Source organism: Manis pentadactyla, chromosome 15 (assembly GCF_030020395.1).
Source record: "Manis pentadactyla isolate mManPen7 chromosome 15, mManPen7.hap1, whole genome shotgun sequence".
Lineage (NCBI taxonomy): Eukaryota > Metazoa > Chordata > Mammalia > Pholidota > Manidae > Manis > Manis pentadactyla.
Window position 1 is genome coordinate 42,459,989 of NC_080033.1, and position 1,153,433 is coordinate 43,613,421.

Below are 1,153,433 nucleotides of genomic sequence, written 5' to 3' on the forward strand. Positions count from 1 at the left end.
TAGTAAAAAGTGATGTGTGTTTTTTTATATTCGAATCACTTCTTTACCAGCACCAACAATGTGTGTTTTTAAAAAATGCACCTGGTTATTTCTGCAGATACACATTATTTTTACATATTTATACAATTGACCCTTAAATAATGTGAGGGTTAAGGGCACCAACACCTGGGCAGTCGAAAACCTCCACATAACTTATGACGCTCCTAAACTTAACTACTACTTACTTATTGCCAACTGTTAACCAGAAACCTTACCAATCACATAAAGTCAATTAACACATATTTTGTATGTCCTATGTATAATACACTGAATTCTTACAATAAAGGCAATTAGAGAAAAGAAAATGTTTTTTCGAATTGTTGCAAATCTCCAAAAAGTTTTCCAATATATTTACTGAAAAAGACATATAAGTGGACCCATGCAGTTCGAACCCATGTTTTTCAAGGGTCAACTACATATGTAGCTGTACGTGTATTTTTTTTCCTTATTTCCACATTTTCCAAAATGAGAATCAGAAAACATTCTCTGAAAACAAAAATGCTTTTATATAAGAAATCATCATATCGACAACTCTAAAAGACATTCGTAGAATTATAGATTTATATAATCATATAAATTTAGCCTCATCTGCTGGTTTAAATGGAGTAAAGGATAAAACAATCTTTGAAAGGTTTTTAACAAAGTTTATTAATGAAAAGGATTACCGATTCAAACTCAGAAGACCTAGATTCTGCCATTGAATGTGAGCTTTTAGTCACATTTAACTTCTCCAAGTCTTCAGTTTCTTTGCAGGAAAATTCATAACTTTTTGTTAAGGATATTTTTATGATTATCAATAACAGCTTTTTCCTCCATAGCCACACCATCAAGAATTCATATCTTGGGTCTTAGCATCCCCAGTTACAAAGGTCACATAATTCCATTTGGATCCTTTACTTCAACTAGAAAATAACTAATCAAGGCTCTTAACATATGATTATCCTGCCAAACTACCTATTCAGAGTGTTGGCAGCATTTTGGGTATTTTGCAGCTTCACTTTTAGAAAAGAGTAATTATTATTCATTTTCAGTAGCAGAAGTAGTAAGTCCTACTACAAGATGAAAGTTGAACACATTCACTTTTTCCAAAGAGATTATCATTGGGAAACCAAAGACAAAAATGTTCAGAGATACAACAGAGAGAAGCACAAATCTCCAGTCTCTTCTCAAAAGTACTCAAGGAGATCACATTATTCTATGACATTAGTACCACTGGAACATAACACACATCTTCAGATTCCTGGTGTTGCTGTCATTAGCCAGAATCCTGCAATTTCACTATCTCCACAAGTCCTACATTTGGAACATTTAAGATGTTCTGTGATTAGTGAACATGTTTAGTAAAGAGCTTCTACATGTATTAAAACAATAAAACAAAACCCCCTAGGCTTTAAACCCTGGTTCTGCCATCCCATAGCTGTGCAAACTTGGACAAGCTGTTTAACCTGCTTGAACTTCAGTTGTCTGAGGCAGGTTTTTTTTCTATAAAATTGGTAGGAGGTGAGTAGAATATCACCAGAAACACACAGGACCATTTTAAGACAAACAACCCAACAGAACTGTCATTTGTAAGAATTCAGAACATATCAGTTAACTAATCTTTGCTTTTTAAAAATTTAAGATGGGTATGTTGTATTATACTTTATTTTTTAAACCCTGAAATACTTTCTAATAAACTGAAACACCTTTTTAAATACACTACTCACTCCACTCTCTCATTTCAGTTACTGAATCAAGAGAAGTAAGACACCAGAGCTTCAAAGAAGGAAACCCATACCTGACTGCAAGAAAATGCAGGAGGAAAGGCTATTAAAAATAAGCCACAAAAAGAAGAGGTTTAGGCAGTGTAGCACAGAGAAGGCACATAGTGAATCTGTGGCATCTTACTACACTGACGGACATTGCTTGCACTGGAGTATGGGTGGGGGCTTGATAACATGGGTAAATGTAGTAACCATTGTTTTTTTCATGTGAATCCTTCACAAGAGTTTATATCAATAATACCTTAATACAAAATTTAAAAAAAAAGAGGTTCAGGAGAAAACAGGGAGTGACCGCTAATGGGTAATGGGTTTCTTTCTGGGGTGATGAAAATGTTCTAAAATGTGGTAATCATTGCACTATTTTGTGAACATGCTAAAAATCAAAAACAGTGAATTGTACTCTTTAAATGGGTGAACTGTATGGTATGTGAATTATATTTCAACAAAGCTATTACAAAGTATATAGAGAGAACATAATGTTATGTAATTTATCACAATTAAACATGTTTTTTCAAAGTTAAGACAGTTTTTCTGATTAAGAAAATCATTAAAGAAAATTATAAACAAATGCTATCAATTAACACTTAATGTTTTCATATGTCTTATTCTACATGAGTATATATTATATAATTGTGACAATTTTATGGTTTCTTCTAATCATTTATTGAAGTACAAGATACACACAGAAAAGTACATGTATCAGAACTACAGCCTGATAAATCTTCGCACACTCTACAATAATACACTAAAAAAAAAAAGATGACGATGACCATAAACATACCAGAAACCCCACTTTGGCTCCCTTCCACATCTTTACCTCTCTACCAAGAAGAACCACTGCACTGACTTTTAAGAGCCTAGATTTGCTTTGCCCATATAACATAAAACTGAGTTGCTCAGTATTTTTTATATTTTTTTGAGCTTTACAAAAGTTTCTAAATAATTTTCAAGGCATCTAAAAATCAAGTCAACAATCATAGTCATTTTCTACTTTTCACTTTTATAAATAATGTAGCATTGAACATCTCTATGCATATAGCTTTTTGTCTTCTTTTGAATTAGTCTCCAAGGATAAATTCCTAAAGGTGGGGTTACTAGATCACACAGCACACACATTTTTAGCACTCCTACTACGTAGAAACATTCATTTCAAAAGACCTAATTTAATCTGCAACACTGGAGAGACATGAGTATCAATTTTACTTCAGTTTCTCCAACCAGGATATTTTTTAATTAGTGTACTTTAGGAGTAAAATGGTTATGTATGAAATACTGTGTTTCTAGACTGAAAAAAACAGAAAACCCAACTCAAGGTGGCTGAAAAGGGGTTGGGTATATTACCCAACACAAGAGGTCCAAAGGTAAGACAGTTCCAGAACTGTTTATTTCATCAGTTCAGCAAGGTCACCAAGAAATCAGATTCTTTCCACATTCCCATTTGCCATTTTTGGGGTGCCAACTTTGTGCCTTTCATTTTTCAAACATGTATGTGTATTTTCTCCTAAATCAGAAGCAAGGTGATCATTTGTTTAACAAATTTTGAGAAGCTGCTATGGAGCTATCTAACAGTCTAGACAACTGAAAACACCAGAGCAAACAAAACAAAGTCCCACCATCATAGAGCTTCTATTCTAGTAAAATATGTCAGGTGACAATATCTGCTATAAGGAAAAATAAAATAGGGTAAGAATAGAGTAAGAAGAGGAGAGAAACTTAACTTGGGGAAGTTAGGAAAGGGGACTTTTTCTAGTATTTGAGGAGATATCAAAAGGATATGAGGAACTGAGCTATTCAGAAATCTCAGAGGGAGAATACTACAAAGAGAGGAAATAGTGAGTGCAAGTCCGAGAATTTCTGGAGTACACAAGAAAAAGCAAGCCCAGTGGGAATAGAACTGGGTAAGAGATTAGAATAATAAAGGTTGGAGGGCGCTGGCTAGCCAAGTAAGTCCTCAAAGGCCAGTAGAATTGGTTTTTATTAGGAGATGATAAACCACTGGTGTATTCTAAGCCACACACTATGATCTCATACACACACACACACACACACACATACATACATATAAAATCTAATACACAGTTTCGAGACTATTGTAATAATCCAAGTGCAAAATAATGGAACCTATAGAGGGCCTGGGTGGTAATGGGTCGTAAAAGTAGAAGCAGCAGTGAGTGAGATGTTTTTGTTAACGTGGAACTCACAGACCTTGTGATGGACTAAATGTGAGAAAGTAGAGTCAAGGATGACAGCAAGGTTTGGTCCCAAACGATTATAAAAACAGTTATTGAAATGAAGCAGAAAGTGAGAGATTTGGGAGATATGAAATAAAAAATTTCTACTTTAGACATATTAAATGTGAGATGCCAACAAGTTTTCCAAGCAGAGTTGTCAAGTAAATAGTTGTATGCAAAGTCTCAGGCTGGCCATGGAGATAGGAGTCATTACTATATCAATAATTAAATCCACAAGACCAAAGGAGATGACTAGGAAAGTGACTATAGAGAAGAAAGCAGGCAACTGAGGCAAAGGGATTTCTAAGTTGAGGGAGATAAGGGAGAATGAATAAAAGGGATAGTCAATGAAATGGAAGAAGAACAAAAAAGAACGCAGTATCCCAGAAGCCAAGTGAAGAAAGTGCTCATTCGATTCAACTATTTATGATGTGACTGTTATTTCCTGGGAACTGTTTTAGATGCATGTATATCAACAGTAAATAAGACAGGCATAGTCCCTGCCCTCACGAAGTGTACAATCTCAGGGAATACTGTCAAAAACAAAAATTGAGCCAGCAAGCAAAGAAAAGGAGAGGGTGTAGTAAGAAGGTGACAGCTCCAACACAGGGATGAGCAAACACTGATCAGGGAAGACCTTGGCTTCTTTGAGGAAGTGAAAGGCCCAATATGTGGCTAGAGCTAACAGCCGAAGGGGGGGAAGTGAAAGAAGTAAAATCTACAAGAATCATGGTACGGAGTTTGAAAATGGAAACCATCAAAGAGTTTTAAAAACGAAATGGTCTACTCTCTAATATTTGAGAATAACTTCAACTGCTATATATCCAGTACCTACCAAGTTCCTGATGTTTATTTAGGTCTATAAGAAAGTATTTGTTAAAGTTGTTGGAATTACTTTCCCTTTTAGAATTCATATTTATCCCTAAGTTATATCAGCAAAATTGTCTATTAGAAATTTTTTAAAACATGAATTTCCTTGCTAATGCTCTCAGCCTGGCTGAATCTGGATGACAGCTAAGACCTTTCTTCAACTTAGCTGACAATGTCACCTACTCAAAAGTACCTGAGCAGATACAAGTAAAACAACTCTCTCACCAATCCAACACACAGCATAAGAGCATATGTTTAATTCACAGGAATTTTCATTGAATCCTCACTTGACCCTCTACACAATTTTAGATCCCCAAATAGTATATGCTCATCTAGTTTCTAGATTAGAAACAGGAAATCAGAATGGAGAGAAGCTGGTTACAAAGAATGGGAGAGAGAGGAAAAAACAGACAAATACCCCAAAAGGTATAGTACCTAGAATCATCCAGAACAACTTGTTCTTTAAGAATTTCATCTCATTGTATTATTTCTTCACAAATTCATTCTCTTTAAAATATATATATATATATATATATATATATATATATATATATATATATATATATATAAAAATGTAGTCCATGTTCATTATTTCATAAATATTATAGTACACCTTAGGTGTGACCAGAGTTGGATTCATTTTTTGGATCCCAGTCACAAAATAAGAGTTTAAAATGACAGATTAAAAAAATTCAACCCTATAGTTATACAACAATGTAACTGTAATTCATCCCACTAACCTGTACAGATAAATGGTTAAAGATGGTAAATTTTACTTAACACGTATTTTATTTGCTATGTTCCTTTCGCCACCAGGGGGCTCCAGACAAACATGCAGTTATCTCAGCTACAGAGGTTGCCTACAAATGTCTTTACTTAAACTGTACAGTGGGGATTGGCAAAATACAGTCCACTGGTCAAACCTGGCCCACCACCTGTTTTTACCCCGCCTACATACAAGCTAAAGCTTGAAATGATTGAAAAAAATCAAATAATGTTGTTTCATGGCACAAAATGATGTGAAATTCACATTTTGGTGTCCACGAATAAGGTTTTATTGAACATAGCCTTGCTCATTAATTTATTATTCAAACAAGAAGGATGCAACTGAGTGGCTGTGAGAAATACTGCTTCCTATTGCTACTTGGTGCACTAACAAACTACAGCAACACAGGTCTAACTCCACAGCATTCTGACTGCAATGCACATTGATGTAGTGCAACAATTTTAACTTACCAGTGCATACTTAGCACATCAAAACAGGAAAGAGGAAAGTGGACTCTGAATTGAATGTCATCTTTCAAGACACATAAGAGTGTGGGTTATTTTGTTATCAAATTCTGGCAAAGCATTCTGTTTATGGTGCAATGACATTATGGCTATGCTACAAGAATAGCTTATACATCAACATTACCACAATAAACATTCATCACCATAGACCCAAATACTGGGAAAGTGGAAGAAAAATAAAAACAGAATACCTTATTATAGTAGGATTTCTTCACTTAAAAAAACAAAAAACAAAAACGAGGCTGCAAAGAAAGTTTCTGAATGGCTCATTTGTTAGCCAAACACATAAAGCCATTTACTAATGGTGTTTCTTTTTCTTTTTGTACCATTAATCTACAATTACATGAAGGACATTATGTTTACTAGGCTCCCCCCTTCACTAAGTCCCCCCCACATCCCCGTTCACAGTCACTGTCCATCAACGTAGTAAGATGCTGTAAAATCACTACTTGTCACAGAGTTCACAGTCACTACATATATAAAGAGCTCACACCCCTCAACAAACAAAAAGCAAATAATCCAATTGAAAAATGGGCAGAAGAGCTGAATAGACAGTTCTCTAAAGAAGAAATTCAGATGGCCAACAGACACATGAAAAGATGCTCCACATTGCTTGTCATCAGAGAAATGCAAATTAAAACCACAATGAGATATCATCTAATGGTGTTTCTTTACAGTATGTCTGATTAAAGAAACTGAAGTTCTTCAGAGAAAATAAATTTGTATGAGACCATTAGCCTTTTAGCAAGATTGGCTAGTTAAAAATGAAGGACAGTGGTAACATCAATAGGCAATTACAAAACAAATCAAATGGTTTCAAGTGGATTTACTTGGCTCCTGATGTATAACCAAATGTTACTGATTCTGCTATTATTTGTTCAAAGAGTTATGAAAACATTAAAGTAACTGAAGAGTTAGCCTCTATGAATAAGTAATATACATGGAATAACTTTAGGCAAGAATTATTTTCAAAGACATTGAAAAAACAATAGTACAACCTAAGTGGGCTCTGTTAGAATGGATTATAACTGGTATTGGTAAAGATATATGTAAGAAAACTATGATAAGAGTACTATGAACAGCTGTATATGCCACTCAATTAGACAATCTACAAGAAGTCAGAAAATTCTTATGAACACTCAAATCACCAACACTGACTTATAAGAAATAGAATATCTCCACAGATCTATACCAAATAAGGAGATTGAATCAACAGGCAGATAAATCACCCAACAAAAAAGTCCAGGGCAAGATGGCTACACTGGTTAATTTTACCAAACGTTCACTAGAAGAATTAATAGCAACCCTTCTAAAACTCATCCAAAATATACAGCAGTATGGAACACTTCCTAAACACATTCTATGAGGCCAGTATTACCCTGATACTAAAGCAAGACAAAGATACCACACAAGACAAAGAAAACTACAGGCCAGTCAATATCCCTTATAAATACGGATACCCCAAATCCTCAAAAAAATACTACCAAACCAAATCAACCAGCACCTTCAAAAGACCAGGTGGAATTTATCCCAGGAATGCAAGGGTGGTTCAACATATGAAAATCAATTATGTTACAAGATGAAGAAAAAAACCTATTTACATGATCATTTAACACTTTTTCATAATAAAACAAAACCAATGTAAACACCTCAGCAAACTAAGAATAGAATGGAACTTCCTTAATGATCAAAGGCATTTATGAGAAACCCATGGCTAACATTATAATTAATGGTGAAAAACTAAAAGTTTTCTCCCTAAGATCAGGAACAAGACAAAGATGTCTGCTTTCACAACTGCTACTCAACACTGTACTGGGAGTCCTAGCCAGAGCAGTTAGGAATAAAAAGAAATAAAAGGTATACAAATTGGAAAGGAAGAGGCAAAATTCTATTTACAGATGACATGATTCTATATATAGAAAATCACATAGAACTCACAAAACACAACTAGAGCTAGTAAGTGAATTCAGGAAAATTGCGGGGTAGAAAAATCAACATATAAAATTCAGTTGTGCTTTGGGGGGCCATGGGGAAGGCAGGATAGCACAGAGAAGACAAGTAGTGACTCTATAGCATCTTACTATGCTGATGGACAGTGACTGTAATGGGGTATGTGCTGGAGATTTGATAAGGGGGGGGACTCAAGTAACCACAATGTTGCCCATGTGATTTTATATTAATGATACCAAAAAAAAAAAATTCAGTTGTGCTTCTATATACCAACACTGAACAATCCAATTAGGAAAATAAGAAAATAACTCTAACTACAATAACCTCCAAAACAATGTAATATTTGGAATAAATTTAACCAAGGAGGTAAAAGACTTGTACACTAAAAAATATAAGATGTTGCTTAGATGATAAAAATCTAAATAAATGGGAAGACTTCCCTTGTTCATGGATGGGAAGACTTGATTTTGTTAACATTTCAATACTCACACTGCAATCTACAGAGTCAATGCAATCTTCTACCAAAATTTCAGTGGCTTTTTTGCAATAACAGAAAGACCAATCCTCAAATTTATATGGAACTGAAAGTGGCCTGGACCAGCCAAAATGACAATGAAAAAGAAACAATTCACACTTCACAATTCAAAACTTACCACAAAGCAACAGTAATCAGAACCATGTGGTATTGGTGTAAGGATAGAAATGCAGACTAATGAATAATGAGTCCAGAAATAAACCCAAAACATCTACGGCCAATTGACTTTTGACAAGGTGCTAAGATGATTCAATGGTGAAAGAACAGTCCAGTCCCTTCAACAAATCATGCTAGAACAACTGCATAATCACATATAAAAGAATGAAGTTGAACCCCCACCTCACATCATATACAAAAATTAACTTAAAATGGATCAATGACCTAAATATAAGAACTAAAACCACAAAACTCTTAGAAGAAAACATAGGTGTATATCTTCATAATCTCAGATTTGGCAATGGATTCTTAGATTTGACATTAAAAGCACAAGTAACAAAAGAAAAAAACTGATGAAATGGACTTCATAAAAATCACAAACTTCTCTGAAGGAACAAAATAGCAGCAGACTCACAGATTCCAAGAAGAGACTAGTGGTTACCAAAGGGGAGGAGTTGGGGAGGGTGGGTGGGGAGGGAGGGAGAAGGGGGCTGTGGGATATCATGACTGGTGCACAAGGTGTGTGTGGGGTCACAGGGAAGACAGTGTAGGTCTGAGAAGACAAATACGGACTTTGTGGCATCTTACTACACTGATAGACAGTGACTGCAATGGGGTATGGGGGGGACTCGATAATAAGGGTAAATGTAAAAACCACATTGTTTTTCTTGTGAAACCTTCATCAGAGTGTATATTAATGATACCTTAATGAAAATAATTACAAACTTCTTTGTATGAGAAGATTCTATAAAGTGAAGACAAACCAGAGAATGGCAGAAAATATTTGCAAATCATATATCTGATAAGGGTTTAGTACCCAAAATATATAAAGATCTGACAGCTCAACAACAAAAAGACCAAAAATATAGACAAAGGACTCAAGTAGACATTTCTCAAAAAAAAACATAAATTGCCAACAAGCATATGAAAAGACACTCAACATCATTAATCATTAGGGAAATGCAAATCAAAACACAATGCGATACTACTTCACTCACACCAGGATGGTTTTAACTAAACCAAGCAATCAGACCAAACAACAACAAAAAATACCCAAAGAAAATAACAAGAAACAGAAATCCTCACACATTAATAATGACAAAGTAAATGGTGCAGAGCCATTGTGGAAAACAGTTTGTGCCTCAAAAAGTTGAAACAGAATTACCACAGGGCCCAGCCATTCTACATCTAGGTCTATAACCAAGAGAGTACAAAATACATCTTCACAGAAGCATGTACACAACTGTTACAGCAACGTCATTCATAATAGCTACAAGGTAGAAACAATCCAAATGCCCATCAAGGGAAGAATGGGGAAGCAAAGTTATGATTCATATCTATAATGGAATATTATTCAGCCAAAAAAGGAGCAAAGTATTGACAGATGATGCAACCGGCATCAACCTGGAAAACATAATGCTAAGGGAAAGAAGCCAGACCAAAAAAAAATTTTTTTAAATCACATAATATATGATGCCTTTCATATGACATTTCTAGAATAGGCAAAATTATAGACATAAAGCAGATCAGAGGTTAACAGAGGACAGGAGAAGGAGGAAATGGGGAGTGATTACTTAATGGGTATGGAGTGTTTTTAAGGGTTGATGAAAAACTTTTGAAATAGAGAGAGATGGTAGGTACACAAAACTGTAAATACAATAAATACCACTTAATCATACACTTTAAAATGTTGAATTGTATTATATAAACTTCACCTCAACAAGAAACAAAAACAAATTGAAACAACTTCCAAACAGGATTGAAGACACATTTGCCCATTCTCTCTGAAACCCCACTACATGATAGCAAAAGGAATTTTTTTAAGGGTGCAAACTCACAAGAACAAAAAGAACAGGAGACGAAACTAAAAGCTAAAGTTTTAGAAGCTGGAATGCAAGACACATGGTTACTGATTTCACAACTGAAAAAGCTAAAACTTAAGCCAGCAGTGTAAAGAAAATTCTTTTTCAACAAAGAAGTACAAACACTCAGGGACTGCACTACCAGGTACTTTTGGAAGTGGAGGTAAAGGCAAACTGCAAACAAGACTGGCACAAAGTTTGTTTAAAGAGTCAATAACCTTCCCAATTTCCCACACCTCCTTACTTTGCTCTACTATATGATGGATGGTCACCGTAGGCAGAAGACTGGAGATTTTCTGAAGAGGTAAAACAGGACAACTGAAAGTCAGGATAACCATACTGAAAACAGAACGATGCAATAAAAGTCTACAATTGCAAACTGAAACCCCCAGCACCTTTCCCTCTCTTGGCTGACAGTATAATGGGACTTATATTGTGCAGGCAAGAGACTAGAAGTCTTCTCTTGGGAATCTAATTAGCCTAAGAAAAGATCTTCGGATAATGATACCATAGGTAACCTAGTAAAACTCCTACAATGAAGCCTGCAGTTAGCAAGTGCTTCTTGTGGTCAAAGAACTGCCATTACGGTTTTGGTACCCCGTTTTAAAAAATAAGCAGAGAGACAAAGATCATCAAACCTCTGAGGAAAGCTTCAAAATTAAAGACAGAGGTGAAAAGAGAAGTGGAGGAAAAAGATTATGAACAAAATAAAAACAAAACTATCCTCACTGTCAGAGAAAATATTATAAGCTTTAAAAAAGAACATGTGCCTAGAGTGACTCTATAGCATCTACCACACTGATGCACACTGACTGCAATGGGATGTTGGGGGGACTTGATAATAGGGGTGAATGTAGTAACAACAATGTTGCTCATGTGAAACCTTCATAAAATTGTGTATCAATGATACCTTAATTTAAAAAAAGAACATGTGTCTATTAAAAAAAGATAATATAAGAGCCTCTAGAAATTAAAGATAATAAACAGAAGGGTCAGAGACTAGTTTAAAGATCAAGAAATTTTCCAAAGAGTTAAGCAAAGAGACAAATAGGAAATGGGAGAGAACATTGAGTCCCACAGTTGAAACTTTGAGTTCTAGAAAAAGAGAAGAAAAAATGAAGAGGAAGATATAAAGGATCACTGAGGGTCCAGCACAACTGATGAAAAAAGATCCACACCAGCACACATCATCATGACATGTCAGAACACAAAGGACAAAGAGAATAATCCAAAAGATTGGAAGGAGAGGACAGATCACATATGAAGACTAGGGAATTAGAGTGTCTGCAGACTTTTCAAGAGCAACACTGGAAGCTACAAGAAAATGGAAAGCAGTAACTTCAAAAATTTGAGAAAAATTTTATCTAATCTAGACTTCTACAACCAGCCATAATTAAGTGTGAGGGGAGAATAAAGACATTTTTAAATATGTAAGGTCTCTCTATAGCATCTTACTATGCTGATGGATAGTGACTGCAGTGGGGTGGGGGGGACTTGATAATATGGGTGAATGCTGAAACCACAATGTTGCTCATGTGAAAGCTTCATAAGATTGTATATCAATGATACCTTAATACAAAAAAACAAGAAACCCAGTTTCTAAGAAAAAATATATGTGAGGTTTCAATAATTTATCTTCAGTAAGCTACTGGAGGAAATACTCCATCAAAATGAGTGTAAAGCAAAAGTTTCTCCGACACACTTCCAAGAAACAGGTGATCCAACATGATAGGAAGGCAAAGGACTCTTCAAGGTAAAGAAGGGAGATCTCAGAATCACAGATGGACAGTCAGTCCAGATTACAGAAGTATCCAAGGCTCTAAGAAAGAAGTCTCCAAGAAAATAAAACTGACAGACTAACTGATGTGTTTGAAAGTGTCCAGATGAGATTCAGGCTCCCAGAGACTTTAGGAATGAATTAACATAAGTACATAGAACAAGAACAACAACAGTCATTAACACTACAAACAATAACAAATTATACAAGGAAGGAAAAATAATACTAGTATACACCATATGACTTAGCCATGAATAGCACATTATCTAGATCTAACAATATAAACAATACTAATCTAACCACAATTATGATATAACCATAATGGGTTATGAGAAATGTGCCCATGTGTAACTGAGAATAACAATGTGCTCAAACCTCATTTTCCATAATGGGGAGTTAATAGATAATGGCTGAAACTGAAAAAATCAAGAAACAGCAGTATGAGCATATTATCTAGAGATCTGAAGGTAAACATCAAAAGAACTGCTGAAAGAATTTAAAGCAGGTAGGCAGGGCAAAAAAATGAAGGTGAGGTAGAAACAGAGTCAAGGAACTACTACTTCCAGAATAAGCTCTACTGAACAGTACGATTCTTTAAACAAATTCCATGTATAACTTTGAGAATACTCATAATAACTAAAGAAAAGAAAGAGTACTTTTTTTAAAATGAGAGTTAACAAGCTATCAGTTGGCTATATTCAAAACAATTCAGAAATTTGGAAAAGAAAATCACAGTACAAAAAGTCATAAAAAAGGAAAATTATGCTGAAAATGAGATACTATCATAGCTGGAATCTGAAAAAGTAATGCATCAAAGAAACAAGATAAAATGAACTAGTTTATACCTCAAATTCATAAGCAAAGGAAATCTACTTTATTCAAGAATGTATTAAGCTACAGTGAATGTGGAATTTCTCACAGCTACTCAATTCTATTAAATCCCACCAAAGCAGAAAGAAAATACTTCTGCAGAAGTTTTAAAAAGCAAAGGATTCCACCATCTTTAGGTTCCTAGAAACCTAAAAATAGTAATAATGAACTGCTGAAAAATAATAATAATGAACAGTTAATAAAAGGAATTCTCACAAAAAAATTTTTTTTAAATCAGAAATCATTTGGTAATCATTTACTTATTGTTAGCACTACTATTGTTGATTATAGGCACAAAGGCAATAGAATAGAAATGGTGCTGCAATCACAGCTTAACATCTATATGTAGGAAAAAATAAGTAAGATGTAGGAAGTAATAAATAAGATGATTTATAGTCATCTAAGAGAGCACAGAATATGTACTCGTATGATTTTGTAAAAAAAAAAAAATAGCCAGCACAATTTCTAAGACAGCCGTCATAGTGGCCTTCAAGGACTAAACAAGTAGGAGTAAATCAACTCTACCTACTTTAAATTAATAAGCCTTTGAGTCCATCCATATGACATTCTCACCAATAGGGCAAGAAATAATGGTAGCAATTAAGTAGGTAAACTGTTGTTTTGAGAACAGTGGCCATAGATATCAGCATTTAGAACTTGTCCTTTTCAAGTTATGGATAAACATATAAAGATATCAAATATATATGCTCATGTTTCTGAATGTTATACTATTTGTATTAATTATACATAATGGCAGCTAACTGTGGAACACAAAATTCAAGTGATGATATAAGAAACTGGGAAAATAATCCCTTAAAATAGCAGACAGAAAACAACAGAGTGGTCTAATTATGATTCCAACACAAATTCAGAATACAGTAAGACTACCCTAGACAAAAACTGGATTGGGTATCATATTCAATAGGTAGTGTGGAATAAAACAACAAGCCCAAGGGGAGGGTCAAAGAAGAAAACACAGTGAAACACACTGACTTTGGAAACAAACACCACTCAAGTAGCTACCTTACCTTCATCAAGTTAACTCATCTGTATGAGCTTCAATCACTTTATCGGTAAATTGAAGATAATATCTACACTGAAAGGTTGTTGTGAAGATTCTAGATAATCTATGTCAACACCTAGCATAGTATCCAGAACAGCATCAAATAAATGTTAGACTTACTATATGTAACATCTAATGGAACAGAAATAAATCTGGGTCTCAACAGTCTGCCTATTACCATTGACTATAATTTTTAAGTCAACGATAAAGTTCCATTACTTAAAAAACAGCATATTATAAAAGCCTAATATAAGAATTTTAAAAATGGTCTTCTAATAAACCACATCAGTAAGTCCTTTACCATAGTGATATAAACATTAATAATACTTCCAATGAATGTTTAAGAACCATTAGAAAGAAATGTCATGTAATATTAACCCTCCATTTCTATCAACCCAGATTTCTCTTCTAGATACAGTTTCTTCTCTGAATTCCATACTAGTTTGCACTTTTCAAACCCTGAGCTTCAGGTTACTAACAACGATGACATCTCCTATCCAACTCCTCTCTGCTCTCAGTATCTTAACAGATTTCTTCCACCCCCATCTCTCAACCAAAGGCTGGTTCCCTTGAGGACACCACTTGTCTATAAGTCATTGCAGCGTGCAGATGCTCATTCACCGATTCTCAAATGCGCACTCTGAGGCCAAAAAGCAGACAGCGCCCTCAACTACTCTTACACATCTCTCCCACTTTGGGAACATTTCTTACCAGTCTTTGGAAAGCTCACACAATCCAGCTAAGTAAATAACCTTCCAACTGTTACTACCATTATTATCTAATGTTCACTAGGTCACTGGCATCTGGCACGGGCTTCCTCTATACTCCAAGTCTACCTGATCCCAGGTATTGTCAACAGTAATGTCCTTCACCCTCACCTCACCTGAACATCCATTACCCAGGAAGGTAACTTGGACCTTGACACTCTCAGGGCCCATTTGACTCCTGTAATCTTAAAACTCTAAAACTCCTATCCCTAACCATTCATCACTCAGTTTTCTTTTACTCCATTATACCAAGTGTGTAACCTCATCTGGATGCATGGTCTCTTAAACCCTCCCTTTTCTCTCAGTCTCTTTCAACTCCTGGCTTTACTTCCTTCCATATCTAGTCTATCTCTTAAATTCCACCACTTCAACTGCCTTCTTCCTGGCAGCTCATTTCTATCCACTCTTAAACTTTCCACACAGCAAATTTCAGCCTAGAATCAACCCAATCATCTATCTTCTCTGTTATTACACAAAAGTAGTCAAATATTGCTGTACAACAACAATCCAGACTAGCAGAAACACAAGTCTTCAAATTGCAAACTGAGCTGAGCCCCAAATGTCACTGTTTAGGAGGAAATTTTGCCACCCAAAGATACGTATCTTTGGCATACTGATTCATTTAAGAGGGTTATTCTTGAGAAACTGCAGACAGAAGAGAAGTTACCCTTTTGTAAGAAACCAAGTAGAAGTAGAGAACTAAGTAGAAGCTACCCTTTGGAAGAAACATTGACATGTATAAGGGTAATCTTTTGTAAAGGTGTCTCTCCTTTGAACCTGGAAGAGGAAGATTAATCTCTAGAGACTCTTACCAGTGGAGAAGGCAAGGACTTAAATATGCAAAACAACCTTACTCTTCCATACGGTGTTTACCTGGTAACATCCCCTGAGTGACTCCCGACCCACAACATCTTTTGTCACTGGCTGAAGATGGTATTTAAGGTGATGGCATTGGCCATTTGGACGGGTTACTCAATATTCCCAGGGCTGGGTCTCTCCCAGGTATAAGAAAGGTATAACTGTCATTAAACCTTTGTTAGATTTTCTCCTGTTAATCTGTCTCATGTCAATCTGATTCTTAGACCAGCTAGAAGAACCCTGATGGGTAGAGGAAAACTTTTCTTCCCCAACACCACTCAGCAATAATTCTGCTTTTTCCTGCCAGCTGGCTCCCTCTCCCATTTATATTCTAAACCTTCTCTAACTTCTCAATCATTCTGTCTACTGTGACAGCCCATTTACCAAGGGCTCTTGATCCTAACTTGACAAAGACAGCAGAGATCTACTATTTCTAACACCATCTTCAAAAATATATGTATCTCCGCAAGTATCTACATTTATTCACTTATCCTTTGATTTCTTTCCCAACGACAAAAAAAGACCCCTCTCCAATATACAGTGAATCCCTCCATCTATGCTGTAAATTCCACTTCCTAGTTCCATCAGGTATCTTCTTTTACAGAACTTCAAACTTCCACTTCTTCCCACTGACTACTTAGTTCAATCTGTCATTTCCTTTACAAAGCTTCCCTGAGAAACGAGTTCTTTTCTAGGATCTTCTCTCTCCTCCTTAGTCTAATATGTTAGTTTTCTACAGGGGGCAATTTTGCTCCCCATTGCTTTGACAATGTGTGAAAGCATTTTTGATTGACACAGCTTGGGAGGTACTACTGGCATACAGCAACTAGGGGCCAGGGATGCTGCTAATGCACAAGTCAGCAGCCCCCAAACAAACAAGTATCCAGTCCGAGATCAATAATGCCAGAGTCGAGACACCTTGTTAATAAACAAATAAATAAATAAAATTTAGAAATAGTTGTACTGTTGCTGTCTCTACTTCCTCAATTTTCAATGTTACCTGGCTTCAGGTCTTATCTATCCACTAAAACAGCTCTTAACACAGTCCACACCTGTGCCAATCTCCCTGAGAGAAGTGGATATTAACCACTCCTTCTTAAAATCCTCTACTTGAATGGCAATAATGAAGATGAAAGCAGAAAATAAAACAGAAAACAGAGAAAAACCAATGAAACTCAAACATGATTCTCTGAGATCAAACGAACTGAAAACTTATGTTCACCAATAACCTGTATGCAACTCTTTACATGTAGCACATTTATTCATAACTCCCAAATATCAGGAGGAATCAAGATATCTTTCAAGTAAATGGATAAACTATCTGTGGTACACCCATACGATGAGATGCTTTATAGTGATAAAAAGGAACTAGCTATTAATTCATAAAATGACATGAATGAATCTTAAATGCATTTTGCAAAGGGAAAGAAACCAGACACAAAGAGAAGTGGGAGTGTATGGCTACAAAGGGCACCCGAGGGAGAATTTTTAAGATGATGGAACTATTCAGTATGGTAATGTAAAATGGTGCAGCGAGTGAGGAAAAGCCTGGCGGTTCCTCAGAAATTTACGACATAGAATTAACACTGGACCCAGCAATTCCACTCAGGTATATATATACCCAAGAGAAATAAAAACATATGCCCATATACAAAATTTGTATGTGAATATTTATAGCAACACTTACAAAAGTAAGACCTGAACACTGAAAACTACAAAAATTGCTGAGACAAATTAAATAATAGTGATGTACAATAAAATAATCACAACGACGTATAATGAAATCACAAAATAAATAGAGACATTTTATTCATGTATTAGAAGACTCAATACCGGTATCAGTTCTCCCAAAACTGGTCTACAAATTCAACACAATCCTACTCAAATTCCAATCGACTTTTTTTACAGAAATTGGCAAGCTGATTTTAAAATGTATATGTAAAGGCCAAAGATTTAGAAGCGCCAACACAACTTGAAAAACAACAAATTTGGGGAAGTGACTATCTGACTTCAGATTACTACAAAGGTACAGTAATCATGATAGTGTAGTATCAGTAAAGCACAGACACATATCTCACTCATCATAGAACCGAGTCCAAAAATAAACTCACACATATATGGTCAACTGATTTTTTTTAAAAAGGCACAAAGGCAATGTAGTGAAGAAAAGATGGCCCTTCTAACAAATGGGGCTGGAAAAATTGGATATACATATGTAAAAACAGTAAACTTGGATCCTCACACTTTACACACAAAAAGAATTAACTAAAAAAATAGTACAGATTTAATGTAAAACCAAAAACTATAAAACCTCCAAAAGAAAACCTAGGAGTAAATCTTTGTGAATGTTAAGTTAGGCAGATTTCTCAGATATGACATCAAAAGCACAGTCCATCCATGAAAGAACAAACTGCTAAATTAAACTTTATAAAACTAAAAACTTCTGCAAAACAGTTAATGAAATGACAAGTCATAGATTGGGAGAAACTCTTTGCAAAGCCTGTATCTGATAAAGGATTTGTGTCTAAAAAAAGAATTCTCAAAACTCAACAATAAAAAACCAGTTCAATTTTAAAGCAGGCAAAGTCTTGAATGGACATTTGATCAGAAATGATACACAGATGATAAAAAAGATGCTTAATAGTACTTAGCCATTAGGAAATTAAAAATCAAAACCACAATACCTCTGCACACCCATCAGAATGGCTAACATAAGAGAGTGATGATACTCAATGCTGCCTGAGTGCGGAAAAACTGGCTAACCTATGCACAGCTGATGGAAATGAAAAACCTTGGCAGTTTCTTATAAAACTAAACTCACATACTAAAGGTTGGGGGGACAACTGCGCTTTTAGGCATTTATACCAGAGAAATGAAAACTCACACAAAATCCTGCACACAAATGTTTATAGCAATTTTATTCATAATAGACAGTAACTGGAAATCACCAGATATCCTTCAGTGGATAAAAGGTAAACAAATTGTAATATATCCATATCATTAAATACTTCTCAGTAATTAAAAGGAACAAACTTAATATACGCAACAACTTGGGAGGATAGCCAGGTAATAATACTGAGTGATCAAAGCCAACCTCAAGAAGTTAAATAAATACTATATCACTCAATTTATATAAATTTTGTTGAATTAAAATTATAGAGATGGAGAATAGACTAGTGGTTGCCAGGAATTAGAGATTGGGGCAGGGAGGAAGGAGGGAAGTGGGTATGGCCATAAAAGGGTTAGTGCGATGGAACTTTGTGGTAATGGAACAGTTCTACATCTTGATTATAGTGGTGGTTACATAAATCTACGTATGTGGCAGTGGCTACACAAAATTGCACAGAAAAACACACATATACACACACACAAGTGAGTGCATGTAAAATCAGTGACACCTGAATAAATTTGGTAGATTGTACCAATGTTATTTTCCTAGTCTTGATATTATACTACAGTTATGCAACATGTTATCACTAGGGGAAACTGAGTGAAGGATACCCAGAACCTCCTCCCTCTCTGTATTTTTTTGCAACTCTCCATGAATCCATAATCATATCAAAATAAAAAGCTCTTTTAAATAGGCAGAACATTTAACAGTCACTTCACCAAAAAAGCTCTGGACGGTAAAGAAGCATCTAAAGATATTCAGTGGCATTGGCCATTAGGGAAATAAAACCACAAGGGGATACTACCACACAGCTCTCGGAATGGCTAAAATTTAAAAGATTGACTACACCAAATGTCGGTGAGGATGCAGAAATGTACATTTCCACTGCTAATAGGAATGTACAATGATATATGCACTTTGGAAAACAGTTTAACAGTTTCTCAAAAAGTTAAACTTACACCACCTACCACATGATCCAACCACTCCATTCCTAGGTATTTATCCAAGGGTAGAGGAAATACGTGTCCACACAGAGACTTACATATGAATGTTCACAGCAGCTTTGTTTATAATAGCAAAACCTGGAAACAATCCAAAAGTCCATCAAGAGGTGAATGGATAAACAAAACATGGTGTCTGCAGACAACAGAAACTACTCTCCAATAAGAAAAGAACAACCTACTGATATGCTCATTAACATGAAGGGATCAAAATAACAATGACAAAAGAGAGAAGCCAGTCAAAAAAGAGCACAAACGTAATCACTCCACTGATGTCTTCTATAATGACTTCAGTGGTTGTCTGGGAAAAGGGGAAAGTGAGTGGGAAGGAATCATTACACAGAGTCAGAAGGAAACTTTGGGGAGTGAGAGATATGGTACGTTAACTATCTTGAATGTGGTTAAGTCTCATAGATAACACACGTATCAAAACTTACCAAATTGAAAAAAAAAACTTTTCAAAACTTTATACTTCAAATAAGCACAGTTTCTTAATGAAGGAGACCAGAATATGCCATACCAAAATATGCCATTTTGGCATAAGGATTATTTGAGCTGAAGGCAACTGAAAAATAGCAGACACAGGAAGAACTGCCTCTGCTTAAAAGCAGGGCATAAATTTCCCTTTGTAAAGTGACAAAATTTCCATTTGTAAAGAATACTCTTATATCTGCCTAACAAATCTTACTAAACAGCTCTTCTTTATCAAAGGTTTCCTAGTCACCTTCCCACAGTTTAATCCCCCAGAGCCCCCGGTTAAACCCCCTTTTACTTTGTCTAGGCTCTTCACACTTCATCACTCTGATAAAATAGTATGTAAGCTTCCTAGATTTTTCATAGTGTCTGGCACATATTAAACTGATTTTATTTACTGAACCATCTTTCCCACTCCCCACCTCCAAATATGCTTCCCCTCCCCTACCACAACTGACCCAAACTAGAAAAATGGAAATAATCCTAGCCTCCTTCCTCTCTTTACTCAACTGATAGCAAGTCCTATTGATTTCTTTCTCCTAAATCTATCTCAGTTTTATTCCCACCTTGCCATCTCTACTCCTCTGCACTTATCATTTCTCAGGCAGAACTTTTGCTGCACCTGTACACCCACCCCTGGCAACCCACCTCCATTCTTGTGTTACTCAATCCATTTTCCACAGCGTAGCTAGGTGATCTAAGGCATAAATTTGACATTCCTGCCCATCTTAGAATCCTTCAATGGCTCCCTGCTATTTACAATCAATACTCTTCAATACAACATAAGAGGCTCTCCTCTGGCCGCCTGTGGAAACGCTAGCCTGATCTTCAGCCATCCCAAATTAAAGTGACCACACTCTCTCACCTGTGTCCTTAGGTGTGGTTATCAATGGGCCAGAAATATACTTTGTATTTCATCTACCTAGAGAACTCATCCTACAGGATTCAGCTTATTTGTAGCTCTTCTCTGACCTCTTAGGTCAAAGTTAAGCTTTTTGTCATCTCTGCTCTCAGAGAGCCCTCTCTGTACTTGTATTATTAAAGTATTGCTGAATTTATTTACATACCCATGCCAATAAACAAAAAGTCATATTCACACATAATAGTAATAATGACAAAATAAATGTTATTAAGAGACTGAATGATTTAGTATATTCACTCAGCTAATGGTCCTGAAGTTCCTTCCTACTCATTTACTCTAAGATTGCATACAATGTTCTGGTCTGGTTTCTACTTTCTCTTCCCAGTGCATAACCTTCTATTTTATACTTTTAACAAATGCTAGTTCCTTTCAGACTAGGCTTAAAGACAAAGAGTGAAATAAAACACTTTAAAAAATATTTTTAAAACATTTTATTATCTCTCATTTTGAAAAATCAGGACTACTTTAATTAAGTGACTCTGTCTTTACACTTTTCTATGTCTGCACAACTATCTGACTACCTGAACCACACAAGGATCATGAGTTTGGTGCTCCACATATCCCACCTACCAGACACCAGACCCACACTATTCACAGAAATCTGCCAGACAAACTTCATTCTCAAGTTTTTCTCTTCACTTATATAGATCCCATGTCTACCCCAAGAACTTTGACAAAGCAAGGGAAAAAGCAAGGGCCAGAAGAACTAACTACATAGAAAAGTAGCATTTACACTTTAAAATGTCCTCAGTAGCTAACAAAGCTGTGGAGAGAAAGTTCGTGCAATTCTTTTGATCTCCCCCACCTCCCCATTCCCAGCATCCATTTTTTTCCTTGCTCCCTAACAGATTTTCTTCCATGTATCCACCCCCTCCCATGCAGCCATGTGCCTCAGGGGAAGCCAACCACATCCTCAGGACAAGGGATGGGCCCGGTTGGCTAAGAATAATTCCATCCGTCTTTACCAGTGACTAATTTAGGAAAGAGAATGTAACCCAATTTTGGTCAATGAAATAAAAGCTTAAATTTGCGGTAGGCAAAAATCCTGGAAAATCCTTCCTCACTCTTAAAAAGAAAAGAATCACTTTTGTGATGCCAGTGTTTGCATCTTTTCTTTCCCCACACCAAATATCAAACACAAATATAATTGTTTTGTATATGTTTAACAAGAAAATTGAAAGTATTTCTATTTCTTTCAAACAGCGATCATATGATAAAAAGCCTGAAGTTTCAAAACAGTGATCAGTCAACATATACTATGAAGAGCTTTCTTGACTTCTGAAAAGGAGAGTTCTGGCAAAGCTCAGAGACAACTGAGTGTGTGTAAAAAGAAATAGACGGCAGAAGCCTAAAAGGCGGTACTGATCCTGGGAGATATGTGACAGAGAGCAAACAGATCAAAACATAAGGAAAAAAATGGGTGTCAATGTTAGTGGTTACAGAAGATAAAAGCAACTTTACCTGGGTTCTAAATTCAAGTGAAGAAATAAATACACATCTTTTGGAACATGTGAAAACAAAATGTTAAGTTGAAAAAAAGAAGAGGAAAAAAAGACAAACCTGCCCTAACTAGTAATTTAGCATTTTTAAAATACTGAACTTTTCCCTCATTTAGGTTTAGGGTAATTCTGATGACAAATCTAAAAATGTTAAATCGGAAGTGCAAAATAGCCTGTAAAGGTCACAAATTGGACGCTAATCAGAACAACATGGAAAGGAGTTGCCAAAGAAAAAGGCCAAATCCTCATTACTTCAAACCTAGAACAACATGACCTCTTGACCTCCAAATCCACAAGGAAGCTAAGAGCGGCCCCAAAGAGCCACATCCGGGCCTAGCAGTTAGCTGTGGGATATCCTCTACTGCTCTGGCTGTATCACTGCCACCATTTAAAAATTTCTAGAGCTTGCTTGTAAGAAAGTAAGAAGTACTTTCTCTCAAGCAGCCATTTTGAGCCAAAAGCAGAAAATCTAGTCACCGAAATATGTGGAACTTGTAAACCGTGCCTCAGATACATTTGAATCCATGTGCTCACCATCAGTCTTGGTTTCATCAAAGGAAAAACTGAGTATTTCTGTACTTAAATTTTTCTGAGAGTAGAGGGGCAAGAGGCATGGTGGAAAGAGCCCACCTCAGAAAACCAAGGTTCAAATCCCAACTCTTCTACTTTCTAGAAGGTCAAATCTCTTTGCATTTCTGTATCCTCAGGTATAAAACAGAAACAATGCCTAACTCTTCCGGTTATCATGAGACTTCAGACAACATATTTTAAAATGCCGTGCCCATAGTAGGTACTCAGTAACACTGGATTATGTACCTAGCAGAAGACAAAAAAGGAACAGTTACAAAAATGATCAAAATTATACGTTATGCAAAAATAACTCTAGGATTTTCAAGCAGAAATTAGGCAAATGATGGAAAAGAACAGAAGAGTAGGAGTCCAAGCTCAAGATCTCTGTTTTGCAATGAACTATCATTTAATTTCAATAATTTCTGAATGTCATGTTTTTTCCAAAATGTTATTTTTATTGAACAATCTTTACTGGAAAGAAGTGAGTGTTGATAGCAGATGAAATATCAACTTTCCTTAAAACTCTTATTTTGCAATAAAAAAGTAAAAAGTAACATTTAGATAAAACTTTCTATATCTACCCCCCTGCAAAGACTTTCCTCAGATAATGGACAAGGCTAAAACTTGTATTGCTTTAGTACTCAATATGACCTCACAAATGGCAAGACATAAAATACAAATTTCAGAACACGTTTGCTTGGAAATGTTCACAAATAAAAAGAATTTATACATTGATTATTTTTGTGAGGTGAAGTCTACCAATTACATAGCAAGATTAAAAATCTAATCTTAAATGTAAAACCAAGTTCTCTAGTTCATCATCTATTTAAGAGTTCCAATGAATTGACAACACGTAATAAATATTAGACTGATGAATACAAGCAACATGATCAAATATTTAAAATTTCTCCGTTTCAAGCCGTTAAATTACTAAACAAGTGAATTTTTCTGACCCCCCACCCATATACTTAGAAAATATTTAAAAATTTTTTAAATACCTACTTAAAAGCATATCATTAAGATCAGTTTACTTCCTGTTTATGTATACCACTAACTCACCTCATCATCCCACTGCTAATATTACCCAATCAAAGGGAGAAATGGGCTTGTAAATCACGTACCACACTTTTATCTGTTGAACCAGTTTTTTTAATTACATGCAACAGTAAATCCTATTAATTTCACAATGCTACTTTTAAAAAATGAACATTTTACTTATCCCAATCTAGCACCTTAAAGAGCTTTAAGACTTTTGGAATGTCAATTTTTTAAACTTCCTATTTAAAAACATACACAAAAGTACAGACCACTATAACAAACTGCGTACACCTATCATCTAGCTTCAACAACTTTTGAATGTCATTTTTTCCTGAATGCCACAACCTTTTTTATTTTAAAGCAGTACTGAAAAATATTTACAGTTAAAGATAATTCACAAACTGTTCATGAATGTGTTCTTGCCAATAACTACCTTGATGGAAAAAACTGCTTTTAGAAATACTCTTACATATGATACAAATCAACATTACTGAAAAAAAGTTAGTTTTAAAATTCACATAATCCTATTTTCTCATTAAAATAATCAGCAAAGCTGATGAAAATTTAACAGAAAATTAAGAAATATAAAAATTAATTTTAATATGGAAAAGATTTGGAAATAATAAAACTCTCACTTGCTTCTGTAACATAAGACATACTGAAACTGTCCATTTTATAGGAAAATGAAGCCTTCAAAAGTTAGTTCTCCAGTGTACCCAGGACTTTCAAACTTTATAGTCCCCTTAATACAGGAATATCAGTATGTTAACCAGAACTGTCCTAACGACTAAATTTCATCTATCCACTGAAAGGTAAGTCACAGACCATACTACTTAAAATTACTACATAAGAAAGAGTGGTCCAATTGTTCCCTCTCTTCTAAAGTTTACCAAACTTAGGCAAACAGGTGAAAGTCATGCAACAGAATTATATCAACATTACTAGAAACGCTGAACTATATGCAGACCCATACTATGTTTCAGTTAAAATCATGGCTGTTAAAAAAGTTCACTCCTGCTTGTGACTCTTTTAAGCCTCCCTGAACAAACTCACTCCTCTTAAATTCCACTGTTATTTGAACCTCATATGGAATGTCTGGGCAAATTTGGTGACTTGGATTTTGTTTTAGAAGTCAGGCTTACTGCCAAGCCGTCTGTGTCTACTCCCCTGACCCACCAGGACAGCTTTAGACAACACCTCCCTATTTATGTTACTGCTGTGAGCAAACTACCGCTTACTATCAAGTGAGGCTCAACCTACTCATGTTTCCTATCTCTTAAGAGTAATGCGACGGACTTCACTGTATTATGGTTCCCTCAACCCCACGTCTTATTTAAAGTCAAACACCACCTTACTGAATCATCAACTACTCCATATTAAAAAGGAAAGTAAAGGGCGCAAAAAACTTGACAATCAATAACACAATTTATCTTCTCTTCACAGGTTTCCATTTTATGTATCAGTATTTTATTTATTACTTTCTATGAAGAAGAGTGAATGCCACATTTTCTTACCAAAAATATCTTTATAATCACACTTCATTGAAAAAATACTGAGCAACTCAAAAGCAAAGCTTGGGATATGCCTTCAATACATACAATTTTAGGCAAAGTTTACCAGGTGGCACAGAAAGGCAAGTCATAAGTTGATTCGACAACTTACCTGAAATTAGTATCTTAAATGCCCTTCAAATGCTTACAATACAGACCTTACAAGACACCCACAATTTCTTGGCTATGTACATAATACCCAAGTTTTTAAATTTTTATATCATCTAATAAAACTACTATAGCATTACCTGCTGATAGTTCAGAATATTTTCCAAAATATCCCTTCTGTTTTGGCAAATGGGAAAACTTAAGAAAGCCTAGGCATAACAATGTTCTTACAGTGATGAAGTTTTAACAAAACTATGACACTGAAATTTTTTTCCTGTTTATCCCTATATGTACTAATTTAGTCACTAATCTCCATCACAAAATCCTGCTAATACCTCCCAGAAGCATCCTCTACTCTTATCAAGAAAAGTGTCAAAGAAATAAAATAGTGAATTATCCTTCCAAGTGAAATGTGAAACATTTATCACTGACTCAATCACCTAACACATATTCTCACTATATTCAAGTCTAAAGAAAAAAAAAAGCTGACCTAGGGTATGAAAGCAAAGTTCATCAGTATCAAATCCTCCTTTACAGTACCTAATGTGCTATATAAGCACACCATTAAATATCTACAGGAAACCATACAAGCAACTTTCCGTGTTTCAGATTGACTTAAATACCCAATTATACTTAGTATGCTTAGCAAATCAACCATCTTTCTCACCATACTGAGTCAGTAAAAATTCAAGAAAGGAGAAAAACGTAACAGCGAATGAATTACTTTCAGTACTTTTATTTAGTAAGATATGAAAAAGGAGGTAACATTGAAAATAATAGAATAGGAAGGGTAAAAAATGTTTAAGACAAATATTCCAACTCATCTAAGTAAGGTGTAAATAACTGAGTCTCCCATCTGTCCCTACTCTCTCAATGTTTTAGTTTAGTATAGGAAAGGGTCTAGGGAAGAGAAGAAAGTGAAAAATGACCTATCATCTGTTTTGTATATGTGCATTTTTTAAAATAAATGTTAACTAACACCACTTAAGGAGCACCACTGGACCAAAGACCATGCTAAGAACTCTAAATACATTTTCTCATTTATCATGAGATAAAACAAAAACACTGAGTAAAAATTATCAATAAAATATGAAAAGTGAGAAAATGAAATTATCTAGGAGACTGCAAATTATAAAGAACACATGAATCAGATCTTCAAGCACTAACAAAGTAAAAAATACTACAGGGTAAAGACTAAGATGATAATCTAGGAAAAGTTCCTTAACTTTATATAAAGTTGTGTATTAAAAGTGATATCCAACAAAGTTACACATGTCTTATCATAAAGTAAATTTCTTACAAAAATACATACTGCATCTAAGATGTTTCTCTCCTTTTAAAAAGGGGTAGATAAGATACTACACACAATGTAGCACTCACTCCTCCAAGTAACTCTCATTTGAAAATCAATATTTAGTAATGAACAAACCCTGAGTATCAAACTTTGAATATGAAAAGATGATTATAACATCAAACCAAATTAGAAATACATGATCAATACACTAAAATAAAACACTAAAAGCACCAGAAGCTGCCCTTTATAACAGCAAATAATGTTAATGAAATACATTAAACACCAACTTAAATACTTACTTACTATTGAGCTATTCCTTCATTTTGAAGCTAGGTATTCAATAAAATAAGTTTAAACAAAGCAAGTTTGATTAATTTTTAAGTGGGAAAAAAAATTAAAGCTAGCACTGCCCTCATAGAAAAAAAAAAGCTTAAGACTCTAGGGTCTGACATTTTAATGGAAAAATCCCAAAACACCTCAGTAAGCAATAATCTTGAAAAGTCAGTCACAAGTGTACCTGATGTTATCAAGTGTCAAATCATCTAACTTGTACTTTTAACCAGCTTTCCTAGGATACTCACTAAATTCAGCCCCTCAGCTTATCCTAAGTCTCCATCCACTCTCTCCCCCTCTACCAAATATTTCTCAAACATTTTCTGTATGGAAATTTAGATGTGATACTCTCAAAACCTCAGAGAGACGGAAAATATGCAGCCCAAAGTTACCAAGATCTGTGGTTTTATGAACTGACCAATAAAAGCCAAAGAACTAAAACAAGTCTCACCGACTTCCTCAATCACACACACACACACAAAACATTGAGCAATGACTCAATACTTAATCAGATTTATTAATTAATTCAACAAATATTGGGTGCCTACTAAGTTAAAGTCACTGTGCTAGGCACTGATAAAAAATTACGAACAAAATAAAGACTATCCCAGCCCTCCTGTAACTTCCACTCCAGAGAGGAGGAGAATACAAAAACAAGTAACACACTGATATAACCCAATACTGATTGCATTCCAAATTCTGAATTTAGTCTCATGGCCCACTTTACTGCCTATTATCATCCTAAAAGCATTTATGTTAATCCACTTAATTCCTTCAAACTATACTCAAAATTATGCTAATTAAAATGAAAACTGATTTTGTGAACAAATAATTGAAACCCTCTACAACATGGGATGAACCACGAAAACACTCTGCTAAGTGAAATAAGCCAGACACAAAAGGTCATATATTTGGGTTCCATTCATATGAAGTATCCAGAATAGGTAAATCCAGAGACAGATCCCAGGATAGGGATGGGCTGCCAAGAATTGGGAGGGATCAAGGGAAAATGAGGAGCAACTGCTTGATGGGTTCAGGGTTTCCTTTAGGGGTGATGAAAATGTTTTGGAGCTAGACAGAAGTGGCAGTTGCACAATGTGTGAATGCACTAAATGCAACTGACTCATGCATTTTAAAATGGTTTATACGTCCTGTGTATCTCATCTTAATTTAAGAACAAAATAAAAAACAAACAGCTACTAGAGTATTTTAAAGTGGACTTTTTGTCACAAATAAAACTGCTCAAGTTTAACTTTGGGAATTTCAGTTACATATGTTTCAAACCTTAATTCCCTTTAGCCCCATTTTAGTATCAAAATGGCTTTTGGGTTTTTATGGCAAACATCATTTCTTAAAAACCTGTTTTCATTGCATGCAGATGTCATTTAATATTTTGGAAATACATATAATTCCTATTTACATGATGATACTCCTTTATTATGCATGTTTATTAACATCTTTATTGATCATATATTTGGTATATAATATACTCTCATCAAGCATGTGCCCAATAAAAGTTTGCTGACATCAACTATCTTCTTTATAATGAAAATACTCATTCAAATGAGTTTTTATTTTGTTCAATCTCAATAATCTAAGTGCAATTCAATGCCACCCTCTGCACCAATGCCACTTTTCCCACCTCTGTTATAAGATGCAGCACCATTCTGTCAGCCTAGCACCTGGGTTATTCACTCAGCCTAGTTTCTTGAGCCCAGAGAAGCTTCTTAATCCCTGGTTTCAAAGCCTCCACAGGGCCAAGTAGGAATTGGAGAGACAGGCAAGAGGTAAAGAAGATGGTTCCAGGCAGAGAACAGATTTCCAAAGACCTAGACACCAGAAAGTACCCGCAGTGAGCAGAAGCCAAAGGTAAGGCCAGAGGCATGGGCAGAGTGCCGCAGGCCACTGACGGCTATCTGGACTCTACCCGAGGACAACGGGGAGCTGCCATTCCAGAATTCTGGATGAATCACTGGATTGGACTAGGGAAAGGTGAGGTTAGAGGCAGGAGAAGAAAACATCAGTCAAAGAGAGAGAGCAAATGGTATTAAGTGGGTGAAACATCCTCCCTACAAACTGTCCTGCCTTCAAAGATCTTCAACCTTGAGGACCTGAGCATGGAACTTAGAGCCCAAACACCACAGGCAGATGGCCGGCCAGCCAGTTACTGCCATGTGCAACATGAGCCTGGTATAGCAAAAACCCCAGGAGCTTGGCCAGCCCACCTCCTCTCCCCATAAAACTTAATCCAATTTCAGCTGTGCCTCCTATCCCCACACATATATCCTTCCCAGGTTATTATCTGGATAAAGAAAATGGACCTTTATCTAGTACCTCTGCCCTCCAAATATGACTTTACCTGAACCAGAGCTCAGCCAGCAGGCCAAGGGGAAAGCAAGAGGAAGAGCCTGGGCCTATCAGTCTCACTGCTAGGAAAGGACCATAGAAGCTGCAGATGGCTTGAAAAATTCACTCATTACTCAGATGCTCAGCACTGCGCCTGTTCCCAGGCACTCTGCACCTGGAGAACACTTAGAAAGGGGTCGTGTTTGGGGAAAGATTTCTGTTCTGGAAGAAACTGAAAACCCTAACCTGAAGTGATAAAGGCTAGAGCAGGGGCGAGCACCAACAGCAGGAAGGTTGTAAGAAAGGCAGCAATGGCTAGGAACTCTGCAGGCTGTGACGGGACCTGCCCTCACCGAACAACACACAAACTCTCTCTACCCCTTTTCCTCAGCCAGGGCAGGACCACCCCACTGAGCTCTCCTCAGGCCACCTCCAATGCTTTCTTAGATGGCACGAGGCCATCTGACCTGTCTCCAGAGCTCTGAGAGCCCTGTGCAACCAGGAAGCCCAGGAGACCAGTGCAGTAGATAGAACCCCACGCCGGGCCAGGCTGGTAGACAAGGACTGTGTGGGTCCCTGTACATCCTCTCTCCCTCCTGTGTGAACAGCAACCAGGCCTGAGATTTAGGAAAAGCAATCTCTTTCATCAGCTACCACAGACCTGCCCCTGAGCCCCCATTATTGAAGGCTCTCCTGTGTCCTGTGGCCTCAGAGCCATAGGATGATACAGTCCCCCATGTTCCATGTTAGGAACTAGACCGGTCCCCTCTGTTCCACATTAGGGAAAACAGGAGACTTGGAGGAAAGTCAGAGTTTAGAAAAGTTCTTCCCCTCCATGCCACACATCCCCTCCCCAACAAGCTCCTGCTTGACTCTTCTATGCCTGCTCCCACTCCCACACCAAGCCTGGCTATAGGGGACATAAGGACTGCCCTTGAGCCGCTCCCAATCGGCAGAGACAATAAGGCCAGCCAACTACAACCAAAGAAGCTTAATTGCTGAAGTCAGCACAGGGCACTGAGAAGACAGGGTCAGCACTTTGCCAGTCCTCAAATGCCAGGCTGAAGAGTTTGGACTTGATCCAGAGGGCAGTGGAAAGCCATGGAAGAGTTCTGAGCAGGAGTGATAGGATCTAAGGAACTAAGTGCAGGACTGCAGGGGTGAGATTCCCCACTCATCTTTGCACAAAGTTTAGTCTTGCTGTGGCCCTCAGAAGACCTACCACCCTCTTCAGCCTTACTCATCCCTCCTTATCATGGTCATAACAAAACCATTTCTCCCAAAAATGTAATGAGTTAAGAGGAAGTCCTCAATCAAGGTGGCTGGAAGAGATGAATAGGTGTTGTGGCCAGTAGCCCAGAGCTGGGTTTAGAAGTCTAAGTAGACTTAATTTAAGGTTGGCACCATGGTGAGAACAGTGGGACCTTCCCACCTGGTCCTAGGTCTTAAGCAGGTCACTCTGAGACAAGGGCAGGTGTCATTGAGGTGTGCAGAGTGAGGCCATTTGAAAGGACAGCACATTCAACCAGGATCTTTGCAAGACATCCTCAGCAATAGAATACACACTAGCCCCTCCCCTCCTGCTCCCCTGTGAAGGACCCTCTCCCTAGTGTGTCTCCTGGGCTCTCAAAGTCCTCATACCTCCACCTCTATCTTAGCAGCTGACCTCTACCCCTGCCTCTCCCTCCCCATAGCCCAGAAATGAACCTCACCCCCCCAGAGAAGGGGCTCCCCAGGGAAACCACGCTGGTGGGAGCAGAGGCCTGAGGACGGAGCCCAAGCCCACCAGGGAAGTGGACCTTCAGACTCAGTACCTGCCCCTGCTGGGTCTTACACTATACTCTTGGGTGGCTCAGGATGCCTGAGGGTCCACTGGAGCCTCTCCACCCTGTTCCAGTCGGGAGAATGAAGACAAAGGGAGCATTTTGACCGGGATGGGTTTTTGCAAGAAAAATCAGAAATAAACTGTTTTGTCTAAAAGCTTGATGTGTGAAACTGGACCAAGCCTCAGTCTCTCTCCTGGGTGGGACCCCTTCTCTGGGAGTACTGATCTGGAAAGTTAGAGCAGCTACAGCATTGAGGGACCCCACTGAGGTGCCCTATCACAGGGCCACCTGTTTACCCTCCAGCAGGCCTCATGCAGGCAAAAAAACAGTTGATCCCCCTCTCAGAGGGCCCTTAGGCCCAGGGAGGACCAGAAGTGACTTGCTCAAGATCACAGCGATGGGCTCTGGGAAGCCACCGGTAGTGCAGCAGTAGTCTTATCCACATACGCAAGAGCAAATGTGGGTGCAGGGAGGGGCTGCTCCAGAACGGAGACAGACGCGTCTCCTGTCCAATCCCTGGCTCGGGCCACCAGGGCCAGGGGCTGCTGGCTGGCATAGGGGCCTGACCCTGGGAAGATGGGAGCCACACGGCTTTGACCTGGAGGGGAATCCCCGTTCTGGTAGAGCTTGGAACAGGGGAGGAGAGGCAGTGTGCTTACAGCGGAGGAAGCGGAGGCGGTGCAGGGCAAGGACCTTTGGTCAGAATGCCCCTCCCAGTAAGAGGGGGGGGCCCCGGGAGGTGTAGCCGTTGGTGTGCTTCTCACTACCAGGAGGAAATCAGAATCTGCCACTTCTGGCCCAAGCGGAATGGTGGGGGTGGACGGGGGATGTGGGCAGTGGCGTGGGCAGGCAACTGCAAGGGCCCCAAATTGCTGTCATCAGCAGCCTGTCGCCAGTGACCCCTGCCCGGAGCAGTTTAACCCATCAGGTCTGACCTTTCGCTACCCAGGAATCAGGGCCAGGACCCTCCAACTCACTAGGGCTATCCCTTACTGGGACACCAGATTTGCTAATTATTCTCCCAGATTCCATGTCACCTCTCATCAGGAAAGTCAACCGATGGCCAGTGCCTCAGGATTACCATCAATAGAATGGGCTTTTTGGGCCTTCCTGGTTCAGCCAAAGTCCAGCAAGCATTAAAGGTGACACTTTGTCCCCCATCTCCACCCAGATGCATAAGGATGGGTAGCGGATATACTTTAAGAAGCTCCAGCTCTGCACAGAGGGTGGGAAGAGAATTATTATGCCAGGACATGAGTCTGTGTGTGAAGGTGCCAAGGCTGCAGCAGCCAGCCGTGGGTAACAATGAGGGGTGTCTTTACTGCACTGTACCAATGTCAGATTGGGAGGTGCCACCTGAAAAGCTCCTGCTTCCAAAGAAAATACTAAGGTCACTGGGAACTTGGCCCTGCTACTCAGACCCACCATTGGAGATGGATGTCCTAAACACCCTTTGACCCATGCTCCAGGCCATGACCTCTTAACTCCTGCCAGGAGGCATCAAACTGCCTGATGGCATCTGGTCCATGCTCTGTACCCACAGCCATCCTAGGGCCAGGCCCCTGAAGGAGGTGAGCAGGGTAGGCACGAGAGTCACTAGCCTTCCAGAGGGCTCTCTTCACCACTTCCCAAGGCCACAAAGGGCTTCTTGCACAGCTCCCCAGGCACTGCTGCCTCCTGAGTTCTGGATTCCCCAGGGTCTTGGCCAGGGGCCTCCCGCTTGCGCTTGTGCAAGGAGGGGCTCTCCTCACCCAGCCGACCCTCAGGGAGGCCCTGGCTCTGCAGACAGACGATGGCCGCAGCCTGCTCCGCCAGTTTCTTCGACTTGGCCCTGGGCAGACGAGGCATAGGGTAATAAGGCAGGTAGGCAGGCAGGCTGGTTGCAAGACTAGAGTCTTGGAGGCCTGATGCTACATACCCCAGGCAGAGAATCTGACAGAACTGAGGAAGAGGTCATCCCCCTGGGCTGCCACCGCCCACATACACCATCTCGCTAGCCCTCCGAGGCCAACAATGGCTTCAGGTCTCTCATCCCAAGCCTCATGCCACTGACGAGGAAACTCACCACAAGGTGGACTGGTACTTTTGGTCAGCAACAGTGACAACAGAACAGAAGAGACGATCCAGGGGGCGCTGAACCTGGTGCAGAGAACAGGAAATAAGGATGGCTGCATTAGGGCAAGAGGACCAAGCCCTGGAGGATCCTCTGCCAGTGTCATGTGCAAGGCAGATAAAGGGAAGTACTTCCCACCTAAGTCAAATGAAGACTACCTATATTACATGCTCCTCCCCAGTGGCAGTACCTGGTGTATCTTCCAGAGAAGAAAGGTAGATTTACAAACAGACAGTGACATTCCAGCATGGCAGGAGTTCTGTCGTGGACCTAAGCAAAGGGCCATCAGAACCCTCAGCTGCATGTGACTGTGGACCTTCCTCTGAGTGACATCTGGATGGGCCAGGTTTCCCAAAATGAGGAGTTCATCAGATGGAAAGGAGTAAGAGGGGTTAAGGAGGGGGCAAAGAAGGTACATGTGGCAGAGGTACCAGGGGATGTGCCTGGGTGGAGAGCTGAGTGGATGAGACCTGAGGAAGAAAGGCATATGTTAGGATCCTGTGCTCTGTGCTGATGCACTAGGGCTTGATCCCAAAGGCACTCCGGAGCTGATGAGGGAGTAGAGGTCAGATTCATTTTGGAAAAATCACTCTGGCAGAAAGTGACACAAGGCCCAGAAGGTACAAGTTTGGAAGTGAGAAGGCCAATCCAGAAGAGAGCAGTCTAAACAATACCCAGCTGTGGAGGCCCAGAAAGGCGAAGCAAGACTGTCTCAAACTTTCCACCAAAGGGTCCCAGGTCTGGGGTCCAATTCAATGGCCCTTTGGCTGAGGCCTGGTCCTAAAACCTGTCTAACTTTGAGGTGTAAGCATCCTTCCTAAGCCAGTTTGCCCTTCCCAGAGAACTCTCTCCTGCCTAATAAACACCACTGAATGGCTGGCACAAGCAGGCCCTCACTTAAGTCTCAAGTTCACTTTTATAAAGCGGCCAGAATTAGACAACAGTACCACTGTCAAAGGGAAGAGGCAACTGGCCTGGCCACCAGCAACAACTGCAAGCCCACAGAAGCAAAGCCGGGCTCCAAGCCAAGCATCCTGGAGTTCAGGGTATGAGCTCGGGGTGTGCTGGGGTGACGGCACCAGCGTGGGAACACTGTAGGGCTGGATGCAGGGCAGGCCACAGCCAGGAACCCACTGTTTCATACACAGGCTGTGCCAACTTCTCCCTCCGGCACCACTCCAGCAGGCACATCTTGGGGGTGATCTGGGGGTGAATATGCTCTCCTGGGGAAAGGAGGGGAAGGTGTCAGGGCTCCCCCACCCCCAGCATCATCACTTCAACCCTCCTGATAGGGACTGCAGAAACTGAGCCATCAGGCTACTTGCCTCAAGACTCCTGTACCTATTCCTCTGAGCTCCCATTTCTGTGCCACCAGGGGCTTGGGGCTTGGGTTCTACGCAAAGTGAAGATAGGCTTCAGCATACTTGGGGAATTAGGCTGGGAAATGAACTCCCAGCACTCTGAGCGCCAGCCTGTAAAACAACTTCAAGAACTAAGAAGAAAGGTCCAGTTTTCCTCTCAAGACAATATTAGGGGGAGTGGAGAGGGTGCGGAATATAGGCAACCATATAAGGTCTCAGTGCCCACCCTGATTATGTCTATTATTAAGTGTCAGGATGATCTGCTGCTGCCCTGGACACAGTGGACTCTGGTTTCTGAGTTAATCTGTGACAGGGTGACAGGGTGGGAGGTGCTGTGTCCCAACTTCCCACCAGAAGCTCTCATGAGATATGACTGCCCAACAGCTGTGCCCATAACCCTCTTTCCAAGCGCTTGCCAGAGAAGACTGACTCCTGGTCTGGGCCTGGGGACCTAAGAAAGGCTCAGATCCCAGACAGCAGAGCACAGTCATGAGGGCCCCGTTTAAAGCTGAGTCACAGTCTGAGGCAATAATCAGCCAGAGGTTGCTTCTGCCTAGAGGGGGCACCACAGGGCTGGAGAGAGGTAGTGGGTGTGGGCGAGGGTTGCACAGACAGATGAGGGCTAGGGTCCCACTGCTACTGGGGAGCTCCTGGTAGGCAGCTAATTCCTCAGGGCCAGGGTAAAAACACAGACTCACAGGAACAGAGGGAGACAAACACCCCCATCCTGAGTTGTGGGAGGTATGGGTCAGGGAAACATGGGGTTTAATCACCTTGGGACAACAGTAACACCCTGACAGTGCTACTGGGCTTTTAGGGACTGTCTTCCCCAAAGTGACTTCTCTGAGATGCTGACAATTCAGAACAAGTGTCCAAACCAAGGAAATTTGTGGTCTCTAACCTTGGCATTAACCATGTACAGAAAAGCCAGCTTACTGGCCTAGTCAGACCCAAAAGGAACTGGCCCTTCTCCAAGCTGAGGCCAAGCTGGAGACCGAACGGTCAAACTTGACAGCCATCTGAATGACACCAGAGGTGTCTTCAGCTGGTTCCCCTGGCTCCTCCGGGGTCCTGGCCAAGAGCTCAGCCTGCCGGGCATCCAGCTCTCGGGTGGTGTCCTCATAGAAGGTACCAAGGCCAAAAGCAGAGCAGGACAGGCCCCTTAGTGGAGCCAGCATGCAGGGAACTGCTGCAAGAACCCAGAGCCCCACCACTGAAAAATGCTTCCCACCAACATACACCAAAACACCGTTGGGACCTGGCCATCAGAAGTTCCTTCCCACCCACCCCTGCTATCCGCCTGGACTGGCAGATGGAGAATGAACGTGAGCCTCTGAGGTTGGACACTGCAGGGCAGGACTGGGCTGGGTGGAAAAGGTTCTAACGGTTCCTCCCACCTGAGCCTACAGGCAGGTGTCCCCAGCTAGCAGTCAGTAAGTTGACCTACATTAATTTAGCGCCTGGGGTACGCATAGCTTCTAACTCATGTGGGGCCATGCAAGGAAGAGACAAGGCCTGACCACGGAATGGTTCGCCACTTCCTGTCCCAGCCACAAGCAGTCAGGCCTCGCCGTAACTGAGGTATCACCCAGGGCTACGGAGTTATACTCTTCCTCTTCAGCTTACAAGACACCTGCGTCAACCTGGTTAGGCTCTGTACGACAGGGACAGAACTGACACCACAAGCCCAGGGTGGGGAGAAGCGTTCTGACAAGGCTTTTCCCTTCTAGGGAGCATCTTGTCGGCTAAAGGGCATTCACAAAAATGGACACCTGGGGCGGTCAGTGGTTCAGAAAGGCTGAGGAGGGAAGACCTAGACAGGCAACATGAGGGGTCAGGAGCATTCAGGCAGAAGACCCAGTACAAGCACAGGTAGGTGGTGAGCTATAGGCGCAGGCACTGGGCCGAAGATCAATGCCAGAGTTGGAGCTATACCAGATCTGGAGGACCAAAGGGTGGCCTCCCAGACTGTAGAGTGATGGGGTCTGGGCGCAGGCTCAGGCCAGGAGCTCCATTCTACAACTCCAACTCTCCTGACCATTGGGTCTTAGCGTCCAACATGTGACACATCTGTCACCAGGAAGGCCCCTTCCTCCCCAAGAATTCCCAAGCCCAGCCCTCACATTCCTCTGTCCTACTAGTGCCCTGTTCCCAAAACTCTGCTGCTTAAGAAATCAGTCCAGGGATGGGAAGTCCCAAAGCTTTGTAAGTATCCCCTTCTGAGAGTGAAGCGGTACCACCATCCCACTCCTGCACACCCGCCTCCAGAAGCTGTGTCCCTGGTCCCCTGGTAGATTCAGCTTAGGGCTCAGGGTCAGCCCTGGCCAGTGTCCACAAGGACAGATGGACAGCTATTGCTGCTCTCACCAAATTTCCCGGGAAGACTGGGCAGCATGGAGCAACCTTCCCTGGGACAAGCAGTACTTGGTGTTGGTGTAGTGGTCGTCGTACTTCACAGCCTGAGGAAGAACCCGCATGAGCCCACCTGCTGCCTGAGCTGTGCTCTGACGGCAGAGAAAGGGGCTCCAAGGGGGCAGCAGAGGTGTGCTTGCAGGTGAGGCACCGTGACCCCGTAAGAAGACCCCCTCCATCCTGGCCACTGGCTTCCCCGGTTAGTGGTACAAAGCTTGAGGGTCATGGCCAAGGCTGCCAGTCAGGAGCGTACTCTACTGGCCAGCCTGACTGAGGTCCAGAGGTGCAGGCAGCTCCTCCTGCTTCAGCCACCGCAGGCTGCCAGCACAGAGGACCGGCCACCAAGCATCTTCCAGGGCGGGTAGGGGGGACAAGCCACAATTCCCGTACGGCAGGACTAGCGCCAGCACAGGTGTGAGACTTTTCTACTCCAATAACAACAGTGGGTACCTTCTCTTCCCGCATCTTAAATGGCCTGCCTCCGATTTCCCCCAACGTGGATAAAGCACAGCTCCATCTACCAAGCTTGTTCACACGTTACCTGTCACTACACTCAGCTTTATAAGCGTGAGATGCAGCTGTTACCACCACTCCACAGGCTGAAATACAGGCTCAGGGAGGCAGGCCACTGCCCAGGGTGGTGTCCAGTAGAAGCCTGCCTGGCAGGGGCAAGCAGGAGAGCAGTGGGTAAAGGGTGGCCCAGCCCTCCAGAAACCCCTCCCACCACTTGCCCCCTACACTCTGCTAATATCTCCACTTAGGCCTCGTCTTCAGTGCTTGGAAAGGTGCCAGGGCACACTCAGGACCAAGCAGGGATACGTGGGCAAGCCCCAGCCAGCGGCAAGGCCCTGATTCAGCTTGTTTGGGACAGAAGGCACCTGGCTGGACCAGAAGCAGCCCTGCCTAAGCTTGAAAGCCGCTCCCTTTCTCTGGGACAACACACCCTCTTGAGGAGCTGCCAAGGGACAGGCTGAGCAGGAATGATAACAGCACCTTTCACCCAGTGAGCAAGCTCAGCACTACTGAACGTGTCTTCTCTGCCACAGACTTGCCAGCCGGCCAGAAGAGCAGACATGACCTGGGCTGAGGCATGCCCCCCTTGCCTCTGGCTGACCCAGGACCCTGGACAACCTGATTGTCACCAACCTGCCGGACAGGATCCCCAGAACCAAGAGGATGAGTGCTGCAGCCCTGAGCAGGGAAGGCTGTAGGACAGAGGCCTCCGGGCCTCCTATCACCCCCAGCTCGCACAGCCCTGGGGACACCCACACGCCATGGCAGCCGCAACCGCCCAGGCTGTGGTTTCATAGTTTCAGGCTATGGCCATGGTTTCAAGAGGGCACAGGCAGCCTGAGGATCTGAGAAGCTCCTGATCTTCCCAGAGGGTGTGAGCCCCAGAACGGAAGAAGAGGACGGAGCCTGCTCTGGTGAGGGCTGTACTCTGTGCTTAGGCCCAACTCACTGACAATTTGAGGACCACTCATCATTTCTGCCTATTGATACGCATGGCTTATCATAAGAGTCCCACAGAGTTGCAGGCTTGTGCCAGAGGGACAGGGCAGGTGAACTTGTCAAATAATTCCTTTATGGGGAAAAGCCCCGCACTACCTACCATCAAGCTCCCACTGAGAAGAAAAAACTACTCCCTAAGGAGAGGGTTAAAGTTAGGCTATTCTCTAAGTCAAAGGTTTAAAGCATTCTGAGAACTGCAAGAGTAGATTTTAGAAATGATTTTGACTGATGCCTAGGTGAGATGTCTCTGTCCTCAACAACAGCTACTCCTGGCTGTGGCTGCTCTGGCACCAACCCACTGGCATGGGGGTCTTCAGTGACAGGCCCCATTGTCCTGGTGCATGAGTAGGGGGGAATGAGATGGGGGAAGGGAGTGTCGGTAAGAGAGAAAGAGAAAGAAACATACCATGTGTTTGGGGCCACAACTTCATCCTGAATCGAGAGGTCCTTGCTATGACCCCCACACTTTGGAAGCTTTAGAAGGAGGTGATGTTAAAGGCGTGGCTCCCCAGCACCCCTCTCTTCACACGGCAGTCAGGAGACCTGATACTACATTATAAGAATGAAAAAGAAAACGAGAGGAACAATAGGACTGCTGGGGGCTGGGGCTTACCCAAAGTGCCTTCTGTAGGAATGTAGCAGAAAGTGAGAAAGGTTTGTTTTGAAAAAGCGCACAGACGTACGTACTGGATGTACTTCTGCATGACCTCCTCCAGGAGCCGTAGACCCTCCTTGAGGAAGATGGACGGGTTCCACATGGCCCCTCGGGCCACCATCACTGAAGAGGCTGCTGTGGCTTGTCGAAAATCCTCTATGTCCACATACTCGTGGATGTGGTCGTGAGATCCTCCACTGAAAGGCAACAGGGCAGTAAGGGTGCCCTCATTCTCATACCACCACTTCCAAAAAAGACAACTTCCAGGTCTGCCGCTCATTAAATGTATGGCTTTGACCAAGTCTTGCAGCTACGAGCACTTCAGGAGGTTGGAGATTGTAATACACAGCCCACTATGGGGTCAGGAACACCAAGGGAGGGTATACAATAAAGCAGCCTGAACCTAGCCTGGCACTTAATAGGTGTCCCAGAGGTTTTACCTTCCTTTCCCTCATCCTAAACAGTGGCTAAAGCCAGTCCCCATCTGAAGACATGGGTCTGGAGGTGGATACTGGGATCACAGGAAAGCCTGCATACAGGCCAGGGCACCCATATGCCCCACTGTGGGCTGGGTCAGAAACCACAGACAGAGGCGATAGTGAGGGGAAGGAAGGAGGCCCAGCTTGGTTGCGATTTCCCTTCCTGCCACCCTGCAGCCACAGGAGCCCCTTGGAAGCTGCTGTTTCTTCAGCTGTTCCATTAGGAACCAGGCGGAGCCTCAGTCCAGTGGGTCGGGGGTCATGCGGCAATGATGACACCCTCGGGTGGCAGCAACAGCAATAGGATCCAGGATCCGAGCAGCCCTAACCTCTCCAAGCCACACCAACACTCCTTGGCCTAGGGACGCCAGGCCAGCTGCCACTCCCACCCTGAGCTCCCTCCCTCCCACTGTCAGGCATGCCTTTTGTCAGGACTTCAGAGCTTTGGAACTTCCCTGTTCCACCCTGCCTTCAGGCTCTGCCATCTTAAGGTGCAAGGCTGAGATGCACTCCCAGCTGGCCCACAGCAGCCAGCACTCCAGCGGCAGCTGGATGCTGGCTTACTTACTACTAAGCCTTTGGGCCGTCATCAGTACCTCACACCTGCCCGCCTAGGTTCCTGGTCCTGTAGCGGCCAGAATGTTTGCCTCGTCTTTGGACTGTAACCTGCCTTATGCCCCCTGAGTCATAGCTCTATGTGCCCTGGCTTGGACTCCTCCCCTTATACCCTGCACGCCAACCCTGGGTGTGACACCACATTCTCCTGGGCCTACTTCAACAGCCACCTTCTTGCTCTCCCTATCCCCTGCACATTCCTACCCCCAACCTGTCCACCGAACGCCCTGAGCCCCTGCCTGGTACACACATACATCAGCTACTCACCAGAGGCCGAGGGACATTTTCAGCCTTATTCCCAACCTCATGTTTTGTCCCAGCCTTTTTCTCTTTCCCTTAGAGTTATTTTTTTAATGCTATCTCATTTCATTTTTGTATGCCAGCCCAATTCCATTCTGAGTAAGGTGAGGCATAAAAAAATAAATGAGGAGGAAGGGAGGCTTACTTGGTTATGACAGGAATGGACAGGATTTCAGCAATGGCTTTGATGGCTTCAGAGCTGACAGGATGCTGGGGTCGCTCCTCCCGCTTCCTTGGAGATAAAGAAAAAAACGATGGGCCTGAAGGCTGAGTGCCAAGGGCCATGTCATAGTTTGCACAGGCCAACCCTACTGCCCTCTCTACTGAACCTCATGCAGGTCATGTAGCCAGCAAGGACAGGGTCTCAGTTACAGGGGATGGCTCTGCATTACCTGTGCTGTGAGAAGGCAAGTCCAGCTTTTAGAAGCTGGCAAGGGAGGCATGGCTGCACAGTGCTGTTGTGGGCGGCCTAGCCCCAAGGTCATACCACCTTTCCTTGGCTTCCCTTCACCTCTGCTAGAGATGAGGGACAGTGCTATAGGAATGCTACCCCTACTGTTCCAGTCTCACCCTCCTGGCCCAAGGGGCTGGGAACAGCTGCCGCTGCTAAGGCTAACCACTCCCACACAGCTGCCTGTGCTGAACCCCAGTTGGGCAGCTGATCCTGGGGAGAGGCACCTGGCGCAGGATATACCCAGCGGTCAGGGCAGGCCACAGACCATGGCTCTGTCACAGTGAGCCACAGGGGAGGCAGGACCACAACTTTGGGCCCCTCCTTCCAAGGTCAACGGCAAGAAATTCTTGTGTATGAGTCAGTCAGTCTTAGAGATGTTGAGGTGAGCCCTGACATGCACTGTGCTCGGGAACAAGCAAGAATGGTGGTCGGTTAGATAGCCCTTGCCCAGGTCTTGCCTAGGTATGTCCCCTCTGTTACACTCCTCAACAAAAAGCTCAGAGGCAACAGGGCTTCAGAAGACCCTGTCAACCAAGCCTCCACCTCCACCTTCCTATACCCACAGCAGCCAGTTCGAGCCCACCCTCAACAGCTTTGATGGCCAGAAAGTCCCTTCTTAAACTCACCCAATTCTATCTTCCTAGTGCTTCCAACTACCGGGTAAAAAGCATAAAGCTGTATTATTCAGAGAATACTCTATGCCAGGCACTGTGCCAAGGCTGTGTATTCACATCTCAGAAAAGCCTCATAACAACCTTGTAAAACAGAAATTATCTTAATTTCTAAATGAGGAATGTGGTACTCAAAGAGGTTAAGTGATTTGTCCAAGGATACAGAGCCAAAAACCAGCAGAGCTGGGATTTGAAACCAGGCAGTCTGAGCCCAGACCCTGCAGCCATGGGAAGGAGCACATGTGAATGTGTGTGTGGCCTTTCACCTCCCCCTACTGGTTTCTGCCTGCACAGCTCTACTTTTCTCTTTTTTACGTGCTGCAACTATGGGCCCCCTTCTTGGAAAATACTGAAATATACACAACCAGAAAAAAAATAGACTGTTGCTACAAGACTCTTGAACCCAAAAGGAAGATCAATAAGAGAAGAGACGTCAGTCTGGCCAAAGTCCACTGATCTGGGATTCTGTACAAAAGTGTATCTTGTACAGGGAGCAGGTCTGACTGGGAAACCAAAGGCAGTCGTCAACAGTACTTCAGCTCTCAGCAGACAGCACATTAGCTACAGATACAAGCACTGTTTAAAGCAGTCATTGTGACACCTGGCAGTCCACCAAAGGCTGACAAAAAAGGCAGTGGCTTTAAAAGAGCAGCAACTGCTTGTGGTCATTCAAGGGAGAAACTACTGTTCAATGCAGTACAAAGAAAATGAGATTCAGAGTTAAGAGTTCTAATTCCACCACTTCCTGGCTGCACGATACAATTTTAAGCAAATCACTCAACCTCTACCATTTATATATTCTGAAGGTAGGGGCATTTCTCCTTCCTCTTGGTCTTTCTGTGTCTCTAAAGCTCAGTGCAGTATCTACCACCGGTAGGTGCTCAATGAATGAAACAAAGAAAAATACAAGCCCATAAAGGGTTTGACTGCCTTCAGGACTTAGAGGACGTCAAAGAGAGCTAGGCAACTAGGCTGCAAATGTAGAAGAGAAGTTGGTTGTGACCGTGGGTCTGGTGAAGGATCATTAAGATGGCTGAGGACGTCCTTACAAGTCAGTCACTAGAACAGCGACCACTGACCTCCCATGAACTGAGATGGCGGCAATGCCAGTCCTCTCTATCCGCTTCACAAGGCTCAGGGTATCTTCCATCTGACAAAGAGGACCACAAAGAGTAGTTACTGAAGTCACCAAGCGAGCAGCTGCCAGCTCCTAAAGAGGACTTAGCTCCAACCCCTCCTCCAAACCTAATTCAGCTCCTCAAGGATCATTCACACCCCCAAATCAACATCCCCAGAGAAAATGGACCTTCAAATGGAACACATCAGCCTTACCGATGGCAGGATGCAAATCTTACAGGTCACAGGTCTGCGTGTCCCTTTAACAAGAGTGTGAGGATCTGCAGAGAGAACACAAGAGCACCTGCTCCTTTTGGAACAACTGCAACTGCCCATACTTACTAACTCTGCTGCAGACCTGCCCATCACAGTGGCATGGACATGTCTATGTCCGTGTATGTGTCCATGAGGCCAAGAAATCCACGTTTTTTTCTACACTAGAGCCCTAGCACCAGTAGTCCCTAGTTTGGCACACAGTGGTGTACCTATATTTGGTAAGAGAATGAGAATGGATCTGCATGCATGCCTATGCAGAACACAGTGCTCTTTGGCCAGGGCAAACATCTGAATCTCCTAGCAAGCTTAAGAAATACAAAATCTTAGATTCCCCCCCATATTTCCTGTAAAGGTCTCTAGGGGCAGGGCTTAGAGATATGTGTTTTCAAAAGGCTCTGTAATTACTTGAATTTAAAAAAATAGCTCTGTATTACTTAGCCATACAAAAAAAAAGAGGAAATCCTACCATTTGTGAGAACATAGATGGGCCTTGAAGGCATTATGCTAAATGAAATAAGTCAGAAAGAGAAAGACAAATACTGTTATGATCTCACTTACATATGGAATCTAGCAAAATACACAAAGAAATAAAACCCCACCATAAACTCACAATTAATTAAACTAGAAAAAGAAGAACAAATGAGGCCCCAAGTCAGTGGAAGGAGGGACATAATAAAGATTGAGCAGAAATAAATAAAATCGAGAAGAATAAAACAATAGAAAGAATCAATGAAAGCAGGAGCTGGTTCTTCGAGGAAATAAACAAAGTAGATAAACCCCTAGCCAGACTAAACAAAAAAAAAGAGAGTCTACACACATAAACAGAATCAGAACTGAGAAAGGAAAAATCACTACCAACACCACAGAAATACAAAGAATTGTGACAGAATACTATGAAAAATTATATGCTAACAAACTGGATAACCTAGAAAAAATGAACAACTTTCTAGAAAAATACAACCTTCCCAGGCTGACCCAAGGAAAAATAGAAAATCTGAACAGACCAATTACCAGCAAGGAAATTGAACTGGTAATCAAAAAACTACCTAAGAACAAAACCCTTGGACCAATGGTTTCACTGCTGAATTTTATCAAACATTTAGTGAAGACCTAATACCCATCCTCCTTAAAGTTTTCCAAAAACTAGAAGAGGAGGGAATACTACCAAACTCATTCTATGAGGCCAGCATTGCTCTAATACCAAAAGCAGGCAAAGACACTACAAAAAAAGAAATTACAGACCAATATCCCTGATGAACAAAGATGCAAAAATACTCAACAAAATATTAACAAACCAAATTCAGAAATACTTCAAAAAGATCAAACACCATGATCAAGTAGGATCTATTCCAGGGATGCAAGGATGGTACAATATTAGAAAATCCATCAACATCGTCCACCACATCAACAAAAAGAAGGACAAAAACCACATGATCATCTCCATAGATGCCGAAAAAGCATTTGACAAAATTCCACATCCATTCATGATAAAAACTCTCAACAAAATGGGTATAGAAGGCAAGTACCTCAACATAATAAAGGCCATATATGACAAACCCACAGCCAACATCATACTTAACAGCGAGAAGCTGAAAGCCTTTCTTTAGGATTGGGAACAAGACCAGGATGCCCACTCTCTCCACTTTTATTCAACATAGTTCTGGAGGTCCTTGCCATGGCAATTAGACAACACAAAAATATAAAGGACATCCAGATTTGTAAGGAAGAAGTTAAACTGTAACTGTTTGCAGATGACATGATATTGTACATAAAAAACCCTAAGAATCCACTCCAAAACTACTTGATCTAATATCTGAATTCAGCAAAGTTGCAGGATACAAAATTAACACACAGAAATCTGTTGCATTCCTATACACTAATGATGAACTAGCAGAGAGAGAAATCAGGAAAACAATTCTATTCACAATTGCATCAAAAAGAATAAAATACCTAGGAATAAACAACCAAGGAAGTGAAGACCTATACTCTGAAAACTACAAGACTCATGAGAGAAATTAAAGAAGATACCAATAAATGGGAACACATCCTGTGCTCATGGATAGAAAGAATTGATATTGTTAAAATGGCCATCCTGCCTAAAGCAATCTACAGATTCAATGCAATTCCTATCAAAATACCAACAGCATTCTTCAACAAACTAGAGAAAATCATTCTAAAATTCATATGGAACCACAAAAGACCCCAAATAGCCAAAGCAATCCTGAGAAGGAAGAATAAAGCTGGGGGGATTACACTTCCCAACTTCAAGCTCTACTACAAAGCCACAGTAATCAAGACAATTTGGTACTGGTGCAAGAACAGAACAATAGACCGATGGAACAGACTAGAGAGCCCTGATATAAACCCAACCATATATGGTCAATAAATATATGATAAAGGAGCAAGGGACATACAACAGGGAAATGAGAGCCTCTTCAACAACTGGTGTTGGCAAAACTGGACAGCTACATGCAAGAGAATCAAACTAGATTATTGTTTAACCCCATACACAAAAGTAAACTCGAAAAAGATCAAAGAACTGAATATAAGTCATGAAACCATAAAACTCTTAGAAGACAACAGGAAAAATCTCCTGAATATAAACATGAGCAACTTCTTCCTGAATGCATCTCCTCAAGCAAGGAAAACAAAAGCAAAAATGAACACATGGGACTATATCAAACTAAAAAGCTTCTGTACGGCAAAGGACACCATCAACAGAACAAAAAGGCATCCTACAATATGGGAGAATATATTTGTAAACAACATATCCGACAAGGGGTTAACATCCAAAATATATAAAGAACTCACAAGCCTCAACACTCAAAACGCAAATAACCCAATTAAAAAATGGGCAGAGGATATGAGAGACAATTCTCCAAAGAAGACATTCAGATGGCCAACAGACACATGAAAAGATGCTCCACATCACTAATCATCAGGGAAATACAAATTAAAACCACAATGAGATTTCACCTCACACCAGTTAGAATGGCCTGAGTCATTCTAGACTCAGCCTAGAACAGTCTGAGAAGACTAAGAACAACAAATGCTGGTGAGGATGCGGAGAAAGAGGAACCCTCCTACACTGTGGGTGGGAATGTAAACTAGTTCAACCATTTTTGAGAGCAATATGGAGGTTCCTCAAAAAACTAAAAATAGAAATACCATTTGACCCGGAAATTCCATTCCTAGGAATTTACCCAAAGAATACAAGCTCTCAGATTCAAAAAGACATATGCACCCCTATGTTTATCACAGCACTATTTACAATAGCCAAGATATGGAAGCAACCTAAGTCTCCATCAATAGATGAATGGATAAAGAAGATGTGATACATATACACAATGGAATACTATTCAGCCATGAAAAAGAAACAAATCTTACCATTTGCAACAACATGGATGGAGCTGGAGGATATCACGCCCAGTGAAATAAGCCAGGCAGAGAAAGACAAGTGCCAATGATTTCCCTCATTCGTGGAGTATAACAACGAAGCAAAACTGAAGGAACAAAACAGCAGCAGACTTATAGACTCCAAGAAGGGACTAGCAGTTACCAAAGGAGAAGGGTGGGGGAGGGTGGGTGGGAAGAATGGAGAAGGAGATTGAGGGGTATTATGTTTAGTACACATGGTGTGGGGGGGTCATGGAGAAGACAGTGTAGCACAGAGAAGACAAGTAGTGACTCTGTGGCATCTTACTACACTGTGGACAGTGACTTCTATGGGGCATGGGGGGACTTGATAACATGGGTGAAAGTAGTAACCACACTGTGTTTCATGTGAAACATTCATAAGAGTATATATCAATAATACCTTAATAAAAGAAAAAAGAACACTTAACAGTTCAAAAAAAACCAAACAGATTTGTGGCTATCAGGGGTGGGGCAGGTGGGTGATGGAGGGGTGGAGTGGAGGGAATTGGAGGAATATAGTCAAAAGAGTCAACCTTCCAGTTATAAGATACAGAAGTATCAGGGATGCGGGACACACCATGACTATAGCTCACACTGCTGTATGGTATATAGGATAGTTGTTAAGTAGAATTTAAGAGTTCTCATCACAAACATAAATCTTTCTCTTTTTCTTTTATCTGTATGAGATGATGGATACTAGCTAAACCTCTTGTGGTAATCTTTTCACATTATTTGTAAGCCAAACCATCATGCTGTGAACCTTAAACTTACACAGGGGTATTTGTCAATTATTTCTCAATAAAACTGGAAACAATTTTTTTTAATATTTGAAAAAGAGTCTGCCCAACACATTCCCTCCTCACTATGATTCTGAGGCCTAGTGCTGACTGAGACCACAGGCTGACAGCTTCTTTCCCATTGGAAGGCAATGTTCCCCGAGTGCTGTTCCAGGATCTGCTGAGTGAGAGCAGGAAGGCTTTACAGACCCCAGGCCCCATCCTCATGCACTACTCTCTTCAGAGGGATCAGCTGTACAGAAGGGAAGCTGGCAAAGGATATTTCAACATGTTAAACATTTTAAAAAGTGTTCAGTTGCATAGTAATTGCAAAGGACTTCAAAGAAAGATAAAGAAATCAAACAGGAAAATGCCAGGGAGGTGGCAAGACCAGACTACACAGGAATCAAATCAAGAGAGGTGCAGATAACACTGAATGTCCATGATATTGCTTTTTTCTTCCCTCCTCAAAAATTTCATGCCAGGCAAGCTGGACGAAAGGTGATCCCAAGAGCCTTCATCCAAGAACTGGATCACCAGCAGCTCTGAGAGGACACGCAGGCAACTGCTGCCAGTCTTGATTCTACACAGGTGGGGGGCAGCAGACAGCCAAGTTCATGAACCAATGGAAGGGCCCTTCTCTCAGGGACAGGTTGAGGCAGGCTCCTCCAGAAGACATCAGACCAAGAGGCAGGGCCGACAGGCAGGAGGACAGATCATGGGCAAGACAGGGCCTGCTGGCCCAGGCACAGCTGCCAGGGACTGGCAGAAAGGAACAGTCCCCACGTGCTACCCCAGGAGGTAGACTGGACTGAGGTCCTAGGGTCACTCTGGCAGGCTTTAAAGGGGCATCTACCCTTTAAGGGGGTGGGAGGGGCTGCCAGATCCACTGCGATACACAGTGAAAATTCACACTCTACTCCTATCCCTCAGGATGGCAGTACCATCTCTGGAAGGTTCCCTTGGCAAATGCTGACTTACAATCCTCTGGTGTTTGGTGATTATAGCAACATCAGCTGGTTTGATCCAGTTCTCTGTTTTGCACAACTTCCTTTTGGTGTATTTCATCCAAGTACATCTAGGCACTTTCTTCAGGATTTCTGTTCATCTCGTGTGTGTTCAAAACGAGGAAGGAAATAAGTAACGAAAAGTCCTAGCACTTGCAAGAGTCCCAATGAGGGGAAAGAACAAGTAGCGTCTCCCATCTGGCAAGGCTCTAGCAAGAAACTCTCTGGAACCAACTCTCCCAAGCTCCAAGCCACACCACATATCTCTGTGGTGTGAAAGTCTGTAGGGGAAAGGACCTAAAGACAGGCCCGTATCTGAGCAGGTCACAGCACATCTGCCCACAGGTAGGCTCATCACCCCAGACCCACTGGCTGACTCTGGAAAAGCAGACCCTTAGCTCCCCTGGTTGCTGGGGAGGGGTTGGGAAGGCAGATGAGAGAGAGCACAGGCTTAGGAATCGCTGAGTTCATGCAGGCCTGGCCCCACCAACCGTTAGCCAAGGCACAAGTACAGTGAGTGCAAGGGATGCCCTGGCTGCCAGTGGTGGGGGCAAGAAATCCTGGGCAGGGATGAGAGAGAGGATATTACTGAATTCGAGTCTTAACCCAGACAGGGTACACCAAAGTTAACCAGGAAGCTTTTTCAAAGGATTGATACCGCTCCCTGACCCTACTCACTTCAAGAGTATACAGAATTCTCAATGGATAGCATCTTTTGTTTATATTTGTGGTAAAATATAAACATAAAATTTTCCATTTTAACCATTTTTAAGTGTATAATTCAGTGGCATTAATTACATTCACAGTGTTGTGCAATCATTACTGCTTTCTATTTCCGAAATTCTACATCACCTCAAACAAGCATACTTATTTCAAAAAAATCCTGTAGATGGTCCTAAGATGTTCCCACAGATAAAACCATGGTCCTAAAACACCCAACCTGGAAGAACCCATAAAACTCTCTCCCAGGTCACCTAGTTGGCCAGCAAAGTTTGATCCTGAATCTAATCCAGCCCACTACTCCTGGATTCTACCTGCTTTGTTGTGAAGCCTGCAACCTCCCCCACATGAGGCAAACCCCACCCACTAGCCCAAGCTGGCCCTCCCACAGCCCCACCAAACAGGAGCGCCGTGAACTGAGCTTCTGAGCAGCAGTATAACCTGCTACCTCACATACAAACTGTGCCTCACCCAAACAGGCGCCGTGGAGGAGGACAGAGCCAACAGCATGCGTGGGAGAAGCCAGGAGACCCGAGGCTAACAGTGCCTGTGTGTGCAGTGCTCTGAAGCAAACCATCCCTAGATGGCCCCTTTCCCTAAGTGTGGTGATGAGTTTGACATCCAGAGTTGTCCACATCCACTCCATGCTGCACAGAGATGTCTGAGTCTGACTGGAGGTCCCCAGGCCCAGATGTCTGCTGACCTGTGGCTAGACACTTATAAATGACACCCAGGTACCTTCCACCTGAGATGCCATCAAGAGGGACACTGAGTGGAGTAGGGGCCACAAGACTATGACTGTGGATTTAGCACTACTGGCTACTTATATCTGCTATATGATCTTGAGCAAATTATTTTTATCTCTCTGTGCTTTCATCTTATTAGTCTTGATCAAATAGAGATAACAAATACCTGCCCTGTCTACATCTATTTGGGAACAAATGGAATAAATGCTAGAATAAACTTTGAAAAAGAATTACCCTACAAACGGTAAGAACACTTTACAGGCACATTGTAAATATAATCTTTGTATGTATCTGCACATGGGAAAAATGAGAAGGCACCTAGCCAATAGACACACTCTAATATCCCAGAGATGGGGGCTAGAGGAATACCATGGTCGAGGGGCTGACCCAGCAGCCAGGACAAACCTTGGCAGCTCTTACTGGTGGTGCCTTATCCCAGGCAGCTCTAGCCCACGGGAGGCACTGGGAGGCTTAAAGCCAGGCGGGGAAGCGGCGAAGGAGAATGAAAAGGAAAACAAAGGAACTAGAGGAGAACCAAGGAGAAAGCTGGCAGACTGAGAAAGAAAGTAAAAGGTGTATTATAAGGTGGCAGAAATTGTCATCCCCACATGCCCTGGCAGCTCACAATACTGGGTGGCAAACGCCAACGTGGGACCTCATAAACCTGGTCTGCACAGTCACCACTGGAAGAGGACCAGAGGAGACTAATTTCAACTTGCTTCTTATGGTGCTGGCCTGGACTGCTCTCAAAGGCTGGTGGTGGACCCTCTTCAGTGTGCAGTGGACTCACTGCTGCCCCCTGGGAGGGGCCGATCCCCACCCCCATAGCCACTGAGCCCCTACGCTATCCACAGGAGGCCTGGCCAATGTCTCATAATCGTCTCAGAAGAGACAGAGGAGCCTCTAAATGAGTCCCCAGAACCCCCAGCTCTAGCTGACATGTCCCTAGCCCTGGGATTTTGAGGAACCCCAAGGCTATTGTACACTGGCTCGGGGTTCCCAAACCTGGTTGTATGTCAAAATCACTGGAAAGCCTTTAAAAATTTTCCGAGACCCCAGGAGGAATGATCGACTCATTCTGGTTGATTCTAAATCTGGAGGACAGGAGGGGAGGGAGAGGCATTCTAGGCCACTCTAGCCCATAGGCATGTTTAAGAACCTCTGCTTTCACTCATGCAGGACTTACCTTCTCAACCTTGTCAGGGTCTGACAGCAAAGCAGCTCCCATTCCTCCCTAAGGAAAAGCACACAGAGGGTCTCCTTGCAGATGGAGGAGGGTGGTCCCTCCCTGTGGTATGGCAACATGATGTGGCCACCTGGCACCACCCCAGCACTTATCACCAAAGGACCAAAATCCACTGGCAATCGGCACTTCTTAGCAAGCAAGAAAGCAGCAGCATGCATGTCCGCAGTATCAGGATCGGACTTCGATGAATTCTAAAGTCATCACTCTGATTCTATTAGCAAAACCCATGGATCTATCTAGAAGTGGGTTCTACAAAAATTGTTGTTCAGGATTGCCCACTGCCTGCCCAGTCTCAGTGTCTTCATGAACTAAACCCCACAATCTGCCACTCTCCCTTTGAAATGGGATCCAGTACATCTTATTCCTACTCTTCCAACACTTGTTTTGCTACCACCACCGCCAGCCGAGCCACTCAGAGGCACACAACCTACAAATCTTGTCCAAGCCCCTCTCTCCTGCCAGCAACAACACCCCAGTCCCAAGCACCCAGGCCAATGTGAAACTCCAACAAAAGCCCCAGCTAATAAAAACCAACAACCTGTGGAGCCACTTATATTCTTGACATGAACAATGGTTGTCTCTTGCGATTATTGGTGATTGCAATTTTCGTATACTTTTCTATATCATCCAAGTTCTGGACAATGGTATGAATTACTTTAGTAACCAGGAGGGGGAGGATCTTTACAAATATGAACCCATTAAGAGTGAGATAAAGGGGAAAAAACAAATCCATTAAATATACACTGCCAGTGTAAAGACTGCATACCAATGAGTGCTCACATACTTGGCTCAGGTTTAAGTTCAGTTATTCTAGTTGAATTGTTTGCTGAAGGTTGACAGATTCTAATCAGAGAGAACATTGAACCACCACAGACTTGGCCAGCCTGAGCCTGCATTTCAGAGAAGAATGGGAAGGCCAGAGGAGCCACTAGCCCTGGCCTACTTGGCCACAGCTACAAACCTCAGCGGCCTTAAGGAAACCCTGGCCACTCACCCTGGCTCTGTCCATCTGTCCTTCACCTCACACACAACCCAGCCCTTCCTTGTGGCATCACAGGACCAAACATCCAGCCTCACTGCCCCGTCCACAACAATGGCTTTCTCAATTGGTATTTCCTTCCTTCCTTCCTTTCTATTTAATGTATTTGTTTTGAATAGGTAACATTAAAAGTTGTAAAGGTTCAAAAAGGTAAAAGTAAGAACTCTCTCTCCATGTGAAATGGAAAACTTTTCAATTTATACTTTTTATACAGCTTCAATTTTTGAACCATGAGGAGAGAGAGGATATTCAGGTGGTACATACTGGTAGAGATCTGCTGATTGGCCAGTGCCCAGTGCTGTGCCAGTTATTGTGAGTAGTGCCCCTGCAATGAGAATTTATCCCCACACAAAACCAAATAAAAACTTAATTTCCTTCCCCAGAAGAAACCAGTGTTACTAGTTTCTTGTGGGTCTTTCCAAGTATATTCTAAGAAAAGTAAATATACATGTAAATTAATTCCCCACCCCTCATATATAAATGGTGATACACCACATACAATTCTGCTCCTTGCTTTCTTCACTCACATGCATCCGGGAGATTATTCCAGTAATTTCAACTCTGCTCCTTATATTACTCAAGAGCACAGAGGACTAATTAGAAGACAGCAAGACAGAGTCCAAAGTTTTGAACTCCTCACAGATAATTAATTTCAAACCTCCCTGATTCTTTGAAGCAGCTCTCTAAGGCCCTCTGGTTTGCAAGCATCCAGAGGGCCTTTCCCTTGGGGAGTTGTCAGCCTCCTGGCCTAAAGCAAAAGTCTCCAGGCTGTGTAACTCCTGGGAGCAGAGTGGCTGACTCTGCGCAGTGGGCCAGGGGGACATGTGCAATGTCTATACTGCAGGCCCGGACCTCACACCCTGTGATACGGTTCCCAGGCGCAGCCCTGGAGGAGTCCCTCTGGTGCCCCACATGCAGCCAACCCCAAGCTGTCCTTGTTAACGGCTCCAAACACGCTTTTCCTCTAGCAGTCCTCATCCTGCTGAAGACAAACAGCCCCCTTGTCTGCCAATTGTTCCTCCCTCTATCCCCACACTCACTCCCCCTCCACACACACACACACCTAGTCCAACCATTTGCCAGCCAAGTCCTGTCAAATTCAGCTCCAGTTTGGCTTTTCCTCTCTCCACCCCTGGTCTCCTGTAGACCCAAGACACTTATCTCCTATTTCTGCACCCCCACCACCAGCCTATTGCCATTCAAATCCACCTAACGCATGGCTTCCAGATTAGGATTTCTAAGTATTTGTATTCGTAGAATATATTTGGAAAGACATGCAAGAAACTAGAAACACTGATTTCCCCTGAGGAAATTTCTGATCACATGCCTTCTCTGTTCAAAAGAGACCACTTATCAAAAGTCCAAGTTTAGCTAATCAGGTTCCAACCAAAATTTTGGTTGTTCCTGTGCTTCCTCTTCATCCCTCTCTCCACCCCTACAGTCAAATCAAGGATCTCTGCCTCTACCTCACATTGGGCTCCAGACCCTGCCTGTGTCAGTCCCTGGGCCTGCAGGGTCTTTGGTGAGGAGGCTGGAACTTATTCAGGGAGTGAGTCCATTTCCCTCCAAGAATCTGAGTTTAAGTGCTGCTTTTCTGCTCCATTCTCTGAGCTACCCTAGCACTGGGGTCTGATCTGATCTTCTGATATGACAATAGGGACATATGTATTGCATCTTTTTTTTTTTTTTACTGTATATCTCAGGCTGCATCAAAAAGACAAAGTGCTGTCCACATTATGTTCTCTTTGAACATTTACATCACTTGTTTTATTACTTGGGCACGAGTGCTCTGTGTTTATGTGTGTATATATATGTATATACGTATGTGTATGTGTGTAAAATTTTTCCTGAACCATTTGAGGATAAGCCACATGTATCACAGCCCTTTTCCCCTAAATATATCAGTGTGCATTGTCTAAGAATGGGGATATTCTTACAAAACAACTGAAGAGTTATAAACTTCACAAACTTACACTGATAGAGTGTTTTTAGCTAATCTACCATGGTCCATATTCCATTTTGCCAACTGATCTAATGATATCCTTTTAAGCAGTTTCTTCATCTAGTACAGGATCTAGTCCAGACTCAGGTATATACTTGTGTTGTTATATCTTGTTAGTCTCCTTTAACTTACACCCTACATTTGTAAAGAGTATGAAGAAATCAGTTTACCTTGGTGGAATACTCTTTTGGACAGCCCATGTTGACATCAATACCAGCCACATCATTTTCTCTGGAAAAACATGAAGTAGAAATGGTACTAAATATTCAGCTTGAGGAAAGAAAATAGTCAAAGGCATGGGTCTGTGCTCACGAACCTCTTACCATGTCCCTGGCCTTATGAAACACACCAAGTCTCAGTGACAGAAGTTGAAAAAACCTGTCTGTAAATGTGCAACTGCCTCCCCTGAACAGCGCTCAAGAGGAAGGGCACAGTGTGCTCATATACCTACAAAGGGCTAGTTGTAGAGGACTTTGCTACTTCGCAATTCTACCAGATAACCCAAACTACTGAGTAACAACCACACTGAACTTGATCCCAGAGTGCCAGTTCTGAGTGGGTTAGTGAAAGCTATTTGTCAATGCACAAAAGCGACATGAGTACAAGAGCCCCTTCCCAGAGCAGTGGTTCTAGTGAAAGTTACAGGACTGCCTTTGTTTGTGGGGCTGCACAATTGACTTACTTCAAACATACCTCATCTTCTGGTATATACACAGTTAACGGTCTATGATTAGCAGCAACAACTGCCTGAGTTCCTTCTCACCCTTACTGTAATCAATGACAATAGCTAACACTTACTGAGCATCCACTACATGCCACATATCGCAAAGAAATTTACATGCATTCTTTCATTTACCCTTTCCTATACTGCCAGAGGTAAGTAGTATGTTGGTCTCATTTTGTATATGAGGGAGGCAAAGTTCTCAGCAAGGCTAAGTAACTTACCTAAGGTCACATAATTAGCAAGTGGCAAAGCCAGAATTCCAACCCAGATCTGTCTAGCTCCATAACTCCAAAGCCCATCTCCTTAGCCACAGTACTCTCCTGCCTTCAGTAATTTAGGAAGCAGTAAGTCTAACCTACACTTCATGAGATTTAAAACGTCAGGGCTCATAGTCACAAAAGTCCCTGGAAAGGGAGCCTCACTGAAAAACAGGTGTCCACATAGGTTATCTGGAATCTAGGCACACTTGGGACACAAGTCCCAGGCCAGGCCTCGGACGCCACAAACAGAGAAGGAAATCATACACTCTTAAACTAGAAAGAGAAAGTAGTGAACCAGGAGGCAGAAGGGTGGTCACCTCCAAGGCCATCAGGAACAGAAAGGCCTCAGAGCACACAGGAGAAGCAAAGACAGTTGAAAAGAGGGAAGAACTTACACACGTTTGGCCACAGCAAGGGCTCGCGCTTCATCTGAAGTCCCCTGGGAACACAAGAGGCTGCATCAACCACCGCCCTGACACAGGTACACGTGCACAAACACATCCATGCATGCCATGCACATGCACACCTGTCAGCAAATAGAGTCTGGCTGGCATTATCTTAAAACAGCCACCCCATGGGATGAGCTCACTCTTGGAGGCAAAAAGTGGACCTGGAAGGCCTAGAAATGTCATCAATTGCTTTCAAACATACAAAAAAGCTGAAAAAAATGTATAGTGAACATTCATATACCCACCACTTAGATTCTACAACTAATACTGTGCTATAATTGCTTTACCATGTATCTACTCTGTCATCAACTTTTTAAAAACCTAAACATTATTCAGAAGCTACTTCTGAAAAAGCGCCAAGAAATGCCGAAAGGGAGAAGAGAGAGCCACAGAGTCATTACAACCCTAACATAATCTCAACTAGTCTTGAGGAAACCTAATTTTTTTCCATTGGTAATATATACAAACTACAGAAAAAACAAAGACCATGATCTGAGTAACCAGTCCTAGGGAAAAAAACATGTAAGCCATGCCAAACAGACAAAAAGAAATTAAATTTGAGACTGGAGGCATTTAACAGACTACTAGAGCTTGATTTCTACAGACTGCCTCCAACTGTGCAATCGCTAACGAGCAGGTCTTCATAAAACATTTAGGTCTTCAGGAAGCCACAGACGGGAAATGGAGCCCAGGCATTTAACACTGACCCAACACAGGCCCTGAGATGGGAGGGCGCTCAGCCCTGGGATCTCGTACCATCTGGAAGACAACCCTGCGCTGTTCTCTTTCACAGGTGCGGAAGACAACTCGGTCATCAGGGGCAACAAAGTCCACTGTGTTGAGCACCTCTGCAGGAAAACACAAACACGTGGGGCCACCCAATGAAGAAGCAAGATCAACCCAGCCTAATCCCTGGGAGAAAGCAAAGTATCACTTTGAAGGGAAGAAAGGGATGCTAGGAGTACACCAGTCTTAAAAGAAATCAATGTGCTCATGTTGGCTTCTGAGGAGCTGATGATGGTCTATTCCCTGACCTATGTGATGGTCGTTTGATTTAGAGTTATTTGTTAAACTGAATGCTTGTGTTTTATGCACTTTCTCTGTATGGTGTTTACATTTCATAATTCTGGAAATACTGAAAAAAATGTATATATGAGGAACCTTGTCTGTTTCAGATTTTGTTAAAATTTTCCTAGACAATGTCACTCTGAAGTTGCTGCTTCTTAATTACTTCATGCATTAGGTGCCAGGAGCAGGCATTTACTATGTTATAGTCAAACCTTATTATTTGCAGTTGTGTATTTGCAAATTTGCCTGCTCGCTAAAGTTTATTTGTAACCCACAAATCAACACTCAGGTCATTTCCATGGTCATTCATGGACACGCAGAGAACTGCAAAATATTTCAGTCACCTGATGCACATTTCCCAGCTGAGGTCAAACAAGGCAGCGCTCTGCCTTCCTGTTTCAGTTCTCATACTGTAAAGAAGTGTCCTTATGGTGGTATATTTAATGCCACGACTTTTGCATTTTTGTGTTTTTGGTCGGTGATCTCACTGTTTGAAATGGCCCCAAGCATAGTGCTCAAGTGCTGTCTAGTGTTCCTCTGTACGGAAGGCTGTAATGTGCCTTATGGAGAAAATACATGTTACACAAGCTTTGTTCAGACATGAAATTAAAATTGCTGTTGGCTGTAAGTTCAATATTAATGTATCAACAGAATAATTAGATTATGTGTCCTTAAACAGAAACACACATAAAACAGTTATACATTGATCTGTTAATGAAAATGTGATCAGAGGCTTATGGGAAGCTAATCCTCTTTTTCCCCTAAGAGCAATCGTTCAGTATTTGCTAATGTGGTGTTTACAGCAACTTTACAGAACATAATTATTGCAAATAAGACTCTCATGTGTTCTCATAGTGAAGCTCTACGATAAAACTACTGTTACTAGCTTTCAAAGATGACTACCACATGGAAGAAATTCAACATGATGGATTTTGCATTTATTTATTCATGTATTTATTTTGAAAAATCACTGAGATCTCTAATACATATAAAGCACTTTCCATAAACAGAAGCAGTTATTATCATTCTGGCACGTAACAGATGAAAAGGTGAAAAAGGTGAGGTGAAGGCAGTGACATGTTGGGAGAGAATCAAAGTGATCAACAGCACAGACTGTTCATGACTGACAGTAACAAGTCTGAGAGAAGAACCACAAAAACTTAGTAGGCTTATACTACAGCTTTATTTATAATAGCAAAATACTAGAAACTCCCAATAAAGCACTGGTGAAATCAATTCTGACATGGGAAAATGTCTTAGTGCACAAGTGGCAAAACAACATGCATGGCATGTTCCCAAGGGAGAGGGGCATACAACGTGTCATGTTTTTATACACACTTTACTAAATGTGTAAAAGAATACACCTTATTCCTCTTTGTGATTACCTCTTTAGGTATGGGATGACGAGAGATGCCCATTTTCTAGGTTATATAGGTCTGTGATAATTGAATTTTCAATAACAAAAGAAAATATAAATCTAAAACAAAGACAACATTGAGTCATAACTTCTAGTGAATCTATGTTAACATTTCACAGATGTGTATACATTTCAAAAACCTCAAACAACACCACAACTCTAAGCAAAGCAGAATCAGCCTCATCAATAAAGAATGAGCAAAAGCACAATTCAGCACAACCACTTCTGTTTGCAAAGTATTTACATGTACCTTATCTTATTTGATCCTCACTCCAACCTTATGAATTAAGTAAAGCAGAGATTTTGATTTTCATTTTATAGCTAAACGGAGGCACAGAGGTCATGTAGCTCACCCAAGGGAGTGGGAGGGCCAGGACTAGTGCTGAAGTCATCCTGACCCCAGGGCATGTAGGGTCCCTCCTGTACTATGAAACCTGGCAATTTCTATGCCAACAAGCCTGTGGGTAGAAGGTGTTCTTAACCTGGCTCTCTGGAGAGCAGTGATTGTTCTCAAGGGAGCACGTGATCCATAAAATTACTCAGCCAGGCAAGGAGCACCCTGAAAGGACACTGTCACCCCAGGCAAGGGCAACGAGGGCCCAACAAGGCACATGCACAATTCTGGTACCATCCAGCCACACTCACCGTTGACGACTCTCTTGCACTGAAGCATCTTGAGGTCAATCAGCTCCTGCAGAGAAATCAGAGGGCACTTGTCAGTCCTGACATGTAGGCCCTGGGCACAGGGGAAGGACCTTCATCACACACCTGATGGGGGCCATTAGGCTGTCATCCTACTACCAACAACAAATCATGGCTTTTGGTAGATGAATGGATAAAGAAGATGTAGTACACACATACAGTGCAATATTATTCAGCCATAAAAAAAGAATGAAATCTTGCCTTTCATGACAACATGGATGAACCTAGAGGGTATTAAGCTAAGTGAAATAAGTCAGACAAAGACAAATACCATATGATTTCACTATATGTGAATCTAAAACACAAAACAAATGAATAAGCAAACAAAAAGACAGAACAGACTCATAAATACAGAGAATAAACTGGTGGCTACCATAGAGGATGGGAGTGGAGGGATGGGCAGAATAGGTGAAGGGGATAAACAGGTACAAACTTCCAATATCAAATAAGAAAGTCATGAGGATGAAAAGTACAGCCTAGGGAATATAGTAAATAATATTGTAATAACTTTGTGTGGTGACAGATGGTAACTACACTTACCATGTTGTTAAAACACTGTGCTATACAACTGAAACTAATGTAATGTTGTATGTCAGCTATACTTAATAAAAAATTAAGAAACAAAAACCAAATACGCTACTGGGACATGTAGTGCTGTCCTCCCCACTTAAACATGGCAGGCAGGAGCCTGAGTGAGCCACCCTTGGGACCCTGGGGAAGGATGAATCAATCAAGGAGCCAAAGAGAAGACAACAGCCCAGGATGTGGACGCCTGGGCACCTTCCTCACCTACTGGTCTCAGCCCAGTCCCTCTCCTCAAAGGACCTGCCACCTCATCCCTATGCGAATGGCAGACTAAGAGCTCCCATGAAATATCCAAGGACAAAAGTGGGACTAGTAAATAGAAGCACAGGGAGGATGATGTGAGATCAACACAAGAAAGAAAAGTCTGAAACCCCTATACACATGGGAACCACTGTATGGAAACAAATGCGGGGAGGGCCTCCTCGGCTCCTGAAGGACTGGGAGCCTCCATCTCTTCATGGGAGACAAGGCTGTTCTGCTTTGTTCAGGGGTCATTTCCACAGATGTAGAAGACAAATGAGAAGATCCAGGCACCTGTCACACTGCCCAGAAGCTCATGTCCAGGGGTTCTGGGGGTCCGGAAGAAGACAGAAACTCCTACTCCTGTACTCATCTCCATACTAACTCCCTATGCACCTCAACCAGTCATACCCCCAACCAGGCGGAGATGACGGCCTTTGCTCCCTTCATGGGAGCATGTAGGGCTAAAGTGGCCAGCGGGCCCCTATAGCATCCATCCCCCCCAACCCCACCCACACATACCCTTATCGAGAGTAATACACCACCTAGGTGTTCCTGTGGCTATCCTCTCCATATTGCATTCAGGTCATCAATTGTCTGATGCCCACCAGGCCTGACCAAACAAATCACCACAACCAAGCATGGATACATGGCTGGCATCCAAGCCCCAAGAATGAAAGTATGGACAGAGCCCAAACAGAGTCCCTGTAGCCAGTGGTCCAAGCTGCAGGAACAAGACAGAAGGGAGCAGAAGAGGCCTGTACACGTAAACAGAAGCTCTATAGCCAGGCTAAGCTTCAGCCGGGAATGAGCAGGGAAAGGCGAGACGAGCCATCACTGGGGCCACAGCCCTGCCAGAAGTAACCTGTCCTCAGGACTCCCAAAACCATCTGCCAAGTCCACCTGTACGGCCCTTACCACATCTCTGAATGCCAGTCACACATCTGCCATTAGATGTGAGCCCACCCTGGGAAGGGTCTTGTATCCTTGGCCAGGTAGCCGGAGCCCAAGAAGAGGAGCTGAGGCAAAACAGCCCTTGAAATGTCTTATTTTCTTCTCTGTCTCCCCACTACACCAAAGAGCCTTTGGGACCTCGACACTATCTCATTCATCTTTGAATCACTAGCATCTAGCATGTTGCAGGTGCTCACTAACCATCTGCCGATGCCTGCTTCAACACCTTATGTGCAGCAGGTGGCCAACTCCTTGTTCAGTGTAGAATTAAATTGTCACCAACAAAACCAGAAGTGTTCCTGCACACCCACACACCTTCACACTATGGTTTATCAATTTTATTCATTTTAATTAGTTCTATGGGTACAGAATGGAACCTGATAGGTTTTTTTTCACTGTATTTCCTTAATTAGTGAAAAAGTTGTTTTTCCATGTGGGAGAGTTTATCAACCATGCATCTTCACAGCAAACTGCCTTTTACATCTATGCAAGTTGTGCAGAAAAAAAAAAATCTATTCCTTGTCAAGGCAGATGTTGAATTTTTCTCAGTTATCACAAATACTTTTCCTATATCAACGTCACATCTTCAACTTCTGTCATACAAATACATTACTTTTGTAGAAGAGAGCCCCCCAACTTCACGATGAATGATGCCTTCTAGTTCTAAATATATCTATATTAAAGACTTAAGAAAGTAATTTGTTTTCTTTGCTTCTTTTTAAAATTAATTTAGTTTTTTAACTCACCTGAAAATTAAGGCCATCTATAAGTCACTTTTTCTTCATTTCTACCCAAAGTTCTGAACAACATTTAGTTTTAAAATGCCGTATCATGTATGCACTTATTCTTTCTTACCTGTCACATGTTATGTTCCTATATCTGAAATATGTCCTGCTCCCTTCACCTCCTCCAATCCACGTGGCTTGCTTCCTCTAAGATGATCATAACAGTTTATCACCAGTATTTTTCCATGCCACCTTTCCACCCTGACCTCTAGAATATCCAGGTACTCTTTTTTAGTCTTTAGTTTGTTTATAAACAATCTTCAGTCTACGGCCATACCACCCTGAACGCGCCCGATCTCGTCTGATCTCGGAAGCTAAGCAGGGTCGGGCCTGGTTAGTACTTGGATGGGAGAACAATCTTCAGTATATCCCTCGTTTTCAGAAACACAAATATACTCAGATGAGAAGCTATATAATTATACTATCAAAAAAAAAGTCACTGCCAAAATGAATAATGAGAGTCCCAGAAGGAGAAGGAGGAGAGAAGGAACAGAAAGCATATTTGAAGAAATAACAGCATAAAATTTCCCAAATTTGATGAAAAACATTAATCTACACATCCAAGAAACTCAACAAATCCAAGTATAATTAACTCAAAGAGCTCCACACCTAGACACATCATAACCAAACTGCTAAAAACCAAAGACAGAGAGAACCTCGAAAGCAGCAAGAAAGAAGTGACATCATGGGCAAGAGATCCTCAGGAAGATTCACAGCTGATTTCTCTTGAGAAACAATGGAGGGTGGAAAACAAGAGAGCAAAAGTCTTATGAACTGAAAATTACAAAATATGTTGAAAAATTAAAAGACACCTATATGAGATGGAAAGACATTCGTGTTCATGAATCCAAAGACTTAATATTATTAAGATGGCAGTATTCCCTCAAGTGACCTACAGATTCAACACAAACCCCATCAAAATCCTAGCTGTCATTTAGCAACAATTGACAAGCTTATCCTAAAATTCATAATGGAAATGCAAGGAACCTAGATTAGACAAAACAATCTTGAGAGAGAAGAACAAAATTGGAGGATTCACACTTTCTAATCTAAAAACCTATTAAACAAGCTACAATAATCAAGACTCTGTGATACTGGCTTAACTATAGACATATAAACACAACGAAATAGCACTGAGAGTCCAGAAACAAACCCCAACATCAATGATCAGCCAATTTTTGACAAGGGTGTCGAGATGATTCATTGGGGAAAGTCCTGTGTTTCAACAACTACTGCTTGGACAACTGGATACTCACATGCAAGAAAATGAGTTTTGACCCCTACTTCATATCATACACAAAAATCAATTCAAAATCCATCAAAGATGGACAGTGACTGTAATGGGGTATGTTGGGGGGACTTGGTGAAGGGGGAAGCCTAGTAAACATAATGTTCTTCATGTAACTGTAGATTAATGATAACAACATAATAAATAAATAAATAAAACTTAAAAAAAAAATCCATCAAAGACTGAAATGTAAGAGCCAAAAATATAAAATTCATAGAAGAAAGCACAGTTATACATCTTTGTGACCTTAGATTAGGCAATAATTTCTTACAGATGATAGCTAAAGCACTAAAAAATAAAATAAAATAAATTAATTGGACACCATCAAAATTAAAAACTTCTGTACATCAAAAAATACTATCAATACATGGTACAGATGTACAATGGAATATTATTCAGCCATAAAAAGAAAAGAAATATTGCCATTTGCAACAACATAGATGGATCTAGAGTATATTATGCTCAGTGAAATAAGCCAGGCAGAGGAAGACAAATACCATATGATTTCATTTATTTATGGAATAGACAAACAAAGCAAAACAGAAGGAACAAAACTGCAGTAGACTCATAGACACAGAGAAGTGACTAGTGGTTACCAAGCAGGAGGGGTTGGGAATAGTGCAGGACTACAGGAGGGGGATAAAAGGGCATAATAATTCACAATCACAATACAAGTAGACCATGGGGACTGCTGAACCACTGTGATGTACATGTGAAACCAACACAAGATTGTATATTAATGACACTTTAATTTTAAAAAGACACTATCAATAAAGTGAAGAGATAGCCCACAGAACGGGAGACAATATTTGAAAATCATTTGTCTGATAAAGGTCTAGAATCCAGAATATATAAAGAACTCCTACACTCTTAAAACTCTAAGAATAGAAAGGCAAATAACCCAATTTAAAATGTCCTATAAAATTTGAATAGACATTTCTCCAGAGATACTCAAATGGCAAATAAACACAGAAAGAGATGCTCAAGATTATTAATTACTAGGGGTAAAAAAATCAAAACAACGAGATATACTTCACAGCCATTAAGAATAGCTATCATCAAAAAGACAAATAATATGTGTTGACAAAGATGTAGAGAAACTGTTAACTTCATACACCGCTGGTGAGAACGTAAAATGGTACATTTGCAATTTACATTTGGAAAACAGTCTGCTAGTTCCTCAAACAGTTAAACACATGCTCCAGCAATTCCATTCCCACATATATACCCAAGAGAAATGAAAACATGTCCACACAAAAACTTGTACATGAATGTTCACAGCAACATAGTTCATAATAACCAAAAGGTAGAAATTTGTCCATTAACTGATAAACAGATAAATGTACCATTAACTGATGAACAGATAAACAAAATGGTGGTACGTCTATACACAATTGACTACTATTCAGTCACTAAAAGGACTGAAGTACTGATAAAGCCAATGACATGGATAAGCCTTGAAAACCTTGTGCTAAAAGGAAGAAGCCAGGCACAAAAGGCCACATGGCTCATGATTCCATTTATATGGAACGTCCAAAACAGGCAAATTTATGGAGACAGAATATAGATTAGTAGTTGCCAGGGACTAGGGGAAGGGGAAATTGCGGAGTGTTGCTAATGAATATAAGGTTTCTTTTTAGTGTGATGAAAATGTTCAAAAGTTGTTAGATGTAAAACTCTGTAAACATATTAAAAGCCATAAAACTGTACACTTTAAATTTGTGCATTATAGAGTATGAGAACCGTATCTCAAGATGTTAAAAAATGATTAGAGGCACAATTTTGGGTCAACTGAAAAAAAAGAATATGGAAGATAGACTAGAAAAAAGTACTGTATCAATGTTAATTTACTGAAGATGAAGGCTGAATGATAGTCATACAGAAGAATGACTTTATTCCTAGAAAATATCAATGAAATATTTGAGAAGAAATCATAGTGTATGAAGTAGTTAAGACAAAATATATTTATTAGAGAGAGAGCACAAATTACAAAACAAAGCAAACAAAAGGTTAACAGCAGGTCAGTCTCGGTAAAGGGCACATGAATGTTCTTTGTCTAATTCTGCAACTTTTCTATAAAGTTTACATTTTTTTAAGTTTGTAAACATTACCCATTCTGGGACTAACAGTTACCAGAGGGAAAGGGACCAGGGAAGATGAGTGAGAAGGGAGGGACAAGGGGGTAAAAGGGGCATTATGATTAGCAGACATAATTTGGGGATGGGCATGGGGAGGCCTGTACAACACAGAGAAGACAAGTAGTGATTCTATAGCACCTTACTACACTGATGGACAGTGACTGTAATGGGGTCTGTGGTGGGGACTTGATGATGGGGGGAGTCTAGTAAACATAATGTTGCTCATCTAATTGTAGATTAATGATACCAAAATTAAAAAAAAATTTTTAATAAAAATAAATAAAAAATAAAAAAATTACCCATTCTGAGCAAAGGACTTGAATAGAAATTTCTCCAAAGATGATGTACCAATGGCCAAGAAGCATACAAACATATATTCAAAATGACTAGTCATCAGAGAAATGCAAACCAAAACCACAATGAGCTATCACTTCAATGGCTACTAAAAAAAAAACCCACAAAAACAAAATAGCAGGTGTTAGCAACGATGCAGAGAAATTGTGAACTATTGGTGGGATTGTAAAATGGTGCAACTGCTAGGAAAAATATACAATGAAAAACAGAACTACCGCATGATCCAGCAATCCCACATTCTGGGTATATATATATATATATCTGAAAGAACTGAAAGTGGGATCTCAAAGAGATATTTTATATGTTCATAGCAGCACTATTCAAAATTGCCAAAACATGGAAGCAACCCAAATGTCCACCAACAGATGAATGGGCAGACAAAATGCAGCATGTACAATGGAATATTATTCCACCTAAAAAATGGAAGGAAATCCTGCTAAATACCTCAACGTGTATGAACCTTGAAGACATTAAGCTAAGTGAAATAAACCACTCACAAAAAGACAAATATTGCATGTTTCCATTTACGTGAGGTATCTAAAGTAGTCAAATTCATAGCAACAGAAAGAATGGTGGTTACCTAGGGGTGGTGGTGGGGGGGTAGTTGTTTAATGGGTATAAAGTTTCAGTTTTGCCAGATGAAAATGGACTGAATATCTATTTCACAACAATACGAAGGTATCTAGCACTAGTGAACTGCACACTTACAAACGGTTAAGAAGGTAAATTTTATGTTGTGTTTTTTACCACAATAAAAAAAATTTTTTTTAAATACCCATTCTGGTATTCAGGGCCTCTTAAGAACATTGCTCTCTCCCTCAATTCTGCTTATTAAAAGGTTTAAGTTCAACAGGTGGATTTCCTCTCACAGTCGAGGCTACTGGAGTTCCACTGTTCTTATAAAAGGGAGTAGATATACAACATCTGAACAACTCACACAAAACTCCTGTCAATAAGGCAGAACTCGGCAGGGAATCAGACTACTGCTCCCTTGACTTTTGCCCAGCTGATTCACCCTTTCCTCAGCTCCAGCTGCCTAGGGCTTTGCAGAGGTCCTAAGGAGGTGCCTGCATGCCCGGTATGCCCTAGGTCCTATAATCAGTCCCGTGAGATGGGCGTCGTGGTTTAACTAGTCCCACAGATGGGCCACCTCATGTGAACCCAGTAAGATCATCCAGACAGCAGGCCTGCAGAGCAACTCTGGATCCAGCAGGGGGCACCAGGCACCACACTGTACATGCCCTGTACTCAGGGCCCAGTTCCCAGCCACCTCCCCACACCAAGCAGGGGCCCGCTAGCCAGCCTGCCTCTGCTCTCCACAGCCGCTCGGTCTGGGTGGAGGGCCTAGGTCTCTTCCAGCAGGGACCCCTCTGTTTGTTCATAAGCCATACTCACTCTCCCAGAGTCCATCAAACATGCTAAAGGGTTTTTAATCGCTGTTTTCTCTACTCCAAACTCAAGCAGAGCTGTGGAGGAAAGGAATGGTCACACTCATTAGGAAAAGTTTTGACCAATTAGGAGGGCCACACACTGAAGTCAGCACATAAATCCTTGCTCTATGACTTCCCGAGCGCTTGAAATGACCCTAGGAATTCCCAAAGAGGTCGCTGCTGTAGCATCTGGAACCTGGAAGGTCAGCTCTGCTTCCTGAGACAGCACTGCTCGCCCAGCCCAGCTCTGTGACCCCCGCCACACGTAGTGGCTAGCTAGAACAGGCACTGCTGCCATGCAGTCACTCACTCCAATCCTGGTGTTTCACTCCACCTAGCTCCAAGTGAGTACCACTTCCTGGAGTCCCAGAAAAATGCTCCCTGCACAGGAAAACTGAAGGCCGAGGGGCTGAATACATTCATGTAGGCACTATGGCCTTCTTCTCAATTTTCACAACCCCCAGAATGTGGCCCCAGCATAAATTTGAGCCCAGCAGAGCCAGTGCCTCTAAAGGCCTGAGGCCCTTACCACCACTTGGTCCAACAGAAGAAACCAGCAGGACAGCCAGAGTAGAGACATAAGTGAATCTAAACATAAAGGGCTAGCACTCAATTAAAAGTAAAGACCAACTCTTACTTTCAATGAACACAACATTAGGGAGAGAAGGGCCATGGAGGGCCATCAGAGTAAGCAAATAACGGACGGAGACAAGGTGCGATGCCTAGGGAGAGAGGAGAGAGACACCACAGACCCAGGGCCCTGCAGCACTCGCGGGGAGGGTGCAGCTGCACAGAGGGAGTTGGGCAGCAGGGAAGAAGCAGGGGGCTTCACCCTTGAGTCTGAGTCATCCCGAAGGACCCTGTTGGTAAACGTGGACTAAGTGGAATGAAGAGCTCGCATGTCCCTCTCTGTCATCATCCTGGGAGCAGGACGGGGGGCATCACAAGCAATGACAGGTTCACAGCTGTCTAAGTTCTCTGGAACTGGGGCTTTTTGGCCCCAGGCCTCAGGCTCTGAGTCCTTGATTCTTCACAGTCCCTCCTCCCAACTCCCTTCCAAATCCAGGAGGCCTGTCTGGAGGGCAAGGAGGGTGCTGAAAAGGAAACGCTACACCTGACCCATGGTTGGCCACCCGGGGGCCTGAGCGTGGGCTCAGGGATGAGTGACTGGCAGTAATGCTCAGCACACTACCGCATTCCCCGGGAACTGGCCCAGGGAACAGGTTTCTCCCTGCCCTGGGCTTGTCTGGCAGCCTGAAAGGCTTGTGGATGTGCGCTAACAGCCCAGTGCATGTTTCTTGCACATCGTCAGCTTCACTCTGACAAATCACTAAGGACTCAGGTCTCAGGCCTCTGTAATCCTGAACTCTAGAACCTCCTTTTCTGACTCTCACCTCTAGACAACACGTATTCCCTCCCTCCCATTTCACCTTCCCAGCCCTACCGTATAGATTCCCTGGGCCGTGCCCTACCATATATACCGTCATGGCAATCCCAGCCGCAGACATCTCCCTGCCAGGCTTCTCGGTTCTCCCTCCCATAAAGCTGCAAACCGGCAACCCTGCACACCTGGCTGCCAGGCAAACCTCCCAGTGCTCACTTCCCACAGGAACAGGACCAAAACGTCTTGACTTTCTTTCCTCAGGTCCCTGTCCAACACCTGCCACCTTCATTTCCAGAAGAAGACTGGATTCCTACACCTTGTCAACCAAGTCTCTCAGGCAAAACCCCTCAGCTTCCCCTGCTCCCATCACCCTCCCCCTCTCCTCCTCACCCTACGTTAGAGGACAGCAGGTCCCACCACCTCATCCTGTCCCCTCCAAGACCTGGCCCTACCCATCTCCACTAATCCCCCAAATCTTCAGGCCTCCCCTCAATGCTGGGGCCTTCCTCATGCTACAAATAGGCAAGTTGCCTAAAAAAACTCGTTTCACCCAGCGTCCTTCACCTCCACTACCTGCCTGCCCTCTCTCTCTCCTTTCACCTCTTGAATTCTTGCAGGGTAGTCAGCAGCCCTATTTTCACCTCCTCATTTGCTGTTCCCTCCTCAATCTGTTGACTACAGAAAGTGTTCCCATCTGTTGTACAATGCTGTCCTCCAATCAACTAATTTTCAAATCAAATACCTTCTTTATCTTTTACAAGTGGATTCTCTGCATCATCAGACATAGCTAACAGACCTGGGACTTCTGCCTGACATGCCACTTTTCTTAAGTAGCCTATTTCTCTCACTCTTTCACTTCTCTATCATGAATTGCTGTCCACGGCCCCCTTGTGCCACACACACACACCCAGTACAGAAGGTTATATTCTTTCCAAATCCCCTGTTAAGCCCTCCCTTTTCTCTTCACTGGTAGCTTTCTTTTTCATTAAACTTTTTGTTTGAGATAATTGGAGATTCACACGCAGTTGTAAGAATGTGAGATACTATGTACCCTTCACCCAGTTTCCCCTAGTGGTAACATCTTACAAAACTGTAGTATAATATCACAGCCATGATATTGACATTAATTCAGTAAGACACAGAATAATTCCATTACCACAGGGATTCTTCGTGTGGACCTTCTGTAGCCACAGCCCTCATCCCACCACCAGTGCCTTTTAAAGATGGAAATATAAGACACACTTAGGTAGCTTCTTCATAAAACTTCTCACACCCACTAAGGGGACATATCGGGATTGAGGATTGTGGGGAAGCTCTCCAGAAAATTCTAAAATGGGCCCAACTGAGAACCACTGCTCACACTCTCCCACTATCCAGTATCAGTTACTCCCGTAATTTTATTTTTCCTAGAAGATGCTCTCTAAACCTGGGTCTGAAGTCCTAATATTCTCCAGAGACACTGGCAAGTAACTGACCCGCTAGCTACTACCACCAGAAAATCCGGTGACTCCCAAAACCAAGCCCATCCAGTTTCCCTCACCTGGATCTGGTCCTTGACCTCCTCTTCCTAACCTTGAGTTCATTCATTCACGTATTCAATGTGTATTAACTGCTATAGGTTCCAGGGCAGCAACCTAACACAATGCTCATCGACTCACCTGGCCCATAATCCACAGAGCCTCTATGCTGCCCCGGCTTCCAGGCCTCAGCTGGGCTCACAGAACTCATGAGTGTCATGTGCTTGCCCGCTGCGACCTTCCGTGAGCATCTGTGAAGTGAGTGCCCATTCTGCCCCCACTCCCTACTCCTGACCACTCCCTCCCACACATGGAGAACCTGCACTCGAAGAAGCTTCTCTGGGGAAACTGGGGGCCCCTTACCTCATAGTACACAATGTCCGCTCCATAATCCAGGGCCAGCAGCCGCATTGGGAGAGTCCCTACCCGAACCATAGGGGCTAAGATGAGTTTGTTGCGGTAGCACAGTGAGAGGCTGTCCACAATCATTCCTCCTCTGCGACAGCCTGAAGAGAGGGAAAGCAAGAGAAATTCAAACGAAGGAAACCTCTTCTGTTATCCAGGGCAGGCTTTCCTTCTTCCTTTCAACACATACTACTTTGTTTTCCTTTTCACTGAACATAAAAATAATGCTCAGTCATTCATCCAGTAAATACTTCTTAAGTACCTAGTCTGGGCCAGTCACTCTCCTGGTCTTTTGGGATACCTTAGAGAAAAAAACAGAGAAAAATGTCTGCTCTGGGAGAGCTTTCCTTTTGGTGAGGGGGAAAAAAAACATTAAGTACAACAAATAAGTAATGGATATAGTATGTTGGAAAACTGGTAGTGCTGTAGACAAGAAAAGAGCAGGGAAAAAGGAGATTGAAAATGCAGGGGATGGGTTAAAACTTTCTGTCAATTTATTGAGATATAATTGACATACAACATTATATTAGCTTATGGTATACAACATAATGATTTGATATATGTATACTGGAAAATGATAATCACAATAAATTTCGTTAACATTTATCACCTCACATATTATAAGTTTTCTTTTCTTGTCATGACAATTTTTAAGATCTACTCTCTTAGCAACTTTCAAACATACAATATAGTCATGCTAACTATATTCACCATGCTGCACATGACATCCCTGCAACTTTGAACTACCTCCACAGGTTAAGATTTTAAACAAAGAATCCCAATATTGGCTTCAATGAGAAGACAAGATTTCAGTTAACCAAGTTGGTATCTAGTGGAGGAGTGCGCAGCAGAGGAAACAGCCAGTGCAAAGGCCCTCAGACAGCAGCTTGATTGGTGGGTGTGTGACAGGAACAACAAGGAGGCAAACTTGGCTGGAGCACAAAAAGGAGAAGAGAGAGTAATGGAAGTCAGATGCCTGATGTGACAGCAGTGAGCAGATGGGACACGGTCGTCAGATCCCCCCATATGGCCTTGTAGGACACTCTACAGACTTTGTTAGTTCTTTACAAAATTGGAGCCAATAAAGGGTTTTGAGTAGAGGAGTGGCGTGACTGAGCATCTTTTTTTTACCACAGTCACAGTGGCAGCTATATGAAGAGCGGACTACTGGGGGTCAGGTAGACACAGAGATCAATTAGGAGGGTCTTCGGCAGCCAACGTGAGAGATGATGGTGCTGAGGCTGGGCACCTGGTAGTCGAGGCAGTGAGAGGTGGTCACATTCTAAATATACTCTGAAGGTAGAGTTAACAGATGTAAAAGAAAATTAAAAATTCCATATCCCAGAGATAACTGTAAAGGTATTTATTCTAAGCAAATATGGTCCCCCTAAAAAGTCGTACAGCTAGCAAAGTATGCTCTGCCCAGAGTTAGTACTACAGGCCCCTCGTTTTGTTTTGTTTTGTTTTTCTATTTTGTTATCATTAATCAACAATCACATGCAGAACATTATGTTTAGTAGGCTACCCCCTTCACCAAGTCCCCCCCACAATCCCCATTGCAGTCACCGTCCATCAGGCTCCTCTTTCTTTTACTCCTTAGCCCATTCCAGTCTGGCCTCCACCTCCACTCTGCCAAAACTGCTCTGACTGAAGTAACCAAAGTTACCTCAAAGTTGCTCTATCTACTAGACACTTATCCATCCTCAACCTTGTTTCGCTAACAGTCGGTGACTTGGCTGGGCCTCCTCCTTCCTCTTTGATATTTCTCCTCCCTGGGCATCCCTGACCTTACACTCTCCTGATTTTTATCCTACCTCTCTGCCCGTGCTTTTTCGTATTCTTTGCTGGTTTTACCTCCTCTGCTCACATCTTGAGGTTCCTCCTTAGTCTTAGGCCTTCTTCCTTTCTAATTCCACACACACTTCCCTTGTGAATTTATTCACTCCCGTGGATTAAAATATTGGTGAGAAGCTGGTAATTTTCCAAGGTATCTCAACCTCACACCAAATATTCAATCACACCCCCACTCAGATGTCTTAAGGGTATGTTACACTAAATATGTGTAAAAAAAGTCAATCTTCTGCTTTGGTTATGTAACTGTATTCCTATTATGTTAATCTGTGTGCGCAATTTAATTAGTAGTTTAAAACCTATACATGCTGAAGTTACTCTACAAGAAGATATGTCAAAGAAATAATCAATCTTCCCATGTTTTCTTCCGCCTGCTACCTCTATAGCTTTTCTTCTTCCTTCCTAATTACAACCCTTAAATAGAATTCGTGCCTCATATCGAATTTACCGAGTATCATAATTCCTCCAAGTGCTAAAGATACCTCAAGACAAATTCTGGGCATAGAAGCCACAGGGCATAAATATGCAAAGAAGTAAAAAGCTAACCTTTTCAAACAATATTGCTTCTCTTCCACTTGCCAACTTTACATTTCCCTGTATGGCCCCGGAAGATGACTGGTTAGCCAGAGACAGGTAAGATTCCTCTAGGGAGGAACAACCTAAGACAGGCACAGTCGCAGGGGGGCCATCAGGTGAGAAATTGGGGATCAACAGAGGTGAGGCTTAGAACCTCTCCCCCCCTGTTTTGAGAGAAATCTTCTGCATCCGTGGATGTTTTATTGCTCTTGTATAGCTTGGATTAACACATAGTCTACAGGCACACACCTGCTCATCTACATTTGCTCTCTTACAACACTAAACTAAGTTTTCTACCTTTATCTTACATCTACCTACCACTTCAGCATTTTATTAAAAATAATAATAATAATAATAATAAAGGGAGAAATGTGGGATCCACATATAAATCAAGTATAAAAATCAAACGAATATTCATATTTGAACTGTTTATAGTTCATAATGCGTGATCAAAACCGAAAGTTTCTGTGATGACTGCCCTTGCACTGTTCACCATGTAAGAACTTACTCACTATGTAAGAATTTGTTCACCATGTAAGAACTTGTTCGTTATACTTCAGAAGATTGGAGACTGTTGAGAATTAGGCTTGGGGCTGATTAATGATTGTGCATTGAGTCCCCTATACAGAATTTTATTGTTGTTAACAACCATTTGATCAATAAATATAAGATACGCCCTCTAAAAAAAAAAAAGTCAATCTTTTTTCTTGAGCTGCCTCCCATGTCTAAATTTATTCATCAACAGACACTTATGGGACCCCTATGATATGCAAAGCACTGGTTGCACTAGAGATAAAATGATGAAGTGAGGTGAGAAAAAAATGTACAGTAGAAGACAGGCTTTCATAATGGGAACTTACAAATATGTGTGAAGTCACAACTGTGTCCAGGACCATGAAGAGCAGTTGCATGAGGTTATAGGAGTCTATGTCAGCAGGGAAGGTTCTGATGCAGATTGAGGAGGAAGGACTTCCCTTATGAAATAATCTCTGACTCAAGTTCTCTCTAAAGAGAGAACTAACAAGGAGAAATTAGGGACCAAGAGCAAAGATAGGCTCAGATGGACTCCAAACACTGTGAGATTTTAAAGTATTCTAGGGGCTTAAGCATGATGAGAAAGCAGCCATATAAGAACCAGCTACCCTGCCCCAATTATGTGGGCAAAATCCAAATGCAAATACATACCTACCTATTATCCTTCCTGATGATTCTGTCAATGTATCTGTTCTGGCTTTGTACAAGGCAGTTCTTTGTTTTATATCTGAAAAATAGTACACAAGTAAATGGATGAAACCTGTTGGGTCAGGCATCCAACGAGTTTTTTAGCTGAAGAACAAGGAGCCCCAAGTTCTTGGAAAGACTCATAGAAATGGTATAGAATCACAGTACCTTGGCTTATCCTTTATATCAACTCCCCTCTATCTTCTCACCATTCAGTGCTCAGCTGGCCTATATATGAACTTTTCAATGATGGAAAGCTCAGGGCTCTAGAACAGATCTGGGCAATTCTTGTTGCTACAGCAGTTCTTTATATCAAATTCAGAATCTGCCTATCACCCATCGGTCTCATTTCTGCCTTCCAGAATGGTACACTCCACAGCACACCTCATCTCTCTTCCATCTGGCAGAGTCCCCAAATACAAGAGGACAGTTTTGTTCCCAAAAACTAATCCAGCTTCACTCTCTTAAATCACTCTTTCCTGTGTTTAAAACTTTCAGGGAACTCCAAGGTTCCTGATTCCAAGGGTGTGACAAGCAATGGCATTAGTGGGCCTCTACAGATTCTGGGGATGGGGCAGCCAGTGCAAGAGTTTGGTAAATGTGCCTACCTGAAGCGAGAGTACATGCGGTGACCTCAGCCTCTCTGCAGTCTTCATCCTCTATCCACGGTTTCTCAACTTTGCACTATTCACATTTTGGACCAAGTAATATGTTGCGGAGGGGGGGGACTTGCCCCCACACTGTATGATATTTGGCAGCATCCCTGGCCTCCACCCATTCAAAGTCAGTAGTGCCTCCCCAGATATGACACCTAAAAGTGTGTCTAGCCATTGTCAAATGTCCCAAGTGGGGAGGAAGGGGGTAAAAAGGAACCACTGCTCTAGCCAATGACTCTGTGCACCTGTCACTACTCAAAATTCTCTCCTCTGCTGGTCTAACACGTGACTCTCCAGAAAGTCTACTTGTGTATCAAAAAGGTATTCAACATTTTTAAAGTCTTCATCTTTTTAACGGTATATGATATAACTAAAACACTTTTCCCACAGATTCAGAAACTCCCAGGTGGTTAAACCACATTTATCTTACTCCCACCCCACGCACTGGGGACTACATTAAAGATCTAACACCCATTTTCTACGTCTGTTCAAGAAGTACAAATAGTGTAGGGGTTATTTTGCAACCTTAAATCTTCTGCCTGAACAGCACTATGTGAGATAAGCCACCTACCTGATCACTCGCTGGTGTAGAAGGACCCTCCTCACTGCTATTCAAGCAATTTAGGTATCTCACTGGGAAGGCAGTGGAGGTTGAGTGGAACTGCCAGTGTGGTGGGTTCTGGACGAGAAGCTGGGAACGGTCACAAGGGAATGGAGAGTGAACCTCGCCTGCAAAGGAAGGAAACAAATGTGAAGAGATGAACCTACTTGAAGTAAAGCCCGAAGATCTTACCTACTACTTCACAGAGGAAAACCCCCGAGCTTGCCCTCTGGGCTCTCAGCTCTCCAGGAGGCGTGTGTGCGTGTGTGTGGGTTTAAGCATACATCTGACATACCTGGCCCTTGTCTCGGCCCCGGGACCCGACCATTCATTCAGACTCTAAAAAGCATTACGAGACCTTGCGCGGCAAGCATATCTGGGAAGATACCACCACACCCTCGTTACTTACTGCGGAAGACCAGCACTGGACAAGCCATCACAGGGGAGGGCGTTGTGAGAATCAGAGGGATCGGACACCCAATCGCCAGAAGACTTCTGCCCTGCTGGGTCCAGAACGCCAGGTACTCATCGCCGCGTATCGCTCAACCCCGGTCCTGCCTCCGTCGCGCACCGTTCCCCAAGGTAGGCCCGAGTCTGGACGTTGCCATTCCCTGTTTAGACCTACAGACCTCGCCGCCGCGTAACTCCACAGAATGTCCCTACCTCTTCACAGTTCTCCAACTATACGAGCATTACTGAGCCGCGCCGGACACCGTCCTCAAATCCTCGGAATGCGCGAAACGTCACCGCCGTTCGTTTCCGCTTGCCCGAGAGGAAGATGGTCGTACCGCGGTCGTTGCGGCTCTTTGCGCATGTGTCTAGGTTGCCTCGGGTGCCTCCACGGGATCTGGCGGCCCGCGGAGCCGACGAACCCCTGCCCGTGGTGGGCATTCCGCGGGCTCTACAGCGGCGGCAGGAACAGCAGCAGAGCGAACGGCGGGGACCCCTGCGGGTGGCGCTGGTGCGATCTGGCCGGCTGCTGATCTCGGCTCGGCGACGGGAGTTGAACCTCGCGGCGCGCCTCACGCTGGGCATTTGGGAGACCGCGCCGCTTGCTTCGCGTGCCTGGAAGAATCAGCGCTCCCAAGACATACCTCTCTGTAGAGACATAGCCTCTCCGGGCCTGGACAGCACCTGCGTGGAACTAATTATCAATTACGATTTCCCCCTCACCCTGCAGGACTTCATCCACAGAGCAGGGAGGGTGGGCCGTGTGGGGAGCAAGCTGTCGGGCACCATAATCAGCTTTGTGACCCATCCCTGGGATGTGAATCTGTTTCAGATGATTGAGCTGGCAGCTCGCCGGAGAAGCCTTCCAGGACTAGGGTCCTCAGTGAGAGAGACTTTATCCCAGCAACCTTGATTGCAGCTAGTTTAAATGATGTGCCAGTGGTGGGTGTACACACTTGTGAGTAGGACATGCTGCGCTGCCCAGTCACCTCCCTGAAGGCTTGGTGAGCTGCTGTCTAGCTCGAAAAGGTACGCTGCTGGCCAGCACTGGAGCTACTGAGCGTGGCTCTCGTCTTTCACGTGACTCATGAAAAATAAAGTCGATTTTGGCTGTGTATTATGTCATGATTTCTAAAAATAAATGATGTTTTTATGGGTCTTCCCTAATAATAGGTACCATTGGAGCAGGTCCCTGGAATGTGAATAGATTCACACTGCGAACTATACAAACCTAGGATAAAGGCTCTTCCAATTGATGTTTTAGTTTCTAAACATTTAGATTTTATTTCCTGTCCACAAAACGCCCATTACGCTCCAAGAAAGGAAAGGGGATGTGACTAGCACTAGAGAGAAATTTTCTTCAGCAATAGTACCTATGGCAAGCTTGAGTACTCTCGATGAAATCTCTCGGGAAGTACAGGCAGAACAAAAAAAGGCAGACTGACACAGAAGTATTGCTTGGTGTGCATTTCCAGGCTCACCTTCTTTCCCATCTCTTCAGGGCAGAGGAAGAGGAGAAAGGCTTAAACTGTTTTAAAAAAGTCAAAAAAAGCATGTTGCATCCTCATTATCTCCCAGGTTGCAGTTTCTGCAGCATTATTTAAGCTTTGCTCAAAGTAATGAACAGTTGAGGCTTAAATACAATACTCTACAAAATAACCTAAAAACACTTGCACACAGAAAACGATAAGTTTGCAGAGATTAGAAAGGGACCTAGGGCAAACTTTGCCAAAAGAGAATATTGTACAAAGTGTACAGTCATAGCTTTCTCTTCCATATGAAGAAACAAGCTCAGGGGGGAAAAAACAACTTGCTCAAAACCACACAAGTAGGACAGAATCTGGTCTGTCTGCACCAAGGGTTGTGTTGTATTCTTAACCACCATTCTAGCTCTTCTCAAATGTGACTCATGCATAAAATAACTATGCGTCTCTGTTTTCCTTGAATATTACTTGTTTACATCTGTACTGATGCAGTTTCTAATACTGCCCACTTTCACTCTTGAAAAGCGACACCCACTTTAGACACTAATTTGGTCACTCTATCCATGCACCACTGGGGCCAAACTGCCTAGGAAGCCTGATTAGTGTTAAAAGATTTCTGAGCCCCACTCCAGATCTGCGTAACAGTTAACCCAAGAATCCACGTTAAAGTATCTTTAAGTTGTTTTGTGGAATCCCCAAGTGAGTCTGAAGCCCTCTTAAAGCTGCTAGAACATTCGTCTATGCTATTCGGCCTTCGCTAGAGGCCTGGCCAGATACTGCGACGGTATCATCAGACCCTCACCAGATCAGAGGGATACTCCAAACATGGAGTCTCTCTGGAGCTTTGGAAAATGTGAGTGGTCTCAGGATGGTCCACCTGCCAGGATGAACCTCCAGAGCCGTCCCCTTCACAGTTTATCACTTCCAGACGTAGACTACTCTATTTAGGGCAGACTTAAAATGTCCTCACACAGACTACACTGATTCAAGAAAATTAAGAGAGAAGGTGCTGTGGTTCCCCACCAGAGTTGCCCATCGTCTAAAATGAGAGCCCAGATAGTCTCTACCTCCTGGTACACCTCCTCTGCAACACCCCCAGTAAACAAGGTCCCATCTTTGCTTATTCAAGGTCAGTGACAGGGACCCCCCTCCTGAGGAAGGTTATCTCTCGTTGCTAGAAAGTTCCTGGACACACTGTATCAAAGGTTGCCTCCCAGACGTGGTTCCTTACTGTGGGTCTCATCAGGCTAAGGACACTTGTATATTTCCTCCCACTCTGAGTAGAACTAAATTGTCTTTTAGTAACATCTCTGTACAGTGTTGATGTTGTTTTTCACCTGGGCTGCCGCTGAGCCCACGTATCCTTTCATGGTGGTCGGATAGTCCTGATTTGCCTTTTTGAGGGAGTGGAGGGTAATGATTAGGTTATCACTCTGTGTTATGTCATTTTGTCATGTTTTTTTAATTCATATTAAAATGGGCTCTCATTCCCACTCTGTGAAGTCACTCGGGCCCCTCACTCTGCCTTAGAGCACTTGTAACATCCCTCCCAGAGTGACTTTGAAATGTGATGAGCTTCTCCTCACATTCCTACCAGCTACACATCCAGAGCCCCAAGGGGAAAGCCTACCCTTGAGCAGAACACCTTTCCACTGCTTGGGTCATCTACAGGCCCCTTAAACTCTTGGTTTTTTTTTTTTTTTTTTTTTTTTATTAATAATTATTTTTTATTGAAGGGTAGTTGACACACAGTATTACATTACATGAGTTTCAAGTGTACAACACAGTGGTAGAACATTTATATACATAATTCTAGGTTCCAGCTATCACCCTACCAGGCTGTTACAATATCTTGACTATATTCCTTATGCTATACCTTACATCCCGGTTACTAATTTATTTTACCATTGGAAGTCTGTCCTTTTTTTTTTTTTTTTTTTTTGTGAGGGCATCTCTCATATTTATTGATCAAATGGTTGTTAACGACAATAAAATTCTGTATAGGGGAGTCAATGCTCAATGCACAATCATTATTCCACCCCAAGCCTAATTTTTGTCACTCTCCAATCTTCTGAGGCATAACAAACAAGTTTTTACATGTAGAACAAATTCTTACATAATGAATAAGTTACATAGTGAACAGTACAAGGGCAGTCATCACAGAAACTTTCGGTTTTGCTCATGCATTATGAACTATAAACAGTCAGTTCAAATATGAATACTCATTTGGTTTTTATACTTGATTTATATGTGGATACCACATTTCTCTCTTTATTATTATTATTTTTAATAAAATGCTGAAGTGGTAGGTAGATACAAGATAAAGGTAGAAAACATAGTTTAGTGTTGTAAGAGAGCACATGTAGATGATCAGGTGTGTGCCTGTAGACTATGTGTTAATCCAAGCTAGACCAGGGCAATAAAACATCCACGTATGCAGAAGATTTCTCTCAGAACGGGGGGGTGAGGTTCTAAGCCTCACATCTGTTGATCCCCAATTTCTCACCTGATGGCCCCCCTGCGACTGTGCCTGTCTTAGGTTGTTCCTCCCTTGAGGAATCTTACCCGTCTCTGGCTAACCAGTCATCTTCCGGGGCCATACAGGGAAATGTAAAGTTGGTAAGTGAGAGAGAGAAGCAATATTGTTTGAAAAAGTTAGCTTTTTACTTCTTTGCATATTTATGCCCTGTGGCTTCTATGCCCAGCATTTGTCTTGAGGTATCTTTACCACTTGGAAGAATTATGATACTCGGTAAATTTGATATGAGGCACGAATTCTATTTAAGGGTTGTAATTAGGAAGGAAGAAGAAAAGCTATAGAAGTAGCAGGCGGAAGAAAACATGGGAAGATTATTTCTTTGATATATCTTCTTGTAGAGTAACTTCAGCATGTATAGGTTTTAAGCTACTACTTAAATTGCACACACACATTAACATAATAGGAGTATAGTTACATAACCAAAGCATATCTGTAATTACCAGCCATCTGCAGTGAAACCAAGAAAACCAGTTAGGCACCTTAGGCATTTGTGAAAACTTATCTATGATATGGTGGATATTGTCCAACTGAACTTGAACAGTCTGAGAGAAATCAGACAAATTAAAACAACCCATTCCTGGGGACTGTTCACATGCCATATGTTCTTTTAACAATAAATAGTTTGTAGTTGTAAGACTTTGGAGCGCTACAATTTGCACTTCTCCAAATTCTTGGTTGAGTTCCAACAGTATAGATCCAGTCCAATTTTGTTGTTTTACTGTATGCACAGGCCAGCTTAGATATCTCCTTCCTCATTCCCATGGCAAGTCCAGGAACTGGTGGGATGAGTGCATCTACAGCTGTAGCAGTGCGTGGATCTTTGTTGGGGTTTTTTGATGATCATCTTCTGGCATGATTCTTCCAGAGGGTGCAGATGTTGGAAGTTCTTTTTCATATCGTATCTTAGTTCATTTTCGGGGTAGCCCAATTAGGCTTTGATCCTCTGTATAAACACAAACAGACCCTTTGCCTACACTTTTATATGCCCTTTATACCCTTGTGTAGAACTCGTTGGAGGTTACCACACAGGAACTGCCCTTTTTTTTTTTTTTTTTTTTTTTTTTTTGCTATCACTAATCTGCACTTACATGACGAATATTATGTTTACTAGGCTCTCCCCTATAACCTCTTGGTTTTTTGAAGTCTTACTTGTAAAATCACAAAGTTTCTATGAATTACCATCTGGGGCAGGGCAAGGTTAAGAAGAACTTGTCTTTGCTTTTATTTTTCCCACCTGGAGTGCCTTCCCTCTCCTCTCCATAGGTCCCAAGTCCCCTTGCCCTTCAGGCGCACTGCCAAGGAGCCTTCCCTGATTCCCTAGTCCACACAAATCTCTGCCTTTCCAACTGTGGGATCCTTAGGCTCAGTGCCAAACACCCTGGCTGTCCCTTAGGTTAATCTTGCCCTTCAAGCCAAAGTCAGAATGTGGGTCTCTTGCCCTCCCGTGCCATCCCACAGGTACATTCCTCAGGAAATGGCAACTTGACTAAGGCATGGATACGGAGAGCTAGATGGAAGGGCCAGGTAGGGTGCCCCTCTGCCTCCACCCTGCTCTCTTCCACAAGAGAGCCTGAAGCCTGCCCCTCAAGTTGCAAGATTCCGTACGTGACCTCACTGGGTATCGATGACCTCACTGTTGTCGTGGCAGCGTGACTACGCAAACCCAGTGTTCTTGGAGAAGCACTCCTACAAGTTTGAGACCAGATAGCAGTCTGGCTGCCTGAGAATGTCTCACCAGATCTACATCCAGTGTAACTTCTTCTCTGCGCCCTGGGAGGGCAGCGCTACAGGTAGGCCGAGGTGGGACATCCGTACAAAAGTCATTGGTGGGCACACAGCCTCACCTGGCTGCCACCAGGCTTCTCCTTTCGGGCTTGCCCAGAGTACGTCAGAACTTCCCCAGTTGTTAACGAATACCAGTGTTCCTACTCACTGCTGAGGGCAAGTGAAGTGTCATCCCTGGGCAAGCGTTCAGAAAGTTCCTAATCTTTATAAATGTAGCCTTCCCTCCACCTTTGGGCTACAAGTGCTTCCTTCCAGACCCTTGGGGAAATGGCAACTGAATGATCCTGAGGTAGGAATGAGGCTGGCCTGTTCTCGGACCAGCAGAAGAGCCAGTGTGGTGATTGGCCTCTTAGCAAAAGTCAAGAGCATTTCTGTGTAAACGGAGCAGTTTGAGGAAGAGCTGTTGAGGGACACTCATAACCTCACCTTCCAACCTGGGCCCCTTCACCATGCTGTCCACATGGGTGCCCTCAGACACATCCCAGACTGAGCCTCTATGTAGCGGGCAAAAGGGTGTCATACCGATGGGAAGAGCAGAAGAGTCAACGGGAGTGATAAAGGGACACTGAGGCTGAGGAAAAGACGTCCCAGAGGTTGTGCTGATGTGAGCCTAGACTAGGTACCCACATTCTGGCCTGAGCCTCCTGGTCACTCTGCTTTGGGATTGGGCCTTTTTCAGATCTACATGAACGTATCAGAGGGCTAGAGTTCAGCGTCGTTGAAAAAGGCAATACAAATGTGGCACAAAGGGAGAGGGGTTCTTAACTGATTCGTGTAAGATTATTTTTTCCAAAACTTGAAAGATATTTCCACTAAAACAGCCTCAGAAGTGACAGGCTTTAACAAATGTTTCCTCTGTTGTGGAAGGGAGAGATGGAGGGCATCCTGATTGCAATCAATTTCAGGTTGAGTTTTTTCCTGGGAATGGGGAACAGATTTCCTGGTCTCCTGCAGCCACAGGCTCCATGGAATTGCTTTTGCAGCCAACGTCGCTTCTCTAGGGGATTCATAGAGGTGATGGGCCAAGTCTGGGTTTTAGATGCCAAGCAGATTGAATGGCTTCAGCCAGAAACTGAGAGAGACATGACAGAGGGAAGGTTCTGGCAGGACACTGTGTACAGGAAGAGTGACTGATCAGCTCTGGTTTTCTTTGCAGCAGCAGCAGCGGCTTCCCCTTCAGCTACACCCATTTACTACCAGCTAATAAATGAAGGGCATGTTAAAGCCCAGTTCCACTGGAACGGTCAGATCATCCCCGTCGTTGGTGGCTACCAAGCCTATGTGACAGCACCCACGCCCACCCCAGCCAAGGTGGAAGAGAAGCCATTCCCCAGGCGGGCTCGCAAGAGGGTTCATAGCTCAGACGACACTGATGAAGAACAGGGTTGCACCCCGCCCAAAATTAGGCGGCTGGAACCCAGTGCCAAGCCGCTGCCCACACAGAAGCCTGCTCGCACAGCCATGTCTAAGAGAAGGGCACGCCGTTAGGAGCCTTCGTGCAGTGGTCCCACTTCCCAACCCCACCACCACCTCCCACCCCATATGAACTCTGATTTTGTTAGAATAGTGACTTTGTTTAATAAATTTATCATTATTGTAATAATTTATTGGCTGCAGTAATGTATTTATTAGTCACCTACCGTTAATTAAGAGTGCCAGCTTTTCCAAGGGCCAGTGTGCTGTGTTGTCTCAGTGCCCGGGGAGCTTCTGCCAGGCGCACCCACACGATGTGTGTCCTTGTGTCTTGCCCGAGTCCAGTCCTGGGGCCACCTGGCGGAGGGGGCATGCCCTGGTCGGGGCAGAAGGATTCCGGGCGGCAGACCCCATGCCCACCTCCCGGGGTTGTCACCATCTGTCCCAGGCTGAGCCCACATTCCCATCCTCGCATGCTTTGGTGCCGGCCCGCCACTGCCCTGGTTAATGCAGCAGCCGGGAGCCAGAGCTGCCATGCGGCTCCCGGCTCCACCTGCAGCCAGGGCCCAGCGGAGGGCTGGGGGAGCCAGGGAGGTGACGGGCAGGAGCAAGCAGCTGTTGCCTGGCTGTGACGCGACTCCATTCTCTTTTCCCAAACGGTGATGTCTCCTGTTTGGAAAGCACTCAGACGTCTATTTTCTCTGGGGGAGCTTGTAAGGAAAGGCTGTGCTCTTGGCCCCTTGGTGGTGAGCTTCAGGCGGTCTGCAAAAGATGGCGGTCAGGCCTGCAGGCGTGGAGAGAATCTCAGTGCCGGCGCCTCCCCTCCCCACTGCCCTCCCTGCATCTCCAGGATCAGCCCTCTTTCAAGCTCGTTCCAAAGCCCTTCCCAGAATCCAGGTCTGTGCTGTGCACCCTCTGGGGATTGCAGACCTTTTAACATGGATACATGTCTCCCCAGCTAGACTGTGAGCTCTCAGAGAGCAAGACCTGTGCTGGTTACTCATCTGCCTAGCAAAGGGCTTTGCACACAAATGCAGCTGGCATTGGTGGGAAGGGTGTGTGTGTGCACGTGCTCTGCAAACCCAGGGCAAGCAAGGCCATGGCTGAGCCTAAGCAGAGTGGGACTGTGGAGCCCCGGCTGCTGGCCTGGATTTCTCCTCCAAACCTAAGCTTGGTGGCCTCTCGAGGAAGAGACCCTGTACCCAGCCCACAGGCCAAATGCACACAGTCCTCACTCTCAGCTCAGGTCACCCTGGTGGGGCGTCCCGGTCCTCAGAGTACCCTGGCCACGTGTCCCCCGTGCATCGCCCAGTGTGTAGACCGAAGCAGTGCTCGGGACAATCGTGTGCAGCTCTGGGCTTCCAGCTCTTGCGTGAGCAATTATGGGACGAGGTGGCTCTGTGTGGTGGGAAGCCTTTTCCTATGGAATCGTGGGGTGTCGGAGCATCTGTACTCTGCCTTCATCAGTGGCGCAGTGAGCCTGAGTGTTGGCCAGCCCGATTCATTTGGCCTTCTAGGGGACCTCCACCCGTCCTTCCTGAGCAGGCTCCACGGAGACAGCTCGGGGCTGCCTGAGCGGGACTGCACAAATGACCGACAGACTTTGGGTAAACGGAATTAAATGTATTGGGTAAGGCTGGGAGGATAAGAAGACCGGGAGCTTTCACTGAATTTGCGTAGGAGAGTAAGAGGCGCCGTGTCTGTCAACCCTGGAAGGAGTGGTAAAACCATGCCAGTTGTCAGCAGGCTCCCAAACGGCATCCGCGAACTCAGTCCCCTCCACCAACTGGCCTCAGCCGTGAGAACAAGGGTTTGGGGCTGGTGCTCATGCAGGTCACTGGTGTAGTGACACAGTCATGAAATACATGACCACAGACTCGTGGAGCCAGTCATGACCCTCTATTTACTGCCCTGAAGGTTACAGACTCCCCAACTGACCGGAGATCTCGTTACGTGGCACCAGCTCTGGGCCCGACCCGGAGCTGAGGGCAGCTCTCCACTCTTCCGGGTTCCAGGGACGTCCCGTCCCCTAAGGGTGGATGTGACCACATGACATGAGGCAGGCCAAGTGCTGGGTGTGGGGCCGGCAGAGTGGGGCTCGGATGGGTGGTCACCATGTCATCTCCCTCAGCCCCGTGTGCTCAGGTAGAGGAAGGGCCGTGGCCTGCACTGCAGGTGACTCAGCTCCTCCTGCTCCTCACCCTTTGGAATGAGCTCGCCTCCCAGTGAACAGCAAACGCCCAGTGATGCCCACATCCCCCTGCTCTTCCCTATGCTTTGTCTCAACCTTCTTACTTGTGAAGGAGGGTGTAGCCTGGAGTTACTTCTGGGCTTGAGCTGTAGCCCCATGGAGCTGTGATCGTTGTTTCTAGGGCCAGGACAGGGTTCTTGGGAGAATGAGTGGCTGTCCCTTACCCAGGGCTGTACATTCATGGAGGAGCCACCTTCCCATATAGAAGTGGGTTGGTTCACAGAGACACCTGCTGCCCTACATTGCCAAGAAACATTACCCAAGTTCATGGGCTTGACATCCCACAGTAAAGTCAGTCTTGCCCAGGGCAAAAGGCTGTCCCCCTCGGATTTTGCCTTATTAGGAGTGCCCACCACAGTCACTTAATTTGCTAAATGGACTTTGGTGTGTGAGGCAGTACTTCACATCTACGTTGCTTAAAACTCCTTGCAGGGTCAAACTTGGCTGAGTGTGAACCAGCCGGAGGCGGTGTGGCCCGGCCCCTTGGCTGCCCTGTAGGCAGCCCGGCAGAGCATCTCCCCCAAGGATGCAGGCAGGAGCTCGATGTGTCATCCCCTCCTGCCCCACGAGGGGCCTGGAGTCCCTCACTGCTAGAGGCCACGTCACACCCACAGATGGGGCCCAAGAGGAGAAGTCTGGACAGGGAGGGCCAGTGCCCAGCTCCCAGGCTTCAGCGCCCTTACACCATGCTGGGCGTGTCTCCTGTGGCTGGGGACTCTGCAGTGGGGAGGACCCAGGTCACCCTGGCCTCAGCCTCACCCAGGGAGCCGTGGTGGTTTCCCAGGCAAGTCTCTGCCGTCAGCCCTGAGACGGTGGGTCCCGACTGCCCCGGATACATGCAGTGCACTGCGTGGCAGAGGGCGGTTCTCTCTCTCAGCCTTCGGAGGAGCCCTGCAGGCACAGGAGCCTGTCCCAAAACGCTGAGTGGCCCAGCTCCTCTCTCTCAAACCTAACTCTCTTCTTCTCTTTCCCTATCTCCATGTCTCTCCCTCTCGCTGTCTGTCTTGCTTTCTTCCTCCCCGCCTGGGGCTGTAGAACCGCATGCATGAGTCTCTCATGCTCTTCGACTCCATCTGTAACAACAAGTCCTTCATCCACACCTCCATCATTCTCTTCCTCAACAAGGAAGATCTCTTTGCTGAGAAGATCAAGAAGTCACCTTTGACCATGTGCTTTCCTGAATACGCAGGTGGGTGTCACGGAGGTCCTGTGCAGGAGGAAGCCCACCCCTACCAGGGACCTGCCTCTGGCAGGAACCAGAGCCCAGTGCCGGGCAGCAACCAGCTGATGACAGATGTCACTGCAGGCATGGGGCTGGGATGTGTGGGAGGAGTGCTAGGGCGTGACCAGGTTTGGCCATTCTGCAGACACCACCCTGGGTGCAGTGGGAAATGGACTCTCCTGATCCATGTGTTGTGGACCAGGTGACTCAGGGGTGACATGGCAGGAATCAGAAGGCCTGACAGGACCGCAGGGTCCCCCTGCTCCTTTCCTCCTGGACACCTAGGAAAGCACCCCTGTCCTCCCTGCTTCTCACCAGTGGCCACCACTGATCCCTGCCCTGGAGAGCGTCTGGGCCATACAGCACCTTGACATGAATTAGAAAGGGTGGACACATGACCTGGGAGTGGGACCAGGGCCACTTTTCAGCCCCTCCCCGCTTTCTGTGCTACCTGCTCTGGGGCACTGTGTGCATCTGTTCTGCCTGTGCGCAGCCAGATCTCACCCCGTTCCCAGCTGCCGGCCTCCCCTCCCCTCCCCACTCCATCGCCCTTCCCCTCTCTCCATCCCTGGTCTTTCCCCACATCAGACCACTCCTACTCTGCAAGCGTCCTGCCTGCCTGTCTGACTTTCTTCCACCTTCTCCAGGGCTCCTTCCCACCTCTGACTCCCCGGGGGTGTGGCACAGACCCCCACCACAGAGCTCTTTCTGAATGGGCGGGTGAGATGTGGGGCTGTGTCTGGCAGCTGAGGGAGGGTGGCTGTGGCAGGGGGCTGGCTCTGAGCTGCCGCTGAAGGCTAGAGCAGTGCTGATGGGATGCCACAGCCCAGCCTTTTCCCCTCTGGGACAGGGGAGCTTCTAGAGGCCCCTGGGCTGACAGTAGAGGAGGACTTGTTACAGGTTGGATCAACCAGGATCCCACGCACTGTGACAGTCCCAGAGAGGGAAGAGCACGGGCTTGGCCCAAGGGCTACAACAGGTCCCCAAACCCAGCCAGATTTCAGGAGGATGGGTGCTGGCCCCTCCACTCTTCTCCGCTACTGTCAGCCTAGGGCCCAGGACAGGGAGGGCCTTGCGGCTTATTGTGAGAACAACCTGTCTCCTCACCGATGCTCAGGCTGCCTGTGACTCTGCAAGGCTCCTACCCAATTCCGGGGTGCACGGAGAGGACAGAGGGTGCAGGCTCTCAGGTCCAACAGACGTCAGACAGTCTCCCATGGACAGGTGGGTTGAAGCAGCCTCAGGCCGGAGCACCTGCAGCTTTGGGCAAGTGAATCCCCTGAGCCTCATTTTCCTCCGCAGAGCATGGCTGTGGGGACGAATGTGGAGAACAGAGCCTGGGGCCAGGTCCGCACACCTGTGGCTATTGTCCTCTTTAGTACCATTCAGAGAAGGGAAACCAAGGAACGGGAAATTGGCCGTGGAGGAGATGGATCCTGCAGGGTGGAATGAGGCCAGCAGGGCGCAAGGCAGGCCTGAAAGGTCCAGCCCACAGCTGCTCTGGGCAGAACTGGGATGCAGCGCCCCCTCTTGGCAGTCACTGCTGACCTCCAGATGAAGCCCCCCAGGGACCAGTTCAGGTCTTTAGTAAGTTGTGGTGACCAGGGGGACTCAGCAGCCACAAACTCCAGCAGATCCTCCCAGGGTCAGGCACAAACCCAAAGACATCTATAGAACTCTACATCCAAAGGTACTATTTACAATAGCCAAGAAATGGAAGCAACCTAAGTGTCCATCAGTAGATGAATGGATAAAGAAGACGTGGTACATATACACAATGGAATATTATTCAGCCATAAGAAGAAAACAAATCCTACCATTTGCAACAACATGGATGGAGCTAGAGGGTATAAATAAGCCAGGTGGAGAAAGACAAACACCAAATGATTTCATTCATGTGTGGAGTATAGGAACAAAGAAAGACTGATCGAACAAAACAGCAGTAGATTCACAGAACCTAAGAATGGACTAACGGTTACCAAAGGGAAAGGGACTGGGGAGAATAGGAGGGTAAGGGCGGGATAAGGGTGGGGAAAAAGAAAGGGGGTATTAAGATTAGCATGTATAGTGTGTGGGGGGTACGGGGAGGGCTGTGCAACACAGAGAAGACAAGTAATGATTCTATAGCATCTTACTAAGCTGATGGACAGAACTGTAATGGGGTCTGTAGGGGGGAATTGGTGAAGGAGGGACCCTAGTAAACATAATGTTCTTCATGTAATTGTAGATTAATGACAAAAAAGTCATAAAGTGAGAAAATAAAATTATCAGAGAATGTTAACAAATGCTAACTAATTGGTAGCAAAATAGACCAAAGTTGTAAGGAAGGCAGCTCTGAGGAAAGTCAAGGAAAAACTTTCCGTCTAGAATAAAAGATCTACATTCTGCTCCAGGGCCTTTGGCAAAGGCAGAAAAGGTCAGGAGTGCTTACCATCTTCCAAAACTTGCATTATACTACGGGAACAAGCGAAGCTCATGGAAATGTGATATATACTTGAGTACTGGGAGTGGGCCATAACACATGATACTGTCCACTCTCTTGAGCCAAACCCAACAAGGCCTGTCCTGAACTACTTCTCTACCTCTTCAGCCTTACTCCCTTAGGCCATAGACCAAAGCTCTTAAGAACAAAATGGGGGGAGGCGAGAGGCATGGCAATCAGGCAACCATAGTACGTATATTTTGGTTTTGTTTTTATTTAATGAAAAAAGGAACAAATTATGCAAAAGACATTTGAAGAACATGATAAAAATGAAAACAAAACCTCTCCCTCAATACACACACACACAATTCAGAAACTGATTGCCAGTGAATGCTCCACTCTTAACAAATTTAAGAATAGTAATTCAGTAAATCATGAGACCAAATATAATAATAAAATATCAAATGAGTGGAAAATGAAGCCAAGGAATCAAACTAAAATTTAAAACACAACTGTAGATCTAAAATCTGAATTAGAAGCAGCAAGTGACAAAGAGATCAAAAACATGGGGGGCAAAGCTTTAATAAAGACATTCAAGTATCCACAGAAGAAAATACAGGTATGGAGAATAGACAAAAACAAGTTCAATATCTGAATAGTAATTGGAGTCTCAGAAGTAGCAGGCAAAGCAAATGGAACAGGAGCTACAGATACATAATACAGAAAAATTTTCTTGCACGAAAGAAGAATGAATCTCAGATTAAAAGGGAGCATCATAGGTACCGGGAAAGACTGATAAAGAACCATCAATATCCAGACATACTCTAGAGTTAAGTCACTAATTTCAACTCTAATGATAAAATTTTTCAAACAACAAGTTAGGAAAAAAGTCACAATGGGAACATAAAACATTGATCAGAAATCAGAAGCGTTAGTCTCCCTTAACAAAGAATCAGTTTTTAATTAAAGGAATACTGTGGAAATAAATTATCTGGCCTCCCAAAAGACTTCTGTTAATTTAAGCATTTTAAAATAATTTCTTTCCAGTAAGAAAAGTCAAAGATACAGGAAACTAGGCAGTTTCTCCTTAATCAAATTTTTAAAAGGTCTCATTTAAGAGCAAAATGTGACTCTAATAACAAATGGCAAAATTCCTATGTTGATTTTTCCTCACATTTTTTCTTTCGGCTTTATTGAGGTACAACTGACATACAGCACAGTATAAATTTAAAGTATACAGCATAGTGACTTGATTTACATATATTGCTGGTTGATTACTATGATAAATTTAGTTAACATCCATCTGCTCACATAGCTATCAGAAAGAGAGAGAAAGAGAAAGGAAAAAAGTTTTTTCCTTGTTACAAGAACTTTTAGTATCTACTCTGAACAACTTTCAAATATACCATACAGCAGTATTAACTACAGTCATCATTTGTACATTACACATCCTCAGTACTTACTTATAACTGGAAGTTTGTATCTTTTGACAACCTTCATCCAGTTCCCCTACTGTATCCCCCTGCCTCCAATCTTTTTCAGTAACTGTCATTTTAAACCCACCTAAAATGTTAAGCTTTGTCAAGAACTGTGAAACATGTTTAGGTAATAATGACAAATCATAAAGCATGGCCAGCACAGGAAATTATAGTTCATAAGTTCTATTTGTTCAAATTCACTTCACTACAATACACAATGCCATAAAACAAATTCTGAGAAAATGGGTGACTCAAGATTATTATAGATAGCCATTCTGACGTTTAAATACATAGACAACAAACATGTTCTCAAACATTCATGAATCCAAGGAATACAGAATCCAAACAAAAAACAAAAACACTTCATGATATAAATAAAACAGAATTAGTAATAATCTTTGAATCCAACTAAGCTAAACTATGGGGTTGAGGGGAGATGGCTCGGATCTGAAAGGAGAAATAATACAAGCAACAAATTCAGGAGGTAGAAGGTAGAGCAGGGGGAAGAAGTTTAAGAGAGACAATTACCTCATCTTTCAGAGTAAGGAGTCAATTCATACCACCTAAATCTAAGACAACTATTCAGTCTCTCAAGAATTTATTTAATCTCTCTGACCTTAGAAAGATCTTTTAGGACCTCTTAGAGTGAAGAACAATATCTAAGGCTCAGTAGTTCTAACTTTTACTTTTACTTTCATCCTGGAGAGAAGCATTGTTTCATTCTTTAAATGTTTAACTCAAATAAAATTAAAGTTAATATCTAACTGCTATGACTCAAAACTTACATATTAAATATATTTCATATACTCAAACATGTTAGTTTTACCATTTCACTTTATTTTTTTCTAATAAATTCAAATAAATGTTTTAATTACAAAGATATTCAGTATAATCCTATCCTTAAAAAATCCACTCATTTTTCTTATCATCCATAGTCTTCCATAAATATACAAAGAATTATTTGGAATGTTAATCAAATGTTAACACCTGCTTATTTCTGAGGAGTTTAGATTTGGGGTAATATATTGCTTTATCCCTTCTACTTTTCTGCATTACTTGGATTTTAAACAAGCATATAGATGATAGATGATAGATAGCTAGATTAGACAGATAGATAGATGATAGATTGAAAGATAGATAATATATAAACATAATACAGTTTATTTTTTTAATCAGAAAAACAAATGTTTGACCATTATAATCTTCTTTCCCAGAGCTTCCCCAGCCAGAGTCAGTCCAGAACCAGAACATTTTTTAGCCTAGCAAAAAAAAACCTCAATGTGGAAGTGCTGCCATATCAACAAGGACATAAAATCTCAAAAGAGGCTTTCTAGCTTTGAATATTCTTTGGGCTCAGAAGCACTTAACTAAATAGACTTGATCATTAACAGATGTATGGGATCTGCAAAACCCGCCCTAACTCATACCTTCACAACAGGATGCCCCCCAGTAGATGCTTTTACTGCTCCTCGGCTACCTTCAGTTTCATAATGGGCTCGATGATGAGTTTTAGGTTGCACTTCTATTTTCAGTTCACATTGTCCAAAATGAGTTGGTAAAGGCCAGTCAAGTGGAGGTAATGAAGATGTGCGATAAAAAAAAACACACACATACAAAGATGCATTTCACTATGTTATTAATGCCAAGCAGTAATTAAAATCATTTCTATGCCAGCACCAACATTTCTTCCTGTGATCTCTGAAATGAAGTATTCCAAAATAAAACTTCACTTAGTAAGTTATAACACTGGATATGGTGGGTGCTTAAGAAATATAATTCTTTAACCTGAAGAATAAAAACGACTTTATCTACTTTTTTGGTTTCCTCTATTTTTTTAAAAAGGACAAATTTTAACATTTCACAAAACTGTAACTGTTTATCAACTATGTGTACATAATGACAAAAATAATCAAAATAGTGATAATTTGATTTTTTTAAAGCAAATATGCACAACTTTGTGTATGTGTATCAGTATCTCTCCAAGGATCCCTATCCCCCAGTGTATCTCCCTCCCTGGTGGGCAGCTACTGCAGTCAATCTGTTGTACATGCTGCTTCTCCAGTGTCCTTCCTATTACTCTTTCCCTATCTATCTGAAATACTGCGTATAGTCAGCAGCACATTGCAATTTGAGATAAAAATTTAATTTCAGTACATACTTGGCTGAAAAAAATCTAAGGCCTATCACTGTAGCACCTCCAAATGTCAACTTCAGAGACAAATGTCAATTGATCAATAAGATACTTTAAACAGCTTAATGGGCTACAGGATGATTTAGATACATTAACATTGAAAATACGGAATTAGAAGAGAAACAATCTATATGTCTGTAAGTCAAATATTAATGGATCCAAAGCTAGAATGATTTGTATTTTTAAAGAAATACCTTCATTAGTGATTGGTGAAATAGGACTTTTAAATAAAGTCTCTTCTAACACTGAAATGCTATCATGTCTGCCACTATGAATTTCTAAATTACTTCACTGCTTCCTTGAATGTGTTCAGTCTAGTTTTACTAGCTACTATGAAGTTTAAAGGTACTAATTCTTATCAGTATGAAACACCAACTCACTGTCAACTCTCAGCTAGTTTCTGCACTTACTCTGCAGACTTAAATAACCTCCTAAAAAGACTAAGATAATTTTCAGAAGCAGAGTGATGGGCACAAAGGTGTCTTCAAATACTGTAATTCCACACTATATTTTTCTAAAGATCTGGATCCAGAAATAAACATTCATACCAATGAAAAAGCATTAAAAATAAATAAATAAAATAAACAGATCCAATTTCATGTGGGGATTTAATACATGATAAAAGATATCTTTTCCAAACCATTATAAACTAGATTAAAGCTTTTAGAAAATAAAGTACTTACACTTTTCTTTACTTCAGTCCTTAGCTGGACCCAAGAATGTATTATATAAACTACACAGTAGTCTATAAATGTGATATAAATTTGATTGTATTATATAAATACAAATATTACATATATTTTGTTATATATATAGATATATATATAAATGCTATATAAAACACTTTATTAGAAACGTGTGAAAGCTGGATTTTTATTTTTAATTATTTTGGAGTAGGGTAAGGCTTTCAAATATGACACAAAATCCAAAAGCCATAAAGAAAAAAACAAATTTGAATATATAAAATTTAAACATTTCTCTATAACTAAAAAAATCACAAACTTATAGTCAGAAGACAAAAAAATAAATTATGAAACACTTGCCACAAATATGGAAAAGCTAATTAATTTGCATATTCAGCCCTTAAAAATATAAAAAACCTATTGCCAATTAGTTTAAAGCTTTCGTAGATAAGAAGATTCCTTCTAGAATTCTTAAATGTAACTTGTTATTATCTACAATTTGTTATTTATACACTTTTAAAATGATAACTCTAACCTATCTATGAACACTTCTAAGACTCAAAGCAAATAAATGTGGACTTTAATGCTACTGTCTGGAAGAAACAGAATGAAAAGGAGGAAGGGTAAAAATGGTAAAACCATTCCATACAGATAATGTCTGCCACCAGTAACCCACAAGCATGAAAAATGACTGGTAGCCATTCCCATCAACTCACCGAAATATAGGGGTGTGGCCAGGTTTTGGTTTGCTCCAGGTAAAAGGTGAAGGAACTGAAAGATATTGGTCACCAGACGAATCTTTCTTTAACGGATACTGAGATCCAAGGCCATCATCTATCGAAGTCTCTCGGGATGGTGATAAACTCCCTTGGTCATCTGAACAGAGTTCTAATTTTCCTGGTAGTACAGTAGCTTGACCTTCGGAAGTCTTCCTTGTTTTCAGAGGGATATCAGTCTCTACACAGTACTGAAATGGAAAAAGTGCAGGACCAAGGCCTGATCCACCCTGGAGAGAAGCATTGAGCCAGGTATCTTCTGCTACACTTCCCCTGGGGGAGTGACCGGGAGAAGGAACAGGTGAGTGATGGGGTGAAAGGGACCCAGCATAACAAACATCAGCACTAGAGTGCCGCCGTTTCCCACAGGGGGAAGTAGGCCTTGATGAGGGTCCTGAGGCTGGCCTGGAGAAGTCAGAGGGGATCCGAGAGTAAATCGGGCAGCAGCTTCATTCAACTCTGAATCCACATCATCATAAATATGTGAAAGAGATTCACAAGAAGATGCATCTGAGAACCAGCTCCTAGAAGAGACGCTGCTGGCAGGACTAGGGCTAAGGGAAGACTCCCGGTAGGATGGCTCAAGAGGAAGATAGAGATGCTCTCTAGAAGGCCTTTCCAAAAATTCCCTTTCTGGGTCATTTATGTGTACATCATCTTCATGAGCATCTATTTCTTGATGACAGTGAGGAGAGACGGATGTAATTTGAATACTTGGACACTCAAAGGGTTTGGGACCACCTAATGGGCTGTATTTAGATTCAGGAATCTCACAACTTCCTTCATAGTTTTTGTGACCTTGGAACTGAAACGATGGTGACAAAACAGAAGAGTGAGACGGTAGTCCATGATGGGGTAAGCAAAGTGGTGAATTTAAAGTAGATGGAGGTGGACCTACATTAAAGACGTAAATGGATGCACAATCATCTGGCTCAAGATCTATGGGGGAAAGAAAAAATAAATAAAAATCAACAAAAGAAAATTTAGATGTACAAATTAGATGAGGAAGTAAGTAATAATCTTGAAAGAAGAGGGACATAAAATGTATATTATTAACTCTAGTAAAAAGTGATGTGTGTTTTTTTATATTCGAATCACTTCTTTACCAGCACCAACAATGTGTGTTTTTAAAAAATGCACCTGGTTATTTCTGCAGATACACATTATTTTTACATATTTATACAATTGACCCTTAAATAATGTGAGGGTTAAGGGCACCAACACCTGGGCAGTCGAAAACCTCCACATAACTTATGACGCTCCTAAACTTAACTACTACTTACTTATTGCCTACTGTTAACCAGAAACCTTACCAATCACATAAAGTCAATTAACACATATTTTGTATGTCATATGTATAATACACTGAATTCTTACAATAAAGGCAATTAGAGAAAAGAAAATGTTTTTTCGAATTGTTGCAAATCTCCAAAAAGTTTTCCAATATATTTACTGAAAAAGACATATAAGTGGACCCATGCAGTTCGAACCCATGTTTTTCAAGGGTCAACTACATATGTAGCTGTATGTGTATTTTTTTTCCTTATTTCCACATTTTCCAAAATGAGAATCAGAAAACATTCTCTGAAAACAAAAATGCTTTTATATAAGAAATCATCATATCGACAACTCTAAAAGACATTCATAGAATTATAGATTTATATAATCATATAAATTTAGCCTCATCTGCTGGTTTAAATGGAGTAAAGGATAAAACAATCTTTGAAAGGTTTTTAACAAAGTTTATTAATGAAAAGGATTACCGATTCAAACTCAGAAGACCTAGATTCTGCCATTGAATGTGAGCTTTTAGTCACATTTAACTTCTCCAAGTCTTCAGTTTCTTTGCAGGAAAATTCATAACTTTTTGTTAAGGATATTTTTATGATTATCAATAACAGCTTTTTCCTCCATAGCCACACCATCAAGAATTCATATCTTGGGTCTTAGCATCCCCGGTTACAAAGGTCACATAATTCCATTTGGATCCTTTACTTCAACTAGAAAATAACTAATCAAGGCTCTTAACATATGATTATCCTGCCAAACTACCTATTCAGAGTGTTGGCAGCATTTTGGGTATTTTGCAGCTTCACTTTTAGAAAAGAGTAATTATTATTCATTTTCAGTAGCAGAAGTAGTAAGTCCTACTACAAGATGAAAGTTGAACACATTCACTTTTTCCAAAGAGATTATCATTGGGAAACCAAAGACAAAAATGTTCAGAGATACAACAGAGAGAAGCACAAATCTCTAGTCTCTTCTCAAAAGTACTCAAGGAGATCACATTATTCCATTACATTAGTACGACTGGAACATAACACACATCTTCAGATTCCTGGTGTTGCTGTCATTAGCCAGAATCCTGCAATTTCACTATCTCCACAAGTCCTACATTTGGAACATTTAAGATGTTCTGTGATTAGTGAACATGTTTAGTAAAGAGCTTCTACATGTATTAAAACAATAAAACAAACTCCCCTAGGCTTTAAACCCTGGTTCTGCCATCCCATAGCTGTGCAAACTTGGACAAGCTGTTTAACCTGCTTGAACTTCAGTTGTCTGAGGCAGGTTTTTTTTCTATAAAATTGGTAGGAGGTGAGTAGAATATCACCAGAAACACACAGGACCATTTTAAGACAAACAACCCAACAGAACTGTCATTTGTAAGAATTCAGAACATATCAGTTAACTAATCTTTGCTTTTTAAAAATTTAAGATGGGTATGTTGTATTATACTTTATTTTTTAAACCCTGAAATTCTTTCTAATTAACTGAAACACCTTTTTAAATACACTACTCACTCCACTCTCTCATTTCAGTTACTGAATCAAGAGAAGTAAGACACCAGAGCTTCAAAGAAGGAAACCCATACCTGACTGCAAGAAAATGCAGGAGGAAAGGCTATTAAAAATAAGCCACAAAAAGAAGAGGTTTAGGCAGTGTAGCACAGAGAAGGCACATAGTGAATCTGTGGCATCTTACTACACTGACGGACATTGCTTGCACTGGAGTATGGGTGGGGGCTTGATAACATGGGTAAATGTAGTAACCATTGTTTTTTTCATGTGAATCCTTCACAAGAGTTTATATCAATAATACCTTAATACAAAATTTAAAAAAAAAGAGGTTCAGGAGAAAACAGGGAGTGACCGCTAATGGGTAATGGGTTTCTTTCTGGGGTGATGAAAATGTTCTAAAATGTGGTAATCATTGCACTATTTTGTGAACATGCTAAAAATCAAAAACAGTGAATTGAACTCTTTAAATGGGTGAACTGTATGGTATGTGAATTATATTTCAACAAAGCTATTACAAAGTATATAGAGAGAACATAATGTTATGTAATTTATCACAATTAAACATGTTTTTTCAAAGTTAAGACAGTTTTTCTGATTAAGAAAATCATTAAAGAAAATTATAAACAAATGCTATCAATTAACACTTAATGTTTTCATATGTCTTATTCTACATGAGTATATATTATATAATTGTGACAATTTTATGGTTTCTTCTAATCATTTATTGAAGTACAAGATACACACAGAAAAGTACATGTATCAGAACTACAGCCTGATAAATCTTCGCACACTCTACAATAATACACTAAAAAAAAAAAGACGACGATGACCATAAACATACCAGAAACCCCACTTTGGCTCCCTTCCACATCTTTACCTCTCTACCAAGAAGAACCACTGCACTGACTTTTAAGAGCCTAGATTTGCTTTGCCCATATAACATAAAACTGAGTTGCTCAGTATTTTTTATATTTTATTGAGCTTTACAAAAGTTTCTAAATAATTTTCAAGGCATCTAAAAATCAAGTCAACAATCATAGTCATTTTCTACTTTTCACTTTTATAAATAATGTAGCATTGAACATCTCTATGCATATAGCTTTTTGTCTTCTTTTGAATTAGTCTCCAAGGATAAATTCCTAAAGGTGGGGTTACTAGATCACACAGCACACACATTTTTAGCACTCCTACTACGTAGAAACATTCATTTCAAAAGACCTAATTTAATCTGCAACACTGGAGAGACATGAGTATCAATTTTACTTCAGTTTCTCCAACCAGGATATTTTTTAATTAGTGTACTTTAGGAGTAAAATGGTTATGTATGAAATACTGTGTTTCTAGACTGAAAAAAACAGAAAACCCAACTCAAGGTAGCTGAAAAGGGGTTGGGTATATTACCCAACACAAGAGGTCCAAAGGTAAGACAGTTCCAGAACTGTTTATTTCATCAGTTCAGCAAGGTCACCAAGAAATCAGATTCTTTCCACTTTCCCATTTGCCATTTTTGGGGTGCCAACTTTGTGCCTTTCATTTTTCAAACATGTATGTGTGTTTTCTCCTAACTCAGAAGCAAGGTGATCATTTGTTTAACAAATTTTGAGAAGCTGCTATGGAGCTATCTAACAGTCTAGACAACTGAAAACACCAGAGCAAACAAAACAAAGTCCCACCATCATAGAGCTTCTATTCTAGTAAAATATGTCAGGTGACAATATCTGCTATAAGGAAAAATAAAATAGGGTAAGAATAGAGTAAGAAGAGGAGAGAGACTTAACTTGGGGAAGTTAGGAAAGGGGACTTTTTCTAGTATTTGAGGAGATATCAAAAGGATATGAGGAACTGAGCTATTCAGAAATCTCAGAGGGAGAATACTACAAAGAGAGGAAATAGTGAGTGCAAGTCCGAGAATTTCTGGAGTACACAAGAAAAAGCAAGCCCAGTGGGAATAGAACTGGGTAAGAGATTAGAATAATAAAGGTTGGAGGGCGCTGGCTAGCCAAGTAAGTCCTCAAAGGCCAGTAGAATTGGTTTTTATTAGGAGATGATAAACCACTGGTGTATTCTAAGCCACACACTATGATCTCATACACACACACACACACACACACATACATACATATAAAATCTAATACACAGTTTCGAGACTATTGTAATAATCCAAGTGCAAAATAATGGAACCTATAGAGGGCCTGGGTGGTAATGGGTTGTAAAAGTAGAAGCAGCAGTGAGTGAGATGTTTTTGTTAACGTGGAACTCACAGACCTTGTGATGGACTAAATGTGAGAAAGTAGAGTCAAGGATGACAGCAAGGTTTGGTCCCAAACGATTATAAAAACAGTTATTGAAATGAAGCAGAAAGTGAGAGATTTGGGAGATATGAAATAAAAAATTTCTACTTTAGACATATTAAATGTGAGATGCCAACAAGTTTTCCAAGCAGAGTTGTCAAGTAAATAGTTGTATGCAAAGTCTCAGGCTGGCCATGGAGATAGGAGTCATTACTATATCAATAATTAAATCCACAAGACCAAAGGAGATGACTAGGAAAGTGACTATAGAGAAGAAAGCAGGCAACTGAGGCAAAGGGATTTCAAAGTTGAGGGAGATAAGGGAGAATGAATAAAAGGGATAGTCAATGAAATGGAAGAAGAACAAAAAAGAACGCAGTATCCCAGAAGCCAAGTGAAGAAAGTGCTCATTCGATTCAACTATTTATGATGTGACTGTTATTTCCTGGGAACTGTTTTAGATGCATGTATATCAACAGTAAATAAGACAGGCATAGTCCCTGCCCTCACGAAGTGTACAATCTCAGGGAATACTGTCAAAAACAAAAATTGAGCCAGCAAGCAAAGAAAAGGAGAGGGTGTAGTAAGAAGGTGACAGCTCCAACACAGGGATGAGCAAACACTGATCAGGGAAGACCTTGGCTTCTTTGAGGAAGTGAAAGGCCCAATATGTGGCTAGAGCTAACAGCCGAAGGGGGGGAAGTGAAAGAAGTAAAATCTACAAGAATCATGGTACGGAGTTTGAAAATGGAAACCATCAAAGAGTTTTAAAAACGAAATGGTCTACTCTCTAATATTTGAGAATAACTTCAACTGCTATATATCCAGTACCTACCAAGTTCCTGATGTTTATTTAGGTCTATAAGAAAGTATTTGTTAAAGTTGTTGGAATTACTTTCCCTTTTAGAATTCATATTTATCCCTAAGTTATATCAGCAAAATTGTCTATTAGAAATTTTTTAAAACATGAATTTCCTTGCTAATGCTCTCAGCCTGGCTGAATCTGGATGACAGCTAAGACCTTTCTTCAACTTAGCTGACAATGTCACCTACTCAAAAGTACCTGAGCAGATACAAGTAAAACAACTCTCTCACCAATCCAACACACAGCATAAGAGCATATGTTTAATTCACAGGAATTTTCATTGAATCCTCACTTGACCCTCTACACAATTTTAGATCCCCAAATAGTATATGCTCATCTACTTTCTAGATTAGAAACAGGAAATCAGAATGGAGAGAAGCTGGTTACAAAGAATGGGAGAGAGAGGAAAAAACAGACAAATACCCCAAAAGGTATAGTACCTAGAATCATCCAGAACAACTTGTTCTTTAAGAATTTCATCTCATTGTATTATTTCTTCACAAATTCATTCTCTTTAAAATATATATATATATATATATATATATATATATATATAAATGTAGTCCATGTTCATTATTTCATAAATATTATAGTACACCTTAGGTGTGACCAGAGTTGGATTCATTTTTTGGATCCCAGTCACAAAATAAGAGTTTAAAATGACAAATTAAAAAAATTCAATCCTATAGTTATACAACAATGTAACTGTAATTCATCCCACTAACCTGTACAGATAAATGGTTAAAGATGGTAAATTTTACTTAACACGTATTTTATTTGCTATGTTCCTTTCGCCACCAGGGGGCTCCAGACAAACATGCAGTTATCTCAGCTACAGAGGTTGCCTACAAATGTCTTTACTTAAACTGTACAGTGGGGATTGGCAAAATACAGTCCACTGGTCAAACCTGGCCCACCACCTGTTTTTACCCCGCCTACATACAAGCTAAAGCTTGAAATGATTGAAAAAAATCAAATAATGTTGTTTCATGGCACAAAATGATGTGAAATTCACATTTTGGTGTCCACGAATAAGGTTTTATTGAACATAGCCTTGCTCATTAATTTATTATTCAAACAAGAAGGATGCAACTGAGTGGCTGTGAGAAATACTGCTTCCTATTGCTACTTGGTGCACTAACAAACTACAGCAACACAGGTCTAACTCCACAGCATTCTGACTGCAATGCACATTGATGTAGTGCAACAATTTTAACTTACCAGTGCATACTTAGCACATCAAAACAGGAAAGAGGAAAGTGGACTCTGAATTGAATGTCATCTTTCAAGACACATAAGAGTGTGGGTTATTTTGTTATCAAATTCTGGCAAAGCATTCTGTTTATGGTGCAATGACATTATGGCTATGCTACAAGAATAGCTTATACATCAACATTACCACAATAAACATTCATCACCATAGACCCAAATACTGGGAAAGTGGAAGAAAAATAAAAACAGAATACCTTATTATAGTAGGATTTCTTCACTTAAAAAAACAAAAAACAAAAACGAGGCTGCAAAGAAAGTTTCTGAATGGCTCATTTGTTAGCCAAACACATAAAGCCATTTACTAATGGTGTTTCTTTTTCTTTTTGTATCATTAATCTACAATTACATGAAGGACATTATGTTTACTAGGCTCCCCCCTTCACTAAGTCCCCCCCACATCCCCGTTCACAGTCACTGTCCATCAACATAGTAAGATGCTGTAAAATCACTACTTGTCACAGAGTTCACAGTCACTATATATATAAAGAGTTCACACCCCTCAACAAACAAAAAGCAAATAATCCAATTGAAAAATGGGCAGAAGAGCTGAATAGACAGTTCTCTAAAGAAGAAATTCAGATGGCCAACAGACACATGAAAAGATGCTCCACATTGCTTGTCATCAGAGAAATGCAAATTAAAACCACAATGAGATATCATCTAATGGTGTTTCTTTACAGTATGTCTGATTAAAGAAACTGAAGTTCTTCAGAGAAAATAAATTTGTATGAGACCATTAGCCTTTTAGCAAGATTGGCTAGTTAAAAATGAAGGACAGTGGTAACATCAATAGGCAATTACAAAACAAATCAAATGGTTTCAAGTGGATTTACTTGGCTCCTGATGTATAACCAAATGTTACTGATTCTGCTATTATTTGTTCAAAGAGTTATGAAAACATTAAAGTAACTGAAGAGTTAGCCTCTATGAATAAGTAATATACATGGAATAACTTTAGGCAAGAATTATTTTCAAAGACATTGAAAAAACAATAGTACAACCTAAGTGGGCTCTGTTAGAATGGATTATAACTGGTATTGGTAAAGATATATGTAATATGTAAGAAAACTATGATAAGAGTACTATGAACAGCTGTATGTGCCACTCAATTAGACAATCTACAAGAAGTCAGAAAATTCTTATGAACACTCAAATCACCAACACTGACTTATAAGAAATAGAATATCTCCACAGATCTATACCAAATAAGGAGATTGAATCAACAGGCAGATAAATCACCCAACAAAAAAGTCCAGGGCAAGATGGGTACACTGGTTAATTTTACCAAACGTTCACTAGAAGAATTAATAGCAACCCTTCTAAAACTCATCCAAAATATACAGCAGTATGGAACACTTCCTAAACACATTCTATGAGGCCAGTATTAACCCTGATACTAAAGCAAGACAAAGATACCACACAAGACAAAGAAAACTACAGGCGAGTCAATATCCCTTATAAATACGGATACCCCAAATCCTCAACAAAATACTACCAAACCAAATCAACCAGCACATTCAAAAGACCAGGTGGAATTTATCCCAGGAATGCAAGGGTGGTTCAACATATGAAAATCAATTACGTTACAAGATGAAGAAAAAAACCTATTTACATGATCATTTAACACTTTTTCATAATAAAACAAAACCAATGTAAACACCTCAGCAAACTAAGAATAGAATGGAACTTCCTTAATGATCAAAGGCATTTATGAGAAACCCATGGCTAACATTATAATTAATGGTGAAAAACTAAAAGTTTTCTCCCTAAGATCAGGAACAAGACAAAGATGTCTGCTTTCACAACTGCTACTCAACACTGTACTGGGAGTCCTAGCCAGAGCAGTTAGGAATAAAAAGAAATAAAAGGTATACAAATTGGAAAGGAAGAGGCAAAATTCTATTTACAGATGACATGATTCTATATATAGAAAATCACATAGAACTCACAAAACACAACTAGAGCTAGTAAGTGAATTCAGGAAAATTGTGGGGTAGAAAAATCAACATATAAAATTCAGTTGTGCTTTGGGGGGCCATGGGGAAGGCAGGATAGCACAGAGAAGACAAGTAGTGACTCTATAGCATCTTACTATGCTGATGGACAGTGACTGTAATGGGGTATGTGCTGGAGATTTGATAAGGGGGAGACTCAAGTAACCACAATGTTGCCCATGTGATTTTATATTAATGATACCAAAAAAAAAAAATTCAGTTGTGCTTCTATATACCAACACTGAACAATCCAATTAGGAAAATAAGAAAATAACTCTAACTACAATAACCTCCAAAACAATGTAATATTTGGAATAAATTTAACCAAGGAGGTAAAAGACTTGTACACTAAAAAATATAAGATGTTGCTTAGATGATAAAAATCTAAATAAATGGGAAGACTTCCCTTGTTCATGGATGGGAAGACTTGATTTTGTTAACATTTCAATACTCACACTGCAATCTACAGAGTCAATGCAATCTTCTACCAAAATTTCAGTGGCTTTTTTGCAATAACAGAAAGACCAATCCTCAAATTTATATGGAACTGAAAGTGGCCTGGACCAGCCAAAATAACAATGAAAAAGAAACAATTCACACTTCACAATTCAAAACTTACCACAAAGCAAAAGTAATCAGAACCATGTGGTATTGGTGTAAGGATAGAAATGCAGACTAATGAATAATGAGTCCAGAAATAAACCCAAAACATCTACGGCCAATTGACTTTTGACAAGGTGCTAAGATGATTCAATGGTGAAAGAACAGTCCAGTCCCTTCAACAAATCATGCTAGAACAACTGCATAATCACATATAAAAGAATGAAGTTGAACCCCCACCTCACATCATATACAAAAATTAACTTAAAATGGATCAATGACCTAAATATAAGAACTAAAACCACAAAACTCTTAGAAGAAAACATAGGTGTATATCTTCATAATCTCAGATTTGGCAATGGATTCTTAGATTTGACATTAAAAGCACAAGTAACAAAAGAAAAAAACTGATGAAATGGACTTCATAAAAATCACAAACTTCTCTGAAGGAACAAAATAGCAGCAGACTCACAGATTCCAAGAAGAGACTAGTGGTTACCAAAGGGGAGGAGTTGGGGAGGGTGGGTGGGGAGGGAGGGAGAAGGGGGCTGTGGGATATCATGACTGGTGCACAAGGTGTGTGTGGGGTCACAGGGAAGACAGTGTAGGTCTGAGAAGACAAATACGGACTTTGTGGCATCTTACTACACTGATAGACAGTGACTGCAATGGGGTATGGGGGGGACTCGATAATAAGGGTAAATGTAAAAACCACATTGTTTTTCTTGTGAAACCTTCATCAGAGTGTATATCAATGATACCTTAATAAAAATAATTACAAACTTCTTTGTATGAGAAGATTCTATAAAGTGAAGACAAACCAGAGAATGGCAGAAAATATTTGCAAATCATATATCTGATAAGGGTTTAGTACCCAAAATATATAAAGATCTGACAGCTCAACAACAAAAAGACCAAAAATATAGACAAAGGACTCAAGTAGACATTTCTCAAAAAAAAACATAAATTGCCAACAAGCATATGAAAAGACACTCAACATCATTAATCATTACGGAAATGCAAATCAAAACACAATGCGATACTACTTCACTCACACCAGGATGGTTTTAACTAAACCAAGCAATCAGACCAAACAACAACAAAAAATACCCAAAGAAAATAACAAGAAACAGAAATCCTCACACATTAATAATGACAAAGTAAATGGTGCAGAGCCATTGTGGAAAACAGTTTGTGCCTCAAAAAGTTAAAACAGAATTACCACAGGGCCCAGCCATTCTACATCTAGGTCTATAACCAAGAGAGTACAAAATACATCTTCACAGAAGCATGTACACAACTGTTACAGCAACGTCATTCATAATAGCTACAAGGTAGAAACAATCCAAATGCCCATCAAGGGAAGAATGGGGAAGCAAAGTTATGATTCATATCTATAATGGAATATTATTCAGCCAAAAAAGGAGCAAAGTATTGACAGATGATGCAACCGGCATCAACCTGGAAAACATAATGCTAAGGGAAAGAAGCCAGACCAAAAAAAAAATTTTTTTAATCACATAATATATGATGCCTTTCATATGACATTTCTAGAATAGGCAAAATTATAGACATAAAGCAGATCAGAGGTTAACAGAGGACAGGAGAAGGAGGAAATGGGGAGTGATTACTTAATGGGTATGGAGTGTTTTTAAGGGATGATGAAAAACTTTTGAAATAGAGAGAGATGGTAGGTACACAAAACTGTAAATACAATAAATACCACTTAATCATACACTTTAAAATGTTGAATTGTATTATATAAACTTCACCTCAACAAAAAACAAAAACAAATTGAAACAACTTCCAAACAGGATTGAAGACACATTTGCCCATTCTCTCTGAAACCCCACTACATGATAGCAAAAGGAATTTTTTTAAGGGTGCAAACTCACAAGAACAAAAAGAACAGGAGACGAAACTAAAAGCTAAAGTTTTAGAAGCTGGAATGCAAGACACATGGTTACTGATTTCACAACTGAAAAAGCTAAAACTTAAGCCAGCAGTGTAAAGAAAATTCTTTTTCAACAAAGAAGTACAAACACTCAGGGACTACACTACCAGGTACTTTTGGAAGTGGAGGTAAAGGCAAACTGCAAACAAGACTGGCACAAAGTTTGTTTAAAGAGTCAATAACCTTCCCAATTTCCCACACCTCCTTACTTTGCCCTACTATATGATGGATGGTCACCGTAGGCAGAAGACTGGAGATTTTCTGAAGAGGTAAAACAGGACAACTGAAAGTCAGGATAACCATACTGAAAACAGAACGATGCAATAAAAGTCTACAATTGCAAACTGAAACCCCCAGCACCTTTCCCTCTCTTGGCTGACAGTATAATGGGACTTATATTGTGCAGGCAAGAGACTAGAAGTCTTCTCTTGGGAATCTAATTAGCCTAAGAAAAGATCTTCGGATAATGATACCATAGGTAACCTAGTAAAACTCCTACAATGAAGCCTGCAGTTAGCAAGTGCTTCTTGTGGTCAAAGAACTGCCATTACGGTTTTGGTACCCCGTTTTAAAAAATAAGCAGAGAGACAAAGATCATCAAACCTCTGAGGAAAGCTTGAAAATTAAAGACAGAGGTGAAAAGAGAAGTGGAGGAAAAAGATTATGAACAAAATAAAAACAAAACTATCCTCACTGTCAGAGAAAATATTATAAGCTTTAAAAAAGAACATGTGCCTAGAGTGACTCTATAGCATCTACCACACTGATGCACACTGACTGCAATGGGATGTTGGGGGGACTTGATAATAGGGGTGAATGTAGTAACCACAATGTTGCTCATGTGAAACCTTCATAAAATTGTGTATCAATGATACCTTAATTTAAAAAAAGAACATGTGTCTACTAAAAAAAGATAATATAAGAGCCTCTAGAAATTAAAGATAATAAACAGAAGGGTCAGAGACTATTTTAAAGATCAAGAAATTTTCCAAAGAGTTAAGCAAAGAGACAAATAGGAAATGGGAGAGAACATTGAGTCCCACAGTTGAAACTTTGAGTTCTAGAAAAAGAGAAGAAAAAATGAAGAGGAAGATATAAAGGATCACTGAGGGTCCAGCACAACTGATGAAAAAAGATCCACACCAGCACACATCATCATGACATGTCAGAACACAAAGGACAAAGAGAATAATCCAAAAGATTGGAAGGAGAGGACAGATCACATATGAAGACTAGGGAATTAGAGTGTCTGCAGACTTTTCAAGAGCAACACTGGAAGCTACAAGAAAATGGAAAGCAGTAACTTCAAAAATTTGAGAAAAATTTTATCTAATCTAGACTTCTACAACCAGCCATAATTAAGTGTGAGGGGAGAATAAAGACATTTTTAAATATGTAAGGTCTCTCTATAGCATCTTACTATGCTGATGGATAGTGACTGCAATGGGGTGGGGGGGACTTGATAATATGGGTGAATGCTGAAACCACAATGTTGCTCATGTGAAACCTTCATAAGATTGTATATCAATGATACCTTAATACAAAAAAACTAGAAACCCAGTTTCTAAGAAAAAATATATGTGAGGTTTCAATAATTTATCTTCAGTAAGCTACTGGAGGAAATACTCCATCAAAATGAGGGTAAAGCAAAAGTTTCCCCGACACACTTCCAAGAAACAGGTGATCCAACATGATAGGAAGGCAAAGGACTCTTCAAGGTAAAGAAGGGAGATCTCAGAATCACAGATGGACAGTCAGTCCAGATTACAGAAGTATCCAAGGCTCTAAGAAAGAAGTCTCCAAGAAAATAAAACTGACAGACTAACTGATGTGTTTGAAAGTGTCCAGATGAGATTCAGGCTCCCAGAGACTTTAGGAATGAATTAACATAAGTACATAGAACAAGAACAACAACAGTCATTAACACTACAAACAATAACAAATTATACAAGGAAGGAAAAATAATACTAGTATACACCATATGACTTAGCCATGAATAGCACATTATCTAGATCTAACAATATAAACAATACTAATCTAACCACAATTATGATATAACCATAATGGGTTATGAGAAATGTGCCCATGTGTAACTGAGAATAACAATGTGCTCAAACCTCATTTTCCATAATGGGGAGTTAATAGATAATGGCTGAAACTGAAAAAATCAAGAAACAGCAGTATGAGCATATTATCTAGAGATCTGAAGGTAAACATCAAAAGAACTGCTGAAAGAATTTAAAGCAGGTAGGCAGGGCAAAAAAATGAAGGTGAGGTAGAAACAGAGTCAAGGAACTACTACTTCCAGAATAAGCTCTACTGAACAGTACGATTCTTTAAACAAATTCCATGTATAACTTTGAGAATACTCATAATAACTAAAGAAAAGAAAGAGTACTTTTTTTAAAATGAGAGTTAACAAGCTATCAGTTGGCTATATTCAAAACAATTCAGAAATTTGGAAAAGAAAATCACAGTACAAAAAGTAATAAAAAAGGAAAATTATGCTGAAAATGAGATACTATCATAGCTGGAATCTGAAAAAGTAATGCATCAAAGAAACAAGATAAAATGAACTAGTTTATACCTCAAATTCATAAGCAAAGGAAATCTACTTTATTCAAGAATGTATTAAGCTACAATGAATGTGGAATTTCTCACAGCTACTCAATTCTATTAAATCCCACCAAAGCAGAAAGAAAATACTTCTGCACAAGTTTTAAAAAGCAAAGGATTCCACCATCTTTAGGTTCCTAGAAACCTAAAAATAGTAATAATGAACTGCTGAAAAATAATAATAATGAACAGTTAATAAAAGGAATTCTCACAAAAAAAATTTTTTTAATCAGAAATCATTTGGTAATCATTTACTTATTGTTAGCACTAATATTGTTGATTATGGGCACAAAGGCAATAGAATAGAAATGGTGCTGCAATCACAGCTTAACATCTATATGTAGGAAAAAATAAGTAAGATGTAGGAAGTAATAAATAAGATGATTTATAGTCATCTAAGAGAGCACAGAATATGTACTCGTATGATTTTGTAAAAAAAAAAAAAATAGCCAGCACAATTTCTAAGACAGCCGTCATAGTGGCCTTCAAGGACTAAACAAGTAGGAGTAAATCAACTCTACCTACTTTAAATTAATAAGCCTTTGAGTCCATCCACATGACATTCTCACCAATAGGGCAAGAAATAATGGTAGCAATTAAGTAGGTAAACTGTTGTTTTGAGAACAGTGGCCATAGATATCAGCATTTAGAACTTGTCCTTTTCAAGTTATGGATAAACATATAAAGATATCAAATATATATGCTCATGTTTCTGAATGTTATACTATTTGTATTAATTATACATAATGGCAGCTAACTGTGGAACACAAAATTCACGTGATGATATAAGAAACTGGGAAAATAATCCCTTAAAATAGCAGACAGAACACAACAGAGTGGTCTAATTATGATTCCAACACAAATTCAGAATACAGTAAGACTACCCTAGACAAAAACTGGATTGGGTATCATATTCAATAGGTAGTGTGGAATAAAACAACAAGCCCAAGGGGAGGGTCAAAGAAGAAAACACAGTGAAACACACTGACTTTGGAAACAAACACCACTCAAGTAGCTACCTTACCTTCATCAAGTTAACTCATCTGTATGAGCTTCAATCACTTTATCGGTAAATTGAAGATAATATCTACACTGAAAGGTTGTTGTGAAGATTCTAGATAATCTATGTCAACACCTAGCATAGTATCCAGAACAGCATCAAATAAATGTTAGACTTACTATATGTAACATCTAATGGAACAGAAATAAATCTGGGTCTCAACAGTCTGCCTATTACCATTGACTATAATTTTTAAGTCAACGATAAAGTTCCATTACTTAAAAAACAGCATATTATAAAAGCCTAATATAAGAATTTTAAAAATGGTCTTCTAATAAACCACATCAGTAAGTCCTTTACCATAGTGATATAAACATTAATAATACTTCCAATGAATGTTTAAGAACCATTAGAAAGAAATGTCATGTAATATTAACCCTCCATTTCTATCAACCCAGATTTCTCTTCTAGATACAGTTTCTTCTCTGAATTCCACACTAGTTTGCACTTGTCAAACCCTGAGCTTCAGGTTACTAACAACAATGACATCTCCTATCCAACTCCTCTCTGCTCTCAGTATCTTAACAGATTTCTTCCACCCCTATCTCTCAACCAAAGGCTGGTTCCCTTGAGGACACCACTTGTCTATAAGTCATTGCAGCGTGCAGATGCTCATTCACCGATTCTCAAATGCGCACTCTGAGGCCAAAAAGCAGACAGCGCCCTCAACTACTCTTACACATCTCTCCCACTTTGGGAACATTTCTTACCAGTCTTTGGAAAGCTCACACAATCCAGCTAAGTAAATAACCTTCCAACTGTTACTACCATTATTATCTAATGTTCACTAGGTCACTGGCATCTGGCACGGGCTTCCTCTATACTCCAAGTCTACCTGATCCCAGGTATTGTCAACAGTAATGTCCTTCACCCTCACCTCACCTGAACATCCATTACCCAGGAAGGTAACTTGGACCTTGACACTCTCAGGGCCCATTTGACTCCTGTAATCTTAAAACTCTAAAACTCCTATCCCTAACCATTCATCACTCAGTTTTCTTTTACTCCATTATACCAAGTGTGTAACCTCATCTGGATGCATGGTCTCTTAAACCCTTCCTTTTCTCTCAGTCTCTTTCAACTCCTGGCTTTACTTCCTTCCATATCTAGTCTATCTCTTAAATTCCACCACTTCAACTGCCTTCTTCCTGGCAGCTCATTTCTATCCACTCTTAAACTTTCCACACAGCAAATTTCAGCCTAGAATCAACCCAATCATCTATCTTCTCTGTTATTACACAAAAGTAGTCAAATATTGCTGTACAACAACAATCCAGACTAGCAGAAACACAAGTCTTCAAATTGCAAACTGAGCTGAGCCCCAAATGTCACTGTTTAGGAGGAAATTTTGCCACCCAAAGATACGTATCTTTGGCATACTGATTCATTTAAGAGGGTTATTCTTGAGAAACTGCAGACAGAAGAGAAGCTACCCTTTTGTAAGAAACCAAGTAGAAGTAGAGAACTAAGTAGAAGCTACCCTTTGGAAGAAACATTGACATGTATAAGGGTAATCTTTTGTAAAGGTGTCTCTCCTTTGAACCTGGAAGAGGAAGATTAATCTCTAGAGACTCTTACCAGTGGAGAAGGCAAGGACTTAAATATGCAAAACAACCTTACTCTTCCATACAGTGTTTACCTGGTAACATCCCCTGAGTGACTCCCGACCCACAACATCTTTTGTCACTGGCTGAAGATGGTATTTAAGGTGATGGCATTGGCCATTTGGACGGGTTACTCAATATTCCCAGGGCTGGGTCTCTCCCAGGTATAAGAAAGGTATAACTGTCATTAAACCTTTGTTAGATTTTCTCCTGTTAATCTGTCTCATGTCAATCTGATTCTTAGACCAGCTAGAAGAACCCTGATGGGTAGAGGAAAACTTTTCTTCCCCAACACCACTCAGCAATAATTCTGCTTTTTCCTGCCAGCTGGCTCCCTCTCCCATTTATATTCTAAACCTTCTCTAACTTCTCAATCATTCTGTCTACTGTGACAGCCCATTTACCAAGGGCTCTTGATCCTAACTTGACAAAGACAGCAGAGATCTACTATTTCTAACACCATCTTCAAAAATATATGTATCTCCGCAAGTATCTACATTTATTCACTTATCCTTTGATTTCTTTCCCAACGACAAAAAAAGACCCCTCTCCAATATACAGTGAATCCCTCCATCTATGCTGTAAATTCCACTTCCTAGTTCCATCAGGTATCTTCTTTTACAGAACTTCAAACTTCCACTTCTTCCCACTGACTACTTAGTTCAATCTGTCATTTCCTTTACAAAGCTTCCCTGAGAAACGAGTTCTTTTCTAGGATCTTCTCTCTCCTCCTTAGTCTAATATGTTAGTTTTCTACAGGGGGCAATTTTGCTCCCCATTGCTTTGACAATGTGTGAAAGCATTTTTGATTGACACAGCTTGGGAGGTACTACTGGCATACAGCAACTAGGGGCCAGGGATGCTGCTAATGCACAAGTCAGCAGCCCCCAAACAAACAAGTATCCAGTCCGAGATCAATAATGCCAGAGTTGAGACACCTTGTTAATAAATAAATAAATAAATAAAATTTAGAAATAGTTGTACTGTTGCTGTCTCTACTTCCTCAATTTTCAATGTTACCTGGCTTCAGGTCTTATCTATCCACTAAAACAGCTCTTAACACAGTCCACACCTGTACCAATCTCCCTGAGAGAAGTGGATATTAACCACTCCTTCTTAAAATCCTCTACTTGAATGGCAATAATGAAGATGAAAGCAGAAAATAAAACAGAAAACAGAGAAAAACCAATGAAACTCAAACATGATTCTCTGAGATCAAACGAACTGAAAACTTATGTTCACCAATAACCTGTGTGCAACTCTTTACATGTAGCACATTTATTCATAACTCCCAAATATCAGGAGGAATCAAGATATCTTTCAAGTAAATGGATAAACTATCTGTGGTACACCCATATGATGAGATGCTTTATAGTGATAAAAAGGAACTAGCTATTAATTCATAAAATGACATGAATGAATCTTAAATGCATTTTGCAAAGGGAAAGAAACCAGACACAAAGAGAAGTGGGAGCGTATGGCTACAAAGGGCACCCGAGGGAGAATTTTTAAGATGATGGAACTATTCAGTATGGTAATGTAAAATGGTGCAGCGAGTGAGGAAAAGCCTGGCGGTTCCTCAGAAATTTACGACATAGAATTAACACTGGACCCAGCAATTCCACTCAGGTATATATATACCCAAGAGAAATAAAAACATATGCCCATATACAAAATTTGTATGTGAATATTTATAGCAACACTTACAAAAGTAAGACCTGAACACTGAAAACTACAAAAATTGCTGAGACAAATTAAATAATAGTGATGTACAATAAAATAATCACAACGACGTATAATGAAATCACAAAATAAATAGAGAGAGACATTTTATTCATGTATTAGAAGACTCAATACCGGTATCAGTTCTCCCAAAACTGGTCTACAAATTCAACACAATCCTACTCAAATTCCAATAGACTTTTTTACAGAAATTGGCAAGCTGATTTTAAAATGTATATGTAAAGGCCAAAGATTTAGAAGCGCCAACACAACTTGAAAAACAACAAATTTGGGGAAGTGACTATCTGACTTCAGATTACTACAAAGGTACAGTAATCATGATAGTGTAGTATCAGTAAAGCACAGACACATATCTCACTCATCATAGAACCGAGTCCAAAAATAAACTCACACATATATGGTCAACTGATTTTTTTTAAAAAGGCACAAAGGCAATGTAGTGAAGAAAAGATGGCCCTTCTAACAAATGGGGCTGGAAAAATTGGATATACATATGTAAAAACAGTGAACTTGGATCCTCACACTTTACACACAAAAAGAATTAACTAAAAAAATAGTACAGATTTAATGTAAAACCAAAAACTATAAAACCTCCAAAAGAAAACCTAGGAGTAAATCTTTGTGAATGTTAAGTTAGGCAGATTTCTCAGATATGACATCAAAAGCACAGTCCATCCATGAAAGAACAAACTGCTAAATTAAACTTTATAAAACTAAAAACTTCCGCAAAACAGTTAATGAAATGACAAGTCATAGATTGGGAGAAACTCTTTGCAAAGCCTGTATCTGATAAAGGATTTGTGTCTAAAAAAAGAATTCTCAAAACTCAACAATAAAAAACCAGTTCAATTTTAAAGGAGGCAAAGTCTTGAATGGACATTTGATCAGAAATGATACACAGATGATAAAAAAGATGCTTAATAGTACTTAGCCATTAGGAAATTAAAAATCAAAACCACAATACCTCTGCACACCCATCAGAATGGCTAACATAAGAGAGTGATGATACTCAATGCTGCCTGAGTGCGGAAAAACTGGCTAACCTATGCACAGCTGATGGAAATGAAAAACCTTGGCAGTTTCTTATAAAACTAAACTCACATACTAAAGGTTGGGGGGACAACTGCGCTTTTAGGCATTTATACCAGAGAAATGAAAACTCACACAAAATCCTGCACACAAATGTTTATAGCAATTTTATTCATAATAGACAGTAACTGGAAATCACCAGATATCCTTCAGTGGATAAAAGGTAAACAAATTGTAATATATCCATATCATTAAATACTTCTCAGTAATTAAAAGGAACAAACTTAATATACGCAACAACTTGGGAGGATAGCCAGGTAATAATACTGAGTGATCAAAGCCAACCTCAAGAAGTTAAATAAATACTATATCACTCAATTTATATAAATTTTGTTGAATTAAAATTATAGAGATGGAGAATAGACTAGTGGTTGCCAGGAATTAGAGATTGGGGCAGGGAGGAAGGAGGGAAGTGGGTATGGCCATAAAAGGGTTAGTGCGATGGAACTTTGTGGTAATGGAACAGTTCTACATCTTGATTATAGTGGTGGTTACATAAATCTACGTATGTGGCAGTGGCTACACAAAATTGCACAGAAAAACACACATATACACACACACAAGTGAGTGCATGTAAAATCAGTGACACCTGAATAAATTTGGTAGATTGTACCAATGTTATTTTCCTAGTCTTGATATTATACTACAGTTATGCAACATGTTATCACTAGGGGAAACTGAGTGAAGGATACCCAGAACCTCCTCCCTCTCTGTATTTTTTTGCAACTCTCCATGAATCCATAATCATATCAAAATAAAAAGCTCTTTTAAATAGGCAGAACATTTAACAGTCACTTCACCAAAAAAGCTCTGGACGGTAAAGAAGCATCTAAAGATATTCAGTGGCATTGGCCATTAGGGAAATAAAACCACAAGGGGATACTACCACACAGCTCTCGGAATGGCTAAAATTTAAAAGATTGACTACACCAAATGTCGGTGAGGATGCAGAAATGTACATTTCCACTGCTAATAGGAATGTACAATGATATATGCACTTTGGAAAACAGTTTAACAGTTTCTCAAAAAGTTAAACTTACACCACCTACCACATGATCCAACCACTCCATTCCTAGGTATTTATCCAAGGGTAGAGGAAATACGTGTCCACACAGAGACTTACATATGAATGTTCACAGCAGCTTTGTTTATAATAGCAAAACCTGGAAACAATCCAAAAGTCCATCAAGAGGTGAATGGATAAACAAAACATGGTGTCTGCAGACAACAGAAACTACTCTCCAATAAGAAAAGAACAACCTACTGATATGCTCATTAACATGAAGGGATCAAAATAACAATGACAAAAGAGAGAAGCCAGTCAAAAAAGAGCACAAACGTAATCACTCCACTGATGTCTTCTATAATGACTTCAGTGGTTGTCTGGGAAAAGGGGAAAGTGAGTGGGAAGGAATCATTACACAGAGTCAGAAGGAAACTTTGGGGAGTGAGAGATATGGTACGTTAACTATCTTGAGTGTGGTTAAGTCTCATAGATAACACACGTATTAAAACTTACCAAATTGAAAAAAAAAACTTTTCAAAACTTTATACTTCAAATAAGCACAGTTTCTTAATGAAGGAGATCAGAATATGCCATACCAAAATATGCCATTTTGGCATAAGGATTATTTGAGCTGAAGGCAACTGAAAAATAGCAGACACAGGAAGAACTGCCTCTGCTTAAAAGCTGGGCATAAATTTCCCTTTGTAAAGTGACAAAATTTCCATTTGTAAAGAATACTCTTATATCTGCCTAACAAATCTTACTAAACAGCTCTTCTTTATCAAAGGTTTCCTAGTCACCTTCCCACAGTTTAATCCCCCAGAGCCCCCGGTTAAACCCCCTTTTACTTTGTCTAGGCTCTTCACACTTCATCACTCTGATAAAATAGTATGTAAGCTTCCTAGATTTTTCATAGTGTCTGGCACATATTAAACTGATTTTATTTACTGAACCATCTTTCCCACTCCCCACCTCCAAATATGCTTCCCCTCCCCTACCACAACTGACCCAAACTAGAAAAATGGAAATAATCCTAGCCTCCTTCCTCTCTTTACTCAACTGATAGCAAGTCCTATTGATTTCTTTCTCCTAAATCTATCTCAGTTTTATTCCCACCTTGCCATCTCTACTCCTCTGCACTTATCATTTCTCAGGCAGAACTTTTGCTGCACCTGTACACCCACCCCTGGCAACCCACCTCCATTCTTGTGTTACTCAATCCATTTTCCACAGCGTAGCTAGGTGATCTAAGGCATAAATTTGACATTCCTGCCCATCTTAGAATCCTTCAATGGCTCCCTGCTATTTACAATCAATACTCTTCAATACAACATAAGAGGCTCTCCTCTGGCCGCCTGTGGAAACGCTAGCCTGATCTTCAGCCATCCCAAATTAAAGTGACCACACTCTCTCACCTGTGTCCTTAGGTGTGGTTATCAATGGGCCAGAAATATACTTTGTATTTCATCTACCTAGAGAACTCATCCTACAGGATTCAGCTTATTTGTAGCTCTTCTCTGACCTCTTAGGTCAAAGTTAAGCTTTTTGTCATCTCTGCTCTCAGAGAGCCCTCTCTGTACTTGTATTATTAAAGTATTGCTGAATTTATTTACATACCCATGCCAATAAACAAAAAGTCATATTCACACATAATAGTAATAATGACAAAATAAATGTTATTAAGAGACTGAATGATTTAGTATATTCACTCAGCTAATGGTCCTGAAGTTCCTTCCTACTCATTTACTCTAAGATTGCATACAATGTTCTGGTCTGGTTTCTACTTTCTCTTCCCAGTGCATAACCTTCTATTTTATACTTTTAACAAATGCTAGTTCCTTTCAGACTAGGCTTAAAGACAAAGAGTGAAATAAAACACTTTAAAAAATATTTTTAAAACATTTTATTATCTCTCATTTTGAAAAATCAGGACTACTTTAATTAAGTGACTCTGTCTTTACACTTTTCTATGTCTGCACAACTATCTGACTACCTGAACCACACAAGGATCATGAGTTTGGTGCTCCACATATCCCACCTACCAGACACCAAACCCACACTATTCACAGAAATCTGCCAGACAAACTTCATTCTCAAGTTTTTCTCTTCACTTATATAGATCCCATGTCTACCCCAAGAACTTTGACAAAGCAAGGGAAAAAGCAAGGGCCAGAAGAACTAACTACATAGAAAAGTAGCATTTACACTTTAAAATTTCCTCAGTAGCTAACAAAGCTGTGGAGAGAAAGTTCGTGCAATTCTTTTGATCTCCCCCACCTCCCCATTCCCAGCATCCATTTTTTTCCTTGCTCCCTAACAGATTATCTTCCATGTATCCACCCTCTCCCATGCAGCCATGTGCTTCAGGGGAAGCCAACCACATCCTCAGGACAAGGGATGGGCCCGGTTGGCTAAGAATAATTCCATCCGTCTTTACCAGTGACTAATTTAGGAAAGAGAATGTAACCCAATTTTGGTCAATGAAATAAAAGCTTAAATTTGCGGTAGGCAAAAATCCTGGAAAATCCTTCCTCACTCTTAAAAAGAAAAGAATCACTTTTGTGATGCCAGTGTTTGCATCTTTTCTTTCCCCACACCAAATATCAAACACAAATATAATTGTTTTGTATATGTTTAACAAGAAAATTGAAAGTATTTCTATTTCTTTCAAACAGCGATCATATGATAAAAAGCCTGAAGTTTCAAAACAGTGATCAGTCAACATATACTATGAAGAGCTTTCTTGACTTCTGAAAAGGAGAGTTCTGGCAAAGCTCAGAGACAACTGAGTGTGTGTAAAAAGAAATAGACGGCAGAAGCCTAAAAGGCGGTACTGATCCTGGGAGATATGTGACAGAGAGCAAACAGATCAAAACATAAGGAAAAAAATGGGTGTCAATGTTAGTGGTTACAGAAGATAAAAGCAACTTTACCTGGGTTCTAAATTCAAGTGAAGAAATAAATACACATCTTTTGGAACATGTGAAAACAAAATGTTAAGTTGAAAAAAAGAAGAGGAAAAAAAGACAAACCTGCCCTAACTAGTAATTTAGCATTTTTAAAATACTGAACTTTTCCCTCATTTAGGTTTAGGGTAATTCTGATGACAAATCTAAAAATGTTAAATCGGAAGTGCAAAATAGCCTGTAAAGGTCACAAATTGGACGCTAATCAGAACAACATGGAAAGGAGTTGCCAAAGAAAAAGGCCAAATCCTCATTACTTCAAACCTAGAACAACATGACCTCTTGACCTCCAAATCCACAAGGAAGCTAAGAGCGGGCCCCAAAGAGCCACATCCGGGCCTAGCAGTTAGCTGTGGGATATCCTCTACTGCTCTGGCTGTATCACTGCCACCATTTAAAAATTTCTAGAGCTTGCTTGTAAGAAAGTAAGAAGTACTTTCTCTCAAGCAGCCATTTTGAGCCAAAAGCAGAAAATCTAGTCACCGAAACATGTGGAACTTGTAAACCGTGCCTCAGATACATTTGAATCCATGTGCTCACCATCAGTCTTGGTTTCATCAAAGGAAAAACTGAGTATTTCTGTACTTAAATTTTTCTGAGAGTAGAGGGGCAAGAGGCATGGTGGAAAGAGCCCACCTCAGAAAACCAAGGTTCAAATCCCAACTCTTCTACTTTCTAGAAGGTCAAATCTCTTTGCATTTCTGTATCCTCAGGTATAAAACAGAAACAATGCCTAACTCTTCCGGTTATCATGAGACTTCAGACAACATATTTTAAAATGCCGTGCCCATAGTAGGTACTCAGTAACACTGGATTATGTACCTAGCAGAAGACAAAAAAGGAACAGTTACAAAAATGATCAAAATTATACGTTATGCAAAAATAACTCTAGGATTTTCAAGCAGAAATTAGGCAAATGATGGAAAAGAACAGAAGAGTAGGAGTCCAAGCTCAAGATCTCTGTTTTGCAATGAACTATCATTTAATTTCAATAATTTCTGAATGTCATGTTTTTTCCAAAATGTTATTTTTATTGAACAATCTTTACTGGAAAGAAGTGAGTGTTGATAGCAGATGAAATATCAACTTTCCTTAAAACTCTTATTTTGCAATAAAAAAGTAAAAAGTAACATTTAGATAAAACTTTCTATATCTACCCCCCTGCAAAGACTTTCCTCAGATAATGGACAAGGCTAAAACTTGTATTGCTTTAGTACTCAATATGACCTCACAAATGGCAAGACATAAAATACAAATTTCAGAACACGTTTGCTTGGAAATGTTCACAAATAAAAAGAATTTATACATTGATTATTTTTGTGAGGTGAAGTCTACCAATTACATAGCAAGATTAAAAATCTAATCTTAAATGTAAAACCAAGTTCTCTAGTTCATCATCTATTTAAGAGTTCCAATGAATTGACAACACGTAATAAATATTAGACTGATGAATACAAGCAACATGATCAAATATTTAAAATTTCTCCGTTTCAAGCCGTTAAATTACTAAACAAGTGAATTTTTCTGACCCCCCACCCATATACTTAGAAAATATTTAAAAAATTTTTAAATACCTACTTAAAAGCATATCATTAAGATCAGTTTACTTCCTGTTTATGTATACCACTAACTCACCTCATCATCCCACTGCTAATATTACCCAATCAAAGGGAGAAATGGGCTTGTAAATCACGTACCACACTTTTATCTGTTGAACCAGTTTTTTTAATTACATGCAACAGTAAATCCTATTAATTTCACAATGCTACTTTTAAAAAATGAACATTTTACTTATCCCAATCTAGCACCTTAAAGAGCTTTAAGACTTTTGGAATGTCAATTTTTTAAACTTCCTATTTAAAAACATACACAAAAGTACAGACCACTATAACAAACTGCGTACACCTATCATCTAGCTTCAACAACTTTTGAATGTCATTTTTTCCTGAATGCCACAACCTTTTTTATTTTAAAGCAGTACTGAAAAATATTTACAGTTAAAGATAATTCACAAACTGTTCATGAATGTGTTCTTGCCAATAACTACCTTGATGGAAAAAACTGCTTTTAGAAATACTCTTACATATGATACAAATCAACATTACTGAAAAAAAGTTAGTTTTAAAATTCACATAATCCTATTTTCTCATTAAAATAATCAGCAAAGCTGATGAAAATTTAACAGAAAATTAAGAAATATAAAAATTAATTTTAATATGGAAAAGATTTGGAAATAGTAAAACTCTCACTTGCTTCTGTAACATAAGACATACTGAAACTGTCCATTTTATAGGAAAATGAAGCCTTCAAAAGTTAGTTCTCCAGTGTACCCAGGACTTTCAAACTTTATAGTCCCCTTAATACAGGAATATCAGTATGTTAACCAGAACTGTCCTAACGACTAAATTTCATCTATCAACTGAAAGGTAAGTCACAGACCATACTACTTAAAATTACTACATAAGAAAGAGTGGTCCAATTGTTCCCTCTCTTCTAAAGTTTACCAAACTTAGGCAAACAGGTGAAAGTCATGCAACAGAATCATATCAACATTACTAGAAACGCTGAACTATATGCAGACCCATACTATGTTTCAGTTAAAATCATGGCTGTTAAAAAAGTTCACTCCTGCTTGTGACTCTTTTAAGCCTCCCTGAACAAACTCACTCCTCTTAAATTCCACTGTTATTTGAACCTCATATGGAATGTCTGGGCAAATTTGGTGACTTGGATTTTGTTTTAGAAGTCAGGCTTACTGCCAAGCCGTCTGTGTCTACTCCCCTGACCCACCAGGACAGCTTTAGACAACACCTCCCTATTTATGTTACTGCTGTGAGCAAACTACCGCTTACTATCAAGTGAGGCTCAACCTACTCATGTTTCCTATCTCTTAAGAGTAATGCGACGGACTTCACTGTATTATGGTTCCCTCAACCCCACGTCTTATTTAAAGTCAAACACCACCTTACTGAATCATCAACTACTCCATATTAAAAAGGAAAGTAAAGGGCGCAAAAAACTTGACAATCAATAACACAATTTATCTTCTCTTCACAGGTTTCCATTTTATGTATCAGTATTTTATTTATTACTTTCTATGAAGAAGAGTGAATGCCACATTTTCTTACCAAAAATATCTTTATAATCACACTTCATTGAAAAAATACTGAGCAACTCAAAAGCAAAGCTTGGGATATGCCTTCAATACATACAATTTTAGGCAAAGTTTACCAGGTGGCACAGAAAGGCAAGTCATAAGTTGATTCGACAACTTACCTGAAATTAGTATCTTAAATGCCCTTCAAATGCTTACAATACAGACCTTACAAGACACCCACAATTTCTTGGCTATGTACATAATACCCAAGTTTTTAAATTTTTATATCATCTAATAAAACTACTATAGCATTACCTGCTGATAGTTCAGAATATTTTCCAAAATATCCCTTCTGTTTTGGCAAATGGGAAAACTTAAGAAAGCCTAGGCATAACAATGTTCTTACAGTGATGAAGTTTTAACAAAACTATGACACTGAAATTTTTTTCCTGTTTATCCCTATATGTACTAATTTAGTCACTAATCTCCATCACAAAATCCTGCTAATACCTCCCAGAAGCATCCTCTACTCTTATCAAGAAAAGTGTCAAAGAAATAAAATAGTGAATTATCCTTCCAAGTGAAATGTGAAACATTTATCACTGACTCAATCACCTAACACATATTCTCACTATATTCAAGTCTAAAGAAAAAAAAAAGCTGACCTAGGGTATGAAAGCAAAGTTCATCAGTATCAAATCCTCCTTTACAGTACCTAATGTGCTATATAAGCACACCATTAAATATCTACAGGAAACCATACAAGCAACTTTTCGTGTTTCAGATTGACTTAAATACCCAATTATACTTAGTATGCTTAGCAAATCAACCATCTTTCTCACCATACTGAGTCAGTAAAAATTCAAGAAAGGAGAAAAACGTAACAGCGAATGAATTACTTTCAGTACTTTTATTTAGTAAGATATGAAAAAGGAGGTAACATTGAAAATAATAGAATAGGAAGGGTAAAAAATGTTTAAGACAAATATTCCAACTCATCTAAGTAAGGTGTAAATAACTGAGTCTCCCATCTGTCCCTACTCTCTCAATGTTTTAGTTTAGTATAGGAAAGGGTCTAGGGAAGAGAAGAAAGTGAAAAATGACCTATCATCTGTTTTGTATATGTGCATTTTTTAAAATAAATGTTAACTAACACCACTTAAGGAGCACCACTGGACCAAAGACCATGCTAAGAACTCTAAATACATTTTCTCATTTATCATGAGATAAAACAAAAACACTGAGTAAAAATTATCAATAAAATATGAAAAGTGAGAAAATGAAATTATCTAGGAGACTGCAAATTATAAAGAACACATGAATCAGATCTTCAAGCACTAACAAAGTAAAAAATACTACAGGGTAAAGACTAAGATGATAATCTAGGAAAAGTTCCTTAACTTTATATAAAGTTGTGTATTAAAAGTGATATCCAACAAAGTTACACATGTCTTATCATAAAGTAAATTTCTTACAAAAATACATACTGCATCTAAGATGTTTCTCTCCTTTTAAAAAGCGGTACATAAGATACTACACACAATGTAGCACTCACTCCTCCAAGTAACTCTCATTTGAAAATCAATATTTAGTAATGAACAAACCCTGAGTATCAAACTTTGAATATGAAAAGATGATTATAACATCAAACCAAATTAGAAATACATGATCAATACACTAAAATAAAACACTAAAAGCACCAGAAGCTGCCCTTTATAACAGCAAATAATGTTAATGAAATACATTAAACACCAACTTAAATACTTACTTACTATTGAGCTATTCCTTCATTTTGAAGCTAGGTATTCAATAAAATAAGTTTAAACAAAGCAAGTTTGATTAATTTTTAAGTGGGAAAAAAAATTAAAGCTAGCACTGCCCTCATAGAAAAAAAAAAGCTTAAGACTCTAGGGTCTGACATTTTAATGGAAAAATCCCAAAACACCTCAGTAAGCAATAATCTTGAAAAGTCAGTCACAAGTGTACCTGATGTTATCAAGTGTCAAATCATCTAACTTGTACTTTTAACCAGCTTTCCTAGGATACTCACTAAATTCAGCCCCTCAGCTTATCCTAAGTCTCCATCCACTCTCTCCCCCTCTACCAAATATTTCTCAAACATTTTCTGTATGGAAATTTAGATGTGATACTCTCAAAACCTCAGAGAGACGGAAAATATGCAGCCCAAAGTTACCAAGATCTGTGGTTTTATGAACTGACCAATAAAAGCCAAAGAACTAAAAGAAGTCTCACTAACTTCCTCAATCACACACACACACACAAAACATTGAGCAATGACTCAATACTTAATCAGATTTATTAATTAATTCAACAAATATTGGGTGCCTACTATGTTAAAGTCACTGTGCTAGGCACTGATAAAAAATTACGAACAAAATAAAGACTATCCCAGCCCTCCTGTAACTTCCACTCCAGAGAGGAGGAGAATACAAAAACAAGTAACACACTGATATAACCCAATACTGATTGCATTCCAAATTCTGAATTTAGTCTCATGGCCCACTTTACTGCCTATTATCATCCTAAAAGCATTTATGTTAATCCACTTAATTCCTTCAAACTATACTCAAAATTATGCTAATTAAAATGAAAACTGATTTTGTGAACAAATAATTGAAACCCTCTACAACATGGGATGAACCACGAAAACACTCTGCTAAGTGAAATAAGCCAGACACAAAAGGTCATATATTTGGGTTCCATTCATATGAAGTATCCAGAATAGGTAAATCCAGAGACAGATCCCAGGATAGGGATGGGCTGCCAAGAATTGGGAGGGATCAAGGGAAAATGAGGAGCAACTGCTTGATGGGTTCAGGGTTTCCTTTAGGGGTGATGAAAATGTTTTGGAGCTAGACAGAAGTGGCAGTTGCACAATGTGTGAATGCACTAAATGCAACTGACTCATGCATTTTAAAATGGTTTATACGTCCTGTGTATCTCATCTTAATTTAAGAACAAAATAAAAAACAAACAGCTACTAGAGTATTTTAAAGTGGACTTTTTGTCACAAATAAAACTGCTCAAGTTTAACTTTGGGAATTTCAGTTACATATGTTTCAAACCTTAATTCCCTTTAGCCCCATTTTAGTATCAAAATGGCTTTTGGGTTTTTATGGCAAACATCATTTCTTAAAAACCTGTTTTCATTGCATGCAGATGTCATTTAATATTTTGGAAATACATATAATTCCTATTTACATGATGATACTCCTTTATTATGCATGTTTATTAACATCTTTATTGATCATATATTTGGTATATAATATACTCTCATCAAGCATGTGCCCAATAAAAGTTTGCTGACATCAACTATCTTCTTTATAATGAAAATACTCATTCAAATGAGTTTTTATTTTGTTCAATCTCAATAATCTAAGTGCAATTCAATGCCACCCTCTGCACCAATGCCACTTTTCCCACCTCTGTTATAAGATGCAGCACCATTCTGTCAGCCTAGCACCTGGGTTATTCACTCAGCCTAGTTTCTTGAGCCCAGAGAAGCTTCTTAATCCCTGGTTTCAAAGCCTCCACAGGGCCAAGTAGGAATTGGAGAGACAGGCAAGAGGTAAAGAAGATGGTTCCAGGCAGAGAACAGATTTCCAAAGACCTAGACACCAGAAAGTACCCGCAGTGAGCAGAAGCCAAAGGTAAGGCCAGAGGCATGGGCAGAGTGCCGCAGGCCACTGACGGCTATCTGGACTCTACCCGAGGACAACGGGGAGCTGCCATTCCAGAATTCTGGATGAATCACTGGATTGGACTAGGGAAAGGTGAGGTTAGAGGCAGGAGAAGAAAACATCAGTCAAAGAGAGAGAGCAAATGGTATTAAGTGGGTGAAACATCCTCCCTACAAACTGTCCTGCCTTCAAAGATCTTCAACCTTGAGGACCTGAGCATGGAACTTAGAGCCCAAACACCACAGGCAGATGGCCGGCCAGCCAGTTACTGCCATGTGCAACATGAGCCTGGTATAGCAAAAACCCCAGGAGCTTGGCCAGCCCACCTCCTCTCCCCATAAAACTTAATCCAATTTCAGGTGTGCTTCCTATCCCCACACATATATCCTTCCCAGGTTATTATCTGGATAAAGAAAATGGACCTTTATCTAGTACCTCTGCCCTCCAAATATGACTTTACCTGAACCAGAGCTCAGCCAGCAGGCCAAGGGGAAAGCAAGAGGAAGAGCCTGGGCCTATCAGTCTCACTGCTAGGAAAGGACCATAGAAGCTGCAGATGGCTTGAAAAATTCACTCATTACTCAGATGCTCAGCAATGCGCCTGTTCCCAGGCACTCTGCACCTGGAGAACACTTAGAAAGGGGTCGTGTTTGGGGAAAGATTTCTGTTCTGGAAGAAACTGAAAACCCTAACCTGAAGTGATAAAGGCTAGAGCAGGGGCGAGCACCAACAGCAGGAAGGTTGTAAGAAAGGCAGCAATGGCTAGGAACTCTGCAGGCTGTGACGGGACCTGCCCTCACCGAACAACACACAAACTCTCTCTACCCCTTTTCCTCAGCCAGGGCAGGACCACCCCACTGAGCTCTCCTCAGGCCACCTCCAATGCTTTCTTAGATGGCACGAGGCCATCTGACCTGTCTCCAGAGCTCTGAGAGCCCTGTGCAACCAGGAAGCCCAGGAGACCAGTGCAGTAGATAGAACCCCACGCCGGGCCATGCTGGTAGACAAGGACTGTGTGGGTCCCTGTACATCCTCTCTCCCTCCTGTGTGAACAGCAACCAGGCCTGAGATTTAGGAAAAGCAATCTCTTTCATCAGCTACCACAGACCTGCCCCTGAGCCCCCATTATTGAAGGCTCTCCTGTGTCCTGTGGCCTCACAGCCATAGGATGATACAGTCCCCCATGTTCCACGTTAGGAACTAGACCGGTCCCCTCTGTTCCACATTAGGGAAAACAGGAGACTTGGAGGAAAGTCAGAGTTTAGAAAAGTTCTTCCCCTCCATGCCACACATCCCCTCCCCAACAAGCTCCTGCTTGACTCTTCTATGCCTGCTCCCACTCCCACACCAAGCCTGGCTATAGGGGACATAAGGACTGCCCTTGAGCCGCTCCCAATCGGCAGAGACAATAAGGCCAGCCAACTACAACCAAAGAAGCTTAATTGCTGAAGTCAGCACAGGGCACTGAGAAGACAGGGTCAGCACTTTGCCAGTCCTCAAATGCCAGGCTGAAGAGTTTGGACTTGATCCAGAGGGCAGTGGAAAGCCATGGAAGAGTTCTGAGCAGGAGTGATAGGATCTAAGGAACTAAGTGCAGGACTGCAGGGGTGAGATTCCCCACTCATCTTTGCACAAAGTTTAGTCTTGCTGTGGCCCTCAGAAGACCTGCCACCCTCTTCAGCCTTACTCATCCCTCCCTATCATGGTCATAACAAAACCATTTCTCCCAAAAATGTAATGAGTTAAGAGGAAGTCCTCAATCAAGGTGGCTGGAACAGATGAAGAGGTATTGTGGCCAGTAGCCCAGAGCTGGGTTTAGAAGTCTAAGTAGACTTAATTTAAGGTTGGCATCATGGTGAGAACAGTGGGACCTTCCCATCTGGTCCTAGGTCTTAAGCAGGTCACTCTGAGACAAGGGCTGGTGTCATGGAGGTGTGCAGAGTGAGGCCATTTGAAAGGACAGCATATTCAACCAGGATCTTCGCCAGACATCCTCAGCCATACAATACACACTAGCCCCTCCCCTCCTGCTCTCCTGTGAAGGACCCTCTCCCTAGTGTGTCTCCTGGGCTCTCAAAGTCCCCATATCTTCACCTCTATCTTAGCAGCTGACCTCAACCCCTGCCTCTCCCTCCCCATAGCCCAGAAATGAACCTCACCACCCCAGAGAAAGGGCTTCCCCAGGGAATCCACGCTGGTGGGAGCAGAGGCCTGAGGACGGAGCCCAAGCCCGCCAGGGAAGTGGACCTTCAGACTCAGTACCTGCCCCTGCTGGGTCTTACACTATACTCTTGGGTGGCTCAGGATGCCTGGGGGTCCACTGGAGCCTCTCTACCCTGTTCCAGTCGGGAGAATGAAGGCAAAGGGAGCATTTTGACCGGGATGGGTTTTTGCAAGAAAAATCAGAAATAAACTGTTTTGCCTAAAAGCTTGATGGCTGAAACTGGACCAAGCCTCAGTCTCTCTCCTGGGTGGGACCCCTTCTCTGGGAGTACTGATCTGGAAAGTTAGAGCAGCTTCAGCATTGAGGGACCCCACTGAGGTGCCCTATCACAGGGCCACCTGTTTACCCTCCAGCAGGCCTCATGCAGGCAAAAAAACAGTTGATCCCCCTCTCAGAGGGCCCTTAGGCCCAGGGAGGACCAGAAGTGACTTGCTCAAGATCACAGCGATGGGCTCTGGGAAGCCACCGGTAGTGCAGCAGTAGTCTTATCCGCATACGCAAGAGCAAATGTGGGTGCAGGGAGGGGCTGCTCCAGAACGGAGACAGACGCGTCTCCTGTCCAATCCCTGGCTCGGGCCACCAGGGCCAGGGGCTGCTGGCTGGCATAGGGGCCTGACCCTGGGAAGATGGGAGCCACACGGCTTTGACCTGGAGGGGAATCCCCGTTCTGGTAGAGCTTGGAACAGGGGAGGAGAGGCAGTGTGCTTACAGCGGAGGAAGCGGAGGCGGTGCAGGGCAAGGACCTTTGGTCAGAATGCCCCTCCCAGTAAGAGGGGGGGGCCCCGGGAGGTGTAGCCGTTGGTGTGCTTCTCACTACCAGGAGGAAATCAGAATCTGCCACTTCTGGCCCAAGCGGAATGGTGGGAGTGGACGGGGGATGTGGGCAGTGGCGTGGGCAGGCAACTGCAAGGGCCCCAAATTGCTGTCATCAGCAGCCTGTCGCCAGTGACCCCTGCCCGGAGCAGTTTAACCCATCAGGTCTGACCTTTCGCTACCCAGGAATCAGGGCCAGGACCCTCCAACTCACTAGGGCTATCCCTTACTGGGACACCAGATTTGCTAATTATTCTCCCAGATTCCATGTCACCTCTCATCAGGAAAGTCAACCGATGGCCAGTGCCTCAGGATTACCATCAATAGAATGGGCTTTTTGGGCCTTCCTGGTTCAGCCAAAGTCCAGCAAGCATTAAAGGTGACACTTTGTCCCCCATCTCCACCCAGATGCATAAGGATGGGTAGCGGATATACTTTAAGAAGCTCCAGCTCTGCACAGAGGGTGGGAAGAGAATTATTATGCCAGGACATGAGTCTGTGTGTGAAGGTGCCAAGGCTGCAGCAGCCAGCCGTGGGTAACAATGAGGGGTGTCTTTACTGCACTGTACCAATGTCAGATTGGGAGGTGCCACCTGAAAAGCTCCTGCTTCCAAAGAAAATACTAAGGTCACTGGGAACTTGGCCCTGCTACTCAGACCCACCATTGGAGATGGATGTCCTAAACACCCTTTGACCCATGCTCCAGGCCATGACCTCTTAACTCCTGCCAGGAGGCATCAAACTGCCTGATGGCATCTGGTCCATGCTCTGTACCCACAGCCATCCTAGGGCCAGGCCCCTGAAGGAGGTGAGCAGGGTAGGCACGAGAGTCACTAGCCTTCCAGAGGGCTCTCTTCACCACTTCCCAAGGCCACAAAGGGCTTCTTGCACAGCTCCCCAGGCACTGCTGCCTCCTGAGTTCTGGATTCCCCAGGGTCTTGGCCAGGGGCCTCCCGCTTGCGCTTGTGCAAGGAGGGGCTCTCCTCACCCAGCCGACCCTCAGGGAGGCCCTGGCTCTGCAGACAGACGATGGCCGCAGCCTGCTCCGCCAGTTTCTTCGACTTGGCCCTGGGCAGACGAGGCATAGGGTAATAAGGCAGGTAGGCAGGCAGGCTGGTTGCAAGACTAGAGTCTTGGAGGCCTGATGCTACATACCCCAGGCAGAGAATCTGACAGAACTGAGGAAGAGGTCATCCCCCTGGGCTGCCACCGCCCACATACACCATCTCGCTAGCCCTCCGAGGCCAACAATGGCTTCAGGTCTCTCATCCCAAGCCTCATGCCACTGACGAGGAAACTCACCACAAGGTGGACTGGTACTTTTGGTCAGCAACAGTGACAACAGAACAGAAGAGACGATCCAGGGGGCGCTGAACCTGGTGCAGAGAACAGGAAATAAGGATGGCTGCATTAGGGCAAGAGGACCAAGCCCTGGAGGATCCTCTGCCAGTGTCATGTGCAAGGCAGATAAAGGGAAGTACTTCCTACCTAAGTCAAATGAAGACTACCTATATTACATGCTCCTCCCCAGTGGCAGTACCTGGTGTATCTTCCAGAGAAGAAAGGTAGATTTACAAACAGACAATGACATTCCAGCATGTCAGGAGTTCTGTCGTGGACCTAAGCAAAGGGCCATCAGAACCCTCAGCTGCATGTGACTGTGGACCTTCCTCTGAGTGACATCTGGATGGGCCAGGTTTCCCAAAATGAGGAGTTCATCAGATGGCAAAGGAGTAAGAGGGGTTAAGGGGGGGGGCAAAGAAGGTACATGTGGCAGAGGTACCAGGGGATGTGCCTGGGTGGAGAGCTGAGTGGATGAGACCTGAGGAAGAAAGGCATATGTTAGGATCTTGTGCTCTGTGCTGAGGCACTAGGGCTTGATCCCAAAGGCACTCCGGAGCTGATGAGGGAGTAGAGGTCAGATTCATTTTGGAAAAATCACTCTGGCAGAAAGTGACACAAGGCCCAGAAGGTACAAGTTTGGAAGTGAGAAGGCCAATCCAGAAGAGAGCAGTCTAAACAATACCCAGCTGTGGAGGCCCAGAAAGGCGAAGCAAGACTGTCTCAAACTTTCCACCAAAGGGTCCCAGGTCTGGGGTCCAATTCAATGGCCCTTTGGCTGAGGCCTGGTCCTAAAACCTGTCTAACTTTGAGGTGTAAGCATCCTTCCTAAGCCAGTTAGCCCTTCCCAGAGAACTCTCTCCTGCCTAATAAACACCACTGAAGGGCTGGCACAAGCAGGCCCTCACTTAAGTCTCAAGTTCACTTTTATAAAGCGGCCAGAATTAGACAACAGTACCACTGTCAAAGGGAAGAGGCAACTGGCCTGGCCACCAGCAACAACTGCAAGCCCACAGAAGCAAAGCTGGGCTCCAAGCCAAGCATCCTGGAGTTCAGGGTATGAGCTCGGGGTGTGCTGGGGTGACGGCACCAGCGTGGGAACACTGTAGGGCTGGATGCAGGGCAGGCCACAGCCAGGAACTCACTGTTTCATACACAGGCTGTGCCAACTTCTCCCTCCGGCACCACTCCAGCAGGCACATCTTGGGGGTGATCTGGGGGTGAATATGCTCTCCTGGGGAAAGGAGGGGAAGGTGTCAGGGCTCCCCCACCCCCAGCATCATCACTTCAACCCTCCTGACAGGGACTGCAGAAACTGAGCCATCAGGCTACTTGCCTCAAGACTCCTGTACCTATTCCTCTGAGCTCCCATTTCTGTGCCACCAGGGGCTTGGGGCCTGGGTTCTACGCAAAGTGAAGATAGGCTTCAGCATACTTGGGGAATTAGGCTGGGAAATGAACTCCCAGCACTCTGAGCGCCAGCCTGTAAAACAACTTCAAGAACTAAGAAGAAAGGTCCAGTTTTCCTCTCAAGACAATATTAGGGGGAGTGGAGAGGGTGCGGAATATAGGCAACCATATAAGGTCTCAGTGCCCACCCTGATTATGTCTATTATTAAGTGTCAGGATGATCTGCTGCTGCCCTGGACACAGTGGACTCTGGTTTCTGAGTTAATCTGTGACAGGGTGACAGGGTGGGAGGTGCTGTGTCCCAACTTCCCACCAGAAGCTCTCATGAGATATGACTGCCCAACAGCTGTGCCCATAACCCTCTTTCCAAGCGCTTGCCAGAGAAGACTGACTCCTGGTCTGGGCCTGGGGACCTGAGAAAGGCTCAGATCCCAGACAGCAGAGCACAGTCATGAGGGCCCCGTTTAAAGCTGAGTCACAGTCTGAGGCAATAATCAGCCAGAGGTTGCTTCTGCCTAGAGGGGGCACCACAGGGCTGGAGAGAGGTAGTGGGTGTGGGCGAGGGTTGCACAGACAGATGAGGGCTAGGGTCCCACTGCTACTGGGGAGCTCCTGGTAGGCAGCTAATTCCTCAGGGCCAGGGTAAAAACACAGACTCACAGGAACAGAGGGAGACAAACACCCCCATCCTGAGTTGTGGGAGGTATGGGTCAGGGAAACATGGGGTTTAAGCACCTTGGGACAACAGTAACACCCTGACAGTGCTACTGGGCTTTTAGGGACTGTCTTCCCCAAAGTGACTTCTCTGAGATGCTGACAATTCAGAACAAGTGTCCAAACCAAGGAAATTTGTGGTCTCTAACCTTGGCATTAACCATGTACAGAAAAGCCAGCTTACTGGCCTAGTCAGACCCAAAAGGAACTGGCCCTTCTCCAAGCTGAGGCCAAGCTGGAGACCGACCGGTCAAACTTGACAGCCATCTGAATGACACCAGAGGTGTCTTCAGCTGGTTCCCCTGGCTCCTCCGGGGTCCTGGCCAAGAGCTCAGCCTGCCGGGCATCCAGCTCTCGGGTGGTGTCCTCATAGAAGGTACCAAGGCCAAAAGCCTCACTATGGAGGGACAAGCAGAGCAGGGCAGGCCCCTTAGTGGAGCCAGCATGCAGGGAACTGCTGCAAGAACCCAGAGCCCCATCACTGAAAAATGCTTCCCACCAACATACACCAAAACACCGTTGGGGCCTGGCCATCAGAAGTTCCTTCCCACCCACCCCTGCTATCCGCCTGGACTGGCAGATGGAGAATGAACGTGAGCCTCTGAGGTTGGACACTGCAGGGCAGGACTGGGCTGGGTGGAAAAGGTTCTAACGGTTCCTCCCACCTGAGCCTACAGGCAGGTGTCCCCAGCTAGCAGTCAATAAGTTGACCTACATTAATCTAGCGCCTGGGGTACGCATAGCTTCTAACTCATGTGGGGCCATGCAAGGAAGAGACAAGGCCTGACCACGGAATGGTTCGCCACTTCCTGTCCCAGCCACAAGCAGTCAGGCCTCGCCGTAACTGAGGTATCACCCAGGGCTACGGAGTTATACTCTTCCTCTTCAGCTTACAAGACACCTGCGTCAACCTGGTTAGGCTCTGTACGACAGGGACAGAACTGACACCACAAGCCCAGGGTGGGGAGAAGCGTTCTGACAAGGCTTTTCCCTTCTAGGGAGCATCTTGTCGGCTAAAGGGCATTCACAAAAATGGACGCCTGGGGCGGTCAGTGGTTCAGAAAGGCTGAGGAGGGAGGACCTAGACAGGCAACATGAGGGGTCAGGAGCATTCAGGCAGAAGACCCAGTACAAGCACAGGTAGGTGGTGAGCTATAGGCGCTGGCACTGGGCCGAAGATCAATGCCAGAGTTGGAGCTATACCAGATCTGGAGGACCAAAGGGTGGCCTCCCAGACTGTAGAGTGATGGGGTCTGGGCGCAGGCTCAGGCCAGGAGCTCCATTCTACAACTCCAACTCTCCTGACCATTGGGTCTTAGCGTCCAACATGTGACACATCTGTCACCAGGAAAGCCCCTTCCTCCCCAAGAATTCCCAAGCCCAGCCCTCACATTCCTCTGTCCTACTAGTGCCCTGTTCCCAAAACTCTGCTGCTTAAGAAATCAGTCCAGGGATGGGAAGTTCCAAAGCTTTGTAAGTATCCCCTTCTGAGAGTGAAGCGGTACCACCATCCCACTCCTGCACACCCGCCTCCAGAAGCTGTGTCCCTGGTCCCCTGGTAGATTCAGCTTAGGGCTCAGGGTCAGCCCTGGCCAGTGTCCACAAGGACAGATGGACAGCTATTGCTGCTCTCACCAAATTTCCCGGGAAGACTGGGCAGCATGGAGCAACCTTCCCTGGGACAAGCAGTACTTGGTGTTGGTGTAGTGGTCGTCGTACTTCACAGCCTGAGGAAGAACCCGCATGAGCCCACCTGCTGCCTGAGCTGTGCTCTGACGGCAGAGAAAGGGGCTCCAAGGGGGCAGCAGAGGTGTGCTTGCAGGTGAGGCACCGTGACCCCATAAGAAGACCCCCTCCATCCTGGCCACTGGCTTCCCCGGTTAGTGGTACAAAGCTTGAGGGTCATGGCCAAGGCTGCCAGTCAGGAGCGTACTCTACTGGCCAGCCTGACTGAGGTCCAGAGGTGCAGGCAGCTCCTCCTGCTTCAGCCACCGCAGGCTGCCAGCACAGAGGACCGGCGACCAAGCATCTTCCAGGGCGGGTAGGGGGGGACAAGCCACAATTCTCGTACGGCAGGACTAGCGCCAGCACAGGTGTGAGACTTTTCTACTCCAATAACAACAGTGGGTACCTTCTCTTCCCGCATCTTAAATGGCCTGCCTCCGATTTCCCCCAACGTGGATAAAGCACAGCTCCATCTACCAAGCTTGTTCACACGTTACCTGTCACTACACTCAGCTTTATAAGCGTGAGATGCAGCTGTTACCACCACTCCACAGGCTGAAATACAGGCTCAGGGAGGCAGGCCACTGCCCAGGGTGGTGTCCAGTAGAAGCCTGCCTGGCAGGGGCAAGCAGGAGAGCAGTGGGTAAAGGGTGGCCCAGCCCTCCAGAAACCCCTCCCACCACTTGCCCCCTACACTCTGCTAATATCTCCACTTAGGCCTCGTCTTCAGTGCTTGGAAAGGTGCCAGGGCACACTCAGGACCAAGCAGGGATACGTGGGCAAGCCCCAGCCAGCGGCAGGGCCCTGATTCAGCTTGTTTGGGACAGAAGGCACCTGGCTGGACCAGAAGCAGCCCTGCCTAAGCTTGAAAGCCACTCCCTTTCTCTGGGACAACACACCCTCTTGAGGAGCTGCCAAGGGACAGGCTGAGCAGGAATGATAACAGCACCTTTCACCCAGTGAGCAAGCTCAGCACTACTGAACGTGTCTTCTCTGCCACAGACTTGCCAGCCGGCCAGAAGAGCAGACATGACCTGGGCTGAGGCATGCCCCCCTTGCCTCTGGCTGACCCAGGACCCTGGACAACCTGATTATCACCAACCTGCCGGACAGGATCCCCAGAACCAAGAGGATGAGTGCTGCAGCCCTGAGCAGGGAAGGCTGTAGGACAGAGGCCTCCGGGCCTCCTATCACCCCCAGCTCGCACAGCCCTGGGGACACCCACACGCCATGGCAGCCGCAACCGCCCAGGCTGTGGTTTCATAGTTTCAGGCTATGGCCATGGTTTCAAGAGGGCACAGGCAGCCTGAGGATCTGAGAAGCTCCTGATCTTCCCAGAGGGTGTGAGCCCCAGAACGGAAGAAGAGGACGGAGCCTGCTCTGATGAGGGCTGTACTCTGTGCTTAGGCCCAACTCACTGACAATTTGAGGACCACTCATCATTTCTGCCTATTGATACGCATGGCTTATCATAAGAGTCCCACAGAGTTGCAGGCTTGTGCCAGAGGGACAGGGCAGGTGAACTTGTCAAATAATTCCTTTATGGGGAAAAGCCCCGCACTACCAACCATCAAGCTCCCACTGAGAAGAAAAAACTACTCCCTAAGGAGAGGGTTAAAGTTAGGCTATTCTCTAAGTCAAAGGTTTAAAGCATTCTGAGAACTGCAAGAGTAGATTTTAGAAATGATTTTGACTGATGCCTAGGTGAGATGTCTCTGTCCTCAACAACAGCTACTCCTGGCTGTGGCTGCTCTGGCACCAACCCACTGGCATGGGGGTCTTCAGTGACAGGCCCCATTGTCCTGGTGCATGAGTAGGGGGGAATGAGAGGGGGGAAGGGAGTGTCGGTAAGAGAGAAAGAGAAAGAAACATACCATGTGTTTGGGGCCACAACTTCATCCTGAATCGAGAGGTCCTTGCTATGACCCCCACACTTTGGAAGCTTTAGAAGGAGGTGATGTTAAAGGCGTGGCTCCCCAGCACCCCTCTCTTCACACGGCAGTCAGGAGACCTGATACTACATTATAAGAATGAAAAAGAATTAGCAAACCGAATTCAAAAATACATCAAAAGGATCATACACCATGACCAAGTGGGATTCATCCCAGGGATGCAAGGATGGTACAACATTCGAAAGTCCATCAACATCATCCACCACATCAACAAAAAGAAAGACAAAAACCACATGATCATCTCCATAGATGCTGAAAAAGCATTTGACAAAGTTCAACATCCATTCATGTTAAAAACTCTCAGCAAAATGGGAATAGAGGGCAAGTACCTCAACATAATAAAGGCCATCTATGATAAACCCACAGCCAACATTATATTGAACAGCGAGAAGCTGAAAGCATTTCCGCTGAGATCGGGAACTAGACAGGGATGCCCACTCTCTCCACTGTTATTTAACATAGTACTGGAGGTCCTAGCTACGGCAATCAGACAAAATAAAGAAATACAAGGAATCCAGATGGGTAAAGAAGAAGTTAAACTGTCACTATTTGCAGATGACATGATACTGTACATAAAAAACCCTAAAGACTCCACCCCAAAACTACTAGAACTGATATCGGAATACAGCAAAGTTGCAGGATACAAAATCAACACACAGAAATCTGTGGCTTTCCTATATACTAACAATGAACCAACAGAAAGAGAAATCAGGAAAACAACTCCATTCACAATTGCATCAAAAAAAATAAAATACCTAGGAATAAACCTAACCAAAGAAGTGAAAGACTTATACTCTGAAAACTACAAGTCACTTTTAAGAGAAATTAAAGGGGACACTAACAGATGGAAACTCATCCCATGCTCGTGGCTAGGAAGAATTAATATCGTTAAAATGGCCATTCTGCCCAAAGCAATATACAGATTTGATGCAATCCCTATGAAACTACCAGCAACATTCTTCAATGAACTGGAAAAAATAATTCAAAAATTCATATGGAAACACCAAAGACCCCGAATAGCCAAAGCAATCCTGAGAAAGAAGAATAAAGTAGGGGGGATCTCACTCCCAAACTTCAAGCTCTACTATAAAGCCATAGTAATCAAGACAATTTGGTACTGGCACAAGAGCAGAGCCACAGACCAATGGAACAGACTAGAGAATCCAGACATTAACCCAGACATATATGGTCAATTAATATTTGATAAAGGAGCCATGGACATACAATGGCGAAATGACAGTCTCTTCAACAGGTGGTGCTGGCAAAACTGGACAGCTACATGTAGGAGAATGAAACTGGACCATTGTCTAACCCCATATACAAAAGTAAACTCAAAATGGATCAAAGACCTGAATGTAAGCCATGAAACCATTAAACTCCTAGAAGAAAACATAGGCACAAACCTCTTAGACATAAACATGAGTGACCTCTTCTTGAACATATCTCCCCGGGCAAGGAAAACAACAGCAAAAATGAGTAAGTGGGACTATATTAAGCTGAAAAGCTTCTGTACAGCAAAAGACACCATCAATAGAACAAGAAGGATCCCTACAGTATGGGAGAATATATTTGAAAATGACACATCCGATAAAGGCTTGACGTCCAGAATATATAAGGAGCTCTCACACCTCAACAAACAAAAAACAAATAACCCAATTAAAAAATGGGCAGAGGAACTGAACAGACAGTTCTCCAAAAAAGAAATACAGATGGCCAACAGACACATGAAAAGATGCTCCACATCGCTAATTATCAGAGAAATGCAAATTAAAACTACAATGAGGTATCACCTCACACCAGTAAGGATGGCTGCCATCCAAAAGACAAACAACAACAAATGTTGGCGAGGCTGTGGAGAAAGGGGAACCCTCCTACACTGCTGGTGGGAATGTAAGTTAGTTCAACCATTGTGGAAAGCAGTATGGAGGTACATCAAAATGCTCAAAACAGACTTACCATTTGACCCAGGAATTCCACTCCTAGGAATTTACCCTAAGAACGCAGCAATCAAGTCTGAGAAAGACAGATGCACCCCTATGTTTATTGCAGCACTATTTACAATAGCCAAGAACTGGAAGCAACCTAAATGTCCATCAATAGATGAATGGATAAAGAAGATGTGGTACATATACACAATGGAATACTACTCAGCCATAAGAAAAGGGCAAATCCAATCATTTGCAGCAACATGGATGGAGCTGGAGGGTATTATGCTCAGTGAAACAAGCCAAGCGGAGAAAGAGAAATACCAAATGATTTCACTTATCTGTGGAATATAAGAACAAAGGAAAAACTGAAGGAACAAAACAGCAGCAGAATCACAGAACTCAAGAATGGACTAACAGGTACCAAAGGGAAAGGGAGTGGGGAGGATGGGTGGGTAGGGAGGGATAAGGGGGGGAGAAGAAGGGGGTATTAAGATTAACATGCATGGGGGGGTAGGAGAAAAGGGAGGGCTGTACAACACAGAGAAGGCAAGTAGTGATTCTACAACATTTTGCTATGCTGATGGACAGTGACTGTAAAGGGGTTTATAGGGGAGAGCCTAGTAAACATAATATTCGTCATGTAAGTGTAGATTAGTAATAGAAAAAAAAAAAAAAGGGCAGTTTCTGTGTGGTAACCTCCAACGAGTTCTACACAAGGGTATAAAGGGCATATAAAAGTGTAGGCAAAGGGTCTGTTTGTGTTTATACAGAGGATCAAAGCCTAATTGGGCTACCCCGAAAATGAATTAAGATATGATATGAAAAAGAACTTCCAACATCTGCACTCTCTGGAAGACTCATGCCAGAAGATGATCATCAAAAAACCCCAACAAAGATCCACGCACTGCTACAGCTGTAGATGCACTCATCCCACCAGTTCCTGGACTTGCCATGGGAATGAGGAAGGAGATATCTAAGCTGGCCTGTGCATACAGTAAAACAACAAAATTGGACTGGATCTATACTGTTGGAACTCAACCAAGAATTTGGAGAAGTGCAAATTGTAGCGCTCCAAAGTCTTACAACTACAAACTATTTACTGTTAAAAGAACATATGGCATGTGAACAATCCCCAGGAATGGGTTGTTTTAATTTGTCTGATTTCTCTCAGACTGTTCAAGTTCAGTTGGACAATATCCACCATATCATAGATTTCACAAATCATTCACAAATGCCTAAGGTGCCTAACTGGTTTTCTTGGTTTCACTGCAGATGGCTGGTAATTACAGATATGCTTTGGTTATGTAACTATACTCCTATTATGTTAATGTGTGTGTGCAATTTAAGTAGTAGCTTAAAACCTGTACATGCTGAAGTTACTCTACAAGAAGATATATCAAAGAAATAATCAATCTTCCCATGTTTTCTTCCGCCTGCTACTTCTATAGCTTTTCTTTTTCCTTCCTAATTACAACCCTTAAATAGAATTCGTGCCTCATATCAAATTTACCGAGTATCATAATTCTTCCAAGTGGTAAAGATACCTCAAGACAAATGCTGGGCATAGAAGCCACAGGGCATAAATATGCAAAGAAGTAAAAAGCTAACCTTTTCAAACAATAAGGCTTCTCTCTCACTTACCAACTTCACATTTCCCTGTATGGCCCCGGAAGATGACTGGTTAGCCAGAGACGGGTAAGATTCCTCAAGGGAGGAACAACCTAAGACAGGCACAGTCGCAGGGGGGCCATCAGGTGAGAAATTGGGGATCAACAGAGGTGAGGCTTAGAACCTCACCCCCCCGTTGTGAGAGAAATGTTCTGCATACGTGGATGTTTTATTGCCCTGGTCTAGCTTGGATTAACACATAGTCTACAGGCACACACCTGATCATCTACATATGCTCTCTTACAACACTAAACTATGTTTTCTACCTTTATCTTGCATCTACCTACCACTTCAGCATTTTATTAAAAATAATAATAATAAAGAGAGAAAAGTGGTATCCACATATAAATCAAGTATAAAAACCAAATGAGTATTCATATTTGAACTGACTGTTTAGAGTTCATAATGCATGAGCAAAACCGAAAGTTTCTGTGATGACTGCCCTTGTACTGTTCACTATGTAACTTATTCATTATGTAAGAATTTGTTCTACATGTAAAAACTTGTTTGTTATGCCTCAGAAGATTGGAAACTGACAAAAATTAGGCTTGGGGTGGATTAATGATTGTGCATTGAGCATTGACTCCCCTATACAGAATTTTATTGTCGTTAACAACCATTTGATCAATAAATATGAGAGATGCCCTCACAAAAAAAAAAAAAAAAAAAAAGGACAGACTTCCAATGGTAAAATAAATTAGTAACCGGGATGTAATGTATAGCATAAGGAATATAGTCAAGATATTGTAACAGCCTGGTAGGGTGATAGCTGGAACCTAGAATTATGTATATAAATGTTCTACCACTGTGTTGTACACTTGAAACTAATGTAATGTAATACTGTGCGTCAACTATCCTTCAATAAAAAATAATTATTTAAAAAAAAAAAAAAAAAGAATGAAAAAGAAAACGAGAGGAACAATAGGACTGCTGGGGGCTGGGGCTTACCCAAAGTGCCTTTTGTAGGAATGTAGCAGAAAGTGAGAAAGGTTTGTTTTGAAAAAGCGCACAGACGTACGTACTGGATGTACTTCTGCATGACCTCCTCCAGGAGCCGTAGACCCTCCTTGAGGAAGATGGACGGGTTCCACATGGCCCCTCGGGCCACCATCACTGAAGAGGCTGCTGTGGCTTGTCGAAAATCCTCTATGTCCACATACTCGTGGATGTGGTCGTGAGATCCTCCACTGAAAGGCAACAGGGCAGTAAGGGTGTCCTCATTCTCATACCACCACTTCCAAAAAAGACAACTTCCAGGTCTGCCGCTCATTAAATGTATGGCTTTGACCAAGTCTTGCAGCTACGAGCACTTCAGGAGGTTGGAGACTGTAATACACAGCCCACTATGGGGTCAGGAACACCAAGGGAGGGTATACAATAAAGCAGCCTGAACCTAGCCTGGCACTTAATAGGTGTCCCAGAGGTTTTACCTTCCTTTCCCCTCATCCTAAACAGTGGCTAAAGCCAGTCCCCATCTGAAGACATGGGTCTGGAGGTGGATACTGGGATCACAGGAAAGCCTGCATACAGGCCAGGGCACCCATATGCCCCACTGTGGGCTGGGTCAGAAACCACAGACAGAGGCGATAGTGAGGGGAAGGAAGGAGGCCCAGCTTGGTTGCGATTTCCCTTCCTGCCACCCTGCAGCCACAGGAGCCCCTTGGAAGCTGCTGTTTCTTCAGCTGTTCCATTAGGAACCAGGCGGAGCCTCAGTCCAGTGGGTCGGGGGTCATGCGGCAATGATGACACCCTCGGGTGGCAGCAACAGCAATAGGATCCAGGATCCGAGTAGCCCTAACCTCTCCAAGCCACACCAACACTCCTTGGCCTAGGGACGCCAGGCCAGCTGCCACTCCCACCCTGAGCTCCCTCCCTCCCACTGTCAGGCATGCCTTTTGTCAGGACTTCAGAGCTTTGGAACTTCCCTGTTCCACCCTGCCTTCAGGCTCTGCCATCCTAAGGTGCAAGGCTGAGATGCACTCCCAGCTGGCCCACAGCAGCCAGCACTCCGGCGGCAGCTGGATGCTGGCTTACTTACTACTAAGCCTTTGGGCCGTCATCAGTACCTCACACCTGCCCGCCTAGGTTCCTGGTCCTGTAGCGGCCAGAATGTTTGCCTCGTCTTTGGACTGTAACCTGCCTTATGCCCCCTGAGTCATAGCTCTATGTGCCCTGGCTTGGACTCCTCCCCTTATACCCTGCACGCCAACCCTGGGTGTGACACCACATTCTCCTGGGCCTACTTCAACAGCCACCTTCTTGCTCTCCCTATCCCCTGCACATTCCTACCCCCAACCTGTCCACCGAACGCCCTGAGCCCCTGCCTGGTACACACATACATCAGCTACTCACCAGAGGCCGAGGGACATTTTCAGCCTTATTCCCAACCTCATGTTTTGTCCCAGCCTTTTTCTCTTTCCTTTAGAGTTATTTTTTTAATGCTATCTCATTTCATTTTTGTATGCCAGCCCAATTCCATTCTGAGTAAGGTGAGGCATAAAAAAATAAATGAGGAGGAAGGGAGGCTTACTTGGTTATGACAGGAATGGACAGGGTTTCAGCAATGGCTTTGATGGCTTCAGAGCTGACAGGATGCTGGGGTCGCTCCTCCCGCTTCCTTGGAGATAAAGAAAAAAACGATGGGCCTGAAGGCTGAGTGCCAAGGGCCATGTCATAGTTTGCACAGGCCAAACCCTACTGCGCTCTCTACTGAACCTCATGCAGGTCATGTAGCCAACAAGGACAGGGTCTCAGTTACAGGGGATGGCTCTGCATTACCTGTGCTGTGAGAAGGCAAATCCAGCTTTTAGAAGGTGGCAAGGGAGGCATGGCTGCACAGTGCTGTTGTGGGCGGCCTAGCCCCAAGGTCATACCACCTTTCCTTGGCTTCCCTTCACCTCTGCTAGAGATGAGGGACAGTGCTATAGGAATGCTACCCCTACTGTTCCAGTCTCACCCTCCTGGCCCAAGGGGCTGGGAACAGCTGCCGCTGCTAAGGCTAACCACTCCCACACAGCTGCCTGTGCTGAACCCCAGTTGGGCAGCTGATCCTGGGGAGAGGCACCTGGCGCAGGATATACCCAGCGGTCAGGGCAGGCCACAGACCATGGCTCTGTCACAGTAAGCCACAGGGGAGGCAGGACCACAACTTTGGGCCCCTCCTTCCAAGGTCAACGGCAAGAAATTCTTGTGTATGAGTCAGTCAGTCTTAGAGATGTTGAGGTGAGCCCTGACATGCACTGTGCTCGGGAACAAGCAAGAATGGTGGTCGGTTAGATAGCCCTTGCCCAGGTCTTGCCTAGGTATGTCCCCTCTGTTACACTCCTCAACAAAAAGCTCAGAGGCAACAGGGCTTCAGAAGACCCTGTCAACCAAGCCTCCACCTCCACCTTCCTATACCCACAGCAGCCAGTTCGAGCCCACCCTCAACAGCTTTGATGGCCAGAAAGTCCCTTCTTAAACTCACCCAATTCTGTCTTCCTAGTGCTTCCAACTACCGGGTTAAAAGCATAAAGCTGTATTATTCAGAGAATACTCTATGCCAGGCACTGTGCCAAGGCTGTGTATTCACATCTCAGAAAAGCCTCATAACAACCTTGTAAAACAGAAATTATCTTAATTTCTAAATGAGGAATGTGGTACTCAAAGAGGTTAAGTGATTTGTCCAAGGATACAGAGCCAAAAACCAGCAGAGCTGGGATTTGAAACCAGGCAGTCTGAGCCCAGACCCTGCAGCCATGGGAAGGAGCACATGTGAATGTGTGTGTGGCCTTTCACCTCCCCCTACTGGTTTCTGCCTGCACAGCTCTACTTTTCTCTTTTTTACATGCTGCAACTGTGGGCCCCCTTCTTGGAAAATACTGAAATATACACAACCAGAAAAAAAATAGACTGTTGCTACAAGACTCTTGAACCCAAAAGGAAGATCAATAAGAGAAGAGACGTCAGTCTGGCCAAAGTCCACTGATCTGGGATTCTGTACAAAAGTGTATCTTGTACAGGGAGCAGGTTTGACTGGGAAACCAAAGGCAGTCGCCAGCAATACTTCAGCTCTCAGCAGACAGCACATTAGCTACAGATACAAGCACTGTTTAAAGCAGTCATTGTGACACCTGGCAGTCCACCAAAGGCTGACAAAAAAGGCAGTGGCTTTAAAAGAGCAGCAACTGCTTGTGGTCATTCAAGGGAGAAACTACTGTTCAATGCAGTACAAAGAAAATGAGATTCAGAGTTAAGAGTTCTAATTCCACCACTTCCTGGCTGCATGATACAATTTTAAGCAAATCACTCAACCTCTACCATTTATATATTCTGAAGGTAGGGGCATTTCTCCTTCCTCTTGGTCTTTCTGTGTCTCTAAAGCTCAGTGCAGTATCTACCACCGGTAGGTGCTCAATGAATGAAACAAAGAAAAATACAAGCCCATAAAGGGTTTGACTGCCTTCAGGACTTAGAGGACGTCAAAGAGAGCTAGGCAACTAGGCTGCAAATGTAGAAGAGAAGTTGGTTGTGACCGTGGGTCTGGTGAAGGATCATTAAGATGGCTGAGGACGTCCTTACAAGTCAGTCACTAGAACGGCGACCACTGACCTCCCATGAACTGTGATGGCGGCAATGCCAGTCCTCTCTATCCGCTTCACAAGGCTCAGGGTATCTTCCATCTGACAAAGAGGACCACAAAGAGTAGTTACTGAAGTCACCAAGCGAGCAGCTGCCAGCTCCTAAAGACGACTTAGCTCCAACCCCTCCTCCAAACCTAATTCAGCTCCTCAAGGATCATTCACACCCCCAAATCAACATCCCCAGAGAAAATGGACCTTCAAATGGAACACATCAGCCTTACCGATGGCAGGATGCAAATCTTACAGGTCACAGGTCTGCGTGTCCCTTTAACAAGAGTGTGAGGATCTGCAGAGAGAACACAAGAGCACCTGCTCCTTTTGGAACAACTGCAACTGCCCATACTTACGAACTCTGCTGCAGACCTGCCCATCACAGTGGCATGGACATGTCTATGTCCGTGTATGTGTCCATGAGGCCAAGAAATCCACGCTTTTTTCTACACTAGAGCCCTAGCACCAGTAGTCCCTAGTTTGGCACACAGTGGTGAACCTATATTTGGTAAGAGAATGAGAATGGATCTGCATGCATGCCTATGCAGAACACAGTGCTTTTTGGCCAGGGCAAACATCTGAATCTCCTAGCAAGCTTAAGAAATACAAAATCTTAGATTACCCCCCATATTTCCTGTAAGGGTCTCTAGGGGCGGGGCTTAGAGATATGTGTTTTCAAAAGGCTCTGTAATTACTTGAATCAAAAAAAATAGCTCTGTATTACTTAGCCATACAAAAAAAAAAGAGGAAATCCTACCATTTGTGAGAACATAGATGGGCCTTGAAGGCATTATGCTAAATGAAATAAGTCAGAAAGGGAAAGACAAATACTGTTATGATCTCACTTACATATGGAATCTAGCAAAATACACAAACAAATAAAACCCCACCATAAACTCACAATTAATTAAACTAGAAAAAGAAGAACAAATGAGGCCCCAAGTCAGTGGAAGGAGGGACATAATAAAGATTGAGCAGAAATAAATAAAATCGAGAAGAATAAAACAATAGAAAGAATCAATGAAAGCAGGAGCTGGTTCTTCGAGGAAATAAACAAAGTAGATAAACCCCTAGCCAGACTTAACAAGAAAAAAAGAGAGTCTACACACATAAACAGAATCAGAACTGAGAAAGGAAAAATCACTACCAACACCACAGAAATACAAAGAATTGTGACAGAATACTATGAAAAATTATATGCTAACAAACTGGATAACCTAGAAAAAATGAACAACTTTCTAGAAAAATACAACCTTCCCAGGCTGACCCAAGGAAAAATAGAAAATCTGAACAGACCAATTACCAGCAAGGAAATTGAACTGGTAATCAAAAAACTACCTAAGAACAAAACCCTTGGACCAATGGTTTCACTGCTGAATTTTATCAAACATTTAGTGAAGACCTAATACCCATCCTCCTTAAAGTTTTCCAAAAACTAGAAGAGGAGGGAATACTACCAAACTCATTCTATGAGGCCAGCATTGCTCTAATACCAAAAGCAGGCAAAGACACTACAAAAAAAGAAATTACAGACCAATATCCCTGATGAACAAAGATGCAAAAATACTCAACAAAATATTAACAAACCAAATTCAGAAATACTTCAAAAAGATCAAACACCATGATCAAGTAGGATCTATTCCAGGGATGCAAGGATGGTACAATATTAGAAAATCCATCAACATCGTCCACCACATCAACAAAAAGAAGGACAAAAACCACATGATCATCTCCATAGATGCCGAAAAAGCATTTGACAAAATTCCACATCCATTCATGATAAAAACTCTCAACAAAATGGGTATAGAAGGCAAGTACCTCAACATAATAAAGGCCATATATGACAAACCCACAGCCAACATCATACTTAACAGCGAGAAGCTGAAAGCCTTTCTTTAGGATTGGGAACAAGACCAGGATGCCCCCTCTCTCCACTTCTATTCAACATAGTTCTGGAGGTCCTTGCCATGGCAATTAGACAACACAAAAATATAAAGGACATCCAGATTTGTAAGGAAGAAGTTAAACTGTAACTGTTTGCAGATGACATGATATTGTACATAAAAAACCCTAAGAATCCACTCCAAAACTACTTGATCTAATATCTGAATTCAGCAAAGTTGCAGGATACAAAATTAACACACAGAAATCTGTTGCATTCCTATACACTAATGATGAACTAGCAGAGAGAGAAATCAGGAAAACAATTCTATTCACAATTGCATCAAAAAGAATAAAATACCTAGGAATAAACAACCACGGAAGTGAAGACCTATACTCTGAAAACTACAAGACTCATGAGAGAAATTAAAGAAGATACCAATAAATGGGAACACATCCTGTGCTCATGGATAGAAAGAATTGATATTGTTAAAATGGCCATCCTGCCTAAAGCAATCTACAGATTCAATGCAATTCCTATCAAAATACCAACAGCATTCTTCAACAAACTAGAGAAAATCATTCTAAAATTCATATGGAACCACAAAAGACCCCGAATAGCCAAAGCAATCCTGAGAAGGAAGAATAAAGCTGGGGGGATTACACTTCCCAACTTCAAGCTCTACTACAAAGCCACAGTAATCAAGACAATTTGGTACTGGTGCAAGAACAGAACAATAGACCAATGGAACAGACTAGAGAGCCCTGATATAAACCCAACCATATATGGTCAATAAATATATGATAAAGGAGCAAGGGACATACAACAGGGAAATGAGAGCCTCTTCAACAACTGGTGTTGGCAAAACTGGACAGCTACATGCAAGAGAATCAAACTAGATTATTGTTTAACCCCATACACAAAAGTAAACTCGAAAAAGATCAAAGAACTGAATGTAAGTCATGAAACCATAAAACTCTTAGAAGACAACAGGAAAAATCTCCTGAATATAAACATGAGCAACTTCTTCCTGAATGCATCTCCTCAAGCAAGGAAAACAAAAGCAAAAATGAACACATGGGACTATATCAAACTAAAAAGCTTCTGTACGGCAAAGGACACCATCAACAGAACAAAAAGGCATCCTACAATATGGGAGAATATATTTGTAAACAACATATCCGACAAGGGGTTAACATCCAAAATATATAAAGAACTCACAAGCCTCAACACTCAAAACGCAAATAACCCAATTAAAAAATGGGCAGAGGATATGAGAGACAATTCTCCAAAGAAGACATTCAGATGGCCAACAGACACATGAAAAGATGCTCCACATCACTAATCATCAGGGAAATACAAATTAAAACCACAATGAGATTTCACCTCACACCAGTTAGAATGGCCTGAGTCATTCTAGACTCAGCCTAGAACAGTCTGAGAAGACTAAGAACAACAAATGCTGGTGAGGATGCGGAGAAAGAGGAACCCTCCTACACTGCGGGTGGGAATGTAAACTAGTTCAACCATTTTTGAGAGCAATATGGAGGTTCCTCAAAAAACTAAAAATAGAAATACCATTTGACCCGGAAATTCCATTCCTAGGAATTTACCCAAAGAATACAAGCTCTCAGATTCAAAAAGACAAATGCACCCCTATGTTTATCACAGCACTATTTACAATAGCCAAGATATGGAAGCAACGTAAGTCTCCATCAATAGATGAATGGATAAAGAAGATGTGATACATATACACAATGGAATACTATTCAGCCATGAAAAAGAAACAAATCTTACCATTTGCAACAACATGGATGGAGCTGGAGGATATCACGCCCAGTGAAATAAGCCAGGCAGAGAAAGACAAGTGCCAATGATTTCCCTCATTCGTGGAGTATAACAACGAAGCGAAACTGAAGGAACAAAACAGCAGCAGACTTATAGACTCCAAGAAGGGACTAGCAGTTACCAAAGGAGAAGGGTGGGGGAGGGTGGGTGGGAAGAATGGAGAAGGAGATTGAGGGGTATTATGTTTAGTACACATGGTGTGGGGGGGTCATGGAGAAGACAGTGTAGCACAGAGAAGACAAGTAGTGACTCTGTGGCATCTTACTACACTGTGGACAGTGACTTCTATGGGGCATGGGGGGACTTGATAACATGGGTGAAAGTAGTAACCACACTGTGTTTCATGTGAAACATTCATAAGAGTATATATCAATAATACCTTAATAAAAGAAAAAAGAACACTTAACAGTTCAAAAAAAAACAAACAGATTTGTGGCTATCAGGGGTGGGGCAGGTGGGTGATGGAGGGGTGGAGTGGAGGGAACTGGAGGAATATAGTCAAAAGAGTCAACCTTCCAGTTATAAGATACAGAAGTATCAGGGATGCGGGACACACCATGACTATAGCTCACACTGCTGTATGGTATGTAGGATAGTTGTTAAGTAGACTTTATGAGTTCTCATCACAAACATAAATCTTTCTCTTTTTCTTTTATCTGTATGAGATGATGGATACTAGCTAAACCTCTTGTGGTAATCTTTTCACATTATTTGTAAGCCAAACCATCATGCTGTGAACCTTAAACTTACACAGGGGTATTTGTCAATTATTTCTCAATAAAACTGGAAACAATTTTTTTTAATATTTGAAAAAGGGTCTGCCCAACACATTCCCTCCTCACTATGATTCTGAGGCCTAGTGCTGACTGAGACCACAGGCTGACAGCTTCTTTCCCATTGGAAGGCAATGTTCCCCGAGTGCTGTTCCAGGATCTGCTGAGTGAGAGCAGGAAGGCTTTACAGACCCCAGGCCCCATCCTCATGCACTACTCTCTTCAGAGGGATCAGCTGTACAGAAGGGAACCTGGCAAAGGATATTTCAACATGTTAAACATTTTAAAAAGTGTTCAGTTGCATAGTAATTGCAAAGGACTTCAAAGAAAGATAAAGAAATCAAACAGGAAAATGCCAGGGAGGTGGCAAGACCAGACTACACAGGAATCAAATCAAGAGAGGTGCAGATAACACTGAATGTCCATGATATTGCTTTTTTCTTCCCTCCTCAAAAATTTCAGGCCAGGCAAGCTGGACGAAAGGTGATCCCAAGAGCCTTCATCCAAGAACTGGATCACCAGCAGCTCTGAGAGGACACGCAGGCAACTGCCGCCAGTCTTGATTCTACACAGGTGGGGGCAGTAGACAGCCAAGTTCATGAACCAATGGAAGGGCCCCTCTCTCAGGGACAGGTTGAGGCAGACTCCTCCACAAGACATCAGACCAAGAGGCAGGGCCGACAGGCAGGAGGACAGATCATGGGCAAGACAGGGCCTGCTGGCCCAGGCACAGCTGCCAGGGACTGGCAGAAAGGAACAGTCCCCACGTGCTACCCCAGGAGGTAGACTGGACTGAGGTCCTAGGGTCACTCTGGCAGGCTTTAAAGGGGCATCTACCCTTTAAGGGGGTGGGAGGGGCTGCCAGATCCACTGCGATACACAGTGAAAATTCACACTCTACTCCTATCCCTCAGGATGGCAGTACCATCTCTGGAAGGTTCCCTTGGCAAATGCTGACTTACAATCCTCTGGTGTTTGGTGATTATAGCAACATCAGCTGGTTTGATCCAGTTCTCTGTTTTGCACAACTTCCTTTTGGTGTATTTCATCCAAGTACATCTAGGCACTTTCTTCAGGATTTCTGTTCATCTCGTGTGTGTTCAAAACGAGGAAGGAAATAAGTAACGAAAAGTCCTAGCACTTGCAAGAGTCCCAATGAGGGGAAAGAACAAGTAGCGTCTCCCATCTGGCAAGGCTCTAGCAAGAAACTCTCTGGAACCAACTCTCCCAAGCTCCAAGCCACACCACATATCTCTGTGGTGTGAAAGTCTGTAGGGGAAAGGACCTAAAGACAGGCCCGTATCTGAGCAGGTCACAGCACATCTGCCCACAGGTAGGCTCATCGCCCCAGACCCACTGGCTGACTCTGGAAAAGCAGACCCTTAGCTCCCCTGGTTGCTGGGGAGGGGTTGGGAAGGCAGATGAGAGAGAGCACAGGCTTAGGAATCGCTGAGTTCATGCAGACCTGGCCCCACCAACCGTTAGCCAAGGCACAAGTACAGTGAGTGCAAGGGATGCCCTGGCTGCCAGTGGTGGGGGCAAGAAATCCTGGGCAGGGATGAGAGAGAGGATATTACTGAATTCGAGTCTTAACCCAGACAGGGTACACCAAAGTTAACCAGGAAGCTTTTTCAAAGGATTGATACCGCTCCCTGACCCTACTCACTTCAAGAGTATACAGAATTCTCAATGGATAGCATCTTTTGTTTATATTTGTGGTAAAATATAAACATAAAATTTTCCATTTTAACCATTTTTAAGTGTATAATTCAGTGGCATTAATTACATTCACAGTGTTGTGCAATCATTACTGCTTTCTATTTCCAAAATTCTACATCACCTCAAACAAGCATACTTATTTCAAAAAAATCCTGTAGATGGTCCTAAGATGTTCCCACAGATAAAACCATGGTCCTAAAACACCCAACCTGGAAGAACCCATAAAACTCTCTCCCAGATCACCTAGTTGGCCAGCAAAGTTTGATCCTGAATCTAATCCAGCCCACTACTCCTGGATTCTACCTGCTTTGTTGTGAAGCCTGCAACCTCCCCCACATGAGGCAAACCCCACCCACTAGCCCAAGCTGGCCCTCCCACAGCCCCACCAAACAGGAGCGCCGTGAACTGAGCTTCTGAGCAGCAGTATAACCTGCTACCTCACGTACAAACTGTGCCTCACCCAAACAGGCGCCGTGGAGGAGGACAGAGCCAACAGCATGCGTGGGAGAAGCCAGGAGACCCGAGGCTAACAGTGCCTGTGTGTGCAGTGCTCTGAAGCAAACCACCCCTAGATGGCCCCTTTCCCTAAGTGTGGTGATGAGTTTGACATCCAGAGTTGTCCACATCCACTCCATGCTGCACAGAGATGTCTGACTGGAGGTCCCCAGGCCCAGATGTCTGCTGACCTGTGGCTAGACACTTATAAATGACACCCAGGTACCTTCCACCTGAGATGCCATCAAGAGGGACACTGAGTGGAGTAGGGGCCACAAGACTATGACTGTGGATTTAGCACTACTGGCTACTTATATCTGCTATATGATCTTGAGCAAATTATTTTTATCTCTCTGTGCTTTCATCTTATTAGTCTTGATCAAATAGAGATAACAAATACCTGCCCTGTCTACATCTATTTGGGAACAAATGGAATAAATGCTAGAATAAACTTTGAAAAAGAATTACCCTACAAACGGTAAGAACACTTTACAGGCACATTGTAAATATAATCTTTATATGTATCTGCACATGGGAAAAATGAGAAGGCACCCAGCCAATAGACACACTCTAATATCCCAGAGATGGGGACTAGAGGAATATCCATGGTCGAGGGGCTGACCCAGCAGCCAGGACAAACCTTGGCAGCTCTTACTGGTGGTGCCTTATCCCAGGCAGCTCTAGCCCACGGGAGGCACTGGGAGGCTTAAAGCCAGGCGGGGAAGCGGCGAAGGAGAATGAAAAGGAAAACAAAGGAACTAGAGGAGAACCAAGGAGAAAGCTGGCAGACTGAAAAAGAAAGTAAAAGGTGTATTATAAGGTGGCAGAAATTGTCATCCCCACATGCCCTGGCAGCTCACAATACTGGGTGGCAAACGCCAACGTGGGACCTCATAAACCTGGTCTGCACAGTCACCACTGGAAGAGGACCAGAGGAGACTAATTTCAACTTGCTTCTTATGGTGCTGGCCTGGACTGCTCTCAAAGGCTGGTGGTGGACCCTCTTCAGTGTGCAGTGGACTCACTGCTGCCCCCTGGGAGGGGCCGATCCCCACCCCCATAGCCACTGAGCCCCTACGCTATCCACAGGAGGCCTGGCCAATGTCTCATAATCGTCTCAGAAGAGACAGAGGAGCCTCTAAATGAGTCCCCAGAACCCCCAGCTCTAGCTGACATGTCCCTAGCCCTGGGATTTTGAGGAACCCCAAGGCTATTGTACACTGGCTCGGGGTTCCCAAACCTGGTTGTATGTCAAAATCACTGGAAAGCCTTTAAAAATTTTCCCAGACCCCAGGAGGAATGATTGACTCATTCTGGTTGATTCTAAATCTGGAGGACAGGAGGGGAGGGAGAGGCATTCTAGGCCACTCTAGCCCATAGGCATGTTTAAGAACCTCTGCTTTCACTCATGCAGGACTTACCTTCTCAACCTTGTCAGGGTCTGACAGCAAAGCAGCTCCCATTCCTCCCTAAGGAAAAGCACACAGAGGGTCTCCTTGCAGATGGAGGAGGGTGGTCCCTCCCTGTGGTATGGCAACATGATGTGGCCACCTGGCACCACCCCAGCACTTGTCACCAAAGGACCAAAATCCACTGGCAATCGGCACTTCTTAGCAAGCAGGAAAGCAGCAGCATGCATGTCCGCAGTATCAGGATCGGACTTCGATGAATTCTGAAGTCATCACTCTGATTCTATTAGCAAAACCCATGGATCTATCTAGAAGTGGGTTCTACAAAAATTGTTGTTCAGGATTGCCCACTGCCTGCCCAGTCTCAGTGTCTTCATGAACTAAACCCCACAATCTGCCACTCTCCCTTTGAAATGGGATCCAGTACATCTTATTCCTACTCTTCCAACACTTGTTTTGCTACCACCACCGCCAGCCGAGCCACTCAGAGGCACACAACCTATAAATCTTGTCCAAGCCCCTCTCTCCTGCCAGCAACAACACCCCAGTCCCAAGCACCCAGGCCAATGTGAAACTCCAACAAAAGCCCCAGCTAATAAAAACCAACAACCTGTGGAGCCACTTATATTCTTGACATGAACAATGGTTGTCTCTTGCGATTATTGGTGATTGCAATTTTCGTATACTTTTCTATATCATCCAAGTTCTGGACAATGGTATGAATTACTTTAGTAACCAGGAGGGGGAGGATCTTTACAAATATGAACCCATTAAGAGTGAGATAAAGGGGAAAAAACAAATCCATTAAATATACACTGCCAGTGTAAAGACTGCATACCAATGAGTGCTCACATACTTGGCTCAGGTTTAAGTTCAGTTATTCTAGTTGAATTGTTTGCTGAAGGTTGACAGATTCTAATCAGAGAGAACATTGAACCACCACAGACTTGGCCAGCCTGAGCCTGCATTTCAGAGAAGAATGGGAAGGCCAGAGGAGCCACTAGCCCTGGCCTACTTGGCCACAGCTACAAACCTCAGCGGCCTTAAGGAAACCCTGGCCACTCACCCTGGCTCTGTCCATCTGTCCTTCACCTCACACACAACCCAGCCCTTCCTTGTGGCATCACAGGACCTAACATCCAGCCTCACTGCCCCGTCCACAACAATGGCTTTCTCAATTGGTATTTCCTTCCTTCCTTCCTTTCTATTTAATGTATTTGTTTTGAATAGGTAACATTAAAAGTTGTAAAGGTTCAAAAAGGTAAAAGTAAGAACCCTCTCTCCATGTGAAATGGAAAACTTTTCAATTTATACTTTTTATACAGCTTCAATTTTTGAACCATGAGGAGAGAGAGGATATTCAGGTGGTACATACTGGTAGAGATCTGCTGATTGGCCAGTGCCCAGTGCTGTGCCAGTTATTGTGAGTAGTGCCCCTGCAATGAGAATTTATCCCCACACAAAACCAAATAAAAAACTTAATTTCCTTCCCCAGAAGAAACCAGTGTTACTAGTTTCTTGTGGGTCTTTCCAAGTATATTCTAAGAAAAGTAAATATACATGTAAATTAATTCCCCACCCCTCATATATAAATGGTGATACACCACATACAATTCTGCTCCTTGCTTTCTTCACTCACATGCATCCGGGAGATTATTCCAGTAATTTCAACTCTGCTCCTTATATTACTCAAGAGCACAGAGGACTAATTAGAAGACAGCAAGACAGAGTCCAAAGTTTTGAACTCCTCACAGATAATTAATTTCAAACCTCCCTGATTCTTTGAAGCAGCTCTCTAAGGCCCTCTGGTTTGCAAGCATCCAGAGGGCCTTTCCCTTGGGGAGTTGTCAGCCTCCTGGCCTAAAGCAAAAGTCTCCAGGCTGTGTAACTCCTGGGAGCAGAGTGGCTGACTCTGCGCAGTGGGCCAGGGGGACATGTGCAATGTCTATACTGCAGGCCCGGACCTCACACCCTGTGATACGGTTCCCAGGCGCAGCCCTGGAGGAGTCCCTCTGGTGCCCCACATGCAGCCAACCCCAAGCTGTCCTTGTTAACGGCTCCAAACACGCTTTTCCTCTAGCAGTCCTCATCCTGCTGAAGACAAACAGCCCCCTTGTCTGCCAATTGTTCCTCCCGCTATCCCCACACTCACTCCCCCTCCACACACACACACACACCTAGTCCAACCATTTGCCAGCCAAGTCCTGTCAAATTCAGCTCCAGTTTGGCTTTTCCTCTCTCCACCCCTGGTCTCCTGTAGACCCAAGACACTTATCTCCTATTTCTGCACCCCCACCACCAGCCTATTGCCATTCAAATCCACCTAACGCATGGCTTCCAGATTAGGATTTCTAAGTATTTGTATTCGTAGAATATATTTGGAAAGACATGCAAGAAACTAGAAACACTGATTTCCCCTGAGGAAATTTCTGATCACATGCCTTCTCTGTTCAAAAGAGACCACTTATCAAAAGTCCAAGTTTAGCTAATCAGGTTCCAACCAAAATTTTGGTTGTTCCTGTGCTTCCTCTTCATCCCTCTCTCCACCCCTACAGTCAAATCAAGGATCTCTGCCTCTACCTCACATTGGGCTCCAGACCCTGCCTGGGTCAGTCCCTGGGCCTGCAGGGTCTTTGGTGAGGAGGCTGGAACTTATTCAGGGAGTGAGTCCATTTCCCTCCAAGAATCTGAGTTTAAGTGCTGCTTTTCTGCTCCATTCTCTGAGCTACCCTAGCACTGGGGTCTGATCTGATCTTCTGATATGACAATAGGGACATATGTATTGCATCTTTTTTTTTTTTTTACTGTATATCTCAGGCTGCATCAAAAAGACAAAGTGCTGTCCACATTATGTTCTCTTTGAACATTTACATCACTTGTTTTATTACTTGGGCACGAGTGCTCTGTGTTTATGTGTGTATATATATGTATATACGTATGTGTATGTGTGTAAAATTTTTCCTGAACCATTTGAGGATAAGCCACATGTATCACAGCCCTTTTCCCCTAAATATATCAGTGTGCATTGTCTAAGAATGGGGATATTCTTACAAAACAACTGAAGAGTTATAAACTTCACAAACTTACACTGATAGAGTGTTTTTAGCTAATCTACCATGGTCCATATTCCATTTTGCCAACTGATCTAATGATATCCTTTTAAGCAGTTTCTTCATCTAGTACAGGATCTAGTCCAGACTCAGGTATATACTTGTGTTGTTATATCTTGTTAGTCTCCTTTAACTTACACCCTACATTTGTAAAGAGTATGAAGAAATCAGTTTACCTTGGTGGAATACTCTTTTGGACAGCCCATGTTGACATCAATACCAGCCACATCATTTTCTCTGGAAAAACATGAAGTAGAAATGGTACTAAATATTCAGCTTGAGGAAAGAAAATAGTCAAAGGCATGGGTCTGTGCTCACGAACCTCTTACCATGTCCCTGGCCTTATGAAACACACCAAGTCTCAGTGACAGAAGTTGAAAAAACCTGTCTGTAAATGTGCAACTGCCTCCCCTGAACAGCGCTCAAGAGGAAGGGCACAGTGTGCTCATATACCTACAAAGGGCTAGTTGTAGAGGACTTTGCTACTTCGCAATTCTACCAGATAACCCAAACTACTGAGTAACAACCACACTGAACTTGATCCCAGAGTGCCAGTTCTGAGTGGGTTAGTGAAAGCTATTTGTCAATGCACAAAAGCGACATGAGTACAAGAGCCCCTTCCCAGAGCAGTGGTTCTAGTGAAAGTTACAGGACTGCCTTTGTTTGTGGGGCTGCACAATTGACTTACTTCAAACATACCTCATCTTCTGGTATATACACAGTTAACGGTCTATGATTAGCAGCAACAACTGCCTGAGTTCCTTCTCACCCTTACTGTAATCAATGACAATAGCTAACACTTACTGAGCATCCACTACATGCCACATATCGCAAAGAAATTTACATGCATTCTTTCATTTACCCTTTCCTATACTGCCAGAGGTAAGTAGTATGTTGGTCTCATTTTGTATATGAGGGAGGCAAAGTTCTCAGCAAGGCTAAGTAACTTACCTAAGGTCACATAATTAGCAAGTGGCAAAGCCAGAATTCCAACCCAGATCTGTCTAGCTCCATAACTCCAAAGCCCATCTCCTTAGCCACAGTACTCTCCTGCCTTCAGTAATTTAGGAAGCAGTAAGTCTAACCTACACTTCATGAGATTTAAAACGTCAGGGCTCATAGTCACAAAAGTCCCTGGAAAGGGAGCCTCACTGAAAAACAGGTGTCCACATAGGTTATCTGGAATCTAGGCACACTTGGGACACAAGTCCCAGGCCAGGCCTCGGACGCCACAAACAGAGAAGGAAATCATACACTCTTAAACTAGAAAGAGAAAGTAGTGAACCAGGAGGCAGAAGGGTGGTCACCTCCAAGGCCATCAGGAACAGAAAGGCCTCAGAGCACACAGGAGAAGCAAAGACAGTTGAAAAGAGGGAAGAACTTACACACGTTTGGCCACAGCAAGGGCTCGCGCTTCATCTGAAGTCCCCTGGGAACACAAGAGGCTGCATCAACCACCGCCCTGACACAGGTACACGTGTACAAACACATCCATGCATGCCATGCACATGCACACCTGTCAGCAAATAGAGTCTGGCTGGCATTATCTTAAAACAGCCACCCCATGGGATGAGCTCACTCTTGGAGGCAAAAAGTGGACGTGGAAGGCCTAGAAATGTCATCAATTGCTTTCAAACATACAAAAAAGCTGAAAAAAATGTATAGTGAACATTCATATACCCACCACTTAGATTCTACAACTAATACTGTGCTATAATTGCTTTACCATGTATCTACTCTGTCATCAACTTTTTAAAAACCTAAACATTATTCAGAAGCTACTTCTGAAAAAGCGCCAAGAAATGCCGAAAGGGAGAAGAGAGAGCTACAGAGTCATTACAACCCTAACATAATCTCAACTAGTCTTGAGGAAACCTAATTTTTTTCCATTGGTAATATATACAAACTACAGAAAAAACAAAGACCATGATCTGAGTAACCAGTCCTAGGGAAAAAAACATGTAAGCCATGCCAAACAGACAAAAAGAAATTAAATTTGAGACTGGAGGCATTTAACAGACTACTAGAGCTTGATTTCTACAGACTGCCTCCAACTGTGCAATCGCTAACGAGCAGGTCTTCATAAAACATTTAGGTCTTCAGGAAGCCACAGACGGGAAATGGAGCCCAGGCATTTAACACTGACCCAACACAGGCCCTGAGATGGGAGGGCACTCAGCCCTGGGATCTCGTACCATCTGGAAGACAACCCTGCGCTGTTCTCTTTCACAGGTGCGGAAGACAACTCGGTCATCAGGGGCAACAAAGTCCACTGTGTTGAGCACCTCTGCAGGAAAACACAAACACGTGGGGCCACCCAATGAAGAAGCAAGATCAACCCAGCCTAATCCCTGGGAGAAAGCAAAGTATCACTTTGAAGGGAAGAAAGGGATGCTAGGAGTACACCAGTCTTAAAAGAAATCAATGTGCTCATGTTGGCTTCTGAGGAGCTGATGATGGTCTATTCCCTGACCTATGTGATGGTCGTTTGATTTACAGTTATTTGTTAAACTGAATGCTTGTGTTTTATGCACTTTCTCTGTATGGTGTTTACATTTCATAATTCTGGAAATACTGAAAAAAATGTATATATGAGGAACCTTGTCTGTTTCAGATTTTGTTAAAATTTTCCTAGACAATGTCACTCTGAAGTTGCTGCTTCTTAATTACTTCATGCATTAGGTGCCAGGAGCAGGCATTTACTATGTTATAGTCAAACCTTATTATTTGCAGTTGTGTATTTGCAAATTTGCCTGCTCGCTAAAGTTTATTTGTAACCCACAAATCAACACTCAGGTCATTTCCATGGTCATTCATGGACACGCAGAGAACTGCAAAATATTTCAGTCACCTGATGCACATTTCCCAGCTGAGGTCAAACAAGGCAGCGCTCTGCCTTCCTGTTTCAGTTCTCATACTGTAAAGAAGTGTCCTTATGGTGGTATATTTAATGCCACGACTTTTGCATTTTTGTGTTTTTGGTCGGTGATCTCACTGTTTGAAATGGCCCCAAGCATAGTGCTCAAGTGCTGTCTAGTGTTCCTCTGTACGGAAGGCTGTAATGTGCCTTATGGAGAAAATACATGTTACACAAGCTTTGTTCAGACATGAAATTAAAATTGCTGTTGGCTGTAAGTTCAATATTAATGTATCAACAGAATAATTAGATTATGTGTCCTTAAACAGAAACACACATAAAACAGTTATACATTGATCTGTTAATGAAAATGTGATCAGAGGCTTATGGGAAGCTAATCCTCTTTTTCCCCTAAGAGCAATCGTTCAGTATTTGCTAATGTGGTGTTTACAGCAACTTTACAGAACATAATTATTGCAAATAAGACTCTCATGTGTTCTCATAGTGAAGCTCTACGATAAAACTACTGTTACTAGCTTTCAAAGATGACTACTACCACATGGAAGAAATTCAACATGATGGATTTTGCATTTATTTATTCATGTATTTATTTTGAAAAATCACTGAGATCTCTAATACATATAAAGCACTTTCCATAAACAGAAGCAGTTATTATCATTCTGGCACGTAACAGATGAAAAGGTGAAAAAGGTGAGGTGAAGGCAGTGACATGTTGGGAGAGAATCAAAGTGATCAACAGCACAGACTGTTCATGACTGACAGTAACAAGTCTGAGAGAAGAACCACAAAAACTTAGTAGGCTTATACTACAGCTTTATTTATAATAGCAAAATACTAGAAACTCCCAGTAAAGCACTGGTGAAATCAATTCTGACATGGGAAAATGTCTTAGTGCACAAGTGGCAAAACAACATGCATGGCATGTTCCCAAGGGAGAGGGGCATACAACGTGTCATGTTTTTATACACACTTTACTAAATGTGTAAAAGAATACACCTTATTCCTCTTTGTGATTACCTCTTTAGGTATGGGATGACGAGAGATGCCCATTTTCTAGGTTATATAGGTCTGTGATAATTGAATTTTCAATAACAAAAGAAAATATAAATCTAAAACAAAGACAACATTGAGTCATAACTTCTAGTGAATTTATGTTAACATTTCACAGATGTGTATACATTTCAAAAACCTCAAACAACACCACAACTCTAAGCAAAGCAGAATCAGCCTCATCAATAAAGAATGAGCAAAAGCACAATTCAGCACAACCACTTCTGTTTGCAAAGTATTTACATGTACCTTATCTTATTTGATCCTCACTCCAACCTTATGAATTAAGTAAAGCAGAGATTTTGATTTTCATTTTATAGCTAAACAGAGGCACAGAGGTCATGTAGCTCACCCAAGGGAGTGGGAGGGCCAGGACTAGTGCTGAAGTCATCCTGACCCCAGGGCATGTAGGGTCCCTCCTGTACTATGAAACCTGGCAATTTCTATGCCAACAAGCCTGTGGGTAGAAGGTGTTCTTAACCTGGCTCTCTGGAGAGCAGTGATTGTTCTCAAGGGAGCACGTGATCCATAAAATTACTCAGCCAGGCAAGGAGCACCCTGAAAGGACACTGTCACCCCAGGCAAGGGCAACGAGGGCCCAACAAGGCACATGCACAATTCTGGTACCATCCAGCCACACTCACCGTTGACGACTCTCTTGCACTGAAGCATCTTGAGGTCAATCAGCTCCTGCAGAGAAATCAGAGGGCACTTGTCAGTCCTGACATGTAGGCCCTGGGCACAGGGGAAGGACCTTCATCACACACCTGATGGGGGCCATTAGGCTGTCATCCTACTACCAACAACAAATCATGGCTTTTGGTAGATGAATGGATAAAGAAGATGTAGTACACACATACAGTGCAATATTATTCAGCCATAAAAAAAGAATGAAATCTTGCCTTTCATGACAACATGGATGAACCTAGAGGGTATTAAGCTAAGTGAAATAAGTCAGACAAAGACAAATACCATATGATTTCACTATATGTGAATCTAAAACACAAAACAAATGAATAAGCAAACAAAAAGACAGAACAGACTCATAAATACAGAGAATAAACTGGTGGCTACCATAGAGGATGGGAGTGGAGGGATGGGCAGAATAGGTGAAGGGGATAAACAGGTACAAACTTCCAATATTAAATAAGAAAGTCATGAGGATGAAAAGTACAGCCTAGGGAATATAGTAAATAATATTGTAATAACTTTGTGTGGTGACAGATGGTAACTACACTTACCATGTTGTTAAAACACTGTGCTATACAACTGAAACTAATGTAATGTTGTATGTCAGCTATACTTAATAAAAAATTAAGAAACAAAAACCAAATACGCTACTGGGACATGTAGTGCTGTCCTCCCCACTTAAACATGGCAGGCAGGAGCCTGAGTGAGCCACCCTTGGGACCCTGGGGAAGGATGAATCAATCAAGGAGCCAAAGAGAAGACAACAGCCCAGGATGTGGACGCCTGGGCACCTTCCTCACCTACTGGTCTCAGCCCAGTCCCTCTCCTCAAAGGACCTGCCACCTCATCCCTATGCGAACGGCAGACTAAGAGCTCCCATGAAATATCCAAGGACAAAAGTGGGACTAGTAAATAGAAGCACAGGGAGGATGATGTGAGATCAACACAAGAAAGAAAAGTCTGAAACCCCTATACACATGGGAACCACTGTATGGAAACAAATGCGGGGAGGGCCTCCTCGGCTCCTGAAGGACTGGGAGCCTCCATCTCTTCATGGGAGACAAGGCTGTTCTGCTTTGTTCAGGGGTCATTTCCACAGATGTAGAAGACAAATGAGAAGATCCAGGCACCTGTCACACTGCCCAGAAGCTCATGTCCAGGGGTTCTGGGGGTCCGGAAGAAGACAGAAACTCCTACTCCTGTACTCATCTCCATACTAACTCCCTATGCACCTCAACCAGTCATACCCCCAACCAGGCGGAGATGACGGCCTTTGCTCCCTTCATGGGAGCATGTAGGGCTAAAGTGGCCAGCGGGCCCCTATAGCATCCATCCCCCCCAACCCCACCCACACATACCCTTATCGAGAGTAATACACCACCTAGGTGTTCCTGTGGCTATCCTCTCCATATTGCATTCAGGTCATCAATTGTCTGATGCCCACCAGGCCTGACCAAACAAATCACCACAACCAAGCATGGATACATGGCTGGCATCCAAGCCCCAAGAATGAAAGTATGGACAGAGCCCAAACAGAGTCCCTGTAGCCAGTGGTCCAAGCTGCAGGAACAAGACAGAAGGGAGCAGAAGAGGCCTGTACACGTAAACAGAAGCTCTATAGCCAGGCTAAGCTTCAGCCGGGAATGAGCAGGGAAAGGCGAGACGAGCCATCACTGGGGCCACAGCCCTGCCAGAAGTAACCTGTCCTCAGGACTCCCAAAACCATCTGCCAAGTCCACCTGTACGGCCCTTACCACATCTCTGAATGCCAGTCACACATCTGCCATTAGATGTGAGCCCACCCTGGGAAGGGTCTTGTATCCTTGGCCAGGTAGCCGGAGCCCAAGAAGAGGAGCTGAGGCAAAACAGCCCTTGAAATGTCTTATTTTCTTCTCTGTCTCCCCACTACACCAAAGAGCCTTTGGGACCTCGACACTATCTCATTCATCTTTGAATCACTATCATCTAGCATGTTGCAGGTGCTCACTAACCATCTGCCGATGCCTGCTTCAACACCTTATGTGCAGCAGATGGCCAACTCCTTGTTCAGTGTAGAATTAAATTGTCACCAACAAAACCAGAAGTGTTCCTGCACACCCACACACCTTCACACTATGGTTTATCAATTTTATTCATTTTAATTAGTTCTATGGGTACAGAATGGAACCTGATAGGTTTTTTTTCACTGTATTTCCTTAATTAGTGAAAAAGTTGTTTTTCCATGTGGGAGAGTTTATCAACCATGCATCTTCACAGCAAACTGCCTTTTACATCTATGCAAGTTGTGCAGAAAAAAAAAAATCTATTCCTTGTCAAGGCAGATGTTGAATTTTTCTCAGTTATCACAAATACTTTTCCTATATCAACGTCACATCTTCAACTTCTGTCATACAAATACATTACTTTTGTAGAAGAGAGCCCCCCAACTTCACGATGAATGATGCCTTCTAGTTCTAAATATATCTATATTAAAGACTTAAGAAAGTAATTTGTTTTCTTTGCTTCTTTTTAAAATTAATTTAGTTTTTTAACTCACCTGAAAATTAAGGCCATCTATAAGTCACTTTTTCTTCATTTCTACCCAAAGTTCTGAACAACATTTAGTTTTAAAATGCCGTATCATGTATGCACTTATTCTTTCTTACCTGTCACATGTTATGTTCCTATATCTGAAATATGTCCTGCTCCCTTCACCTCCTCCAATCCACGTGGCTTGCTTCCTCTAAGATGATCATAACAGTTTATCACCAGTATTTTTCCATGCCACCTTTCCACCCTGACCTCTAGAATATCCAGGTACTCTTTTTTAGTCTTTAGTTTGTTTATAAACAATCTTCAGTCTACGGCCATACCACCCTGAACGCGCCCGATCTCGTCTGATCTCGGAAGCTAAGCAGGGTCGGGCCTGGTTAGTACTTGGATGGGAGAACAATCTTCAGTATATCCCTCGTTTTCAGAAACACAAATATACTCAGATGAGAAGCTATATAATTATACTATCAAAAAAAAAGTCACTGCCAAAATGAATAATGAGAGTCCCAGAAGGAGAAGGAGGAGAGAAGGAACAGAAAGCATATTTGAAGAAATAACAGCATAAAATTTCCCAAATTTGATGAAAAACATTAATCTACACATCCAAGAAACTCAACAAATCCAAGTATAATTAACTCAAAGAGCTCCACACCTAGACACATCATAACCAAACTGCTAAAAACCAAAGACAGAGAGAACCTCGAAAGCAGCAAGAAAGAAGTGACATCATGGGCAAGAGATCCTCAGGAAGATTCACAGCTGATTTCTCTTGAGAAACAATGGAGGGTGGAAAACAAGAGAGCAAAAGTCTTATGAACTGAAAATTACAAAATATGTTGAAAAATTAAAAGACACCTATATGAGATGGAAAGACATTCGTGTTCATGAATCCAAAGACTTAATATTATTAAGATGGCAGTATTCCCTCAAGTGACCTACAGATTCAACACAAACCCCATCAAAATCCTAGCTGTCATTTAGCAACAATTGACAAGCTTATCCTAAAATTCATAATGGAAATGCAAGGAACCTAGATTAGACAAAACAATCTTGAGAGAGAAGAACAAAATTGGAGGATTCACACTTTCTAATCTAAAAACCTATTAAACAAGCTACAATAATCAAGACTCTGTGATACTGGCTTAACTATAGACATATAAACACAACGAAATAGCACTGAGAGTCCAGAAACAAACCCCAACATCAATGATCAGCCAATTTTTGACAAGGGTGTCGAGATGATTCATTGGGGAAAGTCCTGTGTTTCAACAACTACTGCTTGGACAACTGGATACTCACATGCAAGAAAATGAGTTTTGACCCCTACTTCATATCATACACAAAAATCAATTCAAAATCCATCAAAGATGGACAGTGACTGTAATGGGGTATGTTGGGGGGACTTGGTGAAGGGGGAAGCCTAGTAAACATAATGTTCTTCATGTAACTGTAGATTAATGATAACAACATAATAAATAAATAAATAAATAAATAAAAAAAACTTAAAAAAAAAATCCATCAAAGACTGAAATGTAAGAGCCAAAAATATAAAATTCATAGAAGAAAGCACAGTTATACATCTTTGTGACCTTAGATTAGGCAATAATTTCTTACGGATGATAGCTAAAGCACTAAAAAATAAAATAAAATAAATTAATTGGACACCATCAAAATTAAAAACTTCTGTACATCAAAAAATACTATCAATACATGGTACAGATGTACAATGGAATATTATTCAGCCATAAAAAGAAAAGAAATATTGCCATTTGCAACAACATAGATGGATCTAGAGTATATTATGCTCAGTGAAATAAGCCAGGCAGAGGAAGACAAATACCATATGATTTCATTTATTTATGGAATAGACAAACAAAGCAAAACAGAAGGAACAAAACTGCAGTAGACTCATAGACACAGAGAAGTGACTAGTGGTTACCAAGCAGGAGGGGTTGGGAATAGTGCAGGACTACAGGAGGGGGATAAAAGGGCATAATAATTCACAATCACAATACAAGTAATCATGGGGACTGCTGAACCACTGTGAAGTACATGTGAAACCAACACAAGATTGTATATTAATGACACTTTAATTTTAAAAAGACACTATCAATAAAGTGAAGAGATAGCCCACAGAACGGGAGACAATATTTGAAAATCATTTGTCTGATAAAGGTCTAGAATCCAGAATATATAAAGAACTCCTACACTCTTAAAACTCTAAGAATAGAAAGGCAAATAACCCAATTTAAAATGTCCTATAAAATTTGAATAGACATTTCTCCAGAGATACTCAAATGGCAAATAAACACAGAAAGAGATGCTCAAGATTATTAATTACTAGGGGTAAAAAAATCAAAACAACGAGATATACTTCACAGCCATTAAGAATAGCTATAATCAAAAAGACAAATAATATGTGTTGACAAAGATGTAGAGAAACTGTTAACTTCATACACCGCTGGTGAGAACGTAAAATGGTACATTTGCAATTTACATTTGGAAAACAGTCTGCTAGTTCCTCAAACAGTTAAACACATGCTCCAGCAATTCCATTCCCACATATATACCCAAGAGAAATGAAAACATGTCCACACAAAAACTTGTACATGAATGTTCACAGCAACATAGTTCATAATAACCAAAAGGTAGAAATTTGTCCATTAACTGATAAACAGATAAATGTACCATTAACTGATGAACAGATAAACAAAATGGTGGTACGTCTATACACAATTGACTACTATTCAGTCACTAAAAGGACTGAAGTACTGATAAAGCCAATGACATGGATAAGCCTTGAAAACCTTGTGCTAAAAGGAAGAAGCCAGGCACAAAAGGCCACATGGCTCATGATTCCATTTATATGGAACGTCCAAAACAGGCAAATTTATGGAGACAGAATATAGATTAGTAGTTGCCAGGGACTAGGGGAAGGGGAAATTGCGGAGTGTTGCTAATGAATATAAGGTTTCTTTTTAGTGTGATGAAAATGTTCAAAAGTTGTTAGATGTACAACTCTGTAAACATATTAAAAGCCATAAAACTGTACACTTTAAATTTGTGCATTATAGAGTATGAGAACCGTATCTCAAGATGTTAAAAAATGATTAGAGGCACAATTTTGGGTCAACTGAAAAAAAAGAATATGGAAGATAGACTAGAAAAAAGTACTGTATCAATGTTAATTTACTGAAGATGAAGGCTGAATGATAGTCATACAGAAGAATGACTTTATTCCTAGAAAATATCAATGAAATATTTGAGAAGAAATCATAGTGTATGAAGTAGTTAAGACAAAATATATTTATTAGAGAGAGAGCACAAATTACAAAACAAAGCAAACAAAAGGTTAACAGCAGGTCAGTCTCGGTAAAGGGCACATGAATGTTCTTTGTCTAATTCTGCAACTTTTCTATAAAGTTTACATTTTTTTAAGTTTGTAAACATTACCCATTCTGGGACTAACAGTTACCAGAGGGAAAGGGACCAGGGAAGATGAGTGAGAAGGGAGGGACAAGGGGGTAAAAGGGGCATTATGATTAGCAGACATAATTTGGGGATGGGCATGGGGAGGCCTGTACAACACAGAGAAGACAAGTAGTGATTCTATAGCACCTTACTACACTGATGGACAGTGACTGTAATGGGGTCTGTGGTGGGGACTTGATGATGGGGGGAGTCTAGTAAACATAATGTTGCTCATCTAATTGTAGATTAATGATACCAAAATTAAAAAAAATTTTTTAATAAAAATAAATAAAAAATAAAAAAATTACCCATTCAGAGCAAAGGACTTGAATAGAAATTTCTCCAAAGATGATGTACCAATGGCCAAGAAGCATACAAACATATATTCAAAATGACTAGTCATCAGAGAAATGCAAACCAAAACCACAATGAGCTATCACTTCAATGGCTACTAAAAAAAAAACCCACAAAAACAAAATAGCAGGTGTTAGCAACGATGCAGAGAAATTGTGAACTATTGGTGGGATTGTAAAATGGTGCAACTGCTAGGAAAAATATACAATGAAAAACAGAACTACCGCATGATCCAGCAATCCCACATTCTGGGTATATATATATATATCTGAAAGAACTGAAAGTGGGATCTCAAAGAGATATTTTATATGTTCATAGCAGCACTATTCAAAATTGCCAAAACATGGAAGCAACCCAAATGTCCACCAACAGATGAATGGGCAGACAAAATGCAGCATGTACAATGGAATATTATTCCACCTAAAAAATGGAAGGAAATCCTGCTAAATACCTCAACGTGTATGAACCTTGAAGACATTAAGCTAAGTGAAATAAACCACTCACAAAAAGACAAATATTGCATGTTTCCATTTACGTGAGGTATCTAAAGTAGTCAAATTCATAGCAACAGAAAGAATGGTGGTTACCTAGGGGTGGTGGTGGGGGGGTAGTTGTTTAATGGGTATAAAGTTTCAGTTTTGCCAGATGAAAATGGACTGAATATCTATTTCACAACAATACGAAGGTATCTAGCACTAGTGAACTGCACACTTACAAACGGTTAAGATGATAAATTTTATGTTGTGTTTTTTACCACAATAAAAAAAATTTTTTTTAAATACCCATTCTGGTATTCAGGGCCTCTTAAGAACATTGCTCTCTCCCTCAATTCTGCTTATTAAAAGGTTTAAGTTCAACAGGTGGATTTCCTCTCACAGTCGAGGCTACTGGAGTTCCACTGTTCTTATAAAAGGGAGTAGATATACAACATCTGAAGAACTCACACAAAACTCCTGTCAATAAGGCAGAACTCGGCAGGGAATCAGACTACTGCTCCCTTGACTTTTGCCCAGCTGATTCACCCTTTCCTCAGCTCCAGCTGCCTAGGGCTTTGCAGAGGTCCTAAGGAGGTGCCTGCATGCCCGGTATGCCCTAGGTCCTATAATCAGTCCCGTGAGATGGGCGTCGTGGTTTAACTAGTCCCACAGATGGGCCACCTCATGTGAACCCAGTAAGATCATCCAGACAGCAGGCCTGCAGAGCAACTCTGCATCCACCAGGGGGCACCAGGCACCACACTGTACATGCCCTGTACTCAGGGCCCAGTTCCCAGCCACCCCCCCACACCAAGCAGGGGCCCGCTAGCCAGCCTGCCTCTGCTCTCCACAGCCGCTCGGTCTGGGTGGAGGGCCTAGGTCCCTTCCAGCAGGGACCCCTCTGTTTGTTCATAAGCCATACTCACTCTCCCAGAGTCCATCAAACATGCTAAAGGGTTTTTAATCGCTGTTTTCTCTACTCCAAACTCAAGCAGAGCTGTGGAGGAAAGGAATGGTCACACTCATTAGGAAAAGTTTTGACCAATTAGGAGGGCCACACACTGAAGACAGCACATAAATCCTTGCTCTATGACTTCCCGAGCGCTTGAAATGACCCTAGGAATTCCCAAAGAGGTCGCTGCTGTAGCATCTGGAACCTGGAAGGTCAGCTCTGCTTCCTGAGACAGCACTGCTCGCCCAGCCCAGCTCTGTGACCCCCGCCACACGTAGTGGCTAGCTAGAACAGGCACTGCTGCCATGCAGTCACTCACTCCAATCCTGGTGTTTCACTCCACCTAGCTCCAAGTGAGTACCACTTCCTGGAGTCCCAGAAAAATGCTCCCTGCACAGGAAAACTGAAGGCCGAGGGGCTGAATACATTCATGTAGGCACTACGGCCTTCTTCTCAATTTTCACAACCCCCAGAATGTGGCCCCAGCATAAATTTGAGCCCAGCAGAGCCAGTGCCTCTAAAGGCCTGAGGCCCTTACCACCACTTGGTCCAACTGAAGAAACCAGCAGGACAGCCAGAGTAGAGACATAAGTGAATCTAAACATAAAGGGCTAGCACTCAATTAAAAGTAAAGACCAACTCTTACTTTCAATGAACACAACATTAGGGAGAGAAGGGCCATGGAGGGCCATCAGAGTAAGCAAATAACGGACGGAGACAAGGTGCGATGCCTAGGGAGAGAGGAGAGAGACACCACAGTCCCAGGGCCCTGTAGCACTCGCGGGGAGGGTGCAGCTGCACAGAGGGAGTTGGGCAGCAGGGAAGAAGCAGGGGGCTTCACCCTTGAGTCTGAGTCATCCCGAAGGACCCTGTTGGAAAACGTGGACTAAGTGGAATGAAGAGCTAGCATGTCCCTCTCTGTCATCATCCTGGGAGCAGGACGGGGGGCATCACAAGCAATGACAGGTTCACAGCTGTCTAAGTTCTCTGGAACTGGGGCTTTTTGGCCCCAGTCCTCAGGCTCTGAGTCCTTGATTCTTCACAGTCCCTCCTCCCAACTCCCTTCCAAATCCAGGAGGCCTGTCTGGAGGGCAAGGAGGGTGCTGAAAAGGAAACGCTACACCTGACCCATGGTTGGCCACCTGGGGGCCTGAGCGTGGGCTCAGGGATGAGTGACTGGCAGTAATGCTCAGCACACTACCGCATTCCCCGGGGACTGGCCCAGGGAACAGGCTCCTCCCTGCCCTGCGCTTGTCTGGCAGCCTGAACGCTTTGTGGATGTGCGCTAACAGCCCAGTGCACGTTTCTTGCACATTGTCAGCTTCACTCTGACAAATCACTAAGGACTCAGGTCTCAGGCCTCTGTAATCCTGAACTCTAGAACCTCCTTTTCTGACTCTCACCTCTAGACAACACGTATTCCCTCCCTCCCATTTCACCTTCCCAGCCCTACCGTATAGATGCCCTGGGCCGTGCCCTACCATATATACCATCATGGCAATCCCAGCCGCAGACATCTCCCTGCCAGGCTTCTCGGTTCTCCCTCCCATAAAGCTGCAAACCGGCAACCCTGCACACCTGGCTGCCAGGCAAACCTCCCAGTGCTCACTTCCCACAGGAACAGGACCAAAACGTCTTGACTTTCTTCCCTCAGGTCCCTGTCCAACACCTGCCATCTTCATTTCCAGAAGAAGACTGGATTCCTACACCTTGTCAACCAAGTCTCTCAGGCAAAACCCCTCAGCTTCCCCTGCTCCCATCACCCTCTCCCTCTCCTCCTCACCCTATGTTAGAGGACAGCAGGTCCCACCACCTCATCCTGTCCCCTCCAAGACCTGGCCCTACCCATCTCCACTAATCCCCCAAATCTTCAGGCCTCCCCTCAATGCTGGGGCCTTCCTCATGCTACAAATAGGCAAGTAGCCTAAAAAAACTCGTTTCACCCAGCGTCCTTCACCTCCACTACCTGCCTGCCCTCTCTCTCTCCTTTCACCTCTTGAATTCTTGCAGGGTAGTCAGCAGCCCTATTTTCACCTCCTCATTTGCTGTTCCCTCCTCAATCTGTTGACTACAGAAAGTGTTCCCATCTGTTGTACAATGCTGTCCTCCAATCAACTAATTTTCAAATCAAATACCTTCTTTATCTTTTACAAGTGGATTCTCTGCATCATCAGACATAGCTAACAGACCTGGGACTTCTGCCTGACATGCCACTTTTCTTAAGTAGCCTATTTCTCTCACTCTTTCACTTCTCTATCATGAATTGCTGTCCACGGCCCCCTTGTGCCACACACACACACCCAGTACAGAAGGTTATATTCTTTCCAAATCCCCTGTTAAGCCCTCCCTTTTCTCTTCACTGGTAGCTTTCTTTTTCATTAAACTTTTTGTTTGAGATAATTGGAGATTCACACGCAGTTGTAAGAATGTGAGATACTATGTACCCTTCACCCAGTTTCCCCTAGTGGTAACATCTTACAAAACTGTAGTATAATATCACAGCCATGATATTGACATTAATTCAGTAAGACACAGAATAATTCCATTACCACAGGGATTCTTCGTGTGGACCTTCTGTAGCCACAGCCCTCATCCCACCACCAGTGCCTTTTAAAGATGGAAATATAAGACACACTTAGGTAGCTTCTTCATAAAACTTCTCACACCCACTAAGGGGACATATCGGGATTGAGGATTGTGGGGAAGCTCTCCAGAAAATTCTAAAATGGGCCCAACTGAGAACCACTGCTCACACTCTCCCACTATCCAGTATCAGTTACTCCCGTAATTTTATTTTTCCTAGAAGATGCTCTCTAAACCTGGGTCTGAAGTCCTAATATTCTCCAGAGACACTGGCAAGTAACTGACCCGCTAGCTACTACCACCAGAAAATCCTGTGACTCCCAAAACCAAGCCCATCCAGTTTCCCTCACCTGGATCTGGTCCTTGACCTCCTCTTCCTAACCTTGAGTTCATTCATTCACGTATTCAATGTGTATTAACTGCTATAGGTTCCAGGGCAGCAACCTAACACAATGCTCATCGACTCACCTGGCCCATAATCCACAGAGCCTCTATGCTGCCCCGGCTTCCAGGCCTCAGCTGGGCTCACAGAACTCATGAGTGTCATGTGCTTGCCCGCTGCGACCTTCCGTGAGCATCTGTGAAGTGAGTGCCCATTCTGCCCCCACTCCCTACTCCTGACCACTCCCTCCCACACATGGAGAACCTGCACTCGAAGAAGCTTCTCTGGGGAAACTGGGGGCCCCTTACCTCACAGGACACAATGTCCGCTCCATAATCCAGGGCCAGCAGCCGCATTGGGAGAGTCCCTACTCGAACCATAGGGGCTAAGATGAGTTCGTTGCGGTAGCACAGTGAGAGGCTGTCCACTATCATTCCTCCTCTGCAACAGCCTGAAGAGAGGGAAAGCAAGAGAAATTCAAAGGAAGGAAACCTCTTCTGTTATCCAGGGCAGGCTTTCCTTCTTCCTTTCAACACATACTACTTTGTTTTCCTTTTCACTGAACATAAAAATAATGCTCAGTCATTCATCCAGTAAATACTTCTTAAGTACCTAGTCTGGGCCAGTCACTCTCCTGGTCTTTTGGGATACCTTAGAGAAAAAAACAGAGAAAAATGTCTGCTCTGGGAGAGCTTTCCTTTTGGTGAGGGGGAAAAAAACATTAAGTACAACAAATAAGTAATGTATATAGTATGCTGGAAAACTGGTAGTGCTGTAGACAAGAAAAGAGCAGGGAGAAAGGAGATTGAAAATGCAGGGGATGGGTTAAAACTTTCTGTCAATTTATTGAGATATAATTGACATACAACATTATATTAGCTTATGGTATACAACATAATGATTTGATATATGTATACTGGAAAATGATAATCACAATAAATTTCGTTAACATTTATCACCTCACATATTATAAGTTTTCTTTTCTTGTCATGACAATTTTTAAGATCTACTCTCTTAGCAACTTTCAAACATACAATATAGTCATGCTAACTATATTCACCATGCTGCACATGACATCCCTGCAACTTTGAACTACCTCCACAGGTTCAGATTTTAAACAAAGAATCCCAATATTGGCTTCAATGAGAAGACAAGATTTCAGTTAACCAAGTTGGTATCTAGTGGAGGAGTGCGCAGCAGAGGAAACAGCCAGTGCAAAGGCCCTCAGACAGCAGCTTGATTGGTGGGTGTGTGACAGGAACAACAAGGAGGCAAACTTGGCTGGAGCACAAAAAGGAGAAGAGAGAGTAATGGAAGTCAGATGCCTGATGTGACAGCAGTGAGCAGATGGGACACGGTCGTCAGATCCCAACATATGGCCTTGTAGGACACTCTACAGACTTTGTTAGTTCTTTACAAAATTAGAGCCAATAAAGGGTTTTGAGTAGAGGAGTGGCGTGACTGAGCATCTTTTTTTTACCACAGTCACAGTGGCAGCTATATGAAGAGCGGACTACTGGGGGTCAGGTAGACACAGAGATCAATTAGGAGGGTCTTCGGCAGCCAACGTGAGAGATGATGGTGCTGAGGCTGGGCACCTGGTAGTCGAGGCAGTGAGAGGTGGTCACATTCTAAATATACTCTGAAGGTAGAGTTAACAGATGTAAAAGAAAATTAAAAATTCCATATCCCAGAGATAACTGTAAAGGTATTTATTCTAAGCAAATATGGTCCCCCTAAAAAGTCGTACAGCTAGCAAAGTATGCTCTGCCCAGAGTTAGTACTACAGGCCCCTCGTTTTGTTTTGTTTTGTTTTCTATTTTGTTATCATTAATCAACAATCACATGCAGAACATTATGTTTAGTAGGCTACCCCCTTCACCAAGTCCCCCCCACAATCCCCATTGCAGTCACCGTCCATCAGGCTCCTCTTTCTTTTACTCCTTAGCCCATTCCAGTCTGGCCTCCACCTCCACTCTGCCAAAACTGCTCTGACTGAAGTAACCAAAGTTACCTCAAAGTTGCTCTATCTACTAGACACTTATCCATCCTCAACCTTGTTTCGCTAACAGTCGGTGACTTGGCTGGGCCTCCTCCTTCCTCTTTGATGTTTCTCCTCCCTGGGCGTCCCTGACCTTACACTCTCCTGATTTTTATCCTACCTCTCTGCCCGTGCTTTTTCGTATTCTTTGCTGGTTTTACCTCCTCTGCTCACATCTTGAGGTTCCTCCTTAGTCTTAGGCCTTCTTCCTTTCTAATTCCACACACACTTCCCTTGTGAATTTATTCACTCCCGTGGATTAAAATATTGGTGAGAAGCTGGTAATTTTCCAAGGTATCTCAACCTCACACCAAATATTCAATCACACCCCCACTCAGATGTCTTAAGGGTATGTTACACTAAATATGTGTAAAAAAAGTCAATCTTCTGCTTTGGTTATGTAACTGTATTCCTATTATGTTAATCTGTGTGTGCAATTTAATTAGTAGTTTAAAACCTATACATGCTGAAGTTACTCTACAAGAAGATATGTCAAAGAAATAATCAATCTTCCCATGTTTTCTTCCGCCTGCTACCTCTATAGCTTTTCTTCTTCCTTCCTAATTACAAACCTTAAATAGAATTCGTGCCTCATATCGAATTTACCGAGTATCATAATTCCTCCAAGTGCTAAAGATACCTCAAGACAAATTCTGGGCATGGAAGCCACAGGGCATAAATATGCAAAGAAGTAAAAAGCTAACCTTTTCAAACAATATTGCTTCTCTTTCACTTGCCAACTTTACATTTCCCTGTATGGCCCCGGAAGATGACTGGTTAGCCAGAGACGGGTAAGATTCCTCAAGGGAGGAACAACCTAAGACAGGCACAGTCGCAGGGGGGCCATCAGGTGAGAAATTGGGGATCAAGAGAGGTGAGGCTTAGAACCTCTCCCCCCCTGTTTTGAGAGAAATCTTCTGCATCCGTGGATGTTTTATTGCCCTTGTATAGCTTGGATTAACACATAGTCTACAGGCACACACCTGCTCATCTACATTTGCTCTCTTACAACACTAAACTAAGTTTTCTACCTTTATCTTACATCTACCTACCACTTCAGCATTTTATTAAAAAAATAATAATAATAATAATAAAGGGAGAAATGTGGGATCCACATATAAATCAAGTATAAAAATCAAACGAATATTCATATTTGAACTGTTTATAGTTCATAATGCGTGATCAAAACCGAAAGTTTCTGTGATGACTGCCCTTGCACTGTTCACCATGTAAGAACTTACTCACTATGTAAGAATTTGTTCACCATGTAAGAACTTGTTCGTTATACTTCAGAAGATTGGAGACTGTTGAGAATTAGGCTTGGGGCTGATTAATGATTGTGCATCGAGTCCCCTATACAGAATTTTATTGTTGTTAACAACCATTTGATCAATAAATATAAGATACGCCCTCTAAAAAAAAAAAAGTCAACCTTTTTTCTTGAGCTGCCTCCCATGTCTAAATTTATTCATCAACAGACACTTATGGGACCCCTATGATATGCAAAGCACTGGTTGCACTAGAGATAAAATGATGAAGTGAGGTGAGAAAAAAATGTACAGTAGAAGACAGGCTTTCATAATGGAAACTTACAAATATATGTGAAGTTACAACTGTGTCCAGGACCATGAAGAGCAGTTGCATGAGGTTATAGGAGTCTATGTCAGCAGGGAAGGTTCTGATGCAGATTGAGGAGGAAGGACTTCCCTTATGAAATAATCTCTGACTCAAGTTCTCTCTAAAGAGAGAACTAACAAGGAGAAATTAGGGACCAAGAGCAAAGATAGGCTCAGATGGACTCCAAACACTGTGAGATTTTAAAGTATTCTAGGGGCTTAAGCATGATGAGAAAGCAGCCATATAAGAACCAGCTACCCTGCCCCAATTATGTGGGCAAAATCCAAATGCAAATACATACCTACCTATTATCCTTCCTGATGATTCTGTCAATGTATCTGTTCTGGCTTTGTACAAGGCAGTTCTTTGTTTTATATCTGAAAAATAGTACACAAGTAAATGGATGAAACCTGTTGGGTCAGGCATCCAACGAGTTTTTTAGCTGAAGAACAAGGAGCCCCAAGTTCTTGGAAAGACTCATAGAAATGGTATAGAATCACAGTACCTTGGCTTATCCTTTATATCAACTCCCCTCTATCTTCTCACCATTCAGTGCTCAGCTGGCCTATATATGAACTTTTCAATGATGGAAAGCTCAGGGCTCTAGAACAGATCTGGGCAATTCTTGTTGCTACAGCAGTTCTTTATATCAAATTCAGAATCTGCCTATCACCCATCGGTCTCATTTCTGCCTTCCAGAATGGTACACTCCACAGCACACCTCATCTCTCTTCCATCTGGCAGAGTCCCCAAATACAAGAGGACAGTTTTGTTCCCAAAAACTAATCCAGCTTCACTCTCTTAAATCACTCTTTCCTGTGTTTAAAACTTTCAGGGAACTCCAAGGTTCCTGATTCCAAGGGTGTGACAAGCAATGGCATTAGTGGGCCTCTACAGATTCTGGGGATGGGGCAGCCAGTGCAAGAGTTTGGTAAATGTGCCTACCTGAAGCGAGAGTACATGCGGTGACCTCAGCCTCTCTGCAGTCTTCATCCTCTATCCACGGTTTCTCAACTTTGCACTATTCACATTTTGGACCAAGTAATATGTTGCGGAGGGGGGGGACTTGCCCCCACACTGTATGATATTTGGCAGCATCCCTGGCCTCCACCCATTCAAAGTCAGTAGTGCCTCCCCAGATATGACACCTAAAAGTGTGTCTAGCCATTGTCAAATGTCCCAAGTGGGGAGGAAGGGGGTAAAAACACCCTCATTTGAGGAACCACTGCTCTAGCCAATGACTCTGTGCACCTGTCACTACTCAAAATTCTCTCCTCTGCTGGTCTAACACGTGACTCTCCAGAAAGTCTACTTGTGTATCAAAAAGGTATTCAACATTTTTAAAGTCTTCATCTTTTTAACGGTATATGATATAACTAAAACACTTTTCCCACAGATTCAGAAACTCCCAGGTGGTTAAACCACATTTATCTTACTCCCACCCCACGCACTGGGGACTACATTAAAGATCTAACACCCATTTTCTACGTCTGTTCAAGAAGTACAAATAGTGTAGGGGTTATTTTGCAACCTTAAATCTTCTGCCTGAACAGCACTATGTGAGATAAGCCACCTACCTGATCACTCGCTGGTGTAGAAGGACCCTCCTCACTGCTATTCAAGCAATTTAGGTATCTCACTGGGAAGGCAGTGGAGGTTGAGTGGAACTGCCAGTGTGGTGGGTTCTGGACGAGAAGCTGGGAACGGTCACAAGGGAATGGAGAGTGAACCTCGCCTGCAAAGGAAGGAAACAAATGTGAAGAGATGAACCTACTTGAAGTAAAGCCCGAAGATCTTACCTACTACTTCACAGAGGAAAACCCCCGAGCTTGCCCTCTGGGCTCTCAGCTCTCCAGGAGGCGTGTGTGCGTGTGTGTGGGTTTAAGCATACATCTGACATACCTGGCCCTTGTCTCGGCCCCGGGACCCGACCATTCATTCAGACTCTAAAAAGCATTACGAGACCTTGCGCGGCAAGCATATCTGGGAAGATACCACCACACCCTCGTTACTTACTGCGGAAGACCAGCACTGGACAAGCCATCACAGGGGAGGGCGTTGTGAGAATCAGAGGGATCGGACACCCAATCGCCAGAAGACTTCTGCCCTGCTGGGTCCAGAACGCCAGGTACTCATCGCCGCGTATCGCTCAACCCCGGTCCTGCCTCCGTCGCGCACCGTTCCCCAAGGTAGGCCCGAGTCTGGACGTTGCCATTCCCTGTTTAGACCTACAGACCTCGCCGCCGCGTAACTCCACAGAATGTCCCTACCTCTTCACAGTTCTCCAACTATACGAGCATTACTGAGCCGCGCCGGACACCGTCCTCAAATCCTCGGAATGCGCGAAACGTCACCGCCGTTCGTTTCCGCTTGCCCGAGAGGAAGATGGTCGTACCGCTGTCGTTGCGGCTCTTTGCGCATGTGTCTAGGTTGCCTCGGGTGCCTCCACGGGATCTGGCGGCCCGCGGAGCCGACGAACCCCTGCCCGTGGTGGGCATTCCGCGGGCTCTACAGCGGCGGCAGGAACAGCAGCAGAGCGAACGGCGGGGACCCCTGCGGGTGGCGCTGGTGCGATCTGGCCGGCTGCTGATTTCGGCTCGGCGACGGGAGTTGAACCACCCGGCGCGCCTCACGCTGGGCATTTGGGAGACCGCGCCGCTTGCTTCGGGTGCCTGGAAGAATCGGTGCTCCCAAGACATGACTCTCTGTAGAGACATAGCCTCTCCGGGCCTGGACAGCACCTGCTTGGAACTAATTATCAATTACGATTTCCCCCTCACCCTGCAGGACTTCATCCACAGAGCAGGGAGGGTGGGCCGTGTGGGGAGCAAGCTGTCGGGCACCATAATCAGCTTTGTGACCCATCCCTGGGATGTGAATCTGTTTCAGATGATTGAGCTGGCAGCTCGCCGGAGAAGCCTTCCAGGACTAGGGTCCTCAGTGAGAGAGACTTTATCCCAGCAACCTTGATTGCAGCTAGTTTAAATGATGTGCCAGTGGTGGGTGTACACACTTGTGAGTAGGACATGCTGCGCCTGCCCAGTCACCTCCCTGAAGGCTTGGTGAGCTGCTGTCTAGCTCGAAAAGGTACGCTGCTGGCCAGCACTGGAGCTACTGAGCGTGGCTCTCGTCTTTCACGTGACTCATGAAAAATAAAGTTGATTTTGGCTGTGTATTATGTCATGATTTCTAAAAATAAATGATGTTTTTATGGGTCTTCCCTAATAATAGGTACCATTGGAGCAGGTCCCTGGAATGTGAATAGATTCACACTGCGAACTATACAAACCTAGGATAAAGGCTCTTCGAAATTGATGTTTTAGTTTCTAAACATTTAGATTTTATTTCCTGTCCACAAAACGCCCATTACGCTCCCAGAAAGGAAAGGGGATGTGACTAGCACTAGAGAGAAATTTTCTTCAGCAATAGTACCTATGGCAAGCTTGAGTACTCTCGATGAAATCTCTCGGGAAGTACAGGCAGAACAAAAAAAGACAGACTGACACAGAAGTATTGCTTGGTGTGTATTTCCAGGCTCACCTTCTTTCCCATCTCTTCAGGGCAGAGGAAGAGGAGAAAGGCTTAAACTGTTTTAAAAAACAGTCAAAATAAGCATGTTGCATCCTCATTATCTCCCAGGTTGCAGTTTCTGCAGCATTATTTAAGCTTTGCTCAAAGTAATGAACAGTTGAGGCTTAAATACAATACTCTACAAAATAACCTAAAAACACTTGCACACAGAAAACGATGTTTGCAGAGATTAGAAAGGGACCTAGGGCAAACTTTGCCAAAAGAGAATATTGTACAAAGTGTACAGTCATAGCTTTCTCTTCCATATGAAGAAACAAGCTCAGGGGGGAAAAAACAACTTGCTCAAAACCACACAAGTAGGACAGAATCTGGTCTGTCTGCAGCAAGGGTTGTGTTGTATTCTTAACCACCATTCTAGCTCTTCTCAAATGTGACTCATGCATAAAATAACTATGCATCTCTGTTTTCCTTGAATATTACTTGTTTACATCTGTACTGATGCAGTTTCTAATACTGCCCACTTTCACTCTTGAAAAGCGACACCCACTTTAGACACTAATTTGGTCACTCTATCCATGCACCACTGGGGCCAAACTGCCTAGGAAGCCTGATTAGTGTTAAAAGCAGATTTCTGAGCCCCACTCCAGATCTGCGTAACAGTTGACCCAAGAATCCACGTTAAAGTATCTTTAAGTTGTTTTGTGGAATCCCCAAGTGAGTCTGAAGCCCTCTTAAAGCTGCTAGAACATTCGTCTATGCTATTCGGCCTTCGCTAGAGGCCTGGCCAGATACTGCGACGGTATCATCAGATCCTCACCAGATCAGAGGGATACTCCAAACATGGAGTCTCTCTGGAGCTTTGGAAAATGTGAGTGGTCTCAGGATGGTCCACCTGCCAGGATGAACCTCCAGAGCCGTCCCCTTCACAGTTTATCACTTCCAGACGTAGACTACTCTATTTAGGGCGGACTTAAAATGTCCTCACACAGACTACACTGATTCAATAAAATTAAGAGAGAAGGTGCTGTGGTTCCCCACCAGAGTTGCCCATCGTCTAAAATGAGAGCCCAGATAGTCTCTACCTCCTGGTACACCTCCTCTGCAACACCCCCAGTAAACAATGTCCCATCTTTGCTTATTCAAGGTCAGTGACAGGGAGCCCCCTCCTGAGGAAGGTTATCTCTCGTTGCTAGAAAGTTCCTGGACACACTGTATCAAAGGTTGCCTCCCAGACGTGGTTCCTTACTGTGGGTCTCATCAGGCTAAGGACACTTGTATATTTCCTCCCACTCTGAGTAGAACTAAATTGTCTTTTAGTAACATCTCTGTACAGTGTTGATGTTGTTTTTCACCTGGGCTGCCGCTGAGCCCACGTATCCTTTCATGGTGGTCGGATAGTCCTGATTTGCCTTTTTGAGGGAGTGGAGGGTAATGATTAGGTTATCACTCTGTGTTATGTCATTTTGTCATGTTTTTTTAATTCATATTAAAATGGGCTCTCATTCCTACTCTGTGAAGTCACTCGGGCCCCTCACTCTGCCTTAGAGCACTTGTAACGTCCTCCCAGAGTGACTTTGAAATGTGATGAGCTTCTCCTCACATTCCTACCAGCTACACATCCAGAGTCCCAAGGGGAAAGCCTACCCTTGAGCAGAACACCTTTCCACTGCTTGGGTCATCTACAGGCCCCTTAACCTCTTGGTTTTTTGAAGTCTTACTTGTAAAATCACAAAGTTTCTATGAATTACCATCTGGGGCAGGGCAAGGTTAAGAAGAACTTGTCTTTGCTTTTATTTTTCCCACCTGGAGTGCCTTCCCTCTCCTCTCCATAGGTCCCAAGTCCCCTTGCCCTTCAGGCGCACTGCCAAGGAGCCTTCCCTGATTCCCTAGTCCACACAAATCTCTGTCTTTCCAACTGTGGGATCCTTAGGCTCAGTGCCAAACACCCTGGCTGTCCCTTAGGTTAATCTTGCCCTTCAAGCCAAAGTCAGAATGTGGGTCTCTTGCCCTCCCGTGCCATCCCACAGGTACATTCCTCAGGAAATGGCAACTTGACTAAGGCATGGATACGGAGAGCTAGATGGAAGGGCCAGGTAGGGTGCCCCTCTGCCTCCACCCTGCTCTCTTCCACAAGAGAGCCTGAAGCCTGCCCCTCAAGTTGCAAGATTCCGTACGTGACCTCACTGGGTATCGATGACCTCACTGTTGTCGTGGCAGCATGACTACGCAAACCCAGTGTTCTTGGAGAAGCACTCCTACAAGTTTGACACCAGATAGCAGTCTGGCTGCCTGAGAATGTCTCACCAGATCTACATCCAGTGTAACTTCTTCTCTGCGCCCTGGGAGGGCAGCGCTACAGGTAGGCCGAGGCGGGACATCCGTACAAGAGTCATTGGTGGGCACACAGCCTCACCTGGCTGCCACCAGGCTTCTCCTTTCGGGCTGCCCCAGAGTACGTCAGAACTTCCATAGCTGTTAACGAATACCAGTGTTCCTGCTCACTGCTGAGGGCAAGTGAAGTGTCATCCCTGGGCAAGCGTTCAGAAAGTTCCTAATCTTTATAAATGTAGCCTTCCCTCCACCTTTGGGCTACAAGTGCTTCCTTCCAGACCCTTGGGGAAATGGCAAGTGAATGATCCTGAGGTAGGAATGAGGCTGGCCTGTTCTCGGACCAGCAGAAGAGCCAGTGTGGTGATTGGCCTCTTAGCAAAAGTCAAGAGCATTTCTGTGTAAACGGAGCAGTTTGAGGAAGAGCTGTTGAGGGACACTCATAACCTCACCTTCCAACCTGGGCCCCTTCACCATGCTGTCCACATGGGTGCCCTCAGACACATCCCAGACTGAGCCTCTATGTAGCGGGCAAAAGGGTGTCATACCGATGGGAAGAACAGAAGAGTCAACGGGAGTGATAAAGGGACACTGAGGCTGAGGAAAAGACGTCTCAGAGGTTGCGCTGATGTGGGCCTAGACTAGGTACCCATATTCTGGCCTGAGCCTCCTGGTCACTCTGCTTTGGGATTGGGCCTTTTTCGAATCTACATGAACGTATCAGAGGGCTAGAGTTCAGCGTCGTTGAAAAAGGCAATACAAATGTGGCACAAAGGGAGAGGGGTTCTTAACTGATTCGTGTAAGATTATTTTTTCCAAAACTTGAAAGATATTTCCACTAATACAGCCTCAGAAGTGACAGGCTTTAACAAATGTTTCCTCTGTTGTGGAAGGGAGAGATGGAGGGCATCCTGATTGCAATCAATTTCAGGTTGAGTTTTTTCCTGGGAATGGGGAACAGATTTCCTGGTCTCCTGCTGCCACAGGCTCCACGGAATTGCTTTTGCAGCCAACATTGCTTCTCTAGGGGATTCATAGAGGTGATAGCCCAAGTCTGGGTTTTAGATGCCAAGCAGATTGAATGGCTTCAGCCAGAAACTGAGAGAGACATGGCAGAGGGAAGGTTCTGGCAGGACACTGTGTACAGGAAGAGTGACTGATCAGCTCTGGTTTTCTTTGCAGCAGCAGCAGCGGCTTCCCCTTCAGCTACACCCATTTACTACCAGCTAATAAATGAAGGGCATGTTGAAGCCCAGTTCCACTGGAACGGTCAGATCATCCCCGTCGTTGGTGGCTACCAAGCCTATGTGACAGCACCCACGCCCACCCCAGCCAAGGTGGAAGAGAAGCCATTCCCCAGGCGGGCTCGCAAGAGGGTTCATAGCTCAGACGACACTGATGAAGAACAGGGTTGCACCCCGCCCAAAATTAGGCGGCTGGAACCCAGTGCCAAGCCGCTGCCCACACAGAAGCCTGCTCGCACAGCCATGTCTAAGAGAAGGGCACGCCGTTAGGAGCCTTCGTGCAGTGGTCCCACTTCCCAACCCCACCACCACCTCCCACCCCATATGAACTCTGATTTTGTTAGAATAGTGACTTTGTTTAATAAATTTATCATTATTGTAATAATTTATTGGCTGCAGTAATGTATTTATTAGTCACCTACCGTTAATTAAGAGTGCCAGCTTTTCCAAGGGCCAGTGTGCTGCGTTGTCTCAGTGCCCGGGGAGCTTCTGCCAGGCGCACCCACATGATGTGTGTCCTTGTGTCTTGCCCCAGTCCAGTCCTGGGGCCACCTGGCGGTGGGGACATGCCCTGGTCGGGGCAGAAGGATTCCGGGCAGCAGGCCCCGTGCCCACCTCCCGGGGTTGTCACCATCTGTCCCAGGCTGAGTCCACATTCCCATCCTCGCATGCTTTGGTGCCGGCCCGCCACTGCCCTGGTTAATGCAGCAGCCGGGAGCCAGAGCTTCCATGCAGCTCCAGGCTCCACCTGCAGCCAGGGCCCAGCGGAGGGGTGGGGGAGCCAGGGAGGTGACGGGCAGGAGCAAGCAGCTGTTGCCTGGCTGGGACGCGACTCCATTTTCTTTTCCCAAACGGTGATGTCTCCTGTTTGGAAAGCACTCAGACGTCTATTTTCTCTGGGGGAGCTTGTAAGGAAAGGCTGTGCTCTTGGCCCCTTGGTGGTGAGCTTCAGGCGGTCTGCAAAATATGGCGGTCAGGCCTGCGGGCGTGGAGAGAATCTCAGTGCCGGCGCCTCCCCTCCCCACTGCCCTCCCTGCATCTCCAGGATCAGCCCTCTTTCAAGCTCGTTCCAAAGCCCTTCCCAGAAACCAGGTCTGTGCTGTGCACCCTCTGGGGATTGCAGACCTTTTAACATGGATACATGTCTCCCCAGCTAGACTGTGAGCTCTCAGAGAGCAAGACCTGTGCTGGTTATTCATCTGCCTAGCAAAGGGCTTTGCACACAAATGCAGCTGGCATTGGTGGGAAGGGTGTGTGTGTGCACGTGCTCTGCAAACCCGGGGCAAGCAAGGCCATGGCTGAGCCTAAGCAGAGTGGGACTGTGGAGCCCCGGCTGCTGGCCTGGATTTCTCCTCCAAACCTAAGCTTGGTGGCCTCTCGAGGAAGAGACCCTGTACCCAGCCCACAGGCCAAATGCACACAGTCCTCACTCTCAGCTCAGGTCACCCTGGTGGGGCGTCCCGGTCCTCAGAGTACCCTGGCCACGTGTCCCCCGTGCATCGCCCAGTGTGTAGACCGAAGCAGTGCTCAGGACAATCGTGTGCAGCTCTGGGCTTCCAGCTCTTGCGTGAGCAATTATGGGACGAGGTGGCTCTGTGTGGTGGGAAGCCTTTTCCTATGGAATCGTGGGGTGTCGGAGCATCTGTACTCTGCCTTCATCAGTGGCGCAGTGAGCCTGAGTGTTGGCCAGCCCGAATCATTTGGCCTTCTAGGGGACCTCCACCCGTCCTTCCTGAGCAGGCTCCACGGAGACAGCTCGGGGCTGCCTGAGTGGGACTGCACAAATGACCGACAGACTTTGGGGAAACGGAATTAAATGTATTGGGTAAGGCTGGGAGGATAAGAAGACCGGGAGCTTTCACTGAATTTGCGTAGGAGAGTAAGAGGCGCCGTGTCTGTCAACCCTGGAAGGAGTGGTAAAACCATGCCAGTTGTCAGCAGGCTCCCAAACGGCATCCGCGAACTCAGTCCCCTCCACCAACTGGCCTCAGCCGTGAGAACAAGGGTTTGGGGCTGGTGCTTATGCAGGTCACTGGTGTAGTGACACAGTCATGAAAGACATGACCGCAGACTCGTGGAGCCAGTCATGACCCTCTATTTACTGCCCTGAAAGTTACAGACTCCCCAACTGACTGGAGAACCCATTACATGGCACCAGCTCTGGGCCCGACCCGGAGCTGAGGGCAGCTCTCCACTCTTCCGGGTCCCAGTGACGTCCCATCCCCTAAGGGTGGGTGTGTCCACATGACATGAGGCAGGCCAAGTGCTGGGTGTGGGGCCGGCAGAGCGGGGCTCGGATGGGTGGTCACCACGTCATCTCCCTCAGCCCCGTTTGCTCAGGTAGAGGAAGGGCCGTGGCCTGCACTGCAGGTGACTCGGCTCCTCCTGCTCCTCACCCTTGGGAATGAGCTCGCCTCCTAGTGAACAGCGAATGCCCGGTGATGCCCACACCCCCTCTGCTCTTCCCTATGCTTTGTCTCAACCTTACTTGTGAAGGAGGGTGTAGCCTGGAGTTACTTCTGGGCTTGAGCTGTAGCCCCATGGAGCTGTGATCGTTGTTCCTAGGGCCAGGACAGGGTTCTTGGGAAAATGAGTGGCTGTCCCTTCCCCAGGGCTGTACCGGTCATGGAGGAGCCACCTTCCCTTATAGAAGCGGGTTGGTTCACAGAGACACTTGCTGCCCTACATTGCCAAGAAACATTACCCAAGTTCATGGGCTTGGCATCCCACAGTAAAGTCAGTCTTGTCCAGGGCAAAAGGCTGTCCCCCTCGGATTTTGCTTTATTAGGAATGCCCACCACAGTCACTTATTTGCTAAATGGACTTTGGTGTGTGAGGCAGTACACATCTACGTTGCTTAAAACTCCTTGCAGGATCAAACTTGGCTGAGTGTGAACCAGCCGGAGGCGGTGTGGCCCGGCCCCTTGGCTGCCCTGAAGGCAGCCCGGCAGAGCATCTCCCCCAAGGATGCAGGCAGGAGTTCGATGTGTCATCCCCTCCTGCCCCACGAGGGGCCTGGACTCCCTCACTGCTAGAGGCCACGTCACACCCACAGATGGGGCCCAATAGGAGAAGTCTGGACAGGAAGGGCCAGTGCCCAGCTCCCAGGCTTCAGCGCCCTAACACCACGCTGGGCGTGTCTCCTGTGGCTGGGGACTCTGCAGTGGGGAGGACCCAGGTCACCCTGGCCTCAGCCTCACCCAGGGAGCCGTGGTGGTTTCCCAGGCCAGTCTCTGCCGTCAGCCCTGAGATGGTGCAGGCACAGGAGCCCGTTGCAAGACGCTGAGTGGCCCAGCTCCTCTCTCTCAAACCTAACTCTCTTCTTCCCTTTCCCTATCTCCATGTCTCTCCCTCTCGCTGTCTGTCTTGCTTTCTTCCTCCCCGCCTGGGGCTGTAGAACCGCATGCATGAGTCTCTCATGCTCTTCGACTCCATCTGTAACAACAAGTCCTTCATCCACACCTCCATCATTCTCTTCCTCAACAAGGAAGATCTCTTTGCTGAGAAGATCAAGAAGTCACCTTTGACCATGTGCTTTCCTGAATACGCAGGTGGGTGTCACGGTGGTCCTGTGCAGGAGGAAACCCACCCCTACCAGGGACCTGCCTCTGGCAGGAACCAGAGCCCAGTGCCGGGCAGCAACCAGCTGATGACAGACGTCACTGCAGGCATGGGGCTGGGATGTGTGGGAGGAGTGCTAGGGCGTGACCAGGTTTGGCCATTCTGCAGACACCACCCGGGGTGCAGTGGGAAATGGACTCTCCTGATCCATGTGTTGTGGACCAGGTGACTCAGGGGTGACATGGCAGGAATCAGAAGGCCTGACAGGACCGCAGGGTCCCCCTGCTCCTTTCCTCCTGGACACCTAGGAAAGCACCCCTGTCCTCCCTGCTTCTCACCAGTGGCCACCACTGATCCCTGCCCTGGAGAGCGTCTGGGCCACACAGCACCTTGACATGAATTACAAAGGGTGGACACATGACCTGGGAGTGGGGCCAGGGACACTTTTCAGCCCCTCCCCGCTTTCTGTGCTACCTGCTCTGGGGCACTGTGTGCATCTGTTCTGCCTGTGCGCAGCCAGATCTCACCCCGTTCCCAGCTGCCGGCCTCCCCTCCCCTCCCCACTCCATTGCCCTTCCCCTCTCTCCATCCCTGGTCTTTCCCCACATCAGACCACTCCTACTCTGCAAGCGTCCTGCCTGCCTGTCTGACTTTCTTCCACCTTCTCCAGGGCTCCTTCCCACCTCTGACTCCCCGGGGGTGTGGCACAGACCCCCACTACAGAGCTCTTTCTGAATGGGCGGGTGAGATGTGGGGCTGTGTCTGGCAGCTGAGGGAGGGTGGCTGTGGCAGGGGGCTGGCTCTGAGCTGCCACTGAAGGCTAGAGCAGTGCTGATTGGATGCCACAGCCCAGCCTTTGCCCTTCTGAGACAGGGGAGCTTCTAGAGGCCCCTGGGCTGACAGTACAGGAGGACTTGTCACAGGTTGGATCAACCAGGATCCCACGCACTGTGACAGTCCCAGAGAGGGAAGAGCACGGGCTTGGCCCAAGGGCTACAACAGGTCCCCAAACCCAGCCAGATTTCAGGAGGATGGGTGCTGGCCCCTCCACTCTTCTCCACTACAGTCAGCCTAGGGCCCAGGACAGGGAGGGCCTTGCGGCTTATTGTGAGAACAACCTGTCTCCTCGCCGATGCTCAGGCTGCCTGTGACTCTGCAAGGCTCCTACCCAATTCCGGGGTGCATGGTGAGGGCAGAGGGTGCAGGCTCTCAGGTCCAACAGACGTCAGACAGTCTCCAGTGGACAGGTGGGCTGAAGCAGCCTCAGGCGGAGCACCTGCAGCTTTGGGCAAGTGAATCCCCTGAGCCTCATTTTCCTCCGCAGAGCATGGCTGTGGGGACGAATGTGGAGAACAGAGCCTGGGGCCAGGTCCACACACCTGTGGCTATTGTCCTCTTTAGTACCATTCAGAGAAGGGAAACCAAGGAAGGGGAAATTGGCCGTGGAGGAGATGGATCCTGCAGGGTGGAATGAGGCCAGGAGGGCGCAAAGCAGGCCTGAAAGGTCCAGCCCACAGCTGCTCTGGGCAGAACTGGGATGCAGCGCCCCCTCTTGGCAGTCACTGCTGACCTCGAGATGAAGCCCCCCAGGGACCAGTTCAGGTCTTTAGTAAGTTGTGGTGACCAGGGGGACTCAGCAGCTACAAACTCCAGCAGATCCTCCCAGGGTCAGGCACAACCCCAAAGACCTTGTCCCCGTTTGGGACGTGACCTCCCGAGCGGCCAGTCTCACCGCTGTGTGGTGTGGAGCCCTGGATGCCCCCAGAGAAAGTCGGTCTGTGCCTGGGAAATGTGTGTTTCCCAGGGTCTCCAGAGGGATCAGGTTTGAGTTCAAACAACAACACAATGGATGACAAATGGTCGGCAGTGCAGTGTCCCCATGTGGTGCCAAGGCTTAAGGGGCACAAAACACGCTAGAGGGGTGAGGAAAGTACATGTTCCATTTGGGCTCTAAGGGAGACCAGCTCGGCAGAGAAGGCCTGAGTGAGGCATGCCCTCCCACCGGGATGGGCACCCTTGTGGGCACTCCCAGGCACATGTCCCCCTCCTTGGTGCCCTGTCTTGACCTTCTCTAGACAGGAAGCTCCTTGATGGGAGTCTATTCTGGTGCTACGTCCAGTCTGTGAGTGGCCATCAACCTGATAGGTTCACTAGAATCACCACTAGTGGCTTGGGGCCCAGGCAGAGCGGGGTTGAAGAGGAGCCTCCGCCCTGCGGACCTCAGCCCTTTCCTCCAGGGTTGTGCCCACCACCTACCCCTGGCTCCTCACATTTGTTAATCTGGCTGCAGAACCTTGCCAGTAACGAAGTCCCAGCCGGCCCCTGTGGCTCACACCTTCCACTTGGAGAAAGTGGCAGGGGCTGCTGGGAGGGGCAGACATCCCACACCCTCAAAAAAGATTACCACACTGGCCAGATCCTAGTGGCACTGGGGAAAATGGCACATCTTCTTTCGATGGGCTTTTAGACAATTCTGTGTTGGCCTATATTTCATGGTAATTGCAAGCTATCTGCCAGGCAGAGCCATGGGGTTTGGATTGCAGCTGGTTGCAAAACCCTCTCCAGCACCACAGGTATCCCCACCGGGCCCCAGTCACAATCAAGGGGACAGGCCGAGGGATGGCGGTAGCAGTGGCACCCCAGTTGGTACTGCACATGCCCCTGAAACTTCCCACCCAGGGGGCACCATTTCCCCCACATCCTGGCCACTCACCCATGAACCGGGAACAATTAGAGACACTCCCAGCCCTGCCCACCGGCTTCCTGTCCGAGGAAGCCCCCCAGAAAGGAGCGCAGGTCCAGCTGGACACCCAGTACACCCTGGGGGCACAAACAACTTCTTCGGTATTTTAAACATTAAAAACAAACAACCTTTGGCCCACTGTCATTTCTTTCCATACTATTAGGAGTACCCCCCCAAATATATGGTAATTGTTCAAATTATTTGAGCTCTATCCCATTCATCCACCTCATTCCTGTTACAAGTATTTGTTTACAGAGCATCAAGTGGTTAAAATAGAAAGGGGGACGGGGACAGCACAGCAGTTAGGTACACAAGGTAAGTAAGTATACGTGGCACTTTAAGATAACATGGAAATGAGGAGGCATCTATAAGGTGACAGGCAAATATGATTTAGTACATAAAACTAGAAAAAAAACTGGATTTCCATACTCTGGGAACATATCAAAAACAGAAAAATTTATGAATAGCTATAGTTACTCAACTCTCAACTCAAAGTATATAGGGCTTCAGGTTTCTGAACTGGAATAAATGCAGTACAATTACAGCCATTAGATGGATTAAAACAGTTCTTGGGAAAGGTAAGGGTAAAGAGTTTTAACTCAAATTGAACCCAAATAACAACACAATTAATACCTGCTTATACCAAGATTTACCTTTGCAGGACCTGTGTCCTGTATTTCAAAGAGAAATTAATCATAAAAACGGCACCCCCATTATCTGTTCCTTCTAACACAAATGCAGTGTTCTAACTACTCAAAATTAAATGCATGTTTTTTCCTTAACAATGCACACATGCCTAAGCACACACACACGCACAAACACACACACCCCACTCAGTTTCTGATTAGATTTAACTAGCAATCAATTGTGCCAGCAGCATGTTAGGTTAAATGAGAATGGAGTGCTCTATTAGACTACTTCCTGGTGCCACTAACGCAGCCAAATACTTCCTAGAAATTGATGAATAGGTTTCAGCAAATAGTACTCTAAGTTTTCCCCAGCACTTTGCCAACGAGTACAAGCAAGTTACAGAAATGTGGAAAAGAAATAGTAAAATTATTTGAGAACTAGCAAAGAAAGCAAGAGGAACTTACAACTAATGTCTCTGTTCCTTGGATTAAGCCCAAAGAAGGAAGAGAAATCTGTTCTCATAATTACAATGATCTAAAAGTGCAGGTTGGAATTGCTTTCTTAAATTCAGTCTCACACAGCACTCTGAAAATAACCCAAAATAACTATACCTCCAAAGCTGAGCCTCCCCTTCTCTTAATATCTGAGGAAGAACAGAATTAAACTAAATCTGAAATTCCTAAATCTGCTGGTCAACAAAGGGCCAGGGCCTTCAGCCTGGGTTGCACGCTCAACACACTACCAGTCCTGGAGCCTGGCAGCCCCTACCTGAATGTCTGTGTCCTCCACAGGCTCAAGAGGCTCAAAGGGAGTGGCCGCACTGAGACTCTCCAATCGCTGGGAGATGTGGGATATGTCAAGTCCCTGAGACCCAAGGAGAACTGACCTATACGAGGACACAGGGCAGAGAGAAAAAAGTAGGATTAGGACATCTAATGATTCATAAAACACTAGAGAGTACTATTCATTCAAAACTTCCTATATACTGCACCCAGATGCTTTTACATGGTTGTTTTATTATCTTTCCATACTAAAGATTTACTCCCTAGAATAACAGACACAACATTGCATTTTGTAGTAAGAGAGCTCTGATCATGTCTGAATTAGAGGAAGGGACTTGTCTAGAATAAAGTGGTAGTATGTCAATAAAATGATAGGTCAGATTCTCCAAGCATTTTACAGTAAAGAAAATAATGAGGTAGATGTTATTCTCAATCCCTAACTAGGGTGCAAAGAAGTTACCCAACTTATCCAAAGTCCAGAGCAGTAGTCATCAAGCTCCAGGACATAAACTCTTAGGAAGCATCACCCTATATTTACAGCCTCTGTAAAGACATACAGTGAACCACAAAATTTTAGGAGTTTTATGAATAAACTAGTCCAAACTTTATTCATTCGTTGAGGCAACTAAAAGGCCAGGGTAATCAGCAACCGCAAATGGAGGTCAAACCAGAATCCAAGGCAGTTCCCCGTGGTTTCTCTCCAAAAGCCAAAAAGCATTTGCAGTACATCTCAAGTCCCCCCTTAAGAGGGGGAATGCAGGAGGCTGTCACCTGACTAACAAATGCTTTTGAAGAGAGATGGGACTAGTACAGCTGGCTTTATTTCTACTTACCCGGGACAATGTAAAAATGGAAGAATTAAAAGAAAAAAATCACAGATTTTCATTTATATCTAGAATACTCTCTGGAAGAAAAAAATTTAGGGAATTAGATTAAATGTTTAGACTTTTGCTTTTGGACTAGGATTTAGTACCCTCAAATCCCACTGACAGTTTGTGTTCATTCTCAGGAACTTAGAAGCGGCTCGACCCCTTGGCAGCACAAGTAACTCTAACACCTACTGGTGGGACACCTAAGATTTCCAATCCTGAACTAACAGACTTAATGGAGAAGAGAAAGGCCTTCTCATGTTTATTTCTGTTCTACTAAATACTACTGAAGTAGATGATGTGCACCCAGAGGGCTGCCCACTGTAGGTCTGTGTGTCTTATGTGTAGACAGGTCAACTAGGATGCCATCCCTGGGGCTTCCCCGCCAGGCTACCATGTCAGATATCTTGTTTCTCTCTTTTAATAACCTTTAACAGCTAAATTTCTAACACAGTGGTTCCCAGCCCTGGTTGCACATCAGAATCACCAAGGCAACTTTATTCCCAAAGATTTTTTAAATTAAGAAAAAAAAAAAGCTTTAGTTCCACCATTGTGGAAAGCAATATGGAGGTTCCCCAAAAAACTAAAAATAGAAATACCATTTGACCCCGGAATCCCACTCCTTGGAATTTACCCAAAGGATACAACTTCTCTGTTTCAAAAAGACATAGGCACCCCTATGTTTATCGCAGCACTATTTACAATAGCCAAGATATGGAAGCAACCTAAGTGTCCATCAGGTGATGACTGGACAAAGAAAATACACAATGGAATACTCTTCAGCCATAAGAAAGAAACAAATCCTACCATTTACAACAACATAGATGGAGCTGGAGGACATTATGCTCAGTTAAACAAGCCAGGTGGAGAAAGACAAGTACCAAATGATTTCCCTCATTTGTGGAGTATAACAACGAAGCAAAACTGAAGGAACAAAATAGCAGCAGACTCACAGACTCCAAGAAGGAACTGGTGGTTATCAAAGGGGAGGGGTGTGGGAGGGTGGGTGGGGAGGGAGGGAGAAGGGGATTGAGGGGCATTATGTTTAGTACACATGGTGTGGGGGAATCATGGGGAAAACAGTATAGCACAGGGAAGGCAAATAGTGAATCTGTGGCATCTTACTACACTGATGGACAGTCATCGCATTGGAGTATGGGTGGGGGCTTGATAATATGGGTAAATGTAGTAACCACATTGTTTTTTCATGTGAAGCCTTCATAAGAGTATATATCAATAATACCTTAATAAAAATGAAAAATAAAAAATAAAAAATAAAGCTTTGCTGAGATACAACTTGCTGCCATATAATTCACCTACCGGAAGTGTTCAATAGCTTTTAGTATATTCACAGGGTTGTACAACATCACCACAATCAATTTTACAACATTTTCATCACCCTCCAAAATAAACCCACTACCATCAGCAGTCACTCCCCCTATCTTCCCAGACACAAGCAACCAGTCAGTAATCTATTTCCTCTCTCTATTGATTTGTCTATTTTAGACATTTCATATAAATGGGATCACTCAAAAGGTAGTCTTTTGTGAGTGGCTTCTTTCACTTAGCAGAATGTTTTCAAAGTTCATCATATTGTAGCAGGTATCAGGTACTTCATTTCTTTTTATTACTGAATAGTATTCCATTATATAGATATGCCTCATTTCCTATTTATGAATGTATCCATTCATCAGTGGATGGGTATTTGCATTATTTCCACTTTTTGGCTATTATGAAAAATGCTGCCATTCATGTAAAGGTTTTTGTGTGAACATGTTTTCATTTCTCTTGGGTATATACCTAGGAATAGAACTGCTAGATCATATGGGAAATCCGTTTAGCCTTTTGCAGAACTGCCAGACTGTTTTCCAAAGCAGCTATACCATTTTAAGCTCCCACAAGCCATGTCAAGCGTTCCAGATTTTTCCATAGCCTAGCCAACACCTTCATTACCTTTTTGATTACAGCCATCTTAGTGAAAACCCCTCTTGAACCATTATGGAGGGAAAAAAACCTCTTAATACAAAATTAAAACAGTAAACTTGTACCCATCAGCCAGCTTCCACAACTGTCATGTTGTAGCCAGTGCTGTTTCATTAACATCGCTACCCACTTTCCCTTCTCCAACACCCAAATTATTTCAAAGCCAATCCAAGATATTCCCCCCAATTACTTCATAATTTTAAAATCTGTGTTTGTTTGCAAGGGATACAAATAAGGGCACTACTTGTGAATGATTGACAGGCCTCCCAAATCTCTTTTAATCTACAGGTTTCCCTTTCATCACCTCATCTTTTTTTTTTTTTTTCGTCTCTCTCTCTCTCTCTCTCTCTTACAATTTCTTTGTTGGAGACTCTGGAATATGTGCCCTACAGACTAATCAAACTAGTGCTACTCAAACTTCAAATGTGCATGTGAATTACCTGGGAAGCTTGTTAAAATATAGATTCTGATTCATGTATCAGTATTTCATTTCTCTTCATTATTGAATAGCATTCCATTATATGGATGTGTCACACTTTGTATTTATGAATGTATCTGGGATGGGGCTGAAGATTCTCCATTTCTAAAAGCTCCTAAATTGATGTTTATGTTGTTGATCCATATAGACTACACTCAGAGTAGCAAAAATGGAGATTCCCACAGGTTTTACTCATTGCAACCTCATGATGTCATTTAACATATTCCTCTGGCCTCTGTATTTCCTATAAATTGAAAATGAGCTCTAAAGTTTTGATAGGATTCTTGTGGCATTATTTTTTTATTAGATCATTCCAGGCTTTCATCAAGAGCTATATGAACAACTGGTAATCTCTTTCTGGAACTTAGCAGACACTGAGGATTTGTTATTTAGATTCACTAATTCCTCAGAGGTTGGAAAATGGTGGTATATTGTATCTTTATTAACTGGAATATTTCCTGTCAGAGAAATTCTGACTGAGGAAGCTCTATGGTAGATCCCTTTGCCTCCTGACTGACTCCATTTGCTTCCGCATGGGGTCCTGCATGGCATACCCTGCCCGTTCCTAGAGAACATGACAGTCATCCCCATGTCTGTAAGTCTGACCATACCCAATTAAAGCAAATCCCAGGTACTTTTAAAACACTTTCTTCTTTTTATCAGCAGGTATGTAAACACATTTGTATCACCTGCTTTTACACAGTTTTATTGAGATATGATTCACATACTATATAATCACTCATTTGAAGTGTGTAATTCAGTGGTTTTTCAGTACAGAGTTGTGTAACCATCACTCTATAATTGACTTTAGAACATTTTCTTCACCCCAAAAAGAAACTGCTACCCACCAGCAGTCACTCCCCATGTCCCCCAATCTACCCATTCCCTAGGCAACAACTAATCTACTTTCTAACTTGTAGACTTGCCTATTCTGGACATGGCACATAGTAGAACTCTACAATGTGTAGTCTTCTGTGACTGGCTTCTTTCACTTAGCATAATGTTTTTCAAGGTTCATCCATGTTGGAGTAGGTAGTTCATTCTTTCTTGTTGCAAACAGTACTCCATTACATGGATATGCTATATTTTATTTATCAGTTCACCAGCTGATGGACACGTGGTGGTTTCCACATTTTGGCTATTATGAATAATGCTGCCATGAAGACTCATGAACTAGTTTTGGGTGTGGACAACTATTTTCCTTTCTCTTGGGTATATACTTAGGAGTGGAAGGGCTCAGTTGTATGGTAATTCGACATTTAACTTTCTAAGGAACTGCCAGACTGGTCTCCAAGGGGGCTGCACCACTTTGCATCATACCAACAGTATATGAGAATTTCAGCTTTTCCCAGATCCTTGCTAACATTTGTCACTGTCTTTTTTATTATACCTATCCTAGTGTGTATGAAGCGTGTGAAGCACATTATTGTTTTTGACTCACATTTCCCTGATAGCTAGTGATGTTGAACATCTTTTCATTTGCTTATTGGACACATACATTGTCTTTTGGAGAAATGTCTATTAGGATCTTTTGCTCATCTTTAAATTGCGTTGTCTTTTTATTATTGAGTTTTAAGAGGGTTTTTTTTGTTTGTTTTTTGTTTTACATATTCTGGATACAAATCCTTTATCAGGAACTGCACTTCACAGATACTGCCTTTTTTTACAAATTGAAGGTTTGTGGCAACTCTGCATGAAGGATGCCTATCGGCACCATTTTTCCAACAGCATTTGCTCACTTCATGCCTCTATCACAGTTTGGTAAGTTTTGCAATATTTCAAACTTTTTCATTATTATATTTGCTATAGTGATCTGTGATCAATTTGCTGAAGCTCAGATGATGGTTAATATTATTTAGTAATGAGGTTCTTTCTAATTAATGTATGCACCTTTTTTTAGACATAATGCTATTGCACACTTAACTTTATATACACTAGAAAACCAAAAAATTCATTTGCCTCACTTTACTGCGATATTTGCTTTACTGCAGTGGTCAGGAGCTGATTATCTCTGAGGTATAATGGGCAAATATTTTCTCTCATTCTATGGGCGATTTTCTCTCTTTCTGGAGAGTGTCCTTCGAAGCACAAAAGGTTTTAATTCTGATGAAGTTCAATTTATCTATTTTTATTCTGTCACTTGGGCTTTTAGTTTCATACCTGACAAGGCTTTGCCTAACCTAAGGTCAGGAAGATTTATACCTGTTTTTATTTAAGAGTTTCAAAGTTCTCGCTCTTACATTTAGGTCTGTATTCCATCTGGAGTTAAGGTGTCCAACTTCATTCTCCTGCATGTAGATACTCCAGTTGTCTCAGCATCATTTTCAGTTGATCACAGACTCATGGGTTTATTTCTGGGCTCCTAATTCTATTCAAATGATCTGTATGATTATGCTTATGCCAGTACCATATAATTTTGATTACTATAGCTCTGTATTAAGTTTGAAATCAGAAGTATGAGTCTTTCAACCTTCTACATTTTAAAGATTGGCCATTCCAGGTCCCCTGCATGTTGATATGGATTTTAGGATCAACTTGTCAACTTCTGTAAAAGGCAGCTGGGATTAATGACATTCACTCTGTAGAATCATCTGGGGAGCACTGACATCTTAATAATTTTAAGTCTTCTGATCATGAATATTAGATGTCTTCTACCTGCTTTCTTAAATAATGAGTACTATGCACTTTTCTCCACCTTGCATTTTTTATTTTACTTAATGGTATATCCTAGAGTCACTTCATGGTAGTATATATTCTCATTCCTTTGTACTACTGAAAAGTATTTCACTATGTAGAAGTACCATTATCTAGCCAACCAGTCCCCTAGTGATGACATTTGAGCTGTTTCCAATTTTTGCTTTTACAAGTAATGCTGTAATGAATATCGTTCCACATACATCTTTTTGTACTTTTGCCAATGTATATTTGGGATAGATCCCCAGAATTAGGATTGCTGGGTCCAGGGCAAATTTGATAGATATTGCCAAATTCTGTCCCACAGGCACATCTCCACCAGTGATATGGGGGAATGTACTCAGTGTCCAGGTGGTTTTAAGGTATGCCAGGCTGAGAACCTCAGAATTTAAGATTTGGGTATTAGAATTATTAGAAGAGAAAGGTCATCAAGGTGGGTACAGCCCGCAGGAACTGTGCAGTGCACATACAGAAGCCATACAGGGAGGACTGATGAAGGAGGCAGGGTATGGGTGATTGTTACCAATAAAGGCTATACCAGAAATTTGAAGCTTCTAAGGGTGGAAAAATCCAGAAGTTCCCTGCCCTCTACCTGGCAGCTTCTCTTAAGCCAAAGTCCCCAAAGGATACATGGAGTCAAACACTCCCATGAGAGTATAAGAGGAGAGTAAGAAGACAAAAGGGGTTCTCAGTACACATGGGGAGTAGCAAAAGTCAGGGAGCTTGGGTTAAAGTCCCACCTGTCACCTACTGCTGAAAATCTTAGACATACCATTTTTCCAAGCTTCATCTTCCTCCTCTATTAAAACACGGAGAAAAACCCCTGCCTCTCCGACCTCTCAGGCTCATGAAGCCCGGTCAGGAGAATGCCTGTGATAATCCTTTGGGAACTAAAAAGCACTGGGCGAACATGAGGGATTCCAGCTGACCAGGCCAGATGTGAAGTCTGGCTCGGCCACTTGCTATCTGATGTTCCTCAATTATAAAAGAGATAATAACACTTATTTTGCAAGGTTATTTTTTTTTTTGTAGATAATTATTTTTTATTGAAGGGTAGTTGACACACAGTATTACATTAGTTTCACGTGTACTACACAGTGATTCAACATTTATATACATGATAATTCTATCAGCTATTACCATACCAAGTTGTTACAATATTTTGACTATATTCTTTATGCTATACATTACATCCAGTTACTTCTTTATTTTACAATTGGAAGTGTGTACTTTTTTTTGTGTGTGTGTGTGAGGGCATCTCTCATATTTATTGATCAAATGGTTGTTAACAACAATAAAATTCTGCATAGGGGAGTCAATGCTCAATGCACAATCATTAATCCACCCCAAGCCTAATTTTCGTCAGTCTCCAATCATAACGAACAAGTTCTTACATGGAGAACAAATTCTTACATAGTGAATAAGTTACATGGTGAACAGTACAAGGGCAGTCATCACAGAAACTTTCGGTTTTGCTCATGCATTATGAACTATAAACAGTCAGTTCAAATATGAATATTCATTTGATTTTTATACTTGATTTATATGTGGATAGCACATTTCTCTCTTTGTTATTATTGTTTTTAATAAAATGCTGAAGTGGTAGGTAGATACAAGATAAAGGTAGAAAACATAGTTCAGTGTTGTAATAGAGCAAATGTAGATGATCAGGTGTGTGCCTGTAGACTATGTGTTCAGTGAGATAAGCTTGGTATGTATGATTAACTGACTGAGGTTAGCTGACTAAAGGTCACCACTGCCGGTGTCCATGATTGTTTAACTTGTTTTTCTAGGCCTTACCCAGTCCCAGTTTTTTCCCTTTTCAAAGGACGCCAGAAAATGGCTTCTAGGCCCTTAAAATGGCTACTCTTATGCCAACCTATTTCTATTCTCACCTAGTGCGTTAGGCTCTACAGTCAGAGTCACATTAATTATCTAAAGTAAAATATCAAACTAACAATATAAGCATTCTTCAACAAAGATTAGTTAAAACTAAAAAGCCAGGAATAACCTGGCCTGGAATGTTTGAACATCCCCCAGATAAGAAAACACCTCAGCATAGCCCATGTCTTGTTTGTGTCAATTAAATGAGGCTATTGTAAAATTAACTTTCCAGGTGCTGCTTTTCCTCCTACAGCCCCTAATCTAGTAATATATAACCTGGGCACTTAATGTCACAGGCAGGCCCAGCCGTAAACAACATAGTGAAGGGCAGGAAGGATTCCATCTTAAAGATAAGAAATTAAGAAATAAAGTTCTTAATTTACTATTTAACAAACAGACAATAATAACTCAGCTCACCCTGAAAGAAAAACAAGCAGCCTTGATTGACACGCTCCCAAACCAAGAAACTGCTATTCGAAGAATCAAAGCAGTACATTTCTTATGCTGACTGCAAAATAGTCCGCAAACCCGATAAGAAACTTAGTGTCTCCTTAAAAATAAACATTTAGAGACCATTTGGTGGGTCTGCATCCCTAGTTCTTTGTCTCTCAAATGCCTATAAATACCCCTAGATAGCGCATCACCCCGGCCTCTCTTGTCCCCTCCTGGCATGAGCCGGGAGCTCTGTTCTTTCACTTTATCTCTAAATCAAAGCCTGTACCTTGCTCTCCTACCTTGACTGTTTGTGAAGCTCATTCTTCGGCTTCGTGAACAAGAACCCCGGCATCATATCCACAAGGGGCGAGCGAGCTGGAGGGCTCAGTCAGAAAGGTAACAGGCCTCGGAGTGCTGCAGCGGTGAGGGGGCGCCAATCCAGCCAACGATGGGCTAGCAGGGTAGGGGCTAGGTGGCGGCGTGGCGCCCTGCGGCCTAACGCTGTAGCTGGGGAGGGGCAGAGCCCGGAGGCCAAGGCTCCGCACGCAGAACGAGAGCAGACACGGGGCACACGCAGGGTACAGCCTGACGCTCTAATGGGGGACGGTGCGTCGGGGCGCTAGGTTGCGGGCGTCAGGCGTACCTGGCTGCCACGAAGCGAACGTTAACTGCGAGCAGCATGGCTCCGGGCGTGAGGACCGGAATCCGTCCAGCCGCGGTGCCGCGGGTTCAAGGACAAGACCTGGCCATACGAACGCGGCCAGATACTCCCTTACCTGGCACTGAAGCCGTCTCTCCACCCACGTCCCTGTAGTAAAACGCGGCCTCCGCTTCTCGCGCCGCTCGCCCGCGCTTCCTGATTGGCCAAGGCCAGCCTTCCCAGAAGGCCCCGCGCGGCGCGCCGCAAAATGAACTTTATGGAGACCCGCGGAAGTGAACAACGACACGGGAGGCCCTGGGGGCGGGGCCTTGGGCTCAGCTGTCACTCTTGGCACAAGAGCAGCAACAGCCCGCACACATCCACGTGGTTGGAGTCGGCTCCGCAGGGAGAAAACGTTTGCACAGTTGTCTGAGCGGATTTCTCACCCTCGTTGAGCGCCATCCTAGCGCCAGGTACTATTCTAGGCGCCCTAGATCCCTGCCCTAATGCAGTTCTCAGGCTGATGGGGGAAACGAAATATAATAAATAACTGCCAGTTTGTAAGGATGACTGTGACGAAAAATATAGGTGATGGGAGAAAGAATGCTTGCGTGGTCGGGGAAGGCCTCTCTGAGGAGGTGCGTCTGAGCTGACATATGAACGATGAGAAAGCCTTGCAAATGCCACAGACAGGAGTTTTGTTTTACCTGATGACAAGGTTGTGTAGCAGTGTGATTTGTGGAGCTATTTCAATTGACTACACAGTTTAGAAGTTTTCACTTTTAAAGGAGCTCAGAACCTTCCAAACGCCTTTGTCCGAGAGTTGTTCTCAAATATGCTCCCAGAGACCCTGTAAGACCAGACCCCTCTCCCTAAGTTGGGGATTTGCACACTCCTTCCTACTTAAAAGGGCCCTGGGATACAACAGGGAATCCTTACCTTCCCCCATTTAGTCCTGTTGGTATCCAAACACGTTTCAACAATGCAACCGTTTTTTAGAAGGAAATCTTTGATGGAGCCTTATAGATAAAACAGATTTTGCATGTCTTTTGTACTTGCCAAATACGTAACTTTATTTTTTTTGTCTTTACCTGACTGATCATCTTAAACAAATGCAAGCCTTTGAACTCTTGTCTGGTTAAATCATAGCACTTTCAGATATTTTTCCTGTTCAGATTAATTCATTAAATACATGGAATGTGCATTCAGTACATTAGACTGTATTAGCAGACAGAAGATCTCTAGTGCACATCTGCTATTGTCCCTTTGGGGACCCATTCTGCCCCTACACTTAGTCCCAGTGTTTTGATTGGTGGCATGTGACTCACGCCTAGCCAATCAGAGTTCTGCAGTGCCCTGGCCACTGTGGCTGGTTCAGGGATGGGTCTGTGACTCAGTAGAGTTAAGATGTTTCACTCCCTAAAATTAACCTTTAAAATTTTTGTTTGTTTGCTAGTCATAGTGGAAGGACCTGCCTGGGAACAAAGGCATTACAGAAGAGCAATATAGTGACAGAGAGGCTAGAATCCAGTGACACTATGTGAGCTGGACCAAGCTAAAGGTACCCCTATCCCTGAAATGTTCCATTGCATGAAGGGAAAAAACAACAACTTTTTGCTCAATTTCAGTTGGGTTTTCTGTCACTTGCAATCAAAAAAATCCTGAGGATGAAGGTATTACTTGAATCCTTGTAGCAACTCATGCAACATACTTATTACATCAGCAGGCCAGAATTCAGGAAGCTTTTCCCAAGTGAATGTGTTTGTCTCTCACATGGAATGTAAAATGGTACTTTCAACACTGTTAAGAAGAAAGTTTTCACCATCATATTACATTTCTTTCTATAAATTAAAAAAAATAACATTAAACTGTTCCATTTACAAAGGCAGAAGCTGAGAAACTCTTATTTTTATGTTCATTACACTTTGTTTCAAAATGACATAGTACCTTGGCAGAGACTATAGGATTATATTGCAGGTTTTCTTTCTATGCTAAGTCTGATTGAGATCCTAGACAGTTTTTAACATTAACATGGTGAGGCTCAATGATGAACATTTTTCATCATTGCTCTCGTGTTCTGGGAGCTTTGTCATGTCAAAGGGCATCCATTTGGCTTCCTTTTATTCATTTAATCACTTTAAAAATATTTATTGGGTACCTGCTGTGTGCCAAGCACTGAAGAGTCAGAGGGGAATGAGATTGACAGTTCTCCTTGTGGAGCTCACATTCTAACAGGGAAGATCAACAAACGTATAAACAAATTTTGGGGAGAGTTAATTTAGGGATGATAAGTCTATGGAAAAAAAAGAAATGGTCGTTGAGAGGAGTGGGTGTACTTTAGCTGGGACAGTCATGGAGGACCTCTCTGAGGAGGTGGCATTTGAGCAGGTAACTGAATCAATGAAGGAGCAGCCATGTAAGACATGAAGGATCAACAAATGTCAAGGCCTCTGGACAGACAAGATTTCAGAGTATTCCCTTAGCTTCCACCAAAAGAAAAGTAACACGCAAAACCAAAAAACACCAAACCCAGATGGTTTCACTGGTGAATTCTTTCAAATATTTAAGGATGAAAATCCAAATAATCTACAGATAAAATATTAAAATTAATCAATGAATTTGGCAAGGTTGTAAAATGCCAGATTGATATATATAAATTCTACTCTATATATTAGCAAAAACTAATAAGAAAATGAAAATGTTTTAATGATGTAAATTACATTAACATTGTTAAAAATCAAAATTTATCCAAGTACATTTCAAGATCTAACTGGCTTTTTTAAGCAAATCATGAATCTGGTCAGCATTCCCTCTAGCAAGTAAGGAGATACTCCAAAGAATTGTACAAATCGTAAAGTTTTTATAGACAGGAATTTGGGGAAAAGCTAGTCACAGAGGAAAAGAAGGGAATGTTTCAGGCAAGGTCATGTTCTCTTAGAGGGAAGAGGAGGGGCCTTATAATGTAGATTATTCTGTCTTTTATGGAAGATGGAGAAAGCTCATGTGACAGATTATCTTATCAATGATGCTGATCAGAAAATTCCTGACTGAATGTATTTCTGGGGGAGGATGAAACTGTAATTGGTTTTAAGTATTAGGCCCTGTTTTTGTGACTTGGCCTAGCAGAAGTGACACAATGTCGGGCCTGTGTGTTTCTTTTAAGAGCATTAAAACTATATAAATAGGAACAAACTTCATGAAAAGATATGTAAGATCTTGATACTACAGAACTACTGAGGCTGACAAAAGACGTAAATAAATGTAGGGATATACCATGTTTTGAATTGAAGACACAATATTATAGCGATGTGAATTCTCCCTAAAGTGATTGTAACTCCAGGGGAAAATCCTAGGGCAAAATACCTTTGAAACCAAAATCAGTCAAAGGGAGAAATAAAGTTTATTTCTTACAAGCAGTCGTCCACTTCTGCTTCCCCTCAAGGCAACCAGGTGGCAGTCAACAAGCCCCCATCCAACCTCTCCAGTCCAGATAAGCCCTCTATTGCCCTTGTAATTACCTATTGATATGGAGATGGATTACTCCTCTCCAGCCCATTGAAACTCCCATTATATGGAGATGCACTAAAGCCAGGCGAGAGATTCTGGAAATACTGCAATTTTACGCACAGTGATCTATAGGTTCAATGCGATTGCAATCATAATCCAGCAAAAATTTTAATAGAAAATAACAAGCTGATTGTAAGCTCATCTGAAAATGCACAAGGCCAAAAATATTCCTTCTAGACATTCTTAAAGAAGATTAAGAGAGAAGGGTGACTTATACTTCCAAGTATCAAGACTTATTTAAAGCTATAGTAATCTGAAAAGAATGATACTAGCACAAGGATAATAGAAAAATTAAACAGAATAGAGAGTCTAAAAGTGAACTCACATTTATATGCTTACCTGATTTATGAAAAAAGTGACTCAATATGGGTGAGGGGCAAAGGATGATATTTTCAATAAGTGATATTGAATTTATTGTGAGGGGCTGGGGGTTACATCCATCCCTACCTCACACCACGTACAAAAAATAAATTCCACATTGATAATAGAGCTGAATGAGAAAAGAAAGCACAATAAAGCTCTAAAAGATAAGAGAGTAGAATTCATGACCTGGGGATTGATTGGCAAGTATTTCTTAAGATACAACAAAACACTAACTGTAATGAAAAGACACCATCCAGAGTGAAAAGGCAGGCATTAGAAAAAATTTGCAATCGATCTATCTCATGAAGATTTATATCCAGAATATATTTTAAAACTCTGGTAAATCAATAAGAAAGATAACCCAATTAGAAATGGATAAAAGACTTGAATAAGTATTTCACAAATCAGGATATCTGTGATGGTTAATTTTATATTTCAACCTTGACTGGCCATAGGGTGCCTAGATATCTGGCCACACATTATTCTGATGTGTGTCTGAGGGTGTTTCTGTGTAAGATTAACATTTGAATCACAAGACTGACTAAAGAACATTGCCCTTCGTAATGTGGGTGGGCCCATCTAATAAGCTGAAGGCCTAAATAGAACAGAAGCTGGGCAAGAGAGAATTCCTAACTACCTTCAAGCTTGGACATTGGTTTTCTTCCTGCCTTGAGACTAGGACTGAAACACTGGCTCATCCTGGGACTTCAGGCTGTTGGACTGGGACTGGAACTACTATAAGCTCTCCTGAGTTTCAGCTTGCCTTCTGAGAACCCTGGTACAATATCCAAATAGCAAGAAATATGTGGAAGGTGCTCAACATCATGAGTCATAGGTGTGATGAAAATGAAATCCACCTCACAGCCATCAGGCTAGAATAACTACATTTTTCATGAAGTACAATTTCCTTCCATAAATGCACCTTTTTGAAGAGTATGCTTAGATGTGTTTAATAAATGTATTGCATCCTCACCATCAAGATGTGGGGTATTCCCATCATTCTAAAAATTTCCCTCATCTTCCTCTGCAGTCAGTCTCCTCTTGGTCCTGCAGCATACACCTCAGGAAACACTGATCTGCTTTTTATCACTATAACTTAGTTTTGCCTGTACTAGAATTTTACGTAAATGGAATCATACCATATCTTTTGGGTCTGGCTTCTTTGACTCAGATTAATGTTTTTAAATATTCATCCATGTGGATGCATGTATCTGAAGTTCATTCCTTCTAATTGATAAACTACATTTTATTTATCCATTCATTTTTATGGATATTTCTGTTATCTCTAGTTTTTTATTATGATGAATAAAACTATTTATGAACATTGGTGTACAGGTTTTTGCATGAATATATATTTTCATTTCTCTTGGGAAAATATATATATAGGAATGGAATATTTATATGTCTAAAGTTAGATATATATATATGTCTAACTTTATAAAACTGCCAAATTATTTTCTAAAATGATTACACCATATTACATTCCCACCAGCGATGTCTAAGAGTTCCTCTTGCTCCAAATTTCACTAATACTTAGTATTGTCAGATTTTTTCCCTTAGTTGAGCCCCTCTAATAGATGTGTAGCATATCTCTTGTGGTTTAAATTTTCATTTCTCTGATTACTAATGAAGTTGAGAAAATGGCTATATTTAAAAATTGACAGTACCAAGTGTCCAAAAGGTTGTAGAGTGAAGATTCTGGGAGATAAATTTCAATTCTTTTCAGTATATACTCAGAAGTGGAATTGGTGGATAGGAATTCTCTCTCCCCACCTAGACAATTGCCTGGACAGTATTTGTCTGATGTAACAATTTTGAACTCTAGAGTCTTAAGGCTTGCCACTTCCAAGGAAAGGGTTGGATGGCAAATTGAAGTTAATTTTACTTGATTTCAGCACTTAGCACAGTAGTAGATGCCCACCCCCACCTTCAACCATGTGGCAGGCCGTTGTGCATTTACTCCTGGAGCAGCTTGCACAGTGGTGGGAGCCAGGGTGGGCCAAAAAGGACCATTTCTTCCAAATATCAGGGATCTGTGCTCTGATCACTGGTTGCTGTTCCTGACATCAGAGGTACAAAGAGAAGAGCAGCCATAGTTGTTGCACCATCCCCGATTCTTGCAAGCCCCTCCACCAGGGTGGAAGTGATGCCAGGGGATTTAAAGAGCCAGTGCCCTATTTCCCGCCCCCACTTCATTTTTCTTTTTCCCCCTTTGGGACCTAGACATTAAATACTAGGGCACTCAAAACAACTGCATATATGGAGCAAACTAGAAAGTGACCACATGTACCCAAGGAAAGGCAAAGACTCAGAAAAGTACTAAGAAGGTGCTAAATTTACACCTCAGGATTATCCTTGGCTCAGAGACAGCCTGAAGCAATCAAATGAACAAAAACAACCAAAACAAAAGCAAAAAACAGCAAACCCTGGGGAAGGGGGAGAATCTGATTTCCAGAGTTACTACATTACTATTTTCAAGTATCCAGTCTTCAGCAAAATACACAAAGCATACAAAGAAACAGAAAACTATGGCCCATTCAAAGGGAAAAAAAATGAACAGAAATTGTCCCCGAGAATTTCTGGGGCTTACTCTGAAACTCTGAATTCTCAAATTCTGAAAAGTACAACAATTGAAATGAAAAATTCACTACAGGGATTCAAAGGCAGATTTAAGTGGATAGAAGAAAGAATCAGTGAGTTTGAAGATAGAATGATGGAAATTATCCAGTCTGAGGAACAGAGAGAATAAATATTACAGAAAAAGGAATGGAGCCTAAAGTACCTGTGAGACTCCATCAAGAGGATCGATATATACACTGTGGGGGTCCCAGAAGGAGAAAAGAAAGAAAGGGGCAGAGAGAATATTTAAAGGAATAATGACTGAAATCCCAAATTTGATGAAAGACATGACTATAAACATCCAAGAAATTCAACAAACTCCAAGTAAGTTAGAGACCTACACCAAAACACATCATAATCAAACTTTCAAAGGACAAACAAAAAGAGGGAGGATATACAAATGGCCAGTAAGGACATGAAAAGAAGCTTAACATCTCTCATCATTAGGGAAATGCAAATCAAAACTACCTTGAGATACCACCTCACACCCATTAGGATGGCTACTATAAAAATAAATATATAAATAACAAGTGTTGATAAGGATGTAGAGAAAGTGTTGGGGAGTGCGAAAGTCTTTTTGGAAGAGAGTATAGAGGGACCTCAAAAACTAAAAATAGAATTTCCATGTGATCCACCAATTTCATTTCTGGACATATACCCAAAATAATTGAAAGCAGGTTCTCAAAGAGATATTTATACAGCATGCTCATAGCAGCATTATTCACAATAGCCAAAACATGGCAGCAACCCAAGAGTCCATTGGTGGGCGAGTGGATCAATAAATGTGGTATATCCACACAATGAAATGTTACTGAGCCTTTAAAAAAGAAGGAGATTCTAACATAAGAAGCAGCATGGATGAACTTTGAGGACATTATATTAATGAAATAAATCAGTCACAGAAGGACAGATACTGTATGATTCCATTTATACTTAAAGTAGACAAAATTACAGAGACAGAAAGTAGAGTGGTGGTTGTCAGGGCCTTGGGGGCAGGGAAGGAAACAGGGACTTACTGTTTAGTGAGTACAGGTTCAGCTTTGCAAGGTGAAGAGTTACAGAGATGAATGAGAGTGATTGGTGCATGTTAAGAAAGTACCTAACACCACTGAACTGTATACTTCAAAATGGTTAAGATGGTAAATTTTATATGTATTTTAACACAGAAATAAAAAATTGTAAAAAGTTGTGGAGCAACTGGAGCAACCATATATTGTTGAGGGGTTGTAAATAGAGACAACCACTTTGGAAAACTGGCAAAATACATTAAAGCTAAATACACACATACTCTATGACCCAGCAGTTCCACATATGTTCATATCACCTTTCTATCTATCTGTCTCTCTATCTCTTTATCTACCTATCTACCTACCTATCTTTCTATCTACAGCATAAATACATACATATTTTCACCAAAAGCCATGTACCACAATGCTCATAGCACCATAGTGCCAAAGAGGAAGCAACCCCAAAGTCCATTAGCAGAAGAATGGATAAATAAATTTAGGTGAGGTCATATGACAGAATACTTCAGTAACTAAAAGAATGAACTACATCCACAAATAACAACAGGAATGAATCTCACAAAAGAGCAAAAGAAGTTGGACCCCAGAGGATGACTCCATTTATATAAAGTTCACATCAGACAAAACTACTTTATGGTGACAGATGTCAGAAAAGTGGTTATTTTGAAGGGGAGACGGTTGTTCCCTGGGAATGGAAATGAGAGACTCTTCTGAGATCTGTTAATGTTCTGTTTTTTAATCTGGATGCTGAGTGCATGGATGCGTTCACTTTTTAAAAATTCATCGAGCTGCGCATTTAAGATTTGCGCACTTTACCACACATATTGTATGCATTATATTACAATAAAAAGGTAAAAAAACAGAGTAAAATATTTCCTATGCTGCAGAATACTGAATATGTTTGCTACCCAGAATTCATATTACTTCTCCTCTCCCATCTGTGTGCAGTCTGGAACCTTGTTTTACATCTTTGGTCTTCCTCACAATCCCCAGCATGTAGTACCTGGAAGAAGAGCAAGAAGCATTTCTTAAATGACAGACAAAATCCAGCTCCATGATTGCCCCCTATCTTGAGCAGCTGTTGCCAGAGATGGGTTCTTAGTGGGTGGCAGCAAATTACATAAAGGCTTGTGATCTGTGGCTGCATGATCAGCAATATTCAATAGTCATTAAAAGCCTAAAAGGGAAGCTTCTTACTATGCACCTGAGGGGTTTTTTAAACATTTGTGCACTTTACCAGGTGAAATTATTTCTCAATAAAAAGATTGATAAACTTCAAATTAAAGAAAAAGTGATTCACATCCAAATTTGCCCTTGAACCTTCCACTTGAACTTGAATCAGGGGTAGGCCAGGCACAGGGCTGAATAAAATTATCATGTATTCTGCCGGGAGCCTAAACTCCAGGAGGATTAAGTGACTTACCCAAGGTTACATGGGGAAGTAGTGGCAGACCCGGGCCTACACGCAAGTCTTCTGATATCAAGGCCTGTGCTTTCTAGTCCAAGAAAGCCTCAGAGGTGAACTTAGAAGCTTTATGTACGATAAGAACTATCCAGTGAAGTCACTAAATGGACTTTACTTCCAGCTTTCTGAAATGGGATTGGAACAAATCCCACATTCTCATTAATCATCAGCAGCTAACTATTAGATGACATTGTGGAGGCAGTAGGATTTTTTAAACATCTGGTTGTTTTATTTGATATTAAACATACTGACTCTTGAGTGAAAAAAAAAAAAAAGCCCATCCTACATCTCTCCGTTGCTGCTGTTTCAAAACAGCTTTGCTGACATCTATCAACTTTGTTTGTGCAATTTGTCACTAACGCTGAATTTTCCAGACGTTAAAAAAAAAAAAAACATTGAATCCACTTCCAGGAAGGCTCATCGGTGGGTGAAAACTGTACCAAAGGAACTTGGGAGATATGGTTTCAGTTTCTGTAGAAACTTTCCCTACAAGAGACCCTATCTTCTTGATTGATTTGAATTACCCTCCATTTTCAAGTGCTGCCTTTCACTGGAGCCATCTGTTTCAAGGCTCATCTGTCAGGGACTCTGTGGTGGTTGATTCTTAAATGTATTTGCAGCTGGCAGTTCAGGGGGAAAAATTAAAAAACTTAAATGACAAAAGAAAAGTGTGCCCAAGAATGAGAGTAGAAAACAGAAACAGACTTCTAGCTATTATCACTCATAGAAATGAGAAGACTTAATCCTTCCCTGCAAACCCAGAAGAAAATTAATATCATCAAACAAGTATGGTGAACAACAGTGGACATGGGTATCTTTTGGGCATTCCACCATTCTTTCTAGATCTTTTGGTTACTATACCCAAGAACACCCCAGTTTACTTTGGGGGAATCACCTTTTCACATTGTAGGTATTTTTGCAGTAATAACAATAACCTACCACGAAGAGTTGCTCTAAGGATTAAATTAGTATAGGTTAAGAGTTTTGATAGTCTTGCACATGGTATGTGCTCAGGAAGTGTTAAGTGGTTTTATTTCTGGCAAGACCTGTTTCCACAATCCTCCAGAATTCAGTAGAGGTTTCCCTGACCCACCAGGACAGAGCCACAAACTCACCCCAACCGCCCACATCACAGGACCTTGCAATTGGTAACTCTAACCAGACTGGAAGCCCTGGAGGGCAGCGGCTTGGCATATGCAGCTTTGTGTCCACCAGGGGGCGCCTACTTAATCTTAGTTGGAAAGGTTCTGCAATATCCACCCTCCAGGGAGTTCTCAGAACGGAGGCTCCAGCCCCCCAAGTTATCAACTATGCATAAAAGCAGAGCCTGAATTTCTCAGATAGAATTGGCACTCCCAGAATTTGGCCCAAACTGGGGCTAACAGTGGCCAGAGTAACATAGCAGGGCAGGGCTAGCTCCTATATATGATTTTGGTGGTCAGCCAGATCAATGGTTCTGTGACATTACTGAGCACTGGGAGCATTTCCTGTAACTGTGGTGTGACCAAATTTTATCTTACCTTCAGAGATAAGACTGCTAAATGCTGGCCACCAGGGAGAGCTCAGACTTCAAATGAGCCAACGCTGTGGTTTACTTTGTGAGAATGATTTCATACATACCCACCAGGCTGCAGCCCCATGCTGATGGCTGTTTTAGATGTCTCATTCTTTTTTAGAGTAGAAAGTAAAAAATTGTCCTTAAAAAGTCAGGAAAGAGAGCACACAAGTGAGAACAAAACTTTATCCATCTGGCTGATAATGTAATTTTTTACTGGAGAAATATGTTTTTTTTTTAATCTATATGTCTCTGCACAGAACTTGTTTTTTGTGATGCATTTGGTTTTGTATTATGAAAAGTCTGATCCTCAGTTTCACAGTTCAGTTTAAACTGTAGGGTCTGAAGGGAAAGTTTGTATCCAATATGGTCCCAATTTTTAAAAATAATCAGTGAATTTCTCTGGTGATTTTGCAGAATCTGTCGTGGCAAGAATCAAGTTTCTACTTTTTTTTCTGAAATTAATTTCCACAAATAAAATTAAAATACATTCATTTCTATGCAAGGCCTGGTATAGAATAAGTGCTTAATAAATGCATCAGAAGAATGAAAGGAATACAGTAACCTGAGAAGAATAATATCTGTGTTAGATGGACAGTGACTGTGAAGGGGTATATGGGGGGGACTTGGCGAAGGGGGAAACCTAGTAAACATAATGTTCTTTCTGTAATTGTAGATTAATGATACCAAAATAAAAATAATAAATAAATAAATAAATAAATAAAAGAATAATATCTTTGTTGTGTGCTTGACTGGGTTTGACTTAGCCTATTGGTTCTTTTCACCAGCTGGCAACATTTAGGGAGGACCAATTGCAGCCAGTTTTGGCAAAGAGATTTCTCTGCTCCCTGTTTCTGCCCAGCAAGCTGGGATCATGGTGTTTGAGCAACAAAAGCGGCTCCTTACTGGATGGCCGGTTTCGGGGTTGCTTTATCTCCAGCTAGTGAATAATCTTAGCACCAAATCTTATACTCAGAAGGTGCTAATTAGTATACATTGAATTAACAATTTCTCACTTCTCTGGGACAATAAACCCTGGAAAACACTGTTATCAACAAAGGAAAGCTGGGGAAAGGAACTCCACATGCCACACTTTATTTAGGTGGTTTAATTTAATCCCACCAACGCTTTCCAGGTAGCCTCTCATTTCAGAGGAGAAAATGAGACGGAAGAGAGGGAGTTGCCCAAGGTTATGTAATTAAGGAATCAAAAAACGCTTTGAACCCAGGCTGGTCTAATGCTGCAGCCCAGGGTCTTGCCAAGAATGCCAATCTCTTTTTGAAACTCATTTTGGGGAAATAGGGGCACATTTACAGAGATGGAGTTGCATGGCATACCCCACAACAGAGACTTGGTTGAAGCAAGAGAGGCAATGGGGTCATGCCAGTGCTTGCTACTCCTCCTTGCCCTGGCACTCACCACTGTGAGTGGGTGTCTTGCCAATGGGTTCCAGCCCCGGGCAAGTTCGCTATGGATTCAATGTGATCAAAGAAATTGACAGCAAAACGTTCTTTGGGGTGAAAGGGTTTATTACCCGGATTGTTCTCCCGGCGGTGGATCAAGCACTAGCGTCTCTGCCCGGCCCAGAGCACTGGGCCGAGCTCTCTACGTAGCCCAATAATAGCTTATTGCCTAAAGATGTGGAAGTGGTAGCCTAGCAACAGGCCAGTTACATTATCAGGTGGTTTAAGTTCAGTGAGGATCCTGGCCATAGGAACCCCAACTTCCCCACACCTAGGAATCCCCAAATAAGTCGCTGCTGTAGCATCTGGAACCTGGAAGGTCAGCTCTGCTTCCTGCGGCAGCACTGCTCGCCCAGCCCAGCTCTGTGACCCCCGCCACACGTAGTGGCTAGCTAGAACAGGCACTGCTGCCATGCAGTCACTCACTCCAATCCTGGTGTTTCACTCCACCTAGCTCCAAGTGAGTACCACTTCCTGGAGTCCCAGAAAAATGCTCCCTGCACAGGAAAACTGAAGGCCGAGGGGCTGAATACATTCATGTAGGCACTACGGCCTTCTTCTCAATTTTCACAACCCCCAGAATCTGGCCGCAGCATAAACTTGAGCCCAGTGGAGCCAGTGGCTCTAAAGGCCTGAAGCCCTTACCACCACTTGGTCCAACAGAAGAAACCAGCAGGACAGACAGAGTAGAGACATAAGTGAATCTAAAAATAAAGGGCTAGCACTCAATTAAAAGTAAAGACCAACTCTTACTTTTAACGAACACAAGATTAGGGAGAGAAGGGCCATGGAGGGCCATCAGAGTAAGCAAATAACGGACGGAGACAAGGTGCGATGCCTAGGGAGAGAGAAGAGAGACACCACAGTCCCAGGGCCCTGTAGCACTCGCGGGGAGGGTGCAGCTGCACAGAGGGAGTTGGGCAGCAGGGAAGAAGCAGGGGGCTTCACCCTTGAGTCTGAGTCATCCCGAAGGACCCTGTTGGTAAATGTGGACTAAGTGGAATGAAGAGCTAGCATGTCCCTCTCTGTCATCATCCTGGGAGCAGGACGGGGGGCATCACAAGTAATGACAGGTTCACAGCTGTCTAAGTTCTCTGGAACTGGGGCTTTTTGGCCCCCAGACCTCAGGCTCTGAGTCCTTGATTCTTCACAGTCCCTCCTCCCAACTCCCTTCCAAATCCAGGAGGCCTGTCTGGAGGGCAAGGAGGGTGCTGAAAAGGAAACGCTACACCTGACCCATGGTTGGCCACCTGGGGGCCTGAGCGTGGGCTCAGGGATGAGTGACTGGCAGTAATGCTCAGCACACTACCGCATTCCCCGGGGACTGGCCCAGGGAACAGGCTCCTCCCTGCCCTAGGCACACTCTGGCAGCCCGAACGCCTTGTGGATGTGCGCTAACAGCCCAGTGCACGTTTCTTGCATATCCTCGCCTTCACTCTGACAAACCACTAAGGACTCAGGTCTCAGGCCTCTGTAATCCTGAACTCTAGAACCTCCTTTTCTGACTCTCACCTCTAGAAAACACATATTCCCTCCCTCCCATTTCACCTTCCCAGCCCTACCATATAGATGCCTGGGCCGTGCCCTACCATATATACTGTCATGGCAATCCCAGCCGCAGACATCTCCCTGCCAGGCTTCTCGGTTCTCCCTCCCATAAAGCTGCAAACCGGCAACCCTGCACACCTGGCGGCCAGGCAAACCTCCCAGTGCTCACTCCCCACAGGAACAGGACCAAAACGTCTTGGCTTTCTTTCCTCAGGTCCCTGTCCCACACCTGCCACCCTCATTTCCAACAGAAGATGGGATTCCTACACCTTGTCAACCAAGTCTCTCCGGCAAAGCCCCTCAGCTTCCCCTGCTCCCATCACCCTCTCCCTCTCCTCCTCACCCTACGTTAGAGGACAGTAGGTCCCACCACCTCATCCTGTCCCCTCCAAGACCTGGCCCTACCCATCTCCACTAATCCCCCAAATCTTCAGGCCTCCCCTCAATGCTGGGGCCTTCCTCATGCTACAAATAGGCAAGTTGCCTAAAAAAAACTTGTTTCACCCAGCGTCCTTCACCTCTACTACCTGCCTGCCCTTCTCTCTCCTTTCACCTCTTGAATTCTTGTGGGGTAGTCAGCAGCCCTATTTTCACCTCCTCATTTGCTGTTCACTCCTCAATCTGTTGACTACAGAAAGTGCTCACATCTGTTGTACCATGCTGTCCTCCAATCAACTAATTTTCAGAACAAATTCCTTCTTTATCTTTTACAATTGGATTCTCTGCATTATCAGACATGGCTAAGAGACCTGGGACTTCTGCCTGACACGCCACTTTTCTTAATTAGCCTATTTCTCTCACTCTTTCATTTCTCTATCATTAATTGCTGTCCACGGCCCCCCTGCACGCCCCCCCACACCCACTGCATAAGGTTATATTCTTTCCAAATCCCCTCTTGAGCTCTGTCTGTCCTCTCAGTGTATCTCTCAATAAAAGTCTCCCTGGCTCTCCTACCTTGACTGTTTGCTAAGTTCATTCTTCGATTCTGCAAACGAGAACCCTGGCATCAGTGTGAGAGTTATATTTTTAATTTTTGAGGAATCTTCCTACTGCTTTCCATAGTGGCTGCCCTGGTTTACACTCCCACCAACCGTGCCCAAGAGTTCCATTTTCTCCATAGCCTCACCAGCACTGCCTGAGTAGTTGACATCCTCGAGTGGAAATTCAAAAGTTTTGCTGGCTGCAACACACTTTTTATTGATTTTTTGTGGGAGATACATATACAAACTGCAAACACAGTTGAAGCCACAATCTCAATAACAGCCATCTGATCACTCAATCTGAAAGGAATTTAATACTTAGAGCTTTATGATCAAAGGAAATAAATGTTGATTTAAATGTGGGTAGGAATGCAAAAAAATGTGGGTAGGATCCACTTTAGAAAAAAATGTGGCAGTTTCTTCAGTTTCATATTTAACCATACAACCCTGTGATACCACTCTGTCTTCATCTGCTTGGGCAGCTTCTCGGTGTGTGTTCACCTGGTCTTTCCTCAGTGCATGCATGTGCCCTTCTTAGTAGGCCACCAATCTCATTGGATTAGAGGCCTGCACTTACGACCTCATTTAACCTTACTTACCTACTCAAAGTTCCCCTGGAATATACTCACATTGGAGGTTAGGGCTTTAATATATAAATTTTGGGGGGACACAAAGCTCAGACCCAAAGCACACTCCTAGGTATTCACCCAAGAGTAATGAAAACTGTGTCGTGCAAACCCACACATAAATGTTACAGTAGCTTTTCTCATAATTGACAAAAAGTGGAAACAACCAAGATGTCTTCAACTGGTGAATGGATAGATAAATGGTGGAAGAGTCATACAACAGAAAACTAGTTTTCAATAAAAAGGAACAAACTGACACATGCAACAACTTAGATGAATGGGAAAGGCATTTTGCTAAGCGGAAAAGAGCCAGCCTCAAAGGCTACATATTGTATGATTCACTGATGTGGCATTTTTGAAAATAGGCAAAACCATGGTGACAGAAAACTGATCAGTTTCAGGGGCTGATCAGGGGCTATGAAAGGAGGGACTTACTACAAAGGGACACCTGGAAACCTTTAGGGTGATAGAAACGTTCTATGTCTTGATCATGGTGAATGTGACTATGTATTTGTCAAAATTCAAGGAACTGTAGAGTTAAAAGAGTGAATTTTACTTCATGCAAATTATACCTCAATGAATCTGACATAAAAGAATAAACACTTGAAGGGAGCCAAGATGGCGGCGTCAGTAGAGCAGCGGAAATCTCCTCCCAAAACCACATATATCTATGAAAATATAACAAAGACAACTCTTCCTAGAATAAAGACCAGAGGACACAGGAAAACATCCAGACCACATCCACACCTGTGAGAACCCAGCACCTCACGAAGGGGGTAAGATACAAGCCCCAGCCCAGCGGGATCCGAGCACCCCTCCCCCCAGCTCCCAGCGGGAGGAGAGGAGTCGGAGGTGGGAAGGAGAGGGAGCCTAGGACTGCTGAACACCCAGCCCCAGCCATCCACACCAGAGCGCAGACACAGTGCATGCGTGGGGTCATGGATACTAGCGAAACAGGGAAGCAAGACTGGTGAGCGGGTACTGGAGGCCGGCGCTGGAGGACAAAAGAAAAGCAAGCGGCCATTTTTGTTGTTGTTGTTTTTGTTGTTGTTTTGGCAAGTGCTTTTTGGAAGTCTTAAAGGGACAGGGACTGCAACACTAGGGAAACAGGGAACCAAGACAGGTGAGCGGATAAAAGATGCCGTCACCGGAGAACAAAAGAAAAGCGAGCGGCCTTTTTTTTTTTTTCTTTTTTTATTTATTTTTAATTTATATTTTTTCTGTTTTTTTGTTTTGTTTTGTTTTGGCGAGTGCTTTTTGGAAGTCTTAAAGGGGCAGGGCGGGACACTTAGTCCAGAGGCAGAAAATCTGGGGATTTCTGGGCACCGTAACCCCCTGGGCTGCAGGGAGCAGGGAGGCTCCTTACGGAGATAAACAGCCTCCCAGCCGCTCCTGCTCCAACGCGACTCCACCATTTTGGAGTAGCTGCCCGAGCCAGGCCATGCCCACAGCAACAGCAGAGATTAACTCCATAGCAGCCGGGCAGGAAGCAGAAACCCTGTCTGCGTGCAGCTGCGCAGCACAAGCCACTAGAGGCCGCTGTTCTCCCAGGAGAGGAGGGCCACAAACCAACAAGAAGGGAAGTTCTTCCAGCCATCACTCGTCCCAGCTCTGCAAACTATTCCTATCACCATGAAAAGGCAAAATTACAGGCAAACCAAGATCACAGAGGCAACACCAGAGAAGGAGACAGACCTAACCAGTCTTTCTGACAAAGAATTCAAAATAAGAATCATAAACATGCTGACAGAGATGCAGAGAAATATGCGAGAGAAATGGGATGAAGTCCGGAGGGAGATCACAGATGCCAGGAAGGAGATTACAGAAATGAAACAAACTCTGGAAGGATTTATAAGCAGAATGGATAAGATGCAAGAGGTCATTGATGGAATTGAAACCAGAGAACAGGAACGCATAGAAGCTGACAGAGAGAGAGATAAAAGAATCTCCAGGAATGATACAATATTAACAGAACTGTGTGACCAATCCAAAAGGAACAATATCCGTATTACAGGGGTACCAGAAAAAGAAGAGAGAGGAAAAGGGATGGAAAGTGTCTTGGAAGAAATAATTGCTGAAAACTTCCCCAAACTGGGGGAGGAAATAATCGAACAGACCACGGAAATACACAGAACCCCCAACAGAAAGGATCCAAGAAGGACAACACCAAGACACATAATAATTAAAATGGCAAAGATCAAGGACAAGGAAAGATTTTTAAAGGCAGCTAGAGAGAAAAAGGTCACCTATGAAGGAAAGCCCATCAGGCTAACATCAGACTTATTGACAGAAACCCTACAGGCCAGAAGAGAATGGCATGATATATTTAATGCAATGAAACAGAAGGGCCTTGAACCAAGGATACTGTATCCAGCACGACTATCATTTAAATATGATGGTGGGATTAAACAATTCCCAGACAAACAAAAGCTGAGGGAATTTGCTTTCCACAAACCACCTCTACAGGGAATCTTACAGGGGCTGCTGTAGATGGGAGCACTCCTAAAAAGAGCACAGAACAAAACACCCAACATATGAAGAATGGAGGAGGAGGAATAAGAAGGGAGAGAAGAAAAGAATCTCCAGACAGTGTATATAACAGCTCAATAAGTGAGCTAAGTTAGGCAGTAAGATACTAAAGAGGCTAACCTTGAACCTTTGGTAACCACGAATTTAAAGCCTGCAATGGCAATAAGTACATATCTTTCAATAGTCACCCTAAATGTAAATGGACTTAATGCACCAATCAAAAGACACAGAATAATAGAATGGATAAAAAAGCAAGACCCAACTATATGCTGCTTACAAGAAACTCACCTCAAACCCAAAGACATGTACAGACTAAAAGTCAAGGGATGGAAAAACATATGTCAGACAAACAACAGCGAGAAGAAAGCAGGGGTTGCAGTACTAATATCAGACAAAATAGACTTCAAAACAAAGAAAGTAACAAGAGATAAAGAAGGACACTACATAATGATAAAAGGCTCAGTCCAACAAGAGGATATAACCATTCTAAATATATATGCGCCCAACACAGGAGCACCAGCATATGTGAAACAAATACAACAGAACTAAAGGGGGATATAGACTGCAATGCATTCATTCTAGGAGAGTTCAACACACCACTCACCCCAAAGGATAGATCCACCAGGCAGAAAATAAGCAAGGACACAGAAGCACTGAACAACACAGTAGAACAGATGTACCTAATAGACATCTATAGTACTCTACATCCAAAAGCAACAGGATATAGATTCTTCTCAAGTGCACATGGAACATTCTCCAGAATAGACCACATACTAGGCCACAAAAAGAGCCTCAGCAAAATCCAAAATATTGAAATTCTACCAACCAATTTTTCAGACCACAAAGGTATAAAACTAGAAATAAATTGTACAAAGAAAGCAAAAAGGCTCACAAACACATGGAGGCTTAACAACATGCTCCTAAGTAATCAATGGATCAATGAACAAATCAAAATGGAGATCCAGCAATATATGGAAACAAATGACAACAACAACACAAAGCCCCAACTTCTGTGGGACGCAGCGAAAGCAGTCTTAAGAGGAAAGTATGTAGCGATCCAGGCACACTTGAAGAAGGAAGATCAAACCCAAATGAATAGTCTAATGTCACAATTATCAAAATTGGAAAAAGAAGAACAAATGAGGCCTAAAGTCAGCAGAAGGAGGGACATAATAATAGCAGAGAAGAAATAAACAAAACTGAGAAGAATAAAACAATAGAAAAAAATCAATGAAACCAAGAGCTGGTTCTTTGAGAAAATAAACAAAATAGATAAGCCTCTAGCCAGACTTATTAAGAGAAAAAGAGAACCAACACACATCAACAGAATCAGAAATGAGAAAGGAAATATCACGACCAACCCAAAAGAAATACAAAGAATTATTAGAAATTACTATGAAAACCTATATGCTGAGAAGCTGGGAAACCTAGAAGAAATGGACAACTTCCTAGAAAAATACAACCTTCCAAAACTGACCAAGGAAGAAACACAAAATCTAAACAAACCAATTACCAGCAAATAAATTGAAGCGGTAATAAAAAAACTACCCAAGAAAAAAAACCCCGGGCCAGATGGATTTACCTCGGAATTTTATCACACATACAGAGAAGATATAATACCCATTCTCCTTAAAGATTTCCAAAAAATAGGAGAGGAGGGAATACTCCCAAACTCATTCTATGAAGCCAACATCACCCTAATACCGAAACCAGGCAAAGACCCCACTAAAAAAGAAAATTATATACCAATATCCCTGATGAACATAGATGCAAAAATACTCAACAAAATATTAGCAAATCGAATTCAAAAATATATTAAAAGGATCATACACCACGACCAAGTGGGATTCATCCCAGGGATGCAAGGATGGTACAACATTCGAAAATCCATCAACATCATCCACCGCATCAACAAAAAGAAAGACAAAAACCACATGATCATCTCCATAGATGCTGAAAAAGCATTTGACAAAATTCAACATCCATTCATGATAAAAACTCTCAGCAAAATGGGAATAGAGGGCAAGTACCTCAACATAATAAAGGCCATATATCATAAACCCACAGCGAACATTATACTGAACAGCAAGAAGCTGAAAGCTTTTGCTCTGAGATCGGGAACTAGACAGGGATGCCCACTCTCCCCACTGCTATTTAACATAGTACTGGAGGTCCTAGCCATGGCAATCAGACAAAACAAAGAAATACAAGGAATCCAGACAGGTAAAGAAGAAGTTAAACTGTCACTATTTGCAGATGACATGATATTGTACATAAATAACCCTAAAGATTCCATCCCAAAACTAGTAGAACTGATATCGGAATTCAGCAAAGTTGCAGGATACAAAATTAACACCCAGGAATCTGTAGCTTTCCTATACACTAACAATGAACCAATAGAAAGAGAAATCAGGAAAACAATTACATTCACAATTGCATCAAAAAGAATAAAATACCTAGGAATAAATCTAACCAAAGAAGTGAAAGACCTATACTCTGAAAACTACAAGTCACTCTTAAGAGAAATTAAACAGGACACTAACAAATGGAAACTCATCCCAAGTTCGTGGCTAGGAAGAATTAATATCGTCAAAATGGCCATCCTGCCCAAAGCAATATACAGATTTGGTGCAATCCCTATCAAATTACCAGCAACGTTCTTCAATGAACTGGAACAAATAATTCAAAAATTCATATGGAAACACCAAAGACCCCGAATAGCCAAAGCAATCCTGAGAAAGAAGAATAAAGTAGGGGGGATCGCACTCCCCAACTTCAAGCTCTACTATAAAGCTATAGTAATCAAGACAATTTGGTACTGGCACAGGAACAGAGCCACAGTCTAGTGGAACAGACTAGAGACTCCAGACATTAACCCAAACATATATGGTCAATTAATATTTGATAAAGGAGCCATGGACATACAATGGTGAAATGACAATCTCTTCAACAGATGTTGCTGGCAAAACTGGACAGCTACATGTAGGAGAATGAAACTGGACCATTGTCTAACCCCATATACAAAAGTAAATTCAAAATGGATCAAAGACCTGAATGTAAGCCATGAAACCATTAAACTCTTGGAAAAATACATAGGCAAAAACCTCTTAGAAATGAACATGAGTGACCTCTTCTTGAACATATCTCCCCGGGCAAGGAAAACAACAGCAAAAATGAACAAGTGGGACTATATTAAGCTGAAAAGCTTCTGTACAGCAAAAGACACCATCAATAGAAAAAAAGGAACCCTACAGTATGGGAGAATATATTTGTAAATGACAGATCCAATAAAGGCTTGACGTCCAAAATATATAAAGACCTCACACGCCTCAACAAACAAAAATCAAATAATCCAATTAAAAAATGGGCAGAGGAACTGAACAGACAGTTCTCCAAAAAAGAAATACAGATGGCCAACAGACACATGAAAAGATGTTCCACATCGCTAATTATCATAGAAATGCAAATTAAAACTACAATGAGGTATCACCTCACACCAGTAAGGATGGTTGCCATCCAAAAGACAAACAACAATAAATGTTGGCGAGGCTGTGGAGAAAGGGGAACCCTCCTACACTGCTGGTGGGAATGTAAGTTAGTTCAACCATTGTGGAAAGCAGTATGGAGGTACATCAATGCTCAAAACAGACCTACCATTTGACCCAGGAATTGCACTCCTAGGAATTTACCCTAAGAACGCAGCAATCAAGTTTGAGAAAGACAGATGCACCCCTATATTTATCGCAGCACTATTTACAATAGCCAAGAATTGGAAACAACCTAAATGTCCATTGGTAGATGAATGGATAAGGAAGATGTGGTATATATACACAATGGAATGCTACTCAGCCATAAGAAGAGGGCAAATCCTACCATTTGCAGCAACATGGATGAAGATGGAGGGTATTATGCTCAGTGAAATAAGCCAAGCGGCGAAAGAGAAATACCAAATGATTTCACTCATCTGTGGAGTATAAGAACAACGGAAAAACTGAAGGAACAAAACAGCAGCGGAATCACAGAACCCAAGAATGGACTAACAGGTACCAAAGGGAAAGGGACTGGGGAGGATGGGTGGGTAGGGAGGATTAAGGGGGGTCAGAAGAAGGAGGGTATTAAGATTAGCATGCATAGGTGGGTGGTGGGAGAAAGGGGAGGGCTGTACAACACAGAGAAGGCAAGTAGTGATTCTACAACATTTTGCTATGCTGATGGACAGTGACTGTAAAGGGGTTTATAGGGGGGACCCAGTATAGGGGAGAGCCTAGTAAATATAGTATTCTTCATGTAAGTGTAGATTAATGATAACAAAAAAAAAAAGAAAGAAAAGGGGGATTACTCCCTGATAGGATAGAACTAACTGTAAATCAGTGATTAATGCATGCTTTAAATGTCCTTAATTTTGATCACTTAAAGGGTGTCAGATGATCGGCTATGGAGGTACATTTTTCTGTTAATATTCCTTTCTCTTAAAAAGAAAAGAAATAAAAAAAGCAGTTCCTGTGTGGTGACCTCCAATGAGTTCTACACAATGGTATAAAGGGCATATAAAAGTGTGGGCAAAGGGTCTGTTTGTGTTTATTCAGAGGATCAAAGCCTAATTGTGCTATCCCGAAAATGAACTAAGATACGATATGAAGAAAACTTCCAACATCAGCACTCTCTGGAAGAGTCATACCAGAAGATGATCATCAAAAACCTCAACAAAGATCCAGGCAATGCTGCAGTTATAGCTGCATTCATCCCACCGGTTCCTGGACTTGCCATTGGAATGAAGAAGGAGATATCTAAGCTGGTCTGTGCATACAGTAAAACAACAAATTTGACTGGATCTATACTGTTGGAACTCAACCAAGAACTAGGAGAAGTGCAAGTTGTAGTGCTCCAAAATCTTATGACTACAGACTATCTGCTGTTAAAAGAACATATGGGATGTGAACAGTCCCCAGGAATGGGTTGTTTTAATTTGTCTGATTTCTCTCAGACTGTTCAAGTTCAGTTGGACAATATCCACCATATCATAGATAAGTTTTCACAAATGCCTAGGGTGCCTAACTGGTTTTCTTGGTTTCGCTGGAGATGGCTGGTAATTATAGGTCTTCTTTGGTTATGTAACTGTATTCCTATTATGTTAATGTGTGTATGCAATTTAATTAGTAGTTTAAAACCTATACATGCTTAAGTTACTCTACAAGAAGATATGTCAAAGAAATCATCAATGTGCCCATGTTTTCTTCCATCTGCTACTCCTATAGCTTTTCTTCTTCCTTCCTAATTACAACCCTTAAATAGAATTCATGCCTCATATCGAATTTACCGAGTATCATAATTCTTCCAAGTGGTAAAGATACCTCAAGACAAATACTGGGCATAAAAGCCACAGGGCATAAATCTGCAAAGAAGTAAAAAGCTAACCTTTTCAAACAATATTGCCTCTCTCTCACTTACCAACTTCACATCTCCCTGTATGGCCCCAGAAGATGACTGGTTAGCCAGAGACGGGTAAGATTCCTCAAGGGAGGAACAACCTAAGACAGGCACAGTCGCAGGGGGGCCATCAGGTGAGAAATTCGGGATCAAGAGAGGTGAGACTTAGAACCTCACCCCCCCTGTTTTGAGAGAAATCTTCTGCATCCGTGGATGTTTTATTGCCCTTGTCTAGCTTGGATTAACATTTAGTCTACAGGCACACACCTGATCATCTACATTTGCCCTCTTACAGCACTAAACTATGTTTTCTTCCTTTATCTTGCATCTACCTACCACTTCAGCATTTTATTAAAATAATAATAATAATAATAAGGGAGAAATGTGGGATTCACATATAAATCAAGTATAAAAATCAAATGAATATTCATATTTGTCCTGATTGTTTATAGTTCATAATGAGTGATCAAAACCGAAAGTTTCTGTGATGATTGCCCTTGTACTGTTCACCATGTAAGAACTTATTCACTATGTAAGAATTTGTTCACCATGTAAGAACTTGTTTGTTGTGCTTCAGAAGATTTGAGACTGACAAGAATTAGGCTTGGGGTGGATTAATGATTGTGCATTGAGCACTGAGTCCCCTATACAGATTTTTATTGTTGTTAACAACCATTTGATCAATAAATATGAGAGATGCCCTCTCGAAAAAAAAAAAAAAGAATAAACAGAAGGATACATGCAAAATTAATTTGTATATCCTTTTTTGGCTCAAAGGAAATATGAAAGATCAATAAAGGACTTTGAAGCACAAAACATATTAGGATAACGTTTTGTTGGGATAATAGAATGGGAAAATGAGGTCAAGTAGAAAAAGGAATGTTATATTTTTAATAGCTGAAGAAAATTTTGTTCATGTATTTTTAAAGTGATGATAGTAAATATCAAAATGCTATGATATTTAGAGTCCATTGAATATATTTAAAGTTTGGCAACAGTTTTATTTTAAAAGATTTAAAGTTACATGCTGGATGGTACATCCTTTGCACCTGATCAAACTTTTAATGACAAATTTTAGATGTCAAGTTTAAAATAAGCTAGCTGGTAATTATTTTAGGGGGCCAAGACCAAAAAGTCTGAAGAACACTGTGGTTTGTCATACACAAAGTTTATGTGAAGTTTCACAGTTAAGTCATTTGGTTTAAGGCGATACATATAATGTGAAGGGAGATGGCTGCCATTTATGGTCTTTGACATTTTGTTGGGCTATCAGATCACAATATCAGTAATGATTTTACATACATAAAATATGAGGCTCCAGTAAGAACAAGACATACCTCAATTATCATCATCAGTGGTTCATTCAGTAAATATTGTGGTGAGTCAATCAGATGCCAGTATCGTATTAGGCTCTGAGGTCACAGAATATAACTAAACAGACATACTTAGTATTCTCAATAGCACTTAAAGCATAATGAGGACAAGAGATGTGAAACGTAATCAAACGTAAATAATTTATCATGATTATAATAACTGTCCCGAGAATATTCAACAGGGAGAGCTGAGAAACTGACACTTACGGTGGTACTCGACTGATGGAAAATAGTGACCGAAGAGGTAGGGGGAAGTGCGGGGAAGCAATTTTTAATGAGAATGCAGAGGCAGAAGCTGAAAGAGGCTAAGAGCAGCAGGAAGCCATTTAAGCAAAGGAAAGAGGTGATCAGATTTGTGTTTTAAGACAGCCACTCCAACCTCTCGGAAGATACGGGAAATGAATGTTAGTAAGCATAACCTAGGAATCTGATTTCAACTCTTTCCTTAACAACTTGATCATTATGGGGTAAATGGAAGTTTTCACCAGGAATTTCCGTCCTGGCCCTGGCCGATTTGCCTATCAAAGTGCCAGGGCACAGCCACAGCAGGGGCAATGGAGAGAAAACAGCCATTTTCTTTTCCCCTCTGTTCTTGGTACTTAATTGGTCTGGTGCCCGCCAGTCACCAGGGACCAGCCTAGGGAGTTCTTTCCTGGAAGGGATGGGTGGGGAAAGCGAGCACGCGCTGTGGCAGCATTCACAGAGCAGGAGGCTGGCTAGTGGAGCTGAGGGACAGATGAGTTGTGAGCAATAAAACCGTTCCTCCCGACCTGCCCTTTCCCTTGTCTTCCACCAGTTTCATCGAGTTCAGAGAACGTGCCCCAGGCGGGGAAACCCTTTACTCCCAGAGCTAAGCTCATGTGCAAGTCAATTCCCATCATCCAAAGTGGCTCTGACTTAAAACCTTTTTAATTTTTTTAAGGAATGGTGAATGTTGATTATTAAGTAATTTTAGCTTTTTAAGGTTAAAAATTTTGTATTCTATAGGTGAGGCTAGTGGAGGCATAAAATATTACCAAGAAAAAAATTCAATTATTAGGTGATTTTTTTTCTTTCATGATAATTGATATAGGTATTAACACTTCATAGGTGCTTGAATATTGTTGCATAACAAGCCATTCTAAAACTCTGTGACTTGAAACAATACTAATAATTTATTTTGCTTACAAATCTGCACTTGGGCAGAGATCAGTGGGAATGTTCACCTCTACTCTATACAGTATTAGCTGGACAGCTTGACTGAAGACTGGAAGATCTGTTTCTAAACTGGCTAATTCATCATGGCTAGGGTTGAGGGGCAGGGCCCTTAGGTCCTGTGCATATGTTGAGAACTGAAGAACTCTGGCCCAAACCTCTGCACCAAGAGATGACCAAACTCTAGCATGGTTTCTAGCAGCATAAGGCTGTGCCCTAGGGTGACTCCAGCCAACCCCCACCCCCACCACCCATTTAAAATGCCTGAGAAAGCTGAGTGCTGCCAGAATTTAGTGTTTGTTTGTTCTAGCCCATACCTGATGACAGGTTCCAGACCTCCCATACAGCATTTACTAGAAAGGGCTTACAATTGTGACTCTTTCCTTTGTACATGTATCCCCTACAAATCAGGAGTGTATTTCTCAAGCCTGAAAGCCATTCCTTTGAAATGTAATTAGCAGGAAGGATAGGGCCTCCATCTCCCAGCTTTGGTGGGAGGATAGAACACCTTTGATAAATCACCAGACATAGCTGGTCTACTCACAGTTACACTCACCATCCTTTTGTCATATTTTGCTTGAGCTCAACTCTCTCCCTATCTGTAGTCCTTTACTCTCCCTTTGGATTGCACAAATTGGAATAGAGCTCAGCTCTTTCCTTTACTGACAGTAATACGTGAATAAAATGCTTTCACCCCTTGAACTAATGTCCAACTTTATCTTTGACAATGAGCTTCTTCATGTGATCTGGGCTTCCTCACAGTATGATGGCTGGGTTCAAAGGAACAATGGAGAGAGAGGTGACCCCATAGCAAAAAAGCAATGTGTTACATCTCCGTAAACATGAAAATGTTTTATACTATACCCATTTATAAAACAAAGAGGACTGGAAATAAAATGATTCTAGTCTAGTATATACATGAAAATAGACAGCAAAATACGAGTAAAATAAAAAATGGAGCCAATTGGGGGACTGAGCATAGTACACGTCACAGTGAACGTAAATTCATCCTTTGGGGAAAAACAGAATTACTGTTTTTAAAAAAAATCTAATAATTATTTGAAAGGCTCACATGCAATTTAAAACAGGAAACAAGTAGGAATTAGGAGCGACGCCGACATTTGAACTTAGGCGGGCAGGCCTTTATTATTACCCTTAACTTTTTAGTTAAAGACACCCACGTGATGAGTACTATTTCTGGGGACAACTCGGACACTAAGCCTTCAGATGTCAATGTTTCTTCGATAGTTTCTCATCAGTAGAGCCGTGCTGTCTCTCGATGGGGAGGTACTTGAGATGTAATAAAGCCGCTTTTATTTCAGCTCAAGGGAGACTACGTGTGCCGACTTTGTGAAAGTTTTGACTCCCGTGGTCCTTCGTCTGGAACTACATTTCCCAACAGGCTGTGCCAGAAATACGGGTGCCTACGTGAGGTCTAGTTTCGTTGGCGGCGGCGCAGTCTCTGCGGGCCACCGACGGGCGGGCGCTTCGCGGTTTGAATGGCTGCGGGCCCCGACCCTCGACTCACCTGAGGACCGGCCCAGGGTTACGCTATGCGGTCGGGAGGCGACCAGTCCCCGCCTCCCCCGCCTCCCGCTCCCGCGGCGGCAGCTTCGGATGAGGAAGAGGATGACGACGGCGAGGCGGAGGACGCGGCGCAGCCGGCCCAGTCGCCGGCCCCTCAGACCCAGCAGCGGTTCGACGAGCTGTGCAGCCGCCTCAACATGGATGAGGCGGCGCGGGCCGAGGCCTGGGACAGCTACCGGAGCATGAGCGAGAGCTACACGCTGGAGGTTCGTCCGCGGGGAGTAGACGAGGGGTTTTCCGGTTCTAGTGGCGGCTACCCGCCGCGGGAATGGGGCCCCTCACCCCGGGTCGGCCTGTCCTGCAGGAGCCCTCCGGCCTCGACCTCCGGGTCCCCAGCTTTGAAAGGGTTGGGAATTATCCCTGCGCACGTTAGCCCTGGAAACCTGGCTTTTGAAAAGCTGTTAGCAGCCCTGAGGGTGAACCGCGTCTCGCCGCTCTTCCCTTTCGTGTCCCGAATGGGGGACATCTCGTGTCCCAAAAAAGCACCTAGAGGCTGAGGTGGGGTCACGGTCACAAAATACAACTACCTTGTTGGCACGGCGAACAGGTGCAGCTGTCAGGCCCGTACGGAGAAGTGAAGTGTACCTGCTTATGTCTGCACCGAGATTAATCCCAATTTAGCCTGTGGGTTTCTAGGCTGCTTTTTCAGTTCTTTTGCTACCGTCCTAAATTGCCTTTGTCCAGGCATTGCATCCGTTTGAGCAAATTCTTTTAAGTTTTCGTGCAGTGTTAGACTATTCATTTGGACTTTCTGCCTGCCTAGATATAGCACATACCCCCATTTGCCAAAGGAAGTCCATGACCTTTTGGACCTTTTGGTCTCCCCGACATTACACAGGACTCATAGTCGCTGAGATTCAAGCAGTTTGTCCCTTTCTTCGGACGGGGCTTGCAGTTGAGAAAAATGGCTATTCCAGCCAGTGAGGCTCAACTCTGTAAGCACCTCCCCTTTATGGACCAATGGGAAGTGACACGGAAGTCCGGATTGTTTATCAGCTGTTTCACTGCCTGTGTGTGGGGGTGGCATTTAAACAGGTTTATGTTTTAGAATTTGTGGAAAGAAGTGGGGGCAAAAAGGCTCAGAATGGGAATGCCTAACCAAAATATTATTGAACTATAATAGGGTGTTTTTGCCTATGCGTCCCTAAGGCTATATTTTGTTTATTCTTGCATTAATGTAATTTTCAGTGCCTTCTCCCCCATTGTTTTATCTATAGGGGAAAAAAAGCTATTAATATAGTGGCAGACTTAGGCAACTTTGGAAAGTTTGCTTAACCACTCCAAAACTCAGTTTTATGATATGTAAACTTGAGATGTTTGTGCCTACCTCACAGAGTTGTTCTGAATGTTAAAATAAGGCTATGTGTAGTTTCTGACACACAAAGACCTCATGGACACTGCTTTAGAGTTTACAAAGATCCTTTATATACTTAAGTGATCTGGCTGAATAGGCCATGTTCTTACTCATTTCTCAGTGGTTCCTGTGGTCAGGCAAAGAGATGGACTCTTCTTAGCGATAAGCATAAGGACCTCCAAATAAGCTCTTATTTTGCCCTCACGATAATCTTGTAAATTAGATAGAACAAGCATGATCACTATTCAGTTGAAGTATTTCAACTCATAGAGGTCAAGTCATATGAAGTCCTGGGTTATATAAGCAAGTGATGAATAATAGATGCTTAGTAAGTTATTTTTGAAAACATGTTTGATTACTCAGTTTTTTTAAGACTTTGATCTCAGATGCTTAGTTTACCCAATAAATGAATGGATATTTATTCACTCGTCAAAACTTTTTGATATTTTATGATCACATACTCTTTGCCAGACACTGTTGTAGGTGCTGGGGATAGAGCAGTGAACAAAACAAAAATCCCTGCCTTTGTGGAGCTTGTAGTCAGGTATGCTGTAAAATAACAGTGGGATGTCAGTCTCGTGGAAGTGTACAATGGAAAACAAAGCTATGTGATATTTAATACAGAACAATGGTTATAGCATTTTATCTTTTAATTTCTTGTATTTCTGTACTATAATTTATACTTGTAGCTCATTTAATTCTCAGTCTTCAAATAAGAAGATTGAGTCTCTGTGAATGGTAATTAATTTGCCCACGGTGTTCTACTCCCATGTTGGAACTCTCAAGGCACATGTCCTGAGAGAGAGAGAGAGAGAGAGAGAGAGAGAGAGAGAGAACCAGGTGGAGAACCAGGTGGAATTGTATTGCGTTTAATGATCTTAGAAGTTCTGTAGTGTCATTTTTACCTGTGCTATTGGTTGAGACAGTTCAAAGTGAGGAAACACTAACTCCTACCTCACAGTGCAAGAATGTTAATGTCACATTATAAGAGAGCACAAAGGAAAGGGCCATCATTGCAAATACAGTTTCCCACAGATATATAAATTACACTTTCAATTTAAACATAATAATTTTTAATATTGAAATATATATAGGTCATTCACTTAACACCACTTTTCTTTTACAGGGAAATGATCTTCATTGGTTAGCATGTGCCTTATATGTGGCTTGCAGAAAATCGGTGCCAACTGTAAGCAAAGGGACAGTTGAAGGAAACTATGTATCTTTAACTAGAATTCTGCGATGTTCAGAACAGAGGTAATTATGTTGGAGTTTGAAAAGTAGAGTATGACTAATATAAAAAAGCTCATAAATCATAGAGCCAGTAAGAATTCTCTGTTCATCATGTGCTAAGCCTTTCTACCAATGGGTTGCTGAATTAAGAAGTTAGCTCATGGTTTTCCTTTACCACATCTAAGTTAGTATCCATTGTATTTTACTTCTTTGGTGAAAAATATTGAAATTTTAATGTATTAGGCACTTGTATGAAGAGTTTACTGTTAAAGATTCTGACTCATCATTGTGTAATATTGGGAGAATTCTAAGTAAGGAACTGAGAAATTTTAGAACTACATGCACAGGACTTGTATCTTCATATATATATATATATATATATATATATATATATGGAATGTGAAAATACTTCTCAGTTTCCCATTGGGGTTAAGCAACACTATTGTAATCAATTATAGAAAGGGTCAAATAATGTTTTAGAGAAGAGGCAGAAATTGCCTTTTCTATCTGCTGTGTACTTGAATTGATTACATTTATTATTTGTGCCTTTTGGGTGAATTTTCCTATGACTTATTAAAGATTGGTGAAAAAAGGATGTTTGGTATTTCGGGGAGAAATACCATTGTCAAAATTTATGTATACCTAATGGCTTTAAAAAAATCACTTGCTATTCAAGTAACTAACAAGAAATGCATTATTTCAGCTGGAGTCTATTAACCTTGAACTCCGTCCTGAGATATATTTAGGCCTAAGAACAAAAGGCAGGACATAAAGAGGTGAATACCTGTGCTGTCAACCTGCAGAGGTGGACAAATAAGGTACTAAGTTATAATCATTATGAAGAAGACCAGTAGAGGCAGAGTAATCCAGTTACATGACAGACAAGGAACTTTAGAAGCAAGTTCCTTGTTCTCATCATTATAAACTATAGTTAACTAAACTTATCTAACATTTTAATGTGAGTAACACAATCACAGGCTTCAGTTTTGTTGCCATTTCAAAAAACTCAATCTTTACATTTTTTACCTATGGGGTTAGATTATTACTTTTCTGCCATAATGGACTAAAAGCATTTAAAACAAACAGCAGATTGGGAGAAGATATTTACAATGCATATATAGGTATACCCTGTTTCAATGCACTTTGCAGACCCTGCATTTTTTACAAATTGAAGGTTTGTAACAACCCTGTGTCAAGTTAATCTGTGGGTTCCATTTTTCCAAAGCATTTGCTCATTTCATGTCTTTCTGTCATATATTAGTAATTTTCTCAATATTTCAAACTTTTATGTTATTATTATATTTTCTGTGGTGATCTGTGACTAGTGATTATGACTTGCTGAAAGCTCAGATGATGGTTACCATTTTTAGCAATAATGTATTTTTCAAATTAAGATAAGTACTTTTTAAAGACACAATACCATTGTACACTTTGTAGACCACAGTATAGTATAAGCTTAAATTTTATATACACTGGGAAACCAAAAAATTGATATGACTCACTTTATTTTTTATTTTTTTATTTTTATTTTTATTTTTATTTTTATTTTTATTGAAGGGTAGTTGACACACAGTATTACATTAGTTTCAGGTGTACAACACAGTGATTCAACATTTATATACATGATAATTCTAGGTACCAGCTATCACCATACCAAGTTGTTACAATATTTTGACTATATTCCTTATGCTATACATTACATCCCGGTTACTTATTTATTTTACAATTGGAAGTGCATGTATATATATATATATTTTTTTTTTGTGAGGGCATCTCTCATATTTATTGATCAAATGGTTGTTGACAACAATAAAATTCTGTATAGGGGTGTCAATGCTCAATGCACAATCATTAATCCACCCCAAGCCTAATTTTCGTCAGTCTCCAATCTTTTGAAGCTTAATGAACAAGTTCTTACATGGATGACTCACTTTTTTGCGCTACACTGCAATATTCATTTGACTCACTTTATTGTGGTGGTCTGGAAACAAACCCACAATATCTCTGAGGTATGTCAGTAATTGACAGAAGCCCACTATACAGAATTATGCAAAGAACTGTTAACAAATGTTTACACAGTTGACAAATAGCTACTAAAAAAATGGGTAAAAAATATGATTCTGCAAAAGCCAAACTCACAAAGCTAAATAGATAAGATGTTCAGTCTCACTAGTGATCAAGGCAATTCAAAGTAAAAGCAAGATAATATTTTATTCTCATCAGGTTGGGGGAATTTGAAGTCTGATAATAGCAAGTGTGGTCATTCTGGAGGGAAACTCTGTAGTGCTGGTGAACATTAGTGAGATAGAGAGTACATACAACCACTTTAGTGGGAAATTTGACAATACCTAATAAAGTTGAAGATGTCCATTCTCTAATTTAGCAATTCTACCTCTTGGGGTAGTTCCGAAAGAAACTCTTATGATATGAACAAGAATGTGTTCATTACATCATTTTTTTGTTATAATGAAAAAAGAAACCTCAATTTTCATTGCTTGGGGAATGAATGCAAAAAAAGCATTGTAATTCATATGAAAGAATCTTTTTAATTAAAATGAATGAATGAGATCTGATGTATCAATATTAATCCCAGAAATAATCTAATGAAAAAGCAAGTTGCATACTGCTATCTACAGTATGATACTGTTTATATAAAAATTTAAAACCGTACATACAAAAATACTACTTATTGTTTATGTATCCATGTAGTAAGTATATAAAGGCCTTATGTATCCATGTAGTAAGCAGTAAGTATAAAGACCTGGGTGGGGAGGATTCAGACTAAAGTTAGAATGGTGATTATCTCTGGGGAAGAATGGGGAATGGTATTGGAGAGGAGTACTGATGGGAACGGGCTTTTTCTATAGAACGTGAAGCAAGCCTGGCAAAATGTATTTGATATGTTAATGCTTGTTAACTGGTAATCGGGTACATGAATGTCGGTTATATTACTCTGTTAATTATTTATTTTGTATGTTTATGTATTTCATAATTAAAATTAAAAAAAACCCTTAGGTAATCTCAGAAAAAAAGTTGATTAGGAAGATGAGAGAAATAAAACCAATCTGTAAGAGTTATAAATTGTGATTTTATATCACTATCTAAAAGTAATATAATTTAGTGAGTTAATTTTTATTTACTTTTAGTTATCTATAGTTGTGTTCTTTAACTTTGTGTTAATTTTGAAAATATTTCATTTTTTATTTTTAATATCAGCTTAATTGAATTTTTTAACAAGATGAAGAAATGGGAAGAAATGGCAAATCTACCGCCACATTTCAGAGAACGTACTGAGAGATTAGAAAGAAACTTCACTGTTTCTGCTGTAATTTTTAAAAAATATGAACCCATTTTTCAGGACATTTTTAAATATCCTCAAGAGGAGCAGCCTCGTCAACAAAGAGGAAGAAAACAGCGGTATGTTTTTATATTTGTTAACAGGAATACACAATTGTCTGTTCCACAATTTGGGTCCCTGGGTTTGTGTGTCTCAGTTTATTTTGCCAGTCTTAAAAAACAAATGGGATGTCATAAATAACCTTTTTCTCCAGGGGCTTTCTTTTAATAATTTCTTGCTTTTCATTTTATGTTAGCCATGAAGAGTTTGGTTTCTTTCATACTGTAAGGAATCTTTGTTTAGGCAAACTTTTCCTTTTCATTTAAGCAACCAAAAGTTCAAAAGTCAGACCTTAGAGATTTTCACAAGTTAGCCACCTTTAATATAGAATCTGACTGCTTAATTTTCTATTATTGACTGTATTAACTGTTTCTATTATTTCTGTATACTATGACATATATCGCCTATTTCTGTTATTTGACTTTTATGTCAAACTGAGTAACAAAAAAACTTTCTGAAATGGCTTTTCTGTGTATTTTGATTTGTACTACCAATCGAGTAGAGAAACTGGCCTGGGATGGAGAATAGGGGAACTAAAACTATAATGAATTTGTGCTTTTTGATCAGGTCTGCAAAGTCTATAAACTCCTTCTCGCTCAGTGTTTGCCATCTTTCCTGATGGATAAGGGAAATATGGGTTGGATCTTTATCATGGATATTTTTTTCATAAAGTAGAAATGGAAATTTGTTTTTAAAATAAAACTAGAAAAATGTTGACAAGAAAGTAAGGGGAAAGGAGTTATTATGATTGAATAAATAATGTTTGCTTTTTTTTCAATATAAAATTTTTCCCAAATAGTGAAGGATCGTGAGAAGCTTTTAAAAATAAGCTATGTAATTTTTATATAATTGGCCTTCCTAATATGGAAGCAGCTGGTCTCATTTGCTTGTAGTTAGGGAACTATTTACAATTAAGTATTCTAAAGTTTGGATAGAAGCTTTGCTCTGAGCCTGAGTGAGGCTCGTGTGATCATTTATAGAAAGATATAGATAACCTCTTTCTTTGCAGTGTTGTAGAAAATGATTTCAAATGTCCTTGCTTTGATATTTTTAGGGTGTACACACTGTCTAATTCTAATTAAGAAAATTGTAAGATAATTTTATTTAAAATCTTTACATTTATATCACCCTATATACTTCTTATTAGTTCTCTTGGCTGATTATAGTAATAATAATGTATGCCATTTACTGATCCTTTACTATAGTGCAGGGACTCTTCTCTTCTAAGGCTTAAAACATGTATTACTTCAATTAATCCCTCTGACAGCTATGAGGTTAATACTGTCTTTACAGTTGGGGGAAAATAAGACCTTGAGAGGTTAAGTAATTTGGCCAAGGTCACACAGTAAGTGTCAAGCTGTTATTGCAACTCAAGAAGTATCATTGCAGAGCCCAGGTGCTTCACCGTGACTCGATTCTGCATCTCACACCAATCTCTGAAAGTTTGGCACTGCATATTTGTTGAGAACTTACTGTATGATGTATCTTGTTAAGTATTATGTGTAACACAAGTATTAAAAAAAAACAGAAACTAACAGCCAGTTATACAGGATAGTTCTGTGAGCTTACAGTTTAGTTGGGGAAAAGAGGCATGTATAAATTAAAAGATAATAGAAATGTAGGAGTTATAGGCAAAAATCAACCTCTCTGTGTGAGCTGTTAAGTAAAGTTCCATGGAATAATTTATTGGTCTTGGTTCCATGGTCTTGAGCTTCTTCTGGGTAGTTCAAGATGGGATGGATTTTAATAGGTGAATTTGGAGGTAAGTTTGGAGCCTTCTATGCTAGGGATAATAAAAGAAGACACTGAAGCAGCAACATAAGAGGAAATTTGGCTGAGTAGGTTAAGTTTGTTCAAGAGTTCTCAAGTTATAGAGCCAGTTTTTAGAGTGGCTTGATGGTTAAGCTAAAAAGTTTGACTTATCTTGGTAGAAGTGCAAACTTCATAGTTTATTATGTGCCTGTGGTAGGGAGGTTGCTTTCAAATGCAGGGCACTAACATTTAACCCATGCCATGAACTGGCAAATTAAGTACAATATTATACCCAAGTAGAATAATCTTTCAGCTGATAAAGAGACTCAGGCACATGGAAAGCAAGTGTACCTAGCTAATGATGGTGTGGGAACTTAACTCCAGTCTTCCGATTCTTCTCTACGGAGCATCTTGTTAGAATAAGGCTGTTGTCAGAGAAGACAAGTCGTAATTCTACAGCATCTTACTCTGCTGATGGACAGTGACTGTAATGGGGTATGTGATGGGGACTTGATGATTGGGGGAGTCTAGTAACCATAATGTCGCTCATGTAATTGTAGATTAATGATACCAAAATAATAAAAAAAAAAAAGAATAAGGGTTTTGGGATGTGGAGATGAACAGGTGTCTGTCTAAACATTGACAGAGGTCTTGGCAGAAAAGCCAAGCTTGAAACAAGTTGAAACTCCTTTTAGCAGACAACTTTGCAAAATAACAGCATCTACTCTTAGTGATAGAAGTATAAGGAATTATAGGAAGCCCAGAATTTACAGTAAAATGTCTTTTTGTGACTTGATATTATCTGAAATGTCTTTAGGGAGTGAGGGTTTACAGTTCATCAGCTACGATAGGGAGAAAAATTGGGAAAATACCTGACGGCTTAATGGATCTCAAAGCAGCATTAGCCTTGCTGATGTCATCAAAAGAACTATTGTTTTTCATTTTATTTTCTGCCTTACCTATTATCTTGACCTTGAAAAGCTTTCATGTAGTTCTTCAGAATTTTCTTCTTACTGAGACAAACTCTTTCCCCAGTCCTAGCTATTTCCTTAGGAATGTAACATTGGAGAGGAGCTTCATGCACATTTCCAAGGTGAAGTGAATCTGTTATCACTCCCTCTAATTGTGGGTTTTGTTTCTCACCTAATATATAGTCATTTGTGATGTGTTTTTCTAATTCCTCTGTTATCTTATGACTTTTTTCTCCCCCAAAGGCGACAGCCCTGTACCGTGTCTGAAGTTTTCCATTTTTGTTGGGTGCTTTTTATATATGCAAAAGGTAAGAAAAGAGTAATATTTATTTAGGTATTAGCTCATATCAATGAGTTCAGGTTATTTTTATCAACTTGTAATGTGTATATCAGGGAAAGATTCTCACTGAAAAATTTCTTAAGGGTTTTAATTCCAGATTCTTTTTTAAGTACTGCCTTTCCAAAAGAGGCTTTTGAATTTCTTTACAGTATCCAAAACTTCTCTTATTAAATGGGAAGTCCTTTAATTTTGTCCTTACACAGCATCTTTTTCACCCAACGATGCCATTCTTCTCAATTACAGACTGCAAACACATTAGTGTGTCTGTGATTATTATCTCATGCCGTATTTTTCATGAAACATGCTTTATTTAGTTGAGTGGGAATAATCATCCTGAGTGTAGTTCAGATTGCTTTTTTGCATCTTGTTCAGATAAATATGCTTGATCAAATGCCTTTAGATACAATTTATTTTCTCTCCCTTTATTCTCATCTTACTTAACCACGGTCTGCATTCGGTGAAATATGTTTTAATTATTTTTGTCCTATCTATAATTCTATATAGAAATGATTTTTAGTAATCTATGTAGGATGCTTTTGCCATTAAGATAGCCCAGTAAAATACATAGTTAAAATCAAAGAATCATAGTGTTTGAAGGAGCTTCATAAATATAAGAGATTGTCATTGTTAGATCAACTAGCCGAACTTACTTTAAAGATTAGGGAATTGAGGCCCAGAAACTAGCTGCTAGAAAGAGCTAGAATGTGAGCCCAGATCTCCTAGCTCTTGGTTTCATGCTGGTGGTGATGAAGGCCCTCTAGCGAGGATGTGTCTGTCACTCAGTTGGTCTCAGGACTTGTCTGATTATATCTGGTCTTTTATAGCTAGTTAGGTGAGAGCTCATCCTTTCTTCCACGAGCTGCATGCTTGATGGAAAATAAAAATGTTTGGTCAAAAGTAAATGGTTATTTGCTTTCTATTACACTGGCATGTTTCTTTGGTGGTGAAAAAGGTGGCATGAAATAAAGACTTAGGAGCATATAAACTTTCCATAATGGCTGTAACACTTGTTACTACATTTAGCTTGCTGTTGCTGGTATTAATATGTTAATGGTATCATTGGATTGTGGGTAGGTTATATCTGACATACATGATTTTTATTTGTTTGTTTATGTCTTTTACAGTGTATGTATACCTAGAAGTAAATGTACTTGGTACTATATCTGCTATTAAAAAGAATTTTATTGTCCTTGTTTAGATTTAGATCTTACTTGATCATTTGGATGGCATATTTTTTGTTTTTGCAGTTAACTCAGTGTTTTGAGTTTCATTATTAATTGAGTCTATTGATCTGAAGAGCCTTTGTTCCCTCAAAATCCAATACTATGATCTCTCATGAATCACTGGTATCTTACAGTTTTCTAATAGAGTTCAACTGGTTTTATTCACTTCTTAATTGAGTTATTTGGGGGAATGTGTACTCTTATATAGCTATCTTTATCATGACTTCTCTGCATCATATGGGCATCCTGAATTATCTCATTCCTGATACATAAGTTGACTTTTTGCCTGTTATCTTTGTTGACTTCCTATGTCAAGTATACACCAGTGACAGGTTTGTGCTTGTTCCAGGGTATTGTGGCCTGAAGAGAAATGGTTGTTACTTCCTGATTTACATGAGATCCGAAATCTTCTCACTCCTGAAAAATAAGCCAACTCTAGAGGCTAAACAGGATATCTTTGTTGATTGAAAGAAAATATCTCACAAAGTGAGATTCATTTCTAAAGTCAGGATTTGAAATGTAAAGGATGTCATGCTGGGATCTTCCTGGAGTTTAAATTAGATTCTGATGGTTGAGGGCATTTAGCTTTTGTTAGAAGTTATAGCGTTTCTTGTTTTCCTCTGTGGCAAGTTTAGGCCTGTCAGTATGATAGGCTTTGTAATTTCAAAGGAGTAGGTGCCACTTCCTGTTTCACATTTGAGGAACTGAATACATTTTAATAGTAACATCCTTATAGCAGAACTAAGCAAGTTATTTGGTTAGATCAATGCTACATTTGACCTATTAATTATCATTTGCCTTTCTAGCCACAAAAAATATTTTTCTTTAATTCATTTAAATTGATTTGTTCAGTATTTCCATCTATACAAAAAGGTTACTTATCCTGATACGCTGAAGTAAGTGGTAACTTTCTTTGGAGGAGAGAAGAAAGCCTGAAATAAAACTGTGTAGGTGTGTGCGTGTGTGTGTGCGCGCGCGGGTAAGTGCGCGTACGCACCTGTATACATTTGGGTAGGCATTAGTATGAAAATGTCAAGATGTAGGAATAATGTTTCTGATGTAAGCTATTAAAATTGAATTCATCTGTTATAAGACTGTAAAATCAATATGAAGCATATATATGCAGTGTTTAATGAAAAAAAGGATATACTAAAAAGTTTTTAAAAATCTGGAAATATTTCGAAAAAATAATAGAACCATTTAACTGCTGCCTTCAGTGTTACAGACTTAACCCAGCACTGCAGAAATGACATGTTCCTATAGATTTACATTTTGGTCTCTTTTTTCTTTGATACTAAGCATCAATGTGTTTTCCTAGTTATTAGCTCTAGAACTTAAATTTCTTCAATGGTGGTCCTGTTGCATTAATTTGTATGAGCTTATATTAATATGTAGAAAAGTATTTAAAGTGTTATGTTGGGAGTCTGATTATAGATTTTGGTCTTTTAAGCATATGTACATGAAAAAAAGAATTATGTGAATGATTTACAGCTATTCCCACCTAAATATTTCTACTAACTTCTTAACAGAAAAATATTTTCGTACAAAACAGTTTCTTACAGTTTGAGATAATTTATGAGATTGTGTTCAGAATTTTCAAAGGAAAAACCAGTGATAAAATTTTGGTTCAGCTGCTAGGCATTTAATAACTGCTTATTCAATGAATATTGAGTGAATGGCATTTTTAGTACAGTTTTGGTTTTCCTTATACTCTTAGAAATTTATTAAAGTATAAAGACATTTCCAAATGTTGATGTAGCTCTTGAATCAGCTTTGTGCAGTGTTGTATAATGTCATTTTAATTAAAGAAGAAATGGTTTAAAATATTGTAAAGTTGATGCAAATTTAACTCTATAACTCTTTGTAATCCTGTAGGTAATTTCCCCATGATTAGTGATGATTTGGTCAATTCTTATCATCTTCTGCTCTGTGCTTTGGACTTAGTTTATGGAAATGCCCTTCAGTGTTCTAATCGTAAAGAACTTGTGAATCCTAATTTTAAAGGTAAGTTTGTAAATCAAGATTATTGGACAACTCACACTTATACATTATGTTTACTCTTGAGAGTTGTAGTACAGGTTTCAGAGAACATAACTGATTTGAGAAGCTCCATCATCGTTATCCAGGGTTTACTTATAAACAAGGAGTAGAGCTCTCTGTAAACATTTCTAGAAAAAAAATTGCAAATATCACAAAGGTCAAAGTTTTAGATGAAAACTTTAGAAGTTTCTGGAAAATATATTCAACAAGGATAAGGAATTTAGAAACCTGGAGTAGCAAGCTGATGGTGTTTTTCTATATTGGCAAGCCTCAGGGCTGATACACAGTAGGATGTCAAAACGGATTTTTAAAAAGAATCTTCATTTCAAATTTTTTCTACAGAAGAGGAGCAGTAATGGTTTTAAAATAAGTGAAATGAATTTTCAGCTCTTAAAACAGGATGTGGTGCATACTGGTTGTTAGGTCACAAAGCCCTTCATGATGGTAGTTTTGTGAGTGTACATTTGCCCAAAGAAAATTAAACTAATTAAACTAGAAGATATATGAAAGTGATAATTATTTTGGCAATGCATTTATTTAGCTGTAAGGTATATATTTTCTGTGATATACAGTAAGAGTGTGAATTATGATTTAAAGGCAAATCTAAGAAGTATTTATAAAGTTGGTATATTATACTGCTGCTGTTTGAGTAAATCAGAATCACGGTAGGATTCTGAGTGGTTGTCCGTTTTGGCATGGTTACAATTAGATTTTAGCTTTTCTGACTCTCAGGGTAGATGTTTAAAGTTAGTGGAGTTAGTTACTTCAGTTGCTCCTGGCTTGGTAAATTTAATGTTCTTGATTTTCTGCTCTTTCTCTCATTTCTTCCTAATTCCCTCATATATTTCCATGTGGCTGCCTCCTTTTCATTTTCCCCTTCTTTTATTTTTTTGAATTTTTTTTTCTTGCTATGAGTGTAGGGCAAGAATAAGCTGTAAATTAATGTGATAAATACTTCTACTATAATTAAGTGAAAGTATATAAACAGTATGTACTTCAAATAGTAATTTTTTTCAGAGTGGTATTTTTATTTGTATGTAAAGAATTTGCACAGTTATATTTTTGTGTTTCTTAGATCTCATAGCAATATATATATACTAAAATTTCTTTTTTTGGTTTTCCTTTTTTAACCATCTCCAGATAGATAGTTAAATAACTGAAATATTTTGAGTTGTGATAACACTTTATTTCTGTTTGCTATTTTTGAGGTATATTTAAGTAGAGTCAGTTGGGCCTTTTAGACTATTTCCTGTTCACTCACCAGTGCTGATTAGGTTCTCTGTTACTTATGTTTTAGTTTATTACAGTTTGGTTCAGTGAATGCTACCTGATACCTCTGTTCTGTGTTTCTATACATCATAGGCCTATCTGAAGATGTTCATGCTAAGGATTCTAAAACTTCCTCTGACCCACCTTGTGTCATTGAGAAACTCTGTTCCTTACATGATGGCCTAGTTTTGGAAGCAAAGGGAATAAAGGAACATTTCTGGAAACCCTATGTGAGGAAACTTTATGAGAAAAAGGTTTGTAAGTACTATAGAAGTAATGTGAAAATATTTTCTGGGATAGATCTGATATAATATGATAACTTTAAGATTTTTTTTTCATCATAGCTCCTTAAGGGAAAAGAAGAAAATCTGACTGGGTTTTTGGAACCTGGGAACTTTGGAGAAAGTTTGTGAGTACTTTTGTTACAAAACTGTTTTAATATTTGAATTGTGTACCCAGGAAACCTCAGAGTTTAGTATTTTTATTGTTTGAACCCTGGGAATTCAGAATGTGTTTTGTGGGAGGATGTAGTGAAGCAGTAAGAATTTCTGTCAACTGTTGTTCTAAGCACATGCTTTTAAATTTATTGAAAATTGTATGGCTGTTCCTTAAAGGTTTAGTAGTAAAGTTTTTGGATCACAATTTTTGAAATAAAGAAATTCTTTTGGAACTATATAGGTGAAAAACAACGTGAAAGTACTCAGGTCTTCACAGGTGCCTAGAACAGCTGGGAAAGTTAATTAAGCTTCTCACCAAAAGCTGCCCTACCAGGCAGATGGGTACAGGATACTCACTCTGAAACAGCAAAATATACTCAACTGTACAGTGGGTGAGCACAGTGTAGCAAGCTTGCATTTTATATCCCTCAGTTTGTATAATTAACACTGATCCCAATAAAATTTGGCTTTCACAAAATTATTAGTGCTTTTAGTAAATAAAATAATTAAATAATTAAATGGCCCAAACATTAACAGAAATGGCAGTTCTGTGAGTGGACATTTTGCTTTTTATTTCCCCCCCTATAGTAAAGCCATCAATAAGGCCTATGAAGAGTATGTCTTATCTGTTGGGAATTTAGATGAACGGATATTTCTTGGAGAGGATGCTGAAGAGGAAATTGGGACTCTCTCAAGGTGTCTGAATAGTGGGTCAGGAGCAGAGACTGCTGAAAGGGTGCAGATGAAAAACATCTTGCAGCAGCACTTTGACAAGGTGAGCTGAGCCCTCCAGAGGGGGAGAAATACAGGGACAGACGTGCCAGAGGTTCTGTTTTATTTTGGTGATTGTGTGTGTACTTTACTTGCTTCCAGCACCAAAAAGAAAATTCCCATTATGCTTATCTTAATTTTAAAAAATTTTCAAACTTTTTGGTTAGATGAGGAAAAGAGAATTTATAAATTTAAGTGAATGTGTCACACTGATAATTTTTGGTTTTGAAAACATAGGCAAATAATATACAGACTTTATATATTGAACATAGTAGGCATTTAGAAAATGTTGATTGACTTGAATTGCTGTCCTCATCTAGGAGAAACAGAGTCTGTGATCTTTATAAAAATTCTGTTAAACTGAGTTTCAGGATTACATGTTGTTACTTCGTGCAGACACTTAGGATGATGGAGACTAAGAGTTCCCCTTCTGTTGTATGGTGTTCACAGAAAGCATACAACTCTGACAAGTACCTGCAGAGGCAGTGTGGCTAATTCCCAGGAATAACTCACCTATAAGACTAGACTTAAGAATGGTTTGCCTATTCATTGAACAAGCATTCTAAAGTTATTCTGTATGCCAGATTGTGTCCTGGACACTGAGGATACATCAGTGAGCAAAACAGTCACAAATATCCTATTTTATATTCTAGTGTGGGAAGATGGACAGTAGATAACCAAGCAAATAAATATAGAGCACACAGATGATGACATACAAAAAAAAATAAAATGGAGTAGAGGTATAAAGTACTTGGGAGAAGGGAGACTGGGTGGGCCTTGGGCTATTGTAGATGAAGTTGTTGGGAAAGGTGACTCTGAGGAGGTAATACTAACAGACCTGAAGCAAGTCTTGTGAAAAGCTGGAAAATGTATTTGAAGCCAAGAGAACAGCGAGTGCAAAGCCATGAGATTGGAACATGAGTGGCTTTTTGGAGGAACTGTGAGCCACCAGTGTGGTAGGAATGAAGTGAGTGAGGTAAAGAGTGATTAGGAAGTAAGAGGACGGGGAACAAAAGGGACAGGCAGACTGTAAAGGGTTTTGGAAGCCATGTTAAGGATTTTTGCTTTTGCTCTGATTGATAAGAAAGAATTAGGAAGATGTTATGGATTACAGTGACTGATATAATCTGATTTACATTTTTAAAGATATTGTGGGTAGGTGGGATAGGGACAGGTGAAATTAAGAGGCTATTACAGTGATTCTAGTGATAGTTCATGGTGGCTTGGATCAGAGAAATGGTTGAATTGGGCTGTATTTTGGAGATGACACCCATCACTGATGGTTTGGATCTAGGGTATGAGACAAAGAATATAGTGATGACTTCAGCTGTGGAAATGGCATAAAAGCTAAAGTCCTTACAAATGCCTTACAGGTCTTCTGTGATCCAGCTCTGCTACTATCTGAATTCACCTCCTACCACTTTCATCCTCAGGCATTCTTCTCAGGTCGTATTAACCTCCTTTTTAATTCTTCAGGCATACCCCCAACTCAAGGCGCTTGCTGTTTCCTCTGCCTAGAGCATGTTTCTTCAAGATACTCATGTGGTTTACTTCCTCACTTCATTTATGGATAGTAAATAACCAAGCAAATACATATGTAGTATACAGATGATAGCATATGAAAAAAAAGTAAAATTGAGTAGAGGTATAAAGGACTTGGGAGAAGGGAGAATAGGTGGGCCTTGGGCTATTATAGATAAGGTGGTTGGGAAAGGCAGATTTTTCCTCTGAAAACCTGACTGTGGTATAAAATAATAACCACAAACACCCTCCCTAACTCTTAGGACTTCCTTTCCCCCTCACTCTGTGATCAGTGTTCCTTTTAGTATTTGTCTCTGACAGGTAGGTAGGTATGTGGGTAAGTATATGAGGAGGTAGGTAGAAAGAATTGTTTGTCTGACACTAAGTAGATAGGTAGGTAGGTAGGTAGAAAAAAAGAATTGTGTCTTTGTCTCTCTGCATTAAAATAAGGTTCATGAGGGCTGTGCCCAGTTCTTTATTCAGGCTTGGCACAAAGTGGATATTCCATGAATACTTAGTATTGACATTGAGAGTCAAGAGCAAGTCTGGGGGGAAAAGCAAGAGTTAAGGTTTTGAGCATGTTAAGTCTGAGAAGTCTTTTAGGCATCCTGATAGAAAAATTGAGTAGGCAATTTAGATATACAAGACTGGAGTTCACAGCAGAGGTTAGGGCTATGTCTATATTCTGGAGTCATCAGGATACAGATGGCTTTTAAAGCCATGGAATGAAGAGAGATTACCTAACAGTGTGAGTTAATTGAGAATAAAACAGGTCTAAGGACAGAGCTCTGGGCACTCCAAAATGTAGAAGCCTTTACTTGGAGAGGGGACTTCTAATATTTAGAAAATATCAGTATTTATACCCAAGTTAAGAAAAGACTGCTCTTAATCAGAATGCACAAGCTTTGAGAACCTAAGCAGTGCTGCCAAGAGGTCCCACACTGAACTTGAGGACTGTGGCCAGAAAACTGTTCATCACACCTCATTTCCTTTGTGGATGCACTGCTGCTTGGGGGTGGTGTGGTGAGGTCCTGCTGGTTGTTGTTTCTCCTGCAAATGTACAAGGTGTTTTTCCCTCCCAGCAAGGCACCAGTTCATACACAGGAAAGAAGCTGGTTGTGAGAAAAGCTGTGCAGAGCAGGGAGCAGCCTTCAGAATGTAGTTAACTTACTGACCTAAAAAAGTTATGAAATAAATTTCTGTGAGACAAAATGTCTTGGCTCTACTCCTGTTTAAGTCACAGAGAAAGCATACACATTTATTTATTTGTTTGTTTCTTTTTATTTTTTAATTTTGTATTAAGGTATGATTGATATACACTCTTATGAAGGTTTCACATGAAAAAACAATGTGGTTACTACCTTTATCCATATTATCAAGTCCCCACCCATGCCCCAGTGCAGTCACTGTCCGTCAGTGCAGCAAGATGCCAGAGATCCACTATGTCCCTTCTCTGTGATACACACACATTTATTTCTTTATGGCAAATTTCTGTGCTTTTCTGTATCTCATGAAACTTGAATAGTTCTGTTACCAGGTGAAAATTTTGCTAGGTGTTTAACAACTGCCTCTAGAAAAAGTACATTTAATACATAAGGAAATATAGTTTATCTTGAATATTAAAGAATGCTCTAAAGCTATCTTAACCTTTCAGAGTTTGTTGGAAAAATTAGAAAAGATGTTTTATATATTCATGCTTAAAGTCTTTGACATTGATTCATGTCTTTTCATATTCTTATTTAAAAATGATGTTGACTTAACCTTATTTCTCTGACGATGTGTCTACTTTGAGGGAAAACTGTGATAGATTCTAGTAATAAGGGTAAAGGAAGGACAAGAAGACTGAAGAAAACTGTTGTGCATCAAGTTGTGTTCTGCATCTAGGAATGTTTGCTTTGTCCTCTCTCTGAAACAAATTGGTGATTTAGAGGGCTTTTGTTAAATCATGGATTTCATTTGGGCAAAGTTAATTCACAGCTTTGTTTTGTCAATTTTTGAATATTCACAAAAATAGCAGTAGATGGGAATTGTGAAATTCTGTTTCTGAGGGATATTCTCATCTTAGTATTTTAATACTTATTTTTGCCTTTAAGCATAAGTTTTGAAGGAGGGGTAATAGGAAATATGCCTTATTGTAAAGGTTTAGCTTTTATGAGACAAACTTTTTAGTTGACTAAAATATAAATTCTCCTTTCACATATCTTCACATGGACAGTAGCGGCTCTTAGTGTTGTTATGTTTAAATTCCAAGAATGGTGATACTTGAATCACTGAAATGTATTGATAGGGTAAACTAGAGATAAAATCTGATTGGCTTGAATTTCCATTTGTGAAGTAATTGAAAGTCTCTCCTAAAATAACATTCTTTTTCCTCCTCTTTAGTCTAAAGCACTTAGAATCTCCACACCACTTACTGGTGTGAGGTACATTAAGGATAACAGCCCTTGTGTGACTCCAGTTTCTACAGCTACACATAGCTTGAGTCGTCTTCACACCATGCTAACAGGCCTTAGGAATGCACCAAGTGAGAAATTGGAACAGATTCTAAGGTTAGTTTGAGCCCTTCTTGCCTCATAAGTTTGGTTGTTGACCACGTTCTAGTTTTCTATTTTAATTTTTCACCTTAATTCACCCATTAATAATTTTATATCAGTTGCATGCTCAGTCCTGTTGTTAGTCTGTAGATGATATAGCAATATAAGATGTATGAATAGAAATGATCACTTTTCCTCAGTATCTTAGACTCTTTGGCTGTTATAACAGAATTCCATAGAATGAGTGGCTTATAGATGACAGAAATTAATTTCTCATAGTTCTAGAGGCTGGAAATGCCAAGATCAATATGCCAGCATATTCAGTGTCTGGTGAGGACCATTTCCTGTCTCATGATGGACAGCTGTCTTCTCATTGTGTCCTCACTTGGTAGAAGGAGGCAAAGGAGGTCTTTAAGGTCTCTGTTATAAGGGCACTAATTCCATTTGTGAGGGCTCCACCCAATGACTTAATAACTACCTCCCAGATGCCCCACCTCCAGAAACCATCACATTGGGTATCAGGTGTCAACATATGAATTGGCAGGGAAACACAAATGTTCAGTTCATAACACTGAGATTTCTTTAATGTAGTACAGGAGACAGTAACTAACAACACTGGACACTGTAAAGTACCAAACTATCAATTACCAACTGTTCTATCTTAAGAATTCAGGGAAGGTAGGGGGGATCAGTAGAGATGGGAACTGTCAAAGGACTTCATGAAGAGATTGGACCTGACCAAATTTCTGACACATGGGTCAGATTTGAAAAGATAAGGCATTTATATTCATTAGCCATGTAAGACTACTGTAACTTTTGTCATCTCTATAAAACATCCTTAGTCTGACAAGGAGTTGACTGCCTTTTGTTTCTTTGATCTGCCTGAGACTGGTAGGAATATCAATGAGCTTTAGTGAAAGGAACAAGAGACTGAATCTCATGACCTGTGCATAATTTTTGGTAATTTTATTTGAAAAAATGACCTCCAAAAACTCTGAGTCCTAAAATTCACAATTTGATGACAGAAACCCTATAGAAGCACATTTTGTTTTGGTGATACAGTATAAGAAAGCCTTTTATACATATCTTAGTAATTTCCTACTCAGTGAGACTCAGTAAATATCAAGGCTGACTAATTTTCCTTCACATTTTCACGAAGTCTGCTTTATTCATGAACTGGATTGTAATTAACACCTAGCAGTCCATTTTCTGTACAGCCTCTTTGTAAGTAATATTGCTCAGATGGACCTTGTTTACCTAGAATTCAGAAGCATTTTATAAATGTATTTTAGAAGCCTGCTTACTCTCCATCTTTTCCAGATCTCTTTACAATCTCTAACCAGGCACAGCAGCTTCTTTAATCTTAAATACCATTAGTGTGGTTAAATATTACTAGTAGATACTAGGTAAAACCAAAGGGTTCTGTTTTTTAAAAACCTACTGATGTATGTGTTCATAAATAAAATTCTGCTTGCATGTAATATTCAGTAGCTATCTCCAGCAGGATTATAAGTGGTTTTTTGTTTTCTTTATAATTTTCTAAACTTGCTACATTTTTACAGTGAATATGAAATTTTGATCAATGTATAAACATTGTTACAAAAGCTCACATGGTGATCAAGTGTACAGTGCTTCTGCATTGATCATATATTGCCTTTCTAGTAGCAAAAAAAAAAAATCAGTAGAAATAAACCTCCTTTTGGAGGAAAAAGTATTAAAATGCCAGCAATAGTTTATATAAGTCTGTAATAAAGATTATATACCCCTTCAGTCTGTTTTCTTCCAGGAGTTCTTAAGGGGAGTTGTACTGCCCTATGGGGAGATAGTTGAGGGCACTTTTGTTTTGTCAGCAGTGATTGCAGATGTGTAGGGTAGGTGGGGACCAGTCAGAGGCATCAAGTGTGTACTAGTCAGCATTGCTGAACTTATGCCAGTAAAGGTACAGCTTTATGCAAGAAATATTTTTTTGCTTAAAATGGTAATACCAATACCTTTGATAAGGAAGTATGGGCTCTCCTGGATTCATCTGGGAAGTGTACAGTTTCTGTTCAAAATTATTTTATATTTGAAGGTTAGTAAAATGAAGGAGTTGTAAACAGTATATTACTTTGTGACTTGGCAAGACGTTTGAATTAGATAATTTCTTTCTTTCTTTCTTTACTTGTTTTTTTTTTTTTAGGACATGTACCAGAGATCCAACCCAGGCTATTACCAACAGATTGAAAGAAATGTATGAAATATATTCTCAGCATTTCCAGCCTGGTGAGGATTTCAGTAATTGTGCTAAAGGTAAGGCTTACCTTTCTATAACTATATGTATATATATATCTTTCTGTATCTATGTACCTATGTATCATTCTCATCTTTAACTACATGGAGTCTGTGGTAAGTGAGTGAGGAATATGAAGAAAGGATTTATGACTAGACTAAGGGCTAGAATACAGATGTCTGATCTTTCTGTCAACCAAGTGATTTCTGGGCCCTCCTCAGTAAGAGAGAAGTTTTAGGCTGGTAACTTTATTATGTAGGACTTCTTGTACCTTTTTGTTTGAAAGATCTTTATTTTTCATTTGTACATTGGATAGTAAATATAGAGGCATAGTGATTCTTAAAAATATTAAGGATAAGAACAGAAGATACAGCTTTTCATGCTCAGACCCATCCTAGGTGTTGTTTGATTGATGAATTAGAACCAAGTGTGAGTGGAATAGTAAACTAATTATATACCTATTAGCATAGAGCTTCTATTTTCAATCATATAACACAAAAAAAGGTGTGAGTCTTAATGGAATGCTATTATAGTTTTTATAATTTAATTTCACAATTTTAGAAAAATTTGAGTGTTGCTATGATGAAAATTAAAGAATCTTAAGGATTGATTGGGACATATGTATATGTCCCAATCAATGCTTCAGATATATATATACACATATGTATATATCCAATAACCTATATATATATATATATATATATATATATATACACACACACACACACACACACACACACACAAAAGATGGGTTGGTTTTTAAATTTTATTTTGTGGGTGGGGCATGGGATGGATGGACCCTCACTTTCAACAGTAATTTATTTTCTTTCTGTGTGATTTTTTTGTGTTTTTATTGTTTATGCAGAAATTGCTGGCAAACATTTTCGTTTTGCAGAGATGCTTTACTATAAGGTATTAGAGTCTGTTATTGAACAGGAACAAAAAAGACTGGGAGACATGGATTTATCTGTGAGTAGAAAAACCAATGTATTGACCAGCACAACAAAATGTAGTTTCCTTTCAGCCTTATCTACCAAAAGAAAAACAAAAGACCTCCATTACTGAAGAAACAGTATATGCCTTTGGGGGCCTGAGATTGGCACCTAAGAAAACTTGTGTCATGGGTCCTCACCTCCAGTCCCCCACTTGGTGTTTCTCAGTGCAGCAGGCCATGCATTATAGTTTATGATTTTCGGGGGTAGTGAGATTCTGTAGTCGAGGTTTAAAAACTTTCAGACTTAGCCTTAATTGAGTTTTTAAATAACATAGTGTTTTTATTCTAGCCTTATATAGCAAGAATAAATTGAGTATTGACTAGATAGGACTTTAACATAATTATTCAACCATTCCTCTTTGGCTAAGATAATTATTGTTCCTAGATTTTTCTAGTCAGGAAATGTAAATTGATTTTTAAACAAGTGATACTTACTTTTAATGATATCAACATAAATAATTTTTTTAAAAATTGATTTTTTAGAATAGTATTTTGAGGAAAATGATAAAATTTACTAATAATTATTCCAATTCTTTGTAACTATCTACTTTTTTTATATGTATAAAAAGCTGGCTGTGGGAATTTAAAAGGCTGCTAATATTTTGTTGAGTATTTTTGCATCTATGTTAATCAGGGATATTGGTCTGTAATGTTCTTTTTTTGTGGGATCTTTGCCTGCTTTTGGTATTAGAGTGATGCTGGCCTCATAGAATGAGTTTGGAAGTATTCCCTCCTCTTCTATTTTGTGGAAAACTTTAAATAGAATGGGTGTTATGTCTTCTCTATATGTCTGATAAAATTCATCAGTGAATCCACCTGGTCCAGGGTTTTGTTCTTTGGTAGTTTTTTGATTACCGATTCTGTTTCATTGCTGGTAATTGGTCTGTTTGGATTTTCTGTTTGTTCCTTGGTCAGTCTTGTGACTTTATATTTTATACATACGTACATATCACATATATTTCTATATACTGCACTTGATCTTTTTATCTGTTGAGCTGTTTCCACCTTTTGGCTATTATGATTAATGCTCTTATGAACATTGGCGTATGAGTATCTGAGTCCCTCTTTCTATAACTTTTGGTATATCCCTAGAGAAGTGGGATTGCTGAATCATATAGTAGTTATGTTTAACTTTTTGAGGAACTGCCATATTGTTTTCCATAATGGCTGCACCATTTTACATTCCCAACCACAATGCGGAAGGGTTCCAGTTTCTCCACATCATTGTAACACTTATTATTTTTACATTAAAATATACCTTCTAATGGGTGTGAAGTGGTCTTTCTTGGTGCTTGTGATTTGCATTTCCCTAATGACTAATGCTGTTGAACATCTTTTCATGTGCTTATTGGCCCTTGATATATCTTTGGAGAAATGTCTATTCAATTCCTTTGTTCGTTTTTTAATTGGATTGCTTGCTTTTTTGTTGTTAAGTTGTAACGGTTCTCATATGTTCTGGGTATTAATCCCTTATCAAATATATGATTTGCAAGTACTTTCTGCCATTCTGTGGGTGGTTTTTTCACTTCATTGATAGTTTTGATACACAAAATTTTTAATTTTGATGAAGTCCAGTTTATCTGTTTTCTTGTTGCTTGTGCTTTTAGTATTAAGTAACTTTTAAATTGAAAAATAATGTTAATGTACAATTTTAGAAAATTAATAAGCTAAAAAAAAAAGAAAATCATCTGGTAATTATGTCACTCTGAGATAAACATGTTGACTTTCGGTCCATGCCCATCTAGCCAGTCACCTGCCTGCCTTCCAACAGTCTTTTTATGACAATGGTCTCTTACTGTAAATACTGCTGAGTAACATCTTTCCACATCACTATTCTTCTAAGCATCAATGTGCATGTGTATTTTGGTTAGGGATGTAATCTTTATTATTCTTTCACAATATGTAAAATTTTTGAAAGTTCTTATCATTTCCTTTAATATATATATGTTTTTTGCTAAAATATGGGCTTATTTATAAAGGTAAGAAAATAAGCACATACTTCTGACTCAGCAAATAATTTAACTTGACTGGGTAGGAAATGTCTTATTAGAGTAGGCTAATGTTTCTAAATGTTTATAACTGTTTTGTAGGGCATTCTGGAACAAGATGCATTCCATAGATCACTCTTAGCCTGCTGTCTTGAGGTCATCACTTTTTCTTATAAGCCTCCTGGGAATTTTCCATTTATTACTGAAATATTTGATGTGCCAGTTTATCATTTTTATAAGGTATTTAAAAAATTTTGATACTATTGTGGAAACTGTAGATGAGATTAACTTCTTGTTGTTAGCCATCTAATTCATTTTAATATCTAAGTATGTTTCTTCATTTCTAATTACACATTTAATAATTGCTACTCTATTTGTGGAGAAGAAGTAGGAGAGTCTTAAGAGCTATATAATTCTTTTAATGTATAAAGACCTACTTTGGGTAAAAAGATTTGTTTCATTCTCCCTTTTATCTGAAAAAAGGCTTTTAGAATACTTTCACTTAGGAGATAAGGCTTTCGTTTATAAAGCTAAGGCTTTAAAAAAGTAGCAAACATATCACTAGCTAATCTTGTATAGCAACCTTTTTTATTTTATGGAAATTAAATAACATTCACAGTGTTTCAAAAAAATTAAAATTCTCTTTCACATGTTATATAGAGGCACAGAGTTATGACATATGTATTTAGTAGCTATTTCTTGATAATGATTTAGTTTATTAATTTATCTTAATTCTTATACATAGTCAAACTAATTTTCATAGTGGTATAGATTGAATATTTAGTTTTTAAATACAGAATTTTAGGAGTGATGTGTTTCAACCTCAATAGACAAGGAATGTTTTTTTTGTTAGAAAATTTTGAAATATATTATTATACATGCAGTTTGAATAATATTTTAAAGAGTGTGAAAGGAAGAGTATCTGTTTAAAATAGTACTTATTCTTTAAACTTGTAATTTTAGGTAAACTTTGTATCTTCAAATATGTACAAGGATTTCAATAAATTTATCTACTTTGCTTTCACACTTTTAACAATTAAAAAATTATTGTTAAACCTGAAATTCTTTATTTCAGGTGATAGAAGTATTCATTAGAGCAGAAGATGGTCTTTGTAGAGAGGTGGTGAAACACCTTAATCAGATTGAGGAACAAATCTTAGATCATTTGGCGTGGAAACCAGAGTCCCCACTCTGGGACAGAATTAGAGACAATGAAAATAGAGTTCCTACATGTGAAGAGGTTTGTGAAAACATCTTAATATCTTTCTATAACAAAAGTGCATCAATAGTTTATTCATAATTCTCTTTCACAAAGAGCAGTTAAACTTAGTGTCTTCCATATAGGGGGTGGGAGGGTGGCAGCTGGATTTAATATGGTATAATTACCCCTATATTTAAAAGGGAACAAGAGTCAGAAATAATTTGTGATTACTCCAAGGTTTCAGTGACAGAGTAAGAATTCACTATTCTGTCTTGATTTCCTAATCAAGTTTCTACACCCTAGAATGGTTAATATGATAAGTCTCCAAGTCAGTAATGAAGGTTGATTCATATTTAGTATCTAGTTATTACGGTTTGAATTTTTTAAGCCTTCCAGTACATTTTTTAACTTTGGTATGGAGGTGGAAAAGATAGCCAATTTTATTTAGGTAGAATAACTGACGAGCCAAGATAGATATTTTTTGCCTTAGATTTTTATTGTATTTCTAATTAAAATGCTTTTTTGATTAATGTCATCTGTGTAAATAATTCTTCTTAGGTCATGCCACCTCAGAACCTAGAAAGAGCTGATGAAATTTGTATATCTGGGTCCCCCCTGACTCCCAGGAGGGTGAGTGAAGTTCGTGCTGATACTGGAGGACTTGGAAGAAGTAAGTTTAAAATACTAGGGTGATTAAAAATAGGGGTACTAAAATAAGGGGGCCTAATATCTGAGATTTAAATTCCATCTAAAGCTGCAAATAAAGTTAATAGGGTATATATAAAAGAAAATATTCTATGCATGATAGTGCCACATGAATCACAAATAATGACTGAAGAATATTGTAAGAACACAAAATGCATGGTATGACAAGTGTCTTTTAAAAAAGATAGGATACTATATATTAATGTGATTTTTGTTTTTTAAAGCATATGTTTATAAGCATACAAAAGGGCTGAAATGAAAAACACAAACTACTAAGAATGATTATTGTTGAGTGAGAGAATCTGAAGTGGTTTCTGTAAACATTTAACAATATGGATTACTTTTAAAATCAGAAGGAACAGTAAAGCTTTTTGAAAATAGAGCTCTTTGATCCAGTTAGGTACAGACAAGCCAGGGAGGTAAGAGGACTGAATGGCCTGAGCGTGTTTAACTTTGACTCTTATTAGTTGAGCTGTGCAAATGTGGTTAATGTGATAGCTTGAGCTTGGTTAGTGTTATAGCAGTGGGCCCAAGAAGTACAGAAGAGGAAACTTTGCTTATTTGTCTGATTACATTTTTGGGCAGCTCTTTATAACATTTGCCACATGCAGGGTTATAAATTCTTGGATGCCATTAGAGAGATACTCTTTGTTTTCAGATCATCTCTTTAATGTAATTGATAAGCACTGGCTGTAGGAAAAAATCAGTTTTAAAATTAGTAATCGCTGTCAGTGCATACTCAATAAATATGGATGAGCTATATGAAGACTTCCTCATTTTTGAAAAGGAGTCAATGACTTACCAGTTTTTCTGCTTATTATCCACTTAGACCCATAGCACTGACTGGAAGTCTTCTTCAGTCCTATTTCTGTAGAGTTTTTCCTTCCCTAATCTATGGATTAGGACTTAACTTTAAACTTGATTTTATTTGTACTTACCACTTCTCCATTTTCATGAGATCTCTTAATACTTTATAAGATAATGATTGTGTTGAGATCTTTCTGACACTGTGGCTTTGTTCCAAATACAAATCTAGTAAGTTTTTTGCTTTTGTTATTATCAGAAACTGGTATGTTAAGCACAGTCTGTTAGAACTACTACTGTAAATCCTCTTATGACTTTCCTACATACGTGTTTAAATTTTAAAAGAACATTGATGTGTAGATATACAGCTGCTTCTCAAAAATTCAAACATTGGTGTGAATACTTAATAATGGACTAAGCCATCATCATTAACAGAGAGTGTCTGGGATGATGAAAGTTTTAGAAATAGTGGTGATAGTTGTACAACATTTTGAATGTAATTAATGCCACTGAATTGTACACTTAAAAATAGTTCAAATGGTAAATTATATGTTATATATATCTTATCACAGTTTTTAAAAATGTGTGATGTAATATACGAAAGCCCATTGAATTGTACAATTTTAATGTGTGAAATATGAGTTTTATCTTGATAAAGTTGTTTAACAGTTGAATCCAAAATATTCTTGCTGAAGAACTTGTGTTTTATTTTTCTGTATGTGGAAAAAGGCAAAAGATGAAAATTCATAAAACTGGGGGGAAATGCTCCCAGATGATACCAGAATAAATTGAGTCCATCAAATAGTGTCTTTACCGTGACCTCACATATTACACGAATGTTGGCAGAAATTGAGTATAGCCAAAAATACAGAAAAGAAGAATAATTCTTTTAAATTGCCTGTAAATTGTCAAGGCCCATTAGTAGTGGCAAAGTTGAGTTTGATTTTTGCAGAAGGGAGGATGAGGAAGGGAATACTGCAAGACAGAGAAAAATACCTTTAAATTTTGTTCTTAATAGTGTTCAATTGAACTTTCAGTAGTTGAATGTAGCTATGGTGTGACTCCTGTAATTTCTTTTTAAATGATGAAGTATTTCAAATCCTGTGATTATTTTTGAACATAACAGCTTGGATGGAAGTCACATCACAGCCTGCTTGAGTTAAATGGTTTGATTTTTTTTTTGACCCCAGGTATAACATCTCCAACTACATTATATGATAAGTACAGCTCCCCAACAGCCAGCTCTACCAGAAGGCGGCTATTCGTTGACAATGATAGCCCCTCTGATGGAGGGACACCTGGGCGCATTCCCCCACAGCCCCTTGTCAATGCTGTCCCTGCGCAGAATGTGTCTGGGGAGGCTGTTTCTGTCACACCAGTTCCTGGACAGACTTTGGTCACCATGGCAACAGCCACCGTCACAGCCAACAATGGACAAACAGTGACCATTCCTGTACAAGGTGAGGAAGTCAGAGTTGGATACTGAGTTCTTTCTTTGTGGCACTTACTGGAAAGTTACCTGCAGTTTGGCTCGAATGATGATAGAAGTGGATGTGGGGGTGGGGGTCAGGAGGCAGGAATTAGAAATCTCTGCCTGGAGAACATGGTATAATCACCATTTTCATCATGCTTTTTTTTCTTTGAAACAAACTGCAGGTATTGCAAATGAAAATGGAGGGATAACATTCTTCCCAGTCCAAGTCAATGTTGGGGGGCAGGCACAAGCTGTGACTGGTTCCATCCAGCCTCTCAGTGCTCAGACACTAGCTGGAAGTTTGAGCTCTCAACAAGTAGCAGGAACAACCTTGCAAGTCCCTGGTCAGGTGGCTATTCAACAGATTTCTCCAGGTGGACAACAGCAGAAACAAGGCACACCATTAACCAGCAGCAATATTAGACCCAGGAAGACCAGCTCTTTATCACTTTTCTTTAGAAAGGTAATTTTTCATGTGCCCTTAGTAGGCGTGAGCTTGGGAAATATAAATGTCAGAGAAACAAAGTTTGAAATGCTTTTGTTTATCTACTAGGTTTACCATTTAGCAGGTGTCCGCCTTAGGGATCTTTGTGCTAAACTGGATATTTCAGATGAACTGAGGAAAAAAATATGGACCTGCTTTGAATTCTCCATAATTCAGTGTCCTGAACTTATGATGGACAGACATCTGGACCAGTTGTTAATGTGTGCCATTTATGTGATGGCAAAGGTAAGTGCCACTTAGAATATAAAGGAAAGAGCAAAAATGCTACTTCCTTACTCTCTAAACACTTTTAATGGCTTTACTGAGATATAATTCACCTACCATATGATTCATTTATTTAAAATTTACAACTGAATGGATTTTCACAGATAATATGCAGTTACTACCACAGTCAATTTTAGAACCTAATATTCCATTGAATGAATATGTAATATTTTGTTTATACATTCATTAGTTGATGGACAACGTGGATTATTTCTACTCTTTTGGTGACTGTGAATAATGTTGCCATGAACAATTGTGTACAAGTTTTTGCGTGGATGTGTTTTCCTTTCTCTTTGGTATATACCTGGGATTGAATTGATGGGTCATGTGGTAACTGTTAAACCATTTTACACCTCTACTAGCAGTATACAAAGGTCCTGATTTCTCCAAATTCTCATCAACACTTTTTATTATCTTTGTTTTTTTAAATAATTTATTGAGGTGATATTCACATAACATAAAATTAGCCATTTTAAAATGAACAATTCAGTGACATTTTGTACATTCACAATGTTGTACACCCACCAACTGTATCTCGTTTTAAAACATTTCCATTCCTACAAAGGAAAACTACTTACTCATTAAGTAGTTCCTCTCCATTCCTCCTTCCCCTAGCCCCTGGCAACAATCATTCTACTTTTGTCTCTATCAATTCGACTATTCTAGGTACCTCCTGTAAGTGGAATCATGCAGTATTTGTCTTGTGACTAGTTTGTCTTTTTGTGGCTAGTTAGTATAATGTCATCAAGATTCATCTGTGCTGTAACATGAATAATAATTTCCTTCCTTTTTAAGGCTGAATGATATTCCATTTTATGGCTATACCACATTTTGCTTATCCATTCATCCATTGAGGGACATGCGGGTTGCTTCTGCTTTTTTGGCTATTTTGAATAATGCTGCTGTGAACATGGGTCTACAAATATATCTCTGAGTCTGATTTCAGTTCTTTTGGGTATACACCCCAAACTGGAATTGCTGGGTCATATGGTATTCTGTGTTTAATTTTTTGAGGAATTGCCATATTATATTTTGAAGTGGCTGTACCATTTTACATTCCCATCACCAATGCATGAGAATTCAAATTTCTCTGCATCCTTGACAACTTGTTATTTTTCATTTTTTTATTATAGACATCCCAGTGGCTACTGACTGATAACTTAAGATGGTTTTGATTTCCATGATGACTGATGATGTTCAGCATCTTTTATTCTGCTTGTTGGTTTTTATCTGAATTTTTTATTCTGGCCATCCCAGTGGGTATATGAACTTTTATCTCATTTTGGTTTTGATTTACATTTCCCTAATGACTAATGGTGTTAATTACATATCTTTTCTTTTTTTAATTAAACATTTAAAATATAATAGTCAATAAGAACTGAACCATATTTGAATTGAAATAATATAGTCCTCCGTGAAGATACCAAAGCCAGATTTACCACCCCAACCTCCAACATTTCATGTAACGAAGGACCATACCACAAACATCTCTAAGCCTTTCTTCCCTCAGCTTCTACCTTATGGTTCTCTGTACAGCACCCTGTGCAGGACAACCAGTGCTTATACACAGGGGACCCTCAGAAAAATAACCATAAAATCCAAGCCCCACCGACCTCAGGAAAGACTGAGAGAAGCTGTCCTTGCATGGAACTATAAATAGGCAGGAACCAGGGCTCAAACCAAAAACTGATGCAGCAGTCTACAGCCTGCTTTTCCAAATTCCTGAAACTCCCAACATCCTAGACTCCCTAGAAGCTTGTCTGGGCCTCTGGAGGCCAGTAGCAGCCCACAGTCGGGCTTTCAGTCCCCTGCAATACCTGGTTCCTATTTCCCACTGGCCTTTTGCCTTGCTGCCCAGCTGACCACTCACGACCCTCCTGAGCATCTTTTTATTTGCTTACTTGCATTTGTGTATCTTCTCTGGAGAAATACCTGTTTATAAAGCCTTCACCCATATTTGAATTGGGTGGTTTGCTTTTTTGTTGTCCAGTTGCAGGAGTTCTTTGTATATTCTGGATGTGATTCCCTTACCAGGCATATGATTTACAAATATTTTCTCTCAGTCTCTGTTAACTTTTCATTTACTTGATAGTGTTATTTGAAGCATCAAATTTTTTATTTTGATGAAGTGAGTTTGCCTATTTTTTTCTTTTGTTCCTGTTCTTTTGGTGTCATATCTAAGAATACATTACCAAATCCAAGGTCCTGAAGATTTGTCTGTTTTCTTCTAAGAGTTTTATAGTTTTATTTTTTACATTTAGATCTTGGATCCATTTTGCGTAATTCTTGTGTACGATATGAGGTAGGAGTCCAGTTTCATTCTTTTGCATGAAGATAGACAGTTGTCTTAGCACTACTGTTGAAAAGACTATTCTTTCTCCATTGATAGTCTTGGCACTCTTGTCAAAAATCAATTTTTGGATTCTCAGTTCTATTCTATTGATCTGTATATAAGTCCTTATATAGTACCATACTCATCATTGCTGTTGCTTTGACATAAAGTTTGAAATTTGGATATGAGGATCCTCTTTTTTTCTTCTTCAGGGTTAGCTTGGCTAGTCTTAAGTCCCTTGGAATTCTTTATGAACTTTATAATCAGCTTGTCAATTCTGACTTCTTGTCCCAAAGAAGTCAGCGTTTCATTCTGATAGGATTGTGTTGAAAATCTGTAGATCAGTTTGGGGAGTAATACCGTCTCAACAATTTTTCACCTTCTGATCCATGAACAAGTTATTTTTCCATTTATTTAGACCCGTTTCTTTCAACAATGTTTTGCAGTTGTCATAGTATAACTTTTATCCCTTTTTGTTAACTTTATTCCTATGTATTCTTTTTGTTGCTGTTATAAATGCAGCTGCTTCATTTTTGATGTGTTCATTACAAATATAGAAATGCAGTTGATTTTTTTTGTTTATCTAAAATCCTACAACCTTGCTGCTAAAATTGTTAGTTTTAATTTAATAGACTACTTAGGATTTTCTACATACAAGATTGTACAGTCTGCTTATAGAAATAGTTTTACTTCTTTTCATACTGGATGTCTTTTCTTTTTCTTTCCTAATTACTTCGGCTAGCACCTCCATTATGTTGTTAAATAGAAGTGCTGAGAGAATAAATAAGTTCTTCTTTTGTATTCTTGCCATAGAAATATGACATTAGCTATGGTTTTATTCATGAATGCCTTTTTATCAGGTTGAGGAATTTCTCTTTCATTCTTATTTTAAGTGTTCTTATAATGAAAACGTGTTAGAAACTGTCATGCTTTTTCTGCTACTGAGATGGTTACATAGTTTTTCTTAATTCTGTTGATACAGTATATTACATTTGTTGATTTTCATATGTTAAGCCAACCTGTATTCTTGGTGTAGATAGTTGGTCATGGTAAAATTCCTTTTGTATGTCACTAGATTCAGTTTGCTAGTATTTTGTCCTAGCATGTGTTCCTAGTATATGAAGAATTTTGTCGTATTCATCAGAGATATTGGTCTGTAGTTTTGTTGTTATGGCTTTGTCTGGCTTTGTTTTCAAGGTAATATGGGACTCAGATAATGTATAGGGAAGTGTACCGTCCTCTTCTATTTTTTGGGAAGAGTTTGTGAAGAATTTGTATTTTTTAAGTGGTAGAATTCATCAGTGAAGACATTTGGGGTCTGCACTTTGTAGGTAATTTACTGATGAATACCTGTTTTTCTGATAGGTTGATTCAGATAAGTGCTTTCTAGAATCAGTTTTGGTAGTATGTCTCTAGGAATTGTCTATTTCTTCTGGGCTAATTTGTTCATAATATATATTTTTTTATTTTAGTATCATTAATCTACAATTACATGAAGAACATTATGTTTACTAGGCTCCCCCCTTAACCAAGTCCCCCCGACATACCCCTTCACAGTCACTGTTCATCAGCTTAGTAAGATGCTGTAAAATCACTGCTTATCTTCTCTGTGTTGTACAGCCCTCCGCGTGCCCCCCCCACACTATAAATGCTAATCATAATGTCCCCTTTCTTTTTCCCCGCCCTTCTCCCTCCCTTACCACCCATCCTCCCCAGTCCCTTTCCTTTTAGTAACTGTTAGTCCATTCTTGGGTTCTGTGATTCTGCTGTTGCTTTTTTCCTTCAGTTTTCCTTTGTTCTTATACTCCACATATGAGTGAAATCATTTGGGACTTGTCTTTCTCCACCTGGCTTATTTCACTGTGCATAATACCCTCTAGCTCCATCCATATTGTTGCAAATGGTAGGATCTGTTTTTTTCTTATGGCTGAGTAATATTCCATTGTGCATATGTACCACATCTTCTTTATCCATTCATCTACTGATGGACAGTTAGGTTGCTTCCATTTCTTGGCTATTGTAAATAGTGCAGTGATAAACATAGGGTGCATCTGTCTTTTTCAAACTGGAGTGCTGTATTCTTAGCGTGAATTCCTAGAAGTGCAATTCCTGGGTGAAATGGTATTTCCATTTTGAGCATTTTGAGGAACTTCCATACTGCTTTCCACAATGGTTGAACTAATTTACATTCCCACCAGCAGTGTAGGAGGGTTCCCCTTTCTCCACAACCTCGCCAACATTTGTTGTTGATTGTCTATTTGATGATGGCGATCCTTACTGGTGTGAGGAGGTATCTCATTGTGGTTTTAATTTGCATTTCTCTGATGACAAGCGATGTGGAGCATCTTTTCATGTGTCTGTTGGCCATCTGAATTTCTTTTTTGGAGAACTGTCTTTTCAGCTCCTCTGCCCATTTATTATTTGCTTTTTGTTTGTTGAGGTGTGTGAGCTCTTTATATATTTTGGATGTCAGCCCTTTATCAGATCTGTCATTTATGAATATATTCTCCCATACTGTAGGATACCTTTTTGTTCTATTGATGGTGTCCTTTGCTGTACAGAAGTTTTCTTAGCTGTATATAGTCTCACTTGTTCATTTTCGCTTTTGTTTCCCTTGCCCGGGGAGATATATTCATTAAAAAGTCACTCATGTTTATGTCCGTGAGATTTTTTTTTTTTTTTTGTAGATAATTATTTTTTATTGAAGGGTAGTTGACACACAGTATTACATTACATTAGTTTAAGGTGTACAACATAGTGATTCAACATTTATATACATGACAATTTTAGGTACCAGCTATCACCATACCAAGCTGTTAAAATATCTTGACTATATTCATTATATCCCGGTTACTTAATATTTTACCATTGGAAGTGTATACTTTTTTTTTTTTTTTGTGAGGGCATCTCTCATATTTATTGATCAAACGGTTGTTAACAACAATAAAATTCTGTACAGGGGAGTCAGTGCTCAATGCACAATCATTAATCTACCCCAAGCCTAATTTTCGTCAGTCTCCAATCTTCTGAGGCATAACAAACAAGTTCTTACATGGAGAACAAATTATTCCATAGTGAATAAGTTCTTACATGGTGAACAGTACAAGGGCACCCATCACAGAAACCTTCGGTTTTGCTCATGCATTATGAACTATAAACAGTCAGTTCAAATATGAATACTCATTTGATTTTTATACTTGATTTATATGTGGATACCACATTTCTCTCTTTATTATTATTATTTTTAATAAAATGCTGAAGTGGTAGGTAGATACAAGATAAAGGTAGAAAACATAGTTTAGTGTTATAAGAGAGCAAATGTAGATGATCAGGTGTGTGCCTGTAGACTATGTGTTAATCCGAGCTAGACAAGGGCAATAAAACATCCATGCAGAAGATTTCTCTCAGAATGGGGGGGTGAGGTTCTAAGCCTCACCTCTGTTGATCCCCAATTTCTCACCTGATGACACCCCTGCGACTGTGCCTGTCTTAGGTTGTTCCTCCCTTGAGGAATCTTACCCGTCTCTGGCTAACCAGTCATCTTCCGGGGCCATACAGGGAAATGTAAAGTTGGTAAGTGAGAGAGAAGCCTTGTTGTTTGAAATGGTTAGCTTTTTATTGCTTTGCATATTTATGCCCTGTAGCTTCTATGCCCAGCATTTGTCTTGAGGTATCTTTACCACTTGGAAGAATTATGATACTCGGTAAATTCGATATGAGGCACGAATTCTATTTAAGGGTTGTACTTAAGAAGGAAGAAGAAAAGCTATAGAAGTAGCAGGCGGAAGAAAACATGGGAAGATTGATTATTTCTTTGACATATCTTCTTGTAGAGTAACTTCAGCATGTATAGGTTTTAAGCTACTACTTAAATTGCGCACACACATTAATATAATAGGAGTATAGTTACATAACCAAAGCATACCTGTAAATACCAGTCATCTCCAGTGAAACCAAGAAAACCAGTTAGGCACCTTAGGCATTTGTGAAAACTCATCTATGATATGGTGGATATTGTCCAACTGAACTTGAACAGTCTGAGAGAAATCAGACAAATTAAAACAACCCATTCCTGGGGAATGTTCACATCCCTTATGTTCTTTTAACAGTAAATAGTCTGTAGTTGTAAGATTTTGGAGCGCTACAATTTGCACTTCTCCTAATTCTTGATTGAGTTCCAACAGTATAGATCCAGTCAAATTTGTTGTTTTACTGTATGCACAGGCCAGCTTAGATATCTCCTTCCTCATTCCCATGGCAAGTCCAGGAACTGGTGGGATGAGTGCATCTACAGCTGTAGCAGTGCGTGGATCTTTGTTGGGGTTTTTTGATGATCATCTTCTGGCATGAGTCTTCCAGAGAGTGCTGATGTTGGAAGTTCTTTTTCATATCGTATCTTAGTTCATTTTCGGGGTAGCCCAATTAGGCTTTGATCCTCTGTATAAACACAAACAGACCCTTTGTCTACACTTTTATATGCCCTTTATACTCTTGTGTAGAACTCATTGGAGGTTACCACACAGGAACTGACCTTTTTTTCTTTTTTTTATCACTAATCTACACTTACATGACGAATATTATGTTTACTAGGCTCTCCCCTATACCAGGTCTCCCCTATAAACCCCTTTACAGTCACTGTCCATCAGCATAGCAAAATGTTGTAGAATCACTACTTGCCTTCTCTGTGTTGTACAGCCCTCCCTTTTCTCCTACCCCCCCATGCATGTTAATCTTAATACCCCTCTACTTCTCCCCCCACCCTTATCCCTCCCTACCCACCCATCCTCCCCAGTCCCTTTCCCTTTGGTACCTGTTAGTCCATTCTTGAGTTCCGTGATTCTGGTGCTGTTTTGTTCCTTCAGTTTTTCCTTTGTTCTTATATGCCACAGATAAGTGAAATCATTTGGTATTTCTCTTTCTCCGCTTGGCTTGTTTCACTGAGCATAATACCCTCCAGCTCCATCCATGTTGCTGCAACTGATTGGATTTGCCCTTTTCTTATGGCTGAGTAGTATTCCATTGTGTATATGTACCACATCTTCTTTATCCATTCATCTATCGATGGACATTTAGGTTGCTTCCAATTCTTGGCTATTGTAAATAGTGCTGCGATAAACATAGGGGTGCACTGATCTTTCTCATACTTGATTGCTGCATTCTTAGGGTAAATTCCTAGGAGTGCAATTCCTGGGTCAAATGGTAGGTCTGTTTTGAGCATTGATGTACCTCCATACTGCTTTCCACAATGGTTGAACTAACTTACATTCCCACCAGCAGTGTAGGAGGGTTCCCCTTTCTCCACAGCCTCGCCAACATTTGTTGTTGTTTGTCTTTTGGATGGCTGCCATCCTTACTGGTGTGAGGTGATACCTCATTGTAGTTTTAATTTGCATTTCTCTGATAATTAGCGATGTGGAGCATCTTTTCATATGTCTGTTGGCCATCTGCATTTCTTTTTTGGAGAACTGTCTGTTCAGTTCCTCTGCCCATTTTTTAATTGGGTTATTTGTTTTTTGTTTGTTGAGGCGTGTGAGCTCTTTATATATTCTGGACGTCAAGCCTTTATCGGATGTGTCATTTTCAAAAATATTCTCCCATACTGTAGGGTTCCTTTTTTTCTATTGATGGTGTCTTTTGCTGTACAGAAGCTTTTCAGCTTAATATAGTCCCACTTGTTCATTTTTGCTGTTGTTTTCCTTGCCTGGGGAGATATGTTCAAGAAGAGGTCACTCATGTTTATGTCTAAGAGGTTTTTGCCTATGTTTTCTTCCAAGAGTTTAATGGTTTCATGGCTTACATTCAGGTCTTTGATCCATTTTGAGTTTACTTTGGTATATGGGGTTAGACAATGGTCCAGTTTCATTCTCCTACATGTAGCTGTTCAGTTTTGCCAGCACCATCTGTTGAAGAGACTGTCATTTTGCCATTGTATGTCCATGGCTCCTTTATCAAATATTAATTGACCATATATGTCTGGGTTAATGTCTGGATTCTCTAGTCTGTTCCATTGGTCTGTGGCTCTGCTCTTGTGCCAGTACCAAATTGTCTTGATTACTATGGCTTTATAGTAGAGCTTGAAGTTGGGGAGTGAGATCCCCCCTACTTTATTCTTCTTTCTCAGGATTGCTTTGACTATTCGGGGTTTTGGTGTTTCCATATGAATTTTTGAATTATTTGTTCCAGTTCATTGAAGAATGTTGCTGGTAGTTTCATAGGGATTGCATCAAATCTGTATATTGCTTTGGGCTGAATGGCCATTTTGACGATATTAATTCTTCCTAGCCAGGAGCTTGGGATGAGTTTCCATCTGTTAGTGTCCCCTTTAATTTCTCTTAAGAGTGACTTGTAGTTTTCAGAGTATAGGTCTTTCACTTCCTTGGTCAGGATTATTCCTAGGTATTTTATTTTTTTTGATGCAATTGTGAATGGAGTTGTTTTCCTGATTTCTCTTTCTGTTGGTTCATTGTTAGGGTATGGGAAAGCAACAGATTTCTGTGTGTTGATTTTGTATCCTGCCACTTTGCTGTATTCCGATATCAGTTCTAGTAGTTTTGGGGTGGAGTCTTTAGGGTTTTTTATGTACAGTATCATATCATCTGCAAATAGTGACAGTTTAACTTCTTCTTCACCAATCTGGATTCCTTGTATTTCTTTGTTTTGTCTGATTGCAGTGGCTAGGACCTCCAGTACTATGTTAAATAACAATGGAGAGAGTGGGCATCCCTGTCTAGTTCCCGATCTCAGAGGAAATGTTTTCAGCTTCTCGCTGTTCAATATAATGTTGGCTGTGGGTTTATCATAGATGGCCTTTATTATGTTGAGGTACTTGCCCTCTATTCCCATTTTGCTGAGAGTTTTTATCATGAATGGATGTTGAACGTTGTCAAATGCTTTTTCAGCATCTATGGAGATGATCATGTGGTTTTTGTCTTTCTTTCTGTTGATGTGGTGGATGATGTTGATGGACTTTCGAATGTTGTACCATCCTTGCATCCCTGGGATGAATCCCACTTGGTCATGGTGTATGTTCCTTCTGATGTATTTTTGAATTCGGTTTGCTAATATTTTGTTGAGTATTTTTGCATCTACGTTCATCAGGGATATTGGTCTGTAGTTTTCTTTTTTGGTGGTGTCTTTGCCGGGTTTTGGTATTAGGGTGATGTTAGCTTCATAGAATGAGTTTTGGAGTATCCCCTCCTCCTCTATTTTTTGGAAAACTCTAAGGAGAATGAGTATTATGTCTACCCTGTATGTCTGATAAAATTCCGAGGTAAATCCATCTGGCCTGGGGGTTTTGTTCTTTGGTAGTTTTTGGATTACCGCTTCAATTTCGTTGCCGGTAATTGGTCTGTTTAGATTTTCTGTTTCTTTCTGGGTCAATCTTGGAAGGTTGTATTTTTCTAGGAAGTTGTCCATTTCTCCTAGGTTTCCCAGCTTGTTAGCATATAGGTTTTCATAGTATTCTCTAATAATTCTTTGTATTTCAGTGGGGTCCGTCGTGATTTTTCCTTTCTCGTTTCTGATACTGTTGATGTGTGTTGATTCTCTTTTTCTCTTAATAAGTCTGGCTAGAGGCTTATCTATTTTGTTTATTCTCTCAAAGAACCAGCTCTTGGTTTTATTGATTTTTGGTATCGTTTTATTCTTCTCAATGTTTTTTTTTATAAATAATTATTTTTTATTGAAGGGTAGTTGACGCACAGTATTACATTACATTAGTTTCAAGTGTACAACACAGTGGTAAACATTTATATACATAATTCTAGGTTCCAGCTTTCACCCTACCAAGCTGTTACAATATCTTGACTATATTCCTTATGCTATACATTACATCTCGGTTACTTATTTGTTTTACCATTGGAAGTCTGTCCTTTTTTTTTTTTTCTTTGTGAGGGCATCTCTCATATTTATTGATCAAATGGTTGTTAACAACAATAAAATTCTGTATAGGGGAGTCAATGCTAAATGCACAATCATTAATCCACCCCAAGCCTAATTTTCGTCAGTCTCCAATCTTCTGAGGCATAACAAACAAGTTCTTACATGGAGAACAAATTCTTACATAATGAATAAGTTACATAGTGAACAGTACAAGGGCAGTTATCACAGAAACTTTCGGTTTTGCTCATGCATTATGAACTCTAAACAGTCAGTTCAAATATGAATACTCATTTGGTTTTTATACTTGATTTATATGTGGATACCACATTTCTCTCTTTATTATTATTATTTTTAATAAAATGCTGAAGTGGTAGGTAGATACAAGATAAAGGTAGAAAACATAGTTTAGTGTTGTAAGAGAGCAAATGTAGATGATCAGGTGTGTGCCTGTAGACTATGTGTTAATCCAAGCTAGACCAGGGCAATAAAACATCCACGTATGCAGAAGATTTCTCTCAGAACAGGGGGGGTGAGGTTCTAAGCCTCACCTCTGTTGATCCCCAATTTCTCACCTGATGGCCCCCCTGCGACTGTGCCTGTCTTAGGTTGTTCCTCCCTTGAGGAATCTTACCCGTCTCTGGCTAACCAGTCATCTTCCGGGGCCATACAGGGAAATGTAAAGTTGGTAAGTGAGAGGGAAGCCTTATTGTTTGAAAAGGTTAGCTTTTTACTTCTTTGCATATTTATGCCCTGTGGCTTCTATGCCCAGCATTTGTCTTGAGGTATCTTTACCACTTGGAAGAATTATGATACTCGGTAAATTTGATATGAGGCACGAATTCTATTTAAGGGTTGTAATTAGGATATTCTTCTCAATTTTATTTATTTCTTCTCTGATCTTTATTAAGTCCCTCCTCCTGCTGACCTTAGGCCTCATCTGTTCTTCTTTTTCCAATTTTGATAATTGTGACATTAGACCGTTCATTTGGGATTGCTCTTCCTTTTTTAAATATGCTTGGATTGCTATGTACTTTCCTCTTAAGACTGCTTTTGCTGCGTCCCACAGAAGTTGGGGCTTAGTGTTGTTGTTGTCATTTGTTTCCATATATTGCTGGTTCTCCATTTTGATTTGGTCATTGATCCATTGATTATTTAGGAGCGTGTTGTTAAGCCTCCATGTGTTTGTGAGCCTCTTTGCTTTCTTTGTACAGTTTATTTCTAGTTTTATGCCTTTGTGGTCTGAAAAGTTGGTTGGTAGGATTTCAATCTTTTGGAATTTTCTGAGGCTCTGTTTGTGGCCTAGTATGTGGTCTATTCTGGAGAATGTTCCATGTGCACTTGAGAAGAATGTATATCCTGTTGCTTTTGGATGTAGAGTTCTATAGATGTCTATTAGGTCCATCTGCTCTACTGTGTTGTTCAGTGCTTCCGTGTCCTTACTTATTTTCTGCCCAGTGGATCTATCCTTTGGGGTGAGTGGTGAGTTGAAGTCTCCTAGAATGAATGCATTGCGTTCTATATCCACCTTTAGTTCTGTTAGTATTTGTTTCACATATGCTGGTGCTCCTGTGTTGGATGCATATATATTTAGAATGGTTATATCCTCTTGTTGGACTGAGCCCTTTATCATTATGTAGTGTCCTTCTTTATCTCTTGTTACTTTCTTTGTTTTGAAGTCTATTTTGTCTGATATTAGTACTGCAACCCCTGCTTTCTTCTCGCTGTTGTTTGCCTGACATATGTTTTTCCATCCCTTGACATTTAGTCTGTACATGTGTTTGGGTTTGAGGTGAGTTTCTTGTAAGCAGCATATAGATGGGTCTTGCTTTTTTATCCATTCTGTTACTCTGTGTCTTTTGATTGGTGCATTCAGCCCATTAACATTTAGGGTTACTATTGAAAGATATGTACTTATTGCCATTGCAGGCTTTAAATTCGTGGTTACCAAAGGTTCAAGGTTAGCCTCTTTAGTATCTTACTGCCTAACTTAGCTCGCTTATTGAGCTGTTATATACACTGTCTGGAGATTCTTTTCTTCTCTCCCTTCTTGTTCCTCCTCCTCCATTCTTCATATGTTGGGTGTTTTGTGCTGTGCTCTTTCTAGGAGTGCTCCCATCTAGAGCAGTCCCTGTAAGATGTTCTGTAGAGGTGGTTTGTGGGAAGTAAATTCCCTCAGCTTTTGTATGTCTGGGAATTGTTTATTCCCACCGTCATATTTGAATGATAGTCATGCTGGATACAGTATCCTTGGTTCAAGGCCCTTCTGTTTCATTGTATTAAATATATCATGCCATTCTCTTCTGGCCTGTAGGGTTTCTGTTGAGTAGTCTGATGTTAGCCTGATGGGCTTTCCTTCATAGGTGACCTTTTTCTCTCTAGCTGCCTTTAAAACTCTTTCCTTGTCCTTGATCTTTGCCATTTTAATTATTATGTGTCTTGGTGTTGTCCTCCTTGGGTCCTTTCTGTTGGGGGTTCTGTGTATTTCCGTGGTCTGTTCGATTGTTTCCTCCCCCAGTTTGGGGAAGTTTTCAGCAGTTATTTCTTCCAAGATACTTTCCATCTATTTTCCTCTTTCTTCTTCTTCTGGTATCCCTGTAATACGGGTATTGTTCCTTTTGGAATAGTCACACAGTTCTCTTAATATTGTTTCATTCCTGGAGATCCTTTTATCTCTCTCTATGTCAGCTTCTATGCGTTCCTGTTCTCTGGTTTCAATTCCATCAATGGCCTCTTGCATCCTATCCATTCTGCTTATAAACCCTTCCAGAGTTTGTTTCATTTCTGTAATCTCCTTTCTGTCATCTGTGATCTCCCTCTGGACTTCATCCCATATCTCTTGCATATTTCTCTGCATCTCTGTCAGCATGTTTATGATTTTTATTTTGAATTCTTTGTCAGGAAGACTGGTTAGGTCTGTCTCCTTCTCTGGTGTTGTCTCTGTGATCTTTGCCTGTAGTTTTGCCTTTTCATGGTGATAGGAATAGTTTGCAGAGCTGGGACAAGTGACAGCTGGAAGAACCTCCCTTCTTGTTGGTTTGTGGCCCTCCTCTCCTGGGAGAACAGCGACCTCTAGTGGCTTGTGCTGGGCAGCTGCGCGCAGACAGGGCTTCTGCTTCCTGCCTGGCTGCTATGGAGTTAATCTCTGCTGTTGCTGTGGGCGTGGCCTGGTTCGGGCAGCTACTCCAAAGTGGTGGAATCTCTTTGGAGGGGGAGTGGCCTGGAGGCTATTTATCTCCGTAAGGGGCCTCCCTGCTCCCTGCAGCCCAGGGGTTAGGGTGGCCAGAGATCCCCGGATTCCCTACCTCTGGATTAAGTGTCCCGCCGTGCCACTTTAAGACTTCAAAAAAGCACCCCGACCACAAAAAAAAAAAAGGTGGCTGCTCGTTTTTCTTTAATCTCCGGCACCAGCCTCAGGCATCTGCTCACCGGTCTTGGTGCCCTGTTTCCCTAGTATTGGGGTCCCTGTCCCTTTAAGACTTCCAAAAAGCGCTCGCCAAAACAAAACAGCAAAAAAAAAAAAATGGTCGGTCGCTTTTCTGGTGTCCTCTGGCGCCAGGCCACCGGTGCCCGCTCACTGTTCTTGCTGCCCTGTTTCCCTAGTATTGGGGGCCCTATCCCTTTAAGACTTCCAAAAAGCGCTCGCCAAAACAAAACAGCAAAAAAAAAAAAAATGGTCGGTCGCTTTTCTGGTGTCCTCTGGCGCCAGGTCACCGGTGCCCGCTCACTGTTCTTGCTGCCCTGTTTCCCTAGTATTGGGGGCCCTATCCCTTTAAGACTTCCAAAAAGCGCTCGCCAAAACAAAACAGCAACAAAAAAAAAATTGCCGGTCGCTTTTCTGGTGTCCTCCGGTGCCTGGCCTCCAGTGCCCGCTCACTGTTCTTGCTGCCCTGTTTTCCTAGTATCCAGGGCCCTGCACTCTGGCCCGGATGGCTGGGGCTGGGTGTTCGGCAGCCCTGTGCTCCGTCTCCCTCCCTCTCTGCCTATTCTTCTCCCGCCGGGAGCTGGGGGGAGGGGCGCTCGTCTCCCATGGGGCCGGGGCTTGTATCTTACCCCCTTCGCGAGGCGCTGGGTTCTCTCAGGTGCGGATGTGGTCTGGATATTGTCCTGTGTCCTCTGGTCTTTATTCTAGGAAGGGTTGTCTTTGTTATATTTTCATAGATATATGTTGTTTTGGGAGGAGATTTCTGCTTCTCTACTCACGCCGTCATCTTCCGCCCCTCCTCTGTCCGTGAGATTTTTGCCTATGTTTTTTTCTAAGAGTTTTATGGTTTCATGACTTACATTCAGGTCTTTGATCCATTTTGAATTTACCTTTGTGTATGGGGTTAGACAGTGATCCAGTTTCATTCTCTTACATGTAAGTGTCCAGTTTTGCCAGCACCATTTGTTGAAGAGACTGTCATTTCCCCATTGTATGTCCATGGCTCCTTTATCGTATATTAATTGGCCATATATGTTTGGGTTAATGTTTGGAGTCTGTTCTGTTCCACTGGTCTGTGGGTCTGTTCTTGTGCCAGTACCAAATTGTCTTGATTACTGTGGCTTTGTAGTAGAGCTTCAAGTTGGGGAATGAGATCCCCCCGCACTTCATTCCTCCTTCTCCGGATTGCTTTAGCTATTCGGGGTCTTTGGTGCTTCCATATGAATTTTTGAACTATTTGTTCCAGTTCATTGAAGAATGCTGTTGGTAATTTGATAGGGATTGCATCGAATCTATGTATTGCTCTGGGCAGGATGGCTATTTTGACAATATTAATTCTTCCTAGCCAAGAGCATGGGATGTGTTTCCATTTGTTAGTGTCCTCTTTAGTTTCTCTTAAGAGTGTCTTATAGTTTTCAGGGTATAGGTCTTTCACTTCCTTCGTTAGGTTTATTCCTAGGTATTTTATTCTTTTTGATGCTATTGTGAATGGAATTGTCTTCCTGATTTCTCTTTCTATTAGTTCGTTGTTGGTGTATAGGAAAGCCACAGATGTCTGTGTGTTCATTTTGTATCCTGCAACTTTGCTGAATTCTGATATTAGTTCTAGTAGTTTTGGAGTGGAATCTTTAGGGTTTTTTATGTACAATATCATGTCATCTGCAAATAGTGACAGTTTGACTTCTTCTTTACCAGTCTGGATTCCTTGTATTTCTTTGTTTTGTCTGATTGCAGTGGCTACGACCTCCAGTACAATGTTGCATAGCAGTGGTGAGCGTGCTCCTGGGCATCCCTGTCTTGTTCCCAATCTCAGAGGAAAAGCTTTCAACCTCTCGCTGTTCAGTATGATGTTCGCTGTGGGTTTATCAAATATGGCCATTATTATGTTGATGTACTTGTCCTCTATACCCATTTGGTGGAGAGTTTTTATTGTGAATGGATGTTGAATTTTATCGAATGCTTTTTCAGCATCTGTGGAGATGATCATGTGGTTTTTGTCCTTTTTGTTGATGTGGTGGATGATGTTGATGGATTTTTGAATGTTGTACCATCCTTGCATCCCTGGGATGAATCCCACTTGTTCATGTTGTATGATCCGTTTGATGTATTTTTGAATTCGGTTTGCTAATATTTTGTCGAATATTTTTGCATCTATGTTCATCAGGGATATTGGTCTGTAGTTTTTTTTGGTGGGGTCTTTGCCTGGTTTTGGTATTAGGGTGATGTTGGCTTCATAGAATGAGTTTGGGAGTATTCCCTCCTCTTCTATTTTTAGGAAAACTTTAAGGAGAATGAGTATTATGTCTTCTCTGTGTGTCTGATAAAATTCCGAGGTAAATCCACCTGGCCTGGGGGTTTTGTTATTGGGCAGTTTTTTGATCACCGCTTCAATTTCGTTGCCGGTAATTGGTCTGTTTAGATTTTCTGTTTCTTTCTGGGTCAGTCTTGGAAGGTTGTATTTTTCTAGGAAGTTGTCCATTTCTTCTAGGTTTTCCATCTTGTTAGCATATAGATTTTCTTAGTATTCTCTAATAATTCTTTGTATTTCTGTGGGGTCAGCTGTGATTTTTCCTTTCTCGTTTTTGATTCTGTTGTGTGTTGATTCTCTTTTTCTCTTAAGAAGTCTGGCTAGAGGCTTATCTGTTTTGTTTATTCTCTCAAAGAACCAGCTCTTGGTTTCATTGATTTTTTTCTATTGTTTTATTCTTCTCAATTTTGTTTATTTCTTCTCTGATCTTTATTATGTCCCTCCTTCTGCTGACCTTAGGCCTCATTTGTTCTTCTTTTTTCCACTTTCGATAATTGAGACATTAGACTATTCATTTGGGATTGTTCTTCCTTCTTTAAATATGCCTGGATTGCTGTATACTTTCCTCTTAAGACTGCTTTTGCTGCGCCCCACGGTAGTTGGGGCTTTGTGTTGTTGTCATTTGTTTCCATATATTGCTGGATCTCCATTCTAATTTGGTCGTTGGTCCATTGATTATTTTGGAGCATATTGTTAAGCCTCCATGTGTTTGTGAGCCTGTTTGCTTTCTTTGTACAATTTATTTCTAGTTTTATACATTTGTGGTCTGAAAAGTTGGTTGGTAGGATTTCAATCTTTTGGAATTTTCTGAGGCTCTTTTTGTGGCCTAGTATGTGGTCTATTCTGGAGAATGTTCCATGTGCACTTGAGAAGAATGTGTATCCTGTTGCTTTTGTTGTAGAGTTCTGTAGATGTCTATTAGGTCCATCTGTTCTAGTGTGTTGTTCAGTGCCTCTGTGTCTGTACTTATTTTCTGTCTGGTAGATCTATCCTTTGGAGTGAGGGTGGTGTGTTGAAGTCTCCTAAAATGTATGCATTTCATTCTATTTCCTCCTTTAATTCTGTTCGTATTTGTTTCTTATATGTTGGTGCTCCTGTATTGGGTGCATATATATTTAGAATGGTTATATCCTCTTGTTGGACTGAGCCCTTTATCGTTATGTAATGTCCTTCTTTATCTCTTGTTGCTTTCTTTGTTTTGAAGTCTATTTTGTCTGATTCTAGTATTGCAACACCTGCTTTTTTCTCCCTGTTGTTTTCATGAAATATCTTTTTCCATCCCTTGACTTTTAATCTGCATGTCTTTGGGTTTGAGGTGAGTCTCTTGTAAGCAGCATATAGATGGGTCTTGCTTTTTTATCCATTCTGTTACTCTGTGTCTTTTGATTGGTGCATTCAGTCCATTTACATTTAGGGTGATTATTGAAAGATATGTACTTATTGCCATTACAGGCTTTAAGTTTGTCGTTACCAAAGGTTCAAGGTTAGCTTCTTTACTATCTGTCTAAGTTAACTCGCTTATTGAGCTGTTATAAACACTGTCTGATGATTCTTTATTTATCTCCCTTCTTATTCCTCCTCCTCCATTCTTCATATGTTGGGTGTTTTGTTCTGTGCTCTTTTTAGGAGTGCTCCCATCTAGAGTAGTCCCTGTAAGATGCCCTGTGGAGGTGGTTTGTGGGAGGCACATTCAGTCGACTTTTGCTTGTCTGGGAATTGTTTAATCCCTCCTTCATATTTAAATGATAATCGTGCTGGATACAGTATCCTTGGTTCAAGGCCCTTCTGTTTCATTGCGTTAGATATATCATGCCATTCTCTTCTGGCCTGTAAGGTTTCTGTTGAGGAGTCTGATGATAGCCTGATTGGTTTTCCTTTGTAGGTGACCTTTTTTCTCTCTCTCGCTGCCTTTAATATTCTGTCCTTGTCCTTGATCTTTGCCATTTTAATTATTATGTGTCTTGGTGTTGTCCTCTTTGGGTCCTTTCTGTTGGGAGTTCTGTGTACTTCCATAGTCCGAGCAACTATTTCCTCCCCCAATTTGGGGAAGTTCTCAGACACTTTCTATCCCTTTTTCTCTCTCTTCTTCTTCTGGTACCCCTCTGATGCGGATATTATTCCTTTTGGATTGGTCACACAGTTCTCTTAATATTGTTTCATTCCTGGAGATCCTTTTAACCCTCTCTGCTTCAGCTTCTATGCGTTCCTATTCTCTGGTTTCTATTCCATCAATGGCCTCTTGCATCTTATCCATTCTGCTTATAAATGCTTCCAGAGATTGTTTCACTTCTGTAATCTCCCTCCGGACGTCATCCCTTAGCTCTTGTATATTTCTCTGTGTCTCCGTCAGCATGTTTATGATTTTTATTTTGAATTCTTTTTCAAGAGGACTGGTTAGGTCTATCTCCTTCTCAGGTGTTGACTCTGATTTTTGTCTGTCTCAGATTCTGCCTTTTCATGGCGATAGAGATAGTTTGCGGAGCTGGGGCGAGTGATGGCTGGGAGAAGTCCCTTCTTGTTGGTTTGTGGCCTTCCTCACCCCTTCGCTAGGTGCTGGGTTGTCACAGGTGTGGATATAGTCTGGCTGTTCTCCTGTGTCTTCTGGTCTCCCTTTTAGGGAGAGTTGTATTTTCAAAAATATATGTGGTTTTGGGAGGAAATTTCTGCTGCTCTACTCATGCCACCATCTTGGCTCCACCTCTGTTCATAATATTTTCTTACAGTACTTTTTATTCTGTATCAGTAGTAATTTGAATCTTTTTGTCTTTGTCAGTTTAGCTTGTCAGTTTTGTTGATCTCGTCAAGGAATCAGCATTTGGTTTTGCTTATTAATGTAAGCTCTTATTATTTCTTTCTACTTGCTTTAGGCTTAAGTTTTTTTTTTTTTCAGTGTCTTGAATAGTTTAGGGAATTGATTTAGTTTCTTTTTCTTTTTTAATATAGACATTAATAGCTATACATTTCCCACTAAGTACTGCTTTTGGTGCATCTCGTAAGTTTTCGTATGTTGTTTTCATTTTCACTCATCTCAAACTATTCTCTAATTTTTCTTTGTCTCATTGACTGACTAGGTGTGTTAATTTCCACACATTTATTTCCAGATATTTATGAGCTTACCAAATTTCTGTTAATGATTTCTAGTTTCAGTCCATTGTGGTCAGAAAACATACTTTGTGCTACTTTAATCCTTTTAAATTTATTGAGGTTTGTTTTATACCTAACATATGGTCTATCCTGGTCTATCCTAACAATGTAGACTTGAGAAACATATTTTTTCTGTTGTTCAGTGGACTATTCTATAGATGTCTCTTAGGTCTAGTTGTTTCATATATGTTTTTCTTTTCATTTCTGTCAGGTTTTACTTCAGTATTTTGGTGCTATTAATAAGTACATGTATTGTTATAATTGTTATAGCTGCCTGATGGATTGACCGTTTTATCATTATGAAATGTCCCTCTTTACGTCTAGTAATTTATTTTTGTTGTTTTAGTCTGTTTTATAGTGTAATATTTGTATAGCCACCCAACTTTTTGAGGTTGCTCTTTGTATGATAACGTTCTTTTCATCCTTTTCTTTCAAACCTATTTCTATTTTTTCATCTAACTGTGTTAGATTTTGCAGAGTATAGTTGTATATTTTTTTTTATCCAGCCTTATTTCCAGGCACTAAAGTGTCTGCCTTTTGTTTATATTGTTTAATCCATTTATATTGATTGTTATTACTGCTATAATTGGATTTACATCTGTCATTTAATTTTTATTTTTTTATATATGTCTCACATCTTCTTGACCCTCTATTCCTCCTTTACTGCTTTCATTTTTTGAATTAGGTGAATACCTTAGAATGCAGCATTTTAATTTCAGTAATGAGGTTTTCACTTTTTTTTTAACTTATTTCCTTAGTGGTTACTTTAGGGCTTGCTGCATACATCTTTATTTATTTATTTTTTGGCCTAGTTTTATTGAGATATAAATGACATACATTATTGTGTAACTATTACAACATGGTAATTTGATACATGTATAATTGCTTATGATTACCACAATAAGACTAGTTAACATCCATACCTCACATTACTTTTTTTTGTAGTTAGAATATTTAACATAAACTCTCTTAATAACTTTCAAGTACATAATACATTATTGTTAATTATAGTCACCATGCTGTATATCAGATACCCAGAATTTCTTCCATCTTATAACTGGAAGCCTTTACCTTCTGACCAACATCCCCCTCCTCGTCCAACTCCTACAAATACATTTTACCAAAATCAATTTCAGATTTATACTAACTTTATTCCAGTGAGATATAGAAATGTTACTCCTGGATAGCCATTTTCTTTGTATCCCTTTTGTGGTAGTATTATACATATTATATCCATAAATGCTGTAAACCCAGTACACTGTTATTTCATAATTTTATGACTTTTAAGGGAGCTGTGAGAAGAAAGGAGTGCATTTATTTATAGCTTTTGTTAACTTTATCATTTCTGATCATCTTTATTGGTTCTTGTGGGTTTGAATTGTCATCTGGATATCTGTCATTTCCTTAGCCCAGTACATACATCTTTCCTCCTGTCTTCCTTTCTTCTGCTGTTTTTGGCAAATGTGTCACATTTCTAATATGTTATAGGTCTAACAATGCATTACCATATGTATTGTTTTATACAGTTGTCTTTTAAATTGGTTAAGGAAAGAGAAGAAACAGTGAATTTATACTGTCTTTACAGTTACATAATTATCTTTACCAGTGTTATTTTGTGTGTATTTGAATTATGAGTCTAGGGTCACTTTTCAATTTAAAGAACTTTTTCTCAGGTTAGATGGGTCTTCTGGCAGGAAATTGTTTGTATTTATTTAACTTTAATTTCTGAAAGATGACTGCTGGATACTGTTTTCTCAGTTTCTTACTTTGAGTATTTTGAATATATTGTTCCATTGCCTCTTGGCCTCCATAGTTTCTGATGAAAAGTCACCTGTAATTTCATTGGGGTTCCCTAGGAAGCAAAAAAATTGTCTTTATTTTGGCTCTTTCAAGATTTTTTTCCCTTCTCTGACTTTCAGCATTTTTACTATGTCTGAATATGGGTCTCTTTCTTTTTCTACTTGGAATTCTCCAAGATTCCTAGATGTAATAGGTTAATGTTATTTTTAAAAAATAATTTTGGGAGGCTTTCAGCCTTTATTTCTTTGAACATTTTTTTTACTGTTTCTTTCCTTTCTGGTACTCCCATTATGTGTATATTGCTGTGTGTAATGGTGTACCACTTATCTCTGAAGCTCTGTTAATTTTTATTCTTTTTTTTTCTGTTCTTTGGATTGTAAAAATCTGTCTTCAAGTTTGCTAATTTTTTTCTTTGTTAGTTTAGATCTACTGTTTTGTCCCTCTAGTGAATTTTTCATTTGTTACTGTACTTTTGTATTCCAAAAGTAGTATCTTGATTCAGATACTACTTACTCCCCTCTGTTGTTCTGAATTTTAGCTTTTCTTGAAAAGATGTTTCTTCATTTGTTACATGACTTTAGGACCATTTCCAGAGAGTTGAAAAAGCTGCTCATGTTGTTTTAAATATAATTTTCACCAATTTCACAGTGAGCAAGTGCGTGGAGTATTTTACTCACAGTATTTTACTGGAAGCTAATTTCTCTTTTCTAAAAGAATACTTTGTTTTTTTGCCAGGTCACAAAAGAAGACAAGTCCTTCCAGAATATTATGCGTTGTTATAGGACTCAGCCACAGGCCCGGAGCCAGGTAACTGTATTTTCTCTTAGGGCTGAAAATAAAGTTTAAAGTCTTTGATGAATACAAAAAACTAACCACAGTTAATTCTGTGGCCTTTTTTCCAGGATAAACAACTAAGACTCTAAGGGAAGTCTTTAATCTTCTTTAATCATTGGCAACTTCACATCTTGCTTAACTCTTCTCCCACCCCCCGCCAAAACAAGTAATGATGTGAAATATTTGATTCCATCTTAATTGAGATAATCAGAAGATAGATATAAATTAGGAACTTGTTTGATTTTTATGTCTGGTTTAGGAAATACTGTACTGTACATGTAACCAAGACAAAGACAACATTGAACTTTAAAACTCATTTTAAACCTTTAATACCATTCATTTGTCTCAAAGTAGTAGTTATGTAAGATCTCTGTGTTTGATTTAGACTGACTTGATTTCATGGTGGGGTACTATTAGTGCTGTGTACTGCTGTAGGCAGTTTTGGAATTTGAAGCCAGATAGGCCCTGATTTAAATTCTGAGTCTGTTACTTAATCAGTACATGACCGTGGCTGCATTTAGTAACTGCTCCTGAGATGAACAACTATTACTACCTGGGGTTGTTGTGAGAATTAAATAACATGTCAAGATCATCTAGTCTAGAATGTGCTCAATAAATATTCATTTCTGTCCCCTTCTTATGATCTCTCTAAAGGTGTATAGAAGTGTTTTGATAAAAGGGAAAAGGAAAAGAAGAAATTCTGGCAGCAGTGATAGCAGAAGCCATCAGAATTCTCCAATAGAACTAAACAAAGACAGAAGTAAGATCTTTATGAATACTTAAAAAATTAGCTTCTCTTATTTTTTAGGCCTAGAAGACTAAAGATTACTAAAGGAAATTACACTGTAGAAACTGTGGAAATATTTTATGGGCAAAGTATTTGTTGGAACAATAAACAGAATTCTGAACTTACTGGTAAAGTTGTCATTCATGCCATTGCTTTCAGGCATATTGTACATAACATTTTTCTCTGTGGGAATTAGAGACAGTTTCAGGCAGGAATTTGTTGGCCTGAGTTCCAGAAAATTCTGACATATAAATTGACACCATGCTATGGAAATAATGACCACTTGATGTCAGGCTCAGGTCCTAGAAAACTTGGTTTAACTTATTAATGAAAACTTCCAGTAAGCCCTTGCTACATTCATGACAGGGGGTAAAGTTAGTACTTAATGCCTTATTTGTGCTTTCTGTCCTGGTATGAAGAATAGAGTACCCATTTGCTGTAATTAAGTTGAGCAGGGAGCTGTTGACATTTATCCTACTGAATTTTCTTTTTAAAAACAATCTGTACTAGCAGTCCTTGTGTTTAACACCCTTTGTTCTACCGGCTGCAGCCAGTAGAGACTCCAGTCCTGTCATGAGGTCAAGCAGCACCTTACCAGTTCCACAGCCTAGCAGTGCTCCTCCTACACCTACTCATCTCACAGGTGCCAACAGTGACGTGGAAGAGGAGGAGCGGGGAGATCTCATTCAGTTCTACAACAACATCTACATAAAACAAATTAAAACATTCGCCATGAAGTATTCACAGGCAAATGGAGTAAGTTTGGTGGGGTTTATTTCATACTTTTTTCACTGGCAGTAGGAGGAATCACTTACGTTGAGTTGTTCCATATGTAAACTAGCTTTACAAATCTTTTGTTAAGTAAAACAGAGCAAGTCTCTAACAGAAGTATTTGCCTAACCAACATAATTTTTGTTGTGAAGCACTAAACAAAAGATGGTATTTGAATTTCCTTACGGAGTATGCTAATACAGGAGAGATTGCCTGGATTCAAATTGTCCAAAACTTACCAGCTCTATGTGGTGACCCTGCAAGTCATTTAACTTTCTCTGTACCTCTTATCCTTACACATAAAATGGGAATAGGAGTAGCCCCTAGCTTACTGGTTGTTGTAAGGATTCTACGGCAATGTATTAAAAATGCTTAAAACTGGGATTGTCATAAGGTAAGCACTTAAGTGTTCGTTGTGATTTTCTTTCAATTTAATTTTTATATAATTGCTAATATGTCAGTTCACCATTCACAAAGCAACTAGTATATCATACCTCTTTACTCATTCAGTAAAAATAGTTGTTTTTTTAAAAAGTTCCTGGTTAGAAATTTTACTTTAGAAATACTGATATTTTTTCTTTAACAGACGGATACTCCTCCACTCTCTCCCTATCCATTTATAAGAACAGGCTCTCCTCGCCGAATACAGTTGTCTCAAAATCATCCTGTCTACATTTCCCCACATAAAAATGAAACAGTGCTTTCTCCTCGAGACAAGATTTTTTACTACTTCAGTAATAGTCCTTCAAAGGTGAGCCTGATATAAATCTTGGCCTTTACTAACTCCGTAGTGCCTAGGATGCTAGAAACAGCTTTGATGGGAAATCCTCAGTACTTAGAAGAGATAGGAACCGTCACGAAGAATGACAAGTCTCAATGGAGCAAAACACAGGGGTTTTGGGGGGAAACTTTAGGGTTGGAAATAGGGTAAGGGACCTGGATTTATTTTTATTCCTTCCTTTTTCTGTTTGAATATCTTACTGTAAATCTAGGGTTTTTTTATTTCATTGTAAAATTTTTAATTTCTGTTAGGGAAAGAAAATGTAGATTTCTAAACTGATTACTGAGTGCCTGTTTCTGGGATAGTGTCTGTCCTCTGGATTCTTTGTCTAAGGGGAGAAATGGATAATGTAGTGTGATAGTGATATTAGCACCAATTTGTTTGGCAGCGTTTTCCTCAGTCTACCATGGGTAGAGAAGCTTGAGACTGGCCTTAATGGATGAAAAGTTAGCAAGTTACTGAGGTATGGAATGAAGGGTATCCAAAAAATAGGTAAGGGAAAGAAAACAGTGTCTTTGAGGCAGCAATACTAGATCACTGGGAATTATATGCTATGTTAAGGGTATTTGTTTTTACATGATATGTGTCGGTCTTTCCAAGCAATCTTCATAAATACAAATAACAAATGACTTGGAGCCATTAAAAAAATGTCAATATTTGGTAGATGATGGGGAGGATACTGTTTTAGAGTAAAGGAGACTAAAGAAACGTGATAACCAAATGCAAAGTGTGGACATTTTTAGGTCAAGTGGGAAAATTTATTGTGGACTTTTTCTTTAAATCTGTTAAAATTCTTTGGCATTGATGATGGTACTGGATTATGTAGGAGAATATTCAGAGTGAAATAAGTTCAGAGGTAAAGTGTCCCAATGGCAGCAGCTTACTTTCAAATGGTTCATGTAGAGAGAACAAATTTGGTAAAATGTTAATAACTGGGTGGGTGTTCAATGTACTAGACTTCCAATTTTTCTGTAGGTTCAAAATCTTTTAAAATAAAAAAGTTGGGGAAAACAAAGATAGCAAAAATCTGTTAGAAAGTGCAATGGAAAAATTTTTCCTACAATAGTAACAAACTGTCACATGTCTTGGAGTAAATTTACTGCCTCTTGTGGGAAAATTATTTAACTTGAATTAGGATTTTTAAAAAACTAGAATAAACTAAGATACACTAATGTTTCTGAATAAGACCGAACAGTAAAAAGGTATCATTTCCTCCAACCATGACATAGGTTTAATTCCAAAGATATTCACAGTGGGATTTTGGAAGCTGGAAATATACATCAGTAATACCCCCAAAAAGCAATTGAAGTTGGAGGGAAAGTCTCTGATAGTTCCTCTAATAAATACTAGATTTTCAGTGTAAACTAAAAGAATTCGAAATGGAATAAAGAGTTAAGTGGAAAGAGTAAATCAGAGTCAGAATATGCAATTCAAAAGGCAAGAAGAAGAAAAGGGAAGAACGTATGAGAAAATTGTGATTAAAAGGCAGAAATTGTAGGATTGGGCAAAAAAGCAAGGCCCAACTATTTAGTGCTTGTAAGTAATCCACTTTAAATATAAAGACACAAATAGTGTAATGTCCCATTAATTGGTGAATAGATAAAATGTATATGAAGAAGTACTGATACATGCAGCAACATGGATGGACCTTAAAAACATAATGCTCAGTGAAAAAAGCCAAAGGATAAATATTGTACGATTCCATCTATATGAAATGTCCAGAATGGGAAAATTTACAGAAGCAGAAAATAGATTAGTGATTGCCTAGGGTTACAGAGAATGGAGATTTCTGGTAATTGGTAGAGAGTTTCTTTTTGGGGTGATGAAAGAGTCCTAAAATTGAATGTGGTGATGGTTGCACAACTCTGGGAACATACTAAAAGCCATGGATTTATACACTTCAGATGATTGAATTATATGGCTTGTAAATTATACCCTAACAAAGCTTTTTTTTAAAAAAGTAAAAGGGTAGAAAAGGTAGATACTGTGCTAAAGCTTATCAAAAGAAAGCTGGAGTGGCTACATTAGTATCATTACTATTAACATCTGAAAATATATTTCAGAACAAAGAATACTACCAATGATAAAGGTAATTTCTAATGATAGGATATATAATCCTAAATAAAAACATTTATTGTGAAGGTTTCAACATAACTGATAGAACAAGTAGAGAAAATCCATAAGGATATTCAAATGTAAACATTATCAACCAAACTGACATTTACAAAACACTCCAACAGCATCAACTGCACATAAAACAAGCCTCAGTAAATTTTAAAGGATTCCAATGCTGTATTTTCTTGAGCACAACACAGTTAAATCAGAAATCAAGAGAAAGATATCTGGAAAACCTCCAAATATTTGGAAACGAAATTGCATATTTCCGAGTCAAAGAAGAAATAAATTCTAAAGTATTTTGAACTAAATGAAAACTCAACATATCAAAATTTGTGGGATGTAGTGAAAACAGTACTAGGATGGAAATTTGTAGCACTAAATATCTGTTTAGAAAAGAAGGTTTCAAATTAGTGACCTAAGATTTCACCCTAAGCAACTGGAGAAAGAGCAGGAATCAACAAAATAGACAACTAAAAATAGAGAGTATTAAGGCCATTAAAAGCTAGAGTTTTTCTGAGAAGATTTAAAAAATTGCTCCAACTCTGATGTTACCAATGTCAGAAATAAGAGAAATCAGTAGAGGTCTGACAGACATTAAAAGTATAATGGAGGATGAAAAAACTTTCTGCCAATAAATGTGATAATGCAGATAAAAACCTAGAACTCTCAAAAGTAGTCTCAATAGCCTATATCCATTAGACAAATTGAATTTATACTTTTAAAAACTTCTCTCAAAACAATAAGCCTAGATGGCTGCACTGGTAAATTCTATCAAACATTTAAGGAAGAAATAATGCCAATTCTATAGAAAACTCTTCTAAAAAGTGATGATAAATCATCATCAGTAGTTGAAGAAAAGACATGACAAAATCCAACATTTATTCATGATAAAAATCCCTCAGGGAACTTCTTCAACCTTATAAAGAACATACACACAAAAAAATCTACAGCTGATATCTTACTTAATGACGAAAGCTTGAGTGCCTTCCCTCTGCAATCAGGTATGAGGTAAGGATTTCTGCTCTCACCACTCCTATTCAAAACTTTGTAACTTTAGGTCCTCACATACACAGTAAGGCAAGATAAAGAGGGCATACAGACTGAAAGGAAAAAAAACTTATCTCCACTTATGACAAGATTTTCTACACAGAAAAATCTCAAAATCTACAGTTACTGGAATAAGATTAGCAAGGTTACATGATTAATATACAAAAATCAAATGTATTCCTATATACTAGCAATGAGTAGTCAGAAGTAAAAATAATTAAAAACCCTATTGCATTAAAAATGAAATTCTTAGGAATAAGTGTGACAAAAAATGTGCAATACTCGTATCCTAAAAATTGGAAATATATTCATAAATTGGAAAACAGTCTCTCAATGTCCATTTTACTTCCACTTGATCTGTAAATTCAACCCAATTCCTGTCAAAATCCCAGCAGAATTATTTGCATAAGCTAACTGGTTCCAAAATTTATATGAAGACCCAAATAGAATAATTAAAACCCCCAAATAGAATAATTAAAACAAATGAAAATGTAAGAGGACTCATTGATTTCAGAACAATAAAAGACAGCGTGTTATTGGGGAAGTATAGTCCTAAATATATAAATACATAAATATCAATAGAATAAAATCTAGAAATAGACCAAACCATGTGGCCAACTGATTCTCAACAAAGGTACAAAAGCAATTCAAGTGGGAAAAAGGATAATCTTTACAACAGATGCTGCTGAAACAACTTGATATCCATATGCAAAAATAAAAAGTTTGCACCCATACTCTGTCACACACAAAAGTTAGCTGATAATGAACCACAGATCTAAAATCTAACACTGAAGCTTCTAGGAGAAAATCTTGTGAACATGGATTACACAAAGATTTCTTAGATACATCAAAAGCATGAATCATAAGATTGGTAAATTGGATTTCATCAAAATTAATTTCTGCTCTTAAAAAGAGGAAAAAGCTGACTAGGAAAAATTTTTACAAATCTCTATCTGATAAAGGATTTGTATCTACAATATCTGATAAAAGATTTGTATCTACTGTATATAAAGGATTATCAAAACTCCAAAAGAAAAACAACCAAATTTAAAAGTGGGCAGATTTGAATACACTTCATCCATTACATGCATATTAGAATGGCTAAAATCTAAAAATGACAATAACAAATTCTGGAAATGATGTGGAGCAATTAGAACTTCTGTATATTCCTGGTGGGGATGCAGAATGGCTAGCATAGCCATTATACCTGGAGAACAGTTCAGTTTCTTATACAACAGTTAGACATACCCTTACCATATAACCAGTACTCTCACACATATTTACCCAAGTGGAATGAAAACTTATACAGAAACATGTACATGAATGTTTATAATGACCTTATTCCTAATTGCCCCAAATGGGAAGTAACCCAGATGTCCTTCAACTAGTTAATGGATGAATCTGTGGTACATGCACACAATGGACTACTACTTTGTCATGAAAAGGAACCAACTATTGATACACTTGAGCAACACAGATGAATCTCAATGCATTAATGCTTAAGTGAAAGACACTAGATTTAGTAGGCTACTCATATAATGATGACATTCTGGAAAAGGCAAAACTGTAGCGACAGGCAATATCATAAGTGGTTGCTTGGAGGTGGGTTAGTGAACTTATTGGAGTGAAGGAACTGTTTTATAGCTTTATTGGTGGTGGCTCCATGACTGTGTATTTGTCAAAACATGCAGAACTATATACACACTTGAAAGGGTTTTACTGTTTGTAAGCCTTAGCGAAAATGACAATTTGGGCAAAAAAAGTTAAGTATCTTCATCAGTGGCTTTCAATCCTGCCTGTACATTCATTCTTACCACCTGGGGAGGTTTCCAAATTCTAGCACAGAATTGGGAGTTTCTCTAATAAATGATAGCAGTGACTGTTGGCTGGATAAAGATTTGTCATCATGACCTAATAGGTGATAGCTAAGATCAAGGAAGAATATTACAAAGCACAAAGTATCATGGGTCTACAACCAACCTGTAATATCCTAACGTTTACACTACCATGAGAAAAGAATTACCAAATACCACACAAGATAATTCAGTTGACTGACCATTTGTGACATCTGTCAGGGCAGTTTCAGTGACCTGATAGAGCTTGTTGAACAATAAATTATTATTATTTTTTGGTATCATTAATATACAATCACATGAGCAACATTGTGGTTACTAGACTCCCCCCATTATCAAGTCCCCATCACATACCCAATTATAGTCACTGTCCATCAGTAAAGTAAGATGCTATAGAGTCACTACTTGTCTTCTCTGTGCTATACTGCCTTCCCTGTGCCCCGCCCCTCCTACATTATGTGTGCAAATCGTAATGACCCTTAATCCCCTTAACCCACCCTTCCCACCCACTCTCCCCAGTCCTTTTCCCTTTCTCTTTGGTAAATATTAGTACATTCTTGGGGTCTGTGAGTTTACTGTTTTGTTCCTTCAGTTTTTGCTTTGTTCTTATACTCCATAGATGAGTGAAATCATTTGGTACTTGTCCTTCTCCGCCTGGCTTATTTCACTGAGCATAATACACTCTAGCTCCATCCATGTTGTTGCAAGTGGTAGGATTTGTTTTCTTCTTATGGCTGAATAATATTCCATTGTGTATTTGTACCACATCTTCTTTATCCTTATCTACTGATGGACACTTAGGTTGCTTCCATTTCTTGGCTATTACAAATAGTGCTGCGATAAACATAGGGGTGCATCTGTCTTTTTCAAACTGGGCTTCTGCACTCTTAGAGTAAATTCCTAGGAGTGGAATTCCTGGGTCAAATGGTATTTCTATTTTGAGTTTTTTGAGGAACCTCCGTACTGCTTTCCACAATGGTTGAACTAGTTTATATTCCCACCAGCAGTGTAGGAGGGTTCCCCTTTCTCCACATCCTTGGCAACATTTGTTGTTGTCTGCCTTTTGGATGTTGGCCATCCTAACTGGTGTGAGGTGGTATCTCATTGCGGTTTTAATTTGCATTTCTCTGATGATTAGTGTTATGGAGTATCTTTTTTTTTTTTTTTCTTTTTAGATAATTTTTATTTATTGAAGGGTAGTTGACGCACAGTATTACATTACATTACTTTCAAGTGTACAACACAGTGATAAAACATTTATATACATAATTCTAGGTTCCAGCTATCACCCTACCAAGCTGTTACAATATCTTGACTATATTCCTTATGCTATACATTACATCCCGGTTACTTATTTATTTTACCATTGGAAGTCTGTCCTTTTTTTTTTTTTTTTTTTTTTTTTGTGAGGGCATCTCTCATATTTACTGATCAAATGGTTGTTAACGACAATAAAATTCTGTATAGGGGAGTCAATGCTCAATGCACAATCATTAATCCACCCCAAGCCTAATTTTCGTCAGTCTCCAATCTTCTGAGGCATAACAAACAAGTTCTTACATGGAGAACAAATCCTTACATAATGAATAAGTTACATAGTGAACAGTACAAGGGCAGTCATCACAGAAACTTTCGGTTTTGCTCATGCATTATGAACTCTAAACAGTCAGTTCAAATATGAATACTCATTTGGTTTTTATACTTGATTTATATGTGGATACCACATTTCTCTCTTTATTATTATTATTTTTAATAAAATGCTGAAGTGGTAGGTAGATACAAGATAAAGGTAGAAAACATAGTTTAGTGTTGTAAGAGAGCAAATGTAGATGATCAGGTGTGTGCCTGTAGACTATGTGTTAATCCGAGCTAGACAAGGGCAATAAAACATCCACGTATGCAGAAGATTTCTCTCAGAACGGGGGGGTGAGGTTCTAAGCCTCACCTCTGTTGATCCCCAATTTCTCACCTGATGACACCCCTGCGACTGTGCCTGTCTTAGGTTGTTCCTCCCTTGAGGAATCTTACCCGTCTCTGGCTAACCAGTCATCTTCCGGGGCCATACAGGGAAATGTAAAGTTGGTAAGTGAGAGAGAAGCCTTATTGTTTGAAATGGTGAGCTTTTTATTTCTTTGCATATTTATGCCCTGTGGCTTCTATGCCCAGCATTTGTCTTGAGGTATCTTTACCACTTGGAAGAATTATGATACTTGGTAAATTTGATATGAGGCACGAATTCTATTTAAGGGTTGTAATTAGGAAGGAAGAAGAAAATCTATAGAAGTAGCAGGCGGAAGAAAACATGGGAAGATTGATTATTTCTTTGACATATCTTCTTGTAGAGTAACTTCAGCACGTATAGGTTTTAAGCTACTACTTAAATTGTGCACACACATTAACATAATAGGAGTATAGTTACATAACTAAAGCATATCTGTAATTACCAGCCATCTCCAGTGAAACCAAGAAAACCAGTTAGGCACCTTAGGCATTTGTGAAAACTTATCTATGATATGGTGGATATTGTCCAACTGAAGTTGAACAGTCTGAGAGAAATCAGACAAATTAAAACAACCCATTCCTGGGGAATGTTCACATCCCTTATGTTCTTTTAACAGTAAATAGTCTGTAGTTGTAAGATTTTGGAGCGCTACAATTTGCACTTCTCCTAATTCTTGGTTGAGTTCCAACAGTATAGATCCAGTCAAATTTGTTGTTTTACTGTATGCACAGGCCAGCTTAGATATCTCCTTCATTCCCATGGCAAGTCCAGGAGCTGGTGGGATGAGTGCATCTACAGCTGTAGCAGTGCGTGGATCTTTGTTGGGGTTTTTTGATGATCATCTTCTGGCATGAGTCTTCCAGAGAGTGCTGATGTTGGAAGTTCTCTTTCATATCGTATCTTAGTTCATTTTCGGGGTAGTCCAATTAGGCTTTGATCTTCTGTATAGACGCAAACAGACCCTTTGCCTACACTTTTATATGCCATTTATACCCTTGTGTAGAACTCATTGGAGGTTACCACACAGGAATTGCCCTTTTTTTTTTGTTTTGTTTTGTTTTGTTTTGTTTTTAGTATCACTAATCTACACTTACATGACGAATATTATGTTTACTAGGCTCTCCCCTATACCAGGTCTCCCCTATAAACCCCTTTACAGTCACTGTCCATCAGCATAGCAAAATGTTGTAGAATCACTACTTGCCTTCTCTGTGTTGTACAGCCCTCCCTTTTCTCCTACCCCCCCATGCATGTTAATCTTAATACCCCTCTACTTCTCCCCCCACCCTTATCCCTCCCTACCCACCCATCCTCCCCAGTCCCTTTCCCTTTGGTACCTGTTAGTCCATTCTTGAGTTCCGTGATTCTGGTGCTGTTTTGTTCCTTCAGTTTTTCCTTTGTTCTTATATGCCACAGATAAGTGAAATCATTTGGTATTTCTCTTTCTCCGCTTGGCTTGTTTCACTGAGCATAATACCCTCCAGCTCCATCCATGTTGCTGCAACTGATTGGATTTGCCCTTTTCTTATGGCTGAGTAGTATTCCATTGTGTATATGTACCACATCTTCTTTATCCATTCATCTATCGATGGACATTTAGGTTGCTTCCAATTCTTGGCTATTGTAAATAGTGCTGCGATAAACATAGGGGTGCACTGATCTTTCTCATACTTGATTGCTGCATTCTTAGGGTAAATTCCTAGGAGTGCAATTCCTGGGTCAAATGGTAAGTCTGTTTTGAGCATTTTGATGTACCTCCATACTGCTTTCCACAATGGTTGAACTAACTTACATTCCCACCAGCAGTGTAGGAGGGTTCCCCTTTCTCCACAGCCTCGCTAACATTTGTTGTTTGTCTTTTGGATGGCCGCCATCCTTACTGGTGTGAGGTGATACCTCATTGTAGTTTTAATTTGCATTTCTCTGATAATTAGCGATGTGGAGCATCTTTTCATGTGTCTGTTGGCCATCTGTATTTCTTTTGTGGAGAACTGTCTGTTCAGTTCCTCTGCCCATTTTTTAATTGGGTTATTTGTTTTTTGTTTGTTGAGGCGTGTGAGCTCTTTATATATTCTGGACGTCAAGCCTTTATCGGATGTGTCATTTTCAAATATATTCTCCCATACTGTAGGGATCCTTTTTGTTCTATTGATGGTGTCTTTTGCTGTACAGAAGCTTTTCAGCTTAATATAGTCCCACTTATTCATTTTTGCTGTTGTTTTCCTTGCCCGGGGAGATATGTTCAAGAAGAGGTCACTCATGTTTATGTCTAAGAGGTTTGTGCCTATGTTTTCTTCTAAGAGTTTAATGGTTTCATGGCTTACATTCAGGTCTTTGATCCATTTTGAGTTTACTTTTGTATATGGGGTTAGACAATGGTCCAGTTTCATTCTCCTACATGTAGCTGTCCAGTTTTGCCAGCACCACCTGTTGAAGAGACTGTCATTTCGCCATTGTATGTCCATGGCTCCTTTATCAAATATTAATTGACTATATATGTCTGGGTTAATGTCTGGATTCTCTAGTCTGTTCCATTGGTCTGTGGCTCTGCTCTTGTGCCAGTACCAAATTGTCTTGATTACTATGGCTTTATAGTAGAGGTTGAAGTTGGGGAGTGAGATCCCCCCTACTTTATTCTTCTTAGGATTGCTTTGGCTATTCGGGGTCTTTGGTGTTTCCATATGAATTTTTGAATTATTTGTTCCAGTTCATTGAAGAATGTTCCTGGTAGTTTCATAGGGATTGCATCAAATCTGTATATTGCTTTGGGCAGGATGGCCATTTTGACGATATTAATTCTTCCTAGCCACGAGCATGGGATGAGTTTCCATCTGTTAGTGTCCCCTTTAATTTCTCTTAAGAGTGACTTATAGTTTTCAGAGTATAAGTCTTTCACTTCTTTGGTTAGGTTTATTCCTAGGTATTTTATTTTTTTTTTATGCAATTGTGGATGGAGTTGTTTTCCTGATTTCTCTTTCTGTTGGTTCATTGTTAGTATATAGGAAAGCCACAGATTTCTGTGTGTTGATTTTGTATCCTGCAACTTTGCTGTATTCCGATATCAGTTCTAGTAGTTTTGGGGTGGAGTCTTTAGGGTTTTTTATGTACAGTATCATGTCATCTGCAAATAGTGACAGTTTAACTTCTTCTTTACCAATCTGGATTCCTTGTATTTCTTTGTTTTGTCTGATTGCAGTGGCTAGGACCTCCAGTACTATGTTAAATAACAATGGAGAGAGTGGGCATCCCTGTCTAGTTCCCGATCTCAGAGGAAATGCTTTCAGCTTCTCGCTGTTCAATATAATGTTGGCTGTGGGTTTATCATAGATGGCCTTTATTATGTTGAGGTACTTGCCCTCTATTCCCATTTTGCTGAGAGTTTTTATCATGAATGGATGTTGAACTTTGTCAAATGCTTTTTCAGCATCTATGGAGATGATCATGTGGTTTTTTTTGTCTTTCTTTTTGTTGATGTGGTGGATGATGTTGATGGACTTTCGAATGTTGTACCATCCTTGCATCCCTGGGATGAATCCCACTTGGTCATGGTGTATGATCCTTCTGATGTATTTTTGAATTCGGTTTGCTAATATTTTGTTGAGTATTTTTGCATCTACGTTCATCAGGGATATTGGTCTGTAGTTTTCTTTTTTGGTGGTGTCTTTGCCTGGTTTTGGTATTAGGGTGATATTAGTTTAGCTTCATAGAATGAGTTTGGGAGTATCCCCTCCTCCTCTATTTTTTGGAAAACTTTAAGAAGAATGGGTATTATGTCTTCCCTGTATGTCTGATAAAATTCCGAGGTAAATCCATCTGGCCCCGGGGTTTTATTCTTGGTAGTTTTTTGATTACCGCTTCAATTTCGTTGCTGGTACTTGGCCTGTTTAGATTTTCTGTTTCTTTCTGGGTCAATCTTGGAAGGTTGTATTTTTCTAGGAAGTTGTCCATTTCTCCTAGGTTTCCCAGCTTGTTAGCATATAGGTTTTCATAGTATTCTCTAATAATTCTTTGTATTTCTGTGGGGTCCGTCGTGATTTTTGCTTTTTCGTTTCTTATACTATTGATTTGTGTTGATTCTCTTTTCTTCTTAATAAGTCTGGCTAGAGGCTTATCTATTTTGTTTATTTTCTCGAAGAACCAGCTCTTGGTTTCATTGATTTTTGCTATTGTTTTATTCTTCTCAATTTTATTTCTTCTCTGATCATTATTATGTCCCTCCTCCTGCTGACCTTAGGCCTCATCTGTTCTTCTTTTTCCAATTTTGATAATTGTGACATTAGACCATTCATTTGGGATTGCTCTTTCTTTTTTAAATATGCTTGGATTGGTATAACTTTCCTCTTAAGACTGCTTTTGCTGTGTCCCACAGAAGTTGGGGCTTAGTGTTGTTGTTGTCATTTGTTTCCATATATTGCTGGATCTCCATTTTGATTTGGTCATTGATCCATTGATTATTTAGGAGCATGTTGTTAAGCCTCCATGTGTTTGTGAGCCTCTTTGCTTTCTTTGTACAGTTTATTTCTAGTTTTATGCCTTTGTGGTCTGAAAAGTTGGTTGGTAGGATTTCAATCTTTTGGAATTTTCTGAGGCTCTTTTTGTGGCCTAGTATGTGGTCTATTCTGGAGAATGTTCCATGTGCACTTGAGAAGACTGTATATCCTGTTGCTTTTGGATGTGGAGTTCTATAGATGTCTATTAGGTCCATCTGCTCTATTGTGTTGTTTAGTGCTTCTGTGTCCTTACTTATTTTCTGCCCAGTGGATCTATCCTTTGGGGTGAGTGGTGTGTTGAAGTCTCCTAGAATGAATGCATTGCAGTCTATATCCACCTTTAGTTCTGTTAGTATTTGTTTCACATATGCTGGTGCTCCTGTGTTGGGCGCATATATATTTAGAATGGTTTTATCCTCTTGGTTGACTGAGCCCTTTATCATTATGTAGTGTCCTTCTTTATCTCTTGTTACTTTCTTTGTTTTGAAGTCTATTTTGTCTGATATTAGTACTGCAACCCCTGCTTTCTTCTCAGTGTTGTTTGCTTGAAATATGTTTTTCCATCCCTTGACTTTTAGTCTGTACATGTCTTTGGGTTTGAGGTGAGTTTCTTGTAAGCAGCATATAGATGGGTCTTGCTTTTTTATCCATTCTGTTACTCTGTGTCTTTTGATTGGTGCATTCAGCCCATTAACATTTAGGGTGACTATTGAAAGATATGTACTTATTGCCATTGCAGGCTTTAAATTCGTGGTTACCAAAGGTTCAAGGTTAGCCTCTTTAGTATCTTACTGCCTAACTTAGCTCGCTTATTGAGCTGTTATATACACTGTCTGGAGATTCTTTTCTTCTCTCCCTTCTTGTTCCTCCTCCTCGATTCTTCATATGTTGGGTGTTTTGTGCTGTGCTCTTTCTAGGAGTGCTCCCATCTAGAGCAGTCCCTGTAAGATGTTCTGTAGAGGTGGTTTGTGGAAAGCAAATTCCCTCAGCTTTTGTTTGTCTGGGAATTGTTTAATCCCACCATCATATTTAAATGATAGTCGTGCTGGATACAGTATCCTTGGTTCAAGGCCCTTCTGTTTCATTGCATTAAATATATCATGCCATTCTCTTCTGGCCTGTAGGGTTTCTGTCAATAAGTCTGATGTTAGCCTGATGGGCTTTCCTTCATAGGTGACCTTTTTCTCTCTAGCTGCCTTTAAAAATCTTTCCTTGTCCTTGATCTTTGCCATTTTAATTATTATGTGTCTTGGTGTTGTCCTTCTTGGATCCTTTCTGTTGGGGGTTCTGTGTATTTCCGTGGTCTGTTCGATTATTTCCTCCCCCAGTTTGGGGAAGTTTTCAGCAATTATTTCTTCCAAGATACTTTCCATCCCTTTTCCTCTCTCTTCTTTTTCTGGTACCCCTGTAATACGGATATTGTTCCTTTTGGATTGGTCACACAGTTCTGTTAATATTGTATCATTCCTGGAGATTCTTTTATCTCTCTCTCTGTCAGCTTCTATGCGTTCCTGTTCTCTGGTTTCAATTCCATCAATGACCTCTTGCATCTTATCCATTCTGCTTATAAATCCTTCCAGAGTTTGTTTCATTTCTGTAATCTCCTTCCTGGCATCTGTGATCTCCCTCCGGACTTCATCCCATTTCTCTCGCATATTTCTCTGCATCTCTGTCAGCATGTTTATGATTCTTATTTTGAATTCTTTTTCAGGAAGACTGGTTAGGTCTGTCTCCTTCTCTGGTGTTGTCTCTGTGATCTTTGTCTGCCTGTAACTTTGCCTTTTCATGGTGATAGGAATAGTTTGTAGAGCTGGGACGAGTGACGGCTGGAAGGACTTCCTTTCTTGTTGGTTTGTGGCCCTCCTCTCCTGGGAGAACAGCGACCTCTAGTGGCTTGTGCTGGGCAGCTGCGCGCAGACAGGGCTTCTGCTTCCTGCCTGGCTGCTGTGGAGTTTATCTCTGCTGTTGCTGTGGGCGTGGCCTGGCTCGGGCAGCTACTCCAAAGTGGTGGAGTCGCGTTGGAGCAGGAGCTGCTGGGGGGCTATTTATCTCCATAAGGGGCCTCCCTGCTCCCTGCAGCCCAGGGGTTAGGGTGCCCAGAGATCCCCGGATTCCCTACCTCTGGATTAAGTGTCCCGCCCTGCCCCTTTAAGACTTCCAAAAAGCACCCGCCAAAACAAAACAACGACCACCAAAAAAAAAAAAAAATTTTTTTTAATTAAAAAAAAAAAAGGGGGTCGCTCGTTTTTATTCTCCGGTGCCAGCCTCAGGCCTTTGCTCACTGGTCTTGCTGCCCTGTTTCCCTAGTATTGGGGTCCCTATCCCTTTAAGACTACCAAAAAGCGCTTGCCAAAAAAAAAAAAAAAAAAATGTGCGCTCGCTTTTCTGGTGTCCTCCTGCGCCAGGCCACCGGTGCCCGCTCACTGTTCTTGCTGCCCTGTTTCCCTAGTATTGGGGTCCCTATCCCTTTAAGGCTTCCAAAAAGTGCTCGCCAAAACAAAACAGCAAAAAAGCAAAAAAAAATGGTCCCGTGCTTTTCTTATGTCCTCTGGCACCCGGCGTCCGGTGCCCACTCACTGTTCTTGCTGCCCTGTTTTCCTAGTATCGAGGGCCCTGCACTCTGGCCCGGATGGCGGGGGCTGGGTGTTCGGCAGTCCTGTGCTCCGTCTCCCTCCCGCTCTGCCTATTCTTCTCCTGCTGGGAGCTGGGGTGAGGGGCACTCGGCTCCCGCGGGGCCGAGGCTTGTATCTTACCCCCTTCGCGAGGCGCTGGGTTCTCTCAGGTGCGGATGTGGTCTGGATATTGTCCTGTGTCCTCTGGTCTTTATTCTAGGAAGGGTTGTCTTTGTTATATTTTCATAGATATATGTTGTTTTGGGAGATTTTCGCTGCTCTACTCACGCCGCCATCTTCCGCCCCTCCTGGAGTATCTTTTAATGTGCCTGTTGGCCATCTGAATTTCTTCTTTGGAGAACTGTCTCTTCAGATCCTGTGCCCATTTTTTAACTGGATTATTTGTTTTTTGTTTATTGAGGTGCATGAGCTCTTTATATATTTTGGATGTCAACCCCTTATTGGATATGTCATTCATGAATATATTCTCCCATACTGTAGGATGGCTTTTTGTTCTACTGATGGTGTCCTTTCCTATACAGAAGCTTTATAGTTTGATATAGTCCCACTTGTTCATTTTTGCTTTTGTTTCCCTTGCCTGGGGAGATATGTTCAAGAAGAAGTTGCTCATGTTTATATTCAAGAGTTTTGCCTGTTTTCTTCTATGAGTTTTGTGGTTTCATGACTTAAATTCAGGGCTTTGATCCATTTTGAGTTTACTTTTGTGTATGGAGTTAGACAGTGATCCAGTTTCATTCTCTTACATGTATCTGTCCAGTTTTGCCAACACGAGCTGTTGAAGAGGTTGTCATTTCTCCATTGTATATCCATGGCTCCTTTATCATATATTACTTTGACCATATATGCTTGGTTTAATATCTGGGCTCTCTATTCTGTTCCACTGGTCTATGAGTCTGTTCTTGTGCCAGTACCAAATTGTCTTGATTACTGTGGCTTTGTAGTGAACAGTAAGTTATGGTAACATTGCTTATTGTATTAAACAAGTGGAAAGAAATAATACATCAACAGGGTATTAAACTATGATATAGACATACTATAAAATACTATATAGCAGTTAAGAGATGTGATCCATATATACTGATAGGGGAAAAGCTGAGACATAATGTTGACTGAATATTCTGAACAGTAGATAAAAGAGAACTTTTTTTGAAACCCCTGTGTAATATACAGTATTACATTTCTAAGAGTCCATTCTTAGAAAAAGAGCGTAAGTCTACACAGCAGCCTGATTTTTCAGTGAATGAAAGAGTAGCTGTCCTTGGGGACTGGGTGAGGACAAGAAGTCTAAGTGTAAATTCTGTATGAATTGTTTTGGGTAGTACAAATTTGTGTTTAAAATATGTACACTTAAAAAATTTTTTGTGTATAAAATACTGTGTGTTATAAATTATATATATATATGACAAATGTACAAAATTAGTGCATGCTGTATGGTAATGTATATTGTGCTATGGATAAGGTATATTACACATTGTGTAATATATACAAATTATTTATAAAATTAATGTATACAGTTAACAAGTTTAAGGAATATTCAAGTAAATGGGAGACTAGAGATAACAAATGCAGAACAAACTTTTAAAGATGCAAGAGTGTAAAAGAGAAGTCAAAAGAAAGCTTCAAGATGGTTAAGATTTGTAAAGAACATTGATTTTATTGAAAACCTCAGAAAAGTTTATTTCAAAATGAGTATTATGAGCAAATTATATCTACAAGTTGCTTTAAAACAATGTGGGGGATGGGAAATGAACAAGGGTGTAGATCAAATGAGACTGGCCATGTGTAGTGGGGTGTATGTAGTGGGGTGATGGTCATGTGAGGATTCACTATGCTCTTCTACTTTTCCTATGTTTGAAATTCTTATAAATGCATGTGAATGTGCTCAGTATGCTTTCCTTAAGTAAACATGGACATGAAGCAGTGCATGAAAATAAAATTTGTAAGCAACAAATCAACCAGCAAACTACATGGTGACTGACTTCTGGGTCTTTGGAGAAACAATGCTGAAGGCACTGTCAGAGATCCTGTCTGTCTGGCACTCTGGCAGTGTTGTTCTTAATCGGGGTTTCTTATGTGAACCACAGAATGTAGAAAATAATTTGCCTTTTTCTCAGTTTTCCCAAGGATATTGTTGAGTGGTACATTTTAGATCTGTCTACAATTGATGCCTTAGGGAACTAAGCCTTCTCTTGTGAAGTTACAGTTGAGAATGGCAGATTGAGTGACACTAGACTGGCGGAAGAGCATATGTAAAATCAGGCTACTTTTTTAAAAAGTAAAATGGAGATGTACAGCTTGATTAAATATGGCATAGCAATGTGATGCTTTATAACTATTGTAAAAAAATAATTTGTGAATTCTTTGTGGAAAAGTATCCATCAAAATCACCTCTGGAGCTTGTTCAAAAAACAGGAAATACTCTGCCTTCATGAAAGGTATTCATCACTGTCTTCCAGCTGACAGGTGAAACTGGAAGTATGTATAATTTAGTAATTTTTCTTTATAGATGTTCAAAGTCAAGGTAAACTTCTTACTTAAGGTTCTTTGACTTAACAATGAACTGTGTATATTAGCATTTTTAGGTTTTTATATTTTTCTGCACTCTAGAGGCTGAGAGAAATTAACAGTATGATACGGACAGGAGAGACTCCAACCAAAAAGAGAGGGATCCTTTTGGAAGATGGAAGTGAATCACCTGCAAAAAGAATTTGCCCAGAAAATCATTCTGCCTTGCTACGCCGTCTTCAAGATGTAGCTAATGACCGAGGTTCCCACTGAGGTTAGTCTGTTGTACTGAAAACTGTCTTTTCACAAACCGTTTAGCAGCATCTTTTAATGCATGCTAAATTATGGGGCTCTTTTCCTTAATCCTTCCAGTATCTTTAGGGTATTTTTACTCATCCCAACTGTCTTTTTTCCTACCATTCAGTGCTTGCCATCAAGGCTGCTTAGACTCCAAACTGGGATTTTTTAACTCTGGCAAAAGCTTTTATAAGTATTGCAGAGAACAAAGCATGGTCAAATATGTGTAAGAGATTGACATGCTGCAGCAGAGGAACTGTACTTCAATTCATTCCTACCCATTTATTCATCGGGTCTGGCCCTCATGAAAAGCAAAGCAAAAACTAGGTTTGTTGTCTTGAAACATTTGTTAGGAGTGTGAGATTTTTGCATTCCTAAAACATAACAAGGAAGAGAGCCCAAACACAGAGGTCCTAGGTTATCAGCTCAAGTCTTCCATTCCTTTTGTGTAATTTTTCCCTTTCTCCATTAGGTGTGGTACAGTGTGATAAATGCTTGATTATTTGGTGTGCAATGTGTGAGTGAACTTGTATAAGAAGTGGCACTTTAGGGCTGTAAAAAGCATGATTTGTAACCCAGATTTTGCTATATATTTGTGATGGCACTTTCTACAATGTGAATTTTATTAAGTACAAAATTTCTAGGCTAAACATTCAGTATCTTCTTTGAAGCTTTTGTACTTTTTTTTTAGACTGCTAAAGCCCCAGTAGCTACCTTTTGGGCATGCATTTTAAGTTCTCCGGTTTTTGTTAATAGGGATCAACTTGGCTAAGTAAAGACTTTAAATCAAGTTGAATTAAGGGGAATAATATGAAAAATAATGACCTCTTCAGGAGGTACTCAAAAGACGTGTCTATTAAGGTGATATATAAAAATATTTGGGTGTGTTGCTGACGGTTTTAAAAAATAGGTTGGAGAATTTAGGTTTTTATTAGCACATACTACCATTTATACAAATTAGAAAATGTTATTTAACAGCTACTGAATTATCCATATATACTTTTATTAATCACTATTGTTCCAGCGGTTTTAAAGTTGAATGAATAATCTTATTAGGGAGAAAATTCAATTGTAAATTGAATCAATAAAAACAAAGTTACTAGGTAACTTCATATTGCTCTGAAATATGGAACTTACACTGTTCAATTAGAATAGTGTTCTTCAAAAATATTTATAAAACCTCTCAAGATACTTAGTGCTACTGTAATTTTGTATGAAAATAAGTATTTTTCAATAAAGCATTTATAAATTAATCTTTTTGTTTAGTTATATCGAGAAAAGGGTGTGTAGTCCCCTGCATAAATGACAAAGAAGGATCATTTATCGATTTATTTTATCTCTACAAAACACATTAGTCATTCATTTAAATATCTGACTTCATTAGAAACCGTTTTCACACTTTCTTCCTCCTGCCATAAAAATACAGTAATTTGCTTAAAAAAAAAAAAAAGCTCTGAATGAGTGTTCTGGTTTCCTCTCACTCACCTAATATGTGCCTCAGCAATAGCAGTTTGTAAATCATTAAGACAGCAGGCTGAAGACTGAGGCTCAAAGGATCTTCACTTGGAAGTGCCAGTATGCTCTGGAACCTGCTTGCTCTCTCCTCTCTTCTCCATGTGCTGACATATGTACAACTGGAACCACTGACTTAAAAATCATCAGATAGTGTTGAACTCTTGTCTATTCTATTAGTTTAAGTGAATGTAACTTACCTTTAGCATTATATTCAGAAAAATACTTAAGCCTTAAGGTCCCCAAAAATTTGGAGTGCTGAACTAGACAACCACCCTAAAGACACTTCTGACAGAAGTAATGCCTTACTTAAAGAGAGGTTTCCCAAACTCGCCGTTAGGACCTAAGCATACACAGACAACACTGATGCCAGTCGCTGTGCAAACAGTTTACTCTTCAGGCAGTCCTCTGCCTTGGTCAGCTTTAATGAGGCCTGCGTCCGGCAGGAAAGTGCGTGGTGCACCAGATTCACCCACTCTTAAGTTGCTACTGTTTTCTCTTCTTTACTGAAAGGTTGTACTGAGCCAGGCTTTACCCATGACAGGCCAGCAACATGAACACTTTTATTGTGCTGTTCTTCAGGCTTCTTCTAGGCACAATCAAAAACATATTAAAAAAGTGAGTGATAGAGAATTCAGCAGTGTACAAACTCATCTCCCAATGACATTTTAGAAAGGAAACAATGAGTTAATTATTTCAAAAAATGGTTATCTACTTACTTTCTGAGTCAGCATCTTCTCTCTGGCTTCATCATGTACAGAAGGATTCCATGGAGAGAAACTTAAAAGAGAAAAATATTAAAAACTGCTTTGGCTTACTAAATTTGCATAACATCCACTTAATCCTTAAGCCAGTTCCCCTAAAAAAACAAGGAACAATACTTTTAAAGAGGAGTCTTTAATCAGTTGAAAATATGTACAATTTAGATGTTATCTAAATGATTTTCTCTTATGACAGCTATCCCTTTGAGAGCACTTTCCATGGGCTAACTCATTTCAGCCTCATGACAAACTCTGTAGTAGTATTAAAGATAAAGAGAGGCACAGTAAAATTAAGTAATTCCTCTAGTTCTCCAAAGCCAGTAAGTGCAGAAGCCAAACCAGTCTTCCTGCAAAGCCCAAGTTCTTAACTACTATGCTTCACTACCTCCCCAGCAATCCCAGTATCACCAAGACCTAAATCACCAGTTCCTTATTTCTCAGTACTCCACAAACTCTTCCCACGATCAAATATAGTCCTACAGAGACCCACTTGTCACTTTAACACTATTCCACTTTCCTCTTTTCACCAATGTCAGTAGGGGTATAGCAGTTTAAGAGGGGCTCCAATTAAAACTGCCAACTGAAAAGTCCTGACATTACAGGATCCTTAAACCAAACTCAGTAAATAGTGTGAATTTGCATAATGTGCCAGTTGATGTAAAGGTTTATTGTTGTAAAGAGCCCAAGAGTATCAAGCTGACAAGTTGAAAAGGTGTTGTAAGCTAACAGATTTTACCCTTTCCTTTGAAATCTTTATTCTAAGACCACTTGGCAAATGGCAGCATAGGACTGCAAAGTTCAGCTCATCTAGACAATGCAACACTTACCTAATTGCATAGGGGTCTTCTATTTTAGGCTGGTCAAACAAACGAGCCGTGCACACCTTAACACTGTCAACCACTTTACTTTTAAAAAGCTGAATATCTTTTTCATACCTGTGTTAAAAGTTAAAATAAAGTTACCAATACAACCTAGTCAGCTGCACTTTCAAATCTCCTAAGTAACAAAGCAAAGTAACATACAGCACAGCAGCCTCTGGGTTGAGGGGGCTTGTGGTGTCAATCTTGTAGAAAACTCTCCTGGCATACATTAATACTTGCCAAATATGATTATGGTTCCGCCTAAAGGGAAACATGGCATGATTACTGAGGTTCTTCTTGCCGACTTATGTCATCAAAGTAAACACAGTATTTACTAACCTCCATTTTGCAAATGCTCTCTTCACATCTAGTTCACCTGAGGTGGGGTCAACAAGCGGGTGAAAGACGGGAATATCAAACACCAAGCGCTGTATTTAAAGAGATACATTTCCTTTACTGGAAGCAATGGAGCTTATCAGACCTGTACACCCAATGTAAAAGGAGCTTTAGGACAAGGCAGTCATATTGTTTAAAGTCCAAAGAGCTGCCTCAAGAGGGATATTTAACTACACCATTTTCCTCTGAAACTAAAATTTGCAATGAAGAGGGTGAAAAGTCACTCTCTCTACTACACCACAGTGATCACAATGACTGCTGTTCCCCATAGTTAAGTGCTGTATAATTAAATTCCAGCCTCCCCTGCACACCTGAGCAGAGAACCAAAGCTAAAGGCAGAGGCTGGCATGGCAAAAGATACAACCCAGCACAGAAACCCCTCTGAAAGACTACTAAATAGACAAAACATTTTAGGAAACTGAAATCATAAAAGTATTAGGTCAAGAAGAGAACCAAGAAATCTTTAAAGCCCTTTAAGTCTTTCTCCTTGACCAACAAATGAAGTCAGACTCTACTTACTGGACAATCACCATCTGGGTAGTTATCAGGGATATAAACTGTAAATTTAAATACACCATCTTGATAAAGTCCATGCCGTATGAATATTACTCCAAACCACACTGCAGGAAAAAATACAGTTTAAGGCTTATGTTTGTGTCAGAGGGACCAAATATGCTATAAATTACATTATTTGCCTTACTTAATGCAGAGCGGTAAGATGGCTGCACATAGACACCTGGTAACTTCTGCTTCACAACCAAGGTACTAAAACAGAAGCGGCAGAATAATGAAATTGTATGGATGTAAGTGACACACATGGATCAAACCACTCCACATTCAGTTTTTGAGAGAAGAAATAATCCCTCAAGGGGCAGCTGACGGCCTAATCATAGCTGAGTCATCACAATCTCTCACCTGGCCCTAATCATGGCCCATCTACTGGCTTTACAACAGGAGCTCACAGAAACACAGAAGCCAAAAAGGGCCTCAGATTGAGAAATCAAAGCCAAACAGGGACACACAAAGCATCAAGTCTCCCTCCTTTATCAGCTTCCCCAAAATATCATCTTGAAAACCAACCTGTAAGTCAGTCTGAATAATGCAACCTGATTTAAGTTCTAGACATTAAATTTTGGGCAAATGGGAGTATTTGTAAAATTACTGCTTTTGTGACTATAAACAACAGATCTTACCCACACACATTCAAAATTAATTTTAAACACAATTTTTGGTAATTAAGAACAAATTACAATTCCATGTTACTGCCAACTTAGGTGACATTTTACATTTGCGCATCAGTCCATGTAGCAGAGGGCCATGTTTAGATTTGCAGTGTTCTTGGTGAAAGCAGGCATCAGCGTGAGCCCACACTGTACTGTAATTTCACCCTACAATTCAAACACTTGAACTCTGTGGGCCTTGGTTGGGAACCGGTGGGTGCTGAAACAAGGTAAGGCAAGGGCACTGACACAAAGGCTGCTCCTGCTCTTCTGGGACCCAGTCACCCACTGATGGCCATTCTGCTTGTTCTTTGCAGCTGAGCATTGAGCCTAAATAAGTAAAGCTGTGACCGAACCTGGAACAATGCTGACCTGGGGCCTTAAAACACATTAACCTGCCAATCCTGAATTTTATTAAGTAGTAGCTTTGTGGACCTTAGTTGATTGCTTTCAGTACCTACTTGGCTATCCTTATTTTTAATCATTTTAAAGTAGTTATTCCATTTTTAAGTCACTAAAATTCAGCACGTCAACAGCACCATGGTTGGTAGATGTATCTACTACAGTGAGGTTTGCCAGAAAGGCAATTTTGTGTTCTAATACAAACAGCAGATTTAAGCCTGTCGAATTCACTGCCCAGCCTCAAACACAAGGCCTCCATTACAAAGCTAAAGGGACCACTGCTACCAAAGCGCTCAGCCAGTCACTGACTATTACATTAGTACAGTGAGGGACGGCCTAAGGATGCTTTTAAAATAACTTCACATACAAAGAATTTTTAAATGATTGCAATTAAGAATTCTCCAAACTTTCTGTCTTTGTAACAAATTATCAAATAAAATGCCCAGTGTGTATTCATTCACTATCTGAGCCCCTACACTGGGCTAAGCACTGTGTTGTCACTCCTGGCACTCTGCAGAAGTGTACTCATCTCCTCACACTCTATTGATAGAAGTCCAATTATTGACTTCTGTGACCAGTCAAGTTCTTTCTTACATGGAGCACAAATTGTTACAACTTCTCTGTAATTGCCTGGTTCTGCCTTTGGGGGTCATACAGAGTAAGTCAAATTCCCTAATGACAGACCTTCAAATATATGAATACAGCTTTTATAAGTACTTCCTGAATTTTCTCCAAATTAGCTGTTCCAGTTCCTTCAACTGTTGAGTCCTAAGGTCTGGCTTCCTAGCCTCCACCTATTGGGACCATCTCAGTCTGTCAGGATGCCTCTTACAAGGTGACCACTAGAATGGAGCATAAGCCTCCAAGCTGGGTCTGACCCAAGAGAGAAAACACTGCTACCCTCCCACTGTACTGCCTTTTACAACAACCTCTTCAGGGGGTGAATTCCTCACTTCATATAATGGAATACCAAAATCAAGTTACAAGTTTCTGACCTACCAAAGGTGCTAAATAAATCGTAGTTTCTTCCTCCTCTTGTTCTCCAAAACAGGTAGGGAAATCAAAGTGCACACTTGCCTTTAAATCTCATTTACCAAGCTCTGAATAAGAGTCATTACTTTTAGGACAAGATATTTATATAATACTACACGGGCCTTGGCTAAAAATGATTATATCACCAGCAATATCCTCTATCATTCAATACACATTAAGGCTGGTATGGGCTTTAAGATTAAATGGCTGCCATTTACTGAGTCCATCAGCATTTCATTCTTTACCTTCAAGAATCATTTTAAATTTAGCCAAATAGTTTGCTAAGAACTTACAATTCTGCAAGAAGAGAGTATTCCAGGTAGAAGGGTCCATAAGAAGCATGTGTACCATTTGTTGACTGTGCTGCTGGGGCAGGAGATGTAGGCTTAGTTATGGGCAAAGCATTTTTGGGAATAGAAGGCAGCTGTTTCTTTGGAGCACATCGTGGAGGACTGGTTATCACATCCCCTGTTAATGTCTTCTCTTCACCATCAGATCGCTATTCAAGACGAAGTGGTGAGAACATTTGTTAGGGTGAATCTTAGATCAGAGAGCACATGTGATACACTTAGTCCTTGACCTAAAAGCTGTAATTGCTTTTACAAGAACATTCAAGCATCATGAACAAAATGACCTGAAAGTCCTTTGGACAGGCAGGCAGAACAAAGCTGAAGCAAGACTAAAGCATAAGAAAACTCTCACTCGCTGCATCCTATAAAGATAACAAAACCAGTATTTATAGGATTTACATGAAACAAAGAAAGAAATGGGTTTCTCCTGGAGGCCCTGAAAAGAGGGCAAGGAGTTACTAGGCAATTGGACAACTATGTAAGACTAGAAAAGTCCCCTGGCATTCAGATGCTATAGAAGGTCAAAATAAATAGTACAGATGACTGAAATCAGTTACTACCTGTTAGCAGTTCAGCTGGAAACAAAGAATAAAGCTATTCATTCTCTCTTTGCATGGGTCTGATTATGATCTTAGCTCTAATGGATATGTTTCCACATGTGGACTATCAACAGCATAAACTGTCATCCTTAGTTAATGACAAAGGTCTAAATGAGTCAGAGACTAAACTACCATCTCATAGGTACTTTGGCTCAACTACAGTCAACAGCTATTTAATTAGCTATATTAAAAATGCATATCATGTGTAGAAAAAATTATTAATAGTGTTCTCTTAGAGGTTGAATTATAGGTTATATTCATTATGTTTGTCTACATATTTTAAACTTTCCAAAAATATATTATTTTTGAAATTTAAAAAGACATTTTATTTTAAAAAACTGAGCCTGTGCCCTCAAGCATTAGGCTGGCCTTTCCCAAGGCTCCTCTAACCACAGACTCTTGTAGGTTAGTAGGAAACCTACTACAGTAATGTGTCACAAATTTCATCAGGTGTAAATATAATCTAAATCAAAATAATCTTAGAACTGTGATTACCAGAATGATTTCTATTTGAGATGCGATATTAGCCTCAGAAATAATTATTTCTCAAAAGTAAAAATCAGGTAATTCTGTTAAGATTATAGGAAACCTCAGTATGAAATATTTTGGCCTCTGACTCAAACGCATTTCCTCACTAAATTTATCAATTATACCTACTTTGCGTACAGAGCTTGTAGACATGCTCCAGAAAGGGTTCATAACGTGTACTCCAAACAAATTCAGTGGTCTGTGTCATCAAACTCGTTCTCAGAATTCACTTTACCTTAAATGAAATGGTAAAACAAACATACCAATGTCAACAGTTAAGACTTCTGAAATGGTTACAAACTAAGCCTGACACTAAATAGAACTACAACATACGTTATGTAATAGTTATAAAAATCTAGGGGAAAAAATGTCTTCAGAAAAGGTTTCATTCAATACCCCCTCCCTCTTCTGACTCCAATTTCTATCCCACCTTTAAATGCCTACAGGAATCTGTGTACCGAGTCCTTGGCCAGGATTCAGAATATTCAATGACACAGTTTAGCTTTGGTGCCAGAAATGCAGAAGATATGGATGGACTACAACAGTTGCTATTAACATAATATCTAGACATTTGACTACTGGGAAAGCCAGGTTCAGAATACACTGTACCCACATACACAAAAGTTCTATCACTGTTATCAGGGCCATGGGAATTAAAGATCCAAGGGGGCTGATTTCAGAGTGTCTTAACTGAGCTGTCCCAAGTACAAAATCATTCTCTCCAGTGAAACTAGTAGCCAAAGAAGTAACAACAACAACAACAACAACAAAACAGGTACAGCAAAGCATTTAAGACAGAAAGGGATAATTGTGTACTGTCAGAATCATCCCCAAGGAACCTTTTCAACTACTTAAAGTGTGGAAACCTCAGGATTAGGCATTTAAGGAAATGCCAAGCAATACATACAAAATGCAGTGGAGAACTGCAAAGGAGACATTTCACAAAACACAAATCTTCCACCGACGCATCACTAGTGGACAAGAAAGCATGTCGCAAAAGTGACAAGAAGTCACAAAGTCAGTAGGTCATTTACTAAAAATACAAAGAGCCAAAGGAAAAGGAGCAAGCACAGCTGTAAGAACAGCAACCTCTCTGCTTGGGACTACCCTAGGCTTGGTTGTTACAGCAGTACTCCTCTGAACTACTTACATCAATCAAAAGACTGAAGGTGAAAAGGGTCAAAACTTAGCAACATTTTACTGAATTTCTAAGAAGCAAATCATTACAGAGTAATGTACCAAATGTCCCTGATCAGCAAAAATTAATTTTCTTATGAGGCTATCCACAGGTAGTATAGGCACCAGGTTTCCCATTCCCAGCTGGTGCCAATTACTGCTGTTTTGCTTTACAAGACATAATGCCACCTAATAATTACACCACAGGAATGAGGATCCTGGTTTTTCCACTCACCTGTTGAGTACATCCAATAAACAGCAACTTACTGCTGAGAGCTCTCTGCAATCTGCCTTTAAAGATGACTATGACACAGATGAAAGTGGTTGGGACATCAAAAATGTGTGGGGGCAGGTGTCTGTTTGGCCCAAATGAAAACAAAGTTGGTTTCAGATCCAGAGTAACACGCAGCACCCCACTGTCATCTAGGACAGACCTGATCCAACAGGGAAACCCCTTCCCTTAGGGCAAGTACTCATCACCATGTAAATTTACTGGGGTGGATCTGTCACCCCTAAGATCCCTTCTCCAAGGCTAACACATAATGGTTCTGACTTTGCCTTTAAGAACAAAACTTGCTCCCAATTTCTCCTTATTTTCAAGCAGGAGTTATTGTCCCTGGCAGCCTATGTTTCCAGCAGCAACCCAGAGAATTGTAGCACATTTCTCAGGAATAACTACTCCAATTAATTAGATGTCTGGTCTACCCAGGCACAGTATAGCATTTAACAAACAGTAGTGATAAAGATACGAAAGCGACATAGGACATGTCCTAGTCACTAGGAAACAATTTCCGAATTCCTGCTGGTTTGGCCATATACACAACACGATTGCCTGCCTTTATATCACACAGCTGATAAGTCAGTATCTTGGACTACTAACGATCTGTACAGGCCTGAGCCACAACCTGGGAGTCGGGTACTGCTTTCCTCCTATGTGCCATAGTCCCTAAACAGGTACTAACTGAATACATCACGCCAACCAGCCTTAAATTCCACGTTAAGAGGCTACGAGGTAGGGCCTAAGAAAATACGAAGGCAGCCTTGGCCCTGGCCCTGGCCCCAGCTCACTGGGACAGCCAGGACCAGCACACTCGCCCAGGGCGGCAAGTCATCTCCGCGCACGTAGAGAATCTGGACAAACCTGTCTCGAGGTGATGCAAGGCAGGGGCCATGTCCCGACCTCGCAGCTAGCTGAAGGCCGGCCCCTGGCCCTCGAGCCCCTCCGGTGGGGGCTGAGAGCCTCCGCGGCTCGGGGACTCACACCCGCAGCCCCCAACCAGGGCGCGGGGACGAAGCCGGGAGGGCGGGCCCCGGCCGGACGGGCTGGTCGGGCCCGCCTCCCTCCCTCAGGCCGGCCCGGCCGGCCCACCCCGGCCCAGCTCAGAACACCAGCCAACACCTGGCCTGGAGCCCAGCAGCAGCCCGCGCAGCAGGTGCCTGCAAACGCGGACAGGTGCCCGGCCGCGCCCTCGTGTCCCAGCGCGGCCGCCGTTGCTACGGAGTCTAGGGAGCCCGGTAGGGCAAATGCCGGACCCGAGGACGCCGGCTACCTAGTTTAAGGACTCCACCGCCCTCTCGAACCTACCAGTCAGCCTATCCGTGCATCTCACCTCGATGTTTTCAACACAAGGCTCCTGGCTGCTGACGGCCAAGGCGGCCTGAGAGCATCTCCGGCCGCTGAGCCTGCCCGGCCCAAGCCTGCTCCCCTCCCCGCCCCGCCCTGCTCTCGGCGTCGGGCTCCGCCCACTGCCCCACGCCCCTGGGCTTATGCTTCCCCCAGCCTCTCAGCGCCAAGTGGTTTCCACACCTGTCCGTCAAGTACGTTCTTCCGAGAGCGTTTTGACAGCAGCTCTCCGTCCTACCAATCAAATCAGCTCCGCTCGGGGGGTGGTGGGGGTGGGGGGGTTGCAGCACTTGACCCTCCTCCTACGTAACAGCGGCCAGAGGGAACCATCAGTCACGGAAGTATTCCCCAGGGGAGGGGCAACAAACAAGCGCCTGGACGTAATTGGTCGCGGCATCCGCCTGTCACCATAAAGACCCGCCCACAGGCTTGTGCACCATTACTGGGAAGCGGTGACCGCAGGTTTTCCTAGGCTGGGCAGTGGCGGGCTGTGCTGGGGTGCCCTTGAGAGAGCAGTTGGGGTCGGTGCGGCCGACTGCGTGGCCACCCGGGCACGGTCACCGGCCCAAGCGGGGGTGAGAAGCCGAGACCATCACCTCTGTGGCCGGAATGACAGGGAGCTTGGGGGAACCTGGGAGAGCGCTTTATGTAGCATTGAGGACCGCCCGTTTTCTGTGTCAGTGAGGGAGCTAGTGGATACAGATGGTGGGAGCTAAACTCCCAAGTCATCCCTTGGCAGTAGCGCTACCAGAGGGGCCTTTAAAAGATGTGCGTGTCGCACCCAGCCTATAGAATCCGAATCCGGGGGGCGGTGAGTACCAGGAATAAACATTGTGCACAGAATCGTAAGTGCCTCTGGTGATTCTGGTGTACCCTGAAATTTGAGAACCTGTCCAATGGCAACATAGTTCCTAGCCCTCCGATTGTTTATGTTTATTCATTTTTACCTCACAAACGCTCACCTAGATCTGGAACACCTTTTTTTACCAGGCATATAACCCTTTACTCTCAAAAGCTTATATGGCGGCCACTTCATACTGAATACAATCAAAACGCAGCCTGACTTACAAGGCACGTTTTGGCCTTATTCCTATATTCCCATCTCATTTCCCTTGTCTGTCTCCACCTTAATTCTGTGACGGCTGCCCTTGGCTTTCACACTTCCAAGCCTCTTAGTACGATGATGCCTACTCTTGAGATGCCCTTCCAATCTCCACCTACCTCGGTATCCTACACTCAGAAGAGGAGAAATATTCTCTAATCAGTTCCTTCGTTCACTTTGTGGTTGCCTTTGAAATGCTGGTAAAATGACCCTCTTGTTAAATGGCAGGCAGCCAAATTCTGCTAATGTTAATCCCAAGGGTTGGTTATGAAATCCAGCTTCCTCCCCTAGCTGAAAACACCCCTCAGCCATTTCCTTTTGTCCAGTTTGAATGCACTTAGGAATGTTCTAACACCCTAAATATTAGTCTCAATCAGTAGAGAAAGGAAGGCAAGCAGGAAATCCATTCTTCTAGCCACGGGTGATCGCTCTTGGCACCTCTCTGCCTCAATCCCTACCAACCTTCTTTGCAAGCTCATTATCCTTTCCCACGGTTTTTTTCTGATCTCTCCTTCTACACTCTCCTTGGCAATCTCATTCTCCATGCTTCACCGGAGTCTCACATATGTTTCTCCAGCTCAGACTTCTCCAGCTCAGTGTTTCAGATGCGTGGATCTAACTGCCTACCTGGCACTGGGTACCTCAGGCACAGATCAGTTAAAATCCTTACCGCTGCACATGACAAAAACCCCAACTCAAACTGACTTACATAACAAGGGAATTTCTCTCACATGGTAGGGCAGGCTTGAGGGGTGGCACTCTGTCCCTGGAATTGCACTTTTCAGGCTGGTAGCAAGGCCCAGGCACACCCAGATGTGACAATGTCTAGCAAAATAAAAAAGATACTTTCCCTCTAATAGCCTCTTTTGAGGAACAAGAATACCTTTCCCAGAAGCTCCCAGAAGCAGTGACCAGAAATGAGTCACTGGGTCTCTGTCAATCAAGGGCAAGTAAAATGAGTCTGTCATACAGAGCTAGGGTCAATCTAGATTTACCCTGGGTCACTGGACTTTAGACAGAGGAATGACATGATCAGATTTGTGGTTTGAAAAGCCCGCTTTGTATGACTACAAGAGGAGAGCACTTGGGAAACCACTGCGGTAGTTCAGCAAGAGACAAGTGCATGAATTTGATGGTGGAAATGAGTTCCAGAGATATGCAGGAGATGGGATGGACAGGACTTGGTTGTGGATTAGAAATGGGGGGTAGAGGGGAAAATGATGAAGGAGGCGCGTCATAAACAATGGCTGGATTTTTGGTTTCAGCTACTGGGTGAGTGGTGAGGCCATTCACTGGGATAAGAAACCGTAACCCATACTGTTCATGGGAGGATTTGGGGTGGGTACTGTTTGGAGCGCTTCTGTAAGTACAGTTGCAGTGTACCTGAGACCCATTTCCCCCTTCATCACTGGCAGAGCTTTGATTTTTGTTGAGTCTAAGCCTTCAGTGGTTCCCCATTTCTCTTTTATCTCCCCACACACCAATCTCAGCTCAAACAACACTTCTTCAAGGAGATTTTCCATTTATTGGCCTATATGACTAGTAAGTCATCTCCCATACTATACCGTAAGCTCCAGGAGGCAGGAACCAGTTTGCTTCAGTCCTCATGGTCTCCCCACCACTAGTCCAATGCCGGAATGTAGTGGGAGACAGTAAATATTTGACAGCTGAAGGACAAAAGTAAAATATATTTAAAGCTTCTACCAACCTGCTTGCGCCCAGCACTGAGCCAAGAAAGTAGCTCACTATGAAAATGAGGATGATTTATATAAAGGGAAATGAGGCAGTTTTGACATACCATTTCTTAAAGACTAAAATATGAAGTACTGAGAAAAAACCAACAGCCTGAACCTTACTTATAAAACATTTTCAGCCACTTCATATTATATTCATTATTCTAAATTTTGGGAGCATATCTGATATTTGTGTCAAAAGATTAATTCTTCTTGCATCAGGACTTAATAGCTATGTGATTGATCTCTACAAGTATTTAGGACTCCTGCTGTCATGTTCTTATCAGCAAAATATTTACTGAATCCATTCTTCTTTTGGTCTCTAGGAAATTAATTGTACAAAGCAGTTTAGATCACTGATACACTACTAAAGGAAGGGGCAGAATGATGAAGGTTAGCTGACATGTACAGTTTGATGTGCATGCATACACTCCAGACAATATTTTTAGCTCAATCCGTTTGCCACTAGATCCTCTTCTGAAAGGTAGATTCCTGTATAGTGTCATACATGTGTCACTGATTACACATACTGTTCAAGATACATGAGATGATTTTATAGCTATGCATTTATTTTACTACATCAGAAAAAATATATAATTATCATATCAAAACTATGACTTATGGATAGTAACGTTTAGTATGAGACCTCAATAGGCGTTTCAGTTTTTTTTTTTTAAGTGAATTGATGTAAGGGAGGATATAAAGTAAGTAATCCTATAGGTAATAATGAACCTTGGGTCTGGCAGAAATCATGAGTTTTTGACAAATATCAAAATGTGTGAAAAACTGCTATAGAGGGATGATGTGGCTTTTGTCCTTTCTATGTCCTCACTGATTGTTACAATTCCAGCTTATCACAGATGTGCTTCCAGTTTGGGGCCACACCACATTTTCTTCCTGGCCCTATTCCCCGTAACTTCTTTCCCTTAAGCTAGTGAGTGGATCGAGGGTTGGGTGGGTGATTGGGTAGATAGATAAAGGGATGAATTTTAAGACTACCACATTTCAAATCTAAATCAGAGTAGCTGATGGATCACTGAATATTTGTGCCTTAAGGAAAGCCAGCCAATACACAATGTTGTAGCTCATAGAGGGCCAGAAAACATTTCCTTTTATACTTAAACAGGGTTTGAACATGGCATGACTCTACAAATAACCACCCACTCCTTTAGCACTCTGCTGACTATACCACCAACTGCAAGAGCAATCTTCTCTTTGGTGTTAACTGCAAAACCACATCACTCTGTGGTTTTAAAGTATTTGGAAAGATAAGGCTTGAGGTTAGTTTTAGCTAGAATGACAGATTCAGGAAAAAAAAATCGCCCAAATGAGAAAGAAATATTCATCCATTGGTAAAGAATTCATGTTCTGCTGTGGGCAGGGCACTTATCCATACATAAACACCTTCCTTTTTCACAAAATAGGTAAATAGTGATTTATAAAAGGAAAGTCTCAGAGATTTTGAGAGTCTGCCACTCAAAGCAAATTACATGGTCACCATCATTTCATTCCAACTTTTTATTATGAAAATTTCCAGTCATACAGAAAAGTAGAAGACAATGACCATCCTTATACTCATCACCTAGATTCAGCACTGGTTAATGGTTTAATGGTTTTGCCATATTTTCTTTTTCTCTCTAATTTTTCCTCCTGAAGCATTTAAAAATAACTGGCATCATCATGACCTTCACTCTTAAATATGTCAGCTTGCATCTCCTAAGGGCGAAGACATTCCCCTTAGAAGGAACTCTATTGCCACAATCACACCTGAGGAAATTCTCTAAATTCCCAGCCTCACTGCATATCCATACCTACTTAAATTGCCCTAATTGTCACACATCATAAAAAAGTTTTAAAGTTATTTTTCTAAGCCAGGAGCCAATCAAGATTGCTCACTGCACTTGATTGTTATGCCTCTTTAATCTCTTTATTCTAGAACAGTTCTTCCCGCCCTCTCCCCCACCCCTGTTCTGCTGCCCTACCACAGACTATTTGAAGAGAACGGGATGTTTCACATTCTGGATTTCTTGTGAGTTGTTTAAGCTTGATCCTTTACCCTATATTTCTTATAAACTGTAAGGTCTGAAGGCTTGATAAAATTTGGCATTTCTGGCAGGAATATTTCATAGGTGAGGAGCTTATTATGACTCCTTGAACTACTGATTTAGTAGAATTGCATCATAATGATTATGCATGGGCAATTAAAAATGGATATATGCGCTGTGCTAACACAAGTTACTTGACTAGCTGGGTGAATATTAGTAAATTTGGAAGTTTTCAGTTGGGCATTTTGGCCATTCCTCCTTCCCGCTTTTAAAGGCTGACTTGTGGCCAATGATTTTGTTGTTACAAATATCAGTGGGTCCATCAGTCAGACTTGCTCTCATGGTATTAATGCTAGAGAGGTCGAATCCATTTGAAAAAGAAACTGAACGTGGTTCAGAAGACACTAGGTGGCGAGCTGTCTGTGCTAGCAAATGTTAGTGAGGGGCAGCAGCAAAGCGTAAGGATGGGTGTTCATGCATTTCACACATCAGTATTTGCTACATCCTACCAGCAGCCAAGCCCAGGCCTCAGGTCCCTGCTGACTAGTATGCTTTAAACGTTAAGAACGTTCATTGTTTTCTCTCTCTGGTGTGACAAGGTACCAAACATTCCTGAAGTGTGGAGAGGAGAAAACAAAGCCTGTTTAAATATTAAAGACCGATGCAGTATTGCTTCTCCAGGAATATGAGTGTACACAAAGGGGACAGCAGGACTGGTACTCTATATCCTAATGGGTTCATATGAATGTGTTTTTATTTTCCCCAGTAACTGACAGCAGTTTCTCCTGACATCTTTCAACTGACTCTAAAAGGCAGACAGACCATCATCCCCTGCTCTACCTTGGTTCCCATCCTGGGAGGATGGCGTGAGTTAAAAAACCCAAGGGGTGTGGGCCTTGACTCCTCGTGGTGGGTGGCCGAGTGCCCTCTGGTGGGCAGTGAGATGAATGCATGCAGCCGAGGAAAATTAATTCACTCAAGTATGTTTCTCACGGAGAATATGTGCACATTTTAAACAAACTCACTTCCTAAAAAAAAAGAAAGAAAAGAATCCTGTATCTACATTTGCATTCCTGAAAAAAAAATCACACCTAAAGGAATTTTGTATTTCCCCTGTGTAAGATAAATTTTAGCCAAAATAAGCAGGCGAAGAGAGGCAACAAAGGGCCAGGTAGTTTATTTTAGTGCACTCCCGGGTGATGTTCCGTGGTCTGGGTATTACAGGCCGGGGAAGTCACACCCGGTCAGGGAGGTGGGGGCTTATAAGGAATTAGGAGGGGAGGAGTGGGCAAGCTGTCCTAGGGGGTGTGGAGAGGTATGATTGGCTAAAGGTGACATAATAGACAACTAGAAACTTTTTTTTCCTTCCAAGAGGGAGGAGGCTGACATCCGGGTCTTAGTTGGCACATCAGAAGGATGGAATTCAGGAAAAGAGCTGTCCCCTTTCCATATAAGGCATGGACCTTGGGGTCTGGTCTGTTCTCCCTTTATGGCATCTCTCTGTTCTGTTTGCATGTCCATGTTTTGCCTTCCTCCAGCCCAACACCCTGAACAAAGTGCTTAATAGTCTCCAGTAGGGTAGATCCTCATCAGGGATTCAAGCGCACAGAGACAAGGAATGGGTTCAAGAGAAACATTTTAATGAAACATTCCATCTAAGGTATCTTAAACACCAAGTCAGTTTTAAGCATTCAGAAATATTCTTCAGGGCTGTGAAATTCCTTCCACCTGAGGAAGGTCATACTTTTAAGCCCCAGAATCTCCCCAGGGGTATCCTTCTCAATCCTGACTTTATCATGCTCCACCTACATTCCTCCTACCTCCACCAAAACCAGCACTTGGAATCTTTATTTGCTGAAATACAAATGCCTGACCACAGTTTGACTCTTCCACACATGCAAGGGCTCAAAGCCTTAAACCAAAGAGACAAAGCACTAATGGTGAAGTTCCCCACGTTGGCCCAGAGCAGTAACCAATTCCGTCCTGCTCAGGTTTGGGGGCCTAAGGGGACAGGGTTGGGATTAGGAGAGGTCGAGGTGGGAAGTAGAAGGTAATTGCTGAGGGCTGCTGTGCTGCCTAGTATAAGGCCGGCCCCCAGTATGCCTGTGTGACCCAGGAGGAGGTTGATCCACTGGGGGTATGCTGTCTCTGACTAAGTTTGGGTTGAGGTACAAATGCGGGGACAGAGGTGTCACCAGGGAAGGCATCACTCCTGGTGATACAAGTTATGCAAGAGTTAGGGCAGATGCCCAAGGTTCATGTGATCCAGTTTCTCAGAACAAATATTTAATCACCGATTGAGGTGAAGCTACACTGGTTACATTGGTCTGGTGGTATCGGCAGGCTTTTCCAGAAAGCTCTTCCAGGTGATGAGCCCTTGGGTCAGTTGGGGAAATGCCATCTACCAAGAGGTTTTGGGTGAAAACCTATAGCCGCAAACCACCATCCATTCACATCTTCCCAACCAGTATCCCAGTATCCATGTTTACTGGGGGCTTTCTACCTTAAATCACACAGCATGCGGTGTGGTAGGAAGCACTGTCTCTCACCACGTGGGAGTCCGCCCTCTTCCTTTCTGGAATAGCCACACTCACTTAACGCTTAGACACTTTCAGAGCCAAATGCAGCTCTTCAGAAAATTGGCTGCTTAGCAGGTATATCACTATTGCTTCCTGACCAGAAATATTCAGCAGTAATGCAAGATCACATACACACATACACAGAGGGAGAGAGAAAGAAAAGGGAGCAAGGGATTATGCCACAAAACAGATAATCCCCAAGTCATTCATATGCCTCCACTGCTATGACCCTGGTCCAAGCCACCAAAACCTCTGACCTGCCACCTGGATGAGAGCACCAGCCTCCACACTGGGTCTGGTTTCCCCTGCCTCCTCGAAGTCTGTTCTCAGCATGGCAGGTAGAGTGAGTACATTAAGCCTCAACTCAGGCCATACTGCTCTGCTCAGATTCTCCAGTGGTTTCCCATTCACGCAGACTAAAGGCCTATGAGATCCCAGGTAATCTAGCTGCTGCCACCCACTCACTTGTGCCCAGCCCCTCTATGACTTCACCCCCAGCACATTTTCTCTTCTCACTCTATTCAACCTCAGTTGACTCTGCTGTTCCTGGAATATTCCAGGCAAGTGCCTGCCTCAGGGCCTTTGCACTTTCTGTTCCCTCTGCCTGGAATGCTCTTCCCCCAGATACCCACATAGTTCATTTTCACTCTTTTTCCCCAATCAATATATGGTATTTGTTACACTGTAGAATTTCAGGGCTGATACAGGAAACTATACATAGTGTTATATGTATATATGCTATATGTTTATGCTACTTCAGTAGATCTCTGGGGCTTATTCATCTTGCATAACTGAAAGTTTGTACCCTTTGAACAATATCTCCCTGTTTCCTCCTTCTCCAGCCCCTGGTCTCCACCGTTCTATTCTCCGCTTCTACAGGTTTGACTATTTTAGAATCCTAATATAAGTGGTATTGTATAGCATTTGCTCTTTGGTGTCTGGCTTATTTCACTTAGCATAATATCTTTGAGTTTGATTCATGTTACTGCATATAGCAGGATTTCCTTCTTTTTTATGGCCAAATAATACTTCATTGAATATAAATCTACATTTTCTTTATCCATTCACCTCTCAGTGCACATTTAGATGTCTTCCATGTCTTCGCTACTGTAAATAATGTTGCAGTGAGCCTTGGAGTGCAGATATCACTTCAAGATCCTGATTTCATTTCTTTTGGACATACACCCAGAAGTGACATTGTTGGATCATATGGTAGTTCTATTTTTAATCTTTTGCGAAACCTCCATATTGTTTTCCATAGTGGCTACCAATTTACATTCCCACCAACAGTGCACAGGGTTTACTTTTCTCCACATCCTTGCTAAGTTTTGTTTTGAGATTAGCCATCCAAACAGGTGTGAGGTGACAGCTCATTGTGGTTTTGATTTGCATTTCCTTGATAATTAGTGATGCTGAGTAGCTTTTCATATATCTGTTGGCCATTTATATGTTTTCTTTGGAGAAATGTCTATTCAGGTCATTTGCTCATTTTTATTTATTTGCTATTGAGTTGTAGGAGTTCCTTTTATCATATATATGGTTATATATAAAAGGTAGGCTAACATTTTGTCATATATATTTTCATATCACAAATATTTTCTGTAGATTGCCTTTTAATTTTGTTGGTTGTTTTCTTTTTTGTGCAGAAGCTGTTTAGTTTGACATGATCCCACTTGTTTATGTTTCTTATTGTTGCCTGTACTTCTGTTGTCATATCCAAAAAAATCATTGCCAAGACCATTGTCAAGGACTTTTTTTCCTTTTGTTTTCTTCTAGGAATTTTATGGTTTTAGGTCTTACACTTAAGTCTCTCATCTATTTTGAATTGATTTTTGTGTGTGGTATAAGATAAAGGTCAAATTTCACTATTTTGCATGTGGATATCCCCTTTTCCCAGAACCATTTTTTGAAGAAACTGTCCTTTCCCCATTGTTTCTTGGATCCCTTGCCAAAGATTAGTTGACTATATATGTGTATAAAACTTATTTCTGGGCTCTCTGTTCTGTTCTACTGGATAATGAATCTGCTTTTATGCCAGTACTGTACTTTTATGATTACTATAGCTTTGTAATATATTTTGAAATCAGGAAGTGTGATGCCTCCAGCTTTGTTCTTTCTTAGGATTGCTTTGTCTATTTGGGGTCTTTTGTGGAGCCATATGAATTTTCAGATTGTTTTTCCTATTCCTATAAAAATTGCCTTTGGACTTTTTTTCTTAATTTCTATACACACACACACACACACACACACACACACATATATATATATAATTGGTATCATTAATCTACAACTACATGAGGAACAGTATGTTTACTAGACTGCCCCCATCACCAAGTCCTCCCCACATACCCCATTACAGTCACTGTCCAACAGAATAGTAAGATGCTACAGAGTCACTACATATCTTCTCTGTGTTGTACAACCCTCCCCATGCACCCCCACCCCACATTATGTGTGCTCTCATAATGCTGCTTTCCCTCCCTTATCCCTCCCTTCCCACCCATCCTCCCCAGTCCCTTTCCCTTTGGTAACTGTTAGTCCATTCTTGGGTTCTGTGAATCTGCTGCTGTTCTGTTCCTTCAGTTTTTTCTTTGTTCTTATACTCCACATATGAGTGAAATCATTTGGTACTTGTCTTCCTCCACCTGGCTTATTTCACTGAGCATAATACACTCTAGCTCCATCCATGTTGTTGCAAATGGTAGGATTTCTTTCTGTCTTTCTTATGGCTGAATAATATTCCATTGTGTATATGTACCACAACTTCTTTATCCATTCATCTACTGATGGACACTTAGGTTGCTTCCATTTCTTGGCTATTAGGAATAGTGCTGCAATAAACATAGGGGTGCATCTGTCTTTTTCAAACTGGGCTGCTGCATTCTTAGGGTAAATTCCTAGGAGTGGAATTCCTGGGTCAAATGGTATTTCTATTTTTAGTTTTTTGAAGAACCTCCATACTGCTTTCCACAATGGTTGAACTAATTTACATTCCCACCAGCAGTGTAGGAGGGTTCCCGTTTCTCCACAACCTCGCCAACATTTGTTGTTGTTTGTCTTCTGGATGGTGGCCATCCTTACTGGTGTGAGATGAGATCTCATTGGGGTTTTAATTTGCATTTCTCTGATGACAAGCGATGTGGAGCATCTTTTCATGTGTCTGTTGGCCATCTGGATTTCATCTTTGAAGAAGTGTCTGTTCAGATCCTTTGCCCATTTTTAAATTGGATTATATGCTGTTTGCTTGTGATCTCTAGGAATAAACCTAACCAAGGTACATGAGCTCTTTATATATTTTGGATGTCAACCCTTTATTGGATCTGTCATTTATGAATATGTTCTCCCATACTGTAGGATGCTTTTCTCTTCTATTGGTGGTGTCCTTTGCTGTACAGAAGCTTTTCAACTTGACATACTCCCACTTGCTCATTTTTGCTTTTGTTTGCCTTGCCAGGGGAGATATGTTCATGAAGAAGTTGTTCATGTTTATGTCCAAGAGATTTTTACCTATGTCTTTTTCTAAGAGTTTTATGGTTTCATGACTTACACTTAGGTCTTTGATCCATTTCGAATTTACTTTTGTGTATGGGGTTAGACAGTGATCCAGTTTCATTCTCTGTATGTAGCTGTCCAGTTTTGCCAACACCAGCTGTTGAAGAGGCTGTCATTTCCCCATTGTATGTCCATGGCTCCTTTATCATATATTAATTGACCATATATGTTTGGGTTAATATCTGGATTCTCTATTCTGTTCCACTGGTCTGTGGGTCTGTTCTTGTGCCAGTACCAAATTGTCTTGATTACTGTGGCTTTGTAGTAGAGCTTGAAGTTGGGAAGCGAGATCCTCCCTGCTTTATTCTTCCTTCTAAGGATTGCTTTGCCTATTCGGGGTCTTTGGTGGTTCCATATGCATTTTAGAACTATTTGTTCCAGTTCGTTGAAGAATGCTGTTGGTATTTTGATAGGGATTGCATTGAATCTGTAGATTGCTTTAGGCAGGATGGCCATTATGACAATATTAATTCTTCCTAACCAAGAGCATGGGGTGTTTCCATTTGTTAGTGTCCTCTTTAATTTCTCTTAGGAGTGTCTTGTAGTATTCAGGGTATAGGTCTTTCATTTCCTTGGTTAGGTTTATTCCCAGTATTTTATTCTTTTTGATGCAATTGTGAATGGAATTGATTTCCTGATTTCCCTTTCTGTTAGTTCATCATTAGTATATAGGAAAGCCACAGATTTCTGTGTGTTAATTTTGTATCCTGCAACTTTGCTGAATTCCGATATTAGTTCTAGTAGTTTTGGAGTGGAGTCTTTAGGGTTTTTTATGTACAATATCATGTCATCTGCAAATAGTGACAGTTTGACTTCTTCTTTACCAATCTGGATGCCTTGTATTTCTTGTTTTGTCTGATTGCCGTGGCTAGGACCTCCAGTACTATGTTGAATAACAGTGGGGAGAGGGGGCATCCCTGTCTTGTTCCCAATCTCAGAGAAAAAGCTTTCAGCTTTTCACTGTTAACTATGATGTTGGCTGTGGGTTTGTCATATATGGCCTTTATTATGTTGAGGTACTTGCCCTCTATACCAATTTTGTTGAGAGTTTTTGTCATGAATGGATGATGAATTTTGTCGAATGCTTTTTCAGCGTCTATGGCGATGATCATATTTTTTTTGTCCTCCTTTTTGTTGATGTGGTGGGTGATGTTGATGGATTTTCGAATGTTGTACCATCCTTGCATCCCTGAGATGAATCCCACTTGATCATGGTGTATGATCCTCTTTTTTAAAAAATTCATTTTATTATCATTAATCTACAATTACATGAAGAACATTATGGTTACTAGACTCCCCCCTTCACCAAGTCCCCCCCCACAAACACCATTACAGTCACTGTCCATCTGTGTAGTAAGATGCTGTAGACTCACTACTTGTCATCTCTGTGCCGCACATCCCTCCCTATACCCCCCCAACATTACACATGCGAATCTAAGGCCCCCTTTCTTTTGCCCTGCCCTTATCCCTCCCTTCACACCCCTCCTGCCCAGTCCCTTTCCCTTTGGTAACTGTTAGTCCATTCTTGGGTTCTGTGATTCTGCTGCTGTTTTGTTCCTTCAGTTTTTCTTTGTTCTTATACTCCACATATGAGTGAAATCATTTGGTACTTGTCTTTCTCCACCTGGCTTATTTCACTGACCATAATACACTCTAGCTCCATCCATGTTGTTGCAAATGGTAGGATCTGTTTTCTTCTTATGGCTGAATAATATTCCATAGTGTATATGTACCACAACTTCTTTATCCATTCATCTACTGATGGACACTTAGGTTGCTTCCATTTCTTGGCTATTAGGAATAGTGCTGCAATAAACATAGGGGTGCATCTGTCTTTTTCAAACTGGGCTGCTGCATTCTTAGGGTAAATTCCTAGGAGTGGAATTCCTGGGTCAAATGGTATTTCTATTTTTAGTTTTTTGAAGAACCTCCATACTGCTTTCCACAATGGTTGAACTAATTTACATTCCCACCAGCAGTGTAGGAGGGTTCCCGTTTCTCCACAACCTCGCCAACATTTGTTGTTGTTTGTCTTCTGGATGGTGGCCATCCTTACTGGTGTGAGATGAGATCTCATTGGGGTTTTAATTTGCATTTCTCTGATGACAAGCGATGTGGAGCATCTTTTCATGTATCTGTTGGCCATCTGAATTTCTTCTTTGGATAACTGTCTGTTCACCTCCTCTGCCCATTTTTTAATTGGATTATTTGCTTTTTGTTTGTTGAGGTGCATGAGTTCTTTATATATTTTGGATGTCAACCCTTTATCAGATCTGTCATTTATGAATATATTGTCCCATAGTATAGGGTACCTTTTTCTTTTATTGATGGTGTCCTTTGCTGTACAGAAGCTTTTAAGCTTGATATAGTCCCACTTGTTCATTTTTGCTTTTGTTTTCCTTGCCCAGGGAGATATGTTCATGAAGAAGTTGCTCATGTTTATGTCCAAGAGATTTTTGCCTATGTTTTTTTCTAAGAGTTTTATGGTTTCATGACTTACATTCAGTTCTTTGATCCAATTGGAGTTTACTTTTGCGTATGGGGTTAGACAGTGATCCAGTTTCATTCTCTTACATGTAGCTGTCCAGTTTTGCCAGCACCATCTGTTGAAGAGACTGTCATTTCCCCACTGTATGTCCATGGCTCCTTTATCATATATTAATTGACCATATATGTTTGGGTTAATATCTGGGGTCTCTATTCTGTTCCACTGGTCTGTGGCTCTGTTCTTGTGCCAGTACCAAATTGTCTTGATTACTGTGGCTTTGTAGTAGAGCTTGAAGTTGGGGAGCGAGATCCTCCCTGCTTTATTCTTTCTTCCTTCTCAGGATTGCTTTGGCTATTCAGGGTCTTTGGTGGTTCCATATGAATTTTAGAACTATTTGTTCTAGTTCGTTGAAGAATGTTTTGGTAATTTGATAGGGATTGCATCAAATCTGTATATTTATTTGGGCAGGATGGCCATTTTGATATTAATTCTTCCTAGCCAAGAGCAAGGGATGAGTTTCCATTTGTTAGTGTCATCTTTAATTTCTCTTAAGAGTGTCTTTTAGTTTTCAGGGTATAGGTCTTTCACTTTCCTTGGTAAGTTTTATTCCCAGGTATTTTATTCTTTTTGATGCAATTGTGAGTGGAATTGTTTTCCTGATTTCTCTTTCTATTAGTTCATTGCTAGTGTATAGGAAAGCCACAGATTTCTGTGTGTTAATTTTATATCCTACAACTTTGCTGTATTCTGATATCAGTTCTAGTAGTTTTGGAGTGGAGTCTTTAGGGTTTTTTATGTACAATATCATGTCATCTAAAAATAGTGACAATTTAACTTCTTCTTTACCAATTTGGATGCCTTGTATTTCTTTGTTTTGTCTAATTGCCATGGCTAGGACCTCCAGTGCTATGTTGAATAACAGTGGGGAGAGTGGGCATCCTTGTCTTGTTCCCAATCTCAGAGGAAAAGCTTTTAGCTTTTCACTGTTCAGTATGATGTTGGCTGTGGGTTTATCATATATGGCCTTTATTATTTTGAGGTACCTGCCCTCTATACCCATTTTGTTGAGAGTTTTTATCATGAATGGATGTTGAATTTTGTCAAATGCTTTTTCAGCATCTATGGAGATGATCATGTGGTTTTTGTCCTTCTTTTTGTTGATGTTGTGGATGATGTTGATGGATTTTCAGATGTTGTACCATCCTTGCATCCCTGGGATGAATCCCACTTGGTTATGGTGTATGATCCTTTTGATGTATTTTCGAGTTCGGTTTCCTAATATTTTGTTGAGTGTTCTTGCATCTACCTTCATAAGGGATATTGTTCTGTAATTTTCTTTTTTGGTAGGGTCTTTGCCTGGTTTTGGTATTAGGATGATGTTGGCTTCATAGAATGAGTTTGGGAGTATTCCCTCCTCTTTTATTTTTTTGAAAACTTTAAGGAGAATGGGTATTATATCTTCTCTGTATGTGTGATAAAATTACGAGGTAAATCCATCTGGCCCGGGTTTTTTTTTTTCTTGGGTAGTGTTTTGATTACTGCTTCAATTTCTTTACTGATAATTGGTTTGTTTAGATTTTGTGTTTCTTCCCTGGTCAGTCTTGGAAGGTTGTATTTCTCTAGGAAGTTGTCCATTTCTTCTAGGTTTTCCAGCTTCTTAGCATATAGGTTTTCATACTGGTCTCTAATAATTCTTTGTATTTCTGTTGGGTCCATCGAGATGTTTCCTTTCTCGTTTCTGATTCTGTTGATGTGTGTTGATTCTCTTTTTCTGTTAATAAGTCTGGCTAGAGGCTTATCTATTTTGTTTATTTTCTCAAAAACAAGCTCTTGGTTTCATTGATTTTTTTTCTATTTTATTCTTCTCAATTTTGTTTATGTCTTCTCTGATCTTTATTATGTCCCTCCTTCTGCTGCTTTTAGGCCTCATTTGTTCTTCTTTTTCCAATTTTGATAATAGTAACATTAGACTATTCATTTGGGTTTGTTTTTCCTTCTTTAAGTATGCCTGGATTGCTAAATACTTTCCTCTTAAGACTGCTTTTGCTGCGTCCCACAGAAGTTGGGGCTTTGTGTTGTTGTCGTCATTTATTTCCATATATTGCTGGATCTCCATTTTAATATGGTCGTTGATCCATTGACTATTTAGGAGCGTGTTGTTAAGCCTCCATGTGTTTGGGAGCCTTTTTGCTTTCTTTATACAATTTATTTCTAGTTTTATACCCTTGTGCTCTGAAAAGTTGGTTGGTAGGATTTTAATCTTTTTGAATTTATTAAGGCTCTTTTTGTGGCTTAGTATGTGGTCTATTCTGGAGAATGTTTCATGTGCACTTGAGAAGAATGAGTATCCTGCTGCTTTTGGATGTAGAGTTCTATAGATGTCTCTTAGGTTCATCTGTTCTAGTGTGTTGTTCATTGTCTCTGTGTCCTTACTTATTTTCTGTCTGGTGGATCTGTTCTTTGGAGTGAATGGTGTGTTGAAGTCTCCTGAAATGAATGTATTGCAATCTATTTCCTCCTTTAGTTCTGTTAGTATTTGTTTCACATATGCTGGTGCTCCTGTGTTGGGTGCATATATATTTATAATGGTTATATCCTCTTGTTGGTCTGAGCCCTTTATCATTATGTAATGTCCTTCTTTATCTTTTGTTACTTTCATTGTTTTGAAGTCTATTTTGTCTGATACTAGTACTGCCACACTTGCTTTTTTCTCCCTGTTGTTTGCAGGAAATATCTTTTTCCATCCCTTGACTTTTAGTCTGTGCATGTCTTTGGGTTAGAGGTGACTCTCTTGTAAGCAGCATATAGATGGTCTTGTTTTTTTATCCATTCAGTGACTCTATGTCTTTTGATTGGTGCATTCAGTCCATTTACATTTAGGATGATTATTGATAGGTATGTACTTATTGCCATTTCAGGCTTTAGATTTGTGGTTACCAAAGGTTCCAGGTTACTTACCTTAATATCTAAAAGTCTACCTTAACTCACTTAATATGCTGTTACAAACACATTCTAAAGGTTCTTTTCTATTTCTCCTCCTTTTTCTTCCTCCTTCATTCTTTATATATTGGGTATCAAATTCTGTACTTTTTTTCTATCCCTTGATTGACTTTGGGGATAGTTAATTTAATTTTTCATTTGCTTTGTAATTAGCTGTTCTACTTTCTTTACTGTGATTTTATTACCTCTGGTGACAGCTATTCAACCTTAGGAACACTTCCATCTATAGTAGTCCCTCTGAAATAGACTGTAGAGATGGTTTGTGGGAGGTAAATTCTCTTGGCTTTTGCTTATCTGGAAATTGTTTAATCCCTCCTTCAAATTTAAATGATAATCTTGCTGGATAAAGTAATCTTGGTTCCAGGCTCTTCTGCTTCATCGCATAAGTACATCATGCCACTCCCTTCTGGCCTGTAAGGTTTCTGCTGAGAAGTCTGATGTTAGCCTGATGGGCTTTCCTTTGTATGTGATCTTATTTCTGCCTCTGTCTGCTTTTAACCGTCTGTGCTTATCCTTGATCTTTCCCATTTTAATTACTATGCATCTTGGTGTTGTTTTCCTTGTGTCCCTTGTGTTGGGAGATCTGTGGATCTCCATGGCCTGAGAGACTCTCTCCTTCCCCAGATTGGGGAAGTTTTCAGCAACTACCTCCTCAAAGACACTTTCTTTCCCTTTTTCTCTCTCTTCTTCTAGTATCCCTATAATGCGAATATTGTTCCACTTGGATTGGTCACACAGTTCTCTCAATATTCTTTCATTTTCAGAGATCCTTTTTTCTCTGTGTGCCTCAGCTTCTTTGTATTCCTCTTCTCTAGTTTCTATTTCAATTATTGTCTCCTCCACCATATCCAACCTGCTTTTAATACCCTCCATCGTGCTCTTCAATGATTGGAACTCCCACCTGAATTCATTCCTGAGTTCTTGGATGTCTTTCCATACCTCCATTAGAATGTTGATGATTTTTATTTTGAACTCCCTTTCAGGAAGAGTCACAAGGTCCATGTCATTTGAATCTTTCTCGGGAGTTGTATTAATAATTTTACTCTGGACAAGGTTCCTTTGGCGTTTCATGTTTGTATATGGCGCCCTCTAGTGTCCAGAAGCTCTATTCTGGAGCTGCTCAGCCCCCAAAGCAATGTCAGGGGTCGCAGGGGAGCAGTACTGGTGCCCGGGGGGAGGAAAGAGCTGTTCCCCGCCTCCTGGCTGCTGTGCCTGTCTCCACTGCCTGAGCCAGTGGGCCGGTCACACAGGTGTAAGTTTTTGTCCCAGAGCAGCTGGATATGGATCCCTGCTTTCCACAAGTGGCCAGAATCCCAGTCTCCCCAGGAACTCTGCCTGTATTAACTTTACAACCTGGCAGTCATGCGAGTCTCATGAAAGCACCATGAAATGCAGGTCCGTGCTCCCAGAGCAGATCTCCGGAGCTAGGTATTCAGCAGTCCCAAGCCTTCCACTCCCTCGCTGCTCCATTTCTCTTCCTCCTTCTGGTGAGCTGGGGTGGGGGAAGGGCTCGGGTCTCGTGGAGCCACAGCTCTGGTACGTTACCCCATTCGGTGAGGTCTGCTCTTTTCTCCAGGTGTGTGCAGTCTGACGCTGTCCTCTTTCCTGTTGCTCACTCAGGATTAGTTGTGCCAACTCTATTTTCTAATTGTATCCAGTTTTAGGAGGAAGCCTGTGTCTCTCCTCTTATTCTGCCATCTTTAATCCTTTTCTGTATGATCCTCTTGATGTATTTTTGAATTTGGTTTGCTAATATTTTGTTGAATATTTTGGCATCTATGTTAATCAGGTATATTTGTCTGTAATTTTCTTTTTTTTGTGGGGTCTTTCCTTGCTTTTGGTATTAGGGTGATGCTGGCTTCATAGAATGAGTTTGGAAGTATTCCTTCCTCTTCTATTTTTTTGGAAACTTTAAGGAGAATGGGTATTATGTCTTCTCCATATTTGTGATAAAATTCAGCAGTGAATGCATCTGGCCTGGGTGTTTTGTTCTTGGGTAGTTTTTTGACTACCAATTCAATTCGTTGCTGGTAATTGGTCAGTTTAGATTTTCTGTTTCTTCCTTGGTCAGTCTTGGAAGGTTGTATTTTTCTAGGAAGTTGTCCATTTCTTCTAGGTTTTCCAGCTTGTTAGCATATAGATCTTCATAGTATTCTCTAATAATTCTTTGTATTTATGTGGGGTCTGTCATGATTTTTCTTTCTCATTTCTGATTCTGTTGCTGTGTGTAGATTCTCTTTTTCTCTTAATAAGTCTGGCTAGGGGCTTATCTATTTTGTTTATTTTCTCAAAGAACCAGCTCTTGGTTTCATCGATTTTTTCTATTGTTTTATTCTTCTCAATTTTATTTATTTCTTCTCTGATCTTTATTATGTCTGTCCTTCTGCTGACCTTGGGCCTCATTTGTTCTTCTTTTTCCAGTTTCAATAATTTTGACTTTAAGACTATTCATTTGGGATTGTTTTTCCTTCTTTAAATAGGCCTGGATTGCTATGTACTTTCCTCTTAGAACTGCTTTTGCTGCATCCCACAGAATGTGGGGCTTTGTGTTGTTCTTGTCATTTGTCTCCATATATTGCTTGATCTCTATTTTAATTTGGTCATTGATCCATTGATTATTTAGGAGCATGTTGTTAAGCCTCCATATGTTTGTGAGCTTGTTTGTTTTCTTTGTACAATTTATTTCTAGTTTTATACCTTTGTGGTCTGAGAAGTTGGTTGGTAGAATTTCAATGTTTTTGAATTTACTGAGGCTCTTTTTGTGACCTAGTATGTGGTCTATTCTGGAGAATGTTTCATGTGCACTTGAGAAGAATGTGTATCCTGTTGCTTTTGGATGTAGAGTTCTGTAGATGTCTATTAGGTCCATCTGTTCTAGTGTGTTGTTCAGTGGCTCTGTGTCCTTACTTATTTTCTGTCTGGTGGATCTGTCCTTTGGAGTGAGTGGTGTGTTGAAGTCTCCTAGAATGAATGCATTTCATTCTATTTCCTCCTTTAATTCTGTTAGTATTTGTTTCACATATGTTGGTGCTCCTGTATTGGGTGCATATATATTTATATATTTATAATGGTTATATCCTCTTGTTGGTCTGAGCCCTTTATCATTATGTAATGTCCTTCTTTATATCTTGTTACTTTCTTTGTTGTGAAGTCTATTTTGTCTGATACAAGTACTGCAACATCTACTTTTTCTCCCTATTGTTTGCATGAAATATCTTTTTCCATCCCTTCACTTTTAGTCTGTGTATGTCTTTGGGTTAGAGGTGAGTCTCTTGTAAGCAGCATATAGATGGGCTTTGTTTTTTTATCCATTCAGTGACTCCATACCTTTTGATTGGTGCATTCAGTCCATTTACATTTAGGGTGATTATTGAAAGAGATATACTTATTGCCATTGGAGGCCTTAGATTCGTGGTTACCAAAGTTGAAGGTTAGCTTCTTTACTATCTAATCTAACAGTCTAACTTAACTTGCTTATTAAGCTATTATAAACACTGTCTGATGATTCTTTATTTCTCTCCCTTCTTATTCCTCCTCCTCCATTCTTTATATGTTAGGTGTTTTATTCTGTACTCTTTTGTGTTTCTTTTCACTGCTTTTGTGAATAATCGATTTTATTTTTTGCCTTTATTTAGTATTTGGTTGTCTGCTTTCTTTGCTGTGATTTTATTTTCTCTGGTGACATCTATTTAGCCTTAGGAGTGCTGCCATCTAGAACAGTGCCTCTAAAATACCCTGTAGAGGTGGTTTGTGGAGGCAAATTCCCTCAACTTTTGCTTGTCTGGAAATTGTTTAATCTCTCCATATTTAAATGATCATCGTGCTGGATACAGTATCCTTGGTTCAAGGCCCTTCTATTTCATTGCATTAGATATATCATGCCATTCTTTTCTGGCCTGTAAGGTTTCTGTTGAGAAGTCTGATGATAGCCTGATGGGTTTTCCTTTGTAGATGATCTTTTTTCTCTCTCTGGCTGCCTTTAATGCTCTGTCCTTGTCTTTGATCTTTGCCATTTTAATTATTGTTTGTCTTGGTGTTGTCCTCCTTGGGTCCCTCGTGTTGGGAGATCTGTGGGCTTCCATAGTCTGAGAGACTATTTCCTCCCCCAGTTTGGGGAAGTTTTCAGCAATTATTTCTTCAAAGACACTTTCTGTCCCTTTCTCTCTGTTCTTCTTCTTCTTTTACCCCTACATTGCAAATATTGTTCCATTTGGATTGGTCACATAGTTCTCTTAATATTGTTTCATTCCTGGAGATCCTTTTATCTCTTTCTACCTCAGCTTCTCTGTATTCCTGTTCTCTGATTTCTATTCCATTAACAGTCTCTTGCACCTCATCCAGTCTGCTCTTAAGTCCTTCCATAGATTGTTTCATTTCTGTATTCTCCCTCCCAAGTTGATCCTTTAGCTCTTGCATATTTCTCTGCAGGTCCATCAGCATGGTTATGACCTTTATTTTGAATTCTTTTTAAGGATTATTGGTTATATCTATTTCCCCAAGGCCTCTCTCAGGGGTTGTCTGGGTGATTCTTGACTGGACCAAATTCTTCTGCCTTTTCATGGTAATAGATGTAGTTGTAGGCAGGTGGCATGTGTGTCAGCTGGGAGAACAAAGTCCCTTTCTGCTTGCTAGTTACCTTGCCCTTCTCCCGTGCCTGTGTCGGTTATACCCACGCACCAGGAGCAGCCTTCGGGTTAATCCCCTGAGCGGCCATGGGTGGGGCAGCCTTGGGGTAGCCCAGAGCCCTTCGGGGAGTGGCAGGTGCACAAGGTGTGTTCTTCTGTGAGAACGGCACCCCTTCGTGCCTTGCCTCGGCTTCCTCTGTCTGTGCCTGGCAGCTGTGCGCCGGTGGTGTCCTCTGGGTCTGGCCTGGGTTGCTGCGCACTGGGAGAAGACTCCAGGCAGTTGCTGTGGCTGCGGTTGCTCTCCAGCTGCTCCGCCCCTATGGTGGGGCCGCACCAGCCAGGGTAAACGATCGGCAGGGTGCTTATTGCCATGAGGGGCTTCAGAGCCGCATTGCTGCCCAGGTTACTGGGGCGTCTGAAGTTCCTCAGGATTCCCAGCCTGCTGGGCCGAGTGTACCAGGATGAGTCCATCCAGCTGTGAAGCCTCTGTCCCTTTAAGACTTTCAAAAAAGCACTTGCTTTTCTTTTGTCCGAGAGGAGCCAGCTGTGGGGACCCATTCACATATTTTACTTTTCCGTTTCTCTAATATCCAGTACACCATGCAATGTGTGTCTGTGCTCACGGGGCAGATTACTAGGGCTGGTTATTTAGTATTCCTGTGCTCCCATGCCCTCCCCACTCTGACTCCTTTCCTCCCACTGGTGAGCTGGGCTTGGGGGAGCACTCGGGTCCCGCCAGGCTGCGGCTTTGTATCTTACCCCCTTTGTGAGATGCTGAGTTCATGCAGATGTAGATGTAGCCTGGCTGTTGTACTGTATCTTCTGGTCTCTCTGTTATGCGTAGTTGTATTTGTTGTATTTTCAAATATATATATGGTTTTGGGAGGAGGTTTCCGCTGCCCTACTCACACCACCATCTTGGCTCCTCTGTCGCCATTGGATTTTGATAGGAATTGCATTGAATCTATAGATCACTTAGGGTAGTATGGACATCTTAGCATTAATTCTTCCAGTCCATGAGTAAGGGATGTCTTTCCATTTGTTTGTCCCTTTTAAAATTTCTTTCATCAACATTTTATAGTTTTCAATCTTTCACCTCCTTGGTTAAGTTTATTGCTAAATATTTTATTCTTTTTACTGGTATTGTAATTCCCTTTTAGGACAGTTTCTTATAAAGGCATAAAGTAGTGTATAGAAATGCAACTGATTTTTGTATGTTGATTTTGTATCCTGAAACTACTGAATTCGTTTAGTATTTCTAACAGTTTTTTGTGGAGTCTTTAACATTGTGTATATATAAGATCATGTCATTTGTAAATAGAATAATTTTACTTTGTCCTTTTCAGTGGATGCCTTTTCTTCTTTTTCTTGCCAAATTGCTCTGGCTAGGGCTTCCAGTACTATGTTAAATAGAAGTGGCAAGAGTGGGCATCCTTCTTGTGTTCCAGGTCTCAGAGGAAAAACTTTGTTTTTTCCATTGAGTATGGTGTTAGCTGTGTCTTGTCATATATGGCTTATTGTGTTTAATTAAATTCCTTCTATATCAATTTGTTGAGAGTTTTTATTATGAAAGTGTATAGAATTTTGTTAAATGCTTTTCTGCATCTGTTAAGATGATCATGTGATTTTCTTTTAACCTTCATTCTGTTACTGTGATGTATCACATTGATGATTTGCTTATGTTGAACCATCCTTGCACCCCAAAGATACATCCTACTTGGGTGTGGTGTATGATCCTTTTCTTGTGCTGTTGAATTCAGTTTGCTTATATTTTGTTGAGGATTTTTGCATCTGCGTTCATCCATCAACCTTCAGTTTTCTGCTCAAATGCCCCCTTCTCAGCGAAGTCTTCCCTGACAGCTTTATTGAAAAGAGCAAACTCTTCCCACCCTCTACATCTGCTTTATTTTACTCCATAGCATCTATGACCCTCAAACATTCTAGATATATTCACATGTTTTTTTTATGGTCCATCTCCCCTGCTCTCATTTCTGACTCAGGTAAAGCCACTATAGTCAGGGATTCTTAATTTTTGTCTGTTTTGCCCACTTATATAGCCCTTTGACCTGGGAAAAAGAAGTGTGGTGTGGAGTAGGCACTTGTTGTGTGTTGAATTGTGTCCTCAAAGATTTTATGTTGAATCTCTAATCCCCAAAACCTCAAAATGTGACTATATTTAGAGATAGGGTCTTAAAAAGATAACATGAAAGTGAAGTCATATGAGTGGGCCCTAATATGACTGGCATTCAGGTAAGAAAGGGAAATCTGGACCCACAGAAAGATACCCGGTAGTCACACTCTGAGAGGGATGACCATGTGAAGGAGCAGTTAGAGGGAGGCCATCCAACAGCGAGACACCTCAGAGGAAACTGCCTCTGCCAGCATCTTGACCTTGGACCTCCAACTTCCAGAGCTGCGAGAAAATAAATGTCTGCTATTTGTGCCACTCAGTCTGTGGTATTTTGCTATGGCAGCCCAAGCAGACTAATAAGAATGTAAATATTTGTTGACTGAATGAATGCTTTTGGAAGGCCTGAAATGGTTGCTTCCCTCACCTCTGTGGTCTGGTTTCATTGTTTTTCTCCTTCCCACATTAAGATGAGTGTCCACTGTGCAGCGCTCACTCCACAAAGGGCCTGTTGGTTCCAGGGAAGGCCAAGCTGTGCTGAGTGCTTTCCCATATTCTTTATCAGCATGGGGATGGGCCACCCTGGAGGCTTCAGGAGTTGACTTTACCAAGGTGCTTCCAGTGATGTTTCACTTGGTGTCCTGCAGCACAGGTCAGTGGAGCTGACTGATTCCTGCAGTGACCTTCCGACCATGTTTAGAATCTGAAAACCCTGTACCTGGAAGGGGCCGTGAAGATCACTGTAGTGATGGTGGCAGTTGTGGTGGTAATAGTAGCTGCCATCATTGTTGCTGACACTCAGTAACCTTACGGGGGGTCAGTATGGTAAACACTGTGAGTCTTAGCTCACTTAATCCTTATGATGACCAGGGAGGTAGGAGCTCTTTCTATATCTGCCTAACAGATGAGGACGCTGAGGCTCGGAGAATGAAGCCCAGCCTACGAGAAGCAGCAGAAATGGAATCTGCTTTCACTTCCCCCTCTCACCAAGCCTTGCTCCTCCTCCTCTAGCACCCTACCCTAATTTCCCTTGAGAAATCGCCCTCCCTACCTTGCGCTTTGTCCTGGTTATTCAGATGGGACTGATGCCCACCCCAACCCGAGTTCCAAGTGAACCAGGACTGACAATCGGAATATTCCAGTCCTTCCCACTGTCCACCACCTCCACTGGGTTAAGGATTGTCATGTGATAAAATTAGTCTAAAGAGCCCCTGTCCTGGAGTTTGTGATTTCTGGCAGAAGTCATGGGAATAAGAAAGTCTTGTTACTAAGCTGAGAGGAGGTCAGGCCCGGACACTACCTTCAGCAAGACTTAGCAATTCAAGTCTTTCAGTTGAGTGGTCATAGTTCCCAGCAGGGGGAGTTGGGTGGTTCTAGTACAGGACAGGTTTCCACCCCATATCAGTCTATGGCTACAAGGGGTGGGGTAGAGTACAACCCATCACATAGCACCAGTCATGGGTAGATTGATGGAAAACAGGAAACGAGAAAGGTCAAAGCTCTTGATGGTCACAGCCTCTCCATGGGTAAAAACAGACCCCAACTTGTTGGCCCAAACACCTGTCTCAGTTGATTCTGTGACCTGTCTTTGCCAATGGCATGTGTATAGAATTCTCTACACCATTGGCACAAGGCAAATGGCCCACCAGTTAACATGAATATGTGAATCAAACCATATAGGAGTCAATAGATCTAAAACTTGCAGTGCTGTGGCCAGGCTGCATGTCTGCTTAGTTATGTTACTTCTAAAACAGCACAGGCCAGAGAATAAATGACCAAACATGGCTCCCAGGCTGCCAGTTTGCAACCCCTGCAAAGGAGCTAAATCTTGCCCATCTGGGCTAGATGCACATATTCCTATGAGGCCATTTATCAGCCATTATACTCTCTGTATTGGACAGTGGCACTAAGGAAACAAAGACCTAGGAAATATGTCTTTATCATGTGAGGGATAAATAAAGAGAAGATACAGCATTTGACTTGAAAAAGCATGCAATCTAGCTAAAGAGACTTGACAAATATAAGAGAAAGTAATTGTGCATTGATCTCTGTCTTGGGCCCAAGTTGGGCTCTGTAGGCAGATGACCACAACGGCCACCCTAATAATGACATGTGGTCATGCACTGTGAGAAACCCAGGACAGGAAAGAGAAACATCTCTTCAATTATGAAAATCCTCTTGGTCTGGCTGTGGCTCCTAAAGGCACCCATGACCTCCCTCTCATTTATTCAGGAATATTTTATTATCATTTAGCACGCTGTAAGCCTGTGGGCAGATGCTATTGTCCGTATTTACAACCCAAGGAATAAAATTGAGAGCCCACTCAAGAATCAGAGGGTCTGTCAATCAGCTGTGGCCTTCTGTGCATTTATATTAATTTTTCTGCTGTTCTTCCACCTCTGCCTGGTCTGAGGAGAATCTCAGTTAACGATTCTCTCAGAGCCAATGGTTGCAAGGAGTTAATAGCAGAACTGGTGGCAGGGCAAGAACAGCAGAGCCTAGGGGAAGCCTCTAACTGCCAGGCATTTCTCTGGCTGGGTAGGTCACTGCTCTTATCTCTGCTTGCAGGAGACATCTGACTGCATGTTGTGGAAAGGGAACTTGAAAGAGACAGATTTCAGCACCAAACAGTGGGTAACTACGAGCCCCTTTGTGATACTGTGTGTGGTCTGATAGCCAGACTCCGTGTGGTGATTCCCTGGTAGCAGCAACTACTTCTGATTGTCTCCTCCCTTTGGAAACTACGCACCCACGAAGTCCACCCCACAGTGGAGGAACAGGCAGGGACATGCACCGGAGGAGCAGCCACATCTGAGGTGTGATCATGACAGATCACACCCATCCTGGCACCAGCCAATCACAGGCAGAAGGGTCATGAACAATTTCTTTATGATTCAGGTGGATTGCTGCTTTGGCTGGGCTTGTCAACAAGTTAGTCATTCTGCAGCTTGGACCTACTGAAGGGTGGGGACTCTAGGCATAGAGGAATTTACCTCTGACATGCAGACACTCACAAACTGATAGGTTAACTTCATGCTGTGACTTCACCACATTCATTTTCATGGTGCCTAATACAGTCCCTGGCATACCTACACTTCGAGGAGCCCAGATGAGTTGGAGTTATGCTTCAGATTCTTTGATGGTAATGCGCACACAGGTACCTACAGCCTCATGTGTCGTTTGTATTATGTTTTAAGACATGCCTCTTATCCAGCCCATTGCTCCAGCAAAGCAGGAAGACACCTGCTAAACTGGGCACTTGCCCAAGTGCTCCCAGAGAAAGGTCTTTGCTTCTACAACTTAAAGTCTTTCTACTCCTGAGAAAGAGAAAAATAACCCCAGGTCGCAAGGAGAGAGAGGGGAGGATGCAGTTACAAAATCCTTCCCCAGTCACTGTCCTGCCATGATCACCTCTACCAGGTGGGACTCAGGTACCCCTGTAGGAAGGGCTCAGCATCCCAACCTGAAATGGAGAGATTACCTTCAATTCCCACGTCCCTTCCAGATCTCACTCCTGATTCTAAAGCTCTCAAGTTGGAAAGGACTTTAAAGATAAAATAGGGCAAATCTTCAATTTTGCAGAAGAAATGAAGACCTAGGAAGGTGAGGTGGGGCTTACAGTCTCACAGCTAAAGAGTTGCCCATGTGGCGGGGGGGAACTCTGCGTGGAGTCAGAGTGTGCGTGCATATGTGTGTGCATGCGTGCACCTGTGTGGGACAGGGCAGAGAGGGTGGGAAGTAGAGAGCAAGGCAAAGAGGATGTCTCTTTCCCTTCACAGGTCATCCCAGAGATTTTCTTGACTTTACAGGTGGAACTTAAGATAAATGGATTAGCCAGGTGAATAAACCTGTATTAAAAACTTTCTGAAAAATCAATTTGAGAGAGAAGAGTTGGGAAAATAAAATATGATCAACTGTGTCAGATAGCTTGAATAAATCGATGCTGGCAAGTCTGGTAAACAGTTTCTGATCTACAGCTCCCACGATATCCTCGCTGGCAATAGTTACCTCAGTAATTGGACCATGAGATGAGGCCAGGCCAGAATGAAAGGCATTAAAAATGCTGTTTCTTCAAGTGAAAATTAATTTATTTGCTGACCAACAAAGACTGAAGTAATTTCAGAGTTTTAAGGATGGCAAGACATCATAAAATTGTTTACACTTTTCACTCCGTCCTTAAATTAGACATGGAACCTGCATAAAAATGAAAAAGAAATGGGCCTCTCCATCTCCATGTGTGATATTCCAAGCCCAGAGGCAGTCGGCCAGTACTTAGAGGAGCACAGTTTCCTGAGCATCTGATGGCTGCAGGAGCAGAGGGCTAGGGAGGCAAAGGCAGGGTCCCACACTCTGCTGCAGGGAACCCACATCTATGCCTGTGGCAGGAGGGAACTCAAAGCAATGGGGAAAATCAAGAGAGGGTTTTCCTTTGCTCTGAACCGTCTCCACACAATAGCTGGAAAACTTAGCTGAGAAGTGGCTTTTGGCACTGGAGTGAATCAATCTCAAAAAAAGAAAGATTAAGTCTGTTGCTGAAAAAAAAGAAAAAAGGGCCTAGAGCTGTGGCATGCATCTTAGGAACGAGAGGTGGGATGGGGGGACGGAGATAATACAGTCGGCCCTACAGTGAAAGTGGTGTAGGTGTGTGAGATTTGAAAGCCTCAAAAAGGTCCACGCAGTAACCAGAATGGTCTTCCTAATGTGAAAGCATATCACTCTCTGCTTAAACAAGTAGTTTGCTGGAGCAGTTTGTAATGTTTTGTCTTATAAAATGCCCTTTCACATGTATAAAGCTGAATACTTTCAATTAGAACAAGTCCTGAGAATCAAGAAGCTATCATTTTCACCCAGTGGGTCATCTGTGCATATACATCTCTTTCCAACTCTGAGTTCAGGGACTTAATAGCTTGAAATTGGTCATGATAGGAGTATTTACACCAGCAAAATGGGCAAATGCCACAGAGCAGCTGCCAGCCCCCAGCTGGTCATGAAACATTCACCAGCACACCATTGCTTAAAACCTACCACGGGCTGCATGCTACAAAGCCAGCTTCACCCTTCAGCAGGGCCCAGGGCTCTCACTTCTCCACCTTTGGGGAGTATTGCTCCCTGTTGCCCACGCTGCACCAGCTCTGGAGCCTGATGTCTGCTCCTTGGGTGCTCCCTTGGAGAGCCTGTTCCCTCTGCCTGGAATGTTCCCTCCCCATGTCTTTGTGAGACTGTCTTCCCTCCTTTAAGGTCTCAGCTGAAAAGGCACCTCCCTGGAGGCCCCCTCTGACCTCATCTCCTTCACTCACTGTCACATCGTCCTATTTTATTTTCTTTGTAGGACTTACTACTCCCTGAAATCTTAAGTTGTTTGCTTGGTTATTGTCTGGCGCCTGCTGGAATGAAAGCTTCCTTAACTCTCTCATTTCCTCAGAGCCTGGTACACCCCAGGCCCTCGGTCAGTAGCTGCTGAACTGAATGAGTGAGTGAATGAATGAATGAGAGCCTCAAATGCCACCAGGGACTCATCATCCTTTTTTGGGAAGCATTGCTCCTCCATTTCTGTTCTGAAAGTAAATAATTTCAGGGACAATCCCACTTCCAGTGACAAAACCCTCAAGGGAATATGTTTCTCAATTTATTTCCTCCTGAGCAAAGGGGCCCATAATCAGCCTGGGCCCTTGGAAGGGGTATTTGCATTTGCAAATATCAACATCTTTGGCCAATTCTAGAAATAGCTCCTGTGGCAGGGTTCCAGGCCAGCAGGTAGAAGAGGACTGGAAGGCATCACTGGGTCATATATTAGGGCTGGTCCTGCTATTGGTGTTCACGGCCAGTCTCTTTTCTGTAGTGTCTCCTAACTCTTCAAAGAAACTGGAAAGAAAGGTAGCTCCTTGCACAGAAACGATACTCCTCTCTTGAATGTTTGATGTACAAGGACAGAGGTATTTGTCTGTATTCTTCATTGCCATGTACCCAGAATTTAGAACAGCACCTGACACATAATAGATGCTCTGTGAATATTTGTTGAATGAATCATCTACTTGGCCAGCTCTCTGGGCAGTGATTATCAGCATCCTTGAGTTTGTGTCATATTGTCAAAGGAGAGAATTCTCAGCAACTGTGATGGGCTTAAATGGCGCCCCTGCTCATGACGCTGTTCGCCTGATAGCCCCTTCAGCGGAATCACCACACTCAGCAGACATGTCCTGTGTATTCCTATTACCTGTTCATTCTTTGGTGCTGCACTGAAATTACCATAGAGTGCAGGCCAGAAATCCAAGTGCTCACAGAGACTAGAAAGGGACGTGGGCCAGGACTGGGATAAAGTATAGGCCCAGCCAAAGGGCACCCACTGCTTAGCTCTGGCCAACCAGTGCCAGGCAAGGACGTGGCTTACCACTGTCAGGTCTTCTGGTTTTTCAAGGGATACTGGAAATCTGGATTTTTAAAATGGGAGACTGCCTAACTTTTAAAAGCACAGAACTAAAAAATGCTCGAACTCTGAGGGTTTAAATAAACTCATCCTCAAGGTCATGAGTTTGAGACCTCTGCATGAACTTTGGACCCCGCAGAAAGCTGAAGAAGGATGTCGTGGGATAGGCCACACTGGCAGTTGTGATATGCTAGGAAAAACTACATCTCGTCTCCCATTGCTCCCTGAGGAGGGTGGAGCCCAGTAACTGAAAAATTTAGTTCACTGAGTGCAGGCTTCTCCTCCTCATTGTATGGCCTAATGGCCTTTTTTGCTGCTTAAAGAGGTGTTGACAAATTTATGTGGGCACACAAGCTTGAAGTTGCTGAGATGGCGCTAACATCCTCCTGGAAGGAGCCACAGGAGGGGAGAAGAGTGTGGTGGGTGGAGGAAAGGCTGCAGGGGTCGGGAGAGGAGAAAGACTGGGAATGAGGAGGCTAGAGATTTTTATTCCTCAAGAATGAGGGGTGTTCAGCATAGACCCCTTCTGTGATCTGTATACAAAATCTCTGGTACAGTGTACAAAGCTGACTTCATATGCCTGTGCCAATGGGATCTGGTTTGCGGCAGAGGAGTTTGGAGGAGGAGGCCATTGATGGCGTCCCCGTGGCCACCGTTAGTTCTAAATGTTGATCAAAAGTTGATGACAAATTCAGTTAGACAATATCCATCATATCATCGATAAGTTTTCACAAATGCCTAGGGTACCTAACTGGTTTTCTTGGTTTCACTGGATATGGCTGGTAATTGTAGGTCTGCTTTTATTATGTAGCTGTATTCCTATTCTGTTAATGTGTGTACACAATTTAATTAGTAGTTTGTTAAAACCTATACATGCTTATGTTACTCTACAAGAAGATATGTCAAAGAAATAATCAATCTCCCCATGTTTTCTTCCGCCTGCTACTTCTATAGCTTTTCTTCTTCCTTCCTAATTACAACCCTTTAGTAGAATTCGTGCCTCATATCGAAAATTACCGAGTATCATAATTCTTCCAAGTGGTAAAGATACCTCAAAACAAATACTGGGCATAGAAGCCACAGGGCATAAATCTGCAAAGAAGTAAAAAGCTAACCTTTTCAAAGAATATTTCTTCTCTCTCACTTACCAACTTTACATTTCCCTGTATGGCCCCGGAAGATGACTGGTTAGCCAGAGACGGGTAAGATTCCTCAAGGGAGGAACAACCTAAGACAGGCACAGTCGCAGGGGGGCCATCAGGTGAGAAATTGGGGACCAACAGAGGGGAGGCTTAGAACCTCACCCCCCTGTTTTGAGAGAAATCTTCTGCATCCGTGGATGTTTTGTTGCCCTTGTCTAGCTTGGATTAATACTTAGTCTATAGGCACAGACCTGATCATCTACATTTGCCCTCTTACAGCACTAAATTATGTTTTCTACCTTTATCTTGCATCTACCTACCACTTCAGCATTTTATTAAAAAAATATATAGTAATAATAATAAGGGAGAAATGTGGGATTCACATATAAATCAAGTATAAAAATCAAACGAATAATCATATCTGACTTGATTGTTTATAGTTCATGATGCGTGATCAAAACTGAAAGTTTCTGTGATATGACTGCCCTTGCACTGTTCACCATGTAAGAACTTATTCACTATGTAAGAACTTGTTCACCATGTAAGAACTTGTTTGTTATGCTTCAGGAGATTGGAGACTGTTGAGAATTAGGCTTGGGGTTAATTAATGATTGTGCATTGAGTCCCCTATACAGAATTTGATTGTTGTTAACAACCATTTGATCAATAAATATGAGAGATGCCCTCTCAAAAAAAAAAAAAAAAAGGTTGATGGCAATGACCTATTTCAGCTCCTAGCAATATATCTCTAGTAGAACTGGAAACAGATATTCCAGTAAAAACTTGTATACAAGCATTCACAACACTCTTCATAATAGGCAAAGGGAGAGACACCCCAAATACCCATGAGTGAGTGGATAAACAAAATGTGCAATACACCTGCAAGGAAACAGTGTTTGGCGGCAGGAAGGAAAGAAGGGCTGATCCCTCCCACAACACGGATGGAGCTGGGAGACTTTATGCTCAGTGAAAGAAGCCAGACGCAAAGACCATGTATTACATGATCCCATTTATGTAAAATACCCTAACAGGCAAATCTATAGATACAAAATAGTGGTTGCCTTTGTTGGGGCGGGGTGCATGTAAGGATGATAGCTCAAAGGCATGAGGTTTCTTTCAGAGATAATGACAGTATTCTAAAATTGACTGTAGTGATGGTTGCACAACTCTGTGAATATCCCAAATCCATTGAGCTGTACACTTTTAATGGGAAGATGGTTTGGCATGTGAATTACATCTTAAAATTATTAACAAAAAGTTGGGGGCACATCGTGGACGATTCACACTATACCAGGTGCCATGATGCACACATGGAGAACCACAGCCGAGTCAGCAGGAGGCGGGGTTGGCACTTTGCAGCCTGGCAGGGTGGGCTTGGACCAGAAGCTCCCTTAAAGTAGCCCCACTAGCTCAGGAAACCTGACCCTTGGAAAGAACACCAGCCTGTTTGCCAGACGGAGGAACAGAAGTCACCACCACTCTCTCAGCCTCTCACAGCGACCACGGCGGCTCTGCCCTCCGCAGATGTGTTATCTTATGAAACATATTTCATAAATCAAGTTGGCACCCAAAACAAAGTGTGTGCATTTAAAATTAAGGACATTTTAATACCCAATATTAGGGGGATCAACCAAGAAGGGAAGGAGGAAGGACTGGAAGGCTCTCTCTGCTCACCTGGCAGCGTGACTGGAGACCTGGGGCCACGGTCTATCTGGGATGGCCCAGCTTAGCAGGGACCAATGAGTCGGGGTCTCCTGGGCCTCTTTCCAAGCCCTAATACTTTATCATGGGCCCAGAAAGCATGCTGGAGTCCTGAGGCCTGGCTGCAAGTCTCCAGATGCTACAGACCAGGGCAGTGACATGAGCTCAGTCTATACCTGGCTTCCTTGAATACTGGATCTTCTTGGAAGACAAGTGAAGCCCAGATCCTTGGTGACAACCTGGTGACAAGATTGTGCTCCCAACGTGGATGATGGCAGCAGCCTCTTTCTCCCAGCACCAGCCTGCTGTTGGGCCCCCCCTCCCATCAAAGCCCCTTTTTTCTCCCTTTGGGCTTGACCTGGTGCTTCCATCCTCATGGCCTCCTGAATCTCAGCATTTTTACTTCCCAGCAGGACAAGCATGATACTTATCCCACATGGGTTCTTCACAGACATGTAATGGGCAGATCACAAAAAGCACCAACCATAGAGGCTTAGTAAGGGCCTGCCTTTGCAAGGCTGCTGTAGGAGGGAAGTCTGTTCCCCTTAAAATGTTACACTGGACATGAGCATGTCTAGTGGAAATGTGGTCCTGGTTCACAGCTGCCCACATGACCAGGCTCTAGCTAAGCCAGCAAGATAAAGTTCCCGAATGCTTGTTTGTGCTCTGTGAGAAATGGTACCCTTTGTGGGAATACCAGAGTACAACCATGAACAACTTTAAAATGAACTGTGGTGTCTCCCCAGCCACACCCTGGGAGATTCCTGCCTCCCGATGGGGTCACCCAACCACCACCAGGGTCAACGTCAAGCCTTTGCATGACTTTGGGAGTGGCATCTTCTCTGCAAGCCTGCCTTTGCACGAGGGTCCCCACCCATTCCTCACTGAAAGGCAGCAGGTGCTTGGGGCAGGTTGCAAGGGGCTCTGAGTGCAGCCCCAGGCTCCGCACCTGCCTGCATGCCCCTCTCCCTCTGTGGCCACCCTGGGAATCTGGCCACCATCAAGGTGATCATGAAGTACTAGGGCGGGGTGCCTCCCTTTCACCAAAATAATCACTGGGGACCCCTTTGATTTGCAGGGAAACTGGGGCTTTCGGCCGCACTTCCTGTCAGGCCGGCCCTTTGAACAAGCTCACTCCATAATTTAGAGTTTGAATCTGGTTTTAAATGGCAGTTAAAAATTGTATGTGGCAGTTCAAAATGAAATTTAGCTTGACAGCTTGGACATAAAACTAAAAATAAATGACTTCACATCCAAATAATAAGTAATAACAATGTTAGCCTGCATAAGAATAGCAGGGCCGGATTCAAATACAATATTAATTTTAGGAATATGAGTGACTGGGGAGAGACAGAGGCAAAGAAACAAATCCTTCATATAGCAATCGTCTCCTCTTATCCCCCAGGCAACTGGCTGCCTTTCACCTCCGCAGCACAGCAATTACGTGGTGTAATGGCGGCAGCGCAAATAAGCAGAAAGATTTTATTAAACCAAATGAGCAAATCATCTGCGTATTATTGCGATTTGATTGACACTGACAAGTGTCGAGCAGACGCGGATGTGAATATGATAAAGAAGCTTGCAGGAAAGCTCTTGATAATGTTACTCTTGATAAAGTTGCCCAGCCACCCTCTCTAAGTAAATAAAGGGGAGAGGAAGATGACGCATATTAATTCACCCAGTTTTCAGCCTACTGGAGGACAGGGGGGAAAAAATGTTGCAATGGGTTCAGCGTGTGGCATTTTATATGAATACCAAAATTGCATTCATGATTCACATAGACTTTACTATAATATATTAATATTAAAACTAAAGGTCATTCCACATAACAGTTAAGCTGCCTGAGCTTCAACCTTTATACCAATAACAGATTCTGGAAAGTAAGTGAGAAATATTTGAATACTCTAAAAATAATATATATATTTTTTGGTTTGGGCGGATTGCTGGCTAACGTTAGCGCAGGTGGCCCCTCACCCTCCTGCCTCCTCCAGGGACCGTTAGAGGGCTACCTCGAGGAGGGCGCGTCTGAGACGGCTGGTGCTGCCGAGCGCAGAGGTGATTAATTGCCACAGGCCTCCGGGCCGCGCACACTGCTGCGTGTCACTAATGACTCCCTTCTGAGCGGGGGCAGCACGCGGCCACCGACGCTGCTCCATGGAGTCAGCACAAAACTTTCCTGGCTGCTCGGGGCGTTGGGAGCAAAGGGCCCCGCACGAGGCAAGCTCTGTCTAGGCCGATTTACAGGGAGACCTGCCTGGAGGCTCGGGGCTGCCGCGATGACCACCGCAGCTCCCTCCAGGGTCTGGTTTGCTCTGATTCTGTCAGTCGGGCTGCCTCAAACAAAGGAGTGTCCTGGCTTCGTGGGTGGGTGCCTGGGTCGGCCTGAAATCTTCCTGGAAGAGAAGATTCAAGAAGAAAACTGGGAGATGGGCCACATGGGGGTGCTGTCCACATGGGGCCCAGTGCCGTTTCCATAGAGGAAGTTGAACCAGTGTCCAGAGGATATTTTTATTGCTGGAAAGTTTATACTGCTCTGGGTCACAGGAGCAGATTCACAAGTCTGGTCTGTTAAGACCGGTGGACAGACCGTGCGTGCTGGAGGCTGCTGCTTCAGGCAAACCTGCTCCCTCCCTCTGCAACCAGACTCCCTGCTAGGGGAAAACAGGCAGGTGGGAGGGCTTACCCCACAGGAGAGACGCTGGTGGGCACTATGAGTCGGGGCTCCCCCTCCACCAGCCAGTTTTAAACACTTAGCGGCCCTCCACTGGCTGACTCGGCAACACTTGGGGGAGATTCACCTTCGACAAGCAGCTAGGTGGTTGCTGTTTGTGGGTTCACTCAGGGACACAGAACAGAGTGCATATAGAAAACATCTAGTCTTCGTGAACCCCTATTTGGTACAAAGCAAGCGGGAAGAAAAAAAGGCTAGATTAAGTCCAACCTCATACAATCACTCCAGCCCTTCCCTAGGTGATTTTCTGCCTCTTCTGAGAAAGGCATTTGGGCTCTGATTTCTGTCTTCCACCCTGCCAGCCAGCTCAAGGCAGCCCTTCAGTGAATGGGGTCACCTGGGCACGTGTCTGGAGTGCCTGTTTCTCTCTGAAGGTGCCTACACCGCTGGCTGCTGCTCCCCTTGCTGGCATTCCGAAGCACTGACCCGTGGTCTGGTCGGCCTGGTGGGTCTCCCTGACAGCCTCACCTTCAGCAGGCAGACCCACCTCCTCACCACAGCCTTCAGCCTAGGTAAGGCTGCTCATCTTCTGCCGTGGAGCCTCCTTGCCCTCCGGGATGGGGAAGCTCCTGGTTGTGTCCACACTGTGAGGCGAGGGAATGGAAGGCGGCTCTGGAGAGCTGTGCCCCTCTGCCTGCCCCCGGGCTGCCCGCCTTTGCAGTGGCCTCATCCAGGTTGTGGCAGAGGCAGGGACTTCTTTCAAACACTGAGCATCTCTTTCTCTTGTATTCCTTCTGTCAACAGCTGTGACCTCTTCTCTCTCCCCAAGGAAGATTGGAGCCTCCAGCCAATGTGGAGGGACCACACTTTAAAAGGCCAAGGGAAAAAGGTGATTCATATTTTTAAAGATGCTTGTCCTGTGAGAGGTTGTTTTGCCTAGCCCACCTTCTACTGGCCCTTCCCTCACTCAGCCAGATGCCTGTAGGCAGCAATGGGCCCAGAGCTACACACTTTACCAAGAGCTAAACCAACCTGCTTCTAAGAAAACTCCTTTATGCTTCCTGGTGTCTGATGCCTAAGTGAGACTTCAGTGAGTAAGTCTATGTGAGATTATGAAAAAGCCAAATGACTTGATGGTCCCTCCTACCAGGACTAGGTTGGGGCTATTCTTGCAATTACTCTAGACTGTAAGCTTTAGGAGTGCAGAGAACATACCTGCTTTCCTCACGGCTCATACATGCCCATTGATGTATTTTATGCCCTCTGTCCCTAGTCCTAGCAGAGTATTCAGTACCCTTGATAAAACTTGTGGAAGAGAGCATAGATTTTTGCAGGAGATGTGCCAACCCCCTCATTTCTTTAAAGTATCTCCATAATGGGTTCCTGGGAAGATTGTTAAGTGGGGCACTAACCATGTCTCATCACTGTGTTAAGTCAGAAGCACTTTTTGTATGTTTTTATGGATTTGCCAACAGGCAGAAACCTGAGAGACAAATTAAATCATTTCTGGTTTGTCTATTAATCTTTTTAGTAGAATGTTGTTATTTTTGTTTGTTGTTACAGAAGATTCTAAGAGCCCATCATTTAAAAAATTAATAGTTCACAGTGTGATACACCAGAGCATTGCATGCTCTTTGTGTCTTTATACACCACCATTAATGCCAGTAGAAGTGAGATACACACCCATCAATATATTTTATGCCCTTCTGTTCAAGAATATACACAACAATAACATCATTCCCTGTTTAATTCTGAATACTGGTCTGAGGGAAAAATAAACAAGGCTATATATTTTTTGGAATAATAGGTCTTTAAACTCTAAGAAATTTCAAGGGATAAAAATTGGTCAGATATATCTTAAATGTTCACTGCTATTTCCCTGTGTTCTTATGGTACCAAAATTGGAAACCGCAATTGTAGGATATTCAATGTCTGTAAGATATATGTATACTAATTCTTGTTTCTTTATGGCCCATTGTAACCAAAACTTCGTTTTGAACAAGCAGAAAATTTCCCCAAGGTACCATTTTCAACACTATTTCCCATTGTCTATGCACAAACTTTGTAGCCTGGCACTCAAAACTTATATAAGCTGAACCTATGCTACCGTTTCAATCATATGTACTCATTCATCCAATCATTCCATCAGAAAATACCTACAGAGTACCAGAATATGTGCTGAGGCCTTGGCAAGACAGACAAGGCCTTTCCCCTCCTAGAATTCACATTCTAGTAGAGAAGAATGAGAAGTAAACATATTATTAGTTACAGATTGGGGAGCAATGAAGATACCTGTGGGGGAGGGTGCGTGCAGGTAGAGATGTTGGAGAAGGCCCCAGAGGAGGCAGCATTGAGAGACAGCTACAGGAAGGGCCAGGTAAAAGCAGAGAGGGCAGGCAGTGCAAAGGCCCTGAAGAGAGCAGCACCTGGCCTATTGACAGAGCAGGTGAAGGGTGGGAACGGGGGAGGGACTGAGAAGAGGTGGGGATGGCCGGCAGCAGGAGCTGACTCACACAAGGCCTTGAAGATTTTAGTGAGAAACACATTTTCTATTAGGAACAATTTGAAATCAAATATCTCCCTATGTGGTAGCGTTATTCATAACTGCCAAAAAATTAGGGAAAAACTCAAATATTCCTCAGCTACTATCCTCAAAAGATAAACTATCCCTTATCCTCAAGGGATAAACTGGCACATCCATTTAAAGCTGTACTCCTCAGCAGTACGACTGATACAATGTGGATGGAGTACAGAGGCATGATACTAAGTGGAAAGAGCCAGACCTTGTGTCAGTTATCTGCTGCTGCATAACAAATCACCCCAAGCTTAGCAGGGGCAGGGAAGTACAATCTCACTATGTTATCTAGAAGGAAAATGGGAAATATTTAATGAGCAGCACAACAGCCAGTTGTAGACATTGCACCTATGCTGTAGTCCTACTTTTAGAGAAAAAGTTCTATGATTCTTTACAAATGAGCCTCATCCATGGAGCTTTGCAGAGTGGTAGAGACAGAGCCATGTATTTCCTGTCCCCATCAGTCACATTACTGGAAGCAAAATGTACTGTTTTATTGGGGCAGCTGGGAAAAGAGCATGTCCTGTGACATGACATAGCTGTGATATTCATGGGACTGCATGGGACTGGGATGATCCATGGCAGAAATACACAGCTACGGGGCCAAGGGCTGGCTTTCCACTGGTATCTGTGTGACCCCAGAGCCACAAAGCTTCAAAGACCCATAGTCCCTCACCTACAGACATTGTGGCAGGGTCCCAATTTCTAAGGTTCCTTCCATGTATAAATTAATAGCCCTCATTCTGTGATTTAATGACATGCTAATTACCGTGCGGAGCTCTGTCCTGTGTTCTCAGGCAGGGCTGGGGGCTCCTCTGGCCCTTAGAGCACATCCATGACTATTTCCCAGGGCCATTTGGGAAACACCTGCACAGCTTCTGCCACATCTGCTGGCCACCTGCTCTACTATTTACTTCTTCTTTTCCTTCAAATGAACTCATGTTTTAAAAACTTAAATTTAAATACACTCATTTTAAAAGTAAACTTTATGTCACAATGGTGGACATAAAGGAAATGTCCAGAATTTTCCAACAAGGAAAAGAAAATCAGGGAGACTAGTCAATTAGAAGCCAACAGTAAAATAATGGAAGCAAAGCAATGCTTCTAGTTTCTGGTCAATACTGTTACAGCTGGAGACTTGAATCTATGTCTGCTATTTTTTTTCTAATAGCAGGAGGTTTGACTGAAGAGAGGTGTTAAAGAACCATTAGCATCAAACAGAAACATTCTCCTTGCTTTATCTGAAGGCTTAGAAGATCATTAAGAAGGGAATAACTTAGTCCTGTGGTGATTCAGTGCTGGTTAATCCCATATTATGTGCCACCTAATACCATCTCTCACTACACACTGACACGCCTTCCACACTTTGCGAAACACTGCATTTGACATGCATTGTATTTATTTTGGACTTGTTTCCCTTGCTTCCCTTGACTGAGCTCTTGGAGCCCAGAGGGGTTCTGGCTTATCCACCTCTGCGCCTCTACCAGATGTTCCTTGTTGCCTCCTCCAGGGGGCTGAGCGGCGCGGGCACAGGCTAAGCCCTGAGGAGCGGTGAGCACAGGAGCGAAGTGTGGCAGCAGCTACCGTCATCTGTAAGGGGAAACACTGCAGTCCTGGTTAGCATTGTCACCGCGGCCGTAAGCTTTGTCTGAAGTCCTAAAAAGCAGGAAGGGGCACCCCAAGGAAGACACCGGACTAAGTCCAAGTGTTGTTTTGAGATGATTTTCAGAGACTCTTTGAGGCTCCAAGTGGGTTTAAGGCTGCAAAACAATAGCTACACAGAACTTACACTTAAAATCAGTGAAAATTTTGTAGCGGAATATTTTCTTAAAAGACATGAGGTTTAGGATCTCCAATTAATTTTTTTCCCCATGAAACATTAGAGCTGAGCCTGCCCTGCAATGGGGCAAAACTTGAGTAAAAGGTGCCTTCAAAGGCTGGACGGTCCACCCAGGAGCTTGTAGCCCATGTCCACAGCAGCACCATTCCCCACAGGCCTCAGGTGGGGATGCCTGGGACCATCACTGATGAAGGGTGGGCAGGAGGTGGTCTAGCCATAGGCTGGAATATTATACAGCCTTAAAAAGGAAGAAAGCATTGACAACCTGCCCCAGCATGGATAAACCTTGGAAACATTATGCTGAGTGAAAGAAGCCAGATGCAAAGGCCGCATGTTACAATTCCATTAGATGAAATGTCCAGAATAGGCAAATTTATAGAGACAAATAATTAGATTAGTGGTTGCCAGAAGCTCGGAGGAGGATAGGATTTGGGGGTAATAGCTAAAGGGTATGGGGTTTTCTTTTGAGGTGATGAAAATGTTCTAGAATTGATGTGCTGAGTGAATGAATACAGCTGTTACCACCACCAACAAAATCTTGGAGGACCACAGCTTTGTAAATGAGCGGGGAGGCTCAGAGATGATGCTGGGTGCTGCCGTCTGCTTAGAGCAGAGGCCCTGTCTGCATATGAGGATCCCTGGGGAGCTTCAGAGACTACCGATGCCAGCCCCACCTGGACTGCTCAGGTCGGAAGCTCGGGTGCAACGCACCTTCATCATTTTTCGATCTCCCCAGGTGATTTCTGAGAAGCAGCCAAAGCTGAGAACAGTGGTTCAGAAAAATCACAAATAAAGTTGTAGACTCAGCGCAGACACATGCTTTGGTTAGTCAACAGATTGGCCCCCTTCGTCCTGGATACTCCTTATCCCCCAAAGAGCAATAACACCCCTCTTCTCCCTTTTGTAACCTTTAAAAATAAACCAGCTACATGAGAAGCTACATGCTCCACATCACTAGTCATTAGTGAAACAAATCAAAACCACAATGAGATGCTACTTCATTAGGATGGCTATTATCGAAAAACAAAAAATAGCAAGTGTTGGAGAGGATGTGGAGAAACTGGAACCCTTATACACACAGGGCTGGTGGGACTGCAAAATGGTGCAGGCACTGTGGAAAATGGTATGGTGGCACCTCAGAAAGTTAAACCTAGAATTACACTCTGACCCCACAATTCCACTCCTAGGTATATATCAAAAGAATTGACAATAGTCCAAAGTACGTATGTACACACATTTATAGCAGCACTATTCACAATAGCCAAGAGGTAGAAACAACCCAACTGTCCATCAATGGATGAATGGATAAACAAATTTTGGTTATCCACACAATGGATTTTTAAAATGTAGTATACGCATACAATGGAGAGCTGCTATTTTGTAACAGCCCTCACACCCAACAACCCCCTGGTCTGAGTGACAAGCTGCGACTGGGATCCCTGGAATCTCAGTCACCCCAGTTCTCTCAGGGAAATGAGAGGCTGCAGCATGGGCCCATCTTCTCAGGACATCTGTGATAACCTGCCCTGAAGTAAGGCTTGACCTGCAAGGCCAGGAGATGCCTGTGGAGCCACCTGGGAGGCCAGCACCCGCCAGTGCTGGCTGGGAGTGTGGTTGGCGTGAGTCTGAGGCCCCCTGGCACCCAAGCAGGCAGCAGCGAGGCCTGTGCCTTGGCCATCACTGAGGGGCTACGCCTGCTCACCGACAGGCATTGTGCAGGCCAGGTGATGCTTTCTAAGCACAAAGCGAGGCAAACCCCTGGGCAATGGAACTCGTGCTGAACTAGACTCAGGTTCACTGCAGCCTGGAGCCCACAGTCTCCGCACGCACTTTCCGGGTCACACCTACTGCTTGCAGCCTTCACGTTGTCTCCTTCTGGAAGCTGACCTCACCTGGGTCACCTTCTGGGGACAAACCTGCAGGGCCAGGGGATGGAGGAGACAGCTCACCACCCTCCCGGCAGCCCAGGGGCCAAGATCGCTGGCCTTGAGAGGCTGTGGGAGGAGGTGGTGGGGTAGGGCAGCCCACCAGGTGAGCGCTCAGCAGGGGCAGCGGCAGGCCACCGCCCTCCTCCTCCGCCCTCCTGCACACCCACAGCTGCTGGCCTGGCGCCAGGAAGCAGTTCCCACCCGGGACCTGTCCTGCTGGAGGTCCTGTGGTGGGAAGAGGGAGCTGGGAATAGAGGGCAGATTGCAAAGGTTTCTCGCAACCTGGAGACTCTGGAATTCTCCAATGGGCTTGAACACTTTCCTTCTGGGGCACCAGAGACCATTCCTGCCGGGGTGATCGTGTGGGAAGGTTGACACCTAGCAACACTCCCCCCCCAAGTGCGTCAAGGGCTGAGGAAAACCTGCAAATCCAAGCAGTGAAGTGAACGTGTGAGGACTCAGGAAAGAGGACGAGCAAGAACGGCCAACAGTTCAGTCTGGAGCGTGAGTTCTGAGGCCCGCATATAGGAATATGGAGGAAATTGTCCAAAAACAATGAGAAGTTCAATGTTGTTATGATTACTTAGGGAAGACACATAATTTACTTTAAATATCTCAGTAAAGTGTTTGTACCTCACAGGTGAGATATTATAAGTCACCTGATGCTTGTGGTGTTTGGTACCAGGTCTCAGTTCCTTCTTGAAACAGGGCGAAGGGGCAAGTGCAGGCTATGCCTGAGGGGCCGGGGCTCCTGGAGCTCAGGCGATTGAAGGACAGGCCGGGCCTCTGACTCCAGCCCCTGGAAAGTTCCCCCGAATATTTATGAGTCTTTTCTCTCAGCTGGATGGTGGGGAAAGTTGGGAAAAACCATGAGGAATGTTTCCACTTGGGATTCACCCCCAACTAGCTGTGTATCTCTGACGAGCAGACGTCTCTCTGGGAAACTTCTCAGTTCCCTCATCTGTAAAATGAGGCCAACAAGGGGTTCTTGAAGACCCCATTTTGTGCTGGGAACCCAACAATGATTTGTGAAGTTTTCCTTATTTCAAAAGTAAGGTAGCCTCTCCTTCCCACTTAGCATTGGAAAGAACGACCCACCCGTTTCCCGAGTGAAGAGGCCCTCTTTCCTTCCAGTGGAACTTTGATTCTGCTCTGAGGTCACCTTCCTCCTTTTCTTACTCAGAACCCCAAAGTTATGAACTTTCTAATTCCAATGCCCTTGTTCTTTAAGCGTTGGTGAATTCAACTTACATGATCCAAGAGTGCTTTTGGCTTTAAGACTCAAAGGTTTGACTACCGGGCGTGTTTTTGTGTCTTGTTTTTATAAGAAAAATGACGGATATCAGCCCTTAGAAAAATCGGCTCACTTCAAGACCTCCGTGGCATTATCGCCTCCTTTAATATTGCTGACAGTCTCTTGCAAATGTATCACAAGTTGGCATTTATTAGTGCGAGGCACAAGTAAGGGGCATGTTATTTGATTTGAATAACAGCTCCAAGCTACAGTTTGAGTCCAGAAATATATTAGTCAGAAACAATCTCATTTAATAACACAGAAACTAATAAAAGAAAAGTATTCCAACTGATTCAGAATTGAATTTATGAATATTGCTTTAGCAGGATTAATGATAAAAACCCCAACCTGTTTGTCACGTTATAACTGACTTTTCCATTTAAATGCAAAACCAGAAGTCAATGAGTCCAAGGGATTGTATATTGCTTTGAAGAAAACCAGTTCATTTTACATGTAAGCTTCCAAATTGGCAATAAACTTTAATTACAGGGTCAGATAATCAAATTATAATCAAATAGCCTCACATAAAAATCTATGTTTGAAATTAATGAGATACAAGACTGCCACTTGGTATCATTGCACCTCTGTAACTTACTAAGAGACATTTCATTTTCATTTAAAAGTCACCTTAAGGACTTTCTCCTCAATTTCCACTGTGTAGCTTGATTTGATTTAGAAAACATTCCGATTTTCATATTTGTCTCTGCACTTTCCCTCCTCCTCTCACCTCAGGGGAGGTCTGCTTTATAACCGACAATGAGATTTCCAAATTGGCAGGAGGGTAAACCTTTCCAACTGCCAATGAGTGCATATACCACCTGCGGCAGGAAGAACCTTCGGTCTGGTGTCAGGTATCATCTAACCGAAGCAGCACCCACATCATGGGGCTGAGAGGCCTGGGAAATCTTGCAAAAAGAAAAAAACGTGTATAGTTTTAGAATACTTGAATTCTTTTGAAATTAACAAATACACTGGCAAGTGAATGGCATAAACACTTAACACAGGCAGTCCCCGACTTACTATAGTTCCACTTAGGATTTTTCAACTTTACAGTGGTGTGAAAGCAAAGTGCATTCAGTGGAAACCGTACTTTGGATTTTGAATTTGGATCTTTTTCCAGGCTAATATGTGTACCATGCTCTCTTGCGGCAGTGGACAGGGCAGCGAGCCTCAGCTCCCAGCCAGCCATGCGATCACGAGAGTGCATGACCCACGTACATACAACCATCCTGTGCCCACACGATCATTCTGCTTGTCACTTTCAGTATAGGACTCAATCACATGAAGTATTCGACCCTTTGTTATTAAATAGGCCTTGTGGTAGATGTGTGTACCCAACTGTAGGTGAAGGTACGTGTTCTGGGCGTTTAAGGTGGGCTGGGCTGAGCTACGCTGTTCCATAGGTTAGGTGTATTAAATGCATTTTTGTCTTCTATTTTCAACTTATGATGGGTTTATCGGGATATGACCCCATTGTCATAAGTGGGGGAAGTTCTGTACTTGCTTCACTGTCTCATTAGATATGAACAAGCAGACGCTACATTGTGCTTTAAAACCTCCATAGTTCATCTTTAAAAGTGATTTGTCTTTTTAGTAACAGTAGTGCTTTTTGTCAAAATGCTGAAGAGCCAGATACCAGGGCTTCCTCTGCCTGGCAAGCAGGTGAGCTGGGACCAGCCAGAGACTGATGAGCCGAGAGGCTCAGGGAGAAAGTAAAGGGGACACTTTCCTATCACTGACATGCTTTCTTTCTCTAAAAATTAGACTTTTCTTGAGTGTTTCCATATTACACAATAAATGGGGTGCATAGCGTCTAATACAGTCTCCAAATGAAAATACATTTTTAATGTAAGTATATCCCAAATGGTGCCTGGGATATACTAAAAAAAATTCCCTTCTTTGTTGATCTGAAATTCAAATTTAACTGGATATCCTACCTTTTTATTTGCTAAAGCTGGCAAATTTAGTCTGCCGTAATAACAATAATGAATGCACCTGTGAGTGTTCAGAGCTTGGTGTCTTTTGAAACATTAAAGGATTTCACGGTGATGACCTTAGCATTTCCCAGATTTGCCCGACCACCCGATCTCAAGAATTGGCTGTGAACTTTTTAAAATTACAGATGCTCAAGCCTGTCCTGGGACTGCTGACGCAGGTAAGTCCAGGCTTTGGCTCCGGAGATGTTAGTTTCACAAGCTTCCCAGGTGATGCATAACATCAGACAAAGTTGGTAAACTGCAAACATCTCTTGTCATTACTTCCCCGGGAAGCAGGTGGTGGCAAAGTATGAGAGGCAAGGGATTTCCAGTTGGGGAGATCATGGCCAGAACAGCATGGGCAGTTGCTCAGCAAATGCCCACCTCAAAATATTTTATTTCATTGCCACATAAATAAAAGGTCATCTGGCTTAGAGATGGACAGGCAGAAGGTACGTGATCATGTAAGTTATTTCTGCCAGGGTAATTAGGATCTTTGTGGTTTTGTCCGGCATGCTCAAGTGTCCTACTGAGCTCCTCACATGTGGGGTATTGATCATCTCTGCTGTGGGTTTTTCTTCTGTAATAAGGAGATTCCTCTGCCTCAAGCCTTCCCCATGGTTTAACCACTGGGGTTAGAAACAGAGATGAACTGAAAACTGGAAAAAAGTACCATCTGGGGGGTGCCCCCAATGTGACAGTGGAGGGGGGGTGCCACCTGGGTGAGCAGCTCTGCCTCCCAGGCGCCATGCTCGCCCCTGCCCTGCTGCACACCCACAGCACCTGGGGACACATGGAGAGGCTGGCCCTCGGTGCAGTTCCGTGAGCCTCAGCCCCACTGTCCGCATGACACATGTGCCTTAAAGGGAAACTGTAAGGATGTCAAGGTGATGAGAACATTCAATAAAAACAGAGAAGCCCGTGGGTTACGCCCACATGCCCTGCTCTGCACAGTGAGTGCCAGGGCAGGAATTATAGGTCTGAAGTCAAACCTTCATCTACTGCTCTTGAGAGGTGTTCACCAGCAGAATGAATCAGACAAAAAAAGCAAAGTCCAGCTCAGTGAAATAAGCCAGGTGGAAAAAGACAAGTATCCAATGATTTCACTCATCTGTGGAGTATAAGAACAAAAAAAAAAAACTGAAAGAACAAATCAGCAGCAGACTCACAGAACCCAAGAATGGACTAACAGTTACCAAAGGGAAAGGGACTGGGGAGGAGGGGTGGGAAGAGAGGGAGAAGGGGTAAAAGGGGCCATTACAATTAGCATACATAATGTAGGGGGGCCACGGGGAAGGCAGTATAGCACAGAGAAGACAAGTAGTGGCTCTATAGCATCTTACTACACTGATAGAAAGTGACTGCAATGGAGTATGTGGGGGGCACTTGGTGATGGGGGGAGTCTAGTAACCATAATGTTGCTCATGTAATTGTAGATTAATGGTACCAAAAAAAAAAAAAAAAGCAAGGTCCAGTCTTGCCTGCTCCCAGCTCGCCTCCTCCACCTCCCCTTCTGGGTGTCCTCATGCCCCCCTGCAATTAAGGCAGTCACATTTTGTTCCTTAGTAAAAGCACCCTCTTTGGGTAAACATGGAATGATGACTTGGCCAGGCACCTGACCGGCAGGCGTCCACCCCACCTCCCACCGTGCCCATGACCTGGGGTCACCCTCGTCTCTTCCTTGCCTTCCACTGGGGTCATGTTTGGTTCTAAAGTTCTGGGGTTCTCTGCTACCACTTTTTCTTCTCCTTTTTGGTGGCTGATGAGAGATAGTCAATTAGGCAGCCTTGGAGATCAAAGAAGCAAAATTTAATTTCTCCTTTCACCTGAAGCTGGTTATTTCTGCCCCTTCTCTTTCCAAAATTAACCCCAAAATGACTTATACTGGGCAATCCTCATAGAAGATTGGCTTTTTGCTATCACTCAAGTTGTTTCAACCCTATATGAACCAACACATGGAGGGACAATACAGGAAATGCTTCAGTTCTAAAGAAAATGATCTGCAAGTTTTCCCTAAGCAGGTGTATTTACTCCTTAAATCACACCTCAACTTCGAGAGGTGCCAAGAGTTTTTTACAAAGACCTGATATATGTGGTTGCCTCTTACAGTGTTGTGAGGCCTCCAGAGGGACCCCGCTTAACCTTACAGGACATGCTGGACAAGGCAGACATCCATGGGGACAAGCTGAGGACAGGATGTAGGAGAAGGAAAACAAACTGGGGTGACATTCATGATGGCAAGTGGGGGAGGGGGGTTGAGTGGTGAGGATGAAGAAAATTATCCTATCTTCCTTCCTTAATCTGTCCAGCCTTTGGTAATGTGCTGTTGACTACATACTTACCAGGTCCAAAACCTGTCTTGCTGTTTTGCAGGCATCCCAGTCTACATCACCTACAAGGTAAAGAATTTATCAAAAACTGTTTCAAACTGTTCTTGCTCCCTCCAGCATTCCCTGTGATGCCTGGCAAAGCTCCCCTTAACACAGGGATGCCACTCACCATCACACCGAGCTCCCTCAGGAATGGTGAACACTTAGGGCTTCTGAAGTTAGACTTTGGTTCAGATGTAATGTGAACCTTCTAGGAGGTTGATCCAGGACAGCAACTTGATGTATTGTCTCAGAGGCCTGGAAAGTTCATGCCCTCCTGAAGTTCCATGGCTAGGGGTTCATCTTAAGGAATATCATCTGTACAAAGCTTATCATTGTAAAAAAATCAGGAATCTTGTATGGGGTAAATAAATACTATTCATTCATATGAAAGAATACTCTGGAGCCATTCAGAATCATGTAAATATGCAGTGTTGTGGGGAAATGTTCATCTCCTGTGGGTTAGTGAAAATATAGTACCATTTTTATAAGGACCAGATGAGTGCAGGGCCACGTTACACAGCTGACAGTGGCCATCTTTGGTTGATGGGATTATGACCGCCTTAGATTTTTTAATTCCTTTTTGGCTTGTTTGCCAAGTTTCCTGCCCAAAGCAAGCAGTTATTTTAGAAAAATAGTTATTTTAGCAAATAGATCATTAGAAAAAGCTAATTATACTTCTGAGGAGGGGAAAATAGAACAGGACAAAAATCTTACATTTTATGGAACTGACTACCAGCTTCCATTTTGTCATGAGTTAAACAGAGTTCACTGTGTTTCAAAGTTGTTCCAGGGTCTCTACCTACTAGTGACCTTTGTCCTTCTCCTTTTCTCTTTCTTGACCTACTGTGGAAACGTTTCAGTCAACAAGAGGAAGTAACAAGGTTCTCTCTGATGAGTCATTTATGGGATGTATTCAGACCTGACTTCTCATCATCCTTATCACAGAACCTGACTCATGTGCTAATTAGGTGCTAATCAAATGTTTATTGAATAGATGAAAGAAAATGTGATCTTGCTATTTTAAAGGCTTTCATGTGTTCTGTTGTTAAAATAGAAACAAAAATTGAAAAAAAAAACCATTTTACTCAATTCATAACAAACTGGTTTAAAATAGAAACTGCAAACCAACTTTGGCTAAAAGGATCCTAGTATATTCTGAACAGCTGCTGTTGTAGACACAGCCTGAAATAAATAACTTCCAGCATAGTCCCAAATTTGCGTTGAGTAAACGGTGCAAATAGGGAGGGAAAAGGGCTTTAGTAGCACTAATTGCAACGAGCCTGGGAAGCTCCAAGGCTCGTCGCCGTTGCTCAGAGAAATCCGGCAGCGACGGTGCTTCCTCAGACTGTAGATGGAGCCATAACATTACTAAACAGCATCCCAGCCCGAGAGGTGGGGTCTCTGCGCTGCAAAAACCGGATGTTGGGAAGTTTCTCAGCTCTAGTTTCTGAGTGTGAACAACCAGAGAACTCAGACCTTCTTATTTTCTCTGAAGCTGACTGGGTAGTGGAAGTCAAGCTGCTGGTGGGGGGCTTCAGCTTTCCTGTCCTACAATTATCACCTCCTCTTACGTCCTCTGACTTTGTCTCTGCTTGAGGGCATCCTGGACCTGTCAGCCCCACCTCCACTGGTGAATTCATTTAGAGATTCAGGCCCTGCAGGGGAGTTGGCCACCTGCCTCAGGCCCACACGTGGGGCCTCTGAGCGTGGGGCGGGCCCACCTCCCCTCCCACTGAAAGGCCTGCCCGCTGGAGGAGCCCTGCACGGCCTGGCTGCAGGCGCCTCTGGCTGTGGGCCTCTCATCCATGGTCTTTCTCTTCCAGCGCCTGTCTCCTCGCTCAGCTCTCGTCTCCCCTCTCTGCCTGCCCCTCTCTCGTCTCTCGCCCGCTCCTCTGCCTTCTTTCTCTTCCCACACACAAATCCCTGAAGCTAGAGTCTGGGCACACAGGCCGTTTCAACTGTCATCTCTCCCGCCACTCCACCGGCCTGCCACATCTTCTCTTGTCATGTCTTTCCTCCAAAATAGTCGAGGCTTCTGCCCTACTGTCCTGGGACATTCTGCCTGGGCCTGACATTCCCGGGTAAGGCGCTCCCACTCCCCACTGCCTGCGTGCCCTCAGCACAGGCCCTGGGAGGTGAGGCCCGCCTGGTCGACCCAGAGGCCCAGCCTCAATGCCCCCTCCGCCTGCACTGGCTGAGACTCCACTTACCCCTCAAGGCCCAGCTCACACACTCTTGCCTCTGGCATGCAGGCTTCTTTGCTGGCCCCCAGGGGAATCTCTCTCCTGTGGAAGGACATCACCAGTGCACATATTACAGTTCCCTTGGATTCTGGCGACTTTGGGCACGTATCTGTGTGATAGATAATCACTCAAAGGTTTTCCTGTATTTCCCATTCACTCGGTGCACTCTTCCAAGGCTCACTGTTGCAAGAGAAAGGAAAGGTATATTTCAAGGACAGTGAGCTGCAAAGTGAATTCCTCTGCCCTGTGGGATGGGAAAGTCCTTGGCAAAAACAGTAGCTTCAGGTTGCCATGTGCTCATGCAAGAGTCTGTCTTCTCATTCCAGGGGTGAGCCGGCAGGTCCTCAGGCCAGGTGGCAGGGAGTTGAAGAAGATGGGAGCATAGATGCAGGTGGGCCCTTGAGGCAGGTGGGCCCTTGAGGAGGGGCTGTGCCCCTGCCCCCATACACCTACTCCTGGAGGCGACGGGCTGGGAAACCACTGATCCCCATGCAGCTTTGTGGAGTCTGAGCCATGCGCGTATAGGGCTGAGATTGGTGAACAGTCCAGAGGCAACCCAGCTCCGGGATGTGTCCTGGCAGCAAAGGCCTCAAATAGCCTTGCAGAGTTTCCAGTCTCCAGGGCACAGGAGGAGACTCAGGGACACATAGTCGGGACTTGCAGCAGAAGCAGTCACTGTCCCCCAGCCCCTGTGGCCATGGGGCTGCACGGTCTCCTTGCCTGCCAGCCTCACCACCAGCTGCCAGCACCCGCATCTCTTTGGCAGCAGGATTTGTCCGGCTGCTCTGTCCACGCATGCAGGCCAAAGTGCTGGGAAACTGATGCAGAGCGTGGCCCTCACCTCACGTCTGCTGGAGCTGCTGGGTCGGTATCCCGGGTCCCCTTCTCCTCACTCTACACTGTTTGCTGCTGATGCTGAGCTCCAGTTGCCTCCCAGGGAATGTGCTAACCTGCTCATGTCGGCTTCCTTCCCTCCCTTTCTTACTCCCCTCCTCCCCTGCTGGTTTTGGGATCATGTCCAAGTTAAACTACCTGGTGGCCTGATTTTGGGGGAAACCCAAACTAATACAAACTCAAAAGGAGGCTCTCAGGAAAGAACAAAGAATGACGTGGCAGGACGCCTGGCACCAGCTGACTTCACGGAGGCAGGTAAGGACCAGACCAGGCCTGTGTCTCACAAGCCCTGCCCTCTCTCTCGAAAACACTTCTGAACCCCCAGGGAGAAAGGGACTGGAGCTTTGTGCCTTAAATCAAGTTGATCTGTTGAAAGAGGAAAACTGCATGATTTTTCATCTGACTTTGTGGGTCACTGTCTTGCCAATGGGTTCCAGCCCCAGGCAAGTTCGCTATGGATTCAATGTGAACAAAGAAATTGACAGCAAAACGTTCTTTGGGGTGAAAGGGTTTATTACCCGGATTGTTCTCCTGGCGGTGGGTCAAGCACTAGCGTCTCTGCCTCCGCCCAGAGCACTGGGCCGAGCTCTCTACACAGCCCAATAATAGCTTATTGCCTAAAGGTGTGGAAGCGGTAGCCTAACAACAGACCAGTGACATCATCAGGTGGTTTAAGCTCAGTGAGGATCCTGGCCATAGGAACCCCAGCTTCCCCACAGCCACCCTCTCCGTGGGCCCCCCTTCGTCTGCCTCCCTTTCCGTTTTAGCTGCTTGAGGGCAGGGCAGGGGCCTTGCCAGCCTGTAGCACCCCATCCATCACTGCCTCCTACAAGGGGGACTTGCTGAGCCAGATCCAGTCCACCTGACAGGGTGACAAGGCTGCAGATGGCCTTAAGGACCTGGGAGTGGTTCCCAGCTGCCAGGAGACAGGGTCTCCGGAACAGAATTCTGCTGACAATGGGAAGGAGCTTGGAAGCAGAGTCTTCCCACAGTCCCCAGATAAGAGCCCAGGTGACATCTTGAGTTTGCCCCTGGGAGACCCTGAGCAGAGGAGCCCGTGAAATCCACCCGGAACTGTGGCCCTGTGCAACTGTGAGACAGTGGGTTTGGGTGTTTTAAACCACTGAGTATGGGACAATTTGTGCAGTAGCAACAAGAAGCTAATAAGCAGGTTGGCACAGCCAGTGAAGGGCTACTATTTGTGGCAACTTTGAAAAGCTGAAATGCAGTCCCAATAGAAATGCCCTTTGTACTTCAGCCCATCTACAGAGCGTGTAGGACGGAAGTGGAGAACTTCCTATCAGGATGGCTTGTTAAGCATAACGAGGAAATGAAGGAAGTTGTAGGCTCCTTCAGGTCATAAGCAGGGGAGGGGGCTATATATCCAGGGTGGCTTTAGGGGGCTGGGGGATGATGTGGAGGTGAGGTGGGAATAAGGCGACCTCTGGGGTGACCTTTGCATCACAGAACTTGATGAGTCTTTCCTGGCTTTAGTGACTTTCCCATGACTTTTGGCAGATCCAGCCCTGGAATGTGGTCATGTGGGCACAGCAGTGTCCCATGAGTGTGTCTGACAGTGCCCTGTCCGGTTCTCTTCTTACACCGGTGGGTTGATGGCTCTGGGAGACTTAGCTTTGCTTTGCTTAGGCTCTTTTGTTAAGTCTCCCACCCAAGCAAAGGGTACTTGGAGCCCAGGGTTGGGATTTGCCTTTCCTTCCCAGTTAAACTTCTCTGCTTCAACAGATTTTAAGCCAATGGTAGCTACGGCTGCCAGCTGGAGCTGTTGATACATATCTGGGGTTGTGGTAGGCACAGGAGTTCTCACTTCAATCTCTGCAAAGAGGGGAATACAGCATTTTTTAGCCCCCCGAGAGGAGGAGGTGGGAGCTGGTTTCCTGCCTGAATCACAGAGCTCTGTGGAATTCAGTTCTTGAGCGGGAGCCCTTGTACTGCTGGCTTGACGTTCACGTCTCTCACTGGTCAGTATAGAAAGCCTGTGAGTCAAGGAAGTGACCAAGTGTGAGTTTGGAAAACCACCTCTCCCAGTGGTTCAGTGGCGACTGGCCACCGTGGGGAGCGGGGCTGGACTCCAGCTTGGACTCTGCCTCGCACCCATGTCCCCTCTCTTGGCCCTTGGCCACTTCACAGGGGAGGACCCTGGACCTCCAGAGGTAGCTTAAAGGTTCTTTTTGGCCTTAGAATTCTAGGATTGAAAAAAAAAATCTGGAAGAACAGACACCAGCTATTTACAGCAGTAAATCTCTGGTGGAGGGGAGGGGATTGTAGAGGGCTAATTTTCCAGGTCAAATACTTTTTTTTTTTTGTAGATAATAATTTTTTATTGAAGGGTAGTTGACACACAGTATTACATTAGTTTCAGGTGTACAACACAGTGATTCAACATTTATATACATGATAATTCTAGGTACCAGCTATCACCATACCAAGCTGTTACAATATTTTGCCAGGTCAAATACTTTTTATAGTTTTTGTATATTATGCAACAAAAATATATTAATTTTTAAATGTGATCTTCTTGTTTTCCTTTCCTAAAAAATAATTTTTTATGGAAAATTTCAAATGTATGTAAAAGTAGAGAGTATGGGATAATGGCCTCCCTATCACTCAGCTTCAACACTAATCAGCTCGTAGCCAGTCTTATTTTACCTGTATCTCTACCTACTCCCCCACCTTTTGTGTTATTTTAAAGCAAATCTAAGACATTATATCATTTCATTCAGTACGGCATTTCACTTCTGTAATTAGAAATAAAAAGAATTACCTGAGTCATTCTGAAATTACTTTGTAACCTCCTGTAGAAGCAGCAGAGTAGTCAGGAAATAAAATATACTGCTTAATCTTTGGGGGATTTGGAAGAAATGTTCTCCATCCTTGATTGCTAATAAGATTTAATCCAAAGGAAAGAATCTCTAACAGTGGGATTCCACAGATCTACGGGAGAGGCTGTATTTTGGGGTCGGGAGTAGAGGAATATTGTCAGCTATCCACTGTGTGGTGCCAGTACTGGTAGGGAAATTGCTGTCCATTATCTTCCCCAACATTTCTTGCACCTTATACATCAAATCCTTTAGTGAGTACTGAGAAAATTATTTGAAATGATCTCTTGGGAGTTACCAATTCTCTCTCCCCTTATCAAACAATAGGAAGTTTTGGAATTCATGTGGCTATAGCATGCCATCTCCTCATCAAATTGTGCTTATTAAATGTCCACTTGGACTCACAGCCCCACCTGCTGCCTGCTGGGATCTTTCTTTGACTTAATTTCAGGGGTGACTTGTTCTGCTTTGTTCATTTGGATTAGAAATGCCATGATGCTCAACCTGGCTTTCATTTTCCCTTTTCTTTCTTGAAACAATAAGAATGAATGTTTCGGAGAAGTTCTGGACTGCATTAGGTGGTCACTTTCAGTTTTCATGTGAGCATATGGAAAGACTCACCTCCACTTACAGCTTATTCCCTGAGACCGTCTGACCCATGGTCGACACTACAAATGGAAAAGACCTTCCAGGCAGTTGGCATTTAAGCACATTTCCTGCCCTTGTCCTGCACTGACCTCGAGTCAAAACTCACAGGGACGCAGGACTTTGACCTGGGATCCAGGCCATGGAAACTCTCAGACCGGGGTGTCTCCCTCCTCACTGATGCAGGGGCTCCCAAAACTCTGTAAAGTGAGATGGGGCTGAGATTGGGGTGGGGAGTGGGGTGGCACAGGTGTTTCTTTGTTTTCTTTGGTAGAGGGAAAAAGATGGGTGGGATCTGTTCTATTGGGTGGGGTGCTTTTACGTGAATAATGGAAAAAAAGCCATAAATGCTGTCCGCCGGGCTGGTTATGTTTTCTTGCAAATCAAATGCAAATTACTCTAGGCCACAGAGTTTTTTTTTTTAATTTTTTATTAAGGTATGATCGATATACACTCTTATGAAGGTTTCACATGAAAAAACAATGTCGTTACTACATTTACCCATATTACCAAGTCCCCACCCACACCCCAATGCAGTCACTGTCCATCAGTGCAGCAAGTTGCCAGAGATTCACTATGTCCCTTTTCTGTGATACACTGTTCTCCTGTGATCCCCCACACCATGTGTACTAAACATAATGCCCCTCAGTCCCCTTCTCCCTCCTTCCCCACCCGCCCTCCCATACTCCTCCCTTTTGGTAACCACCAGTTCCTTCTTGGATTCTCTGAGTCTGCTGCCATTTTTTTCCTTCAGTTTTGCCTCACTGTTATACTCCACAAAGGAGGGAAATCATTTGACACTTGTCTTTCTCCGCCTGGCTTATTTCACTGAGCATAATGTCCTCCAGCTCCATCCATGTTGTTGCAAATGGTAGGATTTGTCTTCTTCTTATGGCTGAATAGTATTCCATTGTGTGTATGTACCACATCTTCTTTATCCATTCATCTACAGATGGACACTTAGGTTGCTTCCATATCTTGGCTATTGTAAAAAAGTGCTGCGATAAACATAGGGGTGCATATGTCTTTTTCAAACTGGGGTGCTGCATTCTTAGGGTAAATTCCTAGAAGTGGAATTCCTGGGTCAAATGGTATTTCTATTTTGAGCTTTTTGAGGAACCTCCATACTGCTTTCCACAATGGTTGAACTAGCTTACATTCCCACCAGCAGTGTAGGAGGGTTCCCCTTTCTCCGCATCCTCACCAACATTTGTTGTTCTTAGTCTTTTCGATGCTGTCTAGGCCAGAGAGTTTTAATGGCTGAGTAAATGTCTGACCTTCAGTAAGTTTCCAGAATTCATGTGTTTGGGTTTTTTGCATCATCAGAAAACATATGCTTGCATATGAGTTAAGGGGTAGCAGTAGACAGACATGATCATTCACAGAAGATGGGAATCCTGGAGTGCAGAGCTAGAAAATTCAGCACCTGCCATCAAGTCTGGGGAGCTTTTGGAGATGATCAGAGTTAGCTGCCTGCAGGAGGGAGGTTTTAGAGGAAAGAGTCTTTGCATGGAAGTAGATCCTGCTCCCTGACAAAGTAGTGCAAGAGGTTTTGAGAGTGTAGAGAGGAGAAAGGAGAAACGTAGGCTGTTGTGGTGGGTGGGATGGGGAGCAGGGGAGGGGAGAGAGAGATGGCGGAATGGGCATTTGCTGGAGGTGCCAATGAAGATACGCTTTCCTCTCTATTGCCTCAGTTGTTGCATGTGATGCTGACCAGCTGTGGCTGACACTGACAGAAGCCTGAGGCCTGAGGTTGTCCAGATACTTTCGGGTTAGGGAGTTGTGGTGGCTCACCCTCCAGGGAGATGATGGGAAAAAAGCAGGTTGCATCCCTGGGAGACCATGGGGCAGTTTTCAACAAGAAATGAACTGTGGCCTTTGGTTAGAAGACTAGACCCTTCTTTCCTTCTGACAAGGAGCAAGTCATGGCTCCCTCTAGTCGACCTCCTGGCACTGGGATCCACGACCAGCCAGTGTATTCCCAGCAAGCTGCTCAGGATGGGCCCTGCGGGCACCACCTCTGCTGCTGCCGGTTTTCCCAGCCTTGTGTTGAGAGCAGCAACACTTGGCCAGCTATGCTGAGCCGTGGTGTGCGGTGCAGGAGGTTGGGGTGGGGAGTGAGGAAGGACAAAGGCACTTGTCAGCAAGTCCTCCATCCCTCAGTCCTGGGGGCTTGGCGGGCCAGCCAGAGTTTCCTGGCATTTGGTCTGTAGTAGGTGAGGCCAGCTGGCTCCGGAGAGTTTTGTAAAGCTTATGTCAGCCTGCGTTCTTGAGGTCTTGTTTGCTGCCTGGGAGGTGATGATGCTGGCTGGCTGAGGCCCAGCCGTTCCTTTGGGGGCCATGTGGAGGCTCTGGACTCTGATAGGATCTTTCAAGCCAGTAAAGAATGGGGGACAGGAAGACAGGGCCTGGGACAGAACACAGGTAGGTGGGACAGCTAGAGTTGGTCCCCTGGGGCTTAAGCAAATCATCATCCCTTGAAGGAAAGAATTCTTACTGACCTGGAGGAAGGATGGGAGCGTTCCTTCTTTCCCTCCCACTGTGAAGTATTCTGTGTGAATCTAGCCCTCCCTGGGGGCACTCTTCCATATGGGGTGTGAGGCATGTTTTGAAAAGGCATTCTTGAACCAGTACACCACAAAGTCTCCTTCTCTGGAAAGAAAAAAATGTTCCAAAGCCCAAGTTTAATGCAAACACTTAAGAAAGCAGCCTTTCTGCCTCTTTGCTTTACTATCAGTAGATGCACTCAGTTTCAGGCCCGGCCTTTGCAGGGGGTGGGGGTGGGAGTCTGGTGTTTGCCTCTGAAGCCAGGAATCTGTTTCAAGTGATGTGTGTGCACACTTGACTCCCACTGCTCAGGGCTTAAAGGTCATTTACACTTGAAAACTTCAAGTTCTCCTTTGCAGTAAAGGGACCTCTTTTCCAGGGGCCTCCAAATCCTTCTAGTCCACCTAGGAATAAAAAGACCCAGTGCAACTGATAGTGAACCTGAGAGCACCCTCAGCCCAGTGTCTGGGGCACCCTAGGATACCCAGCTGCTCTGTCTGCCTTCCTACAAAAGAAACTCCCCACAGGCCAGGAGGTAGTAAGAGTGGCTGATGGCCGTCACATGCTTACCGTGTGCCAGGCACTCTTTTAAGTGCTTAGCGTATGTGGGGAAAGTGGAACTTTCTAACCAGGATAACTGCCTGGCCTTAATAGTGTCCGTTGTGTATATAATAAGAGCATGTTTGCAGTCACAGTGTTTGCAATCCAGGTGGGGGTGGAGAGGAAGCTCTCATTGTCTTCAGCCCTCCATTCCTGGTACACAATCGGTCAGGTGCCCTCCAGTCCCCGGGACCCGCCCACAGAGGTCTGCCCAGCGTTGTAGCTTGGCGGGGCACCAGACGGGAGGGAGAGCCCAGCAGCCAGGGTTTGGAGCCAGGAGAGACTGAGCCGTGAGAATAAACCCTTTCACTCCCAGCCTCTAGCCCTTGCCTTCCTTCAGTCTCTCCGATTTCAGAGAACTTGCCCCGCCTGGGGCAGGGTGGAGCCACCTCCTCCAGGAGCTACATTTTGACTCAGTCAGCAGGATCCGGTGAAGCTGAAGGGCTGTCCTCACGGGTGCGATGCTTCAGCGGGTGCCCCTGTGGATGGTGGGGAGACACCCTGGGATGCCCCTGTGGAAACACCCAGGGATCCCCCTATGGATGGTGGGGAAATACCCGGGGGATCCCCCAGTGGAGATTTTGTTCTGGAGGATTTGCCTCCTAGAGTCTTGGGTCCCTCCCCAGAACTGGGGAGGCGTGGGGACGCTGAGGCGGTGGAATCGACGCTCCGCAGAAAGGGGACCCTTCGGGGAACTGAGTGCCCATTTAGCGGCGGGAACTGTGGGTTGGATGTTTCTCACAGCATTGGAAAGGGGTACCGAGGAGAGAGAGGTGCTTCGGCCGGAGGTGGCAGAGCGGGAACGCGAGTTGTAGGATGTTATAAGGAAGGAAAGAAAGTCATTAAAAACTGAGATTGCGCTGTTGAGAAATGTGCTAATGGCACAGGAAGGGGCAGCAGGGGCATTCAGGCTGCAAGATGCCATGGGGGAGGTTAAGGAAAGGGTGGTACCTTCAGCGCCAGAAATGGTAGAGGAGTCGGGGAAGGGCGAGGGGGTGGGGCCAACGGCTCACCCACCCAGTTGTAGTTCAGAAAATAAAGACACGGCAATGGTGGGTTTCTCCAGGAGAGGCCCAGTCGCCTCCCCAGGTAGTGGAGCACTCCATGTTCTGTCCCTATACCCAGGCTGAGCTGGTGGATTTGAGCTCCCGGTTTTGACAGAAGCCCTCAGAGCCTCTGTCCACATGGCTTTTGCATGTTTGGAATTCAGGAGTAGATGGCATTATTACGTCTGGGTCATAAACGGAGAAACTAGCTTCCCTGATGAGCCACCCCTCTCTCTGGCAGAGATACAAAATACTTACCAGACTCCAGGGAATCAGGGTCTTCTGGACTGGGTGACTGCAGCACTCCAGGCCATGTGGCCTAATGAGAGTGATTTGCCGTCTTTTCCTGCTAGATGTATGCTGAGCTCCAACAGGTGCTATGGGAATTGGCCATGAAGAGTATCATCTACAATAGGGACCATCAGGGTACAGATGAGGAGTTGTTCACCATGGGAATGAGAAATCTGGTGCTCCGTACAGCTCCCCCATCCCTCTTTGGGTCCCTAGTGACTATTGCCCCTCACTTAGGGTAACCCATAAACGAGGTTACTTGTACTATAGCAGATCTGGGAGAGGCAGAGGCAATGAAAGCATGGAAGGAAATATAGTCTGCTCCTGAAAGAAAAGGTTTCAAGGGCCCTGTGAAGGTCTCAAGGACCCAGACGTGGGTTGATTTAATAAAGGTGGGGCAGTAAAAGAAAACTAGATGGACAGTCCAATAAGATCTTGCTAGAGTTGTGGCAACAATTAAAGCGGGAGCAGCAGTCCCAGCTGCTGAGGTCCAGGACATGGAAGCAGGAGGTGAAGCCACATGTCTGGCCCACGTGTCTGCAGGATTTCCTCGGGGAGGATATGCAGACACCACCTGGACACTTGCCAGATGATGATCGGGTGTTACAGTTTGACTGAGGGAAGGGTCAGGCACCTGCTCTGGGGGACTGACTGGCCTCTTGTGCGAGAGGCCACAAATAAATTTAGTAATTTATCGGTTCCCAGTGAATGTGTAGTGTGTCCTGGCCTTGGTGGACACAGGAGCCAAATGCTCCCTGATTAATAGCAACCCTGAGTGGTCTCCTGGAACCCCCCACTGTTATAGATGGTTGCAGGGGTGGGGCTGTCAGAGTGGAACAAGCCCGAGTTCCCTTGGAAACAGGGAATCTCCTGTTGTGAATGGTGTTATGCTTACCTCTGACTGTCTTACAGATAACTATGGCATCATTGCAAGAAGTTTTGGGTCTTGTAGGGTACAAGTGTTTATCCTGGCACAGATTCTGAGGTCCTTACACCATTTGGAATGGAAAGGCATCAGGTGGGGCTGGGATGAAATGTGCATTTACCTCCACCATTGCAAAAAAAACACTCAAGAAATTGGGGATCAACAGAGGTGAGGCTTAGAACCCCACCCCCCTTGTTTTGAGAGAAATCTTCTGCATCCGTGGATGTTTTGTTGCCCTTGTCTAGCTTGGATTAATACTTAGCCTATAGGCACACACCTGATCATCTACATTTGCTTTCTTACAGCACTAAACTATGTTTTCTACCTTTATCTTACATCTACCTACCACTTCAGCATTTTATTTAAAAAAAAAAATAATAATAATAATAAGGGAGAAATGTGGGATTCACATATAAATCAAGTATAAAATCAAACGAATATTCATATTTGACCTGATTGTTTATAGTTCATAATGCGTGATCAAAACCGAAAGTTTCTGTGATGACTGCCCTTGTACTGTTCACCATGTAAGAACTTATTCACTATGTAAGAATTTGTTCACCATGTAAGAAATTGTTTGTTATGCTTCAGAAGATCGGAGACTGATGAGAATTAGGCTTGGGGTGGATTAATGATTGTGCATTGAGTCCCCTATACAGAATTTGATTGTTGTTAACAACCATTTGATCAATAAATATGAGAGATGCCCTCTCAAAAAAAAACAAAACACTCAAGGCCATGCAGGCCTTGAGTGAGACAGACCTGCCAAGGCCCTGTGAGCTGGATGTCCATGTGACTGAGGACTGCTATGCCTGGGGCCCCTGGCAGCAGCCTGAGTGGACTTGGAAGGAGCACAAGCCATTTGCCTTTGGTATTCCTGGGGAATGATGAAGCAGATAGATGACTTGGTCCAGGGCAGAAGACAATATGGGTTGTAGCCTGCCAGTGAGGCCTACCTCTGACTTTTGGAGAAGTCAGCAGAGCCCCGAAGAACTGCACTGTGTGACTGACTCCCAGAGAAACCTGGTAACTATGTGGCCTTGGACATTTTAACACATGGACCAGTGATGGCTGCCCTTCTGGCACTTTGGGGTCAAGGCCTGGAAGCTGGCTTCTTGTGTGTTCCTGGAGGAACAGAAGAGTGGCCCCCAAAGATTATGGTAGAAGAGGAAGCACCCATTCTTTCCTCCCCTCTGTACCCCAAATGGCTGGAAGGTAAGATTTTACCAGGGAGTTTTGTCTTATCATTGTGGCCAGTGCATGCACCTCCAGTAGCCTTACATATCGACCCATCAGTAACTCCCACAGGAAGAGGGGTGAAGGTCTGGTTGCTAGACCAGGACAGGACCCCATTCCTACCACAGTCCTATCACCAGACCACTGTCTTGCATGCATCCTACCTGACGGAGATTTGCCTGTGTTGATGTCATTAAAACATGTCTTATTGCCCTTAAGGTTCATCTCTTCCAGAGTCCTTGTAGTCGTGGATTGCGTCCACCCCCAGCCACAGCTGCTGCTTGCTGAATGTGCCTGCATATCCCTGCCCGTTCAGCTGCTGGCCTCCCATGGAACATGCAAGCTATGGACTCAAGCTGAATAGGGCTTTGAATGCAGCTGGAGTCTCAGCCTTGAGGATTGTCATGGTTTTATTTTTATCTGTATCATAATTTCTGTTGATATTTGTATGTTGTTAGTCTGGTTACAGTGCTCTTGCTTTCTTGCACAGGGTCAATTGCAGAAGATTGGGGGTGTGTAAATTGTGAGGCAAGAATCCTGGAGGGGTGGACTGTGGGGAACTTTCTGACCAGGATTACTGCCTGGCCTTAATAGCCCCCATTGTGTATGTAATAAGAGTATGTTTGCAGTCACAGTATTGCCAGTCCAGGGTGGGGTGGAGAGGAAGCTCTCATTTTCTCTGCCCCTCCATTCCTGGTACATAGTTGGTCAGGTGCCCTCCAGTCACCAGGGACCTGGCCGCAGAGTTCCACCTGGGGATCGTGGCCCAGCACGAGCGGGGAGGGAGAGCTGAGCAGCTGGGGTTTGGTGCGAAGAGAGATTGAGCTGTGAGAATAAACACTCTCGTTCCCAACCTCTCTCCCTTGTCTTCCTTCAGTCTCACTGAATTCATAGATAACTTGCCCTGTGGGGTGGGGGGAGGAACCTACTCCTCCCAGAGCTAAAACGTGACATAGCTCCTCTAACCCCTGTAGTAATACCTACTCAAGGTGGTGCTATCTGTGATCTTCACTCTGCACTGGGGGAAACTGAGGCCCGGAGAGACATGAAACACACACAGGGTTGTGCGGTCAGAGTGCAGTGGGTGCTGGGATTCCAGCTGAGGCTCTTCTCACCTGGGCACGCTCAGGGCCTGTGGTTTTGTGCTGTGGAACCAGGAGCTAAGCATCTTCTGGAAGGATTCTTGGTGTGGGGAAGTGATGGGGCTGGGGCCAAGAAGCACCCGGCGGGGAGGAGGGTGTGGAGCTAGACACTCCCAGAAGCCCCTTGGGACTCTGGAACCAAAGGAGCCTTGGAACAAGCAGCATGCCAGCTGCACACTTGTGCACAATTGCCCGTTCCCCCCGCCCCCCCAGCATTGATGGATGTGGCAGCTTTGAGCATCTTCATCCAGCATTTGCTCCAGCCAGGCCCAGCTCTCGGGAGCCAAGGACAGAAATGAAAGGACTTACTACAGGTGACTCTAAGATCTGTGCACAGACTATGCAATCCTATGCATGATAGGGAGGGGAAAACATACAGGTTTCAAAGTTGTTGGAGTGTAGCCAGTTGGCCTCTAGGCAGAATTCCACATGGAGGGAAAATCTTGTATTTGGAGAGGTCTCTAAGGGTCTGCTTGACTGAGAAAGGCGCATGCCCGTGGGTGTGACCTAGGTAGAAAGGTTTAGACAAGGAAGAGTTCACTTGTGCATCACAGAGAAGAGAAAGGACTTTTGAAGTTATCTTTTGGGACCTTGAGAAGGAGATCAGGGTCCTGGAAAAAGAGGTCAGCGTAAAGGGCCCCCCAGTGGTGTTGCTAGGACCTGTGGAGCATCTGAGGCAGGCAATGACTAATGTGATCTAGGCAAGGGAGTTCTAGAAACTTCTGATTTAAAGTTGTTTCCCGCCAACACAGTGATTATTGACTGGTCACCCTCTGCCTCCCTGATCCTCTCTGCCCAGGACCTGAAGTGAAAGTGGGTCACATACAATAGCATTCATGGGATATGAGGCAGTTTTAGGCAGTGACCAGTATGAGGCCCGAGGCTGGGCCTAAAAGACAGTAGGAGAGGAATACCAATACCGGGCAGCCTGCACTGCCCACTGACCAAGGAACAGACTCTTACAAGCTGTGTTTTCCTCCACCATCCTGGAAAGGTGACTCTTGAAAGTGTGGCAGGGCACACGGGAGGCTGAGTCTTGTCACTATGTGGCCTGAGGCTCAGGGTTGGGACAAGGTGAGGCAGGTGAGGTGCTTGCTGCAGGCACGTTTCAGTTTTGTTCCCCAAAACTCAGCCATCAAGATAAATTGCCTTTTAACACAACATTAAAAAATCAAAATACAAAAATCTGTGATGAAGAAAAAGATATCAAAATTTTAAATTGAGACAGGGCCAGTATATTACTGACTTTTCCTTTTGCCTTGGGCTCCAATATGGCTGAACCATGCATTGTTTTGGATCCTGTATCTATTTAAAATGTTCATTGATTCCTCGTGGAGTTTTTGCATTAATTTTTATTTTTAAAATACTGTGTTAAAATACGATTTCTCTGGATGGCTGGGGTTTTGGCCCCCCTGTGAAATGTGCCTCACCCTAGTCCTGGCCCTGATTGGGGCTCGAGACATTTTATTTGGCTTTAAAGAGAACACCCCATTCCTGTGGGTTCATGAGGAAGGACTGCTTCGTGGGTGATACTCTTGCAGAATATATTCAGAGACTCTTGAGTTACCATTAACAAATGCCTCTCCTCCAGCCCCTTCGTGCTATCAACTGGCAAAAAATAAAGCAACTTAGTAACGAGGTTGATGTCCTTAGGTAAGGGAACACAACCACTGATCAAGGGAGTGCATGGCCTCACAGGCAGGGCAGCACTCCTCCTGAGGGATTTGGGGCCCCACGGAGTTCCACAGAGCCTCGGAAGAGGCCACGCATGCAGAAACGGGCTTGGCGAGGAGGATGGAGATTTTTCCCTCCAAGGCTAGCCAGTCCTGTTTCCTAGGGTAACGTAAGCCAGCTAAAGCTGAGTTGGAGGGTGGTGACTGGTGTATGTTTAGTTTCACCTAAGTGCAGATAGACTTAGCTTTAGATCTGTGACGTGGGCCAGGCCACTGGGGCGGCCTCTGCTCTGTGGGTCCTGATGTCTGAATTACCTTTATCAGTGCCTTGAGTGGCACAAGCCCGGGTTTACACATCACTTCAGGCAGCAGTGCTGGGGACTCCCTGGGCGCAGATGGTGGGCACAGAGCCAAGAGGCCCACTGGGCCAAGAAGGAAATGTTTGGGGAGGCGGTGGGGGGTGGGGGGTTGATTTGGTCTCAATGGGAATTTTCTTTGTATCTCTTACCCTGACTTCACATTTCAAAACAACATTCTTTTATGAACAAGCACCAGGACATCAAATACTTCCAACACCCTATGCTAGAAGTGCTTCCGGCCATTCTTTTTCTTTTAAATAGTTCCCTGTAAAATGAGATGTTAACTCTCTCTGAATAAACCCTAGTGAGAAGGCTTTTTTCCCCCTTTAATAACACCAGTGACAATCAGAACAGGTGCAAAGAATATGTGCCCCTTAAAGTTCAGAGCACAGTGGTTTAGAAGGAAAACGCTAAGCTGTGACATATGTAACAAACAATTCTTATTTATTGCTGGTGAGGAAAAGAACAAGAAAGCTTGCGGCGGGGGATGGGGGGATGGGGGTGGGGGTGGAACTGCAGCAGGAAGTGCGTTAGCAGGAAGAATGATTTATGGCTTTGAATGGGGTCTGTTTCCTTTATAAATGGATTTTGTTTTGCTTCTTGGTTCAAGACCAGCTTCGCCCCACTTTTTTGTTGTTAAAGCTTGTTTGGGGTCCGCTATTTATGGCAGCTTTTTGAAAACTCTCTTCAGTCAGCAAACCACAGAACAGGATTTCCAGGATTTGGAATTCAAGTGATGTGCATATACTTATCAGAATTCTGGAATAATAGAGTCCTGGAGCCGAATGGGATCTTAAGAGGTTTACTAGTCCAACATCACAATCCCCACCTTGGCCACCCCTCACCCCCAGGCCCCAATGCCCCTCAGTTTTACTGTGGGGAAAAGGAGTCCAGGCAGGATCGTGCAGGTGGCTAGTGGAAATGGATCACTTTTTTAAGAGATGTTCTGTAAGGAGACTCAAGACAGAATTCTCCTCTTGGTTTCTTTGTATTTTTCCTGAAGTGCTGCATGAAAGAATTTAATGGACTGATGCTGAGTATATACAATAGCTGTCCTTGACAGTAACTGACGAAATGCCCAGGAGCACTCAAATGTTTGCTTCCCTTCAAAAGTTTGCCTCTCTCAGGTTAGCGTTGCTTTTATCTTCAGACACTTGAATTTCACACAAAGGGCAGGAAGAATCTTAAGAAGAACCCTAATTTTTGCTAATGGTGATCAGATTGGGTGTTAAAATGCTATGTGCTGATAAAGTGTGACTTAAACTGGGAAGATCTTTTCATGTGTAGACCTGGGCCTGAATCCAAAAGTGTTTGTCTTGAATATTGTCAGATGACAATCAAAGGAGATGGTTTTACCATGATTGGTCATTGCAAGCCTGGATCATCGACCTTCCAGGCACCAACAGGACAGTTTCTGTACTGAATGCCTGCCTCCTAAACTAATACCATTGTTTCCTTTTGTGTTGTTACCATTTTTTGGGTACTAATTTCCATACTGACCAGGATGAGTTAGGTTACCCAGGTAAAAAACAACCCCCAAATCTCACTCATACTATTTGTCCACTAAAGGTTGTCTAGGATCTATGCCATTTTTGTGTTTTTATGATTTTTAAGGCTGTGAAAAAGAAAATGAGGCAATTACACACTCTGATTAAAGTTTCTGCCACATCTCATTGACCAAAGCAAAGTCATATGGCCACACCCAACCCCAATAAAGGGAGCTGGCAACTCTATAATATGCCTAAAAGGAGGAAAACCAGAAATATTTGGTGAACAGCATGGACGATTACCTAACATTTTATTACCCCCACTGGGGGAGAAATGGAAGCATGGTAGTGCATGCGTGTAACCTTTTACATTACTAATGGCAGGTTTAATGTAGAGTTTCTATCCAGTATTGTTCCCTTCAGCCTGAAGAACTTTCTTTCAGATTCTTTGAAGTGCAGGTCTGTTGAGAACAAGTTTTCTTACCTTTTATTTATAGGAAATTTTTTCATTTGGCCTTGATCTTGAAGGATACTTTTGCTGGATGGAGAAATATGAGTTGCCGGCTTTTTTTCCTCAGCATTTTAAAGATATGTCTCCACTCTGTTCTGGCCTCCATTTTTTCTAATGGTAAGCCAGAGATATTTGTAGCATTGTTCCCCTCTATATAATATATCATTTCTCTCTGGCTGCTCAGGATTTTCTTTGTATCTTTAGTTTTCAGCAGTTTGACTATGATATGCCTAGGTGTGGTTTACTTGTACATATCCTGTCATAGTTTCTTCAAGTATCTTTTCCATTTTGTCTCTCCTCTCTTTTTAGGATTCCAATTACATGTATACTAGACTTTTTTCATATTTTCTCACAGTTCACTGAAGCTCTGTTCACTTTTGAAATCATTTTTTTCTCTGTGCTCCTTAGATAGTTCCTACTGACATGTTTTCAATCTTACTCTTTTATGACCTACAATCAGCTGTGCATTTTTATTTCAGATTTAAATTTTTGACTCCAGAGGTAGCTTTTGGTTCTTTTTATGTGTTTCAATTTCTTTGCTCAGATTTCCTGTTTGTTCATTTATTACAAGCATATTTTTATTTACATTATTGAGCATAGTAATTATAGCTGCTTTAAAGTCCTGTTTGCCAATTCCAACATCTGGGTCATTTTGGGGTTAGTGTCTCCATACCTTCTCTCTTGATTATGGATCAAGTTTTCCTGTGTGTTTGTATATCTACTAATTTTGGATAGTATTCTGGATGTTATAAATGATGTGTTGTAAAGACAGTGGATTCATTATATTCCTGTGAAGATTGATTTTTGTTTTGTTTTTCCACTTACGGTGAATTCAAACTCTGAATTCTATTTCTCTGCAGTGGACAGAAACTCAAATCTCAGTTCTGTTATCCTTACTTGGATTGCTTGAAATCTGCACCATGCATGTGTAGGTCAGAGGCAGCCAGAGATTTGAATAGTATATACACTGAATTTAGGGCTTCCCCTCTGTGGATCTCTTCTTTTTATGATGTTCCGACCCTTACCCCCCACTGTTTTTCAGCTTCCATAGTCACCCTAAACTCCTCATTATTCATGCCTCTTAGACTGAGGGTTTCTGAGTTTTAGACATCTCTTTGGGTTCATAGGCTAGCTAAGTCCTTCCCTCAGGCAAAGAGCTGTATGTGTGTGTGAGAGAGAAGGAGAGAGAGCGTGCCTTTTCCCTAGTTTATGCCTGCTTTGGGGCTTTCTTCAGTGCATTCAGATATTTCCCTTTTAAAATATTTTACCCAGAAGTTTTGGTTATTAATTCTGCCCTTACCACAGATATAATAATCTTTTCACCTTTTAACAATATAAGATCTGTTAAATGTTCACATCTCTTTCTCCTTCCATTTCATAAAGATTTCCTCCATGTGTCTTCTGTTAGAGCTGTGTTCTTTCAGAATATCCACACTGAATCATTCAGTCTTCTCATACTGGGGAGCAATCTGTCCTTGAGAACCTCTGTGTGAATCACAGTGGACCTTCCATCAGCTCTGCATCTCTCCCCTGTGAAGGACAGAGCGCTGCTGAATTTGCTGGCTAATGTCTCTTGGAAATGAAAAGATTTTTTTTTAAACCCAAGTCTCTGCAGCATCTTTCTTCTAATTTATCCAAAACCTGTAACTGCCTGACTCCCAAAGTTAAGTTCTGCCTTGAATAACTGGGTCCAGTGTGATAGTAACCCTGGCACCAATTTCTATGGAAATAAATAATGGAAAATGGAAGTAAAAGAATCACAGTTTCAAAGTGTGGGTGATTTTACAATCCTCTAATCTAATATGTTCATATTCAGGTTAAAGTAAAAGACCCAAGAAAGTCGGCTTAATTATGGACATGCAGTCAGGGGAACCAGTCAACCTCATTCAGTGGACTCAGCTGTCTAACTCTTTTCATATAGTTTAAAGATTTATTTGTCTACTGTTACCCAAGAATCTTATATGAAAAAGCTTCTTCATATCTCAGCATCTCCAGGGTTTCATAAAAGCAGGAATATCAGTAAAAATGTAAGACTCTCCTGTAGTTTTTTTTTTAATAGGCCTTATTTTTTTAGAACACTAATGAGTTTGTAGAAAAATTGAGCAGCAAGCACAGATAGTGTATGAATCTCTTGCTTTCCTGTTTACCACTCCCTGCTGACATGTACGGTCTTCTCCATTGTGAAATCCAACAACAGAGTGTACATTTGTTATGACTGGTAAAACTACACTGACAGGTCATTGTCACCCAAAGTCCACAGTTTACATGAGGGTTCACTCTTGGTGTGAATTTTATGGGTTTGGACAAATGTATAATGATATTTACCCACCATTATAGTGCCACTAAGAATAGTTTCACTGCCCCAACCGTCCTCTATGCTCTACCTGTTCTTCCCTCCCTGTCCCAACCTCTGGCAACCACTGATCTTTTTATTGTCTTCATAGTCTTCATCTTTCCAGAATGGCATACAATTGGAATCATATAGTATACAGCCTTTCCAGATTGGCTTCTTTCATTTAGTAATATGCATTTAAGCTTTTAAGTAATATGCATTAAACTCTTTTCACACCTTTCATGGCTTTTTTAGTGCTATTTAATATTCCATTGCCTGAATATACCAGAGTTTACTTATCCATTCATCTGCTGAAGGACATCTTGGTTGTTCCAAATTTTGGCATTATGAATAAAGCTGCTATAAATATTAACATGCAGGTTTCTGTGTGGACATAAATTTTGAACTTATTTGGGTTACTACAAAAGATCATGATTGCTGGTTGATAGTTAAGAATATGTTTAGCTTTGTAAGAAACTGCCAAACTGTCTTCCAAAGTGGCTGTCCCATTTTGCTTTCCCATCAGGGATGTTTGAGAGTTCCTGTTGCTCTACATTCACACCAGCATTTGGTGCTATCATCTGGAACACTGATAGCTGTGCATTCTAATAGATGTGCATCTGTTGTTTTAACTTTTATTTCACTAATAATGTATGAACTTAAGCATCTTTTCACTTGCCAGTTTACTTCTATATATTTTTGTGGGGTGTCTGCTCAGATCTTTGGCCCATTTTTCAATTGGGTTCATTTCCCTATGTTGAGTGTTAAGAGTTCTTTGCATATTATGGATAACAGTCCTTTATTAGATATCTCCTTTGCAAATATTTTCTCCAATTTGGCTTATCTTCTCATTCTCTTGACAGTGTCTTTCACAGAGTAGAAGTTTTAAATTTTAATGAAGTCCAGTTTATCAAGTCTTTCTTTTATGGATCATGCCTCTGATGCTGTGTCATTGGTTTTAATGACATTAAATTAATGTCATGAAATTAAATAAATGACATTTAGTAAAAACAAAGACAATAACAAGACAAACCCAAAGTGGATGTTGACTGCCATAAAAGCGATCATTTGGTACCAACTAGGGCTTGATGGTAATGTTTTATGTGGCATTTAAGGATTCTTCCATGCAAATCATTCCCATGGACATGTAATATGGAAACATATATACTTGCAATTACTTTATCAGTGTCACTATGTCTAGTGAAATGTCTGCAATGGAAACAGACCGGCTGCATATATCAATCCTGATTTGGGATTAGCAGGCAGTGACCCCCTCTCCAAGCTGTTGCTCCTGATACCTTGCTTGAACTTAAACTAGTATTATCAACAGAGGTATTTTTCCATTCTCTGGAAAGCTAGTATTAGTGTTCCATGGAAGAATGCCTTCCATCACCATTCTTTCCAGTAGGAGAGACCACAGCTGTTAATGGCCGTATTCTGCAGACATGTTAAACATCTAGATTTGTAAGAGTTGCTATACTATGGCAGAGATGACAATGATAGTAACAAGACAGTCGCATTACAAGGAGCTAGACTCCAGTGAAGTTATATGTCAGGGAGACCTTTGGGAAAAGCGATTGGCAGACTTGATCAAAGCAATCACAGGCACTGCCCAGATTCAAGGGGGAGGAAGAACAGATCCCACCTCTTGAGAGGGGGATTTTGTGGCCATCATTAATCCACCACTTATAGTAATTTTTTTTTCTGCCTGTTGATCCATTAGGAGCTCCAAATGATGGTGCACTAATTGTGGCTTCCATGGAGCTCTTACTGTGTTGCCTTAGGTGAAATAGTTCTCCTTAGGAACCTCACAGAACCTAAAAGTGTGGAGATGGGAAGTGAAGGGCCCCCACCCATAAGATGGTGAACCTCCTGCTTCTCTTCCGGGTCCTCGGTTCCCGCCGGCGCCACCTGAAGCCCAATCACCCCTCGCCCCCCTCCCAATCCCAGCACCTAGCCAATAGCCACCAGCCCCGTAGAAGTGACACCTCAATCAGCTCATGCCCCTTCCTATATAACCCAGCACCTTTCCCCAATAAAGCGGAATTCTCCGGTGAATTGCTGCTGTGTGTCGCTCCTTCCTTTCAGGAAGCACATATTCTGCAAATGGGTTACTGGGAGTGGTGGTGGAAGGGCACTCCTACTTCTACCTTTTAGTTTCTGGATCCACGTAGTTTATCTATTGGGCACAAAGTGCCATACCAGGCATAGAGTCAGTACATAAGTGACATCCTGGATGATAGCATCTCAACTTGTGCAGTTGTCTGAGCAGACACTTCAGCCGAGCTTATAACAGGCTGTTCCATCGTTCTATTAAGGTGGCTTCTTCTGGGCACTGCAATATTTAGTAGAAGCAGTTGTATCTCCTCTTCAATAGAAGGGGCCCTTTGATTGGAGACAGTGTTGCATGGGATCTCATTTGGTAAATCAAACATTCTGTTATCCCTCTGGTGATGGTCCTGGTAAAGGCACTGTGGACAGGGAAGGCAAACGAATATCCAGATGAGGTATCTGTTTCAGTAAGAACAAATTACTGCTTCCTTTAAAGTAGAAGGAGCCCAGTGTAATCAACTGGCTCTCAATGGCTGGCTGCTTTCCTTGAGGGCTGGTACCATTCAAGGGCTCTGTTTTAGTCTATGCTGCTGGCAGGCTGAGCATTCAGCAGTGCAGTAGCTAGGACCAGCCTTGGTGAGAGGAAGATGTCATGCTGGGCCCAGCATGGCCTCTATCTCTGTCCCTTGGTGAGACTGCAGTGTGGCAGTAGCAGTCCATTTTCAGCTCATGCCAACAAAGTTGGCCTGCTGATCCATAAGCCAAGCTGGAGAGTTTTTTTCTCCCTCTGATCTCTTCTTGAAGCAAACCTATCCCATGAGACTGCAGGTGTGAGTTCAGGAGAAGGCAGTGGTGCAATGCAGTCAGGTGGCAGGGGAGTTTGGGTTTGGGCCATCTTCTTGTGGCTCTTACCTGTGTTTTCTGGATTTCTCTCTGGAGAGGGCTCTTGGGCCTGATCATGAATGTCTATTTCTATCATGCAGTAGATTGTTGTAGCATGTGTACAGGCTAAGTAAGCCCCTCCTCCTTTTTGGAGAAGTCACAGAACAGAAAGCAAAGAATACATCATGCACCTGGGCAGGATGCTATGAGAGTGCAGTGGGTTGGAGCTGTCACAGAACTGGCCACCGAAGCCTCAGCTAGAATCTGAAACGCTGTAAAGGGTACATGAGGTGGGGTTCCAAAGGCACCCAAAACGCACCCCATCTGCTTTGGTTCTATTATCCCAAACTGATTTAGATTCTCTGGCCCTGGCTCTGCCAGGTTTTGGAGAAAACACAGTGATCAGATCGGGGAAGCAGAGCAAGAAAATCCGGAGGCTCTCCATGAAAGGAAAGGAGCGACACACAGCAGCAATTCACCGGAGAATTCCGCTTTATTAGGGAAAGGTGCTGGGTTATATAGGAAGGGGCATGGGGTGATTGAGGTGTCACTTCTACGGGGCTGGTGGCTATTGGCTGGGTGCTGGGATTGGGAGGGAGGAGAGAGGTGATTGGGCTTCAGGTGGCGCCGGCGGGAACCGAGGACCCGGAAGAGAAGCAGGAAGCTTGCCATCTTATGGGTGGGGGCCCTTCACTCCAGCCCTCGAGAAACCACATGGCGCCATCACACATGCCCTTTTCTAAAGCACTTCATCCTAAGGTTCACTTTTCTTTCTATGTATTTCTCCAATTTTATCCCCTTCTGTATTCCTGTAAGATGCTTTTTGAACTCCGAAGTATATTCTTTACAGTTCCTACTTTTAAAAATTGAGAAGTCTGTTCCATTTATCACAGATCATTTTACTAATATAAACCCAAAGACATTCAGTTGGGGGGTGGTTCCTGACATCAATCTCCATTCCTCATTCAATTTTTTGTAATCATTTTTATTTTATTTTATTATTTTATTTTGGTATCAATATATAATCACATGAGTAACATTGTGGTTACTTGATTCCCCCATCATCAAGCCCCCCCCACATACCCCATTACAGTCACTGTCCATCAGCGTAGTAAGATGCTATAGAGTCACTGCATGTCTTCTCTGTGCTATACTGCCTTCCCTTTGCCCCCCCGCATTATGTATGCTAATCGTAATGCCCCCTTTTTCCCCCTTATACCTCCCTTCCTACCCATCCTCCCCAGTCCTTTTCCCTTTGGTAACTGTTAGTCCATTCTTGAGTTCTGTGATTCTGCTGCTGTTTTGCTCCTTCAGTTTTTTCTTTGTTCTTATACTCCACAGATGAGTGAAATCATTTGATACTTATCTTTCTCCATCTGGCTTATTTCACTGAGCATAATACCCTCCAGCTCAATCCATGTTGCTGCAAATGGTAGGATTTGTTTTCTTCTTATGGGTGAATAATATTCCATTGTGTGTATGTACCACATCTTCTTTAACCATTTCCATTCCTCATTCTTAAGATGCTGTTAATAACTCCAAACCAATGTTACCAAGAGGTAAGTTATACATCTTCCTTTAGTGTTTCTCATGTTGGCCTTGTTCTACTCAGTACATGCTAGACTTTGTCCTGGTTTCTGGGCTCAGTTTCTGAGTCCTTAGTTGTTTTAATTAATGTATCACTATTTTACTTCCACCTGCCTCTTTGCCCTTGTCTTCTCCCTCCACCCTTCCAAATCACTGTTAGCACTCTAGTGTACATCCCTACATATATTTCTCCCTGCTCATGAAGTCATCTTTCATTCATATGTAAAGTCAGACAGGGTTCCCATTCTTCCTTGCTAGCCGAGTCCTGATTTTATTTGCAAAGCAATGTGCTTAGCCCTGGTAATGGGTCCTAATTGGTCCAAGCCAATAATGATAATCCTTTCCTTATATTTCCCAGCCTGCCTTACAGCTAGCATTAGCCATGTGACCAATGAGTTTTGGCCAATGAGGAAATAGCTATGGGTTGGGTTTCCAGGAAAACTTTTGATGATTCTTGCTACAGGTCTTCCACCCCTTGCCCTTCCTTCTGCCTGGAGTGCACACAGGATACCTGTGCATGCTGCTGGCATCATATGGCCTTGCTGTGATAAACCCACACATTATAGGTGGTGGGGCAGAAGTACAGTAAGGAGCTAGGTCTTTCATGGTCCCACTAAACTTAAAACAAGCTAAGAACTGGCTAAATTCAGACAACCAATTTTGGAAGATAAACAAACTTTTTTAAAACTACTGTTAATCTGGTTTATTTACCTTGCATCCAAAAGCATTTATAACTGATACAAGTTGCATACGCACATACACACACATTATTTTGGTCTTGAGTTTAGGAAGTACAATCATATATTATTTTCCCTACTTTATGGTTTCTTGCTTTAGATCCTTCATAACACACAATGGAAATCTCCCCAAGACAGTGGGTATTATTATTTTAAAAATATTTTATTGTCTATGAACACATGGGCCCAAATTCAAAATGTATTAATGGAAAATGGTGTAGCCACTTTGTAAAACTGTTTGGCAGTTCCTCAAAAAGTTAAACATAGTTACCATATAACTCAGAAATTCCACTCCCCTGTATATACTCAAGAAAACACACATCCACATAAAAACTTGTATATAATGTTCATAGTCATAAATGTTCATTATTTATTATGGTCCCAAAATGAGAAAAAAAACCTAACGGTCTGTTAACTGATGAATGTTTAAACAAAATGGGATACATTCATACAACTGGAATACTACTCAGCAATAAAAAAGAATGAAATACTGATGCATGCATGCTATAATGTGGATGAACTCTGAAAACATTATGCTAAGTAAAAAGAAGCCAGTCACAAAAAAACAAAGTATTGTATGATTACATTTGTGTGAAATGTGCAGAACAGACAAATCCATAGAGACAGAGAGATGAATGGTTACCTGGGGCTAGGGGTGAGGAAGCTGGGAAAGGAAAACGATTGTTAATGTGTGTGTGGTTTCCTTTAGGAGTGGTAACAATGTGCTAAGGTTTGATTGTGGTGATGGTTTCAGAACTCTGTGGATATATTAAATATCATTGAACTGTGTACTTTACATGGAAGAATTTTATGGATATGAAATATATCTCAATATACTACAAAAATATATAAATGGAAACAATAAAAATAAGTTTTTCTTCCACTTCTTTCCCTAGCTACCATTTACCAACTTCTTGGGTATACTTCCACAAATACTTGGATATTTATATCCAAGCACATGCACATAAGTGTTGTTATATAATTTATTGCATATATCATGCAGTATTCTTTACCTTGCTTTTTTACTTAAAAAATGTATCTTGGAGACAGGCAGAGAGAGGAGAATTCCTTGTGAAGATAGAAGCAGCTTGTAGTGATGGGTCTGTAAACCAAAGAATACCAAGGCCTTACCAGCAACCACCAGAAGCTGGGAGACAGGGATGGAAGAGATCCTTTTCTAGAGCCTTCAGAGGGACTATGCACATGCTAACACCTTGGTTCCAGGCTTTTAGTCTTTAGAACTATGAAAGAATAAATTTCTGTTATTTTAAGCCAAAAAACAGACAAAAATGTATCTTGGAGATTATTCCATATAAACACATCTAAGGTCAACTTCTTTAAAATAGTGGCATAGTATTCAATGTCATGACTATGACATAATTTATTTGATGAGTTCCCTATTTGATATTTAGGGTGTTGGCAGTTTTTGCTCTTTCAAAAAATGATGAAAGAAATAACCTTGTCCATACATAGTATCCTACATTTGTATGTACATATTTGGGATAAATTCATAGAAGTGGGGTTGTTGGGTTAAAAGGTAAGTGCTTTTTTTATTTTGATGGAATTGCTAGATTGATCTCCGGAGCATTTGCGGGAAATTACCCTCCCACAAGTGATGTGTGAGTAGGCCTGTCTCCTAGAGCCCTACTAGCACCATGTATTATACAAATTTTTTGTATTGTCAACCTGGTAGTTGAAAAATTATATCTCTTTTTGGCTTTAGTATGCATTTTTGTTATTATGAGAATGTTAGCATCTTTTCCACACTTAACATCATCATCCATATCATCACATTCAGTAAGATTGTTACATTCACTTCATTAAGTCATTTGAATTTTCTTTTCTGTAAATTGTTCATCTCTCTTACCCATTTTGCTATGGGTTTTTGTTTTTTTTAATGTTGCTTTCTTTAGGAGCTTTGTACATATTAAAGAAATGAGCTGTTTGTCCCATTTTTAGCATTTTTCCAAGTTTTTCATATCTTTTGATTTTATGATTTTATTTTGCCATGAAAAATTTGACTTTTGTGTAGTCAAATTTATTGCTATTTTTTTCATAACTTCTAGATTTTGTGTTGTACTTGTAAAGGCTATCCTCACTTGAGATTGTAAAAAAAGTCATTTACTTCTAGCACATTTATAGTATATTTTTTACAGGTATATATAGAATTTATTTTGCATTAAGGTATGAAGAAGGATCCAATTAAATTTTTCTAGTTGACTTGTTAGTGGTTCCAACATCATTATTGAGTAGTCTGCTTCTCTCCACATATTTGATATGTCATCTTTGATTTGTCAACTTCTTGTATGTGTTTGGGTCTGTTTCTAGATCTTCTGAGCTTCACAGGATTCCAGGAATAAACGACTCTGGATCCTGATGTGTTGTATTTTTAATGTTGTGTTAAAATATATTTGCTAATATTTGACCTAGCTTTCATATTATTTATTACCTCCAGTCGTAAGTGAGATGAGTCTGTCATTTTTTTGGTGTGTGTGTATGTGTATACAGTGTTACTGGGTTTATAAATCATTGATATATTCACTTCTTTAAAAGATTATGGAAGTTTTCCTTCCTTTTACATCTCTGGAACAGTTTGAATAGCATTAAAGTTATCTGGTCTTGAATGCTTTTAGAATTTCCCTGTAAAACCTTCTGGGCCTTGTGATTTTTTGGGATTAGCTACTTAATAACTTTATTCTTCTATAGAAATGGGTCTTTTAAATTTTCTATCTCTACTAGGGTCAATTTTAGTAAGCTATGTTTTCCAGAAAATTATTCATTTCATCTAGGTTTTCAAATGTATTTGCATAGAATTATACAATTTAGACTCATGATACTTTAGCCTGATTTCATAGTTAATCTCCCATTGGCATGCTTTAATTTCTACTTGTGCTGTCTCTCTTTTATAAAGATTAGAATTCTTTTGCTGATTATTTCACAGAACTATTTTATTAATTATATTATTTGGTTTTTAATTAAACTATTTTTTATGTTTGTTATTTCCTTCACTCTGCTTTTATTAGAGTTACCTTTTTCCCTTTTCTATTGAAATATTTAATTCCATTATTGTTACTTTTATTTTCATTATTTAATCTACATATTTTTTAAAAACTTTGCTTTAATTGTGTCTTAAATAATCCAATGTATAGTGTTTTCATAATAATTTTTCTAAGAAATTGTTCAATTTCAATTTATATTTATCTTCTGAGGAATCTGCCTTATAATTTTTGAACTTCCAGATGGGGCCTTTCGATTTTATTTTCAATTTTATTGCATTGCAATAAGACAATATTGTTGGTTCATGGTATTTTTACTTGAAAAAAATGTATTGAACTTTTCTTGGCGAGCTTACATATGGTCAATTTTCATGAATGTTTCATGTGTATTTGCAAAAAATACTCTCTTGATAAGGGTGAAGAGTTCAATATGCATTTATAAAGCTACCTTAAGATGATTTTGTTTGGGTTTTCTATGATTCCCCGTGCCCCTGTCATTTGCTCTATCTTGAACTGAGAGTGGATGTTACAGCCTCTTCTAATTCATGTACTTCCATGTGTTTCACCTATCTCCTGTATTTTTGCTTTATGAAGGTTGCTGTTATGTTACTTGATGCATAGTTATTAGTAACTTTAATGTCTTCACTGTGAATTATGGCCTTGAGTACTATCAAGGGTCTTTCTTTATCTCATTAAATGACTTTTCCTCTACAAATTTCATCTTGTCAGATATCAAGTTCACAGTCCTTGCTTTCTTTATGTGCATTTGCCTGGCCTGGTTTTGCTCATTCTTTTAATTTTATTGCACTTAGTTTTAGGTATGTCTCTTATAGTATAGAATTGAATTTTGACCTATAATATAATCTGAAAATCTCTTTCTTTTCATAAGTTAGTTAAGAACATTTACATTTATTGTTATAACTTAAATACTTATTTAACTCTATCATATTATATTTACTGTGCATATTTACTATGTGTTTTTCATTCTCTGGTCTGTTTTCTTTGATTTTAATTTAAAAAACGCTGTTAACTAGAATGATTTGTGTTTTTGTTTTGTAGTTATCTACTAAAATCTTTATATAATGCCTATGTTTTCTTTATTTAGGTTTCTACTATCTGGTTTATTTGGTTTAAATGATATTTTGACCCTTACCTATAATCTTTATGAAATCAATGAATTTATTCTTTCCCATTTAATTTTCCCTTTTCCTCTTTAAAAACATTGTTCTATCTACTTTGTCAGTGAGCATAACATCTTTATACTATTCTTCTACCTTGTTCCCGCCTTTGGTTGGACTAAGATCTATAGTTAAATATAGTCAGTGCCTACCACCAGTTCTCTCACCAGTTTCCTCATTCATAACTTAGTTGGATGAAGGTAGTCTTCAGGAAGGACTCATTAGTATAGTATTCCCTGAATTTTTGCATGTCTAATAAAATTGTCTTTCTATAAACAAGTATATGAAAAGATGCTCAATATCTAGTTATTAGGGAAATACAAATCAAAACCATAATGAGATAACACCTCACACTTACAAGAATGGCTATTAAAAATAGAAAAAAGGAAAATAATATGTGTTGCAAGGATGTGGAGAAATCAGAACCCTTGGACATTGCTACTGGGAATATAAAATGATTGAATTGTTGTGGAGAAAAATTTGGTGGCTCCCCAAAAAGTTATAGACACAGAATTGTCACATGACCCAATTAGTCCATTTCTAGATATATACCCAAAAGGCTTGAAAATAGGTATTCAAAAAAATCATTGTACTGGACTGTTCATAGCAGGACTATTCTCAATAGTCCAAAGGTAGAAACAACCCAAATATCCATCAGTGGATGAAAGGATAAACAACTTTTGATTATCCATATAATGGAATATTATTCAGTGATAAAAAGGAATGAAGTAATGATACCTGCTACAGTGTAGATGGACCTTGAAAGCACTAGGATAAGTGAAAGAAGTTACACCCAAAGCCACATATTGTATAATTCCATTTATATGAAATATCCAGAATAGGTTAATCCATAGAAACACAAAGCAGATAGCTGGTTGTCAAGGGCTGGGAAGTGGATAATGGGACATAAATACTTGATATATGCAGGGTTTTATTTTGGAGTCATGAAGTGTTTTGATACTAGAGAGAGGTGGTGGTTGAACAATACTGTGAATATACTATGTGCCACTGAATTGTTCACTTTAAAATAGTTAATTTTCTGTTATGTAAATTTTACCATAATAAAAATTGTTTTTCTACAGCATTGATATTTGAAAGAAAGCTGAGTTGCATAAAAATGTCCTTTCTCCATACATTGAGATTTTTTTTTTTTTTTTTTTTTTAAATAATTATTTTTTATTGAAGGGTAGTTGACACACAGTATTACATTACATGAGTTTCAAGTGTACAACACAGTGGTAGAACATTTATATACATAATTCTAGGTTCCAGCTATCCCCCTACCAGGCTGTTACAATATCTTGACTATATTCCTTATGCTATACCTTACATCCCGGTTACTAATTTATTTTACCATTGGAAGTCTGTCCTTTTTTTTTTTTTTTTTTTTTTTTTTTTTGTGAGGGCATCTCTCATATTTATTGATCAAATGGTTGTTAACGACAATAAAATTCTGTATAGGGGAGTCAATGCTCAATGCACAATCATTATTCCACCCCAAGCCTAATTTTTGTCAGTCTCCAATCTTCTGAGGCATAACAAACAAGTTCTTACATGTAGAACAAATTCTTACATAATGAATAAGTTACATGGTGAACAGTACAAGGGCAGTCATCACAGAAACTTTCGGTTTTGCTCATGCATTATGAACTATAAACAGTCAGTTCAAATATGAATACTCATTTGGTTTTTATACTTGATTTATATGTGGATACCACATTTCTCTCTTTATTATTATTATTTTTAATAAAATGCTGAAGTGGTAGGTAGATACAAGATAAAGGTAGAAAACATAGTTTAGTGTTGTAAGAGAGCACATGTAGATGATCAGGTGTGTGCCTGTAGACTATGTGTTAATCCAAGCTAGACCAGGGCAATAAAACATCCACGGATGCAGAAGATTTCTCTCAGAACGGGGGGGTGAGGTTCTAAGCCTCACCTCTGTTGATCCCCAATTTCTCACCTGATGGCCCCCCTGCGACTGTGCCTGTCTTAGGTTGTTCCTCCCTTGAGGAATCTTACCCGTCTCTGGCTAACCAGTCATCTTCCGGGGCCATACAGGGAAATGTGAAGTTGGTAAGTGAGAGAGAAGCCTTATTGTTTGAAAAAGTTAGCTTTTTACTTCTTTGCATATTTATGCCCTGTAGCTTCTATGCCCAGCATTTGTCTTGAGGTATCTTTACCACTTGGAAGAATTATGATACTCGGTAAATTTGATATGAGGCACGAATTCTATTTAAGGGTTGTAATTAGGAAGGAAGAAGAAAAGCTATAGAAGTAGCAGGCGGAAGAAAACATGGGAAGATTGATTATTTCTTTGATATATCTTCTTGTAGAGTAACTTCAGCATGTATAGGTTTTAAGCTACTACTTAAATTGCACACACACATTAACATAATAGGAGTATAGTTACATAACCAAAGCATATCTGTAATTACCAGCCATCTGCAGTGAAACCAAGAAAACCAGTTAGGCACCTTAGGCATTTGTGAAAACTTATCTATGATATGGTGGATATTGTCCAAATGAACTTGAACAGTCTGAGAGAAATCAGACAAATTAAAACAACCCATTCCTGGGGACTGTTCACATGCCATATGTTCTTTTAACAATAAATAGTTTGTAGTTGTAAGACTTTGGAGCGCTACAATTTGCACTTCCCCAAATTCTTGGTTGAGTTCCAACAGTATAGATCCAGTCCAATTTTGTTGTTTTACTGTATGCACAGGCCAGCTTAGATATCTCCTTCCTCATTCCCATGGCAGGTCCAGGAACTGGTGGGATGAGTGCATCTACAGCTGTAGCAGTGTGTGGATCTTTGTTGGGGTTTTTTGATGATCATCTTCTGGCATGAGTCTTCCAGAGAGTGCAGATGTTGGAAGTTCTTTTTCATATCGTATCTTAGTTCATTTTCGGGGTAGCCCAATTAGGCTTTGATCCTCTGTATAAACACAAACAGACCCTTTGCCTACACATTTATATGCCCTTTATACCCTTGTGTAGAACTCGTTGGAGGTTACCACACAGGAACTGCCCTTTTTTTTTTTTTTTTTTTTGCTATCACTAATCTACACTTACATGACGAATATTATGTTTACTAGGCTCTCCCCTATACCAGGTCTCCCCTATAAACCCCTTTACAGTCACTGTCCATCAGCATAGCAAAATGTTGTAGAATCACTACTTGCCTTCTCTGTGTTGTACAGCCCTCCCTTTTCTCCTACCCCCCCATGCATGTTAATCTTAATACCCCCCTACTTCTCCCCCCCTTATCCCTCCCTACCCACCCATCCTCCCCAGTCCCTTTCCCTTTGGTACCTGTTAGTCCATTCTTGAGTTCTGTGATTCTGCTGCTGTTTTGTTCCTTCAGTTTTTCCTTTGTTCTTATATTCCACAGATAAGTGAAATCATTTGGTATTTCTCTTTCTCCGCTTGGCTTGTTTCACTGAGCATAATACCCTCCAGCTCCATCCATATTGCTGCAAATGATTGGATTTGCCCTTTTCTTATAGCTGAGTAGTACTCCATTGTGTATATGTACCACATCTTCTTTATCCATTCATCTATTGATGGACATTTAGGTTGCTTCCAATTCTTGGCTATTGTAAATAGTGCTGCAATAAACATAGGGGTGCATCTGTCTTTCTCAAACTTGATTGCTGCATTCTTAGGGTAAATTCCTAGGAGTGGAATTCCTGGGTCAAATGGTAAGTCTGTTTTGAGCATTTTGATGTACCTCCATACTGCTTTCCACAATGGTTGAACTAACTTACATTCCCACCAGCAGTGTAGGAGGGTTCCCCTTTCTCCACAGCCTCGCCAACACTTGTTGTTGTTTGTCTTTTGGATGGCAGCCATCCTTACTGGTGTGAGGTGATACCTCATTGTAGTTTTAATTTGCATTTCTCTGATAATTAGCGATGTGGAGCATCTTTTCATGTGTCTGTTGGCCATCTGTATTTCTTTTTTGGAGAACTGTCTGTTCAGTTCCTCTGCCCATTTTTTAATTGGGTTATTTGTTTTTTGTTTGTTGAGGCGTGAGAGCTCCTTATATATTCTGGACGTCAAGCCTTTATCGGATGTGTCATTTTCAAATATATTCTCCCATACTGTAGGGATCCTTCTTGTTCTATTGATGGTGTCTTTTGCTGTACAGAAGCTTTTCAGCTTAATATAGTCCCACTTACTCATTTTTGCTGTTGTTTTCCTTGCTTGGGGAGATATGTTCAAGAAGAGGTCACTCATGTTTATGTCTAAGAGGTTTTCGCCTATGTTTTCTTCCAAGAGTTTAATGGTTTCATGGCTTACATTCAGGTCTTTGATCCATTTTGAGTTTACTTTTGTATATGGGGTTAGACAATGGTCCAGTTTCATTCTCCTACATGTAGCTGTCCAGTTTTGCCAGCACCACCTGTTGAAGAGACTGTCATTTCGCCATTGTATGTCCATGGCTCCTTTATCAAATATTAATTGACCATATATGTCTGGGTTAATGTCTGGATTCTCTAGTCTGTTCCATTGGTCTGTGGCTCTGCTCTTGTGCCAGTACCAAATTGTCTTGATTACTATGGCTTTATAGTAGAGCTTGAAGTTGGGGAGTGAGATCCCCCCTACTTTATTCTTCTTTCTCAGGATTGCTTTGGCTATTCGGGGTCTTTTGTGTTTCCATATGAATTTTTGAATTATTTGTTCCAGTTCATTGAAGAATGTTGCTGGTAGTTTCATAGGGATTGCATCAAATCTGTATATTGCTTTGGGCAGGATGGCCATTTTAACGATATTAATTCTTCCTAGCCACGAGCATGGGATGAGTTTCCATCTGTTAGTGTCCCCTTTAATTTCTCTTAAGAGTGACTTGTAGTTTTCAGAGTATAAGTCTTTCACTTCTTTGGTTAGGTTTATTCCTAGGTATTTTATTTTTTTTGATGCAATTGTGAATGGAGTTGTTTTCCTGATTTCTCTCTCTGTTGGTTCATTGTTAGTATATAGGAAAGCCACAGATTTCTGTGTGTTGATTTTGTATCCTGCAACTTTGCTGTATTCCGATATCAGTTCTAGTAGTTTTGGGGTGGAGTCTTTAGGGTTTTTTATGTACAGTATCATGTCATCTGCAAATAGTGACAGTTTAACTTCTTCTTTACCAATCTGGATTCCTTGTATTTCTTTATTTTGTCTGATTGCCGTGGCTAGGACCTCCAGTACTATGTTAAATAACAGTGGAGAGAGTGGGCATCCCTGTCTAGTTCCCGATCTCAGAGGAAATGCTTTCAGCTTCTCGCTGTTCAATATAATGTTGGCTGTGGGTTTATCATAGATGGCCTTTATTATGTTGAGGTACTTGCCCTCTATTCCCATTTTGCTGAGAGTTTTTAACATGAATGGATGTTGAACTTTGTCAAATGCTTTTTCAGCATCTATGGAGATGATCATGTGGTTTTTGTCTTTCTTTTTGTTGATGTGGTGGATGATGTTGATGGACTTTCGAATGTTGTACCATCCTTGCATCCCTGGAATGAATCCCACTTGGTCATGGTGTATGATCCTTTTGATGTATTTTTGAATTCGGTTTGCTAATATTTTGTTGAGTATTTTTGCATCTACGTTCATCAGGGATATTGGTCTGTAGTTTTCTTTTTTGGTGGTGTCTTTGCCTGGTTTTGGTATTAGGGTGATGTTAGCTTCATAGAATGAGTTTGGGAGTATCCCCTCCTCCTCTATTTTTTCGAAAACTTTAAGGAGAATGGGTATTATGTCTTCCCTGTATGTCTGATAAAATTCCGAGGTAAATCCATCTGGCCCGGGGGTTTTGTTCTTTGGTAGTTTTTTGATTACCTCTTCAATTTCGTTGCTGGTAATTGGTCTGTTTAGATTTTCTGTTTCTTCCTGGGTCAATCTTGGAAGGTTATATTTTTCTAGGAAGTTGTCCATTTCTCCTAGGTTTCCCAGCTTGTTAGCATATAGGTTTTCATAGTATTCTCCAATTATTCTTTGCATTTCCGTGGGGTCCGTCGTGATTTTTCCTTTCTCGTTTCTGATACTGTTGATTTGTGTTGACTCTCTTTTCTTCTTAATAAGTCTGGCTAGAGGCTTATCTATTTTGTTTATTTTCTCGAAGAACCAGCTCTTGGTTTCATTGATTTTTGCTATTGTTTTATTCTTCTCAATTTTATTTATTTCTTCTCTGATCTTTATTATGTCCCTCCTTCTGCTGACCTTAGGCCTCATCTGTTCTTCTTTTTCCAATTTCGATAATTGTGACATTAGACCATTCATTTGGGATTGCTCTTCCTTTTTTAAATATGCTTGGATTGCTATATACTTTCCTCTTAAGACTGCTTTTGCTGTGTCCCACAGAAGTTGGGGCTTAGTGTTGTTGTTGTCATTTGTTTCCATATATTGCTGGATCTCCATTTTGATTTGGTCATTGATCCATTGATTATTTAGGAGCGTGTTGTTAAGCCTCCATGTGTTCGTGAGCCTCTTTGCTTTCTTTGTACAGTTTATTTCTAGTTTTATGCCTTTGTGGTCTGAAAAGTTGGTTGGTAGGATTTCAATCTTTTGGAATTTTCTGAGGCTCTTTTTGTGGCCTAGTATGTGGTCTATTCTGGAGAATGTTCCATGTGCACTTGAGAAGAATGTATATCCCGCTGCTTTTGGATGTAGAGTTCTATAGATGTCTATTAGGTCCATCTGCTCTACTGTGTTGTTCAGTGCTTCCGTGTCCTTACTTATTTTCTGCCCAGTGGATCTATCCTTTGGGGTGAGTGGTGTGTTGAAGTCTCCTAGAATGAATGCATTGCAGTCTATATCCCCCTTTAGTTCTGTTAGTATTTGTTTCACATATGCTGGTGCTCCTGTGTTGGGTGCATATATATTTAGAATGGTTATATCCTCTTGTTTGACTGAGCCCTTTATCATTATGTAGTGTCCTTCTTTATCTCTTGTTACTTTCTTTGTTTTGAAGTCTATTTTGTCTGATATTAGTACTGCAACCCCTGCTTTCTTCTCACTGTTGTTTGCTTGAAATATGTTTTTCCATCCCTTGACTTTTAGTCTGTACATGTCTTTGGGTTTGAGGTGAGTTTCTTGTAAGCAGCATATAGATGGGTCTTGCTTTTTTATCCATTCTGTTACTCTGTGTCTTTTGATTGGTGCATTCAACCCATTAACATTTAGGGTGACTATTGAAAGATATGTACTTATTGCCATTGCAGGCTTTAAATTCGTGGTTACCAAAGGTTCAAGGTTAGCCTCTTTAGTATCTTACTGCCTAACTTAGCTCGCTTATTGAGCTGTTTTATACACTGTCTGGAGATTCTTTTCTTCTCTCCCTTCTTGTTCCTCCTCCTCGATTCTTCATATGTTGGGTGTTTTGTGCTGTGCTCCTTCTAGGAGTGCTCCCATCTAGAGCAGTCCCTGTAAGATGTTCTGTAGAGGTGGTTTGTGGAAAGCAAATTCCCTCAGCTTTTGTTTGTCTGGGAATTGTTTAATCCCACCGTCATATTTGAATGATAGTCGTGCTGGATACAGTATCCTTGGTTCAAGGCCCTTCTGTTTCATTGTATTAAATATATCATGCCATTCTCTTCTGGCCTGTAGGGTTTCTGTTGAGAAATCTGACGTTAGCCTGATGGGTTTCCCTTTATAGGTGACCTTTTTCTCTCTAGCTGCCTTTAACACTCTTTCCTTGTCCTTGATCTTTGCCATTTTAATTATTATGTGTCTTGGTGTTGCCCTTCTTGGATCCTTTCTGTTGGGGGTTCTGTGTATTTCCGTGGTCTGTTTGATTACTTCCTCCCCCAGTGTGGGGAAGTTTTCAGCAATTATTTCTTCTAAGATACTTTCCATCTCTTTTCCTCTCTCTTCTTCTTCTGGGACCCCTATAATACGGATATTGCTCCTTTTAGATTGGTCACACAGTTCTCTTAATATTGTTTCATTCCTGGAGATCCTTTTGTCTCTCTCTATGTCAGCTTCTATGCGTTCCTGTTCTCTGATTTCAATTCCATCAATGGCCTCTTGCATTCTATCCATTCTGCTTATAAACCCTTCCAGAGTTTGTTTCATTTCTGCGATCTCCTTTCTGGCATCTGTGATCTCTTTCCGGACTTCATCCCATTTTTCTTGCGTATTTCTCTGCATCTCTGTCAGCATGTTTATGATTCTTATTTTGAATTCTTTGTCAGGAAGACTGGTTAGGTCTGTCTCCTTCTCTGGTGTTGTCTCTGTGATCTTTGTCTGCCTGTAGCTTTGCCTTTTCATGGTGATAGGAATAGTCTGCAGAACTGGGACGAGTGACGGCTGGAAGGACTTCCTTTCTTGTTGGTTTGTGGCCCTCCTCTCCTGGGAGAACAGCGGCCTCTAGTGGCTTGTGCTGCGCAGCTGCGCGCAGACAGGGTTTCTGCTTCCTGCCCGGCTGCTATGGAGTTAATCTCCGCTGTTGCTGTGGGCGTGGCCTGGCTCGGGCAGCTACTCCAAAATGGTGGAGTCGCGTTGGAGCAGGAGCTGCTGGGAGGCTATTTATCTCCGTAAGGGGCCTCCCTGCTCCCTGCAGCCCAGGGGTTAGGGTGCCCAGAGATCCCGGATTCCCTACCTCTGGATTAAGTGGCCCGCCCTGCCCCTTTAAGACTTCCAAAAAGCACCCGCCAAAACAAAACAACGACCACAAAAAAAAACAAGAAAAAAAATTTTTTTTTATTAAAAAAAAAAAAAATTTTTAATTAAAAAAAAAAAGGTGGTCGTTCGTTTTTCTTTATTCTCCGGTGCCAGCCTCAGGCCTCTGCTCACCGGTCTTTCTGCCCTGTTTCCCTAATATTGGGGTCCCTGTCCCTTTAAGACTTCCAAAAAGCGCTCGCCAAAACAAAGCAGCAAAAAAGCAAAAAAAAAAAAAAAATGGTCGCGCGCTTTTCTTATGTCCTCTGTCGCCCAGCCTCCAGTGCCTGCTCACTGTTCTTGCTGCCCTGTTTTCCCAGTATCGAGGGCCCTGCACTCTGGCCCGGATGGCTGGGGCTGGGTGTTCGGCAGCCCTGGGCTCCGTCTCCCTCCCGCTCTGCCTGCTCTTCTCCCGCCGGGAGCTGGGGGGAGGGGCGCTCGGCTCCCGCGGGGCCGGGGCTTGTATCTTACCCCCTTCGCGAGGCGCTGGGTTCTCTCAGGTGTGGATGTGGTCTGGATATTGTCCTGTGTCCTCTGGTCTTTATTCTAGGAAGGGTTGTCTTTGTTATATTTTCATAGATATATGTTGTTTTGGGAGGAGATTTCCGCTGCTCTACTCACGCCGCCATCTTCCGCCCCACCCCCTGAGTTTTTTTTGATAAGACAATTTCACTATTGTCTTGCTTCATAAATTGCTCTTGAGAATTCTAATGCCAACCTGATTTTATTTTCTTTATATAAACAACTTGTTTTTTTTTGCCTGGAGCAGAGGATTATTTTCTGTTCAATGTCTAGTTGTTTTATTAGGATATATTTTGGAGTTGACTATTTTGAAGCAGTTTTTCTACATGGTGGGCCTTTTCAATATGTAGATTCAGGTCTTCTTTTATTTCAGGAAATCTTGAATTATAGTATATTTGTCTTATTTCATTGTTTTGCTTTTTTCTTCAGCATCTCTACTTATACTTATGTTTGCCTATTTTCTATCATTTTTCTCAACAATTCTTCCATTGTCTTGGCTCCTTTCATTTCTATCTACTATATTCCCTAGCCTACTTCCAGTCATTTATTTTCTCTCAGGTTCCTTATAATTTAGTAATTTCAAGATTTTTCTTTCCTGACATTCATTCCCACTTTATAAGCTTGTTTGTCAATTTCTATTTTGAATTTTCAAAGTCCTGAACTATTTCCCCACCATCTGTGATTGCTTATTTAACTCTATTTTTATTCATGTTGGAATACTGTATTATATTTTCTTTTGTATCAGGGCTGGTTTTCTTGATTTCTTCTAGAGTTTTTCATTTACTTAAGTTTATCTTAAACTTTCAATAAGTTGAAGTATAACATAAATTAGGAAAAGTAGATAGCTGATTAACCCAATGCTTCACTTTCCCTTTACACTTAATCCACCTCATTAAGAATTTATTACATGCCATGGTTTATCACATCACTTATGTCATCCTTTTGCCATCTGATTACTGAGTGGCCCAGTTTTGGAGTCCTACCCGAAGTTCTGCTTTCTGGGGCTACTCCTGGTGTTTACTCTTAGCTTGGGCTCCCCAAAAGCAGGGTGTGAAAAAAGGACTTGCTTGTTGGTATGTTATTTGGGAAATAACTTCAGAGAGAAGGGAAGACTTGGGAAAAATTAAACAGAATAGAAGGAAAAGCCAATGCAAAGATGCATCATCAAGTTGGTTACCTCTGTTAGTGGGGGCTTGGTCCTGCTGGAACCCTATAGAATGCACATCAGAATTGTCCATCAGAGAATGGAAAGTGGGAATATTTATCCATTGGCTCCTGGCTCTCATTGGTTATGATTTCTCATAGGGTGTTAACTTCTTTGTGAATAAAAGATGAGGAGGGAGGTTGTGAGGTAGGGCCCAAGAAGTGTTTCATACTATTTTCTAATGGCTTCCACTGTTTCAGGTAGGAAGTTAACTCTCGGTTTTGTTATTTATCTCCGAGTGCTTTTAATATTTTCTCTTTGTCTTTGGTTTTCAGCAGTTTTTTTAAATGATGTGCCTTAAGTGATTTTGTGTCTACCCAGTTTGTGCATATAAGATTAAGTCATTCTTATCTGTGCCATATTATAATCTGGAAAATTCTTAGTCATTTGCTCTTGGAATATTCTTTTCCCTCTCCTGGAACTTTTAATTATGTGTATAACTTTCCACACCATCCCGTGACATTTAATCCCTTTTTTTGTATTTACCATTTTTCTTCCCATGCATCAGAATGGATATTTCCTTGATATTTTGTTTACATTACACTAAGTCTCTCTTCAATTATGCTTGATTTGTTGTTAGACCCACCTGGTAAATTCTTAATTCTGGTTATTATAATTTTCATTTATAAAATTTCCAATTAGTTAAAAAATATCCAATTCTTTGTCAACTCTCTTGTCTTTTAAGTCTATGAACGTATTACTGTTTTTTTTGAAGTTCATAGATGATAACTCCATCATCTCAATTACTTAGGTATGTTTCATTTGTTTTCCTACTCTTTAGTAATGTGGTCTTGTCTCCTTGTGTGCCTATTTGTTTTTGTTTTTTTATTAAAGTATCATTGATATACAATCTTATGTTGGTTTCAAATATACAACACAGTGGTTCAACAGTTACCCATATTATTAAATCCTCACCCCCTATAGTGTGGTTGCTATCAATGTAGTAAGATGTTACAGAATCATTAACTATATTCTCCATGCTGTACTACAGTCCCTGTGACCAACTTATATTATGATTGCAAATTATCATGCCCCTTTATCTCCTTCACCCTCCTGCCCCTCCCCAACCCCTCCCCCTTGGTAACCACTAGTCCCATCTTGGTGTCTATGAATCTACTGCTATTTTGTTCCTTCTATTTTGCTTTGTTTTTATAATCCACAAACAAGTGAAATCATATGGTATGTTAAGACATAAGTCTTTCTCCCCCTGGGTTATTTCACTGAGCATACTACCCTCTAGATCCATCCATATTGTTGCAAATGGATTTCTTTTCTTTTTATGGCTGAACAATATTCCATTGTGTATATGTACCACATCTTCTTTATCCATTCATCTATTGATGGACACCTAGGTTGCTTCTGTATCTTGGCTATTGCAAATATGGCAGCAGGAAACAGGGGTGCGTATGTCTTTTTGAATCAGGGATTTTATTTTCTTCAGGTAAATTCCTAGTATTGGAATTACTGGGTCAAATGGTATTTCTATTTTTAGGTTTCTGAGGAACCTCCATATTGCTTTCCACAGCAGTTGCACCAATTTACATTCCCATGAACAGTGTAGGTGGGTTGCCATTTCTCCACATCCTTGCCAGCATTTGTGATTTCTTGTCTTTGGATAGTAGCCATTCTAACTGGTATGAGGTGATATCTCACTGTGGGTTTAATTTGCATTTCCCTGATAATTGATGATGTAGAAAATCTTTTCATGTGTCTGTTGGCCATTTGTATTTCTCCTTTGGAGAAGTGTCTGTTAGGTCCTCCACCCATTATTTTTTTAATTGGGTTGCTTTTTGGGTATTGAGGCAGATGAGTTCTTTATATATTTTGGATGTTACCCCCTTATCAGATGAGTCATTTATGAACATATTCACCCATACTGTAGGATGCCTTTTTGTCCTGCTGATGGTATCCTTTGCTGTACAGCTTTTGTTTGATGTAGTCCCACTTGTTCATTTTTAATTTTGTTTCCCTTGCCTGAGGAAATATAGCCAGGAAACAATTGCTCATACGTATATTCAAGAAATTTTTTGCTTATGTTTTCTTCTAAGAGTTTATGGTTTCATAACTTACATGCAGGTCTTTGATCCATTTCTAGTTTACTTTTGTGTATGGAGTTAGAGAATAATCCAGTTTCATTCTTTGACATGTAGTTGTCCAGTTTTCCCAACACCTGTTGTTGAAGAGACTTTTCCCCACTGTACATTCATGGGTTCTTTATTGTATGTTCATTGGCCATATATGCACCTATTTATTTTTAAATGTGTATCAGACACTGTGTACCCCCCACCCAAAATGTAATAATTTGAGGGGGGAATAATTTGAGCCTGGGGGACTTACTGGGGCTAGTCTCTGGTGGACCCTAAATTCCAATTTTTGTTCTTCAAAGCCCCAAGAGTCTGTAGACTCATTTTACACACACACACACACATACTCCATCCTGTTGATTACTTGGGTAGAACTCCATCCTATTGAAAAGTTTTGATTCTCACTTTGTTTTCTTGTGCAATATGAATGCAGGATTTAAAAAAAATTAAAACTGATTTTGAATTTTCCTGGACCAGCCAGGGCAGGTAATCATTGGGTAAAGGAAGGGTTTAGGTAGCTTACAAAGTTTCTTAGCTTAGGAGTGTCCTCTTCTGTTGCTATAGTGAAGTATAGCATATTTAACAAATGACCTTTTTATTTATTTTGATATCACTTAATGATACTATCTTGTTTCACCAGGGCCCATAATTTCAGTTGGTTCCTTTTTTCCTTTTACCTACCATGTCTCCAAGAGATACCTCCCTCTTCTAAAATGCCCCCTTTTCTTTCAGAAAAGATATGTTTCCACAGCTGCTGCCTCTGGTCCTGTGTCCTTTCCAAGCCCCTTCCTTTCATTCCCCAGGAGCAATACTCTGATGCATCAAGCTTCAGACCTGTTCTCTGTATTTTCCTACTCAGGGTGGCCCTTGTCCTTGTGGGGAAACCTTAGTTGATATTACGTGTTCTAACTATTATAATGCTGTCATGCTCTCCTCTCTTTTGCTTAACCCTTGCCTCGCTCCTCCTTTCTGGTGTGGGCTTCTGAGCTGATGTTTATTTCTTCCACTTACACCTAGAGTTTGTAGAGTTTTCTTTCTCCTAGCTATGTTGAAGGAGTGGGTTATTTCTTGTTCTATTAGAACTAAAAATAACACATATTTTTAACTTTCAGATAGAATTATTTTTTAGTTAACCTTTTACTGTGGATTTCTAATTTTATTACATTTTGCTTAGAGAAATAGTCTAACATTTCAATTCTTTGGAAATTGAGAAAGTTTATTTATTTTTTGTATGTTCCATATGCTTTCTATATTCACTTGAGTCTAGCAATCATATTAAGCAAATCTTCTAGACTTTTATTTTTTGATCACTCTCTGAAAATTAAAATCTACTACAATCAATGTGGTCACAATATTTTATCCATATTTCTGTAAGTTGTTTCATGTATTTTGAGGCTATATTGTTAGATGTTTATATGTTCAAGTTCATTCTTTGACCTTTATTCCCTTACCAGTATAAAATGTCTTTCTAATTCCTTGTTTTAGACTTTGATTTTTATTTTATCTTGTTACTTTGCCTTAATGTTTACATAATACAACTATCTCTTGTTTTGTAGCTTGTCTTTCCTCTTGGTTAGAAGAGGCTGCCCAACCTCTAGGTTATATGTATTCTCTTAAGTTTTCTTCTTAAATTTATCTTATTTTTCTCTGTTGATAATGACGACATGTGTGACTATGACAACACACATTTATACCAAATAAAGCTTGATTTTAATGACACATTTCCTTAAAATTAGAACAAAAATCCTTATGCTTCAGCTCCTTACCAGTGACTCCTGAGAGCATTCTGAGTCCCAGCCACTGTTACTTAGCTGTAGAAAGCTACAAAAGGCAAAGATATAAAAGTTGGCTTGCTGTTTCCTCAGTTTCATAATGGCTGACCAGAAGTGCCTCTGTCATGTTGAATTAAGGAAAATCTTAACACAAAGGAACATTTTTGGAAGCCATTGGTATCTGGTGCTGGCATCTAAAGAGGTAGTTGTAGAGAAGCGGAAGGAAAAAAAATGTGCTTTGACTAAAGAATGAGGAGGACAGACAAGAGAAGTTCAGTTGGATGAAGGTGAAAACAGGACAGATGACAGAAATATAAAGATCAGGACGGCAAATTTGATTTTAAAAGAACACTAATGGTGTTCAGTGAAGAGAGACGTGATGCTGCTACAGGGACGAGAAAGGTGAATCTCAATGTAGAGTGAAAAGGGGCAAAAAGCAGAAGAAAAGTTTAAATGGGTCCACCACAGAAAAGGCCATGTTCTATAACTCTGTCAGAACCAGATTTTACTTCATAAAAACTGAAGGAGAAACAAGGTATAAATATATTGTCAATGTTCTATGGCATGTAAAAAGGTAAGAAAAAAGGTGTAGCAATACCGGGAACACGGCCCAGTTTTTGAGGAGGTTAAGATGCATAGTTGCAGTCCACTGGCGGCATTTTGAAATGGAAGTGGAAATTATATCTTGCAAAATAAAAGAGATTAGGATGAGGAGATGTTTTTCTAATTCTATATTTTTAGTTTTTAAAAACACTGTTTCTATAGCTTTGATATTTTTGGGCTTTTTGGTTAACTTGCAGGTTATTTTTGTTCTGAACAAAGGGGATGAAAAGCTGTGTTTGCTCCCATTCATGGATCTAATTAGGCATGTTGCTCGATCTATAATAAATCACGGGTTCAGTTTTTCTTTGTTAAGGTAGTCAGAGGCCTTCAGGCACGAGTGACTTATTAAAATGTACTCTCATAGTTGGGGATGGATTATCATTTTGATATTGTCAATTGCTTGATAATTTTATGTCCCCAGAGCTCTCCCTTGGTTGTTTTGTACTACACAAAGATGACATTTTATTCTCATATTTGTTCACAGACATAATTCACTTTTGCTATCTAGTGAATAAGGAAATATTCTAAATTCAGCAACAGTGCCAGTTTGACTAAAAAAAGTTATTTTCCATATCCACAAAAATGTTAATCAGATTCTTGTTAGAACATGTGTAAGAAGTGGTTTTCATTGTCACAGCTCTTGATGCCAGATTACTGAAATAATTTATGTTTTGTTGTGGGAACATGGGTACACGCAGAACCTCCCAAATCACATGACCACTTCTCAGCCCACACTTCTTTATAACACATAGAAATTATTTGTTTTGTGGTAATGAATGAATCGCAGGAACAGCAGAATTTCAATGTGGCTGTTCTTTATTTGATTAAATATAGTCTCTATTTATTCTTAAAAAAAAAAACTAATTTAAGTTAAACGGCAATAAACCATGATAATTTAGAAAACATGTTGAAACCGAGAGTGAAGAGAAATGTTCTCTACGTAAACCACACTGTAAACCATAAAACTTATTTTTGTCAACTGTTTCTCATAACAGTGGCTGGGAATCTGACATTTCTACTACAGTAGGCAAAAAACTTTGTAAGATATACTCTCCCACATACCACATCACATCTCTATATTTCCAAACTTAAAGCATTACAGCCGAAAAATGTGCTGAGTGCACTGTGAACATTTACACCAAGAGCTGTAAATTCACATAAGCATTACCTTAAACTGGGGTATTTGTGTGGCAAGGCGGCTGTTGGCATCCCCTGCCCCCAAGCCATACTTCATGGCACAGGCTTGGCTGCCCAAGAGGAAACCGTTGCTCTGTAAAATCCAAAATGTGGTGACCTTTTCAATGAACTCTGGTCAACATAAGACAAAAAAAACTATTCTTGAACAGATTATGAAACCCAATTGAAGCATCCATATGATAGCTTTCATTATCACTTATCCACTTCAAAATGGTCAGCAGCTATTCAACTACTTAAGAAAATGAGTTTTGTAAAAATTTATGTAGTTTGAAGGTGAGTATTTTAAAACTAGGAAAGGGACCTTTGATAATCTATTATGGTAAACATGAATGTGACAGAAACATGGCTAATTCTCTAATCTTATCTGAGATATACATTCCACAAAGCTGACTAGATCTCAGAAGTTTTTAAATAAAAACTTCCTCTTTCCACTTTAAAGATCGTAAGAAGTCAGTGCAATCCAGTTCTCCCTGCAGAAAGGGCATTTAGTTTGGGATGTAACATTTTAAAATAATAATACAAACCTTCTGGGAGAATACCACAATAAATGTTTCAAAAACCACTCAGTTAATCCCAGGGTATAATCCGGCTGTTTTAAATTACTACAGGGAATATGATGGGCCTTAATAACACTGTAACTGCATAAAGCCAAAGAAAGCTAGAAAGATTGGCCGAAAAGATGAGCTCAGAGCTAGCTGAAGTGACAACAAACATGTGGCTGTTTACTAGGATTGGAGAGGTTTAGTCTACAGATGTTTGTGGTCTCTAGAAGGTTCCAGAGGAATGAGTTATTATGAAGATTTGCAGGGTTTGATGAGAGCAAGATCCTTCCTGGAGATGGCAGGCCCCAGACAGGGAGGCCTCATGGTAGAGACAGAATTTATAGATTTCTGTGGTCAGATCATACTCTACTGGTCCCACAATGTACATCAACAAATTAATATTGTACGGATGTCATTTCAAAGTCTCCTAAAGACGAGAGTCATTATTGAAGCTATTAGAGCACAGATGGTTCAAACTATATGCAGATATTCATACTTAGATTTTTGCATTATAGCTGGTTTTTTTTTTCTGTTGAACTGTAATGAATTGTCTCATAATCTATTCCATCTTCTTGCCATTAGCAGGCTTTGAATGTTCACAAATAGGAGCAAAGAACTCATTTTCCAGAGCTTTAATCACACAAAGAGGGAATGCCTAATTCTCTAAATGAAATGGTCTGTGATCACTGAAGCAGAGATTTAATATATCACGGCAAATTAGGTAGATTTTAATAAATTACTTATCTCCCTGAATACTTTACATATGCTTAAGAAGGAACATAGCCTGTTTGCAAACAGTGAAAACCCAAGCCTATAAAAATCCTTTGAAGAAAATGACAAATAAAAAAGTAAATTAAAAAATGAAATGCATTATATCCTAGACCTCTAGAGACAATTCCTTTGCAGCATTGATTCACAGCTCCATTAAAAATATCAATTAAATCCTTCAGTGAGACTGGGTAAAAGCTAGAAAATTAACTTTCTGAGCTGCTTTTTGAGGATCTGGTTATCCAGATATACCCCAGCATTGTACTGGCTTGATGTAAATTTAAAAAATGATAAAAAGATACTCTTTTCATGTCTAACTAAGCATATCAGAATTTGAGTCAGATTTTTAATAATTTCTAAGTCATAAGCTAAGTTTTCAAAATGTAAATTTCATGTATGTGTATATATATATATACACACACACACACACACACACACACACACACATATATATATGTGTCTGTCTATCCCCATTTTATATACACACATCTCTGGGTCCCATATCACCATTACAAACACATGAAAATAATACAAATTGGAAGAACTGTAATGTTTAAGAAAGAAAAACAAAAAACTTGCAGTCATTTAATAAGTTGCTGCCAAGTCTCATTCTTTATATTTAATTGATAGAAACTGCATGCATCAAAGAAAATGCATAGTGAGCTTTAATGTGCATAAAATGGATATTAGCATTTTAAAGAGGAAGATTAACACATTAATCCAAGTAATTTTCATATATTGCTTCTAATAAAATCTTCACAGTATAAAACTCTTAATGAGGCTAATCACAGGCCTTCCATTTAGTGGGATAATTAGGGATAACATTAGGGATAAAGTATTTCTTTTTTCACAGGTTGTCGAAGACTTATCCTTTTTACTTATTAAAAATAAAAATGGGAATTGCATTTCAATTCTTCCTATGAAAATGTTGAAAATGCAAAGACTTTCTCATGCTATCAGGTATAAATTATTGAGAAGGTATTGCCCATTGTGGAGAACTTAAGTCCTGAGGGGTGGCAGTCATGGGAAGGAGGGAGTAGAAAAATAAACAAATGAAAAAGTATACAAAAATTGAACACATCAAGCCCAGGCCCTCCTCCTCCCAGCTTCCGTGAATTATAGATTATATACATCAGAGTAATTAGGAAAATCTCATCTAAGAGCTTTCATGTGAGCATTTACTCAGGGGTAGGAGATGCCTCTGGAGCAGTTTCTTTCAAGCCTTAAAGTCATCTTTGCATTGCTTGTAGACAGACCGTAGGGCATGGAGTGCTTTGACTGTTACCCTGAGCTTGCCAATACTTCCGCCATCTGCTCGTGCATCAAAAACTAGGCAGAAAATAGCAGAAAAGTGTTAAAATCATTCGACAGACTTTTTTTCAAGTAGGCTAACTGGAATAGTAGTTGTAAGACGAAAACAGCTCTATGAAAGTCCAAAGTTCATTGGCACCTCAGAAATCTAAAAATTAAAGCATGTCATATTTGTATGAAAATACACATTTTATATGTATTGCATGTATGTATACATATTGCTTGTAGAGTTAAGACTAATGATCTAATCCTGAAGTTTACCTAGAGAATAGGCTATAGGATAACAATTCTCACACAGAATCAGCATTTCTAAGCTGGGAAGAAATCAAAAGTCTAAAAGGGATCAAGATACAACAATGAAGAATTTATTCTAACATACATGTTAGGAACATATTTCAGAATGGCAAACCACTGTAAAGAAGTTACATGATAATAATTTAGATTGGTTATTTATCTTTCTAAGGAAAACATTCCATTTTAAAATAGATTATATGTGAAATTAGAAAAAGTTAAAATGGCAGACTTGGATTGGCTTTTAGGGTCCATGAACTGATGTTGAAGGAAAGTAGATGTAAAATTTTGAGTGGGTGTGGGCTTTTCTTGGAAAGTGGTTTTCAGTGGTTACCAATGGCAGACTGTTCGTCAGAAGCCCCGAGCTTTGTCTGAGCCTTGTGGTGGCAGCGGCTGGATGGGATGCTGATTCGGTTTGTGGGACCCCATCCCTCTGTGGACAGTGATACTTGCTAAAGACTCAAGGCCAGAGTCCTGGACTGTGTAAGTTGGATAGCACTTATGAGTCTATATATTTTCCTTTTAAATTCCTTGTGGTTTACCTTGAACTTTTAGTGTATGTGTGTGTGTGTGTGTTTGTGAATTTGTTTACTTCTAAGAAAACTGTAAGGAACCTTCAAACAGAATTGGGTTAACAAAGATTTAGGTGGAGAAATGAGCTGGCAGAGAGAGAGCAGGACACAAAGTGGTCCCGAGCTTACTCGCCGAGTTTTCACTCCTTCTGTGGGACTTCTCACTTCTATGTCTGGCACAGAATAAAGCATTAAAATCCTGATCTGACCAGTGTTTAATTTTCTGACTCTTTCCCAAAACAGGGCTATACCAGCTGTCTGTGTCAGTTCAGTGTATGGTCCTGTGTGGTCTTGCAGAATAAGAAGATGGGTTGTTAAACAGAACTAACTGGAGAATATAATGTATAAATAGGTGATTTTGGACATTTTTGTCAGAGTCCATTCTGGTTATCTTTAATAGGGTTTAGGTTAATATTTTAATCCTCTCTTTTTCTTTTGTGCCTGCAGAAGAATTAGTGACTAAACAAACCATGTACATCTTTTCCAGAGATGGCTCTACTAACTTAATGAAACTAGCACTCAGCCTCATTTTTCCATTTATTGCGTAAAGGCCAGACTATTCCTGATTATGATTTTTAAAAAGTATGATTCATTAAGTGTAATTCCTTCAGTATGTCCTAATTATGTTATGTAAAAATAAAGGGTAGAAATTAAGCATTGTTGGGCCTCACACCTGGTGAGGTGAAAATCCAGGAGAGCACATTTTATCAGGAATCCTTTAGTCCTCCCCGAATCCTGATGGGAAACAAGTGACCAAAACTACAGAGTTATCTATGGTGACTATATCATTGGGTTGTAACACTGAATTAAAGGGAAGCCTTGCAAAAGCCACTGTAACGATCACTCAGAACTACCTGCCTTAGGTGAAACAGGCTTGACAGCACCAGGCTTTCATAAACAACATTTAAAAAACCCAGTGGCGCTGATGGACAGTGACTGTAATGGGGTGTGTGGGGGGGACTAGGTGAAGGGGGGAGCCTAGTAAACATAATGTTCTTCATGTAATTGTAGATTAATGATAACAACAACAACAAATAAAACCCCAATGGGCAAACTTTTATCACCTCTCTACCCCCAGTACTAACAAAATGAATAATCCCTTGTGAAATGCAATTAACTATCTTAAAATTTCTGTTGACTGAAAGGAAGGCAAAGGGGAGGGCACGGAAGAGATGTAAGGAGAGGCTTCCAGCTTCATCAAAAAGTCAGCTTGAGTTGCAAAAAATTCAACTGATGTGTGACTCAACATCCTTGCCAGGAAAAGGTTTTAATAAAGAATCTGGATTTCAGCAATTGCTGTTTGTACAAATTGAGCAATACTTCCACCATACCATCGATACTTTGCTCGATGATGTCTCTCCCTTCCTGGAACATGTCAGCTAGGTCAACGTTAGCAATGCCTATGTCCTCGCACTCCAGATCCTGCTCATCCTCTGGAGGGTCACTGACCACAGTGAAGCGGACACTGAGAAGGAAAAGAACCAAGAAAATCACCACAAAGTGAAAAAAAATCACCGTAAAACAAAACTCTTGAAAGGGTTTTTAATCACTAAGTACAAAATTTCAAAATTTCCAATTATTTCAATAAAAAGAAAATTACATTAGGTTAGATAAGTCATTATATGAACTGTTGGAATTATTATAGCACACCCAGCCTTCCAATGAACATTAATCCACTTTTCTAAGCACTGATTAACATTTATCTCTAGAATCTGAGAAAATTACATGCAAAGAGAAGAACCAGATGTTCACTCTATTACACATTATCTGATGCTTTGACACATCTACTTTTAAGGCTAAAGGATCAAGTGAATAAAGACCATGGAGGTTAAGGAAGCATTTTCAACAGAAATGCAACACTTTCTATAGAAACACATGACTTTGGAATTGCTGCTAAGCAATTTATCCATCTGTATATGTTCTATAAAATGCAGAGATCATGCTCCCTGGGTAGCATTCTGAATCATGTTAGATAAATGCTGTAGCTCTGCCCAACAGCTATATGAAACATTTGTATTACTTCAGCAACCTCTTAACTTAAAATCATAGCATCCAAGTTTTACCTTACTTTTAGAAACATAATTGTATGGCTCTGATGGAACTGATTTGAATTAGTGGCTTGTGTTGAGGCCAAACACACTTGAATTGACCAATTGACAGGAATTTACAGTTAAGTACTCTTCTAATATGTCTTGGCAGCATAGCTTAAACCATGGATGCTTGTAAACTACCATTTTAACCATTTTCAAAATGTTACCCTTCTCAAATCAGAAACAAAACAAGAAATTCGTGCCTTTGATAACAGTCTTAGATAAAAATCTAAGTCTCTGGGAAATCATGCCTTGAAAAATATGTACAAATAAAATCCTTTCCAAATGCTTATAGGTGAACATGACAGAATTTTTAACTAATTAGCTGAAAATAAGTATTCAATATTTCATTCCTTTACTAAGTCCCTGTTTTTAGATAACAATAAATTTTGAGTAGAAAATAGAAATCCCTTAAGTTAAAACCAAAGGTAATAACTATTCACAAAATAATTATGAAGAGTGCAAGTGGTTAAGTTGGCTATTTTATCTGATGCATGAAATGGAGGGATTAAGATAGTGTGGTTAAGGGCATCCATTCTGGGTTCAAATTTCTGTTTTCCTCCTTATTAGCTGTGTAACCTTGGACAAATTACTTAACCTCTCAGATCTCAGTTTACTTACCTGTAGAATGGGGATAATTTTACCTATTCACAGGGCTCTGGGGAGGATCAAATGAGATGATACATGTAAATAGTACCTGGAACTTAGTAAGCTGAGTAAATGTTTGCTCTTTTATTATTACTATTTTAAATTTAGGTAGAGCTGCTTAAACTTCTACATTTCAAAGGGGAAAGAAAAAAGGCATGGAAAGGCTTGTTTCAACTGAAAACTGAGATTCCCAAATTATACAATGATTATGTCACTCAATTAAACAAGAATGATGATGAAAGAAATTGTCCTAAGATGAATATGCTTGGAAGAGTAGGAATTACAAGTGATACTTTATGCACACATTGTATTCACAAGATTTACAGAAAAGACAGAGCTACACAGATTGTAGTAATAATGTTAAGTGTCATCCTTATATAATGTCTCATATCTAAGGATCATATCACTATCACTGTATAAATGCAGACTATTATTGCCACTGAATATAGGAGAATTCTGAGACAAAGAGGAAAATAAACCCTTCTAAATGCCAGAGCAAGGGCTAGAAACAAAAAATGCAATATTTCTGGCTTTAAATTCTACACAAAGCAAAATGAGATGTCAAATAAAAAATTAGGAAACTCTAAAGTTAAGCTAAAAAGGGAGGAGGGTATATACCAAAACAATTTAAAAACTACAATTTGGCTTAAGCTAAAATATATATACACATACAAATCTTACATCTTACCTTTAACCCTGCCAAAACAAGAGGTGAAAACCTTGTTTCATGTCCTGCAGAGGCTTACTGTCTAGTCTGAGGACCTGGATTTACACAGGGGGTACAGGCCAGGTACCCAAGTGGAGGTAAAAACAGGAAGTGCCACACGAGCTTTTCTGTCTCTTCTCTCTTTTCAGCAAGACCTGGACTTGCTAACCTCCCCGGCCAGGTCCCAGAAACACATCTCTGTATATTCCTTCATGGCTGGAATGATCTTCTTAAGCTGTTCATGACTTGACTGGGTCCTCTCATCCTTCACTAACCAGCTTAAATGTTATCTCCTCAGGCTTGCCCTATTATTTTCTATTTTAGCAACGTGTTTATCTCAGTACTTATTGTCATATGTGATTGGCTGTTTACTTGTTGTCTGTCTTTCTCATTGGGATGTGAACTCCATGAACAGAGACTTCACTTCATTCACCATTTTAGCTCCTGAATCTTATGTAAGGGATCATAAATATTTGTTGAATTATTGTGTGAACTGCAAAATGGAAAGCCCTGTTGAAGTCTGGCTCATTTGGGGAAGGTTTTTTGGAGAAGGCAGGCATTGGGCTGGTTCTTAAGATTTATTTACGAAATCGGAAGGCACTAAAACCCCTTAAATCATTCAACATTTTTGATTTTTCTTTCATTCTGAGATCATGCATTTTTATATGAAACAGGACAGAAGAGCCTCAGGGTCATCTCTGAGTTTTACGCAGTAGACTGCTGATGGTCATGGTGGATCTGCTCAAAAGAACACTGTTAAGCAGAAGAAATGAAACCCAAAAGGAACCTTAAGTCAGTATCCAAACTATAACTTCAAATAAATAATTGTTAAAGTCTCATATCAATGTGCTGCCTTTTTTCAAGTTGACACTTTGTATATTTGTCTATCTGCAGATATAGCATGGGGCAGGATGCAAAGGTACTATATATAATTCATTATACAATGTACATAATTTTTGTGCATGTCAAGGAAGACTGGCCAAACTTCTCTCACTGTGGTTTTGTAAGTTATCACCAATATTCAAGAGGGTTGCTGTCTGAGAAAATAAATTCTTATAACTAGGAAATACTTTGAATAATGTGAAGTAATGTGACCTCTGAGTATTTAAAAAAAGGTGAGAGCATTCACTGGACTAAGAATTGCCATGGAAAATGTAAATGTAAACTTATTTTTTCCATTAAGAAAATGGTACTGTCAAGGGAGCCAAGTGGGACAGGGCCATCCGCTCCCGTGGCGGGCAGAGGAGCGCATAGCAGGGCACTGCAAGCATGTACCCAGCTGCCATCACTCCCAACTCGCTTTGCACCTGTAGGCCTCTCCCAGTTTTTCTCCAAAGCAATATGAGTATTTGTGTCTCTGAGAGGTGTTTACAGAGTTTTAGGGAAACAATTATGAGAGAGTAGGATTGTTATAGTTATTGTGAACTTGCTTTTTGGTACAAGTAAGTAGGTCCTCTGAGGAAAGGCAGGTCAACAATTTAAGCAGAATCCACCTTTTAAAAAATAAATACTTCTGAGGAAGGAAACAAAACTGCTCTCCCCCAATGAGGAGTGCTTTTAATATGTTCTAACAGTCCAGAAACAAAGTGAACAAGGAGGTAGACAAATAAAATTGAAAAGATTGGCAAGTCCAGCCCAGGGCTTGTCCGCAGGAGCAGAGCTGCGTCCTGGACAGTGATGACCCAGCTTGTTGACTGCAGAGAAGCAGATGGCATGGCTACTGCTGTTTCATAACCAGTGAGCTGCGATAATCCTGGGGGACTGGTGGTATTTGAGGGGCCTTGGAAGAAGCTGAGGTTTACAAAGTATTTAAGTAAAACTTGAGTGATTATCTACCATCCTGGGAAAACCTGAACTTTAGGCTAATTAACAGGGTTTTACCTTCTCTTCTTCAGAACTGAGATCCAAAGAAATGAATGTATGTATATTTCAAGGAGTTAATGAAAAAGCTACTATCTCAGATCCTTAGAGCTAAGAATTCCAGTCTCCTTTCTTGAAACAGAGGATCAAATGGTGGTTTGGAAGCTCTTTTGAAAAATATTATGCCTTTAACATTCATCTCATGACTTCTAGGAAAGAACTTATAAGGTGGTGGTAGCAAGCTCCATTTTTGAGGCACTGAGAGGCTGTGTAATTTATGGGCCATAAAGACAGGAAGAAGAGGACAATGGAGAGATAAGGGGTCCATCAGGCCAAGCCAGGGAACACAGGAAAGCGGCACTGGTGAAACCCAATTCAGGGGTTAATGGGCAGCACTTAGAGAATTCCTCAAACTAGGTGGATGGGAGCTCATACAAAAGCATGTTTGATATCAGGGGTTTTTCCTTTTCAAAAGGGTATAATTTCTCTACTGAACCATGATTGCCAAGTGTTCTGTTCAAATTTGCAAAAAAGAAAGAAAAAAAGAAACGATCAATTATTACACAGTGATAGTAAGGTAAAAATTAGTCTGAAAGGCTGATGAGCTATTACCAATAATATTGCTATTACTACTACTTACAATGATTGCCATTAGCACTTATTGTGCACTTAACTATGAGTCAGGTACTATTCTATCCATCTTACATATATTCTCTCATTTGATCCTTATAATAATCATATATAGTATTACTATCTCCATTTTACAAACAAATAAAATACGGCACAGGGTGGTTGTCCAACGTCAGACAGCTAGTAAGTGATTGAACAAGAATTTATACTCAAACCATTGATTCCAGAGTGCACCCTCCTTGTTGTGCTCTTTACAGTCATGCTTGAATGGCAATGGGATACTTTACATACATTGTGCAGTCTTTTGGTTTGCAAAACACTACAGGATCTTTACAGATACTCTGAAGGCTAGGCAGGGCTACTCTACTGCTAGAAGGAGAGAGACTAGAGAGGTCACATACTTATTCAAGGACATGAGTAAATCAGAGAAGTCTGGTATTCCAAATCCTCATTTTGTGCTTTTTTCCGTCACACCATGCTATAAAGATCTGCTTTATACAAGCCATCAAGATAATTTAGAATGCTTAAACATACCTTCTATTGGGCATCTCTTGTTTTAGTAGTATAGCTTTTAAGATGTCTCTCTTTGCTTGGTTGTTTTCTTTATCCACGTAGATCACTACACCAAAAAGAAAAAAAAAATCCATAAAAGGAAGTCACTCAGAAATATGCTACCATTAGTACCATTCTGAATTTGGATAAATACCTGTTTTTAGAGGGGCAAGTCATGCCACCTCACTTGTACACCTGGGAAAAGCAAGCAGCTCTGGAAACCAGAATCAAATCTGAATAGTCATGTGATCTAATGCCATGTCACTGGCAGGTTTATGTGCACACTGTCAGAAAAGATACAAGCAACATCTGAGAGTGCCACATTGCTGTCACTGCCTGTTAATAGCACTGGCAGTCATGACAGTAAAAGCCAGCGGTCTTTATTGCTTTGTATTTGAGGGATTTACTGCATTTCCTTTCACCCAAGAAGCAAGTGATAATGATAATGTATGGCAGAGAGCTTGTCCTTCCTGACAGCCTTGGTAATTTAATCCTTCTCTCCTGCCATAACATGCAATAAAAGAGGCATCTAGTGTATTGGGTTGAGGAAATCCACAGGCTGACGTTTGCTGGTGTTTAGGTGGGGGCAATGGTAGAGAAATGTGGAGGAAGAAAGTGTCTTTTTAGAAGGTGAAGTCTGTCTTTGGTTTTTAAAGGTATATGTTGGCACGCAGGAATGTGGCTAGACTTAGCTGAAATATGAGATTATAACTGATCGAAGGTCCCAAAGGAAGAGGTAGAAACTGTAAGTAGGTGTCTGCACTTTGGGAAAATGATATCTCAGAGTGTGAACACTCCAATTTTCATCCTGAAAATTTTTTCTCAGCTCAGCAGCCTTTCAGTCATACCTTAGTTTCTGAAGACATTTGTTTTTCAGATGGCATTTTGGAGGTAAAGTCTCCCGTGACCAGATCTTAATTTATAGGTTACCCTTGATCACAAGTACACTAAAGGTGAAGGATACCATGATGATTCTAAAGCCAGGCTCCACTGAGAGCAAACATATTTTATACTGAGAATCTGTCCCTGGACAGTCTCAAATTATGATACTTTCAACTCATTTAGTCGTTTGGCCCAGTTGAGCAAATGTTAACTGAGCGCCAAATATGTGTCAGGTGCCTAGTTAGGCATTCAGGGTGGGAGACATAAAAGTGTCTGGGTAGGGGTGGGTTAGTGGTTTAAGAGCCGAACCAAGGCCAAACAGCAATTCTTAGCTTATTGCTCTTTGCGTGAAGCCATGTTATTAGTAAATGTGACTAATTATACGGATTACTGAGATTTCCAGGAATCAAAAAAGACAAAGGTTCAGAGTGTCTTACTGATCAATGTTAAAGTCTTGCTAATGGATGAGTTTCACTAACACTGAGAGTGTACCTCATTTTGGCCATCAGAACTAGCTAAATGGGAATTTTTTTATTTTCACCCATAATCATCAATTTAAGATACTACGGTAGACCCCTTTTTGACTTCAGAGTCCTAAAGCTTTTAAGCCATAATGGCCTCCACTGTTTCTTTTGTGATAATTTTTTTGGGTAATTTCCCCCCAGATTCATTGAGTTATAATTGACATATAACACTATTAATTACTTTTAGGTGTACAACATAATGAGGTATGTATGTGTTGCAAAATGATCACCACAGTAAGTTTAGTTACATCCATCACTTCATAGTTACAACTTTTTTTCCTTGTATAATGAGAACTTTAAAGATCTATTCTCTTAGCAACTTTCAAATATACAAACCTGTATTGTTAACTAGAGTGGCCTACCTTGATTGAAGTAAGGGTAACCTCAGTGATTTAAAAAACAGACTGACTTCTAAGTCCAGCATCCAAATAGGCTTTCAATTAAACTAGAGCAGTTCTAGTGAATATCAATAGCTTGAATAAAACCTCTTTTAATGTAAACTGTACATAACATAAAATTTACCATTTAACCATTTTTAAGCATATAGTTCGGTGGCATTAAGTACATTCACATTGTTGTGCCACCATCACCACCATCCATTTCCAGAACTTTTTCATCATAACAAACTGAAAATCTGTACCCAGTAAACACTAACTCCCCACTCCATCCACCCCCCAGTTCTGGTAACCACATTCTACTTTCTGTGTCTATAAATTTGACTACTCTGGGTATCTCATATAAGTGGAGCCATATAATATCTGTCCTTTTGTGTTTGGCTTATTTCATTTAGCATAATGTATTCATGGTTCATCCATGGCAGATATCAAAATTTCATTCCTTTTTAAAGATTGAATAATGTTCCATTACATGCAGATACATGTATGTGTATATACATATATATAGTTTATCCATTTATCTGTTGATGGACATTTGGGTTGTTTCCCCATTTTTGGCTATGGTGGATAATGCTGCTATGAACATGGACATACAAACATCTGTCAGAGTGCTTGCTTTCAATTCTTTTGGGTATATATCCAGAAGAAGAACTGCTGTAGCATATGTACATATATATATATATATATATATATATATATATATATATATATATTCATATATCTAACCTTTTTTAAAACAACTTTACCAGTGAAATTGTAAAAAAATGGTATATTTGGGACACCTTCTGCTTTTGTTTCATCCAGTTGGCCAGCAGACTGTATTTTCTATTCTCTTAACAAAGATAAAAATAGTGACAGCCACCATTTATTCACATATGTTAAGAACCATGCTGACCAACATTTTTACAAATGACTAAACAGACCCAGAAAAGGTATATTTGCCCAAGGTCACTTAGAAAGTGGCAGAGCCAGAATTTGAATCCAGCAATATCTGCCTCCAGAGCCTGCCTTCTTAACCTCCATGCTGTAACTTTTCTTTCTTCTTTATGAGGCCAAGACTTTTGCTGCTGTTCAAGCTGCAACCATGCTAACACAGACTGGACTGTGAGAAAGAGGTTCCATAACTGCATCAAGGGAAGCCACCCCAGTCTCCTCTCATCTTTCACAATGAGGTATTGCTGAGATACACCTGTCTAGGTACTTTAAACAACTCTTATCTGCTTCCATATCTTAGCTTTGGTAAATAATGCTGCAATAAACATAGGGCTGCATATATCTTTCTGAATCAGGGATTTTGTTTTCTTTGGGTAAATTCCTAAAGTGGAATTACTGGGTTGTATGATATTTTTATTTTTCTGAGGAATCTCCATACTGCTTTTCACAGTGGCTGCACCAATTTACATTCCCACCAACAGTGTAGGAGGGTTCCCATTTCTCCATATCCTCTCCAACACTTGTTATTTCTTCTTTTTTGGATAGTGGCCATTCTAACTGGTATGAGGTGAGCTCACTGTGGTTTTGATTTGCATTTCCCTAATGGTTAGTGATGTGGAGTGCTTTTGCATGTGCTTGTTGGACATCTGTATTTCTTCTTTGGAGAAGTGTCTGTTCAGGTCCTCTGCCCATTTTTTAATTGGATTACTTGTTTTTTTGTGTGAATTCTTTATATATTTTAGATGGTGCATATGTACACTGGAATATTATTCAGCCATAAAAAGAAAGAAAGCTGTTATTGGCTATGACATGGATGGGACTAGAGGGTATTATGCTAAGTGATATATGCCAGGTGGAGAAAGACAAATACCATATGATTTCACTTATTTGAAGAATCTAGAAACAAAATAAAACAAAATGAGAACAAAATAGCAGTAGACTCATAGACAGTGAGAAGTGACTGGTGGTTACTACGGGGGATGCACTGGGGTGGGTGGGGACAGTGAGGAGATTAAAGGGGCACAAAAATCTCAATCATAATATAAGGTGGTCATGAGGTTGGTAGTAAGGCATGGAGAATATAGCCAGTGGTTCTGTAATATCTTTCTATGTGGACAGATAGTAACTGCATTAGTTGGAGTAAAGATTGAATACTACAACTGTTGGACCACTATGTTGTATACTTGAAACCAATATGAGATTGTATATCAACTATACTTCAATTGAAAAAAAAAAAGGAAATAACTCAAACAAAACAAAACAAAAAAACACAACTCTCTTGGTTGGATACTTTTTAAAATTCCTTTTCTGAAAAAAATCAAGCTACCTACCAATAAGCTTAGTTCTCCAAAGGCACACCAAGTTAGAACCAGTGCTCTCCTGCTTACACAAGCAAGGCCCAGGCTGTGCCATCTTAATCTAGCCCTGTGGTTTTTAGTTATTAATGTACATCAGAATCCCCTGGTGGACTTGTTAAAATGCAGATTACTGAGCTCACCCCACCAGCCCTGGTTCTGATTCAGTAGGTCTGGGGTAGGGCCTAAGAATCTGCATTTCCAGTACCTTCCCAGCTGCTGCTGTTGCTGGCCAGGACAGCACACATTCAAAACTACTGTCTAGCCCAACATTCCTTTGTTCAAGTTTTGAATAGGATCAGGAACCATTGAACATTTTTGTGTTGGACTGGTGGGGAAATAGAGACACTTTGGCCACTTCTAATTAGGTCAATAATTCTAAGGACATCCATTTGGTGTTCTGAAACTAGACAGTTAAAAAAAAAACTGTAATATCAAAACTTTAGAAAGTTTTTTTATTCCTTAAATTCTTTTAAAAAGCAATTCTGGTGATTATGAAGCTATTTGCCTTTCATTCCCACCAGAAATCACATTTGTTTAGGACTTGCTAGATTTTGACATAAACCTACTGAAAGCATATGTCTCAAAAAAGATACAAACCAGTAGTCCAAATTACTTGAGTTGATTTTGAATTGTCTACCATTAAAAACATATCCCCTACTTCCGTAGGTTGGAGAAATCCTTATCTTCTTTATCAGTGCCTTTTGGCAGAAGTAAGAAATACACCTGATTTGATTATAAAAGGGTTGATAACCTTGAATCTCAGATAAGTCGTGTTTCTCTATAATCCTTATCTTTGCCAAGTTTCTCTTCCCATTAGTAACAAAATCTAAAGCTCTACATCCTTTTCATCTTCTGAATTAAACTTTAATTGTTCCCAAAGATAGACTGTTCAATGCTTAGAGACTAAGGGCAGGGATCTGTGCAAGTCTCATAAAAACTTTGGACGATTTCATTAATCTTTTTTCTTCCCACTGTCAATTCCCTAGAAGGCTTTATTCAGCGCAGACAACCTTCTTCAGACGTACCATTAATCTTCTTTTTTTTCAAACTATTTTCTTGCTTTCTCAGTATTCTCTGAGCAAAATTTTCAAGCCCAATAAAATACAAATGTTTTGTTCTTGCTACCAATGTCTAGCAAGTGAATTCAACTCTGTTGTTGTTTTTTTCAGTGTTAGTAGCCCCAAGAAGAAATACTTTTTGTGTAGGTGAAACTGGTATTAACACCTCTTAATAAAGATTAAATCAGGCCATAAATAATCCTGGAAATCACTAGTCTAAACCTCTTATTTTTGTACCTAATTTAGGCCTTAGTTCACAAATCCTTTGTATAGACTCAAGTAGTAATACAGGGTAAAAAAATCATTGCAAGGTTCAGTTAACCTTTCGACTGGCATGTTGTTCAAATAGGAGGTAGCATGTACTAACTGTTCTTTAAATTTTCCGTCTGAATTAAAAAGCTTGGAAATAAAACTATTTCCATTAACACTTAATAAGATTTCCAAGATGTAAGGCTACACTATATTGACCTTTTATATCAAGTAACAAGTGAATGGTAGATCATTATAATAATTAGATGAGATAGTTACTTATTAACCAAAGATTCAAGGAGATTGTCCTGCAATGAAAGAGATGTGAATGTAATAATTTAAAAACATTTTCATTATGTCATTTTGAAGTGAAAAATAAAGACTTCTATATGGTTAATATTATTTCTCAAATTTGCTGATGACTTAGGACTCATTTTTTCAGATGCAGTAGATATAAAACAGCATTATTTTGCTTCTGAGCACAAAATACATCTCTCTCCCTTCCCACCAGATAATATCTTTAAACTTCTTTTCATTTAACCTTGGAAATTCTACACAGTCAAATCTCTATAGGTAGGAATAGAAGCTGAAGAAAGGTAAACACTCCTACTGAATTAATTTCTAATAGAATATTTCTTTCCTTGTTGCTATCGAATGACTAATGCATTTGAAACATAAGCAACTCTTAAGATACCAATTAGGTAGTATGGTATCTTCCAGTAAAAGGGAATAAAAAACCCAAAACCAGTGACAACCAACCAACCAACCAACCAACCAACGAAAAGCTCCAAACAGACCCAGGTCACCAAGTGAGATCACAGTGAATTCAGGATACTTGAGCGTGTGTCACAGGTTTTTTCCAACGAATGATTTGCATTGTTCCTTAAGCAAATGGAAACATCTGTTCAGATGCACTCCTCAAGGTACAATTTCTAAAAAACGATTTTGTTGCCAGTCCAACCAAACATTCTATTGCTGACTTTTACAAAGAATAATACAAAAGCCAGAAAACGTTGTCTCTTTTCTTGGAATATCTTCATTAAAATTAGTTGAACTAAATAGTTCTTTAATTACTAATAATATTTGATGTGATTTACTTTTTTTTTTTGGCACTCTGCAGTTTAAAGATCTCTAGAAAGCTTGAGAAAATATTTTTGTAAATATTTCTTTGTATCAAGTCAATGAAAAGAAGAAGGAATCGGGTTCTTGCTCTGACCACAATACTTATTTCCCATGTGATTTCTCAACCTACTTGTTTTTATAGGATTTGTGCTGGAAAGGATCTTAAGAGAACACCTTATTCAATAGATTAAAAAATAGGGAACCATGAAATTTAAACATCTTGCTCAAGTTCACATAACTAGTGAAAACTGTGGGTACATGAAGACTAGACCAGATCTCCAGATATGAGTATTGTCTCAAGTAATGAATATATTTAAAAAAATGCTAGTAGCCAAAAAAAATAAAAGTAACCATGAGCATTTGTAATCATACTAGTACAACACCAAGATTACATATGTTGATTAAAATTCAATTTATATAACTGATGAGAAAAAAATATTGGTGTTCAACTAGTGTGAGATGGCCTATTATGCTAAAGATAATGCAACACTCCATCTTTATGGTTTGCTTTAATACAGGGCTTTAGGAGAACCTGGTAAGCAGTTTTAAATTAGGGTCACGGAAGCTTGCTATGATTCTTTTTACTCTTCTCTAATTATATGCTGATATATACTATTCTTAAAAATGTCTTAAAGTTGGTTGACTTAAGAACGTACAGGGTGCCAGGTGGACCTCACTCATCTCGCAGACTCTCATGTCAACTGGCTGATAGATAAAGACCTAGAAGAAAAACCTGCCTGCTGCTGTGAATGGATGTGTGGGCTAAAAGATGAAAAGGCATTGTAGAAACTTATGTCACTCAATTAAAATCCTAAACATTTAGACCCTGGGAGAGATACAGACATAAACTATAAAAATATCAATGTGGAGAGGAGCCAAGCTGGCAGCGTGAGTAGGGCAGCGGAAATCTCCCAAAACCATATATATTTTTGAAAATACAACAAATACAACTATTCCTAAAAGAGAGACCAGAAGATACAGTACAACAGCCAGGCTACATCTACAGCTGTGAGAACTCAGCACCTCACGAAGGGGTAAGATACAAGCCGCAGCCCAGCGAGACCGGAGCACCTCCCCCACCCCAGCCCACCGGGGAGGAGAGGAGTCGGAGTGGGGAGGGAGAGGGAGCCCACGACTGCCTAATACCCAGCCCTAGTCATCCGCACCGGGAGCGCAGACACACATGGTGTGCTGGATATTAAGGAAAAGGAACAGTAAAACCTGCGAGCAGTTCCCTGCAGATGGCGCACCTGGGACAAAAGAAAAGCAAGTGCTTTTTGAAAGTCTTAAAGGGACAGGGGCTCCACAGCTGGACAGAATTGTCCTGGCACACTTGGCCCAGCAGGCTGGGAATCGCGGGGAACTTCGGGCACCCTAACCCCCTGGGTGGCAGCGCAGCTCTGAAGGCCCTCACAGCAATAAGCAGCCTTCTGTCCATTCCCCCGCTGGCATGGCCCTGCCACAGCAGGGGAGCAGCCTGAGAGCAGCCGCACCTACAGCAGTCGCCCAGAGCCTCCTCCACAGCTGCCCAGGACAGACTCAGAAACCTGCCAGCGCGCGGCTGCCCAGCACAGACACAGGAAGCTGGAACAGGGTGCGAAGAGTCGCTGTTTTCACAGGAGAGCACACTTGGTGTGACTGCCACTCCCTGCAGGGCTCTGGGCTGCCTCGATGCTGCCCTGCTTGCGGTGGCTGAGGAAAAAAAAACGGAAGCTGCTCCCCATGTGAGGGTAACTGGCACAAGCAGCGGAGAAGGGCAGGGTGACCAGCAAAGAGGAAGGAACTTCGTTCTCCCAGCTGACACATGCGCCAACTGCCTACGACTACCTCTATTGCCATGAAAAGGCAAAAGAATTTGATCCAGTCCAGAATTACCCAGACAACCCCCAAGAGGGAGCCTGGGGAGATAGATTCAACCAATCTTCCTGAAAAATAATTCAAAATAAAGGTTTTAACCATGCTGATGGACTTGCAGAGAAATATGCAAGAGCTAAGGAGGGAGAATACAGAAATAAAACAGTCTCTGGAAGGACTTAAAAGCACAATGGACGAGGAGCAAGAGGCCGTTAATGGAATAGAAATCAGAGAACAGGAACGCAGAGAAGCTGTGGCAGAGAGAGATAAAAGGATCTCCCAGAATGAAAGAATATTAAGAGAACTGTGTGACTAATCCAAATGAAACAATATTCGCATTATAGGGGTGCCAGAAGAAGAAGACAGAGAAAAAGGGATAGAAAGTGTATTTGAAGAAATAATTGCTGAAAACTTCACCAAACTGGGGGAGGAAACAGTTGAATCCAAAGAAGCACACAGAACTCCCAACACAAGGGACCCAAGGAAGATAACCCCAAGACACATAATAATTAAAATGACAAAGATCAAGGACAAGGACAGAGTATTAAAGGCAGCCAGAGAGAGAAAAAAGGTCACCTACAAAGGAAAACCCATCAGGCTATCTTCAGACTTCTCAACAGAAATCTTACAGGCCAGAAGAGAATGGCATGATATATTTAATGCAATGAAATAGAAGGGCCTTGAACCAAGAATACTGTATCCAGCATGATTATCATTTAAATATGAAGGAGCGATTAAATAATTCCCAGACAAGCAAAAGTTGAGGGAATTTGCCTCCCACAAACCACCTCTACAGGATATTTTAAAAGAACTGCTCTAGATGGCAGCACTCCTAAGGCTAAATAGATGTCACCAGAGAAAATAAAATCACAGCAAAGAAAGCAGACCAGCCAAATACTAACTAAAGGCAAAAAATAAAATCAACTACTCACAAAAGCAGTGAAAGGAAACGCATGAGAGTACAGAATAAAACACCTAACATATAAAGAATGGAGGAGGAGGAATAAGCAAGGAGAGAAATAAAGAATCATCAGACTGTGTTCATAATAGCTTAATAAGTGAGTTAAGTCAGAGAGTTAGATAGTAAAGAAGCTACCCTTGAACCTTTGGTAACCACAAATCTAAAGCCAGCAATGGCAATAAGTACATATCTTTCAATAACCACCCTAAATGTAAATGGACTGAATGTACCAATTAAAAGACACAGAGTAATAGAATGGATAAAAAACCAAGACCTATCTATATGCTGCTTACAAGAGACTCACCTCAAACCCAAAGACATACACAGACTAAAAGTGAAGGGATGGAAAAGATATTTCATGCAAACAATAGGGAGAAAAAAGCAGGTGTTGCAGTAGTAGTAGTAGTATCAGAGAAAATAGACTTCTAAACAAAGAAAGTAACAAGAGATAAAGAAGGACACTACATAATGATAAAGGGGTCAGTCCAACAAGAGGATATAACCATTATATATATACATGCAACCAATACAAGAGCACCGAATTATATGAAACAAATACTAACAGAATTAAAGGAGGAAATAAAATGCAATGCATTCATTTTAAGAGAGTTCAACACACCACTCACTCCAAAGGACAGATCCACCGGACAGAAAATAAGTAAGGACACAGAGGCACTGAACAACACACTAGAACAGATGGACCTAATAGATATCTACAGAACTCTACACCGAAAAGCAGAAGGATACACATTCTTCTCAAGTGCACATGGAACATTTTCCAGAATAGACCACATACTAGGCCACAAAAAGAGCCTCAGTAAATTCAAAAACATTGAAATTCTACCAACCAACTTCTCAGATGACAAAGGTATAAAACTAGAAATAAATTGTACAAAGAAAACAAAAAGGCTCACAAACACATGGAGGCTTAACAACATGCTCCTAAACAATCAATGGATCAATGACCAAATTAAAACAGAGATCAAGCAATATATGGAGACAAATGACAAGAACAGCACAAAGCCCCAAGTTCTGTAGTATGCAGTGAAAGCAGTTCTAAGAAGAAAGAATATAGCAATCCAGGCTTATTTAAAGGAAGAAGAACAATCCCAAATGAATAGTCTAAAGTCACAATTATTGAAACTGGAAAAAGAAGAACAATTGAGGCCCAAAGTTAGCAGAAGGAGGGACATAATAAAAATCAGAGAAGAAATAAATAAAATTGAGAAGAATAAAACAATAGAAAAAATCAATGAAACCAAGAGTTGGTTCTTTGAGAAAATAAACAAAATAGATAAGCCTCTAGCCAGACTTATTAAGAGAAAAAGAGAATCAACACAGATCAAGAGAATCAGAAACGAGAAAGGAAAAATCACGACAGACCCGACAGAAATACAAAGAGTCATTAGAGAATACTATGAGAATCTATATACTAACAAGCTGGAAAACCTAGAAGAAATGGACAACTTCCTAGAAAAATACAATCTTCCAACGCTGACAAAGGAAAAAACAGAAATTCTAAACAGACCAAATACCAGCAACGAAATAGAATTGGTAATCAAAAAACTACCCAAGAACAAAATCCCCAGGCCAGATGGATTCACCGCTGAATTTTATCAGGCATATACAGAAGACATAATACCCATTCTCCTTAAAGTTTTCCAAAAAATAGAAGAGGAGGGAATACTTCCAAACTCACTCTATGAAGCCAGCATCACTCTAATACCAAAACCAGGCAAAGACCCCACCAAAAAAGAAAATTACAGACCAATATCCCTGATGAACGTAGATGCAAAAATACTCAACAAAATATTAGCAAATCGAATTCAAAAATATATCAAAAGGTTCATACACCACGACCAAGTGGGATTCATCCCAGGGATGCAAGGATGTTACAACATTTGAAAATCCATCAACATCATCCACCACATCAACAAAAAGAAGGACAAAAACCACATGATCATCTCCATAGATGCTGAAAAAGCATTTAACAAAATTCAACATCCATTCATGATAAAAACTCTCAACAAAATGGGGATAGAGGGCAATTACCTCAACATAATAAAGGCCATATATGACAAACCCACAGCCAACATCATACTTAACAGGAAGAAGCTGAAAGCTTTTCCTCTAAGATTGGGAACAACACAGGGATGCCCACTCTCCCCACTGTTATTCAACATAGTACTGGAGGTCCTAGCCATGGCAATCAGACAAAACAAAGAAATACAAGGCATCCAGATGGGTAAAGAAGAAGTCAAACTGTCATTATTTTCAGATGACATGATATCGTACATAAAAAACCCTAAAGACTCCACTCCAAAACTACTAGAACAAATATCTGAATTCAGCAAAGTTGCAGGATATAAAATTAATACAAAGAAATCTGTTGCTTTCCTACACTAATGATGAACTAGCAGAAAAAGAAATCAGGATAACAGTTCCATTAATAATTGCATCAAAAAGAATAAAATACTTAAGAATAAACCTAACCAAGGAAGTGAAAGACCTATACCTTGTAAACTACAAGACTCTCTTAAGAGAAATTAAAGAGGACACTAACAAATGGAAACTCATCCATGGTCTTAGCTAGGAAGAATTAATATTGTCAAAATGGCCATCCTGCCTAAAGCAATCTACAGATTCAATGCAATCTCTATCAAAATACCAAAAGCATTCTTCAACGAACTGGAACAAATAGTTCTATAAATCATATGGAACAATCAAAGACCCTGAATAGCCAAAGCAATCCTGAGAAGGAAGAATAAAGTAGGGGGGATCTCACTTCCCAACTTCAAGCTCTACTACAAAGCCATAGTAATTAAGACAATTTGGTACTGGCACAAGAACAGACCCACAGACCAGTGGAACAGAATAGAGAGTCCAGACATTAACCCAAACATATATGGTTAGTTAATATATGATAAAGGAGCCATGGACATACAATGGGGCAATGACAGCCTCTTGAACAGCTGGTGTTGGCAAAACTGGGCAGCTACATGTAAGAGAATGAAACTGGATCATTGTTTAACCCCATACACAAAAGTAAATTCAAAATGGATCAAAGACCTGAACATAAGTCATGAAACCATAAAACTCTTAGAAAAAAACATAGGTGAAAATCTCTTGGACATAAACATGAGCGACTTCTTCATGAGCATATCTCCCCGGGGACAGGGAAGAAAAGCATAAATGAACAAGTGGGACTATATCAAGCTGAAAAGCTTCTGTACAGCAAAGGACACCACCAAGAGAACAAAAGGCATCCTGCAGTATGGGAGAATATATTCATAAATGACAGATCTGATGCAGGGTTGACATCCAAAATATATAAGGAGCTCATGCATCTCAACAAACAAAAAGCAAATAATCCAACTGAAAAATGGACTGAGGAGCTGAAGAGACTATTCTCCAAAGAAGAAATTCAGATGGCTAACAGGCACATGAAAAGATGCTCCACATCGTAGACATCAGAGAAATGCAAATTAAATCCACAATGATATATCACCTCACACCAGTAAGGATAGCCCCCATCCAAAAGACAAACAACAACAAATGTTGGCAAGGTTGTGGAGAAAGGTGAACCCTCCTACTCTGCTGGTGGGAATGTAAACTAGTTCAACCATTGTGGAAAGCAGTATGGAGGTTCCTCAAAAAGCTCAAAATAGAAATACCATTTGACCCAGGAATTCCACTTCTAGGAATTTACCCTAAGAATGCAGCACCCCAGTTTGAAAAAGACAGATGCAGCCCTATGTTTATTGCTGCACTATTTACAATAGCCAAGAAATGAAAGCAACCTAAGTGTCCATCAGTAGATGGATGGATAAAGAAGATGTACAAATACACAATGGAATATTATTCAGCCATAAGAAGAAAACAAATCCTACCATTTGCAACAACATGGATGGGGCTAGAGGGTATTATGCTCAGTGAAATAAGCCAGGTGGAGAAAGACAAGTATCAAATGATTTCACTCATCTGTGGAGTGTAAGAACAAAGCAAAAACTGAAGGAACAAAACAGCAGCAGACTCACAGAACCTGAGAATGGACTAACAGTTACTAAAAGGAAAGGGACTGGGGAGGATGGGTGGGAAGGGAGGGATAAGGGGGAGGGGGGAAGAAAGGGGGTATTATGATTAGCATGTATAATGTAGTGGGGGGTGTGGGGAGGGCTGTGCAACACAGAGAAGACAAGTAGTGATTCTACAGCATCTTACTACGCTGATGGACAGTGACTGTAATGGGGTCTGTGCAGGGAACTTGGTGATTGGGGGAGTCTAGTAAACATAATATTCCTCATGTAATTGTAGATTTAAATTACAAAAAGAAAAAAATCGGTGTGATGATATTGATCTGAAAGGTAGAAAAAATTAGGGCACTGAATTGTTTAAATCATGATTAAGAAAGTAGTACTTCTTTGTCCTTGAATTACATTTTTCGATTAAATTCAAGTGTAGACCTAGATGGCATTTTTGATGTAAGATAGTATGATGTAGGAGGAGCATCTAGAAACATTGTTTTCCTTAGTTTTTTTTTCTCTTTAGTATTTCTTCGTATCTTAATCCTTATGCTCCAGGTTTGACTTTTCTTAATATATTCTGACAAAACTTCCATGATTTCATGTGAACTTTAGAGAATAATACTTTCTCCGTGTTCCTTCAACTTCCTTTATAGACAAAGACAAAAATAAAAGTCTTTATTATAAATGAACCATACATACCATTGCTATAGTTATAGTAGACCCACTGCCCACTCTTGGGTTTGGGAAGTGACACAGGTGTCTCTTCAGCAGGGAGACTATAGAATCGGCATTCAACGAATAGTCGCTGGATAGTGTCATCTGCAGTTACTGGAGAATCATTAAGGCTTAGAGCTATGATTTCAATCCGAATTTTTTCTGATGGCTGTTTAAAGAGCAAAAACAAAGAAACAACTAAGAAACAAATAAAACAAATGAACAAAAAATCCTATCCATTTTTTCACTATCAATTTTAAGTGAGACATGAAGGCCAATGGGTTTCTCTTTTGAAACACATTTGGAACACCCTACTATATAGTAGTGTCCTGTATAGTTTTACATGTGATAGATTATTCACGACAGAGAGAATGAGATTCTAATGCCCCAGGGTTTGAAGTTAACAGTGTCATGGCAATAGACTCCTGATTTACATTTGAGGCTATAAATACCCCACTAATAGTCTATCAAAAGTGAAGATTATGAGATCTTCATCTCCCATTGCTTTCAGAATGACAAGTATCAGTTGGCCTTGTTTCAAACTATGTAATGAAATACATGTTTATCAGTGCTTTTATTTAATCTACAATACCTGAGAAAGTTTAGATTATTCAGGGATCAAAGCCTGTTGTATACTTTATTAGCTACTATGCTAGTACATGTAACTATAAATTCTTATTAACTAGAGCAGAAAGTACAGTTCATTCTCCTATATATTTTGTCATAACATATTTCACCCAATAAGTAAATTTTCAAACAAAATGCATATTGTTTGCAATTTATTTTTTTATCTCTTACACAGAATTAACAACTAAAAATATATTTGTGTAATTTTCACTTCAATCCTTATTTAATAGATTTTGGTGTCACAGACATTATGATGTGAGTCACATATGTTTCTGTGAGTAATGACTTAAAACAAATAGACTATGACTTAAAAATTAAATCACACCAAGATAACACCTCAGTTAAATGTTTTTTTAACAATATTAAATTTGTTCTTTATTCTCCTTTACTAAATTTCTCTCTAATAAATTCAGAGGCACACTACAGAGAGTATATAAGTCAGAGGTAAATTATATAACTTCAAATAATAATTAGAATATCCTGGAACATGTTTATATGACCAACTTTTAGGAAGTAAAACATAAGTAAGTAGCCAAATTCATGATGGTGATTACTTTACATTAGTTTCAGGTGTACAACACAGTGATTCAATGATGGTGATTACTTAGATTTTTCAAAGAATATAATTATTCAGATTGAAAAGCATAAGTATGCTATTTTAAAAATATCCTCATAAGGAATAATTTCCATTGCTGTCAAACCCCCTCAATATTTGATGAAGTAATTTTACCCCCTTCTTTCAAAAGACATTTTCTTTTATTATGTATTCTAAGACACTTTAACTAAAAACTCAAATCTGAATATTTCAATAAGGTTATTTTATTATTCAGCAGATTCATGGAAATTTTACTAGGATGACAGAGAAAATTCCACACCATTCTGTCTCCACTAATACAGGTACAAGGCTGCAGCTGGCAATATTACTAGGATTAGCATAGTATGATGAAATATTTAAAGGAAAATTTTTTCTAAAACCTAATAAATCAAATGACTGCCAAATGTCATTAAAGTGATGGTCTTTGACTTGAATATGCTTTTCATATTCAAATTTGAAAAGAAAGAGATGAAAGCCTGGAAAGGTTACTCGGTTTCAACTAATAACCTCAAACCCTCTCCGTTCACGTGCATAAAAAATGAAGTTGGCTCTATTGTCTAATCTCACTTCAGAAATGCCCTTCTCTGCTTGCTGAAGATGAACATGGTAAAAAAAAATATTTTAAATGATTATTATTTTTTCCTTAAAATGTATTATGGTTGTCAAAATACTGTCACACACACACATACACACACATTTTTATAGTTCTGGCTTAAATATAGCACAATGCATAATTAAGTTATTACATAATCTGTAATTTGACAAACTTAGAATTGTAACAATAATATCTTATAAAACATTTCTGCTTCTACAAAGAAGAATTAAAGGAAAATAGCTATAAAAGAGCAAAAGAGGCATAGTTATTTCTACATTGTGAAGAGAGGAATTTAAAATTGTTTATAATAGAACCCAATGAAGAGACAAATGAACTTTTAAACAGCAGGGGAATCAAATATATATAAGTGGTTATTTTATTAAAATATATGAATTGTACAATCTTCATATGAAAACTTGCATTATTGTAAAAATAAATTCAGGCTGTCAAATAAAACACAAAAATAAAATTCTAAATGAAAGTAGATACTTGGCTCAGGGACAAACAAAAAAACCAACCAAAACCAAACAAACCAAAAGAAAATCTACCATGTTATCTAAAGAAACAGAAGAGCTTTAAAGTGCCTTTTATGATATCTATCTTCCTTTTGGTCCACTTTTGTTTTTGTTATTTCCCCCACAGTCATTACCTCTATCATATGTCCTTTTTAATTCGCCAGCTGATATTACTGACAAAAGTTATTAGCTATCAATTTTTTTGTTTCTTTTTGTTACATGAATCAAAATAAATCCCATAAGGGATACGTCTCAAATAGTATATATCTAGGGAAGCATGCTCTGAACAAAGAATTGTCCAAACATTATACATTTGGGCTAATGGGTCTAGCGAAGTTATTTTTCAACATCGAAACAATTCTGGTGTGTTCATGCTTCTGTAAATCAAAAGTTCAACTGAATTATACATGAAGATTTTGAAGATTAGGAAGCACATCAAGTACATAACAGACAACACCAACTTCATGTTGGAAATGAACTCATTTCCCCTCTCCTTTCCACCAATCTCAATTCATCCCCTGAGATCTCCTATCTCAGGTGAGGATATCACCATCTACCTGGTCACCAATCAAGAGACCTTGCCACCTCCATTTCCCACACCCACAGTATCCTGTAGATCACCAGTTCCTATTCATTTTCCTTCTTCAATATCTCAGTGATTCATTGAATTATTGAAGGCTTATGGTATTTCAATGTTGTGTCAGTTCTTGGGTATATAAAGACAAAACAATATGTGGTTTCTTTTCTCATCTCTAGAGAAACTTCTTTAGGTTTTCATCTGATCTGAGGGAGGAACTAATTCAATAACTGCCTGTATTAAAAAGTAGTTTGACAGAATGAGGGATAAATTAGAAGGAATCATAAGAGATAACTGGCTGACAGAGCTGTAGACAGATGGATGGTAGAGACTATAAACAAAGTGATATGAGGACTATTATTGCTTATTGTATCTTTGGTGTGATGTGCAGTACACACTCAAAAAATTAGGGGATCTACTCTTGTGGCTGTAAGAGAGGTGAGGCACTCCTGCCCCAATCCCTTGCCTGTAGCCTCAATTATTCTCTGTGGGGCAGAATTCTCTTGCTTAAAAAAATCAGGTATCACCTCTCTATTTGAAAACCTATTGCCCTATACTCTAGCCATTTCCCCAGATCTATGCTATGCTATTTATATGGCTCAAAGTTTGTATCTGAAATCTCCCTTAGACAAAGTTCCACTTGTTTGAGGCCCTGATATAGGGTTGACATCCAAAATATACAGAGAGCTCATGCACCTCAACAAACAAAAAGCAAATAATCCAATTAAAAAATGGACTGAATATCTGGACAGACACTTCTCCAAAGAAGAAATTCAGATGGCCAGCAGGCACATGAAAAGATTCTCCATATCGCTAATCATCAGAGAAATGCAAATTAAAACCACAATGAGATATCAACTCACACCAGTAAGGATGGCTACCATCCAAAAGACAAACAACAACAACTGTTGGCGAGGTTGTGGAGAAAGGGGAACCCTTCTACACTGCTGGTGGGAATGTAAACTAGTTCAACCATTGTGGAAAGCAGTATGGAGGTTCCTCAAAAAACTCAAAATAGAAATACTATTTGATCCAGAAATTCCACTCCTAGGAATTTACCCTAAGAATGCAGCAGCCCAGTTTGAAAAAGACATATGCACCCTATGTTTATTGCTGCACTATTTACAATAGCCAAGAAATAGAAGCAACCTAAGTGTCCATCAGTAGATGAATGGATAAAGAAGATGTGGTACAAATATACAATGGAATATTATTCAGCCATAAGAAGAAAACAAATCCTACCATTTGCAACAGCATGGATGGAGCTAGAGGGTATTATGGTCAGTGAAATAAGCCAGGTGGAGAAAGACAAGTATCAAATGATTTCACTCATCTGTGGAGTGTAAGAACGAAGCAAAAACTGAAGGAACAAAACAGCAGCAGACTCACAGAATCCGAGAATGGACTAACAGTTACTAAAGGGAAAGGGACTGGGGTGGATGAGTGGGAAGGGAGGGATAAGGGGGGGAAAAAGAAAGGGGGTATTATGATTAGCATGTATAATGTGGTGGGGGGCACGGGGATGGCTCTGCAACACAGAGAAGACAAGTAGTGATTCTACAGCATCTAACTATGCTGATGGACAGTGACTGTAATACGGTATGTGGTGGTGGTGGGGCTTGATAATGGGAGGAGTCTAGTAACCATAATGTTGCTAATGTAACTGTATATTAATGATACCAAAATAAAAAACTAAAAATAAAAAAGAATACTTTAATAACAAAAAAATTTAGGAGAATTGGCAGGGGTAATAATATACTGAATCAAATGACTGACTGAAGTGAAAAGTCTTTTTTAGAGAGATGCAGACACATATCTGTTCACAATTAGTAGAGCAACATGACAGGTCATACCTCTGCAGGGGATTGTGTCCATCACATACAGTAAATTGGTCAGATGGTATAGGCTGTAGGCTTTCCCTATTTTGTTTCTGTCCGATGTGTGTGAACATATGTTACTAGGCATGATGTTACTTTTCAGTACTTCTTTTGGTTTTGTTCACCAATTGCCCTATTACCTTCCCTAGTTAGCAAGATGCTGACATTAGCATATTAAAAAGAGCATTTAAACTTTTTGATTGCAGTGACCAGAAGTAATAGCAGTCACTCAAATAAGAACTGCAAGCAACTTATTTTTAGTTGTTTGTATAGATGGACACTACATATTATGTGATTGAGTGGTCTAGAAATCTGATGACAGCCTGTATTACTCTCAGAGAAAAAAATGTTATAGTTCTCATGATTTTGTCTTAATTCTACTAGTGCTTCCTAATTGAGGCTAAGACACATTTTGGGCCATATTTTTCTGTAATATTTACTTGGGCTTACATGGGCATGCTTAAGTTTTTTATGTTTTACTTCAGAGGATCATGCTGAATTCATCTTCTGGTTTCAACTGTCATAGCAGCTACACTTGGAGCTGGACTGTTAGGCTTCTAAAAATTAATACTTGATAGCCCTTAAACACAGTGTTGCTTAACTGAGATTGAGCTATGATAAAGGCTTGCAACTTGTTTCAGTCAGTTAGATTTAAATCTTAACTATGGTGAGATTGCATGTGAGTTTTTATTTCATTATTAATTTCTACAATGAATAAGCATTTTTTTAACTTTAAAAATTATATAGAAAATAATTCAAGTACTTAATATCTTAAACAGGTGTTATCATTTTGTTGCATCTGATTCAAACCTTTTTGTTGCTACTGTTGAAGAAACAAAATATTTCAGATACAAGTAAACCCTCTACCTCCCAATTCTTCCCCTACACTTCCTCATTCCCCCAGATGGAGCCACTATCCTGAAGTTGCTCTGTATCACTCTCAAACATGTTTTTATTTTTTCCTACTATATATGTAGATATCCATAAAGAACGTGTAGTATTGTTTTCTGTTTTTAGATTTTATATTAATGGAATCTTCCTTCTTAATCATTCTGCAATTTGTATTTTTTCACTCAATACTTTATTTTTGAGATTTATTCATTGGTAATTAAAATATATTTGGTTTATATTAACTGCTGTATAGAATTTTATTTATATTGTATATATAACCTATAGTCCATTTATTTCTCTACTGCTGAATAAAGTTGTTTACAATTTTTTTCTATTACAAACAATATTGTATTGAATATCCTTTTACGTTTTCTTGTGTATGTGATTCTATTAGGTGAAGAACCGCTGGGTGATAGGTATGAGAAATTCAACTTCAAAAGATCATTAAACTAATCCCCAAATGGTTGTATGATTTCTATTAGTATTATTTTTTACCACCATAATGTTTCATATATGTGTATGTGTAGATGTGTGTTTGTGTTTAAGTAAATACAAATAAAACTTACTTATAGAGCCATGGTATGCAGAACTTGGTGCTTTATAGCAAAACAATAGACAGAATGGAAATGGAAGATGATGATCTATGTCTATGTCCTCTAAGAGCAAAATTTTAATTGAGGTGAGTTCTAAGAAAAGCTGAAAATGGTTGGTTCAAAAAATCAAAGCACTGGTATTGTCAAAGCCATATGTAAGTAGGGTAGGAATGCCTACTGATTAACAGCGATTCTTAATAACTTTCCTTCTTCAGGCTGGGAGTGGGCAGGGTCATCTCAAACACTTCAAGAAAGTCGGTTCAACCTCATGTGAGGCTCTACAACTTCCTCATATCCACTCTTTATACAAGTTTTGATTGAAGACTCTTCGGTTATTTAAAACAACAGCTTTTTGGGAGACATAAAAGTAAAGAAAAACTGAAATTGCTGAGGTAATGTTTTGCATAAACAACAAACCCAGTTTTCATCAGTGGCATTAACCTATCTTTGCTCAGATGTTCTGTTAAAGGTACTAGACTGAACAAATAATATAAATATTGAAAATTTCAGTGATGGGGATCAAAATGGTGTGAGCATTAAGAGTGCTTATTTTTAGAATGTTGTCCCTGTCTCCATTATATACCATATAAAGTACTACATCTGTAATGGTCAGCAAATCACAGAAGCTTGTCACCACATGTTTTAGAGCAATGGTTAGAATATTTTTTCCTGCTCTAATACACCTGAGGGATATGACATATTCCCATCATTAACTTTGGCTTACTATGGCAGTAATGTGAAAAAATTTTAAAAGTTAACCTCAATTTCAGGTGATTTTGATATGCTATTCCACTTTCACCATCATTAAGAACAGATGTTAGAGTACAGTGGTTCTCAATTTCTGGGTAATTTAACCTACCTGGGCCCTGTATTTAAAATAATCCCTAGGTTATTTTAATGTGCAGCCATACTGAGAAGCAGTGCTTTTCCCTAAAGTTGTGGTTCTCAAATACTAGCCAGAATGATTTGAAAGGCTTGATACCCTGAAAGGCTAGGTCCCATCTCAGAGAGTCTGATTTAGCAGGTCTGGGGAGGGGCCCAAGGATTTGCATCTCTCACAAACCCTCAGGTGCTGCTGGTCTGGGGAACACACTTTGAGAACCACTGATCTAAACCAAAAAGGATTCAGCCTGCATTTGTTGATTCTTTCTAAGATATTTACAGAAAACCTTCCACAATATTCATATTTAACTGTTCTTTAGTTACTATTTAACATTTTAACACAGAATTAGCTAACAACTTGTTTTCTTTCTAGAAGCAATTTAAACTCATCATTAAAAATTATCCAACAATACAAATCCTTAAAAATAAAATATAAAAGTTCTTTGTTCCCTCACATCCCCTAACTTAGGGATTGGCATTTTTTTTTCTGTAAAGGGCCAGATAGTAAATATTTATAGGTGTGGGGAAGTTGGGGTTCTTATGGCCAGGATCCTCACTGAACTTTAACCACTTGATGATGTAACTGGCCTGTTGCTAGGCTACCGCTTCCACACCAGTAGGCAATAAGCTATTGGCCAGAGGCAATGCTCTGGGCAGAGGCAGAGACGCTAGTGCTTGACCTACCGCTGGGAGAACAAGCCAGGTAATAAACCCTTTCACCCCAAAGAAACATTCTACTGTCATTTCTCTGGTCACACTGAATCCATAGTGAACTTGCCAGGGGCTGAAACCCATTGGCAAGACAATTGACCTAGTTGGCAGGATTCATTGTTGACCAAGGAAAAAGATAGGCTGCCCTTATGGTAGGGGTGCTTCAGTGAGATGCCTCTATGAATGGGATGACAGTGAAATGTCCCCTAATGGGTACATGGTCTGAGATGGCTTGCCTCCTAGAGGGCTGGGCCCCACCCCAGGACTGGAGGCAAGTGGAGGTGATGCCTGACGCAGTAGGGATGGCCCTTGGTATAGTAAGTAGGTCTTTTGAGAGACAGAGTGCCCGTGAGGCAGCGGGCATGTGGGTTGGCTGCTTCTCACATTACTAAAAAAGTCTACAGAAGAGAAGGACATGCTCCTGAAAAAGACCCAAGAAATGGCAGCACAAGAACGCAAGCTGCAAATTGCTGTGGATTCACTGAAGAAGGAAATGGCATTGATACAAGAGGAGGCAGCATGAGAACGTCAGCAGTGAGATGTTGTTGAAGAGGTAAAAGATTTCTTACAGAACGAAACGGCAGCACTGCCAGGTGCTCTGACAGAGGAAAAGACCATCAAGGAAAAAGACGAACTCCTGAGGGAAGCACAGGCAGAGGTGGCATGAAAACACCAGTTGTGAAGCATTGAGGTGAAGGTAAGTGAGCTGCTGAAGACTGAGCTAGCATTGCTGCAAGGCACTGTAGAAAAGGTAAAGGATGTAGTAGAGGAGGCACTCGGAGGGGTGGAGTGTAGATAAAATGAAAGTTCCTGTGGTGAGGATTCTCACCTGACTCTGGTTGGCTAGCTCACTACACACATGTGGGCAATACATTGCTATTGATACTGTAAAGAGCTCCACCCAGTGGTCTGGGCAACACAGTGGCATGGCTGCAAGGCTGCAGGAGAGCAGATCAGAGGCTGGAGTGGTAGCATTGCCAATGACAGAGGCCCAGAGGACGGTTGTGTGGGATGGCTGTGCGGGCAGAGAGGCCCAGAGGCAGAGACTGGCTTGCTGCATGCAGACTAGCTCTGAGTGAATGGGATTTTAGTGATTGACCTGCTACCGTGGAAATAAAGATGGGTAATAACCCTTTCACCCCAAGAATGTTTTACTGTCATTTTCTTTGGTCACACTGAATCCGTAATGAACTTGCCTGGGGCTGAAACCCACTGGCAAGACAATAGGATTGCAGACTTTATGGTCAACTCTGTTCTGTAGAGTGAAAGCAGCCATAGATAATATGTAAATAAAGGATGTAGCTGTGTTTCAATAAAACTTCATTTATAAAAATAGGTAGAGGAATGGATTTGGTACATGAGCATGGTTTGCTGGCCCCTTTCCTGACCCAGAGGTACTCCTGGAATACTCACTGTTAGCAGTGTTTGGATTATACACTTCCAGACAGTTTCTTTGCTGACATTATATCTGTATGCTCATATAAAAATATGTATGTATGGTATGTATGAATATACCTTTTTGCTTGTTTTTTTAAGTGGAACCATCAATGGATAATTTCTTATCCATTAGTTGGAAAGGGTATGAAGTAAGGAAAACAGGAATTTTCATTTTTTGTTATGTATAAAAAATTTTAACCAGAAATGTTTATATTAGCAAAAACTGATAGAAAGCTAACAGTCCAACAAAAGGGGCTTATTTAAATAAATATGGTACAGTTATACAATGGAGTATTATGCACATGTTAAAGAAATAGAGTATAATCCTGTGGAAAGATGTCTATGGTATATCAGAAAAAGATAATTAAGTTGCAAAGCATAAAAAGTTTTAAAACAATTACTAAAAGGGAGTATTTCACCATTTCTGGTTTTATTTAAAATATAGTTTGAAACCTACTTTATCTAGCTCAAGTTCCATATGTAAAACATTGGGAGGGGCTTATTTTACCCACTGATATCATAGTTGATTCTGAAATGATTTAAGAACTTTTAATACATTAATTCTAAAAGCGCAAGTTGTTTTACACATTTTGCTTTTGAACATATTAAAACATATTTTGCTATCATTATATTGCTGTTATCTGGAGAGACCAGCTCATACATATCGTTCAAGAGAATCTAGTTTCCAGGTGGAATTCCAGTTTAGTCCAGTTGAATATGGCAGCTTTTACGGAACTGCTATTGGTAGGAATGGAGAAAGGGAAAGCTGTGAATATGCACTGCACAAGAGTCTATGGCTCTTCCAGATTGACTTCCTATTCTCACCTGTAGGCACTTTAAGAAATCTGTGCATTGATGACAATACATTTAATTGTGAGAATTGAAAGCTGCTTTGCTTAAATGATAAAATTAGAAATAATGTGAGAGAAAGATTGTTAATTCTTTTTTTATTGCCACGGCAGATGAAAATTTTCAGTTCTGATATCTATTTTGAGGACTTAAAATATGGCTTTTAACCAATGTATTCTATATCAAATTGATACTGTTAACTTCTGATTATTCAAATTAATGAAATATTCATAGAGAAATGTCCAAAGTTTTACATATCTCAGACGTGCCCCCCTCTGTTAATTATCACCCCTAGAAGCTTTTTAGTATAATCGGCAGTCATCAGGCTGACGGAATGTGACAGGCCAGCAAGGCCCAATTACACTGGTGCTCTGTGGCACTTTGATGTCCTAGAAATGGAGAGAGATAGGGGCAAACTGGGTAGCACATTATGTTAATGACTTGATTTAATCCAGCCACTAAACTTTATGTAGCCTGTTAAAAAAGATGCTAACACTAATTATGCCACATTGGAAAGGAAAGAAGGGGACAAGCATTTCATTCTGACAAAGTGAAGCTCATAAATGTTGCAAATGAAATGAAACAAAATGAAGTAATCTATGATTAATTATACATCATAGACATGAAGAAAAGAGGAAGAACCAAATAATGTGTCTAAGTCCTGAGAAATCTGTTAGATTCCTTTTAAGGATCAGCATTTCTAGGAAATAGCTATGAGTTGTCAAATTCTGTAATATGAAAAAAAGAAACTGAGTGATCTTAAATTGCTTACACAGTATAATAGATAAATTCAGATTCACAGTGTAACTGGCATAAATGATATTTATCTAGGATACTGCTTCTATTTCTCAATTTTGTGACATTATAGGGTAGAGGCACTTAAAATAGTGGGGATAACCACAGAGTATAGTTATCTAATTACTTTTTAACAAGTTTCTTGGCCTTTACTTTTTTTTTTATTAAGGTATCATTGATATACAATCTTATGAAGGTTTCACATGAGCAACATTGTGGTTACAACATCCACCCATACTATCAAGCGCCCCTCCACTGCAGTGACTGTCCATCAGTGTAGTAAGATGCTACAGTCACTGCTTGTCTTCTCTGTGCTATACTGTCTTCCCTGTGACCCCCCTACATTATGTGTGCTAATCATAATGTCGTGGCTTTTACTCTTTAAGTTATTGATAGCATGATCTTCTAAAATGTGATTCAAGTGTGTAAACTCCAAAAGAGCAGGAGATTTATTTCTCTTATTCACTGTTACATCCCCAGCCTCTAGAATAAGGCTTGGAACATATTAAATGCTCAGTGTATCTGTTTAATGAATGAGTGAACTTCTCCTTCCCTCAAAAATCCTCATTGAGGTTCATAGAACTTCAGGATAAACTTCAACCTCCTCACAGAGGCCTAAGTCCTCTGGATATGCCTATCTTTTCAGCATAATCTCGGGGGTTTCCCATGTGTGCCACAGGTTTTACTCATCCTGAAACCATTCTGAATTCCCAAAACAAGTGATGCTCCACATTCTCTCACATTCTCCTGCTTTTGTTTCTACGGCCTGTAATGACCCTTCCTCATCTTTCACTATCTCCTAAATCATCTCCAGTGCTTGGCTCAAGCCTCACTGACTCTGGGAAGTCATCTAAGGAGGGTCCCTCCTGCTGAGTTAGGCAGTCCGTCCTCCACAGCACCCTGGGCATTCCATTCTCCCCATGCTGACACCATGCATTGTAATTGTGTCTCCCCTACAGACAGTGAATTCCTTGAGGCCAGGGATTGCTTCTTTTATGATACACAGTAGATGCTAATGAATGAAGAATCACTGTGAGAGTTGAAGGAGATACTAAGTAGGACATGCTTAGTTCATAATAGCCATTCAGTAATACCTTCCTTCCAATGAAAGCTATGTATCACTGTCCTGAGTTTTCTGCCTAAAGCAGTTCTTAGAGAGATTAAGAAAAAGGAAACTAGGGAGCCACAAATATTGTTATGCTTAAAAAAGGTTTTAGGATACAAAACCTCAATCAAAGTTAACATCAACAGGAATGGACAAAATGGCATCCTGTGCCCCTTGATGCCATGCGCTGGCAGTAAAGGATACAGCACTGCTTCTGTAGTATTCATATCAAAACACACACCTGAATCGAATGTGACAGAACATCACACAAATCCAAATTGAAGGATATTCTGTAATATAAATGGCTATTTAAAAAAAATGTCAATGCTATGAAAGACCACCACAAATAAATGCTAAGAAACTATTAGGATTACAAGAGGCTAAAGAGACATGAAAACTAAATGCAATGGGATCCGGATTGGAGCCTGGAGCAGATTAATGGCATGCTATAAATCACACTACTGGGACAACTGGCAAAATTTTAATGAGAACTGAGGATTAGACAATAGTTTTGTATTATTCTGAAGTATTTAGGGAGATAAAGGAGCATGACTTCTGCAACTCTCAAATCATTCATTACAACTACGTAAGAATGTGTGTATATTAATAAACACATGCCTATGTGCACATATACAAATATAAGAGAGAAGAGAAATGATAAAAAATCAAGTGTAGTAAAACGTTAACAATTGGTGAATCCGGACAAAGTGTATTCAGGAGTTCTTTGTACCACTTTTGCAATCTTTAAAGGAAAAGGTTCTATGATTCATATTAAATGATTTGCTAAAGTGAACAGAAAAATTGGGACAATCACTAAGACATGTTATGTTTCACCATTACGATGATTTCTTGAGTTTTGTTCCATCCTTACAGATTACACTATTTTACTATATTTGGTATATCATTTAACAAAACAAAATTTCACCTTCTACAGTACTGGTCAGTACCTTCTATTAAAAGTAGAATTTTAAAAAGCGCATGGGAATTGATTAATGGCTACTGAGGCATAAAGCACTGCTTAGAGAAGTTGCTTCCTCTATTCACACACTTGAGATAGCATTTTAAATCATTATAGAAAATCACATCTTGAATGGTAATAAAGGCTGTAGCAAAGTAACACAAATTGCTTTCCCAGAAGTAATAAGAAAAAATAAAAATTTATTCCAAAGGAAAAATATATGTGTACCTTAGAATTAATTGCATATTTTAGAGGAATAGCTCCTTTCATTAAACTTCTTCGTTAAATTGAAGTTCTTTATTCTATCTTAATTAAAAGCAATGTACAATTCTCCTGAGATGCTAGCAATGTTGCCAATATCTACATGGTTCAGTTGAAGGTCTAATGCAGGACTTTCCAACCTCAATACTGTTGACTTTTTAGGCCACAAAGTTCTTTGTTGTGCGTCCTTTGCACTGTCATATGTTCAGCAGCAACCCTGACCTTCAATCACAAGATACCAATAACAGTCCTTCCCAGTGTGACAACAAAAAATGTTTTCAGACATCGCCAAATGTCCCTGGGGGACAAAATAGACCCAGTTGAGAACCACCGGTCTAAGATGGTATAATTTAGATAACATTTTCCCCTATTTTGAAAGTTACTTTTAGATGATAAATACAATGCCTGGAAAATAAAAATTAACTACTGCAATATCTTGCTAGTGTCTATCTAGTGGATACAATCCAAAACGTTTCACCTTCTGCATTGTAACTGAAGCCTTGTATCCCTTTCTACAGAAAGGCTGCCCTAGTTAGTATGTTCTTGACTGCCGAAACCCATAATGTGCATCCCTACCTGCACTATAAATGTGTATGATTTTCTCCTTGGTGCAATATATCCCCTTCATTGGGATGACACAGTTGAAGCAGTACACTCCTGTTTAGTGTGTGACTGGCCAGAGCTGAAGGGATGGATCGAAGGTGCACAACTGATAAAGATGGACTCAATCCAGAGGTTAGGTGTTATTGTATGGCTGGCTATCTTTGGGTAATAAGCAAGTGAAGCAAAGAAAGTTACCTTAAAATGAGAAAAAGCAGACAAGCAGCCAGTGAGAAAGGGAGAGGGTGAGTGAGCCAGCTCAGAGGCATAACCTCCATGAAGTCTATTAAAAAAAAATCACTCCAGTTCTATAACATCTCTCTATGTTAACAGATAGTAACTGCACTAGTTGGGGTGAGGATTTAATAACTGCTGAATTACTATGTTGTATACTTGAAACCAATATAATATTGTGTATCAACTATACTTCAATAAAAACAAAATGCACTTGAAAAAATCACTCCAAGTTTCTCCTTCCTCTGAACTTCTTTAATTAGTGGCATGATTATCAGAAAGTCACTTTATATCTCAGCATATCAGTTTACTCATTTGGAAGGCCTCAGTTACTCAGTTACTCAAGAGAAGAGCCATAAAATAGTTAATTATTCTTCAGCTCAAATATCTATTATATTAATTATTGATACTGTCCTTTGACATTATTTTATATTGTAATTTAACTGAATTATGACTTGAATTGCCCTGAACACATTTTCCCAATTAACGTAGATGCTTCCTGATGGCAGGGCTAGAATACTCTACTTCCTTAGGAAGGAGTGATCACAAACTACAGAGGGTGAATCCCTGGGAATCACTGAGTTATATCAAAAGGGATGAGTGTTTGCAGATTGACTAGATAGATATATTCCTTGTTACCTGCATTCTTAGATGCCAGGACTGATTCAGTATCTCATTTCTCACATTCTGATGTTCAAAAGGCTAAATCAAATATGTATGCAAAATTCTAATGAAGTAAGCACAGTCTTGCAGAAGAACTATTAATATGTGAGAAAGAAATGTGTCTGAATCAAACATGCAGACTTCCTACTCTTGTGTAATGAATGGAGGGCTCTTAATAAAATAATGTTATGGTTAATTTTATGTGTCATCTTGACTGGGCCATGAGATAGATTCCCAGCCATTTGGTCAGTTATTCTAGGTGTGTTTTTTAGAGCATTTCTGGATGAGATTAACATTTGAATTGGTTGACTGGGTAAAGCAGATTTCCCTCCCTAACAGGTGGGGCCTCAAACAGTCAGTTGAAGACCTCAATAAACAAAAAGAATAAGTAAGGGGGATCTTCTTCTGCCTGATTGCCTTCAGTTAGGACATTGATCTTTATGCCTTTGGACTTGAAACATTGACTCTTCTTAGGTCTCCAGACTGTCAGTGCTTTCTGCCTGGAACTTAACACCACTGGTTCTTGTAATTGTGAGGTCTTAGACTGAGACTGGAACTACACCATTGACTCTCCTGGGTTTCCAGCTTGCCAAGTACAAAGTACATCCCATAAAAGGGCCCACTTTCCCATTGATTCCCATTACTGAAATTTTCTAATAGAGGGTAGAGAATTTCTACCCATTGGTTTGATAAATAATTTAACAATCTCAGATTTGATAAAAAAATTAAATTGAATTAAATGCTACAATTAAGAGTCTTCAGGCCATCATATGCAAGATTCCTTCTTTATCAATTCTGAATAAAGATTCCATACATCAGAATGTCATAGATTAGATAATACTGATAATAATTATATAATAGTGATAGTAAAATCTTGGACAGATGAACTGTTCTGTTTGTATTTATCAATCGCAGAAACAAAGAATTTCTCTATGGAGACATCTGTGACAACTGAAATGTTCTGGATTGTTCTGCAGAGAGATAAAGGTAAGAATTTCAACACTTGAAAGAACTATTGCATTTATTAACCATAAAGTAGAAATTCTTAAAAAGGAGTATAATTAGTAATTGCAGGAAAATTAGTGTAGATATAATTGTTATTCAGGGATTTTTAAAAAATTTTACTTATATTTACTATATAAAATCTTTTCACTGCCTTGAAATAAAAAGTGGTCTGGTAAATGGTATACTTCTGATATAAACTAAAGTATTATTACTTTTTCAAAATTTCAATTTACATACTACTTTTCAGCAATGTGCTACAAAACAAGCAAAGCATACCTTTACTAGATTAATTACCATCTAAGAAGGTTTAATTATGTTAGCAGAAATGAAATAACTTTAACAGTTTATCAAAGGACATCTTTAGATATGAATAGTCTATGAATTCACATTCACAACTTATTATAGATTTTTTTTTGGTATCATTAATCTACAATTACATGAGGAACATTATGTTTACTAGATTCTACCCATTACCAAGCCCCCCCACATACCCCATTACAGTCACTGTCCATCAGCCGAGTAAGATGCTTTAGAATCACTACTTGTCTTCTCTGTGTTGTACAGCCCTCCCTGTGCCCCCCGCCACATTATACATGCTAATCATAGTGCCCTCTTTCTTTCCCCCCACCTCTTTATCCCTCCCTTCCCACCCATCCTCCCCTGTCCCTTTCCCTTTGTTAACGGTTAGTCTATTCTTGGGTTCTGTGAGTCTGCTACTGTTTTGCTCCTTCAGTTTTTCTCTTTGTTCTTATACTCCACAGAGGAGTGAAATCATTTGATACTTGTCTTTCTCCAACTGGCTTATTTCACTGAGCATAATACCCTCTAGCTCCATCCATGCTGTTGCAAATGGTAGGATTTGTTTTCTTCTTATGGCTGAATAATATTCCATTGTGTATTTGTACCACGTCTTTATCCATTCATCTACAGATGGACACTTAGGTTGCTTCCATTACTTAGCTATTGTAAATAGTGCTGCGATAAACATAGGGGTGCATATGTCTTTTTCAAACTGGGCTGCTGCATTCTTAGGATAAATTCGTAGGAGTGGAATTCCTGGGTCAAATGGTTTTTCTATTTTGAGCTTTTTAAGGAACCTCGACACTGCTTCCCACAATGGTTGAACTAGTTTACATTCCCACCAGCAGTGTAGGAAGGTTCCCTTTTCTCCACAACCTCACCAGCATTTGTTGTTGTTTGTCTTTTGGATGGTCACGATCCTAACTGGTGTGAGGTGATGTCTCATTGTGGTTTTAATTTGCATTTCTCTGATGATTAGTGATGTGGCGCATTTTTTCATGTGTCTGTTGGCCATCTGAATTTCTTTGGAGAACTGTCTGTTCAGCTCCTCTGACCATTTTTAATTGGATTATTTGCTTTTTGTTTGTTGAAGTGCTTGAGCTCTTTATATATTTTGGATGTCAACCCTTTATTGGATCTGTCATTTATGAATATATTCTCCCATACTGTAGGATGTCTTTGTGTTCTATTGGTGGTATCCTTTGCTGTACAGAGGCTTTTCAGCTTGATATAGTCCCACTTGTTCATTTGTGCTTTTGTTTCCCTTCCCTGGGGAGATATGCTCATGAAGAAGTCACTCATGTTTATGTCCAAGAGATTTTTGCCTATGTTTTTTTCTAAGAGTTTTATGGTTTCATGACTTACATTCAGGTCTTTGATCCATTTCGAATTTACTTTTGTATATGGGGTTAGACAATGGTCCAGTTTCATTCTCTTACATGTAGCTGTCCAGTTTTGCCAACACCAGCTGTTGAAGAGGCTGTCATTTCCCCATTGTATGTCCATGGCACCTTTATTGTATATTAATTGACCATATATATTTGGGTTAATATCTGGACTCTCTACTCTGTTCCACTGGTCTGTGGGTCTGTTCTTGTGCCAGTACCAAATTGTCTTGATTACTGTGGCTTTGTAGTAGAGCTTGAAGTTGGGAAGCGAGATCCCCCCCTACTTTATTCTTCCTTCTCAGGATTGCTTTGGCTATTCGGGGTCTTTTGTGGTTCCATATGAATTTTAGAACTACTTGTTCCAGTTCATTGAAGAATGCTGTTGGTAATTTGATAGGGATTGCATTGAATCTGTAGATGGCTTTAGGCAGGATGGCCATTTTGACAATATTAATTCTTCTTAGCCAAGAGCATGGGATGAGTTTCCATTTGTTAGTGTCCTCTTTAATTTCTCTTAAGAGTATCTTGTAGTTTTCAGGGTATAGGTCTTTCACTTCCTTGGTTAGGTTTATTCCTAGGTATTTTATTCTTTTTGATCCAATTGTGAATGAAATTGTTTTCCTGATTTCTATTTCTGCTAGTTCATCATTAGTGTATAGGAAAGCAACAGATTTCTGTGAATTAATTTTGTATCCTGCAACTTTGCTGAATTCAGATATTTGTTCTAGTAGTTTTGGAGTGGAGTCTTTAGGGTTTTCTATGTACAATATCATGTCATCTGCAAACAGTGATAGTTTGACTTCTTTACCAATCTGGATGCCTTGTATTTCTTTGTTTTGTCTGATTGCCATGGCTAGGACCTCCACTACTGTGTTGAATAACAGTGGGGAGAGTGGGCGTCCCTGTGTTGTTCCCAATCTTAGAGGAAAAGCTTTCAGCTTCTTGCTGTTAAGTATGATGTTGGCTGTGGATTTGTCATATATGGCCTGTATTATGTTGAGGTACTTGCCCTCTATCCCCGTTTTGTTGAGAGTTTTTATCATGAATGGATGTTGAATTTTGTTAAATGCTTTTTCAGCATCTATGGAGATGATCATGTGGTTTTTGTCCTTCTTTTTGTTGATGTGGTGGATGATGTTGATGGATTTTCGAATGTTGTAACATCCTTGCATCCCTGGGATGAATCCCACTTGGTCGTGGTGTATGAACCTTTTGATATATTTTTGAATTCGATTTGCTAATATTTTGTTGAGTATTTTTGCATCTACGTTCATCAGGGATATTGGTCTGTAATTTTCTTTTTTGGTGGGGTCTTTGCCTGGTTTTGGTATTAGAGTGATGCTGGCTTCATAGAGTGAGTTTGGAAGTATTCCCTCCTCTTCTATTTTTTGGAAAACTTTAAGGAGAATGGGTATTATGTCTTCTGTATATGCCTGATAAAATTCAGCGGTGAATCCATCTGGCCTGGGGATTTTGTTCTTGGGTAGTTTTTTGATTACCAATTCAATTTCGTTGCTGGTATTTGGTCTGTTTAGAATTTCTGTTTTTTCCTTTGTCAGCGTTGGAAGATTGTATTTTTCTAGGAAGTTGTCCATTTCTTCTAGGTTTTCCAGCTTGTTAGTATATAGATTCTCATAGTATTCTCTAATAATTCTTTGTATTTCTGTGGGGTCTCTCATGATTTTTCCTTTCTCATTTCTGATTCTGTTGCTGTGTGTAGATTCTCTTTTTCTCTTAATAAGTCTGGCTAGGGCCTTATCTATTTTGTTTATTTTCTCAAAGAACCAGCTCTTGGTTTCATTGATTTTTTTCTATTGTTCTATTCTTCTCAATTTTATTTATTTCTTCTCTGATTTTTATTATTTCCCTCCTTCTGCTGACTTTGGGCCTCATGTATTCTTCTTTTTCCAGTTTCAATAATTGTGACTTTAGACTATTCATTTGGGATTGTTCTTATTTCTTTAAATAGGCCTAGATTGTTATATACTTTTCTCTTAGAACTGGCTTTGTTGCATCCTACAGAAGTTGGGGCTTTGTGCTGTTCTTGTCATTTGTCTCCATATATTGCTTGATCTCTATTTTAATTTGGTCATTGATCCATTGATTATTTAGGTGCATGTTGTTAAGCCTCCATGTGTTTGTGAGCCTTTTTGTTTTCTTTGTACAATTTATTTCTAGTTTTATACCTTTGTGGTCTGAGAAGTTGGTTGGTAGAAATTCAATATTTTTGAATTTACTGAGGCTCTTTTTGTGGCCTGGTATGTGGTCTATTCTGGAAAATGTTCCATGTGCACTTGAGAAGAATGTGTATCCTGCTGCTTTTCGTTGTAGCATTCTGTAAATGTCTGTTAGGTCCGTCTGTTCTAGAGTGTTATTCAGTGCCTCTGTGTCCTTACTTATTTTCTGTCTGGTGGATCTGTCCTTTGGAGTGAGTGGTGTGTTGAAGTCTCCTAGAATGAATATATTGCATTCTATTTCCTCCTTTAATTCTGTTAGTATTTCTTTCACATATGTCAGTGCTCTTGTATTCAGTGCATATTTATTTATAATGGTTATATCCTCTTGTTGGACTGTCCCCTTAATCATTATGTAGCGTCCTTCTTTATCTCTTGTTACTTTCTTTGTTTAGAAGTCTACTTTCTCTGATACTACAACTACTGCAACACCTGCTTTTTTCTCCCTATTGTTTGCATGAAATATCTTTTTCCATCCCTTCACTTTTAGTCTGTGTATGTCTTTGGGTTTGAGGTGAGTCTCTTGTAAGCAGCATATAGATGGGTCTTGGTTTTTTATCCATTCTATTACTCTGTTTCTTTTGACTGGTGCATTCAGTCCATTTACATTTAGGGTGATTATTGAAAGATATGTACTTACTGCCATTGCCGGCTTTAGATTCGTGGTTACCAAAGGTTCAAGGGTAGCTTCTTTACTATCTAACCGTCTAACTTAACTCACTTATTAAGCTATTATAAACACAGTCTGATGATTCTTTATTTCTCTCCTTTCTTATTCCTCCTCCTCCATTCTTTATATGTTAGGTGTTTTATTCTGTACTCTTTTGTGTTTCCTTTCACTGCTTTTGTGAGTAGTTGATTTTATTTTTTGCCTTTATTTAGTATTTGGTTGGTCTGCTTTCTTTGCTGTGATTTTATTTTCTCTGGTGACATCTATTTAGCCTTAGGAGTGCTGCCATCTAGAGCAGTCCCTCTAAAATACCCTGTAGAGGTGGTTTGTGGGAGGCAAATTCCCTCAACTTTTGCTTGTCTGGGAATTGTTTAATCCCTCCATATTTAATGATAATCGTGCTGGATACAGTATTCTTGGTTCAAATCTCTTGTGTTTCATTGCATTAAATATATCATGCCATTCTCTTCTGGCCTGTAAGGTTTCTGCTGAGAAGTCTGATGATAGCCTGATGGGTTTTCCTTTGTAGGTGACCTTTTTTCTCTCTCTGGCTGCCTTTAATACTCTATCCTTGTCTTTGATCTTTGCCATTTTAATTATTGTATGTCTTGGTGTTGTCGTCCTTGAGTCCCTTCTGTTGGGTGATCTGTGGGCTTCCATGGTCTGAGAGACTATTTCCTCCCCCAGTTTGGGGAAGTTTTCAGCATTTATTTCTTCAAAGACACTTTCTATCCCTTTTTCTCTCTCTTCTTCTGGTACCCCTATAATGCAAATATTGTTATGTTTGGATTGGTCACACAGTTCTCTTAATATTCTTTCATTCCTGGAGATTCTTTTATCTCTCTCTGCCACAGCTTCTCTGTATTCCTGTTCTCTGATCTCTATTCCATTAACGGTCCCTTGCACCTCATCCAGTCTTCTTTTAAGTCATTCCAGAGATTGTTTTATTTCTATATTCTCCCTCCTAACTTGATCCTTTAGCTCTTGCATATTTCTCTGCAGGTCCATCAGCATGGTTATAACCTTTATTTTGAATTCTTTTTCAGGACAATTGGTTATACCTGTCTCCCCTGGTCCTCTTTTGGGGGGCGTCTGGGTAATACTGGACTCTACCAAATTCTTCTGCCTTTTCATGGTGATAGGGGTAGTCATAGGCAGGTGTTGTTTGTGTCAGCTGGGAGAACAAAGTCACTTCCTGCTTGCTGGTCACCTTGCCCTTCTCTGCTGCCTGTGTTGGTCACCCTCACACCGGAGTAGTGTCTGGGTTAATCCCCTGAGCTGCCGCCGGCGGTGTGGCCCAGAGCCCTGAGGGGAGAGGCACGCGTGCCGGGTGTGCTCCCTCACGAGAATGGCGCCCCTTTGCGCCCTGGTCCGGCTTCCTCTACCTGCGCTGGGTAGCTGCATGCCATCAGCGGCCCCAGGTATGGCACGGCCGGCTGCACGCCGGGACGAGACTCTTGGTGGCTGCTGTGTGTGCGGCCACTCTCAGGCTGCTCAGCCGCTGTAGCGGGGCTGCGCCAGAGGGGGAATGAATGGCAGGCTGTTTATCGCTGTGATGGGCTTCAGAGTTGCTCTGCCTCCCAGGGGGCTGGGGCGTCTGAAGCTCCTCAGAATTCCCAGCCTGCTGGGCTGAGTGTGTCGGGATGATTCTGTCCAGCTGTGAAGCCCCTGTCCCTTTAAGACTTTCAAAAAGCACTCACTTTTCTTTTTTCCTAGGGGAGCTGGCTGTGGGCAACCCACTCGCAGATTTTACTTTTCCGTTTCCCTGACATCCAGCTCACCACGCATTGTGTGTCTGCGCTCCCAGTGTGGATGACTAGGGCTGGGTATTTAGCAGTCCTGCGCTTCCACTCCCTCCCCAGTCTGACTCCTCTCCTCCCGCTGGTGAGCTGGGGTTGGGGGAGTGCTTGGGTCCCGCCTGGCCGCGGCTTGTATATTACCCCCTTCATGAGATGCCAAGTTCTCACAGATGTAGATGTAGCCTGGCTGTTGTACTGTATCCTCTGGTCTCTCTTTTAGGAATAGTTGTATTTGTTGTATTTTCAAAAATAAATATGGTTTTTGGAGGAGATTTCCACTGCCCTACTCATGCCCCCATCTTGGCTTCTCCTGTTATTATAGTTTTAAATGCAAACTCACATTTTGATTCTTGAAAGTTCAGATTTGATTTAACCCATCTTTGTACATGGTCCTGAAAAGGAGTCAGGAACGTCAACTGGTATTGGCAAGTAACTACTGAAGCTCCTGATGTCAGGTGTTCAACATGGAAGCAAAAATAATCCTTGTATGTATGGCCCATTACATAATGAAACTAAATAAAAATTTCTTATAGTAGATGATTACTTGGATTAGATTATGATAGTACACTCAAAATTTTCCAGAAATATTTTTGCATTAAGATTCTTATATATGAAGATTAATATGAGTGAAAAAGCAACTTTATTTCTAGAACATTTCTAGTTGACATTAAGTTACTGACCTGTTTGATATTCTTGGAGATAGCATATGGAAAAATACACTCATCACTGTCAGAAGCTGATTTGTCTTCTTCATCTGTTATAAAAAAATAAAATTTTAGTGCTTCAAACCTGTTAAGCCAAGTATATTTGTACCTTGTGAAATGGAGAGAAATAAGTATACACTATAAGGACATAAAAGAACAAAATGATAATGATTGGACCTTTTTTAGCAGCAAAGATATTTACATTATATTTTAGAAAAGAGAAAAAAATTGACTGAAAATTCCAAGTTTAGTTTCAGTAGAAACAAAGGAAATAAAAATATAACGTATTCTAGTATAAAATTTAAAATAATTTTTTAAAAGAGAGGACAGAGTAATAGATGATTCCTAACAGTTTAACCAATAATATTATGGAAAAATCAAGTTATACTATTTAAAAACTTTAAAAAAAGTTTTATGGCCTTACTGTGGTAAAATTGACATAAATAAACTACATACATTTGAAGTGCAAAATTTTGTATTCTGACATACACAGGTGACCCTTGAATAACATGAGTTTGGACTGTGTGGGTCCACTTATATGTGGATTTTTTCAACAAACATATTGGACATTTTTTTTTGAGATTTATGCCAATTTGAAAAAACATTTTTTTGTCTCTAGCTTACTATATTGTACAAATACAGAATATAATATATATAGCATATAAAATATGTATTAAGGAACTGTTTGTTATTGGTAAGGCTTCTTTCTGGTCAATAGGCTATTTCGTAGCTAAGTTTTTGAGGAGTCAAAAGTTATACACGATTTTCAACTCTGTTGGGGTCAGAGCCCCTAATCCCTGTATTTTTCAAGGACTAACCACATACTATTCCATGAAACCATTGCCACAATTAAGATAGTGGACATATCTACCACTTCCAAAAATTTCCTTATTCCGTCTTCTAATCTCTTCCCTTCTGCATCTCTGTTCTCATCTGTCCTTCTACAGGTCATCAATTTAATGCTTTGTCACTATAGAGTAGTTTGCCTTTCTAGACGTTTATAATAATTAAATCATGTCATAAATTGTATTTTTGTCTGAGTTCTTTGTTTTAATTTTTAAAAAGTCAAGTCCTCCAGAATAGTCCAGATGATGGTACTGAACCCAAAGAGATTATAAAGCCATTTAAAATATCAATTTGGAACACGGCAAGAGAATACTTATATTCATTCTGTTGTAGCACTCTAAATTGAAATAAGGAGATATGTAATAATTCCACTTGTACATATCTGACTAGACTGAACTACAACCAATCCTTTCTTTCAAGAAATAGGTATCATGAAGTAGACCCACTATTACGTGACAATGTTCTGAGGCATACTCTGACAGATTTAAAAAAAAAAGGACTTAAGTAAAGCATATTAATTTAAAAAAGAAAATTACCTTCTGGTTCTAATTCCTCAGTTATTTCTGTTCTATCTTCAGAAGTCAAACTTTGTTCTGCAAGCTGATCCTCAGATTGTAAGTGCACATCACCTTTTTTTCTTTGCTGCATTTTCTCAGTATTCTCTTTTACCTTATCTACAGTGCTTCCTTGGGAATCCTGAAAAAACAGAAGTACACTTACATGTTATTGCTTAGGTCACATTTATAGCATTCTTGCAGAAGCACTTGAATAATAAAGCATGTAAACTTGAGGCTTAAATATACAAAAGAGGTAATATATATAAATGATTAGAAAATCATCACTAAAATTGTACAAATGAAAATATGCAGATAAATGAAAATCTGACTATAAACTAAGAATGAAATTACATTAACATAAAAGTGAATTTTACATTAATACTTAAATTCACATATTATTTATTACTTGTTAACAGCATAATTGTAGCTGTTACACCTGTTATATTTTTGACCTTTCTATTCCCAGGAAGTCATATATAAAAATAGGATCAGTGCAATGATTTCCTGATCCATGCTAATATAAAGTCTTTAAGAAGCAAATTAAGCCTTTCAAAATAATTTTAATACAAATATATACCTGGAGAATATGTGCAACAGCTGGCATTTTCATTTCTATTTCTGATATATGCTCCACTTCTGGTGAAATTTCTTTTCTATCTTCAGAAAGAGTAGATGTCTCCTTATATTAATGTAAAAACATGTACATACGTTATTTTGTATTTATTACTAAATTACAAATCATCCTAACACTTCTACATCTATCTATCATCTATGCACATATACTCATATGCTAAGGAAAATTAGAAGCAAATATAGTAGCTACCCATTTGACATGGAATTTAGTGCATTTCGGTAAAATGGTTAATATTCTTCATGGTATATATATTATGCAATTTAAAACCTGTAAGTGTAGTTTATTGAGGTATTGTTTATAATCATAATAAAATGACAACAATGCAAATTTCCAACAGTACAGCATTAGTTAAATAAAATATGGTACATCCAAACACCTGAGTTCTGTGTCAGCATGGCAAAAAAAATGTAGATTTGTACTCACTGATACTGAAGAGAGTTCACAATAAAAGGCTGAGTAAAAAAGCTAGTTCTAGAATATATATAGTTGTACTTTAAACATATATGCAACATGAAAGAAAATGTGAAAGATAAGCTAAAAGACATAAAAGATAATACAAATCCATATTCTCATTACCTAGCCAAAATATCCATTAATAACTAGTTAGATTTCTATTTCCTTACAGTTAAATTTTAATGCAAATAAGTTACATAGTGGTAATTGTATTGTAAATATATCATGTTACATTTAAAAAACCCTTAATATTTTAATGTAAAATTTGCTCCTATAGGAAACTTTGTGTAAACATCATTTTTAATGACAACATAATATTACAATAAGTGGCTGTATCATAATTTAATGAGCCATTTTACTAGTGTTAGACATTTAACAAGTTCATGATTTTTAGCTATAATGACTAATATTGCAACAAACATCTATGTCTTTTTAAAAATTATAGTTGATATACAAATGATATATTGGTATATCATTGTATATCAACTATAATCTTCAACAGTTATCTACATTATTAAATGTCCACCTCAACTAGTGTACTTATTATCTGCCAACATTGATGTTACAGAATCATTGACTATATTCTCTATGCTGTATTTTCATCCCAAGGATTAATTTACATTATGATAGGGATTTTTTTTGCCTCTTTATCCACTTCATCTATTTCACCCACGTATCCCAACTCTTCCCCCTTGGTAACCACCAGTCATTTCTCATTGTCTATGAATCTATTGGTATTTTGTTCATTTGTTTTGTTTCGATTTTAGATTCTACATATAACTGAAATCATATGGTATTTGTCTTTCTCTGCCTTGCTTATTTCTATGTATGTCCTTTTTATATTAACAATCACTTACTTAGGAATCAGGCTACCTGTGTTCAAATCCTGTATCTAATACTGTGTGACCTTAAGGAAATGACTTAACCTCTAAACATTACTTCCCTAATTTTTAAATGGGACTAAATCTAGTATGAACATAAGGTTGTTATGAGGGTTAAACAAGTTCAGTGGATAAAAGCATGCAGTTCACAGTCTGACACATAATAAGTACTCAATAAATGCTAGCTATTAAACACTGCTAAATAATTATTATTGAATTCATCTGTTTAACACATATATATTCAGTGTACTGTATATGCCAGGTATTATTTAAGACCTGGGGAGAGAGTATATGTTCATCTGGGTGGTGATTACACATGTCTGTACATATGTGAAAATTCACTAAGCTGTGTACTTGATTTGTGTCCTTTACAAAAGTTATATCTCAATTCCAAAGAAAGATTTTTTAAAAGTCTACAAATGATGATGGTGACTGGAGTGGTAACAGTGGAGATGTTGCAAATTCAGGATATATTTTGAAAGTACAGCTGACAGGGTTATAGATGAATTGGATGTAGTATGTGAGAAAAAGATGTGAAAGGGGTGCCTCTAAAATTTCATGACCGTGCAATTGGGTGAATGGTTATGTCATTTACTGAGAATGGGAAACAATGAAAAAGAGAAACATTTTGGAAAAGTGCTGGTGAAATCCAATTTGGTTTTTCACATGTTAAGTTTAGATTCCTATTAGACATTTACAGCATATAACATAAGCATTAAGAATATAAAAGATAATACAAATCCATTACCCAACCAAAACATCTGTTAATAACTAGTTAGACTTCTATTTCCTTACAATTAAATTTTAATGCAAATAAAACACTCTTTTGGTTACATAGTGGTAATTATGGCAGCAAGATCAAGATTGAAGGTAATAAACATGAAGTGTCAGCATATAGACACTTTTTAAAACTAGGAGATTGGACAGAATCTCTTAACATATACAGATTGAGAAGAGAAGAGGTCTAGGTCTGAAGTTTGACTGCTGAGACTTCAACATTTAGAGATTTGGTCCAGGAGAGTGAAAGAGTAACTGAAAAAGCAGGAGGAGAACAAGGAAGCACAGTATCCTAGAGGACAAGGGAAGATTCCACAGTATCAGATTTTACTGGGAGATGAAGATGGGGACGGAGAATTGACTCCTGGGTATGGTAACCTTGGCAAGAGTGGTTTTAATGAAGATAAAGTTTGACTGGAGTGAGTTCAAGAAAATGTATGAGGAAAGGGAGACAGAATTATGACACCATTTTGAAGAGTTTTTTTAAATAAATGGGAGTAGAGGATTAGAGCAGGAGTTAGAGAGACAAAGGCGACCAGAGGAGCGTTTAAAAGAGTCAACTCTTACACACACTGCTAAATTATAAGTTAACATTTTAAAGGAAAAAGAAGTTTTTTATTCACCTTTTCCCATGTTAAATCAGGTAAGGTATACTACCGTATACTATATAGTTTATTTCAAGAATTTGTTATGGGAAAAAAATCAGTATTTTGAGTTTACTACTTACAGAATTCTGATGTGGTGTAATATCCACAAAAGACACCTTCTTATCTACAGGTGTTAAACGCTGTCTTGGTTTAGGTGTTGGTGCCTAAGATAAATCAATATATCAAACTAAGTATGATGAACATACACTTAAGGCTTCATGCATTTTTTTTTTTAGGGGGGCTATTTCTTAAGTTTTATAGGAAATTCAAAGTCACTATTACTCACTACAACTAATGTGCTAACAGAGGATGCTGGAGGTAGTCTCTGAACAACTTCTGACTCTTCTTTGCGTATGAAGTTTCCTAAGTCTTCAGTTGTTATGGATCCACTTGGTGGAAGGTAAGCAAATTTCCATTTCAATATAACATGGATGGTTCCTGCAGGATGCTTTTTATGATCTGTTAACTCAAATATTCCTGCCAATTTATCAAAACAATTTTAATTAGTGCTAGAATGAAGTTTTATTTTCATAAGAATTCAAGAAGAACAAAGACAATTACTCATAGCTTTATAAATAACTTTGGCTTTTAATGACTCAGAGAATAAAATAAAGACAAAAGGATCTATGACAGGTTCACCTCTCAAGCAGACTGCACTAAGAAGTTATGGTCTCAACGATGATTGATTCAAAATGAGAAAAATCATCTTATAAATATTTTAATTCACTGAAATTAAATTCAGATATTACTCACAATTCTTAGCCTTCCTCTAAGATACTATCTGGGTAATAGCTCAAATATCAACCTTCATTTGGACTTGAATATTCTTGCAAAATACTTGTCTCTATAGAAAAATATATTAAACCTTTAAAATTTCAAATAATTTATATATCTAAAGGAGTCTTATATAATTCTATTATAATTTAAAATATATTTAACTGGGATTTGTTCAATTTCTCCAAATTATGTGTAGAACCCCCAAAAATCCATAAAATAAAAAACACTTATCAGTAACAAAAGGTTATCACCTAGCTGAATCTGTACTACTGAGTCACAGATTTTAACTATTACACTAGATTTTTCAGTACGAAAAATCCCTGACTTGAAAATACAAACCAATATTTCAAGCATAACTTTTGTTTAGGGATATCCTTTACTTGATGCTCACTTGTTTGACATGTCTTTTAGTGGCTGGCTGGGAAAGAAAAAAATCAAAACAACTCTACAGATTTTAGGTAGAAAAGGATATTGGTGAACATAGGAAGGTAATAAACTTGTATTACAGGCAAAGGTGAGACTCCCAGACTGGCTGAGTGAAGAGCTCAGTAAATTCTTTCCACAAAAAGGAACAATAAAACTAGACATAATGATTTTAAAAAACCCAATCATTTAAGGGCTCTGGAAACTGAACAGAGGTATACAACAAATAGAGAAGCATTTATTCAAGAAAATCTACTGAACATCAGTGGGAACAATAAAAGAACAGACTAATAAGCCACTTCTCCTTGGCTGAATGTGAGACCTACAGACTGCCAAACTTTGAATGTATTACCCAAGATGTATACTGACCACAGGCAAAGGCTAGAAGCCTACCAGCTCCAGGTGTTTAAGTATCACTTTTGACCAATCATTGGCTGACCACTAAACTATGCTGACCTAGGCCTAACACTAAACAAATACACAAACACAGACTTATCAGAGACATCAGTGGCTGTAGGGAAAAAGACTACAGAATTAGTCCAGGCAAGTCTCCAAACGAAACCAGCAACAGAACCACCCTGTGGAGTAGGGGAGGGTCGGAATCCAGAGTTGCTACAATACAGTATCCTAAGTGTTCTATGTTAAAAACAAAAACAGAAATCATAAAACGTACAGAGAAAGAAAAAGGAGGGTGTGTTGCATACATAAGAAAAAAGCCATCAATAGGCACTTGCGGAGTGTGTCAACATGGTAAGATTTATCTAATAAATACCTCAAAGCAGCTATTATAACTATGTTCAAAGAACTAAAAGAAACCATATTTAAAGAACTAACAAAGTGTGGTAACAACGACTTATAAAATAGAGATTATAATAAAGAGATAGAAATTGTAAAAAAAAAAAAGAAAAAGGGAACTAAATAAAAATTCTAGGAGTTGAAAAGTGAAATTACTGAAATGAAAAAATTCAATGGAGGGATCTGAACCAGCAGAAAAAAGAACAAGTGAAGTTGAAGACTGATCAATAGAGATTACCCAATCCGAAGAGAAAAATGAATGAACAAAGCCTTAGAGACCTGAGAGACACCATAAAACATGCTAACATACATGCAATGGGAGTCTAAGAATAGGAAGAAAAAAGGGGCAGAAAAAATAACTGAAGAAAAATTTGATGCAGTAACAGTACTCTACATACAAAGAAGCTCAACAAATTCCAAGTAGGATAAGCACACCTACACATTATAGTCTAACTGCTGAAAGCCAAAAAAATAGGAAATCTTGAAAAGAGTACCAAGTACAAGGGAACCATAAAATTAACAGCTGGTTTCTCAATAAAAACAACAGATGCCAGAAGTCAATTGATGTACTCAAAAGGAAAAAATAACTGTCAACCAAGAATATTATATTCAGAAAGACTCTTCTTCAAAAAATAAAAGCAAAAAGCAAAATACATTCCTAGACAACAATAACTGAGAGAATACATTACCAGAAGACCTGACTTACAAGACATATTAAAGTTTTACTGGCTGAAAGGAAGTGACACCAAATGGGAGCTCAAATCAGCACGAAGGAACAGAGAGTGATAAAGGTAATTACATATATAATTATAATTATAAAAGACAGTATAAATATATATTGTCATTTCTTTTCTTACCTGATTTGAAATACAATTACACAAAAAACTTGTACAATTGTTGGGCTTATGATATATGTAAAAATAGATGTAACAATAGCACAAAGGAGGGGAGGAAATGGAGCTATACTGGAGTAAGGAAATGACACCAGATAGTAACTCAAATCCATAGGAAGAAATAAGGAATACTAGAAATGGCAAACACATACATCAATGTAAATGCCTCCTATAATTATATATATTCTCCTTTCTCTTAATTTCTTTAAAGGACATAAGGTTATATAAAACAATAGTCACAACATTGTATTGTTCGGTTCGTAATATACTTAGCATTCTGTATAAATATATACGATAATAACAGCACAAAGGAGGGGGAGGTAACTGGAGTAGACGTTCTATATTTTAATGTAGTTGTTAGAATTAATTTTAAATAGACTGTGATAATGTAAGTTGCATACTATAATCCCTACAAGAACTACTGAAAAAGTAACTTAAAAAATATTATAGGCCCAAAGTTTAAGATTATATGAGAAAATTGGGAAGATTAATTGTAAACAGATCATACTTAACACTGTGATATAATTTAGATTTATATTTACAATTTCATAGGTTCAAGAAAGAGGCTTACCTGAGATACACCTGTCATGTGCCAATGAAATGAGAGGCACATTGCCTTTTCCTATGTAAATATTCTCCTGGGTATCACTATCATCAAACACATAAAAACTCAGGGACTCTGACTTAAGGTATTGGTCCAAATCCATATTCATTGGCACTGGGAAACACATATGATCGTCAAACTGTGGATCATTGCTATTGGGAATGATGGCTGTATCATGGTCTGCAAAATCAAAAAACTTGTACACAACATATGGGTGTGGCTGAAGGTGGCTTGCTCGGGACTGCAGGTGGTTGCAACATCTTACTGTAACGTGAAGTTCATTTAAGTTGCCGTCTGTGGAATCAGCAGAACTGAGCTGAGCAGTTTTGGGTGCTTGCTGACTTAACTGGAAAAATATGCATATTTATATTATAGTCATAATGCAATGAAAGGATAAACAGCAGCTGCTAACCCCCAAACAAAATAATTTATAAATGGACAAAAAGCTGCATATTTTCACTTCATAGTTAATTCCTCTGTAAAAGACTTTTGATTCTTACTCAAAACCAATATTCCCTAGAAAAATGGTGAACAGGCAACCTTATGCTATTAGCAACAAACATAGAAGACTGAACATACATGTAGAGATTGCTGTTAAAACAAAATAAAACCAAGAAAAAGTTAATTTGATGTTCTTTAATTCCATTTAATAACTAACAAGTAAAGTGAGCAGATGGGTCCAAAGACGCAAGCCCTCTAGTTCACAATTTTATTAAGAGCTAATCCTTCTACCATTCCAGCTCTTCTGGTCATATCCCATTCTTAATCAAGACTCCAATCAGTTTGAGAGGGTCCACCCAGAGAAATGATGATTTTGTTTTATTTGGGTTGACCCTCATCCTGAACCAATGGTGTTTGGGGAAGCAGATACTGAGGCCAAGATTAGCCAATATATCAAAGTCCAAATGCTATAAGAAAACAGTCAGAACTTGATTTACTACTACTACTCACACACACACACACACACACACACACACACACACACACACACACACACACACACACACACACACACACACCTTGGGTGGGAGATAAAAAATTAGGATTGGGAAGACACATCATAAGAGAAATGGCGAAAGGAGTTATTAGGCAGAGCTAGAAGCTCTATGGTTCCATTTTGAAACCATTACTCAGGTAGCCAGTACACAAGTATTTTGGCAAACAATTGATTAACTGTTTTAGGACTACCATAGCTGATGTGATCTGGGATAAACAAACGGAAGTGTTTCAGTGTGTTTAGTTTAATGTTGGAAAATTCTCTGCTTTCTACAGAGTGGACCCCTCTTTTACTGCATTACTGCATCTCCATTGAGAATATGAGACCTCTGAGTCTACAGAAGTTTAATGGAGAAGGACAAATAGAACCTTTGTGGAGCCATCTGGTGGTGTGGAGAGGGGAAATCTGAGAAGGAAGTCAATACTGCTCTCCCATTGCATCCAGGTATAGGATGATGAATGGAATGATTTAAAAGTACTCCCTCCACTTCTCAACCCAAATCTACCCATAAAAACTGAAATTTCAACAAACTCATTCAAGCCATAAAATGGGAGTCTAAAAACCATTCAATTACAAAACTAAGTAAATAGTGTAGTCTATTTCTAATTTCCTTTTCATAACAGCATTTCCCAAAGTGTGCTATAAAGAATATTAGACCAGAAAGATAATTTCTGGGAAGCAAGTGGCATTCTTAAGTTTCAGAGTTGATATTATATTAGTCATGGTTCTTGAATTGAAAGTTATAAGAAAGGAATGCCTTCTAGCAAATATAACACAGAAGACTTTAATATAAGGCAATAGGATTGGAAAACCACCACAATTTACTCTCAAACCATTTTCCATTTTTCTCTTGTTAATTGTATGCTTGTTAATTATTGTCTCTCTCCAGACCCACTTTCTTTCCTTTGCTGATTAACATGGTAGAAGATGGCTGCCCCACATCTCCCAATTTTACCTGTAGCAGGCAAGGAGAGTCTTGCTTTCTTTTGATCTCAGAAAGTAGAATCTGATTGGCTTAACTGGGGTCAGGTGCATATTCTTAAATCATTAGTTATAACTACGCGGTGAATGAGAGGGAACAGGATCACCATATGTAAAGCTGGCCACTGGGGGCGCAGCCCCATGGACTGGGAATGAGGGAAGTCCAAATGAAAAAAAGATACCATGACTTGAACAGACATTCCAAAATGTTTCTACTATTTTCTGTCCTTCCGTTACTCAGTGTAAGTGTATACTTTATGCTTCCTTTTGAGAGTCACGTTATACATGAGAAGTTTTAAAATCAAAGATCCTATTTAATTTTGTTCAGTTCAGTGCTTTCTGCATTCACTGGATCATAGAATTCTTTTAGAATTATGGCCAGTAAGATTCTATGAAACATAGTTTGGGAAATGCTGCTCTAAAGAATTGCATTTAAACTTGCAATTCTCAGTAAAAGAGAATATTCATTTTGTATTCTACTTTGTATTTCAGAAATTGTAACAAAAATCACTTGATGAGTGATAACAGTATGGAAAATCTTAATTTTCAAAAGTGTCCTGGGTAGCACAAAGGAGTTCCTTTGTGGTGATGAAATAATTCTGTCTTAATTGTGGTGGCAGTTACATGAATATATACATGATAAAACTGCACAGAACTCCTGTTTCTCCTCCTTTTCACATACAGATACAATTGAGTGCATATAAAAACTGATAAAATCTATAAGGTCTGTAGCCTAGTTAATAATATTGCACCAATGTCAATTTCCTGGTTTTGATACTGTACTGTAATTATGTAAGAGGCTACAATTGGGAGACGCTGGGTGAAGAGAATATAGGACCTCTCCTAACTATTTTTGCTACTTCCTGTAAGTCTATGATTTGATTCAAAGTTAAAAAAGCCACTTGGTGGTTGTGAAAAAAAGATTTCAGTTTAAAACATGACTATATATAAAGAAATATTGTAAGATTTCTATGTGATAAAAGGGTCTTAAAGTTAAACAAGCTTACCCATTGCATGTGCTCTGGTCCCTTAAAATTTGATGTTACATATCCTAAAGCCTTTGCTCGTTCTCGATACAGTCGAATTGCTTGATCCATGGGAACTCGTAATCGGAACCAGTATTCCACTGTGCCAAAATTCGGGACGTCTCCTTCAGTTCCTCCAAACCAACACATAACTCTCTGTTAAAATTTTATACTGAATAATATGTGACACGCACAAATGATGTGTGATTGGCAAACAACAGAGATGAAGAAAATAAAGTTACTTTTGCAAGTATGAGTTTCACTCTATGTTAAATAATTTTAAAGGACTCAAACTATGTTTGAGATATTTCAATTCACACTATTTCACTGCTTCTAAAACTTAAGAAAATACCTAAACACTCAATTAAATACTCCAGATTTTTTTTGCTGCTACATTTTTTTTAACAAGTTCTACTCAAGGTAGCTTGACAGATACAATATGAAATCTCAAGATTATAAACATGATCTTCTACATTATAATTCAGCTTTCAAGAAATCTTTGGCACCTTTCCCCTTCTCTACTGTGCCCTTAAGTATAGGGAACAATGCTATGCCAAATATATGCCATAAGTAGTATGCCCTCACGTGCCGTTTGCCTGCACACCTTCACGCCCTTTTCCCCTCAGGCAGCTCCTCACCTCTCTCCCTCTGTGAACATGTCCTCTATGGCTGCCGGCAGACTTAAGAGCTCTGTGCTTTCTTCACAGGAAGGAAGAGTATGTCCCCATTAGGGCACTGGCTGCTTGGGCTTAACTGTCTGTCTGTTTACTAGGCTATTTCTTCACCATGCTCGAAGTTTCCTTAGGACCCTGGTTTCTATTGGTATATTCCTTCCAGAAGGAGTAGATATAATGGGTACTCAATATTTGTTGAATAGAGGACATTCTATATGAGAACTTCCCTGAACATACCACATTATTAAAAACATCACCTCTATTCTCTCCTACTTCACCAATTTATTACTAATGGATCATTCTCTTCAACATACAAACTTGGTCCAAATCTGCCATCATTAAAAAGTCTTTAAAGAAAAATATTAAAGCAAACATATTTGCTTATATGTGCATAGAATTTCTTTGGAAGAGTTTGTAGCCTTTTGTGAAGAGACCCAGGATAGATGAGGGACAGGGGTGGGAGATAGGTTTTACGGTATAAACTTTTGTGCCTTTTTGATTTTTGAATCTTATTACTATATTACCTATGCAATTAATCAATCAAAATAAAAATCTGTCCCCAGAAACTAAGTCACCCTCTTTCCTTCCTGAAATGGTTTCTTTACTTGGCCTCTAGGATACTATACACTCTTGGTTTGCCTCCTTAATCACTGGCCACTCCTCAGTTTCCTTTGCTGGCTTTCCTCTTCTGCCTGAATTCTAGATTTTGGAGTTTCCCAAGGCCCAGTCCTTGGCTGCCTTCTGTTACATATGTTCACTCTCTATGTGATATTATCTAGGTCCAAGGCTTAAAATATATTCTATATGCTAATGACTTCCCTCTTATACCTCTATCCCTGACCTTCAGACTCGTGTATCCAGCTGGCTGTCTAATAGGCAGGTCTCCACTTGGGTGTCTAATAGGCAGGTCTGTTTTAACTTGTTCAAAGAGAATTCCTGATTTTCTTCCACAGATTTGTTCCTTTCGCAGGTCTATAAATGGCCTCGCCATTCTCCTAGTTGCACATGCCAGAAATTCTTGCCTCCTTTATTTCCCTCATTACCTCATGTTCAATCGATAAGTAAGTCTTAAAGGAAGAACTAATCAAGTGTACACTGACTATAACCAATTCTTGTCATCACTTTCATTATGACCAGCATATTTCTACAGATTAATACAATAACTGACAATGGGCCCATTTTCTCTCTTGGCCCCTACCTACAGACTATTCTTTCCACAGCACCTAGGGTGGTTCTTCTAAAACTTATGTGTGATTATGTCACATCCCACTTCAAAACCCTCCAATGACTTTCATTACTCGAAGAAAAAAAAATCCATACTCCTCACCATGACCTACAAGGCTGCACAGTATGATCTGGTCCCTGCCTCTCACTTCAGTCTCATCTGTGCTCTAGTCACTGGCCTTCTTGATATTTCTGTGACATGTCAGGTTTGTTCTTCCCTCTAGCCTTTGTACCAGCTGCTTCCTCTGCCTGAAACATTCTTCCCCCGGATCTTGGCATGGATCTTTATTCAGGTGTTTACCAATGTTACCACTCAGAGAAGCCCTTATCTGAATTAGTAACCTTCCATCTCTCTCTTTGGCCTCTTGCTCTGATCATTTTTCTTCATATCTGATGATATGTGTATTTGTTTTATGGCCTGTTTTCCCTTCTAGAAGGTAAGCTACACAAGGGCAGTGGCTTTGACTTATTAACTGCTGACCACTTGTATTTCCAGTACTTCATAACAGTGATGACAACATGAAAAGCTCTTAAGAAATATTTAATGGATGTACTCCAATTAATGTTTAATCAAACAAGGGTATCAATATGGTAAATAGTCATTAGCACTTGTAAGCTTTTAAAAAATTAATAGCCATTGTACTGACATCATCAATGACACTTAGCATGGTCCCATCGACTGTGAGCAGCTAAATTAGAGAACACAGTCCTTACCCTAAAGTCATCTTGAATCTCTGAGAGAAGATATTAAGGTGGAACACCAGTTTAAAATACAAACCAAATTAGTAATTCAAACATCCAAAGCTTTTAAGAGTGTACTTACCAACCAAACTTGCTGTGGAAAATATTCTACCACTCTTTTCTAAAATTTCATGGAATCTCAATTGACATGCTGCAATTGTTTCATAATCTGTGCTGTAAGCTTGGTGGACCTCAAGAGTGATAGTATGTTTCTGAATATATTGTAAAAATAAGTCATTAACATGAACAAGATATTGAGAAGTGAAGTTATATTCTGGGTGAAGACCCTGCACTATGGGAGTTGTCTGTAGTTCAAAATCATAGAAAGCATAGGTACAGAAAGTGACGGGTTCCTTATCTCCAGATGCCTGTAAAACTTCAGAAGAAAAGGTTACTTTGTTGATATGGATTTCAAATAGGTTTTCTCCTCGTTCTAAGTGAATGGTTTCATCAAATTCATCCACAGAGTCATCTGGCATGATTTCTGGTTTAAATTTGTACTGCTTGGTTCCATAGGCAATATCCTTTAATTGGGCTGCAAGAGAAGACACATAGTTTAGAGATTTTTAAACACTGACATATGAAGATATAAACTGGTTTTTGAAGTGGTAGGATGTCTGAGTACTTTTGGTGAATACTCTCAACCTTAAATTCTATGACTACATTTTTTTTTTCTGTAAATACTACTATATTATACAGAAATATATCATTTTTGTTTTGACATCACTTACTAACAATAAAATCACAGCTGAAGTTGTAATACAGGTTGGGCCAGGAAAAAGAAAAAAAGGCAAAAAGGCCTTTGGATGAACAGCTGAGGTAAATATTTGGGTTTACTACCTGCTCCTCTACCTCTGCTCTATTATCTTCTCTCCTATAAAGTCAATTTCTCTTTCCACTGGCACCTTCATTTCTGCTTATTAAAATACATACTTTTCTACTTTTGGGGGTTATGGAAATGTTTATTATCTTAATTATGGTGATGGCTTCATAGGTGTACAAAGAGGCTCACCAAATTATACACTTTAAATACATGCAATTTAAATTATGTTAATTATACTTCTAGAAAGCTGCTTTTAAAAAAGATAGACTCTTTCTAGATACACATTTCCCCTTATGTTACATCCAAATTTCTAGAAAGAGTAAAGTATGCTTGTGTCTCCATCTCTTCATGTAACACTCTTCAACTTCCTGCACATGACATCTGCTTTACTTTTCCACACAATAGTGTGGAACTATTACAGAAAAGGTCACCAATAAGCTATTGATGGCTAGACTGGATGGATTTTGGTCTTTGTATTGCTTGATCTCCTTTATTCACAGTGATGATCACTTTCTCTTTGTGAACCTCTGTCCTAACCTGGCTTTCATGCCATCATTTGCCCTGCTTCTCCTCCTACCTCTCTTCTCATTTTCTAAGGGTTTCTCTTTCTTTTGCTACTTGCTGGGGTTCTGTTTTTATCATCTTTAGTCAACATATTCTCATGGGTAATCTCATCCCCTTTTATGACTTCTGCTACTATCAGTATGCTGAAGACTCTCCTATTTCTATTTTTTATTCAGATTTCTTTCCTGAACATAAGCTGCCTGATACCATGAATTAAAAAACTAGGTATAATACCTAATGGCTTGCTGAGCCTTCTGTTAGATATCTCCTAGGTACATCAAACTCTATATATAATCCAAAACAGAATGTGTCATTTTCTCTTCTAGTTATTCCTATTTCTCTTCTAGTTATTCAGTAATTTGAATCTCAAGTGATGGTATTAGAATTCACCCAGTTGTCTAAGCTAGATGCCACTGAGTCATCCTAGTTTCCTTTTTCTTTTACCTTCCTCATATCTCTACAGGGTCACTACTATTCAACACTATTTCCTAAGCCTTTATCAAATTTGTCCCCATTCTCTCTTTCTCCACTGATGCTACCTTACTTATACTCCCAGTGTTTATTACCTAGATTACTATGAAACCCAAACTGCTTCCTTCCTTTAAATCATGCTCATTCTTCCTAATACCTGCATCATAATCTCCAAAATGCAGTCTAGGGTATATTACTTTCTATCTTAAAAATTCCTCAGTGGTTCTGTAGTTTAGTAAGGTTCAGATTCTTCAGGGTCACTTGTTCATATCTCATGAGTTCTGTGAGAGTGGTGTCTGAGCTTTTATACTATTTGTTTTCTCACTGCCAAACACTTTCTTGCTTAGGATGCATTAGGAGCTTGATCATGTTTATGGAATGAATCAATCAGTTTAGGGGGCAGATAAAATATACTAGTAAAGATTTAGTAGGACTTGAAAGGAATGGAAATTTTCAAGCTCTGTGACCTTTGTGTTAAGTCAAAAAAATTCCATTAAGCAATTTTAATTGAGTACTATTTGAAATAAAAGGTACATGCTACTCTTAAGACTTTTGGAAAACCCTGTTCAATTGGATAAATATATTTATTAAGCCCTTCTACTTAGACCAGTAGTCTGAAGCTGTGGTCTGGAAGCCTCTAAGGGTCAATGCAACTGTTTTGGAGTTCAGTAAGGTCAAACTGTTTTAAAAATAATACTGACATGTTATTTGCTCTTTTCATGTTTATTCTCTCGTAAGTATATAATGGAGTTTCCCAGACTCTATGTGATGTGTGGTATCACAGTCGATTGAATGTAGAAGCAGATATAAGAATCCAGCTGTGTTCTGCTAAGCCAGACATCAAAAAATTTGCAAAAATGTTAAACAATTTAAAAATGCCACTCTTCTTACTATTTTTTCAGTATGGAAAATAGAGCTTTTAAAAAATAAACACTAATTTATGTTAACATGTAATGGGGTTTATTATTATTTATCATGACTTAAATATTTTAACAATTTCCCACTTTTAATTTTTAATATGATAAATATGTTAAGTATAACCCAAGATAAATAAGAAGCCTCTGGGATCCTCAATAATTTTTAAGAGTGCAAAATTACTGCTGGCATGGATCATTGAATTAAGCATTGTATTGCAGGGGACATGAAAGAGACACAAAATACTTACCATGTAGAACTTAACATTGTAGTTACAAAGAGTATGCAAAACTCCAGCAGTGAAGAACACTTACATAATGTAATCCCCCAAAATATTTTTTGAGTACACGAGAGAAAAAGTGTAAGTGCTGAGGCAGTAGTTTTCAAAGTAGTTTTACACCTGCATTTGAGTTGCTTGGAGTTATTTCCAAATATAAAGAATCATGGGCCCCTGGATTTCTAAGGGTACAGCCTAGGAAGCCATTTGAAATGAATGCCCCATGTAATTTTCACACTTGCTAAAGTCTGAAAACCACTGCAAGGGCATTTCAAGTTGAGGAATGACTAGGAGTAATCAGAGCCAGCTTTCTGGCATATAAATGTGTATTTATTTAGATTTCAAAGCAGGGAAGGGTATGTCTTGGCATTAGGGAGGTTTGGGTGGAGACAAAAGCATTGTTGGTAGGACTGAGCAAGGTGAATCTGATAAAAAGCAAGTACACTTCTTGTTTGGCTGAGATGCATGGTTTGTTTAGAAATTAGAATGAGGTGGTAAATTTACTCTGTGGTTCTTCATAAAGTATTTTGAAATCCTGCCTGCAACACTGAATTAAAAAACCAGTAGGGAATTACTAAGAATTCTTGAGTACAAAAGAATCAGATTAAAAAAACAGTCTTAATGTAAATTATAGTTAGGAATTGGAAAAAAAAAAAAAAAAAGAGCAAAAAGAAGTTGTGAGTGTAGATTTGGATGACATTTTCAACTATCATGAAATCCATTTGTCTAGTTATTGTGGACAAAAAATTGTGCACACTGTACCTTCTAGTTTTTGGATGCGTGCAGCCCTAATATCAAGAAGATGAACATATTGTTTCACTTTGACTTCATAATCTTGCTGCAAATTTTCCATTTTCTGGGTCACTGCCTCAACTTCCATCTAAAAAAAAAAAGAGATAACAAGTTTCAATACTTGTAATTAGTTCCATTTTCATTTTTTTAAAGCAATTATGACTCAAACACTAAATCCTGGGGATACCAGGAGCTGTAAGCCATGGTTTTCTGACCTCAAACAGTTTACAGTTTAGAAAATTATGCCTGGCAGTGTTCATAAACCAAAAAAATTCCAAACTCCTTTTTATGGAGGTGATTTTCCCATTTTTTAATGGCTAATATAACATGTGTCTGTGGCAGGACCTTAGGATAACTATATCCTATTTGCAGAATGTACTAACACTAGTAAAGGTGAGCTTTACTTTAAAAAGTTATTTGTTTTAAACTCTTTATTCTAACTACCTAGTAAAAAGGGTAAATTCCAGGCATGTGGTAATACACGATAATAGAGTGTAACATGATAACACATGATACTGCTTAGAAATAAATCATCAGTAGAATATCATAAGAAATTTATTCTCCCAATTTAGTTTATTATATTACCTGGTAATCTTTATTAATTTTATGTTGCATAATTAGCATATTTCTTGTCTTTTCAAGTTCTTGTACAGTTTCTGCATGAGTTGCTTGTAGCTCTCTCATGGAATGTTCTAGATCTTTATTAATTTTATTGTCTACTTTCTCTAAAAAGGAAAGGTCTCCATTTTTTTGTGATTTTTGAGCCTAAAACAAAAACATGTTTTATTACTGAAACAAGAGTTTCCAAAAGTAATCATATGAATTAATATAGATACAGCAAGGAACAATAATTAATTGAAAACAGATAAATCTCCTCTTTCTGTCAGGAATAAAGCAGTCCTGTTACAGAAAATGTATTTGGATAGACATTTGAACAATTATAGAGAAATTGAAAAACAGTGTATTACTTCATGACATAAAAAAGAATCATGCATATTTATTTCTATTTCTTCATTTGACTAAAATCTATAGTGTTGATCTAAAAGGAAAGAAATGTATTTTCTCATGTCATCTTGTAAATAACAGAATATCCCAGAATGGGAAAATATCACTGGTAACATTTATAATTTAATATTTTACTTAAGATAATAGGGTGTACCAAGGTCTCTTAGGACAGAAAATTGTTGATTAGTTTTATAGGGAGGCATATAAAAGTAAAATGTTTGTTACACTTGAAGAAAGTGCTTTAAATAAGAGTTTTTGAGGTCCATTTTAATGTAGCTTTGATGTCATTATGAAATATGTATATGACTAAATGTCACCTGACTACTTTCCTGAATAATTCATTCTCCAAGGGTTACAGATAAGGGTCATCATTACACTGAAACAGTTATAAGTAGACATGAAATTCATGGTGAAGTTCAGAAAGTTACCTTTATAAGCAGGAGAGCTTCACTCAATTCATCAGCATTAATTTCACTCTCCTACAAAAGATAAAGTAAAAGCTCACAATGAGATATTAATGGAAAGTGCAAGAGACATTCCAATGATGCAGATTATCCTCATGGAACATAAGCTGCCCGATACCATGAATTAAAAAACTAAGTATAAGAGACATTCCAACTCTTCAGAATCTCATGAAATATAAGCTGCCTGATATCATGTATTAATAAACTAGTATAATTTTATTCTTTTGCTTTGTAGATAGCGTTTTTTTCTCCGCATAAAATATTTAGATGAAAATTTGGAGTTTATTTCGTGAATAAGAAAATAGTTCACCTGGTTGTAAAACTTCATGCGGTTTTTAAGTTCATCAAGTTGTTGCTTTTGTTCCAGATACTTTAATTGTAGTTCTCTATTTTCTTGAATGAGTTTCTCATTTTGGTCTTAAAAATGAAGTGAACACAATTAGAAAGGTAAAAGAGAATGAAGTGTAAGAACACATTTTAAATTAATTGAATTCCTGATACACAAGCTTGATCTAGTATGGCTCTGGTCCGAGAGGAAACTGGGCTAGCACCTAGACAAAGGCAGCAGGGGAATGAGGAATGAATGAATGCTATCATGTGTCTACCATATGATTCACTTGCTTATCAAAAACTTAAGACTTAAGTTCACAAGTATTAATACAAGAAATTGTGAGTTCTGGGACTTCAAAGGAAAATCCTATCTGAAATTCCTAAGAAAATATGTTCTTAAATCTGTGATTTTCACTTATTAAGGGTCCTGAAAAGGCATGCAAAAAAAATTTTTTTGTCTTTTAGTTTTTTAATTGACTTCTTTGAGTTTTCTTTTCCCAATTTAGCATAAAGTCTTTCTACTCAAACAAGATAATTTCTCTAGATAGTAACTAAATCCATAAAATTATGAAACACACTTTTAACAAATCTGTTAAGATAGGAGAGATGGATTTTCAACCAGTGCACGGCAGTATCAGTAATAATTCATGTGTGTTCTTTATTCATTCAGTTCATACTATTCATTAGTAGGACATGGACTCAGGGCTATTGCTAAGGAATGGTGATAGGTTACAGCTACCTAGGCACTCATTTGCCATGACCCACAAGCAGGGGTGCAGGGTAGAGCTATAGAGGACAGTGTATCCATAAAGAGACTAATTTTTCATTCAATGCTTAACTTAAAAAAATTAAACATTCTTAACTTAAAAAAAAAAGAAGCATGATGGTTAGCTAATAAATCTACTCTTTGGTCTCATGGTCTTAAGTGTACTCTTCAAGAGAGTTTGCTGTGGTGGCCAAGTATCCTCCCTTTTGACTCCTTGTGGACTAACTCTAAACCATGTCATCCAAAGGGTCTCCACTAATTTCACCCTGCTGTCAAAGATTTATGTTTATCTTAAGTCCTCAATTCAAGTTGTACATATTTGTTTCCTTTTCTTAAATGAAAAAAAAACCAAACATTTGTTGAGAATTCTTACATGAATATATTTGCACATTGAATACATTTTATGCAAAAATACATTTCTGACTTTTATAGCACTTTGTGTTCCCAAGCTACAAATGCTGCATATAAGTAAAAACTGTAAATTACATGGTTAAGAAATGGACTAAATGTGGATATTTTTATGTGACATATTTCCTGGCAAAATTAAAAAACAATTGTGACTCCAGGGTATACAGAGACATTTTCATATCAAATTATAAACACTATCTTATTATTGAAAGGTTAGAAGGTTATCCTACAGTATATATTGTTAATATTTGGTGAACAAAATGAAAGAATTTCTCAATGTGAACAATACTTGGAAATTTTGAAGGTAAAGGTCAAATACTTGTCTGTTAGCAAAAAATTAGGATTAATAATATGAATTCTTAGGAGATAAACTGGCTTTTTGGTTAGAGTAGAATAAGAACATACAACACTTTATTTTATATTGATTTGGTTAAAACATCATCTAGATAGAGTGATTAGGTAATAGAAAGAAGGTAAATATAGTGAAAAAGATGTAAAACCCAAGGCCCTGAGGGTAATATCAAAAACTTTTAAGGTTTCTGAGAGTAGGCTAAATTGTACAGGCCGTAACTGCTCCATCTTCATCAAGACTGAGTGTATTTTCATTATTATTTCTATGCTCTAGTTTTCCTTTATATTTTTCACAGCAGGGTCCTAGAAGGCATAAATAAACTCATTCAAATGTTTTTTCTTTTACTGATTTATTAAGAACTATGTCCCCATTTCACTGTTATTTTTAAAACTAATAAGGGAGTTATTAGTGGGGAAATAACTTTTAAGTGGGAGAAGACATTACTGAATACCAGTAATTTCCTCTCTACTGGATTTTATGTGGAATTACCCACTATATTTTTCCTTTCTTAAACTGCTCATTGGGGATATAACTCCTGGGTCTTTAAAAAGTATGGAGAAGCTATAGCTCAAAGAGGAAATAGACTTGCTGAATTATAATATGAAAAATCAAAGCATCCTATACAAGATGAAAAATAACCTCCTTATGATTTGACAAAAAGCAGGTTAAGCTAAACAGAATTTTATTCAAATGAGATAACATTTTACCATTTCAAAATTATGTTCTTCAGCACACCATTAATAAGCAGAGTGCAGAGAACAGTTCAACTAAACAATTTTCAGAGCTCCTTTGTGCTAATATCTTCAGCTGTGATCAATATAACCATACGCATTATGCTGAATTATGCATTTCAGCTAAAGATAGAAAGGAACTTTCAAAAGCAGGCCCGTAAAACACATGCAGTTAATTTAAGCATTAAGCAAATGCAAACTGCATTTACATATCCTTCCCCCACATATTCACACAATCTGAAACTAGTTTGTACCTTGAATAAAGAGATGAGTATTCTCTAAAAATAATTTACCAGTTATATGAATGACTGTAAGAAGCCAGGGAAACATTTTCTAGTAAAGAACACTTGATACATGAAAAGTAAATTGTAAATGTGTGAAGAGACTTCAAATAATTAAAAAATTTAAAAATCTGTAATATAAGAAGGAATTTCTAAATACTGAAAAGGTTCCTTAACGATAGAATTTCAATTTTTTTGTTTAATATTTCCTTGGAAAAAAATGGTTAAAGGCTGTAATATTTTTCTTATAATCTATTGTAACATTTTCACAAAAAACCAAAACTTTAATCATTAGGCCTGTTAACTTCAGGTATTTAAGTAAAAATAACTAAAATAACAGTTGTATTAAAAATCAAGATTCAATTCTAGCAATTTCTCCTAAGAAAATATTGGATAATGTGCAAAGATTTGTGCAGAAAGATGTTTATGATACTTAAAAAAAACTGAAGCTATTTAAAAATTCATCAATAGAAGATAGTTAAACAATCTTTGATACATCTTCACACTGGAAAACTGTGACAGTCACTATAAAATGATGATATAGATTTATATTTATACTGAAGAATGATTTTACAATATAGTAAACAAAAAAGCACTTTATAAAACTATATAAATATAGAAACCACTCTGAAAGGACAGAGATGAAAATATTAATAGTGATTATCTTGAGGGCAGTGGGATTGAATGATTTTACAATTTACTTTTTACTGGACTTTTTTTACAGTACACATTAGTAATTTGTATTATTCAGAAAGTCCAAAAAAGGCATATGAATCTGTAAATAAAAGATACGGAATGGACAAATTGAATTAAAATAACTTAGCAATTATAGTTTCAATAATTTGAAAGAACCCTCAAGATTAATTCAACAACAAACAAGTTTTACTAAAAGACTACCAACATTCTATCCCCTTAAGAAGAGTTTCTTTCCAGAGACCAATTCAGAGATAGAAAGTTAAGAGTTTCGAAATTCTTGATGATATCAAGAATTCAAGGGAAATACAGAAAGCACAGAAATAAGAAAGGTTTATTTCATTTTTCTTTTCTTTAAGAATGGGCAATTTATAACTGTTTTTGGAAAAGAAAAGGGAATATAGAGCAATTCCATTTCCTTCAGTGAACAAGCATTTATTGAGCAACTACTAAACAAATCACTCTGTTAGGTATTCACTACAACATATCAAAATCAGGAATATGTATCTTTTGACATCAGAATTTAAAAATAGCTACCATCTTTAAATCATATCACCATTTTTATTCTACTCTCAGTTTTCTAGAGACAAATCTTAATCTTTCATGAAATTTAATCACTTGGTAAATAAATATCGTATATGTGTTTCATTGAAATTACAACTACACTGATTATAAGATGTATTCTGATTTAAGACTTAAAATGTAAGAAGTCATATGATAATTTAAAAATGTTATCTTTTATAAGATGCATCCCAATTTCAGAGATGTTAAAATGGGAAAAAATCTTTCTAATGAAATATGGCATTATGACCCAAATTAATATATAGAGTATTGACTATATGTAATTTTTTTAACCAAGCCTGAATTAAACTTTTAAATGTTTCCATGCAACTGAATTGCAAATGTTCAAAAGGAATAATCTTATCACATCACTTGGTTTATGGAGTGGATGAGCAATAGATAAAACATTTGAAGCAAATAATTCAATTCCCCTATTATACATTTGTGTGTATACTATATAGTAAGTCAGATATCTACTTTATTTATTTCTGTGAGAGAAGAATGATATCTGTGACTCGTTAATGAAACTTATTAATGATTATATTTTTGCACAGACATCTTGATGAGTCTTCCTAGTTTTTAAGTTCACTGTCACAGAGTAGACTTAGACACCTCACCATCAAAGAAATCTTCCATTTGACCTGCTAAAAACAAGCAACTACTGCTGCTGTCACCTTACACAGCTTTGCTTTTATGCCCATTGCACTTGCCACCTCCTGAGGTACTTCATATTTATTTAATTATTGTCAGTTTCTCTCTATTGAATTTATGTTGCAGAGGGCAAGCCTCTGATTTATTCATTGCTGTATCCACAGACCTTATAACAGTGCCTAGCACATACTGGGGCTCAATGAAAACTTGTTGACTGTTGAATAAAGAAAGGCTCAAAATTTAGGAAAATGAAATTAAAGACAACCTGAATAACTCTGAGAAGAAAAAAAATTCTTAAGCATATATGCTAGGCTAAGTAAAGAGAAATTTTGAGTAACCAATCAACTCACAAAAGTGGATGGGTGCTAATAGAGGCTGTTCCCTACATAGCAAGGTGCCTGGCAAAACAGTAGGCACCATACTAAGTACTGAGTGAGTGAGCAAGTAACAGTGAACAACATGGATGTCTGGAATGAATACGTAGTCACTTTATATATACCTCTTTCACTTTTTAATCTGTCAAGGATTTCAGTTTTGTCTGTTAAGTCAGATTTTAAGGCAGTCTCGAGTTGAGCAATCTGTACTTTCAGCTGCTGTTCCTTTAACTTCCATTGCTCTTCATGGGCAGCACTGAAGGCACTGCAAAACACACGTGACATGCAAGGAAAGCTCGGAAATCAGCTTTGACCGAAAATAATAAAGAGAAACGCTTTTAGTGGCATAGAGACCACTGTCATCATGTCTTAGGAATTAAGTAAACATATGCTGGTCTGCTGCTGTTGAAACCAAGGCGCCTTCCTCAGGCTGCGGTTAGGGAACATGAAAGAGTCTGTGGGATGAGCAAAGGAACTGGCCTTAATTTAGAGCTCTAAAGTCAGAAAAGTTGGCAGTGTGCAGCTTTTGTGGGACTAGTAAAGGAATTCAGATACTATACATACTCCAGAGGAATCCACAATTCCAAACCTCAGCAATTGACATAGTACAAAACCATTCTCTCCACACACAGACCCTCTTAATACAGAGAAAAGGGACTTTCCACTTGATTTTAAATTCTAGAATCTGAAATTTATAAAGAGTCAATGATAATAACATATTCACAAAATACTGGTCACAAAATGATAGCATATCAAACTATAGGATATTAAGAAGTAGTGATAATGTAGTTTTTGTCCTAAAAAAAAAACCCAACAGCCAAGAACAATAGCCTAAGAACAATAATGTTTTACTTGTAACACTTCATGGAGATAAAAATTCAGTAAGAACACCCTGATAAGAATGATGAAGATAAAAATATTATTTCTTAATTAAAGTGAAGAGTTTAGACTATCATTAAAATCTAATGATCAAGACCCAGCATACTGTAAGAACCTGTCAAATATCATCTAAATGGTATGTGGAAGGTATATGCTAAATATTTGTTTAGGCCAATGGTTCTCAAATGCTGGTGCTAGGCCAGCTGCACTAAGAACATTTAGGGAGATTTAAAAGGGAAGATGCTGGGGCCCAGGAATTCATAGTTTTATAAAGCTCCCCAGGTGACAGCCAGGTTTCGGAAAAACTGATTTTGATCTGTACTTCAGCAGAAAACTATTATCTGTAAAGCTTGATATTACTGAATAATTATCAGCAGCTTTGACCCTTCTACTTATATAAAACCCAGAAAATTAAACAAAAAATATTAATATCTGGTTTTGTACTGATGATGAAGTAAATGAAAAAGAAACTTGTTATTGAAAACTGCCCTTAACGTTGCTCCCAGCAAGTCTTGAGATTTTATTGCAAAAGAGATACTTTTCTGAGAGGCATAGCCTCCAAAAGAACAAAATTGTGTATTCATTTCACATTTTGAATGTTTTTATTGCATTTAAAATAACATGACATTAAAAATAAATGGAATTCTAGAAGTTTCTCTAAATCTGACATCTGTTTCTTCTATCACTGTTCTCATTTCACATACGGATTCTTAAAAAAAATCATGGATCTAATATACCAATATTTTAAGTTAATTCTATCAAAGGTATAATTTCCTAGACTTAAATGAAACCCAAATAAAATATGTACTTTAAATACTAAAGAATATTCCCTTACATTTTCATTTTTTTTACAAACAGCAAATATAATTTGTGTCTTGTCAAATTATATATAACAAACACATACATATATATGCATGCGAGTGTATCTTTTATTATTAAAAACATGTATTACCCAGAAAAAAATTAGCATGATGAAATAGGCACAATTATACATTATATCAGATGCCAAAAATTAGAAACAGTAGTGTTCCAATAGTATTAGTACCAGCAAAAAGATCACCAGCAGTTAATCTGGCAGAAACATCAGAAGCTGTATGTGTTTAAATTAAGAACAATTTAGCAGCCTGGTTTTTCCAAACCCACAAAATACTAGTGTAAATCAGCATAAGTCAATCTGAATTTAGTCCACTGCTATCTTTCCTCTAAATTTAGGATTACATTCCACTGAAGTTTCATGAGGAATTCCTTTTGAATTTACTGTATTCCTCTATGCTTGGAGCCATCTGTGTAACTATAAATGGTGAACCACATCTGGCTCCATTTTCTTTGTAAAGGCTATGTACATGATTAAATCTGCATATGAGAACAGTCTTTGAGAACTTTTATTCGTGAAAATGTTTTTGTACATTGCCTACAGTGACAACTGAGGGGAGATCATAGTTGGTCTTTGTGCACATTTGTTACACTATGTTGAAGGAGTGGTGAAACATCTATCTGCGGTAGAACATCCATTGGTACCTGTGGTCAGTGGTGTGTCCACTGGTGATCCTGAGTCAGCATACTGTAAAGACACACCCTTGATCAAGGTCAAATAAGGGATGAAGAATTCATCTTCACCCCAAGGTCTATTTTTTAACAAAAGAAAATCCATTTATTCCAAGTTCCAGGGCATCCGTATGTGAGAGAAAGGGAATATGCTCTAAATCATCCATAAAGAAATCCATAGGTACTTTAGTTAGTGCTTAATGAAAATTAAATACACATTTACATAGTGATATTATACTTACTGAAGGAACAATGATGCCCCAAATGTACTCAGTTTGATTTCTGGGAAGTATAGAGTGCTCATACTTGATCATATGAGCTTTCATGATTCCTTAAAGACTGTAGGGGACAGGTTCTCACTTTACCGAAATGGAGCATAGCGAGTCTATGTGTAGTTAGCAAGTGAGTGCTTCTTTGTGTTTTGGATATTAGATGACTATCACATTGTAAAAACTAATGATTTACCCAATTCTTAAAGTGGTTAAGATCACCTTCAAAATTCCAACTTAGAAAAAAAAAGGCATTAGATTAGTGTCTCTCTGGAAGTTAATACCTTAAATCACTTCTCATAGATTCTCTGGATCCAATCTCAAACTGACTGAATCTGAATTGGACAGTGGAGGAAAACAGAAAGGAGGGCAGGTGGGAAGGCTCCAAAGGGGTGGTGAAACTACATTGTGCTGTTTTCCAGGTTATTCATATATATTATAGTTGAAAGACTACTGCATTTATCATTTACATGACCCCAAAATATATGAACTTTAAACATGGGACACAGCTTTACTATATTTGAGTACAGAGTTTATCTCTGTCCAAATGGATTTAATTGCAAAAAATTTATTCTGAATTTTTAAATTGAACATTTCTTAAAAGCTATACTTATTTGTTGGCATTGTGTCAAAAATGTTTTACTTAGCATATTTGAAAAGGCTCATACCAAACAAACATGAGGGTTTTTATCTTACTAGATGATTCTCTAATGTGTCATATGCCAAGTAATAAACACATTTAAAACTTCATTGGAAAAAGGAAGATAAGAATGCAATCTGGAAATCATATTTTTCTCCAGAAAACTAGCCAGTTTTGAGTAACAAAAACAAATGCTCTCCCTTTCAAAACATGCTATCACTATGACTAACCAAACAAGGAGTATATGTAGTTTTTGATGAACATTAGTTGTTGGCAGTGATGAATAACAGCACCATGAAACACAAGCGCTGTTAAGAATCTTAGGGATGATACTGATTTTTGTAGAAATTCTCCAACTATGCTTCTGAAAACATATTAAAAAATTGTATTAGAGAATTTTATAGTTCTGTTTACTAACGTGTGCTTGCTGGGTTTTGCACTTAAGTGACATTAATTTTTTTTTGACACAAAATGTCTTGACACTCATTACACACATTTACCTCATGTACCTTACACAAAATTCAGGTGTAAGCAGCATAATGAGGTCTGTTTTTAAAGTGATGGGAAAAAAATGTACCTCAAGCATAAAACACTAAAAAAAAAAAAAAAATACAACCTTTCCAAGTTAGATTTATACTCTTAAATCATCTTCTAATATGGAAAGATAAAGTTTCACGGTGATAGAGCAAATATAAGAAAAACATGTCTTTCTCAAAATTCCATTTATGCATTATTCCCAGCTAAGTTTAATGTGTTTTATTTCAAGAAAGCATGTTCAGTAAATCCTCAAATTGGGACAAAGTAGGAAATGTGTAAGTAATAGCCCAATGGCACACAGTTTTTTGAGTTAAGACCATGTAAAAGTGTTTGATATTACAAGATGTTGGAGACAAATATAAATCAATAAAAATTTGTGAATGTATGATAGTTGTTATTCTATGAATGATTTCCTTTTGCATATACATTTTTCCAATGCAATTAAAATCAGAGAGGTAGCGAAGCACAGGGAAAAACCTAAAGTTTTAAGTTCAAAAGAGTTGAATTTTGGTTATGTACTGGAGTCTCAGAAGTGCCGGGTGACTCTGTACAAGTAAGTCTCTTAAGTTTTCTTGAATCTCAATTCCCTTATTTATAAAATATGGGAATAACATTATTTCCTCTGCCAAATATACAGTTGTGCAATCTATATACCGAAATTTGAACTTTTCAAACACATAACTTCTGAATACTTAGATATATATATATCAATATAAATCTATGTATTGTTCTGTAGATAAATGAACATATAAAACAGGAGGGATAACAAATGCTTGGGTAGAATTAATCAGAACTGATGAGAAAAGGACTAAACAGAGCACTTGGGAAGCGGCTAAGGCAAATCCCACATAAAGATTTTTAGTCAGTTTATCCTTGCTGGATAGCCCCAAGTATTCTTTTAACTAATGTCTGAACCTGCTATTGGTAGCCCTTAATATAATGAGTCACTGTGCAAAGATAATCAACACTAGTAGGTAAACAATATAGATGATACATATTACTGGAATGATGCCTAAGATTAATTTGGGCATCTTTTCAAAGTAGAGATAAATAAAAGCCTATCCCTACATTCTTTAGGTATGATTTGCTTAATTTACAAAATGTAACTTTAGTTTACAAAACATCCAAAACATAAAACATACAGTTAAAAAAAGATATCTATAGATCAGATGGCTATTTTCTGATGTTTCAGAGTATGATCCTAGAAGGAGTATGTTGAATATCAGCTCTAACAAACATATTTCAATATATATTAAATTTAGTTTCACATAAACCTGTATTTATAATTTATGAGCATCATATATTGAAAAGGCTTAAAAATATATACATACACGCACACACATACACACACACAGACACATCTGTATCACTTAACTAAACTTAGCTGCGGAGTAGAATTTTGTTTCTAACATTTTCAGAACGGATTAATTTTTAAAATACCTTAATCTGAAAACAGGTTAACAAACAAAATTGAAAAAGATCTTTAAAATTTATCTTGAGATAAACATACTTGTATTTCTCTTTATAAGGAATACAGACAATTGTAAGTAAACGTGTTTGTTGTCCAACAGAATCACTCTCAGCTAATAAGCTGGGTAGCCCAGAGGAAGAAACAAGCATTTAGAGAGAACAAAAGAGGTTAAAATACAAGCTCTATTACTTCATAGCTTTAAGAACATGGACAAGTTATTTGTGTTTTATTTTCACTGTCTGAGAAATGGACATTTACAATACCTACATTTCCAGGTTGTCATGTGTAATTTATAATAATGTACACAAAGTAGTTAGCATATACCAGCTAGCATACAGTTTGCGTTCAATAAATGATAACAGTTGTTACTGACAACAAAGCGTTATAGTTTCCTTAGTAATAGGCAACAAGTTCTCAGGTTAAAGAACTTATTACCAGGGCCTAAAAAGTGCATAATGTTCTTTTGTGACATATGTAAATTTCTTGCAATCATCCCTTGCTAATTCTTTAATTGATATTAGATATTCTGACATCTAAAGCTTTGATATAAAAGATCTCAAACAAGAGAATGAAAGAACACATGGAATCATGACTTACCTGTTGTAAAGTTTATCATAATTTTCCTTTAAAAGTTCTCGTTCCTTTTCTAAATCATTAATTCTATCCTGCAGCTAAAAGGAAAAGAAAATTACACATTAGGTGATTATCATATAAAACCACATGGGGTAAAACAAACACAAGAGGAGGCTAACATGTTTCAGTCTTGATTTCTAAATTGCAGCTGTTAACTAGTCTACTTACATTGTCTGTATTTAATTTAGCATTGATTTTTCTCAAGTTGTTAAATAAACATGATATTAATATTTGTTTTAATTCAGTAGAAACGTATGCACTGCTGTATGGCAACCTATGACTAACCTCAATAAGCAATGTGTTAAAAGCTTGCTGTTAAGTCTGGGAAAACATAATATTTTTTACTTTCCTTCCTGACGAATTCTATCATTATATTGATTTTGTATTGGCCCATTAAGAACAAAAGGATTAACGTTTCTTTTGGCTCACTGTTCAAACAAATTGCGTCAATCACTACTCTGAAGACACAATCTGTCACATTACCTGGAATTTACAAAGAGCCAGAGTACATCTTTTAAATAAATCAATGAATAAGTAAAATTGTATACCTGCTTTATCCCAGTGAATAATATTTTTAGAAATAAACTCAGGGTAATAATTATATCCTTATGACTAAATTGTAGCTTTCTGTATTTATTTCTAGTATTTATGTTTAAGTTTTATTCACCAGTATATTTTGTAGTTACAACCTTTCCCCATGAAACAGTGTACTCTTAAAATTCATTTTCATTCTCAAAATTCTCTTTGATGCTATTATGAGACACAGTAAAAGATTCTCCCAAGATCAAAACAGGCATCTTATCTCATTTCTATTCTCTTTAAGAACAAGTTTAAGAGACTACAGAAAAAGATTGCGCTAGCTGGGAGATATGAGTAGCAACTGTAATAGGAAGATGAGTTTTCAAACAACTTCTTAGAAAAAAACATTAAATAATTTCACAAAATTGATGTTGTAGAAGTGAACATCCTTCTCAGAAACAGGTATATTCCTTTAATTTTGTTTTGGTATCTCAAATTACTAAGAAGCTGTTAAGGTTGAGAAACTTAAATTCAACAGGTAATCTGGCATCAGTTTCAAAATCTTTTTTCCTCAAGGATCCTCAGTGCTTTAGGTAATAGTGGATCTCAGCACATTTTCAAGTACTTTTAAGCACTGATTTGCCATGCACATAATACACTGACTATATTTTGCTGTGCTTAAAGCTCCATGTATGTACTTCAGGATTTTTAAATAAATAGATTAGAAATGCCTGTACTTTTTCAAAATGGTGACAGAGCAGTTTAAATGCCAACGGATGGTTACACTCTTTGGGAGTTTACCTCTTCTATTCTTCTTTCAGAAAATGCCATGGAATGTAATTGTTTCTCAAGGCTGCAGCATTTTAAACGTTGCTCTTTAAGTTGCTTATTTAGCTCATCTCCATTTGCCATCAAGGCATCATGGCTGATCCTGAGAGTTCTTTGCTTCTAAAATAAAAGAAGAAAATATTTTCAAAATTATTTTTTGAATTCTGCTTTGAATAAATGAATACTATTTTATAAATGAATTTACTCCTGAAGTTGACGTTATTCAGTTAATTCTTCACCTCACAGTATGTGTGTGTTACAAGTCCGTACGTGACACTCGACCTCAGTGTATCATGAGGAAGAAAACACAGGGTTATCTTAGCACCAAATCACCTAACATGAACAGTTTTTGTCCTGTATTTTACTTCCTCCTAGTTTTTGAACTGTTGATACTGACCAGTGAGTAAATCAGCTCTAAAAGTTATTTTTCATTTTGCTGTGGTTAAAGGGGTTGAACATACTGTCTAAAAATGCTGCCGAATGGGTAAAAAATAAATGCTCATCACAGATATTCAATCTGGAAGGATTTGTCACTGCACCATATAAATGGCCTTGGAAGATGAGCTTCTAATTTTAATACAGTTAATTTAAAATTTTCAATCAGGCTAGTTACTGAAGTCTTCATTTAAAAAATAACCCATTTAAGAATGTTTTAAATTCAATTATATATACTTTAATGCTACCTACCTTCTTTTACAAATAAAAGGTGATTACATTAAAGTCTTTTCATAGAGACCATATGGTCATAACATGTAATGCCTCATCTGCTAATTAAAATCACTTAAGTTCTACTGAAGTTCTTCAGTCACTTAAAAGAAACCTGGCAATTGAGCTACTTGAGTCCAATTTTTGTTAATTTTGGTATTATTATTGAATACTGTCTTTAACCAGCTCTCTCCGGGCTTCCGACCTCACTGAAGTTGTTGGTCTGAACCTCTCAGTCCATGGAACAGGTACCTGTGCTACAACAGACACTTGTTATTGTTGGTATTTAAGCAAATATCTGGCATCATAGTTAAATGGAGATCAAAACAAAGTGATGAAAGAATGTAAAGCACTTTTTAATTCCTTATTTTAGAAATGGCTTTCAGCTACATGTATTTTTAATCTCCCTCTTCTAATTATCTGCAGATAGCATTATCACTCCTACTCTTTGGTTAGCCTCATCTTCTTCATAAACTTCCATATTCATATGGAAGGTAGTTATTATTTGGCATTTTAGAAGGTTCCAACTGGATGGAAAACACTACCCAAAATATGGTTTAAACCCAAAAATGGTTTAAAAATATTTATCTAATTCAATAGTGAATTTAGGCTTCAGCTGACCCTATACTTTGCATCATTCTACTGCTTTTTTTGTCTTGGTACTTCAAAGAAAGTACTGCTTAATATGAATTCTGTTCATCTGGAATGTTTTGGAGCTCATTAATTCCAGAACCTGTGTTAATTATGCAGTGCCAATAAATAGGACCTTCTAATGGCACATTCCTGTGGGGCCACATCCTTGTTAAAACAACCCATGGGGATGAAGAGTCTCAAGTATTGTCAACTTGAATGGTTAAGATTTAAAATAAATACACTGATAGTTGACATGATGGATACTCAAATATTTTCTGATAATGGTAGTGACAAAACAAAACAAAACACCACATCAAAGAAAGATTTAATAAAACCTGATTATTGACCTATTCATAACTTTGGTCTAGCTTGGATATTTCATAAATGCTTAGAACTGAAGATAAATATGCAAATACATCTAAACCTTCAGTGCTATGAGCCCATATGAATTAAGATAAAAGGAGTTAAAAATAAATTTTCTTGGCATGAGATGACTTACAATAAATGTGTTTATTATTTTAAGATGACACAGATATTTATAAAAAGTCCAAGCAGTTAGTTATTTCTTTAAGTTATTAAGTTATAAATCATGAACAGTATATGAAGTGAGATTATACACACTTGAGAATAAAAAGAGCAATCCTTAAAAATTACTTTTTAATGTTACAACCTTTCTACTTAAAAAAAAAAAGTACTTGAATACTATTTTTGAACCTTTGTATCTATGTATCACCATAATAAAATAAATTATCACAGTACCTCTTGAAGCTGAATAAACTTTCCTTCCAGTACTGAAAGAGCATTGCTTTTCTCCACTAGTTGCTTATGAAGCTTAATCATTTCTACATTGTCCCGAATGTTTGACCTTCAATGATGTGTTTAAGGAAAAGAGAGATGGAGTAAAAATGCAAGGTAAAAGAAAAAAATCTGTGGTGAAATTGCCATTTTTCATTGTTACCTAGAAAAATTTACCCACTTGCATATCAGTCACCAGTAGTTTATTATGCATTTAAGATAGATTTATTATTTAAAACCAACCAGTAATCATTCTTGAACTTTCATAAACTCATAAGACTCTGAGTTTGAAGGGAGCCCCAAATGTGATGACTTGTGTCACCTCTACCATGACTGATAATATGGATTTAACATTATAGTTCCCTGAACCGTGGCACAAAAGGACATCAGTCTTTGGCACAGCAATCATTCCACCACCAACTTTCTGACTTCTTTTAAGGAGGGCTATGATTTGACGTTTCCCTAAATGAAAAATACGCGATACAGCCACTCATCTTCCCACTATTCCTTAGAAACAAATGGTATCATAAGATTACCATTTACTGGAGTTTCCTCCTGGAGTTTAAACTTTTCAAAATATTTCCAAAAAAAGTGACTTAGCATTTTCTACTAATAATGCCCCAAACTGGCACTTAAATATGTTGCAGATGTGCCTTTAGTTGTAAGCGATCATTTAACGTCCACAGGGTATAGAGAAACACTATATGCTGCAATACCAGTTTGTATTTTTCCTACTGAGATTAAAGCAAATGTAGAATCTAACAGCAAGATCTTGTTAAAGGTTAATCACAGATATAAATGAATACCTGTTTTCAAAAGGCATTTATTTTCCTGAAAGAGAAAGGTTCCTTAATTTAATATGTTTCAAATTCAAAAATATTTTGAAAATTGCAAAGCTTGGTTTTAGGCTGCATTTTTTTTAAGAAAAATAAACATAAAAATTTTAAATTCAGAAAATTATTTCAGTGGTTAAAGTAAGTAATTTTACTTCCAAAACTTATCTAGTGTACACATATTGGAAAAATTGTCACAATGCCCTACTGGAACCAGAAAATGGACTACAAAGCTCACACATCTGTAAACCAGCTGAGGACTTGAAATACTTAATTTTCCTCTTTGATATTTGAAAGTTCATTGTATTTTGGCATTGGACAGTTCGTTGTCCTCACACAGAAGATAAACAAGTCCAAGAACCTGGATCTTGCCCAGGGTATAGTCTTAACACAATGTTAAAATAATTATGTGTCTAAAACATGTTATCTAGTACTTCTGAGCACACATTCAATAGTATACACACTATTATTCTTCAGTATAATCTTCACTCACTAAAATAAAATTTATATGAAGGGAAAAATAAATCTTAAATAAGTCTAAAGAAAATATTCACTTTTTTCATATTTAGAAATCAAAATATAATTTATCTGTTTTCCCTAGAATTACTTGGTTTGACCACTCAATAGTAAGTGATATTTATTGATAATTTAGGACAGAATACTATTCAAATAATTTCAAATCTTTTCTTATATTTTTAGTTGTCTCTGATATTTTATTCTTATTTTTAAGTATTTTAATATTCTCAAAAACATATATAAATATGTATTTGAATAACAACTACTACTTAATGATATTAGCAAAGAATTAAGGTCCAATAATCCATTCAGCCACATGGGGCCATAGAAATAACAGGTTTTAATTTTGAGCTTTCTTTGTAAGGCAAAGGCCAGTGAGTATCTTTCAAAAACTTCTATGATTTAATTGGTGGATGCTTTCTTGAATATTTTCCCAAACTCCTTGGAGTTTAAACTTTTTAAAACATTGTCAAGAAAGGTGACTTAGTATTTTATACTAATAATTCCCAACAGGTGGGCACAAATTCAACAAAAGTAGTATTTAGAAAACAGCAATAATATGTGCTACTTTAAATAAAAATTCAGTTAGAGAGTACACCTATTCTGGGATAATGCAACACCTGAAAGTCTATAATAAATAGTATTAAGTGTTAGTTTTAGGGGATTCATACATAATAGTCATTATTATGACTGGATATTTTTGAAAGTAACAATGAGAAGGAAAGGATGACCTGCTGGTAAGATGAAAGTGCTGAGTCAAGGACATAAAATACGTGTAAGTTAAAAATCAACAGTGTGATGCATGTGGTCCGGTTTTTAGGAAGGTGCAAAATGAAAAGTCACCTCCAACCTGACAATCAACTCTACCATCATCTTTTTACATAGATAAAGGATGGTGGAAGAATAAGGGTAGATGTGAGAGAGAAAAGGGAAGGAAATGTCACAAAAATCTGACAAGGAATGTGAGAAGGAAGTTGGAGGCAAGAGGGAACTAGAGTCATTGCTAAGTGTCCTGGACCCCTCTGCATGTGAAGGAAGGCCTCAGGTTGGTTTCCCTTGAAGAACAGAGACAGGGCTAATTTTATGAGCAATATTTTAAGTGACCTCCACATAATACTTTCCTGCCCTGTTCTGAGCACTATGATGGGAACATCAAATCTTTAGGATGATGACATTCTAACAGAAACAATAATGCATAGTAAAAACATTCAGATGGACTCTGACAGTCATGCAACAATTCTTACATGCTGCATTACACATGGTGAAATGATCTGCAAACAGATTATCAGGCATACTAATTAAGCTTTGTAAAAATAAATTTCTCAACAAGGATTTTGAAAAAAAACTATCAACAATTAAATTGGAAAAGGCAGTTTCTTTTTTCTTTTAACTGACGTTATTTAGAATTGTGATCAAATCTTCTAAAACTATGAGAAGAGTTGTTGGCCCATCTCTAGATTAAAAACAAACTGAAATAAATTAGATTTTATGTTGAAAAAAGTAATCCAGTTCAACAACCTATGTGCCAAGTTTCTCTCATATAATTGGAAACAGTCAAGCAATAAACTCTGAAAAAGGAATTTCTAATGGGAGCCTTGAAAGCACTTGACTCCAGCTTTGCTACTGGGTGCCATAATAAATGCAGAAACTTAAAACCTCAGATACACTGAAGAAGGAAAAACCTTCAGTGGAGCTATGTAATGTGTAGTTTAATATGAAAGCCTAAGAAGCAAAAATCTGCTCCAGTGAAAGTTTCTTATACTTCATTTCCCAGGCACAAACTTCCTCAATTTCCCCTCCCCCTAGCCCCCATCAACATTTCATTCTTTGCTACAGTTAGGATTGTGAATGATACAGAAACAGCCTTCTGATTTTTTGAGGCAAACATATCATAATATAGTATTTAATACCATTTAGAAGAGAAGGCTTTAGAATACAGGAGTTAGGCTATAAGATTCTGGAAAGTAGTTAGAAAAAATATTTATGAGTGAGAATGGAGAGGTTCTTTTTGAGTAATAGTTTTAGGCTGACTAAATGTGGGGGATAAGGTTGAAAACAGCCTTAGCATTTAAAAAACTCAAGTTTTTCTTATTTTTAAACAGTAGCAGACATTCTGTAAATGTGTTGTTGAAAGTAATGTGGGTCATTCATAGCTCTTCTTAGGGATACACAGGTAACAATCACTAGCAAGGTACCACTTCTGAATAGGATTACAGAGGGTTGCTAGTAAACTAAATAGAATAAGCTCCACTGAAATAGCTGAGTCTATCTGAAAGGCAATGGTTTTTCTCAGAACGGCTACTTAAGTTCACAGGTGAAAATAATGCTCCCTGATTTAAGATTGCATAAAGGAAAAAATTTGTATGTTTACTTGATATGCTTAAAGATCTGTTTATTATATTTTCCTTGAAGTGTTGGATCAAAATGTAAACCAGAATTCAGTATTTTCTGACTCTCAACACTCACAAGGAATGGAGGGGAACAGTTATATCAAGCTCTCTACATGCATATAATGACACTTTTATGAAAATGGAGGGAACACTCCCAAGAACTGACTGGGGATAGGAAAAGTCCAAATCCTGGCTCATCTTCTTAAGAGGACCATTTTGAGGATCAAGTTTAATAGAATCTAACGAGTAATGGGAATCTGAGAATTATATTCAATATATCAAAAGCTCAGTGGAAAACATAGATTTACCAGCAATTAAGTTGCAAAAGTGTGTTGTTTTTATTTTTTGATAGAATTATACCAAGTCAGTACAATAAATAATTCAGGTTACTTCACAATTATCAGAAGCAATGATTGGCATGAATTTTTTTTTAAAAAGATGAATAAACTGATTAAATCAATAAATACTGCTTATTTTATAAACAAAATCTTTCAGAAACACAAGGTCCTTAAGGTAAAAGCAGCTGCTTTTTAAAAGGTAGGGAGCCACTTATCCATTTCCATCTCTCCATTTCAGAGCTGAGATAGCTAACTGAGGTTTAGAGAAATAAAGAATTTGACCAGAGTCCTCAAGTGAGGGAGTGAACAGTCAGCTCCAGTGTGAAGAGCGAAGTTCTCCCCTCTCCTCTATGGTGCTTCCTTCCTCTGAGATGATCCTAAGTTTTTGTTTTCCTACCTCACATATGCACAAATCCATTATTAACTATTAATTGTGACAATTTCTATGGTTTATATATATAAAGTGCTAGGAAAATGTGTCAGATTGCTGTCACAGAAAAATCTTAGATAATATTAATAAAAAGGACAGGGATAAAAGAAATGGCATTTGGGTGTGATACTGTTTGTTGGACAAGATTAAGGCATTCAAAACAACAGTAAGAGCTTGGCAAATATATTTTTAAAAAATGACAGATCATCTTCCTATGTAATAATAATGTTTGCATGGTTATCCCTGGCCCCAGTTACCCTTCCATCTGAGAACTGGATGTGCCCTCTAAAAGGGGGATGTGTAATCAGACAAATCCAGACTGAGGGGCATTGCACAAACAACTATCAATGGGCTGGAAATGACTGGGAAATCACTCTAGAATAAAGGAAAACTAAAAGACATGACAATTTAATACATGACCCTTGATTGGATACTAGATCAAAACAAGGCAAAGAAAAACAGAACCAGCTATTAAAAAAAGCACCTATTAACGACTTATTGGGTCAGTTGGGAAGTTTGAAGATGGACTGTGTATTAGATGATTCTACTGTATCATTCATTGATAAATGTCCTGAATGGGATACTTGTACTGAGGTAATGAAGGAATATGTCTTTGTTCCCAGAATAATTAGAAATGTAGAGGGTGAAGTGATATATGCACCTAACTCTCAGAAAAGAGAAAGAGACATGGATGGGGGTGGAGAGGGAGGTAGGAAAGGATGGGAAAGGAGGGAGATGGAGGGAGAAGGGTTATGCATGAACACGCAGAATACAAAACAGGCTTGTGTCATTCACAAATATGCGAACGGATCAAAGGTATGTGAGTGTTGGGGAAGAACTTAAGAGTGCCAGGAAGTAATCCTCTATCTGTACAAAGGGGAAAGATGGAGCCCCTAAAGCCAAGCTGTTTCTTATACTACATGGCTGCAAAAGGCCTGTCATTTAAGATTTGGCAGTTTGCTGTCACCCAGAGCAAAGAGGACAAGTCAGAGTGTTTGCAACATTTATGGGTTAAATGTCCTCCACTGGGACATTATGGCACTTACATGATTTTTAATTAAGAAGGTAAACACCCTAACATTTACTTATAAAAAAAAGTACAAAATAGTTACACATTTGGTAAGAGTATAAATATTTCTGGAGTTGAAAAAGTCAATAAAAGGTAAAATCATTCTGATTTTAATATTCATGTACATGTGTTCACTGGTTGCTGCTTTGCATTTAATTTAAGACAGCCTTTTTAATAAGCAGAAAATGTGCATTTTTATATTGTTTAAATTTTAATATGGATTTTTGTTCAAAACAACACAGACATTCAGGCTACTTGTAAATGGTACAAGATTTTTTACTAATGAGGCATTATGTAGAACATATGCAAAAATCACAACTCAGTCTTCCAAAATAGACCACAATAACAGGAAAAAACATGATTTTAATAAAAAAGAGCAGCACTGGGCTTTTACTTCAAAGCAATTAAAGGCTTTGGATAACCAAAAGTTTATGTCAAGCTGATGCCAAACCAAACTGGTCTATTAAATACATACTATGAAGAGTTTCTGTAATATTCTATGAAAAGGCTCTTTGCCATAAATATCAAGCACCGCACTCTGAAGATTACAACTACGTTAAGTTCATGTTTGAGAACAAGGAGTCCAACATCCAGATCAGACTTCTAGAATTTCAAATCTGAAATAATGTATCCGTGAAAAAGAGTTTAAATGTGTTTTCCATTTTGTGATTTTTCTCTACAGTAAATTATACCAAGTTTTATATTCTCCCCAACATTTTTTTTAAGTTTTCCATTAGTCTCAAAAAAATTGCTGTGACACATAAAATTTCGAGTTATGTATAAACATATAAGAAAAAAGACTTGAGGACCCTTATTTGAAGTCAGTTTTCAACAAGTGTATTTCAAGAAACAATATGCTAATTCACTATAGGTACCCTTCCTCCTGAGCAAATAACATGTAATTTTCAATCTTACAAAACCAATGAGAAAGGGTACAAACTGACTTATATAATTTCTTTGGCCTCTTTAAAAAAAAGTTCCTTTACCTGTAATACTTATTTTCTCTCTATTGCTAATTCTTGCTGTAACTAAAAATAGACTGCTATGCAGTGAATAATAACTAAGATCTCTGAAGTGGGCCTTAGTTTAGTTTTTAAGGTAAACTCTTCTATGTGTATATGTTTACCAACAATATTTATGGTAGAAAATATGCATACCTGTCTATCACTCTTTCTTCTGCTGTGCTAGCCCTAGGACTACGGGACTTTTAGATCTCCTCTCCCTTTCAATTTACACTGGACATTCTAGTTACTAGATGACCATATTCCCTTGGAAGAGGGAATGGCTGACATAGTGTCCCTCTTACTCTTTGGTTAAGAAAAAGAGAAAGTAGACTTTGATAACCTTGTACACAGTTGCTGAATAAAGCTGATGGGAATGGGCTCCAGGCTTGGGCTTGGCCTAGTACAAAATTTTTATATTCAGATAATATTTTAAGTATGGCTGCTGGCAAATTACTTAGATCACCATAGTCGATGTTGGGGTCTGGTCGGTCAGCACTGTGCCTCACAAGGAACCATTTCTTGGTTTTCCAGGAAGGCTAAGTCTAAATCAGTTCTTTCCAGGAGAACATGGATTATTCCTAGGTATTCAAGCTGGTTCAAGTCAGAGTTCAAATGACATCCCCTATAACAAATAAAATTCTCAAAAATGTTGTTTCTTTTGCCCTGCTCTTAGAAGGGTACATAAATGTAGAGAGAATGACACAAAATACAGAATTTCATTATATAATTTAATTTTACATGTAACTTTTTAGGAAGAAAAATTATTAGAGAAACTAATCTTTAAAATCTCAGAAATACAAAGCTTTATATATATATATTTTTAGCTCACTTAATTTTTTTAAAAAGAAGCTCACATTATGCATCTTAGTTTTTTCAAATATTGCCATGTAAGGTTAGTTTGTTAAAGGAGAATTGAACTCTGAAATCTGAAATGAAAAACTATAAAATCATATTTGGTTTTTCTAAATAAGAACTCAACTACATAAGCATGATATCACACAAACTGGAGAGGGGAAAAACAAAAAGAGGATCTAAGTCTGGTAAAAATAAAGTCTGGTTAAAATAAACATTTAGACAGAAAGATGAGAGACCTAAGAAATATAACAAATGGAATGTGTAGTCTGTATTTGGATTCCAATTCAAACAAGCAGTAGAGAGACATCTTCAGGGAAATTTGATAGAAACTACTTACTAGATGATATCAATTGCTATTGGAATTGCTGTTAATTTTGTTAGGAGTGTTAATGGCATAGTGGTTATGTCAGAACAAAATTCCTTATTAGACAGAGGCATATACCAAAGCATTTAAATAGAGATGACATTTCTATCTGGCTGGTGTAATTGATTGAAGAATGTAAAATGAAGGGATAGGTGAAACAAGATTGGTAACATGTTGATAATTGTTAATGCTGAGTGTTGGGTACATGGAAATCCAATACACTGATCTCTCTACTTTTGACTATGCTTGGTCCAAGAAAAACCAAACAAACATAAAGAAAAAAGAAAAAAGAAGAAAGCCATAAAAAGAAGAAAATCATTCAAGAGAGAGTAGAGTAAAAAGACAGACTTGCTGGAATCACAATGGTGAGGCAAAAAACAAGAGGAAAGGTATTAGGAACCAAAAATGACAAAGGAAGATGGGAAAGGAAATACTGTACATTATAAAATATCAAAAATGAAGAGGCATCAAGGAGACTACTGAAGGGCCCCACTGTTACCCATAACAATCAACAGAATTCATGTAAATTTTGAAAAGAGGGGTAACATCGTTTTGGGATAAAAAAACTGGTACCATATTATGGAATTTACGTCCTTTTAAGGTTGAAAAAACTGAAATAAGGCAGGACTTATTCATAACATATGCCAACAGCTGCATCCTTGTCACACATATTTCTCTCATCAGGTATAATCAAATGCTATTAGGACTTCCTACAATTTTAGTAAAGGGAGCAAATGAGCAAGCAGAAGAAACAAAAGAAAGAGTAGGTTAGGGAAAAATGCCCTCAGACTAGAACTGTTGGTAGCAGTTAGTAGGTCTAGAGTAGGGTTGTATGGAGAATGTTAAGTAAAACATGATTTTTACATAACTAGCCTTATCCTTCTATAGCACATGATAAAGTATTTTAAACTAATTTTGACCTTATCAAAGTGGTATTTCTGTTTTAACATACCTTTGATCTGAAGCCTGCTGCTCTCGAAGCTGAAGAAGAGATAACTCAATTTCATTCTCTTTTCTCCTCAACTGAGATTTCAGGATCTCAGCCAAGTGCTCTAACTCTTCTATCTGGCCTCGCTGTGTTTGAATAACGTTTTCTCTGAAATAAAGGAACTTTACAAGAATTTGTAGCTTCAGGAAAAATCTGCAGTATTTAAGATCAGTACAAAGAAGGTTCTCACAATAAAGAGAGAGCAAAAGTTAAAAATTTTAGCTTAAGTGCCGCTGCACATAGTGAAATAGTAGCAGATTAAATGTGATGATTGGGAAGTACATAACAATTCAAGACATAGCTTTTTATAAGATAATATCCTAGGCCATGGATTGGACTTCAGTTCAATTGAATTCAGTAAGCATTTATTGATCACCTACTATGTACTCTGTGATCTGATAATGATTATAAGTCAGATAATGTATATGCCTTTGCTCTATCATGTGCACATCTGTCTGTATGAGCCAAATTAACACTTCAGAGAGAGATGGCAAGAAATTTGCAAAGCATACTTGGTGGTCTGGTGCATATATTTACCTCTACCATGTATAGCAGCATCTCAGCACAGTGAGCCTCAAAAAACTAGTATGAACCCTGGCTTTTGAGCTAATTCACAGATAATAGGATTAGGTCCTGTCTTTTAGTTTTATCCTGTCACAGGCTAATCACTACTGTAATTGGTATTTTAAATACTCAAAAGAAAAAGCTTTAAGCCTATATTATTCTTAAGCAACTATCTAGAGTACGATACTCTGTCTTATGTTTTCTTTCCTCATTCAGAATTGTTACTTTTTGATAATCCAGGTGAAGTCCTGTAAATAAGGTTGAACCTTATCTTAATTTATATAACTCACAGACCCTGAAATCATAAGGCTCTGATTAACTGGGAAAGTAAGCTAAATGTGGCAGAAGTAACTGTTTTGAAACCACAGTATGATGAAAAACGTGGTACCGTGGAATCACACTGAAACAAAATCTGAAATCCATATGTATTTGATAACTCCAAACTTTAAAGCCACTCCCTCCAATTCTTTTTTTTAACCACAAAAAGGCTAACTAATTCAGTATCTAAAAAAAAATTACCTGTAATTTTTCTGAGAATGAAAATGTTGTATCTAAAGCTTATATTATGCTAAACAACTGGGCTTTATGCCATTACTTTGGAGATAAAAGTATAATAAAGAGGACTATTTTATAAAACCTTTCATCTATGCAGTTGGTTAAGTTGTTCATTTTCCTCATTTTACTGGAAACATGGCATATAATATTTGTTCTTACCCCACAGATTTAGTTGTATTTTAGTGGAGTAAATTATTTTACATAAACCAATTTTGTTTAAAATAAAGGAAAGGGAGGGAATCAAAAAAGACATGACCAATAAACAAAGTTCTAAAATGACCATAACAAGAATACGTACAAATTTCTTATTTCTCCTTTCGCTTCCTCAAGTAAACTGCTGCTGTATTTTGTGAGCATGGGTTGTAGAGTTTCTGCTACATCTTGGAATCTAATACCTAAAAATAAATTAATAAGATTAATGTAAGTGAAGTTAGAAAAGAAGGAACCTTGATTTGCTATCATAAGGAAATTTGCAATACCATAAAATTTTTTAAAGTACTGAAAGATATGTGCTTTATAGTACAGAAAATTAGAAATATGTTGCCAAAGGGACTATTAGATCATAGCCATCAGTTGACATTAAATAAAACAGAGCAGCAAGTATTGCCCATTTAACAAATTCTACTACGGAAACCAAATTACCTAGAAATAATTTGATTCAATTTAGAATTAGAACTCCTAAAGTAATTTCTGAAAGAACCAGTCTTCAATTCAGGTATTTACAATACAAACCAGAGTATGAAGGACAATGGTTTCAAAAGCTTAATGTTTTTTCTTATTTTTGATATTTTTTAATTTTTAAATTCATTCACATTGCTTGACCTTACATTTTTAGCTTTGCCTTTCGCCTTCATTTGTGTGACTCATAGATATTGTGAGTGTAAGCCAAAATGTTTCCTGTACTTTAGCTTATTTCACCTCAACAAGAAAATACATATTTAAACAAAGGTAATTTGAGAAGGGATCATCAAAAGGATTCCTTAAATAAAACATTTTGCTGCTGCACTTAAAATACAGTTTTAAAAATAAATATAGTTACATGCAATTTTATATGCCCGGTCCCACTGTTACAAGTGAGACATACTTTTAATTATACGAGTGACTTTACACTTACAGAATAAATTATTAGTTTAAGGTAGATAAAATATGACAAATAATTTAGATTTCTTTAAATGGAGCATAGTACCAGATAAAAAGATACAGAATATATTCATTCTTTTAAGAAAAGTTTACTTTTTCAAAGTGAGGATTTTAATAAGAATAATGGAACTATGACTCATTATTTTCAAAACTTTCAAATTAAATATCTATTGCTGTAATTCACACTAAAAGAACAGAAAAGGCTCTGCCTAAAACATTAAAAAGTTCACTGTGTTAATATAACTAATTTAATTAATTTGCCAATTATATTACTTGGGAGTAGTGCTAATTCTTAAGCTTTTTCTATATAACTCATGGAAAAACTAAACATTACCAGTAGAATTTAAAAAAAAACATACTTATACTCAAAACATATCTTAAAACTGATAGTCTCATGGTTGTTTGCTAATGGTTATATTTTAAAACATGTACACCTTGTAAAAATCTTTGTTCTATTGGTTCTTCAATGTAAGATTTGCTTCTACATTACATTGATGACACAGTAAGCCATCCTTTATCCTCACATGGCACAGACAGAAAACTATAATATTTATATAGCAGCTTGGGGGTAAGGCCGCTTGTGGTCAGAGAGGGTCTGGAATTCTCACCTAGCTAACCCAGTCTTGATATTTCTGACAAGTCTGGCCTAAGTCCGAGCTTCAAAGGTGGTCTTAAAGAATTTATTAAGGTTACTAAGGTATCAATCTTGATAATGATGCCTCAAGTTTACTCAGAAAGATAGTGGTGAAGAAAGTATTCATCACTATTTAATGCTTTGTGCAGCTTCTATATTCTTCTACCAACCAGTGAAAAAGGTCTGAATTACTTAGAGTAATACAAACACAAGGAGAAAAACTAGGTAGTCACATTTTAAAAGACTCTAGTGCTCTGTGGCTCTTTTTTTTTTTCCTGTAGGGAGAAACTTTCACCAAACTCTTCTATTTAAATAGCAATTCATAGCACTAGGTTAGCTTACAATGTTAATCTAAAATTTAGGCACTGTTTTTATTTAGCATAAAAGACCTTGTAGACCTTAGAGATATCCTGACCAGGTATGGGTACAGACGACAAAACTAAGTTTCAGAAAGGATAAGAAATTTTTTAAAGGTAAAATACATTACTGTGGAGCAAACATCTCCTGACCTTTTTTTAAATCTGGTGTTATCACTCCATTTTACAGGTGGAGAAAATGGGGCTCTGAGAGGTTATATGTTCTCTTCTATGTAAAAAAGTAGAATGGGTTTTCTGATTTATATTTCATTATGATTGCTTTGGTTATATTCAAAGTCTATTGTTAATCTCACATAGCTAGGAGCAGCCAAGTCCTTTCATCCTGCGGCTGCCTCCTGTCTCTGTGGAGGCCTGCCTCACTGACTTCAAAGGCACATTGGCTAGGGAACAGATAGTGTTAACATTTTGGCTTGGAGAAAAAAATAGAACAAATTTTTCTCACTTTCTGTTCATAAGGTGTTTTTTAATTCCTCAGTGAATTGAAATGGAAGCTTTACATGACTTTTTTATGTCCTTAAAAATGTTTGGTCTTTTTGAAAAGCATATTCCAAATGAAGATCAACTAAAGCTCAAATTTAATTTCCTCCCCAGCAGTTGAAATTAAGAAAGTGTTCCTTAAAATACTGACCTTTTGCTTCATTATAAATAAAGTTTGTCTGTGGGTAGAGAGGGTTGGGAATTTTTATTAGAAATATTTAAGTTCTTTCTATACTGAGTCTTGTCTGTGCACCTGGCTTGCTCTGTCATCTGAGTAGATTTTATGTGATTCATTTTCAAAATGAGTGGTTGACCTATGACGATTTTTGGAGATGGAACAGATCTTTTTGGTCATTTACTTAAATCCTTTCACTTTACATGTAAAGTTCAGAATGAGAGAGACTTGTCCACGATTGCTAAGTAATAAGTAAAGGAGCAAGAACCCAAATTTTTAAGCCCCTACTCACGTGCACATTCCATTGTTTGTGCTGCCTTGATATAATGAGAAAGATTACAAAAATCCAGAAATTAAAAAAAAAGTCTTTTGATAAAGAACTTAAATGTGAGCATTCAAAATAATAAGTATGATCATATATAAGCAACCATCTGGTTTCCCCATTTGCCTGAGTCAATTTGGTTTCTATCTGTAATCTGAAGTTAACCAAGTTGCACTAAACTCGTATTTTACACAGGTTCAGACAAGTCTCTTATCTGTTACGATAAATAATTATGTTCAATGTTTAAACTAAATAAATTTAAGCATGATTTATGATTCTTAAGTAAAATAATTTTCATATTAATATTTTGTCAAAAATATTTTTCTGTTTTTCTAAGGACATTTAAAAACATGAATAATACAGAAAATACTCTGTGTGTATGTGTAAAACAACATATTAAAATATTAAGATTTAAATTCAGGATCTAATGTAAGCTTTATTTTACCTTTCCTGGTGCTTTCCTGTAAGCCTGCATTTTCATTTGCTTTTCTACGTCCAGTGTTAACACGAGATTGCACATAATTGTATGGAGTTTGCCTGTATCCCTGGATTTGAAGTTGCTGTTTGGCTGAAATTACTCTGTTTCTGAGGACTTCATTTTGTCTTTCAAGCTCATGAACTTTGTCTTGCAGCTGCTCAATCATTTCTTCCATTTCCACATCTCGTCCCAGCCGCTTGGGGCCGCCACCAACCTGCTCATATCTTTTCTTGTCATTAACTAGCCGTATTAACTTGGTGGCCATTCTAGGGAAATAATAAAAAGATGAAAAGGAATGTGAGAAGTCAGCATAAAATGCATTCTGTTGAAAGGAACATAATCACTGTGAAGACTTCAGTGCAGAACCTGAATAATAAATTTCAGGTTTTGATGTAACTATTACTGCCTGTGAAGAATCCTTTGATGATAATTGAAACCACTGGGCAACAATCTGCTTTATAGCACTGACAAATAACAGTTTCCTAAGGCTTATCATTTAAGGTTAGTAAAGAGAAGACACATATTTACTCCATATGTTCCTCAAATGCAATTTTTAACGCATGACCTTATGTAGGAATGCTGTATGCACTTAAATGGAGCTACAGATTGTGGATGTGGTGGGTTATATCTGCAAGCCACAGTAAGTTAAAACTTTTGAAAAGTGTGTTAAGACTATGCAGCATTTAGCTGGTATGTTTTAGGTGAGCTGTTTTCAGTTTCTCTAGAATTACAACATGCTACAAATATAGAAGTGTTAGAATGCACAGACCTATAAGAAACACAATGAAAAATTTTAAAGAAACCAAAATGTGCCATTAAATATTGCTTAGTGCTCAAGAAACATGCATGTATAATGGTAGAAAATAATTAGATGCAAAAAGTATTATTTAATGCTAGCTTTATGTTCAGACATAAATTGTGCTTTTGACATCTCAGGAGTTTATACTTTTGATTCTTTTAAGTTTTGATAAAAACTGGTTAGACAGAACAAAAGACAGAAAGGGCACATGGGGGTGATGTAATATACACATACAGAAAACATGCCTGACAGTGAATGGAAAAATCTTGGCAGGACAAGAAAGAAAAGGTGGCTTTGATGAGAGACACAAGTTCAAGACTTTACAAAATTGGTCGCACATCTTCAATAACTGATTCTAGTTTATAGTTAATCTGTTTTTATAAAGACCCAGACAGGAGATTGAAAATAAAAACTCACTTCATTTTTCTTTAAATGGGGTTTGCTTTATTTTCGCATGGTTATGGACAGAAGCTTTTACTTAAGAGAACAAAAGTGAAATAAAAAAAATCCTTAATAGCTTTGGGATGTCATTGAACAACTTTTTTTTTGCCCTGAGCAGAGTCTTCTGTAAAAGCGGTAGTAATACATGTCTATCTACACTTCTGGCTACTCAGCCTACAGCATGTGGCATCAGGGAGAGCTTGCATAACATGATCAGTTAAGATTGTTTTCTCTTTCCCTTGAGGCAAATCCATTAAACATGCTTTATAAGGGATACAGGATAATAAAAACCAAGATCCCAAAGTACCACAAACACCCTAGTAAAATAATCAATGGATTAATTCCTTTTCCACCTAATCCAGAGAATGATTTATTATTGGGAAATTTTGGGCAGGTATCATACCCTAGCAGAGCCACGTACTCTAACTGGCCCTTTAATGAGTTTAGGTTCCTGAGCCCTATCCAATGGCTTATCCAGGGAAATATGGTTAGCTGTCTAAATGAGATGTCAACCTAAATAGCTGAATCTTCTGTTACACAGTCTTTCACACAGACATAGAGATTATATTCAAAAGAAAGGCACAGATTTAATATGAAAAAGCAGTCAAGCTAGAGAAAACTAAATAACCCTAATTTCTAAGGCGAGAAAAGCACATCAATAGAGTAGCTTTAAATTCCTTCAATAATGTTCAGGTAAACTTTGTTAAGAAATATAAGATTGCATGTGGTTGTCTAGTAATAACAATAATTTTCACTTGTTTGATTTGATTACTCTATGATCTTAATGAATCCTAAGTGATCTTTATGATCTTAAATACTAAGTGATCTGGGAAACTTTGAGTACTTATTTAAAAAGGTGGTTTATCAAATCTACAGTTATATTTAAGTGATACTAATTACATCTTAAGAATAAATTTAAAGGCAATTCTACCCATGTATAAGGTAGTGTCAGTGGTGTGAAGCTGAGAAGGAATTTAGAGTTTTGGGTCATAGCGACCATTGGGTCACTACTCTCAGGGTTTAGTAAAATAAAACCCCAGGAGGCTAAATGGCTTAAACATACCATAGGCTAGTGACAGATAACAGAACACTTGCAAACAACTTGACTCCTAGCCCAGTCCTTTTTCCATTAAACAACATGGTTCATTATGAAGTCGTTTTATATTTTCTGGCTAGGAACAAATTGCTAATAAGGTGAAGGTTGTGAATTCAATTCTTTTACTGACCAATTAGGCTTACAGAGAAAAAACTGTTTAGTGGTCATGGAATACATGCCTCATTCTGAAAAGCTGACGTGTATTACTGGCCAGAAAAGGAATCAGGCAAGTGAGTCACACGTCTTGAAAAAAACCATCATTGTGACTCAAAAACTAACTCAAATAAGGCCTGCATACAGCGGGTTTGTGGGTCATTAAAACAAGTCCACAGAGTAGAAATTGCACTGAAATCACCCCTTTAGGATAAATTTTAAGCAGAAAAAAACCCCTATCTTCTTTCTCTACTGGCTGATTCACCTTTTCATTGAACCTAGTACATGAGTATGAATACAGACCTGTTCATACTCACAAACGTGAATGCACACTTTTGTTAATGCCACACATTCAGAATAGTCATAGTATTTCTGAACAAGAAAGAATTAAATAATATCTACTGTTAAGAAATTATCCCTACAGAAATTTTTTTGCACACCAATAAAAACTGACAATGTTTCTTCAGAGCATACTCTTTGAAATAAATATAGATTCTAGACTAATCTAAAAAGAAAAGTTACATATATTCCAGATACTGAGTGATGTTTTCATTAGTAAACCCCAAATCTTAAGGAAACATGCATTCTAACAAGTTAGAATAGGTCTAACTTTTAAAAACTTTCATTTTAAAATCAAGATTTAAAAAAACACATGCTTTCACCATTTGCTTATTAAGCTGTAAATATTAAACCAGAAGTTATTTATAGATATGATACACTCATGGCACTCTTAGCTATTAGCTTTTTTTTTTTCCAAATAACAACTTCAGACATAATAAGCACTCATAATCTTTTTGGCTTATTATTTTAGTTTGTAAGATTTTCCATTTTTAAAAATCGAATTTATTCACAAGCTGCCTTGTTCCAAAAAAGATTCAAGGTGGGGTTTTCAATTAAGTTTATAAAAAAGCATACCCTCCAAACTTTACAGAGTCAGGGAAAAAAAGCTAAAAGCTTTTTGTCATAACCTTTTAATTTTATCCTCTTGCTTGTGGCCATGCTGTTTAAGTAAAATGTTCTCATCTTGCAAACGCAAAAATCTGTCTTCCAGTTCCTCACGACTGATACGTGACACTGCCTGGCGAGATTTCATTGTCCGTGTTGTTGAAATTTCTGCAAAAATGCCAAAGTAATTAATAGTGGGGTTACTTAAAATAGTCTCTCAAAATGATAACTGTTGATATTAACATAATCTCTGATGCACTCATCTCATATTTTTCTCATTTGTGACTTACAATTAAGATTGCTTTAGAAAATACCTTGGCACTGTTCACATCACTGATTGGAAGTGAGAATAAAGATCTTTGCTATGAATATGCTATATTAAGGATTTGGGCAACAATTAGTATGTATTCAAAAATGTATTTGAATAACCTTTCTTTAAGAATGTAAGATGGAATTGAGTCAATAAAGACTTCTCAATTTACATGCCTAATGTTGAAAAGACTAAATTAAGACTATCTGAAAGCACTTTTTTTTTTACAAAGGCAAAAGTTATAACAATAATTTGGTGAACATAATATAACTGAGATTTTTCTGTTGCAAGGCCAAACCAAAAAAAACACCTTTACAATATAAGTTATCTTATATATTTTTAAAGAACTTTTACACCTTTTAGCATGTACACATATTTTAAAAAATATGCTTAAATTCGGTATAGTTCATACCAAAGTAGGTCGACTTCCCACAATCCTCCACAAGAAAGAACAAATGGACAAAGATTAAAGCCCTGTGGCAGGATATGAAAGGAAGAACTGAACTGAGGGTACGAAACCCCAATCAATAGCTTTATACACTTAAAGTTCTTTTTGTACTTGAATCCTTGATACTCTGCCAAAGATCTAAAGCAAAGCTTATATATACTTTTTACTTTTAACAATAAAAGTTTTATAGTCAAATTTATCTTTTTAAATGAACAATACTTCAACCACCTTTTGGTGGTAGTTCAAGGTGGCCACTTGCACTGTTCTGATAAACAGGTGTGTGAAGATGCCTTAGTGGAATATATTTTACACCATAGCCTACTATGACAAACGCAGTGGCATGACAGCATGGCTGACATTATAGACAAAAACAAAAACATACTCTACACTCTAAATTGCTCCTTAAAGCAGCACTTTTCTTTCTCAATTTGGAAGTGCTTTTTAGCTCTATAGCAACCAACAAGGTGATAAAAGGATAAAGAACACCTTTAATATATATTAATTTGATAAAACAAAGTCAACATCACTTGGATAAACAAATCATTTTCAGATATTCTACTTGAAAGGCAAATATTTTTAAATATGGCATTTCCTCCCACATAAAATTTAAACATAAAGAAACATTTTAATGGTGAGTGTGATTTAAACCAGGCAATTCAGTTTGGAGGCTTAATACTCTGTGTTGTTTCTACTGATGTATGGAATTTTAAGAAGATGATTTATAACAATTCTTTATCAGAACCGAGGGGGATTTTACATTTTCTATGAGCTGTTGATAATTGCTGCATGTGGTATGCAATGCAGCAAATACCACATTTTTGCACAATTTGTGGTATGCAAATTGCAAAATACCATATGTTGTTCTAAACTCCATTTTCATATTTAGTCCAATCAAAAGCTATATAGTTACTTAAATGGCTTTGTTTGTATGAATATCAGAAATATTTTAAATTGAAAGAAAGGAAGTTACTGATCAAAGTTTATATAACTATAATAAGTAACAGCTGGCCATACCTTGTAACCCTCCCATTCCAAAGAGGTTTAGACCTATATCTTTCACAGGCAGGTCTCCTGCAGTCTCATCAGTCGGACCAGACATGGCCTATCTATGGAGAAAAGAAAATTCAAATAAACTTCAAGTTATAAAGTTAACTATGTAATGGAATGAACCAAATAAAATGAGTAAGTCATGAGAACTTTAATGGACATCTTATTGCCCACATGTGCTGCTTGAAGAAGATGAAAGCTTCTATTTTAAAAGTAATACTACATTCAATCATGGAGACAGTATTCCTTTCAACAGTATATCTCCTATAGTTTGCTTAGGAAATGAGGTAAGATTATCATTCTTCCTCCTCTCTTCTTCTTATTCCTCTATCTGAAACAAAAACAAAATTTAAGAAATACCTCCTTTTCCATCCCCCATCCCCTCCCCTGCTCCCCAAAGAGAGTAGGTATTTTGGAAAAATTCATCAGGAAGTTGATTCAAATGGTTGTTCTATTACTTACTAGCTGGCCAAGACACCTAATCTCACTCAGTTTTAGTTCCTTAATTTAAAAAGTGGAGAAAATAAACCTATCTCACAGAGTTATTATAAGGGTAAGTGATTTGGTAAATCAAAAACACCAAAGTACATTTTCCTAAGATGTCAATATTACCTGAATATTAATTTTCAGCACGATGCACAAATGATGGGTAGTTCCAAGCTGTGTGACAGAGGTAAACTCATCAAATGGGTTTTTTTTTTGTCCTGTCCTGTCTTTGTTGCCATGAGGTTTAGTCCTGGGGCTTCCTACCTCAATATACAGACGGTTGAGCTAATTGTGCCATTTTTACAGTTTCTGTTGTTGACAAAGATAGTAACTCAGTTTTGTATGTGGATGTAAGCAGTCCATGCAATGTCTAGCATGCAAAAAGAAAAAAAGGTTTTATATTTTCATTTCAATCTACTCAAAAAGCCAAATACAAACTACCAGTAAAGATGCCCTAAGGCAGAGGTTCTCAATCTCTAGAATGTTGATCCTAGAATGTAAAGTCAAGAGAGTAGCAGGCTTAATTGTTTTGTTCACCTCTGTATTCTCAGAGGCTAGCACAGAGCTCTGCGCATAGCAGATATTTACTAAATGGTTGTAGAATGAATAGTGTCTATGGGGCTTCAAGGTCTGTGGCCCCAGAAATGGTTTACAGAATCTTGTATGTATATGTGAATATGCAATATCTTTTAGGGAGAGGCTTCATAACTTTTACTCTAACTCATCAAAGGCTGAGAACCACTGCATTTTGCTGTGACATAAACAGCTAACAGACATATGCCTGGGTGATCATCAACTGTTTCTGGAGATACTGCCACAGAAAAGGTCAATTTTAGGAACCAAATTATCAAGAAGTTTAAACATAGGACACATATTAAAATGACAACTTTTCCATGATAGAGTTATGGTAGCTTTTACAGTAATAATAATGATGATGATGATGGTCTTAACATTCATTGAATGACTAACATGTGCCAAGCACTCTTTTAAGTGCTCTGCTCATATAAGTTAATCAAACATATCACAAGTCTAGTGAGGTTGTCACTTAAATAATTCCTACTTTACAACTGAAGAAACTGAGACATGGCTTAGGTAAGTTGTCTGGTCCTTTTTTGATTGTCGCAACTGGAAGGAGGGTGGGGGGCATGTTACGGCATCTAGAAGCATAGATGACGCTAAATGTCCTACAGTGCACAGGAACCACAGCAAAGAATTATCTGGCCCCAAACACTGATAGTGCCAAGGCTGAGAAACCATGCACAATACTGCAAAGCCCCTCTAACACCGCATTGTGTTATCCCTCCTTGCTCACTATGCCCTACTCACACAGTTCTCCTTTACGTTCCTTAAATCCATGGTACCCTGGTCTTCCTCAAGGTCTCTGCATTAGCTGGCTCCTCATTCTTTGGAGCTCAGCCCAAATGTCACTTCCTCAGAAATGTCTTCCCTCATTATCCCATGTTAGAGTCCTCTTCCATTTCCAGCACTGCTCAAAAGGTGAAATTATCTACCTTAAATCATCTTACTTGTTTATTTGTATAGATTATATGTGCACATAATATATAATATATATTTATCTTAGAATTCATTACTAGTTTGTCTCCTAATAAAGCATCTTGAGATGGGTATCAGACCTGTTTATGGCAGATCGGGCACAGTACCTGGTGGGCACCAACATCTTTATTTATTGAATGAATAAATGAATACCTAGCGCTGAGACAAAATGGTAAACAAAATCCCCACTTTTATGTAGTTAATAGGCTATGAGGGAATCAGATGATAAAAAAATATAAATAATTACTTAAACAATTGGCCAAACTCAGGTGGCTGACGGGTCTATCAACGAACTAACCCAGGGCAAATGAGCAAACTGTTTATGTAACTTTCTACTAGAAAAATGACTTGAACGCGCAAGGCAAGTAGCATCAACTCTCATCAGCTAGGGTTTAGGGCTGGGATATAAATTTCAAACCGTGCTGGGCGTGGGGTTATGGGCGGGCTGTGATTCAGGCCTAAGGATGTAGAGGTGTCTCGTGCTGGGTTGCTTTTCACGCGAGCAGAACTGCAGGGCCACCTCCAGGCCATAGAACAGACCCCAGGACCCCGGCCCACGCTGCAGGTAGAGGGTCGGCCACTTCCATCCCCCTGGCCTCCCCCGGAGTACTCACCACCACTCTCTCTCAGCCGCTAGCTACCGTTGCTATAGCGCCGACAGCTTGTTGGGCCGCTGGCCCAGAGGCACACGGGGAAAACATGGCAGGCCCCGTTACCTCTCGGGAAATGTAGTTTTTCTCGGGTCCTAGCCTGCTCGCTCGCTGCGTAGCGGACTACGCTCGCCCCGCTGTTGGACCTGGGAAATTCTTGCGCTCCCAACTCGAGGCACTCTCGGAAGTCCCGCCGTGCATCCTGGGAGTTGTAGTTCTCGTGGCTCCGAGGGAGAATGGCGCCAGGCGAGAGCAGGACACCGAGAGAACTACATGCAGGGGGCGGGGTCCACGGCGAGACATCTACGCGGCTAGCAGTGGCGAAGGCGGCTACAGCGGCAGCATGAAGCGGACCCCGACCGCCGAGGAACGCGAGCGCGAAGCTAAGGTATGGCCGGCTCCCAGGAGGCTGGCATCTAACGTGCACTTGTAGCTAAGGTCAGGGAACTGGAAGGGCTTGGTTGCATGGCCAGCCGACGCACGGTCTTAAACCAAGATATGACACGGCCTTGTCAGCAAATGAGCCAGACTTTGGGGGTTATAAATACGTGCTGCTCAGGATGCAGGCCTAGTGCTGTTGGATCCCCTCACAAACGAGAATCAAAACACCCATTTCCTTGTCTTGTTTCCGCACCCTGTTGCGTGGTTAAATTTGTAGCTACCCTGGTGCCCCCGTTTGCTGGGCTCACAGATGACTGTGATTATACCGGTTGTGCTTTCTCTTCGGTGACGGTTTCTGAGGACTGAGATTAGTTTAGATGAAATATTTGTGCGGTCAGATGTGTTTATTTGGAAAGGTGGCCGCCTGGTATGTTTTATGTCTCTAGCACAGTGGATATAAATCTTTAACTACAAGCCTATTTTCTACCATTAGGGTTCAGCCTCTGATAATTGTCATTCCATGGGATGACAATAATAATAGCGATAGTTTTTTTCTAGCATTTTTTATGTGTCAGGCTCTGCATTAAGTTCTTAATACTTCTATTATTTCTTACCACAGTAGATTGCAAGATAGATATTATACAGATGGATTATCAACAGTTCTGTTATATGGATGAAGACTTGAGGCTCAGAAGAATTGAATGCTTTCCTTCCTCTCCCCAAATCAAGTCCTATTGATTTGTCCAAATATATTGGTAATATGTCCGCTTTTTTTCATCTCCACCACCTTTGACCCAGCTACCATTATTTCTCTAATGGATTGTTCCAATAGTCTCCTTATTTGTTTACACTCACTCTACATCCTACCACTCCTTTGTCTCTCTCCCCGCTTCCTCCCATGCTGCCAGTCTCTTCCCCCACACTGTGGAGTGTGATCTTTTCAAAATGCAAAGTTTGTCTTAGTGCAATACCTCTGAATTTAAAATAGAATATCTGCTATATGATGACCTGAGTTACAGTAAGGTTTTACCAGCAATGTGAAGTTCCCATGCTTTAGTCTGCATATAACATGGACATTGTACTCAAGATGGGTTCAAAGGGGGAAGATCCTTCTGCATTAGTCTATTAACAGTGCAAAGAAACAAGTAAATGTCACCCAATGGCATTGTGCATGACGCCTTTCTCATCTTTTGAGTTTACATTTAAAGTTATTTATGATGTAAAGATTTATTTAGTGCTTATCATTTGCCAGATCCTGAGATTATGATTTTGCCGAGAGAGAATTCTTGCACAAAGGAGCTTTTGCTCTATTGAAACCATAACCATTGCCTGTGAGGTAGTTATTAATGTCATCCACATGTGGAAAGCAAGGCTTGTTGAAGTCATGACTTGCTCATGGCCACTTGGTTGCTGTGTGGAACTAGGGCTCAGAAACAGATCTTCTGACACCAAAGCTTTTTTCCATTTTCATCATGTTTGTGAAACATGTTGAATTGTCTTCCTGTTTACTTAAAATATTTTTTGATCTTTATTTAGAATTTGTTTATGAAACATTATCGGCCAGAAAAAAGGCAATGAAGCTTTAAGTCTTAGACAGAAAATGTTCAATTACTCATTAATTATTTTCTTGTTTTCTGTTAACTTTATTGAGGTATATAAATTTACATAAAATAATTTGCATCCATTTATAGTGCACAATTTGATGAGCTTTAAAAGATGTATACACCTGTGAAAGCACCACTACAGTTCAGACAGAGAATATTTTGATCCCCTCCATAAATTTCCTTTTTCTGATTTGCAGTCAATCTCTAACCCAACTCTGGCTCCCAAGCAACCACTGATAATGTTTCCTTTTACTGGAGATGAAACTGTATTTTCTAGAATTTCGTATAAATGGAAGCATACTGTATGTCCTCAGGCATCTGTCTGTTGTCACTCAGCATGATGGTTTTCTGAGATTTATTCTTGCCGTTGTGTGTATCAATAGTTCGTTCCTTTTTATTGCTGAGTAATAGTTCACTGTGTGAATCTACCACACATTGTTTATTCATTCACCTGTTGCTGAACATTTGGATTGTTTCTGGTTTTAGGCTATAATGAAAAAAAGTTGTTAGGATCATTCATATATAAGTCTTTGTTTTCATTTCTATTGGATGAATATGCAGGAGTCCAACTACTGAATCATAATAGTAGTCTTCTAATCAGAGAGGCTATTCAGCTTTAAAAGAAACTGCTAAACAATTTTACAAAGTGATTCTATCATTTGTGTTAGTTTCCAAGGGTTGCTGGAATGCATTACCACAAACTTGGTGTCTTAAAACAAGAGAAATTTATTCTCTTATGGTTTTAGAGATAAGTCTGAAAGCAAGGTTTTGACACGGTCGCGCTTCCTCTGAGGGCTCTGGGGGAGTCCTTCTTTGCTTCTTCCAGCTTCCAGTGTCCTGGCATTTCTTGGCTTATGCACCAAACTTCAGTCTCTGTATTCCCATGGTGGTCTTCTCTGTGCTTCTGTGTCTCAAATCTCTCTTGCCTTTCTCTTGTAAGGGTGTCTTGCCAAAGGGTTTCAGCCCCAGGCAAGTTCGCTGTGGATTCAATGTGACCAAAGAAATTGACAGCGAAACGTTCTTTGGGGTGAAAGGGTTTATTACCCGGCTGTTCTCCTGGTGGTCTGTTGAGCACTAGCATCTCTGCCTCTGCCCAAAGCACTGGGCCGAGCTCTCTATATAGTGCAATAATAGCTTATTGCCTAAAGGTGTGGAACTGGTAGCCTAGCAACAGGCCAGTTACATCATCAGGTGGGTTAAGTTCAGTGAGGATCATGGCCATAGGAACCCCAACTTCCCCACACTCCACCCCTCCAGGTTTCTCACCTTACAATCTACACGCTTTCAATCTTCCGCAATGGTCCCTGTGCAAGAAAGCTGGAGCACTGTAACCAGAAACAGCAACAGAGGATAACAACAACTTAGAGATAATAACAAAAATTAAGATACAAGATTTTGATACAGGTAACAAAAATTATAATAATCCTCAAGCCGGAGGAGGTTGCTAATAACAAAAATTATAATAATCTTCAAGCCAGAGGAAGTTCCCGATTCACAAAGACCTTAGGGGTGATAAGACACACGTTTTAATGACACCAGCATAGGCAAATCTTGTTCATCAGGTAGAATGCATGCAAGAGAATGGTCCTATGATAGGACTGTAGCATGAAGAGGGTCCCTTCCAGGTCTAGTATACCATACTTTTACTCCTTTCCCCATGGGGGCTACTGAAGGGTCTATATATAGTGCTACTGCAGGTGCATGCCCTGGTCATAATGATAAAACAAAACTCCCCAGTAAGATGCTCCTACCTTCTGGCCGTTCAGGATATACTACTGTGACCTTTGGGGGCCACTCTACTGTTATTCCAGGAATACACAGGAGGCCAGCTTTCAGGCCTTGTCCCCAGCGTGCCAGGGGAGCCAGCCATCATTGGTCCATGTGTTGAAAGGTCCAAGGCCTCATCCACTCAATGGAGTCTCTGGAGTTCAGTGTAGTTGGTGCTGGCAGGAAGATATTATTCTGGTGGCTGAACCTCGGCTTCAGTGATTCTTCCTTGGTTTGTACTTGCAGTTGTATAGGGGAGGCAGCCATATGTGTTAACATGTCTACAGGGCTCAGGGTTCCCTTTTGGGGTCTCTCATTCAAATGCCGTAGCATAGTCCATAAGCAGACTGATCATTACTGCAGACTGTTGGTATCTGACATTAGTCTGGATTTTAACAAGCCATTATGTCTCTCTGTCATGCCTGCTGTGGTAGGTTGTATGGCACATGAAACGTCCACTTGATTCCCAGCTGTCGTACCCATTCTTGCAGTGTATGTCCAGTAAAATGGGTGCCCTGATCACTCTCAATTACCTGTGGTTGGCCATAGGCGTCAAAGAGATGCTCCAGGCCTCTTTTGGTCATCTGCTGGTCTGCACAGCGGGTAGGAAAAGCAACCAGAAGTTCAGTAGCTGTGTCCACACAAGTCATGGCATACCGATATCCTTCTGACACAGGTGGAGGCCCAATATAGTCTATCTGCCACCTGATGAGGGGTATAGGCCCCTTAGCTATTGTCCCAGGTTGCTGTGGAACTCAGTGCAAGTCCCTTTTGAAGCACACAACACACTCCTGCCAGGCTCTACTACTTCTTCAAAGGTCTAAGGCAAGCCCCACTGATGGGCTACAGTTCACATCGTCTTTTGCCCCGCATGCAACAAATGCTAATGTAACCATTGGGCTACATCAGAGGCAAGCTTTCCTTTTAATCAACGTATCTGGGCCAATTTATCTGCTTCATCATTTACTGGGGATGCCAGTGGCAAATGACCTGTCACATGGTATATTGTAATTATTTTAGTCTGACCACAGGCCCACAAGTCTTGCCACAATTCTTGCCCCCAAAGGCGTCAGTGATCAACCAGCCAGTTGGCATGGTGCCAGGTTGGTAGCCACAGGGTCAAGCCCTGATAGACAGCCCAGCTGTCAGTGCAGACAACTATAGGGGATGGCTCCTTGCTGATCACAAGCCACGTGGCCTGAAACTCTGCCCATTGGCTGCTCTTCCGCTCACCATCTTCCATCCATATTGTCTCAGTCTTAGGATGGAAAGCTATGGCCCTCCATTTTGGGGGCTGTCCACGGCTGGATACCCATGCATCTTTGGGTATAGGGGCTCCTCCCTCCCGATAGGGACTCTCTGCTACTAATGGTTCAAAAGCAAGTTCTTCCTCAAAACAGCAGCAGAATCACAGAACCCATGAATGGACTAACAGTTACCAAAGGGAAGGTTACTGGGGAGGATGGGTGGGAAGGGAGGGACAAGGGTGGGGAAAAAGAAAGGGGGCATTACGATTAGCATGTATAGTATGGGGGGGCATGGGGAGGGGTGTGCAACACAGAGCAGACAAGTAGTGATTGTACAGCATCTTAGTACGCTGATGGACAGTGACTGTGAAGGGGTATGTTGGGGGGACTTGGTGAAGGGGGGAGCCTTGTAAACATAATGTTCTTCATGTAATTGTAGATTAATGATACCAAAATTCAAAAAAAAAAAAAAAAGGCAAGTTCATCCTGCTTTTCACTAGTATATGTCACCAGCCCCAATAAGCGTTGGAGTTCTTCACTCAAGGGGCTACTAGGAGGACACTACGCTGCTGTAGGTAAGCACCCCACTTGGCCAGTGTGGGTGTTCATGCCACACCACTCCTTGGCTTTTGGGTCCACTCTCATACCCACCCCAAGATGAGATAGGTGGTTATTACCTTTATCAGGGCCATTCCAGTGATGGGTTCTGTAGCCAGCAAGGTGAGATACACGGCAGCCAGTTGTTTTTCTATCAAAGTATATTATACCTCTGCTTCTTTCCAGAGTTGTGACCAGAATCCAGTAGGTTGGTGAGTTTGTTCAAGCCACTGCCAGAGCCCCCAGCCATAACCATCTTCAGTCACATGAACATCCAGCTCACAGAGCCTTGAAGGGTCTGTCACACTAAAGGCCTGCATGGCCTTGACTGCCCGTTTTGCTGTAGTAAAGGCAGATGCACATGTCTCATCCCATCCCACCTGATGTCCTTTTGTACCAACCAGTGTAAGGGCTTCAGAATTTGTGCTAAGTGTGGGATAAACACTCTCCAGTAGCCTAGAAGACCTAAAAACTCCTGTAGCAATGCTACAGTTGTAGGGGTAGGAAAGGCCTGGACTTTATCTATAATTGCTGCTGGTATAACTTTGGTCTTACCTGACCAGACGACCTCCAAGAATTTGACAGACAAACCAGGTCCCTGAACCTTGGTACTGTTCGCAGCCCATCCTTTCTCCTGTAAATGTTGCAGCAGTCTCTACATCTGAAAGAGAATCGGACGTGAGCATGACATCATCAGTATAATGGTACAGCTGCACTGTTGGTGGTTTCTCCCATGTAGCCACGTCCTGGGCTACAAGTCCATGACAGATGTTGGGGCTGTGGAGGTATCCCTGTGGAAGGATGGTGAAAATTCACTGCCGTCCTTCCCACGTGAAGGCAAACTGTTCCTGACTTTCCTGTTCAATGTCAGTGGAAAAGAAGGCATTAGCAAGATCTACCACATAATGGTATGTTCCTAGTTCATGGCTGAGGATATCCATCAGGCCTTCAATAGGGGGAACAGCAGCATGCAAAGGGGGTATGACTTTATTCAGTTCTCTGCAATCCACAGTCATATGCCAGGAGCCATCTGGCTTTTTTACTGGCCACACTGGGGAATTGAAAGGACTATGGTGGGCTTTTTAATACCCACCTTTTCCAGCTCCCGGAGAGTTTCTCCAAACATTTTATGCCTCCAGGCAGTTTGTATTGTTTGATTTAGTCACCTGCCGAGGCACAGGCAAAGCTATGGGCAGGTGCCTAGCATGTTCCCTCAGAGCTTCCTTCACCACACGTACTCTCAGTCTGAACTCACCTGCAGTGTTCTGCAACCATAGACCCTGCAGGATATCAATCCCCAAAATATACTCAGGGATAGGAGATATATACACAGTATACTCTTTTGGGGGTAGACACCTTATTCCCAAAGGGATTTGGGCTTGTTTCACTCTGATAGCCTCCCGCCAATATCCATCTATGATAGTGGGGGTCCCAGGGAACCACTCAGGGTTACCATGAATCAGTGAACATTCAGCTCCTATGTCCACCAGAGCCAGAACACGTGTATGTTCACTGGGGACCAATGGATAGCTGTTTAAACATGTGGCCTCTGGTCCACCCCAGTCCCTCAGGGCAGATACCTTGACCTTCCCCTTGGTCAAACTGTGTTCCCCAATCATCTTCCTGTGTGGCTCCAGTGAGGCTGGCTCGCTCTCCAGCAGGAAGTCTTGCAAACACACAGGCCGGGTCTCTGACTTCTGCCTTTTTGGTCTTAATGGCTGGAACTGCTGCTCTGGTTTCAGTTGTTGCCATAGCTCTAGTAAGATCCTATTTGACTTCCCATCTAATTTCTTTCCATCTGCTCCTGCCCGTATTAAATCAACCCACATATGGGTCCTTGTAACCTTCATGCGGCCCTTTAAATTCTTCTTGTGAGTAGCAGACCTTTTTTTCCGGGTTCTCGTTGCTTCAGCCTCTCCTGAGTCTGCTGCTGTACGTGTCACCTCGCTTATGGGATGCTCCAAGTGAGGGGAAAGAATGGCTACTGGAGACCCGAAGAGGGATGTGGGAGCCGTTTGAAGCACAATATTTCTCCTCCCAGTAGTGAAAATCTCTTCATCTGGGCCATAATTCTCTGGACTATAGATGGCCTTTCTTATGCCTAGCTCTGTAACACCTGTTGGAGCTCAGCATTATGTCTGCCATCTAACAGGAGAGGATGGTAGATCACCCTGATTGGGCTACACAGCACAAAGTGCAGCCATAAGCCAATCGAGGAGGGTGTGACTCCCTGGGGTCTGCTGTGCATTTTGCAATTGCTGCCTCAAGGCAGGCTGCACCATCAGGGAAGCCAGCTTTCACATCTCTGATCCTGACACAACAATTTCATCCACCCACAGATGCAGGAGTCAAGCTGATAGTGACTCCGAGGGCTTCTGCCTAAACCAGGAACCCAAATCCACCAGCTCAGCCTGAGTATAGGGTGGACCATGGAGGGCTCCACGACCTGGGGAGAGGGCTGCTCCTCTCCATGGGGAACTTTCAGCTGCTGGGTCTTTATTTTCTTTACAACCACTGGGCATGCTTTCAGTACAGGAAGGGTCACTGCCTCCGGCACCACCCAGTCATCCTTCCCCAACTCCTCCATTTCCAAGGCTGATGGCACCTTTCTCTCCCCTCCCCTGAGTGCCTCTTCTACTGCAACCTTTACCTTTTCTACCATGCCTCGCAGCAATGCCAGCTCAGTCTTCAGCAGCTCTCTTACCTTCCCCTCAATGCTTCGCAGCTGGCATTCTTGTGTCTCCTCCACCTGTGCTTCCCTCAGGAGTTCATCTTTTTCCTTGATGGCCTTTTCCTCTGTCAGAGCACCTGGCAGTGCTGCTGTCTCGTTCTGTAAGGAATCTTTTACCTCTTCAGCAGCACCTCACTGCCAGTGTTGTCATGCTGCCTACTCTCGCATCAATGCCATTTCCTTCTTCAGTGAATCCACAGAAGTTTGCAGCTCGTGTTCTCTTGCTGCCATTTCTTGGGTCTTTTTCAGGAGCATATCCTTCTCTTCTGTAGACTTTTTCAGTACTGTGAGAAGCAGCCAAGCCACAGTCCCTGCTGCCTCATGGGCACTCTGTCTCTCAAAAGACCTACTTACTATACCAAGGGCCATCCCTACTGTCACAGGTATCACCTCCACTTGGCTCCAGTCCTGGGGTGGGGCCCAGTCCTCTAGGAGGCAAGCCATCTCAGACCACGTACCCACTGGGGGACAATTCACTGTCTCCCATTCACAGGGGCAGTCCTCTGAAGCACCCCTCCCATAAGGGCAGCTTGTCTTTTCCTTGGTCAACAATGAACCCACCAACTTCACCAATTGTCTTGCCAACAGGTTTCAGCCCTGGGCAAGTTTGCTATAGATTCAATGTGACCAAAGAAATTGACAGCAAAACATTCTTTGGGGTGTAAGGGTTTATTACCTGGCTTGTTCTCCCGGCGGCAGGTTAAGCACTAGCATCTCTGCCTCCCCCAGAGGACTGGGCCGAGCTTTCTATGTAGTGCAATAATAGCTTATTGCCTTAAGGTGTGGAAGTGGTAGCCTAGTAACAGGCCAGTTACATCATCAGGTGGTTTAAGTTCAGTGAGGATTCTGGCCATAGGAACCCCAACTTCCCCACAAAGGGCACCAGTCATAACATTTAGGGCCTTCACTAAATCCAGGATGATCTTAAGATCTTCCAGATCCTTAATTTAATTACATCTGCAAAGACCCTTTTTCCTAACATTATCATGTTTACGGGTGCCAGAGGTTAAGACACAGACATATCTTTTTGGGGGATTTTTTCAAACCTCCCACACCACTTTACATTTCCATCAGTGGTGTAATAGAATCCTAGCTGCTTCATATCTTGACCAGTACTCGGTATTGTCATCTTTTAAATTTTAACCATTCTTAGTGGGTGGGTGGTGATATCTCATTGTGGTTTCAATATGCATTTCAGTGATGACTAATGAGGTTGCTTATCTCTTTCACTTCTTTTAAGTGTACAATTCAATGATTTGTAGTCATTTACAGAGTTGTGCAATAATCACCACAGTCATATTTTAAGGTACTTCCATCATCTGCCAAAGGGACCTGTGTTGATTTGCAATTAATCTCCATTCTTACCCCCATCCCTAGGCAACCACTAATCTATTCTTTGTTCTAAAGGTTATTTTTTTCTGACATTTCATATAAATGGAATCAGACAATAGGTGGTCTTTTGTGTCTTGCTTCTTTCACCTGACATGATTGTTTCGAGGTCATCCATGTTCTATGTATCAATACTTTGTTCTTTTTTATTACTGCAGAGTATATTATTACAGTGTCCAAATATACCACATTTTGTTTAATACATTCACCAGGTAATGGATGTTTGGATTGTTCCCACTTTTTGGCTATTATGAAAAATGTTACTATGAACATTTGCATTCTACTTTTTATATATATATATATAGGTGTATATATATATATATATATATATATATGTATGTATATATGTTTTCATTTCTCTTGGGGAGATACCTAGAGTGGATTGCTGGTTCACATGGCAAATCTATGTTTTACATTTTAAGAAACTGCTGTGCTTTTGGTTATGATCTGAATATTTGTGTCCTTCCAAATTCTTATGTTGAAATCCTACCTCCAGGTAATAATATTAGGAGGTGAAGCCTTTTGAAGATGATTACCAATGGGATTAGTTCCTTCATAAAGGAGGCCTGAGAGAGCTCTTTGATCTCTGACCCACTTCTGTCTGAGGATACAACAAGAAGTTGGGAGTCTGCAACCCGGAAGAGGTCCCTTAGTAGAACGTGACCATGCTGCCACCCAGATCTGGGACTTTCAGCCTCCAGAACTGAGAGCAATACATTTCTGTTGTGTAAGCTGCCCAGTCTCTGGTATTTTGTTATAGCAGCTTGAGTGGGCTAAGACTTTATATTCTAATGTGGGTGCACCATTTTACATTTTCATCAGCAATGTTTGAGGGTTCCAATTTCTTCACATTTATGTCATCACTTGTTATGGTCATTATTGTCTGTCTTTTTGATTATAGCCATCTTAGTGGGTATGAAGTGGTATCTCGTTGTGGTTTTGATTTTCATTTCTTTAATGTTTAATAATGCTGAGCTTCTTCTCATATGTTTATTGACCATGTATGTATATTTTTTTGTGAGGTGTCTATTCAAATCTTTTTGCCTATTTTTTGGGGTTATCTTATCAGAGTTCTTTTTATGCTTTAGATATAAGTCCTGTGTCAATGATATGTATTGTAAACATTGCTTTCTATTCTTCCAGTTTACTTAATGGTCTTTCAAAAAGCAAAAGTATTTAACTTTGATAAAGATACAATTTTTTGATATTTCTTTTTATGATTAATGTTTTTCTATGTCACATCTATGAAATCTTTACCTATCCCATGATCACAAAGATTTCATGTTTTTTAAATTAAACTTCATCATCCCATAAAGGGAAATTATTTTTGGTTTTCCTTTTTTCTTTGAAATAACTTAGATTATATGTACTTCTAGTGATTGCTTATGCTGTAGAGTTTTATACAGCTTCCAAGTCTGGAGTGTGAATAAAAAAGGTGGACTAAGTATTATCTAGCTTTCCATAATTTGCATTAAGGCATAAGAGAACACTAAAGTATATTCATGCATTTTTTATTCAAGTATCATTGATACACAATCTTGTATTGATTTCAAGTGTATGTCACAGTGGTTCAGCAGTTACTCATATTATTAAATCCTCACCCCCACTAGTACAGTTACTATCTGTCAACATAGGACGATGTTACAGAATCATTGACTATATTCTCCATGCTATACTACTATCCTTGTGACCAACTTATATTATGATTATGAATTTTTGTGCCCCTTTGCCCCCCTTACCTACCCTTCCCCCACGGAAACCACTAGTCACTTCTCAGTGTCTGTGAATCGTCTACTCTTTTGTTTATTTTGTTTGGCTTTGTTTTTATATTCCACAAATCAGTGAAATCATATGGTATTGGTCTTTCTCTGCCTGGCTTATATCACTGAACATAATACTTTAGATCCATCCATGTTGTAAATGGGAAGATTTCTTTTTTATGGCTGAATAATATTCCATTACATGTGTATACCACATCTTCTTTATCCTCTCATTTGTTGATGGATACTTTAGTTGCTTCCATATCTTGGCTATTGTAAATAATGTGGCAGTAAACATAGGGGTGCATATGTCTTTTCAAATCAGGGATTTTGTTTTCTTTGGGTGAATTCCGAGAAGTGGAATTACTGGGTTGAATGGTATTTCTATTTTTAGTTTTTTGAGGAACCTCCATATTGCTTTCCATAGCCGCTGCACCAATTGACATTCCTGCCAACAGTATAGGAGGGATAGGAGGGTTCCCTTTTCTCCACATCCTCCCCAACACATCTTATTTCTTGTCTTTTAGATAGTATCCATTCTAACTGGTATGAGGTGAGCTCACTGTGGTTTTGATTAGCATTTCCCTGATGATTAGCGATGTGGAGCATCTTTCCATGTGCCTGTTGGCCATCTCTATTTCTTCTTTGGAGAAATGTCTGTTCATATCTTTAGTTCATTTCTTAATTGAGTTTATTTATTTATTTATTTATTTATTTATGTTTGTGTATGTGTTGAGGCATATGAGTTCTTCATATATTTTGGATGTTTTTTACCAGATAAGTCATTAACAAGTATGTTCTCCCATACTGTAGGTTGCCTTTTTGTTCTGCTGATTGTGTCCTTTGCTGTACAGAAACATTTTAGTTTGATATAGTCTCACTTGTTCATTTTTCATTTTATTTCTGTGCCCGAGGACGTGTGTCCAGGAAAAAGTTACTCATGCTTATTATGTTCAAAAGATTTTTGCTTATGTTTTCTTCTAAGAGTTTTATGGTTTCATATCTTACATTTATGTCTTAGACCCATTTCAACTTTATTCATGCATTTTTTAAATTAAGGTATCATTGATACACACTCTTACGAAGGTTTCACAAGAAAAGCAATGTGGTTATTACATTCACCCTTATTATTGAGACCCCCCATAACCCATTGCAGTCACTGTCCATTAGTGTAGTAAGATGCTATAGAGTCCCTATTTTTCTTCTCTGAGCTACACTGTCTTCTCTGTGACCCCCCCCCCACACCATGTGCACCAATCGTGATACCCCACAATCCCCTTCTCTCTCACTCTCCACCCACACACACCCCGTCCTTCCCCTTTGGTAACTGCTAGTCCCTTCTTGGAGTCTGTGAGTCTGCTGCTATTTTGTTCCTTCAGTTTTGCTTTGTTTCTATACTCCACAAATGAGGGAAATTATTTTGTATTTGTCTTTCTCTGCTTGACTTATTTCACTGAGCATAATACCCTCTAGCTCCATCCATGTTGTTGCAAATAGTAGGATTTGTTTCTTTCTGATGGCTGAATAGTATTCCACTGTGTATATGTACCACATCTTCTTTATCCATACATCTACTGATGGACACTTAGGTTGCTTACATATCTTGGCTATTGTAAATAGTGCTGCGATAAACAGAGGGGTGCATATGTCTTTGAATTTGAGAAGTTGTTTTCTTAGGTTAAATTCCTAAGAGTGGAATTCCTGAGTCAAATGGTATTTCTATTTTCAGTTTTTTGAGGAACCTCCATATTGCTTTCCACAATGGTTGAGCTAATTTATATTCCCACAATGGTGTAGGAGGGCTCCCCTTTCTCCACATCCTCGCCAACATTTGTTGTTGTTTGTCTTTCAGATGTTGGCCATCCTAACTGGTGTGAGGTAATATCTCATTGTGGTTTTAATTTGCATTTCTGTGATGACTAGTGATGTGGAGCATCTTTTCATGTGTCTATTGGCCATCTGAATTTCTTCTTTGGAGAAGTGTCTGTTCAGCTCCTCTGCCCATTTTTTAATTGGGTTATTTGCTTTTTGTTTGTTGAGGTGCATGAGCTCTTTATATAATTTGAATGTCAACCCCTTATCAGATATGTCATTTATGAATATATTCTCCCATACTGTGGGATGTCTTTTTGTGCTACTGATGGTGTCCTTTGCTGTAAAGAAACATTTTAGTTTGATGTAGTCCCACTTGTCCATTTTTGCTTCTGTTTCCCTTGCCCGTGGAGATATGTTCATGAAGAAGTTGCTCATGTTTATGTCCAAGAGATTTTTGCCTATGTTTTTTTCTAAGAGTTTTGTGGTTTCATGACTTACATTCAGGTCTTTGATCCATTTTGATAACTTTTGTGTATGGGGTTAGACAATAATACAGTTTCATTCTCTTAGATGTAGCTATCCAGTTTTGCCAACACCAGCTGTTGAAGAGGCTGTCATTTCCCCATTGTATATATCCATGGATCCTTTATCATATATTAATTGACTATATATGCTTGGGTTTATACCTGGGCTCTCCAGTCTGTTCCATTGGTCTATGGGTTTGTTCTTGTGCCAGTACCAAATTGTCTTGATTACTGTGGCTTTGTAGGAGAGCTTGAACTCAGGGAGTGTAATTCCCCCCGCTTTGTTCTTCCTTCTCAGGATTGCTTTGGTTGTTCGGGGTCTTTTGTGGCTCCATGTGAATTTTAGAACTGTGTGTTCTAGTTCATTGAAGAATGCTTTTGGTATTTTGATAGGGATTGCATTGAATGTGTAGATTGTTTTAGGCAGGATGGCCATTTTGACAATATTAATTCTTCCTATCCATGAGCACGGGATGTGTTTCCATTTATTGGTTTCTTCTTTAATTTCTCTCATGAGTGTCTTGTAGTTTTCAGAGTATAAGTCTTTTACTTCCCTGGTTAGGTTTATTACTAGGTATATTATTCTTTTTGATGCAGTTGTGAATGGAATTGTTTCCTGATTTCTCTTTCTGCTAGTTCATCATTACTATATAGGAATGCAACAGATTTCTGTGTATTAATTTTGTATCCTGCAACTTTGCTGAATTCAGATATTAGATGTAGTAGTTTTGGAGTGGATTCTTTAGTTTTTTTTATGTATAATATCATGTCATCTGCAAACAGGGACAGTTTGACTTCTTCCTTGCCGATCTGGATGTGTTTTATTTCTTTGTGTTGTCTGATTGCCATGGCTAGGACCTCCAGAACTATGTTGCATAAAAGTGGGGAGAGTTGGCATCCTTGTCTTGTTCCCAATCTGACAGTAAAAGCTTTCAGCTTCTCGCTGTTATGTATGATGTTGGCTGTGGGTTTGTCATATATGGCCTTTATTATGTTGAGGTACTTGCCCTTTATCCCCATTTTGTTGAGAGTTTTTATCATGAATGGATGTTGAATTTTGTCAGATGCTTTTTCAGCATCTATGGAGATGATCATGTGGTTTTTGTCCTTCTTTTTGTTGATGTAGTGGATGATGATGGATTTTTGAATGTTGTACCATCCTTGCATCCCTGGCGTGAATCTCACTTGATTATGATGGTTGATCTTTTTGATGTATTTTTGAATTTGGTCTGCTACTATTTTGTTGAGTATTTTTGCATCTATGTTTATCAGGGATATTGCTCTGTAATTTTCTTTTTTTGTGGTGTCTTTGCCTCGTTTTGGTATTAGAGTGATGTTGGCCTTGTAGAATGAGTTTGGAAGTATTCCCTCCTCTTCTACTTTTTTGGAAAACTTTAAGGAGGATGGGTATTAGGTCTTCACTAAATGTTTGATAAAATTCAGTAGTGAAACCATCTGGTCCAGGGGTTTTGTTCTTAGGTATTTATTGATTACCAGTTCAATTTCTTTTGTGGTAATTGGTCTATTCAGATTTTCTGTTTCTTCCTGGGTCAGCCTTGGAAGGTTGTATTTTTCTAGACAGTTGTCCATTTCTTCCAGGTTATCCAGTTTGTTAGCATATAATTTTTCATAGTGTTCTCTCATAATTCTTTGTATTTCTGTGGTGTCCATAGTTACTTTTCATTTCTTGTTTCTGATTCTGTTTATGTGTATAGACTCTCTTTTTTTTCTTGATAAGTCTGACTAGGGGTTTATCTATTTAGTTTGTTTTCTCGAAGAACCCGCTCCTGCTTTCATTGATTTTTTTAATTGTTTTATTCTTCTCGATTTTATTTATTTCTGCTTTAATCTTTATTATGTCCCTCCTTCTACTAACTTTGGGCCTCATTTATTCTTCCTTTTCTAGTTTCATTAATTGTTCGTTTAGATTGTTCATCTGGCATTGTTCTTCTTTCCTGAGGTAGGCCTGTATTGTAATATATTTCCCTCTTAGCACAGCCTTCACTGCATCCCACAGGTTTTGCAGTGTTGAATTATTGTTGTCATTTGTCTCCATATATTGCTTGATCTCTGTTTTTATTTGGTCATTGATCCATTGATTATTTAGGATCATGTTATTAAGCCTCCATGTGTTTGTGGGCTTTTAAATTTTCTTTCAGTAATTTATTTCTAGTTTCATACCTTTGTGATCTGAGAAGCTGGTTGGTACAATTTCAATCTTTTTGAATTTACTGATTCTCTTTCTGTGGCCTAGTATATGATCTATTGAAAATGTTCCATGTTCACTTGAGAAGAATGTGTACCGTGTTTCTTTTGGATGGAATGTTCTGTAGATGTCTGTTAGGTCCATCTGTTCTAATATATTGTTCCATGTCTCTGTTTCTTTACTTATTTTCTGTCTGGTTGATCTGTGCTTTGGAGTAAGTGGTGTGTTGAAGTCTCCTATAATGAATGCATTGCATTCTATTTCCCTCTTTAATTCTGTTTGTATATGTTTCACATATGTAGGTGCTCCTGTGTTGGGTGCATAGATAATTATAATAGTTATATCCTCTGTTGGACTGACCCCTTTATCATTATGTAATGTCCTTCGTAGTATCTTGTTACTTTTTTTGTTTTGAAATCTATTTTGTCTGATACAAGTACTGTAACTCCTGCTTTTTTCTCCTTATGAGTTGCTTGAAATATCTTTTTCCATCCCTTTACTTTCAGTCTGTGTATGTGTTTGGGTTTGAAGTGTGTCTCTTGTAGGCAGCATATAGATGGGTCTTTTTTTTTTTATCCATTCAGTGACTCTGTGTCTTTTGATTGGTGCATTCAGACCATTCATGTTAGGGTGATTATCAATAGGTATGTAACTATTGCCATTGCAGTCTTTAGATTCGTGGTTACCAAAGGTTCAAGGGTAATTCCCTTACTATCTAACAGTCTAATTTACCTCACTTCATATGCTATTACAGACAGAACCTAAAGGTTCTTTTTTTTCCCTTCCTTTGTCTTCCTCCTGCATTCTTTATATGTTATGAATCATTTTCTGTACTCGTTGTATATCCCTTGGGTGACATCTATTTAACCTTAGGAATACTTCCATGTATAGGAGTCCCTCCAAAATGCACTGTAGAGGTGGTGTGTGGGAGGTAAATTCTCTTAGCTTTTGCTTATCTGAAATTTGTTTAATCTCTCCTTTAAATTTAAATGATAACCTTTCCAGGTAGAGTGTTATTGGTTCAAGCCCTTCTGCTTCATTGCATTACATATATCATGCTACTCCCTTCTGGCCTATAAGGTTTCTGTTGAGAAGTCTGATGACAGCCTGATGGGTTTTCCTTTGTATGTGATCATTTTTCTCTGTCTAGTTGCTTTTAAAAGTTTGTCTTTATCCTTGATCTTTGCCATTTCAATTATTATATGTCTTGATGTTGTCTTCCTTGGGTCCCTTGTGTTGGGAGATCTGTGCACTTCCATGGCTTGAGAGACTATCTCCTTCCCCAGATTGTGGAATTTTTTCAGCAATTGACCTTTTCAGTGACACTTTCTATCCCTTTTTCTCTTTTTTCTTCTAGTACCCCTATAATGCAAATATTGTTCCGTTTGGTTTGGTCACACATTTCTCTCAATATTCTTTCATTCTTAGAGATTCTTTTTCCTCTCTGTGCCTCCGTTTCTTTGTATTCCTTTTCTCTAATTTCTATTCCATTTACTGTGTCTTCTACTACATCTAATCTGTTTTTAAATCCTTCCATTGTGTGTTTCATTTCAGATATGGGATTTCTTAATGATTGAATCTCCATCTTAAATTCGTTCCTTAGTTCTTGAATATTTTTCTGTACCTCCATAAGCATGTTTATGATTTTTATTTTGAACTCTCTTTCAGGAAGATTGGTGAGTTCAGTTTCAATAGGTCCTTTTTGTGGTGTTTGTGAGATTTTGGTCTGAACCAGGTTCTTTTGACGTTTCCTATTTCTGTGTGGTGCCCTCTAGTGCACAGAAGCTCCAGTGTCTGGAGCTGCTCAGCCCATAGAGTGAGGTTATGTGTCTTAGGGGAGCATAGTTGTTACTTGGGGGTAGGAAAGATCTGTTTCCTGATTCCTGTCTGTGGTGCCTGTCTCTGGTGTCAGAGCCAGTGCACAAAGCACACAGGTGTAAGCCTCTGTGCTTTACGTCTCTAGCTGTTGTAGGCGGGGCCTCCCTCTGGCTGGCCTGATGCCAGCACAGTGACTGCCGGTTTGCGAAGTTTCGGCCGGCTATATGTCACGGTGGGGGGCCTCAGAGCTGAGTAGCCAGCCTGGGGGATAGAGTGCCTGAAGCTCCTCAAAGTTCCCGATCTGCTGGGCAGAGCGTGCCCAGACAACCTTGTCCAGCTCTCTCTTCTCCTGCGCAGGAAGCTCCTTGCAAACCCCGCCCCTTCAGCAGCCCTCTCGCTGCTAGGAATCCTCTCAGACGCCTGCCTTTGATTTGTCCCAGCTTCCGGATGTGGATCCCCTCTTACACAAATGGCCGTAATCTCAGTCTCTCAAGCACTCCCGCCTGTCCCAGTTCCCCAACCTCCAGAGCACCATACAATGTAGGTTTCTGCTTACAAAGCCGACCTCCAGGGCTGGGTGTTCAGCAGCCCCAGGCCTCCACCCCCTCCCCGCTCAGTTTCTCTTCCTCCCTCCAGTGAGTGGGGGAAGGTCTTGGTTCCCGCCGGATCAAGGCTTTGGTATGTTACCCTGTTTCATGAGGTCTGCTCTGTTCGTGAGGTGTGTGTGCAGTCTGGTTCAGTCTTCTTTCCTGTTGCTGTTGTACGGTTAGTTGTATTAACTATATTTTTGTACTATTTGTGGTTTTGGGAGGAGTTCTCTTTCTCACCTCTTACACTGCCATCTTGAATCTCCTTCTTAAAGTATTTTTAAAAGCCAGATCACAGTTTGTTCTGGAGAATCCTAGCTGTTCTCTCTCTGAGAAGGTCCCCCGCAGATGTGCTTCTGTGGCTGGGTGGTGGCGCCTCCCAGCCCGGAGCTTACCAGCCCTTCCAACCCGGAAGGCCGAGGAAACTGGGACCATGTCTTTTTCGTTTTGTCCATTCTAATTCTAGTACTTAACATTGTGCCAGGTACATAGTAAATATTCCATAAATGTTTAGCAAATGAATGAATAAATTTCGAAGAGCACCACCCATTATTGGTAGTTAGGCTTTCTACTAGTGAGGGATGGAATCCGGAACCTGAAAAAAATAATGGGAAATGCTTAAATACTTTATTTTAAATAACTTAACATACCATAGATAAAGGTATTAATTTTGAGAAAGAAGACTCTCATCTTAAACATATGCTTTAGCAACTTTTTCTAGTGTTCTCTTTCAAATTTAAAATGCTAGTTTACCCTCCAGGTATAGTATATATTGGTGTTAGTTTATTATGGTAGATATTTAGAACAAGATATATTTAAAGTGTGACTTTCCAACTTCTAGAAGAAAACAACTTTATAGTTGAGATAGTACTTTTGGAATTTAAAAAAGAAAGGAACAGTTTAGAGAAGGTGAATTTAGGGTTCTATTAACCTCATTTACTTAACCTTCTGTTGTAAACTGATTTTGTGTTATTTTACAAAATTGTCTCATCAGTTGATTTTCCAGGAGAAAAGGTGGTGACATCTAGGGGACTTTTGGGTCAGGTCAGGATGTGTTCAGGAGATTAAGACCTGCATGAGTAGGAACTTGTTTCCAGACATTTGTCACTGGCATAATGTTTCTCTGCAAGACCAGTGCATGCTTGACAGCTCAGCTTCGAAGAGGATATATAGGCTTGGATTTTGTGTTCATGCTACCAGCATCTGTCCTGTTGCCATGCTGGGTAGTTTTGGAAATGACCTGCTTGCAAAGTGATCATGCCTTTCTTTATGTTAAAGAACCACCATATGGTTAAGTGACAGTTGAGACCCTCACAGCTGGTAGAAAACAAGTAGGAAACTCAGTTTGAAGGACCAAATTATGTTGCAGCAGGTCTGAATGCCAGAGCAGGAGTGTTTCCGTAACTATGATCAGAAAATTCAGAGTTCTGATTTCTGCATTCCCTCAAGCCTGCCCTTTGGCACCTTCATTTAGCGACTGGATAGTTCAAGGCTGAGCCTCAAGAGCCAGCATTTCTCCAGTAATAATACAAAATGGGCTGATGTGCAACCTTAACTCACTCTGCTGAATTGGGCATGATTAAAGTCTCAAGGCTGCCTTAATATGGATTTTCAGTCTCTGTGTATAGCAATGTATTATCTCACTGTTTTGCAGGTTGCCATTTTTTGAAAACAGATGGAAAAAATTCTTTTTCTGTCAGTATGAACCTTCTGTTTTTTTTTTTGTTGTTGTCGTTGAGAGTAGCACTGGGCAAGTAAATGCAGACATTACGGTTTATGGGGACTGAAGCCTGTTGTCATGTCAGTTCTTGTTATTTAGGTAAATGGTGTCCAGTTTTTCACTGAATCAGCAGCCAATATGCTTTGAGCAATTTTTGTTTTAGTCACATTATTGGCTGGTAACACCATTAATGAGACAATAATTGCGAAAGCATAGTCATTGTTCTCATAAAACATGACCCTTGTACTGGAACCAGCCAGGCAGAGGGGTTGCATATGAAGACTGAAAGGGAGGAAAGGATGAGTAGCCAGTATGCCCAGCTTTTAAATTCATCAGACCCCTGCTGCTTAAATTGCCCCAGCTGTTAATGCTGGAACCATTACAGTAATGGACTCAGCAAATGAAGGAGAACGAAGACACGCACGCTTTATTACCAGAGGGGCAATTTTCTCTTCATCTGTAATAGCAGTGGTGCCTCATATTGATCAGACCATCAAGATACTAATCCTCTGTAAAATTACTTGTTATAACTGAAAATGTGTTAATCCAAATCAGTCTGTGTCCTGACTGTCTACTTACTATTGAATACAGACTATTAGATGGTTTATTTTTCATGATTTAAAGCCTTTGCCCTGAAAATGGTTGGCGTTTCCCTCGCAACACTGAGTGCTTAATCTTCGCTGTAGCCCAGGGTTGTCTTTTTGTTTTAAACAGAACATCACCCACTTAATTAAGGAGTGAGTGTCTGTCTTGCTGTCTGAGTTATGCTGGTGTTTTATGTTCCTCTGGATTTATTAAGCATCTTGTTTTACATTCAGTCTGTGGTTTGTGCTGTAAATAAAAATAGGCCCATCTTGCACATATTAGAAATTTGCAGGTAGCAAATGTCAATAAGTACCAGGAATGTAAGGTTCTTTGATTTGTATTTCAGGCACCACGTTGTGCTTTGTTGATTGAACCCATAGGCAGGATGCATCCTGGTGTCTTCTGTGTAGCAGATGTGTTTTTGCATCATTGTCTGAGAAAGTTTATGGTTATTTCTGCATCCTTGGTTCAGTAGATTGCTTTGTAGACAATGAGGCATATCTACTTTCTCCTTTGTGTTTTGTGAAATGACTGTGGCTACATATTATCATAAGACCTGTTAAAAACTGAGTTCTATCTTCCTTAATACTTTGAATTTTAGGAATTACTCCTTGAAATTTACATTTTTTTTCATTATAGTCTCCACATATATTGTATGTTTATTTGTACAGCAGACTCAGATGCCCTCTTGGCAATATTTTTATTCTACTATGTTGCCATTGCTCAAAGCATTTGTGTGGTATTCTTCATAGAGTTCATTCAGAAGTACTTAATTAGTAGTCTTTGTGTGCCAGAAATTGTGTTAGGGTCTGGAGACTCAAGAATTAATAAGATGCAGTCTTTGCTATTGAGGACTTGGGCCCAGTAGGAAGATAGACGTGTGATCAAATACTTACAGTAATGCAGTTTAGTAAATGTTAAAATCACTTCTGAATATAATTCCTGGGAGGAGATACCAGTTATGGGCATTTATGGGCACAGCAGTAAAATCAGCCTCATTGATTTTAACCAAAAGCAGAATTGTGCAGTTTAATCATACTTTTAAGATTTTCGTCTGAATGATTCCTAGGTGTTTGAAAAAAATCTCATCTTTTCTCACTGGAGACTTGTTTACTGCCCCCTGGAGACAGTCAAAGGATTTCCAAAAATGTTTTGATCAGGATCACATCTTTGGATATGTATAGAGTTTCCCATGGAGACTATTTTTAAGGGGATAGTGCTTATTCGATTGTTTATGTTCTGGAATTTATGTTATAAATGAGTCTTGTTGCTTCAAAGTACAGTTTACCAGAAGAGACAGTAGCCTGTCATGATTGAGGATGAATTTTGGAGCCTGCCTGCCTTGTTTTTTTCCCCTAGCTGCCCTAGTTAACTAGCTGAGGGATCTTGGGCAAGTCACCTCATCTTCTTGAGCCTCAATCTTTATTTGTAAAATGGGGGTAATAGTGTGTATGAGGATGAAATGATTTAATATATGTAAAGCATTTCAGATAGTGATGGGAATATGTAATTGCTCTATTAGTTACTACTATTATGATGAATGTGAGCATAGGTAATGAAATTATTTTCCACATGTGCCTTGTGAAAGGCAGCTTTGTAAATGTATGACCACAATATGTATGGCATATAAGATGGTGAAGCATTTCTTATTTAAAATCTTTTTTCCTGATTACATAATTTGTTATTTTAGAAAAATTTAAAGATACAGAAAAATACCAAGCAGGGAAAAAAAGCAGCCTCCTCTAATCCTCCATACTAATAATCTAAGAAGCCTAAATTCTTAATTATTAGTATGTCTATAATATATAATATATACATTATGACCCAATTTTATCTAAAATACATTTATGATATATATTTACATAAGATATTTTAAAACAAAAATTGGACTCACAATGTGCATTTCATACTTTGCTCTTTTTTACAGTATCCAGTATTTTGTGAATATTTTTTCATGTTGTTACAATTATATAGTATTTCATCATATAGATTTTTTTACTGCTATTATGAATTATCCTTCAGTGACCATTCTTGTACATAAATCTGTGCGAGTCTCTGGTATTTTCCATAGGGTAAATTAAAAGAAATTGAATTAAAAGAAATTAAAAGAAGTCATAGGTTAAATTTGTAAAGATTTTTGGTTTATATTGTCAAATTACCTCCCAGAGACGTGATGCCAGTTGTCATTCTAACAAGTGATGCCTGAGAATGCATATTTGGTAATCCTCTCCAACACTGGAGATTATCATAAAATAAAAATATTTGCCAGTTTGGAACAGATGAAATGGGAACTCAGTGTAGAAATAATTTGTATTTTCTGGATTTCTAAGCATGTGGTTGAATTCTCTCTTACTGTGTTCACTGACCAAGTATAGTGCTTTTGTGATTAGTTTCATATGACCTTTGTTCATTTTGGTAATGCATGTTTACCTTTTCTTACTGATTTATAAGAATACTTCGTAGATTAGGGATATTCGTATTTGTTAATCATGTGATAGAAATACTTTTCCTAATTTGTTTATTGCCTGATTCCTACCTTTGTATTTTTGTTATTCACAAGTTTTCCTTTGTTTATGTATATTATATCAGATTAATGGTCACTTATATGTCCTGTAATTTTTTTTTTCATGTAATTACTGTATTGCATTTATAATTTAGTTGGTGTATGATGTGGAGTAGATATCTTTTTCCTTACAAATGGTTAACCAATTTTCCCTGCCTTACTTATTGACTAATTTGAATGCTGAAATACTCATACCTGCTTTTTATTGTTTCTTTTCTTCTGTCTGTTATTCTTGACATACTGCTTATATTACCAGAGTTGATGATACCTTTCAGGATCTGACAGTTAAGGCCCCTGTGATTATTCCTTGTTTTCAACAGTTCCTTGGCTCTTTGTCTTGCACTCAGAAAACAAATTTTCTTCAGATAAACTTAAGAAACTCACTTTTTCAAGGTCTCCTGTGTACTCCACCAACTCCTTGATATTTTAATTAATTTGCATTAAGTTTGTAATTTTATTTGGAAAGAACTGAAATATTTCTGATAAATTTTTTTTTCATTCAGCAGTATTATGTGTCTTACATTTATTTAAACTTTCTTTTATGACCCTCAGAAAGTTTTGTAATTGTATTCAGTTAGGTACTGTTCATTACCTTTGGGGGGAATTCTTGGGTATATTACATATTTCATTACTATTTTGGTTGCTACAGCAAATGGGATATTTTTAAATTATATATTTTAAGTGGTACATGAGAAAGCTTTTTTTGCATAATGCTATTTTTGTAATTGGCCACAATACAGAATATGTCCTTGTTCTAATAGTTTTTGGTTTGGTTTTCTTGGTTTTGCTGGGTGCATATTATGTAGAATTTAATCATCTATAAATACAATTTGGTCTTCCCGCTTTCAGTAATTATACTTTCCTCTCTTTTTTCTTTTCTTGTGTTATTACATTGTTTAGGACCTCTGAATAGTGGCAATAGCAGTCATGTCTTTTATAGTTATGCTTTGGAATTCTAGTAGTAAGTATAATGATAATTGTTGGCAATAATCTGATTCTTAGTTTACTTTTTTTCCTAAAGACTAGGTTGAATTCTTCTGGAATATTGTTTTTGATACCTATTTAGATGGTAATATCTTTATTTCTTCTACTGCTAGGATATAATCTATTAATATAGTTTCTAATATTGGTTCCTTTGGATAAATCCTACTTAGTCATATTACGTTGGCCTTTTAATATACTACTGAATTCAACCTCTTGGTATTGGGAAAGCAGGATAGCTCTGTAGCAGTGATTATCACAGAACTTGGAGGTGGTACCCATGGGAAATGTATCAAAGTCCTCAGTGAGGCATATTTAAAATACACATTATAGTCATAATTCAAACTATAGTTAGTAAAACTTAATAAAGCTCTTTTGGCTGATGTAGATAAGCTAACAGTAGAGGGAGGTAAATGGGTAAAATTTTTGAGAAACATTTCTTTTGCCAAGTTTTGGTATCACGGATAAGCCTGTGTCATAAAATGACTTGCATCATTTCTTTCTGTGCTCTGGAGCTGTTTAAAAAGCATCAGAATTATTTGTCCTTTGAAAGTTTGAACAAAATTTTTTATAAAACTATTCATGTGATGTTGGGGAAAATAATTTTGGATAACTTCGTATATCTTTTCTAGTTACTGATCTATTTAATTTTCTTGTTGAGTAAATTTTGGTGATTATGTTTTCTCAGAAATCAAGGTTTCAGATTCATTGGCTTTGAATAAATAATCTCTGGTTTATGAGATAGAGTTGTACAGTTTCATAATTTAAAAATCCTATATTCACTCTTCATATCTCCTTTTTAATTATGACTTTCTGTGTTCAGGTATTCTCTTCAATAATTAATTATGTTTGCTTATAGTCTAATTTTTAAAAGCACCTCTTGAATTTCTTTATACTAATTCATTAATTTCTACCTCTATTGTTTCCTTCCTTCTACTTTCCTTAAAGTTCTTTTGTTTTTATTTTACTAGATTCTTGAGATGAATGCTTAATTCACTTATTTTCATTCTTTTTTTAACAAGGAAAACATTTCAAAATCTTAAAAAAGTTTTCTTCTTTCTGTAGCAATTTGTGCATGTTTTTGTAATACTTATCACTCAGTATTGTAATGATTTTTTTGTTACTTTCTCTCCTCTTTAGATATACAGACTATATTTATCATTGTGCTTCAGGGCGTGCAGTCTTGAACACAATAGGCAATAAGCAAATGTCTCTTGAATGAATATCAGCACCTCCCATCACACACACAGGCACACACACACTCACCCTTCTACCCCAAACACAAATTAACCAAGTCCAAAACTTTTCATTGTGTTGTGTATGTAGACTTCTACAGCTCTTTACTACAGGTAGTAGCTACTGTAGTGGAAGGAGCACTTCACTGATAGGCTAAATGAGTCTTACATCTGTCATTTACTAGGCATTACCTAGTATGAGTTCCTCAGTTTCCGTGGTCTATCGTCATCTGTAAAATGGGGGCGATCATCAGCTTCTCTCCATGCTTCATTTGAGATGTTGTCAAAAAGAGAATGAATGTGAAAGAGGTTTGAACATGAAGAATGTCCAATAGATGTAATTATGGCTTAAAGTAGAAAGCTTTTAGTATTCTTTTGTACCACTCCACCAGCCCCATGCCCTCACATAGAAATCAACAAATTCTTTGGGGCAGAAGCTATTAAAAAAAAAAATATATATATATGTATATGTATATATGTGTGTGTGCACATGTACTTTGAAATATCTAGCACAGAACTGTTGACAGATGTACAATAAATATTTGTTGACCGAATGTTTTTTGAGACTCACTTTTCAAACGCTTATTACCGAGTGATCCTTAAATGTACTAAAACCTTGGAGCCCTGTACCCAACCATGGAATTTCTGGCTTACTATGAAAAAAGAAAAAAAAGGCTTCTGGTTTACTTGGGGTGCTCTAGATAATTACATCATCACACAATGAAGTGGATGCAAGCTGCTTGAGGATGTAAACCTTTTGGTTCAATCCTATTTCCTCTGTGGAAGAAAGCTGGTGACATACTCTCTCCCCAAAATATAGACTAGGAAACTACTGTAATTTATGTAAATTTGTAACAAATTATAAAATTGATAAAAATTATTTTCCATTTTCATAAGTTTTAGAGAAGTTTTTTAAAAAAAGATTCTTATTTAGAGGAAAAATATAATTATTCCTTCCTTTTCAGTTATAGTTACATTACAATTGCATTACTTCCCTTGCACCGAGATTTACTTAAGTTATTTTATTACTATGGAGGCATGGTATTGTATCATTGTCTCTTTTACTCAAGATTTTCCACATTCTTTGGCAGAAATGAATGCCATCTGATAAGTCGGTCTTAGATTACTGGGTTATTTTTAAATTGCTAAATGCCATCCAAGTACAGAGTGATAGTAGTTGTCTGTGTAATAATTAAATATTCTCTTTTAGATAATACTCACTGCAAGACTTCATGTAACCACTGACATTTCGATATTGTGGCCTGTAGTAGAGTGTGCGCCCATGTAGGATACCTCCTGTCCCCACTCCCCACTTCCCCCTTTTAAACAGTTCATTGCAGCTGGAAAAATGTAGGTATAACTTTTTGAAAACCAAGATGCCTTTTAGGCTACTTCTAAAGATTCCTGTGATGAGATTTTATATCTCAGATAATTGATGGCAAATTCTGTTTGGTTATTTTTAAGCTCAAACTGGAGATTTACAAAAAAAGTTTCATCTCTGAGAAATAAACTGATTTGTTGGTGTTGTATTAGATCTCCCAATCCCTGAGGAATTGTCCTCAAGCTCTCCCTCTCTCATGAAGCTTTTGAGGGTTATTTCTTTCATCTCTTTCCTTACTGACCTTATTTCCTATGTTAAAAGGAATGGTAACAATACTAAGTCTGCATATGGTATATTTACTGGTATATTGGTACTGTATATCTTGACATTTGGTCATATTGAATTTAGCATTTATTATTGCTCATATCTATTAGTGTTTTAAGTAATTCTCTTTTCCCTAGGGAGATTATAAGCTTCCTCTGGCCAAGAACCATGTTATAAATTTATTTTGTATATCTAGCAAGGTGCTAAAGATATGGTTGGCTGTTGTCATTTTTAGTCAAATGGAAGCTTATATGGGTTGGAAGTTGAGGGTTTTTTATTTCTTTTTTTCCTGTACAGAGCATATATCTTCAACTCTTGATTTGTTCTCCATCAACAATAGAAAATATTTTGTTTAGAAATGTTTTGCGTAAAACCTATAATAAATAGATCTTGAGACTATGTTTGTGGACCATAGGAAAATCTAAAGTGTTTGTGGCCCTTTCCCTATTGCTGTGTTTTTTAAGAGTTATATCCGAATCACCTATGTGTCCTGATTCATTTTGCCATTTCATCTACTGCTCTTCCTCCTGTTTTTATTTAAGACTATAAAGTTACTTTAGTGTAACTACTGCTGTCACCTTTGCCCTCAGCTAATCAAATAGTTTACCTTGAGGGAAGCATTTATCTCCTACTTTCATTATTATTATTTTTGTAGCTGTAAAGATATATATTTTATGTCTGCAGAAGGCTGTAACTGTGAAACGAGGTATTGATCTGCTGTATTTAGCAATTTCTTTCCACCTTGCCATCAATAGCATGTCAGCTTCTGTCTGTACCGTGGTTGACCTCACAAATAGCTCTTTATGCTCCCATTGGATTCAAATGATATAGTATTCTGAAAACTAAATCAATGAATGATTATAAAGTTTTTAGTATTATTTCATGACCTAGAGGCAACTGGTACTCCTTCACTGAACAGTTCAGTGTACAATGAATATGGTAAAATGAGTGGGTCTGGCTTTTGTTCACCCGAAAGGAGAAAAGCAGAGCATCTGTGTGGGTTAGCTCCTACTTCCAACTAATATTCTCAAAGCACTTAGGTACTTCAGTGAAGCATCTTGCATTGCAGAATCAGACATAGAGAATAGCAATCCCTCCACTGAGTTTTATTTCTCCTGCCCACCACCATGAGCATGTAGTGATGTTTCTAAAATTATTTGTGCTATAGACATACGAGGTTTTTTTTTTTTTTTTGGCTTTTGCTTTCATTTGCAATAAAAAAATGAACTATATTAGATGCTGTGACATCATATCACTGAGGACCGAACAAAAAGTCACATGTTAAGAGGAGGGAGAATAACCTTGGTCTTGGCCTCAAGGGACTCTCAGCTACTATCAGCACGTGGAGCAAAAACCAAGGCACAGTTGTTGAGGGCACATTCAGCAGCCCTCATCCCGTGTGGGAGTTCTCACCTGTGGAACACTGGAATAGCAGGAGTCACTAATTTCACTGCCTGTGACATTTTTTTTTTCAATCTTGCTGAATCTTTTATATATACATATGAACGAACCTTTTAGATACTGAAATCTGGGATATGTGGAAAGGTGAAAGGGGGTGTGTGGGGAAAATGGAAGTTCCTATGGCCAGATCCTTACCTGACCCTAAACTACTTGATGATACAGTTGGCCTCCTGCTAGACTAATGCTTCCACACCTGTAGGCAATAAGCTATTATTGACTGAGTCACCATATAAAGAGCTCTTCCCAGTGCTCTGGGCTGAGGCAGAGATGGAGGTGGGTTATGGACCTGTGGACTGCTGGATACAGGCGTGATTCTAGTGCTCTACTTACTGCCAGGAGAATAAAGACGGGTATAAACCTTTTTAACCCAAGAATGTTCTATTGTCATGTTTGGGTTTTACCGAATCCATAGTGAAATTGCCTGAGGCTCAAAAGCTCAGGCAAGCCATAACGGGTGAATGGGGTAAGTGAAGCCCAGTATTTGTCAGCCTGATCTTTTGCGGATATGAAACAAATGTTTTGCTAAGAAAATGCCATTTTAGTGCATCTCTTTGTCCTTCACCCCAGTAGGAAGTTTGACAAGGAGTATTGAGGAATTCATTTATTAATTCATTCCTCGGACATTTATTGAGTATCTATGTCCTGGGCTAGAGATAGTCTTTTCTCTTGAATGTTCATGAAAAACTGTCATGCTCAGCTTTATCAAACCCCAGATGAATGTGTGTATGTGCTTTATTCCTATCAACTGCTATTATCTCCATCTCTTCTCTCCCTGCCATAAAATATTTGCAGAGGGAACATAAAGGATGGGTTTTCTGATCACAGGTTGATGTCCACCTAACTTGCCCTTCTGCATGTCGTCTGTGCAAAAGGATGAAGTAGGAATCCCTTCATTCAAAGTCACAGAGCAGGAAGGCCTGAGGAGGGTAGTTAGCCCATCCCTCTGAATCTGTGGCTGACAACAGATTCAGGCACCACACCCTCTTTTGCCTTCAATATAGACCTTGCTGATACTTTAATAATTTGAGCACCCTGTGAATTTTTTCTTAGGATCTGCTCAGGGATCTGTCTCTCGTAAATTCCCGATTTACTTTTCTTACTCATATGAGTCTGTGACTGATTAAATGATCCAATATGTTCTTGGAGCCATTTAAATCTTTGTTCTGTGTTATCCCTTAGGAATATGGGTTCATTAGTTGACTCTGTGGTGTCTAAAAGAGGACTTCCTTTTATTTACCTGTATTAGTTCACATTAAACTTTGAGGTTTGCAACCTAGGTCTAAAATAAAAGGATCTGGGGAAGAAGTTCCTGTCTTTGAATTTATGCTTTGTGGTTTTGTGTATCATATATGAAGTAAGGAATTTTCTCCCTAAAATTATCCCTGGGGAAGGTGAAGTCATTTGGTATTCAGATTCCTATCTTGTCTCTTTTAGTGCAGAATGCTCACTTACTTTATTTTGAACAAGGTTTTTTGAAGGAGCTGTCTCAGTCATTTGTGAATAGGTACTTTTGGCTTGAGATATTTTTCTTGATCAGAACTTCATATAGTAATCTGGGTTTCCACCATAATTTCTGGTTTGGCCTGAGAGTGGAAAGTTGATACATGCTCATACCTTATTTAAAATAACTTATATTTGATTATCTGCAGCTCTTTATTAGAAGCTAGTTATGTTCTTGTTAGCGTAGGACAATTTGTTGGCCTCTGTACAACATTAATAATGGGGTCTCATGGCTTTGTTCCCTATAGTTGATAAGTTATCTCCTTTCCCCAGGCTTACTTAAAGAAGGGTCTGTGATAGTGATCAGAGCTTAAAGAGTGACTTTAGTGCTGTAGTTTAGTGTGTAGACCAGTACCTTTATATCAGGTTCACATTCAAGTTCATAGCACTGAAGGCTGTGTCTGATGAGGGCCACTTACAGCTCTGTTTGTGGTTAGAAATCCTGTTGTTGGTGAAAAGTGTATGTAAGATGACCTGTCCAACTTAATTCTTGGTCCTAAACAGTCCCTTGTGGTGACAGTCATATGGCTTCTAAATAAGGCAAGACATTTCTTTGTACTCAATAAAGATAAACATGAAATCTCTTTGTTAATATATGTGAATGCACACATCCAATTAGGATCATGTAATTCCACTACATAAAAAAGTAATAAGATTTCAAACTTGGAATTGTAGAAGCATGTATTTAATATACACTAAACTTTGAATCACTTACGAACTATACTCTTATGACAAACTAAAAAAAAAATGTATGGATAAATTACTGTGCACTTAAAATTATATTGATTTAATTAAAATTCTATATATATTGTAATATAATAATGTTAAGAGGAAACGATTCCTTTTAAAAAATTTTTATTTTGTAGACAACTGTGAACTTTCCTAGAAAACTGACACCTGAATTTCTGTGCCGTTTTGAATGATATACTTTGTTAGAAACTCTCTAAAGAAGAATGAATTAATTTTGCACTTTTCTTTCCCTTTCTTAGGATCTGAGAATATGTATGTGTCTGAGGCTATGTACGTGTCTAAAAGCATAGCCTGCTTAAAACCATGGCTGAAGAGTTATGCTTAACTGTATACTTTGCATGCATTTGTGATTTGAAATAGGAAAAAAAGTCAAATCGGAGACAGCTCGAATGGCATGCTGTCAGTTTGGAGCTTTATGAATTGGCAGTGGTCTCATTTAGGACCTTTGGATGTGTCTCTGCCTGGACAGAATGAGAACATTTTGCATGTTTTGGAGGAGACAGCCACTCCTTGCTGCACAATAGGCAGCGGTGCATGACAGTTGCCCTTCATTGCTGGCTTCTTGGAGCTTAACCTCTGACCCTCCACTTAGTTTCTGTGCAGCAGTTGGAGCAGGTTGGAGATGTTGGTGAATGACGGGCATTGGCCTGCAACGTGCTTGTCATTATTTAACTGTCAAAAGGAGCTTGCTATGGGTTTCCATCAAGGTTTGAAGCCTCTGTGCAGCAGTCCATACTACTTAACTTCCAAGGCTGTCAACAGCACTATCAAATGTGCATAAAAAAATCAGAGTCCTGAATATATCTTCAATCAGGAGATAAGTTTTTCCCTCTTCTTTCTTTCTTTCTTTCTCTCTTTTAATTTTTCTTTTGGTTAAATATATTCAGATGACTTCCACAGGGCCAAGAGGTTGAATCTGTTGCCACGGTGAAAAAAGTGAACTGATGTCTTATGTGGTCTGAGTTTCAAATAGCGCAATGTAGATCTGAACAGCTCTGCCAGTTAAACTCTGAGACTTGTCTTGCATATTCCATCAGCTTTCAGCCATTGGCTCAAGGGATTAGATGCTAGCCAAGTGGTACCTGGGGCTAGCTGACAGGATGAAACGTTTGCTTTGCTCTTTATATAATGTTGCAAGGGGATGGAGAGCTCAGTTTATGTGATTTGTGAAGCATGAATTGAAATTTAAGTAAGAATTGGGGGTTTATGATTATTATCTTATTTAAGACCTTTTTTCTCATGGGAAAGAATTCACATACAGGGAGTTGAATTGATTATGATTAAGTCTTAGAAACTTTAGTGGGCAGTCTTAGTGATACATTTCTTAGACTCAGAAAAATACGGCAGTGAAAGCCATCTTTCCATATAAATTTGCAACTCTGATTTAAAAAGCATCCTGAAGGGAGAAGGATGAGGGAAAGCCTAACAGTATTCTTTAGGTATGTGAAAAGTTCTGATAACTAAACTTGGTTTACTTCTACCATTTGTATGATAGAAGGGGTGGGAAGCCAGACACCTGAATTTTAGTTTTGCAACTGCCATTTTCCAACTGTGTCACCTTGGGCAAGGCACTTAACCCCTTGGTCTCAGTGTCTTCTTTTGTACAAATAGGAATACCAATGTAGTGGTGACAGGAAAGGTGATCCTGTTGGAAAGGTACTTGCTTTTGTGCAGTACTCTAGGCCATCCATAGGCACGTCCTGATTGCCTTTTTGTCCTTTTCTTAACAGGAAAGACTTATTAAATAGTCATAAGGCAATTCTTGGGCAGATGAAATACTCTAGAACTCAAAATGGTCAGTCTTTGTGTTTCAACTCTTTCCCCCCATATTTTTGCTTTTAGTTCATAATACCCCATTTTAGGCAGCACCCAAACCAGTAGTCTGAGTGGCCTGCCTACCTTTTCTCCCTCCTCATTCATTTATTTGCTAACTCAACAAGTATTTTTGGAACTCTCACTATGTGCCAGGCCCTGTACTTTGACTTGGAACACAGCCATAAACCAGACAGGCAGCAGCTGCCTTCATGGAGCTCAAATTCTGTAGGGAGAGAGGAATAAGCAAGTAAGTAAATATCTATGCTTTGGGTAATTCTGCATGCTATGAAGAAAAATAAAGCAGGGCAAGAGAATGAAGAGTTATTTGGGTTGCTGGGGAAGAGCTGTCAGTGGAGGGTATTTGCCACAGGGCGCACACCGGGGCAGGGAGAGAGCCCTGGGAAGATGGGAGAGGCCTCCGGGAGACAAGGGGCAGCCCTTCTTCCGCCGGGTCCTCACCCAGTTGCTCACCAAATTCTGGCCTGTCTCCTCATGTTGTTGCTGCTGTTATCTCTTCCTCTTTAACCCAGCCCTGTCTTCAGGCCCTTTGTATTTCCTGAGGCTCTGCAGTTTCCCTTCCCTCAAGTTCTTCCTTGCCATCTTAAAAAATGTGAAGTGGCCATGTCTCTCCACTGTTTACAATTTCTCAGATTTGCCACTGGCTACATGTTAACATTCAGACCCTTGGGCTGGCCATATGAGGTTCCTATTATTTCAGTCTCATTTATTATCTGTGGCTGACCCGCTGCCCCTACCCTCTCACCCCGCGGCTCCACACCTGATACTCCTGCTCCAAGAAAGTCGTGCCTCCCTGAACATTCATAGGCCTCTGCTTTTACACATGCTTTTCTCTCCCTGGACTGTTCTCTTCCCATCTCACCGGCACCTAGAGAATGAGACAGTGACATACCTTGCAACAATTTCCTCAAATGCCACCTCTTCTGCGAATTCTCTAATTCTTCCACCCTCAGTGTTTAATACATGTCCTTAGCTTTTACCTCACTCTACCTGTTTATTTACTTGACTAGTCCATGAGCTCCTTGAAGATAAGGACTGTTTTCATTTGTGCCTTATATTTTCAGTATCTGGCATAGTGTCTGAACAAAACACTTAGTAAACTATCATGGCACAATCTACAGAAATATTTAGGGATAGATTTATAATGGAGTTGAAATATAATTAGAATGGACATAAACCTTTTGAAAAGTTCTGCAGTCAAAGTATTCCATTAGGCCTACCTCAAAAACCAGCATCATATTAAAAGGAAAGGAGGGTGGACATGAATATATGAGAAAATAGAAATATTATATTAACTTACCAATAATTACAGTAATACCAGGATATAGTATCTGTGAGCAGGTTAGCTCCAGGCTAGCTTTTATGTTGCCTCTTTTAAAATCCAACATGTTATGTGTCTTTTGCTAAGGGAGATAGTACTAGATTTAGTATTTGAATCAGTGAGTAAATTTATCTGAATACATCCAAGTAATTTATCTATCCATTCATTTATCTTTACATTTTCCAGATGCTACTATATAGTTGTCATCATTTTTTAAAACATTTTTATTATATTAGAAGCATTTTAATGCCTTAGCACAGTAGACCCATCATATTGATGTAATAATTTGAACAGTTCCCTATTGTTGACTATTTAACTTATTCCATTTATTTTCATTAGCAGAAATAATGCTATTTAACTACTATTCAGACATCTTTTTATATATTACTTATTATTATTTTTTGTGTGAATAAATTCCTGGAAATAGAACAACTAGGTCAAAAGATAAAACTATTTTTTAAGACCCTTTGATGCATATTACCAAATTACTTTCTGGAAAAGGGGTATAAATTTTTGTTAGGAGAGGCTGTAAAAAGTATCTTGTTTTATAGTGTGTTTCTTAGATTACCTGTAACTTGTAATTGAATTTGGGTTCTCATTGGCAGATTTTAAATGTCAGAGATGACCTAGAGGGGAGTTCCATAATGGCTATTAAGAAAAGAAGAAAGGAGATCGAGATAATGAAAGAAAGAAAAACAAAATCTCAAGTTTTGGCCTCAAATGGTGTGGGTTCTGGTGCCCTGATTGGATAACTGTCCAGGGCACCTACGACCCGGCTTTAGGAGGTGGGGCTGGAAATAACTTGGCTTCTTTTTATGTATTTTGTGTGTTTGTACTTTTGGGTAAGATTTCTTTCAAATTAATGGTTTAAAACTTGAAAAGTTTGAAAGCTACTGATTAGTAGCTCTCTTAAGTTTACTAGTACTATTCTCAGACACATGATTCAAAATAGATCTTGCTTCTGCCTCTGCTGTTTGAGAAGTCAGTGCCCTAAGTCATCGTTGCCTTCGTAAGGGAACCATTCTGCCAGCACAAATGAGGCAGGGTGATCTCTGACTTAGCTGTCTCTGCTGTCCCTGCCGCTCTCTGCAGTCCTGTTACCTGCTTGAGATCCGTGTGGTTAGGGCAGTGTGGTATCAAACCACTTTCCAGTTCCATCTCTAGCGTAGGAACTGTGAAGTGTCTGTTTTAGTCAGGGTAGAGGTTAAGGCACCTTAAGGGCAGTGACTTCTTATCTTGCTTTCATTAGCTGTGGTGTCAACATGCACTAAAATGCGATGCCCTGCTCTCCTTTCTGATAAAAGGAAAATGACCTGCCTGGCATGGATGGAAAGAGAGGTGCCCGAGGCAGATTATATTGTCACCTCTCATAATAACAGCAGGCATTAAAAAACCCAAAAAGGCCAGCTGATTTTTGTTTACCCATGGAAGCATTTGACATTTTTGGCTCCTGATGAAATATTCTGGGTAGAGGGGAAGAGGGAGTGTTGTAACGGCGGAAGGAAGGAGTGAGTAAGGAAAAAAGGAGCCTAGCTTCTTAAGAGAAATTTGAGGACCTGAAGGGACTTAAGTGGCAACCCCGGAACAGTCTATGGGCAGAGCCCTCAGACCTTAAACTAGAGGGAGCTCTTCTTCCTGTCTATTTTTTACCCACACCACACTTAGAGCCAGCATTCTCCAAACTGGCTTGGCTGATTTCTCTAAAGGTGAACTAAGTACAGGGCTGCCTGTAGAGTTTATAGTCTCTGAGGAGATGTCAGTGTGGAAAGTGAAAGAGGTAATTTCTCACTCCTCAATAAGGGAGGATTTTCTCCTCAGTTAAATGTATTTGCTTACTTGGGTTTGAGGACAGAGTCTGAGCGAACCCTTGGAAAAAGTTGTAGTTATTAACTTGAATCAGTAAATTCAGTTTTTTAAACTATTTTTTAAAAAGTCTACAGTATGGAAAAATACTAAAAAAAAATTTCTTAATTTAGTAGTATTACCAGGTCAAATCTAACAGTGAAGTTCCCTGCTAACTCTTTTCTTTCTCCTTAAGACCTGAAGTTTTGCACTTGTTTAACATAATTTGCCAGTGGTAAAAAAGCTGAATGATACCACAACTTCAGACTCTGGATTTCTGGTCTATTATTTAGGTTTCTTATGAATAAGAGATTCAGTCTCTTATTTTTTAAAGGAAGTGATTTGTATTCCTGGAACTGTCTGTTCTGTTCTGCATGTTTTAAACCCTCTGTACAAAATTTGAGAAGAATAGACATTCTGTGGTGATGTAGGGACTCTTTAATGTTTCTAAAATGACAGTTCTCTTCCCCTGGAATAGAAGAGTATAGTGTTCACTTGATTGCAAATTCCAAATGTCTACAACTAAGGTTGGGTTGGCCAATAACACATTAAAGTAGATGTGCATTAAAGTGTTTTGTGTATATGCTCAGTATGAATTTGAAAAACATTGGCTCTGAGTAACAACAGTCCCATTTAACAGTGGATTAAAAGATTAAACATGACTTGTCTAACATCATAAACTGTCTGGAAGAAGGAAGTTCATCTGGAGCAATGGCTTAATGATATAATCAAGGATCCTGGCACTTTCTAGTTTTCTGCTCTGACATTTTTAGCACATGGGCTTTTTGGTTCATTAGCTTATAACCTAGTGATCACAGAATGGTTGCAATAGGGCCGGACATCATGTTGTCATGTAGCTGTTCAAGGCTGAAAGATGCTATATTGTGATTTATAAGAAAAATAAGTATTTGGTCATTCAGGTGACCAAATATATGTTTCTTGTACATATTTGGACTTCATCCTCCGTTCTTGGCTCACAGCTCCCCAACCACTCCTAAATGCTGAAAGTGATAAAGGTGTCTTTTGTTATGTTAGTGAGGTGACCTAGGAAAGCACCTAAGGATGGGGGCTGTTACCAGGATAGCCAACCTTGTGATTAGAGGGTTGAAACTTTTAACACTACCACCTGACCCCTCAGGGAGAGGTGCTGGAAATGGAGTTCAATCACCAATGGTCAGTGATTTAATCTATCATGCCTATATAATGAATCTTCCATAAAAATCCAAAAGAACTGGGTTCGGAGAGCATTCTTGTTGGTGAACACATGGAGATTTGGGGAGAATGGTTTCCTCTGAGAGAGCATAAAGGCTCTGACTCTTGACATATACCTTGTTCTCTGCATTTCTTCCATCTAACTGTACCTGAGTTATAATAAACCAGTGATCTAGTAAGTAAAATGTTTCTCTGAGTTCTCTTATTCAATCTACACTCTAGCACATTAATCAAATTTGAGGAAGGGGTTGAGGGAACCTCTGATTTATAGCCAGTTGGTCAGAAGCACAGGTGACAACTTGGACTTTGGCGTCTGAAACCCAAGGAGTGGCCCTTTGGAACCTCCAGTCTATAGCTAGTAGGTCAGAGAACCTGGACAGCCAGGACTTCCAGTTGGTGTCTGAAGCTAGGGAAGGGGCTGTCTTGTAGGACTGAGCCCTTAACCTGTGGGATCTGATGCTGTCTACAGGTAGATGGTGTCAAAGTTGAGTTGAATATAGGATACCCAGCTGGTGTCCAGAGAATTACTTGGTGGTGTGCAGGAATCACTGCCCCCCTCCCGGCACTCCACATACACATACACTTTGGAATTTTTTTCCAGAACCCAAAGAGAAGATTAAAAGGAGTTTTTGCATTCCTGGTTTCAGGCAAGGCTGGGAAACCTAGCATCTGGCAAAAGGCAATGAAGCTTCCATTATGGGCTATATGTTTGTGTCCCTTCAAAATTTACATGTTGAAGTCTTAACCCCAATGTGATAGTATTTGGAGATGGGGTTTGGGGGAGATAATTAGGGTTAGATGAGGCATGGGGATGGCACCCTCATGATGGATTAGTGCCCCCTTAAGAAGAGATGTCAGAGAGTTTGCTGTTTCTTTCCCTGGGTGTGCACAAAGAAGAGCATGTGTTGAGTTGGGGCTTCCTGCAAGCCAAGAGAAATTTAGAATGAAACCTACCTTATTAGCACTTTGATCTTGAAGTTCTCGGCCTCCAGAACTCAGAAATAAATTTCTTTGTTTAAGCCATATGGTCTGTGGTGTTTTGTGATATAGCAGCCTGAGCTAACTAAGATGCTATTCCTGGCTTAGAGTGCTCATGATATATTCCTTGGAGTTGTGCTCATTGCTACCCTGGGAAAGAGAAGGAAGAGCTGATGAATAGGGGGCCAGGGGTTTCTGCCCTAGTCATTACTGTATGATTGAAATAGGACTTTTATCTTTTATACCAGAATGACCAAGGAATGTGGCCTTTGTTACCATATAATAAAACCTTTGAGATGAATACATATAGAACCAGGATTGGAACTTTGAATCATTCATGCAACACATTTAATTAGCACTCTCAGTGTTTTAGGTTGTTGCTTGAAGCTGAGGATATTGCAGTGAATAAGATGGACAGTTAGTGAACTGAGAACTTACAGACAAAGAGGACAGAGAGATTAGGAAATGTAGTTTTGAAATAGTGGCATAAGTGCTTAGAATGAGGGAAAGTCCAGTTTGCAGTGCTGTGAATGGAAATCAGCTAATACAGACCCAGGAGGTCAGGGTAGACCTCTTGGAGAAGGTCACATTCTCAGCAGAGTCCTGAGGCAGGACTCAGTTAATCTCAGAAAATGTTAAATCGATCACTATCTTTTTGTTTGTCTACTCTTGAAAATCAAGGCAAAAACAAGTCTGCTCTTCATGGGGCAGTTTGAGAATTCCATGTACTTCTTGGAGTGAGTAATTGAGTCAGCAGCTCAAGAAGTGGTATTGCGCAGCGTAAATAGCATCGACTTTGAAGCCAGAAAGATAAAAGTTTCTGCCTCTAACTAGTTGTGTAAGAAACAGGGTTTCCCTGAGCTTCAGTTTCCTATTCTATAAAATGGAGATAATATAGCTCTGTGTAGATGTAGTAGTGTTGACTGTAAAAATAAAAGTTTTAATAGCAGCCCATTTTACAACAAAATGGGTTTATTCGGTAATAGTGGAGAACTGTAACTCATGACATGCCAGCTATGTCAGAACCTTGGGCAAGTGCAGAGAACAAAGGAGCTGACTGCTCTTTTATAGAGGAAAGGGAGAGTTGGGCGGGCTGTTGAATAAACAAGTCCATTGAGCAATCTGGGAATTGGAAGAATAGTGGCTTATCATTGGCTGAGTTATGGCAGTCTCCCATTGGCTGGGCTGTTGGCAGCAGGAGGTGAAAACCCTTTCCTCCTCCTGTTAGAGTAGGAAAGTACAGGCTGCTTCTGTCCCAAATCAAGGTCGTCGTCTCTTCCGTTTGGGGTCTGCAATTGAGGACGGGTGGTAGGGTGTGAGAGCTCCCCCTGCTGGCCTCCTGGCTCCATTTTGGTGAGGTTTCGTTTTATTAATTTTCACAATAGAAATAGCAAGCACTGATACGGCACCTAATATGTGCACAGCACTTTTCTAAGCACTTTATCTCACCTAATATACATGTTACCCTGTGAAATAGGTATTATTATTATTAACTCTTTTACAGATGAAGAAACTGGGGGCAGAGAGGTTAAATAATGTGCTCAGAGATCTCCAACTAGTAGCTGATAGAGCTGGGTTTGAACTCAGGCTGTCGGAATCCATGCTCTACATTGCACTGAGAAGAGTCAGTTGTACTTTTCTATAGTGTGCTATATTGGGACAAACCAATAGCAAGTTTAGTGTCTTTGAAAGTCTTTGAAATACTCTACTATCAATTAATACTTTCTATACTTAATATTGACTCCTTTCTGGAAATCTTGGGGGTCATCCTTCCTTTCTCTCACCATTTGGCTTCAGTTAGTCCCCAAGTCTTTCAGTTTATCATCAGCTCTAAAATCTGACCCATGTGTTCAGATAATCTCAAAAATACTTCCTTGCAGCAAAATTGCAAGAGCTTCCCGACTGGTTTTCTTGCTGTTATCCTCCCCTCTCCCCAGCACCCCCTCTTTTTGCCAGTCCATCTTTTACTTAGCTAAAATAAATGGTTTTTCTTATTATTTGACTCTGGCCTTTAATTCGCTGTAGGTCTTAGTTAAATGTATTCCTGTAGCCTGTAGGATAACGTCCAAGTGCCACAACTGTGTATGTGTCCTTTTGTTTCAAGGCTGCTCACTTAACCTTCCCCTCCCAGCTCTGCCTCTTCCTACCTCCCCCTTTCCAGGCCCATCTATTATTTATTTTGTCAGGACTACCCCTTTCACTTCTTCATCCATCCACCCACTGTCTTCCTCTTTCCCTGCCAGTTCATTTAGGGAAAATCCAGCTCCTCAAGATTTAGCTATTTCTGCAAATCCTTCCTTCCATTTGTACCCATTTATCAGTTCAGGTTTTTCATATTTATAGGGTTGTGTCACCATCACAGTACAGGTTTGTTCAACCACTGGAAGCTGATTTTAGAAAAAACCGTGGACTTATTAGCTGTCACGCCCCATTCACTCCTGCCCCTACCCCCAGCCCTAAGCAACTACTAATCTAATGTTTGTATTTATAGATTTGCCTATTATAGACATTTTATATAAATGGAATCATGTAACATGTGGTCTCTTGTGACTGACATCTTACTTAGCATAATGTATATGTTTTCGATGTTCACACATGTCGAATGTAGAAGTCATTTCTATTTATGGCTGAATAACATTCCATTATATGGATATACCACATTTTATTTACCCATTCATTACTTGATGGACATTTGGATTGTTTCCACTTCTGGCATTATGAATTATGAATAATGCTGCTATAAAGATTTTCAACAAGTTTTCATTAGATACATGTTTTCATTTGTCTTAGGCACATACTTAGGAGTGGAATTGCTGAGTCACATGGTAACTCCTGTTTAAACTTTTTGAGGAACTGCCAAACTGTTTTCCAAAGTGAATGTAGCATATTCCATCCACACTAGCAATGTTAAAAGGATTCCAATTACTTCATATCCTTGGCAACACTTGTTATTGTCCATCTTTTTACTTCTCTCATTTAGTTCTATAATTCAGTGAGCTAGCCAAAGAAAAATATTATTTTTTTTGATGAAAACTGGAAGTCAACAGACAGATGAAATGAGATGCCTACTGTGTGTGTAAATAGAGGGGAGGGAGAGGCAAGGATGTTCAAAAACAAGAGTTCATTCAAAAGTAATTAAAAAGTTTTTGAATTAGATACTTAGAGCTATGTTGGAAATTGTATTTCCCACCTCCACATTTTTTTCTTAATCAGTATGATTTATTTCTTTTGCTTGCATTTTCAAAAAAATTGTATAATTCACATGACATAAACTTAACCATTTAAAGTATATGAGATGATAACCCTTGCTCATGATATTTCTTAGTATTTCTAATAATTATATTGTCTTTACAAGTATTTGCATATGCTTAAAAATAGCTTTTTTGTTTAAAAAAGAAGAGGGAAAATGCAAATTTGATCTCCAGGGAGCCATCATATCTGTATAGAAGAACAATAATATAAGGGCCAGAAGGCAAACCAGAAGTCACTTGTTTTGAAGTAATTAAGATAATTACATTGACTTTCTTCCATACTTTAGATATAGCCTTTTCAAAATTAGAAAGATATGCCTGCCTTGTATTCTGACATGAATATTTAGCAGTGTCATCTCTAATCCTAGGATCACACAGTAAATGTTAACAAGAAACACCAGAACTTGTGTTTTCCCTGTCTCATTGTCTACAGGAATGGTGACAGCTGGAATGGCTTTGTGACATTTGTGCCTACAAAGCTGAATTTTACATGTGTAGTTACCTGGGTAGGTGTAGAGTGTGTTTTTTTTTTAAAGATCTGGACATAGTGACTGGATGTCATCAGTTACATCTATTTATATAATCCTGAAGAATTTTCCATAGACTTTGACAAAAACTGCAAATAAGAATTTTATAATCAATTATATTTCCATGTTCGGTTTCTGTTAAGTGAATAGAGTATTTCTGGAAAATATGGAACTTCTAATGTACACATAGAATTGAGAAAGTGCTTTATATTGTATTTTCAGGGTTTTCTTGTGTTTCTACTCTACAGCATAGTATTTTTTTGGTGAGAAAACGTGCTTTTCACAATAGCTTCTCCCAGTCTGTTTCAATTCTTCATCTCATATTGCTTGTTTTCAAATAGATACATGGTTTGTGTCCACTTTGGAGAATCCTTAGGGTAATTGAAAATGTTCTCATGGCTTAGCTGACTGTTGCCATTGCCAGAGCCTGTGGCTCCCAGGTCTGTTACTTTTTCAGATGGCTTTTAAGTAACTTTTTGTTCATAAGCAACTTTTCCCTCCTTCCCCTGCCTGCCTCAAATGAACAGAATTTCACTGTATATTCTTATTATAAAATACATGATTGTATGTTCAGACAAAGGTGAATGGGTTAAAGAAGAAAGTAAAAGTCATCTTTACTCTTACTTCCCAGGCAAACATAATCACTGTGAATATTTCATCCTGTAACAGGGATTAGTCAACTATGTGGCTTATGAGCCAAATCTGGCCCACCACCTATTTTTATATGGCCAGTGAATGAAGAATGTTATTTACATTTTAAAAAGGTTGAAAACAAATCAAAGGAGGAATATTTCATGACATGTGAGAATACTATGAAATTTAATTTAGTTTCCATAAATAACGAGTTGTTGGAACGTGGCCATGCTGTTCATTGAAACACTGTATATGCCTGCTTTCATGCTAACATGGCAGAGTTGAGTAGCTGTGCCAAACCGATGGCCTCCAAAGCCTGAAGTAGTTACTCCCTGATCCTTTACAGAAAAAATATTTGCTGACCTCTGGTCTGTTAACTTCAAGACCTTTTTCCTGTGCATTTGTGTGAATGTGTGTGTGTGTTTTAAACAATGTAATCATCCTGTGTGCTTCTGTAATCTGTCCTTTCTATGGAATATTTTGTTTTCCAGTAACTTCTGTTGAATTTTTGTTTATTCCATTGAATTAAAATCTGAGAACCACTACTTTTCTTTTTATGTTTTATATAAACTCAATAGATGTTACCTGGAAACAATGATAATACTACTTACTGTATGACTTAGAATTGATTCTAATGTTTAGTGAAGTGAAGGTTTATTTTTCTCACCTGAATAATGAGCTAGGGAGTGGTGAAGCTGCCCAGGAAGGTCATAGTGAGCCAGGATCTTTTTACTGTTCTGTTTTGCTGTTCTCAGCATATAATTTCAAAGATGGTGACTAGACTTTGTCATTGCTGTGTGACAGATTACGACAACACTTAATGACTTGAAACAACAAATATTTATTATCTTATAGTTCCTGTGGTTCAGGAATGCAGATATAGCTTAGGGTGCCTCTGGCTCAGGGTCTCTCTCTCATAAGGCTGCACTCAATAAGTTGGCTGGTTTTATTTTAAGGTTTCCTTTAAGACTTGACTCAGGATGGAAGCATCTGTTTCCAAGCTTACTCTTGTGGCTGCTGGCAGGCTGCACTTCTTCCTCACTGGCTGTTGGCTGGGGTAGAGATCAGTTCCTTGCCACATGGGTCTCCGATAGGGCAGTTTTCAACAGGGCAGTTAGCTCCCCCAGTGTTTCTCTGAGACAGACCGAGACCAGAGGTTGGAGTTTTTTGTAATCTAATCTTGGAAGTAATATCCCATCACCTCTGTGATACTCTGTTGGCAGTGAGTCACCAGGGCCAGCTTCCCCTCAAGAGGAAGGATGACAGGAGGGTGTGAATACCAAGGAGCAGAGATTACTGTGGGCCTTCTTAGAGGCTGTGTGAGCTTTCATTTGAAGGTGGTGAATAGACCTTCAAGCACTGGTCTGAGGTCCAGGCAGGGAGGGGAGGCGAGAAAGGCTTTTTTGCATTGTGAAAACAGTAGTAGACTTGTACTTTCTATTTCAATGCCACATGGCTTGCACCACAGAGAAATCTGTGAAAGCAAACTTTTTGAGTGGGCCCGTTGTTGCCCAGGTCAAAACTAAGGATTTTTGTGGGTAAGAAAAATTGTCAGAATAGACACTGGGCAGACAACAGATGGTTATCTACTATACCTGCCTTCTAAGATGGCTGTAAGGATTCAGTGAGGTAATAACCCAGCACTTGTCTGGTTTATAATACACACTCCCATTAAGCAGTAGCCATGATTATTGTTATTCCTTATAAATTATATACTGTGGCTTTGGAAGTTAGCTTGTTGATATAACAGGGTCCCTGTGCATTGGTACCGAAAGAAGTGTCAAACAAAGAAGAAAATAAACATTTCTGGAGTACCTAGTACGTGCTAGGCATTTTATTAGTATAGGGTATCTGATTGAATCCTCATAATACACCTGTGAAATAGGTATTATTTGCCTCATTTTACAGATGAGGAAACCAAGGCTCAGTAATATTGAGTAGATTAGTTGAGGAGCACATCTCACTGGTGGGTCTTGAGCGGGGTATAGGTTGTGGAGGTATTGGTCCCCTTAACTCGGTGTGAGTGGGTGGGAACTGGGGTAGCTGATCCTCTGGACCCTTCAGCGCCAGCCCCACAACCTCTTCTGCTTACTCTAATGTGCCTTGCAAATATTTTGATTTTTTACATGCTTTATGATGTGGAAGAGGTTTGAAGGTTGCTGTATCAACAAGTAGGTGGCACAGCTGGAACCTGAACCCAGGTGTGTGTTAACTCCAGAAGATGGTCTCGTTTCCATTATTAAGTCCTTCTAGATCTATAAAGCAGTGAATTTTAGTTAGGCTGAAATAGGAGTTAAAATGCAGCTTTGTGTGATGACTGCCCTTGTACTGTTCACTATGTAACTTATTCATTATGTAAGAATTTGTTCTCCATGTAAGAACTTGTTTGTTATGCCTCAGAAGATTGGAGACTGACGAAAATTAGGCTTGGGGTGGATTAATGATTGTGCATTGAGCATTGACTCCCCTATACAGAATTTTATTGTCGTTAACAATCATTTGATCAATAAATATGAGAGATGCCCTCACAAAAAAAAAAAAAAAAAAGGACAGACTTCCAATGGTAAAATAAATAAGTAACCGGGATGTAATGTATAGCATAAGGAATATAGTCAAGATAATGTAACAGCTTGGTAGGGTGATAGCTGGAACCTCGAATTATGTATATAAATGTTCTACCACTGTGTTGTACACTTGAAACTAATGTAATGTGATACTGTGCGTCAACTACCCTTCAATAAAAAAATAATTTAAAAAAAAAATGCAGCTTTGTTTAATACTTAACCTATTATGTTTCTTTTATACTTATATTTCTCTCTTTTGATTTTAATATACATATACTTAAAAAGGTTTTCTTGGATTATAAAGTTATTTCACTTTGCTTTTTAACTGTTGTCTGAATGGAAGCTTGTTTGGCCACTAGGTGTCTCTTTTTGGCTCCATCCTTTTTCCTGTGCCACACTTAGAAAGAACCTAAATGGATGTAAAAAAGATCAGACAAGGAGGTTCAAAAATGAATGGGACCTGCACTCTGAGGATGCCATTTCCCTGTTCTGTCTTGTACTCTCTACTTCTGTTCCTTCTTGCTCATGGGCTAATATTTAGGTAATAGATCAGTTCTCTGAAATCTTAGATGAGTCTTTCATACCTCTTTTTCATTTTTAAAAGTATTTGTAAAGTGGAAGGAAAGAACTTCAGTGCTCATCTACATAAGTTAGGCAATAAAGTCGTAACATGTTTGCAGAAAATTTTATTTATCATGGGAATTCATTATCATGGGAATACTTGTCTTACTAGGCAAATAATAATTAAATTACTAATATTAATTTCCCTGTTCTTTACTACAGTAATATGGGCTGTAACTTACACATATTATTTTATGTAATCCTCACAGGAACCTTATTACCTGGTTGCCATTTTTTCTTGACTTTTAGAGAAGAGGAAACTAAAGATTACAGAGATTGGTGAATTTGCTCCAAGTTTAACAGAGCTGGGTTGCTTTCAGAATTTTTTCCCTCAATTTGGAAGTTGTTAATTTATTATAGTGGTGGGAGAGTTCGAGTTAAGTCAGTACAATTTAAAATTCCTATAAACTAATTCAGCAGAAAGCACTTCTGGAACCAAGGTTTGGTTGTGAGTGCGGAAATCCCTTTTCTGCAGTTGTCCCACAATAGTGTGCAGTGTGCTCCAGATGTGGGCTGCCTTCAGGAAGGCTACAGGCTCTTTGCAGAATTACAAATTGTGTACACTCAGGATCACTTCCATACACTTGCCTACAGATGCAGCACCCATTATCATAGAAACAGCAGGGATTTGACAACTCAGATTCAGACCTAGAGCTTCTTGGAATGGAACATTTTTCTTTCTCAAGCAGGGGCACACTCAAAAGGCAGCAGTGCAGAGAAGCCTAGGGTTTTCTTTGACTGCTGACTGCTATGTTCTCTTTTACTTGAATTTGGATTCTACATTAATTCCCAGATTTCTCCCATTGCCTTTTAAAAAAAGTCAGCTCACACTAGGTTTTCTTCAGTCTCAAATAATTTAATTGTGCTTAGTGTCTTTCCAGTTGACTCCCCAATTGTGGTGGTGATTTCTGCAGACCACAGGAAAATGTATAACAAATGTGAGATGAGAGAGCATTGTCAAGCAGGGAACGTTTTCTCTGGGAAGTTGGTGCTGGGAGTGGGAGCAGTCCCCAGTGCTCACTGGTGCACCCCCAGGATCTGCCTCCAACACTGTCAGTTCTCTCTCTTTGTTCCCCTTCCCCAACTCACTTCCTGCCAGGGATTTGTGACATATTTCCTAGCAGATCAGAGGAGCCCCCGACACCTGATTGCCAGAGTGCTTCTTGTTTACAGTTGCTTTCCAAGGACACCTAGACAAGATGGAAAGCTTAACGCTCAGTAATTAAATTTGCATCTGCCCTGTGACAGGACTCAAAGGATTCCCCTCCACATATGAATCTCATTTTAGAGCTCCTACTGTCTTTGACCATACAACATCTAAAAGTCAAGACGTAGACAGGTAAACAAACATTGGTTCAGTCTATTGCCTGTCAGTATAATGATGAATATTAAATAAGGTCACTGATAAACCTTTCTTACTTGACTCGCTACTCTTTACCTACTTGTTTAGCCAGATTTATAACTGGTTTTAAATGTAAGAACTGTAGCCTGGAGATGATTTAAAAAAATTTTTTTTGAAGGAAAGCAAACATTGCTGAACAATCTGGATTGGTTTAACACCCTTTGGATTGTACATTTCTCACAAATGCTAATGAATAATTCAGCAAAGCCAAACACAATCTGCTGGTGGTATCTAGTGTTATTCACACTTGCTAATGAATAATTCCCTTTGGCTTTTATAGAGCAGCTCTAAGGAATTACTTCTGAGACTCAGATGGGTTATTATTGGGCTATTTGTCAGTGTCCTTGGGGCATTGTGAGCCAAAGTCCAACTTGGCTCTCCACTCCACAAACCTTCTCTGATTCTTCTGGGAAACATGCAGCTCTTTTCTGTCCTAGTTTTTAGCCCTCAGATGTCACTATGAAAGAGGCAGTGGTGTAACAGGATTCAGTTCCACTATAATCTCACTGAGCCAGTTCTTCATTGTTTCATTCAAATAAAGAGGTGCTTATTAAGCATGTACCTTGCTGGAAAGTACTGAGCATGGCATAGCATACATACAGAAGTAAGATAGAGTTCATGTGATAATGTCCTTAAAGAGAGGATAGGGTATGTAAGAGGGGAATGGGGTCGCCGAGGAAGATGCTCAGGGTCTTTCTGTCAAAATGATAAGTTACCATTTTCTCATCACATCCTCATGTATGCATTTCAGTACACATTTGCTGTTGATGGTGTTGTGTGGGGGTGTTTTGCTTTGGATAAGCCCCCAAATTGATTACTTTTGGAACTGCTCAGTGGATAAACCCTATCACATGATCCCAGAGATGGCTGGATAAGTGACCCTTGTTCATTTCTGCTGCACTGAAGTCGGGAATGTGGTAGGACCTGGCTTTACTAGCCTGGAGAGTCCAAGAATGGCGAATGTGGGTTTATTCATCCGTGAGTGGTCTACATACTGTACCCTAACAGTCATTCTGTATAATGTAAAACTGTGAGATCAGTGAGGTACATCCAGCCCTGGTGAGGTTGTTTCTGGCGTCCTGTATCTGCTTCAGCTTTTTCTGTTCAGCTTCAACTTTTTCTGTTCAGCTTCAACTTCTTCCTTTTCTTTCTCTATTCACCTGAAGATTACAATTACCTGCTTTCTTGCCGTATCCTCTAGGTGGGATCATGTGAGTAGTTCTGGCCAATGAAACGGAAGTGGAAGTAATGGGTATCATTTCCTGGTCAAGATATTTAAGAGCTCATGTGCCACTTGTATGTTTTCCCCTTCTCTGCCACAGTGTTCTAGGGGACTATGTGTTCTAGATGGTGGGGTCTCTCTTAGGCTGGGTCCACGAATGACTGTAGAATAGAACCCACCTGCCACCTCTCGTTGGCTCATATTGTATAGGGAACTTGAGCAAGAAAAACCTTTGTTGTATTAGGCCCCTGAGATTTGGGGGTTTATTCACACTGTAGCCTAGACCATTCTCACTAACAGAGAGGGATTGGTACAGGGCGTGTGTGTGTGTGTGTGTGTGTGTTGTCCAGGGCCTGGTATTCAACAAGATTTCAGGCTTCTTTGCAGAATGTAGTTTCAATGGGGAATTGAAGGGTGGGCCTAATTTAGGGACAGAAAAAGAGTTTATTTCATCATTTACCAAGGAATCTGTGAAAGAAATAACATTGGTATAAACAGAGTCATGGAAGTAAGAGAATAATTAGTAAGAAGAGCCAGAGTTGAGTTGAGGCTATTATAACTCATATTAATGAATTTTAAGTTGTATTTAGCATGTTTAATTGGTAAGATTGTGAACCTGCCATTTTTCTCTTTGCTTATAGTTTATGCCAGGGGTGGCTCTTGAGCTAAGAAAGGTTTTTATATTTTTCAAAGACTGTAAAGAAAAAAGAAGAATATTCAGTAGGGGCCATATGTGGCCTACAAAGCCTAAAATATTTACTAGCTGGTCTTTTACAGAAAGAGTTTGTTGACCCCTGGTTTAAAATCTTCACTTATTAATTATCAAAAAGTATCACACTCATTAAAATGTGAGTCTCTTGAGAATGGGAACTCAAGGGTTTCATTAATCTCTGTGTTTTCTGCCTGGGTTGGTGCATGGCAACACAGTACAAGCTCAGAACAAGTTTACTTAAATAAATTGCACACAGAACATGGGAGATAAGACATTTTAGAGGATGAGAACTGAGAAGAAATCCTGGGAAGCCATAGGTTTGAAGAAATAAAGCTTCTCTTCTTCTATTCTCTTGGCTGGTGACAATTTTGGATTTGTTTAAACTTAATAAGTATGGACATTTATTTAATTTTTATACTCAAAGTGTCATATTTGGAAGGTTTTAAAGATACTAGCTTGTACTCTAGCATTAAAGTATTGTTAGAGTCTGCCTGTTAATCTGTTAGGTGTCTGTTTTTTGTTTTCTCTTTTTCCCTGGCTACATTCAATTCTTATTTGTAACTTATATGCAAGTTCTGTAGGTTCACTCACTCATTCACTCCTTTGCCACTGAGGTGCATAACCACAAGAAATGAAAACACATGTCTATTCAGAAACGTGTTCACAAGTGCTCATGGTAGCATTATTCATAATAGCCCCAAATAGAAACACCCTAAAATGTCTATCACCTGATGAATGGATAAACAAAATATTGTGTATTCATATGATGGAATATTATTCTGCATAAAAAGGAATGCAGTGCTGGTACATGCTACCACATTGATGAACTTTAGAAATGTTATGCTAGGTGAAAGGCAAACACCAAAGACTACATATTGTATGATTCCATTTATACAAAATGTCTTTGGTAGAAAAATCTATAGAGACAGAAAGCAGATTAGTGATTGCCTAGGGCTGGGAATGGGGTAAGGTGCAAATTGGGAGTGACTGCTAATGGGGACAGAGGTTTCTTTTTAGGATAATAACAAAGCTCTAAATTTAGGTTGTGATTGTTGCTAAACTTGGAATATACTAAAAACTGTTGAGTTGTACACTCTAAATGGATGATTTCATGTTATGTGAATTATTTCTCAATAAAGATACAAAAATAATTACGTGGTGGATTGCTCGTTTTTTAGTTATGCTGCTGAGTATATATCCTCTTATTCAAGCAGCAGTTAGGATTTGAATCTCTTATATTTTAACTTGTTGAATTAAAATTTTCTGGAAACAAAATTGATTTACATTCAAATCCTCTTTAGCCCAGCTATTCTACTTACATGAATTTATTTCACTTTATATGTTAGCACGTGTGCACAAAGACACATGTATGAGAATATTCATTGTGGTATTATTTGTAGTGATAAGATATAAGAAACAATTTGAATGTCCATCACTAGGGGACGTGTTAAAATTAAGGAAGATGTAGCAGGTGAACTACTCTAGTTCTCTATATACCAATATGAAACAATCTTCAAGATATTTAAGTTAAAACAAAGTGCAGTAAAAAAAAAAAAAAAGGTCAAGGTGCAGAATACTTAACTGCTATTTGTATAAAATGCTCGTATAAGGATAGAATTATCCTGAAAGATTCAACAATAGTTGCCTCTTTAGGAGGGAAGGTCTGGGTGGGACAAGTAATAGGAGAGAGATGGCCTTTTGTGGCGTTAGACTTTTTTTTTTCCTACACATTTTTTTTTAATAGCAGCATTATTCATAATAGCCAAAAAGTGAAAACAACGCAGATGTCCAACAGCTGATGAAGGGGATAACAAAATGTGGTATATTCATATGTGCATGTAAGTAGTATAGCTGGGTCAAAGGAGGTTTGAATATACATCAATTTTGTTTTTGAGGAATTTTAACTCGAGAGTTGGTGGTCAGTTATTATCTTAAGAGTTTTTTTAAGTTGATTTCTATGTTACAGCTCAGCAACCAATCTTTCATCTGTTTGGGCATACCCCTTTTCAATCCATGTGGAATAATTTGTTTTAAGACTCATCCTCCCACCCAACCCCCCAACCACTAATGATGGAGCAATTATGTGGTTCCACAGTAATTTTAACACCATCTTCTAACTCAGCTGTGTGGTAGCAGTGTATCTGCAGGGCAGGAATGTGGCTTGCAAGGGACAGTATCAGATTGCCCACAATTATTTTAATGTCTCCTGTGAAATGATAAATGAAGTTTGTAGTTATAATAAAAGCAAACCCATTTCCCCCAAGGTATTAAGAATTTGGAAGTAAAATTCACATAGTCAAATATGATGTTTTTTTTCTTTTTAAAGAATCTTTCATTGAGGACTTAAAAAAATCCAGGGATAGGTTTTCTTATGGGCATTTATTTCATCAAGCCAGATAAGGATGAATAAAATATATAAGTGTTGTAAGATTTAGAGCTGCTCCTCTAGGAACTTACACTTTTTTGTTGTTGGTTTAACTGAAAAAATTCTTCCAAGTTTTGCATTTGTGTGCATGCCTTATTAATGCTAACTTCATGTAACTTAGAAAATATTTACTGGGATTTTTCCTGGTCCTAGGAGGTCTCACAGTTTGATTGTAACTCTTGCTTTTTATTATTTGGTGCCACTTTGATTTGTGTCTTTCCTAATTATTGTAAGTCTTCCAGCCTATCCCCACATCTCCTTGGTAAGACTGCCACCTTGAGAGGTGAGCAGTTTCTGTTCACAGTGTCTGCCACAGTGCCTATGACAATAATTTAGATGTGTCTGAAAAAGAGCTCATTGAGCTAAATCTCACCATTTGTCAGCTGGGAAGTGTGGGATCGTTGAAGCAACTGCCCTTCTCCTTACGTCTGAAGCTTTCTGCTAGCACATGAAGCTAGGCCATGCTGGCTTTCCAAATGCAGGAGATCTGGTGGCTGTATTTTCATATAAAAGCTATTCCACTTTCTCCTGTTTCTGCTGCTTGCTACTTATTGACCCACAGCCTCGGCTCTTCTGCTGTAGTTTCTCCATCTGCATGACAGGGCACTTGGCTTTGAGAAATTGATGTCTTCCTTTAATTTTTACATCTTATTTGTGAATTTAGATTATTACTGTTCTTATTAAGTAATCTCACAATATGGGTTTATACAAACCCATGCATTTGTACTGCTTCATCTATGAAGAACCATATAGCTTTTGAGTCACACTTCTCCATAGTACAATAGACGCATGGTGAAGACCAGAGAGGTTGTTGGCTTCTTCGAGATTGCACAGCTGCTTAATTACAGAGCTGAGGTTGTAATTTAGAATTCCAGGTCCAGAACTTTTTCCATAAACTAAACTGACTAACAAGTTGAAAGACACCTTGAATTTCAGGCAGAGTCTAGAAAGAAATGGTGAGTTAGGACAAACAGCACTCGCCTAAAATACCTCAACAATGAAATACTTCAGAAAAAAATAGTGCTTAAGTATTTAAAATTTTATTTACTCTCATGATAATACAGGAAGTAACAAATCATGTGAAACATCCCTAACTGTCTTTGTTCTTCGAGGTACTTCTACAAACTCACCGATAGTATAGCAGTAGTGCTGTTAGTGATTCTTCCTTTTGATACCACTGGTTAAAGACTGAAGAACTTGGGCTGGGGCAGCGGTACAAATGCCATTTCAGTGGCTGCAGGTGAGCCACAAGTCACATCTTTCCTGGGTAAAGGGGCTGACCTGTAACTATTGCTAGTTGGTGTGTACAACATGTGTTAGAAGAAGTCATTATTTTTAGCCGACTGACTATGACCAAGATTAATAGCTCTTGCAAGGGCTATAATGAAAGGCTGCCTCAACTAGCTTCTACATTATTCTTTATTTATTCTGCTCTCATCCCTGTCACCTTTGGGCACCAGCCACATGTCATTTATGTGAGATTTGCCCCCTGGAATTGAAAAGGTCCTCTTTCTTGAGGATGGGAGGCGACTGGGCTGCAGGGCTGAGGGACTTCGGCAGTTGACATGACCCAGAGGAGAGTCCCTTGGGCCTATGGGAGTCACAGGAACAGGACAGTCACTCCTCAGGGAGAAAGAACAGGGAAATATTCAGCTGTCAGATCCAGATCTTTGGGTGTACTTGAGAGATTATAGGAACTAGATAAAGGGCACCATTGTCATATATTTTGGTGGCTCTTCTGTTTGGAGCATTCACAAATTTCTTACTCTGAAGAAGATATTTTGACTGAAATCGTCAGCTATCTCTAGTTTCATTAAACTTAGAAATCTCCTTGTGTAGAGACTGCAAGTTAACTCCCAAATCCTTTCTTGAATCCTTCTGTCATGGACTTTTCAGGGCAATTAGCTACCCAGAACACAGACTGCATCTCCCAGCCCTCTGCAGCTTGGTGTGGCCATGGGCCTGAGTAAGAGAATGTGTCCTGTGCTAGTTGGCTGATGTTTCCCTAAGAGAAAGGTGGCGTGTGTCCCTTGGCTTTTTCTTCTTGGGCCCTTCCTTTTACTCTGCTGCCTGGAATGTAAATGCTGTAAATTTGGTTCTTGAGAGTGAGGGCTAGTCCTTAAGGGCAGCAGAGTGGGGAAATTGGAAGGGGCTTGAGTCGCCGAGGACAACCTGAGAACCACCATACCAGCCCAGTTAAGCCACTGTCATTTTGGATTTTATCTCATTTGCAGCCAAATGGAATCCTAGGTGTAATATGCAGTTTCTCAACATTGCCAAAGAGGAAAATATGTCCCAAGCCCTTAGATTTCCTTCTGACATCTGAAATAATTAATGTCAAAATTTAAACAGATTCCTCACCCTTCCTTCTTTAAACTCCTACAAGTTAAAACAACCTACAAAAAAGATAATGCATTAATTTATATCAGAACGGAAGACATCAGAGATATATTCATATGAGAGCTAGATGAGAGAGAAATTAGCAAGAAGGCTGGAGCAGAAAAGAACTGGTTTAGGGAAATGATAACCAGAACTGGTCTGAATGACCTTCTGTAAGCATTAGTTACCTCCTTCCAGTGTTGGTGGCTGTAATAGCTTCTTTCCTAAGATGATGAGAGGGCCAGAGGGATTCGACTTCATCTGCTTGCTTAAGGATTTGGGGAGCTTTTTAAAATTTCAGGTTTCAGATGTCAAGTATATTCAGTGCTTTCAGAACCCTTGCATGATACCACTGTTTATATTTTGCCTGACTCACTGGTTTTAGGCCATAAGGTTTGCCTGTGGCCAACCTTCCTCTAATATTATCTATATTAGATAATGTGTACTCTAGTAGCTACAGTGGGTTGCAAATTATTATTAACACAATCCTTTTAAAAGAGATGTTGAGATGTGTAATTATTTTTCACGATCTGTAAGACTTTTGAAAGAGAAAAGCAGCTATTTAGTTCACTGTGTCATTAGCATTTGTAAAGTGAACCAAGAGAGGTTTTCTGTGCCATGTTTTTCCTTGCTGTTTCTTGCCTTTTAATTTGAAGAATAGCAGGATCTTGTCTTTTGTTCACACAAGGAAATGTCCATTCAGCTGGAAAACAGAACAGTGTGCTCTTTGTGTACTCAGAGCTTTTGAATGCTTTTGGTCACACACTAGTTGCTGTTTAACTACAATAAAATTGTGACCAAAGGAGATAAACATTTAAAGGGCAGATAAATGACAGGGCTGTTAATCCAAAAGCAAGTTTTGTAACATTGTTATTTTTAGCTAATAGGAATATAGCCAGAAGTCACAGGGATGACTTTAAGTCTGAAACTGGTAAAAATTTCTGTTTCCAACCAGTGAAACAAATGATGTGTGTGACTGGGTATTTTTATTTTTAATGGTTGATCATTTTGAGTTTTAAAAAGTCATTTTAACATGTCTAAACTGTGTTTGGAAGCTTTTAGGAATTTCCCTGATATGTTTGCTGAGCTAGGCCATGTCATTCATTCATGTGTGTGTGTGTGTGTATATATAGTGAATATCACATATATTTATATTTGAATGTATATATACACATACATACATATTTTTATGTATGTATGTGTATATATATATATATAATAACACCAAGTATTATAAGGAAGAGCCTTTAGGGCTTTTATAAGTCTGCATTCAGAACTTAATCATCTTTACCCCTATAAAGCGTTATGATTTGCCTGCTCTGTGGTGGAGGAAAAGCATTTTCATGAATTTCCTTTCCTTATAGGAATGAAAAGGACAGAATCTATTTTTTTCTTTGTCTTCTCTCTCTCTCTCTACTCTCCCTATCTCTCATTTTATGCAGCTGAAATCTGAATCTTTGGTATATGACCCTTTGAGAGGAGCTGATTTTGGTTGTGGTTAGGTTACTCATGTTGGAGTGCTGTTTAGGTTCTGAGATACGAAACATACAAGGTTTCACTTGTCCGTTGTTGCCTAGTATTGGTGCATGTTTTGCCTTACCTCACTGTTCTATTGAATTATTCAGCCTTTTCCCAAAATACCCCAAAATAAAGTTGAAGTATATTTTATAAATATCTTTTCCTTTCTTGCAGTCATATCCCATTATAGTAGAAATCTTAAATTTTGCCTACCTACGGGGCTAGATGGGTTAGATGATTGATGAAAGCTGCAGCTCCGTCTTAATTTAGGCGACAACAGGGACAGGTGGTACCAGTGGTAAACTACGAAGTGCGTATCTTACCTGAGGGGTGGGCTGTAGCTTAGCTTCAGTATGTGAGTGTGGGTGGGCACAGTGTTTGCAGATGCTCTGATTTTTTTGAAAGAAGCTGGAAATGTGGGTTTCTGTTTGAAAGCTCTTTATTTTAAAGAGCTGTCTACTAATTGAAATTTAATTATGGTCCAAATAGGCCATATTTAGTTCCTCAAGCTGGATGCAGCTAAGGCTTACTGTTAGTGATTGCTGTTATTTAGAGTGGTTACATAACTAATGTAACCAGAGAAGGAGAGGGAGGATTCATCTTCAAGGAAGTTGACCAGCCCAAAGAAAAATATATAGGGTGGCATTTGGGGGATATCTAAGGAGAACTCCAGGTTTCCATCATTTCATCTTATAGTGAGGCCTACCAGTTAACAAACTCTGTTTCTGCACACACAGCTTTCAATCCCATTTGTATTGCCTTACTTGAAATTATGAACTGATAGGCAAGGATCATCAAACACTGAGGAATGCCTCCAATAGGAGTAACACAGTCAAAGCAAAAAACAGAAGGAAAGGGACATGGAGAAATAGGACACTGTGGAGAGCAGAAGACAAAATCTCCAAACAATTATTAATATTAGATGAGGAAAGATATTGCCTATATGAAACAGGAAAATGTTAATAAAAAGGAATGTCTGTATTTGTTAATTTTGCTTGTGATAATGTACTGTTTTTTTAAAAAAAGTTTGTCCATGTGTATTAGAGATATATACCAAAGAATTACAATAGAAATATTGTGATATCTAAGGTTTGCTTTGAGATAATTCAGAAAAAAAGGTAAGCTGGGGGAATAGATGAGTTAAGATTAGTAAAATGTTGATAATTGTTGAAGCTACGTAATGAGTGCATGAGGGCTTCTACAATTCTCTCTACTTTTGTGTGTTTGATATTTTCCATTGTTAAAAAAAGGGGAACATTTAGAAAGCAAGATAGAGCTCTTAGAAATGAAAAATATGATAACAAAAATAAAAATCTCAATAGGATTAGAAAATAAAGTAGCTGTCAGAGTAGAACAAAAAGACAAAGCAAAAAAAGAGAGGGAAGATACAAAATTAGAGGATCAGTCCAAGTGGCCTAATTTCTAACTCTAGGATTTGTTGGATGAGAACCAAATGTCAGAAGAGAAGAAATTACCAAAGAAATAATACAAGATAATTTCCTTGATCTAAAATGAAAGCAGAAGGGCTCCCTGAGTGCTCAGCACAGGTATGGAAATGATCCCACTGAGACACAAAATCATGAAGTTAGAGAACCACAGAGAAAAAGAGAAGGTCTAAGAGCTGATGTACAACTTCCACTTCTGCTCTCAGCTGAGCTGGGTACCCAAGGGTCCAGACCTCCTTGGACCAACTACTTGCAGACTGTAAACTATCTTTTGCTTGGTAAGGGTTGTGCTGGTTGCCTGTACATTGGTGTTGACAGAATGGATGTGGGTCTAACCTTTATTAACAGACTTCTAACCAGGCTTCCTATTTTCAGCTCTACTTATGAAATGCAGGTACCTCGTTCCTGTAATTCCTGAGCCCTTCTGGAGATGGTGGCATGAATCAGCTCACTACTTACTGGTTTTCCCCTTTTCTTTCTCAACCCCTGCCCTCCGGTAGGCTTCAATTTTTCCTGCTCTGTTACATTAGTTAGCACTCCTATTTTATCTTCCAAAGTGTGGGGCTGACATCTATCATCTGCTCCCTTCTCTCTCATCCTCTTTGTCCTTGAGGAATTATGGGATTTTGTTTGTTTTTTTTTGTTTTGCTTTTTGCTTATTTTAATTTCTTTACAGACATTTCATGAGGTTTTGGGAGGGAGCTAAGGGCATGTTTTGTATCTGCCATATTTAAATGGAAGTTAATTTGTTACATCAATCATTAATTTGGGTATTAGAGTTTCTTTTCCTAAGGCTTATTTGGAAATCAAATTAAGAAAACAAACTTTAATATGTAGAAAATAATTTCTTCCTTAATGTCTTCCTAGATTGTTGTCACTCAAATTGACTGGCTTCTACCTACTCTGAAATACAGCTCCCACTCAATCAAGCAATGAATTCTACACAGTTTTGGATCACAGTCTAAGTCCTCCAGTGTGCTTTGTCACCCAACTAGATTTTGTAGCCCATGAACTAGGGTGACGTGTTAGTCTGTTGGTGTAGTTCCTAGGCTCCTAATAAATCTGAGTCCAATAAATAGTTGCTGATCAAACTATACTACTCAAATTTTTATTACTTTGCTTTTATATATGTTTTATGTGATTCTATTTCAGTGTCCTCTCAGCCTATTGCTCAGAGATCAGAGGGAAGGAATAACTGAGTAGACTTTAGGAGTAATACCAGTAAGTTAAGAATGTCTTTGGTCTACAGCTTCAGAAGTATAGTCCTGAAATTGTAAATTTTCAGCTATGTTTAGAAAGATGAGAAATGGAAATCTGACCAGTCATTTTACTGAAGAAGGGGAAATCTGGGATTTCCAGAGATGGTGTGTTTCACAGTGTGTTTGCTTAATAACTGTTACTTGGAACTAGGTACTTCATTTGTTTTAAGCTCTTGCCTCTTAACATAGGGTGGCTTCAACTGTTCAGAGTGTGCCCCTATTGTATAAGCAACAATGTCATTTTATCTAAAGTCTCCTTTTTTATTAAAGTCTTTAATAGACCCACATATTCTGTAGTTCTGCATTTCTTTGAGTGCTTACCGACCCCAGCACAGTGTTTAATAAATTATTGAACTTTGAAGAACTTTTGAGAAGCAAGGGCTTTATGTGACTGAGCAGCAGACATGAAAAACGCTATCCTTCAGAGTATCTAACAGACAGAAATAGAGGCCTGATCAGACAATGTAAGCACTGGGAGAGTGATGGTAATACCATGAAATATTTACATCCGTAGTGCATGCTAGGGTGGGGGAGGAGAGTGTGTGGAATTTTTTTCATTTTGGGTTGAACCTGATGCCATACAACTCACCATGCTATGATCTTAAAAGCAAAGCAGAAAGGAAAAAGAAAGAAAGATAGGAAAAGGAAAATAAGGAGGGGAAAGAAGAGTATTGATTTGGTGATGTTTGTTTTGTTTGCGGTAGCTTTTCACAAAAGTAAGGATCCTTTTGTAGACAGTAACATAAAGAGTGAAGTTTTAATCAGTCCTTTAAAGAGACTAAAAAGTCCTGGTTCTTGCCACTACAAGTTTAAAGTTTTGCTTTAATCAATCTCTCATGATTTAATTTAAAAGCCCTCATTTTATCTTCAAAAACAGAGACTTTGAATAGCAAAGAACAAAATGGCTGATATGTTCTTGCTTTCAAACATAATATGCAATTTCTTTTTTCATGCAATGCTATTTTAAATTGGCTGTGGTGAATTTATTTAATAATGATACACAGAAAAAAATTAATGTAATGAAAAAGTGTCTGGATTACTCAGGAAAGGTTTGGAAGATATGTGTCTGAGCTGTTGTATTTAGAGAATTTCTATTATCCTCCTGTATAGAAAAAGCTAAAATTAATATGCCAGATAAATTTATTTTGCCCCCTCTGCCTGGTATTTTGTATGTAAAATTTCCTTATAGTACCAAACCTTTTAAGATGTTATGGTATTATGTAGTATTGAAAATATTTATTATGAATAAAGGTTGGCAAGAAATAATTTGATTTATTGAATTGAATTTTACCCATGATTTATGTAACCCCCAGAGATTGTGTTTGGGAGGCATTTAATGGAATTTTGGTTTTTAGTGGTAGAAGAAAGAGTGGAATCATGTATTAATAAGGAAGCTCAGATTGACCACAGACATTGGCCTTTCAAGGGGCTCATCTGGCTGTGTGGGCTTTGGTATCTGTCACGAGCTCCTTAGCTGTTTGATGTACGTCATGCTGAACAAGGCTATTTGTGCCCATCATCACACTGACCCAAAATAACAAGTTTCTGTCGCTTGCGAAGTCAAGGTAATCATGTTTGAAGGGAAACTCTGGGAAGACTCTCTCTTTGGAACTGTAATGAGTAAGGGAACTTTCAAAGGCGTTTACTGTTTGTGCTGCAGGAACCCACCGCACACAGTGAAGTTCACAGTGTAAGGAGCCGTATCAGTGAGATGCGATATGGATCTATTTGTGAAAGAATGTATTAATTCCAAAATTGAAATAGTTGAAGTAAGATAACATTGGTATGGTTATTATCTCTTGTTGCTAAAATGATGACTTGGAAAGAATTGGGATTTTAGTATTGAGTGATGTGGATTTACATCCCGCCTCTGTCACTTACTGCTTGACTTCTGGCAAGTCACAGGCATAAGCCTCAGTTTTCTCATCTCTAGAAATGGGGCTGAAGATAATTTCTCAGTAAAAAGCTTCTAAGCATTCAGCACATTACCTAGCATGTAGGAGATAACTAAAAAATTTCAGCTGCTTTCCCCTTCCTCTTCAGTTAGACCAACAAGGTTTTATCTAGAAAGTGAGATGTTTAGAAGCTCATGATTGATGGAGTGTGGGAGGCAGTGACCAGAAGGGTACTCGAGCCCTGTGGACAGCTACGTGAGATTGCTGAAAAGGGGTGTGTGTGTGTGTGTGTGTGAGTGATGTGGAGGTGTGATAGATAGGGACAGGAAGGATGGAGTTCACTGATCTGTAGAGGCAAATGTGATTGGAGATACTATCTGAACTTCCGCTGTCATTATTTGCTGCTAAAAATGGAGTAGAGAACATTTACACAGTTGACAATCTATTTTCCTGCCATTTTCTTGAACATCTGTTTACAAATGCAAAATGTTAGGAAGTTTGATCCCATATAGGGCAATTCAAAGGTTTATCTGTTCTTAAATTCTGTCTCTGACCGTAAATCTTTGAAAGAGAATACATAGCAGATACTTTTAGCATGATTGGTATCAGTAACATTTCCAGGTGCATCCCAGGTATTCAGTCAGTAAATATTAGCTGAGGTCTAGCATGTGCTCAGTACTGTTCTATATGCTGGGGATTCAGTGGTGATGGACAGACCAAAGTCCCTCTGCTCATGGAGGTTAACATTCTATGAGGAAGAAAGACAGTAAACAGGTAAACAATATCTAAGATGTTAACTATCTAGGGCCGTGTCTAATAGTGATAGATAGTAGGGTATGATAATGATTGAAGGGAGGGTCTCCTGTACAGTGAGGGCTCTGAGGTGACTTTTGAGGTGAGGTCTGAAGGATAAGTAGGGTAGTCATTCCAGCCTCAGCAAGAGGCTCCCAGGTGACGATAAGCTTTGCATGTGGGACGAACAGAGTTCTGTGTGCAAATTTAGATAAAAAGGAGAGGGAATGAGGCCAGATCACCGTGGGGCGTTTAGGTTGTAAGAGTCAGATTTTATTCCAAGCTTTATGGGAACCCATTGGAAGGTTTTAAGATGGAGAGTGTGTGTGTGTGTGGGGTGACGGCATCTTACTGGCATTTCATGAAGATCACTCTGGCTGCTATCTGGGGAGTACTGAGGGCCAGAGTAGAATTAGGAAGAAAAATCAGGACAGGTAAGTTGATGGTTTGGCCCAGGTGGTGATTATGGAGGGGGAGAGGAGGATTATGGAGGAAACGGTTTAGGATATAGTTTAGGGGCAAAGCCCACAGGGTTTGAAAGAGTTCTGAAGGAAGAGGAGTCAAGGATAACTTCGGTGTTTAGCTTGATCGGCTGGATTGTGACTGCTTACTGAGATCAGAAGACATGGAAGGAGCAAGTGTGGGTGTGAAATCAGGTGTTCTCCTTCGGACGTTCACACATCTGGCACCTGTTTGGCATCTAGGAGGCTGTCCATTAGGCTGTTGGGTGGGGAGAATCTGGAGGTCAGGGCAGGAGATAGAAATTTCGAGAGTCCTCAGCATCGTTTAAGCCTTGTGACTCCTCTCTTCATGAATTGGTGTTCCTTAGGTTGTAATGAGTCTTTAGGCCCCAGCTGTCCTGAGCTGCAGTGCTGTTCCTTTACCTGTCCCGTCTCTGGGCTGCAGTGCCAGGCTGTCTCCAAGCCCAACAGACAGGTCCTTCCAGGGAAAACAGAAGATTAGACAATCATGAGACAAATTTTCCATGACGGACTTGTAAGGAACAAGATAATCTCATTGTTCCTCTTGCTACTGAAAATAAAGGTAATATTGATTTTATAGTAGCAGTTGAGGTCCTAAGACATGATATTGATTAAGCATCTTGACAAGAATGTGCTGGGTAGCCTTCTGTTCCAGGGCATCTCCCCATTGGGCCAGCCCTCTGTGCTAACCTCCATTGTTATAAGTGGTGTTTTTCTTAGGAATTCTTGGCCCTGTTTAGTCTAGGCACTGTCCAAAAGCATTTATTTTGCCTGATGGATGGCTCAATCCAGCCTATTACCTTAATCTGACCTTAAAGATGGGAACCCTTTTGTTCTTAGTAAATATGAAGACTAATTTTGACACTGCTTATAATTATTTTCTTATCAGTAGCGGTGGATTTCACATTGAATCTTTTGCTGTTAAACTTTCTATTAAAATGCTATAATCTGACTTTCTTCTTTTTTTCCTCCAACTTTGGAGCAAGTCTCACTTTGTGGAACTTTTTTTTAAACAGCAGACAGTGCCTCTTTTAAAGGTACCTTGTTTAAGACCATGGAACTCCTCAATTTTAATGTTGAGTCAAGGAAAGGAATTTCCTTGTGGTCGTGATATGATGCATTCGACATATTCCATTTAGAGCTTAGGTTTGATAACATTTACAACTCAGGTTCTGAGGATATTTTGAGCAATTTAATGACAATTTAGGGATAAACTGCTTAGTGGCCTGATATATATAAAGAATCCCCAGAAATCATCCTAAAATAACGGTTTCATAAAAAAAGTTTTGCCTTTCCACTGTAATAAGACCTATATATTTTCCCTGTGTGTCTGGAAGCTCTGGCTGAATTGTTCACAGGGTTTATATGAAGTTTGAATGAGTTAATTCCGGCTAAGGCACTTAGTATTGTGCCTGACACATAGTAAATGCTCAACTGATTTTAGCTGTTACTCACTGCTGTGATGATGGCATTCGCGGCAGACTCCTTGTCTGTCAGCCACAGTGGGCAGCACAGGCCTAGGCACACAGTGTAATATTTAGTAGTAATTATTTAAATAGATGCTCATGACTGACTGATGTCTCCAGCATTTGGGATTTCTTTCCACACTTGCAATATCATAGTCAACTTTATGTCTTTCCTAAAGTGGTGTATGTATCTCACATCCTTTGGTTCTTCATTCACTTGATTACTCTGAGAAGGGGTTGCATGAATTTTGACAGTTTCCGCGTCTGCCTATTTTCTTTGTTAGATGCCAGACCAGACTGCAGGTTTTAAATTCTTTGCAGGTAGAAGAGATAATAAATGTTAACATTGGTAGTCCAGTACCGGGTACAGAAAAGGTAAATGCCATTTGACTTAGCATCGTGCCTACTCGTCAATTTCACCTTTAGGGAGACAATGCAGGGAAATGGGGCTGTAGCTCCTTTTGAGGAAGAAGGTGAAATAGTTATTTTTTGTCCTAGTAGATGATACCAAGGGATCTTATATTTCTTTTAATTCCCCTGGTTGTTGCACTCAGGGGCAACTCTGTGTATCAGAACCTTGGTGGAATGGATCAGCAGCTTCCTCGGTGAGGAGATGGCCTCTGTTTGGCTCAAGAGCACAGAGTCATTTTGGGGGTGGTTTATGAGTCATCTGGAATATGCATTTAATCTAGACTTGTGGCCTGCTGGTGAAGCTGCTGCTTTTTTTTTTTTTTTATGATCTTGAATGTCTTGTCCATGTCGAAACTTGCCTTGTTTCTTTGTTTACTTTGAATCAGGAGAATGTTCATGACCACATTTGGAATTCCTCCTCAAGTGCGACTTGGTCACATCACCCCTGGCTACCACCAGTCCATGGCTGTTTACCTTGGATGTCCTTTTCTGATGTTCAGCTACTTTAACCCACAATGCTTCTTTGGAAAAGTACAGATTTACTTATTAGTTGCTTTCAGAGACATTTACATTTTCATGAAAGTGAGTATATAATTCCACTGACTTTTGGACCCATCTACTCACACATGTAGTGGATGCCTTTTAAAAAATTTTTTATTAAGGTGTGATTGATACACAATCTTATGAAGGTTTCACGTGCGCAACATTGTGGTTACAACATTCACCCATATTATCAAGTCCCTCCTCACCCCATTGCAGTCGCTGTCCATCAGCATAGTAAGATGCTGTAGAGTCACTACTTGTCTTCTCCATGCTATACTGCCTGTAGTGGATGCCTTTTTAAAGTCAGGATTTACATAGAGCAAATTATAACTGTTCTGAGTTATCTGAAGTTCTTTTTAAGGTTAATAATGAACACGTATGTGACAAACATGGGGAAGTAGAGTTGAATATTCTATTATGTCTATTTATCGTGCCTTCTGTGGATGAGAGAGAAGACCATTAAGCTATTTTGGAAAAGAAAGTTTTACCTCTTTCTCCATATTTATAGCATATGGACTAACTGCTTGGACTGGCACTTACTAGTTGTGTAACTTGGGCAGCTTACTTAATTTCCCCATACCTCAGTTTCATTATCTGTCAAGTGAGGGTAATTACAATAACTACTACTGAGGGTTATTATGAGGATCAAGTGAGTTAATTTATGTAAAGCATTTAGAACCCAACCTAGTACACAGTAACTGCTATACAGTATTAGCTATTATATTTATTAGAAATTAGTAATTGCACAAATAAAAAAGGCAAAGGTATGTAAATCATTAATCAGGGCCATTTATCTATGAAACACTGTAGGCATTGTGTCTGACCCTCTGGGTTTGTATTAGGATAGGTTACTGCTGTAAAAGAAATCACACCAAAATACTGTCTAATGGCTTAAACATAATAAAAACGTATTTGCTGCTTATGTAAAAGAGTAAGTAGGTAAACAGGTTGGTGGGGCGGTTTCCTGCATGGATTCATTTAGGGATGCAAACTGAAGGAAGCTCTGCCATCTTCAGTATATTGCTTGTAAGGTCACCTTAGGTTATTTCCATCCCAGCCAGAGAGAAGGGAAAAAGAGCAGAATACAGAAATGTGTTTAGGAGTTACATATGGGCCAGACCTGGAAGGGGCACTCATCATTTCTGTTCACATTCCATTGGCCACGGCTCAGCAGCTACCAGTCCTGGCCACAGTTTTATAGGGGTCTATAAAAATGTAGGAGACCTGAAAAAATAATGTTGATTCCAAATTACAAACAAAATTACATAATCAAAATGAATACATATTTAATTAAATGCTTATAAAATGTCAGCTCTGTAAATTGTTACATTTAGTTATTATGTTATTACATTTGAAATCCATTTGTAAGTTGAATTTTCAGCTTTTCAAGAGCTCCCAAGTATGACTGGTGATTGCTGAGAAATTACAGTCACTCATAAATGAGCTTCTCAAAGCCAAGTAAGTTCAAATGCAAAATTATAAAAATCCACTGAAATTTTTCAATTGCAGAGAAATTTTTTAATGAAAAATCAGGGTACAATTTAACATGTTTATTTTGATGTTGAGTGGAGCCTTCAAAAGTAGCAGTGATCATGGCTTACAGAGGTCTCAGGAGGGTCTTGCTGAATTTCAATGTATGCAGACACATTTTGGTTGCTTTGAAAAGGTATGTGATGGGGGTGGATAAACACATTTTGCATTTTAAGTTCAGGTGTTTGCCCCCTTAGGCTCCTCTTTTTGGTTCCCTTCTCCGGTCTTAGTTTCTAATAAAATATTTGCTGCTGTGATAACTAAAAACATAAATTGTCCTGCATTTGACAATCCATGTTCTTGGTCTTGGACATGCCAGTGAGGGAGTTTCATCTGCCATATTTGAAGGTTAGAGTTTGATTGGTCTTTCTTTTGAGTCATTCCTCGCCTCTTGGACCGTGGTTGCCTCTTCGTGAATTTTCCTATCTGCCTAAAATGAGGCACTCCTTCATGGGCATTTGGGAGGCGTCTGCAAAAACTAGTTGGATCTTGTCAAAGGTTATTTATTTATAGTAGCTTTTGTTTCTTCTGTTTTTTCCTCGGTTCTGCCAACTGAAATTTGATTTGTTGATTAGAAAAGCAAAATGTCCTGAGTAGCTTTGAGCGACTTTGATGTAGGTTGGGGCTATGGTATATAGACTTTTTTGGTGGGATAGGCAAAATAATAAATATGGCAGTTGCTTCTGATCAGGCATTGCTGGAATCTCTGAAAATGGAGTGTGGGGAACTTCCAGAGAGGGAAGGGTTCAGTCATCAGATGACTCCTACAGTCATCTCTACCTCAGTACAGGGCAACTTCATCCCTCCAGTTGCTCAGGTCAGAAGTCTTGGAGATATACTCAACTCTTTCTTTCATTTGCCACATCTCATCTATTAGCAAATTCTGTTGCCTCTATCTTCAGAATGTATTTAGAATCCAATCACGTCTCACTTCTGCCCCTACTTCTGCCATTCTTCCCCAAGCTGCAGTATGATTCTTTCTGGAGCACTGTATTTTCTTCCCAACTAGTCTCCCTGCTTCTTTCCTTACCTTTCAATATGTGCAGCAGCCAAAGTGAGTCTTAAAAAAAAAAATTAGATTATGTCACTCATCTGTTCAAACCTTGTGTTTCCTCAAAAATGTAGAGTTACCTTATAATCCACAAATTCTGCTCCTAGTTACCCAAGATAAATGACAGCATATGCTCACACAAAACTTGTTCATGAATGTTTATAGCAGCATTATCCATAATAGCCAAAAAGTGGAAACAACCCAAATGTTCATCAAATGATGACTGGATAATCTGAAAGTGGTATATCCAAAATAGTGGAGTATTATTTGGCCTTAAAAAGCATGATGTGCTGTTAGATACTACAACATGGATGGATTTTGAAAACATTATGCTAAGTGGAAGAAGCCAGTGAGAAAAGGCCACACATTATATAATTTCATATCCAGGAGAAGCAAATCCACAGAGACAGAAAGTAATTAGTGGTTGCCAGGAGCTGGGGCGAGAGGAACGAGGGGTGACTGCTCATGGGCACAGGGTTTCTTTTTGGTGTAATGAAAATGTTGTGAAATGAAGTTGTGACAATTGCATAACTCTGTGGATATACGTTCTGAATTATATACTTTAAAAATTGTAAACTTGAAAATAGTACGGCATGTGAATTATATCTCAATAAAGCTGTTTTTTTTTAACCCTTTCGGCTTTGTAGCTGATCCGTTCCCCTATATCCTTTCTGACTTCTCTCCTGCTGCTCTTATTCTTCTTTCTAATCGACACAAACTGGCTTCTATTCTGCTTCTCAAATGCAGCAAGTGCTTCCTGCCTCAGAGCTTTTGCATGTTCTCTCTTAGAGGGTCTTCCTCCAGATGTCTGCATGGCTTGTGCCCCTTGCTTCCTGTGGTCTCTGTTTAAACATTACATTCTCAGGAGGCTTTCTCTGATTACCCTAACATAGCACTCCCTGTCTTATTGCCTGCTGGCATTCTCTATCCCCATTGCCTGCTGGCATTCTCTATCCCCTTCACCCTGTCTTAAGTTTCTCTATGTCACTGACCATCTCTGATAAGCCCTATTTTCTTGTTGGTTTTTGTCGGTCTTCCTCTATTAGAATATAAGCTGTAGGAGACTGTGCCTTTGCTGTGTTCATACTGTGTCTGAAGCAGTGTAGGCCAGATCTCTCTTCACCAAATCATTAACATGAGAAAGACATGGACTTGTGTGGTACTGGTGCTGTTTTGGGAATATGCTATATTTGTGTGCAGTGTTCAGTTGTATCTATCTGATGCAATGTTTGAAATCAGCAGCCTAGAAACAGTCTCTATGGGAAAAGTAATTTTGGTTCATTGGGTGGAATGGGAACTTTTTAAAGTTATTGTCAAATAACTCTTGCTATTTGAAAAACTGGTGAGTTTTCCTATTTTTAACCATTTGCATTGTGCTAACTATGTAAAATTTGCTAATTTTCGTATATGCCTTATGGATTCAAAGCCTTTATTTCTATTTAGTTGTAACGTACCACCCCTCTGCTATATTTTCCCATCTTGGACATTCTTAAGGTTTAATTTTGAAGGCGTTTACTGCCAGAAGATGATTTGCAAAATAAAATATATCTGGAAAGGAATTGATTAGTTTGGGCCTTTGCTTTGTTTTTCAAGGCGTTTCTATTGAGACATCCCTACTTTTTGGTTATTTAGGAATGCAGAGGTGGGGAAGAAAAAAAATATATCTATGCTTTAAAAGGCAAGCATTTAATTTGAGGAGCCCTCAAGCTTCCATTTCTTCTACCCATTTACTCTTCCTACTTGCAAGTTTAAAGACGTCAGCTGCCCTAACTGTGCAAGTGAAAACGTGCGAGTCACTAGGTGGCGCCAAAGCCTCATTCTCCGCCCGGTAAAGCCGCCGCGCGCTTGTCTGTCTCCAGCCGACTGGACTTCTAGGTGTCAGGGAAATTGTTTTATTGGTAGAGAGCATAGTGTAAGATATTCATCTCCACCCTAGGCAGCTATTTAATGCCCTGAAACATGCCCCTCTTGTGGCCATGGCCTGTTAACTATGCTTAGTAGGTGTAATAATTAGCAGAATTTCTCACTAACAGGGGTACTTACCAACAACCTCACATCTTCTCTGTGCTTTTGTACGTGACGGATTGTACATTCTGTAGGAAAACTTGGGAAGGTCACCGCTTAACCTCTAACAGGGCCACTTTCTGCCCGTTTGATCAAAATAGGTTTATATTAACTTGCTTTTGAGCGTCTTCACACCAGAGTTGTGAGTAATATAAACATATTTGTGCTTTTATGTAATGGCCTAGTGAAGGTTTGTAAACACAACACTGTTAATTTTCCAACTTGTAGAACGATAGAAAAATAAATGAATAGCTTCCCGAATGATTGTATGACATTTGCCACTTGCACTGTGAGTGTTGGAAGTGTGTCATAGGAACAGTGGGCCTGCCACAGGCGCCACATTTTAGGTTAAAATTGGGGAAGAAAATTACACATGGAATTTTTAATTTTTCCATGGTTGTTAGGCCTCATTTAATTCTTCATGGTTTTTACAAGCCTTCTCAGGCTCCTAATATTTCTACACCAGCAGTTTTTACATCTACTTTAGAACATGGTGAGAGTTAACTGACAGAAGACCAAAAGGGAGAAATAGGTTTGAAGTAGGAAATACTATAGTTGGAGCACTGACTTACCATCTGCGACTTAGGCACATTGTTTACCTTCTGTGTGGTTTGGTTCTCTCATTTCTTAAAATCGAGGTTATGTTCCCATCCTTTGGTATCCTGTACCAGGTAAAATTGAGAACTCTTCAAAATACCTTTGCTCAGATTCAAAGCTCAAGATAAATGTAAGATATTGTTATAATTACTTAAGAAAGCTAAGAGGATTATTCTTTGTTGATTGCAAGATGTAGAATTTTAGAGAATGGATTTACACAGTGTGGGGGCTGTGGCTCCTGCATTTGTGCAAGTAATACCCATTTCCTATGCCCTGTCCTGGCTTCGTTTCCAAGTAAATTCAATTTCTTAAACTTGCATCAGTTGTTTTCACTTGGGCCTTCTGCCTTTATCGAAACCCACTTATGTGTCTCGATTTAGTTGCAGGAAGCAAACTGTGTGAGGTAGGAAAATAGATTCTTACAAAGTCATTGGCAGAAATAGGTTCAAGGCCAAGCCTTCTGAAACAATACTATAATCTGGCCTGCAAGGTGGGCTATTAATTTGTCCCACTCAAGAAGGCCAGGAATCAGGAATCCATGACTGGAACTGTTGATTTTTAAGAATGCCCCACTGTAGTTGCAACCTGGGGAAAAGGGAGGTACCACCATTACAGCTGGCATTTGATAACCTCAAGCCAATGGCCAGATTCTGGAATATTGGTGCAGAAATCTCCTATGTTTCCATGACTGTTGCCTATAGAAGAAGTCAAAACAGCAAGAAGATGGTTCCATTTTCTTTCTGCCTTCTAAATCTCATGGGACCATTTAATTAGTAGAGCTATTTTGTCATCCAGAACCTTGGCTGCAAAGAGGTCTGGGAAATGTAGTTTCTAACTTTATGTTCTTTGCAGTGTTGGAAGGCTCAGTAATAGGAGATTGGAAAGATGCATAGTGCCAGTCCATCATATCTATCCTTCTCCCTCAACATGTTTAAAATCACGTGTGGTTAACTCCAAATCAGTATTCATTTACTGCCCCTTGCACAGCAATAAGCTTAGTAGGCCCTCACTAGATGTGTTGTTAATGACCTTGACTTATTAGCTTGGTGTTTGGCTCCACCTTTTCTTTTTACAGTCTTGGTACCATATTATATTCCAGATCTGTCTACCTTGATGTAGCTCTTGATTCTTTTTCATTTCCATTGCCATCTCTTTGTTCAGGCCCAGCTCACTTCTGCCTGGGCTTTTAGTCTCCTTATTTGACATGCTGGCCTCTAGTCCTGGTTTCTTTTAACTCAACCATATTATTAATAGATGTTTAAAAAACAAAACAACAATAAAATAGCATCCTTCCATTGTGTTGCTGCCCTTCTGAAAAGCCTTTTGTGGCTCTTCATCACATTCAGGGTAGAATCCAGACTACTTAGCTTGATTTTCAGAACCTTCCATAATCAGGGTACAATCAGTCCTTGTAATGTTAGCTTCCATTTTACCCCCGTTTGGAGCTGAATTTTAGCCAAAGGTCTAATCACTGATGTCTGAGACTGTCTTGCCCTTTACTGGTTTTTCAGCTTTGCTACCCTTACTGCTGGTGTTTAATTTTCTACTTTCTTCTTCCCGTTTATTCATGCCCTTGGTCATGTTGGTGCAGTTTTCTCTCCTTCCGTCACACTTCTATAGCACTGTTTACTTGAGCATTCTTTTTTATTACCTGTATTGTTAGTTTTCCTTTTATGACTAGCCTCTTTTTTTTCACGTAGACAGTATAAATATTTGTTATGAATTGACTGACTTATTGATTCTTCATGGTTTAGACATTTGCTTGCTTGGGTGGAGGGTCAGTGTGGGGGCTGAAGCCATACTCTAGCTGTGTGATTTTTGTCCTTTTGATTTATAGTGAAAGGACAAATTAACTGTTTGCTTTGAGCAAGCTAATGCTGTGTTTTGTGGATTTAGTGTTTGAAAAAGGCCCATGGCTGGAAAACCTCGGAGTTGAGCTCCTTATCCCTGTTTGCCAGGCTGGATGAGCTCCATGTCTATGCCACTGCATTGCAGTTTGCTTTAGAGTGGGGTTGTGAAATAGCAATGGAATTTGTCTGTGGTTTCTTGCCAGAGAGGAGGAGGAAGAAAGGATTTGGAGTAAATCAGACATGCAAATTAGCAAGGCCCACGGGTCTTAAGTAAATTAAACAATAGAATCCAGAGAAATTCATCTTCTCTTCTCTCTGCTTTTCATTTGTGAAGGTTGTGTGTGAGAGCAGCAGCTATTCTATATTTGCTTTAAGCCAAAATACTCAACTTTTGGGCTTCTGGACCCTTGTATACTTAACACTGCTAATTTATTGAGGATCCCCAAAAACTTTTGTTTGTATGGGCTATTATATCTAATGGTATTTGCCATGTTAGTAAAAATAGCAATAACCTACCACATGTTAAAATGAATAATATTTTTATACAAAATAACTATTTCCAGTACAAAACAATAACCAAGAAGAGTAACATTGTTTTACCTTTTTGCAAATCTTTTTAATGTCTACCTTAATAGATGCTGGCTTCTCATACCTACTTTTGCATTCAGTTGTTGCAATATGTTGGTTTGGTTGAAGTATATGAAAATCCAGCCTTACATAGACACTAATGGAAAAGGGGAGTATTTTAATTGCTTCTTCAGCTTTTAAATGTGGATATTCTTCTTTGATATCCCACCAAAATTTGACAAGTCATAGTTTCTTAAAGGTTAGTTGCAGTGTAGAGTCTGAAACCATGTCAGTTATCTTTTTCTACTCTGTTAAATTTTCTGTTAATCTGCCTTGCACTTTGAATGTGTCTCTTATTCATGCATGATTTTGTAACATCATGCTGTAGTCATCTGGAAAATTATTGGTTTACTGAGTCACACAGATCTTCCAAATGTTGACGTATTTTATTATACAGTGTTAAAAATCACATTCATTAATATCACCACTGATCTTATCAGAAGAGTCTTTAAGAATTAGGAAGCTGTCAGGTGCAAGGTGACAAATACAAATTTTCTGAATTTCCAATTTTTGCTTGAAAACTCAAATTTTTATCATTGGCAGCAAATATAGTCAGTTGAAGTGACAGGCTCACTTCATTAATTACTGAGAAAATATCTGTCAAATACCAAAATGTGAATACCCATATTTTGTTTGTAAAATGGTGTTACCCTTGAAAAAGTGGCTAAGTTCAGTCCCCAACTTAGGTAGTTGAATTAGGGCTCTTCTTTGAGACAACCGTTTTACTTTGGTGTTTATCCGAAGTGCTCTATATATATTTCCCTTTTTGTCACACAGAATAGTAAAAAGACAGCATTTTAACATTCAAGGTTTAATAAATAGTTTTTAGTGTTTCATCAAGGATGTTCTTCAGTGAAACTAACTTTTGTCTATCTTTCCTGGAATTCATGGAAGGAAATACAGCGACTCGTAGTGCAGCTCAGTGCTTCTGGCTTGATTTGTGCCAAGCTACCTGCAAGTTTTACCCACCATTCTTTTGAACCATCAGTGTAAATATCAACACAGCAAAGAAAGGAAATAATAGTGTCATTATGAAAGTGTTGGCTTTGCGTATCCTTTACTAAACCACTGCTCTAAAAGCAATTAGGAAGATACGAATAGTTAAAAACTGAAAGAATGGAAAAAGTTTTATTGGTTTGTATCTTCAAGGCTAATTTCTTTTTCATGCTGTAACTCAGCCTTAGTGAGGCAATCCAGTGGAGATAATTTCTCTCCTATTCTGAGCATGCTCTCAGCTGAGGGTGTGATTCCTGGAGCTTGTTTTTCTTTTTTTGAGTTTAGAAAGCACCAGCTTTTGGTGATTACTTATGTTTAACTTAGATCAATTGTTTTTTTTTTTGTTGTTGTTGCTTGTTGTTAGAAAATAAATGAACGATGAATGCTGTTTGTGTGATGACTAAGATTTCTTTAGAACCACCTGTTTGGGACATTTGTGAGGAAAGACATCTCTAAATAGAGCCTATTTGGGGCAACATATGGCCTCATTTACAAGCTTTTGGTTGTTTTTATTAGTTAGTTTTTTTTTTTTTTTTTAATATTTGAAAAAGTAGTCTTTCTGCTTCTTGAGTTGCTGTCAGTCTGTGAGATCTCCTAACTAGCATCATCCCTTTGCTGGTTGGTGCAAACATAGCCTGGACTTGAGGCAGCAATTAACTGATCATGTAATAGAAGAATCCCAATTTTCCAGTTTTTTTTTTGCTTCTTGGGTGGTTGGGGCATATTATTGAAACAATTATTACATTTACTCAAGAGTTTGTCTTTTCTGTTACAAAAAAAATTCCATCTAAGTGCCTCACGGTGAAGAGGAGGAGGTTGTGTAACCGGAGCTCCTCTTAACTGGTCTTTATTGTTAAAGAAGACTGATCCCTTTGTGTTTCAGCTTGGCACACAGAAACGGTTTTAATTTAACAGTCCAGCTCCTTTAATAGATCAATTCTCTATTGTGTTTTGAATTTGGTATATTCCCTCCTAGTTTACTCTCTGAGCTCTCAGTGTCTTTGGAGAAATTGGGGCCAGAGTGTCAGAGAGGCTTAGTCATTTGGGGTATGATTTATACTTTTGTCCCAAGCCTTTTAATTAATGTTAGACAGGGAAAGTAATTACCATTTGTGAAGGTCTGCGGTGTGCTAGATACTCTCCTGGGTGTTTTGTTCATCCTCGTCTAACCCTCGGTGTTCCTCTGATGCATCCTGAACCTGTGTGCTCCCCAACCGCCCCCCCCCCCCCCGTTACTACTTGCTACCTTAGGCCCAGACACCTCCAAACTGGGCTCCCTACTTCAACTTTTCATAGCTCCCTCCTCCTCTTAATTGAGTCTCCACACATCATTTGGGCTCATATTTTAAAAATGTAAGTCAAATGGTGTCACCTCCCTACTTAAGGCCCTTCAGTGACCCTGCATCACACAGAGAATGACGTCTGTGTGACCTGACCCGCAAGGCCTCACACAAGTCTGCTTACATCGGAGAGCTCACCTGCCGCACCACAGCTTGTCTGCAGACCTGTTGGGCCTCCTCTCTGTCTCCGGAAGCCACCAGCCTGGTTCTTCCTCAGGGCCTTTGTACCAGCTGTTCCTCCTGCTTGGATTACTCTCCCTAGATCTTTATTCTTGGCCTGGCTTCTTGTGATTTGTGTCTTCCCTAAAATGACAGCTGCTTAATGTAGTTCCCCTGACCAGCCAAGCTATAGCAACCTTCCCCTATTGTATAATTCATTTTATTTTCATTAAATCATTCAATGCAGTGTAGAGTGAGGTTCTGCTGTCAGATTGTCCAGGTTTTAATCTGGCCCTACCACTTAATTGGCTTGTGTGACTTTGGGAGACTAACTTAACATTTTAGGTTTTAGTTTTCTTCTCTGTGAAATGGATATAATAATATTATGTGCCTCCATTGCAAGAATTAAATAAGTTTAATACTCATCTCTTCTAATAGTTTCTGATATGTTATATATGGTTAAAAACCTTTAGCTATTATTATTTTAATGTGTTGTGAGATTATTTTATATTTTCTTATTTATTTAGATAAGCTTTATGAAGGAAGGAACATTATCTGTTATATCCACAAATATACCATTAGGCTTAGCACAGTGCTTGGCACAAGTAGGCCCTCACTAAAAATTTTTTGATTATTAAAGTCTGAAATACCATTATCCCTATTTTAGAAACTGTGCAGTCAGGGTTCAGAGAGCTGAAGTAACTTATCCAAGGTTACACAGGTACTAAGTAGCAGTCCTGGGATTTAGACTGAATCCTGATTCCAAAGACCATGTTCTTTCCATTACACCACAATATGTAAGTGGATATTTCTTTACTTCAAATTCTGTCATGTTTGACGCGTGATTTGCAGGTTGCCTTTTTGTATAAAACCTGGTATGACTCATGAAATGAAAACAGCCACTTGTGTGAATATGAGAAGTCAAAGCCAAGAGTTAGATCCAGAGTATAGTTCAGAAAGTGAGATGTACACAAACCCACCAAATTCAAAGGGTAGAATAAAAGTTAACTCCGTTCCTGCCTCGGGAACGTGCAAGATAGTGACCTTGGGCTTGGGTTGGGCTGCCTAAGGAGATTCATATGCTTTGACATCTGGATGGAAAGGGTCCCTGAAGTCACAGCCCCTAGTTTGGGCTCTTGTACTCCTATCTTTGCACTGTAGTGGCATGGACGCAGAAGTTGATTAATTGAAATGTTGGCTCCTGCAGCTTCAAGGAAATAGGAGGCTTGAATCTGCTGTTGTTACTAACAGCACCTGATCATGGTCTTTGGCCCATGGGGGCTTCACTGACTCATCCTTTAAAGCAGGCTCTTTGTTTGTAAGCTAAAAAACAATGAATGCATGACACAGCGGAAAAAATACAGATTTTGGAGGTTGGCAGACCAGGGGTCAAATTTCTTCTGGGCTACTTTTTTGGCTGTGCCTTGGCACATAACTTCCCTGAACCTCAGTTTCCTGGCTTATATAATGAGGATTCATGTGAAAGATAAGAGAGACCTTGCCTAATGTGTCTTGTGTTGTGTCTCCTACTTAGGTCATTGACCTTTTTGAGAATCTAGTAAGAGCACCCAAATTTGGCATTTGCTTTCATGTGCCTCATGGAACACTGAAACCCTGATTAAAAATCTCTTTACTGGACCAGGCCCTTCTGGGAAGAGCCTGTGGTTTTTTTTTGTTTGTTTGTTTTTCTTTCTTAGGAACTAGACTAGTGCTTGGCTTCCTGCAGTCTCTTATTAATGTTTGTTGAACGAGGGAATTTAACTAATTTCTGGATTCCTTAATCACCTTGAACTTGATATTTGGTTTCCTTTGCCCTCAGGCCTGTGAGAGTGCCAGCTTCATAATTTCGCCTGGGCATGCCGGTAGCCATCACACTGTGGGCAATAAATATCTGAACTTGTGGTTTTGCCTTAGGTAAACTGTAGATGTGGACTCAGGAAATGCTGGGAAAATGTTTTCAATTTGTAATAATGTATGACTGTGGAGTGCCAACCATTGAGGAACGTCACCTCAAAGTATTGGACACTACATTGGGCATGACTGTTACAGTGTATGAAATTTTGCTAATGCATCTTTACTAAGAGAATATAAAATCTTAGAGCTAGAAGGTCTTAGAGATCATTTAATCCAGTTCCTCCAGATTGATTAAGTGATTTCTGCAAAGCCACTCAGGTATAGTGGCAGAGCTCAGGACATGTAACTCTCAACCTGTACCTCCCCATCTACCTCCGTCAGGTGGGTGGTCTTCTTCAACCTCTTCGAAACCAGTAACTTTCACTGACTTCTATGTAGTTTAACAAATTTTGAGACCAAATGCAGCATTTTAATGCTGAGTAACATCACTGCCTGAAATAGGCTTATTTATTTGTATATGTTTATTCCCTGTCTCTTCCTCCATCCTCCCCAAATGGAAATGCTATGTGGACAGGAATCTTGTCTATTCAACTCAGTATCCTTAGAGCCTTATAATAAGAGGTGTGTAATAAATTTTGGTTGAATGAATTAAGAGTTTTCCCTGGCAGTTCTTTTAATAGTGTCAGAAAAGTTAGGATTTCACCTCATTTTTATCAGTAACTTAACAAACACTGATGAACCCTACTATAAATCAGACACTGTACCAGGCACAGAAAAGAATGAGATATGGTCTCTAGCTTCAAGAAATTATAGTCTAAATACAAAAATAACAAAATTAAAAGCAGCAGACCAAATTTGGCCTGTGGTATTTCTTTAAAATTTAATTTGAATGCATGTTCCATTACTTCCTATATCTTTTACTTACCTGCCTTGCTCATTTACCTGCCTGGCTTCTGATGGTATTTGGGTTCAGGTTTTAGGTTCTGTAGGCCAGTGGTTTCTAAATATGGTTGATCATCACTTCACCTCAGGGGCTTTAGAAACAACATACCAAGCAGCCAGATGCTACTCCTGGAGATTCTAAATCTAGAGCAGGGGTGGGGCATTGGAAGCTGTACCGAGAAATAGTAACTTTGGGGGCAGTTGTAATGAGCAGCCAAATCTAGTAAGATACCTCTGCTTTTATAGGTGAGTATTGAGTATGCGTAGTCAGTCTTAGAATCTGGACCTGATATTCTGTATCAGTAGTGTATCTTCCTCTTCCTCAAAGATTTTTGTGTTTTCTTTTTTTTTTTAGTACATAATTCAGTTCCAGGGGGCTCTGCAAAGTCAAATAGTTTGTCTGTACACATACACTCCAATCGCTCCTTGAAGTCATGTAGATAAATGAGCATGAGACACCAAACAAATAATCACCTGAAATGTTAATAGCCCCATTTGTCTCTTCTTAAATCTTTTCATGGATGTTGGTTAGCTCTTTGACTAGTTTCAACATATAAATTGAGTATGGGTTGAGTACATGGTGACTTTCAAGAGAAAATACTTTTTTGTGGAACAAGGGAGATGGGATTTGTGGTTTTCTAGGATTCCTCTTTACTGACTTGGCAGAAAGGTAGCCAGACATATCTCAGCAGACCTGAAAATAGGTAAGCTGTCAAGGTGTTGGCAGTGATCAGCTCCTCAGGGTGGGACTCAGGGCATCCTACCAGCAAAAAGGAGAAGAGGCTTAAATGATTTCACATTTGGGCTTTACTTATTATAATTGCTCGAAGTGCTAAATTGGGTGTGACAAATCTCACGGGTAATTGCCAAGTAGGTTTCATTACCAGCCATTGACTACATAAATGATGTTCCTTATGTTTAAAAAACAAAACCAAGCTGAAGAAAAAGTACATTGTATTTGGAGTTAGAATTCAAATATTACAGATATGTTCACATATATTAAAACTGTTTTCGAAACCGTGTCAGCTAACTCACTTCAGATACCTCTGGCAAGGTGGGGAGTGCAGAGCTGGGATTAATGGGGAGGGGTTTTTAAGTTATGAGAAACTGCAAGAGAGGTTAGGATTGGTAAGTGAACTTTTTTCTTACAGGAATGGCATATATTAAGTAGCCTTTTGAACACTCAGCTCTAAGTACCTGTAATAGAGCTAAGATTTTTGACATCTTAGAATGTATATTACTGATATGTGTGTGACTAGTTTCAATAGAGTCCATTCATTAGTTACTTGATTCGTTTTCTGAAAATATTTTTAAACGGCATATTGAAGCACAGCAGTAAAACTTGAGGACCCTATCACTGTACTGTTTTTTTTTTTCATCCATTCAATAAATATTTGTTCAGAGCCCCCTTTGTCCTAGGGACTCAGTGATGCAGTGCATCAGAAAAGGAATTTTTGCCTCACTTATTTACTACTTACTCCTAGTAATGGGAACAGTCCCTTGCACAAAAGAGACACAAAATAATTACTGAATGAAAGAAGAAAGGATGATACACTTATTATCAGCTTTCATGGAGCTTACAGTCTCGTTAGAGAGATGGACAAAAAATAAGTACAAAAAGGCAGAAGACATGATAGGTAATGATGGGAGGGAGGGTACTGTGTTTAATTGGATGGCCAGGATTGGGCTGGTTTGGGAAGAGATTGATGAGAAATTGACAGCCTTGTAAAACTGGGTGAGGGCGGATAGTATTTTGTGAAGAACGGAAAGAAGACCTGCATGACTGGAGAATGGTGAATAGGGGGAAAACTTGCTATGACTTGGAAAGATAGGTAGGGTCTGGGTCATGCTAGGGAATTTGTGTTTTATTCAATGTGCAATGGGAACACATTAAGAAGATAGGAGATTTTAAGCAAGGGAGTGACATGATCTGATTTACTTCTTTAATAAGTTGCTCTGACTCTAGACTGGAGGCAAGGGACAAGAGGGAGACTGGGAGGAAGCTAATGAAAGGGTGAAGGTGAGAGAGGATGGTGGCTTGCCCCAAGGGGTTGCAGAGGAAATGGAGAGCAGTGAATGGATCTGGAATATGTTTTGAAATAGAGAATGTTGTTTAGCGGTCTTAGAGTTATATGAGGAAGTTGACACACGCACACTTACACAGACACACACACACTTTTTCATGATGACTCTTGCTTAAACAGTGTTTGTTGGATAATGAGATTATTGGCTGTAAATGAGAAAACTGCTGTTTTTGAATTTTGGGGACTATGAGGAAAGGAGAAAGCAAGCCTGTGTACAGTGTTGCTCAGGGTGGTGCACTGCTATGGTTCCGTGGTTTCAGGCATTTTTGACAGCATGGATTCAAGGCAGAATGGCAATACATACTGTGTATCTTTTGGCAGATCAGAGCATAATGAAAATTAAATCAGAAAACTCAACTCTGGCGCTTGAATGAAATAGAATTCAGAAGAGATTATCTCAAATCTAGTTTATGAGATAATGTGCTTTCTTATAAACACAAACATCAGTTATGCATTTAGAATGTCTGATTTATTATTCCAGATTCTTTTTGACTGTTGTGAATTCCCTGATCTACTTGGATAGTCTCTGTTACGGTGAGGTTTTAATAGCTAACAGTCAGAAACAGAGTGGGAGAACATAAAAGCCAACTGAAATGCTAATAGCTGGTACTCTGAACCCATTAACTTTAAGTCGGTTATTCCTGACCTAATGTTGGAACATAAGGTGGCAGAGAGGCTGAGTGTGACTTGAGCATGGGTTCTATAGGAACATCATTCTCATAAAGAGCATACACTTACCATTTCCAGTGTACACCTTCTATTTGCTTTAAAGCCTGCATATCTTTGTGGAGGAGCTTGCTATACACACCATCACCTTATGGGTCAAAGTCAGGGGAAAATGACTCTCGTGTTGCTGGAAGAGGCAAAGCAGGACAGGGGTTCTTCTTAATACAAAATGCAATCAAAATTTGCCAGTTTATTTTCATTTTGGTAGTCATAAAAACATCTACCACAGCTTTTACTGATAAACAAACTTAAGGGCTTGTCTGACATTAGATACCAAGTACAGATGTACCTGTTGGCTCAAGGAAGATCAGACAACTAGAAATAAAAAAAATAACTTCCGTCTGTGTTAGGTTTCAGAGGAATTGTCAGTAGCAGAAACCTGATTGTTTGTTTCAGGCTGACTCGTAGTTTCAGCAGGTTAAATCTGAGACCTAATGTTGAACAGAAAGGGGAATGACATAGGCATGAGTGGATGAAATTAGTGCTATGTTGGCAGGTGAAGTTTTTTCTAAGTTTTGGGTTTTTTTCCCCCCCTTTATTTTATCTCATCTGCAAGTCTGGTATTTTTAACTAATCATATAAGCACCATTAATCTAGGACTGTAGTATGTCCTCAGTCGACTGGGTGAATCAAGTGAAATTATAGTTAAATTAAACCAAAAAATATAACATTAAAGAGAAGGCAAATGAGTCTAGACTCCATAGTGAGTGGTGGAGGTTCAGACCAGTTAGGGACACTGAGTTATTCCCTGCTATTGGTTGACCCTCCCTCTAAGATCCAGAGATGTGTTAAACTGATTCCTGTGATCAGGTAATTCTAGGACTGACCCCTTTGCTTCCTGCCCCACTGGAGTCTCTGTCTTTCAGTTCACCTTCAATTGTGGCATTCAGAAATGCCATGCTTTTGTTAAAAGTGGCAGGATTGGTGTGAAGGTCAACAAGAAGCAAAATGGCCATATTTCTTTCCTATCAAGTGATGTCTGTCAACATTTGTAGAATATGTGCACTGATTAGAAGTAAATTGTATAGATTGCCGAGTTTAGGAAATTGTAATCTTATGGGTCTTCATATTTAAGCCTTAACTAAAGCTTGTAAATTCTTTCCCTTCCCATCTTTGCTCTTTCTTTACTATTGACCTCCTCCTTGTTTCACCTCTTTCTAATTTCACTATGGGCTGTTCTGCTTTTGATACAAAATTGACTTTATTCATGCTAGGCTATATCTTCTTTATCTCAATTTCCCTGTCTACTTGGAAGATACTTGGTACTGGATGCTTCTTTTGTCTCGTGGAGGTAGTTACCTCCTGCAGAGTAGGGACATCTTGGGTATGTGTCTTTTACTTGTACCCATCGTGCTGTATCAGTAAATGTGCATATACATTGTATTTTCCCATTCAAGTGTATTGTGTAAGTAATAAGAATCAGGTATTCAAATAAGTTAGTCATATGCCAAATTTCATCTGGAAATAAAATATTTCAGTTTAAGACTAGTAAATTTATAAAGCTGTAATGTAGTGATGAAAGCTTCTTAAACATCTGTTATAGCTGTACACCTTAAAATTTCTTGCCTGTGTTTTGTGTGTGTGTGAATATATATGTTCATTTATATATATATACAAATATATGAGTACATATGCTCATTTACATACATACAAATAAAAAGATATTCTATGAGCAAGGACTTTGTGTGCCAGATATTAGCCTGAATTGAATTTTATGGATGAGAGAGATACCCTGAAAATGGAACTATTGGCGTACTTTCTGTGTAATCTAACTAGCAGGCAGAGCTGTAATGATCTGCAACGTGAGCTCGAGATCTACAAAATAATTCAGACAACACAGGCAAAAGCATTTTTTTTTCCTCATTAGTTTGGTTGTTCTCCAGAAGCAGCAAGGACTACTTGCCTTTTCACAGAGCTGTCATGGATCCCTAAGACTCTTTGTGGTTTAGACTTAATGTGAGTAAGATTCCTCTGCACCCTCAGCCCAGAAAAACTTTACAGGGTTCTTGGAATTTGATGAAAGTTTCCTAACTTTGAAGCTAGAGAAGGCCCTCATTTCTGATTAGGCAATTGTTAACATCTTTTCTGGTCTCATTCCATGATGCCAAAAAATTATATGTGGCTGCTGTCTTTGGAGAACAGAATGTGCCTTCAGACCCTTAAGATTATATCTAGTTTAGAAATTATGTCAGCTATATATGTGTGTCTTTCTTCAGATTCTCCATGTTCTTTTTTTTTTTTTGCTTTCTGACCTTCATGTATACTGTTACTGGTGTCTGGAACAATGTTATTTTAAATTTGTTAAAATACATATAAGATTTACTATCACAGCCATTTTTAAGTGTATGGTTCAGTGGCATTAAGTATATTTACATTGTTGTGTAACCATCACCACCATCCATCTCCAGAACTTTTTCATCACCCCATATGAAAACTCTGTCCCCATTCAACACTAACTCCCCAGCCCTCCCTCTTCCTAGACCTTGTAACCATGATTTTACTTTCTGTCTCTATAAATTGGACTATTCTAGGTAAGTGGAATCATTCAGTATTTGTCTTTTTGTGACTGGCTTATTTTACTTAGTATAATGTCCTCAAGGATCATTCATGTTATAATATGTATAAGAATTTCCTACCTTTTAAAGGATGAATCATATTCTATTGAATGAGTGTAGCCCATTTTTTTTTTATTCATCTGTCAGTGGACACTTGGGTTGCTTCTACCTTTTGGCTGTTGTGAATAACACTGCTATGAAAATGAGTGTATATATATCTCTTTGACACTCAGCTTTCATTTCTCTTGGATGTATACCCAGAAGTGGAACTGCTGGATCATAGTATTACTCAGTTTTTAATTTTTTGAGGAATGGCCAGACTGTTTTCCATGGTGACTGCACCCTTTGGTGTTCCACCAGCATAACCAAGGGTTCCAGTTTCTCCACGTGCATGCCAATGCTTGTTATTTTCTTCTTCTTCTTCTTCTTCTTCTTTTTTTTTGGTAATGGCTCTCCTAATGGTTGTGAGATAGTATCTCTGGAAGGCTTTGACCTCCTTTTCCTCTGCTTGGCTAACACCTACTGATGTTTCAGTTCCCAGCTCAGACATTACTTCTGGCAAGCCTTCTCCAAGACTTCCTGTATCCTGTATTTTGAGTTAGCTGCAGTACCAATCTTTGCCTCCTGTATCATAGAACTTGCTGCATTTGATTATAGTTGGCCTGTTTAATTGTCTGGCACTTTTACCTAAAGTATTGAGTTTCATGAAGGCAGGGTATCTGTTCTGGTGTATCTGTCATGATCCCATTGTCTCCTGGGGACCTGGCTCGCAATAGAGGCAGTAGTTGGAATGTGCCCCTTTAGGTATAAATAAACATTTCCAATGTACTGAAATGTGCAACCAGTGTTTTGTAGATAAAAATGTGAATTCAGGAGGGGCGGAAGATGGCGGCGTGAGTAGAGCAGCGGAAATCTCCTCCCAAAACAACATATATCTATGAAAATATAACAAAGACAACCCTTCCTAGAATAAAGACCAGAGGACACAGGACAATATCCAGACCACATCCGCACCTGAGAGAACCCAGCGCCTCGCGAAGGGGGTAAGATACAAGCCCCGGCCCCGCGGGAGCCGAGCGCCCCTCCCCCCAGCTCCCGGCGGGAGAAGAGCAGGCAGAGCGGGAGGGAGACGGAGCCCAGGGCTGCCGAGCACCCAGCCCCAGCCATCCGGGCCAGAGTGCAGGGCCCTCGATACTAGGAAAACAGGGCAGCAAGAACAGTGAGCGGGCACTGGAGGCCGGGCGCCAGAGGACATGAGAAAAGTGCGCGACCATTTTTTTTTTTTTTGCTTTTTTGCTGTTTTGTTTTGGCGAGCAGTTTTTGGAAGTCTTAAAGGGATAGGGACCCCAATACTAGGGAAACAGGGCAGAAAGACCGGTGAGCAGAGGCCTGAGGCTGGCACCGGAGAATAAAGAAAAACGAACAACCACCCCTTTTTATTTTTTTTTTTTATTAAAAACTTTTTTTTTTTTTTAATTAAAAAATTTTTTTTTCTTATTTTTTTTTTGGTGGTCGTTGTTTTGTTTTGGCGGGTGCTTTTTGGAAGTCTTAAAGGGGTAGGGCGGGTCACTTAATCCAGAGGTAGGGAATCCGGGATCTCTGGGCACCCTAACCCCTGGGCTGCAGGGAGCAGGGAGGCCCCTTACGGAGATAAATAGCCTCCCAGCAGCTCCTGCTCCAACGCGACTCCACCACTTTGGAGTAGCTGCCCGAGCCAGGCCACGCCCACAGCAACAGCGGAGATTAACTCCATAGCAGCCGGGCAGGAAGCAGAAACCCTGTCTGCGCGCAGCTGCCCAGCACAAGCCACTAGAGGTCGCTGTTCTCCTAGGAGAGGAGGGCCACAAACCAACAAGAAAGGAAGTCCTTCCAGCCGTCACTCGTCCCAGTTCTGCAGACTATTCCTACCACCATGAAAAGGCAAAGCTACAGGCAGACAAAGATCACAGAGACAACACCAGAGAAGGAGACAGACCTAACCAGTCTTCCTGAAAAAGAATTCAAAATAAGAATCATAAACATGCTGACAGAGATGCAGAGAAATACGCAAGAGAAATGGGATGAAGTCTGGAAGGAGATCACAGATGCCAGAAAGGAGATCGCAGAAATGAAACAAACTCTGGAAGGGTTTATAAGCAGAATGGATAGAATGCAAGAGGCCATTGATGGAATTGAAATCAGAGAACAGGAACGCATAGAAGCTGACATAGAGAGAGACAAAAGGATCTCCAGGAATGAAACAATATTAAGAGAACTGTGTGACCAATCCAAAAGGAACAACATCCGTATTATAGGGGTCCCAGAAGAAGAAGAGAGAGGAAAAGAGATGGAAACTATCTTAGAAGAAATAATTACTGAAAACTTCCCCTCACTGGGGGAGGAAGTAATCGAACAGACCACGGAAATACACAGAACCCCCAACAGAAAGGATCCAAGAAGGGCAACACCAAGACACATAATAATTAAAATGGCAAAGATCAAGGACAAGGAGTGTTAAAGGCAGCTAGAGAGAAAAAGGTCACCTATAAAGGGAAACCCATCAGGCTAACGTCAGATTTCTCAACAGAAACTTTACATGCAAGAAGAGAATGGCATGATATATTTAATACAATGAAACAGAAGAGCCTTGAACCAAGGATACTGTATCCAGCATGACTATCATTCAAATATGACGGTGGGATTAAACAATTCCCAGACAAACAAAAGCTGAGGGAATTTGCTTTCCACAAACCACCACTACAGAACATCTTACAGGGACTGCTCTAGATGGGAGCACTCCTAGAAAGAGCACAGCACAAAACACCCAACATATGAAGAATCGAGGAGGAGGAACAAGAAGGGAGAGAAGAAAAGAATCTCCAGACAGTGTATATAACAGCTCAATAAGCGAGCTAAGTTAGGCAGTAAGATACTAAAGAGGCTAACCTTGAACCTTTGGTAACCACGAATTTAAAGCCTGCAATGGCAATAAGTACATATCTTTCAATAGTCACCCTAAATGTTAATGGGTTGAATGCACCAATCAAAAGACACAGAGTAACAGAATGGATAAAAAAGCAAGACCCATCTATATGCTGCTTACAAGAAACTCACCTCAAACCCAAAGACATGTACAGACTAAAAGTCAAGGGATGGAAAAACATATTTCAAGCAAACAACAGTGAGAAGAAAGCAGGGGTTGCAGTACTAATATCAGACAAAATAGACTTCAAAACAAAGAAAGTAACAAGAGATAAAGAAGGACACTACATAATGATAAAGGGCTCAGTCAAACAAGAGGATATAACCATTCTAAATATATATGCACCCAACACAGGAGCACCAGCATATGTGAAACAAATACTAACAGAACTAAAGGGGGATATAGACTGCAATGCATTCATTCTAGGAGACTTCAACACACCACTCACCCCAAAGGATAGATCCACTGGGCAGAAAATAAGTAAGGACACGGAAGCACTGAACAACACAGTAGAGCAGATGGACCTAATAGACATCTATAGAACTCTACATCCAAAAGCAGTGGGATATACATTCTTCTCCAGTGCACATGGAACATTCTCCAGAATAGACCACATACTAGGCCACAAAAAGAGCCTCAGAAAATTCCAAAAGATTGAAATCCTACCAACCAACTTTTCAGACCACAAAGGCATAAAACTAGAAATAAACTGTACAAAGAAAGCAAAGAGGCTCACAAACACATGGAGGCTTAACAACACGCTCCTAAATAATCAATGGATCAATGACCAAATCAAAATGGAGATCCAGCAATATATGGAAACAAATGACAACAACAACACTAAGCCCCAACTTCTGTGGGACGCAGCAAAAGCAGTCTTAAGAGGAAAGTATATAGCAATCCAAGCATATTTAAAAAAGGAAGAGCAATCCCAAATGAATGGTCTAACGTCACAATTATCGAAATTGGAAAAAGAAGAACAGATGAGGCCTAAGGTCAGCAGAAGGAGGGACATAATAAAGATCAGAGAAGAAATAAATAAAATTGAGAAGAATAAAACAATAGCAAAAATCAATGAAACCAAGAGCTGGTTCTTTGAGAAAATGAACAAAATAGATAAGCCTCTAGCCAGACTTATTAAGAAGAAAAGAGAGTCAACACAAATCAACAGTATCAGAAACGAGAAAGGAAAAATCACGACGGACCCCACGGAAATGCAAAGAATTATTGGAGAATACTATGAAAACCTATATGCTAACAAACTGGGAAACCTAGGATAAATGGACAACTTCCTAGAAAAATATAACCTTCCAAGATTGACCCAGGAAGAAACAGAAAATCTAAACAGACCAATTACCAGAAGCGAAATTGAAGCGGTAATCAAAAAACTACCAAAGAACAAAACCCCCGGGCCACATGGATTTACCTCGGAATTTTATCAGACATACAGGGAAGACATAATACCCATTCTCCTTAGAGTTTTCCAAAAAATAGAGGAGGAGGGGATACTCCCAAACTCATTCTATGAAGCTAACATCACCCTAATACCAAAACCAGGCAAAGACCCCACCAAAAAAGAAAACTACAGACCAATATCCCTGATGAACGTAGATGCAAAAATACTCAACAAAATATTAGCAAACCGAATTCAAAAATACATCAAAAGGATCATACACCATGACCAAGTGGGATTCATCCCAGGGATGCAAGGATGGTACAACATTCGAAAGTCCATCAACATCATCCACCACATCAACAAAAAGAAAGACAAAAACCACATGATCATCTCCATAGATGCTGAAAAAGCATTTGACAAAGTTCAACATCCATTCATGTTAAAAACTCTCAGCAAAATGGGAATAGAGGGCAAGTACCTCAACATAATAAAGGCCATCTATGATAAACCCACAGCCAACATTATATTGAACAGCGAGAAGCTGAAAGCATTTCCTCTGAGATCGGGAACTAGACAGGGATGCCCACTCTCTCCACTGTTATTTAACATAGTACTGGAGGTCCTAGCCACGGCAATCAGACAAAATAAAGAAATACAAGGAATCCAGATTGGTAAAGAAGAAGTAAAACTGTCACTATTTGCAGATGACATGATACTGTACATAAAAAACCCTAAAGACTCCACCCCAAAACTACTAGAACTGATATCAGAATACAGCAAAGTTGCAGGATACAAAATCAACACACAGAAATCTGTGGCTTTCCTATATACTAACAATGAACCAACAGAAAGAGAAATCAGGAAAACAACTCCATTCACAATTGCATCAAAAAAAATAAAATACCTAGGAATAAACCTAACCAAAGAAGTGAAAGACTTATACTCTGAAAACTACAAGTCACTCTTAAGAGAAATTAAAGGGGACACTAACAGATGGAAACTCATCCCATGCTCGTGGCTAGGAAGAATTAATATCGTCAAAATGGCCATCCTGCCCAAAGCAATATACAGATTTGATGCAATCCCTATGAAACTACCAGCAACATTCTTCAATGAACTGGAACAAATAATTCAAAAATTCATATGGAAACACCAAAGACCCCGAATAGCCAAAGCAATCCTGAGAAAGAAGAATAAAGTAGGGGGGATCTCACTCCCCAACTTCAAGCTCTACTATAAAGCCATAGTAATCAAGACAATTTGGTACTGGCACAAGAGCAGAGCCACAGACCAATGGAACAGACTAGAGAATCCAGACATTAACCCAGACATATATGGTCAATTAATATTTGATAAAGGAGCCATGGACATACAATGGCGAAATGACAGTCTCTTCAACAGGTGGTGCTGGCAAAACTGGACAGCTACATGTAGGAGAATGAAACTGCACCATTGTCTAACCCCATATACCAAAGTAAACTCAAAATGGATCAAAGACCTGAATGTAAGCCATGAAACCATTAAACTCTTGGAAGAAAACATAGGCAAAAACCTCTTAGACATAAACATGAGTGACCTCTTCTTGAACATATCTCCCCGGGCAAGGAAAACAACAGCAAAAATGAGTAAGTGGGACTATATTAAGCTGAAAAGCTTCTGTACAGCAAAAGACACCATCAATAGAACAAGAAGGATCCCTACAGTATGGGAGAATATATTTGAAAATGACACATCCGATAAAGGCTTGACGTCCAGAATATATAAGGAGCTCACACGCCTCAACAAACAAAAAACAAATAACCCAATTAAAAAATGGGCAGAGGAACTGAACAGACAGTTCTCCAAAAAAGAAATACAGATGGCCAACAGACACATGAAAAGATGCTCCACATCGCTAATTATCAGAGAAATGCAAATTAAAACTACAATGAGGTATCACCTCACACCAGTAAGGATGGCTGCCATCCAAAAGACAAACAACAACAAATGTTGGCGAGGCTGTGGAGAAAGGGGAACCCTCCTACACTGCTGGTGGGAATGTAAGTTAGTTCAACCATTGTGGAAAGCAGTATGGAGGTACATCAAAATGCTCAAAACAGACTTACCATTTGACCCAGGAATTGCACTCCTAGGAATTTACCCTAAGAATGCAGCAATCAAGTATGAGAAAGATCAGTGCACCCCTATGTTTATCTCAGCACTATTTACAATAGCCAAGAATTGGAAGCAACCTAAATGTCCATCGATAGATGAATGGATAAAGAAGATGTGGTACATATACACAATGGAATACTACTCAGCCATAAGAAAAGGGCAAATCCAATCATTTGCAGCAACATGGATGGAGCTGGAGGGTATTATGCTCAGTGAAACAAGCCAAGCGGAGAAAGAGAAATACCAAATGATTTCACTTATCTGTGGAATATAAGAACAAAGGAAAAACTGAAGGAACAAAACAGCAGCAGAATCACAGAACTCAAGAATGGACTAACAGGTACCAAAGGGAAAGGGACTGGGGAGGATGGGTGGGTAGGGAGGGATAAGGGGGGGAGAAGTAGGGGGTATTAAGATTAACATGCATGGGGGGGTAGGAGAAAAGGGAGGGCTGTACAACACAGAGAAGGCAAGTAGTGATTCTACAACATTTTGCTATGCTGATGGACAATGACTGTAAAGGGGTTTATAGGGGAGACCTGGTATAGGGGAGAGCCTAGTAAGCATAATATTCGTCATGTAAGTGTAGATTAGTGATACCAAAAACAAAGAAAAAAAAAAAGGCAGTTCCTGTGTGGTAACCTCCAACGAGTTCTACACATGGGTATAAAGGGCATATAAAAGTGTAGGCAAAGGGTCTGTTTGTGTTTATACAGAGGATCAAAGCCTAATTGGGCTACCCCGAAAATGAACTAAGATACGATATGAAAAAGAACTTCCAACATCAGCACTCTCTGGAAGACTCATGCCAGAAGATGATCATCAAAAAACCCCAACAAAGATCCACGCACTGCTACAGCTGTAGATGCACTCATCCCACCAGTTCCTGGACTTGCCATGGGAATGAGGAAGGAGATATCTAAGCTGGCCTGTGCATACAGTAAAACAACAAATTTGACTGGATCTATACTGTTGGAACTCAACCAAGAATTTGGAGAAGTGCAAATTGTAGTGCTCCAAAGTCTTACAACTACAAACTATTTACTGTTAAAAGAACATATGGCATGTGAACAGTCCCCAGGAATGGGTTGTTTTAATTTGTCTGATTTCTCTCAGACTGTTCAAGTTCAGTTGGACAATATCCACCATGTCATAGAAAAGTTTTCACAAATGCCTAAGGTGCCTAACTGGTTTTCTTGGTTTCACTGGAGATGGCTGGTAATTACAGATATGCTTTGGTTATGTAACTATACTCCTATTATGTTAATGTGTGTGCGCAATTTAAGTAGTAGCTTAAAACCTATACATGCTGAAGTTACTCTACAAGAAGATATGCCAAAGAAATAATCAATCTTCCCATGTTTTCTTCCGCCTGCTACTTCTACAGCTTTTCTTCTTCCTTCCTAATTACAACCCTTAAATAGAATTCGTGCCTCGTATCAAATTTACCGAGTATCATAATTCTTCCAAGTGGTAAAGATACCTCAAGACAAATGCTGGGCATAGAAGCCACAGGGCATAAATATGCAAAGAAGTAAAAAGCTAACTTTTTCAAACAATAAGGCTTCTCTCTCACTTACCAACTTCACATTTCCCTGTATGGCCCCGGAAGATGACTGGTTAGCCAGAGACGGGTAAGATTCCTCAAGGGAGGAACAACCTAAGACAGGCACAGTCGCAGGGGGGCCATCAGGTGAGAAATTGGGGATCAACAGAGGTGAGGCTTAGAACCTCACCCCTCCTGTTCTGAGAGAAATCTTCTGCATACGTGGATGTTTTATTGCCCTGGTCTAGCTTGGATTAACACATAGTCTACAGGCACACACCTGATCATCTACATTTGCCCTCTTACAACACTAAACTATGTTTTCTACCTTTATGTTGTATCTACCTACCACTTCAGCATTTTATTAAAAATAATAATAATAAAGAGAGAAATATAGTATCCACACATAAATCAAGTATAAAAACCAAATGAGTATTCATATTTGAACTGACTGTTTAGAGTTCATAATGCATGAGCAAAACTGAAAGTTTCTGTGATGACTGCCCTTGTACTGTTCACTATGTAACTTATTCATTATGTAAGAATTTGTTCTCCATGTAAGAACTTGTTTGTTATGCCTCAGAAGATTGGAGACTGACAAAAATTAGGCTTGGGGTAGATTAATGATTGTGCATTGAGCATTGACTCCCCTATACAGAATTTTATTGTTGTTAACAACCATTTGATCAATAAATATGAGAGATGCCCTCACAAAAAAAAAAAAAAAAAAAGGACAGACTTCCAATGGTAAAATAAATAAGTAACCGGGATGTAATTTATAGCATAAGGAATATAGTCAAGATAATGTAACAGCTTGGTAGGGTGATAGCTGGAACCTCGAATTATGTATATAAATGTTCTACCACTGTGTTGTACACTTGAAACTAATGTAATGTAATACTGTGCGTCAACTACCCTTCAATAAAAAATAATTATTTAAAAAAAAAAAAAGTGAATTCAAATCCCAGCTCTGGTATTTACTAGCTGTGTTATCTAAGTCTTGGTTTTCACTTCTTTGAAATGGGGGTAATAATATCTGCCTCATCCTCATAAGACTTTTGTAATGATTAAAAGAGTTAACATAGATAAAGTGCCTATTACAGGCCATAAACATAATGCAATGAGTGAGAAAAAGTGGGAGAACAGAACTCCCAACAGTTTTAATGTGGCTGGTTATGATATTAAGATTAAAAAACAGGAGAAACAGACTTAAGGAAGTTAGGAAAGGAAAATATTGACTTTAATTTTGGGCTTATCAAATCTCAGGTGCTACTGGGGACTTTCATGCTGTAATATCCTGGAGACAGTTTTAAATGTAGATTTGGGCTGGAGATGAGGATTTGAGCATTGTCTGTAATGAACTCATTTTAAGAAGACAAGATTGCCTAAAGAAAGAATGTTTTGAAGAGGAAGAAGGGTAGGGAATGTGTGCTATTAAGGGTAGAAGAAGAAAGACCCAGAACAGAGCCTGAGAAGCAGGGAGCATAGGCTAGAAGAAGGGAAGAGAGGATTTGGAGAAAGAGATCCAGGTAACTGTGCCCAGTGCTTTCCCGGTGACCAAGGTGATGATGGTGCATTTTAGCAAGTGGACTTGGTCATTGACCTTGGGAAGAACTGTTAGAATGGCAGTGGCAAAAGCCGTGTCATAGTGGGGGTCAGGGCAAAAGGAGACAGTGGGAATTCTGGGCATTTTATCTTACATTCTTCAGGAAGTTTGGTAGAGAAAGAAAGGATGCAGATCAATGAATTATTAATTAATTAATTTTAGGGTGGCAAGATTTTTTTTTTTAAGTAGGAGAGAACATAAGCAGCACAAGGAATGAAGAGGAGAGACCACTGGGGAGGGAGAGGTTGTTTGATGTTGTAAAATAGAACTGATGACTGGCACATTACCTCAAGGCAGGCAGGAAGGAATGGAACCAGGAGGGCAGGCAAAATTGTTAGTCTTTGTAGTCTCTTTTAAAACTTCTTAACACATATAATTGACTAAAATTTTAACATTTAAGTAGAGTTTGTTTTGTAATAGGAACTACACACATTTGTTTCTTTACAAATTATCATTTAGTTTAATCTTCATAACAGCCTAATAAGGTAGGTATGATTACTGTATTTTATAGATGGAGAAACTGAGCCACAGTGAGGTTAAGTAACTTGCTCAAGGTCACACAGCTAATAATTGTCAGGGGCAAGATTTGAATGGATATGATCTGATTCTGGAGTCTGTGCTCTTAACCATTATTTTAGGCTATGCTCTCTGTCTTTTTAACTTGTGCTTGGAGACTACTTAAAAAGATACCTATAATCTGCAGTTAAAATCTAAATAAGTAAGTGGAAAGCCTAGTTGCTGGGTTATTACATCTCAGATTAGTGTTTTATATTTTGCAGCATAATGAAATTACACGTGATGGTTAGGTTAGGTTGCAAGTCTTAACATATTTGCAGAAGAATAACTTTTTTAGTAGTATTATTCACTTTTTATCAGATAAGCTGGCAATAGTAATTTCTCATTAGTGATGTAATTGGAATAAAAAGTGTGAACATAGAATGCACATATTGAAGTAAAATGAAATACATGCTGATGAAATTATGGAGTTTTATGCAATCCCTCAATCAAGAAATTTTGGTAATAAAAAGTGTCTATTGACTTTCTGGAATCCTGGGAATGTGTAAATGAAAACAAAAAGAAATACCTACTTTGTATTATAAGCCTCTAAAGTAGTTATTAAATAACTTACTCTTCGAGATGTTTTTCTTTAACTTCTCATCACTGTTAGGCAAAACTTACAGTTGATACAACTGTGTCAGCAACTAAGGGATTTTTGTTTTTGTTTAGGTTATATATTATGTCTTGTATAATTCAGTGTGGCTACACAGGGGAAGTATTTAATGTCTGATTATGCAGGACTGGCTGTGGAAACAGCAGAGAGCCAGAAAGGGACAGTAGAGAACTAAGGCTTACTAAGTGGACAGTCACTGAGGTCACTTACTGATGTCCTTACTGCAGCATCGTGTACATCTGCTTTCCCATGGCAGGTGGTTTGATCATGGTTTAGTGGTTAAAGCTTTGTAAAATTACAAAAAAGTCAGAAATCCTACTGGTGTCAAGTGTTATTATTTACCACTGGACTGCAACAGAAAAGTGCTTAGTTTGATCATGCTATGCTAAGCTGGGCAAGACACATGGTGAAACCTCATGGAGCTCTGTCCTCTGACCCTCAAGTAGACTACTAAGGTTTAAAATTTCAAGGTGGAATGTTCCCTAAAGATTGAACTATGATTGAGAGAATTTGACTTTTTCATCTAAACAGTTCTGGCGAAGAGGAGAGTTTTTCTTCTCCTAGTTCCTTAGAGTTGGCATGTAGGTACAATAGCAATGAAGGAGTTTTAATTCATCTGTTATTTTTCTCTTATGGTTTGGGAAGATATTGACTTGTATTCACTTAAGAAATTACAGGCAGTAGTTTGATTGTGAAGAAAAATCATGGGTAAGTGATTATCTCTGTTTTCCCTAGAATACTTGGCTTAAGGAAGTTATAGTTTATAAGGCACTTCCTCCAAGTGAAGTCAAGAGAAGTTAGGATTGTTCTAAGTCATTATCCCTGAATAGAGAATCCAACATTTTATTTTGTTAAAGGTACTCACTGCTCTAATATTAATATTCTTACAGATGTTAAATGGCCCTCCCCCAAGGTTCCAGTCCTTTCTACAATCCATCTTCAACCTATATTTCCTTTTAGATTCTGCTTAGCTGTTTTTCATCATAGAAATATTTCTCTTTAGGAAATATTATTTTCCTTTTGAAACAGACTGTGTTCTTAAAATTGATGATTTTAGGTGGAAACTCAAGATCAAGTGATTTGGTGAACCAAATAAGTTTTGATACTCAAATGTTATCTGAAGAGCTAACATATATATTTTGTACCTGTGGTTTTACTTATTTAAAAAATTCCTTAAAAGAGTAATTTATGAGTTCAAGGAATGCTGTAGCTAATTTTGTGGAGTATTTGGGAAAGTATGAGCTATAGAGAAAGGTGCTGTCTTAGGGAGAACATTTAAAAAGTGCTAGAAAATGTAGTGTTAACAGCTTGATGCAAGAGGTGAACTCTACCAGGAAATAAGTGATTTCTTAGAAAGGTTCTCATAACAGAATGAAGAAGTGAAGAGAGCTCTAACTAGTCAACTTGCATAAAACCCAAATTCAGTGTCTTTACATGATTTAGAAAAGGAAAAGATAAATAAATGGACAAAAGACATGAACAGGCATTCACAAAAGAGCTGCTACAAATGACAGTTAACATATGAAAAGTTACTTAACCTGATTAACCAAAGAAATGCAAATTAGAGTGAACTTGTTTTTTCATTTATCAACTTGCCAAAGATTTAAAAGTTTGATAATAACTGGTATGTGAGTACATGAAGAAATGGGTATTGTTTATTGATGGGCATGAAATGGATACCGTTTTCCTGGAGGGCAATTTCACAATATGAATCAAGAATCTTAAGAGACCTTTTGACCTAGTGAATCTCCTGCTAAAAATTTTTATCATAAAGAAATCATTGGTGCATCTTGTCCACTGGTGTGGTAAGTTCACACAGTTTGTGTGTGCTTTCTGCTCCAAACATATATCAATGACAGATAACACTTTAAAGAATAAAAGATAAGAAAATAGTCATAGCTGGGCTTATATACAAGGTATTGTGTGGAACAAAAAGAGAATTAAATGTAAAGGGATTAGCTGCATTGAAGCCATGGTCCTGCAAGGGCTTCTGGTGTGGAAACAAAAAGTAGCAGCATAAGTTTAGGTCCAGTGGGTTAATGGGACTAAAAGTTTACCACTTGAGATGAGACCAGAACTAGGCTTACAGCGTCAAGCCAGGCGTGGAAGTGAACTTGTGTTTTTCATAAAAGGAGACTGAAAAAAGATGAGCATGTTGGGGAAAATAGCTTCTATGAACTATGAGTTTTGCTGAGCAGAAGATTGGTAAAGCTTCAAAAACAGAAACTGAATTAGTCTGATTGTGGAGTAGTAGGGGAGGGAATGTGGTACTCCAGATTCTGTAAGGTTTGGTCTTGGACTGGTGGTGTAGAGATCCTAGTGGAGGTCATTGCTGAACCACCTTGGAAGGAAAGGCGAGCACAGATGGGGAAAGAGAAGAGGGGGACAAAAGCAAAGATAAAGCCATCCACTAAGAATTAGCTTTCAAAACAAAATAATAAATTTTTGAAGAAAATAAATCTAATAAAGGTAGCTAACAAAATCAACAGTAAGAACAAAAGTTCATCCCAGATGAGATTAATTTTATAGAAAAGTCAAAGACTAAAATAAGCATGCTCAGGATAATCAAAGGGATAAGGAAGTAAGGGCATCAAAAAATGCCCCCCAAATATGCAAAAATGGACCAGGAACAGGTGTTGTGGGTAAAATTGCAGTATTTCCAGAATCTCTTGCCTGGCCTTAGTGCATCTCCATATTAGTAGGTGTTTCCAGGGGTGGAGAGAAGTAGTCCATCCCCGTATCAATAGGTGATTACAAGGGTGGGGGGAACGAGGGTATATCTGGACTAGAGAGGTTTGAAGGGGTCCTTTTTAACAGCTGAGTCGCGAGAGAGACAGGCGAGCAGAAGTGGACGACTGCTTGCAAGTAATAAACAGGTTTTTCCCACTTTATTTCTCCCTTTGATTTCAGCTTCACAGGTAATTTGCCCTGGGCTGGGAACTTACTTGCCCCCCAGATATAGGTGGACATTAGAAAGAGCCATTTACAAATTGTGGAAATGAAAAGTATAGTCATAGAAATAATAAACTCAGCAGATTGGGCAAACTTTAGACTTTATCCAATTAAAAAGAGAATTAGTGAATTGGAGGAGAGTAATGAGGAATTCATCCAGAATATAGCATAAAGAGACAAGGAATTTAAATAAAAGAGAGAACAGTTAAGAGACTGAGAGGATAGATTAGGGTTCCAACATATGTCTAATAGGAGTTCCAGAAAAAGAAAATGAAGGTCATGATGGAGAAGCAAAATTTGAAGAGCCAAGAGTTGATAATTTTCCTTACTTAAAGAAAGACATAGTCCTCAGATACTTTGAGCAGTACCATTGTGTTGAAACTAGAATATAAGGGATACAGAGAAAATAATCCTTAAGAGGAATCTTTGCACCTACACCATGCAGATTATGTACAAAAGAAAAATTACTAGCCATAGAACATTCAAGAAAACGGGAATAAATTCTTCAAAGTGCTAAGGGACAATCATAGTTAACTTCAAATTTTAAAACCCAGGTAGCCTTTGATTCACAACTGAGGAAAAAATTTAGATCTTTTCAGTCACAAAAAAGACCAGGAGAGTTACCATCCATGGACTCTCCCTAGGAAAACTGTTAAATGTTGCAATTTAGGTAGAAAAGTGAACACAGAGGGAAGGAAGGTTTTTAATACAAGAAACAAGTATGAATATAGAAATTGATAAAATATATTGGAAAATTCACCGAATCATTGGTTTAAGAGACTAATTTTTTGTTTTGAAATAAGTATAAAACTAGAACTCTAGATAACAATAACTAATGAGAATCTGAGAAAGGAGGAAGTAAACCACGTGTGGATTAGCCCAATATTAGGGACTCAGAAGAAGACACACTACTGGTATTACTGATTTCTAACAATAGTAAGAAAATACACATTTAAGAACTAATTTAGATGAAATACACAACTAGAAATACATGCATTACTTACAATGCTGCAAGAAACAATAGAAAGTCTTATGAAAGCAATGAAAGAAACTGCATAATAATCAAAAAGTCTGTGTCCCAGATGATAACAGAATCCAGTTTTGTAGGCAAGATAAACCACATATAGGTAATCCTTACCCCCTTGCCTCTTATTAAAAACAGTTTTACTGAGGTATGATTGACATGGAGTAATCTATATTGTACAACTTAATAAGTTTTGACACGGGTAGATTTATTAAACTACCACCAAAACAAGATACTGCATATATTCATTGCACTTTGTACTATTTTTGTGCCTCTTAGTAATACTTTCCTTCCCTTCCCTCCAACCTTGGCCCCAGGCAACCACTAATCTGCTTTTATGTCACTATGGATTATATTTGCATTTTCTGGAATTTTGCATAAATGGAATCATACTGTACATTCTCTGTTTTGGCCTGGCTACCTTCACTCAGCATAGTGATTGTGAGATTCATCCATGTTGTATCAATAAGTCATTCCTTTTTTTTGCTGAGTAGTGAATTTTTGTACTATATACTACAGTTTATTTTTATTTTTCTCAATATACTACAGTTTCTTTATTCACTTGATAGATATTTGGGTTATTTCCTATTTTTGGGAATTACAAATCTGTTATGAACATTTACACATTTTTATATGGACGTGTGTTATCATGTATCTTACCTTTTTAAGAAATTGGAAGATTGTCTTCCAAAGTGGACCATTTTATTTTCATGAGAGCAGTGCATTAGAGTTCTAGCTTTGAGAATTTTAAGAATAGAAGTTCTAGAATTTGATGAAGTTTAATTTGTCATTTTTTTTTCTTTTATGGATTGTGCATTTGGTTTTATATCTAAGAAAACTCTGCCTTGCCTAACCTAAAGGCTCAAGGAATTTCTTATGTTTTCTTCTGTAGTGTAACAGTTTAGGTTTTACATTATATAGTTAGGTTTTATATTGATACATTTATTCATTTAGAGTTAATTTTTATATGTGGTACAAGGTGTGTGAGTGTGTGTGTGTGTTTTTTAATGATATCCAATTCTTCAAGTGCAGTTTGTTGAAAAGATTTTCTTTCTCTGTTGAATTAACTTGAAATTTTTGCCAAAAATCAGTTGACCACAAATAGGTGGGCCTATTTGTGGATCCTGTTTTGTTCCATTTGTCTATTTTATGCCAGTACTCCACCGTGAGATTTCTGTAGTTTTGTAAGAAATCTTGAAGTTAGAAGGAAGTCCTTCAACTTTATTCTTCCTTTGCAAAGTTATTTGCCATTTAGGTCTTTGTGTTTCCATATGGATTTTACAAGTAGTGTGTCACTTTTTACAAAAAAGCCTGCAGGGATCTTGGTCTACAATTGCATCAATTTGGGGACAAGTTCACATTGTTATTAAGTCTTCTGATTCATGAACATAGTATATCTCTCTTTTATTTAGAACTTATTTAATATCTTCCAGCAATGTTCTTTTTTTAATTATTATTATTAAGTCTGGAAAACCTTTTGTCAGATTTACCCCTAAGTACTTTTTATTTTTTGATGTTATTGTAAGTGTTGTTCTTAAAAATTTCAATCTTAGATAGTTGGTAGCTAGTATATAGAAATACAACTCATTTTTATATTGATCTTACAGCCTTATTGTTGTATCTTGTAGGTTGTATCCTGCAGCCTTGATGAACTTATTAGTTCTAGTAGCTTTTTAAGAGATCCTTTAGGATTTTTTTTGTACAGGTGCCTGTTATATGTATGTAAAGACAGTTTTGTCTTTTCAGTATTTTTTCCTAGTCTGATGCCTTTCATTTCTTTCTTTCTTCCCTCTTTCCTTTCTCTTTCTCTTTCTCATTCTCTCTCCCTCCCTCCCTCTGTCCTTTCCTTCCTTCCTTCCTTCCTTCCTTCCTTCCTTCCTTCCTTCCTTCCTTCCCTCCCTCCCTCCCTCCCTCCCTCCCTCCCTCCTTCCCTTCCTTCCTTCCTCCCTTCCTTCCTTCCTTCCTTCCTTCCTTCCTTCCTTCCTTCCTTCCTTCCTTCCTTCCTTCCTTCCTTCCGTCCTTCTGTCCTTCCTTCCTTCCACGTATGTATGTATTCATTTGTTTGTTTAGCTAGTTAGCTAGCTAGCCAGCCATACTGCCCTGCTAGAACCTTCAGTACAACCTTGAATGAGGGTGACAGCAGACATCCTTGCCTTTTCCTGATCATACAGTGAAATCAGTTAGTCTTTCATCACTAGGTATGATGTTGCTATGGTTTTCATAGATTTTTTTTTATCAGATTGAGGAAGTTCCCAAGTTTGCTAAGCATGTTTAGCAGGATTGATGTTGGGTATTTATTGTCTAGTGTTCTTACTGTGTCAATTTGGATGAGCATATGGTTTTTCTTTCTTAGGCTGATAATATATATGAATTATGTCAATTTTTGAATGTTAAACTATCCTGCACTTTGAGGGTAATACTTTGTCATGATATGTTCTCCTTTTTATTTGTTGTTGGGTTCAATTTGCTATTTTGTTAATAATTTCTGTATTCATATTCCTGAGGGATATTGGTCTGTAATTTTATTGTAATGTGCTTATTTTTGGGGTTGAATTGCATTAATTTTCTGGATGAGAGTGTATAGAATGATATTATTTCCTTTATGAAATGTAGAAATTACACAGTGAAGGTTCTGGGCTTGGAGTTTCCTTTGTGGGAAGTTTTTAAAATACAATTTCAATTTCATTATTAGATACAGGGCTATTCAGGCTATCCTCTTCTTGGTGATTCTTGGTGATTTCTGTCTTTCAAGGAATTTTTTTGTTTTTCCAAGTTCTAGAATTTATTGGTATAAAGTTCAAAATCTTCCCTTATTATCCTTTTAATTGGATTTTGAGACTTCAGGAGTTTTTTCCTTATTAGTCTGGCTAGAGATTTAAAATTTTCTTCCCTCAAAAAACTAGCTTCTGGCTTCATTGATTTTCTTTGTTTTCCTGTTTTCTGTTTCTTTAATTTCTGCTCTAATCTTTTATAATTTTCTTCCTCTGCTTACTTTGGGTTTCATTTGCTCCTGTTTTTCCATTTTCTCCAGGTGGAAGCTGAGGTCATTGATTTGAAACCATTTTTCTTTTTTTAATATAGGCATTTGGTGTTATAAATTTCCCTTTAAATACTGCTGTAGCTGTATTCTAGAAATTTTGAAGGTATTGTTTTAATTTTTACCCAGTTTAAAGAACTTTCCCATTTCTTGTTTGATTTCTTCTTTGACCCATGACTGTTTAGAAGTGGGCTATTTAGTTTCCAAACATTTGGGGGTTTCTAGATATAGTTATTTTATTGATATTTATTTAGTTTCCATTTTGTCAGAAAACACGCCCCACCCTCACCAGCTTCATTGAGATGATTTAAAACATTGTGGAAGTTTAAGGTGTAAAAAAATTGTGAAAAAAAGTGATAATTTGATACATGTATATATTACAAAATGTTTACCACAGTAGGGTTAGTTAACATCTCCATCATGTCACATAATTGTTTTTTTTTGTTGCTGTGGTCAGAAAATTTAAGATTTCCCTTAGCAATATACAGTATTGTTAACTATAATCACCATGTTGTACATAGATCCCTAAACTTATTCATCTTATAAATAGAAGTTTGTACCCTCTGACCAACATCTCCCCATTTTCCCCACCTCTTCCTCTGGCAACCACAATTCTACTTTCTGATTCTATAGTTCTTCTTTTTTAGATTTCAAACATAAGTGAGATCATACAGTATTTGTCTTGCTTTGACTGACTTATCTCACTTAGCATAATGCCCTCAAGGTCTATCCATCTTACATAGCTGAATAATATTCCATTATCAATCACATATTCCTTACCTGTTCATCCATAAATGTACACTTAGGTCATTTCTGTGTTTTGGTTATTGTGAATAATGCTACAGTGAACACGAGAATGTAGGTATCTCTTTGAGATCCTGATTTAAGATCTCTTTGAGATACCTAGAACTGGGCCTGTTGGATCATATGGTAGTTCTATTTTTAATTTTTTGAGGAACTTCCATACTATTTTCCATAGTGTCTATACCAATTTGCATTCCTACCAACAGTGCACAAGGGTTCCCTTTTCTCCACAGCCTTGCTAGCACATGCTATTTCTTGTCTTTTTGGTGATAGCCATTCTGATATGTTAGGTATACAATCTTATATTGGTTTCAAATGAAGTGATTCTACCGTTACCCACATTATCAAATCCTCACCTCCTCTAGTGTGGTTACTATCAATGTAGAAAGATGTTACAAAATCATTAACTATATTCTCCATGCTGTACTCATGTCCCTGTGACCAGCTTATATTGTGATTATGAATTATTGTGTTCCTTTATCTTCCTTACCTTCCTCACCTCACCTATCCCAACCCCTTCCCCTTAGTAACCACTAGTCTCTTCTCAGTGTCTTTGAGTCTACTGCTGTTTTGTTCCTTCTGTTTTGTTTTGGTTTTGTATTACACAAATAAGTAAAATTGTATGGTATTTATCTTTCTCTGCTTGGCTTATTTCACTGAGCCTAATACTGTCTAGGTCCATCCATGTTGTTGCAAATGTCAGAATTTCTTTATATTTTTATGGCTGAATAATATTCCATTGTGTGTATGTATCACATCTTCTTTAACCATTTGTCTATTGATGGACACTTAGGTTGCTAGCATGCTTGGCTATTGCAAATAGTGAAGCAATAAACATAGGGGTGCATGTATCTTTTTAAATCAGAGATTTTGTTTTCTTTGGGTGAATTCCTAGAAGTGGGATTACTGGATCAAATAGTATTTCTATTTTTAGTTTTCAGAGGGACCTCCGTACTGCTTTCCACAGCGATTGCACGAATTGACATTCCCACCAACAGTGTAGGAGGGTTCCCCTTTCTTTGCATCCTCGCCAACATTTGTTATTTCTTGTCTTTTGGATGTTGGTCATTTTAACTGGTATGACGTGATATCTCATATGGTTTTAATTCACATTTCCTTTATGATTATAGATGTGGAACATCTTTTCTTGTGCCTGTTGGCCATTTTTATTTCTTCTTTGGAGAAATGTCTGTTCAGGTTCTCCACCCATTTTTTAATCAGGTTATTTGTTTATTGGGTGTTGAGGAGTACGAGTTCTTTATGTATTTTAGATGTTAACCCCTTATTGGATAAATCATTTACAAATATATTTTCCCATACTGTAGGATGCCTGTTTGTTCTGCTGATGGTGTCCTTTGTTGTACAGAAGCTTTTTAGTTTGATAGTCCCACTTGTTCATTTTTAATTTTGTTTCCCTTGCCCAGGGAAATGTGTTCAGGGAAAAATTGCTTATGCTTATGTTCACGAGATTTTTGCCAATGTTTTCTTCTAAGAGTTTTATCGTTTCATGACTTACATTCAGGTTTTTGATCCATTTCAAGTTTGTATTTCATGTACGAAATTAGACAATAATCCATTTTCATTCTCTTACATGTAGCTGTCCAGTTTTGCCAACACCAGTTGAAGAGGCTTTCTTTTCCCCATTGTATATTCATTGCTCCTTTATCATGTATTAATTGATCATGTATGTGTAGGTTTATATCTGGGCTCTTTATTCTGTTCCATTGATCTATGGGTCTGTTCTTTGCTGGTAACAAATTGTTTTGAGTACTGTAGTTTTGTAGTAGAGCTTGAAGTCAGGGAGTGTTGAGCACCTTATGTACCTTTTGGCCATTTGTATGTCTTCTTTGGAAAAAATGTCCATTCAGGTCCTTTGTCCTTTATAAAATCAAATTTTTTTGATATTGAGTTATATGAGTTCCTTATATATTTTTGATAATAGCCCCCTATCAGGTTGATGGTTTACAAATACTTTCTCCTATTCTATAGCTTGACTTTTCATTTTGTTCATTGTTTCTTTTGCTGTGCAGAAGCTTGTTACTTTGATCAAGTCCCGCTTTTTTACTTTTGTTGCTTATGTTTTTGTCGTGTCCAAAAAATTGTTGCCAAGACCAATGTCAAGTGGCTTTTCCCTTATTTATTCTTCCAGGAGTTTTGTGATTTCAAGTTTAATGTAAGTCTTTAACTCATTTTGAATTAATTTTTGTGACTAGTGTAAGACAGGGATCTGATTGTATTCTACTGCATGTGATTATCCAGTTTTTCCAAACAGCATTAACTGAATTGACTATCCTTTCCCCATTGAGTATTCTTGGCTACTTTGTCAAATTTTAGTTGACTATGTATGGGCGGGATTATTTTTGGGCTCTTGGTTCTGCTCCAATATGTCTATGTGTCTATTTCTATGCCAGCAACAGTGTTTTTATTACTGTAACTTTGTAGTACAGTTTGAAATCAGGAAGTGTGTTGCTCCCAGCTTTGTTCTTCTTTGTTAGGATTACGTTGGCTATTCAGGGTCTTTGGTGGTTCTGTGCAATTTTTAGAATTGTTTTAATCTACTTTTGTGAAAAATGCCATTGGAATTTTGATAGGAATTGCATTGAATCTATAGATGGCTTTGGGTAGTATGGACATTTTGGTAGTATTAATTCTTCTGATCTGTGAACACACAATACCTTTCCATTTACTTCTTCAATTTCTTTCATCAAAGTCTTATAATTTTCAGTGTTCAGATCTTTCATCTCCTTAAATTTATTCCTAAGTATTTTATTATTTTATTGTTTATGAGACTCTTGTAAATGAAGTTTTTTTTTTCCAAATACTTCACTGTTAGTGTAGAGAATTGCAACAGATTTCTGTGTTGATATTGTATCCTGCAACTTTATAGTATTTAGGATCTTTCTGTAAGACCATGTCATCTGCAAAGACAACTTCACATTTCCTTCCCAGTTTGTATGTCTATTATTATTTTTTCTTGTTTAATTGCTCTGGCCAGGACTTTTAAGTATTATGCTCAATAGAAATGGTGAGATTGGTCACCCTTGTCTTGTTCTTGATCTTCAAAGAAAAGTTTTAACACTTGCACCATTCAGTTTGATATTATTTGTGGGCTTGTCCTATATGGTCTTTAATATGTTGAAGTATATTCCTTCTTTATCCATTTTTTTGAAGAGTTTTTTTTGTCATACAAGGATATTGTGTTTTGTCAAATGCTTTTCAGCATCTGTTGAGATGATCATATGACTTTTATCTTGCATTTTATTAATGTGGTAGATTACATTTATTGATACGCATATGCTGAAACATCCTTGCATCCCAGGAATAATCCCACTTGATTGTGGTATATGGCCCTTTTAACATGCTGTTGAATTTAGTTTGCTATTTTTTCTTTTTGAGAATTTTTGCATCTGTATTCATCAGGAATATTGGGTTGTAGTTTTTCTTTTTTCTTCTACTATCCTTATCGGGCTCTGGTATTAGGGTAATGCTGACCTCATAAAATGAGTTTGGAAATTTTTCTTCCTCTTTAAATTATTTGGAAAAGTTTGAGAAGGATTGTTATTAATTCTCTAGATGTTTGGTAGAATTAACCAGCAAAACTGTTTAGTCCTGAGCTTTTCTTTGTTGGGAGACTTGATTACTCATTCAATATCCTTACTTGTTATTGGTCTGTTCACATTTTCTGTTTCTTCAGATTGAGTCTTGGTAGGTGAAAGTTTTAGGAATTTATCCATTTCTTCCAGGTTATTCAATTTGTTGACATGTAATTGCTCATAGTAGTCTCTTCTGATCCTTTGTATTTGTGGAAGCAGTTGTAATGTCTCTTCTTTCATTTTACTTATTTGAGTGTTCTCTCTTTTTATCTTTTGCTCATTTTTTTCCATTCATGAGACTTTCCTCTCATTACCTTATGGGGGTTTCCTTGTAGATGACAAGCTTCTCTTGCTGCTTTTAAGATTATCTTCATTTGTCTTTGATGTTTGATGGTTTTACTATAATGTCTTGGGTTAGGTCTTTTTTGAGTTAAATATTTGGGGACCTATGAGTGTCAAGAATTTGGATGGCTAAATACCCAGGTTTGGGAAGTTCTTAGCCATTCTTCTTTTTTTTAATTGAAGTATTGTTGATATACAATCATATATTCATTTCAGATATACAGCACAGTGGTTCAGTAGTTACCCATATTATTAAATCCTCACCTCCCACTAGTGTGGTTACTATCTGTCAGCATAGAAAGATAAACCATTATTTCTTTAAATGTTCTTTCTGCCTCCTTCTCTCTCTTCTCTTCCTTGGACCCCAATAATTTGCAGATTGCTTTTCTTGATCATATCTTATAGTTTATGTAGGCTTTCTTTACTCTTTTTCCCTTTTTTCTTTATTTTACTCTGACTGGATAATTTTAAAGGGCCTGTTTTAAAAATTTTTTATTAAGGTATCATTGAAATACACTCTTAAGAAGTTTTCACAAGAAAAACAATGTAGTTATTACATTCTTGTTTTCTTTTTCACAGATTCTTTCTTCTGCTTGATCCATTCTGCTGTTGATACTCTGTTGCATTTTTAAAAATTCAATTAATTATGTTCTCTAGCTCCATAATTTGTTTGGTTCCTTGTCATTTCTGTCTCTTGGTTTAACTTCTCATTTTTGTTTGTGTATTGTTTTCCAATTTCATTGAATTGCCTTTCTCTTGATTTTGTAGATTGTTGAGCTTCCTTACAACAGCTACTCTGAATTCTTTATCTAGTGAATTGCAGATCTCTTTGTCTTTGGAATCAGTTACTGGAAAATTATTGTGATTCTTTGATAATGTCATGTTTCCTTGATTTTTCATATTTTTCCTTAAGTTTCCTTAAAGTCTTGCATTGCTGTCTTTGCATTTGAAGTAGCTCTTACCTCCTAGTATTTACTGATTGACTTCCAGAAATACCTTCTGTCAGCTCTGCTAGGGATTCTGAGGCTTTCTTAAACTTTGTGTGGATACCCCTGCTCCACACTTTTTGCTCCCTCTTGTGGCAGAATTCTTAAGCCTGTATGCCTTCTCTCAGTACTACAAAGCACCAGACTAAGTTCTGACAACCTCACTTTTGCTTTCCCAAGGGCAGTGCTAAATGCTCAGGTTTATGGTCTCTCCCTGGTCCACATATTTGGTATGGCTTTCTGTGCATGCTCACTAGCTATCTGTAAAATCTTGCTCTCACCACCATCGGGAACATGCACAGGGATCTTGCCACAGAATGAGGATGTGTTTAGGTGCAGTCTATGGAGTACTAGGGGTGCCCATGGGCCAGTTGGAGGAATGAGCATGTAGGGATACCGCAGAGTTTCATGGGAGGGCCTCTTGATTGAGTCCGTGATAAGGTTAATAGGATCTGTGTCTAGTTAATACCTTTGTTTCAAGCCCTGGCTATTGTTCTTCCAGCTGCTCACTGCCCCCAAGCCATGCAGCTCATGACTTAGTACTCTCAGTGGGATGAGAGCAAGAAATGGGCCTCTGTGGCAGGATCCCATTGCTTGGGGAAGCTGGCTGTTCTCTCACATGGTTTCACTTTTTTCCATGGGAGAAATCATGGGTTAAGAAGGGTTCTCTTGGCACTGGCTGAGCCCCCAGTGAGAGGAATAATGTGGATAAAATCAAACTGTTCCTCTCTTACCTCCCCACTACATCTAGTCTCAGATATTTTGCTCAAATGGTGTGCTGGAACTTCTGTGATGGACTCCTAGACTTCCACAAAGGTTTTTTTGTCTGTGGGTGATTGTCTAAAATCACTGTTTTCTAAGGCCTCATGGACCTTGACTGAGAGGGACTGGAGTCCATTCATGGGCCACTTCAGGGTGCACAGCAGGGACTGAGGTCTGTATGCCTGTCAGCTCATACATGTGTGGGCAAAACTCCTCTCGGGTCCCTTGGCATATGGTGCTGGATCCCACAGCTTCCACAGAGGCACTTGTGTCTGTTGATAGATGCCAAATTGTTTTGGTTGAGGGAGACATACAATTAAGTGGTGTTCTATTCAGCCATATTTCTGACATCATTCTTCCTCAGAGAACATATTTTTTAATGATTTGAAACTTTTTGAATATATTAATATCCAGATGTGGTCTATCTTAGTAAATATTGAGTGTGCATTTGGAACAAATTTGTACTTTGCTACTGTTTAGTTAAGTGTTATATAAATGTCAGGTCAAGGTGGTTTATAGCGTTGAAGTGTTCTGTATTCTTACTGAGAGTTCTGTCTACTTCTATCAATTATTGAGAGGAATGTTAAAATCTTCAGCTGTAATTGTGGAATATAGTCTGCTGTTCTGTCAGTTTTTGCTGCATGTATTTTGTTGATCGGTTATTAGTTGCATAGATGTTTAGGATTGCTGCATTCTCTTGATGAATTGACTTCTTTATCATTATGAAATGACTCTCTCTTTACCTCTTAAAATATTCTTTGCTCTGAAACCCATTTTGTCTGGTATCAGTATAGCTACTTCAGCTTTCTTTTGATTGGTATTACTGTGGCTAATACTTTTCCATTCTTTTACTTTTTAAAATCTTTTTTTATTATAAAATATGCATAACATAAAACTATTAACCATTTTTAAGTGTACATTTTGTGGCATTAGGTACATTCACCCTGTTTTGTCTTTATACTTATAACCCTTTTGTTTCTTTATGTTTAAAATCAATTTCTTGTAGGAAACATATAGTTGGACATTGATTTAAAAAAAGAATTTAACCTGACGTTCTCTTCCATTTCATTGGGTTGTTTAGACTTTTTACATTAATGTCTTTGTTTTCATGATTGGATTTAATCCTGTCACTTTACTATCTCCCCTTTGTTCTCTTTTTTTCTCTTTCTCCCTTTTTGAATTGATTTTTCATAGTTCCATTTCATTTCCCTTGGTTATTACCTATAATTCTTTGTTGTTATTTTATAGTTGTTTTTGGGTTTCTAATATCCATCTTTATCTTAATAGAGTCTTTCTTGAAGTAGTACTATTGTACTTCACGTAAAGCATAAGAATCTTAGAACAATAAATTTCCATTTCTCTTTGGCCATTGTGCTATTGTTGTTACACATTTCACTTCTACATAGATTATAAATCCCACAATGTACTATTAATTTTGCTTTAAATAGTTATCTTTTTAAAAGGTTTACATAGTGAAGAATAAAGTCTTTTATATTTCCAGTGTACTTACTATTTCTGATGCTCTTCATTCCTTTTTGAAGACTCAGATTTCTATCTAGTGTCATTTTCTTTCTGCCTGATGATCTTCCTCTCATTTCTTACATTGAAGCTCTGGTGATGTTGAATTATTTCTGCTTTTCTAATTTGAAAAAATATTTATTTTGCCTTTGTCTTTGATAGCTATTTGGCTTGGTTAATTTAAAATCCTACTTTGGCAAATTTTCTTTTTCTCAGTTCTTTGAAAATGTTTCTTCATTGTCTTCTGGCTAACATTCTCTGAATGAGATATTTTATGTTGTAATTTCTCCCTATATATGTATTATTTCTTTTTCTCTGCTTTAAAGATTTTCTCTTTTTCACTGATTTTAAGTAATTTGGTTTTATGGTGTCCTAGTGTTATTTCCTCATATTTTTGTGTGTTGGTTTCTCGGAACATCTTGAATCTGTGGATTTATGGTTTTCATCAAATTTGGAAAATTTTTTGCCAATAGTTTTTCTTTTCCCCATCGTCCTATTCTTTGCTGACTCTAATTAATTACATGTTTAAACTGCTTGAAGTCATTCCACAGCTCACTGGTACTCTTTTAATTTTTTTTTTTTTTTTTACCTGTGTTTCCTTTTGGATAACTTCCATTGCTATGTCTTCATGTTCACTATGCTTTTCTCCTGTGATACTAATCCAATTTGAATCCTATCAAATATTTTTCATTTCAGACATTGTGGTTTTCCCATCTAGATGCTTGATGTAATTTTGTTCATTTCTTCTGTTTCTCTACTTACCATGTTATCTTTCCTCAACTTTTTAGAGCTAATGAACTACAGTTATAACACTGTTTTAAATATACTTGTCTATTAATTCTGTTATGTGTGACATGTGGGATGAGTATCATTGATTGCTTTTTCTATTCATTTCAGTCATTTTACCTTAACTTATAGTCTTGTCTTGCTTTCCATTTTTATAGTTTTTGATTGGAAACAGTTTGATCCTTTCAGTCTTGCTTTTAGACTTTGTTAGGAAGTAATAGAGAAGCAGTCTAGGACTGATTTTATACCACTACTGAAGCAAAATCCTCCTGAGAATCCCTCCTGATATTTTTTGGATTATCAGGTTTTCTACTTGGCTGCTATAGCATAAGCTCAGATATGAGAGAGTGAACAAGAAGTGATAAATAAGTTAAAAAATATCTTGAAAGCATTGTAGAGCTACCAATGCAGCCAGGACTTGAGGGTCTGAAACTAGTTGTTATAAGTATTGGTTTTAAATGTAAAGAACAACATTTATTTAATTAAAAAATAAAAAATTCTGTGTTTATATATTCTTTTTAAGTTAAAATTGAGCATTTCTGCAGTTTTCTCTTGAAAGATAAAATTATTCTTGCCTCAGGGTTGGTGTGGTGGAGTATATTGGAAATAACCTTGTGCTTGGGAAATGAGAATGTGAGTTATGATTCTCTTATGACCAGCAGTGTAATCTCTTGCAAGTCACTTTATATCTGGATGGGCCTTTGTTTCTTCATCTGTTCTAAAATTTTACAGTAATTAAAATTTTTATCACCAGTGTAGTTAACTGAGGTATTTTGTATATATAACTTATTATGGAGAGTTTTTATGTCTCTGCTGTAGTTCACCTAAGCAAGTTAATATCTGATTTTCTCATGTAGCATTAATCTACAGCATAAGGTATGATTTGATAGGTTACACATAGATTCTTTTTTTTTTCTAAATATGGAACGCTCCACAAATTTGCATGTCATCCTTGCACAGGGGCCATGCTAATCTTCTCTGTATTGTTCCAATTTTAGTATATGTGCTGCCAAAGCGAGCACTACACATAGGTTCTTTTATATGTAATTCCTAACTAGTGCTTGTCCTTTCCCAGAAATGAGTAAATAACAGTAGCAACATGTGATTGCCAAAGGATACTAATGTATTCTATGTGCCAGGTACTGTTCTTAGAACTCTATATGTGTAACTTCATTTACACCTCACAGGGAGATAAGAAACTAATCCCAAATCATTATCTAAGCTGTAGAACTGGTATGGGAACTAACAGTTTAGTTTCTTAGCTCCTGTTCTGTTATACAGACCCCTCCCTCCATTTGAATGTCATCTGTCTAGTATCTGCATAGGACACAGTTTGTAAAATGCACTAATACATATAGTTAATTTTATTTCATTTTCAGAAAATCTCATGAAACAGTGTTTTACAGATGAGTAAACTGAGGTTTGGAGAGGTTGACTCAAGTGTGGTACCACATTTGGGAAATGGTGGAGTCTAAACTCAAATCCTGTTCTTCCCAAATTCTGTTCATTTTTTCCAAGCTCTATTTTCAGTGAGTATGCTTTCTATGTTGAAATTATTAAAATACTTTTTTCTTTTTGTTTCAAGTAAATATGGTTTATATATATGTGAAATATTTATTTATACCTCTTTTGGCTTAGCCCCTTCTTACTAATCTTTCTGGTATTAGTTCTGGTGTGTCTTCCTCAGGGGGGTTTTCTTACTCTTTCATGCCCTGCTTAAGGACCAGGTCAGTTTCCCACTTATTATTTGAAACCCTCAGAAGATAAGGTGATTATTTTTACACTGAACATTCATAGGCCTTTATTTGTGGTTGTATTTTGAAAAGACTCAGAGAACAGAATTAAATTTTTATTGAGCCTGATAAAAGAAGATTCATAGTTTACAAATTAAGTGGAAAGTGAAAAATGGATAAAGCATAAGAGTTATTAGCACCATCTGACGAGGCTGGATAAACAAACAGCAGTGGGTGGAAAATATACTTCATTTGTTAGGTAAGAGTCACTCTCACATTATGAGTTATAATCCAGTTACTCTTTTTATGTAATTCCTGTAAGATTCTCAAACCATCTGTCTATTTGCAAAGATATGCAAGTTCAGATACAGCTTAACTTTTCACAGGTTGTCAGAATCTTAAAGTTAAAATTTCTTATATCCAAATTCAAATGTTTATGGTTTTGGGTTGTAGTATGTTTTATATAAGGTTTTGTGTCTGAGCCTCTTTCACTTGCTGAAGCTGTGGAAATGGGCATAGCCCTCATGGAAGGTCTTCATATGTTTCTCCTGCCAGGTGGGAGAATCAAGGCTTTGCACTCCTTCTGGTTTCTGTGTGAGTGGCTTGACAGATTTGACACCAGTGTGACAGTAAAGAGACATGTGAGCAAAGCAGTGTGCTGCTGCAGGGCCCAGCTGTGTGGATTACCTGTAGAGCCAGTTAGCCACATCTGACAATCACTGAACACCTTCTGCCTTCACTCTGGAGTGTATTTTAATGTGTGTGTTTGCTGACTGGTTGGCATTTCACACAAATTATCTGAGCTATTTCTTTTCCGTCTTTGCTGTTGAGTGTGCGAATCTGTGATAATATGTCCCCCCAGATACTTTATTGTGCATCACAAAAGTGCACACTTTCTAAAACAAGGTAAAAAATCATCTTGTTTTCATTTTTATACTGAATTCCATGTTAAGACTTAATAGGTAATGTTTGAGTTGATAACAGATAATAAGTTAGTAATAGGTAATAGGTAATATGAATAGATAATATGTTTACACAGTTCAAAAATCAAAACAATATAAAATGGAGTATTTTGAATAGTGTTACTCCATTCTGTCCCTTTCTAGTCATTTCCTACCTCTACCCCTGAGAGATAACCACCTTTGTAGTTTGTCTCATATCCTTTATGTTTCTGTATGCAAATACAAGAGCTGTTTTGTCCCTTGCCTTTTTTATTCCAGTATATCCTGGAGAGCTCTTTGTTTCGCTGACAGTGTGCTTCCTTCTTCTTGTTTACTGTTGCATTATATTTCATTGTGTGGATTTACCATAGTTTATTTAACTGAGGGACATTTGCATTGTTTTGAATTTTTTGTATAGATGAGATATAATTCAGATACCATAAATTAACCTTTTAAAAGTATAAAATTGTGTGGTTTTTGGTATGTTTCTAAGCTTTTGTTCTACAGATGGTAATCCATTGAGTAAACTTGTCTGTACGTTCTCTGAACATGGTACAAGTATATCTGTAGAAAAACTCCGTAGCGATAGGATTTCTGGGTCAAAGGGGAAATGCATATGAGTTTGATAAGAATTGTTAATTGCCCACCATTGAAACTGTGCTATTTTGCATTCTTGAGTATGAGAGGGCTTATTGTGCCCTGAGAGACTTGATAGTTTTTTAAAGCAATCTTAATTTTTAAGAAATGTATGATGTGCATGAGCTACCAGTTTAATCTAATATTGATTCCCGATTTATCGTACCAAGGCAAATATGACCAAAAGGTCTTTTTAAGTTGACAAATATTATTATTTATAATTTGTCTCATTGGTTAATTGGTAAAATTGTAGGTTGTGAATGTTGATGTACATAGCAGGTTTCATCTGTATGGTCTTACTTTGAGTGATTACCTGACCTCTGTTTTCTCCCGTCATATAGATATAATGATACCCACAGTATTAAAATGAAATTTCCCAGTGGAGGAAGGCCATTTATACTCTGTCTGTTCTATAATAAGAACATTAGTGTGGAATTTTATCTTTCAAGGCAGCCTTTCAAGTTCTAATGTTTTGTACCTGTCTGATACACTGGACCTCAACTGAACTGAGAAGTTGTTGTTTTTATAATAATTTAGCTGGAGATTAATTATAAACGGGATTTTAGCCACTGTTGGTGCTTGTTGATCTGTGGGACAGGTCAGTTGCTGTTTAATCTGATTAAAGTGAAGTGTGTAATTCTTTATGGGAATCTGTGCATTTGTGCTCTTTCTTATACACAGATTAGCTTTATAGATCTTGAGGTAGTGTAAGGTGGAGCCATTTCAAGGTTTGGGATACTATGTGCATTTGAATTATTCAAGGCTTTTAATGATAGATTAAACATTTTTTTGGCATTTAAATACTCTGTCTATAAAAAAATCAATAAAAGATTCATTGGAAAATACAGACTTTCCTGAGCTTCAAGTGAAAAGTGAGATACAGATTTTGATTAAATTCATGATGGAGTGCATAAATATACAAGTATATGCATGGAAATACTATTAGTTTTCTATGTCTCAAATAATGGCTAATGTTGAAAACAGATAAACCACTTACCCAATGATTTATCTAAAGTAATGGTTTGTGTTAGTATTATAGGTCCTTCATAAAGGAAAACTGTTCATAGCTTAACTGATAAGCCAGTCTTATCATTAAAGATGAGAAAAAACCTGCATTCAAAACAGAAAGCTTTAATTGAACAGACTAGAATTTTACAGAAGAGTAAGATTTACTGTTTTGTGTCTCTCAGATCAACTGGTTGCTATATTTCTATTCCCTCTTTTTTTAATTCATATTGCTTAATTATCACAGAGAATTCGAGTTCTGCCCAAAAGGGTGTTTGCTCTGTGATGGGTTTGTGAGAAAATCCTACTGTCTTGGGATAGGCAGGATAATACTGAGGCCTACCATGTTCAGTTGAGCAGATTGTTCACTGAATAAATATAGTCCCCTTTGGGGCAGATGTGGGCTAAAATCCTGTTTGTGTTCACCAAGCCATGCCCTGTGGAATAGGGTTGCATGAACCCAGGGAAAGGCGCATATTTTTCTGACTCTTACAAAGGTGCCTTAGTCGCTGACCACAGCCTGAGTAGGCATTATATTGCAGTTTTATTTGAAAATCAGTTGTTTCTGCCTTTTCTGTTTTCTTTTCTTTCAGAAATTGTCTGTAGTACATAGGTAATTTCTATGTGTCTGTGTGTTTATGTACACACATAGTTACTTAGTTTGAACAGCACTTACTATTTGGGAGGACATGGTGTCCTGAAATTGCCTCAGACTGTGGTAGCTGTGGATGCTTAAAAAAGATTTCTCCATAAAATTGGGAAAGAAAAAAAAGCAAAGATGCATAACACAGATTTAGTAATTATTCTAGAGATGAAAGATCACTTTTGAAAGGTAATGTGCATATAATTTGCAATTACAATATAGGTAGGTCACAGGGAAGGCAGTACAGCATGGAGAAGACAAGTAATGACTCTATAGCATCTTACTACGCTGATAGACAGTGACCCCAATGGGGTGTGAGGACTTGATAATATGGGTGAATGTTGAAACCACAATGTTGTTCTTGTGAAACTTTCATAAGGTTGTATATCAATGATACTTAAAAAAAAAGTGTAAGTGGATATGATCTCAAATAAATGTGTTTACAGGATGAATAAACACTCCAAGTATTCTTGCGCTATGCAGATGGATACTTGTGGCTTGGTTTGGTATTTCCAGTGATAAGTGTCATAGAAAGATTGAAAAACTGCTGTGTCTCAAGCAGCTTATAGAGAGGAAGATTTGCTCTGGAAAGCTGAATTGGATGTCTTAGAAGGTGACCGTAGTGATGAAAAAGATGCTGATGTGAGATGCATGTCAAGAGTGAATCAGATTGTTTCATGAGATGTGAGAGTAAATCAAATCATTATTTCTAATTAATACTATATAGTATGTGTAATTTAAACAGTATAATTAAATCAATATACTTTATAATTTGGCACTTGACGAATTTCTTTCTCTAAAAGCTTATACATTTAAGTTAGCTCATTTTAAAAATTCTCTTATTGGAAAAGTAAGGGCTTGTCATATTTTGGGTCACTTTATATTCAGTCACCTCTAATCAGTCTTATTTTTAAACAGAAACTGAGGCTTCTTGAGGAGCTTGAAGACACTTGGCTGCCTTATCTGACCCCCAAAGATGATGAATTCTATCAACAGGTAAGGACTTCTAACATTTCTATCAATTTGTAGTGATTTGTTGTGATCTCTCTAATTTTATTTTTGAAGCAACTCTGGTCTAGAGAGCTTAAATGAGAGGTGAGATCATCTGATTTGATCATCCAGTGACTCCTCATCACTGAGAGAACATACAAATTCCTTCACAGTCTGCTTTCTGCTGTGAGCTTACTACTTTAGAATAGTAGACTGTTTTCTTCCCAGACATTCCATGCTCTTATCTATTTCCTTGTCTCTACTTGTTTCTGATTCTTCTCTGCAGAATATCCATTTGCCCTTTACTCTATTGCCGTATGGTTAATTCTCAGACTTCACTTAAAACATCACCTTCTTTGTGAAAGTGTCCTTGACTTACCTACAAGTAGAGTTGACAGTACTCTCCTCTGCGCTCCTTGTGGCTTATAAATAACCCTGTCATACCTGTCACATTGGCTGCAGTTACAGAATTCTGTGGCCCTTGCCCTGATTTAGTCAGTATTCTCTTTATTGCAAGTAACAAAAACCAAACAAACTTATTGTGGCAAAAAAGGGAATTAACTGATTTAACTGAGATGTCTAGGAGTACATGATTGAATCCAGCTCAGAAGATGTCATCGTTTTTGTTTCTTGCCATGGCTTTTCTCTTTCTCTGTGAATTTATGCTGGATAGGCTCTTACCTGAGAGCATAGGAGGACTCTGACAGCCCAAGGGGTTTATGATCTTAAGCACATGGAATCCTAGAAGAGGTGATTTCTGTTTCCCCTCATTCCATCTGATTCCCCCAGAAGTGATCTTGTTGGCCTGGTTAGAGTCACGTGTTTTCAGGGGAGTGAGATGCTCCTGTTTGCCTAGCCTATTTCATGCCCCACTGTTTGAATAGGGCTAGAATGACCATCCAGTTCAGGTTGCATGGCCTACTCTGGGTCAGAGATGGATAGTTTTCCCAACAGAAAATTGGGAGTCCTATTCCCAAAGAAGGAGGTGAAGCCATGCTGGGCAAACTATTTTCACCTGTCCTTTTTTGTTTTTTAAATTTAGGTATCAATATACACTCTTACAAAGGTTTCACATGAAAAACATTGTGGTTACTATAGTCACCCATATTATCAAGTCCCCCCACACCGCACTGCAGTCACTGTCCATTAGCATAGTAAGATGCCACAGAATCCCTACTTGTCTTCTCTGTGCTACACTGTCTTCCCCATGACCACCCCCACATCACGTGTGCCAATCATAATGCCCCTTAATCCCCTTCTCCCTCCCTCCCCTCACATCCTCCCCCACTCCTCCCCTTTGGTAACTGCTAGTTCCTTCATGGAGTCTGTGAATCTGCTGCTGTTCTGTTTCTTCAGTTTTGCTTCATTGTATACTCCACAAATGAGTGAGATCATTTGGTACTTGTCTTTCTCCACCTGGCTTATTTCACTGAGCATAATACCGTCTAACTCCATCCTTGTTCTTGCAAATGGTAGGATTTGTTTTCTTTTCGTAGCTGAATAGTATTCCATTGTGTACATGTACCACATCTTCTTTATCCATTCATCTATGGTTGGACACTTAGGTTGCTTCTGTATCTTGGCTATTGTAAATAGTGCTGTGATGAACACAGGGGTGCATATGTCTTTTTGAATCTGGGATCTTGTTTTATTTGGGTAAATTCCTAGGAGTGGAATTGCTGGGTCAAATGGTAATACTATTTTGAGTTTTTGAGGAACCTCCATACCGCTTTCCACAATGGTTGAACTAACTTACATTCCCACCAGCAGTGTAGGAGGGTTCCCCTTTCTCCATATCCTCGCCATCATTTGTTGTTGTTTGTCTTTTGGATGGTGGCCATCCTAACTGGTCTGAGGTGATATCTCTTTGTGGTTTTAATTTGCATTTCCCTGGTAATTACGAATGTGAACCATCTTTTCATGTGTCTGTTGGCCATCTGAATTTCTTCTTTGGAGAAGTGTCTGTTCATATCCTCCACCCATTTTTTGATCAGGTTATTTGCTTTTAGGGGATTGAGGTGTGTGAGTTCTTTATATATTTTGGATGTTAACCCCTTATTAGATATGTCATTTACTAATATATTCTCCAATACTGTATGATGCCTTTCTGTTCTACTGATGGTGTCTTTTGCTGTACAGAAGCTTTTTAGTTTGATGTAGTCCCATTTGTTCATTTTTTATTTTGTTTCCCTTGCCCAAGGGGATGCGTTTCAGGAAAAAGTTGCTCATGTTTATATTCAGGAGATTTTTGCCTATGTTTTCTTCTAAGAGTTTTATGGTTTCATGACTTACATTCAGGTCTTTGAACCATTTTGAGTTTACTTTTGTGTAAGGAGTTAGACAATAATCCAGTTTCATTCTCTTGCATGTAGCTGTCCAGTTTTGCCAACACCAGTTGTTGAAGAGATTGTCATTTCCCCATTGTATATTTATGGCTCCTTTATTGTATATTAATTGACCGTATATGCTTGGATTTATATCTGGGCTCTCTATTCTGTTCCATTGATCTATGGGTCTGTTCTTGTGCCAGTAGCAAATTGTCTTGATTACTTGATTACTGTGGCTTTGTAGTAGAACTTGAAGTTGGGGAGCATAAACCCCCCAGCTTTATTCTTCCTTCTCAGGATTGCTTTGGCTTTTTGGGGTCTTTTGTGGTTCCATATGAATTTTAGAACTATTTGTTCTAGTTTGTTGAAGAATGCCCTTGGTATTTTGATAGGGATTGCATTAAATCTGTAGATTGCTTTAGGCAGGATGGCCATTTTGACAACATTAATTCTTCCTATCCATAAGCACAGGATGTGTTTCCATTTATTTGTATCTTCCTTAATTTCTCTCATGGGTGTCTTGTAGTTTTTGGAATATAGATCTTTCATTTCCTTGGTTAGGTTTATTCCTAGGTATTTTATTCTTTTTGATGCAATTGTGAATGGAATTGTTTTCCTGATTATTCTTTCTGCTAGTTCATCGTTAATGTATAGGAAAGCAACAGATTTCTGTTTATTAATTTTGTATCCTGCTACTTTGCTGAATTCAGATATTCTAGTAGTTTTGGAATGGAGTCTTTAGGGTTTTTTTATGTACAATATCATGTCATCTGTAAATAGTGACAATTTGACTTCTTCCTTACCAATCTTGATGCCCTTTATTTCTTTGTTCTGTCTGATTGCCGTGGCTAGGACCTCCGGTACTATGTTGAATAACAGTGGGGAGAGTGGGCATCCCTGTCTTGTTCCCGATGTTAGGTGAAAAGCTTTTAGCTTCTTGCTGTTAAGTATGATGTTGGCTGTGGGTTTGTCATATATGGCCTTTATTATGTTGAGGTACTTGCCCTCTATCCCCATTTTGTTGAGAGTTTTTATCATGAATGGATATTGAATTTTGTCAAATGCTTTTTCAGCATCTATGGAGATGATCATGTGGTTTTTGTCCTTCTTTTTGTTGATGTGGTATATGATGCTGATGGATTTTCAAATATTGTACCATGCTTGCATCCCTGGAATAAATCCTACTTGATCATCATGGATGATCTTTTTAATGTATTTTTGAATTTGGTTTGCTAATATTTTGTTGAGTATTTTTGCATCTATATTCATTAGGGATATTGGTCTGTAATTTTCTTTTTTTGTGGTGTCTTTGCCTGGTTTTGGTATTAGAGTGATGCTGGCTTCATAGAATGAGTTTGGAAGTATTCCCTTCTCTTCTGCATTTTGGAATACTTTAAGGAGGATGGGTATTAGGTCTTCACTAAATGTTTGGTAAAATTCAGGGTGAAGCCACTTGCTCCAGGGGTTTTGTTCTTAGGTAGTTTTGTGATTACCAATTCAATTTCCTTGCTGGTAATTGGTCTGTTCAGATTTTGTCTATCTTCCTGGGTCAACTTTGGAAGGTTGTATTTTTCTAGAAAGTTGTCCTTCTATTCTAGGTTATATAGTTTGTTAACATATAATTTTTTATAGTATTCTCTAATTATTCCTTTTATTTCTGTGGTGTCCATAGTGATTTTTTTGTTCTCATTTCTGATTCTGTTTATGTGTGTCAACTCTTTTTCTTGATAAGTCTGGCTAGGGGTTTATCTATTTTGTGAATTTTCTCAAAGAACCAGTTCCTACTTTCATTGATTCTGTTGTTTTATTCTTCTTAATTTTATTTATTTCTGCTCTGATCTTTATTATTTCCCTCCTTGTACTGATTTTGGGCCTCATTTGTTTTTCTTTTTCTAGTTTCATTAATTGTGAGTTTACACTATTCATATGGGACTGTTCTTCTTTCCTGAGGTAAGCCTGTATTGCAGTATTCTTCCCTCTTTAGCACAGCCTTTGCTGTATCCCAGAGATTTTGCAGTATGAGGTTATTATTTTCATTTGTCTACTTATACTGCTCAATCTCTGTTTTTCTTTGGTCATTGATCCTTTGATTATTTAGGAGCATGTTTTTAGGCCTCCATGTATTTGTGGGCTTTTTTGTTTTCTTTGCATAATTTATTTCTAGTTTCATACCTTTGTGGTCTGAGAAGCTGGTTGGTACAATTTCAGTCCTTCTGAATTTACTGAGGCCCTTTTTGTGGCCTAGTCTGTGGTCTATTTTGGAAAATGTTCCATGTGCACTTGAGAAAAATGTGTATCCTGCTGCTTTTGGATGGAGTGTTCTGTAGATGTCTATTAGGTCCAACTGTTCTAATGTGTCAGTGCCTTTGTCTCCTTACTTATTTTCTGTCTGGTTGATCTGTCCTTTGGAGTGAATGGTGTGTTGAAGTCTCCTAAAATGAATGCATTGCATTCTATTTCCCCCTTTCATTCTGTTAGTATTTGTTTCACATATGTAGGTGTTACTATGTTGGGTGCTTAGATATTTATGATGATTATATGCTCTGTTGGACTGAACCCTTTATCATTATGTAACGTCCTCCTTTGTCTCTTGTGACTCTTTTTGTTTTGAAGTCTATTTTGTCTTATACAAGTACTGTAACTCCTGCTTTTTTCTCTGTTAGTTGCATGAAGTCTTTTTTTCCATCCCTTTACTTTTCGTCTGTGTATGTCTTTGTGTTTGAAGTGAGTCTGTTGTAGGCAGCATGTAGATAGGTCTTCTTTTTTATCCACTCAGTGACTCTATGTCTTTTGATTGGTACATTCAGATCATTTACATTTAGGATGATGATTGATAGATATGTACTTATTGCCATTGCAGGCTTTAGATTCGTGGTTACCAAAGATTCAAGGGTAGCTTCTTTACTATCTAACAGTCTAACTTAAGTCACTTAGTAACCTATTTCAAGCACAATCTAAAGGTTCTTTTTTCCCGCCCTCCTTTCTTTTTCTTCCTCCTCCATTCTTCATACATTAGGTGTTATTTTCTACACTCTTTGTGAATCCCTTGACTGACTTTTGGGGTAGTTGATATAATTTTACATTTGATTAGTAATTAATTGTTCTACTTTCTTTACTGTGGTTTTATTTTGTCTAGTGACAGCTATTTAGCCTTAGGAGCATTTCCATCTATAGTAGTCCCTCCAAAATACACTGTAGAGATGGTTTGTGGGAGGTAAATTTTCTCAACTTTTGCTTGCCTGTAAATTGTTAATTCTCTCCTTCAAATTTAAATGACAATCTTGCCAGGTAGAGTAGTCTTGGTTTGAGGCCCCTCTGTTTCATTGCAGTAAGTACATCATGCCACTCCCTTCTGGCCTGTAAGGTTTCTGTTGAGAAGTCTGATGATTGCCTGATGAGTTTTCCTTTGTATGTGATCTTTTTCTCTTTCTGGCTGCTTTTAATAGTCTGTCCTTGTCCTCAATCTTTGCTGCTTTAATTATTATATGTCTTGGTGTTGTCTTCCTTGGGTCCCTTGTGTTGGGAGATCTGTACACCTCCATGGCCTGAGAGACTATCTCCTTCCCCAGACTGGGGACGTTTACCTCCTCAAAGATACTTCCTTTCCCTTTTTCTCTCTCTTCTTCTTCTGGCACCCATATAGTTTGAATATTGTTCTGTTTGGATTGGTCACACAGTTCTCTTAATATCCTAGAGATCCTTTTTTTTCTCTCTCTGTACCTTAGCTTCTTTGTATTTCTGTTCTCTAATTTCTATTTCATTTACCATCTACTCCACTTCATATGATCTACTTCTACATTCCTTCATTGTGTGTTTCTTTTCAGATACTGTATTTTTCAAAGTTTCTATCTTTTTCTTGAATTCCTTTCTGAGGTCTCGAATACTTTTTGTAGCTCCATGAGCATGTTTATGATTTTTATTTTGAAATCTTTTTCAGGAAGATTCGTACGTTCAGTTTCACTTGGCCCTCTGTCTGGTGTTTGTGGGGTTTTGGCTTGTACCAGTTCTTTTGACGTTTTTATTTGTAATAATAACTTCGTGTAGGTGGTGCCCTCTAGTGCCCAGAAGCTCTACAGTCTGGAGCTTCTTAGCCCCTGCAGCGATGGCAGGAGTCACAGGTGAGAGTCCCTAGTGCCTGCTGGGAGGAGAGTGCTCTTTCCTGTTCCTGGTTGTAGTGCCTGCTGCCATTGTCAGGGCTAGTGAGCCATGCAGGTTTGGAGCAGCCTCTTGGATAGGCCCCTGTAGCTGCCGTAGGCAGAGCTGGCCTCCTGCTGATCTGGAGTGATGGCAGGGATTGAAGGTGAGCGATGTTGGTGCCTGCCATGAGGAAAGAGCTCTTTCCTGCTTCTTGGCTGCAGTGCCTGCCTCCACTGCCTGGGCCAGTGGTCCAAGTGCACACAGAGGAGCCTGTATGCTATGACCTTGCAACTGCCGTAGGCCGGGCCACCCTCTGGCTGGTCTGGAGCAATGGTGGGGATATCAGATTTGTGAGTTGGTGCTAGCAGGGAGGAAGGAGTGGCAGGCTGTGTTTTGTGGTTGGGGGCCTTGAAGTTACATTGCCAGCCAGGGGGATGGAGCACCTGGAGCTCCTGAAAGTTCCCAACCTGCTGGGCTGAGTGCGCTGGGACAATTTTGTCCACCTGTGATTTCTCCTGAGCAGCAAACTCTGTGCACTCCTTGCCCCTTTAGCAGCCCTTTCGCTGTTGGGAAGTCTCTCAGAGTGCCCACCTTTCTTTTGTCCCATAGCAGCCAGTTGTGGGTCCCTGTTCTCCACCAGTGGCTGGAATCTCAGTCTCTCCAGGTATTCCGCCTGTCTTAGCTGTCCAACCCAACTAATCTCCAGAGCACCATGTAATGTAGGTTTGTGTTCCCAGAGCAGATCTCCAGGACTGGGTGTTCAGGACTGGCGTCCTAGGCCTCCACCCTCACCCCACTCTGTTCCCACTGGTGAGCTGGTATCGGGAAGGGCTTGGGTCCTGCTGGATCACAGCTTTGGTACTTTACCCTTTTCCGTGAGTTCTGCTCTTTTCCCCAGTAGGCAGTCTGTCGCAACCTTCTTTCCTGTTGTTCTTTCAGGATTAGTTGTATTTGCTGTATTTTCATGTTATATGTGGTTTTGGAAGGAGTTTTCTTTCTTACCTCTCACACCACCGTCTTTAAGTCTAATCCCACATTCACCTATTCTTTCTTTACTACAGAATGTAAGCTCTTGGGGTGTAAGAATTGGACCACATCATCTTTGCTTCCCCAGCACCTAGCATGTACTTGTGTATAAGTAATTGTCAATAACTAGGGAAGGAAGAGGGGAAAGGAGTTTATCCGTCTAGAATCCAGGTCTCTTCACTTCTATTTCACTCTCAGTTTCAGGACATTGTCTGTCATCTCCATTCTCTTTAGCTCTTCACTAACTCTATTGATTGTTCTAGGTTCCAATTTACCTCTCTTAATCCTTAAAGCTGCAGGGATTTTCTAATGAAGACATAAATCTAAGCAGGTCAACCTCCTGCTTCAAATCCCACAATGGCTGTTCATTGCCTGGCTCCTGCATTTCCAGCCTTATCTCCCCAACTCTTTCACCTTGTTACCCACACTGGATTTTTTCAGTTTCCCAGACTGGCTGTACAGTTTTGTATTTGCTACATCCTCTGCTGATATGCCTCCTCCTCCCTTCCTTGGTGAACTAATGTATTACCTGTTAGTAACTGCTCATGTGTCATCTCCTATAGGGTGCATCCCTGACACCTCTGTAGCCGAGAGAGTTGTCTCTGCTCCCTCTTGTGTGCACCCATAGTATTTTATGTGTATCTTTATTTTTTCAGTTTATTGTAATGATTTTTTCTATGCCTGTCTCCCCAATCCTCTATACTTTGTACAGTGCCTGGCACCTAGTAGGTGCTCAGTTTGTTTGAATGGATGAATGAATTAATGCATGCATTAGTTAACTTAGAAAGCAAGTTATATAATAAAGTTTAGTATGATTTGAATTTTGTTTGTATACACACATACTCTTCCCCAGGGAGGGGGCATCTGGAAAGATTTGCAGGATTTATAGAGAGATGTTATATTTCCGAGTGGTAGGGTTTTCTCCTTTGAGCTTTTCTAATTTTTCAAATTATCTTAAATGAGCATGTATTCTTTCATAATCAGGAAAAAATAATTCAAAAAAGTACAGGTAAACCCACAAAATTCAATCAGTTCTTAAATCCTTACTAATATTTTCATAGATAAAAGCCTTCTGGTACATGATTACACACGTTGTTATAAAACAGCTACTGAGCCATTTCAGCTTTGTATGGTGAAAGTAGTACATAAAGCATTAAACACAAAAGGTTATCAGCCCACTGTGCTCTGAGCCCGCTGTATACTGGGGCATAAAAAGAAACTCAAAGGCAAACAGAACAACTATTAAGGCTTCTCTTTTATCTTTCCAAGACTCACAACAAACCTGATACCAATATCTAATCACTTTAAGTGTACCTTATAATAAGACTTAGTGCTTCAACAAAACTTGAGTAAAATAAACCTGTTCTCTTAAAAGAGGAAGTGAAAATACTTTTTAATGACATGAATAAACAGAAAGTTCAGATCTGACATTGGGTCCCTTACACAGGCCCTAGCCACGGGAATGCTAATCTGGCTGCCAGTCATAAAAACAAGACTTTTTGCAACTTCCATCTTGGCGCTGTTTACTGAGCCAAGGACTGTGCTCAGTGTCCTGTGAATGCTCTCACATATAATCCTCTCAGCAACCTCATTCATTCATTCTACAGATATGTGTTCAGCAGCTATGCTTCTTCAGGCCTGAGGAGTTGAGGTTGGTATTTTAGAAATCAGGAGAGACTAGGTTTATGTATCCAAGGGGCAGAGCTGGAACTCAAGCCCACATTGCTCTTCAGGTCCCTGCCCTCGCCGCTGCTATGTGATACTCCTCCCTGTATACCTGCTCAAATTCAAAATATCTTCACAGGAATTTTTTTGTTTCTTCTGATAAGACCATAGAGAAGACAAACAAAACAATGAGAAACTCAGAGCAGAAAAGCAGAGGTTCACCACAGAACACAAGGAAGTGGGGAACTACAGGCACACCTCATTTCACTGCACTTCCCTTTATGGTGCTTTGCAGATACTGTTTTTTACAAATTGAAGGTTAGTGGCAACTTTGCACTGAGCAAGTCTATCAGTGACAGTTTTTCAACAGTTTGCTCGCTTTATGTCTCTGTGTCACATTTTGGTAATTCTTGAAATATTTCAAACTTTGTCTTCTTATTATAGTGATTTATGATTATGGCCCCCTGAAAGCTTAGATGATGGTCAGCATTTTTTAGCAATTAAGTATTTTTTAATTAAGGTGTATACATTTTTTTAGACATGTTGCTCTTGCACACTTAGACCATGGTAGAGCTTAAACATAACTGGGAAACCAAAAGACTCATTTGACTTGCTTTATTGCGATATCACCTTATCACAGTGGTTTGCAAGCAAACGTTCAGTATCTCTGAGATATGCCTGCACCTAATCAGAAAAGAAACTCTGACTTCCAGATACCTGAATGCTACGCCTCAGAGAAAATGGCACTCTTCTCAGGATCGCCCTTGCTTTCAGTTACTGCATGCATGCTTTCCATGTGCCAGGTTGTTCTGGCACTGTTCTCAGTGCTTTATGTGCATCTCACCACAACTTGCTGAGGCAGGTTTTTTTTTTTTTAAACCGCATTTTAGAGATGAGGAAATTGAGGCACAGAGGTTTAAAACTTTAAGACTTCTAAGAAAGAAGTGTCGAGACCATAATTTGAACCCACGCTGTCTGGCTCCTGTGTCTGACTCTTCAGTACTGTCCTTCTGTATCTTTTGGCGCTTCTGGGATTGCTCTGCTTTTAACCTGATGATCCTAAACCTCTCTCTGCATCCCTCCTCTCCCTTGACCTCTGTTATTTCAATTCCAGCTGCCTCCTGGGTGGCTGTACCTGAAAATCTTGCAGGTACATGTAACTCAACATGATCTGTATTAATTCATTACTTAAGTAAACAAATATATCTAGTGTTCCCTCTCTGGGCCAGGTAATATATCAGGCATTAGAAATGAAGTTAGGAAAACAGACTAAAGATTCTTGCCTTCTTTGAGCTTATTTCTTGTGGGTAGGGGGTGGAAGAAGGAGTAGAAATTAAAAAAGAAAAAAAAAAAGAAAAACGACATCAGAAGGAAAAACTGGTGTGGAGATAAATAAAGAAAGTAAGAGGTACAGGGAACATCACCGCAGGTGGGGATTGCAAATAGGGTGGTTACAGAAGGCTTCTTGTAGAAACATTTGAGCAAAAACATGGAGGCATAGGAGGAAGCCACATGCGAACTTGTGGGAGGAATGCTCTAGACATAGGGAAGAGCCAAGCCTCTGTGTTTGAGGAGAGCACCTGAGGCTACTATCTGAAGAAAAGTGAGAGAGCTGGGAAGAGTACAAGGCAAGGGGGTCAGAGAGCAACAGCTTGATTATGTGGGAACTTGCTGTCGATGGTGGGAATGTTGGCTGTGACCCTGGGGTGAAAAGACATGAGAGGGTGTAGAGCACAAGTCGATGGAATAGGACTTAGATTTTGGTAAGGATTCATTTTATGGGGCTCCTGCTGTCCCTTTTCTTCTCTAGTGGTATCCCACTTGCCCCATTCTTCAAATTGGAAACCTTGCTCTCCTCAACTCACACCCACCGCTTCCAGCCCTCAGTCAGTTGGTGGACTCTGGCAGTATCTCTTCAAAACCTCTCCGGTTGTTTCTCTTGCCAGTTCCACTGACATGACCTTAGTCCAGGCCTTCACTGATTGTCTTCCATCGGTGTAGTTTTAACATTTTCCTCATTGGCATTACATGTGCCCTCCCCAGTACATCAGAATTGTGTCCTTATAAATATACCTGACTCATCACTCCTTGTTTTATAAATTTTGCTGGGTCTCTGTTGCCTCAAAGGTAGATTTCATATTCCTCAGAATATCCTATAAGGCCATCAACTGTGATCCTAAACTACTTCCCTGGTCTAATCGTCTCTCCCCACTGCCTAATATGGTGCCCAGCGTTCAACTCCTGTCATACAGAGTTTCTTGCTACATCCTGGCTCTGCTCTCCTTTCCATGCCATCACCCCTTTATGCCTTTTTACCTGCATCCTGTTTTTTATCAGCTGAGTATCCACTCACCCTTAAAGAGCTTGCTTAAATAATATGTCTTCTGTGAAGATACCAAGAAATCCCTCTTATTTTACTTTCAGGGTATATTAAAACTGACCACTCCTCATTACCTCTACCCCAAACTCTAAGTCAAAACACTTGGTCAAACTTCTCTTCTTCAAATGGTTGCAATGGCCTCCTAACTTCTCTTGCCCCGCCTCCAGTCTGTTTGAACACAGTATTTGCAGTAGTGGCCCGTTACACTTTCTTGCTCCAAGCCCTTTGATAGCTTCCCATCTTGTGCAGAGTGAAAGCCTAGGGCCTTAAGCTCGCCTACAAAGCATGGCAAGATCTGGCTCCTGACTACTTCTCTCCCCTCATTTCCTGCTTCTCTCTGCCCCCTCCTCTTCCCACGCTGACATTCTTGCTCCTCCGAGAATATACCAGACATACTCCTGCCCCAAGGCCTTTGCACCCACTGTTCCTTCAGCCTGGAACTCTCTTCCCCCCACCAGCTATCTGGAGGGCTTGTATCCTATTTCTTGCATTCTTCTGCTCAGATGTCACCTTCTCAGAGTAGCTTCTCTGACCATTCTGTATAAAATAGCAGCATTCACTGCTAACACTCCTACTCAACTTTTATTTATTTTTCTCCACAGCACTCATCGTAATCTAAGATACTATATATTTTACTAAGTAGATAAGTAAATACTGCATAAATAAAATATATATTAATGTACTCTAATTTATACTGTATATACTATATTTATGTTTTATACTGTATATATAAATGTGTACTCCTAGAAAGCATATAGAAGTTTTGGTCTCTTTATAGTCTCTTTATATCTAGTGCTTTGCAGATAATATGTGCTTGATAAATATGTATTCAGTAAATGAGGATTTTCCAGAATCCCTTCCTGATTATTTATTCCCTGCTCCCATAGTAGTATGTTCATACATCTGTTGTGATAACATCTTTCTGTAACTAATGGTTTATAATTCTGTTTATACTGTTAAGCTATGAGATGCTTTTTATGACACGCAGTCTCTGGTACATAGCAGATATTCAGTACATTTTAAGTAAATAAAAAGAAAGCATCAAATGAATGAATGAATGAATGAATGAACAAACACCTTTGTAGCAGACCACATGTAATCACAAGACTCCTTGTGACACTGTAGCAAGGCCTAGGCAGGGACTTTAGAAGAGTTTCTCCTTTGGGAGAGTGCTCAGCTTCAGACCACAGGGAGCCTGGACCCAATCAGAGTCTAGCTCATTTGTCTTGGGATGGCTGTCAAGTCATAGCATTTTACAGTAAAAATTATATAGAAAATATTTTGACTGATACAGTGCAAATTTCTGTAGAGTGCAAAATAGGAAGTGTTACCAGCAAAATCTATTAACAGCAAGATTAGAAATACATTCGCATAAAATTAGAGCATCCCAACACTTTTAAATGAAGGGCATTTCCCAAAGACATGTCATTTAAAAATTTCCCCCCTCTTCCAGAGGTTGAGTTCCATTGGGCTTCATTTAGGTGAGCCTTTTGTAAAATGGCATCTTACTCATTTAATACCATGTCTGACTTCTCTGTATGATGAAATTCTTCCAAAACCATCCCTTTATATGAGAGGAAGAGGTAGAATTTTTATATAATGGTTTAAAGTAGGTAGAAAATAAAGCTTATTCTCTGGAGAACCTAGCATTCCATATCTTTTAGCCATTGATAAAGACCTGGCATTTTATACCTAAAATACCTTTACAAATGCTTATTAAACTATAGAATTGTCATTCATGTTATGGGATCTTTTGTAGATTTTAAGAAATATATTATATAACCAGATAACTATTAATATTTACATGGCTGTGTACTTCCTGGAAAAACTTAAATGGGATGAAACAACAAAAAATTTTCTAATATATTTGAAAATCTGCCAACAGCTATTCCAAATGATTGCATGTTATCTGATGTTCTACATGTACCTCTCCAGAATGGAAAGTCAACTTACTTGTTTGACAAAATCAATTAATATTGAATTATTTAATGTTCAGTTCTTTTCCAGAGGTATTTGTTGTTCTCTTTAAAAAAAAATTGAACAAACTTTTACTACATGGCTTGTTCTTGTGTCAGGCATTAACCTAATTACTTTATAAATAATAAGTTTTTGTGACAGAATTAGCTAGTTGTTATTATTATTTATATTCATTCTATTAAAATTATAACCTCCTAGGCATTGTACAACATTCCAAGTCAGGTTTAAATAGTACTAGAAGTTACATAAAATATTTTGAAAAATTGAGGGTCATCAAAGAAGACCTCCTGGCAAATGTAAGAAATTTCATGAAAATTAAGAATTTTTGAATGCAACATATTTTCTCTGATTTTTCTAATTTAAAATGTATTTTACGTTCGTTTTGGAAAATTTGAGAAGTAGGTGAATGTCTCAAGAAGAAAACTCAAATTATGCCCAGGTTCATTACCCAAGATATCTACCATAAACTTTTGTCCATAATTTTCTCTAAAATTTTTTTCTGTGAGTATTTACATATGGGCTTTTTTTTAATGAAGGTAATGTCTAAGTATTTTAGTAATAATTTCTTATATAACAGTACTTTATTACTTATGTTTTTCATGAAACACTATAAAATTTCTTCTAAAGTATGTTACTTTATATTCTATCATATGAATATTCTATTTCCCCTCTACTCTCCTATTTTATTGGCCATTTTGATAGATTTTTGCTTTTAATTATTATAAAGATCAGGATGATGAATATCCTTATAATCTTGGTATCTTTCTCTAATTATTTCCCTATGATAAATTCTTAGAAGTAGAATAACTAGATGAAAATACATGAACATATTTAAATTCTGATAGATTTTGTCTGATTGGCCTTAAGCCAGTAATTTGCATTCATAATTGCTGACTATCAGAATATTTGATTTTATTCTCACCAACAATGTATAGTACTGTGATAAAATTTTATTTTTTCAAAATTTGATAGGCAAAGCTAAATATGCTTTAATACAAATTATGTTAATTTGTGTTTCCTTCTGACTTTGGTGCAGTTAAATTTTTGTTCTGTATTTAAGAGCCTGCTCTATTAATTTACAGAGTTTATGTAGAATAATAGATTTTTTTAATATATATGTATAGTTTTATATGTATATACACATACATTTGTGGAATGGCTCTTTATTAAGATTAAGTGCATTTCTGCCATATAGATTCCAAATATTTTTTCCCAGTTAGTGTTTGCCTTTTCATTTTATAATAATTCTTATGCTAAAGTTTAAAAATGTATATATTCAAATCTATCAGTCTTCCTTTTCAAAGCAGTTTATTGATGAACTGTGTGTATGTACAATTTACATACCATAAAATTCACCTTTTTAAGTCGCACAATTCTGTTATTTTTGGTAAATTTGTAGACTTGTGCAACCATCACCACAGAAGTTTTAGAACATTTCCAGCTTCCCAAAAAGATCCCTCATGCCTCTTTTCAGTCAGTCTTCTTTCCCACCCCCTAATATGGCTTTCTATTAGTCTTAGAACTTTTATTCTTTGATTCTTATAAAGAAGTCTTGAGTACTTTTATTTGAGCCAAGTGCTGGGGATATAGTGGAGAATAAAATTACTACCTTCTCTTTCTTCTAAGAGAGTACAGTCTTGTAGAAGAGATTATTAAACAATAATTCAGGTAAATATATTTACTATATTACAAAAAATAGTGCTTTTTTTATAGATTGGTAAGTTACAGTTGATAAGTGCTATGAAAAATAAGTTAAGTGTTTGATGAATGATAATGAGAGATACTTACTTGAGGGTAGAAATTCAGGGAAGGTTTCTTTGAGAAAGTGACCTGGGAGATGAGAAGGACCTGCCAGGTATAGATTTTGGGGAAAGAACCTGCCTTGGAAGGGAAATGCTAAAGTTCTGGGCCCTTGAGGCCTTTAGGAAGAAGCAGTAGATGTGCTCAGAGGGGAAAGACATGAGGTATCAGTGAAAAAAAGTTTTTCATATTTTCCTATGTCATTATTATTGTTTTAGTTTTAGAATGCTGTTTCTAATGTCAAGGTATTTACATGTGGTTAGGTGAATTTCACAGGTCCTTAGAGTTCTAATTTTCCTGCATTAAATATATCTTCTGTGGTCTCCAGCTCCAGTAGATACTGAACAATAGCCGCAAAAGTGTATGTATATACGCCTGTGTATTATTTCCAGCCTTCTTCCTCCCTCAGTCTCAGAGGGAGTGAGTTCCAAAACAACAGCCTTGGGAATATCTTACTTTTCTTTAACTTTTTATGCAATGAGTATTCAAAGAGCACTGGAATGGCTAAGAAAGTATGGAGAAATTACCTTTTAATCACTTCTCCTAGTTAGATGTGCGTCAAGTATAGCAAGGGCTCAGGGACTTACTCAGAGAATAACCAGTTTAGTGATAAAATTAGAGTTACTGCTCATGGCTCCAGAATGGTCTAGCTCTTGCTCACTAGATTACTTTGCTGTCTTTGTGAGGTGCATAAACAGAAAGTATGATATTTCTGTTTCTGTTTTTCGGTTGGGATAAATGAGGTCATAGAAGCTGTAAACCCTATGGCTCTTGGACAGTTGCAGTGACAGTCCATAGTGGTGTGCCACATAAGTCTGCTCTTTGTCACTTTAAATTTGTAATCGCACATCTCAGATAGGCACTCTGAGAAGCAATCCTACTATGCTTCCCTAGTAAAATCATATTTGATTAATTCATTTTGTTGTGCATACTCCCTCAAACTTCCCGCATGCCTTCTATTTCCTGCATTCCGGATCTGCCAGAGTAGGCTAGATAATGTTATAGCAAGAAATGACCCTGAAATCTCAGTGGCTTCACCCAACAGTATTTCTTGCTCCTTATATTCTGTGGGTTGGCAGAGAGTCACTACCCATTAACACAGTAACTCAGGGATCTAAGAGACCACCCGCTGGTTATCATGCCAAAGGGGAAAAGTATTCTGGAGGGTCTGGCACTGGCAGTGAAGTGCTCCGGGCTAGAAGTGACAGCCATCATTTTTCACTGGATAGAAATAGACACGTGTTTTATCCAACTTGAGGGGACCAGGAAGTGTAATTCTACATTGGGCCCAGAAAAGCTGCGGGATTGGGGAGGAATTCAGAACTTTTTGGCAAAGAGCCCTGGAGACCTGCGCATTCTTAGCTAGTTACTCATTTTACATTTTCACTGACAAAAATTGAAGTAACTCCCTCACCTTTTAAAAAAACCCTCTGAAAGCTATTCCTCTGCCTATTATCAATTTACAACCCCATCTGAATTTGTCTGAATTTGTCTTCTTTCTCCTCCTGGCCTGCTTCAACGTAGGAAGTATCTTTTCTCCCATCCAAATGTTTGAGATCATATTCTCCTGTCAGCAACAAATTTTGAGCATGTACAGTGGTATCCTACTAACTCTTTAACAGTTGGCTCTCTAAGGAAAATTCCAGCCTTGATTTTTATTTTTTCCTGACTTGGGATGGGAATGCTCCACCACGGCCAATTTCAGGCTCCGTTTGTGGCGTTGCTGAATGTGCAGTGAACAAGAGATGTACACAATAGGGGACATGAAGTTACCCCATTACCCCAGCACACCGCTGATAGTTATTTAGAAAACAGACATGTGTACTTTTGTCAATTTAATAATAGGATTCATATATTATACATGTGTACATGTGTATATGTGTGTGTGTGTGTGTACACACACACGTATGTTTTTATAAAGCTTGATTTCTTTCTTTTTTTAAGGTTAAAAATAAAGCAGTTCTACTATCCCCTGCCTCCCAACTCTAGCGGATTGCCATACACACCCTACAGGGTACCTGTACCTCACTGGGGAGACCATTGCTCTAGACACTCAGGGACTTTGCACCTGTAGTTAATCATCCTCTCTTCTGCAGCATCAACCTCGTCCTCTGTATCATACCACATGAGTATACTGACAAACTCCAGTGAACTCTTCTGTCTTCCAGTGTTAAAGATTGTCCCTTGATCTAGCATTTCCCTTCATCAATAGCTCCGTTTTCCTGTTCCCCTTACAGCAAAAGCACTCAAACAGACATTTCTACCTGCCATCTCCACTTCTTCTCTTTTGTTCCACCATCAGCTCTCACCCCCACCACTCTGCGGAAATTGCTCTTGTCCTTGTCATCAGTGATCTCTGTGCAGCCAGAGCTAGTGGATAATTTCTGCCTTCATCTTACTTGGTCTTTCAGGGGCAGCTGACAGAGTTGCCTACTCTTTCTTTCTTGAAGTGCTTCTCTCTTTTGGCTGCTTCTTCATTGATACACTCTTCTGGTTTTTTACCTCAAAGGTCTCCCTTGCTGAGCCTTCCTCTGTGATTCAAGAAATGGCTTTGGGCTCCCTTCTGTATTTGTGCTGTTTTCCCAGATGTTTTCATTTCTGGGCCCTTGAAAACCAGCTGTGTGTGAAACTCCCACTTTGCTTGTCCTGGTCCCACTTTCTCCTCTGAGTATGTGTGTATCTCATGATGCCATGAGTTGCCCTCTTGCTGTTTCTACCTGAAGGTTTCATAGGTATCTTAATGACTACAGCTCCAAAATGAAGCTCCTCATTCTTCCCTATTCTCCCACCTCCCTTTCCTGTTGTGTCCCAGTCATTCTTTAAAAAAATTGTAAATTTGTATCAGTTATTAAATCCAGAAATATGGTAGTCCTCTACAGCATCTTTCCTTTCGTCCCTCATGTTTAATCTATATCCACGTACTTTTGCTCTGCTGATAAAATATGTATTTTATCTATATATCTCCGTCTCTAATTCAGACCATCTCTCTCTCTTCTCTCAGCCAGTGGTAACAGCACCTAATAGGATTTCCACTTTCACATTTGCCTCTTTCCAATCTACGCCTGATATTTTAACTAAGAGCGAGTTTTACATGAAATTAGTCTTCTACCCTAGAAGTCCTCCGGTGCATTTAGAGTCAAATCTAGCTTCCTTACTCTGACCTCCCCAGCTCTGTGATCCAGCCTCTGCCTTCTTCTTCATCCTCATCACATGTCCCTCTGCCTTTGGCTCTTTTCCTCTAACGGGCCTTTTGTCTCTAGAAAAGGGTGGTGTCCATCCTCAGTGCTTTCATATGTTTTTGGTTCCTCTTCCTGGGAAGCTCTCTCCCTAGCTTGTCACAAGGCTGGTACCTTCTTTTCCTGAAGATCTCAGTTTCAGTGCCAGCCACTTAACAAAGCCTTTCCTGCTTTAGTGACAGATCTCCCACTGGTTTGTTTCTGTCCTAGTGCTTTATGCAATTTGGGATTGCTTCTCCTCATTTATTTACCTGATTTCATAGAAAGGTCTGTGAGGGCAGGAACTGTCCAGTGTAGTTGCTCCATAGGTACATGTTGAATGAAAAAAAAATGTATGGAAGAGTAGATGATACTGCCCTGTTTATCAGACAAGTGGTAATTATGGAATGAAGATATAGAAGTATAGTTTGTCAAAAATGTTGGGCAGCACAATACTAAGAAGGAACCAATTAGATTAAACTCTATAGGGATAAATTGTAAAATCCTATGCTGTGGTTAAAAATAGTCAATTTCATTGTATATAATTAAGGAACCCTGGCTTGACACCAATTCATATGTCAAGTCCTGGAAACCAGAAATCATGGCTACAAAGGTAGTAAAACCGTAGATTGGTCCATAAATCCATGTATTTCCATAATACAGGAGAGCATTATATTATAGTACCCTCCCAATGACACCAGAAAAATTATTACACCTGTCTAAGTGGCAGTGGGCTATCTCATTCATTCACTCATTTAGCCCTTACAGAAAGCACTCATTTAGTGCTTTCTGGGCACTAGTATTATAGCTGTGAACACAATTGTTGTGACTGTTGGGTTCATGGGACTTAGTATCTAACTCCCAAAGAGAAGTGATTTCTCTTTCAGTGAAAGTGTTGAAGAAGAAACCATTTGTCATTTATTTGGAGGTGGTGCAATCTTGTGGTTAAGAACTCATGCTCTGGAGTCTGAGTCTAGAGCCTCGTGGCTTCAAATTCCAGCTACAGTATTTATCAGCTGTGTAACTTTGGGAAAATTTAAAAAATGTCTATGCTTCAGTATTCTCATCTCTAAACTAGAGATAATAATAGTATGACCACATAAAGTTGTAAGAACTGAATGAATTAATGTGCATAAATCATTTAGAATAGTACAGGGCACTTAGTAAGCACTTAATAAGTAGGTGCTAAGCAGTTAATTAATAAAATTGTGTTTTCTGGAGGTCCAAAGGCTGGAAGACAGATTGAGAGTGGGAAGAGGTGGTCATAGAGGAAGCCTGGGGAGATCAGAGGCCAAATTATTATTATTATTATTTTGTTTATATTAAAGATTGTTAATTGAGCTTGGACATGAAAATCTTGACTGGAGAGTTGACAGTATCTGTTTTATTTATTCTCTTTAAGGCTAGAGAGATATGAATCCAGTTTAGAAAAACCACCTGTTTTTTCTTTCCCCCTAAATGCTTACAAAGAACTAACACTTTTGTAAGTAATGAAATTATGATACAGAGGACGAGGTTGATGCTGCAGAAGGGAGGATGATTAACTACAGGTGCAAAGTCCCTGAGTGTCTAGAGCAGTGGTCTCCCCAGTGAGGTATATGCACCCTGTAGGGTGTGCATGGCAATCCGCTAGAGTTGGGAGGCAGGGGATAGTAGAACTGTTTTATTTTTAACCTTAAAAAAAGAAAGAAATCAAGCTTTATTTTTGCTTTGGTTTCGTTTTAGTGGCAGCTGAAGTATCCTAAGCTAATTCTGCGTGAAGCCGGCAGCGTACCTGAGGAGCTCCATAAAGAGGTTGGCGAGGCCTTCCTCACACTGCACAAGCATGGCTGCCTGTTTCGGGACCTGGTTAGGATCCAAGGCAAAGATTTGCTCACTCCAGTATCTCGCATCCTCATTGGCAACCCAGGCTGCACCTACAAGTACCTGAACACCAGGCTCTTTACAATGCCCTGGCCAGTGAAGGGTTCTAATCCAAAATACAACGAGGCTGACATAGGTGCTGCTTGTCAGACCTTCCTCAAGCTCAATGACTACCTGCAGGTAGAGACCATCCAGGCTTTGGAAGAACTTGCTGCCAAAGACAGATCTAATATCGATGCTGTGCCAGTGTGTATAGGTCCAGATTTCCCCAGGGTTGGTATGGGGTCAGCCTTTGACGGACAAGATGAAATGGACTTTAAGAACAGAGCAGCGTACAACGTAACTTTGTTGAATTTCATGGATCCCCAGAAAATGCCATACCTGAAAGAGGAACCTTATTTTGGCATGGGGAAAATGGCTGTGAGCTGGCATCATGACGAAAATCTGGTGGAAAGGTCAGCGGTGGCAGTGTACAATTATAGCTGTGAAGGTATAGTCTGCTCTGAGAAGAAGAAGCCCTTAATGTAACCTGACTGAGCTGGGTAGATGTGAGCGCGTGCGTGTGCCTGCATGTGTGTGTATGTACACAGGTGTCGTGTGCCCTTGTTGGGTCTGCCACACCCCTATAGCTGCAGAACATACCTGCTTCCCATCTAGCTGTGTGAGGCTCATTGTTGTACTGTGTGCAGATAGAATATTTTAATGTGTAAGCACTACTGTCACTTTGTCTTTCCCATGCCCAGGAGAGCTGCGCCTTGGATTCGCAGAGCCAACTGCCTTTCTCTCAAGCTCAGAATTGATTGTACAGTTGCTATAATTAACTTGCTGATAAAGGACTGGGACAAAAAAAATCTGTCAAATCTTTCCAGGTTCCCACAGGTGCACATTTCTAGTCTTGCCAAATTATTTTATTACGGTTGACATCACTGTCTTGATGGGAGTGATTTGTCAAATGTGGACTTGTTCTTGGCTTCACACAAATTTGACTACTGTCCTTGATTGCCAGGAGCAGTTGAGGTGGATTTTATAAGCAGACAGCCCTCTGTGTTCAGGGAACCCTCCACACTCCCAACAGTTTTGCAGTTGTAGCCCTAATAGGGTTGCTGTGGTGATCTTGTTCTTGCAGTTTGTGAAATCTGGTCCCCTTGGAACAGAGATCATAGGCTACCTTTTTGTATCCTGCCTAAATTTTCCTTCTTCTGTTGTTCAGTTTCAGCGCGCTTAGGGTCTCTATTGTTTTTCAGAACAGGGTATGAAGAAGGGAGGTGAGCACATCGAGGACAGCATGACCATTGCAAGACTTTTCTTCTTTGCCCGATCATTTGAAAGAGGAATACAAGACATAATATTAGTTTTTGTTTTTTATTTGTATTTATTTATGTTTGGCCTGTCTCTCTCTTGTAATTATTTGAAAGGTGCTTGGAAAAGCAAAGTTCTAGATATCCCATCAGAGAATAAACTGAACTTGTGTCATTATTTTCTGAAAACTAGTACCCTTTTTAATTGGATTTTGTTGTTGTTATTTATTTGATTTAATTTTGGTTTCCTAAAATGACTGTTTTGGAAATTGGATTTTAAAAATAAATGCTCATGGTTCTTTTAAAATTTCTTACCTTTTCCTAGTCTCAAAAACTTCCTCAGAATAGCTAAATTATTTTCAAGCTTTCCCATATGTCTTCAGCCCCAAACAAGGAACTAATTTAGTGGTTGGAAATTTCACCAGTTTTCCTGGCATCTCAAATAGTGATGCTGACCTAAGAAAATTGCTTGAAGGAGATTTGATGCTGTCTTAATGGAAATCACTGAGATCCTCTGATCTTTAATAAGGCCTTGCCAGGGATTTAAGAACTCTCACATCCAAGAACTCTGATGTGAAGGAACAATGGAATTTGTTAGTTTCTTTCTTAAGGAGGCAGCTCTCTGAAACTGAGGCAGTGGTATGTGGTAGCACAGACTGCCACAAAGATGTCTTTGTTCTCCTACATACTCTCAGCCCTGAAGTTTAATAGACCTATTGTACTCCCAGAGCGTGGGTGATCAACTAGTTTTTGAAACCTAGTGTCTTCCAGAAAGGTGTTTAAATTTTTAATGAATAGTTTCTGTGGTCAGAGTAGTTAAGACTGATAGAGGTACAAATATACATACATACATACATATACATATATATACATGTGTGTGTGTGTGTCACACACAAACACACACACATACAATTTATCACCTAAAGGACAGAACCACAGAATTGGAATCTGTAAAGCAGTGTAATTCCTTTGTTTTCTGAACCCATCAGGCACTCATATAAGCATTTTGCATGTATTAACTCATTCTGTTTTTACAACAACCCTATGAACGAAATACTACTGTTATCCTCATTTTATTGATGAGGAAACTGAGGCAGACGGATGATTCCCTTTTATACAGTTGTTAGTGAGCAGAGATGGGATTTGAACCTAGACGTTCTGGCTTCCAGGTCCTAACAGCTAAGGCTTTATGAGCAGGTATTTCCTGTCCCTGCAGTACATCCACCTCTGGGATTTGGGTTTTTAAAATGTCCACCTCTGGAAAGGTGAAGGGAGTGTTCTACTTGCTCTTCCTTGCAGATCGTGATCCCTTCCTTCTCCCTGCCACCTCCCTTCTCTCTCCCCACAAGAGAGCTTTCTACCCGTACTCTCAGGTGATTGGAATGCATTATATTAGTCTGTGAAATAGAACCTTTCTCTAGGTCTCTGCCTGTGTGTATGATTTTAGGTCAGATGGTTTACAAAAAATGTGCTTTGAAACTTTTTGGTGGGTGCATTTCTTCCAGGTGACAAGTACTAATGTTTATTTCTCTGGCTTCCTTATAAACCTGCCAGAGGTATGGTGAAGATGGAACCGAAGAGAGCCATTTGGGTTAAAATTGTGGTAGGGGTTGGGAAGGGCTTAAAGGAGCAAACAGTAGAGATTTCAGGCAGCTGTACTGTTGCCTGTGTCCTTGAACATGTGTGCTGAGCAATTGCTAAGAAAAGTTCAATTACTAATTCTAGACAGGATAGAGACTCCAAAGGTAAATCAAATGCCCTTCTTGCCTTGAAAGGGTAGGTGAAGTAAGCAAGGTATGCTCTTGTGATGATAATTATGAAATGTCAGATCTAGAAGGGACTTTTTAAATCACTTAGATCAAGCCTCTCATTTTGCAGATGAAAACACTTGAGATGGGAAGAATGGAAATGACTTGTCCAAAGTCATATAGTTTCCCAGTTACAAGAGAGTGTTGCATGCCACAGGAGAAGTTCATGTAAAATACTTTGGGAGTTCAGAACAGAAGGGATTACTTCCTGCTGAAATTGAATTCTGATGAAGCTTAAGATCTCTCAGGAGTTTTCTGTCAGTACCTTTTCCCAGTGAAATCTTCATGTAGATATGCAATGAGCCAGTCATCCATCTTTGGTTTATTTCTGTGAGTAGAGGTCACTGAGAAGTAATATGTATAAGATAAGTGTAATTATATACTAAATTTATTGGCTTTACAAGCAGTTCTAGTTAATAAATATCTCCAGTAAGAAGATTGAAATGGTACATTTTTAATCAGGAATGGCTTCAGGGAACCATGTGTTCATAGACCAAGTATTTGATTTTTCAATTCTAGCTTTGCTGGCAAATGCTTGTTATTCCTAGATATAAAAACAACAACAACAAATTTTAGCAGGGAAGGCATTAACAACTCATTGTTTAAATAGTTCTACACCTTGTTCTTTGACAGGAGTACCTTCAAAAATATCACAGAACTAATAACTATTATTGGTTCCCATTTCTGTTTGGAAGGAAACATTTTCTGTGACATTGTCTTTAGAGGAAAAACCATTTTTAAGAATTTTAACTAGTGTCAAGTGTTGCAGATCCTTGATATTATTTTCCAGCTCTCCCATGAAGGGCAAAGGAGGAAAAGGAAGAGAGGCCAATTCACGATTCCTGTTGAGTGTGTGATGGGTTATAGTACGTGATTTTTGAAATCATGAAGAGCTAGGTTGTAATTGAAGCTGGAAGCTTTGGAGCAGTCATAATTTTTTAAGATGCTGTGATATTTAATGTTTTTCTTAGCCTCTCAGCATTGTAAGACCAAAGCTCATTTGGCTTTGTTTCATCATGTCATGCCATGCCTTGTTAGTCATTTTTGAAGTCACTTATGCTGCTCAACAAAACTTGTTAGGTCTTATAAGTCACATTTTTTTTTTACCCCCATACAATTGTTTACTTAACAGTAAGCATCTCCTATTTGCCAAGCACTCTTCTAACTGTTGAGCATGTTAACAATGAACAAAAATCCCTGCCCTCAGGGAGCTTATATTTTGACGAGGAGAGACAGAAATCAAACAAAATTGTGTAACAAGGGAAGGGCACAGGCTTACAGTTTTAAATAGGAGAGTCAGGCTTCCTTTAGAAGGTAATATTTGAGCAAAGACTGTAAGTGGAATGCACGAAAGGAGAATAGTTGAGATGGAGGGCATATTGAAGGCCCAGAGATGGAACATGATGTTGGGATATTTTAGAAGCAACAAGAAGCAACAATTTGGATGGCACACAATGACAGAAGAGGGAAAGTAGTAGAAGTGAAGACAGAGAGGCAAGACTAGGAGTGGGCAGTGGGTTGGCTGAAGATAGGGCCTTGTAATACTGTAATACAAAGTGCTGTCTTGTACTTAGAGTGACATGGGGTGTCACTGCAGTGGTCAGTAGAAAGGAGGCAGCACTGGAAACAGGACCGCTGAAGGAGGCTCTCCCAGGCCAGACTAGAGATGCTGGGCCAGATCAGAAGAGACAGAGGTGATGCGAAACGTTTATATGTAGTCCCATATCTTTTCACCAGAAAAGTGTGGCAGTATTCAGTGCTGGTGAGAAAACAGGACCAGCAGTGACATCCCCCAGGTTTTTGTAAGAGAAGGCTAGGTCATCAAAGATGCCTGGATGTTTTTCCCTCTCTCCATAGCTTTATTGAGGGATAATTTACCTTCAGTAAACTGCCCACATTTAAAACATACAGTTTTATATGTTTTAGTACACCTGTGAAACCATCCCCCAAGGCAAGATAGGGAACATATCCATTACCCCAGAAGTTTCCTTGTACCCCTTGGTAATTCTTCCCCTTTCTCACTTGCTTCCTTCACCCTTGCCACAGGCAACCACTGGTCCGCTTTCTTACTTTAGATTAATTTTCATTTTCTAGAATTTTATTTAAATGTAATTATACAGTATACACTGTTTTTTGGTTTGGCTTCTCCCATGTGAGCATAATTATTTTGTGATTCACCTATATTGTTGCATGTATCAATAGTTTATTATTTTCCTCTTTTTTATTGTGGCAAAATATAAGATTTACCATTTTAACCATTTTAAACTTACAGTTAAGTGGCATTAAGTACAGTCACACTGTTGTGAAGTTATTACCACCATTCATTTCCTGAAACTTTTCACCATCCCAAACTAAAACTCTCCCATTAAACACCAACTGTCTGTTCCCCCTTTGCCCATCTTTTGCTAACCATTATTCTACTTTCTGTCTTTATGTATCTTATTACTCCAGGTACCTTATGTAAGTGAAATCATGTAATATATCTCCTTTTGCGTACAGCTTATTTCACTTAACATAATGTCTTCAGGGTTCATCCATGTTGTAGCATGTATCAGAATTTTGTATCATTTTAAGAATGAGTAAAATTCCAGTGTACATAAATGCCACATTTTAAAAAATCCATTCATCTATCAGTGCACTTTTGTTTTGTTTCTTTCTTTTAGCTATTGTGAATAATGCTGTGATGAACATTGGTTTGCAAGTATCTGTTTGAGGTTCTGGTTTTAATTCTTTTGTGTATATACCCAGAGGTGAGATTGCTGGGTCAAATGATAACTCTATGTTAACCTTTTTGAGGAACTAGCATGCTATTTTCCATAATGACTGTTCCATTTGCGTTTATACCAGCAATGCACAAAGATTCCAGTTTCTCCACAACAATGCCAACACTTGTTTTCTGCTCCCCCACTTTTTTTTTTTTTTTTTTTTAATAATAATCATCCTCAGTCTGAAGTGGTTTCTCATTGCGGTTCTCTAATGGCTAATGATGTTGAACATCTTTTCATATGCTAACTGACTATTTTATATCTTCTTTGGAGAAATGGAGAAATTCATGTCCTTTGCCCATTTTTGAATTGGTTTGGCTTTTTAGTTGTTCAGTTTTAGGAAGTCTTTATATATTCTGGATATATATTTCTTAAAAGATAGGTGATGTGCAAATATTTTCTCCAAGAATGGCTGAATTTTTATTATGTATTTATGTGATGAGCAGGAGATAAGACAGAGTGGAGTGGAACAAGCCTTATTGTCTATGACATTAATTGGGCAACTAAATCCTGTACTGTTGAATGACATCATTTGTATCAATATTAATTAGCTGTGGGACTTTAGGTATATTATTTAAATTCTTTGTGACTTGTTTTTCTCATTTGTAAAATAGTGGTAAGAACAGTAATTTTTGATGTCAGGGTTTATGAGAATTAAATATATGTAAAGTGCTAAGAACATAACAGTGTTTAGCACATAGGATTCCATAAATGTTAGTTATTTTTAGTTCTCATTAAAATTATACATTCATATAACTCAAAAATGTCAAATATTTCTATGATGTTTGTTAAGAAAAAATAGCAGTTATCTGTGCTTTTTCTCTCCATGATGATTTCTTCTAAGGCAGTCATTTTTATTCTTTTCTTTCAGGTAATGCTTTTGATAGTTTAATAACATACTTAGATTGTTTGCACATTGTTTATGGTCTTCCTGATATGGAAAGGGAGGATTTTCTTAGCTCTCTTTTCTCTTCCTGTCCACCTACACGTGCACACTTTTTTGACTCCCCCATATTCCTGTTATGGATGTATTATAATTTTAGTTATAATTTAGTTATGTCAGTGTTCAGCCTTCATAGTTATCATGTCCATGAAAAATGCTATTCAGTGCCTTGTCATAAAGTGTGATCAGTTTTCCTTTCCTTTACAACTTTTTATGTATTCCTATGTTAATAGTGGCCTTGTTTTTTGTTGTTTGCATAGATTTCTGTGTAGATATCACCAATAAATTCCATGGTCTCTGCCAATTGTCTAAATCTTCTTTCAAGAACTTGGGAACCATCTGATATCCTGTCCATTTAATTTTCTTGGAGAAATATCTTCTGGAGTCTTTGAATCTGCACCAGTCTGGACTGGTTATGTTATAAGCCTTCTTCTATGTGGGTTTGAAGTTTGGGATAGCTCATTAGGGAAGACGAGCCCAGATATCCCAGCTTGTGACGTCCTGTCATTGTAATCCAGTGTTCTTTGTTAGAGCTTCAGATTCCTACAACCCATGTCTCTGTCCTTCCTGATTTGTTTCTGTATTTTAGTAGAACATATACTCTAATGGTGTCTTGGGAAAGGGTGCTTAGGAGATAAAGTTTTGAGATCTTAAATTATCTTTATTCTACCTTGACATGTGTAGATACTTTCAGTATGGAAATCATGGTAGGAAATAAGTTTTCCTTCAGAATTTTGAGGGCATTGCACCAATACCTTTTAACTTCCAGTGTTCATGTTGAGAGCTCTGATTTTGTCTTTATCCTTTATGTGACATTTTTTATTAGATGCTTTTTCTAATGTCTTATAATTCCACAGTGATATTTTTTTCATCCATTATACTGGCATTTGGTAGGTCCTTTCAGTCTGGAAACTCATGTCCTTCTATGTGGAACATTTTCTTGAATTGCTTTGTTAATGATTTCTTCCTCCAATTTTTTCTTCTTTCTATAATCCATATGGTTTGGTTGGTGAACCTTCTGGACTATTTTAAGTTTCTTATTTATTCTCTCATTTTTAATCTTTTTATTTTATTAAAAATCTACTCTGTGAGAGATTTCCTTATTTTTTCTCTTATTTTTAATCTTTATATTTTATTAAAAATCTACTCTGTGAGAGATTTCGTTAACTTTATCTTCTAAGTGGTCTATTGAGATATTTTTTTTTTTAAATATTGAAATACAACAAACATCACACGCATACAGTTTGGTGAATTGCCACAAAATGAACATATCTGTGTAACACCCAAGTAAATAAGACATATTAGCACCCCAGAAATACTCCCTTCCAGTGTATCCTGCCCCCACCCGTCACAGTAATTACTGTACTGATCTTCTAAGGCCATACATTAGTTTTGCACATGTATTTGACTTATAATAATTAGAATTAGAATAAGACATCTTTGAAGGCTTGGTTTGTGTCTTGATCTTTCTTTGATTGTGCATATAATGGAAAATCAGTATTTGTTGGCCAAAATCATTTTTTTTTTTTTGGTTCTTGAGTAGTTTGTGCTGTTCAGGTATATTATGACCACTGTCTAATAACTCTTTAATTTCTGAAACTATAATCCGTTTATATTAGGATTCTTTTGATTACAAATAGCAGATACCTGACCCAAATGGGCTCAATTTAAAAACAAGGAATTTTCTCACTTAACATTAGAATCCGTGAGACCTGAGTGGACCTTGTTTCCAAACTAACAGTGTGGTCAGTTTCCAATTTCTTCTCCTTTATCTTTTGGATCTACTTGAGCTGTTGCTTTCTGTTTTTGAAGCAAGCAAACTAAACTTCTCATGGCTCCTAGATGACTGTCCCCAGCTTTTGTGCCTGCCTTCTTTCTTTTCATGAGCTTTGGGAAGGAGAGAAACTAGGTCTTGAACAGGTGCTTTGAACTCTGGATAAAGGTTTGTCTAAAGCTACATGAGCAAATTATTATATTCTTTTGATTAATCTAGTTTGGTTCTGGTCTTCTATATTATTTGCAATTTAAAAGTTTTCTGTAAGTCCTCAAGACTCTCCTTGTACTTTCCTGAGGTTACCCCAGAATTGCAACCTGTATTATTAGAAGCTCTGGTTTGGAGAATGTATTGTTTGAGAATTACCTCTGCTTCCTTTCTTCCTTTCATATTTAACTTCAATAATGTAGTGGTTTTGAAGCTTTAGCTAAGAGCCCACAGAGCAGTTTTTCTGTCCTCACTTTCACTTTCCCCAAGTCCATGAAACATGATGTAATTAATGAAGGTTCTCCTAGGTATGTGAATATTTATATCTTAAAATTTTTTTTTTTCCAAATGCTTAATTGGAAAGCTGACAGAGCCAGTCACCATGTTGAAAGGGTTTGGATTTTTTTCAGTGAAGAGTTTTTTGGTAAAAAGTATTTTTCCTGAAATCCCAGAAAACTTCTAACTAAGTTTTTAATTTATCTGTGGCAAGGGACTGCACTTATCCTGAACTGTTTCCAGGCATCTGAGAATGCTTCTTGTTATGGATTCTGAGCTGGGACTGATTTTTTTTTTCCCTCTTTGAACTTCTCTGAATTCTTCACTTGTTCAGACCATTTGTTCCTTGTGGCTGAGAGGAACTATGCTCTGTGTCAGGGGCAGGCTTAACTCCTTGCCCCTTACACTCAATCTAGAAAAGCATTTCCAAATCGTAGAACTCTTCCAGAAAGCTTCTTCTTGGCAAACCTTTCTTTCCTAGGGATATTGTCCTTTAGGAGAGTTGCCCAAATATTCTCTGGCTTATGCCATTTGCCATTACTTTGGAAAGCTGTCCAGAAAAGATACCCAAGGGCCACACATAGAAGCATCTCCCTTCCAGAGGGATCATTCTGAAAAACAGATCTAACCTGTGAAAACATCTTCAGTGTCTGTCATCACTTTCGTGTAAGTCTAGATGCCTTATTGTGGGTCACGAAACCCTCCATGTCCTGGCCTCTCCCCACCTCCCTAGCCTCTTCTCTTGCAAATCCATGTCCTTTATGTGATACTCTTGCAAATCAGAACACCCACCACACCATTTTGTTCCTAGAATGTGGCTTCCCAACTTCTCACCTTCCCCTTTCCTATCTCTCCCCCTTTTTAAAAACAGACTCCCTGTCCCAGACACCAGAATGTCAGATCAACACTGGACAGAGAAAGAATCACTAGGTTTCATATACTAGATGACCATTTGCAACTTCCAGGTTTCTCCTGCCTCCAGATCTATGGGTAGGAAGGGACCTGCTACTTAAGCCCCTCTAGGTGTGGGGTTAAGGAAATGCAGCATATTATTGCCAGGGCCAGTGATAGACATTCTAGCACTTGACTAAGGGAATAGGGGATAGTTAATAGAGCTCGTGTTTAATGTGTGGAGATGATGAGTATATACCTACATACCTGGGAAATTACTGACATAAAATATTAATGGTATGTATTAAATATGATACAAAATTTCAAGTGATATATTTTATTTGATTAAAACTGTCGTTTCTTCCTTCATACTCAGGCTTTTATCTTTGTTTCCTATGTTACAGATGTTGTCTACAGCTTTAAAAATGTAAAAATATTGGATGGCACTTATTTTTAAGTGGAATTAATTTTTTCTCAGAAAAATAGTTAGCATAAAAAATCAAATTGGTTAATATTGGGGAGAAGTTTTGCACATTTTTAAACTTGCTTAAACTTAGCATTCTTTTGTGTTTTGTCTCATGTTTTGCTTATTTAACAGTTTGGTTAATGGGATCTGGGAATGCACCAAACACACTGAGATACTTTCAGTGTTACTGAGGTTTAAAGGCAAGTAGGAGCCTAGTACTTCTGCTTGTTTCCAAAATAACATGGGGCAAGAATAATCAGTTGCAGTTGCTAAAGATAATTACAAGTTGATTTTATTGAGAAAGTGAGCAACACTATACTTATGCAATAAAACATTTATCAGCCATACAGCTTCCCTCCTCCTTACTCAGCCCAAGGGAGAAAAAAACCTTCAACAAAACATTATTTTAATGAGCACATTTTGAAGGTGCTGGATTTATGGGAGACATCAGGAAACACTGATTGCAATTACTGTCTCTGTTTGTTGTTCAGAACTTTATTGGTGCCATATTGTGAAGAGTGCTAGGATGAAAGTCAGAGGGGAAAGTAGTCAGCTAGCTTGTTAGCCTGGAAAGATTACCACTTACTAGAATATCCACACTCAGCGTCATCCAAACCACCTGAAGATCATTGTCTTTGTAGTTAAAGAATCATTTCTTTTAAAGTAAAAGTGATAGTTGGTTTGACCAGAGAGAGACTTATGAAAAGCCTTCTTAAACTATTTCTTTTCTTTTTTTCTTATGCTGCATCTGTTGTCATTAGGGCTTCCTAGAGAGAAGCAGCCTGAAGCCTTGAGTATCAATATAAACACGTGATTGCTCACATGAGTATTCTTTTGCTAAATTGATCTGGTTATCAAATAACTTAGCATTAATTTCTTTATTATACTGTATGCTAGTATTAGTCACAGGACATTATTAGGTATTAGGCACATTACTTCATTAAGTTATTGGTAAGCTTTGGCTTCCTCATACTATGCTATTATTCTGAAATTTAGAATAGACATCTCTATCAAAGCACAAATACCAGGATTCTAGAACAGAGATTGGCAAACGTTTTCTGTATAAAGGGCCAGGTAATAAACATTTTCAGCTCTGTGGGCCTTAGAGTGTGTGTCTTAGCTATTGGACAATGTGTAAATGAGTGCGAGTAACTATGTTCAGTTAAGGTTCATAGACTGAAATGATGGTAGGGACCCAGCATTTACTACAAACTAGTGCAGTATGTGTTAGTGAAGCCACAGGCGAGATCTTCTGCCATGTCTGAACGGGACAGCTTCTTCTTATGTATAGCTAGTTGTGACTGGCCCAATGACACCATATCTTGAAATTTAAGAGTAGGTAGAAATGTGTATTTTTATGCAAAGTGCTTATATCAGTTGCCAACTAAGATTTGTTAAGAAAATAATGGTGCAGGTCAGGCTGTATGTCTTTGTGAGCTCTTTTCTGGTCCATGGGATCTGGTTTTGTAAATTCTGATATTTTCAGGTGTAGCTATTACCATGTATAAGTGGGAACTGTCTGGAGAATGTCATCAGATATGTATAGCAAATACCTAGTTCTCTGCTGCTGACTACCCCTACTAGTGCCTATGACAGATGTCAGTAATTGGTCATACTATTCTTTCCTGCTTCAGCCTGGATAAAGTTTCAGAATAATTCTCCATCAGGGTTCAAAAAAGCCACAACCACTGAATTAGTTGGGTCCTCTGATTTGTAAGGTATTTGTCTTCCATGTTCCAGAGGATTCTCTTTAAAATATTATTGGGATTAAACTCCAAAATGGCTTTGGACTTTTCACTATATGACTTTATTCTTAAAGAAATCTAGCAAAAAGTTAACTCTTAAGCAAGGAATACTTAAGAAAACATGTATCAGAAATAGTAACAAATATGAAAAAGTTAAGGTTCTGTTCAAAGGGCAGTATCAGATTTTAAATTCAAACTTAGCGAACTGAAGACAACCAAAGTTGGATGTGTCGTTAAAGGTCATTTAGTAGCATTCTTTCTTTGAAGAGACCATGAACTTGGATTTCTGGTCTGTTTTTTTTTCACCACACCTGTGCAAACTACGTGAATGAATAGTATAAAGAGGAGTTCCTTTTTTGCCTTTCGTTTACTGCCTTTGACCCTTGTGTACAGTTACTGGAGAGTAAGATGTTCAGAATTTAGGTGTTGAATATATGGGTATGGGCCATCCAGAGTATATGTGCGTTTAGATTGTTGTGTGACATGTACGTCATGCAGCCTAAGGGAAACGTACTTTATTGTTAATTGCATCAAATTTTGCATCTTTTCTTCTTCCCACGTCTCTTCTTACTCTACCATCTGTGTGTCTAAACTGTGCCTGTCTTTCACATTTGATCTTCTCTGAGAATACTGCTCTACCCATTCTAACCCTTATTGAACCTCTTTTTTTCAACTCCTTTAGTCTTGAGAACTGTACTAATTTAGCAGTGTCATGCTTAATTATGTTACTTGATTTAATTTGTGGGGGTTTCCCCCCTGAAATTAACATTTTATTTTCCTGCCATCTAGCACAGTAGGGGCTATTAATGATGTGAACTGAAAGAACATTTTGTTTTTAAGCAAGCAATTTATTACAAGTGTTTGTTTAATGTCCTCTAGGTGTTAGTAGGGCTCTAACTGTGGATGAAACAGAAAAATGGACCCTGCCCTTGAGACTAGAGTCTGGTGGATTCGAGTCTAATAGAATTTAAAATGTCCCTTTACTAGTAATCAGTGATGAATACTTAGAACCCCACTGGAAGGAAAGCTCCACTGGGGCTTAGCTCTTTGTTTATTTCACTGATATATCCCAAGTGCCTGGGTTGGTGTCCAGTACATATAGTAAGTGCTTAATAAATATGTCTTAAGTGAGCTTTTACAAGTTTATATGTAGGACCATGCCTGCAGGATGTTAGTGTAGGCAGATCATAGTGTGTACCTTCCACTTCCTTCATGTGTCTCTCCCACCCTGTACCCCACATAGTTCTTCTCCTAGAAAAATCAGTCTTGAGTATCCTTCCAGACGTACTGTATATTACATACACACTTACATGTGTGTGTATGTTTGTATTTTCTACACAATTAATAGTCTGTCAGTTTCTTTTAAAAGCTTATCAGTTCTATATCTGTGCACAGATATGTTACTTGTAGGGCTACGTGATATTTTAATGCCTGGACATTTCATAATTTAACCAGAAACTTATTAATGACTATTTAGGTTATTTCTGATATTTTGCTCTTATAAATGGTGCTACAATAAATATCATTGCTCAAAAGTTATTTTTCAACTTCTGTAAGTAGGAATTTTTGTTTATATTCCTGAAAGTGGAATTGTGGGATTCTTAAAAGTTCAAAGGGTTTATGCATTTGTAATTTTGGTAGTAGGTATTGCCAAATTGTCCTCTACAAAGAGTATGAGTGTGCCATTTTGCTACACTTTTACTAACACTGTATTTTATCAAAGTGATCTTTTCTGATCTGATAGGTCAAAATACCTGTTGTGGCTTTAATTTGCATTTCTCTTATGACTAAGTTTGATCATCTTTTTATAAATGTTTTACAAACTCATTACCTTTTATGTGTTCTGTATTTATAACTTTTGCCCATTTTTCTATTTGTTTATTGATCTTTATTGACATGTACGAGCTCTTTCTGTATTAAAAAAAAAGTACCCTGGCTATGCTTGCTTGTGAATTATAGTATCAGTTTGTTTAGTTATTAACCCCACACACTTAAAACTCAATTGTGTTGGTATTTTTATTGTGTTTGTGTCAACTTTATAAGTAAATTTAGGGGAAATTGACATTTCCATGATGTTCAATCTTATTTCCGAAGAACATAATGTCTTTACATTTGTTTAAATCTTCTTTTGTGTCCTTCCAAAATATTTTAAAGTGTTCCTTCATATAGACAATGCATGTTCAAATATCTTACTAGGTATTTTAATGTGCACACTTTTGTATCTGGCATTTTCTTAATTTGCCTTTTGCTTGGGATATATTTTCCCTAGCTGATTTGCAGGTAAGTAATCATAACTTTTGCAAAAGAGCTTTTTCTTATTAAAAAATCTTTTACCTCTTCTTTTGCTCCTCTGTTGTGCTACTCCAGGGGGGTACCATTGTTTGGCCATTCCTTACAGAATAATGATAAGTTGTGGTGATAAAAGATATTGTTTGTGAATTCTTAACTTTGGGAATGTTTCTATTGTTTCTCTATTGAAGTATGATGCTGGCTTTGAGAGAGATTTGTATTTTATCATGTTAAGGAACTAGCCACATATTATTTTATTTCTGTTTTTATCATGAAAGGATGTATCTTATTGAATACTGTTGTTTATTTCTGGTGACTCATCACTTTTTTCTTTGTTTTCTTCAATGAATATGATGTATTTTAAGTATAAACTTTTGCATATTGACTATCCTTGTATTCCTGGAATAATCATGGAATGTTATTCTTATAATATGCTGCTGGATTTGGATTCTGTTTCTTTATAGTATATTTAGGAATATTACGTTGATTTTCACATGGTAAGATTTGTTTGTGTGTGTTGAACATGTATGTGTGTGTGTGTTTTCTTTTGGGAGTTTGCTACATACTATTCTATCTTCAGAAAAAGAATTTGGAAACTTCTTTTTCTATGTTGCTAAATAATTTAGAGTGTATTGCAATTACCCATTCCTTAATTGTTTGGTAGAATTCTCCCTTGACACTCTCTACACCTGTGTTTTCCTGAAAGATGGTTTTTTGACAACCCACTTCCTCTATACCCTTTGTGGCTTTGTTTAGCTCTTTCTGGGGTCAATTTTGGTAATTAATATCTTACTAAAAAACTATTTAATCTAGATTTTCTAATTTATTGGAGTGGAATTGAATAATCTTTTATTTCCCTTGATATCTGTGCTTTATTTCCTATTTTAAGGTTTTTAAATTAAGAAACAGTGACATGTTAAAAATACTGCTTTTTTAAAGTATGATATAAAAGGAAGAGTATACTTAATATTCCTATTTCATTAAAATTTCAATTATTCCTAAGATATCTATTAGAAACCCAGAACTTGAGGTGAAACATCTCCTTTCTGACCATTCTTTTCTCTTTCGACAGGCCCTGAAGAGGAAAGTGAAGAAGATCCTCAACTCGAAGGCAGAGACCCGGATACTTGGCATGTTGGTTTTAAGATCTCGTGGGACATAGAGACACCTGGCTTGGCAATACCCCTTCACCAAGGAGACTGCTATTTTATGCTTGGTAATTAGGAGGATCAAAACTATATTGATGTTCTAGTGTCTTAAGTTTTAGATTATTGGATACGTATCTTGAATATGTCTTTTGAAATAAACTTTTCAAGTATTTTATAATAATGAAACTTCTACATGTAACAACATTTTGTTTTTGTTTTTAAGATACTGCTAAGTTTAAAAAACTGCTTTTCTTTGTCTTTTACATGTTTATGGAGTTCCCAAAAGCACTAAACAGTTTTTAAGATGCTTCATCAGTTCCTAAATCATCAAAATCAATGTATCAATGTGAAGTTTTACAAATTTCTCCCTGTCTGTATAAGTTCTTAGTGAAGGCTTTTTCTAGTTTGAATTTAGTTTCTTCTTGGGAGCAGCTGACCTGGCAACAGGGCCTTTTCCACTCGTCAGTCAGTTCTTTGGGGAGCACTGTTTCAGCGGTAGTCAGGCTGACCCAAGAACCTGTGGACTTCATGAAGCTTTGTTTTTGCCCCTTTGCTCTAAGTGCGTTCTTTTGGTTTTGGGCTTTCTGCTTGTTTTCCTTGCACAGCCTGTAAACAGTATCCTGTCCTACTCACAAAAGCTTCTCAGTGTTTACTCTGTCATTGGCTCTAACTCCTGATTAGTCATAGATTATCTCACTCTTAACTGCCTGGGGGAATCTACTCGTGTGTTGGTTTTAGAGCCAAGAAGCCCCAAGATTCAAGCCCAGTGTTTGTGATAAAGATTATTTCCCAACTAGCTGAGTATTTGTAGAGGGCCACTGTGCTCTATGTGCGGCATAAGGTTCTGTAGGAGAAGAACATTTGTCCGTTGGAGATGAATAACCTTGGTCCTTGCCTTTTGGGAATGCAGAGTTTGGAACAGCTCTTTAGGTCAGTACCTCATTGAGCATTTTCCAAAATTCAGTCATTCATACATCAGCTTCCAGGTCCTTGCCATGTCCATATGCTATCTGTATTATTACTTGCGTAATATTTTTCTCCAAATAATCTCACTTATCTTTTAGTGGAGTGAATTTGTTTTAGAAAGAGATTTTTATCTCACTATCTTAAATGGAAAACAAATATCATTTAGCCTAATTAGAAGAGTTTTATAAATACATAGAGAAAGTAAAACAGTATTAAATGCCTACTGCTTTTATTTGCTGAAGATTCTGACTCTGAGTCCAGTTCTGTCTTTGTTAAAAAGGAAGATTAGTAACTGTGAGAGAGGTGTTACCAGTATGATGGTACCAGTCAGTGATGTTCGCCTTGTCAGCAGGTAGAGCAGAAGATCATGTGTTGGCAGTTACTGTCTCACGGTGTGAAGCAATTGTTCCTAATGTTGTAGCCCTTTATTTCTTCGATTCTCTTCATGGGGTGATTTCTGCATTTGTTGAACACAGATCTAAGTAAACCCTAGCTCTCTTGCCTTCCATTTGCTTGTGGCTCTATAGTTTACAAATCATTTTCATATAAGCAATTCAGTCTCCAAAAACCATATGAAAGAAGTGGTACAGAGATTGTTCTTTTCCTCATTAGTTGGCCTAAGTTCATGCAGTTAGTAGAGGGACCGCATGGGCGGCAGGTTTCATATACCATGCTTTCCCACTGTACCTGGTACCATTTAGAGTTGATCTCAATCTACTGAAATTGCTATGTGGGAATGTTTTTAGCATCATTTGTAGGTAAAACAGATGATTATTTCTATACCATCCGGATTTGGATATTTACCTTGAGTATGAATGGGTGTTAATTTCAGCCAATAAACCACCGTCCCTTGGAAACTTTGTTCAGAAATTTCTATTAACAATTTGTATCATTAAAATAAATGAGACAGTGGTGCCATTTTTAATACCTTTATTTTTTGTATGTAAAAATAGTAAATACACATGGCAAAAGTTAAATTACCTTCCATTTATTTAGTAACATCTCGTGCTCTTTTCTGATTGGAAAAAAAATATCTGCTCATTGTCAAGAAAAGAAACCCTGAAGAGTATGAAATGAAAAAAGAATATAAAAATCAGTTTCATGACTGTTTCAGTACATTCCTTTTCTGTCTTTTTCCTTTACATATATGTATCTATATGTCTGGAATAATAGTATATGAATAACAACCATATTTACTAGTTACTTATGACAAGCATTCTCTTAATTTTCTCAATAAACTCAAGAAGTAGGCATTGGCTATATCCCAAAAGAAAAAATTAAGGGCAGACTGATGTAGTTTCTTAGCCATGGTTACACAGCTAGTAAGATGTGTGGATTGGGACTTTTTATCCCCCTTGGGCTTTGACACCCCATGTCAGGCCATCCCCCCTCCCCCGAAATGGGTGCCCTCCTCACCCAGCTCTGGGCTTCTGCTTCTGTGCCCTCCTCTCCCTCCCTCACCATGATGCCCCTGCTTCACCAAACATCTTTTGGACTAAATTATTCAGGAAGGAAAGGAAAGAAGACCACAACAGTGGTGTGTTTCTTTCTTTCTCATTTAAAAAAAAATTTTGTTATCATTAATCTACAGTTACACGAAGAACATTATGTTTACTAGGCTCTCCCCTCCACCAAGTCCCCCCACAAACCCCATTACAGTCACTGTCCATCAGCGTAGTAAGATGCTGTAGAATCACTACTTGTCTTCTCGGTGTTGCACAGCCCTCCCCTTTCCCCCACCCCCCACGTTATACATGCTAATCATAATACCCCCTTTCTTCTTCCCCGCCCTTATCCCTCCCTACCTTCCCCTCATTTCTTTTTAAAGTCATATTTTTCATGCCTCAGAAATAGATTAATAATGAAAATATTAAATAATTACATTGCCTTTTTGACTTATATGTCATAGTGAATATACATTTCAAAATATACATTGGTTCCCATTAGTGATTGTAGGTGATAAACAGAAGAAGTGAGTGTTACTATTTTATATAGGAGCTGATATCCAAGACATAATATCTTTTCCGGTTTCCCAACTCTTGTCTTCAAATGTAGATGCAATAGCTGGTACCCTACTGAATAGGGCCAGGCATAGCACAATGTACCCAAAGTTTGCATTTAGAGTATATTTTCTAATTAAGATGTCATATTCAATTTCTAAGATGAATTTTCCTCCATCTCCTCTTAAAACAAAACAAAACAAAACTGAAAGTAACCAGGGTCTAATGCTAACCTCTTCTCTTTACTTTTTAAAATCCAAATACTATAAGGAGCCCTGTGGAGGAAACTCAGCACCGTGCTGATATCTGAAATCTGAACTTCATAGCACTTATGAAAAGGAAACAGTTTAGCTCAATTTATAATAATATATTGGTCTGCAGAGGAAGTGCAGACTGAACCCTGCTGTCTCAAGTAAATACTCTGGGGGTGTCTGATGGGGAACGTGTCGGGGGCTTGTAATAAATCCACTGCCTGTAGAAGTGAGTGAAGGCCCTGCTGGCAGTGCCTGAGGACATGCTTAACTGGGGTTGTCACGGTTTTACTCTTAAATTGGAATCTTTGCCCTAATCTCAGAGTTAGACATGACCAGATTTGCAAACAGATTTACAATTTTCACTAATTTTCCAACCTGGACTTCAAAACACACTTAGAGAAAAAAAATATACACTCTGGTCTTTCTCAGAGTAGGATGATTTATTTACTTTGCCACAGATGTTTTCCATAGACTGAATGTAACCAGGGAGTTAGGGACTTAAAAAGTGGCGTGGAGACAAACTGGGGGTGGATTTTTTTTTGTGGAACAGATTATATGGTTCAAGGGACATCAACCAAATTATGTTTATTAACCAGGAGCTGGGTGTGGAGGTGGGATGTTTCAGGACAAAGGTGAGTGCTAGGTAAACATTTGGGGTGAACCTCCATTTATTTTCTCTCCTTAATTTATTATTACTACTTTTTGCATATCCCTGTTCATGACTCTTTTCCGTCTGGTCTCTTCACTTGTGGCTCCTTAAATCCAACTAAATCTCATTTTCATATGTCTGTTGTTAACCAGAACAATCAGCAATGTTAAAGCTTCAGGTGCCAAGTAAAATTTACTCAGCAAAACAAAAACAAAAAACCCCGAGAAATAAAAAGCAGTACAAATTGAAACACAGTATTTCCTTTTTGGTTTTGCTTTATCTCACCAACACTTTAGGATAGAATCATGAAAATGCCATCATCTGTCAACTGACCAACTTCTTGACTCACTGCGTGTCCCTGTGCATTGTTAGCGCCTCTCTGAGTCTCTGCTTCTGCTGTAAAACTAGCACTTCATGGTGCTTGCTTCCCACGGTTATTGTGAGGCCAAGTAAGAAAATGTGTGAGAAAGTGTTTTGCAAATTACGATTTGAATGTGGAGACTTCCTGTGAAGATTGGGACCTGGGCCATGGTATATTGGACAGGCAGTGAGGTGAGTGGGTGGCAGGAGAGTGCTGACTGTTGGGTCCTTATCCTGCTCTGTGCCCTGAGTTTGCCGGCTTGGCACCTAACTCTTCCATATATATGTTTCTGTAGCCACATAAAGGAACTACAAGAAAGGGAAATCTCTCCAACTGATTCTTGAGGGAGAGAAGAGTTAACATCTGGCCGTTGCTGGATCAGATACCTGTGGTAACAGTCTTACCTTGGTTGAGGGCTGAGTTTACTTACAGAGCTTGGTCAGTAGTTTTTAACAGATTAGTTCACCTTCTTTGAAATACCTATGGCTTAGAGCACCCAGAACACTGTGAACATTTGATGTGGTATAACCTGAAAATAAGCCATGTTTCTGTTTTTGGAGTCAACATGAGCATTCTAGTTGGAGTGTGTAGCTCTTTGAGCAGTAAGAACAGAGGCCTCTAGGAGTTTAAAGTCTCTTAACTGGGACTCTTCTGGGACTTGACTTGGAGACTATGGTATCTTTGTAAATCCTCCAGGTGTCCCTCAACCCTGCCCTGATTTAGACATTTTATGCAAAGGAAGAGGCTTTTGTTTCTTCCTCTGACCCCATTCCCTTCCTCCCCCACTTTCTGACTGACCAACTGAAGTAGAAAGTACCTATAATTTATGACTTAATCATAAATTCTCAATAATTATATTTTATTACCTCTCATGGGTCTTGAAATGTAGGTGCTATGTTCTGCTTTCTGCCAAGGCAAGGGAATAATACAGAAATGGTAATAAATTGTAACTTCAGGCTGTAGACGGCGAGCTTGAGGAATTGCCATTTAAGTGGAAAGTGCTTGAACAGCCAAATGAGCACCTGTCATGTTTATTTTCACTTTGAAAAGTAGAAACATGACAGTATAATTTCAACTGCTTGTCCAATATGAACTTACGGTGCTCTTAGCTGCTCATCAGCCACACTGTTTGCTTCTTGCTATTCACTTTTTGCCAGGCTGAAGATGCCTTTCTTTTCCTGAAACTTGCACTCTAAAATATGCCCCCAAATACCGACATTTTCAAACTTGTGCTTTTTGACTTGATAATTTGATTTTTTTTTTTTTTTTTTTTTAATAATTATTTTTTATTGAAGGGTAGTTGACACACAGTATTACATTACATGAGTTTCAAGTGTACAACACAGTGGTAGAACATTTATATACATAATTCTAGGTTCCAGCTATCACCCTACCAGGCTGTTACAATATCTTGACTATATTCCTTATGCTATACATTACATCCCGGTTACTAATTTATTTTACCATTGGAAGTCTGTCCTTTTTTTTTTTTTTTTTTTTTTTTTTTGTGAGGGCATCTCTCATATTTATTGATCAAATGGTTGTTAACGACAATAAAATTCTGTATAGGGGAGTCAATGCTCAATGCACAATCATTATTCCACCCCAAGCCTAATTTTTGTCAGTCTCCAATCTTCTGAGGCATAACAAACAAGTTTTTACATGTAGAACAAATTCTTACATAATGAATAAGTTACATAGTGAACAGTACAAGGGCAGTCATCACAGAAACTTTCGGTTTTGCTCATGCATTATGAACTATAAACAGTCAGTTCAAATATGAATACTCATTTGGTTTTTATACTTGATTTATATGTGGATACCACATTTCTCTCTTTATTATTATTATTTTTAATAAAATGCTGAAGTGGTAGGTAGATACAAGATAAAGGTAGAAAACATAGTTTAGTGTTGTAAGAGAGCACATGTAGATGATCAGGTGTGTGCCTGTAGACTATGTGTTAATCCAAGCTAGACCAGGGCAATAAAACATCCACGTATGCAGAAGATTTCTCTCAGAACGGGGGGGTGAGGTTCTAAGCCTCACCTCTGTTGATCCCCAATTTCTCACCTGATGGCCCCCCTGCGACTGTGCCTGTCTTAGGTTGTTCCTCCCTTGAGGAATCTTACCCGTCTCTGGCTAACCAGTCATCTTCCGGGGCCATACAGGGAAATGTGAAGTTGGTAAGTGAGAGAGAAGCCTTATTGTTTGAAAAAGTTAGCTTTTTACTTCTTTGCATATTTATGCCCTGTGGCTTCTATGCCCAGCATTTGTCTTGAGGTATCTTTACCACTTGGAAGAATTATGATACTCGGTAAATTTGATATGAGGCACGAATTCTATTTAAGGGTTGTAATTAGGAAGGAAGAAGAAAAGCTATAGAAGTAGCAGGCGGAAGAAAACATGGGAAGATTGATTATTTCTTTGATATATCTTCTTGTAGAGTAACTTCAGCATGTATAGGTTTTAAGCTACTACTTAAATTGCACACACACATTAACATAATAGGAGTATAGTTACATAACCAAAGCATATCTGTAATTACCAGCCATCTGCAGTGAAACCAAGAAAACCAGTTAGGCACCTTAGGCATTTGTGAAAACTTATCTATGATATGGTGGATATTGTCCAAATGAACTTGAACAGTCTGAAAGAAATCAGACAAATTAAAACAACCCATTCCTGGGGACTGTTCACATGCCATATGTTCTTTTAACAATAAATAGTTTGTAGTTGTAAGACTTTGGAGCGCTACAATTTGCACTTCTCCAAATTCTTGGTTGAGTTCCAACAGTATAGATCCAGTCCAATTTTGTTGTTTTACTGTATGCACAGGCCAGCTTAGATATCTCCTTCCTCATTCCCATGGCAGGTCCAGGAACTGGTGGGATGAGTGCATCTACAGCTGTAGCAGTGCGTGGATCTTTGTTGGGGTTTTTTGATGATCATCTTCTGGCATGAGTCTTCCAGAGAGTGCTGATGTTGGAAGTTCTTTTTCATATCGTATCTTAGTTCATTTTCGGGGTAGCCCAATTAGGCTTTGATCCTCTGTATAAACACAAACAGACCCTTTGTCTACACTTTTATATGCCCTTTATACTCTTGTGTAGAACTCATTGGAGGTTACCACACAGGAACTGACCTTTTTTTCTTTTTTTTATCACTAATCTACACTTACATGACGAATATTATGTTTACTAGGCTCTCCCCTATACCAGGTCTCCCCTATAAACCCCTTTACAGTCACTGTCCATCAGCATAGCAAAATGTTGTAGAATCACTACTTGCCTTCTCTGTGTTGTACAGCCCTCCCTTTTCTCCTACCCCCCCATGCATGTTAATCTTAATACCCCCCTACTTCTCCCCCCCTTATCCCTCCCTACCCACCCATCCTCCCCAGTCCCTTTACCTTTGGTACCTGTTAGTCCATTCTTGAGTTCTGTGATTCTGCTGCTGTTTTGTTCCTTCAGTTTTTCCTTTGTTCTTATATTCCACAGATAAGTGAAATCATTTGGTATTTCTCTTTCTCCGCTTGGCTTGTTTCACTGAGCATAATACCCTCCAGCTCCATCCATGTTGCTGCAAATGATTGGATTTGCCCTTTTCTTATAGCTGAGTAGTATTCCATTGTGTATATGTACCACATCTTCTTTATCCATTCATCTATTGATGGACATTTAGGTTGCTTCCAATTCTTGGCTATTGTAAATAGTGCTGCAATAAACATAGGGGTGCATCTGTCTTTCTCAAACTTGATTGCTGCATTCTTAGGGTAAATTCCTAGGAGTGGAATTCCTGGGTCAAATGGTAAGTCTGTTTTGAGCATTTTGATGTACCTCCATACTGCTTTCCACAATGGTTGAACTAACTTACATTCCCACCAGCAGTGTAGGAGGGTTCCCCTTTCTCCACAGCCTCGCCAACATTTGTTGTTGTTTGTCTTTTGGATGGCAGCCATCCTTACTGGTGTGAAGTGATACCTCATTGTAGTTTTAATTTGCATTTCTCTGATAATTAGCGATGTGGAGCATCTTTTCATGTGTCTGTTGGCCATCTCTATTTCTTTTTTGGAGAACTGTCTGTTCAGTTCCTCTGCCCATTTTTTAATTGGGTTATTTGTTTTTTGTTTGTTGAGGCGTGAGAGCTCCTTATATATTCTGGACGTCAAGCCTTTATCGGATGTGTCATTTTCAAATATATTCTCCCATACTGTAGGGATCCTTCTTGTTCTATTGATGGTGTCTTTTGCTGTACAGAAGCTTTTCAGCTTAATATAGTCCCACTTACTCATTTTTGCTGTTGTTTTCCTTGCCCGGGGAGATATGTTCAAGAAGAGGTCACTCATGTTTATGTCTAAGAGGTTTTCGCCTATGTTTTCTTCCAGGAGTTTAATGGTTTCATGGCTTACATTCAGGTCTTTGATCCATTTTGAGTTTACTTTTGTATATGGGGTTAGACAATGGTCCAGTTTCATTCTCCTACATGTAGCTGTCCAGTTTTGCCAGCACCACCTGTTGAAGAGACTGTCATTTCGCCATTGTATGTCCATGGCTCCTTTATCAAATATTAATTGACCATATATGTCTGGGTTAATGTCTGGATTCTCTAGTCTGTTCCATTGGTCTGTGGCTCTGCTCTTGTGCCAGTACCAAATTGTCTTGATTACTATGGCTTTATAGTAGAGCTTGAAGTTGGGGAGTGAGATCCCCCCTACTTTATTCTTCTTTCTCAGGATTGCTTTGGCTATTCGGGGTCTTTGGTGTTTCCATATGAATTTTTGAATTATTTGTTCCAGTTCATTGAAGAATGTTGCTGGTAGTTTCATAGGGATTGCATCAAATCTGTATATTGCTTTGGGCAGGATGGCCATTTTAACGATATTAATTCTTCCTAGCCACGAGCATGGGATGAGTTTCCATCTGTTAGTGTCCCCTTTAATTTCTCTTAAGAGTGACTTGTAGTTTTCAGAGTATAAGTCTTTCACTTCTTTGGTTAGGTTTATTCCTAGGTATTTTATTTTTTTTGATGCAATTGTGAATGGAGTTGTTTTCCTGATTTCTCTCTCTGTTGGTTCATTGTTAGTATATAGGAAAGCCACAGATTTCTGTGTGTTGATTTTGTATCCTGCAACTTTGCTGTATTCCGATATCAGTTCTAGTAGTTTTGGGGTGGAGTCTTTAGGGTTTTTTATGTACAGTATCATGTCATCTGCAAATAGTGACAGTTTAACTTCTTCTTTACCAATCTGGATTCCTTGTATTTCTTTATTTTGTCTGATTGCCGTGGCTAGGACCTCCAGTACTATGTTAAATAACAGTGGGGAGAGTGGGCATCCCTGTCTAGTTCCCGATCTCAGAGGAAATGCTTTCAGCTTCTCGCTGTTCAATATAATGTTGGCTGTGGGTTTATCATAGATGGCCTTTATTATGTTGAGGTACTTGCCCTCTATTCCCATTTTGCTGAGAGTTTTTAACATGAATGGATGTTGAACTTTGTCAAATGCTTTTTCAGCATCTATTGAGATGATCATGTGGTTTTTGTCTTTCTTTTTGTTGATGTGGTGGATGATGTTGATGGACTTTCGAATGTTGTACCATCCTTGCATCCCTGGAATGAATCCCACTTGGTCATGGTGTATGATCCTTTTGATGTATTTTTGAATTCGGTTTGCTAATATTTTGTTGAGTATTTTTGCATCTACGTTCATCAGGGATATTGGTCTGTAGTTTTCTTTTTTGGTGGGGTCTTTGCCTGGTTTTGGTATTAGGGTGATGTTAGCTTCATAGAATGAGTTTGGGAGTATCCCCTCCTCTTCTATTTCTTGGAAAACTTTAAGGAGAATGGGTATTATGTCTTCCCTGTATGTCTGATAAAATTCCGAGGTAAATCCATCTGGCCCGGGGGTTTTGTTCTTTGGTAGTTTTTTTATTACTGCTTAAATTTCGTTGCTGGTAATTGGTCTGTTTAGATTTTCTGTTTCTTCCTGGGTCAATCTTGGAAGGTTATATTTTTCTAGGAAGTTGTCCATTTATCCTAGGTTTCCCAGCTTGTTAGCATATAGGTTTTCATAGTATTCTCCAATAATTCTTTGCATTTCCGTGGGGTCCGTCGTGATTTTTCCTTTCTCGTTTCTGATACTGTTGATTTGTGTTGACTCTCTTTTCTTCTTAATAAGTCTGGCTAGAGGCTTATCTATTTTGTTTATTTTCTCGAAGAACCAGCTCTTGGTTTCATTGATTTTTGCTATTGTTTTATTCTTCTCAATTTTATTTATTTCTTCTCTGATCTTTATTATGTCCCTCCTTCTGCTGACCTTAGGCCTCATCTGTTCTTCTTTTTCCAATTTCGATAATTGTGACATTAGACCATTCATTTGGGATTGCTCTTCCTTTTTTAAATATGCTTGGATTGCTATATACTTTCCTCTTAAGACTGCTTTTGCTGCGTCCCACAGAAGTTGGGGCTTAGTGTTGTTGTTGTCATTTGTTTCCATATATTGCTGGATCTCCATTTTGATTTGGTCATTGATCCATTGATTATTTAGGAGCGTGTTGTTAAGCCTCCATGTGTTTGTGAGCCTCTTTGCTTTCTTTGTACAGTTTATTTCTAGTTTTATGCCTTTGTGGTCTGAAAAGTTGGTTGGTAGGATTTCAATCTTTTGGAATTTTCTGAGGCTCTTTTTGTGGCCTAGTATGTGGTCTATTCTGGAGAATGTTCCATGTGCACTTGAGAAGAATGTATATCCCGCTGCTTTTGGATGTAGAGTTCTATAGATGTCTATTAGGTCCATCTGCTCTACTGTGTTGTTCAGTGCTTCCATGTCCTTACTTATTTTCTGCCCAGTGGATCTATCCTTTGGGGTGAGTGGTGTGTTGAAGTCTCCTAGAATGAATGCATTGCAGTCTATATCCCCCTTTAGTTCTGTTAGTATTTGTTTCACATATGCTGGTGCTCCTGTGTTGGGTGCATATATATTTAGAATGGTTATATCCTCTTGTTTGACTGAGCCCTTTATCATTATGTAGTGTCCTTCTTTATCTCTTGTTACTTTCTTTGTTTTGAAGTCTATTTTGTCTGATATTAGTACTGCAACCCCTGCTTTCTTCTCACTGTTGTTTGCTTGAAATATGTTTTTCCATCCCTTGACTTTTAGTCTGTACATGTCTTTGGGTTTGAGGTGAGTTTCTTGTAAGCAGCATATAGATGGGTCTTGCTTTTTTATCCATTCTGTTACTCTGTGTCTTTTGATTGGTGCATTCAACCCATTAACATTTAGGGTGACTATTGAAAGATATGTACTTATTGCCATTGCAGGCTTTAAATTCGTGGTTACCAAAGGTTCAAGGTTAGCCTCTTTAGTATCTTACTGCCTAACTTAGCTCGCTTATTGAGCTGTTATATACACTGTCTGGAGATTCTTTTCTTCTCTCCCTTCTTGTTCCTCCTCCTCGATTCTTCATATGTTGGGTGTTTTGTGCTGTGCTCCTTCTAGGAGTGCTCCCATCTAGAGCAGTCCCTGTAAGATGTTCTGTAGAGGTGGTTTGTGGAAAGCAAATTCCCTCAGCTTTTGTTTGTCTGGGAATTGTTTAATCCCACCGTCATATTTGAATGATAGTCGTGCTGGATACAGTATCCTTGGTTCAAGGCCCTTCTGTTTCATTGTATTAAATATATCATGCCATTCTCTTCTGGCCTGTAGGGTTTCTGTTGAGAAATCTGACGTTAGCCTGATGGGTTTTCCTTTATAGGTGACCTTTTTCTCTCTAGCTGCCTTTAACACTCTTTCCTTGTCCTTGATCTTTGCCATTTTAATTATTATGTGTCTTGGTGTTGCCCTTCTTGGATCCTTTCTGTTGGGGGTTCTGTGTATTTCCGTGGTCTGTTTGATTACTTCCTCCCCCAGTGTGGGGAAGTTTTCAGCAATTATTTCTTCTAAGATACTTTCCATCTCTTTGCCTCTCTCTTCTTCTTCTGGGACCCCTATAATACGGATATTGCTCCTTTTAGATTGGTCACACAGTTCTCTTAATATTGTTTCATTCCTGGAGATCCTTTTGTCTCTCTCTATGTCAGCTTCCATGCGTTCCTGTTCTCTGATTTCAATTCCATCAATGGCCTCTTGCATTCTATCCATTCTGCTTATAAACCCTTCCAGAGTTTGTTTCATTTCTGCGATCTCCTTTCTGGCATCTGTGATCTCTTTCCGGACTTCATCCCATTTCTCTTGCGTATTTCTCTGCATCTCTGTCAGCATGTTTATGATTCTTATTTTGAATTCTTTGTCAGGAAGACTGGTTAGGTCTGTCTCCTTCTCTGGTGTTGTCTCTATGATCTTTGTCGGCCTGTAGCTTTGCCTTTTCATGGTGATAGGAATAGTCTGCAGAGCTGGGACGAGTGACGGCTGGAAGGACTTCCTTTCTTGTTGGTTTGTGGCCCTCCTCTCCTGGGAGAACAGCGGCCTCTAGTGGCTTGTGCTGCGCAGCTGCGCGCAGACAGGGTTTCTGCTTCCTGCCCGGCTGCTATGGAGTTAATCTCCGCTGTTGCTGTGGGCGTGGCCTGGCTCGGGCAGCTACTCCAAAATGGTGGAGTCGCGTTGGAGCAGGAGCTGCTGGGAGGCTATTTATCTCCGTAAGGGGCCTCCCTGCTCCCTGCAGCCCAGGGGTTAGGGTGCCCAGAGGTCCCGGATTCCCTACCTCTGAATTAAGTGGCCCGCCCTGCCCCTTTAAGACTTCCAAAAAGCACCCGCCAAAACAAAACAACGACCACAAAAAAAAACAAGAAAAAAAATTTTTTTAATTAAAAAAAAAAAAAAAATTTTTATTTAAAAAAAAAAAAAGGTGGTCGTTCGTTTTTCTTTATTCTCCGGTGCCAGCCTCAGGCCTCTGCTCACCGGTCTTTCTGCCCTGTTTCCCTAATATTGGGGTCCCTGTCCCTTTAAGACTTCCAAACAGCGCTCGCCAAAACAAAGCAGCAAAAAAGCAAAAAAAAAAAAAATGGTCGCGCGCTTTTCTTATGTCCTCTGTCGCCCAGCCTCCAGTGCCTGCTCACTGTTCTTGCTGCCCTGTTTTCCCAGTATCGAGGGCCCTGCACTCTGGCCCGGATGGCTGGGGCTGGGTGTTGGGCAGCCCTGGGCTCCGTCTCCCTCCCGCTCTGCCTGCTCTTCTCCCGCCGGGAGCTGGGGGGAGGGGCGCTCGGCTCCCGCGGGGCCGGGGCTTGTATCTTACCCCCTTCGCGAGGCGCTGGGTTCTCTCAGGTGTGGATGTGGTCTGGATATTGTCCTGTGTCCTCTGGTCTTTATTCTAGGAAGGGTTGTCTTTGTTATATTTTCATAGATATATGTTGTTTTGGGAGGAGATTTCCGCTGCTCTACTCACGCCGCCATCTTCCGCCCCCCTCACTCCCAAGTCTGATTTTTTTTTTTAATTCAATAGAATTAGGGAGAGGGCATCTCTTGTGGAATTTCCTTTGAGGATAGTACCTGAGTATATTCCTGGGTACTTGAAAAGGTTTCCCCAAGCATAAGAAAAATGCTTTCTTATGCAGTTTTTTGCTTATTTCTGTATCATTTTGTCTTGAACTTTACTTGAAATGCATGTGATGAGTACCTATTGAGGGCCTGGCTGTGGCTCTGTGCTGGAGGTTTTGATATATTTCATTTATTTATTTTTTTATAACAAGCCTGTCAGGTAGGTAATCCTCCCCCTCCAATTCCCATTTTTTCCCCAGAAAAGAAAATTGATGGGGATTGACTGCTAATGGGTTTGTAGTTTCTTTTAGGTGCATGAAAACATTCTAAAATTCGGTTGTGGTGATGGTTACACAACCCTGTGAACATTCTAACATACACTGAATTGTGTGCTCTCAGTGAGTGAGTTATTTGTGTGTAAATTATATCTCAATAAAGCTTTTTTAAAAAAAGGAAATTGAGGCTTAGAGACATAAAAGAGCTTGTTCAAGGCAACATACATAGTGAAGTATGTGTTTGAATCCAGGCTTTTCTGAGACCAAAGCTGTTCTTCCAGAGAGCCATGCAACTCTACTAATTTTGTAGTCATGGGATCGATCTCCTTCCTTTGAGCATGTGGGAAAGAATAATTGAACAAGTAATAGGCGAATACACGTATATTCTCCTTGTAAAGGATTCAGACAATATGGAACTATATGGGATGAAACTTGGAAGTTCTCTTTTACTTTCCTTTTTGGTTCTTTTGTAAGCATTAACATAGAGTTATGTTAATATATTTACATATTGTTGCTGCTTTAAAAAAAACTCACAGAAATGGGACTTTATTATGTATGTTACTCTAGTACTTGCTTTTTTTTTTTTTTATGTGTTGTGGAGATCTTTTAATGTCAGTACCTCATTTACATTATTGCTGTTATAAAAATAATATAGGGACCAGAAAGTGAAAATTCAAGCCATGGAGGATGCTTTAAAGTAGAAAGTGAGAATCCTTGCCACCTATCTTCCCAAGTTCCATTTTTTAGAAGTTACAGTGTATTTGCATTTTATCCTTCAAGTGATTATCTCCTTAATTCTTAAGCAGATGCTTAATATTTCTTGTTTCTTCACCTAACAACTTTAAACTATCAGTTTCTCTGTTAAGAAAAAAGGGTTAATTGGTACTCTTACATTCATTCATTCTTTCTAAGTTTTGTTACTGTTTACTTTGTTTCTTTTTCATTAATTGATTACTTTTATAACCAGTACATAGATACTTGAGTTTTAATATGTAAAATAGAGATGAAGGTTTTCGTTCAGCCATATTATTACTCCACATTGTTGAAGTAACAACATTTCTCTATTAATTTATAATTTTGGTAAGACTACCGTACTTTATTTGTACATTGATTCTGAAGTTTGAAAGCCAGTACATACTAGTGGTTATATATGTGTTATTTATTGCAGAACCAAATAGAGTGACTGGATCCATAAATAGAAGATGTAACTCATTGTCATCACTAAACTTGTGTCAATGGAAAGGGAATGTTACGCATGTCTGGTGAAGATTTTCTACTTCAGTTTAAGGCTCAGAATCATGCTACACTTGAGCTTGCTTTCTATTTGAACCATGACTTTTTTGTGTATCTCTCCCTCTCCCCCTGGAATTCGCAATTGCCTTTCTTTATTCTTATTAATGCTTTAGTGATATCTCTGTCACTAGATGGTTGTCACACTACTTATTTAATGTTTTGATAAATACTGGCTTCTTCATACCCACCTGGCACATTTCTTCTCATGGTAGTCCTTTTGCTAATTCCATATCTTTGTGGGTCTTAGGTCTGTCTCTTTCTTGGAATTTTCTAAGTGTCTTCCATCTACAGTATTTTAGATTCCTAAAAACTTGTAACCTCTATTGCACCTAACACAGTACTATGAATATGGAAGCTGTTTTAATAAATGATTAGTGAATTAGTGAGTGAATGAATGAAACAAGGATTGGCTCCCCCTGCCCCCATTTCATGGTAATGTCTTGGCCATACAGGCAAAAGGAGATTTTTATTCTGTTCTTAAAAGCTCCTGTCTGGAAAAGGTTTTGAAGTTCTTCCCCAAAACAGATGGCCATTCACCGAATACTTGGGCATCTCCAGAGACAGCTTTTAGAATCTTCCATGGTAGTCTCTTCTTTGACCCATGCTTTGCTTCCTTTTACCTAGTCCAAATTATGTGGCGCCACAAAATTTTCCAAATTGGCACAGTGTCTAGATCAAAATGCACATTCTCTTCCAAATCTTATATAAGAAAACTACCAAAGGTAACAAATGTGTTGGTTTCCTTTAAGCTGAGGAGACTTGTGTTACTGTGAATTGTGAGATCCTTTTACTCCCTCAAATTTTATTCAATCAGAGTCATGCCATATTGGGGTAATTCTGTATCTGGGTTGGGTGGGTAGAATTTTTCCCTTTGACTCCAAGTCTTAATATGCCCTCTTTGGCTCTCTATCTAGATAACAGAACTCTTAAAAAGCATGAGCAGTTTAAAATAATTTTTCAGGCTTTTAATTTGATTGAATAGCTGTTTGTGTTCTTGCCACTTCTATAAAGATGGGAAGAAGGCCATGAATGAAGCCTTTTTAAAAAAAATTGTTCTTACTGAAGGTTGAACTTAGTACCAGACTAGGAAGGAGTTTGACTTTCCTGAATCAGTCAGTCCATGCAGATTTCCAGACTAGACTACCCACCCTGTGGTGGAAGGTTCACTAAACTCTACCTGTGGAATAATTTTTCTAGGCCCAATAAATATTTAACATTCTAAAAAAAGGTAAATTACAGTCCTCAGTCAATGCCTTGTAGTGAATTTGTCCTAAAGCTCTGTAAAATTGGCCCTGGCACAAACCTTTTTTTTTCCTTATCCTTGTTCACACTGTTCCTTCCACCTTGTCATGAACTCATTTAGGGATGACATCAAAAAAATTTAATGCCCAAAATGGCAGTGGCACCAGCCCGTCAGTGTGGATGCCATGACTCTTCTTGCCCCTCTAGACTATAGTGATTGGTATAGGGCCGTATCTACCAGAGCTGAGCCATGACTTCTTGCTCCTCTGGACTACAGTGATTGTTCTAGAGCCTGATCGACCAGAGCTAAGCTTTTTGAGAGTGGGTGCAGTATTATATGTGTTCTGGCACTACACAGCAGCACTTAGTTCCTTGTACAGAATAGGAACATACCATGTATTTGGAGATAACATCCTTTTCTCCTCCCCAGGTATTATCCAGAAACCATAGCCATCTTCCTCAATTTCCAGTGGACAGTAACTAAGAGGGAAGTCAGAAAGTATATGAAGGAACAGAACATAAGAGGTTTAAGTGGCTGCTTCTGTTTTCACTCATTAACTTTATTTGGAAATTCTGGTCCCCTGGTTCCCTGGAGCCGTGGGCAGAAGTGATGGCTCTGCTTATACAAACAGGAAAAAGGAGAGAAGGACTTCATTCGAGTTTTCTGTCAACCTGACCTCTGTCCCTTCTCATCTTTCCATTTCCCCAAGACTACCTGCCCTTCTGTCACTTGGAAGAGTTGCTATCCAGCAGAGTCAAGGCAGCCTTTACCAAAGTGGGATTAAAGTTCTTTGTGCATATTTAGGAAGCAAAAATGAATTATTAATCTCAAGAATCTCGTCTCTTCACAACCCAGCAACAAACTGAGCATTCCATAAAAGTTAATTTAAAAAAAGAGGGGGGAAGTTGAGTACCCTGGGGTCACCTTCACCTCTGTACTTGTTTTTATAAGAGATTTTTCACTTCCATGGAAAATTGTGTATGGGGGAAGATTTACGAAATTAACCAAAGCTCTTACTGCCTCCACTGATGGCTGTGTGCCAAATTGTTTCCATTTGGGGAATGAATGTTTCTTTTTTGAGGGTCTTATCATTGCATATTTCCCTTTGGATCTTTAAAAAATAATGATACTTACTGGTTCTTTTTTCACTGCTAAGTACAAAAATATGTTATCTAGTCAAAGCTGCCTTCAATATTAAGATATAGTCCCAAGTTCAGAGATACTAAATATGAAGGAAAAATGTGTACTGTAGAATTGATGAAATATGGTACCTGCCTGTTGTAGAGAATTTACAAACTAGAAAAGTGTAAAGTAGATAATGAAAATATATCACAATGCAGAGATAACTTCATTTGTAACTATTTGGTCTAATTCCTTCTAGTTTCTTTATACTTGGAAATATATGTTTCTTTTTTTCTTTTGGGGTGAGTACTAATGACCTCTAACTTTGGTCATTTAGTGTATTTCCAGTGCTTTCATATCATACAAATTGCTCCAGTGAATGTCTTCCTTCATGCATGTTTAAAAGTCTGCATCTGTGATTACTTCTTTAGAAAAAATTACTAGAAGTGAAATACCTGGTGAGGGATGGAGTGTGGATATTTTAAAACTTACATAGTATACTGTCAGACTGTTACTTAGAAATGTTTTCAATTTACATTCCCACCTGCAGTGTATGAAAAATGGTTATTAGTTAGTTTCAGCAGCTTACTTTACCTCACCTAGACAGTACTGGACATTACAATTTAAAAATATTTTTGCCAGTTTAGTGGGTGAAAGTAACAAGTTGTTTTTTCGACTTGAACTTTTAAAATTTATTGATGAGGTTGGACATTTTCCATGTTTCTTGGCCATTTGTATACTTCTTTCTGTTACTAGTCATTGGCTAATCATCTTTTGCCCACATTTCTGTTGAGGTGTGAGTGTTTTTCTTGACATTTACTTTAATCAGCCCTTCTGCCCAATTCCCAGGTATTTTTTCATATACTCTTTTGGATTTTTAACTTAGATTTGTATTATTTTTTTAGGTTAAGCATCATTATTTTCAAGTATTTTTTATACAAAACAACTATTTGAAGTTACTTAACCAACTTTATGCTCACTGGTAGTCTTTTTATACTATTTTTTTTCTTTTAAAAGTTTCATTTATTTTTAAAATTGAGATATAATTGACATAGGGCATTATATTATCTTCAGGTATATAGCGTAATGATTCGATATTTGTATATATTGTGAAATGATCACATTAAGTCTAGTTAACATCCATCATCTTGTATAATGTGAAACTGAATCAAAGAAACCTCCTTTAAAACAGAAGAGCCAGTACTCACACCCTACCAACTTTACTTGATTGCAGACCCCCATAGGAAGAAGCATACTTTGCATTTTTTAACTGGAGGAAGCCTACTTTACTACACCAGCTAGAGGGAGGAAGATTTTTTTCCTTGTCCTACAATAACCCAGCCAATGAGAAGCCATCACCACCCTGAGCTCTCATTTTCCTTCACTGGACTTTGCCTCAAAGTAGGGAAATTCCTCCTTTTTCTCTATGAAGGAGCAGTTTCTCTCCTTTGTTCTCTGGGATTATCTATGGTTTTACCATAGTTTGCATGTCCTGAATTGCAATCCCTCAGCCACTCCTGAATAAACTCAATTTGCAGGCAAAAGATAGCTGGTTATTTTATTTTCAAGGTCAATAATAGTTAAAAAATTTTTTTCTTTTTCTTGTGATATGAACGTTTAAGATCTATACTTTTTGGCAACTTTGGGATATGTAGTATAGTATTATTAACTTTAGTTACCATGCTATGTGTTATATCCCCATCCCTTCTTTATTTTATAACTGGAAGGTTCTACCTTCTGAATCCCCTTTACCCATTTTTGCCCTGCCCATTCCCTACCTCAGGCAAACACAATCTGTTTTCTATATCTATGAGCTTGTTTTTTTTAAATTTTATTTTAGATTCCACATATAAGTGAGATTATATGGCATTCGTCTTTCTCTGACTTATTTAACATAATGCCCTCAATGTCCTTTCAAGTTGTCATAGTGGCAAGATTTCATTTTTTGTGGCTAAATAGTATTTTGTTGTGTATATATGCCACAGTATCTTTATACATTCATCCATTGATGGACACTTAGGTTGTTTACATGTCTTGGCTATTGTAAAGAATGCTGCAGTGAACACAGGGCTGCAGATATCCTTTTGAGTTAGTGTTTTCATTTTCTTCAATAAATACTCAGAAGTAGAATTGCTGGGTTATCTGGTTGTTCTATTTTTAATTTTTTGAGGAGCCTCCATATTGTCCTCCATAGTGGTTGTACCAATTTACATGCCCACCAACTGCACAAGGGTTCTCTTTCCTCCACATGCTCACCAGTGCTTATTATTTCTTGCCTTTTTGATGATAGCAATTCTAACAGGTGTGAGGTGCTATGTGATTATGGTTTTGATGTGCATTTCCTCGATGATTAGTGATGTTGAGCATCTTTTCATGTGCCTGTTAGCCATCTGGGTGAAGTCAAATCTTCTTTGGAGAAATATGTCTTCAAATCTTCCACCTGTTTTTATTTTTTAGTCAGTTTTACTTTTTGCTGTTGAGTTGTATGAGTTCTTTGTATATGTTGGATATTAACCTTTTATCAGATACATGATTTGCAAATATTTTCTCCCATACAGTAGGTTGCTTTTTCGTTTTGTTTATGATTTCCCCTGCTGTGCAGAAGACTTTTAGTTTGATGTAGTCTCACTTATTTGTTTTTGCTTTTGTTGCTTTTATTTCGGTGTCAGATTAAAAAAAAATCACTTAGGACCTATGTCAAGGAGCTAATTGCCTATGTTTTCTTCATATACTGTGCTTTTAATCATTTTGATTGTTTTCTTGGTCAACTAAAGTATAGGTTCTAACACATTTTTTGTGAAGGCTAATGGCAGGGAGTCGTGGTAGTATCTTCTTGGAGTCATTGCATTATCTGAGAATCACTTTCTATACCTTCACATGTTAATATCTCCTTGAATATCTAGACTATGCATGAGGAACAGACTTTCCACCTTAAAACTCAATAGATCCTGCTCCCCTGACTCTGACATTTGACGTTAGGGAGTTGTCTGTGGCCATCTTCTTTTTTATTCTGTTTTGGTAAGTTATCTTTTCTCTTGAACATTTGTAGTATTTTATATTTTATTTTTGAGCAGAGAATGTATAATGGACTCAGGCCTTTTCACAACTTTGGAAAATACTCTTCTATTATTTTTTCCATTGTTCTTTCATCTCTGTTTTCTTTCTAAGATTCCTGTTACATATGTATTTGGCTTCAAGAGTCTGTCTCTCATGTCATCTTTTCTGGCACTAATGTTTATTTTCCTTCTGAATTCTAGGAGAATTTTTTGAGTTTGCTCATGCACTTGAGTCATTTGATTTTTCTGCAGCATGCATTCTATTATTCACTCCATCTATCATCATTTTGACTGGAGCAATACTATTAAAAATAGTCAACTCCAAGCAATCTTTGCTGATCTCATACTGTTCCATCTTCATGTCTGCTTGCCCTACTTCACAGATGGAGTGTCTCCTTAAATCAATTGTCTTGAAATAATGAGAATTTAAAAAAATTTTTTCCTATTAGTTTGAGTAAAACTTTTTCAGAAGAGGTAATTGCAGTCACAGTGGTTCCTTTCTTTTGAACTGCAGCTTTTCCATATGAGTCTAGTGATTTGCTCTTGTCTGTTTCTTCTTCTAGAAAGACTAGGACTGTTTTGTAGGCAAACAGGTGTTGGGATTGTTTCTGTGCAAACTCAGTATAGATTCCTGGCCAAATCCTTCAGTTGCAGGAGGAAGGGAGAAAATATATCTTTACATAGTTAGATAAGAGACTTGATAAACTGATGTATACTGAATAACTTGTTTTTGTCCATGTATGGGATAGATGCTTACAGACCATGGCAGCTTTCGGCCCATCCCTGGCATATCTGCTTGCTCCAGTTTCTTACTTCAGTAATGCCTGGTTCTCTTCTCAAACTGGTAGCTTATTCTAGCAGCGTGTGCTAGAAAAAGCCATGGGTTGTGTGCATTTAATGCTGCCCTACAGAGGCAAGAGGCCTGACATCTGGTTCTTCTCCTTCTGAAGTAGAGGTGGAATGCCCCTCTCAGAATCTGCTTGATATATTGATCATCAGGAGGCTGTTCTTTCAGAGTAGGCAGTCATGTTTCAGCCTTCTTTGCTCTTCTTGAACCTCACCCCACCTATCCTGTATCTAGCACAACTCCTTGCAGTTTCTGGCATACTGAGCACCTTCCTTCAATATTTAGTGCTGGAAAAAAGTTTTGATCTATCTTAATAGTCCATTAATAGTGTCATTGGGAATCTAAGAATGGGGCAGGTAGAGGCCTAAGTCTATACTGACATCTTGCCAGGAAGCTTCCCCTCCCCCCTGTCACTGGTTATTAAATTCTGAATATGTTCTCAGTCATGGATGTCCCATGTCTAGGAAAAATAAGGTCATAAATATTAAGATTGAGGGATGAGAATGGACAGGTGAGTAAGAATGACAAGCTTCAGTGACTGTGTGGAGCTGGGAAGATTGGATTTCAGAATTGGGCTTATTTAGCTCAGGAGTGCCTTTAGCAAAGCTCCTGATTGTTTCTGTAAGAAATTTGGGATGAAATAGCTCTGGTAACACACTGGACAACGAAACCAAGGAAGTAAGGACTGGTTTAAATTTAGGGTGACCAACTATCCTGGTTTGTCTGTGGGGGCAGGGAGCTCAGGATTCAGGAATGTTCTGGTCATGAATTGGTCACCCTAGTGTAAATTATGCCATTGCATCTGTGGTCTTTTTTATATGAGATGAGATTTCATGCTACAATGAATGTCCAGAGCTCTCTTCACCCACTGATAAAGCACGCAGCATTTAGCCAGCAAAGAGTGAAAGCCTCTTTTCTATTTGTTTTCTTGAATAAATTCTGCTGATTCCACTTGAATATAGAAAATTTTTACTTGTATTCTGAGATCGCTCTGGGAAATAGACATTCTTTAATGTTTTCTTTCTGAGAATTAGGAGGAGTAGTATTTTAAAGTCTGTTACATCCTTTGAGATGTGCAGTGCATAAAGCTGGAGCCACTTCTATAGACTTAAGAGTTTTAGATAAATTAGAAGCTCTTAAGTGAAAATAACAGGGTTCTTCCTAAAAGTCATAAAGAATTAGAGGCTGTTGGGAGCAATTTCAAAAGAGTTGTTTGATTAGAGAGTTGCCAAGGATTTTAAATAAAGGTACAAGCCTCAGAGTGTTACTTCTAATGGTGCATTTGCCTCTTGGCCTGCATCAGATTAGTTGCCCTTCAGTGGAACAAAAGCACTTAACAATCTGTTCATTAAGATGATTTTTTCCCTCTTATGATGTCTTTTGATCCTAGTATTAATTGCATAGGAGCATTAAGGCTTTTATTTGAGTAGATGAGAACGACATTTGTGTATTTCTTAGAAATTGTTTCAATCCTTTATAGGAATCTGGCCTGGGGAACCTCCTCCAACCTCTGCTTTTTGTTTGTTTCTTGTATGAGTGTGAAACCCCGTTTAGACAAAATAGTGTGGATCAACCAGAAATTCTCAGGTATGTCCTTACCCAGAATCCTCAGAGAGGGCAAACTAGAAGAGACAACTGTCATTCCGCCTTCCTCATCAGGCCCTAAGCCACACTTCTGAGACCAAGTCTGCAGAGGTTGGTCTGCTTTGATCTTCTATATTAGCCTTCCTTTTTGTCTTTATATTTGCATTTAAAAATCCAAATGTATCACTGATGTTTTCATCCTTCCCTTCCCTTGTATTTTGTGATAATGTTTATACAATGACCTCATTTGTTTTGTGATTTACACAGCTTCAGTCAGGTATTCCTGGAAAACCCCAGAAGTTGCTTCTTAATTTTGCTTTTTCCCTCAGTTCTCCTACCCAAGTCCATTAGCAGGACTTCCTGTTTTTCTCTAAAACATCCTGAGTCTGATCACTGCGCACCATCACCCCTGCTGCCACTGTGGTCCCAGTCTCTGCTGGCTCCCTTATGGAGGGCTACAGCAGCTCCCTGACTGCTCCCCTGCTTCAGATGTTGTTCTTTTTCAGTCCTCACTCTTTTTTATAAAGCTGCCAGTGTAGTCTATTCAGACTTAGATCACATCTTTTCCTTGCTGAAAACTGTCTAAAGGTTTCCCATTGTGTCTAGAATAAAACCGAAAATTCTTGCCATGACCAGCAGAGACTCACTTAACCTGGTCAGCTTCCTCCTTTCTCACCATGCTGCACCCTCATGCATCTGTCTTCCTCCTCAAGTGTAACAAGCTCAGTCCCACTGCAGTGCCTTGGCCCTAGCTGTCTCCTCTCTCTAGAATTCTCATTGTACATCTTGGCATTGCCAGGCTGCTCATTATTCAAACCTCATCTCAGCTTAAATGTCACCAGTGAAGGTTGTGAATGAAGCAGTGCACTCTTCCCTTGTACCCCTACTAACTCTAAGCTTGTTAAATCATCCTTTATTTTCCCATAGCACTTCAAATCTGAATTCCTTATTTATTTACTATGTATCTTTCCCATTGTTATATAGTTTCTATGAGAGCAGGGACTTTGTTTTGTTCACTGTGCCTAGATGTGTGCCTAGAATTGTGCTTGGTACTTAGTAGTTGCTCATCCAAATATTAAATTAAATATGCAAGGAAGTGTTTTCCTTTGCTGTGAGAACATTCTAGAAGAGTAGTTTTGTGTAGTTTCATAACTGTCGTATTATGGGTCTCAAGATGGTGAACTGGGCCATCTTAAAGATTTTTCCAAACACCTTTCAGTTGATAATTTTTAAAAAAAGTTTATTTTTAGAGCAATTTTAGATCAACAGTAAAATTGAGTAGAAAGTACAGAGTTGCCATACACCACCCCCCTCCATGCATGCACAGCCTCCCCGCCATCAGCATCCGGCACCAGCATGATACGTTTGTTACAGTTGATTAACCTACATTGCCATGTCATTGTCATCCAAAGCCCATATTTTACATTCAAGTTCATTTGTTATTTTTATGGATTTTGTATATCCACCATTATAATATCAGACGGGATAATGTCATTGTCCAAACACTCCTCTGTAATCCTTCTACTTCCTCTTTTCCCCCTCAGTTCCTGGCAACCATTAATCTTTCTATTGTCTCTGTAGTTTTGCCTTTTCTGGAATGTTGTATACATGGAATTTTACAGTATTTAGTTTTTCACATTGGCCCCTTTCCTTGGTAATATGCTTTAGAGTTTCCTCATTTCTTTTCATGGCTTGATAACTTATTTCTTTTCAGTGCTCAATAATATTCCATTGTATGTGCCACAGTTTATCCATTCACCTACTGATGGACATTTTGGTTGCTTCCCAGTTTTGGCATCTATGGATACAGTTGCTATAAACATCTGTTGGCAGGTTTTTTGTGTGGACATAAGTTTTCAACTCATTTGAGTAGATATCAAGGAGTGCAATTGATGGAACGTATGGTGAGAGTATGTTAATTTTGTAAAAGACTGCCAAACTCCCTTTCAAAGCAGCTCTGCCATTTTGTATTTCCACCAGTAATGAATTCTGTGTTGTTGCTCTATTATCCTTGTCAGCATTTGGTGCTATTAGTGTTGTGGATTTTGTCCGTTCTAATAGATGTGTATTGGTGTCTTAGCATTTTATTTTGAATTTCTCTGATGACATATGACATAGAGATTCTTTCTTATGCTTATTTGTCATCTGTATATCTTCTTTGGTGAGGTGTTGTTCAGGTCTTTTGCCCATTTTTTAACAGAGTTTTTTATTTTCTTACTGTTGAGTTTTAAGAGTTCTTTGTGTATTTTGGATAACAGTCTTTTGCTGAACATGTCTTTTGCAAATATTTTGTCCCAGTCTATGGCTTGTCTTCTTGGTCACTGTCAAGAGTGACAGTGCGGCTTGTCTTCTTAGACACTGTCAAGAGTGACAGTGTCTTTCACAGAGAAGTTTTTAGTTTTTATGAAGTAAAGTTGGTCAATTATTTCTCTCATGGATTGTGCCACTGGTGTTGAATCTAAAGAGTTATTGCCACAGCCAAAGTCATCCAGATTTCCACCCATATTGTCTTCTAGGGGTTTTATACATTTTATATTTGGGTCAGTGATCCATTTTGAGTTAATTTTTGTGAAAATTATAAGGTCTGTTGTCTAGATTCAGTGTTTTGCATCTGGATGTCTAATTGTTCCAGAACCATTTATTGAAGAGACTGTCTTTGCTTCATTATATTGCTTTTTGCTCATTTGTCAAGGATAAGTTGACTACATTTATGGGGGTCTAGTTCTGGATTCTCTATTCTGTTCCACTGATCTGTTTGCCTATTCTTTCATCAATACCATGCTGTCTTGATTAGTTTTATAGTAAGTCTTGAACTCAGGTAATGTTGATTCTCCAACTTTGTTGTTCAGTATTGTATTGGCTCTCCTGCTTCTTCATATAAACTTTAGAATCAGTTTGTTGACGTCCACAAAATAACTTGTTGGGATTGCATTGAATCTATAGATCGAGTTGCAAAGAACTGACATTCTGACAATATTGAGTCTTCCTATCCATGAACATGGAATATCTTTCAATTTATTTAGTTCTTTGATTTATCAGAGTTTTGTGGTTTTCTTCATGTAGGTACTTATCTATATAGATTTTATATCTAAGTGTTTCATTTTGGGACATATTAATATAAATGGTAACATGTTTTTACTTTCAGATTCCACTTGGTCATTACTGGATATAGGAAAGTGATTGACTTTGGTATACTAACCTTGTATCCTGTAACTATGCTCTAATTTCTAATTAATTACAGGAGTTTTCTCATTGATTCTTTTGGTTTTTTACAGAGACAATCACATAATCTGTGACAGTTTTATTTCTTCCTTCCCAATCTGTATACCTTTTATTTCCTTTTTTGTCTTATTGTATTAGCTAGGACTTCCAATATGATGTTGAAAACAAGTAATAAGAAGAGACATCCTTGCCTTGTTCCTGATCTTAGTGGGAAATATTGGAGTTTTGTACCAGTAAGTATGATGTTAGCTGTAGGTTTTTTGTGGATGTTCCTTATCATGTTGAGGAAGTTCCCTTGTAATCCTAGGTCACTGAGAGTTTTTATCGTGAAATTGTGTTAGATTTTGTCAGTGTCTTTTCTGCATCTATTGATATGATTGATATGATTTTTCTTCTTTAACTTGTTGATGTGATGGATGACATTCATTGATTTTTGAATGCTGAACCAGCTTGCATACCTGGATAAAGTCCACTTTGTATATACATCATTGATTCTTTTTTCCAATATTTTGATGGAGATTTTGTATCTATGTTCGTGAGATATATTTGTCTGTATTTTTTTTTTTTTTGGTAGCTCTTTGTCTGATTTTGGTATAAGGTATCCCTGGGCTTAAACAATGAGTTAGGATTTCTTTCCTATGCTTTTTTCTTCTGGAGGAGATTGTATAGAATTGGCATAATTTCTTCCTTAAATGTTTGGTTGAATTTACCAGTGTACTCATCTGGGCCGTGATACTTTATGTTTTGGAGGATTATTCACTATTCATTCCATTTCTTTAGTAGATATATGCCTACTCAAATTGTTTCTTGTATGAGTTTGGCAGATTGTGTCATTGAAGAAATTGGTCCATTTCATCTAGGTTATCAAATTTGTGGGCACAGAGCTATTCTTAGTATTACTTCATTATCCTATTAATGTTATAGGATCTGTGTGATGTCCATTTTTTCATTTCTTGTGTTAGCAATTTGTGTTTTCCCTTGTTTTTGCTTAGCTTGGGTAGAGGCTTATCAATTCCTCTGTCTTTTCAAAGAATCAGCTGTTTTATTGATTTTTCCCTATTGATTTCATGTTTTTGACTTCAATGATTTCTGCTCTACTTTTTGTTTCTTTTTTTTAATGGTTACTTTAGATTTAATTTGCTCTACTTAAAAAAATTTCCTAAAGCAGTAGTTTATATTACTGATTTTAGATTTTTTTATTTTTTAACATATACATCCAAAGCTATAAATTTTCCTCTTAGTAGTGCTTTTGCTATATTCCACAAATTTTGATAGGTTGTATTTTCATTTTCATTTGGTTAAAAATATTTTAAGATTTGCCTTAAGATTTCCTCTTCAACCATGTATTATTTATTATGTAAGTGTGTTGTTTAAGTATTTTGGGATTTTCCAGCTATCTTTCTGTTACTAATTTCTAGTTTAATTCCTTTGTGGTCTGAGAGCAGACATGGTATAATTTCTGTTCTTTTAAATTTGTTAAGGTGTGTTTTTTGCCACAGAATATAGTATATCTTCGTGAATGTTCCAGTGGTCTTGAGAAGAATGTGTGTTCACCTAATGTTGGATGAAATAGTTTATAGATGTCAGTTATATCCAGTTGATTGATGGTGCTCATGAGTTCAACTATAGCCTTAATGATTTTCTGCCTGATGGATGTCTGTCTGTTTCTGATAGGGGATTTTGAAGTCTCCAACTATAATAGTGGATTTGTCCATTTCTGCTGTTCTGTTACTTATTGCCTCACATATTTTGATGCTCTGTTATAAGGCATATAACATACTAAGGATTATTACCTCTTTTGGAGAACTTGACCCTTTTATCATTATGATATGCCCCTCTGGATCCCTGATAATTTTCCTTGCTTTGTAGTCTGCTCTGTCTGCAATTCATATAGATATTCCAGCTTTGTTTTTATTTGTCTTAGCATATTATATATTTCTTCACCCCTTTACTTTTAATCTATATGAATCTTTATATTTAAATGAGTTCCTTGTAGAGATAATACAGTTGGGTTTTGTTTTTTATCCACTTTGATAACCTTTGTCTTTTAATTGGTGTTTTTACTCCATTAACATTTAAAGTGATTATTGATATAGTTGGATTACTATCTACATTATTCATTAATATTTTCTATTTGTTGCCCTTGTTCTTTGTTCTTATTTTTCTCTTTGGCCATCATTTCTTCAAACATTTTTTTGTGTTATTTTCCTTCCCCTGAGACTCAAGTTACATTATGTTAAATTGCTTAATAGTATCTCCCAGCTCATTGATGATGCCCTTTCATTTTTTTTTGTAGTCCTTTTTCTCTGTGCACTTCATTTTGGGTAGTTTCTATTTCTGTGTATCTTAGTTCATTGATCCTTTCTTCTGCAGTGTCTAAAGTGCTGTGATTCTCATTCAGTGTAATTTTTAAAATTTCAGATTCTACATTTTCTATCTTTAGAAGCTTCATTTTATTTATTTATATATGTATATGAAAGAAAAAAGATACATGTAGCTTATATATCATATGTCTTTCATTTCTCTCCTCTGTTATTTTTTTTTAACATTCTACCACAGCTTTATATAAAGTTGAACCATAACTTTTAAATAGATAACATAATGGGATTTCATCAGCCACATGAAGCTCCACAATTAAAAGTTCCACATTTAAAAGATTATCTGCAGGAACCTTTGTCTGGAAACAGCATGAAAGGAACTGCTAGGATATAAATCTAATCATGAGTTAAGACTGTGTGCCTTCAGGGCCACATAGAATTATTTATATCAGAGTTGAGACCCTTCCTTGCAAATCAGCAGATATTCTTAAACCTGTGTGTCCTCTGTTACTTCTTGAATGGATGCTGGATATTGCAAATTTCAGATTCTACATTTTCTCTCTTTTGAAGCTTCATATTATTTATTTGTTAGGTGCCTGATTTTGTTAAATTCATGGAGTATTGGACTTTGCTCTAATGAGTAATTATATTATTTGGAAAAAGTTGGATCCTTTTAAGGCTTGCTTTCAAGCTATTAGGTGGCACTAGAGCAGCCTTTAATATAGGACTTCTACTAAGATGATGCTTTTCTAAGAAACTGCCTATTATCTCATGTACTAGGAGACATTCTGGCTACTGAGAACAAAAACTATTCCTGGTCTAGTGTGAAGTCTCAGATTTGTTCCCAGAAAGCCTATTGCTTCCTGGTGCTTCTTTTCCTGCCTTTGGAAGGTTTTTATTCGTACTTGCACAGGTCAGTACTCAGCCAAAGACTTGAAGGAACTCTTCTGCAGATGTCTGTTTGCTCTCTCTCTGGGTTCTTCTATTCCAGTCTTCTGCCTTACAAATCCTACTTGCCTTGGCCCTCCTAAACTCCAGTCTCTGGCTTCACAACTCAGTAAGAAGGAAAACTGAAAACTCTGGGTTCTGTTTGACTTTCCTCTCCATACTCTGTGTCTTTGAAACTGTTTCCAGGTAGTAAGGTAGGACAATTATAGGTATTTTTATTTTCTTTTATTTAGATTTATTTATTTCTCTTATCTTTGGAACTGTATCATGTTCTGTTTTCCAGCATCAGAAACCTTTGTTTCTTGTTTTTGGTCTGTTTTATAGTTAAAGGTAGGAGGGCAAACCTTGTCACTGTTACTCCAAAATGTCCAGAAGCAGGAGTCATTCAGTTAGCATTTTACATTTCCATTCTTTTGTTTAGGGATAATATTGTAGATGATTTTTGCTGACATGTAAAGGGTGTGGTGGTCTTTGACTTTCTGTTCAAATCATTGTCTTTCTTGTATCTTGGTAGGAAGCCCTTGTTGCCTACATAGGAAATCATGCACTGCTGGGGAACAGTAGTACTTAATGCTCTCCTTTATAGTAGAGGAAGTGATGTCCTAAGCAGAGGTGATACAGATTTCGCCTGACATGTGGCACAGTTTCATAGAATATACAACTTGGCTATTGGTTTTTCTTCCAGAGCATGTCGTTGGTTTTAGGCCTATTCTTCAGCTAATGAATTCACCACCTACTCCATCCTTAGGTTGTGAATCCACAGGCTTGAATTCTTTTCTGAGAGCCAGTGCTTTGCAACATGCTGAGTTGGGTTGGTTTGTTGCCTGGAAAATTGTTAGGGCAAAATTGATACTTTGGAGAGAGAAAGAGGCAGATATTCAGATAAAAGATGTTCAACCCCAAATAATATAAAAGAATTTTTGGCTTATTATCTACAGGCATGGGTAGAATTAGATACATCATGAGAAAGAGAAAGAAATTCAATCCATAAATAGTAAACTTTGTGGTGAGTAGGCATTATAAAGTCACACAGTAAATAGAATAGCCATGCATCCTGTTTGTAGGACAGCCCTAGTCTACACCTGTTGTTCTGGAATAATTATTAATAACATCCCCTTTTACTCTTCAAAGTGTCATGGTTTTGATGTTTATATATGTGTGTCTAATATATGTATTATACATGCACACACATATATAAACTTACCCTACTTATAAAAAATGGTTTAAAGAATACAAAATAAGTGTTAATTCCTGGTTATGTTGTTCTCCTTGAATGATTGATTTACTGTTTACTTTGTATTTTGTTAAATAGTATATAGTGACTAATAACTGTGTGTGTGGTTTTATGTTTTTTAATTTTTGGTATTTTTCCTGCAGATGATCTCAATGCCACCCACCAACACTGTGTTTTGGCTGGCTTTCCACCTCGGTTTAGTTCCACCCACCGAGTGGCAGAGGTAAGTATAAATAAAATTGTGATTCAAACTTAACTGGATGTGACAGAAATGGTTGAATGAGCAATTTAACATAGAGCTTTGGAAGAGTATTTGATAGGAAAATTGCTTCCATCTAACTAGACTGTAGTCTCTATTTACTTGCTTTTTTAAATTTTGAGTTTTTTGGATTAAAAAGCTTTAAAAAAGTGTATTTGCAGTGTGGGATAAGTATATTTTGCTTCTTTGGGTTTATGTTTCTTGGAGAAGGTAAATACCATTGGCAGGTGTTGCTAGTTAGAGATTTTCTAAGGGGTTAGTATCTGTCAAGGTCAAGGGCAGGAGATGGCCAGAAGGAAATGGGGTGGATTTTTGTGTTTGTGCACGCGTTAGCTGTGACTGGGCTTGCGTGGTTGAGAATTTACATTTGCCTTAACTTTTTGGTCAGGCTCCTGGGCATGTGAATGTAAATTAAGGAGAAAGTTACAGTGGTGCCAAGGAATTTCTGACTCCCAGTTGTGTTCATAACCCAGCCTTTAGTGCTAAATTCTGCCACCACTTGTAGTAGCTGATGGTCAGCTGATTGGACTAGTTCAGAGTGGAAACTTAAGAGATGAGGAAAACTCTTAGTAGTCATGCTGGGGTGCTGTGTGCTCAATTAAGAGGGGTTTCAGAGACAGTGGAATAATCATGAAAAGGATTGTAAGTTAACTTTATATGCAAGCTTGTTATCTGTGCTTTGCTTTTATAGCTTGACTTTCATCCAACCACAGGGGTCCCATGGGAGAAAGTTGGGCAAAAGGGATGCAACAAGGTGGCAGGGAAGTGCAAGCACAAGGCCTTTTCAGTCCTGAGATTGTGTGAGTCTATAGGCAGTGTCATGTCTTTGGGTAATTCAGTTTTTCTAGGGGACTGTCACATTGCTGTGTGGTGTAGAGGGCATGAGTGTCTGTTTAAATCCAAGTGCCAGAAAGCCCATCAAGCAGTCCTTCCTCTCTTTCTCCTTATCTCCCTTGCTTCTCTCTTTCATTCACTCATTCATCTAAGTATTTGAGTACCTGTTAGGTGTTCAGCAGCTTTATAAACTTGAGAAAGAGAGCCATCAACATGACAGTTATGGCCACTGCCTTTGTTTAATTTTCATTTTAGTTGGGGAGACAAATAAACACACAAAATTTATCTGAGATGCCGAAAAGTAAGTTCTGTTAGGAAGTCAGGAAGGAAGGAAGGAGCAAAGGAAGGGAAAAAAAGGAAGTGAGCTAGCATTTACAGAGCATCTAATATGTGCTTCGTATTGTACAAAAACCCTCCATTTTTGTAATACAAGATGTTGTAGGCATCTGTCTTTCTAGCTTTCAGCCTTCCAAGTATCCTTGTCTTGTGGTCACTTTGAGTGTGTGACTACTTAAGTATATATCCTTGCGTCTTTCATAATCTAATCTGGAATAATAGATGCTTAGTGCTGTGTTCGGAGGGCTGGTACAAAATGATGGATAAAAGTTTGGGGAAATATATTTGATGATGATAACAGTTATACTTAATTGGTAATGTTGTGAGGATTAAATGAGTTAATGCGTGTAAGTCTTTTAGAACAGTGGCTGGTGTACAATATGCATTCAAAGAATGTCAGCCACTATTATGATTAAATTATTTCTGCTATTATTGCTACTACTACTACTATCTTTATATGTATCCTGATGAAAAGCTAATAGGAGACAGGAACAACCACAGCTCTTTGTGTAGGAGGCTATTCTGTCTCCATTTATACAGTAGAGTGTATATACAGTAAAGCAAGAGACATTAAATTATCAATGCTTCTCAATTTTAAGAGTTGCTATTGCTTGCAAGCTACTGTTCAGAATAAAAGAAGTAATTTAATTAATTCATCCATTCTGCAATCTTGTTGAACTTTCCAGTATTCAAAGTATTCATTTAGGTGCTTAGGAATGGTTGGCATGTTTGGTGTCTTTAAGATGCTTATGTACTAGGAGTAGGTATTGCACAGAATAGAGAGTAAGAAAATAGACAAGGCTTTCTGGGTGAGGTGACATGTAGGAGCTGAACATGTAGGGATTAGGGGACTTTAGGACATTTTGAACAGCTAATGCAGTGAGGACTCAGGTGGAAATCTTATGGGATGGGGATACATAGGGCTGTTGAGCGGCCGTACTTTGACTGGATCCCAGATAGCAGATAAGGCTGATACCTCCGTGGGACCAGATTGTAAAAGACCTAGGATGTCAGAGTAGGTGTTTGTTCATTAACAGGTGGGGGTTACTGATTATTTGTTATCTTGGTAGTGATGCATTAGAGACATATTTAGTAAGATGAAAATGATAAGAGACATCAGTTAAACCAAGCATCAATGAAACCTACCTGAACCAAGGTGGCGACAGCAGGAAAAAGAAGGCATTCCTGTGAGTAACAGGAGACAGTGTCAGGCTTGGCCATGTGGAGAGAGGGATGTAGTGAATGAATGAATGAGTGAATGAGCAAACCAGTCAAACTCTGTTGGATGCTTTTCATCTGCCAGGTTCTTGAATGGCTCTGGGAGATTCGGAGATGACACCATTAGTAGAAGCAGGGAGTCTAAGACATTAGGGGAAGAAATAGTTTCTCATGTTTTGAACAGGCTGCTTCAGATCTGCCATGTGGGGAGGTCTAACAGAAATTGGAAATATGGGGCTAAAACTTCTGAGAGATTAGGAAACCTCTACTCTACCTCTTGCAAGAAATACACACATACACAAAAGTTCAGTGTGAAAAGGACCCCTCTGGCCTTGTTTCCTTTTCTCTAGGTGGACTACTTTTATGAGAGTAGCAGTGTTTTCAAATAACTTGAGGTTTAGCTTTTTCTTCTTACTCATAGCTGTATTTGTATCTTCTGATTTTTAGGCAAAATTGTGAGCATTAATTAAATACCTTATAATGAAGTGTTAGATATGTGTAGCGATGCTCTTGGGAGAAAAAACATTACCTTCATGTCTTTTATATTCTTCATGACATTTTACTGTTTAAGACATATATGATGAGAGTGATGTGACTGTCTTGCTTTCTATATTATAGATCAGGGTCAGCAAACTATGGCCCATGGGCCAGGCAGCTGTTTTGGAAATACAATTTTAATTGGAACACAGCAACACTCATTTGTTTATATATTGTTTATGGCTGCTTTGGAGCTGTAGTGACAAATCAGCCACTATACAGATCTTAGGAACTACAAACCAAAATATTTACTATCTGGCCTTTTAAGAAAAAGTTTGCTGACTCTTATACGTGACCAAGTATATACATACTTTAAAAAATCACCTTGAAGTTAAAAGTAATTTTTAAAAATCACCATTTTAAGGTAACTTTTTATTTCTACCAAAGTATTTCTATAGAAGTCAATAACAGTAATATTCAGTGCTGGTAAAGTTACTGGTACATTACTGGTGAAACTGGTACATTCATATACTTCTAGTAGTTTTTCTAACTGGTATACTTTTTGGAAAGCTATATGGAGGTATGCATAAAAATATTTGTATCTTTGATCTCATAACACTGTTTTTGGGAAATAATTCAAAAGAATGTGTGTATATTTATTTATGTATATGAAGTGTGTGTGTGTATATATTTATATATATAGAGAGATGTTTCTTTAGCATGATTAGTAATAGCAAGAAGTTGGATAGAATCTTAGTGCCTTTATAGTATGTGACTAGTTAATAAAGTTTTTTTATCACCTCAATGAGCAATGATTGAAAATGGTAGTTTTGAGTACTTATGTACAGAGAGTGAAAAACTATATACAATGATATGTATATACTGATTACAACTGTGTGGGCAAAAAATCACATGCACTAAAAATAATTAAAATAGGGTAAAGCGGTGGGATTATGTTTTTGTCTTATTTAAAAATTTTTATTTCATCCTAAATTATTGTTTTCAGTAATAAAAGAGGGAGAAACAATCCATATAACTTCATAGCCCTCACTCTATTAATGTCTTCTCCTTCATGCAATATAAGCATTACATGCCTTATCTGAGCCAAACAAAAAGATTTGCTATTTTCTGTCTATTCACAATATGTAGGAAATTGTTTTAAGGAAATGATGTTCTAAAATTGATTTAAGTTAATGACGGAAGAAATCTATTCAGGTTTTTGGGTACATATGACTGAATTAAGTTGAGATCTGATGACTCTCGACCTTTATTTGATTTTAGTTTTATTCTGATTGTGACAGAATGTTCATGAAATTCAAGCCAGAATACCTTTTTTTTTAAACTTAAATTTTATGTATAATTATATTTTGAATAGGTAATTACTCAAATGGTTCAAACTCGGAAAGTATCTAGGAGTATACAGTTCAAGTCTCTTTCTACTCAGGCCAACTAGCTCCTCTTCCCCAGAGGCAACCGAGGTTATCAGATTCTTGTTACCCTTTCTGTGATACTTAGTACATACAGAAGCAAATATGTATGTAATTAAAAAGTATTTTTTATACAAATGGTACGTACTCTCCACACCACTCTGCACTTTTTGTTTTGTTTTGTTTTGTTTCAGTAAACCTTGGTAATAACTACTTATCAAAATGTAATACTTACCTTAGAGTGGGCACTGGTTTTTTTAGTATGACACTAAAAGCACAAGCAACCAAAGGGAAAAATAGGTACATTTTACTTCATTCAAATTGAAAAAACTTTTATGCTTCAAAGGGTACCATCAAGAAAGTGAAAAGACAACCCACAGATTGGAAGGAAATATTTGCAAATCATACATCTCACAAGGTACTTGTCTTTAGAATATAAAAATAACTCTTACAGCTCAGTAATTAAAATCCAACTTTTAAAAATGGCACAAGGTCTGAATAGGCATATCTGCAAAGAAAATTGACGAATGGCCAATAAACACATGGAAAGATGCTCAACGTCATTGGTCATCAGGGAAATGCAAATCAAAGTCACAAGGAGCTACTGCTTCCCACGCACTAGAATGACTAGGTAATCAAACTCACAGTAACAAGTGTTGGTGAAGATGAGTGGAAATTGGAACCACTGGAGGGAATGTGAAATGTTGCAGCCACTTTGGAAAACTGTCTGGCACTTCCCCAGAAGGTTACAGAGTTACTATATGATCTAGCAATTCCATGCCTACCCACAGACCCAAGAGAAGGGAAAATTTCAACATGAATGTTCATAGTAGCTTGATTCATAATTGCCCCAAAGTAGAAGCAGCCCAAAGGTTCATCATCTAATGAGTGGGGTTAAGCAAAAGGCCTATAGATATGCCTATCCTTACAATTGAGTATTATTTGGCAATAAAAGGGAATGGAGTACTAATACCTAGATGAACCTTGAAAATATTATGCTAAGTGAAAGAAACCAGTCACACAAGACTAATTGTCTGATTTCGTTTATATGCAATGACCAGAATAGACAAATCTATAGACATAGGAAGTAGATTAGTGGTTGCCTAGGGCTGGGGAGGCTGATGGAAATGGGAGGGGATAACTGCTGAGAGCTACAGGATTTCTTTCTGGGGGTGATAAGCATGTTCTAAAAGTAATAGTGATGGCTGCACAACTCTGAGTGTACCAAGAAAAATCAAATTGTATGCCTTACATGTATGAATTTTTTGACATGTGAATTATATCTCAATAAAACTGTTACAAAAAAATAAAAGAAAACAAAAACCCAGGCCTGATGATAGGTTCTTTACATCATAAAACACTGTACACCCAGAAAAAATGTATATTCTGTCTTCCTTCCTTTATTTTTTTATTGTGGCTCAAGTATTTCTCTACCCTAGTTTAACTAGTCCCCTATTGAGAGGAAATATAGGTTGTTTCCAATAATTTGTTATAAGAAATAACATTGCAATTAATAACCCCTTATGTAGGTGCAAGTAGAATATGTTTATAGAGAGTGTCATTTAAAAAGGTGTTGTAGGAGTGGCTGTGGGAGAAAAGTGAGTTGTAATTCAGCTGCATTTTTGGTTTTTTTCTTTGTAGTAAATTGGAGCTGCCTGCCTGCCCGTGTGCTCCCAGCACTGAGATCTTCATATTAAAATACTTATTAGTCAAGCTTCTGTTTTTGGCACGGTAGCTTTGTTTTTCTCATGCTTGTTCCGTGTCACCTTGTATAAAATGGCAGTAACTGTTAAAAGAATTTTTGTACCAGGGGATTAAGCTTAAGGTTCTTTCTAAGGGATCAGTTTAAATTATAAATATTAAAATGTGGATGCTTTAGGGACACATTTCCCTCACTGGGTCTAAATAATATTTATAGCTTCTTTTTTGTCATTCTAGGAAATCATGTCGTTACCAAGACAAATGGGTACCCACTACATCTGCATCCTTTTCTTTTCTGACATAGATCATTCAAAGAAGGAGTTTGTCCATTTAACCTCTGTTTTGCTCCCACATACCCAGAGAGAGAGATGAACTAGTTATCTGCGCCCTTGCTGATACCCCCATGCTAAGTGATGCCTTCGACATGCCTTGAGGGCATAAGTCACATCTCCACTATTTGAAGAATCTATTCTGCCAAGGATAGCAACTGCTTAATGTATGGTTTTTGCAGAAAAAGAAAATGAGTTCTTTGCCCTGTGTTTATAGCTTCAGTTTATTTTTCTGCCAGTACTGTTCCATTTTGTGTGCTGTCGAACCAGTTCTACAGTCTGGTTCCTTTTCTTTCTCAGTGCTAGATTTGGGGCAGTTGAGACAAAATCAGTATCCTTGACTTTGTGGTTAAGTTAATCCACAGTGTGCATTAGTTATGCATTCAGTAGCTATTTACTAAGTTTTTTTTACATTTAGGATTCAATTTTAAATGCTGTAGTATATGTAGAAAAGAATACATATATAGATAAATAGTATATATATGGCCTTCGCCTCAGGGAGCCTTCTTGTTTAGTTAGAGAGACTTGGCCTGCTTGATGAAAGAAAACCAGCAAGATGAGCGACCCAGGTGTGGCCAAACTGGCAGCACAGAGCGCGGTGAACAAGCAACTTGTAGTACTTCTTAAGGAGTGGAGGCTGAGTTTCTAACGGTGACAGGTGAATGTACAGGAAGGGGACAAATGTGAACACCTCCAGGAAGAGAGGCATGGTAAACCTGGATTTTGTTTATAATCTTGATTGCTGGTTCTGTCTCTGCAGTGCTCGACAGGAACCTTGGATTATATCTTGCAGCGCTGCCAGTTGGCTCTGCAGAATGTCCATGACGAGGTGGGCAATGGTGATATTTCTTTGAAATCATTGGATCCTGCAGTTTTGAAACAAGGAGAAGATATCCACAATGAGGTGAGGACTCTCAAGAATTGTAAAGGATCTGAGATTCCCTCTTACTTGCAAGATAATAAATTAATCTGCTGCAATATGGGTATAAGACATGAGACTCCTAGGTCAGAGATAAGGAGAGTTTATTATTTAAAACATTAGCAATAGTCAGAGTATCAGGATTTTTGTGCCCGTTCTCCAAGACTGTTTCTACAGGGCAGTGCAAAGTGGGCCAGGTAACCTGTGAACATGGAGGGTTTGCATTATGGGAGACGAACCTCAGCTAAAGGAACCTGCATTTTTATTATGGGTAGTAAGCATGTCTGTTTCTTGCTCCAAATCAAGACATTGTCTTTGTCCTCCAAGTCTGTCAGCAATCCTGCCCTTTGTTCCAGAAAGAGAAACTATATCCTTCAAGGCTATTCATGATACAAAATATCCTTACAATGAGTGTCTGAGACAAAGGACAGTCAGTACTTTGCTCATAAGACATGCAGAAACACGAGAACTATGATAGTCTCCCAACAAAGACTGATGGGGATTGAGGGGGTCCCTAGAAGTAAGTGGCAATGCGTTGTATTTTATTTTTGAAACTAGTTGCAACTCTGTAGTCTGTGAGACCAACAGATCTGCATCCCATGAGTCAGTGTTTCACAAACCTTGCTGTTCTCTTTAATACTTTTACAGTTTTTGCTTTATCTTTGGATTGTATCTATTGTTATCTATTTAATACTTTAAAAAGTCAACTCAATTTTTTTACAAATAAATTTTTTAAAAGGAAGCTTTATATTACCACTTTAAGTGGAAAATCAGTATCATTAGACAGAAGAAAAAGTAACCAGAAAAATCTAGCTCATGAAAACAGAGCAGTATCATTACATTCCAGCCGATGCTCTTGCTGGGGGTAGGCTCTGAGCCTAAAGTCTCCGTTCTTCCTGTGAGGAAGAGAGATTGGTGCACAACTTCAAAACATTTTCTAAAAGACACTGAAATCTACACTTAAAATGGGTTGATTTTATGGTCGGTAAATTATACCTAGAAAACAAAAATCCAAAAACATTAGAAGGGAAAAAGAGATTACCAAGTGGTAGAGAATTGTCAAACATTATCACCACTCTGAGACTTTCTCTTTGCTATAATTAGAAGAATTGATGGAGAATTTAGAATACAAAATGTTGTCGTTCATCCTTTTAATACGTAATCACTGACTATGTGCCTGGTGCTCTTCTGTGTGCTTTAAGATGTACTGGTAAATAATGTAGACATTCTGTTGCAGGGAGATGACAGTAAGTAATACATAATACATTGGTTAACTATATAGTATGTTAAAAGTTGGCAAGTGCTACAAAAAAAACCAATGAAACAGACACCCAAATAGAGCAGAGTTAATGGAGACTGAGATAACTAGAGATCATCCCACTGAGAAGATGTGCTTTGAGCAGAGTCCTGAAGGAGATGGAGGGGTGAGTCATGTGAATATCTGGGAAGCAGTGTTCCGGGCAGAGGGAAAAGCTACTGCAGGTACTGGAGGTGGGAGGCTGCTTGGTGTTCATGGACTAGTTAAAGGACAGTGTGATCTGAGTGTTACCAGTGAGGTTGTGCGTTACAGGAGATATGGTCACAAAGTAGGGAACCTGGGAGCAGCAGATTGTATCAGTCCTTGGTGGTGTTTGTAAGGTCAAGGACTTCCCTTTTTACTTTGAGGGAAATGGAGAGCCATTGAGTGGGGTTTTCAGCATAGAAGAAACAATGTCTACTTCTAGAATGTCATATAATATCTTTAAAAAGACCCTTAATATCTTAATGAGCAGCCCCATACTTTGTGAAACATAGCAGTAATCTTCAGAACAAAAGGCAAAGGTATTCTGCCCTTCAGGGAAATAATAACCACTTCTAATGCTAAACTGCACTCAGGACTGACTTTCAGTCCTTCGTTGTGCCTGGCAAATGTCCCATTTTCTCTCCTGTTGGTCCTTGCTGGAGGTGTTGCTGATACCTAGAACTTCAAGAAAGGAAAAAAAAGCATTTATATGCCTGGTGACCTCACTGAATTAGACTTGGGAGCAAAATTATGTCTTTCTCCATATTTGTAGTAAAGAAATTCTCATCTGGGAATGAGTTGCTTCCTTCTCTAAAATCCTTGCAGTTTTAGGAGTCAGGCTGGCAGAATGGGGATTCTCTCTAACGTGCATGTGGGCTGTGTTTCCCCTCTGTCCTTTCTGGTCTTCTGTGGCTGACTGTGATGTCTCGTTTTCATCAATGGGCAGGAGAACTCTGTGAAATCACACTGTTTATCTAACAGTAGAATGTTGTCATCTGAATCCATCTGCTTCAGAAAGTGACTGGCTGTTTGTGACATGTGTATGTTAGTAGCTAAGTGGGGCAGAGGTGTATCAGAAACCTTAGCCTCTTGGGGGCAGCCTAAGGTAGACTGGAGAGAGAGAGAGATCTTGAATCTAAAGAGTGTGTGTGCTAGTCTTCTACATCCCTCCCAATCTTTGATTCTTCAAGGTCATCTCCTACTGTAAGAATTAATTCTGCATGTCAGGGCACATTGTCTGAAATTGGTTTTTTTTTGCCATATAAATTGGCCTGGGATCAAGCATTTGCATGCTCACTCTCTACTGTGTGCTTTTGTTAAATAAGAGCATGAATGTCCATATTAGTTACCCCTGGTTCTTACTGTTCGCTTTCCTCTTTCTTAAAGGCCATGTGCCTTTGCTGGACTAATTATAGGATGAAGCCCTGGGTTTTATGTGCTGCAGGCTTTTAGGCTGTATGTATTTAGAAGGGTTTGTTTTCCTTGTCTTAGATGGTTTCTAACTAAGCAATTTGGAAACTCTGGGGATTGGAACTGAGTATACTGTAAGATATTTTTTCCCCAATTTAAGATGCTTGGAAAAATTTTTTGTTCGATTATAAGCAGAATCTTCCTCTGTGTTATTAAATAGTCTGTTTTTGACTCATAGAGGGGACAAACTGTTGGTTATCAGAGCGGGCACAGGTGAAATAGTGAAAGAGAGATGTTCAAAGTTCCAGTTGTAAAATAAATAAGTCGTGGTGATGTAATGTACAGCATGGGGAATATAGTCAATAGTATTGTCATAGTGTTGTATGGTGACAGACAGGAGCTAGACTTATCCTGCAGATCATTTCATAATCTATAAGAATATCAAATCACTATGATATACACCTGAAACGAATAGAATATTGTACATCAGTTATACTTAAAAAATTCCCTTGCTAAGAAAAGTAGTTGTTTACCTGCTTAAAAATAGTAAAATTTGGGATTCATTCTCTTCACCAAGTGGATTTCCTCTGATGGCATTGTTTGGTTCTATTTCTGTACCGATCAGACCTACATCTCCCTTACTGTGAGCTCCAGTGAAAAGGCCTTCATTGGGTAGCTCTTTGTAGATTGGACTTTAGCATCTCTCCCTGGTCTCATGTCTTTCTCACTGAAATAATTTATATTGGTTATTACAGTGAGATGTTAACCCCAGTGGGCGTATTCACACATCTCACGTGGGGCCAAGTCAAGAGCCCAAACTAACTTGGTAGGAGAAAAGCAGGTGACGGTTGTCTACCTGTAAGAGTGATGGGGTTGATTCACAACTATATGGTGATGTAGTGGCTCATAAGTAATGATCGTGAGTGGTGCTGCCCAGTGCCTACGTACCCAGTGACTGATGTTCAGGTAGGTGGGTGGATTCTGTTTCTTCTTCCCCTTCAGACTTTTCTAGACATTTCTAGGAGAAAAGCTTTTCTTAATTGGTTTCCTTTTTGACTATTCCATGGAGTAGGTGGGTACAGGTTGGTTAAGAGGATTATAGAGATGGTTTTCTGGGTCATAGCTATGATACTAGCACTGTTATGAACATATTTTCATTTTTCTCTAATGATTCAGAAGATCCTCCAAAATCTTGCAGGGCCTCTAGGCTATCAGTGTGCCTTCTGATACCTGTGGGCATTACTTACCTTTGTCTTATAACTGCTCAGAAGATTGAACAATAGTGCATTTCTGTTAAGGGTATAGCCAAAGTCTGGGAGTTGAGTTTACAAGCGTCATGAACTCACAGAGAACCTTGAGGGAGCGCCTGGCTGTTGTCCCCGTGCCGCTCACATCTTCAAGGATCCATGTCACCTGTAGAGTGTTCCTTGGCCTCAAGTCAGCTGCTGCCCTCCTGTTGGCTTATCTGATGTGGTAGTTCTGAGCTTCCCAGAGGGACCACACCCTGGAGAAGGGGATGAAGACCCTCCTCCTATCATGGGTGGAACTTGATCCATCAGTCAGTACGGCTGGACTTTGATTTTTTTTTTTAATCCCTAAAGTAATAAGGCTTTCATTCTTTCTGAGTCCTGATCCTTTCTTTGGTGTTTATGCAGAGTCTACCCTGCAGGCTTTCCTTTCTCATCTCCAGAGTTTGGGAAGGAAAAATTAAAAAAAAAATTTTTCTTTGGTAACAAACTCTGAATCAAACAGCAGGAAAAATCTTTTGCTTCCTTAATTAATTTTAAGAAAGGAGCCAACTGCTTCTCTTGGCAATGGGGGATCTGGTGAGGCTGGCGTTTGATTAAAACCCTGTTTTTTTTTTTTGCCCACAGCATTGAAATGAGAAAGTCAGGTTATGGAGTTGAGTAAAACGCATTCTAGTGGGTTTGGTGCCCACAAAGATTGTATCTCATGGGCCACACTTCAGCTCATGAATAATACTGGGTTAGGTGGAAGTCCTCAGTATTGAACTTTTCTAACTCCTCAATGGGAGGGGTGTAGGTGTAAACTGACAAGGATATTAAAACGTTTCCTGGTGAGAAAATATCGTAAGATTGCGAGATCCTTGAGAACAGTAAGTTCTAGGCCTTGTGGTCTTGCTCAGTTTGTGTTCTTAGCATCTAGCAAGTACCTGGCATTTAGTAGGCTCTTCATCATTAACCCACTTAGTCCTTACCACAAACCTATGTTGATATGTAATTGTCTTTATTTTATAGATGGCATTAGTCATTTAGTAGTGGAGCCCAGTTTTGAACTGACTCCAGAGCCCTTATTCTTAATCATGACACTGTTCTGTCTCAAAAGATAGTCGTTAGCTGGGCATCTGAGAAGATGAAGTCATTGTTTATTAAAATGGACAGGGCTTTTCTTTGCTTTTTTGTCTGATCACAAAGTTTCCAGTTATGTCCCTCTCCTTGCTTCTGAGTTTTAATTTACTGAAAACCAGACTCCAGAGTACTCTGATAGGTCGAAAGAACTAATTACATATGATAATCTATTTTATTTCCTGCAATACTGAGGTTGCCGAGGCTGATATGTTTTACCCTCATCAATGTAAATTGCCACCCCAAAGTTAAGAAAAGCTTATAAAATCTTTTCTGCTTTCCGTAACATAGAGCTTGCTGCTTTGTTGACAGACTGTCTGTAGTGTGAGCAAATTTCATGTGAAATCTATTAAAAAGAACTTTTTTCCTGTAATAATGTTAAACCTGTATCTTCAGAGCAGTTGAACTACACTTTATTTATTCTCCTTTCAAAGCAGTCAGATTTACTTCTGTTAACTACTGTCTCTCTTAACACCACAGATAAGGTTTAGCAACTATTGTTTTAATGTTGTCTACATTCCTTTTTTCTTTTTTGTTTAAACAGCTTTGACTGAAATCAGTTCTACATATCAAACAAACATTTAGTTAATGTAAACTAAAACCCTTTCATATGACTTGGTGTTCTCAGGTTAGTTATTTGAGTAATTTTTACTATTGTTAAATCTTCACAAGTTGCTTTTGTAAGGCTCATGAAAGTTCAATATAGATAAATAAAAAAAAAATCTTTGTGGTAACAGGTGAAGATTATAATAGTTCTGTGTCTGTATCTGGAACATGATTACTGTAGTGAAGCCAGACCCAACATTAAGCTGTGAAAACTCTGTTTCTTTAGAGGGCAAAGGTAAAAAGAGTTCTGGGATGGATAAAGTTGTACTTTGATGGTAAAATTTGTTCAATGAAGATGAGTGATAGAAGACTTGGAAAATAGATAGGAAACAAATTCCTACCCTTCCAAATTTTACTCAGCCACACACACACACACACACACACACACACACACAGATACAGAGACACACATAGATTATTTAAAATGCAAGGGACAGAAAACTCAATCTGAATTGGCTTAAATAAAAAGGCCTTCAGGAATAGCTTGATCAAGAATCAGCTGCTATCACCAGGACCTGATTTTTAACTTTATTTGGCTGGTTCCTGTTGGTAGCAAAATGGTTGTAGAATCCTTTTCTTGAGTCTTCTTATAGTCTCAAGACTTACTCTGATTGAACATATGCCTATATGCAATTGTGTGACTAGAGAAATGTGGGCTGATAGGCTTAGCATTGGGTTGCACATTCTACCCCTGGTAATAGAGCTAGAGCTCTACTCAGACTACATAGACTGAGACTGGGGAAGAGGATGGGTTTCCAAATGAATAGTGGGATTTTGCTGCAGTAGAATGAGGAATGCTAAGGAGGCAAATAATAGAAGCTTACCATAATAGATTCATAGGAAGGAAAATAAATTACTGGTGTATTTGCTTTCTTTACATCTGTTAGCATTTGCCCTGAGTTGCAAAGTAACAATTTCAGTGGCTCTGTAGGTTTAATGTATGCCTCCATAATTAATGTTATGTTGTTTAGTTATATGGGCTGAGATTATCACCAGCTCCTCCTTGGCCATGAGTAAATTCCTTACTTATTTTAAATCTAAGAAACTTAAGATTGGTATCTCCTAATATGGGTCTGTGTTTTGCTCTAAATTCTAGCCTTTAGCGAAGATGTTTAATAAAACCATACTTTGATTTTATCTTTTCCATCATACTGAGTGTATGCAGGCTGCAGTGTACTTCAGGATTTCAGTATTTGTTGTTGATTATAGTTTCCTCATGTCTGACTAATAAATGTGATTTAAAACCCCTCCCCAGCCTGAGCAGGTTTGTCTTACTAAGCAGACCTCAGCTTTAAAACTACTCATTTTTTTGTGGCTTTGCAAAAATGCTCTGGAGACTCCAGATTATACTGGTTAGGCTGAACTTTTCTCACCTTTTGTCACCCTATGGCTATAAAGCTACCAGAGGAGGTGAGTGACAGAGTTACTGTCCTCGTTTGTCCATCTCAAGGGCATTGTAACTGTTGCCTTTCCTTTGTGGTCCACAGGTGGAGTTTGAGTGGCTGAGACAGTTTTGGTTTCAAGGCAACCGATACAAAAAGTGCACTGACTGGTGGTGTCAACCCATGACTCAACTGGAAGAGCTGTGGAAGAGGATGGAGGGTGTGGTAAGCACATGAGAGCCAGGGCGCTGTTTTCTGGGATGCTGTGCTCTATAAATCCTCTGCTGCTTTGTTGCATAGGCAAATGCATTTGATTGTTCTCAATTCTTGAGTTAGGTTCCCCTTGGTAGGGTAATGGGAAGAGCCAGGATTTTGTCAGAACAACTTGAGTTCAGTTTGGTAAACATCGATGGAATATTTCCTGTATATATGGAAGGCACTGTGCTAGACAGATGCTAGGGAGTGCCAATGAGGAGAGAGCAATACAACAATAATACCTAAAATTCAGTTGTGTTTTCAAATGTGCCATGCACTATCGGGAGGGTTTTCCCTGTATTAACTTTTAAAACTCTTACAGCAGTCCTATGAGGTGTAGGACCTGTTAGGAGTCTTAATTTATAGACATGAAAACCAAGGTTTAGGGAAATTAAGTGTCTCTCCCAAGGTCACAGAGTAAGTGGCAGAGCAGGAGTGAAACCCAGGCGGTCTGGCTCTATAGCTTGTGCTCGAAACCACTACATTCAGTTTAACAAGGAAAGAAACCTGAATATAGCCAGGTGCTACAATACCTCAAGTGAAATCCCATAATAGAGATTCAAAAAATAAAGTTCCAGTCTGGAGGAAGGGAGTATTAAATTCAGACCACAGTGCTGGGACAAGTGAAGCTGGGAAGGTGGCTCTTGGGGGCTTTGGATGGCGAGGAGCAGGGTCAGATAGGGCCTTTGGAGAGGAACGTTAGGCTCCAGGAACTGTACAAACAAGTTTAGAGGTCAGGAGGTGCAGTGTGAGTGAACAAGGAATTCAGGGGATATGGTAGGAAATGTAGCTGGAAGGCAAGTTGAGGCCAATTGGAGGTCTTGAATTAAGTCCTAATTTAAGTAACAGTGATAAATAGCAAACACTTACATGATACTATTAAGTACCAGACATTATTCTAAATGTTTTATATATAACTTATTTAACTTTTATGATGCCATAAAGTAGGTATTATTTTTCTCCATTTTGCAAACAAGGAGACTGAAGCACAAAATGTTTACATAACTTCCTCAAGGTCATAGAGCTAGTAAATAGGGGAACTGGGATTTGAACTCAAGAAGGTCACTCCCTTCACTACCTTACCGTTCTGCCTCCAAACAGTTGAATTTGTAATGTAGTGGAAAGTGATAAAAGCCTGCTAAACCACCACACAGTACCGCATGGCTTAGCTAATACCAGGACAGAGCTGGTACCATGTGGTTTACCTAGTACCACGACAGAGCTGGTACCATGTGGTTTACCTAGTACAAGGACAGAGCTAGTACCACGTGGTTTAGCTAGTACCATGACAGAGCTAGTACCGCGTGACACGTGGTTCACCTAGTGCCATGACACAGACCGAACTGTCCTGGATACAACAAGCTAATCTGCACATATAGGTGGTACTGCTCATTAAAATTTCCATCACATCCCTGAAGTGCCTGCTTTCCAGACATCTCCTCTCGTCTTTAAGTCATGCCTTTTCAGGGGTATATTACCTGGGGAAGGATGTTACCTTCCTTCTTTTAGTGTAGTAATAGTATCACAAAGATGGGTTCCACCAAAGACCTGAATGAGTGCAGAGCTGAGCATTGTAACACTGCATTGGAGGTATGGAAAGCCCGTGCCTAAATCATCTCCCTCATGCTAGTCCTAAAGTTAGCCTGTGTAGGGTATGCTCTATTTTTATGTGATGTGCACATAAAGGCAGCTTCAGTTTCATGAAATTTTTTTTCACTTGTAATTCTGGTTTGGGCCCCTTACATAGGAGTTAGAACCTCTTTACTTGCTACATCTTGACTCAGACATCAGGTTGACTTCCAGCTGGCAATTTGACAATTCTGTGAATTAGAGTTGGTAACAAATAAAATAATTCATTGATTTTGCAAAAAGAAAAAAAAATTGAGTTGCTTTTGTTCAACGGTTTTTGTTCTTTTCAAGTGAAATCTTTGGTGTTGTGAGCTTACTGGTGATATTCATTATGAATTCATTTAAGAGATTTAGTCATAATTTATTTGGTGACGCCGGCCTATTAGTTAGATGGAGTATCTTCTATTTATTATAACTCTTGTGCAAAAAATACTAAAAAGAAGAGCATTTTTGGGAATTCTCCAGAGTGAGTTTCCTTGCGGTTGGTATGGCATTACTGTGTTCAGAGAGAAATCAATGGCTTCAGTGTCTCTCCTCAGCAAGCCTCAGGGTGATCATTATCAGCAGACTATGAAGGTTTGGGCCAAGATAAAAGGGATGGTACTTATAAATTAAATGTAAGCATTGCTTCAAGCCTCTTTAACTGACTTTCAACAAATTCATCATACTTTATTTTTGCTCTTGGAAGAGACAGAAGAGAATAATCATTGGAAAAGTGCATGGTTCTGCGGCTCCGTTAGTGCAGGGCCATCTGGTATTTGTGTACTTGGGGTGGAACTGGCGCTGGCTGATTAAATTCCTACCTGGTACTGGCCCACCTCAGATTTTTCCAGTTGCAAGCAGTAGGGGGCAATGTTGAGCTACCAGTTTGAGGCCCCAAGATCCTAGCCTTTCAGGAAAATGCATACAAATGCACCATTAACTGTCAAGAATTATTCCTGTTGCTTCAAGTTAGCTGTAATCTACAAGATACTATAACACAGGAAATCGGTTGTGGGTTAACAAATTCAACAGCAGTTTAACATAAAAAGTGCAGCGTTTGGTTGCACATTTGGATTCTATAGAATTAGACTAAACGGCATTGCTGAATGAACTCACGTTGCTTGCAGGGAATCTCTTATTCAAAAGTATGCTCCTTTTAGGCAAATATTTTTTATTTATGTTTTTCTTGGATTGTGAAATCATGTGTGCACTGTAGAAAGGCTTCTCTAATTAATGTAGTTGTGTGTTCTGCAACATAGCATCGATCTCTTTTGGTGAGAAAATAAAACGAAAAACCTCAGGCAATATGTACATCACTTTCCACCTTCGGCTTATGAGGAAAGCAACCTTTGGCAGCCCTTGTACCAGAGAAGAGACCCTAGCGGTGGTTTCTCTCTGTCTCGTGGTCCTTTTCACTCTGCAGTGGGAAGCTCTAGTCTCACGGAGGACATAGAAGAAGAATGGAAAATGGGTTTTGAAATCACATTAATTCCATTAATAGTAATTGCTTCACACACCACCACGAGTCCTGTATTTCAAAAAGTTTAGTCAGCTGCCTCTAGAACTCCTAGCCTCTACTTCCCATTCCCTGTTCCAGCGGGCACCATTTTTTATCGCACTGTTTATTCTTGCCATTAATCTCCCCGAGGATAGTTTTACTCTGTGCTTGCTCTTGTGATGTAAATGTTAGACCTTATATTTGAATGACATTCTGATAAAATATCACATTTTTCCTGAATATTGCCTTATGCATTTTTGAGCCATTAATAAGCTCAAAGCAACATCACCCTTTCTTATGACCCAGGAATTTAGCCCAGCCTTTCCTCTCATCTTGGCCCCCTTTTCAGGATGATACTATAACACTACAACACTGTTCAAATATTTGTATTTTATTTTATGTTTTTAAACCAGCCCACCACCCCACATCCAAGATTAGCGTGTTATGAGGAGACTCTTCAGGATAAGAGAGAGTTACCATTTGAAAGAAGCTGCACAAGCTTTGCTTTCTGGGTAAAGAGAAATATGAAAAGCCGAAATCTCCTGTGAGGTGAGGAAGTCTTGCTGTAGCCAGAGATTCAATGGATAGGCCATTTGTCTCTCAGGGTCTGGTATCGCGCTTTGCAAAACTGACATTTATTTTACCTATAAAAATGTTTTAACACTATCAAATTCACAGTGATACAGAAAAGAATGCTAGGTGTGATGTCCTCTAAATTGATGACATTTATTCATTTTTCTTTTGACCTTAAAAAAAGAAAGGTCAATTTGGTATAATCCAATAGAAATATTCTAGAATAATTTCCAGAATAAACATTTTCAGAAGTACTGGTAATTTATATACTGGAGAGAAATTTATTTATTCTTTTTCCTCTTGGAAGAGCAGATCATCTTGAATTTTTTTGAACTGCATTTCCTGTCCTGACAGTTTCTCATGCTGCTGTGGCACTGCATTTATATGGCATTTGGCCTTAATAACCTTTATTGACTTTAGTGGGTAGGAGCCAAGACTGGATTATTTTAATGTATCCGTTTTGAAACAGTGTAAAACACAACATATAATTATGTTACGTAAGCTATAGGCTACATTTAATTCTACCCATTTATGTTAAATTTTGGCACAGGAGAGCAGAGAGATGTGGAAAATGAGTAGGTGTTTTATTTAATACTGTTACCAGTTTCTTGTTGTTAAAGTTTTAAGAGAGAAATGTACTTAAGAATGTAAAGGTTGTCCTTTACAAGTTAGTTATAATAGCTTAATTTCAAGATGAGTCATGTCTTTTTCCTTGTCATTTTTGGCCTACTTAAATCATCTGGGAAAGCTTACGCCACGAGCCTGCCCATTGCTGTCGGGTTACCCAGTCGTAGGGAATGATTGAGCTGACGAGCAGTTTGTTTGTTTTTGGGGAGATTAATGAAGATAGCATCATGGGGTTTTAGATTAAATTCTTTGTAACTGAATAGAGGAACAAGGCTGCTTTTTCATATAATACAGGCAATATATACTGAGTATACTAGCATTTGCTATCAGTTTAATTAGCTAAGTTCTTTTGAGGCTTTCTTCTATGATTTAAGATTTTCTTGGATGTGAGGAGGAAAGTACAAATATCAATTAATTATAAATATAAATATTAATATTAATCCCTATTAATGGTGAGGTAATTCACCAACTTATATATGTGTATATGTGTATATATATATATATATTTCTATTTATATATCTTTTACCTTTAGTGTTAATGTATATCCTATATTTGTTAACATAATCCTGTCTTCCATATTTCAGAGTTAGCATTTCTGATATAGGAACAGAGTATATTATATAGTAATTTGAGATCTGGTGTGAGATGTCTGGTGATTTTAAATTAAAATTTAAGTTCCCCTTCCCCTTCTTTGACTGGTACAGTGCTGAGTGTCTCAGGATAAGCAGAGATTGGAGACAGGTAGATAGTCATAAGCATCGAGTAATTCAAATTATGTATATGGCACTGAGTTTGGGGACCTGTATGTTTAGGTTTAAAAATTTGGAAAAAGGAAAGTCACTTTTCAGCTTCAGTGGCTTAAAAGCTGTGGTTCACATTTTTATTATCTTAAATGTGTTCACCAAAGGTTGGTTCTTTCCATTCTCCTCCCTGCCCACCCACCCGCTCCAACTCCCCACAGCTGTATTGTTCTATTAATATTAAAACATATAGGAGGGGGGGAATTGTACATGTAATGTAGCAATGAATTTCTAACAGGTTTTGATTTCTTTGATTGCTTTCTGGATTTCTCTCAGATTTTTCCAATTTTTCCCTTAGTTGCTGCAGACTCAGTAATGAATTATAAAAAAAAAAGCATGTGTATCCCGTCTTTTTGGGAAAAATGTCTAATTCCAAGAGAATTCAGGCTTAAGCCTTAGAAACAGAATGCGCATTGAAAGCACAAAAAGACTATGTTTATGATTCTCTTTGAAGTGTTTTTGCAACTGGATAAGGAAAATTTTAGAAACCGTCTGATAGTGTTCAGGGTAAATACTTAAACCCCTTTAGAGAATTTCACACACAGATACTGTGCAGCAGAAAAAAGGGATACTTATGTTTCTTAAAGCTGCTACAGCCTACAGCTTTGTACTTAAAGACAGAGGTGTTGAATAGAATTCTACTGAGGATACATCCAGTGACAATATCTCCAGGAACATCAGAGCAAACCAGTGGGTAGGACTTTCTGTTTTTAACCCTTACATGGACTACGTGAGAGTTGAGCTTTATTGGTACCAAGTACTAGGATGTGCTTGTTACATCCCAGGAATGTTAAGAGGATGGTTCCGGTGCCTCTGCTCTGCACACAATAGGAACAAGGCTAAAAATGCTGAAGATGGTGCAACAAAGTGACAGGAGCTAGGAAATGCCAAGTGAAAGACTTGCTATGTTTCTTAACTCTTGTTAGTCTGTAGAGGGAAAATGGAATAAACAGACACGGCTTCTAATTTAGCCTTCGTTTCATAGGCTTCAGCTTAATTTTGCTAGCCTTTGTTGAACACACACACACACACACACACACACACACACACACACACACACAGACACTCTTCACACACGTTGTAATATTTAAACAAAAAAATGAATTCTGTTGTTTTAAATAATTTTAACTACCCTGGAATTCAGACTGATGTAAAGGTGTGAAGATCCTGCTGACTTTTCCCTGGGGTGCTATCGTAGTCTTGGCTGCTGCTGGAATTTATTTTAGATTCCTTTGACTAGCAGACCATCATAACATTTCAGACGTGAATTCAGAAACCCTGGTGCCAGATTGGAGTATCCGTCATTTCCATTTTTCAGCACAAAAAGATACAGCAAAAAAAAAAAAAAAAAAGTATACTTTATGTTCTCTAGTTTTTTGGGGAGTTGTGGGGTGGGAAACAGGGCATCCAGTTCAGCTCTGGTCTGTCATTTACCTTTTTAATAGAGTAAATACCTCAGAAGTATTCTAGAAGAATCTCTGTCTAGACAAATGAAGTTATGTTAAAAAACAAATTGGTAGACCAACATTTTTGAAAGGGAAGCAAGATTTCCAAAGGATCGTGTATCAGTTGTTGGGAACAGTTCAAGATGTTAGGATTTTTTCCCAAGTTGGTTAAAGAATGGTCCCTAAAACTGTTATATCTTCTAAAGAAAATTGTTATGCTGATCAGATGAGAAAGTTTGTAAACTACAAACTATTAGACACATGCAAGGCGTTACCAATAGTGATTTGAGCAGGAAGTGCAGACAGTCCTCACCTTAGGAACCCTTACTCAGAGGTCATTTGACGACTCTTAGTGACAGCATCCCTTCCTTTTCCCACTTCCCTTCCTCTTGGACTGGGGTCAGTCTTGGAGCTAAAAGGACTCACAGTGACTTGGAGCTCAGTGCTACTCTGGTAATTTTTCTATCCACTGTGGCTAAATTCTCTGGGAAGCTGGGCTGGGAATCTTTCCGTATTTTGAAAAAAATGTCTCTATGGAGAAATTTGCTTCAAATGCCAAAACCTGACTTACCAGAGAGCTCTGGAGACACATTAAACCTGCGCTCCCATGTATTAAGGTTAACATAACCATCATCTCTCTCTCTTCTCGTTGACATCTGCAAAAGAATGACGTTTTTTTAAAACCAAAGGAAACTTGATATGTTACCTTTTCAGTATTCCTGAAAGTATCTCTGATCCTTTATAGATGATTATTTTTAACATCGTCTCTTCCCTAACACTTTAATTATGATTGGCTTTTTTGTATTTTTCTCTACATGATCTCAGCCCATCTGGAACCACCTGTGACTATCTCATTTAATTTGTCCTTGCTGTGCAAAAAAATCTCAGATAATCTCCAACTTGTTTCTGATTGATTGACAAAATTAGCCTCCAGATAAAAATCTGAAGTATACGGAAATAATTCAAAATGAATTTCCAGTGTTTGAGACATACCTGCTTTGGTTGTAAAGACTTGGAACAGGTGGTAGCTTAATAGTGTATATCCCTCTTATTTAAATAATATTAATTTAAATGAATAATTATGAAATACCCAGAATTATGCAACAGATCTTCTTTTGTAAATGTTGGGGGGATTAAGAGGGTTTGTATTTTATTTAACGTATTAAGCTTTTCATGCAGTTAACAGTGAATTCTTTCATGGTTGGAAGTGGTGGGATATGCCAGTGCCTGTAACAAATTAATATTTTCTTGGTCCTGGGGCCTTAAATCTTGGGGACCTGAGCAGTAGATGGGAAAGGCAGACCCTATTAGCCATCTAGGAATCAGTATCTCAAATTTAACATATCCAAAAACAAACTCCTGATTCCATAATTCTTCAGGCTTTTCACCCAGTCTTGTACAGTTCAGTGATTTGTACCATCCAGCTGCCCAGCCTAAAACCTCAAGAGTTCTCTTAATTTATCTCTTGATTTATCAGCGAGTCCACTTAGCTCTATTTTCAAAATATATTCATGGCCTGACTGTGCTTCCCTACCCCCTCTGCTACCGCCTCGGTAAGAACCGCCGTTGTAGAGATAGCCTCCTTGCTTCTGCCATCCTCCATCCACCCTTGTCGGAATTTTCCTTTAAAACGTTACTCAGGTTATTTCATTCCCCTGCCTTAAGTTTACCTGCACATTCAGAAATCCAGCTTCCTTGCAGTGGGCCTAGTGCCCTACAGGGATCTGTCCGCCCCTACCCCATTCCCCAGTGTTATTTCTCTCTCCTCCTCCTCCATTAGCTGTCCTGTTGTCTTAAAACATGCCCAGCTTCTCCTGCCTCCCAGGGTCTTTGCCTTTGCTGCGGCCTCTGTCTGGAACAGTCTTCCCTCTGTTATTTGCCCTGACTCAGTCCCTTACTTCATTCAGATCTCTGTGCTCTTGTCACAGAGAGAGTTAGAGTTTCTCTGATGAGCTGCCTCTCGCTGTAGAGTGCGCCTTGCCCTGCTCTACTTTGGTTCCTAGTGCACTCCACCACCTGCCAAGATACTGTGTACAGTTGACCCTTGAACAACACAGGTTGGTTACTGCACCAGACAGTCAAAATCTGCTGTAATTTCCCCAAAACTTAACTACTAATAGCTTACTGTTGACCAGAAGCCTTATTGATAACATAGTCGATGAGCACCTATTTTGTATATGAATTATACACTGTATTCTTACGATAAAGTAAAAAGGATGTGTTTTTTTCAAATTGTCACACATCTCCAACATTTTTTCCAGTATATTTATTGAAAAAAAAATCCATGAATAAGTGGGCCCCCGAAGTTCAAACCCATGTTGTTCAAGGGTCAGTTGTATTTGCTTAATGTCTGCCTCTACCTAATATAATCTCCACGAGGAGAGGGACTGTTTTATTCACTGTTGTTTCCCCAGGACCTTGAACAGTGTCTGGTATATAGTGGGTACTTGACTCCTACTTGTCAAAGAAATTAATCGATGTGAGGTCAGGGTTCCTGTCCTGCCATTTCCTCATACCCATGTTAAATAGCATGACCTTGAATAAATTCTTTAAACTGCATTTTCCTAAAATGTTAGGTCCGGCTTAACAGGAATATTTTTGGATTAGTTTTAGTTTTAAACAAACATCTCCCTCCCCCAAACTATTGCAAAACACCTTGAACATTAAAGAAAATATATCGAGAGCCCCAGAGGATGCATGACAACATCCTGTTTTATGCCTTCGGCATTTACGCTGAGAGGATTGAGCAGTCACCAGCAAATAACTTAGGTAAATAGGAAAGAACTTTTTTGTAATGAGAAGTACAAACAGGTTACTAGTTTCCCTGAGTTAGCAGTGCTACTGAACCTTAGAATCATGGTGTCTTGTTCTCTTTCTTGGCATCCTTCATATTTTAGATTTTCCTGTTATTGAAAAAACGTCACAGAGTAAAACTGCCATAAATTGAGTTCTGCAACAAAATCCGCACTTTTTATTACTAATTTCCAAAGTTTCATAGTGAAGGCAACATGTACTGGACAGGTTTTGGACACAAAACTAGGGAAATCCCTGAGGAGTAAACTGACTTCCGCTAGACAGGCTGAAAACTGATTAAAATATTTATCATCCTTTGGGTATGCAATAGCTTTTGATGATGGAAGGCATATTACTATTCATCTTTGCTGCCTGTCTACACTTCAGACAGATCCCAGGAAAGGAGGTTCAGATGACCAGTTTTTCCTCACCAGGAGTCCTTGAGACCCAGTACAGCTTGGAACCAAGAAATGCCTTGTGATGTGATGGAGCTTTTCCTCTGGGGGCTGGCGCTGGGAGAATACAAACTAGGAGAGAGCTTTTGGACCGGAAAGCTTTACAGGAATACTACTTTCTCACAGGAAGTCTTTTGCTAGAACAAAGGGAAAAGTTTGGTTGTAATTTTATCAGCAGCAGAACCTCTGTTGCTGTCTGAGTCCATGAGGCAGACTTGGCTCCGTGGGGGAAGTGGGGGGATCTAAGCCTTACAGAGGGTTTTGGTGTGACTGCCCCTGGGGGCTGAAGGTGCCTCTGTCCTTCCTGCTCCTCTCCAGTGTTTGTTTAGAAGAAGGAGAGCAGGTGTATTTGCTGGCGGTGCCCAGGTCTTCTGCCTGTTTGTTCTGGAGGGCTCCATCTCTCTTGCATCTCAAGACACAGTGTCCCCATAGCCAGGTGTAAATAGTACAGGGTAGCTGGCTGGGGTTCTCAGGATCTGTCTTTTATTATTTTTTTCCTTTAATGGGAGAAAGAACCTGGCTTAATTAGTTTAGTTAATTAAGTAGTGTTATTTTCTGTCTAGATTGGAATAGCCTTGATTACAATTTTGGGGGCAAATAGCAGAAGGAAATTGACCTTTTTATTGAGGGGTCTGTAAAACCTGGAAATGGAATAGCATATTTTCATAAAAAAAGGTAATGTGTTAAGATACTTAGTTCCTATCTTTTAAATCTGAAAAATTGGAATACACCCCTTTTGCATTTTAGTGTGTTTTAATCCATGCTGAGGTATTTTTATGAATGGTACCTTAAAAATTGGGCAGCAATTATAAATGAAACCTATTTTAATAGAGTGATGTCAGAAAAGAAATGCCTTTCCTTCAAACTTCATCATTTCATTTTTCATCTGCTCCACTTTGTGCAGGTAACTTGAGGTTATCCAAAAGGCTATGACTTATGTCTTGCAGGTTGATAAGTCACAAGGCAGTGATTAATTCAGAGGAAGAAAAATCAAAGGGGAAAAGTAGATTCTGACATAGGCCTTTGGAAATACAAAAGATTATGATAGATGAAGATGGGTGGAGGATGTTCAAAGATGGCCAAAGCAGAGGCATCCTAGTGGGGGGACACAGGTTCTGCTTGCACACTTGATTAGATGGGATAGAATATGATTTGTGTGAATCTAATAGTGAGAGAGAGGATTAAGATCATTAGCCAGGACCTTCTTTTTCTAATGCATTTCTTTGCAGAGGGTAGTGCTTTCACCCCTTAATGACTGGCTTCCTCTCAAAGTCATGGGAAGCAAAGTGCTAAACATGTGTCACTGAAGGTGATTTTATCCTGCATTTGCAAAGGTCTTTTACTTGGGAAACAAATCAAAGTGGTATTATTTGCACCAATCTCAACGCCTATCTGCATCCTCAATACAGCAAACAACCATAAATGAGTTGAAGGTATTTGCCTAATGAAGGCCTTTTTGTTTTTTTTCTTGTAAATTGAGTACCAGCCTAATAAGTTGGGCGTTTGGTCAGAGGCAGGTCCTCCCATGTGCGGACCACTTAGGATTCTTTTCCTTGTTTAGGAGCCTGAGGTGTGTTTCATTTTATTTCTTTGATAATTGGAATTGTGGTTTGGAGGAAATGACATCTCTACTGCCTCTTGTAGAGATGACAGCTTTGAGGACTTAAATACTTGCATAAAAGTATTTTGAAATACAGCCAAAGTGTCATTCATGAGTTATTTGATTTGGTTCAGGATAGCGGGTGTCGTAATCTGTCATTTCCACTGCTGCACTAGAGTGATTTCTTTCCCACGCGGACCTCCCATTCCTTGGCTAATAGCTCCACACTGGTGGGAGTGCTCCATGCTGGCCTGTGTTTGCCAGTACACTTTGGTATGTCAGCCACAGCACTTGAAAGACCAAGTAAATGTTTGGAATGTAGGTGGTGGTGGTGTGTTCTGGTCTCTCCCACCTTTATATATGGATTTCTGCTAGACTCACTTTTTTTCTCTATGCGATGTTGTTATTTTCTAGTGACTGGTTTTATTACTTCTAAGGCACAATGTGTTCATTCTTGAGTGATTAATAACTCTGTTAGTTTGTTTCTCAAACTTGAGCTTCTGCGAGATTGCCTGTACTATGATTCTGTTCAGGAATCTAAGTACTTGAGTTAATTTAGAGGCCACCATTATCCTTATATATTAATGAGACAGAGAAATGATGTTACGGGGTTGCTGTTTCATAGAGGACTGTAGGAGAGTTGCACCTGGGGAATGTTTCCCTACTGAACAAATGGGCTTTGTGCTTTTAAAAATACCTTCTTTGAAGTAGGAGCCAAGATGGCGCGTGAGTAGTGCAGCAGAAATCTCCTCCCCAAACCATTATATATATTTTTGAAAATACAACAAATACAACTACACCTAAAAGAGAGACCAGAGGATACAGTACAACAGCCAGGGTACATCTATATCTGCGAGAACTCAGCATCTCACAAAGGGGGTAAGATACAAGCCACGTCCTGGTGGGACGCAAGCGCTCCCCCCGCTCCAGCTCACCAGCGGGAGGAAAGGAGTCAGAGCAGTGAGAGACTGGAAGCCCAGGACTGCTAAATAACCAGCCCTAATAATTCGCACTGGGAGCGCAGACTCACATTGCATGGTGTACTGGATATTAGGGAAACGGAAAAGTAAAATCTGCGAGTGAGTACCCCGGGAAGCAGCGCAGCTCTGAAGCCCCTCACAGTGATAAGCAGCTGCCATTCATTCCCCCTCCGGCGCAGCCTGACAACAGTGGCGGAGCAACCTGAGAGCGGCCGCGCCCACAGCAGCCACCCAGAGTCTCCTCCCAGCGCTCAGCTGCCAGGACCAGACCCAGAGGCCACTGCCGGTACGTGGCTGCCTGGTGCAGGCAGAGGAAGCCAGGACAGGGTGTGAAGGGGTGCCGTTCTCACAGAAGAACACACCCGGCATGCCTGCCACTCCCCACAGGGCTCTGGGCTACCCCGAGAGCTGCACCCGATGTGCGGGTAACCAACACAGGCAGCGGAGAGGGGCAGGGCAACCAGCAAGCAGCAATGCACTTTGTTCTCCCAGCTGACACACGTGCCACCTGCCTACGACTACCTCTATCACCATGAAAAGGCAGAAGAATTTGGTCCAGTCCAGAATTACCCAGACAACCCCCGAGAGAGGGCCTGGGGAGACAGATATAACCAATATTTCTGAAAAACAATTCAAAATAAAGGTCATAACCATGCTGATGGACCTGCAGAGAAATATGCAAGAGCTAAAGGATCAAGTTAGGAGGGAGAATACAGAAATAAAACAATCTCTGGAAGGACGTAAGAGCAGACTGGATGAGGTGCAAGAGGCCATTAATGGAATAGAAATCAGAGAACAGGAATACAGAGAAGCTGAGGCAGAGAGAGATAAAAGCATCTCCAGGAATGAAAGAATATTAAGAGAACTGTGTGACCAATCCAAATGGAACAATATTCACATTATAGGGGTGCCAGAAGAAGAAGAGAGAGAAAAAGGAATAGAAAGTGTCTTTGAAGAAATAATTGCTGAAAACTCCCCCAAACTGGGGAAGGAAATAGTCTCTCAGACCATGGAAGCCCACAGATCTCCCAACACAAGGGACCCAAGGAGGACAACACCAAGGCATATAATAATTAAAATGGCAAAGATCAAAGACAAAGACAGAGTATTAATGGCAGCCAGAGAGAGAAAAAAGGTCACCTACAAAGGAAAACCCATCAGGCTGTCATCAGACTTCTCAACAGAAACCTTACAGGCCAGAAGAGAATGGCATGATATATTTAATGCAATGAAACAGAAGGGCCTTGAACCAAGAATACTTTATCCAGCATGGTTATCATTTAAATATGAAGGAGGGATTAAACAATTCCCAGACAAACAAAAGTTGAGGGAATTTGCCTCCCACAAACCACCTCTACAGGGTATTTTAAAGGGCTGCTCTAGATGGAAGCACTCCTAAGGCTAAACAGATGTCACCAGAGAAAATAAAATCACACCAAAGAAAGCAGACCAACCAAATACTAACTAAAGGCAAAAAAATAAAATCAACTATCCACAAAAGCAGTCAAAGGAAACACAAAAGAGCACAAAATAAAACACCTAACATATAAATAATGGAAGAGGAGGAATAAGAAGGGAGAGAAATAAAGAACCATCAGACTGTGTTTATAATAGCTCAGTAAGTGAGTTAAGTTAGATGGGTAGATAGTAAAGAAGCTGCCCTTGAACCTTTGGTAACCACGAATCTAAAGCCTGCAATGGCAATAAATACATATCTTTCAATAATCACCATAAATGTAAATGGACTGAATACACCAATCAAAAGACACAGAATAATAGAATGGATAAAAAACCAAGAACCATCTATATGCTGCTTACAAGAGACTCACCTCTAACCCAAAGACATGCACAGACTAAAACTGAAGGGATGGAAAAAGATATTTCATGCAAACAACAGGGAGATAAAAGCAGGTGTTGCAGTACTAGTATCAGACAAAACAGACTTCAAAACAAAGAAAGTAACGAGATAAAGAAGGACATTATATAATGATAAAGGGCTCAGTCCAACAAGAGGATATAACCATTATAAATATATATGCACCCAATACAGGAACACCGACATATGTGAAACAAATACTAACAGAATTAAAAGAGGAAATAGAATGCAATGCATTCGTTCTAGGAGAGTTCAACAGACCACACACTCCAAAGGACAGATCCACCAGGCAGAAAAAAGTAAGGACACAGAGGCACTGAACTACACATTAGAACAGATGGACCTAACAGACACCTATAGAACTCTACACCCAAAAGCAGCAGGACACACATTCTTCTCAAGTGCACATGGAACATTTTCCAGAAGAGACCACATATTAGGCCACAAAAAGAGCCTCAGTAAATTAAAAAAGATTGAAATTCTACCAACCAACATCTCAGATCACAAAGGTATAAAATTAGAAATAAGTTGTACAAAGAAAACAAAAAGGATCACAAACACATGGAGGCTTAACAACATGCTTGTAAATAGTCAGTGGATCAATCACCAAATTAAAAGAGATCAAGCAATATATGGAGACAAATGACAACAACAGCACAAAGCCCCAACTTCTGTAGGATGCAGCGAAAGCAGTTCTAAGAGGAAAGTATATAGCAATTCAGGCCTATTTAAAGAAGGAAGAACAATCCCAAATGAATAGTCTAAAGTCACAATTATTGAAACTGAAAAAAGAAGAACAAAGGAGGCCCAAAGTCAGCAGAAGGAGGGACATAATAAAGATCAGAGAACAAATAAATAAAATAGAGAAGAATAAAACAATAGAAAAAAATCAATGAAACCAAGAGCTGGTTCTTTGAAAAAAGAAACAAAGTAGATAAGCCCCAAGCCAGACTTACTAAGAAAAAAAGAGAATCTACACACATAAACAGAATCAGAAAAGAGAAAGGAAAAATCATGACAGACACCACAGAAATACAAAGAATTATTAGAGAATACTATGAAAATCTATATGCTAACAAGCTGGACAACCTCGAAGAAATGGACAACTTCCTAGAAAAATACAACATTCAAAGACTGACCAAAGAAAAACAGAAAATCTAAACAGACCAATTACCAGCAACAAAATTGAATCAGTAATCAAAAAACTACCCAAGAGCAAAATTCCCGGGCCAGGTGGATTCACTGCTGAATTTTATCAGACATATAGAGAAGACATAATACCCATTCTCCTTAAAATTTTCCAAAAAATAGAAGAGGAGGGAATACTTCCAACCCCTTCTATGAAGCCAGCATCACTCTAATACCAAAACCAGGCAAAGACCCCACCAAAAAAGAAAATTACAGACCAATATCCCTGAGGAACATAGATGCAAAAATACTCAAAAAATATTAGCAAAGTGAATTCAAAAATACATCAAGAGGATCATATGCCATGATCAAGTGCGATTCATCTCAGGGATGCAAAGATGGTACAACATTCGAAAATCCATCAACATCATCCACCACATTAACAAAAAGAAGGACAAAAACCACATGGTCATCACCATAGATGCTGAAAAAGCATTTGTCAACATCCATTCATGATAAAAACTCTCAACAAAATGGGAATAGAGGGCAAGTACCTCAACATAATAAAGGTCATATATGATAAACCCACAGCCAACATCATACTTAATAGCGAGACGCTGAAAGCTTTTCCTCTATGATTGGGAACAAGACAGGGATTCCCACTCTCCCCACTTTTATTCAACATAGTACTGGAGGTCCTAGCCACGGCAATCAGACAAAACAAAGAAATACAAGCCATCCAGACTGGTAAAGAAGAAGTCAAACTGTCACTACTTGCAGATGACAAGATATTGTATGTAAAAAACCCTAAAGACTCCACTCCAAAACTACTAGAACTAATATTTGAATTCAACAAAGTTGCAGGATACAAAATTAATACACAGAAATCTGTTACTTTCCTATACACTAACAATGAACTAGGAGAAAGAAAAATCAGGAAAACAATTCCGTTCATAATTGTATCAAAAAGAATAAAATACCTAGGAATAAAACTAACCAGGGAAGTGAAAGACCTATACCCTGAAAACTACAAGACACTCTTAAGAGAAATTAAAGAGGACACTAACAAATGGAAACTCATCCCATGCTCTTGGGTAGGAAGAATTAATATTGTCAAAATGGCCATCCTGCCCAAAGCAATATACAGATTCAATGCAATCCCTATGAAAATACCAACAGCACTCTTCAACGAACTGAAACAAATAGTTCTAAAATTCATATGAAACCACCAAAGATCCCGAATAGCCAAAGCAATCCTGAGAAGGAAGAATAAAGTGGTGGGGGGGGCATCTTGCTTCCCAACTTTAAGCTTTACTACAAAGCCACAGTAATTTAGACAATTTGGTACTGGCAAAAGAACAGACCCACAGACCAGTGGAACAGAATAGAGAGTCCAGATATTAACCCAAACATATATTGTCAATTAATATACCATAAAGGAGCCATGGACATATAGTGGGGAAATGACAGCCTCCTCAACAGTTGGTGTTGGCAAAACTGGACAGCTACATGCAGAGAATGAACCTGGATCATTGTCCAACCTCATACACAAAAGTAAATTTGAAATGGATCAAAGACCTGAATGTAAGTCATAAAACCATAAAACTCTTAGAAAAAAACAGGCAAAAATCTCTTGGACATAAACATAAGCAACTTCTTCATGAACATATCTCCCTGGCAAGGGAAACAAAAGCAAAAGCGAGCAAATGTGAGTATATCAAGCTGAGAAGCCTCTGTACAGGAAAGGACACCACCAATAGAACAAGAAGGCATCCTACAGTATGGGAGAATACATTCATAAATGACATATCTGATAAAGGGCTGACATCTAAAATATATAGAGCTCACACACCTTGGTTAGGTTTATTCTTAGAGCTCACAAACAAACAGCAAATAATCCAATTAAGAAATGGGCAGAGGATCTGAACAGACACTTCTCCAAAGATGAAATTCAGATGGCCAACAAACACATGAAAAGATGCTCCACATTGGTAATTATCAGAGAAATGCAAATTAAAACCACAATGAGATATCATCTCACACTAGTAAGGATCACTACCATCCAAAAGACAAACAACAAATGTTGGTGAGGTTGTGGAGAAAGGGGGACCCTCCTACACTGCTGGTTGGAATGTAAATTAGTTCAACCATTTTGGAAAGCAGTATGGAGTTTCTTCAAAAAACTAAAAATAGAAATACCATTTGACCCAGGCATTCCACTCCTAGGAATTTACCCTAAGAATGCAGCAGCCCAGTTGAAGAAAGACATATGCACCCCTATGTTTATCGCAGCACTATTTACAATAGCCAAGAAATGGAAGCAACCTAAGTGTCCATCAGTAGATGAATGGATAAAGATGTGGTACATATATACAATGGAATATTATTCAGCCATAAGAAGAAAACAAATCCTACCATTTGCAACAACATGGGTGGAGCTAGAGGGTATTATGCTCAGTGAAATAAGCCAGGCGGAGAAAGACAAGTATAAAATGATTCCACTCATCTGTGGAGCGTAAGAACAAAGAAAAAAACTGAAGGAGCAAAAGAGCAGCAGAGTCACAGATCTGAAGAATGGACTAACAGTTACCAAAGGGAAAGGGACTGGGAAGGATGGGTTGCAAGAGAGGGATAAGCGGGGGGGTGGGAGGTGAAGAAATGGGGCATTGTGCTTAGCATGTATAATGTGTGTGGGGTCACGTGGAGGGCTGTGCAACTCGGAGAAGAGAAGTAGTGATTCTACAGCATCTTACTATGCTGATGGACAGTGACTGTAATGGGGTATGTGGGGGGACTTGGTGATGGGGGGAATGTAGTAAACAGAATGTTCCTCATGTAACTGTAGATTAATGAGACCAAAAAAAAAATCTCTTCTCCTTTGATACACCTTTATTCCTCACAGTGCCTGAGAAACTGTAGCAGAGATACAGTCAAATTCGTCATTGGTGAATTTCTTTTAAGGTCTGTAAGATTTATCCTGTATGCTTTATTTACGGACTATGTTGGTGGTACCTATGCTGCTATGCTCTGACAAGCTGAGGTCCTACTGTCATGGAATCCGGGGCTGTCAGAGTTCCAAGGGACTGGAGAGATGATCATCCCATTCTCTTTCTTTTGGAAAAGTGCTCAGAAGGTATGGAGGCTTGTTTGGGGGACAACATAGCCAAATACTGATGGGCATAGAACCCAGATTTTCCAATTCCCAGTTCAGTGTTTTCCACTGTTGCCCAGGTTTCCCAGTGGCTGTACCTTCTCTAATGCTTTTACCAACTTTCAGCTGGATGCTAGTAGCAAAATATGATGAGATAGACATTTCTCTTGACCTTTTTCTCTTCCCTGTGTTTAGCCTGGCATATAAAAATTAACTCTTTCATGTCAAGGTGGACAGTTGTTTTTGCTTCTCCAGGACTCCTTGCTCCTTCCCTAACATCATCTGGATGTTACCTTGTGGACTCACTTCTTTCGATGGCTGCAGGTGGGGATTCATTGCTTTAGTCTAGCTATTCCATGAGCATTTCACCTGAGCTAGGTCTTTCCAAAGAGTTCTCCCCCAGGACTCACTGCTGACATATCCTCCTGGGGCAGCACTCAAACACTGTAAAAGCACATGCAGGTGCAAAGTGAGTGAGGCTCCCCACTCACTCCCCCAGCCACCCTTCCCCTTCCCTGGAAGTTAGTATGAGTCATAGTATTTTCTGTACCTTGCCAGAGATATTCTACATACTTACAAACATTTATGTGTAATTTTTCCAAGTGAATACTACTATTTAGTGATCTTTCCATATTTGTACATTCTCTTAAGCAGCTGCATAGTTTCATTGTACGGTTGTATGGTTTCATATTTTATTTTTCATAATTATTTCATATATTTCATAAATTATTTTTCATAATGTGTATTTTTTTCATATATTTCATGATCTATTTTTCATAATTTATTTAATCAGTATCCTACTGTCTTCAGTCTTCTGCTTTTACAACTAATGTTGTAATGAATACCTTAATACATAAGGATTTCATGTATAACATCTGTGGTGATACCTAGGAGCAGAACTGTTGGATCAATGAATATGTGTATTTTTAATTTTAAGAGAGAGGGTCAAACTGCCATTTGTAGATGGAGTCTGTAGTAGGGTTTGTGTATGTGTGTGTATGTGTATATGTATATATGTAGAGTTTATGTGATACAGTGGTCTGCTTTCCCCACATCCTCACCATTGCAGTCTATTAGCAGACTTTTTGAATTTTTGCAAATATTGGTAAAGAATGGTGTTTTGCAGTTTTCTCACATTTCTCACACTCCTGTTTTTCAGATGAAGAAAGAGATTCAGAAAGGTTAAGTGACTTTGCCAAGGTCACTGAAGTAGTGAGTGGCAGAGCTGGGGTTTGCAGTTGCAGAGGCAGTCCCACTCCAGAGTCTGCCCTAAATCACTACAATCTAAGCTAAAGCTCCATTCTGTTACTTATAACTGAAGAATCCTGAAAGAAGTAGAGGTTCTGAGCAAGAAGCACTCATATTTCCTTGGCTGCTACGTATGAGAAGGTTGTTCTCTTCCACCAAGGAGTTGTGTGCCAAGTCAGCTGAATCAGCCCGTTGGTCAGAGCAGTTACCGTGACATCCAGTGATGCTATTCTGTGGCAGAACTCAGTTCTGTCTGAGGAGTAGGTGGCCCTTCACCCTGCTGAGTCTTAGGGCTCTCGTGCTCTACCTATTTTCGTCAATGGAAGGTGAAGGGGTTGCTTCTTGCCCTTGGAAATGTGGCATGTTGCCTGGTTTTCTGTTTAAAGTTATGTTACTGTTGGATTTTATTCAGGTCTGAGTTTCAGTTTTATGTTCTGATGTGATGAGCCTCCTTGGCCTCTTCTCACTTTCATTCTTCTTCCACCTGTCAGTCTTCATTAGGTCATCTAAACAGTGACTCATTGTCTCTTCCGGGCCTTTTTCTGCTTGTCTATAAAACTGGGTTGAAGTCTTTAACCTGCATATATAGTTCCTAGGTAAGAGTTCATTTCCAGAAGACTTTTGGAAAGATGGAGATGATTGGAGAGTGATCAGAATGATATTTTCAAGTAAAGGTGAGGATGAAAAGAGGTTTCAAGGAGGGGTGAAGAGCTTTCCTTGGACCCCTCAGGAAACTGTGTTGGTAGATTCTAATTCTCAGGAGTTGAGTGGGGACCCCTCCACCACTCTGGGCCCCCTGGTTCACATCTCTTGCTGTGTTGTAAAGTCAGGTTCTATTACTGGCTGTGTGACCCATGGCACCAGTCAGCAAATCATTTCAATTTGAGTCCCCATCACCTTTGAAGAAGTCCAGCTTAGATACTTTCAGGCTTAGAATTTTGCTCTCAAGTTAGTCAAATTAGGGTTTAAGCCCTGGCTCCATTGCTTGGCTGTGTATGATTTACTGGACAATCACACCAGGAGTCTCAAGTTTCCTCATCTGTAAAATGGGGATAACAGAAGTACTTCCTCTAAGGGACTGTTGTGAGATTTGCCTGAGGTAGTACATGTGGTGTTTTCGCATATTGCCTGGCCCAGTGTTTGCATTATTGCCTTGAATCCCTCTTCTTTCGTTCCCCTGCCGTCTTCATCCTTCTCACTGGCGTTATTCCTATAGCTCTCTTAGACTCTCAGCTCTTCTCAGGGTTGTGTATGCTTAAATCCATGCTTTCCATTCAGCTGTCTGTTCATCTCAGAGCAGCCCTTTCTCTTTCTACTCTTCTTCTTTTTTCCTCTGAACATTTATGTCTTTTATGTTTATCTGTTTCCTGTGCTAAGTTATAAGCACCTTGAGGCAGGGACTTGGTCTTGTATAACTGCCTACAGTCAGAACACAACATACATTTGTTGGGCCAATGAAGACATGGATGCTTTGTGGGCGGGGCTTTCTCTGAGATGCCCGTTGTCATGCCAGTGGGACTTTGTACATGCCATTTTTTGCAAGGCCTGCTGTCCCTCCTTGATTTAAACTCCCTTGTTTAAAAACATTCTATACCTATACGTTATCCCCTGCAGAAACCTTATCTTTTCAGCCATCCCTGGAATATAATTTGTCTGTTTTAGAGACATTCAACATTAAGGAAGTACAGGAGAGATACCTATGCAACTTTTTAATTTCTCCAGGATTTGGGTTCAGTAGCTATAGCTTTCAATCTTGGGTGCACAGTTGAGGCATCCAGGATTAATTTTCAAAAAATACCATGTGGGCTCCATCTCCAGTGATACTGATTTAATTGCTCTAAGCTGTGGCTCCCAGTTGATTCCTATGTATTGACATGTTGCAGTATGTTTAAAAAGCCTCATAGGTGATTCTGATATGTGTTCAGGGTTGAAAACTCCTGTTCAGCAGGTATCTGACCTCTCACCAAATTGGTTTGATTGCAATGATGAACACATAAACATAGCAAATTAACAGGGAAGCTCTCTCACTTAAAACCAACACAGACGTACTGAGTGCTTGTTGTGTTTCCCAGATTCAGCGCAGGACTCAGGAGGGGAGCAACCATATTCGTGATTCATATGTAAGGTTTCCGGAAGATGATGTTAATAAAAGGTACAAACAAAACTATGAAAGCTTGGAAGACATTGGGGCACCAGGGTTTCAGAAGCTGTCACTATCTGTAGGCACTTCTGAGCTGAGTCTGGTAGAATGGGAGAATGTGGGCAGGTGGAGGTGGCAGTGGGAAGGGAGATGTTCCCCATGGAGGGCACAGTGTGTACAGAGGCAGAGGCAGGGGAATGCAGGTTCTAGTGGAGTCTTCTAAAGCAGGGCTGGTCGCCTCCCAAAGCTAGGCTCCTTCTGGAGTTCCCAAACTCAGAGAAATGGTACCTGCCCCCTCCCCCCCACCCCCAGCTCTTCATGCCAGAAGTAGAGGAATCATCCTTGAAACTTCCCTCTTCTCTCCCCACATATCCCATCTGAGAACATTTACCGATGAAATATCCCTTGAGTCTGTCTACTTTTCATCTCTGCTGCTCCCAGTCTCATCCAAGGTGCCGACTTCACACCCTGGGCCTCCTGTGTTCTCCACACAGAAGCCAGAGCAGTGTTTTCAAATGCAGATCTGTCCGTGCCCCTCCCTCTGTAAACTCACGAGTTCCAGTCGCTCTTAGGCTAAAGACTAAAATACTTTTTTGTCAGCCCACCTCTCCTGCCCTACCTTCCCTCCTACCTCCTCACTCTCCATACCATATGCCTTCCCATGCTGGCATTTCTGCAGTGAATCCAGGACAGTGCTCCCTTCTTCAAGGGTTTTGCACATGTTTCCTCTTCCTAGAATGTCTTCTCCCACCAAAACAGATATATATATATATGTATATACGTATATGTGTGTGTGTATGATATATACATATAAAATTTAGACTCATTTTTCAGATCAGCTCAATTTGCTGCTTTCCTAGGAAAGACTCTCTTGACCTATCTGATGCAGTCAGGTCCCTGTGCTATATTTTCCTGCTACCCTCATGAAAGCCACATCTAGGAGTTCAAACTTTATTCTGGGCATACTGAATTTTTATGGCAGATCAAACTTGGGAACACTTTTCTGTTTCATGAAGATCCAGTGCTGCTAGAGCCATTAAAATGGCCAAAGTAGATTTTCGGTAATTAATTTTGAATCTCATTAACCATCCCTTGACAAAGAACTGGGAATTGTTGAGCATACTATAAAATATAAAATGAATAGCCTTGCAGTTTCTTTGTACAGGTTCCCCCAAATTATTGGAATATAAGCCAGTTGCGGAGTATTAATTTGAATGGTGTTATCTGCAATAAGACAGTGTTCATCAGATTTTCTTTGTAAGAAGCAAGTTCAAAATGTGCAACCATTCCATTTAAGCCTGATGGTGAAGCCATTGTTAAATTCTTAACAAATTATGAGGGGAAGAGTGAATTGCTGCAGATAAGCTGCCTCAGTTATACTGTCTGTAATGCTCCCTTCCTCATTTCAGTCTCTTCCAAACATCATTCACTTTAGACTTTAAGAAAGGTCAGGATTCCTGGGGATGGCTACATTTTTCTTTCCCTTGCCAGAGATAAGCAACCCCAGGAACCTTAGCCACAAGCCTTTTCCAGTCGGAAAGGTCAGGAGCCATGGTACTTGATGGTGCCCTCTGCTAGTCTAGGTTGGGAGTCATGGGACAAACCAGGAAATATCAAGCGCCCATATATTTTGGCATTCAGGAACCATGCGGAACCTGGATAGTGGTTTCAGAGGTGTCATTTAGATGCCATTCTTTCTTATTCTTCTTGTGTTGATTTCCAAAATCACCATCCAGCTTAAGGGGACCAGAACGCTTTCTGGCCCAGGGTATCCTTGGCACATGTACAAGGATCCTCATGCTGCCTGAGTTGGAATCTCCTGGTGAGAAGTGATTTGTTTTCCTGATTAGAATGTAAACATTTGCTGAAGTTGAGTTTTGTCTCTCATGTGAGTTTTATTATAGCCTTCTGTGTTTATAAACATGTCTTGAGCATGAGGGGGAAATGTGATAACCTTGGAGCCCCTAAGAGAGTATCTGTTTGTTTTCTCTATGGGCTGAAATTAAGGTAACTCAGCATCCTTCTCTCAAAGTCCCTGTCCCTCTTGCTTTTACCTGATGGTCTGGGATGGTGCCCAGATTGCCCTTTTCTGATTGTTATATCCTCTTCTAGTAGAGTCCGAAAAGTCTTTTGACAAAGTATGCTTCATATTCAGCTGGCATCTACTAGACGGGCTCAAAATCCAGGTAAAGCCTCAGTTCAATCCAACAAACAGCTATTGAATTTTTAAAAAAGATTTAATGTATTAGGCATTGAAGAGAAGCAGGAGTTGTGGCACTAGTGGAACTTCCATGCATGTTAAGGAAATAGACACACACAAAGTAAGGCATGATGTGAAATGCCAACTATGGGGTAGAAACAAAAAATTCTGAGAGTGCCCCAGAGAATATAAATCATATGGTGAAAACTGGGGAAGGCTTCATGGAAGAGGAGGTGACTATCAATTGCACCTTGAAGATGAACTGACTTTGTCAGCAGAGTTTTTGCAAGCAAAAAAGAGACAAGACCCAGCTGAGGCAGTGTGTACAGTAGGTACAAGAGCACAGCTCTAGGGGACCCCGGGGCACGTTCGCAGAGATGATGTTGTGCCTTGTAACTGGTGCTTCAGGTGCCTATTTGGGGGGTAATGGAGGAGAGAGGGGCAGGCACCTGGGAACCGGAGAACAAGTGGACAGAGTAAAAACAAGTGCGTTAGAGATTCGGCCTTTATTCTGGAGATAATGGTGGGAGCTCGATTCAGAGATTGTTGAATAGCAAAGTTGCATAGTCAAATCCATTTTTCAAAATTGTAACTGGCAGGATGTGGTAGATAGATTATGAAGAGTAGAGGCTGGGGCACATACTGTTACAGATACTCTTCTGAGAATGAGGGTCTGAACCAGAGTAGGAATGGAGGGAATAACAAGGAGGGATGCATTCCAGAGTTTTGCTTTGTTTTTAAGCGGTATGTAGCACCTCACCATCAACTGGATAGAAGGGATGAGAGATGAGCCAGTTTTACAAGATCCCTAGTCTTAGTTACTAGATGGATGATGATACTATCTACCAAGCTAAGGAACAGAAAAGGAAGGAAGTTCAGGGCCATACTGAGTTAGAGGGACCAGTAGAGCATCTACAAAGATCTGAAAATACTGGTGTGGAGCTTGGTACAGATGTCAGAACCAAGTGTAGGTGTAGGAGTTTGATTCATGTCTTCAGTAGGTATTCCTTCCACGCTTATCTTGTGCCAGACACCGTTCTCTCCTATGTTAATCCCTGCTTGAAAGCATCTAACACATACCATCAAGAGCCATAAAGTTGGAGTGAGGGAGAGAGAATGTAGATCACAAAGTAAAGAGCATCACAGAGTGTGGGGTGTACTAGGATAAAGTCCAAGCCCAGGAGAGCCAGGGAAACAGCCTCAGATGGCAGTCAGAGAGGTTGGAAGAAAACCAGGAATAGATGGTAGAGTTGAGGGACATGAACAGTGTCAAACCCTGCAGAGACGTCAGGGTCAAGAGTGCCCCTACTGTTGCTTTCAGCATTGAATGAGTTTCATTCAGTAGGATGGTCAGGGCAGAAGGACAAAGTGGGAGGAGCTGGGTAAACCTGTCTGTACATTTGTGTGATCCGATCTTTGTAGGAGTTTCTCAGAGTGGTTCTGTCTGCCAGGGCATGTTGGTAAGTCAACCTGAGGTGCCTGAGAAAAAGCACATTTTAACCAAATGGGGGTGTTGCATTTAGCTTTCTTTTGAGTTCCATAAAAATCAGCCTGTAGACATTCGGTTGCCTGGGAGCTGACCAAATAAAGGCTGACTCAAAGCAATAAACATTTTAATTTGCAAATCCAGTTCTGTATTAAATCACAAATGGGGGGCAATTTAGCAATGCATCTCTAAAACTGTACCAGGCGCTGACCATGGTTCAGCAATTTATGTTGAAAACTAAAATTGAACTCTGTGGCATAAGAACAGATTGTTGATTTTGTGATTAATTTGGTCTCTGAGGCTGAGGAAACTGTTAATGCTGTCTATCAGTTATAAACTTGTGGTAGTATTTGTGGAGCAAAATGAAAAATCAATATCATAACTACAGTGTAGCTCTCTTAAAATCCAAGGTATGTTTTGTTGCAAATTGCATAGAAGAAACTGACCCCCGAAGGGACAAACATGCCTTCATTATTGCCCAAGGCTGTGTCTGTTGTGGAAAAACTGAAGAAAATGGTTGCCATTACAGTGTTGCTGGGGACACTGGGAGAAGGATCAAATTGTTGTAGTTTCAGGTAAGAACCTCACAGTTATGTACGTCCTAAGGCAACCTCAACCAGTGATTTAGAAGAGGTATGCAGTCAGGAGCCAGGATGCCTGGGCTCTCCTTGAGCTTCTGCTAATCACAGGCTGGTGTTAGACAAGTCACTTCCCACACCTAGTGAGGGCTGTGGTTTTCTGTGTCAGTCCTTCAGAGATGCGCTGGCGTACTTGAGTGATAAAGGAATGTCCTCCATTATTATCCTACAAATAACATACTCATGGGATTTGTTTATGTTTTCAATTCCTAGAAGTGGGAATATATTCTTTTCAACTGAGCCTGTGCATTTAGAAGTGTGTGTGGGGAATCCCTTCCTTGTTTTGGCAGAAGTGAATGATCTCTGCTTGCCACGGCAGAAGCATCGTCATCAGCGGCCTGCAGCAGACAGGAAAATGTGGAGGGTAGGACCTTCTGTAGATGGGAGTGTTAAGAAACAGGAAACAGCTCGCACAGAGGCCTGCTTCAGTTGGCAGCAGTGCCAAGGTGGGAAGTTGTTTCTCAGCATCCAGGCGAGGATTCATTCGGTGATCCTACCTGCCATTTTCCTAAGCTGAACTGCAATTAATTCAGTATGATTCATGTCCAGGTGAAATTTACAACTAGCTTCTTTGCCTGTACACTATAAAGTTCTGTCCACATAGGTCAAGTCTTGCTTTGAGGTCAGAAGAATAAGATCCAGCTTAAGGAGAGGAGTGTTAGGGGAGGTGTTAAGGGCTCCTTCTAGCTGACTGCATCACGTGGCCCATTTACACTGCCTCTGCTCAATGCGGCTTACCGTGATTTAAGTGCCTGGGTTTGCATTGTGTTACCTGTCATGTGTAGGCAGAGGTGGTGATGTGTTTCTTTTATTTCTTTTATTTCTTTTATTTTGGTATCATTAATATACAATCACATGAGCAACATTGTGGTTACTAGATTTTCCCCATTATCAAGTCCTCACCACATACCCTATTACAGTCACTGTTCATCAGCATAGTAAGATGCTGTAGAGTCAGAACTTGTCTTCTCTGTGCTATACTGCCTTCCCTGTGCTCCCCACCCCCTTACTTTGTGTGTGCTAATTGTAATGCCCCTTTTTCCTCTTATCCCTTCTGAGTCCCTTTCCCTTTGGTAACTGTTAGTTCATTCTTGGGTTCCGTGAGTCTGCTGCTGTTTTGTTCCTTCAGTTTTTTCTTTGTTCTTATACTCCACAGATGAGTGAAATCATTTGATACTTGTCTTTCTCCGCCTGGCTTATTTCACTGAGCATAATACCCTCTAGCTCCGTCAATGTTGTTGCAAATGGTAGGATTTGTTTTCTTCTTATGGCTGAATAATATTCCATTGTGTATATGTACCACATCTTCTTTATCCATTCATCTACAGATGAACACTTAGGTTGCTTCCATTTCTTGGCTATTGTAAACAGTGCTGTGATAAACATAGGAGTGCATATGTCTTTTTCAAACTGGGCTTCTGCATTCTTAGGGTAAATTCCTAGGAGTGGAATTCCTGGGTCAAATGATATTTCTATTTTAAGCATTTTGAGGAACTTCCATACTACTTTCCACAATGGTTGAACTAATTTACATTTCCACCATTTCCACCAGCAGTGTAGGAGGGTTCCCCTTTCTCCACATCCTCGCCAACATTTATTGTTGTTTGTCTTTTGGATGGTGGCCATCCTAACTGGTGTGAGGGGATATCTCATTTAATTTGCATTTCCTGATGATTAGCAATGTGGAGCATCTTTTCATGTGCCTCTTGGCCATCTGAATTTCTTCTTTGGAGAAGTGTCTGTTCAGAACCTCTGCCCATTTTTTAATTGGATTATTTGCTTTTTGTTTGTTGAGGTGCATGAGCTCTTTGTATATTTTGGATGTCAACCCCTTATCAGATCTGTCAGTTATGAATATATTCTCCCATCCTGTAGGATGCCTTTTTGTTTTACTGATGGTGTCCCTTGCTGTAAAGAAGGTTTTTAGTTTGATATAGTTTCACTTGTTCCTTTTTGCTTTTGTTTCCCTTGCCTGGGGAGATATGTTCATGAAGAACTTGTTCATGTGCATATTCAAGAGAGTTTGCTTATGTTTTCTTCTAAGAGTTTTATGGTTTCATGACTTACATTCAGGTCTTTGATCCATTTTGAGTTTACTTTTGTGTATGCAGTTAGACAGTAATCCAGTTTTATTCTCTTACATGTAGCTGTCCAGTTTTGCCAACAGCAGGGATTGAAGAGGCTGTTATTTTCCCATTGTATATCCATGCTCCTTTATTGTATATTAATTGACCATATATTCTTGGGTTAATATCTGGACTCTCTATTCTGTTCCATTGGTCTTTGAGTCTGTTATTGTGCCAGTACCAAATTGTCTTGATTACTGTGGCTTTGTAGTAGAGCTTGAAGTTGGGAAGCGAGATCCCCCTGCTTTATTCTTCCTTCTCAGGATTGCTTTGGCTATTCAGGGTCTTTTGTGGTTCCATATGAATTTTAGAACTATTTGTTCCAGTTTGTTGAAGAATGCTGTTGGTATTTTGATAGGGATTGCATTGAATCTGTAGACTGCTTTAGGCAGGATGGCCATTTTGACAAAATTAGTTCTTCCTACCCAAGAGGATGGGATGAATTTCCATTAATTAGTGTCCTCTTTAATTTTTCTTAAGAATGTCTTGTAGTTTTCAGGGTATTTTATTCTTTTTGATGCCATTGTGAATGGAATTGTTTTCCTGATTTCTCTGTCTGCTAGTTCATCATTAGTGTATATGAATGCAACAGATTTCTGTGTATTATTTTTGTATCTTGCAACTTTGCTGAATTCAGATATTAGATCTAGTGGTTTTGGAGTGGATTCTTTAAGGATTTTACATACAATATCCTGTCATCGGCAAATAGTGACAGTTTGACTTCTTCCTTACCAGTCTGGATGCCTTTTATTTCTTTATGTTGTCTGATTGCTGTGGCTAGGACCTCCAGTACTGTGTTGAATAAAAGCAGGGAAAGTGGGCATCCTTGTCTTGTTCCCAATCTTAGGGGAAAAGCTTTCAGCTTCTTGCTGTTAAGTATAATGTTGGCTGTGGGTTTGTCGTACACTATCATTATTATGGTGAGGTATTTGCCCTCTATCCCCATTTTGTTGAGAGTTTTTATCATGAATGGATGTTGAATTTTGTCGAATGCTTTTATATCATCTATGGAGATGATCATGTGGTTTTTGTCCTTCTTTTTGTTGATGTGGTGGATGATGTTGATGGATTTTCAAATGTTGTACCATCCTTGCATCCCTGAGATGAATCCCACTTGATCATGGCATATGATCCTCTTGATGTATTTTTTAATTCACTTTGCTAATATTTTGTTGAGTATTTTTGCATCTATGTTCCTCAGGGATATTGGTCTGTAGTTTTCTTTTTTGGTGGGGTCTTTGCCTGGTTTTGGTATTAGAGTGATGCTGGCTTCATAGAAGGGGTTGGAAGTATTCCCTCCACTTCTATTTTTTGGAAAACTTTAAGGAGAGTGCGTAGTATGTCTTCTCTAAATGTCTGATAAAATTCAGCAGTGAATCCATCTGGTATGGGTGTTTTGCTCTTGGGTAGTTCTTTGATTACTGATTCAATTTTGTTGCTGGTAATTGGTCTGTTTAGATTTTCTGTTTCTTCCTGGGCCGGTCTTGGAAGGTTGTATTTTTCTAGGAAGTTGACCACTTCTTCGAGGTTATCCAGCTTGTTAACATATAGATTTTCATAGTATTCTCTAATAATTCTTTGTATTTCTGTGGTGTCTGTCATGATTTTCCTTTCTCATTTCTGATTCTGTTTATGTGTGTAGATTCTCTTTTTTACTTAGTAGGTATAGCTTGGGGCTTATCTATTTTGTTTATTTTCTCGAAGAACCAGCTCTTGGTTTCATTGATTTTTTTCTATTGTTTTATTCTTCTCTATTTTATTTATTTGTTCTCTGATCTTTATTATGTCCCTCCTTCTGCTGCCTTTGGGCTTCATTTGTTCTTCTTTTTCCAGTTTCAATAATTGTGACTTTAGACTATTCATTTGGGACTGTTCTTCCTTCTTTAGATAGGCCTGTATTGCTATATACTTTCCTCTTAGAACTGCCTTCACTGTGTCTCACAGAAGTTGGGGCGTTGTGCTGTTGTTTTCATTTGTCCCCATATATTGCTTCATCTCTGTTTAATTTGGTCATTGATCATTGATATTTAGGAGCATGTTGTTAAGCCTCCATGTGTTTGTGATCCTTTTTGTTTTCTTTGTACAATTTATTTCTAGTTTTGTACCTTTGTGATCTTAGAAGTTGGTTGGTACAATTTCAATCTTTGAATTTATTGAGGCTCTTTTTGTGGCCTAATTTGTGGTCTCTTCTGGAAAATGTTCCATGTGCACTTGAGAAGAATGTGTATCCTCCTGCTTTTGGGTGTACAGTTCTGTAGATGTCTGTTCGGTTCATCTGTGTTAGTGTGTTGTTCAGTGCCTCTGTGTCCTTATTTTCTGTCTGTTTGATCTGTACTTTGGAGTGAGTGGTGTGTTGAAGTCTCCTAAAATGTATGCATTGCATTCTATTTCCTCCTTTAATTCTATTAGTATTTGTTTTACATATGTTGGTGCTCCTGAATTGGGTGCATATATGTTTATAATGGTTATATCCTCTTGTTGAACTGACCCCTTTATCATTATTTAATGTCCTTCTTTTTCTCTTGTGACTTTCTTTGTTTTGAAGTCTATTTTGTCTGATACAAGTACTGCAACACCTGCTTTTTTCTCCCTATTGTTTGCGTGAAATATCTTTTTCCATCTCTTCACTCTTAGTCTGTGTACGTCTTTGGGTTTGAAGTGAGTCTCTTGTAAGCAGCATATAGATGGGTCTTCCTTTTTTATCCATTCTGTTATTCTGTCTTTTGATTGGTGCATTCTGTACATTTAGGGTGATTGTCGATAGATATGTACTTACTGCTACTTCATCCTTTGGATTTGTGGTTACCAAAGGTTCAAAGCCAGCTTCTTTACTATCTAACCATCTAACTTAACTCACTTATTATGCTATTATAAACACAGTATGATGATTCTTTATTTCTCTCCCGTCTTTTTCTTCCTCCTCCACTCTTTATATGTTAGGTGCTTTATTCTGTACTCTTTGTGTTTCTCTTGACTGATTTTGTGGATAGCTGATTTTATTTTGCATTTTGTTAGTATTTGGTTGGTCTACTTTCTTTGCTGTGATTTTATTTTCTCTGGTGACAGCTATTTAGCCTTAAGAGCACTTCCATCTAGAGCAGTCCCTTTAAAATACACTGTAGAGATGGTTTGTGGGAGGTAAATTCCCTCAACTTTTGCTTATCCAGGAATTCTTTAATCCCTCCTTCAAATTTAATGATAACCTTGCTGGATACAGTATTCTTGGTTCGAGGTCCTTCTGCTTCATTGCACTGAATATATCATGCCATTCCCTTCTGGCCTGTAAGGTTTTTGCTGAGGTCTGATAATAGCCTGATCTGTTTTCCTTTGTAGGCGATCTTTTTTCTCTCTGTCTGCTTTTAATACTCTGCCCTTGTCTTTGATCTTTGCCATTTTAATTATTATATGCCTTGTTGTTGTCTTACTTGGGTCCCTTGTGTTTGGAGATCTGTGGACCATTATGGTCTGAGAGACTATTTCCTTCCCCAGATTGGGGAAGTTTTCAGCAATTATTTCTTCAAAGACATTTTCTATCCCTTTTTCTCTCTCTTCTTCTTCTGGTACCCCTATAATGCGAATATTATCCCATTTTCGTTGGTCACACAGTTCTCTCAATATTGCTTCATTCCTCGAGATCCTTTTATCTCTCTCTGCCTCAGCTTGTCTATATTCCTGTTTTCTCATTTCTATTCCATTAAAGTCTCTTCCACCTTATCCAGTCTGCTCTTAAATCCTTCGATTGATTGTTTCGTTTCTGTTATCTCCCTCCTGAATTCATCCCTTAGCTCTTGAATATTTCTCTGTAACTACATCAGCATGCTTATGACTTTTATTTTGAATTCTTTTTTGGGAATATTGGTGATGTCAGTCTCACCAGGCCCTCTCTGTGTTGTTTAATGTATTTTAGACTGAACAAGGTTCTTCTGCCTTTTATGGTGTTGGGAGTGGTTTTTGGTGAGTGGCACGTGTGTCAGCTGGGAGAACAAAATCCCTTCCTGCTTGCCCATCGCTGTGTCTGTCTCCACTGTCTGTGCCAGTTAACCACACACAGGAAGCAGCCTCTGGGTTAATCCCTGAGCTGACATGGGAGGGGCGGCCTTTGAGATGGCCTAGAACACTGATGGGGGTCGTAGGTGAGCGGCGCGTGTTCTGCCGCGAGAACAGAGCCCCCTTGTGCCCTCCAGACTCCACTCCTATCCTCACCATCCATGCTGGTCAACCGTGCACAGGGAGCATCCTATGGGCCAAACCCCTACGCTGCTGTGGGTGGGGCAGCCCTTGGGATGGCCTAGGGCATTGGTGGGGGTCACAGGTGAGTGGCGTGTGTTCTCTTGCGAGAACAAAGCCCCTTTGTGCCTCTCAGGCTCTGCGCCAGTCTCCGCTCTCTGTGTCAGTCAAGTTTGTGCAGGGAGCAGCCTCTGGGTCTGGGCCAGTTAGCCGCATGCAGGTAGCAGCCTCTGTGTTAAGCTGTGTGGTTGCTCTGGGCAGGGCTGCTCCCCAGCTGTTCCCCAGAAATGGCGGGTCAGCCAGTTTGCTTGCAGTGCCGGCAGGGGGGAATGAACGGCAGGCTGCTTTTGCCGTGAGGGACTTCGTGGCTGCACTGCCACCCAGGTGGTTAGGGTGCCTGAAGTTCCTTAAAGTTCCCAGCCTGCTGGGCTGAGTGTGCCAGGACGATTTTGTCCACCTGTTAAACCCTTGTCCCTTTAACACTTTTATTTTATTTTATTTATTTTATTTTATTTTTTTTATTGAAGGGTAGTTGACAACAGTATTGCATTACATTAGTTTCAGGTGTACAACACAGTGATTCAACATTTATATACATGATAATTCTAGGTACCAGGTATCACCATACCAAGTTGTTACAATATTTTGACTATATTCCTTATGCTATACATTACATCCCGGTTACTTATTTATTTTACAATTGGAAGTGTGTTTTTATATATATATATATATATATATTTTGTTAGGGCATCTCTCATATTTATTGATCAAATAGTTGTTAACCACAATAAATTTCTGTATAGGGGGGTCAATACTCAATGCACAATCATTAATCCACCCCAAGCCTAATTTTCATCAGTCTCCAATCTTCTGATGCATAACGAACAAATTCTTACATGGAGTACAAATTCTTACATAGTGAATAAGTTACATGGTGAACAGTGCAAGGGCAGTCATCACAGAAGCTTTCGGTTTTGTTCATGCATCATGAACTATACACAGTCAGTTCAAATATGAATATTCATTTGATTTTTAAACTTGATTTATATGTGGATACCACATTTCTCTATTATTATTATTTTTAATAAAATGCTGAAGTGGTAGGTAGATACGAGATAAAGGTAGAAAACAGAGTTTAGTGTTGTAAGAGAGCAAATGTAGATGATCAGGTGTGTGCCTGTAGACTATGTGCCTTTAACACTTTTAAAGTGCCTGCTTTTCTTTTGTCCCAGGGCAGCCGGCTGTGGGAAGTTGTTCACAGTCTTAATCTCGGATTTTGCTTTTCTGCTCCTCTAATATACAGTTCACCGTGTAATGTGTGTCTGTGCACCCCGGACACATTTCTAGGGCTGGTTATTTAGCAGTCCTGTGCTTCCACTCCCTCCCCCTGATTCTTTTCCTCCCGCTCGTGAGCTGGGGTTGGGGGAGTGCTTGTGTCCTGCCAGGTCACGGCTTTGTATCTTACCCTTTTCTGCGAGATGTTGGATTCTTGCAGATGTAGCCTGGCTTGTATACTGTATCTGCTGGTCACTCTTTTAGGAATAGTTGTATTTGTTGTATTTTCAAAATATATATGATTTTGGGAGGAGATTTCTGCCACCCTACTCACACTGCCATCTTGCGAATCCCCTGGTAATGTGTTTCTTTCCCCATCTGTTTTGCTTTTCCTTGTTTCAATTTAAGAAATGAATTGTGTGGTCTTCTATCATACAGAGAGTAGTGTAGCCATTTTTAAGTCACTTTTTGTGATCTCTCTTAGGAGCTGACTCTTTGCAAAAGAAACGCTTCTGTCTTGGCAGAATGACAGTGATTACCCCCCCACAGTTTGGATCATCTCCAACAGCTTTGCTCCCTGAAAAACGAACTTGATGAGTAAAAGTTTGGTGTACTTGATGAGTCAGAGGGCAGGAAAATGTCCTTGTGTCTGATTAGGCTTTAACAGTCAGACCCATTGAACATTAGGGATAAAATAAACCTTAATCTCCAAAGGAAAAACCCTGGAGCATGCAACTGTTCCCACGAGTTATGCTGTAAATCTTGCACACCATGTAGGTTTTCTGTTTGGGGCAACATCAAAGCCTAGTAACTTCAGGGATTAAAGTGTGTTTGACAAGCAAAACTTTGCCTGTGCCCTGCTCTTTATGAGAGTTGGCCTGTCTCTTGCCTTTGTTTCACCCCAGTATGACTTCCTTTCTTCCCAAGAAGTGGGAAGGTGCACCTCCTCAAACCTGGAGCAGGCTGTCGTGGTTTCTTCCTTGAAAGCTTGAGCTGTTTGCAGGCCCAGGTGGCCGACCTCTGTCCTTCTGGCATTGTCCTGCCCCGGTGGCAGACACCACCTTCTCGTGGGCGCTTCCCAGAGACCCTCTCGTGGAAGAATTTCAGAGCCTTTTGCTGATACAAGAAGATGAAACAACAGGGGATGACAGCGGTTTCCCTCAGCTTAGACAAAAGAGTTATTCTTTTTCCTTAGAATTTCTGTTTCTTTTAAAACCATCTTCTCTGTTGTCTCAGAAGAAATGTGTTTTTATTTTTTTGACCTTTCTAACTGTGTTTGGGATGTCTCAGTGCCTCATCATTTGCAGATTTGAAGTAAGTGACTGAATTTTTGTTCAAGTAAAGAAATACTTTTCAGATAAATTATTGTTTAACAGAATAAAAGCTTGTCTTCAGTAATATCTTTTTTGAAAAGTAAGGTGCGATAAGATTTTACTTTGGAAAAAACACCAAGTATTTTTTTTTAAAGGAATTGTGCTCTCTGCAGTCAAGCATTCCTGTCTCTAGCCAAGTGCCTAGAAGATCTGGCCTTCGGCTACTTCTCAGGGTGGCCACATAGCAAGTGGAGGACAGACTGGGAAGGCAAGTGGCTTTAAGAGTAAGCCCCGCAGTGTAAAATCTCATTACTGGAAAAGCACTTTGTATTTAAGGACAGGTATTCCCAAGTGGAAGGGTGGCAATGGTGAATAGTTCAGGGACTCACTGAAATATCTTAAATTGTCTCCGTTAAACATGTAGCATCCTTAGAGGTCAGACAGAGCTGAAACTTGAACAGCTGTACAACAAGCATCTGAGATTGTTTTTAATTGTGTCGCCTTTCTTTAACAGCAGTAATTCTTGTTTATATTGTCAAGAACCTTTCCTCTGAGCACAAGCACACCATACTTGAAGGTCAAATGCTTAACCCTTTGGCATGGTTACAATGAAAATGGACCCTTTTGTTTCTATTAATGTATACGCCAGCCGTGTATATGGGGAGAATGGGGGCCTCCAGCGTTCACCAAGCTGAAGTGACTTATTGTCAGAGTGCCACAAAGAGAGCATATTTCTGTCTCCATACAACAGTCACTTGGCGTTTGCTTGTGCACCCAACCACGAGACAGTATACCCATTTATCAATAGGCAGGATTTTGGGGTGCCATTTTGTTCCTTTGACCTGTGTTACTTTTTACTGACCCGACCAAATTGCTTAAAAATTTTCCCTTTCTGCTGTCAGTGTCTAAAGCTGCTTCATGTCTCTGAAGTGACCACCCCCCCTTTCTTTTTAACACTTTACATTCCTGCTTACCACAGCACCTGTTACTGGAGTGAACCATGAAATCACAAATGTTACGCAGCTCTTAGTGACCGATAATACTTTATTAAATATAAATAGAGTATCTCTTGACTCTGGGCTGGTGTAGAAACTTAAGCAGGCTAATGCACATATATTTATTTACAGATCCACATATAAGTGGCCAACCAGGAAAGTATGTTGGTGTATTTAGTTGTTTGTCAGGCACGAAATATTTCTTTTTCTGCTCCTTCAAGAGTTAACCAAACCTAACAGGGCCAGTTTAGCAAACATTAAATATGAGCCTCAAACATGAAGGCTTCTTTGTTACTGAAACAAAAATGCTGCAGCAGGTGGTAGACTTGAACACAGGAGGGAGGAGGAGGTTCAGTTGTTGCCCATTTTTCTAATCCTTTCAGAATACCCATTGTCTAAACCCCAGAGTTAAAGGGTTCCTGCTCAGTCTCATGGAGACAATTTCAGCATGAAAGGACTATGCCCATCACTGGTTTTCTGCATCAGTTTCATCTTTGGGTATGAAATGTACAGCCGCTAAACAAAGCAGGAGAGGCAATTATCTCTATGAGATGAGCCTATAATATCTGCTTATCAAAGCATAAAACTGTCCTGAATGTGGCAAGTTAGAATTAAGTAGGAATTGATCCCACCAGCAGTAGTATTTTGCAAGTTTTAGATTGCATGACGCAACACAGAAATGTGGCTTTATTGTCCTTGGGGCTCTAAAAGCAACTTTGTGGGGACCATGTTACCTTTTTAAAGCTAAGGTTAAACTCCACACAGTCTGTACCTATTTCCTATTTCTATTAAGGTGTTTCACTGGGGAAATAGGTTCTAAAAGGGAGTACTTAAAAGGGATTAGTAATTGAGGTTGGAATAATTGCTTTCTTTCCCTAAAAGTGAGTGAAATGTAATTTTGAATTCTAGAACTCAGAGCACCCTAAGTCGGAGGCATTCTCAGATGAGTTAAAGACCAAAGACAGACCTCTGGACAGATCCCCATTCCTGCTTTGCCGAAGGGTATCGCTTCCATGTGCCACATGCTTCTGTGTTCTAGTTGAGCTATCCAAATTGATGCTTTCAGTCCAAATCATAGTTGGAATGATTTAAGAAAATGAATGAAGTGTAGTGATAGTTTTTTCTTTTATAAATTACTGACAAGTCTGGAGTTGAAAACCTTCTTTCCATAAACTCCAGACACAAATTCTGGTAACTTTATAGACGCCCTTTCAATCATGTTCTTACACTAGTTGCTCACATGAACATTCCTAACAAGGAAGAAGCTGCTGCGTAAGCTGCACGCTAGAGCTAGTGATGGCTGCCAGAAGTGGCACTAGGTATATGAACAGAGTAGCCAAACTGGAGGACTTTGGTAACCTCTGGATCATACTAGCATTCAGAAGTTAATGTTTCCATCCGACACTCTGATTGCTTTCATATTCATAAATGTGAGCAAGGGTGAAAAAGTCCTAAATGATATTATCATTTTCAACCTTGCTTTGAGACATTATAACCAGGAAGGATCTGATCTGGAACAGATTGAGGTGGCAAGATAATTTGGTAGATAAAAGGCTTTTTGATTGTTTTATGTGTTCAAAAAATGATAATTCCCTGTGACCTCAGGTCTTCCTTCTGGGTGTCCAAGTGGGGCTCCAGACAATCCAGGTGAGCCACTGTTTTTTCTGCAAGTAGAGACCCATCTGTGAACTCTAGTCTGTTACTGAAATTATCAAGAACTTAGCATCATTTGCTCCAGTTCAGCTAACCACCCTTACTCTGCCACCCCCTGGCAGTGAGATCCTGGGCCAGTCATCGAATACTTGTAACATGAGTTTGCTAATGATGCCAGGCAACCACATCAGTTGTTGGAAGGATTATTTGAGATGCTGGATTCCTGTCTCATGGAAGGTGCTCCGTATTTTGTTAGTCATTACATTGTTTAGTGGGTAAGAGAATGAACTCTGCCTAGGTTTGAATCCCAGCCTCACTACTTACCAGCTATGTGATCTGAGGCCAGTGACAGTATTTTTGAGCCTTGATTTTCTTTTTTTTTTTTTTTTTTTTTATATTGTGAGGGCATCTCTCATATTTATTGATCAAATAGTTGTTAACCACAATAAATTTCTGTATAGGGGGGTCAATACTCAATGCACACTCATTAATCCACCCCAAGCCTAATTTTCGTCAGTCTCCAATCTTCTGATGCATAACGAACAAATTCTTACATGGAGTACAAATTCTTACATAGTGAATAAGTTACATGGTGAACAGTGCAAGGGCAGTCATCACAGAAGCTTTCGGTTTTGTTAATGCATTATGAACTATACACAGTCAGTTCAAATATGAATATTCATTTGATTTTTAAACTTGATTTATATGTGGATACCACATTTCTCTATTATTATTATTTTTAATAAAATGCTGAAGTGGTAGGTAGATACGAGATAAAGGTAGAAAACAGAGTTTAGTGTTGTAAGAGAGCAAATGTAGATGATCAGGTGTGTGCCTGTAGACTATGTGTTAATCCGCGCTAGACAAGGGCAATAAACATCCATGTATGCAGAAGATTTCTCTCAGAACATGAGGGGGGAGGTTCTAAGCCTCACCTCTGCTGCTCCCCATTTTCTCACCAGATGTGAGCCTTGATTTTCTTACGTATAAATTTGGATAATAATGAAACCCATTTCACTGAGTTGTTATGAAGGTTTAATGAGGAATACCTGAAAAGTGATGAGGACAGGGCTTGGCACATGATGAATGTTTAGTAAGTGGTAGTTTTTGTTACTGTCTTTGTTCCTGTTATTAATACCTTTTTGATTATATTTTATATAGTCACTATACAGTGTTTTTCTTTGCCTGGTTGTTAGTAATGCACTAGTAAGTGCTGATTTAATACACACCTAAATAGGTCCTAAATTCCTATGTAGGAACCATATCCAAAAATATGTGTGTCTGTCTGTCACCCCTGAGTACATGTGTGCCAAGGAGCAAGTAATGCCGACATTGAAGATTTTGTGTACAGTGGTGTTTACAGAGAGTGGCTTAGGCAGGGACCACACATGTCTGAGGTAGATGTTATCTGATGACAAGGCCAGCAGCTCTGCCAGGTGATTTTCACTGAATTATCTTTATCAGATTGTTACTTCATTTAGAGTTATTAGCATGAGCTGCTTCATTAGAGTGAAACAAAGCTCTGACCTCAGGAATCTTATGAAAAGTAAGATTTTTAAGGCAGATGTATGTGGTGAAATTTATTAGGTTTATCTTAGTTCTTCTGGATCTACATTTTAGTTTTCACTGTCCCACAATGAAAAGGATAGGAGTCTTTAGCAGATCAGTGTTTAATGATGATGTTAAGGTTATGGTAGGTGGTGAAAAGGCATTCTAGTAGAGTAGCCATTTTATAAGTGACTTTTATAACTCAAAATAAATTCTAAGAGCTTAATTGAATTCAGGAGTTTATTTTCTGTAACCCCCTTGGTCACCCTTCACCCCTGTATATATTTTATTTCCCTACCTAGATCATAAGCTCCTAGTGGCTAGGTACATGACATGGATGTCCACCTCATAGCAAAGACCCAAATTGATTGATTTATTACATGAGAATCTGCCTTCAATACATTCTATTCTGTGTGTTTAGTTTAAATGTGCTGGGCCTGGAGTTAGAACACCTGATTTCCAGTTTTAGTTCCACTCCTGTACTAATTTTGATATTGAGTGAGTTATTTAGTTTACCTGAGCCTCAGATTCCTTAGCTATAATATTGTGATTAATAATACTTGCTCTACCTAACTCACATATTTTTTATGGGGATTAAATAAGATAATGTTCATGAAAGGTCTCTGTAAAGTATCAGTGAGTTTATACATATGTTAGCTTTTGTCGATGCTTGGGATGAATTTGGCTCTGTTGCTTGTGAATTGTGTAAAATTTGACAAGCTGCTTAACCTTTCTGCATCTCAGTTTTTTTCATTTGCAAAATGAAGATGATAATACCTTTATCTCATAGACTTACTTTTAGGATTCAGTGACACAGTGTGTTTGGGCAGCGCCTGGCATGTCGTGAGCGCTGGATGATGTTACCTACTGTGTCATCATTATCATCACCACCACCAGCCAAAGGCATCCAGGTTAAGTTAGTAGCTTTACTGTGGCTCTGAGTGACTAGTACTCTAAAGTAGCTTACGCTTACTGGATGCTTACTGCACGTCAGGCATTAATGTAGGGGCCTTATGTGTAAAAATGGAATATTGTCAACCTTCTGAAGTAGGTGTTAGAAATATCCTCATTTTAAGATGAGGGAATTGAGGATTGGAGAGGGTAATTAACTTACTCCAGAGCCTGTGTTCTTCCTCCCCATGCTAAAATCCACAAGGACAAGAGAGTCCTCTTGACTCGCTGACCATAATTGTCTCTTTAAATGCAGCTGGGAGCTGAGAAATCTGCCCCGTCAGCTTTGCTTAAGTTTGAATTCTTTACTGTCCAGTTCCCAGCTCAGATACAGGACCACTGAAAGTGGAGAATGGTGTGTGTGTCTGCATAACTTTGCCCAATCTTCTAGTGCTACCTGCATGTTTCTGTCATACTCTGTACCTAGCTGCTAAATGTTCCACAGTGTTCCCAGCTCCCTTGTGGCTTTGGGGAGTTATTTACTCTCTCAGTGCCTCTGTTACCCCATCTTTCAAACAGAGGTGCCTCATGTATGATTATTGTTGGCTTGAATGAAACAATATTAGCTAAATGCTTGTTGCAGGGCCTGGCATATAGTAAGCACTAGACAAATGTACCTCTGGCTGCTGTTGCCACCCTTGGGAGAGCAGTTCTCCAGGCCTGGGGGCAGTAGAAGGATCTCAGCTAGGAATTCTGGCTTCACTATCTGGGCAGTTAGTTTCCACTAGCTTTTTGGTTTGGATGTTACTGAGGGAGGAGTGGGATAGAAGGGGGGACCAGATATATAAAGGAGTGAATTATAACAAAGAGCCTTTTCTGCTTCAGTTCTTGTGTAGAAAACATATGTTCAGTGATGCAGGCAGCAGTTGGGTTAAAGACACACTGTAGGGCTGCAGACAAAAGGCCTGTACTCTTCTTGCATTCACAATGTTTCCAAACATATTCACTTGTCTCACTTGTTAGGGACTGAGCTGTCAGCTGGATCCTCCTGCAAGTGTGATTTCTTTTTCCCATTCCCTTTCAAAGGCCTCCCCTCCCCTTCCCCTCTCCCCCAGTGTTTTACACTTCATATAATCCAGTGTGCATGACAGACCACTTCAGCCTTTGTGCTACTGATGTTTGGGGGAAGGAGGGAGCCAATCTGATGCAGATCTTGGTAGCTTTTCACTTGCCCAGGGATTGGAAGGTGTTAAGCCACTTTAGGCCAAGCATCACCAGTGGCTCAGTTATTTAGTGCTTGGTGGAGCTGGCCATTCTTTGCTCTCAGTTAGCAGCCAGGCCAACGAATAATTCAGTGAGATCCTTAGAAGTGGTGGCTGGAAGTGAGGGCATGGGTATGCTGTGGTGGGATTGGGAAATTCTTTAATTTGTGGAGTGAATAGTTTTTGACCAAAAGACAAAAATTAGACAAGGCACTGCGAAAGTAGCTGGAGAGATTTCAGCTGTCATTCTTCTATTCGTTGCGTGAAATAAATGCGTATAGCCATACTTAATTCTTGATCCTAGTAGAATTGTCATGTGCCATGTCTGTAGTTCCAGCCTTTTCTTTTCTTTATTGAGGGTTTTGCAGCTATGGGAGGTTTATATCTATGGATGAGATTTTAGAAAGATACTTAATGTGTATCACATTTCGTTATGTATATGTATATAAAAAGTATTATACATACCTTAGAGACCTTATCATAATAAGACTATAAGGGAATGGTCAATGAAAGTATTTCTTTGTCTTTGTAGAAATCTTGCATCGTGTCTTCACTGACACATTATTGAGTTGATTTCAATGTTCTTGTTTCTTTTTTCTTCCAAGAACCTTGCTCAAGCTCTCTGTTTCATGATATCATTTATTAGTTGAGTTACTCATCCTGGAAAGCACCAGCATATTCCAAGGAAGGAGAGGCAGGAGATTTCCCATTGACTTAGAGCTCTAAATGGGTTGTTAGCTCATTTTAGCAGTAGAGGCAATTACAATCTTGCTAATGAATAGGCAGTCAAGTGGAATTTCCCATGTATGGTGTCTTCTGGTGTGAGGATAATTTCAACACCTAAAAATCCTCAGACATGAACCATTGTGTAAATATTTTCTAATGGAAAGTGCCAACAGAGTCCTCCCCGCCAACACATGTCAGAACTGGCAAAGGAAACTACTGATGGTATTACAGTTCTTAGTGCCGTCATTTGAGAATCCTTGAAAGAAAAACATTGTGGAGATGCATATATGTATATATTCCCCTTAGACTGAAAGCACCAGTCTGTGAAGATATTCATAACAGATAAAGCGAAGAAGCTGCTAGTTGGCATAGAAATCGTATGTGAGGTGGCACCTTCCTCTTTTGCCTGGTGTGGCATGTTACTCAGGTCCCACAGCAGAGTAACTGGGGAATAAATTCATACTCTTTCCCACATCGAGTGGATTCATTTCACAGAGCAATGGGAAAGGAGGTGAGGGTAATAAGAGAGTGTTCATAAGGCTTTCGCCCTACTGTATAGCTTTATTTTTTTTTCCTTGTTTTTAAAGAAAACTAATGCGTCAGAAGCTAGAATGATTCCTGGGCTCTCTTGGTTAGAACAATTATGCTGTTCCTGTCACCTCTCTATGAATCAGCTTTATTATATAGACTGCATGTTCTAGTGACTAAGAGTAGATGCTGCTGAACTGAACGAATCTATTAGGCTACTTGAAAAACAGAGGGAAAAGGAACAATGATTTTGTAAACTCCATAAAGGTCAAAAAAAAAAAAAAAAGGCTTTCAGTAAGTATGCAGAGACCAGAAATCAAATCCCATTTCCTATCATAAGAAGCCCGTTGTTTTGGCCACAGTAGTTAATGTACTGTATGTGAAAGATTTAAGACTAGTTGGAAAGCTTTGCTTCTGTTTTATTAGGCTGCTATTGAGAAGCCAACAGCATAGCCTGGACTAGGTGCTTTGAGATTTCTTAATGGGCTGTCAGGGGCAAGACACCAGGGCTGTGCTATACTAGCTCTTTCCTGTACATTAAAACAACAGGGGCCAAGCGATCACATACAGAAGTATGAATTACTTGATGCTTTCTCTGTTCCATATGGCCAGCCATGTCTTTGGCAATTAATCATGGACAAAATCAGCCGAGCGCTCTCTGAAGCACTGAAGTCAACACTTAGTTGTACCTGTGCCAGTGGGGGCGGCAGGGTTGCAGGCGTAAAATAGCAGGATGAGGGGCTGCTGGCGCCAAGACCCAAGCAGCTGGCTTCTATAAACAACACTTTTTTCCCCCCTCTTCACCTTTTTTTCTCTCTTTCTCTCTTCCTGTCCCTCCTTCCTTTCTTTTTCCCCTTTCTTCCCTCCCTCCTTCCTTCCTTCTTCCCATCTTTCCCTTCTTTTCCTCACAAACACATGGGCCATTTTTCACCATCATCTGCAATAGCAAATGTGCCAGCTGGAGCTCTGAGGTCTCCCCCGACCCCGTTTCTGCCCCCAGCGTCCCAGGTTAAAAGAAGGGGGCAGGCTGTCCTTCCTTCAGTAGCCCGGACATTCCAGGGTTCGCCCACACGACTGTCCTGACAGTTCACACGCTCCCAGGCAGGCGTTCTGTTTCTGCAGCTGGTAGTGAGACACACAAGACAGTGATTTCTGGAATGGCAGGAGGAGAAAAATGTGAGGTACTATGAAAGTACTTTGGGAAAAAAGTGAAGTATTTATTCAAATTCATGGCTGTGGTAATTTAGCATGTAAAGAAAATCAGTATTCATATCTTCTGTGCTCTTTTTACCTCAGTTTTTTTTAATGCATAATGTTGCTGATGAAAGTAATAATAGCAATTACTAAAATTTATCAAGCATTTCTTCTGTGCCAAGCATTGTGCAAAGCACGTATCTCATGTAATAGTCAGAAGAGGTTTAGGTGTTCTTACGTAGGCCTCTTTGCAGATGAAGAGACTGATCAAAGAAACATTTTCCCTGAAAATTTTCCCACAGACATTTTTGGTTGCTCTCCATTAGCTCTCTTAGCTCAAGAGGACACAATGCACAAGCACTAAAATCTGTCTTACTGCTGGTACGTTTTTGAGGATTTGTTTGGCAAACTGCTGAGATGTACATTCAAATCAAGATGGACTGACCCCAGTACCTCTTTAGGTGGGAATAAAGGCTGCTTTGTTGGCAGCCTCTTGGAGGCCTTCGTGCTTTCCTTTTAAGACAGTCTAGCTTATCTCCTGCTTTCCTTGGTAAGACCAAGATGAAGGATGGGGGAAGGAGGGAAGGAATGAAGGCTACAGCCTGAAGTAGTCCCATAGACGTGGCACTCAGTGATGACTTGCTGTTATCTCTTAGCCGAGGTCATCCAGGATGTGTTTTCTCAAATTCAGGAAACAGGGGAAAGAAAGTTTTAACATTGTGTAAACATTAGCACCCCCAAAACCTCCTGCTCCCGGAGAGGGAGATAAAGTAGGCAAAAAGGCTGAGAGGAATGTTTATTTGTTCTTCTGGGCTGTGGATCCAGGCATGCTGAAAATCTTCGGTGGTGCCCAGTCCAGTTTAGCAAATGTGAAGGCATCACTCAGCATTGAGCTACAGAGGCCTCACAAAAGAGCCATCTTAGACTGACAATCAGCACATGAAGGAAGACCTGAGATCGACCTCTCTTTGATGGGACTAAGGCTATCTCAGTGGGTCCTGTGCCTTTCTTCTTTAAAAAAAAAAAGGAAAGAAAGGAAGAAAAAAAAAAGTGTTCCTGGACTTTTGAAGAGGGGAGCCCTGGTTGGGATTCTGACAGCCCATGGCAATGCTGATGTGAGGAAATAGCTTTCCCAGCTGATAACATCTTAAACCAAGTTTCTTCACAAGTTGAACCTTTAGCCCTCATTATCAGTCAGAGCATATCTTTGTAATTTGTGTGTGCAGAGGGGAACTACAACCCTAACATGAGGTGGCTATGGATGTAAAAGTGTTAGGAACAGATTTTCCCCATAAGGACAGTAGTACTTTCGGGAGGTGGGGAGGGTGGGGAAATGGGAAGGTGGGGAAGGTATGCAGTTCTGCTATCTTGGTATTTGTATGGCTTTCGAAATTAGAAAACAGCAGCACATATATATATATATGTATATATATATTTTTTTTAATGAACTAAGCAGAGGGATTGTCAGCTATATTTGTGGAATGCCTCTTGTTTCCATGTGTTTCCTTAGACAAAGTTCTTTGAGTTGTAAGAAGGCTGGATTATATTTGAGTTTTGGAATGAAAGGCCTATCAGAAGTTATTACCTCATATCAGAAATGAACCAAAAGAACTCAAGACTTCTATAGAATTATTAGTAAGGAGTAAGTGCTATAATGCTTTTAAATTTCAGGACTGATTCCTGTCTGAAAACCTTAGATGCTGCAAATTCTGCATATTGCGTGGCTGTCCACATGTGCTTACCTTAGGAGACCCTGGAATTAGGATGTACCAGAAGTTCTGAATATAAAGATACATCCAACAAGAATTAGGTGAAATGCTCAGTTATAATCAAATAAACTCAAAATTGGGAAACTTATCTGAGAAAGGTGTAGAACTTAGGCCTAAGAGTCAAGACTTCTTAACACCTTAGGGTTTTGGTTTTTCTTTTCCCATTCTCAGTCTCTCTTTCTCTTTGGTTGTGGATCTTTTACTTTGATTTTATGCACACACTTTTGAGCCAGGAAAGGCTAAGGACACTGGGGAATTTTTGCTGTGTGTTGTCAGTGTCCAAAGTAGTTTTCTTTTCTGAAATGGAGAACATGCAACTTCTGTCTTTGGCTTATTAGGAGAATATGCATAGATTGTGTGTCCATAGTGTAGTAAAACTATTTATTTTTAGATAACATTCATCCAAATGAGTATCACTCTTCTAAATAGTCACCTAGGGATTGCATATACTTATGTTTCTTGATGCTATTGCTTAAAAGTCATTTTTACAATTTTTTTCCTCAAAGTTATCTCCAGGAATAGTTTGAATCAAACCAAAGCTTGTTTCACATAATGTTTTTATCTTGAATACTACTCTGTGGTCTTATTGTTCCTCTTATTCGCCAGACATGCTCTGGCATGTCGTTTGGCTTCCTTTATTCAACAAACATCCACCAGGAGTCTACTCTGAGGACAGTGTGGCAAACTAGGTGTCTTGGAGGATATTAAGAAAAAATGAGTATGGACTGTCTATTCTAATAGAGCTCACACTGGGAAGGAGGGAACGGCTAAAGAATAAATAAGTGCAGTGGAGTATGATGTGGTTTGTGAGATGCTCAGGGTGGCTCATAAGAAGGGGTGGTCAACTTTACTTAATTTGCTAGAAGGATGTGGTTCATGGAAGACTTCACAGAGGAGGTGTTATTTGAGATGTTTCTGGAAGAATTGGTGGTTATTGTAAGTTTTACATCCAGGTACAAGTAAATGTATAGTAGAGAATAGCCATGTATTTTAAGGGAACTACAGTTTTTTTTTTTTATGGAATAGAAGATGGCAGGAGATGAAATTTGAGAAATAAGCAGTAGCTATGTTAAGTTTTTGTTTGGAAGTCAGGTTAAGGAATTTGGGCTTAAAAATTTTTTTTTTATATCTTTCAAATACCAATGACCAAAGCATATGTGAACAGAGCTGCTCTGATATAGGTGGGGCTTTAGAGGCAGAAACTCCTTGCCTCCTTTAGCTCTAAGATACTGGTCTGGCTGGAGGAAAATTCATGAAAGGGGCGACATTGACACAGAGAGGCTAGTTTGGATGCCATTTCATGGTCCAGATGAGAGATGGGCCTGAAAGGAATCTGTGGCAGTAGGGAAGAGATAAGTTTGAGTCATATTGATGAGAGAAGAAGGACAGGGTTTAGTGTTTACGGGTAAGTAGCACAGGGAGAGGAGAGGAGGAGATTGCTAGCTGTCTAGTGCTGGTGATTGCATTGACAGTAGTGTCACTTGCCGTTCTTGGGCAATACAGGAGAAGGGGTGGATTGGTGAAGAGGAAACAGATGGGAGAGAAACATAGTTCAAATCTAGACAAGTTGAGGTTGAGCTGCCACATCGAGATGTTCAAGGGGAGGTTGCCAGTCATTGGCTCTGTGGGACTAGAGCTCAACAGAGAGGTCTGCTTGAAGGTGGAAGTCTGCTTGACGTCAGTAGTCTACAGGGGACCGTCAAAGCCATTGGTGGAGATCACCCACAGAGAGAGTGAGCAGAAGAGATGAGGGGAGACCAAGTCATAGCCCTGGGCTACAACAGTTGAAGGTCCCAGAGTGAGGAATCCACTTAGGAGACTGAGAAGGACAGGATGATTGTTAGGTGGTAGCCTAAGAGAGAGAGGTGTCTACTGATGGAGAGAGGTCAAGTAAAATTAGGACTGATTCTAAAAATAAAACCCAGGCTCAAAGGGAAAGATTTTCAACCACGAGGGATATGCAGAAGTATGTGCCTCTGGCTTCTGGTAGAGGTTCCTCTGCCTGTGATTGTTCAGTGATTTACTTTTGAGTTTTGCTTTTAAAGTAATAGATACTTTCAAGAATCCTTTTGTTAAAATAGCATGAGTTTGATTTAAGATGAAACTAAACAATAATAATCATTGTGGCATACGTACTGGGCAACTAATCCTCCCAAGAACCTGCGGAGAGGTTCTGTTACCATCTTCATTTTCCAACCGTGGAAAAGGCCCACAGATTGGAAGTGACAGCTGCATTGGAACAGCCAGCACTCTTAAAAATATTCTTAGTCTTTTCCTGATAGACCAGCATTTCTGTAAGATTTGTGTTGAAAAAGAATTACTGATGAAATGAAATTTAACCTCCAGGGCATGATTCCTAAGCCTGTCATTTACTTTCTCTTCATTTGGAGGGGAGGAAAGAGAGAATGTGTTTTTGGTAATAGGAGACTGTTTAAAAATTGGTACTTGTTTGAAGGTAGTTCTGTGTTACTCCTGATGGGAAAATGGGCTATTAACATTTCCTTTGTAAAGTCAGCCCTTGAGGAGTCAACACTATTATAAGGAGAAAAATATTACTGTTAATTCTTGTAAAAAGAGTGCTCTTTGACACCCTGAACTTTCCTTTTGTGCAATGACTTCTTTTCACTCTAAATTTTATGAAATGCTGTATTTTAGGATCTGAATGTTTAACCTAAGTTCATCTATCCTTTTCCAATATCAAAAATTTTTTTATAACAGAATTTATTTTGTAATCCAGATATTTCTCTATATTTTTACTAACTACTTGTTCATTAGATGTATTTATATATATGTACATACATTCTTGTCCTAAAAATGTGTTAAAAATGAATTTTAAAAATTAAATTTTATAGCTTAGATTACTTGCCCAAGGTAAAAAAAATTAAATTTTATAAAACTTTCATATGACAACATTCGCTCTTTTGGCTATACAGCTCTGTGAGTTCCAGCATATGTATAAGCTCATTTAACCACCACTACAGTAAAGACACAATGGTTCCATCATTCCAAAAACTCCCTCATGCTGTCCCTTTGTAATAAACCCTTGCCCAGCCTAATCCCTGGCTATAACTGATTTGCTGTCTGTCCCTGTATTTGCCTTTTCCAAAATGTCAAATAAATGGAATCATACAGTGTTTAATCTTTGGAGACTGGCCTCTTTCACTCAGCATAATGACTTTGAGATCCACCTAATGGTTGCGTGTATCAGTTGCTCACCCCTTTTTATTGCTGGGCAGTATTCCATGGCATGAATGTGCACCAGACATCGATTATCCATTTACCTTTTGCAGGACATTTAGTTTCTCTCCAGTTTTGGACAATTATCAATAAAGATGCTATAAACAATTAGTGTACATGTTTTGTGTGAATATAATTTGTATTTCTTTAGATAAATCCCTAGAATGGTGTCATATGTTAAGTGCATATATTTAACTTTGTAAAAAAAACTGCCACACTGTTTACCAGAATGGCAGTATTCTGCATTCCTGCAAGCAATGTATAAACTTAAAAACTTGAGTGCTGTTTTAAATGCTCTTGGGTTTAAGCTGGCAGATGTGTTTCACAGTTTTGAGGGTTTTAAAGAGATGCCCTGTGACAAAGGAAGAGCCCCTAGGGTCTCCATACTGGCTTCAGAGAATTGCTCCAGTTTTTGTTTTGTTTTATAATGAGTTCTATGTAAGAATACATTTGGGGAGAAAAGGTGTATCTGCAAAGTGTTTGAAAACCATTGCAGTGTGAGTGAGGGCCGTGTCTCCAGAGTGGGGGTTGTGGCCCACATTATTACCCATGGTGATGCTAGGTGGCACTGCGGGTCTCTGCACGTGGTGAGAACCACACCTGCAGGGCCTTTGCAATCCAAGGGATTATATCAGAGAGGTCTTTTAGACTGATCTGTTTTTAACATTCTGCACCACTTGTTCATGTCCTCTTTTACAAAGAGGGAGCAGGCTTTGTCTTGGAGACTTCTCCAAGCAATCATAGCTATTTAGAATGAAATAAGCCTATGGCTTTGTTTTTAATATACTATTTTTCTGGTTATCTTCTCATTCATGACAAATATGACTTGTTTTCCATTTTTCTTTTGAAGTGAATTTATTTCACATTTTAAAATATAGGTCAATTTAAAGAAAAATATTAAATATTATATACCTTATACATAAATTTGGGACTCTTTGAATGAGAGAAGCTGGTTATTTAAATAGACCTTACAGTGAATCCTTTTTGAAGTGATGGGACCTCCTTGGTAAAGCACGTAACTGTCTCTTACTTTATCTATTTTATGAGTTTGTAAGTTTATATAACAGAAATGTCTTAAAAAATAGTCTGCTATTGCCCTGTTTTGTAATACTTGTTTTTCAAGTTCTTTCTTTATTCACTGATTTGACAAATATCTATTAAAAATCATGAAGTGAGCCATGGTGGGACAGCCCTGAACTAAACAGATGAGGTATCCTTGCCCTCGTGAAGCTTACTTCCTTAATTAAATCCTTCCTTCTTCCCCAGGTAACCTTGCTCAATTCATTCGTGTTACCTTCCTGGCCCTAGTGGGGTACTTGCAATGCCTGCTTTAGCCATTTGGAGCCTGGCCTTCATATGGTAGAATTGCCTAGAGAAACTGAGTATTTCTCCCTGTGCTGAAGGGCTGAAAATGTGGTTGCCCTGGATGCTCACTGAGTGTCCGCATGGGTGTATCACCCAGTACAGTAGATGTAATTCTGGATCTGTGAGGCAGAGATTAGAGTCCTTTTCCTGGCTAGTGCTAATCAGGTTATCTTCGGTCCTTTATAATGGAGACACTAATTCCTGCCCTATCCATTTGCATCAGTTACAGTTTTTTATTATAAGCAACAGAAATGGTTTTGGCGAGTTTGAATAAAATGGGACTTCATTGGAAGGACATTGGATGACTCAGCATATCCAAAGAAAGAATGACTGGATTCAGAAAGTTCAGGAAACCAGGAATACTTTGAGGACCAGGAGTGGTAGAAACTAAAGAAATTGATAAATTGCCTGCAAATATCCCCCCTTTTTTTGTCATTCTTCTTAAGTGCCTGAAGTCCTGGAAAAGAGCATCAGGTTGACCTGGCCCACATCTTTGATGGGAGAGAATGGGGCACTTTGGTTGACAGTCCCTCTAAGATTGTATACAGTAAAAGGTGTCCCCAAGAGGAGGTCTGGGTGGTCCTACAGGAAAGGGGACTGGATATAGATGGAAGGCAGCCAAAACAAATGTTCACCACACCTCTTCTTGGGGTTGTCATGAAGTTATTAAATGTACACTGTAAAATGCTATGGAGGAATAAGGAAGTAGTATTTCAGGTTACATGAGAACCAAATTACTAGCATGCTCTTGAAGTAAATGAAGGTATTGGCATCAGTTAGAAAGGGGAGACACTGACTGACAAGAATAGAGGAAGGAACAACTTAATTCCTTTTAGCAATTGCTTTGATTAGAACTTCTCCAAAGAAGCCACACTAACTTTAAATGAAAAAACAGTATTTACAAATGCTAAAGGTTTTTATTCCAGTTGTATGAAGGTAAATGCCTGTGGTGAAAAGTTCTATGATTAAAATGAAAGACATTTACTCACATTTCAAGTACCAATAGAATACTTTTCATTGTTTTCTTAATTGTTTTTGTAGTGTTACATACATTTTCGTGTTTAAAATACATGCATATAAAAAGAGTGCACAGGGTGAGTTGTAGAGAAAATTGAAACGGTAGTTTGAAATTTGAGTTTTGTGTAATGCCTATTAGAGTGAGCAGGGCATGATGCGCATGAGCGTCAGCTGCTTCTCAAAGTGAGCTCTGACATTTTCCAATGCTAGGTAGAGGCTCAAGTGTGTTTTCCTCACCTGTGAGCCTAATTTCTTTTAAGGACTGTAGTCATGACCATAGAGTGAGTGATTCTTTCCAAAATCCTAACTCTGCTGTGCAGAAGAATTCCAGTACATAATATCTGAACTATAAAGTGGATTTTCAAAGCTGGAAGACTGACTGAGCTATAATATGGTTTGATTTTTGTGTCCTTACTATTTCTTTCTTTTCAAGATCTTGATTTACAACAAGCAAGGAAAATGAACCTAAACAAAACAAAAAAGTCACTGACATGGCTGGAAATAGAAATTAATGATTCAAATAAGAGAGGCAGTGCGGAAAGCCTCAGCTGGGTGTCAGGAAACAGAGCGAAAGGCAGGAACTGGCTCTTTTTTAAAAGGCAAAACAACTCACAGTAGTGTCATGAAAATCATTTCTAATAATAGCCCATGGTAGGCAACTCCCAAGAAAAAAATCATTGGTGCTCAGAGAAAATTGGAGTGGGAACGCACAGTATCTTGATGTGTTACTTAAGGCAATGGAGCTTTAGAGTTTACCTTATGTGCCATGTACATTGATTAAATACAAAATATATGCTGGCCATTTTTGACCTTCATTTACTGTATTGATTTGTTAGCAGGAGAACTGTAATAAAAAAGCCATTGATTTACTGTCCTTATTTGCTTATGGGCTTTTAAAAAAATTATTATTAATTTTTCACTTTTTCTTTCTCTTTTTTGGGATCATTTCTTCTAGACAAATGCTGTGCTTCATGAAGTTAGAAGAGAGGGCATCCCCATGGAACAAAGGAATGAAATCTTGACTGCCATCCTCGCCTTGCTTGCCACACGCCAGAACCTGCGGAGGGAATGGCATGCCAGGTTAGTTCTGTGATGAAATGGGACTTGTTATCCTGGGAAAACAAGAGCTGTATTTGGCTAAGTTCTTCCTTACAGCAGGTGTTGTGCCTCTCATTTGAGGGGCCATGAAGAATTACTGATGCTTTTGGCCAAAGCTAGCTCTCCTGCTCATGGGACCTGCGTTAATCGTAGTGATTTGGGATGTCATTTCTACATGTGTGTGATTTATCCCCAAGTATAACATGTAGCATAAATGTTTGCATCTTGAACATAATGCAATGTAAGTAACCATGCTGAAGAGCCCCCTTAATCAACAGTCTAAACGACTAACATTGCTAGGTACTCAGGGCTCGTATCTAGGAAATCCACATAGTGCTCTTATATCACTCAGTCAGAGGCGGATTGCTTGAAGGTAGTCTATTTATCAACCCCATTTTAAGAATTGTTCAAGTAGGAATGACTTTGTCTTCAGCCTAGTTTCTTTGCATGTGGACTTAACCTGTGCTTATAAAGCTGTTACTGGTAGAAAGTTGCTACACATCATCAGTGTTCCAGAATTGCTGTTGCATACCAAATATCATGTTATCCTGCTCTTATTTGAAAAACAGTTGATGGGTGGAAGGTTAGAACTAGTTGCCCCAAGTATGAACGGTATCCTTTGGCTTTGTAGTTGGTAAAAATTGTTGAGTTATCATCTGTCTCTAAGCAAGAGTAATCAGGAAGATCATCCTACATTTTGTCTCATTCTTATTTGATGCTTAAAAATTCTGTGTGCCTGGGAGTTGAGAACATTTATTGATAGCCATAATCTTCTCCAAATGAGTTTATGCATAGAATTTATAATAATTGATGGCTTTACTAGTAAGAATCATCATAAAAATAAATTTGTTTGAACAAGGCTGAAGATGAACATTTTCCAAGAAAAGAGACAGTAAAGAGTATGAACTCTCTCTCCATTCTGATGGGGTATTGGAAAGCTACTTTTTCAAATATATGTATTATCTCTGAATTCAGACTTGCACTGAACCAATAATTTAAAAATTACTGATAATATTCTCCTCTTCTCCCCTTTCTTGTAGTGTGGTTAGAGTAAACGACAGTGTCAACTGCAGTAATGATATGATTTCCAATTGAAGTTTTGATAATTAATTTTTAAATTTGCATTGTATTATAATTTAACTATGTATATTCCTTAAAGAATACCTCTTTTTAAAAATAATGGAATATCAATGTGAGGACATCTAAGAGGTTTCTCTCCCTCTCTCTTTGACCTTTGATCTTTTCCCTCTGATGATTCTTATTAAATAGGAAATGGAGAAAGAAAGAAAGAAAGAGAGAGAGAGAGAGAGAGAGAGAGAGAATGCCCCTAAACTCTTTCTCCCACCTCGTCAGCCTTCCAAAGAGAGCACAGCTCAGAGACCAAATGCTGAGAATGGATTTCTTGTGTTGACTGCATTTGGTTTGTTAACAATAATTTCTTAATATACCAAATCATCAGACAACATGGCCATAATGGCCTGTTTAAAACGAGTCTGGTTCCGGCATTTCTGGCCCTTCCTGCTAACAATTTAATCAGGAGCTGGAGCCAGCGTTGAAGTTGATGTAGTCTAGCATCTGAAACAAAAATTCTCAAGTCCTTTGTGGTAGGCGAGGAGAAAAGAAAGAGCTTACCAGCTGACACTCTGCAGACCTCCTTAAAACTAAACACCTGAAAGAAAATTTCAAGAGGGTGGTGTCTTGAGAGCTCAGAAGGAAAAGTGTCCTCAGAGTATTAAATAACCATAATCCTTCCCCCACCCCTGCTGCACCCCATTTGATGTTTCCCATCCCGGTGACCCATCTAAAAGACTCATCCATATGATCTGTATAAACAGACTGTTACCATACACCTTTCTTTTCCTCATCAAAGCTTCATCTGGCCGTCTGGAATCAGGCAGTGCCTCAAGTAGCCATCAGGCGTGTGGTGGTGAAAGTTATAAAACATCCATGGCAGTGCTAACTGAGCGAGCTGCCTGTGTTTCAGAGACTGCCCTATTGTGTACTTTGGAATTACACAAGGAAAAATGTGCTTTGACAGAAAATAATTAGCGCTTGCCAAAGGCCAAGCAATAGGTTACAGTATTTTACTTTCATCAAAGCTATCAGGGGATCAGTTAGATTAGATAATAGAAATTTTCTCCTGAAAGTTAAGTACAGATGACTCTAATTACCTGATATTGCACATTAGAGAATGTGTTATGAATAGTACAACTTCATGAAATTTAGGTCAACTGAGACTCTGCAGCTGCCAGTAACCTTAGTAGAAATTGATGGTAATCCCACTTCCCCACACTTCAGGAGGTTCATTTGTGATAATGATATTGGGGAGGATATTTTCAGCAAAACTTGTAACTTGGTTTTAAAATATTGGAATCTCTCTCAGCCCAGGAGCTGAGCCATTGTTTGGGACTCACTGAAGTCTCTTAAACTGAAAGCATATGTTCCCTGTAATTTAGCTTTTTGAGGAAAGTGTCAATTCTGCATGACTCGGGGTAACTGGGTTTGTCACAGTGTCACACAGCCCTGAGATTCTAGAGGCACATCTCAGTGCTGTGGGTTTCCTTCCCCAAGCTCGGTAATCCCATAAACAGCCCTCTGTAAATAGGCTTCTTAGGGCTGTCTGTTCACTTGCCCAGAGTTGAGTGATCCACAGTACATTGGGAGAAGCTGTGTGAATGCAGGGTAAGTGTTAACAGAAGTGGTACAGAATTTCTGAAGACTTGGCTTTGTTTATACAGTCCACTCTGCCTGATGGACAGCTTGTTATAGCTTTTAAAGAACTGGGCAAGCCCTCTGATCTGACCCCTTCTTGACCTCTGTAGCCAAAGGTCAGTCTGCAGCTAATAAACTCTGAAGTTCTTAGGGTCTACTGTAGGAAAAGGCAGAGAAAGAGCAGCTGCAAGGACTGGGTATCCCCAGATAGGCTGCTTTCGGGTCACTCTCTGATAATGAAAATGATTACCAAATTATATGGAAGTTTAACCGCAATAGTGACTGAGTGGAGGGTGGGGCCCGGCGTATTTGGTTTGATAAATGAACTGTGAAGAGGCCCATCTGGCTCTCAACATCTTTTCTCCCCCTCTTTCCCTACCAAGGGGAAACATTTAAAAATAACAGCAGTACATATAGACTCAATGACCCATGCAAGGAGCTGGAATGGATTAAGATTTAATGGTGACAGTGGAAGAAATTATCATTTGAAAAGTGCATTAAAGAAAAGGTACAGTTCAATGTCCACGCCTGAGTTGTTTTTCTAAAGAAAATTTCGTAAAAATCAGTGCCTTTGTTTATTTTACACAAATCCCTAGCGTGTTTCCTCGATTGCTGAAAATTTTGAGGGCATGTTTATTATGGAATGATTATTTGCTGTCAGATTAAGGAGGGGAATGGGTTTCTTTTGCCTTGAAGATGTCAGGGTGAGAATCAAATATTGCATTTCTGCCTGCTTGCTCATTTTAGAGAATGTAGGTAAATCGAGTGTTAGAGAAAATGCTTTATTAAAAAACTGGTCCATTTCAGCATCTGGCTGCTGAATGTTATGCATTTTTTGAACAGTATGCGAGTCTTGTGCACTGTTTTATTCTTACTGCAACTTTGCATTTTTTCTATAAAAATAAGAAGAAAGCACATAATGTTAACTGAGTGTGTGTGCTTGTGCCTTTCTTTATTCCTTTGTCAAAGACCCATCATAGCAATGCTAATTAGTGCCCACAATGGGTAGGTCACAAACTATATATTCACTTACTGTTAATTGGTAAGAATAATCTATTTAAAGCTCTCTCCCAGGGTCCTGTGAATGTAGAGTGCCCTGCTTTCTGACCAGTGACGTTGGAGTTCACAAGCTCTGTGCTTTTCTTCAGACAGTTGGCACATCCCATGACTCTACTCGCTGAAACAAAAATGATTTTATGTAATAAGCATTTTTGTATATTTTGTGTGCAAAGTAGTGCCCAAGATGCTGTGCATGAGAGAATGTGCTCAGCAGCCAATTTAAGAATGTGTCTGGGGATGAGAATTTAGCACATCTCTAGAAGGAGGCAGTGGAAGGCAGTGGAGAGGGGAATGGTGGAGCCATCCTTAACTGCCACAGGTTGGGCATGTGGCTCTAGCCTACAAAGGAAAGTATTTGAATGTAGATGTCTTTGAAGACTAGAATTGCTGTGCTATTGCAAACCTCTTACATTGAACTACATTGTGTACATAATACAGGCTTCACCCAGACAATAATTATATTTAAAATAGAAATAAAAAGCTTCTAACATGATCTAAAGTCAGCATATTTTTCATCATGGGTTTTGAACTGACTGTGTGTCTGTGGGGATTTGCAGTGAGCAGAAAGCTGGGGAAAGAGAATGCTGGGAGATTAGCAACACTTTTAGGATCAACTGTGTTTTTTAACTTTAGAACAGTGCCTTTAAATTTTGTTAAGTGCAAATACAAAAAATAAGATGAAAGTCAGACCATCAAGGTTTTTAAAAATTGAGATATAATTCACATAATAAAAAATTACATGCAACATAAAAGTAATCATTTTAAAATGTATGATTAAGTGATTTTTTTTTTTTTTTAGTATGTTCACAAGACTGCAGCCATCACCATTTAGTTCCAGAGCATTTCTAATTGGTACCTTGTGCCTGTTCACAGCCACTCTCAGTTCCTTCTTCTCCCCATGGGTTGTCCATCCCACAGGACTATAGATTTGCCAATTCTGACATTTCATATAAATGGAATCATACAATATGTGGCCTGTTGTACTGGGCTTCTTTCATTTAGCATAATGTTTTCAAACTTAATCCATGTTGTAGCATGTAAGTACTTCATTCCTTTTTGTTGCCAAATAACATCCATTATATATATATATATATACACTGCATTTTGTTTAAGCATTCATCAGTTGTTGGACATTTGGGTTTCCACTTTTTGGCTATTATGAATGATGTGGCTCAGTACATTCATGTATAGGTTTTTGGATGGCATGGTTTCAGTTCCTTTGAGTGTCCACCTTGAAATGGGATTGTTCCATCATATGGTAACTCTGTGTTCTACTTTTTGAGGAACTGCCAGACTGTTTTCCACATCTGCTGCACTATTTTACATTCCTACCAGTAGTACACAAAGGTTCCAGTTTTTCCACAACTTTGCCAACACTTATTTTCACTTTTTTTGGGTTGTAGATATCCTAGCGTTATTCCTGTGGTTTTGATTTGCATTTCCCTTATGACTAATGATGTTGAACATCTTTCCTGTGCTTGTTTAAGACAATTAGTTTTTATTAGATTTTAAAACATGGCAGACTTGAGGACTTACCCTTAAGTGGTAAGGCGGTCATGAGCCTGTTAAAGGTATTTGGCTTGTTGAACACATGAAATTCCAAATGAAGCTGTCATAAGAATGCACCTGTACCCATTTCCCTATTACCATGGATAGGCTTGGCCCTCTGTTTATTTGCATGTGGCCTATATATTTGTTTCTGGAAATTCTCTACTTATTCCTTCTATTATACCCTTACATTTCTTTCGTTACAGCATCTCTGAGCATTACCCTCTGGATAGGAATGTAGCCTGACTAAATGGAAGCTCTGTCCACTTATAGTTTCTCAATTTCTAGGCTTAAATGGAACTTAACTGTATTTCCATAGTAGACAACTTCATTCAAGTCCCAGGGGCCTTAAACATCATAAAAAATTGTGGCAGTTTCTTAGAGAAGATTTTAGAGCTACTCCCAGTTAAAAGTAACTCTAGATCTGGATGTAGGCTTTATATACATGTCTTTCCCCGTCATGGGTTATGGTGGCTGAAAAAAACTGCCAGGTTAGTATTTTTTTCCTGGGCAAGTAAAACACCATCTTATTATTAACTATCTTCCTATTTTGCATGCTTCTGACCATCACCACTTGCTTCCAGGGTGACTCCACTTTGGACATCTTTGTTAGGGCTCCAAAATCTAATTGTCACAACTTAGATGGTGTAACGAATAGGATTTACTTCTTTAAGCAAATCAGCTTCAGAACTCTGACCTGAGTACAAGTAAAACCATTTGTGTAAATTACATCTGTGGATCAACTCTCATTCTAAGACTAGCATATTTAAGGTCTTCTCCATCTGATCTCTCCTTTTGCCTCCTGGCAGGCCTGAGTTAGACTCAGAACCAACAAGTTGGCCCAGTCCAGTTTGCCAATGAAATATTGTTTGTTGAGGGTTTATCATCTACAAGTAGCTATGCTAGATGCTGCGTGAAATACCAAGATGAGTATGGAACAATTTCAACTCTGAAATAATTTATAGTTTAAGGCAGGGGAGGGTGAGGGAAGGGTAATAAGAATATAATGGCTAGCATTCAGATTTTCATTCTTTTTTTGTGTGAGGCACTGTAGGAAACTGAAAGATGACCTAGCAAGGAGTCAGCTCCCAAGGAATTTTCGAGTTTGGTAGCAGCTAGCAGGAGTAACCTGACATGTGTTATTGTAGTTTATGTTTTTGCCTCTCCTACCAGAACGTAAACCTCATGAAGGTAGGGTATTTGTCTGTGTGTTCACCAGTCGTAAGGCCTGCACCCAGCTCATTGTAACTGCCCTTCAAACAGTGTCCTGTATGAGCAGGGATTTCCCTGCCTGTTCACCAGATATCCCCGCATCTAGAATGGTGCCTGGCACTCAGATTTATTTGTGGCTTTCTGAATAAAATAGCTTTCCTCTCAGCACATTTCTGCATTTATAAGTACTTTCTGCTGCTTCTTAATTTTGAAGAGTAATGACCGTTTGAGATACTGGCCTGTTGTTTTTAGATACTGGCCTGTTGCTTCTTGGTATGTATTCATCTAACCTTGCCACAGATGGAAACCTTGAAATTGGATATAATGTAACTCTGATAGGAGTCCTCTGGTGTTTAAGTCCGGAGACTGCACCCTGGCCCTTGCTTCCAGCATGAGGGAGGAAAGGTGCTGAGTGCATAGGCTGTGGGGAAGAGCCCAGAAGTGAATACCATGGAACTGAGCTGGGACCAGGACAAGAAGACATGGGCTCATCCCTGGGGGAGCCGTTTCTGATCCCCTGCCCTTCCTGGAAGTGAAATAGAACTGGATGAGGAAAGGAAGAATGGAAAGGGGAAAGGCCACCGATGGGCATTCCTCTGAGAAAGAGGACGGGTTTCAGACCAGGAAGGGCAGAGCAGAGGCTCCAAGTAGCTGCTATTTGCTGGATACCTGCCGACGTCCTGGTGTGGCTTTAATGATAACCAGTGCAGTGATAAGCGTCAGCTTTGGTGACTTGGCCATTGGACCAGAATCTGTTTTCTTCCCCAGATCACAGGAGTGGAACTGCTATCTTTAGGAATGGGTTATGGAATCATGAGACTGACAGAATTACCTTCCAAGACAGGACTGAGTCATGTGGCCATGTCAACAGCTGTCATTCATACTAGAGAGAGTGGTTGCTGCTTCTGGCAGAGTTAGTTGGTAACTAGAGGTTGTGGCATCTACAATTCAGTAGCTGTCACTGCAATTGTTTAGGATGGGGGGGCATTAGGAATAAACGAAGGAGATTCCAGGGCGGGAACACGCTCTGGCGTGCTAGTTGCCACCGATGTCTTTCTTTTTTAATGCATCTGTCCCATGTCCTTTAATAATTGCAGTCTCTGCTTTCTGCTGCTTGTAGCAGAAGAAGGTCCTTTGTGTCTCTGAACCAGATTACTCCATAAAACCTGATAACTCCATAAAACTTCCTCATAAATGTGTAGGAACTGAAACATTGTATAAATTTAGAGCAAGGATTAAATGAGTCTAGGGATAGGGTTACCTTTTTTTCCAAGGCACAGCAACTTATCTTAAGGAGGCAAGTTGTTAATGTTATTACCATTGTTACTGCCATTATTTGAACAGTTTTATGGGGGACAAAAGCCAATTGACTTCTGTGCATCTTATTTATAAAATCAACACGTAGGCTTCAGTATGAGCTCTGCTCCTGGCAAGTTTCTGTGATTGGTTGCCGGCTGTTTCTTAAAAGTGGTGCTTCTTCAACTGTTTGAGAAAACATTGACTCATTCATTTATTTATTCAGTGAATACTTGTTAAGTGGTGCCTGCTGTCGGCCAAGCACTGTTCCAGGTGCTGGAAATACAGCTGTGCACAACACTGTTGGAAATTCTTCTCTCATGGAGCTTACATTCTAGTAGAATGACAGACAAGAACCGTTTTCCTAAGTGAAACTCTGAGGATTTCTTTGGAAAAATGTATGTAGTTTCCATGTCCTGCATATTCAACAACACTCAGTAGGACCAAAATATAGTCATTCAGTTGACATAAAGATACAAAATTTTGTTTTCTCATCTTCATCATAAAATTATCACTTATTATAAAATGTGCAGTTCCGGTGGATCGTGTTTGTGAGCTGTTCATGGAATACCAGTGTTCTGAGGACCACTGTCCCAGGGAGTCCAAAACATTTATTTCTCGGTAGATAACCTGTACCCTTGTTCCTAGTGACTTTTCAAAAAAATGTGTCTCCTGAAAGGTTTTCACTTTAAGGAAAGCCCAAGTTCAGGCTACATGATATTGACAAATGTCTCCTAAGAGAGTGCTGGAGAGGCTGTACCTGTTTTACAGGTATTGGGGGATTACGTGTGATAATGGTTACTGGAGTGAGCTGTTAGTCATACATTGATTCATCAAATATTTATCTAGTGCCTACCTGATACCAGGCATTATTGTGGGCCCTGAGGCTATAGAGATGAGTAACACTTGACTAGGGGAAATATATTGTACAATATAGTATAATAAATGCTCTGAAAGAGATTAAGTCAGGAATCTGGGGGAAGTCTTTTCCCAGGGTAGAAAGCAGCACGTTCTCCTGAAGTGTCCCTCCTCGGCTTTCCTTGTGTGTGCTCAGCCATTATGGGGAGCACTACTCCATTGTAAAATGTGTTTGCTTCAAGTGGGTAGCTAGCTGTTTGTCCCCGAATATGAGTCAGAAATGGGAAGAAATCTATACATGATAGGTCATAGGATAAAATCTGGGCTACATTCCCTCCACAGGGACTTAGTTCTCTATATTAAATGGTGGAGGGGAATGATTTCTTTAAGAATAAATTTCCTTAATATGGCATAGAGGTTGGGAGCATAGATTCTGAGTCAGGTTTCCTGGGTTTGAGTCTTAGATCTGCTTCTATAATTCCAGGAAAGTTACAATTAGAGGTTGTAACTAGGCAGGTTACTTAACCCTCTGAATTTCAGTTTTCTCATTTGTAACTTGCCTTGGAGATAACGAACCTATTTCATAGGGCTGATTAAGGACTTTGATGTAAAACACCTAGAGCCAAGTACCAGTAGCATGGTAGGTATTTAAATAAAACGACCTTCAGATCACAACAAAAAAGTCAAGAATAAACTCAACTATACTCATCCAAAATGGCCTATCCTTTGGGAGAGTATCCCTGTGTAAAATCCTGGCCTCAGGGTAGGGGCCTGCTGGATTGGTACAGAGAAGAACTCATCCCATGCCAGGCCCTGTGCTGAGCACTGTCAAAAGGAATTGACAGAGGCCTGAACTCCAGTTTGAATCCTATCTCCAGCTGGCATATCACGGACACTCTGGATCACTTCATCCAAAAAAGAAGTGGCTTGATCCAGGTGACTTTAGAGGCACCTTCCAGCTCTGACAAGGTACAGCTCTGTAAGTTAGGTCCTGGGGAGCAGCAGAAGATAGGGGAGGTGTTACTCCCGATGGTGTCACCCCTCCTCCTCCACTCTCCTTGAAATCTGCAATTGCACTTATTTTAGCAGTAATAGCAGCTAACATTTATTGAGAACACTAAGTGCCAGAACTTTAAACGCTTGATGAGGTGAGAAAATGAAGGCACAGAGAAGCAGAGTAACTTGTCCAAGCCAACACAGCTAATAAGTAGTGGAGGCGGAATGGGAGCCAAGACAGCCCAGCTCTGACCGACGCTGTGTGGCTGCTGCAAGACAAGGCTTTCCTTCTTGTCACCTTGCCTGTGCTCACCCAGTACTTTGACTTGGGTTTCACAATATAGACCTAGAGACTTTTTGGAATCCTTCCCAGTGTGGAGGTAGGATGGGTGTATATCTGTAAAGGTTTGTTTCCTCTGGTACCTAAAAGTATTTCACACTTTTTGGTTGTGGGTGCGTCCCTGTGTGGAACAGTTTCCAGGTCATGCCTTATAAATCTCTTTACCATAAATCTTTTAAAGGGAAGTCACTACCTTTATAGCTATGCCATTTCTTTCCTGTTGGTTACAATCTTTCCGAAGATGGGAGAGTAGGGGTGCAGATGAGAACTTCAAAGTTTAGCCTCCAAGAATCTGTAAGTCCTCTAAGTGGAGTAGTTTCAGGGCTGGGTTAGTCCAGGCTGATTTGAGGGTGCTCCCTTAAGGCGAACTAGTAGCGAGTAGCATTTATCTCCTTTGTGATGGGTTAATCACCAACTGTACAGTATGTTTATATCTAGGAAACAATTTACCACACATGAAGAGTAGTAATTTTATCCTATCTTGGTATGTCTCCAGTGTATTTTACACATTGACTCTGTAATATATATTCCAGGTTATAGATAAAAGTTTAACTGGCTTTTAGTTTATGAAGTAATGGGGGTTAGGGGTAGGAACCTGTCTGTTGGCCTGTAGGGGACACTGTTGTATCATTTATCAGAATGATTTTCAGTATCTTGTCCTAGGACAAAAAACAAGTTCAAAAACAAAAACAGACTCATCACCTTAACATTACTTATTAAAATGGTATGAGTGATTCCAGTGTGTTTAGAATTTTCAGTATTTTTAGGGTATTGAGCAGGTATGCATAAAGGGAATAGTGTAGTGTTTTTTTTCCAAGATGGGAGTGATTCATACAACTTTCTGATGAGCTTTCTCTCCATACTATCCTCTGGACAGGGTGCTCAGGAGGGTGCCATCATTTTTATAAACCTTTGGGGTTAGTAGACCATCTTAAATTTTTACTAACATTTGCCCATGTTAAGTTGAAGTGCTTCCATTCTATTGTACTCTAAATAAACTCTCATAAGCCTTTGAAGGGGATTTTGGAAGTCCCGATTTTCTTCTTTTTATCCGTATGTTTTTCATCCCTGAAAAAAAGATGCTATTTACTGAGAAAATGAAGTCATGTCTACCAGGCAGGCTGGTGTAGGGCTCAGTGTGAACTCCAGGAAGCACTGTGCCAGATGCTTGGCGTGGCTCTTGTTCAGCATGCCTCTCTTCCCAGACTGCCGACAGCCTCTGTATCTGTCCAGGTGCCCCATGGCTTGTCAGCCAAACCTCCACCCCCTGCCCAGCATTGGCCTTTTCCCTCCTAGAACCTGGGCCCTGGAAGGCGATAGTAATTAACCTTGGGAAGCACGGGCTTTGCTAAAGGCAGTGTGCACAATAATGATACTGTTAGCTTGCTTCATTTCCAGTTTCACCATCAATTATGCCATGTGTTTCATCCAGTTGGTGCTACCCTCCCAGTGTTAATTATAACCTACAAGACTGTTACAGTTAATTTTATGGCAAGCATATTGTCTCTTCAAGGCTCTGGAGCAGCTCATAAATTATCATGAAGGTAAAATGTAACTTGGGGAACTAGTTATGAAAATTCCATCCATCTCGCTTAGGAGCTGCAGCTGCTACTGTCAGCTGCCTCGCTGCTGCGTTGTGAAGGAATTACGGTGGGTCAAGTTTAAGAGGGTAGGCCCAGGCTGTCACTGAGGAGAAAGGCTGTCCTGGCCCTGTCAGACAAGTACCTTCTGCCAATCCCTGGTGGATTCACTTTGCAGGCAGGAGGAGGCAGGCAGCGCAGGTGGATGGTCCCCGAGCTGTCTGTATTCATTACTTTACAGAAACTTGTTGTAGGTAGCAGGTCCGGAGACCTTTCCTCTTCTCTGTTGTCGTGATGTTAGGCATCATCTGCAAAGTGTGAGAGATAACTCTATAACTGACTGTGGGCTTGGGGCAGGGGGCTGCCAGAGGAGGCGGGTGGGCATACCTTCCAGCAGCCCCGTGAGGGCCTCTCACCTGGCAGTTTCTGTCTTGCAGAAGCCCTGGGCTTAAGTGAATATTTTATTTGTCATGGATATTTTTCATATAATCTGATAATGTGAGATTTCACTGTGAACGAAGGTACTCGAAAATTGCCTACTAAATAAATTAGCAGGTTATCTTATTGGGATAATAAACACACTCCTTTTTTTTCCTCACCCGAAGTGTAAGCTTTACATTTCGGCCCTGGGCCTTTAGCATTATTATTTTTAATGACTGAACACAAGTCTTTCATTTAGCTTGTTTGTATAGTTACTGTAAATGATCTTTCTGCTGTTGGTTCTTCATTTGAAATTCTGCCTGTTCTGCTCGCTTTAAGAGCTTTGCGGGGGCCTCTGAGAATTGGGAGCTGTATGAAGCACAGCTTCCTCCAGCAGCATTTGAAAAAGGTTGTGGCAGAAGAGTCAGAGAGGGCGTGTTAAGAAAGAACCTGCATGTATAAATCTCAGTGCAAGTTTGTGGGGAGCATACCCCGGCTGGGGGGTGGGTTGAGGGCTCCGCATTGCAGAGTGGCCATCCCTGAGCTGGTGATCTCTCCCTGTGTATTTCAGAGCATTTCTTACTTGTCTAACCGTGCTTCCTGGAGTTCACACCCAGCCCTACACCAGCCTGCCTGGTAGATATGACCTCACTTTCTCAGTAAACAGTTCGCACCGTTGCTGGCCTTTGTGTCAAGGGCACCTCAGACCATTACTCCTGGGCTGCGTAACTGAGAGAATGAGGCCTGGTGTTGAGGGGTCAGGAGGGCGCATGGAATGGTGAAATTGTGCCTAAAGAAGCACTGAGCTTTCTCAAGCAAGTGTTCTTCGGAGCACTTGATGCTCACAGCTTGATACCTGGATATTTGTGAGTTCTCAAGTGAATTTAGGCAAGATGTTGCAAACTCAGATGTCCATAGGGCCTGGCAGATAACCTAGATTAATGAAGGCAGATAGGTGGACCTGAGGGAAGTTCACACCCTTGGCAGTGGGCAGCAGCTATGTAGCCTTGCAAAGAGGCCAGATCCGTGTTACTAGGTCCTCTACACTTTGAAGAGAAGTGGAAAATTCAGATTGTGTGTACATGCTTATGAAGTCTCCTAACTGTCTAAATGTTGGCAGTAATTCAAATATCTGTACTTGTTATTCAGGTTAATCAATGCATGTCTGGAGTCTAGATGGTAGGAGTAGGATCCTGACACAGAATGGACGTCCTGCCTGCTTTGAATGACAAATCTTCTCAACCTTCTCACACTTCTGAAGAACGGTGGCAGTGACCCAGGGTAGGAGACTAGAGTGCAATCTGGGCACCGCCTTCTAGGGCTGGGTAGAATTGTTCTACTCTGTGTAGTTCTTGCTTGCAGCAAATATTTGTGTATATTTTTTGCCTTTACGTTGGTACTATTTTTACCTTTCCTTTTACAGAGAAAGCATGTGAGAATTTTTGGAAGTGAATGAGGTGTATGTGGTGACCACTGTCACCATAAAAAGGGTGCCTGCAAAAATGTTGTCAATTTCTAATCTGATGGTTTGATTCTCAGTAAGGAAGAACAGGGACTCCGTTGCCAGTGATCACCATCTCCCCAGGTACAGCCTTGAGTTTATGCCTTATTCCTGGCTCTTCCATGGGGAAACCCAGCTGTTCTTTCATGGTACAAAGATGTCATGTGGTCAGAATAATCTTTTAGTCTCACTGATCCAGACTGATGGCCACATGGAGGTGTGGTTTGGGAAGTTGTTCAGTACATGTAGGTTTGATCTTCTGGAGAAGAGGAAAATATAAAAACAATTTCTTTTGTTTAATAAAAAGAGCTTTAAACCTTGGCTGCCACTAAAGTCAGCTGTTACGCATGTGTGGTTAAATTTCATTGTAAATATTTTTCATAAGGGTTGTTAGAATGGAGCCAGGTTGACATCACAGCCCCAGCTGTACCAAAGGAACCCTTTCACTAAAGTAAGCCAACATTTCCAAAGAAACATGAACTCCTAATGCAAAGTTAACATCAGGTCAGAAAACCCACTGGAAGAAACGTCTGTATCAGTGTTTATAATCTCTGTATTTATGGATTTGCAGTTTGTGCAAAAAATAACTCCCAAAGAGACTTTGTTTTGGTTAAGTAAGACTGGCTTGTGAAATAGTCTGTATGTTCAAATCCATCGTAACCCAATGTCTTGGCAGCTTTTTGTATAAATAATGTCTTTTCCAAAATGTGCATATTTGAAAAAGGAAGAGGAAAATTAAATGGCAAACTATGTCTCTGGGTTGCCATAAATTGACAGAATCCTAGAAAGAGAAAGTGAAGACTGACAGTTCACTTATCCTTTGAACAAATTCACAGAACTGTACGTTAATTTATTGATTTTATTGATGCATGGAAGTTTGTGGTGAAGAGCAAAATGTTTCCCTGACTACTTTCCTTTTCCTTTTTTATTTTTTTCTCCCAGAGTTATAGTTTGTTTAAGCATGTATTTTTGTTGGGGGGAGGTATATCACACAAAATATGTATGAGTTTAGAGGCATTTGGCAGAAAAAAAGGATACTCACATTTTATAAAAGCTTAATCCATGCTCACAGATGGTCCTGTTCAGGTGCTATTTTAATTATGAGGTAAAGAACAGTCCCACACAGTAGGAAGTCATCTTAATAAATGGAAAGCGGCTTTTGTCTTCAAGTGTCAAAAAGCCTTGTTACTGAGAAATTTAAATACTTTTGTGTTACGGGGTAAGTCTCAAAATGACCAAGATGTGTGGAGAAAGCAAAAGGATGGACTCTTCAAAAGGTCCAGTGAGCACACTAGAAATGTTTCATGTGCATGTAGCTTTGAGCTTCTTTAATATTGGTCATTTTAGTGATAGCTTTTCTGGTAATAAATGCCCATCATAGATATGTTCATGTGATCAGAGGGAAAGTAAACAGAACAAATTGCAAATACTCCCATTTGGGATTGAAATTTTGTTTAATGTATTTTTTTATGGTACTTAAGCTCAGAGGGCTGCTTTGCCCTTCAAGTGATAGAGTGCTCAGAACTAATAATAATTCAAATGCTGCTGTAACGTACAGCTTGCATTAATAACAGAAATAGAACAGTCTTCTTACTAAATATTAGTAATATAATAATGTGTTACTGTCTTTCCTTTAGTGGGGAATTATGAGGACCTCATGTTAGGCCCTCGGTGTCCTGACATAGTTAATTATCCGTGGATAATGTTTTTCAGCCATCACTGTCTTGAGTGGTGCAGCTTTGTTGTTAAGGCTTATTAAGTGTTTACAGACTTAGGTTCAGTACACCTATGCACTTGCCTGCAGAAGCAGACAGCTGTGTTTCCTTTACCATATTATACATCACACAGAGTATCTCATTTATTATAGCTGGGCTAATGATGCAAGTGCAAACCTTTATGTCCTGTGCTATATAGCGATATTTGCTGTAGAGATGTTAGCTTGTTTTTCATAAGTAAGTAATCTTTTTGTGTACCAAATGTATCACGTGAAAATGGGTTGGCTCAGGGGTCAAAATACATTTAATCCCGTCTGCAGAGATTGGCTGAGACCTCTGGATACAGTGTCATTTTTTCCCTTCACCAGAGCCTCACCCTGTGTGCAGTCAACCCACTAACACAATGCTTACATTACTAGGAACTTAGGCTAATGAAAGGGAATTATTTTCAGTCGTTTAGCACTGAGACAGGATTCAGACCTGAATATGTGCTAAGTGTGCTAAGTGAAGTAACATTAGTGACAGTCACCCGTGTTCAGTCCCTGGACAAAGCTATGTATTGTCCATGTGCACAGTTGTGGTGGTGAGTTTCTGTCAAATCTAGAACATTCCTCAGTTCATGCACAGTAGGCTCTTTTGTAATGTGCCAGGGCCTAACTCAGAGGCTGCTGAAGTGCAAAACACAGCACACTGGTGGTACACAAGATTATTTTGTAATACAGCCATGAATACTTCTAAAAGTTACCTGTTTTCCTTGAGATTACAAAAGCTTAATTAGCATTTGGATCCACGGTTCTCAAGTAATATTGTTGAGGACAAGACTAGAGTCAGTCTTAAAGTTTTTGTTTTTAAGTTGACTTAAAGAGAAATGCTAGAACTCTAATGATGAAGGTGGTTCCTTGATGTCACTAAAAATCATGATGGTGGATCACATCATCAGAGCTTAGAAAATGTTAGCCTTACAAAGTGAAGCAGTCAAGAAACATGTATCTCAATCATAATTATGATTATAATAATTATAATTAATCATAATTATGCTATTGATTATGAAGAAGGTGGTGATGATCCTCATTGCAATTAATAGTGGCAGTTAACTTCTAGTGTTCTTTTACTGTATGCCAGGCACTGTTCTAAGTGTTTTGCCCATATTTCTTTATTTATTATTCATGCTAACCCAGTGAAGGAGGTGCTGTTTTTATCTCCATTTTGCAGTTCAGGTAAGCAACACCCAGAATTTTCTTAAAACAGCACAGATTGTAAGTGTCAGGACCAGGACTTGAGCCCAGACAGTGAGGTTCTGGTGTCTTCTTTTTAATCACTGCAGTTTTCTACGTGTTGATGGATGAAGAAATACTACCCTCTGCCTGTTGTCTATATAATATTTTATGCTACATGTAAATGTAATATGTATTATTATATTATTTGTATATATATTATATATAATTATATGTAATATAATCGATAATCATCCATGTTTTGTGAGGGCTCTAACCCATGCTGTTGATTAGGCTTTGCTATGACTATATTCTGAGCCCTTGCCTTCCTTAAGTAGCATTCTGGATGTATACTAGAACAGATGCCTTAGAATGTGAAATTCTTTATTTCAACAAGTCAACAAAATGCAGGGAGGGGGCAGGGAGAGTATAACTTTATTTTTCCAGTTCCTACCACAGAACCCTCCCTCTGAATATGTACTGTTAGGGGAGAAGTGACACTTATTTCTTACTAAACAAGGGTCTATGGAGCAAAAATCTCTGGCAACTTCTCGTATTTCTGTGCCTAGAAAAGCATAATTATTTTCCCTATTCACTTCAAATATGTACAAACAGTGTCTAATCCTGTCTGAAACTTAAAGTGAAACTCTTCAGCAAATAGTATGGTTATATTCTGGGATTGAGAGAGTTAACCTATGAAAATTAATCTCAATTCTTAATAAATGCACTGAACTGAGTGGAAGCACATAGCCCACAGAACCAAGAAGGGAAGAACCAAGGTGGTAATTAGGTTTCCTAAGTCCCAGAGCAAGACTGAATGCACACACTTGAAGTTCTTTTGTGACTCTTGGCTTATCTCATTTTAAAATCCCAGGAAAATGCTCCAACAGGCAAGAATTCTCAGCTGTCTCTCTCATCTGATATTTTTCTGAACCAAAGTACTTAGTTTCTCATTTATGGAAAGTTATACTGACTTTTTTTTGACAAAGTTATTTATGACTGGCTACATTGCACAAGGACACTTTCCTTGGGTGAGGTGTTAAGGTGTGCAGAAAAGGGAAAATGGGCCACTTAGAAAACCTGCCCAATGAATGTTCCCAGGCCAGCCTTCTCTCATGGGCCAAGAGTTATCATGAATGGTTACTTGAGAATCGTGAAGTGACCACAGAGGAAAATTGCAGAACAAAATGGGTTGAAAGTATTTATACTTCTGTCATTTCAAGTTGAAGCCAGGGGCTAAAGCTCATGTCTTACACCATTGTAATCTACAACCATTTAATTTGCTAACAAGACTTAACTGATCAGGATCGGCAGCGTCCTCCTCCAGTTTAATCAAAACAAGAGGCATTTGGCTCTGGAGAATAAATGTTGTCGGTCTTTTATTTTCCAGCCCCACCATTTTCTTTCTGGCAGGCTGAGATGAAACAGAAAGTTGATATTTGGAGCCACTGGAATTGCAGGCCTTGTAATTTAGAAATATCCATTTTATCCCGTGTAATTTCTTCCCTAAGATTCCTCGGTCTAAATCTGATACAGGTAGGAGCCAAGACAAACAGTAACCATTTATAGTCACCCAGACTAGTTTGAATTTCACTCTAATGTAAAGCAAAGAGAGTTTTTGGCTTCATTTCAGGTGTGTAACAGGGGTAGAAAATGCATTTAAAATTTAGCAGCAAATGTTACCATATGTTTCCATAACAACTGCAAACTTTTATGTTAGAAAGCCAATAATATAAACACATAGGAATCTTGGAACAGTAAACTATTAATTTACCAAACATAAAAAATCCAGCATGAAGGGGCTTTTATAGCCACAGAAGCCATGAGGGGGCCTAGCACCCTGTGAATTTCTCCATTATATGGCAGAAAATGCTGCTTGTTGGTATAAATGAGCAAATCTTTTAAAATTATAGGTACAGTGTCAATTCTCCACAGTGCATTTTTCTGAAACAATGTGTGGTGGAGCCAGCTTTGGCTGATTTCTTTTACCATCTTGAACTAGTAAAATACTCTTTAGTAGCTGTCCCCAATGCACATCTGTAAAATAAGTACATTTTTTTTTCTTTCACCCGTAGCTTCCAACTTAATAATGAAGGCTGGGGCTCTCCAGGAAGCATGGTGCCTAGGAGCCGGCTCTACTGCTTGTCTGGGAAGAGGTGTTCATAGATTGTTGATATATATGAAGAAGGTTTGCAGTTTTCACTCCTGTCCATTTAGAAATATAAGAGAGACAAGGGAAAAGGGGAAAATGAATCTTCTCGATCATATCTGAACAATGAAGACTTAGTAATGAGAATTGTTGAAATACTATCAGGGAAATTCCATGTTCTCTGATTTCTCTGTGGGGCAAAGAAATCATCTTAAGGGGTTTATTGGGAATGTGGCAGCCTGTGGATGCTTTTTCACTCAAAAAGAAGTATGATTTTTTTCCCCCTAAATCTACCTCGCAGTTTGGATAGGGTTTTGAATCTTTTCCTAGAATAAAACAACCTTACCTTGTCATTTGAGGTAAGATGACGCACCTCGGCCAGCCCTGAAACTTGGGTTAATGAGATAACTGTCATTGAACATACCAACCAGTGAAGGTTAAAGTCAAACAGAAAAGAAGTTCAGAGGGAAGTAGGCTGCACTAAAAATGAGGTGCAGAACTTCAGAGAGGATGTGTATTTAGGAAGGGCCCTGGTATGGTTATTACATGTTAGAGAAAGGGTTAAAATTCTCAAAATTTCAGTAGGTGGGGTAAGGAGACTCCACTCTCAACTGGGGTGGGTTGTGCCACTTGGCCTGCCTGCAGCCTCCCCAGCGCAGCTCACAGGCTGCTGAGCCGAAGAGATGCAGCAACGGCATGGGTTAAAGCAAGGCGCCGAAAGGAGAAAGTGGAGACCATTGTTTAAGGAGATGAGGAAACCTGGCCAACAAGAGTGAGAATGAGAGGTGTGATTCACGGTAGAAGAGATGTTTTGTAAAGACCTGATCCATTCCTGAGTCCTTGCGTAGGCCTCTTCTGAGGGCAGAAACCTAATTTCACCTGTCATCTTCTCTAACAGGGTTAGTAACAAAGTTTTTCATGTTTCTCTCAGTGCTCTGCCGGGTCTAGGGTGTTTTATGCTATAAAGTATCTTTAAGCATTTAGTGAGATTGGCGTCTGGCACTAAGCCTATGGGTCCTTAATTCGTGCCTAACTCTTCAGTTGCATGAAGGTGGATGGGTGGTCCAGAAGAAAGCAAAGTGCCATCCATTCCCTCAACAAACATTTAGTGAACACTTACTATGTGCCTGGCACTGGGGATACAAGGATGAACGAATAACACGGCCTCTTTCTTGTGCTGGGGGAGCTTATCATCTAGTGGCAGGAGAGAGACTAGAAACAATCCAACAAATGGAGAAAAAAGTTAATGTCAGATACTAAATACTATGGAGAAAAGGAAACAGTGGACAATTGGGAAGAAGCACAGAGTTAATTAGGGATCCCCGGGGATGTCCCATTCAAGCTGAGCTGAGGAGGAGGAGGAGGAGCTGGCCAGTGTGACAAAAGCACTATAACTGAAGGGAGAAGGAGGTGCCATGGGGCTGGAGAGGTAGGAGGGTCAGGCTGGAGATGTCATTTCATCAGGTGTTGGCTGACTCAGAAAAAGAATGAATCCATGTCCAATGTTGTAATAGGTCCTCTAGTCAAGGTTTTGCTATAGCTGCCAGAAAACTGACATAATTGATTGACAGATAAGTACCAAATTAAGTGGCATCAACCACAAATAAATCATGAGCTTTTTGAAATAAGTAGTTGTTCTGAGTTGGAAAAGATTTTATGGAAAGAAAGAGGGAATCAAAATGGAGGTATTGAGCATCTAGTTGTGTTGATGCTTTATATGTGTTTTCATGTTTATTCATCACAGCAGTCATACAAAGTTTGGGTATTATTATCTCCATTTCATAGATAATGAAACTAAATTCAGAGAAAATTGAATAAAGATAGTTATTGACAAAACTTAAACCAATTGAACATGTTAGTAGATAATCAAAACCTAAACATCCTTAACCACTAACTAAAAATATTATAGGCTTTTGAATAACTCTATAATATGTCCTCTCTCTGTTTCTCTCTCTCTCTCCCTGTTGATGTGCTAAAATGTCAAAACAAAAGGATCTGTGTGTTGGTTTTTAGGAATGTAGGGAAGAAAGAAGACTCTAGGGAGACTGTGGTCTATTATGAAGCCAGTCTTTGGGAGAAAACCCTCTCAAATAGAGTAAGCACAACTACTAAGTGGCAAGAAAAGCAGACCAAATCCCCAGAGGAGGTAAGGAGAATTAATGGAAGAAGTAGGTGCCAGGTGTGACCTTGTAGGTTTGCGGATACTGGGATAGAAAGACCGTGAAGACATTGGAATGTAGAATACATCATCACTGGTGTTATTTCCTGGAGACGTGCAGAAATGCCATAAAAGGACGCATAATACAGCCATGAAACACCAACATTTTCCTTTTTGATTCTAGAATCTCTAAACAGCCCTATTTAAAATTTGTTCCTATACTGTTTAGATGTTAGCATTGGGGGTGTCCTTTCCTTAAGTTATCTTTTGAGGGATGATACTGGGCACAGATAGCTAAACTTTAAGGTGACTTTTTTTTTTTTAACTGAGGCCATATCCCAGTAAAACTTTTCTTCTCCCTTGGCTTCATCTGGGCTGGCATTTCTGACAGACGTGTAAACAGATGTAAGCATTGTTGCTAATGACAGGTGATTATAAGAGGCATGGGGGCCAAGGTAATTAAGCCATAATTTGACAGGAGCATTTAGCAATGTAATATTTCAGTGTTTGAAATATCTCTGCAACGTGGTTTCCCCACTTGGTTTGCTGAGTATAATTCATTTTTATTCTTCAGAGTGTGGTGCTTTGAGATCTGAAACAGTCCTGTCTGAATTGTAGGGCTTCAGAAAATGGTTAGCATGGGGCTCTGTGGGGGTCTGGTCAGCATCTAAGACTCTGTTCAAGTCTTGTGATCCTATTGCTAGATTTGTATTTGACATATTATTATGTCTAATATGATAATGCCTAATATGATAATATGATGATGCCTTTGGAGAGAATCACGAATTATTTTTATACCAATATAATTTTAATCTCTCTCCCTGTTCCCTGCATTTACCTGATGTTGCTCCCATGTATCAAAAAATACCTCATTCCATTCTCTTGTCCCCTAAATTCCCACTATTGGAAGTAGGAAAAATGTCTGACATCACCAGTAATCTGTTGTTACAAGGAACGGTAGTAGAAATGGTCATCAAGATATGTAATTTGTTCATTTATTCTTTAGATTTAAATGTAATATTAAAAAGAAACACTACATTCTTTTTGCTTGACGGATATTTAGCAATGGCCTATTTAGATGCTTAGTGATTACCTCCTGCTAACTGCTAATGGTAGCCAGCTTATGATTATATGTTTGGTGAAATCCTGTCTCCTATTGGATAAATAGCAGACCTTCATAGACTCAATATTTATAGCATTGCTATTAGACTACCTATGTGGGTTTTATTTATAGTAAATGTGGTAGCATGGTTTCTCCTAATAAAATAACGGCTAACATTTACAATATATCATAGCTCTGGATGTGTTTGAACCGGGAACTTTTCCCAAGCTGGTTAGTTCATTCCTTTGCTGCAGAACCAACCACCTTTTTAATGCTCTTGTTATAGTGCATACCTGGCTATTATAAGAGAGCAGCAAAACAGACCATTCAGAGAAGGCCAGCTACTGGCAGGATAACTATTTCTCTTCCTCTGCGACTCTGGTTTTCTTCAGGGAGGGGTATAGTAGGAAATGAATTTGTGAATACAGTTTGGTTTATGCCAGAGGAGTGCTGAGTGACTGTGACTCTTTGTGGGGTTGCCCCTTCCAGCATGGAAAGCTCGCAGCCAGCCTTTACATTCTGCTTCAGGCTGCAGTCAGTTTTTAAGCAGAGGCTCTTTCAAAGCTTTGTCAGATAGGTTAAAAGGTGTCCCACCCCCAGTGTATTAAAAAAGAGACAAGAGATTAAACTCACTAAGCCTGCCATGTTCCCTGTAAAATATCAAGTCAAAATGATTTTTAAATCCAAAGTTCCTAGGCTTAGGGGGCGTGACCTTTAGTGAAAGCAGCCTTGGAACTGGGGAGGAGAGATCTATGCAAAAGACAATTGGCCCACAGGCTGGTAGCCTCAGGAAAGCTCCTGAAGCCAGAGTGAATTGTCTTGTTTCTCTGCCTTCTGACCAACAAAGCACTAACCCCAAATTAAATACCCAGCCTGACTTGTAGGCCTCTGGACTCACCACAGAGGTCCAGGTAGCAGATCTCCTTCAGCCTGCTTAATGCAAAGCTGGGTTATCTCCAACAGGTTACAGATGAATAAGGCAGTGTCTCTGCCCTCTGGAGGCTTGGAATCAGATGAATACTACTGCTCGGAATAGCTTCCTGAGCTCCTCCTAAAGATTCCAGGTGCTTTACACGTATTGGCTAGCTCTAATGGAGTGCTTTATGTGAGTTACCTCAACTATTACAATGGTAACTGTTTTATCATTAATATCTCTAATTGTAACAGGGAAAACCAAGGCAAAAGATGTCAAGTAACTTTCCCAGGGACACAGGGCTGAGAGGCAGAGTCGCCTGGGATTCCAAAGCAAGAAGTCAGGTCACCAGGCCAGAGCCCTATGCCAGGGTCTCAGAGTCAGCATCAAGATCATTTTGCGGTTGTATGATGCAGACCCTCCCTGCGTAGGGCTTGAGAGCTTGCATTTTTAACAAATTCTGAGGCAATGCTAATGCCTGCACTTCTATGCCAAGTAGAAGAGGCAGTAGAAATGAGTCACTAGTTAAAGCAAAGAAAAATGAGATTGTATTACAATATTAACAGAGTGTTTTGAAAATTCTAATAGCCATAATACTTACTGTTGTCATTATAGCAGGCCTTTATGGAGTGGTTGTTTTCTACTGGGTACTGTTTGGGAACCATGTGACCATTGTAATTGTTACCTTTAATCCTTACAGCAAGATGTGAGGCAGACACTGTTAACCCGATTTTACAGTTGAGGAAACAGACACAGTTTACAAACGTGCTTTATTTGCTGAATGAGGATTCCTACTATCCCAGTGTATTCTGGAACCCAAGCTCTCAACTAAGAAGAACTGAAGGAGGACAGGGTGGAGGAAAGGCTTCCCAGATGGAACAGAAATGTGCAGAGGCCCAGGGGCAGAAAAATGCAGTGTAATAAGGGGTCGATAACTCGGAGACTTCCGTGTAAACTGCGTGGGAAGAAATGGCAGATGGTCAGGCTGGAAAAGTAGGCTGAAGGCCTTGAAAATGAGTAAATGATGGTGTTCAGGAATGGTTGTCAAGCTTTAAGCACCTCTGGAGGGCGTGCTGTTCTTCAGAACTCGTCTCGAGACTTCCAGACAGAACCATGGGGTAATTCTTTGTCAAAGCTGCTGCCAGCCCTTCTCTGCTCTGCCTTTCATAGGTGGACAGTGTCAGAATATGTTCCGAGGAGAGTTTGATTTCTAAGGCTAGTGATCCTGTGACAGTGACTGAAGCCCTGCCAAGGGAAAAGTGAGTTTTGTACACAAGCCACATCAAAAACAAGCAGGAATGTGTGCACGCTTGTGAGTGTGTCTGTGTAAACCCACATACCATGCTTGGAAAATGCCTGCCGTGGCACTGGTGCAATGGTATCGTCAGAGCTGCCAACTTGTTTTATTTCTGATATTGCCTGGCAGCCCCCGAAGGAGGGAAAGTATGAATTTTTATCTCCCATTTACTAGACTTTCATTATATTGTGCTTACAGACACAGTGTCAGCATATAAAATGTTAAACATCACTGGGCTGAAAGAGGCTCCCATTGTCTTACCTCTGATGCTGGGGAAATCTTGCTGGCCTTGCTGTAGTGGTTCTCTCAGTGTAATATGACATGAAGCATTTCTCAGTAATGACAGACATTGAATATGAGTGACAAGAGCTCTGACCAAGAGGAGTGGGTTCAATCACCAAAGATGGGGGTTACCTGAGATAAAACCAAAGGGCCCAGTTGCGCTTGGTTTCAACCCCTTGACTCCCAGATTCAGAACAGTGAAGACAAATGGGTGATTAACCAGACCCTAACCCTCTTTTTCAGTGATAAACTTGTTTGGATTTCCCTGTCCAAAAAAAAAGTCTATGGGTGCTGTGTTTCTACAGGAAATCTGATCAGAAAACAGAAGGGCTGGTGCTAGTCATTTTTGTCTCTTGCAAGCACAAAACCGAAAACTGTCATTCTATCTTGGAATGGATCTAGGACACAGTGTCCAGAAATCAATACAAGATCAATGATAACTCTCTTAACCCTCCCTTTCTTCTGCTGCAGCAGCTACACTGCTCCGGTTCACCTGTAGCCAACCTGACGCCAGTGTCAATGAGAGATCCTGCCATCAGAAGCTTTCCTTTTTTCTTACCTCCTACGGGCTGCTCTGCTCACCGAGTGCAGCTTTATGCCTGTTTATAGTCCACTGCTTATAGCCCCCAGATAGAGTTCTAGCAAGCAGCCCAATTAAGCCATTGCAGGCCTCCTCACTCGACTAGCTCTGCAGAGTCATTTAGCCAAAAGACATTCCTGACGATTAAAGCTAGTAGCAGTGTGTCTCCAGAGCTGCAGATAAAATGAATGAAATTTGTTATTATGGGCTGACACTTGATCCCAGCTGTTGAACTAATGCTGTTGCACCTGAAGTTTTTCTTTATGGTAATTGCTGTCTGTGTTATTATTTCATACACTAAATTGGAGAAAATTGCAACAGGTATTAAATTCTTTGAGCTAATTCATGGGAGTTCTATTGTGCATTCTTCCAAGGTGGATTCCAACTTCTGTTAAAGGCTGGGAAGATAGATTTTGCTAGTCGGATGCACTGGCTTATGTTTCGTTATTATCAGAGACATTCCAGTTTAAGTCTGGCCAGGCATTTATCAGCTTTACCTGCAATCTGTTTTAAAATCTGCTTTTGCCACTAATTCAATCAACATATGTTAGGACTGGCCCTGGGGAATTCAGTTATCATGGCCAACATCGACTGTGCTTTGCACAAGTCTGGTTGATCCATGACGCATCCTTGGTGCTATCATTCAGTCTCTTGTATTGTACACAGCTAGGTAAATGGGCAGTGTGAAATAAGACCTCCCACAGGGCACCTTTGGAGTCCACCACTCTAATGGTAGTTCTTGAACATCTCAAGCAGTACCAACCACTTCAGTGAGGACACATTGGAATAAGTATGTCAAAGGTATGATGCCTCTCAGCCTCCCCGAACATCTGAACCACTGGTCCTCACTGCCTGTTAAGATTCACTGTCTCCCAATTTCAACTTCTCCCACCAGGTCTCCTCCCAGAGTTAGGGGAAATCATTTGCAGACTTTCCATTATAGCATGTGAACCATATTCAGGGTTGAGTGCAATCTCAGAGGTCTTGGATTATGTAGCAGATAGCCTAGAAGGAGATCATTTCTTTTCTAGCATTTACTTGTTTGCTTAACTTGTGTCAGAACTAATGGTGGAGGCTCCAGACACGACCTAAAATGAGAAATCAGATGTGGTCAGTGCTGGAAGTACTGTGCTTGCCTACAATTTAATGCCTGGGAGGGAAGTGACCACAGTGTTGTTGTCACTTCACTTTTACCTGGAGACCACACCTGCAGATACTGAAGAGCTCTTTCAGTTCCAGGGACATATTCACACCTTTGGAATCCCAAGGTTTTGTCACTGCCCCCATTAGGAAGTAGTGGACAGGCTCTACTCCTTAATTTGATTGGAGGCAAATGTGAAAAGTTCACACCTCAAAATGTTGGATGACAGGGTTGTATGATTGTGCCTGCTTCCTTATTCTGTCCCTATATCTAGGGGTAGTCTACAGACTTGTTTCTGGGTCCTCTGATACAAGGAGACCTGGGAAGCCCACAAAGAGTCATCCAAAATCCTACTCAGGTGCTTTTTTTCCCAACATGGACATCTGGACTTTGGTTTATTAAACATTTTTTTTATTGAAGCATAGTTGATATACAATATTATATTCGTTTCACGTATACAACATAGTGATGTGACAGTTACATACATTATTAAATTCTCACCTCAACTAGTGTAAGTTGCTATCTGTCAATATAGAAGGGTGTTACCCAACTATTGACATATTCTCTATGCTGTATTTTCACCCCTGTGACTAATTTATATTATGATTGAATTTTTGTCCTTCTTTATCCCTTTCACCTATTTCACCCATTCACCCCCCACCCCTCCCGCATGGCAACCACCAGTCACTTCAGTGACTATGAGTCTATAAGTCTATTGCTATTTTCATTTTGTTTTGTTTTTAGATTCCACATGTAAGTTCCCTTCTCTCCATATCTTCACTAACACTTGTTTTTTCTTGTCTTTTGGATAATGGCCATTCTGACTGGTGTGAGGTGATATCTCATTATGGTTTTGATTTGCATTTCCCTGATGATTAGCAATGTGTGGAACATCTTTTCATGTGCCTGTTTGCCATGTGGATGTCTTCTCTGAAAAAATGTTCAGGTCCTCTGCCCATTTTTTAATTGGGGTATTTGTTTTTTGGGGGGGTTGAATCAGATGAGTTCTTTATATATTTTGGATGTTAGCCCCCTAAAATCATTTCTGACTATATTCTCCCATACTGTGGATTGTGTTTTTGTTCTTTTAATAGTTTGCTTTGCTGTACAGAAGCTTTTTGGTTTGATGTAGTCCCACTTGGTCACTTTTGCTTTTATTTCCCTTTCCAAGGAGATAATGTCCAGAAAAAAAATTACTGGTGCTTATGTTTAAGAGACTTTTGCCTGTGTTTTCTTCAAAGAGTTTTATGGTTTCATATTTTATATTTAGGTCTTTAATCTACTTTGACTTTACTTTTGTATATGGTATTAGGTAGTAATCCAGTTTAATTCTCTTGCATATAGCTGTCCAGTTTTTCAACACCATTTATTGAAGAGACTGTCTTTTCCCCATTGTATATTCTAGCCTCCTTTGTTATATAGTAATTGACTATACATGCATGGGTTTATATCTGGGCTCTCTATTCTGCTCCATTGATCTATTTGTCTATACCTGTGCTAGTTACCATACTGTTTTGATTACTATAGCTTTATAGTGGAGCTTGAGTCAGGGAGTGTGATTACTCCAGCTCTGTTTTTCTTTCTCAAGATTGCCTTGGCTATTTGGGGTCTATTGTGGTTCCATATGAATTATAGGATTATTTACTCTAATTCATTGAAAAATGCATTGGTATTGTGATAGGGATTGCTTTGAATCTGTAAATGTTTTGGGCAGGATGGACGTCTGTACTTTGATTGCTGATAGCTAGTATCAGGCTGTCTATGATAGAGGATTTATATTGCCAATTGAAGTCCATATTGTTTGTGGGTTATTAAACATACTGAATGTACGGTGGTCTGTACTATTACAGATATTTATAAGCTTTGTTTAAATAAGCTGTTTTAGGAACTCAAATCTGCTGAAATTGAATTACTGTAATTTACAGCAAAGTTTAACTGTAGAAATATGTGTTTTCTTTCCCCACTGAGATAATGAAAGAAGTATTAGTCTTTAATTTATATATGAAATGTATAGAATATGTGCAGAGCATCAAATATAGAATATGTTTTAAAAACCTGGGAGATATATTTTCTCACCCACAAATCCAGTAGGAAAAACCATCATTTTCATCAAAACTAAACTGAGACTAATCTTTGTTGAAATTTTTAAAAAATTACCAAATGTACAACAGTTTCAAGTATTTTTAAGCAATATATTCACAGCAAACATCTACTTGCTCCCAGAGGTCCTTCAGATGTACATTAAGTTTTGTTGTCAATGTTGAGGGTCCTAATGGTACCATAATAACACAAGTAAAACTTATTGTATAAAATATAATTTAAAATATTATATAAAATAATAAAAAGCAAAAAAATATTTTTTAAAAACTGCATGTGTGCATTTCAGATCCAGAACAAATTCTCTGCTTCTGTATCTCTCTAGCATGGGTGATACACTTTTCTCTCTGTATCTTACTTGGAATTAACGTTCTGTGTATTTTGGGTTAGTGTTGGGGCCTCGGTCGTTTGGCCTGTTTTGTGTGGATCACATGGAGAACACCTCAGTAATCACATGGTGGAGTCTTCAGCAAATGACCCTATAAAAGAGCTTGTTTGGCAGCTGGTTATCACAACAGTCTATATAAAATAGGAGCCTGAAGTTGGAAGATTCCTGAGATGAGGGCAGTAGAGAGCATGCCTTAGACTTGGGCTCTCAAAAGGCAAAATTAAAAGAAAACAGGACCTTTCTCTGTGGTACTAGGAATTCAGACGCCTATAGACAGGTCACTAGAATAAAGACTCTTAAGATGACAAATATTTGGATGAAAGTAGTGTGTAAAAACGAAGGACTCTTGAAAGTTTATCCTACAAATGCTATAATAATTCCTTTCTTTCCCCCTCATATGCTTACATTTAGAGAGAGTCAGGCCTTGTGTCAAGTGCCTTCCTTGCATTCATTGTAACTTTTCTTCTCATTTATCTGAATTCATCTAGGCAGATTATATCCTCACCTTGCTAGTGAAGAAACTGGCCTCTAAAAGCTGAAGTAATTTCTACTGAACATTTTTAAAGTACTTTTAGAAGATGAAACATGTACTTAGGTCTGTGTGTCTCAAGCCACGTCATCAGTTTTGGGTTTGTGTCTCTGTGAGATGAATTGGTCTTACCTTAGGAAGTAGTAGCAAGGACCTTCAAGCAGATTGCTGAAACTCCTCATAGTTGTTCCTGATCATAATGCCAGCCCCTTGCAAGGTTTTGGTCACTGCCATGGAAACTCAGCCCTGCCAGGATATAAAGCAAAGGGCATTTCTTAAAATTTAAACTTTAAACCAGTTTTCATAAGGGCGAATTATTTGGAATTGGTTGAGCTCTCTGCTGCGTGGAACACAAGAGGTCTTTGTCAAGACTAGAGGTCAGCAACCTTTTTCTGTAAAGGGCAGATAGTAAATATTTTAGACTTTGTGGTCCACACAGTCTCTGTCACAACTTCTCTACTCCACTGTTGTAGCTCAAAAGCAGCCATAAACAATAGGTAAATGAATAGTGTGGCTGTGGTCCAGCAAAACTTTATTTACCAAAACAAGTGACAGGATTTGGCCCATAGACCATAGTTTGCCAACTGCTGGCCTAGGCCTTTAGGAAGTGTTTGGTTTAAGGGAACCAGAACACAACCGATGTTTTATTCTCTTTCTTTTATTTGTTGTCTGTGTAGATTGCTGGTGAGAGAGATGTCCTCTCAGCATAATTTGAAACCCTTTCCATTGGCTTGAATTTTAAAGTTTAAAAAAAAAATCTCTTGTTTAAGCACATGTTAAATGTGTCCATGTTATTTCTATTATATATCTTGGTTGCCTTCCCAGACTTCAAATTGCAGTGAATTTATCCCCAAAGGATGTTTGGTATCAATTCTCAAGATGCAATTTGAATGTGGACTGTTTCTTTAATGGAAACCGTATTCCAAATCTTCATTATTTAAGTTACACAGAAAATAATGAATTATCGAAATGGTGATTTATTCAGCCTGATAAGGCATACTGAACCCTTGGTTTTCTTGTCTTATAGCTTTATATCAGCTCAAAAGATAAAGAGTATGAAGATTTAATTTTAGGGCTGCATATGAAGCACTAAATTGTTATTTCTATGTCAGCCATACTGAACTCAGAATATACTGTAATGAAACTTTTTTCATTAAACATTTTCTAACAGTTAAAACTAAAAACAAAACAAGAAAACAATAACCTCCCCCCGCCAAAGCCAGCTTAGTCTCAGAATCATTTACCCTGACAATTGTAGTAGTTTCTTTGCTGTTACTCCACTGCTGTGGTGATGACCCCCTTTTATAAAACATTCCATCATGTTGTCCTAATACAACAGGTACTAGGGGTATCTCATCTTTTACAGAGAGGGATTCATAGTAGTACTCATGATAGCAGCAGTAGTATCTAAACTGGTGACATGTTTGGCTTAGCTTTTCTGTGTAGAACTAAGGAAGGCGCCAGTGCGTCCTCGCCCGCCCCAGCCTAGGGCAGCTCTGCTGGGGAAGAGGGAGGCGGCAGGGAATTGCACATTCCACCTCTCGGCTTCCTTGCTGCTTTCCTGAAGTGTGAGCCTACTGGCTTGTGTTCTCTTGATTTATCCGGCACTGCATGTGTAAAATATTTAGTTCCCCTCTTTCTGTCTTTCCCCTGTGCTTTCTAGAACAATAATACAGGACAGTGGGGAAAGTACGAATTTTGCGGTCAAAAACTCTGTTATCTCAGATGAGCCATCCAACTTCTCTGACCTTCAGTTTCCTCTTGTGTAAAAAATCAGACAAATAATACCAGTCTTGTGTTATAGAGTAATTTTGAAGCTTAATGAAGATGTATGTTTAAGCAGTCTGTAGAATTTGTTTTTATCATATAAAGTTCTTTTTATTGCTTAACTAGTTATTTGGCTCTGCTTTGTTCAGGAGGCTCCTCTGCTGTCATGAAAATGAAATCCCTAGTCCTCTTCATCTTGGAGCATACTATGTAGAGTATGTTGCCCACGTGAGGAGCAGCTTCATTGCAAGTCAACCGGGGGTGGCCATATGACAGAATGCCGGGGCACTGTTCCCACTGTGTTGAATAAATGGTACCCCTGGAAACACAACTTCAGCACTAAAACCAACGAGTGATTCCAAGTGCCTGCCTTTGTGACTTCTGGTTTGGAGCTCAAATGTGAAACTGCTGTTTGTTTTCTCAGTGTACAAGAATCTTAATATGTAGGGCAGACCTTTCTCTATTAGCACTCTTTCAAGAGCTTTTGTTGCTCTCGGTTCCTGTTGCCCTGAAGCACAACTGCCTTCTAAAGCTCCCCAAAGTAAATTTTATATATGCCATTAGCTTAGGACTTGGATCAAACCAAGGACAGTCTCTTAGTGAGTGTCTGTGCTGTCATTAACATGTGATATAGTCACAGACAGAAAGGAGCTTAATGTTATGTATGTAGGTATGAGGGACAGGTGGATATGAGTATAAGGCTCTAGTACCTTCTGCCTGTGTTACACGAGCTAAGTCCTTCGCAAAAAACCAGCCAGGAAAACATATGATGCCATTTGCAATGGTAGAATGTTGCATGCTGTTCTTCTGTAATTATAATGGCCTGATCCACGTGGGGTGGGTGAGCCTTACTTAACAATCATTAATCTACTGAATCAGTATCAGTGGCCCATCTTGAGGAGCAGCAGTACTTGGCTGCATGAGTAGGGCTTTGATTTCATTGTAATAAGGGTAGCTTTGTTAGAATTCTGCTGCTACGTGGTGCCTAAGGATTCTGGGAAGAGAAGGGTTCCCCCCCGCCATTTTTTTTCTTTTTTTGTGTGGTGGGGATGAATTGTTTCTCTCTCTTCCATCCCCTAGGTTACTATTTATGCTCTCCCTTGATCTCCTGCTTGTCCCTTTATTTCTCCACATCGTGAAGGTTTCTTTCTGTGTGACTAGGAGTCTGTTTAGCAGACCATATTGTGAGTGAAGGGCCAGCGTTTGTTGCCTGATTTTGGCAATGCTGGGCAGTCAGCTGGGATGTAATTAAGACTCTGAGAACAGGCTGTCTTCTCCACAGGAAGGGCATGTTAGATGGTGCTGGGATTTGGGGCTGTCAGTTCGGCCAAGGCTGGAGACAGAGAGCTAGGGACAGAGATATTTCCTTTCATTTATAATCCCTTTATGTACAGTGTATGCACTTGGCGGAGTTTACATATAACCTAGTGGCTAGAGCTTACAAGCCAACGCAGTGAAATTAGCATATGTTACATGTATATTTTAGTAATATATTAAAGCAAGTGCATATTTCCAAAGTGAATTATGCATGGATGACAGCAATAGGGTTGTGTTGCACTGGGTGTCAAATCCCACAACTTTTTGTCGAGACTGTGGATTTTACACTAAAAAGGCAGAAAGACTAAACGAAGTAAAACAGTTTTAATTTTTAACAGTTTGGTTTGGCCCAAGGAGCCAGGCTGTGACAGATATAACTGACATTTGAATAATTGGATTAATTTAGAGAGGGGCAAATCCAGTTTTGACGGTGGTGCTCGTGTGTCCTTTTTTTTTTATTTGCAGGAATGGAGTTGTGTGGCTTAGACATGCTTTATGTGATGCCAAGCAAAGCTTGAGGAAGTTCTGTAAAATTTATAAAAGGGTCATCTGGATATTTTGTTTTAATGCATACGTGTGTGGGTATGTGTGCATTCACAGAGTATTATGCATTCATCATATGTTGTATAAAATAAATCCACAGTATGTACTTTATTCAGTTCTATCATGATGTACATATATACAGATGGCATATGCAAGCACATTCTGTGTGCTCTTAGGAACTATAGTTTGAGGAAAATGTACACCACTTCCTTGGCTGTATAGAAAATATGCAGACAAGGAAACTCACCGTGACATTGGCAAGCTTGTTTTGTAGCACTTCCACTGTGTCATGACATCACAAAGAAAACACCTAATTTGGTGTCTGGGTATTATCAGTAGTCAAATCCCACATGGTTAAGCCCATAACCCTCAACTCCTATAGATCTGTGTGGCTTTTTTAGCTTCTTGTATGAAGATAATCTCAGCAACTCGAAACCAAAGGCACCACCGTAATATCCCCCTGCCCTCCAGAAATTCTGCTAATGAAATACTTCGTCTGTAATCAGCACACCAGGGCTAAACCTGTGGCAGGCCTTCCTGCATTGTGGCTCTGGGCTGGCTCTGAGAGCCTTCTCCCCAGCAGGACATTAATAGACATTAACACTCAGGCAAGAAGTGTTGATGTGTGGTTTATAGTGTTAGCACCCAGTTAGGCAGGTATAACACATGCTGTAGGAATCTTGTACCAACACACGTGTGTGTGGAGTCAGATTAATGAGAACCATAAAAGGAGAGACATTCCACTCAAGCTGGGGACTTCATCCTGGCCTCCTTTCACCAAGCCAGCCTGGTGCTGTCAGCTGGGCAGGAGTGTCCTGGTTGGACATTTCTGATATCGGTATAAAGAAGATATTGGGAAGTTTTGGGTTTGCTCTGTTGCTCTGTGATCGGGGAGCCCAAACTGTGAGCAAGAAGTGTTTAAGTGCTTCACATTAAAACTCCTCCTCATCCCTTCTTCTCAGGCTCTTCAGGCAAAGAGACTCTCAGGATACCCCCAACTCAGCTGCCAGGCATACATTATTTTCCTCCTTCAGCTTTACCTGGCTTAAGTGTTTCTGAATGGATCTGAGACACTTTCTGGTTTACTTTGTAAATGGGGCAGTGAAGCATTCTTATCTCCTGACTGGCTCTCCTTAGGGGATTCCCAAAGCCTTTTAAAATTGTGTGTTTTTCTGGGGTGGCCTTGACAGTCCCAGGAGTGGAGTTGCCATCTGTCCTTTATATTAAAAGAATCTTCTGTATTGTATACCTGATGTGCTTGTCCCAGAGATAGATGTTGTTAATGAAAGGACAGCATTTGTCCTTTATCTGAACTAAAGCTTCTACCCTGCCTGAAGAACAGTTTTCTGAGCTTTAGGAAGCAGTTAAGGACACTCTGCCTTGAGTCCCTGTGTTTGCTGAAGGGCCTCAGTCCAGTCTCAGCCCTCAGCTCTCACTTGATCAGCCACGTGGAATAGGAAAGCACCTTTTTTTTAGTTGATCTATCTGCCTAAATTACAGCCTTTTGCAGAGCTTTGTAAATGTATAACATACAGTGTTAATGATAGTCTGTGACTTTTTTGTGGAGATTGACAAATAGCAAGTTCCCAGACATTCCCATCACACCGTATCTTTATGCAATAGGTATGATAGCACCCAAGTCCTCCAGTGCCACCTCTCCACCTTGCTATCTCAATCTCTGCTCCTTTACACTCTGCCCCTGGGAACAGAATAATGCAAACATCTGCCCACAACAAACAAAGCCAGAGTTCCATCAGATGGTTGCTAGAATATGTACAGGGGGAAAGAAACACCTTCTGTAACCTGTGGGGTCTCTGTCTCAAGCTCAGAGAATAGTTTGGCTTTGTTATATGGAAAAATAGCTAGGGTAAGGTGGCTATGGACTGCTATCTAAAAGCAGGTTAGCTTCAGTAGTCCTGCCAAGCATGGAGGAGGAAGGTGGCCAGGGGCCTTGCTTCCAGAAAAGAACGAGGCAACTGTACCAGCAGAGACTACTGACGGAGGAATGTGTCCAGGGGTGGAGGAGAGCAGATGGGTCCAACTGCCCTTTTGTTGGTAGGAAAGACCCTAGAATCACCTGTCCTTCCCATGGTGAGGAGAGTAGTGGACTGGAGCCTGATATTCTAGTGATGGAACAGTCCAAACTCAAGTTTAAGATGCAGCGATTCCCCTTTAAAGGGGGGATTCAAATTAGTGTAATTCTGCATCATCTATTTTTCTTTTCTCTTAATCATACAGACCAGAAATCAAGCAGGTGATGGGAGAGAGTCTGGGGGAAGAGACAGCAGGCCTTGTGGCTGCCTTAACACACAGGCCAGGACTTACACAGTCTGCATGGCCGGCTGCGGTCTTGGGCTGCGGTCAAGGTCTGTAGGCACTGGTTACCTTGTGGGGATGTGAGAAGTCCTCAGATTTTTCAACAGAAGCTGTGGATGTGAAACTTCCAGGGTTCTCAATGTTGGCAGATTAAATCACTGTTTTCATACAGGCCAGATGAAACTCACCTGTAGTAAAGATGAGCTTCATGGGCTGCCAGTTTGCACACACAAGTAGACGTACTGTAGTAATAGGATGAGAGTGGGGAGATTCTAAATAATCAACTGACGATGTGGAAACATTTTTAAAAAATAGAAGGAAACTCAGCCACAAACAACTGTTAATATTTTGGGGTAGTTCCCTTTGAGGTAGTTCCCACCATATCTGTTTTATATGCATGTTTTAATAGTTGTGATCATAGGATCCTATGTTTCCTCACTTACCATTATAGGTAGTTTTGTTACATAACTTAAAATGGCTACAGGATATTCCATCAAGGAAATCTATTGCAATAGCAAATAATTCCCCTATTGTTGGACATAAGTTGCTTTTGATTTGACATCATTACAAGTAGTGTTCCAATTACTCAGGTTACTCATATTGCTTATACCACTTTGTCCTTATTTTGGATTATTTCCTCAGAATCTGAAAGGAGGATTGCTAAGTCAAAAGGTATGAATGTTTTTATGGCTTTTGGTCCATATGCCAAAATGCTTTCCAGAAGTGTGTACCAATTTACAATGCATTCAGCAGAATGTGAATCTATAGGTTTTTAGTCTATCCTAGCCAGCATTATTATCTTATAGTTTTCCCTCCTAAGTTGGGAGATGAAAATTGGGCTTCATTGTTTTTTGAATTTGCATGGGTTTGAGATGTTCCCCTAAATCTGTTGACTAATTGTATTTGTTCTTGTAATACCTATATTTTCCAAGGCTACATTTTGTGGAGATTTTGTTTGCTTTGGGTGAGATTTTTTTTTTAAGTTCTCTCCATTAACAATTGATAAGTGATGTGGGAAGCACCTCCTTGGCAAGGCCTTCCTCCAGGGGACCCCCTAGCTCAGCATTGCTGCAGCTGCTTCTTTTAACTGTGTGCTCACTTGGAGCTAGGCCAGAGCCCAGGCAGGATCCCCTTCCTGAACAGGGGGCTCTTGAGTGTTTGGTGAGCCACAAGCTCAGGGCTGAATCTGCCAATATTATGTTTTTGGCAGAGTCATCTAACAGAATCCCATCCGCACTGCTCTGTGAAATGCAGTCACAAATTTGAATGATGATTACCTGGTACCATTTTTTTGTAATAGCTGATCTCCTTGTCTTAGATGGGTTTTTTTGTCCATTGCCTCCCCTCTTCCGTGCTTCACCTCTCTGTTTGGTACATGTTCCAACTATAGTACATACGATACATAATCTGAGTTTCTTGTAGCATAGGCTCCTGGAAAGGACACTGAGCCAGTAGTACAGAAACGGGGGTTCTATAACTGGCTCTGCCCTTTGTTTAATAATAGCTTAAAAACAAAAATGACAATAACTTACTAAGACCTGAAAGGCTTTTTAGCATTTTTCATTTATTATCAAATCGTCATGACAATCCTATTACATAGGAAGTTTTGTTATCCTCATCTATGCCAGGAAGCTAAGGCTCAGAGAGATGAAGTGTTTGCCAGTAGCATATTTCATTTTTCTGAACTAAAGTGAGTTTTTCATTTCTCAAGGTCTCAGTCTCCTCATCTGCAAACTGGAATTGCTTCTCTGTACCTTGTAGCCATCGCATGGCACAAGAATGATGTTGTTTATATATTAAGTTGCAATAAGTATTGAAATCCAGGATGCAACGAATTGTAGTTATTAACTAGTTCACTTTTCTGGCCCTTAGCTTCTTTAGTCATAAAATGTAGATGCTGAACGAGATGATTTTCATTGGTTACTTTCAGCTATGACATTTCCTCATTGGTTATAGACCCAAATCTTGGTGAAAAAAAAAGCCTGTGGATTCCCAGGGTCTCTGCATACTGTGTACAAAGCCAGCTCTGCCTTCCAGGGCCATCCATCCCTCTGAACCGATTTTCTCAGAAAGGAAGAACAAACCTTTAGGAAGGAGGACTTTCTCTTCATTGTGCGTGGAGAGAACAAGGAAATTCCCATAATGGCACCAATGCCACTGGCCACTTTAAAGCCATAGGAGACTCCTTGCTTTTGACAGTATTGTGACCTCTTAAATATAAAAGTGGGAATATACCTCCTTTCTGTTTTGCCTCATACCTCTCCTCAGATAGGAACTTAATTAACCAAGGTGGCTAATGGAGAAAGTAAGTCACTGAGTCAGCTCCACACAGAAATGCATTCAGGCTGAATTTCATACTTTTTTTAAATTTTTAAACAGGGATTCAGGATCCCATATGGCACTTAGCCTCCTAAACAAAGATCATCAGCCCTAGACGAGAAGCAGGTGGCCTGGCACAGAGAGCAGAGGCTATTTTTGCTGCTGGACTCCTGCCAGTTCAGAGTTTAACAGCAGCAAGGCTGCCCCGCAGGAGGCTGACCCCAGATGCTCTCCCTTTGGTGGGGATGGCGCAGTCCCTCTCTCTGCACTGCGGGGAGTAAACTTGATCAAATCTAGGTCACACTTACCCTCCCAGAAAAGTCTCTGTCTAAACTTATTCCCATTTACTACTTAATTGCTACTTCCAAATCTGATTCATTTGAAGTGAAGTAACAGCTGTAATTGTTCACACATCATGGGTGTCTCTTTAAAGCCTGCCATGATGGTATCTTGGCATTTCTTTTAGGGCAACCCTTGGGCAACAGCTTGAAAAGGCTTAGTCTAGGGGATGGAGTTATGGACCAGAAGTTTGGAAACTTCAGTTCTACTGCTGGGCCTGTCTCTCTTCAGGGGGTCGGTTTCCCTGTTTATAATCAGTAGAGATCTGGACTAGGTCGGGAATTTTGAAATTCAAATGCTGATGGGCAGGTAACAAAATTGAGTAGAAGGAAGAGGGGTAGTAATTGGGAAGGAGCTTTGTAATTGAGGGAACTTTGGAGATGGGGGTGGAAATATGGATCTTGACTGGGTGATGGTTACATGGGCAAATACACTTCTCAGAACTCATCGAACTTACTCTTAAGATCTGTGCATTTCACTGTATGTAGAACAAGTGTACAAAGTGAAATAAACCAGGTAGTGTGACCTGGGGAGCATGTACCTTATTTAAGGGGGGCAGTGTTTAGCTCTCACCAATTGTTCCTCTGGAGAATGTGGCCCCAGTCTTGCTGCATTTCCAAGAAAAGCCAGAAATTTAGATATTCTTATAAAATCTCAAGCTACATGGATTTGTGGGCCCTACATGGTCAAGCAGAACACCAATTTGTGATCTCTGTAGGGCTTCTTAGTTTTACCCTAAAGATCACTTCAGCTCCAATATTGAATGATCCTGGCTTGCTACGAGACCTTGAACAAAATATTAAACTTACTTTCATTTCAGTTTTCCTGAATGTTGATAATTAAAGACTGATCTTACAGGGATCTGGTGTTGAGCATATGGGGTACCTTGAACAAAACCACTTTGAAGCATGAATAAGTAGCCTATAAATACAAGCCACTATTGCCTTTATTATTATGAAGACTTATTTAAATGTTTAGAATTACTGTCATTCAGAATTGAAGCACTAAGCTTTTTAAAAAAAATGGCCAACAAGAACATCAAGAATTCAACAGGACTAAATTGCCTGCCTGCAAAGAACATGGAGACTTTTCATTAGCCTTGGAGGGGAATGTTTCTGTGGTGTGTGACAAAAAGAGAAGGCCTTTCATGTGTAGGGCTGCTCATATAAATTGCAAAAACTCTGGGAGTTGAAGTCCAAGGTAGAGCAATAGCATATAAGGAAATGAAGTTGATGGTCTATTAAAGATTCCTTGTCACATGGACTCCCTGCCTAGGAATCGGAATGCTCGGCGTTGTCACTGACATTTTATGAACAAGCAGCCTGTATTGGATGGTGATCAATGGATTATCTCAAATGTCATTCCGCACTGTTTTAGAGTTGCATGGAGAGTTTTGATATTGAGTTGTTGGTTAGTATATTCTGTACCAATCCTTTATGATGAAATAATCTCCTCAAGTTACATCCAGAAATGTCAAAGTTGCTTATTTCTTCAGTCACCCGTACTGCAGTTTCCATTGCGAGATATGCAGAGCAGATTGTGTAATAATGTCAAACTATTTATAGAAACATTTCCTAGGAATCTTTACTCTTCCTTGAGTTGTTTGTGTATCTAACACTAGATTTTGTTTCTATATTTTTCTATATATTTTTCTACTTCTAAATTGACTTCAGCTGAGGATGTTTCACTAGTTTTTATAGAGAGCACATTTAAAAATTGATATTAGCATTAAAAAGCTAAAATAAGGCCAGTCTAACCTTTTTTTAAATTAAGGATTCACTTAATTTGGTTTTAAATATTGTAGTATTTTTCTGTGTGTGTGTGTGTGTGTGTGTGTGTGTGTGTGTGTGTGTGTGTTTGTGTTGAGCTGGGTCCTAAATGTTACATGGGTATTGTAACACATTTAAAACATGCAGTTTATTTAGGATAGAGTAGTATACTTTGGTCAAACAAGTCTTGTTATTTATTTCATGCTAATTTATGAATTATTGCATTTAAAATATTTCTTTGAAATTCCAGGTTTAATAAAATTATTACTGTTACACAGAATATAGTCATTTCTATAAAGATTTTGGTCCACTGGATGTATATGCAATATGTGCAAAGTAGATTCTGGAAGCATGTGTCAAGTGGTACTTGACAGAGTTATACTAAGTATTGGCTTCCTTCTCTAAAGAAGATAAGATCTTTCTAGCACAGATATTGAAATTATTTAATGTGTCTGTATATAGTGACTCCCTCAAATCCCTCTGTACTCTACTAATCTTAATCCCCATCCTTCCTTCTCCACAGTCCTAAAAAAAAGAGCATGTAATGTATATTTTAAAAAATCAAAACAATATAAATAACATTAAATTATTGATTAACCATACAAAATTACTATTTTTGTAGCTCCAAAGTCCCATATCAGCAATTTTATACAACTCACCTTAGCAGCTAATATACTACCTAACAGTTCACTGTATTCCAGACAAGTGCTTGATGTATATTAATTCATTTATTGATTATAGTAATCCTGTGAGTAGGTACTATAATTACCCCAACTTAAAGATGAAAGAGCTGAGGTGCAGCTTGCTTTAAATAACTGTTAGAACCAGTAGCCTACCTCCAAGTGTCTGTGTGTAATCATTACTCCATGCTGCCTTTCCAGAAAAGCAAACTTCCTTTGGCTCTCCCACCAAGTGTATTGCCTTCCCTGCAAAAAGTAATGTGACTCAGCTTGGTGTGTATCCTTTTAAATCTGCCTCTTATCTGTAATACATTTACATATGTACCAATAGTATTGTTTTGTTCTTTTCATTCTGTTCTTCTTTCCTATGCAGTCTTACCTTCATTTCTTCCTTCTTTTCCTCCTTGTCTTTTTGTTTTTTACTAGGTGGTATAATCTGTATAGTTCTACAGTTTATGTTTATGCGCTCTAAACTGATTTAGAATGCTGTTTTGTGTTAGTGCACAGAAATCTAATTAATTCCTTTTGACTGCCACATGATACTCCATAATATGGATGGTATATCCTACTTCCTTTCATTACCTTGGTATTGATGTGTGAATTAAAAAAAATTTTTTTTGCTGTCACAAACCATATTGTGATTAATGCTTCTTTGTGCCTCTTGGTACATATATGAATTATTTAATGCTTCTTTGTGCCTCTTGGTACATATATGAATTATTTCAGTATTACTGAAGTTATTACTAGGTTAAAGTTATTAAACACGGTTAAAATTTTAGTAACTGTTAAATAGCTCTTTTAAAGAGTGGTGCCAATTTATATTCTTATCAACTGTGTATGAAGAATTAACATCAATTTATCAATCTTGATTATTTTATTTTTGCCACTTTGGTAGGTGAAAAATTCTATCTTGTGGTTTTAATTTGCATTTTCCTGATTATTAGTGAGCGTCTTTTCATGTTCTTATTGAGCAGTTAAATTTTCTTCTCATATTACCTGTTCATATCTTTTATGTATCCTTCTAATAAGTTATTTATCCTTCTCTTATTGATTTGCAGTTCTTTATACATTCTGTAGATTCTCTTATATATTACAAATATGCTGTCTGTCACTTTTTATTTAACTTTTGAAAATGTAATTATATCTTTTATCTTAAATGTGTCTTAATATACTACTCTTTTCAGGTATTCTTGTCAAGTACATTGTTCTTTTCCTTTATTGTTTTTGCATATTGTATCCTTCTTAGGACCACCTTTCTTACTCCATGTTTTTTAATAAATTCACTTTTATTGTATTCTGGTGCTATCGTAGTTTTGTTCTTAATGTTTACCTCTTTAATCCACTGTTGGGACCAGTTGTTAGATAAGGTTCAACCTTACTATTTTTTTTTCAAATGGATAGCCAATTGGCACAATATCATTTGGATTAGAATAAGCCATTCTTGTCTCTACTAATTTGAGAAAACACTTATATACTAAATTCCTATAAATGTGTCAGTTTCTGTACTATCAGTTCCATTTGATTTGTACTTCTTCCTTATTGGGAAAATGTTATGTTTTGATGACTGTAGGGCATGCCACTCTACCCACTCATTTTTTTATGTATGTGATTTTGTTGCTATTCTCATACCTTTTTCTAACAGGTGAATTTTTAGAATCACAGAGTCAAAATCAATTTTAAAAAGCCCCATTAGCATTTTTGTTATGAGCACATTAAATTTACAGATTTATCTGTTAGAGAACTTTGAAAAAATTGTTTCCTCATCTATGAAAAATGATATATCTCTTAATTTATTTATGACACCTTTTGTGTCCTCAAGTAGAGTTTAAAATTTTTTCTTCACATCTTCTTAAGTTTGTTTCTAGATAAAACCTATTTGTAGCTCCCAGCATCACAGAAACGGCATAGCTTAGAAGACAGGAGTTCTAGGCTTTCAATCTTCATCTAACTTGCACAGTGAAATCAAAATGCAATACTTTACTTATTTGTATGTTTGTTTGTTTATTTATTTTGGTATCATTCATTCACAATCACATGACCAACATTGTGGTTACTAATTCCCCCCATTATCAAGTCCCCACCATATATCCCATTACAGTCACTGTCCATCAGCATACTAAGATGCTGTAGAGTCACTACTTGTCTTCTCTGTGCTATACTGCCTTCCCTGTCTACCCTACCCCTACATTATGTGTGCTAATTGTAATGCCCATTTTTCCCCTTATCACACCCTTCCCACACACCTTCTCCAGTCCCTTTCCCTTTGGTAACTGTTAGTCCATTCTTGGGTTCTGTGAGTCTGCTGCTGTTTTGTTCCTTCAGTTTTTTCTTTGTTCTTATACTCCACAGATGAGTGAAATCATTTTATACTTGTCTTTCTCTGCCTGGCTTATTTCACTGAGCATAATACACTCTGGTCCATCCATGCTGTTGCAAATGGTAAGATTTGTCTTCTTCTTATGGCTGAATAATATTCCATTGTGTATATGTATCACATCTTCTTTATCCATTCATCTACTGATGGACACTTAAGTTGCTTCCATTCCTTGGTTATTGTAAACAGTGCAGCGATAAACATAGGGGTGCATATGTCTTTTTCAAACTGGGCTCCTGCATTCCTAGGGTAAATTCCTAGGAGTGGAATTCCTGGGTCAAATGGTATTTCTATTTTTAGTTTTTTGAAGAACCTCCATACTGCTTTCCACAATGTTTGAACTAATTTACATTCCCACCAGCAGTGTAGGAGTGTTCCCCTTTCTCCACATCCTCGCCAACATTTGTTGTTGTTTGTCTTTTGGATATTGGCCATCCTAACTGGTGTGAGGTGATATCTCATTGTGGTTTTAATTTGCATTTCTCTGATGATTAGATATGTGGAGCATCTTTTCATGTGTCTGTTGGCCATCTGAATTTCTTCTTTGGAGAAGTGTCTGTTCAGCTCCTATGCCCATTTTTTAATTGGATTATTTGCTTTTTGTTTGTTGAGGTGCATGAGCTCTTTGTATATTTTGGATGTCAACCCCTTATCGGATATGTCATTTATGAATATATTCTCCCATACTGTAGGATGCCTTTTTGTTCTACTGATGGTGTCCTTTGCTGTACAGAAGCTTTTTAGTTTGATGTAGTCCCACTTGTTCATTTTTGCTTTTGTTTCCCTTGCCTGGGGAGATATGTTCATGAAGAACTTGTTCATATGTATATTCAAGAGAGTTTTGCCTATGTTTTCTTCTAAGAGTTTTATGGTTTCATGACTTACATTCAGGTCTTTGATCCATTTCAAGTTTACTTTTGTGTATGCAGTTAGACAGTAATCCAGTTTCATTCTCTTACATGTAGCTGTCCATTTTTGCCAACACCAGCTTTTGAAGAGGCTGTCATTTCCCCATTGTATTTCCATGGCTGCTTTATCTTATATTAATTGACCATATATGCTTGGGTTAATATCTGGACTCTCTATTCTGTTCCATTGGTCTTTGAGTCTGTTCTTGTGCCAGTACCAAATTGTCTTGATTACTGTGGCTTTGTAGTAGAGCTTGAAGCTGGGAAGCAAGATCCCCACTGCTTTATTCTTCCTTCTCAGGATTGCTTTGGCTATTCGGAGTGTTTTGTGATTCCATATGAATTTTAGAACTATTGTTCCAGTTCGTTGAAGAATGCTGTCGGTATTTTGATAGGGATTGCATTGAATCTGTAGATTGTTTTAGGCAGGATGGCCATTTTGACAATATTAATTCTTCCTACTCAAGAGCATGGGATGAATTTCCATTTGTTAGTGTCCTCTTTAATTTCTGTTAAGAGTGTCTTGTAGTTTTCAGGGTATAGGTCTTTCACTTCTTTGGTTAGGTTTATTCCTAGGTATCTTATTCTTTTTGATTCAATTGTGAATGGAATTGTATTCCTGATTTCTTGTTCTGTTAGTTCATTGTTAGTGTATAGGAATGCAACAGATTTCTGTGTATTAATTTTGTACCCTGCAACTTTGCTGAATTGAGATATTCTAGTAGTTTTGGAGTAGATTCTTTAGGTTTTTTTAATGTACAATATCATGTCATCTGCAAACAGGGACAGTTTGACTTCTTCCTTACCAATCTGGATGCCTTTTATTTCTTTGTGTTGTCTGATTGCTGTGGCTAGGACCTCAGTACTATGTTGAATAAAAGTGGGGAGAGTGGGCATCCCAGTCTTGTTCCTGATCTAAGGGGAAAAGCTTTCAGCTTCTCACTGTTCAGTATAATGCTGGCTATGGGTTTGTCATATATGGCCTTTGTTATGTTGAAGTACTTGCCCTCTATCCCCATTTTGTTGAGAGTTTTTATCATGAATGGATGTTGAATTTTGTCAAGTGCTTTTTCAGCATCTATGGAGATGATCATGTGGTTTTTGTCCTTCTTTTTGTTGATGTGGTGGATGATGTTGATGGATTTTCGAATGTTGTAACATCTTTGCATCCCTAGGATGAATCCCACTTGATCATGGTGTATGATCCTCTTGATGTATTTTTGAATTTGGTTTGCTAATATTTTGTTGAGTATTTTTGCATCTATGTTCCTCAGGGGTATTGGTCTCTAGTTTTCTTTTTTTGTGGTATCTTTGCCTGGTTTTGGTATTAGAGTGATATTGGCTGCATAGAATGAGTTTGGAAGTATTTCCTCCTCTTCTATTTTTTGGAAAACTTTAAGGAGAATGGATATTATGTCTTCTCTAAATGTCTGATAAAATTCAGCAGTGAATCCATCTTGTCTGGAGGTTTTGTTCTTGGGTAGTTTTTTTATTACCGATTCGATTTCCTTGGTAGTAATTGGTCTGTTTAGATTTTCTGTTTCTTCCTGATCAGTCTTTGAATGTTGTATTTTTCTAGAAAGTTGTCCATTTCTTCTAGGTTATCCAGTTGTTAGCATATAGATTTTCATAGTATTCCTTAATAATTCTCTTTATTTGTATGGTGTCTGTCATGATTTTTCCTTTCTCATTTCTGATTCTGTTTATGTGTGTAGATTCTCTTTTTTTCTTAATAAGTCGTAAGTCTGGCTAGGGGTTTATCTACTTTGTTTCTTTTCTCAAAGAACCAGGTCTTGGTTTCATTAATTTTTTTCTATTGTTTTATTCTTCTCAATTTTATTTATTTGTTCTCTGATCTTTATTATGTCCCTCCTTCTGCTGACTTTGGGCCTCATTTGTTCTTCTTTTTCAAATTTCAATAATTGTGAATTTAGGCTATTCATTTGGGATTTTTATTCCTTCTTTACATAGGCCTGGGTTGCTATATACTTTCCTCTTAGAACTGCCTTTGCTGCATCCCACAGAAGTTGGGGCGTTGTGCTGTTGTTTTCATTTGTCTCCATATATTGCTTGGTCTCTCTTTTAATTTGGTCATTGATCCATTGATTATTTAGGAGCATGTTGTTAAGCCTCCATGTGTTTGTGAGCCTTTTTGTTTTCTTTGTACAATTTATTTCTAGTTTTATACCTTTGTGATCCAAGAAGTTGGTTGTTACAGTTTCAATGTTTTTGCATTTACTGAGGCTCTTTTTGTGGCCCAGTATATGGTCTCTTCTGGAAAATGTTCCATATGCACTTGAGAAGAATGTGTGTCCTGCTGCTTTTGGGTGTAGAGTTCTGTAGATGTCTGTTAGGTCCATGTGTTCCAATGTGTAGTTCAGTGCCTCTGTGTCCTTACTTATTTTCTGTCTGTTTGATCTGTCAAAATGCAATACTTAATGTTTGTTTCCACAGCTGCACAATGAAGCGATTAAACTTGATCATCTCTAATGGGTCATCTGTTTTGAACATTTTCTGTATTCTGTTTACACATGCTCCTTCAGCATTGTTTCAGCACCTCCAACTTTAAATTTTCAGTATTTGTAAATCACCATTAAATGATCCACATGTAATTTTGATATACAGTTTTGCTCTTTTCTTCTGCTCTTCAGCTCATTCCTTTTTTGTTTAGTACTCCCTCTTACTTTTAAAATTAATAAATGCTCATGTAGAAAGTTTGTAAAATAGAGAAAAGTTCAAGGAGATAATAAAAGTTACCCATTATCCTACTATCCAGAGCTGGTAACATTTGGTGTATGATTAGAAAAATTTCTGTTTTTAAAATCTGTTTTCTCTTTTTCATAGAATATTATTTTGTTATCATTTTCTCATTAACTACCGTTCAATAATAATTTCTCTTAAAATATACAATGAATTTATTTAACCATCGATCTTTTTTTTTCCACTTTTACATATTATGATGGACATCAGTTCATAAGACTATGACTCTTTATTTAATAGATTCCTAGGTATGACATTACAAGGTAGAAGAGAGTGTACATTTTAAGTTCTTAACAAATTACAGGTAGTTGACAAATACGTCTGCAGTGAATCAGTAAAAGATGACCAACTTGATTTCCAGGAAAATGTACCAATTTACATTTTCATAAAGTTTTTGAGAATGGAATATGACCATTTAAAAAATCCTTGCCAATTTTACAGGCAAAAGTAACATCTCATTTGATTGCTTCATCACTAATGTGGAGTTGGACGTTTTTCGTCTTTATTGTCTGTGTTGTGTGTGTGTGTGTGTGTGTGTGTGTGTGTGTGTGTGTGTGTGTGTGTGTGTGTGTGAATTTTTTGCCCATTTCCCTCTTCGTTTTGAAGCATTTATGTTAAGTGTTAGTAGCTACAGTTGCTGCAAATTCATTGTCAAGATGCTGTTACATAATTAACAATCACAGCTACTTTTGGGGCAAAATCCCAGTACAGAGGTAAAGAAGAGAACTAGAAAATCTCTGTATGTCTGACACGACTTTACTGTCACTAACTCTGGTCTCCTAAATTACATTCTCTAATTAAGAGGTGCTAGTCTCTTGGCTAGCTTGTGAGTCATTCTTGAAGCTCTTCAAATGCTTCCGCCCTTCTGGAGGCCTTCAGTGTGCGCTCTCCCTGGGGACTTCTTGGCTTCCACAGGAAGCCTGAAGCCAAAGCATGTTGGCTCATTAAGAGAGATCTCTGCACCTTAAAACCTGGGCTTCCAAATTTACGATGCTCCCCTGTAGAACCCCAGTCATGGTTCTTCATGCAGTGTAAGAACAAAAGCTACTGGTCGCAGCTCTGTGTGTGTCCTTCATGAGTCAAAATAGGAGGATAGAACCAGTCCCACCCTTAAGTCAAGAAGAACTGGTTTGTCGTGAAGTGAAGCCACATGACTTTGCTCTTTTCTGCGTGTCTTCTAATCATTTCTGACTGGAATGCCTTGATTTATTCTTTATTCTTCTAACTTGATGCTATTGGAGTCATTTTACCAAACAATTGTGAAATTAGTAACTGACATCTGCTTTCTGATGAGATTATTAAGACTTTTGCTACCTGGAAACCAGAGTGGCTGACAAGGAGACCTTTATTCATTTTTCGTGTCCAAGCAGGTTATCCTCTGCTTATGGGCTCTGAGATAAGAGGGGCTGACATGAGGGGAGAAAGGCTGAAATCCAGTGCACACCATACCTACTCTCCAAACTGGGAGACCGTTTGCCTGTAGGGGGCACCTTGTAATTTGCCCAAAAGCACTGAAAAGACTTGTGGAGGCCCCGATCCACAGCTTATACAGTTTACAGAAGTGCCTCTCTTTCCAAGCAGGTTAGGGACCACAAAGCTATCTGTAAAACTTTATTTGTAAATCCAAAGTGACATTAAGCAGCCACTGGCAGTACAGTATTGGGGATAAGCTTTGCTTTAGTATTTAGGTTTGTTCTTATCAGTGAGTCTGAATTGAAAGTTCTCAAGTAGAGAGCTTCTGTATTTTATAGCTCGATATACAATCATTTTTTTATTGCAACACTTTTTTTTTTCCGGAAACAACCGTAACTGATACACAATTAGATACGGAAGCTACCTTCTAAGAGAGTTTGGGATTAGAAAATTCCAAATTCCCAAAGACTCACATTGTACATGAGTCTTAACAGAGTGTGGCCAGTTTTTCCCACAGAAGAGAGGGCATTGGCTTTCCATAGTATTTCAGGCCTAGTGAGCCATTATTAAATTTGGAGGCAAAGTTCTCCTGGCTTAAAGGAAGGGCCCACAGTCTTTTGTGTTCCCCTAATCGTGGCACCAGAAAACCAAAGCCGTTTCTGCCTCTGAGTAATGTCAAGAGACGTGATGGAAAACCTGGAAAGCCTTTTTGCTTTTAAGAGCCATTCTGAACATGAATATCTCAGTCATAGGCCTCAGAGAAAATTAAGCAAAGACTCAGGCACCACATTCTGTTATTAGAAAGCATTATGATGGAGATGTTGGGCTAATCTCAGCCTTATTGTTGATGATGACTAGGGGGTGTGCCCTCATGAAAGGGCATGGCACACCCCGTGTGCACCTCTTTCTCTTGTCTGCCCAAACTTGTGAATGTGATATAGTAGACTGCTTTATGTGAGATTTAGAGTTTCCTTTTTTATGGTGGAAATTAAATTTTAAATAATTTTTATTTGGCCTTTTGTTCAAATACCTTAACCAATAAACAGATGGAGAAAAACTTACCTTGATGATATTCATGTGCTCTAACATTACAATCAGAGGTAGTTCAGTGGGAGAGCTTGCTTGTAGGGTTCAGAGACTGCAGTCCCTCCAACACCACATCTAGAAGTTACCATTATAATACCTGCTTACAAGAACTTGTTCATCCTCACTGGTACAAATTCATGTCTTCAAGTGACAGAATGCTCAGGAATATTGCTCTCTTAGAAGCTATGCCCAAGAAACATAATTTTCTAACTGGGCTCTGCAGCTGTTGAAATTTCATCACCTTTCACCTGAATCTCTACTATGTTTTGCAAATGAGGAGCTGGTGAGAAAAATATGCAGCTCGAAGTTGGCAAAGTTTTAAGTGGGTAAAGCTTGTAGTGTTGAGATCATAGCCCCAAATTACTTAAGGGCTCCTGCTAACATGGAAATAAGACTCTTTACTGCTGAAAGATTGGATATTCAGATAGATTTTTTTATGAAGGAAATAAATATTTCAGCATGCAAACACTACCCAAGCAGGTAGTGATGCTTAAAAACAGGGTCAGAGATCAGGATATTTTTCTGTTTGTTTTTAGGGATAGCTCCAAGTTTAAAGGTATTGCACATTACTACCTACCCTGAGCCTCACATGGTAAAGTAATTACTGCTCGCTACTGCAAAATATGTACATTCATTTTTATTTCCAGAGATCCTGAGATTTCTCTGTATTTTTTGTGGTCCTCATTATACAAAATATATCACGAGCACTAATGGTTTTTCTCCCTTACAACTGTAAAAGAGTCAGCCTGAAAATGCATGTCTTAAGTTTTAACAAACTTAATTTGGGAGTACTAAATAAGAATAGAATGTATTTTTCCTTTAGAGAACAGTATGGTTCATTTTCCTAGTTTGTCTTTAAAACATGCAGCAGACCCCTAGGGAGTTGAATACACTTAGAGGAGATGCTGACCTCGTGGTCAGCCAGTCTGAGTGGATTGGGGCTCAGGATGTCTTCAGGCAAGCCTAAGGATGTATGGCATACATTGTTCTGAAACTCGAACACTGACTCACTCAGTGGAGTGGAATTTTAGTCACAGTTGGAATTGCTAGGTAGGATTTAGAGCTTCTGATAAATCCTTTTCTCTCTGCCTTCAAGTAGGGAAAAGAATTATTTGCTAGGCAGTTAATTAGTGTTACACAAGACAGCAGAAATGGTAAGCTCAAATCCATACAGAAGCCAGCCTGGAATGTCAGTGAGTGAAGCGGGCTGGGTGCGGTAGGATAGAGAGTTGTGGGGACAAGGTAGGACCAGAAAGCACACTTTCAGCCTAAAGACGATGCCAGTCCTCTGCTCCAGCCAACTGCTGTCATGAGGGAATGCGGCCCCACTGTTACGGACTTGTCAGATTTCTTTTTTCCAAAAGAACCCAGAAATCCAGCCTTTTATGTGAAATGTACGTACATGAAAATGTTGGCAACTAATTCTTTAAAAGTTTGAAGCTGTATTGAAGGCTGGATTTGTCCTACAAGCCACGTGTTCGTGACTTCAGCTTTCAAAATTCGAAAAAGGTGACACCAGGTGCTTAGTGGCCGTGCTCTCTCATTCTCCAAGGGAGACATTCATAGCTTGGTATATTATGAACATTTCCTTTTCTGAAGCTTAAAACGCCACTGTGAATAATGCAGTGTCACTCTGAGTTGAGGGCAACTTGTCACATTTATGTCATTTCTTGTTGGTGACATAGAGCCTTAGTCAGGGCCAACTTAAGGGAGTCGAGTGCCAGAAAGGTCTACAGGACAGAACTGCCTTAAGCTTTCGCTTTTTTACTGACTTTTAACCAACCCGTCACAAAGTAATTACTGCTCTCCCCCACCCACCCCCGTATCAGCCTTTGGAATGTCGTTACTCTTTCAAGTTCATTCTGAGAAAGGACATTATTCACATTTCCTTTCCCAGAGCTAATAAGCTTCAACAGAAGATAAGTGTTCGTACCACAGTCAAACAGATAAATCATCACTTAATGCGGGCTTTTGAGCAAAGACTGGTTTAGTAATGATCAGATAGACAAGAGAAGACTTTGGCTAAGTTGGTGGTAATGTGATATGATTATTTAAGAAGTTGTGTCATTGTTTTTCTGGGGTTGTCCAGCTGTTGCCTCTTCTCCTGGCATCTGGGTTTCCTGGGCAGAGAGTGTAATGACGGAAATATGTTTGTTTTTCAGGGCAGAGAGGAATGGTGGTGAGTAGAGAAATCACAGTGTGTCCTCAGCTGCCATTGATGTCCTTCCAAATAGGTGAAGTTTAGTTTAAAACCTGCCATTAATTCTTGGCCTCTGGCAAGAGTGGTACCAGGTTGCCTGTTTGTTCCAGTGGGTGTGTGTGTAGGGGGGGGAGGGTAGCAATTAGTCAATGACATTTATGACCGATTTATAGAATACAAATGAAATAATTGGTTACAAAATAATGACAAGCCTCCACTTGTCCCTTACAAACTTGTTCTCAACACATTGTGAAATTTTATGAACAGTCTTTGCAGAAAGCAAACAGCAGCCAATCTGAAAAAGGAGGGAGGCCAAGCCACAGCGCTGGACTTTGGGATCAGCTGTGGGACAAGAGGATTCTCCCAGGAGGTTTCCAGTTCTTCTCATAAATAAACCCCACTGTTCTCCTGGGTCCAGAGAGTCAGCCGGGCAGGGAATCACCACAGTTTGGAGGAAGGATGCCTAGCTAGAAAAAGAAAGAGAAAAATCTTTCCCATCCAAACTTGAAATGCCTGGGAGCCCTTTCAAGTCTGCGTTTGTACTCAAGTACAGGGTATTTGTAGAATAGTAAGTGAGAGGCAATGTGCACATTGGCGGCCCATGCCCTGTCCATTAAATACCACATGAGGTGGCACTGGACACAGACCCCACATGTTGGCCCTGGGTGATTTTTCTGTTTCTCAGCTTTTTTTTCAGTTCCCCGCCTCTAACCCTGTCTCATTCTGTTCCACCTCCAGAGCCCAGAGAGGACATCTGCTGAATAAAATGAAAAGGGGAGCCAGAACCTAGTTATATGTTTAAACTCAGGTGTATGGGGGTGTAATTTGAAGCTAATTTTTAAAAGCCTTTGTCCATGTCTTTGATATGGATCTTTTCAGCTTGAAGCATGAAACCTTGAGTTTTAGGAGAGATGTTTCATGTAGTTTAAGAATTTTCCTTAAACATTTCAGACCTGTGATTAAATAGGGCTGGCTGGATCTAAGTCTTTTATTTTCTGTACTACTAAGCAAAATTCAGAAAAGCTGGCCAGTTTCGATTAGAGTAGAAAATTAATGGAGTATTTTCATCATGAATTCCTACTGTAAACCCTTTGCTTTTGGTGGTAGACTGATCTGATTTTAAAATAATTTTCTACTGCTCTTAACATTCTAGAAGTTCACTTTTCTTCTCATACTGCTTAAAATAACAATCTCTATCATCGAACACCTAAAATTCACTTTAGGTAAAAATGTGATTTAAATCGAAAAGGAAAACTTAGAAATGAACATTACCCAGCAAATCTAGGTTAAACCGGTTTGAGTTTTTCCAGAGTTCCCTGTTTAGGATTCCAGCCACCTCATTCCTACATGGTGTTGCCTCTGCTCCTTTGTGAAGACTAACCATGTGTTCCTTTCCTTCTCCGTGCTCCAAAGCTGAATATCATCCTAAAGGCTCTGGATCCTTCTGATGATCCTTTGTGTGGCACACAGGAAGGGATGGGTCGTGAATAAGCAATGACTGGCATGTAATGTTGTCTTCTGCTCAAAATACAAAAAGGTGCTCTGATCTCACAGTTGGGGACTGATTTCTGATTTCAGCCTAGACGGGTCTGCTTTAAACTATAATCAAGCTGATTATATTACCTTGAAATTCTAATTTCCAATTTAGGGTTTTGCTATATAATCTCTGGTACAGTGTGTCTGATATTCATGAAACCCAGAGTCTTTATGTAAACTCTCTGGGTTCTCTTCCATGTGTCTAGCCTGAGCTGAGCTGTGTCTGTAGGCTGAGCTGTAGACATTAAATTACAGAGTAAATCAAGGCAGTGTTGTTATATCACTGTGTCTTTCTGAAAGACCAACTCAAATTCTATATGCTGTAGCTTTGATCCTTTTCATTTAATTCTAAGTACACTTGTTATTATAGTAACTGTTGTTTGTATGTTATTTTAGCTTTTTACTTAAGTAGCTATTTAGCAATTTAAATGAAAATGTAATTAGGTTACATCTGTTTTACATGCATGTAATACCACTCAGATGTAAACTTCTATTAAAGCCATATTTTCTTTTTGGCAAGAAAAGCCAAAAACAAAATTGCACCAATCACTGGAGTACGTCTTGCTCTTAAAATAAAAAAATAGCCTATACAAAGCATTTTGCCACCATTTGTGTGGTAGTGAGAGTACATCACTTCTATTTCTTAAAAAGTAAAAGAACAAACAGGTGCCTTATAATTCATGGGTACAGAGTTTAAAATGACAGTAAAGCTTCCCCTCATCCTGTGGGTTTGTGCAGACAGGAAAACACCTATTTCCACCTCCTACACACTGGCGCTTACGACGCCCTGTACTATGGAGAGAGTCAAGGAGCCGTCAGGAGTTTAATGTAGCCCTGCTTTAAACTGACTTCATTGAAGCCACTTTACCCTTCTCTGTTATTATTAAAAACTCCAAGAGTAATAATATTTTCCCAACCTGCCTCATAGGCTTATTGTGAGGATCCAGTGAGATAATGAGTGCAGAGGTATTTTGAAAAGTATCAAATGTAATTGTTAGTATTACTAGTATATTAGTCTGAAAAAAGCATGACCAATAAGCCCTCCTGTTCCCCTCACATTTTTGGGTGTACAGTGGGGACTGAACTCAGAAATTAATTCTCCTATTTTGGGAACCATTGCCTCCTAATAGCCTGTGATTAGGATTTATAAAACATCATTTCAGACAAAGTCACTTACCTTATTAGCTAACGAGACACAAAATTTGGACTGTCTGGAACCAGGTAATATTTTAAGAGTTACCCATTTGTTTCATACATGTTCAGCTTTTCAATGCAGTCATTTTTAATTGTGGTTTTTATAGCATCAATAAAAATATTTTCATATAATTCTTCCTTGTAAATACGGTTAAACTTTTAGCTTTCTGCTACTTGGTGACTTGTTAAATAACTTAATGCGTCTTCAAATAGATTGTTCAGTGCCAAGACAGTAAGAAGCCAGGAGGAGCCAGCTTTATGGCATTGCTGTTTTATGTTGGGGCCTTAAGCTGAGCTATGAAAAAAAAATTCTAGAAGAGTCTGTGATATCCAACTTTTTAGAATTTTTTCATCTCTTGATTCTCAGAGAGCAAAACACTAATGATTACTTCTCTTTTCTACTTGTTTTAAGAAGTTAGTGTTTTCAATGGCCAGAAAGGAAATAATTCTATTCATGTAACGCTATAGCTAATGCTATATGTATTGAACACTTACTATGTGCTAAGTGCTATTCTAAATGCATCATATATTTAATCCTTTTCAGCAAATGCATGGGGTAGGTACTGTTGTTATCCCTCATTTTTGAAGTAAAGAAGTTGAAGCCTGTAGAAGTCAACCTTTCCCAAGGTGATACAGCTTATAAGTGGTAGAGCTGGGATTTTAAACTTGGCAATTTGGCACCAAGGCCTAAATTTTTGCCTACTATGGTTCTCTATACCTCATGTAGTACTAAGGTTTTTGTTGGTGTTCTTTCTTTGTTTTTAATCATTATATCATCTGACTCAAGCATCTTTGACCTGGAAAGAATCTTGAGATATTCCTCCTCCTTGCACTCTCTTTTCCCCAGTTTAGGAAACCCTGAAACCCTATTTGAAAGACCTAGGGTTCACTGAAATAAAACTAAAAGAAATATGATGCTCATGGTACTTATGGCGTAGTTCATGAGGGGCTCAGGAAAGGGAGTCTAGATAAGTAGAATGCCAAGCAGGACGAAATGCATACCAAATAGATTGAACGATTGTGCCCTGAGAGCGGAGGAGTGAGTAATCAAGGCCTGGTGACGCTTCATTTGATCTGGGCATGGAAGAATGTATAGGACTGTGATACGCAAAGGAGGCAGGTGGCATTTCAAGCTTCAGAAATAGAATGAGCAAAGACATGGAGAAAAGAAAGTACAAGCTGGCCTTTAACTATCTCATAGTAGTTAAAGCAAGAGATGTGAAGCCTCAGCATGGACACTGGCAGAGAGAACACCCACAGGAAATGATGACATTGCAAAGTTAAGGTGATGAAAGTTGGCGATTGATTCGTAAGATGGAGGGAAAGAGAGAATTTGAGGAGGGGGCTGGGGTCTCTGTCCCAGTAGACAGTAGTAATGTTCATCTTCAAAGGTAATTAAATTCAAGAAACTTACTTAGTTAGGGAGTCAGAATCATGTAGAAGGTGAGAATAGGACTCTGTGTTCAGAGTCCTAGGTCTGAATTCATGCTCACAGTGGCTTTGAGCAAGTGATTTGTTTAATTCCCAGTTTCTCATCTCTAAGCTGGAAAGAATCTTAATACCTACTCCATCATGTTGTTGGAGAAAAGTTAATACCTGTAGAATGCTTAGCACAGTTCCTCATAGCATACATGAATAAATATCAGTTAGTAGCCTCTTACTTGGGGTGAGTAGGCTTTTCTCTCAGTTTTTTAGATGAGGCTACTAGAGTTTGGTAGGCAGAGTAACTTTCTAAAGTTCTACAGCCTGTGAAGCCTTGCACGGGTGAGTAGAGGCCCATGCCCTTGCCTCTTGGTGCAGAGCTCTGTCCTGCTAAGTCCTAGGCTCACCACTGCCTTCCCATCAGTCAGTCTCAGGCTGAGTCTTGTGGGGGTGTTACTTTGACCTTCCTGTCCTAGAGGTTGGACATAGCACAAACAGGCATTGTCTCTTCTTTTACCACTATGGCTATTTATTAAGCACGTATTATCTGCCTGGCATGCTATTACATGTTTTGCATATGTTTCTAATGATTGAATATAAATTTTCATTTTTTCTCTTTACTTTCTTTCTATAAATTAGACATTCATTTTTCCAGGGTCCTTTTGGGTACACCACGGGGAGTTGTGTCCTTCTGTGTATGCCCTGTGGAATGTTCATGGCAATATAAATTGTATTTCTTGATGACTTTGCTGGTACAAGAAGGCCACCCCCAAATATACCCCCCTTCTGTAGCTCAGATCTCAGTGTGTGTCCTTTTTTGTTCCTTTTCAATGCGCCCAAGTTAAGCTGTTAAGTAGGTAATAGACTACTAAACCCATATCATGATGTTTGGGAAAACAACACCCAGGACTCGTGAATAGTAGGCACTGTTAATTGTTCAGCTGCTGATGCCGGGTGGCTGACCTCTCAGTGTTTGTGTTGTGACAGCCCTTTTGCATTGATGAAGCACATGAGTATCTGCCACAGTGGCAGGAATCAAGGAGGAGTCTGGGAAGCCCGGACACAGTATCAGATCATGTTTCATCAAGAGAACAAGGCTGATTTATTGTGTTACATGAGGGTGGGGTGGACCCAGCACTACTGTACCGTGTGCTTTTTTATTCCCGTGTCTGCTAAGTATGCAAGTACAAACAGCTTTAACACAGTTTTTTACCTAGAAAGGAGCCTGGGGCTGCATCCAAGTACATCTAACATATGAAAATTGAGCTGCTTTGAACTTGTATGTTTTTGATAACTGCTTGGTATGCTTCCTGGAGGATCACCTGTAGGCTTTTCTTTCCAAATCCTAATCCCTTTGATTGAGTGCCAGGACAGATAGCTCTCATTGAATAACTCCAGTCTCATAATTCTTCCTTCGTTCAGAGTTGAAAGGGAACAGCTCCAGATTCAATAGGCAAATCCTCAGGTTTAGCTAAAGTAATTCAAACACTTTAAAACTAAAATTGTTTTGTTCTAAAATAGGGTTCAGATGGGCTACTGAATGTTTACACAAGCTAGTTGCTGCCATGAACTACAGGATGGGGAAGAAAAACACACTTCACTCCAGCCCCCAACCCCCACCTCCACCCCTGCCCCTGCCTGCTTTCTCCTCCTCGTCTCTGTGACCAAAAAGGATAAAGAAGGACGAGAAGTTTGAGAGTTCGAAGTTTCCAAGCAGCCTGGCATGTTTTGTTTTTCAACGTGGACATGAGAACATGCTTGACTCTTGTTTTATGTCTTCTGTAAGGACCAGGCTGAACATTCCTGTTCTTTCTGCCCAACCCCCTTTCAGAGGCAGGAAAACAACCATGTTCTTTTTATCTCTACAAATGTGCCTGGTGGGGGCTAATCTAAACCAGTTCAAGCTGCTTTTATTTAAAACTCTTTAGAGGAGCGGAAGGTGCTGCAGAATTAGAAGTTAAATGGCATCTGGGCCTTTGTGCCTTCCTGCTCCTGAGCTGCTTGCTGCCCTTTTCTTTCTGTCTGTCTTTCTTTTTTGGGGCACCAACCTGGTTTTTGGCTGAGATCTCTGTTTCGAGTCTTTCAGAGATCATGTTTACTAAAAGATGATTCCTTTCTGCTGAACATCCTGTGTCTGTCCTATTTGGCCAGAGAGTACCTCTGTTGGGAAAAGCCATCTTCTTTCTCTTTGTGCCTAGTGCCCTGTTTCAGAAGGAAGCCTGAAAAGTCATCTCCATGCTGTGTGTGTGATCGGGCCCTGCACAGCTTATCAGAGTGGGCGGACAATCCTTACCCTCCACTTGGCCCCCGGATAAAGAGAGCAACTATAATCATTATCACGGTATTGGGGATCTGAGGGCCCCAGTCAAATTGAACTTGAAGCAAGGCTAGGAGATTTATTCTCCCCTGGCTAGTTTCACACTTATAAAATGGGGCTACTTCACTAATCATTGATACCAAACCTTTGTAAAGAACATAGTATATGAGCAAATTGTAAGATGTCATGTCGTTATGAAAAATGTTGAAGACTGGAATCTACCCCACTGAGGGAGGACACAGAGTGATTCAACAGTGGTTCATATAAATCTCACCCGAGTGCATTTTACATCTCCTGTCGCACCAAAAGTTCTCCCCAGATATCTCCTAGGACCTGACCCTGCTGAGCTTGTAAATGTTGACACTGTGACGATACAAGTTTATTAATACCTTGCTTATTAGATCCTTCCCGTTCCTCCTTTTCTATGTCTCTCCCTTGAAGGCTTTTATACCATTGTAATCATTAAAACTTTTTAAATGCCTCTAATAATGCTTAAAAACAGCACTTGATTTTAATGAGTGCTACTTGCCCATGTATCTGCTATTACTGTTGATTCTTACAACAGTACTTTGGAATGAAAGTAGAAAGTTTATGATATATTTTATTATATCCCTAAATGTGAAAGAGGATTCTAATTTAAAAATAAGTGGCTATACTTTTTAATTCTTATTTAGCCTCTGTAGCTGTTTTAATATCCCTTTTATGGTTGAGTGGTCGATGTTTTAAAACAAGTTCTTCAGGGACTCTGTGCCCATTAGTCCCTGGCAATAAAACCTGAACTTTACTAAAATAAAACATGATGCCATGGAGCAATTAAGAGGAGAACGTTCAGAGATGACTGTGAATATGAAATACAGTTTTATTTTATTAATGGATTTGGAGAAAATCAGCCCACCGCTTTTAAGCTCAGCTGTGTATATTTGCGGATTTTTATATTTTTAATTTATTTCTTTGTTTCTCTCAGGGCAATAGCAGGTTCCATAGCAGGCTTTTAAGGTACACCAATCTTCCTTTTGTAGCCTGCTACTTCTGAATATGAACCTTTAATTCGTCATTTCTTATGGAAAATGGGGTGATGTCACTTAGGAAAGCATTTTCCCCAAAGTGGTTTTGGGAACCAGAATCTGGTGATTTAAAAGCGATAATGTAGTAAAGCTATGCTTTGTGTTTTAAATAATTGTAGGATTTATAGGATATATCCCTAACCCATTGAGTTTTATGGAAGAACAAAACACAGGTACTCATTTCATCATAGTGTCTTAAAAACTTAGGAGTGCAGTTGACAGTTATGTCTCTAACATTATAATAACTTCTTTGTTTATTAAACATAGTTTGTAGTAATTTAGGAGTACTGCAATTTAGTAGTCATTTAATTTGCAAATGGGATTGGCCTCTCTAACCTTTCAAGGAAAGAGTTACTTTTAATACTTTAAACTTTCATTGACTCTCAATTGCCAACTAAAAGATAAGGTTTAGGTTTTTAAAAGCCTTACAGAACTTTGAGCCTCCTCTCTGTCACCCTCCTGCCTACCTCCCTTTCCGTCAGTGGTAGGTCTGCTCCAGCTCATTTACTGCACCCTAGTTTTCCATCCATTGTGCTATTTTTTCTCCCCATGGATTCCTTCTTTACTTTGTCCTATCTGCCCCCCCGCTGCTCATTTGCACTCTTCCTTTACCTTCTATGCAAAAGTTTTCTCCTTTTAGCAGGCCTTTTTGACTCGATATTCAAGGCTTCCTTGCACTCACATGCAAGATGTGCACACACAGCCTGCACAGCTGTATGCAGTGGCCCTTTCGGTATCCTTCCCTGCCCAGCAAATGGAGCTCAACTCTAGTGCACAGCCCTTTCTACAGATCATAATTATTACACTTGTGATGTTAAGCTTAGCTATTTGTATAAATGTTTGTCTTGTTCACAAGACAGTGAGCCTCTGGAGGGCAGAGGTTGGCTTACGCATCTTTGTGACCCAAACTGCCACAAGGGAGATGCAAGTAACCATCAGATGAATGAATGGACAGATGTTTTCTAGCCTTAAAAAAAAGTCAAGAGACACCTAATATAAGAAGTGGTTGAAACCTCCTGTTAGAGCTAATGAACATTAAACTCAGAGGTCTTCAGGAGCTGGCCAAGAAACCCTGGTTAGCAAGAAACCTTAGCCTAGAAAATTGAATCATTTGGTTTCACCACCATATACCCTGACAACCCTATGCATGTTATTCTGGCAGGCACACTTTGTTGTCTATCCAACAGCCAATACCTAACCCCCTATCCCTGCCCTGCCTTCTCTACCCCTGCTAGGAGAATCTGAGTTTTGTTTATCTGATGGATAGAGGCCCCTTGATTTCAGGGAAGGTTGGTCCCTCTGCCAGCCTCACCAGCTGGTGAACCACTGTTGGGTTAAGGCAGTCATGGCATTCATATTCCTTTTGGCTAAATGCTCACTTTTCCAGCCTCCCTGTAACTCTGGCGGCCATGGGACAAATTCTGACCTACAGGATATAATGGACAGCCTGCTAGGGGCTTCTGGGAAGGATTTTCTTCCTGGTAAAAAAGATAGAGCTTTATTCTCTGCCTTCTCAGAGGTTTCCTGCCTTGGTACACAGTGAAAGGACGTGATGCTGGGTTTCTAGCAGCCAACTTCCAGCCATGAGATGACAAGTGTGAGGCCAAAAAGCTATTCGATTAGTGTTGCTAGAACAGACAGAATGCAAGAGCCTAGATCCATGATGACCAGACTTAAAATCTCTGACCTCCAGACTTGGTAAATAGATAGTATCCTGATAGTTTAAACTCTTGAGAGTTTGTTTCTGGTACTTGAATCAGAGCAAGCACATCCTAGGTAATTCAGTTGCTTTTAGATGGAAAAATAAAAATGGAGTTAACACCCTATGAAGAAAGAAGAGCTGGATAAAACGTGTAGTAGTCATGACAAACAGTAGTTAAGAAATTTGGTGGCTGACTTGTACCCTTCTGTTAAGTGCAGGGAAGACCCACTGAGAAGCTCTGGAACATGCATATTGAAGAAAAATTATTATTTCTAATATTCCTGGTACTGTACAGGATATTGAGGCTACAGAAATAAAAGATGGTTCCTATGCTTAAGGAACTTTTAGTCTAGTGAAGGAGACTGGTGAGTAAGCAGACAATGAACTAAGACTATGATAATTGCTATAGGCTCACATCAGGGAACTTAGGGAATCAGAGGAAGACTGAGGAACCCTGATAGGCTGGGAAATAGGAGGGATCAGGAGAGGTTTCCTGGAAGAAGTAATAGCTCAACTGAGTTTGGAAGAGGAATAGGAGTTCGCCAGGCAGAGAATGGTGGGGAAAAGAGAGACAGGGTTTTTAAGACAAAGGGAAGGGTGCTAAGGTAAAGAAAAATAGAAACATTTGGAAACTGAAAATCTTTTGCCCTATTTGACTTAGATCTTTTTCTTTTTTGTTAAGATTTGGCAAGGTGGTGGTAGCTCTAAATGTTATATTATTCTGTATACTTCTGGTACTTTAAAATATTTTATAATAACTTTTAAGTGAATAAATGGGAGGTGAGAAGTGAAGGCAATGAGTCTTAAACCATCCATTCCCAGTGTGCATTCCTCAGAACTCTAGATCCTTGGGATATTAAGCGATTTTAAGCAAAATAAAAGAGGATGGTTTCCATTCCAATACATTTGGGAAACATTGGGTTAAATAAAATTCAGTAGTCTTCATTTCTGCAAGAATTCCTAGAATCCTTAATACTTTCATGTTAATTGTTACTGTCCAAAAGGAGGCTACCACATGGAACATTTCCAAAAATATATTGGACCACGCACTCTCTTTTATATAACCATCTACAGGTCTGAAGCTTTGGAAAGGGTTGGTATAAATTACTCTTTCAGAAAGGTTGGCTGAGGAAGAATATATAGTTAGGGTGGCAACTCGAATGAGATATGAGTAAAGGGTGACATTTCATAAGATGGGGGGGAAGAGTCAAGAGCATGTGTACATACCAAGGGCAAAAAGCAGCAGTGAGGGTGGTTCAGGACCAGAAACAGGAACGTGACTGGTAGAGCAGACAGGTGCTTGAGGTTACAGGAAAGGTGGAATATTAAAGGACTTCTGCCAGCGTCTCTGTTCACAATGTCAAGATTGTTATAATATTGTGTTTCTGCATTTGGAGAAGGTAGGACTCTAGATCAGAGATTTAATATATATGTACCAGTGTGCTTGCTGAAAATTTAGGTATCAGTTAGAATTCTTCTGGTTGCAAGAGACAGAAAACCCAATTCAAATGGACTTAAGTAGAAAGAGCTTATTTGTTGGTTCATGTAATTGAAGAGTGCATGGTAACTAGCTTCAGGCACAGCTTAATCCAGGGTTAACCATACCACCCAGACCCATTTCTCTGCTTTTAGGTTCTTTTTAGTTGTTTCCATCCATAGGTTCCTCGTGGCTTCTGGTGGTCTTAGCATCTTCTGGTTCAGGATAGTTGCAGCTCCAGACTGCACATTTACCCTTACGCTGCCAGTCCGGTAAAAGAAGAAATGCTCCTCTTTCTCAGGAGCCCCAGCTTCTTTCCATGCCTCCTTAGTCTGAATGATTATGTGCCCATCTCTGAACCAGTCCCTGTAACCAGGTGATGAGGCATGCCCTGGCTTGTATTGGTCAGTGGAATATATTAAGAAGGTTAACTCCTCCCATTCCAAAAAGGGAAACTCCCCAAACAGAGGCCTTATTATTTTACTTAAGATGAGTTTAAGTTCTAAATATTGAAACATTTAGGGTCCCAGGTCTGGCGTCACATTGCATCCCTCCATTTGGGGACCCAAGTAACAAAGGGGTATTGACAGTTGCTGTGCTTACTGAAGAGGTCCTGCAATAAACCCTCTTCGTGAATAAACAGAAAACAGTTTTGAGAGCCCAGCTTTTACCAAAGACCAGAACCTGTCAACCACAGGCAGAAGTCATTAGCAGGATTTATATGTACTCACAGTATCCAGCATTGAGTCAAAGGGAGATATGTGGAGGGGATTTCTCTCTTCCGGAAGCCCAGCAGAGGAATGAGAAAGACTTTCTGGGTAAAGTTTCAGAGAACCTAATGCATAAATCCCCTTAACAAACACTGGGATTTGGGTTTGTAACTCATCCCTCTCATCTTAGGTCCTGTGCAGCCGAGCTGCTGTAAGGCCAGTACAACCAAAGCGAGGAAGAAAGGGGTGGAGATCATGGTGAAAATATGGTAACTGATTAAAGCAATGACTTATGCATAATATGATGCTGTGCACACTTCTGCTTTGAGGAGACTTGGTAGTCCTTCAGCTTTTGCTAAAGACCCCATACAAGCAGTCGGTCACTAGCTGAGAGGTGTTGTCCTCTCTCTGTGATTTACAACTTCACTGACTTTCATTTCTTCTCTGATATAAACTGTGCCATAAATTGGCTAGATTCTCCCAAACTCTGTGGCAAGGTAGAATGGAAAAATCTAGATTCTTCCCATGTCTGTCCCAAAGAGGATATCATTAATTGGCTAAGTTTCTCCCTCACAGGGAAATTTTTAAAACCAACACACATTTCTTCCCCTCTGGACTGACAGACATTCTTCCTGTAGGTACCTCTGCCTTTGAGAAACATAGGCTGAGTCTATATCCAGTGTGCCATGATCTCCCTTTATTTATCTGTTGCAGCACATACAAAGTTAGAACAAATTGTGAGTCCCAACACAAAACATCCAGAATACAGCCTGATAATAGAATAGGAATGATCTCGTAAAATGCTAAATGCTGTGCTCTTAGTGCCCTGGCCATGGGCTTGGCCACCATTCAACAGCCCCCATGGCCAGCTTTCTACATGCTTTTTCTCTTCCTCCTTCTGTTTGGCTGCAAATTATTTTGACTGAGGATTTACTTGTCACCTCATGTTGACATTTCAAGTTATTGCATTAAGAAAAACACAGGAGAAAGCAAACAAGCAAGTATATTCCATCAGGTCACCAGGCATAGAAGTCATACTCAAATTTCAAAGAAAAGGAGGTAGGCGGTGTGGGGGAAGAAGGAGAACAGATAGATTTATATGGGAAAAAAATCCTCTTAGCTTGTTGGGCCCCAGTCAGATCCTTGGATTGTGGATATTTTTCTTAGCTACTGGTGATACCTGGGACTGCTAAGGGGAAAAAATTCTGGTCCCGCAGAAATCGCCATATAATTCTTTGGAGTCATGCTAGCATCCTGATTTCTCTGATTGTAAGTGACTGCAACAACAAAGAGAGTAACTCTGCCTTAAGAACTGTTTCCACAGTGTCTCAGGGGACAGGTTTGCTTTGGTCTGGGAACTCCCCAAAGGCAAGCTGAGACTATGGAAATTAAAGAAATAGAGCCAGTGACAGCCAACTCTGTGGTTTTATTTGATTTTCCAAAACACATGTCCATCAGCATGTTATAGACAACACAATATGATTAAAGCACAGCAATAATCACCCATATATTGCATTTTAATTGGTAGACTGTATGATGAATAGTGAAGTTGGGCACCACTAGTTATACCTTTACCTTTGAGCTATTTCTCTGATTCATCAGAATTTATAACAACATAAAAAAGGAGTCAGGAAGTCTGCACTCTGAGATGGACTGTGCCACTCATCAGCCTTGTGACCTTGGAGAAGTCACTAAATATCTTTGGATCCCATTTTCCTCAGCTATAAAATGAGGTTTTTAAAAAAGCCTTCCACTTCTGGGTGTGATTCTCCCAAGTCCTTCTCTAGTCTCTGGAAGTTTAGTAGTGAATTCTGTGATCTTAAGTCTCTAGCAATTGAGTCTCTTCTTTTATAATCTATGGCAAAGATGACTTTTGTCTAAACTTTGGATTTATGAAAAAGCTTTCAGCAAATTGCATCATACATATTTTTAACTGGTTTATACTAAACGAAAGAGAGAATTAGCAATTGCGATTTAAATAGTTCTTTTTCTGCCATTCCATACCCTGAGCATTTGCCCTGGAATAAATATGAGACAGGAGTCAGGAAACTGTATCTGCCTTTCTGGGGGTGAATATCTTCCTATTCTGAGTGTGATTCCACACCTTCAAGACATGTATTGCTTTCGCACAATATGGCTCCAAAACATTGTTGCTTAACTGAGTATTTGGTGCTTAAGTGAAGAAACATCTATTTCACTGATGGAGGATTGTGAAAATGGCATAGTGAGTTACAGGTGACAGGTAAATATTTATGTTCAACTTAAGGAATTTTCAAATGTAATTTTGACTCTTCATAATTTTTGCTTTTTCAGATGACTTTAGAATCTAATACTCCTATCCTTTCCCCTGCTCTCCAAGCATAAGATAGAACTCATCTATAAAATCCATTTGTGCTTTTTCTGTGCTTCCAGTTGGTCTGTGAAATGATGAAAATGAGGTTGGGAAAGGGAAAGCATATTAATAGAGCCCATACATAACCCACAATGACTTTAAAGGCTACTGAACTAGCTTCCCAGGACCCAGTCCTTCCCATCGTTCCTTGGGAACTTGCCTTTCAACATGTGATCACCAGGTTGTGCTCTCAGACAACATGTAAGCCACCAGCTTCATGCTCAGCCTTCAACCCCTACTGAGGTTTGGCCGAAAGGGCTTCTGTTGGGCTGAGATGATTGGCAACATTGTGTTCTAAACACTTAAGGAAAAAGAACACATTTCTACTTGAATGCACACTTTTTACCACAAATGAATGGAGGAAGACTAAGAGAAGACACCTTCAAGGGTACTATACTATAATATCTTTATCTGTATCTGATTATGAAGCTACATGCATTTTGAACAAATTCTAAGCTGAAATATATTCTACTTCAGCCTCTTTATCCTCATTTTCTACTTGGTCCATGGTGTCATGGAAGGAAATCTCTATTTCTCTTTATATCACTTTACCCTTTAGAATTCCAGAAGCACTTCAGCTCTTCAAAGCTCTTAATAAGCAGTGACTTTTACAATTACTATTATTTTTTTAATAATAAAATAATTTATTTTAAAAAGAAAATTGCTTAAAACTTGCATTTTGAAAAATTTAAGAATTGGAGCTTAATAGACATTCAAATTTTACTTTGGGTGCATTTTCAAAGGCAATTTTACAATGTTTTATTGAAGTATTGTTGACATATTAGTCTTGTGGACAATGTAGGGATAAAAAATTGATATATATTACAAAATGCTCACCACAATAAGTGTAGTTTCCATCTGTCCCTATACAAATTTATTATAATATTATTGACTGTATTCCCTATGCTGTACTTTTCATCCCTGTGGCTTATTTATTTTATAACTAGAAGTTTGTGCCTTTTAATCCCCTTTACCTATTTCACCTAACCCCTTACACTCCTCCCCTCTGGCCCCAGTTTGTTCTGTATATTGATGCATGTGTTTCTGGGTTTTGTTTGTTTGCACAGTTATCTTGTTTTTTAGATTCCACATGTAAGTGAAATCATATGGTATTTGTCTTTCTCTGTCTGATTTATTTCACTTAGTGTAATACCCTCTAGGTCCTTCCATGTCATCACAATGGCAAGATTTCATACTTTTTTATGGCTGAATAATACTCCCCTGTCTATATATCCATCACGTTGTCTTCATCCATTCATCTGTTGATGGACACTTAGGTTGCTTCCATATCTTGGCTATTGTAAGTAATGTTGCAGTAAGCATAGAGGTGCATGTTTTTTCAAATTAGTGTTTCCATTTTCCCTTGGTAAAACATTTCCCATTTGTTTACAGAAATGGAATTGCTGGGTCATACACTATTTCTATTTTTAATTTTTTGAGTATCTTCCATACTGTATTCCCAGTGGCTGCACCAATTTACATTCCCACCAATAGTACATGAGGGTTCCCTTTTCTCCACAATTTTTAAAAGCAGTGATACTTAAAAAATATTGTTGTGAATTTAAAAAAATACATCATCATAAAGATAAATCATAACAAGTGTTGATGAGGATGGGGAAAATTGGAGCTCTCAAACATTGCTGTTGGGAATATAAAATGGTATAGCCACATTGGCAAACAAGTTCTTAAAAAGGTTAATCATAGGATTGCCATATGATCCAGCAGTTCCACTCTTACCTATCCAAGAGAAAACATGTCTACACAAACCTTGTACACATATGTTCATAGCATTATTCATAAAAGCCAAAAATGGAAACAACCCAGATGTCCATCAAATGGTGGATAATAATCAAAAGGTGGTATATCCATACAGTGGAATATTACTTGGCAATAAAAAATTAAGTACTGACACATAATTACAACATGGATGAATTTTGAAAACATGCTAAATGAAAGAAGCCAATCACAAAATACCACACACTGTAATTCCATTAATGTGAAATGTCCAGAATAGGCTAATCTGAAGAGACCGAAAAATAAATTAGGGTTGTTGGGCTGAAGTGGGCAGAAAGGAATATAGTAAAAACCATTGAGATGTATACTTTAAATGGATAAATCATATGGAACATGAATTATATCTCAAGAAAGGTGTTATCAAAAATATTTTTAAAATTAAAAACCAATACCTTATGTCAGGCCACGTCATTCCCCTGCCTCTCTGTCACACCTGCAACAGATGCCAATCTCTTCACCAGCACTGGGCTCCTGCCTGCCTCACTGTGCCCTCACTCCTCATTCATCTTGTCACACTGGCCTTTATTTTTTTCTTCCAGCACAAGGGATGTTGCCATTCCCTTGGCCTGATGTACTCTGTCCTCTGCCCTTTGAATTTTTGTCATTTAAATGTCACTTTAGAGAGGTCTTCCCTGGCCACCCTCAGTGAAGTACCTCTCTACTGCACAGACAATTGCATCATCCTGTTCCCTTTTTTTTCAGAGAACCCAATGCTATCTGAAATCCTAATTTATGTCTCCTGCACTAAGTGAAAGCTGCTCTCATGAGAGCAGGACCTTTGTCTTATCAACAGTTATAAGGCCTCCAGGGCCTAGCTCAGTGCCTGACACACGTGTACTCACTGCATATGTGTTGGGTGAATGAATGAGCATGACAGCGTGCTCTGCCTGTCAGCTGAGAGTGGGTATCCCAGTTTGCTATGGTGGCCCTGCATTGGGAATTACTCAAAACCTTTTACTGGGCACCTTTATTTCCTTTATGTGATATATCCTGAGATACAGAAAAGGCTGAGATGTAGCATCCTTATTTGCCAGAGGGAACCCAGAGGCATACAAACAAACAAACAAACTAATGGACCTTGAAAAATACTGTTCAAGATTCTGTTTGCTTACCTCCATCAGTCTCTGAAATAGTCTTTGTCCTCATAACAGTTCTGTAATTATATATTGTATCTCTGTTGACTTGATTTTTTTCTTTTTGTCTATAACATGATATTAGAAGCTCCTAGAAGGTGGGAAATGTGATTTTTCCTTACTCATTGTCCTCAACCCATGTACATTGTTACATGCCTCATAGACACATATCATAGCTTGACTGTCATTTGTAAACTCAAATAACTCAGACATCAAGATGGTGAATTAGATTGTAGAGGGCCTCATTCTGGGAACCTGATATTTTTTCCATGCTTGTTTCACTTTACAGAGTAAGTCCACTTTCTGTTCATCTTAAAGGTGTTATGGAGTGTTGGGAGCTTACCTGCATAGCACCTGGCCCACTAGCAAAGTAGAGAAGCACAGGCTTGTGTTGACTGTCCATGGGATTCAGTTGCTTAGACGTGCTGTCCCTTGGATGGCTGTGAAAGGGAAAGCCAGCTGTCCTTCCATTATACACGCAGCCTTTCACTGGTCCTGGGGGAAAGGAGAAATGCTATGAAATATATCAGCTGAAACTTCCCAGTGGTGACCCTTGTAATTCTAGGAAGAACTAAAGAAAAAATTAATGTACCTTTTCCTGCCTTTTATCAAATCTGAAGGGAAGTTTTGGGACTGGCTGTCCTGAAGAGTTGCTTGCCCACTACTGGGACCAGGAAGCAGACGTTTTGTGAGTGAGAAGACCTCTAAGAGCTGTTGGTTTAAGCCCAAAATAGGACCATGAGGTCCTAGATACAGATGTATGGGAAGAGAATCTAGTCAACATCTTACTGTGTTTAAACAAAAAAATGTTAATTTATTGACATTACCTGTCGCCTGTTGTCACTCACTCACATTCAGTTAACTCAAGTATACAGTAGAGAAATGAAGTTTATGCTTGTTTTCCTGGTGATACATTTCTCTGGTCTACATCTCCACTCTATAGAATTTTCTATACAGTTATTATCCTAGGAAATATGGTAGAAATAGTTCAGCTTTAAAAAAAAGAGTATTCTGTGTCTTCCCCATATATATATGTAACCTATGGCTGATAGCCTTGTATAAAAAATGATCTTAAGTTATTTTATAATTTATGTTCTGACATCTTTTAGTGGCTGCCAAATTTAATGTTGTTACTTCCTAACAAAGACTATAGTTTCTGTGATGACATTAAACTATATTATCCTGAAACACATAACAAAACCTCAATTCTTGATAGGAAAAATTAAGATAATTTTATGTGACTCATATACCTCCCTCTATTTGTATAAGACTTAATATTTTTCAGTGACTTCTCTCCAGAGTTTTTGTTGAAACACAAAGGACATTATACCAAAACTGACTTTACTTTTGATTCCAAGTAATAATTTTTGTGTTATCATTTTTAGACATGGTAATTAAGAAATAGACTCAGGAAATATTTAATTATCTTGACTTAACATAGTATATCTTTAGGGAAAAGACCCTATTACAAGTTTTACAAGTAAAGCAAGTAAATTTCACAAGTAAAATGTCCCATGTTAGGTTATTCTCTGGGTATAACTATACTCCAAATCAAATTTAAGTTGATGTTCACTCATCATTACCATGAGCTAAGTTACCATGTCACATTCCGCTTACTGAGCTTACATCCTTAACAAACGAGGGCCGATACAAAGTGGGACATGTCACACATATACATGAGAACTTTCCCGTACTCCAGATGACCTCTCTTTTGGTTTTGAATACTAGGCACCAACTCTCATATGATGAAGCCCTGTAGCCTGATGACATGGAAATTCAGTGGGATACCATAGCATTGCAGGATTTCTCCAGGCAGCACCAGGTTTCTTGCCTTCACATCAAGGAAGACATAAAAAGGAGGCAAAACTTCTTCCTTTCCATTTTCTGTGGCCTTCATAGGACTTAGCTTAGTATTAATTATATTACTAGCTATACTGAGAGCTGTATAAAAGAACTATGTCCTAAGCACTGTGCTAATGCAATATAGATAGTATTACTTGTATTATCTCATTTAATCCTCTAGAGTTCTTTGAGGGGATATTATTATCATTTTACAAATGAGAAAACCTGAAGAGAGTAGAAGTAACACACCGTGCTTACCCAGCTAGCTCTCATTCATTTATTCATTCATTCATAATTCGTGAAGTATTTATTAAGCAACTACTTTATGCTGGCATTAAAGATACAAAGAAAATCAAGCACAACCCCAGCCTCAAAGTTCAAGAATTGTGTTGGAGCAGAATTGAGTTATGTCATTTCAAAGATAAAGGAACTCAAATTGGGGAATTTTCTGACATCTTCCTTAGGACTATATGGCCAAGATAAATGTAATATATAAATGTAAAGGTATCGGTATACTAGTGGGAGAGGGTGTCCTCGAAAACTGTGTTTAGGACTTTTGGGAAGTACTCATTCATAATTAAGTTTTGATGACATAGACCACTGCACAGGAATCTCTTCCCAGAGCAATTTATAAATATCAAATAATTTTTATGATGGGTAGTTCCAGGAAGGGTTAAAGTTAGCTTCTCTGGGACATTTAATGGGAAAGTAGCTGAACATGATTTCAAAGGGATTTTTTTTAGGCGAGAATTCCAATTACAGAGAAGTAATTTCCCTTTCTAGCTCACTAAGATCTACTTCAGACTAATGCTGTTTCAAGATCCATATCCCTTCTCCCCTTATTTCAACAGATATTTTGAATATGAAAATCTCATGTCAAAACTTAGCTGAAACCTTCATCAGGCTTTTGAAAGGCTAAGTAAGAATTCTGTTTCTAGGAATAAAAAGATTTGGATCAGAAAGATTCCTTGCTGGCTGGAGTTCCTTTTTGGATGGTAGTTCAAGCAGTCTTTAATCATATTTTTGTTGATTATTTATTAGTTTCCCTGGGAAGTCAAAGACTCAGTAACATAGAATGTGTTTTCCTTAAGATATTTTATGAATCAGAATCTGGAGTAAGGAAATAATGGTAAATACATTTCCTTTGCTGATATGGACTACGTGAGAATTAAAATACCTTTTCTGTAGCCAGTGCCCCAGATGGAAATGCTAAAGCCCCAACTGGCCCAATTGTACCAACCACAGTGTCTGCCCAGACAAAACTCTTATGCCACCAGTAGATAAAGAGAGTGCTTTGTTAGTAAATCAAAACTGTAGAGAACTAGAACTAATTTAAGTGAAAGGGTAGGCTGCAAGCCAGCTGTTTGGATAAACCCACACTGAACCAAATGGGGGACTGATGAAACTTTATATGTGTGTATTCCAGTCATCAGCCCAGAGTATGTGTGATGCAAGCTCGTGGTGTTTGTTGCTGTGAGAAGCGTGAAGGGCAGCATCCATCCTCAACTGTGTGGGTCTGCCAGCTCGTGGCAGCTTTGGTCAACACTGGACTTGCTCTTGGGGAGCCAGACTTTGCCTAGTTTCCTGACAGAGGTCAAGGATATTAGGAAATCTGTTTCCTTCTACAGATCATCCTGATCAAGTGAAATCAGAAGGCATTTGAAAAAGAATCTGCTAAAGGAACACAAAAGGAAATATGATACATTTTGTGCTTTGAGGCCAATATAGTTTTGTAGAAGATAGGGTGAATATACACGAAAAATTAGAAAACAATTCAAAGTAATAAAGAATGTCTGTGTAACAGGCAGCAGACCATGGTGGTGCAGGACATGATTCAGGAGTCAGATGATCTGAGTGCAGAACCCGTTCTACCACTACTAGATATGAAACCTGGAGCAAGTCATTTCCCCTTTCTCTGCTTGGATATTCATCTGTAAAGTAGAGATGAAAACAACAGCCACCTTTAGGGTTGTTGTGAATTAGATCTAAAGGTGTTTGGAATGGTGCCTGGCCCATTGTGAGCACTGTATAAGTTGGTGGTTTTCATAGATCAGAAGTCACAAACTGAGATACAGCCTAGTGTGTGTCAATGATAGCGAGTTGGTAGGGACAGTGGCAAACTGCCCTTTAGCTGTAGCCTTCCTCTGCTCTGCACTGGGCGTGGCCTTATGAGAATGCTGGATGGGTGTTGTCATATCTTCTGATGTTTTAGAAGGTGCTTGGAATCTGGATTTTGCTGAAAATCTCCCATCTTTAAAATGTGGTCGGTTTATTTTAAAACCCTCTACAAGCCAAATGAAACACTGTCTGCAGACAGTGAGCCACCAGCTGATGACTTTTCGGTGTTATAATGAAACATATAAATGTAGCTTACAGAAGTCCATGTGATGAATGTAGTGCCACACTGTGAACCATTTGGATTCCAAAAATACTAAGTTCTGACTACATGTCAGACCCTGTGCTGGAGCTGAGCAAACATACAGTAGAAGCTAGAACAGGCCATCTGAGGATTGCACACACTTTGTGAAATTGTAGAAGAGAAAGCAACACCTGACACTTAATAGACATTCAGAAGATGGAGGTTCTCTGCCCCTTCCATTGCCTCTGGTAACTCTAGACCTGATCCAGTGAGGACTTGGGAGCTAATTTAGGTTTCTGAGTAGTGATAGGGTGATGCAGTTAAACACTAATGAACCTACCAACAATATAGCAGAAATACTCTGCTTAAGTTCTATTCCTCTTACGTTTCCTGCTTTTTTTCTGATTAACCACCCTTACTCTTTTCCTTGATATCTCTTCAGTACTTATGAACTATGGTTGTGGTATTTTGGAATTGTTTGCATGTTGCCTCACTAATCTTTCTAGTTTTGTCTTTGAGAGTATGTACTTCCTTCACACTTCTAAGGGTGTTGTTCAGTGGAACACTAATCCTGTGAGCTAATTCAGCGTCACTTGGGAAATAAGGAATATTATATATCCTCTCCTTTTCTTGGAGAGTCACAAAGCTCATTAGCAGAGCCCATTAAAGGCTCTGAGGGGGAGCTGTAATTTAGAAAAGTATTTGATAAATGTTGTCTAAATAAATGTTTCTCAAATGTATTTGACCAAGGAAGACCTTCCATCTTTTTCCCCCAGTTAATGCATCTTCATATGATGAGTTACTGATAATTGTTTGACCCATTTGGGGAAGTGCTGGATTGCCAAATTATAGTTCCAACTAGGAACTATAGTTTCTTCCAGTTTCTTCCCCACTCCCGCATCTGCAGATAGTGATATCTCCAAAGGCTCAGACTTGATTTTCAAGGAGTCTAGCAATTGGAGTGTGGCAGTGGCCATCCTGTTGGTGCCTAACAACTGAATTGTAAAGTTTTTGAGGAAGGAGACTGTCGCCATTGTACTCTTCCCTAGCACCCAAGCACAGGGTCATTCTGTAGTAGGTGTTTGCTAAAATGCTCACTGAATACTATCAGACTCCTTTTGTCACTTGGATAAAGAGTGGATGGGTGTTTTGCAGTATTATTCTTGTAACTTTTCTGCAAATTTAAAATGATCTCAAAATTTAACAAATTCTTTTCAGTTCATCAAACTGTGTTCTTAAAATGTGTAAAGTATACCTCAATTTAAAAAAACCACATTGCAAAAGGCTTGGCAAACCTGAGAGGTAGGAGCAAGAAAGAGAAAGGGAAGATGCCCATAAGCAGGTCAAGGAAAGGGAAAGAAAATTTCAAGGAAAGAAGATCAAGTGAGCAGCCAAAGCAGCAGGTAGGAGTTCCCCAAAGGTCAGGCAGGGCCTGATACCGGTTCCAAGATGGTATCTCCCAAGAGCCCATTTCCCAGGCTGCCTTCCGGATTGGATCTGCCCAGGCCTTCCACCAAGTCTTGTGCCAGTGGTATTTGCCAGTACATTCTGCCTTCACAAGTTGCCAGCTCCTCTACTATTCCCCTGTCCCACCTGGCCCCTCCATGCCCATCTGGCCTTTCTGCATTGAATCCAGCCAGTCATCTCTACTATCATGTAGCTTCTTCCATGACTCATCCCACCCAGCCACACTGCTCAGTGCTTCATGCAAGACTCAACCTGACCTTTCTTTGGAGAAAAGAGGAATTAGTGTCAGAGTTGAGATTTCAGCTGTAAAATGATGTTTCCCACACTCATAAGCTTGCGTGAGGAACTTGAGTTTAGTTTAGACTATAGCTGTGAGCTTTGCATAAACCCCAAAAGACCGGAACACTGAGCTGAAGTAACCATTCTGCTAAACCTTGGTAGCTCAAATAGGTCTTTTTGGTTGTGGGCAGAGTGCTAATCCATTGGCTTTAATGCAATTCCTTCCCTCCTAGCTCTTCACATTTGTAAATCTTCAGTAAAATGTATGTGGGAAATCAATATGACACACTCCAACCCAGTTACAATAGTCAGAGGAAGACCATCCTGGCCTTTAAAATCAGTCCTGTTGACAAGAATATTTTTTATAACCGATCTGTGCCCCCTCATCTCTACCTCCTGATTTTTATGAAGGTGAATGATTTAGGACAGTGAGAGTCACAGGATTTTAAATAACTTAATTCCTAGGTGTGTTTGGTATGGAAACAAAGATAACCCTGTTTAACAGTGAATTTGTGCCTCTGGCTGAATGGCCAGGTGTTCTTTCAACTGAACTGTGAGACTAATTTCTTCCTGGCCTCTGGAAACCAGCTGAAGCAGTGGGCCAGCTGGTATATCTTCAATCTTGCATACCAACATCTTTCTCTGATTCACAGATTTCCTTTATCCCCAGCACTTCCTCTGGTATGTTCATCCCCAACAGTAAGCGATATCTCTTATTGGATTTGGGCATTTTTAAATCATGAGTCTTTTGGAGTGGAGGGTGGAGGAAGGAGGGTGACTGCTTACATTAGAATATTTCCAGAGGGAACCTCACTTTAATCTCACCGACCTCTGTCTCTTGTGCATCAGATGATCTCCACATTCACAAGATGACCCAGTAGTAATTGAAGATGGCATTATGAACATTTCTCTTTTAATATTTAAATGATATCAGAGAAAGCAAAGTTAATTTACATCCAGTGGTTGTAATATCCATGACTAAGAGTATAAAACAACAAGAAGCTACGGAGATTTTTATCTAGAGGAGAAATTTCTCTTGGAAATTTTCTGATGTCTTTCATCTGTAAAGCACAGCTTTTTCTTATTAATTGACTCACTTTCAGTGAATGAACTTTGGGAGGCCCAAAGATTTACCTGGTGAGTCACAGAGTAAAACTTGATATTAAGAAGCAGGAGCTTATTCCTGACAGTCTGGTGGTTCCCAGAATACCAGATCATATCCGTAATTTATTTTCCCAAATAGCTGTGACACATAAGATTTTCCATGCGCTCAAAATGGTTTTTGAAAGTCACAAGTAAGAGATAGAAGACCTCTGGTGACTTGAAGCACGTCGCCTTTCAGCAGTGTGTGCCTGTTGACACTTCTGGTGTAATCTGTATCCTGCCTGACTCACAAGTATTTTAAGGGAAATGCATTTTTCTTTGCTGGTGATATATGTGTTTGGTTTTCAGGAGCCTGTGGTGCTTTGGTGGATGCTGTTTTAAGAGAGGAAATTTACAGGGGCCCCCCAGTGTGGGCCGTGCCATGAGGCAAGCTGGGGAACCTCCTTTAGTCTGGTGTGTGTGAGACTTTTGGTTGACTGAACCAAGCAGTCACTCAGGCTCAACCAGAGAGTGCCATTCTCACGTCCTCCATGCAAATCTAGCATGCCTGAGGTGTGTGCTGTAAAAGATACGTGGATTTTTTCAGGCGTTTTTGAAAGGAGAGAGATGTCCTGAACATTTCAACTGCAGATTCTCTTGAACTGGTTATCATCAGCTATTTACATATTACAAAGACAATTATGTTTCATGTAAAGTATTGTAGCAGCTCTGATTCCTAAGAACGTACCTCTCCTATACCGTTCACACTCAAGAGCTATTTTTTTGCGGCATCATAAAGGCTGCACCTCAGAAAGCAACAGGAATTAATTTTCAAAAGGGAATCTCTCATGGTTAATAAATAACAATATAATAATAAAACTATGCCCAAGGCAAAAATGCCTATAGCAGAAGGGACTGAGTCCAGAGCAGGAAATTTGGACCAGCTTTTTAAAATAGATTTAAAAGTATTTGACTTAAAAAATGACATCAGTATGGACAGTGACTGTAATGGGGATTGTGGGGGGGACTTGGCGAAGGGGGGAGCCTAGTAAACATAATGTTCTGCATGTAATTGTAGATTAATGATAACAACAACAACAAAATAACATCAGTAATGATTTAATACATATTAAGTATTTCCTATATACCAGACACTGTGCTACATGCTTCAAGTAGATTTTTAAATTTCATCCTCACAACACTTTTATGAAGCAGGCACTTTATTCTCCTGTTTGCCAGATGAGAAAGCTGAGGCTTCATAAAGTGATTTACAGGGTCAGACAGCCTCCAGCAAGCAGGGCAAACAGAATTCCAACACCCACAGTCAGCCTCAGAGCGATTGCTTGTGGCCGTTCTTGTATCTTGCCTCATTTTGCATTTTTTCCTGCAGCAGAGGTCACAAAGAGCCAGCGGGTCAGATCTAGCCTTAGGTAACAGTGGTAGCTATTGAGCAATTACTGTGTGGTCAGGATTATTATATGCACCTTCATTTATTCCTTCATTTTATCCTCCAAATGACTCCATGAGGTAGGTGGGGCAGTTTTACCCCCATTTTACATATGAGGAAAACCGACATTCAGACTAAGTATATGTCCCAATGTTAGCAGGGCTAACGTCCAGCTCCAGGTAGTCTGGTCCCAGAATCCACTCTCTTCACCATCTTGCTTAAAAAAAATAAACATTTTAAACCTGAATATTTCACATTACAAATGAAGATGTCTGACTCCTCTTGGAAAAAAACAAATGCAGAAGATTGGACAACACTGGTTCCCTTCCCCCAGGTAACAGTCACTTGGCCATGATGGCTAACTGCCCCTGTGAGTGCGTATCTCCTGCTCCTTCCCTCTTTTTGGCTGCTTTCCTCTTTGGTTGCCCCCTGGACCTGGGTGGGGGCATTTTATTTTATAATTCCAGTCTAGGGTCTCCTTAGTACTGGAGCTGCTTAAATATCTGTTTCGTGAGTTCTGTTGTAGGACAAGTTGTTCAGTGCTCTCTAAAAGCATTCCCCCCAAAATCACAGCAACCCCCTCCTCCCTGTTTTCCTCTCCTCTTCCCCCTCAGCAGGGCAACTCTGCAGGCCCAGTGTTTGTACTCAACCAGGAGGGGAGCAAGTGAGGTTTATAATGTGTTCTTTATCTGCGTGGTGGTGGCACACCAGTGCGTGGTTGGCAAATAAGCAAGGTGATAACAGCATCTCCAGGCTTTGGCATACAGCTCAGTGGGCTGCTGTGTGACACAGAGAACCCAGATATCTGTAGATGTCATAACAAAATACAACTTTCAAATTCGCAAATTAAGAGAAAGATTTTGGCAGATACATGCTTCCTTCTCAAACTAGAGATTTGTGTATTTAAAAAGTGCTTTTCTAAGAACTCAGTCTTGGTTATTTGTTCCATGTTGGGCCAAACCAGTGTATTATTGGTAAGATAATGAGTGGCATTCACCCAAGGGTAATCCTTTCAGGGATTTTGATGATGCAGTAAATCATGAGTGTAAAGCCTGAGTGGTTTATGCCATTAAAACCTCCAGATAGAATTAGACTTGTAATCACCACTTGCCCATGTTTTGTCATTTATGATAATTATAGTAGTAATAATCTGTGTATTGTTGAGAAGCAGCAGTCAGAAGCATTCATCAATTTTTTATCGACACCAAATCAAGTTGATACTTCATCTTTGCTGCAAAAATGTAGATTGCACCAATTAGTCTAAAGAAATTGGGCAGTCATTAGTGATGAAGTAAGCAGTTAATCTACAGAACATTTCTGGTCCCTCTGATGCCAACAATTCCTCTTAATTATGTGGACTATCCTGAGCTTCTCTGAGACTCTGTCAATAGTGCCATTGTTGGCTTACATTAGAAGGAGCATCTATGCCCCTGCTTTTATTTAAAAGAATGCAACACTACCTCCCAGCCCCCACCTTGTACCCTTCTGTGCTCCAGGCAAATTTATTCTGAAGCAGAACACTAGAATCAAAGCAGTTTGGCATTTTCTTTTACTTATTTAGAAATAGGAATGTTCCCCAGTGGACTTCTTTCAGTGATGGTGTGTCAGCTTACCATCTCCTACTTGCTTACTGCTCTTGTCTGCCTTACCCAAATCATGGGATAATCAGGACCTTTAAAAATAAAGATTAAGAAGAAGAAAGATAGAGAAAAGGAGAGACAGAGAAGGAGAAAGGAAGAAACTCAAAATTGAAAAGAAAAATCCAACTAGTTGTGAAGAAATCCTGGTGCTAATGAGCTTTCTGCATCTGCCTCAAGCCTTTTCTGCAGGCCAGTCCAATCTCCCTCTCTAGACACTTTTCAATCAGCATTGCCCACAAATTGTACTAAGCAGCTGAATAATGTAGGGTGGAAATTTCATATATTTATTTATATATTTATATTTAGGAAATTTGAAAGATCAGGAAGGAAGAGGGGGGTTGAGGAATTCGAATCTGTCAAATACTTCTTGTTTTATCTAGTTGGAGAAATGGCTGAAATTATTGCTTCGGAGAGTATTTTGAAAATAATCTAGTTTATTTCTACACTCATTTTCCTACAAATTATATGGATTATTAGGAGCATTACATTTAAGTATAAAATAAATAAGCCCCCCTCCCCCGCAAAAAAAGCAATGGTAGAAGAAAACACATTCCTGGATTGAAGAAGCCAGCCTAGGATATGATGTGCTTCAGAAATTCAGTGCCAATTTGCATCTCATGTGTCCAGTTAAATCAGAGGGTACAGATATTGTCTCTTATTAATGCCTGACTTGCAAATATTATTTGACACCAGGAATATCATGTGACCTGGATCAAAGCTGCCCACTCCTTCAGCCAGGTTATGTGAGGGCCCAAGGTATACCTGCTCCTACCACACCATAATGGAGTCATTACTTCAGTTGTTTTTCTGGGTGGAGACAATGAAAAAAAAAAAGAAAGAAAGAAAAACCACCCCACCTACTACTGTACTTGTGTATGTTTTGTTTTACAGTTTCGTAAGGAGTTTTACAACGTAATTACATGTTCTAATTATGAGATTACATACATTTCCACCACTTATATAATCAAGTGTAATTATACTGACTACTTGAACAGACAATGCTAAAAATTACTTGAAGCAAAAATTGCACAACACAGTGCTATTTCAGAAAGGCCTTTGGAGCATATGCTCCACAGACCCCCAAAAGAGGTGGATCCAGATGACTGCAGTGGCCTTCCAGTAGCTTTCAGTTTTCATTGGTCATGGCCCCAAGAATGACATGTGTCATTTTGCAACGTCCGTCTTTTTAAAGCTTTTACAAACCTGGCACTCATGATGCATGACCCCTGCTCCCTGTGTAGAAGCGGGCTGAGTCCTGGGGCTTGTCTCTTACTCCCCTCAGCTTCTCTGCCTCCTTCCTCCGTACTTCTTTCCCTCCCCGCTGCCCACCCTTCTTTCCTGTGCCCTACCCTCCCTCTCTCCTAGGGGCCTGAAGAGGGCTTGAAACAGTAAACTAATGGGGAGAAATGGAGTTGATTCCTGGGGCATTATTTCCCACTAGAGTAATCCATGGATCAAAATGTTTGAAGGCAGCTGACTTCGAAGAGTTAATGTTGTCCTTACAGTTTTCCAACTTACTCCTCAGAAGGTGGACTGGGTATACAGTCAAGCGCCATTGGGTTAAGAGTATTTTTAGTATGGTGTCGTTGTATAGGAGAAAAAATGGAGGAAGAGGAAAGGAAACACAGACTACATTGTATGCAAAGTGAGGAGCCTTTACAATAAAGTGTAATATTATAGATAGTTTCTTGGACGGTTTCTTCCATCACTTGAAAACAAAGCAGATCAGAAAAGGGTAATTTTTCTGCAAGCAAACTCCTTTTCCTCAGGTGTGTTTGTGTGTGTGTGTGTGTGTGTGTGTGTGTGTGTGTTTTAAGGAAACATTTGGTAAGAAGAATCTTTTTAAATTGTTTTTTAAGGGTTATTTATGTGTGGGCTACCATTCCATTACTAGGATTTTTCCAGAAATTCCTCCTTTCTTTCACTTCACATGTTGAGAGTTTTCTTTATTTAAAAAAATAAAACTCTTAATGACCTGCCCTAAGTTTACAGTTCAGAGCAGTTCCGTTGGACTAGGCAGTCACATTCTCCCACGGACAGTGTCTCTTAGGTGTGCTGCTCCCAGTCCGTCTGGAGCAAATTAGAGAGTGAAGGGACAGAGCTGCCACTGGTTCTGATTGGTTACGGTAGCACTGAAAAAAACTGACTCGCCCTGCTCTGGAAAAGAAAGATGGATAAAATGTTCTTTGAACACACTAGTCTTTTTTTTTTTTTTTTAATGTCGGTACAGAAGGGTTGCATTTATATTTGGCTTTCCAGACCTGTCTCTTGACCTTCTAATTACTTTATTTGAAACAGCACTGAGGGTATAATAAACCTGGAGGTTGACTCTCCTTTGCTTTATCATAAATTAAAGCTGCTGGCTTGTTGAGGTGAAAGTCGAGGCAGAATGTTCATTACTGCTCAAGTGACGGCTTGTCAATAGCAGTGCTTTTTAGTTTGTTCTAGTCAGCACTTGCCGTGCATTTTGTTGGACCACTGGGAAATAAATACAACAAGATTATACATTTGGAATACCACAAGAGTTCAGGGGGAAAAAAACCAAATGATAAATTATACACTCGGTAGAAAGTGACATGCTATCTTGTGCTATTAACAACCAAAGATAATTGCAACGAATTGTAATTGCAGTTTGCAACTTACAGTACAGTGTGTCCAACATCAATCTTAATAGTGAACAAAGCAATTTATATTAAAACTTAATTCACTTGGTAACTTTCTGCTGTATACACAGGAGCTAACAGATGTAGCTTTTCAGAAAGTTCAAAGGCATTTGCAACGTGGCAAGAAATACTAATGCAGTAAGCCTTGGAGAAATATTGCATTACTACTTGTAATGAAAACAAATGTATGTCATTATCTCCTAGTTTGTGTTTATTTAATAAAATATGCAGGTTGCACATTGGTGAATTCAGTGTTTCTGAATGGATATGGAATGATATTCTATTTGGACTCAAGGCCAAGCAGGACTAGCAATTACGCATCTAGTATAGTCTGCTTTACTATTTTTAGTAGCATGCACCTTAATGCTTCAGTGGATTTTATATGAAGAGTAACAGCAAACTGGGGTAACTTTATTCATCGCTTTCCTTATATTGGATGACTTTGAAGCAAGAAAGGGAGATCTCCTGGAATTACTTAGGAGAACAAGCATATTTGTTTTGTGAGCTTGACTGATGGCCAGTGGAGCAGTTGAGTGAAATCTCTAAACTGATTAGGGTTTTAGTTCAAATAATCTTCTGCCTTTTTCATTAATTTATTCCTTAATGCTATTTTGCGGCTCTTCTACTAAGGATAATAATCTCACACTCACTGACCTCCATGAGTGGGTGACCTGGAGCCCAGAACTAATCTCATTTACTCTCCTGACCAGCCGAACTTCATTTACCTTGACTGGATAAAGAGCCTCGTGTTGCTAAGCTTTCCCTCCTTCGTAGCATTCCATTTAATCTGCAGTGAAGGGGAGACGATAGGTCTTCCCAATCAAGATCCAGAAGCATCCTGGAGCAGCAGAAACTTCTTGCCATTTCTCTTTTCTTGAGTCCCACTCTCCTAACGCAACTATGTTCATTTTGAAAGTCAACTTCCAGGCATGGGCCATGTGACTACATTGTTGAATTTAGGTGTAATTGTTTAAATTAAATGCATATAATTTTGTATACTCCAATTTTGTTTAATACAAAGGTATTTCCCGTGTTGCTTCATCTTTAATAATTATGCATTTTCATGACAATAATAATCCATTAAACTTATATACCCTCTTCTATCTAATCATTCCCCATTAGTGAAAAGTTGTGTTGCTTTCATTTAGTTTCACTATAATGAATAATGCAGCAATAAAGATCTCTTTAGGTGTTTTTTCCTTTTGATTGTTTCTCTGAAATATATTATTACAAGTGTAATCATTAAATAAGAGGTGTCAACATGTGTGTGGCTTATTGCCTTATATTACTAAAATAGGTTCCTGGTTTAATACAATAGGTTATAACCATTTATATCGCCACCAGCAATGTTGGCAGAATATATAATTTCTATCACGGTAACATTGAGAATATTTTTTATCTTGGTTCTTCCATGTAAATTAAATGATATTGAGCAAGTTACTTAACCTCTCTGCTTCATCTGAACCTTATTAGTCCCCATATGAATAAAGGGAATAATAGGGCTTACCTCATAGATTTTTTTATGAGTAAATTATATTACTTTATATATGTAAGGCTTTTGAAATAGTGTCTACCACACAGGAAGCTCTCAATAAAGATTAGTTGTTATTGTTACTAAAATTTAACTTTTCTCCTATTTAATATCAACTTCTATTGAAGCTGCAGTTTTTAAAGGAAATGTAGTAATTTATTGAAGTTGTCAGTAGACTTCATAATCAGCAACTTCTGTCTGTATTCAGTGAAAAATTTACATTGCGTAAGCATTGAGCCTTTAGGAAGAATTTGACAGTAATGAGTATTCTGTCTGTAAACTAGAAACTTTTGGAAGCTCCTTCTCTTATTTTATAATAATTAAAAAATAGCTCATATTCAAGAACAATCTAAATGGGCCTTGAAGTCTTTGGGTTGTAGTGTGCTGATCCTGTGCTCATATTCTTTGAGAATACAAACTCCCCAAGTATAGGTAGTAGGCTCTGCATTAAATAACATCAGGTGTGTGTTGGCTTTGAAGTAAGACAAAGAGCCGATTTCCTACATCCCTTAATTTTGGAAAATCAGTATCAAATTTATTATTTTACAAAGAATATAATTTTATTGTTTCTTGGGATGATTTCAGTGAGATGCATCTGCTGCATCATACCAGGCTGAGAACCTTCCAAAGTGGGGAGCCGGAGCAGTTTGTCCTGAGTGACCAAAGAGGCCCTGGTCTACCCTCAGCTGGGCATTACTTACCTAAGACAGAGGCTGGAGATTACCTTCTTGAGACCTTTTAAACAAAAGGATTGTGGATACCTTATAGTTCCTTCTAGTGATTATTTCTCAGGATTCTTTGGTTGCAAGCAACAGAAACAAATGCTAGCTAACTTAAGCAAAAAAAAAAAAGAGGGGTGGGGTTCTTTCTTTGGAAAGATAAGGGCTGGTTTACACTGCTGGTGACAAATAACAGGCAGGAGAGGAAGCAATGCAGCCCCAAAGAACCAGGCAGGAGTAAGGTACATACATGCCCCTGGGTGCCGCTGTTGGAAGGAATAAGCTCTACTCCACTCCAGTCAAAGTGTAATGGGGCCCAGCCTGGATCTTGTGCCTGCTTCTCAGCTGAGGGGGCCAGAGCACTTTGCTGACAGTCCCACAAAGCCTGCACGTGACTGGGGGAAGAAATTTCCCAAAAGAAAATTAGTGTTCTTACTAGAAGAAGGGGAAATGGAGGTTAGGCAGGTGGAAATAACAAAGGTACACTGAACTTTTTAAAGTCTGGTTGAGTACAGAAATTCCTCAACACTAATAATTTGAAAAACAACTAAAATGATTAAGACCCCAAGAAGTATTTGGACCACACAGTGGTCACTGCCTATTTTTTTATTAGTCACTATGACATTGAAGACTCACATCGTCAGATATTTTGTAGGAGAAATGTCTCACATTTGGTTACAAATACCACACACCTGAAAGACAGTGGCTTAAACCACATAGGGTTTGTATTTCCTTCGTGTGAAAGAAATTCACAAAGAATAACTCTGTTATGGCGGTTCCACATCACCACCCTTCAGGGCTCCTGCAGTCTTTGGGCTCTGCCATCCTTTCTGGCACCGCTTCTGTCTGCAGGTGCCCTTCATGATCACTTGCAGCTCCCAATAGCTCATCTACGTTACAGGTAGGAAGAAGGAAGAAAGGAAGAGAAAGCAAATGTGCCTGTCAGTGAGTCACCCCCTTCCCCCCTTTAAAGGAACTTCCTCAAAAGCCCAACCCAACTATCTCTACCTAGATTCCATTAGCCAAAACTCAGTCACTTAGTCACACCAGTCAATGAAGGCAAAAGAGTGTTTCTCAGGTGGGTACGTTGCTGCCTCCCAACAAAATCAGGACTCTGTAAGGGAGGAAGAAGAGGAGAGTGGGTATTAGGAGGGCAAGCAGCAGTTTCTGGCACACCCCCTAGTCTGAAGTTGACAGTCTTTGGCTCTGTGAACTCTCCCGCTAGTCCCTGATGTCGGCCAGTATTATGGACGAGAAGCCAGGAGAGTAATATGAAGCATTTTCTAGGGTAGAGAGAGAAGGAAGTGAGTTGAATGATGAAAACTTTAGGTCATTAAATAAAGTTCCAACATTTTCTTCTTGCCCAAAACATTCACAGCAAATGCTGTGGAGTAGGAATTGAAGGGAAATGTGCCATGCCATTTTTCTTTGGCCTTTTTGCAATGCAACAGGGCAATCAATACAAATCTTTGCAGTAATCATATATTGATTTTCCTAGAATATAACTCCATTTAAAGCACTTTTATCCCCAAGAGTAGAAACATTGGAGGCTATCGAAGGAGGAAGTAGGTTTCCTTGACCCCATCTACAGTGCACAATTGATTAACAGAGGATAGTTATGAGAGAGAGAGACAGACAGAAAAGTCACCGAAAGGTTAATACTAGCAAAAGAGAAACATGATTATAGGACATTAGGCTTTTGGTAAAATCATAAGGTCAGGATAAGATAATGATACCATATAAAGTTACATGAAATTTTGAGTACACAGCATCCTCTCACTGGCCACCCCCCCACCCCATCCCCTAACAACAACCACAGTTGAATTTGGGGAATTGGCACATCAGACTGGATAAGGAGTGACTGATGTGTTTGGGTTCGGGGCTGATGAGCTGGCTGGATAAGGGAATGAATGAGTGGTACCATTTTACTTTTCCCAGAGTCATTTAGTTACTAAGTACTAAGCTCATACTTCACCATATATCATATTGAATGTTTCTTTCCTTCAGACAAAGCTAAAAGAGAAATTTAAAAAAATGTTAATACTCTCATTTATATTTCTCTTTGTAAGAAAACAAAACACAAAAGTACTACTCCCTTCCCTCCTCCTCTTTACTTTAATCTTGGATGATAACAACAAAAAATCCTCCTTCTGAAATCCCGGGAGGTCAGGCCTGCTCAGTTTTTCTATGCACAGATGTCTTCATCCCTGAGACAAGGAGAGTAATTGGTTGGTTGAAAAGGCATGCAAGTTTCTTCTCTGCCTCTGGCCTGAGTAACTGGGATGTCGCCAAAACTGAGCAATCGCGAGTTACTGTCTCTTACACACCCCTTGCTGAAAAGGCAAGAGGGTGTCCTGGTGCTCTCTTGTTTGCAGTATATTGTTCTCACTCTTTTTCTCTCCCTAAATCCCTCTTGTCTTTTGTATCAAGGATGGGCTCTCACAGACAAGCTCTTTATTAAATTAAAAGGCACATGCAGCCTCATTATCCTTCTCCATGTGCTGTACTTGATACTGTTTATTTTACTAGAACTTCGGGAGTTTGTGTTTTGCTTTGTATTTTTTTTTTTTTTTTGCTTCAGGCAAAGCAACTAGTACACATTGTCAGATAAAGTATCTTATCTGTCAGCAGCACCCTTGTGAATTAATCATAATTCAATAGGCTTACTAATCAAGATTTGAGATGAATGTTTTGATAGAGCAATCAGATTTGTCTAATCTATCATTAGTTGACAGTGGCTGTGGGCAGAGAGAGCACTTGGCAGTAGTAGACCTGTTTCTGATCCCTTTGGCTTGGCCCACCAGTTGGGTGCATCATTGATCACAGGGGAGGACCAAGGCCTTGCAACTAATTAAGTTCTGTTTCTCACTCCCCCCAGACCTCCCTCCTCCCACCAATTTACAGAATACATTGGGTGGAGTTAAACTTTTGTGAACCTCCTGCCCATGTGATCAGCTGATGTGGGGACATGGTGTTCCCTCTGTCATCTTCACCTGATAACAAAGGTGTGCCAAGCCAAGTGACAGATTTCAAGGTTGATTATGGTGTCACTTGCAGATAGTGGTCAGAGAGAAAAGAAAGTAATATGTCATTAAGTATTATGGGTCACAACTCTTAAGTCACATGTCACTAGAATCTGTACCCCATTTAACTGAGTTGTACATTCTTGGGGGTAATTTACAGCCTAGCTTGCACATTTGTTCAATTCGATCATGTAAATGAAAGCTTTTGTTATGGACTAATATTTTACTGTACAAAGTGTTTCAAGTTCTGGGATAAAATCCTGAAATATTAAGTTATGCTTTGTATTATTACATGGTAGTCATTAATACATTACTGTGGGAAAATTAAGGATAGAATCACTTTATGAAGGAGTATTTTACCAATATTTATTTTCCTCCCTACATTTATGTTGGCATAAAGATAGTATTTCCTTGTTATAGAAAGCTTGGAAAATTCCAGAAAAGTCTAAAGAAAAAGAATTTTAATTTCCCCTAATTCCATCAACTCAGTTAATCAGTATTAACAACATATCATCCTATTAAAAGTAAATGAATAATAGCACAAATACCTCAATGAGTGATTGCCTGACACTGTCATCAATAAATATAATTCTGTCTAGCATGCTGTTCAGGAATCTGGAACTCCAGAAGAAAATCTAGAGAAATCCAGGAAGATGCTCCTTTCTCGTGAAGTTTCAGTGTCTGCATGAAAAGCATATGGGAAAACTCATTTAGGCTGTTAGTGTATCTAACCTGTTGGAAGTGACAACTTTTCAGTTTCACAGGCATGTCACAAGCCTTAGTAATGAGTGCTAGCCACACTCTAAGAGATTTGTAGTTTGGGTGATTCAGACAAGGGATAGTGGAGAGTTACCTGATTAGACTCCAGATGTAATTATGTAAGGCGTTTGAGGCAGCAGTGTGCTGTGTGTTAATTAACTTTCATGCTGAGCACGCAGCAACACCTGAACAAAGAACGGTCCATGGAGGAAGAAAAGCTTCCTCACTTTGCCCAAGCTTGAGTTACTCTCTTCCTAAAGCTACCTTCCCTGTCCTCTTTTTCAGTTGGGGCAAGTTATTTTGTAAGAAGTCCGTCATTTGTCCCTTTGACTCCCTACGTTCTTCTGCAGCTCTACCACATTCTTTGGAGTGATCTTTTCCAAAATAAGTGTGTCTGTGTTTACTTGTGAATTTATTGTTACTGGTTGTGAAATCCAGGTGATCCCCAACCTTGATTTTTTGCTCTCCGTGAACTCTGCAGGTCTCTTTCTATGGTAAGAAGAGAATGACATTCATTGAACCACAGGATTAGCTCACATCCCATCAACAATCTTGAACCATAGTCCTCCTTGGTTGATACCATTCCTGTTTCTAAGTGACAATGGGAAAGGCACTGGCTAAAGGATATTCTTTTATTATTATTATTAAAGTATCATCAATATACAATGTTATATTGGTTTCAAATGTACATCACAGTGGTTCAACAGTCCTTGTGATCAACTTACATTGTGATTGTGAATTATTGTGACCCTTTATCTCCTTCTCTTTCCCCTCCCCACACTTGCCCCAACTCCTCCCCCTTGGTAATCACTAATCACTTCACAGTGTCTGTGAGTCTACTGCTGTTTCACTCCTTCTGTTTTGCTTTGTTTTTATATTTTACAAATAAGTGAAATCATAAGGTACTTGTCTTTCTCTTACTGGCTTATTTCACTGAGCATAATACCCTCTACATCCATCCATGTTGTTGCAAATGCCAGGATTTCTTTTCTTGTTATGACTGGATAATATTCCATTGTGTATATGTACCACATCTTTACCCATTCATCTATTGATGGACGCTTAGGTTGCTTCCATATCTTGGCTATTGCAAATAGTATGGTGATAAACATAGGGTTGCATATATCTTTTTGAATCAGGGATTTTGTTCGGGTAAATTCCTAGGAGTGTAATTACTGGGTCAATGGTATTTCTATTTTTAGTTTTTTGAGGAACCTCAGTACTGCTTTCCACAGCGGTTATACCAATTTACATTCCCACCAACAGTGTAGGAGGGTTCCTATTTTTTGCATCCTCACCAGCATTTGTTGTTTCTTGTCTTTTGGATAGTGGCCTTTCTAAATGGTGTGAGGTGATATCTCGTGGTTTTAATTTGCATTTCCTTGATAAAGGATATTCTTTAAATTTGTCCACAGCGTTATTTGTGCTGGCCTGTGCTGTCACCTGCTGCCTGAGTTCTTAACTGCTGCAGTCAAGTAAACTTTGTAAATCCTTATAAATCAACTGTACATATTGTATGAGAAAAGATTTCAGGTAATCAGTGAAGCACTGTGTATGGATAGTGGCCAATTAATTTTCCAGTCCTCTCCCAGTTCTCAAGAGGAGAAATCCCATTTTGAGGTTCTCTGCGCCTCCTAATCCTGTGTCCTTGACATCTCCCTCTGCCTTCATTTTGCTACTAATGAAGTGTAGGATGACATACAGGACCGCCTGGGACATGAAAAGTAGTTCTAGAATTCTCTCTACAGTAGCATGAAATTCACATTGGCCATTCTGTCTGTCAGTAACATGAGATTAAAAGATTTGCCAGAAACACTAAGAATAGATCAAATTCAACTCTTTTCTTTATTTTACTACCTTTTCACCAATTTTGAGAGGGAAATGCTTCACTTGTACTGCTTAGTACTAATAAGCAGTCTTGGTTGATGTCTTATTGGGAGAAAGGAATAATAAAAACCTTTGTTGTATAAAAAGCATTGTCTGGGAGCTCTGTGACTGTATGGGAAATGCCTCAGAGTGATGCAGCCCTAATGAGGTTAAGGGACATTTGGACAATTTGAGTACTACTTTTCCATAATTTTCTATTGGATATCCAGCCAAACTATGTCTTCATTGTTTTTACCCACCCTGGCTTCCAGTGTGGACCAGATAAGACCCTCATATTCAAAACCAGAGCAACCGATTTTGACCCAGCCCTTGCTCTTTGCAAGATTATGGTGCATGAGGAATCCAGAGAAGTCCAAGACATAATCCTTGTCCCCAGAGAGTTTACCATCTGTTGGGGAAGATATACGACATAAAAACATGAAAAGTAAAACTCTAACAAAGTACTTAAATAACAGTCCAAGACAACACTAGGGAAGATATGTCATAGGACAGTATGTGATTGTCAGATACATTTACAGATTTCTTTGAAAAGAAAAATGTTCTTAGACCCTTCCAATTGTAGGGACTCAGATACCAGTTGTGAATCCCTGAAATATTAAGAAACTGAAGTAGTATTCTATAAAAATGCTTTTCAGTTTCAGAATTTCAGCACAAAAAAGAAATGTGGTCTATGTGACTGGTAAAATAATTATATTAGGTTATCCTTGAAATGAAGGCCTAAAATTTAAAAATTCTTATAAAACCCATGGTCCTTTAAGTAAATGCCAGTGGACCTTACCGATCCAGGGTAGGTAGTCATTTCAGTAGTACATTCCAAGTTCAAATGGTGGGTTCATTTCAAGCTACATAGTTAAAATTTTAGACAAAAGATGAATTTCGAGTTAGGTAAGGTGTAGACGGATGAGGACAGTTCATTCCAGTTATGTAGGCCATTATGAAGGCCAGAATAAGATAGTATGAGCCAGGTTCAGTGTGTTAGGCTATGTGGCTAAAACAGAAAGTATAAGAAACCAAATACGTGGGAGAGAGTAAGAGATGGCTGAGTTCTGGGAAACCTTCAGAGGTGTCCAGGGTTGAGAAGTGGTATGATGCTGGTGATATTTTAGAACAGTTAGTTTGGTAGCAGGATGTACAGTGGATTTGGGTTATTCTTGTTTGAAGGGGTGTATTAAGAGAAAAGCAGTGTTCCTGAAGTGAAGTGATAGAGCATGTATTAAGCAGAGCATGTACTAGGTTGGAATTGCAAAGGACCTCTAATGTGAGAGAACTTGATAACTAATTGGTTATGGGGATGAAGAAGAGGAAAAAGTCAAGGATAATTCTCTGATTTCAAACTTGGAGGTAAATGGGCATTTGGGGAGACGGCTGTATACTCCAGCACCAGTTTAAGTGTAGGGAGAAGTTTTAAGGATACAGCCACGTAGATAGCTATTGATAAGACCTAAAGGGGCTTGTAGTTAACTGGCTTGATCGTGCCCTCCCCAGTTGACAGCCGTGTGCCCTGTTTGTTCCTATTTAGGTTAAAAGGTGTTCATATCACCTTGGTTTTCAGAAACTGACAAAATGCCAGTGGTCCGTCAACTCTGGACTGAGTTTTTTCAGTCTGTTTTTGGAGATAGCTATTGTCTCTGAGGAACCTAGTGCTTTTCTTTGGTGATGTGACTGAGCCATGTAATCTTTGCATGAATTGGCTGCTTTATGTCTAACAGGGAAATAAAGTGAGGGCTGTAGAGCTGGGAAATCTCTGGGGCAACACCCTCAAGTTTAAGGAATGAGGAATGGGGCAGAAAACCCCCACACCTTTTGGCAAGCCCATAGCCTAGATCTAGGAATCTAGGTCTGGGCAAAAGGTTGAGCTGGGTGTATGCAGCTGTCTAGCATAAAACTGTCCTTATAAAACACACACTCATCCCATTCCAGGGAGCAGGAAAGTTCCATGTTGGTCAGAAAGAACTGGGTCCTGTGAGCCCCAACCAGTGTGACTTATTAATAGGTAAATTGCCTTTCAAATCCTTCCAGCACCCCAAGTGTTTGACTTATCGATGTATTCGTGCTGTACTGCCTGTCCACATGGCAGCCGGCTCAGCTGTCACTTCTGAGTGGTGAAGGGAAAAGGAGTCCTACCTGAGGCCCACAGCCACTGTGTGAGGGCATGGCAGTGCCCAGAGGGTTTTGAAACCATTTAAACATCTGAAAATAAAAAATCAAAGGTTTTTTTTCCCCCCTGTTACTGAACAGTGTATGTGAAATCTTGCATCCACCTTTTTAAATAGACCTCATAGTAAACATTGGCTTTCCGCTCTCTGAGAAGGCAGATGTTTGTGTAACAAGGAAATAAAGCTGCTCTCAACAGCACTTTTTCTAATAAAAGATCTAGTTGCTTTTCCATTTTAAAACCAGAGTTTAAGAGCTTTATGATTCTAAAATGAAAAGAATTCCCTTGCTGTATAAGAAGAAGAAAGAGTGATGGAAAATTTTTGCCACAAAAGGTACCTTATTTTGCCATCTCAACATAGCCTGTTGGCAGGAGTACATTAGGAGGAAGCTTTTATTAGGAAATAGTCATTTCCAGTTCTGTTACAGTCATTATCCAAAAAGTTTCCTGAGTGCTGTGTATGATTCCGAACCCTGGAACCTGTTTAGCCACAGGTGGGGAATGAACTGAGCTTTAGAGACCAATAGGATAGTGTGAACATACGACCAGGTAACAGAGCTATTCTAATAGTTTTAGGATCTTGAAAAGGGTCATTAATGCTTTCAAGCCACTAAACTTTCTTTAATTCTTCTGGAACTGGACTTTCCTGCAATCATATTTCACACTTGTGCATACATTAACTTGAATGAATTTTTCATAATAAGCTGGTGTCTGTTACCTAATAAGCTGATACTAGTTTATCAGCCCCCATTGGCAGTGTGTGCTTAGGGATGAAGCACACTGAGTCACCAGCAAAGCATAATTAGGAAAGTAAATCCCTTCCAAAATAATAGTATGTGGTCACACCATTCAGAATATATAGAGAGTTTGGATCATCCCTTTTGATACAGTTTTCTTATTACTGTAACTACTGAGTTCAGAAAACACAGGGCTTGATTCCATGTTTTTCCTTGAAGTATGAAAGAATCTACACATCCCTCAAAATGACTAATATTCAGCAGGACAAGCCTTACTGGACAGGATCTGATTTGTCAATTTTGTTATTTTTGCTGTAAAACAGATACTCCCTTTAGTCACACCCTGTCTTTTATTTAAAGGTACTCCTTACTAGAAACTGGACAGATAAGGAAGCAGCCACATCATTACTTTATAGATGTAAAAATCAAGAGAACATGTGTCATTCCTAAGACCACATAGCTATTCACATCCAGAAATAAAATGAGATCCCTGAGAGGCCTCTTCTTCATTTTGGCGGGGTCACTGTGGTTCTGGCCCTTTAATCTGGCAACATGAGAGGGGGCTCTCAGCTGAGCGCAGAGTCTTCATTTGATGTTCTGTAACTGTGTCTAAACGTGTCTTCACAAAGATGGCTTAGCCAGACACTGGCTAGGACAACTCCTCCCCTGGGAGGAAAGGGTCTTTAAGGTATTTTGAGGGGAGGAGAAGGGTTAAGAGGTCTAATCCATAACTCTAAATCCCCATGCTTTGGGGAGCTCAGTGACATGGTAGGTTTTAAGGGCTCCTTTGGAGCCATTATGGCTTGTCACGCTGAGGCCCGCTGGAGAACACTTAATTGTAGATCATTGTCCCTGTGTGTTGCAAGGTCTTTGACAAAGCAGCTTCCTGCCACTTACAGGAAACCTTGGGAAAGTTTTGATGCAGACAAACCCAAGAACATTCTTTAGGCTTGTACTTTTTAAAATTAAATAACTGGAATTGTCAGATGTTTTTGTATCTTCCCCTTACTTCCTTCCTCTTCAAATCAAACCTCAGTTGTACATAGATGCCAAGGTGCTGGTTCTGTGTTGGATACATTTCTTTCCTTTTCTAAATTCTTTGTTTTTGAGGTTGAGATTTTGGTCGTGGTGGTGGAAGAGATGGTGTAATGAACAAACACAATTATCACATCCAGGGACTCCGAAGCTTTCATTTAGGAAAGTAATAGAGATCACATTGCTTCATATGGAACCAATTCCTCCTTGCCTCCTTCCCCCAGGGAGTAAAGGAAATATCTCTGATGTATGGTTCAATACCTGATAGGTTAGACCTTCAGATAGGCTGGTGGATTAAGGCACAGCACACAAAAAAAGCTCGTTTTCAGCTGTCTATCCTGTTTTAAGGTTCCTATTGCCCCTCAGTATTCTGAATTGACCAGATTAGTCCTAATTTAATATTTTGCTCTTTAATGTTTTCAACATTTTGGCCAGACTCAGTTCCCAACCTCCATGTTGCCTATCTCTGTTAACATCTCCGCATGCATAAAAGGGTCTTCATTAGGTCTGGACTGAAGGAAAACCACCAAAAGACCAGACTCCATTTCTTGGGGCTGGGAAGCCAAGGCCCTAACCGTGGGAGCAGAATGAATTGAAAGGATCCCTGGGCCACAAAGGTAGATTCAATGGCCAAAACTACACACCTTGAGCCTTTTTTTGTCCAGACCTCCAAAATTCGCTCAGAAATGAGTTCCCTTCTGAAAATGCTGAAGTTTTGGGAACTCCAGCTCCAGCTCCTCCTTGCAGTTTCCCACACATAAAGAAGTTAAGCTATTGGGTCAGAAATAATGAACAAATATACTCCTGGTGTCAAGTGAGAGCCCCTGGATTGAGTTCTCACTCAGCCAATGCATTTCTGGGTTATTTGGCTTTTTATAAGCTCATTGCCTCAGTTCCTCTTCTATAGGTAGAGCTAATAATACTGATTTGTTTCTTTTAAAATTACCAAAAGGTGTAAATATAAGTAATAAACAGGACACTTAAAGAAGCCTGTTAACTGTGAGTCCTTTTTGCTATGTGAGATACACTAGTGAAATAAGGGACCTGATTATTTTGATAGAACTCTGTTATGGATACAGGATATCTATCTAAACCTGATCTTAGAAATAGGTTGGGAGGTCATCTGTCTTTGCTTTCTGCATCTCCCTGCATGTCTCCTTGCTTCCCGCTTTGGTCCATGGACTTTGCTCTAACACAGCTGAAAGATGGTTACCACTACTCAAACAATCAACTCTGGCTAGGGTCTGAGGCCATGCGGCACGAACATGGCTGCCAGGAACCTGCTAGGCATGTTGGAGAGGTCAGTTCCCAAAAAAGGGGAACAGGGGACACAATCCAGTGGATTTCCACTGTACTGCTCCTCTAAGGAATAAGTTAAAGTACCTACAATTTTCTTTGTATTCCTCAGAATAAAGTTGCTTTAAGGGATGAACATAAAATTTTAGAGCAGGAAAGGATTTTAAAGTTCACCCAGCCCTACCCTCCATGTCTCATTGAGAAGGCCCAGGCAAAGGGAAAGTGATTAATTTTCCAGAGATCCTAAAGCTAGTTAATAGTGTCCAGTGCTCATGCTTTTAGGCAAAAGTATCTAATATATCCTTTGTTCAGTTTTCTGCAGCTATATCACAGCTGCATAGATTTCAGATGTTATTTTTTCCTTTTGCCTAGAAGTTTTTGAAATATATTTATAGTCCCTCATTTAATACATGATTTATTTTCTGTTTTATAGACTCTTCTACTCTAGAAAAACATGTAATGTTTATTAATACAACATAGAAACATGGGAATATGCTTATGATATACCATTAAATGAAAACAGCAAATTAATGATTATACTGACTTTATGTTTAAAAATATGTAGAGGTTATATATACGTGTGGGGGTCAACTGGGTTTGTTAGAATGGTGGTATTATGTATAACTTTAAATTTTCCTTAATGCTGTCATTAAATTGTTTTTAAAATTTTAGAAAGCATATTTAATCAGAATACACCCTACCCTACTTCTCTTCATCTTAGAGGTACTGGCACATGTATGCCTGATGTTCTTGCCCATGGAAGTGGACTTTGCTAAATGCAGGGCATATCTATTTTTGGCACAACTGGAGAGAACCTTTATTCCAGTAGTGAACACATTGAAAATGAAATCCTTGTAGTTATGGCTGCAGCTACATTAAATTAGGGTCTGTACAGAGATTTGGCCCCAGGAAGATGACCCATCAGAGGCTTAATCAGAGGATAAGATGTTTTCAAGCACAAACAGATCAGAATCTAGGAATTGGGAAGAACCTTGCTTCATGTAACTTGACCCCCGTGGGTTGAACAATGGTGACGGAAGCATAGAACATTTCAGGCTTCAGAACAGACAGTCACAGCTTGGTTAAAATCTGGATAGAGGACTCTCAGTGAAGTTCTTACCAGGTGCGTAAAGATTGTGCTCAACCTGGAAAGAAACTTCCTTACCCTCTTGGCTGCTCCCAGCTGCCAAGGCTCCCTGGCTACTTCTGACTGCAAAACTGGGGAGAAAATCCACTCTAAGACACCCTATGATTTCTGATATGCCCTCAGTGCATGTGTGAAGCAGGACAGGGACAGCCAGAGCAACCAGCAGAACTTGTGAGGGCAGGAGGGCCACCTTGGAAACGGGGGACCTGTTAGCCTGCTGCTCCTTGGAAAGGGCAGACTGGGTTTTCCAGAATGATGAGAATTTGCGGGGGCGGTGCCAGAGCCAAGCTGACACTGCGCGTGCTGTCCTGTCAGGCGCCGTGTAGCCATGAGCTCCCGGACCAGGGGATCCTGCAGCCTCTAGCTTTCTATGCAGCATGTACCAAGGCCCTGTGTGGTCGTGGCTCAAGGAAGGCAACGTTTAATGAATTTGACGAGGAAGACAGGTTGTCATGAACAATCTCAGAGGTGCTTTGTTTCTCCAAAAGTAGGACTCTTGTTTCAGAGTGCATATAGGGGGTGGGGGGAGAAGGAAAGACTCTTTCCTTTCCGGAGAGAAACTGTGTGCAGACTGAGGGAGAAACATGGGGATGGAGGTAGCATTTCCACCTCCGCAGGATGATCCAGTGTCTTAGCCCCACAGGGATGATATGGCCCATTCATTCATCAGTTTATTCTATTATTTATTGATTTATTCATTTTTATTCATACTTATGTTTTTCACTAAACAAACTTTTACTGAGAGCCTCCCACTGAGTATACAGTGGAGAATGAGAGATATGGCCCTGCCCTCATGGAGCTTACGAGGTAGGCCTGTCCTACAGACTCACTCCACTGCATACACCCTGAGTATTTAGTATATATTAGACATACCTAACGAGCTCCAGAGATGGACTCGACACAGTCCTCAAGAAGTGCAGGTGTTAGGGAGGATTTATCCTAATTGTAATCTCTCCGGAGACCTTGATCATTTCTCTAGTCAACTATTAGACCCCTCACTTCCTGTAAGAATTTGTTTTCTCTAATGAGTTCAGATCTTCCTGTTGTGATGTAAACTTCCTTTCTACTGGCCCTGGCCAGTCCCTAGTGTGCAGGATTGCTGTTGTACATATCTGCTGTTCTAGGCAGGTGTTGTGAGCCAGTGATTCCTGACCTTGGCCACAGTTGCACTTAAGTGCCCCTTTCTGAAGTGCATTTAGCAGGGATTTGGTTGAGCCTCTGCAAACCTCATTTCAAGTTAGAGTTCAAAGCGAGTGACTCGTGAGTGAACTGCTTTAAGACTTAACAGTGAGAAGACTGACTTTAAAATAATCCTTATTTAGGGACAGAAGATACAGTGGCTTGACCTTTTTTCATATTCTTTTCTTTCCAATAATAATGGTTATACATCAACATCTCTTTAAATTTGGTTAATTCCATTAGGATCACCCCAAAAGAGTGGCTTTGAAATTCAAGTGAGATGATGAAAAATCACTTATATGGTAAAAATCTCAGTTTTACTAAACAGATAAAAGACTTTCTACAGAATTAAAGAAAAATTTGGCACATACATCATTTGAAACTAATTGTAGGTATGTTTAAGCACGTAGAGAAGTCTGTCCTGAAGTTGTGGTATTTCCAGGTTCTTTTGGAGCTTACATTCCAGTGGGAGAGACCCGTGTTAAACAAACACGTAAATAAGATCACTAAAGTTAATGAATTAGGAAATGGGGGTGGGAGGGTGGGTAAGATTAGATAGAAAAGCCAGAGAAAGCTTCTCTGAGAAGTGACATGTAAGCTGAGATCTGAAAGACAAGGAGACAGTCACATGAAGACATGAAGTTAGTGTTCCAGACAGAGGGCACAGTAAGTGCAAAGTCCCTGTGGTGGGAATGGGTGTGACATCTTGGAGGAAGAGGAGCAATGTGGGAGCAATGTTTCAGGGGTGGGGAGAGAAGATGGGAGGAGTCAGAAAGGAAGGCAGGGCCAAAGGAAGTTTAGATTGAATTTGAAGTACAGAGAGACTTCGAAAGCTAAACACACCTTTCTAAGCCATCAGCAAAGAAAAATGTTCCTCAGGTGTGTGTTTTCCTTAGGACTGAAGAAGGAAGTGCTGAGGTTTCTCCCCTTTGTATAGCTCTGCATTGAGTCACACAAGTATTAGTAAAGTGAAAAAGTATACAAAGTGCTTTGAAAATGTAAAACACTATAAACTTAAGATATTGCTACTAAAGAGTTTAACATGATTGAGGTGTTGTTACTTTGTTGTAGAAGAATCCTGCCGAACCTGAGGCAGTTTCTTCCTATCAGGCCCCCCTAGCAATTTTCTGAGACCCTGGTTGCTGTGAGGACTCCATTACCATTTTCCTTACCTTGTGAAGGTTTAAAGGAGGAAGATTCCCCACCATTAAGACTCACAGACCCCAAGGAGAGAATCCGTTCAGCTCTTGCTCTCCTGTGAGTCCACAGGGGCAAAGATGAGGCTGTCCTGCGGTGGTGGTTCCCAGAATGTCTCCACTTCTGGGGCCACACTAACTAAATGGAAATTATGAAAATACCCAGGGCAAGAAACTAATAAATAAGAAGTGACAGGCATCGCATATTAGGGGATTACTGAGCACGCTGACTCTCCTGCGAGACACACGATGAAGGTTGAGGGTGTCTAATAATCTCCCTGAAATGTGCTGCCTGATGGGCCGACGATACAAAGGGAAAGCTGTTCTGTCGGAAGAGCAGACCGGAAGATGGATGTCCTGTGTATGATCATCGCTTTGACATGTATCCATGGGTCGTTTCTTTGATTTCTAAATGTGTTCCTTGGAAGGGATAACAGAATATGTTCCAGGTTTGTTCAGTGGGAGCAGGAATAAGGGCTAATACTTGAATTTCTCAGCTGGTGTGGGTACAGGGTGGTGAATACCATTGATGTTGGCTGTTGTCTAGGCATGGCCCTTTCTGTGGCAGGCCCCGGCAGGGATGCTGTAATCTTGTGCTCAATGAAGGCAGAAGTCACTATGATAGATTTTTACTAAATAATTCCATCAATGGTGCCCAAGCCATAGTGTGGCACAAATTAAGAGAGTGAAAAAAATGTGACTTACATATAGTTGGCACTTCTGTTGTTATTAGAATCAGAGGGAACAATTGGATAAAGATCATTTCCAGAAAAAAGAAAACAGCATATGTCACGTATTGTTTTGGGTGACTGTTTTTATGCAAAAAGGGGATACCGCGTCATTAATAACTATGACGTGCCACACCAATTCTGGCCAGCCTGGCAGATTACACATTAGCCCTCTCATTATTCTGGTAGCACTGGCTTTCCCTCCAGCCTGATATGTATTCCATGCACAGTTAAGCCTTGGAGTTGACATCTTCTTCTAAAATTGTTTGGCTGTAATAAATATAAAACTTTCACCACTGATGTAAAGCATTGCTGGTTGGCATCATTTCCTACCCCCTTTTAATTATTCCTGACACTGTGGAGAAACATCTAATATAAATCTGTAATGTGCACTGATGACAAACTACACGGTTGAAGGACCATGTAATTTCTCCACAATTAATTAAAGTGCATGGAGATTTTTTTTTTCCTCTTTCTTTCTTTCTTTCTTTCTTTTTTTTTCCCCCGCAGCAGCCAGATGCCACTGAGTGGCTCAAATAACACTGCTGTCAACTGTAAAAAATTAAGATCCAAACCGTAAGAAAGGTACTTAGATAAAGAAACCAGATGCCGAGTTATTTGTGATGCCCGCATACATCTCGATGTAAGCCACCATTGTTCAACATCTGTAGTTCCATGGCCTTAATTACGCACTTAACTCAGCAAGTCTGTCAGCAGTTTATTTCCACAAGTATCGTCACTTTTGTAAATCTCTTATTAAAAATTGAATGGTGCCAATCAGCAAAGGGAGGAGAGACACTAGAAGGCCTTGTGCAGAAAGAGGCTGCTGCCTCGTTACGCCGGTAACGCCGCTGGTGTTTATGGGCATGTGTGTGTGTGTGTGTGTTTATGGGCGTGTGTGTGTGTGTGTGTGTGTGTGTGTGGTCACTCTGCAAGAAAAAAATGCCCTGCTACCATTTCAGGCTGATCTACCACCTGGAATTGATCAAAAGCAAATTAATTTTCATTTTCAATTAGGAATACAATTAAATCCAAAGTGGTGAGGGGGGGAAATTGTAGTGTTTACATACAGCTCATATGGTGGGAGGGCTTGAGGAAATACCAGATGAAATGAAATACATGTCATTGTATCTTTGCATTTAATTCATTAAAGTGTTAGGTGGTTGCTCCAGCTGCTGCTGCTACTGCATTTTGCCTTCTCCGGAGCTGCCCCTCCTTTCCTTCAGGCAGAAATTGAGGAAAAGGGAAGAGGGAGGGCAAATCTGAGAGTAGAAGCTGTAAGGTGTCCAACCCGGAGCTCGGCCCTATTGCCCTGCCAGCTCTTATCCCGGATTCTGCAGTGCATCAGGGATGGGGGTGTCTAAACGAAGAGCCCGAGTTTCAAAACAGGAATTTGGCTTTGCATTCTGCCTCCAGCTTGCTGGCTCTCAGTGTCAAAGCAGTACCTGGCAAATGGATCCCCCGTCCAAGTCTGGCCGTCATCAGAGATCCTGAGTGATTGTGTGAAAACAATCTGACTGGTGAATGCCTCTTGTCACAGGATCCTAGCTCTTCTCGCTTGACTTTTTCTCTACATTCAACTGCTGCCTTTTGTTGGAATAACTTAGTGGAGGCCTGGGGGTCAGGCAGGATTCCTCCTGGCTGCCTGGGGAACAGCTGGCCCAGTGTTTTCATGACCTAGGGTGGTAATTTGGGGAGCTTTGACCCTGATTTTAAGGAAAAGTCAATTGTCAATTATGAGATCTAGAACTCTAGGTAGGAGACTCAGATGTTAAATGCCCGACTCTCTGGTTTGGGGATGGGTAACAGTGGATTGGCAGACATGAGCAGAAGGTTCCTCTCCATACCTGTCAGGGCAGCCACACTTGGCTTGCCATAAGCATGGTGCTATGCTGAGGAGGATCTTCTGACCATGCATCTCAAAGACCAGCTTCCTTGAAAAAGTCGAGTGGGTGACAAGTATTTTGTCATATGAAAACAATGAAGACAGCTTCAGATAATAGCCTACATCTTTTTTCAAAATCCTCTGGGTGATGGATTAAGAGGAAGAGAAGGCTCTGGGTCATGGAAACAGCTGCTTTTGGTGAAAGATTATCCAAAACAGTGTGGTGACCATGAATTCCCAGTATTCCAGTCCGTATCTTACTTCATACCACCCCCACCTTCCTTGTCCCAGTGCTGGGGCTTACGTTTCCTCCCTGCATGGTATTTGTGCTTTAAAAGAAGATTTTATTACTTCTGCTACAGTGGAATTTCGCTTTTTACTAGACAGTTGGCATGACCGCAGCCTGAAACCGCGATGGAGTTGTTAACACACTGGAATCAGTTTTTCCCCCTTTAAAACTACTCTTTTCTTTTCTTTTTTTTAAAGAAAAAAAAAAGCCCCACCAAATCAACAGAACTATTAACTTTCTGATTTATTTGCTACAGAGAGCAAAAAAAAATCAATGTGAAGTGACAGAAACACCAGAACAGACAGTAGGAAAACATTCTACGTGAAAGTTTCCAACTGACCCTGCACCACAAGCAGTTGGTTATCTGGAGATAGACATCTTCAATTTCCTGATTGCATAATAGAAATGGGATTTCTTTTTCCTCTAAAAAAAAAACAAAAAACCCAGCATTATCCATAATGTTGACATAAAGTTTTCTGTGCTGTGGGTTCCAAAAAGTCCTCGTCTTAAGAACAAGCTTATATCTTTTCAATTGCCAACAGTTTCCACTATTCCTTCTCCTTCAAGGGAAAAGATAAATGTTGCTAATGTGCTGAGGCCAGAAGAAGTCATCAGAAACACGGGAGAGAACTCTGTCCACCTGGCTGATATTGTGGCATTTAGTAAATAGATCCCCCAACAGAAAGTCAAATGGCACTGAGAAAATCGATCTGCACATGCATCAGCAGGGCCAGCACACATTATTGCCATGCAGCTATCTCAGGGCTAGACATTTCTGTTTGAGACTATGGTCAGGGCAGGTCAGGCCAGTCTGGGCAGTTGTCCTGGCTGGGGTTGGGCTGGGCTGTGCAGTTGACCTGCCCTCCTCAGAAACTGGCACATGTAATGTGCAGTCTTCAAATTTATGCATCTTCCCAATGCAGTTGGTAACAATGCACTGTATTTTCCCCACCTCTAAGTTTCTGATGACCTGCTTCTGAGATGGAAGATTCTTGGCTTTGGCCTATAGCTTGCATCACTTCTGCACTTAAAAGCGCCCATAATCTCAAAAACAGTCCCATTGTTAAATCACTCTGTATATCAATACTTCATTTTATTTAATAGAGTGCTTTAAAATTATATTTAAAAGGCAGCCTCTTTTGTCTTATGTGCCCTTGGCTGGGAAACAAAGGAAGTCTCTTTTAAGAGGTGTTTTACATTTTATGACTACTGAGAGAGAACATAGTTCTTTAATAGGTATATTTGTAAGAGAGTTCCACATTATAGGTTTTCAGAGATTAAAAGGTCTGGACAAGGTTTGATAATATCTTTGAAGGGCAAGGGAGCAGATGGAAACCTCAGGGGCTTATATGCCAGAACAGAACACTTCTTAAATTTGGGGGCAACAGGAGCTTTTCTGATATCATATTATTCTCACAATAATAGTGTTCTGCCTTGACTGTGGGTGAGAGCTGTGCAAGGTGGATCATTCTTGTCTTATAGTTCATGGTTATGGGCATGTAATATGTTCTTCATTGAGTTAAGCAATTGACAGAGACGCCAGAGCATTTAAGACTTAAGTCTACTGGAAATGAGACTTGCCTTCTTGCCAGAAATGGATGTTTTTCTGTGTCCACTACTGTCACACGTCTTGATTTTTTTTTTTAATCCTGACTCTTAAAACAATAATATCAAAACAACTCCAAGGGAAAAAAGTTAAGTATTTCCATATGAAGAGCTGATTAAATTTGTATGGTTTTCCTTCCGGTAAAATTGATATGTGATGAAACACAGTGTGGCTGGATGGTTAGTTTGGGTTGATATCCCACTGGTCCTCTGATCTCTCTACCCAGTTCCAGGAGCCATTACCAGGTAATCTGCTCTGCTGGGGCCCAGGTTCCAAAATACCCATTCCCAGGGCTCCTGGACTGCAGAACACAGGTGCCAGACACGTCAGCAATCACCTGGCTTAAATCACATGGTCTTTGCCCTTAAGTCATGTGGTCCTCTCTTTTGCCTTCCCCTTTAAGAGCACACTGGGTCCAGGTGAAGCATTGTGGTTGATAGTGGGCATGTTGCTCCATCAGTTAGGATTCTTTCTGTCAACTTGGGGGAAGAGCCTGGCCAGGATGTGGGCAGAGGCAGTAGGGAAGACGACTGTTGACTCACGTGTTTGAAAAGGTCCAGAATGTCTGGCTTTAAGATAGTATGATCCTCGGTTCAGGTGAGGGCTGCCACCTGTGTTCCTCGGCTCCATGTGCTGCTCTTCCTCCTAGCGTTGGTCCCCTTTCAGTCAGGCTCCCCTCTCTCAGTCACAAGGTGGCCGCCAGCAGCTCTTTGGGGCGCTGTCCTTCCGGGCTCACATCCCGTGGGAAAGTGAAAGTTCTCGCGTTGCCCGCACGGGTGTTTGTTACCCGTGACTGTCAGCGGGGAGCAGGATGGTGCCAGGGCTGGTGGCGACTGCACTAGCAGCCCTTGGCCCAAGAGTCCGGGAAGGAGAGGTGTCTTGGAGGGAAACCAGGACAAGTTACAGACTGAGTTGGTGACAACAACAAAAATGTCCCTCACCTATGCCAAGGGCCGTTCCATCAAAACAGAAGACAGGGAAGTAGACCTCTTTGATCAGGAAACCTGAGTGTCGTAAAGGAATCACATTTATTGCTTCTGTTTTCATTTCCTTTACAATGGAAATAAATGGGAGGAAAGTGCTTCTCAGTAATTTGTGTGGATGTGCAGCCTTGACTTTTGATTTGACAGGGTCTTTTCCGCTTCCGCCAGCCATGGCAAAGGTACTAGTGTATTTTTGTTCTGCCTTCAGGGAGATGAAACCATCCTGCCACCTATGTGCTTGTGGAGAGGAAGTTGCGAAAGAGTCAGTGACCAGTTTTCCCCCTTTTCCTCCCAGTTTCCAGAGATCATCTCCTGTGGGGTCTCAGCTCAGAGTTAACTTGCTCCTGTGGCCTTGTCCCCAGGACTGCCCTGAACCACCTCCGGTGGTGACTGTGTTCCTGGGTGAGGTCAGGCAGTTGGCAAATTGGTAGGCAGCTTTCACCCTGGGGCTCCACGTGTATATTCCTCAGTCAGGATGGTAAGGGTCCCCCGACTCGAGGACTTCAAATTTGTGATAGAGAAGAGGACAAATTTGACTCTCAACATTTGTGAGGCTCCAGGGAAGTCGAATGTGCCACTGAGCTATTAGAGATCTCTATTTGTCAAACAGAGTGTTTACTGTAGTCTCCCTTTCAGCTTTCCTGAGCCTGGGAGAACTAGTCTACAAACAAAGCATTTACCCCTTGAGGATGTCTTTCTAATTAAAATTTTACATAGACCAAATAAACAAGAGCACTTTTGAAATGTAAATTTGTCATTCTCATCAGCAACTGCAATCGGCTCCACCTACCTTGAGACCGGTTTCTCTGTCTGCACCTTGCTGCAAGTCCCTGTCCTTCCGTCTCGTGGGGCGCATGTTCCCTGTATGCTAAGATCCTGGTGCGAGTTGTGTTGTTGTTTTTTTCTCCCTTGAACACTTTCTGCAGTTTTGTTATTTGTTGTAATTATCAAGTTCATTTTTCTCTAATAGATGTGATTAAGTATATTTAGCACTGTGTAATGAGTTTTCTGCCTGGTTGCATCTTAGCTAATAAGGAATTCCTTAGCGGCATCTCTGACAGCTGCTGCGAATCCCAGGTCTGTTCTGCCACAAGAGACTCCTTCCATGAACTGCCAGCATTAGAGAAATTAACTCCATTACACTCACCAGAAAATTGAGGCTGAAATTCGATTACTTATAGATCCTCAGTTCAACTAGAAACTGTAGAAATGGGTGGTGCAAATGCAGAGGAAGGTGAATGTGGGTGAAATGCCAGTATCCCTGTTTCTGTCAGGGTGTGTGTTCAGATATTCCCAGCTATACCTCCAGTTTATGTCTGGAGCAGGAGCAGAGAACAGTGCCGAGCTGACCGACTGACAAGTGTGTGATGGGTTGGGTCTGAGACTGGAAGTCTTTGTTACTGTCATGATGGTAGTGCCTTGTTACTAGTGACTCTGTCCTCACTGAGCCGAGAAACCTCTGGGTATGTTTTTGGCCACTGAAACTACTTGCCACTGTTGCAGGCTGTCCAGATTTGTAAGGCTGAAGTGCTGAGGACAATTAGTAATTGGTGACTGGCTGCTATGATATATAGTTGCTTAGCAACGGTCTCTGAATTAAGTCTGTGGAAGGGGCACACAGGAAGAGAAAAGACAATAGGACGAAACAGGTACCATTTCCATGGGTAGGTGAGTCAGTACTGAAGAAAGAGTAAAAGATACTTGTAATCGTAGAAATGACTGAGTGGAAAATTGGGACTAAAGGAAAGAAGACAGAACGTGGTTCCTCTCTTGCTAAAGAAAATGAGAGTAACTAGCAGTTGAACCAACCCCATTGATATGAGAACTCATTCTCTTTCTTTGACACTTTACTGTGATTCCAGTGCAAGCAGAACTGAGGGACCATTATTTACCCAAAATGCAACATGAAAACTCATGGAAGGAGGAGATGGGGAATTGAACTGTGCTTGATCCTTGAAATCCTTAGAACAAGTTTCATTTAGCTTTAGTCAATTCATACCAGTGAGCTAGGATTAACTGGGGGACAGGGCCCAGTTTTGATTCAGCCCTGCTTGCAGTACCAGGTGGAATTGGTGCTCTTGTACACTGATGTTCAGTCTTGCTCTATTTGAAATAAGAAAGTATCTTGAAGAAGCCAAGAACAGCGTATCCATTTCATTAGACCCAGCTGAGTTTAGGGCCTCTCTGCTGACTAAGATATCACCCTGAACTCCATGATTTAGTGAGCTGGTTCAGCCTCTGGAAGGCCAGATGAGCAAAAGAAAGTGGAAAAGCAGTAAAGGACCTTGATCCAGATACTGAGCCTTGTTAAGGGGCTGCCTTATCTACACAACGAGCTATGTCTGGAGGTCTGCAAAGGTCCAGGGACTCATTACTGTTAGCGAGGGCTGTTTTGCAATTAGTGTTGAAACACTGAGATAAAGAAAGGATATATAGGAATTAAAAACAGATAACGTAAACACTAACAAAGAGTCTTAATCCCCTTGGCTGAGTGTTTTGCATGTTTACCTCTGATCAGAATTCTTAATAATATCGAATGTGTTGCAATTCAATAAAGATTCCCTAGAAAGAAAGAAGTCGATTCTTGGATTAAAAACAAAACAAAACAAGAAAAACAGAAACAGAAAAACTTATATCCATGTCCTCTGTTACTTTAAAAATAAAAAATAAGAATATATAAAATAGTAAATCAGTTGAATAGGAAGGTTTTGTTTTGGTTTAGTTTGTGTTAGATCACTTATGGCCACAGTTCAATCCCCCATTATGAAGTGATTAGACGGATAGTACCTTTAGGGCTCAGAAAGCAGATTTTCTATCTCTACTTATGACTTGTTTTTTCTCTCAAGAATGAAGGTGGCTATCGAGAACATCTTTGCTCTCCTGGCCTGAAGTTCTTCACCTGAGAGAGGGAGCTAAAAACCATCTTGCCTAGCACCTATAAAGGGCTTACCCTCACCCTAGAGCACTGTATGTTCAGGACAATGTATAATTATTTGGGAAAAAGCCAAAAACGATGGCTGGTGCATAATAATAGCATGTGTAATAACACAGTCTAACATGGCTTGTGGTTCCAGTTTAAGTATCTTACACTAAGGGTGCTCTGTGCTCCTCCATTCCCACCCCCCATTCCCACCACTTCCCCTTAGGGAACTCTCGGACTCTAGTTGTTTAGCATTCAGCTTCCCTATTGGATTGTAAACTCTGTGAGGGAAAACTGTACCTTGCTTTCCACCAGCCACTGAATCCATAGTTCCCAGTACAGGTCTGTTACACAAAGGAAATTCAGTCAATGTTGGGGGAATATAATTGTTATCTTAAAATCTATCAGGGGTAGCCAGCCTCCCAGATGTCCACCTCCTAGTAGTCACACCCTTATATAATCCCTTCCTTTACAATGTGGGCTAGACTTGGTAACTTGTTTCTGACAAAAAGAATAAGAGAGAAGACTAGGTCATAAAAAAGGCAATGTGGCCACATACAATCTCTTTCTTTCTGGATCCCTCTGAGGGAAGCAGGCTGCCATGTTGTGAGCAGTCCTATGTAGAAGCCCTCATGGTAAGGAGTTGAGGCCTCCAGCCAACAGCCATGTCAGTGAGCTTAGAAGTGTATCTTCCAGCCCAAATCAAGTCTCAGGTAATTGCAGCACCAGCTCCTAAATTCCTGACCTACAGAAACTCTGAGATAATAATACATGCTCTTTTAAATCCCTAATCTGGGGGTAATTTATTGTGCAGTAATGGATAATGAATATACTGGCTGATTACCACATGCATCCCTTCATTAATTTTTTTTTTTAGTGAAGAGGACCTTACCATCTAGGAGAGGGAAATGGACATATATACAGAGAGCACTGAAGTGCTGTCCATATAAGTGTAGTGGGAACCAGAATGGGGGAGCCAGATAGTTGACAAAGTGTCTATTATACAGCCTCCTCTCATCCCAGTACCCACACACTAGTGTGTCACAGGAGACACTTCCCCTAACTGTCCCTTAGTATATAGCTTTAGACAGTTCCAGCAAGCTTAATTCCATATAGCCTTGATTCATTACGGAACTAGTTGGCCACCATAGAAGAGAGCGAGATTGTCCCAAATTCTTGGCCCCGGGGTACAAACATCCCATGACTCAGTCTGAGTGGCTCTTCCTAGGCTGCCAGTTGTCTTTATCCCTCCCTGATCTCTCTGTCACTAACACTAACCTAACACCCTTTTATCTAGGGGTCTTTTGATTAGAAAAAAATAGTTTGATTATTTTTAAAAGAACCAAAAAACATGAGATTATTTTAATTGCCTTGTGTATCTTCCAGATGTATAAATGCAAGTTCACTGTGGCTTAAGGCTGAACCTGGCAGGAGGATGAGTCGTGTGTTGGGCCTTACCCAGAGGCTACATCTAGGGAATGCCAAGAAGGTGAGGACATCAGCCTGTAAAGCCAGTAAAAAATATGTTGATGGTCAGTAACAAATCACAGTGGAACCCAGCTACACTGCCCCTTATAATGGCTGAATCATTAGTAGAACCATTTCTAGGACCTCATCCTCTAGGCTAAGCATAGCTTGTCCTATACACGGATCACACTGTGTGGCTGATCTGGGGCCTGGGCGAGTGACAGAAGGTATACAGGGGAATATTCACTTTGCAATAATGAAGCAGCTTTGCTGAGTGTGGGTCCTCTACCCTCTAGGGGATAGGGCTCAGGAACAAGAAGGAACAGACCCAGGCCCCCGAGAACCCCAGTAATGCTGTCAAGATGCTCCCAGCTTTAGAGATGACTCCCAGGAGGAAGAAAGCCAACACATTCTTTTTTCTGTTTGCTGCAGGCCGCGCCGCAGAGGGAAAGCAATAAAATACTGATACCATCCTCTTGCAGGTATAACTGACTTAAGTGAGAAAAGGGAGACAGTCTAGGAGAGACACCAAAGATGATTTGGTTTTTCTCCACCTCCTGCGCATGAACGGGAACAGTGGAACAGCTGGTTGTGTTTAGGGCCTTTATTTGGTTCTTTTCCTCCTCTTTAAAAAAATTCTTCCTTTGTATGTTGCTGCTGTGTCTGTTTTTGTTGTGGAGGTTGTTGTTTTAAATAGGAGAACTTGTGAAATGAGACTGCATAAAAGATGAACTTGTTTTATATATGGGATATTGCCTGTCCTTCAGATCTATGTGTCTCGCTTATGGAATGAACCAAAGTAGGAGAGATAAACTAATATTTTGTATAAGCTCAGGCAGACAATACAGATGATAAAGATGTTTCATCTTCTTATGCATGCAGAAAATATGAAAAATTGTAGTTTACACATATTTGCTCAATTCAAGTGTAAAATTGGGCCCCTCGATTGCCCTGGGCCACAGTGGCTGTGTTAAGGAAGCTCGATTTACCTTGCAAGTGAGTGAAAAATGATCAGAATATTAGACTCATCTAGGCCACATTAAGGAGCCATTGCATTTCCCGACAATTTTATGCTATCTCAATATGAAAACAGAGCAATTTCAACTCATATCAGGTTATGATCGGCAATTACAGTTGCATAATTCACCTAGTCATCTCTTTGCAGGGCCTTTATTTTCCCTCTTGGTGACATTCCTGAGAAAGTGCCTGATAAAAATGTCATATATCATCCCAGCTTTAGAACTCGTGAGGGGGTAATCTGCTATGCCTTGCTGAGCCCATATTCATCACTGGATTTTTGACTTGGCGGGGTCACGGCACTCGTAATTTCCTGTGTGATATTGTCCTCACTAGCTCTGACAAGAGCTGTAAAAGCCTGGTTGTAGGCAGTGGTTAAGCACTGTTCCAGGGGGGCTCATCACCAGCAATAACAGTGCATTACTGTGGCTCATGCTGTAGTGGGCCGTTTCGAAGATAATTAGATTTGATGTCAACATTTCTTTATCACCTGCATCCTTTTGTGCATCTGTGTGTCAAGTTGTTATTTCCGGATTTATTAGCACCCTCAGAGCTTCTCTCTATCTGTCAGCCTGTGTGCTGTTTGTGTTGACAGTTGTAAAGTTAATTACTAGTACTAATGAGCATCGGGCTTTTGGTGGACATGGTGTTTTGGACATTTAAAACTATAATTAGGTTTTGGTTTTTGGGGGGTGGGGGGTTTGGTCTCTGTGGTGCTTCAGTACAGAAAAGAAGCGTTTAAAAAAATACCTTCCTTCCACTCCATTTTATGATTCCATGTGTAGTCAACTTCTCTTTTATTTAGAAGCTGCAAAAATTCAGTTCTGTTTATTTTGAAAGTAGACTTCCTTTGCATTGTAACTCCATGAATAATTTCTATTGTTCCTCTCTTCTCTTCCACTTAATGGTATGACCATTTCATATGCTTTAGAATTAAGGATAGTGATGGTGGAATGATCAAAAAAAAGGTGCTAGATAAATGTGGACCTCCACCCAATCAGTAGACTGCAAATTTCCCACTTACAACTCTCCTCTTTTCAAATCTTACTCTAAGTCCAACTGAAGGATTGAATGAAAGAAGAAGACTGAATAAATTAAAAGAGTAATAGATAGTTCTCTGGGTGGCTGGTCCCTCACTGATAGTAATAGCTAGTATTTATGCAATGTTAATTCTGTGACAGGAATCATGGCAAGCTCTCCTGTGGAGTCTCTCATTTAATCCATACAACAAATTTAAGAGGTCAACATTATCATCTGTATTTTACAGATTAGAAACTAAGGCTTAGGAAGGAGCTCACCCAAGGTCTAACAAATAGGAAACTCTGCTGCATTTGAATCCAGTCAGTGTAGCTCCGAGCCTGTGCTCATCCTAACTACTACTCCATCGACACAAAGTATGCTTTCAAGAAAAATTAGCAGACTCCTGGGTCATGTATTCCAGAATAACAAAGAGCAATCACTTACTAAATCAGATGGGCTCATTTGTATTTCACTCCCAGTCATATAGAGATGCTAGTTTCAGTGTAATGGCAATTATCTGTGGCATGTACTTTATGGAGGTATTTTGTTTGGTCTATTGCAGTGGCAAAGCTCCACTCCCTTGCTGCTATTCATATTTACTTTCTATTTATCATTATCTGCCATTTTGCTAAATAACTCTCCTTCCCAGACATAAATCATCTATAAAAATACTCTGGCTCAGAGAAAATTTCGCCCTGGCACTGCAATGATGAGATAACCATTTTCATCTCTTGTTGAAGGATTGAGATTTATTGGCTTGCGATGGGCAACAGCCCAGGCATCGCTCTCTGCTAAACAGACTCCTACTTGCATTTATTCTTATTGCATTTAGTGATTCAAAATGGAGTTCTGGAATCCCTCGAGGGTCCATTCCCAGGCTGGGTGGGGTGTTATTACTTTATATTAGATAAGGGAAGGACACACAAAGAAACATGTGGTGATTCGGGGGATTTTTTATTTCCGTTTAGCAGTGATGACAGAATGTCATAGTGAAATGACTTCAAAAGTCATTTTTCCCCACTGCCCTGGTTCTGCAGCCTTGTCCCTTGAGGGCTCTTCCATTGTACAGTGTTATTAATTCTGCTAACTTTCAGACTTCATTGCTGACAACAGGCCTCTTGGCTTTCGCAGCCTATTACATTAAATTTCCCATCAAACCATGTCAGCCTCTGAGGTCACAGATTTCGAGAGAAGCTTTAGTTATTTTGCCATCTGACTTCACGGGCAGGTGTTTTCTAAATTGCTTTTAGGTTTGTTTTTCCAGTGTCAGAAATCATATTGAACCTATTTTAAAAAATTCAGACAGTGAGTGCTCATCAGGATAAGAACAAAGCGGAGTTTGAGGCATGCCTGAACTGGCGCGTGGGTTGATGTGTGCGTGCACCCACATGCGCGCACTTGTATTTTAGTTGACCTTTCAAAGGGAAAGCAAAGCCTCCCAACTATAGACTTCATCCCCGACCCTACCCGGTGAGTAGAGTGTCTTGCTGACTATCTGTTTTTCTAACATTGTTTGAAGCCCCAAAATACAGTGTGCCTGCCCTGGTGAACAGAACTGTGCTCCACTGACCTTGATTTTGGAGGGATCCGTGGAACTGTTGAGTGGCGTGAGAAGATCACTCTGGGCAGGTCGGCAAATGATTGTGAGCCTGATTTAGGACTACCATGTCTTAAAGTGGGATCCTTGAGCAATTTCCTGATGGCAACAAAAATTCAGTGTTTCCCTTGATGCGTTAATTTTGGAATGTTGTTGTGGGATTAAAATGAAGGAAAAGCAGAAACCTTCCTTCCAAGTAAAATGGCCACAGGCATCACGTTGCTGTCAAAATTACATTTTGAAGGAAGCCTGTGGAGGAAAATGGAACTGAGGCTCCATTTAAAAACAGAAAAGAAATAAGATGTTATTTTTGAAGCCGTCAGCTCACAAAAATGATTACACACCATTTGGCAAACCCCGTGTACCCTTGAAATTCTTATTTATTATTAGTTCCAGTTAGTACTTCTGCTCTAAAAAGCACAACATTCAAATCTTGGCCTGCCACTGCAGTTCAGATTTACAGCCTTTTGGTCCCTAGGTGGGAAAGTGACAAGCCTTGGGAGTTGAAAGTGGGGAGGATCCACTCTCTGGCATCCTCAGTGATAGGTGTTAAACTCTGGGATGCCTCACCTACGAGCAGGTGACCAGAGCTTGGGCACTCTGCAGGAAGCACTGCTAAGACAGGCCCTGCCCCCTTTTTTCTGTATAGTTTTTCAAGACCATGCAAGCTACTGTTTCCTGCACCCGTGCCATCATTAGCTAGCTCTCCCTGCAGGAGGAGGTGCCAAACCAGGCTAGGACTGGAGAAGGATGAGGGAAGCGAGGCAGTGTCACTGTGTTTCCCCTGCTAGCAGCCATAAGGAGAGAGAATCATTTGTGGCACTCTGGGGACAGTTTTGTCACCCTGACAGTAATGCTGTTATGCGCTGGCTTGACACAGAGGATGAATCCATAAAGACAGATAAGTAACTGTGAAAGTGGCTGGGGATCAGGCTGAGTGCCACCACTCACCTGCAGTGACAAATAGATAGTCATGAAGGATTGGAAATCCTGCCCAACACGGAGATCTGTCTGCAAAGAGACGGACCGCAGTCCCGGTGACACAGGCAGCTGGAGAGCGTGCACGCGCCTGCCCCCCTGGGGTGTGCAGGGCGCTGAGGGGTGAACTAGAGAGCCGTGTTTGGGAGGGGTTAAGCTTTTCTGAGAGGGGTGTGTGTTGGTGCAGGTGGGAGGAGGGATTTCAGCACTCCATATTTCTTCCTGAAATGGAACTGTGTTTGTTGTATCTTTTTGCTAAGTTCAGGCATATTTGGTTAAGAAGGCTGTGTTTAGTTTCCATATTCCCTGGGATTTTTTTCCATACCAATAGGGGTCCCCATCTGCAAATCAAATGAATCCAAGTTTTGATAGTTAGCAAAACATTACTGCTAAGCTGCCGAATGTTCGGCGGCACCACGCAGGGAAAGGGCAGGCGGGAACAGGGGGTCTCGTATTTATCTTTTATGCTGGAAAGGTTTGTTTTTTCTGGATGGGAATCTGCTTTTCTTCAATGAAAGAAATGCTGAGAAAATCGTTTGAAAAAACAAGCTGTCTTCTTGTGCTGCTATTTTCCACTTGGGTTTGTGATGCAAACAGCACTGGGTTCCCCAGTTTTGAAATCCATTGTTGTTGCTATGCAGAATACACCGTCTTTAATTATTCCTGAGGTCATGAATGCCTCACTGTGCCCTGTAATCTTTCTGGAAATGTATGAAATAGATTTGAGGTGAAAATAAGCATAAATGGTAAGAATAATTCCCCCATACCCCAGGACCCTGTCAGAGATGGGGAGAGAAGCCCAAGATCTTGTATAGCCATTTAAAACTCTTCTTTCTTTTACCTAGAAAGAATATTTTGACCCCAGCATTACTATTAGTGGGGACCCAAAGGTGTCAGACAGGATGGGTTTGGTGTCCTACATGTAGTTCAGCAGGAGGTAGCAATGAAAGCAAACCAATCTTCAAGCATCTATTTTCTAGAGCAGTGATTAGGATTGCTAGTGGTAATGCAATGGCTGGATCTCGAGAAGCATCTACAGGTTCTTGTTCTAACTGTGCTTAACCACTTTAAAAAAGGAATTGTAGTAATCTTTTTTTTTCCCCCTCAAATAAGTGCTCTTGCCCTTTTCCTTTGCTGTCATTTTTGCCATCTACTACCTCCTTTGTCATGGATGGAAATGTACTTGGTCTGTCTCCAGCTATCTCCACTATACTGCTCCTGCTGATTTTACCTCTAGGAGCTTAAGGTGGGATACTTGTGTTTCCTCAAAAATATTACATGTAGCTTCAACTATTATTTCTATCACTGCTACTACTATTATTAATATTACCTCTATTTGAGTGCCATGTATTTAAACATTTATTTCCCTTGCAAGCAGATATTTCTTTAGAAAACCCTGGGGCCTATTTGTTGGTTTTAAGATGTTTTATTTTAGTTCGTAATTTTTGGATGCTAAAAATGTTTTAAAGCAATTCAGTTATAATGAAAACATTTTTTTTTGACCCTAGGTCCTGAGTTTGACATGTTTTGACCCCATCATTCTAACCATGATTTAAATTCTGAATTTTCAGAAGCCTTATTAAAGATGTCAATTTGTGCATCAGAATGGTAAATGTTCCTGTGAACTTTGACTCCTAAGGGAAACTCTATTTTAAAAGAATAAAAGATTTTCCTGATAAATATGTTCCTCATTTTAGGCTAATACTTTCAGTCTGAATGCTGCAATGGGGAAGGACCAGCCCATTCCCTGACCCCACTTGCTCCCTCATTCTGTGATCCAGTGCTATTTTACAGCCTACCACATTAGACTTTTATTTTGCCAAGATCACTTTTGTATTGGGGTATAAATTTCCCAGTGAACACCTGATTAAATAGACTTGTACGTGAATAAAAAACCTGGTGAGCTGCTTGCCATCATGTGGCTGCAGGTAAGCATGCCAGGTAACCAGCGGCCGACTGACAGAGCTCAGCAACTGTTTTATAACGTGTGAGCTAAGATTGTGCCGCTTCATGGGGCCTTCAAGACGACATGCAAGCCAGAGGCCTTTGCCTGGCTGCAGATCTCACTTTGATCTGCACAGATTCTCCTGGAAGTTGTCTGGCTCCTACCCACCTGTTCTCACTGGATGGCTGCAATGGCCAGTGTCAGTAGGGTACAGTGGGCAAGGGGAACTGAACCCTTGTCACAATCATTCTGTTATCCTTGGCAGCTTATTTGCTGCTCTTCTGTGTGTATGCCAACTTTGTGGTCAGGACATTGAATACCAGAAATTGTCAATAAGAAAGTGTCACGTGATGCTAATTTACTCAGTTTCGGCTCCAAACCCAACTTTGTCATCAGAGTGCTTCAGGAGAGAAATTTCCATTCAGGGATCAGCTCACCTTATCCCTGGCTGTCCCTTTGTTCACTAGGTCAGCCTGTTTAGAGAGGAAGCTGAGCCACCTATAGTACTTCCCCAGGTATGGAAGAATTATTTTGGTAATAAGATACAATTTAAAAAAATCTATGTGCCCATCCCATTTGCATCATGCCCATCAACTTGGCATTACCTCAGCTGCCTCAGTCACCCCTTCAGCTCCTCCTCTGGTCCTGGAGATCTTGAGGGACTTTGGTGTATCTGGAACCCACAGACCAGCAGCCCTGTGGAAACTCTCAGGGGGAGACCTGGTTCTGATACCTTACACTGTATCTTTAGAGTCGATGCGCCACATGCACACATTTCTCTTGATCCTCTTAACATGGTGAGGTCAGTGAGGCGGATGGCATTGGCCCTGCTTTACAGTGGGGAGACTCGGAGATGGAGAAGGCCCCCCTTCCTGGCCTCCCTACGTGGCTGGGCTGGAATTCATTGTAGCATTTTTGTTGGCCCAGGAGACTTTGGGGGGCACTGTTCCCCTGAGTCCTTACAGTAGCCCATGCAGTAGATGATGATGTCCTGCTTTGCAAATGGGGAGGCTGAAGATTGACAGAAGCTGACTAGCTGTCTTGAGGACACAGCAGGTGATGAGTGACAGAGCTGGGAAATGTATCCCAGACCTTCCAGCTCTTAGACCAACACCCATTCCATTATACCAGGATTAACTCCACAGTCAAGAAAATCACAAGAACAAGTTACTCTTAAGTCTTTGTATAGCTTCACTCTTAATATGATTCCAGATTCTTAGGTCAATAAAGCTGCAGTTCCCTGGGGGAGATCTCAGGAGGGGAAGATCTCCTTTGGCTGGCTATTCAGACAAGGCCAGGGAGGGCTTAGCACAGGGCCCCACACTTAGATCATGCTCACTAACTAGCTGGCATTGGAGGTGCTGATGATCTGGGCCCACTTTCTGGCACTGCTTGGCTTTTGCTGACTCATGCACTGAGTATTTGCAAAACGTGTGGGCTGTAACGCAAAGATGGAGTAAGTGTATGGAAGAAGAATGTCAGGTGTTGCTAAGGACCAGCAGGAAAGTGAGGACAGAGAGCAAATGCAGCCATGCGTCAGAGCAGACATTGAAGGCAGGACTGCGCTGTAGAAACCTCCCATCCTCGAAGCCTTTGCGTGGATCACAGGGGAAGCCGCTGTGCATTTGCAAAGGTCAGGCTTTAATTACATGCACAGTTAAATGGAAATACTGTAGAGAGGTCATGCTCATATTTCTTTGGCCTTCATTAATGTTATTGCTCTGTCACTTTCTCTCTCCTTGGGTTTCTAAATGAAAATTCCTTTAGTACATTTAAAAGATTATTTATTTTTAATTGTTTTACCTCTGGAGGGAGAGGTTACTTTTTTTTTTGAGAGTTAAAAAAACTTTGCCTATGCATTTCTTGCTAATTTATTTCAAACCCTGCGCTTTTTATAGTCTTATCTACTAATGCTTTTGATTAAAACACAAGCAAAAACCAGCCAACATGAACAGGTTGAATGCCACATCTGTGCAGAAGATAGCAGCTAACTTATTTATGGCTCAAAGAAATGGAGCCTAAATTAAGCTAGCTATTGCTGGAGAGTGGATAAGCAGCCATTATGAATTATCCTTAATTATAGCGATTTCCTAAACTAATAAACCTGCTAAATCTTTATTGCAAAGGTTAGTTTACGCAGTGCATATAAAATCCGCATGTGCTCCGCATCAGCCACCAGCTGTCTGACAGTGTGTTGCTATTTCAGTGAGTGTTCACATAAATTTTATGTTGGTTATATTAACAGTCAGTCCATATCACTACCCACAGATGCCAGTAGACATAAAAATTGCTCTCTAGTGAGCCTAAATATCCCTAGAAGCTAGTTGTGTCTAATGTTCCATGTAGTATTTGTACGTGAAAGCACCAGATTGGAAGGTTATTTACAGATGAATATTTCAATCCAGTTAGTTCATATAGGCCTACTTAGCCTCCTTTGCTGGTTTATTTGTATGCTAAATAATTCACCAAAGGTTCTTGTTTACTTTCTATAGTAGTTTCTATGAAATGCAAACAAGGGAACCAACTTTAGGTGTTCAAAAGGCTAAGCAGCTCTGTGTTTAAATGCAGGTCAGAGCACCAAATGCAGTCTTGCCCATGGGCTGTCACTCAGTTTTACACATCCTCCTTTTTTTCCCCCGCCTCCTCCAGATACAACTGCAGCTTGATGCTTTCATAGGAATTTTTGGCTGGCCTACCTTTATTCTAAATTTACCTTTTTCAGTACCTGCTATATGCTGCCTTCAGCTTGCACAGTTAACCACCCAGCCCCAGCAGCACACAACACATTCTTGGCTTTGAGAAGCTTTCCCCACAGTGCTCTGGGCTGGCAAGAACAGGTCAATCCTCTGCTATTGAAATGCTCTTGTTTTCTCCCTTTTCTTTCTTTTCTTTTTCTTTTCCTTTCTTTTCTCCCCCATGACTTTTTCTCATGCATTTCCAAATCTCAAGATTTGAAAGGACAGCAAATAGGACCTCTCTTTTCTTGAAAAGCCCTGAGCCAGCCCGATCCCTGCCACCCTGAAGGATAGGGGAGCAGACTCCAGCTCTAAATGGTGTAGCCTTTAGTGGCCCTCAGAATATCTGTTCTCCTGGGTGGGAAGGGTTGTTTTTTCCTAGTGAGGTGACAGTTACCTGGCCTTACCATTCAGATGTTCCCATGGCTCAGTTTAAATGTGAAAAATTCCTATCTGTCCCCACATTTTGCAAATGTTTATGGTCCTAAACATTTGCCCCTAAAGAGGTTGGAAAATAGCCTCCTTCATTTTCAGCCAGGCACTGCCAAGATCATGAGAGAGTTCAATAGCAGTGCTAACTTTTTATTTAATAATATTGATTTTATCATTTTTACTACTTACAATGGGGATTGGTCGGCTGATAGTTATTTGACCTCCCTTTGTGCATGGCTGTGGAGTGCTTCGTTAAAGCTGTTGACATATATCTCTCTTCCCCCACTCCTCTTCCAGTAGCCCATCTTGGCAAATAATATTGAGATGCAGTAACTGTTCCCTGATATTGATTTCAGATTGTGTTCATCACACCCTTCCCGGGGCCAGGCAAAGAACAGCAGGCCTAGTGCCGTAAACTCTTGACTGCTGCAGGCCAAAGGACCATTTCCATCTTCTAAGCAAGAATATCAAGCTTATATGTTTCAAAAAAAAAAATTAGTCAGGAAAATGAAAGCATGTTTTGATCTTGATTATTTTTTTTATGCATACATAATTAAACTGGTCTTTTCGGTTTCATGTTGAGCTTTTTCTGTAATTGTTTTTAAGGAATACTGGAAGATCTCTGGGTCCCTGAGCTGGTAGAAGGAACTCTGATTACATTTTAAGCTTCTGAGATCCCGACTTTGGCACACTCAGCCAGACCCAAGGCCTCTGTGCCCTCTGGTTCTCAGCCAGCTGGGGCTCTTCTCAACACCTGGGCTGAAAAAAGAAGCTCCCTGTTTTGCCTCCGTTTGGAGTTAGTTGAGATGGCAGCATGTTTAAAAGAAGCTGCGGTTTCACATTCAGGGAGCAGCCGACCTAGTCCAATGATTATAATCACACCTATCTATATGAAGAACACAACTTGAAGTCTGGGTGGGTTTGCGTATTCATTGAGGAAAACACCAGACTGAGCAAATAATACCAGAATTTTTAAGTTGTAGAGACCAAAAAAACCCAGTAGAGAATCTGCACCAGGAACCTAGGTGGTAGAATGTGGGGTATTTATATTTTCTTCTTTGGGCATTTCTGTGTTTTCTGACTTTTCTTTTGTAGTTAGAAAAAGAACCCTCCTCATAAGTGTTATTTTTTAAAATGGAAAAGTTGATAGGATTGGAACCCCAGAAGATCCCTGTCCACCGAAGTGAATACATTAGCCAAGGTTGAAGTTGACTCGCTGGCCGTGCTGATCTGTGCTCTGAGGGAGGCAGGACAGACATTACTCCCATTGCAGTGCACCTGCCAGTTTTTATTTTGTGAATCCAGTGGGATTGCACTAGCCTTTGCCACTGAAGCATAGGTGCAAAATGGTTAGAAGAAGGGTTTTGTAATCAGACAGGCTTGGGTTTGAGTCTTGGTTCATTCTCTTGCCGGCAATGACTTTGAACGTTAACTTTCTCTGTCCCTCAGTCTGCTTATCGGCTCCTCTGGAGAATGGGTTATTAGGGGGATTAAATGAGACAGTGTATATAAGCTTTTAACATAATGCTTTTGTCATTTCTAGCATCTGTACAGCAACTTCTTTGTGAAACCAGAGCCGTGGTGAGAATTCACATACTCACAGTCCACAGTACAGTGATTTTTTTTTCCTCCTTAAACCTAACTGGGATGCACCTGAGATCTATTCAGTGTCTAACACATCAGATTTCCAGGACAAACCCGATTGCATTTAGCACTCTTTGATTAAAGGCAGTTGATTTTTAAATTTATACCTAAATGGATTTTTTGTTTTATATTTTTGTGAGGATTTAAAAATAAATAAATAAGTATATCAGGAAAAAGTTATAAATCTTTATGGTTCTGAAAATACTATCATCCTGATAGTTCTTTAGCATAGAATGTGCCTCTCTCCCAAACACGCCCACATGCACACACACACGCACACAAACATATACCTCCTCTCTAAAGCAGGCATTCTCCCAGAGAAATGCTAGAAAACTGTTAACAGGAACCCTTAAAATGTCATCTCATTTTTGTCCTGGAGTCAGTTTTGCTATTCTTGAGCGTTTTCCGTTTGTATGGTCAGAAACACTTTCTAATACCACAGATGGCACAGGATTTTTCCCTGCAGGCAGCCATCTTCAGGGCTGAAAGCAGAGTATAAAAAGCAGCTAAATTAGAGACTTTACACAGTTGCTAGAACTGGCTTAATGAGAGACAGTGAACATTTTGCAGGCTACTGAACTTCTGAAATGTGACAATCCAAGCAAATGAAATCATGGTACCTTTCATTGTAGTTTAATTGGACTCAAACTTGGCATGAGGGGCCGCTGAAAGCTGTATTCAAGGAGATAGACAGGAATTGTACAACAACTAATTCAGCCCACATAACACATCGTACAACTGTCCAAGCTCCACTCTGCTCTCAAGACTGACTCTTTTGGTCGAGAGAGATAGAACTGCAGTAAATAAAAGCAAGGATTACAAGGCAGACCCAATACTGGCATAGAATGGCATACCTGTCACCCCGAGTTTATGCACTTGAAAATAACTCAGCCTCACGGCAGCCAGTCCAGACCAATTTATTTTAAAGAGGCAAAAGGAAGTGAAACAAACTTGGGCCCTCTCTTCTGCCTGCTAGGGTGTCAAGATATCAGTGTCAAGGAGTCCTCTTAACAGAAGGGTGAGGCTGAGTTGAGCATAAACACTAACAAGAGAAGAGCTAAGCACGGGCCTCCTGGAGAGTGGAGCTAAATGGGAATCCCAGTTGAGTAGCCCAAAAAGCAGAAAATTACCATAGCTGTCAGGAATGGGACCAAAATCCTGTCAAGCAACAATAAAGGGAATGGAAACTACGTGAGGGAAAGGGACGTTCTGAGGGGGGAATGATGTTGAAAAGCGTATCATTTTAGGATGTGCATGTCTGGAGTTTGCAGGCCCTTGAAAAGTTCAGAAGAGTATCTTCCCTCTCTTGCTTTTGTTCCTGTACTATTTGAGTTCTCTGGGTTGAAACTTTTATAACCTCAGCCTCTTCTGGTCTAACCATGCCAGCTGACCACTCGAGTCTGCGTTTCCTGTTATTATGGTTTTAGGTTTAGCCAGTAAGGCTGGGAGAGTGGACAGATTGGGGTCTTGCATGTAACATGCCATCCTGGCCATTGATTTTTGAAGGCTCATTAGATAAATGCTGACATCACAGATTGATGTCTCTTTAAACCAGTACCTAGTGCAGGACCATCTAGGGAATCAAAAATATTGATGCAACATGTTTGAGCAGAAGGCCCACTGGAGAATTTGCCTGCCTAAGTGGGATCCATCAATTTAGACTTTCTTTAATTATTCTAATTCTGTGCCCCACATCAGAAGGGGAGTCTGTCTACAGAACTGGATTTTGTGGGGAACACTGCCCCTACTTTGGGGGCAGAGAAAGGCCAGACATGTGTGCACATCTATTTTTCACTGTTGTTTTGAGCTGCTGTTTAGTAATTAAAATTTTTGATCATGGCCTAATTTTCCTATACAGTGTGACCGTGGAATTGACAAGGGACTGATTAATGGGCTGACCCCGGGGCCAGGAGGCTGCTGGGTTGTTCTCTTGTGGAAGGCATGCTGGCAAAATAAAGTTGATGGTTTTGTTTGTGTTTAACCCTTCACCTTGGCACTATCAATAGATTGAAGACATCATTTGTATCTGCAAGTGTTTCTTTAATTAAGACCTTCTAAAAATCTTTCCTATTGATTCATTCCATTATCCTATTGATTAACTGCAGTGGATCATGTACTTGGTGTTCAGTGGAAGGCAGCAGTCTCAGCCGTCTGTCACGACTTTGGATGCAGACCACAGGCAGCTCACATCCAGCGCCCAGGGCTGGCTGGAGTGTCTTGCGTTCTAATGAGGCATCGGCAGTGGCTCAGTGGGGCTCGCTGAACACCACCGAGAAAGCCAGTTGTCTCCTGCTGGAGGGGTGGCCAAGCATCAAGCATTCCTCCCAGTTATTTATACGGCAGCCGCTTAGCGAGCTGGGTGGGGGTACTGGCAGGCTGGAGTGGGGGGAGGGGAAGAAGGCTTCTGCTCTGCATCTGAATTTGGAAACCCTGAGCTTTGAAACAAAAGCAAGCTCAGACATCTAGCTTTGAGGCTTAGTTCAGAGACAGGCTATTCATGTTCCTTTGCCCAGGCTGTGGCCTTGTGCCCTCTCCTCAGACTGGCTACAGGTGCCTTAATGGGCTCCCTGTTTTATGAGCTCCCCTTGGCCTAGTTTAAAAAGAAGAACGTGGCCACTTTTTAACTTCTGCCACGGACCTGGATCTAAATCATCCTCTCATATTGAAAATTAAGAAACCTGTGACTACACTAGTTCTTACACTTTTGTTCTGAAATATTCCTTAATGTTGACAGTCACAAAGGATTATCCTGGGTGGAGACTGGTATTCTTGGAGATGCAAAATCAAATGAGATAAGGCCCACATGAGAGAAGGCACTCAGCACATAGTAGGTGTTCAGTCAGTGCATCAATCATTGTAGGCCTGCTGAAAATTCATTTTCTTTCTGTCATATGCCTTAGGTTCTGCACGCACTCACTGCCTCCCCAGGCTTCAGACAGACCACAGCAGATGACCTTCTCAGGGTCCACTGCCTTTCTTGCCAAGTGGAATCCAGCAGAAAAGGAAAAAATGTAGAAGCAGGGATGCTGGACAGGAGGCTGGTCGGGTTGGAGAGTAGGTGTATCTGCTCTTTAGTAAGGAAATGAGCCGATTTTCACTCTCAGAGGGAAAGACTCCTAAGACTGAAACATCTCACCTAAGCAAGTCTGTGGTTCTTCGTCTTCACTGTAAGGCTGGGCCTGGACTTTCAGTCGCATGTGTGGTACCCAAGCTCATGCCAGTGCGTCCATTTACTCCCTGAGAAGGCAAGTCACACAGTCCCTCTGTGTACATTTTAGTCTTGAGAAGGTGAGACTGGGAAAGTGGGTGGTTGCTGAGAGGAACTCTCCATTTGAGTATTTAAAATTCAATCTCTCCATGTATAGAATTCTAAAATCAAAGCTGAATGCAAATTCATGGCTGATCTGTGTTTCTCCTGTTGACTGTTACTAATAGCCAATTGTCTAGGCCAAAGCAAGTGCTCAGTTTCCTCTGGCTCCAAATATTATGTTTTGGGTGACCTAGATTACGGCCAGTGGGTTAACATTGTACAATTAACAACTTTTTTCTCAGTCCTAGGGACTGAGCATTCCACCTGCTGGTTCCACCCTTGCAAACATTTTTAAATGCCTTATTTGCTCATTACTGTAAAATTTGTCATTGTGTAGATACCCCAGACTCTTGTCCAAAGAAAAGAAAAACTTGTTTAGATATAAGTATACTTTCCATAAGTATACTTTCTTTAGAAAACATGGTAGGAAACATTTTAAGGCTCAATATTTCTGAGTTTGCTTTTCCAATGAGCATGTTTTAAATTAACATGTAATCTGTGCTAATTAAAATAGTTTTTTGAAAATTCAGAGAAGTATAAACCTGAAAAAAGAAGTCTCCTATAATCCCCTCACCTTGAGATAACCACTATGAATATTTTAGTGTATCATCTTCCAATTTTTTTAATGCATGCATATGTACATATATACTTTTTAAAGCAAAATTAGGATCGTAACATGTTATATAACTTGCCTCTTTTCATTTACTATATTACAAGCAGTTTTTCCTGTCTTTAAATATTCCCTGGGCACATGGTTGTTAATAGAAAATAGAATTCCCTTGTATAGGTATGCCATATTTATTTTTCTCCTATTGGATGTTTAGGTTGTTCCCTATTTTTTTGTCCTTATCATATAAAATTCTGGGATGACTATCCTTGTCTAAAAATTTTGTGTGAGGCTTTATCACCTTTGGATAAATTCCTGGAAATTGAATTGCTGCGTCAGATGAGCAACATATATTTTCAAAATGTTCTTCCAGAAGGCTGAGCCAAGTAAATCAGCTCCCCAGCCATGTATGAGCATGCCTGTTCTCCTGTATCTTTACTAGTACTAGAAACTATGTGTGTTTGTGTGTGTGTAAATTATTTCAATTTGATAGGTTAAGAAAACAATGTCTTCTTCATTTATATTCTTCTGATTACTAATGAGGTTAGAAGAGTTTTCTTACATTTAAACGGTTTTTTATAGTTTTTCTTTTCTGGAATAATTTGTACATGTCTTTTGCCTGTTTTTATTGGAATGTTTGATTTTTTCTAATTGATTTGAAGATTTTTTCTTTTTAGTTAAGAATTTTGGCCCCTTTTCATAGATACTCAGATTATTATTAGAGATAAACAGGTTGGATTTTTCATGGAAACATTAAGTTATTTGGAATGTCTGTTGATAATGGCATTGTTATACTTTTAAAAAATTGCCTCTGATAAAAAAGACATATGAAAAAGAATCTGACAGTGTCAATCTAGCTTGAGTTAACTATCCCAGGACACTATGAGCATTTTATTACAGTTGTCAAAAAGAAAACAAACAACCCAACAATTTTATTGTTTTGATTATTGAGATCCAGCCACAGATCAACTGAGCAATTAAAATCTCCAAATAACATTCTCTGAATTGTCAAACAAAGGATTAGCCCCCAGTGGAAAGGATTTTTTTTTTAAGAAATAGTTTTCTCTGTAGTGTTTGTGCCAGTAAATGGTTGCACTAATTGGAAAATACAGAAATATTTCACCAGTTTAACAATGCATGACATCCTAATAAGATTGTGATGACAAGCTTTCCTTTTTATGAAAGGTGATGTTTCTGCATGCTTCTTAGATGCATGAGCTCGTGTGTCTTTTTATGACGTTATAAATGAAATTTTCAGAAGAAATTAATCTGCTTTACTAAATCTTTCCTGTATATGAAATTATTTTCTTAAAGCAGGACAACAGAATCTTGACTTATATTATTTTTATTTAAGTACTTGGAATAGTATATTTGAAGGAATCTTGGAGTTGAATAGAAAAAGGGCACAATTAAAGGCATATCAAGCAGCTCAGCCCAGATCCTACTAATTCGCCACTAGAATGTGTGAAGCCAGATTCCCTGTCCTCCCCTAGCTCAGGTGGCTAGCAGAGTGCAAGCTTGGGACAGTTAATGACAGTCTTCCAAGACAAGCAGGACTTAACATCAATATCCCTCACCCTGATAATCTATATACTCTGGAGGTGGTGAGCTCTGGCAGGGTTTTGATGATTTTATGATGGCTTGTGTGTATTTACAGTGTGTTTAAAATACTCTTTTTAATTATCATTTGAGTGACAAAGCTTAATCTTTCGATCTTTATCCACACCTGCTGATGTGTGTTTGTTAGGTAACTAAAAAGCGGAAATTTAGCAAAGCCAGAGAGCTTTATGCCAGTAATAAGACTGAGGAGTCAATAGATGATTAACCTGCCATTCTGCTCTTCATGAGAATAAAGGAGTCACTTTATAAAATCTTTGAAGGTGGCCCAGATTTTTTAAAGCAGCATCCTAGAAACATAGAATAAGCTATACAGAAATGGGCAACATTTGGATTGCACAAAGCAAGCATGTGTGGAAATGAGTATCAGAAAATCAGTTGAGTACTGTTCTTAAAACACACTGATATAAACCCTCCCACTGAAACCATGTCATACATAGCTGATATACACATATGTGTGTTTATGCATATATATATGCATTGTATATATTATATATGCACAAACTATCTCCTGGAGTTAAGCAGTATGTGTGATTAATACTGATATTTCGTTAGAGTTTAGGGGCTAATAAATAAGATAGAATCATTATTTAGCCTACCATAGCCACACCTTAAAATGCTTCATTAGTATTATTTCATCTGAAATGGCATTAGAGGCTGGGGTTATTCCTTGCTGCAAATGAGTGAAAGCACATGTGTTAATAAATGGGTGATTAAGGTTTAAAATTAAATATTGAAACTCTGTCTTGATTTTCCAGAATGATGAGGCACAATCACTACCCTTTTGTGAAAGCCCTTGTTTCTTGTAATAATAGGTCAAAATTTTAAGCAAAAGCAGCAGAAAGCAATTTCAGTTACCTGGCCTATGTGATTATTGATATATATGATTAACTGATAAAGTTAATGAGCAGAAACATCATCATATATAAAGGAACTCTAGGCTGCCTAAGACTCCTCTCAAAGAAATCTTAAAAATCATGGATTGATTTGCAGATTTAGTAGGATATTAAAAGCTGATGTTGTGCCTGAATAAGATAAGCATTCTATATTAGAATGAAAGGGAGAAAGCCCTCACGTGGCCAGGGGATTTTATTGACATTTCTCAACTAAAGACTATAAATTCTGGTATTGGGCAATATACTGTCCTAAGAAACAGATATCATGAATGCTGAAGCTGTCTGTAGGAGCCCAGGAGACACAGTGTGGAATCAAATACAGCATTAAACTCCAGACCAAGCCCATCACCTACAGAGCTGTCTTCTGTCTGAGCTTTGGTATTGGTAAGCTTGGCTACTGTTTGTAATTTGTCCATTCCCCTGAGCAGTTTTTCTTCTAGTATCACTGGTGAGGACATACTTCAGGACAAGTATAACCCCTAGCCACCTCACCCACCAAGCTACTCCCCTCGGAATGATAGCTACCGTAGTCAAGTGATATCTTATGGTTGCCATTTTGAGATTTAGGCAGCGATAGAAAAACACGGAGTTTGTGCTGGGAGTTCAGTAGGAGATAAAACACACAGCGTTCTCTCAGTCAGGCAGGCAAGTGTTCGTGTGCAGAGAAATCATCAAAGGCAAAGGACAGCGAGCTGAGAAAAGCAGGTAACAAGGGCACAGGCCGATGCGGAGCTGAGTCCAAAGGAAGAGGCAGGCAAGGTCTGAAGGCCAGAATGGCAGGTAGTCGGATCAAGAATCCAGGTTAGTAGATTTGGGAAGAGAAGACTAAAGACTCAGACCAAAGTTCTGGGCCAAAAGGGGTCAGTAAACCAAGACCAGAATGTCTTAATAATAAAAAGCAGAACCCAAGAGATGAGCAGTACATACATACCGAGGGTGGGGCCGTGGGAGCAGTCACCCCAACTCTCCCTTTCCCCCTCATGCTGGCAGGAAGGATGAGTTGTCTGTGGAAGATTTAAAAACAGTAATGAAACTGACAAGAGTCAGTCTGCTTTCCATTATCACCATTCTCTGTGATAATTCTAAACGATGTCAATGTTAGAATACTCCTCTCTAAAAGCATCTTTTACTGGTCTAATTTCTACACAACTTCTGTATTACTCCTGAAGTTTACTAATGTATAGGCATATGCTCCAAATTAGTACATTTTAGTAACATATCCTTTAATAAACATCGTATGCTATATAGGCATTAATTCAGAGAACTCTCAGTTACACAGTCAGCTACTGACATACCCAGACTTAACTATACCCATTCATTTCAAGAGTAAATGCATTACCACTTGGAATTGTTTGAGCTCACTTCAGGTATGGTTTAATGTCTCCAAAACTGTGGTGCCACTTATTCTTGTATCTAAATAGTAGGTTGAAAAGAAACAGTGATGGACAGTGATTAAGACAAAGAAACAACAGTTGGAGTAGTTAAGCTCTGTCATACCAAGTGATCTCTCGAAGTTTTTATTTTTGTTGAAAATTTAAAACAGCAAAACAGTTTATGAGCTACTCTAATATTTGTTATTTGGCAGATGAAAAATTTTAGTTCTCTACATAGAATGTTTGACTGAATTTGAGTAATAGTCTTAAGTTGAAGTTTATTCCTTAATTGTTAATCACTTACTTTAAACTGAAGAATAAATCAAGAAAATAATTGTTGACTACTGACTATTATATGATTGGTACTAAGAATAATTTCATTATATAGAGGAGAGAGGGGTGTTGAAAATGATCTGCTTCAGCTGTCAGATGTGCTAAATATGTCCCTGGAAATGGGGTAGGGTGTATGAGCACCTAGTGAATTCAGTGCCTCCTGACATAATCAATGATAATAAAGAAATACAAGCACAGGATGGCCAAACCAGGAAAGAAGCTTGATTCTGTAGTCTGATACCTGCATTCTCTTGGACTGAGAGTGAAGCCAGGGCTGATACCACAGAAGGAGATGCATTAAAAAATTGGACTAGATTTGGGGGATGTAAACAAACGATGGACAGGCTAATTATTGAAGGTCACCCTGGGAAAAGCATGTAGTTACCACCCAAGTCACTGCTGTGGAGTGGGGTGACTCACGAGCCAATGCTGAAGCAAGGCCCTTCTGAACTGACAACTCAGCAAGTAAAATGGCGGGATTGTGGAAGAAACCCAGTAGACAACCAGCGGGTGGCTAATGACAACCAAAATGGGCTGGCTTTTTTACAGCTCAGTGAACTGGAACAGAGCCTGGTAACAGAAAGGAATGAAGCAAGCCAAGCGCAGAGAGGTGGGATTTCTTTCAAACTGGAGCATGTGTCTCCTACCTAAAGTGAGCAGCCACAGCCCGGCTCTGGCCAGTTACCATTATGGGGGAATATTGGCCCAGTTACGCAGATCTTTACATTTTGCAAGCAAAGTCAAAAGTCTGGATTTTTTAGCGAAATCTCTGGCTTTCCTTTATCTTTTCTTTAAAAAGATAAATGACAAGAGCCACTATCATTTGGGCCAAAATAAATGTGTGAGTTAAATGTGGCCCCTGAGACACCATTTTGTCACCTCTGCACCAGAGCCTTACCCTTTTCAGGTGGCTCTCACTGACCACTGTAGGATGGTTGTCACTCTTCAGAATACTAGAGAGGGCTAGCAGTCATGCTTGTAAGAAGAGTTCCCGACTGTGGAAGACAGCGGTGGAATGACTGTCACAAAAACAGTGCACCAGATGCACACTAATGATAATAGCTGTCTTTGGTTGAGCTGTTTACTGTGTGCCAGGCATTGTGCTGTGCCTTTTCTATCCATGATCGCCCTGAGTCCTCACAGCGGCTCTGAGAAGCAGATGTTTGTTTCCCCATTTACAGACAAGGAAGCTGAGCGAGATTTGTAATTTTCCCAAGTTCAGTCACACAGTCAGGACTCCAACCGAAGCCTCTCTTAGACTTCCAAGCTGAGAATCTCAGCCAGAGGCCAAGCTGCCCGTGATTAGGGGACGCTGTTAGCTACACCAAGAAGCCAGAGCTGGGTGGACTTGAATAGCAGTCTGAAGGGCCCATCAGCCAAGAAGCCTTGGTGACTTCCCTTTGTTACCTGGCCAATAATTGTTTGAACGCCAAAGTTTGCCATTAACCCTGGTCCTGTTATGGAGAAGTCTCTTTAACAAAACCCATGGGAAAAGGGAGTGACTTCGTGCGATTCGGCCCGCAGCACTTGCGTCAGTATTCTCCTGGAAGAGTATGCTTTGACCATGCATTGCTTGTTTTATAGACCACAAAAGTCAACATCCCTCTGGAAGAACAGCTCATGCTTGGAGGTGTCACAGGCCCCAAAAGATCCTGTTGAGACAGGATGTTGTGTGAAACCCCCAAGTGGAGCAAAACCCCATGTCACCTAATTATGATGTTAATATTTAAGAAAGCCCCAGAGACAGCTTCTGTGCATTCTACCAAGAAAGAGTTTGGGATTTTTTTTTCTTTTTTTCTTTTCAGACCCAGAAATGCATCAACTTTTTTTTTTTTCAACGAAATAATGTGTCTCTTGTCCGTGGGTATGGCAAGGCTACAAAGTAGGGGAAGCTGATTTGTTGAAGGGAGGGAGAAGAGGTGACTGACCAAAGTCAGCCCACACTGGAAAGAGATGCAGGAACGGGGGGCTTGTGGTACCACCCCACCGCCCCGCTGCTCTCCGCAAAGGAGGCCGTCAGGTGTGATTTCAGATTGTTTTCTCACTGTGTCCTCGTTCCATTTTCCAGGAACCCTATGGCAGGTCCCCAATTTCTCTTGTTCTCCAGCCCATTCTGGGGTTGGGCTTGTGTGACTGGCTGAGCCAGCCATGTAGCTATTGGCATGGCAGACACAGAAGTTGACATCCAGTCTGACACCTGATCAGGACACATTCTTGGGTGGCTGTGTGGCCACAGAGTGCCTGATAGGCCCTCACTGGCTGCCTCTTGCGCATGGTGTATCTACATAAGCACGGCCATTTCCAGCTCATGCCCAGCCCTGTGTCAGTAGCCAGAGAGGAATCAGATTTGAATGGAAAATAACAAGCACTATAAATCATTAAATGTCCCTAAACACTCTGGCATTGTTTGGAGATGATGGCATGCATAGGACAGTAGGAGGCATCTAATCAGAAACTCAGAATGAACAGCCTTGCAGAACAGATGGGCAAACTCTATGGACTTTCCTTCCTTCGTGAGAGGAGGGGCCATTATTTAAATTTATATACAGTGGAAGCCTCCAGAACCCCATCCTGATGATTAAATCTGGATGATCACAACACCCAGACGCATTAAACAGTGACCTTCTCAAATCAGACATGAGCAGAGATGCTGCATGGCCCTGGCCAAGGACACGTAGTTCCTTTGATAGGCATTTTAGTTTTGGTGCTAGGTCAGTAGAGACAAAGCAGAAAAAGAGACTAATTTCTCCCAGCATTTAAATGCCCCTGCAGACCAGGGGCGTTGGCTCTTCTACTGCAAAATATTCTACCTGAGAAATTACTTCCATCAGATTCTTCTACCTAAGTAATCATGAAGGGACATGAGTACTAGGCAATGTTGAATAAAAGGATATGGCTTATAGGGGATACCATTGAACTGTTGAGTCAAGGGTAGTGTCCCTCCAAGCAAATGTCAGTAAACCTGTAGAAAGCATACAACCCGATGTTTCAGTTTGGACCCCAGTTCCATTTAATCTTGCTCCCGAGGCTGGGAACCTAGGAGCAACTTCACATGGAAAACAACATTCCCACTAAAACCAAAACCAAAATTTTGTCAGAATCATGACTTCTAAAAGTTGCCATATTGAGTGAAACTGGGGCTTGGGATGTCCTGTCCAAAATTCATCCTTTGGTTAAGGTATAGAAGATGAGTCTGAAAATGTCCTTAAACATCACTTTCATACATGCTGTGGGTCGCTTGCTCCATTAATTTATCACACTCTTCTGGAATTTCCATACTCTCATAGACTTGCAGAAGTGCCCTTACCTCCAGCTCACAGTTTGCTGATAGTCTAATAGAAAAATGACGGTTAGAGTTCACAGACAGAGGGGCCACATTGCTTCTCATATGATTTTAGGAATAATCCTTGACAGTCAGTTTCTCATGAACAGCAAATTTTAGTGTAAAGACCTTATGAGGTGGGAGGAACCAGTCTTTATTTCTTCATTCAGGTTCAAGGACCCCTTTTTGCAGCTGACGAAAGCAAACCTTTAAAAACAAACTGTGAGAAGGGAGAAAGTTTGCAGTTTGGAGGCCCTTCTTCCTGGCCTTGCTTTCTTAGGCTGCACCTTGAGCAGAAAAACAGAACAGGCCACATATGTGTATTTTCTTAATTGTAAAAACTACTCTAAAATGTATTTTTTAAATTGTGATTATGTTACATTGGTTTCTATGTCCCATAGATTAGATTTTTATTAAGGGTTTTATTAAATAACTGGTGTTTCACCAGTATCTAATTAAATCTTCTATCTAAATTGAACAGAAAATTATGGGCGAAAAGAAAGTATTTGTAGCAGACTTTATTACAGATAAGACTATTATTTGTTCATCTTAAGAATTTGAGATCAAATTTACAAGAAGCATCCTCATCAAATTTCATTTCTGGGCTGCTGAGCCCTGGCCCCTTGAAAGCAGTGCATTATCTCTCCCCCCATCCCCCACTTTTATTATGGTGTCCTGGTTGTTGGCAACACGCCCACTGTTTAAGGTTACTTTCATTAATTAACCGAAAGTTAATTTCTTTGCAAGCAAAATCTCTGATCTCATTATGTTGTCTTTAAAGCTGAAAGCTTCAGGTTTTCTGGTCTCCTTTGATGGCACAATAAAAAGCATGCTCTTTATCTTAAGGGAAACTGTCTCCAGAGTTTAATTTAATAGTCCTTGAAATAGTTACAGCACAGCCAGGCAGACTACAATAATATGCCAGTTTTAGAAAACCTTGGCTTTGTCCTGGTTAGAGAGCCCAAAGACTGGTACAGATGTGGGCTGTGAAGGATCCGTGGCCAAATCAGTTCTCCATTTTTACCTCTCTACGTCCCATTTTTACACCCCATTATATCCGAGAATAGAACGAACACCAAACTGTGCCACTGTACGGTCATCTTCTGATCTGGGATTTGCAAGTTCTGGGGTTGACATTTTGTCTGTTGCTTTTACTGTGGTTGGTACCGTGTCTTTGTTCCTCTAGTGGAAATGAGGCAACATGGAGGATAGAGGCCTAGGGTGGGGGTTTGAAGCCCCATAGACCTGGATTTGAATCCCAGTCTTTACTTGGACTGGGTCTGTGTCCTTGGACAAAATTTTTGACCTTTCTGTCTAAGTATCAGTCTCCTTATCAGTAAACCTTGAAAAATTATATAGAGTTAAGAAAAATAAAGTGACTGGTCCATAACAGATACTTGACAAATGTTAGCCCCCTTCCCTTGATGGTCGTGTTCTGTTCTTTACCAACTACAGTTGGGTTTCTAGATTTGGAGTTCATTCTGATATTTGGGGGCTGGCCACCAGATTGCTACACCAAAGGAGTAGTTTGGGGGGATGGTCAGACGCCACAGAGCATGTTTGGTGTGGAGTCTATGTATTTGGTTCTCTATTCTGAGTGCTCTTTCATAGACTTGGGGACGAGAAAAGTATATTATTCCCTTTGTCTCTCTGAGTTAGCTTCATCCCCAGTGATGAAGTCTGGTTGCTTTCTGGAGCACTAAATGCAGTGAGTTGAGAGTGGTCGGAATGTGTGTTCAGAACCGGCAGGTGCAGGTCACACGGAGGGGACAGCACTCTTCAGGTGGCTCTGTCCAGGAGCCATGCAGACACATGGGTAAGCTATTTGTTTCCCACTGAGTCCTGAGGTACTGCACTCACACAGCTGAGATTTACAGAGCCTGGGTGGGGGAACTGCCGAGAGCAGGTAACGGGTGACCAGACATGCTGCCTCAGCTGCTGGGAGGCCGGGCCTGTGCCACCCGCATAGGTCACCTGTACTGATTCCTAATGAAGGTTGCAAGTGAGTCAGCTCCAGCAAGTCAGAGTCACTTAGGCAGAAAATCGCAGGTCTTGGGAAGAGAAGTCATGTGCCTCTTGGGCCCTCAGCAGAAGTCAGAGGTCCAAAGTGATGTATCAGCCAAGATCCTGTCTGCTTTGGTGCCTTACTTACTGCTCCCCATGCTTTTAGGCAGAAATACTGTCAGTGCTATTGAACAGTTGATCTGATAATCCAGCAGGCTCCCTGATGTGTTAAAATTCCTCCCTTTGGACAGAGTGTATGCTTCAGCTGGGGGGAAGTCCCCGTGGACCTTGCTGAGACACTGCTTCTACAGTGAAATTGCTGCAGGCATGACAATTCCAATTATTCTTTTGGCTGTCACATTTAACCCTTCCCAAGACAATTTTTCCCCAGTTATCCATATTTTCTAGCCTTACTCTGGATTTGGAAAACGCTTTGTCTTCTGCACTGGGCCTCTAGCATCTCTTGATTTATTAGCATTTAGGTGTTTAGATTTTTACTTTTTCATTTCCTTTTCTCTTGTGAGTACAGTCCAGTTCTCTGCATCTTCCCCTCCTTCAGCTGCCCTCCATGGCAAAGCATCATATTTTCTTTTCTCTTTGCCTTATACCCATCTTTAAATAGTCCATCAACCATATCCCTCATTTTAAAAATACACAGCCACTTTATGAAAGGTATTTAATTCACAATGTGTAGATATCAAAAGAAAGTGTAACCTTAGGCCAGGGCAGTGGGGTTTCCTATAAGGACCAGAACGGTGATATCCAAGCTAGCACCACTTTGCTGAAGTTGCTAAGTTTTTTATTTACAGACTGGTCTGGAATAGCTAGAAACTTACATACCCACTGATTTGTCTTTCTTTAGTGGTTTGGTTATTCATCCCACCACTGTCTGGCTTCCATCTCCAAGACCTCAGCCATGTTGAAAGGGCATAAAGGTACCCTCAGAAATCCAAGCTACCACTTGGATAAATTCTGCCTTCACCTGTTGAGGTCTACCGTGCCATTTGTTCAGCATCCCAGCTTACTCTGCTTGATGTCCTCCAGCTTGGTACAAAGAATGTAAGGTGACTACTTTAATCCCCTTTGCAAAATAACAGTAATAATAACAACAACAATAAGGCCTCTGAACAGAGAATGTGAAGCCTCATTCAGATTTTTTTAAAGTGGAAAATGAATCATAAGTACCTGAGAAATGAGGTTCATAAGGGAAACCCGAAGAAGCCCTTTAACCTGGGTGAAATCCTATAACACAATTATATACAATTTCACACTTGACTGGAGCTGTTTTTGAACAAAAATAACCATTTTTCTGCTTGCAGTAAATGAACCACAAGATCCATGTATCCAGCTGCAGAAAACCTAGGATCACCCATTCAGTCTGCATATATCAGCGTACTTGATGGCAAGGGCATTTTAGGATCAAAAGAGTTAATAATTGGATCCTGCCCACAGCAACCACACAATTAAGGGCAAGATTAGCAGAGATGAAAAATTTATTGTGAAAATGCAATGCTGGTCTGGAAAACAGAATGATTTCACCGAGCAGTTGTCCTGTTGCCATAACCCTTAATGATCAACTCTATTACACTAATAATAGGAGAAAAACTAATTGCAGTGAGGACAGGACAAATCTTTTTTAATCTGCGTTGTCATCCCAACTAAGCCCCAACCCATTTGTATTAACCTTTGCTGACAGAGTCACATGATGGACATAATTTCTTATAATTTACCAGCTATGGATCTAACCTTTCTTCATCAAATATTCATAAAGGCAGGATTCTCAATGATTTTCTGTCTCTCTTCATATTTACAGCTTGTTGTCTTCTTCCTTTTTACAGTAATTTGGACACAATTGAAGTCACATGGAATTAAAGTTAAATGCCTTTAGCAACTAAGGTGCCTAAAAGCTAAGACTTAGGAGAGGGGTCGTGAACTAAAGGGGGAGAGCTTGTGTCCCCAGGGCCCTTCCCATCTCAGGGGAGTTCGAGTGGGCTGCTCTTCCCCAAAAGGGGAAAACAAAATCAGCCGGAGAAGAAAATGCCTTTGCCCTCTCTTGGCCTGCTAAGCACAAGCTGTCTGCCTGCCGTGTGGCAAGGGACGGGGGGAGGCGGGTTTTGAGACTGAGTTGAGACAGAGCCCCAGGCCTTCCTCTGTCTTCAGGGATTGCAGGAAACCTAGGCTGCCTTGGCCAGGCCCCTGTTTGAGCATGTGTGCCCAGAGGGGCCCAAGAAATATGCCAGGGGCTGTAATGGTGGACAAGAAAACTTGTTTGGTACAGTTACTAGAAAACCAACGTGAAGGCCTGCAGCCTTTCCTGAGAGCACGTTCGGTAGGAAAACATCTGTTTCCACTTTGCATCTTTGTTGCTTTGGCAGTTTTCTGAAGAGACATGTAGATGAAAGAAGTTTCTGAAGCTTAGGTGTTTAAAACTAGTCACTGGTCCCTATTTTTACTCTCCCCCTGCAAGGCTTCAATTTCAGTGGGGTGGCAGAAGGTTGGGAGAGGCAGGAGACAGTCAAAAGAACTCCCTTTTCTGTCCCTCTATTCAGATGACCCTGCCTTTACTAGCAGCTGAGAATGTTGAGGCTGATTCTCCCTGAGGATGCAGAAGTTGGAGTGCGCAAGTAATACACAAATACATTCACTTGATCAAAAAATGGAAACTTTCCTATGTGCTCCTAGACCACTAGTTGGGAGAAGGGGCTCAGACTTTGTTGCCCTTCCCTCCCACATCTTTTTCTGTGCATTTACAGACATGTCGATGTACTATAGACAAAGAACATGTTTCCTTTTTTGGTTTTACAGAAATAGGTATTATGCTACACAAACCAATACTCAAACTTGCTTTTGTGACTTGATGATACATCTTATGTGGAAATCTTCCCATGTTAGAATGTGTAATGTAAACCTGTTCTATTCAGTTGTTGCCATGAAGTCCATAGTATGAATGTACTGTAGTTTAATATCATTCCCACAGTGATGGGCATTTAGGTTGTTTCCAGTTTTTCAAATTATAAGCAGTTCTGCAAAACATCATTACCTATTTGGAACTGAGAGAGTTCGTACAGTTGTTGTAACAACAGGCTTCCTTTTGAAAATACCATTTTGAGAATGTTTATACTGACTTGATAGCTCAAAAGGCTTTTTAAATGTTTTCTCCCAAGCTACGTCTCCTTTCTGATGGTTAGGACAGAAACAACAATGAGATATTTGGTTTCCTAAGTGCCCCACAGATAAATAGACATTCCACATGACAGTGAATTAAATGCTTTTGATAGGGGAAAAATGATAATCAGCTGTCAGAAATGCCCAAATAAAGATTGTTTACAGAAGGTCAGACTGTGTCCCCCGAGCTGCAAGGGCATATTGGCTGAGCCCTCATGATAGCATCCTCCTCAGTGGTTTTGGGGTCTCCATTTGCCTCCCTTGCTAACACTCGTGTTATAAAGAGGTGTCACTGATTATGTAAAGGATGGTATGCTAATTAGGATATGCATATATGCATGGTCTTGACATTCCTCAGTTTCTTACAAATCCAATAGCAGGAGGCAGGAAATTCTTTTCAAGGACCAGGAAATCTTGCCAGAAGGTTTGAGGGTAAGTAGTCCCATGAAAAGGTTTACTAGGGATCTCACATACTGTCATTCCTCTGAACTGGAATTGGGTAAGTGCTGAGATGCCCACCAGTTTCCTTTGGATTAGTGGGAGAAATAAGGCATATATACAGTCAAATTTGTAGAAGTGTAGAATGGAAACTTCCAGTCTGAGTGAATGTAATGAAGGATTCTAGAATATTTTTTAATAGTTTACCTTAATTGCTGTTAGGTTGAGGAAATAACACAAAGTTGGATTAACGGTGTTGTCAGGTAGAGGTTTTTGCTTTTGCGGAAACCATCAACTGACTAGAGGATGGCACAAACATGGAAATGATTCTTCCAGAATGAAACACTGGGTATTTCATATTCCTTCAGTTCCGTTTCATGCTGTTAACTGGTTCAATCTTTCATTCTGTGTGGGGCTCTCTTATCCTTTTAAAAGGATGTTAGGTGATTCTGCCAAAAGGTAATAGAACCTGAGAAAAAAGTAGACAAATTGGACTTCATCAAAATTGAAAACTTTATGTATCAAAGAACATTATCAAGAAAGTTGAAAGGATAACGTACAGAATAGGAGAAAATGTTGAAAATCATGTGTCCCATAGAAGTTTAATACCCAGAATATGAAAAGAACTCCTAAAGCTCAATAACATAAAGACAAACAAAACAATTTTAAAATGGGCAAAGAACTTGATTAGACATTTCTTCAAAGAAGACATACAAATGGCAAATAAGTACATGAAAATATGTTTACTATCATTAGTTGTTAGAGAAATGTAAATCAAAACCACAAAGAAGGACTGCTTCACATCTTCTATGATGGCTGTAATAGAATATATATATGTATAAAATAACTATAAAATAACAATTGTTTTCAAGGATGTGGAGAAGTCAGGAGCCTCACATACTACTGGTGGGAATGTAAAATCATTCAGCGCATTTGGAAAAATAGTTTGGGTACTTCCTCAAACAGCTAATCATAGCAGTACCATATGACCCCGCAATTCCACTCCTAGGTATAAGCCAAAAGGTAGACACAAGACAAATATCCATCCACAGATGAATGGATAAGCAAGAGGTGGTATGTCCATACAATGGAGTATTATTCAGCCATAAAAAGGAAGACATTCTAATACATAGTACAACCTTCATGATCCTGGAAGACATTATGACAGGTAAAATAAGCCGGACACAAAAGGACAAATATTGTATGATTCCACTTATATGAACTATCTAGGATAGACAAATTCATGGAGACAGAAAGTAGATTAGAGGTTATTTGGTACAGGGGAAGGGAGAATGAGAAGTTACTGCCTGCCAGGTACAGAGTTTCTGTGCGAGGTGATGGAATAATTTTAGAAATAGTGATGATGTTGACACAACATTGCAAATGTAGTTAATACCACTGGTTTGAAGCTTAATGGTTAATATATCAGATTTTATGTTACTTATTTTTTACAATAAAAAAAAGTTAATAGAACTAGGTAAAGAATTTAAGCATATCATCTAAAGTTACAAAGGCAATACAATTAAGGAATACAGAAAACACTTTTTCCATTATCCACTGCTACATAACAAATCACCCCCAAACTTCAGGTCTTAAAACAGCCACAGCTGTTATTTCTCACATAAGACCTTGGCCTTCTGTGGTTTGACTGGGGCTCAACTGGATAGAAGGTTCTTCTGCTGGCTGCACTCAGGGTCTTTCCTGTGACTATAGACAGGGAGCAGCTAGGCAACAAGGCTGAGTTTGGCCGGGACTCTGGGATTGCTGGGCCTCTCCCTCTCCCAAGTGGCCTTTCCATGAAGGCTGTGCAGCCAGGTATCCAGATTTCTTGCACTGAGGCTTGAGACTCCCAAGAGCACAAAGGTAGAAGCTGCCAGGCTCTTTTAAGGAACTGTCAGTGTTGCCTCTTCTGAGAGCTACCATTTCGCAGTAAAGCAAGTGACCGGGAGGGCCAGCTGAGGCAATGTGGGAGTGGGTGCTGGAGGTGTGGCCTGCTGGGGCTATATTTGGAGTGACCACAAGAATCATTTGCACACTCACAAGATAAGGGAGAGCCAAACACTCACATGACAGTGCAGGAAGCCAACAGATAATAGGAGGTTGACTAATCAAGAAGTAGCCGCCCATGCCCATCAGTGAGAGATACCAAAGGTATTAGAAAGCATTCCCCGGTTGGGTCAGATGAGAGTGGACGACTCTTGCTTTTTCATCATAACCCTTCCACAACTTCAGATTTCAGACTGTGAGTGTACATTGTTTCAGATTTTTCCCTGATGACATTGTTTCAATAACATTATAGGGTAGAGGTTTGGAGTGTGGCCAGACTGCCTGGGGTCATATCATGGCCACATCACTATCTCCACAATCTCCGTGACCTTGGGCAAATTAATGTAACCACTCAGTGCCTCAGTGTTCCCATCTGTAAGAGGGGGATAATAATCATACCAACCTCGCAGGGTTATTGGGATCACCTGAGTACAGCACTTAGCATGCTATGTGACACAAAGAAAATCCATAAGTAATGTTAACTGTTAACAGTTATAACAAAAAGAGCAAGCAAGCAAGCCCAGTGAACTAAGGATCCTGAGACCTGATTCTAGTCTCCTGACTCTGCCACAAATGTGGTGAGCAAGTCTGGTACCCTCACCATTAGACTGAGGTGGTATGAGGTAAGATTATCTTCTAAGAACAGGGAGTTCTGTCAAATTTGAAGTCCAGAAGAGCTGGCTACAGCTGTCAAAGCTTACCTTCCTGAAAAATTCCCTCCCTTTTAGGAGAGAGCTTCAGAGTCTTTACAGTTGAACCTGTTCCTTCATTCTCATAGTATACCCGCTATGGAGAAATAATTCACAGACTCACTTACCTGTCCAAAGACCTTTCTCCTGGGAGAGAGCTTTATAAATCATTTTAAGTTAGTGACCATAACTCCCAGGTGCTTCCACAAGACCAACTGGAAAAGCACATTAACTAAGAACCAATTAAATTGCTTCTAGTCTGTATTTGTTGGCCTCCTGAATGAATCTCTCCCAGAAGGCTGTTCATGTGGTGAGCACTAGTGAAACTGTGAAGAAAGTAAAACTGGGCTTTGGAGACCCCCACCTCTTTCTGTAACCCGAGGGAATGTGGAGCTCACGTGCTTCTCTCTTACCCAAGAAGCAGCGAAATCTATCTGAGAGGAGACTTAAAATATTATCCTCCTTAGAAGTAGTTGCACTGTAAAATGCCCTTCCCTCTCCCCACCCCGCCATACTTGAAAAAATGAATTAATGGTACACTACTTGGCATTGGTCGGAGGCCAGAGCAAGAACTGTTTTCAGAGGGAACACTCTTCTGGTACCTCTCCGTTCATACCACATAGGCTGGCCACTTGCTGATGGCACTTACACATATGACCCTGGCCTTGTAACTTACTGGCTGGTGCCTTTGGGCACCAGAAGCTTTGTGAGTCAGTCTCCAGCTAGAAAGAGTGATTTAAGTCAGGAATAGCAATCTCCCCGGTCTTGCCATCTCACTTGAGCTAATGTACCAGCTGGTGCTGCAGAGAAAGCATAATGGACCCTTGTTGAGGTAGTCTGTGGCAGCTCCCAGGTGGTCCTGACTGTAGAACCATCCTTCTAAAAAGTATAAATTCTAACTTAGCAGTCTGCTGAGAAGCCTGGCTCCCTGGCAGGCCAGGCATGGGGGCAGGAGGTCACTGCAGCTAATCAAGTCCTTGCTGTGCTGTCCCGACTCACTGCAGAGCTCTGGCCCATTCCCAGCTGACCCCACTCCTGTAACATTCAGTGAGGAGCCGAACTTTTCCATTAATCGGCCTGTTTTCAGGAGCTGGAAAGGTGACTTGTAACAGGCCTCTTGTTCCCAGGTTCTTCTATAATGACATTCTGCACAAGCAGATGTCTTCCTTTGATTCCTTATGACCTGAATTTTGGCAAATGAGAAAGCGCCTGGGATCTGCAGGGAGGGCCTAAGGGTGTCTTTTCTGCAGAAAGACACTCTGGTCTTCCGTGTACACCCCCATCTCTAACTGGCATGTGGCAAGGACGTGGCCTCACTCATTTTCCGCATTGGAAAAGGCCTTCTTCCTGGAGTCAGGGGGCTTTGAGATGAGATGGCCAGTACTGGTCCATGCGTAAGTGTTTACCAGATGTGACTCCAGGGCTGTGTGGCTGTCTCAGCTTGACAGATGAGAAAATGCTGTTAAGTGCCCTTCCCAAGGTCACCCCACAAGCAAGCATTGTGCTGGGAGAATGACATCACCCCAGACAGTGAAGGAAGAACAGACCCAAGCTCTCGAAGCCCTGATGGGTGAGACTTTATGCCATCTCATTGAAACCAGGGAGTACGAGACTCTAAGTAATAAATAGATAATGGCTCCTCTCTGCTTGCCTTTTCCTCAAAGATGCCCAGGTGGGGGAGTTATGGTTGTGATGATTAATTAATAGACCACCCAGTGAACCTGAAGTCGAGGCCACGCCACAACCCTAATGCAGCCTGTGTGGCAGCTCATCCTTCCTTTTGGGGCTCCAATGGGCTTTGTCTGCTCGTGGCATCGCTAAAAGCACCGAAGAACTTCAGTTGGAGGATCTCAGAGTTTGGTCTGCTTTCTATTGAAGTGCAATTTTTAAGGACTCCTTTCAAACCCAGTCACTTTAGAAGCAAACCCAGCGCGGTCTCAGAGGCCTGTCCAGGCTTCCGCGGCTCTCAGCATATAGGATTACCCTTCTTCCTCAGCCTGGGTCCACAGCCCCAGAAAGAAAAGGAACAGCGTAAACTGATGGTGAGTTGAGTTCTGAAGATACACATCAAGTGAACTTAGGAACACAGTGAGGCTCTGGCGTAATTCTGTCTCTTCCCTTCCAGTGCAGATGGGAACAAAGCATCAGAGCCTCGGGACAGACCGTCAGGTTCGGCACCCTCCCCGCTCCAGCCCGGCCCAGGGAGCAGCCTTTCGGGCTGGGGAAGAGTCTAAGGAGGGTATTTTGCTTCACCAGCCCAACTGTGTGCATAGGTTGAGCAGAGACACTCACTCTCATGAGACGATCCAATTCCTGAAGGAGTCAAGAGGCTTTCTGCAGAGGACCATGACCTTGATCATATCACTCCCCTACTTAAAACCCTCCAGTACTTTCCCAGCTCACCCGGAAGAAAGTCAGTCCTTACAGTGGCTTCCAAGACCCTGGGCCTCTCTGACCCCGCCTCCTCCCTCCCTCCACCGCCCTCCTTCGGCACTCCTTACTGGCCCCAGGTATGCCTGGCTGTGCTCACTGACAATGCTCTTCCCCTGGCCGGGTGCCTCCCACTACCACCGCCAGAGCCCTTTTCCCAGATCTCCACTCTCTTACCCGTTTTCCTGTTTGATTTGCTCCAATGTGTTTATCTCTGGCAGAAATTATCACGATACCTGTTTGCTCACATTGATAGCAGGGAATACTAGTTTCTCATCCTGTCCTCATTCTTCCCTTCTTCCTTAGTATAGAATCTCAGTTTTGAGGAAGGAAAGAAGAGAGCGGTGTGTCTAGCTAAAATCCTACCTTCCCAGCATCTTCTGTAGCCCAGTTGAGTGCCTTCTAGTCAGTGAGACAGAAAGAGAGGTTGGTTGACTGTTCTCCTTAAAAAGAGGAGGTAAGGGCATATTGTACCCTTCTTCCCTTTCTCCTGCTCCCTGCCTGGGATCCAAGATATGATGGCTGGAGCACCCCAGACCATGAGCTGACCTCTAGGATGGCAGCCATCAGCTAAGAGTGACAGAGCAAGAGTAGATGGAATGGCCTAGGTTCTAGATGCCTGTGTGCTGTTCTGTGTGACCTTCTCAAACTTCTTTAATATGAAAGAAAAATAAACTTGCATCTTTTTTAGCCACTGTTATTTCTAGTCCCTCGTGCTCTGGCAGCTAAATGCAGTGTATAATAATGCACATTTACTGTCCGTCTTCCCCCACCAGAATGTTGGCTCCTTGAAACCTGGGACTTTGTCTAGTTCATTTCTGTATCTCTAGATTCTGGTACCTAGTAAATATTTTTTGAATGGATACATACATACGTACTTACATACAGCAGTAACAATATACTTTCTGCCCAAACCATGGCTTTATCAGTAGGCATAAAGGCATGATCGCCAAGTCATCATCCTTAATCACTGAACCCAGCAGCATGGATATTTATGTAGGTAAAAGCAATTTTAATTTCTAAGTGTGTGCTGCAGAAACAGCATCATCTGGTTCCTATGGATATAAAATTCAGGTGTGCTTTAGGTATAAGTGTAGGATGTTTCTGACATCTTTGGAGTTCAGGGGGCCTCTTAGCACACAGTCTTGTTGCTACAGTTGCTTGGACTTCTTGTCCTTCTACAGAAGAACTGCACCAAAATATCACTCTGTTCTTACCATAAAATGTCTACAGGCAAATGGAGCGGTTTATCTCTAATCTTGGAATGAAATGGCAGCTTAGAGGATCCATGGATTCTTTGGCTACGATGGCTGTAGTGCCCAGTGGAGTCTGATACACGTGTTACCTCTGGGGGGATTAGAACTTGCCTGCAAAAATAGTTTTTGAATCAGAATGACAGCGACTTATAGTACTTCTAGTTCTACCAACAGAGGGAGTGCAGTTTTGTAGAAAAATGTTGAACTAGTACATCACCTGAGTTCCAGTCCCAGCTATGTGACTTACAAGCATGTGACCTGGAACAAGGCCCCCGCTTCCTCATCTCCCAAACTGGAATAACACCTCTCTTTCCTATGCTGGTAGTGAGGGTCACTTGAGATAGAATATATGGAGGGAAATTGTGATGTTTACATGTAAAATTCCAGTTTTCTAGAGATGGGAAGAACCTTGGGGATTGTCTAACCCAACCTTTCATTTTATAGATCTGAGTGTTGATGGCCAGAGAGTCAAGATTTAGCCCAAGGTCACAGGGTAAGGCAGTTGCAGAACTGGGCCTTGAACTCCCAGACTGATGTTCTCCCACCATACCATCCTCTTTGTCAGTGGGTAACGGTGATACTTTTATTAGTCCTCCTTTGTTTATACCTTGTACTGTACCTCATACTTTTACTGTCATTTTTATAAGGTTGGTTTTGTAGCAGGGAAGTTAATTCCATTTTAAGGAGGTACAGTTCAGATGCAAGTTGCTTTCAATCATTTATGCATTCCACTGTGTTTATTGTGGCTGCAATGTGCCAAACTCTGCTATAGGCTTGGAGGGCAAGCAGTGAGCAAGACAGACAGGAATCCCTGCCTTCAGGGAGCTTATCTTATACACACACACACATACACATGAGATGGTATCAAGTGTTATAGGGAAAAATAGGACAGAAAAACAAGACAGGGGAGGGCTAAGGTCCAGGGGAGGGGAGATGTTGCCATCTTAACTAGGGCAGTCAAGAAAGGCCCCTCTGATTGGATTATATTTAAGCAGTGACCTGAAGGGGTCAGAGAGCAAGCCACATGGATATGTTAGGGGAAGAGTTTTCAAAGTAGAAGAAACAGCAGGTACGAATACCCTGAGAGTGTTCTTTGCCTGTTCAAGGAAGAGCATTAAGCCAGTATGACTGGAGTGAACAATGGTACAAGTGGAAGGAGAGGTCCGAGAATCAGGGGCAGAGAGGAGGTACATCATAAGGAAGCTTGTGGACCATTGTACAAATCTTGACTTGTGCTCAGCCTTTAAATCAGTGCAAGACACAAACTCATCAGAAGACTGGCATTTTTTTTCATTTCAGCCCACCATTTTCTAATTCTGAATTTGGGCTGCTGCACACTTTTGGTGTTGGGCTACCCTGAGATTTCTACTGTAAGCGCTCTTGTTGTGTCAGTGAATGTTCTTAAAGAAGAAAAGAAAACAAAGGCCCAGCAGCCTCCTGTTCTGAAGAAGGTTAAAATAAACTTGGGAGATGTTTCTCGGCATCCATAAACCAATTAAGCAGGTTACACAGAAGTATTTCTAAAAACAGCACTACAGTGGAAATAGACTGACAGGTGAGCAGATGGGGGAGCCATCAACTCAAATTTATTTCACAGCTTACAACTCAAATGAGCGTTCCAAAGTTAGAACAGCTGGCCTTTTATTCTGTAAGCCACTGTCCTTTGCTTTGCTCATCTTTCAGGAGTATGAGTGGATTATGCTCCAATGGCAGACTGGCTGTCGGTCCTTGACTTTGCAGGGGAAAATCCTTTGTAGAAAACAGGCTTTGGATGTAAATCATGGTTTCTCTGTACTGCCTGCTGCTTCCTTGGGTTATAAAGTTTCTAGATTCTGGAAATCCATGACACTGGCCTTGCAGCTTTCATTTTCATAACTGTATTCATTACCTATGTGGCTGCTATTATCTGAGTCTGAGTAAATGGAACTTAACCAAGTATAGTCAAAAAAGCAAAATCGTTAGATTTGCAGGAAGATGTATTTTTTAAAATGTTATGGTGCATCTAAAAATCACAGCCGCCTTGAATTTCTGACTATAAGTTCCATGGAATCTTTCTGAAGTTTGAGCCTGTCCCATGCAAACTTTACTTAAGTTTCAAGCAACAGGGAAGTCAAGAAATTTGGAAAGGGTTATCTTTTGTCAATCGTAGCCCTTTGTGGGGTACTGTGTTGACAGAGGAAAGCAGAGAAACCGTATTCTGTGGCTGAAAGGAGGGCTTGATTACTACCCAGTGGGGATTTTGTTCCAGTAATCGCATCAAATTGGACTTTCTGCCATGTTGTAGGTAGAGCCTTAATATCACTCATTAAGTCATATGCCCATATGCTTTCCCTCCCAATGGCTGAGTCACTGGCAGAATATATTTTCTTCCAAAGTGTTTGTTTTCATTGTTGCCCTTTAAAAATAATGAGCTCATTCTATTCCCTTGCAGGGAAAGTTACTCTAGACTGCTTTGAAATTGTATATCTTTTGTTGAGCAAATTTCTGCAGTGGTTGCCTAGCTTTGTGTGCGGGGGAACCCAACCCGGCCTCTCTTAAAGCTCCTGACCAAGCAGCCTCAGACTTGATACATATAATCGTCCAGCCTATTTGACCTTTATATTGTTACCCTTGGCCAGGTAGAAGTCATGCAAGTTTCAGGTGACCCTATCATGTGACCAGAGATCAAAGGTCAGCAGCTCCTAAATGTTCAGCTGTCAAGGTAGCCCATTCATCACTATCATTATGTAACTGACAGGCTGGCAAATGAACCTGGGGAGAAAATTGTTCTCAGCCCTCCACCTCCTGGGTTTACACCCCAGTGGTGGGCAAAGCAGTCTATCATATTAAGTGGTTCCACCGGCCTGTTGAGTCCCTAGAGTAGGGGGAAGGACCCTGGAGTCCTTTTCTTTGAGCTGGACCCTGGGAAGTCACTGGTCCAGTTGAGGGCCGGTGCTTAGAGGGCCACATTGCATGTTTAAAAGCACAGACTCTGAGTCTAATGGCCTCCGAAATGGAGATGAATTAGTGTGAGTTCTTGAAGGACTCAAAGACACCCACGTGTCCCACCACCACATTCCACCTTCAGTATCTCTGTGGTCCTTTGTGGCAGACTAACATGGGGCAGAGTTTTCACAAACTGGCCTAATCTGAAGAGTCTCTGTGAAAATTCAGATTGACAGGAACCCCCTCTGGAGAGTCTGACTTTGGGCTAAATGCCTTTGGAAACCTATATTTTTAACAAGAACCCAAAATGATTCTTTTGTTGTCTATATTTTGGAATAGTACAAAGAGCTTGAGATGTGAAGTCAGACAATTTTGCCAAATCCTGACTCTATCCTTTATTTGGCTATGAAATCTCAGACAAGCTAGTTCATCAGGGCCTCAGTTTCTATTTTGAGGACAAATATTGAAATAGAAGATGTATACAGGACAGAGTACTCAGTACTTATTAATGGCTATTTTTAATGTTTTTATTAGCATTACTACTGTTTCTTTGGTCTGAGAGGAGATGTCATTAGAAGAGCATTGGTGTGAGAGAGAATTCCTTTGTAGTTATCTCCCATACCAACAAAAACTGCTAAAAGACTTACAGGGCAGTTTCAGAGGGGTAAAGAGATGTGAGGATCATCCAGTGTGACCATATGGGTTAGGAAGATGCCCTGGCCCCAGCGGGGGCAGCACATACTGGCAGGAGAGGGGGACCAGGCATGGCACCCACCACACCACGAAAGACAGAGTGGAGCTGCCTGTGAGTTATTCCATTAGCACCAAGGGCCCCTGACTTTTTTGCCAGCAGAGGGCCTTTGCAGTGCACATCTCTTCATCTCCCGACCTCCTGGAGGTAGTGTCTGGGCACATTTATCCCTTACCCTAGGGTCTTCTCTGGCGGCCTTTGCCATAGGAGGGAGAAGGTCTCCCCAGTGACTTGGAGTAGGATGAAGCCCTGGTTCCATAAGCCAAGAGGATGGGAACCCCTACCAAAGGGAACTCTAAATGTCCTCTTTCACTAAACAAAACAAATTGAGAAACCCTGATGTTCATGGTTACTGGGCTGTACAGTATATCAGTGCTGTATTTCAGGAAAGTTATAGGTTATATTGGTATTGAAGGAAGAATTGGGAACCATGGAAACCAATGTTTATATAGAAAATGTCTTTTAAGTTCCAAACAAATGTGGAGGAAATGAGTCATTTACAGCAACTGGGCACTGCCTACCTGTTCTCCCAGACAGGAGAATGGTAGAGCCCCACAGTAGGTACTCCATAAATATGCCATTGGTTGACTAAGATCCAGACGGCAGGGTTATCCATACTGAAAGACAAAACAATTTCTTGAGAAAGGGCTGGTTATCCATGTGCTTGACGGTACAAGCATTCAAAAGCATTTTGGGGACATTTGGTTTTTAAAGCACCTAAGCAGACTCTCTTATATTAGGCTTTTAACTTTTTCTCTGAAGTGTGAGGCCCACAAGTAGATTCTTATACAAGTAGAAGATAAGCCAAGCCTAGTTTCTCAAGTGGTCATGGTTGAAAAATACTACCTACCAAACAGGTATGTTGACACAGGGAAAGCTGACCCAGGGGCCAAAGTTTGGCTTGTCCTCCCTCAGATATGTGTTGACTTTACTGATCTGGAAACATTAACATGCAGCACAGAGGCAAGAGGTTAAAAGCCTTTCAAAGAGAAAGTGAACATGTCCTTTGTTGAAACTCATTTAGGAATTGGATTTGCTTAGTGGTTCTGCAGAAGGTAAACTGAGTTATACCAATTTAACAAACTGATTTTATAAAGCCAACTTTGCCAAAGTAGACCATTATGACAGATAGGACAGGGTGGAGATTTATTTGCAAAGTTGTCTACAGCGCCATGATGGCAGTAACAGAAAATCCCAGGAGACAAATTATAAATTCATTAACTCACCCTTTCCAAAGGATTTAGCATGTCAAGGGCAGATCATTATAAACGGGGCTGCACACTCTTCTCGCCACTGATTATTTGGAGCAAAGCATCATGAGAACATCAAAAACACTGAGATTGAGTGGCTTCTCAATTTCAAATCAGGATTAGATTGGCAATGTAGTGATTAACATAGACATCATGAAAGTCAGAATTATGCATGAGAATACCAGGAATTGTAAATCAGCTACTGTCAAGGATATAGATACCATGGTATATGAAATATACTTTCTTTAAACACTGGAATCACCCTGTGTGGCAAGATGCTGCAACTCTTACAGGCCCAGAAAGACCCATAAGAACAGAGAACATTCAGGCCCTGTACTGGTCTCTTGCTCCCCCCAAAGCAGAAGAGGCTATTGAGATCTTTGCCCCTTTATAGCGCTATTTTTGTTCATTTTCATGCTGATCCTGGCAGTTGCGTTTTGCATGTTAAATCTAGATTTGAAGTAAAACCCCACCCATGTTTTCTATGTGCATGAGGCCTCTTACGCTTCGATTCTGGCTTATATTGTTTGAAAGAATGCATTCTGATGTAGCTGATATCCTAAAACAGACTCCTGTTTAACATTAGCCAGAATGACTGTCAACTCCTCATTGTAAATTAAAATTCCAGAAAAGACTCTGACTTGAAGAAGAGTGCCCTTTTTCAGTCACTGGATATTTTCTGATGAAGTTGTTAGTTTAAATTGCTCCAATTTTTACAAGTATGATTTCTTTCATTTTTATTTACAAGCGGTACAAGCACCTCTGGTCAACATTGCATAATCAGCTGTGCTTTTAAAATACGACCTGTTTCTATACATACAGGAAAGAGAGATTGAGGCAGAATTATACAGTTGTGTGGTATTTTACATATTTTAAAGGGCTTTTATACACATTCCTTGATTTTTATCTTCACATAAACCAGTGAAGCAGAGAAGCATTAGTTTCATGTAACAGTTGAGGAAACTGAGAGGTTGAGAGATTTTCTCAAGGTCACCCCAAGAATATACTTATACTTAGAAGTAGTTTATGCTCCTGAAAGGTTGAATGTGTATCTTTTATTTCTATGGACTAAAGATGCTTATGCATAAGAATCTCAAAGTCGTTAGAATGAAAAGAAGAAAAAGAAAGTTTTGTCAGAAGTTTACCATAATAATAGCACTTCTAGAAACTTGAAGGAAAAAAAAAAAAGCATTTTGCTCCTTCTTTTCCCCCCTGAAATGGTTTGGAATCTCCTGAACATCCAAATTTGGCAAGAACAGCTAAGTAGTCAGGGGGCAGGAACCATTTTAGCACGAATGAGACTCCATGAGAAAGATGGAAAGCGGTGGAAAGGGCACCCAGCCAGGTATTCAGGGTCTGGCCAACCCTCTTCCTCCCGCTTATGATTGGTTAACCTTGGGTAAGGCACCCTTCACTCAAAGTGGGGATCAAACACCCACCTCCCCATTTATCTAAGGTTATTGTGAAAATCACATAAAATAGTGTTGTGTATTAAGAGTCTTTTGGACTGGTAATCAGTGTACAAAACGTAATTATTTTAAACAGGAGTTGCTCTCTTCTTTTGCATTAAAGAATTCTCTCTTAGAAGTTCATTTTTTTTGTCTCCTCAATAGCCTGTGCTTAGTAGTGTTTCTCCATCAAGTTCTAGTTTGTTGTACTTTTTTTTTTTTTTTTAAGCTTTCTTATCCAGATGAATCTTTTAGCAGGAACCATTTCTCCTGAAATTTTATCATTTCATCAAGAGTTATGGAAATGTTACCTTCCCTTCCTTATTTGTTGCAGAATTTAGGGACAAGGAGGAAGACCATACATGTTTTCTTAAAATCAATGGCCAGCACATTACTGTAAAACCTATTGATTAAAAACACAAAGTATAATGTTAGTCATTTAGTCTGTGAAGTGATGCAATAAGGGAAGAAATTTATCCTTTGACTTTTGCATTAACCTTTTATTGACTGCTTGCATACCCATAATTAACACACACTTTAGCTAAAGTGGTTAATTTTAGCATGACCAGTGTTCACTAATGTAGCTGCAGCCCTGATCCTCCAAATGCAAGTGTAGCCCTGGGGAAATCAGTGGGCAGTGGGGCCCTGTGGGAGGAACGGGGGAGCCTGCTGGACAGTCTGCTACCAGGCCAGCCAGTGTGACACCTTCAGTTACTTTCTGTTATGTCACTAGGTCATTCAAGGAGAACCATGCCTGAGTAGCACGAATTTTGGGATGGCTTACAGGGTTCTTTGAATCAAAAGAATGTGAATTCGGGAGGGAGAGAGATGAAGTTAATATTATTTTCCTTTGCTTGCCTTGCAGTATTTCATGAAAGAGGTGGGGTTTTCTGAGTAGATCCAAGTTTATTTGCTAATCCAAGAAGCATTAAAAATATGATTTCCCATTAGGAGAGGAGTAGAGAGGTCAGGGTTGAAAGGGGAAATGGTAACTTTCTCACTGTGTTGCTGAGTGCAGAATGAGCTGTCCTGGGGAACACTGAGTTACCTTTCTTTAGAAATCTCATCCAGCTCTGGTCACTGAAGCTGACTCATTTTTATGCAAAGGCCGGGGAGCGTGTCACCTGAGATCCCTTGTTTTCTGGGTAGAAAGGTGTCCCAAATAGAAATATTATTTGAACCAAACCCAGAAGCCAGCTTGCCCATGCTTTCATACCCACATGATCTCCGCACACAAGGCCCTGGGTCAGCAGCAGCCCCTCGGCTTGCCGCGAGGGCTGTCAGCACCCACTGGCCAGCGGGGCTGGGGCCACGGCTGCTGGAGCAGACTGGAGGCGTGGGGAGCTGGGAGGCCGGGCCAGCTTAGCGGCTCTTTGGGTTGCAGGAAACCCTGGCTCAAACAGTAACAGCTCGTGAAACTGAAACACCTAAGAATCTCTCACTTCAAGTGAGGTTTGATCCAGCTACTCAAAGGATAACGCCCAGGATCCAGCCCCCTGCTGCATGGCAGCAAAATGGCCAGGGCAGTTTCAGATCTACATCCCAATAGCTGAGAGGAGACAAGAAAGTCTTTTCCCTTACCTCCCAGACCACTGCTCTGGCTTACGTCTCATTCTGTCTCATTCTCGTTCCCAACTGGGTCATGTACTTTGCCCTACACCGCGTCCTGTGGCTCGGAGAGTGGGGCGTGCTGGTTGGGCTCAGCTAGTCGAGGCTTTCCCCTGGCTGGAGAGGTGGAGCCGATCCCACCCAAGCCTCGTGGCTGAGCAGGGGGAAGGGATGGATTCCCTACAGGAAAATCAGAATCTTCTTGGTGGGAAAGGTGGGATTCTACACGAGACACAAATGTTCACCACAGCCAGTATTCCTAAAACATTTCTCAAGCGAACTTGGGGCCCCTGCATTTTGCGAGAGACTATAAATACATGCAGTAATAAACCATCTGGTGAATGCCAAATCAATCTGAAACAACCACCACTTAGAAAGTCCAATGACAGTGCCTTTCTTGAATTCTAGTTCCTCAGGAGCAACTGCCGAGCCTTTCTGAATCTGAGCATCTTAGCCAGTCGCTGCAAAGTTGTAGCAGCTTGAATACATAAGCCTCAGCATCCCAGAAAGTCACATTGTGATAGGATTCAGCCACAGGCTCAGTTTGATTTAAGCCAGAAAGAGCTGCTTCTGTATCTCCAGCACTTTCCTAGAAAGAGCCCGTTGGGAGGCCGTAGGTGCTGCCAGCATGGAGGGCAGGACTGGCGTGGGGGCAGCAGGTAGCCGCTTATGGGCAGCTCTCGTGTGTCCAGCACTAGTACTAGAAGTAAAAGCAATGATGGCCATAATAATATTCAATACTTGGTGAGTGCGACTATGTGCCAGGCAGTGTTGTAAGCATTTTACCTGTATTAATTTATTTAACCTTCGCAAACAACCCATAAGTAAGGTACTGTCACTATCATCATCATTCCCACTTGACAGACAAAGAAACTGAGGTTCAGCAAGGGTCAGAAACTTGCCCAAGAGGTCATGCTCTAGAAAGCAGCAGCTCCAGGTATGCAGAGAACCCCTCATACCTGCCTCAGTCTCCCTACTTCCTTACCTTAGGAAATTGACACCTCAGAGAGGCAGAATGAGGGATTTGAGATTGAGAAAACCCAAAGGGGGATGTGCCTTCAAGCATTTCCAGCCCCTTCTTTTTCAAGTCCACAGTCTGATGTTGACGTGCTGTTGAATCAGACAATATAATTGGAGTTGGGGGGTAACTGTCCCTCTGGTAGGTAAATACAGCACCTCAAACAACTAGCCCTCTGCCAGCTCCAGTGGCTGCCATTTGGAAATTGGCAAGGAGCACTGGGCATTGAAGGAAGGGTTTCAAAGTGACCTTGAGAGATCTAAGACCTTGAAGAAACACAACCAAGAGTTTTACCCGTAGTCAGAGGAGGCAATGAATACACACAACCCCTGGCCACCAGGGCCTGCATGAAAACAAGGTCCCACACCAGTCAATTCTTTGATGGGAAGAAAATGGCAGAAAATCACAAAGCAGACTTTTTCCAAAATGAAGGCTAGTGGGCTTGGAAGCTTATACAACATGGCATATGTGCAACAGATTTTAATATTTTTAATACTCTGTCAAAGTGAGGGGGCAAACCTGTTTGACAGGTGAAGAAGGATCTCTATTGACTTTTCACAAACCTTATGATATTCTCGGTGGATCGACACTTATCACAGCCCTTTAATCTGCCAACCAGGATAATGTGTGCACAGATAATTTATCCGCTGAGAGATTGAAATGCTCAATTTGGAATAACTTTCCCTACCTAGTAAATTGAGCATTACTCTGTGATGCTGAGGCAGAGAGATAGCACAATTTTAAAAGCGTTGCAGAGTTCCTTTGTAATTAGTCGCAGTTTCCCTTGAATATTAATTCCCCCCCATCCCTTTCATGTGATTTAGGGACTGTCTCTAGCACTGCAGAGATGCACACGGTCTCCGACACTTACTAGGAAGTAGTGCGCGGAATGGTCCCTCTGTTCTTTGGTGCTGTGCGGGGCTTATCAGTGCAAACAGTTTAATATTTATGCTAAGAGGATTGTCAAAAGCAGCTTCTGTTGCTTTAATTCTTGTTTTAAATAAATAATGAGAACATTTAAACACATTACTCTTCTTGGGGCCCTGAGGTCAGCTAATCTTATTATTTATGAAGTGATGTGCTACATAATAGTACTTAGTGCATGTTAACAGACGCTATTATCAGGGCCTGATGTGGAGAGCTGAAGATATATTGCAATGTTACGTGTAATGTACGACGGATTGAGTGCACGGGATGCCGGCGTAGCAATTAACCACATGAGAAAATAGGTGTAAAGGTGAAGTATATTTTCCCATGGGGATCCCCTCACCATTAATAATTCCCCAGAGAAGAAGATGTCTTTTAGTTAGGAACCTTCCCTACCATCACGCTTGGAAGCAGGGCCTCCTGGATATTCCATTCTTCGTGAGATATTTCCTTCTTCATTTAGTCCTCCACAGAAGACAGATAGCAGGATGACCACTTCTGAACTGATTCGGAGCACAGTGCAGAGAAGGGGAGGGGATGAGGGGTGAGGGGGGACCCCTGCCACTCTTCCAGTTGTGCTCATCGTATTTATTTTTGGTACACACACTTTCTCCACCACATGCTCCATTAGAATAGAGAAACGGTTCATTCCTTATTACAATTTGTGGTTCCTTCTTTCCAATCCTTTTTCAGAAAAATAAAGCTAAAGCCATTAGCTTTCCCAGACCAGTTTTAAATAAGCTGGTCTCCCCGAGAGGTAAATGCCTGCCAAAGTATGATGATGTGGCCCCAACATTTTTCCTACAAGGCTATAATTTAGTTGCATGTGATAATTAATTTCTCTACTATTGATGAATAATCTATTTAATAAAAACTGTGATTTAAGTGTTTTCCTTAGGGAGTAACTCTTGCTAGCCTCTTAATTTAATTTTGTGGAAGTTTTCCCCACCTATTCATCAGTGGAAAAGATTATTAACCTCTATTTGCATATATCCTCATAAGTCGGTCTCTCCGTGGAGTGCCTCTTTCTGAGCACAGCAAGCTGGGACACTTGCAAATCTCCAGGATCTCCAAAGTCAATCCTGGTCTGTAATATTGTTTAATCTATTCTTGAATGTTTTAATACAGTAAATTCAATTTAATCTTTCCCAGTAATCTAGTAATACATCGAAATCCCACAAACATTTAAATCTGATAATGGCTTAATCACACACTTTAAATAACAGTTGAGATAATGAAAAAATAATTCACCATTTTAAGGACAGAGTAACTGAATTTCCCTGATGATTGGCTTCTGTGAAGCCACTAGAGATAACACAAATCAGAGAATTGTAAAAAAAAAAGAAGTTCCAGCACCATAAAGAACAATTCTTCCTGTTTATGAACACCTGCTTTCTGCCTTGCAAACCCACTCTTCCTCATCGCCAGCCCCCTGGAGGATTGTCTCTAGAGCATTTGGCAGTGTTGTTCCACGCTGCCCACGGGTTTGGTTTTTCCAGGATTTCCTCCGGTGGATTAACTGCCTATTCTTACTCTTCCAGGTGCCAGTCACGAATTGCCCGAACTTTACCTGTGGATCAGAAGCCAGAATGCCGGCCGTATTGGGAAAAGGATGATCCTTCCATGCCTCTGCCATTCGATCTCACAGACACTGTTTCTGATCTCAAAGGTCTGCTTCTGGAAGCAAAACCCTAGAAGGCGTGCAAGTCCCAGGTGGAGGAGGAAAAGATATTTTTGGCTTCCTCCCTCTCACCCTTGTCGTGGGCTTGGACAAAGGCGATGTAGGTAGACTTGGCCTTTAGATTATGGAACCTGGGTCCCAGTTGAAAACAGCTAAGGAATGGAACCCATGAATATTAAAATGTTTAAAATGACACAGTGTTATAATCTGATTTGTAATGAACTAAGAACCTTCCCCCAGAAACTATTCCCTAGTTGGAATCTTTTATGTGAGCTATTCAGCTCCCAAGGGCCAAGGCAGCAGGGGTGAGCCCAGAACCGGGCCTGCTTCCCACCTTCCCGAACCTTTTCAGAGACTCTAGACTGGACGATGCCACAGTCACTGCGGGGAGAGCTCAGAGCGCTCACCCAGTGTCTCACCACACCCTTGAGGGGCTGCACCCTCCAGCATGGTAGCCACTAATTAAATGTGGCTGCTTAAATTTAATCCAATTTGAATTATTCCTCAGTTGTACTAGCCACATGTCGAGGGCTGAGTAGCCACATGTGGCTCATGACTCCTGTATTGAACAGCACAGACAGAGAACATATCATCACTGGGGAAAGCTCTGGTGGATAATACTTCTATAAAAAGTGGGAGAACAAGAGATTCTCATTCCCAGTTCTCACAGCCACTATCCTCATCGGTGAAATAAATTTAAAGAGAAATGACTCATTGAAAGAACTGCCTCTCTCCCTCCTCAAAGACAGACCTAGTGAAAGCCTGAGTCAGTGAACTCTGCACTCAGCACCCAGGAAAGGAGAGGTGTTGAACATTAAACTCAAGTTGACATCCTGTCGTTTGGAAGTTCCCCTGATCTAATGAACAGCCCTATTTATGTGGCTTCATGAAGTTAGCCTGCACAGTACGTTTTTCCTCTAATTCCCACATTCATATGTACTGACAAGTGGTATAGAGGGTCCAGGAGCCCAGTGCCCCCCTGACCCCCATGACACTGGCACCTTAGAAAGGTGGTGTGGAGGAGCCCGGGTCAAAGCTCCCATGGGCTTGTGACATTTAGCATGGTCCCATGCCTCAGTTTCCCCATCTATACAATGGGGATGTTAAAGGTACCAACTCAGAAGGTGAATATTAAGTGAAATAACAACTTAGCTGCAGAGTTAGAGTAAATATTAGTGCTGTTATATATTAGTAAGTTGCCCTGATGTAGACGTTTTTCCCTCCCTCTATCCTTCTGCTAGTTTTGTCTCGTGATGCCATGAACACATGGCTCTTGCCCTTTGGTGACCCCAGAAATCGTGAGAATAGCGCCTCCCCCACTCCCGCCCAAGCTTGCCGCTTCCCTTGTAGTTGTTTGCAGTAGTTGGGAAGCTGAAGAGCTGTGATTGCCCATTGAGAGGCACACTGAGATCAACCTCCTGCCTGCCACTCGCGTTTCGCTGGCTCACGGTGTGCTTCCACCCCACGGAGTGACCAGCCGGAGGAAGGCCGCCTCGTGCAAAGCGGCCAGCTCTCATCTCCTTGAGGCTCAGGTCTCTTGGACTTCGCATGAGTCGTCCCAGTTCTTGAGCCTCGATTTCCTCCTTAGCAGAAGGGAGAGAAAATGCTGCCTTGCAGGTTTGCTGTAGAGATTAAATGAGATCATGTAGGCAAGGAGCATGTGGCACACAGAAGTCATAGACCGGAGCCCCCTCAAGGCCACCCAGCCCAGTGTTGTGTTTTGCCACTACAATGTTAGTTTTTTGTTAGATTTCATAAGGTGTCAATACATACAGATTGAGAGATTTTATGCAAAATGAAAATGTGTGCATTCTCTTTAGACGTCTGAACATCTGGCAGCCCTAGGTGTCCCTCTGGCATGGCAACGAGCTGAGTAGTGTCTTCTCGCTATTAGGTGGGGTTCTGAACCCCCTGCTGCCCTGTTGCTCCCTACTATCACTTATTGTAAACCTCACCTGCTTCACTCCTCCCTGTCGGCACTCTCCAAGCCTGCTTGCTGGCACCCTTCCAGTAGGAGAAAATGACACCATCTAGTGCTTACCCCAGTAGAGGTGCGTTACTGTGGCGCTCTGTTTGTGGACTGCTTGTTGTAATATGTCATGTACATCACAGAACATTCATGAACGATAAAAATATTAAAAGGATGAGATAAACCAAGAGAGGCTCTGCTCTTTCCTCCTTACCCATGGGGGGGCCTGTTTCGGTGGTGGGGGAGGGACTGGGACCCAGTAGAGGTGGTTCTCAAAGCCCTTCAGGTGGGGCCACATCATGTGCAGCCAGGGTTGAAGAAACCACACTACCCATCATGAACTGGAAATGTGAGATCACATTTTGTCAGAAGAAATGGTGGCTTTCAGTGAGCATGAGACTGATTGTGGTTGAGGATTATATATGCTTGTGGCAGAGAGTGGGTGTCAGGTGAGTAGAAGGTGGGGAGGCAAGAGACAATCAAATGGGCTTGTAGGCTGGCTGGTAGCTCTGACAATCAGCTCAGTCCCTGCAGGGCCAAAGGCAGGCCCGTTTCCCTCTATGAACTAGCGAAGCACCGTCCTGGGCACACTGGCCCCCTGTGTGGCTGAGGGAGCAGGGAGGCCATGCCCGGGGCCACCTTGAGTCAGCAGCCCCCGCCTGCTGAACTGCCAGCCCCCAGCCCCCAGCCCCAGCTGCCCTGAGGAAAGTGACCTGAAGAGATTCCCTGCCCCCGCCAGCCTTCCTCCCGCCCACCAAGCTTCCTTGACCATCCACCACAGCCCGGTGAATCCAGACAGGTCCCTGCCTCCCGAGGGCTCCTCTGGGCCAGCCCCCATGCCAGCTGCTGCATGCAAAGTGACCAAAATAGGGACCCACACGGTGGTGGGGAGACAGTGAACCAGCAAATAAGTAACAAGATGGTTTCAGATCATAGTGAGTGCCAGGAAGGGAGCCTGCTGGGTGAGGTCGGGGAAAGGGAGTGATGGGGAACAGCTTTCTAGGACAGCGAGCAGCTAGTACAGGTCTCTGAGGCAGGAGAGTGCTTGGAACAGGCGCTCCTGGGAGAAGGCGGCCGGGCCACTGCAGCCAAAGCAGAGGAACGAGGCCGAGCAGGGGAGATGCGGTGGAGAGGAGACAGGACGAGCGTGATTTGGCTTCGAGTGCCCCAGTCCTTCATCCCATCACCCCCGTTCCCGCAGGACAGCTCCAGTCTGGTTCTCTACCCTGTAGAGGCAAGACGTTCTTCCTGAGATCCTGCCCAAATCCTCCTCCTGTAACTGTGGGCTGGAAGGTTCTTCACAGGGAAGGGTGGGCATAACTTGGGATATTCTCAAGTCCTCGGATGGTGGCTCTGGCTGCTCTCTGGGCTCCAATGGGTCCCAGAGCAGGCGGACTCAAGGGACTTTCCCACACCCCAGAGCGACACCTTGAGCTGGAGACAGTGGCCTGCACCCCCTCCCCGTACCAGGGTGAGTGTCCTGGAGCCTCACCCCAATAGCACCTGCAGCTTGGTGGCTGCATCCATGTCACGTCCACGTCACCTCAGCCCAGGGGAGTTTGCTAGACAAGAAAGAGCAGGGTCATGGCATCGCTTATGATACAATTTTAGTAATAAGCTTCTAAATCCATCACTAACTAAATTGAGGGATGCTAGAAATGAGATTCCCTGGGCCCTGGTTAATGGGTACCCCACATCCAGTGGAAGATTTTCAGTGTGTTTCAAGGGAGGGTATTTTTTTTCCTGCTCTAGTTAAGGCTGATTTTACCACTGGGCAAATTGCATACATTTGGATCCATGCCACGCTAAATACTGTTTATTTTGGGATCTGTCAGAGGCAAATGCATGGAAGATGGGGGATTTCTTATTTGAAAAGGCAATTCTCATCCAAATGGATTGAGAAGGAGAGGAGCAGTACGGATTAAAGTGGGCTGCAGTGGCAATGCTGTGTATCCAGTTTGCCTTTGTTACTTTGTGATTAAACGGTATTTTTAATTAAGTTTCATTGGGAGCCATAGGTATCGCGGTGGTGAAATCAATTTGACAGCCATAAAGGGGGAGGAAAGGCCCAGGAGTGTTGTAAAGATTGGGGCTGCAGGGATAGCAGGGAAAGCCGGGCAGTGTTGGGAGGCCGGAGTGGGGAAGGGAGCAGCAGGAGAGGCAGCCGGGTGTCCCGCAGGCCAGCCAGGGTGCCTATGCCTGCAGCGGGGCTGGCGCTGGCCTGGGAGACTGGTTTCAGTGGCTGTCAGGAAAAGGGGTACGCCTGGCTCTCTGGCTCACCGGAGAGACCCCTGTGGATTCCCAGGAACTCCAGGAAAGTGTCTGAAGGGTGTGTTTATCCTTCCTCTTTTGTTGATGAGGAGAATGCATGCATGTCCCGAGCCCCTGTGCAGGCTACAACCTGGAAGGACCAGATACAGCGCTGTCCCACAATCCTTCATCCCGCAGGCTCACTCCCACAAAACAGCTCCAAATCCTGTTCTCTATACCCTGTAGCAGCGCGGCATTCTACCTGACATCCTGCCCAAATCCTCCTCCCATAATTCAAAACTAGTCCCCTCTGCACCTCCGCTGTATCTATTCTGTTACCATTGACCAGATTTTCAGAATCTTCTGATTCTGGCTGCAGACTTCCCGGGTTTGAATCCTGGTTCTCTGGGTGATCCTAAGGCTACCCACCCATGCAAACTTTTGTTTTCTTGTCTCCAAAATGGGAATAATAGCAACGTATCTACCACCTAAATTTGTTGTGACAATTAAATAGCATGCCTATAAAAATGCCTCCAGCGGTGCCTGGCCTATGCAGGGCTTCAGTGAGGTGCCAGCTATCCCAGGGCTTCAATGAGGTGATGATTGCTATCCCAGTTTCCCAGGGCAACAGTTACAGCTCTGTGACTTGGACAAACCCCTTGGCCTCTCTGTGCTCCAGTCTTTGTTTATATAACAGGGTTGATGATAACACCTCGCTTGACGGACTGTTCTGTATCACCAAGATCATGCCTCATTCTTAGTGCCAGAATAATATGTTACCACCCCACATTTTCCCATTTGCTCCTCACAGCATCCATTTTTTTCCCTAGACAGATGGCATGGAACTTTTTATAAATGAGATACTATGAAAAATGATTCCTTGGTATTCCCATTACTACAGAAGGATTAGGTCACCCATTGCAATTTTAGATTTGCTTAAAAAATTCTTGCCATCTTCTAATGGATGATCTGTGAACAACAATTGTTTATTGACTTGGAATGTCTAAGTACGAGGGCCAGTCTATTTCAAGGGGAGGGAAGCATTAATTAACTTGCAGCATTAGATTCAGTGATTCTTTTCCAATGATGCAGTTCATGACTCTGCTTGCATTTACTTTTCATCAGTCCTGAAAGAATTGAGGTAAAATAGTTCCTCTGCACATGTGTGTCAAGCTAAATGGATAACAGCAGATACAGATCAGTTTGCCTGTCTGCACTTGCCTTTAGACAAAATTCATCAATTTTACAAAAGCCACTGACTAAACATGGCACCAATACAAATGAAGTGCTGCTAGCATGCAAGTTTTCCCTGTTGTTTTTAATCTGGTAAGTGCGGTAACTTTCCTGCTGAGAGATGGAAAGTGCTGGCCTAGGACAGCACTGCGCCCCTCGGATGGGGACAAAAAGGTCAAGGCCGTTCTACAGGAGGTTCAGGGAAAGCCTAGTGGTTCTGGACCCTGTGTGCTCAGAGCAATTCTGACCAGCCTGGTTAGCTGCAGGAAGGACCTCTGTAGTCTTACGAAGTATTAAAAATTAAAGACCCCAGATTAACATGCCCTTACTGGTGCCAGTTTCAAAGGGACCCTGCTTGTCCTTCCAGTTTCTGAGACAAAGTGAGGGTTTGCAAGCTGGATCAAATCGCACAGGAAAAACCTGGCAGCACCATGCGGCTCAGCCTGATTGAGATATTTGGGGAGACTTTGTAAATGCTAAGACCCTATGCAAATCCAAGGCTTACTATTTATTATTTGCTATTATTTGTGAAACCAATTTAATTTGGGCAGGTAGTGGAAGAGTTTGTGTACATGTTCATCACTTCTAATCAGGCAAGGCCAGTCTCATGCAGGACTGGTGTATGGCTCGCTTTTGAGGCCATACAAGCATCTGGAGCATGGGGGAGTATAAACACCTCCTGCACAAGAATGGTCTCAAAGAATAATGTTTAAGGCCTCTTGTGAAATTTTTCAAATGCCGTACACCTGGCAAAACACCATACCTGTGTAGAGATATGTTCAGCACGTTGGCACACACATATGGAGGGAGTGGGCTTTTATTAGTTTCTTTGCAAAACTGCAGTCTCCAATGGAAAACCCTGGTTACCTTTCCAAACAGGGGATTCTATTTTTCACTGGGGAGCACGCTCAGTTAACCCAGCAACCCCAGGACCCCGAAAGGGCTGAGTCCATTTCCCAGGGCAGCGAAAGCTACCGCTCCCAGCTCATCCAACACAGAAACCTGGACCTCTGGTCACCCTCCTGCCCACTCCCCCGCCCCCAGTACTTCAGACAGAGATTTCCAGTTGATTACGCCTTGATTAGAGTCGGGAAAGAGGCAAGCCAGGTATACTGGATTCCCGTTGTCCTCCCCTCCCCTGCTCCCAACCAGGGGCAGCCCGAGAGGCCTCATGGCAAACATGGGAACAATCAAGCCCTGTTTACCATGGACTCTTCGTTTTCTTCTCTCAAAACCAAAACAGAGTTTAGTAGGCAGCATATTTCATACATGCCTCTTGATCAATGGAATGATCTGTCAGAAGCCATTAAAGCCTCCATTAGCTTGAATGCATTCAAAGCTAAACTATTGGATCATTTAAAGGCCACAGTGATTGTTTTTAATATACTGTACATTGATTTCTCCCTGTGAGCAGCAACATAAGTTTGAAACTAACTGTGTATGACTAAAGCTTCATTTGCTGTCTCCAGCCTCCTTGAGAAGCATGGTTTCACTTCGACCAGAAATATCTGTGTATCGTTTTTAAAGAGATGCAGACCCTATTAGATTCCCCCAGTTTCAGACTGAGTTGGGTTGTTATTTTTTCCCAGAGCTTTCTCCTATTTCTTTGTGCCCATTAACTGAGCTGTGCAGGCAGAACAGGAGAGGCATCCCTGCCAAGGACCCTCGAGTGAAGGCGGCGGGGGAAATTTTTCTGAAAGCATGAAGCCCCAGCTGAGGCCAAAATCGAAGTGAATTTGACAGCCTCAGGCCAGCAAAACTCTGTGCCCAGCACAAAGCAACAGGAGCTCTGGCTGCTCCAGAGGCCTCCTTGCTGAAGGTGGAAGAGCCAGGTGAGGAAGGAGGCGAGGCCCCAGCCTTGGGCTGCTGGAGTGCCAGCTGTTGGTACTGCTGACTCTTCTTCTGAGCCTTAGCCAAACGGATTCTTCTAGCAAACACTCGTGATTCCTCCCTGAGGATCAGACTCTGTGCTGGGCGTGCGAAGTCCCTGCCCTCAAAGTTCCAGCATTTCTGGTCTCAGCCCCTTGCTCATTTTAATACAGAGCTGGAGAATAAGAGCAGCTGGGTGACAGAAGCAGTAGTTGACGCGTGTTCAACGGCATGTATCCCCAAGAGAAGATTTTACACATTGCACCCATTTTATAGATGGGAAATACAGAGCCCAGCTGGGAGAAATTAAGTTATTTAAGAAGAATTACAGAAATTGGATTTCAAGGTTCTGGTATGTGGTAAGATTGGGAAGAATATGAACATTCTTGAACCCACCTCCCAAATAAACCTAAAGTATGCTGAGGAGGTAGATTGTTCCAGATTGCTTGTAAGAAACAATAGCCTACCCTTCCAATTTAGTCCTGAGAGGCTCAGACTTGTTAGTCTAGAGAACAGTTTGTGTGCTATGAATTATTTTGCCCTTGGGCCACAAAGGTCCACACAGTTCTGATGATTTTCAACTACCCAAACAAGCCATTGGAATTTATAGTGTGGGATATTAAAATCAGAGGCCAAGATCCATCACCCCAAACACTGGCAGGTCAAGCAAAAGTCACAGCAGTAAAATCTAGAGCAAGAGTCAGCAATTCCAGCCCACAGCCAAATCTGATGTACCACCTGTTGTTACAAATAAAGTTTTATAGGAACACAGCCACACTCATTCATTTTTGTATTATCCATGACTGCTTCTCACTCCCACGGCAGAGCAGAATTGTGACAGAGACCACAGGACCCACAAAGCCTAAAATACTTAGCACCTGGCCTTTTATAGAAAAGGTTTGCTCACCCCTAGTCAGAGGTTTGCCGCATCACCTGCAATTATGTGTGTTAAGTGATTAACATCATGTCAAGTACTTAGTAATTACTCAACACATATAGGAATGATGCTGCTGAATCTTGTTAGGGTATCCCACCCAAAATGCTCATGCCAAGGCCACTCTCTACACAGTAACATGGAGGAAAGCATTCAAGGGCAATTGTATTAAGGGGCAAAGTAGAATCAGGAGTGAAAGCTACGGCTCTTCCTGAACGCAGGAAGCCTGAGTGCTGTCGGGAGGGGCCAGGGAAGCCATTCTGGAGCGTGGAGAGCGGGCCCCTCCCTGGCTGTCAGGTTCAGGCATCTCGTGTCCACAGTGCACAGGTCTGCAGGGGAGGCAGTCGCAGCCCGATCTTCCCTGTAGAACTGCTGAACACACAGGTGAAGAATCTTTTTCTGAGCAGTCCTGAGCCCTTCTCACAGTGCTAAGATTATTCTAATGCCTCATTAGGAGAGGTGGTGATCTGGTCTATGATATTTTTTTCAGAGGTGGGTGGTAGGAGGAGAGGGGTCGGTTCTGTGCTCTCTAACTTACAGGGCCGACCAATGTGTCACCGTAAAGGGTCAGTAAAACACGGCTGCAGCAGCTTCTGTGGTTGGGTTATTACCCAGAAGCCTCTGGCTCTTAGAGTTTCTATTAAGGAATTCCAAATTGCACATTAACATTCAGAGTAGTCGGAGTTGTAATGAAGTTGCAAAGTGCACCTGGCTGTGCCTTGATTTATCCTCCACCTGTGGAGGGCTGTTCAGTTTTTTGCCTCCTTAAAGCCTCTGCACTTGGCCTCTGCTGTCAAAATATGCCCGAAGTGAATGCCTTGGGTCTTTCCTCCTGTACTGCCTCTCTTGCCACCTGAATCCTTGAGGCACTTATAAGTCATTCCATGTTGACCTTTTTCATTTATTCTGCCACCAGAGTGCATATCAATACAATTTTACTGTCAAATTCGGTTTCCATTTTGGACTAGAAAACGTAAGAGGGCAAAGCTCACAAGATCAAATTTTAACTTTCATTTTAGCACATTCTAGAATGTTCAGGATACCACTTCGTATTCCTGAATCATTTAATACTTATTAGCTATCCATCCAGCCAGCTTTTATATGACACATAATAGGTACTCAATAAACATTTGTGGCTGTTTGCTACAGTGAAATTAATGTGATCATCACCATCCCCTGCTTTAAAATCTCCCCACAGATTTTCTGGCCACAGGGCTGTTTGAAATCTACCCCCAACTTCTCTCTCCAACTTCATTTCCCAAAACTTGTTTCTCGCCTTTGGTTAGGCCACACCAGATTTTGCACTACCAGTTTTTGCCTAGATCCTTCTGTGGCCCTGGTAGTGTGCCTTAGGTGGGACGGCTGTGAGCGTGTTGGAACAAGCATGGTGGAACTTCAGGCAAGAGGTTAAAGCTGAGGATGGGTGGGGCTGGGGAGAATTTGGTGGCAGAATCAGTGTCCTGGAGGGGCGTTTGATCTAGGAGGTAGGGGGATGATAGCTGAGACCTCTGAGCTGGTGGTTAGGTGTATAGGAGATCTTGGTTCTAAGATCAAAGGGGGCAGAGGAAGTGCCCCAAAGAAGCAGCAGGCAAGGCCTCCACCTGGGGTCAGGCTCCACCTCTGCTGCATGGCACTCAGTATAGGGATCTGGGTCCAGAGAGAGCAAACTCACACAAGACAAACTGCCTTGGCCAATGGAGGTTGATGGGACACTGGAAGGGCTCAGTGGACACGGACTGGGGGCACTGGGTTTGGGTTAGCAGGAATAATTACAGATCCCAGGGGCCTGGGGTCATAAAGCTCTGATAAAGTGGTGCCACATCATACACATTTAACCCAAGAATTTAATTCTGCATGCTCAGCAAACACACACAAACAGCAGGGCAAAAACGCATCATGATTGCACCCCCAAACTGCACTCAATGAGGGCACAGCCTGGAGCACGGGCGACGGACGAGATGAAAACTTGTTCCTGCATTTGGGAAGTTACCACCTGGCTTAGAAACACAAGCCAGGTACCTCAGCTGGGGCTCAACTGAAAAATCACAATCTGTTCTAGCACTGGAGGAAAAATTGTCCAGACATTTCTCCAAAGAGGACATACAGGTGGCATATAAGCCCATGAAAAGATGGTCGACATCGCTAGCCATTAGGGAAGTGCAAATTGAAACCACAGGAAGGTACCACCACACACTTATGAGAATGGCTGTCATTTTCAAGTGATGGCACCACATGCTGGCAACAGTTTGGAGAAATGGGATCACTCATACGTTGCTGATAGGAGTGCAAAAGGTACAGCCACACTGAAAACTAGCTCGGCAGTTTTGTATAAAACTAAACATGCAGTTACCACCTGACCCAGCAAAATCTGGATGGGCTCTATGGATTGGGATTGCCGCACCGTCAGTTTCCTGGGTTTGTTTCTCTATTACAGCTACACAAGATGCTACAATTTGGGAAAACTGGCTGAAGAGTACAGGGGATGTTCCCATACATCTTTTTTATCACTTCCTGTGAATCTATAATTATTCCAAAATTAAAAAATAAACAAAAACACTAGCCAGTCTGAACAAGATAAAACTGTGTTAATTTCCAGTGTGGCACCTCCCTACAGAACTCTGAGGAGTAATTGTTACCTTACGTGTGTCCCCCTCACAGGAGGACATGCTCATGAAGCACAGGCTTGTTCCTGCGTCTGCCTGTGGGGACTGACCTCCCTGGGCATGGCCGTCGTACCTCCCAGATCCTGCCAGAGGGAGACCCCGCCCCCCCATTCAGTGGGATGCTCTTTCAGACAAGGTCACAGGGACTTGTTCATCTGAAATGGCCTTCTAGCCAGGCTTATTTGGGATATACTGGCCTAGGCTGTGCTTCTAAGTAATAGTAACTGCCGACGCGCCAGGCACTAAGTGCTTTACAGTGTTGTAAATATAAATACACACAAAAGTTCCACAGCAACCCCATGTGGTGGTTCCTATTTTTATTTCCATTTTCCAGGTGAGGAAATTTAGGCATAGAGAGGCTAGATAACTTGCCCCAGATCACGCAGCTAGGAGGTAGTAAACACAGTCTGGCTCCAGAGCCTGACACAACCTCCGTCTCTCTCCCAGCTTGACCTTTGACCATTTTCAATTCCACCCAGATTACTGGTTTTACTAAATGTAAGAAGTACCAGATTTGGTAAAGGTACCAGATTTTGATTAAAAAAATAGGAAACAGAGTGATTTCTCTGCTACACACACACACACACACACACACACACACACACACACACATACTGGTGTGACAAGGGGAAGTGGCTTAACCTCTCTGTGCCTCAGTGTCCATCTACTTGTTTGAGGACTAAGAAAGCAAGTCCACAAAGCTCTTAGCTGGTGCAAGACTCAGAGTAATTGCTCTAAAGTGAGAGACTAGCTTTTTGAGTGTAACTTTGCTCTTTGGTACTTGGGGGAGGGGGAAGCTTCTTCATGAACCTTATTGTATGAAAAAGGAGTTTCCGATCCTTGATGAAAAACAAAGGCACTCTCTCAAGAATCCCACAAATTGAAAGCAATCTGTGCCTATGGTAGCTTGGAGGCCATCTAATGAACATGCCGCTCTGGATGGGCTGCAGGAGTGAACGGCTTTCAAGCATCACAGGGGGACCTTGCATTGAAGGGGGCCACTTGCAAAGATGGTAGGAATGCCAAGGCAAACTGATTCTTAAACTATTCTAGAAGCTACCAGGGTACAATTTTGGAATGAAATTAATGGATAACCCCATCTCTGATTTTTTTTTAAAGAATATTTAAAATTTGTACTCAACTTCATGGGAAAATGGATTTTTAAAAAATATCTGCTGTCACCTCTCTGATGTCATCTCCTATGACCCTCTCCACCCATCTTTCCACCCATGTCATCTCTCTCTGCACCAGCCTGGCTTCCCTGCACCTAATACTCACTCACCTCAGGGCCTTTGCACTTGCTCTCTGCTCTGCCAGGATTCTCTTCTCCCAGACATCCACACAGTTCCCTCACCTCATTAGGGCCTTTCTCAGTTGCCACTTTCAAGCAAAGACTTTCTTGACCACCTTCTACACAACTGGGTTTTAGGATTTTCTGCATTAAGTCCAAAATAACATTTTAAAATAACAGCTTTATTGAGATATAATTTACATACCATAACCAAGAAAACAGTTTTATGATTGATGTTAATCTTTGCTTCATCTCATTTTATGGGCTCTCTTGTGTAGACTCTAGCATGCATATTTTTTTTTCCGATTAACATCTAAGATCAGGATGCATCTTACAATGACGACATGTCACAGCTTAATTGGCAGTGTTTTATTTTTACTTTCTTAGTGATACATGAAATAGTGGTGTACCTTATAATCAAGGGCATCTTTGAATCGATGAAAAACTACATCTAGAATTTCCATCACCATTCATTCTAAAGAGTTCAGAGTACAGGTTTCAGCAGGACTGTTGATAAAGATGTAAAATACATTCTTAAACTGCAATAAAAAGAGATTCCATTCAGGGTCAGATAACATCAGGGCGGGGGCGGGGGCGGGGAGGGAGCATCTAGTTTGCAGTTGATTCTAAGTTCAGCTGTGCTGGAAGGTGGGAAATGTTTTCATTTATGTATGATTCTTGCTATTCTGTTTAGAATCTTCTCCTCTCCTGTTTCACTTTCTCTGATGCTTGCTGGGGTTGTCTTTTCTTTTGAGAATGTTAAAAACAATAATCATGAAAAATCTTCGCAGTGACTCAGTCTTTGCAAACTGACATCAAGGTGAATGTCTAGTGGAAATTTGGGGCTTGCTGGGCTGCCACGGGCAGTTTGCATTTAAACAAGTTGTGACTTTGATTTAAGAATTTGGCTTGATGGGTAATATATCCAAGGCAGGGGCTGATGTATATACTGTTTCCATCAGAAATATCAGGTTCTGTGTATGTGTTTATTTCTCTGAGTGGCTATGTATTTAATAAATAATGTGTTTCAATGGGTATTATTTTCATTTCAGTGTTTAATACCTGCACAATATGTCTCAGTTTCAGGGTTGAATGGCACCTCATAAATTATGAGCTGTTATTAGCTGCTTTCTCCTTGTGTCTTAATTATTAGGCTGAAAAGAGAGGGCAGACTTTTATAAGCATTCATATTTTCTGTTTACAAGGCTTTTACTGACGTCTAATAAATTTAATTACCTCTAATAAGAAGAGGAAATGAAGTTCTATTTAGCAAATTCATAGCTTTGAAATGCATCTTGTAGCTTTATGAGCACAGCAAGCTCCAGGAAGGTGAAAACCATTTAAGGAGCTGTTGATGGGTTAAACAAACTCTGCAAAACTGTTAAATTATTTTTGTTTCCATTTTATTGCTTAACCTCCAGGGTAAACTTCAGGCTACCTGATAAAGCAGCCGCTCAGGAACTTTAAACTACCTGCTTTACCCCCCAGGGCTGAAGCAGACTCCTGTATTAAAGGTACATTTTTCAAATATAACTTTAAATTTGGAAATTGATTGTGTCTTGACCTACTTATTTCCAAATGCTGTTCATTCCAGACTCCTTTGTTTTGCTCATATTACAAATCTATTGTTCTTTCAGGAGGGCTCCCAGCTGGTAGGGGTGGAGGGAGGAATCAGTGCAGCAAAGACGAGCTCATTCTGCCAGCACGATTATCATTTGAATCAAATTCACAATTAACTGGACTCAGGCTGCAGAAAAGACCTGTGGTGATCTCAGATCAGCCACTTCCTACAGAGTGTGGGAACAGCGAGGAGGCGGCTGGCTTATAAAGATTATGTTTGGGGGAGGAGGGATCCTATAAAATATTTAAAGACTTATTTTATAGGGCATCTGAGAGTTTATTTGGATGTATTTTTTGGTCACATGTCTTCCCAGATAACACTTGTTAGGCACCTAGATTGCATTCACTGTGGTATATTGGCAGACAGCCCTTGAAAAAACCATACTACTGATGATAACTCTTGGTCTTTCTTCAAAAACTTAACCTGGGTGTTACTAGGAAGACCTTGTGAATGAATAAGTGTCTCCTAAAGGTGTGGGCCTTGTAGCGCCTTGCTCTCCGGCTGTGACTCGGCGGTGCTCCTCTGAAGGCTGCCTGGGGCTTGGCCTCAGCTCCTCCTTGGGGCCTCTGCAGCCTCTCCGTCCCCCCACTCAGCGAGGCCGTGGCCTCAGAACTGCCGCAGAATCCCGTCCTTTCTCTGTCTGCCAGCTCCTCATTTCTGCTCCTTGTTACTTCCCCTGGGACATGGCGACGGCTTCCCCGTGAGTCCTGGCTTCCAGTTTTGGCCTTTTTAGTCTGTTATCCACAGCAGTAGCCAGGGTTGGCTTCCTTTAAAAGAATAAACATATTGCCTCACAGTCTATCAGGTCCCCAAGCACCCCTCACCCTGCTCCTCTCTTCCGTCAGCCCCACCGAGCCTCTGGTTCCAATCTGTTTTCCAAATACACGTGGTCCCCCCAGGGAGGAGACAGCCTCCATGGGTGCCTTTGCCAGAAGGGTTTCAGTGGGGATTTCACAGTCTGGACTTAAGAATGAAGAATTAAGATTTAAGAATGAAGACAAAGTGGACACAGTGGGTGGATATTTTACTGTTTCAAATGATTTGTACAGAAAGGACGATAAGACATGGTTAGAAAAGAGTATTTCTTAGCATATTTTACATGCGTATTTGTCACTTCAATATCTTCTGAGAATTACCTGTTCATTATCTTTGGTCATTTAAAAAAAATCAGTCTTTTTTTTATTGATTTCTGGCGAGTTTTTGTATATTTTCATATGTGTCACAAATACTGTTTTCCAGTCTATCATTTGTCTTTTAATGTTGTTTATGGTAGCTTTTATCACATGTGGTGTATTTTATCATATGTGAGCACTTGGGTGTTTAGTACAGCTAAATCTGTTAATATTTTCCATTATTGCTTCTTGTTTCTTTCCTATATGCTCTCTCCGTCACAAATTACTCTTTGTTTTCTTCTAGTGCCTTTTTTTTTGGTATTTGTTTTTATGTTTTTACCTTCACATCTTCAATTCATCTCACATTTATTTTGGTGAATGATCTGAGAGAAGGTTCTGGCTCTCTCTCCTCTTCCTCCAGTGTGTCCAGTTGCCTTATTACTAGTCTATGGACAATCAGTCCTTTGCAAACTATTGGAAAATTCATCTTTCTAATATTCTAAATTCCAGTTTTTAAAGAAGAATCATTCTGAGTACATTCGAAGATATGAAGGCAGAATCCAGTGTATAGGACTAAGAGAAAGAATTCTGGGAAGTTCAAAGAATGCTGGAAGGAGTTTGGGTCCTGAAAGATGGGAGAGAATTGGGTCAGACAACAGAGATTCATCTTGAATGGAGCTGGGAGGGAAGGCAGTGGGGACGGGTGTCCACATGAGTACTGTGGAGGTGACATGACAGGAGTTGGGAAGGTTTACATCAAAAGCCTCTATTTTCTCTGTGAAGAAGTAGACAGCCACTGCTGAGAGTAGCAGTAGAGTAGGACATTTGTAGAGAGTCATTCATCATGGAGAAGGTTTTGATTCAGGCAAGGTGGGGGAGCATCCAGAGGAATGACGGGGCTTGGCAAATACACCCGTCATCTAAGCACTTCTCGTCATCCCTACTGCCGCACCCTAGTGCAAGCCACCATCTTCTTATGTGGATGGTGGCAACAGGTCCACATAGGCAAGGATGCCTGTGTGTTTTGCTCACTACTTTATCTCCAGCACCTAGGACAGTGCCTGGCACATAGGAGACATTCAATAAGCACTTTCTAGATAAATGAATGGGTGTTGGAAACTGAGGCTTCCCTTGGTGGAACCAGAAGCCATCTGTGCTGGCAACCGTCTGTGATGGAACGGAAGCCATCTGTGCCCAGGCCCACAAAGAAGGTCCTGCCCACATAGTAGACCTTCAAAAAGGGTTTGTAGAATGAATAAATGATTACATGAATGGGGTGGCTGGATGAAGGTTGGATAGCAGAAAGAGATTTTCAGTTTCAAAGGGAATGGGACATTATTTCCCCTGGACCATTCCATGTACTTTTAAAGTAATCGCTAGCACTGTTTGCCAAAGATTTCTGGCTCTCTCCCTCTGAGAACATGGTAATACTGACTTCCTAGCCTTAGGTGGAACCATGTGATGAGTTCTGACCAAAGGGTTTTGAGCAGAAATATCCTGTGTCCTGTCCAAGCCAAAGCATTACTTACTTGTGCAAGACCCTTCAGACTTTCTTTTCCTTCTGCTGTGTGCTCATGTGTCAGCTGGGCTTCCTGACTGAGTAGCCTGAGAAGAGACCCCTGATAACCCATGATGGATGTGCAGCATGAGTGAGAAATTTGGGAGATGTTTGTTACTTAGCATAACCTGGTTTATCCCAGCTGACACATCTGCTAATCGGAACCCTGATTATAACTGTATTCCTAGAGGAAAGGAAAGGGAAGCCTACTTTTCAGGTACGGAATTTCCTTTCTTTCCATAAGAATTTTTTCTTATGTCTGTGGGAAAATATACATAACACAAAATGGAGTTCTTTAACCATTTTTAAGTGCACAGTTCAACAGCATTAGGTTCATTCACATTGTTGTATGATCATTGCTACTGTTCATCTCCAGAACATTTTCATCTTTTCATACTGAAACTTTATGCCCATCAAGCAATAACTACCTATTCCCCCAGTCCCCTTGGCCCTGACAACCACTGTGCTACTTCCTGTCTCTATGAATTCAACTATTCTAAGTATCTCATTTAAGTGGAATCACACAGTGTTTGTCCTTTTGTGTCTGGCTTATTTCACTTAGCACAATGTCTTCAAGGTTCATCCATGTTGTAGCCTGTGTCAGAATTTCCTTCCTTTTAAAGGTTGAAAAACACTCCATTATACACATATACCACATTTTATTTATCCATATATTCATCAATGGACACTCAAGTTGTTTCCATCTTTTGGCTATTCTGAATAATGCCGCTATGAACATAGGTGTGCAGATATCTGTTCAAGTTCTCTGTCTTCAATTCCCTTGAATAAATACCCATGAGTAGAATTTCTGGATCATATGGTAATTCTATTTTTAACTTTTTGAAGAACTGATATACTGTTTTCCACAGCAGCTGTACCATTTTACATTCCCACCAGCCATGCAAAAGTGTTCCAATTTCTCCACATCCATGCCAACACTTGTTGTTTTTTGTTTTGTATTTTTTTATACTAGCTATCCTAGTGGGTGTGAATCAGTATCTCAAGGTGGCCCCAATTTTTTCTTGACTTGTTCTTTGCCAAGTGGGAATGAAGCCATACTTGTCATTGTCCCTACAGATTAGAGAAATGCATTCAGTTTGGCTCTCAGTATGAAAGGAGCCCTTAGCAAAAGTATGACATGGATGAATTCAGTGTTTTATACCTATTCTTCCTGTATCTTATACCCCTTCCCAAATGCCCCTGTGTACAATCCTTCTTCTCCTCTAAAGCACTTATTTCACTAACTAGAGAGTGAGACCTCCCAGGAGTATTTGCTGTTTAAACACAGGGAGGGTTTCACCCAGAGGAATACATTGCCAGTGGCACAAGCTCAAAATTCTGTGAGGAAAATGTTTTGGGGTGGGGCACCCCTGAAATTAAACCACACAGACAAGATTGCCTCACAAAAACGATGCCCTGTTCCCAGAAGTCACATCCTGAATCATGGCTACATCTAGACATTGTGCTACTGTTTTGGAATTAAGCTCTCTCGGGTGTTCTTTTTAAACAACTGCCTGATTACATGAATTCCCAGAAATTTCCCTGAGAACATGTAAAGCCCAGTGGTGCAACTCAGCCTTTACTGGAACTTCATTGGAACTAAGCCTTTAATAGGACTGAAACAGTCCTAACGTTCTGGGATGTCTTTAAGTCTCTGCCCAGAGATAGTTCCGTGCAGAATCTTTGAGGATGATGTGGGGACTTTGGGGCTGAGCCACCATGCTGGACCCATGCTGGTCAGCCAGGCCTGTCAGATTCCATCTTCAAATGGGCCATCCATTGGCTCTGGCAGTAACCAGAATGGCACTGTGGCTCTTTAGCAAGGTCTTTTGGACCTGGACACTGGGGCTGCTGCTTTCTGTCACCCTGGGAGGTCCAGGGCACAGAGCTGTGGCTGGTGAGAGTGGGGCTGCGTGAAGTTAGGCTCGGAGGGCCGGTCAGGTATTTTGCTCCTAAGTAGCTCTGATTGCTGCTGCCTTCTGGCTGAAAGCCAGCTACAGGGGGTGGCCCTGCCAGAGCTGTGGGTCTAAGAAGTGGGACAGCATGGGCCTGCATTCTGCAGCTCTGTCGGCATCTCCCTCTCCTGCTCCAGAGTGTCTGTGGGGAAGAGCCATGCTAAGCGTGGGCCCCTGCTTCCCTGCACTCCGAGACTCCACTCTGCTCCACTCCAATGCCCCTTACTCTGCTCCAGGCACCTCCTGAGGTTCCAGTGCTGCACCTTCTCCTGCCACAAGAAGAGCCGTCATGGGGAAACACCTTCTTTTAGGTCCCTTCCCCGAAAGGAAGACAAAGACCCATCCTGAGTTCCTCACAGAAACACTGAGAGTGCGCAGCAGTGATGAACACGCGTTGTGCTGTGGATGATAACTTCAGGGACCTGCACACCAAGAAGGAAACCTAACGCTGAACCTCGGACTCTCTCCACCCAGGGTCCAGTCGTCCTGCCACTTCACGGGAAGTTCTACACCTGCCACCTCTCTCTTCCCCCTCACCTTGCTGCCATATTGAAGGAGCTAGATTTTCTTCCCAGGCAATGGTTTTCTCCTTCACCACCCCCAGTTCAAAGGCCTTGCTGCTCACCCCTTTTAAGAGAAAGCATTCTTTTAATCAGTTAATATCATAATTTTCTGCAGAAGTCAGCCCTGTCTTCCCTGAGGCCCACCCTTGGTGGGAGGAAGTGGATGTCTTAGCACCTTGTCTGGAGCATGTGCCTCGGGGTCATCCATCCCAGCAGCACAGAAAGGAGGGTTTCACCTAACCTCTGCATGAATAAGCCTGCCCACCAGTGATCCCTTCCAAAGTGGGTGTTGCCCCAAAGAACCATCCCAACACCTACCCTTGAAACTGCCGAAAGTTCAGGAATATAGGGTCCAGTCTCCGACCACCCTGCTAATGCTTCCTAATTCTCAACCTACAGAGTGGCCAGTCTCTCCGGATCTGCACAGAGATGTCAGCCAGACCATTAGATTGGATCCCAAAGAACTTTTCAACTCAATGTCCAAAAAGCATTCACTGAACACCTACCAAGAGTTACCCCTCTTGCTCGGTCCTGGGGGGATTGAAGACTGGCTCGGACAGCCCTGTAGCCCATTTTGAGTAAGAAAAAGGAATGCAATGTAAATAATACAATATGATTAATAGACAAAAATGGATTTAAAAAATGAGACTTCAGTGAACAGGAAAAATGTAATTTGCTCTGGGAATTTCATTACAGAATCCTGGAATTCTAGAGCTAGAAGGATCTCGGAAATCAACTGTCCTAATTTCACTTCCAGGAAGGTGACCGAGATGCGGAACAGTTCTGTGACTTACCCAAGGTGGTACAGCTAGTGAAGTCGAGGCTCAGCCCGCAGCCCAGGTTTCCTGACTCCCAGACCCAGTGGTTTCAGTGAATCCTCAGTGCCTGAGCCTTTAGATGTCACAGAAGGATTTGTTCATCTTCCTGGGACTCCCTGGGCTTATGTTGGCTAAAAGCAGAAGGTGCCTCCTTTTCTTTGAAGGCCCAGGTCGGCCTCATTTATGACGGGCTCACGAGCCTGGGAAGGCAGCTGCTAGCAGCCTGGCTCACCTTGCCCCGCCCTCGGCCCCTTCCCATCCCCCCCGGCCTCCCTCACCCCTAGCCCTGGTCACGCTGGGTGGGCGCAAGGCTCTTACAATGACTCCCGTTGCCTTGGGATCCACTAAAGCTGGTGAGTGCACCCCTCTCTAGGTTAAATCTTCCTTTAGTCCTTGTAACCATGGCCAAAGAAATTATTTTTTAAATTGAGATATAATTCCCATAAAATTCTCTCTTTTAAAGTGTGCAATTCAGTGATTTTGAGTACATTCTCACAGTTAGGCACCCATCGCCATGATTTCACTGTAGAACACTTCACCACTTCAAAAATAAACCACCTCCCCATTAGACGTCATTCCTACTCTCCCCTCCTCTTAGCTCCTGGCAGCCACTCATCTATTTTCTGTCTCTATGGATTTACTCGTCTGAACATTTCATATAATAGAATCATGCAGTATGTGGCATTTGTGCCTGACTTCTTTCACATAGCATAATGTTTTCAAGGTTCATCCATGTTGTAGCAGGTATCAAGCTCCCTTCCTTTTTATGGCTGAATAGTATTCCACTGTATGGACATCCACATTTTGGTTACTTATTCTTGAATATTAATTCATGGATATTTTGGTTGTTTCCACTTTTTGGCTTTTATGAATAATGATGCTATAAACATTTGTTTACAAGTTTTTGTGTGAATGTGATTTAAGTTCTCCTGGGTATGTACCTGGGATGGAGTTGCTGTGTTATATAGTTATTATATACTTAGCTTTTTGAGGAACTCCAAATTGTTTTCCAAAGCAACTCCACCATTTTACATTCCCACCAGGTTATGAACATTTCAATTTCTCCACATCTTCAACAACACTTACCATTTTCCATGTTTTTGAGCTGTCCTAATGGGTTAGAAGTGGTATCTCATTTTTATTTTGATTTACTTTTCCCTAATGGTTAATGATATTAACTATATTTTCATATACTTATTCCTCATATATATATTGTCTTTAAAGAAAAGTTTATGCAAATCCTTTGCTCATGTTTTAATTGAATTATTTCTGTTTTTATTATTGAGCCGTAAGCATTCTTTATATATTCTGGATACTAGTCATTTATCAGATACCAATTTGCAAATACTCTCCCATTCTGTGGGTTGTCTTTTCACCTTCTAGATGGTCTTCTTTGAAGCATAAAAGCTTTTAATTTTGATGAAGTCCAACTTATCTGTTTTTTCTTTGATTGCCTGTGTTTTGATGTCAAAGTTGCTTAAAGGTTTTTATGAGCCCCTTTCCTTTCCTATCCAAGATGATATTGAGCAATATAAAGATAGTCACTGCACATCTGTGTTTGAAGGAGTGATCTTTTTCTTTTTAGCTGACAAGGGCTCCCGAAATGCTCTTATGAGGGGGACATAGCGGGTGGCACTGGGGGCATAGCTAGGAAACTGCTTGCAAGGGGTAGGGCAAGAAGATGTTCAAGGAGTACTCTTGGGCCAGCGTGACAGCCAATTACAGCTCTCTTTTACCTCATTTGATAGGAGTAAGTAGTTCGTATTTGCTTTAAAACTCTTTGGAAGATAGAGACAGACACTGAGCTCTCCTCTGTGGGCTTTCTCGAGTCTCCTTCTGGCCTCTTGGCTTTCAGTCAGGGTCTGACCAAGGGACCGTTTTCTGCTCCATGGAGAGTGGGCCTCCAATGGCAGGCAGCCCTTCCAGTGCGTCCTTGACTCCAGTTCAGTGGCAGACACTGCTCATCCTGAGGGCCTGGGGGCCTGGCTGCCCTGCGCTCTGCAGTGTGAGCTGTAGCAGTCCTGCTTCTTTGAAGGACCAGTTATAGTTTTCACCTTCTGAAGGGCTTGGAACTGTGGCAACACCTGTCTGGTGGAGTGTATCTCACAGAGCTACACAGAGTCCTCACAGGGTCCGTTGGTGGCTTAGTCTGTCCCAGAGCAGGAGGACCCAACAGGAGTCCTGGGCAGACTGTGGCACTTTGGAATTTGGGAGGTGCCCATGGTCTGCTCAGGGAAGTCATCATGATTTCCTCCTTTGACAAAGATCCCGGAAGCCTGCCGTGTGGGGTCTAAAGTCAGTCTGTTGCTCTCTCCACCTCTGCCTTTGGTTCTCTCCCACCAGGCCCACTTCCCTCAGCCAGCTACCAGCCAGCAGCCTGGCACAGCCAGAGTCCCACATGTGTGGTGGAAATCAATGAAGTGAGGCCTTTCAGGAGGGACCCTGGTGTTCTTCAACTGAGAGCTTTAAGTCTACTGCCGTGTGGCTTAGCCAGTGGATATGCCATTGAAGAGATCGTAGTAACAGGGAAGCAAGGCAGGGATTGGCTGAGAAGGCACTTAGGAAAGAGATGGGAGGTGTGATGAAATGGCCGCCTAATGAATGGATCTTTCATGTCCCCAGCCTCACGGCCACATCCCCAGGATGGATCATGCAATTAATAAGTGGGAGATGAAACACCCTTCCTCCTTCTTCATCACAAAACTTGGAGAAAACAAATCTGATCTAGAGCTCTCTGGGGTCGGCATTTGGCTGGATTTTTTAGTGGGGCAGGGGAGGGTCTGGAAAGGTTAGCATCCTGTGCCTGAAGCTGTTAGTGAGCTCCAGGGCTCAGGAAGGGGTGTGTGTGTGTGTGTGTGTAACACCACAACATTAGGGAATGAAGTTGGCCATCTGAACCCACTGGTCACGCGGGTTAAGGGGCTGGTGACAACTGATGATTTCTCAAGGGTGTTTTGTTTGCAGATGGCTTTCTAGTGATTTAGGCAGGTCGTTAGTGAATCAATACTTTTCTGCCCGTCTCTGAAATCCCTGGCTGTTTGATAGTTGAGCTTAGACAGCTATTTCTAATGAGCAATTACACCCTTCCCGCTATCTGTAGCTAGCCTACTGTGTGCCACATGGATGTTTTGTGAGTTTGTATTATTCATTTGTATCACTGTGTGGACGAGGCACCCGACACTCAGAGGGATTACGTCTTCTGACTACGATCATATTGTCAAACTGCCTGGGCTGGAATATTCTCTATGCTTGTGAGCTTATATGATGTACTTAGCCATCCTAAGCCCCAATTTCCTTACCTGTTAAATGAGATGACACATGCTTAGTCCTGAGCTCTGTGCCTGGCACACAGTTGGTACCCTGTAAGTGACAGCTGAGGGGCATCCCTGTCTGGCTTCAGTCTATGTTCTTTTCATAGTATCACAGGAACCTTAGGAAGACGGGAGGGAAAAAGCGTGGTGAGATTTTGCAAATGCGTATATTTTGGAGGGACCTGTGCTGACTGATGGTGTTACTTCTGGTTGAGTGTGACTGGGAGAGTCCCACTGGTCAGGATAACACTATAGTGAAGTGCCCAGGCTCTCGAGTCAGGCTGCCTGAGCTTCCGCCTCTGGTCTACCACTCACTAGCTGTGTGACCTTGGGCACATTGGGTAACCATTCTGTGTCTCCGAGTTTTCATCTATAAAATGTAGATCATAGTAATTCCTCCCTCATAGGTTGTTGAGATAATTAAATGAGTCAATACATGCAAATGCTCAATGAATATTAGCTGTTATTTATTCAATTTATGTTTATCAAGCACTCATCAGCCAGGTACTGGGGAGGCCTGAGGAAGAGAGAGCTGTCCCTTTTCTCAGGGGGTTTACAATCTAGTCTGGAGTGTGGGGATGGACAGAAAACAAAAAGCCAGCAAACAAGATAGTTATAAGTGGTGGTAAGTGCCATCCTTGCCCAAACAGAGTTGGGGGAAGGGGATCAGAGTGGGAATAGGATGGGGGAGGGCAGGCCTCTCTGAGGAGGTTCCATCTGTACTGATTCCTGAAGGGTGGCCAGAGTGCGGGAGGAACATTCCAGGCAGAGATCTGGGGATGGCAGAAGAACTGGCATGTTTAAGAGAGAGGAAGCCCAGGTGGCAGGTACCAGCGAACATGGCAGAGAGAAGGGTGAGCTGTGTGGAAAGGTGTGAAGAGCCTGCTCACACAGAGCATGTGGGCAGGGTGACGAGTTTGACTTTTCTTGTACAATTATGAGAAGTCTAAAAGGGTACAGTGCAATAAGCCAGGTGGAGAAAGACAGCTACTATGGTTTCACTCATTTGTGGAATATAAAAACAAAGGAAAACAGAAGGAATATGACAGTAGTAGACTCACAGACACTGAGAAGTGACTAGTGGTCACCAAGGGGGAGGGGCTGGGGCGAGTGCAGGTGGCAGGGAGGGACGATAAAGGGGCACAATAATTGGCAATCACAATATAAGTTGTTCACGGGGACTCTTGAACCACTGTGACGTGCATTTGAAACCAACATCAGATTGTGTATTAATGTTACTTTAATAATAATAACAATAATAATAATAGGCTATGAGAAGTTTTGGAAAGGGGTTACGCGTGGGAGTAGCATCATCTGAATCTCGGGATTGAGAACCGGCCCAGCTGAGTGGAGAAACGGTGGAGCAGGGAGCGGAGAACCGGCTTTGTCTGGGAGCCGGGCGAGGCGGGGGGCGGCAGGGGTGGCCGGGGTGGAGGGAAGTGGATGGATTCGAGGTGGGGTTTGGCGGTAGAGATGGCAGGACTTGGAGTACACTGATGTGGAGGCTGCGGGAAGCAAGGCGATCAAGGGTGACCCCTCAATTGGGGCCTGAATTCTCCCGATTTTACTAAGTATGCCGAGGTACCAAACAGCCCCAGAAACTCACGGCGTAAGATTTATCTCCCACTTAGGTCCCATGTCAGCCCCAACAACTGTGGGCTGCTGGTGGTATCTGCTGCACAGGGCTGCCCTGCACTGCAGGACCCAGCTCGGAGGAGCCGCCTCTCCTCCGAACAGACTGGACCAAAGCAAGAGTGCGGGGGAAACGGGCGTCTGCGCTCCTCGGATACTCCCCGTGCCATTGGCTGCAGCGAGTCACACGACCGACCCCGACGTCAAGGGCGGGATTGCGTCCCCCTGCACCCGGGCGGGCCGCCGGGTGCAGACCCCTCCCGCAGACGGGGAGTGAGTGCCTGGGAGCGCAACCAACTACCGCAGGACCTGGGCCCCCAGGGGTGGGGAGTGGTGGGAGGGGGTAGGGCGCAGCTCCGACCACCGCCCCTCCGCCTCTCCTCCTCGGAATGCCCAGCAGGGGCCTCGAGCGCGGCTAACGGGATGCGGTGGACGGTGCCTCAGCGGCAGCGCGGACCTGTTGCGGAGCAGGCGGATTGGATGTTCTAGAGACCAGGGCGTCAGGGTAACTTGCCTCAAGAAAAAGGCTGGTAACTCAAGCTCCTCTGCTTTGTTCAGCCATTCATTTCAGTCTAACCACCGAGCTCTCCGGGGGTGATCCGGGGCCCCCCTGCTTTGTTCCCCTCTCCTCTACTCCAGGCTCAGGGTCTTGAGGTCTGGGAAGGTCAAACGCTGGTTCCCTGCCCTCCTTTTCAGAGATCAAAAAATGGTTACCCGGTTGAACAATGGCCCGACCATCTGCGATATGTTAACCGCATAATGGAATGTAACTCGAAGGGCTTTTAAAAACATGAAGAGAGATTTTATTGTAACTAATCGTGATGGATGGTGAGTGTGGTCATACTAGGAACATAAATCTTTGTGCCAAGTCTTGAACTAAAAAGCCAAGTAACTCCATAGTTCAGAGAGCCTTGTCCTCAGCCTCGGGCGAGTCACATGGGAGAGGTTTTGCGACCCCGTGTGCATTAGGAGGGCAGACACTCTACTCCCCGTGGCCCCTGCCCACACCCTGCTCCCTGCTCCCTGCTCCCAGCTCCTCTGCGGTAGAGGCGCTGCCTGCTTCTGCTGGAGTGACAGGCTGCCCGGCTGCCCCCCTCGGCTCCCATGAGTGGACAGGGAGGCAGGCTCGCTGGGAGAAGACGGGGCAGGAGCCCGGGAGGCTCTGACCACTCTCCTATTTAATTAAAGAGAAGAATGAGTCAAAGATCGGGGTGAGCTCTCAACAGAATAGTTCATGTGTAATAGCTGCTCCTGTTACTTATGTTCTCTCCTTAGAATCACCTCAGCTCCTTATGAATGTGGCCAACGTTCTTTCTGCCTTCATAAAGTTTACTCATTAGTCAGGTCAAGGTTTCATGGCTGTTGGTGAAGGAACAAGAACATTGGACGTCAAGTCAGAAGTTCTGGCTCAAGAGGCAGCCTCACTACTCTGTGACTCTGGGAGAGCCACTTCTCTGGGCCTCAGTTTCCTTATTGATCATCTGCTAATTGGGCATAATAAAATACCCAGGCTACCTAATTAAAAGGGTTTGTATGAGGAGCACATGAAATTATATATGTCTCAAAGCACTTTGTAAAACAAGAATATATCATTTTTATTCAGTTTGAATTTGAAAAACAACTCAAAAAGTATTCCTAGGTATTATTATTTTTTCCCTGGAAAAACAAACAAACAAACACAACGGAAAACTTTCAAAACAGAGCTGTGGCTTGGCTTCCCGCTCCCACCTCCCACCTCCAAGTTTTCTTTTTTTAATTAAATCGCTACGCTCAACATTTTGGAATCTGAGGTTGAAGGTGCTGCATTTTTCATATGGAGACTCTGACAAATTCTTGGTTTGAAAAAATATTCTGTGATAATGACTTTTCTGTGAGTCTTTACCACCCAAGACTTGAATCTACCTGCAGGGCCAGGGCCCAGAGCCCAGGGGCCACAGAGAGCTCTGTGGACCAGGAAGGGCACCTCGGTTTCACTCAGGTGACTGTTCCCGTGGTTGATGGTGGCTGCGTTGTCGCCAGAACACCAAAGAAGTCTGCACTTGAGTGCTTGGCTGCCCTTGGGCCGCCAGCGTCCTGAGTCCTGCCCTTCTGACATTAGGGTTCGCCTGTGCTCCCTGAGCATCCAGATTCTCCTCTGGGTTCTCCGTACCTGCCATTGAGGGTAGGCTCCTTGTCACTTGGATTATTTTTCACTTCTATTTCTGCAGCTTCCAGAAGTACTTTAAAATTGGGTTCTGTTATAAAGTTGCATTCTTTCAAGTTTTCTAGGATAGCTACACATGTTTCTTGTTCTTAGAGTTCTTCAAATATTTCTATGGAATTTTGGAAGTGAAGGGGAGAGAAGTAGGTTTGATTCATAACCTTAAAACTACCTGTCAGAAGTGATATAATTATTTTTGAATTAAAAAATATTTTGAAAATTAAGGTTATCCTTGGAGGCTAATAGATAATTTCTGTAACTATTCTATGGAAAATTTAAAAGAATAAGGCTTTCCTTTGTAGGGAATGCAATTTGATATGTCCATGTTAAAATAACTTTATTATACTATTCAAATTTATTATATTATAGCCTTATTTAATACTTTTGAGTTCTTTACTTTTAGAATTATGTAACCAAATATCATTTATTTTACTCTACCTGAAAATCTCTGAATTTAATAAACTCATTTATGTGGTTTTGTGTTTAATAGTTAATCTGATTATATATGATGACAGTAATATTTGTTTTCTATTACTTTCTTTTGTTTTTTAGCCTTACTTGATTTCTCCTCCTTCCTTTTTAGAAACACATATATATTATATTTACTTTCTTCTGTTTCTTAAAAAAATAATTTAGAAGGACATACCCCATTTTTACTCTGGTTAGTGGCAACCTTTAAGTTTTTCAAATACCTCTGATGATTTTTCTCTGTCACTATAAATTGGTATCTATCAAACTTTCCCACATATATAATGGAAAATGTCTTGAATTTGTCTTTCACCTCATTAAATCGATTTTCTGCAGTATCCAACCTGCTGTTCAGATGGTGGTTTTTAATTAATCAATTGTGTTTTCTCTCCATTCACTCTTCCCTTATCTCAGATGGTTTCTTTTTCAGCCTGACTGCTCTAGTTTCTGGATTCAATGTCCTCTTGAATATTGTTGAAAAGACAAATCAGAGATTTCCTAAAGCTATTTTTTGCGGTAAGTCTTTATGGCAAGAGAGTGGCTTCTGTTGCCCTGAAGTCTCTTCCTACGGGCCTGCAGGAGCTCCTACGTGTACACAGCCCAGCAAGCAGGAGGCCGGCTCTTCCTGCCATCTTCCCTCGAAGCAAGGAGTGTCCCTTGGGCTTTTGTCAAAGTTTTCTCCACTCAATTCCTGCTTTGAAATGGGAAGAGGGATGGATAACTGGTCTCCTGGGCCCCTATTCCATGTTTAGGGGTCAGCTTTTCGAAGAGCAGAGGTATTTGACGGCAAGATGACAACAAACCAACTCTTTACTGGCTCCTTCTTGCCTTGTGTGGGAAACAAAATAAAACCTTTTAGGGTCACCCAGTCAATATTGGGTCTGTTCCTAGACCACGGGTATTCTCTGATCTCAAATAGAGACAACAGGTTTCTTTCAGTGACAAGTTTGATCTTTCTTAAAGAATACATTAGATTCAGGAACTCCTGTTTTTGCAGTAGATTCATCAGCAATAATTGTGGTGTACCAGGGGTCAGTCATGATGAATACATGATCATTAGCACTCACAATATAGGTAGGTCATGGGGAAGGCAGTATAGCATGGAGAAGACAAGCAGTGACTCTATAGCATCTTACTACACTGATGGACAGTGACTGCAATGGAGTGCGGGGTGGGGTGGGGTATGATAATATGGGTGAATGTTGAAACCACAATGTTGCTCATGTGAAACCTTCATAAGATTATATATCAATGATATCTTAATTTTAAAAAATCAGTTCATTGGAGGATTTCTGGGAACCCTTATAGATATTATCTCCATATTAGATGATTTTGCTATGTCTTGCTTTTTTTATTCTAAAGGAACAAAATGAAAAAAGCTGAAGATTCTGAACATACTATTAATGAGAAATCATACTGATGTTCATTGTTATAATTCTGTTACACTGGGTGGTTCTGAAATAACTTATGCATTATTTTTTAAAAAGTATAGTTCTCTTCTTATGTATGTGCATTTAGGTTTTGTTTATATTAATCCTCTGAAAGCTGGTGAACTGTTTAGATCTGTGACATTCATAAACTCATGGAATTTTTGAACTAGAAGGGATCTTAGGAACAGTGGTCAGCTGGAACTGGTTTGAGGTGGCCCTAGGCATCTCTTCCCAGCTGTGCTCACAGTAATGCCAAATTGGCAGCTTGAATTAGCTATAGTGTGAGTATTTACACCATGGGAATGGGCCAGTACTGCAGATCAGGCCTTCTGCCTCTAAGAGCTAATTGTTTCTCAGAACACTATCACTTTTGGGAAGACTTAATCCACAAAGGAACAGGGCCAGAAGGAGTGAGGTGATGAGCTCTAGATCACATGACAGCTTGAGGCGAGAGCTGGCTTGACAACTGGGGCCTCCAATTCCGTCCAGGTTCCAACTGCACCACTGAGTTGCACAAGAGCTACTGAAGAGGAGCATGTTTATTTCATTTAGGCAGGGAAAAAAATCTCACTTCCAAAAATCTAAAGAAAAATGAGCAGTGTGCCTATCACCATTATTTTGCTTTATGTGGACTCACAGAGAGAGACTTAGCATGATAACTGAAGACAATTCATCTACATGTGAAACTAAGCATTTATAGATAATTGTTAAAAAAAAAAAAAAGGCTGAAATCCCTGTATCAGGCAACACAATATTCTTACCATCTGTGCAATGATTTGTTAATTAAATTGCTGCTAAGACAATATTTATTCTTCACCTTAAAAATCAGCTGAATATCAATCTCCGATCAATACAGTGCTGCCTGGAGGCATCTCCTGCTTCAAATTTGCTTCACAAATCTGCTGCAGGTAATTTATACCCAGTCAATAAGACATGTTTCAAAAGCTACTTTTCCCTCCCAACAGTCAACTCTGGTCTAATTTACAATTGGATAAGAACTGGCAAACTATACACACCTGGGTTAAATGTAATTTGTAATAGGATTTTCTTTTTTTTTTTTTAACCAGTAGTGAAAGATGTGATTTCGTCTGTTCGGTATGCAAGTAATCTTTGGCTATTCCTGGGACGTTAACTGGAAAACATAAATTGCTTTTGTTTCCCTTTCAGGCATAATTTTTTTGTTGTTGTTATTTGGGTGGGTGGGAGGGGGACCTTCAGGGACCGTGAGCATGTAATTGCCCTCTCCAGTATACGTTAGCAGGATCCACAGATAATCGTTTGAGAGGCAGCGATTTATTGTTTGGATTTATTTTTTTAAGGAATTCTTTATTCCAAGACACATCTCTCCCTGGTTCCCTTAGATTTTGGAGGAGGCAGAGGCAAAGCAAAAACGGTCAAATTTTGGCTGAACGAAAGACTTACAAATTAATCCCAGGGCTTGAAATCTCAACAAAGGTTGCAATCTGTAATTAGTGTTAGAAACTGCATTTAGCATTATCAGGACGCCTCTCAAAGTTTGGGTCCAGTGTTCTGCCGGGAGTGGGCACCGCCATGAGAAACGTCCTCTAGGAAGTGGGTGTCCTGGCTCTCCCCCTCCATTTCTTCCCACCAGCCACCAATTTGATTGGTTAAGTGGTTTGGACTGCACCATCCTTTTTCTTTCGGATTGATGTGTTTATTACTTTTTGTGACAGTGGCTCCCAAGGCAGATGTTCAATAAAGAAAAAAAAAATCGGATGCAGACCCAACTCTAGAGAGAGCGGTGGAGACTGCAGAAAATTGGGGAAGTTATCATAAGCACGGAAGTCTTATTGGCGATTTTGCTCCCAGCGTTTGTAGCACTTGTGTTATTTACCCTGGCGCGGAGGGAAACCTAGCAGGGAATTATTGAAAGCCCAGCTTCCTGCGTTTTTCAATTGCACTTGTTCTGTGCACACATGCCAGTGCCTCCTCAAAGGGTGAGCTAAATTGAGGCTATGAGAAATGGGACCTGCTTTGTCCCTCTGTCTCTCTCTTTCTTTTTTCTAGAAGGAGAAGATTGCCTTAGCTTCTTGATGAGGAGGCAGTGCTGATTTAGGGGTGTGGGGGAGCAGGGCTAGGCTGGCACATAACTGAAATAGGTTCCATTTGTCCTCAAGGTTCTTTAGGGCCCCAACTCTTCACCTCCACCCACTTCTGTGGCTCTGTCAGGCTCCAGTTCTCTGCTCTACTGGCTCCTCCTCCTCCTCCTTCTCCACCACACCCCGTGCATTACCCTGTCCCCGTGAAGTTTACCTGCTGGAGACATCTGCCACTCTGCTGGGGACCCAGTGACAGATCCATGCAAATCATCTTCCTCTGGAAACATCCCTCCGTTCTCTCCCCGCAGCTGATGTGACTGAAACACATCTCATCAGATGCCTCCTAGAGACAACACCTTCCACCAGTATTTCCCTCAAATGGGCTGTGAGGACCTCCAGATTTCGTACCCATGAAACTGCTCGTCACCCCAAGGGCTATTTTTATCATCTTTATGTTCTTCTTCAGCTTATGAAGCTCTTGATCTCTAAAACCACCCCACCATAAAGCAAGTGTACCTCAATCTGGTGGCGACCTGCCCTGGGGAATATGAGACCCAAACAAAGGTGTTCGCAGAGAGGCGCCCCCAAGCCCTGGGAAGGCCCAGAGTAAGACAACTCCCTTCACTCTGGCTTCTGTCAGGTGTTTCCCAAACTTTTTGGCCATTTAAATTATTCTTCTTCTTGGACTTATTGAATATATGAAGTGACAGACGTCATGCTAGGAGCTGGGAAGCACTGGGTAAGAGTCCTGCCCTGCCTTTCAAGAGCTCTTCGTACCTGCCCGCACCTCTCCCCTTCCCCCAGTACTGATTTCCGCTGACCCAGTGTTTCACACAACACGCTTCATTTCCTTGAATCAAAGGAGAGGCTTCAATGGTGGGATGTGGAGGCAGAGTGAATATTCTGGGGGTAGGTGGGTCTTTAAAGGCCCTTAAAATTGCACCACGCAGGGAACAACTTAATTGGCTTGCGGGAACCTATTCCTAAGAGCAAATGAAGCTCGCAATGGTAGGAACTTAAAGCACTGGTTGATGGATATTGTAGAGTACCAGAACTCACTTTCCTCCAAGCCCCCCGGCCTGACCAGCGCGCTCCAGCCTCTCCATCGAATCCTTCGGAAGTGATGGGAGACAAGGGCTGGGCGGCGCAGGCAAGACGGTCGGGTGAGGATGCTATTGCTCCCATTCTCTCTCTCCAAGGGAGTGGAGACACGCACAGCCCAGAGGGATCAATCTGGCCAGTTTTGATGTTTATCACAGAATGGAAGGTGGCCTTGGAAATTCAGAGTGAAGATTGATGACATTTCTCCTGAGAACACACAATAATTTGAAATTTCAGCTTCAAGAAAGAGGTTGAAACACAGCAAACTCTGGAGGCTAGCAACGTTCCCACCATCCGTAATCAGCAGATTAAAACCACGGTCAATCCTGTTCCTTCTTTTTCCATCGCAAGCAGCTTTGTAGTTAGAGAAAAGTGATCCGAGAGAGGGGAACATACATGGGCCTATGCACTGAAATGAAAAGTGAAATGCGTCTATGAAATAACAAGAGTGATGATTCCTTGACAATCACATCCCTTAAAGATAACTCATGCATCATTGTCCCTCTTACATCAAGCCCAGCATGGAAGTTTAATGCCCCTAGGCCCTGTCGAGCTGCTTCTGCTCTGAGCAGCATGCGGGGTGCTGTGAGGGCAAGGAGCGCCATATGAAGACAGATCCTCCTTGTTAGTAAGACCTTAGAGTCTAGCCCAGGAGGGTGTTATGGGCTGAATTGTGTCCCCTAAAATTCATCTCTTGAAGCCCTAGATCTCAGTAGCCCAGAATGTAACAGTATTTGGGGGAGTCTTTAAAGAGGCCATGGAGTTAAAGCGGGGTCTGTAAATTGAGCCCTAATACAGTTCAACCTGCTTTCTTAAAAAGAGGAATCTTAGATACCACACATGTGCACACACAGAGAAAAAGACCATGAGAAGACAGAGCAGAAAGGCGGCCATCAGCAAGCCAAGGCAAGGGGCCTCAGAAGGAAGCCCGCCTGCCAGCGCCTTGTGCTCAGACTTCCAGCTCCCAGAACTGTGAGCAAACAAACTTCTGTTGTGTGGGCCGCCCAGTCTGTGGGACTTCGTTACAGCAGTCTGAACAAACTACTACAGAGGGGAAAACAGATTTAGGTGCAGAAAACAATTGTAGTTAAATGTCACACTGATGCTAGAGAAAGTAAATGTATGGGCAGTGAGGAGGGAGAGAGGGGAAGGGAGTGCGCTGGAGCAAATACCCAGGAATGGGGGCCAACTCTCACGGATGTCCTCACAGGCCTTCGTGTGGGCAGTGGCCCCTCAATCTCCTCTGAGAGAAACTCGCTCAGGGAGAGCCCGCCTGGGGAAGGCGCGAGAAGTGTGTGGGGAGCATGGCTTGTTTCCTGAGGGATGGCAATGGGTCCATGTGGTCCTACACCGCTGCCTTGTCTTCAGATGAAAAGTGCATTGTTGAACCAGTAGCACCGCCCATCAGATATTTTCAGTCTTTTCCTTCCACCCTCTATGTTTGGCTACTCTAGGCTTAGAGACAGTATCTGGCTTCTGTGGAGGTGAGATGATGGAACAGAGATGTGAGGACCCTCGGGCATGCATTTCAAAAAAAGTTTTTTTAAATATCAAGAAACTGCCACATAGCCAGCTGATTAGCAGAGAGTCTGGAGATGGAATGGGTATTTAGCTGAGGCTAGGAAGAAATACTCTAAATAGTGCTGGAAAATGACCATTAAAAAAACAAAACAAAACCCTCCCTTGGATGTCTGCATCACATAAATCTAATAAGACAGACTGAAAAATATTGGATTTATTTTTACAAGTTAGCTATGACCTTCTGACCTTCTGAATGGATTCACTTCGCACAGTTCCTCTTAAGGGCCTTAGGGTGATGACTAACTCATAAAAATAAATCCAATATTTTCCCCGTAGCCATGTCATAGCCAATGTAGGAATTCAGGCGATGGGGCAGGGGAGGTGGGTTTTCATTTTGTTGACCTCCCATTATGAGAGGTGCTGAGCCCTCAGCCCTGGTGGGGCCTCCTGTTTGCTGCGCTCCCCAGAACCTGTGTACAAAGAAAGAAAAATGAGGCACATGTGTTGGGGCCAAGCCCAGGGCATGGTGCCACGGGGACATGGTGGCCAGACACAAGGGTGACCCACAAACCTGGAGCCTGAGGGGGAGGGCAATCCCTGGAGTCGTTTGTTGGGGACAGGGAGGTGCATTGGAATAATAGCCTGCTGTTCTTCAGAGAGAAGAAAAACCCCGCTGTTGAAGAAGGGTCTTCACAGGGAAGGAAATCTGGCTTCCATGGAGTTGTCTAGGTTGGACCTCCATTAGGCCCCACATGCTACCTGGATCAGAGCTCCCACCCACATCACTACCAGAGGCCTTGTTTGTTAAACCAATGTGTTTGCCAGGCCTGTGGTACTGAGGATATGGGGTGAATTAACCAGACACTGTTCCTGTCCCTATGAGGCCTGTAGGCGAATGCAAGATTTACACAATAGCCAAATAAACGGAGTAATCCACATGTAACCATAAGCTGAGATCAGTCCCATGGGGAGGACACTGGAGTCCAACAGAGGCAACTAACGGCAAGACCCTGAGTGCAGGTGGGAAGTGACAATCCCAGGGGACTTTCCTGAGGAAGTGATAATTGAGCCAGGAAAGGACAGGGGACTAACAGGTGGTGGAAGGAGTGTAGAAGAGGGACCAGCAACTAGAGGCAGGCTGGGTTACCGGAGCGCGACTCAGAGACCATTTGTGCTCCTGGGATCACTGCCTGAGGAAGAGAGGGAGCAGCCCTGGGCCAAGAGGGAAGCTGGGCTGAGGGACAGGATCAGCGAAGGCTCCCGCCAGCCCCTGGAGAGCTGTGAGGCTGGGATGGCCCCTGGGTCTGAGTTGGGATGAGGGTGCTGGGCTTTGAGACCCCCTCAGCCACTAGTCATGAATGCAGGCCACTGTGGGGATGCTGTGGGGTCTTGGGCAAGGCAGCAAGTAAAACTATTCAACTAAGGCCATTCTTGAAGAGGGTTGGCAGTGGAGGGCTATCTGCCACCAGCACCACCGGTGACTGGGGGGACCTGTCCTTCAGCCCCGAAGAGAGATCTGGGTGGCACATCACAGCATCCACTCCAGTGTACAAAGGTCTTGCAGCAGGAAGGAGCATGGGGCTTTCTAGCATGTGAAAACAGTCCCCGGGGCAGAGACTGAGAGGGGCCCAACGTGAGGTGGGATGAAAACATGCAGGTCTGCAGTCCCTCTGCGATGTCCGCCTCTCCATGGTGGTCACAGAGCCCATGCACTTGATGGGTACTAACTGGGTTCCTTCTGTGTGCAGAGGTGGAGGGCAAAGAAGAGCAAGATCCCTCAAGCAGCTCGTGCTCCCACAGAGCAGACAGGACACACACACAAGCACACGCTGGTAAAGCATTCAGGATCGGACAACTTGTCTGTGCGCGCCGTCTCCTCCTTGCCTCTCATTCCTCTTAAAGCCACTCCGGTTGGGCCCATTCGCTGAAACCACTCTCACTGAAGACCCAGGGGCCTGCTCAGTGCTCTGCTTGGTCCTCAACTTCCCGGCTCTACCGTGTGTCACTGGACACCCCGACTACTTCCTCCTCTGCAGCACACTGGCTTACTGGCTTCAAGAACCCCACACTCCTGGTTCTCTTCCTACCCTGTGGGCGACTCCTTCCCAGCATCTTCACTGGCTCCTCCTTCTTCCCCCAAATCCTTCACGTTGGAGGACTCCAGGGATCAACCCCTGGTCACCTTCTCTTCTCTGTCCTCCTCTCCCTGGGGGTCAAACTCCTTCCCATGGCTTAACATACCATCTACTTGCTGATGACTCACCACTTTGTATCTTCTGCCCAAACCTCCTGCCTGACTCCAGACCCTTACATCCAAAAGCCTACTCAGCACGACCATTTAGATGTCTAAGAAACCTTAACACACCCCAAACTGAACTGATCAACATGCTCTGCCCGCCTGCTCTACCCTCAGCTCTCCTGAGCTCAGTGGATGGCAGCTCTCTTCTTCCAGTTGCCTGGCCACAAACCTTAGAGAAACCCTTGATTTCTATCTTTCTCTCCTTCCCCACTTCCAGCTCATCAGCAAATTATGTTGGCTCTCTACTCAAAATATATTCACCAACAACCGTTTCTCACCATCTCCCTGTGACCGTTCTCCTTTGAGCCTTGGTCATGTCTTGCCTGGCTACCTGTTGACCACAGTAGCCTGCCAGTGGGTCTCCCTGCTTCTACACTTGCCCCCTTCCCCAAATGGTCTGTTCTTGACACATCATCCTAATCATATTTCCCTGCTCAGCACAGACAGTGGCTCCTGGTTTCACTCAGAGTAAAGCTGAAGTTGTACAGTGGCCTGCGTGGCCTGCTGTGACCTTCCTTGTTTCTTCTCTGACCTCTTCCTTTATTATTCTCTCCATCACTCATTCTGCTTCTGCCATGCAGGCCTCCTCACTGCTCCTCCAAACTCCAAGCTCACTCCTACCTCAGGGCCTTTGTACCTGCTCTCACTCTGCCTGGCACTCTGCCCCCACATTGCCTCTTCTGCCTTCTTCAAGACTTTTTCCACTCTCACCTTCCCAACGGAGCTGACCCTGACCACCATACTTCATACTGAAAGGTGCCCCTCTCCCCACTCTCCTGGTACCTCTGCCTCTACAATCTTTTCATTTTCTTTAGTGCACATCACTTCTAACACACTTTATTATGTTTTCATTTGCTATCCTTGTTGTCTGTGGTCAGTACCCCACTAGCAGGAAATGAGGCAGGGATCTCCATTTGCTGACTTATCCCAAGTGCCTAGAACAATGCCTGACATATAGTAGATGCTCAGCAAGTGTGTGTTGAATGAATGAATGCTGAAACCAGTTTGAACTCTTTATAACCTATCTTCTGTTGTGGTAGGCAGCCTCTAAGAAGGCCCCAGTGATCTCTGCCTCTGGGTAGTCCCACTTTTGTGTAATATCCTCCTCTACAGGATTCACTTTTTTTGTGTGTGTGTGGAAAAATATCCATAACATACAATTTACTATTTTATCATCTTTCAATATACAGTTCCATGACATTAAGGGCATCCACATTGTTGTGCGACCGTCACCACCGTCCTTCTCCATACCCTTTCACCTGTCCCAGTCAAACACTAACACCCCCTCTTCCCCCAGGCCCCAGCCCCTGGTAGCCTCTATTCTACTTTCTGTCTCTGTGAATTTTCCTATTCTGGGTAGACTACCTTCTATTGAGAAGAGTCTGGTAGAAGTGGTGGGATGTCTCTCCCGAGATTAGGTCATGAGAGACTGTGGCTTCCACCCCGACTGGCTCTCTTTCACTTCCTCTTTGACTTGTGCTGAGGGAGATGAGCTTTCTCATGGTGAGCTGTCCTGTGGAGACAACCACATGACCAGGAACAGCTAACAGCAAGTGAGGACCTGAGGTATGGGAAGTGGATCCTCCCCCAGCTGAGCCTAGTGCTGGGGCCACAGCCCTGGCTGGCACCGGAGGGCAGCCTTGTGAGAGAGCCGGAGGACCTGGCTAAGCCATGCTAGGATTCCTGACCCAAATAATAAATGCTTATTGTTTTAAATGCTAGATTTTGGAGTAATTTGTTACACAGCAATAGGTAGCTATTACAGCCTCGTGACTTGACTTTATTTGAAGTAGAGGATTCTGCACACTCAGACTCCAACCTAATGCCACGTGACCTCTAATGGCCTGCTTCATCATGGGAAGGCTGCTGGCTCCTCTGGGTCAAACAACACAGACTGGGAAGAGCCCTGCTTCCCTCGATGCCCTGCATGCTTCTGACTTTTGGCATCATGAACATCCTCCTCATACCTGTTCATTTCTTTCTGCCAACACCACTCTGGATCGGGGAGCACTGGAAGTTCATTTGCTCCCTTGCGAAGGAGAGCTTATTTCTCCTTTGGACTAGACTTTCCTCATGCACCATGGCCCCTCAGATTTCCGTGTGCTCTCCTCCTGGTCCAGACCTGTTGCCTCAATGTGCTCTTCCTTGCTGGGAATGGTACTGGATGTGTCTTCACACGAGGGCTCAGGGGAGCCAGCTTCCTTTTGCAGGTAATGCTTGGGAGGGGTCAGTGGTGAAGCTGTGGCTGCTGGTACTGGGTATCAGCCAGAGGAAATGCCCCTTGCACATGCCAAAGAATGGGAGGCTTCCAAGATGGAGGCACCTCTGCAAGCAGCCCCCACACCACTCTGGGGCTGCTGCCAGAGTCTGGGCCCCTCCATCAGCAGAGGCCCCACCTGCCTGCCTAGGAGAGATGCAAGACACATTATCTTCTACTCTCCATGTACTTCTCTGGAGTTCTCTTCATATCTGGGGCTCCATTTACCACCTACCCCTTTTTGGTGTGGCAGAGACACAGACAATTTGGCGGGTTCTGTGGCAGGCACTGTCTTATGCAGGTAACTTGCTTATATTTGTCCTCAAACGACCTCTTCCCAGCTGCAGGGGGAGCCCCTCCTGGGCTCCCGGCAAGCCTGGTTACTGGCATCCACCCAGGTACGCGTGTCTGGATCCTTTGATCCTGTCTGCTCTCAGAATCTCTTTCCAGATGGATGACACCGACTTTGGGGTCTTTCATGCATCAGAAGCCCCTCGGCCTCCAGGCCTTCCCTGTAACCTTTCACTTGCTTGGCTTGTGTGACTGCTTCTTTTCTTCTTTCTTTCTTTAAAAAAAATGTCTGTTCTTTTCCTAATTATAAGCATAAGACAGTTTTTTTGTGTGTGAGTGTGGTGGTGGTGGTGATCTTGAAATAACTCTGGAGTTTTATAAACAACAAAAGTGAAAATTATCTAGGGTAGATGAGAACTGCACATGACACCCACCTGGGGTAGTAACCAGAGTTGCCTACAAAGGGGGTGCAGTGGTCAGGAGCACTTGTGTCTGAGAGGCCTGCACTCAAATCCTGGCCCCTGCACTGCTCCAGTTGTGCGACGTCTGGCAAGTTACAAATCCTCTTTGAGCTCCCCTTGAAAGGTTTGATGAGTATTAAATAAAATAATGGAGGTAAGCCCTGGGACATGGTGCTTGGAAAAGGGTGAGAATTCTGAAAATACAGGTATACTCTGGAGATATTGTGGGTTAAGTCCCAGACCACTACAATAAAGTGAATTCAGAGTAAAGAGAATCAATTTAATTTTTTGACTTTCCAGTGCATGTAAGTTATATTTGCACTATGCCATAGTCTATTAAGTGTGCAATAGCATTACTTCTAAAAAAAATCAAGGTACACATCTTAATTAAAAAATATTTTATTGCTAAGAAATGCTAAACATCACCTAAGCTTTCAGTGAGTCACAATCGCAGATCACAGAGCACTGTAACAAACAGAATAACAATGAAAAAGTTTTGAAATACTGCAAGTAGTATCAAAATGTGACACAGGGACACCAAGTGAGCAGATGCTGTTGGAAAAATGGTGCTGATAGACCTGATCAACACAGGGTTGCCACAAACCTTCAATTTGTAAAAAACACACTATCTGCAAAGTGTAGTAAAGCAAAACATAATAAAACGAGGTATTCCTGTATTAACACGGCCCAAACTGAACTCATGGTCAACGCCCAAGCCTGGTGCCCACACCAGGGAAAGGAACCGTTCTCCACCCAGAAGCTGGAACATCACCCTTGACACCTCTTTCTCCCTCGTGCCCCATGGCCAATGCAGCTACAAGTTACATTGGCTTCACTTCCTGCTCTGTTTTACATTTGTCCCTGTAGACGCCCCTCTACCTGGCTGTGCCCTGCAGGGTTATTGTCACTCTGACACATTGTTTGTGGGAATGTCAAATGGGGCAGCCCCTGTGGGTCCTCAGCAGGTTAACATGCGGTTCCGGAAAGGCCCAGCAATTCCACCCATAGCTATATACCCCGAAGTATTGAAAACAGGTGTTCAATCAAAAACTTTACACAAAAGTTCATAGCAAGTCTATTCACAATAGCCACAAGGAGGAAACAACTCAAATGTCCCTCAGTGCATGCTGGCTAGATGAAAGGTGGTCTACCCATACAAAGGAATATTATCCAGCCATAAAAGGAATGAAGGACTGATTCATGCTACAGTTTGGGTGAAACCTGGCAATATTATGCTAAGTAAAAGAAGCCAGACACAAAAGACCACATATTGTGTGGTTCCATTTATATGTCCAGGCCAGACAAATTCAGTTTCAGAGACAGAACGTAGCTCAGTGGCTGCCAGGGGTTGGTGGGGAGGGGGCAATGGGGAGTGACTGCTTGAGGGGTTACTGTTTGGGAAGATGACAATGTTCCAAACCCAGAAAGTGGTGATGGCTGCACGATGTTGTGAGTGTACTTAATGTCACTGAATTATATATTTAAAACTGGTTAAAATGGTAAATGTTATATTATGCGCATTTTACCACAGTAAAAAAAAAGACATGTGCCCTTTGCCTTAACATCCTCATTTCTTGCTCCCCACCCCCTACTCCGACTCCTGGCAGCCACCTTTCCACTCTCTGCATCTGTGAGTTTCACTATTTTAAATTCCACATGTAAGTGAGATCATGCAGTATATGCCTTTCTGTATCTGGCTCATATCTCTTAGATTCACCCATGTTGTTGCAAAGGGCAGGATTTCCTTCTTCTTTTTTTTTTTTAAGGCTGAATAATATTCCATTATAAATATATACCATATTTTCTTTTGGCCAAAAGATACAAAGTTTCAGTTACATGAAATGAATAAGCTCTGGGGATCTAACGGTAACAAGAGAATTAACACTACTATATTATATACTTGGAAGTTTGTTAAGAGGATAGAACTTATTTTAAATCTTAACACACACACACAAATAGTAACTCTCTAGAGGTGATATGTCATTCACTTGATTCTGATGGTCTTTTCACAATGTTTATATGTATCAAACCATCAGGTCATACATCTTAAACACACAAATTTTATATATTGAGGATATCTCAATAAAGTTGTTAAAAATGATATGTTGTTTCTCTGAAATCCAAATTTCACTGGGCATCCTTTGTTGTCCTGGGCAACCCTGTCCCCCCCCCCCCCCCCCCCCCGTAGCTCCTGCAGCTGCTCTCGGAGCCCTGGTGTCTTCTTCCTGGAGGTCCCCTCCCAGCCAGGGCAGGCTCTGCTCTCCTTCACCTGCAGCTTCAACAGGCGGGAGTGTCTGCCTGAGATGCTGCCCAGTCTTTTCCTCTTTCTGTTCTCCCCTGTCGGTCAGTAGTGACCTTGTTGTCCTGTGCCCTGGGCTTTGCCTGCAGGGAGAGCCCCAACCTTGCCAAGAACTTCACGGACATCCTAGGGACTAGTTCAGTGACTGACTCCATGGTGTGCGGTGGGGAGAGATGTGGGGAGAGATCTGAACTTCCAGCTGCCGTGGGCCCTTCCTCCACATCCTTTTTCTCTCTGCTCCAGGTGCTCCTCTCCAGCTTCCTTGCTGCAGGTCAGAGCTGGTTTCCCCCTCCATCCTGATCTTTAATATAAGCAATATCCTCCCAGCCAGGGCTCCTCCAACAGCAGTTTGCCTTCAAGAGCACAAATTAAAGTGATGTCACCAAGGGCATTAATGGTCTTAGCAGAGTCAACATGGAATGCATCCTGCATCCCCTATTTCATATTAAGAGTGTGACTAAGCAGAGGCTGCCTTTGTAGCCAGGCCTGGTCTGAATACCAAAGAGACACGGCGGGGGGCTGGAGGCTGGCTGGGCAAAAGAAGGAGGGAGGAGCTCGAAGCTGCCATCAACTGTAGCGGCCCAGCTCCCGTGCTAGCCCTGTGGGGCTGTGGGACAGAAGGTAAAGGTCAGGAACTCTCAGCAAATATTTGGAGGGCTGTTCCCATGCCCAGCGGGTTTGGACACAAGGCCGCTCTTCTGGAAGGGGCCCGGTAATCCTTGAGCAAATGCCTGGCCTAACTGGTAACTCCATGGCTGAGCCAGCCCACCTCTCCTGGGACAGTCAGGAGGGCAGAAGGGGAGGCCAGCACCCCAGGCTGAGGCACACCTGCTGGTGATGGTTTAGCATGAGAACTACTGCACTGGGGTACACAATAGTTTGTTATCTATAAAAGCATTTATGGAGCTTGGACTGTATACCAGGCTCTGAGCTAGGCATAGGGCTTCAGAGATGAACGAAGTGGTCCCTGTCAGGAGCTCATAGTCTGATGCGGAGCCAGTCATAAGCTCCCTGAGGACAGGAAGCCGCTCAGATTTCACTCACTATTGGATCCCTAGGAGCTAACAGTGAATGAATGAATGAATGACTTGTGATAAAATGTGTCCCTCCATCCCACCCCATGGGATTCAAGGATGACTTCCTGTATATGCACCTAAAGAGAAGTCAGAGAGAGCTGGACAGGAAGGTGACGGAAAGGTAAACCCATGCAAAAGGAACAGTATGTGCAAAGACATGAGGGTCCCATGGGGTGTGAGACTTGAGGCTGAATTTGCTGGCAGGATTCCAGGAAGGACCTTGCAGGCCATGGGGAAGGGCTTGAATTACTTCTTGATGCTCCCCAAGGACTTTAAGTAGCACAGCAACAAGATCTGATTTGCATTTTAGATCATCTACATGGAAGATGAGCTTGTTCATTCTATTTATTAATACATTAAAAACAAACCCCTATTATATACCAGATATCACACCGAGTCTAGACTGGCATTTTCCAGTGGAAACATAATGCAGGGCCACATGAGTAATTTTAAATTTCCTAGCAGCCACATTAAAAGAAAGTAAACAGAAACAGGTGATATACTTAATAATATATCTTATTTAACCCAGTATATCAGAAATATCATGACACAGTTTGTCTCTTTTTGTTGTTGTTGTTCCACATCTTCAAGGTCTGGTGTTTATTTTGCTTTTATAGCACATCTCAATTCAGTATAGTGGATTTTAAGTGCTCAGCAGCCACACGTGGCTTCTATATTAAACAATGCACTCATATACAGACAGGGCACGGGGCAATCCTGGTCTCTTCTCTTCCCACAGCTAGGGCCCAGTGGAGAAGTAAACGAGAGAGCAAAATAGTACGGTGAAAGTTACAGTGGTGGTGAGGGGTAGAAGGGGAGATCATGACACCCAGGGACCTAATTCAGGGTAAATTGAAGTTGAGTCCATAAGGAGGAATGGAGGTCAGCTAGGTGAGGGGGGTGGACTTCAGTTAGGTGTTCCCAGCAGGCAGAACTTACTGCATGAAGGGCTGGCAGCCACACCTGATGAGTTGCCCTACCTAGTCCAAGAGAAGTGGCTCCGTGCGTCTGGCAAGGCCAGCAGGGCCGTATTAGGCAAGCTGCAGCCATGGTGAGCATTTGGGCTTTCTTCTAAGAGCAATGGGAAACCACCAGAGGGCCATAAGGAAATAGGGAAGTTACCGTGACCAGATCCTTACAAATCTGTCACCGTGGGGGGTACTGTGCAAACGTGGGTTGCAGGGCGCAGGGCGGAGGACAGCCAGTTGTCTAATACAGCTGTGCTGGGATGGTATGTGGTGGCTTGAAGAAGGGTGGTGACACTGGACATGGGGCACAGTGGCTGATGCAGGAGGAGGTTAGAAGTTGGAACCAGCGGACCTAGTAATGGATCGAAAATGTGTGTGTGAGCACGGGAGGAGCAGTTTGAAACAAAGAGGGCATAATGGTGGACTCCCAGGTTTCTGGTGCTGCTTCTGAAAGAAAGAGAAAGAGATAAGGATAGGGATAGGGAACTTGAAAGAGGAGCAGCTTTGGCGGGCTGGGGGTTCAGGTAGAAATGTGTGGCGTTTGAGAGACTTCTGAGACCTCCAAGGTCTGATTTTAAGAGACGGTAAGTCAGTCCACACCTGGGGATGTTTGGGCCAGACAAGCCAATCTGGGAGATGGTCAATACCTATAACAGTGGTTGGTAATTAAATTCAGGCATGCCTCAGTTTATTGTGCTTTGCTTTATGGCACTTCACAGATAACGCATTTTTTACGAATTGAAGGTTTGTGGCAAACCTTATGTTGAGAAGTCTTCAGCGCCATTTTTCCAACAGCATTCGCTCACTTCACGTTTCTGCGTTACACTTTGGCAACTCTTGCAATATTTCAAACTTTTTATTACTATTATATTTGGCATGGTGCTCTGTGACCAGGGACTATGGCTCGCTGAAAGCTCAGAGGATGGTTAGTTAGCATTTTTTAGCAATAAAGCATTTTTTAATTAAGAGACATACACACACTGTTTAAAGATAAAATGCTATCACACACAACAGACTACAGTATAGTGTAAATATATCTTCTGTGTGCACTGGGGAGCCCCAAAATGCACTTGACTTACTTTATTAGGAAATTCGCATAATTGTAGTGAGTGTGCTGGAACCCGATCCACAATCTTTGTGAAGTATGCCTGCACATGAAATGGATAAAATCATCCAGAACAGCGGTCTCAATTTACCCCCCAGGGAGCATTTGGCAAAGTCCGGATGCATTCTTGATTGTCACAACCATGGGGTGGGGTGTACTACTGGGATGTAGTGGGTAGAGGCCAGGGATGGTGCGAAACACCCTACCAGGCACAGGATGGTGCCCACAACAAAGATTTATCCAGCTCAAAATGTCAGTAGTGCTGAGGATGAGAAGCCCTCATCTAGAAAGACAGAGTAGAATGAGAAGAGAAGAGAGCCTAAGATGGAGTTGCTTAAAGTCTGCCATAAAGGCACAGCAAGTAGATGCACAAGGCGCGGTCAGTGGAGGGAAGGAAACCTGCAGGGGAGAGGAGAGGAGAGCAAGCAGGAAGCAGAGGCTCCTCTTGGGAGGCTGAGAATTCAGCGATGGGGGCAATTATATTGCTGTCTCTTTTTAGTTGAAATCTTTTCCATTCTCATTCTTCTTCCCCCAAGGAGGTCTATGGACATCCCACATTTCAAGCACCTGGAATACAGAATTGCCCTTGATCAGGCAGCATGGTGGAGGGAGAAGGGTGCAGGCCCCACCAGTTACTTGCAGTATCCACTGGGCAAGTGGCTCAGCCCCCTGAACCTCGATTTCTTCATCTGGAAAACGGGCTTGTGATGGGGATCAAGTGAGCAGACATTAAGTCTGGCACATAGCAAGGGCTCAGTTTGTGGTAGTTAATTTTCTTCCTTTTATTTATTACCTTGTGGCAGGCTTACTTATAAGCTATTCTTAGGTTTTTATTCGGTCTACTCCCAACTAGCCCAGATCCTACTGAAAACAGGATTGGTTTTTGGGTGAGGTCCCTGGCTGCCCCCTTACCTTGCAGATAAAGTTTGGGTAGTTGTTTTCTAGGCTGTTCATGTGACCTATTTCTGAATCACATCTTTTCCACCTTTTCCTTCCCTAAACCACCTCTCCAGCTTTTTCTTTCCCCACATGTTGGTCCTCTGCGTTAAAGATTACCTGAAGGTAAGACCAGGTCCTCTATGATAAGGTCTGGTTCATTGTTTATCAGAGTAGGAAGCAGGGAAAAAACCACCAGACTGGAAACTCTTTGAGGACCAAGGCATTATCAGACCATTTCAAACTCCACTATTATCCAGCAAAGGAAAAGAGATTTGCACCAGCCTCCACCCAGCCTCCCAGGGCTTGGGGTGTGATGGGGGCAAGAGTTTTGTGGTCTACTTCGGGGAAACATTTTCTTTCAAGGCCCCTGTTCTAAAAAATACTAATAAATTTAAATTCTAGCTCATAATAGATCACTGTTCATTTTAATATAATAACAAAATTTTATATTCTTTTCTGCATGAATATAGCCAAGTTATTTGATCCCTTCTCCCCATTAGTATTCCCAAGGCTCTGATACACAGCACCATATAATCCAGGGGAATGGAGCATCTCAGCTTGACATCGAGTCCAACTTGATCCCCATAAACAGCCACATGCTCTCTTTGAGTGCCGTGTACCTCTTGGACATTTGACAGATTCCCAACGACGCAGGGAATGATGAGCAGATGAAGGCAGACAGCCGTAGGGGGTATAATTCTGGAATAAGGGGTTCTCTTGAGAAATGGAAAGATTCCTGGATTCTGCACAGCTCTGAAGAGAATTTGATTTGATTTTTCCAGCTTGCCGAATTTTTCTAAGCAGAGTTCTGCTGGTTAGCAGACAATGTTTCCAGTTTATTTGGGGCACCTATTGAAGATGCTTGCCGTAATTTCTGTTTGGTAATGGCTTGGCCTCACAGGTATTGAAGTCGGAGGCATCAGCGCACCTACTGCAGACCTATCCGTTACAGGTGCCCTTTATGTCACCGCAGACACAGCCAAGCAAAGCAGCTGGCAGAACCTCCCAGGAATGGGGCCGGGAGAAACAATGTCAAAGGCAATGTCCTATTCTTTGTCTCTTGAGAAAGAAGTCGTCCCTAGGTCGCTCAGGCGTGGATGGAGTTGACTCTTCTCTGACACATCATATGCGTTGCAGCTAAGTTTGCCGAGAGTCCAAAGAGGGTTTACAGTTCCCTCTAAGAAAAACACTGTCGGCTTATTTTTTGCTCAGATGAACAAAATGGCTCCGAATTTACATAATTAAAATTCTGGTGTCTTTCAGATCGTAACAATGGGTAATTAACATTGTTACTTGTCAGCTGGGAAATACCTCGGGAGGAAACTATCAGAGCCCAGCCGGTTTATTTTGGGCCACATCTCACGGACAATCAGGGCTAATTGAATCACCCTCATCTCATCGAAAATGAATGAAAGGACATTGAACATCGCTCGCCCGGCTCACAATCAGCTCAGAAACGCTACTTGCTCCAACGAGCCTGCGCGAGATCAGAACCTCAACCGTGCGTTGAGGACCGCGGCCTGACAGTCTAATTTAGAAGCGTTGCTTAAAATCTTAATCAGCGCATTGAAATGAACACAGGCGAGTTTCGACACCATGTTTGCTGTTTATGGTTATCATTTTTAATAAACGTTAAAATGTTTTTTACAGGTATGGAAAAAGGCATGTCCCAGGGACTCCACTCTCCTAGGTTTGTACTCTTTATCAAGAAAAAAAAATGTCACTGTCAAGAATGAAGACGTAACATATTCATCAGAGCTTGCCGTCCTTTTTATTTTGTGCTCCTTGAAAGCTATCTGCAATCCTAAGCCCGAGTCCATCTTCCCTGCACAAGTGATATCTTGATTGACACATCTCCAAATAAGCTTGTGAATAGCTTTCCATATTAGCCTCAGAATAATTCAGATGTCAAATTACAGCTTGCAGACTCCCTGACTCCTCTAGAGCCCCAGAATGAATTTTTTAAATATTTGGGAGAAAATATTAAATTCTGTTTGGGTTGGGTCAAAGGTCATATCATTTGGTAATAAAGAGCCACAGAGGGTGTTTGCTCAGGGTGGGCCGCGTTGATTTTATTTTGTGCAAACAGCTGCAGGTCAGGCTGACCCTCGGTGAGCGGTTTGGTGTTTGCGAGCCTGCAGGCTTTGGCGTCTTTGCAGTTTGCCGTGGGTTTCCGTTGGACAGAAAAGGGAACGAGAGAAGAAAGAAGGCAAAAAGCGCAACGCGTCTCTCCGTGCAGGACTTCTGGCTGATGTCATCTTTAAATATGCAGCTTTAATTGCTCCTCTCTGCAGTGGCCAGGGGAGAGGGGATCTTAGTCACTTGTTTTCATCACAGTTGAAACTACTGCCGGCAGCCTGGATTTCCGTCCTGCTTACCAGGCAGAAGCGTTTCTCGAAAGCAAGAAGGCAAAGCAGGGCTTGCTGGGCTGATAATGACCATTTTTCATAATATTTGTTGGATGCTCTGGAACGAGCGGCTGAGAAAACTCTCATTATTACTGGCTGTTTGCACAGCTGTAAATATTTAACCAGGAATGCTACCTGCTTTGTGGAAAGACTAGCTAATTACACCTGCTTCTCTCTATAATTACATATTGTTGTAAAATTCCATGATAATGACACAACTGTGTCTTCCTCATGCAAGGGGTAAATTTATACCAAGTATGGCACCTGAATTTCCATAAGCAATTAGCCTACACATTTACATCCTTGTGTTTTCTTGTGATTTTATTGAAATGAAAGATAATGAATTAAATCCAATTACAGCAAGAAGCCAGTTAGCAACTTGGTGTTCATTTTGAACCACAGTTCCACTTCACAAGTAAAGTGAGATAGAGAACTGTGCCGCTGCTTAATACAGCTGAGGGATCCCAATAAATTAGAAATACCAGCCTAAGAGCACGGACTCTGATGAACAGCCCTTACTGGAGACTGGGGTTCGCTCGACAAAAGCTTTCTCGAAAAGGTGCATATTTCTAGTCTGATGAATGGGAGGTACTGCTCTTGGCTTGTAGCCTGATTATTGGTGGAACATCTCTGTAATAACTTTCCCCAGATGCCACAACAAAGCCCAAGACAATAACACATAGTTGACAGTGTTTGTTGAGGACAGTGAGAGGCAGAGCCTTAGAATTCAGGAAGTAGGAGCCAAATAATATCTTGTCTTATTACTTTAAAATGTGGGCATTCTTTTTTTTAAATCTTGGCTCTCCAGGAGATGTAGAAAGACGGAATCGCTATGTAGACTACAAAAAAGATTTACTTGCTTTAATCAGGAGAGCATTCAAAGATGCAGAGCCACTGTCTCTCCGAACAACAAAACGAGTGGAACGCTTTCAAAATGAATCCATCTCTACATCTTCATTGTTTTATTTTCCTTTCTCTTCCCTCCCATCTTTTCCCTCCAACCCTTTTCTCCCTCTGTATAAATGCAAACATCTCGAAATGTCAAAAGTGAAGAAGTGACCCATCCTTTAATGGCACAGGGGACAATTATCCTCTGATCCCTGCATCATTTCAGGCACAAACAATTCCCAGGGTTACAGGCTCTCCACAAGAGTTTTAACCCTGATGGTGAATTTACTTATTTATTTAGTGGTCATGTCTATCCCAGCTAACACTGGTAAAATGAGGCTGATGGCATAATTATACCAGGCAGGGGAAGGGCAAGCAGCGATAGCCCTGTCGGCAGGGGACCAGGAGCTGAGAGGCTGCCCGGCCTGGCCCAGCCAGGGAACTGTTCACTTCGATTTCCTCTCAGTGGCGGGGCTGGAGTGTGGCTGCCTAATGGTTTGCTGTCGATACAGTAAAAATGCTAACCCATCTTTACATCTAATCCATTCTGAGAAGGCTCTTTACATAAATGGCCTATTCCATTTTTTCATTTTTGGAAAAGCCAATCAAATAAGATTGAACCACAGAGGCTGTTGGTATAGTGTTTTTCTAAGGGTGTTTTTAAAAAAAGAACAATGATTAATTTTGAGACACAGCGTTCTGTGTTAAGTCGTCTTAGACTGTTTTTTCCCTCACTGTTTTTTTAAGGGCTTTGAAAATCGATGCTATGCTTCACTACCATCCATCTTTATATAGTAATAAATTAAGTGGGAGGTATTGATATTTTTGACTGAGCTTTTAAATTTTACATACTAATGACAATTACACCCTTGTGACTGTTGATTTCTGCTGCTGTTTACCATGCATGACTTGAGAAAGAAGGCCCTGGAGTTTCACCTGTTTGTTCTGATGTTTCTGAGTGTCTGGCACCTCCATCTACGTCTCAGGTTGAGGTCAGTTGGAAACCAGGTCCTAAGGAGGGAAGAACTCAGAAAACCCTTGCCCGACTGTTGTCTTTCTTGCTCTCTGGAAAAAGTTTGGCAAGAACTCAACCAAGGACAGGCCGAATGACCTCAGGCTTGGCAAAGAATGGGGTTGAACTGAACTAGGATGAGACCAACATGTTTAATAACAATGGTGGGCAGTGGATGACCCAGAGGTCGTTCAGCTTGGCCAAGTGTTAACCCTTTAGGTGCTGAATTAAGGGAAAGGAGGAGGTTCTGGGGAAAGCCAGGGCAGAGGGCTGCAGAGGGCTCGGGAGGAGTGGCTATTTCCCAACTAGTACAAACATCCCAATATTTAATACTGGTGCAGACTGGGTGAATTTTAGTCCTGGATACGAGCCCCTGCCTCACAAAGTTAGGAATCTTGGGGAGGTCACTGAAGTATTGTGTACCCTTCCCATTCCTTAAGAAAAAATTAACTAGCATTTTGCAAGCTTGACATTGAGTACCTTGCTTTTCTGTTGCTCCCAAGCTATTTCTGACTACCTCAGTTTGGGCAGAAATGTGGACAACTACTGCCTGCCCTCTTTCTGCCTTCTCCCTCCCCTCAAGATAGGCTAAGGGCATCTTCTCAGCATTTGGCAAGAATTTCTCTTCTGAAGCAGAGAGGAAATCCGGGCAGAGAGGGAATTAAAGGAACAAGGTCAGGGCCACCATATATATGATTATATTTTATGAAACCCAGTCCCTGTGGACAATCTGAGTGCTACCCACAGGTAGATGAGTGGGAAAAATACTAACAAACTGGCACAAAGGCCTCAACTTCATTTAAACGATGATTTTGGGGACAGGGACAGCCTTGGAGTTAACAATAGTTTATTTGAAGAGATTAATTTGTCAGTAATATTGATTGTCAGAGAACTATTTTGTTCTATTTAAGATTCTACAAGGCACAGACAGCAGCCACTCGTGCGTGATTTTTCCCCCTAGAATTTCCAGGATGTTGAGGCGCAAGCCCAGGAGACACTGCGCAGCGAGTTCTGTCAAACTGGATACCGCTGGGCTGGTCCCCATTGCAAGGTGCGTGGATTTTGTTTACATTTTGTCAAGGCAGCGATACGTTGTTTGTTTACATACCAGGATCTTTTTTTCCCTCTGCTAAAGCAGGTCACCCAGTGGTCCAGGCGCCTCACATGTAGGGAAGCCAGCGGAGCTTTCCAGGCTCCACTCTGACATCATTATGCAGGATTATCCAAATCTTAAGGCTGCTGAAAGTTTGGCTTCTCTGGTTTCCCCCTGCATGGAGATTGCTCAGTTACCTCCAACTGTCCAGGAAATGCCTTTGCAGGAGTGTCTGTAAAGAAAGGACAGAACATGTGAGAGGTGTGGAGGAGAACTCACTTTCATCAGCGGATCGGCTTTCAGGATGGTTTGGGAGCCCAGAGCATTATTGTATTACACACTGCACTGAAATATGCCTTGTTCTGCTTTTTTCTGCTCCCCCTCGCCTTTCTTTTCTTTGAGTGTTTTAGAAATAAAAGAGTTTTTTCTTCCAAATTGCGCTGGGAGGCAAATTCTTGAACAGTGTAATAGAAAATGTTAGACAATATTCCTTACCGGAGCTATTGACATTTTGGATAGTTGTGACACTTTGATTTTTCTCAAAACATATGGATCAAGCCTGGCTGCATTATTGGACAGGAAGTCCTGATGAAAGGCCTTCCTTTATCTTTCTTTGTATTTCCCCCCCTCTGTTTGTTCATAGCTTTCTCTCTGAATATAATCGTGGTTTTCTTAAGCTGTCCAGGGAGTCGTTATTGCCTTACTAAATATTTCATGGTGCACAGCACACCATACCTGCCAACTACCTCTTATTTGCTGTCAAAAATAAAGGGTTCATCCTTCAGAGGGGGGAGAAAAAAGAGAGCAGGTTTATTCGATTGCTTTTATTTTAAAGTTTCTCATATGCACCAAATGCCTGGAAACACTAGGAGTGTAGGAGGGGTGCCTTTTATGTGCTGGGGACACGGCTGGCCATTTATTTATTTATTTGCGGCTTATTTATTTATTTGCTGCGCGCCCTTTTCTATGATTCCCAGCCCTTGTTTCTTTGCAGTTTCCCTTCCTATTTGTTCAAAAGGGAAAAGTTCAAAGCGGCCTCGTCAGCTGAGGGAGAAGTCTGCATACTAACCCTCCAGCGCCCGCGTGCGCTGACCTTGAGAGAGGAGCGGTAAACGTTCCATTGCAAACCCGCATGTGTGTTTTGTTAGACCAGGTCGGGAGGGGTCAGGGCTCACCTGAGGCCCGCGGAGCCCTGCGACCTGCCTGAGCAGCGGGGTAATGCATTTTTAAAAGGGACGTTCTCGCCTCTGAATGGGCCTAATATGGTCTCTGTTTAAAAACCTGTCAGAATCCCAAGCACACACTCCATAAAATATAAATAAGTACTTACTGTTTGCAGATGTTGCTTGTTTTTCATAATGTTTGTACTGAAGTCTCGAATCCTCACTTCCTGTCAGGCTCCCTCATGCCTCTCTCCTCCTGTTTCTGAAGGAACAAGGGGGAACTTCAGACCGCCAGTTCTCAATGAAGACACTTTCTGTCAAGTCTGTCAGCTCCCGGCACAATTAGCACTCGCCTTTTCTTTCTGTCTCTCTCTCCTCTTTCTCTCTCTCCCTCTCCCTCCCTCTCTCTCAACACTGAGGTTTATTTCTTGCCACAGTTTTACTTGGGCAGTGGAAAGCCACCTCTCCTGTCGGCTGCATGTGGAAGAGGCTTAAGTCTCAGGAAAGTGTGATTTCTGAGGCCCTGGGAAGTGATGATGGAACTCAGTAGGCCTGTAATCTGCACACTTAGATTAATTGCAGAGAATTAAGAAAGAGACTATGGGGAACCCCCATCATTGATCCTGGGGAAATTTGGAGATGGGGCCTCATATGTCTTTGCCGTATCTGTCCCTAGAGTCGTTGATAAATTCACGTGCAGGCATCTGATTAATTCATACCTGCGTTTGGCTGCATCTGCGCCCTCCTGCCCCTGAATCTCACCCCCTGATTCCTATCAAGTGGTCTTCCTCATGCCTACCCTGCACTGCTCACCCCCGGCTCCAAACCTACTCCAAAGAGCTCTGGTGAGGGTCTTTCTCTGTGTCTGGTGTAATCTCTTCTCCACCTCCTGTCTCCCTTCTTAGCTCACTGCCTGCTCTTCTGTGGAGTGGGGATGACAGGTGGGACTTGGGCACAATTTTTTGCATGACAAAGAGTAGGTCGTCTCTGCCAGAGTTCCGGAGGACCATGCATGAAGAGGACTGTGGAAGTTGCCATTTGCCAGAACATTTTAATAACCCGCTCTCTGGGGCCCCTGCCATGTGCACTTGGGAGCTCTCCCTGTAAGCCTGTGGGTTTGCTGAAATTGGCAGTTTAGGCTTGTATGTTTTGATTTGCTTATTTTTTACTGTTAATGCAGACCTGTGGTTAAAAAAGCCAGCACAGCCCTGTTCCTTTGCCTTTTCTCTTCTTCACTTAGGAAGCGGTGTCTAGCAGAGCCCCAGTATGAGGTCCCTGCTCTGCCTACGTGCCTCTTTATTTCCGAGTTCCCCAGTCTGAAGCCAGGGGCCATCAATATTCTCAAGAACTGAATGCCTGCTGCCCAGTCCCAGATGATGGCAAAGAACCAAAGATTCCCCTTCACCCTCTTTAGCAGGAGACTCAATGATAGTGCTATTCACTGGCAATTTGCTTTAATATCTATTATTTTTAAAAAAAGGAAAAAGAAAGAAAAGAGACACACACCAAGTCTTCCTTAGTTTCTCTGCACTGTCGTGAGGGTCTGATTATGAACACACGCCCAGGACAGCTGGCCTCCACGCTTGAATCAGGTCAGTGAAGTTGGCTTCATCTTTAAAGCACAGAAACCATAAATCATGATGAAAATCCTTCAGCCCAAAAGCCTTACCGATTGATACAATTTGAAAATGGGCAGCGGAGAGGCTGGGGAGAAAGCTGACATGATGACTTTTATAATAGCAGAACGTTTAAGGTTATAGAAATAAAAGGAAGAGGCTGAAATCAGGAGCGTTGATCTCTGCCTGCAGGCTCTCTCAGCTCACTGGAAGCTCCCGCAATTATTTCTGCTCTGGCTTTCCCCTCCTTTTTTTTTTCCAGCAGTCTGTTTGAAATGAAGCAGAACCGGGCACGGCAGGCTTATCAGTGTCATTAGCTGACAGGGCGCCCAGCACACCTGCTTTTACTTGCTGCCATTTCAGGCACTAATGCCACAGAGAATGTTGCTTGGGTCCTTATAATGTGTAAAGATTCATTTATTTCACCTTTTGAACCTTCTGACCCCCTGGGCTTGTGTTGGGGAGGGGGTGGAGGGCTGGAGAGGGTTTTTTTCCTGGCACTTAAAAGAAGCTGACAATTAGGGGTCTGGCCCTGCGGCTGTTGCTAAGATAGAAGCTTAAGAGAAAGGTAGGAGCTCAGCCAGGGAGGCGCTGGGTGCACCCGGCAGGGCTTGGGCCACCCGAAGGGGACTGGAGGACAGTGCTGAGCAGAATTCCCCTGGCTGCTGCCTCCCTGTTTCGTGGAGCCCCCATGCAGGGCTATTTTCACACCTTGGCACCCTTACCTATGGAGATCCCACCCCCATATCACACCACATGTATTAAAATGCATCCACCCCTCACTTTCACTATGGTTGTTGAAAACATTTTTAAAAATCATTTTGCTTTTGAAATGATTTGGCTAGGACTACCTCATTTCATTTACGAGGCCTGACATGACTTGGCAATCACTGTGTGCACCTAGGAATTCCTGCAAAGGGAGGAATATCTACACTTCAAACTGTTTTCCAATATCACAGAATTTTTATGAATACTAAATTAGCCCTTAATGAAGTTGATATAATACTAAGTTTTGCAGACATTTTATTTAAACACCTATTAATTTCAATTTTATGGTTTTCATTTCATATATTGGAATATATATGTATATATATTTATTATTTGGAGTATATATAGTTAGGTCTCAAACATTTTAATAGCAGTTGGAAAGGAAAGGCTGGTGGTCCCAACCTGATGCCCCCATTGCCAAAAGATACTTTTCCTGTTCCTCTTCTTTTTCTCTTCCTTTCCTTTGGTATGGGTTTGACTTACATATTTTCCCTTCAAGAAGTCTTACTTTAAGGTCTTAGTTTCCTAGGAATAAGAAAGTGGCTTTTATTGGTGGACTTTGATTCTGATTCCTTCTGTTTCATATCATGGTTAGTAGAGACAGTGGGCATGTTCTTCAACCTCAGCCTGGAAATTAGGGGCTACCTTCATTTTTCAATTTTTCCTTCTTTTCAAGAAGTTGAATGTGCACCTGTGTTGTTTATACCTCTTTAGCATACGATGAACTCTTTCTCAGGAAATCCTAGGCCCAGTGAAGATCACCCTCCCTTCTCTGCTGAACCCAGGTTGCGTTTTCTAACCAGGGGCATTGCTGCTGTGGGTACTGGGGCGCTCTCGAATCTTGACTCTGTACCAGAAAAGCACCAGTCCCTCAAATGTAAACAGACTCCTTTACTGTCCCCCAAGTTAATGATCTCAGGGGTTTAGTATCTTTTTGTAGGTAACCTGACTCTCCAGTGGTTCTGTTTTCTACTCTTGGTAGCAACGTTGTCCTGGATTTTTTATAAGATTTGTTTTATTTTTAAAAGCTGCAAATTCCAAGTGGAACTGTCCATCAGTTGACTTCTATATGAATCCCTTTCCTGGTGGAATTGCATTCTTGCAGACACTGCACAGTTCAAAGTTCATAGACTTGAATTCTGAAGATTCTTTGGGGTGAAAACATCTTAGTCCGCAGTACTGGAAAGTGAGTATATCATCATATAGTCTGGGCATGTATATGGCTGCTTGGTGAATTACAACTTGTCAGATCTTGTTGTTGTGAAATAGCTGTGGCAAGGTGATGGCCATCATTCATTTTACTTTATTGCTTTTTTTCTTTGATTTCATTTAGGCTTTGGCAAAGGTGAGGGGACTGACTCGTATTTCCCATGTATGGTTGATAACCAAAAGCCCCTTGGGGAAAAGTGATGCTAGCTGAAATTATGTAAATTAAAAAGGAAATTTGCTAAGACACATTGACAAACTCAGGAATTAGAATATCAAGCTTTAACTGGTCAACCCAATTCCTGGCTCCTGACTCATGGTTAGTGAAGGAGGTCCAGAGAGGGCAGGGAGCAGGTGTGGTACTTCTACTGAGTAGCCTTCTTATTTGCAAGTGAAATGGTGGCTAAGGTTTAGCATCCATAAGCAAAAAAGCTAAGTCTGGTTTAGTAGATAACATAGAATAGGAAGACAATGGGACAATGAAACTTCAGGTTTTCGTAGCCTAAGAATCCTCCTTCGACCTGTTAAAGTACTTGAAATTATTTGCCAGGGCACTCAGTGAGGCATTGTGGTGGGCTATCTCCTGAGGAAAGAGGCCATTCTAAGTAAAGAGAGACTCAGGAGTGGACATGTGGTGCTGGGAGAGAAGGTGACATGGTGACCTGGAAAACAATGTAAGTTCAAATCCCACTTCTGACACTTCTGTGTGATTAATTTTAAAATAGACTTTTATCTCTTATTACAAAAGCAATATTTTTTTAAACAGAAACAAAAGAAAACACCTGCTATCTCATGCATTCAGAAAAAAATCTACTACTCATTCTTTCATGGCTATCTTTCCAAGTCCTGTTTCATGTAAAGACATTCATACCTACCTATGTTATAAAAATAAGATTACACAAAGCATTTTGTAAACTTCTCTTTTCTTTTAATGTTCAATAATGAGTACTGTCGGCATCATTTTTAATGGTTGCACAATGTCCCATCTTAAGGATATACTTTATTTACCCAATCCTCTATTGTTGAACATCAATGTTTTTCCAACTCTTTACAATTACACAGTGGCTGTGATAAATACTTGCAGCTAATTGTCTACCTACATTCTAGATTTCAGTAGTTCCTTAAAGAATACTTCGTCAGAAGTCAGGTCTTTGGATGGATGGGTATGTATATGTTTTTGCTTTGGAGTTTGTTGAGATTCTTGGATATGTAGATCCATGTATTTCTTAAAATTTAGTACTTTTTGGCCATTATTTCTGCAAATGATTTCTCTGCTCCTTTCTTCCTCTCTTCTTTTGGGATTTCCTTGATGGGTGTATTAGTCTATTTAATGGTATCGCATGAGTCCCTTTGACTCTTTTTTTTTTTTTTTAGATAATTATTTTTTATTGAAGGGTAGTTGACGCACAGTATTACATTACATTAGTTTCAAGTGTACAACACAGTGGTAGAACATTTATATACATAATTCTAGGTTCCAGCTATCACCCTACCAAGCTGTTACAATATCTTGACTATATTCCTTATGCTATACATTACATCCCGGTTACTTATTTATTTTACCTTTGGAAGTCTGTCCTTTTTTTTTTTTTTTTTTGTGAGGGCATCTCTCATATTTATTGATCAAATGGTTGTTAACGACAATAAAATTCTGTATAGGGGAGTCAATGCTCAATGCACAATCATTAATCCACCCCAAGCCTAATTTTTGTCAGTCTCCAATCTTCTGAGGCATAACAAATAAGTTCTTACATGAAGAACAAATTCTTACATAATGAATAAGCTACATAGTGAACAGTTCAAGGGCAGTCATCACAGAAACTTTCGGTTTTGCTCATGCATTATGAACTATGAACAGTCAGTTCAAATATGAATACTCATTTGGTTTTTATACTTGATTTATATGTGGATACCACATTTCTCTCTTTATTATTATTATTATTTTTAATAAAATGCTGAAGTGGTAGGTAGATACAAGATAAAGGTAGAAAACATAGTTTAGTGTTGTAAGAGAGCACATGTAGATGATCAGGTGTGTGCCTGTAGACTATGTGTTAATCCAAGCTAGACAAGGGCAATAAAACATCCATGTATGCAGAAGATTTCTCTCAGAACAGGGAGGGGAAGTTCTAAGCCTCACCTCTGTTGATCCCCAATTTCTCACCTGATGGCCCTCCTGCGACTGTGCCTGTCTTAGGTTGTTCCTCCCTTGAGGAATCTTACCCGTCTCTGGCTAACCAGTCATCTTCCGGGGCCATACAGGGAAATGTGAAGTTGGTAAGTGAGAGAGAAGCCTTATTGTTTGAAATGGTTAGCTTTTTATTTCTTTGCATATTTATGCCCTGTAGCTTCTATGCCCAGCATTTGTCTTGAGGTATCTTTACCACTTGGAAGAATTATGATACTCGGTAAATTTGAAATGAGGCACGAATTCTATTTAAGGGTTGTAATTAGGAAGGAAGAAGAAAAGCTATAGAAGTAGCAGGCAGAAGAAAACATGGGAAGATTGATTATTTCTTTGACATATCTTCTTGTAGAGTAACTTCAGCATGTATAGGTTTTAAGCTACTACTTAAATTGCGCACACACATTAACATAATAGGAGTATAGTTACATAACCAAAGCATATCTGTAATTACCAGCCATCTCCAGTGAAACCAAGAAAACCAGTTAGGCACCTTAGGCATTTGTGAAAACTTATCTATGACATGGTGGATATTGTCCAACTGAACTTGAACAGTCTGAGAGAAATCAGACAAATTAAAACAACCCATTCCTGGGGACTGTTCACATCCCTTATGTTCTTTTAACAGTAAATAGTCTGTAGTTGTAAGATTTTGGAGTGCTACAATTTGCACTTCTCCTAATTCTTGGTTGAGTTCCAACAGTATAGATCCAGTCAAATTTGTTGTTTTACTGTATGCACAGGCCAGCTTAGATATCTCCTTCATTCCCATGGCAAGTCCAGGAGCTGGTGGGATGAGTGCATCTACAGCTGTAGCAGTGCGTGGATCTTTGTTGGGGTTTTTTGATGATCATCTTCTGGCATGAGTCTTCCAGAGAGTGTTGATGTTGGAAGTTCTCTTTCATATCGTATCTTAGTTCATTTTCGAGGTAGCCCAATTAGGCTTTGATCTTCTGTATAAACGCAAACAGACCCTTTGCCTACACTTTTATATGCCCTTTATACCCTTGTGTAGAACTCATTGGAGGTTACCACACAGGAACTGCCCTTTTTTTTTGTTTTGTTTTGTTTTGTTTTTCGTATCACTAATCTACACTTACATGACGAATATTATGTTTACTAGGCTCTCCCCTATACCAGGTCTCCCCTATCCTTTGACTCTTTTTACATTGTTTTTCTCTTTTACTCTTTCTCTTCATTTTTTTTTACTCTTCAGACTTAACAATTTTAAATGACTTCTATTCAAGTTTGCAGGTTCTTTCTTCTGCCTGTCTCATTCTGCTGTTAACTCCTCTAGTGAATTTTTCAGTTACTGTAGTTTTCAAATGCAGAATTTCCTTTTGGTTCTTTTTCTTAAGTAATTTCTGTCTCTTTGTTGATATGTCAATTTTGTTAATCTATTTTTGTGTTGATTTTCTTTAGTTTTTTATATTTTCTTTTAGTTCTTTGAAGATATTTAAGACTTATTTTAAAGTCTTTGCCTAGTAAGTCTAATGCCTATGTTTCTTCAGGGACAGTGTCTGGAAATTTATTTTGTTTCTTTGTCTGGGCTGTATTCTCCTGTTTCTTTGTATACCTTGCAATCTTTTGTTTAAAATTGAGTATTTAAAAAATCAGCCACTTCTCCCAGTCCTTACAGACTGGTGGGAAAGAGCTTCACTGAGTAGCAGGGCAAATTCTGAGCCTTGGGATCAGCCTTGCATGAAGGCTTTAAGTCTTCTCAGACCTCTTCTGGGCATAGGTCTTGCCTAGTCCTGTGTATGTGATTTTTTTCTCAGTTCTTCTACACACATGGCTGCTCTAAAGTGTTTTAATTTTCCTAAGAGTTGCACCTGTATTTATTCTCAGGCCTTAGCTCTTTTATTATATTCCCCAATCAGTAATCTCTTGCCTCAGGAGTCTACATGTCTGTAGTACCCTTGCAATTTTTATGAGCCATGCCTACTATTTCCTGAGATTCAAGTTGTACTGCTTTTGGCTCTCTGAGCTCCAAGTTAGAGGACACAGAGACCAAACCCTCAGGCAGGCTCCAGCCAGATAGAACCTTGCATGTTAGGTTCACTCTGATCTTTAATTTGAATAAGGGAACTGGAGATTGGGCTGCTGCTTTCCCCAAACTGTGTCAGACCATGCCAGTGAGGGAGTTAAGGCAAGGGTGAATAAAAAGACTACAACATTTCCTACAATTTGAATGTGGATTTTTCTTGATTGGGCATTTTCTTGGTTGCTATAGATCTTTGAATGGTTTCTAGGGCTCCTATAAAGTTATTTTAGCCAGTTGTCTCTAGCTGTTTGTTTAACATTTCCATGGGGGAATGAGTGAATGGAACATCCTACTCTGCCATCTTGCTGGTCATTTTGATGTCAGTCCTGGGAATGTGTATTTTTAAGGTTTCAGATGAAATGAGATGCTTTGAGGACTGTAAAAATCCTCTATCCTTTGAACCAGAATTTATGAACTTTGGAACATTAATTTCTCAAGATGCTCTGTGAAAAGGGAGGGGTGGGAGAGAGTATTCTGGTCAAACAAACTTGGGATTCACAAAGGGATATATTCCCTACTGTGATATTGTCTATGGACAGAGGCATGTTAAAGGCTCTGAAAAGTCCTTCAATAAAGACAACCAATTCTATTAAAGCCAATATTTCCCAGACCATATATTTGCTTTTTCTCTGAAGGGAACTCTCGTTTGAGTAGCCTTGAGTATGCTTGAGAACTCATGTTCCTGAACAAAGTGTAGAAAATGCTGCTTTAAGTTTTCAGAGGGCTTACTAGGGCTCCTAGTTTACATGTGGCCAAACTGAAACAAAGAAGTCTTGTGACCTATTCCCAAATAGCCAAGGGGTCACAGTCAAGCTGCAGTGGAACCCAGGTCTAAAATCCTCTGAACTGCCTCATGCATTTCACCTGCTTCTAGAAGTCCATTTTCCCCCAACCTCTTCCCAGTTTTCAGAGAGGAAGAAACTTCAGGCCAGGTAGGATAGGAAAAATGCTTATTCCATTGACCTCATCTGGAATATTGAAAGGGATTGTGTCAAAGATGGTGTCTGTGTTCTTACTTTTATTGGAAAACACTGCCCTATTTTCTTCTTGACTTTTGTGTTTTGATACCAGAAGGATCTCAGTCAAGTTTTTTGTTTATTTGTTTTATCATTGGATTGCCTAAAGGTCTTCACAAATCAGATTGTGGGGGTGAGTTTAAGTCCCCTGTACATGTTCACCATCTGCTACCAAGGTCTTTTTGTCTTTTCCACTATGGATTATCATGCAACTTGGCATATTGTATGAACCTCACTTTCCTGAACTTTGATGGGAGCTGATGATATTTTCTCTAATTGCTTGATGTATCGATGTCTTGTTTCCTCAGCTAAGGGAATAGAATTCTCAGATCTGGATTATGTGGTCAGGAAAATAGAAGCCACTTTATGTGCTGGAGGGATGCAGGGTTTAGCATTGGGGTTAAGGCTTAAACAAGCATTGGAAGAGCTGCAGAGTACAGGGAAGCCCACTGAAGTCCTCAGCCCAAAGCACTTAAGTAAGTGATTATTCAAGAGTTTGCAGGAGGCCCTGCAATTCTCAAGAAAATCTGGGAAGTTCCTCCCAACTCCTTCAGTCTGCAGCACCAAAGGGAGTCATTCTTGAAGTTCTCTGGAAAGCCCCTGTACACCTCACATCATCCCATGCACTTGGCTGCAACTGCCTTCAGAGAAAAATTGACTTCTTCTCTTCCACTTTCCAAGTCTCACATCCATGCCTCTCATAAGTTCTAACTCTAACTTAGAACCTCATGGGGAAAGGGGGTCAGGGAAATGGAGCTCCTAGCTTCTCTGTGCTGCCGAGGAATCCTTGGAAAGAGATTGTGATGCTGAGTTGACAACAGACAGCAGCTGCACAGCTGGCAACCACTCTTTGCACATAACTGGACCAACTAATTACCTGATGGAAATGACTGTGCAGAAGTAAAGGCGTATTTGGAAGCATAGGTGGCCTGTTAGATCACTCTCTCCAAACCTTACTTCCTTGATTGTCCTTACTTATGACAATTTTGATTACATATTGATTACATATATTACATATTACATTTGATTACATATTTTATTATTTACTTAATACTTTTCATCCAAATGGTTACTCTTTCATTTAAACAAATTATTTCAGAGGAAACTTTATATGAATTCCACAAATGGAAAAGCAGTATCATTTGCAGTACACTGCAATTTCCAGCCATACAGTGTTGTCTTCACACAATACCCCCATCTCCCCTTCCACCACAACCCTCCAACTCCCATGTCAACTGCAACAGGTCCACTTTCATCTGATTTACACCCTGGGGGGCCCTTCTGAGCTAAAAACGTGGATCCCAGTGTTGATCAATTACTAGAAACATCTAAGCCCCAATCACATTGATACATTCAAAGGTGCTGTAGTGGGGTTACAGCAATGAAAGTAACTCCTGGCTGGAGCTCAGTTTGACTGGAAGATAACAATTTCAGGTAAACTAGAAGAAGAGAGTGAGTCCCTGCGGCCCTGTAAAAGGAGGAAGCTTTCTTGTGTACCATCTTCTGTGAACAGGTCTTGGGATCTTGGTGGGAAAGATTTTATGAAGAAAATCCCAATCCAACTGTAGGAATTTTCCTTCCAAATGAAGCCACAGCTGTTAGAGAATTTTGAGTGACCAGCGTGGCAAGATTTTTACCCTCATCATGGCTGTGAGTAGGAAGAAAGGGTGTGATACTATACACTTGGGTCATGGAATTTCTTCGCCTTCCCCCTTCATATAGACTCAGAGAGGTGAAAGAATTGATCCAGTTTGCACAGCTGGCCAGGAGCAGGGCTAAGATGGGAACCCAAGCTTGTCTCACCACTGTAACATGTGGCCTCCTGTGTGAGGGCTTCCAGGAGACAGTGAGTGTGCCTTGCAGGGTCAGCTCAACTTGAGTGATGAATGCCAAAGGAGAGAACTTCTGGAGCTCTCTGACACACATTAGGGCACCAAGGAAAGCTAAGTGCATGTGACCTGGACTTGGCAGCCTCCGAAGCTGTGCTGTATAAATTGGTCTTGGGACAGACACTTTGCTTCCTTGTGAAAGTTAAGCTCCAAGCTCTATTCAGCAACCTGTCTCAGGGAGCCCTGGTCTGGGAAGCCCTGATCCTCAGATTGCTCACATCTCTGTGTTTGGTGTGGTTCTTTATTTCTCCTCAAGGAATATTCAGAGGACAGAAGAGACCAAGTCCACAAAGACAGACAGGTGTGTGGAATGTGAGTCACCTGGGTAGGAGACAAAGGGGCAGGTGACTGAGCTGGTGCTGGTTGACACTTAAGAATGTGCTTCTGCGTGCGAAGTGGAGTCTTTCCTTCTTGAGCCTATAACTGGCCTTCAGTGTTCCTTCCTTCCAGTGATTTTGTTATTTGAGCTGAAGCTTTAAATAATGAGAGTGACCAGCTTTCATGGAGGGGCTGTTGTGTTCCAGGCACCAACCAGGATATGTTTCCTTGGTCAGTAATGACAAGAGCCATGAGAGGGTAAGATTTATGCACTTTATACCCATTGAAATGGCTATTATCTAAAACACAGAAAATGACATTGGTGAGTATGTGGAGAAATGGAATGCTTGGGCACTGCTGGAGGGAACACAAAATGGTACAGCTGCTATGGAAACCAGTATGGCATTTCCTCAAGAAAGTAAACCTAGAACTGCCATATGATCCAGCCATTCAGTTTCTAGGTACATACCCAAAGTAATCGAAAGTGGAGACTGGAATAGATATTCATTCACAAATGTTCATAGCACGTCTGTTAAGAATAGCCAAAAGTTGGAAACAATACAAGTGTCCATTGATGAATGAATGGATAAACAAAATGTAGTGTATACACACAAAGGACTATTATTCAGCCTTAAAAAGGAAGGAAATTGTGATAGCTGCTACAACCTTGAGACAGTATGGTAAGTGAAATCAGCCAGACACAAAAAGACAACTACTATATAATTCCACTTTCGTGAAGTGCTAGAAAATTCATAGAGAAAGAAAGTAGAAGGGTGGTTTCCCAGAGCTGGAGGTGGGGGGAAGGGGGAGTTAGTGTTTGACGGGGACAGGGGTTCAGTGTGGGAAGATGAGAGGGTATGGAGAAGGCTGATGGTGATGGTGGCACAAGGCGAATGCACTTAATATTACTGAACTGTACATTCCAAAAGGGTTAAAATGGTAAATTTTATGGTATGTGTATTATACCATAATTTTAAAAAGTGACTTATCCTTTTTATAACTGAGGAAACAGGCTCTGGAAAGGGACAAGCAGCAGGAAGTCTCACCTTGTGCCTACTCGGGCTGCCGTACCTGTCTGCTTGCTCACCTCTCTAATGACCTCACCAGGCGCCGGCTGATCACCTCACGGGGCAAGGCACATTCACCACCACTGTGCGCTGGCAGAGCCTCCGTGGGCCCATGGTTCAGCTGGGGGTGGGGTGGGGAGTAAGGGAGGATGGGGAATGAAGATGAGGGGACACCAGTACTTTGCAAGGCAGAATGTAACCAGGCTGAAGAAGGTGGCAATGAGCTTTAGAAATGCAGGGAAGTGGGGGGTCTCACTTCTGGCTGGGGAGTTGGGGAGATCCAGGGGGCTTTACAGAAAGGAGGGTAGGATGTTGATAAGTGGAGTTGACAGAGGGGATTCCAAGAGGGAGATACAAAGTTAAGAGGGTAACAATAATGGGTATATTAATAGCACTTACTCTATGCCAGGTGCTATTCTAAGCATCTGTTATCTCATTTTATCCTCAGGATGCCTCAGAAAGGCAGGTGCTTTCAATAAACCCATTTTACAGATGAGGAAAGGGGAAGAAACATTAAGAAACCTGTCAAAGGTCACACAGCTAGTTTTAACAAAGATACAGCTTGGGGTGGGGGGATTATGACCATCCATATTTAGGGATCTTTAGGTCATCATTGTTGGCAGGAATGTAGGGTGGTGGAAGGGAAGTGGTAGGAACAAGATAGGAAATGGTATCAAGGCTAGGTCATCTTGGACCTTCAATATAGGACTATGCCGTTGGCACTCTTTTAATAAATGAATGAATCAATGTATACACTCTTCTCTTCCAAAAGAAATTTGAGAGATGGTAGCAAGTGGGAATCTTTATAGGGCAGGTGAGGGTACTAGAGGCCAGTGGTGGGGTTGGGTAGAGTCAGGATGGGGTGCTTTGTCACTGCCTGTGAATATTAATTACTGTGGTAATTAACCTTCAAGATGGCCCCTCGTAATTCCTGCCTCTTGGTATTAATACCCATGAGTAGTCTACTTTCATACTGAATAGAAATGACCTGTGTAACTAATAGAATATTGTGCAAATGATGGTGTGCAACTTCCCAGGACAGGCCATACAAGACACTGTGGCTTTCACTTTACTTTCAGTGGGGTCACTTGCTCTGGAGACAGCTGGCTGCCATACTGTGAGGACACCCAAGCAGCCCAGGGGAGAAGTCCACATGGTGACGAACTGAGGCCTCCTGCCCACAGCCATATCAGGGAGCCACCTGAGAAATTGATTTTCTGACTCCAGGTGAGCCTTCTAATGATAGCACCCCCTGATGAGGAACCCCTGAACCACTGCCACCCTGAATCCTTGCTCTCAAATTCCTGACCTAGAGATAATTCCTGATTGGCTTTAAAAACAAATGTTTATTTTTTAAGCCACTAAATTTTGGGCTTAAAATTAACTTGAGGTAATAATTTTTTTATGTAATATATATAACAAATAGCTAATCCAATAACCAAAATGACACCTTCTCTGGCCCCTGTCTAGACTATAATGCTTCCTTCAGAAGGGAAACGTGAATGGGTCATTGGTAGCTGAACTTTTAGCTTAAAGAATATTTCATTTTAGCAAGGAGTAAAGAAAGCTCATCGAATAATTCATATGCAGATATCGACAAGCTGATACTTTTTAACCTGGGGACCTTCCCGCAGTTGCTTATACTTGGCTACCAACTGTCCCACATGGATGTGGCTGTGCCCTTTGAGTGAGGGGACCCTTTAGGGACCAGAAAAAAGATATGTACAGTTGAAGAACAATGGGGCCGCTGGAGGAAGCAAGAGCAGCAAGCAGATGCATTTCCTTTCTGGAATTGCAGGGATGTCCTGCAGGTGCATCTCAGCCTCCTTAGCCTACCTGCCTGGCTGCGACCTTCACTGGCCTGTGAGCTCTGTGGGGATAAGGGCAGAGTCTCCTTGTCTCTATTGCTCCAGTCCATGTTTTGTCATGTCTTGGCCACATGACCTTGTGCTCAACCAGGCCCTGTTGATGGACGGTAAGATTGTTTCCAGTTATTTTGCTGTTTTACATAATGCTGCACTGAATATATTCCGGAACATTTTGTCTGGCATAAACACAGGGTAAATTCCTGGTAGTGTGTGTCTATATTAGATGTTCTAGTTCTTGATTTCTGAATATGTGGGGATATCCTTTATGGCAGACCCAGAGTTGTAGAGAGAGGGTGAGCAGGTAGGTACCTTAGACAGAGAAGAACAATTATGCCCTGAGGCAGGGAAATGTAGGAGAGGATTTCTGGAGTGTCTTTTCCATTGTTAGCTCCTAAATTTGGGTCCATGTTAAATAAACAAAGGCTGTTGGGAAGGGGAATGTGGCCAGACAGAGGGGCCCGTGCTGTTTTGACAAGCTAGTGCATTGCACATCATTGCTTCTGGATGTGTACCTGTTCATGTATGTGCATGTGTGTGTGTATGTGTATACATGGGAGTGTGTATGTGTGCATGCATGTATGTGTGCACGAGTATGTGTGTGTGTGTATGAGTGTGTGTGTGTGCGCGTGTGCCTTAGTGCTGAGTGCCAGTTGAGCCCACCTCTTAGCCCAGCTGCAGGCTCTCCTGCTGCAGTGACCCCGTGCTGCCTTACAGTGTCGCCAGAGTGCACCTCATCCTGGAGGGAAGGCCTGGAGAGGCAGGATGCTAGGGAAGGAGACCGGGAATCAGCAGGCTGGCCTTCCAGGGTCGGGACACTACACCTGAAGGGAGCCTTGGGTCTTTCTAGAGAGCAGCTATTGAAGGCCTGGGTTGCCCTGGCTTTCCCACTGCCTGGAAAGGAATGGCAGTGGCAGATAGGGAACAAGTGTCCTGAGCCACATGCTGCTGCTAGTGAGGCCTGGGAGGGCACAGGAAGAAATTCTGGCTCAAGGACATGAGCTGATACCTTTTCTCCATTGGGTTGAGTGTTGAGAATTCACTTATCATCAGGAGCAGATAAAGGGAGCCAATTTAGGCTCCAGCTCACAACATTTCAGACCCTGAGGCCAAACTATCTACCAACCTAAGGGTCTTCTCTTTTCTCCCTCTCCACACACCTGTCTGCATCACTCCCCCTTTCCAAATGTGCCTTTAACCTTGAGCAGTCTGGCCTCCCCTGTCTGATTCTGGATGCTGGTGGGCACATTGCTCTAGCAATGGGAACCAGACTTGGGTAACCACCGTGCCCAATGCCGTTTGCATGAATGGGAGCCTGTAATGCACACGGCATGGCTCCCAGATGAGCCCAGATGAGTGTGGTTAGCTCAGCCATTCACATGGCACGTCGGGGAATTGCCACCCCTCCCTGACTAGCAATTAAGCCATGGTTGCGACAGCAGTGTTGGGGATGGACGGGTGGTGTCGGGTTTTCTTCCTGGGTGGTTTGTGGGCCTGGGGCCCTGGGGAATCTGGGTTAAGTCTTTGGGGCTGCAGCTGTGGGAGAGGGCTGGGCACTTGGAGTGGCTGTTTCTCCGAGGGCACCTTCTGGAGGCCTGTGCTGCGTGCTGCCCCTCCCCCAGCTCCATCTCTGCTCCCTTTGAGATCCACTCTCTCCTTCCGGGGAGTCCAGCCCCTGACCACGGGCCAGGGAGAGAGAGGCCTCCGTGGGCTCCCGCCTCACACTCTGCACAGCATCTCAGCTCCTTCTGGGCCTTCTTTTTGGCTCCTGCGGGAAATGGCGTCCTAGGGGGCTGGGAGGGTGTTTTCAGAGTGAGTGCGGAGGAGGGGGTGGAAGAAGATGAGGAGAGACGGGAGGAGGGGGATGCAGGACAAAAGGGGGGATAGTTTGGGTGATGTGGGCCTCGTTGGAAAGCACAGCTCCAAGCAATGACCTTTTAGACACCATATAAAATGTGAAAACTCTTTTTCTGTGAGGTGCTGGTATTTGCGCCCCAGAAGCTGCCGTTCCCGTGGGCCGAGTTCCGTCTACGGCTGGAAGTGGTTCCTCCGCTGAATGGTGGGGGATGGAGGGGACTCCTGGGGGCGGGCAGAGGGAGGAGGCTGGGGCTGCAGCGGCCTGACACGCAAGTGCGAGGTGTGACCCGTGTGTGGCGTGGCCCACAGAGGGAAGAAGGAAGAGAAAGCAGAGGGTGCCTGCATTTTCTTAGACTTTCTGTGACTTGTGAGGGCCTCAAAGTTTGCAGTACAGTGCAACCCACATGCGAAATGACTTCTGAGGGGCTTCCAGCCCACATTTGCTTCTGTTTGTCTGCCACATCTCCCCACCCACCCACGCAGCCCTCAGGGAGATGCGAGATAGGCGATCTGGCAGCCGGCCGGAAAGGCCCTTTTGTGCTCTTCGGATGGAAAGGCCTCCCTTGCTGCTCGGAGCTCGCTCCGAGAAGGGGATTTGTTCCTTTAATTGATAATGAATATCAGAAAGGTCATATTTACATTATGAGCTGGGTGCGGATTGTGTGTGTGCCAACAGTGGAAAAAAACTCACAGAAATAAATGACAACCAGCTCTCTGGATCGGCGGCTGCAAGAGGTGCTGGGAAGGTGGGGAATCCAGGGAGGCTGAGGAACGAAGTGGGGAGGGAGGGTAGAAGGAGAGGGAGACACAGAGCAAGGGGAAAAAATGGGAAGGAAAGGAAGGGGTAGGGGCCCAGAGGAAGAGAGACAGGGATGGAGGCCAGAAAGAGAGGGGGGAGGGGGTGGTGGAGAGCAGCAGGCGACCCAGTGCAAGCCCCCTCATAGCCCTGGGATTAGACTGGTTTAAGCGCCAGTCACAGGCAGGGAGGGGCGCCGTTCCCATGCGGGGTCTGGCCACCATCCTCCTGGGGCCATTTGTCAAATACCTGCAGAGTGGCCAAAGTCCAGTGCAAATAGGGTCGCATCACTGTTGTGTGCGTAGCTGCTTGAAGGCTCCCCATCGGGTACCGGAGTAGCCTCAGTTTGGCTCAGCAGGCCCTGGTAGTTTGGCCCTGGCCAAACTCCTCCTCCTCCCAAAAGCCTTACCTGGTTCATGAAAAGTCTCTCTATGACATGACATCCCAGGCCTTGTGCTGCTCCGTAATTGCCTGCTGAGTGTCCCTTTCCCCAGGGGACTCTGCTTCCAAGCGCAGGGGCTTGTCTTAGTCATCCTTGCTTGTACGCACGCAGTCACACCTGTATGTCCATACACGGGCCCGGCTCTCAAAGTGTATTTCTTAAATTGTGTGGCACACTTTAATCTCTTCTAGTACTGTCTCCAGAAAAGGATCTTCTTCCTTATTCTTCTATAAGTGGGGGCTTTGCAATCTTTTGGGGCAAAGTCCTTAAAGAACAGTTCATCTAATTTCTGTTGGAGGCTCAGTGTGGGGAGAGGCTCGGTTTCCCTCTGGCTGCATTTTGATGGGAAGAGCATCCACAGGTGAGGTCCCCAGTACTGCAGGGCTCTGGCAGCAGGTGCCCGAGACGGGAGAGCTGGAGGAGTCCCCCTGTCTTTTCTCTGCTGACATCACTCACAACATCAGGCAGGGTGGGAGAACATGAACCATCCCAGAAAGGCCCCCACTGCCAAGGCTGACCCACAGCCCCATCCTGGACTTGGCATGCTCCAAACTCTGTGATGCTTCCTGAGGTCACTGAGAGGAAAAGGTGAGAATCAGCGACTTGGGGAAGTGGCTTCCAGCCAGTCCCCTGACTGGGGAACCCAGCATCAGTGGGTGCGTGATGAATAGCTGGGGAAACCGAGTTTCCGTCCCTATGGAAGGCGGGAGATGATCAGGGCAGGAAGCGAGCTGTGTGTGTGTGTGTGCGCACACACTTGTGAAACGAAGAGAGAAATGATGACTTAAGGATGGTGGTGGAGGCATGTGGTGGCTATGGCCCTTATTCTTTTCTACTCAGAAGAGGGGAATTATTTTTGTTTGTTTTTGTAAATACTGTTACAATTTTTCTTGGAAAATATAAAATCTGAAACGATTTTTATGTGTATTCTTTTTCATAAATAGTATCATGCAACAATCATTTGTTTCTGTAAAAACGAAGTTGGCAGTGTTAGAGGGATGTAAACCCCCACCACTCTGGCAATGCCTGTTACGTGGGCCCACTGGTGGTGTGGACTTTGTCACCTTCTGCAGGACAGCTTAGGTGTGAAAGGCCTGGTGAGGCACATCAAGGTGACAGAGAGAGGGGCGAGAGAGGTTTGAGCATCTGGGTAAGTGACCATGTTTATTTCATCTTTTTCTCACGGTCAGAGAGGGGACAGCGTCCCAGTGCCTTACTATGTGTGGCTCTCCGTGCCTGGCATGATATTCCATTCTCCATGTTTACAGAGCACCTGCCAGGGGCAGCACAGTTCTAGACACTGGGAGTACAGCGGTAAGGGAGACTGTCTGCTTATTATGTCTTAGAATGTCTTATCATAACATTCTAAAATTTAAAAAATTCCCAAGTGTTGAGTAGTATATAATCTACAAATCTATATATGCCTGCTTATTGTTATATTTAATAGTAATAATAATAATAATAATAGCAACTCTCATTAACTGACCTCTCCTATGATCAAGGCTTTGCCTTGTTTTCTCTCCTTTCATTGGATTTCATCATCACAGCAGCCTGTTATGTGGATATTTAATATTTCCATTTTATATGCAGGAAAACTGAGGCTCCTAGAAATTAAGTGGTCAGAGCTGGATATGGATGGAATATAAGACCAGCCTTGGACTCTAAAGCCCATGGCCTGTACCACTGCGCTTATCAGGGGTCAAAGAGACTCAGCCTATGAAGAGCAGGCCCCCCTCGGACTGTGCTGGAATCTCCTGGGTGGATCCCTGGAATGCCCAGGACCTGGGAAGGGATCAAGCGCATATCAGGGAAGCCCCAATCCATGGGAGAAGCTCAGCAATTAGTCAGCTCCTGTTTTTTGATTTAATTTTCCCCTTAATGTGTGTTCATCATGTAACTCAGGAAAGATGGGTATTTGGGGAAGGAGCATCAAGGGCGGTAATTAAACTGTCTCCACTGACGAGCCTGTCTCTGAGAACAGGTCCGTTCGATTGAGCAAAGGAAATCATCGGTCTTTTAACAGGAGGCAGGAAACTTTTGATTAGCAACTGATAGATAAACAGATCGATGACTTTCCCGGCGACATTTGCAGCTTCATTATTGTCACTGGGAAAGAGAAAGGGTGGGGACACCACACGGAGGAAGAGGATCAGAGGTGCTGGTGGGTCCTCGCGGATGGAATCAGTGCGCCGCCAGTAAGAGGAGGCTGCAGGTCGGATCCTAGAGATTTGCGTCTGACTGGGGGTCAGGAGCTGCCCCTGCTGGGCCTGACGAGATTCTCCTGGCAGCCGGGTTCCTTCCTGATTGCCTAAATCTCTGTTCCTAGCCGCTGCAGCCCCTCCACTTTATTGCTGCTTTCTCAAGGTCAGGGGGAGTTAAGACCAGAGATTATACTGTGTCAGTTGTGCCTTTTTGAAATATGACTCAGTGTAATCTCTTTCCACACGAGAGGAGAGATGCCAAAATCGCACTTCAATCTCTAGCTCGCAATGGGCTTATTGGGATTTTAGCAGGGCTCCGGCGAGATCAGACTGCTTCTCCTCTCAGGGTGCCCTTTTACAAACTTTGGCAAAATGAGGCCATGACTTAGCAAGGACAGGTTTCCAGATGTCACCCAGCAGACATGGTAAGGTTCTGGTACCAGCATGGGAGGGCCCGGTGGGCTCCCTGGCAGCCACCTCTGCGCCTCACCCACACACCTGCCACTCCAGTTTTTGGTATTAGCCACACGTGGGCTCAAATCCCAGGTCATCATCCTGAGTCTCAGTCTCTTGTCTGTGAAATGGAGACAGCATGTCCACCTCTTGGGGGTTATCCTGAGGCTTAGGGATAATGTAGGAATAGCACCTGACCTTTAGTAGGTGCTCAATAAAGGGGAGATCTATTCTGCTTTCCCTGATTTTTGGCCCTTGTATTTGAGACACCTGGGCCTTGTGATACCTGGTGGAGGGCTGGGGGTGTGGAGTCAAAGGCAGCGAGAGAATGCCATGATGTTATCTGGGACATATACAGGTGTGAACTGGCCAGGCTCTTTCTTCCCCGAGCACACCAGGCATATTCACCAGTCATGAAATGGCCCCTGACCCCGGGTCTCTGGTTCACTGACTAAATGGCGCCTGTCACCATGTAACGGAAAGACATGGGGGTTGGAGGGAACCCAGTGGCAAGGAGGTAGGTGTTGGCAGCAAGAGGGACAAGCCTGCTGCTGGGGTGCCAAGAACCCAAGCTTTGGTCGTCTGTGTCCCCACGCTGGTTCCAGAAGCCACGAGTGTGGTCTGTCCCCCAGCCAAGCCTTGGTGTCCTCATCTGCGGAGCACCTCGTGTGGCAGTGATGAGGTGAGAGGAGATTCAGATGCAGAATGCATAGCTCACTGCCTGGCCCGAGGTGAGGGCTCCAGGAAGGTTGCCCCAGCGTGGATCTTCCTACACACCCTTCCCTACTCTGCCAGGACTTAGGGGGATACTTTCTCATCTCCAGATAAGGCAAAAGTAGACACAGAGGACAGTGGGATTCTTAGGGAAAGACTGTCTCCTGAGTCAGAGCACAGATGCCCTCACAATGGCCATTTGCTGTTTCTTTGCTGTTGGTCACATCCATTCGTCCTGTCTGCTACCCCTACTCCCCGCCACCCTGTTCCCTGTAAAATCGCTGGTTTTACTTCCAGTGAATGACTTCTCCTACCCTGGGCTCTCTTAGCAGGACTGTCAATCACGGTGCTCTGCCAATGGGTGGGGCGAGGACTCCAGCTCAGCCAATGAGATTCTCCTATTATTGAGCACCACCCCTCCCCCCCCACCTTCCTGGCCAAGGTGTGGGCACGTGGCCAGAGCTCAGCCATTAAGATTTACTCTCTCAAGATGAAAAACAGCTGGAGCTGGGTTCCAATCTAAGACGACCTTGTACAGGATCCTGCTCCCCAGGTCTCTGTCCTGTGTCCTTTCGAGCCTAGTACTTAGTCTTTTGCTTTGCTTCTGAGAGCTACCCAACACCTTTCCAGACATTTCCCTTCTGTGCTTATGGTTGATTTCTGCTGCTTGTCACCAAAGAACCCTGGCAGATCCAACCTGCCTCCTTCAGGTGTTACAGGGGAACTAAGAGCGAGTACCTCTCAGTCATCGTAGTGAAGGAAGGGAGGACAGTCCCCAGCCCCTGTTCCCTCCTCCTACAGAGCTGGCCGACCCACATGAAGTCACAGGGAACAATGTGACCAGTGTCAGCTTGACGTCCCTGGCCCTGGGCACAGTCCTCTCAGAGGGCTCCTTGGCTTTGCCCTCTGAATGAATCCCCTCAGTCTCTGAGGCCAATGCATCACTCAGACTCCGGTGCTCAGATCCACCTCAGCTCTCTTCCTGCTGTGCCTGCAGTTCCAGCTCTGTGCTCTGTCTTCTCTCCCAGCAGCTGTTTCTCAAGACTTGTTGAATTTAGTCATCAGGCCCTCCTGGCAGGGGGTGCCTCTGCTTTGAGGTAGGGGGAGAAGAGCTACCATGGCCAGGGAACTCACTGCGATTCTCCTCTTCTCCAAACCCTCAGGGGCAAGGGTGTGTGTGTGTGTGTGTGTGTGTGTGTTTGTGTGTGTGTATGTGTGTGTGTGTGTGTTTGTGTGTGTGTGTGTGTTTGTGTGTGTGTGTATGTGTGTGTGTGTGTGTGTGCTGGGGTACTGTGTGTGTGTGTGTGCTGGGGCACTGTGTGTGTGTGTGTGTGTGTGTGTGTGTGTGTGTGTGTGTGTGTGTGTGTGTGTGCTGGGGCACTGTGTGTGTGTGTGTGTGTGTGTGTGTGTGTGCGCTGGGGCACCCCTCTCTCCCAATCTCAACAGGGGACTTAGCCCTTTGCCTCATCAAACACCGCGCCCCCTTCTCTCAGCGAAGTTCCCAGGTTTTTATGGCAGGGCGCCTGGGCCTAGCCTGGGGCAGCTGCTCTAGTCCCAGCTCTGCTCCCAAGTAGGGTTTGGGGTGAAAGGGGGCTATCTCCATTCTGACTGCCTATTGACCCCTGATTCATTAGCTGCTTGGAATCAAACGTTCCTGACCGGCCGGCTCTAGCGGGCACACTGCCATGAGATCAGTCAGGCCTGCCTGATCTATCTGTGGCCCTGCTCACCCAAAATCAATTCCCTGTTCCTCTCAAACAGAGGACGCCTGTGAGAGCACATTGATTTCTGAGCCATAAAGATCCCAGTGTCTCCAGACTGCAATGCTGATATGCCCATTGTCTTCTCTGGCCCAGCTTGGCCAGTCTTATTCTCCCCTACTTCTTTGGGGAACATGCTGCCATTTTTAGACTCAAGCTCTGGCTTATGCTAGGGCTCCCTGTGATGGAGAAAGGCATGATTTTCATCTCTAGCATGTGGGACAATCTGGCTCCTAATCTATTCAGAATTTCTAATTCACTTCTCCTTCCCTCTGTTTTAAAAGGCCTTTTCTGCAAGGCAACAACTGTAAGTCAAACTACTAAGAAAGGAAATATGTTGGCTTAGGTAACTATCATGCCTGCAGGCACAGCTACATCCAGGAGCTGCAACAACGTCACGGGGGACTCTCTCAGCCTCTCGGCACTGTTCTCCGTGCTTTGGCTCCATTCTTGTGGTGGCAAGAGGACGGCCAGCTGCTCCAGGCTGACCTCATGTAGCCTCAGGTGTAAGGTCAGTGAAGGGAATGTCTTCTCCCTGATCATGTTAATGATAGTCCTGGAACTGACTCTTCTGCTCTGGTTTGCCTAGAGGTGTCCCCAAGCTGACTGCAGTATCTAGAATGCTGTGATGCTCAGATTGGTCAGACTGAGGTCAGATGACTGTTTCAAGTTAGCCCCACTCAGTGGGCAGCATGATGGGTGGGTGACTCCTGAAAGCACCACCAAATGCTGTTTCCAGAAAGATGGGATGGGTGCTGGACAGGCAGGGTCGGCTACATGCCTTACCACCACACCTAGCTGGGGACAGAGGAGGCTCTGACTCAGCTTTCTCTGATACAACTAGGCCAAGAAGAACCTCATTCAGGTCAATGTCGTGCTGCTCTTGAGGGGACAGGTGGAGCCCTGCTGACAGAGAGCAGCGGCTGTGGCTATATTCATTTCTTCCCACTTAAGTCCTGGCCTTGCCTTGTAAGCAGCTATTACAGGGCTTGGAAAGCAACCAGGATGGAAAAGTAGGGTTCTGGGAGGTGAAGACAAAGAAGGAGACCTTCTCCAGTTCCCTGAGCCAGAGATCCCCTGGGCTTCGCATCCAGCCCGTGTCCACAACATGAAAATCTCGGTTCCCTGGCCAAAAGGTGTGACAGCTTCTTTAGAGCCCGTGGGAGTGGCCACTGGTCAAAAAGCACTCAGGGAGAACCTGGCAGGGGGTCAAGGGCCTCTGAGATCTGGTGGGAAGAATCCAGCATTTAGCACGTGGTTACAGCGAAGGGCTTTGAAGTCAGACCAGTCTTGGGTTCAGATCCCGACTCTATCGCTTCCACAGGCAAGTGTTACCACTTCTCTGGGCCTCAACATTCTCATGTGAAATGAAGTTATGATGGTAGAAACAATATTATTATTACTTACAGAACAGATTATGTGGTTGTTGCTATGGACTGAATTGTGCTCCCCAGTCCGCATTTATATGGTGAGACTCTAACCCCCAATATGACTGTATTTTCAGATAGGGTTTGTGAAGAGGTCATACAGGTAAAACTAGGTCATAAGGGTGGGGCCCAAATCCAATAGGGCTGGTGTCTTCTAAGAAGAGGAAGAGATACCAAAGCTCGCTCTCCTCGTGAGCCCAGAGGAAGGCCGTGTGGGGGTGCAGTGGGGTTGTCTTTGCAAGCCCAGAAGAAAGGTCTCACCAGGAATCAAATTGGCTGACACCTTGATCTTGGACTCACGGCTTCAAGAGCTGTGAGAAATAAATTTCTGTTGTTTAAGCCTCCCAGACTATGAATTTTACTATGGCAGCCTGAGCAGACAAACACACATGGCTTTGTCTTAGACAGTCTTTCTGTACATGTATTACCTTACTGAAACTTCATGAAAATCAGGTGACATAAGGTGCAGTTATTTGCATTTTGCAGATCAGTTACAGGCATCTGAAGCCCTTGGTCTTTAGTTACAGCTCACATAGCTCATAAGTGGCAGATCTGGGATTTGAAACCAGGCAGCCTGGCTTCGGAATCTGAGCTTTAACCACTCAACTCTACCTACTTAACTGGCTTGGGGTACAGAATGAGATGATATATGTAGGTGGCTTATCATGGCATCTGGCATGTGGGAAGTGACTAATCCCTTCATCCCTTCCTGTCCTGCTGACCTGTGCCCTCACAGGCATTGCTGGCCACCATGCCCCATGGCTGCGTGAGCCTGCTAACCCACACTACAGGGTTTCCATTGCAGGCTGGGCCGAGTGGGCAGCAGGCAGCCCTGCCGCTGCCCCCAGCTCCCAACAGGTCACATCAAAGTCCTGCTGTTGGAGCCTCCTGTGGGCTTCTCCCCCGTCACCAAGCAACACGGTGCTGTGGGGAGGCTGAGAAGCAAATGGAAATTTCAAATGGCCTTGGAAGCAAAGACCCAAGTTGGCAGAGCCGTTTGTCTGTAGGGCCTTGTGATTTTTAGGTGCCTGGCAGGGGTGGGGTGGGGTGGTTGGCAGTGGGACATGATGCTCGGGCTGCATACGGAGGCCCTGCAAGGCAGTCTCAGGGGTCAGAGGCTGATGACTGCCCCACCTGCTTGCGGCAGCTTCCTCCCCAAAGCGCCTGCATTTTTATGGCGTCTCTGTCAGGGGTGATGAAGCAGCAGGGGCTAGAGGCGGAGGGTTAATGACAGGAGCGTGGAACAATGCTGGGGTCAATGGCAGAGTGATGGTGGCAGGGCTGACCACTCAGCGTGGAAGGGGTGGGAGGCACCCCACAGGGGGTCCTGAGGGACAATTCTAGTTCAGTCCAGGGAGCCAATCTCGAAAGTGCACTCAGCTCATGAGAGCTCTACAGGGACAGTCCATTTCTGAGACCATCCTCCATGACCTGGGGAGGCTTCAGCCTGGAGAGAGACCCCTCAAAGTCTCCTACGCTCCTTTCCCAAGGTGACCCTGGCCTTGAATGGACACTTTGTCTCATTCTGCCTGTGATGGAGGGTGGTTATTAACAAAAGTGGGACTTGCTGCTGATTACCTTCCCTACCCCATTAATTCTCATTTTCCCTGGGTCCTTGGAGGCACGGGGACTGGAGTATGCATGTTACACTGACATGCACCATAGTGCCCTGCTCCTGATTTCTGAGTTAGAAGATCTTGCCCTTCTGCCAGGGATTTTCCCGCTCAGTGTTCCAGCTATTCATCCACGCTCACTCACCTATCATCAGCCGATTCTTCTCTTTCCCCCTATATAACCCAGAGTCCCTTGCTCCAGCCCCTATGACTGAATCATTGAGAAACCACAGGTAGGCTAGGGGATCCATCTCATATGGGGCCAAGGCCTCTGCCAGCAAGAGAGCTCAGCTGGGGAAGAAACCAGAGCAGCCCCTAGTCTGAACAGTAGCTGCCTTTCCTTTGGACAATCTGCTAAGTGATCAACAAGGCATCTCCTGGCACATTCCAGTAGGTGAAGATTTGCCTATGGAAGTAGTTCTCTGTACTCACATTGCATCAGAATCACCTGGACATCCAGCCTTTGCTAAGTACATATGCCTGGGCTCTGCCTCCAGAGACTAAGTTTCAATTATTTTTGGAATGTGGCTCAGGGGATTCTAATAGACAGCCAGGGTTGAGAACTACTGATCCATGGCCTCCTCCCCTTTACACGGGTGAATGCATGACTTATGGACCTCCGCCAAGTAATCTGTATTTTCATACTGCATCTGGTCAACACAAAGGAATGAATTCCTAATGGTGAAATATGGGGAAAGTGGAAGTGGTATTTGGGGCAGTGTGGTGATGGTATGCTTATCTCTTGAGAGGCGTGTTCCTCTGCAACTCACAAGGCAAGCCCTCATTTCCATAATGTGCTCTGCTGCCTGTCTTTAGAGGGGGTGCCCTGCTAAGGGTTAAACATGTGTTTTTCTCTTTTCTTCATTAGGAGTTCCCAGGTACAGGGACTGTGTCCTTGCATTCAGTGTGAGTAGCACGCTTGGAAAGATAGCAGAAGGGTAACTAGGCCAATCACCCTGAGAACAGAAGTAATCCAGCCACTAAGGGTGGTCACTTTGGGAGAGGGGGTGTTAGTCCTGAATCTACAGCTCGTGGACAAGGGAACTGGCCCAGCCTGGAGCTTGTGAACAACATTCCAGGTTGTGGACAAGCCAGATGCTCAGAGGGGCCCTGGGGCTCTTTTGAGCTTGCATGAACCCCGTAGGAGTCCGAGCATCCCACAGTGGGCATAGGCTGGGGGACGTTTCCTGCTTTGCTTTCTTCTGAAGGGAGGTTGCAGAAAGGTCCCTGGTCACATTTTGAGTCTTGCATCTTTGAGGCATCCTCCTCCATACATGGTGGCCGCTGGCTTTGCTTCTCTTCCCGGAACTCGCGGAGGCTACCTGTCCTCTCTCTGTGATCGGTGACTGTGGAGAAAGTGAAGGTTCCTGTGGCCAGGATTCTCACCTGGCCCTGGGCAATGCATTGCTACTGACTCTATATAGAAAATTCCGCCCAGTGCTCTGGGCTGCTGCACGGCTGCAGAAGAGCAGAGACTGGAGTGGTGGCAGTGCTGACGACAGTCTGAGATGGCTGCAAGGGCAGAGAGGCCCAGAGGCAGAGACCGACTTGCTGCATGCAGACTCACTCTGAGTGGGTAGGATTCTAGTGACTGACCTGCCACCATGGGAATAAAGTTGGGTATAAACCCTTTCACCCCAGGAACATTCCATTGTTGTTCCTTGGTCTCACTGAATCCATAGTGAACTTGTCAGGGGCTGAAACCCATTGGCAAGACAGTGACCAGGACAGCCCACCATCTCCTGGGCCTAGGAGGGGTGAGCAGTGAACAGTGCAGGAACTGGAGACCTGTGCACCCCTGGATTTCAGATGGGGCACCCAGGCAGACGGGGATCCAGAGAATAGACTGGCTTCTTCCTCTTCCAGCCAGCTGGGTCCCAGAGATGATCTAGAAGCAAGAATAGTCCCTACTCTTGTATGTACCTCGATATAAAAATTTTTTTAAAGAAAATAAGAAAGATAAAAGCATATATGCCTGTAAAACCAATCAGTCAATCAATCAGTAAATATGGTATAGTCCCCACTTTCATGGCCCTGTAAGCCCAGCTTCCCTCCATCCATGGGTGCTCTGCTCCCTTCTTCGGGCACCCCAAGTTCTTTTCCCTCAGGGCCTTCTCATACATGTCTCCCTCCATCTGGAACACTTACCTGTTGCCTTTCCTGTAGCTGAAACTCTTCGCTCAGTTCTTGTTTTGGTTTTAATGTCAGCACCTCCCAGGGGCCCTGATGGCTCTAGCTAAGTACGTCCTCCTCCTGACCCTACACCTCACTTTCCTTTGTCTCTGTACCCCACATGATTCCCCCATGATGCAAATCCCATTTATAATGATATATTTGCTTGTTTCCTGGTCTCGTGTCTATTTCTCCCACTGGACTGTAAATTCCACAAGGGTGGAAACAAACTCTGTTGCATGCCCATTTGTATCCCTAGGCCTAGCACAGAGCCCACATGCAGATAGGCCCTCAAGAGGCAATTGTGGAATGAATGTATGAATAGTTGAAACCACAGAATAAAAATTCAAAGATTAAAATGCTCTAAGGCTACTGTATGATCCAGCAATCACTTCTCTTGCTACTTATCCAAGGGAGTTGAAAAACTGTCCACACAAAAACCTGCACACAGATGTTTATAGCAGTTCTATAAATGCTCTTTTTCTTTTTTGTGGTTTACAGGAGAGATTATTTGAAGAACTATTACAACACATAATAACTATATAAAGGCTTAATTTACACTCATGCAGTAGATTTGCTATAATGCATAATAAAGACTTATAAAGTCCAGAATGCATGAAGTACTTTATCGTTTGATCGCTAAGTCATTTGTTGAGAAGCCAGGCTCACAGACAAGCTTCATCTTCACCAAGTCCCAAACCTGGAAGCCACCAAGATGTCCTTCAGTAAGTGAATGGGCAAATCAACTGTGGTATATACACACACGGAATATTATTTAACACAAAAAGAAGTGAGCTATCAAGCCATGAAAAGACATGGAGGAAACTTAAATGCATCGTACTAAGTGAAAGAAGCCAATTTGGAAAGGACTACACACACTATGATTCCAACTATGTGGTATTTTTAGCAAAGATAAAACCAAGGAGACAGTAAAAAGATGAGTGGTTGCTAGGGTTTAGGAGGAGGGAGGGATGGACAGGCAGAGCACACGGGCTTTGTAGGACAGTGAGAATACTCTGTGTCATACTGTACTGGTAGATACATGTCATTATTCATTTGTCCTAACTCATAGAATGTATAACACCCAGACTGAACCCTAATGTAAACTATGGACTTGGGCGATTATGTTGCAGCAAAGCAGGTTCATCAGGTGTAACAAATATCCCACTCCGGCGGGTTCTGTGGATAATGGGGGAGGCTGTGTGTGTATGGGGGCAGGGAGCACATGGGGAATTTCTGTACCTTCTTAAATTTTGCTATGAACCTAAAACTCCTCTTTAAAATATAAAGTGTTTTTTTTTTAAAGCAGGTTACAAAAAAAGAACAGAAAAAATCTATAAATGCTGAAAAAATATTGTGACTTGATAGTTGTAGGGAAGTGGTGCTCCACTGATATGGGGCAACAGATAGAACCGACCAATGCTAACAGGAGAAAATAACAGTAATCTATTGTGTGTGTGTGTGTGTGTGTGTGTGTTCTATTTTACTGAGCATATAATAGATCAGGCATTTACAAACATCATCAAAAGTAGCCTCATTTAAATATTATTACTCCCACTCCAGAGATGGGGAAACAGGAGGCTTAAGCCACTCAACTGCAGTCACACAGCTAGTAAGTGGCAGGACTATGTTTTGAATTCTGCTTATTCTCTGACTTCAGAGTCTGTGCTCTGAGCCATTAACAGTTTAGACAACAAATCTGGAATAAACAAAAGTGGATCTTCTCCCAGGGGGCTGTTTTTGGTTGTTGTGTTGACTGCAGTGGGACAAAGGATGCTGAATATGTAGGACAGTGGACAGTCCCCTTGAGAGACTCAGAGGGTTGTCAGAGAAGCTCCTGGGCTGGAGCAAATGGATGAAAGGGGGTGGAGGAGCCAGAATACATTTTCAGCAGCAGTGTTAGAGCCCATGCACTTCTCTATGCAGGTCTTGGAAGCTTGGTGACCAGGCCTTCTTAAATGGACAGGAGCCTTGGTGATGCAAGTGATATAGGAAGCCTCAGGGGTCTTTAGTTAGGCCTCCAAAGAGCACAGGGATTCAGCCAGCAAAACAGAGTTGCAAGGAAGCAGGGGCAAGAAAGAGCAGAAGCAAAGGCCTGGTCGTGGGGCACTCAATATGGCCAGCATCTCTGCTCAGGGGTCAAGAAATTGATAGTCAAGTGGGTGGAGCCAGGACTTCAGGCAGGACTTCATTCGTTCATTCATTCACCAGATATTTTCCAAGCACCTACAGCTTGCCAGGCACTGCTTGAGATGCTATGGATAAAGCAGTGAGCAGGAGAGAGATGGGTCTCTGCCCCCATGGAGTGGCGCAGAAAGGGGCCAAGAACATGTACACAAATGAGATCATGCTGTGAAGTAAACAGCCCATGGAGATGTGATAGAGAAGGGCTAGGGAACGACATTATGTGGGAGGTAAGGGAAGGCTTCTCTGGGGAGGTAACATTTGAGTTGAGGCAGGTATAAGATATCTATTTATATATGTATATATAATATTATACATGTATAATATTATATCATATCATGTCATTATATCATATCCTGCCATGTGAAGATATGGAGGAGGCCAAAGAGCAGTCCAGGCAGAGGCCACACCCTCAGCAAAGGCACCAAGGTAGGAATAAACTTGGTGTGTTCAAGGAATAGTAAGACCATACTCTTTGGGGCACGACTGATTGACTGAGTGTAGCTTGCAAGGGGTGGGCTGGGGCCACTCCTGCAGAAACTTACTCCAAAGCATTGGGAAGACACAGGAGGGTTTCAGACACAGGTCTATCAGGACCGACATGTATTTTTTACATGACCACTTTGGTTGTCTTATGGCGAATGGATTGGGGTGGGCACAGTAGAAACAGGGTCAGACTAGGATGCTGTCAGGAGAATTCTCCATAGTCCACGTTCCAGGTGGCAGAGGCTTGGTGGCAGCAGTGGGCATGGAGAGAAGTGGGCAAATTCAGGATACACTTCAGCAGTAGAGCTGCTGTGGGAAGCTCCAGGACCTACCCCCAGTAGGGAGGCTCTCATCAACAGGGGCATTTCTAAAAGGGTCCCTAGGGGTAACTGCCTCCCTAGCACCCCACAGGCCCAGCAGCTCTTGGAGCACCTTTGTGTTCAATCTGCTCCGGCGTTTGTGATTAAATTGATCTGCATGTAATTGATGTTGCTTCTCGCCAACCTGCACACTGGACCCATATCAGCGGGGCTGCATTGTTTTCCATAGCACAACTACTCAACAAAATCTTCTCCCTTCTCCTTACCAGATGAAGGAAGGGGCGCAACCAGTCATGGCAACAAAAATCTTAGCCCCTATAATTTTTACGATTCCTAAAGAGAGTCAGCCAGGGTTTCAAGACAACATATGTTCCCAGAAAATAGCCCTGGCTAGGAGATGGTACGAGCAGTATCCTATTCAAATCACAAAATGATAAATCATTGCTCTTCACCATCTCCAGTTAGCCACATCAGAAATTAGAAGAGCTTGCATATTCGCTGTAGTCGGATTCTGTCAAATTGGAAACGCTTATGATAATCGGGATGCAGCATAAATGCAAAGTTGTGGAGTGTGTAAATAACCAATTATGAGGTTTTTAAAGGAGAAGCTTGTTTGGTTCTGAGAGACAGATTCTTCCCAGTGGAACTCACCTTTGCCTTTGCATGATACGGATGCAATTTAAAGTATCCCTCGGTGTTCTCCTTGTGCTATTTATTTAAGGTATTTATATAAGAATAAACTCTTTTGAGATGAAGCAGCACGGATCGAGAGGAGCTCGCTGAAGCCAGAGTGATATTGATTACAATTGTGGAGGATTGTGGTGTCAGGTCACCTTCCCACCATTGATTGTTGATTGCTCTATAACACCCTCTTCTCTGGCCCTCCCATCCCTCCCCTCTGCCAATCACAGACACATTAATTGTGGGGATAAATTTAATCATTGCTCCCTTGCAGTACTATTGCAATTCCAAACCATTTTTCACACACAGTAATACTGTGCACAGGCTGTGGATGGGGAATTGTGAGAGAAGCAGGCTATTGCAGTAAGACAGAATGGAAGGCTAGTTAATGCTCTATGATTAAGCTGCAGCTCTGTCTGGATTTTGGGCTGGGCAGAAGAATGCAGGATTGACTCTTTAATTGCTAAGAAAATTCTCTTGTCTTTGTCAATAATGGGCAGCACTCCACCCTGTGGGGGTGTGGTGGTACAAAATAAAACAGCCTTGTAGATTAGCTACATGCCTACTTAACCAGGACTAATAACATCAGGGGCCAGACCAGCAATTACCACTGTGGTTGGTGTTAATTTCATTGTCTCTGCAGCCTGTTTGGAAAAAAAACAAGCAGACTAACTAAACCCTTTTGGGCTGCAAAGATTTTAATCTTGCCCAGATAGAAAGCTAAGTGAATCCTTAACTAACTTTGCAAAGTAGGATCTAAATCTTTACCAGTTCAGGTTTTCTCAGTGTAATGGGAAGAGCATCAACATCATGTTGTACTCCTTCATCCATCCATTCATATTGTAAGTATTTCTGTGCTAGGTGGTGGGAATACAGAGGTGAACAAAAAACTTCCCCTTACAGAAATTTATATTCTAGAAAGAACAGTATGGTTTAAAAAATTGTGATAAGAATGCAACATGAGATCTATCATCTTAATAATTTTTAAATGTACAGTATGTTATTGTTGACTATAGGTACAGTGTATACAGATCTCTAGAGTTTATTCATCTAAGTTAAATGAAACTTTTTGGCTATTGATTAATAACTCCTCATTTCTCCCTCCCTCCACCCACTGGTAACCACTATTGCAGCCTTTATTTTATGATTTTGACTATTTAAGTCATATGAGCAGAATCATGCAATACTTGTCTTTCTGTGTCTGGTTTATTTCACTAGCATAGTACCCTCACTTCCATTCATGTTATTGCATATTGCAGAATTTCCTTCTTTTTTTAAGGCTGCACAGTATTCCATTATATATATGTACCACATTTTCTTTACCCATTCATCTGTCTTTGGATGTTTGGGTTATTTCCATACGTAAACTATTGTGAATAATGTTGCAATAAACATAGGAATATATAAATGGCCAACAGGTATATGAAAAAAATGCTCTTTGTTACTAATCATTAGGGAAATGCAAACCAAAACCACAATGAGATATCACTTGATGCATGTCCAGATGGCTTTATAAAAAACAAAAAAACAAAAAACAACAGCAATCAGAAGACAACAGCAAACAGAAAGTGCTGGCAAGGATGTGGAGAAACTGGAACACTTGAGCACTCTTGGTGGGAATGCCAAATGGTGCAGACACTATGGAAAACAGTATGAGGTTCCTTGAAAAATTAAAAATAGAGCTACCATATGATCCAGCAATTCCATTTTGGGAGTTGTCTTGCAGGAGGTTTGAGTCCAGGCAAGTTCACTCTGGGTTCAGTGAGACTGAATCACAACAATGGAATGTTGGGGGTAAAAGGGTTTATACCAAGCTTTATTCTCACAGTGGCAGGTCAAGTGCTAGTCTGCAAGCTGTCTCCATCTTTGCACTCAGGCCTCTCCACACCCACAGCCATCTCAGCCTCTGCCCTAGGCACTGATGCCGCTCCAGGCTCTGCTCTCCCAGAGCTGTGCCCCCACACACTGGACGGAGCTCTGTATATAGCCACATAGCCAATAACGGCTCATTGCCAACCCATGTGCAAGCCTGCGCCTGCACGCATTATACATGAGTAGCGGGCAAGTAGTTTAGGGTCAGGTGAGGATCCTGGCCATGGGAACTTCCATTTTCTCTATGGGAATATATCCCCCAAAATCAAAATGAGGATTTCATGTTTCAGAATTACCTGGAGGGCTTGTTAACATATCAGTTGCTGGGCTCTTACTCACCCACCTCACCCCAAGGTTCTGATTCAATGGGCCTAGAGAGAGGCTCTGGAGTTTACATTTCTAACAAATCCCCAGATGCTGCTGCTGTCCAGGGAACTCCACTTTGAGAACCACTGAATAGTTTAGCACAGTGGATGTCAAGTCTGGTTGCACATTAAAAATCACCTTATGAAAGCTTTTGAAAAATGGCAGTGCTTGGGAGCCACTGCTAGTGATTCTGATTTAATTGGTCTGAGCTGGGATCTGGCCTGGGGTGTTTTTTCAAAAGAGCACCCCAGGTGGTTCTATGCAATTGGTTCAAAACACTCTTCTTAATCCAAATGTGAAGGGCAAAGAATGGAAGAACTTAGCATAGAAGCTAAGAGTTTGATAGGTGTCACTTGGTACTCTGGTTCCATTCCTGTTGCTGGCAAATTACTTAATCTTCCTGCGTGTCTGTGTCATCATCTGTAATGACAATGCCCACCTGGCAGAGCTGTTGCGATGATGGAGTGAAGTACAGGTATCCCCCAAAAGTTGGGCACTTTTTTTATATACCACTTATATAGTTCTCCTCGTACCACTTTGCTTTTAGAAAAGATCTACATTAGTACCTGTCTTTGCTAACTGAAGACTTTTGCTCTTCTGTTACCATAGTGATGCAGGTCTTAAGTGAAGGCAAAATAGTGCAACGTGAATTTTTGAAAAGTGGGGAATATGCTTTGCTTTATGCCATTTTAACTTACCAAAAGGTTCATAGGATCACTCTACTTTCAGATAGCAGGGGAAACCTGTAATATATATGCCTGGCATTCAGCAAGGCTTCAATACACGTTAGCTTTTAGTATTGCTTTTAGAGATTGTGCACACAGTGGGGCTTAGCCAATTTTAATGTAATTAATTGGTTCCAGTTAAACGTCACACCTGTTAAGATACTAGCAGAGGCTTACTCTTTCTTCCATTTGCCATTTGTCCTGATGCTGTCTAGAGGAATCTCTGCCTCCTTCCTTCTCTTTCTTCATTCAATCACCAATAATAAGGACCTCATGCTCCTCCAACAGCCCTGACTTCTTAGCAAAAGTGTCTTGTTTGCAGCTGTGGAAACATTCGTCATCCAGGGTAGCTAAGCAAAACACCCCACCCTGGGACGTGTCTAATGCACGTGCTGGAGAAGCAGTGCCAGGAGAGCAAATGGTGCCCAAGAATAATTCTTCAAGTGAGCCACAGGCACGTAGTGAAAGCCTTCAGAAGTCGGAGGGCCCATTTCTAAAAGTTTGATTAACAGTCAAATTTGCTCCTCTTTCCTGGCTGCAATTTGTGTTGAGTGAACTAAAAAAAAAAAAAAGTCATTCACTTTAGGGCGGGGGTGGGAGAAGATGATGGGCCAGACAAGAAGTTGGGGCAGGAGGCCGTGTGCATGAATGGAACAGGTCCCGTGAGGGGGAAACTGGGCAGGTTGGGGAGGGCAGTTTGGGTAGGCTCAGGGTGCATGGAGGGAGGGGCAGGGAAGAGAATGTGCCTTCTTGCATTAGCTGTGTTGGACCTCACATAATTTAAATTTACACATGGCACCTGCTAAGACCAGGAATCCAGACTGTAGTCTCAGGATGGGGAAAGCAGAGAAGTGGTTACAGGACCAGTTGCCCAAAAACTCTTATAAAACAGCCCAACTTACGTTTTCCTTGGGTTATCTGGGCAAGATGGCATCAGCCTTGGGGGTTAACTGCAGATTGAGGTCGCGTAACTTAGTGGTCAGGAATGCCAGCTCTGGGGCCAGAAGCAGCCTTGGACATGAGTCCTTACTGCCTCCTTTTGCTAGGTTGTGTAACCTTGGATAAGTTTTATCTAGTTGAGTTTCTTTGCTCATCTGTAAAAATCGGTATAATAATAACCCGGCCACCAGAGTAGAGGGCTGTCCAAGGGTAGAATGGGATCATGTTTGTAAAGTCCAAACACTGCCCTTTATCCATCCAACTATTTATTAAGCCTACCTTGCACCTGGCCCCATGCAGGAGCTGGCACACAGGGGTGAATAAGGCAGGCAGTACCCTTGTCCTTGAAAAACTTTTACTAGTACTGAGAGGCTGAGTAAACAACAACAAAACCACAATAAATAAACAGGGAAAAGACACAATACTGTGCTTATAATTAACATAGTATGCTGAGAGAGAAAGAGATGGGGCCCACTCTCCTTTGGGTGGCAAGACAAAATCTCCATGAGGAGAGGATGTTTAAGCTGATATCTGCATAGTGAGGAGGGGGCCAGGCAAATAGCTGGGACAGTGGCATTCTGGGCAGGGGACCAGCATGTGCTAAAGGCCCTGTTTCTGAAGTGTGGAGTGGACGAGGCACAGAAAGGAGGCCAGGTGGAGGGGGTGGTGGTACAGAATGAACTGAAGAGAGAGGGAAGGAGATGAAATGGTGGAAAGAGGCAGGACTCAGATCATGTAGAGCCTCGGGGGCTCTGGGAGGGATTTTGGGTGTTCTGAGCACCGTGGGAAGTCCTGGGAGGGCTTGAACAGGTGACAGTGATTTGCTTTGATTTCCATTTTAGGATAACCTCTGGGGTTGCTGTGGACTGCCGGGCTGAGAGCCGAAAGTGGGAGACCAGGGAGCAGGGTAGACCTCCTGCAGGGGAAGATGCTAACAGCCCAGCTGCCCCTGTTGACTTCTATTTTCAGCCTGCCCCCCTCACTTGGGGTGGGAAGCAGAGAGCAAAGCCTCCAGTCCAATCCCCCTACAACCCAGCTGGGGTGTAGGCAGGCTGAGATGTCACTACAGGGAAGACCTCTCTCCACTTCATAGGCCCCTGAATCCCCCTCTTTTCCGTGGGGAAGCAGGCCACCGGCCTTCAGCTGCCCCTTCTGGGAAGCTCCCTGAACAGGCAGGTTTTCCTGGGCACGGCGCTGAGCTCTTTCCAGGGTTTTGTTTCTGGATCACTTCTGCTCTTGGAAGCAAGCGCCTCATTAACATGTATAGGAAACACACGTGTTCTGCCTGTTGCCTGGATGTCCAAAAATTCTAAGAGTTGCTTGGAATTTTTATCCCCATCTTGCTCGGTCCATCTGGTTTGGAAGCAGAGAGGCCTGAGGCCTGACGTCTGACTGGCTCTGCCCCCGGCCTTTGGCCCTCTCGACGGCTTGGGCCTATTGACGGCAATTTGGGCCTCTGGGGTTGAAAGGAATTAGGGAGATGAGAGAAGGAAGTGTGGCCACATGGAAAGCATCTCTCATGTGTGCTGGTGGCACAGAATTCCCTTGTCAGGTTGGCAGCCCTGGGTCTATCCAACCAGGCTTCTAGGAGTCCCCCTCCCTAGCCTGTCTGATGCAACCAGAGAATTAGATTTTCCATTAAAATAAATTTTTCCTCCTTCTCTGGCATTGTGTCTAAGCCCCCGACTTGAAAAAATCATTCCTCATTCTGTGCTCTTTTAGCCAATCTTTGTATTCCTTTGATTTTTATAGCCAACCATTTTGTACATGAACTAAGTACTAAACAAGCATTATTACTGCTTTGTGCCCCGTGCATAACAGAGGCATAAATCCCACATTAACCTCATCCTAAAGAGCGGCTGAATGCATTTTAATAAATGTCCCCAATGGTTTCAGTGTCTAGTGGCCAAAAGGAAAAAAAATGCACACTCATTACAGGATGTTATGAACCTTTCTATCAAAAGTAATAATAAACAGACTGCTAGCTGGGCCTGGTGATTGGGTTACATTTTTAAACAGTATTTTGAGAGACAAATTAAGGTGAACTAAGATGATTATGTGATATGATCCAGTGGGGCCTGGCAACTTCCAGCGGTTTGCTGTGAGCAGGTGGACATCTCTCCTGCCTCCTGGTACGTTTTCATTCTAAGCTCTCATTTTAAATAGTACCAAGAGAAGCGAGCAAATTAAGAAATCTTTGCTGCATTCAGATATTTAATCTAAGCAGCCAGATAAAGGCAGTGATGCACATCATTTGTCAGCTGAATAAAAATTCAGATGAGGTATTTTTCTGACGCTCTGCCAGGCACCATTAGGTAAGCATTTTATTTTCGTGTGTCAGCGATGGCATGTTGTTGGGCCAAACTGCATCCGCCTGCAAGGTGTTCCTTGAGGTCAGGCACAGCACAGCCTCCCGTCTTGGGTGGGACACCAAGACGCCATGACTCTGTCACCAGCATGCCTTGCCCATCGCTATGGGGGCTTTCCCTTCTGAAAGTTTCAGAAGTTCATTAGCCATTTCGGGCATCACCCCAGCAGGTATAACAGCATGCCGGAGGCCATTTCGGACGTGCGGTTGTTAGGGTTGGGCACATCTGTAGGCAATCACTCTGCTTTCTGGGCAGGAACGGTGTTTTATTATGGGATTACATGTGTAATCTTGGATAAATAGTAGAAATTGGAGTACTTCGGTTGGAAGACTTGTTTTCTCTCCCAGAGAGCAGTGTAAATAGCAAACCCGAAACCATTCGCTCATTATTGAAGCAATAATCGAGCTTGCCAGTCTTCTTCCTTCCGGCTGGACCTCAGAGGTCAGTGCAAAATGCTTGGCAAGCAAGTTGCCGTGGGGTGTCAGCAGGTACGGGGTGGGGGCCGGATGGGGGGCCACGGCCGGGGCTTCTGCCAGGGGGTTGCCGCTTTTTGCTACATGGCCCCCAGGGCATCTGGACTGGGAGTCAGGGCCCCACTGCGTCTGGGGAGGGTAGCGCTCCGACCACCGCGGGCCAGAGGTCTTCCCCACCAGGGGTGAGCAATGCTGAAACGTGGAAGCAGAGTGGAGACGGGCAGGCTGTCACTGAGACCTTTCTCCAATTCTGGTAATACATATAATGATGTTACTCAGTTTTGTTTTACATTTCCAAAACAGATGTACCAAATCCTGTAAACTGATCTATGGTAATGCACTTAATGTTAATCTTCAATGTTAAAAGTAAAAACTGATCACCTAAAGCAGAAACATGTGTCCCTTCACCCTAAGTTGGCACAGGACCCAGGACGTAACAGTTTTGGCTCTGCTCTTGGCCTTCTCTTGATCTTGTCCTCCCCGGTTACGGCCCCCTCGTCTCCCACCGTAAGGCATTTCCCCGGAAGCCTCCCCGCTACCACGGGCTACCACGTGTCTTCCTACCCTGGGTGTTGCTCGGGATTGCCCGTTGCTTTGGGCTGTAATGAGTCGACTCTGAAAGCCACATGTCCACTGTGATTTGGAAAGTTGGAAGAAGGCATCTCAAAGTCATGTGTGATTATGGAGAACTGTCGTAATGAATGGTCAATGAAACATGAGTGTTCCCTGACCAAGATGTTGACTATATACTAAAGCCAGTTGCATGATAATCACCAAACATCTTTATTCATGAGTAAGGGCTAAAGTTAGAGCCCTCAATTTTTCTTCTAGAAAGTGGGTTGCAGCTTCTTAACAGCAAGGTTAATGCTACTCCGAGGCTCAACATAGGCAGAAATTAGAAAAATAAGCCTGGAAATAGCAAAGGGTCTTTGCAGTGTGAAAACAGAAGCACACCCTAGGGCTGGATGGGGGAGGAGGCTTGGAATGGTGGGAGGCAGGGTAACAATTTTTCTCCCAGTACAAGACAATCAGACCACCAATCTTCACTCATTATCAGCTGTGAGTACCATATGGTGTCAACTTTTTCCTGAATAGTGCCTGGTGGTGGTCACTGGGTGGTGTGGCATTCCTGAAATGTGCATCCTTTGACCTTAAAGGTTAAGAGGAGTTGAAGGCAGCTGGATGTCTCCTGTACCAGAGTTGGGTGGGGTTGGAAGGAACAGATGGCCCTTGACTTCTGGGTTGACTCCTTGGGAGCAGGTACCTATCAGGCATGCCTGCAGATGACTAGGCCCAGGTGGGAGGAAAGGCATACCAACACCCAAAAGAGACCAGGCAGAGCGTGGGGACTAGTAGTGGCTGGCACACTGGGGCACTCAGTAGCAGGCAGGGGCCAGGTTATGGATGGTCTGTGCTAGGGAGTTTCAGGCCTTAGCCTCAGGTTGATGGGAGCCTGGGAAGGGAGTGCATCCTTGATCTGTGACTTAGGAAGCTCTCTGGGACAGCTCTGTGAGTGGGCCAATGAAGACGTCTTTCCTTTTCGGTTCTGACATTCTGTCCTTTGCTCACCTGCAAGAACCGATGACCCTGTGGGGCGTCTCTCATCCAGACTCAGCCTCCCCTTTTGTTCCATGTTTTTCCCATTCCCTCTCTTCCTTTCTAAATGCTTTTGCATCCAAGATTTGGATAATTCCTTTCTCTTTCTCAGATCCCAAATCTTTATCTTGACCTGAATTGGAGAGAGTGCCTCCCTTCAAGTGAAGCCCAGCACAGGAAAGTGGGGGGTCGTGCCTCAGAATGTCCTGGTGGACTTGTGAAGACACAGGTGTCTGGGCCCTACCCTCAGAGTTTCTGACTCCGCAGGCCGGGGTTGGACCTGTGAATCTGCATTTCTAACCAGGTCCCGGGTAATGGCACTGCTTGTGTTCTAGGGGCCACAGTCTGAGTAGCAGTGATGAAACTTTGGTGTCTTCAGCCCCTCTTCATCTTGGCTGGTGGGTCCTGGAGTCTACAACTGGATGGCCACATGACCCTGGATGGCACAAGGGAATTATTCTCCTGAGAGGGCTTCCAAAATTGAATGCAGAGGAAGGGTGCTGTGCTCTTGAGGGCAGAATCATCTTGGCTCTAACCATACATGGAGGGTCCTGTCCTTCATCCAAAAACAACAATGAGCAAGAACTCAGTTTGGCAGGGGTGCTTTCTGTTGAAGCATACTTTCTCTTAATTTAATCACCCATGTAAGAGCCTTCCAGACGTTTGGATGTACATTTTTAGAAATTCAGCTTATTTTCTCAGATAGTTTCCTTCTTGAACATTTGGTGGGGGAAGGGAGTTGAGAGGTACAGAGATGATTCAACCAGGAATTGGAAGGCAGATGGAAAGATGTTTGAAGACACAAAGATGGAGCTGTGGGGAAGATGCATGTTCTGGAGCCAGACCCACCTGGTTGGAATTCCAGACCTGCCACTCACTGGGATGGGGCCCTGGGCAAGTCATCAGTTCCCTCTGAACCTCAGTTTCCTCATCTGGAAAATGGAACCCTAACAGCTAGTCTGCAAGACTGCTGTGAGCATAGAGTCTCGAGCACACCTTGAAAGCTCAGGGAGCCCTCGGCTAATGTCATCTAATATCCTAATGTCATTACTATTTTTTGTTATTTTAATCTTTGCCCACCTAATTCATTTCTGTTGCAGAATCCAGAGAAGATATGAACATCATAAGAATCATCCATTTTTCTCTTTTAAAAATCTGGGTCAATGGGCCACATCAGTCTTCTCAGCTGGGGGAGTAATTTTGGTAAGTGGGTATGTCTATAGATTTTTTTTTTTTTGATTGTCACACTGGGGAGGTGCTAACAGCATGTAGTGGGTGGAGGTCAGAGATGTTGCCGACATCCTATGAAGCACAGGACAGCCACTCACAGCAAAGGATGATCCCATCCAATGTCCACATGCTGCTTTGAGAAGTCTGGGCTATTTCCCTGTGGTTCTAGGATGTGAAAAAAATCCCAGTAACTGTTTATTGAGCATTTCCTCTGTGCCAGACATTGGGTGTGGTGTTTCAGCTGTTGGGTCCTTACAGAGATCATGGTGTAGGTGTTGTGACTGACCCTAGGTTACAGAGGAGAAACCTGATATTCAAGCGACAGAGCTGCACTTGATAGCAGGCCCTCTGCTGCTTCTGTTCCCCCGTCCCTGCGTTCGTGGGCCCCCTCATTCTGTCGGCATGCTGGCAGTGTCTTCTTGGTGTCAGGCTCTGCTCTGGGCCATAGAGACAGAGCACAAGCAAGATGGGCCAGGAACCTGCACGGGAGGAGTCCCATCCCTGCCCGGGGAGGAGGGACGGACAAGCAACTTCCTGAGGGTCGCATCTGCTGGGATCTGCACCATGTGAGGGATCAGTGGGTCGTCATGCCAGACCTGAGATGGGGAGCCACTGGGAGGCACACCTCAGCTTATCCCTGGGCAGAGTCCATTTCTGGGGACAGCAACGTAAAATGAAAGACATTGTCTAGCAGGAAAACAAAATGGACTCGTTGCTCCCCTCCCAATCCACATGCCCTGCCACTGTGACTGTCCTTATGGAAGCAAATGGATTAGAAGGACCTTTCTGCAGCCAGGCAGGCCTGTGTTTAACTGTTGGGTAGCTTGTGTGGCCTCTCTCAGCCACAGTCTCCCCATCAGGCAGGGGCCTGGGCAGAATGCAGGCAGTGATAGAGCCACAGCTCCCTGGTGTCAGGCTCTTGCTATGCTCTGGGCACTGATTCCTGTGCATCGTCTCATTTAATCCTTGCAGAAGCCTCATGAGACTGTCACTGGGATGCAGGGCCGAGATGGGGGTGGGGGGAGTCAGGCACTTACTGCAGGCCCCAAATGGAAGGCAGTGACAAAAAGCTAAATAATCAAGAAATATTTTAATGGAATTTAGAAAAAGCAAATGCAAAAATTTCGTGATGAACAAATTGTCAAAATTTTAAAAAAGACCTCCTTCTACCCTGCACTTGCTTAACCTGGCCTCCCTCTAACCCTGGCCCTGCATCAACCCCATTATACAGATGGAAAAAGTGAGGCTCGGGGAGATGGCCTCTTCTCCTGCCTTATAATCTAGGGCCTTCTAGTGGAGATGTAGCGACAAGACAGGTAGCCTTCATTCAGCTCTGAACGGTCCTCTGTGGGCCTCTCTGTTCATTCACATCTGGCCAGGGAACAGGAAAAGAGACAGTGAATCGCGGGGAAGCGGGGACAGCTGGGCTGTTTCTGTTGTGATCATTGTTACTGGTTAACATGCAGCAAGGACCCACAGAGCACTTTGAAATCAAAATGTACCAGGAAGCATCCTGGTACACTTAGCTCTTCAGTCGTTTGGAGGCACCTGGCTGTACTTCAGAGAGAAATCAGATAAAGCAAAGACAAGACCATTGTCAGTGGCCCCAGATGGGAAGGAACAGGAGAATTGGACACCAAAGAACATGTGGCTACTTGAAAGAGCTCACCGGGGAAGAAGGAGGGAGCAATACATAATGCTTCTCCTTGTGTTTAAAAATGACTTTCACGAACATCAGTCCATCTGTTCATGACAAGACAGATATGATTTCCGCTTTAGTATTGAGAAAACTTAGGAACAGAGAAAGTAGGGAAGTAAGTTATGGTAGGTAACACAGTTAATATTTCTTTGGAAGCTGGGGAGATTAGGACTCAGGGCCTCGGCTCCCATTTCCTGCCTCCTTTCCTAATCATTCCATCTCATCTGCTACCTAGACCTTTACGCTCATTACACGGGGTTTGTTTTCATTCCACTCATAAACACAGGTCTAAACTCATTACGTTTGACTTGGAAAGAAGCACTAATTCTCTCACCCAAAACCTATGTGCCACAGACACCCCTGTTCACCTGCCTGAGCGAGCGTGCAAGTTGTTTTTTGCACCAACATTCCACACTCATAACCTGTTAAATTTCACTCTGCTTCTGTCAAGATCTTTCTGGATGTCAGTGCTATTGTTCAGTTCTGTGGGATGTGGGTATTATAGAGTGCTCTGATGAATCAAGTCTCCCTGCATCCATGAGCCTCATGACATGATGTTTGTGCCCCTTTCATCAACTCATGGGTCCTATTTCTCCACTCTCTTGAGTCTGGGTTGGCCTCAGGTCTTATTTTTACCTACAAAATGTGGAACAAGAGATGCTGCATTATTCACAATAGCCAAAAGGTGGAAGCAACCCAAATGTCCATGGGCAGATGAAAGGATGAACAAAATAATGATATATGTATACAATGGAATATTATTCAGCCTTAAAAAGGAAGGAAATTCTGACACATGCTATGACATGGATGAACCCTGAGCACATTATGCTAAGGGCAGTAAGCCTATCCCAAAAGGACAGATACTCTATAATTCCATTTATATGCGGTTCCCAGAGTAGCCAGATTCATAGAAATAGAGATGAGCTGGTGGTTGTCAAGGGCTGGGGACAGGGAAGCATGTGGAGTGGGTGTGTAACGGGCACTGACATCCAGAATTTCTGTTTGGGATGATGGAAAAGTTCTGGAGATGGATGATGGTGATGCTTGCACAACAATGTGAGTGGATTTAGTGCCACTGAACTGTACACTTAAAAATGACTAGAATGATAACTTATATGTTATATATATTCTAGCACACAAAAAAATAATTAAAAAAAAAAACAGTGTAGGGGAATTTGAAGCCTAGGCCTTAAGCGGCCTTGCAGTTTCTGCCTTGGAACATTGCCCCAAGACTGCCAAGCAAAGAAGCCAGCTTAGTCTCCCAGAGGGTGAGGGACCACTCAGAGGGCAGGAGGTGCACCAGCTGGCAGCCAGTGTGAGGCCATCTGGGACCTCCCAGGCCAGCTGACCCTCCAGCCGTCCTCAGCTGTGTGACTGAGGCCAGGCAGAACCTTTGAAGGAACTGTCCAGTCGGCCCACAAAACAGGAGAAGTAATGATATTATTGTTTTAAAGTCAATCCATGTGTCTTTCTGTTTGTTTTCCCACTCTTCTTCATTTCTCTGTTCATGGATTTAGGGAGGATATGTACTGTATTCATCCAGCTCCTTCTATTTGGCATTAGGTTTTTTTTATTTTAAAGCATAGAAGAAGATTTTTCCTTTCATTGTTACATTCCAGCCAGGAATTTCCATCCCATCAAGTTTTAGTGATTCCTGGAGGATAGAAAATGTAGTAAACTTAAGTTTCATGTAATCTAAAAGATGTATAGGTGTTACATGAACACCTGTTTACAAGCCTGGGACACTCTCCCCTAGGAACCCTCCCCAAATCCTCCATTAACTTAAGATGACTTTTTTCCCTACTACCTCAGGAGGTCAAGCTCCCAGGAAATCCATTGCTCATATTTCTCCAGGCTGAACACCATCTCATCAGAGGCCTTCTTAACCAATTAAGTTAGAGTTTAGGTCAGTGAAACATGGAATCTCACATACTACTGATAGAATGTAAGGGGCACAACCTTGCTAGAGACAATGTAGCAATCATGACCCAAAGAATTAAAAACATGCATATCCCACCATCCCTGCACTTCACTTTTAGGAATTAGTCCCAAGTATATAACTGTGGATATGTGCAAAGATTTAGCTACACAAAGTACATCATGGTATCAATTATATTAGTGAAAAATTGGGAATGACCTAAATGTCCAACAAGAGGGGATTGGTTAAATACTGTAAGATACAGTCATAGAGGGGAATGTTATGCAAATGTTAAAATTCTGTGGTAGAAGACTTTTCAATGATATAAACAGATGCTCATGATCTGTTGTGAACAATGTATCAATATAATAATTTAGTATGATTTCACTTTTATGAAAAATGCATTTAAGTAAAATGTTATATATATTATATCTGTATAAAATATACAGAAAGATATATGCTATAATGTTAACTACGCTTACCTCTGGGAGACAGTTATGATTGATTTTAATTTTTCTTTTTTTCCCCAGCTTGTCTGTATTTTCTCCATAGTTCCCAAATATGCCATACTCAATAGTTACTACTTTTGTACTAGGAGGAAACTTAATAAAAGAGGTGGTAACATTCAGTTGAAAATAGCCATCAAACAAAAAATATGTTTTTAATCATGGAAGAGAAGTTGGGGAAGTTGTCCTGCTTCCCTTCCCCAATCTTTTAATGCATGATTTGGAAGCAGTGAGTATGGGCAACTGAGGGTCGTGGAGCAGAAGAGTGAGATGCTGAGGACCTGGTCGGTATCACTGAGGGATATCTGCCCACCCAGCTTCCTGTAGAGCCTTGTTTCGGGAGCATGGCTCAAGAAACCTAAATGTGGTCTCCATATGGATGGCCCAAGGCGACTAGATTAACACCGTGGCCTGTGGAACCAACCCCTTGGACTGGAATCCTGATTTTGTCTGTTACTAGTTTTGAATCTCAGACAAGAAACAGAGACTTCAGCTTCTTATTTACATGACGCAGGCTCGGCCACCATCCTGCTTATATTGGTCCATCAGTTGGTCACATAGCTGAAGCTAGAAGCTTCCTGCACATGTGTGATTGATGTGTTTTCCCAAGAGGAAGCACTGGAAGCAATTTTAAACTATCCAGGACCAAGAGTTAGTGGTCCCATCCTTCCTGCCCTCCCCGGAGCCCTGGGATGGCTTTCTGGGTATTCCCAGGGTGAGGAAGGGAGGCACCCTTGGGACACACCCACTGAGCCTGGACTCTGCTCCTGAGCCTGTGGCAGGTGCTGAAACCCCAAATGGCTTCCCGAGGGGTCAAGATGTAGAGGAATAGCCTATCTGTGCCCCACATGGAGAGGCCGGGAGGGAAGACAAATGTTTTAAACTCTCAGCCACCCAGCCTCCTGTTCTCGATAGTTCCCTAACATATGCTAACATATGCTTTCCTCAAGAACTTCAAAACCCTGCTTTTAGCAGCAATGAAAATAGGACCATGCGTCCAATTCAACCCTAAGCTTCAAAGTTTCCCTCTAATACCATTACCTCATGTACAGAAGAAAATGTAAATCTAAAATATGCTGGTGATTATAACCTTTCTTCCTGACAGACATTGTAATATAAATGCACATAAATTGAATTTCTTCTTTAAAGAAATTTGAATACCTTTGGAGCATTTTAGCAAATTATCTGCAGCCCTTGTGGCACCACATGAATGATCTGTGGAAAAGTGATCTGTCTGTAGCATGACTTCTGCAATAGAAAGATGGAGCAGGACCGGGACATGCCAAGAAAAATAGGATGTACTTTATTGATATTCAAAATTTATTTTATTAAACTTGCACAAAAGACAGAGACGCGGGGAGCTGGTGCTACCAGGGAAGGAGCTTCAAATATTAACTCCCTAAGTCCTGTGCATATGATCTGCCTGCCAAAATCGGGGAGAAAAATGAAGAAAGAAGGATAATTGCGGATTTGCAGTTTTGCTTCATTTTGACTCTGCTCGCTGGGGCTGCATGTGGAGGCCTTATGTTAACTATTACATCAGAAATGGGAAATCGTGGTGAGGGTAGTCGGAGGTTGCAGGGCATCAGGTAAGAGTTCTTGGGCTCAGACGTCCCTTGGGGATGAGGGCAGGAAGGCTGGAACAGTCTGTGCTCACCAGCTTATGCCCAGATGATGGGAATGTATTAGCTCAGCTCCTTGTACATCTTAGGGGCTGAGTACAGGGCTTTCTGGAGATTGATTGCTGATTGCCATTGCTAAGCTGGGAGAGTTGACAATAATAATCAATCGGCCCACAACCCTTTACACCTACAGCTCAAGCCCTGGTCCTGTGCCTGGGTTAATTATTCAACTCTGGGTTGGCATTTGGAAGGGACCAGTGCACTGGTCCCAACACCTCTTTGGATCTGTGCCCAGGGGATGCCCGAGGACTCTACGGCTGGGTTTGGGCACTTGGCCTTGGCTCTGCTTGGGGTTACGCATGGTCTAGAAACCTCTGAATTGTTAGGAAAGGAGCTGGTGGGTTGCGGCCAGGAGGAAGGTTCAAGTTAGCGATGCTGTTTGGTGTCCTTCATCCATGAGTTCTGGTGCTGTACTTACAGGGGTCTACTGCCTTCCAGGAGCAAATGCGGTTTGTGTTCCCTGGGGCCCCTGCCCTGAGTGAGCCACCACAAAAAATGAATTGTGGGTGTGTCCACTTGCCCTGTCATCTCCTGGTTCCACGGGCCTAAAACTCCCCTGGGGTCCTTTCCTTCGGCTGAGAAGCCGGTTGGGGCTGTAAGTCCTTTGGGCTGCCTGAAGGAGGTGTCAGGGAGCCCTTTCCTTGGGCTGCTGGCCCTAAGTTAGGTCAGGCTGAGGGGCAGCTCTTCTTTGATCCATCAGACCATGCATCCCCCCTACAAAACGAGCCCCACCATCTCCTGGTCAGGGACAGGACTACCGTGACCACAAGCAGGTCCTCAAGGGGAGCGGGAGGGTGGAACGATTCAGAGCAGGGCCTCATGCTACAGATTGTCCAGACTGGGATCCTGGCTCCATCCCCTCAGGACTTTGGGCAAGAGGCTCCTGTCTGTGCCTCAGTGTGCTCATCGGTAAAATGGGGATAATGCCATGAGGTCAAATCACATGAAATCTCCATTTGTGCCGGTCAGAAACTGTCACTTAATGGTGATTTCATTTGATTCACCTGAGTAGTACATACTCATGGAGTCATGGTGAGATGAACAGACAGAAGCATTGTAGCACTTGGAATAGTGCAACCCATGTGGTAAGAGCTCAGTAAGAGTTAGTTGTTCTGGCGTTTATACTGACCTGTCACTCTCCTGCCCAAGGGAGAATTAGTCCTTGTGGAGCTCATTTTCCTGGGCATTGTCTGGGGTTCAGGGGAGAGAGAGGATACAGCTGATCCAGACCCACCTCTGCCCCTGTCCCTGCCCTTCCCACTTGCCTGCGCTTACCCAGAGCATTTAACACAGCTGCTCTCACACTGGTCTGGAGACAAATGCACTCGTTCGGCCAGGGCAAGGGAGACAAAATAGAAGTGGGTGCCAGAAGACGTGGTAATCAAAATAAACCATATTTTAATGCAGTATTTTAGAAAATCAACATGAACGTGAAAAATCCGTGATGAGCAAAATGTCAAAACTTTAGAAAAGGCAACAGCACCCGACAGAGCAGGGACTGGGGGGGGAGCTGAGTCAGCCAAGTGCGGGCTGGGGAAGCTACAGCCGCCTCCCTGGGGAGGAGAGAGGCTGGGGCACCGGGAAGGGAGGGCAGGCTCCCGCTTTTCCTCTGGAGCCAGTTGTTATTGCTGCTCCTTCCTTGCCATCACTTACTTGCAGTTAGGGCTTTATTTTATTTTATTTTTCATGAATTTTGATAATTTATTTTTGTCTGAAAAAAATCCAACAGCAAGTACACACCACGTGATCCTGCGGTAGAGCAGGGCCGCGGTTGGCCCCCTCCGACAGCGCTTGTTGCAATCACATAATTACTTGTTAGACTGAACTGTACTGATTTATGGCGGATCAGTCTTTTTGCTGGTCTCCGTTCCGCAGGGTTCCGTGCCAGGAGGTTGTCAGAGAAGCTCATTTTACCAGGAGAGAGAAAACAAACAGGCTACACTTGCAGATATGGAGGCTGGAGAACGGTGTTCTTTTCCTCCACCTCTTTTTTATAGTTTACAGCCACCCAGGCAGGGAGAGGGGATCTTCAGAACGAGCCCCAACTCCTCCCCAAGTCACCTGACTTCTTTCCAAACCTCCTTTCCTTCGGGACACACAAGAGGATGTGAAGTAAAGAAACCTGCCTCTCTCCAGACTACCCGTTTGCAGACCATGGGGAGAGTTTTGAAGGGACATTTGTAAAGCTTTTAATATTAGTGGGGAAGGAAGGCTTCAGTAGGGGCTGGGGAGAGGCAGCTGGTCCAGAAGAGGCTCTGCACCCCAGAGGCTGGGAACTTGGGCTCTGAGGTCAGAGAACTGGAGTGCAAATCTAGGCTCTAAGACTTCCTAGCTATGTGGTCCTAGGCAGGTCAGTTAACTTTGCCGAACCTCTGTTTTCCCTTCTGCAAAACGGGACTTCCCAGTGTGCTGGTATGCCATGAAAAGAGTTGATGTGTGTGAAGTAGTAGGTGCAGTCCCTTGCATATAGTAAGTGCTCAGTAAATGCTGATATATACAGAGAAGTCCCAGCCTGCAGGAAAAATCACGTATTTCTCTTTCCCTAATTCTACCATTCTCTAGGGTGAACTTGAGGGTACAGGGCACATTTATTCTCTTCTGCATCTGGTACAATATCTTGTATCTGTGAGGCGTCAAAAAAGGTTATTATTGAAAGGAGGGGATTGGGAGCTATCCCAGTCCCGCTTGGGATCCCACTGGGAAGTCCCACTGGGGAGTCCCAGACTTTGTGTTCCTGTGAAGGCATGGATGGGAAACAGGATCTCTCCAAGTGCACCCTGGACTCCAGGAGTGTCACCATGTTGCATAGCTCAGGGGGCAAAGGAAGAGGGGGAAGGGGTCTGTGATTAAGCTCGCTTCGGAAAGGCTGAGATAAACAGTCACACTGAGTTCCTTCAACCGGGCTTCGCAGAGCCCTTCCGAGTCAGCACAGCCAGGATCTCTCTGACCTAGGAGCCCATCACTGACAGAGCATCTTGAGAAACCCACTCTGGAAAGTGCTGGAGTCAGATCTGCACTACGGTCTGTCTATACCTGGGTGTGATTCATGAGGGTGACTCGGGAACAGGCAACTCTGCCTTGCGGGGCTCGTTTCTTGGCCTCCCTGTGCGGGCACGAAGTTGGGGGGCAGCGGGAGGTCTCCACGACTGGGAGAGCCCTGGTGGGAACAGTGGCTTCCTTTCCATGATCAAATGGAGGGCTTTGCAAGCTTCTTCAGAACAGGGATGGGCCTGGGGATATCTTTGGACCCCTCAGCACAAGGTCTCAATACCTCTGCATTGTTCGGGATAATGATAATGACTGAGTGCCCAGGAAGTTATGCCAAAGAATTCGTTAGGCCAGTTGGACAGGCAACCTCCCCCCACTAGCCTGCATGGGAATCCTCTCTGGGACACTGATGTTCATGATTTCCCTGAGACTCCCATAGAGATGGCATGGCTGGAGATGTCCACCCTGCATGTGAAGGCTGGCAGACTAGGGAGGGAGATGGGAAAAGGAGTTTGTTTTCTCAAAACAATGAGGATGTTTACTAAGGGAATTGCTTCTAGGTTCTGAATGGACGGATCATCCATTTATTCAACACATGTATATTGGATGCCTATTATGGACCAGGCACTGTTCTGGGCACAGAGGGATTAAACTGACTGCAAATAGGAAGTCCCTGCTCTTGTTGAGTTTGCATTTCCACATCAGGAGAGAGGAAAAAAAGAAATAATAGGTCTGGAGGAGGTGATGCATGCTCATAAAAACAAAGCAGGTTAAAGGGACAGGGTGATTTGGAAGGTATTTCAGATAGGGGGTCAAGAAGTTCCTTCTGATTTGGTGACATCTGAGCAGCGATTTGGATGGAGTGAGAAAGATGTGGATATCACAGAGATTGCAATTCCAGGGACAGTGAACTCTAAGTGCAAAGGCCCTGAGGCCCAAGAGAGTTTTGTATGTTCAAGGAACAGAGGAGAGGCCAGTGTGACTTGAGTGGAGTGAGGAAGAGGGAAAGAAGTAGGAGAAAGCAATCAGAGGGGCATCTGTAGGGCCTCGTAGAATATGTGAGACCTTGGATTGTATTAAAAAATAACTTTATTGAGGCATATTTTGCATATCATATAATTCACTCTTTCAGAGTATACAACTGAATTCTATTTAAGGTAAATTTACCAAGTTGTGCAGCCATCAGTCTTAGTTTGTTTTACAGCATTTCCATCACCCCGACATGATGCCTTATGCACATTTACCATTAATCCCCATTTACCTCTGCCCTCACCCCAGGTCTGCTGTCTTTATAGCTTTGCCTTTACTGGATATTCCATATAAATGGGATCATACACTGTGTGGTCTCTTCTATCTGGCTTCTTTCATGGAGCTCGCTGTTTTTGAGATTGGCCCATGCTATAGCTCATAGCCACAGTTTATAGTTTATTCCTTTTTATTGCTAAATGGTATTCTGACTTGGATGGTATTCCACAGTGACCCATACCCATTCGAGGGTCTGGAGCATCAGAGAGACGTCTCATGTCCGCACCTGCACTTTATCACAGGGAAGCATAATTCCCAGCAGGCTGAGCCCATGGCTTTGGTGCGGATGAGCCTGCTTCTGCCACTTAGGGGCTGTTGCCCTTGGATAAGTCATTTCCCCTTTCTAAGCCTTCATTTTCTCATTTTTTCCCTTTTTCCTTTATTATTATTATTTATTGTGCTAAAATATATAAACAAAGTTGATCACTTTAACCATGTTTTAATGTACAGTTGTACAGTTAATGACTGCTTGATATACAGGTCAGTGGCATGAAGTACATTCAAACTGTTGTGCTGCATCACCACAATCCATTTCCAGAGCTCCTCTGTCATCCCAAAATGAAACTTTGTCCCCATTAAACACACAGTCACCACTTCCTTTCCCCCAGGCCCTGGAAGCCAGCATTCTACTTTCTGTTTTCTATGGACGTAGCTACTCTGGATGCCTCATATAAATGGAAGCAGGCAGTATTTACCCTTCTGTGACTGGCTTGTTTCACTTAACATAATGCCCTCAAGGTTCATCCATGTTGTAGCATGTATCAGAATTTCCTTCTCTTTTAAGGCTGAATAAGGTAATATTGTACTCATAGACCACGTTTTGTTTATCCATTCATCTGTGCATGTACATTTAGGTTGTTCCTACCTTTTGGTTGTTATGAACGATGATGTTATGAATCTGGGTTTGCACAACATTTTTAGAAGGGGGATGATAACAGTTACCTGACACAACTGTCATGAGGATGAAATGAAACGATTCACAGAAAGCGCTTAGCACAAGGCCTGGCATGCAGGAAGTACCAAATGAACACCATTCCATAAGGATTCAATAACAATAGAGCTGTATTTATTCATGATGATCTGTAGCCAAGCATTTTGATACACTTCACAGGTCTGCAGACTCAAAGAGAGAGCAAAGGGAGATCTCTTTTTCTGATACAAACATAGTTTCTATTATCAAAGTAATGTGACGATAATTTTTAAAATTTAAAAAACAGAGAAGAGAAAATATCACCCATAATCTGGCCACTTTAACTGAGTTTCAATCTCCCTCTACAACAGAGGGATTAAACTGACTTCAGTTCAGTAGGACAGAGGAAACTGGAAGGGCCTGGGTTTTGGGGGATTGGCTGGGGTGGAAAGGAACCCCAAAGAAGACTCCTTCAGGAGGAATCATGCTGGCATCTTGTTCTCAAAAACCTGGGGCTAGCTGCTTCAGTCAGGCTGGGATGCATTTTCTGGCTTCAGCATGGAAAGAGAGAGAGAGGAATCAAAAAAAGGAAATATCATTTCCTTAACTACTAGGTATTAATATCCTGTTTAATTTAATTTCGACTTTCTGTGCTGGTGAGCTCGGTTCCCTCTAACATACAATGTCAGCTTGGCAGGGAGTTTCTGACAGTATCAAAAGAGGATTTAGCTCTGAACCCTTGCCATGAAAGTGTCTCTATCTGCGCCCAATGTAGGCTTTCAGAAGAGAGCATTGTGTCCTGCGAAGACGGTAATTGAGTGAATGAGGCCTGGCACCTGGGCCTGCCGCGGAGCACTGATAAGGACATAAAGACAGGCTTAAAGGACCTGCTTGCCAGAGGCAGCTAGACTAGCTCACCATGGGAGGAGGGAAGCCCAGCCATCCCCACGGAGAGCTGAGTTGGGGAGCTCAGCCTGTATAGCCCTGCAGAGATAGGGTCCTGGGCAGAGCGTTCTGTACCTCTCACAGTGAACTGGCACTCTGGGGGAGATAAGCAGGTGGCGAGTGGGGTGGGGTTGGCCCAGCTGGTGGGTACGCCTTCTATTTCTTGGTAAACACACTGTATTCTTATTTGGCTGACCTCCATCGTTTAGCAAGCTGCGAAAGGACAGAGATCCAGCCTCAGTCATGTGGACTGGTATACATTTCATCTTGTTTTGAGGGGCTGTATGGAAGAGCAAATAAGGATCCCTGTGAGTCTGAATGGTTAATTTCCTCATGATTCCCATGTGCATCCACCCTTGGTCAGGTCTCACAATCCTGCTTTGCTTTAGGCACGGGTGGAGGACGTCTTTTACTGGAATATTAATGGTGAGAGCTTTGGACAAGAAGTTGAAGCTTGAATCCTAACTAGCAGTGTGACCTTGACTAAGTCACTGTCTTAGAATTTGCCACAACTGGGACCTGCACTAGTCAGGGCCAGGCTAACTTTTTAAACCATTGCTCCCAAATTTCAGTGGCTTAAGATAATATGAGTTTATTTCTTATTCATGATCCAAAATAGATATTCCTGATTGATGGATATCTTTCCTCCATGTAGTGACTCAGGGACCCAGGTTCCTTCCATATTAAAACTCAACCCTCCTGTAATCTGTGGCACCCTTTCCATGCTGTTGGTACATGAGGAAAGAGGGAAATGAGGACTAGATATGGGAAGCCTGAAAGTGGTGCAGATCATTTCTGTTCACATTCCATCAGCCAGAACTCAATCCTATGGTCACAGCTAACAGGAACGGTGGCTCTGTGCCCAGGGAAATGAGGAGATCTTGGATATTGGAGGGCCAGCAGTTTCTGTCATTGAGTTTCCAAATGGGTTTTGATCACAAAGAAACAGTAAAATATTAGCAAGAGAAAGACATGGGTCACAGGCCTCCAGATTTCCTTTATTCCCTCAGCAGAAAATTAGGTGTAATCTGTATTACCTCTGACTGCTGCTGGGGCATTAGAGCAGGTGTGTTCAGGAGTGGGCAACGGGGCAATTTTTCTGACATCTGAACCCAGAACCCTTGGTTAAAATGGAGGCGAAAATGTCATGTTCTCACCACCATAAATGTTTGACATTGGGAAGAAATAAAAGGCCCATCAAATCATCTAATCATAATCTTATCTGGAATTCTGATGGGCATAATTCACACCTAGTTTACATCTTGTCTTTTCTATAAACATACATAAGTATATATTTCAAAATCATCATCACTATCATCACCACCACCACCACCACCATCACCATCATTGCTAACATTTTTTTGAGTACTTCCTATGTGCCAGGCACTGTGCTAAGAGTTTTATATAATTGTATAATTTACTTACAACAACCTTATGAGGCAGGCATGAGTATTATCCCCTTATTACGGGAACCTGTGACAGGAAGACATTTACCTGAGATCACGCTGCTAAGTGGTACAACAAGCGAGAATGATTTGGGTGACTTTTCTTGAGCCCAGGAGCACCCGAGGACCTCAGGCCCCATGCAGGAGGTTTTCCTGCAGGTTTTTCTTATGTCAGTTCTCTCATGCAGGAAATGGGGGGTGCCAGCCACTGCCCTGCCTTTTTGAGCAGCTTTAGGGACAGGGTTTATAGGAAGCACCTGTCCCAGTATACATGCCACACGTGGGCAGAATCGTTGCTTAGGAGGATTATCATCCGTTTGCAGGCTTTTTTCTGCCCTTGTCCTCAAAATTGCTAAAAAGCGTCAAATGAGTTATTCAGTGGAGTGAGAGCTTCTGACAGAACATGGAGTTCAGATGATGTCCTTGCCCTTGGAATATGCACCTCGAGAGGCTAAGATGGGCTGGGATATCTAGAGCTCTCCCCTCGGTCCCTGGCAGCCTGTTCAGCTGTGAGTGCTTCTCCAGCTTGAGAAGAGATGAACCTCATCTCTGCACTCCAGATGCTTCCAGCCCTGCAGAGCCATCATTGTGTGAAGCGAGCTGTCGGGCACCAGCTCGGTGGGTTACATCCTCTCAAGGGTTCTCTTTAACTGGCTTGGTTTCACGGCAGGGAATGCTGAAGAGACCACGTATTTTTGTTTTCTCTTTTAAAAGACACAGAAACTGCCATCTGTTTTACATCTGGGGCTGACTGCAGACAAGCAAGAGTGGGTGGAACAGGGCGGTGGGCAAGTCAGCCACAGAAGAGGCACATACCCCTCAGCTGCCAGCACACCTGGGCAGGTGTGACAGCCAGCTCCCGGAGCAAGGAGTCTCAAGAAGGCGTGAGGCCCCTCCGGTGGGGCTGGGTAGGGGACTGTTTTTGTTTTTTGATGATGCTGGAATATTTCCTCTTGGAGCATTTCTGGTTCTGTCTAGGTTCTCTGGAAACAGCAGAAACAGCTGCATGTTTGAGGGAAAATGTCTGATGTACTTAATGTCTTTAAAAAGCCGGTTCACGTTTAGAGAAAGGGTTTATCTGGATTGACTCTCCCCAAACCAGCTGTATTCTTCCTCTGCAAAGGGCTTTCCTCAAACGTCCAAATGTTTATAGGGCAGATTAAACCATCTAGAGGTCAGAAGGTGCAGCTGCTATTTAAATATAAGCATCTAGGGCCCAGGCATCTGTATATTGATAGGTGTTGAGTGCCATTTGCAAAGAGCGCAGTTGGCCTCCCTTAAATAACTCTAACTCAGCCCAAACGGTCCTGTAGAGGTTTCTAGGATTAGATCACAGCCTGGCAAAAGCAAAGAAAATCTGGAAAAGTCCTAGGAGGATTTTAAAGTTTTTTTCTTTTGTTTCAGTCTATCAGATCAAGCAGCTGATGCAAGCTTTGGACAAAATTAAACATTTCAATAACTCATATTGTAAAATCATAATCAGCTGGAGGAATTCTGATTTGCAACTGGCTCAGAAGAACATTCTTGAGGATATTTTGAAAGTAACACCAAGAGCAAGGCTGTTGAAGCAAATTACTGCCATTGCTCCTTAGGGAAAGAAAGATTTGTTTCACTCCTAACTGCAGGGCACTCAGCAGGGAGACCGGCAAACAGAACAGGGCCTAACCAAGTGTCTTTGTCTGCTGGGGCTGCTCTACCGAAATACCGCAGTGGGTATTTTAAACAGCAAAAGTTTATCGCTCACAGTTCTGGAGGCTGGGGAGCCCCAGATCAAGGTGCTGCCTACTTTGGTTCCTGGGGAGGGCTTTCTTCCTGGCCTGTGGACGGTCTTCTTGCATGGCTGAGAAAAACAGTTCTTTCTCTCTTGTGTCTCTTCTTATCAGGGCACGAATCGCATCATAAGGATTCCACTCTCATGACCTAATCATCTCCCCAAGGCCCCAGCTTCAAATACCATCACACTGGGAATTAGGGCTTCAACATATGGATTTTGAGGGGGATACAACTTGCTCCAAATCACCAAGTTACCTCCTGGGACTACCAAAACATTTACTAAATCAAGACACAGATGCGTCTCGAAATTATGTCTGTTAGAAATGCTTCTGAGTTAAGAAGCACGAAGGAGATAAATGTCCTGATCATCTACAAAGGCCTAGAACTGTCACCCGGAGGCCTTGCTCCACTCCTGGCTCCTTATGCTGTGAGCCAGACAAGGTTTTCACAGGCAGGCCTGGAACAAAATGAGCTCCAAAGGACAAGGATCGCCTGTGGGATTCTCCCTCAATGTTTACTCCATGAAAGATGGGTTTTGTCCTTTGGGACCCAGTGCTGGAAATAAACTTGGCTGTACAGGTAAACTCTTAAGAGGCTGGCTAATGCCAGGTGAATCTCTCAGCTTGTGAGACGTCAGCCTTTTACTTGGCCATATTTTCAAAAGAGAAGACAGCTAATGCGAGTCAGTTCCTTACATTAAAAATATACTTACAGTTAACAGCACCAAACCACTTAAGTTGGCAGCAGACCAGTTATTAATTAGATGAATGGCCTTTTATAAATCCCTCTGCAGCCTCCGGACAACTGATGGGTTTATGGTCCATGCATTAGGGAACATGGTTCCTCTCTGGTTATAATTACCCACAGTTGCTGCCAGTTTGAGAGTCATAGCACCAAAAACAGCTGCCCTGTGGACATGCTGTCCTGTGCTACCATGTGGCTGGTGGGGAGAAAGCTGAAATAGGAGAGGCTGCTTCATTCAATTGCCCTTCTTAGCTGTTTGATCTTGGCCAAGTCTCTAGAATATCTTTCTTAATTTCTCCTTCTAAATGTGTGTTTAAGTGAAAACTCTAGTTTTGACCTGCTGGGTCTCCATTCCCCCTTTCTTTTGATAACAGCATATTGGTTTACCTTGAGAAACCACCTCTTCCCTACTCTCAGCACATTTAGGTTGGGGCACTGGCTCTGTGCTTAGCATTAGGGATATTCCTGTGACCCAGACCTGGCCAGTCAGAGCAGCCCACCCTTCTGGCTCCTCCTTGGTGCCCATCTAGTCAGAAGCAAAGCCGCTCAAACTCTCTGGCACCATATAAATGACTCTTGTTCATGGGGAGCAGATCTGACTGGTTTCACTCTGATGCTCAGTTTTCTGTCTGAATGTCTGTAAGCTGTAAGTTTTGGAATTTGGTAAGTTTCTGAAGTCCTTTTAAAAACTAAGAAGTCCTTCTAAATAAGAAGGCTGGAAAAGAAACCCATTGCTCTTAGAACACAAACTACAGAAGATAAATCCCCTCAAGATCTTGGCTGGAGGGCAATGAGAGACCCTGATTTATTGGGGAACCCCATAGGCATGTGTGTATAGAGCCCCAAGGCTCTAAGTGCTGCTGTAAAATACAGTGTGCAATGCTGAGCGGCTTAACACACGGTTTAGTTTTCACCTCGTCTTCTCCCATCAGCAGTGTGTAGGAGGGTGTCTGTCCAAGTCATTCAGTATCCAGGTCCTTTCCATCTGGTGGCTCTGCCATCCTTGCACCTGCCGAATGCCCCCTGGGTCTTTGCAGTTTGATAGCAAGCAGAGGCATGGGAAAATGTGGAGTATTTGATGCTCAGGTTTGATGCTCCAGGACCACAGTGATGTACCTCCGTTCTGCCCACATCCCATTGCCCAGAACTCAGTCACATATCCCCCCGACCCCTGAAGCAAGAGGCTGGGGAGTGGAGTCTAACTGGGTGCCCAGGAGGCAAAGGGAATCATGTAGGTGGATGGCAGCCAGCTGGCCTCTGCCGTGACCCAGCAGCATACTTACACATCGGTGGGTCAGCTGACAGCATGTTTTACTTTTGTGGAGATGGATATCACAGGTGTGCTTTCTTTTGGGGACTGAGGGTACAAAAGGAAATAAGAAAAACTCAAAGCCAGCCATTGCTCAAATGTTCTGGCCGCATGAGATCTAAAATATGTAGCCACCACAGGCTTCTTGGTTCTCCTTGAATTTCACATTTATCCTAAGTGATTTATTTGACACTGGGTAACAGACCTGAAAGGGCCAGGGTTGCTGAAGCCAAAAGTTGGATTTCTTTGAACTATCTTTTCTCTTGTTTATTACCTGTCTTGAAAGCTGGTTTCCAAGAAAGCTGGAGTTTCATATATGTCCAGTCATCTTACGGCTCCACACTAGGTCGATGGGTGACATTATGTGTGTTCATGAGAAAATCATTTCAAGGGCTACAAATGAGGCCTTTAGTAATACCCAGGAGTCATAATGTCTGTGACATAATGAACCTTCCTAAATTACAACCTACACTAATTAGATCACTTATTGCTACATTCCAGGCCCTGGAACAATTTGCTTAAAGTGATAGTTACCTCTAATGAAAAGATACATAACGGAAAATGTCAGCAACCTTTTAAATCCTCCACAACTTATCATGAGGACTGTCGAGTGCAAAGTGCTCATGGTGCAGGAACATCTGCTGTCACCATTTCCTCCTAAATTAGGTGAGTATTTTATGGTTGCTTCGAGATAGAGAGAATTCCCTAGGGTAGTAAGAAGATTAGGTAAGGGCTAGCTGCCTTCTGGAGCCTTTCTCCTCCCCGGCCCCCTGCTCGTCCTGCCCTCCTCCACCCCCATGTCCCCCAGGTACTCACGGTAGCTGAAACACTCCCAGAACCTTGCCTACAAAGACCTGTGGTGATCAGGTACTTCTGGAGTGAGCTTTCCTTGAGCGCCTGGGTGCCCTGGCCGCCTGGCAGGGGTGGGTGCCCTGTCTGTCCGAGGGCCCTTCCTGAGTGGGCCATATTTCACAGCTGCCTCTCTGATAAGGTTGGAAGGGAGGCTCCCATTGTGAAGGCTGATGAAAATGGGGTCTGGAAATCGGCGATGTGGGTACCAGGTTAGCCATCAGGCCCTCAGCAGGAGACAGGATCATTCAAGGATGCCTCCCATGGCACTGTGTGCAAAGATGTGGGCAGGATGCAGAGATACCCAAGGGATGCCAGGGGAGCCATTGCCTCTCAGGCCCAAAGGGCAGGGGAGGGAGCAGTTATCAGAACCCAGGAGACAGAATCATGCAGAGAGGGTCTTCCTGAGCCATCTGCTCAGGCCCACTGATGTCCCATGTGCCCCAGAGGACGCCCCGATTCACTCCCCTCCTTTCCTCTCTGCCTCCCTCCCCCTCTTCTCTGGCCCAGCTCCCTGTTGGCCCAAGTCTTCTGTATGCTGGGGGGTGGGGGAAGGCAAGCAGGGAGGGCATGAGAACCCTTTGGTGCCAGCTGTTTGGACCAGCCGCCGGGCCGCAGAGTGGGGAGAGGAGAGGGGAGGGCAGCGGAGGGGGAGGGGCCCGCAGACGGGTGGCCCAGTCGGGTTCTGCCTGGAGTGCTGGTGTTTAGAAAGCCAGCTTCCTTGCCTGCCATGGCTCTCTGTCCTCCTTTGTCCCCTAGGGCGCTGAGCTGGACCAGCACCCCGGGCAGCCTGGGGTCTCACCCTCAGCTTGACTCCTTCTGGAGGTTGACAGCTGCCTGTCAGGGGCATCTGATGACACCTTACTGATGCTCCCGTGACCAGAAAAATCATCAGAATGTGAGACCTCCTTGAGTTTAGTGGGCCCACCCTTGTGGTCTGAGGGTCTGTCCCCATGAGAATGAAGGATTCCAATCAGAAAAATAGGTGAAAAGCCACATCCACTTAGAAAATGGGATCTCTCTGCCTCACTCCTCATTCTTGAAAAAATCTGGAACTGAAAGGGATTTATTTATTGCCTGGACCTTCTGGCTTGCAGAAAGCTTATTTGGAAGCACCCAGGCCGAGTCATTGTCAGGGGAATCCGAGGGGCGGAGCCTAGAGGATAGTTCTCTGAGTTTCAGGTTCTCCTTAAAACCTGACTTGATACCAGTATCCCCTAGAAGAGAACAGAACCTGTTTTTGCAACTGAAAACTGTTTATTGGCCTTCAGCCTTGAGTGTCAATAACAGTTGTGATAATAGCAATAACTCTGTTTAATGCACTGGGTAATTTATTTATGTTTTCCCATTTGATCCTCAGAACAACTCCGTGGATCAGTTAGAGATGAAGAAACAAGCCCTGAGAGCTCGAGACATGTGCCCAAGGCAACGCAGCTCGGTGTTTCTGGAACTGGCCGTGCAAGCTGGCACTTCTTCCTCCTCCATCCCTGCTTTGCTGGCCCAGCTTGGGGAAAGAAAATTCCAGAATTACATTATTCCTGCTCTCAAGGAGCTAAGGATCTAGTTAAGAAGATAAGGCAAATCTTCAGGGAAAAGTTGTTTAGGTTGGAGGAGTCACCTGCCAGTGTGCATGCGTGCATGCGTGTGTGTGTGTGTTTGATAATGTATGTGTGGTTGGGGGCTGGCTGTTCCCACTGCTCCAGTTGTCCTCTTTTTTCTCCCATCTTCTGTGACTCCACTCAAGACTCAAAGTCCCAGGGAAGATTCTGATTGGTTGAGTGAGGGTTGTGTGTACACCCACTGGGCAGGGGAGAGAAGGGCATCTTGATGGAGAGTCCTGCCAAGACTGCACACCATTTAGGAGAAGTAACGCACCCAAAGGAAATCAGGTTGCTGTTATTAAAAGAAGGTGGGATTCATTATGGGAGGTTGAAAAGTCAACAGATGTCCACTATGCAAGACAGTGCCGTGTTTCTAGGCTTTTCGTCCTACCCTCTACGTCCCCAGAAGGTGGGCAGATCAGCTGGCATTGTCTCCATGGAAGAGGAGGGAAAACAGACACCTAGAGATAGAACTGACTTGTGAAGGTAACACAGAGCAGCCAGTTCCCTCTTGTGCTCCCACCTGCCCTGCCCTTTCCAGCCTTCAAGCTAGGAAGCCCGTGTATACCTGCTCAGGCCACCCAAGGCCTGCCTGGCAAAGGAGGAGCTGCAGTGAGCCCACTACAACCAGGAACATGCCCCACCTGCCTCAGGATGGAGGCAGAGTGGGCCATGGGTCGGGGCAGGGGAAGGTGCCATTTGCCAATAGCTTCTCACCAGGGATGGGCAGGCACCAATTCACACCTGGAGAACATGGGCCTCAGCCCAGCCATGGTGTCCACTGTAACTCTTTCTTGCTGGAAGAAAGGTTTGAAACACGTGGGCAGGAGGTACTGGTGGGCTAGGGGCTCCAGGGGAACAGGGCAGGCTGGGAAGGTCTGGATCCAGAACCCGGAAGAAAAGCAAAGCTGATCTTCTTTGTTAAATTCTTCCAATGAGCATTTATTGCACCCGTCTTGTGTGCTAGGTGCTGAGTTCTTCTGGAACTTGGCTATGAACAACACAGGCCCCAGCATTACCCACAAAACTACATCCCGGTGAATGTGACTAATACAGATAAGCACAAGTACTAGGGTAGTGTGTGGAGGGGTGCCTGTAATTCAGACTATGGGGTAAAGGAAGGCGTCTCAGGGGCTGACACACACCCAGAGCAAGGGTGACTGCTACCTTCACTGATTTTCCCAGATGTGTCCTCGGGACCTGGCACCCTGCCTCTTTCCCTTCCAGAGGTTAGAAGTAGAGGGATCTGAAACCCTAGGAGATGGCATAGCCACAGGATGGAGGGATCCTGAGTCCCCAGATCATCACAGGGAAAAAGCTGCCTATGGACTAGAAATACCAACCTTGAATTGTTATGGGAGAAGTAAAGTCTTATGTGTTAAGCTCCTGAAATTGTAGGGGTTATTTATTACCATATCTAGTGTTATCCTAACTAATTAAGTGTTTTATGCATACCATCTCATTTAAGCTTCTCAACAATCTTACAAAACACTCATTTTACAGATGAAGAAGCTGTCTCAGAGAGGTTAAGCAGGTTGTCCAAGGTCACACAGCTAAGTAAATGAAATAGCCCAGTGTCTAACCCAGAGAAGCCTGTGTCCAAAGCCTATGCTTTGGACCACCCTCTGTAGCTCTGATTCTGGTTGATACAATATCCAGTCCTCCTGTCCAGTCCATGCAGATCAGCTCTGAAGAAGCAGGGATGGTTCTGGCCTGGGACTTGTATTAATGGGATGAGACAGGATTTCCCAAGGGCAGGGACCTGAAGGCCAGAGGCCAGACAGAAAGGGCCTGTCCTTCTGCCTTAGGGAGAGCCAGGTTTTATAGGGATTTGGAGACTGCCACCTGCAGACCTGGGCAGAGCTGCCTGCCCCAGTCCCTGCATCCCCACTAGGCCATGGGAGAGCTGGGAGGCACGCTCTGAGGGGGAGGACCCCCAGGTTCCCTTCTCAGTTCCTGCTCTCTTGAAAATGTTTTTCTTCACAGGCCAGAGAGGTACCTCTCTCTCTTTGTAGCCAACATGTCCAAGGCTGACAGGCTAAAACTACTCGCTTGCTTTTAAGTGTCAGGAGATGTAAATAGTTTTAGTCTTCAGTGGTTTCTGATTGAATCTCCTTTTGAAGTAATGATAGCTATAATTTAAAGCAACAGTTACCATATTTTCCTTGCTGGCTGCCCTTCTTTGAAGCACTAAGTATAAATCTGCTTAAAATCTTAAAATAGCTGTAGCTCTGTCTCAATATTCTACCAGGAGCCAGGGAGATTCGGCCCCTAATTGCCATCATCTGTAACCAATACCAGCAGCACAGCGGGCTCATGACAAGGTGGCTGGGAGAATTGCTCTGACGTGGGCAGGAAGGTGGAGGTAGAGACATGGTCCCCCTTGGGGACCCTCGGCTTTGTTTGGAGTTCGGAAGAAACCCGTCCTGAAATTAGGACCAAATGGGCTCTGGTCTCTTAGATTTTCAGGACTGTCTTCTCCAGGAGCCTAGGATGGAAATGAGAGGGGTCTTGTTGCAAAATAGAACTCAGAATGTTCAAGGGTAGGCAAGGAATTGATCCTGGCTGATGGGATTCCCAGGTCCTATATCCCTGCCTGGGATAAGGCATGACATCCTTTTTCTTCATTGGAAGAGAGGGTGGTGGAGAGTCTAGTGGGGCTGGTCATCAACAGGGAATAATGTGCAACCATTCCTGCTGCACTTTGGCAAAGGCATGTAAAATGGAGTTTAAATCTTAAATGGATGGCTGCATTTTCATTAATTCACAAATATTCGTTCATCCAACAAATACTTACTGCATCCCTACTGTGTGCAAGGCAGTGACTAAAAAACAGTTGGCAATCCCAGCATTCACTGGGTTTATGGTAAGCACAATAAACAGAGAGAAGGTGGATAAATACCAGGCAGTAAAATAAAGGTAGGGAGGAAGGGAGTGTCCAGGTTGCGATTTCTAATAGGCTTGTCCCCAAGCAGGTGGCATTATGTAGCATTTCGATTTTTGTAAAAACTTTTCAATGGGAAGTGTACAAATATGTATTGGTCTAGGCTTTCTAAAAAGTGCTGATGGGAAACAATCTGAAAAGTTGACAATGCTTAATGCTGAGTGCCGGGACTGTGGGTGGTTTTAGCTTTTTCTTTTCTGTGCATGAATGTTCTAGATGTCATATGATAAAGATGTATGCATTTAGGGAAAACATGGTAACTGGATATGGCAGTTCCTCAATAAGTAAAAACCTAGAATTACCATAGGACCCAGCAATTCCACTCCTGGGTACTGAAAATAGTGTTCAAACAAAAACTTATATATCAATGTTCATTGCAGCACTATTCACAATAGCCAAAAGGTACAAACAACCCAAATGTCTGCCAATGGAGGAATGGGTTAACAACAGGTGGTACATCCATACAATGGAATATTATTTGGCCACAAAAAGGAATGAAGTGCTGATGCCCACTGCAAAACAGATGAACCTTGAAATGTTATGCTAAGTGAAAGAAGCCAGGTGCAGAAGGTCACATATTGTATGATTCCATTTATGTGAACTGTCCAGAACAGGCAAATCCAGAGACAGAAAGCAGGTTAGTGGTTGCCAGGGGCTGGGGAGGAAGAAGGTCTACAGCTATAGGGTTTCATTTTCCAGTGATGAGAATATTCTGGAACCTAGGTAGTGATGATGGCTGTATAGCACTGTGTATGTACTAGATATTGCTGAATAGTGTACTTTGAAATGGGTGAAATGATAAATTTTACATTATACATGTTTTCCTATAATAAAGAGGAAGTGGTGTTCGGGGCTCACTGGAAAACCTTAGTGGTAGTAGGTGCCCAGGAGGGTGGCCTGGGAGGTCTTTGTCAGGTGACCAAGGGTCAGGCACTGGGAGACTTGACAGAGGCCCCATTAGAAAAACTCATTACTTCCAGTAATTTTCCAAGGGTCTCCTAGGTGCCAGGCAGTGAGGCCGTGAGAGTGCAGAGAGACAGGCCTGCTCTGATGGAGGCTCTGGCCAGGAGCTAGCTGGGCAGGGTGATGAAGTGGTGCAGTGGGCAGAGGCGAGGAGTGAGGGAGAAGCTGCTCATGTGTGGCTGAACCATGGATCCAGTGGCTTCCACGCTGGCCCTGACTGCATCTCGGCTCTTGAGGACACGGATCTCAAAAGGGAAGCCAGGCAGATGCTCTGGGAGGCCATACCAAGTGCATGATGGGTGTGAGCAAGGAAATGATCTGGGTGGCTCTGGAGTCCATTAAGGAATTACTGATTTTCCACAGCTGATCCAGGGAGAGGGAAATCTGGACACAAATAATTGAGAAAGAGATTGTTTTTCTAAAACCTGAGCATTCCGGTCTCCCTTAGAAGGAGTTCCCATGCCTTTTAGGATGGTGGAAACCAGATGTTTTACAGGGAGAGGGAAAGGAAGAGGGGGCTGTCTTCTGTCTGGCAGGGGAGCCAGCCTCTCTTCACACCTGCCTCCTTGCCTTTGGAGAGCCCAGTAACGAGCCCCTGCAATACCACCTCCCATGTGCTCACCTGGGACTCATGCCCCGTGACTCACTTGAACTTTCTGGGTCATGCTTTAGAGCTGAATGTTCTTGTGCCAAAATACTACAGAGAAAGTTCCAAGCAGCCTGAGGGCCTTGCCTGATTCTCCTACTGTTTCTCCAGTGGGAAAAGTCTAAGTCCTGCACCAGTCCAAGGCCCAGAGATATGGGCAGCTGCCAGCACAGCACAAGCTTGGTGCCCATTCCAGCCCCAGGGGAAGTCACCCTGTCCCGGGTCATAGCTGGGTGGAGCCCTCCCATCCCACCCAGGGGCATCCCTGTGTTGCATGCCCTGCAACTGGAGTCTCCCCCAAGTCCCTGCTGTGTAAGTGATCATGGTCTAGCCAAACCTCAGCAGGCTGTCCTGGAACAGCCCCTGCCCCTTCCCACCTCCAGGCCTCTGTACTTCTGTTCCCTCCTCCTTTTATGCCTTCCCTCAAAGCGCCACCTATTGAAATATCCTAGCCACCCTTCCCATCTCACCTCAAATGCCCCCTCCTCCACGATCCCTTCCTCCATCTTCGTGTGTTCTTGCCCCTGCACACCACTGAGCAGTCTCACAGACGGCAAGCAGTCAGCCGAGGACGCATGTCATTTGCGTTATTCTCCGACCTTAAAAGCACCCAACAGAACCCTGCAATTTAGAGATGGCCCTGGAGGTTGGCAGCCCGGGGTTCGGTCTGGACTCCACTTGGGCAAATCACTTTATCTCTCTGCACCTCCCTTTTCGCATCTGTGAAATGGAGATAATAATAGTGATAGTCAACACAAACTTCCTCTGAGGGTTAAATTAGGAAGATGTTATAAGCAAAACAGGGCCGAGGATGAGAACCATGAGATACCAAGGATGTGCTCAACGGTGAAAGTGCAGAGTGCCTCTCTTGCCTAACCTTGCTCATGGCCTTGATGCAAAATTCACAGGCTGGCCTAGATGAAGGCCAATAGAGACTGTTGAATGCATAAACATTCTGAAACATAGAATATTCCTGTATTTGTACAACTCCATATGTGTGTATGGGTGGGTGGGAATATGTACATGTGTATATAGTATATATATACATATACATGCATATATATGTACATTTATAGGTTCATAAAAAATGCCTGGAAAAATATACTGTTATCAGTGATTTCAGAATTGGAGGCATTTCGCTATGTTGTTTTAGTATTATTTGAAATTTTTATACACATTGTATTAGGCTTGTAATTAAAAAGAAAGGGTTTTCAAAAATCCAGTAAAGTGATGGACTCAGGATGGGATTTTTGCTCTTTCATTTACTTGCTGTGTGACCTTGGCAAAGTGTCTCTGCCCCTCTTGAGTCTTAACTTTCTTCACTGTAAAAAGGAGATGATAATAGTGGTTACCTCACAGGACGTTGTGAAGATTAAACAGGAGACCACCCTGTCTTTCCAGTCTGCAAGCTTTTCTGCTCAGGGTCCAGAATCTCACTGGTGCTCAGGCAACATTTGTGAATTGAAATCATATTTCATAAGCTTGATACTTGCCCACTAGTGGCTTCTTTGTGCCCATGTCAGGACATGTGACCATGTGGCCATCTCACATTGAAAATGTGGAAAGAAGCCAACCTTGGGTTGACTTCTAAGAGTGACTTGGTTTATTTCTGTAGGAGAAGCAAGCCAGAGCTCCCCAGGAAGACAGGATGCTGTGGCGTCAAGGGGCTGCAGGAAGACATGGTGACTTGTGATTTAATAAGTGGATGGAACCAAACCAATCAGGAATCTGAATCTAGAGGTTGGTAAACCAGAACGGGTGTCTCAGGCAGCCTGGAGCAACCCAGCAGCTTGGTTAAGGAAGAGTGAACCCATAGGGAGTTAGGCAGATGTATTTATTCACCTCTCTGAGCCTCAATTTTCCATTTGTAAAATGGGGGTACTTCCATCTTGGAAGGTTTTGGTGAATATTAAGTGCAATGACGCTTGTGAAGTTAGGTCCCTCAAAGTCTCTGTCTCCCTGCTTCTCTCTTTGTGCTTCATGGAGAAGATAGAAAAAACTGTCTCAGCGTGCTCAGGTATTGTTCCTCCTTACACTGGGCCCTTGCACTTCAGTAGATAGAAACTAACTGATTCTTCTTCAATAAATATTTGCCAAATATTTATTGAGCTCCTATTATGTGTTGGGTACCCATCTAGGGATTCAGCGATGAGAAAGAAGAAACTGGTCCCCTCCCAGACTTAGTGTCTAGTTAGGAGACAGACTGACAGTGGTCAAACGACCACCACCAACACATGCTCACGAGTGTGCCAATGCTCTGTGAAAAAGAACAGCGTACCATCAGAGCCACCACGGAGACTTCTGGGGGTGCAGGGAAGTGTGGGGGGCAGAGTGAGGACCCCTTGGAGGAGGTAGGTTGGAGCTAAGAACTCAGGAAAGTGTTGATGTTAACTGAGCAAATGGCAGGTGGGGAATGAGAGATAACGGCCCAGGGAACAGCTAGTGCAGAGGCCCTGAGAAGGTGCTGTTGAGGAAGTGAAAGAGGACCAACCTGCTGGCACAGAGAGAGCATGGGGTTGAAAAACAAGTAAGATTTCCAGATCCTGGGAAGTTCCACCATGGGCTGAATCTTCCATCTCACAGGTAAAAGGAGGCCAGTGAAAATTAAGCAGGAGAACGACACGATCAGATCTATGGTTTAAAAAGATCTCTCTTTAATCCGAAAGTGGACTGGATATTATGTATCAGGGGTTGGCAAATTTTCAGTAAGGGCAAGAGAGCAAATATTTCAGGCTTTGTGGATTGTATGGTCTCTGTTACAACCGCTCGACTCTGCTGTTGTAGTTTGAAAGCTGCTGCACGCATGGGTGAGTAAATGGGTATAAGCATGTCCCCCAAACCCTTCATTTACAAAAGTAGACAGTGGGCCAGATTTTTTCCAACATGTTTTCCAACCCACAGTTTTCCAACATGTTTTATATGACAATGTTATTTTGTAAGTGATAATGGTATTTTAATTATGGAATTTTAAAGTTCCTATCTGTTATAGCTAGATACTACAGAAAGTACAGGTGACATGACATAAAATTTGAGATTTTTTTCCCCCAATCACATCAAAAACAAAGGGTGAGAAAAAAAAAACCAAAATGTTGATAATTATTGAAGATGGGTGATGGGAACATGGAGGTTCATCACACTATTCTCACTGCATTTGTTTATTAGAAATGTCTTTGGTGTGTTAGAAAATTTCTGTAATAGAAGGTTTTAAAGACCTTTCCAGATCTTTTAAAGCAAGGTGGAGAACGGACTGTGGGGACAGTAGGGTACCAATCTTGTGTGAGGCCCGGTGAAGGCAGACAGGCATGCAAGGCCTAGCTCTAGCCTCAAAAGACTGACCATCTCAGGGGTACTGAGGGTCCCACTAGTAAGAGCAGCTAGAGGGCATAGCTAGGAGTGGAAGAAATACATTTGAGCAAAGAGTTCATGATGACATTGATGGGTGGAGATGAGTAATGGTGCCACGTTCCACCACCGTGGTGGGCATGGCTGACACAGAAAGGCAAGCAGGGCTAGTGGGAGGTCCAGGTACCCTCCACAGCTGAGTCTGTGAACGGAGGAGGCGCCATGCAGAAGGGAATTACTCAGCATTTGGTGTCACGTTACTCAAACCTCAAATCTTCTTGCCACAGTCACTAAATGTGAGGCCTTAGGTGAGTTACTTGTCCCCTCTGGGCTCCAATGTCCCTATTTCCAACATGGGAATAGAATTAGAACAAAGCAAGTGCTTAATAAATGTCATCTGCAATGTTAATGATGATATTGTGCGAGCAGGTGAATGACAGAAACACATCTGCACATTGAGAAATCCCTCTAGTTGCCGTGGGCAGGATGAATTATGGAGAGATCAGGGCAGGGAGGTGCTTGAGGGGCAAGAGGCCAAGTTAGTCATAATGGGAAGGAGCAGGGTGTAAAGAGTTGAAACATAACAGAGATAAAATATAATGAACTGGTAATTGATTGGAGGGAGGGCCCAAGGTTGTGGGGGTTGGAGAGAGTACTGAGGGGTAATAAGGAGTGGGGGGAATGAAGCCACTGTTCTGGAACCTGGGAGAAGGTGGTGGTGTCAGAGATCAGTGCTCTGTAATTGGTTGGGCACTTGAGTTTGAGGGAATCTAGGTGCAATCCTGAAGGGACGAAGATGTGGCTCTAGTTAAAGGTAATTGATGTAAACTTTCCTGTCACCTTTGAAACAGGTTCCTGATTTGTACATCCTGAGGTCTTAGAACATTATTAAAATGTAATGTCATGGGGATACCATAGCTGCCTTTTCTTTAAGATAATGCAAGGGATTGTGGTTGTCCCTCTTAGAAGTAAGGGCGTTGTTTCTCAAATTATATTCCACCATTTGGTGTTCTATGAAAAATATATTACGTGGTCAAATAAGTTCAGGAGGCATTCAGTTAAACAAACAAATGGATATGTTTCTTTAATGCAGGCCTATCAGGGCCTCGAATGTGCTGATATGTTTTGTGGACTCTGGAGAAGAACATGGCATGTTATCTTTCCCATTGATCTTCCTACAGAACTATGTACTTATTGATTTGGCCAGGTACTCAGCCTTGAAAGCAAAGGTTTCTGAACCTAGGGGAGGGTCCCAGGTTTTCAGTGTCTTACAGCAGTTTCACAAGCTTTACCAGTTCCCATGGGGGATGCCCCGCACACTCAGGCCAGAGAGGGCAGTGATAGCTTTATCACTGCCACTGTTAGTGGTCTCCCCCTGCCACATACACTCTTTATTTCTTCCCCCATCCCCACCAGCCAGAATTGTAGTTCATCACAAGTTACAACTGCCCTCCTATCTGGAGCTTGGAAACCCAAAAAGGTGATCAACGGGAAGGAGGAAGAGCTGCAGGCAACTCGCTGACCTCTGAATGAACAGCACCTGAAATGTCATGCTGCCCATTCAGAGGCCCTGTGGGGCAGCTGTGGCGGGAGCAGGTGCCACTGTGGCACCGGGTTGACATTAGACCTCATGGCTGGGGAAGTTCTGATAGGTCTGCCTAGAGGGGTGTGTGTTTGTGTGTGTGTGTGTGAAATACTTTTTTCAAAACTGTCAAATCATCTTAATTAGATTGAACAGTCCTCCAATCCCTATTTAGAATGGAATGTGAGGCCCAAGTTCTGCTTTCCTTTAACATGGGGATGGAAGGAATGAAAATAAACTTTGGTTTTACCGTGGCTGAGAAGCGAGGGGGGAGTCTGGCTTTCAAGCGGAGGGTGCCCTGCAGCCACGGCTGTCATCTGGACACGAGCGGGTTTTCTGAAAAATGAAGGCCCCAGGGACCTGTGGGAGGGCCACACCAGAGGCCCATCCTGCCCACCCAGGACCTGCTTTCAAGCTTTTGGAAGGTCCTCTGCCGGAGGTCCTACCTTTTTAAAAGCCTGAGTTTGTATTCCAGCTTTGCTGTTTACCAGGTCCATGATCTTGGCCATGCCTCTTGGATCTTGGAATCTCTGTTACATCTTCAATAAAATGAGGATAATAAGAGCTGCTCCCACACCCATGGGGGGCGGGGTTGTAAAGATGAGCTGAGATAATGCCTTTAAAGAACAGGAACATAGTAGATGCTCAGTAAATGGTAGCTTTTCTTTGTTTTGTTTTTTGGCTTATCCAAGAGTCTACTGAATAAGAATTAATGGCCTTTTCACACGTTTGTTTTATGGGCATGAGCACTTTCTGACACTTTCCCCATTGAGATCAGAGCTTTTATTGTCTTCTCAAAACACCTTGAGGGGGAAGGGAGGGACGTTTCCAGAGGCTGAGGCATGCTCAGGGCTGCATGTCCAGCAGTCAATAGGATAACACCAAATTACAGGTTGGCATCCCTGGAGTCCTGAGTGTAAGGAGAGTGAGTCCTTAATGAACAGTGCCCTGGGGACAAAATGCCTTTGGACCCAGCATGTTGAAACATGAGAAAGAAAGCCTGAGATGTCCATCCACATGTTGAGGTGAAGGGGCCTCTGTTGGCCCCTGAGGCCATCTTGCTCTGGCCTCACCTAGCTGGGAGTCACGAGGCCCAAAGATGAGAAGAGTAGAGAGTCCCTGGACTGTGGTTTCTGCCCTTTTCTCCTGGGGACCCCGGCCTTCCCCAGGAAGGTGCCTGCCTTCCTGCCTTCTCTCACCCTCCATCTGACACCTGGGGGAGGACTGACCTAGGGCCTTGGGACTAAATGATTGCATAGTAATTATAAAGGCAACATCCACTCTGCTGGATCTTTAATCCATTACTCAATTCTGTGGACATACTCCAAGCTACAGGGCAGTTTGTAGCTGAGAAAGCTGAGAGAGGGGAAGTGATTTTATGGTTGTCACACAGAAAGCCGGGGTGTGAACTCAGCTCTGCCGAACTTGAGAACACTGGTGCTTTCCCAGCCCCCCGGAGTGCCCTTTCCCTTGTCCTGGTGCGGGAGCCTGACAGCTCAGTCCCAACTCCTCCTCACAACTGACCCTCCTCCCTCGCCAGCTTCTGCTCTCAAACTCACACATAAACACTGCCTCTTCTGGCACCTCTGACATGGTTCAGTTCGTACTTAACGCTGCTTCATAGGACAGTCCCCATCCTCCCTGGGGTGAACAGGAAGCTTTTTAATGTCTCTTGATACATTTTGTTCTCTAGGTAACATCGACTGTGCTGTTCCTTTCACCTCTGGTGAGAGACAGCGGCATCTGGCTTTCTGGGCTCGTCTATGCTTGCTGAAGGGTCACTGTACTTCTCATGAAAACACCGGGCCCTTCTGGTGGCTCAGATAACCAGGTGACCCCTAGTGGCTCCTTTCTCCTGGGCACTCCTGGACCCCAAGTGGGGAGAGCCCTGCACTGGCTCGATGCTATGAGAAGGTTCCTAAAATTGTCCTAAAGTATTCTAGGGAGAGAGATGACTCTGTTCAAGCTTGTAAGTGAGAGATTTACTGGTTATATAATAGAACAGAAGGGCTTAAAGTTAATTGTAGTAATGTGTAGAGATTGCTAGGTGCCCACCCAATACCCATTCTCCTCTTCTTCCCCACTCAAAGAACCCTGAATGTGGAGGGAAGTAGTGTGGTCCACAATAAGACTATTTTCTCCAACTCCCCTGTAGAGATATGTGACTGAATTTTGGCCAGTGAAATGAAAGTAGCAGTTGTTGGGAGAGACTTCTGGGATGTCTCCATGAAAGCATGACCACTGAGGAAAGCCTTTTTTGCCCTTACTCCCTTCTCCTTCCTAGGGCATAGTTGTGATGGCGGGAGCATCCGCAGCTATTTTAGATCACGAGGTAACTGTGAAGATGGAAATGACATACTAAGATGGAAGAATAGAATAACAGAAAGACCCTGGGTCCCTGATGACCATGGGGCCACAGTGCCAACCCTGGATGGCTAACCTCTGGATTTATTTCATGTATATAGCAATAATATTTCTGTCATTTGGGGTTTTCTATTACATGCAGTCTTATCTAATCCTTACTGATATATAATACATAAAACTGGATGGCATTCCAATAATGTAAAAGTATGTATGCACAAGTTGTATTTTTTGCTGCATTGTTTGCAATTGAAAAATATTGGAAACAATTTAAATACTCACACATATGAGATTGGTTGAAGAGTTGTTCATCCACCCAGTGGAGTCCTATGTAGCTGTAAAAAAAGAATGAGGATGATATCTATGGACTTCTGTGGGGCTAAGTTCTAGGACATACTGTTAAAGTAGGATACTACCTTTTGTGTGGGAAACAGGGGAAGAAAGAAAATATGCATGTATTCATTCATCTGTGTAAAAAAAACGCTAGAAGGTTAAAATGGGAACTAATGAGATTGGTTAGTTTAGAAAGTATGGATGAATGAGGTTGAAAGAAGAGAAAGTGGGAGAGAACGAGCTTCTCTAATATCCTGCACAGTTCCGATTTTTAGGACAATGTTACTATTTCATGTGCTCCAAAAAAAGAAAAACAAGGAGAAGAAAGTATAAAATCAACAAGGTTGGGAAAAAATCTTAAAATGAGATACAAGTAAAAACAAAGGAACGGAACTCTATTTCAAAGGAAACAGACTGGTCTGAAAAGGAGCATCGGGGAGAGCTGTGATTTTGGAACACAATGTTTGGATACTAAACAAAAGAACTCTTTCTGAGACTGAAACGCTAGATAGCAGGTTTCTTTTCCTGCCCATGTATATAGGTCAGCCAATTCGGAAAATAATGTGTATTCTGGGATTGAGAAAATAAGTATATATACTGTTCATAATGGAAGCCAGGTTCCTCAGTGACAGAGGAGGGAGTTACATATATGGAAAGCAGAAGAATCTAATGAACCCTGCAGTGCTGGATTAGAATGGGAAGTAGCAATGGTTTTTGGTGTACACACACACACACACACACACACACACACACACACACACACACACATACACACACACACACACACACACACACACACACACACACACATACACACACACACACACACACACACATACACGTCTATGTGGTATGGATATGCACTTGTGTATATGTACTTGTATAAATAAGTAAATACTTATATACACATATACATTACTTGCATAAATATAGATATATGTCTATGTATGTATACATATAGAAGTATTTATGTATAAATGTAGCTATATCCATATGTTTACACAAATATAAGATATGCTTGTATATGTCTGTATTTATCTGTTGAGAGAGAAAGAAATATGGTAAAATGTTTACATTTGGGGCATCTGGGGGAAGGGTTTATGGGAATCCCTTGTACAATTTTGCAATTTTTCTGCAGATTTGAAAGTATGTCAAAATAAAAAAAATTAAAAGAAAAACTAAAGTAGATGGCTCATCAGAGCCGACCCTGAGGCTTGGACTCAGTCCTCTGGCCCCAGAGGCCTTCCTTCTTGGCCCACAGCCTTCTTCCTTCTTGGTGTGGATCTACAAATGAACTTCAGGCTCAGGGCAACACTGGGCAGATGGGTTAAACCCTCCCCATTCATCTATGGGAAGGATCTCTGATATGGGCACAGGGAGAAGGAAAACAGGACAAGATGCAGTCCATGGGGGCTGCGGCCAAGTCTCCAGGACTGTTCGGTTGCTGCAGGGACGCTAGGTGTCTGGGTCCTGGTGTGGACAAAGGCAGGGGGCTGGCCAGCCTTCAATGACATCTCTACACTCTCACCTTCTTCATTCATCCTGGGCTCCTCCCGTCTACCCGAAACATGTGCAGCAAGACTTTTTCCTTGTAAGATACACCTCCCCCTTTTATTTTCTTGGATGAGGCTATTTCTTTCATATGCTTCTTGTACTCCAAAATGTTGCTTCCCCAGAGTTTCAACGGTAATTCCACTGATGGCCCAAAGAAAGAAAAGCATGAGCGTCCCTCCTCTGCCACAACTCATTTGTAAGTACGTGTTCAGAGCCTTTGAAGCAGAAGTGATTTAGAGTTTGCTGATGGTGTCAGGCAGAACTGGGTTCAAAACCGCTCTGCCCCTTGGACCTTGGTTCTCCACATGCAAAGTGGGCATGGACCTTATTGAGTGGTTTTAGGGAAGCAGTGAGATAAGCATGTAGGTGTTATCATAGTGCTCGACAAATAGATAGGAATAGTACTCGTAGCAGAGTTGATGGCTGTGATTTTGTGCAGCAGTAGGAAAGATGAGCCATTGAAAAGGCTTTCTTGAACCCGGGCTCATCTTTTCTGGGACTGCATTTAATCAGTGAATGCATCTGTTCGATTTGGTGGGCCTCCTGATACAGACATTGGATCCATCCACCAGGTGGACAGCCTTCTGCAGGTCTCTTTCCCACAGAGTATGACTCAGGGCTCTCTGCCTTGGCCTAGGCGTGTGTCACTGAAGCCTCCATATTTCCTGGACCCAGAACTACAGAAGTGCACTGCAACTTTCCAGGAAGCATCTTCTCCCGTGCCTCTCTGTGGTTAGTGTTAGGTAACAGTAGTCTGCTGGTGTGCATGGCAAGTCATCTGCTTTTTAAGGGAGAAAATAGCACCAGGCTTTTAAAAGCCCTATGTGAGTGTCTCTTCAAATATTGCCATTTGGAGTCCTATTATTGTAAAAAGGATGTGGTTACAACCCAGGGAGCTTCCCAAATAAGAGCTCCAGAAACATTTGAGGTTACAAAAGCTTCTTATTCTTTTTGGGAGGTAAAATTATGTGTATTTTTAGCAGGCCCTCCAATGCCAAAACTGTGGTGAAAATTCACTGTCTATTGACCAGCACTGAAGGAAAATATTTACAGCTCTTTGTGTTGACCCAGTTTTCTCAATGCCTTCTTTCTCTTGTATTTGTGTTTGCTTATTGTGTGTGTGTACCTGTGTATGTCTGAACATGTCTTTTAATAGCATGTTTGTGGTGTTGGCCAGTGGGGCATATCCAACAGCTTCCTTGAGGTATAATTCACATGAATTGTAATTCACAAGAGTACAACACTCACTAGCTTTTGGAACACTCACAGTTGTGTAACTGCCACCACAATCAATTTCAGAACGTTTTCATCACTCTGAAAAGGAACCCTTAGGTCCTTCAGCAATCACTCCCCATTTCTTCCCAGTCCTTATATTCTGGATATGTCATATACATGGAATCATATAATGTATGCTCTTTTATGACTGGCTTTTTTCTTTTTTCTAGCATGTATCAGTACTTTTCTTTTGCTAAATGCTATTGCATTGTATGGATAGACCACACAGTGTTCATCCATTCATCAGTTGATGAACATTTGGGTTGTTTCTACTTTTTGGCTATGATTAATATTGTTGCATATGAACACTCCTACAAGTTTTTGTGTGAATGTATGTTTTCATTTCTTTTGAGTATTATCTTGGAGTGGAATTGCTGGGTCATACAGAAACTATGTTTAACCTTTTGAACAACTGCCAAACTGTTTTTCAAAGGGGTTGCACTATTTTACATTCCTACCAACAGTGTATGAAGGTTATAGTTTCTCCACATCCTCTCCAATACTTGGTATTATCCATCTTTTTGATTTTAGTCATCCCAATGGGTGTGAAGTGATGTCCCATTGTGAATTTGACTTCCATCTCTCTGATGACTAATCATATTGAGTATCTTTTCATGTGCTTATTGGCCATTTGTTTATCTACTTTGTAGACATATCTATGCAGATTCTTTGCCCGTTTTAAAAATGAGTTGTCTTTTATTATTGAGTTGTAATAGCTTTTTAATATTTTCTTGATATATATGTATGTGTTTATATATGTGTGTGTATACATATATATATGTGTATATCAGACATAGAATCTGCACCTATCTCCCCCATTCTGCTGTTTATCTTTTTACTTTCTTGATGTTTTTTCATTTTAATGAAGTCGTTTTATCTATTTTTTTTTCTTTTCTTACATGTGCCTTTGGTATCAGATCTAAGAAGTTCTCCCTTACACAAAGTCACAAAGATTTATGCCTATATTTTCTTCCAATAATTTTTTAGTTTTAGCTCTCACAGTTAAGTTTGTGATATATTTGAGCAGTTTTTTTGTATGGAATGAAGAAGAGATCCAACTTCATACATTCGTATGTGTATATCCAGTTATCTGTTTTTAAAACACAGAGGGAGTTCCATGCCAGTTGGCAAATAATGCTTCCCTGGGATTCCCAACCGTCCCAAGAAGGCCTTTCCTTCGGACTTCTTGGACATTCCCATGACTCACAAACTGACCTGTCAATGCCTGACACAGTAGGAGGCCTCAGGACCCTGCTAATTCTGATGTCACTGAAGTCCTAGTTGTTAAATATTTCAAATGTCCCACCTATGTGTTATGACACATTCTTTCAGTTGGAGAAACTAATATCAAATCAAAGAGGTCCCAGAACTTACCATTTATAATCATGTATTGCACCTTGAGGGGGTGTTGCTGGAGCAAAGAGAAATGGCATCTGTTCTGTAATTATCATGCCAGTGAGGACCAGAGCAACGGTGGACCCTGACCCAGAATGAGCTTAGCACTTGCAAGAAAGCCTGTGAGCAAAAGATCTCTGAGGTAGCAAGACACTATTTCACTGTGGTTTCTCCACCGGCAAACTTGCAGCCCTCTTTTGTGCCTATCACAGATGTCCCACCTGAGGACCAAGGAGACTATGAGGGTGGGGCCCTCTTCTGCCTCCTGCTGGAAGGATTGCCTGGTTCTCTCTTTGAAGAGTGAGTTTGACCATCTGCAGTTTGTGGGATGGAAGGCACCTCTCTCTTTCTTGGAAGGGCTGAATAGTCAAGACAACTTCCTTAGAAGCTTCTAGTTGGCAGGTCTACCCTAGGCCAAGAGGGACTCTACCCATCCATCAGACTGGCTCTGCATCTGTCCACCTGCTGGCCTATCCCTCCCCTTCCCTCTCTGCTCAGGCCCTCTCTCCTGCAGTATCTTCATTCCACATTTCTGGATAATTATATTTTTGGCAACGTCCCTTCTGCATGCTGTGGAGTAAGCAGTGGAGTCTATGGCCTTTCCCCAAGTATGATGGCCAGTTGGACCATGCTGTCCTGTTCTTCTGCTGTATTCCAGGACACAAAAGGTTAGGGGCCTTGCTGGGAGGACAGACTGTGGTGTGGAGACCTCCTGGCCTCTGTTATGTGGACAAGAGCAGCATCTTGAGAAAATCAGTGAGAGCATATGACAGGGCAATCCAGCCTAACCCCACTGACTGACTCATAAATGGCCCTGACTGCACCTTAATATCTGGGTAGTCAGGAGGGACCAGGTATATATCTAGGGAGCTCAGGAATGGCATGGAGAGGACACAGGACAACTGAAAATGGAGTGACTGCTGCCTTCAAACCACACTCTCATGCTGACTTTGTATAGGAAAACATGATGACAAGCCCCTGTCTGTGGTAAACCTGAACAAAGGGTAACTCTTCCTTTCTTTTATGATTACACTTCATATGGTACTTAAGGTTATTAAATTTGACAGTTATTATATTTCTATAAAATTACATTTATAATTATATTTAGTGACTCTTATTTTATAAAATATCTGCAAGTGATTTTTCTTAAGACTCTAAAAGACCTGTTTAGGGCAATTCTAATTTTACTGCTGAATCCCCAAGCAGCAATACACTCACTGAATATTTATTGAGTGACCACTAATACTAGGCACTGGGGTGCACCCAGCACCAAGATAATCCCCAGCCCAAAGATGCATCCCCCAGTTCAGGTTCAAGCATAAAAGGGGAAGAGGGATAGAGGGCTAATGGAGAGGAGGGGAAAGGTTCTGCTGACTTTAAGCAAAACATGGGACCCCAGGAGGCACCCAGCCCAACTCCATCCTTCTGCCCTTTGTCACCCTCCCAAGACATTGGGATCCAGTGATGGCCAACCTCACGTGCCCAAGCTTCTTGAATCAAGGAACAGAACCTCACGGTACCCAGCAGTGTCCTAGGAGGTATCCCCACAGGATAAATAGGGACCTTGGATTATGTAACCATTTTCATCTAAAGATTTTAGAGGAAAACTACCTTTACAACAAGACAAACAAAGAAATATCACAGAGTAAAATGCAAACTCCTGTATATAATAGAAAATGAGACCTAAAAGAATTGCACTCCTGTGGAGGGCCCCTTGGGGGCTGACCTCTGAGGCTTCAGGCTGAACATCTGTTCACTGATTGTCCTGGGGATACTGAGGTGGGAAAACTTGAGAAGCTCTGCCATGACCCGTGCCCATCTCAGTTCATGATCAGGTGCAGACTGCTGGGCTTGGAAAGGCTGAGAGGTTGTATGGCTTTGATTTTGGCTATTGCTCAGTTGCCAGCCCTGCAAGACTGGCCTTTGGTGAAATGACTGATTACTCTCCCTTTTCGCCTGCCTCTCAAACCTCTTCACTGACCTTCCTTCCCTCATCCTCTTGTGCCCCTCCACTACCACTCCGGTGTAGTAGAGGTGGGTTGATTGTGTCTGCCTGGCACAATTACCCCCTTTTCTATGATAATAGCACCTTCTCTTCAAGGAAACTTCCTTTTCCTGACACACCCCTGGCCATTGCCATTGGCCCAGCAGTGAACACATGACCCAAGCTGGACCAATCAGAGTTCTTCCTTGGGATTTTACAACTTAAAGTTGGCAAAAGAAACCATTATTTCTCTTTAGATCACCATAACTAAGGCCTTACTAGTGACTGTGCTCCTGCCACCTGGAGAATCTGGGAGGAGGTTTACATCATAGGTTCTTTGTTATCATTTATTCCACACTTGTCTTCCCAAGTTACATAAACCAATATACCCCTTTTTAGAAAAGACTATTTGAACTGGGTTTCTTGCACCCAAGCACCCAGATTCTTAGGATTCCAGGGACATCTTTTCTTAAAAGGAAAACAGTGACTAGGAGCTGGCCTCCAAGATAGCCCCAATGATCCCTGCCTCTTGGTATTTATGCCCTTGTATAATTGCTTCCCAAAATGAACAGGGCCAACTTTGTAACTACAGTAGGACATTGCAGAAATGATGGGGGGTGACTTCAGAAGCTAGCTCAGAAAAGACATTGTGCCTTCGATCTTGCTCCCTCTTGGGTCACTCGCTATGGGGGCAGATGGCTGCCATGTTGTGAGCACACGCAAGCAGCCCTGTGGAGATTCACGTGGCAAGGAACTAGGACCTCCTGCCCGCAGCTATGGGAGTAAGTCACATCGGAAGTGCATGCTCCAGTCTCAGTCAGGCCTCCGGATGACTCCAGCCCTGTCTGACATCTTTACTGCAACCATAAGAAACTCATGAGAAACCATAAGCCGGAACCACTCAGCTAAGCTACTCTTGAATTTGTGATGCCCAGAATATATGAAGTAGAAACTGTTTCTTGTTTTATACCCTTATATTTTCAAGGAATTTGTTATGTAGCAATAGATAACGAATGCCTTGCTGTTAACTTCTAAAACAGGTCTGTTTTGCATAGCCTGATCTGATTGTTTTATTTTTAATTTTTAGTACAAAGCTCTCTGTCAGATAGTAACAACAAGCACTTACATGGTGTCAGGTGCTGTACTAAATGCTTTGCATACATTCCCTCAGTGGAAAGTCTTCATAGCAATCCTGTGGAGTGGGTAGCATCGTCACGTTCATGGCAGTGCAGTGATTTTGAGAGCAGGCTCTGGAGCCAGACTGCCTGGGTTAAATGCTGTTCCCACCACTCCCTGGGGATATAGCCTTGGGTGAGTTATATCTCTCTGGTCCTCAGTTTCCTCAGCTGTAAAATGGAGAGAATAATACTATGTATCTCATAGGACCTTGCGAAGATTGAACAAATTAACTCGTGCTTAGCACATACTATCTGCTCAAAAGATGCTAGATGCCATCATTTACACAGGAAGGCACTAAGGCTCAGAGCAGCTAAGCTACCTTATTCAAGGTGCCTTATGAAGCAGTGGTGCTGGACTGTGGACTCTTGGCCTCTCAGTCTCCTGGGAGCAGCATGGCCCATTAAAAATAGAATGGGAACCATATACATGTCATCAAAAAATTTTTAGTAATTGCATTTTAAAAAGTAGAAAAATACAGGGGAAATTAATTTTAATAATATATTTTATTTAACCCAATAGATCTAAAATATGGTCATTTCAACATCTAACAAAATTATTGAGATACCTTGTTCTTTTAATGTACTGAATCTTCAGATTCCAGAGAGTATTTTGCACTTACAGCATCTCTCAGGACCAGCCACATTTCAGTAGTGCAGATCTACAGTCACCTGGTTCCCCATGCTCCAGGCCTCCTTTGTGTACCCAGGTACATGAATGCAGCATGCATCGGTACCCAGTGAATGCAGGTCTGTACTGTACCCACCTCCTCCACCCATCCCACCCAAACTAGGGTCCTCTTCCTTACACATGCAGATAGCATTTTGTTCTTATCCTTCACAGTCCAGCACTGTTATTATTATTATTGAATATGTCTTTCCAGTAGACTGAACATTCTAGGAGGGGAGAAACTTTGTTCACATTGTGTTTCCATGAGTGACAAATACTGTTGAATGAATGAATGAATAAAAAATTAGTGAATTGCCCTAAAGGGTTCCTACCTAATTTGTGTCCATTCAGAATGGCTGGTCTGTCCTCCCTCCATCCCTCCCTCCTTCCCATCTTCCTTCTTTCCTTTTCCTTCCTATCTTTTCCTCCCTCTCCCCTTTCCCACTTCCTTCATGAGATGTACCCAAGTTTAGTGGGGATCAGCTCTGAGGTTTGCTGTAAGAAATCAGTCACTACTAATAAAGTCCTACATTTTCTAATTACACATATTCTTATGCTGTGAAATACGTGGGCAGAGGCTGTGGCCACGAGGAACCCAGTGTTACAGCTGACCTTGAACATGCTTAAAGATGGAGGAAGGCAAGGGAGGAACAACCTAAGACAGGCACAGTCGCAGGGGGGCCATCAGGTGAGAAATTGGGGATCAACAGAGGTGAGGCTTAGAACCTCACCCCCCGTTTTGAGAGAAATCTTCTGCATCCGTGGATGTTTTATTGCCCTTGTATAGCTTGGATTAACACATAGTCTACAGGCACACACCTGATCATCTACATTTGCCCTCTTACAACACTAAACTATGTTTTCTACCTTTATCTTGCATCTACCTACCACTTCAGCATTTTATTAAAAATAATAATAACAATAATAAAGGGAGAAATGTGGGATCCACATATAAATCAAGTATAAAAATCAAACGAATATTCATATTTGACCTGATTGTTTATAGTTCATAATGCGTGATCAAAACCAAAAGTTTCTGTGATGGCTGCCCTTGCACTGTTCACCATGTAAGAACTTATTCACTATGTAAGAATTTGTTCACCATGTAAGAACTTGTTCGTTATACTTTAGAAGATTGGAGACTGTTGAGAATGAGTCCCCTATACAGAATTTTATTGTTGTTAACAACCATTTGAACAATAAATATAAGATATGCCCTCTCAAAAAAAAAAAAAAAAAGATGGAGGAAGGGGCAAAATGTGTCTTCACCCCTGGTGAACTCAGTCTCAGGTGGGCGGCTGGCGTCTTCTCCCCTGACCTCCTTCCTTCCTTTCCTGCTCATCGCCCCACTCTCGCACTCTCCCTCCAGCACCCTCCATCCTGCACAGCCCATGGAGGTGCACATCTCAGAGACTGCTCCTGTCTCCATTCTGGAAGGGCCACTGATATTCCCAAGGAACATCTAGACCAGTGCTTGTCACTGTAATGTGCAGACACACCACCCAGAGAATCCTAGGAAGATGCAGAGTCTGATTCAGTAGACCTGGGAGGTGCCTGAGAATCTGCATTTCCACCAAGCTCCCAGGTTGATGCTGCCACATATTGAGTGGCAGAGATCCTGTGACAGGAGAAGTCTTTCTTCCGCTAATATACATGGCAAAACGTTGGTGTGTAATTATACTGAAAGCCCTTTTCCACCAGAACTGAAGATGAGAAAGAAGTGGGCAGAGATACAGTGGTCCTCCTCCTGTCCTGCACTTGAAAAATAAATCAGAAGGCAACAGATTCAAGGTTATACCTCTGACATAGCCACTCATACTTCCTTACATTCCGCGGACTTCTGCAGTGGAAAGGGTGGGCTAAAGTGAGAGCTGGTATGGTATGGGGGCCGAACCTGATCTTGGCCCATCCAAGACAGGGTCAAGCTCAAGTGCATCAGGTAGGTGGGAGTGGAGTCACCACTGTGGAGCATTCTACCCCAAATGCCCATCCATGAACAAGTGGCAGGCTCCAGTGTGGATGAACACTGCTTGAGCATTTTGGAGTTCAAAAGGCCTGGGTCAGAATGTCCGTTCTACCCTTTATTGGCCATACTGAGCAAGTGGCTGTGCTTGGGTTTACCTATCTATAAATGGGCACAATGATACCTATTGCCTATAATTGTTGTTATAATTAATGAAAATAATTTTTGTAATAATAATTTACTAGGTAGTTATTATGCACGAGGCAAATCACTATGCATGATGCATGTTCTAAGCATGAATTAACTCATTTAATTCTCTCAACGGTCTGTCAGGGAGGTAAAATTAGAATTATCTTTTGGTTTATGAGGGAGCAAAGCTTGGAGAGGTGCAGCCAGTAACCCAGGACCACAGTTAGGGAGTGATGGAGTGGGATTTGAACCAGGCAGTCTGATTGTAGGGCCAGCCCTCTGGACCACCACACAGGAGGTGCATGGTCTGGCACAGGGGGGCTTCATGAGCATCTGTGGGTGTCCACTGAATAAATGAATGAATCATTCTCAACTCCCCTTTGAGATCCAGAGAAATTGTTTTCCCTCTCTCCACCACCCGCTCTCTTTCTCATGCATTTTAGTTATTTAAAAAATAAAAGCGCTTTCTGAGGAGCTATCACAGTCACATGCTTCTAAAGGAGCAAAGACATATAGACTGAAAAATATTCCTCTCGTCCTTGACCCTAGCGGCCCAGGTCCTCTCCTTGAGGCTGCCGCTCTTACCAGCTTCTTGTACAAACAAATGCACTTTCCCCTTTCAATTCAGATGGTAGCAAAGCTTGTGTAAGGTTCTGCCTGGATTTTTTTCACTCCATGGAGATTGTTCCATGTTACCAAAGGAGTCTCTTCAACATTTTAAGCCTTAATTTATTCCTCTGTGCCTTTCCCCAGGGTGGTTGCATATATGAAATAAAATGCGTGGAAAGTGGTTAGCATGGGGCCTATCAGATCATTAGCCCTAAACTTCTTTTTATTTATTTTATTTTAAAAAACAGAGTAAAGGAAGTGAGAGCTGAAATGGCCTCCACTCTGGACAGGCCACTGAGGCCAATCCCCAGCTCCTGTGGGTGACAAGGCTTCCTGTTGGTGTGTGTGCACAGATAATGAGCCATTCACCCGAAAGACCGGAAGGGAGGAAGGAAGGAGCAAACAAAAATATGAACAAAGAAAACTTCAAAGCCACTCTTAGAGACAGAAACTGAGGCCCCACACACTAAGCAGGCCAACTCTCCCCACTGGAGGCCTCGCCAGCACCGAGGTGGACGCCATCTGGCTTCAGACACTTTTCCTCAACACCCTAGCGTCAAGTCAAGCAAAGTGGGGCAAGAGAAGAGGAATAAGTTGGGTTGGTTCACACAGAGCCTCCAGATTCCGTGCTACAGTGATAAATAATGTACAAAGCCCAGAAAAAACAGCCCTGTTGAGTCTGGACGTCTCATTCCTAAGGTGTGAGAAAAAGGGAGCAGAGCGCTTATCCTGCTAAATTTGTGGCTCTGTGGATGCCAGGGGTATAGTGGGAGCCCCAGGTGGCCGGGCCTGCCTGTTAGCCAACCAAGGGCCTGCCAGGCTGCCATGTGCCTCACCGGCTCTGGGCCTCAGCCTGGCAAGTGTGTCTTGGGCCCACAATCTGGGCATGAATGTGTCTGTCTCTTGCTATCATTAATCCCTTTCTCCCCTCCTGGACACCAAAATCCCATTTAAAAAAGATAACATTAAAATAATAGCAATGTTATTTTGATCCACACACATTTTTATCACCACGTAAAAATTTTTTCAAATTACCCTTGGAAACTCCCACTATCTAATAATGATCAGAAGAAATTTAAAAAAAAGAAAAAAAAGAGGAAAGGGAATGGGAAAGAGAGAGAGGGAGGGAAAAAAAAAAAGGCCTACAAGAGGCAGAGAAGCTCGGTTTTGTCAGGGAGAAGAAAATAAAGAGAAATCAGCCTGGCTTCAAAGGGCGCATTTCCATAATTGCCCTGTAACTTTAGCAAAATAAATCTGAGCGGCTGAGAAAAGCACAATCTCTCAGATGAGTGCACTCCAAAGGCCCTGGAGGGCTCGGGGCCCACTTGTTAGCGGCCTAGAGGAGTGAGAGAATGCAGGGCTCGCCAGCGGCACAAAAGCCATGAAATCACAGCCTTCACATCCTAGCTGGCCTGGGCTGCAGAGTGAGACCTTACCCTGCCACTGTCTCCCCGCCACTCCCTGACGCGAGACACACACGCACACACGTATGCACACCCTCCTGGGTAAAATAAGCAAGTAAATAAGTAGATGCATTTATGTGCACTGAAGGGCTTTCAGCAGTTAAGAGGTGGCAAATATTATGAGGCAAAACCACAGGAGTTAAGCTTTCATCTGAGAACATTGCTGTAACCTGCTCCTGATGTTCAGAGAGAAAAGCCCCCACTTTCCAGACACACATCCTCTTTGGGGCTGCCGGCTGCTTCTGTCCCACTCCGGTGAGCAAGTCCCACCTTCAGCGGCTCAGGGGCACCAGGCTGCGTTGAAACCCACTCTTTCTTTTATCCAGGCTGCCATGGCTTCGTGTTTGTGCTCTAAAACCCCCACACCCACACCCCCATCTAGGGCCACAAGGTTTTAAACAACAGAAACGCCCCACTTATCACCCTGCTTTAATGTTTCTCTCCACAAAGCTGTGGTTTCTGGAAGAAAGTATCTGCTATGATTGCCCCAGACACCAAGGTTGAAACTGGGGAGTTTCATAATCCTTTGGTATGGGGGGCTGACCTGTGTCCTGTAGGACCTTTAGCAACTGGTCTGCACCCAGTTATGAGGATGGAAAATGTCTGCAGACACTGCCATTTGTCCCGGGGGTGGGAGGACTGCCTGGTCGAAAACCACTGCTCTCACTCATACTCTTAGGACCTCTTCCAGGTACCTCACCCCAAGTTCTCACCCCTTCCACCCTCAGGAAGAGACGCCTTATGGGGCTTTCCATGCACACAGTCAGGATGGCTTTTAGAGTGGGTGTAGCCTCTGTTCAGAGGGGAGCAGCAGCTGCATCAAAGCTAGGCCCATCACAATAGACATTTTTAATGTTGTCAAGTTGGCTGGCTGGATCAAATGACAGTGGCCAATTATGGTCAGGGGGCAGTGTCTGGAAAGGTTATGGGCCCCCTCCATTTATTCCTAATCCTAGACAACCTTGGATTTATAAGAAAGTTTACAGAAGTTCATCTACTCATTGCCTTCATTTAGCACATGGTGAAGTTGGGTGAAGAGAGGGGAGACTTGCCCCCATTCAGGCTGGAGTTAGCTTTAATCACAGACACCATTTTTATACACCTGTAATTGCTCTTTTTCATTTGATGGAGATACAGGGTACACGCAGCCAGGAATACAGGATGCAGAGGACATTTCTAGAAGGATACAAATAATCAGGCCCAAGGAGAGCTCCTGATGAAACTCCCAACAAACCAGTGAAGATGTCTGACATCCAATTCCTGCCCCAGCCTTCAATCCTCCTCACTAACCTTCCAGAGAACTCAGGCATCACACAGTGGACCCTTTGGACCTGCCCACCCTCCAGGTGCCCAGAGAACACCAGCTGGTTCTCACTCATACTCCCCTCTCCTCAGCCCTCACCTGGAGCAGGTGAGTTGCTGGAGCATCGTCTTCCTCTGTCTCTGCTGCACTAGACCTTCCATGTTGCCTTCTGACTGGACCCCACTTCCTCCTCCCTGTATTCCACTGAAAATAAATTCAACTGAAAACCCTGAATGTGCCAGTGCCAGAGGTAGGCGATCATTTAGGGAGATAATTTTATTCTCCTCTGGCTCCCTGGCCCTGTGATGCACCCCCCACCTCTAGCTCCATGCAGATAATGAGGGAAGCAGTGACACACACTCCTTCCCCTGACCTAATTGATTATCCCCACACACCTTGGGAGTACTTTGCATAACCAGCCCCGACAGCAAGAACCCCTTCCAGGCAGAGTGATTGACATAACTTATGTCTAATTGAAGCTTAATCAGGACCAAAAATGAGATTCCTATGTATTTTCCCTGACTTTTTTTTCTCCCCTTCTTTCTCTCCCCTAGATTCATTTTCTCTTTTTAAATTTTGGGGTGGGCACTAATGGGTAACAGCAGTTCCTAGGATCCCTGAAAGGAGCAAGATGAGGAGAGGACTCAGGGAGGAGGTCCTAGGAGGAGGATGAAGAACCTGCTCTCGGGGAAATGAAAGTGCTGCCAAGGGAGGCTGTCTCTGCCTCCCTTTTTCAGCTGAAAAGCCTGTGGGGCTCCTTTTGATTTGATCACATTATCTTATTGGGGTCAACCTGGGGCCACTTGGAGGGGCCATGTGTTGTATAGGATAGAGAGCTGCCCCTAGGCTTACCCCACCCCGTTTCATGGGGCAGGACAGCCCTCATCCAAGGACCATCATCTCCTGGATGGGATGGGCTGAAGGGCTGACCAACCCCCAGGGGAGAGATAGCAGGAGCAGGTGATCACGACTCTCCACGCTCAACCTGGCCTCTCCACAATCATCTCCCTCTGAACAGATGCATTTTCTCCTGCCTGGGTGGGTGTGAGGTGCGGAAAGCTGCCTGACTCCTGCTCTCACCCCCTCTCCCGGCACCGCTGCCTGGGGAGTTGCCTTTCTCCCTGAGTTGAGATGGATTCTGAGAAGCCTTAATACAGACACTCAGTGTTATGACTGATGGGAGAGAGTGGGGAGAGATATTAGGGAGTTTGAGGGGTGGGGTCTGAGACTCTGGAATGTAATTATAAGACTAGCCTGTTTATCCCCACCTTCCTCATACCAGGCACTGGACATGTGCTGTCTCTCATCCTCACAATAGCCCTGCCAGACAGGAGTCATTCCCATGTTATGGGTGAGGAATGAGAGCACAGAGAAGTTATTCTCTGCCCAGGGTTTCACAGGACAGAGACAGGGAACTAAGTCAGTACTGTGCAGCTTGTGAGGCTGGGCCCTACACAGCGCCTCTAGCTGAGAGGCTCTCAGGGGTGGTGTTTATGGCAAGATAAGCATGCTAACCAGAGGCCTCTGCCCGAGTCCTGAGGCCCTGGTCCCTGAGGTTCAAGGCCCAAACAGTCCAAGCCAGCTCCACGTTGGGGGGCGCTGCGCCCAGGGCCGGAGCTGAACCAGTCTGTGCCGGTGACCTGGGAAGGAGCCCCAAGCCCATAAATGCCATTAACAGTGGGGAGAGGACGGAGCTGCTGAGAAGGCTCCGACCTCTGGGGAAAGGGTCGTGCTCCGGAATGGCTTTGCCCCGTGTCCTCCTGATTCACCAGCTCTCTCCCTCAAGCCCTTCTGCTTCCTCGCGCCTGGGGGTCGCCACACCCCGACTGCCCCAGCCTCGGTGGGATCCCCAGGGGCGCGGTGTTGCCAGTTGTGCCAGCACGCACCAGTCCCTGTTGGACTCCCCATCTCCCGAAGGTGTTCGAAAAGACGCGGTGCCTTTTGCGTGGCTTCGGGTGTGTAAGCTCTTCCTAAAGCTCCCCAGGGACCCGCAAGGTCATCACACACCCCATTACGCGGGACAAACACCGGCATCTGGCTGCCCTATAAAATCACCAAACGTGGCGAGGAAGATAGATACAGAAAGTACTCCCCACTTGGTACCCCAAGGCGTGACTCTCCCAGCACTCCCTACAACTCCTTCAAGTCAAAGTCGGGCAAGGCTGACGGAGTTACAGAGCAAAAAGAGGGCGCGAAAGGGGCACGGCGCGGCTGGGCTGGAGGCGGGCGCCGAGCGGCCCCTTTGTCCTGTAGAGGGAGCTCCAGCCCCAAATTTCCCGGCTCCCTCCTCGGGCCCGCCTACCCCCATCCGGCCTGGAGCTGGAAGCCCAGCTAGATCTGTGCAAGTGGCCGAACCTGCCGCGCTGGGACATCAGAAAGCTGCCCTTCCAGGTCACTTGGGGAAAACCCACTGGCGAGAGAAGACACATAGATGCCCCCAGCTCTCGATTCAGCCTGGGCATGGTCACCAAGAGGAAAGGAGGTGCACCGCCGTCCTCCATACCCCACCCCACCCCCACACCTTTGCATCCGGAAGGTGGAGTATGGGGGTGCAATGTGGTTGAAAAGGGTTTTGAAGCTGAGCTTGCACAGCCCCTTATGTTAAAGACTGAGGAAACCTCCATTGCGCCAAACTAGGAATGCGGGTGCAGGAATGATAACGTCCAAACATAATCCTCTACTTCCAGACCCTTCTCTAAGTCTTTCTATGTCACTAGAGAAGGCCCCCAGACCCCGCGGTTGCTCCAGTGGGCTGGGCCCAGTTTCCCACCTCTCTTCCCTTTCTCTTGGGCGCCCCTGGTACTTCTCCAACCGCCTCTTCTCCAGCCGCGCACCCAGCCCTGCTGCGTCTGCGTTTCCTCCGCCTCTGCTCTCCCAGGACTACTGGATCCTGACTTCTCTCTCGTTCCTTTCCGCTGATTCCGGCGACTCTTCAAACACGGGGCGGGGGGATAAAACAAAACAAAACCCACCAAACATGTCCGTCCGGGGGTGGGGGTGGGGGGCAGACAGGTGGGTTATAGTCAAAGTGGCAACAGCTCATTTATTTAGCCAAAAATAGATACTTTCTTGTACAATTTGGTTCACACATATGTACATTTCTCTGTATATACAAAAAAGTCAGACGCGCTTATTCTCATTGAAAACTCCACCCCCGAAATCAACCAAACCTCACAAACTCAGCTAATGTGGGGGTATAGAAGCCACTTGGGGAGAACTGAGGGGGACTTGTTTTATTTCTTTTTTTTGTTCAGGTTTCTTTTTTCGGTATTCATACACGGACATGCTTACAACTATACAGAGCGATATGTTTGTTTTTACAATTATTACAACGATTTAAAAATTTCTTTCAAAAACAACTAGGATGAGGAGAGCGCGGATAAGACCAGGGCGGCGTCCAGGTGGTTCTGGGGCCTGGAAGAGAGAGGCAGTGGTAGGAAAGGAAGTGAGAGGCAGAGGCACTGGCGTTGCTGGGACTGGGAGACCCAAACTCGGACTGAGGCCGGGGGCAGGGAGGTGTCCCAAGGTAAAAGGATGCCCAGCTGTACGGGTTGGTCTTCCGGTTTAACTCTAAGATGGGCGGGAGGCGTCGGGACCCGGAGAGGCAGGCTTCACAGAGCCCCTCCAGGCTCGGGGTCTCACACCGCGGTACTCTGGGCCACGCCCGGGTGCCTGGACCGGGACTGTCGTGCTGTCTCTGGGCCCTCGGGGACGACAGAATGGGTCTGTCCCCTTTTAAAAGCGTGTCCCAGCCGCGGTCCCCCAAGGGCAAAAGCCCGCGTTCTTTCCTTTCCCCGCTTGCCCGCTCTCCCTGTCCCCCCACCTCGGGGTCTCTTACCGCCTGGGCACGGGCTGGAAAGCTGTCTTGAGTAACTTTTTCTCTACTTCCAAGGCACTACAGCGATCTAAAGGAAGCGGGGAAGAAAAAGGAGGGCCCTTAGAGAGCTCCAATCGGGCACTCAGGGCCGCGGGGGGCAGGCGCGGGGTGGGAAGTGCCCCGCGCCGCAGGGGTCCTGCCCATCTCCGTCCGCTCCGGCGAGAACCCCAGAGCCCGCCCCCACCTCCGCATCCTGCGTTCGCCAGTCACCTGTTCCGCCCTCCGGCTCCGCCGGTCGAGCGAAGGCGGCCGCTGCTCCGGGAAGTCCCAGCAGGTGTGGAGGGGCCGAGCCGAGCAGAGAGAGCGGGTGCGGACGTGGGCCTGGCGGCGGGCCTGGGAACGGCCGGTTGCTCCAGGCGGGGAACTTGCTCAACGGCGAAGAGACGAGTCTGTGAGCCGCAGCGGCAGCCGGGGAGAGCTGCAGCGCTGGGGGCGCGACGGCTGCCCCGGGGGGAGAACCCCCAGCGCCCGGAGGCGAGCGGCGCGGGTTGTCGGGGCTTGTGGCCGTCTCGGCCAGCGACCAGATCTTGGGCTTCTGCAGGGCGGAGGCAGGAGCTGGTGCGGGAGCACAGGGATCCAGGCCCGCGGGGGGTGAGGGCGGAGATGGCGGAGCCAAGGCCACCGGCGGTGGCGCCGGGGCCAGACTCAGGACTCGCAGTGGACGCTCCTCCAAGCCTTCGGAACTGTCGTCCGAGTCGCTGTTTTTGGAGTCCGAAATGGGTCCCAGGCCGAGGTCACTGTCCCTGTGTGCCGCGCCAGCCAGGGTCAACTCAGGCCCCGCGGTCGCGCCGTCTAAGTTCTCCAAATCGATCTCCTCGTCCTCGTCCTCGTCCTCGTCCGCTAGGCCCTCGCCCCCCGTCTCTTCCTCCTCCCCCCCGAGCTCCTCCTCCTCCAGCTCCAGTTCGCGTTTGCTGTCTTCGTCCTCCTCCTCGTCCTCCTCCTCCCGCTCACTCCCGTAAGCGTTGCCTTCCTCATCCGTGCGGCTGCGGGGCGCCCACGTCATCTTGTTCTCCTTCTTGAGGCGCCGGCGCGCGTTGGCGAACCAGGTGGACACCTGGGTGAGGGTCATCTTGGTGATGATGGCCAGCATGATCTTCTCGCCCTTGGTGGGGTAGGGGTTCTTGCGGTGCTCGTTGAGCCAGGCCTTGAGCGTGCTAGTGCTCTCCCGGGTGGCGTTCTTGGGACGGGACGGGTCCCCGAACTGGTACTGGCCATAAGGGTAGAAGGCGGGATGCGGGTGCGGAAACGCGGCGGCCGCGGCCGGATGCTGCACCCCGGGGCTGTCCTTCAGCTCATATTGCGCGCCCTGTACGCACATGGAGAAGGAAGGGACACGCGCGGAGGGAGCGTGGATGAGCCCTAGCCGTCGCTGCCTCCACGCTCCCCGCCAGGACCCGGCTAGTCCACTTCCGCGCGCTCACCCCATCTCCAACCCCCCCCCATACCGAGCTCCCCGGGCGCTTACCAGCTGCGGGAAGATGGGCAGCTCCGCGGCGTAAGGAAGGAAAGCGCCGTAGCCTTGTGCGGCGGCCGCGGCTGCTGCCGCCGCGGCGTAGGGCGCCCCGTATACCGACGAGAGCACGTTAGACAGGGACCCCGAGGCGGCCAGCTCCGAGGCTCCGGCTCCCGGGCCGCCCCGGGCCCCAGCGCTGCCGCCGCCGCCTCCGGCAGTTCCCGGGCGATCGGGTGGGTAGAGCGGGCGGATGTACTGGTATCCGAGCTGCGGGAAGGACATGGTGGCCCGCGGGGCTAGGACGGAGAGGGGGCCCGGCCCCCAGGGCCGCCCTGCTCAGCGCCGCCCGCGGGCTCCGGCGCGCATCGGGGGCTGGGCCGGGCTAGGGCCGCGCTGCCTCCCGCGCTGCGCTGCGCTCCGCTTTCGCCTATTGATCTGCTCCGCGGCGGCGGCGGCGGCGGCGGCGGCGGCGAGGAGCCAGGTCAGGTCCGAACAGATTGGCGGAGATTCCCGGTGCTCCGGGCTCTGATTGACATTGCTACGGGCCCGCAAGCCCCTCCTCTCTGCGCCGCGCTCCCTCCTCTTCGCAGCCGGAGCAGCTTCTGCCCGCACCTCCTTCCTCTCTGCCCTCCTCTCCCCGAGCAGTGTCGCGCCTCGCTTCCTTCGTCCTCCTCTAGTTTTCACTCCCCCTCCTCGCCCTTCCTCTCCCCTCCCCCTCTGAGCTCCTCTTCCCCCCTGGATCGCTTCCGCTCTTTCGGGCTCTTTCACTCTCTCGGACACTAGGGAACTCTTCTCTCGCCTTCTCTTTCCCTTTCTCACTATTCCTTTTCCTCCCCTTTTTGTTGCCTTCACTCTTTCTTCTCTCCGTTTTTACGTCTTTCTCACTTAACACAACTCTCCCCTCACCCCAGCCTCGGCGCTCAGGGCTAAGGCGGCCTAAACTTGTGCACACTTAGGGTGCTGTGCGGGGGGCGTGCGTCCGTAACTGTGTCTGTGCGTCCGTCCCGCCCTCACCCATTCCCTCGCCCTTCCCCAAATCTCGGGTCTGACGTTGCGCCCTCTTATTCGACTTTTCCTTGCGTGTCCTCCCTGAGTCTCCAATCGCCGGGGCGCCTTACAGGCGAGGCCGTCCACCCCCGAGGATACTGCGCGCCGGGCGGGGGCGGGAGGCCGGGCTCTCTGAGTCCCTTCCCGCCCCCTCCGGCCTGCGCCGGGAGGGGGAGCGAGAGGCGCGGGGATAGGGGTTAGTACTGGGTCAGCTCGCCCCTCCTCCCCTCCCCCGCCCCGGCGCGGGGCCTGGGTCGGGACCAGACCTTGGTCCAGGACAGGCGTTGAGGCTTCCCTCCGCCCGAGCCCCCTTTTAAGTCGCACCTCTTGACTCCGGGCCACTCTCAGCGGCGTGGGGAGGGAGCTAGGAGGGTGCGCAGGGGATGAGCGAGGGTGCGTTCTAGTCGAGTCTTCGAAGTCTATCTCATTGCGCGGGGACTCGAAGCAGCCCCTCACCCAAGAGTTGCAAACCCTGAAATTAGCCGCAATAACGCTGCCTCAGGGTCCGAGTGCGAATCCCTAAATAGAAATGGCGGGCTCGGCGGGAGGCCGAAGGGTGGACGCCTCGGTGTGGTGGTGGTGGTGGGGCTCCTGGGGAGGGGCAACATGAAAGTGGAGCCCGCTGGCGCCCCAAACTGGCGTGCGAGGGGGGAGAAGCAGGGACCCGGGTGGCGGAGGTTCCGGGAATTTGCGGAGAGCGCTTGGAGAAGTTTGCATATTGGAGTTTTCGGTCTATAGAGGCTCTTCGTTTCGCTACCCCTTCCTCTGCTCTCCCGTTTCCGCGCCAACCTGTTTTCTTTCTCCAAGGATCTTCCCCCGCTCTCTGGAAGGAGTGGGAGGCAAGACTTTCAGTTTTATAGTGGGATATTTCCTAAACCAAACCTGAAATCCCAGTAGCCGGGCGCCCACCTTCACGGATTAGGGCATGCAGCCGCAAGCGGGATTGAAATTCCCGGAATTGCGGCGGCTCCTGGCTAAAAGCTTTAGGCCGCGGCTGCCACCGATTCACAGGCCAGGCCTGCTGCGGGGGCGCTCCAGGGACAACAGGGGGGCGGTGACTGCTGTGGAGTTGCCAGCCCCGGTCCGGGCGGAAACCGGCCTCTGCGCGCCGACTGATAGAGGAATTGAATCCGAATTCCACCAGAGAATCTCCGCCCCAGCTGTCTCTAGTCTGAGGCTCCAAGGAGCCCAGTTTGGGAATGAGCTCTCCGGAGCATCCAGTTCTGACCCCATCCTCACTCGCCCGCCTCCTTCCACCAGTTTTGGCCCAGGTCCGCGGCTCCAGCAGGTGTGAACGCCGCGGGGAAAATTGGGGGAGAAGACAAGAGAAAGCCTGGGGGCGACCAGGTTTGGGATTCGACTGGGAAACTGATGTGTGTTTCACACGGGGTCAAGTTGCTTCCCTTATTCTCTCCCCACCTGCTCCTTTTTGGAGCCGGCATTGGCCTTAGTTGGAATCTCCCCGGGGGAGGAGGTATCTGGGGAAGCTCCGGCTTTGAAATATTTCCCCGGAGCCTGATTTCGTTTTCAGTTAAACCTTTCCGTGAAGTGGCATAGGTGATCATGAGCTCGCGAAAAATCAAGAGCTCGCGAAAACCTCCCTGTTACCCTCGGGGTTACAAAATCGAGGGTAACATTATTTGCTGGAGTGTTTCCTAGGTGTCAGACTTCGAGCCTCGACGGCCCTGAAATCCTAGAGTTTGCACAAAGTGGTTACACCAGACCAGGGAGAAGCCAAAAGTCAGATTCCAAGGTGGGGAAACTGGGGCTGCGCTCTAAGTGCCCGGATGAAACGCCAGCTACTTAACGCAGCTCTTCCAGAAGGAAAAGAGAAAACAATGAGCTCCAAAGATGCTTCTTACGCATTAACCAGCTATCGACCTGGCTGCGTCGGACTGCAGGAAGCTTGAAAGAGGCCAAGGAATTGGCGAGGCTGTTCTCGGTGAACCAGTCACGCCAGCCCAGGGGCGCCCAGGGCCTAGAGGGTGAACCTCCAGACCTAGACGCAGACCCAAGACCGCGATTAATTAGATCCCTCCAGGCGCTCCAGGTTCCAGCAGAAGCTGCCTCCCTGTTACCCTAGATTACAGCTGGGATTAGCTCTTCTCTAGCCCGGGCGATCCGCGCACCACGTCGGGACTCAGCGTCCTAGGCAATCAAACCCCGACGTGGCGCTGGCTCCCCAACTCGACAGCGCCAGTAAATTCCAGCTCCACACTAAATTCGCGGGTCCGGATACAGCCGAGCCTTTTCTAGGGATTTTTAATCCAAGAGATGGGGTTCACAGTTTCACACTCACATAAGGAAGAAAAGCAGGTGCATGGGGAGTTGATTTGGGAAAGGCATGCGCACACAAACACACCGCAAGCAAAAAAAAAAAAAAAGCTGCTCTATCGTTTCGCCTTCCCCTGTTTCCAGCGCACAAAGCGCGTTCTCTCAACGCGGCCCAGGGTGTGGGGAATGCTAGAAGAGGGTGGCTATATAGCACACGCTCTGGCACATAGAGCAGGGTTTGCCAGACTCAGACCTGGAGCCGCGGCCCGACGTGCGCTCAGGGCTCACGGCCCGCCAGGCTTAGGGGCTGCGCAGAGCACTGCATACAAGCCGCGAACTACCAGGGCCCCTTCCTGCCCCTCCTCGCCCAGTCCCACGGTGTGCGGCGTCCCCGTTGGGGGGCGCCTGTGCAGCCCCAGGTCTCCCCGCAGAGGCCCATCTTGCGTCCAGCCTTCCGAGAGCCGCAGTCCCCGGGCTGCCTTGCAGACCGACGATCCCTCCGCTTCCTGCAGACGCCGCGGCGCACGCTCCCTTCGCTCCCTCCCCCCGCGCTCGGGTTACAGGTTAATGAAATGCTCGTTTTCCTCAGTCATTTGTTTTGTTTTCCTGCAAAGTTCTGATAAGTAGCTAACCAACGAAGCTTGTAATTACAATCTTACAGAAACCGGGCCGATCTGTATATAAATCTCACCATCCAATTACAAGATGTAATAATTTTGCACTCAAGCTGGTAATGAGGTCTAATACTCGTGCATGCGATAATCCCCTCTGGATGCTGGCTTGATCAGATGTTGGCTTTGTAATTAGACGGGCAGAAAATCATTATTTCATGTTCAAATAGAAAATGAGGTTGGTGGGAAGTTAATTTCTCTCCGCTCTGTGAAGCGTAGACAAGAATTTAATGATTTAATTACAGTTGTAAGCCCTTTCCATGAGACTTAAATTGAGCTGAGAATATTTTTTTCTTCTCTCTCTCCTTTCCGCGTTCTCTCTCTCCGCTATTAACAGCCGCACGGACGCCGGAGTGCGTGGCCTGGCGTCCTCCCCGGGAGGAATTTGTATCAGGCCAGGAATCCGGACCCCGGGAATCCCAGGAGGCGCGGGTCGGCGGTTTCCAGAGCCGCCCTGGAACGGGCTGCCGCTCCCCGTCCGAAGCCAGGGCCTCGGAGCCTGTCTCTGGGTTCCGAAAAGCGTCGGGGAAACTTTGGGAGGAACTTTGCCAACTTCGCTCTCCGCGAGGGAGAAAGCCTGAATGGCCCCGGCAGCGGCGGGCCGCGACGCGCGGGCGGGCCCCCAGCCAGGCCCCGGAACCCGCCGCGGGCCCGGGGAGCCGGAGGAGGTGCGCGGGGCTGGCCGGCGGGCTGCGTGCTCCCTGTGCCGCCCAGAACCAGGCCCGCGACCTAGGGCTCCGAGCAGCCCGCGACGCGGCCTCAATGGCCTGAAAAACCTGGCTCTCGGCGCGCGTGATCTTTTTCTGTACGTCTCCGGGATCATCCTTTCCTACCTGACTAGGGCAGTTCCACCCCCCCACTCCTTTGTTTTTCTCTGCCCGTCTCTGTGTCTCCCACTTTCTATCTATCCGATCTGTGGGTCATTCGTCTTCTCTTTCCTTCACTCCTTCGTTCCTCGTTTAATTTTTTTCCTCTGCACCCCTTTTTAGTTACTTTTCTCAGTTTTGCTCCTTCCCTCTTCCCTTGTTTTATATCCCCCTTTTTCTTCTCTCTGGCTCTGTGCTTGTGTGCCTCTCCCTCACCCTCCTTTCTCGTTCTTTCTTTTCCTTCCACTCTTCCTCGATTTCTTGGGCTGTCTTTCAGGGTTTCCTCTGCGTGTGTTTTCTCTCTTCTTTTCCTCTCCAGGACCTCCCCTCTCCCCCGTGGATTTGTCTTCCCGGCGGCGCCCCCTCCTCATCCATCTCAGGAGATGAATATGTCGCCTTATTGGATGCCGTGGCCAGAGCCGGGTGAAGGGGCTCGGCCAGCCTAGCGCATTTAGTTCATGCATATTGAGGAGATGGTAATGAGCGCGTTTGCATTGTTGCATGGAAAGACTGCGTTTCCTGCAGCAGTTCGGAGCAGGCGAGGGTGGTGCGGGCCCAGGAAAGCTGCGGTGGGCACCCAGCCTGATGGCCGCAGCTGGCCCTCAACGGTACTTGGTTCCCCGGGGAGGAAGTGACCTCGCCAAAGGCCCGCTGCCTCCTTGGGCTTCTCCACAAAAGCCAGCCTCCCTACCCTCATTAAAGCCTCGTTACGGGAACCCCCGCCTCGCTCTAGACGGTTCCTGCGCGCCCCCAACCCTTGGGCCTCTGAGTCTCCTTCCCTGCTGTTTTGAGGCCTGTGATGGAGGGCCATCAGGAAATTAGTGCCTGACAACATCGTCTAATGGCAATAAATTGCGATTCCGAGTGACACCTCGCAGGATCAAACACAGCCTTATTGTGTACTTGCTCCGCTCACTCCACCTTAATCTTAATCGTGGAGGACGCATTGGCATGGCTTGGTTAGGGAAGGCTGCACACCGGCCCCTCAGCTGCCAGGCGGGAGCCCACTTCCGTCTGAGCCCAGATGGACAGGACTGACTGGAGGACCCAGCCATCGAGAGTGGCATGTCGCTCCCTGAGAACATCCTCAGCGCCAAGAGGCAGGAACCAGGCATGGCTCTCAAAGAGGTGAAGGTTTATGGAAGTCAGGAGCTCAGAGGGAACTGACCACATACTGCTTGCTGGAAAACCAGGAGGGCGTGGAGACACCGCTGTAGACACAGTGGAGTAAGGGACATCAGACATTTGTATTACTCCCTCTCTTCTCTTTCAACTTCATGCTAAGAAAGTTGAGGGCTCTTGGTTCAAAAGCAAAAAATGTCAAGATCTGGCCTTGTCTGGAATTGTGTAGTGTCAAGTTTCCCAAACTTCAAGCTCTCTGCTACCACCTCAACTATAATTTACTTAACATTTTTCCTTAAGTTGACTCATTTTTAATGCTTAAATCCATGTTTTTTGGAAAGAAAAGTTGGTACTACTGTAAATGGAAAAGTAGCTATTACGCACCGTAAAGTGAAATTGTAAAAGATAAGAACAACTAAAATCAAGTGGAGGTAAAACATTTTAGCATGCCACTTGCTTGGGAGTGACTTCTACCTCCTCTATCCTGTGTGTTGTGTGTAGCTTAGCAAGTGTTGGAAGTGTTAAACACCAAATCTTTCTCAGAAGAAATGGGAGAATTAAACAGGGAATGCTTCTCACTATTCAATACTGTTAATTTATTCTCTGTCTCCACTCTACCTAAAATCATGTTGAGGGCTCTAAAAGCTGAAGTGGTTTTATGCTTTACTAAGGTCATTCTCTGCTGAAGAGTATGTAAAGAATTTAAGATAAATGTGTTGAATGGTTAGTATTTACCAAATGTAATTGTGTTAAACATTTTCGAACAGTGTCACATTTAATTCTCCTAATAGGTCTATAAGGAAGAGACTACCCAGGGTGGCCCTGTATAGTTGTGTGGGATGCTTACTGAACAAGGGCACCCAGCTAAGGGACTAAGAGGGTCTGAAGTCCAGTTCTTATATGCTCATCAGGTTGGGTACCTTGTCTTGGGACTGTAGTAGAGGAAAAGTACTTTTTGTCTCATTTGTGAAAAGTTAGGATATCACCCAGTCCTTACCTTAGAGATGGGGAAACTGAGGCTCAGCTTGGTAAAGCCCAGTCTGGAAACCCATCTGATATTTCTAAATATGATTCCTTTGGGAAAAAGATTGCAGTCTTTGGGGGGATTTGTGGAGGTGGTGCAGGGGGTTGGGGCAGGCCATAAGACTTGTCCCTAATTTGACTGAAGGAAAAGGGCAATCAGGCTGTTGGGCTTTCCTTCCCCTTAATCCTCACACTTTAGGCAACTATTTGAAGAGTGCCTGGGCAGTACAAATACTACTGAGGTCAAGGATCCATTATCCCTGCTAGGGCCCAGTTGGGGGAGGGGGAGAAGGTGTGCTGGTTTGCTGAGGCCTAGCTGTGGCTGTTTGGACCTATTCCTCGCCTTTTTGGATTCACTTGACCTGCCTGAGTTTATAGACCAGAGTTCTGCTTTGTTCCGATCCACAGTTTGGAAACTTCAGATTCTTAAAGACAAACTGCGAAATTACATTGCACCAGAGCTTGTGAATCATGTGTTACATCTGGAGGCATTTATTTTAGTGCAGGATGGGGATGGCCTCCATAGAGTTTTAAAGATTGAATTGCTTGCCAGAACTTGCTAATTAGATAATTTTATTTAAAAATCTAGATCTCAGAGTTTATTTGAAAAAATGGGAAGGCTAAGAAATACAAGACTCTCCTTTATGAGCATAATCACCTGGAGTTCATGGCTGCTGCCCATTTACCTGGACACACCCCAGATTACTCCAGTGCCCAACTGACCCACTTCTCTTAATTACTTGTAGGCAGCTGAGTGTTAATGCTGCTTTGCAACCTCAGTAGCGAGAATGAGAGATCCTTGAAGGTAGACATTGCTTCTCCAGTGTGAATAAAATGGCACAGAGTATGACCTGAGCAGGAATTGCAAGAACCTCTTCTTTCCTTTGCTCTCTACCACTCTCCTGGTTAGCTGGACAGCTGCTTTTCCGTGGTGGGGTAAGGTGGAAGGCAGGTTTCTAGGAACCATGGGAATGAATAGCTTTGAGAGGTTGGCCAGGAGCCTCAGCTGGGCCTATTCTAAAGCTTCTGGGAAGAGAATAGAAAGGCTGGCCCCCAAACAGCCATTAGTAGGAAACCCCCACTCTCTTCATTTCCCCTCCCTAGCTTCAGCTCTTTCCTGATTCCCATTATCATCTTAAAAATGTCAAACGAGAAAGTCTGCTTCTTCCCTCCTTTTTTCCCTCTCTTGCTTTGTTTTTGATAGACATATAGATATTCCTGAGTGCGTTCTATGTGCTGGGAACTGTGCTAAGTGCTAGAGATAGGACAAAAAGCTAGACAGACCAGCGTCCTGTTCTCCACGAGCTTCCATTTTGGTGGGGCAATTAGATATTAAACAGGAAAATAAGCAGAACAAATGCAGATAGCATTAAAGTCTACCCAACAACACACCAATAATACTGGGTGTATGTACCCTGTTGGATAGTGTCTTCCCCATATTTGTGTCTTTCCCAGAACCTCAGAATATGAACTTATTTGAAAATAGGGCTATTGCAGATGCAATTCGTTAATATGAAACTTACACTGGGATTTCACCTCCTACTGGAGTAGGGTGGGCCCTTAATCCAGTAAGACTAGTGTTCTTATAAGAGGAGGATAAAAGACACAGAGGTAGACATAGAATAGAGGGGAGAAGTTGATGTGAAGTGAGAGGCAGAGATAGGAGTGATACATCTACAAGCCAAGGAATGCCAAGATTGCAGGCCATCACCAGAAGTTGGAAAAAGGCGAGAAAGAATTCTCCCCTACAGCCTTCAGAGAGAGCATAGCCCTGTTGTCACCCTGATTTTAGACATCCAATCAGAACCATGGGAGAGGAAGTTTCTGTTGTTTTAAGCAGCCTAGTTTGTGATAATTTGTTATAGCAGCCCAAGGTAACTAATGTACAGTTTCTTAATTTCTTATTAATAATTATTATTTATTAATATACAGGTAATGTGATGGGAGTAAGAGAACTGTTACTTTAGATAGAACAATCACAAGTTTGTGAGGAGGTGTTTTAGCTGAGTTGGAACCAATCATGAAAAATCTGGGGGAAGTATATTTCAAAGCTGTTCTGTCTAATACAGTAGCCACTAGCTGCATATGGCTGTGAAACACTTGAAATGCAACTAATCCACATTGAGATATGCAGAAAGTGTAAAATACACAACCAGATTTCAAAGATGTAGTATGAAAAGAAAAGGATGTAAAATATCTCATTCATTTTTTAATATTGATTGCATGTTGGAATGATAATATTTTGGATATATGGAGTTAAATAAAGAATATTGGAATTAATTTCACCTGTTTCTTTTTACCTTTCTAAATGTGGGTACTATAAAATTTTTAACTACATTTGTGGCTCACATTATATTTCTATTGCATGGTTGTGTTGTTCTAAACAGGAGGAGCAGCATATGCAAAGGCCCAGTGGCAGAGAAAGAGCTTCATGTGTTCATTAGTTTTGTACTCAACTTGCATATTGATATTTATTTGGTGATGTTGCTAAACCTGGGGAGCTGATCTGGGAAACCCTGTTAAATTTACAAGAAATGAATATATGAGTTTCTGTCCCTTTATCTCCTCAGTGGAGAAGGAGGGCATTAAATTCAGTCTTTCAGCCTGATGCCTCCTTCCTACTTTCCAGACGCATGTGCTCCCTTAAGCCCAAACTCTGTCCATCTTTTCTGCTTGGTATGTCCATCTCACCCTCTCCCAACTCTTGTTAGCTAGGACTTGGAGCTAGGCCTAGCTCCATAAGCTACCTTGTCTGCTGATGGCTGGCACCAAGACCATGATATCATGGTGTACAGCAGAGACCCCCATGCCCCAAACCCACAGATTGCAAAGTGAACTTCAATGACCATATTAGTTCATCTATTAAGATGGAATTTTGTTCTAAGGCAGAGGTCACAAAATGGTGTCCTGGGGCTAATAGCAGCATGCTTTGATCATCTTGCATAGTTAACAATTATTTTTAGGTTTGGTTGTTGTATCAGTCAGGTTAGGCTGGGCTTTGCTGCAGTAACAAACAATCCTCAAACCTAAGTCGCTGATAGTCACCCACTCTACATGTTATTGGTTACGGCTCTTCATCTTCACTCCAGGACCCAAGGTGACAGGGAAGCTTCCATTGAGAGTGTTGTTGCATGCCATGAGAGAGATCAAGAGACCACAGTGAATCACATACTGACTCTTGAAGCTTCTGCTTGTGACACATTACTTCTGCTCACATTTAACTGGCCAGAGCAATCATGTGGCCAAGCTTGAGTTCAAGAAGACAAGCCTGAATATGCCTTCTGCAGAGAGGGCCATTCTGTGGGATACCTCCTTTGTGCCACTTCAAATCCCTTGAGCCCTATCCTGTTCCAGCTACTGCTTCAGCATGCTTGAGCAGGTCCAGCCTCATGGCCCCCGCTGTGGACCTCTTGCTTCTCTGATGAATGGGTCTGGAATACCAGCAGGAACCTGTCAGCACTCATACACATGCCACTTGGAAGTCCAGGGGCATTAACACCTGGGAGGCCATCCTTGACCAAAGGGGAGGGAACTGATTGATTAATGTTTCCCCTTTCATTCTCAGAAGTGGCAGCTCCCAGATGCATGCCATAGGCCCCTCAGAATGGCCTGGCAGCATCTGGCACCATAGCAGTGGTCAGCCCAGGAGCACATCTCTGTGTGGTTTTCCTCCTCCACCCTTTCACTGCTTGGTCTTGCACTCGCTCCCTGAGACCATTTCCCATATAAACTACCTGCACGTAAGCCTTTGCCTCAGGACCTGAGATTGGGGGAAACTAAGCTGAGACAGACAGAGAATGAGGTGAACAGACACAATCCCTCACCAGAGTTCATATTGAAAATTAGGAGATTTAATGTAAATCCCAATTCTAAACTTTTCTTGACAAATCAGTCCTGGCAGCACTGGGCCCCAGTTCTGGCAGGTCCACAATAGCTGGACTTGAATTGGGGTAGTAACTCCCTTGAGATGGGACCCCACTTGTCTGCTGAGCACATTCGCTATGCGAGGAGGAGAGTCCTCACTTTTTCATGCTGCCTGACTGGCTCTAGTAGGCATTTGGGCTCTTTGATTTCTTGTGGGGACTGTTGGTTGAGGTGGGTAGATATCTGAGTTCTTGGAAATCTCTTTTATTATACAGGGATTTTTCTCTTTTCTTTTTCTTATTTTGTTTGTCTTTCTTTTATTATAAAAGGGTCAGTTTTAAGAAAACTTTATCCTGGCAGTGCCAGGAGGGCAGGTGTGTCTTGTCTCCAGTATTTTCTCAGTGTTCACGCCTGAGCATAAGGTAGACTAGGTACAGAAAGAATGTTTGTTGAATGAATGACAAGGTGAATGACTGTGGCAGCCAGCCTCCAAGGATCCCTGGCTCCTGGCATTCATGTTCTTGTGAAGTCTCTCCCTTTGAGTATGGGCTGGACATCCTGATTCGCTTCCACTGAATAAAATACCACAAAAGTGATGGGATGCCACTTTTGAGATTAAGTTATAAAAAGACTGTGGCTTCCACCTCAGGTACTTTCTGACTCTCTCACACCGCCAGCTGCCATGTTGTGAGGACACTCAGACAGCCTGTGGAGGCCCACAAGGGACGAGCAAGGGACAGGCACACCAGCAACCAGGTAGATAAGCTTAGAAGCAGATTCTCCGGTCTCAGCTGAGTTGTCAGGTAACTGTAGTCCTGGCCAATCACCTGATGGCCACCTCATGGGAAACCCTGGGCCAGAGGCACCCAACTAAGCTGCACCTGGAATCCTGACTCACAGAAGCTGTGGAAGAATGAATGTTGTTTGAAGCCAGAAGTCAGCAAACTACAACCTGTGGGCCGGCCACCTGTTTTTGTAAATAAGTTTTATTGGAACCCAGGAATGCCCATTAGTATACATATTGGCTATGGCTGCTTTCATGCTCTGACAGCAATAGCTGTTGAGTGGTTGCAGTGGAGACCATACATCCCACAAGTGTAAACTATTTACTACCTTTAAGGAAATAGTTACTGGCCTTTTAAGGAAAAGTTTGCTGATTCCTGTTTTAAGCTGCTATGTTTTAGAATAATTGTTACATAGCCACAGATAACGAATGTAATGACTTTCTGATCGAGAACAATGGGCCTAAGTGGGCTTGTATGTCTTGGGATAGGGCTTCTGATTTCAGTTTAGCTCAATTGAACAGGTATTAACTGAGCATTGACTGTGTACCAGGCTCAGTTTCAATCATTCCAGAATACCTACACTCGTTCCTTTATCTATTGCTGCCTCAGGCACTCCTCGGACTATGGCACACTACAGGGCGTAACAAATGTTTGTGGATTTAAATCGGCTTTTAGAGATTGGAATTACAATGACATTCTTTGGAACACAAAGGAGAATTTTGCAGGGAGGTAGGCAGGGAGCAGGCAGATAGTCAGCTGTATGTGCACACACAGTTGGTTATTAAAATATGAAACATTCCTGCTACCTTACCCTGAGCTTCCCAGGGCTCTCCTGTTGCCCTCACTATCCCCACCTTCTTCCTGGACCAATGATCCAGCAGCCATGGCACAGCAGGGACCCCCTGAGCTTCGGAAGTCCACTCTGATTGGTCAGTTGCCATGTCATGCCAGGGACTGCGTATTTGCATGTGACCCTAGGACAAACTCTTGACCTATAACTGCTCGCCAACCCCTCCACCTTAGTTTGGAGCATGGAAGAGAAAGGCATATCATTTTCTTTTGAAAAGGAAAATTGCTCTCCAGGGCCTGACCTTGGGCCTGGGCCAGAAAAGGTGTTCAGCAGTGTTTTCACATGATAGAATTCATAGTTGACTGTTGAACTCTTGCCCCTTTCTGGGGTGAACAAGGGAGAGGATGCAAAGAGGAGTAAGATGAGGGTCCTGGCCTCGAGGAGGGGGTAGTCAAATCTAACTGGGCAGGAAGGTATGTAGCCAGACCTTCTGGGTTGAAATCCAGCCCTAATTCTGATCTTTGGCAAGCAATTCAGTGCTCCATGCCTCAGTTTCCTCATCTGTGACAACAGCATTCTAGTGAGGATAAGCAAACATATGTAAAATGCTAAGAATAATGACATGTACCTAGTAGGCACTCAGCCAATGTTAGAAAAAATGATTAAATTCCAGGGGTCAGAAGAATAAGCTCTGAGGAGGTCATGATAATGGCAAGATGTATATTCAGTAAGTGTTGTTGTTCAATCTCTGACCAGGTTCCTGTGCACAAAGACAGGGCTGGCTTCATGGGCATGTGACCTGTGCACAGCACCCAAGGCTTAGCAGCACCCACTTGGTCTAAAGGGTTATACTGCTCTTGCCATCTTGAAATTCTTACATAACTTTTGAACAAGGGGTCTGCATTTTCATTTTGTACTGAGCCATGAAGAATATGTAACTGATGTGCATACAGAGGTGGATAAGATGGAGTTCATCCCTCAGGAGCCTTGCAGGCCTGCTCAGTGGGCAGATGGGTCCACCATAATTACATTACAGACCTACGTGCATTCCGGTGGAGTGTCGAGCCACACATGTGCTCCATGCATCCTAGCTGGATGAAAGCTGCCACAAAGACCTGCTTGCAGCTGCAAAGGAAAGCACAGCAAAGGCAAGCCCACCCTATACCCAGAGATGAAAACCAGCAGAGAATTCAGGTCCCATGACGCACCTGTTAAGGGAATGCCGCTTGGATTTATTTTCTGCAAGAGGAATAAGGTCTTGAATTCTGAAATATTTTTGAAACCTTTGGAAAATCCCACTTTAATCACTGATGACAGTTTGACATTTTTCCAGCTGTTTAGAAGCAGTAGACAAGTCAAGTTGCTCGGCAGGGCACAGGCTGGCATGCTGGGATATGTGTGGGCTCTAACCTCCCTCCCCTTCCCTAGCTGTTCAAGGCTTTGAGGAAAAGGAAGAAGAAGAAAAAATGCCCAGAAAACCCAGGCTCTTGCAGTGTTCATGCCGGTCCATGCCATCTGCATTTGGGGGTATAGGCCTGAAAGTGAAATCTTAATTGGGTATGTTCCTCTCCACTTCCCAGATCCGTGGACTCACCTCCTTCTCTCCAGCACATGACTCCAGTAGCTTTTGTGTCTTTCCCTCATTAAATCCACCTCTTGGTTGGGAGGATTGTTTTATTGGCCAGTTGAGTGTCAATGACAACCCTTTGTTGCCCTTTGTGTGTCTTTCCCGTGCAACCGGACATGAGTGTGGATGAGAGTCCAGGTTCCATTGTCACCTGATTTCTTGGTCAAGAGTGTGTGCTCAAATCCTAACGTTGCCTTTCATTCTCTGGGGAACCTTGGGAAAGTGACTTGGCCACTCTGTGCCTAAGCTTCCCCATCTGTAAAAATGCTGTGAGAATTAAATGACTTAAGCACTTAATGTAAAGTGCTTAGAATACATAAATAAGTGCTTAGGCATATAATTATGTATTTAACATTTAAAAAAATGTCTTTTTCATTTATAATTATGAATGGGTTATAGTATACTACCTTTATCACATATTCCCACCCACAGAAGCTAACATGCATGTAGTGCTCACCACAGCCAGGTGTGGTTTTTAGCCCTCTGCAAGTATGACCTCACTTCAACCTCAAGAAGATATTCTGAGCTAGGGACTGTGGTTTCCCCCATTTATAGATAAAGAAAACTGAGGCACAGAGAGGTTAAACAACTTGCCTGAGGTCACACAGCTATTAAGACCTCACAGCCAAAATTCACACTCAGGTCTCTTGCTACAGAGTCACTCCCCCGGCCCCCACCTTAACCACTGTGACTTGCTAATATACATCAAACTTATGCTTTGCTGGAAATTTGTGGTTTCTCCTTTTTAAATAAAATTTTAAACTTCTTATCCAAGAATAATATAAATACATGAAATACATGTATTATAAGTGTACAATGTATTTATTTTCACAAATGAAAACAACCCATGTAACCAGCATCCAACACCCAGAGACCAAAGGTGATGGTCCCTCAAGAGCCCTCGGGCCTCCTGGCCACTCCATCACCTCCTCGGGTACCCGCTAGCTAGCTCTACTTCCAACTTCCAACAGCATACATTAGATTTTGCTTATTTTTGTACTTTATGAAAATGGAATCACATACCGTATATTCTTTGTTTCTGGCATCTTGCCCTCAAAACTGTTTGTAAAACTCATCCATATTGTTGTAGATGGGTTCTTCTTAATACTACATATGGTTCCATTTATGTGACTACTGTTGATGGGTATTTGGGTAGTTTTCATGAAAAGTGCTGCAGGAACATTCTGAAACATGCCTTTGGGTGGACATAGATACACATTTCTGCTGGGTGCATACCTAGGAGTGGGACATGGGATATGCATATGTTCAGCCTCTGTAGATACTGCTAAGCAGTTTCCCAGCATTTTTCCAGGCCACAGGCAGCAGTGTTGGGGAATGAAAGTGGGGGTTGGGCATTTTGTAAGTGATTTCCCTTTCTAACCACTGTTTGGAAATAGAACATGACATTTGGACCTAGTGGCAGGCAGAGTCGTCAAGGCATGCCAGGGACTTATTTATGGGGTTTTGTTAAACATCCCACCTTTCTTTAATTTCTGCAGGATATCCTCTTCCTGTAAAGTGGGCCGAAAGGGCAAACTGCGCAGGTTTGGTGGTGTCACTGTTAGAGCTGAAAGGCAAAGGATTCTGCTAACAGCAGTGGGGCTGAGGCTGAAACCATTTGCGGTGGTGGTGGTGGGGGGAGGGGGCATGAGCCGGCCTGAGCTCCTCTTGCCTTCTGAATCCATTGTACACGACTGGGCAGGTCGTAGGCTCATCACCAAGCTCTGATGGAGCATTCCTTGTGCGGCCTGCTGCCTGCTAGACACCAGGGACACAGTGGCACACAAGGTCGCCCAGATTCAGTCCTCTCTGAGCTTGCATTCTCCTGGGGGGCTCAGATATACATGTGGACATGGACAAATTTAAGCAAGGATTTTCAGAGCATGATAAGAAAACTAAAAGAATAAAAAATGATGGGAAAGGCGGCTTTGGAGACAGCCCAGGGAAAGCTGGTTTGAGGACATCGTTCATTTGCTCAGATGCATCTGTTCAGCAAGACCAGCTTCACAAGCGTGCAGTGCAGACCTGTGCATTTGTTTTGATGTTCTGCTGTGATGGTCCTCAAAGTCTTACTAGTTTTTGATCAAGGAGACCACTTTTTCATTTTGCCCTGGGAACTATAACTCATGCAGTTGGTGCTGTGGGTTGTTGAGGTCACCATTTTTTCTGGGGTGGGGAACAAAGAACCTGTATGTCAAACACCCCCAGTAGCTAAGCCTGGAGGATGTCTTCAGTTTCTCCTCACCTCTTCCCCTTCACCCTTATTTCTCCACAGTTTATAAGCTCTCGACCTGGTTCTGAAACTTCACTGAGAGCCAACCAGGATCCAAACAGACCAGTGACTTTTGATATGGACTTTTTACAGCTTAGAAATCCTGTAGTTCCCACCCCCTGGAGGCCCCTAGGTGATTAATGATAATGGGGCTTTCTCCATTGTGCAAGCCAGAAGGAAGGAAGGAAGAACACTTTAAAAGGAGAGGGTGTCCAAGTGCTGGGCCCTTGGCCTTCAAGGTCCCTGGCAGGAAAGTTTAGCCCTTCGGCAGAGGGCCCGGTGGGTATCTTTGGGAAGCCAGATGGGCTGGTGACCTGGATCAGGTCACTGGGCTATGACCCCAGGTTATCTCTGTTGTTCTTTGATGATCCAGCCACTACATCAAGTCTAGCTGAGGCCAAGAGAGCCACTGCTGAGGATTTGAGACTTGGGAAAAATCTAAATCCTGGACTAGTCCACTTGAATGTTCCCAGCATCCCAGGCACCCTGGTAGGGCTTGGAGCAACTGCAGACAGGGCCCCTCAGAGTCTGAGAGGGACCCCACTTCTATTGTCATGAGCTTGTCAATCATTTCAAAGAGTGAAGAAATGCCAAGATAAGGTTCCAAAAGCTCATGGTTCATTTTAAACCTTTGCTTCCAACAAATACATTTAACAAATACACAGAGAATATCATGCAATGTAATTATGTTAGACAGGATTTTTATATTCCCATTCATACTTATATTTATAATGTTAGCTCGTGGTAGGGGACAGAGTGTGTGGATCAGTACCCCAGCTTCCCCATCCCTCTGCAGGACGATTCTGAGGCATGTTCTACATGGTTCCTCTGAGGGCCCCGGGGGATTGTGTCCCAGGGCTGACCTGTTCATTGACACACTTTTTAATGGCTTTTCTCTCTCCCCTTACTCGCTTTCCCGGCTGCCCTGGCAGCTTCCTGGGATCACCCCACTAAAGGTTCCTTGCACCCAAGTCCTTTTTTTAGGGACTCAAATTTGGACACTTAGCAACTTGGATCTACCCACTGGTTCCAGGAGCCCCCCAACCTTCCTCCAGGTTCTCAGACTGCAATCCTAAATACATTTCTGCAGTATTGACATTGACTTGCTCTGTAACCTTAGGCAAATCAGTCTGTCAGGGGTCCAGCTTTTTCACCCATTAAGTGAAATAACATTAAATGCTAACACCCACGTATCCACCTTTTCAATAGGTTGTGAACATCAAATGCCACAATATCAGAGGAAAGAGTAAAGATGAGGGAAGAAGCTGGGGTGGCTGGTTCCTGCTCTGGTGGGAATCTGCTGTTAGTACTGCCCAACACCCCTTCCCACTGCTGGTAGCAGCATCCCCACTTTTTTGAGGAATAACACATTCCTGACCTCAGCCCTTGTTTTGAGATGGTTCGGATCCTTCCCTGGTTCCAGGGATGAGTATGTGTCCCTGGCCTTGTATTCATTGCCACAAGATACAGAGATGGTTTTGAGATTGAGTATAAGACTCAAGTTAGTCCCATGTCACGAAATTCTGTGGTTGGTGTTTTCCACATAAAGCTATTGGGAAAAAGAGATTCTCTTTCTATTAGGGGAAGCTGAACTCACGAGGTACAGGCATGGAGATGAGGGTAGCCATTGTGCCACAAGAAAGGGAAGATTCAGTTACATAATGAAAGGAACACAGAGAAAGACAGAACTGAGACATGCAGGAGGGGTTGGGGAGGGAAGGGGAGACAATGAATCTGATGACGTTATTATACATGGCCAGATATCCTGGATCCAGCCAGGCCTGAAATCCATACAGTTGCCTTACTTGCTTAAATCTGTTTCAGTTGGATTTCTTGTAGCCAAGAATCCCAACAAATATATCTACTAAATGTTAGGTGATTAATATTTTATGTCTTTGTCTGTTCTACCTGTCCAACCAGATTGTAAATTCCCCCAGAGGCAAGAACCAGCTAGATGTTCTGTGGTCAGTAGGTTTTGAGGTCTATGTTGATTGGTGACTGAGAAAAGAATGTTGACTACAGTGAGCCAGGGACAAAAGGGCTGGGGAGCTGGAGGAAGGGAGGGAAGCAATTGGAGACAAGGTAGGGTAATGACTTGGTCATTTCCACATTAGTCTGTGCAGTCTGTGCTGGAGGCTGAGGCTACCGCAACGGGGAGTCCAGACACCATTTCCTTCCTCACAGAGCTCACAGTTGAGTAGGGAAAACAGGTGTTAAACAAGTCCTCACAGTAATAATATATGATAGGTATAGATATGGGCCATATATGTATGTGTGTGTGTGCTTGTGTATGTGCTGTGTACATGTCCCCAAAGGTCTTTGGGAATGAGTCCATTGATGTCCATTGCTTTGGGAAAGCTGGGGTCACTGTGTGTCCCAGGGAGTGCCTGTTCCCAGGAGAAGTATGGAAAGCATGCTGGGGCATCTGACAGTGTTCAGAGCAGTGTGGCATGACACTTTAGCCATCAGACTACTCCCCTGGAAGGATGCGTTCCTATTGCCTTCAAAGTTGTTTGCTTGTGACCTGAAATGCCACCACAGTGGATTGCTCGGACAGCTTTCTGAATTCCTACAAAGGAGAAAGCAAAGCCTCATAGTGGCTTGTCTTCACGTTTCCAGCCATCTTTCCCCTAGATTTGCTTTCTGCCTCCCAAGGGGGCCAAGGCTGGTGGAAGGCGAATACGCAGCAGCAGGCACTGATGCTTCTTCACGTCGGCGTGGGGCCTGGGAGAGCGGCTCCTATCCCTCTGATGACTGCTCACCCAGGGTGGCTGTTGGTTCCCATGGGCAGAGGGCACATGTTTAACCTCTGTCCTGATGAACAGCGCTCCCAGACTAACTGCACTTGCTTCATCTGCACCAGAGAAGAAACATGGGCCCCCAGGGACCCAGGGGCTGGAGGCCTGGAGGGGGAGAAGAGGACCAGGGAGTGGACAGGCTCAGAGCAACTGCTGTGGGGCCAGACAGACCTGGGTCTTCACTCTGGGTGACATTTGAGAAGTCACTTAGCCTCTTGTACCTCAGTTTCCTCACCGTGTAATGAGGAACTCTGGCTGGTTTTCCCAAAAATGTGGTAGCTAATGACAGGAATCCCTGGGCAGAGGGAATTGAGTGATGTTCAGTTTCTTTGTCCCTCTTTTATTTTCCAGTCTTTAGACAGTGAATATTTAATCTTTTGAATGGAGAGAAAATCAATCTGTGCTACTAGAAAATGCAAAGGCAGTTTTCTGAAAGAGAGCAGAATGCTAGGGAAGAGGAAAGAAGAGGAGAGAGAGTGGAGTTTGGAGGCAACCAGCACTCATTGGGGAGCCACTGGGTCCAAGGATTGATGAGAAGCAGCAGTTTTCTTTGGGGGCAACTTGGGAGCCCCTTGGTCTCAAGGGGGCCATGGAAGCCCGGATGTGTGTGTGGGGGCTCCATTCAGGAGCACCCGAAATGAGGCACAAGGGGCCAAAGCCACTCTTGCATCAGGATTGAAGCCCAGCAGCAGGAAGCAGGTGGGGGTGGTAAGGAGCCGGAGAGGACCGAGCCCTGAGGAATCAAGGAGGGCAGACGGTAGCCCAGAAAGACAGACACTCACCAAGGACGGCTTGCCTCCTGTAGATATTCACCCCTCTGTCAAAGGAGCACTAGGAAGAAACTGTAATTAATACTCTCAGAACTTCGGGATTTCTAATCAGCCACATTTCCTGATGTGAACCAACCCCTCTGATGGGTCTGGGAAGGCGGAGCCCTGCATGGAGGGATATCTCTGGCTTATTATTGCTGTAAACCTGGTGTCAGGCACCTAGAGAGTGTCCACAAATTATTATTATTCAACTGGTTTAACCCAAATGCAAACTGGGGCCCTATGTGGCCCAATTTTACATCACTGTTACATTTAGAGAAACAGTCTAAAATGAAAAATGTACATAATTTAAAAAGGATCCTGATCTTACTTGTGACTCTCAAACTACTTCCACGTGGACCCAATTCCTAGTCCAGAGCAACACTTCCTAAAGCCCCCTTCTGTCCCGTCCTCGTCCTCACACCTCCGGCAGCTGAAATGGAGGTGATCATTCTCAAAGGCCCCAAATCTGTTCCTCATCTCCAGCCTACATAGCACTTCTTCTTCCTCCTTTCCACGTGTCGTACTTGATTGCCTCCTGCCAGGCATCTCTGGAATTTCTACTCTGGCCCAAGAACATGCTGGAAGGGGTGGAGAACATGTGGGCTCTTTGCTCCAAGTCCGTCCTCATTCTTTACAGGGGGGATCTGAGCAGAGATCCCGGATCGCATGAACAGATGAGGGAGGGCTTGGCTAACAGAGGGACCTGGCGGTGGATCCTACATCCTCTTCTTGCTCACGTCCCTTCGTGTAAGTTAGGGAGCCGTATCACAATTCTGCTTCCTTGTGAACAAAACAGGGAAACCATATACTGACTTCAGAGGGTGGTCAGGCTCAAACGAGTTAATTCATTTAGGTGTGATAACAGTGCCTGACATGGAGGGAGCATTACTGAGTGTTTGCGAAGTCATCTCCATCACCGTCCTGAAAGTTTTCTTGCCAACATGAAAAAAAAAATGTTGCCCCTCTTCTGCCGCAGGGAAGAGGTGACTGGACTCAGTTTCCCTTGAATCCTCCTCCTTCCTGTCACTGTCATCCTCATCATTAGAGGGCTCTGGAACCAGACCATCTGAATTCAAATCTTGGCTCTATCTGAATCCAGAGAAACTGCTTACCTTTCATGCACCTTCCTCCTCTGTGAAAAGGGTTAATAATAACACCTACCATATAGAATTGCTGTGGGGGTTAAATAAGCTAATACTACATGTGGGAAAGAAGAATGTTTTCATATGGTAAATGCCCAACAAATGTTTATTGTTTAGTTATGTGTAAAGGCAGAATCAGGATCTGAAACCAGTTCTGACAGCAAAATCTATGTTCATAACAACTGCCCTGCCCGCTCCTTCAGGCTCGCTGTGAGGCTACTTGTAGTTACACAGATGTTCCCTCCCTGTAGACCCAAAAGGATAGAAAGCAGTCTTGCAGAGATATTTGTGCACTCGTGTTCATAGCAGCATTATTCACAATAGCCAAAAGATGGGAGGAACTCTCATGTCCATCCACATGGATAAACAAAATGTAGTGTGTACACACAAAGGAATATTGTTCAGCCTTAAAAAGGAAAGAAATTCTGACACATGTTCCAACATGGATGAACCTTGGGGACGTTGTGCTACATGAAATAAGCCAGTCACAAAAGGCAACTGTCATGTGATTCCACTTTTATGAAGTACTTAGAATAGTCAAATTCATAGGAACAGAAAGTAGAGGAGTGCTTGCCAGGGGGCTGGGGCAGGGGAAGTGGGGAGTTGGTGTTCAATGGGGACAGTTTCATTTTCCCAAGATATGAAGAGTTTGTGGAAAGATGGTGGTGATGGCTGTACAACAGTGTGAGTATATTTAATACTGCTGACCTGTACAGTTAAGAATGGCTATGATGGTATATTTTATGTTATGTATATTTTACCGTAATACACAAACTGAAAAAATTGCTCCCCCCCGTCTGCCCCAGGAAAGAGATGATGGGACTCAGTTTCCCTTGAGTCCCTCTGTTGCTCATCTGGTGGCTATGGTTGGTCCGGTCCATAACTCCAGCTCTCGTTTATCCCCTAAACGTGTGGTGCGGTGACACTGGTGGTGACCAGCCAGCAGTGTGGGCCACGGACCTCCTACTGGGAGTGGACGTGAACGACCAAGACCTGTCCTCACTCCCTCCTGGAGAAGAAGGGCCGGCAGTGGGAGAGGGCTGGACAGAGAGCCAGTGGCTCAGGAAGCCAGGTCGTGAACATGGATTGGTTTTCAAATATGGGGAAAAGTCTTATTTTATTATTGTCTGTGTGCCACTAGGGAAAAGGAGAAATCTTGTGTTTTTGCTATTCCTCCATTAGTTCCTGTGAGCATATGTTGCTGTAGAGACCCGACTGTCTCCTCCTTTGTCTCAAAGCTCCCAGCAATGTCCTGGCCACATTCTTATTAGGGTCCCAATCGTTAGTGAACCCTTTGTGTCAAATGGACCACACTCTACAATGACAAGCAGATAGAATGTTTTTTTCTCTTTCCATTGATTTGCTACTGTTTGCTGGGGTTCTTTTAGCTAAAGTTCTGAGATCTGTTCCTGTGTTAGGGGGTGGGGAGACCATGCACTGGCCAAAAATTGCTTCCTTTGGATTAGTCTTGATTGGAATTCTGAGAAAGTGAAGGCAATTTAGAACTTAGAAAGAGAGGTAAGTGGTGGGCTAACCGATAAATTGAATTTTTTCCCCTCTCTCTTTTGGCTTAATTTTTCTCCCTGTCTTCCCAGAGTTCCTTGTCTCATTTCTCTCTGCCAAGCTAGTTCTACTTTATCCTTAAAAACCCAGTTTAAACCTCTAGCTCTTTCAGAGCTCTGATTATTTCTGATTAAAACCTTGTCCTAGCCTGGGCTCCCTGATAGCAGATCCTCAGGCAAAGGCTGATGTGAAGGTCAGTTGTTTGTGCCCATCCCAGGGAACTGGTGCACAGGATGGAGGAGGGTTGTGGGGGGTGGGGGTGGGGGGTGGGCAGGCGAAGCAAGGTTGGCAGGAAAGCCAGATGCCTTATGAAACCCATCTCAGTGCTGTCCACCCACATGATGAAAGGGGAAGGTTTTTCCATCAGTTTCCACCCCTATTGTTCAAGGGACACCTCTGGTATTTTTGGAGGTGTACATGCCTGGTGAATGCTGAGTGGGTTCCCACAGGCCTGAAAAGCCTCACAGTGGCAGAGAAGTCACAGGGCAGGAAGCAAGAGGAATACGGCAGTCTTGACACTACAAGGGGCTCTCTGTTTGTAACTGCAAGGAGCTGGTCAAAGGCCACGTGGAACCAACGTCCATAGCAGTGGCTGGAATAAGATGGGCCTATGGAGTGCCCCAGATAGACCTTTAGAGGCCTAAAGTTCTGGAAAACACACAGCAATGTGACTCAGGGCTCAACTAGTACTTAAAGCATAAGCCAGTTCAACAAGGGATTGAGTTCAAATGCCTGTGCAGTGATTTTTTGGAATTGCACCTAGTGAATGCCTGAACTCTGTTCTCTGATTGTAGGTGCTGCCGCTCTGCGCATACCCTGAACACAAGCTCAGCCTGTCTGTTGTGCATGACCAAGAGGCCACATGACAGCTGAGACCACAGCTGCATGGAGAGCGCACCCCTCCCAGATGGGCTGTGAGCATTAGGTTAGCTCAGGTATGCAAGGCACCTGGGACACAGTAATTGCTACCCAGGCATGGTCATTGGCTTGTTCAGTTATATTTTTCTGGCCTTTATTTTGGAGTCCTGGATGTTATTGAGAAATGAGAGAAAGAGTTAAAAAAAAACACACAAAAATCCAAACCTCTGATAAGGGGAGGATCCCTAGGCCAGTTGAAATATCTACATATTTTATTATATATCTTATATATGTATTTAATTAGCTTCAGCATGTTTCCAGGGTCCCATGTTCCATGGGGTTGGCACTGTGTGGGACATGGGGGCACGCAGGAAGAGCGTGCTGAGGCAAAGGCTGTTGGCATCCCAGCCGTGTCCCATGGTCTACCCCAGAGGTCACCACAGCCTCCCAGGACAATTCCGTGAACAACAGCTTCCCATCTTGAGCACCTGCCTCTCCTGCCTGGAGGCTCCTTCTGGCAGAGGAGTATGCTCAGTAGAATAGGCTAGAATGCTGTTAACACCTCCAGAGCAGGGCCAACCAATGAGAGCTAGGAGGTGGTGGAAAACTACCCCAGCATCCTCACTCCTTGGTGGGACAGCTCTGAGATGCACCCTGCACACTGTCTTAGGAGGTCCTGGGCGACCCACAGTAGCAACCCACCCATTATTCATCCCTTCTGGGCTTTTCTCCCTGCTGACTTCCCACTCCACTATGCTGCCTGGGGTCATGGCAGGCATCTACTTAAGATACTTAAAAAATAACTTAAAGTTTTTGTTTTTATTAGAGAAGTAATTCTTGCTTCTTACAAACAATTCTGACACCACAAAAATGCATAGTATAGGAAATAATAGGTCTTTTGGATATCAGACTCCTGATCCTTCAGCCATAACTATCATTAATAGCTTGGTGAATACTTTTCCAAGTTGTTTTCCATACTTTAACAAAGATAACAATTTTTACCGTAAGAAATGGAGTCATATTCTAACAATGATCGATAACTTTTTCCCATTTAATATGAATTTTTCCATAGCAGTCCTTAGAGTTCTACCTCATTCTTATTAGCTGTTCCATCACGTATCAGTAGGAGAATATGATATTTTACATAATGAAGACCCTGTTGAACTATTGGATTATAGTTGGTATTTTGCTGCTATAAACAATGTGCAATAGTCTGTTTACAAACATTCATTGCACCCTGGTGCTGACATTCTTTTGGGAAGTTCTTAGAAATGGAATTGCTGGCTCAAAGAGAGCTTACATTTAAAGTACTAATATATATTGCCCAATTCTGCTTCAAAATAATTGTAATGATTCATGCTCATTTATCTATCACTGGCTAGGAGGCTGGCGTGGTCTTAGGGCTGTCATGAGCCAGAGAGAGGAGCAAGTGGGGAGACAGTCTCCGCCATCCTTAATATGCATGCACCTGCCATACTTCTCTCACTATCAAACCTATAGAATCTGACCCTCCTGAAACTCTACTTGAAACTCACTCTCTTTCCTCTTTCAGGGGGATGCTGAAGAGCGAGGAATGAAGTGTTTCAATGTCTGGAAGGCACAGGGGTGCTAGAAGTACTTTTGTGTTCCTGCTCTATGTGTTTCTGGCCATTCAAGAGGGAGAACTGTGTCTGGAGTCAGATAGTCCTGGATGTGAATTCCAGCTCTGCCCCCTCTAAAGCATTTAACTCTGGGTAAGTCACTTATCTCCCTGAATTGGCTTTTTTCACCTGAAAAATGGCGATCAGAATCCTTGCTTTATGCAGTTTTGATATCAGTTAGGTTAATGCTTAATTAACCTAACTGCTGTGATAGGAAGTCCCTCAGTCTCAATGGCTTAACTCAATGGGAGTTTATTTCTCACTCAAGTGATATCCTAAATGGGTGTTTCTGACTGGTGGGTGGATGGCTCTTCTTCAAGTGGTGGATCAAGCTTCCTTCACTTTTGGTTCTTTGATTCACGGCTCCAAAGTTCCCATACTTGAGTGTATCAAGTGGACGAGGAGGAATGAACAGGGAACAGGGCCCTTGGGAGGGGTGTAGGCCAAGCCTAGAAGGGCAGAACATCAGTCTGCCCACATTCCACTGGCTACACCTCAGCCAGATGGTGCAGCAGCCGTGAAAATGTCCCTCTCTGGGCTCCTAGTGTGGGGAGCATAAATGACTGGTGGCCCCCGCTTCTGTCCTTCTGGATTTTTACCACCACATTCACATAGAGGGAATCCAGGCTTCTCCGGGACTGCTCTCAGCTGATGACTAAGCATGGTGGAGGTCTTTAGCCAGGCCCATTCTAGAAAGACCAGGCCTCCTCCAATGGGTAACTCTAGCTCGAAGACTTCCCACAGGCGTGGTACAAACTTGCTTGGATGTGTTATACAGTCTGAGACTTTCCTAAGCAATCCTCCATTCTTCTTCCCACTTTATTCCCAAGGGGTCAAACCCTCATGTGGCCTGAAGTGTTTTCCTGCTCTCTCCTACTTCCTCCCCCAGTAAAAAACCCTCGCACATCTAATCCCATCTTGGTGTTTACTTCCCAACCAGCCTGAAAAACAGCACATGCCTGCACCTAACTGCAAGGGAGTCTGGGAAACGTAGTTTAGCTGTGTGCCTAGAGGGGAAAGACCATGGGTCTGGTGAACACTGAGCCAGTCTCTGGCAAAGAAATGAGGACTGAGGTATGTAAAGTGCTGAGCTCCATGTCTGACACACAAGAACACAGTAAATGGCTGTTCTTGTCACTATGACCATTTGTGCCAAATACTGACTCACTGCAGGCATGCGTTGCCTTCTCATTGCCACATATGGCTCCACCTAGCAGGTGCTCTGACGCCTCTGTGGGGTTCCGACACATCTGAGCAGGGAAAGTCACAGGCATGTGTCCCCAAAAGGGTGTGTCAGCAGGAGAGGCGCCACCTCAGGGAACATCTCCTTGCCAGTAGCACCAGCTCTCCATCTGGGTCCCTCCACTTTGCTCACCCTGCAGATGGGAGCAGGGTGCCATGGTGTGACATGACCAGCTTAGCCAACACTGGCCCTTGGAGAAGCCCACACAACCCGTGTGGAGCATCTCTGCCCACCCCCAGCATCTCCCTCCATGCTGGCTTTCAAGGGCTGCCACCACTTTAAGAGTTCCATAAATGCTGATAATTGCTGCATTAAACTTCAGTTTATTATTTTCTCTGGGTGCAGGTATGTGGATGATATGAGGCCTCTCTGCATTTACATACAAATTGAAGATTTTTATTAATCAGTCCAGTACCAGGGATCCAACGGTAACAGTCCATCAGGCCCTTAAATACATTTGGTGACATTTTTACCATGCATTAGCATGATAGGGCAAGGCGAATATAATGTACCAATGATTGCTTTTCCATTGAAAGCACAAACGGTTTCATTTTTCCTGTCATCTCAAATAAGTGTTAAAGAGGGTTTGGTGGCTGTTGTGTCCGCGCCGTATGCTCAGGACTTACAAACACTGATGAGCGCATTAAATAACCATTAGCATCTCGGCCTGGACCACAGTACGGTCCCTCCTCTTCAGAATTTATTCTTTGATTTAAAGTGAAGGCAATCTGTGGTTGCTTTCATAAAGTCCTGCGGCCTCTCCGTTCTCCCTCCAACAAAATGCATTACAACAGTAATTTTATGACTGTTAAAATAACTGTCGTTAACAAGCACTTAATTAAAATGTACAATAAATAGCCGACTGCAGCCTTATCTGCTCTCCGGAGCAGCCATGGCCCGAGACTGCAATGCCCAGGCCTGCTGTTGCCCAGCTTGTTTGCAGATTAATTGCTTTTCAAGCTGGCAGGAGCTGCCTTTTCAGCAGCCAGATCGTAAATGACCAGATAGGGACTTTATCAATCAGGCGAGAGTGTCTGTGACCGCTGGTGGACAGGAAGTAAGGCTGGAGAATGGGTGGAGGGCAAGGCTTGGGTAGGTGGCATTACTGACTGGGGGGTGGAGTGGGCAGCAACGGAGGAGGCAGAATCAGGGTGATGGAGCAAACCTAGGTGACAGGGACACCAGGGGACTAGCCTGCTCAGCCCTCATTTGTACGGCTCTGGCATAATTTCAGCTTTGATGGTAATAGCTAGCTCTTACCATGCACTAGCACGTTATTTATATCCACTTAGTTAATTCTCACAACAGCTCTATGAGGTTATTACTAGGATTCTCATTTATAAGTTAGGAAATGAAGGTTCAGAGAGGTTAAGTGACTTGCTCTGGGTCACACAGGCCATAAGTGGCACAGCTGGGATTCACACCCAGGCAGATTATTCCACAGGAGGGCCCTTAACCACTGTGCTATGCTGTCCCTTTGTAACTGTGAATTTATTGTGTGCCTGTCAAGTGCCTGCATCTATGCTAAGCTCTTTACATTTATTACTTCATGTGAGTGTTCATTCCTAGAGTAAATACATATTTGTGAAGCGCCTATGATGTGTCAGGCCTGTACAAGATGCGAGGGGTGCAGTGATGAGCCTGAAGGATCTGGTCTCTGCCCTTATTCAGCTCGCAGGCCAGTGGGGAAAGCAGCTGTCAATGGGTGAACGGACCACAGAGAGGGTTCCTTAAAAAGGGTGTGTGCATGTGATGTGTGTGTGTTTTCACTTGTGTGTTCTGTGTATATTTGCATGTATGTGTGTGTTTATGTGTTTGCATTTGTGTGTGTGTATTGGGTACATGTGTGTGAGTGGAGTCAAGGAAAGCTTCTAAGAGGAAGTGACTTTTAAGCTGAGGATGAAATGGAGAAGGGACTAGACAGGTCAGGTGCCAGGAATGGGCTCCAGGCAGGGGGACCGTGTCTGTGAAGGCATGGAGGAGAGAGGACATGCAGCATCTGAGTAGCGGAAGGCAATTCAGTGTGGCTGGGCTTCAGAGAGGCACGTGTGAGTAAGATGAGGCACAGGAAGCCAGCAGGGGCCAGGGAGAGGAGGGCTGGTGAACCCAGTGTGTAAGCAGGGTGCTGAGCTGTGTTTTAGAAGGGGCCCTATCTGGAGAAGGATCTTGTTAACAGCTCTGTGAAGAAGACATCATGGTTCCCATTTTTGTGGCTAAGGAAACAGAGGCACACAAATGGAGGGCTAAGTGGCTTGTCCCACGCTGTGGGGGTGGACTGTGGTGGGCAGATGCCGGCTTCCACATGGATGCTCTGAGATTGCCGCCTCAGCTCTCCCCCACCCCCAACCTGGGCAGCTCCCGTCAAAGCCCAGGCTGGGGATTACTTTGGGTTTTGTTGCTGGTATCTTGGAACCCCTGAAACTACTGAGTCATGAAAATAACTATTTTAAAACTGTAGGTTTTCTTCATTTGGAGGTCCATTTTGCTATGGTTCTTCCCAGATCCAGGCAGGAAGGTAAATATGGACAGGTCTGGGAACAATGGGTGGGAATGCTTTGCACTGTAAACAGCAGGCTAAAATATAAGAGGCCATGCAATTATTTAATCATATTACGTAATGGGAGGTCTCTAGAAGGACAATTCCACTTTTGGCGAGGAGTTCGGCCATATCACTGAGGAACCAGGCTCTTTTTATATTCCCTCTGCCATCCCCAGCATGCTGGCCTTTCCCCCTTACACTTTCACAGAATGATCACAACATGGCTTCGGGATTAAAGGTAGAAAGGGAAGGTGCTGAGGGGCAAGAGCTTTTGGGGAAGCAGGCAGCACATTTCCTTTTATGCTCATTAGTTATTGATCAGTATGTTCATTCAAGTCTAAGTCATATGACCCTCTCCCGCTGCAGGGTATGTTGGGAAAGCAAGTCTCTAGCAGCTGGCCTGCTATGATTGGCAGAGTGCTGGGCATATCACCACTCTGAGTGAAATTGGAGGTCTCCCAGCAAGCAAGAAAGGTCAGGATGGGTGGTGGGGGGAAGGCATCAAACAGTGCCTGCCATGGTACCAGGCAATTACTGAGTGTCAGGAATTAGACTGAGGGCATTTCAGGGACTCTATGGAACTCTTATGCCTCTGCAAGATAGCTGAGGAGACTGTGGCTCAGAGAGGCCCAAGAGGGAGAGCTCTGGCTTGCACTCAGACCTGTCTGATTCCAGGGTCCCTGCTGTCACACTCTAGGCCATAGGTCTTTGGCCACCGCAGCTCTTGGGGGGCAGTGAAGGAGGCTCTCCCCAGTCCCCAGAGAGCAGCAGGCAGATAGCCTCAGGTCCCACCTGTGCCCGGCACACTAGGCCTTCAGACTTGAGCCTGACTCCTGGTTCTCTGTCCTGAGGGTCACGCTCATCCATTCTATCACCTCCTGACCACTCGACGGAGAGCGCTTCTCTCTCAACACCTGGTGGTGAACTCATTTTGGGTGAAACATAGGTCTTAGACCCATTTTTAAAAAGTCAGTTTCAGTATATAAACTGCACCCCCCAACCAAAAGAATGGACAAAAGGTCATGGTAGACTTTTAAAAAATGACTTTATTCAGGCTCTTTTTTTGAGGTGTTCATGGACGTGATGTCTCTGAAGCCAGTGTATATAATCCATCTCATGCTGGGGAGAGAACTGGTAATAAAGCGAATGAAGGCAGCTGAAGGGTCAGGCTGGGTACCTGGGTGCATCTCTCAGCCTGGAAATGCATGAGGCTCCTACTAATGTGTGAGTTTTATTCATATGGATCCATTCCAGCCTCACAAATAAATAGAGACCAGCCAAGAACTGATCTGGAAGCCACTGCGAACACAGCAACTGCTGTCAAGGGTGGGCTGGAGTGGAGGGAAATGCTTCCAATCTTGGCATCTCTGAAGATATTTAACTGAGGTCTCTACCTGGCCGTTATTTAAACAAACACAAAAGATGAAGGTAAGCAGTCCAGGGAGGATGCTGGAAACTGTCAGCAAAGAGGGGAGCTCAGCTGGGAGGGAGCTGCTCTGTGTATGTGTCAAAGCTATTTGCATCAGAATCCTGCAAGGGCAGAAGTGCCCAAATGCGGAGTGATCATGCACAGCCATTTGCCAATGTGAAGGCCTGGGGGGGAGCAGGGTGGGTCCGCAGGGATGTGCGGAGGGACACGTCCTTTGGTGGCTAGCATCTCCTGTGCACATTCATAGGGGGCCAGCTTGGAGGCCCCACGGTCAGCGAGTGACAGCACTATTCGTGCACCAGGAAAAGCATCACCCAGGCAGGAGCTGTTCTGATTGATTTTGGTGAACTTGTTAGGAGTCTGCGTACTGAGTGTGGACTGTGTTTTCAAGCCTCAGAACAGTGCCTTTGCTGATGTTCCCTGTGGTTCTTCACATTCTCTGGGTTGGCTTCTCCTGAACCTTGCCCCTGTTGATCAGTATGGTGGGGTGGAAAGGGCACAGGAGTATACTTGGGTTGACAAACTCTGATGTGCGCTAATTGTGTCACTTTCAGTAAATTATTGTCTTGATGAGCTACAGTCTCCTCGTTGGGAAAACACGAATAATGTTTTTCAGGATTAAAGAAAGCACGAGTACGGTGACTCTTTCAACCCTTTGTGCTCTTTTGCATGTTAGATTAGGATTTTATTGTGTGCTTGCCATAAAACGACAGATCTAGAAAACCTAGGCATCATGCAGTGTTTGCAACTTGTGGGATGAAGACCAAGGGTTTAGGCCATGCGTGGAGAGGCACTGGGTAACACTGTAATGTAGAATTCCATGGAAAGAACTGTGTTGTCTTTTCAGCTCTCTTTCAACTATAATTAAGTAAAAAAGAGTCTCAGTTGGTGCTACTATGCCCTTAACACTTCTCCAACTCTTTTTAATCTCCCTTTAAAACAACCACAGATCACAGAGACAGAAAACAGAATGGTGGCTGCCAGGGCCTGGGAGAAGTGGGAGAAAGGAGAGTGATTATTTAAAGGGCATGGAATTTCAGTTTGGGACAAGGAAAGAAGTTCTAAAGGTGAACTGTGGTGGGGAAGCATGTTTGGGGGTCTAACGGCTGATGGGAAGGTGTCTGGAAACCTTGGGAGAATAGTGGGTGGGGAAGAAAAGGCTTATGGACCCCCTTCCCACTAAGAAGGATGAAATAAACATGGAGACATTATCTCTAAACTGCCTGGTATTAGCAGATCTCTGGGACTTTGTTAAGTTTTGAAAGACATAACTTGAAATTTATTTGTGGAGCAGACTTAATGGGCAAAGGAGACCCGACTGTGGTCAGGCAGACCAATGTGGTCTCCACTTCTGCCAGCCGCCGACTGGCGGTGGAGCAGGAGATGGTTTATCCAGGTCCTGATAAATCAGCTTTGTATTTGGACAGAACACTGCTGTCACCTCCTCCCCACCCCCTGACCGGTTACCACAGAAGCAATGGGGACATTTCTACTTCAACCTGGTCAAATGAAGGATCATGTTTTGATGTTTTTGTCTGCAGCTGAATTTTGCCTCTAATTTTAACATTTGGATTGTGTTCGGGTGAGATTGGAAAGATCTGTTTGCTCATCTGCAGAAAGAACATACTATTCCCATGGAAATCTAAGTAACAAGACTCTGCAGTTTCCGAGAATGTCCCCCCTTCCAGCTTCTCCTCACTCTTCACCGCATGTAACCCTTAAAGACTGCCGGAGTATTAGAGACCTGAGATTACCTCCTTTCCCTCGTGACTGGCCCACTCACACCAGTCAGGAGAGGCTAGGTTATAATGCAGCAACAAGTAGCCCCTGTGTCATATGTTGTTGGCTTCATGCAAAAGTTGATCCCACACTCACACTTTCTGTTCAACTTGGTTTGGTGTGGAAACTGGAGGTAGGGGGAAGGTGGTCACTATTCCATGTGGTCTGTTACTCAGGCTGAGGGAGGTGCCCATCTTATGGTGCTGGCATCTCCACAAAAGCTTCCAGGGTTCTTCATGCCGGGAAGGACATGGCTGGAGTGCGGCACCTGCTCACCTCTCACTGGCCGTGAGCAGTCCTAGAGGCAAGGCAGGCATTACAGGCCTCCCCATGTCCGGAAGTACAAGGTATGTGGAGATTGGTGGTGGCAGTGACGTCTGCCACCCACTGAAGGCCCCTGACCTTTTGGTCCTCTCTGTATGGCTCTTCCCCAAGTCCAGGTACTTTTTCCTGCTTGGGAACCCCCAGTAGGCTTCTCAGAAGAACTCTTTTGGAAGAACTAGTCTTCAGTTCTCTCCATAGTGTGGGGTAGTGTTAAGAAGCACAGATTCTAGAAACAGACTTCCTGGGTTGGAATCTGGCCCAAGCAAATACTCTAACATTTCTGACACTCAGTTTCTCATCTGTAGAATAAGGACAATGACACTACCCGTGTCCCAGGCTTACTGTCAGTATTAAATTGTCCATACACATAACATGCTTAAGAAAGTTGCCTGGCACTTGGTGAGCTCTCTATAAGCATTGTTTTAATTAATTATGTACCTATTATGAATCAGGCTGCAAGGTGTGCAGGCAAATAAGTTAGATGCCAGATTGATGCTTGGCTGGTTGTGTGCTGGGCTCATCAAGGCACAACCCTCTCAGTGGTGCCATGGTTCTTTGCAGTTCTTCACTATCTGCCAGCTTTCCTGCACTTCATGGAGTGAAGATCCACCACCACGACAAGGGTGTTTCCTCACCCTCAAATGCCCTCTGCAGTGAGGCTCAAGTGTGGCCTGGGTCTGAGTCCAAAGGCAGAATAAAAGGAGGTTTGCCTCAAGAGTCTCTAACATGTCTGGAGAGGCCCCTCCCAGAGCAGTCTGGCCCATGGAGGCTGGGGAGCTGGGACAGGCTTCAAATCCTTTCTCTGACACTAACTGGCTAACCCTGGGGGAAGGAACCTCAGTCTCCCTAATCTGTAAAAGAGAGGTTACAGGATGTATCATGCAAGCTGGTTACAATATCTCTCATGAGGATCCAATGATAGAATGTCAGCACAATGCTTAGCACAGGGACTGGCACAGAGCAAGTGCCGGGCATGGCTCTCATTACCCTATTACTACCAATGACAAATGTGGGCAACTAGGGAAAGAGGAGGCTGGAGAATTAAACAGAGGCTGCTTCATGTGATTGTTCGGGGAGTTTATCCCAAGGACAAAGGGACACCACTGAAGGGTTTTAATCAAAGTGTGTCACTATCAGTTCTGCACTTTGGAAAGATTCCTTTGGCTTCATTAGAGAGTTAATGGGATTAACAGGAGTGAGATGGGTGTGGAAAAACATCCAGAAAATGGGTTAGGGTGCTATCAGTGGAGGGCAGAGAAAAATGTATTCACAGTGTATTTAGCACATGGCATGATATTAATAGCAAATACTTACATAGCACCAGGCATGGTTCTCAGCATCTTGCACTAGTTACTGATTTAGTTATCACAACAACTCCATGATGTAGAGTCTACTGTCATCAACCCCATTTTTAACTGAGGAAACTGAGGCTCCAGGAGGTTAAATGATTTGCCCAAGGTCGTATGTCTAGAGAGGGTTTGGAAATGAGATCTGAAACCATGAGATCTGGTTTTAACATCATCCTAATGACTGCGCTTTGACTCGGCGGTTGACTGGTGTGTAAGTGTATCAGTTATCTATGACCACAGTGATGCTGCATAACAACCACCCAAACCCCAGGGCATATGCCAGGAAACATTTGTGCCTGGGAGTCTCTGTTTTGGCAGGGTGGTTCTGCTGCTCTGAGCTTGTTGGTGGAGCGTGGTCACTGGCCTGTGGTTAGCTGAGAGCCAGCAGGTGGCTGTGTGGAAAAACATCCTTGGATGGGCTCACCCAGCTGGGGTGTCAGGTGGGCTTGGCACAGTTCCACAGGTCTCACCCTCCAGGAGGCTAGCCCGGGCACACACTCTCTTGGAAGTCAGACATGCGTGGGAGTGAGTGGAAACATGGAAAGAATGGAATATTGTCATTTAGCCACTTGCTGTTATCCCAGAGCCAGTCCCAAGGCCACCCGCATTCAAGGAGTAGGGGTGGGAATGGACTCTACCTCTTGATGGACCAAGGGCATGTGGAGAGGAAAAGAAGTGAGAAATTTGGGTAACTCTTTGGCCATCATCTCTCATGGTGGGAGTGTGATTATTTCATAACCTCCAGAATTTTTGCTCAGGCGGCTGAGTATTGCAAGTTGCTGAGAGGCTGAAGCAGAAAGGGCTCTTGATAGAAGACGCTGAGGAAGCTGAAGCCCAGTGAGACCAGATGCCCAAGGTTGTATGGCTAGTATCATCAGGGTCCAGACTCCAGCTGCTCAGACCTGAAAATTTCCCTGGTGGCCAGACAGGTGTGGCTGTGTGGCCAGAAATGACCTTGCTGTGTGTAACCATTTGGAAATGCTGAATATTAAAAATTCTGCATTCAGCATCCGGATTTCCTAACAATTCTGTTCTGGGAAACCTGGATTTTTTTTCGTATTCTAAGAGTACTTCTCAGGTTGAAAATGTCCCCCACGGGGCTTCCTTCTTCCCACTGTAAGAACTGAACAGCCTGTTTCCACCTCCGGGGAAGAATCTAGGATTGTTTCTCCAGGTGCTGGCCTCTGGAGACAAGAACAAAGTCTTTGTCTAGGACTCTTGGCTGCCACCATCCAGGGTCTGGGCTGAGGTTGTGGCTGGTGCATGCTTTCAGTACAACCACTGAAGAACCACCCCCTCCCATTCCATTTATACCACCAAAAGGGGCTTGAATGGATGTGTCTAAATAGAGGCCTCAGTGAGCCTGGCCTGTCTTAAATCAGCAGCATGTGAGTCCTCAGCACCCCTTTCTGACACCCAGAAGCCTTCCAGGAGGCATTATTAACCTTTGCCAGTCCTAGGGCACTTTTCAAGCAGAGGTGCCCCACCTGCAGAACTCATTTCCTCCATGTCCAAGCATTCCCGGCCTCCGCAGGCTGTATTTAGCACAATACGGACCCATCCCATGCTTCTGAGCCCTGTACCACTTTGGCAGGGGCTTCTCAGGGCTCTGATTTCGCCCTCACTGAGGTGTGCTCAGGGAAGGCTGAGCGAGGTTTCCTGTGGGACAATGGCTTCTGTAGGAGATGGCACTGGTATGGGGTAGGAGAGACCCACATAGCCGTGGGCTCAGAATGGCCCCTCCTCATGGGAAACGGTCAGAAGCAGTCTGAATTCTATCTGGTATATATCATGTTAACTCTTAAATTAGAAATAGCCGACACTCAATGAGCACTTACTGCATACAGAGCAATTATGCCAATGGGAGGCACTTACTTCCCCTTCCTGCTCTTTTCTTCCTCCTGTGCAGAAGGAAGCTGTGGGCTTAACAGTGAGGGAGTTTGCAGCCAGGCCAAAATTTGGGGAAAGTGACCGCATAACCTCTTGTGAGCCTTGGTTCTCCCCTCTGTAAAATGGGGTTATGCTAAGAATCTACATAAATAATCTACACCCCTTGTAAGGTCATCAAAGGGATTAGAGGTGATGTATGTAGAGGGCCTGGTACAGAGGAGGCTCTCAATATGTGGTGGCTGAATTGATTATTATTGCTATGCTAGTGAGGGGTCCCTGGGGCTGTCCTTGGGCCCTGCTTCCTTTTCCTCTGTCCCAGGACCTTGTGGGAGACAACCCGCCCTACTGAGATGGTTAAAGGGACATGTGCCTTTGTGCTGACTCTGAGAGCTGGGGGATGTGCACTGATGGGAGTTTCTTCCTCCCTCTGTGGAAATGATTCTTCAGCTAGCAACAGGACAACTGTGGCCTGAGATAGAAGCTCCGAGGCTGAGGAACAGCAACACCTAGGAGGGCTGGCTGTGTAACAAGATTGCTCTTTGGTGCTGTCTGGGCCTCTGCTGGACAGTGAACTGGTGGGGGGCCAGGCATCTTCCCTCCTTTCCCATGCCCTCCTGACCCCTTCTTCTTCCTTCCCTCAGGTGACAGAGATGTTTCCTCCCACTCACCCTTTGCCCAGGGTGGCTAAGCTGGTCCTGCTGATTTAGATCGTCATTTCTTCATAAACCCCTGAAATTTACCTCCATCAAGCTGTATTTCCCATTAAATTGTGGTCCCCGAGGTGAGATCCAATTCTAAAAAAACATGCAGCCACAAGCTTTCTGTCGCTAGTTTATTATCTGTGCTGGGGTCCCTGGGGTCTGCGGTGGGGAGGCATGGTCCTGTGCAGAGGAAGGCAATGGGAATTCTTCTCTCTCCCTCTCTCCCTCCCTCTGCTGCCTGACCCCCTCTGCTTTGGGGAGACCTACCTGCTAATTCACCTTGGAATGTTTGAGCTTCCATGCTTAATGGGGCTGTGTTCCGACTCTCTAAACAGATGAGTGAGTATGAGAAACAAGTCAACAAATAAACACGGGTTTCCACCAGAAGACCTTGAAACAAAGCAGACAGCTGCCAGCATTCCTGAAATGAGAGCATCTCCGGTGTTATCTAGTATGAGGCAAAGGCCACGCTGCCTTGGAGCTAGAATCTCAGAACTGGGCTGGTGTCATACAGAAATGAGAAGACCATGGTTCTTCCACGTACTGGCCTTACAACCTGGGGAAGGTCGACTTGCTATGCCACAGTGTTCTCACCTGTAAAATGGGAATCAATCATGGTGCCTGCTGCATAGGATCGTACTGCAGATAATGTGAGATAATACATGTAAAGCAGTTAGAATAATGTCTCACACACAGCGTGCCTAACACACGTCAGCTAGTACAGTTAGGATTCCAATGGTTATTAATAGAGCTTGAATGGCTCAGTGACCAAGAACAAGTTATGCAGATTTTTCCCGCTTCAGTTCCCTCATCTGTAAACAAAGGAACAATCATACCTGTATCAGGGGGTAGTTATAAGAATTATAATTAAAAAAATAAAAATTTATAAAAATGCTTAGCCCATTGGTTACCACTTAGTGGGTTCTTAATAAAATCAGTTTCCCTCCTTTCATTTAGGCAGAATCCAAACAAAGTTAAAATAACAAGGTTGTTTTCATAGCATAACAAATATGAGGTATTCATCTCTTAAAGGTAAAACTCAATAAATTTTTACAAACATATCCATGACCTAGATCAAGATAGAGAGCATTTCCAACGCCCCTGAAGGCTTCTTTGAGCCCCTTCCCTGTCAAAACTCTTTCCCCCAGAGGTCATCATTATTCTGATTTCTAATACTATGGATTAGTTTTGCTGGTCCTGAACTTCATATAAATGGGATGATAGAGTATATTCTCTCTTGTGTCTAGCATCTTCAGTTCAACACACTGTTTTCAGATCCACCCATGTTATTGTACATATCTGTTGGTGCACATTTGGGTTATACCCACTTTTAAGTTACTTATGAAGATTCATGCACGTGTCTATTCATGGACATATGAACTTATTTTTGTTGGCTGTATACCAAGGAGTAGAATTGCTGAGTCATAGGTAGGTAGGTCCATGATTAGCTTTAGTAGAGTTTGCCAAACATATTTCCAAAGTGGTTATCCACAGGTTACTTTTTGAATTGTTGAAAAAAATTTTTAAAAGAGGTGAGAAATCTAGGAGAAATTTAATACTGAATTTATTTCATTGTACTTTCATTGAATTTTAACTTCCTCTTTGTTATATATCACTACTTATAATTCATTGTGTACCAACTATCTTCTATAGAAAGAGCTGTGAGTGTACCTAAATATATTGCTACAAAAATATATACTATTTATAAGGGAAAAAAAGAAAAGAATCTAAATGTCTATCAGTAGAGTAATGGTTAATAAACCACAACATACTCATATTATGCAATTGCAAAATACATAAAAAGTATTAGCCTGTTAAGTACATGTTGTAATAAGAATATAAAAAGTGTATTGCAAAGTATTATATAGAATATGAACTATATATGTTTCTTATATGTCAGGAATTGTTTTATGGTATACTATTTTGAAAACTGTCTTAAGAACTTTATGTCTATCTATCTATCTATCTATCTATCTATCTATCTATCTATCTATCTATCATCTATCTATCTGTAATTATCTACTGAAATTGGGCAAAGAATATAAACAGGAAATTGACAGGAAAGGAAGCTGGAGAGACCAGTAAACATATGAAAGATGCACAATGTCATTCATAATCATGGAAGTGCAATAAAAACAACCATGAAACATCAATTCACACCCAATAGGCTGGCAAAACGTTGAATGTTGATATCACAGTGTTGGTGAGGATATAGAGCAACAGGAATTCTCATACACAGATGGATAGCAGTCCATCAGTGTGATTCAGAAATTGCTTTCTGAAGTGGTTTTACTAATTTATATTCAATGGCAGGAAACAACAAATGATTGTACAGCCATTTTGGTGAGCAATTTCATAATATTCAGTAGAAGAGACGTTTCATCTCTAGCCCTATCCTTGGAGAAACTTATACACATGCACAAGCTGATGGGAGCAAGAAGGGGTGCAGCACTGTTTGTCAAGAGAAAAATTAGAAACAACCCCAATATTTCTCAACAGGACAATGGATAAATACATTGTGGTATAATGATACAGTGAAATATGACACAGTGTTAAAAATGAATGAAATAGTGTTATCCTGTAGCTAGAATCTGGAAACAGAGAGAGGGAAAGCAAGATGCAGAAGGCTGCATATACCGTGGTACTGTTTCTAGAGAGTAATATTAAGTAAAACAATTTTACTTAATGTTTATAGATACAAGTATGTAGTGGAAGTACAACAGGGGTATAGGAATGATAATTTCCTGGGCAGATGTTATCTTTGGGGAAGGAGGGAATGATACAAGGAAGAGACATAGCAGCTTCCAATTTCATCTGTAATGTTTCATTTCTTAAAATGGATGGTGTGTTCTTGGATATTCATTAATCTCTGAAATAATATCAAAAGTAAGATTTATCCACCTGTCCATCCTTCTGGAAGGCTCTAAATCAAAATATTAACAGTAGTCATTTCTGAGGAATAAGATTATGGAGGACAGTGTGTTTTCTACTTTATATATTTCTGTATAATTTTAATAGTATATATCACTCTAGGAACCATAAAAAAAGGAAGAAAAAAAATTGGTAGGCCATGCATGCTAGATGTGGTCATTCTCAGTTACAGAGAACATCTGACCATTCTGGATAAGGCCTCATCTAGAAATGAGGGTGGATTCTTCTGCTAGAGTGGGGAAGCATCAGTGTGGTGGGGAAGGAGAAGGGCCTGAAATGCTTTGGGTGGGTGGGGTTGTCTTAGGTTTTGGGGTGACCTCAAGCTCAGCAGGATAACAGGACAATGGGGAGGGGTGAATCCCGAAAATCAGATATTTTCTCCATTATCACACAGCAGCCTTGGTCGCAGTGGACCATTTTAGGAACAAGTCACTCCTGAAATGGAAATTCTTAAAAAGCAGAGACATACTAATAAAATCCTTCTGGTTTATAGTCCCGTTCACTCAGAGCCAGATGGACTGCTCATTACCACCTTCTCCTATTTGCCTTATGACCAATTCATGGCTACTAAGACCCACTTCATCCCGGCATGAAACTTTCCCCACTGCGAAGACCTCTGGGGACTCGGTAGATTTCCTCCCCATTCCCCTGGCGCCCCGAAACTCACCCCCTAGATTAAGTCTGGAGGAAGTGCTGTGTCCTGGATGCCAGCACTGCCTGACCCTAGCAGGAACCCCCCTGGAGCTGAGGAAAGGCTGGGAGCAGTGTCTACCGGGATCCTGCATTCTCCTTCCCCGGGGCAGGCGCCATCATGAGAGGATGCTCCAGGCGACCCAGAGGCACAGCCGAGACTTGGATACACCACCCAGGTCGGGATGCTTGCTCCCAGCACCCTACTGGGCCATCTTACTCAACTCTTCCTGGGCAATAATCAGGTGGTCTCTGTGCACTGAGTGAGTTTTCTGCTCTGTGAGTAGGGCATGAACTAGGAGACCTCAGACAAATTATATTCCCTTTCTGAGCCTCAGTTTTCTTATCAGTAAAATAAGATAATAAATCTTGGGCCTGTTTTGAGGAGGAAATGATATCACGTGGATGAAACACATGGTCCAGCATGAAGTTTCTTGCCTATGATCCATTCATTTTTATTAAGGTGAAATTTACAAAACAAAATCAGCCATTTTATACTTAAGGTTCGGTGTCATTTGGTACGTTCACAATGTTGTGTGACTATCGCCTTTATTTAGTTCCAAAAACATGCATCACCCTGAAAGGAAGCCACATATCCGTTAACCAGTCACTACCAGGCCTCCACCACCCCAGCCCCTGGCAGCCACTACGCTCTCTCTGTCTGTATGGATTTGCCTGTTCTGGCTAGTTCATATAAATGGAATCATGCAATATGCGACCTTTTGTATCTGGCCTCTTCTACTTAACATAATAAAAAATTATCTCAAGAAGAGATTCATCAATGTATCAGCACTCCACTCCTTTTCGTGGCTGAATAACAATCCATTTTATGGATATAATACATTTAAAAAATCTACTCACCCATCAGTGGACATTTGGGTTGTTTTCACATTTGGCTATTGTGAATAATGCTGCTGTGAACATGTGTGTACATATACTCGTTGGGGTCCCTGTTTTCAATTCTTTTGGGTATTTACTTGGGAGTGGCATTTCTGGGTCACATGGTGATTCTATGTCAAACTTACTGAAGAACCACCAAACTGTTTTGGGGTTGCACCACCTCCTCTTTCTACCAGCAGTGTATGATGCTTCCAATTTCTTGCCAACATACGGTATTTTCCATTTTCTGAGTATAGCCATCCTACTGGGTATGAAGTAGTATCTCATGATTCATTTTTAAGCATTGGCTTATGAAGGGAGAGAGTTCTGCAGTCCGTGTGGCCCACATTCCTGAGAAGTGACCAGCGCTGCCTGACCCTGGGTGTGGCCCAGAGATTCTGGGAGGCAGGTGTGTCTTTTCCCACCCCCACTCCTCCCTCAGCCCACCACGTTGCTCTCCCTAAGATGGTGGGTGGATGGGCAGTCAGGAGCTGCCTGGCATCTGGGTAGAATGCGCCCGGGTCTCCACTCAGCTGCTGCTGAGTTCCTGCTTTGGGGACTGAAGACCCAGGGCTGGCTTGGGCTGGTGGGCCTCACCTGTCCTCACAGAAAGGGGCTTGCCTCCTCTCCCATCATCCTCTCCTGTCTCTGCCTTCCTCCAGAGAACCAGGGGGGTGGCTCCACCCCCTTGGGGCTTTCTCTGTGCTCCCAGTTTCTCTGCCTGAGAACCAAGCCCAGCCCCACCCACACAGGTCTGGGTCAGATCCCAGCTTTTGATGCATGAGCTTCTCTGTCTGTCCCTGAAGAGGAGTAACCTCTGGTCCTGTCCCTGTACTCTGCTCTGCTCTGGGTGAAGACTGGTTTTGGATTTCATGGCCCCCAGCCCCTTCCCTGCCCCCAGCCACACGCTACCTGACCTGAGCCCTGAGACTGTGTCTCTGACCTGGGTCCCTTGGACGAGGCAAACACCACTGAATCTGGGTTTCCTGAAACCCATTGACCCGTAGCTCTGAGCCACCCATAATCTTCTTTCATTGGGACCCTCCCCCAATTCAGCGTCCCTTTCACCTTTATTAATACTCCTTCATTCCCTTCTGACCCTCCAGGGCTTGGGCCCATCTACCACCTAGGTTCCTGTGGGGGGGCAGGGAAAAGGAGGTGCCAGGCCTAAGCACCTTGTTTCCAACACCTGGGACCGTGCTGCTTCCTCCGGGCTGGTTCAGCTGTGGCCATGGGAGCTTGCTGCTGGTTGCTCTCCTCTTCTGGGCAGCAGGACCGAGTAGAATGAGGCCCTCAGCCCCACCTGCTGAGATCACAGGCAGGCCTGGCCTTTAATTAGTCCCAGATTCCCTTTTAAAACCAACAGCAGCTCCTCCCTCATGACCAACTTTATTAGTTTTAAAAATTCTTTGGTCATTGTGATAGTAGTACCTTCTAGGAAATGGATAAGCAAAAACAACCAAAAATTTTAAAAAAGAAAAAGACCTAAATTCCACCACTCAGCGTTAACCAGTTTTATATAATAATAGCAAGAATCACCACTTACTGAACATTTATTTTGTATCAGATATGGCGCCGAACAATTTATTTGATCTTTGCAACAGCCCTATGAAGTAGATCTTTTCTGCATTTTATAGATAAAGAAGCTGAAGCAGAAAGGGAGAGAGAGAACTTGTACGACTTGCTCAAGGTGACATAGCTTGTAAGATTCAAGCCCCAAGTCTGTCTGCCTGCCTGCAGAACACTCACCTCCCACACATGATTCAAGTAAATATATTTATGTAAAATATTTGAATGGAGGTAACTGTAACTGTTGCTGTTTAAGCAGTTTTGGCTCTCACATTTAACAACAGACAACATTTTCCCCCTATCACTATGCTGTCTTCTGCAATATTACTTTAAGTGGCTGCTTAGTATCCCATTCTATGCATGTTCTAAGGTTTGGTTAACTAATCCCCTACTGTTGTACATGTAGGTTGTTTCTAAAATTTTTGTTGTTATAAACAACTTTGTGATGAATAGACTGGTGCTGATTTTTTTTTGCCCACATTTCCTGTCATTTCCTTGAGGGAGAATTCCCAGAAGGAGAGGTTGGGAGGGAGGAGTGTGCCTTTTGTTACGCGAATGTATGAAACATCTTTGGATCAATTACATATAATTTGTGAATACAAGTTGTGCCATTTAACAGAGGGAAGGCTGACACCTTTCCTAACTTGTTGGGCTTTGCACAACCTAGAATTATGAGTTGTAAACAAGCCTCCTAATAGCCTCAGATTATCTGTGGCTATTGTCAGGTCCTGTAGAGGTGGTAATTTATTAAACAGATTTTTCAAATGCGTCCAAGTACACCTGGGTGGAATTGAGACTGGGAGGGGTTTCTGGAAGAGGAGGTGGGGTGTGGCGTTTGGGGTTGCTGATGGCAGCTGGGGGCCTTTGTTGTGGGATTGGCTGTGAGCCCTGAGCACCACCTCTCTATCTGATGTAAAGCTGAAGAAGCTGCCTTGGGAGTAAGCTGCCCCTGGGGGCAGAGATGGGGCACGGGGGCGGAGACTGTGCGGGCATGCAGACATAGCAAGTCATGCCCTGTTTCTACAAGGCAGTGGGTGCCATTTCAACATGGTTATTAGCATGCCTCGGCTGCCAGGAAACAGCAGCTGGTGATGGGGAAATGCCCCAGAAGAATTTCTTCAGGGAAACCATTCACCAGCTAAATCAGTCTCCAAGAAGAGTGTGAGGAAGGAGAATTTTCTTTGTGTGTGAGAGACGCCCTGTCTCCTGCCATCCTGGAAGGCACTCCTTATGGAACTGGTCACATTCTTCAGACGTCACCTGTCTGACCACATCACGTGGCTCTCTGAGCAGATTGGAGTCTGTGGGGTGGGGACTTAATGGGGACACACACCAGTTTAGGCGGGGCAGAACCAGTTTGGATTTAGTCCAGTTGTTGGACGAGATGTATGGCCCAGTTTTCTGTGCGGGCCTGGCAAATGGGATTAAGGAGACAGTCCCTGCCCATGAAGGGTTTACCTACAAGTAGGAAAACAAACTCAAGGGCCTGGAGGAGCCTTCCTTAGGCGGAGGTCACTATGAGGGGGGACGTCCTGTCGAGGGAACAAACAGAAGGTCGGTGGCAGGTGCTGAAGTGGGGTCTAAGTCTAGGACAGAGGGCCCCTTCACCGATTCACAGTTCCCCAAGGGAACTAGGCTTCTTGGCCTTTCTTGACCACATGCCCAACCATTTCCCCTCTTCCCCAGCCTCCTGGGGAACATTTAGTCACCGGGGCTAAATGGTGTTTAAAGAGTGAACCTAGAATCCTTTCTCTGGGTCCCACTTCCTGAGCACTGGCTATGGATCAGGCACCACCTTCTTACTTACTCCAGCAGCCCTGTGAGGGAGACACCATTCTCTTCTCTAGATTACAGATGGGGAAACGCAGGCAGGGAGAGTTCTAGTCGTTTGCTCCAGATTACCCAATCATGTAAGATGCCACCTAGGTGTGAAACACAAAGTTTAATCTCTTGATGGTAACAGGCTCATGCTTATCTCTCTGAAGCTTTTTCTCATGTCTCTCAGCACGGTTATGTCTTCAACCAACCCTGAATGTCACCCCAGAGCCTCTACCACTGTCATGTAATTGTTCTTTTTTTTTAAATATCTCTTTGTCCTGCTGGAAGGGGTCAGGGATTGTGCGCGCTGCTCGTCCACAGCCCAGTGTGTGGCTCAGGGCCCAGAGTTGGGTAGATGCTTAGTAAATGTTTGAAGGAAGAATGAGTCTTAAAATCATAATAACTCAGCTGGATGTCTGAGGTTCTGTAGCTTTTATTTTCTGGAGTCTTGTTCCAGAACACCCAAAAAATAGGGTAAGTCTGAGGTACATGTAAACTCTGAGGGGGACTGAGTTAGCACGATGGGTTTTCTTCCAGCTTTGAAATACTTTTTGGCAAATGTGTTTTTCCTTTTTGATATGCGTCCCTTAGATGTTTTGTGGCATTCTGGAATATTAACCTGTTCCTCAGTTGTGATCTTCACACCTGCCCTGGGAGGTGAGTAACTCAGGTGTAAAAAGTGCTTGTCTTAGAGTTGATGCCTCTTGTTGGTCAGAGATGCAAGTTCAAGGCTGGGTCTCACAGGAGCTAATGGGATCCACACCAGACCCTGTCCCTGGGAGGGGGAGATGCCGGTGGGTGCCGCCAGGGTAAAACTTCCTCTGGGATGCTCAGTGGTGGCTCGGAGGGAATGACCGAGTCAAGGGCAGCTAGCTTCTCTTTCGTGGGGCCGGAGCCCCCCTCTGCCTGTGTGCACGCCTTCTCCTGTTTGGGGACAGCAGCCACCACACAGCTTTCGAACCTCCATGGATACATGTTGGTCCATCTTGACACTGTCATGTCCTAGGTTCAGAAACACCCCCTACCAGTGTGACACCCACCTGTGCTGAGCCTTGGTCTCGGTAGGCTCTGCAATTCTGTTGCACCTAAGGAGTGTGGGCAATCACTAGAATCGCCTTCCTGACTCCAACTCTTACCACAATGCCAGGCTTTCAAAGGCTTTATAGGGTCAGGAGCTCCTCACACGAGCCTGAAGGTTGAGCAGTGAGGGCAGTAGAGTCTTTGAGAGGGGAATGAGCAGAAGGTCTTTTGCAGCTGTGGGGGATTGGTCTTTTTTTCCAACTCTCATGACCGCAAGAGAATAAAAAGTGAAATGATCATCTAACAGGAAGGGGAAGAAGTGCTACCTACAACCATTAGTGACTTCCAAAGAGGATGAATCTTATTAACTGGCTTCCTAAAGAGTTGACCAAGCTGTGGACTCCCTGGAATTTCAATCCCAGCTTTTCTGTTTGAAAGGAAATTCCAGGCTTCTTTAACTAGAGTGTGATTCACTGGAATAATTACTGGTAGGAAAGGAACTGATCCTAAGCCCCCTGGTGACTCTCCATTCAGGTGTGCTGGCTCTGATGGGGGCGAGGGTCAGGGCAAGAGTCGCCTCCAGGGGCATGGGTGCTGGTCCCACTCTCCTCTTCTCCTCCTGGGATCGCACACCCAGGCAAACCTGGGCTGTGACAGGATGCCGCCGAGTCCTCCAGGCCAGCGTCCTTCCCAAGGACACGTCTAGCACCCGCCACGGCTGCCTTGTCAGGCAGGGAACTCTGGGCAGAGCAGAGTGGAGGGAGGGGCGTCGGCGGCCGGCAGCCAGCCCTCGTTTTCGCATGCAGCCCCAGGCCTCTGGAGGAGGACTCGGAGTCTGGGCGGACGCCAGCCAAGACGGGAAGCGAACAGGTCAGCAGCTGCTTCTCCACTGAAATGTGCATTTTCTTAAAGCAGTCAGGGCTGGGGAGGGGCTTTTTTCTTTTTTCTCTTATTGAGACATAATTCATTTATCATAAAATTCACCCTTTTAAAGTATACAATTCAGGTTTTCTTTTTTTTTTTTTTACAAGGTTTACAACTATCATCACTCTCTAACTCGCTTTCTCCCAAAAGAAACCCTGTGCCAATTAGCAGTCACTCTCTGTTGCGTCTTCTCAACCTCTGTCAACCACTAATCTGCTTCATGTCCTCATGGATTTGTCTTTTCTGGACATTTCATACAAACAGAATCCTACAATATATGGCCTTTTGTGTCTGGCTTCTTTTACTTTGCATGATGTTTTCAAGGTTCATCCATATTACAGCATGTATCAGTACTGCCTGCCTTTCTGTGGCTGAATATTCCTTGTATGGCCAGGCCCCATTTTGTTTATCCACTCATCAGTTGATGGACATGTGGATTGTTTCCATTTTTTGACCCTTATGAACAATGTTGTTACTAGCATTTGCGTAAAGGATTTTGTGTGACAGATGTTTTCAATTCTCTTGGGTATCTACTTAGACAAAAAATTTCTGGGTCATAAGATAGCTCTATGCTTAAACTTTTGAGTAATTTCCAGACTCTTTCCAAAGTGGCTGCACCATATTACATTCCCACCAGTAATGCAGGAGGGCTCTGATTTCTCCACATCTTGGCCAACACTTGTTATTGTCCATCTTTTTATTATAGACCTCCTAGTGGATGTGAAGTGGATGGCTGGGGACATGACCCAAGTATGAATTGAAGGGTAGGAATTGGGATGTTGGGAGCATCCCGGGGAATGTCCCTGGGAGGTATGGGGACATATCCCATCAAAGGTTAGATAAACTTCTTGAAAGAAGCATGTGTGACTTACCACTGGCTTGTATCCCCAGCACCTAGAATGAAGCCAATACACAGTAGACACTCAGAACTATCTGGTGAATATATGATTGGCTGAATTAATGAATGAAAGTCCCAGTCACTGGGGAGGCAGTGAGCTGGAGGGGCTAGGAGTTGGGCCACTAATCTGTATATTCCAGGAAAGAACAACTCCCCTCTGTGTCATATTCTCAGTCTTTTCATGGAAGGAGGAAGGTACAACTATCTTCTTTCTTGTAAATGAGGTGAAGAGGCTGGTGAGGAATGGGTGGGAAGGGGCCAGGGCTTGGGTTCCAGGGGCAGTAGGCTGTGAGTTGTGCTCAAAACAACCCTGAGGATGACAGTTGCAGAAAGGTTTTAGGAACCACCGAGCTGTTCTTCTGCAGAGCCTGACTTCCCAAATTTGCTTTCTGTAGCAATATTCAGCTTCAGATTTCTTTTCTGTTATCTTCTTCAGATCTCTCTATGCAGAGACTACCATGATCATTGCTTTCCATGGTGAGGGCCAGGGCAGCCATGCCATGGCTGAGCCTCCCCCAGCATGGGCTAGCTGGCTGCGCCTGTAGGGCTCTGTGGGTGCAGGATGGAGGCACAGCTGAAAGCCTGCAGGTGCTATGCTTCTAGAAGCTTGGCACTGAGGAGGGAGAGGGCGCTGAAGGGGCCACTTCCTGTGGGGTTGGCAGAGCATATAGTGCAATAATAGCAACACTTGCAGTTACAGTATTTTATATATGCCAGATTCTGTCCAGAGTGCTTCATATAATCTGGTGGCTGCTGTTGATTATCTCCCTGGTGGGTCCTCCTTATTCCTATTAATAGAGGAGCAGAGAATAAAATGAAATTGGTAAAGTCAGTCACGGTTCCTCATTGCCTTTTGTGCAAAATGCGCATGCTGTCTTCTGAGCAGCCTTTGCAGCTAGGGGTAGTCATGTGACTGAGTTCTGGCCAGTGAGATGTGGGCAGTACGGGACAGTCATGTGACCCATTTCTGGCCAATGAGATATAAGGGGCAGTGTGCTGAGAGCTGTCTTAAAAAGGCAAGAGTGGCGGAATGGAAGCCCTCTGCCCTTAGGGCTACTGTAGGCACCTTGTGACCATAGGTGGAAGGAAGCCAAGGGGGTTGCAGGGCCCTGAGCTAACCCTAAAACTGTCTACTCCTAATGTCTTGTTATTCAAGAAAACTATATCCCTCTTTAAGTCACAGTAAATGGGATTTTCTGTTCCCTGTAGGCAAAAAGCATAATAGACCCATATATTTAATCTGATTGTTCCTCATCATCACCCTAAGGGGGAGGTATACTTATTTCCCCATCATAGACAAGAGAACTGATGTTCAAAGAGGATAAGATGCTTGTCTCAAGTCACACAGCCAGAACAAATGGGTGCTTCTGAATTTAAACTTTGGTCTGTCTTCTCTAAAGCCCTTATTTTCATTGTTCCAAACCTCTGTCCACTCTAGCCTCAGTGTGAAAGAATGTGAGAACGGCCAAACAGAGGGTTCAGTGGAAAGAGAAAATGTGTCTTGGCCTTTCTCACCCCAAAATGTGCCCTGGGTCTCCTAGGCTGCTAGTTTTTTCTTCTTTCATGGTATCAGTCTTCGGGTCCTTCCACCAAGCAGGCCAACAGCCATCTGGTGGGAATGACAATATATGGGAAAGCATGCAGGGCTTAGAAAAAAGGTTTGGGTTCAAATCCAGTCCAAATTCCACTTAATAGCTGTGCAATCTTGGGTAGGTGGTCCAACCTCTGTGAGCCTTGTTTCCTCATTTGTAAAATGTGTAAGAATTCACTTGGACAACAAAACAAGGTCTAGCTATCTTGAGCCAAAGAAGGCATTTCCTGGCTTTCATTTGCTAAAATGTCCAGTGGGTAGACCTTGCTTTTGTCTTAGAGGTAAAGGTATTGGTAGAAATGGAAACAGCCCCATCTTCCCAAGTTCCACTGCCCAACTCATCTGGCCAGTGGCTACTTTTCCTCTGCCCCCACTGTATCATAGTTTGGCCTTCTCACAGTCCCCTGGTAAGAACAGGCCTGTCTCCTGGGGCACTGGCCACAGTTCTACAGGGAATGTCAGTGTCTCTGATTGGCTTGGCTTGGTCGCATGACCCCTCTTGGAGCTGGAGGTGGGGTTAGTCCCACCAGAACCTTCCTTGAAAGTGGGGATGATTTAGTTACCTATGGAAAAGGGGATGTGTCCTGTATGCAGAAGTATGAAGTACATGCCAGACAGGAAAAACTATTGTCTGCTCCCACACCTCAGGGAGCAATCTGGAACATTTGATGAGATAGAGAAGGTCCGTGAAGGTGCTCAGCGCAGACATTGACCCCGGTGGGCTCTTACTAAATGCTGGCTGGCCTCTTCCCAGGACTTGGCCCTGTCCTCCCAGTGGCCCTTGTCCTGTCCCTCTGTGTGAGTGGGCACATTCAGGGAAACAGGCCCATCCCCACCCTGCAGCCCCTTTCTGTCACCTCAGGCTCTATCCCTGTACCCAACATGACAATTACCATGCGGCTTGAGATGAGACTCTAATCTTATTACTCATTCATCAACCAGCAAATGAGAACAGGCCCTGGATCGAACACTGCCAAGGAGGCCGGGAGAGGCCTTCTCCACCACTGTGAAACCAGGCTTAACTCAAGCACAATAGGTGTGTAATTTAAGGTTTTGTTGAGCCAAAATCCAATCACATACTTGACTGGTAGATCACAGAGACTCACAGGCTAAAAGAATGAGATAATTCTACCTCGCATAAACACTGGGATTCGGCTTTGACTTAATGACAAATGTGTGACCAACCTTACACTGCTTTAGTCTCTCCCTCTCCCTGTTTCGTGTTTCAGTGTGTTTCCACCTCCTTCCTCTCCTCCCTTCCCCACCCTCCTCTGTACCATCCAGAGATGGGATGGGACTTAGCAGGGTCCTAGAGCCAGAAAACAAAGGGATATAAACAGGAGGAAGTGTTTTAAATGGTGATGATCAGTGGGATTCAACCACATTTCTTTTATTCTTTCAAATGAATGATGAGGGGAAAGTGAGAGATGGCTTCCAGGCAGGGATTTATTCTAACTCCTAGTGGTCTCGGTTCTTCTGTGTGAGGAGTAGCTTAGGATGAGAGAGGGCAGCAGGCCAGAGAGACCCATGGCCACCCTCCTGAGCTGTTCTCTTTGTTCATTTGGTGCTTTTTGTCTAGTGAACCTTGCTCAGTGTGGGGTAGGGACAGGTTATAGAAGAAATTTAGTATGTAGTTTTTGACCCCTGTCAGGTGATGCTATAGCTGTTTATGAAATTGGAGACAACGGTGTAAATGAGCTCACTCAACTGTGAATTCACTCAGCTTATGTTTATTCACTCCACAAACATTTATTGAATGGCTACCACATTCTGTGCACTCGGGTAAACACTGCTGATGCTCTGGTGAATATGAGCATTGAACGAATAGTATTACAACAGGTAGCATGTACCTACAAATAAAGGAGAGTGCTATTTTGGAAGTGAAAAGGTATAGTGGTAGAGAATTAAGTGGAAGGTAGTTGTTAGGAAAGACCTCTCTGAGAAAAGGCATTTGAGCTGAGACCTGAAAGATGAAAAAAAGCCATTAGTTCCAAGATTTGGGGGAAGGGCTTTGGAGTCCTCAGCCAGGCCCTAGATGGGAGACAGCAGAGTGAGCTAGATTTAAGCATGGCCTGCCATTTCTTTGTGCCGTATACCAGGAAAAGTCATTTATCCTCTGAGTCTCTGATTCTTAACCTGCCCTACTAACTTTGCAAAATCTCTGTGAGGTCCCACTATGAACACAGTGTGTCACTTTGAAAAATGACAGCAAATGTAATTCAAGCAAGAATATTTGATTCATGCTTCTTCATCTGATGGGTATATGGGGTGTGGGTCTGTAGGGAGTGTTGCCCCCAGAAATGGAAGTGGCCCGGGACCACTGTGTGCAATGGATTTCCTATTAAATTTTCTTTCTTGGAGCTTCTGCATATGTCTGCCCTCGGCTGGTATTTTCCAGACAAGCGTTTTCTATTGGTGGAGAGCTCTACTGAGCTTTCAAATGGGAATCTTGGAGTGGTGGCCTCTAGGAGTGATTTGAGATGAACTTGACTCTCAACACTGCTGCTCTGGCCAATACAGGGTTGATTTTGCAGCCAACATTACTTTTACATTAGAGTAGAGCAGATACTGTGCCAAATACTTTACTTATATAATTTCATTTCATCTTTACCAAAACCCTATTTTTAAGACAAGGAAACCAAAGGTCTTAGCGGTTAGATGACTTACTCCAGGTTACACAATTAAGACAGAGGCAGAGCTGAGATTTGATGTTATTACTGTTAAAAGCACTAATCATGATAGCTTCCATTTATTAAATGCTCGCTATTTGTCTTGACTATGTTGTTACTAAGAAGCCAGTTATTATTCTAGTTGCTGTTCCTTAGTAGGTAATGTTTCTTTAATTTCAAGATGATTTTAAGACATTATTTTTGTCTTTTATGCTCTTTCACCAAGATACGTGTAAGCATGGATGCATATTTATTTATTCTGCTTGGGATTACTGAATCTGAGGTGTTGTAGACTGTTTGTGTCCTCCCAAAATTCATATGTTGAAACCTAATGCCCAAGGTGATGGTATTTAGACTTGAAGTCCTTGGAGGTGGTTAGGTCATGAGTGCACAGCCCTTATCAATGGGATTAATGACCCTATAAAAGAAGCCTCAGAGAGATCCCTTACCTATTCCACATGTGAGGACACAGTGAGAAGATGACTGTCTGTGAAACAGGAAGTTAGTTCTTCCCAGACACAGAATTTGCCAGCAATTTGATCTTGGACTTTCCAGCCTCCAGAACTGTGAGCAATACATGTTTGTTGTTTCAGCCACACAGTCTAAGTGACTTTGTTATGGCAGCCCAGATGGACTAAGATATGAAGATTGGTGACTTCCATCAATTGTGGAAAACCTTCAACTGTTTTTATTTGAATATTGTCTCCCCTCTAATTTCTCATTCCGTCTTTCTGGAACTCAGGTTAGATATATACTAGGCCTTTTCCTCTACTCTGCCTGTGTTTAACCTGTCTTACAAACTTTCCACGTCTATTTCTCACTGTGCTGCTAAGTAATTCCATCAGACCTGTCATCCAGTTCACTAATTTCCCTCCAGTATCCAATTTATTTGTCATCCATTTCCTCTTTTAAATGGAAGTATAACTTATATAGATAGAAATGCAGAAATCATAGGTTTACAGCTTGATGATTTTTCACAAAGCAAATGCACATACATAACCATAACCTGGGTGAGCAATCAGAACATGACCAGCATCCCAGAGGCTCCTTCCCTCCGTCCCTCCCTCCCTTCCTATTGCCACCCACCTTCTCCACAAAAAACACTCTTTGATTTCTACCACCATAGATGGTTCTGGATGGTTTCAACTTTCCCTAAATGGAATAACACAGTATGTACCCTTTTGCATCGGACTTCTTTTACTCAGTTGTATGTTTTTGAGGTTCATCAATACACTTGTGTGTATTACCCACTTCCAAAAGTTTTATTTAGTTCTAAAATCATATCAAACATGTTTTATATTCTATTTCTGTTCATAAATCTGCAAACTTTGCAGGTCTTATTCTTATGGTGGTTTATTTCTTTGTGATTTTGTATGTTTTCCTTGTGAGGTCATGTTCTCTTGGCCCTTGATCTGTAGGAATGTTTTGAAGCCTAGTTTGTGGGGCATTACTCCAGAGAAAATTTGCATTTGTTTCTGCCATTCTTCCTGATTAGTTACCAACATGGGACAACTTTAAATGAAGTAGTTGGTGTAGGGCTTTTGGTGCCGCATTAATAGATAGTGAATGGATTCTGACTCCAAACCCAAAACAGGCTTATGACTAAGAGTTCCCAGGAAAGACAGGTAAAAGCCCTATGGTCTATTCTCTGCAGGATGGTGCATTGTTGTTCTTTTAGGTAACAGCTTTACTGAGATAGGGAATCGTGTTTTTTATCCTAATTCACTCACTGAATAACGGGGGGGGGGTCACCTTTCAGGGATCCCCAATCTAAACAGCTACTGTGTTTAGATCCCAAGCCTTGTTTTCACTTCTCCACACATCAGAGACCTTTTAAAATAAAGGCTTAAATCTACCAGGTGTTAGCAGCTGCTCTTCAGTTTCTCTGCTTCTGAGCATTCCCATTGTTTCTGAGCTCCAAGGATTTCACTTGCTTCTCTTGCCAGCTCACTAATGCATTAAAAAAAAAAAAAAAAGCACTTTCTTAAAAAAAAAAAAAAAAGGGTCCATCCAACATTTTTTTGGTGTCTGTGTCTTATATAGCAGGAAGATTTCTCCTAAGCATCTATCCTGCCTTAATGCTGGACCAGGTAGGCAAGCCCTTTATATGCATTATCTTAGTCCTGGAAGCAGCCCCTTGAGATCAGTGACTAGGAGTATCTCCATTTTAAAGATCAGGACACTGACACTCAGAGAGGATAAACAACACATCCAATCTTGCCCAGCTAGTACATGGCAGAGGCAGGATTCAAATCCAGGTCAGTGTGACTCTAGTGCCCATGTCTGTAACAGCTATGCTTGCTAAAGTCAGTGCCAGGATGACTTAGAGTTCACTCCAGGTCCCTGGGCTGGTAGAGCAAACTCCATTATTGAGAGGACCTGCCCAGTTGCCAAGGGTGATGCCTGCCGTGCCAGGTGGCCATAAAGCTTTGGCTACAGCATCCAGGCTGGACATTGAATTAGATGGTCTTGTTGGCTTCTTTGGGAGGTGGGGATTACCACACCAAAAAGTGCCATTTGCTGAATCGAGCATTTTCAGATATTATAAATGTGCCTGTTCTGATTTAGGAAATGTGCCAGAGGAAGAAAACTTGGCTGATGGAACATGTCAGGCCATTAGGCTATTACCAACACAGGCTCCTGGAGCGTAGCTGCAGAGTCGCAGGGAACATTCCCATGGTGGGCCTCTTCTCCTCTGAGTGTCCTGTGTTCACCTTCTTTTCTCTCCCAGCCCCACTACCCAACTTAGTCTGGTCCTGTGAGCCCCAGGGTGACTCCCCTTCCAGTCTTCTCCCTGCCTTGGGCCTGGGCTCCTGGGTTCCAGTCTGGTGGACGGGGGCAATGTCAGTATCTCTTCTGCATCTGTCCTGGTTTCTGGGAAGGGGTGTGCCAGGTTCTGAGTCCTCTGAATTACTGCCTCTTCCTCCAAAGGGAGATTGTTTGCATATTAGTCAGAAACGAGGTTCAAATGGCTGGAAACAGACATTAACCCTGCTGGTCATTCTCTGTGTGCCAAGCCTTGGTTTCGTAGTAACGTGCAGGGGTCATTTTATTTTGATGTACTTTTTCTGTTTTGGACTGCTGTGAGGGTTCACTTGTGTCTACATCATTTTTCATGGCACTGCGTTCAGAGACTTTGTGGGATGGGCGGTGTAGCCTGACGGGTCAGAGCGTCAGCTCTGGAGTCAGCCATGATTGGGTTCAGGTTCTAGCTTTACTACTTTCTACATGTGTGAACTGTGAGTCTGAGTCTCAGTTTCCCCATCTGCAAAACGGGACCAACAACAGTAACTGCCTCAGAAAGCCAGCGTGAGTGTGGCTGGTCCCCGGGAGGCCCCCGGTAGTCAGCTCCCATTCTGGTCGATGACTTAGGGTCCCTGCCTGAGTGTTCTCATGGCCTGGGACTGTCCTAGGAATTAAAAGCACCAAGGAGCACCCTCATCTGGTGAGGCATGGGAGTTGGTGGGTGAGTACCCCAGCTTCTTGGCATCTAGTGGGACCGTTTGGTGATATTTTCTACACAGTCTCTCAGAGGGTGTCCTGCAAGATTGACCTGTAGTTGCCCACATGGGTAACCTGCCCATTTATGCACTTCTACGGACTTCTACTTCCTCATCACGCTTCTCTACCCCTCACAGGGCCTCCTGAGACCCCCACCCAAATAAACACCCCACCCAGGCTTGCTCTGTTGCGTTTGCTCCCACCATGCATAGCTTGCAGAGGCTCTATGCTCTCTTCCTAGATGTCATTTTGTTGCTCAGGGGTAACGGGGTCCTGAGCTTATTTGGGTCAAGGGTGTGGTAGTGGGAACGCACCACTCCTTGGTTTTAAATAGCAGAGTCCTCTGTCTGGTAACACTGTCCTGTGCCATGACGAAGCTGCTAGCTGGGTGGCACTGTGTTCTTGACCCAGGGATCTGGCTTCTTGAAATGCGAAAGGCTTTTAACAATTTTCCCATGAAAACATTCAAACCTGCCACCAGGTTGTACCCAATGCCCCCAGATGGCAGGCTTTGGCAAGTGTGAGTGTGCGGGAGGCCCTTTGCTTCTCATCAACACAGACATCTAAATCGGGCAGTGGGTCTAGGGCCTGCCCCTAAACTGATGGGGGTGTTCCTAGCTCTGTGAAGGTGGTCAGGAGTTTGGCCACTGGCCTGTGGCTGGGCCGCAGGTGTCTGCTCTGCATGGCTGGGAGTTGGTACTGAGTGGCCTTGTCCTCTTCTCTGTGATTTGCTCCCAGTACCACAACAACCTTGAGAAGTGGGTATTCTTTCTACTCCCATTGTATAGATGAGGAAACTGAGGCTCAGCCCAGGAACATGACTTGTCACAGTGTAACCAGATGGTAAGTAGAGAGCCCCCAGTTTGAAGCCAGGATTGCTCTGAGGCAAAGGAGGGGATGGGACTCGTGGGGTGGGGCTTGCACGACATTGGTGTAAGCACGGAAATGCCTCTCTGTCCAGTTCCTTGGAGAGGCAGCTGGGTCTCAGGAGCTTGACTTTGGGGCAGTGGCTGGACCAGCTTCTCAGGGAATGGCGAGGCAGGGAAGCCAACACCGGAGGGCATTGTACACCCTTCCTGAGTGGGTATTTTCTCCAAACCTGGGAGAGGGGAAAGAAAGGGGGCCACCGAAGGGGCCTCCCAGTACACAGGAATCTGGTCCCAGCTGCGTGAGGCTGTGCTGAGAGCCTGGGATTTAGCACACCCCCGCCAGCTGAGGAAAGGGCATTTCAAATCGAAAAGGCCTTAGGGCCATCCCTGCCTTCCCTGGTTCGGGAGTCCTGAAGCTGGTCTGTGGGGCCAGAAAGCATCACCTGGGACTGATCACACCAGAATCTGACTCCTGTGGGACAGGTATTGACAGTGGAGTCTTCAAAGTGAGTGGAGACAGTACTGAAGCTCTTTGTCCAAAATGGGGAATAATCAGCTAGGTGACATTTCACTGTTGATTCTTCTTCATCATCCTCATCATTGAGTTAACATCTTTGGGTGTTTACTATGTGCCAGACAACACTCTAGTACTTAGCCTACCTCAGCTCATTTTAAAGTCCTTAGCCTCCGTGAGGTTAGAGGGGCTATTGGTGGCTCGGCACCTGTGTATGAATTAGAAAAAGATGCTCCTTCCTGGAAGGACACAGCCCAGCCACATCACTGGCTTGCCAAGGAGATGGTGGCTGGATTTCAGCCCCCACTGGCTCCCTAGGTTGGGCACCTTTGGGGCAGCCCACAAACCTCACAGCAGTAGTGACCCCAGGTAACAGCTGCCACAATCCCCATTTTACAGATAAAGAAACTAAGGCTAAGGAGGCAGTTGCCCAGGTCACATGGCCAGTAAGTGGCCAAGTCAAGATTTGAACATGCCTGAGTTCTAAGCCACCAGGATTCCCCACATTTGATTACTCCTCCACTTCATAAGCACACTGTTGTTGAGGGAGGCGGAAGGGGTCCATCTATAAAGAGGCCTTCGTTAAAACCTTGTAATTACCAGACTTGTGCAAAAAGAAGATAATTTGCTACAGTTTTAAAGTTATCAGTGGCGTTGTGGGGGTGGGGAACCCAGACTTGTAAACACTATTAGCTGCGCTCCAACTCTGTTGAATTTAGCTGATGATTTCGCTCTTGACTTCCCCAGCTATCAGCTTAACTATATAAATCCAGTTGACGTGTCTTTATTCAGATAAAACTCTAATACTGCAAGTGTAGCAAATTAGATGCAAATGCCCCCTTTTTATTTTAAGTACACTTAAAGCTGCCTTTCCAATGCAAATTTTATAGGAAATCTCGACCAGCTAGGGCAGACATCTTAGCTGCCAGCGGGCAAGGGCTTGCATTCTGGTGTCAGGCAAGCGAGCTGCCTGCTTTTTTTCTTTTTGCCCCTGCAGACTGAGATAATTAAAACTACAGAGAAATAGTTTTAAATATACATGATACACATGGTTCCTTAAATTATGAGATAATGCATAAATTCACCCATTACCATATTTGATGGTTGATAGTGGGCTCGTGGACCAAAGTTGGGGGGGGACAATGGGGGGTGGATGATGTGATTTTCTTCAACAACTTGATTCCCTTGTCAACGGCCTCATGGCTCCTACCACTTCCCTGGTGTCCTGAGGAGCCCTGGTAATGGCTCAAAAAGATGTTGTGAATACACTCATTAAAAAGGGGCTGTTCTTTTTTTTTTTTTTAAAGAAATAAAAATGTTAATGGTAACTTTTTTTTTTTTCTCTCCCAGCAGTTCTCAGTCTCTTTGGAATACGTATCCATTTCGGCTTTGATTTGTTGAGCTCCCTGAATGAGTTTATCCAAACAATGTGAATTTACTCAGATCTCTCTCAAATCCCACATCTCTTGTGGTTGATAAAGCTGACTTTAGCTAAGAAGGGCTGGATCAGTGTGATTTGAAATTCACATTGAAAATGATAGGGCTTTGCTGAAAATAATAAGCAGTCAAACGCTGTCAGGAGGAAACAGTGGAGCATGGAGGGAGAAATTTGGTAAGGCTATGCTCCACCCTCCCCCTTTTCTCTAGAATCAAGGTGGAGGAATGAGGGAAAAGGTGAACTAGGTGATAATAATTCTAAAGAGCTTTGTGCATTAGCTTTATTCTTTACGATTAGAAAATGGCAGCTGTGCCTTGATGGGCAACGGACACCCCATTGGGCAATCGGGTGCCATCTTTGCCAGCATGGGGACTGACACCAAGTGGAATCCAGCCTCTCTCCCTCCCCCATCTCTCTATCATCTCTCTCTCCTCTCTCCACATCCCTCCCTCCCTCCTGCCGTCTCTCTCTTCCTGGTTCCTTTTGGATCACCTAACGTGCTGGTCCTGGGCAAGAAACATTTCCTCACTGCCTCCTCACATCTAGGAGGCAGCACACTTACGCCACCCATTTTACAGAAGGTGCCGTGAAGACGTGACCTTGTGGAGCCACGGGGACACCCATGTCCTGAGATAAAGGGCACTTGCGTCCTGTGCACCACTGACAAACCTTTACCCTGTTTCCCTTCGGCTGCCAGGCTGAGACCAACACCTTAAGGAAATGATGTTTGGAGTGTGGTTCTTGAGAAACTCTAAAGAAAGTCATTATTTTCTGGAACATGTTCACCGGTGAGACTGAAGGGGAGGAGGGGGAGGGGGTGTGCAGCCAGAGGTCAGCATTCTGGGGGACAGAGTGGACTGAGGAGTTGGACTTTTCTCCGGTGACCTGAGGGCATTGCTGACATTCGGGGCTGGGTGACTTTGGTGTGTGGGGAGGTGGGGGGGGAGGTTGGGCTGTCCCGAGCTCTGTGGGATGTACTGCAACATCTCTGGCCTCTACGTGCCAGATGCCAGCCAGCCTCACCCCCTTTTGTGACAGCCCAGAATGTCCCTTAGCATTGCCAAATGTGCCCTGGGGGGCAAAGCTACCCCAAGCGGAGAACCACTGGTGTAGATTTTGAGTCTTCGGAGCCCAGATTCCTCATCTTCCTTAAAAGGCAGCTTCATGTAGGTTCCGTCCCCACCTCCCTGTTTCTCTTTGTCTCAGAAGACCGGCTTTCACACGCCCTCTTAAGCAGCTAAGCAACCTTTCTTGGATAGAGGTGGATCAGAGGAGCTTTGCCACTGAAACCTTATTTCTAATTATAGTAATCACTCCCCATTGCCTTCTCCGTAAGGGCAGTGGGATCCCGGGCTGGGCTGCTCCTCTCTGCCTCGATCTATACAGTTCCAGTTCAGCCTTGATGAATGACTTTTTCTGACAGCTTCTGCCCTGCGTGTGGGGGTGCGCGGGGGGGGGTGAATTAATTCTTCCAAGGCCTTGTCCCTAGGCTGCCTCGCAGGCCAGGTCTGCCCCACTGCAGCAGTGCATTTCCCACTTAGCCTGGGAGGTGGCTGAGCTCCGAGCTGACCTCTCTCTTCCCCTCACTTGGGGCCTCCCCCCCTCCTCCCATCCTCAACCTGGGCCTCCTCTCCTGACCCCATGACTCGGTATTTCCTAACCAATGCCACTAATAGCCACTGATCACCGAAGGGCAGCTTAAATTCTATTTAGACATAAAAAAAAAAAAAGACAGAAAAAAAGGAGAAAAAGCAAAACTTCAAAAGCTGTTTCCTGCAAGCTGAGCGGAAGCCGAGTCCAGCCATTATCAGCAGAAGCCAGATCGATATTTCAGCACCATCCCCTGGCTGGGTTCTCAAGGAACTTTTATTATTATTGCTGTTAAGCTGTTCTAAAGTGGAGCATCATTTATAAAACAAACGGATCCCTTCCAAATAGGTTATTTTCCTGGTTAATGACCGATCGTCTGCCCTGGGGTCTGTCTGTGTTGAGATTCCAGATGGGAACAGGCACTACCAGGCCAATTATCTTTATTAAGTGTTTTTCCTCCCCCTTTCTGAAAAATGAAATGGCAGCCAGCTCACATGTCTCCTCCTTCCCTTGCTCCCACCCCTGTGCCATTTCCTGCATTCGCCTCATTATGGACCAGTATGTCCTTTAAGACACGGAGACTAATGAGGCGGTTTTATGAGACTAATACATTTAAAATTTTAACACTGAAGCTAGCATCTTTAATTGTACAATTATACATTCATTTAGCACACACACTCCCTCGCTGTCTCTCTCTCTTTTTTTTTTTGCTTTAAAAGACAACAAACCACAGGTGACTGAAAGTGTGTAAAAAGGTGGAATTAATGTCATGCTTTAGGGTACTAAATCAGACAAGAATAGAAATTGTTTTTCTCCTGACAGATTTCTTTGGCAAAATTAGTTATGGTTTCACAGAAACTGTTAATTTTTTTTTTTTTTGAGCGGGGAAGGACAAGAAAGGGTTAAGTGTACCTGTTTTTAACTTCTATCTTCCATCCCCATTTTCACACATGGAGAGTCCAGTTAGAAAGCACTTTGAGAGTTAGAGAAACGCTGATGTTCAGGGGCCCAGCAGCTGTGACTGGGAAGAAACAAGAGAGGGAGAGAGGTAGGCTGCCCTCACCTACCCTGCCTCTAACAAAAGCCCCTGACGTTCCCCACCTGACAGGACTTTATCGGGGAGTAATAAATAAGGTTGAATTATTGATGATGAGAACTGCTAATATTATTATGACCTCAATTAAGTGCTTTTTTCAGACACATTAGTAACAAAGGGTCTTCCCTCTCCTGGTTGCTGTTTTTCTCCCCCAGGCCCCACTTTACATTAAAATCTAATTGATCAAACCTATTTGCCATTCGCACAAGAGTGATCACCATAATGGGTCATCTATCAGCATGGGCTCCTCATCAGGCTATTAACACCTTTTGTTGCTGGCCCCAGTTCTGAACCAGTTGAGAGGATCAGAAAGGCCTGGCCTCCCCTCTGGAAGGATCTTGCGTGAGGTCTGACTTGTGGTACCCTTAATTGCTTTCCTTAATACCCTTCAAAACACTAGGATGTTCCTGGCGCTGAGGAAGTCCCGCCAGGCAGGACAACACAGCACCCTCCTTAACAGAGCAGAACATGTGGTGGGGATCCTTGGCCACCACCACTCTTCTGCTCACTGCCTCCCCATCATCTCCCCCGCTCTGCTGGCCTTCATATGGCCTGCAGTGGGGCGCTCCAGTGTCCTGCCTTCAAGGAGTCTGGAACTTGGAGTGGATGGGAAGGTGTGGGAAGTATGTGGCAAGTGCTTATCAAAACTGGAGAAGGGGCTGGGCTAACATGGAGACCAGTCCCCACTGAGTGGACCTTATTTATCACCTCCTGACCCCTAGTCACTCACAGATGGTCCATGGAGGGCTGTAGGCCCCCCAAACTGTGTGCAAAATCGCATTTACATGTATTTTTCTGAGAGAGGGTTATAGATTTCATCAGATTCCCAAATTTGTGCATCACCCCAAGATGGGTTAGAAATGTCTTCTCGGAAACTTCTTAGATAGAGGCGTTCTCGCCCGCAGTCTGACTGTTCCTCAGGATTGTATCTCTAGCTTTGGGGACATGGGGAAGCCTTTGAGATGGGCTTTGCTTGTGGTACACGGTCTGATGTTGGGCCAGGTTCTCTCTCTCTGTCTCTGGGCTTCTGTCTTCCCTGCCTATTTGGTCAAGAGAAAAATCTCTCATCAAGCTCCTGCTTTCCAAAGTGACTATGAGCAGGGGTTTTCTAATTTAGTCCAATACGTGAGTGCTTCCCACTGGGTGCTGGAAGATATGAGAAAATAGGAAGTTCCCTGAATTAGCTGCATTTCCGTCCTTTGAGAGGCGAGAGCTCCAGATGGGACATGACAGGAACTCTCATTGGGTGACATTAGAAAGCTTGGAGCATTATTTGAGGCCATCTTTTTGGCTCATGCAGCTCCATTTATCCCACCATGAAAATAGCTTTATCATCTTTTTTCTTGATTATAAATGAATACATTCCAAAGGCAATTAAAACCTCCTCAAGTCTTAACATCTCACCTCATCTCAATCTTCCTTTTTTTTTTCTACGGGAATAACAATAGGAAGATTTTGAGAGAGTTTTTTTTTTTTTTAAGAGTGGTTCTGTATATTTTGCCCCTTAATTTCCTTATTTACTTAGCAATATATACTGTAAACATCTTTCCATGCAAATAAATATTGTTCAGCGTCATCATTTTAAATGATTGCATAGTATTTAATAAACTGACTGGATTTCCCTAAAGGTATTTACCAATCTCCTCTTGCTAGATATTTTAGGTAGTTTCCACTTTCATCTATTATAAATAGTGCTGCAATAAATGGCCTTATATAAACATTATAAGCTTGCCTGATCACATTCTTAAGATGGATTTGTGAAAGTAGAATTTCTGGGTTAAAGGGTTTGTGTTAATTTTTTTTTTTTTAAATTTACAGTACAGATTAAGGGATAGGATACATCATCAAGGCAGCTTTTAAGGTGTCGTTAAAGGGCATTTCTGTCAACATTGTCCAAGATGAGGAGCTTTGGAAGAGAGGAGAGCTGAGTTACTTAGGACTGATGTGGTGAGTTTTCTCTCTGGAGGAACTAGAACAAGTAGGCATACTTTTTCTGCCCTTTGGAGGCAGAAGCAGGGTTGAATCTCTTGCCTCTTCTGGAACTGCTGTTCAAATACGCAGCCCCTGCAATACGCAAGCCACCTCCTTGCCAGTAAAGAGGCTGCAGGGCTGGCAGCTGGGAGTTGGCGCCTAGCTCTCCCTCATCTCAGAGCTCTGTCCCACTCAGCTGAACCCCATGTCAGATGGCCAGGCAAGGGCCTGTCTGCCCACTGCTCCTTGAGAGAAATGGGCGGTGTAGGAGGCTGCACAGTCATGAGGCATTCCGCCACAAAGCACAGGACAGCATTTTGCACAGCCTAGTGGCTTCTCAGCCTGTGTTGTCTTAATTCAAGCTGTCATTCATAGACCAGTAGAAATCTAAAATCAATAAGTGGTGAAAATGGGCTTGAAAGGCAAACGAAAGTCACAGTGGAGGGAGGAAAACATCTGTTGCCTCACTGGGTCACATTTTCTCTTCCTACTTAGAATGGCTAGATTTGTGGCCTCTGTTTAAACAAAAAGGGGAGGGGTATAAAATGGGAGAGTTCCACTTTTAAAGATATATACCATGTCCATTGAACAAGACCTCAGCGGGAGACCATCATTTGAAGGAGTCACAGAGGATGATGAGGATGCTGGTATTTGGGTTGGGTCTGTAACTTACCCCAGGGCCACTGAAGGTGTGTTTTCAGCTGCCTGTCTGCTGAATGCTGTGTTATGTTTTGATAGTTGATGCACTTCTCTGGGCTGCAGTCTTAGCAACCAGAAGATGGAGTCAGGCAATGTGTAGTGATTTTCAGCCTATTTTCTGCTGAGAAACCACCACAGCTATGGTGTGGAGGACATCAGGGTAGAAATAGAGGTTGGGGGTGGTATTGTTAAGGGTGTGGTCTCTTCACCATGATAGCAGCTCTGCTGAAGTCTTTATCTGAAGTTAGAATTTTACAGCAGAGATAAAAGTTTGGGAAAAAATCACAAAAGGAGAAGGTTTCCATGTTCCCTTTCATTTCTGAGGAGCAATGATCATTTGTTACATGCCTACAAGTTACTACTGAAACTCCAGGTTGGACTAATACCACCTTCTTTTGGCGACTAAGGTGGGCCTGGCGGGAGTAGAAGGTGCCAGGCTGAGGTGGGAGATGAGCTCTCTCTGGTCTGGTTATTCCTAGAAACACCAAAGGACACGTCTCTCACCCATGGGGCACCTCAGCCTGGTTATTCTCCAACTCTTTGTGTGTCATGGACTTGGTGTCAGAGATGGGACAAGAGGAGGCACATGTCAGACCCAGAATCATTTCAGACCAAGAGATAACAACCAGACCACAGCAACACCATCTTAGGGGCGATGAAACTCCATGATTCAATCTTTGTGGCAGTGAGGTAATCATTTCATGTGCCTTTTTTGAAGGCACCAGGGCTTCTTCTGTAGTTTAGCACCCAAAGGGTGGCCTAGAGAGGAGTGGAGGAGCAAGGGGCAGCAGCCACAACTCCTCAAACCCCAGCCATTTGTTGCTCCCAGGCCACTTTGGGTCGATCCCCTAAAGCCCTCTTCCAGTGAATCTGTCACCGCTCCAATTTCAAAATTCTGGAGTCTCTGAGTGGCACACAGATTTGCCCAGCCCAAATACAGAAAACCATTAAGGGTTAAAAAAGAAAAAAAATCACTGGCAAGAGGGGCTGTCAGAAATAGGAATGTGAGGTCACCTGTATTTGGAACATACAAAGTGAGCCAAGATGTTGGGAAACCTTTCTAAGAAATTTAGCTCTGAAAACCTGATTTGGAGCTAGAGGGCTGGTTTTGACTTGGCACTTGCCAGGATTTAGTTTCCTGCTCGTGGGAACTGAGCTCTGGGGTTCTGAATGGTGTGGAAGGTCCACCTGGGCAGGCTGGGACTGTGCCACATCTCCCGTCACATTGCATAGCTGGTGTCCGGAGGGTCTGGGACTGGTCTGTGGCTTAACTTGGCTGCTAAGATGGGTGACAGGCAGTGCTGAGAAAACCTTAGTGCACAGCACCCTGGCCAGCTAGCTCTGCAACCTGGGCCCCAGGGCCATCCAGACGCAATGGTGGCCTTGGTTTTCCTCGAGCTGCTCCTGCGTGGCAGCTGGATTAGGTCTGGGGAGAAGGGGTGCCCATCATAGAAGCACCATAATAGCTTCTAATATTTATTGAGCACTTATTCTGTGCCACACAAGTAGAAGACCTTTACATGTGCTAATGGATTTAATCCTCTCAATAATCCAGTTATTAGCCCATTTCACAGATGAGGAAATTGAGACTCAAAGAGGTGAAAGTGGCAGAGAGGCTCTGATGCTGGATCCTGTGTGGGCAACTGCCCAGTGTCCTATTTTGTCTTTCGTACACACACTTGTACATTCAAAGGGGGGGAGAGAGAGAGAAGCCTGGTGCCTTTGAGAAGTGATCATGGCTGTCATCACCCCTCCTTTCTGTGAGGTCCTTGAGAAACACACCCCGAGAGCAACTAAGGGCTCCTCTGTTCATAGCTGAGGCTTTGGCTCCAGCAGAGAGGGGCTCCCGGGCTGCGTGGCACACCCCTTTGCTCAGGGCGTGGCGAGAGCACACCAGAGGAGAGTTCTCGGTGGCTGAGATACTCACTGCAGGCTTCCCTGGGTGGGGAAAGTTAAAGGTACAGAGAGAGCCGCCAGTTCAGGAGAATGCAGCCCCGTGCTCCTGTGATCCTCCAGCACCTCCCCTCCTGAGACCTGGTGCCCTGAGATGCCCCAACCTGCCCGAGTTACAGGTGACGCAGAGGAAGATGGATAGGACCTGACCTGTGCCCTGCTTCCCAGGGCCGAAGGCTTTACTTCCAACGTGCACCTGTGGGGAGACACCATCCTCTCTGCCGTGTACACTGACAGCCAAGCTCAGTTTCCCAGGCAGCAGACATGATGGTTGTTAGGAAGTTGCACATCCAGAAGGGGCAGAGCCCTTGCTGTGAAATTCTTCACGTTTTTAGGTTGTGGAGCCCTATTTATTTTCTGCGACAGTCTCTTCCTTCCCCTACAGTGATGGAATGTTCACCGGCGTATGCTATGATCTTTAATTAAAGGGAACTTAATTTGCTTTTGAGGCATTCTTTGTTCATCGGAGACACCCTAGGGTGCTTTAAAACCAGGTTTGGAATCCTTGCCATTGAAGCCTGGTGTCTAAGACAGACCCACTCCCATGGATGGATGCCGGTTGCCTGGATATAAGGGGGTGTCTGTCCCCCTCTTACTGTGCTTCAGAAGCTGGACCTTCTCCAGGTCCTTCCCACTAGCCTTGGGATTTTCTTTTGCCCACCTTCCAAAGAACACAGACCCTGCCAGGCCGCGGGAATGGACCATGGGCCAAAAACATGTTTGAGAAACGGGCGGACCATTTAGATGACAAATGGGTTTCAAGACACTGTCAGAAAGTCCGGGTGGGGGAGACTATTAACGGTCACAGGGAGGCAGGCGCATCTGTGCTGCCGGAGCGGCCGGCGGGTCCCCACTGCTGTGTTTACTGCTCCTTAATGTGGTATTGTTTACTCACAATTAAACCCTTTACCATTAATTTAACTTTCAGATGCTGAAATTGGTCACACAGCCTCGAGTCTCAAGGCCCGGACAGATGTGTTCTATACACTTGTTTAAACACGGTGCTCATTAGGAGGTAATGCATGTATAGCAAGTTGATTACACCACAAAGCAGGACGCTTTATCATGGGGGCCTCTCAGGAGGCCGCGGGAGGGGCCGTCAGCTGCCGCTGTCACTCTCCCCCCCTCGGATTCTGAGTGACGGCGGCCGCCACCTCCGCGGCGGCCTGCTCGGAAGTACACAGCTTCCCGTCACAGCGCCGCCGAGCTGCCTGGGAGGAGGTATTAATTGTTGTCAGCCTCCATTTCACACCCCAGATAACAAACGAGAGCCACCCTGGCAGTGTTTAAGGAAGATAAACAAGTTGCCCGAGCCCCTGCAATTAAACACGCTTGCATATTTAACTGAGATATTTCCTGTAAAAAAAGCAGGTCCACCCCGAGCAATGCGGCTCCGAGTGGCCCTTCTGTCCTCTGACCTGGAAGCTACCCGCCCCTCGGGGCACAGAACTGGGACCCATGTTTGCTGCGTCTCTGGGCAAACCATGTTACTCCCTCTTGATCCAAAGCAACATCGGAGTTCCCAGTGATTGGAAGGAGGTGATTTTAAAAAATTTCCTGTCTCCCAGGAGAAAAGTTATAAGGGATTCTGGGGCCAAACTACCTCGGTATGAATTCCAGATCCGCCTTTATAAGCAATGTGAATTGGGCAAGTAGCTCCTTTGAGCCTCAGCTTCCCCATCCATAAAATAGGTAGAATAGTAATATGCACCTTCTGTTTCCTGAGGACTAAATGAGGCTGAAGTGTGTGGCACCATGCCTGACCTGTGAGAAAATCTTACCAACAACTACCCAAATTGAGCCTTTTACTTTTACTTTTTAATAAATAAAACTGTTTAGCAGTAGATGGTTAGAAGCAAGAATTTGAAGGTTACCCCTAAGCTGAGTCATGTGATTCCAAGTTTTTATTGCAATGCTCCTTTCCTCCACAGTCCTGAGAGTGTGGGAGGTGATGAGCTCAAGCCAGAAGCTGTTAGGGAGTGTTTTGCTTTAGGGCAGATTTAGTAGGCTCAGGAATTGGATAGATCTCTACCTTCCAGATATTTCCAGATGTTTCTGCGCCAACCTCTGTCAGGATTGAATGTGCCAACCAACCCAATTTGCTTCTCTTGTCCTCTTACTCTTCATCCTTGTCTCCTCCTCTCTCTCCTCCCCAGCCCCCGCTCTCTTCTTTACCTTGGCTCTGTTATCCACAGGCCCCTATTAGCTCATCCCTCCATTCCTACCTGGGATGCCCTGACGTTAAAAACTGAGAAACTGAGGCATCTGGGAAGGAAGTTCTCTGCTACTCTTTCACTGCCATTTTGTCCTCGCTGTGCAAATCCAAGCCATCTCCTCCCTCTTGCCATGGAAACTTTGCACATGCTGTTCCCGCTGCCTGAACCCACATGGGCATCCCTCCTACCCCTCCGCCTCTCCCATCTGCCAGACTGGGGCAGATGTCTCCGCTTTAGGTTCTGAGAGCACCATCTGTTTTCCTCTGTAGCATTTCTTGAAATATTCATCACTGAAGAGTTACCTGTTTTCATTTCCATCTTCTAATGGAGATAGGGGCTGTGTCTGTCTTGTTGACCATGGAACTCCAACACTTAGCACACTGCTTGCAGGTGCTCCAAGGATGTTTGTTATACGACAATGAACCACTAGAATGAACTGGGCCCTTTTTCTTGGGGATCTGGAGGGAGGGAAAGTTCTTGTTATTTCTCACAGCCTGTTTAGTCTTTTCTTTGTGCGGTGTAGTGAGGCCAGCACAGCTCCTTTGTCTCAACCTCACTGTTGGAGAGGGTGGATGGAGGGCTGAAGTGGACTTCCATCAGCTAGGTGTTTCCGGTGGCCCTGCCCAGGGGCTGGCGAGTCATCACTTCTTCCTTCAGTCTTGCTGACACCACCAACTGCTCTCGAACCCACAATGATTTGTCCTTGGACAATGCAAAGGATGTGACTCCGCCTTGTGGGTGCATTTTAGGGAGGCGGGACCTTCATTTATTTGTCTCCACAGCTGCTTCCTCTGAGCTTTGTGGTTGCCCATGTGCTGCCTTCTCATCCGACCACGTTACCCTGGCGGGAGAGGGGTGCCGAGTTTGGCATCCTGCGTGCGCGTGTGCATAATGTGCCGGGCGAGTGGGCCTAATGATGCATTCAGCGCACCACTCCCCTGAGACACAGATTCCAGTTTACCAGTTTATCCAAATCCATGTATATTCCCACTCAGACCTTTGGGATCAAAATTCCTGAGCCTTTCGCAAAAAACAAAAACACCTTTTGAAGAAAACAGAAGAGGGAGGTGCAGTTCCCTGAGGTCTCATTTCCCTTCCTGGTTGAACTTGGATGACTCAAGTCGTTTGCAGTCAATCTATTTAGCTGACTTGGCCCACCGATTGCCCGGAGGTCTGCATCTCTGGATTTGCCCCTCTAGGGGCAGCATGTGGTCCCAGCTGGCTGTGGTGTGGTGGGAATGGAGGCTGTGGGGGCGGTGTTGTCTGGAAGCTATGCTGGGCTCTCTTCTGTGCTGAGCAAAGAAGATACTTCTAGAGAAAGTGCTTTTGTTCGCTGTTTGTTTGTGTTGGGTGGGATTAGCTCTGATTACATATTAATAACCTAGAGTACGATCTAGTAATTAGATGTTATCATCCAGATGTTTAAAAGAAACCTTTAATATTTTAAGCTGCTTGGAGGTCTCTTGGCTCTTTATTAAAATGGATGGAATTTAAAATGGGCGTTGGCGGTGTCGCTTTCTCTGGATTCTCTTGCTGGTCTAAGATCCTGGAGCCCAGGATACTCGTGAAAGGACCCCAAGCATTTATTGTGGTGGCCCCTGTTTGGGAACAATTGGGGCAGCCACCCATTCAATGGGTGGTGGAGGGAATGTTGCGGCACTTCTGGCCCCTGTCAATCGGCCAGAGCGGCTCATTGATTTCTTTGAACCACTTGAGTGAATCTCTCAGAAGTTCTCCTTCTCTGAATCCCACACAATCGCCTGTTCTCTCTTTATTAGGCGCTTTGAGGGACAGCCTCGTCTACACCTGCCTTTGAAGGGGCCCCCACCATGGTTTTAATGACCTCCATCCGTCAAAGGAAAAGTTCAGAGTTCATTCTTTTGTCCAAGTCCCAGCAACTGAGGAGTTGTGGGTGCTGGCTGGTCCGGCCTCCTTAAATCACCCGCCCGAAAACTTTCCCTGTGACCCTGCTCATGTCAAAACAGCGAGCTGGCCGCTCTGGCCATTGTCATGGGAATAAGGGCTAAGTGAGGCTGCTTGCTCATTACGTGTGCCCTGATTGGCAATCAGGGTACAATAGGGGGTCATTAAAGGCCATAAAACTGCCAAACCTCTGAAAAGGGGATTTTGAATGGAGCCAGAGGTCTCTGGGAGCCTGCCTTTGCCGCGCCTTCAAGGAAAGAGGGTTTGGGCTGATCAGGGAGGGGAGAAGTCAGCGCCGTCTGGATTAAGAAGTTTCTCCCCTGTGACACCAGGAAAAACTGATCTCCTGATGTCATCTTCTCAGAAGGCTTGTTCTTCTATTCACCAAAAAAGATTTGGAGCAACAACCCAAATAACGGTTCATGAAATGAAGCCTGGAAGGCTTTATATTAGGAGCTAAAAGTTATTAATCAATATATCCGTGTTTAGTGAGTTAAAGAGTCAATATGCACATATGTATCTATGTAGCTATAATGAAGAGGCAGCTCTAATGTAACCCTCTCTATACCAGGGCCTGTTCTAGGCGCTTTACAGGTGTTAACTTTGTTAAGCCCTGAACCAACATATGGAGGCGGATTAACATTATTATAGCTGTAAAAGGCATTCTTGTAAGACTTTCCCAGCATTCCCAGCCTTGGAAGGAAACCATGAAAAAAGAAGGGGAGTCCTTCTTAAGTGTAGATGATATAGCACTGAAAGTTGCATTTGATTGCATCCCTACTATGTGCCAGACATTTGCAGTATCTCACTTAATTCTCATGTCAAAACCATGCAGTAGATACTAATATCATTCCTGTTTGATAAGAATTAGTAGTATGGAAACTGACGTGCAAAGAGGGGTTATGTGGGAGGTATCACATACATCAATTCCACCGGAAGTGTGGCCCCAGCAGCTCTGCAACTCCATGGCCATGCAGGGTCTCTCACTCAGTGCTGCTGGCTCATCTGCCTGTGCTCCCCACCAGCATGTCCGCTGTGGTGTCGGATCCTGGGGTAGGCTTCAGCAGATGTGGGTCCTAGACTCTGTCCTGCTGTGCAGCCTTGGGCAAATCACTTCACCTCTCTGGGCCTTAGTCTTCTCTGCTGAAATATGATCAGGGAGAGGTGAGACCTGAACTAGCTCTGAGCTCCTCTGCCTTGGGATAAACCCAGGGGATGCATGTGTGCCACTCCTTAGATCATCTGTTTTATTACAAGGCAGATAATTAGAAATACTATTTTTTTGTTTTCTCAGAAACAGATGAATTCTGCAGTAGAATGCAAAACCCTCATGAACTTTTCAGATTAAAAAGGAGCCTTTCTGGAAGTGTGGAGCTTGCATTCCATGTGTCTGGGCTCTGTCACTCCTCTGTACTCCCCCAAGGTCACCCAGGGCTACCTGCTTCCTCTCCTTTGCCTATAGGGTGTTTGGAAGAAAAGTGTAGGATCCACCAGATCTGGCACAGGGACGGACAGCTTGAAACCTTTTTGAGGCAGCCCACCACTTGGTAACAGCATCCTCTTGGTTTGCAAAATGAAGCCCTTAAATGTTACTGGGGGAATCAACTGAGGTTGAGGATGAGGAAATGCACTGTAAGCTATAAATGGAGGTGTGAATGTCAGGGGAACTCACACTGAGATGGCTGGGGATTCCCGAGGCTGTGGGTTCCAAGTTCCAGCTGGGACAGGAGGAGGCCCTGGGGACCCAGAGCAGGACATCCAGGAGGTCCCAGCTCCACACAGGATTAGCTCTGAGACCCTGGGCAGATGACGTGTTCACAGACTTTGTGTCCTCTCCTATAAGAGGGGTGTCATCCCAGCACCGGGGTCTTGGGTGGTGGGGATTAAACGAGGAAGTCCGTGGAAGGCACTCAGAATGGGAGTTTACATTGCAAATGCTCTGTAAATATCAGGTGCCATTAATAATACCGTTAATGTGCTTTATTTCTGTGATGAAAACCATTCTTGCAGAGAACTGAACAACTTTAACTGTGGTCCCTAGGGACTCTAATCTGACTCAGGAAGAAGAGAAAGAGAATAAAAGAAAGGGAAAAAAAGAGGAAAATAGGGGGAGGGAAAGAATGTGCATCTTTATGTTTTCTTTCTCTTGTTCTGAGTTCTCTTGGAATGAGTTTTTCCTTCTCTGTTTGTATGTTTAAAGGCACGGAGATTCTGTCTCCCTCTCTATTCCTTTGCTTTGGGTTATTTAGATTCTCTGTCCATCCATCTCTCTTGGAGTCTAGCTTTCCCTCTCTCTCGGTTGGGGAGTGAGAGATTTGCTTTGAGTCTGAGAAAGCAGCCTTTCCGCCCCCTCGTTGGAAGGAGTTGGGCTTCAAGGTAATCAAGGGGAGAGACATTTGGGGGTGTTGCCATTCTCTGGTGGGTAACAGCTTGAAGCCTCTACTACTATTCTAGCTACTACCTCCCCTCCACTTGAAATGTCCATTCCCCCACACTGACTAGTCCCAGGAAACTTCTGGAATGTGAAGGAATCACCTTGGACCCCCTTTCTCTTGCCTGATTATGCCAGACTTGCCATGTAGATGGAGATTCCCCGTGATGCCCTCCTTCGCTCCGGGAATTTTCCAGAGCACATTTGTCTCCCTCTGTGAGACAAGCAGGATGTCCTGCACTCCAGTCCAAGTTATGAATGCCCAGAATATGACACTGTTTAAAATCTCATCAATCTTGCATCCTTCTCCCTCCAGTGCACAGCAATGGGACCAGGCATAGGCATTTGCTTAGGTTTGCATGATCCTAATGACATTTTTGGGAAAAGGACCTATGGATACCCTACCCAGGTAATCTGAAAATGCACAGGAGTTTGCTTTGTGCCTATTGCTTTCAAAGCCCTTTCGGAGTTAGAGATTCTAGCCTGGCCTGGCCAGTCTTCTGTCCTGTGACCTTAGGCCATTCCCTTTCTTTGACCAAACCCTCATTTGTCCATCTGTAACAAAAGGAAGTTGGATTCCGTATTTCCCAAGAAATACTTCTGGCTCTAGTATTTATTTCAAATATTCCCTCATTTGTTCAATGCATCTTGGTACCTACTAGGTGTCCCACTTCGCAGGCACTGGAAATTCAGCAGTGAGTAAGGGTAACATTGTTTCTGTCCTCGTGGGGCGGAAATCTGAAAGGATTTCTGGAAGATTTCTAAAATCTGGAAGAAAAGTCTGGAAAGGTTGCCGAAAGGCAAGGAGGAGCGGGAGAAAGGTGGAGGAAGGGTGGGTGAGCAGAGTTTATAGGGAGGCGATTTCAGATTGAGCACAAGATGGACCTGCCTCCAGAGGAGCTATCCAGTGAGATGAGAGTCTGCCCGAGGAGCAGCGCTCCCCATCCTGGGCCGTGTTCAAGGGCGTCAGAAGGACAGCCCGCCAGACTTGGGCAAATAATCCCTGGAGGTGAGGCTGTGTAAGAGCTGGCGGGGGCGGGGGGCGGGATGGGGGAAAGGGGGCTCGGAAGGGCTCTTTTTGGTACAAGGAAAGCATGTGCAGAAGCTGGAAGGCTGAAGCCCGACCCTGCAGGGCCCTGTCAGATTCCATCTGGGGGGGTGAGATCCACTGATGATTTCATTAGAGCAGGGCAGTGATGTGCTCAGTTTTAGAAAAGTCATGTCAACTGCAGAGAGGCAGTTGGGTGGGAGGCGGAACGCCTGGAGCAGGAAGACCCATCTTTAGGAGGCTGCCAGGGTAGTCGGGGTGACAGGTGACCCTCCCTGAACCAAGGGGGCGCCTGCACAGTGACTGACTGGCCAGTGGGCTCAGGGAAGATGGCACCTGGGTTGTCACAGGGGTGAGGGGGTGGGGGAGTGAGGGGATGGGGGAGTGGGGGGAGGGGGAAACATAAAAAGGGGAAAAATATTCATGAGAACATTCAATATCTTGATCTGGGTGATGGTTACACATGTGTGAGCCTATGTCAAAATTCACCTATACACTGAGATTTGTGTATTTCATTGTATGTAACTAAAAATAAAATTAAATAGATGACACTTGGGATTAAAAGTTTATACAGGCAGATGGGTGTGAACTAACTTTAATTCTGAACTAGGCACCTGTGGATGTTAGCAGGTGACTTCTTCTAGGAAAAGGTGCTGGCAGATGACAATAAAGCATTTATCAAATGGTACGAGGCCTGGGAACCAAACCATCAGAGCAGTCTAGCACTGGTCAGCTTGGGCTCCATAGCAAAATCCCACAGGCTGGGTGGCTTAAACAGAAATGTATTTTCTCCCAATTCTGGAGCCTGGAAATCTGTGATCAAGGTGCTGGCGGTGCTGGTTTCTGGAGAGGCCACCCTCCCTGTGTCTTCATGTGGCCTTTTCTCTGTGGGTGGGCATGCAGGGCCATCTTGGATGGTTCGTCCCAGTCCTCTTGATAAGGGCCCCACCCTTAGGACCTCATCTAACCTTACTTACCTCTTAAATGGCTCTACTTCCAAATATAGTTACATTGGAAATTAGGACATCAACATATAAATTTGAGGGGAACAAAATTCAATACATAACAGCCTGCATATCCCCTGGTGTGGGGTGCCAGGCATTAACTCTTCAGTTCCTGGGTCATGAGGACATCTGGAGATCCTGGGGGGTAGTTAGGGTGCCCAAGCAGTGGGGCATAGGCACTCAGTGATTGAGGCCATTGTTTACTGGCACAGAAGTATTTTACTTTCTACTAACTGGTAGGTCTTCACTTGCACAGCCCAGACGAATGCCAGCCTGTGGTTGGCATGGAACAGGATGGAACAATGTGTGACAAGTTGTGCCAAGACAGCAGGAGCAGGAACTTTCAGAACAACAAAAAAGTCAATTGAGGTTTGGTGGCATTGGGAGAGGCCTTTACCATGCAGATGAAACATTTTGCTTACAGGAGTTGTAGAGCCCAGTGCATGGTCCACAACTGCCTTTTAAGAGTAACTTGGCTAATTTTTTTCCTTGGACTAAATATCTGTCTTGATGAGCATAAAGCTGCATCCAACATCAAAGTCCTCATTACTAACCAGAGGGAGGCACTTCTCTCCTCTCTCCCTCTCTCATAAGCCCAACCTTATCTGGAGGGACCTCTGTCCCCAGAGCTGTAAAACAAGCTCTTTTTCTAAGCTAACGGTGCACAATAGTGTCAAATTATGTATAATGATTTTGTAATGTGAACTAATGCCACCAGGGACCTCACGGAAAGTACCACTTTCATTAAACTTATCCAGCAACAGGGTCTGAATACGAATTTAGAGGCGGCAGTAAATTGCAAGGCACATTTATTTAAACATTTGCCGGCTGCTCCTAAACCCTGCAAAGACCCATGCGGCAGAAATCAACCGTACCAGCACATGTTGGTTTCTTGGTGTGGCAGTGGGAGGAGGTGAGAGGGTGCATTCCCTCCCCATCTCTCCACCCCAGGACCTCAAGCCTTGTGAGGTTCTTTGCCAGCAGATGAGGGGGCTGCTTGCCCTTCTTTGTTTCAGACATGCTCACATCTCCGGGAGAGTTCCACCGCCCTTCTGATGGATCAGGGAGGGCACCCAGGCATCGCCTCAGAATTAATGAGATCTCCAATTACATTCATTTGCTTCAAGGAACTGTACCCAGAAATGACCTCACATTTCAGAGTTTTGCCACCTTCTTCGTGTTCCTTTACAAGAAGTAGCTAATTATGAGAAAATCATACCCAAGAAGGACGAATGGAAGAGACCCCAGAAGAAAATAACAGGGAAATGCCACTTCTCCACCCCAGTGTTTGGTCCATGAACCGCACTTTGGAAGCTGCCTCGCTTCCAAAACTTGCTTGATAAAGCTGAACACCGCCTGTGTTCAGACCACCACTGCTGAGAGATGAGAGAGAAGACATTACTAATCAAAACTAACCCGTGCCATTTTTCCGACTCTGCTAATCTTAATTGAATCAATCTCCCGGCCTCTCTTGACAGTGAAAGATTGCTCAAACCTGGGAGGCCAGGCTGGACACGACTCCTAGAAGAAAAAAAGTCTTCCTTAATCATTAATTTGTCCATTGCGTCCCATTTGGCCCCATTCTTCACTGTCTTGACGGTGCGCCCCCTACAACCTTCCTCTCTTAGTAATAACTCCTAAGTGTTCTTCCCAATATGCTCACAGGACTAGAAACCAGTTGCTGAAAGAGGATATGGCAAAGCAACCCCCAACCTCTCTCTTTCCCTGTTTTCTATGAAGTCTAGTTTGGCTTTAATTAAGTCCAATGACGTCTTTAGTATTATTTTCTTGACACATTGGTAAACAGGCTTAGAGCAGACTTTCCCCAGGAGCTAAAACTACCAGGCAACAAATTGGTCTTAGGTAAATCACTGGAAGAAAAGGCTATAATCCCAGGAGGCATCCTGATCCTAGCAAAATTATCATAATGCATGGACCTGCAGGATCCTTGATGGCTCTCAAAAGGAAAACAACTTGTTATGTGCTCTGGACTTAAGACTTAGTTTTCAGCAATGATCTTTTCCCAAATTATCTAGAACTCTTAGAATCTAGATTTACCTGTAATTTTGCCCTTCTTAAAATGCATCCAATGGTTAGTGAGAAATATGCATTAAGTGCAAGTTGAGATTACAGTAGAGTCAGGGAATCTGTCACCCATTGCCATTACCTCTAGCTTGGACTATTGCAGTTGTATGCTAATTTATCCCCTGGCTTTATCCTTGCCTTTCAACACTCTCTTCTCCAATAAAAGAGTGATACTTTGAAAATATGGGTCACATCATGTCTTTCCTCTGCCCAGATTTTCTTAAGCTTTCCACCTCACTTAGAGTTAAAGCCCAAATCCTTCCGTGGGTCTGACCCCCAGTGACCTCTCTGATCTTGTCTCCTCTTTCCTTCACTTATTCCAACTCCTGCCACTCTGGTCTCCCTGGTTTTCCTTGAAATTGTCAGCCTCACTCCCACCTCCAGCCTTTGCACTGGGTGGATGTTCTTACCTGTTACCTGTTTTTCATTCACTTCATTCAAGCCTCTAATTAAATGCCCACTTATCAAGGAGACATTCCCTGACCTATCATTTTCTACTTTATGTTTCTCTCTAGAATTATTCTCATCTGATATATTACCCTTTTATATTCTGTTTTCCGCACTAGATAGTAAACTAAACTACAGGTGATGTACCTGCCACGTAGTATATGTTCATTAGATATTTGCTTAATATATGTTGCCCCAGAGACAAGATTCACTGAGAAGCATTTAATAACTTGGGATTCTTCAAGGCAAATTTTCATGCATTTCAAAATTCATAAGCTGTCCCTTGAGATGTTTCATGTTGAACTTGAATTTTCCAATAACAAAGATGGGCAAAGTCTACAAAGGACTTTTCTCTATTGATAGTGATAATCAGCAGTGTTTGGAGCTAGGTGAGATATGCCAGTTATCACACCGGAATTCCAAGCCAATGCCATCCCTGCTCAGGATTAAGCATCTCCTACTTGAGATGCTACCAGTTTCTCTGTGATTGTTTGAGTTCACGTTCTTCCCCTAAGATGGGCTGCCAGTCACAGATGGATTTATGCGAGCCTTCTGGATTGTTCCCTGGCTCATACAGGCCAGCTCCCCCAAGACTCCTCTGGGTGTGAATGCCAGGTGGTAGAGCAAATGAAACACACTGTTCTTCTCCCCTGCCTCACCATAAATCGGTTGAGCCTCACACATGAGGCTGGAGTCAAGTGTGATCTACGCAGTGCATGAGATTTATAGTGCAGTCATTTAACATAGAAAATAAAACTTCTCTATCATGAGTTCCCACACACAAATTCCAGAGCTAGCAACTGTTTGGAAACTTTTGTTTTCTTTAGATGATGCTGAACTTGCCTGTTTCATCTTAGGGATCATTTAGGGTAGAAGCCTTCACTACTGCAATTTCAACAGAGAAGAACAGAGGCTGTTGAGTGTGGCCAAGATCATGCTTTCTGCAGAGTAGTAGTTGATTTGTCCAAAATGGGGTCTGTGCTGAAGGTGGCAAAGGGTAACTTCAGCTTGATCCCCAAGGTGACCTTAGTGGAGGAAGAACAGATTTCAGCTAGAAGTGGTGGGCATCATCAGTGGACACTGCTTCTTCACTGGTTGCCTAGCGACCTTGGTGGACAGGGCTGGCGGTGTGATGGGAAGTTCCCTGCCTTAAAGTAAGGAAATACAGCTTTGCATGAATTTGCCATTTTTAGTCTCAGTTTCCTTATCTATAAAATAAGGAAATAGATCAGACAGCTAAATGCTGAGATCCCTTTTCATATTCTATTTGATGAGTTTGTGCACTAGAAGGAAAGGAACATACCCTAATCATCCTTCGTTTTTTCACAAGGTTTGGTGCAAGGAGGGATGCCCTTCTGTTTGTTGAAAAGAATTTGATTGTTTTACTCCAGAAAAAGTTTGGGGTGATGGTGGAGGTGGAGAAGGAACTTCTATGAAATCTTGAAGGGTCCTCAATGGCTCATGAAAATGAAAACAATTCTTTGTTTGATTTAGTTTGTATATACCATTTGAGAGATATCTGAGGATTTCAGAATCAGGAATGTTGAGACTAAAAAATAAATCTAAGCAACCCTTCCTTTGCCTAAAATTTGATGGATTTTTGTGATATTTGGCTATTAAAAAATTCTTATTTACTTTTTCAGGGTTGATAATTACCATTTTGAGAGCAGTTGGGTGTTTGGGTATTTTTTACCACTCAAAGAATGATAAATCTCACCATATGTATGCTTATATGGAATATATATATATATATGTATTTCCTGTTTAGGTGACAGTTTTAGGATCCTTCTAAGCAGTGATAAAAAACTCACAGTTGTAATGTGTGATCATTTTGCCTTTCATTATAATGCAGAATTTCTCCATGCAAAATCAGGCCAAGATATAAGCCTAAACCCAGGGGCAAAATTCATTCATTATGCATGTACATTATTCCCCCAAATATTGATAATACTTTTCATAATAATTATTTTACATATATTAGCTCTTGCTGCTATATTAGTATTAAAGATACCTTTATTAATCTTGAATATTTTGCTGAATAATAAATAGGATCTCAGAGGCTTGAGTTAAAAGCTGCTCTTAGCTAGAATGCTGTAAATCAGTTGTTTTGTGAATAAAATTGGCTTCTGCACTTTTTTCCTCAGGATTGCTTATTTAAATAACTTTCCCATTTATTGAATGTGTATTTTTTTTTTTTTTTTTTTTTTTGCTAGAGACACATCCTCCTGCTGCCGCCCTCCCTCCTGGCTTTCTTTCCCTGTTGGAGCAAGATTCAAAATCATATCAGCCTTCTTCTAAACCTTCACGTCTGAAAGGGCAAATACTCTGCATTATTCAGCAGGCAGAAGGCATTTTCGTCCCAGCAAAGCTCTCCTACAGCTTTCTTTCTTTCTTGTTAACAGATAACAACAATAATGATAACCATAAACATCATTTATTGAGAGTTAACCATATGCCAGCCAGGCCTTGAAAGTACTAGTTCCCTTAACGCTCCCCTTGTTAGTTGAATACTGGCATTTCCCCCACTTTATGTATGATGAAATCAAGTCTTCAAGAAGGTAGGGTCACGTAGCTGGCGTGGGATGGAAGCAGGATTTAAATTCAGGCTGGTCTAGCTCCAGAGCCCCTCCATTGCAGCCTCTGAGATGAAAGGACAGCCAGGGGTGTTTTGCTGGTACAGAGGAAGGGGCAAGCCACAGTATCTGACTTTGCGGGCCTCTGACCGGTCTGGGTGGGGAGCCCTGGACTGCTGCTGGCAGGTGAGATGACCGCAGAAAGGGGACATGGCTACTGTAAGGATGAGCCTAGATATGATGCATGCTGTCACTTTCTCGTGCCTTCAGTAACTACCTCTTCTGGTTGTGTCAGTGAGCAAGGAAAGCTTGCATCTTAGACCTTCACAATCTCATCCTGTGTAGAGGCTAAAGACAAACCCATGAGTGCCCGCTCTGGTTGACAGGGTCTGTCTGGAGTCAGCCTGTGTCTGAGACAACATTGCAGTGGTTGGGGGTGCCTGCCACAGGCTCAGCACGGGGGACATAGCATACTGGTATTTGCTAAACCTGGGGTAGACTGTGTAACTGTTGGACTGCCTGCCTTCCAAAGGAGTCGATTTTGGGGACTTGGAATTATGGGCTTCACATTCCAAAGAGAAGAAGGCATCAGTGAGGATGTGATTTTTCCAGTCACACAGGACAGAAAAGAGGAGAGTAATATGCAGACCCCTCAGATGCCTTCGAGATGCTTCTCTGTGAAGCATCTCCTTATGGCTCTGAGAGGGAGCAACAAGGCAGGCTCCATTTTCCTCACTTACTGAAATGACTTCATTTATTGTTTGCTTATAAGTCTGTTCTGTCTGCTGGGATATAAACTTCAGGAGAGCAGGAACTTGGGCTGACCAGTTTATTACATTACCCCAACACCTAGAACTCTGCCTGGTGTTTAGTAAGTGCTTGTTGAATGAATGTAGGTATAAATGAATGAATGGCTCCAATGAATTTCCCAAGACTCACTCTTTCCTTTGAGAAATTTCCACCACTCTCATCTCAGGCTCATCCTTCCCAAATGCCGTCTTCTGGATTTGACCACTGTTTTGTGGTTCTGGGTTTTCTTTCTTAATGCCTCTAACATTTCCCAGTTTTGCCATTTAATCATGACCCACATGTGTTCCTTGGGAGCAGTCCAGGGCACGGAAACGTATTCCAGAAGTAATTTGTATTCCTAAATATGGCCTCCTCAGCTCCCACAGCTAGGGGCAGCCTGGCTTAGTCAGGTTTTAGATATGCATATTATTATGTAAATGGACTTGAATTGAATATAATTTCCTTAAAAATATTTTCCAGTGGAAAATAGATCTCCTTACAGGAGGAACATAGCCAGGAAGTACCTAAAGAAAGCCTCATTGTTTGCACAAACTGTGCATGAGACATGCATGAGTTTGAGACGTTTCAACAAGCTTATTTTAGAATTAATATTGACAAAAATAGCTAGAATTTATTGATTTCTTGCTAAGTGCCAAGCACTGATTCAAGCATGTTTTCTAATGTAAGCTCGCCAACCGCCCTCAGAGTGCTTAAAATTATCACCCCCATGTTATAGGTGAGTAAACTGAGTCATGAGAGGGTTTGGAATGTGCCCCAGGGTCACCAAGCTTGAGGAAGAGCAGGGACCTAATGCAATTCAGGCCGACCCCAGAGTCCCTGTTCAACCCCTTTGCTATCCTGACTCCACACACTGGCTGCCCCCCTGCCCCTTTGCCCTTCCCTGACTTTGAATTATCTTCAAAGGCATCTCAGAGGAAATGTTTAAGTGAATCTAGAGGATTAAGAAAACAATGCACGATATCTAACTCTTCTTCATGCCTTTTGTTCCATTATTCCAGCTGTTCCTTTGCCCCTCTAAGGGATAACTTGGAGAAGCCAGAGATTTCTGGTTAACAAATGTGTGAAAGTAAATCAGGAGAGATCCCAACTCTAATACAACACACAGCACCAGACCTCCAGAGCCTCTGGAAGAGTGATTCTAGGGGAGTTCCTGCCTCTTCCTTTAGGGGAACATTTGAAATCCCATGCACACATGGGCCCACAGACTTTTTCTCCACATGACTAATCGAGTCTCTTGTGACCTCTCTTTAGTGTAACGGGGAACGGGGAAGGAGGGAACAGAGCCTGCAGCTTCCGCCGACCCCAAACATTTAGTTACATTAATCACAGCACGTTTTTGGACTTTGAGCATCCAGAATGAAAGACACTTTCTTGGGGAGACATTGATCAAACAGTCTACAGGTATCTGTACATCGAGGGACATTAATCATTTCTGCATTATCTCGCCCACCAGTAGAATATGTAAATGTGATTCCTGTCAATGATAAGGAGAAGTGAAATTATTCTTAGAGATTGGTCCATCTGGAGCTGTTGATACAATCTTACCTAAGACAATAGGTTGTAAAGATAAATTTTTTAGCATTACTAATCCGGCATTGCCCATACCCATGGAGAATGGAGAAATTTAAAACCCAACTAAGGATGTACAGTCAAGAGAGGAGAGGAAAACAAGTCCCAGTTTTGTTTTAGTTCCTGCAATATTATTTGGCAATTTGGCAAGAAAGATGCTTTCTGCATAATTAAGGAGGGCATTTTTGGAAGAGCCTTGCTAAGCAGTTGGAGAGTGTGTTCTGGAAGGGTTCACATCTGGCCAAAGGTTTAACTCGTAACATACACAAGACAAATGCCTCAAAACCCAAAACAGGATTTCTATTGTTTCTATAGGCCAGGCACCCAGGAATTCCGTCCCTACAAGAGGAATCTTTCTAGGCCCTTCTGACCCAGCAATTGCCCCTTAGAGGGTTGTCAAAAAGCATTGAGTGTCGGGGGGTGGGGGATGGGGGGTGGGGGGGTAGAAATGCGGAGAGCTCTTAGCAGAAGGGACCTGAGGTTCTAATCCCAGCCATGCTTCTCAGTGACTTAGAAACTTTGGGAAAATCCTTTCCTATCTCTGGTTCATTTCTTGTATACATAAAATGAAAGGATATGGATAAGATGATGTTTTCTTCATGATAGAACGATAGGCCCTCCCAGATGCTCTGTCTTCTCCATCAAGGTTGAGAAAGTTAACAAGTTCGGTAGAGGCCCTTGAGACACTGACCTCCAAAGGATTCCCTTGCTTTATCTGTTCTTTGGCCACAGTGCACAGAAACTTTGGGAGGTTTGGTGCTGGTGGTCTTATGAGATGCCCTGTTTTAAAAGAGGCCTTTGGATAGAGGACATACAAGCTTGAATGAATATTGTCTTAATAGAACTTATATCATTCAGAAATTGTTGAAAGCGGGAGTGCTTGGGTTGCTATTCCTTTTCTAAGTGTGAATGCCAACCAAGTTTTGATTAGTGTTCCGAAATTCAGTTACCCTAGGACAATTATGGAAAATCAATGGTAGGAGTGAATTTTAAGGGTCTTCCCCACCGTCTATCCTTTCCTCCTTTTAGGTTGATAAGTTAAAGAAGTAAAGGGTTCTAACAGATTATCTTTCAGCTCCAGGCAGAAAAGGAGATGAAGGGTTTGAATGGGTGTGAGGTTGATCTTTCCCAGCAATTAATGATGGAATACCTTGAGATGGCTTATTAAGGGATGAGAGGAACTCCCCATTTCGAGACCTTTAAGAGAAGGACTAAGTGACAACTGGCAGTTTCCAAGACAGAACACGGTAATTTCCTTCTATGATGCCAGTTTCCAAAAGGTCAGACATGTTTTCTTCCCCAGATCCTTGGCTTTCCTCAAATAATCCATTATGAATCTGACATCTACTAATTTGCCTAAATGTTCCTTGAACTTGATGGGGTAATGAGTTCCCCAACTTTGTTGTCCCCTTTGGAGGTTGAAACATGCCCTTCATGCTCTCCGGGCTGCCTACTTCATACTTCAGGACATGGTGAGCATCTTTCCCACTGAGTTATGGCTTCTTCATCATCCCTCTTTCCGGAATGGGTAGTCTTCAATTTTTTTTTACCTTATCCTCATATAAAAGTTTTTCTTGCTAATAATCTTAATTCCTTGTTTTGCTTTGTTAGGTTTACCATGCTGCTTGGTGTCAGGATTATTGGGTGGGAGCACAATATATTGTACAATGACTGGATTATATGCTTTTTGGCTACACATGAAACCAGATTCCCCAAACTTGTTCTGAAGAACTAGCTGTTTGAGCCTGTAATAGGTATTATTTGAAAAGAGGGTTTTACTTGGGAAATTTTAGGTTACCATGGTAATTGTCTCTAAATGGAATACAGGTCTTCTCAATGTTTTTAGTGTGCTAGTGAGCTCTGGGACTCTCAGAGAAAGATGACAGAACTTAGCATCTTCTACATTTATTTGACCACAGAGTTGTCTTTTCCTAGCGTACCTTCCATGATGAGTGTCCATGGAGCACAGGTTGTAGAAAGGCTAAGTTGAAGGTTGAATGTCTGGGATGTTTCAGGAGAGTACTCTATGCAATTTTCAAGGGGGAGAATAGATTACATTAGTCCTGGATACTACTTATGAGTTTAAGAATTCATGATAACTTGTGAAATTTACTTATTAAAAAGATCCTTTGTAGAAAAGAGATATTCTGCTGAAAGGATTAAAAATTGGTAGAGCCTTCTTGGAAGTTGATTCCACAAGGCTTGATAAAAGTGTAAATATTGTTTAAGCAGCAAGTTGTTTTTTTAGGAATTTATTCTAAGTAAATAATTATTAAATTGTGCCAAGACTTAGTTGTCTAATGGTATTTATTCCCATATTGTTTATAAGGATGATATTAAAAATATTTACTTAATGGCGTGGCAAGGGCACAAACTAAACAAAACAAGACCTCCTGTATGGTCTTGGTATGGCTGGGCTCATGCACAGCAGCCAGATGTTAGCTCTGGTTCTTTATAGGATAGATGAAAATTGAAAAAATATCATGCAATAGGGGCATAGTTATATAAATTGTGGTACATCTATGTAATGGAATATTTCACACCTAGTAAAAGTAATGATATTGAAGACTAGTCAATGGTACAAATAGTCTTGAAATACTAAGTGGAAAAACTGGTTATAACTCTCTCTCTATATATAGCTAGTGATTCTATTTGGAAAATGAAGTATGTATATAATATAAAATATTGGAAAGATACACACCAAAATACTAATATCAGTTATCTTTTGGTAGTAGGATACTAGGCAATTTTGTGTTTCTCATTTTATTACTTTGTATCCTCGTGGTGTAGGGGGCAGCTGACTAGGATTTGTAAGCCAAATCTGGACAACTCTCTGTTTTTATAAGTAAATTTTTATTGGAACACAGCCAGGTCTATTCATTGATATCGATATATTATCTATGGCTACTTTTGAACTATAGCAGCAGAACTGAGTAGGTACAACAAAGATCTTAAGATCCACAAAACCTAAACTATTTGCTAGTCAACTCTTCACAGAGAAAGTTTGCTGACTCCTGGTCTAGAATATCTACAACGAATATCTTTTACTTGTATAGTAGAAAAGCTTAGCACTGAAACAGAAAACAATAAACTATGGGGTTTAAATAGCAAAGCCTTCCCTTTAAAAAATGGAAACATAAATGGAAAACTCTCAAATATTTAGTTATATTTATTCCCAGTATTCTTACCTCTCAAAAATTTCAAGGCGAGAATATAACAGAAATCTAATGGCCTGTTGGATGCAATCTAGATGGAAATCACAACAAAGAATGTGTAGTTAAAAGTGTTGGAGTTGTTAGACAAGAATAAGTTTTAACCAAGACAGTAAAATGCATCTCCATGACTGCCCACTTTCCCCTTCTTCCTGTTCCCAGGGTTTTCCAAGAAAATCTCAACAATGCATCACATTTAGAATGTTGAATGGTTGATCCTCTTTCCTGTTCCTTGAATTCCAGCTGCTTGCTTTATAAGCACCCCTCCTTTTTCTCTAATGCCACACTGCAGGAGATAGGAGGTTCTTCTCTGGGGAATTTGAATGTTTTTCAAGGAAAGACTAATAGATAATGACATTTGAGGTCTCCGAAAGAAAAATGCTGCCTTTGACCAATCATAAAAACACACAGAGCTTCCCACTCACATTTTAGCCTCTTTATTATATAAAATAGTCAGCCAAGGATCTTCAGATATTTGAGAAAAGTCTTCAGCATAAAAAGGCAGGAAGTAAAGACAATACAGGACCCAGATAATTTAAAATACAGAATTAATACAGAGAATTTAAAAAGAGAAACAACTATAGTATCTCCAGAGTGATAAGAGAATATATTATATCTGTGAAAATCAACTAGCATAGAATAAGAAATAATTCTTGGAAACTGAAAATATAATAGGAAAAAAAATTTAATAGAAGAGATGGAAGATAAAGCTGAGAAAATCTGTCAGAAGATCAAATGAAAAAAAAAGCCCAAAAAGATAGCTATTAGAGGAAAGGACTTTTAAAAAGACTGGAGACCAAATCTCTGTGTCCTTTATCCTACTCTCAGGAAGTGTAGGAAGAATATGCACAGAAAACAGAGATAAAGATACTATGGAAGAAAAAAATGAAAGAAAACTGCCCAGAAGTCTCCAGACTAAATGATCCATTGACTTTCCAGTACAGTAAATAAGAAAAGATGGACACTAAGGCCCATTATGGTGATGTTTCAGAATAACAAAGATGAAGAGAAGATCTTCAAAGCTTTCAGAGAAAAAGAAAATATCACCCTTGAAGGACTGGGGATAAGAATATCATAAGAGTTTTGAACAGTAACAGTGGAAGTTAGAAGGCAATGGGGTATTACCTTCAAACCCTTAGAGAAGATTCTTCTTATCCTAGAATTCTATACCCAGCAAATTTTTTTATCCAAAAAATGTTTTCAGAGATGAAAAGTAAAACGACAACTATAATAACAACAACAAAAAACTCCCAGGAGCTACTGACATTTATTTTATCAAAATGAGAGAATATCAGTCATCATGGGCTGCCATACAAACACTGGGTGGTTTAAACAATGGATATTTGTTTCCTCACAGTTCTGGAGGCTAGAAGGCCGAGACCAGGGCCTGGCAGGGTAGCATTCTGGTGAGAGCTCTCTTCCTGGCTGGCAGCCAGCCGCCTTCTCACTGTGTCCTCACACGGTGGAGAGAGAGTGAAGGAGGGAGAGAGTGGTTTCTTCCTCCTCTTATAATGTCTTTTCCTCCTCTTATAATGGCACCAGCGCTATCCCATTAGGATTCCATCCTTTTAACCTCATTTATCCCCTTTCACCTCCTATCTCCAAATCACCCCTACCTTCAAATCTAGGGCTTCAACTTATGAATTTTGTGGGGATACAAATATTCAGTCAATAACAAGGGTGTAAGCCAAGAAGGGAGTGGATATGGAATCTAGGAAGCCAGCGAGGCATAGGGAAGCCCCAGGAACAGAGCATTCACTGCACAGGACTGGAGAGTCCCCAGCCTGGCCTAGACCCAAAGGACAGAGGCTCCAGGAGGGTGGAATTCAAGAAAAGACATGTGTATGAGAATGCAAATCTGTATTGAGAGGCTCTTCAGTGTTGGGTAGTCCTGGAAGGAAAAGTAGGACAGGAAAGAGATGAACCATCTAGTATTTCCTGAGCACCCACTGTGTGGCTTGGTGTAAGAACAAAACACAGAGCTCTGGTGAGCCTGGGGGGCTCTGCCTGTGCTGTTCCCTCTTCTGGAATAGTGGTCCCCTACTTTTCCACAGCTAATTCTTACTCTGCCTTTAGAGGTCTCTTTCAATGTCACCTCCACAGAGAGACCTGCTTCCCTGAAGGAGGTTCCCTGACCACTGTATTCTCCTCTGGCTTGTCTCTTGCTGGTTTCCTTCCTAACTCCCATCCTATGAATAATTGTTGGGTATTCATAATGGAATGACCTCTTCCCCACTCCTCCCTTTTTCCTCAGTTGAATGGGCACCCTGGAAAACTGCAAAGGCCTCCAGTTTACAGTAAGACCAAATGATGTCTGAGCTGGGCCACAGCTCTCTCTCTCTCTCTCTCTCTCTCTCTCTCTCTCTCCACCCCCAACCTTCATGTCAGTGGAAAGCAGAGCCCCCGCCCCTGTCTGGTATTCACAGTCAGCCCGGAGCCTTGGAAACATGAAGGCTTGTTTCTCTGCAAGGCCCCAGTCATCTATCCCCCAGGGAGAGGAGAAGAGTTAAGCTCTTGTGACATCTGTGGGGGCCTTCAGTATGGGACTTACAGGCACTGGAATCTAATGGCTAATTTTTTTAGTTCTAATACATTTTTAATTGAATAAAAATTCTTGGGAATTTTTAACACCCAAGTTAACCTTTCTGAACTTCAGGTACTTTTTCTGTAAAATGGGCATGATAATAAGGCTTGTCTTATAAGGTTGTTCCTAGGATTAAGCAAGATCACAGCCATAAACCACTTAATACACATACTGGCTGGTGGTGTTTATTAAATGTTTATTATGATTATTATGACCATTACATCTGGGTGGAACATGCTAGAAATGGCAACTGTCCAGTCAAGCTCTTCAGTGTTGGTTAGTCCAGGTAGGAGAGGGAAAGTAGAACAAGAAAGAGATGAACAATGTCTTATTTGCTGAGCACTCACTCTGTGCCAGACTCTGTACTTCCCTGTATTTTCTCAGGGCATTGTTGGTATCACCATTTTACAGATGAGGAAACTGTACCTCAGGAAGGTACTATCCTTCATGCAGAAGGAAGCTGGCAGAACAGGTTTGGAAGCCAGATTTCTGTCTCCAGAACTCTTGTTCCAGGCTCTGGGGGCCCTGAGGACTCTGTGCAATCCTTTCTCACCCCTCTAGTGCCCGGTTTGCCTCCATTTATTCCCCTGGAGCCAAGATGGGGAACTCTCGGGCCAAGCTGAGGGCGGGAAGTTAGATCATCAGCCATCTTTGAAGGGGGTAATTAGCTGACTATGAAAACAGATTCTTTAACCACAGCAATTCGCCCCACCAGGGGAGAGGGGAAGTCGATGTTTTTATTATAAACGGAATCAGAGAGGGGTTTAAGGCTTAGTAGTGTTTGCTTTGGTTTTGTTTTTTAAAGGCCTGAGGTGGAACTTGGCCTCTACTACCCTAGCCCAGAAGAAAGGAAGTTTATTTTCTGGGTCAGATTAAAAGACTTTGGTTTTCTTGATTTTTATTTTCATGGAAAAGGAGCAACTTGCTGCCTTTGCTGAATCTCTCAGATCCCTTTTCCTCCTCTTATCCAGTTCTTTGGCTGTTTTTCCCATCAAACGATGGGGAGGCAGTTCAGAAAGTCTAGCAGTTAGGAACGGGAGAGACAGACAGACAGACAGACAGACTTGTAAGGTAGCTCCAGGATGATGGGGAAGGGGCTGCTGAGAAGCCAGGCAGCAGCCTGAGGGTCTTGGGAGCCAGTGGGAACAGGGTGGAGCCCAAAGGAAGTGCTTCAGAGGCCACTTACAGCTTCCATGACCTCCACCAAATTACTTGAGCCTAATTTTCACATCTGTATGGTGAGAGGGGTGCCTGTAGCTTGTCCAGGGGACATGTGTATCCAGCATGATGTCACGCCTTTGGGCCTGGACTGCCTGGCCTTGAACCCTAGCCCTTGCCCTTACTTGTTATGTAGGCAAGTGACCTAAGCCCTTGTTTCTTCATCTGTAAAATGGGAATGATATTATTAGGGATGTTGTGAGGATCAGATGGAAAAACAGCCAAGCCTGGTGCATTGTAAGTGCTCAGGAAACCCCAGCAACTTTATAAGGTTATCCAATATATAACAGTATAGCATTATTAATATGGTCTGTCTGGTTCCTGTAGGGACATTAATGGATAATAAAGTTAAGTTTAAGGTTATAGTATGGAAAGCTTTAAATGTCCAGCTAAGAAATTTGGATTCAAGAAATCAAGTTTTCAGATCAAGGGACCTAAGAAGCCACTTTATTCAACCCACTTAAGTAACAGATGGAAAACCAGAGGCTCAGGAAGAGGATGTAACTTGTTTAAGATCCCCCTGTGGCTAGACCGTAACCAGGAAGGGCACTTTGGAGTCAAAGTCAATAGACTATCCGTGGGAAGACCCCTTTTCTTTTTTATGATTTCCCAGATTATAGCTCCATTGATGGTATCTAGAATCCTTCCCAAAGGAGCTGAATTTTAAGGCACCTTTCATATTCACATGCAAACACATTAAGCCCATGTATGGCTATATTCACACTGTAGTAAGAAGTAGGTTTATCAGAAGGCTTCCGGTGTGCTAGCTCGCTAGAGCAGCCTCCTGCTGGGTAGGTCAAGGGACATAAATTGTGATGCAGGGTACAGGTAAAGCCTGGAGCCCTTCCGAGTAAGCTCTAGTGTGGTTGGTGCTGGGGCTGCTGAGAAGCCATATGGCAGCTGGAAGACCCACTGCCCCCCTTCCCAGGGACACCGAATATATATCTCTTTATGGTGACCCAAGGCTTTTATAGTTTGGAACCTACTCAGTTTTGGCCAGAGATTCCTCATCCTTCCTGACCACTCAGAGCCAAAAAATGTTCAAAACATTTGGCCAGTGGTGTCTTAACCTCAGAGGCCCATCGGCAAATAGGCCCAGTGCATTGGGTTCAACATTTCCCCAGCCCACGGTATATCTGGGTTGCGTTATTACTGCATTCATTTGTTCAGATCTGTCTCCAGCCGGAAAGGTCTTGGGGCAGTTTATAAGGTTATGCTAAACAAAACAAGGTGGTATCCAACCCGCCCTACCCCAACTTAAGGAGCAAAGGAAGGAATGGAAATGTGGGGAGGATAGAGCGTTCAATTAGAACCGAGGCTACCAAGTACAGTCCTTCAATCCTTGTAGCTTGTCTCTATATCTGACTCAGTCCAGGGGGCAAGTTTGGCCTTTCTGGAAGCTGGGATGGTAATCTGCCTCTTTAACCCTCTAAACACTATTATTGTTATTTCTACTAATAAAGAAACAGAGGAGACAAAAGTCTAGCTGTTTTCAATCAACCCAACAATGATCATGGAACCTCGCTCCACCCAAGAGGGCTGCCTCCCAATAGGCCCTTTCTTCAGATCATTAGCTCACCCACTGCATAGTTATAGGTATGCCTACTTTGTGTCGGCACTCTCCTGGGCTTTGGGAATGCAAGGGTTAACCAAACAGTCCCACACAGAATTTACCATTGAGCATGTGTTTGGCACAATATCCATTAAAAGACAAAATGCTGAGACGTTTTCTAGGACCTTGCCTTCTCTGAATGCAACCAAGATACTTTGGAGAGAGGAGTGGGTTGGTCAGGGTCCAGCCAGGAAGACAGAAACTCCTCAAGTGTTTTCAACAGAGGGAAATGAATGCAGGGAATTGCTTGCAGTTAGAGGCCGAGCTGAGATCCTACTCAGAGATTAGGAGCAGCTGGAAGGGGCTTTCACTCCTCTCCTTCCAGGCTGGGGGGATAAAGGGCAGAGGCTGTGTTTTCTAAGCCTAGGGACCAAGGTCTCTCAGTAGAATTTGCAGCCTTGTGTGCAGGGAGCCTTTGCTGCAGAGGAGATGCAGTTTCTCCTGAGAACCACCTGAGGCTGAGGCAGGGAGAGAAAGAGGGCACTGGTAAAAAACTCTGGCTTTTCCCTTCCACCCTCACCCTCCTCTCCCGTGCAGACTCACCAGGGCCTCCTATCAACTAACTCCTTGGAAGCCAGTTTTTGTGGGAGTCTGAGATGCACAGACAGCCTGCAGAGTCAGCACCCCCGCCCCCCATTATGAAGCAGAGCAGAGGAAGGACAAACAGTAACACAGCTAACAAAGCAGGCCACCAGCCATGGAAGGAACCCCTTGGCAAAATTTTATATGACAGCCAGAAAATAAACTCACCCTAATGGTCAGGGGTGATACCAAAATTCAATTCCAGGTTCTCCTGGATGACAAGCAATGACCACCATTGTAGACAGGACAATTTCTTTGTACCTTCCCCAAGTATGAGTATGTGTGTATATACGTTTACCCTAACAGAATCTGTTATTGGGCCATTTTGTAGATGAGGAAAACTGAGGCCAAAAGAAGGCATCTTAGTTGCCCGAGGTCATATAGCGAGCCAGAGGCAGGACCAGAATTTGAATTTCAGTCTGTCTAACTTCAGATCCTGTGTCCTCACCCACAGAGCCCTGAACCACCAGGGTTCCTGGGGCAGCAGGCTTTGGAGCTAATCCTACCCCTGGGCATGGGGAACCCTCGGGAGGAAGGGCAACTCTCCGAGAGCTCAGGGGTCAGACTCAGACCTACAAGAGTCTCCTGGACACCTTCTTCTACAGGCACACACCAAGCAGCATCCGAATGTCTAGGGTGGGCCGCAGACTGGAGAACAGGCCAATAGGCAAACGGAACACGGCCCTGTTGCCCAGAAGACTGGAGTCAGTGATTGAAAGGGCAGTACAGGTTTGTTTCAGGGTGTGTAGCGTGTGTGCCTGTGCCAAGGTATCCTCCCTCCATCTTCATGCTCTGCCCAGTTGATGTCAGATAGGGCTGGCCCTCCCGGGGACTTTCCTGACTTGTCCCTGCCTCTGGGGTGTCCAGCTTGCTCAGAGGCTGTCTGGTGCTACAAGGGGCCTGACTCTGGTGGGCTGGGAATGGCCGCTTTCAGGGCGTCTGGGGCTTTGGGTGGTCCCCCGTGTTCTGTACCACCCAAATTAGGAAGGGGCTGAGAGGAGGCAGAGGGCGTCCAGCCACAGCAGGTCAAATTCCTGTGAGGATGCATCCCGCTGGACCTATGTAGCAGTCTCCAGTCATTGCTGGGGCTGAGTGTAAGCTGTGTCTTCTTGAGAATGTCAGACTGCCGAAAGGAGAAAATTCAAATAAAGGGAGCTGGTGTGACTGGGTAAGTTTTCTTTGAGGGCCATGCCACTGAGTTTCTGATGTGGCTTTCACACTTTGTAATAGTCAAGCCTCTGAATGCATAGTGCCTGTGGCCGGGGACCCTGGCTGTATTGCTCTCTAATCTCAGTTTAATTGCTGTGGTCAATTTACCCTGCACTTAATAACCCACAGCCTGGGATATTGTTTAATATGGTTGACACTTTGCTTTAAATGTCAGCACTGGCTGGGCCTGGGGACTTGGCAGGCTCCCTGGGAGAGATGGCAGAGGAGCAGCGTCATCTGCTAGGCGTCTGCATGCTGGTATTTTGGCTTCAGCTTTCCTGGCTTGAAGGCTCAGTCACTGCCCGGCACTGAGCTACTGGACTTCCATCTCCCGCCTGTGTCTGAAGCCCATCCAGCCCTGATCCGCATTCCTCTTGCTGCGACACACCGAGGGGCCTGTGGAGAAGGGGTGTCTGTAAGGCGGCCATCCTCAGCTTGGAAAGTGTGTTGAGTTCAGTCCCAGATGGGAGTTCTACAGCCCTAGTGCTGTGTGTGGGCTGGTCCTGACTGTGTGTTTGTGACCAAGACCCCAGGGGCAGCTGTTGGGTAAATATCACACTCTGGTTGAAGAATTGCAAGCCCCACCAATGATGGCAGCTGTCAGGATGGCTGGGCCCACCATCCTCCGGCAGTTGGACTCAAACAGAAAACTGGATGCATTTTCACTTCCCACTTGACTTCCATTCCTCCTGCTTCTGAGGGACTGAATGATTAAACTGGGTGTACTAAACCCATGGAACTCCCCAGCTGACCACCCACTGCACGGTACTTTGGAAATTGCTCTTTAATCCACAGGACAAAGGCATGCAGGAGTTTTGTTTGCCGTGGGTGTCCCTGTCTCCCTGGCCGGACCCCTACCCAGGCTGGGCCAATCAGCTTCTCTTCCTGGAAATTAGGATTTCAAGATGAGGAGACAGCATGGCAGTGTCTAAGGCATCCCCAGGGGTGGGTGACCTAGACTTGGCATCCCTGGGGTAGCCATATATTTCCCCTGGACAGATTGCAGAGGAAGGCAGGGGAATGTGTGGAGACACAGAGATGAAAAGCAGAGGGTGCTGCTCCAGACGGCTCTCTGGCTCTGGCACCCAGTGTCATATGTGGCCCTGTCCACATCTCCCACTCCTAAGTGTATGTGGGGTGTTCCAGCTTCCTGGGAACCCAGGTGGAGCCTACCACCAGGGCAGGTAGATGTGTCCTGAATTGTTTAATGGGGTCTGTGGGCAGGGCAGTGACCCCAAGTGTCTGCTGCTCTGACTCACATTTCTCAGTCTTGCTGGCCCTGTACGGCTGGGCAGGGGGATGGTCCAGCTGCACTGGGGTCATTGTTTTTTCAGTCTGGATTGAGCTCAAAGTGCAGAGGCCTGAGTCTAAGACAGAAGCTCGGCATAGCCTGAAGACTGCATTCTTTTTTTTTTTTTTTTTATTGAAGGGTAGTTGACACACAGTATTACATTACATGAGTTTCAAGTGTACAACACAGTGGTAGAACATTTATATACATAATTCTAGGTTCCAGCTATCACCCTACCAGGCTGTTACAATATCTTGACTATATTCCTTATGCTATACATTACATCCCGGTTACTAATTTATTTTACCATTGGAAGTCTGTCCTTTTTTTTTTTTTTTTGTGAGGGCATCTCTCATATTTATTGATCAAATGGTTGTTAACGACAATAAAATTCTGTATAGGGGAGTCAATGCTCAATGCACAATCATTAATCCACCCCAAGCCTAATTTTTGTCAGTCTCCAATCTTCTGAGGCATAACAAACAAGTTTTTACATGTAGAACAAATTCTTACATAATGAATAAGTTACATAGTGAACAGTACAAGGGCAGTCATCACAGAAACTTTCGGTTTTGCTCATGCATTATGAACTCTAAACAGTCAGTTCAAATATGAATACTCATTTGGTTTTTATACTTGATTTATATGTGGATACCACTTTTCTCTCTTTATTATTATTATTTTTAATAAAATGCTGAAGTGGTAGGTAGATACAAGATAAAGGTAGAAAACATAGTTTAGTGTTGTAAGAGAGCACATGTAGATGATCAGGTGTGTGCCTGTAGACTATGTGTTAATCCAAGCTAGACCAGGGCAATAAAACATCCACGTATGCAGAACATTTCTCTCACAACGGGGGGGTGAGGTTCTAAGCCTCACCTCTGTTGATCCCCAATTTCTCACCTGATGGCCCCCCTGCGACTGTGCCTGTCTTAGGTTGTTCCTCCCTTGAGGAATCTTACCCGTGAAGACTGCATTCTTAACCTGGAGGGCCAACCAGAGGTGTGAACATTGGCCCTTGTAGGTGATCAAGCCCTTGAAGTTGGCCCTGGCCTCTTTTCTTTGCCTTCCTTTCCCAGCACCTTGCTTCCTTCCCTTCACAGAAACCAAACGTCATGACAGCTATCAGGTGCCATGCCCATTGCATGCACTATCTCATTTAATTACTCCAGCATCTCCACAAGGGAAGTACTAATTTTGGTTCCATTTTGTAGGCCCAGGGACTGAGGCTAAGAGAGACTAAGAGGTTTGGCCAAGTTCAGAAAGCTAGTAAGTGGCAAGGACAGGGTTTGAATGTAGGTTCTTCCTGACAGCAGAATTTATGTAGCCTTAATATACCCTGTTCCCAACCATGCAACTGGCTTGTCAGGTGGAAGGGCGTGGTCCCCAAGGAAGCAGCACAATATCAGGCATTATTTCCAAGGTGAGGCACAAATAAGGCATCCTGGCCATATACACAAGACACTTGGGGGTGGCACACAGAATGAATTTTGTCTGTTTATTCTGTAGCTATGTGGGAATATAAGGAAACATGTAGTTCATACATCCCAATCATGATTTCTTGAGTATCCTCCTAGACTAAGGTATATAAGCTTTTACAAGTGAGTTGACTTAAAGAAAAATAATAGTAATGATATAGGTAACATCTGAATAATGCAAAAAACTTTAAATCCTGGTATGTGGGAGAGACCTGTAGATTTTAACTCATAATCTCTGGGCTTGAGTAATTTGTTGAGGGTCCTGGAGAAGGACTCTTCAGCTTTTTGGGACTCAGTTTCCTCATCTGCAAAGGGGAGATGTTCCTCACAGGGCTGTAAAGGTGCAAAGGCAGGGACACTCAGCAGATGGGGTCCAAGGTCAGTACAGATATTCAGGGCAGTGGGACCAAGAACTCCTCTTCGGGAACAGTCAGGTGCTTCTCTTGCTGCAAGCTGTTGGGCGGAGAGCTGGGAAGGCACTTTTGGACAGGAAAGACTGGGGAGGGGTTGGGGCTTGGCACCTGGAGTTCTCTGTGCTCAGTTCCCCTTGGGACCCACCCCAGAATACTGGGCCTCCCAAGTAACATGATACAAATCCGTTTAATTGAACATGAGTCTTAATTGCCAAAAATCACCTGTAACATTAGCTTCCTTCACGGCTATGCCCTCTCCTGGGCTGGTGCCAGTTCTCTGAGGAGACGGTGGCCCAGGAGGGCCAGGCGCTGATTGGGTAGGCTGTCAGCAGGCCCAAGAGCTCAGCACAGGGCTGTGGAGCGGCGGAGATGAGTTGGGACCAGGAAAGCACACTTTGGTGCCAAGGCCTCTCAGTTTGTTCGCCTCAGAACGGTCTCAGCTCCTCGATGCAGCCCTCGCTCCAAAGTCTTTCCTGATTGAAGCTGTCAGAGAAGTCTCTCATTTGCTAGGACTCTCCTCAGGTTCTGGGAGTCACGACCCATGTCCAATGCTCCTGTTATGACTCCCAGCTGCAGAACTCACAACGCTCAATCAAGGGGACCCCTCAACATCTCTGAGGGACCCCTCGACCAGAGAGAACAGGAAACATGAAAGGGACCCTGGTGATGGCTGTCATAGCCCATGTGTCACTGAGCAATGTAAGAAAATAAAAATAGCCACAAGAAAGGAAGAAAAGATAACTCAGATTTACCAGTTATCAGGGAAATGCAAATTAAATTTTAAATCACATACATTTGTTCACTAATCAGAATTGCAAACACTTTTAAAGTTGAATAATTCCAGTATTGCGTAATATGAGGAAATGGACAGTTTTTATTCTTTGGGAGTATAACTTGGTTGAAGAAATTTGGTAGGATTTACTAAAATTTAAATTGTGCATGGGCATGCCCTTGACCCAGCAATTCCACCTCTACGTATCTGTCTACCCTAGGAAAGTACTTGCACATGAACTGAGCACACTTTGCACAAAGACACTTACGACCGTACTGTTTAGTAGGCAGTTGGAAACAACCTAAATGTTCATCCTAGGGCAATGGCTAAATAACATCCGGGGGCAGCTGTCACCTACCCAGGATTTACTTCATGTCCCCAGTCCCCTCTGGTTAGCAAGAACTCTTAGAGATGCCCTTTGTGTACAGACTTGGAAAACTCTCTGAGACTTTTTGTTGGTGAAAATAACAATGTACAAAAAGATCCAAACAGTACAAAATAAACTACATAAAAACAACATTTAACAACCAAACAAAGCTCTAGAACAAAACAATCCAGTATATTTCTATAGGTACACAGGTGCATGAAAATCCACAGAAAAAAGGCCAGGTAGGTCACACCCCCAAACAAGTGATAGTAGTCACCTTCGGCAAGGGGCATGGGACTACGGGAAGTGCTGAAAGAGATCTCAAGCTTTTTATCAAATATACATGAGAATAATTTTTAATAAATGAATGTATTTATGCACTACATATTAATTAAAAGCAAATTTATTAGTGGGACTGGGTGAAGGATAGGAGGCAGTTTATTAACTGCGTCAACTTTTGTTTTTGTCCAATTCTCAGTAATAAAAATTTAAGAATTAAAAAATAAATTTGACATTACAAAAGTGATTACCTCACAGAAATATTGCTCCTTCTAAGAGATCTGTTTGGCATGCCTAGCTCTGGCCCCAAGGTGGTCCTGGCCGACCTTGGCCTCTCAGTACAATGGGAGTATTGACTGATGCTCAGACTCTCTGAATGAATGGATGAATGAACGAATGAATGAATGGACTGTTCCACTGAAAGGGAGCATGATCTACCAAACTACAAAAAGACAAGAGACTTGACTCTTGCCGACCCATTTCTGGTGTTTCTGGAAACTCTAGAGGCACTGTGACTATGTGGACTTAATAGGAAATGTGACTCATGTTCTTCCTCAGGAAAAGCGAGGTGGATATCTTGGGGCTGTGGGCATATCTGATGGTGAGAGAAGCTTCACTATTTCCCTTCCACCCTAGTCTATAATGAAAGGTTCCTTTACAGGGGCCCATGCTGATCCATCAGGGCTCTGGGCTAAGCCTGGCATACAGATGAGGTTGCATGGATGACTTCTAGACTATTGAACTGGGTGAGGAAAGGGACTTGACATGCAGAGCTCCCGGAGAGGTCCTATGTGTCTAAAACCCACCTTGAAATCACATCGCACATTCTCCACCACCCTCCAGTGGGGCTCAGGGCAGACATGGGTCATGCGCAATGGTGGTCTTCCCCACAGGGCATTACCTGGTTTCTGACTCTTGTTCCAGTGCTACATTGATTGGTAAGATTCAGCGTGGTAATTAAAACATATGTGCCGTTCTGCCTGATATTATCAATGAGAACCGTCTTTCTTAACATCAAGTGTTTGAAAATGGCAATGAGAGAAAGGAGGCATGGACCTGTGTGTAGCTGTCTGCGAGTGTTGGGGTGGTGGTTGGGAGCCTGGAGGAAAGGAGAGAAGAGTGTGTGGGGGGAAACACATGCAGTGAGAGGAATATGGGGCACTGAAGGCACATTTTATGTGCACGTGGGTATAAATGTCCAGTGATAACACAGTGGATGGTAAGAGATAGAAGGTAGACAGAGGTCCTTGCTCTGAGTGTTAAGTTTTGGAGTCTCTGAAGTCCCAGGTTGCAGAGGGAAGCAAATGTTCTAAGAACAGCTCCCTGAGCCCTGCATGTTCTTTGTCTGCTGAGTCTTCAGCCTCTTCTCGATTTTCCATGTTGTACGCATTTTAACACACACAGCTAATACTGCTCAAGTTAACTGCAAACTGAAATTGCCAGTCTTGAGAAACAAAGATGCAGGGTTTCGTGGAGCTGAGGAAAGTGAGGCTGGGAGAACTTGGAGTTGTTCTGGAAGCCAGTGTTCAAAGAGGACCTGGCAGAGGTAAAGCAGTTGGTAAACAAAGAAGGAAGATTAGCAGGAGTGAAGACATTGCAGTTTGCAAGAGGATGAGCTGAATATCAAAGGTATTGAGACTTTGAGAAGATGAATGATATCCTCTAAGGTGTTAAAAAAATGGCCTTCAATAAACATCTTGCTTTCAAAGTCACATATGGAGGGAACTGTCGTATTGACTCATCGTATGATTCCATAGGAACTGTGACTAAGAACATGAGTTGTCCTTTGTTAATTCTCAAAATCAATGCATAGTTGGAATTACAGCATAAATGTCATTAAACATCAGAAAATGTATCTGATACACTTACGATTTTCCATTCATTTTTCAGAATAAACTTGAAACCAAACCCTTTTGCACTATTAACACATGATTTTGTTTGTGATTAAAAGAAAATAGATATTTTCATTTTGAATAATTTTAGCTTTGTGATTTTAAATGGAATCACTTGTGGCAATTTTTTTGCTCTTCAGTGAGCCTAACATTGTCTGGGGAGAAAATATCAAGGAAGATCCCTTAAGAAAATGGTATTTGGAAATAGGCCTTGAAACATGAGGAAGAGTTTGCCCAGTGGACAAGATGAGAGAAGAGCACGTCTGGCAGAGGGCACAGCCTGGGCAGTGGCACAGAGGCATGAACGAATGAGGTGCCTTTGGGGTGCGGTGGGAAGGGTGGCATTTGCAGCATTGCTGAGCACAGATGACAAACACCAGAGGAAGACGATTTAAGAATCCGCCAGAGACAGATCATGGGAGACCTTGGGGATCATTGTGAGAGGTTCAGACTCCATCTCACAGGTGACAGGAAAGCTTTTCAGTAGGGATGTTACATGACCAGTTCAGCTCTTAGAAACACTACCCGAGAGGCACAGAGGTGCCTTGTGCAGCTCCTGGAGTTCCCTAGTGGTGACGCAGTGACACTGGACTGCACCCTTGGTGCAGTGTGAGCAATAATTCAATCCTCACTGCAGCCCTGGGCAGGACAGAGAGATTAAGGGACTTGCCCAAGGTCACACAGCAAGGAAACTGCACAGCTGGATTACACACTCAGGCATGTGCTCTCAACTGGTGTGCCTGATGTGCACACCACGTAGGCTGGCTCTCTCCCCTTTTCAGAATGGAAATGGACTTACCTCTGTATTTAGATAACATTTGTTCAAAAGGAGAGCTTTAGATCGCTATTACTAGTGAAAAAGCAATTTATTTTCGATTACACATTAAAATAAGTATCTGCCTATTAAAATCAAGCATTTGCCCACGCTGGGGTCTAATGAGAGAGAACGTGGGAACAACAGTAGCGGCAGTAGCCAGAGAAGGAGGGGCACCTGGGGACACATTGAGGACGTTGTGGTCCCAGGATGGTGCAGCGAATGGCAGGAGGGCCCTGAGAGCTTTCTGGGACATACCTGAGGTCTGAGCGGTTAGTGACGAGATCAGTGACGTGGTTCACATTCCTGGGGTGTGTGAACATCACTAACAGTTCTACAGTGTGCATTCTAGTTAAAATCCTAAATGAAGTGCTTTGAAGATTAGGTCACACCTTCAGTGGTGGGACAGAGCAGGGTGGAGGATTCGGTCACTGTGAGGCTTCCCAAATGTGGCAGGAGAGGGCTCTGCTCAGGACAGCTGGCCCTGCACATGGGCACGGGCAGTTACCATCACGGGGAGTGGACACTCCCAGCGAGGGAGGCGGAGGAACGGGGAGCAGGGTGCTCTCCACCGGGCCATGGGCGCAAGCCCAGCACAGCCTGTAACTGGAGCCCTGGAAGAGCATTTGGAACGTGACATGAGGGCAGCATTTGTGGCCTCGCCCTGACAGGTGGGTGGAGCACTTATTACTTGATGCATTTCAGCTGGGTGAGGGGCAAGCCAGGGTAACAGGAGTCCGCTGCGTTAACTCTCCCAGCCCCTCTCTCGGGGCACCTGGCCCTTGCCCATTTTCCTCTTAGCCTATCCAGACTCCAAGTGATGCAAGGCCTCTCTCCCTCCTGTTGTCTTTTGTTTCTGTGGCGGAAAATTTGAAAGCGCAGCATATTGGATTTCTTTTCAGCACACTGATAAGGCAGAGGAAACATCTGTGGCTTCAGACAAAATGTGTGAAAGATGGAGCGGGGGTGGGGGCAGAAGTTTTCTGTCTCGAAGATCGTTTTATCTCCTTGCTAGACACCTCCTTTATTAAAACTAAATTTATAGGTTGAACTGTTACCATGAGCATAGAGGAGACAGAAAGTTTAAATCCAAGAGGAGGGAATAAAAAAAAATAAGAATAAGAAGGAAATCTTGAAGTCGCATTTGCAGAACTAAATGCAGACACATTCGTTTCAGTTTACTACACTTTTCTCTGCCGTCCAGCTGAAAAAGCCCCACCACCTGTGATACAGGCCTCAAATTTATTATCAGTTTCCAGGGACCAGCCACACAGCTTCACCACCCGCCTCTTAATAAATCAGGTGCTGAAAGTGGTTCAGATGAGAACCTGATAGAAGAGGCCTGGACCCTGGAGGGATGGAGCTCTGAAGTCCCCAAGCCCGGCCATTGGCTCTTCTGCCTAATCTGCAAGACAGAGAGGATCTGGGAGATGATGCAGTCTGGTGTTTTCTGGAGTTGCTCAGAGCAGAGACAGCCCTGTTCTGCGGCCCCTTCCTCCTTCCCCTGCTCCCCACTTGCTGAGGTCCGGGCCCTGGGAGCCCAAGGTGAACCGAAGGAGCAGCAGCCCAATCGTGCCAGGGCATTAGGTGGGCAAGCGCCGTCAGCTTCGGGAGGGAAACACCCTGCTTCAAATAGCCACAGTGCACTCTGCAAGTGGGAGCCATTTGTTGTTTGATGTGTTAGAAGTTTCATCAAATGTCTGGGCATGTTTATACAATTAGAGCGGCAGGCGCAAGAAAACAGCACAGTGACAAATTGGGCACTCTGATTAACCTGTTAAGCTAAATAAATGGCGTAGGAAATGTGCACCGTTTGAATTTATGAAATTGGTTCTCATCAAGATACATGGCTGCTGGGCCAGTCTGGGGTGGACAGCTGGTATTCTCTGGCCAGAACTAGATGTGGGCACAGAAGGAAAAGGGAAATCACCCCCCTACTCCAGACAAAATGACAAACCCCCTTTACGGTGGCCAGCGAGAGCTGCTGCTTTGTCCAGAGCTTACAGTGTTGACTTGCTCCAATATTGTAAACACCTGTTGACCCAGAACCCAGAGGGCAAGCTGTCTCCCTCACCCAACGTTCTTCAGGTTCTTGGATTTTATGAGCAAGATGACTGGCAGGAAAACAAGAGGACGTGGGATTTTAAGTTTAAAAACTGTACAGATCCAGATCTACGCCCTCAGCCACTGCAGGTGGACCCCTTGCCTGGGAGCACTAAATTCTATCTAATCCTAACACATAGAAGCAGACATTTCTCAAGTACTTAAACTCTGTGCTATATGCTTTTAAGTCAGTTATCTTATTAAAGCCTCACAAATGGCCCTATAACAAAAATACTAGTATTATTTCTATTTTCCAAATGAGCACAGAGTCCAGGGGAGAGTCCAGGGGAGCTAGGAAATGGCAGCATCAGAACTTGAACCCAGGAGACCTGGGTTCCAGAGCCTGCAATGGCCACTTCACACCGTGCTGCCTGCATTAGGGCCATAGGGACCTTCAGGCCCTTCAAAGAGATCCCTGAGCCCTACAGAGTCTGAAACACCCTTTTGATACATCAGATAGGTTAATGTAACATTCCATCCAGGTTGTGTGTTATTTATAAAATGTAACTTGTGTGTCGTTTGAAAATTGGTACATACAGGGATTGTTCCCCAAGCTAGAAAATGAGATTAATCAATTCACCTTATGCCTTAACTATTCTGATGCTTAAGGGAAGATGGTATTTACTCCATCAATAATAGTAATAGCTCATCTTATAGCCCCAGGAGCACCTGTGTTACGTGTATGGCCCTGTTTTAAATTCTTTGCTTGTGTCAACCCATTTAACCTTTTAGTCATGCCTAAGATAGGTACTTTTTTTAAAGCCCATTTTCCAGATGAAGGCCCTAACACACTGGAGGTTAAATAAGTGCCAAAGGTCACACCATTGTACTGGGCCCTAAGCAGCCAGTCTGGACCTACCTCCTGACAACTGCTGATGTGGACAAAGCCATGGAAGTCCTGTGTTCCCCAGCAGGACTACCCTGTCCCTCCCCTTTTCACTGTCAGGAGACGTCCTTGGGCCCTATCAGGCTGTGTGCGATGCCCTGGGAAGGCAACTCCTCCTCCTCCTCGGCTGCTGGAAGCACCCATTCCAGAGAGCCCACCACCCACCTATGCCTTTTCTGCAACTGGGCAAGCTGGGACCGTGTGTGGCTCCTGAGCACTGCTTTACTGGAATGGCTGTGGTTCTTGGGCTTCTGCCCCTTTAGAGTGTGGCTGGATTTGACCTTGTCAGACAGTGTGTGGAGCTAGAAGCCCTCCTGAGGATGAGGAACCTGGTCCACAGGAATGCAGAGCTCTGCTTCCCCACTGGCGCTGGGGACTCCAGTGAATGGAGGCGCTGAGGACATACAGGGCTAGTGCCCTGGGTGCACAGGATGGCAAAAGTCAGATCATTTTCTTGCAAAATGACAGGCCTAGGCCTGCCCAGGCTGGGGCAGATGTATGTGGGTAGTACAAGACCAATTGGGAGCAGAGGCGGGGCCCAATTTTCCCTAGAAACAGAGAGACGTCTAAAAGAAAGGTGTTTCATCTTCTAAAGTAGGTGCAAGCAATGCTATTTGAGATCATCATTTGCCTTTGGTTATCTGAGACTTCGGCAACCTTCTTTCATTTTCATTCACTCATTCATTCATAAGTATGCAGCAGCAACTGTGTGATACATGTGGGACACAGCAGTGGATAGAACAAATACAGTCCCTCAGGAGGGAATGATGTGGGTGAGGAGGAGGCAGCCGGTTATATCATTACATGAATAAATGCAGATTTGTTCATCTGTAGTAAAAGCAACAGAGGAAAACAACCCAGTGCTTTGGGAGCCTTTAGGGAAAAAAGAGCCAGTCAGCACAGTCACAAGAAGCTTCCCCAAGAAGGAGACTCGGGCTGAGACCTAAAGCAAGAGAAGAGCTCACCAACAAGGAGAGATGGGGAAAGAGAACACTCCTGGCAGAGGCAACTGCAGGTGCAAAGGCCCCGGGGCAGATGAGAGCCTGGAGACAGAAGGGACTGCAGAGGCTGGGGTGGCTAGAACCCCAAGTGTAGGAGTGGGTCTGGAGAAGTCAACATGGGCCACACTAGGCTGGGCTTTGTTGGCCATGTTAAGACCATGGAAGGGGTTGATCTTCGTCATAAAAGCAATGAGAAATCATTAAGTGATTTTAAGCACGCAAGATGGGGAAGGAAGGTGAAAGTGGAGAGAGGGCTGTGACATACCTATTTGTGTTTTGGAAAAGATCATAGTGGCCTAAACTCATCTTTTCAAGACAGGACTTCCAGAAAGGGCTGGGTGTTTCCAACATGAGCCCATGGGGGCAGACCCTGGGTGCATGGAGCCTAGGCGAAAACCCCAATGGAAAAAGAATCAATTACCTAAGCAATTTGGGGAGACCTCCACTTTTAGGTACAAAATCTAGCAGATTGGGAATGTTCAGAGGAGGGGTCCCCAGGACCACACTTAATATCCCTTTAGGGTAGAGCTTTGCTGTCCTGTAGCAATAGAAATCCATCCTAATGACTTCAGGGCCATCCAAAAAAGATAAAGTTATAGTGACTATCATTTGTTTTAGGAAATACTGAACAATATAGTACATTGCAGGTATATTCCCAAATGAAACAGGAAAATTGGTGCTAAAGGAATATATCACATGACCTCTGACATGTTCCCTTGTGACATGCTTCTGAGCAGGCCAGATAGCCAAGCGTGATTATGCTACAAGCATCTTGATTAACTCAAGAGATTTTCAATGAGCAACAATGAACAAAGGCTTAAAGAAAGACCTAAAAATGCAGAAGTGGCTTTGGGATTGAATAGTGGGTACAACGTGGAAGAATTTTGAGTACAGGAGAGAAAAATCCTACCTTGTCTTAATCAGACAGTTGGTAGAAATATAGACATTAAAGTTGCTTCTGGTGAGGGTTCAGAAGGCAAGAAGTACACATGGGGAGAAGGCAATTTGGAGACAGAGGCAGAGACTGGAGGGACGTAACTGTAAGCCAATGGGTGCTGGCAGCCTCCAGAGCTGGAAGAGACAAGGAAGGGATTCTCCCCTAGAGCCTCTGGAGGGAGCGTGGTCCTGCCAACACCTTAATCTCAGCCTAGTGATACCGATGTTAAACCTCTGGCCTCCAAAACTGGTGAGAATAAAGTTCTATTGTTTTAAGCCACCAAGTTTGTGGTAATTTGTTATAGCAGCCACAAAGAACTAATACAGTCTGAGTACTGTTAACTTCATATTCTATAAACATCAACATTTTCACATAGCTGGTTCATTCTAATACTTCAGGGCTCAGACTATATGATACTGCCCTCCTGGACCTCCCTAGCCAAAGCAGGTTGACCTCTTGTTAACCTTGATCACATCACCTATTTAAACCTAAAATTCTTTCCTTAGCTTATATACTTGTAATTTGTCTGCTTTTTGCCCACAAAGAGAGGAGCTCCAGGTGGTCAGGGACTGTGTCATCCTGCTCCCTGCTGTACCCCCAGCACCTAGCAGGGAGCCTACAGCAGAGACATTCCATGAAGGCTTGTTGAATGAATAAATGAAAGACCATTCACAGTATCCTGAAGGTCAGTTGAGTTTGGTATTAATAAGACTGGTCCTCTAGCTTGCCTTGATCAACAGGTATTGATGGCTGTTCAAATTCTTATTCTGGATCCTTAGTCTGTCCCAAGATGTGAGGCTGTTTAATATTCATTCACTTATTCACTCATTCAATAAATATTTATTTATTCCAGGCTTCTTATGTGTGAGGCAGTCCACTGATGATTCCTAATTGGGGTATTTTTTTCCCCTGTTGAATTTCAATTGAGAAAGAAAAAGGCAATTGCAGCATTTTTTCAAGGCAAAACAAGCCATACAACAACCACAGACCACGAACAACAAAACAATCTTTCATGAGGCTAATTAGTGCTAAGCCTTAAAAAAAATAGTAATTGTCGATTCTGGAGCAGCCTTTGAAGGCATTTTGAACTGAATAGTAATCAGGAAACTTCAGCCTTCACAAAGCAAGTGCTCAGACAAAAACAAGGCACTCTAGAGTTGTGTACTTTTTGTGACTCTGATTTGGCCGAATTTTCTTCTGATAAGGAAATTTTAAGGACATTGATGGCAAGGGAAGCACATTCATTGCACACACTGATTCTTTCAACAGACTTCACGGTATACAAGCAGTCTTATAATCAGAAGTGTTTCTTTCTGTTTAAAACCCAGAAGGGTAGCTGACATCTTTTATCAAAAAGGCAGACAATTCTTATCCCCTGACAATTCCAGATTATGGATCCCAGGAGGCTCTCCTTACACTGGTATTTTATCAGTGGAATCAGAGTGACTGCTGTTTATTTTCTGAGCCTCCACGTAGTTTTCAAGGTGTTTCCAGGAGGGCCTGGGCTGACAGTGACACGTGTTATTGTCACATTGCTAGATCTGAAAGAAAACACCAGATAAATAAATATCAGTGTTTTCTTGGATCTCTTTTTGCTATCATGGGCACCGGAGGCACTGGTATTTGTCAACTCACGTATCTGCTCTTTTTGGTGAGGCACTTTCCCCTTTCATCTCATGGAGCAGGGGAGGGAGGTAGGGGTGCAGGCTGGCAGCCTGGCATGGGCTGGGGCGGCCATTTACTCAATTCCTAGTCTGGGTGAGGGACGGAGGGCAGAGGTGACCTCTGGGTAAACTTGCATCCATGTGGGGAGGCAGAGTCCACTGTAGGACTGTCTTCTTCCTCTGTCACGCCCATGTTGTCTTGGGGTGTGGTAGAGAATCAGTGTGGCTAGACTCAGAATCAGGTGACATGGGCTGCGGTCCCAGGTGGGTAGGTTGATAAACCTCTGACCTCTGCTCCTCCATCTGTGGAACAGAATGCTAGGGCCTCCCTCCCTGCTAGGTGACGGGGAGACCCATACCCGAGGGCAGCGCCCGCCTCCAGCCTGAAGGCTCCTCACTCTCCCTCCCATTCTGCCCTGTTCTCTTCCCTGTATCACACCTCCCTCCACTTTTCCCCTTCTTTAGATCTCTTTATCCTACATCAGGGGATGACGTCAACAAACTATGGACCATGAGCTACATCTGGCCTGCCGCCTGGTTTTGGAAATGCAGTTTTACTGGAACACAGCCATGCCTGTTCATTTACAGGTCGTCTGGGACTGCTTGTGTCCTACACTGGCAGGGCTGAACACTTGCGACCAAGGCCACAGGGCCCGGAAAGCCTGAACTCTGTGCTATGTGGCAGACCAGAAGAAGTCTGCTGGCCCCTGTTCTTGACGTTCTTCAGGACATACATCACCCTGATTGCACTCACCTTTGACCTCTCGATCTGCCAATCAGTTTTATATGTAAAATGGTTTCCATGATCAAATATATTTGGGAAATGCTAAGTTAAGCAAGTGTAGGCAGCCTACTTTACCAACTATGAGTCTTATCAGAGCATTTAATTTGCTGGTGTGCATTAAATTCTCCACGAGGGGAATGTGGTCTGCAGCCTCTCTCAAATATATTTCTCTCCTGGGCTGTGAAATGTTGGAGAGCTCGGCCTCTCTTCTTGAACCATTCTCTCTCTCTGGGTGATGTTACCTGCTCCCATAGTTTTAGAATACATTATATTTTTATCTGAAATTTTAATTTTAGCCTGGATCTCTCCCTGTGATCCAGACACTGCCATCTGTGACTGCCGTCTATCAGAATACCTTAAACTTCAAATTCTCCAAATATAACTTCTTCTCCTCTTCGTTCTCCATCTTAGGAAGTGACAACACTGTGTGCCAGTCGCTGGTGAAAAGAACTGAGGGCTCTTCTTGACTCTCCCCATTTGCTCAAACTCTGTATCTAATCTATCCATGTGTCTGTTGTCTCCTACTTCAAAATGCATCCTGAACAGGACCGCTTCTCACCAACTGCACAGTGACCAGTCAAGTCTAATCCACCAATATCTCTTGACTGGATTCCTCTAACAGCCTCTGAATTAGGCCCCTTGCTTCTGCTGTTGCCCCTGGGGTTCATCCTTTGCACAGTGGATAGAATCATCTTCCTGCAACTCAAATCCAGTTACATCTTTCTGGCTTAAAACACTTTAAGGAAAAGATTTCTGTTTCAACCAGAAAAAATATAAATTTCTTGCTTTCTAGGCCCTGGATAATCAGGTTTTCACCTACCTCTAACCTCTGGCCTATTCTGTCCTCAAGCCCAGTAAGCTCAGGGCCTTTGCATGTACTAATCTTTTATCTTGGAAAGCTCAACCTCATTTTATTTCCCTGCCCCATCTTTTCAAGGCCTCTTTTGACTCTTCATTGTCATTTAGGTCTCAACTTCATTGATCCTCAGGGAGTCCCTTCTAAAATACCTAATTTCTTCTTTTTTTTTTTTTTTTTAAGGGCCAGGTAATTTATTTAAATACCCCCGGGTGAGGTTCTGTGGCCTTCTTGTCACAGGCCAGAGAGGTCACACCCGGTTGGGGAGGTGGGGGGGCTTATAAGGGATTAGGAGGGGGAGGAGTGGGCAAGCTATCTTAGGGGGGTGTGGAGAGGTATGATTGACTAAAGGTGACATAATAGACAACTAGAAACTTTTTTCCTTCCAAGAGGGAGGAGGCTGACA

General features: G+C 41.3%; 8 protein-coding genes, 4 long non-coding RNA genes and 1 other non-coding gene across 26 annotated transcripts; 4 read left to right on the forward strand and 9 right to left on the reverse strand.

Moving 5' to 3' along the window:
* Positions 1–33,340: 33,340 nt before the first annotated feature.
* LOC130680937 (tRNA-dihydrouridine(20) synthase [NAD(P)+]-like) lies at positions 33,341–75,952 on the reverse strand. Its single transcript, XM_057492761.1, has 19 exons — positions 75,814–75,952; positions 75,375–75,532; positions 74,116–74,187; positions 71,631–71,748; positions 70,458–70,600; positions 59,363–59,408; positions 56,989–57,080; positions 56,179–56,222; positions 54,970–55,030; positions 51,695–51,746; positions 43,787–43,851; positions 43,534–43,604; positions 41,475–41,561; positions 39,964–40,132; positions 37,724–37,815; positions 36,357–36,517; positions 35,130–35,218; positions 33,948–34,021; positions 33,341–33,713 (listed from the first exon to the last, which is right to left on the reverse strand). The coding sequence occupies exons 5-19, from the start codon at positions 70,581–70,583 to the stop codon at positions 33,479–33,481; spliced, it is 1,464 nt and encodes a 487-aa protein (XP_057348744.1). The 5' UTR covers positions 70,584–70,600; positions 71,631–71,748; positions 74,116–74,187; positions 75,375–75,532; positions 75,814–75,952; the 3' UTR covers positions 33,341–33,478.
* A 5,651-nt stretch (positions 75,953–81,603) lies between these two features.
* On the forward strand, positions 81,604–83,150 carry LOC130680982 (DPEP2 neighbor protein-like). The gene is made up of 2 exons (XM_057492879.1): positions 81,604–81,667; positions 82,819–83,150. Exons 1-2 carry the CDS (start codon positions 81,604–81,606, stop codon positions 83,148–83,150), a joined length of 396 nt encoding a protein of 131 aa, XP_057348862.1.
* Positions 83,151–90,129: 6,979 nt separating this feature from the next.
* Positions 90,130–92,514, reverse strand: LOC130681045 (uncharacterized). The gene is made up of 2 exons (XR_008994085.1): positions 91,876–92,514; positions 90,130–90,895 (listed from the first exon to the last, which is right to left on the reverse strand). It is a non-coding gene; the product is annotated as an uncharacterized LOC130681045 (long non-coding RNA).
* A 35,975-nt stretch (positions 92,515–128,489) lies between these two features.
* LOC130681043 (tRNA-dihydrouridine(20) synthase [NAD(P)+]-like) lies at positions 128,490–175,562 on the reverse strand. The gene is made up of 19 exons (XM_057493073.1): positions 175,424–175,562; positions 174,985–175,142; positions 173,713–173,784; positions 171,230–171,347; positions 170,058–170,200; positions 158,954–158,999; positions 156,577–156,668; positions 155,767–155,810; positions 154,558–154,618; positions 151,280–151,331; positions 143,376–143,440; positions 143,123–143,193; positions 141,063–141,149; positions 139,551–139,719; positions 132,895–132,986; positions 131,503–131,656; positions 130,281–130,364; positions 129,097–129,170; positions 128,490–128,862 (listed from the first exon to the last, which is right to left on the reverse strand). The coding sequence occupies exons 5-19, from the start codon at positions 170,181–170,183 to the stop codon at positions 128,628–128,630; spliced, it is 1,452 nt and encodes a 483-aa protein (XP_057349056.1). The 5' UTR covers positions 170,184–170,200; positions 171,230–171,347; positions 173,713–173,784; positions 174,985–175,142; positions 175,424–175,562; the 3' UTR covers positions 128,490–128,627.
* A 5,301-nt stretch (positions 175,563–180,863) lies between these two features.
* On the reverse strand, positions 180,864–197,335 carry LOC130681044 (uncharacterized). Its single transcript, XR_008994084.1, has 3 exons — positions 196,869–197,335; positions 188,213–188,330; positions 180,864–181,489 (listed from the first exon to the last, which is right to left on the reverse strand). It is a non-coding gene; the product is annotated as an uncharacterized LOC130681044 (long non-coding RNA).
* Positions 197,336–224,402: 27,067 nt separating this feature from the next.
* RBL2 (RB transcriptional corepressor like 2) lies at positions 224,403–302,914 on the forward strand. 2 transcript variants are annotated; one of them, XM_057493072.1, is made up of 23 exons: positions 224,403–224,736; positions 227,011–227,141; positions 230,334–230,534; positions 233,481–233,545; positions 236,676–236,804; positions 238,203–238,363; positions 238,454–238,518; positions 239,135–239,321; positions 243,221–243,387; positions 245,552–245,661; positions 246,507–246,610; positions 248,726–248,863; positions 249,699–249,863; positions 250,383–250,494; positions 252,524–252,793; positions 252,990–253,270; positions 253,361–253,537; positions 275,198–275,269; positions 275,951–276,056; positions 276,634–276,839; positions 277,441–277,605; positions 294,386–294,557; positions 302,687–302,914. In XM_057493072.1, exons 1-22 carry the CDS (start codon positions 224,497–224,499, stop codon positions 294,554–294,556), a joined length of 3,423 nt encoding a protein of 1,140 aa, XP_057349055.1. In that variant the 5' UTR covers positions 224,403–224,496; the 3' UTR covers position 294,557; positions 302,687–302,914. The 2 variants fall into 2 exon arrangements, with proteins under 2 accessions (XP_057349055.1, XP_036736953.2); XM_036881058.2 differs by lacking the exon at positions 302,687–302,914 and adding an exon at positions 294,708–295,833.
* On the reverse strand, positions 295,896–305,262 carry AKTIP (AKT interacting protein). Of its 7 annotated transcripts, XM_057493074.1 has the most exons (11): positions 304,558–304,845; positions 303,652–303,772; positions 302,370–302,475; positions 301,057–301,262; positions 298,810–298,874; positions 298,629–298,729; positions 298,053–298,141; positions 297,876–297,974; positions 297,681–297,788; positions 296,812–296,872; positions 295,896–296,681 (listed from the first exon to the last, which is right to left on the reverse strand). In XM_057493074.1, the coding sequence occupies exons 3-11, from the start codon at positions 302,409–302,411 to the stop codon at positions 296,571–296,573; spliced, it is 882 nt and encodes a 293-aa protein (XP_057349057.1). In that variant the 5' UTR covers positions 302,412–302,475; positions 303,652–303,772; positions 304,558–304,845; the 3' UTR covers positions 295,896–296,570. The 7 variants fall into 7 exon arrangements, with proteins under 7 accessions (XP_057349057.1, XP_036736895.1, XP_036736896.1 ...); XM_036881000.2 differs by lacking the exons at positions 303,652–303,772; positions 304,558–304,845 and adding an exon at positions 305,224–305,262; XM_036881001.2 differs by lacking the exons at positions 303,652–303,772; positions 304,558–304,845 and adding an exon at positions 305,027–305,159 and having other exon boundaries at positions 295,896–296,678.
* A 44,774-nt stretch (positions 305,263–350,036) lies between these two features.
* LOC118910176 (uncharacterized) lies at positions 350,037–353,454 on the forward strand. Its single transcript, XR_008994086.1, has 3 exons — positions 350,037–350,295; positions 351,953–352,242; positions 353,084–353,454. It is a non-coding gene; the product is annotated as an uncharacterized LOC118910176 (long non-coding RNA).
* A 46,808-nt stretch (positions 353,455–400,262) lies between these two features.
* Positions 400,263–500,735, reverse strand: RPGRIP1L (RPGRIP1 like). Of its 6 annotated transcripts, none has more exons than XM_057492743.1 (26): positions 498,561–498,799; positions 497,916–498,007; positions 496,167–496,311; positions 492,677–492,975; positions 489,405–489,501; positions 487,952–488,095; positions 479,165–479,270; positions 477,041–477,187; positions 475,685–475,758; positions 469,872–470,011; positions 464,910–465,016; positions 464,564–464,614; positions 463,716–463,895; positions 463,101–463,218; positions 459,371–459,823; positions 456,632–456,783; positions 453,614–453,992; positions 450,441–450,631; positions 450,235–450,318; positions 447,340–447,441; positions 446,742–446,901; positions 445,336–445,409; positions 422,480–422,663; positions 408,402–408,486; positions 403,265–403,398; positions 400,273–401,088 (listed from the first exon to the last, which is right to left on the reverse strand). In XM_057492743.1, the coding sequence occupies exons 2-26, from the start codon at positions 497,998–498,000 to the stop codon at positions 400,976–400,978; spliced, it is 3,804 nt and encodes a 1,267-aa protein (XP_057348726.1). In that variant the 5' UTR covers positions 498,001–498,007; positions 498,561–498,799; the 3' UTR covers positions 400,273–400,975. The 6 variants fall into 6 exon arrangements, 4 of the variants coding, with proteins under 4 accessions (XP_036736932.2, XP_057348726.1, XP_036736929.2 ...); XM_036881034.2 differs by lacking the exon at positions 498,561–498,799 and adding an exon at positions 500,603–500,734 and having other exon boundaries at positions 400,274–401,088; XM_036881037.2 differs by lacking the exons at positions 403,265–403,398; positions 498,561–498,799 and adding an exon at positions 500,603–500,735 and having other exon boundaries at positions 400,263–401,088.
* A 149-nt stretch (positions 500,736–500,884) lies between these two features.
* Positions 500,885–902,909, forward strand: FTO (FTO alpha-ketoglutarate dependent dioxygenase). Of its 2 annotated transcripts, XM_057492746.1 has the most exons (10): positions 500,909–501,026; positions 615,128–615,205; positions 635,452–636,079; positions 651,124–651,267; positions 682,182–682,261; positions 689,380–689,523; positions 696,690–696,809; positions 749,171–749,295; positions 856,174–856,276; positions 902,577–902,909. In XM_057492746.1, exons 1-10 carry the CDS (start codon positions 500,982–500,984, stop codon positions 902,649–902,651), a joined length of 1,542 nt encoding a protein of 513 aa, XP_057348729.1. In that variant the 5' UTR covers positions 500,909–500,981; the 3' UTR covers positions 902,652–902,909. The 2 variants fall into 2 exon arrangements, with proteins under 2 accessions (XP_036736908.1, XP_057348729.1); XM_036881013.2 differs by lacking the exon at positions 856,174–856,276 and having other exon boundaries at positions 500,885–501,026.
* Positions 610,167–610,273, reverse strand: LOC118910209 (U6 spliceosomal RNA). Its single transcript, XR_005023872.2, has one exon. It is a non-coding gene; the product is annotated as a U6 spliceosomal RNA (small nuclear RNA).
* Positions 902,910–1,019,752: 116,843 nt separating the features above from the next.
* Positions 1,019,753–1,034,694, reverse strand: LOC118910124 (uncharacterized). The gene is made up of 5 exons (XR_005023843.2): positions 1,034,364–1,034,694; positions 1,026,979–1,027,031; positions 1,024,782–1,024,874; positions 1,024,586–1,024,671; positions 1,019,753–1,020,131 (listed from the first exon to the last, which is right to left on the reverse strand). It is a non-coding gene; the product is annotated as an uncharacterized LOC118910124 (long non-coding RNA).
* Positions 1,034,695–1,043,632: 8,938 nt separating this feature from the next.
* IRX3 (iroquois homeobox 3) lies at positions 1,043,633–1,046,943 on the reverse strand. Its single transcript, XM_036881033.2, has 4 exons — positions 1,045,952–1,046,943; positions 1,044,697–1,045,792; positions 1,044,448–1,044,514; positions 1,043,633–1,044,023 (listed from the first exon to the last, which is right to left on the reverse strand). Exons 1-4 carry the CDS (start codon positions 1,046,219–1,046,221, stop codon positions 1,043,969–1,043,971), a joined length of 1,488 nt encoding a protein of 495 aa, XP_036736928.2. The 5' UTR covers positions 1,046,222–1,046,943; the 3' UTR covers positions 1,043,633–1,043,968.
* Positions 1,046,944–1,153,433: the final 106,490 nt, after the last annotated feature.

Excerpts from the sequence above, each read along its gene's own strand:
- RPGRIP1L (XM_057492743.1), bottom strand. The coding sequence starts at position 498,000 with ATGTCTGGTCCGACTGATGAGACTGCAGGAGACCTGCCTGTGAAAGAT. Across the intron at positions 464,615-464,909 it reads GCATGAAGTTTTACAACCAG|GAGAGTGAAATTAATGCTGA; the intron begins GTGAACTATTTT and ends TATCTTTTGTAG. Across the intron at positions 446,902-447,339 it reads CTGTTGCACATATTCTCCAG|GATTCCCAAGGAAGCACTGT; the intron begins GTATATATTTGT and ends CTGTTTTTTCAG.
- LOC130680982 (XM_057492879.1), top strand. The coding sequence starts at position 81,604 with ATGTCTCACCAGATCTACATCCAGTGTAACTTCTTCTCTGCGCCCTGG. Across the intron at positions 81,668-82,818 it reads CTGGGAGGGCAGCGCTACAG|CAGCAGCAGCGGCTTCCCCT; the intron begins GTAGGCCGAGGT and ends TTTTCTTTGCAG.
- IRX3 (XM_036881033.2), bottom strand. The coding sequence starts at position 1,046,221 with ATGTCCTTCCCGCAGCTCGGATACCAGTACATCCGCCCGCTCTACCCA. Across the intron at positions 1,045,793-1,045,951 it reads TGCCCATCTTCCCGCAGCTG|GGCGCGCAATATGAGCTGAA; the intron begins GTAAGCGCCCGG and ends ATGTGCGTACAG. Across the intron at positions 1,044,024-1,044,447 it reads TTCCAGCCCGTGCCCAGGCG|GCCCCAGAACCACCTGGACG; the intron begins GTAAGAGACCCC and ends TCTCTCTTCCAG.
- LOC130680937 (XM_057492761.1), bottom strand. The coding sequence starts at position 70,583 with ATGATTGTGGACAGCCTCTCACTGTGCTACCGCAACAAACTCATCTTA. Across the intron at positions 40,133-41,474 it reads TCCATTCCTGTCATAACCAA|TGGAGGATCTCACGACCACA; the intron begins GTAAGCCTCCCT and ends GTTGCCTTTCAG. Across the intron at positions 36,518-37,723 it reads CAGTCTTCCCGGGAAATTTG|GGGCCTGTCCTGCTCTGCTT; the intron begins GTGAGAGCAGCA and ends GGCTCCACTAAG.
- RBL2 (XM_057493072.1), top strand. The coding sequence starts at position 224,497 with ATGCGGTCGGGAGGCGACCAGTCCCCGCCTCCCCCGCCTCCCGCTCCC. Across the intron at positions 253,538-275,197 it reads CCATTTATGTGATGGCAAAG|GTCACAAAAGAAGACAAGTC; the intron begins GTAAGTGCCACT and ends TTTTTTTGCCAG. Across the intron at positions 276,840-277,440 it reads AGTATTCACAGGCAAATGGA|ACGGATACTCCTCCACTCTC; the intron begins GTAAGTTTGGTG and ends TTTCTTTAACAG.
- FTO (XM_057492746.1), top strand. The coding sequence starts at position 500,982 with ATGAAGCGGACCCCGACCGCCGAGGAACGCGAGCGCGAAGCTAAG. Across the intron at positions 501,027-615,127 it reads AACGCGAGCGCGAAGCTAAG|AAACTGAGGCTTCTTGAGGA; the intron begins GTATGGCCGGCT and ends ATTTTTAAACAG. Across the intron at positions 636,080-651,123 it reads GTACAATTATAGCTGTGAAG|GCCCTGAAGAGGAAAGTGAA; the intron begins GTATAGTCTGCT and ends CTCTTTCGACAG.
- AKTIP (XM_036881000.2), bottom strand. The coding sequence starts at position 302,411 with ATGAACCCTTTCTGGAGCATGTCTACAAGCTCTGTACGCAAA. Across the intron at positions 297,789-297,875 it reads AACCCAGAGGCTGCTGTGCT|GTATGAAAAAGATATTCAGC; the intron begins GTATGTTACTTT and ends CTTTTAACACAG. Across the intron at positions 296,682-296,811 it reads AGAAGATGCTGACTCAGAAA|AAGAAGCCTGAAGAACAGCA; the intron begins GTAAGTAGATAA and ends GATTGTGCCTAG.
- LOC130681043 (XM_057493073.1), bottom strand. The coding sequence starts at position 170,183 with ATGATAGTGGACAGCCTCTCACTGTGCTACCGCAACGAACTCATCTTA. Across the intron at positions 159,000-170,057 it reads CGGACATTGTGTCCTGTGAG|GAGCTGATTGACCTCAAGAT; the intron begins GTAAGGGGCCCC and ends ATTTCTCTGCAG. Across the intron at positions 132,987-139,550 it reads TGCAGAAGTACATCCAGTAC|GCTGTGAAGTACGACGACCA; the intron begins GTACGTCTGTGC and ends GTTCTTCCTCAG.